The sequence below is a fragment of the Rhinopithecus roxellana genome, chromosome 3, assembly GCF_007565055.1.
Source record: "Rhinopithecus roxellana isolate Shanxi Qingling chromosome 3, ASM756505v1, whole genome shotgun sequence".
Taxonomy (NCBI): domain Eukaryota; kingdom Metazoa; phylum Chordata; class Mammalia; order Primates; family Cercopithecidae; genus Rhinopithecus; species Rhinopithecus roxellana.
In genome coordinates, this window is record NC_044551.1 from 159,321,128 (window position 1) to 160,474,560 (window position 1,153,433).

Consider the following 1,153,433-nt stretch of genomic DNA (forward strand, 5'->3'; position numbering starts at 1 on the left):
CATTGTCACTAATGCTTCTAAAAATACTTTTTGTTAATTTGTGAAAGTGTAGTTGACAGCACATTTTTGTTTGATGAGCGACTACTACCATACTAGCTAATATAACAACCCAAAAGTGCTTAGGATTGGAGATTCCTCCTCCCTTCCCATCCCATGATGAATAGGACATCACTCAGAGAAATATGAAAAGTGAAGACTATATTTGTGTTTTTCTCTTTGTGGTCAAGTTCACTGACAGGAGGTCCATTCTCAGCCACCCGCACCCCACCAAATATTTAAGACATAGAATTACTTTGTTGAGTTGGTTCAGCCGAGATGGAAAATGCAGATCCCTGTATAAGCTGCATTCCAGCAGCAATGGTGTTTAGCTTAGGACTGAGCCAGGAATGGCACACTTTTTAAAAGGTAGATAAGAGGTAAGAGAGGATCATTTCCAGAGAGTGATAGTAGCTGGGGAAGCTGCATAGAGGCCCCAGGTTATAGCCTTTTCTTGGTTCAATCTGCTTTTTATGTTTTTATTAGAAGTGGTTAAGAACTAGGAATTGGTGAGGGGTTGGGGAGGCAACAGAGAGGAATGAAGTGAAGACTGTGGTAGTTAGGGAGGGAGTGACCTCAAGACCCAAAGTGATGAGAATTCCAAAGGACGGGGAGGGAGTCAAAGGCTCCAGGGCTTCCAAGAGCAGAAAAATTTGCTAGACCAGCCTTGGAGGCAGCAGTGGGCTCCCATGGAATCTGTTCCATTACATTCATTTTACATGATTAGCAGCAAATCAGGCTAAAAGAGTTAACAGAGCCTTCAAAACAGATGGTTCCTGGGTAACAGGATGTCCTCTTGTCTTGTTTACTCAAGAACAAACTGTGTCTTTGAAAACACTAAACCCTTAACACAAGATACTCATTGGGTCTCGCCATCTTTGGGAAGAACAGTTGCTTTAAGTCAGTGTTTTTCAAACTGCAGTTCTGACCCATGAATGTTGTGAACCAAGTTAAATGATGTTTGACCAGTGTGTTTTAGTGGAATGTAACAGCAAAATCAAAGTGCCTCTCATCTAGTTTTGTGAAATTTTTGTTTCAGTGGTGTATATGTATAACAGTATGTGTGTGCCAGGTTGTAATGGAAAATGTAGTTCTTATGGTGGAACAAGATCCAAAAAGTAGAAAATATTGCTTTATGCAACTTTAGAAGGGAAAGAAGGGATTGAGTGTAGTATACCAATATTGTAGTATGTAATTAGCAGAGTGAGCACACACTGCCCACCTTTTTCCTTAGATGACGCGTGTGCATCTGTGTGTGTGATTCCATATGCTGTGCTAGGCAGCAGCATACTTCCTCCTAAGGATGTCATAAGATCCAGAGGTTTATTTAAGGAAATACTGCTCAGAATGATAATTTAGAAAATCTGAGAAGCACATCTACAGCTCCACAACAGGGCTCTTAAAATGAAGAGACCGGCCAGGCGCGGTGGCTCAAGCCTGTAATCCCAGCACTTTGGGAGGCCGAGACGGGCGGATCACGAGGTCAGGAGATCGAGACCATCCTGGCTAACATGGTGAAACCCCGTCTCTACTGAAAAATACAAAAACTAGCCGGGCGAGTTGGTGGGCGCCTGTAGTCCCAGCTACTCGGGAGGCTGAGGCAGGAGAATGGCGTAAACCCGGGAGGCGGAGCTTGCAGTGAGCTGAGATCCGGCCACTGCACTCCAGCCTGGACGACAGAGCCAGACTCCGTCTCAAAAAAAAAAAAAAAAAAAAAAAAAAAGATGAAGAGATCCACCCTCTTGCCATTGACTTAAAATTGTAAATAAGTCCTTAAATGTTTTTTGTTGTTGTTGTTTTCAGGTCATATCATATCTTTGCCTAAGCACCAGCCAGTCACCTCAACAATAGTAGCATAATTTTACATGGTTTATGTTAAGAAGAAAAAGTTTCACCTGAGTTATTTGTGGTGCCTGACTCCTCAGGAGGCAGATTTCCTGTATATGTATATTACCCTAACAGAAATGTAGGAGATCACCCATACTGCCTTCTGTTTCCAAACACATTGAAAAATGTTTCTACCTTCGCATTCCCTGTTAGCCTTTAAAGTCTGACATCTGGTGACAAGGTAAGTATAGAAAACTAAGCAGCCACACCTCAGGGATGCCAGGGAAGTCCTTTGATAGAAAGATGAGGCAACAGGATGCTCAGAAACTCAGAGGCATTATCACCTGTTATTGGAACATTTATTAATATTTGTAAGGTGCAGACTATGATACACAAAAAGACAGTGATGTGAAATGACAGGCGTCTTCATCAGAGGTCTGCTTTGCAGCCTGGGAGTTTAGTTGTCAGCAGTACACTCAAGGCTGACAACTTGGAGACTTGGGTTCCGTTGCCTCTGACATAAAGCAAGGACCTTCAGTAACAGCTGATGCTCCAATCAGTTTTTTGTTCATACTCACTGTTGGCCATAGGAATCTTTCTTATCATTCCTTCCAAGGAAACCAATACCTACCTCTACCACCATCACATTGCAAACAACCAAAGGCACACATGTTCATGATGCTTTGTTCAGAGCTGGCCCGAAAATGAATTCACATGACAGGAGCTGGCTATGAGACTTACTTAAGACAGCAATGGGAATGTCCCCAGGTTAATGAACTAGAGCATGTTCAAAACAGAGCAGGGAACTACCGACCTCTTCCTTCTAGATCTGACAGGCTATTTGGCTGATTTGAAAGCAGTCCCCCTGAAGCTGATCCGGTTCTAAAGTTGAAAATGCTAAGTTTACCTTGCCATGTCCTCTGACATTTTGAGAGGGGTTTATTTTATGCTGGGGGTTGCTGATTCTTCCAAAATCTGGGTTTCTGGGATTTGCTGTTTATTCAGCAGGAACCTACAAAGTCTGTGTTTATTCTTGACTGAAAGAATTGAATCCACAGCATCTTTCATCATAAATATAATGCCCTGGGAGAAGATACAGCAGCAAACCAGACAGACAAGGTCCCCAGTATCCAGTACAGTGCCTAGCACAAAGTAGGCAACCTAATAGTCATTGAACAGATATATGAATGGTATCTGGGTTGAGGTGGTCGAGGTCACATTGGTGTTTTTACTACAATGCTTTGCATCTCTGAAATCACAGACTTCCATTTCACATGTTAGCAATGGCATTTAATTTTCCTTGGCCAATGTTATGCTTGAGTTTGATTCATACAATAAAAAGTATGGACCATTATAATTATCTTAGATTTCCTCTCTGAGTATCTTTTTCTGGTCAAACCTTCATACTAAAGAGATGTTAAGCCACACTGCTTTTTCTCTAACTTGCCTGCAAAGATTTACTAAAATAAAACAGATTGATCTTATCCAAGTAACAAAAACAAAAATGTTATGAAATCATTTTGCTGCCCAAATCTAAAATACTATTATTAACCATAATGTCAACTTACTTGGGTCGATTCTTCAATTGCACTATGCTTTGAACAAATTGTCATTTTCCTTCCATTCTAAATATGACAGTTCAGTTATTAAGGAATTGTTTTTAGTTAACAATTACTTCAATTTCATATGAAACATGAGCTAATACTCTCATCAATTTTCATTCACAATTATCATTGCTCAAGAGTTCCTGCTTTCAAAAGAAAATTTGTAATAGCACAGTGGAAAACAAAAATCTCATTTTATAGGTAAATGTAAGTATCAGATAATTGAGTAGCTTATACATTGTATCCTATTACTATCATTCTCAGTGCCTGAATACTAATCAGTTTAACTGCTTTCAAGCTATATATTTTTAAATGTAACTAAAACATACAGTCTCACAGTAAATTTCAATGGCTTATTAAAGGCCTTTACATGGCATCAGTATCATATGTTAGAGATGAATGGTGTTTCTAATTAGCTAGCCACTTGGGTCAAGTTTAAGCAGGAAGCGTTAAGTAATGGTAATACAAACAGTCTCTTGGGAAAGCTGTTGGTGAGGGTTTAACATTTTTGAAGTATGTTTTTGTGTATCTTTGAAAGGGGCATTTTATAGGCATTGGGCCAAAGCATCTTAAAATCATGTTCCTTAGTACAGGTATAACTACTGTCAGTGCTGCCTGACTGCTCAGGTAGACTCATGAGGTGTGCGTTTTTACGGGTGAGTTGAGGTCAGGTGAGGTTCGGCGAGTTGAACCACCTTCAGCTGAATAACGCTTCAGCTGAATAACGCTCTTTAGGACCAGGATCCTGCTCCTTTACGTATGGCGGGTAAGGCAGCAGTATCGTCAGCACCTGCACCCGGGGGCCGGATGGAACTGCAGAAACTCTGCCCCCAACCCACTGAATCAGAATCTCCCTTCAAACCAGGTCCCCAGATGATCTGCAAGCACTCCAGTGTTGGAGAAGCACTGGGCTAGGACCCCAAAGCCTCTGCTTACCAGGGGCCAAGCACAATGTGTGGCATTACTTTCTCTTTCCTTCTCCTTCTGAAATCATCCTCTTTTTATGATATCCCCTCAGACAGTTTCCCTTTCTTTCTCTTCACTCCCACTCTCAGTCCCCAGATCCACATGAATTTCCCAGCTCTGATAGCCTTGCTTGTTATCAAGAAACCACTTCTAGTGCTCTCCACCTGTAGTCACCCAGGGCTCTTTGCTGCTGAGTAACCCTGGGAAGGTCAAGGCATGGTAATGACTCCCAAGGATTTATTCTGCCTTCCTGCGACTGGGCCTCCCTTTCTTCATTTATTCTGCATGGAGATGTCCTCCTTCTAAGTTATCCAATCCAAAAATCCAATCTCTCTTTTCCATTTTAAATCCCTCTGTTCTGAAGGGGGGATTTCTTTGTCCCTGTTTCTGGTCATGGAATGCTGCCTTCCTAACCTGGCATGAAGCTTCTTTGCTAATATTTGCAGGGCACAGAAAGGACAAAAGGGAGCCATGCCCGATGTTTGGGGGAATCACAGACAGGGTTTACTCAGTAGAGGGAAATAGTGTGCGGTTACTAATGACTCACTTAGCAGACCCCTTAACACACTTCATTTGGCCCTGCCTTTGCATTGAGGGACTCAGCCTGCAAGAGGCAATGGGAGATCCAAACCCAGACCCAGACTGGCCAGCCAATTGACCCCTAGAGGCAATCTGGTCCCTCTGTTCTAAACTGTGCAGGGGTAAAGGGCTCTGCAAAGAAGTGATCTGGGCATTTAGAAGCAAGTTGCTTACAAATTCAGGCTCTGTGGGCTAGGGGTTAGTGCAGCCAATGGTCAAGGGAACATTTTTAGGGTCAACCAGGTGAGGACCCCTCGAAGCTTCTCTGGAGTGGTCAACACCCAGAACAGATCTCTTTAATCAGAAGAGACTGGCAGGGGAAGAAACAAGATTGCTTTCTGGCCATAGTGAGTCCGAGGACCGCGTTTGCAGCTTCCATTCTTCTTGAGGCCAACAAACCAATTCTTCTCTGCGTGCTTCTTGGATATATAGGTGTTGTAATGGTTCTCCTCCAGCCTTTCCAGGAACAAACATTCCTCATTTGGTGTCTGCTAAAAAGATAAAACCAAAAGAGAGTAGGACAATTAGTGAGTGGTTTCACGTGGGAGTCCCCATTTACTAGCTGTATGACATTGGGCAAAATACTAAAGCTCTCCATGCCTCAGTATCCCCTTCAGGAAAATTGGGGTCATGGTGGAACTTATTTCACAGGGTAGTCATAAGGACTTAGAACAGCACCTGGCACTAAAGAGCCTTCAGTATGCATTTGCTGTTATTGTAAACTCCCTTTCCATTTAAAATCCATTTTAAAGTAATAAAGATGCTACTGATAAGAACACTTCTAAGAGTCCTCAGGACTCTAGAATCTCCCATGGGGACATCCTGCTTGACTGTAAGTACCTTGAGGGCAGGGCTGGATCTTTCATCTCTGTAGTGGCCTGGCACACAGGCATGACCATGGAAAAACATTCAAAATAAGTAAAAACCAGACTGTGATGTAGTGAATTTTTTTGTTGTTGTTCTTTTAACTTGAAGACTAGACTTAAAGAATAAATACAAAGCTGCTAAAATGCCTTTTTATCCTGGTAATTTTCACTAGCAATGTCAGGATTTTGCTTGTGTATTGTTATGAAGATATGCTTGTGCAAAATTTATCTTAAGCATGAAACATATCCTAGAATGTAAATTTTTTTTTAAATGAAAATAGCTTTATTTTTTGCTACTTATAAAAAGAATCTTATAAATAGATGCTACTTGTGGCCAGGCACAGTGGCTCATGCCTGTAATCACACTACTTTGGGAGGCTGAGGCAGGAGGATTGCTTGAGCCCAGGAATTTGAGGCCACTCTGGGCAACATAGCAAGACCCATTCTCTACAAAAAATTTTTTTTTTAAAAATTAGCTAGATGCCGTGGTGTGTGCCTGTCCTCCTAGCTACTTAGGAGGCTGAGGTAGGAGGATTGCTCGACCCCAGGAGTTTGAGGCTGTACTGAGCTATCATTGTACCATTGCACTTTAGTCTGGGTGACACAGCGAGACCCTGTCTCTAAAGGGTAACAAAAATGCTACTTACAAGAAGAATTGTACTTTTAAAAACATACCTTTACTTTGTAAAAAGAAAAAACTATCTCAAAACCCACCACCCAGATATAGGCAGCTGTTAATCACTGATGAGCATCCTCCCCTACATCTCTTTATGTACATACAGACTAGATAAGGCTATATGGATATAGACTTATGATATCATCAAAATGTCATGTTTTATTTGATGTTTTAAAAATGAACAACACACCTATGAAAACATTCAATATTCCTAATGAGAAAAATGCAAATTAAAAAGTAGTTATGTTAGCTATCCTATGTGCAAAGATTAAAAAAAACATTTGCACAAAGATAAAAAAAATTTGCAAGACTTAGAATGTGGGAACTAGGCACTGCCATGTACAGTTGGCGAGAAAAATTAGTGGCAACTTTCTGAAGACAGTTTAGCAATATGTATCAAAATTTACAAGATGTATTACCTTTGACTCAGCACTTTCATTTCTAGGAATCTACCCCTAGGAGATGGCTGAGTAAGTGTACAACTGTATTTTTGAGGATGGTCTCTGAACCAATGGTTTTAGGGGCAAGTGATTAGGAGTAACCTATATGTCCATGGAAAGGTGATTGGTTAAGTGGATAAAAGAATACCTGTACAGGCCGGGCGCGGTGGCTCAAGCCTGTAATCCCAGCACTTTGGGAGGCCGAGACGGGCGGATCACGAGGTCAGGAGATCGAGACCATCCTGGCTAATACGGTGAAACCCCGTCTCTACTAAAAAATACAAAAAACTAGGCGGGCGACGAGGCGGGCGCCTGTAGTCCCAGCTACTCGGGAGGCTGAGGCAGGAGAATGGCGTGAACCCGGGAGGCGGAGCTTGCAGTGAGCTGAGAGCCGGCCACTGCACTCCAGCCTGGGCGGCAGAGCAAGACTCCGTCTCAAAAAAAAAAAAAAAAAAAGAATACCTGTACAGTAGAACCTAGTGCAGCTGTACATTTATTAAGTTGAAAATCAGCCACAAATTAAAGAGTGCAGTTACTTGAAAAAACCCAGCAACCACTATTTTGCTTACTTGTAGTTAATCTGTTGGTGGAGGGGGAACTCAGTTTTTGAACTTTCTATTCGTCACGATCTTAGAATATATTTATTGCATTTGGGTCTAAAACAGGTGTGTGTGTGTGTGTGTGTGTGTGTGTGTGTGTGTATATTTTTTGAGACAGAGTCTCGCTCAGTCGCCCAGGCTGGAGTGCTGTGGCCGGATCTCGGCTCACTGCAAGTTCCACCTCCCGGGTTTACGCTATTCTCCTGCCTCAGCCTCTTGAGTAGCTGGGACTACAGGCGCCCGCCACCACGCCCGGCTAGTTTATTTGTATTTTTTGGTAGAGACGGGGTTTCACTGTGTTAGCCAGGATGGTCTTGATCTCCTGACCTTGTGATCCGCCCGTCTCGGCCTCCCAAAGTGCTGGGATTACAGGCTTGAGCCACCGCGCCCGGCCTGCTTTGCCTTTTTCAAGTCGTGTGACCCCTGCAGTCTCTCTTCACCCACAGTGGCTGGTGATTTCCAATCACTGTCTGGCGGTTTCCAATCATGTTGTTCATTGTTCTCTACATGTGAGCATGTTTGTTTCTTTAGATTATAAACCCTAGTGAGGAAGGAGATGGAATCTTGTTAGTCTTCTCTCCATCCCCCAGACACAGAACCTTGCAAATAATAGGTGCTCACCAGCTAAGTAATGGGTTTAATTTGATTCTTGAGATAATACAAAGCAGTCAGGAAAGTCAGCCTTTCTTAGTAAGGAATTGTGTAACAGGAAGTATCCTGCTTCTTATTCATTCATAATCTAGTGAAATGACAACGGGGTGAGACACTTTAGATCATTTTGGAACAAGATGAGATATAAATATATTTTATTGGATGACTCTGCTGCCTCTAGAGGAACTTGGTCCAGACATTCGTGTTTGATGCACATTGTTGGGGGTAGAAGGAGGTAGACAGCTTGGACCAATGTGGGTTGCCCACTCACTTGTAGAGAGGACTCACCCCTGACACCTCATAGTGGGCATCAGGCCTGCGTTCTGTGACGAAGGTGAGGATGGTCACATTCCCCACCTGATGTCTCTATTACACTGGAGCAGTTGACACACACAAAATAGCTGAGTCACAGGCTGAGTCAGCAGGCCAGATCAGCGGTGCTCCGTCCCTCCACCAGGATTTGTCAGCACTCATTATGTACTTGGTACAATGCCGAAGACATGTGGGTTAACTATTGATTCATGCCTATTGTTTAAATTGTCTTCTTTTTTATATTTAGCATGTTTCCCCTCCCACCCCAAATTACGTAGGTGACATATACTTACTGTAAAAAAAATTTGGAAAATACAGGAAGTTATTCACATATTATAAAATCACCCATTCTCCACCCCCAATATTTTGATACATAGCCTTTCAAACTTAAATATATATATATATATATATATATATATATATATATATATATCCTTTGCACACACACAAGTTGGAATCAGGATGGATTAGTGCCTAAATTTTGTGAAGAGCATGAAGCAGAGCTTTGAGATATCTTAGAACTTCTCTTTATCAATGGGTAAAATGCAAACATTCTTAGATATCATATACTAAGATCATATTTCAGGTGAATTGTAGTGGTGGCCACAGCTATGGTGGGAGAAGGGGGTGCCTGAAGCGTATCGGAGATTAGATCCTGGGAGTTCTCCCTCAATATTTTTCTATAAGTGAAAGCAATAAACATCAAAGTTGATTTAAAGGGGGAAAAGCCATAAAACGGTGGCATAACCTAAGATACAGTGAGGGTCGGGGGCTTCTACGCTGACTTGTCTTACAGCCACCACTGGTCTGTGATGTGCCAGCCACTCTGATGGGCGCGTTCTGTATGTTGCGCCACTGAACTCACGTACGCTCTGTGTGAGGCAGTTATGATCCATAACCGTCCTCATTTTGGACAAGGCTCAGAGTGGGTAAGTGACTTGCCAGAGTGGCAGAGGCATGAGATTCAATCATGAGTCTGAGACTGAACGATTGGCTGATGGATTGATTTTGCTACCACCTGGAAGAACCACCTTAAACCCCTACTACCAAATCCCTTAAAGCCATCCCAGGTGATCTGTACTGAGCACATAGCATTTTAGAGGTTGCCTATTACCCTGATGATTTCATCTCCTCATCCCTAGTGGGCAGTGAGAGGAAATGAAACTGTGTTCACATCTGGACCCTTGGCTGAGATGACAACTTCAAGAGAGGGTTTCCTGTGCCCTCTGTCACTTGGCAATTTGATATAAGTTGAAGCTCCAGACTAAAATTCCCCCTACTGGCTGTCTTTTTGAAGGCATCTTCATACAAGGGAGGAAAGGGGTATGGATTGGGCTAAGAATTACAGCCAAGCCTTAGTTTATCAATTGTTAGGATACAGAGGAGGGATCATTAAAATCTAGAAATAACTTCAAAACCTTCAGTCATTGGTTTAAGCTGTCTCTCCAGTTAGCTCCTGTCATAGAGATACCAATAGGGGCAAAATCACATTGCCTCTATTTCTGTTCCTTTCCCATGAAGACCTATCTGTACACGGTCAAACCTGTATAAAGCATTAGCTATGATAGGGAGAGGGCAGGGAACATGGAGGATTTTAGCTACTGAAGAAACAGTTAGACTACGCCTCTCCACGCGGCTCATTCATCCTCACATCCTTTCAGTACCTAACATGGCACTTAGACACAGAAGACATTTGATAAATGTTGAATTAAGTTATTAAGCTTTCTATCCTTTTAGGTGATCCTTTCAGAATAAAAGGGGCTATTTTCAAAGTTTTATGCATGACATATAAACTACAAAAGCCCAGGCTCCGCCATTTGTGCAAAAAGCAGTAAGAGACACGCCTATAGCACATAGTACCTAGGTACTCAAGAAACATTTTTGGGCTGTGTGTGGTGGCCTATAATCCCAGCACTTTGGAAGGCCGAGGCCGCTCAAGCTCAGGAGTTTGAGACCAGCCTCAGCAACATAGCAAGACCTTGTCTCTACAACAAATAAAAACGTTAGCCGGGCATGGTGGTATTCATATGTAGTCCCAGCTACTCGGGGGGCTGAGGTGGGAGGATCGCTTGAGCCCAGGAGTTCGAGGCTTCAGTGAGCCATGATTGCACCACTGCACTCCAGCCTGGGCGACAGAGCCAGACCCTGTCTCAAAGAAAAACAAAGAAAACATTTTTGGAATGAATGAATGAATGAATGGAATGGGATTAGATATTCTAAAATGAGTGACTGAAGAGTTACCAAAACATCAATCAATCTTTCCTCTGTGTTTATATGATAATACATTTCAGTGTTTTGAGAGAATACCACAAGAAACTCTTTTATGTTTGTGTCTAAAATAAAGCAGGGTGAGGGTGGGAATCCTTCTGGAAAAAATAACAAACAGAGACTAATTGTTGCTTTATAGTTTGCCTCACTCCATGTAACAAGATTTCTGGAAACCTCAAACCTTGGCCACGTCTGGAAGCATGTCAGCTTCATACTTACTGAGCCGTATAAAAGCCCGTCGGTGTCCATGGCCAAGTACTGGCCAGTCTCGGTACTCTTTATATACACCTCCCCCACGCTTTCCGCACTGAGCTGCAGCTGAACTGGAATAAAAATAACACGAGCAAAAGTAAATAAACACTACGCTTTTGCCGATAGGACCCAGCAGCCAGGACAGTTGGCCATGGAAAATTCTGCTCATTCATTTTGCAGAGCCCTCAGGGATGAGCCTCAGATTAATCAAAACAAAGAAATACATTCGCTTTTTCTTTGCCTTCCAAATAAAGTTGTCCATTGGGAATTACATCCTTGGGAAAGGAAGGAGAGACACTGGCCGGCTCAACTACCTATCCACCCTGTTGGTTACAAAATGACCCTGAGTGCACCTTCACGGTGCCTCGCTCCTTTCTTTCTGTCATTGGTAGGAAAATAATCACAGGAGGAAATGGTATTCACTCCCCCCAGGCTCCCTCATCCCTGCAGTCTTGGGGTGCCACAGACTGGGATCTGGCCACCCTGCGTGTGTTCTGCTTTCGTTATCAACCTGCACAGGGGTGCCTTTTTTTTTCTTTTTGAGATGGAGTCTCGCTCTGTCGCCCAGGCTGGAGTGTAGTGGCCGGATCTCGGCTCACTGCAAGCTCCGCCTCCGGGGTTTACACCATTCTCCTGCCTCAGCCTCCCGAGTAGCTGGGACTACAGGCGCCCGCCACCTCGTCTGGCTAGTTTTTTTTTTTTTTGTATTTTTTAGTAGAGACGGGGTTTCACCATGTTAGCCAGGATGGTCTCGATCTCCTGACCTCATGATCCTCCCGTCTCGATCTTCTGACCTCATGATTGGCCTCCCAAAGTGCTAGGATTACAGGCTTGAGCCACCGCGCCCGGCCAGGGGTGCCTTTTAATTGTCTGGGCCTTCTAGTTGTGGGAGAGACTCCTATCCACAGATGGTTATTTTATGAAATCTGAGATTGCTATTTTCCCTGAGACAGAAGAGGTTCCCAGGGAGTTAGGATTGGTTGCCACATATGAAACTCAAGGAACTCCCTCGCAATGAAGGTTCTGTCAATCCCTCAGCCTCTATGGCAACCCACCTGGGGTACAGGCAGAGGGGAGATCGCCAGCTTCTGATGTGGGGAGAATGAAGCTGTTACCCGGAAATACAGTGATGAGAACAGTGGTTCTCAACTGGGGGTGATTTTGCTCCAAAGGGGACATTTGGCAATCTCTGAAGACAGTTTCTGTTGTCACAGCTGGGGGGTGGGTGCTACTGGCATCTGGTGGGTAGAGGCTGGAGATGCTGCTAACATCCTACAATGCACAGGGCAGCCCCCACAGCAAAGAATTTTCCAGCCCAGAGAGTCAGCAGCGCCCAGGTTAAGAAACCTGGAGATGGAGGGAAAGGACTGTGAGTTACAGAGTCACACTCTCCTCATTCACACTGATTGACACTCTCAAGGTGCTGGACACTTAATTGGAATCCAGTATTCATTTGATAATTATTAACTTGTTTATTCACCCTCGGGTGCCCTCTTGAGGGAGGTGCTTTGATAATTCACATTTGGGAATTGGATTAATTCTAAACTCTTCGGGATAATTTGTTCAGTAGACCATCACAACCATCGTTATGAGTAGGAGTGAAGTCTAGACCAGGAACCAGTGGCTACCCAGTAGTTCCCTAGGAGGGTGAGGGGCATCTCTGAGGTTCAGCTTGGCAGAGGCCGAGGGACAGGAGAGGCTGGAACACACAGGGCTTTGGTTGGTAGATCTAGACCCCTCATTGCCTTTTCTTTGTTTTCTTTTTTTTTTTCTTTTGAGATGGAATATTGTTCTGTCACCCAGGCTGAAGTGCAGTGGCGTGATCTTGGCTCACTGCAACCTCTGCCTCCCAGGTTCAAGCAATTCTCCTGCCTCAGCCTCCCGAGTAGCTGGGATTACAGGCATGCACCACCACGCCCGGCTGATTTTTGTATTTTTAGTAGAGATGGGGCGGGGGTTTCACCATGTTGGCCAGGCTGGTCTCGAATTCCTGACCTCGTGCTCCGCCCGCCTCATCCTCCCAAAGTGCTGGGATTACAGGCGTGAGCCACTGCATCCAGGCCTGTTTTCATTTTTAATTTAATTTCTTTGAATAGGAAATATACTTCCATGTTTCCAAATAGCAGAGGAGATAGTGAAAAGCTCCCTTCTGGAGTACACATCTCCTGGGGGATACAGAAACAAGGAAACCCCTCCTAGACACCTTGTGTGTGTATCCTTCCTAGAGAGCTTGTATGCATCTATTGCAAAAGACATACTAGCTCATACTAATGGTAATGTACTGAGCACACAGTTCTGCCCTTGCTTTTTTTGTTTCTTAACAACTAATTGGAGATCTTTCTACATCAGTACAGAAAGAGTGAACTTCTTTCTTCTTGCCAATTGAATTGTGTTCCATTATGTAGCTATACCATAATTGTTTAACCACTTCTCTGTTAATATGCCTGTATTTTCTTATTTCTCTTTGCTTTCCTTATCTCCTGATTCACCCCCAGGATGATACATAGTTTTATCACCCTTACCTAAGATGCAATTCTCCCTTCCTTAGAAGTCTTTGCTGTAGAGACTCAGGACTTCCTCTAGCTTCCTGTGGCAAGTGGAGTTTATTTAATTCACAGGAAGGAACTGGAAGCCACTGATGTACTTTCTCACAGGTCCTCCTAGGAATAGTTAGCTCTGAGAGTGTAGCCATGAGGGAACAGGCTAGTGGGCCTCCACTGTAAGGTGGGCTCTGCTCTCTTGAGCCTTCAGTCACACTACTTGCTCGCTCTGTCTTTCTGCTCCTATTAAACTTCAAACTTTCCTTGTTTTCCTGGGATCTTTGCACATGCTATGCTCTCTCTCCGGGACCTTCTTCCTCCGGATATTCACAAGGTCCTTCTCCTCCAGGCCTCAGCCTAAATATCCTAAAACAGGCCCTCCCCAGTAATCTGTGACACTCTGTGCACGAGATCCTTTCATCCCCACCCCATTCTCCCTGCCAATGCCACCCTCCCCCACATCCTTCTCCTCCTCTGCCCCTTGTTTCTTTCATGGCACTTAGTACAACATGCAATGATCTTATTATCTAGGGAGCTGCTGATCTATTTCTGCCTCCTCAGGAAAGTGTACACTCTGAGAAGAAGGGCAGAGATCTTGTCCTGTTCCCTCTGGGGTCCTCAGCACCTCCTAAGTGCCCTGCACACAGTGGGCAGTCTACATTATTTGCTGAATGAATGGTGTTGGGCTAATATTGGCAGAGATGATTCTGCTGGCCCATCATCAATCAGCTGTGCACTTTGAGTTATGTTTCCAATAATGCTCTGAGGGGTGAAGTAAGATGGGACTGCGTGGAGAGTTGTAAGGCTCAAGGCTGGGCTCTGAGCTGAGTGACCTTGGCTAGGCTGCGTAGCCTCTTAGACACAGTCTCTTTTTCAGTGAAATGAGGAGTATTTGTGCTCAGTCTCCATAAAGTTATTTCTCAGTCTAACAGTCTATGGAGCAAGTAGATACATGGAATGCCAATAGAATATTCTTTGGCAATAAAAAGGAACAGAGTGTCTGAGGCCTGCCACAACACGGATGAGTCTGGAAGTGGTGACAGTGCTGAGTGGGAAGAAAGCATCACAAAGGACCATGTGTTTTATGTTTCCATTTAAATGAAATGTCCAGAATAGGCAAATGCATAACGACAGCAAGTAGATTCAGGGTATCCAGGGCCAGGGTGGGTGGAGATGGGGGAATTATGGTTAAAAGGCATGGGGCTTCTTTCTGAAAATACTCTAAAATGGATTGTGGTGTTGGTTGCACAACTCTGTTAAGTTGTAGAAAACCCACTGCATTGTACAACTTAAATAGGTGAATTGTATGGTATGTGTGTTATATCTCAATAAAGCTGTTTTTAAAAAAAAAATGGTTATTAGACTTTACGGTTTTCAGAGAACCTTCACATATACTTTTCTGTCAATTTCTCAGCATAATCCTGTATGTTTAAGAGAGACCAAAGGAAAGAGCTAACCTTTTACTGATCACCTACAATGTGCCAGGCATCATGCTAGTTTCTATCTTGTTATGAACAGTATAGAATTAAGGAGTGTGGGCTCCAGAACACAACTGCATCAACTCAAGTTCTGCTTGGCTGCCTATTAGCTGTGTGATCATCCGGCAAACTATTTGCCTCTGTTTCCTTATCTGCAATGGTAGTTGTTGTAAGGGCTAATGCATGGAAAGTGGCCAGTACTCATAAGACTAATTCCTCTGTGCCTTTTGTGACCTTTTCTGCTCCTCGAAGCATTCCCTGGAGGAAGGTGGTGCTTGATCTGTCCTTTAGGTGAAGAGCTGGAGTTTGGTGAGAGTGTGTTTTATGCAAGGTTATACTTCTAAGAAGGGGAAAAATCATGACCAGACCCCAGGTTGAGTACTCTAAGTATCCTACTTTTTTCCTCTCTTTCACACAACCTCTTGGGCTCCAATTATGGGAATGGATTGATCCAAATTCAGCCATACTCTCCTGCTCGGACCCTCTTGTGTTCAAGATCACACATGGACAAGATGGCGGGTGGCCATCCAGGATCCCATTCGTAGCCACGGAATGGGGTGAGGTTAGCTGCCTGGGACTCTTTTCAACCTATCACCCATATATGTAGATATTTAGTCAAACACATTATAGGTGCTACAGAAACCCCAAAGGGGAGGTCTTTTTAAGTAATCAAGGAAGTTTTTCTTTTGTTTGTTTGTTTGTTTTTCTAAGATGGAGTTTCACTCTGTTCCCCAGGCTGGAGTGCTGTGGTGCGATCTCGGCTCACTACAACCTCTACCTCCCAGGTTCGAGCGATTCTCCTGTCTCAGCCTCCCAGGTAGCTGGGATTACATGCACACACCATCATGCCCGGCTAGTTTTTTTTTTTTTTTTTTTTTTTTTGTATTTTTAGTAGAGAGGGGGTTTCACCATGTTGGCCAGGATGGTCTCAAACTCCTGACCTCAGTGATCCACCCCCCTTCGGCCTCCCAAAATGTTGGGATTATAGGCGCGAGCCACCGTGCCTGGCCAATCAAGGAAGATTTTTTAAAAGCTTTTCATTTCCTCTGCTTTTCTGTTTTGCTGCCTTCAATAGCACCCGCTTGTCTGGCCATGGGGCTGAACAGGCTTGGCTTTGCCATCTGTGGAGTTCCATCATGGCCATGAAGAGGCCTCCTAGAGGTAAACAAGAGCCAGAGGCCTGCTTAGCACATGACTTCAGCCCTCAGCCATGAGTCCCGACACCAGGGTTGTTGCGCCGGTGAGAGTTCGTCTCAAGAGTTTCCTCTGTAAATATTATTTCTCCAGGATGTCCAAGTTTCATAGCTCATTTTCACTAGATTTCTTTCTGGCTAAGTTTCCTAAACATATATCCTTCTGCAAGTAGGGCTGGCAGGAAGGAGCAACACCCAGGCTGAGTGGCTCGCGTAGCTGGCTAGGTGTCCAGCTCTCTCGTGTGACTTCATTCCAGTTTTCCAGACCTACATCCTCTTGCAGCTACTGCTGAGGACGGGCAAGGAAGGACAGAGCATGAGAAAGGGGGGCCTTGGGAAGAGAGGGAGGGGCTGGCCACACAGCAGCAGCTCTTTACTCAGATAGCAGCTCAGGGTCGGGGGATGGAGAACCATTTAGTCAACACATACTCATCTACTAGGTGCCAGGACTTACGTTCAGTGCCAGGCATGGTCCCTGCACTCGGGGCTTCTGCATGATTAGGGATACAGACAAATGAACTGCAAGTGATACAGCAACACAGTAACAAAAGCTCCACTTGTTTTTGAGCTAAAAGCAAACAAAAGCACAAAAACTGCAACATTCTTCCTCTCTCTCTCTCTCTCTCTCTCTCTCTCTCTCTTTCTGTGTGTGTGTGTGTGTTTTTTAATTCCCTTTCAAAGAAAGGCAGAATATAACAGTGAAAAAAAAATTACAGTGGGAGAATACAGTAAATCCTTGATGAAAATTGTATTAAAAAACACAATACATTTGGGAGGCTGAGGCTGGTAGATCGCAAGGTCAGAAGATCAAGACCAGCCTGGCCAACACGGTGAAACCCCATCTCTACTAAAATACAAAAAAATTTAGCCAGGCGTGGTGGTGGGTTCCTGTAATCCCAGCTACTCGGGAGGCTGAGGCAAGAGAATTGCTTGAACCCGGGAGGTGGAGGTTGCAGTGAGCTGAGATCGCGCCACTGCACTCCAGCCTGGCGACAGAGTGAGATTCCGTCTCAAGAAAAGAAAAAAAAGAACACAATACAACGTATGTAGCTCATGAGTACATCTGTGCTAAAATATAAAACTATGCACCAGATACTGACCAAATTCATACAAGTAGCTGCTTTGGGAAAGATAAGAGGAACTAAGACTAGGACAGGAATTGAGGAAATGTTTCCTTCATCCTAACTCTATTTCGTTATAAACAATTCTGAGGTAAGAACAGCCAGCTGGTGACACTGGAGGACTCTGGGTGATGGGATTCCTGGTGTTTAGTCTATATCTAGTGCCTAGTTTTCTATTTTACTACATATACATGAACTATGTATATTGTTTTGTGCATTTTACAAAATTTTCATCAGGGATTTGCTAATGATCTCCCCTGATTCTCCTTCATACCTTTTAGAATGGTAGCTGATGTGTTAAAGCTCCGTTCCTAGTCAATGCGACACTCAGAGCTGGCCAAGACTCCCGCTTTTTGTTCCTGGTGACCCCTGAGATGTTTTATGAACCAGCTTAGGCTTGAGTCCATGTTGCATCTAGACCTGAGCAGTAAGCACTCATAAAAGCTGGGTCTTCTTGGGGGCAGACTGGGACCCAGGAGAATTGGGGAGGCAGGAGGGTGGATGAGGCCCCTCTAAAGCTCTAACTTCTCTGTCCACTCCCTTTTTCAATACCCCCCAACCAGGTTAGCACACAGAGCAAATGAGGAGGAGCAAGCATCTCTTCTTTATGCCATCCAGGGATCTAGGACTTGCTATCTATGAATAGGAAGGTTTTTGTCTCTCAAGCATCTCAGGAATGAAGGGGCAAGTACTTTTTGAAAAACAAGGTACGTCCATGGTCCGCAGGCTACTTCGTTGTCCCCCTGAAATGGGGACATTAACGACGAATTTAGCTGAAGAGATGGAAAGCAACTTTTAAAAAGGTACTCTAATAGAAATTTCTTGGAGAAATTCAAACTTAGATAAAGCATTGTAAAAATGTACGGGCAGAGGGCTGGAAGTGTTTGCTCGGTGGATTTGTGACTGTATGTGCCCCAGTAGAATCCAGAGTCCTGTTCCTTTACTAGGAATGAGTTAATAAGTATGGGTTTGGGGACGGCCTATTTGTCAGAACTATATGTCAATGAAACTGAAATGTGCAGACTCACCTTCGTGGGTCATGGTCTTCCTTGTCCCATGCTCATTATTTAAACCGCTTCACGAGTCCCTGCATACCTGGGAAACCTACATAAAGGGGAGCCCAGAGCTTTTGCATGGCTGTGGTAGCCCCCAACTAGGTGTTCACACCTTTTGTCTGAGGAACTAAGTTCGTGGCTTTGGTTTTCTCCTCTGCTTCCCAAAGCCTTCCATTAGGTCTTAGCAGTAGTTTGTTCACGTAAGAACAGCGATCCCTTACTTTCCAAGGGTAGAAAGAAGGAAAAAGGGTTATGAGCCTGCCAGTGCCAAGAGAAGTCAACTTTGAGGTATTGCACCCTGTTTCTGAGCCCCAAGCTATCCTAGCATCTGCCTGTCCCATCCCAGGAAAATGTAAAGATAAGACCACAACGGGTGCATTCAAGGAGGAAAATGCCTGGAGAGAGAGGTTCTGCTTCTGTAGCATGTCTGTCCGTGGCCTCTAAGCCTGCTTTCCGCCTCTGCTCTCCAAAGAGAGGCCAAGAGAGATTATGTGCCTGGTTTATTCTGGGTTGGAGACTTCCCGTCCTTTGCCGTGTTTACCCAAAGTGAGGTCAGCCTCATTCAGAACTTGGTGAGGCTGTTTTATGTCAGTGGCATTTATAATTAAAATGTAGCCACAAGCCGGGATTGGTAAAACATTAGAGAAAGACAGAGAAGGGGAAAAATCGAATTTGGGGGAAAATAATTCCAGTGTTAAAAAAAATACACACACACATACATGCACACATATATACACACACACATCTATATATAAATATATATACACACACACATGTAAATACATATATGAAAAAAACCCTTATCTTAAAAGGTGTCTGCTTCTTTAAGATCTAAAAAAGGTGCCTGGAAAATTTTGATACAGTCCAGAGACTGAATGACATATATGTATATATTAAATATAGTTTATATATTATATATTATGTGTGTGTGTGTGTATTTTAAAGTTTATGTATAAAAATCCTCTGTGTAATCAGATGAGGGTTGTGGGGAGGAGGGCAAGGAGTCCTTTCCATCACGTGTGACCGAGGCGAGAGAACCCTGTTGTGGAGTACATTCCTGCCTGGAGACCTTCCCCTCTCTCTGACTTCTGGCAGTGGGGTCCAGCTCTCCCCATAGTAGTCATTTGAAAAGCTGTTTTGACTTCGGGTCTATGCTGGTGGGGAATACAGTACCTTACCCGCTAGGTGCTGAGTGATCCCAACCAGAGAATAGAGGTCTGGACTCCCCTAAAGCAACAGGGCAGGAGGCATTTCATGAAGAGGAACCTGCTCTTTAGAAAGGGCTGCAAGGTAGGATTGTTTTGACCAGTGAATTCTGCTACTGCCTTTAGGATGTGGCTTGATTTATAAATATTTGATTGGCACGCACTTTGCCTAAGAACGTTTCCATTTGTGCAGTGAGTGGTGCCGGTAATTCCGCTCCCCACGTAGCCTCTTGCGTGCTTGGGGAGGTGAGGGGTTGTGGGCTATGGCAGGCAGCTGCAGGTTTGGAATGCTCGTAAGGAAATTATTCTCTAATTATTGTTCCAGTTAATAATCCCACTGAGGGATAAGTCATGGTCCCCCTTCACCAGAGAGGAAACTCCCCAGAAAGATCAGAATCAAACACAGAGCAGACTTGCCCTGCCAAAGGAGTGAGATGGGGCGGGGCTTGCTGCACCTGTGCCTGGGCACATTATGCCTCTGTGTCAGGCCTCAGGGGCTTCAACCCAGGTAGTCCCAGAGAAGCTGGGACAAAGAGTCACCCTCAGTTTGGCAAGCAAGCATAGCTTTCACTTAATCTAACAGACTTAACAGGTCAGGTGGTTAGGTGAGGAAGGCTCAGGAATCCCAGAAGAATGATGATCAATATCATTTTTTTGGAGCACTTATGTGCCTAGCAGTGTGCTAAACACTCTTACAAACATTATCACATTAAAACTCCCACGTTCCAATGAGTGGGTGCTGTTGTCATTCTTGTTTTTAAAACAAGGAAACTGAGGCACATTGAGAAGTAAGTGTCCCAGGATGACACAGCTGGTAAATAGCAGTGCTGGGACCTGACCTCCACCCATCTGACCCACAGCACAGATGTGTGTATTGAATCAGTTTGTGGGGCGGAACCGCTGTCATGATGTTGGTGTCAGGTGGTGGTGGCATACGGAAAGAGCCTTAGTCCTGGAAGCAGAAGATGTGGTCGGTGCCAAGCCCTCCCAGTTAGGAGCTGGTCACGCCTGTCAGCTGCAGTGTTCTTAGAATGATGATAATTAGTAACCTCTCAAGGTTGTGGTTAGGTGGAAGTGGAGGAGTTCAACACAATGCCCAGCATATATCAGGGCTCATAGATGTTTATTGAATATATTGTTGACTTTGAATTTAGCTGCCACCAATACAGTTCAGTCACTTATAAAATTAATGTTTACTGGGCATTTTACCAAGTGGCAGGCAATGTGCTAGACACAAAGTTTGTAGTGTTGAGCAATAAGAGACAAAGTCCTTATCCTCTAGGAGTCCAGTAGGAGGGAAAACCATTAAATAATTGCACAAATAAATGGAGAATTGTAACCCCAAGGATGGCTGCATGGTACATGAGACACTCTTCAAATGCTTGTGTCCAAAATGGAACTGGCCATCTTCCCCCAGACCTGATCCTCTTCCAGGACCTCCCCCTCTCATGGTGACAGCATTTATGTGTCTCCCTGAGCTGAAGCTTAGGGGCCAACATGAACCTTCTCACAAACTGTGCCCATCAGCCCTGGGATCTATGCAGCAGTCCCTGGCTGATTCTGCCCAGCCTTCCTAGCATGGCAGCGTAACCAGTGTCCACAGTCCATATTGGTAATTGCCTGCAGCAGTGATCTGAAGAATGGTAACAGGATAAACCACAACCATCTTCTCTGCAGGCCAGAAGTCCACCAGTAGAGACATTTTACTCAGGTCTCTATTAGAATGGCCCCCACACAAGCATCTGCCCTAGGGTTATACCACTATAAGAAGGGTTAAGTACTTGGAAACTCGTTCTCCTTGAGATAGGAAGAAGATACATTTGCCCAGGAAAGATCAATGACCTTGGGACAAAGAGAAGCCATGAAAGGAGTTATTTCTGTCTTGTAGAGCTCAAAGGCATATGGTTCTATCTTGTATGATTTGTTTAAATTTTTCGATTGGCTTTTAGAAACCTTTCTGAAGGAAGTCTTAACATGTGACTATGTCACCTCAGTCTCTAATTATGCTCAAACTAGTGATCAAGGAATCGAAAATATCTCCTTGCCAGGCCGTGCGGATCACATGTAGCCAGGGAGCATCCGCCTCATGCCTGGCGGAGGCAATTCTGTTTCTGAATAACCCTTGAAACTCAGAAGGGCTTTGGCAGTACCACCACTGGGCAGAAGAGGGCGACAGACCCACATTCAGGGAGTACATCCGTGCCCAGGACGCCTCTCACCTGCAGAATCCTAGTAAATAGAGGTTTCGCCCTTATGAGGCACACTGAGCAATGCTGCCATTCCATTCCACAGGTGAAGAAACTGAGTCTCAGCGAGATTAAACGATTTTCCTGAAAATTAGTTGGGAACACTGGAGACACTTAAATTTCTAGTTAGGAAAGGACTGGAAGAGTCCCAGGGCTGGGGGGCTTGAAGCTTCTTTTGCAGAGTTTGCAAACAGAAAGAATGCATAATGGCAAGAACGTTAATTGTCCAGGGCTGCTCCAGGTAGAAAGGGGCAGAGTAGGCTTGAACTCGAGCCTGCTGACTCTGCAGTGGAATATCCAGTTCCAGTAATGACAGGTACAGGGATGGGCTTCTGACCACCCACCCCACTTACTCTGATCTCTGTCCTCTTGGTCTTTATTCTTAGTTCAGAGTAAGCAAATGATAGGCCCACACAACAATTCCGAGTGTTGGCAGAGAGACCTTGAATCCAAGCCTGCATCTAGCCCCTTGGCTTTCCTGGGTGGCAGTACTGTAAAAAAGAAGAGTCTGGTAGGTCCTTAAATATGACCCTCTGTTACCATATGCTAGGCTGATTATATAGAAGGCTCGATGATGATAACTGCAATATGAACCAACACGTGCTGTGCTGTTCCTCTGTGTCAGCCACTGTGCCAAGAACTCTCACTTTATTATCTCATTTATCCCTCCCAAGAAACCTGTGAGGCAAGGAATATTAGTATTCTTTTTATAAAACGAGAAAAGTGAGGACAGAAAGGTGCAGTTGCCCAAGTTCACTTGGAAAATAATCTGGCATTCCTTGAATGCAGAAATCCTCACCTAATCTCCCAGGGCTACGTTGTGCTCCTTTCTAGGGGTTCCTGACATCCTAAGTCAGGTGGCCAAATCCACTGTGGACTCCAGAAGTTGTGCCAGCGTTACACACCCAGAGTGCAGTCTGTTTTGCTAATGATGGAATGACAACAATGAAGCCATTTTCCATTGCTACAGAAATTCCAGTATTGGAGCCTCTTGTTACTCCAGAAGTCAAGGTTTCCCAGAACAGCTAGCTTAACCCCAAGGAACATATCACGAAGCTTATCTTTCCTCTTGGGTTCTGAGGACCGGAGAGCATTCCCTACTTTTTCAGAAAATTGGTAAGATGTATTAGGAACACTTAAAACCCAGAGGAATTAAAGCTTGTTCCCTTGTGTTCTGTGGGGCAGATCACATTAATTGTGTATCATGCCTGACACAATGGACTACAATCTAAGTTTGCTAATTTTCAGTGACGATTGCTTATGTATGCTTTTTAACAAACTAGAGTCTTTTTTTTTTGCCTCCTTCTGACACCTGTTTTTTTACTGAGAATAAGGCATTCAGCAAGCCCATTTGAAGATAAACCATCAAAACAAAGCCCAAAAGAGCTAATTCTGCAGCTGCAAGCCCCAGCGTCAGCCTTCCTGCTCCTCATCTCAAGGGTCTGTGTGGTGGGTGGGGAGGAAGGAACAATGTCACCTTGTGTGTAAACGTCAGCGTCCATCTCCATTACCCGTACATCTGAGGATAGAGTGTGAGCACCAGTGAAGTGGTTATTTGTGCTTAGAACCTGCAACCTCTGGTGCATGGTCCATGAATAATTAAGACCACCTGATATATAAACCATCATGTCAAAGTGAGTGTTTTGTATTGCATTTTAAAGCCAGTCCTACAGAAACTTCCTGCCTGCCTGGCTTCTTCTGTGTCTCCTGATTTTCCTTCTCTTGATTTGTTTTATGTTTGACTCTTGAGATTGCTGACCCTCTAAGCAGGGACTAGATCTGGCTTTAGGCTTCTTTGTAACCTCTGATGCTGCAGTGGGACTCAGGGAATCTCAGATGACATCACGATAGGACCTGGACACCTAATATCAAACATACACACCAATGCCAGAAGTATCAGAGCAGAAGGAAGAGATTTTTTTATACTTAGAGAGTCAAGAAGATTCTTCTCTCCAGAGTCATACCTTCATTTATCAGCACCTCTGAGAACCGGGCTGCCAGGAAGTGCTGGAAGAGATATTCAGCATTTGGCGCTAGTCGCTCCTACTCTCCTGTTTCTATAAGGTCTGGAGAATGACTTTACCTCTGCTGGTTACCACCGCCACATCTGCGTGATACGCAGAGGGAAAGCTGCATAATTTATGATGTGTAAGACTATGATTATGAACTAGGATTTCACAAATCAAGCCCAGTGGAAACATAATCAAGAGAGTCAGTTGACTTGAAACGGAGCCCACATCTCTGTGCAGGATTTACCGCCATGCCCGTCTGGTTCATCCCATCATGGAGCATGCAGACCCCTGACTAGCCTTCGGGGCCAGATCTTTCACTAGTTACAGAAACCTGGGAAAACATACAGGGATTGAGCACCGGCAGCCAGTTCTGTTGGGTCAGCAGAGAGTGCTTTAAAAACTTGAAACAGGACACATTTGGGTAAGTGGTGGCCCCCACAACTCACTATTTTCCAAACCCAGACATTTTACACATTTATGTGACTCCAACTCTGGATGTGTCATGCCTGAATAGAACCTTGGAGAAGCAAGTACCTGTACTTAAATATGCACCTTCCTCCCACTTCGACTACAGAAGATGTTAGAAAGGGAAGGGGGTGCCATAGAGATGGGCTTACTGTGCTGGTCGCTCCTGTCCCTTGTCCCATCCACTGTGCCATCTGGAAGGATCCTCAAGAAGTGGCCCCCGTTGCTACAGTAGAGGAGTTTGGGCTTCTTGTAATTCCCTGGAGGCAGATTAAACTTCTCGGTCAGGGCTGTGAACGTGGTGATTTCCCCTTCAGCCATGGCTCAGCAACTGCTGCTTGTGGCGCTTTCAAGACTGTAAGAAATTGAACAAACCTGTAGTCGGTTCTTCCAGCAAAGGCACAAAATGCACTTTGAAGAGAGGAAGGACAGCTTCAGGGCACAGGGCTCCTGGGTAGTGAGTAAGCACAGCCTGCCCAGGTGATGCCTGCAGTCCGCAGGCCTGTGAGGCGGCTGGTGGTTAAGGAAGGATGGTCCCAGGCCTGGGAGGGGTTTCCAGGGCATTTCTCTCTTCCCAGTTGGACACAGCTTTGGACCAAACTGTGCATTTTTTAGAACTTCAAATTTAATCATTTGACCAAGGGGAAAAAAAATCATGTTTTGGTCCCTCCTTCTGGTCCACACACATCCTCAAATTAAACACCAAAGTTGCACTAAAATAACACCCAGGGTCTGGCTGAAACCCACAAAAGCTGAGAGGCCAGGACCAAGGTTCTGCCCTCCACCCTCACGCTGTCTTGATGAGGTACAGCGAAGCAGATAGCACAGATGGCCTGGACATTCAGGACCTGTAGCCAAAGGCACAGGAGGCCTTTCAGGGACACAACAGGGACAGCAAAGGGTTAGTATGTTAAGGCGACCTTCTGGATTTACTGGAGGAAACAGAGCTGGAACCAGGGAAAAAGGCACAGAGTGGGAGTAAGTGAGGTTTTTAAAGGGCAAACACCATATCAAAGGAAATGTTACGAGACAGATTATGAAGGCTATGCCTGGTTCCTGCCCATTCCACAGCTTTCCACATAGCTTCATGTGGCACAGAGAAGGTGGGTCTGTCCCTTACACACAGGCTGTTTTCATCCTAGCTATTTTCTAATGTGTGATAGAACACAGAAACCACCATGTTATATATAATATACCTTTAACATTATATGTAGCCACTGTATACAAACTTGTATTATTAATGTGAAAATGCATCACGTACACCTCAGAGGATTAAAAAACAAAACCAATGAGCATTAGAATTGGTTAAAACATATACTTGCCCCACCATTTAGGAGAAGGAAGTGCTGGTGACTCTGAAAAGAAAGAGGCCAAAAAGAGACCAGGAAACTAACATGGGAGCTGCACCTTTTTAAAATTTTTCTTTTTCTTTTTATTTTTTGAGACGGAGTCTCTCTCTGTAGCCCAGGCTGGAGTGCAGTGGCACGATCTCAGCTTGCTGCAACCTTTGTCCCCCAGGTCCTGATTCAAGCAATTCTCCTGCCTTAATCCCGAGTAGCTGGGATTACAGAAGTGCGCCACCATGCTTGGCTAATTTTTGTATTTTTAGTAGAAATGGGGTTTCACCATATTAGCCAGGCTGGTCTTGAACTCCTGACGTCATGATCCGCCTGCCTCGGCCTCCCAAAGTGCTGGGATTACAGGCATGAGCTACTGCGCCCGGCCTGGGAGCTGCACTTTGTAAGTGTGAGCCGTGAATGTGATCATCAATACATATCGATTACCAAGTGGTCTTAGAATAAAAATCATCATCCTCATCATTAATGTATTTTGGGCTACAGGTTATCTCAAGTAATCTCACCATAATCCTTTGAAGTGGACACTAATATTATCCTCAGTTTTAATAAAATAAAACCAAAGCTTAGAGATGTTCAGTGACCTGCCCAAGGGCAACAGCTAGTAAGCAATGGAGCTGAACCGCAAAAGGAATCTGGGAACAGAAAGCCCCATTTTTCTCTTGATCACCATGAAAAGGTTTAGTGACTTTATCAACACTAGTCTTTTTATGAGAAGTGGGGTTTTCACCCATTGCCTGGCATGTACATCTGCCACCATTAACTTGTCATTCATATATTTATTCATTTGTGACCCAAATGTTGGCTAGTCTCCACCAACAGCCCCCATGTCATCCATGAGACAGGACTCCATGCATCTCCTCCTTCTCTAGGAGAAGCCCACCCCAGCAGCTTCGTGAGAATCATGGAAGACCAGCAGCTACGCTGTCTTCCCTGCACTAACCATCCATCAGTGCCTGCAGCAGCCTTGTGGAGCTGCTCTCATAGGAGACAGTTCCCTCATAAATTGACGCCAATTACAATAATTTGTCCTTAGGACTTTAAAATGAGGGCTCATGTTGGAAGCCTCCATCTGTTTTCTCTGCTCCTGGCATTTTAACGTGTCTGGTACATTTTTCCCACTCTGCTGCCACGTGGGCCCGCCATTGTCCCTGGTTTCAGCTACTGTTGGAGGTGCCTCCAAGAACCCCAAAGAGAATTTTGCATATACCATATAAACTATATTTAAAGTCAGACCATCCCAAATGTCCTCTCCATCCCATATGGTGAAACTTGGATCAATTCTTTTTGCATAATACAGCAACAGACAGAAAATACATATAATACTACATATATATAATTTTATTTATGTCAATTTCACAGAGAGGATTGCAGAGTTTATCTTGTGTAGTACAATCTCTCTCCATCCTCACTGTCTCTTCCAAACCTTCTCTCTTATCCATAAGCCTCTAAGTCCTTCTGTGCCCACCTCTGGCTCTCTTACTCTCTCTCCCTTTGTCTCTTCCTCTGTCTCTCCACTCACTCCTCTCTCCACCCAGCCTCTCACTCTAACTTCTCACTCCACTCCCTTCTGGATCCACTTCTAAAGTAAAGCAATTTAGCTCTTCCCAATGTGGATATCTTTATGCCTCACCTCTCCATTAGCACATAACCATCACCAGATTCCCCTTCCTTAAAGTACAACTAAGAGATAATGAATTTTTTCTTTCATTTATTTTTTCCAAGCACTTCCTAAGTTATGTACTTCATTTGGTACAGGAGACAATAATTATATACTAGTGGTTGCCACTTAACTGAACCGATAGTCATTTGTATTGTCAATCTCAGGTGGGCTGAATTTTGTTTCTCCTTGTCTCTGACTTCCTCCAGTGTAGGTCCCCATTTGCTTCTGACTGTGGGGCAATTTCATGTTAAGAATGGCCTTTCGGCCGGGCGCGGTGGCTCAAGCCTGTAATCCCAGCACTTTGGGAGGCCGAGACGGGCGGATCACGAGGTCAGGAGATCGAGACCATCCTGGCTAACATGGTGAAACCCCGTCTCTACTAAAAAATACAAAAAACTAGCCGGGCGACGAGGCGGGCGCCTGTAGTCCCAGCTACTCGGAGGCTGAGGCAGGAGAATGGCGTAAACCCGGGAGGCGGAGCTTGCAGTGAGCTGAGATCCGGCCACTGCACTCCAGCCTGGGCGACAGAGCGAGACTCTGTCTCAAAAAAAAAAAAAAAAAAAAAAGAATGGCCTTTCAGGCCAGGCATGGTGGCTCATGCCTGTAATCCTAGCACTTTGGGAGGCCAAGGCAGGTGGATCACCGGAGGTCAAGCGTTCAAGATCAGCCTGGCTAACATGGCAAAAACCCATCTCTACCAAAAATACAAAAATTAGCCAGGCGTGGTGATGCGTGCCTGTAGTCCCAGCTACTCAGGAGGCTGAGGCAGGAGAATCACTTGAACCTGGGAAGACGGCAGTTGCAGTGAGCCAAGATTGTGCTATTGCACTCCAGCCTGTGCAACAGAGCGAGACTCCATCTCAAAAAAAAAAAAAAAAAAAAGAATGGCCTTTCTTCTAGATCCACCTAGATTCTAGATCATGTGTGTATGAGCCATACAGCCAAGACTTAATCACTGTGGAGTTCTCACTGGCTAAATGACCTTGGCCAGAGCCCAGCAGGTCCTCAGGGGCCCCTCCCTCCTGACCACAGTGTACCTACAGTTGTACAAGGCCACACCTCTGCTCTCTGCCTGCTCCCCTCAGTGAGAGGGACCATTATGAGGGTGCCTATACTGATGTCAGATGGCTCCCCAAACCCTTCATATCCACACCTGAAAACCTGAAGGAGACAAGTAGGCTCCTGAAAATAAGCCTGGAGTCGACATGAAACTGACAGACAATGGTAGCTGGGATTGATGACTCAGCTGAAATATACCAAAAATTAAATCCCTTTTTGTTGCTGAAGGAAACCCCTGGGGCATGAAAAGCCCTTATTTTAAACTTTATTTGTAATTTACCTATAGTTTGAGCAGTAGTTGGTCCAAAGTTCCTTGCCAATCCACTATTTGTTAAAGGATAGAAATAAAGGAAGTATATGACATGATAAAACCATAAGGCAGCAACCTTAGCAGGCCCTTGGAGATTTACACAAATTGCTTTAATAAATGAATCCATTAACTAAGTGAAATCAGGCATTAAGTGTAATGGAAATTTATAAGCTCTGCTTCTTGTTACTATTTTCTTTTTAGTGGCTGTCAGAGGAGGGGATTGTCTGTGTTGTGTTGGGAAACGGAGAAGATCAAGCCCAGCAAACGCCATGTTATCATTGTGCATGAAGCCCAGCCCTTTGAGATTTGGGGCACTGGGGAGATTTTAGGAAATCCAGATGATTTGTTTGATTTATCAGTGACACCCAGGTTAGAGGAATGCCAAGCCTATTGGAACATCTGTGTTAAGGCTGACATACTTTGTCAGCTGTGGCCTCTGGAAGGGAACCTGAACTCTGACACATGAACAGGATGTGGATAGTAAGCAACCACTTTGGCTCTGGGAACCTTGGCGAGTCATTCGCTCCTTCTGAGATGTTTCCTCTCATAATTCTCACCTTGCCTCTCACACAGTCGTCTGAAGGATTAAATGGGTACAATATTCATACAGCACTTGAAAAATGGGACCTGACCTATAGGAGATAGTAGTAATTGGTTATGTTGAACTAGTTGGAGCCTGGTGTGATCTAAGTCAGCTGTGATTAAATGCTTAATTTAAAATGATTTTTTAATTGGTTTGAAAATAGAAGTTTTTCACTCCCGTATTTGGCAGAAATGAGCTAAGTTCCTCCCCCTGTGACATAAGCCACAAACATAGCAGAGAAGATGAAGGATGCAAAGGTAAGCCATGGTTATGTAAAAAAAAATCCTGGTCTGCATTTCAGACTCAGTTCTCAGCTTATCGACAGTTAATATAGTGACAGTTACTATATAGTTATTATAGTTATTTGCAAAGCCCATTATTTCTAGGAGACATTTGTGCTCAGCTTGTCCCTGGAAACTAAGCTGGAAGGAAAGACGGTGATGTGTTAAGAATCAAAGGAAGGCAAACACTGACATTTATTTCTTAGTTTTGTTTTTAATCCCTGTCACTATGTAAGCAATGTGGAATACCCATGAAGGAGGATATTTTGCAAAGTGTATAAAGCCACTGAAGGTAGATGTGTAGACAGACACCTGCTAAGGTGATAATTGGATGTATCCTCAAACCCAGCACATACAAAACAGGCCTTAGCTTTGGTTCCAAATATGCTCTAAGTCCTTGCTCCCTGTGGCTATATAAATGGCATCACCCAAAATCTTAACTTTTCCTTAAAGATATTAACTTTAATTTTTGTTAAGTCAAATATACATGTTAAATGTTAAAGGTAACTACTAAACTAAAATACATAGAATGTATTTAGTCCAAGCAGCAACTGGTAGGGGTAAGGGGCATAAGGTGGAAAAAATAAAACTGCTTATCTTCGTGACCAGCCTGACTAACGTGGGGAAACCCCGTCTCCACTAAAAATACAAAATTATCCGGGCGTGGTGGTGCACGCCTGTAATCCCAGCTACTCAGGAGGCTGAGGCAGGAGAATCGCTGGAACCCGGGAGGCAGAGGTTGTGGTGAGCTGAGATTGCAGCATTGCATTCCAGCCTGAGCAACAACAGCATAACTCTGTCTCAAGAAAAACCAAAACCAAAAAACAAAAAAAACCCTGTGTTATTCCAAAATAATCCAGAAAAAGAAAAAAAGGAAATAAAGTAAAAAAAATTGCTCAAAATTAGGTGGCCAAAATAAATCCAAATATATTTATAATCACAATAAATGTAACGTGCTACATTTACTAGCTACTTTTTTTTTTAAATCCATCTGCACTCTGATTACAAGAGACACATTTAAAACATAATGACATAGAAAGGTTAAAAGTAAAAGAATGAAAAATAGATACCAGACAAATGTTAACAAAAAAAAAAAAAGAAAACTCGGCCAGGCGCGGTGGCTCACACCTGTAATCCCAGCACTTTGGGAGGCCCAGGCGGACGGATCACAAGGTCAGGAGATCAAGATCATCCTGGCTAACATGGTGAAACCCCGTCTCTACTAAAAATACAAAAAATTAGCCGGGTGTGGTGGCGGGTGCCTGTAGTCCCAGCTGCTGGGGAGGGTGAGGCAGGAGAATGGCGAGAACCCGGGAGGTGGAGCTTGCAGTGAGCCGAGATTGCACCACTGCACTCCAGCCTGGGAGACAGAGCAAAACTCTGTCTCAAAAAAAAAAAAAAAATTGAAAACTCATGTGGCTATATTAATATCAGTTAAAATAGGTCTAAGACAAAAAGAATGACTAAAGATAAAAGGGATTGCCACATAATAAGTGGATTAATTCAACAGAAAGATACACAAATTCCAAACATGTATATATCTAATAACATAGCCTCAAAAATATATAAAACAAAACTTGACAAATATGTAAAGAGAAAATGACAACTCCACAATTATGGTGGGAGATTTTATAATACATTTCTGTCATAAATGACAGAGAAAACAGACACCAAATATTAATAAGTATGTAGAAGATTGAAATATACCACTAGTAAATTTAATTGATGAGTGTATAAAAAGAACCTTGTACCCAACAATGAAGTGAACTTCATTCTTATCAAGGACACATGGAATATTTACAAAAATTGACCCTGTACCAGGTTGTATAAGGCAAGACAACCCAAATAGAAGAATATATTTCATTGAGACTATTCTTTGGGCAGAATAGAAATCACTCCCACCCCTTCAGTTGGTGACAATGCCCTTTCAGTTTTACCTTTTTAGTGTCTCCTAAAGCCATTCTCTTTTCTCCAGCCTCACTGCTGTTGCCTTAGCACAGACACAGCACCTGTCTCACCTGGGCTGCTGCAGCAGGTCTCACCTTTCCAGCACTGCCTTCTTTCAATCCACTGTCAATTCTGCTGCTAGTGACCATTCTAACTCATCATTCCCCTGCTGTAGATCTTTGACTGGGTCATTGATTTCCCATTGTTTTTCAAGATAAAACCCAGACTCCTGCCATGACCTGTGAGGCTCTTATCGTTAACCCTGTGACTTTTTCTCTTATTGGCCTCTTTTTATAGTCCCCCTACACCCTCATACTCACCCAGATCTTAGCCCAAACATTCTGCTGCTGCCAACAGTATTCTCTCTCTGGCTCTCTCTCTCTCTTTCTCCTTTCCTCCACCCTTTCACCATGGTCTGGCTAAGTCACACTCACCCTTCAAAAATTTAGCTGGATATTTCGGATATTTCCTCCTCAAGCAAGCCTTATTTGGACACATCCCCCAACCCTAACCTCCCTGCTCTTTCTTAAAATTCACATATACCAGTTTAGGTGGGTTCATTCCCCTGTGCTCTCTCAATAGCAGACAGCATTTCCTTTACTTCACTGCAGCGCTGGGTGTAATTCCCTGCTATATCCCCCTGCCTAAACTCTTCAGTGATTTCCCATTGCTCCGGGACAAAAACAAAAGCCTTGCTGTGGCCTGCAGGAGGTTCAGCCCTTACTCCCCCTCTGCCTCATTTCCCACCGCGTCTCCCTCCAAACTTGCCTTCCATTTTCTGATTCCCTCCCACCCTAGGACCTTTGCCCGTGCTGTTCCCTCTGGAGTGATGTTCCTCTCTTTCTCTCTCCCCTGCTCCCCTGGTTAACTCCTAATTTTTCTTCAAATCTTAGTTCGACTGTCAATTCCTCATGAAAGCCTTTCCTGGCTTCCCTGAACTGAGTCAGGTTCCTCCAGTTCTCATAAGACCATTTAACATTTCTTCATAGCTCTTCCTACCAGTGTTTAATTACACATTCACTCTTGTGATTATTTAATGTCTCTTTTCATGACTGGACTGTGTCAGCTCCATGTTAGTACAAACCGATTGGTCTTGCTCACAATGGTATCCCAGTGCCTGGCAAAATGCCTGGCACCTAATGGGCATTTAATAAACATCTGTTGAATAAGCAAATGAATGTAATTTAACTACGTATACTTGACTGACTCCTTCATTAGTCTCTGAGACCCTGGGACAGAAACTATGCCTTTTCTTTCTATATCCAGCATTGAGCAAATACCTATGCATAATTAGTGTCCTGTGAATTCTTGTTGATTGAAGGGTCAGTCCTTTCTCAGGAGCCTCTCATGGAACGTCTTATCAGACTACCTAATTAGCAGGTGATGTCCTACAGGTATTGACAAAAAAGCTAAGCTGAGAGCCTAAATGTATTTTAATTGGGTTCAAATTAGGCCAGAATACCCTATCTTTGGTTAAAGGGAGGCTCAAACCCTGTCCCTATCTTGTAATAAATACTTCCTTATTTCTTTAAAGAAAATGCTGTGGAAATTAAGGCTCTGAGAAAGGAAGTGATCAGCTCCTTTAGTCTCAAGTCTGAACTTATCTAACCAAGAAAAATATTTGTAGGGCCTGGAAAAAAAATCCAGGTTTTGTTATTTCTGCCAAGGCGTGTTAGGCTGGCAGGGACTCACCTTCCACTCCTGGTGAAGGAAAGTTTGCCGAAGAAAGGGAGGCAGTGTGTTCTTTGCTTTCTTTTTCTTCTACTCCACCCTCTGTGATCTGTACTGGGTCTGAGGTAGAAGTGTAGCCATGGCTGACTGGCCTGGGCTAGCATCTCAGCATGCTGCCCCCAAAACCAGTTCTGTTCCATGAGCTGAAATCTCATCTTCCGTGGCTGACAGTAAACTGTGGACCTGACTATGGGATGGACTTGACAATGGTGTGCAGGAGACAGCTCCCACAAGCTCATGTAAACCAATTATTAAATATTCAGGAATTTTACTATTATTAAACCATTAATATCTTGAAATTAACCCTCGTGAGAGCGTTTATATCATAGAAATTGGCAAATGCCAGGGCTTTTAAAATTCTCTTTTTTTTTTTTTCTCCTCTGATAGCTGGTTTACCCAGCATACGGCTAAACTTGGGTTTGAATCCTGGTTGGACACTCACTAGTAAATGACTCATTCTCACAGTGCCCCAGTTTCCTCATCTGCAAAATGGGGCTACATAACAGTAGCTACTGAACAGAGTCACTGTAATCTCAGCACTGGAGAACTTGTGAGCATTCCATAGATGTTAGCTTGACTATCACCTAAGCTGTATAACCTTTGGTCACCTTTTTTTTTTTTTTTTTTGGAGACGGAGTCTTGCTCTGTCACCCTGGCTGGAGTGCAGTGGCGCAATCTCGGATCACTGCAAGCTCCGTCTCCCGAGTTCAAGTGATTTCTCCAGCCTCAGCCTCCCGAGTAGCTGGGATTATATGTGCATGCCACCACGTCCAACTAATTTTTGCATTCGTTTAGTAGATGCGGAGTTTCTACCATGTTGGCCAGGCTGGTCTCCTGACCTCAGGTGATCTGCCTGCCTCAGCCTTCCAGAGTACCTGGGTTACAGGCGTGAGCCACCGCGTCCGGCCCCTTTTGTCACTTTTACGAATCATCTGGTATTGATTTAGGATTGAACAAACTTGATTTTTCATATTTAGAAATATTTTGAGTCATTTCATTTTTAAGTTTTTTTTTTTCTTTTTCTTTCTTTCTTTCTTTTTTTTTTTTTTTTTTTTTTGAGACAAAGTCTGGCTCTGTCGCCCAGTCTGGAGTGCAGTGGAGTGATCTGGGCTCACTGCAACCTCCGCCTCCCAGGTTCACAGCATTCTCCTGCCTCAGCCTCTCCAGTAGCTGGAACTACAAGCGCCCGTCACCACACCCCGCTAAATTTTTGTGTTTTTTTTTTTTTTGAAACAGAGTCTGGCTCTGTTGCCCAGGCTGGAGTGCAGTGGCCGGATCCCAGCTCACTGCTAGCTCTGCCTCCCGGGTTTGCGCCATTCTCCTGCCTCAGCCTCCCGAGTACCTGGGACTACAGGCGTGAGCCACCGCGCCAGGCCAATTTTTTGTGTTTTTAGTAGAAATGGGGTTTCACAATGTTCGCCAGGATGGTCTCAATCTCCTGACCTTGTGATCCGCCCGCCCCGGCCTCCCAAAGTGCTGGGATTACAGGTGTGAGCCACTGAGCCCGGCCTTTTTTTTTTTCTTTTTCTTTGAGATAAGGTCTTGCTCTGTCACCCAGGCAGGAGTGCAGAGTACAGTGGTACACTCATGCTCACTGTAGCCTCAAATTCCTGGGCTCAAGCGATCCTCCCACCTCAGCCTCCCAAGTAGCTGGGACTACAGGCCTAGGCCACCATGCCTGGCTAACTTTTTTTTTGTTTGATTGTTTGAGATGGAGTTTCACTCTTGTTGCCCAGGCTGGAGTGCAATGGCACAATCTTGGCTCACTGCAACCTCTGGCTCCTGGGTTCAAGTGATTCTCCTGCCTCAGCTTCCCGAGTAGCTGGGATTACAGGCACCCGCTACCATACCTGGCTAATTTTTGCATTTTTAGTATAGATGGGGTTTCACCATGTTGACCAGGCTGGTCTGGAGCTCCGGACCTCAGGTGAGCCGCCTGCCTCAGCCTCCCAAAGGGCTGGGATTACAGGCGTGAGCCACCACGCCCGGCTGCCTGGCTAACTTTTAAAAATGTGTTTGTAGAGATGGAGTCTCTCTGTGTTATCCAGGCTGGTCTTAAACTTCTGGGCTCAAGCAATCCTCCCGCCTTGGCTTCACAAAGTGCTGGGATTACAGGCATGAGCCATCACGCCTGGCTCATTTAGAAATATTTTAGGAGTATTCGAAAAGTACCGTATTCTAAGTGATAGATTAGAACTTTCCATTGTCATTTATATGCAATGATGCACTCCTCTCATTTGCTTAGGTGCTCAACACGATGTGCTAGGGATGAATTTTCGGTATATTTCATGGGTCTACATGTGTTACTGTTCAGGATGACAGAGAATGGCTTAATAGTCCTTCTCTTAATAGTCTTTCTCTTCTGTTCTTTAATTTAGGATACTTTTAATTCTAAAGACTCCCCAAGTCACTGAGAATAAACTATCCCCTGGTTTCTAGAATCAAATATTATTTGAGGGAAATCAAGATGTCACATACTCTAGAAATCAACAGCTTCTACTCAGTGCCTGCCATGGGCAGAATGCTGCAGATGTCCTGGAAATTTGAAAAAGAAAAGAAAGAAAAAGAAAGACTTGAGATCCCTAATCCACAATTCTGAAATTCAAAAAGCTCTAAAAGCTAGAAGTTCTTTCATGATAGATTGTGGCAAAACCTGGCCCAAACTGTCCTGAGACTTAAAGTCTATTTGTTCTGCTTTGTGTTAATAATACTTATATAATCTGGTATAGTTACTAATGTGTTTGATTCTAGGGTAGTGTCCCAGACCGCACTGGAGTTGTTCCATAATATACAATATATACACCATACTACGTCTCTAAAATTACCCAAATTATGGATTCTGAAACATATCTAGCCTAAGGCTTTTCAAATAAGGGATTACTGGTTGGTAGTAGAAATCAGTTGCTGCCTTTAAGGAGTTTACAATCTAGCCATACCAGACTCATCAAGCCATGTTTCAGATAAGAGGGACATAGAGGCTTGCATCTAGTGTAACTGGCAGGAAGTGGGGGCTGTTATCTGATCCAGCTGTGTCACCAAACAGCTCAGTCCCAGCCCCAGCTTGCACACTTCTTAACGAAGAGTAGAGAACCACAAGCACACACACACACACACACACACGCACGGTATCCTTTATTTCTTCCCTTGATTCTGGATGTTTTTTTCTCTGCAGTCTAGCTTATTCACCCACAAAATACTTCCCCTCATAGAGCATCATTCAGTTGGAGGTCAGGAATTCTTTTAAGTGCTTAGAGAAAACAGCATCCACTCCAAAAGGAAAAACAGAGTGCTCCCTGGTGCAATGGAGTGCTCTGCCGGCCCCCATTCTGTCTGAACTTTAGTGGTACACCATGGTCCAAACCATCCTGCCGGCCCTGGGCCATCCTGAAGACCTGCACACATCTTAAATGGAAATATCCTTCCTGCAGACGGACACATTAAAACCCCAGGGCTTCACGCCAAATGCAAAGTGATTCTGCAGGGGCTCTGGCAGCCCTTCACCGCCTCCTTTAGCCTTCCCTTACTGATGTGTCTCCAAAAATCTTTTGAATCTGTTGTTGTGCAACTTACAATTTCCAGAACCAGCCCAGCAAGGACATTCCTTTCTCGAAATCAGCCAACCTTCCAGCTTATAGGAAGATGGTCTGTTTGCTGCGTCTGTTTTTTTCTTCCCTCTTGACCTAGAATATTTAGCTTCTCCAGACGCAGTCTTTTGAAGTATGTGTTTGTTATCTCTTTGGAAATGCCGAGGGCTTGCCCTACCATTTGTTACTCAATAGCCGACTCTGGACCTACCCGTAAATAATAAAATATGTCCACAAATAATAATATAATGACCCTTTTTGAACATTTATTGTATGCCAGATATGGTTCCAAGCACATTACATTAATTAATCCTCAAATTCTGTTAGGAAAGTATTGCTCTTTTTTTTGGCTAGGAAGGAAATGAATAGAATAATATTCTCTGTGCAATCACCTACCCTAGCCTGTTTTAATGCCCCAACGTTCCAAAGTTTAATTAACAGAAAAAGGAAGCTGTCCTCCACTGAACTCAAGGCATTGTCTGAGTTCCCCCATCTGGCAGCTAAGGAAGTGCGGCTCAGAAAGTTTACGTCATTTTTCTAAGGTCATACCACTAAATATTAAAAGTAACGGCAAAACCGCAATTACTTTTGCACCAACCTAAAACATGTTGGAGCTGAGATCTGAAGGTAGGGTTTGCTGACTCCAGAGTCCACTATTTTCATTGCTGAATAAATGTGAATAAGAGAATAAAATGCCCCTTGAACTGAGTGACCCTTGAGCTTCACTATTCTTTTTACTCTACCATCCCCTGGAACGTGCGCAGTCCATTTGTTCATGTTCTAAAGGAGATATCTGTTTTTATTGAATGGAACTTTGCAAGTTCCTCCCCTGATGGCCTGTCCTCTTCACCCGGGTGTGGCGTCCCACCATCAGCACTTTCCTGATTGTCACTCTTGTGCCTCCTTTAGGCGACCCTGCAGCCTGTGAGACCATCTTGGCCCTTGTCAGGGCAGCCATTTGCCATTGCAGATGAAGGGCAGGGGAGAGGCCAGAGACTCCTTCAGACTGGGTTGGAAATGTCATGAAAATGGAAATTCTCACAACCTGAGAGTCATAGAGCTGGATTTGGGTTTCTGCTGTGTCATTAAGTTCTTGCAAACCAGGCAAGTCATGTAACCTTTCTGGTCCCCAGTTGTCTTCTCTGTAAAATGAAGCTGTTAAGAGCTCTGATCTCATCACAGTGGCATGAGAAAGGAATAGGACAAGGCCCAGGAGGGGGCTTGCATATAGTGAGTGCTAGGAAATGTCAGCTGTCATTATCCTTGTTAATATGAACCTGTGTTTAATGGGTTGATTATCTGAACTGTGATAGCAGTTGGGGTTTCCCGGAGCATTTGGGATGAATAAACAAACATCTCTGGATAGCTGTCGTGTAGACACTATATGAGCTACTTCATAATCATTTTGTATTTGCTGTTTCTCTATCATATGGGCTAGAGCAACACCTCCCCTTCTTCTCCAGCCAACAGAAGTGTAATGCAGAGAGGCTGGACAGCTTACCAAAGCAAATCTGTGGCTTAGTCAATAATAAAACCCTCAGTTCCGAAACATCAGTTTATAAAATGTCATCCCCATTTCCAAGGGGCCCAGGCTCCCTCAAAACATTAAAAAATAAAAAGGACAAAACTCATATTTCTGCTAGGCAGACAATATCCAGGCATCTCTGGAAGAACAGTTAGCAATCCCAGCATGTGGGTTTGTGTGTTAAGGTGCTTGGATACGAAGAAGGAACGTAAACCCCGTGGAGCTCATTTCATATGTCAGACTCTATTCTGGATCTTGAAATAGAGATGGGGCCATGGAGGCCCCAGCATGCCCCAAGCACCACACAGGAAGCAGGCAGGGGAGCAGGGCCCAGGATATGCAAAGGGACTCAGTTGGTGTCACAGCCAAAGGACAGGAAGAAAACAGTCACTTGCCCATTGCTAGCCTTCAAGGGCCAAGTTTTGCAGAGCCTACACTAGGACAATATAAAATTATTTCTTTTTGCATTTTTTTCTTTTTAAAGATGTGGTCTATTTTTAGAGGTTCCACATACTTACCAACTCCATTTGATCCCACATGAACAGTCCAAAAGGAACCATTCTCCCATTTGCACTGTTTGCTCCCTGTTTCAGCACCACTGACGGCTCTCATGGTCCTGTGACCACATCACTAGTATTCTACACCTGGCTCCACTCACAACCCAGCTGTTGGCAGGCAAAGGAATCCTCCTTTATGGGAAGGAAATGGAGCAAGAGAACATCACCAAAGGCCCCAGGGCATGACTGGTATCTGATAAGGGAGGAAAGGGCTTGGAGGGGAGTTAAAATCTTGAATCCAAGAAGCTATACTAAGAGATAAGTCTGCTTTGGTATCTAGCATCTTCAGGAAGGTGCACATTGCAGTCAAGATGCCATTTATCAGGGCTGGGCACGATGGCTCACACCTGTAATCAGCCGAGAGGCCGAGGCAGGCAGATCACGAGGTCAGGAGTTTGAGACCAGCCTGACCAACATGATGAAACCCCACCTCTACTAAAAATACAAAAAATTAGCCAGGCGTGATGGCACATGCCTGTAATCCCAACTACTCGGGAGGCTGAGGTAGGAGAATCGCTTGAACCCAGGAGGAGGAGGTTGCAGTGAGCCGAGATCGCACCATTGTACTCCAGCTTGGGTGAAAGAGCGAGACTCCATCTCAAAAAAAAAAAAAAAAAAAAAAAAAAGAAAGAAAGAAAGAAAAGAAAAGATGCCAGTTGGCATCAGAAAAACCATGAGGCTAGAGATAGTTGCCAATAACTATGGCAGTCCACTCATCAGTCAAACATGGCCTCTCATGGGAGTTTTCTTTAACTTTGGCAGGTAGCTCAAAACATGGTTTGCTTTTATCCCTTCAACTCCTCATGGTTTCTCTCCTTGTTTCTTTTTTTCTAACTGACCTTTTAAAGCCATTTATATCCTTCATGTCCACTGCCCCCTGTCATGTTTAGAGATTAAAGAATCACTGTGTTGGGTGGGGTTGTTTGAAAAATGGAGAATTTTGAATTTATTGGTCTTTGAAAGCAGATTAGGCAACAAGAAGTAAGGAGGAATGCCAGAGTGACTTCTCCTTGCTTCTCGGAGCTGCCATCTTTTCGCACATAATTCCTCTTCACATTCAAGATCCTACATACCTTGACTCCTTCTTGGCATTGTCAGGTTCAGTGGGCTCTTACGAAATTTGATAAATCTAGACGTTTAGATAGGCCCCTGGGGTGGGGCAGACTGAAGGCAGAACATTTTCTAGTGTTTCATGATATTGTACTCTTGAACCCTCAGTGGTGAGAGTAACTTTTCTATAGATCTGTTCAAAACTTTCCAGTTACTAGATTGTAAAATTTTATACAATGTAGGAAGTTTGCTAGGCTTGATTTGCAAAAATTATTTTTCTGTGTGTAACAGGGTCTTGCTCTGTTTCCCAGGCTTGAGTGCAGTGACACGAACACAGCTCCCTGCAGCCTTAAACTCCTGGGCTCTAGTGATCCTCTTGCCTCAGCCTCCTGAGTAGCTTGGACTACAGGCACGTACCACCACGACCAGCTAATTTAAAAAAAAAAAATTATTTTTAGTAGAGACGAGTTCTTGCTATGTTGCCCAGGCTGGTCTTGAACTCCTGGGCTTAAGCAGTCCTTCCACTTGGCATCTTAAAGTTCAGGGATTATAGGCATGAGCCACTGTGCTGGGCTGCAAAAATTTTCCTTCACACATAGCATCTCCAGGCAGAGCATTTGCCTCCAAATCCAATTGCGTTAGGCCCAGCCTATCTAAGGAAGCCCTCCTGACTTCCTTGTCCTCTATCTCAGACCGAAATTTGTTTCTTTCATGATGTTTACGATAATTCAGGATCATATTTACTTTTTCATTTACTTGTTATTGTCTGTCTCACTTCACACCGTTGCATATGCACACTAATGTAAGCCTCGTGGGGGCCCATTTCAAGTTTGTTTTGCTCACATTATCACTGTTATTCATTCTTTATTATTATTATTTAATATTTTTCTATTCAGAGATATTTTTGCATTAAATTGGATTTTAAAAAAATACTGCATTAAAATATGATATTATATATACATATATATATATATATATATATATTTTTTTTTTTTTTTTTTGAGATGGAGTCTTGCTCTGTTGGCCAGGCTGGAGTGCAGTGGCGCAATCTCGGCTCACTGCAAGCTCTGCCTCCTGGATTCAAGCGATTCTCCTGCCTCAGCCTCCTGAGTAGCTGGGATTATAGGCGCCTGCCACCACGCCCAGCTAATTTTTAGTATTTTCAGTAGAGACGGGGTCTCACCATGTTAGCCAGGATGGCCTCAATCTCCTGACCTCATGATCCGCCCGCCTCGGCCTCCCAAAGTGCTGGGATTACAGGCGTGAACCACCGTGCGTAGGCTAAGATATGATTTATCTTGAGTGCTTGAGTACATTTTTACCCAAAGCAAGTGTCTCCCACACCTTACCCTAGTCCCAGCTGTGTTAGCTGGCTGACTTCTCTGAGGTCTGCTAATCAAGCCCTTGGACTGCCGTGAAGGGTTATCACATTTATGTACTTACTACCAACCCACAGTAGGTCCAATCCACCAGCAGCTCCTGTCTTACCTTCTGAAATAGCCCCGTCTTTTGTTCTTGGCCCCCTCCCATCACTTTTACACACAGAGCCAGAGAGATCTTTTACAGTTTATATCAGATTGGCTACTCCCTAGCTTAAAACCTTTCATGACTTTTCATTTCCGTAAAGTAAAATCCAAATTCTTACCATGGCCTGTGAGACCCTATATGGTCTGGCCTCACCTACTGCTCCTCCCTCCCTTTGCCCCTCTATTCTAGCCACTGCATGTACCCTTGGGTCCTTGAGCCCACTATGGTCTCCTCCATATGACTGCCTTCCTACAAATTGGTCCCTCTGCAGCAGTGCCCTTCCCTAACAGTTTCCCATGGGCTGCCTCCCATGCCCGTTTCAGAGGGCAGCTGAAGTGCCACCTCCTCAGAGGTCTTCCCTGGCCTTCCCAACTAAGTAAGTTCCTTCTCTACCTGCATGATTCTCTTTTTCAGCCTCTTGTTCTTTTCCTTCCAACATTCACCATCATCTGTAATTAATTATATATCCATCCATGCGTTTCCTTGTTTGACATCTTTTTCCCACACTGGACTGTAAGCTGCTGGAGGACAGAAGCCATGTTTATTCAACACCTTCTGCCCAGCCCTCAAACAATGGCCGGCACAGAGGAATTGCTCAGATATTTATTGAGTAAATGAGGGAGGGAGGGAACAAGTGAACAGATAAATTTTCAGCTTGTAGAATCTTGACCTAAGGACTCTGCTACACACTAAGGGACTTTCATATCCCATTCTGCTCTTTGTTGTAATGAACTTTGCTCTTCTAAAGCAAGTGTTTTTCCCCTAGATTATTTTTATAGAAAAAAGTGAAGCAAATATAGAGATAATTATTGATTCTCGCTCATCAAGTCCCTGTTCCCTATCACCAACATCCTCCTGAGAGCCTGCTGCAGAATTCCTGGGAACCACAGGAAATACGTCCGCTAACCACTTGAAAAATACTTACAAAAATAGACCGGACTTGACCTTCTTCCTGTGGAAGGGCCTCTTTCCTCAGGGCAAACACTGCAAAGACATTTTATCTCTTCTTAGGAACCTCTCTTTTCAATCACTCTCCCAGCAGGATTTATCTGGACATTCTCAGAATCCTGTTCTGAAATTATTTCCCCACTGGCTGGGTCATCACTTGAGCAAATTGCTCATTTATTATTTCCATGCTATTGTTTTTATATTAAAATGATAAGATAGAAATGAAGACCTGGGGGAACTATTGGGATATTTCAGTGCACAGATATTCCAGTAGGGGTAGCTTTAGTTAACACCCGTTGCCTCAGACTTCAATACACGTGCGCTGCCTTCCTTACTTCCTTACTTTGATCATTATCTGCTCAACTAATTCCTTACTTTTAAATTTTATTTAAATTGGCTAATTTTTTTTTTTTTTTTTGAGACAGAGTCTTGCTCTGTTGCCCAGGCTGGAGTGCAGTGGCGCAATGTCAGCTCATTGCAAGCTCCGCCTCCTAGGTTCAAATGATTCTCTTGCCTCAGCCTCCCCATTAGGTGGGACTACAGGTGTGTGCCACCACCCCCAGCTAATTTTCTTGTATTTTCAGTAGAGACGGGGTTTCACCATGTTGGCTGGTCTTGAACTCCCGACCTCAGGTGATCCACCCGCCTCATCCTCCCAAAGTGCTGTGATTATAAGCGCAAGCCACCGCGCCTGGCCTAATTTTCTTATTTAAAGCAAGCTTTATCTCCCTGGTGTAATTGCAAACATTTCCTATAAATAGAAGGTAGTGATAAAGATCAATACAATGAAGCACAGCAATGGAATTGACTTCTGCTTAGATGCTGCCTCCTGTCTGCTGAGCTCTTTTGGTTATAAAGAGAGAAGAGCAGTTCTTCTAGGGAAGTTGAAAACATAATTGTCCCAAGCCAAGGTTTTCTCCTTGAATAAACAAAATGACTAAGGAGACTTAAAGATGGGGGCTTCCTTTCTCTCTGCAGTGTTGTTCAAAGATACTTCTCAGTACCACTCAGAATTTCTCTTTTATCAACAGGAGCACATGTACCATACTTTTGGGAAACAAATAATTAATATTTAAGATCTGTTGCTTTAGTGTTGTATCAGTTCACCAAAGCAGGGGACATCGGACCACCTACAAACGCTTAACTATAAGGGAGTGATATAAAAATTAGAAAATACAGATAAACAACAGTGAAAACTTTTAAAAGATTGTCCATGCTCATATCTGCCAGAGATACCTTCTGTTAACTTTTCTGTTTATAGAGATGTAAGCGTCTTACAAAGCAGAATCATATATACATATATTTAGAATTGTTTTATAACCTACTCTTTGATCTGACTTTACTCAATACATTAGGAATTTCCCCCTCATTAATAAACAGAAACCTACACCTTCATTTGTAATGGTTGCATAGGAGGCCACGATAGGAACACGCAAAACTGTGTCAACTAAGCTTTTATTATTGGACATTTAGGTTTTTTTTTTAGACGGAGTCTTGCTCTGTCACTCAGGCTGGAGTACGGTGGCACAATCTTGGCTCACTGCAACCTCCACCTCCCGGGTTCAAGTGATTCTCCTGCCTCAGCCTCCCGAGTAGCTGGGACTACAGGTGCCCACCACCACACCTGGCTAATTTTTATTTTTAGTAGAGACAGGGTTTCACCATCTTGGCCAGGATGGTCTCAATCTCTTGACCTCGTGATCCACCCACCTCGGCCTCCCGAAGTACTGGGATAGGTCGTTTACTCGTTATCACTATTATAAGCAAAACTGCTGTAGTCATCTTTGCCAACTATCCCATTACTTCCTTAGGAAGAATTTATGGAAATGGAATTACTGGGGGAAAGCACATGCATTTTGTTAAGGTTTTTACTCAGACGTTTCCGAACGTCTGTACCTGTTGTAGGCTTGAGTTCCATTTTTACTCCTTGAATTCTCTCTACTTCCTTTTTCATGTATATGTCTGCTCTTTAAGGTAAAGGGGAAATTAATGTGAAAGTTTTAGATCTGCTGACTTTAGTGTCAGAATCCCCTCGTAAAAGAAGAGGCTTGCTTCCTTTGCCTAAACTTCCTCAGCAGCATTCATGGAATTTCCCTGCACCTATTTTTGTGCATGTGCCCTACCTGAGGGACACTCTTCCAGCAGTGTGGGCCTGTGACTCTTGCCGGAGTCCAGCGTGCCCCAGGCTCACAGGGAACAGAATGCCCACTGCAGCATTGGCTGAAAGCAACTTTGGAGTTGCCTTTTACCTTTGACTCTTTGGGGCCACTTTACTGCTTTGCTACACCACCATCAGAGATGTCTCAGCTCTGACCTCTGTTCGAAGCTCATCCCCTGACTTCTGACCAGTCCTCTACTCCTGGCATCTGTTCAAAGCTTAGCTCCTCCATGAGTCTCCAGGCACTGATGACTCGGTTGAATCAAGACTTCCCTCTAGTGAAATCACCTCTAAGTGTGTTTTTTTTTTTTTTTTTGAGATGGAGTCTTGCTCTGTCGCCCAGGCTGGAGTGCAGTGGTGCAATCTCGGCTCACTGCAAGCTCCGCCTCCCGGGTTCACACCATTCTCTTGCCTCAGCCTCCCGAGTAGTTGGGACTACAGGTGCTCGCCACCACACTCGGCTAATTTTTTTGTATTTTTAGTAGAGACGGGGTTTCACCATGTTAGCCAGGATGGTCTCGATCTCCCGACCTCGTGACCTGCCCGCCTCGGCCTCCCAAAGTGCTGGGATTACAGGCTTGAGCCACCGCGCCCGGCCACCTCTAAGTGTTTTATGTGTGTTCCTTTTATCCATTGTGACCACATCTCTCACTTATTAAATGCAGGGCTTGTGCCTGGCACAGAACATAGTGTATTGAAGTAATACTTGCTGAAGTAAGAATCCAGCCAGTCTCCCAGATTGAAGTGAGGCTTGGCACAGCCAAGTTAAAAATGGCAGACAGTTGTGAATTCTTGCTCACTTAGCATTCCAAACGGTATCTTTGTATTTAAAATAAGAGACAGCCTAGATTCTGGGTAAGAAGCTGGCTGGAATTCAGACCCCTTGCCACTGAGCAGATGTGTGACCATAGGCCAGTTGCTAGCCTCTCTGAGTCTGGTTCCTCATCTGAATAGTACTCACTCAAAGAGTTGCAAAGATCAAATTCGATAGAGGTAATAGTGCAGTATGCAGCATATGATAAGCTCACCACAAATAGTATTATTAATGTCTTTCATCCTTTGGGAGTTCACAAAATAGTGAAGGCTCCCTCCCCAGTTTGGACTGCCGAGCTCCTGGCTCCTGCACTCTTGTGAATAATGGGACTGTTTGACTTTCTCTAAAAATGTGCTGACTCCACCCTTCCACAGAGGAGGGAAAATAGTTGCTTTGGTTATTGCTTTTTTTTCCCCCCACAACTCCTTGTAACAAAGACTAACCAATAGTCAGGCTGAGTAATTAGCCAGAACAGGATAAGACTCACCAGATGTCACTAGGTCGATTGTTCATTGTTGCACACAACTGTATAATTTGGAGTTCTTTTGATTTTCTTGTACCTTTTCCACTTAATTTAAGTATCAGAAAGGCAGAGACTGAATGTCTTAAGGAAGACTTACACTGTAATGGTTGAGACTAGACTCCAGAGTCTGGGAGACCTGGCTCCTCCTGTGGCTCTGCACTAACTTGCTGGGTGACTTTGTGCAAGTCACTCCACTCCCCTGTGCCTCAGTTTTCTTCAGTTTTCTTGTCCACAGAATGGGGATGGTAATAATACCTCATAGGGTGTTGGGAGGATTAAATGAGATAATGCATGTAAAACACCTGGCACATACTAAGGTCTCAGTAAATATGAGTTACCGTTATCTTCACCTTGCTCAAATCCATTGCCGTCATCACCTTTCTATTGTACCTGGCACAGGCCCTTCCCTATGGGAGCAGCTCAGTCAGTGTCGACTTAAGTGAATAAAATGAATAGAATATGCCCTCCGCCCCTTCCACAGAAGGTGAAATCAACATCCGAAGTCAAGCTTATGGTGCTTTATTTTAAATGAGGTTTGCAGTGCCTGACGCTGGAATTCCCAATTACAGACCTGAGCTTCTTACCCAAGCTGCATCTTGTGTTACAAGGCACAGGACATACCATGGCACTCCCACCCTGAGCTTTCTTCCCCACAATAGGGCCCACCTGCATGGGAATCACATAGGTTCCCCCAACAGAGGGTTCTAATTTGCTAGACTGAGTCAGGGCTGACAGCCACATGTTCAGCAAGACTCCACCGGGGGTTCTGATGGGAGACTCCCTAGTCTGGGTGATACTTTTTCTACATCAAGATAGAGGAAAGCAGTGCAGCCTAGAAAGGAAGGGAAGGCTTGATGATTCTTCTCTTTTTAGCAAAGCCACCGAGATATCTCCAAATCTACTCTTTTGTTTTCTTTAAAAGCAGTGGCCCTGGGGACACTGCCCATTTTGATATGTTTATTTTTTTTTCTCTTTCTTTCCATTACTCGTATTTCCTTTACTGAATTATTGTTTGTTGCTGCTGGGGGGAAGAAAATAAAATAGAGGGTGAGGCAACATAAGTGAAGACTCCCCCTCCTTCTTGCTCTGTTTTGCTGTGTGATGCTGGGGTCGGATTTTCTGCCTCTGCAGTGAGACGAGAGGCACAGGCCACTAGCAGGTACACCAATGCATCTGCACCGTGTCTGATTTGCTCCACAGTTCTGCTTTGCTGATCATGACGGTGCCTAATGAAAGGGCCCAGCTTTCTCTGAACTGAGCCAGAAACCGGATCTCAAGAACTGGGACCTAATCACAACACACAAGCCCATCATATGATGACATCAGGCCTTTAGGGTGAGGAAGAGAGGTGGCTCAGGATTACCATGAGGTCCTGTTATGTTTCAGTTTGTCTCTGCCTCTTATTCTATTTGGTAAAGTTGTTCCCAGCTTTTTAACAATCGGAGGACTCATTCATTCACTTGACACATATTCAATGAGTACCTACTATGTGCCAGACATAAGGAATATCGTGAATAACAAGGCAGACACGGAGAGGCACTCTTGAAGTTTGAATTCCAGTGGGGAAGACCTTTCCCCATGCAAGGGATTTTGAATGGACTGAGTATTATAGTGGCAAAGTCCAGGTCGCCCTGAGAGCCAGGTAATAAGCAACCTACAGGGCCTGGGAGACTTCAGAAGACTTCTTAGAGGAAGGGGTATTTCCATTACTAGTAAGTAGAGAGAGGGAGGTTGCAGGTAAAAGTATATGCAAAGGTCCTGAGTCCAAAAAGAGCAAGGTTTACTTGGGGGAACTGAACAGAGTCCATTATGGATGAGGGGAGAGGGCTGTGGCTGGAGAAGCTGGCAGGGACAGGCCGCACAGGGTCCTATAAGCATGTGTCTAAAGGACTGTGGGAAACGATGGAATACTCAGGCTGGGATGTGATGTTATCAGATTTGCATTTTTAAAATGTCACTCTGGCTGCTGAGTGATGAATTGGAGGAAAGGCAAGGAAATCAGCTGCATTTGCCCAAGTAAGAGGTCATGGGACCTCAGATCAAGTGGTATGTATGGGTATGGGCCAAATGCTGTGTCCACTGCTCACAGCTTTCCAGCCAGGACACCTTGAGTATGTCAGCCCAGTGGCCTTCCCTGGGAGAGACAGTGGCATTTAGCCAGGGCATGGTACTGGGAGATGAACTCAACTCGAATTTTAAAATCCCAACACCAAGGATACCAGGAATATAAGGATTTCCAAATGAGATGTACCGCTTTGAGAATGTGGAGGTCATTGGCCTTCAGAGGCAGATTTGGAAGAGAAGCACTATGGCGTCTTAATAGCTGACAAACAGTGCTGGGAGCCAGAACTCCCTCGCTGCCTGCCATGCAGCCTGGCATCCAGGACTGTCATCCCTGCTCTTCTGCACCCTGCCCTGGACTCACCAGGTAACACATTGTCTCTCCCTTGGTGTGAGTATGATCTCAAGAACCCAATTTACAAGTCATGCTACTGTAGTTTATAACATCTACAAAACAGTGCCATTTGTGGGAGGTTTAAGGGCAGGACAGAGCCTGGAGGGGAAAGGGTGCACCAGCTGGCTCTCAAGATGCCTTCCGGTCTTATGACTCTGTGGGGCTTGGTGATGCTAGAGGAGAAAGCTGAGACCGTCTGTGGGGGCTTCATTCATCTGATCAGCAAATGGTCATTAAGAATCTACTATGTTCTGGCTCCATCCTCAGACAGTGCACAAAGCATGGCAGTGAACAAAGCCGGCAGAGCTTTCATTCCAATCATTTCCTGAGGATAGCTGGTGACCCACTCTGCCCCCAAGCTCTCCTGGTCTTTGTACTGAGTAAAGACAGATGGCCCAAGAGTTCCCTAGCTTTGAACCATCAGTGGCCTCAAACAAGAGTGAACTCCTTTTAGTTCTCAAATGTGCCATGCTTACTCTCACCTTGAGCCTTTGAACTTGCTTTTCCGTTGGCATGGACCTCTCTTTGCCGACATCGCTACCACCTCCACCTGTCACAACCCCCAGGATATTCTTCCTTCTCCCTCAGACTTCACCCCGGAGGCTTCATGCTAGTTATTTGAATGTTTCCTCGGACTTTGCTTCATTAGGGCAGAACCCCTGTCTTGCTCAGCTTTTTATCCCATGTCTAGTACAAGCCTGGCACATAATATGTGCTTAATAAATATGTGTTGACTCACACAAAGGACAAAGATCAACTCAAAATGAATTGAAGTCTCACATGTAAGACTGGAGTTTGTAAATCTGCTAGAAGAAAGCATAGGAGGAAGCGTCTTGACACCGGTCTGGGTAATCATTTTTTGGATATGATTCCAAAAACACAGACCACGAAAGCAAAAGTAGTAGTTCAATGGAATTGCATCAAACTAAAAAGTTTCTGGGCAGCAAAGAAAACAGAGTGAAGAGAAAACCTATGCAATGGGAGAAAATATTTGCAAATACATCTGATAAGGTGTTAATATTCAGAATATATAAGGAACCCAAACAACTCAACAGTAAGAAAGCAATCCCATTAAAAATGGGTAAAGGACCTGAACAGATAATTCTCAAAAGAAGACGTACAAATGGCCAACAGGTATAGGTAAAAATGCTCAACATTGCTAATCATTAGGGAAACACAAATTAAAACCACAATGAGATACCACCTCATGCATGTTAGAATAGCTAATATCAAAAAGACAAAAGATAACAAGTATTGGTGAGGATGTGGAGAAAGGGAAACCCTCGTGCACTGTTGTGGAAGTAAAAATTAGTACAGCCATTATGGAAAACAGTATGGAAGTTCCTCAAAAAATAAAAATAGAACTACCACATGATCCAGCAATCCCACTATTGGGTATATATTCAAAGGAATTGTAATCAGTATCTCAAATAGATACCTGCACTCCTGTGTGCATTGCTACATTATTCACAATAGCCAAGACATGGAATCAACTTAAGTGTCCATTTACAGATGAATGGGTGAAGAAAATGTGGTATATACAGACAGTGGAATACTATTCATCCATAAAAAGAGGAAAATCCTGTCATTTGTGACAACATGGATGAACCTAGAGGACATGATGCTAAGTGAAATAAACCAGACACAGAAAGACAAATACCGCATGATCTCACTTATATGTGGAATCTAAAAGAAGTCAAACTCATTGAAGTAGAGAGTAGAATGGTGGTTGCCAGGGGCTGGGGAGAGGGGAGTGGAAATGAGGAGATGTTGGTTAAAGGGTACAGGGATTCAGTTAGACGAAATGAACAGGTTCTAGACATCTATTGTACAGCATGGTGACTGTGGTCAATAATGTGTGGTATACTTGAAGACTGCCAAGAGGGTAGATCTGACATGTTTTCACCACGCACACACAAAATGATAATGATGCAAGGTGATGGATACGTTAACTAGCTTGATCATATTAATCATTTCACAATGTACACATGATCAAAACATCACATCATATTCCCTAAATATGTGCAACTTTTATTTGTCAATAATGCCTTAATAAAGCTGGAAAAAAATGTTTGTTGAGAGAAAGGATGGTGGGAAGGATAAATGATGATCTATCCCATCTAGTGTGGCATATCAGTTTACCTGAAAAGATGCCTGCTGGCTCAAGTCTCCTCACAAACCAAAGTCTGTTAAACTCTGCTAATTTGTCAATTGCCATACTGAACCCAAGTTTGAGTGTTTTTGATTAAATCACTTTGAAATGAATCATATATATTTTCTAAAACCCTGGACCCCTCTTCATAAAAACAAACCAGAGAGAGGAAGAAACTTGAGAAGAGACTGAATTAGACTATTATTCATTAATTTGTTCAACAAATATGTATTACATACTGTGATTTATCAGGCACTGGGAACACAGGGGTAAACAAGAAAAGCAAAGACCCTGCTTTCCTTGTCAATTTTTATTCCTATAGGGGGAGATATTAAATTTTTAAAAAGTGAACAGCTAACTAAGAAAATCTAAAATGGTGCTAATCCCCGTATCTCCTGGTAGAAAGGAGCCCATGGGGGCTGGAGGGGAGAGTGCACCAGGAGGTGGAGTATGGTCGGGGGGTCTCTCTGAGGAAGCAGCATTGGAGCTGAGGCCTTTGCCAGGTAGGGTCAGGATCGTGCACAGAGCCACATGCATCTAAGCCTGTCTTGTTGGCTTGTGATACGCATGAGCAGGGAGATGGCCTGTCTCAGAGAAGAAACAGCAGGATGCGGTACCTTCTTCCAGCTGTTATCCAAGAATAGGCAAGAGACTCGAAATAATCCACCAATTAAGGGGTAGGGCACAAGAGTTAATACAATCTTTTTAAAGTCAGATGCTTCTCGGAGAACCAATGCTGCCTCCATCTGAACCTGTCCTCATCCCCACCAAGCCAAAAGTCATTTCCTCCTATGACATCCTGTGCATATTGGCTGTAGCTGTTTGTGGCAGTCACTGTATTCTACCCTGCAATTAGAGCTATTTGCATCCTCTGTTTGGCCTCCCTTGGGAATCTTCAACTCCTCGAAGGCAGGGATTGGATCTTGTGCACTCCCTTCCCCCATAGACATGTACTCTCTCCGTACACTTGGTAGATACTCTGTGAATATCTATCCGTTGGTGTTTATTCAATTGAATACTAGGATTTCTGGATAACACTTTGGAGACATACGTATTACAAAAAGAAGAGTTTTGATTGCAGGGAAGGGAAAGATAATTTGGGAGTATGGAGACCCCACACTTAGGTGGTTCTTCTAATGGAGAGTGTTGAATGCTTTGAGACTTTCCAGTGGAGATTGGCCAGGATAACAAAAGAAGTTGTGAGGGTCACAAAAAGAAGATGGGGCAATGAGGACTAACTGCCTATTTTGCTGTTTTGGTCTTAGTGATTAAAAAGCCATTGAGAATTATTTTGCATGCTTCCTCCAACTCTTGGTCCTTGTTTGAGCTGAGATTTCTGCTGTCTGATTAGCTGGTTGATTTAGGGTTCAGTTAGGGTTTCTTGTCTTCTTGTGTTTGTCATTTCCTTTTTCTGCAGGGCTTAATTTTCTATATATTCAGAATGCTTTTGTCTTGAATAATCTAAATATATACAGCTAGAATGCATTTTTTATTCAATTAGTATTTTGAAGTATTTTCAGTTTAAGCTGAAATTCATTTTAAATGGAAATTGATATCAATAATGAAAATGAAAAACCAGTACACTTGTTGTAAAGGTAAATTTGTTATAAAAACATATTGTAATGAATTGAATCTAATTTATTTGAACTATATTATTGAGTACTTTATCTCATGATTTATTATAACAGCACCACAGTATAAATGGTGTTATTTCCATTTTTACAGATTATAAAACTGAGATCTTGAGAAATTAAATAGCTCCCAGGGCTAAGAGGTATTTTAGGCATCTGAATTATTATTCAGTTGCGGTTTACAAATGCAGTACGTAAAGAGAATCTTATGATTCTATTTTTACAGATGATAAAACAGATTTGAGAAATTCGGTCACTCCCAGGGCTAAGAGGTATTTTAGGCATCCGAATTATTATTCAGTTTCGGTTTACAAATGGAATACGTAGAGAATCTTATGAATTTCATGGAGCTAAAAAATGGATCTGAAGGTGGCACTGGAGATGATTAACCACTCAAATAGACACATAAATTAACTGCTTACTTTTGTAAGTAAAAAGAAAATCAAATGAAGCATGGGAAAACAAAGCAGAAAAGCAAGAGTTAAAAAGAGCCCTCTTCTAGGAGGAGCACATTAAGGCATCCACCACTGTCAGAGGAGCCAGCTGACCCCTGGCTTCCTGGGTCACCAGATGGGATGCTCTCAGCAGTGACCTCACCTCCAGGACCGGGAATGGCCCACGAAGAAAAGATTACATGGAGACAGGAAGGGAAGAGAAGACTAGGTGCTTTGGTTCCCTCTTGGCTGTCACTTATGAAGTACACTCAAGTTCATTTTCCTTGTCCCCTTGGCCTGGGGGTAATGTCCTGATCAAGGCCTGAGGGAATAGTTCTGTGGGGCCTTTTCAGGGTCAGAAAACTCACATGCCAGCAACTTTGTTTGCATCAGCAAATCCAGCTGCATCATGCAAGCACTTGACTGGCCACTGACTCTCAACACAAAGCAGATGTCAAGATATGAAGAGGGAACACACAGGGCTTCTGAACTGGTAGGACTTTGTCTTGATGATCTGGGTAAAGGACAAGAATGGGTGGCATACAGTATGCCAAGAGTGGACAACAGCAGCCACCAAATAGATCTGGCTTTGTGCTGGCTTGAGCCACGTGGGCTCCCAGAGGAGACACTCACTGAGGTCTGTTAAGGCCTCGCCGCACTCCTGCCTGAGAGAGCCAAAGAGCTCTGTGTGTTGAACTGTGGCTTTTTGAAATAGGTTTGGCTGGGAGATGGGAAGAGCTGGGATCCTGTAGACCAGTGAAGGGGAACTGGGATCAGGACAGACTCCACTTGGAGCTGAGTCCTAGAAACTGCTCTTCTGTTTGTGTGTGTGTGTGTGTGTGTGTGTGTACACAACATTAATGAATGCCATGCATAAGGTAGAGTATGGAATAAATCTCTCCTAATAAATATATGGTTGCCTGATTAGGTTAGTCATTATGCTAAGTATTTGTTTAGGCAATGCTTACCAGCTAGAAATATTAACAAATAAGGAAAAGCCAAGTTTTTCTTAAAGAACTAGGCACTTTCACATACACTATATCCAGCGCAGCCCAGGAGGCTCCATGGCTTCTGCCTCCTCATTTCAGCAAACCAGCTTGTACTGCATATCAACAGATTTGCAAAATTAAGTGTTATGATATAATTCTCCCTTGAGGAAAGGGCTAAATCAAGGTCATAACAATTATCGAAGATATAAAGAACTGCAATTTAAAAGACAGTATCAGCGTATATGCATCTGAAAAAGAGACTACAAATTACACACACAAACACATAGCCCAAAATATGACAAAAGCCATTTCCTGGGTGGTAAGAGTAAAGTTGATTTTTGTTTTCTTCTTTATGTTTTTCTGTTTTTTTCCTAATTTTCTACAAGGAGCATGTATTATTTGTATAGTCAGATAAATTATTATTCTAACAAAATCAATTTTAAAATGCTATATATACCTCTTGCTGCAACCCAGGAGGCAATACCCTGAGTTACTGCCTAAAGTTCCTTACTCAAGCCTCCCTCTATGAAAACAGGGTTTTTCCCTTTTGGATTCTATCTGAAAATTTCTCGGTAGGGAGCAATAGCTGACCTTAAGTTTCAAAATTGTACCCATGAGAGAGGTGATCGCTAAGGAATTAGGCTTCCTTCCGATCGTCTATTATGCACATAACATTCTTCTTCATCTGGCCCTCACTTTTTCATGTTTTCTGTCAACAGACTCTTAGTTATAGTAAAACAGATCTACATTTGCATCCCAGCTCCACAATTTGCTAACCATGGGATCTTAGCCAAGTCATTTAAAATCCCTGTGCCTCAGTCTGTTCATCTAAACTGATAGGCTTATTATGAGTATGAAATGAAATAATGCATGTAAGCTCATGTTAGCACAAGCAATAAAGGTTGGCTATTAGCATTATCCTATTGGCTTTTCCCAAACATCTTTTCCAATTCTCATGCAGACAACATTTTTCCGACTTAGCTAGGCTCTGTAATCTCAAGACTTGTAGTGAGAACTGTGGCCTTCCACACTGTCTCCAGGAGCCCTAAAACAAAAAAGAAAAGCCTTAAAACATACTTACCTGCTGGTCCGTGGCTGGCTTCCCTGCAGAAGTGGCAAAGCCTTTCTTTGAGTAGTGAACTCACTCACTAAGGAATCCCCCCAAAAGCCTGGCCAGCCGGCCTCACTGCCTGGTTGCCTCACTGAGTTGGTGCTCTCTTTAAGCTGTTCCCTTTGTTTTCTCTGACTCAGAATATCTTAGGTCATTCTGAGACAGCCCTCTCCTCCACACCTTCCCTAATGCTACCTGCTGTCCTGGAAATTTGTCATCATTTTTGACTGCCCAGCATCTGAATCCCCACCCCATGTATTTGAAAGTTACACCCGCCCCCTCATTCCCCACCACACACATACACACGTACATCTTGGTCTGGCTGGACCATTCCTGCAGTATGATTTGGGGCCACCTCACCTTCCCAGTGACTCTGGGAGCAACCCCAGGTTCTCTGAACTCTCCTTCTAGAGTCAGTTTTGGTTGCTTCCAATTAAGAAACCGAGCCAGCTCCTCCTCATCCTTCATACCTACCTTAGTGTAAATCCTCTGGCTGTTGGTTTCCAAAACTCCCTGAGCACGCATGTCATATGATTTAGCATATTCTGTTATGACATTTTCCTACAATTGTCTGTTTATCCCCGCACCCCCAGACTGTTAGCTGCCTGAGGGCAAGGACTAAAGCTGTTTAGCTTGTGATCGTCTCTCCATCATGGACAGAGTACATGGCGCATAGTAGGCCTTCAGCAAATGCCAAATGAATGAACAAGCAACAAAACCTTAGCACACATGAGAAGACCAGAAACAAGCACGGTGGCTCCACTTGGAGAACCAGTTAACTCGCCAGCTTTCTGATATTCTGGCACCATTCCTAGTCGGATTCCAGGGGAAATCAGATTTCTTTTAGGCTTTGGCAAGGAAGAAGGTCTTCCAGCAGCATCCTGAGTGGGAGGGTGCATTGTGGGCCGCGTCTTGAAGTGGGTGAGTAATTCCCCAGGCAGCTCTTAGCTTTAAACCCTGGCTTGTAATGCAGTCATCTCCTGAAGCTCCCAGCTTAAAATGGAAAGTGGCATTACTCATGGTGAAGGGCAGGCAATAAAAAAACATTTAGGTGGGGCCCTGCACAATGGAGTGAGTATCCCCTGATGGCGGATGAACGTCTCTGCTCTGAGCACTCACAGCCCTGGCAGACGGCTCAGTCATAGCAGGGCTTTGGAGCTACACCTCCGAATTAGCTCATTCACCAAGCACCTCACTCTTTGGGGTGCTGGGAGACATTGCATTCCTCAGCCTACAGCAGGCATGGTGGGAGGAAATGCCCCTGAGTCAATATTGGAAGGTGGTAGAAGGAGTGGGTAAGAACCTGGGCTTTGGCATCCAACTGACCTGGGTTCCAATCCCAGCTGTACTAGTCACTAGCTCTGTGACTCCAAGCAAGCCCTCTAACCTCTCTGATCCTCAAGTTCCTCATCTGTAAAATGAGTAAAATAATAGGACCTACTACAGAGTCACTGGGGTAAGTAAGAAAGACAATCCCTGCAGATCCTTATCACAATGCCTGGCATGTAATCAACATTCAGTAGGGTGACAGCTTCTGTCACTGACAGTGTTGTTCTTTCACCAACTTCCTCCAATGACTTCCATTACTCCTTCATCCTTTCTGTTTTATTTCTGTGTTAATCTCACTCAGCTTCCATACCCTCCTGAGCTCAGGCTACAGCCCAGCCTCCCTCCAGTCACTGCTCATTTCTATCTTGTCTTTCTCTCCTTTACTTTTTTCTTTCTTTCTTTTTTTTTTTTTTTTTTGAGAAAGAATTCTACTGTCACCCAGGCTGGAGTGCAGTGGTGCGATTTCGGCTCACTGCAACCTCTGCTGCCTTAGCCTCCCAAGTAACTGGGATTGCAGGTGCCTGCCACCGTGCTGGGCTTTTTTTTTTTTTTTTTTTTTTTTTGAGATGGAGTCTTGCTCTGTCCCCCAGACTAGAGTGCAGTGGTGTGCGATCTCAGCTCACTGCAAATTCTGCCTCCTGAGTTCAAGCGATTCTCCTGCCTCAGCCTCCCGAGTAGCTGGGATTACAGGCAAGTGCCCTCACGCCCAGCTACTTTTTGTATTTTTAGTTGAGACCAGGTTTCACCATGCTGGTCAGGCTGGTCTCAAACGCCTGACCTCGTGATCCACCCGCCTCGGCCTCCCAAAGTGCTAGGATTGCACGCATGAGTCACTGCGCCCGGCCCCGGCTAATTTTTTGTAGTTTTTAGTAGAGACGAGGTTTCTTGGCCACCATCTTGGCCAGGCTGATCTTGAACTCCTGACCTCATGATCTGCCCGCCTTGGCCTCCCAAAGTGCTAGGATTACAGGTGTGAGCCACCATGCCCGGCCTTTTCTCTGTGTTTGTGAACCTATGTGCTAAGACCTTCCCACCTGATGTGTGACCCTGTCATCGTTTCTTCCCTACTTCAGAATCTGTGACCTGGTACACTGTGAAGCAGAATGTATTAGAATAAATCAATCTGAGTTGAAGGAAGCCTCATGGACAGATTGGGCATAAGGTCATAAAACGATCAGGGCTCAACACCAGTTTTCAGCGCCCAATACCAGTTTCCAGGGCCCTAGCATAATGTACACGCCCCCACAGAAAGAAAAGGGGCCCAAAGTCCAGTTTTATAAGATATGGGCATGTGGTAGCAGTGGTGAGAATAAAAAAATTACAAATGTAATGTTTTTCTTAGGAAAGAATATACCAGCAACTTTTCTAATAATAGGCTTCTTTAGTGAGTTCATAAATGAGATTCAGACTTCTTTTAAGGAATATAATCTTTGCCTGAAGCAGGTGACATGTATAGAGATAAACAATGATGCACCTGTGCTGAGACTGTACATTGCACGAGGTAGTTCTATGCCAATAAACCAGAAACACAGCAATCATCAGGGACCATCAGCCAGCCCCCTAGGGTTAAGAAAGTCTGTCACAGCCAGGCACGGTGGCTCACGCCTGTAATCCCAGCACTTTGGGAGGCTGAGGCAGGCAGATCACTTGAGGTCAGGAGTTCGAGACCAGCCTGGCCAACATGGTGAAACCCCGTCTCTACTAAAAATAACAAAATTAGGCGTGGTGGTGGGCATCTGTAATCTCAGCTACTTGGGAAGCTGGGGAGGGAGAATCACTTGAACCTGGGAGGCAGAGATTGCAGTCAGCCAAGATCACACCACTGAACTGCAGCCTGGGCAACAGAGTGAGACTCCATCTCAAAAAAAGAAAGAAAGAAAGAAAGAAAGAAAGAAAGAAAGAAAGTGTCCCACCTTTTACCACTAATGACTAAATTAATCTCAGATAACCATCTTAGGACATATAGTCATTCATTTATTTGGCACATTTAATGAGTAGCCTTCTATGTGCTGAGCACATTTTTGGATACCATGGAAGATACTGTTAAAAAAGTAAAAGGATGCAAGCTCTGCTCTGCCTTCCAGGAATTTACAGCCCAACACAGGAGGTAAAAACATATAAATTAACTCACATGGGAAAAAAAAAGTGACAAATGCCACAAGCCATCTAGTTTTAATAAGAGTTTCCACAAATGCAAAAATCACTTATGATGGTGATTTGGAGGGAGAGACTTGGAGTTACTTGAGATGATTCGTATACATGATTAGAGTTTCACAAGGTCAAGCTTGGCGGGTGCACGGGGCAGAGGATACAGCAGGGACAAGGAACAGGTTGGGAAAATGTGAGGCGAGAACAGGAAACCATCCACTTGGAATTAAGAGTGGCTCACATAGAATGAGTTCATGGAGGATGAGGGTAAGGCTGGAAAGGTAATTTATAGCCAGATCTTATATTGTATCCCACTGCCTGCTCAACGTCTCCACATGGATATCCAAGAATTATCCTTAACATGGCCCAGACAGAACCATTGATTCCCCTTGCCCAACTCCCCAGCTTTTCTTTTCCAAATATTTCAAGTCTTAGTAAATGTCTCTAGGTCCTCAGCCCCAAAACAAGGAAGTCAGTCTTTCCCTCTCTCTTTCACCTATCCCCATCCAATTAATCAGCAAGTTCTATTAATTCTATCTCCAAAATACATCATCAGTCCGAACTCTTCTACCTTCTCCATTACTACCACCATGTTCCAAGCCACCATCATTTCCTACCTGCCTCCTTGTTTCAACTCTTGCCTTGCTGCAGCAACGTGCTTAAGTCAGATCATATCCCCTTGCTTGCTTACAACCCTCTGATGGTATTCCATTGCTCTCAGAATAAAATACACACTCCCTACCGTGTCCCACAGGCCCCTGGTCAGGCCCCAGCCCCTCCCTGGCCTCATCACTCCCCTCTCCCTCACTCATTGTGCTCTACCTAGACTATGGTTTTCCTTCTCATCTTTGAACTCACCAAGCACAGACCTGCCACAGCATCTTTGCACTTGCTGTTCCCCTCTGCCTGAAAAACTGCTTCCTCAGCCTGAAAGGCTCCTCTTTCCTTAGATCTTTGCTGGTCCACTTCTTCATTGCTCATATCTTAGCCCTGATGTCACCTCTACAGACGGGTCTTCCCCGAATCTGCAGTTCAACGAGATTCCTCAGGTGACTCGTCTGCCTATTAAATTTGAGGAGCACTGGTCTAGCAGAAATGTGAGATTCCTGAGGCATAAATGCTTTGAATTTGGCATGCTGGGTTTGCTGTATCTGCAGGGCGCGGAGGCGGGCATGTCCCTCAGACAGTGGAAATGTGGTTCTGAAGCCACAGGGGAAGGACTTTAGGGGAAGAGAACACCTTCCCCGTGATGCTCATTGATGACTGGAGCCCAGAGGCTGGGGGAGATCGTTAATGGAGAAGAGCAAGAGAGCAGAGAAGAAGATGGAGTCTGTGGGCTGCAGGGGAGCCCTGGTATGGGCGTGAGAGAAGAGGGGACTGAGAGGAAATGAGAAAAGAAACTCATACAGAATGATTACAAAAGTCAGAGTAGAAGAGAAGGTCGAGAAGGGGGTGAACAAAAGTACCAGCTTCGGCAGAGAAGTAAAGGAATATGAAGATTAATAAGTGACCATGGAGTTTTGCCCCAGAGATGGGTAGGTGGAGAAGCAAGGAGGAGAGGGCAGGCTGAAGCTGGTGGTGAAGAGAGGGAGGGGAAGGGTGGCAGAGTGTGCGACCTCCAAATAAGCCAATTTGGCCTATCGATTATTTTTAGTTGAAGACAATCGAGAAGAAGCAGATAAGGCTCTCTGCCCTTTCTCATTTGCCTAAAAGTGGAGCATAAATTTGTAAAGTTGCCCCCTCACCACCAGGAAAGACTGAAGTTAACCACTGGAACAAACCTTACCAACTAGCCCTCCTCTGCCATTAGTTTCTCCCATATGTTTACTTTCCTCAATTTGCTGCTCTAGCAACTCAAAGTCCTTTTCTTTTGTCTTGTCACTTCTCTAAAAATCTTTTGTTCTTCTGTTAAGCTGCTACATAAACCCAAGTTCTCACCACCGCGTCGAGGTAGTCAGTACTGCGTGCTCCCATGCGCACGCACAATGCACGTGTTCATAAACTTGTAGTTCTCCTCTTAATTTGTCTTTTGTCAGTCTAATTTAAAGGACCTCACCAATGGACCTAAGATGGTAGACCACTCCCACCTGTTTAGATGGGACCCAGATCTAAACACTAAATTCATTTATGTTTCATGTACACCTTATACACATAGCCTGAAGGTAATTTTGTATAATACTTACAATAATTTTATGCATGAAACAAAGTTTCGACTGCATTTTGACTTTGACCTGTCACATGAGGTCAGGTGTAGAATATTCCACGTGTGGCGTCATGTCAGTGCTTAAAATTTTTGGATTTTGGGTTGGGCGTGGTAGCTCACGCCTGTAATCCCAGCACTTTGGGAGACTGAGGCAGGCAGCTCACTTGAGGTCAGGAGTTCAAGACTAGCCTGGCCAACATGGTGAATGAAACTCCATCTCTACTAAAAGTACCACGCTGGGCGTGGTGGTGTGTGCCTGTAATTCCAGCTGCTTGGGAGGCTGAGGCAGGAGAATCACTTGAACCCAGGAAGTGGAGGTTGCAGTGAGCCTAGATTGCACCACTGCATTCCAGTCTGGGTGACAGAATGAGACACCATCTCAAAAAAAAAAAAAAAACCGACTTGGATTTTGGAGCATTTTGGACTTAGGATTTTTGGATCAAAGATTCTCAGCCTGTACCGTGGTCACACCAAGAGAACAAGTGTCTTCATGCACACGTATGTTTATTGCAGCACTGTTCACAATAGCAAAGACTTGGAACCAACCCAAATGCCCACCAATGATAGACTGGATAAAGAAAATGTGGCACATGTATACCATGGAATACTATGCAGCCATAAAAAAGGATGAGTTCATGTCCTTTGCAAGAACATGGATGAAGCTGGAAAACCCATCATTCTCAGCAAACTAACACAGGAACAGAAAACCAAACACCGCATGTTCTCACTCATAAGTGGGAGTTGAACAATGAGAACACATGGACACAGGGAGGGGAACATCACACACTGGGGCCTATCAGGGAGTGGGAGGTTAGGGGAGGGATAGCATTAGGAGAAATACCTAATGTAGATGATGGGTGCAGCAAACCACCATGGCATGTGTAAACCTATGTAACAAACATGCACATTTTGCACATGTAACTTAAAGTATAATAATAAATTAAAAAGTGATTTGTCCCCCCCCAGACACTAAAAAAAAGAAAACAAGTGTCTTGTGGGAGGAGGAATGGAGAGAAGCTTTTCTCAAATTAGAGACCTGAGAATGTTTGTCACTGGAGAAGAAGCCTGCAGGGAAAGGGACTGAATAGTTTGAAGATGGAGACAGAATTTAATCGATAGGAGGAGGCCCTGGAGGAGGTCGGAGAGAATCAGATGAAGAATATGGATGAGATGTATGTGCTTATTAATGCATGGACAGGTCTAGATCTAGACAGATCCATGAAAACAATAGCAGGATGCCTTGGAGAGAGGAAACAAGGTGACCAGGGGACGAGGGCACTACTTTTTTTTTTAATTTAAGAAAACTAAAAAGGAAAATAAGAAACACCTGTGTGCACTTTACTCGGATTTAACACATGTTCATGTTTTCTCGAATTTACCTCAGATCTTTATTTATATAAAAGAAACAAAACATTAGAAAGTTGAGAAAGCTCTTGGTTTCCTTTTTCATAACATTTCTATCCCCCTTCCTTGAGGCAACTGCTCTGATGAACTGTGTGTGTGTGACACACATCAACAGCTTGCCCCAGATGGACGCTTCTGCAGTTTGCCTTCATTTGTTCAATATTATTTCTGGGATTATTCATTTTCATACATTATTTATAATATTTATTATCACTACTATAAGTACATTCCCATCTTGCAAATAGCCTACCTTGCATTTATGTATAATCTCTAGGGGTGGACATTTTTTTTTAAATTTTTCAGTATCACCAAAACTGCTGCCATGAACATCTTTATCCATGGGGAGAGATGCTTTTTACTATCTGCTCTTTGAAACTTTCTGACTTTTGTTTTACCCTATGCACTTTTAACAGGTTTCTTAAGTAAGGAAAAAACAATTTTCTTTAAAAACCCACAGATTAGTGTTTGCCAAAGTATGACCCAAGGAACAACAAAATCAGAATTACACGGGACATTTGATCACATCTTGGCCTTTTGGCTAAGATCAAGTGTAGCACATGGGACATTTGTTTTTAAAATGCAGATTCCTCGGCCCCATCTCAGACCTATTGAATCAGAATCTTCATGGATTAGGCCTGGGAATCTGCACTGCAATAAACATCCCCAGGTGATTTTTAGGCATCTTCCAGTTTGGGAGGCACTGGATAGACAGATGTTTCCTCTGAGAAGGAGAAGGGGAGAGAGGAGCAGAGAGACAGTGGAGTAAGGGCGTGCAGCGGGAGGGATGGAGATGACATTGATTGTCAGCTCTTCTATGCCAGGCACCATGCTAGGGCGTGACATTTGTGTTACTCGTTCTCCTTTAAAGAAGAGAGAGGGAAACCATGACATTTATCAAGATAACATCGCAAAAGGTTCAGAAAGACAGTCAAGGTGAACAGAGTAGTTTAAAACGAGGTCTGTGAATTCTCATAACCTGGCCTCACCACTCACTTAGTGGCTGTGTGCCCTTGGGAAGTTCTGTAGCCTCTCTGAGCTTCAGTTTCCTCATCTGCAGAAAGGTAGTAATTACAGTACTTACCTCTTAGGAATTTTAAGAAGATTAAATGATTTAAGACTTGAGTAACCTGCTTAACCCAGAACCTAAACTTCTTAAGTGGCCAATAAATGATGATGGCAGGGAGAATGATGCTTGTGACTATTATTGTTTAAACCCTTTATAATCAATGCGTATGCATTTTATATGTGTGTGTGCATGTATATATATACATGCACACACTATGTATACTATGGTCTCATTATTTGAAATTATAACAGTAGTTAAAGTAGCTGGATATAGATATAGTATTAATTGATAGAAATCTGAAACATGCAGTCCCCACTACTCTATTATTCTCACAGGAAAATATGGGCAACAGTCCCATATTCAGCTAGTTCCAGAAATGCATTCAGGTGGGACACAGAGATTTCCTATGTTGGGGTGGGGAGCAAGTCAGAAGGGTGAACATTTTAAAATTTAAGTAAAAATATATCGTTTAACACACATACTCATCCCTAGTGTGCACACAGCCCAAATGAACCCCCACTGAGCGCCAAGTGTGTTAGTGGGAGGGTGGTGCTAACGCAGCTTCAATGTCTCCTCCCTGTTTGTGCTTTTGCTCAGGGAGAGGTGAAGGAAGGCGGCTGCGAGGGCTGGGGATCCTGCCTGAGTGCCGAGAAAGGTGCAGTTGATAACCCAAGGGCACCTGGTATCTTTCCTCCCTGGGTCTCCACTTCCTTCTTTCGGGTAACCTTCACCACCCACAGGAGCCTGAACCCACTGTGACTTGCCTAGGAAAGTGGACAAGACCCCCGGCTCTGAGTTCAGGTTCGAGTCTCGGCTCTGCCTCTTAGGAGCTGGGTTGCTTAACCTTTTTACGTTTTTATTTGAAATTCGTAGTCTTTATTGCTTGAATAGTTTTAGTTTCCAGCAAAACGGAGTGGAAAGGACAGAGAATTCCTCTCCCCCAGCCCCACACCTAAACAGCCTTTCTTACCATCAACGTCACCCACCACACTGGTCCATTTGGTACAATCAATGAGGCTATGTGACACATCGTTATCACCCAGGGGCCATAGTTTATCTTAGGGTTCACTCTTGCGTTATACCTTCTATGGGTTTTGACAAGTGTATAATGACATATGTCTACTATTACAGTTTCCTGCAAAGTAGTTTCACTGTCTTAAAAATCCTTCATGTTCTACCAATCCATCCTTCCATCCCTCCTAACTCCTGAAAACCATGGATATTTTTACTGCCTCCATAGTTTTGCCTTTTCCAGAACATCTTATAGTGGACATCATGCAGTAGCCTTTTCAGATTGGCTTCTTTCATTTAGTAATATACCTTTAAAATTCCTCCATATATTTTTTGTGACTTGGTAGCTCATTTTGTTTATTTATTTTTTTAGTGCTGAATAATATTCCACCATATGGACATTTAACCTCTTTCCAGCCTCAAATTTCTGGGCTGTAGTACAGGGGTAATAGGTGGCCTAATCTGAGATACTTCATAGTAATGATAAACACGAATGTTTATTAAGTGCTTCGTACCGTGCACTCTACTAAGTGCCTCTTTCTGCGCTGCCTCACATAGTCCTTTCTGAACACTGCGACGGAGGGATTATTAGCACTTCCGTTTTCCAGATGAAGAGACTCAGACCCAGAGAAGTTAAATAATTGCTCAGGGCCACATGTCCGGGAAGGAGTGGGTCTGGGATTTGAACCCAGACATTCTGACACCAGGTCTTAGTATTTGGGCTATAACCTCCTGGGAAGGTTCTTAACAGTGTTTGCACATAGTAAAAACATGTCGCCAAATGGTGCCTCTTATTATTTATGTTTTTGAAGTAGAGTTATTTAAATTGTAAGGTCGTAGTTATTCTCTAATGGCTGAGGATGAAGAAACACACGAGGCGCTGGGACATTCAGAAGTCACCTAGTGTTATGTGGCAGGTGAGTGTTAGAACTGGACCTAGAAGCCTTGGGTGATGGAGGCTCTGCACTGCTCTGAAGAGAGCTCTGATTCGTTACTTACTAGGCCCTTCCTATGTAGGTCATCCCATTCAAGGCCCCTCACAATGACCCTGTGAGCTAATTACCCTTAAGACCCCCTTTAGGAAACAAGTGCCCAGGAGCCTCAGGGTATTCTTTGTAGTCCCCTTGAGTCTTCTCCACATTGCCTGTGCCCACCCCAGGCAACTACTCCCCACCTCAGTCCTGGGCCCACACGTGCAGCCTGACACACATCGCAGCACAGAAGCAGCCCAGGAGTGCCTGTGTCTGTCTGGGTCTGGCTGGAGGAGTGGGTGCCTCGGCGGCGGCCGCAGCCCTTCCTCATCACCTCGTCATAGTGCACACGTGTGTCCACGCCAGGCCCCGGACGGGCAGGCTCATCCTGGGCACATCTGCTCACTCACTCCCTGTCCCCTCCACTTCCTTCTGCCCTGGATTTCCAGACAGAGTCAAAAATGGGTTCACATCAAATAAGATTTGTTTTCTTTCGGTGTCACTTTCCATTTATAGACAGCCTTCTCTTGGGAGGCTCCGTCCTCCTTCCTCTGTCTCGTTTTTTTTCCTGGGTATTTGGGGATAAACTCTTGGTGGCTGTTTTGAGCCCTGTGGTCGGCAGCCCAGCCAGTCATTCATGCAGAACGTCTCCAGAAAGCCAGTGGTTACCTTTACAGGAGTTTATGCTCATTTCTGTGGCCTCTGAGACCTCTGTGGAGCTGTGCCCACATATCCAGTGTGAATTGTTAAAAAGACACATCCAACCTGAGCCAGCAGGGTCCCCCACCAGGTCAACCTGGCGAGGATTATGAGGGGGATAATTCAACAGTCACAGCAGCCGGCACTTGCGGCACCCTCCTCTAAGTGCCTTACAAAAATGGACTCATTTATTCCTATGAGGTAGGTGCTGTTCTGATCCCTTCAGGCAGAAGAGGAAAGGAGCACATAGAAGTGAAGGCTATGGTCCACCAGACCCTACATGGGGTCCAGCCCTGCTGACCTCTCCGGCCCGGCCGCCCACTCTCCCCTTCCAGCTTTGTGCATTCGCCACACCAGCCTTGTTTGGGCCACTGGGATATGTCACATGGCTTCCTGCCACAGTTCCTTTGCACACACACTCCTCACTGCCTGGACCACTGTTTACCCCCCTCTACAGCGAATTAACCCTGACCCATCTTTTAGATCTCAGCTGTGACTTCTTCAGGGATGCCCTCCTCTACCCCTCAGCTCTCATTGTGCTGCCTGCCTGTCTTCTACAACACCGGTTGGGGCTTAAATTCTACTTTTAGTTGTGTACTTTCTGATTAAGTCAGGCTCTCCCTCCAGACCATGAGGGCAGAGGCTTGAAAGTTTCACCTTCAGCTGGGTGCGGTGGCTCACGCCTGTAATCCCAGCACTTTGGGAGGCTGAGGCAGGTGGATCACAAGTTAAAGAGATCAAGACCAGCCTGGCCAACATGGTGAAACCTCATCTCTACTAAAAATACAAAAATTAGCTGGGCATGGTGGTGTGCACCTGTAGTCCCTGCTACTCGGGAGGCTGAGGCAGGAGAATCACTTGAACCTGGGAGGTAGAGGTTGCAGTGAGTCGAGATAGCGCCACTGCACTCTAGCCTGGCGACAGAGCGAGACTCTGTCTCAAAAAAAAAAAAAAAGCAAGAAAGAAACAAGGAAAGAAAGAAAGTTCCAGCTTGTATGTAATTCTAACATTGCATTTACCATGCTGGATTGACATGATCTGTTTATTCATCTGTCTCATCTTTTGGTCTGTGAATTTCCTGAGGGCAGTATCCAGGTCTTTTTCTAACACAGTGCTCAGCTCAATAAACATTTGGAGAGTTTAACTGAATGGGCTACATTTAATTGAACAGCATAATTTGGGAAAGGGCACCTGAAATGTGGGGACTTTTGATGGAGCAAGCTCACAAAATACAATCCTTTTGTACCACCTTCTTGGAACTCAATTATTTCAGAGAGAACGTTAGCTTTTTTAAGAAGGCAAGTTCACTTATAATGAACTGCTCCATAGTTCACTGAACTTCAGATAGTAGAAAGATTCTTACTTTTCCCAAAGAAGTATCAAGTTGTAGTTATAAAGCCAAGAGAAGTGAGGAAGAAAGGATGTCTGCCCCTTCGAGGTTCATCTGAAGTTATAGCAAAAGTGGGGCATAAATAACTAGTAGAAACTTGGACATTGTGCTGCAATTTGATACCTTCCAGCCTTGGCCTTCTATCCTTTCCTTATCTCTCTTGGATGACATTGCCTGGCTCTTCCACCAGGGCTGCCATCTGCTGTCTTAGACTCCATGAATGTGGCCTCGTTGGAAGGCAACACTCCCTCTTTAGGGTTGGCTCCTTCCAGGGACCAGTCTCCCTTTGCCTGGCAAGTGGGCCCCAGGCATTCACACGGGACTGAGAGAGAGACAGAGGCAGAAGGCGCTTCTCTTCTAACTGCAGGAGGAGCAGAGCCCAGAGAGCCGAGGGCTACGGGCCTGTGGCTCACCCAGCAGGGGTGATGAAGATAGCGCCAAGTAACCACAGGCTCCCACATCCAAACAGGGCCAGGCCTCAGCTCTGGCCCACCCCAGCTCCAAGGAAAACAGGCAGTTCTTTGCAAAAATTGTTTTCATTTATGCTGCTTCCTCCTTCCTATCATAACAGATTGTAAGCATGTTCCCTGGAGGATCAAATAGTGCCTTTCAAGAAGTTAGGAAGTAGCCATTGCTGAGTTGAGAGGATTAACTTGGTTCAATGTGGTAGCAGCAGCACAGGATAGATTCACTGGGAATTTGAAAGAACATTATGGAGGCTTCAGTAACCCTTTATGATGCCTGTAAAATTCCAAGCATTTTGCAATAGAAACACTGCCTAGGTATCACACACAATGAGTAAAGCGGCTCTTTCCTCATCGCTTCCACCACTGAGACCTGCTCCCAGCACACTCCCCGCCACACCATAGGTACTCAGCCAATAGTTGTTAAATGAATATAAGAACAATGAGGCCGACCTCAGGTTCTGACAGCTTTCCAGAGTGGACAGAAAACGTCAATCTCAGCCATACTTTGCTCACAGGCATTGGGTAATGACACATAGACCTGCTTTCCATTCTCCTTTGGCTTTTAGATCTAGTTCTTGCTTATCCAAAATTACTAATTCTCAACAGCTAACAAACAGCAATCCCAATAGCTTAACTCAGATCTAAGAAGGGTGTTTTTAAAAACTAGTCATCAAGAAATCCTTCTTACAGAGGAGGCAGAGCCCAGAGTAACTTGAAAATATTGCACAAATATTGAGAAAGAACATCTTGGGGGTTCAGTGGCCACAGCACAAGAAGCTGAAGGATGTGATGATGTTGGAACGCGAGAGCCAGAGCAGCTTTCCAGACACTGAAAACCCGACTTGTCCTGTGGGCGGGAGCCAGGCTGATGCAGGGGAGCCCGCAGCCAGAAGAGGGCGCTCCGAGCTCAGTGTGCTGGCCGCGCTGGTGCGATCAGAGGACCCTTGCAAAGAGAGACTGTTTACACTTCAGCTTTGTTTTTCCTGCGTGTTTTTGCGTTCTCTGCAGGAGTGAGGGAGGGTTTTCCTCACTCTGTGCCAAAGAATGATCTGAAAATATAATTAAACTGATGACTTCACATGTTAAATACCAAGTCCCAGGAATATAATTGTTTTTAAAATTTCTAATGGACTTCAATCTTTGATCTCCCTGAAATCTGTGAACAAATTTCCCACATCATAACTCTTTTAACACATCTAAATGTGCCCTCAGGAACCAGTAGCTTCTTCCAATATTGACTCTAGCCATAGAAAATGGATGGTCAAACCGAGAAGAGCAGACTGTTACCTCTCTGAGAGTTATTTCTACCTGGTCCATCTTTATCAGGTTAATAAGAGTTATTATGTATAAATATAGTCACCCACAACATCCTGATTTTTTTTAAAAAGCAGTTATTCAGTTGGGATACTTTAAATCCTTGTTTTCCATTTACACGCCTCCGTGGAAATCTATCTTCTTCCCCACATTTTTCATTCCCAGTCCATAAGGGAAGAGCAGACAACTCCAAGAAGCCCTTCAAGGAAAACAGCATACTTATGTGTCGACCCCGTGACTGACAACTCCAGCATTAAGAATTTGTCCTACAGAAGGACTCACACAAGTGCCCAAAGATCAATGCATGAGGTTCACTGCAGTGCTGTTCGTAATAGTGAAAATTTGGAAACAATGTTGCATCAGAATGGCGTGATAAAATAAGTTATAGGTCTAAGCAAATACCAGGCAGCTGTGAGAAAAAGAACACTAGACACACGTGTACACATATGAGTGGGGAAAAGGAAGCCTTAGGACAATGTGTCTAGAATTATCCCATAGCCTATTTAAAAAGCCATATATCTATGTGTAGACACATAGACAGAAAACTGAAAAAATGATTACCTCTGGAGAGTGGGATGGGGTGGCTGAGGAGGAACTCACATTTTATTTTGTTACTGCAGGTATTGTTTATTTTTATTTTTATTTTTTGGAGGACAGAAGTTTGCTCTTGTTGCCCAGGCTGGAGTGCAATGGCACGATCTTGGCTCACTGCAACCTCCGCCTCCCAGGTTCAAGCAATTCTCCTGCCTCAGCCTCCTGAGTAGCTGGGATTACAGGCATATGCCAGCATGCCTGGCTAATTTTGTATTTTTAATAGAGATGGGGTTTCACCATGTTGGCCAGGCTGGTCTTGAACTCCTGACTTCAGGTGATCCGCCTGTCTTGGCCTCCCAAAGTGCTGGAATTACAAGCATGAGCCTCCGCGCCCAGCCCCCCTGCAGGTATTTTCTAATGTAAAGGAAGAAACAACTTTTCAAGAGGGCAAGGATGCTGTCCACTGAATCTTTCCCTTCAGCCCCCAAACTTGCTAAGTTCCCTCCTGCTGGAGAATCCTGCCCATCTACTTAGGCCCCTCCTGCTCCTGCCCTGTGCTCTGCTTCTCTGCACAGCCGAGCTTTCTGAAGAATGTTAGTACTCCCCAACACCTCTCAGGCATCCCCAGCCCTCTGCAGTCCCCCATCTAGCCCACCCCTCCACGCAAACGACCTTGGAAAAGCTTGCCCATGGTCTCCTCCCACACCTAGGTTGCAGTGGCCTGAGGCCGTGTGGTCAGTTGTGGTGGTGGTTCTTTTTTGTCTTGACTTTTTTTTTTTTTTTTGAGACGGAGTCTCGCTCTGTCGTCCAGGCTGGAGTGCAGTGGCCGGATCTCAGCTCACTGCAAGCTCCGCCTCCCGGGTTTACACCATTCTCCTGCCTCAGCCTCCCCAGTAGCTGGGACTACAGGCGCCAGCCACCTCGCCCGGCTAGCTTTTTGTATTTTTTAGTAGAGACGGGGTTTCACCATGTTAGCCAGGATGGTCTACGATCTCCTGACCTCGTGATCCGCCCGTCTTGGCCTCCCAAAGTGCTGGGATTACAGGCTTGAGCCACCGCGCCGGGCCTTGTCTTGACTTTTAATGATTCAGAGATTCCTACTATTTGGGTTCCCTTTAACCCCCAAGAGACCTGGTCCACTGCACTCACCATGCTGCTGGCTGCAGCTGAGTGCCTGCCCGAGACTGGGTCTCTACCATGTTCTCTGCTGGACTCTCAGCCCAGTGGGCAGCAGAACTTTCCAATCCACTCTGGACAATTCTCGGCCTTCTGGTTTCAGTAATAACGCTGGTATCCGGGTCTTTCTCCTTCTCTTGCTTAGTGTCCTGCCGTGGCTTCTCTGCCTTTCACCACCTTTTGGAGTGTGGCGTCCTCAGGGGCCTGACCTAGGTGGTTCTGTCTTAAATGTGTATATGCTCTCTGGGAGTGCTGGTCTGCCTCAGATTCTACTCACAACTCCCAAATCCTGCCCTGTGCCTCCACCCTGGTCTTTGCATTCAAAGCTCCCATCACCCCCAAAAAACCTTCCAGGACATTCTGCAGATAGAGTCCACGGTGGACATCTTGCATTCTCCTTCTTCCATTACCTCTGCTTAATTAATGACAGTACAGAGGTTACAAAATAGCCCAAGCTACTTAATATACCTTAGTCATATTCCCTTTCCCTCACTCCTACAGGCATCTCCAAATGATTCTACCTAAATAGTTCTTAAATTTTCCTTCCCTTCTATCAGTGTCTCGATAAGGCCAGCAAATTCTCAAGCCTTATCCATGGCAATTGCTTCTAGTTTTTCTCTCTGTAGCTTATTCCCCTTACCTCATTCACAACATCGCCATAGTTGGCTTCCCATTCACAGATCTGATCATGCCTTGCCCCGATCACATTTCCTTTTATTTCTCACTGCCTAAAGGCCAAAATCCAAACTTAGCATGACATTCACGGCTCTTGACTATCTGGTTGCAACTTTTTTTCATTCAATCAACAATCTAAGCACCCAGGATGTGTCATGCCTTGGAGATACCTTTGTGAGTAAGAGAGTTGTGGCTCATGCCCTTATGGGACCACATTGTAGTGGGGCTTCACAGGCAACAGACATGCACACATACACACACACACACGCACACACACACACAAATTGAAGGACAAAGAGAAAAATTGTCAGTTGTGTTTTGGAGAACATTTCCTTTGGTATCAAGGAAGAGAGATGAAAAAATAGAGTAAGATCGACTAGGAAGACTCCTTGAAGAGGTGACATTTAAGCTGAGATCTGAAGGAAGAGAAAGTGTAGGCTGCGAAGAGTCGCCCTCCTGGTACCTGTGTGCATGGTGCTCTGGGGATGCTTCTGCCATGATTGTGAACTCTTCCAAGGGAGGAACTGCCAGGTCAGTTGAGTCCCCAGTGCCTGGCATGTGGTAGGCTCAATAATTGTGAGATGAAAAGCTGGATGGATAGTCAAGCGGAAGCATGCACTCTGATATGAGCTGGGTATAATGTCTTTGGGGAACAATTGTATAACCAACAATGCCGAAGCCTTGCATTTGCTGGTGTTGGCGTGTGTTATGGGAAGAATGTCTGAAATGAGCTCTTGTCAGGTTTTTTTTATCACTTTGATTCCATGGTCACCATCCTTATTATTGTGAAACAGGCATGCAATTTTTATAAATAAAAGATAATAATTCTTTTTTTGTATTTTTCTTTGATAAACGGTGCTTCATCAGATCTTGCATCAGTTTTTTTTTTTTTTTTTTTTCTCTTTTTGATAGGGTCTCACTCTGTCACCAGGCTGGAGTGCAGTGGCATGACCTTGGCTCACTGCAACCTCCGCCTCCCAGGTTCAAGCAATTCTCCTGCCTCAGCCTCCCGAGTAGCTGGGATTACAGTTACGTGTCACCATGCCCAGCTAATTTTTGTATTTTTAGTAGAGATGGGTTTTCACCATGTTGGCTAGGCTGGTCTCAATCTCTTGACCGCGTGATCCACCCACCTCGGCCTCCCAAAGTGCTGGGATTACAGGCGTGAGCCACTGTGCCCGGCCCTTGCATCAGTTTTAAGGGAGAACTTTGAAGCGGAACGGTGAGAGGCAGTGTCAGCAGTGGTCAAGTGCCCAGCCCAGGCAGTTACATCATTGAGTTCAAATGCTGCCCAACAGCAGATCTCAGGAAGCCACTCAGCCTTCATGGCTTTATCTGTAAAGTGTGAATAACAAAATCTTTCAGAGAGTCGCTGGTGGGAGGATTCAGTGACACGTGAGGAGTTAGGGTTAGGGTTAGGGTTAGGGTTAGGGTTAGGGTTAGGGTTAGGGCTCCAGAGCCTGGAACACAGAGAGAGCTCAAAGCTGAGGGGTGCCTTTGTTGTGGGAGTGACGTTTCTCAGCCTGGCCCGTCCAAATGTCTCCAAATGCTTTCGAGAGAGTCACAGCCAAAGATTACAGGGAACATGCCCTTTGGTCTGTTTCTCTAGTCAAAGGGGAGAAATTCTCTTGCCCAGAAGCTCTTTGACTCCAGAGCAGGCCTCTGAAAGTGGCCACTGCCACAGCAACACTAATGGGACCACATCCCTGGTCTTGCGGGCCCTGCGTCGGGCCATTTCTCTGCTGAGCTGACCAGTCCATAAACAGGCTGTGGGTAGCGTCATGCGTTTTCTCACACAACATGACTGTGGTTTCTCTTAGTTTGTCTCTTATCTGGGCTTCTTCCCAAGACCTCAACTGTGTGGCAGCTGAAAACCATCTTCACGCTCATCGGGGGCGAGAATTAAACAGTCCAGTTAGTAAAGCTCTGTCCTTCAGCTCCTCTGTCTTTGGCCACCCTCCCTGCGGCATCTGACTTTAGGAGGAGTTGGAGCCGCTCAACCTGGAAGGGAAGAGCTGGCCCCTGGCACAGGGTCTCCAGCATGGAGCCCTCAGCCTGCCCTGTGGCTGCCCACTCTTTGGCCTTCATGACTCAAGTTGGGGCTGCTGGTCTCTCTTGGCTGGGTCAGGGCCCAGGGCGGCTCCTTGGCTAGCCAGCTCTTGCTGGCTGTGGGTTTCTCCTTCCCTGCCCAGGAGGTCTGCCCCCGCTCTGCTGCAGGGTCACCCCACGATGGCCTCTGGCTCTCATCTTAGCATCTATATCACGCAGGAGCAGCAGAAATCTGGAGTGTAACGCACACCCACTCGCCCTCTGATCACACCCATTCAGCCTCTCAACTCTGTAGGCCTCCCCATGCTGCAAGGCTGCCCTGCCTTCCGTGTTCTCCTCAGCTCATCAGCAAGTTTCTAATGCCAAAGACACACACTCCATATCTCCTTTTCCACCCCCATCTTCAGGCCCATACGCCAATGGCAGACAGGCATCCCCTGCCATGGTGAAAGAAATCGCAGAGTCTGTCTGCCAGGCCTAGCCTCTGCTATGTTACAATGGAGTGAAAGCCATTTTGCAAATCTTTTCACAAATCTTGGTGGTTGAGCCAACTGTCTTCTTTATTCTGTGTTCCTCCTTGCTTCTCTGGCTCCAGGCAACAGGCTTCCTGGCCCAGGCTCTGAGAAGAGAGGCTCCAAATGGAACATGGTTTAAAGGCAGGATATGTGGTAAGAGGGGGAAAATGCATTGCTTCATATCTCCAAAATATTATCCGTCATACACCATTCCTCTTGCAGGTTTGCCATAGCTAACAGAACCCTTATCCTTCAAGGTACTTTTCTTTGCTCCACTCTTACATTCATTCAACAAATATTATTGAGCACCTGCGATGTGCAGGCACTGCTCTGGATGCCAGATCAGCAGCTGCCTCACAAACATGATGCAGATGTTCTCATCTCCACCTGAAAAGATGCTCAACCCCATTTGCCACCAGGGACATGCCAATCAAAAGCACAATATCACTTCACACTCACTAGGCTGGCTTTCATCAAAAGGCACCTAATAACAAGTGTTGGTGAGGATATGGGGAAATTGGAACTCTCATACATTGCTGGTGGGAATGTAAAATGGTGCAGCCACTTTGGAAAACAGTCCCTCAAGTGGTTAAGCATGGTGTTACCATATGACCCAACTATCCAGCACCTAAGTATGCAACTAAGAGAAATGAAAACATATTCATGCAAAAACGAGTACATTAATGTTCATAGCAGAATTTCTCATAAAGTCAAAAATAGAAAGCAACGAATGATGAATGGATAAGCAAAAGGTAGCATATCCATGCAAAATATTCAACCATAAAAAGAAATGCAGTACTGATACATGCTACAATATGGATGAACCTTGAACACATATTAAGTTTAAAAAGCCAGTAACAAAAGACCACATATTAGCCAGGTGCGGTGGCTCACGCCTGTAGTCCCAGCACTTTGGGAGGCTGAGGCAGGTGGATCATGAGGTCAGGAGATCAAGACCATCCTGGCTAACACGATGAAACCCCATCTCTACTAAAACTACAAAAAATTAGCCGGGTGTGGTGGTAGAAGCCTGTAGTCCCAACTACTAGGGAGGCTGAGGCAGGAGAATGGCATGAACCTGGGAGGTGGAGCTTGCAGTGAGCCGAGATTGCGCCACTGCACTCCAGCTTGGGCGACAGCATAAGACTCCATCTCAAAAAAACAAAACAAAACAGGAAAAACCAAAAAAACCCCACATATTGTACAATTCCATTTACATGAAATGTCTGGAATAATCAAGCATCTAGAGACAGAACGTAGATTAGTGGTGCCTGGGGCTGAGGGAAGGGGAAGCGGGGAATGACAGCTGATTCGTATGTGTGCCGAGATTAGATAGTGGCAATAGTTGCATGACACTGTGAATATATGAAAAGCCATTAAACTGTACACTTTGAATGGATGAATTGTATAATTGTTAATTATATATCAAGCTGTTAAAAATGTTCTCACCTTGTTCGCTAATTGTGTCTCTTTTTTCCCAGTTTCTAAGATCTCTTGGAACAAATGTGTATTCAACTTTCTGTAATTTCGGAACTTTCTCCAACATGCTTATTACAGTTCAATATTAGGTGGACACCAATTCAATGATGTTTGAGTGGTCATTTTCTATTAGAAGATAAGCTTCAAGAGGGGAAGGATTTTTGTTGATTTTGTCACTATTATACCCACCATGCTTAATACAAGGCTTGACACACAGTCGAGTCTCAATAAATATTTGTTGAATGAATGGATGCCTACATGAGCTTACTTTGTAAATGGACACAAAAGCCCAGTGATGACTGCTGGTCATTCATTCATTCATTCTGCACATATTTTCTGCAGCCTCCTCTATGTATGGAGTGTGTGAATGAAACAGACATCTCTCTGCCCTGGGGGAACTTAGAACAAGGGAACCTGTAGGTAGCAGTTTTCATACTTTGATTAAATACTGAAAATAAATAGATCTAACATCCAGTAAAGGTTGTGTGTATTAAAATTGTATTTTTTTTTTTTTTTTTGAGACAGCAACTTACTCCCTCACCAGGCTGGAGTGCAGTGGCACAATCTCAGCTCATTATAGCCTTGCCCCCCTGCGCTCAAGCAATCCCACCTCAGCCTCCCAAGCAGCTGGAATCACAGGCATGTGCCACTAAGCCCAGATAAATTTTCTTGTATTTGTAGAGATGGAATATTGCCATGTTGCCCAGGCTGGTCTGGAACTCCTTGGTTTAAACAATCCACCTGCCTCAGCCTCCCAAAGTGCTGGGATTACAGGTGTGCACCACTGTGCCTGGCCTGCAAAATGTTTTAAAGTTCCTCTCAGCAGGGTTCTGAAAGAAAGTCAGGCTGAGTTGAGACAGCCATACAAAGAAAAAGATTCTGAAGGACAGAGGATGGGTGAGAAGAAGGTTAATCAGAAAAAAAAAAAAAAAAAAGAAAAGAAAAAAAAGATAATGAGCTTTTCCAGCAGAAAGATTTTACCAGTTAGGAAGCCTTTCCAAGTTGTGGTATTAATGTCTTGTTGAAGTGGAGTAGGGAGTAAAATCAGAAAAGGAGAAAGTGCCAAGTCCTAGCCCTCGTCTCCAATGACAGGGAAGTCTTTGAGAAGATGGGAAAGTATGACTCAGTGGCTGGGAGGAGAGAGAACAAGCGTGTTTAAAGAGATGGGGAAGATCTAATTTAAGTACAACTGCCTTCTTCACTATGGAAACTTATGGGAAAGATAGCCAAGAGGTCAGGACAGAGGGCAAGAAGATACTCCGTGCTGACCTGAGTTGAGAAACCAAGAGAAGCCAGCTTGTAGATACACAGCCCACAGTGGAGGAGGGAGGTCTTGGGGTCAAAAATCAAAGCGAGGAAACTTGTCCAGTTGACTTTTTTTCCACACAGACAACCTCTTCATTCCACCTCTGTCTTGTCTCAGATTTCCATCTTAACATGCAGGGATTCTAGAAAACCATTAGTGATTCGATGTAAACAGAGCTAGGAAGTGGTTAAGACATGAATAAGGCTTTCGAAGGAGGCAGGGTGAGGTTGAAGAGTTAAGACACTTGGAGAGATGAGAGGAGGCAAGGAAGATGTGGGAAGAATAAAGTTCAGGGTCAAAGATGATGCTTCCAAATCTGGCGCAAATTGCAAGTGGAGCTTGGGAAAAGAAAGAGATGGGTCCGAGAAAGAGCCTGTGCCGTGGAGTCTTATGAACTAGGAAATCAATGACCAGAGTTGCTAGGGTCCTGCTGAAGGGGTCACCTGGCCTCACAACCAGCACCCCTAAAGTCCAGGGGGAGTGAGCAGCTCCAAGTGAGCCCAGGCACAGATGAGCCCTGGCGGGAGGAAGGAGGCAAGGTGTACTTTTTTCCTGCAGTTAGGTGCTCCATTGTGTTTTCTGTTTGCCACCTAAAGGCTGCCCACCTAAAGGAACAAATAACAAAGGTGTCTCTCACCCCCCCAGGCAGTGTGCACTGACAGGTCAGGCAGGGCAGGGGTTTGGGCCCGGGAAGTTGCCAAGGACAGATCCAGGCTCTGCTGCTCCCTAGCACCGTGTCACTGGCTAGGGGCACGGACGCCATTGCTTTAAGCCCTGTATTCTCTGCAAATGTAGTGGTGACACAAAAGGGCTGTTGTTGGGACAAATGAGATCGTAGAGGCAAAGCTCCTAGCATGGTATGGCCCTTGTAGTGTTTTATCAAGCCTCAGATGCACATATTTTCAGTATTTGAACATCTCTAAAATGAAATGATGGTCTAACTTCCAATTTATTGTATCTTAGATCTGATAAAATATGGAAGTAGCCAACCAGTAAGTGGCAGTGGGGTGTTTTGTGATTGCTCTGCCTGTGTTTCATTCATGCTACCGTCGATGTCCAGGGATTTCCTCTTCTAAGGTGGTTGAGTCTTTTTCCTGGTGGATGGGAGCCTGGGCTCTGGAGTCAGCCCAGCTGAGGACAAGTCTTGACTCCACTGCTAACAGCGGTAAGACACGGGCGAGGTGACATCACCTCTCTGAACCTCAGTTTCCTCTTTTCTATAATGGAGATTACAGGTTTACCTAAACTCATAGGGTCATTGAGGATAACATGAGGTAAAGTTATGTAAGGTGCTTAGCACAGTGCTGCATTGTATAAATGTTAATGAGGATGATAAAAACAAATTATTAAACAGTAACATTGAAAAAATAGTAACATTGTCTTATATAACAGTATTACATTTTATAAAAAATGTTATTTGTGCTGCAATCTCAGCTACTCTGGAGGCTGAGGTGGAGGATTGCTTGAGCCCAGGAGTTTGAGACCAGCCTGGGCAAAATAGCAAGACTTCATCTCAAAAAATGAAAAACAAAACTCACAAACTTTACTTTAGAAAAATATTCCTGAGATACCTTGGGAACCCTAAGACAACACAAGTGCCTTATCTCACCTCCCACCCCTCACCCCTGCCTCTCACCCACCCCCCTGCTCTTCCATCCTCCGTTCTGGGTGAGGCTTTCCATCTCCCCCTGCTCCGCTCCCCTCCTCAGGACTTTGGCCCCTTCTGGAAACATTACTTTAAAGCTGTTTACCTTGGAAAAAGGACTGGCTCACTCCTCCTTGGAAAAGGTCGCCACAGGTTCTGGTTGGGATTTTCTCAAGCAATGAATGACCCAGGACCTCCCCCCAACAAGGCTTCTCTGTCTCTTCATCTTCCTGTCTCCTCTGCCACCCTGGCTCACTGCATCCCGTTAGCTGCCTCTGTCCTCCCGGAATTCCCTCAACACTCAGTGACCTCAATATGTTCTCCTCAAAGCCTCTCATGTCTACCCAGTGAGTCCTGTCTATTAGTAAAGCTTCATGCTTGTAACATTAATAGCTCACACACCTGGAGCCTCCCCATATCTTCAGAAACCCATGGTCCTTCCCACTGAAGGTTCTACAGTGATCCTAAGAGGATTACGGATCACGCAGCTCTCCTCTTCAAGCACAACCAATAAGCTTTTCCTCTAGGGAGGCTGGACAGGTCCACAGGTGGTGAAGCATTGCCTATTCTTTTCTCAGTCCCCAGTCTTTCTCATCATCTCATCCGTACTCAAGATGGAGCTCATGACTTCCCCCCAGGTTGGCTCTCCGGCAAACCCTTCTTTGTCAAGGTGAGACCCCCTGCTCCTACTTACAACCTGCCTTTGATAACTGGCCTGCTCCACCACCCAGGGTCAGGAAAACCCAGACTTTTGTCTGCCACTTTTAACTGCCAGTGGAATTCCAGCATAACACAAGCTACTCTAGAATGGCAACTGCTGAAAGTCTCAGACTTGAATGAAATATAACCAGCGCTCAACCTTAAGGTCTTGTTATATTGGGGTTGAATCTGTATCCACATCATGGGCCCTGCAGATGCCCCTGGGGGAAGCTGTGAAATAGGACTTTTCACTGGTTTTGTAACACAACAGGATGACTCTAATGGTCTAAGGAGCGTGTCATACACACACACACACACACACACACACACACAATTCTAGCTTCTCAAAACTTGTTTCTGCTCCTTTAAATTTCTTAAAGACATAATACAATGTACTGGATAGGATGGGGTATCAGATTTCATGAAATCCAGCAGCAGTATGGTGTCGTTGAGTCAGAGTCTAGAAAGTGGTGTGTTAGATGAGAATCCCAACATTTTCTTATTCATCAGTCTGTCCATTCACCAGTCTGTATATCCTCTGACATGTTCCCCACCAAAAAACAAACAAACAAACAAAAAAAAAAAACGTGGCATTTCAGCCAGGATATGGAGGACTAAATGGCATATGAAGATGTCTACATTACAACAAGAGAAGCCAACCTCAAGCCAAGTAAAGAAATGGAGCAAGAGGCTCCATTTCTGGTTCAAGGACAAAACTTGTTTGTCCTTCCTGCTGAGTTGCCACATCTTCCAGTTCACGCCTGCAATCCCAGTACTTTGGGAGGCCAAGGCAGAAGGATCACTTGAAGCCAGGATTTTGAGAGCAGCCTGGGCAACACAGCAATACTTTATCTCTAGATCTTTTTTTTTTTTTTTTTTTTTTTTTAATTAGCCAGGTGTGGTAGTGAGTGCCTATAGTCCCAGCTACTCAGGAGGCTGAGGTGGGAAGATCACTTGAGCCCAGAAGTTTGAGGCTGCAGTGAGCCGTGATAGTGCCACTGCACAGTGAGGCCTTATCTCAAAAAAACAAAAACAAAAACAAAAAAGAAATGAAGAAAGAAAGAGAAAAAAAAGAAAAAGAAAGAAAGAAAAACAGAAAAGAAGCTGGGCGCGGTGGCTCACGCCTGTAATCCCAGCACTTTGGGAGGCCAAGGCAGGCGGATCACAAGGTCAGGAGTTCGAGACCAGCCTGGTCAACATGGTGAAACCCCGTCTCTACTAAAAATACAAAAATTAGCCGGGCAAGGGTGGTGACAGGCGCCTTTAGTCCCAGCTACTCGGAAGGCTGAGGCAGGAGAATCGCTTGAATCTGGGGGACAGAGGTTGCAGTGAGCTGAGATCGTGCCACTGTACTCCAGCCTGAGCAACAGAGTGAGACTCGGTCTCAAGAAGAAAAAAAAAAAAAAAGAAAAGAAAAGAAAAAAGAAAAAAAAAACAGAAAAGAAATAGAGCAAGGAAAGATCACCAGCCTTTTAGTCCTTCCCAGGCTATTGGGGAGAGGAAAAGGGAAGATGACAGGAGCGGGCTGTCCTCCCAGTACCAAATGTCCCACGCTAAAGATGTTGCAGGCCTTGGGGGAGCTCTGAAAAATCCACACTCTGGACTCTGTTCCTCCCAGGCTCCCTGGGGCTAGTTCCAGCCTCATCCACATGCTGTCTTGTTCATGCCCCTGAAAGGAATGGAGGAAGCGCCCTGGCTGGCCTGATGGTGACTGTCTTCCCTTTCTCAACCTTCCCATCCTGACTGTCCCCTCTGGCCTCACTCCCACTGACTTGGGATGCCACAACGGTCTTGCAGTCCAAGAGCCTTCCTGCCCACCAGCCCACCTCTACTCACAAAGGCAGACCTGTCTGGAACTGAGAAGGCAGGCCCCCAGGGGAGGGCCTGGGCTCCACGCCACTCCCCTTCTTTAAGAAAAGGGACAGGTCCAGTCCAGTGAGGGAGGGAGAAGGAATTCCCCTTGTTAAATGTCTCCTCCCAGGCTCAGGCAGAGGCCGTGGTAGCTGGGTGCAAGGAAAGTTCTTTGCTTCAGGCACCTGGTCCAACGGGGCTATGTGACTGGGCACATCACCATCCACATTAAATCAGACGCAATCAATTTGGATTCAACACACTGCCATCTAATCCTTTGCACAGTCAAAAACGTTTAGTTTCCCTTCAAAAACTGTTACTTCTGTTTCCTAGGTAAAAGGTGTAGGAGAAAATGTGGTCGCTAAAGCTCCCACATTCGTGATGTTTATGTGACCGTGACTTGTCACATGACCTTGGGGAGGCTGCTCTTGTCTTCACTGTCCCATTCTCTTAATTGACACCCTCCCCTCCCCGAGTAAGGACTTATATACAAGGAGCTCACCCAGACACAGTTAGGTAATAAAGGTGAAGTCATGGCTAAGGGCATGGGTTTTGAAGCGAAGCTTCCTGAACTTAAGTCCAGAAAGTCAATTCATCTCTCTGAGCTTCCTTTATAAAATGAGGCCAGTGATATACCTACCTCACATGTTTATCAAAAGGATGCAACAAGATAGTGCAAGGGAAGCACTTAGCACATTGCCTCAAATAAATAAAATATGCATTCTAGCATCTAATAATTTTAGCTATTATTTTTGTTGTGATTATTCAGGATGAACAAGATAAGCTTCCTGTCCTTGAAAGAAGTGAGAGGCTAAATCATAAATATCATGACCAGCTGTGAAAAGTGCTGTGAAGGATGTGCCAAGGGCTGGGGGGATGGAAGGCTGAAGAGGAGGGGGTCAGGAGGACTTTCTGGAAGATGTGGCATCTCAGCAGGAAGGACAAACAGGTTGTACACATGTGAGCATGGAATAAAGGAATCACTTGAACAAAGGCCCAGGGGTCGGCAAGTAGAGGGCATCTTCTCCCAGTGTGCATGGCCGATGCCACTGAGCAGGGGGTTTGCAGGGACACACAGGGTGAGTGCAGCCTGCTTGGAGTCAGATCATGGAGGACCTTGAATGATGCCATTCCAAAGCATTTAGACTTTTTTCTGCAAGCAAATGAAAGTGGAGCCAGTGGAGACTTTAGAGAAGGGAATTTGGAAATTCTTCTGGAAACTTGTTGGTTACTGGTACGGGGCTGGGCAGAGCAGAGGCCAAGGGGCGCAGTGTCCTCTATTTCCATCTCTGAAAAGCTCATCATTCCTCAAGTCTTCTTGACTAGACTACAAGCTAGTAGAGGACAGAAGCACATGCTTCCTTCTCACCACTATGTCCCCAACACAGTCCCTGGGGCTCAATAAATGGCTGTTGAATTGAAATAGACAAAAGATCCTAAACTTGGGCCATGAGAGTGGAAGGAAGAGGATGGCTCCAAAGACACTCGAAGAGAAAAATGAAGAGGATTCTGCAAAGGAGTAATCAGAGGTGACTTGGGCATAGAAGGGCTGGAAGGATGAATGGAGAGGCTGTGGGGTGTAGAGGGGCCGGAAGGATGACTGGAGAGGCTATTTACTGAGAGAATGGATGCAGCCAGGAGCAGCCTATCTGGCAGGATGACTGCTGTGCTCACGGTGGGGTGTGTTGCAGCCGAGGTGAACAGTCATCCATCTGCTGACTGGCAGGCAGTGGACGTGGGCTCTGGAGAGAACCCAGAATGTGAGGCAGGCAGAGGAGAAGCGGAGCAGAGGGGAGAGATGGGATCTGCAAGGAAGAGCAGAGGGGAGCCTGAAGGGCGAAGCAGACAGAGGCAGCCACCCTGGGGATCACTCCACACTCCCAGATCCCCAGTGCAGCTGGTTGCCACAGAGGAGCAACCCCAGGATCCTGGGGAGAAGAGGCACAGTCAGGATGAGAGCCAAGAGGTACAGGATCACAGCCTTCAAGGGGGAAGTCAGGCTGGTTTGCATTGCCCGAAGCTACAAAGAGGTTAACCAGAGTGGAAAGTGGGTTCTGGAGCCTCGGGATTGATCTCCTGCCCCACAGCTTTGCTGTTCCCGTCGCTTCTGCACGCTGGCACTGAGGTCACGCTTCTCAAGGAAGATCTGCATGTGCCAACCTTTGGCTCAGAAAACTTCCCTTGTTTCCTACTTCCCAGCTAGGAAGGCCAAAGTCCTTGGCCAAGCATTTAAGTGACCTCAAATCTGGTGTGAAAAGCCTCACCTCCCATCATGTCCTTCCACAATGCAGCAATCTGAGCTACTCCCTCTCTCCTGTTGCACACCAAGAACTTCCATGCCTTCCTATGTTGGTTCTTGCTGTTCCCTCAGTTAGGAAGGACATTTTGCTCCATGTTCTGCTAATTAAAACTCTCCTCGTCCTTCAAAGCCTATGTCAAATGCTACCTCCACTGCAAAGCCTTCCCTGGTCTCTCCAGTCTGGAGGGTCCTTCCTTCAAGGACCCACGGTGTGGTGCTTTGCCTAGCCAGTACTTCATTCTTTCTATAGCTGAGTTGTTGGCCCCCATCCACTCACACATGACAGCATGAGAGCAGAGAACCTGTTTTACCTTTGAATCTCCCGTGGTATAGATTCTTACATGCAGAAGGCACTCAACCAACACCAGCAAAGCATATGAAGAAATTAGGATAAAAAACCCACAAAAACCTGAGAGCAGTAGATGCGGGCAGTCCTACCACTTTCAATCATTTATTTGGAAATTACGATGTGCCTCGCAGTTATTTGGACTTCAGGGCTTTTGCCCTGCAATTAATGTCTCGGCCCGATGTTGGGTTGCCTTACAATCACATGTGTTACCTGTGATCTCTAGGGCCATTTCGGTTTTGAGAGCACGCTTATTACACATACACGAAGACGTTTCTGAGTATTTCCCATAGTTAGACAAAAATGGAAAAACTTGGCCCAACCGTCAGAAGCACTTTCTCACATGTGCTGCCTATGACAGTGGTTTAGGGAAATCTCTACACAGTTCCACCAGGATCATAAACACATTTCCTGAGCTATGAATTAAGAGGAAAAAGTTTCTCAACATGCAACACAAACTCAAAAAGCAGCGGTTCATTTAACCATCTATCATCTTCTTCTGACCCTACGAACAGGCTCTGACAGTATTTAGATTACATGAACATACTGTTTTATTCCTCAATAGCTTGCAGTTTGTAAAGAAAACATATATTCAAGAATGTATTCAACATGGTTCAGGAGAACCTACTATGTATGTGTCAGTGGAGTGTCTATGTTAACAAACGATGTCCAGTATACGAATCAGGTTAGTTCTTTCTTGGTCTGTGTTTTAGGGGTAAGATGTCTTCTGTATTGTTATATAAAACTGAGAGCAAATTAGGATTGATCTAAACAGTCCTGCTTTTTTCTTTTTCTTTTGCCTGCTTTTTTTTTTGCTCTAAGACAATTGTAAAACACAGCTGCTAAATAGAAAGGAAGGCTACATTCCTCTTGCAGCTGTGAGCACCAGAATTATTTAAATGTATTTCTAATCCAACAAACCTGGTTCTGGGTAAGGAAGAGAAAAAGAGCTAATTGTCTTTAACACTTAAGACTTTAACACTCCCCTCCTTCAAAAAATTAGGGTAAAGGGCAATATGGTCAGAGGGTATTTTGAGTGATTTCTAAATTCATTTTTCTTGGATCCTGCAGAGTAAGATGGGAGGCAGTTTTTGAAACCACTGGACTTGCAAGGAAACGCTTCTTCTAGCTTCATAACAATAGCAATAAACACGTTCTGCACATTTGTCTCATGCTGGGCAGAGTGCTCGGGAGAGCTTTACCTGTTTTACCTGATTACATCCTCTGAGGTATATGCCACTTACCCTGGGGAAACTGAGGCTCAGAAAAATGACCTTGTCTGTGGTCACTCAGCTGGTAAGGAGTAGGAATGGAATTTAAACCCCATTGTCTAACTTCAGGACCCACATTTCAGCCACAACTGAGGTTTTTCCTCACCTAACCCCATTGTGGTGGAATTGCACACAAAAACATACTTGAGAGGTGAGTAATGTCATCATTCCATTACATACAAGTTAAAAGACTATACAGTATGATACCATTTTTGTTATGCACATGCATATATATGCATAAATAGATAGGTAGATAAAGAGACAGACACAAATAGGAAAAAACTGAAAAGACATAAATCAATATTACCAATATTTTAACAGTGATTACCACTGAATGATGAATGAATTTTAATCTTCTTAAAATTCCTGAAATTTTCTATTTCCTATAATGAGATCTATTACTTTAATTATTCAAAAATAATTTTGAAGTAACATATACTCATTAACTCAACAATTTAATTAAACAAATAGATTTTGAGCATCCACTGAGTACCAGACACTGTATATTCAAAACAATGAAAAACTACACGAAAAAGACAGCAAATTACTCATATCCCTGCTCTGCTAACATTTTGGATGTTCTCCTTCAGGTCTTTTTCTGTACAGTTTTTTTGTTTTGTTTTTTGAGACAGTCTCGCTCTATTGCCCAGGCTGAAATGCAGTGGCGCAATCTCAGCTCACTGCAACCTCCGCCTCCCAGGTTCAAGCCATTCTCCTGCCTCAGCCTCTCGTGTAGCTGGGATTACAGGCATGCACCATCATGTCCGGCTAATTTTTGTATTTTTAGTACAGATGGGGTTTCACCCTGTTGGCCAGACTGGTCTCGAACTCCTGATCTCAGGTGATCCTCCTGCCTCGGCCTCCCAACGTGCTGGGATTACAGGTGTGAGCCACCATGCCCTGCCTTCTATGCAGTTTGTTTTTTTGTTTTGTTTTGTTTTGTTTTTTGAGACGGAGTCTCGCTCTGTCGCCCAGGCTGGAGTGCAGTGGCCAGATCTCAGCTCACTGCAAGCTCTGCCTCCTGGGTTTACGCCATTCTCCTGCCTCAGCCTGTACTTTTTAGTAGAGACGGGGTTTCACCATGTTAGCCAGGATGGTCTCGATCTCCTGACCTTGTGATCCGCCCGTCTCGGCCTCCCAAAGTGCTGGGATTACAGGCTTGAGCCACCGCGCCCAGCCTTCTATGCAGTTTTTAAAGTAACTGGCAACCAAGGCAGATATCTAGTCAAGCCTGGTTTATAGTTAGGAGTTCGACCACCTTCCGGACCTGACACTCTGCTCCTATTATGTGACTTCACATCACTTCTCTCTAAGCCTCAGTTCCATCATCAGTGAAACGGTTTAAGAGGGGGACCTACCTCATCAGTGATTAAGTGAGTTAATATAAATAAAGTGCCTTGAAGCAAACAACTGATAATAGCTATTATTATTATTATTCTATGCAGAATCTCTGCATTGTGGTACTGTTGTTTTCCATCTCCTTTCTTCTGAAGAGCAGTAACACAATAGTGGTTTTCTTGGAGAGCGCAGACAACTGTTCAGGCTATTCAGGCATCTAAAGTCACCTTTGAGTTTAGAAGGTGAGTGGCATCACTCAGTCAAGGCAAATTCTATCAGAGTTGAGAATTTGGGCTTTTTCTTATCTTTTATTCTTAGTTGATCCAAAAATTCCCCAGGAATAGTGGAGTTGGCCCATTTGGCCTCCTATCTCAGCCAACGATACAAAGAACAGAGATAGCTACCATGGTATAAAGAGAGAGGAGTGTTTGCACACCATTCAGAAAGTCAAAGAGGCAGATGTTGGACAAAGATCTTACTTGTGTTTGGAAACGTAATAAATATGACGAGTTATAAGCAATAGGCTATCTAAACTCTATTGCTTATACAGTTCTGTATCTTCAGGCCTTGGTGTTCTATTTTGCATGATGATTGTGGGATATGGTTCTATGAGCTCTTTAGAAGGAAGATGTTTGGTATCAAGCTAATTTCTGGAAGAGCGAGCCTGATTCTATTGTGGTCTTGCTATACTCCAGCCTCAGCCACCATTATCTCTTTTTTGTATGACTCGATAGCCCCCTAAATCATGTCCCTGCCTTCCCTCCACCCCTCTTAGGGTCAGTAGGGTCAGTTCTCCACTCAGGGGTCTACCTTCTTTATAGGAGAATATCAGTCTTCAGCGAGGGTCTTAAAATGTCAATCATTGCCTGATCCCTGCTACATCCAACATGCCCAGTGACTTTCCGCTGCACTCAGAACAAAGCCCCAAACTCTTTACATGGCTCCAGGGCCCTGCATGAGGTCTTTGCATGCCTCACCAGCCTCATTTTGACTACTTTCCCCCAGAACCCTGGCCTCTGTGACATTTTAGCACACACCAAGCTCATGCCCACCACAAGCCCTCCCACCTGTTCTCCCTCCCTGAGGAACAGTCCTTACCCTGCTTCATGCGTGCCTGGTGCCCCTTGTTCTACTGGCCACCACCTCTATGTCACCTGCTCAGAGAGGCTCCCTCCCCTCCCAATGGATAACAGCCTCCCCTGTCCTGGTGCCTTGTTTGTTCTCTTTGGAGAAGACTTCTTATCAAACTCCCTGTTGACTTGGTTTATTTCTTTGTTGGCCTACCTTTTCGTATGTGATGCTCTATCTGTCAGCCACTCCTCTGCCCCATCAGAATGTCAGTGGCTCAAGAGCATGGATCGTATCTGCCCTTGTGTTGTATCTCCCCTCCGGGGAGGGCCCACATGGGGTAGCTGCTCCATAAATATGAAAGGAAGGGAGGTAGGGAGGGAGGGAGAAAGTCCCTGGAGAGGGGGACACCTTTCCAAGACAGCCCCATTTCCTGTGAATGTAGGTGGTATCCCTGCTCAGCCCTAGCGTTACTGTGTGAGTTAAAAATAAAACCCTTGGGTGGAGTGAGAAGCCTTTAAAGAGGCTGGGGGAGAGATAATGAGAAACATGAGCCAGCCAACGCAGGTCCAGCAGGATGTGGGACCGGCCAGGAAGCAATGGGATCTTGGCTCCGGAAAAACACTGACTTTGGGGCTGCAATAGTCTGACCAATGCACGACTCCTGATTAGTCACCAGAAGCCTCTCTCTGGATCTGCCGTGTATGAAAAGACTTTAAAGTAGTCAATGCAGGATGTACTTCCATCCTAGAGCAAGACATGGCTGGAGGTTTCTAAAGAGATATTCTTTACAATTCCCAGAACAAGGGACTCCACACCCCTCCTCTGCCTGCCATGGGTCAGAAGAAGAGGGAGAGGCCTGGAGGGAACGAGAGGCCATAAGGCCTTCCTTGGCTCACCCTCCCTCTGACCTCCCCCAGGGCCCATCCAGCGTGGGAGCCGAACCTCCCACCACAGTAGGGCTGCAGCCAGAGATCCCAAGGTGAAGCCGCCCTCCAAAGGCTTGGCTCGGTTCAGGGGCGATGTGAGGTGGGGAGGGTCAGGTCAATGGGTCGTTAGAAACAACTCGGTCATTGCCTTGGAAACACTCCCCCCTGCGCCACATGCATCTGGATCCACCCTGAACCAGCTGTGTATTAAACCCTCAGACCTCAGTGGGAGGTGGGGAAGCCTTAGGGAGGGTCAGAGTGGGACAGGAAGAGGTCCACCTTCTGTATAGGAGAAAATCAATCTTCAGGCCTTAATGAGAGGCCTAACGACCCAGGGGACCAGCAAGCGAAAATCCATATTCTGGCCTCCCTTGGTAAAAAGATGGGCTGAGTGGAGTGTGGGGGCTGCCAGCATCCCCTCCTACAGACTGCGACCTGGACCCCTTCCCAGAATCCATCTCTCTGCTGGCGCGGAAGCCAAGTGATGTGCTCATGGTCACCTGGTGCAAGAGAATATTCTCAGACCTTGAAAACATTGATCACCACTGAGTTTTTCCATATCCACAGCTCTGAGGCAGTCAGGAGGATCACAAAGGAAGGGGAAGAGATTTAGCAAGAATCAAGAGACAGCTATGCTAGGAGCTTTACATGCCACCTTGAATTTAACCTCCACCACCATCCTCTGAGACAGGAGCTCTTATAGAGAAGGCAACTAAAATGTAAAGAGGACCTGTTCCCCACCCAAGGTAACCCAACAAGGGAAGGTGGAGCATCGGGCAGCCAAAATGCAAAACGGCTGTGCAATTTGCCACCTATACTACCCTGTCCTTTTATCTCTGCAGTCAATGTCGAAATGATTTGAACTCAAAGCCCACTGCCAAGGAACACTGAGCAGAATTTTCAAAAAGTGCATGTATTGAGGAACCGAACACCCCCTGGCTGGTTGGGAATCCCAAAGCCTTTTTGTGCGTTGAGCAAAAGGAATCTATTGAAGTCAACTCTTCTTTAATCATTTGTTGGGAACATGTACAGCTTAAAACTGCTGAACAAGTAACCTGTGTCTGCTCTGGGCTTAACCTCTTTAACGGGGCTGTTTCTTTCTTGGCTAGTTCTAGGCTCCTGACACGAGGATTTTAAGTGCTTAAAAGGCACAGGATAATAATCTTCCCCTGGAACAAAAGGCTGATAGAGGAACAGCAGGGAAACAGGTGACCTCCATGTCCTAGTACCATTTTTTGAGTTCAAATACATTTTCATGAAGACTTCCAAAAAACCTTTGCTGGAAAATTTGCCAGCAGCAACAATCATTCATATCTTGTTGAGCAAATACTAGGTGCTGTGCATGGTGTGCTAAAACATTTTAGGCACTCTACATGGATTCTCTCACTACATTCTTACACCAACCCTATGAGACAGGAACCAGTTACACTGATGCAGTGCGGGCATATACTATAGACTTTAGATGTATTAACTCACATCTTCCTGTCAACAACCCTAGGACAGAACTGCTGCTATTATCTCTATTTTATGGAATCAAAGAGGTTGTGTAACTTGTCCAGGGTCACGCAGCTATTGAATGTCAGATCCAGAATTCACACTCAGACAGTCCCACTCCAGGGTTCACGCTCTTGACCACCGTGCTACCCTACCAGAGAGCCACAGAGCTGTGGCTCTGAAACAGGGAAAGGTTAATGAGAGATAGGTCAGAACTGTCAGAAGAATTCCTGTCTTCTTCTGTGTGAGCTCACTTTCCAAGAAGCTTAGGGCTCTGCCTCACACGCCTTCAGCTAAGACATCCCAGGACCAGCCTGGGAGAATGGCAGTGAGCTTTGTGTGGCCAACTGAGTGAAGATTTAATCCTTGGAAAGAAACTCTCATTTGAAAGAAACCATTGTGAAGTCACCCTGCATCTCTGCCATTTAGAAAGATCCCCATTCTTACAAAAAAAACAAAAAACAAAAAAACAAAAACCATCAAGGCTCAAGGAGGAAGGTTTTGCTCCTATAACAAATACCACCTTATCACCAAAGGCAATGCAGTCAACTGCAAAACGCCTGGACTAGCCCAGGCAGCAGCTCTCTTCTCCTTTGGGCTGTTGAATTTGCTTGTGTAGACTCCAGGGAGTGACTCTGGAGCATTCATTCTCAACTTCTCTTTAGTTGCTGTTTCTTAATTCTGATAGATATTCTGAGGAAGGATAAGAAGAGTCTCGTTTCCTAGAAGCTCTTTATGTCCTTAAAGGTATTGGTGCAGAACTTTGTACACATTGATTAATCAATGCAAACTGCTTCCACTATTCCCATCAGACTGATGGGGAAGGCAGAGATGAGCTACATTGTCTGTCTCCATGGGTGCAAGGGCTGGAACATGCTGGATCCATGTCTCCCTTCTGGGTGCCTGACATCACTTGTTTGTCTTTGATGCCCATCAGCCAAAAGAAGTTATTCATCTCTAAGCATGAATAATACCAGTAGGGTGGATTTTTCCAGGCTTCCGAAGTGAGTTCTCTGAAGAGATGACAGTAAGCCGACTAAGCCAGAGCAGCTGACACATAGCATAGGGTCCTGGGAACTGCAGAGGCCAGCCCACCTGAGTTAGGGTGAGAGGCTCTTGATGCAAAAGTCTCAGCCTTACTTTCCAGGCCCCTTTCCAGAGCTATAAGGGGCGACAGAGGGTGGAAGGTCCTATTGCTGTCCTGAGTCTTCGCTTTAACACTCCCAACATTTAGTGATTCACTCAGTCATTCATTAGACTGATATTTGAGCACCTACTCTGTGGCATGGCTCTGTCCTATTCACTGGGGATATAGCAGGGAACAAAACAGACAAGGTCTTGTTTCTGCCCTCATGAGGCTTATATTCTAAGGGGGAGAATGGGTAATAGAAAGTTTTTTAAAAAAATTAACAAGATAATTACGAATTGGGGTAAGCGGCATGAAGGAAAAAGAAGTCAGAGGGGAGAAACAGGGAAGCCTTTTGGAGGAATTGACAAGAGAGGCAGGGCCTGAAGGATGGAAAGAGGCCTGCTACCTGAAGAACTGGGTGGAAAGCATCCCAGGCAGATGAAACAGCAGTTGCAAAGTCTGAGAGTCAGGAAAGGGTCCAGAACAGCAGAGAAACAGACAGGAGGCCAGGGGCTGGATGGGTGGGGAGATGTGGGATGGGTGGGAGTCAGATGGATCTTGCCCCCCAAGAGGCCTCCTGTCTACTTTCTCACCTTCCTGAAAATCACCACTCTCCCTTATAGTGTGCTTCAGGAACTCATCCTTGCTAAGCCAAATCCAGTCCCTCTGCTCAAACTGAAGAGAAGGGAATTCTTTTTGTAGCAGATGGGGTATGTAGTAAAGGCATGGCATTTGGTTTTACATGCAGACTTTTTACATACGGATCATGCCAACAACAGCTGAGAAGCTCCCCAGCGATGGATGTGTTTGCCTCAGAGTGGAGTCATTCAGGCACCTGCAAGGCTGCAAACACCAAGCTGGGACTCTTCCTCACCTGCAGCCCCAGTCCTATCTTGCTGCTTCTTGGTGACATCATGAAAAAGGCAAATTGGGCTTCAGGTCCTCTGCACTCCTCCTTTCAGCTCCCTCTGCCCCTTTTTGGGCTTGTCTCCACCCATTCTCTCCCCTGGTGCTCTCAGGGGGTCTGCCTGGACTAATCTCTGCCATTCACCACAGTCTCTGATGAATAAGTCACCTTCTGAATGCACGCCTGCTCCTGCAACTTCAGGCAAAGTACAGGCAGGCAAAGGAGAGGCTAGATTTACAAGACCTTTCTGTGTCCTTCAAATAATGCCAAAGAAGGGGCTGACTAGTCCACTGCAGTCTGAGCCTGGCCCAGCTGCCCAGCTTACTAATTAGCCGTACTCACAGGAGAGTCCCTATTCAGACCCTTCCCAATGGAGCCATTGCAAATGCCTAGAGCACACTCTGTTGAGGAAGGACTATGGCTAAAACACTTTGAGGAGTGGCCTGGAACTTCACTCCCTAATGACCATGCAGCTAACCTTGGGTGTGTGAGCTCAGAAAACCTGACGTCTCTCTCCAGGGCTGACCCAATGCTGAACCTTGCCATCTGCCTCTCTAGCCCATCGGTACCTTTGTTGAAATGAGAGAACGCCCTACTTCGGATCACTTTCTCCCCCAGCTTTCTAGGGCTCACAACTTAAGGAACTAAAGCCTCAGCATGGCTGCACAGTCTGACCCCGCCTGCTTCCTGGGTTCTGGCTCGCCCCTTTGTCCCTGCACTCAGCCACACTGGCCTTCCTCCCACTCCTTGGTGATGCCAGGCTTCCTCATGCCAGGCAACCTTTGTGCACGCTCCTCTCGCTGTCACCTGAAAAACTCTGCTCCCACCAGTTGAAACCTGCCGATCCATCAGACCTCAACCCAAGCCTCACCTCCTCATGGAAGCTTTCCCGGACCCTCTGTTGGGGTCAAGCTGCCCTGCCATGTGATTTATCAGGACCACCTAGTAGAATTGCTGCTTGATTGATGTGTGTACCCCCATCTAGCCTCTAACGTTCATGAAGGTGGGGGCTCTTGGCCTCAGGCACTGCTGTAGCCCAGCGTCTCACATGCCCTCTGGCATGCAGGAGGCATCCATGCCGAGCTGAATGAACCTGACATGGCCCTCAGTAGGCCCATCCCAATCCCCTCTCCCTCTCCTCTTTTCCTCCAGCCTCCCTTCTCTTATTTTCTTTACATTTGCTTCCTTCCTCCCTCTTCACTCTTTCTCTTCATTTCTTCTTCTCTCTTGGGCCTTGGGCCTACTTATTGCTCCCAATTTGCCAAACCTTTGCATAACGTGTAGGCCTTCAACCAGATCACTCCAGAGTCATGGGCCTAGTGGGGGAACAGAGGAATCTGGCTTCCTACAGGGTTAGTCTGTTATGGTTGCCATAACAAGCACCATAGGCTGGGTGGCTGAAACAACAGAAACTAGAAACTTATTCTCTCACAGTGCTGGAGGCTGGAAGTCCAAGATCAGGGTGTCAGCGGGGTTGGTTCCTTCTGAGGCTATGAAAGAAGGACTTGTTCCAGGCCTCTCTCCTTGGCTAGTAGATAGCCATCTTCTACCTATGTCCACTCACTTTGTCTTCTCTCTATGCATGTCTCTGTATGCAAGTTCCCCCTTCTTATAAGGGCACCAGTTATAGTAGAGCAGGACCCACCCTAATGATTTCATTTTAACTTGATTGTCTCTGTGAAGACCCTATCTCCAAAATAAGATTGCATTCTCAGGCAATAGGGGATGGGGGATGAATTTCATCTTATGAACTTGGGGGTGGACACAATTCAACCCTAACACCTACCACCACATGTCCATTGCCCCAACCCTCTTCGACTCATTGAATGAAATAAAATAAGGAAACACCAGACACGTCTTCTGAAGAAATGACACAGGAGTCTGGGAATGGGATGGGCATGACAGCAATGGCAACTGGAGAAAGACACCCCACCCAAGAATGAGAAAGGAGGGTGGTACTGACAGGAGCTAAAACTATCATTGAATGGCCTAGCAGTTAGTTACACATCTAGGCTCTGGTAAGCTGCTAGTTCTGAGTTCAAATCCCCACTCAGTCACTTACTACCAGTGAGGTTTTTCCCTTGCTCATAAAATGTGGGTAATAGTAATACCTCACTTATGGGATGGTTGTGAAGATTAAATGAGAGAATTGCCCAAGCAGAGGGCTTCACACTCTACGCAGCACACAATAACTCAATATGTACCAAATGTGTTGTTATTGTTATCATAATGGGGGGGTCTCACCAGGTAATTCAGGAAGAAGTGATGACAAAGAAGAGGGTAGTTGCCATGACTGAGTCCACGCAACTCTGTGTTCCCTCTCATAGTCACAACGAGAAAGGAAGCCGAGCAACGGCCAGACCTGATCTTCTTTAATTGTGGTCCGCGGACCAAAGACATCAGAATTACCTAGGCCCCACCCAGAAAATGCAGAATCCTGGGTCCCTCATGAAGCCACCGAATCAAAATTGTGGGGAGCACCCAGGAACCTAATTTTTAAATAAGCTTCCCTGTGATTCTTATGCACGTCAAAATTTGAAAACCCCTGGACAAGACCACAGGTCCTGGAGGAGCAGAGATGAGTCATGTCCATGAGTAATACCCCATGTCGACTCAGCCCTGGTGCAAGCTAGGCACGCCCCTCACACCTGTTCTCGTCACCAGCATTCCTTGGACGAGGTCAGGAGACGGTCTTGAGCAATTAGGTATAAAACAAATCTCTGTAAGTCACATTTTAAATATACTATTTAGAGGGGTTGCACTGGCAAATCAAATTGTTTTCATTATTGTAAATTTTACTGTGCTCAGATACTTAGTTTTGGACTATCTATTCTTCCTCTCCCCACAGCTGAGGTTACCCAATCTTGACCTCAGGTTTAGCTCAAGATGACCTCTGGCCTTAGGCTTAAGGATTATAAGGCACCCTGGCCCAGCACGCTTGCTGTGCTTAGGGCTTTGTTGTTAGGCACTCTGTTTATTTTGTTCTTGGGCACCATCTACTACCTGGTCAGAAAAACCTTAGCCCCACTGTACCCCAGTGCCTGCGTTCATGTCTTGCCCCAAAGTCCCAATCCCAGAGGCTACAGGTCCTCAAGGCTGAGATTCTACCTGTGGCCCAAGCTAAGGTCCTGCCATCTCTTAGCAGAGTTTCCAAATCCGGGCCTACTTTCTAGGGTCTTCCAATATCATCTGGTGCTTAATTCCTGTCACCAAGCTCCATGTGCCTCTCAGGACACCTCTCATAATCCCCCCAAACCATATACAGCCTACCAGTGAGGAGCACAGGCTCACTAGACAGCCTAGGTATGAAGCTTGGCTCTGCCACTTGGTAGCTGTGTGACCTTAGCCAAACATCCCACCCACCAAGCCTCAATTCCTGCATCTATAACAGCCCCTACTATTATATGCAGGGTTGTAATGAGTATTGAGTGAGGTGATACACTTACAGCCAAGCACAGTGCTTAGACACAGCAAGGGTTCAATAAATGTTGGGGACCAGTCCAGAAGCTGTTCTATGTCTGAATGCTCATATATGTGAACAAAGCTCCATGCCAAAGCAAACGTGCCTCCCAGCTACCCAAGCAGTGGCACCAGGGGTCACTCATAGAGTGTCACTTTGGGCTTTGGAACAAATGGACTTGTAAGCAGCCTTTTCTCCTCTTTTCTTTTCTTTTCTTTCTTTCTTTTTTTTTTTTTTTTTTTTTTTGAGACAGAATTTCACTCTTGTCACCCAGGCTGGAGTGCAATGGCGTGATCTCGGCTCACTGCAACCTCTGCCTCCCAGGTTCAAGCGATTCTACCTGCCTCAGCCTCCCAAGTAGCGAGGATTACAGGTGTGTGCCACTATGCCAGGTAATTTTGTATTTTTAGTAGAGATGGGGTTTCACCATGTTGACCAGGCTGGACTTGAACTCCTGACCTCAGGTGATCCACCCGCCTTGGCCTCCCAAAGTGCTGGGATTAGAGGCATGAGCCATCACACCTGGCCGAAGCAGCCTTTTCAGAACTCAACTTTGAATAATAATAATAATAATAATAATAGTAATAATAATAATAGCAAATACATAGTACTCACTGTGAGCTAGACCCTGTGCTGATAAGGGCATTACTCATTTGATTCCTTCTATAACAAGGTTGGTACTTTATTACCCCCACTTTACAGATGAGGAAACCAAGGGCCAAGGTCACAGGACTAATAAGTGGCAGAATTTGGATCCCAGGCAGCCCAGCTACGGAATCTATGTACTTAGCTAATGTGTTATGCTCCCTCTCTCTCTCTTTCTTTTTTTTTTTTCTTTTTCTTTTTTGAGACCGAGTCTTGCTCTGTTGCCCAGGCTGGAGTGCAGTGGTGAGATCTCGGCTCACTACAAGCTCTGCCTCCTGGGTTCATGCCATTCTCCTGCCTCAGACTCCCAAGTAGCTGGGACTACAGGTGCCCGCCACCACGCCCAGCTAATTTTTGTTGTTGTTGTATTTTTAGTGGAGACGGGGTCTCACCGTGTTAGCCAGGATGTTCTCGATCTCCTGATCTCGTGATCCACCCGCCTCAGCCTCCCAAAGTGCTGGGAATACAGGCGTGAGCCACCGCACCCAGCCACTCCCTCTCTTGAGTAGTCTAATTTAATTATTAAAAAGCAAAGGGGGAAACAAGGAGAAAGTTAAAAACAGAGAAATGTTTTAAGCAGATAGCATTGGCACCAGGATTCTTGCAAGTGAACTCAAGAAGCTCACTTCTGGCTAGGTTTAAACCATGGTGTATTTAGTAATCAAAGTAATTGCTATTCCTTCCCTCCCCTTTTCTCTCCCTGTAGGCCACTGGCCCAGATGCTTGTTCTTGTTCCTGTACCTTGGACTCCTTCACTTATCTGTCCGCTGAGTTGGACACGTCAGCCCAGGCCCATTCTCTGTTACCTTCCCACCCAATCAGTCCCCTCCCTTCTCTGTGGTTGTTTGGGCTGGATCCAGTCCTGTCTCAAGATGGGGACACCTTGTTGCTACTTGAACATTTGTTGATTAGTGAACCCTTTCTTCAGACAAAGTACTCTCACCCACATGTATAGAGGTTAGATTTACCTAAAGCATGGTATGCCTATGGCACAAATGACTTCAGATTATTTTTCCAGCAACCTTAAATCAAGGGATACTGCATTAGCCATGCAATGCTTATTTAATGAGGTGGAAATGGGTGTGTCTTCCACTCTGCACAATACCTAACCCCTGGCAGCTAGCACACAGGCTGACAGTGTCAGAGGCGTTCGAACCAGAGCAACTCCATCTTGAGTGAGGGCTAGGAAAATGAGGCTGGGACCTGCTGGGCTGCATTCCCAGAAAGTTAGGCATTCCTAGACTCCAGATGTTTACAGTTAAGGAAATAGATCGATAATGTTTACTACACAGACCCAGACTTGGGGGTGTCCAGATAGCCCGATATTTTGAGAACAAAGGCATTCCTAATTTTGCTTTAAAGATAATAATATGGATTCTTGCAAAATATAGTCATTAAGAAAATTAGTCCAGGTGCAGTGGCTCACAGCTGTAATCCCAGCACTTTGGGAGGCCGGTTGGATCACCTGAGGTCGGGAGTTGGGGACCAGCCTGAGCAACATGGAGAAACCCTGTCTTTAATAAAAATACAAAATTAGCCTGGCATGGTGGCGCATGCCTGTAATCCCAGCTACTCTGGAGGCTTAGGCAGGAGAATCGCTTGAACCTGGGAGGCGGAGGTTGCAGTGAGCTGAGATTGTGCCACTGCACTCCAGCCTGGGCAACAAGAGCGGAACTCTGTCTCAAAAAAAAAAGAAAGAAAGAAAGAAAGAAAAGAAAAAGAAAATTAATCCTTTATCACAAACCCTTGTAGCAGAGCACATCTCCCTATGATCTTTTTAAAATCCTATATATAAGAGCATGGTACCTAGGATGGATGTGTTCCTCCTCTTGCTTTCGGGAACACCCTACTCTGTCAATGGAGTAGCTGTGCTTTCACCACTTTACTTTCCTAATAAAAAGAAAGTAAGTGCTTTTGCTTTGCACTGCGGACTCGCCCTGACTTCTTTCTTGCTTGAGGTCCAAGAACCCTCTCTTGGGGTCTGGATCGCTTTCCTGTAACAGCAGTCCCAAGATCCTTAATAGTTTATGTGCAGTCCACAGAATGCATGTCACCGAAGTGAGCAGCTGCACTGTTCTGGGATGAGATGTCCCTTGGATGTAGATACAGCATATAGATGTCTGCCCACCATTTCCACTGAGTATGTTATCATGGCTGGTGCTACTCACCTGTAAAGTCAAACCACTTAACCAGATGTGGCTTCCTTGATCCTTTGCAGAACCAGTCAGGTCATATGTAAACAGCAGATTTGAGAGAGAGTTTAAAAGAAACTCATTGTGTTTTCTCTTAACATTTTGCATACTAACTTTGCTTTGGATTACATACTTCATTTGCAAACCCATTTATTCACACTAACAAAGGCAGGGGCAACAGAAGAAAATCTCTCTGAGTCCCTCTGCCAACAGCAAATTGGTGATCTTGCCTTCAGATCTACATCTCAAGAGGGGACTTTCCTCCGAAGCCCTCAAAGACCAACACAAAGAAAACAAAGGAAAAGGGAATTTGTGACTGTGAATCAGAGTCTCCACCAAAATCCTCAGTCATCCACACTGACAAACAGCTCCGGTAAACTGCTGGCCACCCTTCACTAGACACCACTTCCCAAAGCAAGGCCCACTTCTTTCAGCCCTGATGCCACTGCTGCTGGCTCATAGTTACACAGAGCTGGCGGAGGGGCAGCCTGGCTCGCCCTCAGCTGGGATGCTCACATCCTCCCACTGGGTTGGGGAGCTAACTCGTAAACAATCGCATCCCTGTAGAGAATGAAAGGAAAAGTACCGGTCACCAGTGCAGCAAGGAGGGAGGCAAATGGGGGTGGCGGTGGCGTGGGTGGATGTAACATAGCTAGAGAATAATGGAGTGTTGGAATTCTGCTGAGGCAGAATGAGCCCTTGGGCCTGAGAGGGGTCTCCCTTGGGTCTCTGAAAAGTGGGTACTTGACTAAATGCCTGAAATTTCCATCCCAGTATCTGGAAGGCTGAATTTCTGAAGTGCTCCTCTGCAGCAGCCTTGCATACCTTTGGCATGTAATTGCGATGTGGGTGTGGATAGTGTATGTGCCAGAGAATCTGTCCATTCTGACTCCTCTCCTGGTGCCCATTGGAGGGGTACTGAAACGAGGATGTGATATGCCAAGATCAGAAGGGAAGAAGTAATCCGAGTGACTATGGGGCCATGGGAATACCACCCTACCAGAACCCTGAGCTGACATGCCCAGATAATCCTAAACTTCAGCCTGACTTTTATATCAAAAGGTTAATAAAATCTAAGCTGCCCACCATGTGGACAGCTTTTCCAAGGCAGCTGAATATCCAGGCTTCCCAAGAGAGAGCTGGTGTGACACAGCAAGATAATGCTAGCCTCTCACCATGGCCAGACTCACCGCAGCTTTCTGCTTCTGCCGAACCACAGGGGCCGCATCCAGCACTTTAGTAAATGAGAAATGCCTGCCCCCTCCAGCCCTGATTCAGGGCCAGTGTCAGGCGGGCACTGGAGGAATGGAGATATTGTGGCGGCATGGTGCATTCATATTTTTGCAGTCTCTAAACTAGAAGTGCTATTTTTACATGTCTGTGACATCAGCACGCCCTTCCCCCAGAGCAGTCTGCACCACGGTTTAAACCCAGCCAAAGGTGAGCTTCTTGAGATTCACTTGCAGGAGTCCTGGTTCCAGTGCTACCTGCTTAAAACATTTTCTTTCTTCTCCAAGTAGCATTATATTTGCACCTGGACACACACACACACACACACACACACACACACACACACACACGACCTCAGCTACAACCTGCTCTCTGTTTCCCAGATCAGATGCCCTGATTCTTACCTAAAGAGCTTGTAGGCCGAGGGCTGTACCTCTCTCCACACTCGCTCAGTGCTGTCCCAGGGGAAGCAGAATCCACTTGGTGTCTTCTGCTCTGTGTTTGTCACTGTCACTGTGCTGCAGCCGCCGCCCCAGCAGCCCCAAGCCGGCTCTCTGAACCTCCAGGCTACTGCAGCTCTGAGTGGGGAGAGGGACGGGCCGTGGCATGCACATCAGGTTGCTGGCCCGCCTCCAGATACCATGCCACAGAGCTGGCTACCCGTCCCTAGGGCTGTGTGGGAAATCGAGGTGGGGGGGCAGGGGCAGGCTGGGAGAGCCAAGAATGTCAGCCTCTAGGTCTATCTCTGGTCCTTGTTTATCAGCTGAGGGGACCTGCCTTTAGACAACCGCCCACCCCCACACCACCCGCAGGGATGCACACAGCTCTAAGCAACCCCTACTCTGGACAGCCAGCAGCAGGCCCAGGAACACAGAGTCATTGGCCAGCCAGGAGGGAGGTAGAGACAGAAGACGGTGGCAGCAGCTACCCTGGGTGTTATTTTAACGTGGTTTGTCTTGGGGCAAATGTCTGAGCCGAATGGACTTCTGGCCCGTCTGAGCAGAATCCTGTTTATTTTGAGGCCTGAGTCGCCAGGGAAACAGCAGGTCATGGCTCGGAGACTCTCCTCTGGAATCAGAAGGCTGCTGGATGAAAGGGAGGCCTTTTCTGTTCTGTCATCTGGCATCCTTGCATGGGGTGTAGGTGTCTGTGTGTGGCAACGTGTATGTGTGCGTGTGTGTGTCTGTCTGTGCCATCCCCAGAGCCAAGCCCTACAAATGGCATTTTGCAAAGTCAATTGAGGCAAAAGCCATCCAGGTTGGGACTGGGGAGGGGCTGCAGAGGGGACAGCTCTGTCCTCCCTCTCCACTATTCAAGCCTGTCCCCGTTGGATGAGGTGAATCCTCAGGTGAGCTCAACTTCAGGGATGGGAAATTCTTCAATGGGCCATGGACATCCCCTTCAGACTTCTGGCCAGGACAGGGTAAGCAAGGGAGGGAGCTGTCTGGACAAATAACTCTTTGGCTAGAAGGTGGGGAATAAGGTGGACTGAAAGGATATGGATCAAGAGCTGTCTTTGAAGAAACCAAATGTAAACATGATTAATAGTTTCCAATAATTGAAGAGTTGCTCCTGCTTATGCAGGCGTTTGAGCCCAGGAGGCATGAGTGAGTGAGTGTGTGTGTGTGCGTGTGTGCACGCGCACGTGTGAGCTTCCATATATGTACACAAGCCTGCCCACCTGATGATTCAGGTAGAGAGGTACAGATCAACCTGTCAGAACTAGAAATATGCTCCCCAGTCTCTACCTCCTCTGGGTGTTGCTTAGGTGTAGAGAGGATGGAAGTGCAGTTTGTTCCCCATACTCCCCACAGAGCATGGGAGTATGGGGAAGACATTCAGGTGCCTTCTGAAGGGATGAGCCTTGGAGAAGGAGCTCGTGTCCTGTAAAGAGCTAGAGGCTCAATCATCACAGAACTCCAATCACGGATAAGCAGCAGCTCCCAAAAGGGACTTGAATGTACAGAAAATGTTGATTTCTTGAGACCCTCTTAACTGGAAATCTCATAAACTACCACTTCTACACATGCAAAGGATACTGATAATTTGCTTTAAAACATAATAATCTTCCTGAGTATCTGCAAGCTTCCAGAGAACCTTCTGAATCATTTAAAAAAAAATTTTGGACAATGGATTTCCAAGTATTAAAGAATCATTATGCTAGATGTAGTATGCATATTAACCCTTTTTAACTACGTGAAATGATAGACTTGAAAGTTAGAAAATACCCAAAAAATCCTAAGGACAGAGATGCAGACTCAGAGACTCACTCAGGTGGTACTCTTAGTTAAAGTCATCATTGTGACTAAAACCAGGTCTCCCTGCTTTAGGTTAACCCCGTGTTAACCTCCCTGCACTGTGTGGTTGGCCATTGTTGGGCAATTCAGCCCAAGGGCTCCAGATTCCTTCCCTTCTAGTGGAAATTAATAAGACTTTCCTACTCATATCTTCCCTGCAAACTCACAGGATTATCATGACAATCAAATGTGTCCAAGTGTGTTTGAGCACCTTGAACGTGGGAAATGCAAATGCAAGTCATTATTTTATTTTGTTTGATTTCTCCATTGTGTCCAGTTATGAAACCCTGTTTAAACACACACACTCACACACACACACACAGCTTTTAGGCAAATATAATCCCTAGCTACTGACATATGCTAATTTATCTACTGCATAGTGGGTGTCTGGCAATATTACTGTCCAAATACTGGGAAATAATCCTCAGTTCGCTAAGGTATTTACTGTAATATAATTCCCCCCAATGTTGAAATTTTTTGAAATTTCATTTTAATATCCTTCAATTTCTACATTTATTTCAACTTCTGTCAGTATCTAGATTTACCTTTTAAATAACATCCATTGAGATGTTTCCCAGTCCAGAGACATGCCCACGTGAATGCTTTTCAGCCTCAGTGTTATTTAGAGTAGGAAGGGACTTTGCGATGACCTAGTCGAAAAGTCTGGTCTCAGAATAGCCCTCCAGCTCTGTGCCTGGAAATAGTCGGTGGAAATAATAGCCGTCGAAGCTGCTTATTAAACATCCACAATATGCTAGATTGTATGCAGAACATGTAACAGAAATCATGTCTTCCTCCAAAGCTCTTCCACCACTTTAAAAGCCATTTCTGTCCTGATAAAGCTTTGTAAGAGAGGCTGCTAGTACCGCAGAGGGGTCCTCTGAGAAAGGAGGAAATGACAGGTTTGGAGGACAAAAAAAATCCTAGAAGGTTTATCCACAGAGATGTGGGCTTGCCCCAGAGTCATCCACATCTAAAATGTTGTGGCTGTTGCCAGAGGTGAGATTTTTTCTTCCGCATCCTAACAGATGGACTCAATACAGAGCACTTAGGCAGCTGCTATTACAGAAAGTGACTCTACACCTCTCCTTTAGAAGGGCGATAAAGGTAGAATGTGGTGATTCCGTGGTTTTGCTTATTTTGTGCTCAGTGCCTCTGACAATCAGACATATAACTATCACATTTTAACTGTACCAGCATGAAAGAAGCAGAGCATTATTGAATCAACGGGGTTCAAAATGCCCCCAATATATACATTTTTTTTTCCTCTCTCTCCAGGCGGAACATAAGCTCTGGCGTCTTGTCCTTGATTCTTGAGAATGACATTCAATATTTGCTTTAAAATTTCCCCTTCATTCATCCTGTTTACACAAACGATACAGTTATATGAAACACACACCAGACACATTGCATTTTCTTTCTAATCTCATTTGACCTTGTTCAGGCACGACAAATCTTATTCAGCTGACGGGGGAAATTGGATGCTGCATGCCACTCTCTCCCTCCAGCAACACATTTCCTCTGTTTATGCCCAATCAGGCAGTTAAATGAAGGGCGTCCTGGTCTCACGGTGAAGCAAGCGCCACGATGACAGAGGGCAGTGGGAAATGCAGCAGACATTCATGGGAAATTGTATTCGTTGCTCAAGGAGACTGGCCAGCCACAAACGTCACCAGAGCTGCAGGACCGAAGCTGGGTCCAATGGCCCTCAAGAAGGAAGGTACCTCACCCTGATCCCACTGAAATCCAATCACAGGTGCTTGCCCCCCGCTGGTTAGCCTGACTCTTCAGCAACTTCAGGGGAGGATGCTTGGGAAGCGTCCTATCCATGCGAGCTGGGTTTCCTCTCCTGGGATAGTGATTGCCTGTTGCCTATTTTACTGTGTTTTCCTCGATCCTGGCTTTTTAATTTTAAAATATTTTACCTTTACAAAAAACGAACACACTATGCACATGATAACACTGCACCAAAAGGTATAAAATGACCCTCACTGACCCTCTTTTCTCCAAAGATAACCACTATTCACTTTGAATGTATGGATCCTTTCAGGAAAAAAAACTGTCTTTGTACCCTGAATATGTGTATGCTAAAAACACACATTACTATGCACAATGTCCTGAGTAATTGTTTGTTTGTTTTTCACTTAAGAATAGATGTTTACACATTGGTCTAGTTCATCCAAGCACCAAATTTCTTGCCTGGATTATTGGAGTATCTTCCTAATTGGCCTCCCTGCTCTACCCTAACCCTCTACAGTTCATTTCAGAAGGATCCTGCTAAAAGGTAAATCAGATCATGTCCCTATTTGTTCAGAACTGTCTAGGGCTTTTCCCTTGCACTAGGAACAAAAGCTAAGCTCACTACCACCACCTGCCTCTGCAAGTTCACCCCCAACATACTCATTGCTCACTGTGCTCCAGTCACCTGCTCCTCCTACGGGCCAGGCTTGGTCCTAGCTCAGGGTCTTCATACTTCCCATTCCCTCTGACCAGAATTATGCATTTATTTTCTGCCTCTAGGTTATTTGCCTGGCTTACTCTTTCCTGTTATTCTTGTCTCAGCTCAGGCCACCTGTACCCTGACCACCTGTTCTAAATCAGCCTCTTATCACTGTCTTTTACGTTTCCTACTTTCTTTTTCCTCATAATACTTACTACTTTCTCAAAATTATTGTATTCATAAAATGTTTATTTAGGCCGGGCACGGTGGCTCATACCTGTAATCCCAGCACTTTGGGAGGCCGACGCGGGTGGATCACCTGAGGTCAGGAGTTTGAGACCAGCCTGGCCAACATGGTGAAACCCCATCTCTACTAAAAATTACAAAACTTAACCGGGCATAGTGGCTGGCATCTGTAACCCCAGCTACTCAGGAGGGTGAGGCAGGAGAATTGCTTGAACCCGGGAGGCGGAGGTTGCAGTGAGCCAGGATAGTGCCACTGCACTCCAACCTGTGCGATAGAGTGAGACTCTGTCTCAAATAAATAAAAAATAAAATAAAATAAAATAAAACAAAAATAAATAAAATATTTACTTACTTGTCCTCTGTCTCCCCTGCCACATACACTGGAATACAAATTCCACAAGGAGAGCAGGGGCTTTGTCTTCTCACTGTTATATACTCAGTACTGAGACCAGTGGTCCTCAAGCTCGAGTATGCACTGGAATCACCTGGAGGATTTGTTAAAATACAGATGCTGGGCCCCAACCTCAGAGTTTCTAATTCAGTAGATCTGGGGTCGGCCTACTGAAATAGAGCTTATATTTCTAACAAGTTTCTAGCTGCTGCTGCTGCTGCTGGTCCAGGAACTGCATTTTGAGAGCTACTAGTCTAGACGATACCTGGCATACAGTGGGTGTTGCATATATATTTACTACGTGAATGCATGAGCCTGCACATAGGCTCTGTCACCATCTTTGTCATGGCAGTTTTATTTGTGGTTCATCATTTATGTATATTTATGGGACTATAGGCTGTGAACCTTTTGCCTCCTCAAAGTCGTGGCAGGAAGGCCCCAAGTTTTGCCAGCTAAAATGGTGCACCATCTCCATTGGTTTATCAGTTGATGATTAAAAACCTAAAGCTTAGGCCAGGTACAGTGGCTCACGCTGTAATCCTAGCACTTTGGGAGGCCGAAGCAAGCAGATTGCTTGAGTCCAGGAGTTCAAGACCAGCCTGGGCAACATGGTGAAACCCTATCTTTACCAAAAAAACCCACAAAAATTAGCTGGGTGTGGTGGCATGTGCCTGTGGTCGCAGCTACATGGAAGGCTGAGGTGGGAGGATCGCTTGAGCCCAGGAGGCGGAGGTTGCAGTGAGCTAAGATCATGCTACTGCACTCCAGCCTGGATGACAGAGAGAGGACCTGTCTCAAAAAGAACAACAGCAGCAACAACAAACTAAAGCTTTATAGACCCGAGAGGAACCAGTGAGAGACTTCTCATTCTCTGCCTCAACAGAATATCAAACCAAAAAATGGTGCAACTCTCACTTGACATGTGACAGAGAACACAGTGATCTCTCAGGGCTCCCCTATAATGATTTAACAGCTATCCTCTTGGTTTAGATTGGGTCTTGGTATATTGCAGTGTATGCAACATAACTCCAAGCAGGTTATGAAATATAGAAAGCCCACTGGTATTCCTGAGTCACAAAACCTCTTGAAAATTTTGACAAGATCTATAGCTGTATTCCCCAGGACATACACACACACACACACACACACACACACACACACACACACACACACACAGTTTTACATTTAATTTCAGGAAGTTACAAGACGCCCCAAGCGCATTTTAAACCCAAGTTAAGAACTTCTGCTTTAATAATCGTCTGGCTATTTGGCAAAAACAAACAAACAAACAAACCCAATCTGGATCCCCAGTTTCTTATTTAAAATTCCTGATGAATCAGAGGTTTAAGTGTAAAGAGACAAGCCTTAGAGGAAAACATTAGTTAATAAGATTTATAATCTTAGAATGGGAAACACTTTTTGAAGCATGATTTAAAACCCAGAAGTGAAAATAAAGTAGTGAGATTGATTCCAAAATATCTAAAATGTCTGTCCAGGAAAGAGGAAAAAAACTCTCCTGGTTTAGACTCTGAGGAGAAATTAATTGATCCTATCTTTTCCATCTATCTTCTTCCCAGTGGAATTGTGTGAGTGACCTATGGCCAGGCTCTATGGAACAAGACAAGCTTATCAGAGCTTACAGGGTGAGATCATATCCTTTGGCAAAGCCCTGTCACTGGGTTAATTATTTCAATAGTAGTGGTTTGGGTTTTTAAAATTATTTATTTTTATTTTTTATTTTGTGAGACAGGGTCTCGCTCTGTCACCCAGGCTGGAGTGCAGTGGCGTGATCTTGGCTCACTGCAAACTCCACCTCCAGGTTCAAGTGATTGTCCTGCCTCAGCCTCCCAAGTAGCTGGGATTACAGGTGTGCGCCATCACTCCCGGCTAATTTTTGTATTTTTAGTAGAGACAGGGTTTCACCACATTGGCCAGGCTGGTTTGGGGTTTTAAATGACTTTATTGAGATATACTTCACATACTCTGAAGTTCACCCATTTAAAATGTACAATTAAGTGGTTTTGGTATATTCACAAAGTTGTGCAGCCATCACAACTATAATTTTAGAATATTTTTGTCACCCCCCAAAGAAACCCCATACCCATTAGCAGTTCATTCCCCATTCCTCCCTCCTGCCAGGCCTAAGCAACCACTCCTCTACTTTCTGTCTCTATAGATTTTCCCATTCTGGCCATTTCATATCAATGGAATCATACAACATGAGCCTTTTTCCTTTAGTGTGATGTCCTCAAGGTTCTTCTGTATTGGAGCACATATCAAAATTTCTTTCCTTTTTTTTTTTTTTATTTTGTTTCTTGAGACAGAGTCTTGCTCTGCCACCCAGGCTGGAGTACAGTGGCACGATCTTGGCTCACTGCAAGCTCCGCCTCCCAGGTTCATGCCATTCTCCTGCCTCAGCTTCCCAAGTAGCTGAGACTACAGGCGCCCGCCACCACGCCCGGCTAACTTTTTGTATTTTTAGCAGAGACGGGGTTTCATCGTGTTAGCCAGGATGGTCTCGATCTCCTGACCTTGTGATCTGCCCACCTCGGCCTCCCAAAGTGCTGGGATTACAGGCATGAGCCACCACGCCCAGCCCAATTTCTTTCCTTTTTATTGCTGAGTAATATTTCATTGCATGGATACACCACATTTTATTTCTCCATTCATCAGCTGATGAACATTTGGGGTGTTTCTTCTGTTTGGCTATTACTATAATGTTGTTATTCATGGGCGAGTTTTTGTGTGAACATGTGTTCATTTCTCTTGGGTCTAGCAGTGTTTTTGTTTTTTTTTCTCTTAAAGATTTTCCCAAAGAATTTATATCTATCTATCTATCTATCTATCTATCTATCTATCTATCTATCTATCTATCTATCTATCTATCTCTCTCTCTGTCTGTCTGTCTGTCAGTCTATCTGCCTTTCTGTTTGTATATATGTATTCCTCCCACCCTGCCCACCATCATAACCTCATGGAGAACCAAGCAGATCTGGGTTCTAAAGACCTCAGAGCTCTTACATTCCCAGCCTGGGACCTTCTGTGTTAGGGCCACGACTCACTCTCACTATACCTCAGTTGTGCCATCAATGGAAGGAAGGTGCGAACACCAGCTCTTTCACACTGCCACGGGATATTGTAAAGATAAAGGAAATGACGTAAATCAATAGGATCTGTTCTTTCCAAGATACGCAGCTATATGAATAGGCCGGTGTGCATCAAAGAAACAAGATACACTTCAATCAAAAGTTTTACCAGCACAAAGATGACTGCATCAGCCAAGAGTCCAGTGGCTTGATATGGGGGCATAGATGGTACAAGAAATCACCACTATATTCTCAAGATTTTGGTTTTCTTTGAGATCAGAATTTGGTTGCCTTCCAAATCCTGCCAGCCACCCTCTGAGGGAGGGCCCCAGCTTGGTCACCCTGGTGGGGGGTAGGAGAAAGGGCAGGGCCATACTGTACTGACTGGCAGCCCAAGGGGCAAGCTTAAATTCTAAAGCCTACCCTCTAGCCAACATTTCCCACAAAGACCACCCTACCCCCATTTAATTAAAAAACACCCTACTCTTTGCAGAGTCCCAGAGGCACCTCTTTTTGTGAAATCCCTGGCATTCCTGTAGGCTCTGGGGCAGGGAGTGACCCCTCACCCCTGGGTAGAATCTAATAAGAACTTCTTAGTAGAGGTACTGGGCACCCAGGTGGCAGAAGAGGGGTCTAAAATGTATGTACTTCTTCCTGCTCTCTGACCAATCACCTGTGCCCTTTGCTCTTTAAACTCAGGCAGCAGGAAATTCTACTGATAGGTTTGTAAATGATTAGTGGAATAGAAAATGAGAAGGTGGCATCCTGGGTTATAATCCCCACATCACCACTTACTAGATGTATAATTTAGGACAAGTAACTCATTTCATTGAGGCTCGGTTTACTCATCTGTTAAATGGGATAATAGCAGTACTTGCCTCGTAGGGTCATTGTGAGGATGACCTGAGATGATGCCCGTAGGGACTCCAGCATACCATCTGTGTTTGCTATGGTTATTATATTACTTCTAACGTCAGAATTAAGGACCTCAAGGCTGGGCATGGTGGCTTATGCCTGTAATCCCAGCACTTTGGGAAGCCGAGGTGGGGGTGGGGTGGATCACCTGAGGTCAGGAGTTCGAGACCAGCCTGGCCAACATGGCAAAATCCTGTCTCTACTAAAAATACAAAAATTAGCTGGGTGTGGTGGTGGGTGCCTGTAATCCCAGCTACTTAGGAGGCTGAGGCAGGAGAATCGCTTGAACCTGGGAGGCAGAGGTTGCAGTGAGCCAAGATCTCACCATTGTACTCCAAGCTGGGTGACCGAGCAAGACTCTGTCTCAAAAAAAAAAAAAAAAGAAAAAAAGAATTAAGGACCCCAAGTAATCCATCCATTCTCCCTAATCTATTTAGGAAGACTCATTTTCTGTTGGCCAATTAATTGGATGCACTTAAGCACCTAGTAAGTATTAGCTACCACATACTAGCGGGCTCGGGAATGAAACTTAATTTTCCTCCAACAATGGAGAATTCAAGCTGTGACAGAAACTAAGATACGTGAAGTTCTTAAGGAACATGTAAACAGTAAACTGCAATCCTGACAGTCAATGCCATTCTAATTCAGAGAATGGGGACAGCAGGAAAGTCTGGATGAGCCAGATAAGGCCTCAGAGGGGAGACAGCACCAAGGCGGGCCCTCACAAGGCAAGATGAGTTCACAGCAGAAGAGGAGAGGGAGACAGAACTGGGGGCAACAGTGGGTGAGAGGGAAGGGAGACCCATGTGAGCATGGGCAATTTGGGAGCCCAGGTGGGTCTGGACCTGGTGCATGGTCTGCAGGCCAAGCCACAGACCACCCTTCTTGTATCTTTCCTACTCTCAGGGATCTCTAGGAGTAACATGCCATGGAGTCTTTTAGTCACTTGTTCCACTAATAATTATCCTTCCTATGAGAACTTTTGTCACTAATACATTTTTGTGGCATGTAAGAGGGAGGAGCTGCTATCAGATAAGCTTTGAGTCAATCTAGACCATTGCAAAAAAAGCGACATAGAGTGGCAACCATTGACTTCAGCCACCCTGCATCTAGCCCCCTTTGTCCTGCGACGAGATCTCTGATCATTTCTGGGGAAACACCCCTTCATTGCTTTCAGTCCATGAAGTTTTGGGGATGGGAATGACTCTACACCCACGGCAAGGATGGACACAATACCCACATTGGTTCTATGAGATTGACCCTGAGATTCTAGCTAGAACTAGAAAGGGAAGCACCTGTTCTTGTATGGTGCTGTGCTAGTAGGATGTCAGCTGGGAGCTGCTGCAGCCTTCTGGCCATCGCAATGGGCAGGTCTTCCTGGAGACAGAAGGACACAGAGGAAGCAAAGCCAAGAAATGGAAAGACAGATTCGCGATGCCATCATCTAGGCCCCTGGATCTCACTATACCAAAACCTTGCTTTTTCAGGCACATGAGTTAAAAAAAAATCCTCTTTTTGCCTAAGTCTCTTCAAACTGGGTTTCAGTCCATGGTTACTAAATGAATTCTGACTTAGTCAAGCAATTACTTTGTTCCTACCAGAATTTTGTTGGTTGCTTCTTAGCATGGGTATTTGTAGTCCATAGCCCAGGGGCAGATTGCGTCCAGGATAACAGTTTGTGTGTGGAAGTGATAGTGGCATCTATCCATATCCCTAAATGGATATAGGTACATGTGATATGCGGAGGCATTAGAGGGGAGACCGAGGCTGCAAAATCTGTTTCTCTTTGTCTCTGAAGTCTGTGTACAGAGCAATTTTCCTCAAATGCCTGATTTTATTCCTCTTGTTTTCAACCGGAGAAAGGAGTTCTTGGATCTGTGAAGTATATTTTGCAGGGCTCTAAGAAATCAGGAAGAGATGGGAAAGGGAGGTGTTGGGGAAAAAGAGGCTCTACATGTCCCATTTTTGTTTTCTTCCTTTTTGCCAACAACAAAGAATCAGCTGGCATCCTTTTATTTTCTATTTCATGCAGTGCTTTTAAAAATGAAGCATTAAGTCTACTGTAATGGGATTTGTCTAATGATTTCCTGGTAAACGTCTTCGTGGATCTCAGCAAAGATAATTCACTTAGTAGGAACCACTTCCTGCTTCCCCACTGAGAACTAGACCTACCCAGTTCTTGCTGGGAGTAAATTGGCCTTTGAATGAGAGAAGGCAGTACAGGAATATTTCACTCTAGCATTCATCACATAGACTCAAGCTTGCCGCAGACCCAGATCAGGGAGGAGAAAAGGAAGGGGTGGGTGAGGGAGAACATTCATGCTGAGCACAAGCGTGAAGTCAAGCAGAAAGTCTGTAGCAATCTGAGCCCTTTGCAGAAGCAGATGCACTCACCTCTTTGCCTTGGCTCTGGGGTGCTTTCTTTCTGGGGCAGTGACAGCTTCTGCAGTGTCCACACTGTTCTACCAGGACGGCTGCAGGCAGGCTGCTGCAGGAGGAAGGGAGTTCCCATTCACCATCAGAAGGGAGTGTCCTCCCAGAAAAGGAGGCGATGCCCTGATTCCCCTGGAGCGAAGGCTGTTGGATCCACTTGTCCTCTCTCTCCTGCTCCCTTTCTGGTATGAATGGAGCTCAGAGGAACCCCATGAGAAGAGCTGAGTGAAACCACACACCATACCCGCCCTGCTAGTAAGTTGGCCTCCCAGCCTTGGGGATCCTGGAGAGGAAGGCAGCAGAGTGGGTCATGAGGCACTTGGGTCCCTACAAGTGCAGCTGACACTGGTATGCCCACAGAAAGGCCAAGGACAAGTATTTATTTTTCCCCCTCATGTGATCTTATTTTTGGACTGGACGCAAAAGCTATTTGGGGTCTGGACAGCTGCCAGGTGAAAGGACAATGATCTCATCCGAGTTCTCTCCATGCCTCTCTCTGCACTAGTCCCTGTTACCTTTCCCAATATAAGGCAGAAGGGAGCGGGTTTTGCTCCAAGCCTTACTTTCAGTACATCCAAGCAATGTGTCCAACTTACCATTTTTCTTCAATTCTGCTACCCTTTGAGGTTTCTCAGAGGATCAGTGTAATGAATGAAGTCCTTACTTTTATGTCTGATGCAGGTGTTTCTGAGTCTGGTGGTCGTGTCGTACAGTCATCATACATACTATGTTAGATGCAAAGATCTTCTAATCAACACCAGGATGGGAGCCCCAACCCTGGAAGGCAGGTGTGGGCAACGCCACAGAGCTAGGCTCTCCATGTGTTGATTCTGCCTTCCGCCCTGGATGTTTCTGCCTCTGGCTCCTAGGCTTGTAAAACTTACGACATTGAGACAGCTCGATTTTTTGCCTCTGATCCTTCTTCTTCAGACATGAATGGAAAGTTTTGAAAATGTCATGCCTGGCAAGATGCCAATTCAATATCATCCTCTATCACCGTTATCACTGTTATTTGCTGGGATCTTTCTTGCTGAATGTCCTTAATTTGCGGAGTACTTCTGCATTCTCGCATTTAATCCTTACAACCCCTGCCGGGAGGGTAAGATCGCTCCTATTTGATATCCAGGGAAGCTGAGGTTTGGAAAGGCTCCTCACCTAACCTTTGGAGAGGGCAGAGTGGGATGGGAACTTCCCACTGTCTGAGCTCTTGGCTACTTTGCCCTACTGTCTCCTGAAGATGTGAATTGTTGACATTTCACTGTTGTTTTCACTTCATAAGAGGGAAAACAAAACCCTTGGGCTTGATTCAGACCCACAACTTCAATCCTTGATTTCTGTCCCAAATCCAGTTACTGAAGGGGTGAGAAAATGAGGTTTTCATCTGTTGACAGTCCCAGGCCCTGATTCTAGGTACAGGACGGAGTCTCTGGCCACCATGCTCGTTGGAGCCATTTTCCTGTGAATAATTCACTGTGCAAACACACACACCAGAGAGGACTGGGCTGGGCCGCCCAGGCTGAGTTCCCACCGTATCCAAGCTGGACTGCACTTTCCACTACCCTGAGAAAGAGACAGAGATTGAGCCAACAGCTTGTCCAACACTGCCCTCTGCCGGTCACTAGGCTGCATTACCCCAGATGGAGATCTTCAAGGCTTTCCAAAGAGGCGGGCCACACCAAGGATTATTTTTAGAGAATCAGTTTCCAGGTTCTCCATTTCTGCAGCTACTCTTTCCTAAACCTGGTTTGCCTGAGTACGTGTGTGTGTTCATAATCCTTTCCCAACTGTATGAAAGGAAACCATGCCTGTCACTTTTCACAAATCTTACTAAGGTGACATTGCCCCAAGTATAGAAATCTCAAAGTCCCCAAACTAGGAACTTCCTTTAATACTTTAATTCAGCCTCTTTTAATGATTAATTAGGCATTTTTAAATTTAACCACTTTGCTTTTCCTCCCTTGAATATTGAGGGGCAGAACTGTGGAAGCAAATCAAAGAGAATATTAGAAATAATAACAGATTAAGACCGGGCGCAGTGGCTCACACCTGTAATCCCAGCACTTTGGGAGGTCGAGGTGGGCGGATCACGAGGTCAGGAGATCAAGACCCTCCTGGCTAACACGATAAAAACCCATCTCTACTAAAAAAAAGAATACAAAAAATTAGCTGGGCCTGGTGGCGGGTGCCTGTAGTCCTAGCTACTTGGGAGGCTGAGGCAGGAGAATGGCATGAACCCAGGAGACAGAGCTTGCAATGAGCTGAGATCATGCCACTGCACTCCAGCCTGGGTGACAGAGCAAGACTCAGTCTAAAAAAAAAAAAAAAGAAATAACAGATTAATAGGTACACTTAAAGAATGATGTCACAGTTTAAATTTTTTTTTTTTTTTAGACAGAGTCTTGCTCTGTTGCCCAGGCTGGAGTGCAATAGTGCAATCTTATCTCACTGCAGCCTCCGCCTCCCAGGTTCAAGAGATTCTCCTGCCTCAGCCTCCCAGGTAGCTGGGATTACAGGCACCTGCCACCACGCCCAGCTAATTTTTGTATTTTTAGTAGAGATGGGGTTTCTACTAAATAATGTTGGCCAGGCTGGTCTCAAACTCCTGACCTCAGGTAATCCACCCACCTTGGCCTCCCAAAGTGCTGGGATTACAGGCATGAGCCACCGCACCCGGCCCACAGTTAATTTTTGAATTCCAACTTTACAATATATTAGAAATTAAGCTCTTGAAACCATATAAACTTCATGATGAAAATTAACATAAATGTTTAAATGTGGGTATTTGTAACATTGTTTTTCAAAATTGTTTTAGAAGGTACAAGAACAATTTGTGAAGTCTGCTGTACCCTTGGGCTGGCTATTGCTGACTGGTAATAGAATGCCATCTATCCATCCATTCATCCAGCCATTCCTCAGATACCCATTCAGCACCTACTGTGTGCGGGGCCTTGTTTTAGGCACTAGAAATAAAAATAGTGAGCAAAAAATGGCATGTTCCATGGCAAATTCTTAGTGATGTCCTCCTCTAGGAAGATGAGAGAGGGAAACAGATTATGGGTACACTTTTAATAATTAATCCAATAAATGTAAGAATTCAACACTGATAAGCACTAAGTGTTCTGTGCGGGAAACGTGTGAGGGGAGAAGAAAAGGCGCACACAGTACTTTTGAATCCCATGTAAATAGCAATGCAGATATAATAAGCAAATGATAGAATAAGCAAATTGCAGTGGGAAGGGAAGAAGGATATATATATATATATATACTCACCAGACTATGGAGGATTCATCACCAGGCCAGGAAGCCTGGTGTCTGTGCATAGACGAGGAGAGGCCTGTGAAGCTGCGCGCAGTCTGGGACCCTAGCTCTTCTGTAACGAGTTGTTTGGCATGAGGCCCAGTCACGAGGGCCCTTCGCAACTGGGCTCAAGGAACACAAAAAGGTCAACTTGTTTTTGTGATGTCTGTTGTTTTTCAATAACTAATGTATAGGAGTAGATGAAAATGGAGATTTCTCCGAAACAGTGCTGGATGAACGCCTCAAGGGACTCACACAACCTGTTCCGGGACTTGGTGACCGTTGTTTGTGTCCACGTTCAACTGAATTCAAATTTAATATTTTTTTCCTCCACACCAAGGGGGGGTATTCGGTAATTAGATAATGAATAATGGAGATTAACAATGTATAATGAGGATTGACCTAGTTGATGGGGGAGGCATCAGGGAAGATAGCCCTGGAGGAAATAAATCCAAACCAAAAATAAAGTATCCAAGAATCTCAATGAAAAAATTGTGAAGACCCAGGAGAAAAACGCCCCTATAACATGAGAGGATCAGGGAGAAGTAGGATCAACCTTTAGTTGGGGTTTTGTTTGTTTGTTTTGTTTGAGATGGAGTCTCACTCTGTTGCCCAGGCTGGAGTGCAGTGGTGCGATCTCGGCTCACTGCAACCTCTGCCTCCTGGGTTCAAGCAATTCTCCTGTCTCAGCCTCCCCAGTAGCTGGGATTATAGGCCTGGCACACAGTAGGTGCTCAATAGGTATTTGAGGAATGGGTGGATAAATGGATGGATAGGTGACTGGGTTTACAGGTGCCACCATGCCAAGCTCATTTTTTTTTTTTTTTTTTTTTGTATTTTTAATAGAGACGGGGTTTCTCTATGTGGGCCAGGCTGGTCTCGAACTCCTGATCTCAAATGATCTGCTGGCCTCAGCCTCCCAAAGTGCTGGGATTACAGGCATGAACCAGTGTGCCCAGCCTAGAGTTAGTTGTTTTTGTAAAGGGCCTTTGCCCTTATTAAACTTCAACCCATATTATAAATCAGTGGTTCTCAATCAGGAGTGGCTTTTTTCCCCAGGGGATATTTAGCAGTTTCTGCAGACACTGTTAGTTGTTGCATCTGGGTTTGTTCTAGTGGTATCTAGTGAGCAGAGGTCAGGGATGTTGGTAAAGGTTCTACAATGCTCAGGACAGCTCCCTATAACAAAGAATTATAGTGCTGGGTTGAAAAATCCTATTATAAATGGGGCGGGGCAGGCCTGCCAAGTGTCTGTAGTGGATGTGGATTCAGTTGTTGATTCATTCACACATTCAGCAAATACTTACTGAGTGCCCACTATGTTTGAAACACCATTCTGGGCATAGTTGAAGCCCAGCAGTCACCCATTAACCAAAAAGTACCACCTAAAATAACTGGCCTGGTTGTGTTTCTTTGTTACCCAGCTTAAAATTTTTACCATTAGAATGGTGACAAAGCTGGTCTTGTTGCCTGCAGAAAGATGTTGAAATGCATGGATATTATTTGCAAGGATGGTCACTGAAGAATTGTTTGCAATTGTGGAAAGAACGTAAGTGTCAACAGAATGGTTGCATAACTGTGATACAGTGGTACTATGGCATACTAAGCTGCCAAGAGAAAACAAAGGCAACTCTCTTTTTTTGTTTTTGAGATGGAGTTTCCCTCTGTCGCCCAGGCTGGAGTGCAGTGGCATGAGCTTGGCTCACTGCAAGCTCCTCCTCCCGGGTTCGTGGCATGAGCTTGGCTCACTGCAAGCTCCTCCTCCCGGGTTCATGCCATTCTCCTGCCTCAGCCTCCCGAGTAGCTGGGACTACAGGCGTCTGCCACCACGCCTGGCTAATTTTTTTTATTTTTAGTAGAGACGGGGTTTCACCATGTTAGAGCAGGATGGTCTCGATCTGTGACCTTGTGATCCGCCCGCCTCGGCCTCCCAAAGTGCTGAGATTACAGGCATGAGTCACCACGCCCGGCCAAGAAAGGCAAATCTCTTTGCAGTAACATGGAAAACAACCATGGATATATCATCAACTGGATTTTTTTTTTTTTTTTTTTTTTTTTTTTGGAGGGGGGACGGAGTCTCACTCTGTCGCCCAGGCTGGAGTGCAGTGGCGCGATCTCCACTCACTGCAAGCTCCGCCTCCCGGGTTCACGCCATTCTCCTGCCTCAGCCTCCCGCGTAGCTGGAACTACAGGTGCCCGCCACCGCGCCTGGCTAATTTTGTTTGTGTTTTTAGTAGAGACGGCGTTTCACTGTGTTAGTCAGGATGGTCTCGATCTCCTGACCTCGTGATCCGCCCGTCTCGGCCTCCCAAAGTGCTGGGATTACAGGCGTGAGCCACCCCGCCCGGCCTGGAATTTTTTTCAGAATTGCAGGTAGAATATGATTGATGCAATGTGTGTTTTTTTTAAATTGGTGTGTGTGTGTGTGTGTGTGTGTGTGTGTGTGTGTGTGTTTGCATGTGCATGCGGTTGCTGGAGAAATTCTCACCAAATTCTTTTTTTAAAAAAAACAAAAACAAACAAACAAAAAACGGAGTCTTGCTCTGTCGCCCAGGCTGGAGTGCTGTGGCACGATCTCGGCTCACTGCAAGCTCTGCCTTCCAGGTTCACGCCATTCTCCTGCCTCAGCCTCCTGAGTAGCTGGGATTACAGGCACCCGCCACCACGCCCGGCTAATTTTTTGTATTTTTAGTAGAGACGGGGCTTCACCGTATTAGCCAGGATGGTCTTGATCTCCTGACCTTGTGATCCACCTGCCTTGGCCTCCTGAAGTACTGGGATTATGGGTGTGAGCCACCATGCCTGGCCCTCACCAAATTCTTAATAATGTCTACCTCTGGAGAGTGAGAAACAAAAACAAAACCTGTAATGTGTTCATTGGTAGTAGCTCTCTACCTAATTCCACCCTTTCACACTGATCAGCTTCTTCCTGGTTCATCTCCATTGTTATCAGTAGTCAAGTCAGTCACCAACTTCTGGAGATCCTTCAACTTGTAGGATATATCCAATAAATATCCAATATTTACTGTGAAATCCATGTCCCTTTAAAACTTGCCTCTAGCCAATCTTCGTAAGCTCTTCTTGGGAGCTGCTTTCTCTGCCTCAGTCACAATTCCTATGCCCATTTCCCTGGGACATAAGCCAGTGAACTCACCAGGACTGTATTATACCATATTCTTTCAAAACAGGGTCACCTCTGTGCCTGGAAAACAGTCCATCTTTTTTTCTATGTGTATTAATAGAAAAAAGGGTGACACGGCTGTGATCATAAATAATCCCCACATCTCAGTGGCTTAAAATAACAAAGGCTCATTTCTCACTCACAGATGGGCATGTCTGTCCATTTGCAGGTGGGTTGGGAAGCTCCGTTCTGTATCATCCTCACTCAAGGACCTGGACTGAAGGATTTCTGCTTTCGAGAAGAAAAAAAAAAGAAGACATGTTTACTAATACACTGGTAATTATTTCTATTCATATTTTATTGACCAAAGCGAGTCATATGGGTATACAACATAAAATGAGGTACAGAATTTCAATCCTGTTATTTGCTTGGAAGGTAGAGAGTCATATTTGGAGAACATGAGTTCTATAATTGTTGGATGTAGTAGTCCATGTCCACTAAGTCAAGTTTGCTAACCATGTTTAAATAATCTATATTCTTACTCATGTATCTGTTCACATCTTTCAGCTTTGTCATTCTTAGTTTTATATTTTTGAAGCTATATTATGTGTACAAGTTTTATAATCATTGTACTTTCTCATGAATTAAACTTTTTATCATTATGATAATGCTTTTTCCCTTAATGTCTACTTTGTCTAATATTAATATAGATAACATTAATATAATTTTTTTTAATATTTATATTTTTCCACTCTTTAATTTCAACATTATAATACAAATGTCTTAGGTATGTTTCTTATAAACAGTATGCAGATTTTTATCCAATTCAATCTTTGATTTTAATTGAACTATTTGATTTATTTACATTTAGTGTAATTACTGATATATTTGAATTTAAATATAGCGTCTTATTGTTTTCAATTGCCCCACGTGCTCTCTGTTCTCTTTATCCTCACTTTTTGCCTGCTTTTGGAAAATACTGTTTTTGCTTCCATTGTTTTGGAAGTTGCATATCTTTTTAGTAGTCTTTTAGAGGTTATCCTATAGATCACAGTATGTGTCTCTGAGTTAGCAAAGGCTAATAGTGTTAATTGGTACTTTCATTTCTTCCTCTAAATACAAGGAGCTCAGAACGTTTCAATTCATTTACTTCCTCTCCTGATTTGTATGCACTTTTAATATATTTTAATTTTTTAAATATTCAGCAGTGTGTTACATTGTTTCATATGGTATAATTCCTTTAGACTTCCTCAAATAGACCTTCGTGCTGGACCTCATTTCTTTCTGCATCTATATAACCTATTATTCTTAATCATCTTCCTTCTGCTTAAAGAACATCCTTTAGTATCTGATGCTAGTAAAGAATCCTGAAAATGTCTTAATTGCACTTTTATTAATGAAGGCTATTTTCACTGGACATAGAATTCTAGAGTTGACAGTTATTTTATTTCAGCACTTGAAAGACATTTAAATTCCACTAATTTCTAGTTTCCATTGTTTCTATCAAGAGGTAAGCTAACAGTCTCTTATATTTTTTCAAGTAAGGACAGCCGCTTGTAACTTTTTTTTTTCTTTGTCTTCATCTATCTTATTGTGATACACCTAGGTGGGGCTTTTAAAAATTTCTCCTGCTTGCAGCTCCCAGGGCTTCTGAGATTTGTGGCTTGTTGTCTTTAATCAATTTTGGGAATTTTTCAACTATTTTCTCTTTAAATATTGATGCTGCACCATTCTCTTTCTCTTCTCCTTCTGAAATTTTAATTCTCATTTTATCTCCATATCTCTTCCTCTCTGTAGCATTGCTATCCTTTTGTCTCTCCATGTTTCATCCTGATGTTTTCTTCTAACCTACTTCCCAGTTCATCAATTTTCTCTACAGCTGTGTATAATTTTTTTGTTAAACCAAGTAAAGAGCATCCACTGAGCTCTTCACTTTTGTTAGTATATTTTTTAATTCTAAATTGCTCATTGGTTATTTTTTAAATCTTTTTCATCCTGTTTTAAAGTTTTCAGTCCTCTGCCAAATGTGTTGATATTGTCTTTTATCTCCTTATGTGTAGTAAACATAATTAATTTAAAGTGTGTATCTGATAAATCCATTAACTGGAGTTCTGTGGGATTATTTCTACTGTAGTTGTTTCTACTGGATCTCATGTTTTCTTATTTCTTTATGTGCCTGGTTATTCTCTTGTGTGCTAAAATTATATATGAAAAGTTGTCGGTTGAAGTAATGTAAAACTTATTGTGTTATATTCCTCCTGAGAGTACAGTCATCCCTCAGTATCCACAGCAGGATTTGTTCCAGGACCTACTGCAGATAACAAAATCCATGTAGCTTTCATTCCCACAGTCAGCCCTATGGAATCCATGGATATAAAACGTTGGCCCTCCATATATAAGTGAGTTTGGCATCCTGCAACTACTGTCTTCTATATTTATGTTTGGTTGCAGATGCAGAATTCACCAAAGCCTAATCCAGAGCAAGGCCCTAACTCTCTTCAATTCTATGAAGGCTAAGAGAGCCGAGGAAGCTGTAGAAGAAAAATTGCAGACTAGCAGGGGTTGGTTTATGAAGTTCAAGGAAATAAACCATTTCCATAACGTAAAAGTATAAGATGAAGCAGCAAGTGCTGATGTAGAAGCTGCAGTAAGTTATCCAGAAGATCGAGCTGAGATCATGGATGGCGGTGGTTACACTAAACAACAGAGTTCCAGTGTAGACAAAACAGCCTTCTATTGGAATAAGATGCCATCTAGGACTTTCATAGCTAGAGAAGAGTGGGCTGACTATATTTATTTTTAAAATCCATGTATTGGCTGGGTGCGGTGGCTCATGCCTATAATCCCAGCACTTTGGGAGGCTGAGGCGGGCAGGTCACCTGAGGTCAGGGGTTCAGGACCAACGTGACCAACATGGTGAAACCCTGTCTCTACTAAAACTACAAAAATTAGCTAGTGTAGCGGCAGGCAGCTGTAATCCCAGCTACTCAGGAGGCTGAGTCAGGAGAATTGCTTGGACCTGGGAGGCGGAGGTTGCAGTAAGCCGAGATCGTGCCATTGCACTCCAGCCTGGGTGACACGAGTGAAATTCTGTCAAAAAACAAACAAACAAAAAAACCATGTAAAATTGAACCATACAGTTCAAACCCATGTTGTTGAAAGGTCAACTGTATTTATATTTGCTTTTGCAAGGTACCTGGGGATGCAAGGACCTGGGATCACCTTTATCCAATTTGAAGAATTAAGCCAATTGGATCTCAGCTGAGGCCCTACAAAATCTCATCTACTTCCATCCAAGTCATCCAGTCTTTTCTCTTTTTTAAATTTTTTTGGAGATGGGGTCTCACTTTGCTGCCCAGGCTGGACAACATAGGTCCAGTGGCACAAACATAGGTCACTGCAGCCTTGAACTCTTGGGCTCAAGGGATCTTCCCAAGTAGGTGGGGCTACAAGCACATGCCACCATGCTACCACATTGGGCTAATTTTTTCATTCAGTCTCAAGATGAAGACTTTCAGGGTCCTAGCCTGCCATGGGGGGTTATATGTCTGCCCTCTCCTTTGGTGAGCACTGGATTCCAACTTGTGTTCATGTGGCCATGCAAAGCTGCCCAGGTTCTGCTTAGTCTCTTCAGTTCTTTTTTTTTTTTTTTAATTGAGAGGGAGTCTCGCTCTGCACTCTGTCGCCCAGGCTGGAGTGTAGTGGCATGATCTCGCCTCACTGCAACCTCTGCCTCCTGGGAGCCTGGGTGATTCTCCTGCCTCAGCCTCCTGAGTAGTTGAGATTATAGGCACCGACCACCACACCTGGCTAATTTTTTTTTTATTGTATTTTAGTAGAGATGGGGTTTCACCATGTTGGTTAGGCTGATCTCAAACTCCTAACCTCAAATGATCCGCCTGCCTTGGTCTCCTAATGTGCTGGGATTACAGGTGTGAGCCACCATGCCTGACTATCTCTCCAGTTCTTAGTTGTTATTCCCAGAAGCAGCAAATGTCCCAAGGGGAAAAGAGGCCCACTTATTGGGCTTGCCTCCTTGAATACCCATCTTTCTCCAGATCTTCGTTGGTGATTCTTCATTATCTTTTTAACTCTGATGTTTTCAAGCAGATCTTATTTTTATTCTTTCCCACTTTTCTAATTGTCCTCAGCAGGACAGTAGGTCTGAATTTAGTCTGCCATTACCAGATGGTAGGAAATAGACAGGTATGCTTCATTTTATTGCAGTTTGCTTTACTACACTTTGCAGATATTATCTTTTTTTACAAATTGGAGGTTCGTGGTAGCCCCGCATTGAGGAAGTCTTTAGGTGCCATTTTTCCAACATCATGTACTCACTATTTGTTTCTGGATCATATTTTGGTAATTCTCACAATATCTCAAACTTTTTCATTATTATTATATTTGTTATAGTAAACTGTGATCAGTGATCTTTGACATTACTCTTGTAATCATTCTGGGGTGCCATATACTGTGCTCATATAAGATGGTGAAGTTAATTGATAAATGTTGTGTGTTCTGACTTCTCCACCAATCAGCCATTCCCCATCTTTCACATTCTTTTCAGGCCTCCTTATTCCCTGAGACACAGCAATATTGAAATTAGGCTAATCAATAACTCTACAATGTCCTCTAAGTGTTCAAGTGAAAGCAAGGGTGGCACATCCCACACTTTAAATTGAAAGTTAGAAATGATTAAGCTCAGTGAGGAATGCGTGAGGAAAAGCCAAGACAGGCCAAAATAGAGGCCTCTTGTGCCAAACAGGTAGCCAAGTTGTGAATGGAAAGGAAAAGTTCTTGAAGGAAATTAAAAGCGCTACTCCAGTGAATGAGCAAACGTTAAGAGAGTATAACAGCCTTATTGCTGATATGGAGAAAGTTGGAGTGGTCTGTATAGAAGATCAAAGCAGCAACAACCTTCCCTTAAATTAAAGCCTAATCCAGAGCAAGGCCCTAACTCTCTTCAATTCTATGAAGGCTGAGAGAGGTAAGGAAGCTACAGAAGAAAAATTAGAAGCTAGCAGAGGTTGGTTCATGAAATTTAAGGACATAAGCCATTTCCACAACATAAAGTGCAAGGTGAAGCAGCAAGCACTCATGTAGAAGCTGCAGCAAGTTATCCAGAAGATCTAGCTAAGATTATGGATGGTGGTGGCTACACTAAACAACAGAATTTCAATGTAGACAAAACATCTATCGGAGTAAGATGCCATCTAAGACTTTAATAGCTAAAGAGGAGAAAGCAATGCCTGACTTCAATGCTTCAAAGGATAGGCTGACTGTCTTATTAGGTGCTAATGCAACTGGTGGCTTTAAGTTGAAGCCAATTGCTCATTTTCCATACAGAAAATTTAAGGATGCTTACAAATTATGCTAAACCCAGGCCAGGCACAGTGGCTCATGCCTGTAATCCCAGCACTTTGGGAGGTCGAGGCAGGCAGATCACTTGAGCTCAGGAGTTTGAGACCGGCCTGGGCAACAGGGTGAAACCCCATCTCTACAAAAAAATACAAAAACTAGCCAGGTGTGGTGAAGTGTGCCTGTAGTCCCAGCTACTCAGGAGGCTGAGGCAGGAGAATTGCTTGAGCCTGGGAGGCCGAGGTTGCAGTGAGTCAAGATCACACCATTGCACTCCAGCCTGGGTGACAGGAGTGAAACCCTGTCTCAAAACAAAGAATTGTGCTAAATCTATTCTGCCTGTGCTCTGTAAATGAAATAACAAAGCCTGAATGACAGCACATCTGTTTATGGCACGCTTACTGAATATTTTAAGCCCACTGTTGAGACTTACTCCTCCAGGAAGAAAAAGGGATTCCTTTCAAAATATTACTTCTTATTGGCAAATGCATCTAGTCACTCAAAAGCTCTGACAGAGATGTACAAGGAGAGTAATATTTTCATGCTTATTAACACAGCATCCATTCTGTAGTCCATGGATCAAGAAGTCATTTCAACTTTAAAGTCCTATTACTTAAGAAATGCATTTTTGAAGGCTATAGTTGTCACGGATAGTGATTTCTCTGATGGATCTGGGCAAAATCAATTGAAAACCCTCTGGAAAGAATTTACCATTTTAGATGCCCTTAAGAACATTCATGATTCATGGGAGGAGGTCAGAATATCAACATTAGTGGGAGTTTGGAAGAAGTTGATTCTAACCCTCACAGATGACTTAGAGGAGTTCAAGACTTCACTAGAGGAAGTCACTGCAAATGTGCTGGAAACAGAAAGAAAACTAGAATTAGAAGTGGAGCCTGAAGATGTGCCTGAATTGTTTCAATCTTGTAATGGCTAATATTGAGTGTTCACTTGATTGGATTGAAGGATGCAAAGTATTGTTCCTGGGTGTATCTGTGTGAGCTTCCCTAGTTTTGAGGTTTGGGGACTTGGACTGGTTTCTTTGCTCCTCAGCTTGCAGATGGCCTATTGTGGCACTTCACCTTGTGATCGCATGAGTCAATACTCCTTAACAAACTTCCTTTCATTTATACATCTATCCTATAAGTTCTGCCTCTCTAGAGAACGCTAATACAAATTTCATGATAAAACTTGAACGAAAGAGGAGCTGCTTCTTATGGATGAGCAAAGAAAGTGATTTCTTGAGATGGACTCTACTCCTGGTAAACATGCTGTGAACATTGTTGAAATGACAACAAAGGATTTAGAATATTCCATAAACTTAGTTAATAAAGCAGCAGCAGCATTTGAGAGGATTGACTCCACTTTTGAAAGAAGTTCTGCTGTCATTAAATGCTATCAAATATGGTACAGAGAAATATTTTGTGAAAGGAAGAGTCCATTGACATGGCAAGCTTCATTACTGTCATATTTTAATAACTTGCCACAGCTGTCTCAAACTTCAGCAACCACCAGTCTGATCAGTCAGTAACCATCAACATTGAGGCAAGACCTTCCACCAGGAAAAAGATTATAACTCACTGAAGGCTCAGATAATTAGCATTTTTTTCAGCAGTATTTTTAATTGAGGTATGTACATTTTTAGACATAATGCTGTTGCACTCTTAGTAGACTACAGTATAGTGTCAACAAAACTTTCATATGCACTGGGAACCAAAAATTTGTATGATTCACTTTGTTGCAATACTTGCCTTACTGTGGCAGTCTGGAACTAAACCCACAATATCTCCAAGGTACACCTGCAAATGCAGGCAGTGGGCCGGGTATACATGCATATACATGCCTTATGTGAGGGGTGGGCACTGAGGTTAAATAGAAAGCATGAACCTATTTTTGCCTTGTGGTAATAAGGGCCTCATATTGCCAAATTTTTCCATTTTTTTTCAAAAGAAGTAGGAAAGGAAATGCAGGCTTTTAAAATGTGAAATCCCAATTTTCAATTGCTGGTTCAAAAAAAACTTAACTCTCAACTAGCCAAATAAAATGCATCTGGGATCCATACCCAGCTACCCTATAGGATACTAGTTTAAAACATCTGTACTATAGTCTATGTTGATGGGAGAAGTGGGGTGAAAGTTGGCATTCCCTTGCCATTAACTTCTAGCCTCCCAGTAGTCCAGGCTGCTTTGAATAAACACCAGACCATCATACAAAACATATTTATTTATTTATTTATTTATTTATTTATTTATTTATTTATGAGTTGGGGGTCTTGCTGTATTGCTAAGGCTGGAGTGCAGTGGCACAATCTTAGTTCACTGAGGCCATGAACTGCTGTGCTTAAGTGATCCTCTCACCTCAGCCTTCTGAGTAGCTGGGACTACAGGTGTATGCCACCACACAAGGCTAATTTTAATTTGTTTTTGAGAGACAGAGTCTTGCTATGTTGCCCAGGCTGGCCTTAAACTCCTGGCCTCAAGCAATCTTCCCACCTCGGCCTCTTCAAAGTACTAGGATTATAGGAGTGAGCCACTATGCTTGATCAAAACACAGTTTTTAAACCAATGTATGTCTTTACTGAAATCTCTTAAAAACGCCAAAGGGTGGAGTTTGGGTTCCATTCATAACACCAACATTTCTGAAGAATCCTCTTCTCTTGTCTCTTTCTCAAGTCCTCCTCATGACCTCTGTATTAGTCCGTTCTCACACTGCTATGAAGAACTGCCTGAAACTGTGTAATTTATAAAGGAAAGAGGTTTTAGTTGACTCACAGTTCCACAGGGGTGGGAAGCCCTCAGGAAACTTTACAGTCATGGAGGAAGGGGAAGCAACCACATCCTTCTTCACATGGTGGCAGGAAGGAGAAGTGCCAAGCAAAAGGGAAAAGACTTTCATAAACCCATCAGGTCTCATGAGAACTCACTCGCTATCACAAGAACAGCATGGGGGTGTGTGGAGGAAAAGTTAAATCTTAAATTTGAACTCAATTGAACGTGGACACAAACAATGGTCACCAAGTCCCGGAACAGGTTGCATGAGCCCCTTGAGACATTCTTCCAGAAGGTTTCGGAGAAATCTGTTCCTGTACGTTAGTTATTGAAAAACAACAAACAGTTACAAAAACAAGTTGACCTTTTTGTGTTCCTTGAGTCCAGTCAAGAAGGGCCCTCGTGACTGGGCCTCATATCAAGTAACTCATTGCAAAAAGAGCTAGGGTCCCAGACCACGCTGAAGCTTCATGAGACCTCTCCTCATCTGTTCATGGATGAGTGGCTGACTCTGGAGCCCAGGCTGTTGCTTCTGGTCTGGTGATGAATCCTCCATTGTCTGGTGAGTGTGTGTGTATATATATAGTCTATGTTGATGGGAGAAGTGGCGTGAAAGTTGGCATTCTCTTGCCATTAATTTCTAGCCTCCCAGTAGTTCAGGCTCTATCTATCTATCTATCTATCTATCTATCTATCTATCTATCTATCTATCTATCTATCTATCTATCTATCTATCTATCTATCTATCTATCTATCTATCTATCTATCTATCTATCTATCTATGTATATCTTCTCCCTTCTCCCCTTCCCATTGCAATTTGCTTATATCATTTGCTTATTATATCTGCATTGCCATTTACATGGAATAAAGGTTGCTTACCCTTAAAGGTATTGTGTGTGTGTGTGTCTTTTCTTTTCCCTTTGCGTATCTCCCTCACAGAACAGGGTAACCGCCCCCTTGATTCAATTGCCTACCACTGCGTCCTTCCCACAACACGTGGGGATTATGAGAACTACAGTTCAAGATGAGATTTGGGTGGGGACACAGCCAAACCATATGAACAGCCCAGCTGCTACTTCAGTCCTCCTTAATTTATCTCTTGAATTCTCCCAAACCCAGCTCATCCCTGGCTCATTTCTCTTATTCTCTCTCTTGCCCTCTGATCCATCCTGCTTTCCTTAGTAGGTAACTCCCTGCCTTCTCTTAGGTAGACCCATCAACCCATCCTACCCATGGTACAATTCAGAATTCTTTCTCACATTTTCCCTTATTATGCACAAGAAATACTCTAGGGCCAGGTGCAATGGCTCACGCCTGTAATCCCAGCATTTTGAAGGCTAAGGCAGGAGGATCACTTGAGCCCAAGAGTTCAAGGCTGTAGTTAGTTATGATGGCGCCACTGCACTCCAGCCTAGGCGACACAACAAGACACTATCTCAATTTAAAAAAAAAAAAAAAAGAAAGAAAGAAAAGAAAAAAAAGAAAAAGGAAAAAGAAATACTCCAGAACTTGGCTAGTGAAGACTAATTCCTCCTTCACAGGAAGGAAGTGGGGGCAGGGGAAAATGATGCTGTAAATACTCTAAAATATGTATTTTTTCCTGTTCCATCAGCTATGCCATCTGGGATGGGGTGACGCCTGGATGAGATGTCATTTTAAAGGACATTTCTGGGACACGCTGGCATCAAGGCAAGTTTTCAGGTGGCTGCCATTTCCTTGTCACTTACCTTCTATGGACAGGACAGAGTCTCCACCCAAACCACCACAAAAGCGGGAAGGAGAAGGCAGAAGGGAGAGAAATCAGACTTTTCCTGATTTGTCTAATAATAGAAAGTTGGCAGAGCACGTCACAGAATAGAAAGTATTTGATAAAAATAGCATCTGTTCAGCTTGCGACTCGAGCCGGAGCTGCATGGAAATTTAATTTATTCTTTCCTCGAGTATTCCCATTCGAGTATCACAATTCTGTCTTTCTCATTAATGAGAGAAGCTGAAATCGTTGCTTCCTGTGACCAAAATGGCTTTCTTTCCCAAGGGCTGATGGTGGAGGAGGCGACGGCGCAGCTGAGCGGGCGGCCAGCAGGGGGCGCGGCCCCGCCATCCTCACACCCACCCCGGACACGGAGGGGCTGGGCGCCCCTTACACAGCCTGCGAGGGGCGACCCGGGAGAAGGTTTTCCAAACAAGCGGCTTTGCTGACTCTCGGGGCCTAAGAATAACCACTGTGTAGTATCATGACGCCAGCGGCCTCAGTAAAAGTCCGGGTAGACAGAGGCTTCCCTGTCGCTCAAGGAGCTCCCAGGGCTTTCTAGGCTTCCGGTTCTCCTCGTTTCCCAGGTCCCAACAGAGTGCCCCATGCAGGTCAGGACGGGAACCGACACCTGGCCTTCGTCAAAACGCATTCCAGCGCCCTGTGAATTACTGTCCTCATGCCTGTCACCTCTCCATCTCCAGCTCCTCCCAGCCCTGGCTCCTTAGAGTCCTGCTCTGGGCAAAGTGGCCTTAACAGGAAATCAAAGCTGAGCCAAACTAATAATAGTTTGGCTATTGATCAGGCAGCCCCTTTAAATCACCCAGTGTTTTGTTTAATTGTAGAAAAATACACATAACATAAACTTTTCCATTTTAAATGTACGGTTAGTTTAGTGGTGTTAAGTACATTCACATTCTTGTGCAACTATCCCCACCATCCGTTTCCGGGACTCTTTTCATCCTCCTAGGCTTAAACTCCACACTTATTAGACAGTAACTTCCCATTCCCCTTCCCCCAGACCTGGCAGCCAGCATTCTGCTTTTTGCCTCTGAAATTGACTAGGTACCTCCTATACATGGGATCATATTGTATTTGTCCTTCCGTGGCTGACTCGCTTCACTTAGCATAGTGTCCTCAAGTTTCACCCATGTTGTAGTGTGTGTCAGAATTGCCTTCCTTTTAGGGGTGAATAATACTCCACTGTACGTATATACCACATTTTATTTGTCCATTCTTCTGTCAATGGACACCAGGATTGCTTTCACCTTTTTGGCCATTGTGAATAATGCTGCAATGAGCATGGGTGTCCTTTTTTGAGATTGTTTTCACCTGTTTGTATTTTAACAGGACTCTTTAGGAAGGTAATCCCAACAGAATAGTTCAAGGTCTGAGGAAAGCTGATGAGAACTATTTTAGGAAGAAGCAGATTAATCTCCTTTGCATCAAACCATATCACCTACACAGGGGGCTGCCCCAGGATATATGTTCTGATATCATGCATTTTGTATTTCCTCACTTAAAAGGATAAGAAGTGGTGCCCAGTGGAGGGAAAATGTTTCTGACTGTAAACAACTTCCAAGCCACTTGGCTCTGGGAATCTTTGAGAGCCGTAGATTGTCAGGCAGTGATAGTGGGAAGCCAGAGAGTGATGCAGATATGAGCAGGCTTTGGTGTCAGACCCAGCAAACATGTCTCCCGACATGAGCTTCAAATGTCTTTGCGAGCGGACTCTTCGGGGTCCTTGCTGATTCAGCTTCTATCCGCCCCCCTATGGTTTCCTATCCTTTTCCTTCCTAAACTTTTCCTGAAGCCTATGCCTTCAGCTCTTAATTTTTCCCCCATCACCATTGCAATATGCTCAAGTAGTTAACAAAACAAATTGATACAGAGAAAGCACAACCCTCCCTTAAGCCCTGCCTCTCTTCAGTTCCCATCCTTCCTCTCTCTCTCCTGCTGTAGCCTATCTTCTTGAAGGAATCATCTTCACTTGCCACTTCCACATCCATACTCCCATTCACTCTTGAACGTGGTGCTCTCCTGGCACTGGATTCTGAGGGTTTCTGATGTGACATCTTGGTTCAAGCTTCTGACGGGAACTCAGCCCCCTGTTCAAGTCAAAAGCGCTGCATCCTGAGAAGTCTTTGCACCTTGCTTCAGAGGCAGTTCCTAGAATACCAGGAGATATATGTATATATATATTCTTCCTCATCAAGAGAAGGCCTAACAAGAACTTTTGTAAATCATCTTTCCTGGCAATGGAGTACAGAGGTTAGAGGACCAACTATATCATCATCCACAGTTTGATATGAGCCCCAGCCCTGCCAGTTGCTAGCTGGCTGACTTTGGGCAAGTTACTTAAGTTATCTGTGCCTTCTTACCCTGCCTCTAACATGGCGATCATCCCAGCACCTACCTCATAGGCCTATTAGGATAAGTAAACAATGCATGTTAAGAGCTGAGCACAGGGCATGGCTCACAGGAAACATTTCATTAGGGTTAACTCGTGACTACTTTTTATTGGCATAATACTTAAAGGTTTTAAAGGTTGACCTTAGTAATTAAGTCCATCTTGATTTTCTTGCCTGTAAAATTTGAATGAACAAATGTGGTAAGACTAAAGGGTTCACTGCAAATTTTCTAGAGAATAATTGGTTCTGTAAGTGATCAGAAACATTTACTAAGGATAACATGAGGAATGACAGGGAGAAACGTCACATAGGACTAATGAAAAGGCAGAATCTCTGAATGGAGAAGAACACTCCTGGATATTGTGAGATAAACCAAAATACGGGAGAGTGTGATTGAACTTGTGCATCAGTGATTAGCATTGGATAGGACTAGCATGCATAAACACAGACTGTTTGTGGAAAACAGCCCCTTGAAAAGCTATCAGAACTAAAATATGATAATAGTCAACACAGTCTGGCCACCAGATGAGGTATTCTGCTGTTTGATAAATTTTATAAAACTGCAGACCTTATTTTAAACTATGTGGAACTATTCCAAGGACTGATTGCAAAGTACATGAATAGGTATGTGAGTCTGATAAAATAGCTGAAATAAGGACAGGAATGGAAGGACATTGAAGTAAAATTGGCACGTGTTGTTCCACATCTAAAGGCTGGAAGCCATTTGGGCAGAGGCAGAATCTGGGCTCAGAGTCTAGCCCTGCAGGATCCAGTGTGGCAGCTGCGTGTCTCTGGAGCACTGGAAAGGAAGCTACTGCAAATTTAGGATCTGCTGTAAAGGTAAGATACATACTAAGTGCAAAAACAAGAATGTAAAATATATCAGAGATTTAAAAAAATATTGATTACATACTAAAAAGCGTTAACACAGTAACTCACACATACTAAGCACTCAAGATAGGTAGTCTATTTTTTCTGTTGTTGTTTAAACCCAAACAGCTGAGAGCTTATTATATGTCAGTATCCAGGTAAGGCAATGCTTGAAGATACCCTCACAGTCTGTCAAATGGAAGAGGAACATAGTCCCACATTTAGAGAGGTGGTTCTCAAATGGGAGAATTTTGCCTCCCAGGGCCATCTGGTGATGCCTGAGACATATTTAATTATCAAAACCTGGGGGAAGTGGCTACGACTGGCATCAAGTAGGTAGAGGCCAGAGATGCTGCTAACATCCTATAATGTGCAGGACAAGCTACCCCCACAACAAAGAATTGCCAGGTCAAAATATCAGTCGGGCCCAGGTTGAGACATCCTGCATTAGTGGCTCTTGATCACTTACAGATGTGACTGATTAATAATCAAGCTCAGCAAGTGTGTGGTAGGAGAATTACAAATGTTATCCAAAGAGGCATCTTCTGGCCAGCAACATTGGTGTCACCCAGAATTTACTAGAAGAGTAAATTCTCAGGTCTACCCCAATTCTACTGAGTCAAATCTCTGGGGGTGAAGCCCCTGTATCTACAGTTTAACAAGCCTTCCAGGTGATTCTAATACAAGCCAAACTCTGAGAAGTGCCGCTCCACTGCCCCTGTGTCCTGGTTACCAACGCCTGCTCATTCCGGGCCTGAGCGATAGGTGGCAGTGAATCGCAGAACGGTGTTGGAACGGCTGCTAAATGCTGAGAAGGGACTGGCTTGCATCAGATTGGTTGGTGACGGAGCTGGTGACAATTGCTCCAGTGTTCTTACACTAGCCCACAGTTCATGATACCAGCTTTCTCGTTTCAGGAAAGTTCAGGGAACAAATCCAAACATGGTTCAAAGACGTTCTAAGGTCCCTTCTTAGTCACATGGTGTTTCCAAGGCTTTGAGATTGTTAACTCATGTTTCAAAGGTGTATCCTTCAATGGAGAATTTTGTGAGTATCTGGTTTGGACTCTTCTCCTAAGACACCTTCCCAACCTACAAAATCCCAAAGTCATGAGAACAAATAATTTCTGCAGTCCTTGGACACCTTTTGGGCCAAGTATTTGAGGCATCTCACACTGAGCGGGCCCTTGGCCCCTCCTCTACAGTGGACTAGATCGGGCGAATGGTGAACATCCCGTTTCCCTGGATCTTTTGTCAGGCAGATAAAATTCAACGTTTGGCAAACTTTGTTAAGGCTGAGTGAGGTCACTGCAGTTAAGGTAATTTTCTATTTGGGCCACAAGAGGACACCCTCCACTCAGCCATGAGCATCTACAGGCTCCATAAAGCTCCAAGGCAGGTTGAATGAGTTGCTGGATTATGAAGAGGGAACAGTCACTAGAAAGGGAGGGGATGTCACTTTCCTTCCAGTAGAGTGGCAGGATGATGTGGCTTTGGATCAGACCTCAGCCCTGAAGTCTAGAGCTGGGTTTCTCAAAGTGTGGCTCCCCGACCAGCTGTATCCTCATCACCTGGGAAGCTGTTAGAAAAGCACATTCTGGGGTCCCAGCCCAGACCTGCTGAATCCGGAGCTCTGGGCGTGGAGCCCAGCAATCTCTGGTTTAACAAGACCCCTCCCCTCCCAGGTGATTGCCATGTTTGCTCCCTCTTGATAACTGCTACTCTCTCCTCCAGAGCATCTTCCTGGTTATTCTCTGGGACGCAAAACCATGGTGGTATCTGATGTCATCACATTTCTGCCAGGAGGTGAAATCGAAGAGCCTATAGGTCATTTGCCTGAGGACACCTGGGGATTCTGAGGTCAGTCATTCTGCATGAATGTGTGCAGTCCCTGGGCTCAGCCCTGGGGCGAAGGCTCTGAGGGATGTAAGGAGCACTAAATAGTAATAATCTGTCAGCCCTCACAGAGCTTCCAGTCCTCTGTAAAAGGCAGGGTTGCCACCTAGAAACAGACCAAAGAGGGCCCACACGACATGATTCTGACAGCATGGGTAAATACAAGGAAGCTGGGAGCCGCGCAATGCTGCACACGACCCCTCCCCAGCTTCCTCTCCCATTCCCTCCCACCCAGCTGCTGTTGCAGGGCCTCCTGCCTTCTTTTTCACTCTCAACAGCACACCCTCAGTTTGCCCTCGTTTTCATTTCCTTTTCCCCTTATCTCCCATACCTCTTGTCTAATCTCTCCCCATCCCATTCTGGTTTTGTTGTAAATCACAAAATTTCAGGAACAGGCCCCGCAAGGACAGAAGCCCCAAGGGGCAGGAGAAAAGGAGGGAAACTGCATAGGTAAGAACAGGCTTCTTTTCAGAGTAAAGACTAAGAAGACACAGCCATACTGTAATAGTAGTTACCCTTGTCCGAAGGGCAGTGCAAGCATAGAAAAGGGAGACCAGCTGTGGGCTAGGGAGTGGGGAAGAAGCTCATTAGGGTGTCTGGACACGAGCTAAACCTTCACAGGGCAGGGGGACTTGGGAAAGCAGAGGGGAGGGAGAGGCCATGCCAGCCCCATAGCAGGGAGGAGCTGGGATGAGAGGGGGGCAGGGGGCAGCCTGGTGGGGAGGGAGGATGGATGGGGAGTCATAGGAAATGAGGCAAGATGGGTTCCCAGATGGAGGAGGGAGCAGTTAAAGTTTGATTTTTATGATAGACACACCAAAGAGGTATGAGGAGGTTCTGAGCAGAGGAAAACTGTGTATATTATTATTGTGAAGACTTCATCTCTTGCTGAGGTCACAAACTCAAATGCCTATAGCATGAAGCAGGCCAGGTAAGAAGCAAGGGGGCCTGGAGGGGTCGCATGAGCTGGAGAGCACATGTCCACTCTGAAGTGGGCAGTGATACACAAATCCCGACAATTATTACCACGGGAAGTAGAAGCTCAGAGTTGCCAAGTCATCCAGTTTTTCAACAGAAGTCGGATCTCTGGATTTCTTTCTCATGATGTAAAGTTTCTTCATTTTTAAATAGGCAGCTCACTGAAAATTAAAAAAATCTGTACACCTTTGGGTGGTAACTTCTGACCTGCGTTTTAAAAAATTGGACCTGATGGTTTGCACCTCAATATAAAATAGTATGACCATTGTTTCTTCTCAGTTTCCTCCCTCACCCCTTTCTAGCAAATCCATTTATTATGAACAAAAAATACGATAATATCCAAGCATGAACAATGTACTGTTTTCAACACTGCACACGAATTATCTCATCCTCACACAACCCTGTAAGATTAGCTACTCCCACTCTATAGATGAGAGAATTGAGGTGCAGAGAGGTAAAACAACTTGCTCCAAATCTCACTAGTTTCAAGTGAGGGAGCCAAGACTCAAGCCCAGGTAGTCAGACTACAGGGTCATGCGTTCAGCCTGTGTGTTATATCCTTCCCTGTATTCTTTGGTGACCATATTTCAGTTATCTGTTTCCCTCTTCCAAGTAATGACATTTGTGAGGTTGTATTTTCCTTCTTGTGTTAAAATATTAGGTTCCCTGTCTTTATTGCCCATGCCCTGGTGCCTGAGGCCTGTGAGTCAGCTGTGCTCGGTCTGGCAAGCATCCATGGAGGACCCGCCATGCGCCGTGCATCGTGGTGGTGCCAGCTGTCCAATTTCATGAAACTCCATTTTAATGAAGGATACTGACAGATAGAAACCAAAAATTCCAACCTAATATGGGATATCATGTTGAGACAAAGGCATCTTTGGTATGCACTGCGATCATACAATGGAGTCATAAATGTGGAGGAGGTGTGGGTCAGGGAAGACTTCCTGGGAGAAACGTCCTGAGGGCTAAGTCTCAAAGAACTCTGAGGAACACCAGCTTCAAGAAGCCAGGCATTAGAAGTCAGAGGGGTGCAGGGAAGGTCAGCAGAGTGGTGATAAGGCAGCAAGAAGGAGCCCTGGATGGTAGGGTTGAGCCTACCTGAGACAGCTGATGGATAGGAGGAAGGGACCAGTCAGAGGGGCTGGGGAGTCACGACCTGACATTGTGTATACTGATTCAGTGTCTACACGCTCAGTGCCAGGCCATGGGGAAGACCCCACAGAGAGGGTAAGGCCTGTTGTTCAAGTGGATGGATGAGAGGCTCTACCCCTCATTAGTTGTGGGGCCTTAGGCAGGCTGCTTTGCCTCTGGGAAGCTGGGTTTCCTCACCTGTGAAATGAACTCGAACTTATTTGGTTTAGTGAGTACTGAATAAGAAGATGCTGGTGCCAAGTCTAGCACAATGCCTGACCCCAGCAATCATTCAGACAATGTTTGTGATTACTATCATTTCTGACACTTAGTAAATGTTTGTTGAAGGAGTGAAAGGGAGCAATGGCTTAGGTGACCCCAGTGGCACCCAATGCAGTTGGGAGATCAGATCATCAGCTAAGCTTAAGCCTGGCCCATGGTTTCCACTGGTCTTACAAGGACTGGGAAATAAGGGTTACATTAGTTTGAGGGAGACTTCAACTTTAACATAAACTCCAAGTGACGCCATCCAGTCCGCTGGAGAAGCAGCGTGCTTCAACAGGCAAGTCTGACCACAGAGATTGCAGCTGAATCAGCTGTAACTCAGAGCTGAGGCTGATAATTTTCTGAGGCTTGTCTGCAAGCCTGTGAATCTTGCGTTCCTGTAGGTTACATCATTCTATCCAGGTGCAGACAGTCCTACCGACGGACTACTCCCCGGCAGCTGCAGCAACCTGGCACCTGGCACGGAGGAGCCCATCTGGTGGCGATATGCAGCCGCTCAGGACTCGTGCCAGCCACGCCGGCTCCTGGGTGATGGGCAGATATGGCTGCGGCTGCCTTGCTTACTCCCAAATAGCACAGAGCGGGACAGTCTTCCAGCCAGGTGGGTAGCTCCAGGAGGCCACACTGACCTTGGAGATTCCTACCATACCCAGGAAAAGAAAGAACAGCTGCGTACAATTCTTATAATCATGCTTGTCGTTTCTGTAGTCCTTTTTGTTTAAGGATCTCAGCTGCTGGGGCACGTGCAAGTTTTCCTTCGGTTTCTGTGCCAGCAATAATGTGCCTTGATTTTCGGGCAGTTATAAGTGGCCAGAGAGAAAGGGGACCTTAAAAGTATAAGCCTGGCTTATTTTTTCTGAAATGAGATAATTTCTGCAGCAGTGGGTCCCAAACTCAGCTGTGTGCTGGGTTTTTCTGGGGAATATGACACACACGGGGCTGCCAGTTCTGAATCAGTAGGTGTGTGGCCAGCCCCAAACACCTGCGTTATTAACCAGCTCACAGGGTGGTCCCCTAACTGGCTGCCTCCAATCCCCTGAGGACTTGTTAAAAATGCAGGTCCCTTGGCCATACCCCAGACCCACTATATAGACAGCTCTATCTAGGGTGTGGATGGACGGAGTTTCACTCTTGCCACCCAGGCTGGAGTGCAATGGCATGTTCTCGGCTCACCACAACCTCCGCCTCCCGGGTTCAAGCGATTCTTCCGCCTCAGCCTCCGGAGTAGCTGGGATTTCAGGCACCTGCCACCACGCCTGGCTAATTTTTTTGTATTTTTAGTACAGACGGAGTTTCACTGTGTTGGCCAGGCTGGTATTGAACTTCTGACCTCATGATCCACCCGCCTCGGCCTCCAAAGTGTTGGGATTACAGGTGTGAGCCACTGTGCCCGGCCAACGGCTTCCTTTTTAACAGGTGACTTTTGCCACAGGTCCCTCAGCGGCTCTTGAACACAGTCAAGTTTTAGAGCTGCTGCCATTTGTGATTCTGATGCACTGTATTTGACCACTACTCCGGAACAATTATGCTTGAATTTCTGTCCTGCAGACCCTAGATTTTTTTTCCCTGACTCAACTAGACTGTCCTCAGCAGCCAAGAGAAGTGTTGTTGGCCAACATAACACAAAAGAGGCAAAGAAAGTAGAAAAGTGATGTAATCTGAAGCCACGTAGAGTCTGAGGCGAAGGAATTGTGATGGAAAAACACCAGGGATCCTCACCTTGACTATGACCCAGCTTTGAGAGTTGCAATGGAGTGTGTGAAAAGACACTGGGCAGTTCTCTGGCGCACAGGCTAGTTGGAATTAGTAACCTTCTCCTTGGAGAAGCTTCTGCCACTGCTTGTAGGTTTGCTTGGCTTTCGTACTTTTTTTTTTTTTTTTCGAGACAGAGTCTTGCTCTGTCACACAGGCTGGAGTGCAGTGGTACCATCTCAGCTCATTGCAACCTCTGCCTCCCAGGTTCAAGCGTCCTCCCGCCTCAGCCTCCCAAGTAGCTATGACTACAGGTATGTACCACCATGCCCAGCTAATTTTTGTATTTTTAGTAGAGACAGGATTTTGCCATGTTGGCCAGGCCGGTCTCGAATTCCTGGCTTTAAGTGATCTGCCTGCCTTGACCTCCCAAAGTGCCGGGATTACAGGCATGACGCACTGTGCCTGGCTGGCTTTTGCACTCTTCTGGGCAGTCTTGGGGCAGGGACTGTGTAAGCAGGGAGTTTGGAAACTTGGATCCCAAAGGTCAGAGGCAGAGTCTGACCTCCAAGGGAGAGGAGAGGTACAGTCTGTGGATCTGGGAAGTGTTTCAGGACAGGCTTTGCTGCCAGGCCCCAGGAGCCTTCCTCCCCTGCGGGGAGCCAGTACAGAGGCATTCTCCAGGAACACAGCTGGCCAGACAATGCCACTCTGTTCCTGAGTTTGCTGGCACCCAGGCGGTTAACCCAGAAGCCGCCTCTGTGCCCTTTAGGGCAGGCAAGTTTTAAAGCTCTCCTTTCAACTTTGGCCCAACAACATCTTACAGGGTAAGAAGATGCACTTTCCTCCCGCAGGGCGCTGTTTTTCAGTATTCTTTGACCACGAGGTCCTCAAGAGGGTATCTTTTCTTCTTCTGTAGCTGATGATCCCTGGGATAATTTTTTTCTTTCTTTTCTTTTTTTTCTTTCTTTTTTTTAGAGATAGGGTCTTTCTCTGTCACCCAGACTGGAGTGCAGTGGCTCAGGCATAGCTTACTGCAGCCTTGAATTCCTGGGTTCAAACCATGCTCCCACCTCAGTCCCCCAAGTAGCTGGGATTACAAGCAAAAGCCACCATACTCAGCTCCTGGGAGAATTTTTATATCTTCAGAAGAATTCTCCTGGAAACTCTTGAGATGAAAATAACACATGTCCACTCAGCACTATAAGCACTATATGCAAAGTGTCTTTCTCCCACCGCATGGTGGCCAGAGATCAAACAGCCATCCCGGAAGGCCAGACACTGGAGACATTTAAAAAAAATTGTTTTAAAATTTATTTTATTATATTCCATATCATGTCAAAATTTAAGACAGCTTTAAGCTGGAGGGCTCACGCCTGTGATCCCAGCACTTTGGGAGGCTGAGATGGGTGGATTGCTTGAGCCTAGGAGTTTGAGACCAGCCTGGACAACATGGCAAAACCTCGCCTCTACAAAAAGCAAAAAAAATTAGCTAGGCGTTGTGGCACGTGCCTATAGACCCAGCTACCTGAGAAGCTGAGGTGGGGTGGAAGGATCGCTTGAGCCCAGGAGGTCAAGGCTGCAGTGAGCTGTGTTCATGCCACTGCACTCCAGTCTGGGTGACAGAGTGAGACCCTGTCTCAAAAGACAACTTTAAAATTGCATACAGTATATCTCAACAAGAGGAATAACAATAAAGAGAAATAAAGGAAGGGGAACCAATGAAACTAGGTAGAGGTTGATACATGAACTCCTGGCACACTTGCTAAAGACAGCACACAGATTTTTTTTTTTTTTTTTTTTTGAGACAGAGTCTCACTCTGTCATTGAGGCTGGAGTGCAGTGGCATGATCTCGGCTCACTGCAACCTCTGCCTCCTGGGTTCAAGCGATTCTCCTGCCTCAGTCTCCCATGTAGCTGGGACTACAGGAACATGGCACCACGCCCAGCTGATTTTTTGTATTTTTAGTAGAGACAGGGTTTCGCCATGTTGTCTAGGCTGGCCTTGAACTGTTGACCTCAGGTGATCTGCCCGCCTCAGCCTCCCAAAGTGCTAGGATTACAGGCGTGAACTACCACACCCAGCCAGTTCTAAGCTTTTTAGCAAGGGAAGACGTGGTCAGGCTTAAAGATAACCCAAGTGACATCAATTCCTTCACCCTTTCCTTTATTATTTTTTAAATCTATCATTTATTGAGCTTCTACTATGTGCCAGGTACTGTCCGAGGCATGGAGGATACAGCCACAATAAAAATGAAGCCCCTATCTCCATGTAGCTCACTCTCCAAGTGGGAGAGGGAAACACTGTGCAAGTAAACAATGCCACACATGATAATCATATGTCAGGTGGTGCTAAGTGCTAAATGAAAATGACCACAACATGCCTAGGGATGGAAAGTGACTGGGGAGAGATGTGGCCATTTTAGACAGGGGCACTAGGGAAGCCCCCCAGGGACTGGCGTTTGGGCAGCAACCTAAAGATGGAGGCGGGGAGCTGCACCAATGTGTGGGAGAAGAGTGTCAGGCAGAGGACAGTGTGTGCAAAAACCACAGAGCATGAGAGTCATAGATGTCTGTGGAACTCGCGAAAAGACAGCGTGGCCCAAGCACAGTGAAAGGGGAGGCCCGGAAGGGGTAGGAAGTTCACGGCACCCTGGGGATTTGGGCAACATAGCAGCCTTGGGGAGGAGACGAGGTCAGGAGGAGAATGAGACTCTCCAGGCCATGGCTATAGGGCAGGGAGGCAATATGATTTCAAGAGACCACTCTGGCCACTGTGTAGAAAACGGTGTCAGCAGGGGCGGGGCATTAGTTTGCTGGGGCTGCCATAATAAAATGCCACAGGCTGAGTGGTTTAAACAACAAAGTTATTCTCCTACAGTTGTGGAGGCCAGTCGTTCAGGTAAGATCAAGAGGTTGGCAGGTTACTTTCTGCTGAAGTCTCTTTCCTTGGCTGGCTGCTACCATCTTCTCACTGTGTCCTCACAGGGTCTTTCTGCGCGCACACGTCCCTGGTGTCTGGGTGTCCAAATTTCCTCGTCTTATAAGGACACCAGTCAGATTGGATTAAGACTCACCCTAATGACCTCATTTTAACTTAATCACATCTTCAAAACCCTTGTCCCCAAATACAGTCCCATTCTGAGCTACTGAGGGTTAAAGCTTCAACACATGAATTGGAGGGCACACAGTTCTACCTGTAACAGGGCAATGACAGAAGCAGGGAGACCAGTTGCCAGGCTAATGCCATGATCCAGGCAAGAGTGATGGTAGCTTGGACCAGAGTGACAGGTGTGAAAGTGTGAGAAGTGGTCCGACTCTGCAAATATCTTACAGGTGGGATAGGATTCACTGATAGAGTGGATGTAGAGTGTAAAGAAAGAGGGAAGACAAGGATGGCTCCAGTTTTTTGTTTTGTTTTGTTTTGTCATAAGCAACTGGAAACATGGAGTTGACATTTAATGATATGGGAAAACTATGGGAGGAGCAAATTTAGGGGGGATGCTGAGATCAAGGAGTTCAGTTTGGGTCATGCTAAGTTTGAGGTGCCTGTTAGGCATCCGGATGGAAATAGCAAGTAGCCAGGAGGAGATAACCAACATTCAGTTGAGGAGAGAGGTCAGGGTTGACTGACATAATCACTTTTTTCTCATTCCTATAGTTTCTTTTTTAATATAAAAATTTTGTTGAGAAATAATTCACATACCATAAATTTTTCTTTCTAAAATATACAGAGTGGTAGGTTTCAGTATAGTCACGGGATGAATGGTGCAACAATCACCACTATCTAATTTCAGAACATTTCATCACCCCAAAAAGGAATCCCACACCCATTAGTCATTCCCCGGTCCTCTTTCCCCTCAAGCCCTCGATACCATGAAATTGCTTTCTGCCCTACTGATTTGCCTATTATGAACATTTTATAAATATTGAATCATAAAATACATGGTCTTTCGTTTTTGGCTTCTTTCACTGAGCATAATGTTTTCAAGGTACACTTATGAATGTCAGTGCTTCGTTCATTTTTATGGCTAAATAATATTCTATTGTCTAGATTAGCCATGTTTCGTTTGTCCATTCGTCAGTCAATGAGCATTTGGGTTGTTCCCACTTTGGGCTGTTACGAATAATGTTGCTATGCACATTCATGTATAAGTTTTTGTGTGAACATGTGTTTTCAGTTCTCTCGGGTATACTTAGAAGTGGAATGCTGAGTCATAGGATAACTTTATTTTTAACATTTTCAGGAACTGCCAAACTGTTTTCTAAAACAGCTGTACATTTTACATTCTCACCAGCAATGTATGAAAGTTCCAATTTCTCCAGATATTCAGTCATCCTTGTTCTTGTCTGTCTTTTTTTATTATAGCCATCCTAGTGAGGGTGAAGTGGTATCTCATTGTGATTTTGATTTGCATTTCTCTGATGACTAATGATATTGAACATTTTTCATGTGCTTATTGGCCACTTTTATATCTGCTTTGGAAAAAATGTCTATTCAAATTTGTTGCCTATTTTTTTCACTGGGCTGTTTATCTTTTTATTGTTGAACTGAGAAGTTCTTTATATACTCTGGGTATAAGTCCATGTCTGATATATGACTCACAAATATTTTGTCCTATTCTGTGGATTTTCTTTTCTCTTTCTTAATCATCCTTGGAAGCATAAGAATTTTTCATTTTGATGACCCAACATACAAATTTGAGAGTCATCAGCACATAAATGTTATTTTAAGCCACAAGGCTCCACAAGATCCAATAGAAAGTTAGCTTAATAAGGAATAGAAGTGGACCAGCAGCAGTGGCTCACGCCTGTAATCCTAGCCTTTGGGAGGCTGAGGTGGGTGGATCATTTGAGGTCAGGAGTTCAAGACCAGCCTGGCCAAAATGGTGAAACCACACCTCTACTAAAAATACAAAAATTAGCCAGACATGGTTGTGGATGCCTGTAGTCCCAGCTACTTGGGAGGCTGAGGCAGGAGAATCACTTGAACCTGGAGGTGGAAGTTGCAGTGAGCCAAGATCACACCACTGCATTCCAGCCTGGGCAACAGAGCGAGACTCTGTCTCAGGAAAAAAAAAAAAAAAATGAAAGAAAGGAATAGAAGTGTCCAAGGACTGAATACAAGAATGCCCACCATCCAGAGATCCAAGACATGAAAAGAAACCAACTAAGAGGACTGAGGACTCCACTCTCACTTCCTCTTTTCTCTGAGTTTTGGAGTGCCAGTTTCTTTCCAGAGTAGCAACAGAAAATTAAAAACTCGTGTTTGCTTTTTAGGAATTGCAATTCCAACCCTCTCTTTCAATTCTCACATTCAAGACCATGCACGTTCCAAGGGTTTTGCCTGTTCTGATGAGGAGTGCTAGCATGTCAATTCAGGCCCCAAGATGGCATTAAAACCACCAGAGATTGGCTGGGCGCGGTGGCTCACGCCTGTAATCCCAGCACTTTGGGAGGCCAAGGTGGGTGGATCACGAGGTCAGGAGATCGAGACCGTCCTGGCTAACACGGTGAAACCCCATCTCTACTAAAAATACAAAAAAAATAATTAGCTGGCCGTGGCGGCAGGTACCTGTAGTCCCAGCTGCTGGGGAGGCTGAGGCAGCAGAATGGCGTGAACCCGGGAGACAGAGTTTGCAGTGAGCCGAGATCGCACTACTGTACTCCAGCCTGGGTGACATAGCAAGACTCTGTCTCCAAAAAAAAAAAAAAAAAACTACCAGAGATTTATTGGATTTCCTGGCCTTGAAAGGTAAGAGGGAAAGGGAGCAGCAGTGGTCAGGGAGAGCCTTCAGACTGCATTATAGTTTTGATGCCTTTGAAAGGAGAGGGAGAAGAAAGGAGGACTGGGTAGGAAGAGCTTCAGGCTGTAGAGTGGTTCTGAGAACATCTTGTCAAGCCCAACTGGGGCCCCAGCACAAAGCTTGCCCACAAAGTTGTCCATGCTGGCCAGAAATGGCTTGGCTCTAGTATCTGCCAAACTATCATTGGCTGGGAACAGCTTGGGCAGAATGCTGCTCTAGCATGAACAGTGAGGTCTATCTCAAAGATACTGAATCTGGAGACCGTCTGCTAACTGCAATCCTTCCAACAGGTTCTTTCTTGAAGCAAGACCTGAGTGCTGCATTCTTATGGCTTCCACAGTCCATCCCTAGTCCTCACAGACCCGCTTCTCCATATACACTCAGAAAGCAGCTCCTCCGGAGTTTTCATGAGTTTCTCTTCCTGGTAGGGAAATTAGAAGGAGATGAAAACTGACTACAGCTTCTATAGCTTCAGTAGATGCAGCGTCTCAGTGCTGCAGGTGATGCCGATCCCCTCCCTCTTGTTAGCCATTTAAAATTCCCCTCACCCTATTGTCACCCCTGCGGGTCTTTATAGCTTACCTGGTGATGTGATGTAAACCCTCATTCTTGAGGGGCCTGCGTCTCAGCCTTCTCAACTGGGGTTGCTGTACCTATCTACACGTCCCCTGGGTTCCACATGCATGCCCTCATGTTTCCATTGTGTACAAGCAGCCCTATATCCTTTTGCTAATCAGGATCAATTACCTCTGCCAAGATGGCAACTCCTTGCCTGCTGTCTCCTAGACACACAGAGTCCAAAGTTCCCTGGCAGCAGCCATAGCTTGTAGTTCAGTGGGACCCTTGCTGTGTCATCTGGCAAGAGTACACCCTCTCTGAGAACCATGACCTCCAACCCTGCAGAGATTAGAGTTGTGGGGACAGGAAATACCAAGTCTCTCAATGGGTCATTAGGAATAGTGGTAAGTGGGAACACTCCTGCCTCCATTCCTTGGTTTCCTGATCAATGTATTCATCCTACTGGGGACACAGTGACATTGAGATCTCTGATTTAATGCCTATGACAGATCCTGATGCATGGCACCCATCCTTCAGCTGTGCCTGTAGAAAGCCATTTCCACACACTGCAAGGCCCACTGCATCTAGATGGTGTGCTTCTGGGTGAATATGATCAGTGGATCCCATGTTAATGGGCCCACATCTGCACTTCTTTTGCTGTGAAGGGACCCCTGGTTAGATGCTATGTTGGGTAGGACAACAACTGTGGATCATTTATTCCTTAACCCCCTGAATAATGGTGCTGACTAAGGCTGAGTCAGAGGGAAAGGCAAATCCATATCCTGAACAATTCCCTCTATGAGGTTGAACTGATAGCCCTTCCAAGACAGAAAGAGCTCAATGTTGCCAATTTGTCACTAAGTAGCCAGTTGGTATCCTTCAGGAATAATGCTACACTGGGGGCTATATTAATTTCCTGGGGCTGCCATAACAAAGTAGCACAGACTGGCTGGCTTACACAACAGAAGCATATTGTCTCACAGTTCTGGAGGCTAGAAGTCCAAGATGAAGGTGTGGCAAGTTTCACAGGGACATGGAGGAAGTATCTGTTCTAGGCTTCTTTCCTTGGCTTGTAGACGGGTATCTTCTCCTTGTGTCTTCACGTTGTCTTCTCTTTGTATGTGTCTGTGTCCAATTTTTCTTATAAGGACTCTAGTCATATTGGATTAGAGTCAACCCTAATGAGCTGATTTTAACTTAATGCCCTTTACAGACCCCATCTCCAAATGTGGTCACATTCTGAAGTACTAGAGGTTAGGACTTCAACATATGAATTTTGTGGGGGAACTATACAGCCTAGCAGAGATAGATCCAATAAATAGGCAGTTTCAGATACATGATCACTTTGTACCCAATAGCCAAGTGATCTATCAGATCATGTATCTGAAACTGCCTATTTATTGGATCAAGTCATAAGCTGGGTGAGCCCAGCAGCACCACATTGTAAGATGGAAATGATACATTTGGAATCAAGTTGCATGAACAGATAGTCCAGACCCCAGGTCACCTGTCACACTTGTACAAGTGTTTCTACCCCACCTGGTACCTATGCCATGGGTCTCAGGGCTGGTCTATGTTGCTTCCAAGTTGAACATTCAAAGGTAGTAGTAGCTAGATCAGCCATGGTAGGTGGGGATCCATGTTGTTTGGCCCATACATGTGTGGGCACCCTCTCTGCTACCAAGGCCACTCCATGCCTGTGCCCACCATGCACATGACATCAGTCTGCTGAATTATTTGTCTCCTTGGTTGTTGAGTACCTCTTCCATGGTGGATGCTTTCTGGCAGGCATTAAAATGTGATACAAAAATCCTCACTTTGTACCCACTCCCATATGTGTCTGCCCCAGATCTCCTCATCTCCCAGACCCTAATCTGATGAGCAGGCCACTGGCCTCTGCCCATTAATCTCTATAGTCTCACCTCAAATCACGCAAAGTAGGTGAGCACATGCACCACTTTCTGCTCCATCCGTTGGGAAGATTTTCCATCTCCATCCATTGTGTTTCAAGATGACCCCTGGGATGTAGCTGGAGTGCAGCTGCCATGCCCTTTTGTGTTTCACCTAACAACCCAAGCCATTCATAAAGCAAGCTGGGGCTTCTTTCTCCTCTTCCGGCCCATGGCACACATTTACCTATGTAACAAACCTGATCATCCTGCACAAGTGCCCTTGAACTTAAAAGTTGGGGAATAAAAAGAACTCCCAGCATGGCATAGGTACCAGTTGGGGTAGAAACACTTGCGCAACTGTGACAGGTGACCTGGGGTCTGGACTACCTGTTCATGCAGCTTGACTCCAAGTATATCATTTCCATCTTACAATGTGGTGCTGCTTCGCTCACCCAGCTTATGACTTGATCCAACAAAACCAGCTCATAATAGGCAGTTTCAGATACATGATCACTTTGTACCCAATGGCCAAGTGATCTATCTGTGCTGGGGCCCAGGAACACATTATGGGTTGTTTGTCCAGTGGCAGAGACTTGTCTGCTGTGGATAGCATGGCCTTGCTCTGGAATCCCAGGACTTCAACATGAGTCTTTCTCTGGGGCTTACAGCAATGTTTCTTTTATCTTGGAGGGGATATTCTGTCAAACTCCTGAACACTGGACCCCTACAAACTTCCCTAAAGTGGCAGGTCCCTGAATCTTCACAGGATCCATCTCGCATGCTGAGGGTACACTTGTCTTACCTAGGCTTCCAGTGTTTAGCCACCTCTTGCTCATCCTGTTGGATCAGCATGACACCATCAATCAGCGTAATGCATTGGTGTGATGTTCTGTGGGACATCCAGTTAGTTCAGGTCTTTAAGACTGTATTCGGCTGGGCGCGGTGGCTCAAGCCTATAATCCCAGCACTTTGGGAGGCCGAGACGGGCGGATCACGAGGTCAGGAGATGGAGACCATCCTGGCTAATACGGTGAAACCCCGTCTCTACTAAAAAATACAAAAAACTAGCTGGGCGACGAGGCGGGCGCCTTGTAGTCCCAGCTACTCGGGAGGCTGAGACAGGAGAATGGCGTGAACCCGGGAGGCGGAGCTTGCAGTGAGCTGAGAGCCGGCCACTGCACTCCAGCCTGGGCGGCAGAGCAAGACTCCGTCTCAAAAAAAAAAAAAAAAAAAAAAAAAAAAAAGACTGTATCATGACAGAGGGCAGAGAGTTAAGAGAGCACAGAGGCAAAATTATAAATAGATGTTGCCAGATTCATGATAAAGTGACTTGTTTCTGATCCTCTTTTCTAATTAGAATAGAAAATAACACATTTACTGAATTGATGGCCACCTACCTTATATGTACTTTAGAGCTTATTAATCCCCTCTAGCAGAAATCCCACCTCCAGCACAGCAGCTGTGATCAGGGCCATGACTCGGTTGAGCTTGCAGTAGTCTGCAGTCATTCTCCAGGATCCATCTGTTCCCTGCAGGGGCCTGACTGACAAATTAAATAAAGATATGAGAGGGACCATCAGCAATGCATCCCTTAGGTTTTTAATGGTGATGCTAATTGTCTCCATCCTTGTAGGACATAGTATTTTTTATTTACTGTCTTAGCCAGGAAGGAGCAGGTAGCTTCAGAGGATTCCACTTGACCCTCTCTACTACCATTATTCTTACCTCATAGGCCGAGGAGCCAATGTGGATGCCATACCAACTGCTAAGCTTTTCAATCCCAGTTTTACACTCAGGGACTGGGGAAATGATCACATGGTGGTTTAACAGATCTAGGAGACCTTCCGTGAACTAGATTTTAGCCATGAGTCCATTCGTATCCTAACATTTGTAAGCCTCCTCTTTAATAAGGGGACTGTGCTCATGCTTTGGGTCTCTGGGCATCAACGTCACTTCACATCTATCTACAAGTGTTTTAAATATCCGGGTATCAGCCGGGCGCGGTGGCTCAAGCCTGTAATCCCAGCACTTTGGGAGGCCGTGACGGGCGGATCAAGAGGTCAGGAGATCGAGACCATCCCGGCTAACACGGTGAAACCCCATCTCTACTAAAAAAGACAAAAAACTAGCCGGGCAAGGTGGCGGGTGCCTGTAGTCCCAGCTACTCGGGAGGCTGAGGCAGGAGAATGGTGTAAACCCAGGAGGCGGAGCTTACAGTGAGCTGAGATCCGGCCACTGCACTCCAGCCTGGGCGACAGAGCGAGACTCCGTCTCAAAACAAAAAAAATTAAAAAATTAAAAATAAATAAATACATAAATATCCAGGTATCCCCTTTTCTTAGTTTACAATAACCTGAGTAAATATTCTAGTGTACACCTCCCATAGCCTTTCCAGGTCCTTTCTTTTAAGGACTAATTCACCCCTTCAGTCGACTAGTTCTGGATCTGAAAACTGACACTGGTTCAGGAACTGAGTGAGAGTCTGAACTTTATTTATTTATTGAGATAGAGTGTTGCTGTGTCACCCAGGCTGGAGTGTAGTTGCAGGATCTTGGCTCACTACAACCTCTGCCTCCTGGGTTCAAGTGATTCTCCTGCCTCAGCCTCCCGAGTAGCTGGGATTACAGGTGCATGCCACTATGCCCGGGTAATTTTTTATGTTTTTGGTAGAGATAGGATTTAGCCATGTTGGCCAGGCCAGTCTTGAACTCCTGACCTTAGGTGATCCGCCCATCTCGGTCTCCCAAAGTGCTGGGTCTCCCAAAATGGCGTGAGACACTGTGCCCAGCCCCATGATTTCATATTGGGGTAATTTCCCTCAGTCTCCTCCTCCTTCACGCTTGCTTTTTTAGGGGATGGGGGAGTTATAGACGTTAAGCATCACCTTGTAGGTTGCCCATCTATCTTGCTCCTAGGAGTGCCACGCTCTGTCAGTTATTGCCACAACTCCATGAAGCTCTCTTAGCTGCCCCTTCAAACTTGCCAGTCATTATGGTAAAAGCTACCAGAGCTGGCTTCTGATGCTTAATGTACCTGGCCTCTGTTACTTGAGCATGAGGAGACATCCCTGTGGATACTAACCAGCCCAGCCCTGTGACCAGCTCTCTGGCCTGGAGAGGAGAACTACCACTGGACTTCTCCATGGTGATGGTAGCCCTGATAGCCTTGGTTGGTGGTGTGTGCTCTGAGGCCTCTCATAGAACATGATCCTCTGGCCTCACAGAATGTATCCATTCCAGCTTTCTCCCTTCCTTCAACTTCTTTATTTCTTTCTCTACTATCTTTTGGGGTGAATTAGGCATTTCTATGTTGTTCAGCATGGACCATTACTTTCTTTTTTTTTTTTTTTTTTTTTCGAGACAGAATCTCACTCTGTTGCCTGGGCTGGAGTGCAGTGGCCAGATCTCAGCTCACTGCAAGCTCCACCTCCTGGGTTCACGTCATTCTCCTGCCTCAGCTTCCCGAGCAGCTGGGACTACAGGCGCCCACCACCTCGCCAGGCTAGTTTTTTGTATTTTTTAGTAGAGATGGGGTTTCACCGTGTTAGCCAGGATGGTCTCAATCTCCTGACCTCGTGATCCACCCGTCTTGGCCTCCATGGACCATTACTTTCTCTGAGCTTCTAGGAGCTATTGAATCTGTTGTTGATTGCTGTGCTAAGTTATTGTTTCCCATAACTTAGTGACTTAAAACAACAAACATACATTATCTCACAGTTTCTGTGGGTCAGATTGGGAATGGTTTAACTGGATAGTTCTGGCTCGGACTCATGAGGTTGTAGTCAAGGTGTCAGTCAAGGCATCATCTGAAGCTTTGATTGGGGCTGTAGGGTCTACTTCCAAAAAGGCGCACTTATATGGCTGGCAGTTGGTGCTGGCTGTCAACTAGGATGCCTCAGTTCTCCTTCTGCCCTCCCAACCTCCAGGATCTCTCTTCTCCATGTGGCTTCTCCAGAAAGGTAGCCTGGACTTCTTTACCTGGTGGTTGGGCTGAATAAAGAGGCTAAAGAGAAAGGGAGCATACACCTAAAATTTCAACCAATGTAATCATGGAAATGACATCCTGTCACTTCTGCTGTATTCTAGTTATTAGAAGTGAATCCGTAAGTTCAGCCTACATTCAGTGGGAAGAGATTAAACAAGGGCATGAATATTAGGAGACGAGGTCATAGGGACCATTATATTTGAGGCTGCCTACCATAGCTACCTAGCAGTAAGTTTGCCCCTAACTCTGGGGATCTTTAACCAGGTGTTAAATCCCATGGCCCAAGAAAGTACCCCCAAGTCAATGAATTATTGCATATTCAGTCCTATGTTATTACTCCTTGATCAAGAACTTTCAAATCTAACCCTTGAAATCCTTCCCTTTCTTCTCTTGATTCATGCTAGCTCATTCTTATTAATCATTGTATAGTCTCTTCTCTCCCTTGTCAGGCTTGGCACATCCCGAAATGTAATCCTAGGTACTGGAGAGTGAAGGCAGTTTCTGAGGGACCAGAGAACCTGTGCTTTGCAGGGAAGAGGTCTCTTTAGCATCAGTCAGCATGGGGAAGTACTCACTTGGGTTACCTCTGCAATCTCTAAGGTGCAGAACCACCTCATGGGGATGTGGACGAAGAGGTTCATCCCCTTGGATGTTACTAATAAGAAGCCCAGAGCATCCATCTAGATGTCTCCATACATCAGGGGCCAGGTTTTCCAGTTAGGATCTTGACTTTAATAAAATAGGCTAGTCTAGGCTGAGCATTTGAATGTCTTTAGAACTCTACACCTCTAACAATCAAGTCCTGCAGCTGTTCCTCAGCTCTGTTAGCCCTGCCACTGCAGGAAATAAGGGCCTCTTGGCAAATTTCCAAATAAGCCCTCTGGTTTTCACACTTAGCCTTTAACTGTTTGTATAACTGTTTGTTAACCTCAGTTTTAGCCAGTGGAGGTGGCTCACACCTGTAAGCCCAGCACTTTAGGAGGCCAAGGCGGGCAGATCACGAGGTCAGGAGCTCGAGACTATCCTGGCTAACACGGTGAAACCCTGTCTCTACTAAAAATACAAAAATTAGCTGGGCATGGTGGTGTGCGCCTATAGTCCCAGCTACACAGGAGGCTGAGGCAGGATAATTGCTTGAACCCGGGAGGCGGAGCTTGCAGTGAGCAGAGATCGTGCCACTGCACTCCAACCTGGCGACAGAGCGAGACTCCATCCCAAAAAAACAAAGCAAAACAAAACCAAAACAAAAACCTCAGTTTCTGCCCCCTCTGGTGGGCTTCAAGAATATTTAGCAAAAAACAGTTAACTCTTCTGTCCCTGTGGACACTGCCTCCCTGAATATCTTTCAGGTGCCTGATTTGTCCCACCTGCAAGGCTGTTCCCTTCCACCAGTAAGCGTCCCCAGGCCACCACCAGTACAGCTTCAGCAATTAGGCTGCCACCTTGTACCAGGGACTCTCTGTGTCCCACAGTCTACTTAGGATGGTGTCCTCTGCCTCCCTGGCAGTGAGTGAGGCAGTTCCCAAGCCCTATCATTCTGCCTGTTTTCTCCAACCATTTCTGTACTAGTTGGGGTCCTCTAAGAAACATGCCAAGGGTGATGATGCGCAATAGATTTACCTGCAGAAAGGAGAAAGAGCAAGATTAGACAGGGAGAGCCTTCAGACTGTTCTGCAGAACTGCATCTGGTTAAGGAGGCTGAGAATAGGATTCATTAGGAAGAGTTTCAGACTCTGGTGCAGTTCTAAGAAAGTATCAGTCAAACTAATGGAGAGTGCTGAAGCCATGGTTAGAGGGGTCCTGCACTAGAACCCCACCATGTTCAGTCATTGGCTGGAAACAGCTCTAGGAAGCAGAGCCTGGGCATAAACAATGTGGCAGATCCAGCTTGGCTATTAGTCAACTACACACCCCACCCCCTCCCAGCTCCTTAGGGGAGGATATCTGAACAGACTTTTCTTGGTCTTCCAGTGTGCAAGTGACTGATTGCTGAGAACTCCAACTTCCCTGCTGATTGAGCCTGGTGAGAATGTGCAAATATCCTGAGTCACCAATTGTGTGAGTTTGAGGCCCCCTTTGTCCTGGAAGTTCAACCAAATACGCCTTCTGGGCCTCCCTTTACATACCCCACACTGGCCCGGGGCACAGGCCTGGTCTCAGGAATGAAAACTGATAGGGCATGGAATTGCGACAAGGCAGGCAGAGAGAGGGTGGGGCATATATTGCACTTTTAGTGAGCCTCATCTAAGATTTACTGGTCAGGCTTGAAAAATCTGAGACACCGAAGGTCCCAGCAGCCAAATGGGTTCCTCAGGGTTAAGTCCCAAGCCAGAGACTTACATTGTAATTTGAGGGGATCACAGCTGTGTTCCTGCCCTGACTTTGTAGCCTCAACTTCCACCCTTGGAGTCATTGCTTTATCTAGAACACAGTCTCCTCTAGACTCCTATTTTTAAATGATATTCCTCCTCACCCCCCTCCCAATCCTGCCCTCACTTCTCAAGAATGAGATGATGAAATTGCAAATCCTCCCATATGAACTCATTTTCCTGGTCCTTTCCTCAATCCCAGGAATAACCCTGGGTAGGAGGAATGCACCAGGGGGTGCTTACAAGGGGAAGAGCAGATGGGAAGGCAAGCGATCTACGGCAAAATAGGCTGCTTTTCCCCACCAGGAGGGAGCAGTTGATTACACATTTTTTGTGTGTGTGGTATTTGGCCATGTTACCTGTTAGTACTCTAGGAAGAGATCTTTGTGTCTTTGAGGTAGGAAAACAACACTTAATGTCTTGCAATGGGTAGGCCAACAAATGGATAAAATCAGACAATGTCTGTGTCCCTTGCTGCCTCCAGCAGGTGCTGGGGAGAGGGGAGGACATCAGAGTCGGCTTAGCCTACCTACACGCTTTTGTCTTGAACCTCTTGAGGGTGAAAACGATCCCAGTCCTAAACTGGAGGGAAGCAATACACTCTTCTCTCACCCTGCAGCTTTGTGGGACAGAACACTGCGCTCAACCTGGAGAGCAGACGGCTGTGATTGTTCTCTTTGCAGGCAGGCAGTCCTTGCTTGTTTCCAGCTGCAGGACAAAGCTGAGGCAGAAAGAGCTAGTCTGGGGATTGGCTTTTGACCAGGAGTTCTTCACAAACCTTCTGGATGGACCTGGAGATCTAGCAGTCAAGCATCTCTGGGCCTCAGTTGCCAACTCTGATAGATGATAGATAGATAGATGGATAGATAGATAGTTAGATAGATAGATAGATTAGATTAGATTAGATTGATGATAGATAGTGTCTCTCTCATAGCATTGTTTTAAGATTTAAGGGGGTAAGTTGTGGAGTGCCCAGTCCAGGCCTGGCATTCTAAGTTCTTATCAATGAAAGCTGCCATAAGTGTAGTATTCCTGGGCTGGCTATTGGGCAGTATTCCTGGGCTGGCTATTGGGCAGCAGACGTGTACTCTTTCCCAAACTCAAAGGTGTCTGAAATGTCCCATGACTTCATTACTTTTAAAAAATGATATGAAGTCCAATCCCAGCCCCTGTTCTATCAGGCTTCAGGAAACTCCATCTCAGTTATTATTCCAAACCTTCCACCCTCCAGGTTTCCCAGGCTGCCAGACACTGGGGGGCTCCACTATAGTTGACTCAGGGGACTAGTGCATGGGCCTTGTCCAGGCTCACCTTGTCAGGTGAGCACCTGAAACCTGAACCTCTGTGCCTCTCAGGGTGCCGGACTCTCATACCTGGCTCTCATGCCTGGCGTCTTCCTTCCTTAGCCCACCTTGAAGCTCTCTGTTCCTCCTCCATTTGCAACTCCCCAGATCCCACATGACTTCAGGGATCTACAAGGAGGTATCTCTAGGACCCATCGTTCACCAACCTGCAGATCTCCCTCTACTTGAAGAAATCCTGTTCCTCCTGTTCTCAACCAACCACAGTAAGGCCCCGCATGCTCCAGCCCCCGGGGCCCCAAGCATCCGCTCCTTAGCTTGGTAAGATCTTCATGAAAGAGAGAACGACAGGCTGGCTTCAGACAACTTCTGCTTTTAGCTCTGAATCACAAACTCCCCCAAGGCAGGAAGGTGCTGGGGTGGGAGTAGTAAGAGAGTGAAATATACATTTATTTATTTACTTATTTATTAAACATCTCTTCTATGTGGCAGGTACCATTCTAGTTCCTGAGGTTCATGAGTGAATAAGTTTCCTCTCTAGAGGCTCACTTCCTAGCAGGGGGAGTCAGGTGATAAGTGCATAAACATACAAGACAATTTTGCCTAAAGTGCTATAAAGAGAAGTTTTAAAATGTAATCCAGGAGAGAATGGGTTGGGAGAATTAACATTTGGTTGGGTGGTGGAGGGCGGTCTCTTTAAGGAGGTGATGTCTGACTGGAGACTCCACTGCTAGGAAACCAGCCATGCAGGTATCTGGGCAGGAACATCCAGACGGAGGGATCAGCCCCCACAGTGGGAATGAGCTTGGCCTGTTCTGGAGTCATGAGCAAGGTGGTGGTGCAAGATGAGGCCAGAGAAGTCGCTGGAGGCCAGACCACCGTTTAAGTTGTTTGGATTTTATTTTAAATCCACTAGGAAGCCCACAGGATTTGAAGCAGAATGGTAACATAATCTGATACTTTTTTTTTGAGACTGCCTCACTCTGTCACCCAGGCTAGAGTGCAGTGGTGTAATCTTGGCTCACTGCAGCCTCAATCTCAAGGCTTAAGCCATCCTCCCACCTCGGCCTCCTGAGTAGCTGAGACTAGAAGCATGCACTACCATGCTCTGCTAATTTTTGTATTTTTGTAGAGACGGGGTTTAGCCATCTTTCCCAGGCTGGTCTTGAACTCCTGGGCTCAAGTTAGCCTCGGCCTCCTACAGTGCTAGGATTAGAGGCGTGAGCCACTGCGCCCCAACCAATATATATATTTTTAATATCAATAGGTTTTGGGGGAACAGGTGGTGTTTGGTTATATAAGTCAGTTCTTTAGTGGTGATTTGTGAGATTTTGGTGCACCCATCACCCGAACAGTATACGCTGAACCCAATTTGTAGTCTTTTATCCCTCACCCCTCTCCCACCCTTTCCCTGGAGTCCCCAAAGTCCACTGTATCATTCTTATGACTTTGCATCCTCATAGCTTAGCTCCCACTTATGAGTAAGAACATATGACGTTTGGTTTCCCATTCCTCAGTTACTTCACTTAGAATAATGGTCTCCAACTCCATCCAGGTTGCTGTGAGTGCCATTATTTTGTTCCTTTTTATGGCTGAGTAGTATTTGATGGTGTATAGATACCACAATTTCTTTATCCACTCGTTGATTGATGGGCATTTGGGCTGGTTCCATATTTTTGCAACTACAAATTGTGCTGCCATAAACATGTGTGTACAAGTATCTTTTCTGTATAATGACTACTTTTCTTCTGGGTAGATACCCAGTAGTGGGATTGCTGGATCAAATGGTAGCTCTACTTTGAGTTCTTTAAGGAATCTCCACACTGTTTTCCATAATGGTTGTACTAATTTACATTCCCACCAGCAGTGTAAAAGTGTTCCCTGTTCACTGCATCCATGCCAACATCTATTATTTTTTGAGTTTTTGATTATGGCCATTCTTGCAGAGATAAGGTGCTGATATGTATTTTTTTTAAAAGGTAACTTTGGCTGGTAGGCAGAGAATGGTTTGTGCAGGGGCAAAAGTGGAAGCAGGAGACCTTTGAGAAGCCTCATCATAGCACAGGGCAGACTGTGGTGCCTGTACTACAGTGGGAACAATGCCATTATCCCACCACAGTATATACTACCATATTATTTTAATATTCACACTACTAGATTACCAGCAAAATCAGTATGACCTCCTTTATCACTTCTAGTGGGCATTTTAATTACTTTCTTTCTTATTTATCTTTTTATTTAGGAATGAACATATGCAGTTTCCTACTAAGTTATTTTAAATCTTATGCTCTGTCACCATAAAATTAAATTGTATTTCTGAGAAGTGTATTCTTATGATGAGTTCTTTATTTTTCACGTTTTCCATTCCCATTTAGTATTTCAGAACCTCATGGTTAGCCAGCTAGTTCTTCTCCTTATGATGGACAATTTTACAGGTCAACTTAATTAGGCTAAGGGATGCCCAAATCGCTTCTGTGTGTCTGTGAAGGTGTTTCTGGAAGAGACAAGCATTTGAATCTGAGTAAAACAAACTGCCCTCCCCAATATGGGCAGGAACCACTCAGTCTGTTGAGGGCATGGATAGAACAAAAAGTCAGGGGAAGGGCTAATTTTCTCTCTCTCCTCTTGAACTGGGATATCCATCATCTCCTGTCCTCAGACATCAGAGCTCCTGGTTCTTGAGTCTTCAAAATCCAGGATTTATACCAGCAGCACCCACACCTCCCTACCTCCCTTCCTATGCCATAACCCCGATGTAGACCTTTGGCCTTGGACAGGGAGTTACACTATGAGCTCCCGTGTTTCTCAGGCCTGCGGACCAGACTGAATTACACCACCAGCTTTCCTGGTCCTGCAGTTTACAGACTGCTTATCATAGGACCTGTCACCCTCCATAATCCCCATCATGAGCCAATTCCCAACGTCAATTTACTTTATATCTATATGGATCCTTTTTATTCTGCTTCTCTGGAGAACCCTGACTAATATCCCCTTCCTCTTTCTTCTTTTATCTTCTAATGAGGATTAGATTTGATTGACTTCTGTCTTCATTTTTGAGCCAATTCCTCGTCATAACCTTTGCTGTTCTTCACAAAGAAGGTCATCAAAGGCTAAATAAAGATTTCTACCTTAAAAATCAGTCATATTTAGTCATAATCATGTATATCTTAAGCATTTACCATGTGTTAGGCACGAAGCTAAAAGTTTGTCTCACTTAATCCTCAAAATGAAATGGATACTTCTATCGTCCCATTTTACAGAAGAAGAAAAGCTCTGGGAAACTAAGCAAATTTCCTAAGGTCTTATGCTAGAGTGAGTGGCATAGCCAGCTTTCAGGGCCAAGTGTCTGATTCCCAGGTACACTCTTGATTAGCCACTTCATCTATCATTGGCCCAGTGGATGGTTTTTCCAGGCTCGACTAACCCAGTTTGAAAACAGAAGGACGTGGAACTATGTGAGCATAGACCACAGTTGTATTCTTTGCACCTACAGGAAGTAAACAACGTGCCAATCCAAGTTCTAATGCAAATAAAAGTCTATTTGTTTTCTGAGTCAATCCTTCAGGCATTATCTGTAACGGGTCTGTGGCTCCTCTGCGAAGACTGGGCCTTGATTGAATGTGATGTTGCCGTCAGTCTAGATTTGTGCTTACATATGTGACTGGTCCCCAGACGCCATACAACACTTGAATGCAGCCCAGTAATGGTTCCTGACCACCGCACCTCCACTCCAAGAGCACATAGCTGATGCAGCTGCCAAGCTATTTCCTAGCCTAATTACTTTCTTTATTTTCATGCCTGGCCATTGTTAATGACATTTGGCCATCACGCACACAGTAAATAGAATTAGGATGTATTGGAAAAAATATGACTTCTGTATAGAAAGTTGAGAATCCAGAAACTGCCATCTGGATTTTATGTCTTCTTGCACAACAAGACAGCCTCTCAAGGCAGCACATTTTGGGAGTAGCTTGGCAACATTCAGCAGCAGCTTGCTTCCTCTTTCTTTATCCTGCTTGCTCCCAGATGCTGAGTCCTGCTCTGTAGGTTGAGTGGAGCAGGAGATGGGTCTATGGAGGAAAAACCTAAGGCTGTGTCTTCCTTATTCTCTGGCTCTGACCACTGCCAGTTTGGTACAGTTCTGTCTATGGTTCCTCGGCCATACTGCTGCTTTTCCCTCTGAAGTTTTAATGAAATCGTCCTAGTAAGTCTGACCCTCTTATTCTGCATAGAGCACCCTTTATTGTTTCATGTATTTTTTGAAGGCTAGTAGAGCTTCCTAAGGAAGGCAGGTCAGGAGAACCAAAGCTCTCATTAAATGCTAGCCATTACTACTACTGCTACTGGCAAAAACCCCAATGTGGAGTTCATCCTTTCTCTGTCTCTTACATCCTTCTTGATGCCTAGAAGAGTGCTGGGTACGCAATAGATATTCCTTCATAGATTCTTGGTGGCCTGGCTTTATGCTTCCATTTCACTACCTATAAAATATCCGTCAGTGTTTTCCAAGCTTCAGTCATTTCCTCATTATCTTTGCATATTGATTACTATCTGTACAATTATTTTTTCAGTATACTTTTTATTTTATTTTATTTTTTTAGATAGAGTCTGACCTTGTCACCCAGGCTGGAGTGCAGTGGCATCATCTCAGCTCGCTGCAACCTCTACCTCCCAGGTTCAAGTGATCCTCCTGCCTCTGCCTCCCGAGTAGGTGGGATTACAGGCACATGCCACCACACCCAGCTAATTTTTGTATTTTTAGTAGAGACGAGGTTTCACTATGTTGGCCAGGCTGGTCTTGAACTCCTGATCTCAAGTGATCCGCCCACCTTGTCCTCCCAAAGCACTGGGATTACAGGCATGAGCTACCGTGCCCGGCCTTTCTTCAATATACTTTAAATCAACTGATGCTCTTTTAAAAAATTGATTACTTTTGCAATCTATATATTTCATCACTACCACAAACTGGAAACCAGCACCTTGTGCATTAGGTGGAAGGGAATGTTGAAACTTAATTTTTAACTATTAAAAAATAAATGTGTCCTTGTATTATCTAAAAATGTCTATGTCCCCCGTGAAATAGGACATTGAAGTCTGAGCTTAGCTTGAAGGGGGCAGTGGTCAGGGCTGTCAACGTGCATCAGACCTTACGGCTTCCTTGTGCTCTGGACACATCTAACTGCCAGTATCTGCATCTCTGTGCATGAGGGATTTTCTGGGAACCATTGAAGTCCCCTCTGCCTTGGCCTGTAGGTTGCCAGGGAATTAACACCCTAGAAGTAGCTGATGGCTGATGAGAATTGGTGGATAAGTATCCCAGTTCCCCATGCCTCTTGTGGGATACTATTCCCCAGAGTATCCCTGTGGGGTTAGACTCTCGTCACTTACTATAGTATCTGGCTGAATAATACATCCTTTTTTGGCTGTCTTCCTTTCTTCTATCACCTCCCAACCCTTAAGCAATGTCCCTACACTTCCCAAATGAAGGGCTTGCACTTGAATCATTGTTTCCAGGTCTGCTTCTGGGAGAGTCCAAACCAAGTCCGAGGCTGCTTGCAAATCAGGGGTCAGTGGTCATTTTTATACTTACCAGCTAAGGTTTGCATGATGTGTACTTTGTACAACTGTGCATTGACTATGCCAGTTTATCAAATGATAAGTGGCAACAGGTGCAACCACACTTTGACAAATATTTCATCCAGGTGACATTTTCCCCACAAAAGAAATGATTTGAAAATATTTTCCAGAAAAAATTTTAAAACAAAATATAAATAGTTTCCAATAGTAATAGCTCTTTCCAACACACACAAGTAAATATGAGCTATTTTTTATTTGGATAATGTTTTGTTTGGATAATGTCCTCCAGTGAAAGAAAGTCAATATGCTGCAAGCCTGGTAGATATTAGGCTGAAAGCTTGGTTATAAATGCAAATAAAGCTGGGTGCAGTGGCTCATGCCTATTATCCCAACACTTTGGGAGGCCAAGGTAGGCAGATCACCTGAGCCCACATGTTCAAGACCAGCTTGGGCAACGTGGCAAAACCCCATCTTTACAAATAATAATAATAATTTTTAAAAATTAGCTGAGCATGGTGGCACATGCTTATAGTCCCAGACACTTAGGAAGCTGAGGTGGGAGGATTCCTTGAGTCCAGGAGGTCGAGGCTACAGTGAGCTATGATTGCACCACTACACTCCAGCCTGGGTCACAGAGTGAGACTCTGTCTTTAAAAAAAAAAAAAGAAGAAAAGAAAGAGAGGAGAATGGGTCCTGGATAGGCAGCTAACAACTCTGTCACAGGATAAGGGTCAAGGAAAATTCTTTTGAGGAAGTGACATCTAAGCTAAGACTTAAAAATAAAGAAGAGTTACCTACGCTAACAGTGGGAGATGCATTCCAGGAAGAGGGAAGAGTAATACACGAAGGAGGGAAAGGAGGGGAGGGGAAGAAAGTGCAACTTCCCAGTTGTGCATCCCATAATAAGCAGCATGAGATGATTCTGGCCCCTTCCTGGCTTCCAATAGAGAGGCACAAGGACTGCTGTCAAATAATAAAAGAATGCCGAGCAGGAATATTAAGTGACTGTTCTCAGAAAGAGAAGATTATGTATCACCGTTTCTCCATGACTCATCCCTTCCCACATATCTTCAATTTTGAGCATTTAGTCCTTTTTCCACTGGAAGTATGAAATGGTGGTCCCTCTTCCTGCCAAACTCCTCATCAGCTTTGTTTTGGACATTGGCAAGAAGAAATCCTGTTTCCTGTCTTTTGTTTCCTGGCTGTAGCCTCTGGTTCCACCCCCTTCTTGGTCTCACAGTGTCTATTTCCGCCTCAGGCCCCAGAGTTTCTAACAAACCCATAGATCAGTTTTCTCTTCCAAAGTTACTAGTTACACAGAATTATCAAAGAGGAAAATAACTTTTCTTCATCCCAGGGGTTTTTTTCTTCTTGGATCACTTCGTTTTGTTTTTTTCTTAGGTTAAGTTCCCAGGCTCTCCTCTGCAAATGCAGGAAGAAATTAGCAGGTGTTGGGGCCTGATTCTTCTCGGGAACATACTGGAGCTGTCCTGGTGTCAGACCAGAAATGATGTAATCAAGTCACTGGCAACAGAATGAAGACAAGGAAAACTCCAGGGTTTATATCTTGGGTGTGGAGCTTGAGATATAATACTATGGCCAGGAGGGGGAGTAAAGTGGGCCTCCTTGCAAAGAACAGTTTTTGAGTTTGCATAATTTTTCCCGTTTCTAGGCTGGTTCACCTTAAGCAAGTTACTTGACCACTTTAAGGTTTGGTTTTTTGATCTGTAAAAAAGGAAATTACAGTACCTACTGATGATGTATCTATCCACTTGACTGGGCTAAGGCATGCCCAATAGCTGGCAGAACATTATTTCTGGGTGTGTCTGTGAGGATATTTCTGGAAGAGATCATCATTTACATCAGTAGACTGAGGAAAGAAGATTCACCCTCATTGATGTGGGTAGGCATCGTCCAATCTGAATAGAATGACAGGGCAGAGGAAGGGTGAATTTGCTCTCTGCTGAAACTGGGACATCCATCTTCTCCTGCTCTTGGACATTAATGCTCTTGGTTCTCAGGCTTTTGGTCTCTGAGACTGACACCAGCAAGCCTCTTCACCCTCCAGCTTCTCTAGCCTTGGGCCTCAGATTCTGAGTTACACTATGAGCTCCTGCTCCCGTTTCTCAGGCCTTTAAACTCAGACTGAATTATAGCACCAGCTTTCCTGGTTCTCCAGCTTGCAGACATCATACTGTAGAACTTCTCATCCTCCGTAATTGCGTGAGCCAATTCTATAATAAATGTCCTCATATATCTCTATATATATCCTATTGGGTCTGTTTCTCTGGAGAACTCTAATAATATATTACCTAATCAAATTGTTGTGAGGATTAAATAAAATGGTACATGTCATAGTGCCAAATAGCAAGCCCTCAACAAATGGCCATTATCTTTATTACTAGTGGGATTTAGATCATGTGTTTCTTACTAAAATAATAAATAATATTTATTATTCATTTCAGCTATGAAAAGAAAATATTTGGAAGATCACTGATTCCTTCATGGAAAAGCTGGCTTGGGAATAGATGACGTGTCAAAGATTGGCATCAACCTTGAGCGCTTCTTCTAGGCTTGAGATACAGATTTAAAAAAAAAGCAAACCTCCCTAGAGTGAGGGCTACCTGGGGTTCATGCTATGTCCCAAGGAGTTCTCAGTTTGAGGTCGGCCCCAGCTCTACAACTCACCAGGAGAGTGTGCAAGGATGAGGGAGAGAGAGCCTGCTCTGGTTCTCTTCAGGGTGACAATGACACCTGTTGACAGATGAGAATTCCAGCCAGGAATACAAATTTAGGAATCATGCTTCTCACTCTCATGATGACATAGAAAAGATGCCTCTGAATCTTTCTGCCAGTGTGTTAAAGCTATTCTGATATTGACTAGTTCTGAGCTTTGTCTCTATTCCACTAAACCACTAACTTCTGGAAATTAATTGTAGACCAAGATGAGAGGACTCTGTGTGTGGCTCCGTGAGTATGTCTGTTATACATGTCAACTGCATTTATATCTATTCTATATCTGTTAGGAAAGGCTAGGCTATGCTGCAAGAAATGAGTAGCCCTAAAACCTCAGTGGCTTACAATGACATAAAGTTATTTTGCTCACACTGCATGTCCAGATCAATACCAGCTGTCCCTGGCAAAGAGAAGGGGGAAACAGAAAATTGTATTCTAGGTCGGGCGCGGTGGCTCACGCTTGTAATCCCAGCTCTCAGGGAGGCAGAGGCGGGAGGATAGCTTGAGCCCAGGAGTTCGAGACCTGCCTGGGTAATACAGCGAGACCCCGTTCTCCACAAAAAGGAAAAAAAAAAAAAAAAAAAAAAGACAAGAAAATTGTATTATAATTCTTATAAGCTACTCTATATTCCGATAGCTTAAACAGATCCTTCGCCACACCTAACATTAGGAAAGAGTTCTCTCGTCAGTGTTAGAATTTTTCTAATTCAGATAGATCTACCTGTAGTCAGTGGGATCTAACTGATGTCTTGAACCTTTGAAATTATCTAGCTTGAAACTGTGGTGTACTGACCAGTGATCTAGTGAAAACAAGACAGGATAGGGATTTTAAAATGCCTGCTAAGAATCTCTTTTAAGAAAGGAGTGATATTTCATCTGTTTGCTATGTTCAAAATCAAACCTGTTTCATGCTTTATATTTAAGTCTTAAACTTTTTTCAAGGCAGAGATCAGCACAGATGTTTCATTTGTATGTCTGTATCACTTCATTGCCTTAGTTCAGATTAATTTTGCTTACAATTTGGAAGTTGATAAAGTAATCCACTTAGTTGAAGGATGACTTCAGATCACACCTGCCAGTTAAAACACCAGGAACACACTGGACTTTTCAATTGTTTTGAATGAAATGTGCAAGTGAAGCCAGCAGAAATATCACTATAAGTCACTATTTACTGACTGCCTTGCGTGTGCCTGGCACTGGTTTAAGCACGTTAAACACATTATCATTTACCATCTTCCCAGCAAGAGACAAGGCTGCTAAGGCTTTGAGAGCTACCATGTTCTGCTCAAGGTCACATGGCTGATACATTTCAAAGTCAAAGCCTAATCTCAGGTTTATCTGAATCCAGAGGTCAAATTCTGAACTAAATAGCAGTGAATGAATGAGACTGACTCCACTGAGGGAACCTCACAGATTTGGAGGGAGATTTTGACTGTATATGTGCTTATTTGACTGTTTTCCATTTGAGGAACTGAGACATGAAAAGAGTTCACCCAAGGATATGTTGTGGATCTTATGTCAACCAAAAATTATCTCTGGTTATTATCTCTGAAAATGATAAAATAACGTTATGTTCCCAGTCCTTGATGGAGAGCTTGATGCCTGGATGTGAGCTCTCTGAAAGCTTACTGGCCCTGGGAAAAGTATGACTGGTGCTTGAGCCTTTTAGCTTATACTTCCCAATCAGATTTTTTTGAAACTTCTGTTCCTCATAAACTCAAGCCAAAGCATGACTATGCATAGAAGGTGCAACAGCTCTTCAGGAAGGGAAATCGCTGCCCAGGATTCCACGTTTGAAATCATCCAATGCTATTTAAAGGCTTGGCCAAACTTCAAAGTTGGTTGAATTCACTAGGGGTAACCTGGAATTTCTATTTCCCAAAAAGGGATTTCTTGACACTTTCTCTTAACCTTGTGATGGTCCCTTATTCTGAGGACCCTACAGGATACTCATTGATTCTATAAGCATTTCTTGAGAACTTCCTCTGTGCTAGGCATGTGCTGGTAATATTGTGGTGGACAAAACATAGTGTTTGCTCTCAAAGAGCTTATACTCTAGTCAGGAATATAGAACGTGACATGGGCAATGAGTTCAGTTGTCATTTTTTTTTTTTTTTTGAGATGCAATGCCACATTTAATATTCTTTCCAGTGATGCCTTGGACTAAGCAGGTACTTTCAATTTCAGGCAATGGGTCACAGTATAAGGAAGACTTGGGGACAGATAGGGACACCTAGGTAATAAGTGATTGGTCATGTTGCACATTGGCCCTATTACTTAACCTCACTGAGCTTCAAGCTTCCCCTCTGTAAAATGGGGATAATAATACTGGCTTTGAAGGGCACTGTAAGGATTAAATGAGGTCATATGTGTTAAACATCTATCATCGTGCCTGGTTCACAGGAAGTGCTCATAACTGTTAACAGCCAATAAAGATGAGAAATACTGAGGATTCCAGCAACAATAAGAAAGGGTAAAAACTGTAACAATCAGATGGGTGTAGAAATAAAATAGAGGCTGATGAGAGAAAAGGGTTCAATCACTAAAGCTATTTTCTCTGCAATAGTCACCCCTTAAAATGTGTATTTGGATGCAATTTCCAGCCTTTAAAAAATTCATAAAGAGTCAACTTTTTATTAAATTTGTATGTAAAGGGCAGATATAGCTGAATGCGAGCTGGTTTAAACTGAGCCCAAACTTTTTTCCTTTTTCTTTTTTCTCTTGTCCTTTCCTTCCCTGGGTCCAGAACAATAAGCTTTGTTTAGAGGAAGAGTATTTACCCAAGGCCTGTTTCTACTTAAGATATTTCAGCAGGACAGTGAATAACCTCTTATCCTATTGAGAAATTTTCACTGTCTAGAATTACTGGAACAAAGATGTCATTATTAAAACAAACTTTTGACCTTCTATAGAATGGTCACTTTAGCTACAAGAGAATCATTCACAATGGCTTTATAAGAATGGAAGCTATGACATCATTATTATATACAACACTCTATCAAAGATTTTGATTGTGAGAATCAGAATTCTTTGGTGGTAAGCAACAGAACTAACTCTGGCTCACTTAAGCAAAAGAAATAATTTATTACAAGGTTATCAGGGTTGCTTACAGATCTGAGGGAAAGGCTGCAAAACCAGGTTTCTGAAAGCACAGGAACCAGAGCAACAGCTTAGGAAGCAGAAAGTAACAGATTTTGGGGTCACCCACACCAGATGAATCAACTTCATTTATTTTGTCTCTGCTTCAGCTCTCTCAGTATTAAATTTCCTGGGAGAGAAAATCTGGTTGGCCAAACTGGGTCTTGGGCCCAGGGGGCAGCCAGGGGGCAGCAGAGCACCTTGACTGACAGTCCTACAAAGCCTTCCTACAGTGGGAGAGGGGCAGGTAGTTCCTCAAGGAAACTGAGGCACGGCCACCCGAAGTGGGATTAGATCATGGGAAGGTATCAGTACTTTCATACTACAGCAAGCTTCTAGGGCAGAGATGTCATGGAGGAATCATCACTTTACTTAAAGGGACAACTGAGGAACTGAATTAAAGTGGTTTGCCCACGAGCCACAGGTAGTGGCAGAAAGGAAATGTTCTGACCCCCACCAGCCAAATGGGAATTTTCCTTATTCTGTCCAGTCTGCTAAAGCAGTGGTTCAGAGGCTTGGCAGTGCATCAGAATTACCTGTGGAGCTTATTAAAAATAGAGAAGCTAGGTTTGGCATAGGGCTGGGGCATCTGTATTTTAAATAAGCCTCTCGTCTGATTCTGCTTACAACCAACTTGGAGGCCCACTACATCATCAAATTTCCATAGGATCTGATATAGGAAAAGAACATTGCAGAATTAAAAATGGGATAAGATATGATACAGTTTGAATATTTGTCCCCTCCAAATCTCATGTTGAAATGTGATCCCCCAATGTTGGAGGTAGGGCCTAGTGGGAAGTGTTTGGGTCACGGAGGCAAATCCCTCATGAATGGCTTGGTGCCCTCCTCACCGTAATGAGTGAGTTCTCACTCTATTAGTTCATGTGAGAGCTGGTTGTTTAAAAAGCCTGGCACCTCTCCTCCATCTCGCCTGCTTCCTCTCTCACCATATGACTCATCTTCTCTCCTTTCACCTTCCTCCATGACTAAAATCTTCCTAAAGTCCTGACCAGAAACAAATGCTGGTGCCATGCTTTTTGTACAGCCTGCAGAACCATGAGCCAAATAAACTTTTTTTATGAAGTACACAGTCTTGGGTATTCCTTTATAGCAATGCAAAATGGATGAATGCAGTAATTTCAGGGGAAAGGTTTGGGTTTGTGGATAATATTTTTTGAGGTCCAATTTGTGTTAGCTGATTTCATGGTTTGGGGTTTGAGGGAATGTGAGGACAGGGAGAGGTCTTTCCCTGTTTGTGACAAGCCTGCACCAAGTGGATCATGCAGGTTAGGCTGTTTCCTAGAAAGCATCTGCCGTTGAGCATATTAAGCCTTGAGCATATTAAGCACTGAGCAAGGAGCAAGGCTGGGACCCCTCTAGGGTAGTCCTGACTATCTACAGTATTAAAGGGGGAGGATCAGATTATACGGGTAGGGTATCCAAGTACCAAGATCTGGAATACAAAAAAGGGTTGGGAAATAGGCCTGAGCTGGCACAAACAGGAAAAGGATCTGTTACCTTTGTCTTGTTTCATCACAGCTGATAAAGACAGGCTAATGCTAAGTCTCTTAACCAACCTGGAGGATGGAGAAGAAGGGAGAGTGCTATTCTTCTAGGAAGCTGCATTCCTCCACTCTTTACCTGGGTACTCCTATCCACCCTTCAGGTCCTTGCCTAAATATTACCTCCGCAGAGAGGCCTTCCTAACACCCTCTTCCCCCAACTCAATCTAAACTAGGGTCCTTCCTGTTCTCTCTGTGGTCATCTGGTCTTTCCCAGAGCCAGATTCATGGACATACAACCTGTAGAGTCATTCTGTACTTAGAAGGACTCTATGCTTGGTTTAATGCTCTGCTGTCACCATCCTGAAATTCTTAATACTTTTTGAACCAGGGGTCCTCCATTTTCATTTTTCACTGGGTTCTGCAGATTATATAGCTGGTCCTGTTCTTTCCCTTTCTTGAACTTAGCACCTTTAATTGCTATTAAATTAGGTGTTAATAGTCCTAACATCTAGCTCCATACCTCCCACTGTCATACAGGCTTAATAAACATTGCTTAACCTTTTGAAATTATGGTTATTTGACTACTTTTGAGTTACAAAAAGCATATTCATATGATTAAATGTAAACTATTTTGGATGAATGAATAGATGAATGAATGAATGATGGCAGGAAGAAAGATACTTTGGACAAGTGCATTGTTGACCCAATATCCACTCACCTACTTCCTTTCTAATAGAACCTAAATTATAATCAGGTGTCCATCCCTTCCCCAGTGACTCAGGGGAGGTGACCCAATTCCCAATTCCAAGGTAGATCTTGATTAGCCTACATTTTCTCTTTCTTAAAAATAGTCTTCTCTCTCTGGACATTGTCGGGTTTGAATGTGACTCCCAGGACTACTGAAGTCATCTTGCTATCAGTCTAACAATTAAACCAACCAAAGCGAAAAGTAGCGCCAAGGACATTGTATAAAAGCAGTAGCAATATGCATAAATAAAAGCAGTATTCTAGATGGCCCTTGCTGTACTCTGAGCTTCTTATTATGTGAGATAATAGGATTTCTGTGTTGTTTCTTCTGGTTGTCTATTGCTATAAAACAGTTACCACAACATGGAGTGGCTTAAAACAGCATCCATGTTATTAAATTTCACAATTTTGTAGGCCAGGAAGCCAGAAAGGACTTATTTAGGTAATTCTTCTATTCCATGTATCGTTGACTGAGGTCCCTTAGTGGTATTCAGTTGGCTGATGGGCTGGTCTTTAGAGTTCACATATTTGGCACCTTGGCATTGCTGGCTGGAAGTGTAGGCTCAGCTAGGACCTTTAACACACACACATGACCTCTTCAACATGGCCATCTCAAGGTACTCAGACTTCCTCCCCAGGGTGAGGGGCTTCCAGAGAGAGTATTCCAAGAGACAGGAAGTATAAGCCTCCAGTCTCTTAAGGCCAGAGCCTGGACTGGCACAGCATCACTTCTGTCATATTCTATGGGTCAAAGCAGTCACAAAGTCCATTGAGATTCAAGGGGAGAGGACATCGTTTACCTCTTGATGGGAAAATTATCACTTTATGGCTATTTTAATCCTTCACACTATTTAAGTCAACTGGACACTGGTTTTCTGTTATTTATAGGCAAAAGAATTCAAGAATTCCTGAGGAATTCAAGGAACTCAGGGTTGTCTCAAGCTTGGCAAGATATTTCTTCCTGTTCCCCTAACACAGGAGTCTGTACACTTTTTCTGCAAAGGGCTAGATAGTAAATATTTCAGGCTTTACAGGCCACATGGTCTCTTTTGCAACCACTCAACTCTGCCAATGAGGCATGAAAACCAGCCATGGAAAATAAATAAATGAATGAGTATGGTTATATTCCAATAAAAATTTTCTTTATGGTCACTGAAATTTGAATTTCACATAATTTTCACACGTCACAAATTGTTTTGTTTTTCATCCATTTAGAAGTGTAAAAATCATTCTTAGCTGTGGGCTGTCCAAAAAAAAAAAGAAAGAAAAAAAAGCACAGGCCAGGTCCCTCTGTTATTTCTTGGGCTATATTTTACCAACCCCTACTCTAACATATCAAGCCAGCTTCAGGCTCAGGACCTTTGCATGTGCTGCCTCCCGGAATGCTCTTCTGGGTGGGTCTCTATGTGGTTTGCATATTCTCTTCATTGGGTTTTATCTCAAATATTACCTCTTCAGAATAGTCTTCTCTGATCACTATATCTAAAATAGTACCCTTACTGGGAAACACATTCTCTCCTTGTATTTTCTTTTCTTTTCCTTTTTTTTTTTTTTTTTTTTTTGAAACAGAGTCTCACCCTGTTGTTCAGGCTGGAGTGCAGAGGCATGATCACAGTTCACCGCAACCTCCGCCTCCTGGGTTCAAGTGATTCTCCTGCCTCAGCCTCCTGACTAGCTGGAATTACAGGCACCCACCACTATGCCTGATTAATTTTTGTATTTTTAGTAGAGATGGGGTTTCACCATGTTGGCCAGGCTGGTCTTGAACTTCTGACCTCAGGTCATCCACCCACCCCAGCCTCCCAAAGTGCTGGGATTACAGGCGTGAGCCACTGTGCCCGGCCTCTCCTTGTATTTTCTTGATAGCATGTCTAACTGTCAGAAATTTTGCTCATTTATTTATTTACATATTTGTTGCTTTTTCTCCACCCTCACTAGATTCTAATCTAAATGAAGCAGGGATCATGTCTGTCTTATTTACTTCTGTGAACCCATTATCTAGCACAGTGCCTGGCATGTAATAGATGCTCAAGTAAATATTGGTTGAATCAATAATGGTTACAATTCAATTCAGGGCTTGAGAAGAACATAAAAGTCTACTCCATTTATACTGATTGAATGAGAAAGATAATGAAAGCAGAGGAAGGAGATCAAGTCATCACCTTTACTCAGAGAAGCTTTTGTCCCTCTGTTATTTCTGTGTGTTTCAGGGAAAGCTGAAGGAAAAATTCTTCTCCCCTTATATAATTTTGAAGATAGCTATTTTTCTCTCTTGGCAGATATGAATGACTTATCATGCCTGTCCAGAGGCAGGGAAAGGAGAAACAATCTTACTTGAGAAGGGAGGATATCACTGCAGTGGTTGTGAAATCGTGTTTGGAAGCTAGATTACTCTAGACCACTAAGGTATGATTTCACAGAAATTCCCAAGATCCCTGCAGGGGAAATAACAAAGGTCCTGGGTGGCATGGCAACAACAGAGATGACAGAATTGGGAATAACATCAGGCTAAACCTGTCCTGGGAGGCAGGGAGGAAAAGCAGCAGCAAGTACAACATTCGGGACTGAGAGCTTGAGCTTGAACAGAATGTACCGGTGCTGCTGGGTGGCAGCCAGGCCCAACAATTTAGCACTGGGCTTTCTAAGCCTGGGGACAGAAGTGGCTTCCAGCCAGTCCTGCCTCTACTTACTAAAACAAACAGATTGGCAAAGGAGAAAGAGCCTGTTCTAGGTGAATATAATAAACAGGAAGTGTCCATGGGAAGCAGTGAGGTCCACAGTTTAGGCTGTGAGTTCAGTGAATTCAGCTTAGGAATCGAGCACTGACACAGATCACAAAGTAGTGGAGAGTGGGCCTGATACAGAAAATAACAAGGGGGACCTGAAAATGTTGAGCACAGTGTGGAAGGCACAATAGGCTAGCTGGGAAGAAGCATGAACTTGGACACTTGAGTCTCTGTTGGTAGATGAGGCAGAGAAAATAGACATCAAATGATGTCTATCACCTGGACTTACTGGTTGCAAGTAGTGGAAAAGCTATTAAAAAAAAAAAAGGACCAACCCTTAAAAAGGGCATTTATAGGCTCACATATTTGAGGAGTATGGCAAGATGCTAGCTTTAGAGATGGTCAGAGACAGGATCTCAAAGAATGTCTTCAGTACTTGGTCTCTCTTTCTTCCTCTCTCAGTTCATCTTTCCTCTGTGTTCGCTTCATTCTGAGTCTTTCCCCATGATGCCCAGTGTGCTACGGGAGCAGTGGTCCACATCAGCTCTAGGTGTATATCCATGCAGCTTCAAGTTCAGCTAAGAGTACTTTTGGCCTGGTTGTTCTAACAAGTCCAAGAATTCTATCTCATTTCTTCTGAGTGGGTCCTAAGCTCATTCCTGAGCCAGTTACTGGGCCCACGGGTTTACAGTGTTTCGTTGGTCATCTCTGGGCTGCATGCCCTCGCCTGAAGCCCAGTGGACTCAGCTTTACCAAAATCACTTGGACTAGGAATCAGAGAGAAGTGGTTCCTCAAGAAAAACTTGGTACTGTTTATATCAGAATTGGGTATGGTAAGCAAAAACAAATCAAATTAAAACAAATGAAAAATAGATGTTTGCAGCCAGTAATCATCACACTCACATAGAATTGACCAGAAGCCACAATCTCTCTCATAAGTACATGAATGTAATTCTAAATGTTATAACCCAATCTTAGACATTCAGTTGTTTTTACACTGACAAAGCTGCATGCTCTGGTTTAAATTAGCTTTAGGGAGTTAACACCAAGAATAGAAAATAATCATCATAAATGAGGAAAAAAAGTATCCAAAATTATTTAAAACAAAAATGCATAACAGCATAAACTTGGAATTAAAATTGGTAACTAGAAATGCAGCTATTGCTCAAATAACCCTTGAATTAGAAGATTAAAAAGCTCTAGAAAAAAGAAATGTTTATATTTTCCATCTGGAGACCTACTTAACTCTTATTTATTTATTTATTTATGACAGAGTCTTGCTGTGTTGCCCCGGCTGGAGTGCAGTGGCATGATCTTGGCTCACTGCAACCTCGGCCTCCTGGGTTCAAGCAATTCTTCTGCCTCAGCCTCCTGAGCAGCTGGGACTACAGGTGTGTGCCACCACGCCTGGCTAATTTTTGTATTTTTAGTAGAGACGGGGTTTCACCATATTGGCCAGGCTTGTCTCAAACACGTGACCTCGTGATCCACCCGCCTCGGCCTCCCAAAGTGCTGGGATTACAGGCATGAGCCACCGCGCCCGGCCTCTTTTTTTATTTTTTATTTTTATTTTGAGATACGGTCTCACTGTGTCACCCAGGCTGGAGAGAAGTAATGTAATCATGGCTCACTGCAGCCTTGACCTCCCTGGGCTTAGGTGATCCTCCCACCTCAGTCTCCTGAGTAGCTGGTACTACAGGCACATTCCACCATGCCTGGCTAATTTTTGTATTTTTTTGTAGAGACAGGGCTTCACCATGTTGCCCAGGCTGGTCTCAAACTCCTGGGCTTAAGTAAACTGCTTGCCCTGGCCCTCCAAAGTGCTGGGATTACAGGTATGAGCTACTGCACCTGGCCTTAACTTTCAATTTAGGATTAATTCATGAAGAAATGTTAACATGGGAGAAGGCTCAGAATTTTACAAGTCCTTATGATACCTGACGAAGTGTGGTGGTGTCCTTGGCTCCTATGCCTATCTCACTTTATCCCCATGACACCACCTTTCTGACCACTTCCTTTCTGCCTCCCTTACCCACCCCTGAAGCATTGTGTTTCTGGAGTTTCATCTTTGGTTTCCAGCTCTTCTCTTTTTATATACTCTTGCAGAGTAACTCTTCCTTTACTCTTTTCAACAGGCACCCACTGAGAGCCTCCTTTGTCCCAGGTACTGGGCCAACCATCCTCATAGGTTAACTCCTGAATATCTGTGTGCTAATCATACCCAACTCTCTGAAGTCTAGATTCTCCCTCCAAATTCACACTTGGAAATTCATGTAGAGTTCCTTTATAGGTAGTTCTTGAATGTTCTTGAATGGATAAATAGAATGCTTCTCCCTAGTGATTCAAGTTTAACATACCTAAAAATGAAATCCTCTTCCTTCCTGATTCTATCTGTACTTGTATTAATACTTGGTAATACCCTCCAGGATCAAAACTTCAGGATTGTCCTTGCCTCCTCCCTCTAGTCTCCCTAACATCAAATCCCACTGATTTTTGACTCAGTATTTCTAAGTCTGTCCTCTTATCCCCCATCTTCACTCCTCCTTCCCTAATTCAGACCTGTGTCACCTTTTATTTAAATGCTGGTCTCCCTCCCTCCAAGCATATCCGTGTATCAATCACATTCCCCTGCTTCAGTGGCTCTCCATTGCCTATTATACTCTTTAATATGCTAAATAAAGTTCCCTGGATCCTGCCCTCTGCTCCACTTCCAGCTTTACCTCTAGAGTGACCTGCCTCGAATGTCTGTAGTTTTCTGCACACCTTACACAGATTCATACCACTGTGGCTTTGTGCATGCTCTACCCTCTGTCTGGAATATATCTCTCCCCAAGCTTTAGTTGAGGTGCAGCTCCTCTAGGAGGCCTTGTTGGCACTCTTCAGGCTGAGCTGAGTGCCCTTGCATTGGCTCCCATAGCACACTGGGCATCCTCTCTCATTGCACTCTGAAGTTCAGGTCCTCTGGCTGTCACTCAGACTCCCTTGTGAGTTCCTTGAAGGTGTGGGCATGTCTCATTCATCCTTGGCTCCCCAGTGCCTAGTCCAGCACCTGAAGCATAGTAAGATTTCAGTAAATGTCTGGGGAGTGAAAGAACAGTTATCATTGTAGATCTATGTTTCTTCTTAAGTGCTTATGATTCTTCTCATAATTATAGGTCTGTCTCTCCTCTTGGTCTTCATAGCTCTCTTCATGTGACAAAGAAACTCCCTAAAATACTAAAAGCTAAAGGAGATTGTTATCTAAGCTTGAGATGGAAGGTGGCCAGCAGAAACTTGGAGGTAATCTAATTTGCATTTTCTGGGCCAAAGGATTAATTCTAGAGGCCAAAAACAAATACTACAGAACCTAAAATAGATACTAGTTTGACACAATGGATCAGAAGAATGACTAACAAAAAAATAAGATCCTATTTCTCTAGTTTAAACCATTTATTATATTCAGTTTTTCTAAGCCTTATCTGGAATTGTCAAACTAATATTTTCTAAATTAATTTTAAATCCATATGGAATGTCAACTAGTCTTTGTACTGCATTCTGAGCATGAAATGAACAAGCACAGTATTCACCCTGCAGAAGGCATTCAGCAAATGGTTATTGACTTTATATTTTCCTATTGGAATACACATAATATTTCACCAAAACAAAATTGTTCATTAATTCATTCAATAATTTTTTTGAGTACTTGTTATGTGTGAGGCACTGTTCTAGGCCCAGGGGATATAGCACTGAACAAAGGACTTTTCTGTCTAAGAGAGCACACTCCCACTCTCTTACCCTGCTGTCATGGGGTTTTCATTCTATTGTGAAGAAAATAACCATAAATCATGCAAGAAGTATACATCACCAACAACCATGATAAGGATTGTGGTGAAAAATAAAACAGGGTAATGGTGTGTGTGTGTGTGTGTGTGCTATTTTGGATGGGGAAGGTAGGGGAAGCCTATCTGAAAAGATGATATTGCAATAGACACTTGAAGGAAGAAAAAGAATGTCATGTTAATATCTATGAAAAAAGAATTATAGGCAGAGAAAACAGCAAGTGTGAAGGCCTTGAGGGAAGAGAGTAGGTATGCCTTGTTTGAAGAATATCAAGAAGGCCAGGTAGCTGGGGCAGAGTGGGCAGAAGGAGAAGGGCAGGACACGAGCTGAGAAGAGTATCTGTGGGTCAGATCGTGGTTTTGTTTTTACTCTGGTAAGATGGAAACCACTGGAGGGTTGTGATCAGAGGAGTGATATGCTATCTTCTATGTTCACTCTAAAGGATCACAGCCAGTTGCCTGGGCTTGACCACAGGGAGTGGCAGGGGCAGAAATCAAAATATCAGTTGCAATTATCCAGGTAAAAGATGGAGGCTGTTGCAATAATCCAGGTAAAGAATGTTTGGTGGCTTGAACCAGGGTGGTAGCAGAATAGGTGGAAAAGTAGTCAGGCAATAGGTATCTGTCGGAGACTCAGTCAAAAAGATTTGCTGATGACTGGGTATGAATTGTGAGGGGGGAAAAGGGTGGCTCTAAGATTTTGTCTTGAACAACTACAAGGATGGATTTAGTGGGGTTTGGGGAGAAAAATCCAGATTTCAGAGGTGAGAGGGAGAGATGTTAATTCTGGTCTCTCTTTAAATTTGAGATGCCTATTCAGATATACAAGTAGAGTGTTGAGCAGTCAATTGTGTACACCTGTTTGAGTTCAGGAGCGAGGTCAAAGCTGGGCTAGATGTTGGAAGTTGTTAGTGTGCTGACAGTGTTCAAAGCTATGGAGTATTCAAAGTTGGGGTCACCTAGGAGGTGTGTTTGGATAGAGATTTGAGAACTGGCCTGGAGTATTCTAACATTTAGAGATTGGGAAAATGAGGAAGAATCAGAAAAGGAAACTGAGAAAGAGGGATCAGTGAGATAGAAGGAGACCCAAGAGAAAGTGAGTGGGTGGAGACCCAGAGGCCAAGTGAAGAAAGATTGTTATGCCTGAAATAAGAAACAACCCACCAAGTTCCCATTTACCCCAGGTCTCAGTGGATGGTGTACTTCCACATCTATGTGTCTGTAAAGATGTTTTTTCTTTATTCTTTTTGGCCTGGGGTTACCCAACTGCCATATATTCCCTTTGTTCCTTCCCCTAGAAACTCTGAGTCCATGTGGTCCAAGACTTCAGTACTGGACCTGTGTGGTTATGAGTTCATATTTCTCTTTTCCTCTTATGACAGCTATAAGATCAGTTCACCTTTTGTTTACAGTTCTAAGGAGAATTTGAAGCACTGAGCATATACCAGCATTGTCCACTCATAAAATCACTCATTTATTCCTTTGCTGTGTAGTTACTGGGAATTTGCAATGTGCAGGCACTGTTCTAGAAGCTGATGATAGAGCCATGAAGCAGATAGACCCAACATGAGCTTTGCCAACAGGCAACTTATATTTTAGTGAAGTAAGAGGGAATTACTTTCAATTGGGAGGGCAGGGAAGTATCTCTGAAGGGCTAGATTCTGCTGTCTCCAAAGTAACCAGCTCATCTGTTCCTTTTTTAGAATCCTGAGTCAAGCCTGTGTTCCCAGTTCCTAGAAACCCTCAAGGTTATTGGTTTCCTCCTCACTTCATAGAACAATGGAAGAAATCTGCCTCCGATTCTATCTTCACATGAGCAACTATTTATAATTTATAATATTACTCTGAAAATCAGTTCTTTTCAAGTTTTATCTAACACCCACCAGAAGAAACAAAAGATCATGAAAATGGAATTTGTCAAAGTTCCTCTCCCAACAATATGATGTTATTTAATTTTGCTAACATTTTTTTGAACACTTACTATACTGCAGACACTGGTCAAAGTAAAGCATTTTATGTGCATCCTATCATCTCATCATCACACAGCCCCATGAGGTAGATACTATTATTATTAACCACATTTCACACTCAAAAAAACTGAGGCTTAGAGAGACTAAGTAAATTATCCAAGGTCACACAGCCATGAAGTGGCAGAGCTGTTGTTAAAACCTATGTCTGTGATGTTTAAGATTTTGCTCTTAGCATTACTTTGAAAGTGACAATATGAGGGCATTTAATGTATTTTTTTGGCCCAATATGATCTGCAGAAACTATGCATTTTAAGTACTACATTTATTTTATTTACCAAATTATTGTCAGATAAGAAACCGAAATAAAAGATTACAGGGTCTAGGATTCCTCCACAATGAACGAGCTTTGGGGTATTTCAGTGACAAATCGGCTTTAATGCAATCAAATTCCATCCTGCAATGAAAGTGTGTTAGTTTGTGGTTTCCAGTTTAAAAACAGCACTATATTGTCTTCCAGAAATAAATAAATAGAAATTCAAGAATTATTTCAATGAATACAGATAAAATTAGTTTTGTAAGAACATCAAATATGTGGGTTTCATTTCTTAGCTCAGTTTAGAAACTGTAATTTCAATTTTTTTTTAGCAGCTGTGGTAAATTTTGAGATTTGAAAAGTTCATGTAACATAAATCCTCATTTATTAAGCATTTAAATTATATGCCTAATAATTTACTGTGTATATTACTTCACTTGTTCTTAACTATAACTCTATAAAATATTATTGTCCTTGATTTACAGATGAAGATATTGAGACTCAGTTAAGTAACTTGCTTGAAATTCAAAAACGTTAACTGTAGAAGGCAGTATTTGAACCCAGGGTTCAAAACCCCATGATCTTTTTATTACATGACTTTATTTCCTATTCAGTCGTCAGAAGATGTATTATCTTATTAGATTATTCTCATTCTCTAAATAAGTGACTTTGGGGAACTATCTTTTTTTCCTGGTATTTTCCCCTGCCTTTAAAACAATGTGATCAAACTGGAAGTTTTTCATGATCTCTCTTAGCCCTAAAGCTCCTTGGTTCTGTAATTCCATGAATAGCCCATTTCAAAGATAATTCTACAGTAATCAGTGGGACTCCTGTTTTTCTCTCTCTCTCTTTTTTTTTGAAACAGAAAATTGAAACTTTTAAATTAGTTTAGCAAATACATCTATTATTTTTTTTCTTTTATAGTCATGGTTGTATTATTTGGTCCTTCTTAGTTGCAACATGTTTTCTCACTGTCATTTCTCTCATCAATGATAACCTGAAGAAATATATTTGGATTGCTTTCCCTAATTTATAGCTGGAAAACCTGGCTATGCTGGTACCTTAAATTGGCTTTCCTGAGGTCACGGGCACTCAGTACCAAGAAGAATTGGTACCTATGCATTTGAAATTTCTGAATTTCTGGTCTTTCTCTGTACTTGCTCACTCCTTTCTTACATTTGGCCTAATGATGGGCAAACTACAGCCTACAGGCCAATTTCAGCCTACCATCTGTTTTCGTATGGTCCATGAACTAAGAATGATTATCACATTTTAAAATGGTGAGGAAAAAAAGACTATTCTGTGACATAAAAATTATATGAAATCCAAATTTCAGCATCTATAAATTTTGCTGGAATATAGCTACCACACTCATTCTTTTATGCACTGTTTTTGGCTGGTTTTCTGCCTCAATAGCAGAGTTGAGTAGGTGCAACCAAGACTGTATGGCCTACAAAGCCTAAAAGTTTGTTATAGAAAAAGTTTGCTGACCAACTATACTGATTGCTTACTATTGCTAGGCACTCTGCAAGTCACAGGGAACATGGCAAACTAGACACAGGACTGCCTTGGGCTTAAAAAGCGGTTTCTAAACTTTGGAATAAAAAATAAACAACAAACAAATGTGGAGGGACATAGAACTTCCAAATATTAATTTTGCCAGTGGGGTTTCTTTGTTTTTTTTGTTTGAGATGGAGTCTTGCTCCGTCACCTAGGGTGGAGTGCAATGGCGCGATCTTGGCTCACTGCAACCTCTGCTTCCCAGGTTTGAGCAATATTCCGGTCTCAGCTTCCAGAGTAGCTGGGATTACAGGCACCTGTGACCACGCACTAATTTTTTTTTTTTTTTTTTTTGTATTTTTAGTAGAGACGGGTCTGGTCTGAAACTCCTGACCTCAGGTGATCTGCCTACCTCAGTTTCCCAAAGTGCTGGGATTACAGGTGTGAGCCACCTGCCTGGCCCCAATGGGTATTTTTTAAAAACACAGCTACTATTTTCACTCATTATTTTATTTATAAAAGGAGTATGTTAATACAAAAAAGTATATTAATGCCAAATTTGTAGGAAGAATATAATCTCAAAAACACTTTTTAAAATGAAATATATTAAACTTCATGAAAAACTTTACATGGTCATTGCTTTTCTCATTTCATTTTGGATCAAAGAAGACGTTATAGACTGGCCTGTATCATCAGACCAGCTTTGGGAAGCACAGGAGTAGTTGAGTAGTTCACATTGTTACTTTTCAGGCAAAACAATCTTTAAATGTTTAGTTTTTATAGCGATAGAATGCTTTAGTTTGAGAATGTAACAGCTAGTAGCTTTTTTTTGAGACTGAGTCTCACTTTGTCGCCCAGGCTGGAGTGCAGTGGCACGATCTCGGCTCACTGTAAGCTCTGCCTCCCGGGGTCACGCCATTCTAGCTGGGACTACAGGCACCCGCCACCATGCCCGGCTAATTTTTGTGTATGTTTAGTAGAGACGGGGTTTCACCGTGTTAGGCAGGATGGTCTCGATCTGCTGACCTCATGATCCGCCCGCCTCAGCCTCCCAAAGTGCTGGGATTACAGGCGTGAGCCACTGCGCCCAGTCCACAGCTACTAGCTTTTTAAAGTCAAAAATAGAAATACAGTGATGGGAAATTCCAGAAAAGAAATACAAAGGAAAATGGGGACGTAAAGAAACCGGCCAGTATTCACTCTCCCCCACCAGACATTGCATCCCATTCGCCCTGTGTTTAGATGGAGGATAATCCATTTTAGCATTGATTTTTCATCCTGACTTCTCCATAGAAGAAAAGAAGATCAGAATACTTTATCTATTGAAATATTGCCCTCTTCACTGGCACTAAGCCACCTTCAACAAACATATGCACTCACTAAAAACCATAGCATCATCTCAAAACCAGAGCCATCTAAAGAAATATGAATTCCCATGGATGAAAAGCCCATCCATCAATAAGGATTTGAAGTTGGGAAGTGATAGTTTCCCACTTGCTTTAGAAAGTTTGCTAATGCTTCATGACAGACTACCTATTTTGCAATAACTAAAATGACAAAAGGCTAGAAATTATTGCTTTATCTTGTTGTCCTTATTCCTGTAGTCTATGTTAGTGTTTATTTCCTGACCGCAATTTTTTTTTTTTCTGGAGACAGAGTCTTATTCTGTCACCCAGGCTGGAGTGCAGTGCCGTGATTCCAGCTCACTGCAACCTCCGCCTCCCAGGTTCAAGCGATTCTCCTGCCTCAGCCTCCTGAGTAGCTGGGATTACAGGCGCGCACCACCATGCCCAGCTAATTTTATATTTTTAATAGAGCCGGGATTTCACTATGTTAGCCAGGCTGATCTTGAACTCCTGACCTCAAGTGATCTGCCTGCCTCAGCCTCCCAAAGTGCTGGGATTACAGGTGTGAGATACCATGCCCTCCTGAATGTATTTTATAGAACACTATGCATGGGATATAATGTTTGGGGGGAAAACAGGATTCTGTGCTCAAAAATATACAAGAAATACTTGGTTAAGCAAAATCTCACAGGATTACTTAACACAGGATTTCTCAGGACCTATAATATGCTATTGTCCATTTAAAGCATACACTCATGTATAAGATTTGGAGGCAAGAAAGACAGCAAGGTACATAGGAATGTTTTAGTTTAGGTTACTGAAGTGAACTAATTTATTTGGTCATTTTAGCACCAACAATTATAGAAGAATAGGCCAATTATTTTTATTGACCCAGATAATTCTGGGTCTCGGTTGAAATTGTCTTTGATAGTTTTCTGGTTTTATATTAGCGTTTGAATAGTTTATTTTTATCAATACATTGTCCTTTTTCTTAAATACTTTTCCTCATTTAATACATATTCCTACCCTGTAAATGCAGATATCATCTTTAAATGTTTAAGAAATCGTCCTTAAAACTATGGTTTTCTAAAACCTAAGGACCATGGATTAATGCGGCTGCTCAAAATCCAAGAGGAGGTGAAACAATAGGTTTTATAATTAATGCATTATATCAACTAGAGTAGTGTCTGGCTTTGAGTAACAGGAAACCCCATTAATGTAGCTTAAAGAAATAGGTTGCTTTTTCCCTCTCTATGTGATGAGTAGTCAGGAGGTGGGTACTCTGGAGATGGGTGTTGTGGCTCGTGGGTGTCACCAAGGTACTTGGCTCTCTCTATTTTCCCATCCAGCCATCCTTAGCATGTGGTATTCATCCTCATGACTGTAAGATGGCTGCTGCTGCTGCATGCATTGCATCCACATTCAAGGCAAAAAGAATAGGGAAGGGAAGTAAGCAGAAGGTGTGTGTCAGCAGTTGTCTCTTTATTAAAAAACAACAACAACACACAAACTTTTCCAAAGCCCCAGCCAATAGACTTCCAAGTGTATCTCAGTGGTCAGAAAAGTGGCACATGGCCACCACCAGCTGTGTGAAAACCTAAGAAATTAAATTCTTTAGTTGGGCACATTGGGGTTCTGCTAGAAACGTAACGTAAGTCTGGAGCTAGACTACCTTTTGAGAATCTCAGCTCTGCCACTGGTTAGTTACAGGTGATTCATTTCACTTTCCTCCCCTATAAAGGGAGATAAGATAACAATAGGGTTGCTAAGTATTAATTGAGTTAATACTTTCAAAGTGATTAGAACTGTATCCAGTATATAGTAAATGTTATATAAGCACTTTCAATAAATGAGTAAGGAAAAGAGTAAATATTAGGTAGAAAAGTGGCAAGCATGAAATAAATCATGAAAACTGAAAATAAAAGTGTTGCTAACATGTAAAACTTGTGTAGAACAAATGTTAGGAGTTTCACTAATTTCTTGAGCCAAAGAAAGTTAAATAGGTGCTGCTACCTCCCTTAAGGAACTATGAGCCAGTGACTTTCTGAGGATAGATTATTCTTTTTTCTTTAAGGAAATTGAGGATTTTATGTCTGTTTCAATCAACTGCTTCTACAGAAATTGTAGGGCCTGTGATTTAAAGCTAAAGCAGATTAGAGGCTTGTATAATTATTGACATATTTGGGACATACCAGCAAAAAGCCCTGGAAAACCACATACAGCTCATAATGAGATCGCTCCTCCGTCATTCATATGTGATTTCATCCAATTTTTAGGTGTTTGGCTATTATTATTTAATAATGTTTTTAGACATATAAAATGTATTTCTATAGACATTTTATATGGATGTAGTTATTTAAGCCAGATAGATTTGAATTCTAAGCCGAGCTCTATCAGTAACTACATTAGGCATCTTACCTCTCTAAGCTTTAGTTTCCTTATCTGTAAAATGGGGATGGTAGCAGCATCTAATTCTCAGGATTGCAGTAAACATTAAATAAGGAAATGTAATAGAGTGCTTAGCACAGATCCTGTTACACAACAAAAGTTTAATAAATATCAGCATCACTGATATTATTTTATTATTATTAATTTTGAGACAGAGTCTTACTTTGTTACCCAGGCTGGAGTGTAGTGGTGTGATCTTGGCTCACTACAACCTCCACCTCCCAGGTTCAAGCGATTCTCCTGCCTCAGCCTCCCGAGTAGCTGGGATTACAGGTGCGTGTTACCAAGCCCGGCTAATGTTTTGTGTTTTTAGTAGAGACCGGTTTTCACCGTGTTAGCCAGGATAGTTTCGATCTCCTGACCTCATGATCCGCCTGCCTTGGCCTCCCAAAGTGCTGGGATTATAAGCATGGGATAGGCCGCGCCTGGCCCATCGTCATTATTTTTTAAAATCAACCTTTAATGAGGTATAATTTACACACAATAAAATGCACCCATGAGTTTTGACAAATGCAATGCCTGTGTAACCACCACCATAACTGAGATATAGAACATTTACATCAACCCTAAATTGTTATTTTAAAATAGGAAAACTGGTATCTTATCTAGTAATAATAAAAAGGAGAAGTCACTGTGCAGCACAAAATATGGTATCGACCATAAAAAAGCACGAATAAGTGCTAACTAGAATTATGGGACCATGGGAATGTGGCAGGAGGCGCATTCACTGTGAGGGAGTTGGGGACAGGTCAAATGTACTATACATTATTGCTTCCGCCTCTGCAGCAGCGATCTCCGTTTTTCCTGCTAAATGCACTGTGCTTGTCCTTTGATGGAAAAACTTCTCCCCAATACTTTATGTTTTTGGAGTGGGGCTGTTTCATCCTTGACTCCAGTCTTGTCATTTCTATTGGAATTCTTAGAAAACTCTCTTCCTGCTGATATTGCTGGGTGTAATTTGGAGAAGCTGAGAGAGTCACTGAGACTGAAGCCACCACAGACAAAGGTCAGCTTGAGGGATGGAGAGAGAAACCTGTGCTGTTATCATCTTCTAGATCCACAGAGGCTTCCTTGAAGCTGGATCTATCCCTGAACTTTTCAGTTACATAAGGACCCATGAATGCTTCATCATGGATCAGATCTGTTCTCAAACTGGTGTTCAGGAACCAATGTGTGACTGGTCCATGCCCACTTCTGATTATATGGGCTCAGAGACAATGTACATGGGAGTACTTTGCCAGTGGTAAAGTTTCTACAAACGGGAGGTAATTGCAGGGCAGGTGTAAAGTTATTTGGACCACTGGACCATTGAGGTTTAAAATATACTCATACTGAAAGCAGAATTGTTTGAACTAATTGCTAATTTTAAGGAATTCAGACATTATTCCAAAGGATTTAGGCCAAATGTTGCCTAAATTGTTTCTCTATTTCATATGAAAGTGATTTCTGAGGCTTAACTGTTCTCTTCTATTTATGTGCATGGTCATAACTGATGTTGTCACGTGAGTCCTGTTTCTTTCTTATTAAACATGTGTCCCTCCCATTGATGTTCAGCACCTTTGAAATTCCAGTTGCTGTTCTAAGCTGGGGTTGCTGCATTGAATAATATAAAATCTCTACCCTCATGAGCTGATTTTCTGGGAGGAGAAAGACAACTGTGCCCTCCATGTGCCAGTTTCTGTACTGCTGCATTCTTCTTTTTTTTCTGTTTTTTGAGACAGAGTCTCACTCTGTTGCCCAGGCTGGAGTGCAGTGGCGCGATCTCGGCTGACAGCAACCTCAGCCTCCCAAGTTCAAGTGATTCTCCAGTCTCGGCCTCCCAAGTAGCTGGGACTACAGGCATTCACCACCAAGCCCGGCTAATTTTTTTTTTTTTTGTATTTTTAGTAGAGATGGGGTTTCACCATGTTGGCCAGGCTGGTCTCGAACTCCTGACCTCAAGTAATTTGCCTGCCTCGGCCTCCCAAAAGTGCTGAGATTACAGGCTTGGGCCACCACACCCAGCCTGTACTGCTCTTTCTGATTTTCTCTTTGTAGTAATACTGCTGAAAGTGTGGGAGGTCTTATGTGGAAATTCCAGATTAAATTTATGAGAAATTTACAGATTTTTCACATATTTACATATTTGTCTGTGAATGGGCATATTAAGTTACATGTTTGTGCCACACAGAATTATTAATATTATCTGGGTAAGCTGGTTCAGGTTACAACTCTAGGCCTCAATTTCTTATCTGAAAAAATGGGAACTATCATAGTGCCAGTCTCACCCTGTAGGGATTACATGCATGTAAATAATTTTTTTTGTTTGTTTTTTGAGACGGAGTCTTGCTCTGTCGCCCAGGCTGGAGTGCAGTGGCACCACCTCAGCTCACTGCAAACTCTGCCTCCCAGGCTCAAGCAATTCTTGTGTCTCAGCTTCCTGAGTAGCTGGGATTAAAGGTGTGTGCCACTACGACAGCTATAAATGCATGTAAATAATTTACCATAATGCCTGGCATAAACTGAGAGCTTAACAAATGATAGCTGATATATTATTGTTGTTATTATTATGCATATATATTATTTTATACACATTCACCTACTATTCCTCAATGGGATAAAACAAATAATTGTGGATCACATTTTATTTCATTCATTTAACATGTATTGAATGTTACCATTTATGCTAGACCCACTGTGGCAGATTATATTTTTCAGAAATAGCTACGATAATATCTCCCATTCTTATCATTCCCCCATCTAGAGATACAGTCTAATCTCCTTCCCTTTGAATCTGGATGGGCTTATGAGTTGCTTGTAGCTAATGAAAGTGGTAGAAGTATGTGGCTTCCAAGTGATTCAGGGCAGGCAAGCCCCAAAATTGCAGCTTAGCCCAGGAGGCTTCTTGACTTTGCCCAGAAAAATATTTAATGGCAAGCCAGTGGTAAGAGAAAGCAACTTTGATTGAATCAGTGCTGCTCCTTGTGGAAGAGGGCTATCCCATAGGGAGTATGCTCAGGGTGGGCAGTGTATAGGGCTGTTGGCAGCTGTACCTATACCTACTTTTAATTATATGCTAATTAAGAGGTGAGTTATTTAGAACTTTCTAGAAAGGGGGCAGGGAGTTTCCAGAACCATATAAGGTAACTTCCAGGCCATTGCCATGGCCCGTTGCAATGGCATTTGTAAACTGTCATGGCAATGGTGGGAGTGTCTCCATGCTAATGAGCAGTGAGGGCAACTAAAAGTGTCTTTCTTCCTTGCCTGCTGGTTTCTGCTGGCTGCTTCACTGAATCCTCTTTTGACTGAATCCTGGTTTGATCAGTGGGGTTGTGATTGGAAAACAAGTCCTGCAGGCCTCCCACCTCACAAGGCTAGGTCATAAAAGGTGATGCAGCTTTCCCCTTGTGAGCTGTATATGTTCACACACATATGAGGAAGCCTAAACTGGGCCACAGAGAAAGGCCATATGGAGAAGCCCTGAGTCTACCTGAAAAGTGGGAGATGCCCAGCTAACCATCCACTCCTCCAGCTCCTGTCACCATCCAACTGCAATCACATGAGAGACCTCAAGCCAAAACCACCCAGTGGTTTCAGCTTCCCCAAATTCCTAACCCACAGAGATTGTGAGAGAAAATAAAATGATTACTGTTGTCTTAAACCATTAACTTTTGGTGTTATTTGTTCTGTATTAATAGATAACCAGAACACCTACCTTTAGGGGCTCAAGATAAAGCATTAAACAGATTGAGTTTCATAGGGTTTCCATTCTAGATCTTTCTCATCGTTGGCAAGTGAAGAACAACGATTTTTGGTTGTAATTATCTATCAGATAGCTGTCTGGACCTGCTATCAAGTCTAAATTTGTAGATACACCTATCAAACAGATCACATTCATTCACTTATACATTTATTTATTTTACAATTTTTTTATAGAGATGGTGGGGGGGGGGGGTCTTGCTATGTTGCCCAAGCTGGTCTTGAACTCTTGACCCCAAGCAACCCTCTCACCTGGCCTCCAAAAATGATGAATTATAGGTGTGAACCACCATGCTCCATTTATGAATTTAATACATCAATTGCTTTCTTAATATAGATGGGACACCTCTGACCCCTCCTGAGTGAAAAATCCATGTTCCCAAGCACCCAGGCCTTCCATCCTATCACAAGGCATGGTTATCGCTTGTTCGCTTCCATCTCTCCTAATACCACCAGCAGCTAAATTCATTCTGTTATTCATCTTTGTATTGTTACCATCTAGGCTAGTGCCTGCACATAGCAGACCTATTTAAAAAACAAACCAACCCAAACAAACATGAAGCCCCCACGTAGCTGAAGGAGGGCTGCTGGTTCCAAGACATAGAGATAATTTATTCAAGGACAGTCCCTATCCTCCAGGAGTTCACAATTCAGCACTAGACACCCTGTGGGACCCAGCCTAACAAGTGCAACGAGTGAGATGCCAGAATTGAGTCCTGCGGTCGAACAGAGGGACTACAGGGCAATGCACTGGGCGTGGGAAGTGGAGATGGCTCTGGGAAAGGATCCATTCATTTATTCCACAAACACTTATCAATCACCATAGCACACATAGCACATAGTAAGCGCTCAATATCTGTTATTAAATGCCAGCCACTGTGCTAGGTGCCAGGATGCAACAGCGGACAATAAAATTGCAGGGGCACTTGCCCTCGTGGGGCTTACCGTGTAGCGAAGGATGACAGGCATTGGACGGAATTATGTAAAATTGTGCTAGATGCAGAGCAGGAAAATAACAGGCGGCTGAAATTCTAGTAAGGATGTGAGCTCCTACGGCTGAGGGGAGCCGTGGGCGGGTTCTGAGCAGGAGTGGCCGTGAGGGAGACGGACCGTAGGGGGCGGGAAGACTGCAGGCAAGAGCTGGTAATTTTAAGATGCAAATAACATTTTTTTCTGCCTGACTGGAATAGGAGCGTTTGGTCGCTCGGGATTCTCCCGGGGCAGGGGGCTGCATTTTTAGTGTAAAATCGGTTGCCCAGCAATGCAGGGCATGTTGTGGTGAACTGCAGCCCTAGTTCCCAGGTTTTTCATGCTTGGCACATCGAGGCTCCTCGGCCCCCAGGACCAGCAGACTCCCCATGCGCGGCTCGGATTCGGGCCGGAGCAGGCGGGCAAGGGTGCTGGAGAGGGTGCACAGCAACGCTCACCCCTAGGTTTCGGGGTCTGCAACGCCGGGAGGGCAATAGGAGGCGGAGTTTGCGCTGCGGACCTAGGCGTTGGCGAGGGCCACGCCCCCAGCCGCAGACCCTGCCTCCAGGCCCCTTTGATTGGATCAAGACCGTGGAAGGGCCGGGCTTCCCCCGGCGGCCCGAGGGTCGGGCAGGGGAGGGTGCGCTGATTGGCCCGGCGGGGATTAAGTCATCGCTAGCAGGTTCGAGCGGCCCAGACGCCGGCGGGGCGGCCGAGGCTGCTGTGAGAGGGCGCTCGAGGCTGCCTAGAGCTAGCTGGCGAAGGAGGCGGGGAGGCGGCGTCTGCACTCGCTGGCCCCCTCGCTCGCTTCCCGGCGCCACTGCGGGTCGGCGCTGCGTTTCCTGCTCGCGAACCACTCCGTTGCCCGCGCCGGGAGCAGCAGCCCCTCGGCAGGGTCCGGGCTCGGTTCGGGAGTCTTGCGTGCCGGCGGTCACCGCGCGGGGAGCGAGCTAGCGCCACACCTGTGGAGCCGGCGGCCGTCGGCGGAGCCGGTCGGGATCCTGCCGCGTGCGTGCTCTGGGGAGCGGGCGGCCCGGGTCCCGGGGGAGGCGCGCCCCCGCGGCTGGGCGCCGCGGGCACCATGGGGCTCCCAGCTCTCGAGTTCAGCGACTGCTGCCTCGATAGCCCGCACTTCCGAGAGACGCTCAAGTCGCACGAAGCAGAGCTGGACAAGACCAACAAATTCATCAAGGAGCTCATCAAGGACGGGAAGTCACTCATAACCGCGCTCAAGAGTGAGTGTCCCGAGCCCCGCGGGGACGCGGCCCCGGGGCTGGAGGGACTGGGAGGTGGCGCTCAGCCCGGGTTGCCCGCGCATCCGCCGGGTTTCTGCTCCCGGTACACTGGGGGACCGGTGTCGACGCCTCCGAGGCAGGAAGGATACGTAAAGCGGGCGAACCGGCAACCATCAGATGAAGAGAGAGACCCGTCGCTCCGCGTTTTGCGTTCGGGGATGGTCGGGAGGTGACCGAGCGCGGGTGGTGCTCTGGGGCACCGCGGGTGGGCGTGCGCGGCACGCAGGTGTCCCCAGGAGTGGGGCCAGAGTGCCCAGCGCGCCGCAGCCTGCGGACAGATCCCATAGGGGCAGAGTTGCTCAGCCTTGGGTGCCCAGCCGTGAGAATAGAGCGTGCCCTGCCGAGGGGGCGCTGCCTCCCCTTGGGAAAAGGCGGGTTGTGACTGCTTCGCTCCCTGTACGCAGCTCCAGCCCAGTCAGGCCGCCGGGTTCCCTGGGTGGAATGCTTGGTTTTAGCTTGCGACTCCTTGGAGTACTGGCAGCCAGTGATCTCTAAATCTAGAATCAGTACGTGCGCAGGTTCTGATTCTTGTGTTTAGCAGAAGGTGATAGGGGTGGGAGTAGAGAATCAGAGTGTTCCTTTACTCTAAACTGTGGGCGAGGGTTTAAAAATAGAATGTACATATCCCAACTCTCTCCCTCTCCTGCTCCCAAGCTCTCCTTTTTACCTCTCCCATTATCCTTGAAAACGTAAAGGTCTGAGAAGGAATGTCTATAGTCCTCAGAAAGAAGTTTAAACGTATTTCAAACATTCTTGGACCTTTTGTAAAACCATTTTTGCGTTTTTTCCTTTTGGTACAAGGGGAGAGATGCAATTTTGCATTCTGCTTCACTTTTGCAGAGCCAGAGAGTTTCTTTTTCTGGCCAAATAAGCGTGCTCTAGGGATGAGTGCTTTGGATTGTGAGAACGTTTTTGGTGCCTTTTCAGTCTCCCCATTTAAAAATAGCTCAGTTCATCTTTGAGTTTTAAGAATCAGGAACCACATGAAGGCAGATAGTGGAATTGTCTCTGACTCTGTTATTTTATCTGTTTCTGTGATGGATTTGTTAGTAGGTGATACCTTTCAGCTAAGAAAGGTTGCCTTAGCAGAGTAGAGTCCTAGCTATGAGAATTGTTCCCAAGCCTCTTTAAAGGGCACTTACAAAAGTCAGGTGCCTGAGATGTCATTTTGTCAGCTTGTTGCTTCTAAAAATGAAGAGAGAGACAATGGAATGCCAGTGCAGCTCAGAGTGCCTATCTTTTGGGATGAAATGAACGCAGGACTGTGATGTGATGAGGCTGCTTAGAGGCGGATTCTCAGGCTGTGCCTTACCTGAAACATATTAACAGACTCTTCTTTTGTCAATGATCAAGGCCATTCTTGGTTTAGGGGACGTGGGTCCCTGGTTTGGAGTAAGTTGGGGGCCCACTCACAGGTTGGGCCCAGGAATTTTTATTGAACCTCAGGCTGGCTTTAGTGGGTTCTCTGCTTCACTCAGCAAACTTTTGGTGTGCTTGTGGTGTACTGGGTACTGCACTGGGCTGCACTGGGCACTAAGGGTGTAGCAGTGAATATTTTGCTACCCCTGTGCTTACAGAGGTGTACTTCATTCCAGGCACTCTTCCCCTATAATTATCTCATATGCTTAGATTCATTTTGCAAATGAGGAAACAGAGACTGGGGAAAACACTTCCTCTGAGTCACACAGCTCTAGCAGCAGGACTAGAGCTTTTGAATCCACCTGGTTTGAGCCAGAGATGGAGTCCCTGCCAATGCAGAGCTCTTACTTCTGCCCCATCTCACTTGCCCGGAGTGGAACCTCTTGCACCAAGCCCTAGGATTTGGACTTGTATTTTCTATTTTGGCATTGAATCTGAGGAGGGTTCCTTTGGGTGACTGACAGTTTTCCTACTACTATTTTTTTGGGGGCAAGAATTCTTTGGTAGGAAGGAACATTGCAGTGATAGAGTTGAAGGGTTATTTAAGCTGTCTAATGGAATGATCAGCCCTGTAATCTGGGGGAAAGACTGATGGGGAACTAGGTGTTCTGTTCTCTCTACATCCAGCTCTACTAATGTGTTCTACCACTACTAACTACTACTTGATCAGGTCAGGTGACCTCTTAAAATAGAGGGTGGAGTCAACCATTGTGTCCTGGATTTCAGACATTCTGGTATCATGAGATGCTTGCTACATTGTGTACTACTATATTAATATTTGTGTTATGATTTTTCTTCAGTCATGTTTATTATGTTTATAAACAGAAGTGTTTTTCCAGTACAACTTAAACATAAATACATAATTATATAAACACTGGGTTTAGATAATGTGTTCTCTTATAGCTCTAAACTTTTGTGGCTTTATTTTATAGCCATATTTATTTTATTTTACAGTTATTTTATAACTAGTATTTGCAGCTCTTTGGATTTAGCTTGCTTTTGAGTGTTAATCACAGGCAGTCAAACTGTCCTCTAGGGATTGCCAAAGTTCAGGTAGATCATTGTTACTATTACTTCCACTTTATGAATGAGATGCTGGCAATGGGGATGCAAATTCTTTATAGATCTAGATCCCGTAAAGGAGAAACATGCAGCAGGTGCTTGATTAAGTGAAAATATTGCAAGTTGTTTTTTAGACTCTGAGCCCTGGGTAGCAAAGGCGACCTAAGATGTTGTATTATCCTCTGAAGTTTTGTAATTCTTTCTCCATCACAGGCTTTGAAGAACCCATGTGGGCTAGAGGGACAGATAAGGGTGACTGAATATGTCTTGGCTTTGTAAAGCAGCAAAGTTTCTTTTGGGGGTAACCCTGAATGATTATCAGTGATTGTCTTTTCACTGAGTAATACAGCATTGAACAGAGAGGACAAAAACCTGTTCTTGGTGTGATTCAGTAAGGTAAGTAAGTGGTTCATCCTCTTTGCCTTTTAAAGCAAGAGTAAAAAGGTCAGCATTGAGTTACATGGTTTAAAGCCTGTCACCCTTTTGTACTTGTTAGAATTAAGGATAGGCATTTTGCAATACATAAGCGCTTCTTGAATGGCATAAACTCTCAAAGGATGTTTGATGCCAAACTGCTTTGTTTAGGAGTAATTATGTTACTCAGAAAATCCCAATGGGACAAATGGATGTGGAGTTGGGTAGCAAAATATTTTCCCCAGATCTTTTGCTTTGCTTCAGTACCTTGTGAATAAAGAAAATCAAAGACATTTCCTAATTATTTGTAAATGGTAGTAATTGACAGTTTGAATATTACTCATACAAGCATAAATGGCAGTAAATTAAATTCAAACAAAGTTTTGTAGTTTTTATGTAACATTGGCTGAAAAGATCCCTTCATTTTACTCCATTCTGTGTTCGTAGTTGGACTGAATAAATTTGCATCCAGTCTGTAGTTCTCAACTCATTGGCTTTGGCTTAAACCCTCCTCCCCTGCACTTAAAATCATTAGTGGATTTTTTGTTGTTGTTGTTAGAGCAGTTTTAAATTCACAGAAAAATTGAGTGGAAAGTGTAGAAAGTTCCCACATAGCGCCTCATACCCGTTCCTTCTAGTTGCCCCTATTTCTAACATCCTGCATTAGCACGGTATAGTTGTTACAGTTGATGAACCAATATCAGTATAACATTATTAACTAAAGTCCATAATTTACATTAGGGCTCACTCTTCGTGTTGTACATTCTGTGGATTTTGACAAATGTATAATGACATATAACCACTATCATAGTATCATACAGAATAGTTTCACCACCCTAAAAATCCTATGTGCTCCACCTGTTCATCCCTCCCTCCCCACTAACCCCTGGCAACCACGAATCTTTTCACTGTCTCTCTAGTGTTACGTTTTCCAGAATGTTATACAGTTGGAATTAAACAGTATGTGGCCTTTGCAGATTGGCTTTTTTTTTCACTTAGCAGTGTGTACTCAAGGTTATTCATGTCTTCTTATGTCTGGGTAGCTCATTTCTTTTTACTGCTTAATAATATTCTGTTGTCTAGATGTGCCATAGTTTATCCTTTCATCTATTGAAGGACATTTTGGTCATTTCCAAGTTTTATCAATTATGAATAAAGCTGATATAAACATTTGCATGCAGTTTATATGTGGAAATAAGTTTTTAGCTCATTTGGGTAAATACCAAGTAGTATAGTTTCTAGATTATATAGTAATATTAATAGTATGTTTAGTTTTTTTAAGAAACTGTTAAACTGGCTTCCACTGATTGTATTGTTTTGCGTTCTCACCAGCAATGAATGAGGGTTCCTGTTGCTCTACATTCTGCTCAGCACTTGGTTTTGTCTGTGTTTTGGATTTTGACCATTCTACTAGATGTGTAGTGGTATCTCATTTAAAACAATTTAACTATTTCCTTATGACATATGATGTTTGGCGTCTTTTCATGTTGCTTATTTGCCATCTGCATATCTTCTTTGGTGAGATGTCTTCAGATCTTTTGCCCATTTTTATTTGGGTTATTTCTTATTGTTGAGGTTTGTTAGTTGTAAAATATACATAACACAACATTTACCACTTTAGTCATTTTTAAGTATATAATTCGGTGGTTTTCAGCATGTTCACCATGTTGTATAATTACTATCTCTTTTGAGAACATTTTCATAATCACAAACTGGAACTCTGTTCCGATTAAACAATACTCCCCCCTTTCCCCTCCCCCAACCCTGGTAAGCTCTATTCTCCTGTCTCTATGAATTTGCGTATTCTATGTACTTCTTATAAGTGGAATTATACAATATTTGTCATAAATATCTGGCTTATTTCACTTAGCAAAATATTTCCAGGGTTCATCCATGTTAATAGCATGTGTTAGGATTTCATTTCTTTTCATGGCTGAATATCTTGTTAAGTTTTAATTATTAACAGCTATCATTAACAAAGACTATTCTTTCTCTTTTAAAGTCATAAAAATGTATTTTTTTCTTTCCATTTCGTTTCCCTTCAGCATGATCACTAACACTTGGAATTGACACACCAATTTATCATGGTTCTCACAAGAACACTGTATTTATATTTATTCCTTTCAAAGCAGTAACTTGCTTCAGGTCGGCATGTTTTTGGGGGAGGTTTTCATAAAAGCTTTACTGAATTATAATTTACATTCCATAAAATTCACCTTTTAAAATTTTATTTTTTATTGTTTTTATTTTTTGTAGAGATGGGGTTTCACTTTGTTGCCCAGGCTGGTCTCGAACTCCTGGCCTCTGGCGATCCTCCCCTCTTGGCCTCCCAAAGTGCTGGGATTACAGGCATGAACCATGCCTCCTAACCACTCACTTTTCTTAAGTGTATAATTCAGTGGTTTGTAGTTACAGAGTTATGCAACCGTCATCCTAGTCCTGTTTTAAAACATTTTTAGCACCCCAAAAAGCTTTCTCATGCTCATTTGCAGGCACTGCATTTTTGCCTGAAGCCTTATACAAGCACTGATCTACTATTTTCTGTCTCTAAAGATTTATCTTCTCTGAAAAATTAAGCTAAATGGAATCATATAATATGTAGTCTTATGCATCTGGCTTCTTTCACTTAGCATGCTGTGTTTGAGGCTCATCGTGTTGTACCATGTATCAGTAGTTTGTTCCTTTTTATTGCTAGAAAATATTCCATTTTGTAAACCATAAGTTGTTTATCCATTCACCAGCTGATGATTTGGGTAGTTTCCAGTTTTTTGCTCTTATGAATAATGCTGCTATGAATGTTTGCATACGTGTCTTTATGTGTATATATGTTTTCACTTCTAATTTCATTTTTTACCTAGGAGTAGAATTTTGCTGGGTTGTATTGTAAATTTATGTTTAAGTTTAATTTAAACTTATGTTTATTTAAAAAGCCTACTATGCTGTTTTCCATAACAGAAGCACCGTTTCACATTCCCACCAACAATGAATGAGGATTCTGACTTCTCCACATCCTCGCTGATACTGGTTGTTGTCTTTCTTTTTGATTGTAGCCACTCTAGTGGGTGTGAAGTGATACCTCATTGTGTTTTTAATTTGCATTATCCTGATGACCAATGAGGATGAGCACCTTTTCATGAGTTTGTTGATCACTGGTGTATCGTCTTTGCTGAAATGTCTATTCAGATGTTTTTTTTTCTTTACTTTGTCCCATGAAACTTTTGATGATTAAGTGAACAGCACTTAGTATATTTTCTCCATTTGCCCTCTTTTAGGGACTATTTGTTTCCATGTGCTTCCGTCTTAGATGTATTTAACTGATCAGTTTCAGGATCTCAGGAGTTAGGAAAGTGGTTCTTATGAGGCTGTGGTTCAGGTTTCTGCTCTTGTTAGGCCAGTGGGCATCACTCTGGGCAGATGCCATAGGCTGGACTTCCTAATTCTGGCCTGCATAAGCTAATGATCCAGCCCCTCTCAATGGACAAAATGAGAACCGGCCAAGGAAGAACCGTTATCACCATTGAGCTACTGGGGAAAACAAGTTGTAAAGGGGACTTTGTTATCCTGTCAAGGCCATTGCGTTTCTAAAAATTAGCCAGTGGAGGAGTACTAACCTAGCAGTCAAAGTAGTTTTTCTAGATTGAAGTTTCTGAGTGAGCCTCGTTTTAACTTTTAAACTTATATATTTTTTTGCCATCAGAGGAAGTTTCGTTCAGCAAATATGGAGACCCTGCTCAACCTTTACCATGTCCTCCAAAGCCCTAGACTATAGAGTAATGGCTTTTTGGATGGAGGTAACCAATGCAGGAGTCATTAGTGGGGAGATTGAGTGGGACGTTTGGGGGCCAGTGGCGCGGCCAGTTGTGACTGTAGCAGAATGAAGGCGAATGCATGAAGAGATAGGCCAGGGCCAGGTCATAGGGATCTTGAATTCTAGAAAGGACTTAGGCTTTATTCTAAGTGTGATGGGCAGCCACGGAAGGCTGTGCCATGATCGTAGTCGTGCTTTAAAAAGATTATGTAGGCAGCTGTGTAGAGACCAAGTGTAGTGGAGCAAGAATGGAGGCAAGATGACCAGTAAGGAAACTGTTGTGATAGGTGAGGTGAGAGATGATGGCACCGTGGGCTAGGGTGGCAGCATCACAGATGGTGGTCAGAGGCTGGGTATTTTTGGAAGTAGAGCCCACAGGATTTGCTGCACAACATATGGGCTTTGAGAGAAAAGAAAGAAGTCTAGAATGATTCAGATATTTTTGGTCTGAGCAATTATGTGAATGATGGTACTATTTTCTAAACTAGTTTGCTTGGGAAGGATTAGGTTTAGGGGTAAAATTAACAATATGAATGAGTGACCTAATCTTATAGTGCAAAGACAAAATAATATGACATGGATAATTGCTGAATACATTCTCATAAAAGTATCAAAGAGTATAGACATTTACAGTGTAAAAGCACCCCCTTTTCCTAGTTAACAATCGTTGTCAGCAGTTTGGTATGCATTTTTTTTCTTGTCCTTTTTCTGTATTTTTTTTCATAAATGGGATTGTACTGTAAGGATTATTTTGTGTTTTGCTTTTCCAGTTAAGACCTTCCATGTCAGTACATGCATGTAGTGCATTCTTTTTAATGACTACAGAGAGCTTTATGTGGATATGCCATAGTTGGTATTTACTCAGTTTCCTGTTGAAGGATATTTGGATTATCTCCATTGTTCACTATTAGAAAGCGTGCTGCAGTGATTATTTGCACACCTGCTTTTGTATGTGGATTCCAGCATTTCCCTGAGATGGATTCCTTCAAGTGGAATGGTTGCTGACTCCAGTTTTTACAAGCCCTTTGACATCTATTGTTTAGGTCCTTTGCATCCTTGTAGCCGGTTGATAATTTGGTGCTCCTTTGAGTAGTTAGGTTGTTTCTGAAGCTTAACCTTTTGGTTAAATCAGAAACATCCTTAACAGACCCTTCTCTTACACACTGACACTGATTCTAAAACAACCAGGGGATGGGGAAAAAACAAACAAACAAGCAAAAAGCAAACTAGTGTGTGTGTATGTGTGCCAGGGAGAGAGAGATGACAATTAATTGGATGTGTCCCTACTATGTATAGACGTTTACAGTGTAAAAGCACCCCCTTTTAATTGGATGTGTCCCTATTATCAGAAAGCCCGATATGCTTTTTGAGCTGCATGTTCTTACAGATCAGATGGGAGATGGGATGGGGCTTTGCCCATATCTAACAGTCTATTCTAACCTCCAAGCTCAGGGACCAAGAAGGAAATCATGTTTATTTAGGGTGAGAACAACAGCATTAGCAGCCAGAGGAATTTTTACAAATTATAGTGACTGGGGTTTACACATTTTTGTAGCAACTCAGAATGGAGAGAGAGGAAATGATAAGTAAAACAGCTTGGCAGCGTGGGCCACGAGCTGTCATGGCATGTTTGTGTCTGGCTCATTTCACCTTGGTTGGAAGGCACAGAACGCTGCCCTGGGTAAGCTGGAGACTGGGCAGTTTCCTGCTATATTTAGAAAGAGGAGATTCCTGGGGTTAGGGTGGTGTGTGTGTGTGTGTGTGTGTGTGTGTGTGTGTGTGTGTGTTTTCTTTGCCAGACAGACAAAGGTTTGAGGGGTTTGTGAATTCCGGACCAAACTGTTAACTAGCTGGTTTCTCTGGGCCAAGCCAGTAGCTACTCTTTGACCCTTACTGCTGCCACACAGCAAAAGCTCAAAAAACTCCTGTTTTATATGGTTTGAAAAGATACCACCGGTAAGTTTCAAAACTCATCTGATCTTGCTGTCAGATCTGCTTTTAAGTTTACTGCAGGCTAATTTGAACACTTTGAAAATATGAACTGCCTCCTTCTCTGAGACTTCAGATAGATCTCCAAGCTGACTGAGTTGAACTTTGGCTGTTTCTATGCCAAGGAGACTGTCAAGCAGATAGGATCAAAGCCTTAGCAAATTCCTGACTGTGTATCTCATTATCACACTTGTGGGTTAGGGGTAGACAATGAATATTAGTTGAACAAATAAAATAAGGTATTTTTACTTTAACTCATAGCTGTGTTTCTTTTTAGAAGGGTTGTCTAAATAGGTAATACCTATAAGTGGTTCACATTTCAAAAGAGAATGTGAGTATCCTTCCAATGCTTCCTGTCTCCTCATCCCTACTTCTTCCTCTGGAGGCATCATTTTATTAGTTTCTTTGGTATTTTTCAGGTGTAATTGATGCATGTGCCAACAAATATACATACACATTATGTGGTGACGTGCCATATGTGCTGTTTTACCCTTTGCTTTTAATATATTGGATATCATTCTACATTGGTACATAGAGAGTTCACTCATTGTTAGATTGCATTGTATTCTATTGTATGAATTAAATATGGTTTATGTAACCATTCCCCTCATAATAAACATTTAGATTATTTCCAACCTTTCACCATTGCAAGTAATGGTGTTGCAAACATCCTGGCACCTCTGGCGTGAGGCACATGGGTGACAAATTCCTAGAAATGAAACTGCTGGACCAAAGGGTATGTACATTTTTCATTTTAAGAAGTATTTCATAGCAGTGTTTCTGAAAAGTTCTATGTGAACTGAATTTGATAAACCATGATTTTAGAGTAGGAAGGAAACTCACCATTTTAGACAGTTTATTACAGAATTGTCTCTGTAAATAAAATGATACTTAGAATTTTTTCCATTTTCCCCTTTCCAGTTTGTGTGTATTATTAATGCTGGGATTAAAAGCCACAGCAAAAATCATTCCCTAAACTGAGACAGCTGTACCTATAAATCCGTTGAATGTAGGATCCGAGAGACCTTGTTTGTGTTCCTAGTGATGGTGCTGTTGAGTTTTTATCTTTGTGCGGCGTGTGCAACATTCAGGAGATTCGGCAGGTGTCGAAGGAGGGTAGTCTTCTGCCTTCTGTGACCGGAGACCATGACTCCGGTCTAGGGGACACATTGCCTATCATAGAAGCTTCCCTGTGGGCGCTGGAATTCCTGGGAACTGGTGAGGGAGTGGGGAGTTTTGCATGACATCTCTCTCTGGCAGCTTCTCCTGCAGAGCTTAGCACTTTTCCCTGATGGAGGATAGGATCATGCCACATGTCCTCTGCCATCTCTGTTCCAGCTCCTGTTGATGTAGAAGGCTACTTTGGCCAGGTTCCTGGCATGAAGCAGGCACAGTCCTTGTCTCCTAGATGCTCAGTGTTTTGAGAGGAGGCAGGGAAACGGGCAGCCCACAGCACAAGGGGGTGATTGCTAGCAGTTTAAAAGGATCTCTGGGGGAGGGAGCAGAGGCCTGTGGGAAAGGCAATTGAAAGCTTATCAAGCCCAATGGGGCAATGTGGTCACTAATGATCAGTCACGTAAAGGGTACCTCTGTTATTTTTGCCCCACTCTTGCCACCATTTATTTACTTTGAAAAAAGTCTACTCATTACAAAATACATTTATTTCAAAAAGGAGCTTTTGAACCTGCATTCAGAAATGGCAAGTTTGATATGTTTAACGTTTTTTTCTAAATATCTGCAAATAATTATTAAATCATAATCATTATATTGGAAAGTATTTGTCATTGTATTGCCTAAAATAATCCCATATTTCACCGGTGGTATGAGAGCCATTCTCTGCTTAACATTGTCCCAAGGCAGAAGTATGTGAGAGAATGGACACCATCTGTCTATCACGCCCCGGGGGAAAGGGAGGGGAGTGACACATTCCTTAGACTTGGTTGCAGGTGTCTGGGGCAGAAGGCTGTGTGCTAGGGAATAGAGTCTGCTGAAAATCTGTTTTACTCAGTGAAATCACAATTTGAGTATTCAAATAAACACTGATAAGTTATAGAGTGGAATGCAGAATTCGTGGCTTTTCTTTTTTTTCTTGAGACAGAGTCTTGCTCTGTTGCCCAGGCTGGAGTGCAGTGGTACGATCTTGGCTCACTGCAACCTCTGCTTCCCGGGTTCAAGTGATTCTCCAGCCCCAGCCTCCTGAGTAGCTGGGACTACAGGCACATGCCACCACACCCAGCTAATTTTTTGTGTTGTTTTTTTTTTAGTAGAGACGGGGTTTCACAGTGTTAGGATGGGCTCGATCTCCTGACCCTGTGATCTGCCCTCTTTGGCCTCCCACAGTGCTGGGATTACAGGCATGAGCCACTGTGCCTGGCCGATTCATGGCATTTTTGAGAGTAGATGATCAGGTGTGGATGAAGAGAACACATAGTCAGCAGCATAATGCCTGAGGAAGGGGTGACAGAGGAGTTAGGCGTGTCTCCAGCGTTTCCTTCTTAGGCCATAGGAGGATGGCTGAACTACATACAGGAGAGGAATCGTGGTGTGTGATGGGGGATACAGAGTAAAGTAAGGTTTGTCCTTGTTGAGTTCCTACAGGGCATACAGGTGGAGACACCCACGAGGCTGTGGGAAGCACAAGTCTGGAGCTCTGGAGGAAGATGAGGGCTACCGGTATAGGTTTGGCTCTCCCCAGGTGGTATTTGAGTCCCTGGGAGTGACTGAATCTATAAGAGTGAGACCCATGCAGGGGTCCTCAGCCTCTGCTGTCCATTGGAATCACCATGGGGAGCTCAGAACTCACCTTCAGAGATTCTGATATAATTTGGCTGGGTGCAATCTGGGTATGGGGTGTTTTGAAAACTCCCCAGGTGATTCTAATGTGCAGCAAGGGTGAAGAACACCTGGCATGGAGTGAGAGCCAAGAGTGGATGCCGAAACCGTGGGGAGTGTCCACGTTTAGCAGGTGGGTAGCAGAGAGTTGGAGAGGCTTTGATGACTTGATGTTTCTTCCTGGCCAGTTTGGGTGAGGACTTGTTTAGAAGCCTTTGGATTTGACCTTTGGAGCTGAAACTGGAGAAAGCAGCTTAAGTGCAAGGGAGGATAATAAATATCTATTATACCTTACAATATTATTGTGAGGAACAGCTGAGATAATTGTAGATATGGTGCTTAGCAGTGTAAACAGGCCCGTGGTAAGTGACCTGTTATTGGAATCTGCCATTAGAGTGTCCTTGTTGCAAGATAGTGGTTCTTAAAAGTGAAAGTGTGTAAGAATTCCCCTAATTGCAGATTCCCAGGCTTTACCCAAGAAAATGATGATGCATGAGCTCTAGGCAGGCCTAGAAATCTGAATTTCCTATACCTGTCCCCCCACTCCCTTCCATCTCACCCCAAGTGATTTGCATGGTGGCAGTCCTTGGACCACACATTAAGTCTAAATAGGTCAGAAGAGATTCTCGATAAATCTAGTCCCCAAATCCTGTTCTCCCTTAATGTGCACAGCTGTGCTCTCCAGCCTCATGTGGGCACATCTCAGATATCTGGAGGATGTTTGCATTACTGCAGGCCTAGGAATGATGCGGGAGTGTTTCAGAAGTGTAAAAGTTCTAGCAGCTTGAGAACATGTCAGCCAGTGTGGCTTCACGCCTGGGATCCAGTTGTTCTGTGAGCTTGGCCTGTGAGCCAGAACCCTTCTGCAGCATTGCCAGCGGATGTGGGGGAGCTCCTGAAAGGAAACTTTTGCTCCTAGGCAATCACAGGGAAACTGTATTCCCACAGTGAGTCTTGGGTGCTCTTGTCAGGGTTAAAGTCATTTGAGGTCAGAGCCTGTAATTATGTTTCACATTTTTTTTTTCTTTAAAAACATTCAGGAAGCATAATGAGCTAGCTGAGCTGTTGCACAGCTAGGGGAACTCAGGATCTGGGGAGAGGAAGAGAGAGACTTGCTGATGGCTCTGGAGCTGAGGTGCCCTAAACCCAGAGAGGGCTGATCTCCCCCTTCTACCTGGAGGTGCCCCTGGGCAACTCATTTCTGGCAAATACTACTGTCTCTGTTCTGATCTCAGCTGATTCTCACCCTGTTAAAGGAGGGCTGGATGACTGTGCAGACCACAGTTGCTGCTGGTGTGACCCCAGGGTGTCACCACCAGGAAATTAGTGCTGCTTTCGCTCTGCTGTTTGCTTCTGGAGAAAATCTGTGGGTTGCTCTTCCAAAAATAAGGGTTTCTTGCATTTGTATCTGACTAGTGCACTGAAATGTTTGACACAGACTTTACCCTGGGCGACTTATCTAGCAGATCATCAGCCACACAACCCCTGCTGTGGACAATATGTCATTGTGGAGGCTGGGGCAGGCACTGGAGACGAGTGCCTCAGCATCTGGAGGCTTCGGCCTCCTGCTGCATCTGTGTCTGCTGACCAGGCCTTGCCGCAATCTCCCGGCCTTCTGACCGAAGCTGCCCTGAGTTCAATGTGAAAGGTCAGCAGACTACCATGTTGCCAGCTCTGTTTAGAGCAGCAAGACGGGTTTCTCTCTGGAAAGAAAGCCTGTTTCCTCTTATGTAGCCAGCATGCTTGTAATCGGTTCCCCAGCAGGGAAGCTCTGCTCCATTGCATAGGAAATTAGAGTGGAACTGATAGCTTTTGGCCTCCGTGTCTTTCGGGATATAACTTTGGCTTGCTTCTCATCTCCTCCACCTCTCCTGGCCAGTGCAACCTCATACTGCAAGGAAAAGACACAACCCAATGGGGCTTGCTTGGGATTTTGTGCTTGAAACTGTACGTAATTTGTACATGAAGATGATCACGAGTTGAAGAACTTAAAATTTGCTTGTTTTCCTAAGGAATCTAATCCTTACTGCCCTTAAACTGAGTCTCTTTAAGAAAGACAATTTAAGTGTTTTTTGATGGTTAAGCAAGAAACTTGTAAAATGTCAAACTGGAGAAGGATGACTCATATCTCTTAATGTGCCGTCTCAATCAGTCATATTACTGAGCTCCCCAAATGGGCAGCCTGGGGGTAGGCGATGGTAGGCAGAGACCAGGACAATTTTTTCTAAAAACAGCTTTTTTGAGATACAATTCACACCACACAGTTTACCCATTTGCAGCGTACAATTCAATGGCTTTTAGTATATGCAGAGGATTTTGCATTCATCTTCACGATTAATATTAGCACATTTTCATCATTCCCCCAAAAGCAATCCTGTACTCCTTAGCTAATATCTGCCATTCTTTCCATCCCTACCTCCAGTCCCTAGGCAACCACTTCCTTAGGATTTTTAACTCATGTCTCCAAGTGTGGGACTCTCCTGTCTTCGTCTCCTGATCTTGTGAAGCCACATACCCTTTTCCTTCAGTGCATCCAAACAATTTGCAACTCCTTGGAATGCTGCAGTTCTAACACCGGGATGTTCCGACCTGGCACTGTTCTTGCTCTTCACACATTCTTGTCCTCTGACAGATTTGCTAGTGCAACCTGACTAATGCACACGCACTGCCGAGGGGGCCTGTAGGCCTCTGGTTTCACACTTCTTTTGTCTTGTCTCTCCCTTGGTGTTGATCTTGCTTTAGAGAGAGTAATTGGACTGAGAGCGTGTTATTTCTGCTTGAGAATGGGTACCCCAAATCCGGTAGGTAGATGCATTCCTTTAATTCTACAGAGGAAAAAAGATTCCAGTACTATCCTGATTTGGCTGTTGGCATTTGAGGGTTTCAGCTTTAACCATTTTAGGAACTATTGACAAAAGTAAATTTTTTATGTGCTGAAATGGTGATGGTTTGGGGGTGTCTCAGGTCTTAACAGGAAAGCCCTTCTTCCTCACTAGCAACCTTGCATTGTTCTGGGAAATTCTAGTCCAAATGTAGAGAAATATGTTTTCTACCATCTGTATGTTTTCTCTCTCTCACTTGCTTTCCTCCCTTCTTTTTCTTTCCCTTCATCTTTCCCCACCCACCCCCCTCATTTATTCACTGTATCTGGCCTTCTTCCATTTCTCTCTTGCCTTGCCAAAGGACCAGAGAGGTGACTGATCCCTGGTATCTTTTTTTTTTTTTTTAAATAGAGTCTTGTGCTGTCACCCAGTGTAGTAGTACAATCATAGCTCACTATACCCTCAGACTTCTGGGTGCAAGCAATCCTCCCACCTCAGCCTCCCAAGTAGGTGGAACTGCAAGCTGGTGTCACTATGCCTGGCTAATTAAATAACATTTTTTTTTTTTTTTGGTAGAGTTGGGGGTCTCAGTATGCTGCCCAGGCTTATCTAGAACTCTTGGCCTCAAGTGATCCTCCTGTCTTGGCCTCCCAAAGTGCTGGGATTACAGGTGTAAGCCACTGTCTGGCCCTCATACATTTTTTAAAAAGTTAATTTCAAGAGTTGGGGTCTTCGTCTATCACCCAGGCTGGAATGCAGTGGTGTGATCATAGTTAACTGCAGCCTCGGACTCCTGGGCTCAAGTGTTCCTCCCATCTCATTTTCCTGAGTAGCTGGGACTTCAGGAGCTTGCTACCATGCTCAGCTAAGTTTAAAAAAGTGTTTTTAGACATAGCATCTTGCTGTGTTGCTCAGGCTGGTTTCAAATTCCTGGCCTCAAATGATCTTCCCTCCTCAGCCTCTTGAGTAGCTGGGATTCATCCCTGATATCTCAGTTATGGAGAAAACAAAGCCTTTGGTAAATGGAAGTGACCTGAAACAGATTTCTGGAGTTCTATAATTTTTTTTTTTTTGAGACAGAGTCTGTTTTGTTGCCTAGGCTGGAATGCAGTGGCGTGATCTTGGCTCACTGCAACCTCCGCCTCCCAGGTTCAAGCAATTCTCCTGCCTCAGCCTCCCGGATAGTTGGGACATGCCACCACACCCAGCTAATTTTTGTATTTTTAATGGAGACAGGGTTTCACTATGTTGGCCAGGCTGGTCTCGAACTCTTGACCTCGTGATCTGCCCGCCTTGGCCTCCCAAAGTGCTGGGATTACAGGCATGAGCCACTATATCTGGCTCGGAGTTCTATAATTATAGCTAAAATGACTCTCAGATTTGAGGTGTCTAAGATGTTCTGGTTCTACAGAACTCTTAGTCAGACTGTGAGTGGTCTCATCCGGTTAAAAAGCACTGTCTAGGGCTCCCTTTCCTGTTATATACTTCCTGTGTTACATTTCAGAGTGAGAGGATGTGCTCAGAACCAGAGTGGGCACAGAACATCTGGCTCACTGGTTAGCCGCTCTGATGGGTAACATTTAGTGGCTTATTTTCTACCTCTCTAATGGGACCTGATGGCAGTGTCAGGTGTCCCATTTTTATCGTTGGGGTGGGAGAGCACCATTAAAATGGTCTTTAACAAAGTAGGTCAATGATTTGTATTTCAAGAAGAGAAATTTGGGGACATGGAATGAGAGCATGTTATTTGGGTTAGTTGAACAGTTCCAGAAATTATTATGTATTTTTAATGCCAGTTAGAGACCTAGAAACCTATTTGGGGAGGTCAGGAAACTGGGTATGAGATCTGAGTCTTTGTAGGTGCTCTGTCTAGAATCTCCATGGAGAATGTATTTTGGACATATACAGTGAGACCTGGATAAGATAGATGGCTTACATCTCCCTCCCTTGGACAGCCAAGCCCACAGCTGACAAAGCCGCTGACAAAGCCACTGACAAAGCCACCAACACCTAAGGAGCAGGCTGACCCTTCTGCCTTCCCCTGACTTTCTGTCTACATACGTTAGTCATTAAAAGGAAAAAAAGCAATCCAAAAACATGTATTTTTTCTTAGATAACATGATTATACAGACAATACATGTTCATTGGAGAAAGTTTAGAAATTACAGATGGATAAAAGAAAATGCAAATTATGCCTATAGTACTGATTAGAGATTATCATTTTGGTTTTATAGCCTTTTCAACAGTTCATGATCATCCCTATGTATCATTACTCTCTAAGATGGTTTTTAGTGGCTACATAATACTCCAGGTATATTGTGTGAAGACTTTTTGAACTGATGAACTGTTTTTGGATGCTTAGGTTGCATCTCTCTCTCTTTTGTCCATGATTATTAACCAATTCTTTTTTTTTTTTTTTTTTTTTAAGATGGAGTGTTACTCTGTTGCCCAGGCTGGAGTACAGTGGCATGATCTCGGCTCACTGCAACCTCTGCCTCCCAGGTTCAAGTGATTCTAGTGCCTCAGCCTCCCCAGTGGCTAGGATTACAGGCGCGTGTCATCATGCCAAGCTAATATTTGTATTTTTAGTAGACATGGGGTTTCACCATGTTGGCCAGGCTGGTCTCAGACTCCTGACCTCAAGTAATCCACCCACCTTGGCCTTCCAAAGTGCTGGGATTACAGGCACGAGACACCGTGCCTGGCCAATTAATCCGTTCTTTTAAAGCCAGCTCCCATTTCTCTGCTTGCTCCCCTACTCCCACCCCATTTTTTTGTTGCTGGTTTAGCAGAACCTTGGGGACAAAGAGAAGATACCTTACCAGAGTGTCACAGAATAAAAAATTTCATATGTTGAAAGCATGATTTAAATTTATTTGAACCATACTAATAGTACAGTTGACCCTCGGTATCTGTGGGTTCCTCATCTGGGGATTCAGCCAACCACAAATCGAGAATATTGGGTTGGGAAAAGAGCATCATTATTGAACATGTTCAGACGTTTTTCCTTGTCATTATTCCCTAAACAGTACAGTATAACAACTATTACAGAGCATTTACCTTGTGTTAGGTATTATAAGTAATCTTGAGATGATTTAAAGTATATGGGAGGATGTGCTTAGGTTATATGCAAATACTATGCCATTTTATATCAGGGACTTGAGCATCCATAGATATTGGTATCTGTTGGGAGTCCGGAACCAGTGCCCCACAGATACTGAGGGACAACTGCAGTAGAATATCTCCACCACTTAAGTGTTTTCTGTGAGTCAGATGCTTTCGTTAAGTGTTTTTACAAACTTTATTTCATTGAACCTTCACAACACTTTTAATGAGGTATGTACTGCTCTGTTCATTTATAAATTAGCAAACGGAAGCATAGAGAGATTAAGTGTCTCAGACAACTAAAAAGTGCTATTGTCAGAATTTGAACTTTGGTCTAATGCCAACCCTTTTGCTTGGAACTATTGTTAAACTGCTGACTATAAATTGTTAGCTGAGCCCTTAAATCTTCTGTTTTCTCATTTACAAAATGGGGACATGAGTGCTTACTTGGGAGCATTGGAAGGGTTAAATGGGGTAGCATGTGCAAAGCAGCAGATACAAAAATGTAGCAGCTATTGCTACTCTAATCATTATTTTCACCTTTTGTGAGATAGTAATAGTATAGACGTTTAAAAAAATTGTCTCTCTGCTGTCTCTACATCTGAATCTCTGGCTTGCTCAGTGGAGATAAATCCTCATAATTATATCTAGAAATTAGACTGGACCTCATACTCTGGCCAATATTATATTGAATTTAATCCAGATGTCTTGGTTGTAAATCTGTCTAGTCACAAGAATCTGCTATCTTTTCTGGACTGTTTGGGATGCTGAGTTATCAAAAATCATTATAAAAGCAACGCATCACATGAGTGCCCCTCCCATCCCAACCCATCTCACTACCCAGAGGTGATTACTTAAGAATACTTCTTCAAGTCTAATGTAAGTATCAAAGTACTTCACAGAAAGTTGCCTTATTTATATAATTATTTGTGTTAAGGACTGATCTCCATTCTCTGGTCATGAATTATTTCTGTTCCCAGTATAGAAGTTTACATTTCCTCGCACCCCCAACTATACACACTCCTGCCACTCAGCAGACTCGAACACTTGGGCAATTCTGGGGTAAACCACAGCACAAGACACTCCAAAACATATCTAGACTGGGTTATTATGGGATCTAGGACAAGGGAACCCTTCTTTCCTTAGGTATCCAGGACCAGGGTACTCTTTCCTAATCTCTGCTGAATTTCTGAAGTCATTTTAGTTAAAACAACCCACATAAGAAGCTGATTGCCCTAGCAAGGAATCTAGAACTGGGGACTGGTAGATTTTTTTTTTTTGAATACAAATAAAGATAAGGTCTTTATTAATCCAGTCAACAAATGTTTATTGTACTCTAGCTGTATGGTAGACATTGTTGTAGTGTTGGGGGGATAGTTTTGAACAAGATTAAATTCCAGCCTTATGGAGCTTTTATTTCTGTGGGCAGACAAACAAGTAAACAAGTAAGCAGGATGCTACTGGATAGTATAAAGTACCATGATGGAAATAAGGTAACACTGAGTGATGGATGGTAGAGGTTAGAGGCAACTTTAGATTATGTAGTCAGAGAACACTTCTCTGAGGGGCTGAATGACCTTCCATTCTGGGCATATAGTTGGTGACCACAGTGTTGAAAATTGTGAGGCATCCCTTTATTAAAGGAAAGACTGTGCTGAATAGTATTTTTTCCCATTGTATTTCTCCTTCTATTTTTGTAGGCAGAATAATACTCTTACTCATTGGAATCATGACCACCTGGAATCTTAGTGATCTTGGTAAGACAGAATCCATTTCTTATATGGCAGACAGACCAATATTTTAGAAGTCATAAACCTTATTCCACTCTTTCTTATCCAGAATTTCCCAGTGGCTTCCCATGCCATTTGTAATACAATTCTGATACCTTACCATGGTTCGTGTGGCCTTATATGATCAGGCTTCTGCCTACCTTACCTAATGCCTCTCTGACCTTCTGCTTTCTACCTCACTGTGCTTATACTTGGCTGACCTCAGATTCCTCTGATGCTCTGAGCACTTTCCCCCCACCTTCCCTTGCTGTTTTTCTGGAATGCCTTTGCTACAGATTTTTATGTCATCATGTTTTCATCCTTCAACTGTCAGCCAAAGGTCCTCTCAAAGAGTCCTCCTCTGACCATCTGACCTAAAGTCTCAGGTTTCTGTCCCATCCTTCCCCTTCTATGTTGTTACCCCATTTAATAGTCTTTATGGTACTTCTCATCCTCTAAACTCCCCACTGCTTGCTGAATAAATTATGTCAAATGTTCCTTCAGAGGGCCCTTCTCAACCACTTGACTTTTTTTCTAGAAGCAACTCTAAGTGTTGATGGCCTTAAGCATCTCTTGGTTCTCCTTAGGTTTTATTTTGCTTTAAAGATTTTTTTTTTTGAGACAGAATCTCTCTTTGTCGCCAGGCTGGAGTGCAGTGGCACGATCTTGGCTCACTGCAACCTCCGCTTCCCGTGTTTAAGCAATTCTCCTGCTTCAGCCTTTTGTCTTGGATAGACCAGGTGTGACTGCTCTGATAGGATGCCATCTGGCTTCCTTTGGGGTAGCCCAAGAAATGATGAGTTAAAAGAAGTAAGAATCAGAACTAAGTGTAGAATAATGCTGTCACCAGCCTCCATCTCCTATCTCGTTCTTTTGCCAGTGTGCTCATTCTTTTTCTCTCTTACTTCTCTATTGCTTTACTTTTCTCAAGTAGGGGAAAGGGGAGAGAAATTGAATGTTTCTAAATCTGTGTCATAAGTAGCACCATGCAGGAGGGCCAGGTCTGCTTGACTGGGCCAGTTGACTTTCGGTGAATTGATGTCTTTCCTAATCTTCACACCTAGAAGAAATGGACTTTTAGCTAACTCTTAAATTGACAAAGCTGTTTGTGAATATGAAACTGCTTTAAAAATAGATATTTTGAATATTAGAGTGTATATTCTCCTCCCTACCCCTCGCATTTAAAGGTGTTAAGTTGGCCGGGCATGTTAGCTCATACCTGTAATCCCAGCACTTTGGGAGGCCAAGGCTGGTGGATCACCTGAGGTCAGGAGTTTGTAACCAGCCTAGCCTGACCAATATGGTGAAATCCCATCTCTACTAAAAACACAAAAATTAGCCAGGCACGGTGTCACGTGCCTGTAATCCTATCTGGGAGACTGAGGGACGAGAATCGCTTGAACCCAGGAGGCGGAGGTTGCAGTGAGCCAAGATCGCGCCATTGCACTCCAGCCTTGGCAACAAGAGCAAAACTCCATCTCAAAAAAAAAAAAAAGGTGTTAAGTTTTGACAAATCATTTTAGTTATAGTAGCACAAATGGGAAGGTACACTTTATAAGCCTCCTAATCAATTACAAAAGAGTCATTTTTCACTTTCCTTTGAAATTAAAAGAAATTTCTCTTGTCTTTGTCCATATTTCAGGCCTCTCGTTGGTTCGTATTTCAGGCCTCTCATACGTTGTTTGCTGACAGCATTTCTGTGTTGGAACCACATCTCTTGTTCTTCCAGTAGATACCCTCAGGGCATAGTTTCTGCACAGAATTTATCTGAAATCTTTAGTGACCTTTTGCAGGATTTAATATCAGTTCATTTGGATAGTTCCATGTGCATAAATGGGTCTTAACAGGAATTTAGCAAACAAAAGACAGTGCCTCCCATACAACTTCTTGTTTTTTAGGCTTGCTAAGTAAAATGTAAGCAGAAGAGATTGTCTCTGTCTCTCTCTTGGGCTTTGGTTTCTGTGCTTTTTTGTGGAACACTACCATTCTTAGGTATTTAGAGTGGGTAGGGAGAGTGAAGGAACAGCATCACCTCTTCTCTATTTTTGCTCACACAGATGCCCTGTTTGGCGACATCTAAGCACTAGAGACTTATTGACCCACATTTTTTTTTTCCTCCTTCTCCTCCAGGGTACTGACCGTGCAGAGATCTAGTACCACAGTTACTTCTAAAATGTGTTGCCAAATGTAGAAATCTCTATCCCCATTGACTTCTCAGTTGAAAATTAGTTCATGACCTAGAGACTGAGAGCACCCTGGCTGTGCTTTCAGAGCAGGAATCCTTGGATATAGCTGTGGAATGAGCAGCGTTGGAGGATTTGAGAAAATCCTGGACCTGAAATGCAAGCTGGCCTGTGTTTTCCTGATGTGCACGGTGACTTTTATTGTGCTGATTTCTACTATCTTGATAAATAATAACATTAAAGTTCTTTCTGTGTTCAAAACCTTTTCCTTGTTTTCCTATCAAGCTGTTTTTGAAAGCCTATTTCATCTGTTTTCAGCAACACTGATAACTGATGTTCATCGAAGGCAGAAAGGTTGGAGGAACTTTGGCCAGTGTGGGGCAGACAGAAACCCACATGTGTTCCCCTTAGACATCAGGGGCTTTGTCAGCTGCATTCTGCCAGCTTTGTAGAACAGCATGAATCCACTCCTGCCCTCGAGTAGTGGGACCACAAACAGGACATGGTGCATGACCTGGAGACCTGACATTCGTTCCTCTGCCTGTCCACTGGAATGACCAGGCTGAGGCTGGTTGCCAAGCAACCCTGGACCTAAAAGCAGCAGGAGAATTTGCCCACTGATTGTTATATCCCTTTGCTTTTTTTTTTTTTTTTTTTTTTTTGGTCTTTCTTTAGAGGCTTGAGGGGTCATAGCTTTGGGTGGCAGGAGATGAAGCATGCTAATTTGAAACATTGATGGTGAGTCTTAGTGTTTTAGTCTCACCGGTCCCAGCTCTAATCCGATCACTTGATGTTAAATTAGGAGGCCTTAATGTCTCTCTGAGAGCCCTAGAGAGATGGAATAGATGGGGAAAAGAGAGTGGAACCCCTTCAGGTCTCAGTATGGACATGGAGTATTGGTGAGGAGCTTTGCTGACAGTGAAGGCAGTGCTTGTTATCACCATTCTCTCAGTTGGTTTTATTTGTTTATTTTTTCTTTTTCTTTTTTTTGAGACAGAGTCTCACTCTGTCACCCAAGCTACCAGCAGTGGCGTGATCTTGGCTCACTGCAACCTCCACCTCCCGGGTTCAAGTGATTCTTGTGCCTCAGCCTCCCGAGTAGCGGGATTACAGACATGTGCCACCATGCCTAGCTAAGTTTTGTATTTTAAGTAGAGATGGGGTTTCTCCATATTGGCCAGGCTGATCTTGTACTCCTGACCTCAAGTGATCCACCTGCCTCGGCCTCTCAGAATGTTGGGATTACAGGCATGGGCCACCATGCCCAGCCTCAGTTGGTTTTAGTAAGTTACATTTGTAGATATGGTGCTTCTCTTCTGGCCACACCAAACAGGGTGTTTTCCATGGTGAATGAGAGAAGAACCAATCCAAGTGGCTTAAACAGAGAGGGAATTTGTTGTGGTATGTTTCTGGAAAGCCTAGTAATGTTCTAACTGAAGACCTGCCAGACTCTCATGACTCCAAAGGATATCAGCAGGCTCTGGTCTCTGCATCTGTCAACTCCACTCTTCTCTAGGCTGGCGCCATTCTCAGGCAGCCTTTTCCTTCACATTGGTGGGATGACTTGGCCATGATTTTAAATGGAAGCCCTCAGCGTGGTTCTCATTGGCTCTTTGTTGAAGCCTGTGCTCATCCTTGAGATAATCCCTGAAGCCAACCTGACTGAACCCTAGAGTAGAGTTGACAGTGGGTGAAATAAGTGTTCTGAGAGTCAGGGAGGGATGATTTCCCAGAGGAATACTGGGGTGCTATAAATACAGAAGGAGGGGGGATAGAGGCCAAGGCAATGCAGTTACTCCACACTGGCATAAGTAAATTGAACACGGTCATCTGTGGAAGAGAAAAGGCCCTGCCTTCCAGATATAGCATGGTTGTTACCCACATTTGAAAATTACTTTGGGCGATCAGGCTGTGGTTTAATAAAGTAACCCTGGAAATTCAAATTTGTAGGGGGAAAAAATCAGATAGTTTTAGGATTTTAGTATTAGGCACCACCAGGATTGGGCAGACGGTGAGCAGCCTAAGAATAGTGTTTGGGAGTTAAGTGCCTAGACAGTAGGGGACAGGGATGTCAGGCAGGAGGGAGAGAGGGGACTGCCCCTGTTGGAACAGATGATAAGAAATGAAAACAAAATGATATATGAGAACTATTAAGTAATGCCACAGAGTTCTGTAATACCCCAGTCAACGATTGATTGTCTTATAGCCCAGCCAGTATGAGAGCTTGTTCCTTATCTTCCACAGTCTCTTTCTCTTTATGATATTTACATTTTGGGAAATAAACTACAACTAATAGAACTTGTTGTGAATCTGTTGATGTCTCGTATAATGGATTAGACTACAAAGGTAGGCAAGCTTTTTCTGTAAAGGGCCAGTTAGTAAATTTTTTAGGCTTTGTGCACCACATAGTGTCTCTGTCGTATCATCTTTTTTTAAAAAAAATTTACAGCCCTTTAATAATGTAAAAACCATTCCTAACTCACAGGTCATACAAACACAAGACAAGAGCCACATTTTGCCTACCCCCAGAATGGATTTTGGAGTCAGATAGACCTGGGTTCCAGTCTGGCTGTTGCCCATTGACTTTGTGGGCATTTTAATCTCTCAGAAAGTCAGTTGCCTCAGTTTTCTCATCTGTAAAGTGAGGCAGATGAAAGTGACCACCTCATAGGGTTATTATGAGGATTACTCAGAAAGTATTGGCTCTCTGGAATGATATTGTTGACTCTTTACCACCGCACAGCATGCTCTGGGGAAGAAGAGGCCACGCTCTAATGGTCTTTATAATCTCAGTTGTTCTTCCTCTTTTGGTGCCTCCTTTTTCTCTGTTCTGGGCAACTCTTCATCAGGTTTTGGGAACTTGGTGCCAATCTCAGTTTCATTTCTGGTGTGTTCAGGAAGTGACCCACATTTTAATCCATATTTGGCAGTAACCAAAATAAATTGGCTTGGTTCATTACCCAAGTGTAGAATATGTACTTGTTTTGGTTCCAGCCCCAAATTCCCTCCTTATCCACTTCTTCATTACATTCCAATTTATCAGCCTATCAAGGCCTCTTATTAAAGCCAGGAGGAGAATTTTTTCCAGTTTGAAAAGAGAGAATGTTAGAATTGTGGAGTTTTGTTTGTTGAACTTGGTAGATGGATGTCAGCAGGTTTGGAAAAGGGGCTGAATTTATCCCCAGAATCTCAGCCCTATTACCTACCACTTTGTACAGGTAAGTTATGATGGAATGGATAGAAATCATGTGACCTCTCAAATCCCCAGGATCCTGAAAGTATCTGCCTTTCTAAAGACTTTCTCAAATGTCATCTCAGCAAGTTCTACCCTGACAGCCTCCCCCATCCCACTTCTCTGCTCTACTTTTTTCTGTAGCACTTATCTTGTTTTAACATGCTGTGTAATTTACTTTGTTTACTAAGGTAAGTTTTTCTGTGTGTGTGTGTATGTGTGTGTGTGTGTGTGTGTGTCTGTGTGTGGGTGTCTGTGTGTTTGATCCGTCTCTGCTACTAGAATGAAAACCCCACAAGGGCAAAGGTGTTTGTCATTGTTCATTTCTGTATAACCAGTGCTTACGATGGCATCTGCTGTATAGATAAATATTTGTGGAATTAATGAATAAATGCTTTGATTCTTATATTGGAATGTTTACTACATCCTATTCTCTCTGGCCAAAGAAGACATAAGACTTGGGTTTAAATATTGACTCTGCCACAGATTGCCTCTGTCTTTGAGCAAATTATTTAATCTCTTAGGACCATAGTTCTCTTATCTTTAAAATAAGGGGTTAGAGTAAATGATTGCTAAAGTTCTATAGTTCTGTGATTATAATCGCTGGTTAAAAGAGATGATGTAGTGCCATTAAAATTCCCACATATATTTCCTAAAAACAGTTTGAATTTCATTGATGGGCAAAGTGAATCAAGAGTTTCAGAAAAAGTCTTTGGAGGCACCTTCTGCTTTCACTAAAACATTTCTCAAGTATTACAGTGTAATTTCTTTCAAGAACATTTCTGCTAGCCCTTTTAGGATAAAGTTTAGACTTCTCAATAGGGCTTTCTGAGCCCTGTGGACTCTGGCCCCTGCCAGCTTCTCCAGCCTCACATTGTCTATGTGTGTAAGCTCTCTGCTCCGGTCCTTCTGAATCTGTTTTGATTTTTTCTAATGGATAATGGATTTCCCACCATCAGTCCACTGAGTATTTCTGTTCTTTCTGCCTGGTGTCTCTGGGACCATCCCTGTCCTCCTTTGGCCAGTGCCTACTGGTTCTTTAGGTCTCAACACACAAGAGGGTGTGGACTTAGGGAGGGATTGACAATGGGGTTCCATTTCCACTGGGAAGCTCTCTAGCTAAAGTGTGGTGTCAGAAACTGTGACTAGCCTGGTTGGCTAGATCATCTGTGCAATAAGAATCCAAAAGTTGTTGGAATTAGATTGCAGAAGGTTTAGGTGACACAGTGAAGAGTGTTCAGTGGACACTGGGAAGTCACTGTAAGTTTTTTGAGTAGCGTAGTGACATAATCAAAATTGTGTGAACTAAATAGCCCAGATCTACCTCAAAGAACATTGAAAATATCATTTTTCTGATCTCTAAAACGTCCTTTGGGAGATAAATGCTAGGTTTCCTGTTTTGTAAATGGGGAAAAGCTGGGATGCTTAATGATTAAAGGACTGATTTTCAGCATCATAGGAAATCTGTTGATTGATTGAGCCAGTGTTTTTATAATTAGATAGAATTGTGATCTGCAGGATTGATGAATGTTGCAAGTAGCTTTGTTCATTTTTCAAGTGGGCAACAAGATGAATATTTGAGTGTTGAGAAGCTGTCCCTGAAAGGTGACTGACTCATGGATTCTTCAGGAAGCTTTGGCAGAGACTTAGATTCTGCTTAGAAGATAAGTGATGCTTTTGGGGGTGGTCACAGGGTGATTTTTTGTATTATAGCTGTCTGTGCTCACCCTATGTGGTTACTTATGTTGTGTTGACTTGGCAAGATCAAAGAACAGGTGGATGCTGATTTCCCCTTCTTAGCTAGTTTAGGAATCAAGAGTTCTCTCACAGCAACCCTTGTCTGTGATTCCATTCTATTTAAACCTTAAGGCAGGTATCTCGGTTTTGCAGCTTCATTAACAAACTGTTTAAAGCTGAGTTTGAAAAGGCAAGTCTTTGGTGGTATGATTGATAATCTCCAAAGACCAGTTCCCACTCTGTTGGGGGAGTGCTTTTCAAACTTTAATGTGCATCCAGATTGCCTGGGGACCTTGTTAAAATGCAGGTTCTGAGGTGGGGCTTGACATTCTGCATTTCTTACAAGCTCCGGTTGATGTTGATGCTGCTGAGTTGCTTGTACTAGATCAAGTTTCCCTTTACTTGACCCTTCTTCTTTTCCCCTATGTCCCAGCCTTTCTCTTTCTTGATGTCTTGGACAGTGGTCCTCATTTAGGGGCTACTAGCGTTTGCCAGCTGGACTCATTGATTAGCTTGTGACTACCACTATAGCCAGGGTGGTCTTTTCAAAATGAAAATCTGATCACATATGCCACTTCAGTGCTTAAACCCTTTAGTTGTCTCCCATTGCTGTTAGAATGGCCGCCTTATTGTGGTCTGGCTTCCTTTGCCTCTCCAGTCGCATCTAACACCATCTCTGCATCTTCCGGTAACAGGACCCTTTTTCTGCCCCCTTTGATGCTCATGTGCCTCCTCTATCACAGGGCCGTGGTACATGCAGTGCCCTCTGATGTAGCATTCCTCCACTTCCCTTCACCTCTTCCTCCTTTTACATCTCAGCTCAAATGCCACTGCCTCTGGAAGCCGCCTGTTTTCCTAGTCTAGTGACCTTCTGTCATTGGCAGGCTTCTTTGGTGTATAGCTGGGACCAGCATCAGAGAAACAGGTTCGGTTGGGTCATGGTTGGATATTGTGCTCTCAAGTGGAGCATTGTGTAGCATTTTAGGAAGTTGTAGATTGCCTAAGCGTTGTCTTTCAAAAGCCACTCTGCCTGGAAGTGTGGTGATGGTGCAAGTACACTTCGTGGTATGTAGCGAGAAGAGGAAGAGCCAAGAGTTTCCGCCCAGGACCTATCATGCCATCTAAAGCTGGGTTTGTTTCTGTGTATGCACTTGGTGAACAGTTATATATCCCTGCCCACTTCCCCATGCTTCTCCTTTTTCTACTGGTCTTGTCGTTTTATAAATGCAGAAACTATACCCTCAGGGAAGGAACTGACTAGTTCAGGGCTGTAGGATATATGGCTGACCTGAGAAAAGAATCTAGGTCTCATTGCAGCATGGAGCTCCTTCATCCATCAGGCCAGGCTGGTCTGGCATTTCAGTGGTAACCTTGAAGGCCCAGTAGCTGTCTGGCAGCTTTCCTGGGCATGGGAACAGCCCTGTTTAGGTGATGCTGTTCCTTCCCAATCTGGCATACCTTGAAGAGACAAACCTGAATGTGTTCCACATTAAACCTAACAGACATCGCTAATTTGGTCACCTTTTCTGCTTTTACTCTTACTGTAAGAGTAAAGTAATGCTGCAGGTATTCACTCTTACAGCAGTGAATGGTATTAGGCGTAACAACTGTGGTTTTTGTGTGTTTTTTTTTTTTTTGAGGTATATTGTAATGTATTTTTATTTTCTTTAGAGATTTATGTTTCTGCAATTTGGTTCTTTCTTACATTTGTTACAATTCAGACTGTAAGATCCCCTTAGATGCTAAGCTCCATAAAGATAGGGTTCATGGCTAGATCCTGAGTAGTATGCATGGTGCCTGGCACATAGTAGCCATTCTACAAATGCTTGTCAAGATGAATGTCTTAATTTGTAATATGGTGAGAAGTTTACCCTCCATCTTTCAACAGTCCTGAGAGTGGATGCTTTGAGGCTGAGAGAATTTGTACCTGTGAATTCCTCTGCAGAATTTATTCCTTGAGCTGTAGGAATGACATATGCCTTAGTTCATTTTGTGCTGCTCTAACAGAATACCACAGACTGGGTAACTTAAAACCAACAGAAATTTATTGGCTCAAAATTCTGGAGGCTGGGAAGTTCAAGAATGAGGGGCCAGCGTCTGGTGAGGACGGGTCTGCTTTCTATGTCATCCCATGTTGGAAGGGCAAAGAGAGGATGAGAGAGGCAAAAGGGAGCCAAACCCATCCGTTTATAAGAACCCATTCCTCTGATAATAAACTCACTCCCATGATTACAGCATTGATTCATTCATGAGGGCGGAGCCCTCATGGCCTCATCACCTCTTAAAGGTCCTCACCTCTTTGTACTGTTACAGTGGCAACTACATTTCAAACATGAGTTTTGGAAGGGATGTTCAAACTGTAGCAAAATGTAATTGACTTCACAGCTGCTTATTCACATGCTGGAGTCACTGGCCTGATGTAGTGGAACACATAGTGTTAAATGAGCACGTTTGACTCATTGGTACAAATTTAAGTTGGTACCTTGTCCTTGAATGCAGGCTCTCAGAGAGCCATACTTCGCATTTTCCGGCACAATGATCTAGAAAGCAATACCTGCATAATAAGTAACTATAAAAAATCCAGACTAAGTTTCTGAATGGTGAATAATGTTTGCACTAACTTAAAAGCTTCAAGATTGAGCCTTTAAAGGGGAACTGGGGAGGGCTCTAGAGACATGCAGCTTATTCGCTTCTGTTCTTTAGTGACTCATTGGAGTCCTTCCTCCTACTTTCTCTGTCTCTGTCTCTCTCTCAAACTGCCATCAGAAGGCCAAGGTCTTTTTCTTTTTCTTTTCTTTTTTTTTTTTCTGAGATGGGATTTCGCTGTTGTCACCCAGGATGGAGTGCAGTGGCGTGATCTCAGCTTACTACAACCTCCGGGTTCAAGCAATTCTCCTGCCTCAGCCTCCTGAGTAGCTGGGATTACAGGCACCTGCCACCATGCCCAGCTAATTTTTGTATTTTTAGTAGAGACGGGGTTTCACCATGTTGGTCAGGCTGGTCTCCAACTCCTGACCTCAGGTGATCCACCCACCTCAGCCTCCCAAAGTGCTGGGATTACAGGCGTGAACCACCATGCTCAGCCTCGAGGTCTTTAAGTCTTTTTCTTATCTAATTCCATTATTTGTGTGTGCTTTGTTAATAGACCTGCTTATGGTGTCAGTTCAGTAGTTTCCCAGCTTTCCACAACTATTCTTGTGAACCTGGCAGCACGTTCTCATGTGCTCACATATGATTTGATCTCCATAGCTGGAAGGTGTCTGCCTGCAAACTGGAAGGTCTTAGAATCAGGGTGGGAGGAAAGCAGAGGCCATGCCAGAGAGAGATCAAAATGATGCCAGCTTCATTTTTTGTTCCAGTCTAAGAAGGTACCCAAACCTCCACATTGTATGGCTCCTGTTTCTCCCTGATGGGGAACATCAGGTCACAGATGGGGCTCTGGGCAAGAGTGTGTGTGTTTGCCTGTATGATTCAGTCATCAGCTTACTGCAGGTGCCGCTTCCTGTTCTTGAGGCATCTTTAACTGCATGATGGTGGCGGTGTGGTTTTAGTTGGTTGGAGCACAGGTCTGACTGCTTTTTATTTCTTTTTAACATTTTTTCTGGGCACAGCTTTGCCTCTTTCCTCTGGGTTTGAGCTGTGGAATTGCTGCAGGAGCTTTTTGCATTGTGTTTCACACATCATCTCGTTCTCCCTCCTGTCATCTTGAGGTTCACATCTGTACTATTCTAGTGCTGCACTGTGGGATAATAAGAGTTACAGTCATAGCAGATAGAAATTGATGACACTCTACGTGCCAGACCTTAAAATCCTGTATGTACTGTCATTCAGTCGTCAGAATTTTATAACGTATAGTGTCACTACTGTGCCACCATATCTTTTTTTTTTTTAGATGAGGAAAGACATGAGATCCATGGGAAAGACACTGGATGCCCCTTTTTGGTAAAGACAAACACAGACAAACATGAAAACCCCAAACATCTATTTGAGAAAAAGAGTGGGTACCTTGCCTGAATCCTTGGCATATTTTCAAGGCTGCCTGCTAAGGTGTAAGATTTACTAGAGGTTTTTTTTTCTTTTTCTTTCTTTCTTTTTTTTTTTTTAGAACTGTTACCAAGGAGATGGATTGCCTTCCAAAGGCAAATATGATGAAGAATTCCCCACCCCCCCAACCCCCGCCTTTGGCTGCTCTTGTGTTCGAAGAATGTCACTGTACCCAACTGTTTTCCTTGCAAGGAATAGGGATGAAAGTGCCTTGTCTTAAACTTTTGTGGTTAGAGAAGCCCACAGCCCTTAGGGAAACATTGCATTTTTTAAAAGATGACTTTAAATCCTTGCTGTTGATGCTTATGTCTAAGGCCAGCCATTGGTCTGGGATCTGTGTGCAGAGTTGCCTTCTGTCTGGTGAGACTGGAGTGGGTGTGGGTCAGATTCTGTGACCTCGTGGAGAGAGGCTAAAAACTAGATTGAAAGAAGAACATCAGAGCGGATCTGTTCCCTCTTAAATACCTGGCAGCTCCGGAGGCCGTGAGAGTTGAGATGAGAGCAACTATTCTGTGGTATCTTTTATATGAATGAGGTATTTGTTTACAACAATATCCAGATAATTTTCTTTTTACAGTGATGGCTACAATTTTGACCCATCCTGTAATCATCAGTGATGAAGGCTATAAACAGATGTGTGGAAGTTGATGTTTTTCAGATTTCATTTTCATTTTATTCTGAGCATTCTTTAACAGAGCTGTACCCAGTTAGCAGATTTACTTTCTTTAAAGTTTGGTCTCCTTTTATTTTTCTGGTCCTTAATTTTACTGGAAAGATCCATGAGAAGCGAATTTGCTGAGATCTGCCAGTAGATGGAGGAAAGAAAAAGCACAGTAAGTCCTCACTTAACATTGTCGATAGGTTCTTGGAAACTGTGGCTTTAGCGAAATGGTGTACAGTGGGTTCTTGAATAATGTCATTTTGTTCAACATAGTTTTTATTGTAATGTTGAAGACAAGAAAATTGGTTTTGTGGCCTATCCCATAGGGCTCATTCAAAGATTCAGTAAGCCTCTAGTCCATATTAAGTGTTTTGGGGCCATACAGGCCCAACTGAAGTTCCAGTGTGTGGTGGCGGGGAGAGACCCCTTAATCCAGCCTCATCCAGACTCTCATAAAGTTTGGGAACCTTATCTTTCTGGTCTGCATAGTTTCTAATGGTGAAAGAATGGTTAATTGAACCGAAAGTGCATTGTGTCTTGTGTTTGGGAAATAAAATAGTGATCTGAGATGCCAATTAAATCTAGGGTTGCCAGATAAAATATGGGACACCCAGTAAAATTTGAACTTCAGATAAATGATGAAAAAATTTCAGAATAAGTATGTCCCAATATAATTGTAGTTTACCTTAAATTTAACTAGTTGTTTTGCATTTTTATTTGTGAAGTCTGGCACCTCTAATTTCATCTCATTGTTTCCCCATGTGGAATCTTTTGGCTGCCTTTATGGTAGCTAAAAATGAGTTGAGGAATTTCACATAGGATGCAGAGGTATGATTTTATCTGCATCTGCCCCATAGCTCCTGTCCTTTGTTGTTGCTAATAGAAACCTGGCCTTTCACGAAAGGTCCCATCATCTATTAAAACACTGGTTGCATAGCAGCCAAACATTTTTGTTGAGAAATAAGCCAGACGGAAATCTCTGTGATGACACTTCCTTCAACCTCACGCTATTGCCGAACATGCGACAGGGAGGATGTTGGGAATGGAATCATAAGAATCCTCCTGCAGCATGTCAGGAGTTCACCCTGGAGCAGTTAGAGGTCGGCAGGCAGGGATTCTCTGGTGGCATCTGGGGATGTGTTCTCAGGCTTTAATAGCGGGTAGGAAGCCTTATCTGTGGAGGAGTCCAGCAGTGAACATCCCATTCTGCATGCCAAGGGAATGCACAAATAGGGAACACACAAAAACAAAAGAAGTCAAAGTCCTGGTCCTTGATCACTGAGGAATGTATAGTTCCAGAGAGGGATAGGACCAGCAGGTATATACACTACTCTTCCTTTGTGACTTTGTGTCAGCACTGATAGGTGCTTTCCACGCACTGTCATAGTAATCCTTACAGCAGTCCTGTGAACAAGATCCTGTTATTATTCCCATTTTCCACTTGAGGAGACTGAAGCTTAGGCTGTGGGGTGGAGCCTGCAGCCTTAAAGTCAGCCTGACCTAAAAGTTCCTATTCTGTCTTGACTCCTTATCAAATATTGCAAGTATAGGTTGAATCATATGAAATCGCCAGTATGTAGCAATTTTGACCTACAAAAAATGACAATTTCATATGGTTCAACTTCAGAGAACGAGACCCAATATTATATATACATACATATATATTACAAATAACTTGCTATTCTATAACTATTACATGTAACTTGCCAAGGCTGACTAGGGTGAATGAAATATGTGGACCTAGTTTTGAGCTCACCAGAGATGCTTCTGGGAAGCTAGTTTTCATTCATTCACCCACTCACTCATTGGCTCACTCGCTGAATGGAAACTTACTAAATTCTTCCAAGCATATTATTAAGCATAGGTTTGAACAGATTTTTTTTTTTTTTTTGAGACCGAGTCTCACTCTGTCTCCCAGGCTGAAGTGCAGTGGCACGATCTTGGCCCACTGCAACCTCCGCCTCCTGGGTTCAAGCAATTCTCGTGCCTCAGGTTCCTGAGTAGCTGGGACTGCAGGCATGCACCACCACACCTGTCTAATTTTTGTATTTTTAGTAGAGATGGGGTTTCACGATGTTGCCCAGGCTGGTCTCAAACTTCTGACCTCAGGTGATCCACCTGCCTGGGCTTCCCAAAGTTCTGTGATTACAGGCGTGAGCCACCACACCTAGGCTGAACAGTTTTTTTTAAAAAAATTTTTTATTGGCCAGGTGTGGTGGCTCACGCTTGTAATCCCAGCACTTTGGGAGGCTGAGGCGGGCGGATCACGAGATCAGGAGATCCAGACCATCCTGACTAACATGGTGAAACCCTGTCTCTACTAAAAATACAAAAAATTAGCTGGGCGTGGTGATGGGCGCCTGTAGTCCCAGCTACTTGGGAGGCTGAGGCAGGAGAATGGCGTGAACCCGAGAGGCAGAGCTTGCAGTGAGCCGAGATCGCGCCACTGCACTCCAGCCTGGGCGACAGAGCAAGACTCCGTCTCAAAAAAACAAAACAAAACAAAAAACAACAAAAAAAACCTTTTTGTTCTGAAAAATTTCCCTCCTGCTCATTTGTAGTCAATTCTACTCTCACCACCATGCAACCACTAATCTGTGTTTTGTATATGGGCCATTTCTGGCCATCTTGTATGAATGGAATCATGCAATGTATGGTCGTTTGTGTCTGGCTTCTTAGCATGTTTTTCAGGTCCATTCATGTCGAAGCATGTGTCATGAGCTCATTCCTTTTTATTGCTGAGTAGTATTCCATCGTGTGGCTATACCACATTTTCTTTTTTTCTTTTGTTTTTGTTTTTGTTTTTTGAGACAGAGTTTTACCCTTGTTGCCCAGCCTGGAGTGCAATGGCACAATCTCAGCTCACTGCAACCTCCGCCTCTTGGGTTCAAGCAATTCTCCTGCCTCAGCCTCACAAGTAGCTGGGATTACAAGCTTGTGCCGCCACACCTGGCTAATTTTGTATTTTTGGTAGATACGGGGTTTTGCCATGTTGGTCAGTCTGGTCTTGAACTCCTGACCTCAAGCAACCAACCCGTCTCAGCCTCCCAAAGTGCTGGGATTACAGGCATGAGCCACTGTGCCTGGCCCACATTTTATTTTTCTCTTCTCCAGTTCATAGACATTTGGATCATTTTTACTTTCTGGCTATTACATATGTTGCTTCTATGAACATTTTTGTATAAGTTTTTGTGCAGATGTATCATTTCTCTTGGGTAGGTAACTAGGATTGCAATTGCTAGGTCATGTGGTAAGTTTCTGTTTTATGTTTAGCAGGTTTTCGAGGAGGGAGAGTGAAAAATGAGTTTAAAAATGAGTAAAAAAGGCTCAAAAGTGTGACTGAGGTTTGGAATAGCTAATGAGGCAACTGTAACCTGGAATGAAGTACCAGAACTCAGAAAGATGAGCTGGACAGATTTTTAAATAGGAAGGTTAGAGGGGATCTGGAGTTATCCGGCGATCCTGCTGCCTCTCCTTCTCTATGAAGCCAGTGTTCCTTTCTTTGCACATTTGGTAGGGTGGGTAAAAGGCTCCTCTTTCCATTGCTGATTTTGGACACAGGAATTAGAATGTCATTTTTTAACCTTCCAGTGGCAATAGTCCTTAACCAGGAAGTAGCAATGCTCCGCCTTCTAGAGCATCAATTCCCTAATGTGGAAAACCAGTCCCACAGTTTTCTCTAAGAAAAATATGGACAATATATTATAATGGGTTATTCATAAACCTAAATTTATATAATGCAAAGGTGTGTATCTTATTCTTGGAGTGTATCTTTCTTACTATTTTGGAATAATGAAGACTTCTTTTTTTTTTTCTTGGAGATAGGGTCTTGCTCTTTTGCCCAGCCTGGAATGCAGAGGCGCAAAGATGGCTCACTAGAGCCTTGACCTTCTGGGCTCAAGTGATCCTCCTGCTTCAGCCTCCCAAGGAGCTGGGACCACAGGCACGTGCCACCAGGCCCATTTTATTTTTATTTTTATTTTTATTTTTGTAGAGACGGAATCTCGCTATGTTGCTTGGGCTGGTCTTGAAGTTTTGAGCTCAAACTGCCTGGGATTACAGTGCTGGGATTATAGGCCTGAGCCATTGTGCTGGCCATGAAGACTTTTTAATTCAGTGATGTTGATATATGTTTTTTAATGGTTGTACATGGCATAATAAGTTATAGGCAATGAAATGTGTGTGTGCGTGTGTTTAGTTTAAGTTGGTTTTTGAAATTCCCAAATCTGGAAACTACTGTTCCAAAGAAAGTTTTGAGAAGACATTAGTTGACATGTTTGTATTTTCCCTTCTTCCTTATTTTCTGACATTATTGTGGAGAGTGGGCATCTAGAGTGATGCCTGGATGAGATCACAATGAAAGATGAGTGCAACCAAGAAAAGACAATCCCAGGTGTGTCCCCCCACCACTACTTAGACATCTGACTCTGTGTTAATATATGCAGTTGATGGGCACATGTCATCTTAAATCCTTTTGGTAGTACAAAGAATCCAGAACCAAGTTTAGTTTGGATTTCTTATGCATATTTGGGACTAACCAGCAGCTGACTCTGTTCAAGATAAGCACTTGTTTTCTATGGATATTCTGCTGAGGTTGGAGGCTCTGCACCAACTGCATGTGGTGAGGGCTTTTATAGGAGCTCTGGATCCTAAGTGTGAAGGGAGCCCTCAGGCTTGCTATACTGTGCCCATTCTCAAGGTTGGGGCTAGGGAGAGGGATTTTGCTGTAACATGATCCTACAGTACACATAGCCATGTTCTCCAGTTAATAATGACAACAGTGATGATGGTTGAAATGAAATTAATAACAGTGAAATTAATGGCATGAAATTAATAACTGTGAAATGCATTGAGCCAACATCATGCTAAATGCTTTCAGGCATGATGCAATTTGATCCCAGCAACAGTTGTGTTAGATAGGTATGGTTATTCCTTTTTTGTGAGAAGCAACTTAGGGGCAGGAGTGTTTAATAAATTGCACAGTTACCTTGCCACTGACTGGATGAGAGATGTAGAGCCCATTGCCAGAAGGGGCCAAGCCAGGGTTCAAACCTAACCTGTTCTTTTAAAACCCTGAGCCTCTCAGGTCAGCAGTTTCTACACCAAATCTTATTCCCAGAGGCCCAGCGCTTCAGTTCAGCTGTGCTGCTGAGGTCTTGTGTGTGAAAAGGGAGCTGGGAATGGATTCTGTGGGCCATGCTTAGCAAAACCTCCCTGAGGCAGCCCACGGCTCTGGTGTATCCAGCACACTTTATTGCTGCCCCTCTGTCTATAGACGGCTCTATTGATTCAGCCTTGGGAAGTCTTTGCCCCGGCTGCCCTCTTCACCCCTTTTGTTGATACATTCCGAGAATGTTCAAGTTCACACCCATGTTGCACCCCCGGCTCCTGAGCCTGAGGACAGGATGTGAGTGCCTGCCCTGGTGCTCGTGGGTATCAGCATGATGGAGATTTGTGCTGATCTACATGCTGGTGGCTTCCCCCTTGCCTGTGCTTGGTAACTGGGGACTTTACCCGCTGTCTTTATGCAGTTCTTACAGGCCATATTTTAATGCTGTGTCATTTCTTAGAAAGATGGGTTGAAAAGGATAAACTAGAAGCTTCTATCCATTTCTCTTTTATTTTTAAGAATGTTGTATTTTGGCCGGGCGTCGTGGCTCACACCTGTAATCCCAGCACTTTAGGAGGCCGAGGCAGGAGGATCACGAGGTCAGGAGATTGAAACCATCCTGGCTAACCCGGTGAGACCCCATCTCTACTAAAAATACAAAAAAATTAGCTGGGCATGGTGGCGGGCGCCTCTAGTCCCAGCCACTCGGGAGGCTGAGGCAGGAGAATGGCATGAACCTGGAGGTGGAGCTTGCAGTGAGCTGAGATCGCACCACTGCACTCCAGCCTGGGCAACAGAGCGAGACTCCGTCTCCAAAAAAAAAAAAAAAAAGTTGTATTTTACGAGCACATTGATCTGAAAGGTGATTTGCATGTCTTTTCTGCTTGTTAAACTCAGCATAGTTTGAGGTGGGGAAATCCCATATCTAACTGGTGTCAAATTTTGTTTAGTAGTAATTTCTGTGTTCCCTTTTTCCCTTTCCTCCTTTCCTCTTATTTTTTTTCTCCTCAGTTTAACATTTGCCATAGTTTATGCTTAGCAACCTGTGAGATATGTATGGCTAGTGTCACTCACTTTTGGTAACATGGAGTCACCAAGGTACAAAATAACTAAGTGGAGTGTGCAGGGTCTGGCCAGAATTGGATCTAGAAATGTGGTCTTTTGATTGCTAGCCCAGCTGCTTTCCTTGTTATCACTTTGTGGAGCAGGCTGGACATTGACAATGAGTTCTGAGACTGACTGGAATGGGAGACCCCTCCCAGCTGGTGGTCGAGCTGCTTAGAGCATGGTCTATCTGTTTGGGACTAGGGTTGAACTCTGAGAGGGACCAATCAACCCCATGAAGAAAGAAACCCCTTCTATCACTGCGGAGTGTACCCTAGCGCCTGTCAGCTGCTCTGGAAGTTTTTGCCACTAGAAGAGGGATGCAGAGCATCTTTTCTTATCGCAGCTGAACTGAGAACATATGTTTCATCCATATAGGGCACCTTACTTAGGAAGCTTGTGTCCTTGTCCTTTCTAATACTCTGGCACCTCGCCCATCAGATGGCTGCCCCCTCTTATAAGCTAAGTGCCTGTATGGCTGGCTGTTCTGATTTTAAGTCATGAGCTTTGACTTTTATCAGAAATTTACAGCTTGGTTTTCAGAGGAGTTAGTTGAGTGCAATTGTATGAAATGGCAGTGTTAAGTTTTATACTGTGGAAATATTAAACTGGAACTCTGTAAAATATGCGTTTTCAGTGTCTTTTTTGAATGGTTTTGTGTGTTTTATCAATCATAGGCATTTTTATTACTCAAGTAGTCTGTTCATTGTAGAATGATTAGAAAATACAGATAAGCAAAGAGAGAGAGGAAAAGAAAAGAAAAAAATATATATCTACTCTAAATAAAAGTTCCCTAAGAGAGAGGACAGGGTGTGAAGGACTTTGAGCTTTTTAGAAGAAGGGGTCAGATCAGCTGGTGTAAGTCTCCACTCCCAGCATCACTCTGTTCTTCCTGTTCTGGACACTAGCAATCAAGACAGAAGTTGGGGTGTTTGAGGATGTCCTGGAGAAAGTCAAGGTGGCTTTTGGTTTGCTGCCCCAGGCAGTGAGCCCCGGTGGTTCAGGGGCCGAAAGTCCTGCAGTTAATCCACCACCTGCAAGGGACGACTGTGAAAAGAGAAAAATAGTCCTCCTTTGGGGTCCCATTATTTATACAGTTGCTAGCTTTCAAGCAGATAGAGAAAAAATAATCTTGCAGTCATGCTTTCCCTCTCTTAACTTCTCCCAGCTCTGCTGGAGCCATCCATTCCTTCATTCATCTGTCCATCCATCCATCCATCCATCCGTTCACTCATGCATTCATTCATTCATCCACTTACTGGCTCACTTCATTCATCCATTCAATACCAATCTACTGCATACCTGTTGAGCGCTAAACATTGTTGCATTTGGTTCTGGGAGTGCAGCACGAATAAGATAAGGCCCTTCTCTCATGGATCTTTCATTGGACTGGTGCAGGTTGTAGTGCCATTGCTTCCCTTTCAGCCTTACCTTTCTACAGCTGTGGATACGGTGCCATGAATTTGCGAGTAAAAGTGTTTATCTCTCCCTGGAGCAGACTAGACCCCTAGGCTCCGTCCTAGAGCACAACTCACCCTCAGCTGCCCTGCAACCTGATCATCACCAACAGGGAAGGTGAGGAGAGGGCAGTATTTGACTGATTGAATTCTTCTCAAAATGATACTTTAGTTTTGTCTGGGAGGGGCAGGGGAGCAGATCACAGAGGGAGGAGTTCTTGGCTTTATCAGAGAAAGAAGGCCTCATTGTGTGTTGTTGTTGGAACAGGTCCCAGAGACCTCAGTACAATTCTTTGGACAGGGCTGAGCTAAGCTACCATGTATAAAATAATAGTTGAAAGAATAGTGTGGAATTTAGGGTAGTATCAAAGAGAGCTCTGTGTTTCAGCTGTCTCCAGGCAGAGGGCATGACTTCAGCCCCAGGTCAAGTCCTGTTGTTAACTTCATAATATCTTAATGAACATGCCTTTTTGTGTCTGTGTCTGTTCCTCTCCTCTCTCCCCCTTTCTCTCTTTTGTATGTAGTCATTTATTAAGGGATTTTGCTAGAAAATTTAAAACTTAATCTCTGTAAACTCTTCCTTTTGAACTATGGCATACCTGAGTGGACGGGCAAGTTGCAGGGATGGGGACATTTGACACAGAGAGCTTAGGAAGTTCCAGGAAACCAGTATTACTGAAACTATAGTCAGTTCTATTATGATTTTTTGCTGCGTTGATGTAACACCTATTTCATTGTTTACCTAATATTGTTCTTTAAGTGGGAGTTGAAGGGACACTCTTTGTTTAATAAAGAACTAATATAATTTGCCCCAAATAGTAAGTAACCATAAGCATTGATATGTAAACTGTAGTGTTTGTATCCTACATAAAGCGATTTGTGGTATGCAAAGCCATATACATACCACATTTTGGGAAGTTCTGTTGTAGATTGTACCAGCTGTATTCACCATATTCTTGGAGAGTCAGATGAATAAATCTACCCCCTTCCAGTCCTTTCCTCCCATCTCCCTCTCCCACACTAAAGTGAATTGTGGGGCATGACACAAGTTGGAGAGAGGCCCCAGGGAGTGTTCCAGGACTGAGGGAAAGGAGCATTTGTGGCTACTCTGTGCCCTGCCAGTGGGAGTAAAAATAGACCTACCTCCTGGGGTTATTGTTAAGTTTCAGTGAGCCAGTGCATACGGACCTTGCCTGTTAGCACAATGCCTGGGCTTCCCCTTTTCCTGATCATCTACAGGCACTGGCCCCTTGAATAACTTCACTCTTTATGCTGGGTACACAGCAATATTGCCAGCGCTGAAGCAGAAGATGCAGACACTGTGAAATGTGCTGTGGACAACCAAGCTGTCCACGTGCCAGGAGATTTATTTCCCATCTCTTCAGCAAGCTCTCTCCATCCTGGGTGGCATAGAGTAGAAGCTGAGGGTGTGGGCTCTGGACCTCGACAGCATGGGTTCCAATCCTGGCCTGTCCCTTATGTGAAGTTGATAAGTACCTTATTTTTTCATGTATTCAACAGATAAACATTGTGTGCCTACTGTGGGCCAGCCACTGTTCTAGGCTCTAAGGATTTGCTAGTGAACAAACTGAGGGACAGAATCTTGCCTTTGCAGAGCTTATATTCTGGCCTTATTTTTGTCTCTTAAATGGAAGTAATAATAGACTTACCTCCTGGGGTTATTGTTAAGTTTAAGTGAGCCAATGCATACAGAGCCTGCTTATTAGCACAATGCCTGCCTTGCAGCTATTGCTTAATAAATGCTAGGTTTTCACTTATGATACTCTTGTGCCCAGCCTTGCACCAGGCTTTGAACCCATTTTCATCATTCCATTCCTGTTTTGGCTTCAGTGGCACGCAACTGAAACATTCTCTCCTTATTTCTTGGCCTGTAAGTAATTCTTGAAACCTCCCAGCCTCTAGGAACTTCTTATGGCTTGTAGCCTCCTCACCTAATCATGGCACTCTAAGAACTAAGAACTCCTGGTCACCCCCTGAAATAAGCTTACTCATCACCTAGCTGCCGTGATGAGTTGGCATTCTCATCTCCCGGATGACGTGTTTTGGAAAGGATCTTTTGTGAAAGGCTCCCCGCCGCCGTCTACTGCCTTTTCCCCCCAGTGCTTCCTTTTCGCTTCCTGTAGTATGAGGGTTGTTCAGGCAGACATCCTGACCTTGCAGTTGCTGTAAGGATCTTTTTAACCCAGTTATTTACAGGAAAACTCACTGTAGCATGGTTGGTCTAATAGAGAGGTGTTTTTTCATATTTGTAGAGCTGGGGTCTCAATCTTTTGCCCAGGCTAGAGTCCAGTGGTGCAGTCATGGTTCACTGCATCCTTAAACTTCTAGGCTCAAGCAATCCTCCTTTTTTTTCTTCCTCTTTTTTTTTTGACAAGAGTCTTGCTCTGTCACCCAGACTCGAGTGCGGTGGCATAATCTTGGTTCACTGCAACCTCTGCCTCCTTGGGTTCAAGCAATTCTTGTGTCTCAGCCACCCGAGTAGCTGGGATTACAGGTGTGCGCCACCACGCCTGGCTAATTTTTGTATTTTTAGTAGAGATGGGGTTTTGCCATGTTGGCCAGGGTGGTCTTGAACTCCTAGCTTCAAGTGATCCTCCTGCCTCGGCCTCCCAAAGTGCTGGGATTATGGGCATGAGCCACCACGCCCAGCCTCAATCCTCCCTCTTCTGCCTCCTAAGTATCTGGGACTATAGGCACATGCTATCATGTCCAGCTAATTAAAAAAATTTTTTTAGAGTTGGGGTCTTGCTGTGTTGCCCATGTTGGTCTTAAACTCCTGGGCTCGAGCAGTCCTCCTGCCTCAGCCTCCTGAGTCTTTGGAATTACAGGCATGAGCCACCATGTCTGGCTTCTAAAACAGGGGTATTTATGCTGGGCCTTAGCAACCAGTTATCTGTGGGAGGGCTTGACTGCATGTTAATTCTATATAATTTCTTTTTCTTTTTCTTTTTTCTTTTTTGAGAAAGAGTCTCACTCTCACCCAGGCTGGAATGCAGTGGCCGGATCTCAGCTCACTGCAAGCTCCGCCTCCCAGGTTCACACATTCTCCTGCCTCAGTCTCAAAGTGGCTGGGACTACAGGTGCCCGCCACCATGCCCGGCTAATTTTTTTTGTAGTTTTTTAGTAGAGATGGGGTTTCACTGTGTTAGCCAGGATGGTCTCGATCTCCTGACCTTGTGATCCACCCGCCTCGCCTCCCAGAGTGCTGGGATTACAGGGGTGAGCCACCGAATTCTGTATTATTTCTAAAGAGAAAAATTCTACCTATCATTTCTGTGTAATTGACATAAGATTTTGTGCTGGGTTCCCAGCCTCTGAAAGGCAATACCAGGTCAGTCTCCATTGACTTCAGCACTCAGTGACCTGATAGGACTTTTGTGCTGGGGCGTGCCATATGGTTGTTTCAGAAGGAAACCAGACTGCTCTGCCCTTCAAAGAGTGGGAAGGAACTGGGTGATGGGGGTGACTTAGACAGTGTGTGTATTAATCTGCTAGGGTTGCCATAACAAGGTCCCACAGACAGGGCAGTTTCAGTAACAAAAATTGGTGTCTCCTAATTCTGGAGGCTGGAAGTCAGATCAAGGTGTTGGCAGGGCTCTTTTCTTCCCAAGCCTCTCTCCTTGGCTTGTCTTCTCCCAGTATCTTCACATGGTCTTTTCTCTGCTGTGCCTGCGTCCTAACCTTTTTTTCTTATAATGTCACCATATTGTATTAGGGCCTGCCCTAATGACCTCATTTCCCATAATTGCCTCTTTAAAGACCTTGTTTTCAAATACGGTCCCATTCTGAGGTACTGAGAATGAAGACTTCAACATAGGAATTTTAGGGGCCTCAATTCAGCCCTTGACAGTGTGGTTCAGGAATGCAGTTCCAAAATACACCTATGTTACCTAAGCCTTGAGTTCCTCAGGTTGGCCTCTGAGGGCCAGCAGGGAAGACAAGGTCAGCCAGCTTTAGGCTTGGGTGTGGACTTGGTGGCCACCATTACTAGTTTAATAAGATCTTACTGGTGACTTAGGCCAGTTAACTGTTCCTCAGGAGGGTTGGCCAGGTCTGAAGTAGGTGGACAGTGCTATCTACAAGTAGGTAAGCTTTGCTTATTAACCCTTGTGTCCTGCCTACTTTCAGACAGGAGCTGAGAAGGAGGAGTAGGAATACGTTGGGGAAGAATTTGTTGATAGTAGAAGTGGGATATTGTCCTTCAGACAGGACTCAGAAGTTTGTCAAGAGTTGGGAACACCATGGCTAGAGCCTTCCGGTAATCTGCAACTCCCCTGTTCTTCCTGTTAGATGTGCTGTAAACAGCGAACTGCCTTCAAGAGGGGTTTGGAATCTGTTGACTTTGGCTGGGATGTAGCCTAAGGAGATTCATCGGTTTCCAATTCCTGTTCTCTCAGGATATTAAGTATTGCCATGAACTGGAAAATTTTTCTTTATTAAAATTGGAGGAAGAGTTGGAGTGTTTTGAAAGGGACCTGGATCAGGAAGGGAGCTGACACCAGAAGTTCCACTGCATTCCTTCAGAGATGATTTTTATCTTTTTTGCATTGTCAGTGCTCAGTGGCTTAAATCCTCAGTGAAACAAGGTGAGATAAACAAGTAAATAAGATTCTGCAAGTGCTGACATGGTAGCTAGCTTGCGAGGCAGTGTATTATGGTTACTAAGTGTATAGGCTCTGGAGTCCCGCTAACCCGCATTCAGAACCTAGCTCTACTGCTCGTTACCTGTGTGACCTTGAGCCAATTATTTAACCTTTCTGGGCTTCAGTTTCCCTATCTGTAAAATGGTAATGATATTGGTACTTACCACACTGGTTGTTGTGACAATCAAATGAGATAATGTGTTAGTACCCTTAGACAATGCTCAACAGTTATAAGCCAGTTGTTAGCCTCTGCTCTTGTTATCAATGTAGGATGATTGAGAGGCTGTTTCCCTAAGTCAGTTGGCTGGCTCCTAACTCAAGGGCAGAGCAACATCATATTACTTATGGAATTACATGATTTTTATTTTTTAGAGACAGAATTTTGCTGTGTTGCCCAGGCTGGAGTACAGTGGCATGATCTCGGCTCCCTGCAACCTCTGCCTCCTGGAGTCAAGGGATTCCCCTGCCTCAGCCTGCCGAGTAGCTGGGATTACAGGCTTGGGCCACTACACCCGGCTAATTTTGGTATTTTTAGTGGAGATATGGTTTCACCATGTTGGCCAGGCTGGTCTCGAACTCCTGACTTCAGGTGATCTGCATTCCTTGGCTTTCCAAAGTGCTGGGATTACCGGTGTGAGCCACCATGCCTGGCCAGAATTACATGATTTTTATGCTTGCTTTTCTAGTTTCTATTGTAGCTATGAGAACTCACTTTAATCTTTTTTAGAGAACAACAGTTACACTGAAGGAGAACATTTCTTTTAAATGGGAAAGAGTATTTTTTAAATTATATTTTGTGTTTTGTTATAAATCTAAGATTGGTTAGTTTTATTGGTTAAAAAAGTTTGCTAAGTGATGAAGGTCATGGATTCATATTCACTGCACACATTTATTGAGATGTCCCTGCTACCTTCTGGCACCTTCCCCTGCTTCCTTTGCAGTGTCCAAACCCACTGGCTGTCAGCCCTGGTCCACTACAGGGCCTTTGCACAGGCTGTCCCCAGGACCTGGAGCACTTTTGCCACTTCCCCTTCTCACCACTTGCAGACTCATTCGAGCCTCACTTTCTCCAGCTAGCCTTCCTGGTCCGTCTGTGCTACTGCTGCTGTTTTCTTCTTATTTTTTGTGAGACCAGGTCTCACTCTGTCACCCAGGTTGGAGTGCAGTTCCACAATCATGGCTCACTGCAGCCTCAACCTCCTGGGCTCAAGTGATCCTCCCACCTCAGCCTCCTGAGTAGCTGGGACCACAGACATGCACCACCATGCTTATTTATTTATTAATTTATTTATTTATTTATTTATTTAAGTTTTATAGAGATGAGTTCCCGATACGTTGCCTAGGCTGTCTCAAACTCTTGGGCTCAAGCCATCCACCCGCCTGGGCCTTCCAATGTGTTGGGATTATAGGTGTGAACCATGTTGCCCAGCCCCTCTGTGCTTCTGTAGGACTCTGATTCTGTCCCTTCTACAGTACAGGGATATTGCTAACTGTACATTCATTTGGGTAAAATTTGATTGAAGTTTGGCTCATCATTAGATGGGAAACCCATGAGGGTAGGAACCATGTCTTTTTTTGTTTACCATCATATACTGAGCAGCTGAGAGCAACTTGGTGCATGATCGACACTGGATAAATATGTGTTGATGAGTGAGTGGATATCATTTTGATGTAAAGTGTGTGAGGTACAGTGGAGGCTGCAGAGATAAAGCCTGTTCCACCTCTTCGCCTGAGGAGCATCTGGTATCATAGAGAACACAATTAAATAGTGCCATAGGAGGAGTACGTGAGTGAAGCCACAATTCACAGGAGGATAGTCACTCTCCATTAATGGAGAAGCAAAGGCATCTTGTAGGAGATGCCATGTGTGCCCTGGGCCTTGGAGAAAGAGGAGATGAGTGAGAAGAAATGGGAGGAAGAGACACATGAGATGGAAAGAACTGTGTGAGCAAAGGCTTGTGAAGTGCAGTGTGGCTTCAGGGAATGGGAGTCACATGGTTTGGCTGGAGTCCAGCCGCCTTGCAGGGAAGCAGTGGGTAGTAAGTTGGAATGTATGTCTCAGCCACATTGTGGCAGGACTCCAGTGCCAGGCAAGGCACTTGGGGTTGGTTTGGAGGAAAAGATAGGGGGGAGGTGTGATCAGTCCTTGAGCAGAGGGGTAGTGTGATCAGCACTGTGCTCAAGAAGATAGTGTCCAGTGTGGTTTGCATGGAGTGTGGAGGCAGGAGCAGTGGGAGGGGGAGCAGGTAGGAGACGGAGTGTGGGAAGAAGAGGGCTTAAGGAGAAACCTACGAGTGGGCTGTGTAGCGAGGAGAGAGAGCACATGGATGGGGCTTGGTCACTGACTAGATGCAGGAGCCAGGGTAGAGGGAGGGGACAGAGAGGGTGATGAGATTTTGCATCTTGGGCTTCTGAAACTTTAATGATGCTTTTAAATGAAGGAACATGGAAAACACTCAGCATGGTCCTGGACGTGTGGGAAGTTCAGTAAATGTTAGTTCTCTCCCCAGTGCCAGAAATCAGGAGCTCAGGCAGAGAAGCAGGTGGGAGGGGAGGGGGAAGGTGGAGGTGCCAGCACTGTATTCAGGTGATGAGACCCAGCAGCTGGCTGGAACGAGCAGGAGCAGAGTTGGCACGGGACAGCGGCAAGTGCCACCTTCACAGAGTCATTGTTGAAAACAAGGGAGAGAGAAGGGGCTTGGGTAGAACCGGGGGACCATCCCCCTTTCAGGGTTAGAGGAGGAAAAGCAGGATGCAAGGGCAGAACAGTCAGAGATAAAGAGGAAGGGCACCCAGAGGATGGTGCCTTGCAGTCCTGGGTTCATAAGACAGGTCTTCCTGCTGTAGAGGTGAAGGATAAGAGGGCTGTTGGTGCCCTGTGGGTGGGATTGGGTCTGGGGTCGGGCCTCCATTTCAGCCAGCCATCTTTGTTACTCATGTTCCCTGACCACAGACCTCATCCCCATCCCTAGTGGGGGGATGAAAGGTGGCCATGTAGTAAGTGCCCACCTCTCATGCGGTGGTATGGACACATCAGCACAACTTCAGTGCTGGCCTCAGTGACTTGCCAGGAGCAGTCATTACATCCATACTTGCATCATACTTGCCAAATTGCACTGTTCGCCCCTACTGCAGAGATGGTGGAGAGTGGTTATATCAGCATTATTTTTATAGGACCAGCCATACTAATGTTGAAAAGCTCAGGAGCCTTACTTAAAATTCCTGGACAGAACCTGAAATCTACTTGGAGTTTGGGTAATCAGAGTTTTAGTTGTGATTGATTTGTGAACTTTGACAGGTTTGTTGTCTTCTCTGAGCTTCAGGTTTTGGAAATGAGATATGAATAATAGGGTGTCAGAACAGGTTCTGGGCTTGTAATTAAGGTTCTGCTTTCTCTTTCTTAGCATGTCATCCAGTCCTAACACCAGGAATGTAGTTTCTGTTCCAGTATTTGTTAGAAGTTGAGACAGCTTGGGTATTGGCAGGCTTCCTTAGTTCTGCCTGGCCTGGAAGTGTATCTTTCCTTCCACTGTGCCATGTGGGACCACAAAGGAGAATGCCATGTACCAATTATTGTAAAAAAAAGTCACTGTGGTTTAACCCTCTGTCTGTGATCTGGGTCCAAGCCAGGCTCCACTGGGCCTTGTTCTGGCCAGCCAAGCCATGCCCTGGTCAGGTGGCACAGCTTCTCCCCCAGCCTCTTACTTCTGCACACCCTTATTTCTTGGTGCTGTGCCCATAGGTGTGGCATTGCTGGCTGGGGTGAGGGACTAGCACAGGAGACCGGGCTGCTGGAGGGAGGACCTTTTGGTGTCTGCGCCATTTGCTGTCACTCAGACAGTAGGTCTACTTGGGGTCTCTGTCCTATCTTTAATGAAAAAAGCTAAGTAGTGAGATGGCTCAGACTCTGGAGTTTGGATCCTTTATTTATCAGCTGTGTCACCTTGGAGATCACTTAGTGTTTCCGAGTCTTCATTTCCTCATGTATAAAGTGAGGAAAGTAAACCCGGGAGGCGGAGCTTGCAGTGAGCTGAGATCTGGCCACTGCACTCCAGCCTGGGCGGCAGAGCGAGACTCCGTCTCAAAAAAAAAAAAAAAAAAAAAAAGTGAGGAAAATGACATTACCACCTTCATGGGGCTCTCAGGAAAAGCCAAATGAGGTAACAATTGTAAAGAGCCTGATCCACATGCTAACATACACAGTGACTGTGCGCTGTGTGTGTTGTCATTCTTTCCCCACCATCAGCAGGAGGGAAGAGCTCCAGGGACCCTCCTGTTCGCTCCTTCTTGTGGCACCTCTCACCTGGAGTAATGTGGAGGGGACCCACATTAGAATCCCCCTTCCCTGCCCCTATAATAAAGTTCAAGCCCTACTGTCTTTTGAGGTGTGTCTGGGAAGGGTGCTCACCCAACTTCCAGCCTTCCTTCAACTCCACCTGGACATTGGAGCCAGAGTTGTACAGCACAGTGAGTCTTAGGGGTGATTTGGTTGCAAGGAGAAACTGCCTGCTCAAACCAGCTAAAGAAAAGTTTATTGCTAGGGTGCTGGGATGTCTCTGTACCTACTTTTTCTCTAGGGCAGCTGGTGTCTTCTCTTACTTGCCTCTATGGACTGGTTTTCTGCCTCAGCTCGCACACAAGGCAGAAGGAGGCCACCCCAGTCCAATTCAAAAACACTCCTCAGCTTGCATGTCCAGCGTCAGTTAACAAGCTCCTCTGTGCCCTAATTACAAATTCCCCCAAAGAAAAGCAGATTGACCCCCCATAGGTCAGATGTCCACCATGGTCCCTGCAGTGGGGAGTCTGGGCTGTGGGTGGGTGGGCATGTTTCATCTCACTGATGGGGCAAACAGGTCACAAAAAGGGCACCTGGACAAGCCAGTCACACCCACAGGTGGCATAATTTTCGGGCCTTCTGGCAGGAGGGAAAGCCCTCTCCTCCCATAGCCTACTCTGCCAGGCATATGCAGCCTGAGGCTGTTAGGCCTTCTGGAATTTACCAGAATAGACAGACTTCCACATCACAGGCCATGCGTGCCTCATAAAATCCCCACGTGGTTCCAGATCTCTGGATTACACAAACCGATGTTTCCTGAACAGGAAGAGTAGTCATATGTAGGTGATAGGGGAGATGATTTTAGGTGTATAGTGACACAATATTTTATACTGATAATTATATGCTTTATTTGGAAAACTTAACAACTAAGGATCAAACCTACAATTTCACAATCATTACACAGAAAATGTCATTATAGATGTAAGTAATAATGAGTTTCTTATAAAAATTTATGTAGTATGGACTTGAGTTTTTTTTTTTTTTTTTTTTTTTTAAGTGAAGGTGGGATGATTGAATGATGAAAGTTGAGAAGCCCTGACTGGTGTTGCATACACCAGAGATTCTTACCTGTGAACCCATGGGAAGACTTCAGGAGGCCTGTGAAGCCCTTGAAGTTGTAGACAAAGTTTCGGATTTACTTACCTTTCCGCCATCGTTTGTGGAGGAGGGAGAGTGAGTCATTGGTTGGTTTAGAAATTTAGTGTTGGAACTTTCTGAGGGTTATTTATTAAAGATTCCAGTTTCCTTCCCCAGAGATTTTGATGTAGCCGTGGAAATGGAACCCACAAATGTGCATTTCACGTGCATTTAGATGACGAGTGCAGGTGGTTCTCAGACCTCACATTGAGGAACACTGCTTATCAAGAGATTCAGGAGACCCCAACGTTGAGAATTCAATTCTGACCCATCCCAACTTCCTTAGGATTGTTGTGCAGTGGTTAAAACCTTCTTGTCAAGAATTTTTGAGATCTTTGGACAAAAGGTTTCTAGATAAATTTATATCACAAATTATTAAGGGTTTCTTAGTAAGGTCGCTGTCTTTTCTCTGATCAGTCATTTTGTTGTTTGGTTTGATCTTTTTAGTCCAAGATGCTTAAAAAAAACCAAAAACCAAAAAACACCTAAGGCTCATATTGAACATTACCATCCTGGAGCTGAAGGCTGTGGAATAACTTCAATTCAGTGTTAGAGAGAGACAATCACAAGTGTTTGTGAGCAGCTATGATGGCCTCCAGCATGGTTCTCAGACAGCAGGCATGTATCTGTGCAGCAGTAGGATGGGCAGAGGTGGACCTTGCCCCAGACATGCAGAGCAGCAGTTACACTCTTCCGTTTAGGAAACAAAAGCCTTTTCTTTTGCATGATCTTTGATCTCTGCGTGTTCATAAAGGCCATAATAATAAAACATAAGAATGAAACATTTTGCTTTAAATTGCAGTGTGTCAGGTACATCACGTATGCATTTTCTTATTTTTCCCAGAACATTACAAAGTGGAGTCTATTCTTAATTGCATTTCATAGACGAGGAAACTCAGACTTTGAGGGTAACTAGGTAGGACAGCAAGATGACTAGGCCTTCTGCCCCTGCACCTCCACTAGAAATCAAATTACCTGGGAAGGCAGTGCCAGGTAGTGGTAGGATTAAGTAGCTTTTGCTTTACTTAGGGCAGACAGGATACCAGGAATGAGGACTCCTTGAGGTGGAACTCAAGTGGAAGATGAGTAAACTATATCTTAGAGACAGATTACAGAGCTTCTTGATATTGTTTTTATTTTCCTTTTATTATTCCCTATCTTTAAGGCATCTTAACTATGTTTCTGTGGACCAAGAGAAGAGAGGGTGAATGACTCACACATGGGCCAAAGTGATCAAAGGGATGCATTTCTCCACTCCACCCCAAGCTAGTTTGGTGTTGGCAGCAGTAATTGGCAGGCTTCCTAAGGTGGAGTGTTTTTTTTTTTTTTTTTTAAACTTTTTTTTTTTTCATGGACTGCCTTACAGAGGTGGGAGGTTCCTTTGATGGCCCATAGTAGAGTTGGGAAAACCTGCAAGTGCACTCGTGCATTTTTCTGGGTAGTAGAGTCCTTGACTTCCATTAGAGTCTCAGAGTCACCTGTAACCCTGAACAGGTGCCTTACAGCATGGGGAATGCTTTATTGCTGGGCCATGGCTGGGAATTATCGTTCCTGGACTAGCAGCATCAGCATTGTCTGGGAATTTGCTAGAAATTCAGAATCTTGGGCCCCATCTGGTACCTGCAGAATTGGAACTGGCATTTTAACAGGATACTCAGGTGATTTATATATACACATTAAAATTTGAGAAGCACTTGGACTGAGTAACCCTTCCCGTTTGGTGAGTTAATTTCCAATGCCAACTCTGTGTTGGAGGAATTTTTATTAAGAAAAGCCATGTTTCCTTACAGCTTTGTTTAGAAAGTAGGGTGCCTCTGGTAAGTGTAATAGTTCTCATCTGTGCCCCTTAAGTATTGGTGCTCAGCTGATTATAAATTGAGTCAGATCTAGATAAAGGAATTTTTTGACCTACGTAGGTTAATTGACATGAGCTGTTAGGTTGGCCATAAAGGGCTGACCCAGCCCTTTGAGGGAAATAAAAAGTTGGAGATGACAAACTATTAACCTGTTAAACATACTCCAATCCCCCATTAAGCCTTTCTTCTAAGAGTTCATTGGTGGGTTTTAAGGAAATAATTGCACTGGCTTCTCAACTTGTCATGGTTACCTTGGAGCAGTCTTTACTGGTCTCTTTTCTTCTGCTTCTTGCCTTTTGCCTAGAATTGGCCCACTTTCTGTCTTTCTATCACACTAAGTTTTTGATGAATCATTAACAGTAGGGCAGTTTAGTCTTACATTTGCCCAGAGTGCTGCCTGATGACTCAGACTCACAGTTAATAAATGCAGCATCTTTCGTTTTGTGATTGTGTGTTTTCTGGTGACATACATGCTGGGTTCTGTTAATCTTGAAAGGGGAAGGCTGTCTTCATTTTGGCGTGCTTTGATCTGGCAACTTCTCCAGTTAATGCTGAACTTTAGCTCACTGTTGAACATTAACTCTCTGTGGGTGTGTTGGCAAGAGATCTGCAGGGTTGAATCTCGGTATAATACCTATATAGGAAACAAGTATAATATGGTACTGGAGATACACACACACACACACACACACACACACACACATACAGTGTTTGTGAACATATTTATCAGATACCATATATATAACTGACGTATATGTATGTGTATAATATATACACACACACGTATATATCTCACCGTGTGGGTGTGTGCACACACACCATACATATATGTTTACTCATGTCACAAAGTCCATTATAAATTACAGTAAAGTATTCGAACTGTTGAATTGTGTGTACTTCTTAGTGGTCTTCATCTGGAACCTTGGACACTATATTGGTTATATGACAGTCTCCCCGGTGGAGGAGTTGTTGAAGGCTAAACCCCATATTATTCTCTTTTATATCCCTAACCTCTAGCCTGGTGCCAGGCACATGGAAGACCAGTCAGTAAATAGTTGCTGAGTGATGGATGAACCATCTAGGGATCAATAACTGTACTGGTTCACCAGTGAGCCCTTATTTATTGAAATATGAATGATGTTGATAATGGCAGCTATCATTTATTGTGTGCTTACCATCAAATAGGCACTTTAAATACGTTTCGTTGTGTAATTCAACAACCTTATTGGGCAAGGGGCATCACTATTCCCGTTTTACAGCTGAGGAAACTTATAAAGTAACTTGGTCAGCGTCATTCAGCTGGTGAGGGTGGAGCTGAGGATTGGACCCTTGGGCCTCTGGCTTGGAAGCTTGTGCTAAACACATGAGCATTTAATTCTCTTCAGGTAAGGACACTGACCTGTAGAAAGTGATAGGAAGCAGCAGGCCATGGCTTCCACATGACTCCTATAACATGATCAGTATATGCAGATTACAAATGTCGGCTACCCCAGTGCCTGGTGCTCCTCCCTTCGTTCAGTGTGCCCTTCCCCCTTCTGTGTGTTTTTTTCTCTTCCTCCTGCAGAAATAAAGCCACAGACATCTGAATGTGTTCTCACTTCTCCCGTTGTCCACCCTAAAGCCTGGCTCTTGGGACCCTACCACTTTTTTGGTTTTTGGAACAAGCTGTGTTACTCTGCTGTTTGCTGGTGGTAGCGGCAAACTAATCTCAAAGCACTGATCATAAGCAAGTACTATAAGAAAAAAAATCCTGTTTCCTTCCTCAAAGGCGTAGGACCAGGAGTCTGGTTTGAAACATATATATTTTTTTTTTTAGATTTTGCTAAAAATCAGTGTCCTGCTGTCTTACTGACATATGAATGTCACGGTGTGTGTGTTAACAAGTATTTGATGGCAATAATTGCTTTTGACAGATTATAGCTTGCTGATGGCTATTTAAAGGCAGTCTTTCCTTAAGTTACTTCCCTCTACCACTGCTTTGGGTAAAATGATTTGTTCTCTTGTAATGCCTGTCATGACAGAATTTTCACTTTTTAAAAGTGGTCGTCTTATTTGTAAACCTGAAAAGATCTCTTCTTTTCAGTGGTTTATAGACAAATAACAAAGCAATGGATGAGTACTGTAAAAGTTTGGCGATGACTTCACTTATTTTTGTGTGTTCCAGGGCTGGATGTGACTCATGCATATTTGGGGACCAGCTCCACAATGGGTTTCACACCATAGTTTTTTGTTTGTGGAACACTGTATGAGTTTCAGTATGTTTTTGTGTGCATGTGTGTGTGTGTGTGTATGTGTACGTTTGCTGCAGTTTGCCTTCCCATGCTCTGTGTCTTAACAGCTGTGTCCTGGGATATTCTTGCAATCCAGGTTCTTGAGGATGTGTTGTTGTGTTGTTGCTTGCTGAGTGGAGCTCTTGCTGGTTGCTCTTGTATTGGGCAAAATGGGAATATTAAAAAATCCCCAAGAGCTAAGCATGGAGTAGGAAGCATAGTTCCTGAGGGTTGTCCCTATCAAACACCACACCCTGGTCCTCTAAGACAGGACAGAGCTGGAAGTGTGTGGTCCTCAAGGCCTCAGTACTTACTGGTTTAGCTGACATCCCACAGGCAAGGCTGCAGCCCTAGCATCAGCAGCTGTATAAGCTCCAGAGTGGGTGTCCTGGCAGGAGAGCCAGACAGGTGATTTGTTAAATTATTACCTGTGTGCAGCTTCTGGCCTCTGGTGCCAGGCAGTGTGGAGCTCGGCAGGATTAAAAGGAGGTTGATTACACAGCCAGCAAAGGTAGGAGGTGAGACTGCCAGCTGCCACTGTGCTTAACTGTCGAGACACACACAGAAAATGGTCCCTGCAGCTGTGTCTCTGTGGGACTGAACATATAGCGAATGAGAGATCTAAACACAATGCATTGACAATAATAGGATTTCCTAGGAAGCCTTATTATTATTATTATTATTATTGGCAGGGTACCAAGAGTGCCATAGAAGGGGCTAGGTTTTCAGCAAAATGTGCAGAAACTATGCTTTAGGAGTTGGGGAGAATCTGGCAAATGTTAAGTATTTATTGAGGATCATCTGTCCTCTGCTACTTTGGGCAGAGAATGGAGAAAGTAGCCTGGTAACTCTTACTGGGGCAACCAGTGAAAATGGGCCGGCAACCCTTTTCATTCATTATAATTATTCAGTGTCTCCTATATATGAGAACAAGAGGACCCCTCCCCTCTACTTCAAGCTTGGAAAGTGGGCTGGGATAAGTAGTAGAGGCAGCTGTGAAGCATACTGTTCTCTTGCTATGCGATCTTGGGGGTGATAACAGTGCCTCCTTTACAGGATAGTTGTAAGGATTTAAACCAGCTTATGTGTTGAAAGTACTTACAACAGTACCTAGCACACAGTACATGCTCTATGTTAGTAACAGTAACTGTTGCTATTGCTACTACTGCCATCCTTATTGAGTAAGGAGGGGTCCTTGTGGAGGAAGAGGGTAGTTGGGAGCCAACTCAGGAGGTGGCCACAGGGGACAAAGGCCCCCTTCCATCCACTGCTGGAGGGCTGGAGGTCTTGGTGCCCTTCCTGCTTGAGGTATATACGGGGATGAGGTTATGGAGATGAGAAGGAGGAGCCTGAAGGCTGGTCTCCTTCTCATTGTCCAGACCAGCAGGGGACCTATGTTAACGGGCTGTCCTTGGGGACTGTCTGGGTGTCACCACCCTGAGCAGCACAGGCTCCTTGATTTAATTTCTTTCCTGCCCACAGGCCACCTGAAGTTCAAAGGGATATTTTTTTTCTATTGTAATTCCTTAGTGGGACAATAAATTCCTTCTGGGACATGCAGGACTTTTTTTTTTTTGTTTGAAAAGCTAAATTGGCAACACTGACTCAAGGAAAGGCAAGTAATTAAGAGCCAATATCCCGAAGGTATTCTAAAAAGGCCTTTCTGTCCAGTAGAGATTCCAGATCAGACAGCAGGAAACTTTTCCTGAGCCAGAAAGTATCATTTATAGGTGTCCTTGGCGGAATCCCTCAGAACACAGTTTTAGAATCTGCCTGTGACAGTGTTGCCTTTCCCGTGCTGTGTGCTGGCTTGGAAATTGTGGAATTCTGCACATGACGCATGTGGGTATTTAGTTTCTGGTGGCCGAAGGGAGGTGATGAGGAAGCAAAGACAGAAGACCTAGATTTTGTTATCGAGTTGCTGGTTGACCCAGGGAAAATTACTCTGTGCTTCATTGATAGAATTAGAACATCTTTCTGACTCACAAGAGTGTTAATGACCAGTCAGACAGTGTTGAATCTGGGAACTATATTTTGAGGAGGGGAATATGATATGTGATCAAATTGTCTCTTATATATTTAACAGACTAATGAACTGATGCTTCCTCTGTCAATTATTATCAGAGAACGGGGCTGCTTCCTCTGTCAGATTTCCAGATAACTGAAGACTGTCCATACGCTTGTCATGGTAGAGTAAGACTCATATCCGGGGTGGAGGAGGCGCTGCACACAGTTAACTCATTTAACCTCTACCACAATCCCATCATGTTAGGAATTGTCATACTACCCATTTTGCAGAGCAGGAAATTGAAGTTTAAAGAGGGGTAAGTAATTTTTTCAGAGTTGCCGGGTTCATTCAATTTTTGGATAGCCATTTGTTGAATTTCAATTACGTGCTAGCACGAGGGTTATTATCACCACGGTGAGCAGACCAGGCTTGGGTTGTCCATAGGAGAGTCAGGATTCTTCCCAGGGATGTCTGGCAGGTGACTTGTCGCCACACCATGTTCTCTCTCACAGGATTTTAGTGGTGGGAGGTACAGGGCCTTCTTGAGATCCATGAGGTGGGGCGATTCCCTGCATCCCTGGCCCCATCACCAGGTGCGATCTAGTTCTCAGCACTAAAGCCCAGGTCAGTCTGCTGTCCTCTGTGCCTGTCTCTACCAAGACCTCCCGCCTGCTACTATTTCAAATGCCAAGATTTGAAAACTTTTAAATACTTGATAAAAAGTTGGCTTCCAAGTTAGGCATTTCCCTGCTTTTAAAAACAGAGGAAGCTTGAGCAAAAGCCAACATCTTTCTGGATGACTCAGACCTGTCATTATGTGCTTCATTGATACAATTTTGAATCTGTATTTTCAGGTTTTCATTTTCTTTCTTTGTGTCACTTGTCACCTCACCTGTGGCCACTGAGATTGTCACTAAGTGCCTCTCATTTCCTTTGGGTTGGCTGTTTTTCATCTGCTGTGAATGAGGAAACTGAGCTTCTGGTTTTTTTTTTTGAACCTATTTTTTGTCAAATGAAAAGCCGGAAGTTGCTGGGTGAGACCCAGGGAATGAGTCAGTGACTGTGACAGCCACCTCTGGTGTTGGCCTCTATGGTTGGTTGTGGCATGGCCCTGTGTCCTGTGGTCATGGTCTTACTACAACTGTGGCCTCTGCAGGAGGGATTGAGAGCTTGGGTGCAGGAGTCCCCTGGACGTGGGCTCAGGTCCTGGCTCCATTGCATGTTAGTTTGGGAGCTGAGTCAGCTTAATGCCTCCAAGCCAAAGTTGTCTTGGAACAGCATGCCCTGCATAAATGATGCCCTTTATTATTAGTGGTTGTAGAATTTGTGGTGGTGGTGTTGGAGGTTGAGGTTGGGGCAACATGACCAGTGAGTGTTTAGGTAACTGTGTAGAGTGTAGGTTAAGAGCGTGGGCTTTAGGGTCAGGATGACCTGGGGTTTAGTCCTTACCTCCTCATTCACCAGCCAGGTGACAGGTAATCAAGGCATACCTATAGAGGTCAGTGGCGTGGGCTATTGAGTTAATGTGGGAGACTGTTCCTGGCTCTGCTGCTTTACCCTCTGGTGACCCAAGTCTAGAAGCTGCTTTAGGTTTCCAAAATGAAGATGAAAAAGGACCTACCTGTCAAGATTGTTGGGGGAATTAGCTTAATTAATGCATATACCCTTAGTGCCTCAAACAGTGTCTGGCACATGTAAATGCTCAATAAATGTTAGCCGTTACAGCTAATGATTCTCCTGGCAGCCAGGAAGTGTAGATACTGCTTTTATTTTTCAAATATTGTCGTTTTTGCTGTAGCCCTGTAGCCCTTTTCAACACTTCTTCCTGGTCTTTGTTCCCTTGGCTTTTCTTGGTCTTCCAAGTATTGAAGTAGGACTGGTTCATTCTGGGAATAGTTATGCACGCTATTCAGAGGGAATAGATGCTTTGCTTTGTGAGTTTCCCTGGATCAAGTTTCCTCCACAGGCAGGAATTGTCTCCTTATCGGGCCCTCAGCCTGGACCTCCCTGGGAGCCACTGGCAGATTGTATGAAATAACAACAATACTCAGGGGATGAAGTATCTGTTAAAAATCACGAGTGTTGTCCTCTTTGACATCTCCACCCTTTCTTATGGAAAAGATTTTGAGTGCACTGTAGCTGAGAGATTATTCCTACACTCTGTACGATTCTACTTTTCATTTTTTAAATTTTTTTTGAGACGGAGTCTCTCTCTGTCGCCCAGGCTAGAGTGCAATGGCCAGATCTCAGCTCACTGCAAGCTCCGCCTCCTGGGTTCACGCCATTCTCCTGCCTCAGCCTCCTGGGTAGCTGGGACTACAGGCGCCCGCCACCTCGCCCGGCTAGTTTTTTGTATTTTTTAGTAGAGACGGGGTTTCACTGTGTTAGCCAGGATGGTCTCGATCTCCTGACCTTGTGATCCACCCGTCTCGGCCTCCCAAAGTGCTGGGATTACAGGCTTGAGCCACCGCGCCCGGCCTGATTCTACTTTTACCTATGTAGTTTCTCTTCCTTTTTTGGTGGGTTTACAGCATATGCACTACAAAATGAGTCATTATGACTTAATATTTTTTTATTTCTTTTAAGCCCAACATAGGTGATAAACTAGAGTCCTTCCTGGTCAATTCTAAAATGATTGGGAAAATGAAAATTAGAGGAAAAGCTTGGAGAAGGAAATTAACAAGCATGTATTATTCTTTTCTCCCTAAGGTTTTTGCCTTCACATGGGGTTGCTTTCATTTTCCTGATAATTAGTTGTAACTAAAATACTGTGTGTCTTTGGAATAATTTAAGAAGAAAGGTTTTGCCCCAATGAGGCATCAACCATGTGCAGGGTACCAGTGATGGACGGTTGCTGTGATTGGGGTAGTTTGGTTCGGCAAGGACTTGTCATGTGGGGGATTGTCTCTATATTTTGAGGGATTGGCAACTCTTTCCACATGCTCAGGGAGAGTTGCCACCTGGCCCATGTGTAGAGTGGCCCAAATCTGGTCTTTGCCTCCTCTAACAAGATGGGTTGGTGTGCTAGGCGATTCTGACACACACCAGGTCCCCTCATTCCTCCAGCAGCCTGACCCTGTCCTCTGTCCAAATCAGCTAGAAGGCCTGCGTATGTGTTTCACCTATTTAAGTGTTTCTGTGTGCTCATGGTCCTCACTGTTGGTGTGTTACTGGAAGTTAGCCGCTGTGTTCCAAAGAAAGGCACAGCTTGATTAAATAGGTTAGTAAGTGCTGGTTAGGCATGTGCTTCTGTTGAGTCAGGGAAAGGCTGGTGGTGATAAGGAGAGGAGGCTTTGAGATTTCTGTAACCTTTCTGTCCTCTAGATTTCTGAGGTTGACACTTGGTAGAAGGAAGAGAGAATGCTGTATACCATCATCTTCTCTGCGCAGGATGACCAAATGTCCTGGGTCACACCTGCTATCACAGCATGATTTTTAACAGTGCCCCCTTTCCCAAAACCATCTGTTTGGATATGGCCACCCCATGTATGCATCTTTGAAACTTTTGTCAGTAGGAATGAACCTCATTTTCCAGTGGCCTTTTCCCCCTTAGTAGATCATAATAAGAGTGAGATCACCTTCTTTTCCACCCAAATTAGCAAGAAAGAACAGTTCTGTGGATGGTTGTTACAATTCTCACCATTAATAACTTCAAAAAGCTACAGATCTGCAGAGCAGAGGGCACTTCACATCACCATTGTGGAGAGGGTGAGGTGCAGTGTGATATAATTGGTATTTATCTCCGTGGCCTGCTTGCCACAGTGGATTAAAACAAACCAAAAATTTCAAGGCTAATTGGCTAAAATTAGATGTGTAATTAGAGAGAGCAGAAAAGCTAAAGGAAATGAGTTTACCCAGTGTCACCTGATCAAGTAGGTAATGGTGAACAAAGAGTGTGTGCCCAGGTGTGTCTGGCTGTTTCCAGTGCCCCTTGCTATCCACCATATTGGCCTAATGTTTTCAACTCATGACACTGAGGATGGTGTCATTCTCATCATGCAGGGGATGAGCTGATTCAGAGCATGGTCATTGTTCCCACTGCTGTCTTCCCACAGCTAGGAAGTGGCAGAGGTTAGGTTTAAGCTCAGGCCTTTTTACCATTGTTACTTTGGGGAGGGCTAAATCGTGGATGTTTTCGACCTGATGAAAATAGTAGGAAGGGGCACTTGGTGTGAGGAAATATTGGTCCAGGGTGAACCTTTTCAAGTTTATTGGTGTGAGTTAAGTCATTTCCCTAGAATGTTGGCTAAGCCTCAGGAACACAGCACGTGGGGATGTTATTCATGTTCAGTAAATGTCAAATAGCATCCACAGATTTGTGGGTTTGTAAATCCAATTGAAACGCTATTATTCAGGTTTCTTGCATGCTCAGGATTGCTAGCATTTGTTTTTGAACAGTTCTAATAAAATAGCTCATTACTATCAAGTATGGATTAAATACCTGGCTGAGAAAAGTAAGGTGATTTATATATCTTCTAATTAGTGCAATTGAGAGTGACTGCGGCAATGATTAAAAATTATTTTGTGGTGATAATAAGTTGCGGTGAAGGGTAGGAAGGGGAAGTGAAGGATTTTTCCATTTGTGTTACATTTCCACAGGTTTGGGATGTTTCTGAAAGTACATTATGGCAATCAGTCGGTTTTTCCATAGTTGTGATGACCTCTGAGTGAAGACTTGACTTTTAAAATTAATGATCTGATCAATGCAGTCTTTAATTAATATAGCTGTGCAGGTGGATTAAAAAAAAAAAGTCTTCAAAAAGTGTTACCGATAGTATCAGTTTTCACTGGGGCAAATTGACCAGACTAGCATAGTTTCGTATATTTTCTCCCAAGCAGTTCCTGTGGGAGAGACAGACAGACAGATACACACACAGAATATGTAGCCTCTGGGAGTCAAGTTCATCTCTTTGCCATTGTAAATACTTTGACCATTGTGATTAGTCACTCAGCCAGACTGCTCCATATCCCCCTCTCTCCATTTGTATCATTTTCCTTGATATCTGATTCCACCTACATGCCTCCTCTCAAATCTCCATAGCTACGTCAAAATATGTATGAGAGGTTTATTTTTTCAGACAGGCAAGTATGACCTTGCAGATGAGCTCCTTTCATTATTAAGTTTTACACAAAATGCCCTGAATACAAATTATAATAGCACCTACCTTGTAGGGGTGTTTGTGGGGACTAAATATGATAATCCATATGAAATTCCGATCACAATGCCTGGCACACACATAGGTACTCAGCCTGTTAGTGTCTGTTTCTTTCTTGCTTTCTGTGGTTCCCTTATTTGCTGTCTCCACCCTGTTGAGTTGGTTCTCTGAAGGGTTCCACTGATCACAATGGAACCAGATCTGAATACTCTGTGCTCAGTCATTTGATATCTCTGTACCTCGTTCAGCTGCTGAACACTCTGTGCATCCTGGAAACAGTTCTTCTACGGATTTTGTGGCACTGTGTTATTCTGATTTCACCCACACCCCTCTGGCCTTTCCTTGTCTCCTTTCCTTTGCTCTTTGGTCTCCTTTTCTCTCCTTGTTGTCCACAGAAGACAATCTCTGAGTTTCTGTGCTCAGTTCATTTAGGTTTTATCAGTCATCTCATTTACTTCTGTGGATGAAATTCAGATGTTCACCCCTGGCTTGACTTCTAGGTTCCATACATCCATTTCCCACTGCATGCCTAAGTACTTCTGGCTTGATGTCTCATGTCAGCTCAGATCCAACATGTCTCAAATGCAAGCCATCCTCCCCTCCCTTCTCCAAAGCATCTCCTCCTCCTCCAAACCCTCCTCCTCCTTCTCCTCCTCCTCCTTCTCTTTCTCTTCCCAACTCCCCACCTCCCACCCACCCCATCCCTGGGTCTTTAGATGGTGAAGCCCTTCTCTCACCACCTACTCCCTTTACCTTAATGCTTCACTGCTTTTTCTATCTCCCATTATCCAGTGGGTAGCAAGTTCTCATGGATTCAACCTAGATGATTCTCCTTGCATCTGCTTTTTCCTTTCTCTCTCTGCTCCTTGCAACATAGCTGTTCCTCCTGCCAGCACCTGCATAGCCGCTTGACTGACTCTTGCAATGGCTTCTTACCTCCTGTGTGTCTCTGTTTGCATCAGATTTACTGCTCCCTCATCACTCCTCCTAAATCACAGGTTTGGCCATATCATATCCACCCCCAAATCTTCCCTTGGCTCCCTGTTGTCTATTAAACTGTGAAGACATACCAAAACTGTACACATGTCCTTTGATATATCCTGTCAGTGGACACAAGGGATGCTGTTGTTCAGATGGTCACAGATAATAGTCTGTTTTTGATGTCAACTTAGTGGTCCACTGGAGAGTGAAGTGTTATCAGTTTCCCTTTAATAAATGCTATGGACTGAATTGTGTCCCCAGTCAAAATTTGTATGTTGAAACCCTAACTTCCAATATAACTGTATTTGGAGATAGGGCCTATAAAGAGGTAATTAAGTACAATTAAATGGGTTATATGGGTGAGGCCCTGATATGATAGGATTAGTGTCCTTATAAAAAGAGGCAACCGAAGGCACGTGCTCTCTCTCTCTCTGCACACATGCACAAAGAAGTGGTCATGTGAGTGCACAGCCAGAAGGCAAGCCAAGAGGAGGGCCTGCAGTAGGACTTGACCTTGCTGGCACCCTCATCTTGTCTTCCAGCCTCCAGAACTGTGAGAAAATAAAGTTCTTTTTCTTATGGCAGCTCAAGCTGACTAATACAAATAACAAACACTTATTTTGGGTCTTTGTGTGCCTGGCACAGGACATCTAAGGAAGTGTGGCCCCTGCCGTTATACAGTTTACGTAAGTCACCCTGTCCTTGCCCTGATATCTTGCAGCTTTTGGTCAAAATGTAAGAGCAAGACACTGTGTTAGGCACTGAGTTTACAAAGATAATTAAGAGCTTATATCTTAGAAGGAAAGAAAGAGAAATGATTCAGTGGGAGTTGAATCTGCTCAGATGCTCAAGACACGTGTATAGCCGAAATGATGATTTAGGCAAGCAATGTAAGGAATAGATTATAATATTAATTATCTTTCAGCACCACACAGTTCAACATTTTTCTAGTTTTTTACTTTAAAAAAATTTTGATTATAAAATAAGTGTATAAAAGAAGTGAAAAATACATGTACCGGTAGAACATTTGAAAAGTATAATATGGAAAATTTGTAAAGCAGTAGGATGAAATACTCTCATAATCTTACCACAGAGAACTTTCATTTCTTTTTCTTTCTTTTTTTTTTTTTTGAGATGGAGTTTCACTCTTGTTGCCCAGGCTGGAATGCAGTGGCACGATCTCTGCTCGCTGCAGCTTCTGCTCCACCTCCCGGGTTCAAGCAATTCTCCTGCCTCAGCATCCCGAGTAGCTGGGACTACAGGCACCCACCACCACACCCGGCTAATTTTTTATAGTTTTAATAGAGATGGCATTTCACCATGTTGACCAGGCTGGTCTCAAACTCCTGGCCTCAGGTGATCTGCTGCCTCAGCCTCCTAAAGTGCTGGGATTATAGGCATGAGTCACTGTGCCTGGCCCTTTTATTCCTTTTTTAAAAAATGTTTTTTAAAAAGCATGTTCATGTATTTTTAAATGTGTGTGTACTGTTTCTGTTTTACAGATATAAGATAATCTTCTTACCTCTTTACGTTAAACATTTAGAGTGTTTCCTTTGTAAGTTTTTTAAAACTATTTTAAGAAATATGATGGACATCTTTGTATGTACTTTTTCCCCCCATTTAAAATAATTTCCTTCAAACAGACTCCTTGAAGTGGAATTACTAGGTCAAAGGGCACAAGCATTTTTAAGGGCTTTGGGGATGTCCTACCTACCACTGATATTTGAATTCTTTCTGTGTGAGCAAGGGTCATGTTTGGCTTTGGCATTGCGGGTGGAGGCCTGGGGACAGTGAGATGAGAATGAGATGTGGCCACTACCCCTACAGTGTCTGTGTAATCTACCAAGAGAGATATACCCAGAAGTGTGGGAGCTTTGAGGACCTTTTACTTTGTAAGTAATTTGTGTCATCTTCCTGAAACAACACGAAAATTTCAAACTACCACTTGGAAATATCTTGACCTTGGCATTGGAAAGTTTTCTGGGATTTTGGGGCCTTCTTTAGACTCGTAAGTGGGACAGTCATGCTTTCGGCAAGAAAAAAACATACTCATATTTAATAAGCCATGTTCCGTTTTAAACTACATTTGTGTGTGTGATATCGGGGTGCTTCTCTGAGGAAATTTTGATTAGTGGACAAAATATTATGAGCTTGATAATTTATTTCCTTTAGCTACATACCCCTATTTCTCAAAGAGATTTGCCAAGAGGAGGCTTATTTTAAACTATTTAAATGTAAGCTTAGCATGTATCCAGAAAAGTACACAGCTCAGAAGTGCACAGCTTGATAAATTATCACACAGTGAATACACTTATGTAATTGCAACCCAGGCCAAGCAATAAAAATTATTAGCATCCTGGAAAGCTCCATCTCATCTCTAGCCCTTCCCTCCTCTCCTAAGGCAACTGTTCTTCCTGAGTTCCAGCAACCTGGATTTTGCCTCCTGTTGAGTTTAAGATAAGTTTTTAATCATTTTGGAAACTTATTTTAAAAATTAAATTCAAAAGCCCTAGCTCATCTACTTGTATCCCTTATCTATTATGGTCTAACAAATCTTCCCAAGCCTTTGAGACCAAAGATGACAATAGTGTTTATTTCTTGTGACTCAGTGGATTGACTGGGTGGTTCTGTTGTCGTCTTCTGGGCTCACTTGTGCAGCTACATTCAGGGCTGGGACCACAGGGCCCCTTCCCATGTGGTCTTTCATCCTGGCCATCTATATGCTATGGCAGCTTCAGGGCAGCTTTCCGAAAGGACAAAGGTGGAAGCTCTGGGCCTCTTGAGGCCTAGGCTTTGGAATTTGCATAACCTCACTTCTGCCACATTCCGTTGGCCAAAACAAGTCACAAGGGATCCAATTGTATCACAGAATCCAGAGAGTGGAGAAATTGCCTCCAACTCTGGATCTGAGGAATGGCAAAGTCACGCTGCAAAGGAACATGCATTATAGGTACATGGCCATTAGCAGTCTACCATATCACCCAAAGAGTGCTATGATCCTGTGTAGACCAAGTTTATTGTTAGTACAGAACTCGATAATACTGAGGCTCTACTCCACCTACTTCATGTCTGAACACTGTCAGTTGATAGAACCAGAATGCCTGGGGCTAGTAGGGGATGTATTGTCTCCATCTGATAGAAGAGGATTAGATCAGAAATAGAGCTTTTAAGGATTGCTTTTCTTTGGTGAATCAAGTTTGATCTGTACTAAATCATTTTCTTTTTCTTGATGTTTCTTTCATTATTTGAAATAGCCTCTGTTTATCTCATGAGGTGATTTGAAGTTAATGCTTTAACAATATGAAAACTTTTCTGGAGTTGGAATGGCTGTTCTTCAAAGCACATTGTACCTTAACCCATCAGAGGTAGAGTTAATGGTATGGAGATGTCTTCTTTTCCTTCTGGCTCTAGACACCCAGTGTAAGAGAGTATTTAGGTGGCCCCATTCATTTAACTCCTGGGTCTTGCATTCTTTATCAAAGTGAAATAGTCAAGGTAACATCAAGTCTATTTGATCTAAGATGAGTCTCTGACTCATCAAAAACATCCAACTGACATATTACCCAGACAGATACTTATAGGGTGGTTAAGTCTCACAATTTATTTGACTTGTCTTTTACCCAGGTGTCTTTTCAGAATGGAGGGAAATGGTGTTTTGGATTTGATTTGGTGAATTGGTAATGATAATAGCAAGGAGTGAGTCCTTTTTATTGAGCATTTTCTATGTTCATAGAGTTCCCTGAGCTTAGTGCTTTTCCCACATTGTCTCACAGGGTTTGTGGGGAACGAAATTAGGTAACCCATGGTTAGCACATGATACATAATAAAAGCCCAATAGTGGTTAGCCACCAACACCAAGAAATGGATAATAATAATTTTCGTTTAATTGAGCACTTGCTGTGATCTAAATTAGATTCTGTTTGTGTTATTAACTTGTACAATCAAATCATCACAAAACCCTCTAAGATTAAGTTTTAGTATTACACCCATTTTATATATTAGGAAATTCAGGTACACAGAGTTGAAATAATTCACAGAGTTAGTAAATGGCAGAGCCAGGATTTAAACCCAGGCCAGGGCATCTGAATCCAGGGCATTGGTACCCTTTCTTGGTTCTTGGGAATGGAATATACATGTACATTGACCTGGTGTCTAGATTGTTGGAGAACAAAAGTAAGATATCAACCCACTTCCCTCCTCTGGTGTTTAATTCCATGTCCAGGCATCCTGGGCAGGGGCTCTGAACGGTGATGCCAAGTTGCTGCTTCACTTAGTTAATGATCTCTCTGGGGTTTTGGCTTCTCACTTAATCTGTGGTTCATTCTTCCCCTCTGAAGAGAGGAGCTGGCTTCCTTAAAGCCTGACAGCTTTTTTCCCCGGTGATGAACCAGTCATATAAATCATTTACAACTTACTCTTTAAAGAAATATTCCTTTTTCCCAATGCCAGAATTCAAGATACTCTGTAAGGCAGGAGCTCAAAGTCCTTTACCTGGGCTAATTAGACCACCTATGCTAGTTAGACCACCTCTTCTCATTTCTCTGTTTGAGGCTTCAAGTAAGAGTCTCCCATGCACTCAGTCTGAAGTAATTGCCATCATTTTCCTTGGCATCACTGAGTATTTTGAGACATCTCGAGGCCTGTGTTTTCATAGAAATTGTCTCTGGGTTACTTAGAAGAGTAAGGATTGGAGTAGAATTGCAGGGTACCCCAGTTTTAGTCTCCCCACGGAGCAGTTCAAAGGAATTTGAAACTCTCCAAATATAAATAAGACTTTATGGTTCATTTTTTTATTGCTACCCTTCCCATTTAGAAAACCCTTGGATCAGATACCATACTAGGCATTTTACAGGTATTATTTCATGTATTCTTTAAAACAGTTTTATGAGATTGGTATTATCGTACCTACTTTCCAGACGTGGAAACTGAAGGACAATTATGTAACTTGCCTCAGGTCAGGTAGCTAGGAAGTAGCCCAGGTGGTACTGAGATCAGAACTCAGGTTTTTCAGATTTCAAATCCTGTTTTTTCCTGGGTGACTTACCCCATTGATGTGTCTGTCCTTCAGGCACCCTTTAAATCTCTCACAGAACCCATTTGGAAACCAAAACAGTTTTTGTCTAAAATTTCTGGAACTTCTGTAGTCAGTACTCTTTCTCCACCTCATCCTTTTTCAATTTTTTCCTCTGAGTTCCTGGGATGAAGTAATGAAGTTTGGAGGCAAGAAGGGTATTAGGTTCCTTTTTAAGTTACTTGGCAAGAGAAAACAAAAGGGTAGACGTCATGAGAAAGTTTCCCATTGTATCTCTAAGCTCAGTGGAGGATACTCTATTGGAAAGTTCTTTTCTTCCCATGAGAGGAATTAAGGAAGGGAAGAAAGATCTTGGCAAAATTCTGTTTTTTTTCACCCTCTCCCTCTGACCAGCCTCAGTGCTTTGTGTTCACTTCTGCTTTCCTCTTCTACCACCCACCCTGGGTTTCTCGTAGTGAACACATCATTCTAACTTGGTATCTCGTTGCTCTCAGGTCTCACTTGAGCTTCACTTGGAGATGATAAGAAGGCCTGCTTTTTAGGCTTGCAGTGGCTGGTTGTGCCTGCTTCTTCTGCCTTGTGCCCTGTACTTGCCCTTTGGTACTTTGTGCAGCTGCGGAGCTTAAGAGTGAGCTAGTCCTATCTTTCCTCTGCAGTAGAAGATAATTTTGAATGCGAAATCAGTATTGAGTATTTCGTAAGATCCCTGATTCTTCTTGTTCCTTTTTGGGCGTCATGGTTTATGAGATTCTGGATCGGCAGCCTTGATAGAGTAGTTACATATTTATACCCCAGCTCATTCTCTTTTCTTAGGACTAACTCAAGCAATACAGAACAGTTTTACCCCTCACGTTGCTTCAGATGGAAGCGGAACAAAAGAATAGTTATTTGTGTACATAGTTTCACAGTAAGCAGATCTTCATTTTTCCCTACAGGGGTATTGGCAGATAGCAATCTGAGTGTTTTCAGGTATGACATGTCGAGGGTAGGCCGGGCGTGGTGGCTCATGCCTGTAGTCCTGGCACTTTGAGAAGCTGAGGCAGGTGGATCACCTGAGGTCAGGGGTTTGAGACCAACCCGGCCAACATGGCGAAACCGTGTCTACTAAAAATATGAAAATTAACCGGGCATGGTGGTGGGCACCTGTAATCCCAGCTACGCGGGAGGCTGAGGCAGGAGAATTGCTTGAACCCAGGAGGTGGAGGTTGCAGTGAGCTGAGATCATGCCACTGCACTCCAGCTTGGGCAACAGAGTGAGACTCTGTCTTTAAAAAAAAAAAAAAAAAGTTAAGGGTAAAATATTGATTGATTCTGTAGTAATGTTTGTATGGTACCTTAACAAGGAAATAGGTTTTGCATTTTTCTTCTTCCTTATAGCCAAGCTTTCATTGTTCTTACCTTTTGATTGAACAAAGAAATACAAAGAAAGTTAATTTTATAGTGAGATGGCCAAAGGCATAATGATATACTAACGCAGGTATGAGGTCAGGTAAACCTGGGATAGAATCTAGGTGTAGCCACACTTATTGACTGTGTCACCTCAGACAGGTTGTTGAACTTCTCTGAGTTTTGCTTTTATCATCTTAGACAATAATGCCTACATTTCAAGATGGTTGTGACCATTAAAAATAATTAAATGAATTCATAAGCATCTTGGAGTGTCTGGTATATAGTGGGGCTTAGTACATTATAGTTCTTATTTTGTTTGCTACAAATGCACAGAACAAGCTGCTTTGAGGGACTTGTGTCTAGTAGTCATGTTGCAGGATCAACTTTGGAAAAAGAGACAGCTTTGGAATTATCTAGTCTGAAATTTTCATTATACGGACAAAGAAACAGACTCAGAAAAGTTAAGTGACCATGTCAAAGCTATAGAACTGGATAGGGACAAAGCTGAGACTAGAACTCATACCACTGACTCTTAGCTTACGGTCTTTTTATGCCATCATGACTTATTCGGTCTGGATATGTATACCAGCATCTCTAGGGCAAGATTTCCTAAAATCACCTGGGAAGGAGTAGTGTTGATGTGGTTAAAAAAAGTACATTCCTGGACTCCATCCTAGATTAATGACTCAAATCTCTGAAGTAAAACCAGGGATCTGCATTTTAACAAACATTTCAGATGATTCTTATATATCTTATAAGTTTACATTTATTTGGTAATGTAATACAAAATATATTACAAAGTGAGTTTGAGATGAGTTATTTGAGTTCACTGAGTTTGAGTCTCTGTACTTAAGCTGTAATTAAGATTTGATTTTCACAGAGTTGTCTGAGCACCTTCAGGCACTTAAAGAGTGCCTGGCACATAGCAAGCACTTTACAAGTGTTAGCTATAATAAACCCATTTAATTGTTATAACAATCCTTTGAAGATTTTTAAAATTTCTTTTACAGATACAGGAAGCTAATATACAGAGCGGTAATATAACTTGCCCAAGGTCATCCAGCTAACAACTGACAGAGCCGATACTTGAACTTCTGTATGTCTGATGCTGAAACCCATGTGGGATAGTAGATTTTTTTCAATAAATACTGAAAGTTAAAGGATTTTTCTCATTAAAAGAATACCCCTCTGGATTTGGTTGATATAGTCTGTTGAGACAGGCCTAAGAGAGACCTCATATAGGTAAAATAATCCCTATTCTGGTTTTCAAAACCAAAAAGTTCTGGAATGAGGCTTTCCTGAGAGTGAGCAAGCTGGCAAAAGAATTTGTTTAAAAGGGAAAGTTTTTATTTTCAGTCTCTGTGCAAATGAAATGGATGGTTAAGGGAGAAAGTGGCAGCTGGCCGAGGAGCTTGACTCAGCTTCTTCAAGTCCAAAGAGCTAAGAGACTGGAGACCTTGGGGAAGTTTTGTGTGCTGTCCAGTTTTGTGTTTTGTGTGTGTGTATGTGTGTGTGTGTGTGTGTGTGTGTGAGAGAGAGAGAGACAGACAGACAGACAGACAGACAGAGACACTGGGCTAGCCTCTGGAGTCATGCATATTATTTTCCCCATGTTCTTTTGGTTGAGGCAGTTGTAGTGGTTCAGCCAGGTTGGAGGGAGCATAGACCCCGCTGCCTAGTGGAGGAGTGCCTGTGCCTCATTTGTCATTAAGAAGAATATGTGGGATGGGAATATGGGTGTGGCTATCTTTGGGAAATAGAATCTGCCACACGTGTTGACTCTCCTCTTGCTAAATAGGTTCATTCAAGGACTGGGAAGTTTATTGAAGTCCTTTATCCTCATAGTCAGTGTGATTTATGGATTTGCAGATGTTAGAAAGGCTAAACTTAAACAGTTTTTGGGTGGAACCTGAACTGTGTTTACTCAGAACTATGTAAATATATGATGGGGAGTGTCTGGCAAAGCCTTACCTCATCATGGAGGAATAATACATTGGTTATTTTTTCTTTTAGTAGGGAATAAATCCTTAGTCTTTGTCTAGAATCTTAGGCAGTACATAATCACTGTTTTTTGTTGTTGTTGTTGTTGTTGTTTTTTGTGTTTTGACTATTGTTAAGTAGGGCCTAAAATGTCTTAGGGGTTTGTGAACAAGACAGCCAAGATTCTCCTCTTATGAACTTGCAAGTCATGTGGAAAAGACAGACAGTAAACAAGAAAATGGTTAAGAATTGTAGTTCTGCGGTTCCTAGGTAAATGAATGGGGAGGGCCCATGGCAAATGGTAGTTGTCATCATCTTATTTGAGCCTAGTTGGTCAGTAGAGGCATCAGAAAAGCCATGTGAGGAGTTTACTTAGCCTTTTCTCTGGGGTCCCCGTGTGTGTACTCCACCCAGAAGCTGAGATGAAATTGTCAGGGAGCAAACATGGACTTGTTCACAGAATCCTAGAATAAAAGCTAGATTAAGCACCCCTTGCATATCTACTCTGCCAGTTCTTTTTCTTGCCTTCCTCCTACAAAGAAAGGTTCAGTAGAGGTAATGTAAGAACATAAAAGGAAGTAGTACTTTCACACAGTAGACAGTAAACATGTGGAATTTATGTGTTTTCCGTGAGATGGAAAGGGTGAAAAGATGGAGATTTCATAAGTTCATGAAAACTAGATCTATAACAGGTTATTTAGGGAAGTTAGTAATATTATGATCTATGTCTCACCATTTAAGGATATCCAGGGACCTCCGCTTGATTTCCTTTCCTCCTCTTACCCCACCCATATAATAAATATTAATTGCTTGGCTTCTTTGTATCAACCTTGGGGGTCTGGGGATAAAACAGCATTCAGGGTTCCTAGCTTCATGTAGGCAGACAAAGAAGAAAGCAATGAGACAAAAATCACTGTAAGTCATCAGCTAGGAAAGAAACAAATCCTGGGTGATAGGGAAGGACTAATGTCAAATGAAGTGTCAAGATCTGTCCCTGAGGAGGTGACCACAGGTTTCAAATCTCACAGTGCTAAGCCCAACACCTAGACTGGAAGATATATTAGGCCAAATCCAGGACATCATTGCCATTATGTTTACAGCATAGTTGAGGAAAGATAGGATGGGAGCTGAGGATGCAGCGGTTCCTACAGTGTATTGAATCCTTGGAGCCTTCATGTTGAATAAGAATCCTTTACCCTAGCTGGAGGTGACTGTTTAGTCACACTGAGTGTGGGCAACCCTGCAAAGCTCCTCAGCTTCTGAACCCCAGGTCTGATGGAAACTGTAGATTTCTTGGCTCTGCTGAAAGCTTGTCCCGTGAGTGCAAGGGAGCAGGAGATGTCAGAGGCCTGACTTCATCTTGGCTCCTGTTTTTGTTGGAGGGCAGTTGCTAAGCAACACATCCCTCTGGCTGGAGCAAAGTAGATGGCTGGCAGAAGAGGGTAGAGGCAAGGAAAGTAGAGTAGTGCCTGAGTTGTGTAGAAGGATGACTTCTAGGAACAAAAAATCCATAGAGAGATTTTCATTTTCAGAGGGAGGTCCTGTTGCAGAATTTGCCATGTGCATTGTGTCTACCTCTCCCCACCTCTCTTGTGAGCTCTGCTGTTGGTTTAGGGGTTCATAGACTTTTGCTCGTTTGGTAAGAGCCATGCAAACCTCCAGATCTGGTGGTAATTACTGAAGCAAGGTGGCCTGGTATATGAGAGCGCATTTTCCCTTGTACAAACCTTCGAGGGGGAAAGGGCCTGTAAATGGGAACATTTGGTTCAGATTATTTTGATTTGTGTTAATGGGTTGGTTCCAAAGTCATGATTTGCTTTGGGAAATCTAATGGAGAACACTTGCAGGGTGTTATATGTTTGCTTTTTTCAAGTGATATTTCCCCTGCATTCTTCTCTGGTCACCTTTCCTTATTCTTTAGATACTCCACCAACATTTCAATAATTTTATTGTGTTCTGAAGAGGCGTGTTTCTTGAAATTGTTCTTGAAAATAGAAGAGCATGGAGTGATCTGGGTATGCAGTCTGTGGGACAGAAGGTTTGTGGCTGCTTCTTCCATTCCTTCTACCTGTTAATATCCACCTCACCCACACTTTGTGTCATTTATGCATCCGTCTTGTGTGCTTCTAAGCATAGCAGAACCTCTGGTTAGTGCAGTTGATTCTTGGGTTCAGCACCCAGCACAAGACATCTTGTGGAGTAGGATAGAATGGAGTAAGTTCATTCCTATGTTTCGGGAAGGACTAGGAGAAAAACATGCCTAGAGGTCCCACAGGTGAAACCCAATAATTGATCTAAAAATGCTTAGTGGTAGAGCATGGGATTTAGAAATCTGTCTTGTCACCTACCAGCCCTGTGTCCTTGGGCAGTCTGCTTAACATTTCTGAGGCCAGTTTCCCATTTGTAAAATGAGAATGGAAATTCCCTCAACATTTCATTTGGAGGATTACAGGAGGTAATATATGCAATAGGCTTAGAATGTAATTGTTTAATAAATGAATGGCAGCTGTTACTGTTAATAATTGTCTTAAGTGTGGAGACGTCAGAGATTATACTAGTGATGGTATATTCTTGTGGGACAAACTCATGAAAATTATCTTCCTTGAAGAATCACATCAGTTAGATGGACTTCTTGTAGGGATGTAGGGGACATGATTCAAAGGTCCTCCAAACCTTTGTTCCCCCATACCCTGGCTTTTTCCTCTGTTGGCATATCTGGCTCAGAAGTGGACCTACCCCACCTTTGGCAACTTCTTATACTTATTTTCTGGGTTGCTTTCTATGTCTGGAAAAGCTTGCCATGAATATTCCCTACTCCCTGTAATCACCCTGGAGGTTTCCAAGACCTCTTGGCACCTCAGATGATGTTGGATCATTGGCTCTGGGACCCAGGCATGCTCCCAAGTCTCTCTGGCTGCTCCTGCTGTTGCTTCCCAAGCATGCAGCTGAGGGAAAGAGTGTGATCACTCCTGGGAGCCAAATTGAGGCCTCTGTCTTTCTGACAATGAGTGGAGTTCAGAGATGCAGGGCCATGGGCTCATTCAAGCAACTAATGTGGGGTTCATCCAAATAAAGATGGTACCTTTGATTGCTAAGGCATGCTGTTTCACTCGATTGTCATGATTACAATGATGCCTACCATTCATTGAGTGCTTACTCCGTGCCAGACATGCCAGGCAAACCCACGTGCTTTGCACATTTTGCCTCCTTTTAATCTCAGTAACATATCTATGGAGTAGTGATATATAATCCCTGTTTTTCTGGCAAGGAAACTGAGGGCTGTATGGTACCAATGTACTTCCTTATAGCGTGTTGTTTTTTTTGATGGTTAAAACATTTCTCAGTATGAGTTATATGAAGACATGGGGCAGGGTGGATGTAGTAGAAAAAGCATTGAATTATAAGTCAGGTTCTAACCAATCTCTCATAACCTCTACCTTCTTTCTTTGCACTCTTCCTTTTGGTTTATAAAATCTGGGGCTTGATCTGCAGAAGATGCCTCTGTGATGTGGTGATGAAGAGCCTGAGGTTTGGACTCACACATTCTTAGGACTGAGTCCTGGCTCTGCCATTTGTTAGTTATGGGGTCTTGGGAAGTGGTGTGCTCCTGAGCCTTGGTTTCCTCATCTGGAGATGATAACTGTCTCCTTCCATTGTTGTGGGGACTAAGTGAGATAATATACAATAAGATACTTGACAAGTGTCATTATATGTGAGCTAAAAATGATATATATATATATATATATATTTTTTTTTTTGGAGACAGAGTCTTGCTCTGTTCCCCAGGCTAGAGTATAGTGGCACGATCTCGGCTCACTGCAACCTCTACCTCCCGGGTTCGAGCGATTCTCATGTCTCAGCCTTCTGAGTAGCTGGGATTATAGGCACCCACCACCATGCCTGGCTAATTTTTGTATTTTTAGTAGAGATGGGGTTTCAGCATCTTGGCCAGGCTGGTCTCAAACTCCTGACCTCAGGTGATCCGCCTGCCTCGGCCTCCCAAAGTGCTGGGATTACAGGCGTGAGCCACCGGGCCCAGCCCGAAACATTGCTTTATATTAGTCTTTCTCAGACATTCTTGTTTTCCCTGAATGAGATGGCAGTTTTAAAGCTTTTTTTTTTTTCCTTTTTCTTTTTGAGAGTAGTGTCAACGACTTTGAAATATGATGAAAGTTCAGGACAATTTCCCAAGAAAATGCCTGTTTACCCAAAATTCATCTTCAATTTCAGAGGGTTCAGGGCCAGGACCTTCTAGAGCTCTTTAAGAACTCCAGAATAAGAGCTCCTTTAGGCTGGGTGTGGTGGCTCATGTCTGTAATCCCAGCAGTTTGGGAGGCCAAGGCAGTGGATCATCTGAGATCAGGAGTTTGAGACCAGCCTGGTCAACATGATGACACCCCGTCAATATAAAAATATAATAATTAGCCGGGCCTGGTAGTGGGCTCCTATAATCCCAGCTACTTGGGAGGCTGAGGCAAGAGAATTGCTTGAATCTAGGAGGTGGAGGTTGCAGTGAGCCGAGATCATGCCACTGCACTACAGCCGGGGCAACAGAGTAAGACTCCATCTCACACACACACACAAAATTACTCTTTTAGTTGATTGTAGGATGGTAGCCCCCCTTTTGCAGGCCATTCTTCACCTGCTGTCTGATGCCTGCTGAACTTAACTGAGGCCAGCACACGTGGAGGAGCCCTTTGTGAGGACTGGAGGGATGCAATTCCTTTTCCTCTTCTCCTCTGTTCGCTGATGAGCAACCTCCTGATTTCTTGGCCCCAGTGTTGCTGCCCAGAACAAGCGCCAGGAATGTCCTGAGGAGCCACAGCTCTTGAGGGAGGCTGCTAGGAGAGCAGGGAAGATCAGTCTTTCTCTTCCTCGGTTGGGTTATTTCAGGGATGAGAGGAGAGGGAGCAGCAAAGACTCTGGGACTGTAGGAAGAACCCAGCTACTCTGTGTTCTGTACCAGGAACTGTGCCTAGGGGGTTTGTGTTCATTATTTCTCATCCTTAGAAGAATGCTTCCCAGTGGGTATTTGTTATCACCCTGCTTCACAGATGAGGAAGCTGAGACTCAGAGAAGTTAAGAATAGCAAATGTCCAAGGTGGGAGTCAGGTCAGCTCTCTGAAGTCATGGAGGTCTTCTGTGCCATGCGGTTCCCCTAGATGGAGTCAGGTCTCTGGGGTAAAGGGTAACTTCACGCCCTTTGCCGATAAAGGAAATGCTTTTCCTTCTGGTGGCCAGATATCCGCAGTTACTGTCTTTGTTATGATGGCCTTCTCAGCGCTGAACTGCAGACCCGTGTATTTTTAGAAAAGGAAGAGGCTTCTGTGTGTACTGTTTATGTACAGACACGTATCAGTTTCTGAATACTAAAATCAGCTAAAGCAGCTGAGTGTCAGCTCTGGCTGGTGTCCAGATAACTGGTGGCCCTGTCTTCTGGCTGGTAGGTCCTCACCAGGATGGCTTCAGGGACAGGACTGACCCCTCACGTCTTTCTTCTTGATAGACTAAGCTCTGAGTCCCCCCAGAGACCTGCCTGTGCTTCCTCCCCAAGCTCAGCTCCTGGCTTGTCAGCAGTTGGTCAGGCTGCATTCTTTTCTTTTTTTCCATTTCCCTGCTTGCATTTTCTCCTTGTTTCCTCACGCCCACTTCACTCACATGCCTTTTTTTCCCCTGTGAGACCAACCGTGTTTTGATTTTTTTGTTATTATGGTCAAAGAGGAGTATTTTGTACACCACAACGAAACTGGCTACCTAAGGTATCCATGTGTGAAAGCTACACATTGATTTCATGGGAGGGCAGTGTACTGCAGCGTTTGGGTCTCTGTACCACCATTGCCTGCTCACATTTATAACTGACTCATGTTGAGTTATATGCCAGACGCTGGCTTTGTGTATTACCTATTGAGCCACAGTTACCTGTGTGAGGGTGGTTCTGGTATTACCTCACGGGCCTGAGACCTTTCCAAGGTCACGTGGCTGGAGTTGTGTCTGAGCTCAGAGGGGTGCTGAGGTACGTGTGTCGGGTGAGGAGGAGTCACCAGCGCATAGGCGGGACGGTGGGGCATGCCACCTTTGTGCCTGTCTCTTGCTCCCAGGGGAATGTCTTTTGGTGTGGCCCAGGTGAGCCAGAATTTCAGGTCTTTTTGAGGATTAGTCTGTTTGACCTTCTTCTCCTCTCTGGCAAAGAGGATTTGGATGGGATTTCCCTTCAGTGGGGATTTTGTCTTAGTGAGGGCTGCAGAACTGGGCCTGCTGCTTCTAGGATGTGCTGTGTCATTCCTGCTCACTCCTCTGCTGTGACCACCCCTGCCTCTTCCCCTTTATTCTTCAGAATGAAGACTGCAGCTCACAGACATTTGGGAGCAAAAGAGACTCACATTTTGTGCTGTCCTGTAGAGGATCTATATATAGGATGCTGAGTAACCACTTGTAAGACACTTTGGTATCTTATTTGAGTACTTTGGCAGATGTCCTTTAGTCTTGTTTTCTCTTTCTTCATTCATTAATTCATTATGTATTGATTAGTATGCTTAAAGCATACATGTCTGTGAATAACTCTCCCTTAAAGGAGGATACCATGGGGGACAGTGAGACCCAAAACCAGTCGGTGTGCTAAGGACTTTTCACGTCTTTTCTCAGAACAACCTTATGAGGTGGGTAGGAAACTGAAGAAGGGATCTGTGAAAAGAGGGGTAGCGGGTGGTGATTCATGAAGGGCCCCTTGTGGGGCTGCCAGAGTGAGAATCTCAGCTCTGTTGCTTGCTGTCTGTGCACCTTGGGCAAATCACTCTGCCTCTGTCACCTTCTGTTTTCTCATCTGTGAAATGGGGATAACAGTGCCTGTCTCATGGGAGAGTCAAATGAGACAATGTTTGTAAATTTCACAGCATTTCTCTGATACATGGTAAGATCTCAATAAAAGGTGGCTATTTTAAAAATTACTATTATTAGGTACTGTTATCTCCTTACACAGAACCTGAGCCTTGGGGAAACTGCCTCAGCTTAAGTCACATAGCGAATACAGCAAAGGATGGTGATGTCTTAATGGCCATTAAGTGGCACAAATAGAGTGCCAGGAAGAGGCTCAAGGGAGAGAAGCAGCACCTGTGTTGTGTGGGTGGTGGGCAGTGCTGCAGATGGACTGGTGTGGGCCTGGGAAGACTCCATGGACGAGATGACATTTGGAGGATTGGCCCATCTGGACACCTGGAGGTGGGGAAGTGCAACATTGTTGGTGGAGTGAACATCAGGGCAGAAACTCAGGGTTGAGAATTGGGTTGTATGTGAGCTCAGGCATCCTCTGATTCAGAGCAGAGGTGGGGGTATGTAAGCCCATGAGGGCAGGGGCTGGGCTGGGTTAGTTCTGTGCTAGAAGAGTGCCTACCACCTGGGAGGGGCTCCACACACAGTTGTTTAATCCAATTGAATGGCAGTGTCTGGAGGTGGCAAGCTTTAGTTGGTGAAGGGGAGTGACCTGGGAGAAGGCAATTTTGAACTTCAGTTGGGGAAGTTGATTTCTGCCTGCCCACAGTGAGACGCGGAATTCTTTCATTTGTATTGCAAAAGGCTAGCTCTCTCAGCCGCCTGGTATTAAACTGTAAGTTGCTCTAGACACTAGTTTTGCTTTTATCTGGACAGTGAATCTGATACTCTCTGAGCTGTTTGGTCAACATTGCTTATGGTAATAGGAGATTATAGGACTGGGTGGCCATCACTCCCTGGGGTCTTTTAAATTTAAGACCACAGAACCGTGAACCAAACGAAAGCTTGTTTGAAGTAAATATCGTGTGTGGCCCTGTGGTTTTCCTAATCCTGTTTCCCTCCTTTACTCCCTTCCGGTTCTTCCTTGTTTTCTGTGGTCAGATTCTCACCATAGGTGGTTCTCAAGCCTTGGCACATCAGCTGAGCACAGGCGCTCCTCACTTCATCTAACATATGTGTTAGACAAAGGCTGTGTGCACATCATAGTTGTGAAGATGGCGTGGAAGCTGCCGAGGTGAGCACAGTGTGAAAGAATCTTGCCTATAATGAATCCTTAGTGAGGCAAAGGATGGCATTAGTTTTGAACATCTGTACCCTAATTCTGTATATGATTCTTTGCATGGTTTTTATACATTAGGTTTTCCTGTAGCAGGCTACAAGATTGGAAGCTCCTGAAGACAGGGGCCTGCTCCCTCACTGTATGTAACCTAGCCATGGCTTGTGGGAATTAACCAGTGGGCATCCGATTTATGGGCCAGGTAGCTCTTTCTTTCCTGCCTACTTGGTTTCTTGGCCTTACTAAGTAATGACGGTCAGAGGACACACATGGGTGTGTTAGAGATCTCAGGAGCAATTAGTTATCTTTGCACTAAATTGGTTTTAAACTAGAGGTAATGATCTGAAATTTACTGGAGTCTTTTCCATGTTGTTTATTGGTTCTGTGGTGATACCATTCCCAACTCTAACTTAATTTTTTATCAGATGTGTTTATTACCCTCTTCTCTGAGCCACAAACAACACTTTATAAAGGCATAAAGGGATGGGAGTCAATTTCAACAGTTTGAGAAATGATTTGAAAGATTGAAACCATCTCAGGATGATTTTCACTACCTAAAGCAATTCCAGTAGGTTTTCATTGTGAAGTAGGTGTGGACTCTTGTTTTCTCACCCTTGGGTAAAACAGGTTCTCACACCAAAAAGACCTAAGACTTCAGAGCAGGGGAGGCACACCTCTTGTCTCTCTCCTCCCAGAGCATTCCCATTTGCATTTGGCTTTTCTTTTAAAAAGACAAATGGTGCTTGAGAAGGTATGCGTGCTTTCAAACATTAGCTGCCATGAGATTTTTCTAACATTCCTTCTCTGTCTTGAAATTCTCTCCTCCTCCATTGACAGTGTGCTCTCTATGCTTCATCCCCTTCTGAACATCCCTTCCTTGCTCACCTTCTTTGTCCTGTAGGTCTTCTCAAGGTTCCTGCCCTTGCATTCTTCGTCCCCCCAACCAGAAGGTCTGCCTCTCTTTGTCACTAATCTCTCCAGTCCCTGGCTCCTGCCACCACCCACATGAGCATGATTCCTACACTTCTTTCTGGCAGCCCCAGCCCCTCTCCAGTTCTTTAGTTGATGTCTGCTGGTATCTCTAATCTGTATGCGTTGCTGGTGCCTCAATCCTGCCATGTTTCTGTCCTTTTTCCTCCAGCCTGCCTCACTTCCCATGCTCCCTGTTTCTGTTAAAGATGCTGTTGCTGTCCCGATCATCCAGGCACAACCTCTGGACCCACATGTGATTACTTGTTTCACCCAGTTAGTCCCCAAACCCCACGAGTGTTCTTCCGCACACAATCTTCTTGCCACACCAGCCACTGCTGATTCAGACCCTGGCTACCTCAAAATTAGGCCCCAGACAGAGCCACCTCACTTGGATCTTTCCTTCCCTTCCGCTGTGGAGACTGGGGCTCTGCTCTGCTACCTCCTGCAGCCTCATGCCCTCACTGTGTTCCCGGGGCCTCTGTAGAGCTCCGCCTGCCTGTCGCGCTCTGCCTGTGGCCTCTCTCCTTTTGGCCCTGCTTTTTCCCCTGTGTGCAGCCCAGCATCCTGCCTCTGTGCTTTTGTTTAAATTGACCACTCTTCCCATAGGGCTTATTCTCCCAATCTCTCCTTGGTCAATTCCTTAGTGACCAGTTTACTCCTTCCTTAGAACAACATCATCCTTTCAATGGGGGCAATTTCTACTCTGACTGATTTCTCATTACAGATGATCTCTCTCTCTGTGGTACTTACTACTTTTTCTTTTTCTTGCAACCATCATGAAAAACAACAACAACAACAGCAACACACAAAAAACAACATTCTGTATTTTTGAAGCATGGTGTAGTTGTTAAGAGTAAACTTAGGAGTCAGACCTATACTTGCATACAAACTTTCGAAGTTATTAGCTATATAAGGTAGAAAAGTTTCTTAATATCTCTGAGCCTCAGTCTCTCCATTAAATGGGTATAATGATGCCTTCCTGATTGGGCTCTTGGGAAGATTGAAGGAGATGGTATAAGTCAATGTCAGACACATAGTAGGTCCTCTATTAGTCATGTTTCTACCCTCCTCCATTCTCATTAGGCTGCTAACTTCTTGAGTCTGCATGCATTTTAATTTTGTATTATGCAGAGCCCTAATTTTGTATTATGCATATGCTACCTCATATGTAGCAAATAAGGAATAGCTATTAGCTGGATAGCCAATGAATCTGAAAGGACTTTAAAGAGAAAGGATTTTAAGAGAAGCATTGGTATAGCCAATGCTTCTACTATGCAAATGTCTACCATTAGAGCAGTGGATAAGCTTGATATGCAGTGTCAATTTGGAGACACGAATAGTTTACAGATTAATCAGGATGCATTTGATGATGAAATAATTGTTTCACAGATGAGTGGATTTTGTAGTTTTGTTCACATGGGAAATACTTTTTTTTTTCTTCCTGAGACAGAGTCTAGCTCTGTTGCCTAGGCTGGAGTGCAGTGGCACGATCTTGACTTACTGCAACCTCTGCCTCACAGGTTCAAATGATTCTCCCGCCTCAGCCTCCCGAGTAGCTAGGATTACAGGTGTGTGCCACCATGCCTGGCTAATTTTTGTATTTTTAGTAGAGACCGGGTTTTGCCATGTTGGCCAGGCTGGTCTCGAACTCCTGACCTCAGGTGACCCGCCTGCCTTGGCCTCCCAAAGTGTTGGGATTACAGGCGTGAGCTGCTGTGCGCAGCCGAAAATACATTTTTGACATTAGCTAAGATAACATCAGGCATCAGCTTGTTAGCAAACATTATTCTACCATATCCATGCTTGAGATTGTAATTTTAATAGTTCAGTTCAGTTGTTTTATTGTGAACAGCTTGGCATTTTGCCCCTCATAGGCTTATGCACAAGAACTGAGTTTTACCTTGTAATCAGAAGGTAACTCCCAACGATTTACAGATCCCTGATGGAACTGGCGCCTCCCTGGCAGCTGTGCAGAATTGGTTATAATCCTTTAGGCCCTATGTGGCGGCCCCCTCCCTCCCATTTTACCCTGGTCTCCCCACCCCTGCCCTTTCTCCCATGTGCTGGCCTTTGGTTGCTACGTTTTCTCCAGCCACATGGTCTTGTGCACCTGGTGCTCTTTCGGCATGGCCTTCTCTTCTATCTCATCTTTGCCAGGTTGACTTTATTTCTGCCTATTCGTTTCACACTTTGTCATACAGAGGTCCAGGTTATTCATGGAGTCTGGGTATTTCCAGCGTTCACTCTACATAGGCACATGGTCCCTCCCCAGTCTTGGAAAGATGATTCATGTTGACCAGAAGATAGAAATTCAGCTGTCCTCTAGCAATAGTTTGGGTTTGCTGACAGTCTCACTCCTTCCAGAACTGTATGAAATAATGATAAGCACTTGTGCTAGAGGGTTGGATAGGTTTTCTGTGAAGAAGCAAGTAATGCTGTGCAGAGGAATGTTAACGAGAAAGGAAAGAGTGAGGTATGCAGCGGCAGGCAAAGCATCAGAGAGGTGGTTTGGGCCGCAGGGGCTCTGAGTGGTCAGAGGTAGTTTAGAAGGGACAGGTCTCAGGTGGGAGTCATTCAGCCTTTGCAGTGTTGTGGGATGCTCACATATGTTAGTGGGTATTGTTGAGGGGACCTCATTGTCCTTGGGGGACATGGAATTGGCCCTCCTCACAGGCATTGCTGGGTTCCTCTTTACTAGTGCAACAGCTGGCTAAGGTCAAAGCCATTCTTGGGAAAGCAAGTCAGCATGGCAGGATCAGCAATCTTAAAACCATCTTTCTAACTCTTACAACATTCAGGGAGACTGTCTTGGAGCAGATTTATTTTATTTTTCCCTAAATGACTAATTATAGCATTTGTGCTATTAATATGGATGCCTATGGCTTTTAACAATAGGGATTTCTATCCACATCTCACTTGCATTCTCACATGTTGATGCATTTTGGCTGCTTACTGCCTGTGGACTGCCAGCAGTTGGATTGATTTTCCATGATTTGGTCGAGTATCTTGGATGGAGACAATGGGAAGCTTCTTTGATCCAGAGGAGGTCTGCGTTTCCTTGGAACTCTGTCATCATTACAACATGGTCTCACTCAGTAAGTTGGTGACTTACTTATGTTTTAAAAGACCAACAAAGCAGATTTTAGCATGTAGAAGCCTTGTGTGTCGCTCAGCCTGCAGTCAGGGATTCGAGCTGCTGTCTCTGCATGTCCCGTTGAAGCACCATGATATTGAGCCTCTCCTTTGGCACGGAGATGTCAGAGTCTCTCTTTTGCAGAGACCTGCTGCTTTGAAACTTTTGACCTCCCTTATTTCTCAAACTTGCCTTCATCAAGCTCCAAAGGTGGAGGAAGTACTGATGGGGGAGGCCAGAGAGTCTACTCAGTAGAGAGCAGTGTAAGCTGAGTCTCAGTTTGGCCCAGAAGAACTACTTAGACTCTGAAGCAGGTTTCTGGGGTGGTTGGTGAGAACTTATCTTTATGGTAGCTTAGATTTTATTTTTTAATTTAATTTTTTTTTTTTTTTTGAGACAGGGTCTTGTTCTGTTGCCCAGGCTGGAGTACACTGGCACTGCCTTGGCTCACTGCAACCTCTGCCTCCTGGGCTCAAGTGATCCCCCTACCTCTGCCTCCGAAGTAGCAGGCACTACAGGCATGTGCCACCACATCCAGCTAATTTTTGTATTTTTAATAGAGATGAGGTTTCACCATGCTGGCCAGGCTGGTCTCAAACTCCTGACCTTAGGTGATCCACCTGCCTTGGCTTCCCAAAGTGCTAGGATTATAGACATGAGCCACTATGTCCAACCTAGCTTAGATTTTATATTGAGGGTTCAAGAGTTAGGCTTCTGGGTTTTCACCTTGGTTCTATCACTTAGTGGCAATTTTTCCTTTGGTAAAAGGGATTTAAACAATAGTATCTATCTCGTAGGGATTTGGGGAGAGTTGAATGAACAATATCTTCGAAAGTACTTGGGGGCTAGCACAGAGTAAGCTTTCAAGAAATCATTGTCTATCATGATGTTGAAAATCCTTCAGAGTAGCCTTGACTCCGTGTTCTCAGATGCTGTAGGTCCTTCTCAGCGTGTAGGCAGTGCTTACCTTTTCCACTTGAGTCCACACTGGCAGGAGGCTACAAGCTTCCAGAGAGTTGGGTTATGCGTGTTTCTGTTTATAGTGTAATGGGAAACACTAATGGACAGTACTAGCCCTTAGTAAATGTTTGATAATTACTTATTGAAGGAACGAATGAAGCTGTGAGCAGGCCAAGAACAACAATGTGGCAGGGTGGTGTGTTTCCTGTAGCGAAATCATTTTTGTTAGTTTATAACTACAAGAAACTTCATCATCTTGGAGATCATGAGAGATCATAAATGAGTAGCAAAATATTGGGGAAATTACTATGTTTTTAAAAGCTTGTCACACAAAAAAACTGCGTGTGTTTAATTGCACAATTTGATAAACTTTGTTACCTGTATACATTCACGAAGCCGCCCCCACAATATTGGGAGAATTCTTAATGCCTGTCTCTAAAGTGTTTTATCTCTCTGTTGCTGATAAAACACTTCCACCTTGGCTTTGAATATGGCTCCCAGCCTCATAAGGAAGTTAATGGGAATCTGCTGTGTTCCTCTCCACCATATTCCTTTCTAGCTTGCATCTGCTGTTTTACATTCTTGCCACTGAAATGTTCAGTGTTTATAGTATGTATTTGTTGAGTGTCTGTCTCCACTAGGTTGTAGGTTTGGGGGACAAAAGGACTATGTCAGCTTTGTTCAGTGTCTTATTCTCCATTCCTCCCTCAGTCCCCGAAATAGGAGGTGCTCAATGAAGAGTTAAAGGATGAATGGGTGAGCCTATTGCCAGAATAAATATATGACACTGTTGGGCCTGAGTTGGAAGCAAAGGAAACTTGAGTTGTTCTTGGAGATTAAAAGTTATTCTTACCTTCAGCAAAGGAAAATGAAAGGGAAGAAAGGTCTCCTAGGATCTGAATTACTTTAACTTCATTACTGATATGAGACCAAGTAGACCCTGGAAATGCAGAGAATCTAACATGGCTTAAGCCAGGCCCAAAGATGAGGCATGTCGGGGCATTGTGAGACTGCTGTCATTCTGAGACCCAGCTGCTTTGTAGGAGGTTAAATCTTAATGTTGGGGCTCTGTGTTTTTGTTTTATTGCAAACTGTTTCTCTACTCTAGGCTGCCATGGAAGGGGGCTTTAATTGGATGTGCTGTTCAAAGGACCCCCTCCACCACCAGTCCCTTTTTTTCTTCTTCAGCTTGTGGTATCCTCCCCCTGCCTCCCATCATATATGACAGTGAAGTGTTTAGAGTCAGCTCTGGGTCCCTCAGAGAAATGTCTCTCTTAAGGCACTAGATAAAAGAAGGATCACAAAAATAATAATTAAAAATGATACAACCTGGCAGTGGTGTGTGGTATGCATTTTGGCAAGAGTGAAGTCACCATTTTAGAACATAAATGCTCTCAGTGGTGGAGAAAGACTGGCAAAACAGCCTTTTAAAACCCCCATTACAGAAAGAAAGGGCAGGGTTGGGAAGAGAGAGAGAGCATATTTGTGTTTGTGAAGCTGTTCTTCTACTAAATGTTTACAGAGGAGGTGGACAAAGCTGAAGTGAGCACTGGGCTGTGGGTGGTGTACAGGACTGACCTGGTCCCTGTCTTCTTGGAGCTGTCCACACTGAGCAAGCATGATAAGTGTTGGGAGAAACCCAGAAGCTGTGGACACACAGTTGGGGCCAGCCTGGGCCATGTGTGTGAAACCACACCTTGAAAGGGGTTCCTGGAGGGCCAGGTGGCGGTCGGTTGGTTGTGTTGGTCAGGGTGGGAGAGGCCTTTCGGGCCAAGGAGGACGTATGAGGGTGCCAATCTGAGGACACATATTTTGGAAGATCGGTGTTTGGCCAGTGGGAGGGTGACTCTTAAGTGAGGCTGAACAGACCACCTACAGTGTTGGAAGAGCAAGGCTTCCTTTTTTCGTTGTGGCAGAACCCCTAGGTTTTGGTAACAATATAACTTTAAGGCCCAGGCTCCTTAAGGAAGGAGGTGTATTAGCCTCTTTGGGCTGACATCACAAATTACAGCCAGGCCTCTATGTCTGTGGGTTCTGCATCCATGAGTTCAGTCAACTGCGGATGGAGAATATTTACTGCATCAGTACTGAACGTGTACAGACTTTTTTCTTTTTTCTACTCTCTAAGCAATACAGTATAACAACAATTTACATAGCATTTACATTGTATTAGGTATTGTAAGTAACCTAGAGATGATTTAAAGTATACAGAAGGATGTGTGTAGTATGTTATATGCAAATACTATGCCATTTTATATCAGAGACTTGAGCATCCATGGATTTTGGTATCTGTGGGGAGTCCTGGAACTAATCCCCATGGATCCCGAGGGACAACGGTACCATGAACTGGGTGGCATAAAACAACAGAAATGTGTTTTCTCACAGTTCTGGAGGCCAGAAATCCAAAATCGGAATGTCAACAGGGCCGTATTCTTTTGGAAGGCTCTAGGGAAGAATCATTCCCAGTCTCTTCCTGGCCTTCCTTGGTGTTCCTTGGCATGTAGCCGTGCCACTTCAGTTTCTCCCTCCATCTTCACAGGGCCTTCTTCCCCGGGTGTGTGTGTGTGTTCTCACCTCTTCTTACAAGGACACCAGTCACTGGATTTAGGACCTATCCTAATCCTATATGACCTCATTTTAATTAGGTACATCTACAAAGACCCCGTTTCCAAATAAGGTCACGTTCTGAGGTTCTGGGTAGACATCAATTTTGAGGGTACTATCCACTACAGGAGGGGATATTGAAGTGGTAGGACCTGTGCTAGGAGGCTTCCTCCAAGTCTTTTCATTCTTCAAGGTTCTTGGGTTGATGGGGGCGGGGGCAGTGAGGCTGCTTGGGGGAGGGTGGGCCAGCAGCTGCTAGGATTCCTGTCTTTGGTGAGGGCTTCTGGGTACTGCATTCTTCTCAGGTGCCCAAGAGAAGCTGTGTGACTGAGAGAGGTGGCCCTGCTTATGCATGCCCCTGGCTCAGGGTCACCTCGTCCCTCCTGCAGCAAGGGAAGCATGTCAGGGTTTCTTTCTGACTGTCCTAGGAGCACCTTGAGATAGGAGGAAGTCTCCATGAATAAATAGCTAAAATAATTAATGACCCTAGCAAACAATGGCTTAGGGTTTTTCCACAGTTCTTCTCTCCTCTGGGAACAGTTTCCTGCTGCCTTCTTGGAGGTGCATTGCCAGGGACTTTCCGGGTCCTCAGGACATCACTTTCCTTTTCTTTCTTGTTCCTCTGCTTTCTCAGGTTTAGTACTATTAGTTTCTTCCATTTCTCTGGTATTAAAATATTACCTGCAGTGTCTTTCTGTAACAGTGGTTTTTAAACTTACTGTGCATAGGAATCATCTGGAGAGTTTATTTTAAAAAGGCATATTTCCAGATGTATTTTCCAGAATTTCTGATCCCGTAAGTCGGGGGCAGTTGGATTCAGGTGAAATTCAAAGGCCAATTCAAGAAACACGTCCTCAGAGAGAGAGGGAGAGGGAAAGAGAGAGAGAGTATGAGAGAGAGAGAGAGAGTGTGTGTGTGTGTGTGTGTGAGGGAGAGAGTGTGTGTGTGTGTGAGAGTGTGAGTGTGTGTGTGTTACAGGTACGCTTTCCCTCAAGTGATACCTGATGTATTAGAAAGGATGGTTTTTGTATTGACCTGATGTTAATTGGTATGGTTTGTCACTAGTTTATTTATTTAAAATTCTGGCCTAGAGAGACTCCATCTCAAAACAAACAAACAAACAAACAAACAAACAAACTCTGGCCTAGATATGCTGTTTAGATACACACATGCAAATTCTTCTTGTATCATTTGCCTAGAGGGAAAGTGGTTTTAAAATAATATCAGCAGTACCTTGAAAACATGATAGGCATCTTGTTGGCTAAGGAAGAAAGTGAGTGGGGAATGGAAATGGGTGTTTTATGGCTTCAAGACTAAGCCTAGGAAATGGTGTTCTGATTGTTTGGTGTGTCCTGAAGGAGTAATGGGATGGCTGTTTTGTCTACGTTTCTGAGACTTAGCTTTCCCTTTTTATAAAAAGGGGATTGCAAGGTTTATCATTCTTCTGACCAAACTTAAAAAAGGTTACGTTCTTATTTGCTTGCTTATTTATTTATTTAGAAACATTATTGGGGGCTTCTGGCTTGCTAGAATTGTGGATGACTATCCTTTTATGAACAAAACAGTCACGGCTACTGCCTGCCTGGGGTTTATGTCATTGGAGCTGTTCACATTAAACAGTCACCAAAATCAAAGGAGATTACCAATTGAAAGGATGGGAAAGGGAATTCTGGGGAGGTATGAGAGTGTACCCCTCGGGTGGACAGGGCATGCGAGGAGGCTGCTTCCCTGAGGTAGTGACCCTTCAAGCAGAATCTCATGGGCTAAAGGGCAGTAACTAGGAGGGGAGACAGGGGAGTGTTTCAGGAAGAGGGCACAGGACAAGCACCATGCTTTGTGGCCGGCTGGATTGTGGCACCTTTGAGGTGCAAGTTGGCCAGTGGGGCTGGGCATATAGTGGGGTGTGCAGACGAGGCAGGTTTTGTAGGCCTTGGTTGGATTTATTTTGAGGGGAATGGGAAGAGTTATAATCAGGGAGGGTATGGAAGGGACCATCAACAAGATCAGGTCTGCCTTTTGAATAGCTTGTTCTGGGCAGTTAAGTGACAAATGGACTGGAAAGCATCGGGAGGGAAGTGGGGAGGCCAATTAGGAGTCCAGGCCAGAGATGATGGTGGCATGGACTCAGGTCTTTCTCAGCGTACTAGTTGGAGGAGAGGAGAGCTAATTGAGGTTGAAAAGCAATCCCAGGGTATTCCTGCGCCCAGGACTGGGTATTTAATCTGTGGGGCTCCTTGTTCAAAAAGCAGACATAAGTACTGTTAAAAGCATTAAAATAGAAAGCTGCTTTCTTTCTTTCCTGGTTTCTTTCTTGACGTGTGGTGGTATTTTTAATCTGCCCATGTTCTTCTAAAAAGGAAGAATTAAAAATTTAAATTATTAGTATGAACTCTTCTGTTCATCTTTATATTGTACAATGCCAATTTTCTATAAGATCATCTGACTTATATGCAGAATCACTAGAGTTATACAATCCATATTTCATAGCTCATATGCATTTATTTCATTCTTCCAAGAACAGTGGAAATGTTGCACAAAATCAGTTTTCAGTTTTCTTCTTGATGCATGCACATTTTCCCGAGGTGCTCCACCTTCGGCTTACGATGTATGAGGAGGGCCTGAAAGGAAAGGAGCTGTGGGTTGCCCAGTCTGTCCCTGTCCTAGGTTACCGTGGTCAGTGTCAGTGATTGGCTTATCCAGGGAGGTAACATGAGGAAGAAGGCTGTGATAGGGTTCCTGGGCCGTTCATGTTTCTTTGGATGCTATTGTCTTCTTGCATCTGGCAAGTTCTGGTTGAAATCGTAGGTGTAACCCCTCAGGGCTGTCAGTGTTGCCCCTACAACTCATTTGTAGATATAAGACAATTACCTTTCTCTTGCTTTGAGTCTCACTGAGCTCCCATACATGGCGGGTCCACCAGAATTCTGTGCACTGGGGCCACAAGGAGCCCCAGTGGGCCCGCATGACATCCAGGTTGTACCTGTCTTCTCTACGCACATATATATGCTCCACTGTCCCATCGGATCTCACTTGCAAAACACAAGTTCAAAGATAAAGTTATTAAAAATTTCAAGACAGCTACAGCAGAGCATTAAGCCAAGCAGGCCCTTCTGAGCACGGGACCCGGTGCGTCTGTACTGGTTGAATGCCCATGAAGCTGCCATGCCTATACCTCAGGCACTCCCAATTTTCAGCTGCCCCTGTGAGACTGTTTTCTGGATTCACTTGAGTCTGTGTGTCAGGTTTAATATTTGCAGGCTCAGAGAAGATTAGCTGGGCAGAGCCTGTATTGGCAGACCCAGCCTCGGACTGTAGTCCAAGAGTGCTTGGCTCTCCAGCTGCCCGTTCTGTGGGAAGCCTGGTTTCCGGATTGGTTTCTGGGCAGTCGGCACCAGGGCCATTCATCAGCTCCAGGTGCCATGAGCTGGGTTTCTACAAAACAGAGATGTGTTCCCAGTCAGTTGTGTAGGCTTCAGAATAAGGAGACATGATTGAGAACATGTTTTGAGGAAGACTCAGGCTTCGGAATTTGTGATTTTTAAATTGAATTAGGGTGTTTCTTCCTCCCACCCCTGCTGTCACCTAACTTTCTTCTACCACGAGCATTAATTGCCTGCTTTGGGAACATTTGTAAACCTGCTGTCATGATTTAGAAGATCCAGCTTCTCTGTGGAGCTCCACCTTTGTCATCTGGAGGGGTTCCATTACTGGTACTTAGTACTAGATGTTCTGAAGGCTTAGGTGATATCAGCTCTCAAACTTCAGCATGCATAAGAACTGCCTGGGAAGCCCAGGCTCCTATGCCACAGCCCTAGAGATTTTGATTGAGGGTGGGCTCCCTGGAAGAGCCTGTTGCAAGTGGTGTTCAGACATGTTTTGAGAACCACTCATCTTTGGCCTCTCACGTTCTGTGGTGGTCTGCAGTGGCAAGGGGTACTCCTTGTTGGAGCATGAGTTCTTGCCTGGACTGGAATCCAGGCTGGAGAGGAGACAGTGAAGAGTGGGGAAGTGGGGAGCCTGGGGATTTCTTGGGCATCTATGAGGAGGGTAAGTGTTTGCCCACTTGGACTCCTGTTCTTGGTGCCTGGAACACAGCCTCCCCTGAGGTACAGCAGAAAAGTGACTAATTAAAGAGGGGATAAAAGGAAGTGGAACCAATTTCTGGGAATGTTATTTGTTCGGAATGGCTAGGTACTTTTTTTTTCTTCCAGAAACATTAATTTCATCCGGGGGAGACGAATGGAGTTTTGCTTTTTAATTGAATTTATTCTGATGCTTAGGAGTTGCCACCTTGCTTCCTGTGGTATTAGTGGCAAGGAGTCTCTGAGCTGTGTCCAGGGATCAGGTGGATTCAGTTTTGATCCTAATTATGCTGCATGGACTGACGGTGAGAAGGAGGGCGAGAGGAAGTCAAAGTGGTGGCGGCCGGGTGGCTTCATTGTTCTTACATTTTTACGCAGAAGCAAATCAGCCGGGCATGTTATTTATTAAATATATATGTAAATGATTCCAATACCTGTGGTTTACTGAGTGTTTGCTGCCGGCCAGGCCCTGTGCTAAGCACTTCAATGCATCATCTGTCTTCTCACAGGAACCTCAGGAGGCAGGTTTCCCTTTAGTACCTTTTCACACGGGTGGAAATTGAGTACCTTGTAAGTGTGTGAGATGGGATTTTGAATCCTGGGAGTCTGTTAACCACAAATCGAAGCTTATTTGGCTGGATGAAGGCCTCGATTTACTCACCATGCCTTGTTTTTTCCTTGATTATCCTCAAATTCGCTGTTGATAGAAACAGTACAGGGGTTTCTGATCCTTGTGTATCTAGGTTCTGCCGTCTGTGACTTTCTGAGTTCACGACTGTTGAATGCTAGTGAAACCCTGCTTCTTTGGGCTTAGTTATGGGTTGGCTTGTTTGTTGTTCCTTTTTTTCTTTTTGTTCTTTGCTAGAGAAAGCGAGAAAGCTCAGGGGTTACAGGGAGGTGACAGGCCTTGGCTTCTCTTTTCCTGCTTTTCAAGTGAGGTTCTTCCATATTTGTTCAGGGCACATGTGATTGCACAGACCCTGGAAGAGGCAGGCCTAAGGGTGTGGAAAGACAGTTGTACAACTTATAGATGTTGAGTTTTCCATTCACAGTTCTGACTCCAGTCAGAAAACCTTGGAACAGAAAAATTTGCATCCTATGATGACCTGTGGAGAAATGAATGTGGCTGGAAATGTATTATCAGCCCTAATTTGTTATTTTGCAATTGTCCTCTTTTTCATTTAAAAGTTTTACAATTATTTTGGTAAATATTTCTGCAGACTTTTCTGAGCTAGCAGTATTTTCCTTTTGTAATATGCATGAAGAAAGGCATAGAATGAGAATAAATGGCAGTCTTTTGATAACTCCCTGGTAGAAGTGGTACTCAGATTTGTAGCTGTTTAACCAAATTCTGGGTTCTGTCTGGGTGCGTGGGCCCTGCCTGTGTGAACCTGGACAGGCAGAGCAGTCCTGCCCAATTTCCTCATCTGCTTGACTTCTCTGGCTCTTTGTCCTGAATTCCATTTATTGGCAAGGCCTTTCTTTTACTTATAAACCTCTTCCAAGAAAGTCTGGCTTTCACTGTAAGTTTACGACCATAAATTTTCAGATGGTACACGTCACCCTCTTAATCTAATTGAGCCAGCACATCATTGTGAAGACATCATTTCATTTGGGGGGTATTAGTTGCTATGGTTATTTGCTGAGACTAACAGAGTCTGTGTTCTCTCAATTGGATTTTGGAAACTGCTCTTTGAGAATGACATAGAGGTGTGCCTTGCTGTAGGAATATCCAGTATATAACCTCACCATTAAAAAAACTAAAAGGCACATAAAAGATACTTTGGGAGGGATCTTAGAGCTAGAAAAAGGGGTTGGATGCTTGATTTTCAAGTGAGGTGTTTTTTTCTTTTTGAGACGGGGTCTCACTCTGTCACCCGGGCTGGAGTGCAATGGCACGATCTCAGCTCACTGCAAGCCCCACCTCCCAGGTTCAAGCGATTCTCCTGCCTCAGCCTCCCAAGTAGCTGGGATTACAGGCGCCCACCACCACGCCCAGCTAATTTTTGTATTTTTAATAGAGATGGGGTTTCACTGTGTTGGCCAGGCTGGTCTTGAACTCCTGACCTCGTGATCCTCCCATCTCGGCCTCCCAAAGTGCTGGGATTACAGGCGTGAGCCACCGCGCCCGGCCTCAAGTGAGTTCTTAAAGGCCGAGTGTGTCACGTGACTTTCCCTAGGTTCACATGTATAGTTGGTGGCTGCACAAGGAGACAGGCCATTTCTGGTTCTTTTTCTAGGTTCTTTTCTATTCTGTCTGCAACAGCTTAAATTCTCTCAAGGAATTTATTCATTCATTCCTCCAATATATATTGAGGTCCTGTATGTTTCAGGCACACGCCAGGAGGATAAAGAAGCTGTGATCTTCGTTCTCAGGGTCTTCACTGGGAGTCCAAACCCTTGCCTTGGAGGGTGTGGTGCCTGGATCAGCACCATTGGCTTCACCTGGGAATTAGAAATGTAGACTCCCAGGCCTGCTGGATCACATGGGCATTTTGACAGGGTCCTGGGTGATTGGGTGCACCTTAAAGCGTGAGTAGCTGTCTCTGCTGCAGGGGAAAAGGCATTCCAGAAACAAAATCTAAGTCTTGAGGCTCAAGCCAGGATCAACCCTCCTAGCCCCACTGCTGCCCATCTGCGCACCTGCTTGGTGTTGAGCAGAACAGAACTGCTGAGGTGTTGAGAGAGGAATCCCCGCTCCACCTGCCCCTCCCCACCATTCTCAGGCCTCTGTCTCCACCTACCGCCCCCTACCGGTTTTTCCAGCCCTAGTCCGACCCAGTGAGTGGGCCTGACTTGTGTGGTCTCCTCCTAATTCACTACTCCCTCTCCGTTCTAGAACCGTGCCTACCTTAGGGGCCAAGCTCAAGTTCCGCCTTCTGAGGAAGCCCAGTACTTCAGGCCTGTGAACGCTGTCAGTCTCTTGTATCTTAAATGTCATCTTAGCACGCTCATTCTTTTATCTGTTTCATCTGGGGCTGGCCTGCCTCCCCAGGCAGCGGACAGAAAGGATTTGATGATAGCACTGTTTCCTCAGTGCATTTAAAAGGCACGGCTTGAGCTTAATAAACTTCTCAACAAGACACCCATACTGCTTTGAGTTCATTTAGTTAAAAAATGGTGTTATTTAGTCCATCGGGGTTTTGCCTTGCCTTTCATCTGCCAGGGGTGAAAGGAAATTGTAAATTTGTAGAAGCATTAGGGGTTTTCTGAGCACTGAAGAAAACCCTTAGGAACTCAGGTGTGTTTTTAGTAGTTCACAAGAATGGGGTTGATCTGGTGACTTGATGAGGCAAAAATTGCTTAATTCTTATGCTAATTAAGATTCTCCTTTGGTTGATTCTCCTTTCTCCAACCTGCTGGTAAACTTCCACTCCACTTCTGCTGTGGGAAGGAAAGCAAGGCAGGGCTGAGGGCATCCCTGTCCTCTGCTCTTCCGGAACACGTTTCTTTCCTATTTTGAATTCCCACAACAGCCCTGCAAGGTACATACTATCCTCATAGTTACATACATGCTTGGAAAGGTTGGGTAATTTGCCAAAGGCCACACAGCGAGGAAGTGAGAGACGGGGATCTAAGCTGATGTTTGTGCAGCCAATGCGCGTCATACACCTCTGAATTACCTTCCCCTTGCCCCGTGTGTGTGTGTGTGTGTGTGTGTGTGTGTGTGTGTGTGTGTGGTGTGTGATATTTGTACTTGAGCTGCCTGGAATTACCCTCTCTTTTTTGTTCTGTCACTTGATTAGTCCCTCTCAAAATGGGTTTCTTTGTTTTCATTAAGCAAATGTCCACAGTCTTCCTGGAGGGAGTTTTTCCTGTGGTGACCTTCTGCTGTCTTATCATATCTTGGGGCAGCATGTGAATGCAGTTATTCTAAATACAGTACCTCAGTTCTCTGTGCCAGGGCTGAGCTGGGGCTGGGCCCTTTAGGGGCTGAGTTTTCGTCGGAGATCCAATGCTGACTAACTCGCTTGACACAGTGGTCACTGATCCAGCAAATGTTTATTAAGGGCCTACTATGTGACTTGCACTGTCATTAAGCCAGTCCTTAATTTCTTCATCCAGAAAAGGTCAAGTGCTTTCACTTAACTCTCAATGTTCTTATGAGGAAAAGCCAATACAGCACTTTGGAAATATATGTGTATTTGTATACATTATTTGCATATAGTTATGTATAATTCAAGATGATGCTATGGATAATTCATAGTGGGCCCTGAACTTGGAGTTTTCAGCACGGAGCAGTTTTGTTTTGAATCCCTTATAACTCTTTCATTATCTCCTGACTGACCAGTGGTCTGTGCACAAATGTCCAAGTTGAGAGGTGTTGCCTGTCATTTAGTTATCCTACAGGGAGAATGCCCCTTGGCTGTGGTTGCACATTCTCATAGTGAAGCATGCTGGAGGAGTTACAGAAGGTGTCTCCAACGAAGTTCTGGGCCAGCTCCTTAGTAAAAGGCTTAATTGTTGTTTAATTGATCTTGTTGCTCCTCTGTGTAACAATCCATTTCCCATTTCTTTTCTTTCTTTTTTTTTTTTTCTTTTGAGACGAAGTCTCGCTCTGTGTGCTGTGTGCTCGGGCTGGAGTGCAGTGGAGCAATCTGGGCTTACTGCAAGCTCCGCCTCCCAGGTTCATGCCATTCTTCTGCCTTAGCCTCCCAAGTAGCTGGGACTACAGGTGCCCATCACCACGCCCAACTAATTTTTAAAAAACGTTTTTAGTAGAGACGGGGTTTCACCATGTTAGCCAGGGTGGTCTCAATCTCCTGACCTCGTGATCCGCCCGCCTTGGCCTCCCAAAGTGTTGGGATTACAGGCGTGAGCCACCGTGCCCGGCCCCAGTTCCCATTTCTTTAAGGGAGTAAGTTCAAATTCCTTAGCTTGACATTCAGGTCCTTCCATGGTTTGGTTTTAACCGGTCTTCCCACTCTGACCTCCTGTCTATCTAAACTTGCCGCTTTTTCTGGGTAGGTTCTGCATTTCACATCTCCTTGCTCCATGTTTCCACTTCTACAGCATCTTCCCATGACTGCTTCCCTGCCTTGTACCGCTTCCGTTTTCTACATATCCAGATAGGAGTGAACTTTAAGGTTCAGCTCAAATGCTACTCCCTGTTCTTCCTTTTTTTTTTTGTTTTTGGAAGCCCCAGACTGCTTCCCTGCCTTGTACTGCTTCCCTTTTCTACATATTCAAATAGGAGTGAACTTTAAGGTTCAGCTCAAATGCTACTCCTTGTTCTTCTTTTTGTTTTTGGAAGCCGCAATGGCCCTAACTGGAAGAATATCCCACTTCCACTTCTGTAGCCATTTTTTGTCTACTCTCTGATTGCCCTAGCACAGTCTATGTTAATTTTGTAGTTTTGTACACAGAGATTAGGCCGTTCTAAAAATTGTATTCCCCTTAAGGTATGGAATGTATACACACTGTCTTTTCATTTTTTTGGATACATTGATACCAGATTCTCAAATATTTGAGTAAATTAGGCAATATAGTGTAGTAGTTAAGAGTTTTGGAGTCAGAGAGACCAAGTTTCTTACGTTATTGCTCATTCCCTGCATGATCTTGGGTACGTTATTTAACCTCTCTGAGCCTCAGTTTCCCCATCTGCAAAATGGAGGTAATAATATGTACTTGACAGAATGGTTGTGAGGATGGAGGGATTTAAAGTACTTGGTAGGTACATGTTATATAGTAAGTACTCAGTAAGTTAATGTATACAATATATTCATAGTTATTTGGATATAGATTAAGGTGAGTTTGGGTAGCCCAAATTATTTTTAAGAGGTGTTTCATCTAAATAGAATTAGAAACCTCATTTTGGAAAGAGGAACACTTCTCTAATCTACTTGATTTCATTTTAAAAATCAACTCTGAAAATTTCATTAGCCTTAGTGCTCTGGTTGGAAAAACAAATTTTCCAGAATCAGTGCTGGTGATGGCCTCATTTAGGAAATGCTGTTTTAGGGAAATGGCCTCAGGAAAAGCATGCAGATGTATGATCAGAATGCACGTTATGTGATGTACTGTGGCTGATGTGGTCGGTGGGCACATCATCTGCCTGGGTGAGATGAGAGGTTTTCTGAATCTGCTCCAGCTAGAGCTGAAAGAACGTGAGAGACACTGTGGTGGTGACTTCATCCCTGTACCCCTCCCACTCAATGTTTCAGGCTTGACTTGCTGTATGAGAGCACAGGCCCTCTGAATGTGTTAGAGCACTTCTTCCCAAGTGGAAGCCAGGGCTCCTCTTTCAGTTGCTGAGTGTCCACTGGACATTTCTAGGTGGTTATTTGTTCCTCAGCAGGGCAGGATCTGTCCTCAGCACTGCCTTTAAGGCTGGCCCTGTCATTTCTCCTTGAGTCTTAGCTGTTTAAATTAGCTGCTTGGTCAAGGTGTTTGATGTAGTTGATTGCCACCTAGTGGCCACAGATAAGACTGCGTGTCACGGAAAGAAGAAAAATGTTATGGAGAATTTTGTTTCATGCTAAGATTTGCACAGGGTGTGTGTGTGCGTGTGTGTGTATATGTGTTTTGTTTGTTTTTGCTAGTACAATGCCAGGAGTCTGGGCTGTAGAATGGTATTTACAAGGGACTATCACTTGCTTTTCTTATAGTGAAGCACATCAAACTAGGTTAAATGCTACATACAGACTTGGGGAAATGGGGAGTCGTGGGAAGTGCCTCTCTCCAAGCACAGTTTCTGATTGGATATGTTCTCAGTCTTCCCAGATATGGGGAGAGGAGAAAGAGGGATCTTTGGGGACTCTTCCTTAAACTGTTTTAACTGCAACCTGGGGCTTGTGCTGGGGCTAAGAGAGGACAGTTGGTTGTGGCCAGCATTTGGATTGTGTGTAGCTCATTTCTCTAGCTTCCTTGGTATAGATGAGGTTTTACTTTATGCTCCTGCTGGTGGTGGCTCTCCCTCCAGCTCTGTGGTACTCTTCCTTAAAGGAAGGCAGGTGGTCATATGCTAATAGGAAGCACATTGCCACATATCTATCAGGCTCCAGCCAGACTTATGTAAGTTGGAGAGTTTGTCCTAACTTACCTGCTTTTTTTTCACTTGTCAAACATGGAGTCGGGAGGTTCACCTTTGATGGAAGCTAATGGACTCGTGGAGTGCCCAATTTCCTCTCTCTCTGTTCTTTCTGCAACACCTGCTCTCAGTCAAGAGGTAGAGTGTTGGACTTTGGGGATAGAGTGGTGAGCATGAAGGGATATGATCCTCGTCCTTATAGAATGTACTAGTTGGGGAGGCATTACTTGAAGAGAAGAATTACCTGAACAAATATAAAATTGCTCTGAAGAAAAGATGTATAGTACTCAGAGAGTGAGAAATAGGGTTGGGTTCAGCCTGATTAGATAAGTCAGGGAAGGCTTCCTGGAGGAAAGAACTTTTGGGCCAAGGGCTGCAGGCATGTAGTGGCAGGTAGGAGTTGGGCATGCCCCAGGAACTGGCAGAGGCCGGAGCAGCTGGAGCCCAGAGAGGGGTATGGGGAGGCCAGACCCTGCAGGGCCTCTCAGGCCTTGGGAGGGACTTTTGTCTTCACCTCCAGAGCTCTGGGAAGCCATCACAGGGCTCATTGCTGGTGTTGACATTAATTGGGTGGAGAACTGATTTGACGGACAAAAGTGGATGTGGGGAGGCCAGAGAGGAGGCAGTTGCAGTTATCTAGGCAAATGGAGTGTTTTGTTTAGGGGTTGCTGATAGTGATGGGAAGGAGTGGGCAGAATTGAGATGTGCTTAGGAGACAACATGGACAGACTTGGGAATGGACATGGCACATGAAGGACCCTGACATGTGAGAGGATGACATGCACTGGTGACTTGTGTGGCAGGGTGAACGGTGGTGCCCTTCATCACACTGGGGATGAGGAAGAGGCCCTCTGGCTCTCTGTGGAGAGGGTGGCAGAGAGTGTTTGAGTAGAGAGAGTTTGGTTTTGAGTGTGTTGAGTGTGACCTAGGAATGGGGATGTGAGCTAAACCTGAAGTCTCTCTGGGGCTCTTGTCCATGTCTCAGCTCTCTGTCATGGGTCCTCTTTGGGGACTCTCAGGTGTTCCACCTGTAAGCCAGCTTGTGTTTCCTTGCCCACTCACATCAGTAGAACAGGTTTTGGGGGACACTGTGTCCAGCCCTGTCCGAGGCACTCTTTGTGCTTTGTGACATGAAGCCATTCATGAATAGTTCCAGAGTTATTCCAAATACAAGGTGATGAGGCACAGAGAGTAATTGGCGTCCAGGAAAGGGAGAAATTAACAAGGCCCGGGGACTTTGGTATTCTTGTGCTTTAGGCAGCCACAAGGCCAATCCTGTTGCAAGTTCTAACCTCAGTGATGGCCTTTCTGAACTGTAATCACTTTCTTTTTTTTTTTTTTTTTTTTTTTGAGACGGAGTCTTACACTGTCACCTGGGCTGGAGTGCAATGGTGCAAACTTGGCTCACTGCAACCTCTGCCTCCCAGGTTCATGCGATTCTCCTGCCTCAGCGTGCCCAAGTAGCTGGGATTACAGGTGCACACCACCACACCCCAGGTTTTTTTTTTTTTTTTTTTTTTTTTTTTTTTTTTTTTGTATTTTTAGTTTTTAGTAGAGATGTGGTTTCACTGTGTTGGCCAGACTGGTGTCAAACTTCTGACCTCATGATCCACCCGCCTTGGCCTCCCGGAACTGTAATCACTTTCTAAGTCCAAAGAGAAAGATGTGACTGAGCAGCAAAACATTTCAGGGTAGTTAATACAGAATTTTGGTGCCTTTGGAGGCCACAGAGGCAATAGAAATACACTGAAAATATAGTCGTAAGGTTACCTGAGTCCATGTGTGTGCACATGTGTGTTAAGTTTTACCCAAGGAGAAAAAGGAAATGACTTGACTTGTGGTATTACTGGTGCAACTTGTATAAAATTAAGGTAGATTCTAATTTAAAAAAAATTATGGCAAACCTTCTGTGTTAGTGAAAGATGGATCTATTTGGGTTAAATTTTCTTAAATCCGGTGATTAGTATCCGCTGGCATCTCCAAGAAAAGAAGGGCACTTTCCTCTAGTCCCTGAGTGAGCAGGTGGTTTTTGGAGCAGTCTCTCAAGGCCCAAACTTCTAGCTGCTTCCATATTTCTTAGCCATCTGGTCCCCTCACTCAGAGAAGCACAGCCCTATCTACTCTGGAAAGCAGATACTTGGCCTCCCCAGATGCCGGCAGTTACGACTTCCCTCCACTCTGGCCAGCATTCTGCTTTTCTAGCAACAGATGTTTCTGCAAAGTAAATATTATTGACTCTGCTTGGCTCCTTGCTGTGTCTTGCACTGCCTGTACATGAAAGAGCAGGGTTATATGAGGAGGGTGCCACGAAGCTTGGCATGCACCCAGCACCAGTGCCAGCCTCTTCTCTTTTCCCTCTCCTCTTACTGGAATGTGTGTGTTAGATTCCTGTGTGCATCAGAGGGAAAGCTCTTGAAATAAATCTTTGGGCTGCTCCATATCCAAGGTGAAAATCTACAAAAGATACCACCAATCCTACTGGGTTGAAATAGGCAAGAAGCAATGGTTTTTTAGGTAGAAAATTCTCTTTTTAGTGTTGTTTTCATTCTCTCAAGTAACATAGAGGGTTTACCTCAATGGGATGAAGTGGTATGGTGTTCCCACATACTACAAGGATCTCAGTTCACAGGACTTAAGTCATAGGTCCTCTCCTTAGTGGCCTTGTGCTCTCATGTCAGTCCTTTATCTTCTCCGAGCTCCAAACAGTTATTCATGCTTACCTTTCCTGGTTCCTGGTTTCCTTTACTGGAGGACTCATATATGAGAAAAGAACAGCCCAGCTATACCTAGAACTGAATCTTGTGATGTGCAGAGTGCCTATGAAGTATGTCTCACTGGATCCTCCCTGCCTAACCCCCAGGCTGACAGCCTCCGTCAGATGAGCTAACTGACACTTGACGACTAACCCAGGGTTGGTTACATATCTGATCTATGGTGGAGCTAGAACTTGAACCCAGGAGCTGTGGGATTGGGGTGGGGGCAAGGGGTTGGGGTTGATCAGCCTGTCACCACCACCCCATAGAATGCAAGTGGAGAAGGGAGGTTCTCAAAAACAAGCTTGAGATGCTGTCCCAAAGTCTGGGGAATGGATTCTAAACAAGTGAAAGGACAGCCATCCACTTTAACTTTACTGAAAAGTTCCTTTATCAAGCCTGAGGTGAGCTCCTTTTTCAGGCCCATTCATTACGATTCTCACTCTACCCAGCTTTCCTCATTAACCTGAAGCCCAATGTTGACTCCATACCAGCAGTCATTACCTAATCGTCTTATCGGGGGATCGGCCTCTCCCTCAGCTTCATGGGGTCCTCACTGCTTCTCAGGCTTGCACTGTGGCAGGGTGTGCTCTGTGCCAGTGGACAAGGAAATCAGGTCACCATAAGCTAACAGGCCCTGCCCTGGTTCAGCGGGTCCCCCTGTGCAGAAGCCTCACAAAGGCCCCGTTGTGCATGACCAGCCACTCCCTGTCCTCACTGGCAGCTGCCCTCGGCAGTGCGGCTTTTCAGGTGTGTGCTGGGAGCTTTCCCGAGCCTGACTTGCATTTCACCAGTTTCCACTTTGTTGAGGTGATTGAGTTTCTCTTGCTTACGGGGGAGACACAGGATTGTCAGCTGGGTAGAAAGGCAAACCTGTGTTACTCTTAGTGCAGACCTTTGTGAGTTCTGATCAGGGAACATTCTGACTAAAATAGGAATGTGCATAACCATACCCACATTTGATGCACACGCATTTGGGGACTCGAATAGAACATTGTCTTCTACTCTAAAATGTTATTCTTTCCCTTTTTCCTCGTGTCTACTTGTGGCCTCCTCCTGCCTTCCTCCCCACGATGTTCTGGCTTTCGGGTGCATCTGTTTCCTTCTTGGTTTGCCTTTTGTGATTTGTGTTCTGAGGGATAGCCTCAGCCTGGGCTGGCCAGTTTTGTGATATGCCCGAGTCCCCTGCCAACATCTTTTGACATTTTGGTAAGGACCATTCTGTGCAAGTGACTGAAGAAGGGAGAGATCAGAGACTGTTGGCTCCTGCGTTCCCCTTCTCCACCCCAAGTGCCTTCTTTTGGTGTAGAGCAGAGCACTTTGGATAAGCTGCAGCTAGCTCAGGACCGTGTCATCACAGCGTGTGGGAGGGCAGTCCAGGAGTAGGAGCTGCAGCTGCTGTCCATGCAGTAGCCTGAGCCCTGGTCCTGAGAACAGCAGCACAGCCCACGCCCGGCTCTTCCACTAGCAGCCATTGCTTGGAATGAGCACTGAGGATTGGATTTGTATCCAGTGCCCCTCCACCATCCCCCACATTTATTCAGCATACACTGAGCAGGATGCACTGCCAGGTACACAGAGGAAACAAACCAAACCAAGGAGAAAGATGGAAAACACGATCCCTAACCTCAAGGGACAAATCTGGGAGCTAAGAAAAAGTACTGGGAGTCACGGATGCTTTTATTCTAGGAGGTTATGTTGATCTGTGCAGCCACAATACACCCCCCACCGCCCCACCCCGTAACCCGCCCCCCCGCCCATATCTTATTAAAGCCAGGCCTTGTTGCCGGTTCTGCCTCATGTTTCCCTCCCCTGGGCATTTGGACATAATGCCATTTCCCCTTCAATGAGGGAAACATGTATGAGGGTAATTTGAATGATTAGCCTAATCTGCAGGAAGACTGCACATGGAATTAAGTTAAGCACATTTGTCCTCAGCAGCCAGATCTGCCAGTCCACTTAAAAGTACCTTGGTGGTTTCATACCCTTAAGAGAAGTTGAAGGCTCCGGAAGGATCGTTGGCTTTCATTACTATCTTCAGTGAAAGCTTATGATGATGATTTTTTAATGATAAGGGCCCTTGAGAGTTTTTCTTATGGATACTGTGTGTGGAATGTTTTTACCCTAATGCAAAACATTGCAGGGGCTTTGTTCTCCTGGTGGTGTTGGATGTGGCCAGCCAGGAAAATTCAGGTGAGCTTTGTCAGGCCAGCAGTCTACTCTGCTCATGAGAAGAGTGGAGAGGGTTGTGAGAACCTGGGTCTCGCCTGTGCTTGAGTCAGAAGAGGAAGGCCAGGTACTATGGGTAGGGCAGTTCCCAGCTCCTCCTTCCAGCCTTCTCCAGGCTCCCTCCCTAGTGAAAGTTTGTGTTGTGAGTAGGACCTAGGGGAAATTATTGTTGAGTCATACGTGTGGGGAAAGCTGCACTGACTGTGTGGAGGGTCAGTAGCAGAGCAGACCTGCAGGCTGTGGACACTAAGGTTGGCTCTGATCCAAGCTTTCTCCCCAACTTCCTTTGGCAAGTGGATTCCCTACCTATCAGATGGAGGTGACAAGTTGCCTTTAGGAAGTAGAGCTAGAACTTGAATTGTTAAAGCCAATATAACAAAAATATTAACTTCTAGAACAAATCAGTGCTTCATGTTATAACCGTGTTGGCTATTTTGAATGTATATTCTTTTGTGCTTTGAAATGGCCTCAGGAACAAATTCGCCTCCTAAGATATTCCTAGAAGGACCAATACAGGCAGCAAATGAGAAAGCCAGTTTAATTTTAGTAATTCCTGATTTTTCCTGTCTTTTTCTTGCTAGATTTGTCTTCAGCGAAGCGGAAGTTTGCAGATTCCTTAAATGAATTTAAATTTCAGTGCATAGGAGATGCAGAAACAGATGATGAGATGTGTATAGGTAAGTCATAACTGTGCAGAAGATAAAAATGTTCATTGTTTGTCATAGCCTTCAGTGTCCCAGCAGAGCCTTTTTCCTGGGATAGGAAGCCTCTAAGGTTAGTAAAGAAAGAAGTCCTTAGTGGAAGTGGAGGGCCAGAGATATGTGAGGATCGGGGCTTGGGGCTACTGTGGTCTTCTTGAGTTTTGAGATTGCCTCACCCTCTAGCATGCAGGAGAGAAAGCTTGAAGTTTTGTGGTGGGACTCTCCTTTCCACCTCCCTTTAGTGATTTTCTGGCTGGTGACATTCTTTCCCTCCAACCACGATACTAAGCTTAGAGCATATGTAGAACACAGGTAGATGAGGGGAAAATTAGATCAGAGGTTGCAAAATGATAGGCTGGGATCAGAACACAGCCCAGTTTTCTTTGGCTTTCATTTTTTAAAATTGAATGACCATATACATTCAATTCATACTCTAAAATTCCAGTTTTCCAGCTTCTTCAAAAAGTTTGAGAATTTGATCTACTGGCCCCCTCTTCTGACCTGGCAGCAGTTGCCTGAGCTATGCATCTGCCACTGCCTTCAGATAGGGAGAGGAGCTCCATGTTGGGTTCTCCTGTGCTGTCTACAGGGAGGTCCCTGCCTCTCCTGTTTCCTTAAAAAGAGGCTGAGGTGGGTTACTGTTTATCACCACAGTGTGTTGCTTCACTCTTCACCGTCACCTGCCTTGATCTGTAGGCAGCTGTGAGCATGGAGGATTTGCAATGTCAAGACACCTTTCTTTGCCAGGGCCATGTCATTGCACACTGTTCTTCTGTGGGCACCCTGGTTGACTCCATTAAATGGGCAAGAATTGAGAAAGTTTTATTGGATGAATTAATTCTTAAAATGCTTATTGAGTTCCTGTTGCCATGCAGAACATCAGCATCTGGAGCTGGCACAGGCAATTGGGAGACAGCTGAGGGTGGTGAAAACGCATCCTTGTAACTTGTGAATGTATGGATGCTTTTCCCAACATGGCTCAAGGATCTCGAGTATCCTCAGGGTCACTGCACATAATGCTTGTTGCTTTTGTGAATAGTTTTGGCAAGGATGACTGTTCATGTGTGAGCACCATGCTTCAAGCTGCATTCTATTAATGAGTGGCTTGAGGACTCAGAGAGGAGGAACCCAAAGAGAAGCCAGAGATGTGGCTTCCAATGCCAGCAGCACTGTTTGTTTAGCTCTGGTGCCAAAGAAAAGGCTGGGTTCTGACGCAACGCCATGACAAAGGTTGAGGAGGTCGAATCCGGACAGGAAATCCTTCAACTCCTAAGCGGAACTCTGCCCCTTCCAGCCTGGGGCCTGGAAGCCTGCCAGCATCTCACCAGTCCTGGGTACTCTCAGGAACAGGCAGATCTTTTCCTTGAAGAAATCATTCCCTAGCTAGAGTGCCAGGTGGAATTAACCTGCATTTCTGGGTCATCCTTAATGGTTAATGATTAAAAAGATGAAGGGAGCCTTGGGAAGCAATTGACTTTACGCATCTGTGTGTGCCAAGGAATTAAAATCCATAACATAATAGCCAGAAGTGGAAAGGCTCCCCAAGACCCGTGGCACTCCTTCCGCCTCATGGCCCCTTTCTCTTTTCCAGCAAGGTCTTTGCAGGAGTTTGCCACTGTCCTCAGGAATCTTGAAGATGAACGGATACGGATGGTGAGTAGGGCTGGGCTATTCCTGGTCCCAGATAGTGTGTTCATGTTGAGGGAGCGAGGGATTGGTTATCAGAAGAACTAGATTCAAATCCAGACTCTGCCATTTGAGTGTTTTGAGCTCTTTAGCAAGCCTCATCTTTGTAGAGTTTGAAGCCTTTTGTAAATATTAAAGGATTACACTGGTGGATAACTTTAGAACAACATAGTTAAATGACGTTCTTCTGAAGGTTCATTTTAAGGTCTTTTCATAAGGTGTATGGCTTAAGGGTGGATCTTTTGAATTATTTCACTTTTTTGGGCCTCAGATTCTCTACCAGCAGAATGGGAAAGAAGGTGCCCCACTCTGCCCCTCCCCCCATCTTATTGAACCTGATCAAGAGCCCTGTGAGTGCAGGGATCACTTCCCTATTCATTTTTTTTTTTTTTTTTTTTGAGACGTAGTCTTGCTCTGTCGCCCAGGCTGTAGTGCAGTGGTGTGATCTGGGCTCACTGCAAGCTCTGTCGCCCAGGCTGTAGTGCAGTGGTGTGATCTGGGCTCACTGCAAGCTCCGCCTCCTGGGTTCATGTCATTCTCCTGCCTCAGCCTCCTGAGTAGCTGGGATTACAGGTGCCCGCCACTACACCCAGCTAATTTTTGTATTTTTAGTAGAGACGGGGTTTCACCATGTTAGCCAGGATGGTCTCGATCTCCTGACCTCGTGATCCACCTGCCTCGGCCTCCCAAAGTCCTGGGATTACAGGCATGAGCCACCATGCCCGGCCTTTGCTTTTCATTTTTAAGTACCCAACACAGTGCCTGCCAGGTAGGAGGGACCCAGTAAACAGGTACTTTGTAATGAAGGTAACTCTAAAAAGCTCTTCAAGAGAGGCATTGTCCACATTTAAGAGTCAAATGCTGATCTCCAGGTTCTTAAGAGATATATTTTGTACTAGAATTTATTGTTCTGGGAGACAGAGAGGGCCTCACTCTATCACCCAGGCTGGAGTGCAGTGGTGCCATCATAGCTCACTGCAGCTTCAAACTCCTGGGCTCAAGCGATCCTCCTGCTTCAGTCTCCTGAGTCGCTACGACTATAGGTCTGCACTACTGTGCCTAGCTAATTTATTTTTGATTTTTTGTAGAGATAAGGTCTTGCTGTGTTACCCAGGCTGATCTTGGACTCCAAACCTTAAGTGATCCTCCTGCCTTGCCTCTCAAAGTGCTGGGATTACAGGCATAAGCCACCGTGCCCAGCCTGTAATTTATTCTGATATAGTTCAGCATTAGCAGATAAGAGATTCCACATCTACAGGAAGTTCCTTTGCATTTTCCTCCATATCCCTAAGATATGAGGAATGAAGTCACCTGCTGACTTGAAGTCCCCTGCTGCCTGTCCACTGATTTTCCACTAGGAGGGCGTATCTTCAGGCAGCAGTGCTCCAAAGTCCTAGGAAATCTTGCGTCAATCAACATTTTCTTCTCTTCCCATGCTAACAGTTGGTAATTTGAACACTATTCACCAAGACATTATGTAGCCAAGTACTTTACATGCATTTTCTATTTTAACCCTCGTGATGACTCTGGGAAGTGGTATCTGTATTATCGCCATTTTTTAGATGAAGATATTGAGGTTTACAGAGGTTAAGTAACTTGTCACGGATCACACAGTTAATAAGTGGTACAGTCTGGGTTCAAACCCAAGACTGCATTATATTAAAAAATGTGGGGGCCAGGTAATGGCCTGTAATCCATGGCTCATGCCTGTAATCCCAGCACCTTGGGATGCCAAGGTAAGATAATTGCTTGAGCCTAGGAGTTCAAGACCAGTCTGGAGGCAACATAGACCCCATTTCAACAAAAATTTTTTTTAAGTAGCCTGGCATTGTGGCATATGCTTGTAGTCCCAGCTACTTGGGAGGAGGTAGGAGGATCGCTTGTGCCAGGGAGGTCAAGGCTGCAGTGATCTGTGATTGCACCATTGCACTCCAGCCTGGGCAACAGAGCAAGACCCTGTGTCAAAAAAAAAAAAAAAAAAAAAAAAAAAAGGAGGATTCCTTTAAAACTCCAAACAGAGTAGAAGCCTCTTACCTTCTGCCCTACAGAAAGAGCAGTTTCTTTTGATTGCTCACTGCTTGTGGCTGAACCAGAATCAGAAGGGTGGTGGTGGTGGCAGTGGAGGTTGGTGGTGGGTGGAAGCAAGGGAAAGCTTGTGTGTTTGTGCATGTGCTGGTGCCTGCGAAAGGGAAATGATTCTTTTGAGTCTGATTCTTGGCTGAGTTAGTATTTGGGGGTGGGGGTGTGGTAAGCAAATCACTATGAATACCCTGCAGATTGCTATGGCCTGTGGTAAGGGAACAATGACTGGATTATACTTTTCAGCTTGCCTCTGCAATTTTATTATTAATGTCAGTGAATTGAGTTTCTACTGTCTGCATCTGAGTATCTGGCCATTGCAAGCTCCTTCTGTACCTCCTTGCCCTGTGACAACTTCATCAGTTCAGTTAAACTCAGCAAGTAAAGCTGCACCTTCTCTGGGAAGCCTTTCCTAACTTCCTGGGTTATATGGCTACCCTTGGTATTTTCCTAACATCCAGTTCATGCTTCTGATCCTGTGTTTACCACATTGTGTCCTGATAAACATTGTACCTGTCTGTGCCCTATAGTAAATATGAGTTCCTCAAGGGTGGAGAATGGGCTTCCATGTCCCCAACATCAGGCAGTGTTGGAACCAAGTGGATGTTACATAGTCATAGAATCTAAGACTAAGTGGGACCTTATTCCTCACCATCTGCAATTGCTCATTTGACAGATGAGAAAACAGGTCTTATTAAGGCTGACAGCAAGTAGTAGTATGGCTAGGGGAAGGACTTGGGTGTCCTGATTCCCAGGTGAGCAGATGAGCACTTTCATATTATAAGCGGCTACTTAGGACTGCATTCTCAATCATGGATGTCCACTGGATTTAACTTGGGGAGTTTGAAAAATACTGATATCTTGGACTAAAGAAGTCCAGGGATTCTGAGTTAGTTGGAGTGTAGCCTAAACATAGGAATTTTAAAAGCTTTCCAGGTGATTCTCCTGTGTAGTTAAGGTTGAGAATCATTGACTTAGGGGCTTGGCCCACCTTTGTGAGCTTCAGAGACTTGCAGATGGTTTGTGGAGAAGTCTTAAGTGAACTGATTAAGTAACGTCAAATAACAATAAAAATAACAAAATCAAACAAATTAACACCACAACACTCTAGGCTTAAATCTCACTCTTCTGAAATAAGAGATCTCCAAATTGAGAAAAAGGCAAATGGGAATACATTTGGAGACTTGACTTTTTCTGTCCCTTACATTGTTCAGTTAGTTCTTTACTGTGTCCATCTGTGACTTCTGGCATTTACCCTGTTAGTTTCATTGCAGTGGACATGCGTGTGGTTTAGGAAAAATAATGCTTTGTTGCAGCGAGATTCCTGGAATAATTAGTTGAGCAAAGAGTGATAAATGAATGACTTAAAAGGAAAAACTGTAAAATATTGTACTGCCTTAGAAAAGACCATAGAATCTTAGAGCTGGACAGTTCAGCCCACTTGTTTTGCAGATGATGAAATCAGAGCCCAGAGAGGTTAAATGTTTTGCCCATGGTCACACAGTTGGCAGCCAATCAAGAAATAATCCATTCATTCATTTAGTCATTCAGAAATGTTTGAGTGCTCCTTTGTCTCAGCACTCTTCTTTGTTTTGGGGATAGTGGTGGCAAAGTGAGCCTTTACAAGATACTGATGTGTGTGTGTGTGTGTGTGTGTGTGTGTGTGTGTAGTGTGTAGTGGTGAACCAGAACACACTTGGTAGGGGAGAGAAGTTGAGTTATGTTGGTAATCAGGGAAGGCCTCCCTAAAGAGGTGACTTTTAAGCTGAAACCTTAATTACATGAAGGAGCTGTCCCTGTAAGGGTTTGGGAACACAGTGTCTGAAGGAATAGCCAAATGCTATGGCCTTGAAGTGGGACAAGCTTGGTGCATTTGAGGTGCATTGGAGTGCTGGTGGGTTGGAATGCAGGACCTGAGAGGTGAGCCCTGTGAGATGAAGTTGAGAGGCAGCCAGTAGTCAGGAGCTACAGGTGTCCTGGCTCTAGTCCAGTCCTATCTTGGTAGAGCAACACAAAATCAGGCTTGAAAGGTTTTACTTATAACTTGGGTAAGTGAATATTTACAAGAAAATGTCACCTGAAGCTTGTAACTTAGACCCCACTCTTTCACCAATTCGTCTCTGCCCCTTCAGATGGTTGCTTACAGTTTTAGAGTTCCTCATTTTTACTTTTAAAGAATCAATATTAATCATGCATGGGAGGAAGATTATCATGTTTTGAAATAATGAGTTTTGATTTGACATGCTGTTGGTTCAAGGGTTGTAAACAGTTGACACGTACAACACTGCCTACCCAAGTTTTATCTTAAGACATGGGGAGGCATCTCGTGCTGGAGCTGCTGTAATTCTTTACTGATACTGCTTTTGTGTCTTCTTTCCGCTACTCTGTTTTTCTTCACCAGATTGAGAATGCCAGCGAGGTGCTCATCACTCCCTTGGAGAAGTTTCGAAAGGAACAGATTGGGGCTGCCAAGGTGAGAATTTTGCAAGCTTTGGTCTGGATTTTAGGGTGAGAGGTCTGGAAAACATAGCACCTTCTTTAAAAAAATCTAAGAATGTCTTCAGAAAATCGAAGCCCACGTTATTCAGAAAATCTTAGCAGAGAACTCTATAGAGCCCAACTCATCAGTTCTTTATGGGTGACTGAAGTACGACCATCTGAGCTGTCAACCCCGGAGCAGCCATTCTGATATTTTGTTATCTAATTGTTTTGTGCTTGTTCATAAATCATCCAAAGGTATAAACCACACCTCGTTTGTGTTATTATAATAGATAGCTGTGTGCTTAGACAATTGCCTTTATTGGAGAATACATTTGTTTTTGTGGAATTGTATTTTGTGGAGGTCCAGGACTTGCAGCCTAAGCAGGGGTTACAAATTTGTGCCCTGTGGGTACAGGGACTTTCTTTAAAGGGAGGCAGCTGGTACTTGGGTGTAGCTGATTTTTGTTGGGTCTGGAAATGGGCCCTTTGTTGCTGATTCTTTAAATGTTTCAAAACAAACTGAAAAGCCAGTTTTATGTGAAATTTCTTGTTGGCAAATAATTTTAAAATATGTATTACACATTGTGCAGGTTGAAAAATGACATCTGCAGGCCTGCTTCATCCCAGAGATCACCGTTTGTTATCACTGACCTGGAGGGACTGTAACCTAAGCTTGACTAATTCTAGTGTGTTCTTAAGACACTGCAAAGGGAATCCTGCTCCTTTTTAAAAGGTGGATTCTCCAGGGCTCCTTTGCCCTGTAATAAATCACAAGAAGGACCAGGCACAGTGGCTCACGCCTGTAATCCCAGCACTTTGGGAGGCTGAGGCAGGCGGATCATGAGGTCAGGAGTTCGAGACCAGCCTCACCAATATGGTGAAACCATGTCTCTACTAAAAATACAAAAATCATGGTGGTGGGTGCCTGTAGTTCCCAGCTACTCAGGAGGCTGAGGCAGGAGAATCGCTTGAACCTAGAAGGCGGAGGTTGCAGTGAGCCGAGATCTTGCCACTGACTCCAACCTGGGCAACAGAGCAAGACTCTGTGTCAAAAAAAAAAAAAAAAAGAAACTCTAGCCAGTTTGACCTTCGGTAGAGTGTTAGAGGCCACCTGCAGGGAAGATTTTTCACTGGAATCAATGAAAGCAAGAAGATTTCCAACATTTCCTTCTTGTTTTTCTAGAACTGTGAGTCAATTCAGCTGCAGTCTCTTATGCCACCTGCAGGGAATTTTGGGCAATACCACCCTCTTACTTTGGATTTTACTTAGTTGCAAAATGAGGAATTCCTTACCCCTACAACACACACACCCCTAAGTGCATCTGCTTTCTGGAAATAGATGTGATTAGGGCCTGCAAAAGATGATGTTTAGTCAGGATCTTTCAGAGGGATGGTTGATCACAGTTTGAAGGAGGGACCGTGGCAAAGATTGTCTTTCAGTTTTATAGTAGTACTTTTCTACTTATTTTAGTTTACACATTTATGAGGAAGTGGGAGCTCACTGGTGTTGTATCAGAGATTAAGGAATGTACAATTTGCACAAAGTCTTATTCCACTAAGAATTCATACAGACTGTGAACCAGTCCAGTGATGGCAGATAATAAGCTGTGAGAACGCTACCTCAGTTCCTGGCATTGTGGGCCCTGCCAGCAGGCCTCCTCTTGGTGGCTTTGGGGCCTGTGCCTCCCCACTCTTTTTTTTTTTTTTTGAGACGGAGTCTCCCTCTGTCGCCCAGGCTGGAGCCTCCCCACTCTTGAACATGCTTGGCAGTGGCTTCCAGGGGTTATGCAGAGCTTTGAGACCGAGGCAGAGCAGACTTGTCATCTTTTCTTTCTCTTTCTTTTTTTTTTTTGAGATGGAGTCTTGCTCTGTCACCCAGGCTGGAGTGCAGTGGTGCTATCTCAGCTCACTGCAAGCTCCGCATCCCAGGTTCAAGCGAGTCATCTTTTCAGTAGTTACTTCTCCTTCTGAGCACAGACGCCTCTCACTCTGGCCTCTTTTCTCACTGGCTTGGGGGTTATCATGGTTACCAAGGAGGTGAGGCAAGAGTCTGAGTGAGCTCCCTCTGGACTTAATACCAGTGATTTTAATGACAGGAGGCGGTACTGTCCCCTGGGGGGGGGGGGGTATAGATGGTGACATATTAGGATAAAAGAATTTAAATAGTCACTCACCAAAGCATGTTTCCCCTCATGCATACTCTATTCTCCCATTCTTTAAACCATAATAATGATCAATTATTAAATAACTTTTGGATGATCATTAAAGAAGAATTGTGATAACATTTGGGTGATTTCTTATCCCTCCCCATTTGTCATTTTTTTCCCCCGGCATAGCCTCCTTTCCATCATTCCACACACACATACATTTATATCATAGCATTATGTAAATTTAAGAGAAAACATACAAGCAAACAACAGATCGACTTCTAGGTGACCCTGGGAGCAGTCTCAAGAACATCTCAGAGCCAGCAAGTGCTCTTCAGGTGATTTTGGTATTGGCCGAGTGGAGGTTCTGAACTCTGCCTGTGCCATGCTAAAATTACTTTTTCCTCCTCCTCCACTCTCTGGTGCTGCTTCGGTTGCCATAACAGCCTGTTGCAGAGTGCACTGTGTGAAGGCTGTCAGGGAAGAAGATTCTTGGGCATTCTTGTGCTAATGTGCTACTCTGGAGTAGGGCACAACTCCTGGTGCTTGACATAACCATGGCCCTAAGTTTCTATTTCTGAGTTTGAGGAAATTATTTTTTCCTGTATCAGAAGTACATTTGGAATGCTGGACTCTGGAATAAGTATAATAGACATAAGAGAGTAGCGTAGAGAGTGAGTCTACAGCTAGACTGTCTGAATCCAAATCTCACTTCTGCCATTTGCACGTAGACTTGGGGAGGTTACTGAACCTCTTCATGCCTGTTTCCTGATCTCTAAAATGGGGGTAATAATAAAACTTGTCTTGTAGAGTTATGAAGAAGAAGTGAGCGAACTCTTATCAAATGCTTAAAATGGTGTCTAACATATAGCTACCTGAACGTGAGAACAATATTTGTCATGTAGTCATTCACATACAGTTCATTCGTTTAAAAAATGTGTGAGAGCCTGCTCTGTGCCAGCACTGTTCTGTGCCCTGATATTTTGTGGAGAACAAGGCAGGTGTGGTTGCCATGCTTATGATGTAGCTGGGGTGAAAGACATTAGACAAAAAGATATAAATAAGTGTATAATTTCCAATTGTAGTAGGTTCTTGGGAGGGTTACCTTCATGGCACACGGGACGTGGAAAGCAGGTGTGTTCTTGATAAGAAGGAGGCAGGTTTAGGTGATGAGCTCACCACTGTCACCACCATTGCTGACATTTATTGAGCACTTTCCATGTGGCAGGCACCCTGCCAAGCACTATATGTGGTTTATTTCATTTAACCCTAGAAATCCTTTGAGGAGGGGGTGTTCTTATTTTTATTTTGTTATACGGTCTTTGAACTGAAAGAAGAAATCTGAGCAATTATCTAATCATCCTCGATTTATAGTTAAGGATGTTGAGTCCTGGAGAGGGATGGTGATTTGTTTTCTAGCCAGTCTGTATTGAGTTGAGAATAAATTTTAGGATTCTAACTCAATCCTTGACTTAACTACCCCACAGTGTACTCTGTGGAAGGTGAAAACCATCTTGTGTCCTGAGTAATGGACACGCTCTCCCATCTTAAGAACATGATCTAAGCTGTAGTACTTTTTTGTCGCAGAGGTCTTATTGCTGTTTTCTCAGAACAGAAATGGCTTCCCTTTCTCCTTATTTTTTTCTCTAACTTTGGGTGTCCTCTTAAACATGGAATGTGGAGGCACAAGTTGCCAGAATGTCCCAGAATGCCAGTGACTCATGTTCCCTGGCCTTTTCTCACCTCTGGCCAGCTGGACTGTCCTTTTGGCGTTGCTGATAAGGCTGATGGGAGTAGATACATGTGAGCAGTATTTGGAGTTGGAGCCCCAGTTCAAAGTTGCTGGTTTCACTAATGGAAAAGAATTGCTTAAATCAAGTCTCTTGCCTGTACCCTCCTCAAATTTGAAGGAGTAATGTGTCGTCAGGCTTTTTCTTCATTTGCTGCTAAGTGTTTAATTGGTCTGGTACGTGAGCAGTCTTTTAAGCAAAACTCAGATTCATGGAAATGGGTATATGTCAGCTAAAATGGATATGTGGTTATTCTGCCCACTCTGTGAGCATGTGCCAGATGAGTGGTATTCTGACATGGCGGAGCTTGTCAGGGCTCTGGGTGATGGCTTCTTGGCTCAGAATGTTCTGCCCCAGGGCATTTGCACTTGACGGTTCTGCTCTAGAAGGCTCTACTCTGCTCCTTCTGTATTTAACATGTAGGTCTCAGCTCACATCTCCCTCCCACAAATGATGCCTTTCCTGGGTGCCCTATCTAAAGAATCTCTGTGACCGCGCCCTGTTTATTTTCTTTGTAGTGCTTGCAGCAGTCTATAATTATGTTGATTATTTGTTTAGTGGTTAATCATGCTTCTCCTACTAGAACATTTCTACTATGAGGGTTGGGACCATTTTTGTCTTATATTTCTAGTGCCTAAAGTAGAGCCTTACACAGAGTGGTTGCTGATTATAAATTTGTTAAAGGAATAAAGAGATATGTCTGAGCTTCCTTATTTGGCCAGAAGATGTTTTTTCTCTTCTAGGCTTTGGAGTTGCAGAAAAACATCTCTATGGATTTGGGCTCCACAGGAGTCAAAAGCAGGAATAATGTACCCAATTAGTGAATTTGATCCTGCTTATCAGCCCAGTGCCAACCTTCTTCCAGCCTCCTTGTCTGCTCTCCCCATTGGAATGTGGAAGGAAGGCAGACTGCCTGTGACAATCTGTCTCAACTGTGGTGGAGAACACAGGCTTTGGAGGCACATTGTCCTGGGCTCCAATCCCAGCTCTGTCACTCTCCGTGACTTTTTACAAGTTCATCTCTTTGGGTCCAAGTTTTCTTATCTGTCAAATGGGAGATAGAAATAGAACCATAGTGACCCAGTGATTCAATGGTGGGGAGCAGGGATTAATACGTATATTATGGTAATTATTTTTCATTTTGAAGGCAGTAATGCGGCCAATAATTTCTTAAAGAGAAGAAAAAAATAACTGTTACCCCATTACCATAACTCAGGTATTTTCCTATAAGTAAATTCCCACCTCATCTTTGTCCATAGGTGGTAGACACACTGTATGTAGGATGCAGCAAGTTTATATAATGCTCTTTTACTCTTCTCAAGTTTTCCAATGACTAGTTGTGCTTATTGGATGTTCCATACTTTATGCCAAACGTTATCCTTGGCAGTGATGTTGCTGCTGTTGCTTTTATTTTTGTTTTGCTGGCATAAATGGTGCCATGGTAAACAAATCTGTGTGAAGATAATATTGTCGTTTTGAACTATTCCTCAGCTTAAAGACCTGCATGTGATATTAAGTGTCAAGAGATGTTTAGGCTTACGTACCAAGAAGTGTTTTTTCAATAGTATTAAGGCTGGGTCTAGCCTTAGTCTAGACTTGTCTCATTCAGGCTGTAAGGAGATCTTCCTTCCTTGGTGTTAGCTTCATAGGTACCCCCGCTGCTGCTGCCCCCCAACCCCCAACCCCTGGCCGCCTTCTAGCCTTGAATATCCTTGTGAGTTAGAAAGTAGAAATTTCTGTTTCACAAAGTTCTTAGAGGGGGAATCTTGGCTTTGCCCCCATTAAATATTCATATTTACCTCTTTTCTGGTCTTGTACTGGTTGGTGCCTCTCTGCTAGACACTCAAACCCGGGGGGCTGTTGATGGGTGGCTGCAGGATTTAATGGGCATTACCTGAAAAGTAGGAGCCAAGTCATCATGTGTGATCTTGAGAGATAGAGGCTGCTTTTATTCCTGCAACGTGTTACTCTTTTTCTTTTTCTTTTCTCTTTTTTTTCCAGGAAGCCAAAAAGAAGTATGACAAAGAGACAGAAAAGTATTGTGGCATCTTAGAAAAACACTTGAATTTGTCTTCCAAAAAGAAAGAATCTCAGCTTCAGGAGGTAAGAGGCTTTATTTAGTATCCTGAATAAAGTGTTCAATTTGTACACGATGCTGTGGATATGTGCTGGTTGCTCTTTGCTAGAAAATCTTAGGGTTAGAAGGGACCTGGGACACCAGGGGATTGCTCCTGATCCCTCATCCAATGCCTGATGCCTGGATTGCCTTTGTGTCCTCCCATCCCACTCCACTGTTTGTAGTTTTCCAGCCTGTCAAGGTGGAACACGCTGCTGGCCGAGATGACCACCTCCTTGTTAGGCTGCCCTGGTTGCTGGATGTCTTCATTTCATACTGACATTTCTTTTCCTGTTTCTCTCACCCTTGGCCTTAATTCTGCACTCTGTTACTTTACCTTTTGACTTCCTGCCTTTTATCAGTGATTTGAAATGTTAGCATCTCAAACACTTTGGTTATCCTTCCTTAATATTAATTTTTTCGTTATTTCAACCAGCACTTGACATTAGTCTACTTTCTTTCTTTCTTTCTTTTTTTTTTTTTTAAAGTGGTGCTTTATTATCCTGTGTATGTTTTCTGCTTTGGTAATGTTGTTTCAAGAAAATACATTCTTAAATTTGCGCTTGATTTTTCTGGGTTTGCGTGGTGTCTTTTAAAAAGTAATTCACTTGGAAAGAAAAATGATGGAACCCTCGCAGCCATGGAGCTGTGACCATTTTTATTTAGTTCATGAAGACTGGCATGTTTAAGGGAGTTTATGCTTCTTGGAGACAGGGAGTTTCCTAGTAGAACCTCAAATTTGGCTTTAAAAATGTCATTTGACTCAATAGTTTGCTTGATCTCTCTCATGATATTTTTGCCAAAAGAGGCTACTGTGGCTTCCAGGCCGGCCCTTATTTTTAAATTTTAATTCTTTTTGAGCAGATACCATGCCGGTACTTCTACTAGGTGAAAGTTTTATGAGGACAGTAGAGTCAGAGGTTGAAAGGTTGAAGTAACTCAGGAGATGGTGGAGTTCAATCCCCTCCCAACCACAATTGGTTATACATCTTGGGATGGGAATGTGGTGTTCTGGGAACTCTTTGCTTTGAAGTGAGTATTTAATCCAGTTTTTAGAGTAGTGATGAGGACCGTTACTTAACAACAATGACAACTGTAGCAGCAACAAATGTTTATAATGGACTTTGTAGATCAGTTCTTGGCCAGCCAACAAATAGCATTGACTATTGGGTGTGTGCTTTACAAAGTAGAAAATGCTAATTTATCCTTGAAGATCTTGTGCCTGAGTAGGGAAAAAGAAGCAAAAGCAGAGGAAGTGCTTCTTGAAGTGGCATAGCTACTCAGGCAAATCTTGTCAAATGGGATTGAAAAACCAAAAAAAAAAAAAAAAAAAAAAGTCTTGTTTTCATGGGATATAAAGGCTATCCCAACTTGACATGAGGATATGGGCCCTATCTCGAAGACGCAGATAGTCCATGGTAAATATGGGATTCCATTTAGAATCTGTCTTGATACCCTCACTGTTTAGTTATTCTTCTGGCATCACTTGGCATTTAGGATTTGGAAACTAATTTATATTTAAAGAAAGGCTTTTTGGCTGTGCTTCACAATGACCAGGTTTGCCCAGCTCTCCAGTTTCCAAGTAGGCATAAATTATGGATTTGATGACTATGCATCATTAGTGCAGATATTCAGAGTATTCAGAGTTGAGCAGGTGTGTGGTTATTCTAGCACCTACTGAATCTGGGAGACCCACAGCACACTTGCGCTGTAGGCATGGCACTCTCTAGAACAAAGGTGCTTCTCCACCAGATCCATTCTCTCTGTGGTCAGACATTGCAGACTTGGTCTGGAATGAGTCCAGCATTTTCTTTTAGGACCGTAAATGCCCTCTGAATTACCACAGTGTAGGGACTAGGCCACTGGGCTGGCAAAGAGTATACCTTGCCTCAAAACCTTCTCTGCCATATATTTACTCTGTGACCTGGGGCAAATTACTTAGACTCTCTAAGCTTTATTTCCTTTATTTGTTAAATACTCACGTCCTACTTATGTTACGCATGAGAAGGCAAATATAACTGCTGCTCGAATATAAAGTATTTTATATTTAATATAAAATGTGTAAATATCCTTAAGATTGGCCTGTTCGCTCCATTTTCTGTTCTCAAATTGGATGCCACTATTCCTGACTTTGACAGTTCTGTATTTCAGTGGATGTTTTCCATTATGTTCTTTTATTATAGTCCTTTATGTTCTTGCCTTTGACCTAGTCATACTTTCTAAGTACTTTGAGTGTAAGGATTAGGTTGCGGATCTTGCAGGTTCTGATCTGTTCAGGTAAGTTCTGAGGCATTGCTTTTTAGTTGTACCTGAACTAAATTAAACTGTATAAAAATCTAACAGTAAAGAGGTAAAGAGATCGAGACCATTCTGGCCAACATGGTGAAACCCCGTCTGTACTAAAAATACAAAAATTAGCTGGGCATGGTGGCGGGTGCCTGTAGTCCCAGCTACTCAGGAGGCTGAGGCAGGAGAATTACTTGAACCCGGGAGGCGGAGGTTACAGTGAGCCGAGATTGCGCCACTTCACTCCAGCCTGGCGACAGAGTGAGACTCTGTCTCAAAAAAAACAAAAAGCCAAAAATCAAAAACAAACAAAAAGAACAGTGGTGGTATTACTACTGCCACTAACCGCATCAGTAGCAACTACAATATAGGGAAACATTTGTTGAATGCATATTTATGGCCCGGGTATGGTGTTAAGCACTTTACATGGAATCTTCTGGAATCCTCACCCTAAGAGGTATAGATGTGGTTATCACTCGGTTTTACACATGAGGAAACTGAGACTCAGGATAAATAGCTTAGTGGCAGCGAGTCAACCCCAGCACTGGCTGTGTGGCCCTTTCCCTTCACCCAGTTTGCTTTTCTATGTCTCTATCTGGGGAGGGATGCTGACCATTATTTAGTGCCAGTGTCATAACATAGAATTGGAGAGAGGGAAGGACCTTAGTGATCATCCATTTCAACTTTCTGGAATTACACTTTGTGAAGGAACTGGGTTTCTTGCAGAGGTCAGGTGTTTTACTGAAGGTGTTCAGCTATGTAGTGATCATTTTCTTCACATTTATTAAAAATTCAGCTTTTAGGAACATTATTGAGCACCTGGTACACCTTTGATGAAACCTTCCACTTTGATTATCCAGAGTTGTTCCCTGATTGCAAGGTTCTGCACGGAATACTTTTAAATTCCAGCCCATCCCTAGATCCCTGGAAGTAGAAACTACAGGCGGTGCTGTGGAATGGCACTGCCATCTAGTGGATAATTTAAGCAAATGTGTAGTTTTGAATGGTAAAAAAGTTCGCTTCAAAAACAGTAGTCATTCATTCAACAAATACTCACTGGACGCGTCTGCAGCAGTCTGTCCAGGCACTGGGTGTTTTGTAGAAAGTGAAATGAAGGATCTTCCTTCATGGAAATTACGATATAGGAGGAAGTCTCTTTTAAAAGAAGCACAGAATGGTTGATGGGTTTAGGCAAGCCAGTAGATTTATAGCTTCTCGAGTGGCAGCCAGGAAAACTGTCTTGAGTGGTCTGCAGGGTGGATTGGAATCCTGGCTTATAATTCCATTACATGGGGCTCAAGGATGTGATGGATTCCATGGCCCACACCAAGCAGGGGCATTGGCAAGGGAAACGTAACATTACACTTGGGATTTCTTCTTCCTTTTCCTTTGGGAATGCATTGAATTATGCATTTGTTCTTAGTTCTGGGTCACTGCCAGGACATGCCTTGGGTGCTGACTAATGGCCACGTGGGGATCAAGTCATTCATTCTCCATGCATCTGTTGAACATTTATTATGGGCTATACACCATTCTGAGCACTGGAGGAGAAAATGAAAAAATTAGATAAGGTCTTTGTTCTCTTGGACTTTATATTCTAGTAGTCTATACACAAGACAAGAAAGGAATAGGCCAGGCACAGTGGCTCATGCCTGTAATCCCAGCACTTTGGGAGGCCAAGGCGGGCAGATCACTTGAGGTCAGGAGTTCAAGACCAGCCTAGCCAACAAGGCGAAACCTTGTCTCTACTGAAAATACAAAAAAAAAAAAATAGCTGTATGTGGTGGTACGTGCCTGTAATCCCAGCTACTTGGGAAGCTGAGGCAGGATAATCACTTGAACCCAGGAGGCGGAGTTTGCAGTGAGCTGAGATCATGCCACTCCACTCCAGCCTGGGCAACAGAGTAAGACTCTGTCTCCAGAAAGGAATAGATAAGAGTTTAAATTGGGAGATGAGATAGAGATTTCCTGGTACCCTATTTAAAATAATATAGTCAATGAAAACTTCTCCTAAAGAGGTAATATTTAGACCGAGCCCAGAAGGAACGAGCTAATGAAAGGCCAGGACAATCTTCTTCAGGTAGTGAGTGTGTCGCAAAATCACAATTATTGGGTCTTGCAATAGGGTAGGCTAAAATAGAATAAAAAATATGAGGCCGGGCATGGTGGCTCATGCTTGTAATCCCAGCACTTTGGGAGGCCAAGGCGGGTGGATCACCTGAGGTTGGGAGTTCGAGACCAGCCTGACCAAGGTGGAGAAATCCCATCTCTACTAAAAATACAAAATTGGCCGGGCATGGTGGTGCCTGCCTATAATCCCAGCCTATAATCCCAGCTACTCAGGAAGGCTGAGGCAGGAGAATATCTTGAACCTGGGAGGCGGAGGTTGCAGTGAGCCGTATTCATGCCATTGTACTCCAGCCTGGGCAACAAGAGCAAAACTCCGTCTTAAAAAAAAATATGTAAGTGCATTGCACTTAACCATTATAAATGTGTGTTTATTGAGTCATAATATAAAAAGTATTTCTTACTGTATGTTGAAGTTAAAATGTGTATTTATCTAGGAGAAGAGGTTTTTGGGCAGAAGGAACACCAGGTGCAAAGGTTGTAAGAAAGAGGTTTGGAGTGTTAGAGGACAGGAAAGAGACCAGAGTGGCTGGAGCATGGTGACAGTGGGTTAGGTTGGGAGGAGGTGAGGCTGGAGGGTTGGGCAGATTACACGGCGTCTTGCAGACCATGGTAGAGGCCATGGGAAGCCCTTGAAGGGGCCATGAAACCATCTGGTTTAGATTTTAAGGAAGATATTCTGGCTTCTGGGTGCAGAGTGAATTGGGACAGGGAGAGAATGAAGACAGAGAGACCAGTTAGGAGAGAAGTGTAGTACCTCAGAGATGATGTGGCTATCTGAGGGTAGAGCAGGAAGTGAGACCCTTGTGTTCTGAAGTGCCTGGTGACAGCAACCACCGACATGCACAGTACATTTTCCAGTTTTCAAATGGTTTACATCATTTGGCTCATTTTCTCTTGGAAACACTACTCTGAAGCAAGGGCTGATATTATCTCCATCTTCTAAAGGAGGTCAATGGCTTGAGCAGGTCTCACCAGCTAGGACATTGTAGAATTGGAGCTTGCACTTGGGCAGCTCTCTGATGTGGGAGTCAATTCTGTGTTCCTCATAGGAATTTCCTTCTGGATCCTTCATCCCTGCCTTTGCAGACTTTTGTAATGATTTCTCCTGTTTCCCCCCTCCACTCGCAATGTCAGTTGGCAAGCCCAGGCAGAGAGAAGCTTTGAGGTGTGTGGGGTGGTCGGGAGTAGATGCATCTCTCCGTGTAAGCGTGTTGGATTTGTGCTACAAGGAGATCAAAGGCTACAGGAACACATGGGGCTTAGCAGCAGGAGCCTGGTTGGAAGGCATATCAGCCCAGTTGTCTCAGCAGCCACACGATGCAGGGGGTGGTGGTGGTGAGTAGGGTGCAGGACCTTCTGAAACCTGTCTCCAAATAAAGATTTATCAGTGCTCAGATATCTCTTTTCCCTGCTTGGGAACCTTAGAAAATGCCCCCAGTCTTAGCCTTTCCGATTGGTTTGATCCAGCAGTTACTTAGCAGACTGGCTTTTGGGTATGAGAATGTCCATTGCTGTGGGAGGAAGTTGCTAGTGTGAGAGACCTGAATATATTCTTTCAGGATGTTTTATAACGTCTTGTGTTTTACCAGAGCTTGTGGTTTTCTCTTAATTTACTTACTTGACTAATGTCTCTTTTCTTTACTACGCTCTAAGTTCCAGGAAGGAAGTTTCTTTTGCTCATGATGGTGGAACAGATAGATGACTTGCTAAACTCTTAAGATGTCCAAGTTGCATATTGTATTTGGTACAATGGAAGTAAGGGTCTGTCCCGAGTTTCTTCTGTAGGAATGTTGACAAAGGAACACTCAAAGAAATATGACTTTGGGAGCTGTGTCTTAGTAAAGGGTGTTATAGAATGGTTTCTGACTGTGTCATTTCTAAGGAAAACAGTGTTTTGTTTCTTACTAGCAGGATATTCATTTATATTAAAAATATATATTCACTTTAGTGTTTTGCCATTGAAATATGCTTTCCGTATGATTATCTGCTTTGAAGGATTGAGTTGACACAGACACATTAAGGAAAGGTTTAGAGCTTTATAGTGAGAGTTGAGGTACTTCCCAGCATAGCATCTTGCAACTCCATGCTTGGAGTTTCTCCCTGGGTGCCAGATCCCAGATCAGTGGTTTAATTGTACCCGCTCGTTGGCCTGTCCTGGACACATGCCTGCACAGAGGGAGAAGTGAAATTGAGAGGGAGTGTTGAAATGTCTCTGCTTGTAGTAAACTGTTGTTCTTATCACAAAGCTAATATTTGGGACTTCTGTGAACATGGCCTTTTCTGAGATTCCCTGCCCTCTGACAATTTGTTTTGTGCATTAGAAAGGCCTGGATGAGGATGACTCTACAGGAATTTCTTTTTCACTGTAAGAATCTGTCTCCCATGGAACTCAGGTTGCCCCAGGGTATGGCGAGACAGTGGAGACTGGTGGTTTCAGGATGATCCAGTGGAGACTGGTGGTTTCAGGATGATCCAAGGGCCTTAGGGGCAGATCCACCAGGACAGGAATCCCAGGTCTGCCTTCCACTAGCTGTGTTACCTTAGTCAAATTCCTTAATGTCAGTGGATTATATTTTCTTCCTGTATGTTAGAGATACAGATAATATCTCTTTTCTAGGCATTTAGTGAAGATTAAATAATTAAAATTAATGAGAATTAAATAAGGTAATGTAGGTACAGCTATGGGCATGGTTCCTGGCACAAAGTTAGTGCTCAGGTAACCATTATCATTATTCTTATTTCTGTTTTGTTTGTTAGATTTGATTACTTTTAACATGTGACTTACTATTTGGGCTAATATGATGTCTGTTTGGCTCACTCACTTATCTTTTTTGTTGATATGTAATCATACATACTTATGGGGCATGTATGCTATTTTGATACATTCCTATAAGGTGTAATGATCAAATGAAGGTATTTAGGGTATCTGTCACCTCAAACATTTATCATTTCTTTGTGTTGGGAACATTTCATATCTTCTAGCTTTTATGAAATATACACTGTACATCAGTTAACCATAGTCATCCTACTGTATTATGAAACACTAGAACTAATTCCTTCTATCTAACTTAACTGTATTTTTGTACCCATTAAGCAACCTCTCTTCATCCTTCCTACCCCCTCCTTTTTTTTTTTTTTTTTTTTTTGAGACAGTGTCTCACTCTGTTGCCAGGCTGGAGTGTAGTGGCACGATCTTGGCTCACTGCAACCTCCACCTCCTGGGTTCAAGTGATTTTCCTGCCTCAGCCTCCCAAGTAGCTGGGATTACAGGTGCGTGCTACCACACCCAGCTAATTTTTTTATTTTTAGTAGAGATGGGGTTTCACCATGTTGGCCAGGCTGGTCTCGAACTCCTGACCTCGTGATCCGCCTGCCTTGGCCTCCCAAAGTGCTGGGATTACAGGCATGAACCACCACTCCCGACTTCCACCCCTTTCTTAACCTCTGATAACTATCATTCTACTTTTTACTTCCTTGAGATTCCCTTTTTTAGCACCTACATATGAATGAGAACATGGGATATCTGTTTTTCTGTGCCTTCACTTGACATGAGCTCCAGTTCCATCCATGTTGCTGCAGATGACAGAATTCCATTCTTTTTCATGGCTGAATAGCAGTCCGTGTGTGTGTATTTATCCGTTCATCCGTTGAAACTTAGGTTCACTTCATATCTTGGCTGTTGTGACTAGTGCTGCAATAAACATGGGGGTACAGGTATCCCTTTGATAGAGTGATTTCCTTTTCTTTGGATAAATACCAAGTAGTGGGATTACTGGATTATATGGTAGCACTATTTTTTACTTTTTGAGAAATCTCCATACTGTTTTCCATAATACTTGTACTAATTTACATTCCCACCATCAGTTTCCTTTTCTCCCCATCCTTACCAGCATTCGCTAATTTTAATCTTGATCATAGCCTTTGTAACTGGGTTCAGATGATATCTCATTTTGGTTTTGACTTTCATTTCCCTGATGATTAGTGATGTTGAGCATTTTTTAATATACCCTTTGGCCATTTGTATGTATTCTTTTTTTTTTTTTTTTTTTTTTTTGAGACGGAGTCTTGCTTTGTCACCCAGGCTGGAGTGCAGTGGCCGGATCTCAGCTCACTGCAAGCTCCGCCTCCCGGGTTCACGCCATTCTCCTGCCTCAGCCTCCCGAGTAGCTGGGACTACAGGCGCCCGCCAGGTCGCCCGGCTAGTTTTTTGTATTTTTAGTAGAGACGGGGTTTCACCATGTTAGCCAGGATGGTCTTGATCTCCTGATCTCGTGATCCGCCCGTCTCGGCCTCCCAAAGTGCTGGGATTACAGGCTTGAGCCACCGCGCCCGGCCCATTTGTATGTATTCTTTTGAGAAATGTCTGTTCAGATCTTCTGCCCACTTTTTAATGGTATTATTTGTAGGTTTTTTTTTCTTTCTGTTGAGTTGTTTGAGTTCCTTGTATACATGTACCTTTTTAAACCAATAATTTCATTAGAAAGCTTTCTGTTTTGTTTTAAAAAAATTATATGTATTTAAGTTGTATAACATGATGTTTCAGTATACTTTTGCGTTGTGAAATGGTTACTATAGTTCTTCTTCTTCTTCTGTGTAATGCTATTTGATTTGTTTTTGAAAATTATCTCCAGAGTTTTTTTTTTCTGATCTGCTTTCAGAATGCTATCCTTGGGTAGTGACTTGATTTTTCTCTTAAATTCCATCTTGTTTGTAGGCAGACAGCCAAGTGGACCTGGTCCGGCAGCATTTCTATGAAGTATCCCTGGAATATGTCTTCAAGGTGCAGGAAGTCCAAGAGAGAAAGATGTTTGAGTTTGTGGAGCCCGTAAGTAGATATTCAGGGTTTAATGATGTACCCAAACATTCATTTCTCACTCTAACTAGTAGTGGATTACAAAATGCTCTAAGTTGTTGATGAAGAGGTTGAGCAGCCCTGATGCTGTGCCTTCTGTAAGTATCAGTGCTTTGTCAGCCTGGCTGCCCTGGATTCTTCCCAGCAGCCGTTCCTGTACAACGCACAGCAATGGAGACAGAGCGTCCAGCAGTCATTCTTTCCTCTAGCTACCCAGTGATGTGCCATATGATTTTCAGGTGGATAGAGTAGAAATGGGAGTCCAGAGGGGAGGAGTATCTTGCCATGAAATAGTAGTGATTATACCTTAATTTCCCTCCTCTTTCCTACCCTTCTTCTCTGCCTCAAATAATTCAATGTAGTAGTCACCAAAAGACATAGTACATTTGTCTTTTTACCCCATGGTTCAAAGCCCCTTCTCACCCCATTCAGGTATTAAAATATGCTATATAAAGTTTCTCACATGGATTTCTCACATGGATTTGTTATAAACAGGGCAACATAGAGACTCTGCTGAGTGGACCTTGATGGAATTTGGACTTTTACAGGGTCCCAGTGAACATGAATATTGCATTGTGGGAAAAAGGCTGACTTTAGTTTAGGCCACACCAGCATGGTTGTGGTTTCGTTTGGACGTGGTGCCACTCCACTCTGCTGGGTGGGTCACTGGTGTGGCGAATCCACAGCAGGAAGACTTCATGGAAACACCAAAATAGTGTATGGACCTCAATTTAAAACTCTTGCAGACCGTGGATTTTCCAGCCAAAATACAGCCTCTGATTTAGACTCAAGCCTGGCATCTCTGTACAAATAAGATTCTCTACCTAGATTTAAGAAAGGATAATTTTCTTTTTTCTTTTTTTTTCTTTGAGACAGAGTCTCACTCTGTCACCCAGGCTGAAGTGCAATGGCGCAGTCTCAGCTCACTGCAGCCTCTGCCTCCCGGGTTCAAGTGATTCTCTTGCCTCAGCCTCCTGAGTAGCTGGGAGTACAGGCACGCACCACCATGCCTGGCTAATTTTTGTATTTTTAGTAGAGACGGGGTTTCACCATGTTGGCCAGAATGGTCCTCATCTCCTGACCTTGTGATCTGCCTCTCTTGGCCTCCCAAAGTGCTGGGATTACAGGTGTGAGCCACTGCGCCCGACCAAGAAAGGATAATTTTCTTAAGCAAATAAGAATAAAACTATAAGAAACGGAAAGAAATGACCACTCTTTCTAGTAAAGAGCGTTCTGTACCCCATGTCTAATTTATAGACTTTTGGGGTGGGTGTTTTTTAGGCATGTAGACTTGCTGGTGGTTTCATCAAGACTCCAGTTGGTGGCCAGGCACAGTGGCTCATGCCTGTAATCCTAGCACTTTTGGAGGCTGAGGCAGGGAGATCACTTGAGACCAAGAGTTTGAGATCAGCCTGGGCAACTGGGCAACATAGTGAGACTCCATCTCTTAAAAAAAAAAAAGGATTCCAACTGGCTTTGGAACCTTGTGTCTACATCATTTGCTATGCTAGAACTATAATTTCTGGATACCACTCCCAGCTACCTCATTTGGCAGATTCCTTAAAGTCGTCAATTACTTCAGTCTCCATATATGAATATTAAAACCTTAGACCCAACTTCCTGCCCAGCAGTGGTTTCAGTCAAGGTCCCAGGTCAAAAATCCCCATCTTTCTGCAGGGTCTGTTAGATATGAACAGCTATTGTCAGATAAAGCTGCCTTATTGATTTTCCTGCTTAAAGCACAAGCCCTGGACTTTCAAGCAAAGGTTTACTGAAGACTTGCTTCCTGTGGTCAGGGCAGGAATTCAAATGCTGTCACATAGAATTTTCCTATAGCATTATTTTTATTTGCTTTTGCCAGAATTTCTGGAGAAAAAGAACAGTGCATTTCTAATAATCTTTATATATACTTCGATTAATATTAGGCCACATTTGCTTGCTTTTGATGAGTTTTTTTTGGTAATTGGCCCATCCACCTTTTTTGAGGTGAGTGTTTTGTTATTCACTTTGATCTCTCTGTAGGTATACCTAGTGGGTCAGGTATTTTGTCTGTTGGCTTTTGCTGAATGGTATCCACAAAACCTCATACAACAATAGATGTTTACTTCTCACACATCTGTGAGGTTCAGCCAGCTTAGGTTGGGCTCAGCTGGGTAGCTGTGCTCATCTAAATGGGTTTTCCTCCTCCTCCTCCTCCTTCTTTTATCTCTCCTCCCCCTCTTCCTTCCTTCTTTTTTGAGAAAAGAAACCTCTAAAGATTTACCATTCCATTTCCTGGCATTCTGTTGTAGTGTGTCCATGTCTTAGGGAGTTTTCACTTTAAGAAGTAGTAGCATCATGGTTAAGGATTCTAGAGCTAGACTCCCTGAATTTAAATCCCAGCCTAGCCATTTACTAGCTATGTGTTCTTGGGCAAGTTATTTCTCTGAGCCTTACTTTCCCCATCTGCAGAATGGGGATAGTAATATCACCTACTTGATAAAGATATATGAGGATTGACTGAGTGTTTTTCCATGTGGGGTGCTTAGAACAGAACCTGATTAGAACCCAATAAAAAGTTAGCATTTTTTTTTTTCTATTTATGAGCAAATGAGTGAAGTACCAATAATAACAGGGCCTACCTGTTTTAATATAAACAATTTTGGTAGATCTAAAAGTATGTATTTATTGAGTACCATAGAAAATGCTGAAAACCCAGATGCTATGGCTGAGGCACTCATAGCCTCACTGGGGGAAGCAAGATGTGTATAGTAGAGAGCTAGCCAAGGTAGCAAGCAGTTCAGTGACAGCTTGGACAGGATGGATGCTATAGATGTGCCAGATGGATTTAAAAGTATAACCATTGCAGTGTGCAGATGTTTTTCAGTTCATACAGTGAGAAGCCTGGAGAGCTAATGAGAAGAAGTTTTCAGTCTCTTGTTAGGACAAAGAGATAGTAATAGGGATTTGCCCAAAGTTAAACTAAATGTTGAGAGGCTGGATATAGGATTCAGATGTTTGGCCTTTACTTTTCTACAGAAGTTCCTGTCTCTGCACATCAGCTTCTAGGCAGGTGAGTGGCTTCAGGAGCTGGGGATTGGGAGAAGATATTCCTCCAGTGAAAAAGCTACTGATGAGATCAGTGATTTTCAGTGTTAGACATGCACATTCTCAGGCTTCATTCCAGACCTGAAGTTTAAGGGAGGGGCCCAGTAGTCTGTAGTTTAGTAAACCTTCCAGGTGATTCAGCTGCACATTTCAGTTTGAGCCACTGGCCTAGATTACACAAAGGAAGAACATGAAATAACCATTGATGATATTAACTGAAACCATGTCATGTACCGTGCTAAGTGCTTTACCTACAGTATGTCAGTTGAACCTTATAACATCTCTAAGGGTAAAAACTGTTTTTATCCCAATTTTCAGATGAAGAAATGGAAACAAATATGTTTCTTTACCTGTCCAACATCGTATCTAGTAAATAGCAGAGCTGGAAGGGTCTGATTCTTCATCTCTATGAAATAGCATTTGATTGCTTACAGGTGGAAAGGAAACCAGCAAGAAGTCTATTGAACTAAATTGCTGGGGTGGGTATTCATATTTGAGTTTGTTGCAGTCAAGGGAATTTTCCAGTCATGTAAGAGTCCTCTATGCAAATTGACCGTGTTCCTTTGTTTCTTGAAAGTAACTTCAAGTACCAGGATATTATTGACCTTCAGAAAAAGAAACAGTTGTAGCGTTCCCAAGGAAGAAAAAAATCAGACTTCTGGGATCTAAATCAGATCTTCTGGGATATATATATATATATATATATATGTATAAAATAAATAATATCTGTGTGTCTGTGTGTGTGTGTGTGTATATATGTATATGTATGTGTATATTTGCACTAGAAGCCTTAATTTTCTTGTCACAGTACTAAATGTTCCTGAGATTTAGATTGCAGATAATGACATATTGACTTCATGAAGGTGAAGCCACATTCTCTCTGTTCCCTGAGTTTTCATAATTGAAGGTTAGCTAGTGCAGCAGAGAACTCATTCTCCATGTTCATTAGGCACTGCATCCTCTGAGTTTTACATCCTGAATATTTGTTGGTGCTGTGTCTCTTCCTCTCCTTTCCCTCTGCTTCTGTCCCATTGCAGGTCTTCATTCTTTCCTTTGGACTTTGCATTCTGCCCTGGGCCTCCCCCTTCTCCAGTCTGGCCTGGACCAGAGTGCATCTTCTGACACATCAGTCTGATTCTTTCTCTCTCTTTTGCCAAGAATCTCCTGACAGCCCTCCTGTACTAAGCCCATTACATGGATGATCTGAATTAATCTTCACTGAAACTCTGTGCAGTAGTGAAAATCACTGTTATCCTCCTGTTAAAGATGAGTTAAAGGGAGTTACATGGCTTAGCCCCCTCAGCTTTTCACCACTCTGTTGGCTGCTCTTCCCTTTGTTGCCTGTGCGGATGATTCTTGGTAGCTGTATGAGTTTGCTAGGGCTGCTGTAACGAAGTACCACAAATTGGGTGTCTTGGAACAACAGAAATCTGTTGCCTCACAGTTCTAAAGCCTAGAAGTTTGAAGTCAAGTTTTTGGCACCAAGATCCTTCTGAAACCTGCAGTGAAAGGGGACACTTCCTTTCCTCCTTCTAGCTTCTCGTGGCTTGCGACCATGTTTGGCATTCCTTGGCTTATAGATGCCTCCCTCCAATCCTTCGTCCTCACATGGCCATGCATGTCTCTGGGTCCACATTTTCACCTTTCTAAGGACACCAGATATGGCATCCTTGTAAAAGTACTAGGACCCACCCTGATGTCCTCATTTAACTTGAATACCCATGTAAAGACACCATTTCTAAGTAAAATCACCTTCAGAGGTATTAGGACTTCAACATATCTTTTTTGGGGGTACACAGTTCAACTCAGTAAAGTAGGTCTGTTCTGTGAATGTTGACAATCCGGAACGATGCAGCCAGCATTAACTTGGACGATTAGATTTTTGCTTTTTAAAATGAAAAAAATAAATTATGTTGTCAGCTAGGAAGTAGGAATAGGTTTTGCTTATGGTATTCTTTTAGGATAACAAGGATGGAGAAGGAGGCACAGGGAGGCGGGAAAGTTCTTTCCTTTGTCAGGCTGCGATGTTGTGGTTGCTCCGTGGACAGCTGACCCCTCTTATTTGATAACCAGGTGGGACTGCAGCAAGTTCTTCCTCCTAGTGTTTGGGTAGAAGCATTTCTTTGAAGCAGACAGCTCCCCCACCTCTGGAGTCCCATAGGCTTCATCCTGCCCCCTGAGGAGTGGACTTTCATTTCCCACTTTGTAATGGTTCAGAGGTTCATATAGTGTTGGGGGTAGGGGAGAGAAAAGGTGCTGTGAGGGGAGAAGCAAGGGGGAAGTGGGCCAAAAATAGCAACATGTTAAGGAGTCATTTCCCTTAGTAAAATGGACAATCAAAGCATGAGACCAAAGGAGGAAAAACAAAATAAATATTAGTTAACTTCCTGCCTTTGGGGAGCACTTGCGGGTATGCCCAGGTGGCATCTTGGTGAGCTGTTTGAGAATATTTAATTACCCCGAGCAAGAGAGCCTCTGTTTACTGTAAGTAAAGGATAAATCATAGTTAATAGGAGGAATGACCTTGGAATTAGCTGCTTATCTTCTGCGTTTTTCTCAAGTTAGGGGTGGTGTCATACCTTGGAAAGGCAATGGGGCAGGACATTTGCAGACAGCAGGGAGAGCAGAGATAACAAGAGGGACAACAGTTTTCATTGTGAATGCTGCGACTAGGTTTGGCAGAGGAGCCCCTTCTCCTCTATTATTGGAGCCATCTAGAAGGAAAGGTATGGGTCTTCCTCTCAACAAAAGAATTTTGTATGGAGTAAGCCAAAGCCTTCGGCCATCTTTGAAGAAAAGCATTCACTTTCAGTCTCTAGTGACTCGATGGGGCTTAACACTCATTCACTGATTTAGTTAGGTGTCTGTATATGGTGCCACTGGATAGTTTTATAGCCAGAGGACCCAGCAGTGCCCACTCTCGCACCATCCATGAGAATCTAAGGGGATAGACGGGCCGGGGACAATGGCAATGGGAAGTTAAAGGTCATATTATCATCATCTGGGTTTTATCTTCACAGTGCCCAGCTCTTCGATGAAACCAGGCTGGCCTGGCCTCTGAGTTTAGGTCCAGTGCTGTATACCTTTGTGCTTGCTATTCCTACTGCAAACAAGATGAGAGAGTACGGGGAGGGTGGGCGGGATGAGATTCCTTTACTGTCACTTATTAGGGCTGCCTCTCAGAAAAGGAGAGTTAGTTAGGTGAAAATAAGTGGGATGGGATTCTGTTTGGTAAGTAATTTTTTTTTTTTTACATAATAAGTAATGTTTAATAAGTAAAAAAATTCATTTAGGGACTGAAAATCTGAAGACCACCATGTAAAATACAGCAAATGTGTCTTGGAATAAGGTGGTATGGCAGGTCAGGGAGGTCAGAGTTCACCCCTCAGAAAATGTGGGTCAGCCTTCAGAAGCTAAAGTGAATGGAATAGTCCCCAAATGCCATGGAGCTGAGCTTGTGAAAGAGGTGAAGTGCTGGTCTTTCCTAAATCTTGTTCAGGCTTTTATTATAATCCTTTCTTCAGGTTGAAGTTTGGAACAGAGGGAAGATGTGTAGAACTTGAGAAGGGGCCAGGAAAGCATAACAACAGTGAGGTTTGGATGTAAGCTGCGAGAGGAAAGACCACAGGAATGTTGTTTATTTAGTTTGGAGAAATGAAGGGTGGCGGGGCTCAGGGTGGGGACATTAATAGTTTTTAAGTATATGAAGGCATGTGGTGAGCATTGTGGTGAACAGATGTTTTCACCATTCACTGAAGACAAGACTAAACAATGAAACGGGCTTACCTTTTAGCCTGAGGGATTTAATTGAGAATTTAGGGAAACCACCGTAAGTGAAAATGTGGGAACATGGAAATATTTTACCAAAGGAATCCATAGTGTTTACTTTTGAGTAGTTTGGGGAAAGCACAGAAATGCACGTCAGTTGAAGTGTAATCTGGATGATTTTCTTTGATTTGACTTTGCCTGTTAGACTGCAGACTCAGGACACCCCACTTCCTTTTCTCCCTTCCTCTTCTGTGTAATAATCTGATACTACAAATGTACTAGAGGGAAACTGAGTCAGAACCCTGGTCTTTGGTTTCTGAGGAAATGATGTTCTCAGCAGGTGGTGAGGCCCACAGGGCAAGGGCATGGGTGTTGGTGGCAAGGAGACCTGGTTTCAAGTTCTGGCTGCCACTTCCTGTGTGTTTTGGGGCAAGTTTCTTAACCTCTCTGAACCTGCGTCCTCATTATTAAAATGGGGATAACAGTAGTGCTTAGGTCATAGGAAATTGTGAGTACTCACTCAGGGCATGGAAGGGCATAGTGCCTGGCACACAATTGGTGCTCTTTAAGTGTCAGCCATTATTATTCGCTATTTTAGACTTTCAACCCAGTGTTGGGAGCTCAGATACAGCTACACAGTACCTCTTTTCAACCTGGTTATGTGACCTTTGCCTTTCTTCCTTGGTTACAGCTGCTGGCCTTCCTGCAAGGACTCTTCACTTTCTATCACCATGGTTACGAACTGGCCAAGGATTTCGGCGACTTCAAGACACAGTTAACCATTAGCATACAGAATGTGAGTGGGCATAGGGACAGGCTTCCTTTCTCTGGTTAAGGAAAAACAAAATATGGGCCTGATTGCCATAGAAACCATCCAGGTGGCTTGGAATGTAGATGAGGAGGGTGGGTCTTGCTTGGGTTCAGAGGGAAGCTGGGAGCAGGCGTTTCTAGAGTGCTTGGTGGTTCTGAGCTAGACCATCATCCTCTTCTCCATTATTTTGAAGCCCTGTTTATGTTCTCGGAAGTGCTGCTGCTGATTATGTTTCAAATCTGTAGCATCTGTAGCATCAGAGTCAGGATTTCCTTTGGCAGTGGAAATCCCAGCCCAGCCCAGCCTCCATTCTATGCATCTAGCTGCCTGGCTACGTAAGACCATGTGGAGTGTGTGTTCTGGGGATGGGGGTTGGGGACACATGCTGGCCTCCGGCTCAAAGGATGTGCTCTTGTCCAACTCTTAGGAAGGCTGGCAGGAAATCCAAGTCTGTGCTTCACTCCCAGCGTGGTCAGCATTCACAAGTTTTAAACACAGGATCTTTTGGTGCACAGAATCCTGCGTAGGGCTTTTTGGTTAGCAGTTAGTGGGGCTTGAGCCCCCTTCTTCACTGTGGAATTGGACCATGTTATTCTTTGTATTTTCTTTGTCTCTAGGTGATCTTGTGTCCATGTGAGTTGTACTGCACGGCTTTTAGAAGCCTGGAGCTTACATAGTAGTCAGTGTTGTCTCAGAGAACAGGAAGTTGCAGAATCTTGGAAAAGGTTTCACAAAGCATGGCTTCCCCTTAGGCCAGATTTCTCAGAATGCAGGCTCTGAAATCAAGACTGACATGCAATGGGCTTAGTGGAGGTGGGGGCAATGCTGGTAAAAACACCTGTGACAGAGTGAGGGCACCTGGACTCGCAGAAGGGGAACTAGAGCTGTGATGCAGATGCAGCAGAGGTCTCAGTGCAAGGGAGGCTCTGGAGCTGGGATGATCCTTCACAGTCACCCTGAATACAAGCAAGGGGGGCCAGGCTTTCCACCCCTTCTGCCTTTTCCCTAGCCTTGACTAGTCATTGGGTGCTTGAGTGAAGGAACCCCCCTTTTAAGGAGGGACTCATCTGTGAGCCATCAGCAAGCAACATTCATGGCAGCTGGAGAAATGAATGCCCAGGTCCTTAAGTCAGACAGACCCCTAGAGCATCTGAATCAGAATCACCTGGGAGGCTTATGGTAAAACACACTTTTTGGCGTCCAGAGATGCTAAATTGATCTGTAGGAGTGAGGGCTGGGCATTTGCGTTTTTCTATAAGATCCTTGGGTGATTTTGATGGTCACTAGAGTTTGAGAGTCATTCTGGTTTAGGACTTGAAGGCCAAAGTATACTTCTTATAAGGGAGTATTTGGCCAGTTCCTGGAAGGTTGAGTGTCCTTTATCTCATTGTAGATCTAAGGATTCTATTAGGTTGATATTCTGGCTTGTTAAAACAGGTACTTCGTTTCTTTGATTTGAATAAAATTATTTTCATCCTAGACAAGAAATCGCTTTGAAGGCACTAGATCAGAAGTGGAATCACTGATGAAAAAGATGAAGGAGAATCCCCTTGAGCACAAGACCATCAGTCCCTACACCATGGAGGGATACCTCTATGTGCAGGAGAAACGTGAGTACTTTGACTAGCAACAGCTTGGGATGTACTCAGGCCTCTTACCTAGAAGGTGGAGGGTGTATCCAGCAGTGCCTGCCTTACTGCAAATACATGCTTGCATAAACAAGAACAATTTTATAGTTCATCTTGCCAAAAGGAAAGATGATGTCCACAGGATCTTGTCTACTTTGTTTTACTTTATGAATGGGAATTCCTTTGGGAACCTGCAGTTCCTTAAGGCTCTGTGGTTGCTCTTCTCTCTCTAGTGTTACTCTACTCTTGAGGTTCCTATACCCCTAGTCCAGCTTTGTATACCATACCCTGAGCACAGTGGCCTTGGAAAGGTCTTGCATACTAGGCCCCTGTTGTCTATCAGCAGTATATCCTTTGGTAGACTTAATACTTGGTGATTCTGTTTTCATTTGACATTGTTTTGGTAAGGCCCAAACAATCATGACTTAGGCCCTTTCCCTCTTCTCCTCAACTCATTTCATTCCAACACCTGGATTTTATGAAAAGTAGAAACAAAGGCTCACTTCAAGAGCCAGGAAGAAGGCTGAATGTGGTGGCTCACATCTGTAATCCCGGCACTTTTGGAGGCTGAGGTCGGTGGATTGCTTGATCTCAACAGTTCAGGACCAGCCTGGGCAACATGGTGAAACCCTATCTCCACAAAAATACAAAAATTAGCCGGGTGTGGTGGTGTGCACCTGTGGTCCCAGCTACTTGGGAGGCTGAGGTGGGAGGATTGCTTACAGGGGTGAGCCTGTTGAAGTTTATAAGAGCTTGGGAGGTAGAGGCTGCAGTAAGCTGAGATCGCCACCACTGTACTCCAGCCTGGGTGACAGAGCAAGACCCTGTCTCTGAAAAGAAAAAAAAAAGAGCCAAGAATACTCATTGCTCTGCCAATAATGTCTAGGAAAGGAATGCCAGGTGCTGCTAACATGGACATTTTAGTGATGACTCACAAGTTCATGCCTTACAGCTGGGGAAAGGCTCTGTGATGGGGTCGTGCCGTTTAGGGTAGCACATTCAGACTGAATTCATGTATGCAATGCTAGGAATGAAAGAGAGTGAATGTTTTTTCTTTAGTGGGTAATTCTTCTCCTAGTCCTCTACCCTGCTTTCTTCCTAGAGAACATTGGTCTTTCCAGATTTTTGCAGGTTTTGTGTTCTTTCATGTCCTTCTCTTGATGTAGAGTTAGGCAGATGTCTTCATTCCTAATAGCTCCCTGTTGGAATAGAATAGAAATACTTGGTTTCACTGATTATTCTATTTAGTAATTACTCAAAAATGTGTTTGGACTTAAGTTTCCTGGGAACAGTGGGGCAGTAGTGGTGTTGGAGGTGTTGGCTGTGATGAGGATTACATTCCTTATTCTTACAGGATCAACCTGTTGAGGTTTATAAGAAATGTAACTAATTTAGTTGTGTGTTTCATATATACCTGAATACAAAGTGATTCTCTCTTTGCCCGGTAAGAAGATCCCTGCAAAAGGTTTTAGGTCTACTTGAAAATATAAAATTTTAGGGCTCTAAAAATATAGTTCAAAGTCTACCATAATACTTAATTTGTTAATATATCATTCACTTACATATATAAAATCAGTGTTGCTTTTTTGCACTCTCATATTACATCACACACTTTTATTCAGACGCTTCACATGTTCTTTCAACATTAGTGTGTTGATTATCATGAGAATACTTTTTTGTTCCCTAACACAGTCCAGAGCACATGATGGGGATACGGCACTTTTTTTTTTAATTTTAAAATTTTTATAACTTGATGTTTTGAAATAATTTCAGACATACAGAAAAGTTGCAAGAATGGTGTAAGGAACAACCATAAACCCTTTACCCAGTGTACCAGTTTTTAACATTTAGCCACAATTATATCATTCCTTCTCTCTGTGTGGGGGTGTGAGTATGCGCATCATAGACTTGCACACACACACATCCACACTTTTTTCTGAGTCATTTGAGAATATGGTTCCATATACCATGCTTCTTCAGTAGTGAGTATTTTCTAAGAATAAAAGATATTCTTTTTATGTAAACACATGTGTTAGGTTGGTGCAAGAGTAATTATGGTTTTTGCCATTAAAAGTTTGGCTAAAATTACAATTACTCTTGCACCAACCTAATAACAAATTTAACATTGGTACAATATTTAATCTGAACTACAGTCTGTGTTCCAATTTTGCCAGTTGTACCAATAATGGCCTTCTAAAGCATTTTGTTGTTCTCTAGTACAGAACCTCATGCTGTGTTTAGTTGTCATGACTTTAGTCTCTTTTAATCTGGAACAGTTCTCCAGCTTTTCTTTGTCTTGCGTGACATTGACATTTTTGAACAACACAGTCCAGTTCCTTTTTAGTTTTCTTCAGCATGTGTTTATCTGGTGTTTCTTCATTATTAGATCTGGAATATGCATCCCTGGTCAGATAATCCCACATAAGAGTTCTTCTCTGGGGCCACATCTGGACACATGTGGTGTTGATCTGCCCCTCAGTGGTGTTGTAAATTTTGATCACCCAGTCAAGGTATTGTCTGGTTTCTCCACTACACAGTCACTATTTTCCCCTTGTAACTAATTAGCAATCTGAAGGTAACACCTTAAGATCATGTAAATATCCTTCTCCTTATCACGCTTTACCTCCATAGATTTAGCATCCATTGACAATCCTTGCCTGAGCTGATCTTTACTATGATGGTTGCAAAATGGTGACTTCTCAGTTCCACCAACCCCTCCACATTTAATAGTTGCCTTTCAGTGTACTTATGTAAGGAAGAGTCCTGCTCTTCTTTCTTCCTCCCTCTCTCCTTCCCTCCCTCCCTCCCTTCCTACTATCTATCTATCCCTCATCTGTCCATCCGTTTTCCATCTTTCCATTGTCAGTGTGGATTTATGGGTTCCTATTTTGTTCAGGAGGCTATAATTTGTCACTATCCTTATTTATCTTGATGCTCAAGTTGTCCAAGATACAGTGCTTTGGGAATCTTTGTGTTGCTCGATTGCTGGAATTTTTTCCCTAGTCCGTAAGAATACACTAAGATGGTTTGCATTGTCATTTGTCCTTGATGCCCCAGTGGAAATATTTACTGTATTGTTTTTTAGTTTACTAAATGACATGTAACACTTGCAGTTGGCAGTCATGCCATACCATTAATAATTACTAAAAGTCTGCCAATTCTGCTGTGTGATCTCCATAAGCATCTAAAACTAGTATTGGTTGAAGTCCTTTGCAGGCTGACTAATGCCTTCTTCCTGTAATAGTGCTTTGTCGTTTCAAGTAATTGGCTGAGCACTGAGTAAAATCAGAGACTAGAACATGACTGCATGGCACCTCCCTCTTGAGGTGACACACTAATCTTGAGGAACATACTCCTTATAGGTTACATCTGGGCATTGATAGTCACTTCCACTCTGCATCTCTGGTGTCTCTGAGGTCTCCTTGTCTGCTTTTCAGATCTTCTTGAGTTCTGCCAAAGTAAGTCTGGGGTTTGGAAGTAGGTCAGAACCCCTGATGTCTGTGCACAGAGTCACAGAGCAGCTGTGTGGGAAGCATGATGTCATCGCAACAGATGGGAATGGTCACAAGCACTTGGAGGAGCCTTTCTGCGTTCTCTCCTCAATCATCTTACTCCTGTCAGCGAAGAGAGTGGAAACTTCAGTTGGGGCTTGATGATGGGAACGTGGATTAATTTCCCCAGGGAACCTTTACTTCCCTTGTATTTTAAGACCCACTGGATGTAGCAGTAGTGGGAAACAGCCTTCTTTGGTCCCTGGGGGAAATCCCTGGGTTGGTTTCATTTGAGCTTGTGGGATCAGATTTCTGTCTATTCATTCTAGCTGGTGTGGAGAGTATATTACTCCTAAAATAGTTTAAGGGTAGATGAGCATTATGAATTATGGGTTGTGGTTTTTCCAGCTCATGATGTGTAGCATAGAGTGGAATGTATAGATGTTTTATGGGAAATATTACCTTGCAGGTCACTTTGGAACTTCTTGGGTGAAGCACTACTGTACATATCAACGGGATTCCAAACAAATCACCATGGTACCATTTGACCAAAAGTCAGGAGGAAAAGGGGTGAGTTCATTTTTAAAATTTGGTGCTTGATTTGCTTGGCTAACATATAATGATTATAATGCATGTGTAAAGTGATACCTCCAGTGTTACATTTATGTTTCATTATAAATTTAAAATTAATAATTAAAAAAAATTTTATACAGTAGTTCCAGGAAGCCTAAGAGGCTGAAGAATTGCTAAGATAAGATGATTACTCTTAGCTCTAAGTTATATTAGGAACTGCAATTAAGAAATATTTTTGTATTTCACTTATATACAATATCAAGCATGTCAAATATTTTTATATGGTAAAAATTATTGGATGACCTCATCCTGTGAAACTGATTCAATCCCACTCCCACTTGACACCTGGAGAGCTGCTGGTGGCAGTATAGATGTCCTGGTTACCTATTGCTGTGTAACAAGTCACCCCAAAACTTAGCAATATTTAAAACAACACCAATCATTTTAGTATTTCTCATCATTTTTGTGGGTCAGGTATTCAGGGGGCATTTGGATGGGTGGTTCAGGCTTGAGGTTTCTCATAAGGTACTAAGCAGATGGTAGCTAGAGCTAGAACAAGGAGGGTCTGAAGCAGCTTAAGCTGGCCAGATACAGAGCAATTCTGTCTGAGAAATTAATCTTTGCTGTTCAATGGAAGACAATAGATGTAAGGCCTGTGAATATAAACTGTCTCCTCCTAGGCCTTGTGTGTTTTGTTTGCTATTCTGATATTAGTGGGTGGTTAAGTTTTACCTTATGTAGCTACATTTCTGTTATTTCAACAAACAGGCAAGCTTGCTAATTTCCCCCATTAGTTTAGATAAAAAAGATTGACAGAGGCAGGGGAAACAGAAATCCTAACAAATTCCTCAGTGACAGTAAGAAGAAATCAGGGAGAGCAACTTCTGTGTTTCTGGGCAATAAACTAGTGCTATAAAGTAGTGCTATGAGATGAAATTGTCACATTCAGTTGAGCAATGGAATACTACTCAGCAATAAAAAGAAATAAGCCCTTGATATGCACAACAACATGGATGACTAGCAGAGCAATTATGTTAAGTGAAAGAAGCCAGACAGAAAGAGCACATATTGTGTAGTTCCATTTATATAAAATTACAGACTATGCAAACTAATGTGTAGTGACAGAAAGCAGATTCAGCAATTGCTTGGGGATGTACTGGGAGGAGGGATGGATTGCCAAGGGATACAAGGAAACTTTTGGGCATGATGGAATTGTTTGCTGGCTTGGTCATGGTGATGGTTTCATGGATGTATATGACATCAACATCTATAAATTGTACAGTTCAACATGTACAGCTTATACATTTAATTATATGTCAGTAAAGTTGTTAAAATGTATTTATTGAGCAGCTACTGTTTCTAGGATCCAGTTGGGCTTAGGAGACAAGAATAAGCAAAATTTGACCCAGTCTCTGTTCTCAGGGTCCTGTGGTCTAATGGAGAGAGAGACATTATTGTATTCATCACCTATATCAATGCACAGTTTCAGCTATGGTCAGTGCTGTGATGGAGGGAAAGGTACATGGTGCTTTGTGAACATGTACTGGCGATATTTGTTCTGGTCCGGGAAGGTTTTCTTGGAGAAGTGATGACCAACCCAAGATCATAGAAGCTCAGAGTTGGGAGGAAACCATCTTCTTCTACTCTTATGAAACCTGCAAATTAAAACAATATCCACACTCGTTTATCTACCATGGACTGATGCAGTGCCATAACGATCCACCCATACTAAAGATGTTTGGGTCCAAGTCTAATATGGTGTACAAATGTAAGCTACATGAGGCTTTTTCCCGGAAAGGTTTATAGTCACCCTTCCACCGCCCATGGTCAAACTCAGGTTTGAGAAGATGAAATGATGGCTCCTGTTTACAGGTCATGTGTGTCCTGGAGAGGAGTAGAGCTCCCATTCTGGCCTCATCTTGATAGTCTGTGTGTTCCCACTAGGGAGAAGATGAATCAGTTACCCTCAAATCCTGCACACGGCGGAAAACAGATTCCATTGAGAAGAGGTTTTGCTTTGATGTGGAAGCAGTAGACAGGTGAGTAGCTAGCACGCTTCTCTCAGGAGCCAATAGAGCTGAATTTCTATATCTTACTTTTTCTTTTCAGTCAAAACTTTTCTGCTTTTTTTCCCTTCTCCCCCTCCCTCCTTCCTTTCCTTCTCCATCCCTTCATCTATGTCCAGGGTGCTGGATCCAGGCCATTGCTGGTTTGCGAGAATCATTAGAGCCTCCCTATCTTTTGGATTCAGCACTGAATCACTGGCTTGGTTTTGTTTTACTTTAATGTTAGTGCTTTCATGCTCAGAAATGTGTGTTATATCTCTAGGAGGTTGAGTAGACTTTTAAAGAAAACGATTTAGCATGATTGTATCAGCAATTTGAAATTTTTTTTTTTAACTGAAAAAGTTAGTATAATGTTTCAAAAGGCATTGGAATGGAAGAAATTTTTCTCAAATAAAAAAGCAGCTTTTAGTTACATTTCACCTACCAATGTGTGTATGTGCCCAGGAAAGACACCAAACCACTTGTGAAATCACAATTTTTTGGAGAGAGAGCCATGTGTTGTATTCCTCAAGATTTATAGAGTCTCTCATTAAGTTGTACCATTTCGTGGTTTTAAGCTAGTTTGACAACATTCCAATTCTTTGAAACACTTTACTTGGCAACAGGTTAATTTTTTCAATGAAACCCACGTGTTAAGCTTATTTGAGCTGCCTGTTCAAGATCAGGAATGCTAGCACCAAGATCCTTAAATCTCAGCATGATGCTCCGTATAATGCCATTTAATCTCTCCCCTTGATTAAAAAAACACTATACCATTTCATCAAGCCAGTACTTACCCCTCCCTGGGAAGTTCACCTGTGGCCACCTTTCCCTGGCTCTGTGGCATCCTGAGACTGAGTACTGCCTGGGGTGTGCTCCTTGTGCACTGGCAGGTGTGCACTGCCTTCTTCTGGCAGGTGTCTACTCTGCACTGGAGGCTGCTAGGTCTGCTGGAGGCTGTTAGGCCTCCCATGGAGAGAGCATGCCCTCTTAGCCTGTATCAGAAGTTCATGGAAACTAACTGCATCTCTTAAGCGATTTAGTCATTATACCTTTGGCTTTCAAGCAAGAAAACCTGCGTTCAAATTTTGACTTTGCTGCTTAGTAGCCGTGTGACTTTGAGCAAGTTACTTAATCTTTTGGAACCTTGATTTTCTCATCTGGAAAATGAAGTTCCCAGGATGGTTATAAAGATTCAAGGAAATAATGCATGTAAGATGCTTGGCAGAGGGGCAGATAATAAGTGCTCAACAAGTATTAGCTGTTACTCTTTTTTTGCTAACTAGCTTGTCCTGCATGCTCACCAGACTTGGTATTTCACTTCTAAACACAGAGAAGTACATATCCTTTACTGTGTGTAGAGGTGTGAGAGGGGAAGATAAAGAAGAGTAGCATGGGATGGGGTCGGGGGATAGGTGGAATTGGAGTAGCAAAGGGGAATTGCAAACAGCCTTCTCCAAACTAAATTTGGTTATTATTGGTTTTAAACAAATCCTAAACCTTGGTGCTTTAAGCATCTCTTTTCTCTTTTCTAAGCATGTGATTGAAGGGAATTCATATTATTGGCATCCTTGAAGGAGGTTCAGAAGATCTATTTGCATGGAAGTATAGCCACCTATGATGCCCGTCAAATGAATGGTTCCCAGAGAGAACCGTCTGCCGCAGAGCTGCTTTGAAGAGAGCATGCCTTGTGTTGCAGCTCTCCGTCAGATTGAAAACAAACCCAAATTTGCTTTCTGAAGCCGAATTATTTTTGTGTTTTCATCTTCAGAAGTTTCCTGAGCAGTTGTGGAGAGTGGCTTTTAGGCGATTAAAGCTCACTGTGGCACCTCCGTCTTATTTCCACCCTTGCCAGCACTTCCTAGCACCTTCCCTCCTTTATGACTCCCACAACAGCTGTGCATGTCCCAATTATAAGCAAAGAGTGAATGTGTCACATTCAGCATACTGAGTGGGCTTGCGAGTCGATTGCTCCTGAGTTTCTGTCCCTCGTTCCCTCTGCATGGCATGGAGGGATTTTGGTCATGGTTCAGGATGAGGGTGCTGAGTTTCCTCTTTTTTATTTTTCTTTTTTGAGATGGAGTCTCATTCTGTCACCCAGGCTGGAGTGCAGTAGCACGATCTTGGCTCAGTGCCACCTCTGCCTCCCAAGTTCAAGTGAGTCTCTTGCCTCAGCCTACAGAGTAGCTGGGACTACAGGCATGCGCCACTACGCCTGGCTAGTTTTTTTATTTTTAGCAGAGACGGAATTTCACCATGTTGGCTAGGCTAGTCTTGAACTCCTGACCTCAAGTAATCCGCCCACCTTGGCCTCCCAAAGTGCTGGGATTACAGGCATGAGCCACCATGCCTAGCCTGAATCTCCTCTTAATAGACAGGAGGTGAGTAGACCGCCTAGGAAACACCTCCTCTCAGATTTCTATACAGGTCCCAAATATTTAGGTTAGAGTATAGCAGGATTTTCCTCCTTTTTCCTTTTTTGACCTCAGTGCCTTTCTGTTTTTTTCCCTCAGTGTTTAGAAGGGGGCCCAGGTAGAGAAGGAAAAGGCATTTTCATGCGCTGGGTAGCTGCATCCCTGCGAACTCTGCCCAGAATCCTTTTCTCTCAAAGACTACTATACTTTCCTTTTTCACCAACGTCCCTTAGCAAGGAGGCGATTGCTGCTAGATGCCCTGCTGTCCTGCCTTCCACAGGTTCCCCAGCTCCACCTGCTGGACCAGAGAGGCAGAGGGTCAAAATGCAAGTTTAGTACCTAGGAAATGTGGAAGTGAAAGAGGGGATGGTTACATTTAACCGCATAAGGGTTTGAGATACTCCCAGAGTATGTTAACTGGAGAATACACAAACATTTATGTGGTGACTAGTAATGTTTTCTTCTATCAAGATACAAATACATGTTAAAGTGTGAATTATGTGACTTAGAATATGGGATATTATGGATTTTTAAGATTGAATATATTTATCCTTTATATTTAGTGCTGATATATCAAGTTATTTTGTAACAAAAGCTGTAGCCTTTAGGTGGTGATATCCTAGGAGGTCAGAATTGTGAGTTGATTACCCTACATCAACGTATTTTACTGTGGTAAAAACCACGTGCACTCAGTTACAGATTCCTGGTGCCTGCCCCACACCTACACAGTTCAACTTTCTGGAACTGAGACCCTGAAATCCATATTTTCAAGCTTTTTAGTTGTCCTTTATTCTTACTACTACTTGGTATGTTAAATACAATATGTTTCACAATACAGTTTCATCAGCGCACATGAAAACATTTTCCTAATTTGAAAAATCACAACAAGCAACTGTAGTAAAACAAAACAAAACAAATTCAGGCTCCTTTACCAAGGAGCTGAATGCTTACCTGTATGGAGGAGAAGAGTGTAACTACTAGGAAAGGTGATTTCTAGTTTCTGAGACAGATTACTTGACCAGGCAAAAGGCAAAAACAGCCACCAAAATCAAACCCCTGCCTTTTTAAGGGATGTGAAAATGGAGGAGGAGTGAGGCAACTGGTAGTATCAGAGCATTTCCTGTAAGCTGAACGCTTGCATCCTTGTTTTGTGTCATCCTCACTACAACCCAGGGAAGTGGGTCCTCCGTTATTCCCATACTGCTGAGGAATCTGCAGTGTAGAGGGGTGAGGCCGTTTACTTAGGGCTAAGGTGGGATTTGAACTGAGGTTCGCAGGAGTCTGTTCCAGGGCACATTGGTACCTCAAAAGTTTGAATTTTTTTTTTTTTGAGATGGAGTCTTGCTCTGTTGCCCAGGCTGTAGTGCAGTGGCGTGATCTCGGCTCACTGCAACCTCTGCCTCCTGGGTTCAAGCAATGCCCTCGCCTCAGCCTCCTGAGTAGCTGGGATTACAGGTATGCATCACCACGCCCAGCTAATTTTGTATTTTTGTATTTCGCCATGTTGGCCAGGCTGGTCTCAAACTACTGACCTTAGGTGATCCACCTGCTTCGGCCTCCCAAAATGCTGGGATTACAGGCGTGAGCCACCACACCTGGCCAAAACTTCAGATATTTTAGAAACATTTTCCAGTGATGAGCTCAGAGCTATTGGTGGTTGTGTTTCAGAGACACCACAGTGTCTGGTTTTCAGGCTGTGAAATCTGGGAAGTGCTATTGGCACACTGTCAGTTGCATTTGGCATTATAAACTAGAGTGAAACTGTACAATGTAAAGTACACTGAACTGAAGCAGCAAACTCGCCTCTCTTCTTACTTCTATTCCTCTGTGACCTTCAGAAAGTCCTCACATGACTAAATTAAGAGAGACAACGTGATAGAGCATAGTGACAGGCACATGGCACTGAGTAGGTATTCCATGAATGGTTTTTTTTGGTTTCTGTACACCTTTTCTTCCAACTTTTGTTTGTTTAGAGGTGGGTGGGATCTCCTCATGTTGCCCAGGCTGGAGTTGAACTCCTGGTGTCAGTCTTCCCACCTCAGCTCCCGAGCAGTTGAGAAGATGGGTGCACCACTGTCACTGTCCCTGGCTCCACCTTTTATTTTTAAGGTGACACTCTTTTTTTTTTTTTTTTTTTTTTTAAATCCAGGACGGCCGGGCACGGTGGCTCACGCCTGTAATCCCAGCACTTTGGGAGGCCGAGGCGGGCGGATCACAAGGTCAGGAGATTGAGATCACGGTGAAACCCCGTCTCTACTAAAAATACAAAAAACTAGCCGGGCGAGGTGGCGGGCGCCTGTAGTCCCAGCTACTCAGGAGGCTGAGGCAGGAGAATGGCGTGAACCCGGGAGGCAGAGCTTGCAGTGAGCCAAGATCGTGCCACTGCACACCAGCCAGGGGGACAGAGTGAGACTCCATCTCAAAAAAAAAAAAAAAAAAATCCAGAACGACTAGCACGAGTAGGAGATATCCTAGCAGTAGTATCACTTGTCAGCTAATTGTTTTCATTGTGTCACAATACATTGCTGTCAGTTTGTTAATCCTCAGATCCCTGACATGTAAGTCTTATAGAAAACTGTTGTCGTTCTTTGACTGATGAATGAGCTGGAAATCACATTAAGTGTTAATCCAGGTCAATGGGATTTACATCTATGGTTCTTGAACTTTATATATCAAGGATCCATTTTATTTTATTTTATTTTATTTTATTTTACTTTACTTTACTTTATTTTACTTTATTTTATGTTATTTTATATTTTTGAGACAGAGTCTTGCTCTGTCACCCAGACTGGAGTGCAGTGGTGTGATCTTGGCTCACTGCAACCTCTGCCTCCTGGGTTCAAGCAATTCTTCTACCTCAGCCTCCCGAGTAGCTAGAACTACAGGTGTGTGCCACCCCATCTGGCTAATTTTTCTGTTTTTAGTAGAGACAGGGTTTCACCATATTTACCAGGCTGATATCAATCTCCTGACCTCAGGTGATCCACCTGCCTCGGCCTCCCAAAGTGTTGGGATTATAGGCGTGAGCCACCGTGCTCAGCCAGGGATCCTTTTAAAAACCAAATACATTTCTAGAACTCTACTTTTAATTCTTATATATTTAAGTTCTTTTACCTTTGATATCTAAAGAGTAGACCTATGCTCTCGTCTGTGTGTCCACACCCTTTCTTATTGGCTTCTACACAATTTCAGAGGCCACATCTCATTTAGTTTCTTTTCTCTAGTGCTTTCCTTTTTTTCAGAACTAGTTTTGGGGGAGAAGTTCAAACCTGAACTAATGAGGACCCTGGGATTACATGGAGCAAATGTTTCACAGACTAATATTAGCTCTTCGTATCTCTCCTTTCCCTCAAAAGAATTTCATTGTTCCCAACATTGAAAAGCTAAAGTTAGTAGAAATTCTTTGTATTTCTTCACTCTCAAACTGAAAACTTGCTTGGATCAAGGTATCGTGTCAATCCAATCGATATAATGATTCTTTGAAGGTTCCTTCTGATTTCTTTTGAAATTCAGTTTAAAGACTCTAGCATTAAGAATATGACATGGCAGCTAGGCGCGGTGGCTCACGCATGTAATCACAGCACTTTGGGAGGCAGAGGAGGGCAGATCACAAGGTCAGGAGATCGAGACCATCCTGGCTAACATGGTAAAACCCTGTCTCTACCAAAAATACAAAAAATTAGCCGGGTATTGTGGCAGGCGCCTGTAGTCCCAGCTACTTGGGAGGCTGAGGCAGGAAAATGGAGTGAACCCGGAAGGTGGAGGTTGCAGTGAGTTGAGATCGCGCCACTGCACTCCAGCCTGGGCAATAGAGTGAGACTCCGTCTCAAAAAAGTAGAAAAAAAAATTGATATGGTTTTAAATAAATGTAACTTGTAGTAGTTGTGTTGTATTGCCACAACATGCTCCAAAGGATAATTTTTAAAAATTTCCTAGCAGACACTTGTTATTAATTGTGTCCCTGCCAAAATCATATGCTGAAGTCCTAATCCCCAGTATCTGAAAATGAGATTACTTTATAGAGATAATCAAGTTAAAATGAGGTGATAACATCGCCTTAATGCGATGTTACCGTTGTCCTTGTAAAAAGGGGAATTTGGACCCAGAGATGGACATGTACACGAGAAGATACCATGTTAACACGAAGGCAGAAGTTGAGGTGATGCACCTATAAGCCAAGGAATGCCAAAGATTGGCAGGAGAGCACCAGAAGCTAGGAGAGAGGCATGGAGCAGATTCTTCCTCACAGACCTCCAGAGGAACACTTGATCTTGAACTTTTAGCCTCTAGACCTGTGAAGCAATCAATTTCTGTTGATTAAGCCAACCAGTTTGTGGCACTTCATTACAGCAGCCCCAGGAAATGAACACAGTGTTGAATAGGGAGGGCCTTTCTCAATGAAGTAGCACCCATGCACCCAGCAGCCTTTAAATGGATAACTCAACACCTTCTGCTTGAACAATCCCATTGCCAAGGAACCCCACTTCACAAAGCAGCCCATTCACATAAATTACCTTCTATCTTTCTTTTATTTTATTTTTACTTGATGATAGCCTAAGCTTTCATTAGCTTTTTAAAAATCTCCCTTTTTTGGCTGAGCATGATGTAATCCCAGCATTTTGGGAGGCCGAGGCAGGTGGATCATTTGAGCTCAGGAGTTCAAGACCAGCCTGGCCAACGTGGTGAGACCTGTCTTTACTAAAAATAGAGAAAAAAATCAGCCGAGCATGGTGGTAGGCACCTGTAATTCCAGCTACTCAGGAGGCTGAGGCAGAAGAATTGCTTGAACCCAGGAGATGGAGGTTGCAGTGAGCTGAGATCGCACCACCACACTCCAGCCTGGGTGCCAGAGGGAGACTGCATCTCAGTAAAATAAAATAAAATAAAAATCACTTTTAAAATTCTTTAATAAAGCAGCATTGTTGGGTGCTTTTGTGTTACTTTGCCATAGCACCAGGCATTTGAAGGTTTATAATATATATTGGTTAATTGAATAAAGACTGGATTTATTGTTACAAAACGTGTCAACTCTTTGAGAGGATTTCGTGTAAAATTTCTGGATTAAAAAATGGAACATGATTTCAAAGCAGCCGTTAGTGGTAGCATGATGTGAATCGGTAGTACTTGCTCATGTCTGTGTTCACTCACTTTGAATAATTAACTCCATCATGCAGTGTCTTAAGGAAATTCATGAGCAAATATAGGGAAAGTATTTGTTTAGGCTAAAAAATCATGGTACTAGTCATTTGCCCGCATCCCTGGATTGGTTTATTTTTAAGAAATTTCTCACAGATGTAAGTGACACTTGGATGTTTTCTCTCGTGTTTTCCAGGAAGGCTCAGTCAACCATGTGAAAAATAATAAAACAACTTCTTCTGATTCCCTGAATCAGTGGAGTCTCTTGAGGGGCAGTGTTCACACTGGGAAAGGATGATGATCATTTTTTTCTGGGATTAACTGACCCTCACCAATGTCCATACATTTGAAAATGCTGTGTGTGTTAAGTGCCTCTTTCCCAGCACTGGTACTCTCTCGAGGTGGGCAGCAAGGATAGCTTCTTAGAGAGGGCAAGGATATTTAGTGCTAGAGTTGTAGTGAGGGATAAGGTAAGAATCAACTTGTCTTCATGGAGCTCACCTTTGAGTTTGGAATGCTCATATACATTCAAGCAACTAAGGTATAAACACCAGTATGTTGAATGTTTCGGCAAACCTGAAGGGCCAGAATACTGGGGGGAAATGTAACAAACAGGAGGACTTTACCCTTCCATTCTTACAAAGGATGATGGCCTGACTGGAATACGCTGAATTCATTCCCTACCTCCTTCCTTCCTTATTTTATTGACCATAACTACATGCTAGAGACTATTGACAGTGGAGATATAAAGTTTACAAATCAATTGGACTTTCTTAACAGACTTCATCTGATTTTCTTTCATACCAATTCCAAAGTCCTTGTTTGCAAGCTTTCCATGAACAGGTAAAGGGCAGTAGCTCTCCACTGATCTAGTCCCAGCCTAGCATTTCACATCCACTGTCAACTCTATCTTCTTCCCAGGTAACCTGCATTTGCACAGTGATGAGTTTTTCTTTGTATTGGTTGGTTAGGTGTTTAATTAGGTATGTTATATATACCTCTGTTCAATTCTAAATGTCTGTCTCAAGTGATTTGCTTCCAGAGGCAGAAAAACTTTTGCAGCTTTTAATACAGTAATAGGTGCATATGGTTGTTCAATTTTATTTTTTATGGTGACATAATTTTGAGATGGATTAATTCTTTTCTTTGGGGCTATGGTGAACTATTGTGTAAGAGACTAGAGGAGCTTAATCAAGTTAGTTGCTATTTGAACTAAAATTTTAGCAGGTGCCCACATAACCTGCATTTGTGTACTGGTAGGAAAAAGACCCAGGAAAATTGAAGGTTGGTGAAAGTCAGAGTGGTGGAGGCCAGAAAGATTTTTGAAAAATACGAAGAATCTACTGGAACCCTCAGCACCCTCATTTCAAATATGTTTGTATGGCAGGCTGCATGATGCAGGTAAAAAGATAAGAGCATTCCTAAATTTGAATTTGGGATCTGTTCCTTATTAGCTGTGTGACTCTGGATAAGTGGTTTAACCACATCTGTAAGATGGGGTGAATTATCACTACACTGCAGGATTTTTTCTGAAGGTGGAACACACTAATATTCCCCTCTGATGGAGTCCTATGTCTGAAAACATGGCTGTTGAATTTTTTTCTATGCCCTAAACCCTGGGACTCTATTGTTGTGATGGTGAACCTTAGCTTTGGTGGATATTCCTGTGAGCCTGCTTTTTGTCTTAATGGTGCTCTTTTCCTGTAGTGTCATGAGTTTTCAAGTTATCTATAAGCTGAGAGGAAATACAGGTGCATTCAGGGTATATGTGCAAAGGGCCTACTAGGGTAAGATTACATTCTCAAACTGTTTATGTGATAACCTCTTATTGATACATACTTCATATAAAAGATAAAGTTTTATGCCCTCTCTTTCCAATTTGTGGCCTCAAGAAGAAACTATATTAATTTTAAATTAAAATAATATTGTTTCTTCTAGCTTGGTAAGTGGTGTTTGTGCATGCATTTGTGTGTCTTTGTGAAATTGTGTGACTGTGAGATTATGTGTTTTCCAAAAAGGATCATCTTATGTAACACTGTTTCAACATTCAACCTCTAGATGGCAGTTTTGTGTATGTATTCGTAACTATTAGAAGGTGCAGTTGAAAATTAGCTGTCCTATATACACCTTGTATACATTGACAGAAGACTGTGTGTGTGTGTGTGTGTGTGTGTGTGTGTATGTGTGTGTGTTTTCTGTAGAAAAAAAAATCATGTATTATACCTTAAAGGAAGAAGAGTATCCTAAATGACTCATTCTTTCTCTAGAAATTCCTTCCTCCCACCCTTTCATCACAAATTGTTCATACCCATTTTCTTGTAAAAACAAACACGCTCAGTTAGTTGGGCCTCTGTTTAAACGTTACCCTTTACCTGACTCTTTGAACTAAAGTGCCAGGCTCTTTGCTTTAGGAATGGCTTGTTTAGGATGGTGCAGAAAAGATGAGCGATTTCACTGTCCTGTGTGTGCTGAGAACCTGGCAGTCCTACTTTTCCCTCCTGGTGCAATGTGCCTTTATCTTTTGCAACACATGAATCCATTTTTCCTGGTTTCAAACTTCCCCTCCCTCCCCTTCTCACCCCTTGTTTGCAATAATATTTGATTTTGCCTTCCTGCTGGTTGGATTAGAGTGCTGGTCTCAATGCCATTGACATTTCAGGCAGGAAATGGCGTTTTCCTTCCTCAGAGGGTATTATATGACTCTGACTTCCATGACTTGAGTTGGGGGAAGATACCATAGTTTCTGAATTGCTTTTTGGCTGTTCTGTAAAATAAGTTAGCGGAGAAGTTCTTGGAATCTTAGAATTCATGTAGTTTGAACTTGTCATTGAGTTGTTTTTTTTTTTCTTTCAATTAAATGAGAGCATGCCTGTTTGCTGTTTGATTCTGGTTTAACAAAGAATGAGATATGGTGGTTAATGGACTTGATTGGGAGGGTGATTGAGGCAACCGTATTTTTACTCTTTAGTCTGCATGATGGAATATGGAGTTTTATTGGTTGAGTATGCCAGTTTATTTACCAATTTCTAAATATAAGATGAGTTTGTCTTTTTAAAATCAAAACCAAAAATTACCTATTTCATAATTCTGGATAGAAGAAATAATTCAACCAATACATTCCACTTATGTACATTTCTGTTGATCGTGAGATAGAATAGTAAAAATGAAAAGAAAATACATGAAACAGAAGCTATATTTTCATAGTTTGTTATCAATAGTAATAACAGGTATTTGCATTCTCCTTGAGTCTCATTCATCCCATCAGTGAATAATGCCTTGTCCTTGTGCAGTGTGTTAACATTTGCTGGCTTCTGTGTCCCTGATGCCCAGCATCATGACTAGCACATAATAGGCACTCAGTCAATATCTGTTGCATTTAAGAGCCATGCAATTTAATATGCCAAAGATGTCTTTGGGCTTCCTGATGTTTTACGACTCCCGTCTCTCATGAAAATATAAGAACTTATCTGATGTGGTTGGTGATAGTTACTTTTTAGACTGTTATTATTGCTATGATCCTAATTGTTTTAGGAATATTCCTCTAAAAATACCAAGGTTAAAGGCTTTAATAGGTTATGATTCATTCATTTATTAGGATCAGATCCTTCCTTCCTTCCTTCCTTCCTTCCTTCCTTCCTTCCTTCCTTCCTTCCTTCCTTCCTTCCTTCCTTCCTTCCTTCCTTCCTTCCTTCCTCCCTTCCTTCCTTCCTTCCTTTCTTTTCTTTCCTTTCCTCCCTCCCTCCCTTCCTTCCTCCCTCCCTGCCCCACTCTCTCTCTCCTTCCCCTCCCCTCCCCTCCCCTCCTCTCCTCTCCTCTTTCTTGAGTCTTGCTCTGCACCCAGGCTGGAGTGCAGTGGTGTGATCTCCACTCAGTGCAAGCTCCGCCTCCCAGATTCATGCCATTCTCCTGCCTCAGTCTCCCAAGTAGCTGGGACTAGAGGCGCCTGCTACTGCGCCTGGCTACCTTTTTTTTTTTGTATTTTTAGTAGAGATGGGGTTTCACCATGTTAGCCAGGATAGTCTCGATCTCCTGACCTCGTGATCCACCTGCCTCTGCCTCCCAAAGTGCTGGGAGGATCAGATCCTTTCTAAATAATTGATTAGAAACTACTTCCAAAAACTTCTTAGAGGGTTGACCCTTGCTTCCTCCCTCCCTCCCTCCCTCTCTCCAACTCTCCTTCCCTCCTTCCTTTCTTTCTTCCTCCCCTGAAGGTGCTGGTCTTCCTGGATCCCAGGACATGTATGCTACATGCACAGGGGGGCAGTACAACATTGTCCTTAAAGTTTGGTCTTTGCTTTAGATTCAGGCACACCTGGGTTCAAGTGCAGGCTTTGGCACTTACTAGTGGTGTGACATTATGCAAGTAACTTATGTGAGTCTCAGTCTTTTCACTTTTAAAAAGAGAAATAATGGTAGTGTCTACTTCATACAGTTATTGTGAAGAATGAATGATAATACAAGTAAAGTCCTTAGCACAGTGGTTAGCACATAATAAACACTCAGTAAATCTACCTGTGGTTTGAGGGCTGCCAGTTGCAGCACCTTCTGGTTTCTTACTTTCTCTGTCTCTCACCTGTACCACACCCAGATTATCATGGCATATTATGAATTCTTCTCATGCACAAAGGCCTTGCAGAAGGACCTCAATGGTTTATTACATCAGAGCACACATAGTAGTGCAGATTCATGCATTCTGTCTCCAAATAGTAGATTACCGTTGCCTTCCAGTGATGGCACTGGGTCCTTGAGTACTGGAAGAAAAAAAGAAGTAGCTCAAGTTCCTCCTTTGTGGATAACCTGGAGATACTCTCCAGAGTTTGACTGTAAGGTGAATCAAGAATATAGACAGGCATCCTTCATTGTTGGTATTAATGCATGAGGTGGATGACTTTATAACATGCAATGATGACCTGGGTTGGAGCTCAGATAGATTCAGAGAAAGACAGACACAGACAACAGAAGTTGCAAACTGGTGGTCCACAGACATGCGTGGTTTGGCTTGAATAGTGTTTGAGGCAACATTTTAAAACTGGAAAAATCTTTAATTGCTGATCATGCCTTCCCACATGCCAGCTGCCGGTTGAGCTGAATGACAGATACCTCCTTTAGGTGGGGTGTGTGCTGTCTGTTCTGCCACAGTTCCCACCATGCCCTGTTGCCCACCTCCCCCATGAAGACAAGTGACAGCTTTTTGCTTTGCACTAGCACTGTTGTTTCTCCCCCAGAGGGGAGATAATTCTTTGTTCTTTGTTTCTATCTGAAAGTAAAACTGAAAAAGAGAAAAACCAAGAGCAACATAAGACCAAGCCTGTTTTCCTTGGATTAAAGAATTTCTTATCCAGTTTCCCTCATTTTGCTTACTTACCTAGTCTCTGCAGACATTTGGGTCTGTAATCTCGTAAACAGACATGGAAAAAGTGTCATTCTCCAATATTATTCTGTATGGCTTTGGCTATATCTTTGTGTAAATGAAGCTCTTCTGAACCAGAACCATTACATTGTCCAGGAACTGTTAGGAATTCATTTTCCCAGTAGCACTTCAGAAACAAAGGACCACTTCCCCTCCCTGGCACTTGCAAAACTCTTCTTGCAAGTGGATGACAGCTCATGCTCCATTCCTTATCATTCCCCTTTGTCTTCTTATATAAGCATAGTGGGCAGGTTTCAGACACAGGCTTTGAGATTGTGTGTTCCTGTGGGCGCCTCAGCTCGTCTTCTTTGAATTTGACCCTTAAATATACAGTAGTGTGGATGGAAGTTGGGGAATGAACTCTTGCCAACAGAAGATTTGTAGTCTTATGAATGAATAAACCCTAGATCTTTGTAGGTTGATTTAGAAAGAACGGTACTGCTAAATTCTGAGTGTTTTTGTTTCAGTGGGGTGGAGTTAGTAATAGCTTTTCCTTGTCCAATAGGAGGTGGGTAAATTGCCAAACCACTGAGATCACTATTGTTGACTCAGATTCAGGAATAAGATTAGAGTAGGAAAGCTGTCAAGTAACCCTGGAATCGGGGCTGGTTGTAATTCTCTTTGCTCTTGGCTGGTGAGCAGGCTATGAGTTGATATAGCCAGTGGTCCCAGGATCCTGAATGTGTTGCTAAACCATATATTTATTTCCATGGGCTGTTTTTGGGGGCCAGGGTTGGAGGAGATATGGTGTTGGGTAGCAACTTGCCCTGTGATAGATGGAGAGCTATTTTCTCCATGGCTCCTACAGTGTGAGAGGTGAGGTGCCAGCTTAGAGAAAATTCCAGATCCTCGTTCATGATTCTCAAGCAGATCCAGATATAGCACTAAGGACATATTCAGAGTGAAAAGGAAGTGCTGTATTTTAAGGGGATTCTCAGGGTTGAGCGCTACAGAGGATTTTTAAGTCATTTACTCCTTCTCTCATCTGGCAGGTGGAGGGAGCTCCTTGACAGATTTTTTAGAATTTGCCAAAGACCCCTTCTCTGTTCTTATTAGTTACCAGATGTTAATTTTAAAAGGGAGTGGTAGGCCACTTTGTTGCGTTACTCAGGAGGAAAAAGGAAATGGCCATTATGTCAGCGCAGGTGTGTCCCTTCAGCCCTCAGCCCTGTGTGCTTTGTGGTAGAGGCATGAATTTCAGTGCTGTATATGCGCATGTTGGGAGTGGGACTCACACACGTCATTAGCACCTGTGGGTTGTTTCTTTTCCTTTTGAAACTATACACACCTGCCCTTCTGCAGTGGTAATTTTAACCCTACCCCATATTTACCATCCTGTTCCCGCTCACCCCACCTCTACCTGCCCCTGTGATTACAACTAATTTTTGGAGCATTCACTGTGTGCCTGACACTTTGAAATGCCGCACACACTTCTCATGTAACCTTCCCAGCATGCCCTGAGGTGTAATCGTGATAACGCTGGGAGACAAGTAATTGAACTGCTCTATGCTACTGTTCTTTAAAACATAGATAATAAGAGTAGCACAGAATAGTTCAATTGCTAGTCTGCTATGGTTATACATCTAGGAAGCACTAGAATCAGAATAACTAGTGAGCCTAAGTTATTGATGAGAAGTCATAGCTCTTGGGTATTTAAAACAATTTTTACTGAGGTGTAATCACAGTAAAATGCATGAATCCAAAGTCTATATTTTAATAACTTTTTATACACACACAACTGTGTAACCACCCAGATGAAGATATAGAATGTTTCTGTCACTCCAGGAGATACCCTTGTGCCGCTTTTCAGTCGTTGCCCATATCTCTTTTTCAAAAAAAAAAAAAAAAAAAAAAAAAATCACTCTTCTGACTTCTGTTGCCATAGATGAATTTTGCAAGTATTTGAACATCATAGAAGTGGAGTCACACAGTCACATAATCTTTTGTGTCTGGCTTCCTTCCCTCATCATTATATCTCTGAGATTCATTCATGTTGTTGCATGTAGCAGTAGTTGATTCTTTTTTAAAAAATTGTTGTATGGTGTCCCATTGTTCAAATATACAACAGTTTATCCATTTATCAATGGGTATTTATTTGTTGTTATTTTTGCAATTTTTGGCTATTCTAAATAAAACTGCAGGTATTCTTGAATGTACCTTTTGGTGGACATATGTACTCAATTCTCTTGAGTATATATGTAGAGGTATAATTGCTAGGTCATAGGGCAGGTGTATGTTTAGTTCTAGCAGATATTGCCAAAGTAGTTCCATCAACTTATTCTCCCACCAGCGATGTATGAGAGTCCCAGTTACTCTACATTTTTTGCCAGTTCTGGTCATTGGTGGCCTTTTAATGCCCTCTATTCAGGAGGGTGCTTGTTACATCTCATTGTGGTTTTAATCACATTTCCCTGATAAGTAATCAGTTTGGGCTCTGTTTCTTAGCCTTATTGGCCATTTGGATGTCCTCTTTTATGAAGTGCTTATTCAAGTATTTATTGTATTGGGTGGTTCATTTTTTCTTATTTATTTTTAGGCATTATTTACATATTCTTGATATGAGTCTTCTCTCACTCTGGTTTGACTTTTTTATCTTCTTCTCTCACTCTGGTTTGACTTTTTAAAAAATATCTTCTCTCACTCTGGTTTGACTTTTTTAAAAATGAAAGTAATTAAGTAATTAAATTCATCTTTTGATGAGTGTAAGTTCTTCATTTTGGTGAAGTCCAATTTTTTCAATATGTTTTCTTTATGATTAGGACTTTTTGTGTTCTTTTTTAAGAAAAACTAATTGCCTTTCCATCTCTTGAGTATTTTTAAGACAGATAAAACATGGAGAACCACTGCTATAGAAAGTAAGCCCCAGTTACTCTGGATGCTGTTGGATTCTTGTTTTGGATTAGCTGTTCGCCTAGAGTAGTGTTGTAAGCCCTCATATTTATGAAGCACGTTAGGTTTTTACAGAGCTCTTTATCATTCAATCTTATTTAATCCCATGCAGGAGCTCACTAAGGCGCTTGCAGAAGTGCATGGCTGATTTTGACACCAGAGGACTTGGGTGGTCAATATGAGCTCTCTGGGGGCTGCGGTGCTATCACATTTGCCATGGCATTATGCACAAGAGTTAAGGGTTGGACTGCTCGTGTTCACATCCTGGCTCTGTGTCTTGGCAGCTCTGTGATTGTGGACAAGATACTTAACCTCTCTGAGCCTTGGTTTTCTCATCTGCTATAGGAGAATAATAAGAATATACTTTTCTCATGATGTAGCTGTGAAGATTAGGTGAATTAATTTATATACAGTGCTTAGCACAGCAACTGGCACATACTGCTGGGTTATACTTATTACTGTTCTTTTATTGTAGTGAGTCTAATAGGCTCACAGTTCTTTGTAGAGGTAAAAAGAGCTCTGATCATTTACTCCATTTCTCTTTCATTGTTTTATATGTTCCCTTCCTCATTCCATATTATCCTCCTACTTTTTTTATTTTGGGATGGAGTCTCGCCCTGTCGCCAGGCTGGAGTGCAGTGGCGTGATCTCGGCTCACTGCAACCTCTACCTCCCGGGTTCAAGCGATTCTCCTGCCTCAGCCTCCCGAGTAGCTGGGACTATAGGCGCGTGCCACCATGCCCAGCTAATTTTTGTATTTTTTAGTAGAGATGGGGTTTCACTGTGTTGGTCAGAATTGTCTTGATCTCTTGACCTCGTGATCCACCCACATCGGCCTCCCAAAGTGCTGGGATTATAGGCATTGGCCACTGTGCCCGACCTATCCTCCTACTTTTAATCTCTTTCTCCTCTGTCTCCCCAGCCCTGCCCATTTTTTTGCTGTGAAGAACCACATGCATTTCAAACATGAACTAAATTGACATCCTGTAAGAGCAGGTCTCAAAGTATGCTATTTTATAGGGACTGACATGCAAAGTGTGGAGGGTCGTTGAGGGTTTTGCTTGTTTTATTTTGTTTTGAGGGATAGTTATTAGTTATTAGATAGTTATTAGATAGTTATGAGGAAGGTAAATGTGGAAAGAAGTTACGGTTTTACTCCAGAATAAAGATAGTTCACCCTTTTTACCTTTGTTCTTGGAAATTCACATGCAAGACATGTGAATCCATCCCCTACCCCACTCCCCCTGCAAAAGGGAACAAGACTACATGTGGAAAAGAACTTGTATTTTGATATTTCTTCTCGGAATGAAAACAAATCCTGTTGACTTTCCTGGTTACCAAGGCCGAGTGGCCCACCCTTCATAGCCTCTGAGGTTGTCAAACTTCCTCTTTGTGGCTCGGGGTGGGAATCTCACACTGTGTGCCGTGAAGTTGATGTAATATCTGTGAGCCCCTGAGACCGTGGTATGTAGACAGCTCTTGTGATCTCACTGTTTGCTGGTGGGCCACTAGCAGGAAACGAACTAGAGACATGTTGGCTCCTTGACCTCACTGCAGAAAGGAGGGTAACTTTGCACTCTAGGGCAGGGGGAACAGGAAGGAAAAGAGTGGGGATGGAGTGGACAGCCCAGGGTGTGGGCCTCAAATTTAACTCTGCATCAAGATCACCTGGGGAGTTGGTTAAAATCCAAGTTCCCAGGCACAGCCCAGTTCAGATTGAGTGGAGTGGAGTTGGGCTGGAGTCTCCATGTTAAGGGAATGTCTGATTCTGAAGCAGGTGGTACAGAAGCAGCACCTACAGCAACACTGAAAGACCCAGAACCGGGGACTTGAGAGTTCTGCAATAGACAGTAACTGCAGAGGCTTTTTGTTTCAAAGCTATTAAGATATCGTACTTGGTCTTTAGAGAAAGGTGGAAGGGTAGAATCAGTCCATCGTGCCCTCAAGCCACAGGGTCAGTTCTGTGGAGCCACGACTGTCAGCTGTCTGCAGATACCCACTGACTCTGGCACACTGAATGGGCTGATGGTGGGAAGTGGGCACTTGGTTGGGTCTGAGAATGAGAATTTCTGAGAAGAGGAGGCAGAGTCCTGGAAGGTGCTCATGGAGAGGAGAGTTATTCCATCCTCTGAGTTATCTTTGTATTATGGTGCCAGTCCCAGTGTGACCTTCACGGGAATGACCCTCTTCTTGGGATCAGTGTTCCACCATCATCAACACGCCCACCCGTCTAGCTGCCCACCCCTCCTCTCACCCACATACACCCCCACACCCTTTCTGTCTCTTGCTTGTTCTCTCACTCCCTTCTCTTGCTTGTTTGCATGCTTTCCCTCTCTCTCTGTCTCTCTTGACCCCACACACGTTTATACCCTCACACATTCACACCCCTACCCCATGCCCCTTGTATCCCCAACCCATCTGTATTTACATGCCCACAGCTCTAAAGTTTTTTCTAAGGGGATGTTGAGGGATGATTAATGAAAAGAATCAAATGTGACTTTTAAATTATGTTAAACAAATAGGTTTAGCATATTTGTTGGAACTATAGCTATAAGCCAGAAGCGGAGATGATGAGCGGGTGAGAATGATCAGGCTTGGGTGCTTATGGGGCCCAGGATTGTGCTGCTAAGGGTGTTGCTCAGCCTGTGTAGTTTTCATACCGTATTGTTGTATGATCATTCGCAGTGTTTGTGCACTCAGACAGGAATCAGACTTTAGTTCTTGCTCAGTGGACCTCTTCCTCCTTTTTAGGCTGTCTCAGATTTTAAAGAGGATGGTTTTTAACTAGCAATTCTCAACTTTTTGAGGGTTGCAGTTCTCTCTGAGAATTTGACGGACAATATGAATTGTTTCTACAGAAAAATCCACATACGTTTGAGGGAGAGGAGGAGGTGGTTTGGGGACACTCTGGGATTTATCTTCACCCTAAATGAATAACTCCTGCTTTAATGAGCATAGAGGGCTTTCAGCCTCTTCTCCCAAGGTCGTTTTTATGGCGCAGTCTCTTTTTCTTGTGGAGTATCATTTGTGATGGGAACTGAACAAAACCCATTTGATATTGTGTGCATGTCTTCTGGAGGGCTTGTGCTCAGGTTTAGGGAGCAAGCCGATTTCAGTGAGTGAAATGATCTCATGCATGTAAAGCACTTAGCACCTGATATGATTATTCATTTTTTAAAAAGACTGTGCACATTTAATCGTAACTACCAAGATGATGACCACCATAAAACTTCTCCATGTCTGAAGCAATTTAGAAGCAGTGGACTAGATATTAGGAGACAAGCGTGCCTCCAGCTTGGATGTTTTCTCCTCTTTTTTTGTCTTGAGTCCAGTAATTCCATTCACTTCCACAAACATTTATTGCATTTCTACTGTGAGTATCATACTCTGTTAAGCATTTTGAGGTCTTGAAATGAATAAGATTTCAAGGAACTGAACAGTGTCTAAAGGAATCATTTAACTCCTTTATGTCCCTTACCTGTAAGGGTCATATCTTCTGTGTTTCTGCCTCTCTGAGGGAGATGGGCTGACTGAGAGGAATTTCGGCCATCTTTTCTGAGACTAGAAGGTGGCTTAGTAAAGTCGAGTGTTGTACCCCTCTTTGTGTCATTAACCCTAGCAACCACTGACTCTTTTGAGTGGATGTTTAAGATTCGCCTTCACCAACCTCTCTACATGTGGCACTGGTTTCATATCCATGTCCCTCCTTTCTCTGCAGGCCAGGGGTTATCACCATGCAAGCATTGTCAGAAGAGGACCGGAGGCTCTGGATGGAAGCCATGGATGGCCGGGAACCTGTAAGTAACAATTCAGGGAAGTACAGCAAGAATGAAGGCCCTGAGTTGTTTGTTGCTTTCCTAGTGCAGTGATTTTTGCTGTTGTTCTAAAGCCTTGGGTTCTTGAAACCAATGTACCAGAGGTAGTTTTTTATTCCTAGGTTTATGTTTGTGGATATTGATATTGCTTCTGTATATAGTTCTTGAGCTTTGACCTCTCTGTCCTAAGGCATGGCTTCTGCATAGAATTACACCAGAACTCCCGTCTTTTATCACTGACTTCTGGTTCAGCATCCCATAGTAACTTACCTCCCCTTATAAGCAGTGGGACATTATCAGGGTGGATGGAGGGAGGTGAGCCTGGTAATATGATCCCTGCTGCTATTTCAGCAATGCTGGCCTCAGCTGGGTGATGTAATCTCATAGTTGTTCCATATCTTGTGACGTGTAAAATCCGTAAGAGCCCTGGAATCATTGTAGTCGTCTTATCTTAGTTCCAAGGATCTCAACCCCATTAGTCAGCAAATCTCAAGGTTGCAGAAATCGTAAGAGTACAGTCTAACCATGTGCCACCAACAAAAGAGAAAAAGAATCTACAATGCCAGAGGGCCAGTAATTGATGCTTACACCAAAGGGAGGAAATGTGTGCAAGGAAGAAGTAGGCCATGGGCTCCATTGACTATAGAACTCTTTGCATGAAGCTGGATAATGCCAGCTGATTTGTGTGCCAACTCTTTCTCACTTACCTTGGTGAGGTGGTCTGGCAACATAGTTATGTACCTTTCTACTCAGCCATATTTTATACAAACTTGGGACGCAGTCAACTAAGCATAAAGAAATAGCTAGTATTGTATGACATTTAATAATTTATAGAGCAAGGTCTCTTAAAGATTTAAATAACTAATGATTTAGGCACAGTTTGCTAAACTATAATTAAGCATTGTTTAATCCTAATTCTTCTCCTGGGCTAAAATATAAGATAGCTCTGATTGTCTCTGAATATGTTGGTACCCGTAGGAACCCTCAAAACCAGATACACATTTCTACCTTTGAGGCTTTATGGGCACAACAGCTGCTTGATGTCAAAGGCCTTTGAAAGAAGCTTCTCAAGTAGATCTTTCTTTTTGCTAGCATTATCTACCATTTGTTGAGCACATTATTTTGCATGTTAGGCACAGGATTGAGCACATTACATCTCTTAACCTGTTTATTTCTCTTAGCACTTAATGAAATAAGTGCTGTGATTCCATTTTATAGATGAGGAAACTGAGGCTTAGAGAGGTTAAATAAGTTGCCCCAAGTCACACAGATAGTAAATGGCTATATTAGTAGGGTACAGGCTAGATTGCTATAACAGAGAGACTCCGAAGTACAGTGGTTTGTGTAAGATAGATAAGTGTATTTCTCTCTTAGAGCCGAGAAGGGAGGAGTCCATGCCTAGTAGGGTCATTCTGCTATCCTCAGCCCACGGCTTCCCACATTGGTCCAGTCATTGCCATTTTCAAGCCAGAAAATGAGGATGAAAGCATTTTGAAGGACCCAGAAGATGCACACGGCACTTCCATTGGCTCAAGCATAATGGTACAGCCACATCTACCTGCAGAGCAGGCTGGGAAACCTAGGCTGTACATAGGCAGTCATGGGACCTGCCAGGACCCTGGGCGTGTTATTATTTCAGAGAAGAAGAGGAGAAAGGATAATACTGTGAGTAGTTGGCAGTCTCCATCCGAGTGGCAAAGCTGGAATTTGACCATGTCTAATCCTAGACATACTCAGTTTTCATCTTTAATGGAGGTAAAATTTCAAATTGCCTTTTAAGAATTCTCAGTTCATTTTTACAGTACTTTCACTCACTCCCTGGAATGATTCTTCAACTCAGAGGGAAGGAAATGCCCAGGAAGAACAATCCTGTATGGCATTCTATTCTTGGTATGGGCAAAAAAAGCCAAATTACAACACCAAAAAAACCCCAAACCCACTACCATCTCTCCCCCTGCCCCCAATAAGCTGGAGTTCTAAAACTGCCTCACCAATTAATTCCATTTTAAGCCTCCCCATCCTCTCCCCCCACCACTTAGATATTTGTTCTCTGTGTATAATTGGTCTTCTTACTAACCACTTCAGTTTTCCTGTAGATTAACATCTGGCCTCTGCAGATGGAAAGTGTGCTGTTGAAAGAAACATCTTCTTGCTCCAGAATGTACAAATTAAAACAAGTTTAAACACAAAATAATTTTGTTTCTAAACATGATATAAAATTATTTCCTCACAGGAACATATAGCTTGCACTGAAAACCACACTTCTGTGTGCTTTTTAGTTTCCTAAAGAGGGAGATAAATATAGACAAATGATGTCTGTGTAATTGACAGTAATACTAGGCTTAATTTTGTCTCCCATTGCTGAAAGCCTCTAGGGGACATTACTAGAGATACATGGGCAGTAGACAATTAGCAGCTCCAGCTTTAATCACCATCTCCCTAATTAGTTAAATATGTCCCCGTGGGAGCTTTGGATTTCTCTAGTTAGCTCTTTCTCTAGTCGGTGTTAGTGTGGTTGCCTTACTTCAGGGAGATGTTAATAGTGGCAACTATCTTCTGTTTTATACTTCTATCTCAGTTGTTCTTTGATGGATTATTTGGTGTTGGTGTTTTTTTTTTTTTTTTTTTTTGTTTGTTTGTTTGTTTTGTGTTTTTGGAGGGGGTTAATTTTAGTTTCTATTCTTTTGTTCTTTCATTGTCCAATAATACCTTAGGATGGTTGGTTGACAAACAAAGAAAAGCTAAATGAGCCCCAAATAAGTTGATTTTGCAACATTTCATTTTTAAATGTTAAATTTAGTTTTGGCATTAAATCATACTTTTTTTTAATACACAGTCTTATCTTAGTCTAAAGAAATGCTGACTGTCTTTATGGTGTTGATGGACATATAATAGAGGAAGAAATTAGAATTGTCTTCCTACAATAAGCGTTATGGATTTTATGTAGTACATTTGAATTAAAATTTGAATTATTTTAATTCAAATGTAGGAAACTCAATTCAAACTTGAGGAAAAGCTGGACTTACTGGGTTACGTAACTGAAAAACACTGGAGTCTGATAGTCTGTGGCTCATCCGAATCCGGGAACTTACATAATATTTGGAGTTGGTTTCCTCTTTTGTATTGGCTTCATTTTCCAACATGTTCTTTTCATAGAGTGGTGAGATGCTTCCTTACTATTCATTCCAAGCTTACGTCTTATTATTAAAAACAGGGGGCAGTAACCTTTTTCTGTACTGGGCCAGATAGTATTTTAGGCTTTGTGGGCCATGTGGTCGCAGTTGCAGCTACTAACTTTGCTGCTGTGGCTAAAAAGCTGCCATGGACAATATGTAAATGCATAGGTATAGCCTTGTTTCAATAAAACTTTATTTACAAAAACAGATGGCTGGCTAGATTTGGGTCATGGGCCATACATAGTTTGTTGATCCCTGATCTGTAAGTCTAGTGGAAAGAGAACTTTTATCTCATCATTCCAAAAAAGTTCTTTATTTGGATTTTATTAGACTAACTACTTGGTCCAGAGGCTAGGATGGATGAATTGACCAGAACTTACTCATGTGCCTATTGCACTGGAACTGTATAAATGGTGGCGGAAGGTCGTCTTCCTGTGAGAGAAAAAGCATTGTTGTATGAGGGAAGGACGTAGACACTAGTCAAGAAAAGCAGCTTACTCTACTTACTCTCAGATGTATGTTCCTTTAAACTTTATGTTCAGAAAACTTCCTCTTTGATATTTGGCCAAGGGTGAAAATGCCAAGTTTACTGCTAACATGATAATTGGGGTAAAAGACTAAATGCTTTCCCCCTAAGACTAGGAACAAGTTGAGGGTGTTTGCTCTTATCACTCTTACCACTCTTACTCAACAGAGGACTGGAAGTCCTAACCAGTGCAGTAGGGCAAGAAAGTAATATAACAGGCATACAGATTGGAAAGAAAGGTATACAGCTGCCCCCACTTTCAGATAACACAATTGTCTATGTAGAAAATCCTGAGGAATGCACACACTCACACACACACACACACACACACACACACACACCCCTTCTATAATTAGTAGGTGAGTTCAGCAAGGTCACAGGATACAAGATGGACACATACACAAAATCAATCATATTTCTATAGATTAGCCATAATCATATGGTGATCAAAGTTAAAAGCATAACACCATTGATAGTCAGTCTCCCCAAAAATGAAGTGACTAGGTATAAATCTAATTAACATGTAGAGGATCTGTATGTTGGAAATTACAAACTGCTGATGAAAGAAATGAAAGAGGATCTAAGTAAATGGAGAGACATTAATAGATTGGAAAAATCAACATAGTAAAGATGTCAGTTCTCCCCAAAATGATTATAGGTTTAATGCAATTCCTATTAGAATCACAGCAAGATTTCTCATAGATACAGACAAGCTTGTTCTAAAATTTGTATATAAAGGCACAGAAACCAAAATAGATAAAACAATTTTAAAAAAGAAGAATGAATTCTAAGTAGTCTCTCTACCCTATTTTAAGACTTTCTTTTTAGTGACAGTAATCAAGACTGTGGTATTGACAGAGGGATAGACACATAGATCAATGGAACAGAATAAAGAATCCAGAAATAGACGCACACAAATATGCCCAATTGATTTTTGACAGAGGTGCAAAAGCAGTTCAATGGAGGAAGGATAGCTTTTTTGAGAAATGGTGCTTTTTAAAACAAAACATCCATAGGCAAAAAAAAAAAAAAAAAAAAAAAGCCTTGACTTAAACCTCATGTCTTATACAAAATTTAATTCAGAATGGATGATAGATTTAAATGTAAAATATAACACTTTAAAACTTTTAGAAGAATGTGTGGAATCTAGGACTAGATGAAGAGTTTTTAGATGCAATGCTGAAAGCATACACAACCCATAAAAAAAATGGATAAAATTTTCTTCATCAAAGTTAAAAACTTTTGCTTTGTGTGTGAAAGACCCTGTTAAGAGGATGAAAAGGCAGGCTACAGAATGGTAGAAAATATTTGCAAAAACATATATCTGATAAGGAACTTATTTACATCTAGTTCTTTTTAGATCTAGGATTAAATAAATACATAAAAAATAAATGAATAAATAAATAAAAACTCTCAAAACTTAACAGCTAAAGAGAAGCAGTCCAATTGGAAAAAGGCAAAAGACACAAGGAGACATTTTACCAAAGAGGATATGGCAAATAAACACAGGAAAAGATGTTCAATATTATTAGCCATTAGGGAAATGCAATCTAAAACCACTATGAACTATCACCTTCCAGAATGACTAAAATCAAAAGTAGTGAAAATACTGAATGCTGGCAAGGATGCAGAGAAGCTGGATCTTCTGTACGTTGCTGGTGGGAATGTAAAATGAAACAGCCACGCTGGCAAGTCACTTGGCAGTTTCTAAAACTAAATACTGCAGTTGCTCTATGACACAGCAATTGTTCTGGGGCATTTAATCCAGAGAAATGAAAACTTCTGTTCACACAAAAACCTATATGCATAAACCTCCCTCTCAGCAGCTTTATTCATAACAGCTCGAAACAGGAAGTACTACAGATGTCCTTTAATGGGTGATTGGTTAAACAAACTGGTACATCCATGCAATAGAATACTGTTCGACAATGGAAAGAAATGAACTATTGGTACATAACAACCGGGTGCATCTTAGGAGCATTATGCTAAATGAAAAAGGCCAGTCTCAAAAAAGCATATATAATACATGCTTTAATTTTGTAACATTTTTGAAGTGACAGTTTTAGAAATGGAGAATGGAATAGTGATTTCTAGGGTATAGGGACGTTGGAAGCAGGAAGCAACTATAAAGCGGGTAGCACAAGGAAGCCCTTGGTGGTGATGAAATAGTTCTTTGTTTTGATCTTGGTGGTTAGTTATATGAAATCATAAAGTGATTATGAGAAACTACACTAAAGTATATGTGTATACTTCTGTACAATCCTACACACACACAGATGAACGCAAGTCAAAACTGATGGAGTTTGAACGAAGTGTATAGTCTAGTTAACAATATTGTGCTAATGACAATTTTCTGGTTTTGATGCTATGTTATAGTTTTAAGAGCTGGTATCATTGGATTATGGGGAGAAGTAGGGCAAAGGATTCATAGGATACTACTATTTTTATAATGGTATGAATTTATAAGTTTAAAAAACAAAGTTAGCTAGTCAGATAAAGCTTTGAAATGATTCTGCTGGATTTTTTCACTTTCTGTTAAATCTGGGTTGACAAACAATAGGGTCACTGTTGCAACTGCATAAGCTTTTGTTTTACTTTTGTGTGGCCATTGTCTAAGGCTTGGGAACAGATGACTTTTCATATTAAGTTGGACATGGAAACCTTAGTTCAAACTGCATAAATACCACAACTCAGGAAAATTTTAGAGACAGCAGATTTTCTTTTGAGAGTTTCTAATAACTAAAGTTGTCTCTCCTTTTCTCGTTGCATATTGCTGGTAAGCGTATTTGCTAAAAGTAGAATAGAATCACTATCAGCCCATCATCATTGCCAACATATACACACCCAACCCAAAGTATTTAATATCCCTCTACTATGGAAAAGAGGGCTCAGGAAGCCCGTGGGACTAGGGGTGATCCAGAGCTTCAGGGCTTACGTAGCCTCTTAAAACTGCATTTCCGTATATCCCCTAGCTGTGATTAGTGGTGTCTTTCTGGAACTGCTTATAGCACCTCCTTATTTTAGATGTATTAGTCCTCCTTCACATTTCAAGGATTCTTTAGTTGAATTAAATATTTCTCCACTTTGAGCTGGTACTTGAATTTCTTTTGACAGCCACAAGTTTTGAACGTTGGCAGATGCTAGAATTATGTGGAATTAGATTAAGAAGGTAAGAAACAGATACTTTAGCGTCAGCAATTGTGTGTAAGTCTGTGTATTAGAAAATCACCACTCTTGTAGTCAAAAATAGCCAGATATTGGCAATTTCTTATGGCTTGATCTCATAGCTGTGGAGCAGGAAGAAGCAAGCCCACGTGTAAGTCAATATCATACCCTTATTTATGGAAGAGGGAACACTGCCTAAAAAAGGCTGGTAATTGGTTGATCTCGGATAGATAATTCAGGTCTCTTAGCTTCCAGTTCTGTGCTATTTTTGCTGCAACACACAAAAAATTGCTGCTGAATTATTAGGAAGTCACAGTTGAATGGCATCAACCTTTCCTTTTTAAGTGGAGTTACTCTGCTGTGGCTACTGCAGTGGACGAAGGGAAAAGAAGAAAGAGGCTGAGGAAAAACCACTCCTCTAGTAAAAGACAATGTTGCTTCCTTCTGCTCACCTCCATTTTAAAGATATCTTCTGCTTTTGTCTTTGTGGACTTTGGGGCTGAACAAAATGTGTCTTCTCTCACCTTTCTCTACCGTGCCCAAGCTCTAACTCGCTAGTCCTTCTGGAACTCCTGGAATAAATGGGCAGTTGCATTGCATTTTATGCTCCGCATCTAATATCTGAAAGAGTGAGCTGTGAAAAGTGCTTAAAGGAAAAAATCAGATTGATGACTGTTAAGATGAGATCTCAGGATTAGAAGCAGAATGTTATGGTGGTTAAGAATGTGCACTCACGCAGCCCAAGTTTAAATCCTACTCCACTGCTTACTGGCACTCTCAAATTGGAAAATGACAGTCTCTCTGAGCAGGTTTCCTCCCCTGCAAATTGTGATAATAATAACCCCGACCTCATAAGATTGTTTTGTAAGGATCAACATAAATGTAAATGCCTGTACATGGCAAAGTGATCATTTAAAGCTAGTTCTTACTGTTGTCTTTTTGGAGAGGAAGGTACATATTGGGATACCTGGGTTCTATTTCTAGGTCTATTTTTAAATTACTTGATTCACTTAGATAGCTCAAGTCACCTTGTTCCAGTTCACCAGAGTGCAGGACAGGGACTGCTTTCAATAGTATGGAAAATGTTATTCCATTTAGCAGTCAGTGTGAACTTTCAGGATATGACTGGAGGAGAAGGAAGTGATCTTTAGCCTCCTTTGCTGTGATGCATCTCAGGCCTGGCAGTTCATAATCCTGTTGTATGCTAACCTCAACTCACCAGTCTGCTGCTGACACTTGTGTTTTTCTTTGTTTGTTAAAATAAGTGATTGAAAAAGTATGGATAGTTAAGAAGGTATCGGGTGAGCTTGCTAGGCTATAGTGTGACGATGCAGGCCTTACTCCTTTCTGAGCTTTCTTTTTATTTGTTTAATTTTGTTTAACATTTAGGTTCAGGGGTACATGTGCAGGTTTGTTATGTAAGTAAACTTGTGTCACGGGGTTTTGTTGTACAGGTTATTTTGTCACCCAAGTACTAAGCCTAGTACCCAATAATTATTTTTCCTCATCCTCTCCCTCCTCCTGCCTTCCACTCTCAAGTAGGCTCAGTATGTCCATGTGTTCTCATCATTTAGCTCCCACTTATAAGTGAAAACATAGGGTATTTGATTTCTGTTCCTGTGTTAGTTTGCTAAGGATAATGGCCTCTAGCTCCATCTGTGTTCCCACAGGGGCATGATCTCATTTTTTTTTATGGCTGCATAGTATTCCGTGGTGTATATTTACCACATTTTCTTTATCCAGCCTACCATTGATGGGCATTTAGGTTGATTCCATGTCTTTGCTATTGTGAATAGTGCTGCAGTGAACATATGCATGCATATGTCTTTATGGTAAAAGAATTTGGCCGGATGCAGTGACTCACACCTGTAATCCCAGCACTTTGGGAGGCTGAGGTGGATGGATCATGAGGTCAGGAGATCGAGACCATCCTGGCTAACATGGTGAAACCCCGTCTCTACTAAAGATACAAAAATTAGCCAGGCATGGTGGCAGGCACCTGTAGTCCCAGCTACTTGGGAGGCTGAGGCAGGGGAATGTCGTGAACCCAGGAGACGAAGCTTGGAGTGAGCCAAGATCGTGCCACTGCACTCCAGCCTGGGCAATAGAGCAAGACTCTGTCTCAAAAAAAAAAAAAAGAATTTATATTCCATTGGGTATATACCCAATGGGATTGCTAGGTCGAATGGTAGTTCTGTTTTAAGTTCTTTGAGGAATTGCATTACTGCTTTCCACAATGGTTGAACTAATTTACACTCCCATCTGCAGTGTAAATTGTGTTCTGTTTCTCCACAACCTCACCAGCATGTTATTTTTTGACTTTTTAGTAATAGCCATTCTGACTGGTATGAGATGGTGTCTCATTGTAGTTTTGATTTGCATTTCTCCAGTGATCAGTGATATAGTGAACTTTCTTTTTAATATCACATACTGTGAATGGGTGAAGAATCTGAAAGTGAAATCTCAAGTGTGGTTTCTGTTTCCCTGTCTCCCATGCGCACCCACCCCCGATGGCTAGGAAATTACATTCTACCCCCCATATTATTTTGTTTGTGTGTCTTTTCCTCTAACTGGATCTAGAAGCCAGTTGCAAGCTTCATTTTTGTGTCATGTGAGTGCTTTTATTTAGGTGGACTTCATAATAGGTGCATATGATATCACATTAATGCGCTGAAGTCTTAAATTTAATAATACTCATTTATGTCCTTATTCCCTTTGGTTAGATTATTCAGAAGAACAATTTCTCATGAAAATTAGGAAATATTTAATTAACCAACCTGAGTTACAAGGTTGGAAAAAAGAGAAAGAGGTCAGGTAAAATTGTTTTATGTTAGAGAGTTGATGAAATTTTCTAAGAAATGGAAATTTTGATAGCCAGATAATTTTTGCTTGAGCCTTATGACATACATGTTGGTGGCACTTACTCAGGTCTTAGACATTCTTCTTTCAATATTGAGCAAATATATTTAGATTGTCCAGCAATCACTTTGATGGGTAGTAAAGATATTAAGATGAAGATGGGTCACATTAATAGAAATTTCTTTTTTTTTTTTTTTTTGCTGTACTTTCCCCATTGCTCAGCACAGCAGCTGGCAGAGTAAGCATTCATCAAGTATTTGTTAAACACCTAGAGTCAAAACTAAAGGGAAGGGCGATGACCAAAATTGTTTCTTGGGGAATTGAGTTGCCTTCGTTACCTGAGACCTGAATTCCTTGATTTTATGGTTCATCTTGACACATATTTACTTACTTGTACCAGAATTTAGCTTAGAGATTACATTTTTTGTGCATGGATACATTTGGCAATCAGGTAAAGCTTTTAGATACTTTCTCAGAATAATGCTTTTACATGTATAAAATAAAATGCATGGTTACAAAGGAAAAAATTATATAGAAATATAGTTATCAAAGTATTAAAAACATTTATGATAGAATAAACATGAAATAAGATACCTGGGCAGGTGTGATAACTTCTGTAAGTGATATTTTGGGCCGTCTGCCTATATGGTAATGCTACGTGGATTTCTACTGGTGACAAAGTCACAGGCACTTCTGTGGTGTGTTGCCTGCATTCATATTTGAAGGAAACAATACATTTAGAAATTAATGAAAATAAAAGTTTTTTTGTTCTCGCTCTCTAAGTTCATGGACTCCCTGTATCCTCTCTCTAGACCCCACTTCTTCATTTCTTTGCAAATGTATTTAGACACTCTTCCTTTGAAGCTCTTAACTCAGCCAGGAATTATACACTGATTACTGGAAATATTTGATTAATATCTGTTCTCCTGCTGGATTGTGATTGCGGTAGGTTTTTGTTGTTGTTGTGTTTTGGAGACAGAGTCTCACTCTGTTTCCCAGGTTGGAGTGCAGTGGTGGGATCTCAGCTCACTACAACCTCTGCCTACCAGGTTCAAGCAATTCTCCTGCCTCAGCCTCTCGAGTAGCTGGTATTAAAGGCATGTGCCACCACACCTGGCTAATCTTCTTTTGTATTTTTAGTAGACATGAGGTTTCACCATGTTGACCAAGCTGGTCCCAAACTCCTGGCCTCAAGTGATCCGCCTGCCTCAGCCTCCCAAAGTTCTGAGATTATAGGCGTGAGCCACTGCACCTGTCCTGGATTGTGATAGGAACATGTGCGTTGTTTGTTTTTTTGTTTGTCTTTGTGGCTTTGGCGCATAGTGTCTGGCACACAGTAGGTGTTCACTAAATATTTGTCAGATCATTAGATAAACCTAAGGAATATTAAAGTATGGCTGGCTTGGCATGACTTCCTACCTGAGACTGGTTCCTGAAGATTCCCTACTGTCTTATTCCATTCAGGCCGCTATCACAAAATACTATAAACTGGGTAGTATAGAAATACATATTTGTTTCTTATAGTTTTGGAGTCTAGGAAATCCAAGATCAAGGCACCATCAGATTTAGTCTAGTTAGGGCCTATTTTCTGATTCATAGATGGCACCTTTTATCATTGTCCTCACACAGTGGAAGGGGCAGGGCAGATCTCTGGAGCTTCTTTCATGAGGGTGCCCATCCCATTCATGAGGGCTCTGCTGTCATGACTTAATCACCCCCTAAGGCCCTACTTTTTGATACCATCACATTAGTGATTAGGTTTGCAACACATGAATTTTTTTGTGGGGGAGGCACACTCATTTAGACCATAGTGCCCACCTACCTTTAAGGATGTTCAGAAATCCCCTGTTCATTATTCTCACTTCTTTATTAATCTATCAGTTCTAAATATAGCACAAAGGCCCCTTTGATTGTCTTTAGCATTTTTTGCAAGCCTCAGATCATTGTTGATTTTATCTTCATACCACTACCTTTATAGGCTTGAGCACCTCTTATTTTAATTTTAATTACATATACTTCTTTAATCTTTTGCCATTATTTTTGTCTATATTAGCTTAACCTTTGGGGAATAGGATTAGTTGTGATACTTTTTGAAGCTTTACTTCTTAATTTGCTTGAATTTTTCTTGGCGCATGTTAATTTTGTTATTAAATAAAAATCCTACTGGTGGGAGTCCCTGTGAGTCTCATTTGTTCTTTAGCCATCTAAAGAATGACTTTTTCTTTGTCATTGACATGAGTTGCAATTACATAGTCATGCCTGGGTTTATAGAGCCTCCCATCCTCAGCTCTAATGTGAGGGAGAAGTCCCTCTCTAGAGTTAAAAGTGTAGTGTAATTCCCTCCAGAGCGTTTGCTGTGTGTTTACTCCTATACATGTATATCTAGAAATAAATGCTTCTGTTTTGTAGCATTTTTGACATAATAATAGCTTTAGCAATAGATTATTAGACCTTTAGCCTTCTACATTTAGGTTGTTTTCAGCTTTTTATGACATCATTATGAACAATGGCTTGGAAATCCTTGTATGAACTTCACTATTTACTATTTTGAACATTTTTCTAGGATACATATCAAGTGGAATTGCTAGGTTGAATGGTATGTACATTTTATATTCCAGTAGATATTGCCAATAGATAGCCCCACAAAAAAGCACCAAATTGTGATCCTTCCAGTCACTTATGAGGGTGCCCATTTTCTCCACACCTTTGCCACTTCTGCATGTGATAAGTCTGTATGTGTATGTATATGTGTGTGTTTGTCAACCTGAGAGTGGAAAATTGTATCTTGTTTTCATTTGCATTTCTCAGATTACTAATGAGATTGACAATCTTTTCTCATGTTTATTGGCCACTTGTATTTCTCCTTCTTTATACAAAAATGTATGTAAGGTACTTAGAACGGTGTCTGGCACATGATTCATGCCATGTAAAGTAGTAGTATTCCTTGTTTGAGTTTCTGGCCTTGGGATTATACCCGTTGTTTTACCCAGTTCTGCTTCCAAAATCCCAAGGTACAAACCTAATTTTCTCTTGTGCTCTTTCCTTAACTGATTAGGATTCTCCCCCTTTATCCTGGTTGGTGTATCCTATTTTCTAGCAGCTCTCCTACTGTTGTTTAGATTTGGAGCAGTGAGTAACAAAGGGTGTTGCAGCGAAATGTATACTCCTAACCTCTCACCTGGGCTGTCCTCCTCATTCACCAGGCCGTGTGATCTGACAGGGAACCCATAGATCCTCTGCATCTCTCTGACAATAGCCAACAACTTGTATTTCCCTCAGTGCTACCAAGTTCCTTCTAACTCCCAAGTAGGAAGTACCCCACCCCATCTCAAGGAGCCACAGGAGCTGCCATGTCTAACCAATGCAAGAGTTCTCAGCTTAGAAAAGCTCCCTGAGGGATATGGGTCTCTGCCTGACGGATGTGTGTGCTCTTTCAGCCTTTCTACCTGTGCTTCTATCTCAGAGAAGAGATAGAAGATGCCTGCCACTCTCTATACCTTTTCTATTCTAAAGTCACTGTTCTTCCTGCTATTTGTTAACGCTACACATAATTTTATATTTTCTGGAAGTTCCATTTGTGGAACCTCCATTTTTGTGGCCTAGGTTAACTACTGCCCAGTCTCCTCTGAGGAGGTTGGTGTGAGGGAGGCCGCACACCTCCCTCCGCACACCTTTAAGGTTTCTATCACCAGTTGGTTGCTCGTTTGATTCAGAATTAAGTCCAGATTAAGAGTTCTCTAGTTTTTTCCTCCATCTGGAAGATGATATTTTGGTAAGTCAAGAATTTATCAGAGGCTCTGGTTGTGTGTGTGTGTTTGCATTAGCTCATTAAGAGTTTTTCTTAAACTTTTTATTTTGAAATAATTTCTGACATAAAAATGTTACAAAAATATTACAGAGAATTCCAGAATACTTTCCACCCAGAAAACCTAAATGTTAGTGTCTTACATAACCACAGTATAATTATCAGACCTGAAAATTCACACTGATACAACATTATTATCTATTTTACAAATCTTAAATTTTGCAATTATCTCACTAATATATATATATTTTTCTGATCCACTGTCTTATTCAAGATCACACATTGCAATTAGTTGTCACATCTCCTTGGTCTCATTTAACCTGGAACAGTTAGAGGCTTGGCTTTTTAAAGGAACATCACCACCAGCTGATGTCCAGATAGCTGAACATCAGGACAGGATCCTATCTCTGTTCCCATCTTGGAGTGTATCTAGGGACTGTTGTCACTATCCTCCCTTCATCTAGGTAATAATTCATACATTTCCATAATCTAACCACTTATGTTTCTCTCTCTGCATCTTCTAAAGCCTCTCTGACTATATTCAACCTCAGGTTTGTAGGTTTCCTTATAATACATCTATTGCTTTTGAACATTGTGTCTGCTACCCCATCTACTCATGTCATATATTCTTCCTTATGCAGTTTGTTATCTATGTTGTAGTTGTTGGTTTAAAGACATTTGAGGCCATAATCTGATCTTACTAGACATTCTGAGGTGTGACCTCTCACCCCGCAGCAACAGCCCCAGTTACGTTGACCCTCTCTCGGATATTGGGCAGTGATTCGTGGGAGTGGAGATTATGGTTGGATTAGCTTCAACTATTTTTTTTTTTTTCTTTGTGGGAAAGGCAGTTTGCAAAAGAAAGATCTTATAAGAGTGACTTTGTTCCTTTGAAGAATGATGGAGCTGGCTTTTATGTCAATTTCTGCAGCTTTTTCTTATTCTTTAAAAACTGGAAAGTGGTAATATTTGTTAGTGATCAAATCAAAGATGATACTTAAAAACACATGTTGACAGGAGGACCTAGAGGCATTATGAGTATTAGCAAGTCTGCAAATTAGGTTGTTTGCTTTGTGGTGAGGTGTGAAACAAGATAGGCATTTTTGAAAATGTCTTTGGATTTGCTGAACTGGGCTCAAATGTGGTCAAATTGAGAAAGCTTATGATGCCAGTTTTACTGCATTCTTTTTGTGTTCCCCAAAATCCTGCCCCATGACCTTTACCAGAACAAGTAAACACATCCTAAAAACAAAGTTATTTTCTAGTATGGTTTTAAAAATCTTCCCTTTTGGTTATTTGGAAAACAGTGCAAACGTGCGGTCTAGTGGTTATGGCCAAAGGCAGAGCAGAGGGATTGCGGCCCTAGCCAGCCCCAGCCAGCTGCCATTGCTCCCACGCGCTGTGTGGTCTTGACCCAATGCCCAGAAAAGCAAGGTTCCCCACTTTCTACCTCTTTATTTTTAAAAGTAAAAAAAAAAAAGAGAGAGAGGGAGAGATGGGGTAGAGGGAGAAACTAAACTAAGCTGAGATTCCTCTCAGGTTAGAAATATGTCCTCTTGCAACTAATCATTGCTAGTTAGTTTGTTTTCACTATAAACCTAAAAAGAGCTTTATCTCAGCCACACTAAGGAAATCATCAACATTCTTGGGTTAAATTGATGCGGAGTTTTTGTTTGTTTGTTTGGAGGGAGGGAGGGATAGTGGTGCTGCTGCCTAGCATTGAGATATACTGGAGTACTTTTTAACTTAATCTCTTTTTATTACTACTTTGTTGAGATGAATGTCATCTTTCTCCTACAGTAGTTGTTGGCTATGGAAGGCATTTTGGATGGATACCAATGCCTGTCTTCGGCAATTTCTCCACCTAGTTCTTACCTCTATGTGTTGTCATGCCAGGGAGATGCTGACCTGCTGAAGGCAGGGATGGATCATGTCTGTTATAACCTTAAAATTATCTATTAGGGTGCTTAGTAGAGTGCTGTGAAACATAATAAGCACCTATTACTCACTGAATTAACTTGGAGGCAATAAATTGAGTGGTGTTCTGTTATCTAGCCTATACCCAAGTTGATTTGTTGAATGTCTTGGGTTTTGGTCATTATTGGGCCACTCTGAATAGAAATCCATGAAGGCGAGGATCTTGACTTTCTTGTTCTTCACTATAATCCCAGCACCTAGAACAGCCCCTGGCCAAGATCATTGAGTATACTCATTGAGAATCCATGTTTAATAAATATTTATTGTTAAACTAGGTGCAGTGGTGTGTGCCTGAAATCCCAGCTGCTCGGGAGGGTGAAGGGGGTGGATCACTTGAGCCCAGGAATTTGAGGCTGTAGTGTGCTGTTATTGCACCTGTGAATGGCCACTGCACTCCAGCCTGGGCAACATAATGATATTTTGTGTCTTAAACAAAAAATTTTTTTTTGAATGAATGGATTTAAAAAAGAGAGAACCCGGCTGGGCGCAGTGGCTGACGCCTGTAATCCCAGCACTTTGGGAGGCCGAAGCGGGCGGATCACAAGGTCAGGAGATCGAGACCATCCTGGCTAACACGGTGAAACGCTGTCTCTGCTAAAAATACAAAAAATTAGCCGGGCATGGTGGCGGGTGCCTGTAGTCCCAGCTATTCAGGAGGCTGAGACAGGAGAATGGCGTGAACCCGGGAGGCGGAGCTTGCAATGAGCCAAGATCGCGCCACTGCACTCCATCCTGGGCGATGAGCAAGACTCCATCTCAAAAAAAAAAAAAAAAAAGAGAGAGAACCCAAGAACGTGTTTCTCTTTTTAGACATGGGCTTTGAACTTAGTACCTTCAGTTTCATGTGATTCAGGATGCCTTCTCCATTTCTTAGTAATTTTTAGTATATGGCAGAAACCATATACTAAATGCCACACCAGAGAAAGTCTCAGGTCAGAAGGCTTATTAGAGCCCAAGGTTCAGGAATTGGTTGAGAAGTTTGTAATACTGTCTCTAGCACTAGCAGTAAAATTAGGATGGGTGTGCATGTGTGTATACGTGAATATGTGTGCATATATGAATATGTATATATATGAGGATATATGACTATACGTACTTGTGTGTATTAAATATATATATAATATATTTTAATTTCTTGTCATTTGCCGGCTTTCTTTGAATTTATCAAAAATGTATCATTATGCCCAGAGCTCTGGTTCCTGGTGGTTGTGTTACCATGTTGTAAAAGCAAGTGTGACCACCAGCGTCCCTGTGGCCATGCTGAAGAAGCTACGAATTGATAGATAACAATTGATTTTAGTCAGCCTTCCATTTCCTGAAGCAATTACTATACTTTCCTTAGCTCTTTTTTATTTTCTTTTTAGAAGGTTAAAAGCAAACATTAGAAGGGGATATAAAACAAGAAAACAAAATAATAATACTTTAAAAATCTTAGCTCTTAAAATTGGAGGGAAACATGATTCTGAAATTCAGGTCAGTTTCATTAATTTTGTGTCCATATGGTAAGAGAACACTAAACAGGTGGGGTGCGGTGACTCATGCCTATAATCCTAGCACTATGGGAGGCCTAGGCGGATGGATCACCTGAGGTTAGGAGTTTGAGACCAGCCTGGACAACATGGTGAAATCCCGTCTCTACTAAAAATACAAAAAATAGCCGGGCGTGGTGGCAGGTGCCTGTAATCCCAGCTACTTGGGAGCCTGAGGCAGGAGAATCGCTTGAACCCGGGGGGCGGAGGTTGCAGTGAGCTGAGATGACGCCATTGCCCTCCAGCCTGGGTGACAGAGCCAGACTCTGTCTAAAAAAGAAAAGTACATTGAACAAGCACAGAAATGTCCTGCCGAAGTTTTATAGTTTAATTTCCAGAGAGAGAGAGTTGAGAATACTAGCGAGCACTGCTGTCCGGTCTTTGCTGCAAAGGATTCAGAGGCCAAGTGATAATATGTTCCTCTCTATGAACAGGCTCAGGACCCGAGCTGTATCACTTACCAGTTCCAGTAAGCCTTCATTTTTGCCACTGTCATCTCTCTAACCCTAAAATCCAATCATTATGAGTATTGTCCTTTTGCTCTTCTTTGGTTAGGGCCAATATTAATGCATCAGAATCAGTGTTGGGAGGTTCAGATCAATTTTACCCAGAAGGCAGGCTGTTTCCTCGGATAGGTATCAGTCAGTATCTTTTCTTTGGCTCAAGACTTTTTGGTACAGTGGTCTAAATTCCAACTACCATGTAGTTGACTTTGTCTATTTATTCATCAGAATCAAAGGAGGATTGGTACAAGCAGATGGAATAGACACAAAGGGCCAGTTTGAGGGGCAGAGTGGGAGGGAGGTAGCTGGAATGTACATGAGTCAACTGATTTGGTGAGCAGGGGTTCTCACTCTAGGATCCATGGATCAATGTGGACAGGAGCGTAGTGGGTCATGTCTGTGAACCCTCTGCAGTGGCATACAGGGTGTTGGAATATGGACATGCTAAGGAGAAAAGTTCATAGCATTTATTAATTTGTCAAAGGGTCCTGTGACCTACTGCCAATAAGTGAAACTGTAGACCAGGTCATTTCTTGAGAATAAGTATTTGGAGGAGGTTGCTCTGTTCTTAATATCCAGACAAGTAATGGCACATTGTCTCTCCTGGGCCCACTTGTGAGCTGAAGAGGGCTTTGGAAGGTCTCACAGCTGAGTGCATCTTTCTGACATCTGCCTGCATTTTGATCTTGCCCAGAGATAAAATATAACCTTGTTTCTTTCACAGATGAGTTTATAGAGATAACAAACTTTTAGGTATAGGTAGGGTGTGTGTGTGTGTGTGTGTGTGTGTGTGTGTGTGTGTATCTGTGTGTGTAGTCTGGGAGTGAATGGGGAGGGGCAGGACAGGCAGAAAACTGGAGGCGGAGAGAGGGGCAACCCACATGTATTTGAGGGATGTCTTCAGTCTCACCATGGGGTTTCCATGTTGGATTAAAACTGATCATATTTACTTCATTTTGATTAGCATATGTATTTTCCTTTTTGTGACTGCAAAATTAACAGTTAAACTAGTGGTGGAATTTTTTTCTTTCCAAGTTTTTGGGATAGGTTCTAAAAGTTTTACTTGCAAGAAAGAGAAGTAGAATCAATGCTGCATTTTGTTTTTCCTAAACAACTCTATTCATTTCTTTCTCTATTCCTGGTTCATACAAAAAATCCTTAAAGTGATCCTTTTTTTGCTGCATTTATTTTTTGTTTGGTTCCACTATTGTTATCAAAATGCCATGTTTCCTACAGTGACACCTAATTTCAGTCATTGACCCAGAAAGTCAACCTCAAGGTTATAAGAAGGTCTGTGAATCTGCCCTTGTTTTAAACTTATCTCAGGCTGAATTATGATGGAGACCTATTTAGATTAGAGAGGGCCCCTCCCAAGTAAATACAGACCACAAAGATGACTACATGAGTTATAGAAATAAAGAAAACTGTTCGGGAATGTGGAATGGGTCCCATGGAAGGCCAGCATCTGTTAGGAGAGCCCATCTTGCTTGCAAACCAAGTTATTCCTGTGGTGCGTTACCTGTGAAGTGGATTCTAGGTTGGTAGGTCTTTGAGAAGTGGGAATAAGACCTTTCCCTTTCCCTTTCCCTTTCCCTTTCCCTTCCCTTTCCCTTTCCCTTCCTTCCCTTTCCCCTTCCCCTTCCCCTTCCCCTTCCCCTTCCCCTTCCCCTTTCCTTTCTGAGACAGTCTCACTTTGTTGCCCAGGCTGGAGTGCAGTGGTGCGATCTCAGCTCACTGCAACCTCCACCCCCCAGGTTCAAGCGATTCTCCTGCTTCAGCCTCCTGAGTAGCTGAGATTACAGGCATGCACCACCATGACCAGCTAATTTTTGTATTTTTAGTAGAGATAGGGTTTCACCATGTTGGCCAGGCTGATCTCCAACTCCTGACCTCAAGTGATCCACCCACCTCGACCTCCCAAAGTGCTGGGATTACAGACATGAGCGCACACCTGGCCATACTTTTTCTTAAAATGGTAGTTGTTTTAGGGACCTTCGAGGAAGGCTGGAAATGTAAAAAGAGAAAAGAGGAAGCACCAACTTTTAATGCTCATTTAGGCCTCTTTGTATTATTTGGAGTAGCAGAAGGAGGATCACTTTGGGATTTGGACTGGGATCTAATCTAGTCAGACTTTAGGCCATTTAGCTAACTTTCAGGGCTTGACTACAGTCAGGGTGGTAGTATGTCTGTCTTGAGGATCGTATCACCCCTTAAGTGTTCTTCCAGCTCTGAGATGTGAGTCTAAGTCTTCTGACTAAATAACCAGCCACAACCTGGCCATTCAGAATAGAGGAGGGCCCTATCTAAGGGAGTCCCCAGGCTGCTGTGGCTGTTCATTCAGAAAGCTTTTCTGCACCTTCCAGATGGTAGGTGAACAGACCATGAGAGGAATACCTGAGTTGGAGGTATGGCATGTGGTTACCATCACAACTTCCACCAACTGGGTGGGTTACAATAATAGAAATGTATTCTCTTAGTATTGGAGGCCAGAAGTCCTGAACCAAGGTGTTGGCAGGGCCGTGCTCCCTCTAGGGAAGAATCCTTCCCCACCTCTTCCAATTTCTGGTTGCTCCATGCATCCCTTGGCTTGTGGCTGTGTCATTCCAGTTTCTGCCTCTATCTTCATGTGACTACTTCTCTTTGGCTGCTCTTCTGTCTCTAGTAAGGACATTTGCCATTGGGTTTATGGCCCACTCAGGTAATGCAGGATTATCTTATCTCCAGATCCTTAGTTACACGTTTTTCCAAATAAGGTCACATTCACAGAATCTGGGGCTGAGGACATGGACCTGTCCTTTTGTGGGCCACCATTCGACCCACTGGAGCAAGAGACTTTTCTTTCTTGGTCTCTGCATTTTATGGGTGTCATATGCCATCTTTGCTGCCACATTTTGGCAGTGAAAGATGCCTCTAACTGGGGAGGTTTCTCTTCTGGGAGTGTTTGTTTTGTTTCTTTTTCTGTTGTCTGAGTCAGAGGTATTCTCATCTGTTTTGGTATTTGCCTAGGGATGACTTTCTCATTCCCCCTCAACATCCTATGTGCCATAGTATGTCTGCAAACAGAGGAAAGCCTTTAATGCCTTGGTGGAGGTGATAAGGTGGAGTGCTGGGGCACTGGTGATAGAAGAGTGCAAAGTTATTTTTTAAATATGGACCTGACAGTTCTGTGGATCATTTTTTCAGTTATTCAAAGGTACCTACTCTTTGGGAGACCAGTCATCCCATTGCCACCAGCAATTGGCTGTTATTGTATATATTTTTTAGCATCCCAGCTGTACTTTTTTTTTTTTTTTTTCCTTTTTTGAGATGGTGTCTCACTCTGTCACCCAGGCTGGAGTGCAGTGGCGCCATCTCGGCTCGCTGCAACCTCCGCCTCCCAGGTTCAAGCAATTCTTTGCCCCAACCTCCTGAGTAGCTGGGATTACAGGCACCCTTCACTATGCCCAGCTAATTTTTTTTTTGTATTTTTAGTAGAGATGGGGTTTCACCATCTTGGCCAGGATGGTCTTGAACTCCTGACTTTGTGATCTGCCGGCCTCGGCCTCCCAAAGTGCTGGGATTACAGGCATGAGTCACCGTGCCCTGTTCCAACTGTACTTGTTTGCATTATGATGATTGTAGCCACAATGTCATGGAGAGGATGTAACTTATAACACCTTGCACTAGCTAGTCCCTGTAAGTTGTTCAGTGGTTTAGCTTGACAAAATGAATGCCCACACCAACCAGGATTGCCCTCACTGGATTCCCACTACTGCTTTTATTCTTGACATACAAGGGAAGGTGAGCTGTTCTTCAAAATTTCGAGCCTCTGAAATTTAATTCAGTGAATATTTATTGGGTATAAACTCTGTACCAGCCACTGTATAGGTGCTGAAAGAGTCAACAAACAAACAGATTGGCCACCTGCACTTATGCCATAAAATAATTTCCTTTTTCTTTCTCGTGCCTTTTTCTAGCCCTGTACGCTGCGGTGCTTGGTTATCTTAAACTGAAAAACTTTTCATTTTTAAAACTTTGATGCAAAAAAAGTCTTTGAGCTCTAGATATATACAGATGTGGTCCATCATAGCTGGAGTACCATTTCTCCTGGGTTTGTAGCTTTCAATAGTCTAGTTCAAGCACCTGCTTGTTTCACCACCTCCTTCCTTTCTAACAGGCTCTTCAAGTCCTGACCCTGGAGAACACTGCCTGTTACGCTGGTTCAGTATTTTGGGACTTGCCAAAATTAAGGCAGCCTGTCCTGTATGGACAAGACTGTCCTTTTATTCTTTTTTAATTTAGTGAGGTAAAACTTATGGAGTGCCAGTTGACAAGAGACCAACCAAAATAATTTTCCCGTGTCCCCTGTTTTCTTTTAGATGTAGTGACTTGGTATTACCTCTGCCTGAAGGTAGGTCTCTCCACCATCTGTCTGAGGTAGGGGCACAGAGCTGTCTCAGTTTGGCGCTAAAGAGGACTTCCCACAGAACCTTGGTTGACAGTGCCCATTTGGGGTGGGGTGCTAGAACCACATTCTTCAGACTTGGGTCTCTGTTGGTATCTGATCATAATTTTCTTGTCTCCTTCGTACCACTAAGGGACGAGTTTGCCCGTTTAAAAATACATGATACATGGCAAGCAAGTGTGCTGTCTGAGCAAAGGTGTTTTTGAGTGAGAGCTGTACAAATATTACATGTTCTAACCCCAGAGCCCATCTCTGGGAAAGGGCATCCAGACTTTGGGGGCTGTTGTTAAATACCACCAGGCAAGCATCAAGATCTGTTTGTCTCATTCTTTCCATAAAATATAAGAATGTTAGGCCCCGTATATGATATTTTCCTGATAATTTTTTATAATGTTCACTCAATGCAGAGCCCACATCAGGTTATGCTTGCTTTCTCTGCTCCTGTGGTCAGAACTTTATCTGAGCCTACATCTACCCTCTTGGCTTCTCGTAGAATCCCTTTGTTCTTGTAACTGAAAATTCCCAAGGCTACCTGTACTCTGTGTTATAAATAAATATGGTTTCTAACAAGTTGATGAATTACACTTCCCACACAACCTCACCTCTTCTGGAGTCATTCAGTTGGTCCTATTTTCTCTCCAGCTCTGTTTTCTGTGTCTCTAAGAACACTCAGGTTCCTTGTTAGTCCACACTCCCTGGCTTCTCATCCAGGATCCCTATACCCTCCCCTCTGGGGATCTTGTCAGTTCCCTCACCCAGATCAGTAACATTTTCAGGTGACGTATTATCTGGCACACAGTAGCACGCAGTACGTGTTGAATAAGCACATGAAACTTGACTAGTGTCCAGTGGTGATATGACATCAACTCAAATGTGTTTCAGGTGTTCTGATGCCCAGCTGACTAGATCTAGCCCTGTGTCCTTAGGGAGACACTGCAGTATCTGTCTAAGGGTTTTTGTTTAGGAACGTGCAGTATACCTTTTATTGAGATATTTGGTGTAGGGCCAGTTCCTGTAATGGTTAAATGTCATTAATTCAAAGGCTTATCATCAATTTAATAATCACTTTTGAGGAGCAAGAAGGAAACATCTTGTTAAAGATAAAGAAGGATTATAAAATGCATTCTGGGCTGGGTTAGGTGGCTTATGCCTGTAATCCCAGCATTCTGGGAGGCTGAGGCAGGAGGATCACTTGAGCCCAGGAGTTCAAGACCAACCTGGGCAACATAGTGAGACCGCTCCCCCCACTCCCCCCGCCACACACACACACTGTCTCCACGCGCGTGCACACACCCACACACTGTCTCTGCACACACACATACAAGCTTGGTGTGTTGGCATGTGCCTTAGTCTCAGCTACTCTGGAGGCTGAAGTGGGAGGATTGCTTGAGTTTGAGAGGTTGAGGCTGCAGTGGGCCATGATCATGCCACTGCACTCCAGACTGGGCGACAGTGAGGCCCTGTCTCAAAAAAATTTTTTTTTTAAACCCCACAAAACAAAACAAAGAAGATGCATTCTGATTGCAGAAAAAGAGGTGTTTGAGAATCGAGGAAATATGGTACATAGAAATTCCTGGTGAGGTGCGGTGATGGGCCTAGAGGACTGAATACGAAAATTGTGTATACAGGAAGTTTTTGATAGGAATAGTATTATCAGAGACCCCGTCAAAAATCCAGTGAATACTATGGACTCTAAGAAATTTGGCACAACACTTATGGGGATTTATGGATCCTCTGAATCTACCCATATCACAGACCTCCCGCCTCAATCATTGTAGAAGAGCATGTCCTTATTTGACACTGTTGGAAAGCTCTCCAAGAAATGACTGAGGAAGAAATTTGTGCTGTTTTGTATCAGGAACCTTGTTTAGATTATTAATACCAAAAGGTTCTTTAGGCCTTTAATAGGGAAAATGGAAATAGACAAATGACCGGTTCCAGATGTTAGTCTTGTTGTGGCCTCTTTGGCCAGGGTGCATCTCATGCTGTCTCCATGTTGCACCCCTAGAGTGAATCCTTGTGAAGCTTTTTGCTTACTTGGCTTTACTCTCTCAAAATGCCAGAATCTCGGCTGCAGCAATGAGTAGAGTCCAGCCAGCCTGGTATTTCTTTAGAACAATCTCCGGAGGGCTTCTTTTACTTGGGACTCTTGAAGACAACAGGGAATTATTTGAGAATACTCAAAGCCATGTTGTATAATGAAACCAGGCATGGTATTAAGCATAATTGTGGGCATAGGCGTCCTTGTTTATGTGTGTTTTCATTATCTGAGTCCCTGAAGTTATGATTAATCAAAAATATTAACTGATGACTGACCACTGATAAAATTAATCACAGCTCAAATAGTCCTCCCTGCTTAATACTTTTATTTATTTTAGAACATCTTGTCTGTGTCCTGGTCTGTCTCTGAATGACAGATGAATAATCAGAAGCATGCCAGGCATAGTGGCTCATGCCTGTAATCCCAGCACTTTGTGAGGCCGAGATGGGAGGATCACTTGAGCCCAGGAATTCAAGACCAGATGGGGCAACATAGCAAGAACTGGTCTCTACTAAAAATTTTAAAAATTAGCCAAGTGTGGTGGTCCATGCCTGTAGTCCCAGCTACTCGGGAAGCTGGGGTGGGAGGATTGCTTGAACTCAGGAGTTCGAGGCTGCAGTGAGCTATGATTGTACCACTTCACTCCAGCCTGGGTGACTGAGTGAGAGCCTGTCTCAAACAAAACAAAATAAAACAAAAAAGCAGGGCAAACAGAAATTGTAAATCATACAAGAGATCTGTGACTTTATGAAATCTATGAACATGGTATTGGAGACCTGTATTAGTTCATTTTTACACTGTTGATAAAGACATACTTAAGACTGGGCAATTTATAAAAGAAAGAGGTTTAATTGGACTTACATTTCCACGTGGCTAGGGAAGGCCTCACAATCATGGTGAAGGGTGAAAGGCACTTCTTACGTGGTGGTGACAAGAGAGAATGAAGAGAAAGTAAAAGCAGAAACCCCTGATAAACCCATCAGATCTCATGAGACTTACTATCATAAGAATAGCATGGGAAATACCAGCCCCCATGATTCAATTATCTCCCCCTGGGTCCCTCCCACAGCACATGGGAATTCTGGGACATACAATTCAAGTTGAGATTTGGGTGGGGACACAGCCAAACCATATCAAGACCTCTTGAATTGTGTACGTTGTCATAGACAAAGGAGGATCTGGCATATTAGAGCACTTAATGAAGAGAAAACACATCAGTTGATGACTTGATGGGCACTTGACAAGAATAATTTGAATCAAAAGAATAAGAATGGATTTGGGGAAAATTGATGAGGCTCTCAATTGATTTTGCAAGAATACTAATCTTTTTGATGGTGCTGTAGTAAAGCCGAACTTAAAGGCTATCTCACAGCATTATCATACAATCTTGTAGAAAAAATTGTATCTGTCATCAGCACTTGTCTTTATGATTTTGTGCACAGTTGAAATAAGAACATAAATCTTACTTAAATATAAGGTTACCTTATTTTGATTATTATGTTATTTTTCAAAATAAAGTTCCATTTAGCTCCCTGCCTTCCCTCCAAGACCATCATTGGACCGTAAGATATTGGTCTTCATGTTAGGGGATTCACTTTGTGACTCATCTTTGTACCATTGGTAATAAGACCTTCCTTCCTATACACTACATATGCATAATAGGCAGTGGGTTTGATATAGAGTTTTAGATCCTCCTCCCTATGGAGAGCCTCTTAATCTAGTTTGATCTAGATTTCCGTGCTGCACTGTTTTTATTCTCTGCTGCCAGGAAGCCACTTCTTGCATTGCAGTGCACACTGCTTTTTATAGAAAGTGCTCCTGCACTCTATGCCACGACCCAGAGTTCAGCTTAAGTACAGAGAATTTAGCAGTTGAATGGGAAGGAAAACTTGTGCCTATCAAAACACTGCAAGCAGTGCTCTATCTTTTTCTCTCTCTTACCCCTTCCAGTTTCTCCCACTTTCATGCATTGCCTTTTGCACATGCTCAGGCTCTCAATCTGCAAACGTACTTGAACTGTAGCATAAGCCTTTGAGAGATGCTGCAGATAGCTTTTCTAGAGAGATTTTTGTTTCATAATGCTTCACTTAAGAATGACATGCAACTTAACATAACTTGAACACATTTGAAATAACAAAGGGGAATGTGTGTAAAGACTTTTCTTTCTATTTGTTTTAAAATAAAAATGAGTAGTGAAAAAACTGAAAGGACAGATATGAAAAATTTGAACAGAGGCCCCCAAACTTATATGGTCATTTTTGTCAAGGAGCATTTTTTGGGCTTTAAGTCATGTGTTTAGATAAATCATTTCCCTTCCCCCGTTTCTCCTCCCCCCGGTTTGGCACCCAGATTGTGTTTTAAACAAGTTTTAGGATTGTGTTAACTCAGCTTTTATGCAAAGATGATCTATGTAAACTGCCTAAATATTTATTTAATTGCAAGATCGAAAAGCCTCTGAGATGGTATTGTAACCAAAGCTAAAGATAAATGCACCAATCATATGTTGAATATATTTAAGATCAGTGTAAGCAGATTCTGGTCAGGCACAGTGGCTCACGCCTATAATCCTGACACTTTGGCAGGCCAAGGCAGGAGAATCGCTTGAATCTTGGAGTTTGAGACCAGCCTGGGCAACATAAGTGGACCCCATCTTTACAAAAAATGAAACAAATTAACTGGTGGCATGTGCCTGTAGTGCTAGCTACTTGGGAGGCTGAAGCAGGAGATGGCTTGAGCCCAGGAGGTTGAGGCTGCAGTGAGCTGTGATGGTACCACTGCACTCCAGCCTGAGCTACAGAGCAAGACCCTGTCTTGAAAAACAAAACAGTATAAGTAGATTCCTTTTTCAGCAACCTTCCTTAACTGTTGTTACCTTGAGATACAGGTATGCTAATTAGCTGGGAAAAATGAGTGTCATTAGCAAATTTAAAATAGGTTGGGTGCAGTGGCTCACACCTATAATCCCAGTGCTTTGTGAGGCCAGGGCCGGAGGATCACTTGAAGCCTGGAGTTCGAGACCAGCCTGGATGACATGGTGAGACCCTGTCTCTTAAAAAAAAAAGAGAAAACCAAACACCGCATGTTCTCACTCATAGGTGGGAACTGAACAATGAGATCACTTGGACTCGGGAAGGGGATCATCACACACTGGGGCCTATCATGGGGAGGGGGGAGGAGGGAGGGATTGCATTGGGGAGTTATACATGATATAAATGATGAATTGATGGGTGCTGACGAGTTGATGGGTGCAGCACACCAACATGGCATAAGTATACATATGTAACAAACCTGCACGTTATGCACATGTACCCTAGAACTTAAAGTATAATAAAAAAAAAAAAAAAAAGAAAAAAAAAAAAAAGGAAAATATATAGAGGAAAATGTGCATATTTGTTTTTAGTTGTTTTCTAATGTAATAAGGAATTACTAAACTTAGAGACTATCGCAGCTGGAAAAGACCTTAATAGTCATCTTGAGCATTTCTCTCATTTATAGAAAAAAGGCCCAGAGAAAGAAAATTCATTTTTGTGAATCACGTAAGGGGCTGGTAGCACAGTCTGAACCCAGAACTGCTGGCCCCTAATTTTATGCTCCATTATGTCATGCTGTTAATGTGGACATTTGTATGAATAATAGAGCAAAAGCCTATTCATTTATTTTATCATTCTTTGTCAGACTTACTAGACACTCACTTCACCAAGTATATTAGTTTTCTATCAGTGTAACCAGCTACCACAAAATGATTAGCTTAAAACAATCTCCATTTATGAGTTCATAGTTCTGAAGCTCAGAAATCTTACATGGTATGTCTGTGTCCTCTGCTCAGGCTAGAAATCAAGGTGTTGGCTGGCTGTGCTTTCACCTGGACTTGGGGCCCTTTTCCAAACACATGCCTGGGATTAGCAGATTGGGTTTCTTGTGGTTGTAGGACTTGAGTCCACAGATCCGTGCTGGCTTTCAGCCAGGACCCCCTCCCAGCCTCTGGAGGCAGCACCATGTTCCTCCTCTTGAGGCTTCTCCATGTTCAAGCCAAGGCCAGCATGTTGAATCCACCATATGCTTCACATCACTCTGACTTATTTTGCTACCATCCAGAGAAAACTTCCTGCTTTTAAAGAGCTCATGTGATTCAATTAAGCCCATCTGGATATCTCTGTATTTTAAGGTCTACTGACTTGGGACTTTAATTATATCTACAAAACCCCTTCACAGTAGTACCTAGATTAGTGTTTGATTGAATAACCACAGGATGGAAACCTCAGGGGAGCCATTTTTAGAATTCTGCCAGCCACATGTCTGGTGGCCAAACTTTGGACACACCCTACCATGTGTGACACTGTTGTGAACCTAGAAATAAAGGTGGGAAAAGGCAACTATATGGGATTGGTCTGTTTTTGTATTCCAAGGGCCCAGTAATAGAAATGGCCTCTAGGCAGCAATGACTGTCACAAAACCCATGTGCTTGGTTGAATAGAAAAGAGAGTCACGGCCTGACGGCCGTAACTGAAGCTGTTTCACCCAAATGAGGCAACTAGGACAACCTGATATAGCAAGAAGTGTTTGCTGGTAGCAGCAGCAGAAGAAAGTATACTATAAAAGCACAGTGATCTGGGTTTACATACTTCTGTCCTCGTCCTGATGACAGAGCACCAAATAGTAATCATGAGCCTAAATTGACAAAAGAAGTTAAGTTCTCTATACTCAGTCTAAGAGGAGAAAATCTATAAGCAGTTCTTTCTTATCCATGGATTCACTTTCCATAGTTACCTGTTACCTATTAAATTAACTGCAGTCCCAAAATAATAAATGAAAAATTCCAGAAATAAACAATTCATAAGTTTTTAATTGCACATCATTCTGAGTAGCATGATGAAATCACCCAGAGCGTGAATCATCCCATTGTCCAGTGCTGTGTACCCGTTAGTCACCTAGTAGCCATCTGGGTTATCAGATCAAACAAACAGCAGATACAGGGTTTAGTACTATCTGAGGTTTCAGGCATCTACTGGAGTCTTGGGAGGTGTCTCCTGTTGTAAGGAGAGACTACTGTAATGTGAAAGAAATTCCCATTGAAAAATGGTTTAAAGTTTAGTACCTAAAAAGGCTAAGCTTAACTTACTGAGAAAAGTAGTTCACTTTAGTGGACCCCCAGTGGCTTCTCATTACCTTGAATACATCCCAGACCTCGGTGTGATCAGAAAGGCAGCCCCATTGACCATTTTTCTCTGCCCAGCATGCCACGCTGTTTCCCACCTTGGGACTTTTGCTCATGCTGTTCTGCTGGTCTGCAGTGTTCTTCTTCAGTTTTTCATGTGCCTCTTGCCATAGCTCACTCTTTCTTCTTCAGATCTTGACTTATAGGTCACCTTCTCAGAGAGGGCTTTCCTGATTACCTGATTTTGTAAAATTACCACTTGCTTCTTCCCCACCTCTAGAACCTTCTATCAAATCACCTGCTTACCTTCTGTACAGCCTACTATGTTTTCTTTTTATAATGTCTCTTTCCTTTAGAGTGACACTCCTTGGATTAGACCTTATCTAACCCACCTTTGTCTGTCTCATGTCTAGATCAGAGCCAGACACATAGTAGACAGCCATTGTTTGTTGGAGATTTAAAAAAGGGATCCATGCCGGGCATGGTGGCTTATGCCTGTAATCCCAGCACTTTGGGATTGCTTGAGCCCAGGAGTTCCAGACTAGCGTGGGCAATGTGGTGAAACCCCATCTCTACAAAAAATACAAAAAACTAGCTGAGCATGGTGGTGTGCACCTGCACTTCTAGCTACTTGGGAAGCTGAGGTGGGAGGATTGATTGAGGTTAGGAAGTCGAGGGTTCATTGAGTTGTGATGGGGCTACTGCACTCTAGCTTGAGTGACAAAACAAGACCCTGTCTCAGAAAAACAAAAGTGGGGTACAGAGAGTTTAAAAGTCCCATCGTCACAAAGGAAAATCATGGCGTAATAGGGAGTAGCACTCAGTTTAAGGGAAATATCAGCCTATCACCTGACCTATAGGTATTCCTGGCTATGAATTTGGCAACTGGCATAAGAATGGCTTAGGCCGGGCGTGGTGGCTCAAGCCTGTAATCCCAGCACTCTGGGAAGCCGAGACGGGCGGATCACGAGGTCAGGAGATCGAGACCATCCTGGCTAACACGGTGAAACCCCGTCTCTACTAAAAAATACAAAAAACTAGCCGGGCGAGGTGGCGGGCGCCTGTAGTCCCAGCTACTCAGAGGCTGAGGCAGGAGAATGGCGTAAGCCCAGGAGGCAGAGCTTGCAGTGAGCTGAGAACAGGCCACTGCACTCCAGCCCGGGCGACAGAGCGAGACTCCGTCTCAAAAAAAAAAAAAAAAAGAATGGCTTAATGACTAGCCCTCTTGCAGTTAATCATAGCAAGAGATAACGGCTAGCCTCCTGTGCCCTTGATATTTTTAGCCATTCTCCCACAAGGAGATATGTTGAAAATATTCAACTTTTAGAATTTTTTTTTTTTTTTTTTTTGAAATGGAGTCTCGCTCTGTTGCCCAGGCTGGAGTGCAGTGGCCGGATCTCAGCTCACTGCAAGCTCTGCCTCCCGGGTTTACGCCATTCTCCTGCCTCAGCCTTCCGAGTAGCTGGGACTACAGGTGCCCGCCACCTCGCCCGGCTAGTTTTTTGTATTTTTTAGGAGAGACGAGGTTTCACCGTGTTAGCCAGGATGGTCTCGATCTCCTGACCTCGTGATCCGCCCGTCTCGGCCTCCCCAAGTGCTGGGATTACAGGCTTGAGCCACCGCACCCAGCCAACTTTTAGAATTCTTGTCTTTGTTAAATAAAATTAAATACATGTTCATCTTTTAATGTCCCATTTGAAGTATTTTTTAGTTCTTCTCACTCTGTTCATATTTTTTCTGCTTGCAAATTCTCTTTTAAATTTGTTATTTTCATTTTCAGCATCTGTCAGACAAAAATGATGACAGATTCATTTCCTGGTAGAAATTACACATCTTTTGAACGGTGTTCCTAACCCTCAGCATTCCCAGGTTTGTTTAAAATATCATTGACCCTTTGAGATACTGCTGTGTTTGGTACTGAGACTGTGTTAATGAGATACTTCAAAGATTTTAAGCAAAGCGGGAGAAAAGTGAGTGGCGAAAAAATAGACGATGGAATTTTTTCCAAAATAAAACTCCCTCTGCGCCTGTCTTCTACAGATTATACCAGATATTTCATGCTCTACTGAAATTTAAATGAGGGTTATTTAATTTGGGCAACTCCATGTGAATTTTACCTTGACAAATTTGAATTTGTGCTTTCAGGTTTTTGTTTGTTTTGCCTTTTTTGCATCCTTTAACCTCAGTTCAACTCTCAGCCAGGAGTTGTCTTGAGTAAGCAGGAATTCGCTATGTACTCTTTGGGTGGGGTTGCTTTGGTTTTTAACAAATGTAAAAGAATAGAGGAAAAGAACAAGAACTAAAAGAGTAGGAAAAGCCAACAAACACCCTTTGTGCCCCGTTTGTAGATCATTTCATTGTTGAATAATAATATGATAACTGATACAGGGCGTCTTTATAGTCTTAATCTTTTCCCAGGTTATAGGCTGCCAACCAGAAATCCATAAGAATTTTCCTTGACTAACAGGCCTGAAAGGTGAAAGGTTTTTTTCGTTGTTTGCTTGTTTATTTTAAATGTCTGATTGATAAAGCTACCTATGTACAAAGCTTTGCTTCTACTTGAGTGTGAGATAAGTAACCTGAACCCCCAAACAGATGAGCCACATGAACTGTGGGTAGAACAGAGGGTGGGCAAAACTTTTTCCACACTTACAGAGGCAGCTTAACTCTTGTTTGTTTGTTTGTTTACTTTTATTTTAAGTTCAGGGGTACCTGTGCAGCTTTGTTACACAGGTAAACTCATGTCTTAGGAGTTTGTTATACAGATTATTTTGTTACCTAGGTACTAAGCCTAGTACCCAATAGTTATTTTTTCTGATCCTCTCCCTTCTCCCACTCTCCTACCTCAAGGGGGCCCCAGTGCCTGTTGTTCCCCTCTTTGCGTTCATGAGTTCTCATCATTTAGCTCCCACTTGTAAGTGAAAAAATGCAGTATTTGTTTTTCTGTTTCTGCGTTAGTTTGCTAAGGGTAATGACCTCCAGCTCCATCCATCTTCCCACAGAAGACATGATCTCATTCTTTTTTATGGCTGTGTAGTATTCCATGATGTATATGTGCCACATTTTCTTTATCCAACCTGTCATTGATGGGCATTTAGGTTGATTCCATGATGTTGCTATTGTGAATAGTGCTGCAGTGAACATATGTGTGCATGTGCCTTTATGGTAGAATGATATATATTATTTTGGGTATATACCCAGTAATGGGATTCCCAGATCAAATGCTAGTTCTGTTTATAGCTGTTTGAGGAGTTGCCATACTGCTTTCCACAATGATTGAACTAATTTACATTCCCACAATATAAGCATTTTGTTTTCTCCACGACCTTACCAGCATCTCTTATTTTTTTACTTTTTTTTTGTCTTTTTTTTTTTTCCTTTTTGTGGAGAACGGGGTCTCGCTGTATTACCCAGGCAGGTCTTGAACTCCTGGGCTCAAGGTATCCTCCCGCCTCTGCCTCCCTGAGAGCTGGGATTACAGGCGTGAGCCACTGCGCCCGGCCATTTTTTTACTTTTTAATAACAGGAAGGCTTAACACTTTTTATTTTTATTTTTTTTTTAGGTTTTAGGGTTTTTTACATTTTTATTTTATTTTTATTATACTTTAAGTTCTAGGGTACATGTGTACAATGTGCAGGTTTGTTACATATGTATACAAGTGCCATGTTGGTGTGCTGCACCCATTAACTCGTCATTTATGTTATATCTCCTAATGCTATCCCTCCCCCCTCTCCCCACCCCACGACAGGCCCCGGTATGTGATGTTCCTCTTCCTGTGTCCAAGTGTTCTCATTGTTCATTTCCCACCTATGAGTGAGAACATGCGGTGTTTGGTTTTTTATCCTTGCCATAGTTTGCTGAGAATGATGGTTTCTAGCTTCATCCGTGTCCCTACAAAGGACATGAACTCATCCTTTTTTATGGCTGCATAGTATTCCATGGTGTATATGTGCCACATTTTCTTAATCCAGTCTGTCATTGATGGACATCTGGGTTGGTTCCAAGTCTTTGCTATTGTGAATAGTGCTGCAATAAACATACATGTGCATGTGTCTTTATAGCAGCATGATTTATAATCCTTTGGGTATATACCCAGTAATGGGATGGCTGGGTCAAATGGTATTTCTAGTTCTAGATCCTTGAGGAGTCACCACACTGTCTTCCACAATGGTTGAACTAGTTTACAGTCCCACCAGCAGTGTAAAAGTGTTCCTATTTCTCCACATCCTCTCCAGCACCTGTTGTTTCCTGATTTTTTAATGATTGCCATCCTAACTCGTGTGAGATGGTATCTCATTGTGGTTTTGATTTGCATTTCTCTGATGGCCAGTGATGATGAGCATTTTTTCATGTGTCTGTTGGCTGCATAAATGTCTTCTTTTGAGAAGTGTCTGTTCATATCCTTTGCCCACTTTTTGATGGGGTTGTTTGTTTTTTTCTTGTAAATTTGTTTGAGTTCTTTGTAGATTCTGGATATTAGCCCTTTGTCAGATGAGTAGGTTGCAAAAATTTTCTCCCATTCTGTAGGTTGCCTGTTCACTCTGATGGTAGTTTCTTTTGCTGTGCAGAAGCTCTTCAGTTTAATTAGATCCCATTTGTGAATTTTGGCTTTTGTTGCCATTGCTTTTGGTGTTTTAGACATGAAGTCCTTGCCCATGCCTATGTCCTGAATGGTATTGCCTAAGTTTTCTTCTAGGGTTCTTATGGTTTTAGGTCTAACATGTAAGTCTCTAATCCATCTTGAATTAATTTTTGTATAAGGTGTAAGAAAGGGATCCAGTTTCAGCTTTCTACATATGGCTAGCCAGTTTTCCCAGCACCATTTATTAAATAGGGAATCCTTTCCCCATTTCTTTTTTTTTGTTAGGTTTGTCAAAGATCAGATGGTTGTGGATGTGTGGTATTATTTATGAGGACTCTGTTGTGTTCCATTGGTCTACATCTCTGTTTTGGTACCAGTGCCATGCTGTTTTGGTTACAGTAGCCTTGTAGTATAGTTTGAAGTCAGGTAGCGTGATGCCTCCAGCTTTGTTCTTTTGGCTTAGGATTGTCTTGGCAGTGTGGGCTCTTTTTTAGTTCCGTTTGAACCTTAAATTAGTTTTTTCCAATTCTGTGAAGAAAGTCATTGGTAACTTAATGGGGATGGCACTGAGTCTATAAATTTCCTTGGGCAGTATGGCCATTTTCACGATATTGATTCTTCCTATCCATGAGCATGGAATGTTCTTCCATTTGTTTGTGTCCTCTTTTATTTCACTGAGCAGTGGTTTGTAGTTCTCCTTGAAGAAGTCCTTGACATCCCTTGTAAGTTGGATTCCTAGGTATTTTATTTTCTTTGAAGAATAAATCACTCATGATTTTGCTCTCTGTTTGTCTGTTATTGGTGTATGAGAATGCTTGTGATTTTTGCACATTGATTTTGTATCCTGAGACTTTGCTGAGGTTACTTATCAGCTTAAGGAGATTTTGGGCTGAGACGATGGGGTTTTCTAAATATACAATCATGTCATCTGCAAACAGGGACAATTTGACTTCCTCTTTTCCTAATTGAATACCCTTTATTGCTTTCTTTTGCCTGATTGCCCTGACCAGAACTTCCAACACTATGTTGAATAGGAGTGGTGAGAGAGGGCATCCCTGTCTTGTGCCAGTTTTCAAAGGGAATGCTTCTAGTTTTTGCCCATTCAGTATGATACTGGCTGTGGGTTTGTCATACATAGCTCTTATTATTTTGAGATATGTCCCATCAATACCTAATTTATTGAGAGTTTTTAGCATGAAGGGCTGTTGAATTTTGTCAAAGGCCTTTTCTGCATCTATTGAGCTAATCATGTGATTTTTGTCTTTGGTTCTGTTTGTATGCTGGATTACATTTATTGATTTGCGTATGGTGAACCAGCCTTGCATCCCAGGGATGAAGCCCACTTGATCATGGTGGATAAGCTTTTTGATGTGCTGCTGGATTGGGTTTGCCCGTATTTTATTGAGAATTTTTGCATTGATGTTCATCAGGGATACTGGTCTAAAATTCTCGTTTTGTTGTGTCTCTGCCAGTCTTTAGTATCAGGATGATACTGACCTCATAAAATGAGTTAGGGAGGATTCCCTCTTTTTCTATTGATTGGAATTGTTTCAGAAGGAATGGTAGCAGCTCCTCTTTGTACCTCTGGTAGAATTCGGCTGTGAATCCATCTGGTAGGAAGGCTTAACTCTTAATACCTAAACACTGTACTTACAAAACAAATTAGGAGTAAAATAACAACATGTCAAAATTATTACTAAATCTCAGATCTCAGCCTAAATATCCCCTGCACCTTCTCAGAAAAAAGGTGATTACTCCTGATTACTCTGTTTTATAAAATTAGCACTTTGCCTCTTCCCAACCTCTAGAACCTTCTATCAAATCACCTGCTTATCTTCTGTGCTGCCCACTATATTTTCTTGTTTATAATTTCTTTCTCTCCTTTAGAATGGCATTCCTTGAATTAGAGGATCTCTGTGCCTGTTTTATTAGAATATCTGCAATATTTTTTATAGATCATCAGAAATTTAACAGAGTGGAAAACTGAAAGGTGAAGTGTTCCAAGTCATTAATGATTAAAAAGCAACCAGAATTGAAGATAAAGCAAAGTTAAGTTATAATGATTTTTTAAATGGACATAAGGATCAGTGGGAAATCAAGATAAAGCAAAGCTGAAATTATAGTATTTTGATGGACTTAATGTGTCTAGTTTTAAATGTTTTGTTTTGACTGACAGAACTGAAATGCTAGACTGTCTGTTTCTATATAGGATACCTGGCAACTGAAATAAGACATATGATATTAAAATATAGCCTTATACCCTGAGGGATATAACAGTTACGTTGAGAAGATGAAGACATAAAAAAAGATAAGCATGAAATATAAGTAGGCTTAATGCAGTTTCCCAAACTTTAGTTTTCCCCCTACCCCCCCTTTCAGTTTTGATCATATCCCTGTAACATTTGTTCTATTTAGTAAATTCTTTTCTTTGATTTGATTCACTTTATTTCAAAATATCCTTTTAAAAAAATAAGTGCTTATCTTGCTACCTACATCAGTATCACTTGCTGTATAAGGAAACTCTAAAAATAAAAAAAATGGCAACAAAACTATATTGTTAAGTTCTAGCTAGATACTTTGACTTCTAAAGCCACTGAGCTTATGCCCTGCTTTTCTCTGTTTTAAAAAAAAACACAAAAAACAACAACAACAAAAAAACCGATGTTAAGAACTGTTAAGTGTTGGAGACATGCTAATATCAAGTGGGGACTTCTTTTAGGCTATCTCACCAAGTTTAAAAAAGACTGGGAAGGGAGTATCTTTCTCAGGTCATGACACACAACTTGAGATGCATTTCTGGATCACCCAAAATTATCTCATACATGGTAGCCTGGGTCCCATACTTGGGCAATCCAGGCTCAGTAGGATGCTGCTGAGACCCAGCCACAGTGATTTTGTTGGTCTCGTGTACTGGGAGTAGAGGGGAGTTTTTGAAAGCCATCTGGTGTAAATAGTTGGAGCATTGTGTTTTCAAGGGCCTGTAAAAATTTTTAGTTTAATCTTTAACAGCTGGTTCTAAAATAAACCTTTTGTTTTCTCTCTCCTGCTCCTTTTCCCCTTGCATTTTGGGCAGTTTGGTTTCTATTTTCAGTGGTTTGCTTTGTAGCATGCACAATGGGAATGATTCTGTAAGGCTGGGATGGCGGAGAAAAGAGTACAGAAGAGAGTCAAATATTGACACACATACTTATCTTTCTGTTTGTAAGGTCTCAGCTGAGAAGTCACATATAGGAAAACTGTCCTAATTGCATTTGTAACATACTATAGGAGAGGGCATGCACACATACACAGACAGCTCTCAGGTATCTGTGTGGATGACTTTTGGCTTATTTGGAATTCCGTGACTGATTTCCTCCTGCTCCCCAGTAGGGTTCAAATTTGTATTTTTTTTTTTCAATTTTCCAGAGTACTTTGACATACCTGATCTCATTTTATCTACGTGTCTTCTGTTAGCCTGTGAAGTGCAATTAAGAAGACAATTATTCTGTAAAAATATGTGTAAATATTTGGCCTCCTAATTGCAAACCAAATGATTTTGGTTATGCTCAGCATTATTTCCTTCCACGAGTATGAATAATAAAGTGTTGATTGTAGGTGCATTTAATTGTTAAAACCCTTTAGAACAGCCATATGGCAATGAAAAACTTTGTTGTTTATTTAATAGCTTTTGGTCTAATAATCTGATTGCTGGAAAAATGTATTCCAAGTCTGTAATTGAGAAGAAGAAAGATAAAGATTCTATATAGGAAAATCATTCATTAATGAGTTATCTTTTTTCAAAGTTTTTATTTTACTTTGAATTCTGGGATACATGTACAGAACGTGCAGGTTTGTTACATAGGTATACATGTAATGAGTTATCTTTCAAAAGTATAATAATCTGTGTTTTAGCCAACAGGACAATAAGTAAACTATGGTATGACAACTCTCTGAATGCTTGTACTGCTATTACAACCATAAATACTGAATGCAGAAAAATGCTTAGCCAATAAATGAAAAATATATGAGGATGTATGCATGTTATTATCATAACTCTTTGTGTGTATATAGCGCATATCGTACATATGTATATGATAGCACACATAGACACACATGCTCACTCACACATACATACGGAAACCCCCAGAAGATGCAGGAAAATAAAACAGCTGCTGTTAGAATGGCAAATTTTAAAAAATTGTTAATGTTCTTTTAGTGCTGTAATGTTCTTACTGGGAGTAAGATTCAGGACAGGGAAAACAGAAAGATAAAAATTGACCACGTATGTATAAAAACAAGTTTCAGTAAGACAAAGTGAACTCTAGTTGTATAGAGAAGTCAGATACATGTGAATCTTTACAGAGCCATTCAGTGTCAAGCGATTAGAAGGTGTGTGTGCCATCAGTTTAACTTTTGATGATGTGGTGACCTCCCAGCCTCAGTTACCCACACTGACCTAGCACCTATCACAATGCTTGGCTTGTTATTGTCATCACTAAGGACGGATGGAATCAGTGGATGGTTTTCTAAGAACACAAATCCGAATTAGAATTTAAGAGGCTGGGCACGGTTGGCCTCACTTCACAGGCCAACAGAAGGCATGTAATCCCAGCACTTTGGGAAGCCGAGGTGGGTGGATCATGAGCTCAGGAGATCGAGATCATTGTGGCTCACACGGTGAAACCCCGTCTCTACAAAAAATACATCAATATGTTCTATTGATGTGCCAGTCTAGGCACTTAGATGATAGAATAATAAGGTAAGATAGGCTAGGATGGGAAACACTAATTAGAACCAGGAGCATTTAGTTGGATAAATAGAAGGAAGGAAAGAACCCAGTTAGAGAACAGAGGATCTGCAAGGCTGGGGAAGTAGCATTCTCTTGGGTATGAAAGTAGGAAAGGGTGGTGCACGGATGTGGATGATGGCAGCTGGGAGGTGGGTAAACGAATAAAATGGGTGATGAGCAAGAGTTTGCTAGAAGTTCCTGAAGCCTCTGGAGAGGTGGTCCTTGCTACTATTAAAGGAATTGTTCAAAGAAGGGCCAGAAAACCCTTGGATCAGGCTTGTACTCAGCAGTGTTTTTAGATGAGGCTCCTTGCTTGTAGGTAATATATCTGGAACAGCTTTACCTCTTGCTTCTCCTCCTCCTCCTCCTCTTCCACCACCATCTCCACCACTGTCATCATCCCTTTTAGTATTAGCTCATTTAATCCTCATAACAACTCTATGAGGTAGGTCGTATTTCCCTCAGTTTACAGTTTTGGAAACTGAGATACAGAGAGATTAAGTATTTTACCTAAATTCACACAGCTAATAAACAGAGGTAAAATTTGAACCCAGACTATCTGGTATGAGAGCCAGTGCTCTTCTCCATTGTTACACTGTACAGTTGCCCCTGGGTAAACAATGACCATTTCCTTATTAAAAATAAAGACCTATAGCTTCCCAGCCTATCCTCTCTCAAAAAATTACATGAGGATCTCTGGATTGTTTTTGTGTGATATATTTCAAAAAATTTTACACATACAAATATTATATATGCTCACTCCCAAAATGCAAATAATATGGAAGTAGTATGAAGAAGATAAGAACAATTACCCTCATTCCTCCCTTCAAGGGATGACCACAGGTAATTTTTAGTGACTATCCTTTCAGTCCTCTCTGGATGTGTACATATTTACCTGCATAGGATTGTACTTCTTTTATTATTTTATACATATATCTTTACATACACATGTATTGTGCACATGTATGTACATGGGTTGATGGAATTGTGCTTCACATGTTCTTTTGCTTTTTGTAGTCTTTGTATCATTGTCACTGAGATCCGACCGTGTTAATGAGTTTAGGTGTATATCACTGGAGCTCTTTGATTTGCCTTTGTGTATCCCTTCCCTGACAAACTGCTGGCACATAATAGATGCTCAATAAATATTTGTTTAATGACTTGTGTTGATTCCATTATCTTATGCCACAATGTTTAAGTAGTCATTTTTTATTTTACTCATTTGTTTATTCATTTTGGGACAGGGTCTTACTCTGTCACCCAGACTGGAGTGCAATTAGCTAGGACCACAGGTGTGTACCACCATGCCCAGCTATTTTTTTTTTTTTTTGTTATTTATAGAGATGGGGTCTTGCCATGTGGCCCAGGCTTGTCTTGAACTTCTGTACTCAAGCAGTCTGCCCACCTCAACCTACCAAAGTGCTGGAATTACAGGTGTGAGCTACCATGCCTGACCAAGTAGTCATTTTTTAAATGAACATTTAGTTTGTTTCCTGTTCTCCACTACTATAAAAAATGCCATTTCCTCATTTCAGGAAGGGAGGCCATTTTGTGATGAGGTCTTTACAGTTTGGCAGGCTCTTGGCAGGATGAAGATGAAGCTGTTTTCGCTCCATCTGGCCAGGTGTTTGCTGGCTGCCATTGATCAGTCCCAATGGAGACAATGACTCTTGGGAAATTATTTCCTCCTACATTAGAGGCCAGATTTAAACAAACAAAGCTTGATTTTATGTTGGCCTGCTCCTTAGAGACTCTTTATCTTTGGTGGGTGGAAGACCTCTAGTTGGATTATTTGTCTTTTCCATGAATAATGTTCATTTAACTGAATTAGCAGGGGAAGAGCAATGAAATATTGTAAATGCTTATTGTACCCTTTAGAGTAGTGCTTCTTAAACTTTCTGGAATCTCAGAGCCCTTTGAGAATGGCTCTGGGACTAAGCTGTGGGTCCTCTGCTTAGAGAAGTGCATATGGGCATTCAGCATATCACGGCCCCTGAAGATGAGGAGTATGGGTTGAAGACCTCTGTACTTACGGGAGCTGTTGCCTGTGCTTGCCTTCCCTTCATGCATAGTCTCTTTGCTCTTTTCCTGTGATGGTGTTTTGGTGACACTGCTCTGGAAACTTTAGTGGCTTGTTGTTGTTGTTGTTGTTCTTGATATTTTTGAGGTTGGGGATGTATGTAAAGAATTAACAAGTGGATTGCATCTTTGTAGGCAGAAAGGAAGAATACAGCATTTTATTTTCTGCCAGTGTGTATAAACATCCCACACCAGGGACTTTTTGTAGATACTGTTAGTCATGTTAAGCAGATGAACAGGGTGCATATAAAGTGTTTGTTGAACATGAGAGTTGGTTGTAGGAAAATTCCCACTGAGCCCAGTGCTGCACACATATTCAGCACTCATGAACCAGGCCTTCTGCTAGATTACAGGGATAGAAAGATAATAAATCCGAGTTTCTGTCCTTTAAGGACTTATGCTCTAGGAGAGGGTAATGGACATGAAATGAAATAAATGGAGTATAGTTTTATTAGTGAGCATGGTTTGTTTCCAAAGGCCAGAAACTGGCTCAAGGAAAAAAGAGAATTTTTTGGTTCATGTATCTGAAAATTCCAGAAGTAGCCTTTGAGTCCTTCTGTTTTCCTCTCTGTTGGCTTCATCCTTAGGTTACATCTTTGTGTGTGACCCACCAGCCATCCACTTCTAGGGCTCCAACCTCATATCACCCTTAACAGTCAGCAGTCCTGGCAAGAAGACATACTTCTTCCCCTGTTGTTCCAATAGAATAGAAGTCTTGGAGTTGGGTCGCATGCCCATTCCTAAGCCAGTCATTGGGACCAGGAAGAGGGCGGATAGAATATGCTGATTGGCCAGGGTGTAACAGACGGGGGAGCCACCTGGACTGTCATTTGGGGAGGAATGGTTCTCCGAGGGAGAATCAAGGTAGTGTTGTTACCAGAAGTGGGGATGGATGTGGGGCAAATAGAAACAAGGACCACTACAGCAGTAATCTACTAATAGAAGTTTCTGTAAGATATGGGTGGACAAGGGAGAGGATGTGATGGTCACTCTAGAAAAGGCTTTCTGGAGAAGGTGATGCCTAACCAAGTTTCTAATGAATAAGTCAAGGAATCAAAGACTAAAATAGCCATCTTTCAGGACACAGGATTCTTTCATATGAAACTTTTAAAAGTGTGATTGTGTGTGTTTAAATTCTGGTTTCAATCCCATTTTGGTAAAATATAAGATTCTACAAATTATTTAGGTGGCATTGGAGGTTTGAGTTTAAGTGAATTTGAAGACTGAGATACAAATTTGAAAATAATTTTTTTTTTCAGGGATGTCTGTTATAATGATACTTAATGTGGTGGATCTGTGTATTTGGTACATATTCTAAGCAGGAGGAAAATAACCTAAGTTATAACTGTTTCTCCTTATCACCGATCATTTGTAAGGGACTGTGCTAAGTACAGTACTATAAACCCTTGATGTGTTGATGGGGCAAAATAACGATGGTTAAAAGTAAATAAAACTAGCATGCTTTTGAAGAGAATGAAATTGTCGGAGAAGGAAAGCATCTATATCTTGGAAGGTTCCAGATGCCTGGAACTTGACAGTAGTCACTGGGAGACTGCTACCCGCTTTCTGGTCAGGTGTTTTCTTGTCTCACTGAAGCCCTGGATTAGCTGCTATCTCCTCGGCTGGGGAGGCCCCAGGGTATCACAAATTAGCAGCACTGCAGGAAGTTTGAGCAGGGTTAATCATATCTTTAAGTGAAATCTTCTGGTAGTGCTAGACTCTTTTCTGTACCTGCCCTTTTTTTTTTTTTTTTTGGAAACTGAGGCTGACACCTTTTGAGTACTTACTGTATACCATTCTTTCTGCCAAGAATGTCTCATGTATTGTTTCTTGGTCCTATGAAGGTAGGCACAATTATTATCCCTGTTTTGCATTTGAGGAAACTGAAAGCTTAAAGAGGCCATACCCTCAACTTTTTCAATTTAGCACCAAGCTAATCTAGAGTGCTTGAAGGCTTCTCTGATGAGCCCAGAGAAAGACAAGAGGAAGCTGACATTAAGGATGAGGTTGATTTCATTTCCTATGTGATACACAGGGTTTAAGATACAGTTGTGGGCCAGGCACAGTGGCTCACGCCTATAATCCCAGCATTTTGGGAGGTTGAGGCGGGCAGATCAGTTGAGGTCAGGAGTCGGAGACCAGCCTGGCCAACATGGTGAAACTCCGTCTTTACTAAAAATACAAAAATTAGCCAGGCGTGGTGGCACACGCCTGTTATCCCAGCTACTCGGGAGGCTGGGGCAGAAGAATTGCTTGAACCTGGGCGGCGGAGGTTGCAGTGAGCCGAAATTGTGCCACCGCACTCCAGCCTAGCCGACAGCCAGACTCCATCTCAAAAAAAAAAAAAGAAAAGATACAGTTTTGAGGTTACTTGATGAGGAGGAGCAAGTCAGAAGCAGTGAGGGGGACTGCTGGCTGGCCTTCATCATGGGAAGGCCTGCTCTCCCTCTGCTTCTCTTGCCAGGACATTTAAGATGCTACTTTGCTCAGAAACCAGTTGCTGTCTACATTTTCTTCTAATATTTGAGTAAAAGGAAGTTCATCTGAATAGGGAACTTGGAGCCAACAATAGGGGATGCCTTAAAAGACTATTACCTCTTTGGGGGGCCTTTTTTTGTTTTTTAATAAAGTCTTAATCCCAAACCTTTGTTTTGTATTCCTTGTTTTTTAAAATAACTTTTATTGTGTGTGTTTAAGGCATACAACATGATTGTAAGATACATATATATAGTAAAGCAGTTACTATAGTGAGACAGATTAACATAGCCATCATCTCACATAGTTAGCCATTCTCCACCCTCCAGGAGCAGCTGTAATCTCATTTAGCAGAAATCCTGAATGCAATATACATTATTAACTGTAGTCTTCCTATTGTATGTTAGATCTTTAGAGTTGTTCATCCTACATATTTGTTACTTTGTATCCTTTGACCTCTACACCTCATCATTTCCTCTCCACTACCCCAAACCTGGTAATCACTATTTTGTTTTCTATCTCTGTATATTTGACCTTTATTCTTTTTTTTCAGATTTTACATATAATTGAGATCAGGCAATATTGTATTATTTTAATTTTTTTCTATGATGTTTTTAAAGTGGTAAATATATCTGTGTATTGGAAATAAGGTTCTCTAAACAAATTTTTATTTTATTTTATACCATATTTTATTAAATTTTAATTGTTAATAAGGATTGATTTGGGGTTGTTTTAGAGTAGCAATTCCCCCTAGTCCAGTTAACTGAGAGTTAACTGCAGGATGAAAACAGACCCTGACAGCTCAGAGTAGACTAGAACAAATGCTAGACCTACAGGTAAGGATATTTGTTGCAGCATTAGTGGAAAAGCTAAGATAGATAGAAGAGAGAGTTAAAAAGGCATTGCTCAAAATAGCTTACCAGTATGGGACTGACTCTTTCCATTATGTGTATCCATACCATGGAGTCCTGTGCAGCATTTTCTACGTGATGCAGGTCTGTCTATCCTGTTAAGAAAAGCACTGTGACAGTAGCGACATCCAAAACTACTTGAATAATGTGATCTCATTTGAGTAAATAAAAGGATGTTTATGAAGTCTGTGCAAATGCTCTTCCTCATATATGATTTCTAGAGATGATACTAAAAAACCATTGAAATGTTTGGGGAGCGAGGATAGAGAATTTTAACTTTCAATTTTTAAATTTTTCTGTATAGTTTGATTTTACTCCATGCACACGTATTAGTTTTATTTTAAAAATAACAGTCCTAAAAGTAACACTTATTGGTTATGAATGAAAGAGAAATTTCAGTAATAAAATCCAGTTAAATTCCATAATTAAAATAAATCCATGGTGTGGTTTTAAGTAGCTAGGTCTGTTACATATCTTAAGACCCAGGACATTTCTTTTCTCTCCCTCCTCCCAGGCTTTATGACACTATAGTTATTTATTTCATAGATGTTCAAAAGTAGGTCAGCAACACAACCAGAAAAAGACTCTCCTTTGGTTTTGGGAGAGTTGGGCGGGAGGGCGCTAGCAGAGGACATAGGTTGGCTTCCTTGATCTTCCTCTGCCTTTTTGTGTTTGTTACTGGTTTCTAACCATTTTCCTCCCTTTTCCCACATACATTTTGAAGATTATTTTAGACTGGGCAGTGTCCTAACATTTTTAGCTTTTGCCTTCTGTATTTTTACAGCATGTTTTTAGAGTCTGTTTATTTTCTTAGTGTCTATTTGATCAGTTCCTTTAAATTTTGTATCTAGTGCTTTATTGCTTCTTATCCTGCTTGCTTCTGCTATAGTTTAGTGTGCATCTGACTTTGGTCATTCCCTTGCTATCCTGTTCCATTTATTCCTTTTATCTTTGTACTTCAGTGTTTTTTTTTTTTTCTTTAAATATCTGAATAATTCAATGTCTGCAACCTAAATAGCCAGTGGAACTTTTCTTGACCTCCTGGTTACAGTGGCTGAAATGATACAAGCAACCATCAGGCTGGAAGGGCTGTGGTTCTCAATGCTGTATTATTGTTCTGACAGCTAAACCCTGGCAAGATGATGCCTACAGGCTCCTAATATGGAGCATGAATGTTTGGAAATGTTGGAAAATTAGAGGCAAGGGCCCTCTTTACATGGGCTTTTCATGGGAATAGATGAATTCATATACAAATACTGCTTACTGTTTTATTTTAAGAGGCAGTAACTTTACAAACTGACGAAATGTTTACAACATGTTTTTTCTGAACGTTAACTCATGTAAAGTGTTTGTGGTTCTCATGACTCCCATCGCTGGTGGATGAGGAAGTGGAGCCTCCTCCACGTTCAGGCCTTCTGACTGCAGGGCTCCCGCCTGAGCTTTTCCTTCCATCCTCGCTTGTCTTCACATCAGTACTACTGAAAGTATTTGGCAAGCTGAGCTTCAGGAAAGTGATACATCTTTGGAAATAGTTTTTCCTCCTCAACTATTTAGCATCACTAATAGTTTCCCCATTTGTTCCTTTCGCCCTCCTCTCCCTCAGGCCTTGTTATTTTTCAAGACCTTCCATTCCGTTTTGCTAGCCTCCCTTGTTCTACATACATACCTCCCTTCTCATACTTTTCATTCCACCTGAAGAGTGAGAAACGGCTTTTTGCATTAATCCTGCCTTGCTTTTCCTGTAACATCTCGCAAAAAACTTCCCTCTTCCCAGAAGTCTTGCCTGACGTGGTACATCCAACTTCAATCATTTCAAATCTCCATTTGCTCTCCCCATACAGTTCTGAAAGATTCTATCTTACATATGGGGTGGTTGTGGAGGGGAGGCAGGTTTGTAATGGAAATGGTGGTAGACTGAGCGAGGAGATGTGGTATCTGCTGCCCTTGTGCTGCTAAACAGCGTGGCCTTGGAAAAGCTGCTCACCCCCTCGAGGCCTGTGGTTCTGCAGCTTTAATATAAAAGGGGTAGGACTAGAGAACTGCTTCTAGAGTAGTGATTTTCAAATTATGTTTCAAGAATTTTTGGGACTCTACAGTTGCTGAGGTGAAAGAAACCTTTCTCCCAGCTGCTTCCAGAGCTGCCCTGCTTTCGTCTTGCTGGTGTACTTGGGTTTCACATTCAATTTTTATCTGTCTGTCTATTTTTGATAAGATATATTCTGTACTGATAGTTTTAAAACCTTCAGATTAAATGACCTGAATATGGTGGTTGTTTCTTACACACAATTAGCTACTTAATAAATAGTTTTAATTCAACTTAGCTTTGATTCTTTAGCAAACTATAAAGATGATCCCTGAAAGGTTAGTCTTAGCTTTGTTCTTTAGATGTTTCTTGTGTGCATCATCTCCCAATCGACAGTCAGTAAACTTCATCATTCCCAGTACCTAAGATTGCAGTGTGTATCTTAGGTGTAAGTGTATTATTACCCAGGGTCCCTGAGATTCCTTACTAAAGGATTGTATAGGATAAAAGTATCCACTCTTTGTGTCCTGGGTTGCCTGGAGAGTATTAAGAAAGCATAATAAAATTGGTCGAGGTGTACCATACATGTATTTATCTTACATGAATTCAACTATAAGCGTTCTGCAAATAACAAGAATACAATGTGGCCTCTGAACACCAGTTAACTGCTTTGTCTGGTGCTCAGCTGAAGAAACCACCGTATGGAGGAAAAACTCTCTGTGGAACTTAGTGACAGACAGTACAGTACAGTTTAAACAAAGCAAAGTATATTATGCCATATTCCCTGGCTTAAGGGCTTTTCAAGATAAATTCTCACTCTATCTGGATTTTGCCTTAAATGTTAGCTGTAGAACCTAACACCCAAGTAAAGATGTGGTATCATCATATTCTGTTTCACTTCATTGGAAGCTCTTTCCTATGGAGGATTCTGCAGATTTTTAATACATGGTGATGCTTCCATAAAGTACTCCTTTAAAGCATTTGAAAGAATCTTTTTGAAATAGGAATATGAAACCATTTAAAAAGCACCTCTCTTAAGGAAATTAAGTTTATGAAGTGAATAAGTGAACTCATGTCATGCTAGCAGCCTGTGTAGAGGATCTTCTGCTTCTGAGGGGCAGGGGTTATTGGCTAAGGAAGGACAGATCCTCTTGATCCCTATTTGACCATTTTGCTAACCCTGAAAGTAGCCCAAGAGCAAGGCCTCTGAAATGCTAGGACGTTTGACCCAATCTTTATTACTACATTTTTGTATAGTCTTGATGAAGTCGTTAATGTCCATACATGATAAATGTATCCATCCAATCTAAATTCAGGGAATAAAAGCCCACCTAACTAAGACTGTGTATTGAAAAAATGCAACGTTCATAAGATATCCTGTTGGGAAAAGATATTTTTTTACATGCCAAAAATATAAATTGAGACTTTACTAAACTAGATTGGAAAGACAGTTCTGTAGAGACATCTGGTTCCCTGTAGGTGGAATTTCAACTCTTAAAAGCGAGCATATCAACTTAAATAGTATGTGAACTAGAGAATTTAGATTTTGAACCTGCTGGTTCAAACTTTTCTGTGTTTGCCATCATTCTCAGGTAGGTTCTTCTCATCGTGTCCAGGATAGGCCCGTGGAGACCAGGAGAAGCTCCTGGTCTGTACCCTACCCACTTGCACGGAAGAGTACTCTTCTGTGGTGATAGTTCCAGCAAAAGTCCCGGGGCAGGTTTCTTCAATGGCCTGGGCCAGATTCTGTATTCATCCCTGAAGTGGTCACTGTGACTGAGGCCACTCCTGAATCATATGCTAGCCCTGGGGTTAGCTCCACCTAACAACACAGACAGAGCTGAGGGAAGGAGTACACTAAAGGAAAATTGACAAAGTTTTAGTTAGAAAGTGGGGATGGATTCTGGGCAGGCAGAAAGAACAGATGTTCCTCATAATGAGCAATTGCAAAGGCTCATACAAGACAAGTTTCAGAGGGGCTATTGATGGTGTAGGTAAAGAAAATTATATAAAAGTAACACCTCAACCTGCGGTTCTTCCTTGAGATTATGGTTCCTTTTATTTCACAATTTGTGGCATTGCTGGGCCAATAAAGAGAACTTCAAACAGATATTACACATTCTTTTATTGGCACACAGAGAGTCATCAATTAACCTTACTTAAAAAAAACAAAAAAGCACTAGAAGAATCCTGTTTTGAAATCTTGATTTACTTTAAAAGCACATAGATGGTTGTTGACAGATTTTTGTTGGTCCTGGGGCTGCCACAGGTCAGCCAGGTGTTTTTTTCCCCCTGTGGGATACAGATATTTGGACATGTGCCTCTGGTCTTTGCGTTGAACCCAGCAGTTTCCTGGGTGAGGAGGCAACCTTTGTGTGCTCAGTTTCTTCCAAAGCAGCTGTCTCCAGAAGTTGCTAGCCGTCTCCTGGTTAGGAAAGAAGATGGAAGGTGGTAGGGAGAGGAAGCAAAAACATTTCACACTGCCTCCCCAAAGACAGATCCGTTATCCTGCCTTGACCACAAAAATTCACAGAGGAAGTCAGTGAGTCAGAGATGCGCCAGGGTGTAAGTTGTCAGCATAGTTCAGCGAGCTCTGGTATCTTGTGTTTCTCTGCTTGCACCACTACTGCTTTCCTTCCTGGCTATATTCACCAGCATGAAGACACTGGAGCAGCACCTTGAAAGGTTTCATCAGCCTATGGCCAGGATGGTTGACAGATCACCTGCAAAGCCATGGGAAAAGGACCTGGTTCCTCTTGACTCCTCTGACTTATTTTCAGTGATTCCGACATCTTGAAAATATTTTCCATTTCACTCCTAGGTTCTTGTAGACCTTCCCACAATGAATGAGCGCATTCAGTCTTAAAATTTTTTTTTCTGCATTAATTGGTGTGGGGTCAGAGCACTTCTCCTCAGGTTTTAACTGTATTCAGAGGGGCTTAAGGTTTGCCCCAGGCCTCAAAGGCCATCAGTGGTAGGTCATGGTCAAAGCATGTCCTCTTTTCTCAGTAGCACTGTTGGCCTAAATTCATTCTCCACTTCAACTCTCTTTCTCTTGGGTGATGAGGAGATATGAGATAATGTGTGAGAAATCCTTGGCCGTCTCTGGAGAGAGGGGCACTGTGTATGTACCTGTGTCCCCATCCAGAAAATACATAGCCAGGGTTGGCTGGTGCTACTGTCATCATTGACATAACCAATCTGAAACTGGAAACCAAAGCACCAGTATAGAATAGTGGCCAAGATGGTGGTCTGGTTTCAGACAATCTGGGTTGAATTCAGGCCCCATCCCTGACTACTTAGAATAATTTTATGCCCCAGATTCTTACCCATTAAATGGAGATGATTTTAACACTAACTTCATAGAGTTCTCAGTGCAATTGAATGAGATAATCCATTGAAATCAGTTGGCATGATACTTTCCACCTCTTGAACACCCTATAAATGTTATTATATCTTAATCCTGGAGCTTTATGTCAAGAAAGGAGTTTACCTTTTTTTTTTTTTTTTTTTTTTTTTTTTGTAAAAATTGAAATGTTTCAAGATAAAAAGTTGGGGGAAAATATAAAGAAGCATAATGGATGATACAGTGACCAGTCGTGTCTCACCAGTCAGCTTCATCAGATCTCGACACTTTACCACATTAATTTTTGAAAAAGGAATTAAAGCCTTGCTGATTCACATCCTCTGATAAAGCAGTGCTAGGGCAAAGGAAAAAGGAGGCGGAACCGTTGAAAACAAAAGTGACTTAAGTCACCTAATGAAATGCAATGTGTGGACTTGGGTTGGGACCCGATTTAACCAAAGCAATTATACAAAGACTTTTTTGAGGCCTTTATGGAAATCTCAATGTGGGCTGTCTATCAGATGATATCAAGGAATTATTAATTTTGCTAGGTTTGATAATTTCATGGTGAAGATGAAAAAAATAAAACATTATTAGCTTAAAGAAGATAGGAATTTGTAGGAGAGGAATTTGTCTTTTGAATGTTTCTACTTTCTGCCTCCTTAATAAATAACAGTGTTACCTTGACAGTTTCATCTAGGCATTGTTTCTCCCCTCTCTACATCATATCCCCCAACTCTACTGAATTTTGAGGTCCCAACTGGTGTCAGAGTTTTGCTCTGCAATTGCTTTTTTTCTGGTTGAGGCTGTGTGTCCAGTTGGAGTGAGTCTGCTCAGAAAGTGGATTCTTCCGCCTTGGGAACCCTGTGCATCCAGAGACTATGACACATTTTCCTTTAGACTCAATGTTTCACTTGGGATCTGGCAAACATAGATGTATCTCTTGAGGGCTAGGAGTGCCACCACCTATGGGGCCACATCAATCCCCACAGAAGAAAACAGCAGGAACAGACTGATGGCTTGTGAAATACTTTTAAAATTTCTTCCACACACAATCAAGGAAAAAGGAAAATGCAGCAGCGGAGGCCCCAGCTTCTGTTCTGGCTGTATTGTTTGCCTTCCAGACAAAGAGGTATGTGCGTGCGAATTAAGGGAAAAGTGTCCCACTGTGAGCCCAATCCCAGAAGATAATTCCATATGAAATTTATTCTCTGCAGGCACTGTTGTGGGCGTGCAAGAGGGGAGGGCAGAGTGTGGGAGGTGGGCAGGCAGCACTTCCTGCCTACTGTAAATCCCTGGCCAGCAGCTGGAAGCTCTAGAGTGAGGCCTTCAGAGAGGAATGTCACCTGAGGTGGATCATGTGGTGTTGTCACTTTCAAGCCAAATTTATAAATATGTGACCACCAACCAGATCAAGATGTAGAACATTTCCAGCATCCCAGGAGGCTCCCTGGTGCACTCAGTCAATACCTCCCTCGCTCCCCTTCTCCCTCCAGGCAACCACTCTTCCGACTTCTGTTGCCATTGATTAGTTTCCCTGTTTTTGGTGCTTCATGTAAATGTATACCGTCTACTCTTTTTGTGTGACTTCTTTCATCCAGTATAATACCTGTGAGACTCATCCATACTTCCATCTAGCAGTAGTTTGTTCTTATTGTTGTAGAAAGCATTTCGTTGTAGAGAACATAACACTATTCATTCTTTGATTGAACAATGGATTGTTGGTAAATTTGAGCTCTTGTGCATAAAGCCTCTAGGGACCTTTTTAAAAATTTTCTTATTTTATTTATTTTTTTGTTTATTTATTTTGAGATAGAGTCTCGCTTAGGCACCTAGGCTGGAGTGCAGTGGCGCGATCTAGGCTCACTGCAACCTCCGTTTCCTGAGTTTAAGCAATTCTCCTACCTCAGCCTCCTGAGTAGCTGGGATTACAGGTACCCACCACCACGCCCAGCTAATTTTTGCATTTTTAGTAGAGACAGGGTTTCACCATGTTGGCCAGGCTGGTCTCAAACTCCTGACCTCGGGCAAGCTGCCCGCCTAGGCCTCCCAAAGTGCTGGGATTACAGGTGTGAGTCACCTCGCCTGGCCTGGAATGTTCTGCTACAGGTGTTTTGAGGCCATAAGTACTCATCTCTTGAGTATATTCCTGGGAATGGGATTGTTCATCATAAGGGACACAATTCTTTACCTTAGTAAATATTGCCACATAGTCCTGCAAAGAGGTTGTACCCATTTTCATACCCACCAGCAATATGTGAGGGTTTTAGTTGTTCCATGCCCTCACCTATGCTTGGAATTATCCATGTTTTTAGTTCTATCCATTCTAGGGCGTGTGTGTATATTGTAGTAGTAGTTGTCATTGTCATTGTAGTGTCTCACTTGGTGTTTATTTGCATTTCCTGGGTGAGTAATGATGTTTGGATATCTTTTGAGAAATACCAGTACCATCTTTTGGCCATGTTTTCATTGCAAATGTATCCTTTTTATAAAGGTGACTATGAACACCAAAAGTCATCATGGAAAGAAAAATGCAGATAGAGAGGCTGCATGTGGCAGCAGTGTCAGCTGGTTAGTGATAAAGAACATAGGCATTGCTGCCCAACAGCAGGAGTTCAAGTCCTGGCCTTGCTACCCACTAGTGTGGTGTGAATTCACTTTGTAATCTTATTTCCTTAACTGTAAAATGGGGTTAATAACAGTGCCCATATCACCAGTGTGCTGGGAGGATTCAATGAGACATGCATCCCTAACATACCTCTCTTCAAAGCAAGTTGGGCCACAAAGAGCATTAACAACACACAAACACAAAATGTAGTCTAAATACCCTGGTGGTCTTTCTTGAGCCATGCAGGCACCTTCCTCTGCCTCCCTACTTTCAGAAGTGATAAGGCCATGAGCTACCCTTATGATTTGGTTTCCTAAATCTGTAAAGTCTGCTTTATTAGCTAGGGTGCAAGTTAGTATTTGGAAAGTTTTTTGAAGGCCTGAGTGTGTTCTTGATAGTCATTATTATGAGCAGCAGGTTGGCTCCTTTCCTGCAGAGCAGAATTATCTTCAATCAGGTGACCTTTCTGTGTACTTTCTACTTTAAAGGATTAATTGCTGCTTCCTTCCTGTCTCCCCCTTCACTTCTCCAGAACTCTCGGCCCAAAACCAAACTGGAGTTGCTTTTGTCCCTGAGTGGTACCGTGGTACCACCACACCCACAGCCTGGCTCAGAACGAATTCAGCACCCATTCCTTGCTTTTTAAACCTCAGAAGTTCCTGACTCAGTGAAAGGTTCACATTTTCCTATCCTCTTGTCTGCCTGCACTTTACTCTGTAATTTGTTGACATAGAAAATGCCTTGTGCAGACTTTCATTGCATTAGTCCACTTGGAAGTCTTTTCTCCAATCCATTTGACCTCAGGCTGCTTTTTTGCTGCTGCTGCATGTAAGCTAGACTGATCCAGCTCACCTTATGCTGCTTTTGAAGGCTGAAAAGCCCTGTGACCAGAAGTTTAGCAGGCTGTTCAGACAGTGGACTGATGCCTTGATCTAAGCCCGTTTCCTGCCTTACACACACCTCCCCATCCCCCAAGGCAAAGGTGGAAAACCCAGCAAGTTACATAAGTTGTTGGAGCAGTCCAGATGGCTGGCTGCTGGCCCAGGCAAACTCAGCTTTGGAGCACTTGGGGATGCCTGCACTGGCAATGAAACATGGGCTCATTTTTAATGAGAATAATAATTTTGTTCAGCTGTATGAATCCCAGTAGTGGAGTGAAATCAGGGCTGTGATCCCCTAAACATGGCTGCTGGCTTCCCTCTGGGGCAGAACAGGGGATGCCTTGTAATGGGAGGGTGTCTTGTCCTACTGTCTGGACTTTACTAAACAGGAAGGAGTGGGCAGGGCTGCAGAACAGGAATTACACCATTGTACAGCCTGGCAGTCCTGTGGAATTGGCTGGATAGTGGAAGGAAGGAATCTGAAAAGGAAGGGAAGGATCTCACCACCCAGTGTGAGCCAATTCCAGCCTCGCTATTTTATCTGCCTAGCGACTGATCTTAGCCTTTTGTTGTATATCTGTCTTCTTCAGAGGTTTTGAAATGGTATGCATTCCGTAGCTTTGAGGCACCATGTGGCTGCAGTTAGTCAGACTAGCTCCAAATCACAAGCTTGGATTGTTGAACCTGTTGTTTCTGGAGTGGGAGGAAGATGGACCAAAAATTGACATGAGGCCCTGGGATCTTCTGCCCAGGTGGCCAGGGGTATGGCTCACAGGATGGTCATCTCTAGGTCTGACTTTCCCTGTGTGTTGTCCTGATGTGACCAGGAAGCAGCTGTCCAAGTTGCCTGTCCACCACTGATAGCATGTGCAGCCTTGCATCTGGGGTTGGTGATTATTTTGTGTAGGTGATCTGAGAGCTGTCTGGGATTGCTGTGCTTGCCCAGCCTACCACAAGGGGTTGCCTTTTGTTGGCTGGTAGCGTGGAGGAGGACAGGTCCCCTGACTGCCGGCTACTCCAGTGCATCTGAAATGGAGACTCCCGTATGTCTGTGACTCTGAGCCTTATCTTCCCTTGCTACCCCATGGTGAAGTAGACCTGAAGATGCTATGCCTGTTCTGTTTTTTTTTTTTTTTTTTTGAGATGGAGTCTCACTCTGTCACCTGACTGGTGTACAGTGACGCTATCTCTGCTCATTGCAACCTCCACCTCCCGGGTTCAAGCGACCCTCCTGCTTCAGTCTCTGGAATTAGAGGCATGTGCCACCACACCCGGTTAATTTTGTATTTATTTTAATAGAGTCAGGTTTCCACCATGTTGGCCAGGCTGGTCTCGAACTCCTGACCTCAAGTGATCTGCCCTCCTCAGCTTCTCAAAGTGCTGGGATTACAGGCGTGAACTTCCACGACCAGCCTGGTCCTTTGTTTCTGTCGTTTTCAAAATGGTCTGAGAAATAGGAAAAAATCCCAAAGTCTACAGAAAATAGATATAAAGGTACAGAAAAGAGAGAATGCAGATTTTCATGCATTTTTATGTCGAAAAAATAAACTGTATTTTTTTATTGAAAGAGTAACATAGAGTAACAAAGTAGAAAATGTGGAAAATAACTAAAAAGATGAAGAGGAAGATGAATATCACTCATCTTAGAAAACAGTGGTTAATTTGTGATGTTTGTGTTTTCAGCTGTTTTCTATCATTATGCATTTATGTATATCTAGACACACATCTGTTTATATATAAACAAAACATGCATCCCTTTCCAAGTATTGTACTTTAGGATTTTCATTTAATTTTTTATACTTTCTCATATCTGTCAGTTTAGCAGTGAGTTTTGCTGCAAATAACTGACAAACAATGGCTTAAAATAAGTTTTAGGCATTAATATATGTGATAGGCCACGTGGGACAAATAGGGTGGCTCTGTGAAGCCACCAAAGACCCAGCTTCATAGCATATTTCCACTCCTTAGGGTGAGGAGGATCCTTTAGGATGTAGGCTTTTGTCTTCCTTGTGGGCTGCTACACCTCCTGGCCTCACATCTGTGGTTCAGTCAGGGAGAAGGAAGGCGGGAAGAGGAAGGAGTGGTGTCTGTGTCAGCGAAACAAAGTTTTGCCAGAAACCACCTGTATATATCCACTTGCGTCTCATTGGCCAGAACTGTGTCATATTCCTAAGAGGAATATGTGTTTTCAGCTGGGTAAAATCTTGCTCCCACATATCAAGGGTTTGATTAAGGAAAAAAAGGGAATCAGACATTGTACAGTCCATTAGCAGTAGCTGTCACACTTATTTCTAAATATTATTCTACAACCAGAAGTGTTGAGTGACTTAGAAACTCCTTTGATGAAAGAAGAAATAATATTAAGAAAATTGCGAACACTTTCCTCAGAGAAATATATAATTTGTAACATTTTGTGTATAAGAAACAGATCTGTGCATTCACCTCTCAGTGGGCTACTATCCATGATTCTTTTCTTAGCATAATGCATAGAAGTAGATTTGCTTGATGAACACATACAGTCACACACCGTATAAAGACATTTCAGTCAATGACAGACCACATGTACCACTGTGGTCCCATAAGATTATAATGGAGCTAAAAAATTCCTGTCTCTTAGTGCCGTTGTAGCCGTCGTATTCCTGCAACACATCATTCGTGTGTTTGTGGTGATGCTGGTGTAAACAAACCTACCACGCTCTCAGTCATACAAAAGTAGAGCACATGCAATACTTGATAACAAATGACTGTATTACTGGTTTATGTATTTACTACACCCTACTTTTTATCGTTATTTTAAAGTGTACCCCTTCTACTTATTTAAAAAAAAAAAGCTGTTAGACAGCCTTAAACAAGACCTTCAGGTAGTATTCCAGAAGAATGCATTGTTATCGTCGGAAACAGCTCTATGTGTGTTATCGCCCCTGAAGAGCTTCCAGTGGGACAGGATGTGGAGGTGGAAGACAGTGATGTGGATGATCCTGACCCTGTGTAGGCCTAGGCTAATGTTTGTGTTCGTGTCTTGGTTTTTAACAAAAATAGCTTAGAAAGTAAAACAATAATAAAAAATAGAAAAAAGCTTGTTGAATAAGAAAAAAATACTTTTGTACAGCTGTAAAATGTATTTGTGTTTTAAGCTAAATGTTATTACAAGAATCAAAAAGTTAAAAAAATTAAAAAGTTTGTAAAGTTACAGTAAACTAAGGTTAATGTATTATTGAAGAAGAACACTTTTAGTAACTTTAGTGTAGGCTAAGTGTACAGTGTTTCTGAAGTCTACAGTAGTGTGCAGTCATGTCTTAGGCCTTCACATTCACTCAGCACTCACTCATTGACTCTCCCAGAGCAACTTCCAGTCCTGTAAGCTCCATTCATGGTAAGCGCTTTATACAGGAATACCACTTTATATCTTTATCTTTTTTTTTTAAGTTCTAGGGTACATGTGCACAACGTGCAGTTTTTTACGTATGTATACATGTGCCATGTTGGTGTGCTGCACCCAGTAACTCATCATTTACATTAGGTGTATCTCCTAATGCTCTCCCTCCCCACTCTGCCCACCCCACAATAGGCCCCAGTGTGTGATGTTCCCCACCCTGTGGCCAAGCGTTCTCATTGTTCAGTTCCCACTTATGAGTGAAAACATGCGGTGTTTGGTTTTCTGTCCTTGAGATAGTTTGCTGAGAATGATGGTTTCCAGCTTCATCCATGTCCCTACAAAGGACATGAATTCATCCTTTTTTATGGCTGCATAGTATTCCATGGTGTATATGTGCCACATTTTCTTAATCCAGTCTGTCATTGATGGACATTTGGGTTGGTTCCAAGTCTTTGCTATTGTGAATAGTGCCGCAATAAACATACATATGCATGTATCTTTATAGCAGCATGATTTATAATCTTTTGGGATTACCCAGTAATGGGATTGCTGGGTCAAATGGTATTTCTAGTTCTAGATCCTTGAGGAATCGCCACACTGTTTTCCACAATGGTTGAACTAGTTTACAGTCCCACCAACAGTGTAAAAGTGTTCCTATTTCTCCACATCATCTCCAGCACCTGTTGTTTCCTGACTTTTTAATGATGGCTATTGGTGTGAGATGGTATCTCACTGTAGTTTTGATTTGCATATTTCTGATGGCCAGTGATGATGAGCATTTTTTCATGTGTCTGTTGGCTGCATAAATGTCTTCTTTTGAGAAGTGTCTGTTCATATCCTTTGCCCACTTTTTTGATGGGGTTGTTTAATTTTTTTCTTGTAAACTTGTTTAAGTTCTTTGTAGATTCTGGATATTAGCCCTTTCTCCCATTCTGTAGGTTGCCTGTTAACTCTGATGGTAGTTTCTTTTGCTGTGCAGAAGTTCTTTAATTTAATTAGATCCCATTTGTCAATTTTGGCTTTTGTTGCCATTGCTTTAGGTGTTTTAGACATGAAGTCCTTGCCCATGCCTATGTCCTGAATGGTATTGTCTAGATTTTCTTCTAGGGTTTTTATGGTTTTAGGTCTAACATGTAAGTCTCTAATCCATCTTGAATTAATTTTTGTATAAGGTGTAAGAAAGGGATCCAGTTTCAGCTTTCTACTTATGGCTAGCCAGTTTTCCCAGCAACATTTGTTAACTAGGGAATCCTTTCGCCATTTCTTGTTTTTGTCAGATTTGTCAAAGATCAGATGGTTGTAGATGTGTGGTATTATGCTGAGGGCTCTGTTGTGTTCTATTGGTCTATATCTCTGTTTTGGTACCAGTACCATGCTGTTATGATTACTGTGGCCTTGTAATATAATTTGAAGTCAGGTAGTGTGATGCCTCCAGCTTTGTTCTTTTGGTTAGGATTGTCTTGGCAATGCGGGCTCTTTTTTGGTTCCATATGAACTTTAAAGTAGTTTTTTTCCAAGTCTGTGAAGAAAGTCATTGGTAGCTTGATGGGGATGGCATTGAATCTATAAATACCTTGGACAGTAGGGCTATTTTCACAATATTGATTCTTCCTATCCATGAGCATGGAATGTTCTTCCATTTGTTTGTGTCCTCTTTTATTTCATTGAGCAGTGGTTTGTAGTTCTCCTTGAAGAGGTCCTTGACATCCCTTGTAAGTTGGATTCCTAGATATTTTATTCTCTTTGAAGGAATTGTGAATGGGAGTTCACTCATGATTTGGCTCTCTGTTTGTCTGTTATTGGTGTGTAGGAATGCTTGTGATTTTTGCACATTGATTTTGTATCTTGAGACTTTGCTGAAGTTGCCTATCAGCTTAAGGAGATTTTGGACTGAGATGATGGGGTTTTCTTTCTTTCTTTTTTTTTTTTTGTGATGGAGTCTTGCTCTGTCACCAGGCTGGAGTGCAGTGGCCGGATCTCAGCTCACTGCAAGCTCCGCCTCCCAGGTTTACGCCATTCTCCTGCCTCAACCTCCCGAGTAGCTGGGGCTACAGGCGCCCGCCACCTCGCCTGGCTAATTTTTTGTATTTTTTAGTGGAGACAGGGTTTCACCGTGTTAGCCAGGATGGTCTTGATCTCCTGACCTCGTGATCCGCCCGTCTCGGCCTCCCAAAGTGCTGGGATTACAGGCTTGAGCCACCGCGCCCGGCCGACGATGGGGTTTTCTAAATATACAATCATGTCATCTGCAAACAGGGACAATTTGACTTCCTCTTTTCCTAATTGAATACCCTTTATTTCTTTCTCTTGCCTGATTGCCCTGGCCAGAACTTCCAATACTATGTTGAATAGGAGTGGTGAGAGAGGGCATCTCTATTTTGTGCCAGTTTTCAAAGGGAGTGCTTCCAGTTATTGCCCATTCAGTATGATACTGGCTGTGGGTTTGTCATACATAGCTCTTACTATTCTGAGATATGTCCCATCAATACCTAGTTTATTGAGAGTTTTTAGCATGCAGGCTGTTGAATTTTTCAAAGGCCTTTTCTGCATCTATTGAGATAATCATGTGGTTTTTGTCTTTGGTTCTGTTTGTATGCTGGATTACATTTATTGATTTGCATATGTTGAACCAGCCTTGCATCCCAGGGATGAAGCCAGCTTGATCGTGTTGGATAAGCTTTTTGATGTGCTGCTGGATTGGGTTTGCCAGTATTTTATTGAGGATTTTTGCATTAGTATTCATCAGGGATATTGGTCTAAAATTCTCTTGTTTTGTTGTGTCTCTGCCAGGCTTTGGTAACAGGATGATACTGGCCTCCTAAAATGAGTTAGGGAGGATTCCCTCTTTTTCTATTGATTGGAATAGTTTCAGAGGGAATGGTACCAGCTCCTCTTTGTACCTCTGGTAGGATTTGACTGTGAATCCATCTGGTCCTAGACTTTTTTTGGTTGGTAGGCTATTAATTATTGCCTCAGTTTCAGAGCCTGTTTTTGTTCTACTCAGGGATTCAACTTCTTCCTGGTTTAGTCTTGGGAGGGTGTATGTGTCCAGGAATGTATCCATTTCTTCTAGATTTTCTAGTTTATTTGTGCAAAGGTGTTTATAGTATTCTCTGTTGGTAGTTTGTATTTCTGTGGGATTGGTGGAGATATCCCCTTTATCATTTTTTATTGCGTCTATTTGATTCTTCTCTCTTTTCTTCTTTTCTTTCTTTTTTCTTGCTAGCAGTCTATCAATTTTGTTGATCTTTTCAAAAAACCAGCTCCTGGATTCATTGATTTTTTTTGAAGGGTTTTTTGTGTCTCTGTCTCCTTCAGTTCTGCTGTGATCTTAGTTATTTCTTGCCTTCTGCCAGCTTTTGAATGTGTTTGCTCTTGCTTCTCTAGTTCTTTTAATTGTGATGTTAGGGTATCAATTTTAGATCTTTCCTGCTTTCTCTTGTGGGACATTTAGTGCTGTAAATTTACCTCTATGCACTGCTTTAAATGTGTCCCAGAGGTTCTGGTATGTTGTGTCTTTGTTCTCATTGGTTTCAAAGAACATCTTTATTTCTGCCTTCGTTTTGTTATGTACCCAGTAGTCATTCAGGAGCAGGTTGTTCAGTTTCCATGTAGTTGAGCGGTTTTGATTGAGTTTCTTAGTCCTGAGTTCTAGTTTGATTGATTGCACTGTGGTCTGAGAGACAGTTTGTTATAATTTCTGTTCTTTCACATTTGCTGAGGAGTGCTTTACTTCCAACTATGTGGTCAATTTTGGAATAAGTGCTATGTGGTGCTGAGAAGAAGGTATATTCTGTTGATTTGGGGTGGAGAGTTCTGTAGATGCCTGTTAGGTCCACTTGGTGCAGAGCTGAGTTCAATTCCTGGATATCCTTGTTAACTTTCTGTCTCATTGATCTGTCTAATGTTGACAGTGGGGTGTTGAGTCTCCCATTATTATTGTGTGGGAGTCTAAGTCTCTTTGTAGGTCTCTAAGGACTTGCTTTATGAATCTGGGTGCTCCTGTGTTGGGTGCATATATGTTTAGGATAGTTAGCTCTTCTTGTTGAATTGATCCCTTTACCATTATGTCATGGCCTTCTTTGTCTCTTTTGATCTTTGTTGGTTTAAAGTCTGTTTTATCAGAAACTAGGATTGCAACTTCTGCTTTTTTTCCCATTTGTTTGATAGATCTTCCTCCATCCCTTTATTTTGAGCCTATGTGTGTCTCTGCATGTGAGATGGATCTCCTGAATACAGCATACTGGTGGGTCTTGACTGTTTATCCAATTTGCCAGTCTGTGTCTTTTAATTGGAGCATTTAGCCCATTTACATTTAAGGTTAATACTGTTATGTGTGAATTTGATCATGTCATTATGTTGTTAGCTGGTTATTTTGCTCGTTAGATGATGCAGTTTCTTCCTAGCATCAATGGTCTTTACAATTTGACATGTTTTTGCAGTGGCTGGTACTGGTTATTCCTTTCCATGTTTAGTGCTTCCTTCAGGAGCTCTTGTAAGGCAGGCCTGGTGGTGACAAAATCTCTAAGCATTTGCTTACCTGTAAAGGATTTTATTTCTCCTTCACTTATGAAGCTTAGTTTGGCTGGATATGAAATTCTGGGTTGAAAATTCTTTTCTTTAAGAATGTTGAATATTGGGCCCAACTCTCTTCTGGCTTGTAGGGTTTCTGCCAAGAGATCCGCTGTTAGTCTGATGGGCTTCCCTTTGTAGGTAACCCGAGCTTTCTCTCTGGCTGCCTTTAGCGTTTTTCTCCTTCACTTCAGCTTTGGTGAATCTGACACTTATGTGTCTTGGAGTTGCTCTTCTTAAGGATTATCTTTGTGGCATTCTCGGTATTTCCTGAATTTGAATATTGGCCTGCCTTGCTAGGTTGGGGAAGTTCTCCTGCATAATATCCTGAAGAGTGTTTTCCAACTTGGTTCCATTCTCCCTGTCACTTTCAGATACACCAATCAGACATAGATATTGTCTTTTCACATAGTCCCATATTTTTTGGAGGCTTTGTTCATCTCTTTTTACTCTTTTTTCTCTAAACTTCTCTTCTCACTTCATTTCATTCATTTGATCTTCAATCACTGATACCCTTTCTTCCACTTGATCAAATTGGCTACTGAAGCTTGTGCATGTATCATGTAGTTCTCATGCCATAGTTTTCAGCTCCATCAGGTCGTTTAAGGTCTTCTGTATGCTGTTTATTCTAGTTAGCCATTCATCTAATCTTTTTTCAAGGTTTTTAGCTTCTTTGCGATGGGTTCGAACATCGTCCTTTAGCTTAGAGAAGTCTGTTATTACCAATTGTCTGAAGCCTTCTTCCCTCAACTCATCAGAATCATTCTCCCTCCAGCTTCGTTCCATTGCTGGTGAGGAGCTGCATTCCTTTGGAGGAGAAGAGGTGCTCCGATTTTTAAAATTTTCAGCTTTTCTGCTCTGGTTTCTCCCCATCTTTGTGGTTTTATCTACCTTTGGTCTTTGATATGGTGACATACAGATGGGGTTTTGGTGTGGATGTCCTTTCTGTTTGTTAGTTTTTCCTTCTAACAGTCAGTACCCTCAGCTGCAGGTCTGCTGGATTTTGCTGGAGGTCCACTCCAGACCCTGTTTGCCTGGGTGTCACCAGTGGAGGCTGCAGAACAGCAAATATTGCAGAATGGTAAATGTTGCTGCCTGATCCTTCCTCTGGAAACTTCATCTCAAAGGGGCACCTGGCTGTATGAGGTGTCAGTCAGCCTCTACTGGGAGGTGTCTCCCAATTAGGCTACTCGTGGGTAAGGGACCCACTTGAGCAGGCAGTCTGTCCGTTCTCAGATCTCAAAGTCTGTGCTGGGAGAAACACTACTCTCTTCAAAGCTGTCAGACAGGGACATTTAAGTCTGCAGAAGTTTCTGCTGCCTTTTGTTCAGCTGTGCCCTGCCCCCAGAGATGGAGTCTAAAGAGGCAGGCAGGCAGGCCTCCTTGTGCTGCAGTGGGCTCCACACAGTTCGAACTTCCCGGCCACTTTGTTTACTTACTCAAGCCTGAGCAGTGGCGGACGCCCCTCTCCCACCCTTGCTGCTGCCTTGCAGTTCGATCTCAGACTGCTATGCTAGCGGTGAGTGAGGCTCCGTGGGCGTGGGACCCTCTGAGCAGGGCGCGGGATATAATCTTCTGGTGTGCCGTTTGCTAAGACAGTTGGAAAAGCTCAGTATTATGGTGGGAGTGTCCCAATTTTCCAGGTACTGTCTGTTGCAGCTTCCCTTGACTAGGAAAGAGGTGAGGCGATGCCCTGCCCTGCTTTGGCTCACACTCTGTGGGCTGCACCCACTGCCTGACAAGCCCTGACTGAGATGAACCTGGTACCTCAGTTGGAAATGCAGAAATCACCCATCTTCTGCGTCGCTCATGCTAGGAGCTGTAAACTGGAGCTGTTCCTATTCAGCCATGTTGGAACCTCTCCCACTTTTTGTCTTTATACCATATTTTGACTGTACCTTTTCTATATTTAGATATGCTTAGATACACAGATACTATTGTGTGTCAGTTGCCTACAGTATTCAGTATGGTAACATGCTGTATAGGTTTATAGCCTAGGAACAATAATAGATTACACCATATGGCCTAGTTGTGTAGTAGGCTATACCATCTAGGTTTGTATAAGTGCACTCTATAATGTTTGTAGGGAAAAAAATTGCCTAACAATGCATTTCTCGGAACATATCCTTGTCATTAAGTGATGCATGACTATATATTGATCTTTGATGCTTGCTCTTCATGAAGATTGTGCCAATTTATACTTCCATGAGTTGCATATGGGAATATCCATTTCCCTGAGCCTACATCTATAGTAGTTGCTACCAAAGTTTTAGAAAATTCTTAACTTTTTCAAAAAGTAAAACGTATTATCATTGTTGTAATTAGGATATTTTTTGTTTTTGAATATTCCCTATGTTTATTGAATTATTGTTCTCCTTTTGCAAATAGTTTATCCTTTGTCCATTTTTTTTCTATTGGTGTATTTACCTTTGAGCATTAAGAACTCTTTCTGTATTAAGGCTGTGAGCTACTTTATGCGTTCTATCTTTGTTTGAATGGATTCCCATTATAGGATAAATATTTACCTGAGATTTATTTTGGCATCAAAATATAATGTAAGGTGAAGACCTTGATTTTATTCCTCCAGATGATTTTTATTATCTTAACACTGTTGAATAATTAGCTATTTCACAACTGATTTGAAAGGCTCCAAGATGATTTAAGAAGTGCAGTAGTGACTTTTTTTTTGAGATGGAGTCTCGCTCTGTCACCCAGGCTGGAGTGCAGTGGCATGATCTCCACTCACTGCAACCTCCCAGGTTCACTCCATTCTCCTGCATCAGCCTCCGGAGTAGCTGGGACTACAGGTACCTACCACCACGCCCAGCTAATTTTTTGTATTTTTAGTAGAGACGGGGTTTCACCATGTTAGCCAGGATGGTCTCAATCTCCTGACCTCGTGATCCACCCGCCTCGGCCTCCCAAAGTGCTGGGATTACAGGTGTGAGCCATCGCACCCGGCCAGTAGTGATTTTTTTTTTTTTTTAAGCACGTAGGGTATGCAAAGATCAGCTGCCATACAGAAATCATATTAATTGTCATCCAAGACGTTGTTATTTTCATAGCTGACACTGCTGGGTTCTGTGCCTAGCCTGATGCTGACTGCTTAACCTTCTTGGGGTGAGCACAATTGTAAGTGAGCAATTTAATACTTAAAATGCTGCTAGTCAGATGGCAATTTGCTCTTTCCATATTTGAAGAGCTTCCCGAGTCCTAAGTTCATTTTGTTTTGTTTGTTTTGAGATGGGAGTCTCACTCTGTTGCCCAGCTGGAGTGCAGTGATGCGATCTCGGCTCACTGCAACCTCTGTCTCCCGGGTTCAAGCAATTCTCCTGCTTCAGCCTCCCGAGTAGCTGGGTTACATGCGCCCACCACCATGCCTGGGTAATATTTTGTTTTTAATAGAGATGGGGTTTCACCATGTTGACCAGGCTGGTCTCGAATTCCTGACCTCAGGTGATCCTCATACCTTGGTCTCCCAAAGTGCTGGGATTATAGGTGTGAGCCACCATGCCCAGTCCTAAATTCATTTTTAATTACAAACTGCTTTGAATGATTGGATTGTTGATTTTTTTTTCTTTCTTTTTTTTTGAGATAGGGTCTCTGTCACCCAGACTGGAGTGCCATGGCATCATGATCACAGCACATTGCAACCCCAACCTCCTGGGGGCAGGCTATCCTACTGCTTCAGCCTTCCTCTTGAGTAGCTAGGACTACAGGTGTATGCCACCATGCCCAGCTAATTTCTTTTTTTTTTTTTCTGTTTTTTTAAGTAGAGGCTAGGACTCACTATGTTGCCCAGGTCGGTCTCAAATTCCTGGGCTCAAGTGATCCCCCCGCCTCACTTCCCAAAGTGCTAGAATTATAGTCAAGAGCCACTTTTTAAAGTTAGTGTAAACTGAATCTAAGATGTGCATTGATGACATTTTAGATGGCCTTGGTTCCTCATGGCCTTCATCCAGTGTTTATTAAATGCCTTCTATGTGCAAGGCCTTCTGGTCTACCAGGATAAATTTGTCACCTTGCATTTATTTCAGAGTGAAAAAGGTCAGTGTGAGGTGTGAACATAGTGCTATTGAAATAGAACAGTGATTTTAGACTGAGGGAGTTGAAGGCAGCTTCATAGAGAAGCACATATAGGTAGGGCATTGAAGGATGTTCACAGGCAGAGATGGATAGAAGGGCTTCCTTGTCAAGAAATGTGGCACTCAGATTCTTAGACAGAAAGCATGGGACAGATGAGGAAACAGGTAGTAGTTGCATGTAGATGGTCATGAGGTTTGGGAAAGGAAAGTAGAAAAGTAAGGTAGGAAATATTGGGGCCAGCTTATCAGAGGCCTAATGTAGAAATCTGGACATTATGCTGTTAAGGGATGATGTGACCATAAAGGATTTGAGAAGTGATTTCAGAGCTGTGGCCACATGAAGGATATGCAGTCTATGGGAAGGCAGAGAGTAAACCACTATGAAGGCATTCCAAGCAGGAGGTGCTGAACTCCCAAGTGGAACTGTTGAGACAGAAGAGAAATATACGATCATGCTGGAAGCAGAATCCAGTTACTATCACCTGATTAGATGTGGGAGTGAAAAGACAGGACTTTAAGATCTTAGGTCTGGCCACTGAGATAAAAGTGATACCATTAACCAAGGTAATGATTATTAGCTGCTATTTACTGAGCATTTACTCTGTGCTGGGCATAGTCCCAGCTGCTCTGCTGCTGCTACCTTCTACTTTATGTGGTATGCTCTCCATTTTATAGATGGGGTAATGAGGCACAGAGAAATGTCACAGTGAGAAAATAACAGTTGCTAGATGAAAATAGGTTTGACAGAAAACAATGGGGAAAGGATTCCCTATTTAATAAATGGTGTTGTGAAAACTGGCTAGCCATATGCAGAAAACTGAAACTTACACCTTATACAAAAATTAACTCCAGATGGATTAAAGACTTAAATGTAAGACCTAAAACAATAAAAACCCTAGAAGAAAACCTAGGCAATACCATTCAGGACATAGGCATGGGCAAAAACTTCGTGACTAAAACACCAAAAACAATTGTAGCAAAAACCAAAATTGACAAATGGGATCTAATTAAACTAAAGAGCTCCTCCACAGCCAAAGAAACTATCATTAGAGTGAACAGGCAACCTACAGAATGGGAGAAAATTTTTGCAATCCATCCATCTGACAAAGGGCTAATATCTAGAGTCTACAAGGAACTTAATCAAATTTACAAAAAAAAAAAAAAAACCCATCAAAAAGTGGACGAAGGATATTAACAGACGCTTTTCAAAAGAAGACAAAATTTATGCAGCCAACAAACATATTTAAAAAAAAAAGGTCATCATCACTAGTCATTAGAGAAATGCAAATCAAAACCACAATGAGATACCATCTCATACCAGTTAGAATGACAATGATTAAAAAGTCAGGAAATAACAGATGCCAGAGAGGATGTGGAGAAATAGGAACACTTTTACGCTGTTGGTGGGAGTGTAAATTAGTTCAACCATTGTGGAAGACCGTGTGGTGATTCCTCAAGGATCTAGAACCAGAAATACCATTTGACCCAGCAATCCCATTACTGGGTGTATACCCAAAGGATTATAAATCATTCTACTGTAAAGACACCTGCACAAGTATGTTTGTTGAGGCACTATTCACAATAGCAAAGACTTGGAACCAGTCCAAATGCCCATCAATGATAGACTGGATGAAGAAAATATGGCACATATATACCATGGAATACTATGCAGCCATAAAAATGAATGAGTTCATGTCCTTTGCAGGAACATGGATAAAGCTGGAAACCATCATTCTCAGCAAACTATCGCAAGGACAGAAAACCAAACATCGCATGTTCTTACTCATAAATTGTGTTCTCACAACTCCCACTCCCATAAGTGGGAGTTGAACAACGAGAACACATGGGCACAGGGAGGGAACATCACACACTGGGGCCTATCGGTGGAGAGCAAGGGGAGGGATAGCATTTGGAGAAATACCTAATGTAGATGATGGGTTGATGGGTGCAGCAAACCAACATGGCACATACATACCTATGTAACAAACCTGCGCTTTCTGCACATGTACCCCAGAACTTAAAGTATAATAAAAAATAAAAAAGAAAATAGGTTTGTGGCTGGATGCAGTGGCTCAAACCTGTAATTCCAGCACTTTGAAAAAGGCCGAGGTGGGCGGATCATCTGTCAGGAGTTTGAGACCAGCCTGATGAACATGGTGAAACTCCATCTCTACTAGAAATACAAAAAAATCAGCAAGGTTTGGTGGCATGTGCCTATAATCCCAACTACTCAGGAGGCTGAGGCAGGAGAATTGCTTGAAGCTGGAAGGTGGAGGTTGCAGTGAGCCAAGATCGCGCCACTGCACTCCAGCCTGGGTGACAGAGCAAGAATCTGTCTAAAAAAAAAAAAAAAAAAAAAAGAAAAAAAAGAAAAGAAAAGAAAAAAAAGTAGATTTGTGTGTGTGTGTATGTGTTTCTGTTCAATGGCCTTGCCGTCAGCTAACTAAAAACAAGTACTAATTTAGTGGCTTGTTCACGGGTCTTAAGGTGTTATCCATCCTATTGTCTTGAGAAACCCTTCTTGGTGGTTGTAGGAGGGATAGGTGCTAGATTTGAGGTTAGGGGAAATTCCCAGATGAAGATGGCCAGCAAGCAGTTAGAAATGGAGGTCTGCTCCTAAGAAAACTGGAGGGAGGTTGGGGTTGCAGATTTAGAGGTGGGGCACCATCTGCATGGAGGCATTGTTGCAGCTATGGGAATGGATGAAATTTCTAATTGTGGCATATAGAAAGAGAGAGGGAGAGATAAGTAAAGAGATCCAAAGAGGAGCTTAGGGAATTTTTAGAGTAGGCTATGGAACTTTCATAATGTACTGCTGGTGGGAGTGTTAATTAGTACAACCATCGAAAACCTAGTAAAGTTGAATATATACATATATACATATCGTACAACAGACTTGAAACTGCCCAACTCTATTGTAGCACAAAAACAGCTATGGACAAGTGAATGAACATAGCTGTTTTCCAAAAAATTTTATATATATGCATTTATATATATTCATATATGTATATTATATATATGTGTGTATATATACATACACACATATCCTCCTCATTCATGGATTCCATATTTGTGAATTCATCTACTCACCAAAATTTATTTGTAACCCCAAAGTCAATGCTTGCAGAGTTTTCACAATCATTTGTAGGCGTGTGTAGAGTGGTGAAAGGTTTTGATCATCCACTGTGCTTGTTCACAGCTGGTGTTGCACAGGCCCTACTCTACCTTCTTGTTACAGCTCTCATACTGTAAACAAATATCCTTTTCCTTTTTCTTTTCTTGTTCTTTTTTGGGGAGGTTGGGGGACAGGGTTTTGCTTTGTCACCCAGGCTGGAGGGCAATGGCTCCATCATAGCTCACTGCAGCCTCGATCTCCTGGGCTCAAGTGATCCTCCTGCCTCAGCCTCCCAAGTAGCTGGGACTACAGGTGCATGCCACCATGCCTGGCTGATTTTTTTTTTTTTTTAGTAGAGGCGAGGTGAAGTCTCATCATGTTGCCCAGGCTGATCTCAAACTCCTGATCCCAAGCAGTCCTCCTGCCTTGCCTCCTGAAGTGCTGGGATTGGAGATTTAGAGATGTGAGATATTACACCTAGCCCAATAAATGTCCTTTTCACACTCTATTTAGTGCTCCTTTTTTTTTTTTGCTTTTTTTTTTTTTGCATTTTGTGGTTTCTTGTGGTGATTTAGCTAAACTGGTCCCTAAATGTAATGCTGATATCCTGTCTAAGTGAAAGAAGGTTGTGATATGCCTTGTGACATAATGTGAAAATACTTGTGAGATGAGCTTTGTTCAAGCATAAATTATAATGCAGGTGGATATGAGCTCAGTGAAAACAATTCAGCAACATAAATTGAATAAGGTGATGTCTTTGGATAGAAACACACATAAAATAGGGTTCTATATTGATTGGTTGATGAAAATATTGGAACCAGAGGCTTGCAGGAACCTGTTTCTCCTAGAAGCAATGGTTTAATGTTTGCTAATTAAGTGTTTGTTGCTATTTTCTAAAATGTAACTCCTGCAAATAACAAAAATTGACTCTATATGTATGTGTGTATATATGCACTTATTTAGATTTTATGTTTATATTTATGATTATATGTGTGTGTTTATATATTCCTTTTATGTTAAGATTAGTACAGGGCAGAGGAACCTGTGGAGAGCTGTGGAGCAGGGCTGGGTAGTAGGGCCAAGTGGAGGTGGACATTTAAAGGACACAGGTGGTCAGCTATATCAAGCATGATAGGAAAGGACCCAGAAGCAGCCTTTGGATTTGTGTGTTCATCTGCCATGCTCTCAAGACAGACACGCCCTAATCTCTCCCATCCTGGGGAGGGGACCCGACTGGACTTAGTCTACTCGGTTGCCCTGGCTGCTGGTTGTACTTGTAAGTGTATGTTGGTTGCTCAGGTCCAGTGTGCTTGGGTTCTCTCTAGAGAAGAAGCAAGAGAGGCTTGGCTAGGCACTTAGAGCTTTTGATGTGAACATACTAAACCTGTTTCATCCAGGTCAACTTTAAACCACATTGTTCAGTAAGCATTGTTCAGTGAGCTATGATCAAGCCACTGCCCTCCAGCCTGGGTGACAGAGTAAGACCCTGTCTCCCCACCCCCTAAAAAAAGAACAACAAAAAAAAAGGAACACGAGAAGGACATTTGTTTACAGTATGCGAACTGAAACAGGACGGCAGAGTGCCGCCTGTGCAACACCAGACAGCGAGCTAGTCTGATCGGCAGCTTTCCAACCTGCTGTCCCTTTCCTTTCCAGTTCTTACTCCCTCCAGCATTTGCAGGATCTTATTCCTAGTCAGCTGTCAGCAAATCCCAGTTTTGCTGTTTGCTGGTAAGATTTGAGATGTTACCATCGTAATGTACGTATGAAATTTTTAAAGTGCATAGAGAGCCCTTCAGGACCTAAAGGAGTTCATTCTTGATGGTGAAATATTAAAAATCATAGGTATAAGAGTATGGAATTTCAAAGCTGGTTTGTTTCAGGCCCCACTTTTGGTGCGTTAGGAAATTAAGATACAGGGAGAGGAAAAGGTTTGATCAGGGTCCCACAATAAGGCAGTGACTGATTAGGGCCACTATACTTGTTGGCACTCAGGGCTCCCTGCCCATTCAAATCATAGCTTATAGATCGCCATGTAGTCAGGTGAGTCCCCTGAAAATTAACCTTGAGCATATAGATCTTTACAATGCTCGGAACACTTACCTGCTTGTCCTTTTAGCTGAGCAGGTAGGAGGAAGATCTCAGTTTTATTAATATAGTGAGGGTTCCCAAAGGATGTATGAATCAATTCTATAATATGAGAACTTTTTTGGGGTAAGGAGAAGGAGAAGGCGGGTGAGACGGGTTAAGGCTGCTTGTTCCTAAATTTGTATTTAAAACCAGTGAGTTTCAAATCTGGGTTATGACTCAGAAGCACCTCTAAATAATGTTTGTAAACTAAGGTAACTAGGGGGATTAATTCCAGGTGAATTTTTATTTCTAGCCGCTAGAGGTTAAAAAATATCAAGGTAGGTTATAGACATAACAGCTAAAACTATAAGGCCTCCAGAAGAAAACACATGGCAAAATCTTTGCAATCTGGGATTGGCAGAAGTTATTTAGTAGGACATAGAAAGCGATAGCCCTACAAAAACATGAAAAAAAATTGACTTGATTTAAATTAAAAACCAGTGCTTATCAAAAGACACTGTTAAGAAATCAACTGGCAAGCTACAGAATAAGAGGACATATTTGCAAACCATACATCTGACAAAGGACATATCCAGAATGTATGGAGAACCCATAAAACTCAGTAATAAAAAGAAGAGCCTAACTAAAAGATAGACAAAAGACTTGAAGAGATGCCTCACAAAAGAAGATGGCCCAATACATACATGAAAAAGTATATATCATCGATCATCAGAAAAATGCAGTTTGAGACTGTAATAAGATACTACTGCGCATACCCATCAGAACAGCTAAAAGGAAAAGATTGACAACACAATTAAAAGACTGGCAAGTGCTGGTGAGGATGTGAAGCAACCAAACTCGCATACATTATTGATGAGGGTGTAAGTAAAATGGCACAACTACTGTGGACAAAGTCTTGGAATTTTTTTGTTTAATAACAAATAAAAAACTCTACTGTAGAATCCAGCAGTTCCACTCCTAGGCATTTACCCAAGAGAAGTGAAAACACATGTCTTCAAGCAGATTTGTACAAAAACCTTTGGACCAGCTTTATGATAGTCACAGACAGGGAACCACCTAGGTGTCCATGAACAAAGGAATCAATAAAACTATGGTACATTCAAACATTAAATTTCAACTCAGAAGTGAAAAGGACTGAAAGTATTGGTTCATATCACAACACGGATGAATCTTAAAAATTTGATGCTGGGTGCAATCCCATTACTGGGTATATACCCAAAGGATTATAAATCATATAAATCATTCTACTATAAAGACATGCACACGTATGTTTATTGCAGCACTATTTACAATAGCAAAGACTTGGAACCAATTCAAATGCCCATCAATGATAGACTGGATAAAGAAAATGGGGCACATATACACTATGGAATACTATACAGCCATAACAAGAATGAGTTCATGTCCTTTGCCGGGACATGGGTAAACCTGGAAGCCATCATTCTCAGCAAACTAACACAGGAACAGAAAACCAAACACTACTTGTTCTCACTCATAAGTGGGAGTTGAACAATGAGAACGCATGGGCACAGGGAGGGGAACATCACACACCGGGGCCTGTTGGGGGATGAGGGGCGAGGGGAGGGAGAGCATTAGGAAAAATACCTAATGCTTGCAGGGCTTAAAACCTAGGTGATGGGTGGTAGGTGCAGCAAACCAGCATGGCACGTGTATACCTCTGTAACAAACCTGCACATTCTGCACATGTATCCCAGAACTTACAGTAAGAAAAGAAAAAAAGTATGCTGAGTGAAACAGATTAGCTATAAAAGAATATATATGATGTAAGTCTGTTTGTACAGTGATCTAGAATATGCAAAACTAATTGGGGGTACAAAACAAAACAGGACAGTTGTTGCTGGTGCATGGGGTGTGTGAGGGGTGGGAGTAAGATGGAAGGAGGTCTGAGGGAACTATCTGAGATGGTAGAGATGTTTCTATCTTGATAGAGGTTTAGCTTACATGAGTATATGAAATTGCCACAATTCATGTTTGGCACACTTAAGAACTGTGTATTTCATTGTATGTACATTTTAAAAATGGGCAACTATTGAACTTTAGATGATATGTGTTCTGAAATGTTTAAAAGTGCTGATATCTGCAACTCCTTTTAAAATTTATTAAAAACAAAGATGGACTAACGGAAGATAGATGGCTAGATATGTGATAAGGCAAATATAGCAAAATATGAACAACCGTAGAATAGAGGTGATGGGTATATGCGTGTTTACTGTCTCTTCTTTCATCTTTTCTGTGTGTTTGAGAATTTTTGTAAAGGTATGTGGGTTGGGAGTAAATGTGCTGTTCTGGCTGGCCTAAGTCACACTATTCCTGGAGTCGGAAGTGGAGTGGGTTCTGCCTGCGACGGAGGTGGGGGACCCATACAGAGTACAGAATTCTAGAAGCTACAGTTCCATTTTAGAAACCTCATTCTGCTCCTTGGGAGTTGTAGAATACTGAGGTTCTCCATGTGGTCACAGTGCTGGGGATACCCTTTCCTGCCAGCTCTAAGCAACAGAATAAAAGAGTGACTATTCTCAGAATCTCTTGTTGCATACATATGAGTTGGCATCAAGATTATTTCTAGATTTGGGGTAGGAAACTCAGCTTCGAGTCATAGATCTAGAAATGCAGTCCTCTGAACTCACAGTTGTCCGTAGCAAGGGAAGAAGTCACCTTTCCCTGTGTCTGTGTTGCATAACACAACATTCACCTTGTGCCTCTCCAAGGGGCATTGTGGGGATGAAGGAGATCATGAACGTGCTTTGAGTTTGTCTGACTGCATCAGCCTCAAGTTACAATGTAGATAGCTCTGCATGCCAGTGCCTGGAACCTCCTGGAAGGAGGGACTGGAGGTTGAAAGGAGCAGCGTGGTGCGGTGACTCACTTTCTGGCCGTGGTTTCTCCTGGGCTGGGCCCCACTTGGGCAGCAGAAGAGCCTTACGAGCTCCTACTTTGGTGTCCTGTATACCATCCTGAGGAATTTCTCATTTGCAGTTTTCTAAAGCACAAAAGAGCAAGGTTCTTTCTTCTGCTAACAGAGATGTGTAACTATTTCCAAAAACACTGGGTTGGGGGTTGGGGAGGGGAGCATATAAAGACATTCTGTTTAATATTTCAGTTTCTTTTAGGGGGATGGGAGGTGGTCTCTCCTCTCACCGTGTAAACGGCATGCTGACAGATGAGTGGGTTCACATCCACTTTTTAATGTTGCATGAGCATGAAGCCAGGAAGTGCTAGAGCCATAAGAGACTCCTCACACTGCGACCTGGCCACATCCTACATACATGTCAGCTTGCACACCATCTACTGAACTGTCATGCACTTGATAGCAAATGAGCTTGTGCCCTTTCTGCTGACTTTAAAGATTTCCTGAAATACTTTTCTGACTTGTACGTTACTTAGATTTCTTTCTTCCTCTGTTGCATCCAGTTTTTGTTTATGTTGGCTGTGACTCCAATCTTTGGTTGAGAGTTAGGGAAGTTGCTTATAAAGGTTTTCAGGATTGCTGAATATGAAATGCAAGGAAATTGCATAACATTGCAGCGTTTCCTCCTCTTGTTGCTTGCTTGTTACCCAAAATACAGTAGTTCCTTCTAGAAGCTTGAAGAAATTTGGCAGATCCTATCCTCTGATGGTCTATTGTGGTCTAGAGAGTCAGTGTTATCCTGATTTGAGGTTGAATTTTTCTTAAGGTCAAACAACAAAGCTTCCTGAATTATAACTATGGCAACAGTGTTTATGTAACACACAAATCAAAGTCACGGGGTAGGGGAGGAGAAGCACTCACAACAATCAGTGTTAATAACCCCAGAACAGTTAGCCTGTGCCTAATTCACCAGGACCAAACACAGGTTAAAATAAATGGCCTACTCCTTCACTGGTTGCTGGGGTGTAACCTACCACCTACATGCTCCAGGAGGAGCTGTTTCACCTTTTCTCTTGAAACTATTTCAGCTTAATTTGAAATTTCTCGTAGAGAAGTGCAGTAAGTGCCAGTGACACTCAAAATGTGAAAGCATTGCTATAAGGATAATTGGCTCATCAAGGTCATTATGACCTGCCTCAGACCTGCAGAGAAAGACCCAGACGAAGGAATGCGCATCTGTAAACCCCTTGTCGTTTAATCAGGAATAATTTCTTGGACACTGAATATATGCAAACACTTAGATGCCACATGGATCACTTCCCCTAAACCCTGCCCCATAGAAATGTAAAACTGACCTTGATTGGAGATTGGAAATGATGAGAATGAAAAATTATATTTGGAAATATTAAATTCTGTAGAATACAGACTGTAGGAGCAGTAAGACATCAAAGAAACGAGAGATTAAGGTTGTCTGCAGCCATCAAGTAAGTTAGGAAATATTTGTGGAGTAAGGAAGAGGGAAATAACGTTTTTGAGCACCTCTGGTCACTGTGATGACTATTTTAAATTCCGTTAATACTCTTATAAGTATTATTACTTAGCTCTACTTTGCAATGAGAAAGCAGACTCAGAAATGTTAAATGATCGTCTAAGGGCGCATAGCTCAAAGGCAGTAGAACCAGGTGACAAAATACAAACTCCATACAAATTAAATTTAAAGGAGTTTAATTGAGCTATGAACAATTTGTGAATCGGGCAGCCCCCAGAATCAGACAGCAGATTCAGACAGACTCCAGGGATGCCTCGTGGTCACAATAAATTTGTAGACCAAAAAAAAAAAAAAAAAAAAAAAAAAAAGAAGTGACATACAGAAATCAGAAGTAAGTACAGAAACAACTGGATTGGTTACAGCTTGGTGTTTGCCTTATTTGAACATAGTTTGAACACTCACTCACCAGTGTATAAGTGGTTGAGGTGTGGCTGCTGGGACTGGCCAAGACTCAGCTATTGTTTCAGGTGTCTACCTGTTAAGTCAGGTTATGGTTAGTCCACAAGGACTCAAATATAGGAGTATGGAGTCCTTCTCTAGCCATATTTAGTTTGCTTTAACACGGGCCTTAATGCCAAGTTTCCAAAGCCCACAGCATGCTCCATTCAACCCTTGACTCTACTTCATCCAAATCCATTTCTTCCTGTTTTGGAATCTGTCCAGGGCCTATACCAGTGAAAGGGTTAGGCTAACGATGATTAGACCCCAAATGCAGCTAAATTAATCAGCCCAGGAATGCCTGGGCTGCCTTCTAGACAGAAGGGGGCTTAGGTCTGTGTGTAAGAGGATGCTGGGTCAGTCTCCTGCTTTAGTGGACCATGAAGAGCTCCTATCAGTTATTTAGATTCAGCTGAAATCTGCCTTCCTGGGGACTCCATCCTGACCTTCATCTCTGTTCAGCCCATTAAGATTTCCCCTTCTTCACATCACTGCCCTTTGAGAATCTGAAGACTGGTATTGTGATGGTTTGAAGGCTTCTCTTCTCCAACCAACACTGTGGTTTAGGGAAACACATCTTGTGGAGCAAGTGAGCACAGCCAGAGAGTGGAGCCAACAAGAACCAGGAGATAGCCAATGTCAAGGTCTAGGTGAGAAGGCAAAGACAGTTTGACCTTGGGCAATAGAAAAAGAAGTGGGGATGAGGAATAGGTTCAAGATTTATGATAGTAATAGAAATGATACAACTTGGAACTGATTGGATATGTGAGGTAGAAGGAATGGGAAATTCAAGGATGACAGCACAGTTTCTTGTTCAACTCTTGCACTTTTTTCTCCTTCACTCTAGAGTTCCCTATAAAGCACAAGTAAGACAACCCTTGTCTGCAAGCAACAGAAACAACTGTAAAATAAAAAGGATGTTATTGATGTACTATGGAAAGAGCAGGGATGAGCTTCTGATATGTTAAGATAAAAGGACTCAAGTGATACAATCAGAATCCCATGTCCCTTCATTCATGGCTCTGCATTTCTTTGTTTGACCTTTTCTGCTCAAGGCTTTGCCTGTGTGGTAGCCGAAGTTGGCCTCAAAAGCTTCAGGTATGCATCCTGTTTTCCTAGCAACACAAGGCCTCATTTCCAATAGTTGTAATAAAAAGTGAGTGAGTGTTGTTGGCTGAGTTTGGCTTGGGCCAATGACATGTGCTGTAGGATGCATAGTCTGGATCACATGCAACAAACCTGAAGATGGAATTGGGACCAGCCCCACCCAAACCATATGGACTTACCTTGGCAGGGAGGTGGCTCCCGAAGGAAAATGAGGGTGTTATCCCTGGAAAAAGAGGGGCATGGATGTTGAACAGTAGTAATCACAGGTGTCCAGAGCACTTTTTCCCCCCCAATGTTACTGAGGAATAATACAAAGAGATAAGTTGCTTACATCCACAAGGTACAAAGCAGCAGGCAGTGCTTGAACTAATGGAAAAGAAAGTTTATTTTTCTATTCATCATCATTGTTGTAATCATGTTTTGAACAGCAAGCAGCAATTTTTATTCACCAGCAAGAAAGCTTTAGGGGCTGTTGAAAGACTGTCTTTTGGATGGCTGTAAGAGCACAGCCATTTGGTTACTTTTTACTGGGCCATTTTCTAAGAGACTGCCTAGTCTTGAGATGCCTCTGATTGTGTAGGGGAAGGCACTCGGCACCAATAGGTACAGAACCCCTTCCTTAGCCCTTATTTCAGAACTCCCCAGTGGTACCATGGGCTCCAAAACTATTAGCAGCATTTGTTGTCACCTGGTGGATGTAGACCTAACACACAGGAGTGGAACATAGAAAATAAATGGCTATGTGAGGGATTTTGATAGCCTTGAGTTAAGCCAAATAAGATATATCTGTATCCTGTTGTCTCCTAGGAAAGCCTGAATTGTCTATTTCCATTCCCTTGTAAGAAAGATTCATAGAGAATTTGCCAGGTGATGGGGGGAACAAAGCAGTCACCTGGACGCCTGAGCACACATCTAGCTTGCCTTTTCTGTCTGGCCAATGCATTGTCCTCACCAACTCCACCTTTAGTGTTTTTTCTGGTTTTTTTTTTTTTTTTTCAATTGCAGTTTCTCTCTTATTCTCTCTATTTATCCAATCAGTACTTTCTGAGTGGCTGGCTATGTGTCAGTTACTGAACCCCCTTTATGTATAATTCTACAGGGTAAGAGCAAGGTCTTGACACTGGTTCAGGAATCGGTCATTGGGAAGTGCCATCAGCTATATTTTTATTGGTTTCACATTTGAGGGAGCCTTCCTAAGACAGCAAGTGCAACAGTGGTAGCAGTGGAAAGGGAAAGCCTGACAGAGTATTGCCAGCTGAGAAACAGAAAAGTTGCAACAACCGTGTTATTTTTGCTCCACTGAGCATGTTTCACCACTCAGACCATAGTGATGAGAGCCACATTTCTCATGGGAGGAGGAGGAGGAAGAACCAATAGCTGGCTCCCAAGCTCTGACCCCTTGAGTTGATACACATTCTTATTTACTCCGGGCTATTCATGCTTCAGATTCAAACAATTCCTTCTCAAAAGCTTTTCCAAGTGTGGCCTGTGGCCCATGGGTGAAAAGAGAAGTCCGGATCTAGAAAAATCATGTCCGTTATTGGGTTTCATGGGTGGCATTCCACAGACTAAGGGTGTCTTACTAGTGACTTCTCAGGGGTGTTATCAAAAGTTCCTAAGACTGGGCACGGTGGCTCATGCCTGTAATCCTAGCACTTTGGGAGGCCAAGGCGGGTGGATTGCCCGAGCTCAGGGCGACATGGTGAAACTCCATCTCTACTAAAGTACAAAAAATTAGCCAGGCGTGGCCTGTAGTCCCAGCTACTCAGGTGGCAGGAGAATCACTTGAACCCAGGAGGTGGAAGTTGCAGTGAGCTGAGATCGCACCACTGCACTCCAGCCATGGTTGGCAGAGCAAGACTCTTTCTCAAAAAAAAAAAAAAAAAAAAAAAAAAAAAAAAAAAAAAGGTTCCTAAATTTAGCCTGTATTATTGTCTGCCGAACATTCTAATGTGGTGCTCAACTGAGAAACCTGCCACACAGTCTTTGGCAACCCTGGCCAGTTCTCTCTGTATGTGCTGATAGGTTTTAGGAGGGGTGTTTTTTGGGCATCCTAAAATGTCTCAAGCTGGTTGTGGTTTTTAATTACTGCCACACTTGTATTAATTGGAAGTTTGTAGAATTCCTGTTATGCTTAAATTGGGTGGAAATTTTGTTATTACATAATGGTTGCATTGTTGCCATTTTAATTACTGCTTAGCCTCTTTTGAGTTCTTTGTTAATTGGCAGGCTATTTTTCCTCTGGAAAGCAGGACTGGGTGGAGAAGCTGTATGAAGTTGTGGTTGAGTACAGACTCTAGTCTACTGTGCTCTGCCTAAATCAAATCCTGGCTCTGTAATTTGCTAGTATGTAACCTTTGGAAAGTTAATTAACCCATATGATGCTATGAAATAGAGGCAGGTGTAGTACCCCATAGGCTTGAGGATGAAATAAAATCATTCATTTAAATGCTTAGTATGGTGCTTGGCACATAATTGATAGTGAAAAAGTGGTTGGTGGCAGGTGGCTATTTTTATGTTTGATTGCTATTTTAAAAAAGATTAAGAACCATTGATCTAAAAGTTGACCTTAGATTATCTCCTTTCCTTTCCCTTCATCTCTTAGTTTCAGTTGGTTATGTTACATTGCCAACAAGACCAATGCCACAGGGTCCCTCAAATGACATTTCCCGTCCTTAGCCATTTATCCCATAGGGGATACATTTCCATCACCAGAAAAGGCTTTTATTTATTTATTTATTTTGGTTTTTAAACACAAAGTGGGAAGAGAAGGAAGGAGGAAAATAACAGTGATGATGATGAAAGTTAATCCTTATAAAATGTTCAATAGGCCATAGAATTTACATTCAGTGCTGTGTTGAATACTGTATATCTGTGATTCCATTTAATTATTACAACAATCCTAAGAGGTGGAGAGTGTTAGTATCCTCCTTTTCCTGATGGCAAGACTGAGGTCTAGGGATGATAACTGATGCGCATGTTAGCCAATGAATAGTAAAGTTAGACTTTGAACCTAAGCAGTAGATTACTACAAGTCTGTCACCACTGACAGAAACAATGCAAAAGAACAAGCTCTTTTGACTCTAGTGATGGACCCATTTTGTCACACAGAGGGGATGAGATGATATTTGACAGTGTGGAACCAGCCTGTTCACTGTTTTAAGATGTTGACACATTGCCCTATTCAGTGTGTCTCCACATTGGTACATCAGGGGAACATCCAGGTGGGAGGAGATTAGATATCCCAGACTACTTGAAGTAGACCTCAGGGGATCATAGGGTTTGGATGTGCATTTGGGTAAAGATGGTGCGGTTTAGAGAGGAGCATCAGGTTTAAACAAATTTACTTATGAACCTATTTTTCCAGCATCTTTATTTTGTCCAGATTTTGATCCAAAGTGTGGTATGGCTAAACTCTAACACAGCTGTGTGTGAAAGGGAAAAGTTACATTGTTTTGTCAAATTTTTGCTTTACTTATGTCTTTAATTTCTACATTTGAAAAACAAGCCTCTCTGCTTTCTCAGTACGGCTTGGATAATGGTAATAAAGGTACTCATAGAAAAATTCTGGGAATCCAAATGACTCTGTGTATTCTCTGTTAATTCTGTAGGGACATGTAAACTGAATTGGCTCAGCAGTGAACAGAATTTACTGCGAAATCACATCTTGGTGCAGAGGAAGCATATGAAGGCTTTCCTTGCCCTCCTTTGATTTATTAAATTGTACTTTCATTGCAGCTTCTGGGTAAGGACTCAGAATTGCAGTGCCCTGTGATTTGTATCAAAGAGCTACTCTCCACCCCTGGTGTATATCGTCAGGATCAAACCCTGTGGTTCAGAGAGAATATGAAGTGTCACTTCTACACTAGATGCCAGCTGGTTGCATGGGTTAGTGGTAAATACTCCAGGCTAGAATCAGAAGGCTGTTCCCAGTTTCATTTTCTTTCTGACTCAGAGCAAGTTCTTCCTTCTGTGATTCACCTGCCCAGCTGCCCACAACATCTCACCTTTATCATCATCATCATCGTCGTCGTCGTCATCGTCATCGTCATTGTCGTCATCATCACAATGACTTATTGATCATGTGGTTAGTGGTTAAGTGCTTGGTATCTGGAGACAGACCGTGGGAGTTCCTGTCTGGACTCTGCCCATTTCCAGCTGTCTGACCTTGGCCATGTGACCTAACTTCTCTAATGCCTCAGTTTTCTCATCTCTGTGACAGGAATAATTAGGCTGGTATGAGAACCAAATAAGACACACAGCAAGTGCACACAGAATGCTTGGCATGGTGTCTGGCACATAGCAGGGCTTTTGTCATCATCATCATTACTAATTTCTATCTGTCCTAATTATTCTTTAATGACTCTTAGATGGTTCCTGATAGGAAAAACACATGTAATTTCTCTTTTCCAGAAGCATATACTTGAATATAGATACTTGTTGGCATGGATCTTTAACAAATCTTCATATACAACGGTCAGTAGAAACTAGACTATACCTACATCAAAGTATGTAAACCCAAAGGAGACAATATTCCCAGGTTTTAGAGTACTCTAGCTAAGCAGAACAGGTAGAGGTTAGCTGAAGCTGGGTTGTCGAAGGTGCGTTAACTGTTTCAGTCTTCTGAGGAGCCATAAATCAGGGCATTGTTCAGTGCCTGTTGTCCACTTGGGTTGCTCCTGGAGAGTTGGGTTCTATTCTGTTAAGATAGATACTCTCAAGAGGCTTACCTGAAAGCATATAAATTTGAAATTGCTAATCATAAGACAAAGCTATGGTCAAAGTGACCTTTCAGGACATTGCTCTTGCCTCTGAACCTCAGTCTGATGCTAGTGGGCAGCTATGAGATCTGTAGAAGAAGGATAACCCAGAGCAGACCGACCATTTCTAAAGGGTGAATTAGATGCTGTTAGTTTCTGTCAGTATACAAGGTATTTATGAGCCATAATACCAACCACTGGAGGGACTTGGTAGTGATATACATTTGCCACTGCCTGGAAAGGTAAAAGGGAATTATTGGTACATCCTTTAGAGGCAAGATAGAATAGTACACCACTGACCAGCTCTGTGTCCTTACACAAACTGTGTAACCACTCTGGGTCTCAGGTTCCATATCTCTAAAATGAGAATAATACTAGACCTCATCCATGTGGTGGTTGCAAGGATTAGACGTTGCCATGTGTGGCACTTGGTAAGTGCCAGGTAAACAAAACCATCCTGCTTAGTGCTGTGACTGAGCCAGCATCTGGTTGCTTCCCCACCCTGGGCTTTCTTTGTTGGGCCCTGTAGTCACAACGTCCTGGTAAGCAGGATTTGTTAGCCTCATTTCAAAACTCATTCTCCTTGGCTCATTAACCCAAACCAGACAGAGATTAACGGCCTGGCCTCAGAGGAGCAGGTGGGTACATGTTTCTGGTGCCTTTGGCTCATTGATTATACTTCTCCAATTCAGGGAATGCTTGGGTGTTCCAGGAAGGGATCTCCTGAGACCCAGGAAACATTGAAAGACAGTAATTTGGCACAAATTCATCTCCTAATTAAGGAGGGCTGGAAGTCCTGCATTTTACTATTCCTTCTGGATTTTGCCAGCTATAAATAGAAGCAAGTTTCCCTTGGATAGAATGTTTGAATTTACTGGGAGAAATGCAGGGATCAAGGATGGCTGAAAAAAAATACTTGCCAAAGTGTGGTCTTCTCTACTGTACTTCCCTTGCCCAACTTTCCAAGGTTAGTGAATGCCAGTCACCATGGATCTCTGGTCCTAGCTATTACACTGTGACCCATTTCACTCATAGGTCACAAGGCTATGCAGGATCGGATCGCTGCCCCTCTGCCCTATCCTCATCTCCTACCCCTCTCTGCATTGCACTGATTGCCAACCACACTGGCCTTCTTCCTTCAAATGCAATGACTTTTCACCTTCGAAGGACCTGTACTTTTTGTTGGCACTGGCCCCACATCTTCCCAAGGAGGTCCCCCTCATCAGTCAGGCCTGGCGGAAAGGTCACCTCTTCCGAGAAGCATTTCCTCACCTAAAGTCCACAATACACCCCCGCTTTTTTTTTATTTTAACTTTCTCCAGTATGCTTATCAATATTTGAAGTAATCATATTTGTGCATCTGTTTATTTCTGTTTTCTTCACTAATTGGAAGGTTTTATGAGAGCAGAGATTACAGATGTCTAGTTCATCTGTATCCCCAGTACCTGGAACATTGCCTGACCATTATAAGCACACAGTAAATATTTATTAAATGCATGGATAAGTAAACGAATCACAAGCAACATGGGAAATTACTATTTAGGAGGTCTTCAAACTTTTCAAAGCTGCTATGCCCTTGTTCAACAGCCACATGAGTAAAATGGATAAAAGCCAAGGGAGGGGTCATTTGCTCTTAGCCTCTCTCCAACCCCTTTGGCAGTCCTTGTTTGTGCAGGTGCTGTGGGGCTCGATTTGGAAACCATGGTCTAGCTCAAGTTCATTTATATAGATGATAAAGATGCTGCTGAGGGAGAATGGGCCACTCTGTTTCCTCTTTTAAGCAGAAATTACACAACCTCTATGTCAGCCTCCACCTAGACTTGGTGGTGACTTTTGCCCTCCCCTTAGATTCCTTGAATGTTAAGCATTTCTTTTCTCAGTAGTAGAATCCAGAGCGCTTGCATTGTGTTGTGCTGTTTCAGTATATTTCTTTGGCACAATCTCGTTTGATGTTCACAGCATCTCTGGCTGAGTTAGTCAGGAGAACCTATCATCACCCACATTTTATAGATGAAGAAATTAAAGTTCAGCAAGATGAAGTTACCGATGGGGAAGCCCAGGCCAGGATCAAAATCCTTTGACTCCTTATCTCTCGAACTTTTAGGTATATATATTGATGCCTTTTTATTCATTAGACAATCCTCTTTAAGTACAGAAACCTCTTCCCTTTTTCCTAATCTTTCTGACCTTTAATAAGTGGCCTGGTAGCTTTAGTTTTCTTTAGAAAACTAATAATAAAATAGGGTGATTTATTATATTTAGAGCTTGATAATTCAAAGACCTTCTTGGGTGACTCCCTCATTTTACAGATGGGGCAATAGATGCCCAGAGAGGCTAAGAGACCCAAAGACACAAAGCAGCTAAAGGGCCAAGTGGGACCTCTTGACCAGCCATTCTCCGTCATATTTCTTAAGTAAAAAAATCCCTTTCTGGATTTAATGGTTCTTTTCCGAGGTGGTTGCCTTAGTTTCTTTACGGGTTAAATAAGTGGTTCTCAATTGAGAGTGGCCATTAGAATCACTGGAAGGAGATATAGATAATTATATATTTATAAATATATAATTATATATTTATATAAAATATATATAATTATATATTAATATATTATATATAATAAATTATAATTATATATAATTATATATAATATAAATAATAAATATATATTATGATCAGGTTCACCTTATACCTTTCTATACCTACAGAACCTTAATAACCAAAGAAGGGCTTGGGTTCTATGATTTTTTTTCTTTACTTAATTAATTAATTTATTTTAGATGGAGTCTTGCTCTGTTGCCCAGGCTGGAGTGCAGTGGCATGATCTCAGCTCACTGAAAGCTCCACTTCCTGGTTCATGCCGTTCTCTTGCCTCAGCCTCCCAAGTTGCTGGGACTACAGGCGCCTGCCACCACGACTGGCTAATTTTTTGTGTTTTTTAGTAGAGACGGAGTTTAACCATGTTAGCTAAGATAGTCTTGATCTCCTGACCTCATGATCCACCCCCCTTGGCCTCCCAAAGTGCTGGGATTACAGGTGTGAGCCACTGCTCCCAGCCAATTTTTTACTTTTCTAAAGTAGAGGTTTCATCTTATTTAATTATGACAGCATATCAGGGACGGGCAAACTGTGATCCACAGACCAAATCCAGCCCACCACCTTCTTTTGTAGAGCCCATAAGACAAGCATCATGTTTACAAACAAACATCTACAATCGACTTTATAAGGAATACTAACTTTGAGCACCAATGAAGCTAAATATCAACCTCTCTTAAAAAAGAAACAAAACATTCTTCTGATTAGTAGGCTTGCATTTCAGAAAATCATACTCAAATATTATTAGATTCTCTATTTTGTCAAAAAATTTATGAAAATTTGCTTTCTATCTTGTTGTAGAAGTAGCTACATAATGTCATTGATTTTGCCTCTTGGCTCACAAAGCGTAAAATGTTAACATCTGACCCTTTGCAAGAAAAACTTGCTGACCCTTGCAATATGTCATTGTCTCTTTTATATTGGGCATTTTCTTTTTCTTTATTGGGGTACTTTCCCTTTTTATGATTTATATTATTTAAGGGGTTTCTATGGAAAATATTTATTCTCCTTATAACATTCAAATTTCTAGAAGTATGTAGAGTAAAAAGTAACAGTTCCCACTCCCCAGTATTAACAGTCAACGTTTCTGATGTAAAGGTCCTGACTTTGCCACTAACTAGCTGTGAGACATTAGTTAACCCCTCTAGGCTTCGTATTCTCCATCTGTGAAACAGTGATAATAACAGCTCCTGCCCAACAGAATTGTCATGTTGATTATTTCAGATCGTTCATGTGAAATGCTTAGCACATTGCCTGGTGCGCAGTTCATGCTTAACGATTTGTAACTAATTTTAATTTTTTTCTCTTTTCTATTTATGTATGCATATACATTTACTTGCTTTCTTGAAAAGAGGGAATTTTTTTTTACACAATAAAGTTGCACAGATGATTCTGATGCACACACACTTAAGAACAGCTAAAGTAAATACTGAGAAGTAGATAATTATTGAATGGGTTCATATTTGGGAGCCAGAAATTACTTTCTACTTCGTGGTACAAACTAGGGAAAATGAGGAAGATAATGGTTTTCTACAGTGAACCTATAGGGTGGTATAAAATGCACACAAGTGAATTTTTATTTTTATTTTCCAGGTCTACAACTCGAACAAAGACAGCCAGAGTGAAGGGAGTAAGTATGATGCTTGGGTAACCTACAGCCAGGGTTGGGAGTGGGCTTTGAGAAGTTGCTACTCCAGGCGTGAACCACCAGGCGGTGCTGTGGGCATGTTGGGTTGGCCTCAGTTCCTGAGTGCAGTGGGACATGCCTCCACCCCAACTTTCCACCCGTGACTCCACAGGGAGGTGACTCCACAGGGACGGTAAGTAAGCCTGGCTGGCAAGGCTGTAGTGACCCCTTGCATTGAAATAATGTGTCACACTTTACAAAGCATTCTCGTGTACATTATCTCCTTTAATCGTAGGTCTTAAGACTATAGCTCATCACCACTTAAAAGTTACTTAATACAGTAATACTCAACTGCCCGAGAGCCTTATCCTGTGGGAAAGCCAGAGTTGCTTTTGCCTCCAGCACGGTCTCGCTCAAAGGACTGGATAGGCAATAACTATGTTAGATGATTTCTTAGTAACTCTGTTTTCTTTGTGGTCTGTTGGGGAAGGAAAGAATGGAGATGAATTCTATGGTAACATTCTTCTCTGCTGGAAGTGTCCGTGGGCAGCCTCTGTAGACCATAGTGCATTTGCCCTGCTGCTGCCTGTAAGCACTCTGGTTAATCATGATTTCCAAGGGTACCTGTAATCTTGTAAAGGCAACAGGATTAAAATGAACCTGCTACTGGTAGAATGTTTGGGCTGATTATCTCCTTGGTGTATGGGAGAAAAAACAAAATCCTTCCAGGTTGCTGCAGGAGTACAAAGGAAATCCTGTCACCTTGCTTTGTAAAATCCACTTGAGAAAAAATTTAAAGGTAGCCCCACTGTGAATTCCAGTTGTGTTAGGAAAATCAGTAGAACAGTGCCTCTCCACGTGGACCAAAGGATGAAGTGTTTTTTGTTTTTTTTTTTTTTTTTTTTTTGTGAAAGTCATTATAGGACAGAGAATTTTTCCCCCTTTCTTTTCAAAATATAAGTTTTACGTGGGAGTTTTATATAAAATATTAAGTAATTTGGAATGTCTGCTGTGGGTAGGTTGAGAGGCCTTTTTTGAGAGGAAAAAAAATGTTCCCCCTCACCTCCAAAAAAAAAAAAAAAAAGAACAAGGGAAAAATTTCAAGTAAATATGCAAGGAAACAAAGACATAATTCCACCCTACCCCACTCCCAATTAGGTATGATTGTTTTAGAGCACCTGAAGTCAACTCTGGCTAACTGAGGCAAAAACAACAGTAACAATAATGAAGGAATATGTAAGGCTGTATGGTAGCTTGTAGTAAGGTCGGAGGAGCTGAAAAGTGAGGCTTGAGAATAGACGAGTTCTGGAGACTCAGGAACCCGGTGAGAAAGGGTCTTCTGGATAGTACGATAAAGCTCTAAACTGTTTGTAGTCTTTGCTTCACCTTTCTGAAGATTGAAATTCCCAGGCATCAAGTTGGTCTAACTTGGGTCCACCCAGGGGAAAACTGTACACTTTGATTGAAAGTTTCAAGACTGCTGCAAAAAATGGGAGTAGGGTAGTTTCCCAGAGGGAAATCAGGGAAGCCATCAGGACCAGAGGGGATGGATGCCAAGTAGGCTACACTAACAGATACTCACACCTGGCCCCTCCTGGGACACACTGTAATAAAGTACCCAAAAGTGGTGGGGGAGGAGAGGCATATGAATGGAGACCTCCACCCACACTGGCCAGAATTTTACTTGTAACTTGTGACCTTATGAACCTACATCTCTCTATTTGGGATAAATCCCAATAGATTTGAAAGACAACCATGGTTCTAGTAGTGGGCATCCCAACTGGTTCTGATATTTCTTAAGGCATTTTCAGAATATGCTTTGGAAACCTGAAAAAAGTGACCACCCTCTAACCCCCCAATGGCTTGTCCTAAAGAAATCATTAGAGTGCAAAGATAGTTTGTATTTATTTGTACAAATAAGTTTGTTGGGGCATTGGTGAAAATAGCAAAGAATGAGAAACAATCTAAATACCAAATAGAGAGCTGGCTAAATAAATTAAGGAGTAGTATACAGCCTTTACAAAGAACCAGAGAGGGCTGGATATATTTGCAGAAATTGTGTTGATAGTATGTTAATGATTGAAATTTTAAAAAACTAGGCTATAGAACAACATACCTAATAACATGCATTACTTGACCTCCCTCGAGAAAAGAATAAGACAAACAATTTTATTTTGGAAAATATAAACAGTTGTGACATTTTGCTTTTTGCATCTCGTTATTCACAGAGCAAAGAGGAGTTGCTTGTCTTGGGTGTCTAATGATCCTTCAATCATTACCCTTTCATCTAGCACATAGGAGATAAAAAGATGGATTAAAAAAATTGGTCACTTTTGCCAGTGCAGTGGCTCACGCCTATAATCCCAGCACTTTGGGAGGCTGAGGCAGGTGGATCACAAGGTCAGGAGTTCGAGACCAGCCTGGCCAACATGGTGAAACCCCATCTCTGCTAAAAATATAAAAATTAGCCGGGCATGGTGGCACACGCTTGTAATCCCAGCTACTCAGGAAGCTGAGGCAGGAGAATCGCTTGAACCTGAGAGGCAGAGGTTGTAGTGAGCCGAGCCAAGATTGTGCCATTGCACTCCAGGGTGAGCAATAGAGTAAGACTCCGTCTGAAAAAAAAAAAAAAAAAAAAAAAAAAAATATATATATATATATATATAGAGAGAGAGAGAGAGAGAGAGAGAGAGAGAGAGAGAGAGACTACTTTTTCAGGAGTCATTTAAATAGGAATTTTTTTTTTTAGGGTATTGATTGATTTCCAAGCTGGCAAGCCAGTGTAATGGTCTGGTTTAGTGCTTCCTCACCCTTTTTTGGACCCTTTCCCACATGGTGCAGGTTCTTAGCTTCCCCTCCTTGCTAAGGTTGTTGTACTGTATCTCTTGATTGCAGTAATTTGCAATTTAATCCAAACCCTTAGGGCTCATCTACCACAGGTGGCGCTAATGCTCTGGGTCTTGATTGTTCTGCCACACTCCTTCTGTTTGTGTCACAATCTAAACTCTTTTAAAGATATAAAGCCAATCTGATATGAATTTAAGAGTGAGGCATTGCTCTTCTTAACCAGATTCCAAATGTCTAGAGTCCAAATTCCAAATGTCCAGCATTTTCCTTTCTAGGAAATGTTTTGGTGGGAATTTCAATGCAAACATTTTATCACAGAGCCAGAATGTTTTGAAGGAGCAGATAGCAAAAGGGAATTTCTGAATTCGTTGCTTTCATCTTGAAGTTTCTCTCAGGGCATACGGTGCCTGTGGAGTATAAGACAGGGTCATAAGTAATGTCTGTCAGCTGCTGGTATTTTCCAAATGACCCAGTTGCCAGGGATAGGATGGCAGCTGATAAATATATGTACATTTCTTTGCAGAGCCTTTTCTTCTCCTCTTTTTAATTCTCTGTTTGGATCTCAGGTTTAGAGAGTTGAATTCATCACACTCCCCTGTTCATGGCACGTTATCAGCACAGGTTTCTTGATTCATTCATTCTTTCCTTGTGTTTCGTTTTATTTATTCATTCCCTTTTAGTTCTTTTTTCTAAAATGTGTGTCTTTTATCTTCCTGTGTTCTTAATAAATGGTGTATGTTAATAGATGTTCTGTGTCTTGTTTTATTTCTAATTTTGTGCCCTCATCATTGTGTTAGGAGCCTTTCATATTCCTCTGTGTCCTTTTATGCTGTGGCTTCTGATTACTGCATAATTTGTGGTACACAGCACTTTGTATCTGTTTTTGTAGAGATGTACTCCATCTCCTCATGCCTCCAACTCCTCATCACCACTCACACCACCACAGTGTACATCTTTGTACATGTCTTCCTGTGTGAGAATTCCTCTGGGATACACCCACCCAAAGCATTGCTGGCCAAAGGCTATGCATAGACTTCATTTAAGCACTCTCCTGTATTGTTCTCCAGAGTGGTCGATCTGCATTCCCAGCAACCCTATGTGCAAATTTCTCCATTCCTGCCAACTCTCACCAGTACTCAGCTCTCTAATTTTTTGCCAGTCTGATAGGTGTAAAATGATAGCTCATTGTTATTTTAATTTGCATTTCTCTGGTAATTAATGAATTTGAGCATCTATTCATATGCCTGTTAGTTTACTGGGTTTTGTCTTCTGTTAATTGCCTATTCATGTCCTTTGCCCATTTTTCTATTTCAGTTACCATCTTTTCTTTTTGATATGTAAAAAGTTCCTACTGATTCTAGATACTAATCCCTTGTTAGATTTAGCCAGTTTAAATATGTTCTCATCTTGTCATCTGTCTGTTAATTCGTGGTATCCTTCTTTGACTATAAAGTCTTTAAAGCCTTTTTATATATTCAAATCATCTCTTTTTTGCCTTCTGGTTTATGATTTTCAAGTTGTATTTTGGAGAAGGCCTTTGTGACCCATGTCACAAAGATGTGTACCTATGTTTTCTTTTATTGGCTTTATGAGTGTGTCTTTCACATTTAAGTTTCGAATCCAGCTGATTTCCACCACGGTATGAGATGTTCCATGAAGATCCATTCTTATTTTTATCCACGGGGAGGGTTAGTTTTCCTGTCAATATCTACTAAGCTACCTATTCTTCCCTTGATTGATTTGTAGTGCCGGTGTTCTTGCATTTTAGGTTTGCATATTTTAGTTCTGTCTCTGAGCCCTTTATTCAGGTTTTTTGTGTAGCTGTTTTTGTCCCAATACCTCTCTGTTTTTAATAATAACTTGGAGGCAACTCTTAATATCCACTTATTTAAGTCTCCTCTATTCAGTCTCCTTTTTGAGGTTTGACTTGGGTATTTATGAGTCTTTATCCTTCTGTATAAATTCTAGAATAAGTTTAAGAAGTTTCTCCCAAAATAAAATTTTTCTTTGGGATTGCATTGAATCATACAGATTATTTGGAGGAAGTTGACACCTTTGTAATATTGAGTCATGTCTTCCAAGGGCTTTGAATGTCTTTCCATTTATTCAGACCACCAGCGTTTTTTATGAGAATTTTCTTTTTCTGCCTAGAGATCATGTGTGCTCCTGGTCAAGTTAATCCCTAGATACTAAATTTAAAAACCAATATTTTATTTTTGCCAACCCTGCTACCTATGGGGACCCTTCCTGGGTTTGCTTCTAGAATGTCAGGAATCTGTATCAGTGACACCAGATTCTCTAATTGGTCAAACTCTTACCTAATAGAGAAGGGAAGGGGAAAAGGGAAGTATAGGTAATAAAGAAGAAGAAAGTATGATTTTGTTCTTCTTATTCTTCTTAAGCTTTTTTTTTTTTTTTTTGAGGAAGTGATCACTGCCATTGTCAGTCACCTAGTCATCTGACACCTGTCATTCATTCGCCCCTTTCATTATTACAGAGAACAAGACTGCCCTGGGCAAAAACCGTTTTTCCCATCTCACCCCCTGCAGCCTCGTTGTCTTTTTGTCTTTTTGCTGTTCCCTACCTTTGGGTACAAGATAGGGAATGTCTTTAGGGAGTTATAAGATTTACTCCCCAAAGACTATGAGAATTCGTTCATTTTTCTTTGTAATGAGTCCAAGTTGGAAGCAGGACGAGAGGCCTGTTCTCAGCCCAGGCTGCTATTGTCCTGCTGTCCCACCTGAGAGAAGGTTAGAAAGCCGAGAACTTGTCAGAGAGAACACACCAGTCCAGTGCAAGGGAGTAAGAGAAGAGCAGGCTCTCATAGTGTGAGTTGGTCTTTTCCAAGTTTGACGTTTTAAATTACAAATGTCACTGCCTACTTAACTCTAAAAAGATTAGCTTGTTTACAGGAATGCTGCCCTCCCACTGCTTCTCCAACTGCTTGAAGGCTGAAGTCTGACAGATTGAGGCAGAGAGGGCTCAGTCTCCTAATCTAGACTTTACAGTGCCACTTTCCTCGATGTGGGTATTAACTTAGATTCCATAGGTTAATCGGGTTATGTTGAAAGGAATATGCTGAAGTTGCTGCAGGCATGCCTTCTCTTGCACATCAGGACCTGGCTCAGCGCTGGCCATCTGGCTTTTCAAAATGGCATTGTGTGGTTCACTCCACTTCTCACTCTTGTTCAACATTTTCCTGTTACTTCCACCTGGATCTTGTGCTGGATGAGACCGCAGGAGTCTAGGCTTCCTGTAGCTCTTCCTTCAGTGAATGCCTCTAGAAGTTCTTGGACTCCTAGCTTCACGTGATCCTCCCATCTCAGCCTCCCAAAGTGCTGGGATTAGAGGCATGAGCCACCATGCCCAGCCTTCTGGGAGTTCCTAAGGGCAGGTGGCACTGAGATATGTGAGTACTGAGAGGTAAGGACACTCATAACTAGAACACACGTCTGTCTCTACCTTTAAAGCTCATGTGATCTGCTGTGGAGGCTCAGACCACAGGGAAACAATAGAGAGATGGCCCAGTTACATCGTGTGGGTGTACGTTATATTCATACCATCTACAGAAGTGCCCAGGGTGCAGACTACATCCCAGAGCTCATGGATTTGAGAGTGAGCTCAGAGTGGGATTCCATCTTGGTTAAAAACACGTAAAAAATGGAAATTTCCTCCTTTCTCTCCTCCCCAGAAGAAGAAAATATAACACTTCCTCTTTGCTTCCAAGTCTTAATCCTTTCTTTCCTTCTGGTTTGTTTTTAATCTAGTGTTTTTATAAGAATCGTTTGTATTTGAATAAAAAATGCTGAAGAACTCACTGCAGTTTGCCAATTTGTCATTCACACTGGGAGGTAGGGAGAAGAGCAGTGATTAAAGAAGGAAATAGGAACTCATTGTAGAATATTCCAGAAATACAGCAAAATATTTTGAAACATTCAGAAAGAACTCATTGGTAATATTATTCCCAGAGATATTTCCTTTTTACCTTTTTTAAACGATGTCTTGTATGTATTTTGTTAATGTTGGTATGAATTTTAATTTAACTGGCATTACATTGAATATACTTGTTGTATTCTGCTTTAAAAAATTACAGACATTTTCTGATGTCATGAAATGTTTAGAAGTATCATCTGTCATGATTGTTTAATATTCTGTCATAGGACTATATCTTAATATAGTTGAACCATTTGCCATTGTTAGACTAATGTTCTTTCCAGGTTTTTGGTATTATGAACAACATTGGCCTATGTTATTCATAATAGCTTCAAAAGTTGTTAATTTCATCAGCTATTGGTCTTGTACATTAGCCTTTGTGCATATCTCAGATCATTCTCTTTGTGTAGATTCGGCCACATGGATTAGAGAGAGGGTTTGCATGGAGGATTAAAGTGTGGCTGGTGTAGAATAGCATCCTGGGTGTAGAACATGGGATAGGTGCTGCGCCTCTCTAAGCTTCCATTTCCTCTTCTGTAAAATGGGGATAATAATACCCCTACTTCATAAATTGATTGTGAGGATGAAAGTTCAGCACATTAATATTTGCACATTAGTTGGTAAGTGCCTAATTACTCTTGATTATTACTCTTATCTTCTGGCCAGGCCAGTTACTCCCACTACAAAAGGAAAAGGCCACTGGAAAGTTAAAGCCAGCTGGATTGGTAACACTGCTCTTGAAGGGAGGAAGACAACCTGCTACTGTTTCTCAGTCTTGGTGCTTTATGAGTGTTCATTTAATCCTCGTTCCTGTATTTCTCAAAGTGGGGTATGCACACTGCTGGTGGTACTCTAGGTCATTTGAGAGAGTATATTTTAAATTACCATTTAGATTTCTTTATTTATTTTAATGTGTATTGCGGGGAACATAAGTACTCTTAAATCCCCTAATTTTATTTTATTTTATTTCATTTTTTATTTTATTTATTTTTTTGAGACAGAGTTTCGCTCTTGTTGCCCAGGCTGGAGTGCAGTGGTGTGATCTCGGCTCACTGCAACCCCCGCCTCCAGGGCTCTGGCAATTCTCCTGCCTCAGCCTCCCTAGTAGCTGGGATTACAGGTGCCCGCCACCGCGCCTGGCTAATTTTTTTTATTTTTAGTAGAGATGGGGTTTCACCATGTTGGCCAGGCTGGTCTTGAACTCCCGACCTCAGGTGATCCACCTACCTCGTCCTCCCAAAATGTTGCGATTACAAGCATGAGCCACTGCACCCGGCTGATCCCCTGATTTTATAAATGTTATTGCTTAGCACAGGGGTCCACTTTCTTAGTAAAGGGCTGGATAGTAAATATTTTTATTTTTATAGGACTATTCAGCTCTGCTATGGTAGTGTGAAAGCAGTCATAGACAATATGGAAATGAGCAGATGTGGGTGTTTTCCAGTAAAACTTTGTTTACAAAACAGGCAATGGGAAATTTGGCCCAGGGACTATAGTTTATTAACCCTTAGCTTAACACAAGGTTAAGTTTTAAAAATTAGTCTAAATAGGATGGCATGCGGTTTTGACAGGGGGCATGAAAGTGTCACACGATGGGCTGCCATTTGCACAAATGCTGTTCACGACAACTGAGTTTTCAAAGGAGCTCACAGGCTTAAAGAGGTCAAGGGGGCCGGGCGCGGTGGCTCAAGCCTATAATCCCAGCACTTTGGGAGGCCGAGGCGGGCGGATTACAAGGTCAGGAGATCGAGACCATCCTGGCTAACACAGTGAAACCCCGTCGCTCCTAAAAAATACAAAAAACTAGCCGGGCGAGGTGGCGGGCGCCTGTAGTCCCAGCTACTCGGGAGGCTGAGGCAGGAGAATGGCGTGAACCCGGGAGGCGGAGCTTGCAGTGAGCTGAGATCTGGCCAGTGCACTCCAGCTTGGGTGACAGAGCGAGACTCCGTCTCAAAAAAAAAAAAAAAAAAAAAAGAGGTCAAGGGAGCACAGCTGAGAAGTAGCGAAGCTCATACTCAGACCCTAGCCTACGTGATCACCAGGGTCATTTTTTTCCGGTGACTCTTCATATGCTTGAAATCTTTGATCCGTTCTGCCGTCCTGTTCATATGTGGTCCACCCAGAGGGGCTGGAAGGAATTTCATCATCTGACTCCAACATCTAACCCCTCTAGTTCTTTGTGACTGAGGGGCCATCCCATATTCCTTCTTAGTGCACCACCTCATTAGAGCCCTTGGTGATTCCTCAAACACCTGTGCACAGTGCTGGGTGCACAAGGGTCACACATTTCACTGACTGGCTTCCCCAGGGTCAGACCCTTAGCCTGGCCCACCACTCTCCCACAGGGATTTGGCAACACAGCGTAACGCTTTATATGTTGTTTCTGTACATCCACTCATTCTTCTTTGGGCCTTCATTCAGAGCAAACTCCCTGATGGTGTTATATTCAGGTTTGCCTTGTTTTATGAGGACAAGATTGAGGACCAGGAGAGGAGATGGGGAGGGACATCATTACCATTGCTCTGTTTCCCGTTGTTGTGCCTCTGATTGTACATTTCCTTCATCTCTGTGCTTTAGCTTCCCTTGATCTGTAAAACAGAAAAGTAGATTTAGGCTTGAAAACTGTAGGGAAAGCCTTGATGGAATCGCCTGGGCCACTGTTTTTAAAAGGCTTCTAAAGCCTTCAGCCATTACCAAAAATCCACCGTCTCATGAAAGCAGCAGAGGGCAGAAAAGAGGATTTTTTTTTTCTTTTGCTTCTAGTCACCTTTGGCCTTTTGCTGTTAGAACACCCACAGTTGAGAGGCAGGAGGAGGCAGCCACCGGTAACCAGGATCCTTTTGGGATCAGAGCCATCCAGAGGCTGCCAGGTCTCTACTGGTCAGTGGCTTATAAATAGAACATTTCCCCTTTTAAACCTGAGAAGTCTGGAAGGCATTAATGGGCACAGTGGCCTGGCCTCCTGTGCACTGGCCCACGAGGCAGTCAGCTGAGTGCAGCATCCCCTCCAGCTTTCTCTCCAGGCCTGCCAGGTCTGAGCTGATAGAGGACAGACACTCTCCCTCCCTCCCTCGCCTGCATTCCTTCCAGCCCTCCTCCCCACATCCCTTTTCTTTCCCCTTTCTCCCTTCTCCTGTGCATGCAGTTTCCGTGGCCACCACTTTCATCTTCTGAGCCACAGTCAGGTGAGGTGGTATAATTCTAGCTCTCCCTAGGTGCTGACTTTCTACACCTCACTTTTCATTATGAGTTGCCTGTGCAACACAGTTGCTGTGGTGCATTGAGCTTGAATTATATTTAGTTGAGCTGTAATACCCCAGCTCTAGAATAGCCCTGGCTTGGAGGGCAGGGGGCTGGAGAGAGAAGAAGGGGCAGGAAACAGCTTGTTTTTGCACAAATTTTATTATTTGGGTTCCCAGCTATTTTGTTTGATGAGACCCTGGCCTCCAAAGCTAGGACTGGTGGTGGTACTCCTTGGACTTGCCTGGATAGTCAGAAGCCTTTCTGCTTGTCCTAAAAGACACTTAACAAATCCACCCTCTCTCTCAGCTAGCTTTAGACTGGCAGGTGCAGCCAGTGTATGCCTTTGCCATGGCCTAATATTCCCCTTTCCCTCAGTGACGTGGGCTCTGTACTGACAGCAGGCTGCAGCCTGAGCAGGTGTGAGCCACCCGTTGGCATCCCAGTTTGGGCTTCAGCCAAGAGACAGTGAGCAGGCCCCTGGCTACATCTTTAACCCCTAAAGCCCAGTGCAAGGGGTTATTGAGACAGAGACTAAAAGATTTCCCCCACTGCCACCGAGTACAGGCTTGCAGTTATTATGGTTAATGTTTATTGAGTACATACTGTGGAGTGGGCAACGTGTTCACTGCTTGATATATGTGATGTCATTTCATCCTTCTAAGAATCCTATGAGCTAAATGCTATTATTGACCCCATTTACAGATGTGAAAACTGAGACTTCATTCTGAGGGCAAACTTGGTCACTCCCTGCACTGATCAGAGTTGTCAGAGCCTGCAGCTCACATTCAGCATGTAAGACTGAGCAGAGGGTAGAGTAGTGCTTAGAAGTGTTAGCTCTGGAGTACTCCACACGTGGTTTGAAATCCCAGTCTCAAGAATTACTGAGTGTGTGATTTTGAGAAATTAATTTCTCCAGGCCTCAGTTTCTTTGTCTGAAGTTGGGAATAGTTTTAATAATTAAGTCTTGGGTTTTTTTGGAAGAATAGATGAGATGAGGATGGACATCCTTTGCTCAGTTGTGCCTGGTATTATCAGCAATGATTAAATGTTGCCCTTTATTCTTATTATTACCAATAATGTCATCATTATCCAAAGCCAGAACCCATTTATGTAAAAGCATGGCGCTGGATGGTCTCTTTAAAGTTCCTCCAGGCATTGCCTTATTTGATTTTCGCAACACCTGCATCTTATATGTGAGGGGAATGGGTCAGAGAGGTGAAGTATGCACAACTTACACAGGCAGTTTGTGGAGACACCAGGGCTCAAATCTTAGGCTTTTGATTCTGAATGCTCTCTCTTTCCCTGCGCTTCCCTGCCTCAGATTTTGCTGTGACCAACACATTGTTCTTAGAGCATTTCGAGGTAAGAGGACAGATAGGTAAAGGCAGGAAAGTGACCTTGATGGGCAGAGGCAGTTGGTTCTCTGTTTGAAACCCTTCCACCCTCAGAAAGCTGGTGATCTCTTTCGGTTGAGAAATCAGTGCAAAACCACCGGGCGTCAAGGCAGAAGGGAATTGAGGCCACTGTGTCATTCATTCTCAGGATGTCCAGATCCCCGTGTAGGAGACAAATGGTCCTGATTAAGCTGGTCGGTGTTACTGCAGTGTGCATTAAGCCTTGCTCTTTCGCGGCTATTCTGATTTGGGATTTTAAGGTGGACTAGGAGATTGCAGGAGTAGAAACCCACAAAGAAACACTCCTTCCATGCCAGGCAGAAGTATAGTCCTCAGCCTGTGCTATTCAAGAACCCACGTGCTGTCACCTTGGATGCCTGTCTTTTGCCAAGAATTGGAACAGTCTTTAGAGCCTTCCTTAACTATGGCTGAGAGCTTGTAGGTTTATTCCCATCCAGGCAAAGATTTTTGTTTCTGTTCCTGCTACCTATTTTACTTTACCGTATGTCTCTTTCAGCTTATTTTTCTGTGTGTTTGTTTTCAAGAAACAATGAAAAAAAAAAAGATGCCTTTGTATCTGGTAGGCTAGGGAGGAATATTCTGACTAGCAGTATTCTTGCTTTGAGGTCAGGGTATGAATGAAATCTCTGTCAAACCTGTTTGTCTCATGCTTCCAACTGCAGGGGCCCTGAACTCTAGAAGGTACCAGTATATGCAGCCACCTGTCACTATTCGAGGCTCCTGGAACGTGGGGACTTTTGGCCTGTCGGCTCCTGGTGTTTCAGCTGGTGAAAACGTGGATTGTATTTATTCTTTCAGGAAATATTTATTGAGATTAGGCATGAACAGGGCAGATTGTCTCTGCTCTTATGGAGCATATACAATGAAAAGAAATTGACAACAAAGAGTAAGCAAGTAGACAAAGGTGTAATTTCTGGTAGGGATGAGTACTCTGCAAAAATAAGGACCGGTGGATAGAGGATAAGGGAGAGGGGAGTGATTTTAGATACCTGGAGCAGGAAAGGTCTCTGTAAAGAGGTGACATTTGAGAAGAAACCTGAACAAAGGGAGGGAGGGAAGCGTGTCAAGCGTGGGTAGATGGAGTGAACAACATGTGCAGAGACCCTGAGGTGACGTGAGCTACTCGTGTCTAGGAATATCAGGAAGGACAGTGGTGCCCGGATGGGAGAAGGCCCTGGGGGTGAGTGGTCAGGTAGGACGGGGCTAGACCATGTGAGGTCAGGAGATAAGACTGCATTCTTAGTGTGAAGAGAAGTCACTGGAGAGTTGTGATCAGGTGCATGACATAAGCTGACGTATGTTTTTAAAAGATGACTCTGGCTGCTGGTGGGGAATAAACTGTGCGGGGGTGGAGGGGACAAATTGAAGCAGTTGGGAGTCTGCTACAGGCAGTCCAAGCAAAGGATGATGGCAGCTTGGATCAAGGTATTAGCAATGGATATGAAGAGTAGTTAGATTCTGGATATGTTTTTAAGTTATTAGTGACAGGATTGGCTAATGGATTGGATGTGGTGTGTGAATTGGATATAGGGTGTGAGAGAAAGCAAAGATCAAGGATAACCTTACTGGAACAGAATATGTTACAGGTAGAATATGGTCCTCTGCCATCTCATTCTTCCAGCCGGTTTGAACATAGTGCCTGTTCTGAGACACATTAGGACTTGAGCTCCCCAATTTATTATTTCTGTCACCTTCATGATTTTTTTTTTTTTTTTTTTTTTGAGATGGAGTCTCACTCTGTCACCCAAGCTACAATGCAGTCGTACAATCTCGGCTCACTGCAACCTTTACCTTCCTGGTTCAAGCGATTCTCCTGCCTCAGCCTCCCGAGTAGTTGGGATTACAGGCACCTGCACTACGCCCAGCTAATTTTTTTTTTTTTTTTTTTTTTTTAATTAGAGACAGGGTTTCACCATGTTGGCCAGGCTGGTCTCGAATTCCTGACCTCAAGTGATCCACCACCTGCCTCAGCCTCCCAAAGTGCTGGGATTCTGGGTGTGAGCCACCACACCTGGCTGACTTTTTAAATATATATATATACACATACTACTTTTATTATTAATTTTCTTACTGGTTTTAAACCAATTCATTCCTTTTTTTACCTCAGTTTATTTAAAAAAGAAATATATTATGCTATGTGTGATAAATCAGTAGACTTCTAATATTCATTAAAATAAATGTATAACTGAGAAATGTTTGTGAACCTCTTGGAATCATCCCATATACCAAAGTGGCACAATCCAGCATTCCATATCAAGATGCATAGCACTGGCAAATAGTTGTTTTCCAACAGGGAATGTGGTATAGATACTGGGAATTGACTAAATTAAGTCATTTTTGTTTGTTTTTGGTGGTAATCATTTTAATTGCTTAGTATATACTACAGTGTTTTTCCAAGTGGGTTTCTTGCATGTACTGATGGATAATTGCTGGGAGAGGGCCCAAAATCTGCATTTCTACAAGTGCACTCTTGTTCACTGGAGTGGAGAGCTGCTACTGGAATAGAAATGGCAGGAACCACAAAACTTGATCCCCAGCTCGCAGTTCCTTTCTGACTATCTCCAGCAGAAAGCAAAGAGTAGAAGAGGATGAGCCCAAGAGTCAGACTGAGTTAAATAAAATCTTGGTTCCACTACTCGCTAATGCTATAATCTTACAGAAATTCCTTAACCTGCCTAAGCATAGGTTTCCTTTCTACAAAATAGGGATGATGATGATGATGATGATGATAAGAAAATGATGCACCTGTAGCTCAGAGCAATGTAGTCTGTGCTCAGAAAGTGTTAGCCACGGTTATCATTGCTGTTGTTACCACTTAACATGAGTCTGGCTTTCCTCATCATAAAAACTTAGCAGAGATATTGGGAAAATCAAATAAACTATAGTTTATTAATTTATTTTATAAACTGTAATGTATTATCCCTCATTACACTCATTAGTGTGAAAACATAGTAGTTATGAGTAAGAAGAGTAGCAACACTTACCCCATGGGAGTATCATAAAGATAACATGAACTTGAATATGGGAAGTATTTCATCAACTGGAAGGTTTTTTATTCAAATATGAGGATATAGTAACATCCTAATATTTGGTAATACTAGGTAATATTGGTAATGATCATTTATTGAATACCAAGTAAATCCCAGTTGCTATACATTTCGTTTGACCCTCATAGCATCCTGTTGGGTTACCCCCATTATACAAGTGAGGAAGGTGAGCCTCAAAAAGGTGAAGCTAAGGTCATATTCAGCCAGAGGTGGCTGAGGCAGGGTTCTCATCCAGGTCTGTCTGGCTTTATAGCTCATTCAGTTTCCACTACATACACTTCTGTCTGTGTGACTTTAGTTAATATTAAAGTTAGTTCATGCTCCCTGAACATACCAGCCAGGGACCAGAGAATAGTCTGGTGTAGGGCACAGGAGGCAGTGGAGTGGGATGGTGCATGGGGTTCCTTGGAGTGCTGATCTGGGATTAAAAATTGGATGTGGGTAACCCCCACAATAGAGAATGCACACCTGGATAATTAAGAATCAGTTGGCCACCTTTCCTGGGCCCCACTGAAGCTTCTGAGAGCTGTCACCATGAGGACAGCTTTCCAGGGGCCATAGCCCAGGGAGCCCTGGCAACTCTGGGGCTTCACATGATTAGGGGAAAACACGCAAGCCCTTCTGGTCTTCCTGTGTGTGTGTGAAAATGGAAAATTTTTCTTCAGGTGGAATTTACGTTCATTTCAATGTGGGTGGTTTTCTCAATGGCTTTTAAGGGTGCTGAAATTGATTAAATTCAGAATGAGGGAGACCAACCAGACTCTCTAAAGAACAAATCACATTGGAAAATTGAGTAAATTTCTGTGGTAAGAACATGCCCCTGAAGTGGTCTGCTCACAGCACCTCGACAATTTCCTGTATCCATCCATCCATCCGTGTTAGAAATCCTTTACTTCTCAGTTTTTTTGTTTTTGTTTTTTAAGAGGCAGGTTGCTCTTAACCTCTGTTAAGGCACTCTGTTGCTCAGGCTGCAGTGTAGTGGCACGATCATAGCTCATTGTAACCTCAACCTCGTGGGCTCAAGCCATCATCCTGCCTCAGCTTCTTGAGTAGCTAGGGCCACAGGTTTATGCCACCATGCCCAGCAAATTTTTTTTAACCTTTTTGTGGAGATGAGGTCTCACCATGTTGCCCAGGCTGGTCTCAAACCCCTGGTCTCAGGCGATCTTCTCGCCTTATCCTCCCAAAGTGCTGAGATTACAGTAGAGAGCCAGGGTGCTCAACCTCAATCCTCTTGTTTTTATGCATAACCTACAGTGCTTCCAGCAAATTTCCATTTCTCCAACAAAAAAGGTTTGGTTTTGTGTTTTTCTTTTTGATCAAAGGAAAATTGAATCAGTTTCCTGGGGAAAAATTTCAGACTAGGAAAAACCTGTTGAATATCAGCTTTAGGGACAGTAACTCTTGCTAGTTCATGCTGAGGCTAATTCAGTAGATTAGCTCCTCTCCTTTGGATGAGGATTTCTCTCCCCAGGGTTTGGTTAGAATTCCAGGGATGCAGGTGTGGGGTAGTTTGGGGACATGTCCTAGTGTGCTGTTTTTATAGACTATATATATGTGTCCATCAGTTGACTTATAGTATGGAAAGTTTTCTTCTATTCAGATTGGGTGATTTGGCCACTTCTTGCCAAATTTCTTGGTTTTCTGAATACTGAAGGTTGGAGTTGAGTAACAGCAGGTCAGTGATTTTCAGAAGAGGGACTCTTGAGCCTGAGGAGTCAGATCTCATGGGTAGCATGAAGCTCTAGCAGAGAATACTTGTGTTTTCCGGGGGCTCTCTTGACCCTCAGGCCTCAGGCCCCTCTTGACCCTCATTTAGATGGCCAAGTTAGTGTAATACGGAGAAGCCCTCCTCTCGGCCCCAGCTTCACACCACATGCAGCTCAATGATGATAATGCCTTGATGGACAAAATGCAAAAGGTCTGAAAGTGTCCAGGAAAGCCTAAACTTGCTTTCATCTCCTATGTTTCATGGCTTGGCTTGTGCCACTTTTGTTCTTCCTTTCTCTTGGGCCCAGTGGCATGCCTGTATTGATACAGGAAGGAAGGAAGTGGTTAGATCAGCCTATTCATTTCTTTATTTAACCTTTATATCATCACACAAAAAAATGAGAAAGCGGAGGACCAAAGGTTAAAAGGACTCATCTACTCTCATAGGGTTTATATCAGTTGAAATTGAAAGGTCATTTTGACACACTGCCCCTCGGCCAGCTCTCTCTACCATTCATTCACTAATTTACCTATTCGTGTATCCAAAATGAAAAATGACATGCGCATGCACACACTTCCAGTTCATATCCAGTCCTATAGTTGATGGTGAAAGAGAGAGCTGTAGTAGCCAGTGAAGTAAATATACCTGGACCATCGCCCTCATGAATATGTATTCTAGTTTGGTAGACATTCTTCACAGAATCCCACATATCAATGTAAACTTACAGTGGTGCATCATAGTCTGAGAGAGGCTCATGGTCCTGTATCCAAGTGCACAATCGAGGCTTTAACCTAGGTGGGAAGGTCTGGGTGAGTTTCTTGAGGAAGGCACACTTGAGTTGGGAGCCAAAGGGCTCCCATGCGAAATCCACAGTCTGTGGTGGGAAGAAAGCATGGTCAGTTGAATGTTCTTGAAAGACAGCCAGTGTGGCTAGGTGCTCAGAGCTGGAGCAGTGGCCCCTGAAGAAGCTGGAGGGCCAGGCAGGGCTCACTCACACAGAGCTTTGTGAACAAGTAAGGACTGGGGTTATTCTCCCAAGGGCAGTGAGGTGCTGCAGGGGGGTGATATGCTTTGATTTTGTCAAGACCATGGGGGCTGCAATACAGAGGGCAGACAGGAACAAGAAGTGTAAGAAGACCAGCCAGGAGGTTAATGCAGTCATCCTGGCAGCAGATGATTGAGGTAGGGACCGGGGTGGTGATGGTGATGATGGAGAAACTTGGACAAAATTGAGGGGCATTAGAAGATACAATTGAGGGACTTGGTGATAATTTGGATATAGGAGGTAAGAAGTAGGAGTGGTACCCAGGGTGATACTTGTGATTTTGTTATAATTTTCCCACCACCTACACACCTCATTTTTTTTTTTTTTTTTTTAATACCTGGGAAGAGCCAGGGAAAAGTATCTCAGATGAGGTCCCAAAAGCTTCAGGGCCTGATGGTGACCTTATGGTTGTATAGCAGTGGCAGTTATGCTATAATCCAGGTCTGTCTCCCTGGCTCACCAGCCTCCTCCTTTTATTTATTTTTATTTTTTCAGATAGAGTCTTGCCCAGGCTGGAGTGCAGTGGCGCAATCTCGGCTCACTGCAGTCTCTGCCTCTTGGATTCAAGCGATTCAAGCCTCCACCTTTTAGACAAGAAAATAATTTGATTATGCCTTATAGTGTATGATTATACCTTATAGTTGTTCTTTTAATCCCTTTGCAGTAAGACAGCTAGTCTCTGGATGTAACCTGCCTCCCTCCTCCCGGGGTTCATATCCTAGGCATGATAGCCCAAGGCATCCTCTTCCCGCTTCTGTGGTTTTCCCTAAGATTCTTCAAGGTTACTGAGCATAAACCCACCTCTCCTGTGTTCACATGTTCTCCAGAGAACTTTGAGAAAATGGGCTTTGCTACCCTAGCGTGCTTCTTTGTCTGAAAGGAGACAAAGCAACAAGGCTTCAAAGGTTGAAATGAAAGTTAAGAGGATGGCACATTTCTAACCCGGGAGGCCAACCTGGATATTTGGTGCAGGCTCTGCCAGGATTCATGATGAGACAACAGTTAGGGCGGCCTCTTGTGTACACTGAGCAGAGCTGAACCTGAGGCTGAGGGAGGGAAGTAAACCAGCCGAAGCCTCAACTGCAGGATGGTAGATGTCGGGCCCGGGAGCCACAGGTCCTGCGACAACTCATTGCAAGTCAAATTAAGGGACTAATGGAAGCCTAGTAGATATTTAATGAGAGATTATTGCTGGAGATTATAAGGATACAGAAATTGCTAATAAATCCCTGACCTTTTCTGAGCCTTGGCTCAGTGAAAGAGCTGAATCACCTGCTTGAGGGGATTAAGGACAGCCGCCTCCATCTGGCGGGCCACTCAGACTTTTTCTGTCATTAGCAAACGCGGCTTGGTAGTGATAGTGTTCTAAACCTTTTAGTGGGAATTTGCTTTTCAGACTAGGAGATCTCAATTAACTTAGATTTTATCCCTGCTGGGCAGAGATCAGGACTAATGATTTGGTTATGTGTGCACTATAGTCCTTATCACATTATGGTACTTGGTCCTTGATAAATAATAAAACAGTTGTTAATTATTAGTAATCTAATCATGATGTCAGCAGGAAACTCAAGTTGATGAGAGTAGAAATCAAGCTTTGTGTGTGTGTTTGTGTGCATGCATGTACATGTGTGTTTGTGAAAGAGAAGAGACAGAGATGGGGGTCCCCAGGCAGTGGGCAGTGTGATAATTTACACTAGTTCCAGTTTAGAGGTTTAAAGCAGTCGTTACTAACCTGTATTTCTTGAATTCCTTATTGGGGAAACTGTTGTTTGAAAGAGATTCCATTTCTTAATACAGTGTTATCTGTTTATAGACTGTAAATAATTATCATCAATATGCAATTTTAATACATTAGAGGCTAACAGAGTTATCTTGAGCTCTTAATGTTTGACTTTGCAATATGTAAATATTGTATCCATTTGAACTTAGACAACTAAGATAAACTGAGAAACACTGGATTACACATATCATATGTAAGACCTTTATGTATAACATCTGTGTAAGACTTATTCCAAGAAAAGGAGTTTGCTGGTTTAAAACAAATTGGAGAATCTCTGACATTGGGAAAACCAAAGGAGGAACATTTATTCAGAGATTGAATGTGGGGTGTTTGCTTTGCTATTTCCCAAAAGAAGTAATCGTAATAGTGGGTAAATTTGTGATTTTTTCTGGATGTATTTGGAAGGGTCCATTTTATTCTTTTCCATTAAATATTATTTACCTAGAAAAGGATCCACTTCCTACAGTGCCACAAAAAAAGGTTCAAGGACTGATTTACCTCTAGAGAGTTATGTCCAGTAATTGGGCTGATGGCTTTACCTGCTTGTACATTTTGACCACTGGGGTCATCACTGTCAGATCCTAGGTTGTTTTCAATTTTTCAAAACTTTTATCGATGTTCAGAGGGTAAAGAAATAGCCTTTGTCTGGGGCAGAAGTTCGTCGATGCCTAGAATAAGACCATGTTCACAAGCCTACTCTTAAAACATCCAAGTTCAGAATCCATGTCTGCAGCTCCCCATAGCACTGTGTAAAATGGCAATTCTTTCTCTCCCAGACTTCTTCGATTCTCATTCCTATGAAAAGATGATCTTAAGCACCTCTCCAAAGAAGAACTAAAAGGCTTCACCAAACTAATGAATCGTAGTTATAAACATTTTGGAAAACTCCTTTAGCACAAAAAGTAATTCCCCATCTGACAAATGCTATCCGGTAGGCTCTATTGTGACTACTGTATAAAGGAATGAAAATCCTCCCTGCACATGAAAAGATTCCCAACATTGTTAGTCATTAGGGAAATAAAAATCAAAACCACAATGAGATACCTCTTGACACCCACTAGGATGGCTATAATAAAAAAGACAATAACAAATGTTGGCAAGGATTAGGAGAAATTGGAACCCGCATACAATGCTGGTGGGAATGAAAACTGGTGCAGCTGCTTAGAAAACAGTTTGGCAGTTCCTCAAAAAGTTAAGCATAGAGTCATTCTGTGACCCAGCGATGCCACTCTTAGGTGTATCTCAAGAGAAGTGAAAATACCAATTCACACAAAGACTTGTACACAGATGTTCATAGTAACATTATTCACAACAACAAAAAAGTGGAAATAGCCCAAATATCTATCGGCCGATGAATGGATAAATAAAACGTGATATATCTGGACCGTGGAATATTATTTAACCGTAAAAAGAAATGAAGTACTGATGCTACAACATGGCTAAGGCTTGAAAACATTATGTTAAGTAGAAGGACCTAGACATAAAAGACCACATAGTGTATGATTCCCATTTATGTGACGTGTTCAGAATAGGCAAATCCGTAGAAAAGGAATTCTCCCCACAGCTGGGAGAAGGGAAGAAATGGCTAATGTGTATGGGTTTTTGGGGTAGGGAGGAAGGCAAAAATGTTCTGGAGTTAGATAATAGTGATTAATATACAGCTTTATAAATACTCTAGAAATTGCTGAATTGTACACTTAAAATGGGTAAACTTATGGTATATGAATTATATACCAATAAAGCTGTTATTTTTTTTTAAATCCTTCCCTGGATTCCAGCAGGTATTTGGCCTCTGTATTATAGGTTGTTACTAAATTTGAAAAATGCCTGCTGCATGAGTTAATTGAGTTTTATTTGAATTATTTTGATTTGACTTTCAGCCTGTAATCAGAAATCTTGAGATGCCACAATGTGCAGAGCAAATACTTTATTTATACTGGGAAAAACAAAGGATTGAGTTAATAGGCTCCTTACCATTTTAAGGGAATAAAAAGAATGATTTGTATGGCAAGTAATCTGCAGGGAGAAAAACATTGTTTTTCTGTTTCTTTTCTGGTACTTTACTACTATCCTGGAGGCTGAGTGTGTTTGTAATAAGCATCACTAAGCAGTAACTGTGCATGTAAGTATAGGAACTGTTAATATTTCAATTTGGGAAGAGTTGTTTTAGGAATTAGCATTCTTTTTTAGTTTGATTTTGGGAATTCTTAGGGATTAAAAACGTTTTAAAATCTTCAGCACAACTGACAATTGCAGAAACGTGGAACCAGCCCAAATGCCTATCAGTCAACAAGTGGATAAAGAAACTGTGATATATATATATATGATGGATTACTACTCAGCCATAAAAAGGAATAATTAATAGCATTCGCTGCTACCTGTATGAGATTGGAGACTCTTATTCGAAGTAAAGTAACTCAGGAATGGAAAACCAAACATTGTATATTCTCACTCATAAGTGGGAGCTAAGCTATGAGGACGCAAAGGCATCAGAATGACATAATGGACTTTGGGGACATGGGGGAAAGGGTGGGAATGGGGTAAGGAACAAAGACTACAAATAGGGTGCTGTGTATACTGCTCGGGTGATAGGTGCATCAGAATCTCACAAGTCACCACTAAAGAACTTACCCATGTAGGCCGGGCGTGGTGGCTCAATCCTGTAATCCCAGCACTGTGGGAGGCCGAGGCCACTGGATCACCTCAGGTCAGGAGTTGAAGACCAGCCTGGCCAACATGGTAAAACTGCATCTCTACTAAAAATACAAAACTTAGCCGGATGTGGTGGTGGGTGCCTGTAATGCCAGCTACTAGAGAGGCTGAGGCAGGAGACTCACTTGAACCCAGGAGGCGAAGGTTGCAGTGAGCCAAGATCATGCCACTGCGCTCCAGCTTGGGCGACAGAGTAAGACCTTGTCTTAAAAAAAAAAAAAATGCCCATGTAACCAAATACCACCTGTTCTCCAATAACCTATGGAAATAAAAAAACAAAAAGAAAAAAGTAAAATATTCATCTTATCTAAGTTTACCCATATAATGCTAAGAATTAAAGAAAGATTCAATTTGGATTAGATCCAAGATGAGTTCAGGTTCTGCTCACTTCTCATATATTACAAGTTTATTACTTACCCTGAGATGACCACAAATTGTCTATAAAATACTTGCTTTTCTACTTTCTGCCATTTTCTTTTCCACTCTGACCATTAAGTGGTAGAATCTCTTGTCCCACTGTCCTAACAAGGTCAAAGATGAACCCATTCTTTTTTTTTTTTTTTTTTTTGAGACGGAGTCTCGCTCTGTCGCCTAGGCTGGGGTGCAGTGGCTGGATCTCAGCTCACTGCAAGCTCCGCCTCCCGGGTTCCCGCTATTCTCCTGCCTCAGCCTCCCGAGTAGCTGGGACTACAGGTGCCCGCCACCTCGCCCGGCTAGTTTTTTGGATTTTTAGTAGAGACGGGGTTTCACCGTGTTAGCCAGGATGGCCTTGATCTCCTGACCTCGTGATCCGCCCGTCTCGGCCTCCCAAAGTGCTGGGATTACAGGCTTGAGCCACCACACCCGGCCGAACCCATTCTTAAAGATTATCACCGGGTAACCGAAACGTGGGAGTGAATTTTAGGGAATTTCCAGCCTTGTTGTCATGTTAGAAGTTTCCAGCCTTGTCTGGTTCTCTTCTGTGGAAGAAGTTGCTGCTGTTGATCATTTATTTTCGGAGTGAGAACCCTGTTGCCACTTGCTCATTTCCCCCTGGAGGATGGCCCCACTGCCTTCGCGCTGCTTCCTGAGGTAGTGTCATTGTTCTTGGCTGTTTTAATTTTCCTCTGGGTCATTTTTCTTCTTTTTTCCTTTGTTCTATTTTTCCTTTCTTCTAGTCACCTGAGCAGAATTATACTAAACTCAGGGCCACATTTAAGGCAGTTTGATGGTATGAGCTCTAGAGCAGCTCTCCATGTATTGGCTCTGCATCTTTAGTCAAGATATTTAGTTTTACCAAGCCTCAGTTTCTTCATCTGTAATATGGGCTGATTATAATGTCAATGTGGAGGACTTACTGGGATCAAGTGAAATAATCTATTTTAAGCACTTACCCAACATTTATAGACCACTTAATTTGTGCTTTTTGAAGGAGACCGTAATTAGTTCTACAGCTTCTGTTAATAGCAAAACAATGCAAAGGTACCTATCACCCTATGCTGCAGTTTCTTCACCTATAAACTGAAGATAATTTTACAGGTTACTACAACTTGAGGTTACTGTGAGAGCTAATATGAGATAATACATGCAAAGCACTTAAAACCATACCTAGCATGTGGAAAGCTGTCAATGCCAGCTATTATTATTATGGTGTTATTCCTGTACTGTTATTGGGAAACATTAAAAGGATGTGCGACCACAGCATGCGATTGATTCATCCTGGATTGGTTAAGCCCTATCCTGAGGTTGATTTCCATGGCCAGCAACTTAACTGCCCTTCTCTTGCTCTTTCAGCTGCGCAGTTGGACAGCATTGGCTTCAGCATAATCAGGAAATGCATCCATGCTGTGGAAACCAGAGGTAAAGTAGTTCAACAGATGGCATTGTTCTCATAGAAGGTCATGCATCTGGTGAGGAGTCAGACCTGCTACCTGCTGTTTCCTGACTTTAAGTGACTCATTAGCTCCCCAAGTGCCATTGTCAGTGGATTTCCACAAGTTCTGTTGGTCTCAAGCAGGAGGTCCTAACTGATTTTGTGTCACCAACTTCTTTGGCTGATCAGAAGAATGTGTTAAATATCTAAAATACATAGGATTATAGAAACCAGTTACTGGAATTCAGTTTTTAAAATATTAAAAAACACAGGGTATCATGATATATGTGTTTCTTTGTTAACAGTTTGTAAGCGATAGTGGTGGGTCTGATAACCGACATAATTTGGGAGCAGTGATATTTCAAGATACCCATAATAATTGTAATGTGTTATGGAAATACCTGTGATTTCTGACGAAGTTGCAGGTACCGCTAATGCTCCTGTGATTTGTTGCTTACATCCATAAAGGAAGGAAATATTTAATGTCAGTTGTAGGTTAGTGAAGATAAAGATGTAATTGTTTTCCTGTCTCAGTTCACAGACACCCTGAATGTTCTCTGGTAAACATCTTGGGGTCTGTGAACCCAAGATGTTCTGGGGAGCTAGTCCCTGGGACCACCCAGGTAGAGAGAAGGGGTCAGGCCCATGTTCACACTGATCTTTCCCAGGTCTGTGGGAGTAGGACATTAAGATTAAGGAAGCTGGTTCATCCTGATGGTCTCCATCCCTTCTTCAGAGACTGCCTCAAAGGAGATTCCTCAGTCCTAGCAGTTTGGAGCTTTGAATTTGCTGGTCTGTTGTACCACTGAGAAAAGCTGTTAACCATCTTTCCACTGGATTTGATTTGAACCATTGTCAGAGATGTGAATCTCATTTACTCTACAGCCTCTTAGCCTACCAGCCCTTTTTAAGTAGTGGAAAGAAATTCTCTCTTTTAAAGCAGGATTCATAACTCTTACCAGTTGAGAAATACACACTTTCTTTTCATAAGGACTGTGAGGCATTAAGTAAAGGGAAGAGAGAGATTTTAAAAAGCTACCCTTATGTATACTGTCAAAAGATATTTTTTCTAAAACAGTTGTAATGAATGGAAACATTTTTTAAAATGTGCAGTTATTTCTCCTATACCTCCCTTAAACAAAGACTTACAGCAGCTTGTAAAGGTAAGATATATCCAGAGAATATAAAGTAGAAGTAGGTGGCATTTCTGGGAATTGGTCTTGGGGAAATAAGGATATGGGCCAGATTGAGCAATAAGGATGTTTACACAGTGGCGATGTTAAGGTACAAAATTGTAAACTGGCCAAATGTCTAAAAAATAGGTTAAATCAACAATGGTATGTCTGTGTAGTAGAAAAACTATGAATCACTAACAATGCAATGGAAATACATTTTTTGACATATGGCTTTTTTTTTTTTTTTTTTTTTTTAAGACAGAGTCTCATTCTGTTCCCAGGCTGGAGTGCAGTGACGCCATCTCGGCTCACTGCAACCTCCGACTCCCTGGTTCAAGGGATTCTTCTGCCTCAGCCTCCTGAGTAGCTGGGATTACAGGCACATGCCACCACGCCCAGCTAAGTTTTTATATTTATAGTAGAGACGGGGTTTCACCATGTTGGCCTGGATGGTCTTGATCTCTTGACCTTGTGATCTGCCCACCTTGGTCTCCCAAAGTGCTGGGATTACAGACATACAGCATTTAAAAAATTATTTATAATACGTGAAAAGTGCAAGTTACAAAGCAGCTGCTCAGTATGAGCCTGTTCTGGGAGCAGTGGGGAGAGGAGTGGTCGTATTGTACGGGTTTCATTGTTTTCTCAGTGGCTCTCTGCTGATTTTTACTGTCTCACTTTGACTCATCTATTTACCTTACCTGTAGTTTCTAAATTTTTTTGAAGTGTTCATTACTAAGGTAATTTTTCTTTTTTCTTTTGAGACAAAGTCTTGCTCTGTTGCTTAGGCTAGAGTGCGGTGGCTCAGTCTCCACTCACTGCAACCTTGGCCTCCCAGATTCAAGCCATTCTCCTACCTCAGCCTCCTGAGTAACTGGGATTACAGGTGCCCGCCACCAGGCCCAGCTAATTTTTGTACTTTTAGTAGAGATGGTTTTACCATGTTGGCCAGGCTGGTCTTGAACTCCTGACCTCAAGTGATCTGCCTGCCTTGGCCTCTCAAAGTGCTGACATTACAGGCATGAGCCACTGTGCACAGCCTAATTTTCAACAGGGGTTTTAATTTGTTTTTTTAATTTTAAAAGAAAAGACCGAGAATAAAATGTACAGAGTTTAAAGGTAGAGGCGCAAAAATGGAGCCAAAAGCGAATCTAAAAAAAAGTCTCTTTCCCCAGTAAAGTTCATATACTTGCTTGAAATGGGCCACCTGTTCATCTCTCAGGTTTTAGCAGCCAGAATCAAGAAAGAAACCTAATCATTTAAAACTGTTCACAGAGTCTGCAGTAAATGCAAACTGGTAGCTCAGGAGGACAAATTTTTCTGATGTAAAACTACAAAATAAATACAATAAGTAGGAGAAGAGGTGTACAAGTTCCTCTTCCCCCTCTAAAATGAAAATGGAAATGATGTATTTTAACTTCTAAGAAAGTCTTCATTGAGCACAAAGAAGATACAAGGACAGTATGAGTTAGGTGCCATTTTAGCATAAATAGTTGAAAAAAGTGGGTATCTCCCTATTGCAGTGTGTGTATGTGCATACGTATTTATGGTGACCAGAGATGAACAGACTTCCCATACTCTCTGGGATTTGACAGTTGTCCAGTGGGAGGTGGGATTGTGTAAAGTTCCAGGAAAGCACAAGGATAGAAGTAGAGACACTTAACAAGACTCTTCAAGCTCCCAAGCTGACATGTTACTGAATCAAGTTTCTGCCACTGAGTAATTTGGGACCCATCACTTAGGTTTTGACCAGGGCCTTCTAGTCCATGAATCATCCAGAATGATGTACATGAGTTTACAGGTCCTCTTTAGCTGTAAAATCCTGTCATTCCAGACCACTTCTTTTTTATTCGTTAATTCCATGTCTACATAGATAAGTATTGTTGAAAGTACTGCAGAATTGGTCCTTTCCTGAATTTCTTCTGAAAGATTGTGTTTTGGCCCCTAAGTATTTTATACTGGTCTTGATGGAGTATAAACTCATGTTTTGTTTATTATCGTGTACCATAGACTGATCCAGGGGCTGAGGATATAATGGTGAACAGGACACAATTACTGTTTGCATTCTATTGAGAATGTAACAGAAAAAAACAAGTAAAGAATCAAATAAAAAAGATAATTTCAGATATTGTTAACTGCTATAAAGAAAGAAATCAGGGTAAGGGAATGACCAGTGGTATTGATTGTGGGTTGCGTTATATTGAAGCGGTTGCATTGAAGCTGAGATCTGAATGATGAAAAGCTGTGGGAGAAGAGCAGTCCTGGTAGAGGAAACAGCTGTAGCAAAGGCTATGAGGTGGGGCCATGAGCTCGGCACGTTGAGGTGACAGGAAGGCCACTGTGTGGAGCAGAATGCATGTGGTCATTGACGCAATCAGAGGTAGTCAGTGCTCAGTAGTATAGGCCTTATAGGCCATCCCAAGTAGTTTTGGTTATGGTCTAAATGCAATGGGAAGCTACTGGAGGGTTTTAAGAGAAGAGGTGATATGAACTAATTTGCACTTTAGACAGTTCACTTTGGCTACTGGTTGAAGAATGGACATCAGAGGAATAAAATAGGAAGCTGGAGCTCTGTTACTTGAGAGGGGTCAGATATGATGGGCCTGGGACTAACAGAAGAAAAATTGTTTCAAGTCACTTGGTCTAAATTGCCTTCTTTTGTAAGTAGTACAGTGGTGATCTAATCCATGTATTTAAATGAACAGAAACACTGCAGTGGATTAGTTTTTGATTCTTTGTTTAGATGTTGAATTTAAAAGTAAACCCTTACTAGTCTAATTGTACAGTTGAATGAAATAAAGGTGGTCTTTTTTTGATAAAGAAGATTTATATTATAAATAACTGGATCTTCTAATTTCTCAGTCTTGGCTAACATTCCTTAAAATTAAAAATGGTCTTACACTTCAATATTTTTATTTTATATGTAAAAATAGGTTATAAAGTGTCTTTTTCTGTTTTATGGATTTTTAATCATGTCATTTTTGGCGTTTTAATTTTAAAAACTGGTTAAATATGACATATTTAAAAGTGTACATTTTGCGTCTTTTAGAACTCTTCAGATGCTGCCTTTGGTAAGAGAAAAGGAAAGTTTCTTTCGCCTCTGACGACTGAACTAACATGAGGGCTGAAGTGTGCAGCACATCCGTGAAATCCTAGACAGCTGTACCAAATCCTACTCCTTTGCTAAGAGCTGAGCTGAGTGACAGGGGACTTTAATTAGAGCAGCTTTTAGGAGGACTGAGAAAATGAAAAAAAAAAAAAAAAGTAGACTTGGCTGGATTGGCCTGATTTGTGTTCTGACGTGTCTCTAATTAAATCATCACTGTTTCTTTCCTCAGGGATCAACGAGCAAGGGCTGTATCGAATTGTGGGGGTCAACTCCAGAGTGCAGAAGTTGCTGAGTGTCCTGATGGGTGAGTGCGGCAGGGGCTCTGCTAGGCCGGTCCCTGGGTGGGGGGCCCACTCTGAGAAGTCACCAGGTCTGTGAGTAGATACAGTCTGTGGCAAAGGAATCAGGGTATCCATGAGCTGTCACCCAGAAGTCAGCTGCCTCATCAGTCAGTTGTCATGGCTTCAGGCGCTGCTGGGAAAGGTTCTGAGTAGGACTGGACAAAATAAAAAATGCCAGGCCCCAGACACCACACCCTCTCTGTCTGTAGGTTCAGCGCTTCTGGTCCAAGTGGTACTCGGTCACTCACGTGACCGCCACACCCTACTCTGTCTTTAATAGCTCATGACTCCCTCCATTCTCTTTTGGGGCAGGTATTTAGTGGGTCACACCCAATGCCCAAGGAAAGGCATCGTTCTGGGCTCCAGAGGACCTCAGAGTTCATGTTCCTGATACTGAGCAGGTGTCATGTAACTCTCAGTTAAAATGTATATAAGCAGATAAATCTTCTGATCCTCTTTGCTTCTAGATTTCAACTGAATACTTGTCACTTGAGCAGCAGAACCCCGTTTGCCACTGGCTGATACAAATATAAAACCACTGACTCCAAATGTGCAGCATTTGAATCAAAAGCCCATGAGTCCATGAGCCAAATTTGCTTAGGCTGCAGATTTCCTGTATTTTTAGATGTGAGTGCAGCCAGCCTCCATGAGTCACATGGATCTAAATGGCAAACAGATCAGATTTCACAGAGGCTGTTATTCCTCCTCATGGAAGCCCTAGCTTGTAAAGATGGACTATCACTTGGGGTACCCAGCTCAGTGTTTTGGACAGGGACAGTTCTTGTGTTAGTATTTGTAATTTCTTTTGCCATCCCACTTTCTGAAAATAGCTTTCTTATGTAAAGAAATCTCTTCTCTCATGTTGGCCAGAATGACTGTCTTCACCTCTTTTTGAGAGAGTCATTCACTTCTTGTAACCAAAACCCTATTGTATTGCTAATTAGTGTGAGATCTGTTGTTTGAAACTATGATTTTTTGTGAGATGCTCTAGCAACGAGTATCTGGGTTTTTTTTTGTTTAAGATTTGATATATGGTTAGTTTTTATAAAAATTAAACTTTTCATTTTGAGATAATTGTAGATTTACATGCGACTATAAGAAATAATATAGAGTTCCTGTGTACCACTTATCCAGTCTTCTCTAAAGGTGTAACATCTTGCAAAACACAATTTTAATATCACAACCAAAATATGGGCATTAATTTAGTCAAGATGCAGAACATTTCCATCACTAAAAGGATTCCTTGTGATGTTGTACAAGCACGTACCTCACTTCCCACCTTGCACCCTGTGTCTGACCCCTGGCAATCAGTCATCTAGTCCCTATTTCTATAATTTTGTCATTTCAAGATTGTTATTTAAATGGAATTATACAATACAGAACATTTTGGGATTGGCATTGTTTTTCAATCCGTGTAATTTTCTCAAGGTTTATTTTTGCTGTTCCATGTATTAATAGTTCTTTTTTATTGCTGAGTAATATTCCATTGTATGGATACACTGCACTTTGTTGAACCATTCATTTATTGAAGGGCATCTGAGTTGTTTCCAGTTTGGGGCAATTATGATAAAGCTTCTGTAAATTTTCATATATAGTTCCTGTGTGAACGTATAGTTGTTCCTCTGGGATAAATGTCTGAGTGTGCAGTTGCTGGGTTGTATGGTGATAGGCTTAATTTTTGAGAAATACTAATATAAAGAAGAATTGAGAGTCTAATAGCTGTCAGTCCTTAGTTTTTCATTTCTGACCAGAGCTGCAAACATTTGTGGGGTGTCTGCTGTTTAGAACAGATGTCAGATGCTAGAGATTAAACTTTAGAAAGAGCGTTCCTTTTCTGTAAGGAGTCCTGGTAGGGTGAAATATGTGTGTATATGAAAGCTGTAATGTAAAGTATGGTATTCGTGCTTAATATGTGCCGGGTCTAGAAGATTGAGTAGTGTGGTGAAGGAGAGAGTAGAATAATAATTCCAATTCAGGAAGTATTCTGAACAAAGGGTCTATGGTGGCTACAGCAAAGGGTATTGATTCTATGATTATTATTTTAATATTTCTGAAAGACAGGCCAGGCACGGTGGCTCACGCCTGTAATCCCAGCACTTTGGGAGGCCAAGGTGGGCAGATCACGAGGTCAGGAGATCGAGACCATCCTGACTAACATGGTGAAACCCCATCTCTACTAAAAATACAAAAAATTCGCTGGGAGTGGTGGCAGGCACCTGTAGTCCCTGCTGCTGTGGAGGCTGAGGCAGGAGAATGGCGTGAACCCGGGAGGCAGAGCTGGCAGTGAACCAAGATCACGCCACTGCACTCCAGCGTGGGTGACAGAGTGAGGCTCCATCTCAAAAAAAAAAAAAAAAAAAAAAAATTCTGAAAGACTTACTTGAGGCTGGGACAGGAGAGTTTTACAGTTGAATAGCTAAGGTGGTCTCTTTTGTTGAGGAACTTGAATATTGAGCCAAGGTTTTTGGGGTTTTTTCTATAGGAAGTAAGAAACTATTAAAAGTTCTAAATAGTAGGATTATATCCATTATGATGCTTTTGCACACAAAAGTGTCAACAAGACAATTCAGAATAGTTTACAAGGAAAAAAAAAGCATTTATTTGCTCACGTAACTGGGAAATCCAAGACAGAAACATGGCAGAGTCAGGGATGCTAATGATGTCTTTACTTTTGCTGGATCCTTTGCCCCTTCCTTCTTCTGGCTTCTCATGTTCTCTGACCTCTTTTGGGCTTGGTGTGGCTTTGTTCTCCGAGGGAGTGTACCAGACAGGTTCAGCCTCTGCAGTCCTTGGAGCCTGTGGTCACTGAGAAGAGAGTGCCTTTCTTGGCCGTGTTGGCAGAAGGCTCCAGTGAGGACTTTGCTTGGCCAATATGGGGCCATTCCCATGATTCGTTTCTCAATCTCAGACCAGTCACATGGCCCACAGCAGATGGCCTGGATCCTCTGCCTGTGTTGGGGGATGTGGGGGATGGGGTGGAGGGTTGGGGTGGGGACGGGGTTAGTCCCTGAAACCCAGTGGACTGAGCAGGATTATTGAAAGGATGATGGAGGAGTGCTTTCCTGAAATAATGGCTGTGGGTAGCTTTTTAAAAAAAGTCTATCTAATACAGATGTAACAATATCAGATTCTAGCATTAGAAGCATAATCTTGGCTACAATGTGGAGCATGTATTTGATTATGGAAAGACATGGAGGCGGAAGATGGTTGTAATAGATTAGGTAAGGCAAACCCTATCAAAGACTGAACCAGGTGCTCTGAAGTCAGGAAAAAAGGACAGACTCAAAATGAGTATAGAGAGAGAATCAACAGGACTTTTAACCAACTTGATATGGGGGAACAGAAGGGGCAGAGAGATTTCAAAGATGACAGATTATTATGTAAGATGACACTAATGAAAAGAAATATGACATTTTAGACTGCTTTGCTAATCTAAAAAAGAACCGCTTTAGCTCAGTTGTGTTAAGCAAAAGAGTGGTTATGAAAGGATCTTGTTTTTATCACTTTTCTTAGTGGCCTTCACACAAGATATTTGTCTTGTTCTCTTCCTTGGTTTTCCTGGGGATAGAGAAAATAATCATGAACATTTGAGAAATGTCATGAAAAAGTAATAACTAGCAGCTGAAAGTCACGAGGGCAGCTGCTTCTGCCAGGAGGACATTACAGATAGACTGGAATCTAATCTGAGATCCAACCAGAGCTGCGAGATGACCACAGTACAACCTCCAATTGAAAGTTGAGAATGGTATACATGATTCTCCCTAGCAGTTACGTGAGTTTGAATTTAAAAAAAAAAAAAAAAGTAAGTTTGAATCTCTCAGTTACAGAATCACCAGGGCTCCAGACCTGAAGGAGGAGCTTCATCTTCTCTTTTGTGAACATGCCCTCAACTTCATCCATTCTTGGTACTGGCAGTATCTGGGCTAGCCAAGAGTATAAAATAAACATGGCACCCGTGCTCCAAAACCTTCCCCTGAGATGGCTGGGGCGAGTGAACCTTTCATTAACTATTTCTCTATTATAAATTAATTGGATGCTTATTATGTGCCAGGTACTGTGTAAGATTGGGTTTATCTGTCCAGGGCTCTCAAAAGTGGAGTAGTATGTTTTGGTTATTGAAAATATGGCTGGTCAGGCATGGTGGCTCACGCCTATAATCCCAGTACTTTGGGAGCTGAGGCAGGTGGATGACCTGAGGTCAGGAGGTTGAGAGCAGCCTGGCTAACATGGTGAAACCCCATCTCTACTAAAAATACAAAAATTAGGCTGGGCGTGGTAGCTCACACCTGTAATCCCAGCACTTTGGGAGGTCAAGGCGATCGGATCACCTGAAGTCAGGAGTTCTAGACCAGCCTCACCAACATGGTGAAACCCTTTCTCTACCAAAAATACACACAAAAAAATTGGTCAGGTGTGGTGGCACATGCCTGTAATCCCAGCTACTCGAGAGGCTGAGGCAGGAGAACATCTTGAATCCGGGAGGCAGAGGTTGCAGTGAGCCAGGACTGCTCCATTGCGCTCCAGCCTGGGCAAGAAGAATGAAACCCCATCCCAAAAAATAAAAAATAAAAAAATTAGCCAGGTGTGGTGGTGTGCACCTGTAGCCCCGCTACTCAGGAGGCTGAGGCAGGAGAATCCCTTGAACCCAGGAGGCAGAGGTTGCAGTGAGCCAAGATTGCACCACTGAACTGCTGGCCTGGATGACAGAGCAAGACTCCATTTCAAAAAAAAAAAAAAAAAAAAAAAAAAAAAAAGGCTGAGAATTAAGTGAAACCAGATACTTTTTTGGATTACTTGGAGTTTATTTTTTGCACTCTTAATACATTGGAGGACTTTGGGTTGGAAGAGGGCTGTAAGAGCCAGCACTTTGAGAATGTCTTCTTTGTACTGATCAGGATTCCTTAAGAAAGCTTGCTAAAATTCCTCATAGCAAGTGCAGTGTGGCTTTGTTCTAGTGTCCTACCAAGAGCTACACTTGATCGCTTCCTCCTAGCAACAGAAGTCATTAGTCTTTGGAGAGTGAAAAGGACTCTTAAAGACTTGCAGATTCCTAGAAATAGAATACCTTCTGTGTGTCTGGGGGATTTCCCCCCTGAATATTAAGTAAAGATAAATCTTTCCAAATTTTAGCCCATTTTTTTGGCTATACTATTTATTAATCAGCTATATACTTGTTCAGTGTATGTCTGTCTCTCTTCCTGTCTCTCAGTACATATTTTAAATAAATTTTTTCCTAATGAAAAGTTATGAGTGGTCATTGTGAAAGTTTGGAGGAATACAAAAAGTAGAAGCAAATAACAGTTCTATAGACTAGAGTTAACCTTTATTAACTGTTTTGTCATATGACATCAAAATGTTGTATTATCACCTTTTAAATTTAGTATGGTATAATATACCATAATAAATATAGCAGTATGTTTACAAAATTAAACTCACTGTGCAGATATTACAGGTTTTATTCATGTAACACTATAGAGTGTCTGTTGTCACATGTCATTCAAGTTCTTCTAGAGTATGATTTTCTTAGGCACATATTGCATAGATGCTCTATAACTTTTTAATCAGTCCCCTGTTCTGGGATACATGGGCTAATTGCAATTCTTCATCATTCTAGAAAGCACTCAGGTAAACATCCCCATGGAGGCAGGACAGAGGGTAAACATCCCCATTGAGGCAGCAGAGGTTAAGAGCATGCATTTTGAGATTAGACAAGTTGCAGTTCCACTGCTTATTTCTTTGACTTAGACAAATGATTCACACTGGTCTAGTCATCTATTTCCACATCTGTAATAACGGCTCCTGCCTCCATAGTAATGTGAGGATGGGATGAAAAGAGGCCTGTGGGTTGCTGAGTCCAGAGCCTTCACATGTTAAATATAAAATGTTAGCTGTTATAATTTTTATACGCATCTTTAATTATTTCCTCAGGACTTATTTTAAGGTGTTGAATTGCTGGGTAAAGGTATGTACATGTTTTCAAGGCTCTTAGTTGATATTCCCAAGTTTGTAGTTAGCGAAGTCTGAGGAGAATATCCTATACCCCACATCTTTGCCATGCTGTGTATTGCTGTTTTGCATATAAATTATAAACCTTTTTAAAAGTACCTTTTTAAATTTAATTTTGCATTTCTGTAATTTTGGGTGAGGTTGTACTGTTTACATGTTTATTGCTGATTTATACTACTTTTGTTGAATTGCCTGTTTGTATTCTTAGCCTGTTTTTCTATTGATATGTTCTTTTTCTTTAAAAAAATTGTTTTGTTTTATTTTTAATATTATTATTTTTCCTGCCCTGTCGCCCAGGCTGGAGTGCAGTGGCTCAGTGTTGGCTCACAGCAACCCCTGCCTCCCAGGTTCAAGTGATTCTCATGCTTCAGCCTCCTGAGTAGCTGGGATTATAGGTGCATGCCACCACGCCAGGTTAACTTTTGTATCTTTTTAGTTGAGTCAGGGTTTCACCATGTTGGCCAGGCTAGTCTCGAACTCCTGACCTCAAGTGATCCACCTGCCTTGGCCTCCCAAAGTGCTGGGATTATAAGGCATGAGCCACTGCACCTGGCAGTGTGTTCTTCTTTTGATTACAAGACCTTTTTAGATCTATAGGCTATATTTTCAATGTGTTTTTTCAGATTATTATTTGTCTTAAACTTCATGGTGCATTTATTTTTGTTGTCTTATGAATATTTTATTGAGATGGGGTCTCACTCTTTCACCCAGGTGGGAATGCAGTGGTGTTATATTGGCTGACTGCAACCTCCACCTCCTAGGTTCAAGTGATTCTTGTGCCTCAGCTACGTGAGTAGTTGGGACTACAGGTGTGCGCCACCATGCCCAGCTAATTTTTGTATTTTTAGTAGAGATGGGGTTTCATCATGTTGCCCAGGCTGGTCTCAAACTCTTGAGCTCAAGGGATCTGCCCACCTTGGCCTCCCAAAGTGCTGGGATTGCAGGTGCGAGACACCAAGCCTGGCCTATTTTAAATTTTTATGATATCCAGTCTGTTACCTTTTTTCTAAACAAATTATGCCGTAAAAGACCTTCCTCAGGCCAGGCATGGTGGCTCACACCTGTAATCCCAGCACTTTGGGAGGCCGAGGAGGGTGCATCATAAGGTCAGGAGTTTGAGACCAGCCTGGCCAACATGGTGAAACCCCATCTCTACTAAAAATACAAAAATTAGCCGGGCATGGTGGTGCACATCTGTTGTCCCAGCTACTCAGGAGGCTGAGGCAGGAGAATCGCTTGAACCTGGGAGGCAGAGGTTGCAGTGAGCTGAGTCGTGCCGTGGCTCTCCAGCCTGGGTAACAGAATGAGACTCTGTCTGTCTCAAAAACAAACAAACAAACAAACAAACAAAAACCCTTACCCAATCTAGAATGACAAAAACCTTAATTTCCCTTAAAATCTGTCATGCAAAATGGAAACTCTCCTTTCTCCTCTAATACTTGTCCAGTTGACTGGTATCCATATAATGAGTCATTTTCCCCTTTCCACTACTTTTATATATCACCATGTAATCATTCTTTTATACATATTGGGGGCCATTGAAGGAGTTTGTATACATACTTTTCTAAAGGCAAACAAATCCCTTTACTGTTTGTTTTTCTATAATTCTCAATATTTTAAACACACTGACATTTTTCACCTTTTTAATGTTTAATTTTTCCCCTGATTCTTTGCATTCTAGCAAAAATTCTCAAACTTGTCCCCCATCTCAGTGTTACTCATTTAAAATTATTGGGTCAACTGTGATTATTATTTTGCTGTTTACAATGCATATTTTAACTTTCTGTAATTGGATTTTCCAGTGTCTTTATTATCTTATTTAACTCCTTTTATTTCTACTTTTCAGCTATAATCTTTATTATTTTGGTCTGTTTCTTGTTTTATTTTGTTGTCTTAGTTTCTAGCATCCATATTTTTTGAATTTTATTTATATGACGGAGCAGGTGCTGTCTGAATTATTTTTCAGAGTGCTTTGATGTCTGTATTTTTTGCCAACAAATATTTTATAGGAGTTTATATCTTCTGTTTAATCAAACCTTTGCTTTTAAACTCACTGTGGAGATTCTCCTTGTTCTGCTGTTTTCCTGAATGCTGTTAGAATCATTATCTTACATGATAATTGGAGGGCTATTGTACATGATTTGAGCCAACTTTCTGGTATTCTTAAAGCTTTCATTTAGTGGACCTCTAAGCCTGCATTGATTTTTCCTGGTTTTGCTATTTGGTCATGGTCCTGGGAGAAGCCGGGTTTACTCCTGGGTAATCTGAAGCATGCTGTGGTTCTTCCCTCATGGCTGTCATGTTTCTTCCAGGGCTCTCCTGAATTCACTTGCCTTGATACAAAAGGACTCCCCTCCACTTCTGCTCTGCAGTCTGATTTCGTTGCCTGGATTGTAATCTCATGACAGCTCTGGGTGCCCCAGAAAGTAGCCCCCAATAGTGTGTGTGCTGGAGTGGGGTTCGGGGGTTGCAGCATGGCCTTTTCCCCACACCCCTGGCTGGCTTGGGCTAAGTTTTTGGTGGGCAGAGGGCCACCACCTATCACATTGTTTCCCTAGCTGGGTTTTCCTCAGGCCTTCATCTGAGCTTTGCCTAGTGGATATCCTGGTGGCAGGAGAATGTTGACTGAGAGCCTAATTTTCTGTGCTATTAAAAATTTGTGTTCCTTGTGTGTGTGTGTTTTTACCGTGATGGTAAAGGACTGCAAATTCAGCATCACTGTTTTTCTCGTCCTGTAACCTTTTTTGTTCTTCTTCTTTTTTAAAAAAACCACATGTAAAGCAAACTTAGTAAAACAGAGAACACAACGAAGGTATTATAGAGCAGTGCTGTAAAGCACAGAATTATAGTAGCATTCCTCCCCCACTTACCTCAGACCCAGTGGTGAACTATCCTTCCTTACTCTGGGACCTTGAATGTCTGCATTTCTTTTTTCTATGCCCCTTATTTCCCGTACCTTTCCACAGAGTGGCATAAATAAAAGCAATCAACGACTTCTTTCTGAAGAAATCAAAATGCTTTATGATGATTTCTAAGACCTAAAGGCTTACATAGGATTGAGTGGAAACAGCTCAGACTTTGAAGACTGTAGACTGCTGGAGTAGGGGAACCATGAGAAGAGCAAACGTCCAATTTTGTCTACCAGTAAAGGGGAGCAGACAAAGGATGACAGGACCAGAAGATGATAGACTACTTGGATAGAGCATTGATCATTCTGGGAGCTATCAATACGGCTACTAATCACGATCCTGAGTCCCCAAAGAAGAGACACACAGATGGAAACTCACCTCCTCCTCTGCTCCAGCCACCATAACCTTTGCCTGTTGGGATGCTTCAGGCAGGCCCTCATAAGACTGGGGCTTGAGCCAGTAAGAGCTTTTGGATCTCAAAACAGAAGGGACTGTTAGAGATAGGATATGCACATAAAAAACTGGCATTAGCAGTTGCCTCTACCTTTTCATGTATATGTCTTTTTTTCTTTGAATTCTTAACATGTGCATATATTACTTTCTCACTTAAAGAGAGAAAAACATTAATTTGCATACAGTATAATGTAGTATTAGGAAATTTAAGTGTACATAGGTAACTTTCCTAATGATTTCCTCCAAAATATCCTTCATTTTGTCTACAGCACAGTGATAGACTAGATGACTCTTGGGACTGATCCAAGTGTGACATTTCTAAGATGTTCTCCCCTTATAACCGCTGCTTCCAGTCTGTGTCTTCTAGTTTTCTGAATTCATGTGATAGTAGATTCAGGAGGAAATAATATTCATTCTGCTTTCCCCACATGATGCCTTTAGTACACTGGATTGCTCCTCTAGTTTAGATCTGTTTTACTGAGCAGCAGTGGTCAAGGGACATGGTGGAGAGAAAGGTACCGAGTTCTAAAGAAGAGTGTAAATGATGTCTCTGCAGCATATTCAGATGCCATCAGGAAACTTCTGTATGTGACAGGAGCATCAGGAGGGAGGTGTGGAAATCAGTAGCACTTTCTGAAAATGGTGTAGCTTGGGAGGCTGTATTCAACTTAGTTTGGATTTTAAATGAATTAAAATGGATGTGCTCGAGTTATGAGCCTTGCCTCATCAGTGCTATAAAAAGCCCTTTAGCCGGGCTGTAATTTGACTCTCCTCTCTAATGTTACGCAATATTCCTATGGTTACGGAGCCCGAATAAGTGGAAGCTAATCATTAGTTTGCTAAATGTGGTTCATGGAACAGTTCACAACTCCCAGACTTGCCAACTGCTGCTTGTTCAGTTTCATGTTCACTCTTCTTGGGTAGAAGTTGGTTTCTTCCTTAGAAAAATGTACAGTAACATTTGTTTCACATCCAGGAACCATGCAGGATGGCAGCTCTCCATGTGTCTTAGGATGGGGAGGGAAAGAGGTCATGCAAAGCAGAGGTTTTTGATACATGCTCTTCTTCAGGAAAAAGCCATTCAGGGAGTGCAAGATGACAAAGACACGAATTAAAGTGGCAGACATTTTGGATACTGGGAAAATCACATTTTGTGAACTTTTCAGAAATTTGCTCTGATAGGACTCTGGAATTTACTGTTCTGTGGCCCCAGAAATAAAATTATGCTCTTTAGGTTCCTCCTTGTTTGTTTCATGTGACAAGAAAGACTTCATTTTATTGCTCAGGGTCACATGCAAACATCATACAGGTATTGTGCCTTTGAGAGCCACATGTTTCATGAGCTGGGGGCCCTTTCTTCTCTCATAACCCAGTGTGTGTCGGGGGAACACACGGAGAGCAGTAAACACCAGTTGGACTTGTGCCCCTACCTGGTGATGATAGGCTAAATCCTGAGGCCATTCATGAGTATTTGGCCTCTTTCTATTTGGATGAAAGTGGTTTCTTTCCCAGTAAATAGAAAATGTCTTTTGCCCACCTGCGACTTATTTTTTTTCCAGCTGAAAGGCTGTTGGCCCTGCAGGAGGAACAGCTTTCTTCATTGATATCACAGAATTATTCTTGGAGACTGTTCAGAAAGATGCAGTCTAGTGGCTGCCTCCCTTTACCTGGTGCATCATTTAGATCTCTTTGCATCGTAAAAAGACAGAAAACCTGACCTCACCTGGCTTAAGGGGAAAAAGGAATTTACTGGCTCACGTGATAAGAAGGAGAGGCAAATACAAGGGTTCAGGATCCACCATTTCTGCTTATCTCGTCTCTGGATTTGTCGGACTTTCAGGCTCTGTGTGGTGGCACCTGGCAGTTACATAACCTCCCAGTGCAAGCCCAGCAAACAGAAAATATCTGTTCCCGACTCCTGGAGAGTTACTCTGATTGGGCAGGCTTAGGTCTTGGGCCATCCCTCATCTAGTCATTAAGTCCAGAGAGATGATCTACTTTTGGCCAGTCTGTCCTGAATCTCATTTTCCACCCCTGGAAAAAGTAAGAAAAGGGTTGCTCTCCTACTCAAAATGAGGTGCTATGCAGAAAAAAAAAGGACTGGGAGCTGGCGGGCAAAGAACTAGTCTTTAGCCAGTATGAGGGAGCTGGATTCTCCCTCCTGTGCACTGAAAAAGACTCTGTGACCCTCCCACCGGTACGTGTGTGACCTGGCCTGCCTCACCAGAGACGGGATGGGGATCTGTGAAGCAATTACACTCCCTAACCTCTGCCTCTTCTTCTCATCTCCTTGTGTGCTACTCAGGAAGATTACAAGAATTACCTCTTCTGATCTTTTATCGTACATGCTTGTTTAAAATATACTGATTTGTTTAAAAGTCCATGCAAGAAGAGACAAAAGAAATTGTCAGAGCTGATAGTTATGGTGGTTCTCATTGCACATTTGAACTTAAAGCAATTTTTTAAAAAATACAAAAGTAATGGAATAAAATGATACCACAGTCCACCACTTTAACCCAACCACTAATTTAGAGTATTTCCTTTCAGCTTTGTTCATATAAAAAGTTCATAGAGAAAGTTTCTCACAAACATATCTTGTTTTTTTTTTTTATTTGACATTATATAATGCAGGCATTTTCCATGTTGCTTTACAGTCATTGTTGTCATATAAATCAGCGAGGTAATATTCCATCAGGTAGACATACTATAATTCACTTAATCATTCTTCTATCATTGGACATTTAGGTTGTCTCCTTTTTTTCTTTTTCTTTTTTTTTTTTATTCTGCTTTTACAAAGAAGAGTGTATGCTGAGCATATCTGGGGTCTGTAACTTTTCTCCTGCGTTATCTTATTTTCTGAGGATAGACTGTGAGAAATGGGATTACTGGTTCAAAGGGTGTAAACATTTTTAAGACTTTGATACATATTACCAAATTGCTTCTCAAAACTGTTGCATTTTTCTCTCCTGCTGCCAGCAGGATAGGAGAGGATCAGTTTCACTACATTCTTGCCAGCAATAGATACTGGGATTTTTAGACATTTTCCTAATTTAATAGGTAAAAAAATACTCGTTGTGTTTGTTTTACTTTGCATTTCTCTAGTTACTAGCAAGATTGGATGCCTTTATGTGTGCTTATTTATTAGTTCCATTTTATGCTGTGCTTTATGTATTGTCTTGTCTTCATTTTAGACCCCAAGACTGCTTCTGAGACAGAAACAGATATCTGTGCTGAATGGGAGATAAAGACCATCACCAGTGCTCTGAAGACCTACCTAAGGTAGGGACTTTCCATCTGCAAGGCAGAGCGCCAGCTAGTTATCATGCAATCAGGAAGAAAGCAGTTTTATTTTCAGACTCCGGAGAGCTGTCGGGTGGGTGTTTGAGATGTGGAAACAGCTTCTGTGTGGGTGCGTTTAGCTCAGCTGGTCAAACCAATTGTAAATCATCCATAGTTGATGGGTTGCCTTTGCGCAATGACACCATGAGTGATTTAGGAAACTTTGTTCTATATGAGAAGTATTGTGATAATTAGCCTTGAACAGAACCTACAATGGGGTCTTCCCCGAAGTCCCTGAATAATCTGTTAAGAACACAAGGAATCATAAATCATATTCTGTTAAGAATCCATGATTACATACCCCATGTATTTTGATAGTTTCATACTTTACACAGAGTACATTGCTGACATAGTTCTTAAAAATGAGAACGTAATGGAACTCCTTTCTGACTCCTTCCCTTAGATTGGACAATATTATCTCCCTGGAGATACTATTTTCCTTGTATCATTTATATACGATATTACTGAACCGTCTCTACACCTCCTTTCATTATTAAGAGTTGGGTTATTGACCAGCTGCCTGCATCTTAGTTTCATGAATAAACCAAAGTATTTATGCTGGACTTGAAAGACAGGAATACTGTAGTTCTTCTTACAGAAAAGGTGGGACCTAGTCTTTTTTTTTTTTTTTTTTTTTTTTTTTTATTGAGACGGAGTCTCGCTCTGTCGCCCAGGCTGGAGTGCAGTGGCCAGATCTCAGCTCACTGCAAGCTCCGCCTCCCGGGTTTACGCCATTCTCCTGCCTCAGCCTCCCGAGTAGCTGGGACTACAGGCGCCCGCCACCATGCCCGGCTTGTTTTTTTTTTTTTTTTATTTTTTATTAGAGACGGGGTTTCACCATGTTAGCCAGGATGGTCTCGATCTCCTGACCTCGTGATCCGCCCGTCTCGGCCTCCCAAAGTGCTGGGATTACAGGCTTGAGCCACTGCGCCTGGCCGGGACCTAGTCTTAAAAGGAGAGGAGAATGGTCATCAGAAATAGCATAAGTCTTTGTGTGGATTTTTTGAAGATGCAGTTGGCTGGAAAGCAAAGGAAGGAGGCCACAGAAAAGGAATTGCTGATGTAGATTTTATTGACTATTGGGTAATTAGAGTCAAGAGTAAGACATAATGTGTTAACTAAAACTAGGAGTTGAATTAAGGGACCCAATGAGAATAAAATCTGAGCCAAGAATAATGTATAGTCCTATTGAGAAGTTTCCTATTTGAACTATCAGAAAAAAACTCAAGTTTATGGTTAAACGTACGTATACCCTAGCAGGTAAAATTTGTTTGTATCATACATAATGTTAGGGGTTCTAGCCCTTTAGAATTCTGGACCAATACTCCATAGTGAATTCACCACCAAAACACCTACAAAAGTCTTTTATAGTGTTTCTAGATGAATTGATTCTAACAACAAGCTGCTGGGAAGATCAAGAATTGCAAATATGTAGTTAGTTGTGTGTTTCTCAGACACATCTTAAAATGCTATTGCTGATAGGTGAGTCACTGACTGAAAAGGAAATCTCTTATTTTGTGTTAGACTCTTGGATTAGCACTATTTTAGTGTTGACAATGAAACATAGTTGTATCTATTCCTCTAAAAAAGACAGAATAAAACTTTTGGATGAAATCTCTGAACCCTTGCAATAGGGAAATTGCATTGTTATTGTTTCCCTGTGATCTTTGTCTTTGAGAAATGTAATACAGTTTGTCAGTCTCTAGGCTGCTATTTAGAGAGAATATGATTATTCTTATTATTGAGCTGATTGGCCTGTCTCCTTTCACTCCAGAATGCTTCCAGGACCACTCATGATGTACCAGTTTCAAAGAAGTTTCATCAAAGCAGCAAGTAAGTCTTTTTTGTCTCAGTTTTAAGGGGAAAGGAATAGATTTTTCTATTTCAAAGAAGAGTCAGTATCCCAAAATAAACATTACCTAACCCTTCATATTCTGCATGTAAACTGGCCACATAACATACTCATGAAATTCTAACACAGAATAAAAATGAAACCAAATAGGGTTTGCTAAGGGCCTTTCTACCACATTGAAATTACAGCAGACGAGAGAAACCAAGTCTTTTTTTTTTTTTTTTTTTTTTTAGGGGAGGAGGATGTTGGAGGGATAGAGAAAAACAAGTTTGCCTTTCTAGTTTTGATTATTGGAGTTCTAACTTCTTAGGTTTTTTCCAGCCTTTGAGTAGCATTTTGCAGAATGAATCAGACATTGCACATTACCTAAATTGAGCATTGGAAATGTTTCCCTGAATATGACACCATTTATATAACTTCACAGTCCTCTTTTCCATTATGTCTTCCATTTACAGCTTCTGATCATTCTTCAACTATATCATCCAGGTCCCTGGTGTCATATTACTGGTATTAAAATACATAGGGATTAGGTGCAAGCTACTCTAAGTATACTGGAATCTCTGGCTACATGGGTCAGGCCTCTTGTAAAGGGGCAGAAAGATTCTGTATCAGATTTAAATCCAGCATGAATCTTCACAGTATTATTATGTCGATAACTTGTGCCTCTCCCGGGTTCCTTTCAGCCTTTAAAATATATTTACTTTGGTAGCTACTACTGGCCTAATTTAGTAGTACCTAATGATAGTAGTCCTTATCTACTCATAGTTGTCCCCTTAAAACAGGAAGGAGAAAGCTAGGAGCAAAGATGGTGTTTATGTCATTTCTTTCTAGAGAAATTACAAACCCATAGCGACCATTCTCTACTTAAACCTCACATCAGTTCTATAAATAGGTGTGATGAGTAACATCAATCTATTTGCCAGAGTAACAAAGCCACTTACCCATGTTCAACCAAGAGAATGTGACAAGCCATGATTTAGGTTACAAGTTGGCAGAAAGACTTGAATATTTTATCTGCCATTACTTTCTTTCTAGCAGGCTGGTTGTTATACGTGACTTGAGGATCCTGGACATTTTCCTTTGATTTCTTTGATGCTGTCTCGAGATGTTATTTTGATATTTGAAACCCTTGCAATGTTATTCATGTAAGATTTGTTTATCACTTTACAAGTGCATAAAGTTCCTTACTTCCTTGAAATGAAGTCTTCCCTTTAGGGAGCCAACTACTCCTGAGTTTGTTCTCAGGAGCAGCTCTGGGTGTGCAGTTGACTGGCTCCGTTTCATCACATCATCGCCTTGGTTTGGATTTTTTGATGACGGTTTTTTTGGGCAACCCTGTTCCAGAAAGCACCATTAAAAGGACTTCCAGATCTAGTCATGCTGGCCATGCAGTATGCACACAAGACAAGATTGTAAATCTTTGAGAAGTCCTTGGTCTGTTAGTGCCCATCCTTTGGTTTCCCTTGATTTTTCATTCTTAAAGTTGTTTAGCTGTGACACTGATAAAATATTATCTCCCTCATTCCTTTGCAGAACTGGAGAACCAGGAGTCTCGGGTCTCTGAAATCCACAGCCTTGTTCATCGGCTCCCAGAAAAAAATCGGCAGATGTTACAGCTGCTCATGAACCACTTGGCAAAGTAGGTTTAAGACCAATTACTAGCCCTTTTCTTACCCCTAAAAGTTCTTATCTTAGCAGTGAAGCTGATCTCAGTTCTGCTTTTGTTTCTCTCTCCCACTATTGTATCAGGTATGCTGGAGGCTTAGGAAAGAAATGCGTGAAATGTTAATTGCAGTGGAGAACAGCAGCAAATGCCAGATGGCCTTCCCCGAGGATGCTGGGGAAGTGCTCATTTCATCCAGGCCATGAAGCCGAGTTTTCAGGGGGATTTTGCCTGTGATGATCAAGGGCAAACTGGAGTGTGGTGTCCATGATACCAGGTCACCACACAGAATTTTGTGGGATTATAAGTTGCTCATCAAGAACAAACAAAAATATGTTATGAGTTTACAGAATTTGGGTATTCAGTAAGGAGGCCTGGATTCTAGAGCTGACTCTGTTATTAACCTGCTGCTTAACCAGCCCTGAACAAACCAGTGAACTTTCTCTTCCTTAGTTTCCCCATTCTGTCTAATGTGGATAATAGACTCCCCTTTTTCTGCAAGGATCATTGATTTTTGAAGTTACATGCATTAAAGCCTTTGAAGAAGTATAAAGAGTAAAGGAATTGTTTTCAGCAAATACTCGCTTGTCCTCTGAGATAATCAAAGCATTCAGTCGGGACCTGATTTTCTGCTAGGAGTATTTACAGTCTTGGAATGGTTTTGAATATTTGTGTATTTACTGTTCCTTGACCTGTTTACAAGTGGCATTTCTGACTTCCCATGCTGCATTCATCACTACTTGTGTGTGTGTTCTAACCTTCCATTGACTTTGATGGTATGTTCTTGATTGCAGGCTGGAGCAAAAGAAAAGAATGAGAGCATAACAGTGAACCTAAATTATTAAACCCTACATTCTACTGAACTGATGTGTTATAAATTTGGCCTTTATAGTCCACACTTTGCTATGCCATTAGGGTATTTCTTGGGGATAAGTTGATATTCTTCTGAGGGAGATTGTAATGGTTAGTTTTCATCTTTCTGTCAAGCACTTGATACTGCCTTTGGGAAAAAGAGTGATATATATCATGAAGATTTCCACCATCTCCTCATTTCCATCAAGAAGCAAACGTATTTTGTGTGTTGTTGGGAAGCAATTTGGCAAAGCCACAGTTGCTCCATTACTGATCAATTTTTTTTTTTCTTGGCTTCCCATATCAGAGCTGCTTGTTCAGGAGTACTTAGGAAGCATAGCAGATAACATGCAAGTTTACAGGATAATGCCCTAAAGGTGTCAAAGAATCCTGATGAAGCATGTTTAAAATAATGGGAACTGGGCTTTAAAAAGTAACTCCAGATGCTCTGAGATGACAGTTTAGTACCGGTTCCACACAACCTAGAGTCAGGCGTTTGTTAAGCAGAGAAGCTGGTTTAGATCTTAGTTGCAAAACTTTGCACACTTGAAGGACAAACACCAAGACACAGGAGGTTCCAGGTACACCCTCCATCCTAGTATGTGTGGGGATGCTCATGACTGCTTCATGGCCATTGGGTCTTAAAGAGGCCTTCAGGCCTGCGGAAAGCAGCTGGAGAAGGGTTAGGAAACATCTGAAAGCCATGGGCCTTTTCAAGCTGTGCAGTTGGAAGGAGCTTAACTGAACTGAGAGGGACCAAAAGTGAAGGGTGACCCAGCAGAGCCAGTGTTGCATTTCTCCTACTTTTAAATTTCCTTTAGGATTGTTAGGATTCTTTAAAGAAGAAGAAAAAAAGATTTAAAAAACAAAACCAAACCCTTAAGGTAGATCTTGAACAGTTGAACTTGTTCATCTCCTGGTTGGATGACTCACTTTCTCCTCCTTTTTCCCCTTTCCCCCTTCAATCCCATTATATTCAGTCCATCCTTGTTACTAACCTAAGAGTTGTAAACTGGAATTTGCAAATCACGGTTGTGACCTTGACACTTTTTTGTTTTTTTTGGCCTTCTAACCAATTTAAAGCAATTTTCTTGCTGGAGTTGTTTACTTCATAGCATTTCTTGAGCATTATGTCTTATCTTTGAAACTTGAGAATGATTTTCTGTGGTTTTATGGCATTTCTTGTTCATTTAATTATCAAGAAATCTACCTATAGACAAGCTCTCATGCTGTAATGTGAGTTGGTTAGAGCTAGTATTAGACTACAGCAGACTTAAATTCTTAGCGTGCTGTGTTCTTGGTCTCCCGAGCCTCTATATTTAAAATGTCCCTGTGGAGAAGGATATGAATGAGCAGTGTTGAATCCAGTAAAGAGTATTTATTTAGGTCTGAAAGAATTCTTTGGCATCCAGAGGAGTTCTAAGATTCCACTTAAACTTTATATTCTCATTTACAGCACTGTCCTTGTTTTAAAATCAAGCAGTAAGGGAAAGTTCACTTGGGACAAGAAGTTTGTCTAATTCCAGTTTTCTCAGGTTTAGACTTACCCTAGGCTACGCCTGAGCTATTGTTCCTCTGGGCTAGTTACTTAATGGTCAGCTTCCTTCCTAAGTTTTGGTTTCAGGGCTGATTCTGCTGGAAAACTGGTGTTTACTTCTCTCATTACCTACTGTTTGCCTTGTGCATCTCAGAATTCTAGTTCAAAGGCAAGACATTTTGTATTGTATATTTTTTAAAGTACTCTTTTGAAACATTTTCCAAAATTGATTTCCCTTAGCCACAGAGGGAGAATTAAGGCATTTTTTATTAAATCCCAGCTAAAAATTCATTCAGAGGGGGAAAAAAAGTCTTGGGTCGGGGGAAGGATAAAAACTCCAAACCTCTAAAGCAAATGATTACCAGGGCGCATCCAAATCATAGAGATGTTGGATTTCTTTCAGACCTCAGAGGGAACATAAAAATTATAGGCAACCATGCGCATATTTTTGTAGTTTCAGCTTAAATCTACTATGATAATTAGATGTTTTCTGCTTGGATCTTGGAATCTAGTATACAGTCTGGAGTCATGTGCCTCAAAGGATGGTTAGAATCACCCGGGGTGCTTGTTTACATTGACATTTCTGGGCTCTGTGGGTCTACTCAGTCAGGCTCTCTGCCTGGGAATCTGCATTTCTGATTTATTTCCCAGGTAATTATTATGTGAACAGTGATCTAAGAACCATTGGCCCAGAGAATGGACCATATGCAAGGATTTTCTAGGAGAGAGAAATGATATTGAGAGGAATATGGATTGGGATGTAGGTGAATATTAGATGTAGCAGTGAATTCAAAAGGGAGATTTATTGTCATGATTAAATTAGCTTTTAAAAATCCAGTTTTGACTTTTCAAGTCTTTGCAGTTTGACTTTGCATTGAGTTTTCAACAAATGTTTTTGTTTTAAAAATCATAGAAAAGGCATAAAAATTTTACTTAAGAAAAAAATCATTCCCAGCTAGCTGTGGATCCTTGTGCCAATTTTTCTGCCTCTTTGAGCCTCAGTTTTCTTTCTCCTCCAATTGTGTAATTCTGTTATTTTTATCAGGTGGAGCAGGACACAAGAAAAGTATCCCACTTTTATAATCATAGGAGGAAATAAGAGTAATAAAGGCTAATTTCATGGTGATTTCCTAATGTTTACATATTATGACTCCAAGTATGTTGTATATCCCCACACATACCATTCGTAGTGGCTCATGTGGATTTATTACGGTGTATGCAGTGAGGAAGGATTTCAAAGAACCCTTAATACATCAGGAATAGATATTAAAACTACCTTTTCACAGCTGGTTTTCCCAAAATACTTATTGAGAAATAAACCTTAGTCTCTTTCCTTTTTTGGAGCAACTGTTCTTTTGTTGCAGGGGTGTTGGAGAGGCAAAAGACTGTTTTGCTTCCCCAGAGAGATATGGTATCATTTAGGATGCTTTGGGCTGCAAGAAACAGAAAATCCAATTCAAAATGGCTTAAACAATAAGGAGATCTGTTGTGTCATGACACAGAATCTGTCCTGAGAGTTGGTTAGTTTCTCAGCTCATGAAGGACTCAAGCTATTTCCATGTTCCTGCTCAGTCAGCATCTTGTGTTGGCTAGCTCCTTGCAGAGTCCCAGTGTACTGCACTGTGTCCTTGCATGTTAGTGCTTGTCCAGAAGCAGAAAAGGCATTATTTCTTCTCTGAGTCTCTTTTTAAGAACTAGGGTGATACTTTTCCCAGACATCCTCCAGCACACTTTATGTCACATCTCATTGGTCCAGAGCAGTCACTGGGGACCACCATGATTATCTTCCGTCCAACAGGATTTATCTGAGCCACTTGTGGGAGCATTGGATATCAGAATAAAGGCAGAGTTTTGACAGAATAAAGACAGCCCACGGTGTCTGTGGCACGTAGTCTTGGTAAATCACATTCAACAGAGTATTAAGTCTCTTGCATGGTGTACTAACACAATCAAGATATATGGGACAAAGAGACCAATTTTGGGAGGAGAGATGAGTACATCTGCAATGTGGGCACATAGGCACTAAATTACAAGATTTTAGGGGGTGGGAGGTAAGAGAGGGTAGTAAAGAGGGCAAAATTGACTTTACTCCGTTGCCTCTTGCTGATTCCCTATTTGTTCTTTTCATTACCCAATTTTCTAATGTTTATTTTGATCATCTGTTGTATGTTGTGACTTTCCAAAATGGACAAAATTCTGTAGATCACTGGGATTATAAAGGAATATTGTGGGGAAAATGCTTGGCATACAAGTGAGACCTTATCAAAATATGTAGACTGTTGGCAGAAGTTACCAAGGATTGAGCACATTGTAGCTTGGGTTTTTTTTTCGTTCCTGTGACTTGAGTCTGAGTACTTCCAGGCATCCCTGCAAATCAAAAAGGATGTATTCATATTTCTTTAATGATCTAGAAACAGTGAATTGGGTTCATGTACAAATGCTTGTGGTTATAAAAAAAAAAAAAAAAAGTCTTGCCAGGCATTGGCACCAAGGAGGATGAGCCCTAGTGGTTCAATAGCATTCCTTGAAGTTCTTAAGAAGGATTCAAAATAAAAGGAAGTGAACATTAAGACTTAACATAAACACATACTAGATACTCTAATATTTCTTCTTTCTCCATCCCAAGTCTAGAAGATAAGATTTAACTTACCGATGAGCTGTTGAACATGAGAAGAGCTAGTTATTCCTTTGCCATCAAGACTGGTCCAAATAAAATAGCCATAGAATTTTATAAAACACATTTAAAGAACGCAGTATTTTGAGATGATGGCTTTCTAAGATGGAAAGCTCCTGTGAGTTTCTCTGGCTGCCTTTCCTCAGCCATGCACCTTGGCTCTGAAACCTTTGTTCTCTCTAATAACCGCTGAATACCGCAGTGCTGCCAGTGCAGGATTGCTTGGCCACTGGGCCACTGGTGGTATGGCCTGATACCCCCACGCAGCCACAATGACCCCATTCTCCAGTCCCATCAGGCTTTTTCCTCACTGACTCCCACTAGGAACGCAGAGTTCTAGTGATTCCAACCCTTTTCTGTCCCTTGAATCTGTCTGCTTTTCTGTGTCTCCATCAGTACTCCTGTAGTCCAAGCTGCCATTGTGTCTTTCCCAGTCTGCTTGCGAAGGCCTCCTCCCTGTTGCTCTGGCTGGTGGAGCTCTGGCTCCCCTCCAGTCCGCAGAGTGCATGTTGTGCTTCCAGGGAACTTTGAAAACTGCAAATCTCAGCATGTGATTCCCCTGCTTAAAAAAAACTTCAAAGGCAGCTTCCCCATTGCTCTTAAGATAAAACCCTGGAAATGGCCTCCAAAGCCCTGTCTGGACGAGACATTTCTGGAATTTGCAGTTTCATCTTGTGTCTGTTTCTCATGATCACCATCCTGTCCCTACTGCATGGCACACAGTAGACACTCATGAATATTTGTTGGGCAAACACATGAAGAGTCTCTTGACCGCTTCTCAAATACCCACCTCCCTGCTCCATCTTTTTACCTTTTGCAATTCATTTTCTCCTGTCTGGAGTGGCCCCTCCCCAGCCTCTGCCTGCCAAAGGCTACCTCATTCTTCTAACTTCAGCTCAAATATCACTGCCAACAAGAATCCTTCCTGCCACAAGTGCCCTCTTGCTTTCCTGAGCTTCCACAGCCTTTGCTTGTTCCTCTCTTTTAGCATGTATCACATTCCACCTGGTGGGACGGTTTGCCCAGGTGTATATCTCTCCCTCCTGTGACGTCTTAAGCTCCCAGGGGATGGGCAGTCTGTCTCCCTTGTCTTTGTTTCTTACCTAGGAGTTGCAAATGAAGCCCATGGCCAGAGCAGCCAACACATGTGTTTGGTGGTGGTGGTGTCCTACACAGTACTGTTTTGAAACTTTGAACAGGTTTCCAACATCTTTAAAGGGGGCGATTTTACTGGAAAAATTCATATCTCCCCGCTGATTCGTAGCTCCCGCTAACAGTTGACTGGGGCTGTGTAGAAGCCACACCCTATCCCCCAGGGTGTGCGTTCTCCAGTTTGCCTTAGTTCCTAACAGTCCCTGTGGTCTCTTGCTCCCAGCCTACTTCTTTCAGGTCTCCTACCTGCCTGGCCGTGTTGTAGGCATTTGGGTTTTCAATCCTTGCTTACCTATTGGCTTATGCCAAAAGAGGAGCTCGATATTTGGTGAATCACATAAATCAGCAAGCAGAAATGGGCTAAGGGAGTTACTTCCTTGACTGGCTCTTTTTTTTTTTTCTCTCCTGAAAGATTTATTATTTCTGATAGATGGGAGGTCCATGAAAGAAGTGAGTGATACCGCTTCCCGGCCTATTTATGGGTATGGAGCAGGAAGAAGAGTGCATTTTTTTTTTAAGGCTAAGAATGGGATTCTCAAAGGACCTTCTCCAGCTATTTTTGGCAGAGTCAAAGGAAAATCTATTTAAAGGGACATTGCACAGAGCTCAACGACATATTTTAAAGCAAACAGGCAACTTAGCACTTTAAATTAATGGAAATGCAGAGGAAGAAATCAGACAGCATTATTTAGCCTCCCCGCCAGACCTTTGCTTACTTTCAACCCAAGAATTTCTCTGTTCTGTGGCTTCATAGCCTTTAGAGATAGGAGAAAGAAAGATATCAGTTCAGTTTAAATTTTTTGCCTTAAAAAATCCAACAAAATTTCTGAATTCAAGGAACTAAATCTTTCCCATCACACGTAACGCCCATTCTGAAAGGGGAAATGCTTGACTTCAAGCTGTTAATGTTCAGCAGTCTTAGAGCTCCTTTGATTTGGGTCTCTTGTTTGTTTTGAGTTGTTCCACTTATGTTTGCATTTATTTTCTCAATAAATTTCCTGTTTTCTGATTCATCTCTTCCTTTTCTGAGTCCACGGAATCCCCTCCCAAATTAAGGGAGGAGTGGGAGGAAGACACTCTGTTTTTCTTTCTTACTTGGTGCCGCCTTTCATTTTGGGAGTATTATAAAAGGGAGAGTGTCAGAAAACATGAACATGACTCAGTTTCTTCCTTGCTAATCCTTAGCAGAGCTTAGATTTCTTATACATTGGCCTTGGGAGCGTATTCTTCATGAAATGCCTCTCTTTTTGGCTGAGTGGTGGTGGATAAATTGATCCGCTCACACTGTTTTGGGTACTGGAGTCCTCTCTTGCTGCATCCTCTTTGAATTGCGTTGTGAGTGTTATCTGCGATACTTATGTTCTTACATTGACTGGTTTCTCACCAGCTCTTTAGAGCAATTGTGGCTCAAATGTGGCAGCTGGCAGACTTCTACGGATATGAAGTTAATCTGTAGGACACAAGAGCACAGTGGTTAAGAGAGAACATTTTGTAGCCAAACTGCCTGATTTTGATCTCATCTCTTATGTAACCTTGCATTTGAATTATTTCTCTATGCCTGAGTTTCCTCATCTGAAAAAGATGATAATAATCGTATCAGAAAGTTTTAACTTAGCACATCAGGTTTTCTTGGCTTCTCCTGTTTGTATTGCAGCCACCACTGAGATGACCACTTCTGTGTGGATTTCGCCACCCTTCCTGCAAGGGCAGCCTGGTAGCCTGGAGCCTCATGCCCACGTTTCTTACCTCCCACCCTAGGGAGGCGTGACACAAAATGACATTCACACACAGATACGCTGGGACAAGGGGAAGTTAAAACACTCTGAGGGGAAAACCTTTGGTCAGTGGGAGAAGGGAGCTGAGTATCCCAGAAGCAATTGTTAAGCAGCCTCTTTGAAGATGGTCTCAAGACATTGAGCAATTGTGTTAGTGCTTGAACCAGGTGGGGTCTAGCTTCTCTTCTCCGCCTCGTTCCTCCAAGAATCCCCTGGTAAAGTAGTGTCAGGTAAGCCTTTATGTACTCATGCACCACATAACAACGTGTCTATCAACAATGAACCACATATATAGCAGTGGTCCCTTAGGATTATATCATGTTTTTACTCTACCCTTTCTATGTTTAACTATGTTTAGATGCACAGATACTTCGCATTGTGTCATAGTTGCCTACAGTATTCAGTACAAACATGCTGTGCAGGTTTGTAGCTGAGGAGCAATAGGCTATACCGTAGAGCCTAGGTGTGCAGCAGGCTTGACCATCTATCTGGGTTTGTGCAAATGCACTCTGTGATGTTCACATAGCAATGAAATTGCCTAACAACATATTTCTCAGCATATCACCATTGTTGAGCAATGCGTGACTGTACTTCAAGTCTCTTCCTTCTGGAAAACCTAAAGTAATGCAATAATAGTGCCCACCTTTTTAGAGTTGTGCAGATTAATCTACACAAAGTTCTTAGAAGAGTGCCTGGCATGTAGTATCCCTTCCATAAATGTTAATTTCTACAATGTGTTGGAGAAATCAGGGAGCGGGATAAAGAACATGATAGAGCTGGCTTCACGGTATGGGAAATTGGGGCAATTGTTAAAACCAAAATAAGTCGTCCTTGCTGACTAGATGGGGCTTTCTTCATAGTTTTGTTATTGGCAAGCAAAACCCTTAGGGCTGGATCCTGAAAACATAGCACACACAGCTCTTGTCCACTTGGGAGATTTCTGTGTGTGCATGTGTTTGTTTTTGCCTTGCTTGTGGTTTCTTGGCAGTTTGTGTGCATTTGGCCCAGCGGGCTGAGCATCTCTCCTTTCCTAGCAAAGGGCCAGCACAGGGCCAGCTGGGAGAAAGAGCTGTTCATATCTGGTTTCAGGTCCTACCTTATTGCAAGTCTCACACTTCCCTGTGAATATCAAGGCTCTTCATGATTCAAATGCTCTGTGGAGTGGTGCACCTGTTTGAAGGAACAAGCTGTGTGGGGCTGATTTCCATGGAGGTTACCTCCCCCTCCCCCTCCCCTGCCCTCTCCCCTCCCACTTCTGCTTCTTAGTGTCGCAAGGCTGATTTCATCTCCGAAGCAGCTGTCTTTGCTAGAGTTTAATAACTGTTAATTTCCTGGAGGGGGATGGCACGTTGTATCATGAAGACTCATCTTTGTCTGCATGGTCTGGAAATTTCCACTCATCTTTGTGATCTTTGAGGTGTTTCTCTTTGTAGGAGAGTCTGACTTTCCTTCTGTTTTACTCAGTTTGCCCTCTCAGATGCCATTCCCAGATTAAACATGACCATCCACTGTGAAAACGGCCCTCTTGACCTTCCAGTTTCCCCCTGGGAGCAGTCTTCACATGGATTTCCTTCCCCGAGTTACTGAAATCTGTATTGAAGTATTAATCTATACTCTAAAGAAGGTCATGCCTATATTCAGCTCTTCATTCTCTTGGTAGATATTTTTTCACTTTTGCAGTTTCACTCAAAGAAAGGGCTTGAAGAAAAGTTCAGGGGGTTTGAATTTTGGTATCAGTCTTTTCTGCTTCCACACATGCACAGGAATGTTTTTCTTCCAGCAGTTTAGCATCCTGATTTATTTTGTGTTTCCAATTTGGTATTATAAGTCACTATTCTTGATTCTCTTTAGTAGGCAATAGAGGAACCCAAAATGTTGGGTCTTGTTGGTATATTGCAAGCAGGTCTTGCTATGTACTTGGAGGTGCCTAGAATTGGGTAGAATAGGGTCACTATTTTATTAAAGTCAGATATTCCATGAGAAAATGGGGGCACTCTAGGCCTCAAAAAACAGTTTGTATATTAGTTCTTTGGCTGTAAGCAGCATATGTCAACTGTGACTAATTTAAAAAATAAAAACAGGGCCCAAGAGCAGTGGCGCACGCCTGTAATTCCAGCACTTAGGGAGGCCAAGGCAGGCAGATCACTTGAGGCCAGGAGTTCGAGACCAGCCTGGTCAACATGGTGAAACCCCATCTCTACTAAAAATACAAAAATTACCCGGGTGTGGTGGCACTTACCTGTAGTTCCAGCTACTTGGGAGGCTGAGGTATGAGGATTGCTTGAGCCCAGGGAGGCAGAGGTTGCAGTGAGCCAAGACTGTGCCACTACACTTTAGCCTGGGTGAGAGAGAAAGACCCTGTCTCAAAAAATAAAATCAAAAATAAAAGGAATAAAGTTTATTGAAAGGCTCCTGGGTCAATCATGGAATGAAAAGTAGAACTGAACCATCAGACATTGCAAAGCAACCTCAAGGGCCCTTGTGGTACCTGGCATCCTGCTACGTTTCGCTAGGCCATTTCTTCTTCTCTTCTAGATGATCATCTCAGATGTTGCTTTTCATTCCACAGAGAAAATAGATACAATCAGAAGAGAACTTCTACAAGCCGCCACCACAATATCCACACCTGTACCCATGTTTCCACCATCTCTCCTGTGTGACAGGGGAACCCAATGCTCCTACCTAAAGGCATTCCCTTCCTGGGACACTAGAGCTGATTGATTCCCTGTTGGATCTGTAAGGACTTGGGTGCTTCAGTAGTTTCTCCCTCTATCTTCTATGTCATTAACTTTTCTGTCTCTACTAAATCTTTCCCATCAGCACATAAGCATGTTGTAATTTCTGCAGTCCTTTGAAACGTAAAAAAGGAAAAGCAACAACTACAAATAATCTTTCTCAATCCCATATCCCCTTCTAGGTACTATTCCATTTTTCTGTTTTCTTCCTAGAAGAACTCAAATAGTTGTCTGTGCTTGCTGTTCCCAAATCCTCTCTTCCCACTCATTCTTTCTTGAACCTCAGGCTTTTATGCACACTAGTCCACTGAAATGCCTCATAACAGTATTGCTGATGACTTCATGTTGCTGAATCAATTTCAGTCTTCCCTTTCTTAATTGTTCTGAAGGATTTAACACAGATTCCCACTCTCTCCTCCTTGATAAGCTTTCTTCACTTGGCTTCCAGGACACCATACTCTCCTGATTTTCCCCCTGCCTCCTTGACTTCTCCTTCTCAGTCCTGTTTGCTGTGCCCCAGCACTCTGTCCTTCAGGCCTCAGACCACATCTCCTCTCCTGCCGTCCTCTCTCCTCCCCAGTGAAGTCTTCCTCGATTATTTTAAGATTGCAATCTCCGGCCCTTTCATTCCCTACCTACTAGAATTGCTTAATTTTTTTCCATAACATGTGTCAATATCTAATATACTATATATTTGATTTGTTTACTCATTGTTGTTTTCTTCTCCCTGAAATGTAAGCTCCGCAAGGTTGGCAACTGCTGTCTGCTCTACATTACTGTATCCTTAGCAACTGGATCAGTGCCTTGCACATAGTAAGAGGTACTCAATAAATATTCGTTGAATAAATGAATGAATGGAAAATATCCGGGTAACTCATGGGTAGCCCTTTTCAGGCACTACCTTTACGATGTCTCAGTTCCAACTATCTTTGTCCTCTTGTGAATCTACTGCAGGTTAACATTTCTAGTAAAGAGAGTTGTAATGGTCTCTCCTGAGTAAGGTCCCCACGTCTGTGGTAAGGCGCTAGTTGGGGACTCACCTGTCTTTCTTGGTAGGACCACATGTAATGGGAGAAAGACATTCAATTGGAAATTTGCCAAGGAAAAATTGGATGCCATCATTCAAAAGATACCAAACAAGTAAAAATGTCAGCTGTTTATAGGAGTTGTGCTTGCTGAAATTCATTTTTTTGCCTTAGAGAATTCCTGTTTTATATTAGAAGTTTCAGGTCTTGGTACAAATTTTAACTCTGTGATGGATCTTGTAAGTGCCTCAATAGCCCTATTATCCATCATTATGTGGAAGATAAGACCATCATCATAATAAATACAAAACAGCAAACGGCATTCAGATATTTTCCTAATACTTGGTTACACAGTTTGGTTCCCCAGAAGCCTGATTCTGTTTTTGCAGGAACTAGGTCTTCCCAAAGGCCTGGCCTCCCTTCACTGCATGTCTTCAGATGTTCCCTGGGCCCAGAATTGTCTCCAGTGGTGTTTGGTGGAGTGCCAGTGATAGCTTCTTGGTTCACCAGTCCTCAGAATCCAGTGCATTTAAACCTCTTTCTTTTAAGTCACCAGGCAAATGGGGGGGTCCCATGTCAAATATGCTGCTCAAGCTAGCTGGTTGGTCAGGTTTTCTTGTTCTCTGTATTAAAAGATAATCTTGCCATTTTGCTACTTTAAGAACTACATTTCCCTTCATAATAGAGCTGCCACTGAAACTGCTTTGCCTGCTACCTAGTTATGAGCTTCCCTTCCAAATGTTGTCTGTCCTACAAGGTCATTCTCCCCAGCCCTAGCCAGATTGTTAATGAAGTGAAGAACACTGGCAAACATGTAGATTATCCCTTCTTTGTTGTGTTATTAATGTATAGTGACTCTTGACATAAATAGGCACATACCTAGGCATAAATTTAACCAAGGAGATTGAAAACTTCTACAAGAGAAACTACAAAACACTGATGACAGAAATGGAAGAGAATACAAACAAATGGAAAGACACCCCATGCTCATGGATCAGAATAATTAACATTATTAAAATGACAGTACTACCTAAGCAATCTACAGATTCATTGCAATCCCTATAAAAATACCAAGGACAAGCCAGGCGAAGTGGCTCATGCCTATAATCCCAGCACTTTGGGAGGCCAAGATGGATGGATTACCTGAGGTCAGGAGTTTGAGACCAGCCTGGATAACATGGTAAAATCCCATTTCTACCAAAAATACAAAAATTAGCCGAGCATGGTGGTGTGCACCTGTAGTCCCAGCTACTCTTGGGAGGCTGAGAGGCAGGAGAATCGCTTAAACTGGGAAGGCGGAGGTTGCAGTGAGCCAAGATTGTGCTACTGCACTCCAGCCTGGGCAACAGAGCCAGACTCTGTCTCAGGGAAAAAAAAAAAAGAAGACATTCTTCACAGAAATAGAAATAAAAAGTCCTAAAACTTCTATGGGACCGCAGAAGACCGTGAATAGCAAAAGCAGTCCTGAGAAAGAACAAAGCTAGAGGTATCACACTACCCGACCTCAAAATATACCACAAAGCTGTAGTAACCAAAGTAGCATGGTACTGGCATAAAAGCAGGCCCATAGACTAATGGAACAGAATAGAGAACCCATAAATTAATCTACATATCTCCAGCCAGTTTATTTTTGACAAAGGAGCCAAGAATACTTACTGGGGAAAGGATAATCTCTTCAATAAATGGTACTGGGAAAACTGGATAATCCACATGCAGAAGAATGAAGCTAGACCACCACCTCTCACTCTGTACAAAAATCAACTCAAAATGGATCAAAGTCCTCAATGTAGGACCCAAAACAATGAAACTACTAGAAGAAAATATAGGGGAAATGCTTTCGGACATTTTTCTGGGAAAAGATTTTATGAATAACACCTTAAAAGCACAGTCAATAGAAGCAAAAATAAATGTGGGCCAGGTGCAGTGGCTCGTGCCTTTAATCCCAGCACTTTGAGAGGCCGAGGCGGGCGGATTGCCTGAGGTCAGGGGTTTGAGACCAGTCTGGCCAACATGGTGAAACCCTATCACTACTGAAAATACAAAAAAATTAGCCAGGCATGGTGGCATACCTGTAACCCCAGCCACTCAGGAGACTGAGGCAGGGGAATTGCTTGAACCAGGGAGGTGGAGATTGCAGTGCACTGAGATCAGTCCACTGCACTCCAGCCTGGGTGACAGAACAAGACTCCATCTCAACAAACAAACAAACAAACAAATGTGATGTCAGAGTCCCATTGTTAAAAGTCTTTTACACAACAAAGGAAACAATTAAGAGAATGAAAAGAACACCTACAGAATGAGAGAAAATGTTTCCAAACTACTCATCTGATCTATAATATACAAGGAACTCAAACACCTCAACAGGAAAAAAAAAAAAAATCCCAATACAAAATGGGCAAGTGATCTAAATAGGCATTTCTCAAAAGAAGACAGATGGCCAGCAAATATATGAAAACATGTTCAATGTCACTAATCATCAGGAAAATGAAAATTAAAACCACAGCAAAGTATCATCTCACTCTAGGATGACTATTATCAGAAAGGCAAAAAAAAAAAAAAAAAAAAAAAATGCTGGAGAGAATGCGGAGAAAAGGGAGGTCTTATACACTATTGGTGAGAGTGTTTTCCATAGTACAGCCACTGTGGAAAACAGTATAGAGGTTTCTTTAAAAACTAAAAATATAACAACAACATGATCCAGCAGTCCCACTACTGGAAACTTATCCAAAGGAAAGGAAATCGTTATATTGAAGAGACTGCATACTAATGTTTATTGCACCACTATTCATGATAACCAAAATATGGTATCAACCTATGTGTCCAGCAGCAGATGAATGGATAATATGTGGTACGTATATATATACAATGGGATACTATTCAGCCATAAAAAAGTGAAATCCTGTCATTTGCAGCAACATGGATGGAACTGAAGAACATTATACTAAGTGAAGAAACAAAGTTAAATATTGCATGCTCTCACTCATGTAGAAACTAAAAAAGGTTGATCTCATAGAAGTAAAAAGTAGAAGAGAATACATAGAAGTAAAAAGTGAAAAAAGAAGTTACTAGAGACTGGTAAGAGTAGGGGGAAGGGAGGATAGGGAAGGATTTGTTAAAGGATATAAAATTACAGCTAGATAGGAGAAATATAGTCTAGTGTTTTATACTACTCTAGGATGACTATAAATAGTTTCAAATAGCCAGTAGGAGGATATTGAACATTAACAATGAATGTTTGAGGTGATGGATATGCTGATTACCCTGGTCTGATCACCATACATTATGTGTATCAGAACATCGCTATGTACCCCATGAATATATACAATTATAATTTGTCCATTAAAAAAATAAAATTTAAAGAAGAAATTGTTTTAGTCATGGTTAAATCTGATCTTAGCTGAAACTTAAGGCAAACCTTATACAAATATCTTGATGCTTTTTGCTCCTTCTAATTTAGCTCCTCCTTAGGGGATGAGGAGAATCCAACTGAATTCCTAATAAACTAATCCATAAAGGACCCAGAATAGTGCCTCATTTTTAAAAAAAAGTTTAATGATAAGTTCCAAAGTGAAGCACCTTCAGTAGCAAAAATTGTAAGTTACATGCCAGTTACTATTAAGGAGGCTGTCCTTGTATCCTTGTGTTCTTCGGGATTTGACAGCTTGTTGAAAACTATACTCTCTAGCGATATTGATAAAGTTGGGAGCATCTCTGATTAAGGTGGCTCAGAGAGAGCCAGAGTGAGGTAAAGGAATGGGTCAACCCAGCTGGTATCATTCATTTCATCATGTATTAATATATTAAGTAATTACTATGGAAAAGGCACTGACTTATCTATGAGGCTAATTATTTATTTCCATTAAGGGATGGTAGGGGAGAGCACTGGCCCAGCAGGCAAGAGGTTCTAATCCTGGTTTTAACTCATTTTATGTATGATCTTAGGCTAATGTACCAGGCCTTCAGTTTCTTCATCTACAAAATGAAAGGGATTATTTTTGTATTTAAAAAGTATGTACACACACTGCAGTCAAGGAAAACAGTCTAGAAGGGTAGCCATCAGTATCTTAACTTGGGTTTTCTTTTCCTGGCTTCTTTATTTTTGAATTTTTATGAAATAATCGTGTGTGCTATTTATTTATTTATTTATTTATTTATTTATTTATTTATTTATTTTATTTTATTTTATTTTATTTTATTTTTTGAGACGGAGTCTCGCTCTGTCGCCCAGGCTGGAGTGCAGTGGCCGGATCTCAGCTCACTGCAAGCTCCGCCTCCCGGGTTTACGCCATTCTCCTGCCTCAGCCTCCCGAGTAGCTGGGACTACAGGCGCCCACCACCTCGCCCGGCTAGTTTTTTGTAATTTTTAGTAGAGACCGGGGTTTCACCATGTTAGCCAGGATGGTCTCGATCTCCTGACCTCGTGATCCGCCCGTCTCGGCCTCCCAAAGTGCTGGGATTCGTGTGTGCTATTTAAAAAGTTATAATTATTTTTTAATGAGAGGAGCAGACTCTGTGACGCTGAGCTCCCTTTAACTTCGAAGACATCTATGATTTTATACAGTGGGACTGGGTAGGACAGGACAGTCAATCCTTGGTTATTCGGAGACAGAATCCCTTTTGTCTGCTTTTGCTCCCTGACTTTTGTCTGCTTTTTGCTCATTTGCATTTTTACTGGAGAGTGGGCAGCAGAGAGAAAGAATACATTTTAGCAATGTAGAAATGGTGGTAAAACTTTTTATCTTGAAAAGGTTTTTGTGACTTTTCTTTTTTCATTTTAACTAGTATTGTAATGACTTTTAAGTACACCAATTTTTTTCTGACTTCCTCAGATATTAGTTAATTAGTGACCTTTCCTGTTATATAGAACTGGTTTAAAATAAAAGAAAAATAACAACAAACTGCATTATTTTGTGTGTGTGTGTGTTTCTGAATTGTTTTTGTCCTATTTACAGGTACTGTAAGGATCCACTGACTTTTCATCCATTATAGAACTTTCTCTTCTCTTTTACTTCTACTTCTTCTGTATCAGTCTGTCTGGCATCCTGGCCTTTTTCCATCAATCTCTCTGCCCAGATCTGCTAGAGAAGGGGTTGGAACACTCCATTGCTGGTTCTTGTATGACCTATAAGCTAAGAATTTTTTTTTAACATTTTAAAATAATTGAGAAAAAAATCAGAAGAAGAGTAATATTTCATGACACATGAACATTATATGGAAGTCAAATCTCAGTGTTCATAAAGTTTTATTGGAACAGAGCCACGCTCATTTATTTATGTATTATCTGTAGCAGCCTTTGAGCTAGGATGGCAGGTTGAGAAGTTGCAAGAGAAACCACATGGCCTGTAAAAGCTAAATATTTACTCTCTGGTCCTTTAGAGAAGGTCTGCCAGAACTCCTATACTTGAGATTCCTTTTCCATTGGGTGTCTCAGACCTAAGACATGTTTGGACTTGCTAACTCATTCAGCAGCTGTTTTATACATGCCTACAGCATGCCAGACACACTGCTAGACACAGGTATCCAAAGATGAACATGACACCTTCTCTGTTAGGAAGGAGAAGCTCACAGCCTAGAGGGTAGCATGGGCCTGTCCACAGGTGAACTACACTCCAGCTCTGTGTGTTGGTGCCAAGGTGTGAGATAGGTGCTGGGGAAACTCAGGAGGAGGACTGTGACTGCCTGGGAGGTGGGAAGAGAAGTGGTTATCATTTGATAATGGATAGCAAAGCCTGCATAGCCTAAAGCTGCGTGTTTTCTGTGCTGGTTACTTTTTAATTATAACTCTAGAATTGTTCCATTAAAGTTAATTGTTACTTAGAACAAGAGTTGTCATAGTTTTAACAAGTGTGCCTTTAACATTTCAATTGCACATTAAAAATATTCCTCTATTATAGGGTCAACATTTTACAGAGCTGTGTAAGTAAATATTGTATATAGTGATTTTAGTTTCTTATCAAAATATAAAATTTTATTTTAAGAGTTGCTGTTGGCAAAGGGGAATAGACTTTTAGGTTAAAATAGCAATTTTCATTTGCTTTTAAGTTTTTGAGTTTTTAAAAAAATGTTTCTCAGAACATTTAACAAAGGCTTAACTATTATACCATACTAGGGACATTTGGTTTTTGTATAGAAATGAGATCACCGGGCCTCATTCAAGATTTCCTGAATTATAATGGTGGGGGTAGGCATGGCATGCAGGGATTTCCATTTTTAATAAACTCCCAAGTGATTTCTATCTACACTAAAGTTTGGGAACTACTGCTAAGGATAATATTGATTAAATGTGCATTTTTAAAGTTGTTATTAACTTTTTAATAGTTATGTTATGCTTTTGTTTTTTGTTTTTGAGGCAAGACCTTGCTCTGTCGCTCAGGCTGGAGTGTAGTGGCACGATCTGAGCTAACTGCAACCTCTGCCTCCCGGGCTCCAGAGATCCTCCCACCTCAGCCTTCCAAGTACCTGGGACTATAGGAGCACGCCACCATGCCCAGCTAATTTTTGTATTTTTTTGTAGAGATGGGGTTTCACCATGTTGCCCAGGCTAGTTTCAAACTCCTGGGCCCAAACAGTCCACCCACCTCATCCTCCCAAAGTGCTGGGATTATAGGCATGAGCCACTGTGCCTGGCATTGTTTTTGTTTTTGTTTGCAGGCAAGCTCTCACTCTGTCACCCAGGCTGGAGTACAGTGGTGCAATTACAGGTTGCTGCAGCCTGGACCTCCTGGGCTAAGGTGATCCTCAGCCTCCCGAGTAACTAGGACTACAGATGTGTGCCACCAGACCTGGCTAATTTTTTTCTTTTTTGAAAAGTCAGTCTCATTATGTTGCCCAGGCTGGTCTCGAAGTCCTGGCCTCAAACTGTCCTCCCACCTCAGCCTCTCTAAATGCTGGGATTACAAGAATGAGCCTCCATGCTTGAGCTTTTCTGTCATCTCTATCAGCCCCTGAAGTATACTGCACTTTTTAAATTTCTCTACGACAATGTAAAGGAATCCTGATTGTCCAAAATGTGCACAGTCTCCCTCTTCTCCCTTTTTTTTATTTTGAAAAAGAGCAAAATGCACAAACAATAATTTGGAGCATCCATATTTGTATGTTTTGCTGTAATTTGTCATGTATATGTTTATACATATATGCATATTTATGTAACAGCTAACATTTGTCAGTTTGTTCCTTCTCCCCACATGTTAACATTGGCATCCTCTTTCGGCACGCCTGTTCAGTTCCCTTTGCCCTCCAGTGGAAAGCATTAACGTGAATTTTAGCATATACCCTTTTGAACTATGTTTTGGTACTTTAAAAGGGATTATTTTGTGTGTCCAAATATAGACATCTGGTATTTGTATATGTGTTGTAATTTTCATAAATGGTATCAGGGTATACTCTAATTTTTCAGCTTGGGGTTTTTGCTCAATTTTATTTTTTTGAGGTAAAAATTATTTCATCTCTTTAAATGCTGTGTAAATATGCCATACGTTATTTATCCCTTTTCCCGTATTCCTAAGTGCACTGATAGCTGCTTAGAGTTGTTTCTAAGTTTTTACCATTATAAGCAATGCTGCAGTGAACATCCTTTTGCACATGTGTGAGTTTTAGTAAGATGCATACCTACCTAGGAATGGAATTGCATAGTTTTTCTAGATATTGCCACGTTATTCTCTGTCATGACTGAATTGGCATATATGCCTGATAACACTTTTCATTTTGGATCGATGGCTAGATATGGATACAGAATACTTTGGATGGCACTTAATGTGTCCCAGGCAGTGCTCTAAGTTCTGTGAATGCCTCAGGTATGTGGGCGCCAGTAATTACCATTTATCATGAACTGTAAAAGAGTGGAGCAGGTTAGCTAAGCTACAGGTCTTGGATTGGAGGCTGGTGGAATTGTGTTCCAGGCCAAGAATTGGAACAGCTTGGCTAAAGACATAGAATATCAGGGAAGAAAAAGAACCCCGGAATTGAAGAATTAAATATCTTCATAGGATTACAGATGGGCTGATGTTGAACCACCCAGAGATCTAACATAGAAAACCCCAGCACCAGTTCTTCTCATTGTCCTCACTGGGGCTTTGGCAGGTCCTGCTTATGATAAAACGTAAACGCTCTTAACCCTCTGCCACGAGCCTCCCTAAAAAGGGCTCTACCACCTCAGAAGCCAAGCAGCAGCAGACAGAACTCATAAAAGGCTCACTGTAGATGACTAGGGCTCCTGGCTTAAGCAGGTTGCCTTGGCTATGGGGTGCCACCATATCTGGCTTGCACAGATGACAGGGCACTGCCAGCATCTTTATGGAAAGTCTCTCTTGGGGATGGGTCTGAAGTGTCTGACTGTTGTGAGCAATTTCTAAAAGTAAACTGTGCAATCAAAGAGAAGTCTGTCTTTCTAACCTTGGGTCTACATAGCTGTTTGGACCACCTGGAGGGTTCGAAGGCCAAGAGTGGGGTGGGGCTGTAGCTGTTGGTGCCTAGGCTCTTCTTTTCTGGGATGCAACTCAGCATATCTCCCCTCCCCCAACACTGGTTTCCAGGAATCTCCTTAAGCCCCTGATTGCCTCTCACCTTTGCTGCCAGCCTCTAAAGGCCAGTTCATCTCTGCATGCCCTCTCCTATATTCTACCACCATTGAAATGAACAAACTACTGTATTTTCTCACCTTCTGTGAATGGACAGGAAGAAGGGAGGAAGTAAGGAAGACAGCAGGCTAGTCAACAAGAAAGAAAAACCTTAACAAAGGTTAGGTTCCTGAATTACCCAGACAATCATGTTATGCTAACTCAGTGAAAAATGAAGTTTCACTGCAGGGAAAGTAAGTCACAACACCAAAATGATGTGTTAGCAGGGCTGGGCCTAGGGCGAGGCAGAGGAGATACCCGGGTGCAAAATTGAAGGAGACAATAACCTGCAACCGTCCCGTGAGTAAGTGAGGGCCTCCTTAAGTGTTGTAGCCTGGGTGTGTCTCCTGCCTAACTCTAGTCCTGCCCCTGCTGGATTGCAGTTCCGATTTTGTGTGGTTTTTTTTGGTCAGTATCCAGACCTGAGTGCGTCCCTTTTATTCCCTCAGCTGTGGACACTGATGGACCATGCTAGAGAAGAGATTGATTCCGTCTGTTTTTAGTTTGCCATCTCAGACTACATCTGGAATTTTATAGCAGTCAGTAGGAAAAAAAAGGTTTTCAGATATAGTATTTTGTTTTAGAGAAAACTTTTCAGGAATGTGTCTTGCTGGTAAGCAGAGACAATTGAAAATTGCTTCTCTCCTATTAACATCAATAATTTAAGCCTGTCCTAGAACTTAAATTATAATTGAGGCAAGAGGCAGATATTCACACATATTCATTGAAAGTTGGTCTGTGTACAACTGTGGCAGAATAAGACAGGTGGGTTTGATTGGCCTAAGAGGTAGAAAAATCAACTCTAGAGACTTTCTTAGCATCTGAGCTCTTTTGGGTTCTTAAGTATTTTCTTGATGGCTGACTAGTGAAACAGGTCTATAGAGTTGGACAACCAAACAAGGTAGGTGGAGGAAGCCTATGAAACATTTTTTCCTCTATCTTCATCTACTGTGAAGTTAGCTCTTTCTCCTTTGGAGACTGCTAGAGCAGAAACCTCCCCATCTTTCTCCTTCTCTGTTTCCAGTGTCCCTCTGTGTGTCTATAAACACCTTTGCTACCAGGCTAAGATTCTTTGGTCTTTGTAGTCAGCATGGGAGAAAGGCAGGCAGGGATATAATCCAGGAAGCTCTGTTTGCCTTTTCAGAGTTAACTGTGCTGTGCAGCTAATTTGATTATTACATTTAACTGAAAAAACTTGCAGGGTCTGCCAGACAGAGGACAACCAGCCTGGTATTGTCGGCCCCATACAAACCCTTCTCACTGTCAGACTGGATTAAATGAACATGTTTTTAAACATATTTACCTTGTTCAGATCTTGGAGTAAGCACTTGCTTCATCTCAGTGACTCCTTGGGATATTGTTATGTGTACATTGGACCTATTTTGCCTTTGGACTCGTTTCCCTACAGCCTTAGCATGGTAACATTGGTGGAAATTGATCCAGTGGTGCAGTGTGCCTAGGGAGAGTAAGCTTGTTTAACAGAAGCTTTGCAGGGCCTAGGGAGAGTCTAGAGATAGACGAGATGCAGAATTCTCCTGGTGCCCAAAGCCTAGGCTCATGTTGCCTCACATGGTCTTCTCCCTCTTCAAAAGACCAAGCCAGCTGTCACATAGCTCCAGAGCATCTGGATGGGGAGGATCTACTGGGGAGCCTCAGGAGTGTGACCTAACTCTGGATAATGGGGGACCTTACGCTACTCAAGCACAAGTTCAGATGGCCGCTCTAGTAGGTGAGTCCTGGTCACTGCTTTGCCTATAAGATGGGAGTTGACCTTTATGTGTAGGACTGCTAGGAGCCTTTCACATATTTATTCTTCAAATCTGGGGATGCCTATTATATACCAAGTGCTATTCTAGGCATGGGGATATAGCAGTGCCCAAGGCAGAGTCCCTGCTGTCTATCCTAGAGCTTAAATTTAAATTGAGGCAAGAGGCAGATATTTGCACATATTCATTGAGCACCTGCTCTGGATTTATGACCTGTGAATACAGTGGTAATTTTTTTTAAAAAATAGAAGTGTAGACTAAATCCATTATAAAGATAATTTCAGGTGGTGGTAAGTGCCCTCAGGTAAGGGTAAGCCCAAGTATTGAGGATGAACAAGGAGCTGTGTTAGAGCAAGTGGTCTGGGAAGGCTCTCTGAGGAGGTAGCATTTAAGCCATGACCTGAATGAAGTGAGAGAGTAAAGCCATGTGAAGAGGTAGAGGAAGGTTCTTCCAGGAAGAGGGAACAGCAAGTGCAAAAACCCTGGGAAAGGCACCTGTTTGGTGTGGAAACACCCTGGGCGTGGTCAAGAAACAATAAGATCTATGTGGTACAAGCTGAGTTTGCAGAGCTAAGCAGGGGCCAGACCAGGTGGTAGCTTGGGGACCTCAGAAAGAAGTTTGAATTCCATTCTCATTGTAATGGGGAGCCACTGTTCTGAGGGTGTGAATGGCACAATCTGTGGTGGGGGTGTTTCTTTTCCCAAGGACACCCAGTTGCTCTATGGAGAATGAGCCGAACAGGGGCAAGTGTGGTGTTGGGGAGGCTGCTGCAGTAGTGCAGATGAAAGACAATGGGGCCTGGACTAGGGTAGTAGTGGTGGAAATGCTGAGCAGTATATTTCGGATATATTTTTAAAGGTAGGGACAACAGGATTAACCAATGAGCTAGATGCGGTATGTGTGGGGAAGGGGGATAAAGGATGACTCCTGGGTTTTTGGCCTTCAGTGGGGGAGAAATGGAGGTCTTGTCTTGTTTTATTGCTGTGGTGGAGTGGGTGGGTGTTGGGGTAAAGACATCAAAAGTTCTATTGAGAGCTCTCAGCATACAGATTCTTCTTTCTTGTATATCAACCGTGGGACTGATGAGATCACTGAGGGCAGGTCTGTGGATAGAGGAGGAGAGGAGCCAGGACAGAGTCCTGGGGCTCTACAGCATTTAGAAGTGGGAAGAGGAGGGTCTGGCAGTGAAGACAGGAAGGAACAGCCTGGGATCAGAGCAGAGCCTTTGGCTATATTCTAGTCAGGACTCACACCGTAGAGAATAAAATCAAACTCTGGAAGACTAAGCCCGCTTTTTGGGGAATAAATTACCTGGTTGATTTAAGACAATGACCTGTTTTCCATTGATGTAATTGGCACAGTGTTGAAGAGTGGAAGCCCTGGAGTCAAACAGACCTGAGTTCAAATTCCATTTACAGTACTTACCAGCTGGGGGACCTCCAGGAAATTACCTACCATCTGAAGATGGTGAAAACAGGTGTCCTTGTTTATAAAATGGGAAGAATCATAGGATCCATCTCAGAGTCAGTGTTGTCAAGACTGAGTTGATGCATGCAAAGTGCATATCCAGTTTGTGGCATGGAGTAAGGGCTTAAAAATGGTAGCTTCTACCTCAGTATCTCGTTCTCTGGATCTGTTGCTGGGGACATTTGAGAGTTTGGAATACTGTATTTTCTACTTTGCATTTTTGGGTCTCCCTTTGCTGTTTATAACTTCTGTTTAGTATCTGTTGCTGGCTCTCAGCTTAGTGATAATGCCCTGATTGCTTCAGCCTTGACGCTTGCCCCAACCCCCAAGACAATAATTATGTCACCCTGGAAGTGTTAGGAGAAATTCTTCTAGGATGAATGAATTGAGCTTTCTCTCTGGACTGTCACAAGAATATGGAGTTGTGTTTACTGTTCCCATCCAGAAAGAAATGCTCTCATCACTATCTGTCCCTGCTCAGAAGTCAGGAGGAATAACAATTTATGCCCAAGAATTTATGAGGAACATAAAAAAAATCATAAAATTACTTTGAATTTGTTGAAAACCTGTTATATGTCAGGTGCTTTAGCTATCTGGTATCTACTATCATTGCAGAAGTCCCCAAAAGCAAAAATTGGGATTTTTAATTTACTGAGAACGCTGAGATTCAGAGTTACATACCTTGCCCAAAGTCACACTGCTACCAAGTTTCAAAGTCAAGAATTGTATTCATGTTTCTGGCTGAGTCTTGAGCCTATTTTGTTCTCACTATACTGTAGCCGCAAATCAGCATAATTACAGATCTGAAACCAAGATGACGGGAGTTGTATATAGCTCACTTTAGACATACCTCTCCTTCTGATGTATTGTATTTCTCTTTGACTTTCATAAAATAAGATTATTCCTTTTCAAATCACAAAAGCCTAACTGATGTTTTCCCATGGCTTCTGTTTAAAAGAGTTTTCCTTTTCTACAGAACTTCACAGGTTTTTTAGTTTAAAAATGAAGGGAAAAGGTTGATGTAGCTCATTTTTATTTTGGTATTCATAGCTAAATATACTATCCCTTAAGCAAAGATTATCACTGTAGAGTGTGCATTTTGCTGGACCACATCGATAAGTTAGAGCTACCAAGAATCTCAGCCGAGTATAAGTCAGCAGTTGAAGGCAGTCTCTATGTACCTTGTGGAAGCTAGAGCTAGAGGCTTTTTCTTCTTCTTTTTTCCGTTAGCCACAGGTGTCATTGTTTCCTAGTTATGAGCTAGTTTACATTATTAAGCCATGGATCACTTTCTCTGGAAACTGGTTTACCATGCAGATATGCTCCTAAAATTCTGGCTTTATTTCTGCTCAAGCATACACCTCAGTAACTGGCGTAATGATCAGTTTTACTCTTGCCAAATTTATCTTTGTCGCATTTTCTCCCCCTTCGCTCCACTCAGGCGTACCTTGTGAGATGGGATAGCAAGTCTTATTTCTCTGAATATTCCCAACATCCAGTCTGTTGACCACATCATAAGAGCACAGTAAATATTTTTTGAGTCGAGAAGAATTTCCTGTTTATGCTTTTTTACTTCTTTTTGTTGTTGTTTTGAGATGGAGTTTTGTTCTTTTTGCCCAGGCTGGAGTGCAGGGACATGATCTCGGGTCAATGCAACCTCCGCCTCCTGGGTTGAAGTGATTCTCCTGCCTCAGCCTTCAGAGTAGCTGGGATTACAGGCACCTGCCACCACATCTGGCTAATTTTTGTATTTTTAGTAGATAGGGTTTCACCATATTGCCCAGGCTGGTCTCGAACTCCTGACCTCAGGTGATCCATCTTCCTCTGCCTCCCAAAATGCTGGGATTATAGGTGTGAGCCTCTGTACCCAGCTGCTTTTTTATTTCTTAACTCAGATTCAATATATCTTTATCCCATCTTATATCTCGGACTTATCCCTCTGATAAGAAAACCTTGAGATACTTTATTTGCAAAGGTTGAGTTTCAAGTCATTATATTACATGTCATAAAAATTAAGGCATGATTTTAGAGCAAACAATGTTCTTCAAGATAAGAGGAGACACTATTTAGTTCTTTCCACTTTAAAGTATGTGCAGGCTCTCACCATCCACGTCATTGACTTCTATATGATGCCACCAGCCCATCCGGATGCATTCAAAGTGTGGTCAGAACTATAATTGAGTGGGAATTTAACAACCTGAAAAAGACTCTGCCTTAATGACCTGACTGTAGGGGACTGATTACTTTTCAGGAAGATTTGGGATCATAACTGTGGTCACAGTATTCCCTGCCATTAAAACTTAATCCTACTTTAAAAAATTCAAAAATAAGTTTTTCACTATATGCTATTAAAATAGAAAAAAGAGAACAAGAACAAGACAGATTTAGCTGTCTGTGCCCAGCCATGAGCTCCAGATTCTCATCACCCTGTGCTGATTGATTTGCAATGGCTCATAGAAATGAATTTGGAATGCATGGAAAAGCTGCTCACCCTCTTTTTGTTCCCTTGAGCGGAATGCATGGGGTGCTTTTGGGAAATCTGGCAGTGGAGCAGGGGAAGGTTTATGGCCTGAGTTACCACAGATTTGGAGGGAGGCGTGTTTTTAACCAAAAGGCAGCCCTGCCCTTTTCACTGCCCTACTTACAGGGAAGTCTGCCCTCTCCAGCGTGGCATACAAAGACATCTTGTGATCTGGACACTGCTTCCTCTCCAGCCTCTCCTGTCTCTACTCCATGCCAAAGGCTCGCTGCTTTGAGAATAACCAACTACTTGTAGGGCCCACAGTCATACCTCTTTGCCTTTGCTTATGCCAACATCTCCGTTAGAAATGCTTTCTTGGCTGGGTGTGGTGGCTCACGCCTATAATCCCCACACTTTGGGGAGGCCGAGGCTGACAGATCATGTGGTCAGGAGATGAAGACCATCCTGGCCAACATGGTGAAACCCCGTCTCTACTAAAAAATACAAAAATTAGCTGGGCGTGGTGGCACGTGCCTGTAATCCCAGCTACTCGGGAGGCTGAGGCAGGAGAATCGCTTGAACCAGGGAGTTGGAGGTTACAGTGAGCCGAGATCGCGTCACTGCACTCCAGCCTGGGCAACAGAGCGAGACTCTGTCTCACAAAAAAAGAAATCCTTTCTGCACGGGTAGAGTTTCCTTTCCCTCTCCCCATGCATTGTGCACGTTATGGTCTGAGCCCCTGAAACTCTCGATTCACTTGTTTTTCTTCCTCTCCGTTAAAGGACAAGCTTCTTGATGATAGGCCCCAGTGTCTATCATGTCATTTTTCCCACTCGTCCTGGCCTGCAGTAGGTGCTTCATAGAACATCCTCTGGTGGCAGATAGTAGGGGAGACATTCACCAGTTAGTCTCATATACATATGTGATGAAAAACCGAGGCAGAGCTTAGGGTCTCTAATTTGGGGGTAGGGGAGGTGGGTAATGTAAAGAAATTGAGAAATTAATTGAGAAAAGAGGGGGACAAGAGGGAAGAGATTTCCAGTTAATGGCATGTGGGAAGGCAAGCAGAGTCATAGGAGTACAGAGAGGAAACGGCCAATGTGCTGATTAGCTTAGGAGAACTAGACAGAGGCAATAATGTAACTGCATATGATGATGAATTTTTAAGCCAGATAATTAGTCTGAGTTTTATAATTGGACAGGCAACACTGAAAGTCAGAGCTGATCCTGTTCATGCTGTCCCTGTCCCAGACTTTGAGGGTAGTGGCGGCAGATGCAGAGCGCTCCACAGCATTGGTTCTGCTAAACCAAGTGTTTATCCATCTGGTTGGATTTGAGTGAGTGCCAAAAGTTAGCTGAGGATTCCCAGCCCTGAAGTGGCTGTGGGTATGAGGAAGGAAACAAATCTTCTTAACCAAAAGAATGTCCTGAATTTCAGACTCATTGGAAACCATCTTGGTTGCTCAGATTGTCTTTTTAAAAAATGGTTTCTCATAATATTTACATAATTTTAGCTACATTTTCCCTATTATGCAAGGAAAGGTTTGACTTCCTAAGGCTGATAGATTTCCCATCAATAATTTTTTCACAAAGAAACAAGGTGGAACTCTTGTTTTTATCCTAGTCTTTGACTGTCAGAGCTGGCCTTTCAGGGTTCCTTATGGTAGCTGCTAATGGTGGCTTCTGTGACCTGTAAAAGACCAAGAAGTTGATCATATCTTGTCATCAGATATGATGATAAGAAAAATGTTGGAAGAATGTTTTCCCCTCCAGAGTATCTGGAAAAAGAATTATTCCAGATGGCTATATTAAGTTGCATATAGCCATTCAAGGAGCTAGAAAACTGCCAGTCCCCTCTGGTATTACTAAAATGACACAAACCCATTGTTGGTCATTTTTCTAGAATTTTGACTGTGGGGGAAATAAACTTGGGCCTCCATCTTTATTTTTAGTGTCTTATACAAGCAACTCTTGCCAGCACACTTGGTTGGGTTCCTGAAGAGATGAGAAAGTAAGAAGTTGCTTTAAAGAGCTGTAAATTGGGAAATAAACTTGGGACTCCATCTTTATTTTTAGTGTATCATATAAGCAAGTTTTGCCAGCACACTTGGTTGGGTCCCTGAAGTGATGAGAAAGTAAGAAATTACTTCAAAGAGCCATAAATTCTAATCCCGGGTTCATTTCACCTTGGACATTCTAGTTTTAAGAGTGAAATGCGCACTGCTCTAGGGTTTGTTAGCTGGAGATTGAGCTAGTCTGTCTTGTATTAATCAAGATGTTTCCTGTCTGTCTTAGCACTTTAGGCTGCTGGTGAGATGCTTTGGCTATAAATTTTCTTGTCCAGCCTAAGGCCACATCTTGAGTCTTCCCTCTCGCTCAGGGGTCTTATTACCACAGACCTAATTTCAGTCGATACGGAGTGGGGGACGCTGGACATGACTGGTTCTTCCAACGCTGAGATATCCATGAATGCCTGGAGCCACATTAAAGTTTTGGATCCTCCCCGCCTACCCCTTACCTCCACTGACTCAAATATTTATGGATATCGCCGCATTTGGTGCAGCTCATGCAATGCAGTCTGCTGAGTTTTATGAGCTTGCTAGATCATGTTCCAGTAAGATTCCCAAGCACTAGAGTGTTTGCCAGGGTCCTTGGCATTGTGACCCATGTATGTTATCAGGGGCTTCAAATATACTATGCCTTAAGATTTGTGCAGAATCCAGAGTGTAGTCACTACCTCTTTAGAGTCCAGGCTTCTCTGCTAATGAGGACCCTCTGAGGCATCAAAGCATTAAATATGATTCCTTACATGCATTCAAATTAAGGTGTTGTAAGCCTGCCCTGTTTTCTCACACTGTGGGGAGCCAGAGCTGTTGCCACTTGTGCTATAAGAACTTGGTTCTTTCATTGGAATTAAAGGAATTTGCCCTTCAGCAACTATAAAAGGATGAGTATCTAACTGTTGTGTTTGTTTGGAAAGCAGTTTAGTGCCAGAAAGGCATGCCTAATAGAGTTCAGGAGACTGTAGTCCCTCCTAACCCTTTTGTTTACTCATGGCCAAATTTAGTATTTGCCAGCCCCTAACATCTGGCACTGTGCTCCCCATACCCTCTCCATTCCAGCCATAGTAGCCTTCTTTGAGTTCTTCAGACATGCCCTCCTCTCTCTGACCCTAGGGCTTTTGTCTGTTACCTATGCCAGAATACTCCTCCCTCATCTAATTAACCCTGGCTCAATTTTTTTTTTTTTTAAAGACAGAGTTTTGCTCTTGTTGCCCAGGCTGGAGTGCAGTGGTGCGATCTTGGCTCACCAACCACAACCTCCGCCTCTCATGTTCAAGTGATTCTTCTGCCTCAGCCTCCTGAGTAGCTGGGATTACAGGCATGTGCCACCACGCCTGGCTAATTTTGTGTTTTTAGTAGAGACGGGGTTTCTCCATGTTGGTCATGCTGGTCTCCAACTCCCAACCTCATGTGATCCGCCCGCCTCAGCCTCCCAAAGTGCTGGGATTAGAGGCATGAACCACCATGCCCGGCCTTATCCTGGCCCATTCTTCAGAAGAGTGAGTCCTTCTCTAAACATGAATCACCTGGGAAGTTTGTTAAAATGCAGATTCTTCTGTAGGTCTGGAAGGGGCCTGCGATCTGGCATTTCTAAAAGGTCTCACATAAAGCTGGTGCTACTGTTCCTCATGGAATCCTTCCCCAGCCCTCAGTTAAGTCAAAAGTTCCCCATTTTGTGTGCTTCTGAGATTATATATCCGTCCTTCATAGGGCATTCTTCACAATTGCATATTTCCTTTTGCTTGCACCATTTTCTGATTAATGTTCATCATTTACACTAAACTGTAAGCCCTATGTGTGCAAGGACCACCTGTGATCTTTGCTCACCCTTTTCTTTTCAGAACTTGTTATGGTATGACATAAATGGTTGTACTATATATGTACTAGGATATACAGGTAAGTAGATGATGGTTGTATTGGCTGTTGACAGAATGGTTAAATATGTTGTTCTGAGATGCCATGATGATCAAAAAACTCAGGGGTTTGGACGAAATTGTAAAAAAAAAAAATTGTCATGTCTTTATTATTTCCAAGGAAAGGACCTTCTGGAACATTTAAATTTCATGTGAAACAGAAAGAACCCAAGATAATCTTAGATTGAAAAAAACTCATGATAAAGTTGTAAATAAAGTTTCAGTGCCACAAAAGGAATAGCACTTGAATATAAAAATTTTCTTTTTAATTCTCAGCAAGTCAAGTTACTTCTATAGAAGGGTGCGCCCTTATAGATGGAACAATGGTGAGCACACACTTGGACAAGGGAGGGGAAGGGGTTCTTATCCCTGACGCACGTGGTCCCTGCTGCTGTGTCATTCCCCTATTGGCTAGGGTTAGACCGCACAAGCTAAACTAATTCCGATTGACTAATTTAAAGAGAGTGATGGGGTGAGTGGTTTGCCTGGAAAAATGGTTATGACAGAGCAGATAATCGGAATGAGTCAGGGTGGACCTGGTTGAAAAAGGCTGCTTTACGAGGAAGTTAAGTTTAAAAATAAAAGGCAAATAATTGAACATACTGATGTACTGATTCTTTGAAAAGAAATTTAGAACTTATATCTAACAATCCCTCCTCTTGCATTTCCTTACAGCTTTCTTTTTAAACTTTTTAACATGTCTTGGCTTAGCTGTTTTGCTAGATTTTCCCAAAGAAGAAGCTTCTCTGGATAAGGTGGAGGATAGTTAAGAGAGGTTTTAGTAAGTGCCATTTTTATGAGCCTCTACGCCAACCCACAGATGCATGGTGTGACACAGCACCTGACAAGAATAAGTACACCCATTATGGCTACAAGGGAAGTAAGAATTGAGGCTGTTATTCTTTTCCATTTACCAAACTACTTTCTAGTCATTCTGTAAAGGGATCATTTACCCCTGAGTTGTTGGCTAACTCATTGGACAGAGCAGTCAGACCTTGTAATGACTTTGTTATACTTCCATCAGGGATGGTGTTGTTTGGGATGAAGGTACAATATTGAGTTTTAATCATGATGCAAATTCTTCCTCTTTTTGCTACTATCATGTCTGAGGTTATCCTGTTTTCCCAAGCCATCTGGCTAGTAGCCCCTAATTGCTTAGCTGTTTCTTTAACAACGTCTCTAGTGTAGTTAACAAATCACTGTTGGTTGTAATAGATGTAGTTTATCCAATCTACATTTTAATTAATTGTCACCCACCAACATATTGACTCAAATTCTGCAGCTATTTTATTTCCGGCTTGAAATTGTTCTGGTATTCCCCATGGGACGCTAATTGTGTCTATATAGACGTGAGAGTTGAAAGACCCATAAGGGCCTTCTCTCACTTTATGATGTCTTATTTTTTTCTTTTTCTGGTTGATGAAATGCCAGGGTGAAAGGGATAGCCAACTGGACTAAAGCATAAGTGCTACTCCAGTTGTTCGGCAGAGTATCCAGTAAAGGTCCACCACAATACCACTATACATCCGTTTGGAGATGAACAAGGGCTGACTAATTGATAAGCTCTTGAAAATTCTTTTGTTTTTTTTTTTTGAGACGGAGTCTCGCTCAGTCGCCCAGGCTGGAGTGCAGTGGCACGATCTCGGCTCACTGCAAGCTCCGCCTCCCGGGTTCACGCCATTCTCCTGCCTCAGCCTCCCAAGTAGCTGGGACTACAAGTGCTCGCCGCCATGCCCGGCTAATTTTTTTGCATTTTTAGTAGAGACGGGGTTTCAACGTGTTAGCCAGGATGGTCTCGATCTCTTGACCTCGTGATCCGCCTGTCTCGGCCTCCCAAAGTGCTGGGATTACAGGCTTGAGCCACCGCGCCCGGCCTGAAAATTCTTAAGCTCACTGCATCCTTTCAGGTCTCCAAGGAACACTAAGTTTCCTCCCTATTGTGAGAGACATGAAGTGAACTCAGTGTTGGAAGACAGAAGCTGGATGGCCCTCAGGGGTTGACCCACAGGGTGCTGGACTTTGAATATAGCAGACAGAGAGCATGACATGACTTGTTACTCCAGGCTGTAGAATTCTGGAAAAGAGCTACCATGCAGCCCATGCCCGGTCGACTGGAGGACCACCCTAATGGAAAGTAGACAGTCTGGGCCCCTGGCCTGCTGTGCGCACAAGCATAACAATTGCTTTTGTTTAACGTGCGGATGGAATATTTGATCCATTCCAACCAGGCATTTGCATCTTGGTATCCTGTCTTAATTGCCAAAGTTTAAGTCTTTAACTTCTACAATAGCTATCTTGGTCTTGTCGTTAGTTAGAGGAGGAGCAATTGTTCCGTTGTGAGCTGTTTTGGAAGAAGGCTTAGAGGAAGGTGCAGGTGGTAGGGATCAAAGAAACACATTTCAAATAATCTAATAGGGTCTGTCCCTGAAACCTCAGCCCCCATACCACACAACTGATTTGTTTTTTCTAAAGACCACCAGAGCGGGCACAAAAGAACCAGCGAGCAGGCAAGGGTAGGAGCAAAACTGCAAATTTATTTTTTGTCACCTAGCTTAAAGGGAAGAAGGTGGGTAGGGAGAGGTCTGTCGGCCTCCGGCAAAGGAGGCCAACAGAGTCCCCCGGTGGGGCTCTCGGGCGGGGTTCCTGATACAGTCCCGACATCCCTACAGGGGTGGGGCTGGGAAGTCCGCATGTGGCGTCCATCCGGAGCGGCTTTTCTAGGAGTGGGAGGGCAATAGGCGGGGCACGGGCGTGTCGGGGGGCGTTCCACAGGTGCGACCAGGTAAATCTTGGTCTCTTCGGATTGACATCACCTGGCGCATGCCTGGTTGGTCTGCACCCTCCCTGGGCGCTGGCTGCATTTGCGCGCGCGCGGGAAAAGTTGGTGATGAAGAACTCGGAAGTGCGCCATCTTGCCTCCGTTCGTCCAAACAAAAACCATCTTAAAGAAGGTAACAGGCGTAGAAAAGGGGAAGAACTTTGAGGGTTTGAGATAATAACCTGTATAGAATTACACTGAGTTAGCTGACAGTTGTGGGGGTAGCAGGGAGGGCTGTTCCTCTAGTAAAATGAATGTATGGTTTTAGGAAATTGCAAAAACCGGTTGGGACAGTCCATTCTTGCTCTTTAGTGGTCCACAGAACATTGGACCAAGTATGTCATAAAAGCTTTACATTGGGTAGCAAGCTTCCTGGTTGACACTGGGGAGCAAGCTTCCTGGTTGACACTGTGTTCTTTATCGAAATCTCCCCGGATTAAATGGTCCCAATTCACTAATGCCCAATCTGAGGAGAGTCAGGAGGGACAGAGGTACTTTTCTGAAGTAGAGAGCTGTCTCTGACTTGGCAAGTCCCCACAGAGTATAACAAGGCAAGCATTAAATGCAGTCGTTTGAGGCAAAATTGACTTGGTTATGTTAATAACTAGATGGTCAGCAATAGAGTGAGTAAAGAAGAAAGAGTAATAGAGTAGATGAAAGAGAGTTAAATTGCTTAGCTTTGGTTTGGTAGGGTTTTCCCCTGGGACTGTGGCCCAGGACTCTGGAGGGGGCGGCGCTTTCTTGACTCAGGTGTGATGAGTCCATCCCCTTTCTGCTGTATGAACAGCAGTCTTGGTGGTCAGTAGCACAAGGTAGGGTCCTTCCCAGGCTGGCTCAAGTTTTCCTTCTTTCCACCCTTTGATGAAAATGTGATCTTCAGGCTGGTGCTGGTTTACTGGAAATTCTAGGGGTGGTACCTGTACTAAAAGACTTTTAGTTTTAAGGGAAAGGAAAGTGGAAGATAAACCAAGTATATAGTTTATAAGAAATTGATCTTTTGTTTTAAATGTGGGAGATCAGTGGTGGACTTTATAGTCCTTGGTGCCTTTTTACTGATAAATTTCCTTTAGCACCTATTTTTATTAGTTTTTAGACCAAAGAAAGCCAAACATCATTTTATATTTGCCAATGCTTCCTGTATGATTTTTATATCAGATAAGCTAAATTTTACCTTTATATTAGTGTGTTATTAATGTTAAACTCAATTTTAATAAAACCTTGTAGATATAGTTATCCAATTATAACGTCTGACCATAAGGTAAGATTTTTGTAGACTCTTTTGAATCTTTCATAAGTTTTGTTAAAGAGCAGGTTAGTGCTTTAAGAAAAACCTATTGTGCTTTTATTTTAATATTCAGTTCACAGAAAAACTGGATGATACCCCTTTAACTTTAGCCAATATGTTTACACAAATAATTTCCTTTACAATTAATGTTTCAAAACTTGCTTATGCTTTTAAAACAAAATATATTTTTTAACCTTTTAATGTAGGTAAACCACATTCCTATGCCTCCATATAATCCTTTTGCCAAAGGTTTATTTTACTTTCCTATACACCTTGCACATAAACTGTTTCTGCAATAGTTTTACATTCCAGAGGCCTAATTACTTTTAAATTATACAACATTTCTTGCATAAATTCCCATTTGTAACTTTTTTTTTTCACTTTTACAGACAATTCTTCGACATGCCTCAACTTTCTGACTTGTTGCAAACATCCCTTTCTTTAAACAACCAGTTAATTTATTTTAGGACAAGAATTTACCATATATCATTCTTTTTACATAAGTTCTCCGTTCTCCTCCCCCCCCCCTTTTTTTTTCTCAAAAATGATAACCATTCTTTTCCAAAGTGAACTTCCTTCATGTCTGTGGACTAAACTGTCTAAGGCCACAAGATTTGAAGTTAGGATAATACACATTACACTGTTAACTTTTAGCAAACTTTGCTTTTGTTGAAAACCTTTTAAGTTTGGGATTTCAATTATTCTTTGCTATTAATAAGACCTCGTTCAGTCCATATTAACTTAGAATTGGTATAGATGGCTCTTTCCTGATTCTGTAAGTACTTTAAGGCTTGGCTGAGTGCAAACAGCTCTCACGTTTGAGCAGACCAATTATTAGACAATTTTCCTAATTCTGCTTCTTCAAGAGTTTCCTCATCACTTACTGAATACCCATTGTTTCTTTTTCCCTCAGTCACCTGGGAGGAACCATCTATTGTCCTGTCCTGAAGGGAGTTCCTCCTAGGTCTGGTCGGACCTTTGTATGGTAATTAAGATTTAGATCCCCTGTTAGGAAACCTGCTGGGTTAAGGGATTTTCAGTGGTTAATGTTAAATCATCTTTTTCTAACAGAATAGCCTTATACTTTAAGGTTCTTAAGTCAGTAAGCTACCTTTTTGCTTTTTTTTTTTCGGAGTTAGGATAGTTCTGATCTGATAAGGTGTGCTCACGATGAGGTTTCCTCTAGAAGTTATTTTTCTACTTTCTTCTGTTAGCAAAACACTTGCCGCTACAGACTGAATGCATCTGGGCCATCTGTGGGTTATGGGGTTAAGGATTTTTGATAGGAAGGCTACTGGTTGTCAGTGGCCTCATTGCTTTCAGGCCTTGTTTACATTGACAAGGTGGTATTGGAGGGTTATAGGGTCAGGAGAAGACCTTCAATTATCAATTATAGGTTTTTAATTTACCCTGGCTTTTAAAGGAATAGGGTATACTGTTTTCTCTGTGCTACTTCTATGTCTCTCTTTCTCTCTTTGACTTTCTCTTTCTCTGTCTCTTTGACTCCCTCTTTGTATCTCTGTCTCTTTCTTTCTCTCTACCTCCCTCTTTCTCTCTCTCTCTTTGACTCCCTCTTTGTCTCTCTCTTTCTTTTCTCTCTTTTTCCTCTCTGTCTCCCTCTCTCTCCCTCTCTCCTCTCTGCTGGTCTTTCCCTGCCTCTGCCAACCACTTATGCTGCTGTTTGCCCTTCTCCTTCCCCTTCCCCTAGGGGAGGGACCAGTGGGAGTGGAGCTACTCTTTCTTCCCCTGAGAAGAAAGGAAAGGAGGTTCTGAATATTTTTCTTACCACTGGAGATTTGTATGAGGTTCAACCCCGCACCATGGGGATTTCTCACCTCTTTTTGAGTTTCAACCCCCACATGGGGATTTCTCACCTCTTGTTGAGGTTCAGCCCCCCCATGGGGATTCCTCACCGCTTCTTGAGGTTCAACCCCCACCCCACCCCCTCATGGGGATTTCTCACCTCTTTTTAACCTCCAAGACATCCCGACTAAGGAATACTTCACCGCTCCCCGCGGCTTTCTATCCCTAATCCCGACTAAGGAATGCTTTACCGCCCCTGTAGTTTCTTTCTCCTTGGTATGTCCTAATCAAGGAATGCTTTACCGTGCTGCATCTTTCTCCTTAGTCTGGACCACCAAAGAAATACCTTACCGGCTCCCGTGGATTCTCCTTCTTTGGTCTGTGCACAGAGTCATTGACGCAGTATGTGAAGATACTTTAAGCTAGGTTGCTGGCCAGTTTCTTTTTTTCCGTGATGCTGAGAGCTCGGGTTATTCCTCGCACTGGGTGGGTCTTGATTTCTTACCCCTGAGGCCGCCGCAGGGGTGTACCTGCTCAGGAGAGAGAACCAGAGAACCATTCGCCCCTGGAGGGGAATGTAATCCCAGACGAGCCCCCAATTGTTATGTCTAAAGTTTCAGTGCCACAAAAAGAATAGCACTCGAATATAAAATTTTCTTTTTAATTCTCAGCAAGTCAAAATACCTCTATATAGAAGGGTGCGCCCTTACAGGTGGAACAATGGTGAGCACACACTTGGACAAGGGAGGGGAAGGGGTTCTTATCCCAGATGCATGTGGCTCCTACTGCTGTGTCATTCTCCTATTGGCTAGGGTTAGACCACACAGGCTAAACTCATTCCGATTGGCTAATTTAAAGAGAGTTATGGGGTGAGTGGTTTGGGGGGAAAAATGGCTATGACAGAGCAGGTAATCGGAATGAGTCAGGGTGAAGCAGGTAATCGGAATGAGTCAGTGTAGAGTAGGTAATCAGAATGAGTCAGGGTGGAGCAGGTAATCTGAATGAGTCAGGGTGGAGTAGGTAATCGAAAAAGGTTGCTTTTAGAGGAAGTTAAATTTAAAAATAGAAGGCAAAGAATTGAATATACTGACATACTGATTATTTGAAAAGAAATTTAGAGCTTATATCTAACAATAAATAGACTCATGTCTCTTGGTTTTAATTCTGTGAAAGGAAATTGTGCCATATTACATGGACTTTTGACTTGTGGGGTCTAAGATAATATATTCTTACATATATACATTCATTTTAGATATATTCATATATTCATATATTACTATATAGTATATAACATATGTATATACGCACGTATATACACAGTCACATAAAATTTTTAAATTGAGGTAAAGTTCACATAACATAAATTAATCATTTTAAAATAGACAATTCAGTGGAATTTAGTATATTGACAGTATTATGCAACCATTCCCTCTAAGTGAAAACATTTTCATTACTCCCAAATGAAACCCTGTTCAAGATACTATATTCTTAACTCAGCAGTTCTAAAACTTTTTGGTCTCAGCACCTCTTTATGCTCTTAAAATTTATTAAGGACTTCAACAGCCTTTGTCTATATGGATTCCATCTATTGATGTTTTACAGTATTAGAAATTAGAAGTAAAACAATTTTAAAACTTTATTTATGAATTTATTAAGTGGCATTTTATATTTTTGTGAATCTCCTTAATGTCTGACTTAATGGAAGGTGACTGGACAAATTGTATCTTCTTTGTTTTTCAGGCTGGAGTGTTGTGGTGCAGTCTCGGCTCACTGCAACCTCTGCCTCCCAGCTGGGTTCAAGCAGTTGTCGTGCCTCAGCCTCCCAGGTAGCTGGGACTACAGGCACCTGCCACTACACCCAGCTAATGTTTGTATTTTTGGTAGAGATGGGGTTTCACCATGTTGGCCAGGCTGGTCTCAAACTCCTGACCTCAGGTGATCCACTGGCCTCAGCCTCCCAGAGTGCTGGGATTATAGGCATGAGCCACGGCTCCAGGCCTCATATCGTCCTCACTCAATCTATTGGCATACAAAAATCAGTCCTAACATATACATAGAGTTGGAAAAGGAAGAAATATTTTTAGTAGCCTTTTCAGGTAATTTTGGGTATTCTTTTTTTAAAAATCTAAAAATTCTTTTTTTAAAAAACATTCAACAAATGGTAATTTTTTAAAAAAATTATTGCAGTGTGAAAAAATAAAATCATATTAGTGAATTGTTCACATGCAGTTGCATTAAGATCTATTGACCTACCTTGTACTTTGAGTGGATCTTTTACTTATGCATAATTTTTTTTTAGCATATATTGCTCATTTAGAAAATATTAGTTAACTGAGTTAAGCAGATCTTCCAATGCAAAAACACATTTCATCATATAATATCAAAAAATTACATTTGTTAATATCACCACTTATTTTAAAAAGTCGTTAAGTATTGGGAAGTTGTCATGCTCATGGTGCAGATCCAGATTTTCTAAAATTATGCCTTTTTGCTTGAAAGCATGAATTTGATCATTGCAACAAATATTACTGTTTTCCTTAAAGCAGACACTCACTTGGTTCATTTCTGAGAAAGTGTCTGCCAAACACCCAAGTCTCAGTAACCATATTTTGTCTGTCAGTTATTCTTTTACGTTTACATGGTGTTTCATGAAAAAAGAGGTTAAGTTCAGTTTGTATCTCAATCACACAACTGCTTTGCCTCAAGTCAATTTCAGTATGCAGCAGAGGTGCTTTATGCACCTTTCCTCCTTCATTATTATATAAAAAGTGTGCTAAAGGGTCAGGATTAAATAAAATTAGTAATTTTACTCATTTATCAAATAAAGCTAGGCTTTCTTTCTTTTTTTTGTGTGTAACAGTGAAGAATACAATGGCTATTGGTATGACTTGGTACCACTGTCTAGATTCATGCTAAGGCATCACAGTTCAACTGACCATTTTTTTTGTATCTCATGGAACCGCCGAAGGGTCTTGGAAACCTCCCTGTACTTAATGGACCAACAGTGAGAGAACCACTGTCCTGGAGAAAATAAAAATCACAAAATAGCTTTGTATGGCCTAAAGAACATAATATCCTCATTCTAGCCACCTCTTAAAAGAAGCCGGGCCGGGTGTAGTGGCTCACGCCTGTAATCCCAGCACTTTGGGAGGCCGAGGCAGGTGGATCACCTGAGGTCAGGAGTTCGAGACCAGCCTGGCCAACATGGCGAAACCTCGTCTCTACTAAAAATACAAAAATTAGCTGGACATGGTGGTGCGTGCCTGTAATCCGGGGCAGGGAAGGGGCGGGGGGGCACTGAGGCAGGAGGACTTCTTGAACCTGGGAGGCAGAGGTTGCGGTGAGCCGAGATTGGGCCACTGTACTCTGCACTCCAGCCTGGGCAACAGAGAGAGACTCCGTCTCAAAAAGAAAAAAACAAAAGGAGGATATCTGACTGTAAAGTACAAATCAGAGGGAAATTCCCTGTGAGTATATTAAGGTAAATTTACCTAATTCTATAGAAGTAGTCATTTATCTTCCTGAGAATTTGACAAATTCTATCAAAGCAGAGCTAACTTGAAAATTGCCCCATGCAACCTACTGACATCTAAGATGTTTTAATTCAGATATCTCTGACATATTTCATTAGGTGACGGTCTTCAGTGGGACATATTTTGTATTGGTTGTAAAAGTCTGGAGTTATTTTTTAAAATGAATTATTGTAGAATTCCAGTGTTTAAAAAGTTATAGTTCTGCCTTGGAATCTTCTCAGAATTCCGTAAAGTTTTTACTGTTCAGAAGAGCTGTTCCTTTATAATAGCACTGCCTCAATTTTGTTTTACTTGAGAACCTAATTAAATAATTTGGAGTTTCAAGCGTAGCATTCTCATTTTAAGCCTCCTTTATATTCTTGTTCTACAGCTGTGCTTGACATATTTGACCATAAGTTCTAATGTTATAGTTCAGACCATATATTCTTTAATATTTACATTGGATAGCATAACTGTTAATTGGTATTTTAAACAGCCAGTTTCTTCTAAGCATACATTTTCCACAATGTCATTTTAACAATAACATAATTTTTAATAAAAATTAAATGTTGTTATATTTTTTACAAGTGTGTTACTCTTAATGGTGAATTCAAGTTTGACTTAAAACCAGTTCTTGGGAATAATTAGTATGGGAGGTTTAATTGACAGTAAGGTCAGTGTGAAACAACAGATTGATCAATCTACCCTGAAAAGCTAGTGTAATTTTAGTCTACATTAGCTGGATTATTTTATCTAGAAAAGAGAAAGAACAGTTCTTTATTATATTAGCAACAGTGGTAGACGTCATAGGAAAACAATATTCAGCCTATAATATTGCAAAGAGAAAAAAACATGAAGATTGGATTTGAATCATGGATCTGTTCCTTCTTAGCTAGGTGAGAATCTTGAACAAAGTATTCAGTTCCTCCGAGCCTCAGTTTCTTCATCTTTCAAGTTGGAGTAATAACTTCTTCCTCATAGGTACTGAATTTAATAGTATAACACATATTAAGAAATTAACACATTGCCTTAAACTTGATAGACACTCAATAAATAGGGTTAGTGTTAAAGTATAACTTTAAAAATATTTTTTAAACATGACTTTGTAAAAGTATAGAATGAACATATCAAAGGTCTGTGAGGCTACCAGTAGTAATAGAAAGTGGCTTCAAACGAGGACAGCAGAGCTTGTTTATATGTCCAGTGAAAGACACAATGCTGAAAAAAGATCACAGAATTAGATTTAAAGCTGGTTAATGTTCTGTAGAGCAATAAAACCTCAACTTTTGAGATTATCTTTTCTGCTGGACAGAAATTATTTGCATCTCTACCAGACAAAAATAATTTGCAAACGTACCTATTTTAACTCAGTGTGATATCTGTCTTTGCAGAATCTGAGTCTTCATTCATAGTAAATAGCATAAGTTAAGCTAAGGTTACATATCCCTAAAAAATTATATTCCCAGAAAGTAAGGACCTAAGCTGACAACATAGCTGCCCTGGGCAGGTGGGGGGCACAGGTAGAGGAATATAGAATTGCTAGTGTTGGTTAACTTGGATTTCAAAACCATGTGAGAATGAAGGTGAGACATGGGGACCACTTGGGGGGTGGAAGGAATTGGAACTGAGACCCTACCTTAATCAGGGATCCTTGACAGGCTTCACCATCATTGAAAGGATGGACAACATAAAGAAATCTACTTTCTAGACCAGGGATTCAACAGGGAATTTATTTTTCTATCTCAGCCTGGCATCTGTAAGGAAATTTGTAACCACATTCAAATTCATTTTCACAATGTCACTCAGTGATACCTCTTGTATACTCACTCTGTGTACACATAACCTATGTTATTTAGGATTTCCATGAGTGAAGTTCCTCTGCTGCTAAGTCCAAAATTATAAACACACAGGGAAGTAATCCACCATTAGCTAGAGTCAGTGGAAGCAATGTGGAGGAATATCAAAACCCAAGAACTTCAAGAATAAAATCATAATAGAAAAATTCCATTGAGGCCATAAAATAGTTATGTTTCAAAAATAAAAACAATAATAAGGGTTAAAACCAAAAGAATAGGCATATTTGAAAGAACCAACTAGAAGGTACAGAAATTTTAAAAACTCATTGAAATTAAAAACATAGCTGATGCAATAAATATCAGACTAACCAAAGATGATGCAAGACTGAGCAAACAGGAAAATAACTTCAGGCAGTTGCCAGAATGCAGTCCAGGGAAATAATGAAACAGAAAACACTTGAAGATACATGAAAGGCAGTATGAGAAGGTCCAAAATATGGCTATGGGACTCCAGGTGAGACTAGAGCAAATGGGAAGAGGTCATATTTGAAGAGAATGGCTGAGAATTTTCTAAAATTGAGAGACGTGAAATATCAGGTTCTAGTATCACAGCCGCTTCTGAAAAGAAAAGTAAAGGTAAATAAGTCCACACAAATCCTCATCCTAGAGAAGCTGCAGGATACTTCTTGTATACACAAAGGGAAAATCCATAAAGAACAACCCTTGAATAATAAGTAAGAGCCAAACAGCCATGCCCACATTGTATGGGAAATAGTGAAGGAACATCCAATCCCTAGCGTTATCCTTGGCACCATAAATCCTGGTAGCACTAGCAAGTTAAATGATGCAGACTTTCTTCTCTGCTGTGAAAGTGGTTTTGCACTGACATCCCTTAGATGTGGGATTTACAACTGGACATTGTTTCTTATACTTACATTATCACCTCTGATTTTCGGTTTCATCAGCTCCCATGGTGTGAATTTAGGAAGCTTAGCTTCCTTTCTTCCAGTTTTAGGTTTTGGACATAAAACCCAAGTAGTCACTCCTTGGCAGTCTCCTTCGGGACTCTGCTGGCTTTGTGGGTAGGAAATGAAGTGTGTTTACCTTAGGCATGTACTTGATTTTCCTAAGCTGCTCCTTTGCTTCTCCTTTCTAGTGTGAATGGGTACATGTATCTCCATTTTCTGAACTCAAATAGAGGCCATGCATGATGGCTTATGCCTGTAATCCCAGCACTTTGGGAGGCCAATGCAGGAGGATCACTTGAGGTCAAGAGTTCCTGACCAGCCTGGCCAGTAGAGACTGGTGAAACCTAGTCTCTACTAAAAAAGTTGAAAAACTAGCTGAGTGTGGTGACATGTGCATGTAATTTCAGCTACTTGGGAGGCTGAAACAGGAGAATGGCTTGAACCTGCAGGTGGAGGTTGTAGTGAATAGAGATTGTGCCACTGCACTTCAGCCTGGCAACAAAGCAAGACTCCGTCTCAAAAAAAAGAAAAAACAAGCAAACAAACAAACAAAAACCAAAGAGGTCTGAAGCTATTCTTCACTTGAGAAGCATCACTGGGAATGCGTTGTATGCCAGAACACCTCTCCCTTGAATCATTGCAAGAGAGTTAGGAGGGAATGAGAATGAGTCTGGCAGGAGGGATGCCTTTTTAGAGATGAGAACAAACCAGAAAATTACTCTGGTTCGAGTGTATCATTTCTCTTTCTCATAATTTTTTGTTTCACTTTCAGTGCTGGGGACCAACAGGTCTCTTGATGTAGGATTGTGGCCCCATATACCACCCTTCTCTTTCTGCTCAGGGAGTGGTCCTTAAATGTATCTTTCCTGGGCCTTCAGACCGTCCTCACTCTTTCCTTTGGTTTTTATTAACAAAAGATGATTGTTTTCTCAGCCCTTTGGGGTGAATCCTTCTCTTCAGGTGTCACCATTTCTGATTTTTTCCCCTCTCCTTTTCTTAGCATCTAACCAGGCAGTGCTTTGGTGTTTGTCAGATATAATGCCCTTCAGATAATGTCTTTCTTTAATTACTTTTCCCTTTTTTTTTTTTAATTTCTCTGAACCAAACACATACACTGTTGCCTTGAACAATTGCTTCCTACCTGCCTGTCTCTGGGAACTGGATTAATTTTTTTGTCATTGCTTAATGGAAACGTCCACATTTCAGTTTCTGCTGCGTGTTCTACACAAAATTTAACTGGACAAGACAGGGAGAGAAGCTGGAGGAAAGTTCGTCAAATGACATAAAAGGTTTTTTTTTTTTTTTTTTTTTTTTCCCGTAATGGCTTGGAGCATGCCTTCCCTAAGATGGGGGAAGCAGCTACTATGGCAACGGGTTCTATTTTCCCAAGGGGCTGTGGTGGCGCTGGTAGAAATGGAGTCTGGAGAACATAGAACAATAGCCAGGAGCCCCAGGAGTCTGCAGCGTGTTTTTTTGTAGTCATTACTAGCATTTTTCATGATTCAAAACTATGTTAAATGGGAGTGGGTAGGTTGGCCGTGGTTTTGTTTCTGAGTGATATAGACAGCAGGACCATGAGTAAGGGACCCTCTCTACATCTGACAGAGAACCCGTACAGTGGGTGCCTGGCTGGGGAGACTGCTGTGTTCCAGTCCAGATATCCCTCCCTCTTCTCTTCACTTCCTGCCTTCCAGGCCTGGGGCTCCCTTCTGATAAACTTCAGTCTGTTCCACTAGCAAGTACCAGAGTGTGAATCTTCCCTGGCAGGTCTTTCTAGAAATGCCACCTCCATTTCTTTCAGAGGTTTGTCTTCATTAAAGACCTCGTTGTTGGCCCCAAACATGCAGAAAAGGGGTGCTTATTTGACTCTCCTAGAACAAGTTCTTATCAGAGGGATTTCTTTTTTCTCCCCTAACTCAGAATGCTGATCCTAATAAAGCTTGAGCAACAGTACTTGGTTCTGCTAATCACTGACTTCCCTGCTGGACCCATGCCGGTCACACAATTAAAACTTGGCGTTTGGGACTTTGTGGCCTGGTTACACCCCTGTCCCTATTGCATCGCCCATCCGGGCTCTAGGGAGACAGAGACTCTTTCATCACACAGCTCATGAAATACCAGAGCAGAAAGCTTGCTTTCTTACCAAGGCATTCTTCACTAATAACGTTCTCTGCATATACTGCGATCCTGCCTCTTTGAAACTTCTGTTTAAATTTGTTCTCCTCCTCCTTCTCCTTATCGTCGTGCTTTGTACAGCCCTTAATAATTTTCAGTACTTTTTTCACCTCCCTTTCTTGCTTTGTCCTCACAATATCCCAGTGCCTGTATGAAATAGACCAGGGAGGAGGCAGCACAATCCATTTTTGGTCTCTGTGGCAGCCACAAATGTTTATATAATGCCTCCCAAGTGCCATGGTGGAGTCCAGTGGAGTCTGCCCAGCTTCACAGGAGGGATCGACATCTCTGTACTATTTTTCTTCCCCATGAAAATTTGTGAAAGATATATGGATTATAAACACAAGGATACCTTAATACGTGTAGAGCTCCATTTATTGTTTAAAATGTAGAACTGAGGTGCCATCCTTGCCTGGTATGTCTTTTTCTTTACCCATTCTTTTGATCTGCTTTGCTGGAGACTAATTGTTGTGTCTGGGACCTTAAAAATCACTGGATCAGTAGACATGGGAAAAAGTTCAATGTCATTACCCTTCAAAGAAATGAAACTTTAAAACGTCAGGAAACAACAGATGCTGAAGAGGATGTGGAGAAATAGGAACGATTTTACATGTTGGTGGGGATAAATTAGTTCAACCATTGTGGAAGACAGTTTGGCAATTCTTCAAGGATCTAGATCTAGAAATACCATTTGACCCAGCAATCCCATTACTGGGTATATACCCAAAGGATTATAAATCATTCTACTATGAAGACACATGCACATGTATGTTTATTGCAGCACTGTTCACAATAGCAAAGACTTGGAGCCAACCCAAATGCCCACGAATATTAGACTGGATTTAAAAAATGTGGCACATACACACCATGGAATACTATGCAGCCATAAAAAAGAATAAGTTCATGTTCTTTGCAGGGACGTGGATTAAGCTGGAAACTATCATTCTCAGCAAACTAACACAGGAACAGAAAATCAAACACCTCATGTTCTCACTCATAAGTGGGAGTTGAACAGTGAGAACATATGGGCACAGGGAGGGGCACAGCACACACTGGGGCCTAACTGGGGGTAGGAGGGAAAGGGATAACATTAGGAGAAATACCTAATGTAGATGACAGATTGATGGGTGCAGCAAACCATCATGGCACATGTGTATCTGTGTAAGAAGCCTGCACATTCTGCACAGGTATCCCAGCACTTAAAGTATAAGAAATATATATATATACACACACACAATGGAATATTATTCAACCTTAGTAAAGGAGATCCTGCTATTTGTTACAACATGGATAGACCTAGAGGAAAAAAAAAAGAGAGAGAGAGAGAAATGAAACTCAAGATAAAAGCTTTCAAAATAGCAATACCTTATTTTGGTGCTAGTGAAAGCACCAAAAGAAAAAATAAAGGTCCTCGGGAAATGGGCATATTAAAATTTTCTAGATGGGAATATAAATTGACATAGATCTCATGGGTAACAGTTTGGTAATATCTATTAAAAATATTTGTGCTGGCTGGGCATGGTGGCTCATGCCTGTAATCCCAGCACTTTGGGAATCCGAGGCAGGTGGATCATTTGAGGTCAGTAGTTCGAGACCAGCCTGGCCAACATGGTGAAACCCCATCTCTACTAAAAATACAAAAATCAGGCTGCAGGTAATGGCATGCGCCTGTAACCCCAGCTACTTGGGAGGCAGAGGCAGGAGAATCGCTTGAGCCTGGGAGGCTGAGGTTGCAGTGAGCCGAGATCGCACCACTGCACTCCAGTCTGGGTGAGAGAGTGAGAACCTCTCTCAAAAAACAAAACAAAACAAAAAAGTATGCCCTTTCATCCAGAAATTCCGTTTCTGTGAATTTATTCTAGAGAAAGAAAGATATATGCACATATTTGTGTACATAGAGATTCACTGCAATATTAGTGGAAACAATAAAATATTGGAAACAATCTGACTGTCCAATAATGGGAGATTTCTAAATTATGGAATACCCATACAGTGAAAAACACTGTGCCACCATAACAGTGTTGAGCGAGACAATGAATGGTACTTGAAAAGTTCACAGTAATGCAGTAAAAAGCAAGTAATAAAATTAGGTGTCTGCAGTTTGATTCCAACTTGATTTAAAATACGAGTATGTGTGTGTCTGAAAAAAACGTGGAATGTAACATGTATACCTTAAAACACTGAATAACATTTAGTTATTTCTGGATGGTGGAATCACTGGTGATTTTTATTTTCTTTGTGCTTTTTATCAGTTATTCCACTGTAAATACTTTCACTTATAAGAAAATAAAAGACAAAACTTGTAATTTTTTCCCCTAACAATAGCACTGAAAGAAAGAGTAAAGGGTAAGCTATTTAAAAATAGGCCTAATTGACCCAGTATGGTGGCTCACACTTGTAATCCCAGCACTTTGGGAGGCCAAGGTGGATCACCTGAGGTTGGGAGTTCGAGACCAGCTCGACCATGGAGAAACCCTGTCTCTACTAAAAATACAAAAAATTAGCTAGACATGGTGGTACATGCCTGTAATCCCAGCTACTCAGGAGGCTGAGGCAGGAGAATTGCTTGAACCCAGGAGGTAAGGGTTCCAGTGGGCTGAGGTTGCACCGTTGCACTCCAGCCTGGGCAACAAGAGTGAAACTTCTCAAAAATAAATAAAAAAATAAAAATAAAAATAGGCCTAACCTAAAGACCAATCTAACATTAGCTAATGTCATTAAATGATTCTGTCTTAAGGAAGATAAAAGCATTTTATTGCATAAGTTTTCTTCTGTATGTGGGAATCATATGTGGGTGTGTATATGTTTAAAGGGTATGCATCCAGGTAGACATTTGTGTGTGGACATGTGTGTACAGGTATGTCAGTACATGTATCATAGCCTTGGTACAGGTCTCATAGCCTTGTAGCACTGTGGTCCTGGTGGGAGTGGCATCTGTCTGCATGTCTGAAAATGCCGTGTGTGCGTTCTGCTGATCACCAAGTTTCATGGCTGTAGGCATCCTCTCTTCAATGCGTCAGAAGTCTGAAGAACATGTAGCTGCACTGGGGCGTTATGGGAAAGTAACGTGTAGGATTTATTAACTCATTTCTTGAAGCCACTCACTGTTTGTTTTTAAGTACCAATTTTTATTTTCCATTGCCAAATAGAGAAGAGACTTTTTTTGGTGAGTACGAGTGATTTTTTTTTTTTTTTTTTTTGTCATTTTTATAGTGAACAATCTGAGTCCTGACTTTTCTTGGAGTAGCAGGACTCCCTGAACCATGTTTCTTCCTCTCCTCACAAGTTTACCAAGCCCAAAGGGTCTTTTTAAAGGGTGAATTTTTCTTTTGTTGTTTGTTTTGTTTCCTACCCTTGCTTAATGATTACTTAGCTCTTTATATAATCCAGCTAAATGCTGGTACATAGCAACAGGATGGTGGTGTGGCTTTCTCCTTGATGTAAATTTCTGGAAGGTGGCCTTCTGTATGGAAGACTGAGCAGTGGGATCTATTAGTGACGAATTTTTGGGAGGAGCTGCTTCCTAAATGGGTTGAGGCTGCAGAGATGGGCAGGAGGAGCAGCCAGAAGCCACAGGGTGTTCACATCATTGTGCGGGTAACCACATGGTGGCAACGATTGCAGGGCTTCCAGTTGTACTCAGCAGCTGTTGACATAGACTTCAGAATTCCCATGGAAAAGGAAGTGAACTCCTTTGGAATATAATGCATTGGGTTTTTTTTGTTTTGTTTTGTTTTCTTTCTGAGACAGAGCCTCAATCTCTCACCCAGGCTGGACTACAGTGGTGCAACGTTGGCTCACTGCAACCTCCGCCTCCCGGGTTCAAGCGATTCTCCTGCCTCAGCCTCCCAAGTATCTGGGACTACAGGCACGCACCACCACGCCCAGTTAATTTTTGTATTTTTAGTAGAGATGGGGTTTCTCCATGTTGGTCAGGCTGCTCTCGAACTCCTGACCTCAGGTGATCCACCCACCTCAGCCTCCCAAAGTGCTGGGATTACAGGTGTGAGCCACCACACCCAGCCTGGGCTTCATTTTAAAGAGGTCTCAGGCAGGTATTGCTGATGCTTGTGGTTGAAGATGCAACTTATTATTGCCTATGTGTTTGAGGGTGTGATTTGTCGTCTGCCTCTATGCTGTAGACTTTTAGACTGCACCGTTTGATTAGTGGGCTCAGCTTACAGGTCTCTTCCCTAGAGAGACCTTCCTGGCCTACCTAAGTTGGTCCTCTTCGCCAGGTTTCGTCATATACCTCTGTTTGATTTCTTCATGGTACTTCTGCAATCTGACATTTTTACTGATGTATCTGTGTGTTATCTGCCGTCCTAGTTGGAACGAAAGCAGGGATCTTGTCAGTCTGGTTGACTTCTGTATCCTAGTGCCAAGAGCGATGCATGGGATCTCATAGGTGTTCAGTCGGTATTGGGTATGAGCATACTTGGTGTGTTTAGGAACAGACAGAAGGCCAGGGTAGTTGGAGCTCTGTGAGCAAGAGCATGGTGGTATGACATGAGGTTGGAGGGGTCGGTAGGCAGGGACTGGATCGTATAGGCCACAATGAAGTGTTTGGATTTGCTCGAGGATCTGATATTCCTTAAGTGGTTTCGTCTCTGTAGATTTATACACTATCCAGATTGGTCTGCTAAAGTCAGTTACTGACAGATTTTCTGCTGGGAATTGTGCATCATTCTGTCCTTGAAGTGCCACTGTAGCCTACATTGTATTTCTTCTCCCTATCTCAGCTGCCATCAGCTTGGCCTTCTTCACCCACCTTTTCTGTTGAGCCAGGCAAAGCAAGATGACAGCAACTAAGGTGTCAGGCTGAGATGCCTGCACAATAGAAAGCGTTTTAGAACTTTGTCTCTAAACACTTTGACTTCCCCTTTGAAAAATATCTGTTTAAGTTTGGGCTTTGTGAATGACTCTTGCTGAGAGTGTGAATGTTGGGTGGATCAGGGACCCAGATCTCAACTTCACTCTGAATCGTTGGTGTCTTTGTTACCAGACACGATCTGCTCTTCTCTGCCTAATGATAGTTGGTTTGCTCCCTTGGATCTCTAGTTTCTGTTGTCAACACTGTATTTTAAAATGTGCTTTCATGGTAGCAGAATTCAATGAGTTTCCAACTTTGTGCCACCTTTGAGGAGGATAAATCAGGTTTTGCTTTGCATATGTTGAAGTAAGAACTTTATTGGCATCATTCCCTGACAAATCTATTTTTGTGATTAAGGCAATAAATATAACAGAAGGGTTTGTGTGTTCGCTCGTATCCTCACATGTACCACTATGCATAAACACTGTTATTTTGTATGGATGAATAAATAAGAGGAACGGTTGTTTCCCTTAGGCTTGAACTTACATTGAAGTTTTAGGAGGTAATGATTTAGTGCAGCAAGGAGCTAGGAGGTGTTGCCACAGAGTTTCAGGAGGAGAGGGATACAAAGGTGTAATCCATTCAGATTGTTTCTAACTTTTATGGATTGTGAAGATTTGTATTCTTTTTTTAGTGGATTCCATTCATTAGTGTTAGACAAGTAAACATATGGAATGTTGATGTGCTATACCAGTAAACTTCATGGATGTTAGAGATCTAGGATGTTTTTCGCCTTTCACTATATGAACCGACCTCCAGAACTTTGCCGTGGAGTCTCAGCTCTTGTACATGAAGAGCATACACTTTTCTGGACACCATACGTTACTGTTATTTTTCTCTCTTCTAATCAAATATCCAAACATAATCTAAAAATACCATGACAGAACATGTAGGTTTGTCAGTTCCAGTCACTTCAGTAGATTGGCCCTTGAAATAAAGCTCATGTTTTCAACTTCAGCCTCCCAATTTTTTTTTCAGACTCATGGCAGGGTATGTAATTTTCTGTTTGCTTTACATTCCATTTCAAAAATATGCCAGTCACATGAGTTATTTCCCTTATTTAAAAAAATCCCCACAAAAGGAGATAGGTTACCTAGGGTGTGTATTTCATGAGTGTATGCTTCTCTCTGTATCAATCTGTCCATCTCTCTGTAACATTTCCCATGAACCCATCTGTGGATTTGGAATCTTGATCTTTCCAGAAAGGATTATGGTCATGTCCATAGAAGCTGCAATGAGATTTACATCTCTTGGGAAGGGACAAGCTCCCAGCGCTGGATCCCAGAGCCACTGTTCCTGTTGGAGCTAAGCCACATGGCTAAGGGCCAGTCCCTTAACCTTTGATTTAGCTCCTTTTGCCCCCGTCCTTTCATCTGCAAAATGGTGCTAGTAATGTGGATCTAGTTTCAGAAGCCTGCTCTTTATTTTAATTAATTAAAGATTGTACAATGGTGAAATTCAATGGACTCTACAAATGTTAATATTGGTGCCGTTCATGGGTGGCTGTTAGCTGGGTAGCAGGTAACTCGCACTTAGAAGCTCTTACCTGCTCTAGGCCCCAGTTCAGGTTTGGCTAAGATTCTGTTCTTCCACCAGGCTTCCCAGTAGAGGTCTCCAGCACAGTGACCAAGAGGAAAATGGGGAACAACTGCAGAAACCTCTGAGGTTAACATAGATATTTAGGCACAAAGGCACAGGGCCTGACACGTTTTAATTAAATATGAACACTACTGTGTTCTGGTTTGTACACATCTTGAGTTCTCTTATTGGGTTTTATGCCAGCTTGTAAAGTTCTTACCTCTTTTTGGTTTTTGTCTGTTTTTGTTTTTATTTTTTTTTTAGACAGCATCTTGCTGTCACCCAGGCTGGAGTGCAGTGGTGCGATCTCAGCTCACGGCAACCTCTTATCTCCTGGGTTCAAGCCATTCTTATGCCTCAGCTTCCCGGGTAGCTGGCACTACAGGGTCACCACATTTTGTATTTTTAGTAGAGATGGGGTTTTGTCATGTTGGCCAGACTGGTCTCAAACTCCTGGCCTCAAATGATCTGCCCACCTGAGCCTCCCAAAATGCTGGGATTACAGGTGTGAGAGGCCGCACCCAGCCATATCTCTCTCTCTTTGAATGTTAAGCAATCTATGGAATTTCAGCATTTAAGTCTTAGTTGAGGCCTTTCTGAGTCTACAGAGAGGATGACTAATACTGTGTTACCCATCTGATCAGAATTTTCTGATTGCTTTTCATCTCACTCAGTGAAGAACAAAGCTTTTACAGTGACCTGCAAAGTTTTCCAGGATTTGCCACCCCCAAGTCCATTACATCTCTGACTTTTCCTGATACTTGGCCCCTTGCTCTCTGGGCTCCAGGTACACTGGCATTACCAGCATGCCACATAGGTACTTACCCCAAGGTGTTTGTACCTGCTGTTTTCTCTGCCTGTAGCTCTCTTCCCAGATGTCCTCATGGCTTGTCAAGACATGCTTTCTCCATGAGACTTCCTTGACCAGTAGTCTAAAGCTACAAACCTTTCCTCTATACTCTCCAGCCCTTTCATGCTGGCTGTTTCACCATACCGCCATATATTTTGTTTGCTTATAAAGCCCGTCCTACTCCAAAAGAATGTACGCTTCTCTAAATCAGGAAACTGGAGGAGTCTGTCTTGTTCTCCAGTATATCTCCAGCACTTAAAGCAGTCCCTGACACACAGTGGGTGCTAAAAAATAGTTGGTAATTGAAAAATAGATGTTACCGTTTTGGCCTCTGTGCTGGGTCACCTTGCACTTTCTTCCTTGGGTGGGAAGTCCCAAAGCAATGTCTCCATGGCTTGCTTGGCTTTGGGACAATGTTAGCTTAAAGGTGATAGGTTGGGTGGTTGAAGGAAATGTCACCAACAACAGGAACCAGCATTTGCAGCACTTGGTGACACCAGGCTGGCATACAAATGTGCAACTTTTACACCTCCTCTATTTACCCTCTGGCACCTTTTTCTAGGTGTGAGAACTAATCAATAAATCAATGATAATGAATGTGAAAGCATTTTTATGAACTATAAAATGCTTTGCAAATGTTAATTACATTGGACTTTAGAATGAATTGTTATGTAATTCGAAATAGTTAAGTAATTTTCCAGGAAGAAAGGCTTTCTGAGTCAGCTTCTCTGCACGTCTTTTTATATGTGAATGCTGCTCTTCCCCATCTGCGCCCTGTGGACTGGGACCAAGAATACAGCTAGGAGCTGAAGCCTAAACTGTCCAGGATGAGATAGGTGAAAGCTAATCCGTTAACCCCTGGGTCTAAGGAATGTGTTTTCCCTGTGCATAAGACTTCTCAGATCCCAGGTAGCTGAGACAATGTAGGGCAAATAAAATGCAGGTTGGCCTATTTAATCTCTAAATAACTAATATTGGAAAACTTAGGCAGCTTATAGCAAAAGTATCATTCTTGTTGGGTTCTAATAATTCCCATGACCCAGATTAGTTTATTTACCAATAGAAAAGCTTAGGGATTTTATACTGTTGGTGGACATAGATGAACCTAATAGTCTTGTTTGCTTTCAAATTATCCTTGTAAAAATAATCAGGTTCTTCTTTGCCCCATGATCTCCTTAAGGTTAGGCCATGTAGAAAAGAAGAGAAGCAAATGAGATAAAATGGCAGGATATATATATATTGTCTCTCTCTCTCTCTCTCTCTCTCTCTCTCTCTCTATCTCTATCTCTATCTCTATCTCTATCTCTATCTCTATATCTCTGCCTCATACTAGAGCATTTAAGAACAGTAGCTCTGGAATCAGACTGCAGACTTTTTGGTCTCAAATTCTAGATATGTGACCCTAGACAGATTTCTGAATTTGTCTGAGCCCCAGCCTCTCCATTTGGGATAGTAATGGAATTTCCCTCCTAGGGTTACTTTAAAGATCACATGAGGTAATTGATGGAGTGGTTATCCCTGGCTCACAGTAAGTGCTCAGTTCATGTTAGTTGTGTTACTGTTGATGGAAATCCTTGTAATAATCAAAGACAGGAAGGAAATAAAGGAATTTCAGAAATGGATAAAGAAAAGGAGAGATAGGAGACACTGTCTTAGAGAGCTATAAAATGTACTGAAAGGATCCTAGTATAATAGTGTGAGCTCATGCTGTATTATACAATGCATATTAGATAATGCATGTAATAATTATTAGAGCTTGTAAGTATTTTTTGGCTGCTATACCTTCCAGATTGACCAGGAAGAGACGCCTAGTGCATGATATGCTGTCTGTGTCAGGATGAGCTGCTGTAGCCAACCACGCCCCCCACTGCCCCCAGCTTGGCAAAGGCTCTAAGACAGCATGACATGTTTAACCCAGGCACCTAGTGCAGCTGAGCCTTGACACACGTAGAAGAAGGTGGCCTCCCAAAGCATCCACGTGTTCTTTTGTTTTCCATTCAACACATGATATGCAAACTGCTAGGCACTGGCATGTGGCAGTGAGAGAGGCTGATGACATCCCTGTCCTCTTGGAGCTCTGCTAAGTAGGGGAGTCAGAAAATGTCAATTCCATGAATGGTGGTGATATATTTATAATTCAATAAGTACCAGGAAAGAGAATTGAAGAATTAGAATTATAGTAAGGGACCTGACCTAGAGTGAGGTGTCCAGAAAGACCACTTTGAGGAAGAGTGGCAAGGAGGACAGAGCCAAGTCAATAGGGAGAGGGACTACAGAGTGGCCCAGGAATGGGGATCAACATTAGGAAGGAAGGAACTGAGGCCTAAAGAGAATTTTAGCTCAGAGTTGGAAGAGTACAGGGACTGGGTAGAGGAGGGCCTCGAGAGGTCAGCTGGATCCTGTAGGTCCTTTGCCACGGGTTTTCTTTAAAAGTATATGTTTTTGTTGTTATTGTAAAATACATATAATGTAAACTTTACTACCTTGACTATTTTTAAGTGGACAGTTCAGTGGCGGTGTGCAATCACCAACACCATCCATCTCCATAACTAATCTTGTAAAACTGAAACTCTATATCCATTAAACAAAAGCTCCTGATTCCCCTTTCATCCAGCCCCTGGCAACCACCATTCTACTTTTCAACTCTGTGCATTTGACTACTCTAAGTACCTCATATCAGTAGAATCACACAACGTTTGTCTGTCTGTGACTGACTTATTTCACCTAACGCAATATTCCCAAGATTCATCCATGTTGTAGTATATGCTAGAATTTCCTTCCTCTTTAAGGCTGAATAATATTCTGTTGTTTGTATGTAACACATTTTGTTTATCCATTCATCCATCAATAGACATTTGGGTTCTTCTGCATTTTAACTATTGTGAATAATACTGCAATAAAAATGGGTGTATAAATACTTCTTTGAGACCCCACTTGCAATTATTTTACACATAAACCCTGGAGTGAAGTTGCTGGATCGTATGGTAATTCTGAGTCTAATTTTTTGAGGAGCTACCATACTGGATGCTAGAGTTTCAAGTTGAAATTTAGAACAGTCAGAAGCCTTTGGTAGATTTTAAATAGGGAATGGAGTTGAATTAGAGAAGACTAGTGGAAATAGAGCTAGTTACACACTCAGATTTTAGAATACCTCTGCATCAGATTGCAAGCTATATGCAAAGAGGTATCTTGTCTTTTTAAAAATTTCCTCAAATCCCTTTTCCTTTTCTCTAAACAATTTTCAATACCAAGTGGGCCTCTGTTAGTGGGGGTTAAAGTGGGCCTAAGTAATACTGAGCTGTAGTTAACATCTCAGCAGCTTTGTTTACCCATCTGAAATGTAGCAAGCAGAGAACACTTTGCTAGTCATTCACAGAGCTTTGACATCCTTGAATGAAAGCAGTTCAGCCTGGATGAATACATGTATGGCCATAATTATCTCCTTTTTGGACTACAGAACCCATTTGGGCTATTTTTCCCTCTTTTTTTTCTTTCAATTTCTCCTCTCTCAATCTTACAGTGCTCACTCTTTCATTATTAGGAACCAGCTCTGACTGTGCCAGCCAGCTATAAATGGAATGCCATCATATTTGAGGGTAGTTCATCATTTTCATAATTTTGTCAAGTGTCCACTGCAAGAAGGAGGAAGAAAGTGTTTAGTCCAGTATCACTCCCATAGGCATAAGTGCTCTGCTTCTCTCCTTTGTTTTTACTTCTTCCAATTTAGGGATTTGTGAAGTTTTTCCTATTATAACCTCTGATTTTTTCCCCTACAGTGACTTCATTTTGGGTTGAATTTTCTGAGGAAGAAGAATGCCTTTTTAGCGTAGGTTGGACTTGCTCTGGTGGTGTGGGAGCAGGAGAAAGCTGGGGTTGGGAGTATGGACTCTGCAGACTTCATTCCCCTCCTGGCTTTGCCCTTCATTAGCTGTGTAACCTCGAGTCAATTACTTACCTTCTCAGTGCTTCTCTTTCCTCATTTGTGAAGTGGTAATGATAGTGGTACCTGCCTGCCTCAGACGGTTCTCCCGTTAGGAGGCACTGTGTAGAAGTACCCACTGTGAGCACTCAATTAACTATTCCAAGCTTCCTGTCTGGCTGCTCACTAGATAACCATTCCCAGGAAGATGTTAGATGTGGTTGGTGAGCCAGGCCTCAGTCAGTTCACAGAGCAATTTATCTGATACCCTCATTCTGGTGCCACCACTGGGGCAGTCCAGCAACCTGTGTTCATGGCCCTGACGGGTGTTCTCGACAGAGGCCTCCTCAGTGCTGTTTGCAGCAGTCCTGCCTCACCGAGTCCAGGTAGTATCCAGGCAACACAGAGTCTGACTTGGTAGAAAACACGCAGTGAGTGGCAGGGGGGATTCCCTCCACCATCCCCTGTTATATACTAAGGATGGAGTTGAGGCTGGTGAAAAGAACCAAATTAACAACCCTGGAGACCAAACTTGTCTGGTTAGCCACAAAACAGTGTTGTTCCAGCAGCTTCATTTCCAGCTAATCCTCTTCAACCCTAGAGCTTGGAGCTTCCCTGAGAGGGTAGTAGAGAGAAGGGTGATATTGACTGCAGCTTAGGTACCCACCCACTTACCTATAATATTTTCAGAATTGGTCATCTCAGGCCTACCCCAGCGCCTGCCTGTGTTCTGCAGAAGATGCACTCTAAGGTCATGATCCAGTCCCTGGTCCTAAGGTATTTGTGAACAGGGAAGCAGCTGGTGTAGAAAAGTCCCATGGGATTGACCATGACATATCTCTTATAGGAGAGAGCTCGGTTTGGCCTCCAGTGGTCAGTGGAGTGCTCAGAACTGTTCTTTGGAGGGTGGTGGGCTTTATATGGTGGGGGAGAACTGCCAGGCAGGCTAGGGGCATGATGTTGTTGCTGTCCTGAAGGCAGAGTGAGTTTGGTGGCTTTGCTTTGGCTCCATGTGAGGCTCTCAGCCTGTTGTACCAGAAGTGCTTATAGGGAAGTGATAGTAAATAAGTACAATGGCCAGGTGTAGTGGCTCACGCCTGTAGTCCCAGCACTTGGGAGGCCGAGGCGGGTGGATCACCTGAGGTCAGGAGTTTGAGACCAACCTGGCCAATATGATGAAACCCCGTCTCTGCTAAAAATACAAAAGTTAGCAAAGTGTGGTGGTACGCACCTGTAATCCCAGCTACTCTGGAGGCTGAGGTAGGAGAATTGCTTGAACCTGGAAGGCAGAGGTTGCAGTGAGCTGAGATCACGCCATTGCGCTCCAGCCTGGGCAACAAGAGTGAAACTTCATCTCAAAAAACAACAACAACAACAACAAAAGAAAGAAAAGAAGTACTGTTATGATTTCAGGTTTTCTATAGATTCAAAGTATTTCATAATTTCTTTTACACAAAAGAATGAAAAGAGGAGAAATACAAATAGGTAGGGTATAGAAGTCTTTGAAATATAAGTGGAGAAGATGCAACCTCTTGCCCCAAGCAGAAGCAGGCCACTAGGGGTTCCTGGACAGGATACCAAGCGAAACTACCAACTAACAATGTGGCTTTAAATTGGCACTTGCTGCTGCTGCTACCACTTTCGTCAGAACTACCTCAACACCCACCATGACGAGAGCAGATGTCATTTATTAAGTCATTATTTCATGCCATGGGAATTACTTGCAGAATCATACTTAATCAGCCTTTCAAGTTTACAAGCTACAAGCTACATATTATTGCCCCCATTTTATATGTGAGGAAACAGGTTTAGAGAGGCCAGGTGACTTGCCTGCTGCCATCCAGCTGGTAATGTCTGTCTGACTCCAACTACTGTGCTATGATCTCCCTTAGCTTTATTGTCCAGATTTGCAAATTGGAGAGAATATTTGCACTTTATACCTCTATAGCAGTGTTTCTCAAATAGTAGTTCATGACATATAAGTGGCTCATGAAAACAATGTATTGGATAAAAATAGAATTGAATAGGATAGGATGGGAATAGAAAATATCAGAATTTGTCATACTTACTATGCCTGAAAACTTTTGTTTCTGATATGGTGTGGGGGTGTGTGCCTGTCTGTTTACGTATGTGTGTATTGCTTGGTAAAATATACTTCCTACCTTGGGTCATTGTCAGAAAGTTTGAGCGCTACTGTTAGAGAGTTATTATGTAGTTCAGATAAACATAAAAAGTTGTTGTAGAACTTTTTAAAAAAGTCTAAAACGCTCTGTAAGCCTAAGTTCCTGTTTAATATTGGATGCTGAAGCAAACAAGTAAGTGATGGTGGATAAGTGGGATGAGCTGTTGCTCCACCCCTCCAACCCATGGCACACTGCAAATCTGTCACTACATTGTATCCAGTGGAGCCAGTACTCCTCTTTGACATTTTTCAACATAGCACTCTAGGCCTCAAGATGAAACTTATCTGCAACCCCTACAATAAGCTTACGTATTGTTGGACTACTTTAGGACCAGTCTGGTGTTTTAAAGTACTACGTAGCACTTATAGAGCTCTGGCTCTCGTTTAAACTCTAGGAAAACAGATGTGATCCCTTTGACAGCCTGGGGGTCTCTGCCTTACAAGCCCCACAAGGGTTGGCTACTGTCTATGCCCGTCATAATGCTCCCTCTGCCACCCTCCTCACCACCATCTTTATCTGAAAGTGATTTACCTCCTTCTGCCTCTCAAAGGATATCAGACCAAAACAGCATCTCCATCTATTTCCCCTTAAAGCAAAGGTGGCAAGAGTCCCCTCTGCCAAGGCCATTTCCATGGAACATGCTCTTTCCTCATTGATTCCAGTTCATGAGGGAACTGCCTGGAACATGGGGTACATATACCTCCCCACCCCCAACAACTGCCTTAAAGTCATGCCCCTCAGGAGATCCACTGCTTCTCAGTGGATGCAGCCATTCTGATGATCACAGAAGAAACTGGGTCTCTCCCAAATGAATGTCACATGCAAAACTTTTTCTCTGCAGCATCCAGAGGAAGCCTATAGAATTGGCAGTTCTTTCAAAAGACATTACAGCCTGTGGATGTAGGGATCTGAAAGGCATGTGTCACAGACTCCTTCACTGCAGTGTGAAGTGTACAAGAAACTTCTCTGTGTAGATTTAAGTCAAGACTCAACATGACATTCTGAGCTGTGTGAGGAGGAACTCAGACAGCTCAATTTAACAAAACAGCAGGTTCTCTGTGTTTTATAGACCTTGCTAATGAACGAGTCCCGTGGCCTCTGCTGGACCGGCTCCTCAGTGCTCTGCCAGCCTGTTTCTCACACATCTGTAAATTCATCCAGCTATAATGGATGGCTAGTGCCTGCAGAGGCTAAGGTCTAGGTCTTTCTGTCCGGGATACGTAGAGATCTCAAGCCATTAATAATTCATTCTGGAGTAATGAACATAGCTGTACCAAGTTGTGAGCAGTAATAATCAAGTTGACAGATCAATTTATTACTTCAGTGTGCCGAAAGATAATGGTCATTAATAATGAAAGGTGTAACTACCCCCTCCCCCCAAAAAAAGTTTCCTAAGACTTAGATCAATGTGTCTTTTAAGTTCTAAAATAACATGGATCATTAAAAGGGAAATGAATTATGCTGGGTAACCTCAAGCTTATTTATATTCACAGTTGCTAATCCAGAATTACAATACCTTTTTTCCAAATGCCTTTGGGCACTGGGGCCTGCAAATCCAAGTAATTATTACTCATTAATTAAGTCTAAGAAGTGGAACTAGCTTAAGACTTTAAAAAGGGAGGTTGGGGGATAGTTGAGATACATTCCCCAAAAATCATCAACAATAATTCGAAGTTTAATGAGTAAGTAGCTGGGTTGGGAATAATTGTTTTAGGCCTACTCAGAAACTCCCCTCATCTTTTAATGCCTCAGTGAATGCTCATTATGCATCTCCTGTGCCAAGCAGTGTGCTCAGCACTGGTGCTACCAAATGAAATACCATACTTCCTCTTCTCAGGCCTTGGTAGGGATGATAACACTGTGTAATAAATGCAGGAGCAGGCCAACACTTCTGCCTTTTTTGGGAACAGAAGATTGGAGAAAGGTGAGAGGAAGGTACAGAAAGGAATGGGCCATTTGAGCTGAGCCTTGCATATTAGCAGTTTGCCAAGCAAAGAAAGCAACAAAAGAACATTCCAGGCAGAGAAATGATATGGACAAAGGCAGAGAGGTGTGGAAGTGGAATGAGAGTGAAAAGTGAATTAGTATGATAATTACCACATATCCCATGCATTATCACATTTAATCTGTACAACATTCACATGAAGTAGGTATGTTATTCACCTAACCTCTTCTTTTTTTTTAAAGATGAGGAACCCAAAGCTTAGAAATACTGAGTCACTCTGCCCAGGGACCAGGAGCTGGGAAGTGGCACAGGAAGGCTTAGCGGTGATTTGAGGAAAGGTATGCTGTTTTATAAGAGTTCAGACTTTGTGTTAAACATAGTCAGATAGGCCAGGCACAGTGGCTCACGCCTACAATCCCAGCACTTTGGGAGGCCAAGCTGGGAGGATCACTTGAGACCAGGAGTTCAAGACCAGCCTAGGCAACATAGCAAGACTCTGTCCCTACAGAAAAATTTAAAAACTCTCCAGGTGTGGTGGTGGTAGCTACTCAGGAGGCTGAGGCAGGAAGACCTCTTGAGCCCAGGAGTGTGAGGGTGCAGTGAACTATGATCATGCCACTGCACTCCAGCCTGGATGACAGAGAAAGGCCTTGTTTGTTTAAAAAAAAAAAAAAAAAAGAAGAAGAAGAAGAAAGAAAGAAAGAAAAACAGTGGGGCCCATGACAGGTTTACAGTCATCATTATCAGAACAATTAAACAATAAAAGCATTGCTGACCATTCACATATGCCATGCCATTGTGTTCTCGCCAGGGGAGGTTTGAGAGCTGAGTTTTAGGTGGAGCTGCTGATAGCAGGGAGGATAAAGCTGAAGTTAGAGGTTCTTGGGTCAGGAGTCCTAGTTAGGAGACTGTTGCTTTAGTCAGATGTAGTGTGGAGAAGCCTGACAGGGAAAAATGATTATCATCCAAACCATGTATTTTTATACTGGTCTACAATTTGAAGGTACTGTCATAAAAAAAAAAATAGCTTGTTGATTCACTTGCACATGGGACTTTTGTGACAAGAGGGTAAGTTTAATGACTTAGCTCTTTTGGGAGGGGAAGTATAAGGACTTAGAATTCCCTTCCCACACAGAGGAGCTGATGTTGAAAGTAGTGATGTTAAAAGCAGCTTGTAAATTGACATACTTGCCGATTGACTGATCCGCAGAACCAAAGTCTCTCCCCCTTGCCAGGTTAGAATTTGACTATCTGCATGAACTTCGTCAGACTGGAAATGTGATGTGATTCTGGGTAGAATGGAAAACATAAGTAAAACCAGGAGACTCAGCAAGAACTAAGAAAATGTTTATAAAATATTCTTTATGTGGACCAGAAACAGGCCACTCTCCCTGCTGCAGGTGTTGCTTAGCAATCAAAAAGCAAATCCTCTTTCTAACTGGGCTGTGCCACAGTTAAAAGTTTCATAAACCTAACCATGGTCTGCCCACCTTTAGAGGAGAAAGTTAAACTCTTAGCCCTAAAAAAATTATAGAAAAGTACACATCTGCTAATAAAATGGGTTGATACAGTATTTCAATAAAGGCTCAGTTTAAAAACCAGCACTGAAGGCAGTATAATCTCTTTTCTTCCTTTAAAAAAAAAAAAAAAGTATACCAGAGAAACACTGCAGGCATTTATAGAATTGTGTGAAAAAGTACTCCATATAAATAGCACTAAATGCTAGGGAGGTAGGTCTGTGCAAACTGCCTATCTCTACCCAATTTGTCTCTAGTTTCAAATTAGTAATGAATAGCTTCCTTCTTGTAACAGGTGATTTAGGTAAGTTCTTGATATTTTCTCAACAAAACTGAATGGCATTAACTTTTAACTTATTTGTTGCCAGTAGATGATTTATATATTTTTATACATGGGGCCAACAAGTGAACAATTGAGTTTTATAGCTATGTCCTGGTGGCCTGCATGTGGAGTTCAGATACATCTTTTGAGTAGTTGTTTACTCAAAAATATGCCTATGTCTTTAGCAAATTACCCAGACCTAGCGACTGTTGACCCTGTGTGTTTGTTAGACTTTGAGTATAAGTGACAATATAAACACAGCCATATAGATGAATATGCACTAGTGCATTTTTATTTCTGTTTATGCCACATTTCACTTAATGTGCGCCACATTTCACTTAATGTGAGCCACATGTTTAATCTGATCAGCCTTTAATACTTTAAATCTAAAGTGCAGAATTTCCTGACTTGGTTTTAAATATCCAGATCTGCCCATTTAAAAAATTATGTCTGTTTTGTGCTTATGTTTGCAAATGTATTAAAGCCATCAAGAAATTTTCCATTTGCCATGGAGAAAAATGCTAATGATTGCAGTTTAAGCAGCTGCCAAGTACATAAATTGTAATTAAGAGGGATTAGCACTTACCTGGACTTGCAAAACAGGGATTCAGATGTTCAAAGATTAGTAATTTGGCAGATAGTTGCTTTGGTTGGTTGGTTGTTCTAGGCAAAATGGAAATGATAAAGAGTGTCATATCCTGAAATAGCAAATTAACCTGGATGCTGAAGATTTCTGAAATGTGGTAGATTTTCTGACTCCTGTGGCATCTGACGATGTCCCAAGTTCTGGCTCCTACAGATGAGGAGTCTGTAGATAGGAAGATAGGAAGGCTACAGGGAGGTTGGTATCTCTGTGTACACTTTCTCTCATTGGTACCTTTTCTTTTCCTTCCTCCCAGTGTTGCTAACAACCACAAGCAGAATTTGATGACGGTGGCAAACCTTGGCGTAGTGTTTGGACCCACTCTGCTGAGGCCTCAGGAAGAAACAGTAGCAGCCATCATGGACATCAAATTTCAGAACATTGTCATTGAGATCCTAATCGAAAACCATGAAAAGGTAATATGTAATTGATCACAAGTGAAGAATGTACTTGGGGGGAAGCTGCATTGGAATTGACCTTCAGAGTTGATTCAGATTTGCATTGCCATCGCTCTTACACTGTCATGATGATGAAGTTGCTGGTGGTGGTAGTGATGGTGGTGATGGTGGTGATGATAACGTAAGGGTGGTGGTAAAGGTGTCAACCGTGGTAGTTACGATGACAGCAGCAGTGGTTATGGTGGCAGCAGTGGTGGGTAAAATTGATTGAGCATTCTGTGCCAGGAACTGTGTTAAACACTTTATATATATATTGTTATTTTATCCTCACAGCAATTCAATGAAGGAAGTACTCTTATGAGCCTCATTGTGGGAACACCCTTTGCCCATTTCTTACTTGATTGTTTTCTTACGAATTTATGAGTTTTTTAAATTTAGGAATATTTAACTTTCTTCACTTGTGTTGCAAATATTTTTACCTATAGTTTGCCTTTCAATTTTATAAATGGTGTTGTATTTTTTATACAGTTTGTGTGCGTGTGTTTTTATGGTCTGTCTTTTCTTTTGGGGAATCGGAGTTCCTAGTCTTTCTTTTGAAGGTTTTCCTCATCCCCCAATTTGAAGAATGTTCATGCAGAGCTGCCCTTATGAAACTGGGGAGGGGACATAAAGCTTCAGTCCTCTGACCCACTTCATTGCTCTTACACACACATCCCTATGAAGCTTCTCAGAACTTGTGCAGGGTTCCCTGAAGCACCATTTGGCAGCAATAAATCTGGAATCTAATAAAAAATGCTGTTCCTCTTAAATAAAAACTTTGCCTAGAATGGCAAATTAATCATGCACAGTAACTCCAGAATCTGACCATGCCTCACCACCTACACTGATAATGTTGTAAGCTACCACTACCTCTTGTCTATTTACAAGAGCCTCCTAACTTGTTTCTTTCTTCTACCCTTGGCCTGTCAATTCTGGTATCAGTCACCAGAATGAGACTTTTTAAAATGTTAAGTCAGATAGTATCAGTTGTCTGCTAAGAACCATCCAGTGGCTTCCCATTTCATACATTCGCCCACATAGTCTCTGTCCTCTTACTGTTACTATCTGATCTCATCTCCTGCATCTCTCCTATAGCCATCTTGTTTCTGCCTTGCTGTTTCTTGGATACCTCAGGCACATTCTTACTTCAGGCCTTCGCAATTGCTGTTCCCAGTGGCTGGAACACTGTTCTTCCATGAAACCACATGGCATATTTCCTCACTTCCTTCAAGTGTACTAAGTGAATCCTACCTAGATCTCTCTGTTTGAAATTATAATCCCAACTTCCACCATTCCCTTTTCCTTTTATTCCACGTTGTCTATTTTCATATATCAAAAGACAAAATTACAACAAGTTTAAAGATATTAGTTGACTTTTATTTGAGATTCTAGAATTGGGCAATACCTCGTTCTGTAAAATAGAATGAGTGTGCCAGTAAGCCGAGCAGAGGAGGTTGGCTTTATAGACAGAATAGAGCTAAAGAAGAGAACAAAAAGCAGATTAATTGTTTTAAAGTTACTTTCCTTATAAAAGTTAAAGCAGAGGGGACTTCCTTATGTGCTGACTAAAACTGGCCTGTCTGGGGATTTGCCTGTTATCTCTCCCCTCATTTATTGGAAGGTCAGACAAACAACTTATGTTTGACCTGATGGCGTAGAACTTCAGCAGGAGTGACTGCATTTTGGTTTGGTCTCTTGAGCCTAGGGCAGGAGCTCAGTCCAAACCAATGGCCTCCTATAAATTTTATTTAACACATAGGACTTCATAAATTATAGAGCATATAATAAAATTTTCTTAATGATTAGATCCATTGGCTTTCTGACCTCTTCAAGCATGTGTGCTTCAGGAAAGCAGGGACGTTGTGTTTTGTTCCTCAGTAGGCACCAGTACATTGGTTTTGGGTGAATATGGCAGCCAGCCTCCAACATGGCTCCCAGTGATTCTGTCCACCAGTCTTCATTCCCTTGTTTAGGCCCCTCCACCTCTGAATAGAGCTAGCCTATGTGATCAATAGAATATTACCAAAGCTACGGTATATGACTTCTGAGAACAGTACATGTATGTTACTCTGGGAAGGTCGTCCTTCATATTCATAGGGTTTGTTGTCTTTGTGAAAGCAACTGGAATAAGCCATCTTGACTCCTTTTTCAGTGTAGCTTCAGGCCTAGCCCGGTATAAAGCAAGGAAATGTTTCCTCAGTCTTTTTTGGAAGTCTGTGGTGTTCACCTCACAACAATTCTAAGCATCCATGGCTATGCTCTGGCCTCTGGCTTTCTGGTGATAATACTTTGTATAAACTCCCTGCCAATAGAACTTAACTTTAGCCATCAAATCCAGAGCAATTTTATGTCCTCAGAAGGATGTTGTCAGAGACTTGCTCTTTAAAATCCACAGTGTTGGCCAGGCACGATGGTTCATACCTGTAATCCCAGTGTTTTGGGAGGCTAAGGTGGGAGGATCATTTGAGGCCAAGAGTTTGAGACCAGCCTGGGCAAAATAGCAAGACCTCCATCTCTACAAAAAATAAAAATGAAACATCAGCTGGATGTGGTGACACATGCCTATAACCCTAGCTATGGGAGGTTGAGGTGGGAGAATCACTTAAGCTCAGGAGTTCAAGATTACAGTGAGCTATGATTGCACCGCTGCACTCCAGCCTGGGTGACAATGAGATCCTACATCTAAAATAAATAAATAAAATGTTTTAAAACATAAAAATTCATAGTATGTAAGGTCTTCGTTAATATTTACCAAGCATTTCCTTAGACTTGGCTTTAATTTTCTATAATAGAAACACACACAGACACACACACAGACACACACAGACACACACACACACAGATGTCTAGGGGTGACTATTCTTCTATCTAGTCTTTAGTGTCAAAAGTTAGACAAAATTCTGAAACCCCACTTGAAGAAATGCTTTCCAGCAGCACCTTTTCATACGAAACAAGCTTGCTTGAAACAAGCCCCACTGCAGGGCTGAAGTATATATCCCCCTTAGCGACTGGCATAGTATTCTCTCATGTTAACATTTTATATAAGATATTTACTTTGTGCTTCAGAATAATCATTAGGAGGGCTCTAGGAATAAATGGAGCATAGTGCTGAAAAGAAGGTGTGGAAACCCAGGCATCTAGCCATTGGAGCCACTCCATTGACAGAGAGATGGAGAGAGCCATAAGATGCCTGTTTTGATTTTATATTGCTATATAGCAAATCATCTCCAAACCTAGTGACTTAAAATAGCAATTATTTTATTACTGTCAATTCTGTGAGTCAGAAATTTGGGAAGGGCTCATGTGTGCCCCTTGTGGTATCAGCTGGGGTGGTTTGACTGGGACTGGAGGGTCCAAGGTGTCCTCACTCCACACAACTGGGACTTTGGTACTAGCTGTGGACCAGAATGCCTTGATCCTCCTCCAAAAGACCCCCCTCTCTCCAGGTGCTGTCCCATCATTCAGGAGTCCAGCTCCAACTTCCAAGAGAGTAAACACAGAAATAGCAAGCGCTGTTAAGGCTTAGGCCTGGAACAAAGTATCATTTCTGTCATATTCTGTTGGCCAAAGCAAGTCACAAGTCCAGCCAGATTCAAGGCAGGGGGAGCGAGAAGCCACCTCTGGGTGGGAGGAACAGTGTGTGCACACAGGCGTGGGAGGATTGTTGACCGTTATCTTTGCAGGGGATCTACGGTACCCAGCAAGTTTGCATTTAGTTCCCTTTAGGAATGACTCTGCTTTCTTATCAGCGGCTTGTGCTGAGCTTGGGTAGCAACCCAGTGTTTTTATGGAGAGTGCTTTTCCGCTTCTTCTCTGCACTGCCATTTTTTATTCAACCAGGGGCCTCAGGCATCTGGTGGTAGTGACAGTTTTAGCCCTTAAACGCCCTTTGTGAGCCTGGGTGTGGAGAACCAACTCATAAATATCTAAAATTGGAAAAACATTTTTAAGATTGGCATTAAAGAAAAAGGAAAGAGAAGTGGGTAATCCAGTTTCTTTAACCTGGTAAAACACCTCTTTTTCAATAGAAGGTAAGAGACCTCTGTGTTCTAACTAGCTAAGGCATACAATCTTTTCTCTCTTTGCCTGTGTGTCTTTCTCTTGTTTTCCAAGGGTTGACACTAGACATTCAGCCAAGGGTTAACAGTGAACATGATCTCCTTTATTTTGTCACTCACATCCACACGCCCTCAAGATAGTACCTGCAAAGCTAGAAACACCCTCTCCCTGCAACCCAGAGAATCCATCTATGTCTTCTTCCTGGGAACCATAGTGATGTGTTTCACACACAACTTGAGTTTGGTCAGATAGAACGCAGTAGCGACCTGCTTACCCTGTCACAGTAGTCCAGAACCTCTGTCCTCCACCTCTCTCACAGACCTGGGAGGGAAGCAGTGTTTGGCACAGTTCTGGGAAATAAATACCTACATTAGGAGGAGACAGAGAGGAAACAACTAGGAGATATGATATTATGTTTGGGGGCTCATGGAAATTTTTTTTTCTATGTTGGTGATACATACTGACTGTTTACTCAATTAAATGAATGAATCCTTTAAATGAATACAATCCAGAAATAATAATGATGATGATAGTAATAGCTAACTTTTACTTATCGCTTATTGTTTACAAGATATTGTGCTAAGCAGCTTTATATCCATCATTCAATTTTCACAGCAACCCTATAAGGTTAATATTTTTAGCTCTGTTTTTACAGATTATAAGCCTGAAGTGCAGACATTTTAAGAAGCGGCTGATTAGGAGAGGAACAGGGGTTGAACTTAGTACTACTCTCAGAACCCAAGCTTTCAAAATCTACTCTAGTTTATCTCTGTTCAATGCAGTACACATTTATTGAATATCTCCCATTGGCCAAAGATAAGTAGAATAGGTCCTTCATTTTTCAAGGCACTCCCATTTTATCAAGATAGAACTAACTGTAATACAATGTGCTAAATGACCTCCAGTAGGATGAATAAAGTGTTATGGCATCACTGAGGAGAAATAATTTAATTCTAGTGGCATTGGGCTCTGACAGATCAATAGAAGTTTTCTAGGCAGAGAAAGAGTAGAGATAGGAGGGACAGCCACTCAGAGGAGCAGCATTAATCAAGTTGTTTGTGTTAAAATGACATGGTTGTGAAAGACTGTGGGTTATTGGTTAGCAAGTAGTGGGTGATGATGCCAGAGAGCTGGATTCAGTCCATTTGCTAAGGGTCCTGAAAGCTGTAGGAAAAGGTTTTGAACTGACTCCTGAAAACTGGGAGCTCTCAGAGGTTTCCAAGTAGAGGCTAAAATGATTATGTCAGCACTTTAGAAAGACATCCCTGGAAGCTGAACCAAATAGTACTTTGATTGCTGACATCAAAATCACACATTAAATAAATAGCAACACAGTAGAGTTAACCATACTGTTCTAAACCTGCAGCTCAGATAGTGTCACCTTTGACCTACAGGCTTTGCTTGGAGGGTAGAGAGAGATTCTTAATTTTTTTTTTTTTTTGGCCAGACTTCCTAAGGGGAAATACTAGCTCATAGCATCATTTCCCATTAATGATCCATACGCTGGACTCTCTTTGAATTATATGAGAACTAAAGAGTAGATTTGATGGTGTAGCTCTTTTTACCTACAGTCAAGTTTCAGAGTTGAAAGCTCAGATGGCAAAGATTTTGGCTCCTCCCACGCTATGTTAAGGTAGCAGTCAGTTATGCAAAATTACCATTTCCGTATGAACAGAATCTTTTCCCCAAACTCATACCTTATCACACTGAGTCTTAAAACATAAAGTAGGCAAAAACTTAAGGTGATGGTAAAAGCAACCAGTATTTTTATGCTTCTAGCTAAGATTTTCAAACAAACAAAACATTGAATGCTGTCATGGTCCAAGATCTCAAAGCGCAGAAATTATATTTCTTACAAGGTTTTCCCTTTACCTAGTGTTTTAAAGGCTTACTTGCTAATGACGATGACAATTTTAGATGTTTAAGAAGGCCAACCTTATCAAGAAAACAAACTGCCTGCTTTTCATAGTTTTGGTTCAACATGAAATTTCAGGCTACTGTGTGTGTGTGTGTGTGTGTGTGTGTGTGTGTGTGTGTGTGTGTGTCCCCTTGCTGTTAAATTCCAACACATAATAGTAGGATTGCACTTGTTCTGTAACAGTCCATGCTGTTTCTTGTGACTGTGGCACTCGAAAGGGTTTCTGTACATGGAGCAGGATGTATGTGTGTTCATGTGTTATGTACTACAGGCTTTTGTCAGCATTGCCTCTTTTGATGCCTATTAATGTTTGACAAAGTAAGTTATAATAATTCCTTTCCCAGTCCATCAGTTAGCTTTGGAAGAGGTGAGAGTGTTGATCCTTGAGCTGTTAATTCTCAGAAATCCCCAAAGATCAGTGCCCTTTTTTAATGTGTTAACTTTTAACCTCAGATGTCAAGGAGAGGAGCTAGTAATCATGGATGACCCTGCTTGACAACTGGACTAAGGACTAAATCCTAAGCAACCTCGCATTCCCAGTCAAATGCTAGTGGCTTACAATGTAGTTAGCTCAATTTGAACTGATTTGGGCCACCAATGCGCCTTGATCTGCTTTTACCAAAATACTGGTAACATTGAAATCCATTGCACTAGTTCTGGACTTTGTGCACAAAATGTGCATCCATTAATAAAATATAGTTGGTTTGGCAACTGACAGGTGTTTAGAAGTCGCGTTTTATTTCTTTGCTATTTCAAACAGTTGTTGATATGTGAAATTAATAAAAAGGTATGCCTGGAGCTTCACTGCATTGAGATAGTCGTTGGTACTCTTGCCTACTCAGGAAGCTAATCTTGTCCCATGGTCACGGCTTTTGTAGTTTGTTCATCGATTTTTATTTTTAAATTTTTTGTTGACTTTCCTTCCAATGGTTCTTGCTTGTACTCTTTTTGTTCCTCTCCTTGTTAGGGTTCAGAAACAAGCTAGATTTACTTGTGTGTTAGGTTAGAATGCTTCTGCCACTGGGCTATTTTCTTTTTTTTAGTGGTAAGTGCTGTGTAAGGTACTCTTCATTAATGTGATAAGGTAGGTTGTGCATTTGAACACATGTATTTCCCCCAATAAATCCTAGATAAACCAGTAATTGTTTGAATTGTGAAGCTCCTTTAATATTACTCAAATAAAGGTGGAGATTGTTGTTGTGTTTTCATCTATCCATCTTTGTCAGCAAAGAGAACAGGAAATAGAATCTTTTTGGAGATATGGAAAATCACAGCTCTCCATGGATTACCCAAACTGTCTATATATACCCTCAGTTACTAAATGTAATTGGTTCCTTTTGAGAGATTTTTAATACAACTCCCCAAACTACTTTCTAAATTGTTGATCCCTCTGCCAAAATGCTGATATCAACAGGGCATAGGACTTCCAACTGTCCTTAAAAAACCTCTGCAGCTACAGCCTCTGAATTTGGCTTCTTAACAGTTACAATAAATAAGCCCTGCTAAGACTTGCCTGGCTTCCACTGTGAAGGTGCTGGGTTTATGGCTTCTCCTGAACCATGCAGTCCTCTGCTGCATTGTCTGTCATGAGAAGGAGAGAGCCGTACTCAACAGTGGTAGGTCTACATTCCTAATGCATCAAACAAACCAGTCCCACATTACTATGGGCCCTGGTGCATTTGTGTCTTGAGAACATGCTCAGTCTCATTTCTCATATAAACCTTTCTGTTTTGCGTTGTAATCCCCAGGCCTCTGCTGTTGATTTATTGTCTCAGAGCTACTTTGCAGTTATAGACTAGGAGCTCTTCATCATGACCTAATTTCCCTCCCATAAAAATCACAGCACATAATAAAGAGTACACCACACACATTACAGGGAGACTCCTAATCCTTTTAAATTGCAGGCACATGTGACAGATGGGATTGAAGAAGGTCTAAAAATGTGTATGTGACATGGATAAAAACAAATTCCACAAGTGTCAATGCTCTGCAATGTCAAGATGGGCCAGAGGGGAATCAGTGAAATTTAAATTTTGTAGACAGTGCAAGGGAATAAGAACAGAAAATTCTGCCATTGCTGTAAGCAGTTAAGATCAATGTTTTGCAAAGAACAGTAATTAAATTTACACTTATAAATTAAATCCTCATGTCCTGACTGCAAATAATCCATTGTTGAATCTCCAGTTATTTCGCTTCTTGTATGTCTCCTTTTTTATTGACTACAGTAATATCTTTTGAATACTGAATGTCAAACTGTATTAGGCGCTTCAGTCCTCACCACAGTCCTAGGACTTTTTACAGATAAGGTCTCTGAAGGTCAGAGAATTTTATAATTTGCCCAGGTCACAGAGCTAGTAAGTGACTAAAATCAGATCTGCCAGACTCCAAAACTTACATCTTCCCATTTTGTCCTCTGTCTCTCAAATTAATGGTAGCTATAAAGACCACAAGTGCTTAAGACCCAGACAGTCAAGCCATCTAGGTCCCAGTCCAGCTGGACTCCTTCTCTGTGTGACCTTGGACAAATCAGTGAATCTCAGGGAGTCTCAGTTTTCTCATCTCAAGAGGGCAAGAATAATAGTACCTCTCTTACAGGGTTATTATGAGTAAAATAATCCATGTAAATAACTTAGCATGATAAGTGCTCAAATTCTGTTTGTTTTTATTGTCATTTATACCATCACCATCTCATGCCTACTCTTGCCACATACTGCACTGAGCGTTTTATGTGTATTATCTTTTCAGTAGCTCTGCAAGGCAGATATTAGATCCCCACTTGCACAAGGGAAACAGACTCAGAAGGGTTAATTATCTTGACTGAGATTATATAGCTAGTAGGTAGCAAAGTCAGGATTTGAACTCTAGTCCGTCTAGCTCCAAAGCCTGCTTCATTTGTACCCGTATGATGATCTTAAGTTCCTTTCCTGTATTTGATGTGAGGCTAGGCAGTGATGTCAGCGTCAGTGATGGTGAGGTCCATGTAGCTGTAGGTGCTGCCGCCTGCTGAATGAGAAGCAGAACCAGGATCAGCTCAGGTCTGTCTGACTGCAGAGGCCAAACCACCCCTGACCACTGGTACTCGCAGCTTAAGGCGAAACAGTAACTTGGTATTTATGGATCTGCTAATTCCACTTACAGGAAGCTTGAAATTGGGGATACTTGGAAGAGTAACCCAGAGTTCTATTTTTGCTTTATAATTTTATTCCCCAATTGCTTCCAGAAGGCTTACAGTCTTCCTTACTTTTATCTCTAAGACATTCCTGACTAAGTCGGAATTAGTTTGTGAGTTTGGACAGGATTAACAGGGCACTTGGGGCAGAAAATAAATCTCCCCCTTTTGTGTTAATTTGGAAAGTCTCTATGAAATGAGTAGATTGTTCCAGCCACATGGTAGAACTCCATAAATCCATGGCTCATAGGTTATATGAGCTCCTGCTTCCGTCATTCAGCAGGCTCATTTGCACAGTGATTCTTCTCCGCAGACTGAAGAAAACTTCATTTGATTCTGTTGAAATCATCCCTTCCAAAATGAAATAGGATTGGAATAACCAACAAAGTTGTGAATAATTCAGATTCTCATTAGAATCCTAACTCGAGCTTTCAGCATAGAGGCAAACACATGGCCAGACAGTCAACAGGCTTTAAACAATTTGCATGTGTTCAAGTGTCAGAGTTAAATAAACAACAGTCACTTGGGGAATGATTTTCCAGAGTCATTAATAAAAGTTTGTGTCGTCTGCTCTGACTTGATCTAATTTGCAAAGGCACCCTGTACCTTGGAAGAACGTGTAATAGTAATTATGATAATCACATGTCTGGCACTGGACATTTTGCTGTGTACTTCCTTGCACATTATCTCATTTGATCCTGAGAATAGCCCTATCAGCGGTCTTCAGGAGTCTGGGCCTGGCTCACAATGAGACCCAGGGAACTGGCCCCTGGGACTATGGCTCTTGCCCATGGCAAAAATCTCCTTGCAGAGCTGATTCTCTTATGCTGGAATAACTTAATTATTTTAGAGGAAACAGCTGATGAGCACAGTGGAATTCTTCCTCATTTGTTCTCGTGTCTCTTCCTGCTCTGCTGTACATAAATATTTTCTTGGAAGCAATTTTTCACGCATCTGTCTAAAGCCATGGTCCTTCCTCACAAGTTACTCTTCTTTGTTTCTCCAGCATTTACTACAGTTCTCAGGAAATAGTAAAAGCTCGCATTTTTGTTGACAGTTGAAATCGAAGTCCATGTTATTTTTGTTCCCATTGTAATTGGGTGAGGATCTCATTTTCAATAACTCATTAGAAAAAAAGAGACAAAATTGGGAGGCCAGAGGCAAAGCAGGATGTGAGGGAAAATAATGAGAACCAGGCCTATCACTAACTCTGAATTCATTTTCAAATGCTCTTAGCTAGGGATTGCTGAAGTTGCTGTAACTGAGGCCAGAGGCAGAAAGGTGCTAGAAGACACTGTTAGGTTGAAACGCATTTTTGTATGTTTGGGACAACAGCTTTTGTAGTGAAGATTGCCTGGAGATTAGCCAAATGAATGGCTGCTGCAGCTCTGGGACTTCACTCCCGGTCACTCTCCTACTTAGCTGTGTGGCAGGGCAGGCAATCTCTCATTGTGAGATAGTCATCCAGCTTGCTATGCTGTTGGCCTCCAGCTTAGAGATGCATCATGGGATGCGTCTGCCTAGCACAGTGCCTGGCAGGTGCAAAACTCATACTTAGTAGCCATTTTTAAATGTCAATGATAATGGTACACAGTGAGGTTGTCACCTGAGGATGACCAAATAAAGAGTAGGGAGAAAGCTTCTTAGAGGTTGCAGTCCTTGAGCTTTTCTTTCTGTTGTAGAGGCTCAGTAGGAGACTGGAGATGTTTGTAGCACTGGTAAACTTGTTTTTGGGGTTCCAGCTGGTCGGGAAGTTAGGAGTTTTTTCTTGCTTTTACTTTGATTCCTTCTCTTCTTATTCCCTTGCCCTAGTTGAACTCAGCTACGTGTAGTGATTCAGTTTATCTTGTTGAAAATTTTCAGTCCTCTAGGGAAAATATGATACTGCTGTTTTCAGACAGCTGTGTTTAGGAGTGAGACTGATTTAACCAGCTGGCTGGCATCATTGGAGCCCGAGGACCCGCCAACCCATGGAGAGCAGCTGTTTGGGCTGAAATTCTTATAATTCTTATGATTTTGTTTCCTACATATCAGCTTTTGAGTTCTGTTTTTAAATGCACACAGAAAAGGAGAGAGAACCATGAGAAAGACTGATGTGTCTAGGGCCACTCATGGGTGAAAAGTGGCCCTAGACACATCAGAGACTGTTAGGAAGGAGAAAACTCAGGAGGGAGGAGACCAACTTCAAAGAGTAAGAGATGGTAATGAATGGATCCATAAATTTTGATTTTTCAATATATAGTGGGGGTGTTATGCAGCCATTAAGGATCATGTCTGAAGATTTTTTTAATGAGGAAATACGGTATAATGTTAGATGAAATGTATATGATACACACAGAATAAAGAATATAATTTCAATGATGAAAAGTGTGTGTTAACGTCAACTGGGATAATTCATATAAAGCATTTAACTTAGTGCCTGGTGTGACAAGGACTCAGTAAACCATAGCTACAGGAAGGCAGACTCTTTAACCACAGGACATGTTTGCCTCCTTCACTGTTATGCCCAGAGTGCCTACTATAAAGGAGATACTTAAAAGGTGTGTGTCGATTGAATGAATGAGCATCAGTATTATTGTAAGCATTTAAAAAGGAATCTGGGGGAAAAAACTGTTATTTTCTGAAATTGTATCTACAATTGTGGCTACTGAACCTCCCTGAGCCTTAGTTCTTCATTATAAAATGCTGAGGACATTACCTGTTGCTCAGGATTGCTGAGAACTGAGGGGGCTACATGAAAAGAACACAGTATGATGACTGGTACCTAAGGGAGTCTGCAATAAGTGGCAGCTACTACTATAATCATGGTAAGAACCATGTAAGTATTAGCTATTATAATTATTAAAGTCTGCCATACTTCTATCTGTAGAAATAAAGATGAGAGTTATCATGATTTCTGTCTATCATTTTCTTCTTATTTTTTAGCATGAACTTTTAGAAGAATAAAATCCCCTCTTCCAAAAAAGAAGCTTGTAACTAAATAAAACCTAAATGCTTACAGTGGTTATCTCTAAGTGGTAGAATCGGGATAATTTTTTGTTTTCTTCTGGAGACTTTTCTGCATTTTTCAAATTGTCCATAGTACGTGTGTGTGTGTGTGTGTGTGTGTGTATGCATGTGTTACTTTTATCAAGATAAACGAGGAAAAGCTCAGCATCACAGATAACACAGAACTGCTGAACTAGACAAGGATGCTGCAGCTGAGGACAATTGATGAGGATTGGGAAATGGTGCCCTGCCCTGCGGCCCTTTATGAAATGTTATTTAAATACATGTTTCACAGTTTAAGAAAGTTATGAAGTAATTGTTAAGAACTTAGAACCAATGAAGAAAGATAAAGGAATTTTTGATTCATTGGTTCTGGACAAAGGTAGTCAAAAACTTCAAGTGCTGTTAACAGACAGTGGCTTCTATTGAGCACAGCTACTTTCTGTTTCCCTGGAGAGAACAATGAAAAGCCGCTCAGTGGAAATTGTGGCAGAAGAGGTTAGAAATGGAAGTGGGTGGTTATCAAACTCTGGGATAAGCATCCAAACGAGAATGTTTAATGCGATTTCCTGGAAATGTTTAAAATGAAGTCTTGAGCAACTGCCAGTGGTCTTCTCAGATCTTTTCTTGCTGATTCCAAGACACTGCAAAGCTTTCCATTGTACTGCTTCAGGCCTGTTTTCTTCCCAGTTCACAGATGTGACTAACCTTGTTGTGAAACTTTGTTTGCAGATATTTAACACCGTGCCCGATATCCCTCTCACCAATGCCCAGCTGCACCTGTCTCGGAAGAAGAGCAGTGACTCCAAGCCCCCGTCCTGCAGCGAGAGGCCCCTGACGCTCTTCCACACCGTTCAGTCAACAGAGAAACGTGAGTCTCTGCTGCATAGGGCCAGTGTGGCATTCAGGGACATCCCATGCTACCTGCCGCGGCTCAGGGTGGACACTTCCAGCTTTTCTCTGTGTGCTACTGGCTTTTTGTGTCCTTGAAGACTGTATCATTGTGCCCTCCCACGTGCCTTTGCTGAGTAACCCTGATAGGATGGGAGAATGAAAGGGAAGGGCTGCCGTTGAGGATTCTCTTTCCAGATCTCCTGTGAACAAACAGCTGAGTCTCTTTTCCTCCTGCTCCGACACAATAAGAGCTGAGCTGAGGCACTGCTTCTTCAGCTCCCCTTTTGTTAGCAATTCCCATAGAGCCAGTGTCCTTTCCTTTTCTCAGTTGTAATGAAATACCCATTAGTGTGAGTCACATGCCCTACTAGAATGTGACTCTGTGAGGGTGGCACCTTGTTCAGCTTGATGTTTTACTCCACCTGTCATGGTGCCTGGCATGGAATCGACACCTAAAAATATTTGAAATCATTAGTGAATTAATTAGGGAACAATACCCTACTTGTTCCAAATACCAGCGTGTTATCACCACAATTATATCACCTCAGTTTTTCACCTCAGGATTTCTGAGTTCCTTGCAATGATCAGATACTGACCCCCTAAAATATACAGTATTGTTTCAGCCTTTGCTCTAAGAGAGCCTCCGTCTGCTCATCTGTAAAATAGAGATAAGAGGACCCACTCGTAGGAAGTTATGCGAATTAAATGAAATTATGCATTTCAGCATCTGGCATAAGGCCTGGGACATGGCAAGGGCCAATTACTGAGAGCTGCCACTACCATTATTGGTTACTGTTTAATCACACACAGATAACCAAGTCTGGTTCTTTCATGCAGCTGACGTTTACATGGCACCTCCCAGGGACTGGGAATAGAATCATGGGACCTTGGCTTTAAGGAGTTCAAAACTGGGTAAGGAAAGTAGACAAGTGACTACAAATGTAAGTCAGCATCACAGCTGCTTCCTTAGAGAGACCTACACTGAGAGAGGCAGGGGAACACAGTGGTTAAACACACTCTGGCCCTGGGTCGTCTGGGTGTGATTCTGCCTCTGCTGCTCATCAGCGATGTGTGGCTTGGGAAGTTAACTGATATGTCGCGGTCCCATTCTCCTCTTCTGCAAAACAGGGTTGATGCTTTCTATTTCATGGGGTCGTTCTGAGGATTAAGGCCCTTCAAACGTTGCCAGATGCAGAGTCAGTGCTCAGTAAATGCTGGGTGGTGATGGCACTGGTATTGCCATCATCATCATTATTATTACTCGTTTCTGTAAGGTATGGTAAAGGGACAGAGGCAGGACAGGGAGCTACCGTGTCTTGAAGAGGAGAGGCTTCATATCTGGATTGGTATCTTTCTTTTTGTCACAAAAAAAGGTGGTTATTTAATCCCCTTGTATTTCTAAAGTAATGGCCTTCCTTACCATAACTCCTAAAAGCAAACCTTCCCATCCCAAAACCCTTACTGCACTTAAAGATGTCATTGCATCTCATCATGTGGCTGTACCTTGCTGTATTTAGTATCATTAGGGTTGTTTCAAATATTTTGCTTTTATAAGTAAAGCTACTATTAACATCCTTCTCACTAAATCTGCTCTTATTTCATGAACATTTCTTTAGATAAATTCTTAGAAGAATTTCTAGGTCAACAGATATACAAGGTTTCAGGACTTTGACCCTGTCCTGGGATTGGCTTTCCTTCTCACAGTGGCCTGTGTTCCTTTTAAATATATCTGGCTGGGGTCACTCTCAATGTGGTCTGCACGTGGCCTGGGCCCCTGCGAGTGTACCAGGGAACACTTGGAACAGAACTGGCCTCACTCACACCTGCTGAATGAATGAGGCATCAGGCTATGGGGTAATGTGCTTCTCAGGTTTCCAGGACAGCCACGGTCACCTAATGTTTTGTACTAATCAGTGTATGGTGTAGATTAGGAGAGGCTAGACAGTATTGGTAAATTCCCCTAAGCTTAAAATAGTGCTGGGTATGTAGTTAGACTGAAGCAGAAGCAGCGTTGGAACAAGCTTTAAAGCATTGTCTGGGGGCTCATAAGAATGATGATGGCTATCAGGAGAAAATCAACTAGATCTTTGTCCAAGATTAATTTTATCACACAAGGCAAAGGATGAAAGTTAAGGCTGTGTGAAAGCAGGACTGTCTCAGCTGCAGAGCAAGCTGCTCGGTCCATGTCTGCAGACGGTAGACAGGGGATGCAAAAGGGGAAGAGAGTGAACAATAGGGCCTTTCTCTTAATGTTAGGAAATGCTCCCTGGAAACACGACCGGCACATACAGGTAGGCTCAGATATTTGTAGGGAGTCTAACTTTCCCTCCTTTCTCAGAATAAACATTATAACTGCAAGTCTGTGTGTTCTTTAATTGCAATTTATATGTGTCTGTGTGTATATATTGGTTTGTTTTAGAGACCCCTTTTTTTTCTGGGAAGCTAGTATACTATCCAAACCGGCATGAAGGGCACCCTGTGGGGGGCCAGTGGGAGAGTCGACTGAGGAAGACTGAGCTAGGAGCTGGAAGGTTCTGCTGGGACCTGCCCCCTCCCAGGTTGTAATCCAGCTACCCATCACTGTTGGGTGAGCAGATGATAATGCACTGTGAAGTTTTCACACAATGCACCTTTCCCTTTGTCTGGTCTATGGACAAAGAAAACTTTTTCCCAGCACTTTGCTGAATTTACTCTTTGGCATTAAAGTACAGGTAATGATTATGCAAATATAATAATTTGTGAAAAAAAGTATGTATTTCCATATAACAGTAATTTCAGTTTGAGGCCTCCTGACACACTTTCCTCAGTGCTTAAATGCCAGTCATGTACCTAACCCCTCATTCACCATTTGTGCCACAGCCACATAGCTCATGTGGCTCACTGTGACTTATTTAATATACTTCTTTAAGTTAACCTTAAAGCAACTCACTTCTTTTCCTGGCTTCATCCTGACACATAAGAACTCTAAAAACATGACTTCGATGATCTCACTGTATTATTCTCTAATATATGTTAAAATAAATATGTAACCATTAAGTTGGAAAGTGGTCATCCATATCCCACCTTAGAATTATTTTGTGTACCACTTGTGGAATGCATACCACCATTTGGAATCCACAAACTGGCTTTTAATTTTGACTGACTTCCATCCTTCCTCTTAATTTAAGTACACAAACTCAAGTTCCTTTTGTCCACTCAACTAGAATTGGGTTCAGATATTGTCAGTGGGCTGTGGACACTTGCCGTTCATGTCAGTTTCCTGCTGCGCCCTTTCAGTTCATAGTGACACCTGTCCTGGTTTGATGCGACCTTACCTTTCTTCAGGTTCTTGCCACAGAGCAGATGCCCGGTTGGAGGGATGTGCTGTGAGGGCACACATGCACCCATAGGCAGCTGCACATGCGCACTCCCGCATACCTCTCCTCTACCTTCACACTTGCCCTGCGATCATTTTCAGAACCTCATTTCTTTTGATAAATCTGTCCACCTGATCTCTTTTGAGTCCAGTCATTCTCCTTTTTCTCTTCATTGATGCACTTGCACATTAATGTTTATTTGGCATTCCATTTGTCAGTACTCTTTCCAGTTCCCCAGTTGAAATGCTTAATGGGGCTGAGGCTTCCAGAGTAGCTCACTTAGGTATTTCCCTCCAAGAGACTCCAGGTGTTGTTGGCAGCATACGCTTTTCTCCCAACCTCTCTGCAGTGTCCTTATTCTGTGCGGAAGTTGGAGCCCATTGTTTGCTCTTAGAGGTGAATCTTAGCCTCGGATTGTCATTTGCCTCTTTCTTCCCGGAGAAGAAGCTCCTCAGGCTCAGGCCTCTGCCTTTGCACCTGCACTTCAGGCTCATGGTCTGGGATATTAGATGATGCTCATAGATATGTGTCTTATTATCCAGAAGGAGTTTTTCCTTCAGTGTAAGAGACCAGTTGTGTGTCCAGGTCCCTGCCTGAGACTCTCTCTGTTTAATCTATGGGTATTAGTATAGTCTTCTTTAGGTGGTTTTTTGTTTTATTTTGTTTTGTTTTGTTTTCCTTTTCCTAAACATAAAGCTGTCATCTATTCTTAGAATGAAGAGCTTGATGATTTCTCATGCTCTGTGCTGGGCAGGGACTTAGATCAGTTATAAGACAGCAAATGGCTCCTCATATCATAGGCAATGTGTGATGGAAATGGGGCTAGGAGTGAAATGGGACCAGCCTCTGAGATTAAAACTTTGTGGACAAGAGGAAAGGGAATGATGGGGAAACGCAGGATTTAGAAAGCATCATAGCAACAAATACAAACCATCCGGAAACCATTGAATATTTTAGTGAGGAAGGAACTAGATATCAAAGTTATCTGTAGACAGTCAAGGAATGTTTTCTGAAAGGAGTTTTGAGAAAGATACAAAATGATGTGAAGATCCCATTCTGGTCCAATAGATAGGAAAGGTGGTCTGTGATGGGAGAGTCTCTGTGCGTAGCAGTGGGTAGCTGTTGTCTGTAGAACTGCAGAGAGAACTGTAGAAAGGTAATTTAGTCAAACTGAACCTGGAAGATGTTTTCCCTAGAAATTGATTTTTTGCTTGTCTGTGTTTAATATCTATGACTATATGACTTACCAGGTGGTTTCTTGTGTTGGACATTGTGCACCACAACATCCCAATTAATCTTTAAAATTACATGACACAGGTACTGTCCCTATTTTACAGTTGAAAGGAAATAAAATTTACATTAAATAGTGTACACTCAGGATTACACAGCAACAATGTAGATTTGAACCCTGTCATTCTACCTCAAAGTAACACTGTTAACCAATCGTTATTTTGCTGTCAAATTGTGGGATGGTTTGACAGGAGATGCATTCCATTAGGGTTAGCTGTTGTGACCTAGTCTGCACGCTCATCCTTATCTCCAAGGGAAAATGTTTCCAGTTCCACTTAAGAACCTGGAGTTCAACGTTTCATTAAGCTGGGTGTCTGCCCATAAAATGCTGAGGGGCTGGGGTGGAAGTACAAATGGATACATTCGGTAAAGAACTTTCAGGCCAAACTAAATTTGAACCTCATCTAATAATAATAAAAATAAAAATAATTATAGCTCTACTTATGAGCCTGCTAACCTCATTGTCTCGTGTCATCCCCACAATTAATAATCCTGTGAGGTAGGTTCTTATATCCAAATTTTACAGACAAGTAAACTGAGGTTGAGAGGTTAAGCAGTTACACTGTTAGCAAATGGCAGAGAAAGGATTTGTACCTAGGTAGTCTTCCTTCCCTATACTTTGTCATCTCCAAAAGAGTGCCTTTGTCAGTTCTTGAGCTACCAAAGTGAAAACCTTGCTAGCCTGAGTTACAGAAGCAATGAAAGCCATCTGTTCCAGCTTCCAGGGCTACACGGGGGCAGCTGAACCATATTGAATGGGTTCCTCAACATGCATCCTGGCAGGCTGCAGCCACATGACAGTCTCCCCTCCAAATCTAGCACCAACTACACAGAGAGTGATACGTGTTGAACGATAGCTTTCATATACTCGGCCAGACCACTCAGGCTCATTTGCAATCACCTTAGAACAGATGGAACGAGGTTTTTCAACTGTGCTGCCAAATGAATGGCAGCAAAGGAGATTACTGTTTAATCTCCAAGTTTCCACACAGATACATCATCCAGCAGAGACTGTACTGGTACATCTAGGTGAAAGGTACTGACACACAAGCTGTACTTTTTCCGGACAGCTGTAGAAGGGGGAGCCAGAAGGATTGAAGGGAGCCAGCAACAAGGTCTTGTACCTTATAGATTTCTTCCAAGAAGTTGCAAGGTGACACTTAGGATTTATTCTGTCCCAAATCTTTAGCATTTATATCGAGATGTTGAAATGCGTTTCTTGGAACAGAGGTTCATAGACTTGAGTGTGCATTCGAATCTTGTGGGGAGCTTGTTAAAAATACAGATGCTTGGTCTCCTACCCAGGATATTCTGAGTCAGGAGGTCTTGGCTGGGATTCAAGCATCTATATATTTAAAGCACCCTAGTGATGCCGATGCTAACTCAATTTAGAGAAGTACTGGCTTGGGAAGGTGGGGACAGTCAGGGTGGCTTGTCTTCTCTCATTAGCAGGACATCTCTTTGAATCACTGTTGGGGTTTGGAGCACCCTGGCATGGTGGATGAAAACAGGCTCTGCAGTCAGACTGAGACTGACTTGTTTTAATGTCATCTCTATCACCTACCACTCTGAGACCTGGAGTGTGTTACTTTCCTTTTCTGAGCCTCCGTTTTCTCATCTGTAAAATCTATCACTAGTAATAGCTTCCTCGGAGGGTAATTGCTATGGTTAAGTGAGCCAGTATATATAAAGTACTTGACGCTGGGCCTAGACCATAGTAAGCGCCTAATAAATGTTAGCTACAATTATGGTGATTATCATCAGGCTATAGTTTTACCTTACAACTGACTAAGGAAATATACCCCTCTTTGGAGCCTGCAGATGCAAAGGGGAGGCCCATATGTGAGGGAAATGCAGAGTCCCCCCAGCCCCTGAAAGAACCTGTTTGATGCTTGAGTGCAAAAACATCAGCAGCCTAGGACATGTTGTACAGTGTCGGTGGAAGTGGGGGTGGGGGCAGGAGGGGATTCTTGGGCCTTGTTTTACATGGATCATGTTAACTAGCTGCTGAGATTATAGCTCTGAATGATTTTTTTAGTTCCGTTAATTCATCCTGGACCCTCTCCCAGACAGGCCCGGTGAGAGGTTGAGAATTCAGCTTATGTATTTCTCATGTGTGTCTTCCTTGTTGAAACATGACTGGGAATTCATACTATTCAAAGGCTTACGTAATGCCTTTCTCTGAGCAGTCAAAGCTGTAGCATGTGCCCTTTCTCAGGTTGCCTTTGCAGATCCCGGGTGCCCTGGGCACACCTGTTTGCTTTGGAAGATGACATGTTTATTCACATGGATTCCTATTGTCACACAGGCTGCAGAAGGTGTGTAATGTGTTTCTTGGGTCAATTATGTGTAATTACTACACGTGACTGAAAAGCATGTTGATAATGTGGCCATTAAAAAATGATGCTGTGGAAAGCTTGTGGCAGGAAAAACGTTCCAGCTAGACCCATTAAATGAAAACAAGCACATTCTAGACGCATGCTTTTGGCACTATCACCAAGTGAACAAAGCAGATACCATTAAGTATGATGTGAGTCTGCTTTGTTAAAAGTATGACACACATGTCTGTGTGTGTGTATATGTATATATTCCTCTGTGTAGCAGAATAATTGGACTTTTACACACCAAAATGAATGCAGCTGGAGGGTGGCCCATGCAGGATATTTGTGTGCAGATGCAAATGCTTTTCTATACTTTCTAAGTTGGAGAGAAATGCATATTTCTTATATATTCACTTGTTTTTAAGTTATTAAAAACAAAACTCCCTAATTGTACCTTTCATGTACTATCTCAAACCCATTTTGCAGTGAGTCGTGGTATAAAAGTAAGTAAATGTGTAGTTTCCTTCTTTCTAATGAGCAAGAATATAAGCCATCTGTACGTGGACTCCCTCAGATCCCAGTCAACTGTAGATTAACAGGAAAGCAACTTTTCCTGAAAGCAAGTTCTCACGTAGAAAAGAGGGCTGTCTTGTGAGTAATAGAGTGTCCATTTAACTCTGATCATTCAACCCCCTATTCAACATTCATCAGAGGCCCATTCCTCCCTTGTGGTTTCTGAAATGGTGTTTTAGGGCCAGTCTTTCTCATTGTGCCTCCATGTCTCTTTCCTGTGAATCAGTGCAATCCCAGGCCAGCTACAGTGACTTCCCCATTCTCTCACAAAATTCAGTGTTATTGGCATTTTTTCCCTTTGCAAAGAAAAGGGTTATTACAGATGCTATAGGGAAAGAGTCAGTCTGTCCACACAGAACCATGATCAGAAGTCGTTTTGCTGAAGATCATCTGTCCAAGTTTTAATATCATCTTTCATGTACTATGATCAAAACAATGGATTGACTCTACTTTTCACCTTTTTTTTTTTTTTTTTTTGAGACAGAGTCTTGCTCTGTTGCCCAGGCTGTGGAGTGCAGTGGCGCAATCTTGGCTCACTGCAACCTTCGCCCCCTGGGTTCAAGTGATTCTGCTGCTTCAGCCTCCCAAGTAGCTGGGACTACAGGTGCCCGCCACCACACCTGGCTAATTTTTGTACTTTTAGTAGACATGGGGTTTCTCCATATTGGCCAGGCTGGTCTCGAACTCCTGACCTTGTGATCTGCCTGTCTCAGCCTCCCAAAGTGGTAGGATTATAGGTGTGAGTCACCGTGCCCAGCCTACTTTTCAACTCAATGTGTAGAGTCTGTCGTCACCCAAACTCCTTTTTAAGATTAAAAAAAAAAAAAAAAAAAATTGCCCAAACTGTTTTTATATACCCAAACATATTACGCAGACTGCTTTCTAAGATTATTTTTATCATAGGGACTGAGGCTGCTGGGTCAGCCTGAAATGAGACCACCTTAGATTTTAGTGTGGCTTGGCATGTCACTATTATCAGGAGCAAGAGCTACAGGGGGTAAAAATTGCTTCGGAAAGTCTGATTCCAAGCTTCCCATGTACTTGGGTATTTCCCAGAGATGGTAAACTCAGAAATTGCTGTACACTCATCATTTTTTATTGCAAAATTCATTAAGCTGCCGTGCTATTATCATCCCATCTTGTCAAGATGATACATTACAGACTTCATTGCAAAACTTTAACAAGCAGGAGAAAGTACACCTCTCTCCTGACCACAGCACAGGAAAGCCTCTGGGTATTTTGTGTTTGCCTTCCTATTTTTTTATATAAATCTCCTTGTCTTTGTAAAACTTCACGCTGTCTGGTAACTCCCTTTTCTCCTTGTTTGATCATGTGGAGAGTCCGTTCCCTCCTTTTGGCTCGATGAGGCATCCTGAGAGGCTGTTAAAGAACAGTCCTCTTGCCTCTTCTTTTTGCCCTCTACTCTTAGGCACCATGGAAAGTTGGGATATTAGCTAGTATTCTGACAGAGTCCCATGCATGGTGGGAAACCTCCCACAAATGTTTCATATTTACCCTCCAGCTCTGTGTATTCAGTGAGCCAGACCTGTTCAGGCCTGCCAAGACGTGTGAATTTGGCTTGGCTCTGTGAGTGCTTTCCTGGCCTCGCCTTTGGGTTCTGTGATAAACAGAGCTCCTGCCTCCCGTGTGTGATGGGGTTGCCATTAGAGTGGGTCGGAGTCACTTGGTAAATATGGAAAGTGAAGTCGCTCAGCTCCCAGATTTCCATGGCAACCCCCAGAACAAGTACAATATCACCAAAATTATTCTGCGGCTTTCCTTTTTTAGTTGCAGTGATTTGGTTGCATACTCATGTTTTTCCGTTCCTGATTTGTACAAAAAACAAAAACTCTGCCCACTGTCATCAGTACTTTGGTTTCAAGGACATTCATGGTCCCTGTCTAAAGCACCTGAAAAATTCAGTCACACAAAATTACCTCTTTCTGTTCCAGCAGCATAAATTTTTAACTGTGTATTATTCCCTTATATTTAATATTTATCTTATAACCATTCACGGAGCCTTAGTGTCAGTGACCCGTGGGCTAGGCACCAGGAATGGATGGCTAATGTTGACCTCACCAGCCACATTAATGGATGCCGTGTGGCCAGACAGCATGTCCCTGCCCTCAGGTAGTTTGCATCCTTAAGGACCAAGTTCACATCCAGTTTGTCACTCCTTATAGAACGTATGTTTGTGAAAGCACTGCCAATGCATGCTTACCATTATTTGGGGATTTATTTTATCATTTTCTTGTTGCTGGGGTCTTGTTTTCTGTGACTGATACAAAGACAGATTCTTGTTGACAAACATGTTTGAGGTGGGCAAGCATTCTCACTGACTTCAACCAGTTTAGGCATACTTCTGAGTTGTGGGCATTCTTTCCTTTTTGTCATGGTCCTCTATGATCTTGTTGACTTGACTCATAACTGTTTTTCTTTTGAAGCCCACTAGCCTATAATTTTTTTCCTTCAGCAACATAATTGCCATCAGTCCTTCTTATACCTTCTATGAGGATACCAGAGCTGGATTGAATCATCAGTGACTCAGGGAAGTCTAGCTATGTTATTTGAAGGATTTGCTTAATTTTTATTTTTATTTTTTAAAGTGTCTTCTAGACTGCCTGTTCTTGTGCGCTTCTGTCGGGAGCAGTACTCATTTGCCTAGCTGATGAAAAACGCTCCTATTTTGAGTGACATTACTGAATATTATTATTATTATTATTTAAAGGAGGCAGAGTCTTGCTCTGTCACCTAGGCTGGTGTGCTGTGTTACCATAATACCTCACCATAGCCTTGAACTCCCAGGCTGAAGCAATTCTCCTGCCTCAGCCTCCCAAGTACGTGGGACCACAGGTGTGTACCACCAGGCCTGGCTAATTTTTAACTTTTTTTTTTTGTAGAGATGGGGGTCTCACTATGTTTACCAGGTTGATTTCAAAATCTTGGCCTCAAGTGATCCTCCCACCTTGGCCTCTGAAGGCGATGGGATTGCAGGCATGAACTGCCATGCTTGGCTTATTTTCTCCTTATTTCCTAATTGACTCCAAATGCTTTAAAATTTGTCTTGGTATAGTTTGCTGTAACCACTAAAACATTTGGCCATTGATCTTATTCTTATCCTTTCCCTGGAATAATCCTCACCTGCCTGCTCACCCTCAGTAAAGATTGTCAGCCTTTCAGCTTAGATCCTCTGCCTAGATGTTCTCAGTCTCATTATGTATTGTCTACAGATGATGAGACCTTTCTTCTACAAAATTGTAGTTGTTTTATAGTCAGGCAGTGCCAGGTTTCTGGGTTTTCTTGTCATTTGTCCCAGCAAGGGATACCAATAAAGAGTTGGCCTCTTAGGATGCATATTTGGCCCTCTTGGCTGTAAAACTATGAAGCCTTATGATACATTTTTATACCCTCCTTTACTAATGGATAGTAAGGGAGAAAAATAATCTCCTGCTAACATTTTAGAAAGACGAATATACTTTTAGCAAGATACTGTTTTTAGTTTGTAGAATGATAATCCTCTCCTGGAAAAGTAAATATAATCACAGGAGAAATGTGAGCGATAGTTACGCTCTTCTGTTTCCTAAGAATTCTGAGAATTATGTCACGCAAACTTGGCCCTTTAAGCTTCTCAAAATCAAGTTAATAAAACTGTTTCTCTGTCGTGTCCTGTGAAGCATTAAATGTCTCCAGTTAAAGCCCAGGGAACCGTCCTCACTCTCTTTCTTTATATGGTAGTCTCGAGCTCCTCATGGTCTTTCGGGCATCTTTGTATGCGTGTTTTGTAAAAAGGAAAATCTTACTGATACTGATTCATACTGATAAATGGCACATCCAATCTCTCAGTGATCCCCTTATTATGTAATCTTAGTGTTGTTTTTCTTTCTGGTAGGAAGTTCCCATTTACAGGCCCTGTTAGTCCTCCTACATCTTGGCTCAGTGTAACTCTTTTGGTTTCTCTTTGTTGTCGTTTTTGTTCAAAAATGAAGCTCTTAAAATATGAACAGTTCTAAATCTCAGACATCAGTTCAATCTACTTTTTCCAAATCTACTTTGAGTTCAGTAGTCAGGAGGTAGCCTCATAGGGTTTTTTCCTCTCCTGTGGGGCTTTATCCAGGGCGTTAAGGATTTGCTAAGATATCAGGGGTATTGGGGTGAGTGTGTATGTATTTAGTGTGAGGCTTACTCTAAAATCACTTCATAAGCATACTTTATTTTTACAGACATGACTCGTGCAAAAGGAAAAGTATTTTTATGACACATCACCCTCTTAATTGCCTAAAGAGACCTGAGTTCAAATGTTGGCCTTTAAATTATCATACCAGTGACTCTAGACTATCCTGTGAGGGACATATTGTAACATACCCCTGACTCACTGCAAAAAGGTCCAGGATTAGCCTAGATATGATGTTTAAGTGAATTAATTGCCAGAAGTATCAGTTGATTTTAGTATGGTATATCTGTAATCAATAGGGGACAAGAATCACATTCCACATCTATAATATTTTGCTACAGCAATGGTGGGTGCCTGTACCATTTAGCTAAATCATCTCCAAAAATTGTGTTTTCCATTCATGATTCCGAGTTTTTAAAGATGGGAAGAACATAAAGTTCTGTTCTTTGAGCGGTATTCTGAAGTTTACAAGATACATTCCTGCCTGTGATCCCACTTGATCCTCATGACAGTTCCACAAGCTGTGAAAGGCAGTTCTTGTTCTCCCCATTTTATAGATTGTTAACCAGGAATCTAAGATCAAGTAGAAATTGCCTGAGGTCACATAGCCAGTCAGTGCTTGAAGAGAACTCAGCTTTTCTGTCTCTTGGCTTGGCAATATTCTCCAAGCGTGAATATGACTGCTGGGACTATGGACTCAGGGATTTTGTTGTTGTTTATAGGCAAACCGTTCTGCAGCCCAGTACAGAATGATTTATCAAAGAATTCACTTGAAGTTAAACACCAAGTACATGGAGCTAGAGGCAACACCGAAAGACGTGTCTGAGAAGGGGTCAGGAATTTAGACTGTTGGAGTCATAAGGACATTGGTGGCTGAATAGTAGATCTTCTCTGGTGAGGCTCTGTGGAATTGGAGGTGGGACATGGCCTGATGAATTAGAGCAATACTAGAGACAGGAGTTTTAGAATAAAAGGTAAGTGTCACAGAAGCCAAGGGGATCTGGGTGAATGTGAGGGGGTCTATGAAGGCTTTTCTCTAGTCTGGCAATCTGCCAGTCAAAAGAAGATGCAATTTATGGTGCCATGGTAGGGCCACTCTTAGAAAAAATCCTGGCTTATATTAAAGGGGAGATATATCCTGTTATGACAAGGAAGGGGGTTTGCTTTAAAATTTCGAGTCACCTGTTCCCCCTTGACTCTTCCTTTCCCACTTTTAATTCTTAACCTTTTCTATGTTGTTTCTTAAACTTCCCTGGGACCAGAGATCTTAATCCAGTCTTATTCTTTATAAATTTTTGTGCTTGTAGCAATACACTGTCCCTGTGCAATAATAGTAATATGGGACTTGTGACTTTTTCCCCCCAGAGGAACAAAGGAACAGCATCATCAACTCCAGTTTGGAATCTGTCTCATCAAATCCAAACAGCATCCTTAATTCCAGCAGCAGCTTACAGCCCAACATGAACTCCAGTGACCCAGACCTGGCTGTAGTCAAACCCACCCGGCCCAACTCACTGTAAGTATGATGTCCAGGTGCCTATCCCACAAGGACCTTGGTCAGCCATTCCACCTAGAATTTGCTATCTGGCTCCATCTGACTTCGGACCATTGTCCCCTGAACAATATTTAAACCTCCTCCCTAAACTGGGAGCTCAGCTGGCTTGTTGTGGGTTTTTAAAGCATCATCATCTCAGAGGGAGTCGTTATTCTTAACATACTGCTTCTTAGCCTTGGTGATTTTTGATTTACCGTCCTGCTGAGATGGCTTTGGTGATAGCTATTGCCTGTGCTGGCTGCTGGGCATGAAAAGCAATTTCTGTAAGTTTTACAAACATCCAGGGACTGTAGCAGCTCTGTGGCCGAGTTTGTTTCACTCATCTGTGTTGTCTCAGTTTCCCTCCCCACTGACTATGTTGGAAATGTTCAGTGCCACCTCCGTGTCTGCTTCCATAAGGAAGAGCCTCCAGGAGCCCTTTGTGTCTTCACATCCTCAAACCTTAGCATGACTATGACTTCTTAACAGATACTATTAAAGAGAAGAACCCTTTTTGCTTTATTTTTGGGCATTGAGCACCCATAGTCAGGACAATTAGTTTGGGGGCTGGTTGTCTAACCCTCCACAGAAACTAGATCTACTCTGCTAGGATCAGAAAGTTCTCCCTCATGGTTTCAACCCACATTGCTTCACATGCTTCTTTAGACCATCCCATAAATCTTGTCAACTAGCGCCTTTGCAGAAAGAATGTGAGGCCATGACCAGAACAGTTGGACTCTCAGGCTACAGTTATGTAAGACTCAGGAAAAACAGAGATGATTTTGCCTTTCTCTAAGTGAAAATAGATTGAGGTTCAGCCACAGACTGTCTTCAGGGCAGTTGTTTCACGTGGGGAGACACTAGCATGGCGGTGAGATGCTAGGATGTCAGTAACCTTTTCCTGCTCCTCCGCATGCCATAGTTTCATGACAGCACCCTGTCATTCAATTGCTATGAGGTATTTACAAATCTGCAAAATGAGTCTGATAATGCCTTAGAAGACACTAAGGGCTATTAAATACTTGGGAGGAGAGATGACTCCAAAATGGACGTAAGAGGTACATAATAAAAATGTTACTATACTGTAGGATGAAATCTTCAACTGAGAATATCAGGTCTTTTTAGTTGTTGGCAGCTTTAAATCATACTGATGTTCAGGAAGTTTAATTATTTGCCCGTTGAGTGGTAAATCGCATGTTCCTTCACCAAGAAGTGGACCAGTGCCTCAGGACCTCAAAATAATTGAATTTGTTCGGCTTATGGGCAGTGAGTCTCTTCTGGTTCTCCATAGCTGGGCTTGCCTAGGGAGCCTCCCTGCCTTGAGGTTTGGCCTTCTTAGGCTCTCCTATACCCGCTTTCTTAGACTTTAGGGAGATTCTATTTTCTTTACTTTTTTTTTCTTAATTTGTTTTAATTTTCTGTACCTAGCAGTTGCTGAAGTTATTTCTTGCTGTGTATGAGCAAGGTTAAATTTCTAGCCCAAATTGCTTAACATCCCCTGATTTTAGCCAGCCACTACCAATGAGTGGTCTATAATTTTTTTTTTTTTCAGTGGCTGGTAGCTGTGAGCCCCTGAGTCACTGCTGAGTACAGTGTGTACAAAGAGGTTGCCTAAGCAGCTAAGTGGAAAAGGGGGGTGTGTCTTTTAAACAGGTCCTGAGGAGAAGGCTTGGGATTTTTTATTTTTTAAGTGTCTAGATACGATTTTTTTTTTCCATAACATCCTAGGAATCGCTCTGCCTACTTCACACCACCCAGAGGGACTGTTCCCTGCCTAGTACAGATCTGGGGGGCTTTCCTGGGGAAGGGAGGGTGATAACAGGAATGGTTCTACTTGTTTGTCTCTGGAGGAGGATTAGAAAAGGAAGTGTGGGTGTGCCTCCAACAAGACCACTGTCCTTCCAAGCCGAGTGAGTCGCTGATTGATACCTTTGAGTCTTGAGGTCAGGGAAGGTTGTTCCCCGAGGTAGAAGCAGTACCCGCAACAGCACTGATACCAGCGTCTGCCATGGCCCAGAGTGAGAGCCATGCCAAAGTCCCCCATAAGCTCTGCAGGCAGGCTCACAGCCACTTCTCAAACCCAAGGCAGAGAGGTGATTTTCCTGGGTTCCTGTCTCCCTGATATTTTCTGCCTGGGATTTGCTGGCGTGGATCATGCATGGCTGTTAGGCAGTCCTAACAAATGGACCCACAGTACTTTCCCTGAGCAAATTGATTCCGAGAAATCTGTCGGCACACAGATGTGCCATGGTAACAATCACCCGAGACCACTTGGGTCTCAGCCCCAGGTGTGGACCCTTTTGTTCCCGCCATCATTGTTCGGTTGGAAGTGTCCAGAGCTCCTCCAGTGGGAACACTTAATGATGCAGATGAAAATGAGGAACATAGGTGGGCTGGGAGGATTACCATTAGCTTGACTATTAAATAGGCATGAGGTACGGAACCAGCCACCATGAAGCTATCTGTTCTTTTTATTTCACTCCTTTATTTCACTATTTTTTGTAATGACTGGGATATCATTATGACCAGATAGAAATCATAGCCAAAGAAACATGTTTGTAACTCATAATACAGTGGTACCTCTGATGATACATTTTGCGGTATTATTAATCTTCCCTAATTCTCCAAGGATATCAGGGCCCTCTTATTTACATGAATGTAATGCTAAATCAGACATCAAAATTAGAGATGCCATCATTCTACCTGTGCCAGGGCAAGGCTGCTGGGTTTAAATCTTTGGCAGGTCCTCAGCTTGACTCCTGAAGTAGCCGTCTCTCCTGAAGAACAAAGGACAATTGGTAAGTCAGGACCAAAGTCCAGCTAGTCTGAAATTGTTAGCAACTGTGGCTGAACCTATTTTATGCCCAGACCCGTGCATGCCAAGCTACCTGGGGTAAACCAGAAAAAGAGGGTTCCTGTCTTCCCCAAGAGTTCACAGTCTAGCTAAGGAAGAAAGGCAGTGGCATATGGCAGTGCTAATAGGGACTTACAAGTCATAGTGTGTTTAGATTTCAACCACTATTAACTGAGTATCTGCTGAGTGCACACACCAGGTCGAAGTAGTGGGAAAGGTCGGGTAGGTGGAGTGTGAGGTGGGCATTAGGAAAAACTTAGGTGGATGGATGAAGAGCATTCCAGGTAAGAGGGATGAAGGAGGCAGAGATTATCCAGAATGGATAAATGCATTCTGCAGACACGTATATTAGGGGAGAGGGGAGCTGTAACTCCTCCGGTACCACTACTACCAAAAAAAAGACTTGAACGAACCTTTAAAATCAGGAGACTTCACATAAAATTCAGATTTCATGCTGGAACAATTGGACATCCACATGCACAAAAATGAATCTAGATACAGACATCATACCTTTCACAGAAATTATTTCCAAATGGACCATAGGTCTAAATGTAAAATGCAAAACTGTAAAACTTCTAGAAGATAACATAGGAGAAAACCTCGGTGGCCTTGGGTATAATTATGACTTACTAGATACGACATTCAAAGTATAATCCGTGAGATAAAAGCTTGTTAAGTTGGACTTCGTTTAAACTAAAAACTTCTGCTCTGTGAAAGACACTCAAGAGAATGAAAAGACAGGCCACACACTAGGAGAAAATATTTGCAAAACACATATCTGATAAAGGATCAGTATCCAAAATATACAAAGAACTTTTAAAATTAAATAATAAGTAAACAAAGAACCCAATTAAAATATGAGCAAAAAATATGAATAGATACCTAATCAAAAAGGACATACAGGTATCAAGTAAGCATAAAAAATATGATTCACTTCTTATGTCTTCAGGGAAATACAAATAAAAACAACAGTGAGATACCACTACACACCTATGAGAATGGCCAAAATTCCAGAACACTGACAGCATCGGATGCTGGCAAGGATGTGGAGCAGTGGGAACTCTCACTCATTGCTGGTGGGAATACAAAGTGATACAGCCATTTTTGGAAGACAGTTTGGTGGTTTTTCACGAAACCAAACATATTCTAAGCATACAATCCAGCAATCATGCTCTTTGGTATTCACCCAAATGAGTTGAAATTTATGTCTACACAAAAACCTGCACATGGATTTTGTTAGTAGCTTTATTTATAATTGCCAAAACTTGGGAAGCAACCAAGATGTCTATCAGTACATGAAAATGGATAAATAAACTATGGTGCACGTAGACAATGCTATATTATTCAATGATTTTTAAAAAGGAACTCTCCAGCCATGAAAAGACATGGGGGAACTTTTAATGCATACTGCTAAGTAAAAGAAGTCAGCCTGGCAGGGCGCAGTGGCTCACACCTGTAATCCCAGCACTTTGGGAGGCCAAGGCAGGCAGATCACTTGAAGTCAGGAGTTTGAGACCAGCCTGGACAACATGGTGAAACCCCATCTCTACTAAAAATGCAAAAAAAAAAAAAAAAAAAAATTAGCTGGGCGTGGTGATGTGGGCCTATAGTCCCAGGCTCAGGAGGCTGAGGCAGGAGAATGGGTTGAACCTGGGAGGCAGAGGTTGCGGTGAGCTGAGATCACGCCACCACACTCCAGCCTGAGCTACAGAGCAAGACTCCATCTCAAAAAAACGAAATCAATCTGAGAAGACTACAGTATGATATAATACCAACTATATGGCTTTCTGGAAAATGCAAAATTATGGAATCAATAAAAAGATCAATGGTCACCAGGGATTCTGGGGAGAGGAACAGGGATGAATATTTGGAGCACAGGGCATTTTTTTCACGGTGAGACTATTCTGTGTGATGCTCGAATGGGATATACACAAGACATTATGCATTTGTCAAAACCCACAGAACGCAAAGACTGAATGCTAACGTAAACTATGGCCTTTAAGTTAATAATAATGAACCAATATAAATATTGGTTCATGAGTTGTAACCAGTGTATTGCGTTAATGCAAGATGTTAGTAATTAAGGAAACTCAGAATGTAGAAATAGAGAGGGTATGTGTAAAACTTTCATGCAATTTTTCTGTAAACCCAAAACTGCTCTAAAAAATAGAGTCTATTAATATATCTTTTTAAATCCAGATTTCCAGCTTCTTTTGAAATTTCAGAAGAGGTGGCTATACTAAACCTGTGTGGAACTTGGGAGCAGATGATGCTCTCTGGTCTCTATTATCTCATAGCTGGCCTGCTTCACTTTTATACGTAATGCCTGTAGGCCCATAGTCAATTAAAAATGGCCACAGAATCTTTGGAATCCCTCCCATTAAGAGCTAGAGCCCTTGAATCTAGGCTGGCCTTTACCCTTTGACTTATTTTGGCCAATAGAATGTGGAGGAAGTGACATCATGTGCCTTCCCGCGCCCAGGCCACAATGCCTCACAGCTTTCTCTCTCATCCTCTTGGAACCCAGTCACCACGTGAAGAAGCCTGTTGTAGCCTCCTTAAAGATGACAGATTACGGGAGAGAGAAGCCCAGCTATCTCTCTCAGCCCAGCTCAGTATCGGGACCACCAACCAGTTGAATGCAGCTCACCTGGGTGAATCAGGCAAGACCAGCCAAAAGCTTCCCAGACAACCTATAGGTTCATGATAAATATCACGTTGTGGTTGTGGGAACTCAGTGAGTTTAGGGTGGTTTCGTATACAGTGATAGTAAACTGATACAAGGCCTGTGAATTTGTGACCTTGGAGTCATGAGCAGCTGTCTTGGGATGGGGCTGAGCTGTCTGCGTGCATAGAAAGGTATGGAAGGGTCTCACTGTAGCATAGTGCAGCATGGAGACTGGCCTCTCAGTTTTCAGAATCTTCTTGGAAAGAAAACTCGTAACTGAGATTCTAAGAAATTTAAGAAACAAAATTTATGGCTAATGGCAGAGGCAAACAACAAAGGTGGCTCAAACATTGGAATGGAAAGCAGGAAACCCTAGGTTTTAGTTCTGGCATCAACATTGCCTGACTAATGATACCAGTCCCTGGACCTGAGCATGCCCACCACCACCACCTTCCACTCTCTCTGGTGGAGGAAGTGGGGCTTATCTATCTCCAAGGGTGAGGGTCGTTCAATGGGTGCTTACCGAGGGCTGCAGAAACAAATCGTTCTCTCCTTCCACAATGACCAGTGGGGCATCATGCCAACTCCCTTCTGGGAGAGAGTGATTTTAAAGGAGGAAGTGAACAAATGCTGAGAAAGAAGTCCGGGGACGCCCCACCAGGGACATAACATGCTGCAATAATTTCCCCAAATTAGAAACGACTAGGTGAATGCCTTCTTTAGACCACAAAGATTGAAAGATTGAAAGAAAACTAGGAGGGCTGGGTTGATTACCGCAATGACGGAACCCAACCTTGGAGTTCTCTCTGCCTAAGTGGTCCCCACCCCTAAAAAATAACTAACTGCTCAGTAGCCTCATAAATAAAACTAATTTTTTCTCGTCCTTCCCCCTTAACACACACTCTCATGCATTTCCAAGTTATTTCTGGTGACCTAAAAGACACGCATGCCAAACGCCTGCAGATTCTGCCAGAGTCAACCTTCCTCTCCTGTCTCAGTGGCCAGAGAACAGTCCCTGGAATTCAAAGGATAAACAAGGCCTGCGTCCAGACAGAGTTGTTTCTCTGAAACGTTGCTGGCTTCTGAGTTTGATTCAGCTGCTCTCTGATGAAATTCAGGGAAAACTTGCCTTCAGAGATATCTCTCAGATTTTACGTATCTTCAGCTTAGCTGGTCAGCTTTCATTCCACAAATATCAATTGAACTCCTACCATGGGCCTGGTGGTGTTCTGAGTGCTGAAGGTACAGTGATTTAAAAATATTAAAAAAAAAAAAAAAAAGAGTTTCTGCTTTCATGGATTTTATATTCTAGTGGAGACAGGAGATAAATCAGTGTTTAACACAGTATATCACACAGTATATTGAGAAGTCCCAGGGAGAAAGCTAATGGAGAATCAAGGAGATAGGGATTTGGAGGGGAAGGAGGCAAATGACGTCAGCTCTCTGTACCTCAATTTTCTCATCTGTAAAATAGTGTGATCATAACCTCCTCAAATAAAGTGGCATGAAAATTAAGTAAGATCATCTTGTATTTACATATTTTAGTACTGTGTATGGCAATTATTAGTATTATTTTGGAGGGCTACCCCCACACACTATCCTTACATTTTCTCCAGTCTCTCAGCCATGGTATGTATTTTTCCTGTGCAGAGAAATGTCCCTGGCTGTCCCACTCACCTTCCCCCACCAGCCTCCTACCTTGAGTCTGAGACTGGAGCTATATAACTCAGTCCAGGCTGTAAGTTATCATTGAAGAGGAGGAAGGAACTTCTGCTCTAGAGGCAAGTGTTAGCCCTCCTTAAAGCAAGACCGGCTAGGGTAGACACGCCACGCCCTGTTCCTGGAAGATTTGGAAACCTCTAAACCCCACAGGGTACCTGATAAGTTGTGTGCATAGCTGTTATTTATTGAGACCAAATGCATGGCAAAATGTATAATATGCATTAGACAAGTGATAATTAATGACATATTTTTTTAAAAAAGCAATTTTACCATCCCCATGCTATTTTATGCCAAAGGGTTACACCCAAACAGGCAGCTATGATTTTACTAGAATTGTCTCTATTTGTCATCCTTTGGAATGTGGGGCTTTGAAAGAGGAAGTTTTCCTCTGTGGCTGGATCAGCTTTTTGTGGAGAAGGATGTTTCCTTTTAGATTGAGGATTCTGTTTCTCACCCACCTCCAAGCAGAAAAGGTCTCTTCAGACCGGTTTGCCTGAAAACTTGGTGACATTCCTCACCTTTGGAAATAACCTGAACGCCTCATTGTTCTCAAGAGGATTTATTTGCCTCTCCTTGCTCCCCACAGTGCCCTTGGTGATTCCAGCTTACTTACTCGTTCATTGTTGTTTCTTGGACATGCCAGATACCCTCCCTCTGTCACCTCAGGCTCCTGGGCTGTGGAAGCCACAGCTCCGCCCCGTAACTAGGCCATGTTCCCTTGACATTTTCAGTTTGTTACTGGTGTGACCCATTTTCTGAGTGGCTTCATGTCCGCTTTTCCCTTTCCCTAAGCAAGATCTCACTCATCAATCAGGAGCCCAGCTGGGTTTCCCTTGGTTGAGGGTGGAGATTCCTGCCTCCATCCAATTTTTGTTAGATAAATGGGTTTGGTTATTAGTGGTGGTTCTTCTTTTTTAAAATATAAAAATTGCTTGAGACAGCCCTCACACTTGATGACCCAGCAGGATTTCTTTCCCAAGCACCAGGGACCCATTGGTGACATTTGGATATCTACGGCCTGTCAGCAGAGGGGGCATGGGAGGAGGTAGGGGCAGGGCGCCGTCTGAATGCCTGGCCACATCCCTGTTTTCCAGCAGAGTGGAAATCACAAATGGAAAAATGTTTTCCTTTACACATATTGTTCTGTTCTTTTCTCCTGTACAAGCTAAAATCATATGAAGGGTCTGTATTTTTTCTTTAAACTTATAAATCTTGCTAAATAACCTAAAACAGTTTCCAAAAATTGCCCTGATGTACAGTACATGCTTAGAGTCTTGGGGTTTAATTAAAGGTATGAATGACTGAATTTCATTTTGAATTTAGCTGCCCTCAAATGCCTTATGACACTGTATTTTATTTGTGTAAGTTTAGGCATTTTAAATCTCAAATTTTTGGTAGAATATATGGGAAGGAAATATGCTTAAGATTTTGCATGGCTTTTCAGCATTGTTATGCCTGTAAGGGAACTTTGAAGGAACTCTAAAGTGTTATTTTTCTTATTTAGGATTAGAATTGTTTCTACCTCTGTGTATTTAATCTGAGGGATCTTATTCATAGATTCAGATTCTAAATTGGGTAAATTAAAAGTACATTAGAGTTCAAGTACTGCTTTTGAAACCTTTTTTAGTCAATCTGGAAAGCAGATGCTTACTTAGCTAGGAAAGCATTCCTGGTTGGAAACAGCCTTAGAATCTTGTTTTTAACTCCTTCTCTGCATTAGGGATCTGGAGAGCCATGCAGGATCTACCGTAGGCTTCATTTGGTCTCTATTACACTGGTCTTCCAAGGCAGACTCTTAGTTCCTGTGCACTGGTTCTCGGAGTATGGTCCTGGGACCAGCATCATTGGCATTACCTGGGAGCCTGTTAGATCTACAGAATCTCAGGCCCCACCCCTGACCTACAGGATCAGCATATTCTAGAAGGGGGGCCCTGTAATCTGTGTTTTACCAAACCCTGCAGATGATTCTGATACATGCTCAAGTCTGAGAGTCATAGTGCATAGTGATCTAGTGCGTTAAGCTCATGGACTTCCACCAGAATAAAATCAGGACTTACCTCAGTGTAAAGCTCTCAGGGCCAAGCCTGTGTCATCACCAGCACCCTCTGATTGTCTGTGCAGTGATGACAGTACTGGGGCTTAACTGAGCTCTGCCCGTGGCCTTTGGGATCAGTCACAGCTTATACAGCTGAAGAGGGATGGGTTTGCTTTTCACAGGAACCTATTAGCTCACCAGTGCTGCACTTTCAATCTCCCCCAAAAAACCCAGTCAGCTGCTTCGCAAATGCGTGCCTGTTGGTTACAAATCAAGACAGGGTGGATGCATCAATTAAGCCAGTAGATATTTTTATTGTTTATCTATGGTGTGCGTAACATGAAAAGATCAAGATGCTGGTATTGACAGAAAAATAGCTCCCAGGCTATGTGATACTGAAGGTGGTGGATGAGCATCAATGTGGACAGATTACAGATGTCTAAATCAGCATTTCGCAAACTGGTACAGGAAGGGAAGGGGGCAAGAGCTGCATTGGACTAAGTTCAACAGATTCTTTTTTTTTTTTTTCTCCTCGAGACAGAGTCTCACTCTGTCATCTAGGCTGGAGGTCAGTGGTGTGATCTCAGCCCACTGCAACCTCCACATCCTGGGTTCAAGCAGTTCTCCCACCTCAGCCTCCCAAGTAGCTCTGACTACAGGTGCACACCACCACATCCAGCTAATTTTTGTATGTTTTGGTAGAGACAGGGTTTCACCATGTTGGCCAGGCTGGTCTTGAACTCCTGACCTCAAGTAATCTGCCTGCCTCAGCCTCCCAAAGTGCTGGGACTATAGGCATGAGCCACCATGCCTGGCCAGTTCAACAAATTACTGACTAGAGAACTTCTGAGCCTTTAATATGTCCATCATGAAAGGGCATCTGTTATGGTACCTTTCCTAAATACGTTGACCATAGTACATTATTTCTACAGCACTTCTCTTAAGCCTCTTGAAATGGTATTCCATGGTTTAGAAAATGCTATTCTAAATCAACACTCTACTTTTGAGGGGGGAAATGTATTTCTCATAATGGATGGCATTATTATGGTAAAGATCCTTCCAGAGAACAGAGATTTTGTTTATAGGTAAGTGTATGACCACAAATAACTTTCTGAAGACTGAAATGGGTTATAGGTTTATATCATGTGAAAAGCATCGGTAAGCTTGAGAATCTGGGGCAGAGCAACGCCTGTGTGGCCTGATTGTGTATCTACCAGGGTCAAGCCTCAGCTCTGCCATTTCCTAACTGTGTAAACTTAGGAAAGTTATTTGCTATCTCTGAGCTAAACCTCTTCCGTGAAATGGTAATAATAATAATAATAATACCTACTTTTAAGGTTATAAGATAATGCCTTCCTAATACTTAGTAAATGGCCTCGTTCAGAGTATCAGTCAATAAAACCAATCAATAAAAATTGGTTTCTACTATTATTTTTATTCCTTCTTATTATTTGCTCTGAGACTGCCCCCACTACCAATGAACAAACCCCTAGTATTGATTTCTTCCCATGGTGGCAGCAGATGGACACTCAATATTTATTTTTGTTTATTTGTTTGATCCTGATGTAACATAAAGCATTGATATGATTTTAAAAATGAATTAAAATACCCCAAATTAAATTAACTATAAATAATAAAATACACTGAAATCAATAGAAGTGCTCCTCTTCCAAGACAGGCATCAAAGAGCGTTTGGTCAAAGCCCCCTACCCTATTGTTCCTCCGTTGGATGGAGTCAACTGGAAACTACGCTAATTAGACTAGAAACCAATTGCAATCTCAACTCTCCACTGGGGAAGAATTTAGCCTCAGGAATTCCTCTCCAGCCTAGGACTGTGTGTTGATTTGACTGTCATTATGGCAAAAAGGAAAAGAACTTCTGAAAAAAAAATTATCTGGAAATGTAGCATCTTAGTCATTCACTGCATTTGCACTATCAAATTCTCTTCTAGTGTCTATCACCTTCCTTCACAAGGAAGCAGTGGAGTTCTAAGACATTGCTTTAATGTTCCTTCTAATATTCTTTACAAAGTGAAGGCAGCTGGTGATGGGGCTATTCCCTGGCTGTTGTCAAAAATACTCAGAAAAGGGATAAAATAGCTGCATTACAGACTACCCTATTACCTCTTGTTGCCCTATACAGGAGAAGTCTTGTCTTCAGAGAAAACCAAGATGTTATTGTCCACAAACAAATAAAGACAAAGGTGTTCATCCAAGGATGACGTATTATGATCCTAAGAAGAAACTTTGGTGCATTTGAAATAACGTAACTCAAGGAGGGTTTATTTACCAAAGAGTTGGTGCCGAGGAATCACAAGAGATAGTACAGTAAGTCAGGGCTAGCAGCTGCTGCCCAGTCACCACCCTTAGCTAAGAGGACATGAGAGGAAAGTGGTACAGGATCCCAGAAGGATAGACGAGTTGGTGCCTTGACAGGAGCAGTGACCTTTGGTCAAGGGACACAGCCAGACCTTTCAGAAATGGAATAAATGCCTTGGCCCTCTCCTTCCCCCGCTAGTCTAAAGAGCTCCCCATTGGTGAACTCAACAGGAAGCCAGAGATTGCAAAAGCCCTGTTGAAGAAATCCGTGCTGGTTAGATCCCAGAGAAGAGATCAGGGTTAAGATTGTGTCTGGAGAGGCAAATTAATGATGTCCAAAGAGTGGAAACAGCAGGAATAACTATCAATAAAGGACGGCCTAAATAAATGGTAGAGTTGAGTACTGTCCAGTACAACAGAGGAATTAGGTAGTTCTGTATGTGCTGGTCTAGGGCTACCTTCAAAGGCACATTAAGGGGGAAAAAGAGGTGCAGGACAGTGTGCAGCTGTGACTCTCAGTCCAGACGGCACATTAGCACCACCTGTGGAGCCTAAAATAAAAAATACCAACACCTAGGCCCCTTCCCTGGAGCCTCAGAGTTAATTGATCTGATGTAGGGTCAAAGTTGTGGTGTGTTTCTTAAGCCTCCCAAGTGATTTTGATGTGCAGCTAGAGTTGAAAACCATCAGTGTACATTATATGATAGTATTTTATATAAGAATCCAGGGATATAGACACACATGGGTGGGTGTAATATCTGTAATATTTCTGGGAAGATACGGGGGAATGAATCTGTGTGGTTTTCCCTGAAGGAGGCAGATGGGATGGTGATCTGTGGCAGAAGGAACACTGACTTTTCATTTTAACACTACCCTCTTGTAGTGTGGGATTTTTTTTTTTTTAAACATGTGCATGCATTGACTGTTTAGCTTCAAAAACTCAGAAATACATTTGCTTAGTTTTGAAATGACCATCCATTCATTCTCTTAAAGCTTTGGAACATGTCTTTGTGAGAAAAGATTTTTTTTTTTTTTTTTTTTTTTTTTTTTTTTTTTTTTGAGATGGAGTCTCGCTCTGTCGCCCAGGCTGGAGCGCAGTGGCGCTATCTTGGCTCACTGCAATCTCTGTCTCCTGGGTTCATGCCATTCTCCTGCCTCAACCTCCTGAATAGCTGGGACTATAGGCACCCACCACCATGCCTGGCTAATTTTTTCTGTTTTTAGTACAGACAGGGTTTCACCATGTTAGCCAGGATGGTCTCGATCTCCTGACCTCATGATCCACCCACCTCAGCCTCCCAAAGTGCTGGGATTACAGGCGTGAGCCACCACACCCGGCCAAGATTTTTCTTTTTAACCTTAAATTTTTTTGTATTACCTCAATAGCTAGGAAGCTAAATGAGATGCTATATGACAGAAGAGTGAGGTCTTTACCGAGAAGTTGTTGCTTTGGGTGTGTTTTTTTTTTCTTTCTTTTTTTTTCTTTTTAGACAGGGTCTCACTCTGTTTCCCAGGCTCAGTGCAGTTGTGCAATCACAGCTCACTGCAGCCTCAACCTCCTAGGCTCACATGATTACAGGTGTGAGTAATCATGCCTGGGCTGGTGTTTTAAGTGAAAATGAAATTAAGGCCATTGGTCGTTGGTCATTGAATCATTCCATCAATAGTCAAATGGCTCCCTCTGTCCAGGCTGGCCTCGCCCAAGGCTCCATGTCAGTTTAGTAAGTGGTAACTCTTGGCACAGCAGAGGAAATCATATATGGAGTTAATTGAGCTGTCACTCAGGGAGCTGAGTAGAACCAGTTAGACCCCTGCCTCTGGGCTATTTCAGATTTCTTTTTGTTTTCTGAGATGGAGTCTCTCACCCTGTTGCTCATGCTGGAGTGCAGTGGTGCAATCTCAACTCACTGCAACCTCCACCTCTTAGTTTCAAGCGATTCTCATGCCTCAGCCTCATGAGTAGCTGGAATTACAGGTGTGCGGCACCACACCCGGCTAATTTTTGCATTTTTAGCAGAGACGGGGTTTTACCATGTTGGCCAGGCTAGTATCAAACTCCTGACCTCAGGTGATCCACCCATCTTGGCCTCCCAAAGTGCAAGGATTACAGGCACGAGCCACTGCACCTGGCCTCAGATTTCTTATTAAAATTAGGGAGCCCTAACTTAAGAATCCAGAAAGTCAATTTAACATTGAGCAGCTACTAATGAACTCCTCCTCCAACCCCCAACCAACATTGTGAAATGTAAGTAGTTCAATTATGTTGAGCTATATATAGTTCTTTCACCTGATCTTCATCTGTCATTCTCCATCTGCTATCTACCCAATTTCCTTTGAAAGCTCCATTTTAAAGCAGAATATATAATGGAAAAACCTTAACTCCTGACCTTTATGGAGATATACTAGAGTTACTCAATAATAATTAGCAGTTGCCCTGGTAACCTTAGACTTACTGCTTAAATCACCTGTATTTTTCACCATCCCCTGCCTGCAGGACAATAAGATCACCGGCTTTGTGCTAATGAAAATGGGGACATTTTAGTAATTTTATAATCCTTTTCAGCTTCTATTGTAAGGGTAGAAGTGATATTGTTTGTGATTATCCTCACTAAAAAGAGGCTTTTTGTTTTGTTTTTTAGTTACCAAAGCAGTGAGATAGAAATCATTCTGGGTTTTGAGCAAATTGGAAAGCCCTGTGCAGTCTATTTTGTTTACCACTGTACTGAAAACCTTTGAAAACTTAAGTAGGTGAAACTCGCAGACTATAATGTAAGGATGATGGCCCTGAGATAGAAAAGGAGAATGAAATTGGCAAGTCTGTCATATCAGACGTCACAGACAAAGATGAGTAAAGCCCTCTAACTCCAGCACTTTGACTTGCACAATGCTGCTGAAAGGTTGGTAAATCCAAAGCTGAAGCACAAGAGAGATTTCTTCAAATGAATGTGTTGGCTTCTGCTCTGTCTCAGGGAAAGCCTGCATCCCCTCCGTAGCATCCATGTGCTGTGCCTTATGGCATAGACCTCATGGTAGGAGCTCCATATAATTCTCTGCTTCTTCTGGAGGAGAAACACCCTACTCCCGAACACACACACACACACACACACACACACACACACACACGCAATCCCCTTTCCCATTTTTCCCTTGATCCTTTGCGTGGAAGTAGAATTAGAGGACATATGTCCTTAGTCATCCCATAACAGCACTTACAATGTTCAGTTGTCACACAGTGAAAATAAACTGGCAAGAAATCAGAAATCAGGAAATGGAGTCATGAGAATCCTGGACATACTAATCCAAAAGAGACAAGATCTACATGTTAGTGATGGCCACAGCCAAGGTAATCTCATCCCAGAGAGCAGTCAGACTCTGCACTATCCCAAGAGAAGACTACAAACATTTCATACGAGGAAATGAACACCCACCAATTGCCCTTACTCCCCACTTTCCCCTTCAGCCTCAATGGAACACAAACTTATTTTCATCTAATGTTTCCCTTTGGAGTATGGCACCGCCTGTTGAATATTTGCTACTGTAGCCTAACTGCACTCTGGAGCACTCACTAATATCAGCATCCAGAATCGACCAGCTCTGACAGACAGTCCCTTCCCAGTCAATGAGCAAACACTTACTGAACACTTACTATTTAAGACACTATTCCAGGGTGCAGTGGCCCACACCTGTAATCTCAGTACTTCAGGAAGATCACTGGAGCCCAGGAGTTTAAGACCAGCCTGGACAACATGACATACCATCTCTACAAAAAAAAAAAAAAAAAAAAAAAAAGTTAGCTGAGTGTGGTGGTGCGCGCCCGTGGTCCCATCTACCTGGGAGGCTGAGGGGAGGATTGTTTGAGTTCAAAAGGTCAAGGCTGCCATGAGCTGTGATTGCACCACTGCACTCCAGCCTGGGTGACACAGTAAGACCCCATCTTAAAAAGAAAAAGACACTATTCCAGGCACTGTGAAAAAGACTAAAATATACTCTCCTGGCTGCTGCTCAGACGAGGGAGATCAGATCTACATATGTAGGGGAGCATTGCTGCCAATGCAAGATACATTTTAAGTAGTAAGTGAGCAGTTGGGTCATTTACTCAAAAATATTTATGGTTGAATGAAGTATCTTTGCAATTGTAGGCAGGGTTTCCAATAATTTCCCTAGTTCGTTTTCTAGATCTGCTTTGAAGTGTATTAATTTCCTTATCTGCCTTGGTCTTGCTGCTGTGAGTTGGGTAGAAGGAGTTCTAGGTCTCACTCTGTCACCCAGGCTGGAGTGCAATGGCGTGATCTCAGCTCACTGCAACCTCTGTCTCCCGGGTTCAAGCGATTCTTCTGCCTCAACCTCCTGAGTAGCTGGGATTACAGGGTTGCACCACCACACCCAGTTAATTTTTTTTTTTTTAGTAGAGACGAGGTTTTGCCATGTTGGCCAGGCTGGTCTCGAACTCCTGACCTCAGGTGATCCATCTACGTCAGCCTCCCAAGGTGCTGGGATTAAAAGGCATGAGCCACCATGCCTGGTCGGAGTTCTAGTTTTATGATCCAACTTTTTTCTCCTGTTCTCCGGGAGGCTCCCTACCTCTCAGACTCTACCAAGCTATGTCCCAATTTATTTATTTATTTATTTATTTATTTATTTATTTATTTATTTATTTATTTTTGCCCACTGAGGCCTCTGTGGCTCTAATGTTTTAGATTTCAAGAAAACTTAAAATTTGGACTGTAAGAATGACATAGAAAGGAAAAAATATCACAAAGAATGAAAAGCTGCAATTTGATCATTTGCATGTGTTACATTTTTGAAGTCCTCCCCACCCCATTGCAACAAGAGACTTTATCCTTAGATTGTATTTGTTCTTTTTTTTTTTTTTTTTTATCCCAAAGAACTAGCAGTTTACTGATATTTGTATTGGCAAAAATTTGTAACAATTTCTTATATAATGCACTATATCAAATATCCTATTAAAATAAAATTTAATTCATATCTTGAAGGATTGTTTTCTGACCTTATATGGAAAAGGAGAGTTTTGAGAAGGAGTAGTTCTTTAAACCCTGAATCAATGTAACCAGGAAAAAATAAGTGAAGAGAGACTATGGCTTGCCATGGGTCAGGGGAAGTTTTACTATCAAATTTTCATGCAATACCCAAATCTCTGTATAGGTATGAGGGCTCTCTTTTCTGGTTCTTTGTCTATAAGGAAATTCTAAATTAAATTTCCTCTTCCTTACAAGCCAGTTGTTAAGTTATTAAGTTCTGCCTTTAATTTCAACGTGAATCAATTAGGTTAGATGCTCGCAAGCAAGCGCCCTGGTTCCTCATTTCAAAGAATGAGACTCTTTTTACTGTATTTTTCTTTGCATCCATGGCTGATTTTTCTATTCTGCTAGCAGCTCTTCTTCCACTTGCAGGAGTTTATTCTTTTCACTTGTATGCCAACTCCAGTGGCAGTACAAAGGGAGGGTTAATAAAACCTGTGTTGAGTTGATATTTTGACTATAGTAGCTCTGAATTGGAGCATAGAGAATGCTATTAGCCATAACCCTGAGTGTTCCTGTTGAAACCCAGAGCCAGCTTTCTGCCTTAGTCATCATTTTTGGTTCACCTTCTGTAAGCAAGTTCCCAGTGTAACCCACTGGCCTTGGCACATCTCAGGAAGAATTAGGTCTCTATGTGCAAAAATGTTCAACAGAAACCTAAGACCCTCATCTAGAATCTGAATATATAATCAGTGTGTCGGGCCCCAAAACAGAAGAGCAATGTGATGTCATGTAGAACCCTATTTGCATGCTGCCACAGCCCTATACTTTGCTTTACTTCAGATTCATATAGAAATCCGTGAATTTGTAGTAAGAGAAAGAAAGCAGCATCTCTGCTCAGCTGAGCTGGCCTGTGTGCCGAACTAGGAAGATGGCTCCTTTCCTCTGGAGAGGATATGATCTTTTCAAGGCTGCTTTTTTACACATCACCATGGGGCTGGCCTGACTGCACGCTGAAGCTGTGAAACCTGAGTGTGTATCTGTGCAAAGCTGGGGTAGAATCAGGACCCCTAGGGGCCCTGCACTGGTTTGGCTGAGTGGAACATACAGGTTGGGGTTTTTGGAGGCTGGATGGGGAAGAGGGAGGAGAGATGAGGGTGTTGTCAGTGAGGGAGGAACTTTGGGGAACAGAAATAGCTAAAAGGAAGTTTAATGGAGTTTCTCGTACACGGTGCATGATGTGAATCCTCCTCCATGTCACCCCATGCGGGCTTCGGTAAGAACCACTCCCTCATTCTTCAGTCTTCCACAGTATTAAGAACTTGGGTTCTGGGGGAAGATTTACTGAGAGTTCACGTCCCAACTTTATTAGTTGTTTTACAATGAACACTTCCTTTTTAAAATTTATTTTAGATTCAGGAAGTACATGTGCAGGTTTGTTATGTGGATATATTGTGTGATGTTATGAGGACTGGGCTTCTAATGTACCCTTCACCCAATAATGAACATTGTACCCAATGGGTAATTCTTCAATCGTCACCCCATCAGCCCTCCCCACTTTTGGAATCCCCAGTGTCTGTCATTTCTATGAATGAATCCCCAGTGTCTGTCATGTCCATGATGTGTATTTTTTATTCCCTGCTTGTAAGTAAAAACATATAGTGTTTTATTTTCTATTTCTGAGTACAATGAACAGTTCCTTGCCCTCTATAAGCCTCATCTGTTAAATGGGAATAATAATAGTATCTACCTCCTAGGGTTGTTAGGATGAAATGAAATAGTTCATGCAGAGCTCTTTGCATGGCTTCTGGCTCATAATCAGGGCTCAGTAAAAGTTACCTGCCGTAATTATGGTCATCGTTGTTCTTTTAACAGTCACTGGGTATTTGGAATGTGTTTGGAGGGTTGTACTGAGGTGCAGAGTCCTGCTTCATGATGGGCACAAGGTGAGAAGGGAGGCTGCTCTCCGGGTTCCAGTCATCTCTCAGTTAAAGGATAACACACGCCCTTCCCCTAACTCATCTAGAACAACCCCATGTACATAGCTGGCAGTGAACACAAAAGCTCTCTGAGTAGCTGGAAGAGCTCACAGTTTCATCAGCTCTTTAGACCTGTTGGGTATCCTCAGGTCAGGGTGACTGAGGGAGTATGGGCAGGAAGCCCAGGCCAGGAATCCAGGAGAGGCTGCTTAGGGCTTTGGGGTCCAGGCAGAGCAGGAACTATAAGAAGGTGGAGCCACTTGGAGGAAGGCGAGGAGCAGAATGAATTGGAGTGGCTCTTTTGGCTCCACATGGCCACCATTTAGTTACTTTATGTGTTGGCCTCTCTACATCCAATTGCTGCTTCTCTGTGCTCCCCTCTGGCTTATTCTTTCCCACCATTCTGTGTCTGGGCCTTACTCTCCCTCACAGCTTCTGCTTCCTTATAGCTTTGGATTGCCATGACCCTCAGTGCTCTCATAGCCTCATTCTCCTTAGAATTTCACCTGCTTCTTTGCTGAATTCTGTGCTACCCAGCCCTGAGGGAAAGCATCTATGCACTGGAGACCTTGAGGCAGGGGATTCTACAGTTTAATCATCTGTAGCCACAGGGAACTGGCTTACACAACCTTTCAGCAGGAACTGAAGGTAGAGCATGTTCCACGGTTGCCAAGTCCAGGACATACCTTTTGCAGACAATTAAAACAAACTTGGCTCCTTGGCTTTCCGCCATTCAGTATTTTGGAAGTAACACTCATACCACAAAAGGTAGTTACATTCACAGAACAGAAAGTTAATAATTGCTGCTGAGGCAAAGTACAGAAGAACTCTTTCTGAAGTCACAAAAACTGTAATAATACAAAGGTCTGGATAAAGAACTAGCTACCCTTCACACCCAGCAGCTTCTTTGGTCACAACTGTATGACAGCATGAGATAGTAATTGATTTTTATAATTCTCTTGCCTCAATTAAGTAAATTGCATCTGATATATTCTGTCTTTGAAGGTAGAAAAATGTGTACCATGTTTTAGAAAGGTTTCCATTTGTTGACCTGGTGCGGTGGCTCACGCTTGTAATCCTAGCATGTTGGGAGGCCAAGGTGGGTGGATCACTTGAGGTCAGGAGTTTGAGACCAGCCTGGCCAGCATTGTGAAACCTCATCTCTACTAAAAAAATACAAAAATTAGCTGGGCCTGGTGGCACACGTCTGTCATCCCAGCTACTCAGGAGGCTGAGACATGAGAATTGCTTGAACCCAGGGGGAAGAGGTTGCAGTGAGCTGAGAGCACACCACTACACTCCAGCCTGCATGACAGAGTGAGACTCCGTCTTTAATTTAAAAAAAAAAAAAAAAAAAAAAAAAAAAAAGCCGTTGTTTGTAGTAAGAATACGGGCGCTCAAATGATTAAATTTCATTTGTTTGTAGAGTTGTTCATCAATGATGTAGATTGTGTACCACAATTCCTTAGGATCTAGAGATGGTAATAGTATGGGGGTAATCTCATGACTAAGCCAGGCCAACTGTAATATTTTCATGGATTTTTTTGTTTTGTTTTAACTGGAGCTGGGTTAAGAATCTGTGTTGCCTACCAGAATGTCCAGCAGCCATGTTCCCCATCACATGGAGAAAGTCCAGCTGCAGCCATTCCAATGTGCAAAAGAAACTGACAAGAGACAGTGGAAGCAACACTTCACAGAGGGCTTTTGTGCCCCATTTTTTGAGCTTTTTTAACTCTTTCTGCCATTCAATAGATTTTTCTGAATGTCTTCAGTATGTAAGCACATTAAAGATGAGTTAGAGGGGGATCGTGCGCTTCACGATGAGAAATAACAGAAACATTAGATACCTGTATTGAGTGGTCTAGGTGCTACAGGATAAGGTGCTGCTGGAATTCCTAGGCAAGAGAGATGACTTTGAACTGGGATGATCAAGGAAGGCTTTGTGATCAAATTGGCACTGAAGCATGCATCTTGAGGATAGGTTGGATTTCAACAGGAAACAGTGGGGAAAGGCTCAGAGGCAAGATCATACTGGGCACATGTGGGGAGCTGCTCATAGTTAACTCTGAACATATGCTTCTCATCTGTAATATTACCATTGTTTTGTTTTCTTGTGTCAATATGCTTTTTACCTCTTTAGACACTAAAGCTGGGGAAGCCTAGTAATGTTGTTTTCCCATTCCAGAATTCCATGCTAGCTGGATCCCGATGGAACATCTTCTGTCAATTTATTTCATGTAATTGACTTGCCTGAGATGTTCCCTATTTTCATCACAGTTTTGCTTCATAGTCAAATAGACCTCACCATCTGGAATTCTTCTTCTTCTTCTTCTTCTTTTTTTTTTTTTTTGTTGCTCAAATTTTCTTCCACAAAAGGCCTGTTTTCGTTTCTAAGTGTCACACAAGATCCTATGACATTCTGCATCATCCTCTTTGCTTTGAGTTTTATAATGTTAAAAAACCAACAAAACAGGTTCAAAAATAAGCTGTATTCCTCTTCTGTGTTGCAACCCAATACTAAGCACATCAGACAAATTCTGACACCTTCAGCTTTTAGCAAAGGCTGTTTGGTTGCCTTGGAGTTAGGCTGTGTCTCTAAGAGACTAGCTCTGGGCTCTGAGAGGGTAAAGCAACTCAGAAACAATCAGGTTAGACCAGATTCATGGTGAGATTAATAAGGAGAGGATATAAATAGTGATCACGTAGACTTACAGAAAATTCCTGCTTATTTTTACTCCTTACACAGGGTTGTTTTGTTTAGCCTTCACTTACTATGCTAACCCTGCTAAAGTACATGTGGTATTTATTTTCATTTGGATGGGTAGCATCCATTCTCTTTCTCAAACTGTAAGTGAACTGTGGAAACTGCATCCCAGACATTCAGTGATGATAGTCTGACACATTGTCACAGAGTACCATGCACTACTAAAGTGACTGTTGGGGCCTTTGCTTTTGCAATGTTTGCATTTCTCTCAATCCAGGGCCTCTCTGGGCTCTAAGAAGAGCTATTCCTGTTTTCCTCACATTTCTGGAAACTGAATACTGGTGTAAATTTCCCTAATGTGACATCTTTTACATGTACAGACAGTTATATTCAATACCCTGTGTGTCAGCTTGAGCAGATTTACCAATCAGTGTTCTTGGTTGCAAGTAACAGAAAACCTAGCTCAACTAAGCTAGGCTAAAATGGAACTTACTGGTTTTCCAGTGTGTAGGAACGTTTGTATTCAGGCATGGCTGGGTCTAGGGGCATGAGTGTTGCCCTCACAACCGAGCTCTTGCCGTCTCTCAGCTCAGTTTTCCTCTTTGCTAACTCTCCTTAGATAAGCTTTTTCCTTTTGATGGCAGGGTGGTTACCACCAGTTGGACTTACTTTCTTAAAAAGCCCAAGCCCAGCAGAAAAGAAAGAGAGAAGCTCTTTTTCTCAGCACTTTGAAATACAGGCTGGGCCTAATTTTTGTTGGTCCACATTGAGTCCCATCCCCATCCCTTAACCAATCTTTGTGGCCAGGGATGTAAGGGAGGCTCTGCAGGGCTAGGCCTGAATCGCCTGTTCACCCTTGACTGGGTAGGAGGGGAGAACAACACCCAAGGCACATGGGCTCTGCAGATGGAGAAGGGGTGGTCCTCAGAGAAGAGAGCCACAGATTCACTACGCTGGACCTTTCTTATGTGTACTTAGTGAAAGATTTGGTGACTTTACACTCCAGGATCCGAATTTATGCTGCTTTCATTCCCCTCAATAGTGTCTTAGATGTTCTCTGAAAATATCCCCTTTTTTTCAGTCCAAATGCTTCTTGCATAATTTATTTTATTCCTAGTTAACTGACTGCCTCCTTTAAGAATAATGTATTTTATAGTTTTTTAAAAATGAAGAAAATATTATCTTCCTAATTGGCCCTGGACATAGTTGATTCATTTAAAAAACAAATTTCTGGGAAAAGGCTTTCATTATCAGTGCCCATTAGAGGTCATTAGAGAACATATGGCAAACACCGGTGTGCTGGGGTTGATGACAGTGTTGTCAAGAGTACATCTTAGACTGTGATTAAGCAGAGGAAAAAGAATCTGAAAAGGACTGGCCCCTTGTCTTCTGTGAGAGCCATAAGCATGCAAAAACAGTGGTTCAGCAGCTCTGAGAGCTAACCAGACACAGGCCACTGCATGGTGGCATCTTTTGGTGGCCTGCCAGACACAGTGGGGCAGCTAGCATCCACCTCACGAGCTTTGTGAAAGTCCCCAACTTGTGGTGACAGTGTCCAAAACCTATGAGTTTGGATAAGAACTCTTTCTTCTGCCAGGAATCACATTGAGCGGCTGGAAAATTCCACCTCAGTTTGATCTTCCAGTGTCTGGTTCATACCTGAGAACAAAATTTTGCTCTCAAAGGTTAAGATGAAGTCTCCATGAGCTATGGTGTTGATAATAGTGCTGATGACAATGATAACTCATATTAATGAAGCCCCAGTGTCCCAGGCACTTTACGTGTGTACTTACTTAATCAACATAATGCCGCAGGTACTGTTGTACTCCCCATTTTACACATGAGGCACAGAGAGATCACCTAACTTACCTGAGGGTAGAGGTGGGATTTGAACCCAGGCAGTCAGGTTCTAGTACTGCCCCACCCACAACCACTATGCTCAGTTGCTTCTGTGGGCAATAGTTGGGTATTGGCAAGCTACTAAAGCTGGGTGTGTTGGGAAAGAAACTGAAGCAGCCCAGTCATATTTCTTCTTTTTCTTGCCCTCCATTCTCTGGTATCCTTCAAGTGTCAGATGCTGGGGGAGTCTGGGGAGATAACAAGAGCATGGGAGAACAGGAAACAGAGAATGAGTACCTAAAAACAGAGGTCGGCAGGCCAGAGTTTAAGAGAAAAAGAAAGGGGAAAAAAGAGCAGGAGATCCTTGAAAGGAGCTATAATAAAGGACAGAGAATATAAAGAATAAAAATGGACTCCAAGGAGGAAAAAGAATGGGAGGAATGTTTATTGACCATCTGCTGTTGCCAGGCACTAGCCTAGGGCTTTTCCATATGTTGTCTAATCTTAGAACCCAGTTAGATGAACAACCACTGTCAATATTCCCATTTTACAGATGGGGAAACTGGGTTTCAGGGGGATAAAGTGACTTCCCCAAGATCACAGAACTGGGAAGCAGCAGTTTGAGCTGAGGCCTGTGTGACCCTCAGCCAACGAGCCATCCATCGTCTTGAGGGCTAGTCCGTCATTCCTGGCTATGGTTTGTAGCCCTAGATGAAAGCTGCACTTGAGATCTTGAGATTTGGCAGATACTTGGAGATCATACTCCAAGGAATATAGCCATTCCTTTGCTGGAAGGCAGTTGCTGTGTACTTGCATCACAGGGAGGAGAGGGGAGGGGAGGGGAATAAAGTTTTATGGGACACCTCATTACTTCCCAAGTTTCAAACTTTTATCAAGCCAACTCTTTAAACTTTAAATATATTGCCAGAGGTACTGTCTCTTCCTTAAGCATTCCATAGCTCTTCAATCTCAGGTAAGCTATTTTTCCCCCATATTTGTGAGCTTTCCTCCTACATTTGCCCATTTCTGCCATTAAAAACAAAACTAAAAACTTTCCCTCAAAAGCTGACCATCTTCTTGTCACTACACTTTCTTCCAAATTGAAGAGGTGGCAGCAGGATGTTTGCAAGCCCAGTATTTATCTCTGGTGTAGGCACAATCGCAGCATCTACTGATTGCATTTCCCATTTACTGTTAGTTTTGCAATTTGGGAATTGAACTTCCTCTGCATTTTTTTCGTTTCCTTCCTTTTATTTCTTAGAATCCAGGTCTAATTGTCCCCCGAAGGGCTAGACTGGTTTCAATAGATGTATTAAGTGATGGCTTTACAGCGTGGGTGTTATGTCCATCTGAAAATCTGTGCAGGCAGCCATCACATGCACGCTTGTCTCCTAGTGCCAGCCAAAACTGAGGCAGCATTTTCAAGGGTGCCAAGCCTTTACTAAGTGCAGGCATTTGTTTGTTATTTCAAGTCTTTGTATGCTGACAAATTCTGTTCATGTATGTGTGTGTTTAGGGCACAGTTGGGTGACAATGTGCCAGGTATCTGGTGACAACTGTCCTGTAAGCATGGTTGATAACCAAACAAAATCCAGGAATGTGAGGCTCGTTACTCTTTAAAAAAAAAAAAATACATGTATGGTTGAGTAAAATGAGAATAAAAAATAACAGATTAACAAAGGCTGAGAGAAGAAGAGAGTAATTCATCATAAAACTGTCCTGAGCCACCTAGCAGCCATGACAAAGAAGGGAAAAAATATAATGGGATGTATAGTCCAATTGTCTGTTCAAAAAAAGCATTCCAGTTCATCAAGAGCTATAAGTTATAATATTAATTTTTCATGTGAGTCTTATATTAATGATTTTCAATAGCTCAATAGACAATATCTTCCAAAGCAGTTCATGCAAAAAATAAAAGAGGCCCTCTATATAGAGCTGTTACTCCCATTGGTTTTGATTAAATACAGAGTCTGATATTAAGCTGAAGTATTGAAAGGTTGTTTTTACTATGGTAAAACAAGGAGAACAACCTGGAGAAAGCATGTTTGCTGGTGATCGGCCTGGTAACAGAATGATAGATGGAAGGCAGGATCCCTCTTAGAGGATCCCAGTTGTCTTGGCCATGCTTTTGATAGGCGCTACATGACATGTATTCTAAATTGAGGTCTGTGGGAATATAAATACCTGAAGGGCAGATACCCATGTTGTTGGCTGAAAGAAGATGCCAGAGGCATAGATAATGTTTTATTGAGGCCAGCTGGAATCCTTGTCTCCATAGGGTTCATATGAGTTCAGCAAGCAGTTATCATGTCTACAGCATGCCAAGATAGTGTTGGGAAGATAGTATTCCGTGTATGTGAGACCTGCACCCAGGTCCCTTTAAGGTGGCATGACAGTGCTGCGATGGAGACAGACTCAGGATGCAGTGGCACCCAGGGGAGGGACACTGAGCTTCACCCTCTGGGCTGCATCTTGGTAAGTGAGTAAAAGTTACCCATGGGAAGATGAGGGACATTGCAAGCAAGTGGAACTGCGCAAGCACAAACAAGGAGAAAAAAATGAGTGCCCTTGAACTCTTTGGCCTCAACTGATCCTCCCGTCTCAGCCTCCCAAAGCACAGGGATTACGAGCATGAGCCACTGCACCCGGCTCATACTGCATGCCCGAGAAGTAACAAACCATTCTGCAGGAGCCTGGAGGGCCTAGAGGGAGTGGAGTCAAAACAGCAGAGAATCACCACAGGCCAGCATTTTCGAGAGATGTGTTTTTAGGCAGAGCCAAGATGTTTCTCCAAAAATGAAGTGCCTCTGCATTGCTTTATTAATAAGAGTCAACATTTCTGAATTCAGGCACTTCACTTCGCAATTTACCTAGGCATTGTTTTTCTTAATCCTCACAGTCACTTCTCAGAGGTAGGTATTATTTTCCCATTTTTACCAGTAGCAGCCTCGGAAAGGTTAAGTAACTTGCCCGAAGTCCACAAAGTCTAACTCCAGAGACTTCCCCACCTCACCATTTGGGAGTTTTTTTGTCCAAGGCCTCTGAATGTCCTAAATCAGAGTTCAAGTAGAATTGGAGTTCAGAGTCATGCTGTTTGGAAGGGAGAGGTGACCTTGACCTAGACTGCACCCTAGGCTTCCCTATACCTAAAAAATTTACCCTGAAGATGATTTTTCTTTGGTGAAGGCTGTTAGACATTGAGGCTAGTCTGCCCACCAAGATGAATTTGGTTTTGGCAAAACTAAGTAGCTCCTCTTGCCAGGATTCAGTTGCTGTTTGAGGGCAGCATCAAAGCAGAGAAGTGTTGTATCTTCCTGTGTGTAACAGCAAGAAGGGTGACATCTATTTCTTCCAATAGGCTCTCCACGTTGTTTAGAAATCAGTATTTCTTAAAAGGAGGATGGCAGCAGGTAGATCAAAATGTCAATATTCGTTCAGTGCCTCTTCTGTTTTATCCAGCTCAGAGATTCTGTCCCATTCAAAATAAAAGATAGGAAACAATCTATTGTTCATTGTTAAGAATCTGGTTGAGTATGTTGTTGTACATCTCCACAATGGCATGCTACATAGCCACTAAGAAAAAATGAGGAGGCAACTTTTCATGTAATGATGGAGTAATCTCCAGGAGATGCCGTTAAGGAAAACAGACAGGGTTCAGAACAGTGTGAATAACTGGTGGTCATTTGTTTTTAAAGGGAAGAGGGGTGTGAAATCACACACACACATCCACCCACACCAGTTTGCAAGTTCATTTAGTATCTCTGGAGAAAATATGAGAAACTCATACTAATGGTTACTTCTGGAGAGGGAAGGAAGAGTTATTGTTCCTATCCACCCTTTTATACTGATACCCTTTTATACTGTCTGGAAGTTTTATCAACTGATACAATAGCCATTCCAAGCAATAGATTAATATAAAAATGAAAGAGAGAAAATGCCCCATCCCCCAAACAAGTTGAAACGTATTCATATAATTTGTCTGTAGATATATACCTCTATCCTATGGTTGTGAATTATCCATTATAGGAGTATTTTAAATTTGTAGTATATAAGCAGGCAACTTTTTAGCAATATGGGATTACCTAGGATCATAGGTAATTGGAACCCTCAGCCAAATACTTGCTGATACACTACCTCTGAGTTTCTAAACAAGTGAGCAAGAAAGTCCTGTATTGAACTTCTAAGCCTCATACCTGGCAGGGACAGATAAGTACACATGGGCAGGTTCTTTGATATGTTTCCAAGTCCATTATGAGAGATAAACAAGCTTAAGTGTAAATCTGTGATTTAACTACATTTCAAATTTGATATGGAAGGATGCCAGAGAGAACCTGTGTGCTCCAAATACGTCTGTGGCTCTAGCTCTTTAAAAGACGTTCTTTTCCCCACATTAAAAGAGCCCAAATGTTCCCTCTCCTATATAAGGCTGTTTAACTGACCTAAGGGCTGACTCTTACTTTTTGGTGCTTCACAGATGACTAAATGGTGGTATTATTTTAACCAGTAAAAATTCAGAAATCTAGGGTCAGGCTTGCAGCTGGCAGAGCTTGGAAACACTTAATGATTGAAAGGACTCATCAGCATCTTGAAAGGCAGCTCATGAGAAGCTTAAGCAAAATGCTTCGGGGCGCCTGCAGATAGAGGATTGGGGCACTCTGCGGTGACAGTGAAGGAAAATGTGTTTGATACCATCTTGTCACAGAGAAAGGCTATCTGTCATACCTCAACTGAGCATGAGTTTTTCTTTTGTAAGTAAGATATTTTCAGAAATGTTTTAGAAAAAAGACTGCTTTTCTTAACCAAATTTGCAGTGTCTAAAAAAAGATACACTTTTTTTTTTTTTTTAAATGAAGAATGATGGATACCAAAATGTAAGAGATTTCTAATAGACAGCCCATCTCAGTTGGTACAGACTTCAACACCTGGTCCAGAAGTTTTATACTATTGGGCATATGTGGGGTGTGGGAATTACTGTTTGTTTTGTGTTTCTGCAAAAGCAGGTTTGAGTTTCTTTCTGATTCTTATTTAGGTTTGAGAGAGAACTGCCATAAAAAGGTTTTTGTTTTTAGCCAATTTTGACTTTTTCCCTTAATTTTTAAATTTCCTCATCTGAAATATGGCACAATAGGCCAGGCACAGTGGCTCACGCCTGTAATCCCAGCACTTTGGGAGGCTGAGGCAGGTGGATCAACTGAGGTCAGGAGTTCAAGACCAGCCTGGCCAACATGATGAAACCCCTTCTCTACTAAAAATGCACAAATTAGCTGGGCATGTTGGCACGCATCTGTAATCCCAGCTACTCAGGAGGCTGAGGTGTGAGAATTGCTTGAACCCGGGAGGCGGAGGTTGCAGTGAGCTGAGATTGCACCACTGCACGCCAGCCTGGGTGACAGAGTGAGACTGTCTAAAATAAATAAATAAATAAATAAATAAATAAATAAATAAATAAATGAAATATGACACATGACCGTGAAACAGAATTGTCTTTATGAGATTTGTGTCTTCTCTTAGCCAGAGATTAGCCAAGCATTTGTTCCTTAAAAATGAAAAGTCTTGATGCCTGTGTAGTGAGCCATCTGCTGCTCAGTAGACTGCATAAGAGACTTGCCAACCAAGTCTGCTTTTATATTTATGAACTGACATTCACTTCTTAGATGGTAGGAATTAATACAGTGGGACTCTACTTTGAAAGTAAGTTTCTCGTGGGAAATTACCTGCAGGATTGGCAGGTGAGCCCTTTGGGCAGAATAGTGACTCCCAAGCACCAAAGCATGTTTGTTTCGAGAGCTTTTGTGTCCCTCCTCTCGTTCTTCTTCCTGGGAGCACCACCTCCTTGCTCATATACATTGAAGTAAAAGTGCTTTCACCACTGAATGTAAAGAGCCAGCCTAAAAATGAGAAATTAATTTACCTTAGCCCCAGGGTAGCTTAGAGATAGCTTTTAAATTTTGATGTTAAAAAACACTTGGAAAGACAGTTCATTTTGGAGCCTGAGGAAGGAACTACTTTAGTTAGGGGTTTAACATAAACCTAAGTAGCAGACCATTAGGCAGAGGTCTAGATTTGGCATTGAAACTTAAATTTCAATACTATAATGTAAATTTCCACCGTAAAAAAGACTCAGGTGTCTGATTTTCATTGTTATGCAATTTTCAGCTCATAATCTCAGAATCCATAAATGCCTTTAGGATCTAATTTGCAAAGAGAATTACGTATTGCAAGGAGCCATGGAAAGTATATAACCAGTTCCGTGGAAAGCAAAGCTGTGAGTGACATCTAATGAGGCTAGAGTATCAATGTGTTTTGGCTCTGGCACTCATCTGTCATTACTTTGAACAAGCCATTTGACCTTTACATTACATGTAGGGACTATACCTCTTCATTTGCCTGTTAGATCTGTTGCCCTGGTATAAATTTATTTGTGGCTTTCTGCTTCAATGTGCTGATTTGGGTGATAAATTATATGATCACTCATATACCACCTAGAATAAATGCTAACACCTCATCATATTAGTTTCCCAAGTGTCTTTTTCACTAAATTGATCATCTGTGGACCAAGGATCATCTAGTTGGCCTCTCAGAACAGTGTTTGGCTTTGTTTGCTACGTAGTGCTTGTCAAATGAAGGAATCAGTTCATCGGGCTGCATCATGAGCCTGTAGGATTTGGATCCATGAAATGTATGTGAGATCACCAAGCATGATGCTCCCCAGTGAAAACAGGACTCATCGAATGCCAAGACACTCAGTCATGGTTGATTACTAGACCACAGAAAACCTGGCAGAGCTGGCATGTCAATAGCAGACATGTACATGTATTTGATATGCACACTCACCCATAGCTGCCTTGGAGACAAGGTGCCGTCGGCAGACCAGAAGTTGGGAAAAATTTCTGATAGGCTTAGGATCTAGCTGGCACTGTTGTCAAGAATAACAATAATACTACGAAATGTATTTATAGTGCTTTTCAGTTTTCAGAGCCACTTGAAACAGTTTTCAGAGTGTTTCATTTGGTTTTGGCACTAACCCAAATCATAACACTTGGCATACTGTATTATAGTTACCCGTTTTCTTCTCTGATTCCTGCTCTAAGCTGTAACGTGGGTCAGGCCCACATCTGTTTCTTGTTCACTGTTGTTTCCCCAGCACTTGATGGTGCTCTTTGCGGGTATGTGATAAATACAATGGAAAGCATGACGACTGCAGGGCAACTATCTCCTACATTTTCTAAATGAGGGACACTGAGGCTGAGAGGGCATGAGTGGCCTATTCAAGTCTGTGTGGCAGTCTTTTTTTTTTTTTTTTTTTTTTTAACAGCATCTCACTGTGTCACCTGGCCTGGAGTGCAGTGGCGTCATCTCCACTCACTGCAACCTCCACTTCCCAGGCTCAAATGATTCACCTGCCTCAGCCTCCCAAGTAGCTGGGATTACAGGCATGTGCCACCATGCCCAGCTAATTTTTGTATTTTCAGTAGAGATGGCATTTCACTATGTTGGCCAGGCTGGTCTCAAACTCCTGACCTCAAGTGATCTCACCTCAGCCTTCCAAAGTGCTGGGATTACAGGCGTAAGCCACTGCATGCAGCCTGTGTGGCAGTCTGAACCCGTAAGCTCCTATTAAACCTGGACCTTTGGATTCGAAGTTCGGTGCTCTTTCTGTTGAATCAGTACCCAGAAGAAGCAGCATTGTGTTCATTGTATGAGGATGACAACTTTGCAAGAAACATAGAAAAATGGGAGACTGCAGTTCCCTCTGCATGGGATTTGCTCCCTCTACCTACACTTGCTAACATCTGCTGTTTCTTTTAGGATCCACTGAGACCTCTTCCAGGGAGCCTTCCCTGCTGCCCTGCCCCTTGACTGGCTTAGGTGCCACTATTCAGCGCTACTACAATAGCCGGTGCTCATTTCTGTCATTGTACTTAACAACAGCTGCTGCTGCTCATGCGGGCTCCCTTGGGGCCAGACACTGAACTGAGGGCTTCACATTTCCCCACAATTGCTCTAGGAGGGAGGCTGTTAATACTTCATTTTTCAAGTGGGAAACTGAGGTTCAGCAAAGTCATCTAACTTGCACAAGGTCACCCAACTTGTAAGTAGTTGACCTAGAAATCATCTGACTCCAGACTGCCGAGCCCACCACACCCCATTTAACTAAATACATGATTTTTTTTTCCGAGGAGTCTTGCATAGATCTATCACCCAGGGTGGAGTGCAGTGGCACAATCTCGGCTCACTGCAACTTCCACCTCCCAGGTCCAAGCAGTTCTCCTGCCTGAGTCTCCCAAGTAGCTGGGATTACAGGCACCTGCCACCACATCTGGCTAATTTTTATATTTTTAGTAGAGATGGGGTTTCACCATGTTGGCCAGGCTGGTGTTGAACTCATGACCTCGGTGATCCCCCCTGCCTCGGCCTCCCAAAGTGCTGAGATTATAGGCCTGAGCCACCACGCCCGGCCATTTATCATGTATCATGATAAATACATGATTATCAGCCATTTATATACCAGCTTTCCCCCACTGGACTGCACACTCCTCAAAGGCTGGGATGAGGGCTTATTCCTCTTCAGCGTCTGGTACCTTTCCTGGCACCAAGGCAGCACTTACTAAATACTTGTTGGGTGTACAAGCAAGAGAGGCAGTGAAGAGAGCTGTGGGAGCCCAAGTGAAAACAGGGAGTGCATCAGCTTCTTGGACCAGCCTGGGACCTCCTGGGGTGTGTTGCTTTTCATGACTGTGGCTTTCAGCTCTGCTGGCTGTGATCACTGTTCCTGCACACTGCCCTTACTGCTGAGAACAGACACTGTGAGCTATGCCTGGAGGCTCATGGCCCTGGGGCATCTTCCCCACACCTGGGGCTTGGCTCCCTGGGAGAGAAGTAGAGTTTTTAGCTGTAAGCCATTGGGTGGCCACTCCATGAGACATCTGGAAGGAGGAAACTCCGGAGGGTTTCTTGGGCCTTTTCTTGTCTGAAGTAATTTGTTCTCTTTTATTTCCCATTTTAAAAATCTGGAGTTATTTCCAATGTTTGGTAATTCCACACTTCATTTGTTATTGTGGGAAAGATCCTGTGCTGATTGTTTTTCATCCCTACTCTTAAAACTAAATATAGGAATGCCTCATGTCAGCCTCCATTTTGTCCCCACCCAACCCACTGACACTGCCTCTCATCAAGGTCACCATGACCTCCCTGGGAAACCTCATGATCCCTTTCACGCCTTGTTTTACTTGATTTCAGGCAACAATGGTCATTGTCAACAGCCCCATTGGTTTAAAACCCTCAATTTGCTTTTGTCTTTGGTGGCACCATACTCTTGAAGTTTTTGGACATCTCTCTGTCTCAAAGGAGCCTCCTTTGAAGGATCCTTTCCCCTTAAAAGTTCTTATTTCAGAGAGTCAGATTTTAAATTCTCTCTTTTTTTTTTTTTTTTTTTTTTTGGATTTTTGTTTTTAGCTTTTTGAGATGGAGTCTTGCTCTGTTGCCCAGGCTGGAGTGTAGTGGCATGATCTTGGCTCACTGCAACCTCTGCCTGCCAGGTTCAAGCAATTATCCTGTCTCAGTCTCCCGAGGGGCTGGGACTACAGGTGTACACCACCACACCCAGATAATTTTTGTATTTTTAGTAGAGATGGGGTTTCACCATGTTGGCCAGGATAGTCTCAATCTCTTGACCTTGTGATCTGCCCACATTGGCCTCCCAAAGTGCTGGGATTACAGGCGTAAGCCATCTTAAATTCTTTTCTTAACTCCAATTGATCTTGTCCCTTTCTGTAGTTCCATTTATCAGCAACATGTCTGTGTTGGTCCATTTTCTCACTGCTATAAAGAAATACCTGAGACTGGGTGATTTATAAAGGAAAGAGGTTTAATTGACTCACAGTTCTGCATGGCTGGGGAGGCCTCAGGAAACTTAAAATCATGGGGGAGGCCTCAGGAAACTTACAATCATGGCAGAATGGGAAGAGACATGTCTTATATGGCAGCAGGCTAGAGAAGCATGAGGAGCGAAGAGGGAAGAGCCCCTTATAAAACCATCAGATCTCGTGAGAACTCACTATCACGAGGACAGCATGGAGGGTTCACCCCCATGATCCAGTCTCCTCTCACCAGTCTCTCCCTAGACATGCGGGGATTACAATTCAAGATGAGATTTGGGTGGGGACACAGCCAAACTATATCAGTGCCAAAAACTATATCCCAGATCTCCTACCTGTTCTTTAGACCCATCTACCCAAATGTCTGACAAGCCAGTTGCCTGTTATGCATGAATGGTTCCCCTTCCTACCCTGTACCCACACCTGTGTGTCTCCCTATTTCCATGAATTCCATCTGGTGCATGGAAACCTGGCCAACTTCCTTTAATCATCACTGACTTCTCATCAATGATCAAGACCTGTTGATTCTGTTCTCACAGCAGCCTATCAGTCACCATCCCCACTGCCACCACCCCAGCCCAAGCCTTGCCAATCTGGCCTTCCTGATCCTTTTGACTGGCTCATTCTCTATACTGAAACCTGTGGGATTGTTCTAACATGCAAGCTTGAACACAGCACTCTCCTGCACAAAAGTATTTGACGGCCCCCATGGATACTATATACTCCTGAATCCTTTTATTAACTGGGAGGCCTGGGTGACCTACTCTGGCTTGTCACTGCAGCCTCTGTTTAGACTCTCTACTTTGACCTTACTGTACTTGTTTCACTTCCACAACCTTGTCCTGTTGCCTCTCACCTCTGGGGTACACTGTATTCTTTTTTTTTTTTTTTTTTTTTTTTTTTGAGACGGAGTCTTGCTCTGTCGCCCAAGCTGGAGTGCAGTGGCCGGATCTCAGCTCACTGCAAGCTCCGCCTCCCGGGTTCACGCCATTCTCCTGCCTCAGCCTCCCGAGTAGCTGGGACTACAGGCGCCCGCCACCTCGCCCGGCTAGTTTTTTGTACATTTTAGTAGAGACGGGGTTTCACCGAGTTAGCCAGGATGGTCTCGATCTCCTGACCTCGTGATCCGCTCGTCTCGGCCTCCCAAAGTGCTGGGATTACAGGCTTGAGCCACCGCGCCCGGCCTACACTGTATTCTTAAACATCCTTGCTTCAGAAAGCCTTTCCTCTTCCCCCTCCTCACACCTTCCTCCTCCATGCTCCCTAGACTGGGTGGGATAACTCTCAAGTGTTAGGGAAGCATCATCCCCAGTGGGGCACTTATCAGTGTGTTGTCATCACCTAGTTATTTGTCTCATTCTCTGTGGGCCAAACCTGTCTTCTCAATTGTATCCCCTCAGTGCCAAGCACAGTAGCTGAAACATAGTGACAAACATTTATTTATATATGACATGAATGAGTAAACAAATGAAATACACTGGAAGAGCTTTCTGGACAATTCATTTTGCAAAAAGAGGAACTTTAGCCCCCCACTCTGGATATGCCAGTATCTTTGAGATGTTAAGGATTTTTTGTTTTGTTTTTGTTTTTTAATTCTGTAAATACATTACAGGTTTTGCAGTGCCTCTGATTCGGGAATTTGTTTAAAACTCCCCAGTGGCTTAGAGCTGCACATCAAGTAAAATCTAAACTGTTTCTCATGGCCTACGTGGTCAGCCATTGTTTACCTGACTTAACTAACCTCTCCGACCTCTCCTGACACAGTTGCCTCCCTGGCTTGTATGCTCCTGTGCTTATTCTTGTCCCCATACAAAGCACATCCATTCTTGCCATGAGGCCTTAGCAACACCTGCTCCTGCTGCCTCAGAAGGTTTTTCCCTGATCCTTACACGCCGTAGCCTGCCCTGGCCCTTCTGTCCCCACACTCATCGCTGGCTACCACAATACTCTGTGTTATTTCCCTAATGGTAGTAAGAGTTGACAACTCTTACTACTATTAACTCATCTCAGCTACTATTCTGGAGGAACACAAAGCACTCGGTTTTGGTGCTAACCCGCTGGGAGTTGGCCTTATCCTGAACAGTTGCAAAACGCACCCACAGTTCATCATCTGCTGGAGAGAGCAGCTTGCAGATGATGAACTGGGAAACTCCATTGCAGTTTCCCTCTGAAATGTTCTTGCCCAGTAATTCACTTGTTTGTCTCTCCTCATGACACTAAGCTCCATGAGAGTAAGGCCGGTCCTATCTTGTGTATCACAGGATTCTCAGCACTTAGGACAAGGCCTGACTCTGACGCTTCCTAAATATTTGTTAAGTGAATCCATTTTAGTTTAGAAAACAATAAAACTTGGTTTGTTGATAAGCTACAAACTCCTTTACCCAAAGCCTGTCATTAAGATGGAAGATGCACAAGTTCATTTATCATCTACCCTAGCTAATTGGTCTAGGAGATAATTCACATAACAATTGATTTTTATATACTCATAGCCCTGAAATTTCCAGGCTATAAAGACAAAGCCCTTGCTCTATGTGTGGTGGTCTGGCCATGCCAGTTCTCTTAAGTAAACAGTCACTCTGTCTTCATCCACCCTATTCTCAAAATCAAGCCCTATGTAAATAGTCATCTCCATAAATCCTGTCAAGAAAATTAATTTTTAGGGTATAGTCATTGATTTTATCATAGTCCTCCTAATCCTATGTGACAGAGATCCTTTGGAAAGTTGGTGCTACCAGGTGGTAAGAGTCCCAACAGGCCCTGTGGTTCTCTGGCTTTGTTGACTGTCTGAATGCAACGCGATGGCAACAGGTTAGCTACTTTGATTTTAGGTTATTCTCCTTATGCCTCATGCAAATGAAAAGTGACAAAAAACAAAAAACCCTTTTCCTTTCCTAGATAAGACCTGTAGGGGAATTTTGGCTGTTCTTGGTGGCAGTATAATCTCACAAAAGATGTATAAACACAGTGCTTTGCCAAATATTTACAGAGCTGAGGGGCAAGAGGTGGGTTGACATAGGACCAGATTAAAATGTCTTGGAAGGTTTTTTGTGATTCCTCAGAACACCCAATTCATACACATGGTCTCCTCGCCTGTGAAATGGGGCTGATGGTAGAACCCGCCTGCTGATCTTGTTGTGGGGATTGAGGAGATGATGAGAGCCGTGTGCTCCGTGACCTGCCTGGTAATGCGCCTTCAGTAAATGTTAACTCTTAGTACTGTTAGCTCATCTCAGCTACTATTCTGGAAGAACACAAAGCTTGTGGCTTTGGTGCTAACCCCACCAGGAGTTGGCCTTATCCTGAACAGTTGCAAAACTCACCCACAGTCCATCATCTGCCGGGGAGCAGCTTGCAGAATGAGTCGGCTTCAGGCAACTCATTTCTTGAGCTCTTCCCTGCCCACACGTACTGTGAGTTGCCAAGAAAGTAGCAGCTGCATTCACCAGTGGAAATTCCCCCGGGGCCCCCTTGGAGGCCACCCCTACCTCTGGTTATGGGCGAAGGCGTACCAGGGGAATGGCTTCCTCCACCAACTCCTTAGTGTCCGATGTAGGTCTCTAACTACAAGTGTGAGTCCTGTGGCTCCTCAGCAGTGTCTCTGCGCCTGTCTCTGTCATCCTCCTAAGCAAGCGGAGATGCTGATGGGGAATATAGTAGAAGGCACTTGGGGCAGGACTCCATTTTCTTAAGTTTCAGTAGAAGTTTGGATAACCTGTAGTTTTTGAAGATTGATGTTCCTGCCTTCTTTCCTCTCCTCATGGTAACCACATGGTTTGAAGTTCCCTTTGCCCCTGTTCAGAAACTCTGACCCTTGAATAAAGAGGTAAGGTATTTAGATTCTGAAAGTTTCATGGGGGAAAGGGGTTAAGGGAAAGCAGTGTATGTGTGCAAATGCTGACAGTCTGAATATTACATTATCTATTTCAACAAATAAACCTTGGACCAGATCAGGCTGTCCAATACAGAGACAGCATTGATCTTTCAGGAGGGATTTGCCAAGTCCGAAATGCCAGCTGTCCCTTCCTGCCCATTAGGGGGTAGAGAATGCCTCTTTTGGACTAGCTGAAATACTCATTACAAATATTCAGGCCTCCCTCTAACCTGAATTAATGTATTATTGCTTATCCTTTTGTCTCTCCCTTAAAAATATGTATAAGGAGCATTCCTTGGTGATTCCATGAGGGTTATGGAGGTACATCTTACCTGCCTGAGTGTCTCCAGCATCACAGCCGGAGGTGCCGTGGGTGGGGGTCTGTGTGCCTGTGTGTGCGCAGCATGTGTGTGTCTACTATATAAAAGCTCATTCATTCCCTTGCTGTAATTCAGTGTTCAGACTCAGCTTGCTGACTGATGGACTGGAGGAAGCCAGTAATTCTTAATTCAGGAGAAGAGGCTAAGGGAGAACAAATCTACCCTCCTGCCTCTCATCAGCCCCCTTGTTCTGAAACACTGCAGTGGTTCAGAGAAGTCTCCCCTTAGAGCTTTCGTTTCTTTTGGAGGGATGGTTTGAACCTAGACTAGATCTGCCCCATTTTTGCCTTGGCAGTCTTGATGGACAGAAGCAGCAAAATCCATATATTCAAGAGACTGAAAAAGGGGAGAGGAGGGAAGGAACATGTGTGAGGCCAAATTGCCCCACTGGGGATGGGATTATACAGGAGTGAGACCTTTCTGTCAATACACGTTGTAAGCCTTATGATGGGCTTACTGCACCCCTAGTATTTATCAGAAGGAATTAATGAGAGATCTATGCAACAGTGAATGGATTTTTACCCCTGTATTATTTACAATAGTAAGAGAAATAATTTAAATGTCCAACAATACTGATGGTTGTGTAGTTATTACACAGCCATGAACTACAATGCAGCTACTGAAAATTATATTGCTGATAACTGTTTATTGATATGGGGATATTATATAACAAAACTACTTTGTCGAAGAAAACAGAATGAAAAAGTATGTAAATTATGGTGTCATTTTAATGCATGAGATGAAATATGTATGGATGCATATATACACCAAGAAAGATTCTAAAATAGTCACTAACGTGTTAACTATGGTATCTGGAGTAGGAGTATTGATAAGTTTGGTTTGGTTTTGTCTTTTGCTTATTGTTTTTTAACAATAAGTATGAAGTCTTTTTATAGCTAGAAACAACAAAGTTTCTTTCTGTATTAAGAAAAAATTTCTGCATTAAAAATATATGTTATGGGGTGTCCCTCCTTTTTTTCTTTTACCAAAAACAAAGGAAGTAGAAAGTAAGCTGGCTTTGAATATTTGAATTAAGCAGAGCCCTGGAATCCTCCGTGTTTATTTTTGCTTTTCCAAAAGCAAATTTTTCCAAAAGCAAAAATTGGTTGCGCACACCCTAAGGCTATTTATTTCCTTCCTTAACTCCACTACTTTATCCGATTCAGCAAATATCAATCCTTGCCCTTCTGTCAAGGGAGCACTTTCTGTTTACTAGACATGGTGCCCACCTCTTGATATATGTTAACTCCTGCAGTCCGCACAAACACCCTTTAGGGTAACTTTTACCCTTGTTTTCAGAAGAGGGGAGTGAGGCAGAGTTGTCACAAGGCTAGCAAGCAGAGGAGTGAAGCTTCCCAGCCACACTCTACCTGCACTGCCCCTCCCTTGCTCTTCCCACTTGACCTTGCATCCCCGGCGCGAAGTTTCTCACTGAATGTCCTCTAGGCCTGTCTTCCTAAAGGAGCCATCCCATTTAAAGAGCCAGGATTTAGCTTCTTTGCAGAGATTAGGGCAGGGAGAGGAGAAGTAAGAAGTTAAGAGGCCATGGTTCAGAAGGAAAAGGAGGGAGGAAAGCTATTGCAATGGCCCACCTGCCACCCTCAAGAAAGTCAGCCATTCTCAGAAGCCTAACATTCAAGGATCCGGTCCAGCCTACCTTGTCCAGCTTAGGAATGGGGACTGTTTGTCACTCACCTTGTGGATATTATAATATCACCTTGTAGAGTATTATAAGAATGAGCAGCGCCATCTCTGGCAGCATTTGTATGAAATGTATGTGATGTTGCTTTTAAGAACATGGAGTCCAAGGATAAAGCCCACTCCAAGGAGGAAGTACTGCCCTGTGACTCTGTGTCCCTTTCCTCTAACCCCCTCCCGACTCCATCTCCACATGGGGCTTCTAAGAAGCCATCCACAACAGTGCCTAGGGACTCAGACTCCTCACTGTGCCACCATCAGTATGAGTGTGGAGTGGGAAGTAGTGACTCTTCCCCATCTTCCCAGGCTATTTGCTGCAACATCAAGCCTCTCTTACTCTTGAGCAAACCAATGGAGAAACAGACATCTCCTGTTTTCCTGCCCTGAAAGAAGATTCTGGGGCTTACTGAAGTTTCATAAATGAGCCGGAGCTCAGGATTGACACCTCCACGTGAACATGAAATTTTGAGCTTTGGGCACAGGTAATTTGATACCTGTGGACCTATTTGCCACTGGTGACACAACCTGAGCACCTACGAACTTGTCTCTGTACATTTTCCATTGGGGAGCTTTGCTGTGCAGACACAGTGACAAGGCTGTGCTAAGAGGGGAAGTAATCCTAGAATGAAAGCTCTAGAACCTGAGATGTAGTACTTTTTCTCTCTTTCCATTTGGTTGCATGATGGTGCAATTCTGTCTTCATTTGCACTTCTCTGTGGATCAGTGCCTTAGGATTTAGAGATGGTACAAATACTAAGTCCTTAAATCTACTCTTTATTTTAAAATAAAAGCAGGATTTTTTCAGGACAAGCCAAGCATATTCTAATTATAACAGCTACCATGTAGTAAACATTTACTATATCCAGGCTTTAATATACTAAGTATATTGTATATATTATCTCCTTTAATTATCACCAATCCTATGAAGTGTAAGCATTATTAGTGATCCCCATTTTGCAGGCAAAGAAAATGAGGGACACAGAGGTTAAGTTGCCCAGGGTGACACAGCTAATAAGTGGCAGAGCCAGTAATTGAAGGCTGTCTGACCCTAAACTCCTGCACTTAGCTGTTAATTCAGTATTCTTAAGAATATTGTTTTCTTTTAGAAGTCTGCTTATCAAGTATGACAAGTTTTCTCTGAAAACAGATAACCCATGAAACTATTGAGAAGCTTCCAAGCCATTTTTTCTTCTTTTCTATTTAATGTATATTTATGCAATCATGGAATGGGATTTCACCTGTTTCAACAGCTTCTAGGGCAATTTAAGCAAATTTTCTGGAAGTCTGTTTGGTTTGTGTCAGGCCTTTCCTGGTCCCTCGTGTCCGTCGGGCTTGTGCAGGAGGCATGTGGGAGCTTTTTTCGGAGCCATCCGCCTTGTGGAAGCCGCACAGGCAAGGCCAGAGGAGAACAGTGGCACAGGTATTCAGAAAAGCCCGGCTTCCGACGTCAGTTTGCCTGAGGTCAGGCCAAGCACCACCACTTTCTGGCTCTTAGAAAATTACTTAACCCCTCCAACCTGCAGTTTACCCTTATGCAAAATCAGGGCTGCCCTTGCAGGACTGTTGTGATGAGTCAGTGACAGGGAAATGTTCAGCCCTACCTGGCACATCATAAGTGCACTCTATCCATTGGGAGGTGTTATTTTAGAAGCAGGACTTCATGTTGTTGCTACGTCTTGCCTCAGCAGAGAGAAACATTTTGCTCTTGACACTGATTCTCCTTTCTCAGCTGTAAGGATGCCACAGTCCCCTTGATTTTGAACCCAAAAATGGAAAATGAGAGCACTCCATCTCACAGGACACTTTCCCAAACTACACCAGCCCAGTCTGATCCCTCCCTTCTCAGAATCCCTACAGTTCTTTTGACCAAGTCTCAGATTAGCACTAAAAGTTTATTAATTCAGTGGATAAGAAGCTTACACATATTTCCAGAGCCAAAAATAATAATAAAATCCATGCAAACAAATAAAAGGTCTTAGAGGGACAAAGTAATCACAATGGTGTTTTGCTACTAAGTACAACACCTGGGGCATTCACACTTCCCAGTCATGTTCAGAGCTGATGTAGAGCACAATGGGAACCAAGATCAGTGGTTCCCGCCTCTGGTTGCTCATCAGAACCACAAGACCAGAGCAGGAATAGTGTTTTGAAAGTATAGCTTCTTAGGCCCCAACCCTGCCATACTCATTCAATTTCTTGCTAACGTGAGGACTTGCCATTTTGTAAAGTACATTTGATTTTCTTTCATTTTTGTAATTTGCTAAATTGTCATTTGTAATAGTCCTTCCCGGAGAGGAGTCTCCTTTCTCTCCTATAGTTTTCTGGGAGAATGACAGAAAGTTGGAGTAAATGTAGAGTACCGTTTTGTCACAATAAGGCTGGGTGACAATATTGGAAGAAGGAAGAGCTGACAGAGACATGCTGTGGGGTTTTGGGGATGACATTGTGGAAAGTTTACCCTCACTAACATTTCAGGTGGGTATTTTTGAAAGTGTAGACTGATGATTTCTGAAGGGAACTGAATGAGCTTGTAACAGTGTGACCATGAATACTGTTGCAAGTGAATTAACATAAATATACCGACAAAAAGGGAGTAGAACTTTAGAACTGTTATATCTCAGGTAGTGAAAGTGAGGGTAACCTAGAAGAAGGAGGTGTAATAACTGTAGTATCGAACAGTGTGCTGCGTCCCGCAGATAGCTAGAGATGTGTCAGGTTACACAGAGGAAGAGAAGTTCCTAGGCTGTTTGTTTGGGGCTTGCGTAGTTCCCCTTTTCCAAAATGGAACAAGCAACATACTTTTTTAAGGGTGCACAGAGACTTCATTGAAAAGGCAAGCATTTGTTTCCCTAAACAGAGTGACTTTTTAGCTTTACCAAGAAACAATTTCGTGCAGGAAAAGTATGTTTTGCTGTTACCAGCTGCTACTGGGAATTCTGCTATAGACAGGCCAATGTTAACTACTGATATTCTTTCCACAGTTCTTTCAAAATAGGACCCTTTCCATTAAGTTCACATAGTATTCTGGGAAAAGGCTCTGTGATTAGGCAAAGAGACTGTGAAGGAGCTTAGGCAGAAATGGGGGTTAGCTTTGTTTTAATCCCAAATATTTAACCATAAAAAAAGATGCACTGGGGCTTAAGACAGTGAGCCCTCAGCAGTCTACTTTGTTGAGATCTCAGCTCAGATGTCACCCAAAAGAAGTTGCCCTAGCCACAGAATCCAAATTACACACAGACACCCTCCCCACCCAGGCACCTGCTTTCACACTGCCTTGATTTTGGTTGATTTCATGGCTCTTAATACCACCTAAAATTATCTTCTTTGGTTGTTTACGAGTTTATTTTTGGCTTTACACACTCATAAGTAGTATTTCCTAAATTTTTTCCATTACAATAATAATTTAAATATTATCAGAAAAAATATTTGGGGCGTGTACTTCCAATATGTATTTGTTTTTATTTACTTAATTATAAAGTATATACCTGTCTTAGTAATTGCTATATTACACACATTAGAAAACATAAAAAATATAAATGTTATAAGAATCAGATATTTAAAATGCCAGTAGGAGCTTTGATATTTTTCTCCTCCACCAGCCTGTGTTCTCCCCCACCCTGTGTTCTCCCCCACCCTACCTTGAAGCTTACTGAACTTGAATGTAAGCTGCCTGAGAGCAGAGGCCTTGCTGGGCTTGTTTCCTGCTGTGCTTCCAGTGCCTACAACTGTGCCTAGCAGGTAATAGGTGATAAGTAAATATTTGATTATTAAATATTTATTGTTGAGTAGTAAACAAGGCTAAGGCACAATTCACTCTTCCAGGCTCCTAATAGCCAAGGTTTTACTACATCTTTGGAGGACAGAAGGAGGGAAAAAAACAAAAAAAAAAAAAACAAAAACCTGGTTTCTAGGGGTCAGAATGCCTTCCTAATACAATATGTGCTGAATAAGGATTTACTGTAATGATTCAAATCCTTCACCAACGAGGTAATTACAGCTTCCTTGGTAAGAGCAGAGCTCAGGCAGACAGACAGGTGGTTTCTAGTTTCTCTTATAACAGATGGCACAAATGGACCAGCTTCTGAAGCTTTTTGAGGAAATTTGCTCATAAACAGTTTTAAATATTTTTCTTTTATATCTTCCAACACATGCTTCTTAAAGTAAAAATGCTTCAGTAGATTGCAGGCAAGGGCACATATTATGAATAGTGCTGCATGGGCAGGGTGCTTGCAGTTTGCCTGAGTAGCAGGTGCAGTATGTCAGGAACATAAGAGGGAGGCTCCGTGCGCCATGGTGGCTAGATATACATTGAATTTTCCAAGTGCTTAAGGAAATAACAAAGCTGTCAACCAAGAATTTTATGATCAGCAAAACTGTTTTTCTAAAATGAAAGTGAAATAAAGACATTCCCAGACAATTACTAGAAGAAAGCATAGGAGAAAATGTTTAGGTTAAGCAAATCTTTCTTAGATTTAACACCAAAAGCACAATTTAAAAAGAAAAAAAAAATTAACAAATTGAACTTGATCAAAATTAAAACTGTTTGCCCTTCAAAAGACACCACTGAAAAAATGAGAGGGCAAGCCATACACTGGGAAAATATATTTGCAAATGTTATCACTAATAAAGAACTTGTATCCAGAATCTATGCAGAAATCTTACTACTCAATAAGAACATCATGTCCATAGAATGGGACAGAATTCAGTAATAAACATAAATTGACTACTTATACACGCCAGAACATGGGTGAACTTCAAAAAACATTATGCCAAATGAAATAAGTCACACACAAAAGACGACACAATATGCAATTCCACTTTTATGAAATATCCAGAAAAGGCAGATCTCTAGAGTTAGAATGTAGATCAGTGGTTGCCTGTGGCTGAGAATGGGAGAAGGGCTTAACTGCAAATGGCAGGAAGGACCTTTTGGGGTGGTGGTGACTTTATAAAACTGAATATGAATGATGCTTGCACAGCTCTATCAATGTTCTAAAAGTTGTACACTTAAGACAGATACATTTCATGGTATATAAATTATATCTCAATACTGCTGTTTTAAACTCTCCCAGGAGTACAAAGCATTCCTTAAATGTTGATAACTGTTTTTATTATTCTGTAGGTAGTGTATACAAATGATACCAAAATTAAGAGGGAGAAAAGTTAAATGACTGTGTACACTTTGCTTGAGTGGACAAATATGCTTTTCATTCATTAAATTAGCTCTTCCAAATAATTAAATAGATCTTGGGAAAACATATGCCACACTTTTACAAGAGGGTAAAAAAGGGTTAGTGGCCAAGAACAGAAATTTCCAAAATGTGAGCTGTGTGGCACTGAGATAGCTGAAATAGCTTTCAATGGTGCGTGAATGAACTTTCTTCTATATACTACTAATGATGAGATGTTATTTACAATGGACTAAAGTAGACATTTGTTAAGGAGATCAATCTAAAGAAAATATTAAGAAAATATTATCTATTAAAATTATAATATGTGATACACAGATGTGACAAACATAATGAAGCTGGGGCACGCATGACTGAGGTTGGGCACCACCACCCAGTAGCCAGGAGCAAGAACAATGCCAGTGGGTGGCTGAGAATGAATACTGAAACACAGGCATTAATCCAAGTTTATGCCCAACGTGCCTGTCTCCCTCCCCACCAGGAATGAAATGTCTGAATCTCCACTTCCATCGTATTTGTCAGGCCTAACTGTCTTAGGCAAACTGGCAAGTGGCCATATGTGGAGCTGTCGTGACAACACCAGAATGAGAGCTGTACCATTTTATGACATCAGATAATTCTGACTCAGAAATGTCTGCCTTCCCTGTCTGCCAGCAGTCTTACCATTGGTTTCTGGTAGATCCATTTCCTTTCTTTTAACTATTTACTTGATCCTGTGGAGTCTTTCTTTAAAATACAGTCTTTAGATATTGTCAGTTCCAAGCATTCACAGTGTGCAAGAGATAAAAGAGGGATAAGACAACTGCAATTCAATGTAGCATCAAGACCGAAGGAAAAACACAGCCCTTGAAGATTCCAAGGAGAAAGATCTAACTCACTGGAGAAAGATCAAACTCATTGTGATATCAAAGAAGCCTGAGCAAGGAGGTCACATTTGAAATGGGCTTTGAATGGCAGATGAGCGGCGGTTACGGGAAAGGGAAAGGCATTTCATATGGGAACAGCAGTACCAGCAAGAACATGGAGATGCAAAAGCTTAAAGCACACTCAAGGCACAAGTAAAACCATTTGACTAGAACGGGGTAGGCAAACCAAGGCCCACAGGCCACATCCATCCAGGTGCCTGTTTGTTCTATGGCTTGTGAGAAAAGACTGTTTTTCCATTGTTACATTTTAAATGGTTATGTAAGTACCTCAATAATATTCTCAGTTTTTGCCTCTTGGCCTGCAATGTCTAAACTATTTATTTGATGGCCCCTTAAGAAAAAGTTTGCCGACCTGGAGAGCCCTGGGGACTTTGAAGGCAAGTAATGAGTACTGAGAGGGGAGTTGGGGCTCTGTTGTGAAAGGCCTTGAAATGAGGAAACCCAGCTAGCTTAAGGGAAAGAAATGGAAGTCATAAACTGACATTTTGGGAAGTCTCATGGTGGATCTAACGCTCAGCACGTTTGGATTTAAGAGCCCAAATTATTATTTTGCTTGGCTCTTCTTCCCTCTTTTTTTCATTTTAACTTCATTTGCGGACAGATGTTGGCCATGTAATATGAAAAAAGATTTCTGGTCACCCTAAGCCAATACATTTCATTGTTGGATCCAGAAAGAAGAGCATTCATATGCAATAGGCTCTCCTCATTCACGGTTTTGCCTTCCTTGGTTTCGGTTACTTATGGTCAATGACTGTCTGAAAATATTAAATGAAAAATTACAAAAATAAATAATTTGTAAGTTTTAAACTGCGTAGCATTCCAAGTACCATGATGAAGTCTTGCTCCCCGGGACAGGAATCATCCCTTTGCCCAACATGTCCACACTGTGGACACTAGCCACACTTTAGTTGCTTATTAGCTACCTCAGCTATCAGATTGACTCCAGGTATTACAGTGTTTTTCTTTTTTTTTTTCTTTTTGTCTTTTTTTTTGAGAGAGTCTTGCTCTGTCACCCAGGCTAGAGTGCAGTGGCAAGATCTTGGCTCACTGCAACCTCCGCCTCCCAGGTTCAAGTGATTCTCCTGCCTTAGCCTCCTGAATAGCTGGGATCACAGGTATATGCCACCACACCTGGCTAATTTTTGTATTTTTAGTAAAGACAGGGTTTCACCATGTTGACCAGGCTGGTCTCGAACTCCTGACCTCAGGTGATCCACCCACCCTGGCCTCCCAAAGTGCTGGGATTACAGGCATGAGCCACCACGCCAGGCCTACAGTGCTTATTTTCAAATAATCCTTACTTAACAGTGGCCCCAAAGTCCAAGAATGGTAATGCTGGCAATTTGCATATGCTAAAGAGAAGCCGTAAAGTGCTTCCTGTAAGTGAAAAGGTGAAAGTTACTGACTTAAGGAAGGAAAAATATATGCTGAGGCTGTTAAGATTTGTGGTACAGTAAGATATTTTGAGAGATTACATTCACATAATTTTCGTTATATTGTTTTATAATTGTAGTTGTTCATCTCTTATTGTGCCTACATGTATAAATTCAACTTTACCATAGATAGATACATATAAAAAACATAGTATATACATAGTTCGGTACTATCCCTGGTTTCAGGCATCCACTGAGCATCTTGGAACATAACCACCAAGGATAAGGGGGACTACTTTATTAGACTCCACAGATGAAGAAGGGTTCAATGCTGACCACTGTGGCCAGCCTGGATCACATGCCTGCCCCTGCAGTGAAATCAGTGGGACACTGGACCCACCTGGGTCACTTAGGATGGAATGAACCAGAAGAAGGGGAATGCAAAAATTCTAGAATAAACTGTAACTACTATTCCAGTCTGTCAGAGTAAGAAATTTATTCTACATTCGTTAAGTAACCAGAAATTTATGAGCAGGAAAATGCTCTTCATTCAACAACATTCAACAAATATTTATTAAGCTATGTCTTTAGCAGGTGTATGTACTTACAGTGCACAGTAGAATGGACTGGAATGGTAAAAGGTAAAGAAAACAGGCTGAAGATTCTTGTAACAGTCTAGGTGAGAAGGCCTTTATCCTGTGAGCAATGGGGAAGCACTGAAATGTTTTAAGCAGAGAAATGATGTAATCATCAGATTTGAATTTTGAAATGTTCACCAAGAATAGTTCTCTTAAGTTAAGCATTTATGTATAAAACCTTTTTGCACTATAAGTTAACTCATAGATTATCCAGAGTGCATTTGGATCCACCTCAGATTTGAAAAAAAATAGAAATTATAATTTTGTGAGATCAGAATTGTGTTTTGCCATGTCTGTTTTTCATTGACTTCTCTGTAGATATTTGGTTTTGAAGTACAATAACTTGAAGAGAATATAAAAATGATTTTTCTTCAGTTTGTTTTTATTCACAGATGGTAAAACTTTTTCTCCAGTGGAAAGGGTGACTTTGCTGGAAAATCATTTAAAGTTTTTTTCCAGTCAAGTCAATAAGCTCCTCAGAACCAAATGAACAAGGGGTAAAAATCACCGTGAAGCCTAGTAAGATTACATTCCTTCATGGCAGCCTGCGCCAGCCATTGTGGAGGGCCAGCGGGAACACAGGGAGAATGTCAGGTTTGTGAATGGTCACACTAAAGGAGCAGGGCCAGGTGTGGAAGATATAAATGGGGTAAAGAAAAAGCTTGAGTAGATTAAAATCAGATCAGAGACAATTTTCCACATGTTTAGACTACTAAATAAGCACCAGAATTAGAGGGAAGTCTGCTATTCGCTTGGAGGGAAAGAAAAAGACTTGGAGACTTTCAGCCTTTTCATCAAAATTTGTCTCTCCTTATCTCTCTGCCTCATCTGCCTTTCATGGTATCCGGACCAAGGTTTGTGCATTTGCAAGAGTTTAACTTAATCATCCTGGGCATTGTCCTTAGCAGAAGTGCTGCTTCTATTGCTGAAAAGTCCTGAACATAGTGAAATATTGTAGGCTCCTTACTCAAGGAATCTCCTCTCTCCAGGGTTACCCGTGAGCTGAAATGCCTTGGGCCACTGCTGCTAATTTTAGATACTCCTTTGTTTTCAGCAGTGGACATTTAGATTCTTATTAAATCTTTTTCCTCCCCCTAGTCCAAACAGGAAATATTCCCTGAAAGTAAACCATATAGGAAAGTATGCCAGAGAGCCAGTGCCTCTCAGTCTGTGTTGTTAACATGTTGTACAGCTTACTCAGAGTGCTACATCAGAGACATCCTCCTTGACATCCCCCTACCCAGGGTAAAAGGAAGAGACCACTGATTTACTGTAATAAGTTTACCAAAATAAAAAAGTCTCTAAAAGAGTCAACATAATTTCTCAGTGCAGTAGGCAGAGAAACAATACAAGTTGGGAGCTGCCAACTGTATTGTGCAACCTAAACCATGGATTGGTGCAACAAAGGCTGAACTATCATTTTGCCTCTATTAAACATCCTTATTCTATGGAGTGAAAGTCGCAGTTTGGGTGGCTGGGGAGATTTTTTTTTTTGTAATATTTATTAAATTGTGGTTATAAAAGTAACATGTTAATTGCAAAAATATGTTTTAAAAACAAAAACTTCATGTATGGGGACAAGAGGTCTTGGGGAACTCTGTACTTTCTGCTCAGTTTTGCTGTGAACCTCAAGCTATTCTAAAAAAATAAAGCTATTTCAAAGTTACCTTTAATCTCATCACCCAGAGAATGCTACTAATATGTTAAGGTACTTACTATCCATATGTTTTAAGATAGGTTTGAGCATGTATTAAAAAGTACATGAAATATAAATGTACATCTTAACAAATTGTTATTTAGCAAACACCCCCTAAATAGTACTAAATTATTATTTAGTAACCACCACCCGACACCTGGTTAAGAACTGCAACCTTGCTGGTGTCCACATGTCTTGCTTTCTCCTCCCTCATCACAGTCTTTTTCTTCCCTACAAGGGTAATGTCTAATCTCATGTTTATGGGAATCAATTAGTTTTTATTTATATTTTTACCTCATAAATACATTATTATGTTATTCATGGTAGTCATGTTCTATAAAGTCACTGCAAATATGGAATTACTGAATACTAAACCGTTGCATGGAGGGGAAATACAGAGTGAGCTTTCTGCAAGCCCCTGGTCACACAGTTTCATCACCTGATCAGTACATCAGCCTGTATTATGTGTATTTCTACTTAAAGACACCTTATTTAATATTACTATTGATTTATTAACATTGAACTTAGGACCAGCAGCACCATTAACTCATGCCTGGAGCTCATCTGACACACACATTTTCTCTGTAAGGCACATCACAACTTTCTTGTGCTTAGGAACACTTGACAGTGCTTCAGCTGTATGCTTAGGGGCCATTTTAAATGGCAAAATCACCATCGAAGAGCACAAAAACGTGGTACTAGGTAGACTTTGAACAGACACTTGTTTACAGTATGAGAGCTGAAACAAGGCAGAGCTTTGTTTCAAAAAAGTATTGATTTTGAGGTTACAGATACATTTTAGCATGTAGGTGAATTTGCAAATAAGGAATATGGAAATAATGAGGATAGACTGTATATGTGCCTATATGCAGTATTTTATTGTTTTGAGTTTGGCTTCATTTGCTCAACCATATTTAAGTCATTTATGTTGCTGTAGTTCATTTTCATTGCTGTAGAGTGCACCATTATATTAATACACGAGAATTATTTTTTCATTCTACTTTTTCTGAAATTTTGAATTTCCAGTCTCTGCTTTTACAAATAATTTGCTATACACATTCAATACACGTCTTCCAGTGTACACATAACACACCTTTCTCTAGGGTGTATGTCTAGCAATGGAACTACTGGGTCTGAGAGAATAATATCTTCACCGTTGATAGATAATGCTACCCTATTTTTGAAAATGATAGTAGCAATTTACACCCCTCCTGCAGCAAAATATGAATTACAGATGTACCTCATCCTCATAAACCTCTGGTATTTTCAGCATTTTGATGTTAACTATTTAGTCATTCTGGTGGGTGTGCAGTAACGTCTCACTGTGGTTTTAATCTGCATTTCCTGCAGTGCAGAAAGGTTGAGTGCCTTTTCTTTTGGATTTTCTCTTTTAATATCCCTATTCAGGTTTCTTGCCCATTTTCCACTTGGTTGTCTTTACTCACCAGTAGGAAATCTTTACATAGTCTGGTTATAAACCCTTTGCTCATTTGTATGTTGTAGGCTGCCTTTTTACTCTTTTAATATTGTTTTTGATATGCCCTCTCTATGCCCTATTGGATAAATTCCAACCTCTGTTTGGGAACCTTCAGTTTCTGGAGTTATTTCTTCTAAAATCGGTATTGTTTGCCTTTGGCATTTAGGTCTATAATCTATCTGGAACACATTTGTTATGTATGGTGTGAGGTAGGGGATTGTGTCATTTTTTTCCATAGAGATATCCAGTTATTCTAGCACCATGTATAAAAGAGCACTTTCCATTAGTAGTATAAAATAGTATAGGCCCATGATAAATTCCAAACAGTAAAAATAAAAAAGTGAATGTACAGTCCATATCTGTACATTCAGTTCCCTACTCTCAACCCCCTGAGACAGTCATAGTTTCTTGCTTACAGATTTTAAGAATCATGTTTAAACATCTCTAGCATTTAAACAGTGGCTTTAGATTATACCCCAGAACAATGAAAGATTGGATGTAGTAGCACTATTGCTTTCCTTTTATTTTTATGTTACTTGAGTGAATTTGTTTTGGCAAGCACAATATCTTCATTATGTAGAGAAAGGCAATTGTACTGCATTCAATTTAAGAGTTATATGCCTAGTAAGGAAGTATTGGGATTTCTTAGCAACTATTCATATCTTTTGAAATAGCAAATGTTACCATATGAACACTTCATAATGCCCCCAAAATGCTTTAGTGTTTTTTAAAAAATAAATTCATAAATTGTGAAATTTTTTAGTTGAGAGAAAGTAAATAATTTTCATTCTGGGAAGTTCTGTTGTGCCTGAAATGTGGTATTGGAAAAGATTGAGAGGCTACACTTAGGTTCAACAGGAAAGAATATTAAGCTCAATAAGTATTGTGAGCCATGGTGCACAATAGAAGCATTCTGCCCATTTAACCTTTCTGGCCCTTTCCCTTGAGGTTTTTCTGTACAATGAGCAGTTGAACTCGGAGTGTTGTCCGGATGTCTTTGCTTCCAATCTGGAATTTTTCCCTCTACCTCATATTTCTGTATTATTCAATGAGAAAAGATTCAGATTATTGACTTGGGGAACATTAAGGATGATGTATGTGCTATTCCAAAATCTTGAATTTTGTTTAAATCATGGAATTACTTGCCATTCCTACTCACCCCATCTAAGTTTAAAGTTTATTTAAAACTTCATAAATTATTTTATTTGTGTAAATAATTTCAACTTTTAGATTCAGGGAATACATGTACAGGTTTGTTCCATGGGCATATTGTGTGATGCTGAGGTTTGGGGTACGAATGATCCCATCTCCCAGGTCATAGCCACAGTACCCAATAGTTTAACAAAATTTTTTTAAAGCTAGAAAACAGAATCACTGCATTGTAAACTAGTCAAGCCATTTTTAAAGCAAATTATTGAAGAAGTATTTTAAAATGCAATTCCCTATTATTGTTAATACCTTAAGGGGATTTCAGTAGTTTCGTTAAAATCAGAAACAGAACTCTGTCATTTTTTAAATAAAAATGCATGTTAAATTATATTAGATGAGGGGAAATAATCTGTGCAAAGACATCTGCACATGAGTAATAGAAAAGAACATGGAACAGTCAAGCTTAGGGACATGTGAATTTTTTCTGCTCGTAAAGTTGTGAAGTACATACTGAAAATCCAGGAGGTTAGGACTTATACAGGATTTCTGTGTTGTAAAAGCTTGAGTGGACACACATAAGGAATATATGTCTTCAAATTTTCAACAGATAAAAACTGGTTTTGTGTCATTTGGTCTGGTTTACCACTAGCCAATTTACCACTATTCCTTTTGGCTCTATTTTCTTGGCTAAACTTTGATTTCCCTCTACCTTAAGTCAAACCATAAAGAGATATTTTCCAAGGAAGAAGAATTCAGTGAAATGGGATTAGGTTAGATAGGACATTTTAGATTTTCATGGAAGTTTCTTCTCTTTTTCATCATAGGGAAAATTAAAGCTGCCCCCTGTTACTTAAATAGCACCATCCCCAGTTAACAGTCTAACCCAGAAGGGGAACTGACAGCATTAAGATGAGCCCTGGGCCAGTGATCCAAGGCTCAGCCCAGGCCTGAGACATATGATTGGGGACCTGGACTGCAGATCATGGGCCACTGCCTGGCAGAGACGTGCAAATGCCAATTTTGCTGCTTCTCCATAGTCTGACACTGCGGAGACTCTTAGTGCAAGACTCTCAGGCCCTTCCTTGTGTGCCTCATCCCTCCTACTTCGTCCTTGTTTTGAAAGTCCTACACTAAGCTACAAATCCACTACTCTCTTTTCCTTTGAGAGCAGCCATATCTTTCAACTAGGGGGTCTCATGTCTCCGGATTGTGGATATCTGTCTGTCTATCCATCTGCCTGTCTTCTTCCCCACGCGACCGTCTTGTCAAAATGCCCTTTGGAAAATTAAACATTGCTTCCACGTGGAAACAGAGCACAGGCAGGGAATTGTATTCATTTGTATATCACTGAAAAGATCAGGAAAGCAAAGAGTCCAAGGTGACCTCTGAACACCGAAAAAGTGTCCATCTAATTTTTTTCTAATGATCATGCTTAATGGTGGTGGTGTCATGGTGAGAAGGAATTCTCAATGTTGGTGGAAATGCACAGCAGTAGAACCTTTCTGGAAAGCTATTGGCACGGTATATCAAGACCTTTGAAAGAAACTCCTAGCCTTTGACCCACTAATTTTGCTTTCAGGAATTTATGCCAAGGAAACAATTGAGACACTGGCAGGAATCCTCTACAAAGATGTGCGTTGTAATACTATTTATAATAGCTAAAGGGGGATAGGAGTCTGAGTGTACACAATAAGAAAATGGTTACATTAATCAGAGTATACCATACAATAGAACACCTGTAGCCATTTTTAAAATATGTTATCAAAGGCTATATTATGGCATTGGAAAATGCCTTATTAAGTGGGAAAAAAGCAGGGTATTAACTACATGTGTAGTATAATTCTCCAAAAAAAGTGAGGACAAATATGCCAAAGTGTTAACAGTGATTATCAGTGGCATAAATTATGTATGATTTTATTTCTTTTCTTCTTGATTTTTGGTATTTTCCAATTTTCTACAAGGCCGTCGGTAATTTTCATTATTAGAATTTTGAAAGATTAACTTCCTTCTTCATGGTCAGCTTACTCCTCCAGTAATAGAACCTCTCATCTTGTAGTAGCTCTACTACTGTGGTGTGGAGACCAGAGAGGGTCTGCCACATCCCTTGTCACACTGGGAGCCTGCCTGGGCAGCCCTGCCACAGTACAGCAGGCATTCCCTGGCTGGTCCAGCAGACGTTCCATCAGTCAAGTGAGTCACCACAGAAGGGTGTCAAGCTGATGATATTGCTACACACTGTACTTGACCTATCAGCCACAACCCAGTATGCTGCCAAACCTTTTAGCCTTATCTTCCTAAACCGTTATTCTTTCACTGTCCAGTGAATTTCAGAGAGACTGACTGGGACTGTCTGACTCCTTTTGAGGACACTGTGGGCCAGCAAACTAAAGTGGATGTAAGCCTACCAGTTGAATCCAAACCAGACCAGCAAATGTTCCTTCCATGCTGAAGTATATGCCATGTTGTTGCTGTCATTGGGCCTAGATGTGGGGGCCTGGGAGGAACCCAGGAATATTTAGGGGCACCAGGTATTCAGCTCAAGACACCCATCTGGACTCTGAGGGTTGTAGGAATGCCTTTAGGAGTCGTCTGCTAAAATTGTAGTTATAAAATCATTTTTTCCTCTTTTTAATTGTTTGTTATCCTTGGCTTCATTAGTGGGAAAGAGGTTGCAAATTTGATATTGGAGGTTTCAGAGCCAGGAGTGAAATTGACCATTTTGAAATTTGTCTGTTTTGTTTTGGGTTTGATGAGGGGCTGGAGGGAGCAAGATTTTTATTGTATTTATTTATTTATTTTGTCTGCCATTGTCATTTTCAAGTAATCTACAGCCAGACACTTCTGTAGTGAAAGGAGAATTTAAGATTCTACAAAGAGTCTTGGGCCATAATAACCATCCCTGTGCGTCTTATATCTCACATATGTGTTTGTTCTATGAGTATGAGAATGCGTAGTCATACACCTTCAGTTTTGCATCAGAACTAAAATACAATGTGCTCTCTATTTCTTGGAGGAGTGTTCGTCTGTTTACAGTCCTTCTGTTGCAACAGGCATCATTGTGGTACATAAAAATGTGCAGTAGTATTGTTGATGGGTTTATTGCCATGACTCTAAAGTACAAATAAACAAAAGGCATAATTTCTTTAGTCATTTAAAGAATCACAGAAGTGAAGAGTTCTGTAGATGTCAATTAGGTCTGCTTGGTCCATTCCTGAGTTCAAGTCCTGAATATCCTTGTTAATTTTCTGTCTTGATCTGTCTAATGTTGACAGTGGAGTGTTAAAGTTTCCCACTATTATTGTGTTGTAGTATAAGTCTCTTTGTAAGTCTCTGAGAACTTGCTTTATGAATCTGGGTGTTCCTGTACTAGGTGCATATATATTTAGGATAGTTAGCTCTTCTTGTTGCATTAAGTTAGCTCTTCTTTTTGCATTGATCGCTTTACTATTATTTAATACACTTCTTTGTCTTTTTTGATCTTTGTTGGTTTAAAGTGTTTTATCAGAAACTGGGATTGCAATCCTGCTTTTTTATTTTTTATTTTTATTTTTTGCTTTCCATTTGCTTGGTAAATTGAAGTGAACTGCCATTCACAATTGCTACAAAGAGAATAAAATACCTAGGAATACAACTTGCAAGGGTTGTGAAGGATCTCTTCAAGGAGAACTACGACCACTGCTCAAGGAAATAAGACAAGGACACAAACAAATGGAAAAACATTTCATGCTCATGGATAGGAAGAATCAATATCATGAAAATGGCCATACTGCCCAAAGTAATTTATAGATTCAATGCTATCCCCATCAAGCTACCATTGACTTTCTTCATAGAATTAGAAAAAACTACTTTAAATTTCATAGGGAACCAAAAAAGAGCCCATATAGCCAGGACAATCCTAAGCAAAAAGAACAAAGCTGGAGGGAACACGCTACCTGACTTCAAACTATGTTACAAGGCTCCAGTAACCAAAACAGCATAGTATTGGTACCAGAACAGATATACAGACCAATAGAAAAGAACAGAGGCTTCAGAAATAATGCCACACGTCTACAACGACCTGATCTCTGACAAACCTGACAAAAACAAGCAATGGGGAAAGGATTTCCTGTTTAATAAATTGGCTGGCCATATGCAGAAAACTGAAACTGGACTCCTTCCTTACATCTTATACAAAAATTAGCTCAAGATGGATTAAAGACTTAAACGTAAGACCTAAAGCTGTAAAAACCCCCAAAAAACCTAGGCAATACCATTCAGGATATTGGCATGGTCAAAGACTTCATGACTAAAACACCAAAAGCAATGGCAACAAAAGCCAAGATTGACAAATGTGATCCAATTAAACTAAAAAGCTTATGCACAGCAGAAGAAACTATCATCAGAGTGAACAGGCAACCTACAGAATAGGAAAAAATTTTTGCAATCTGTCTATCTGACAAAGGGCTAATATCCAGAATCTACGAGGAACTTAAACAAATTTACAAGAAAAAAAAAAACCATCAAGAAGCGGGTGAATTATATGAACATATACTTCTCAAAAGAAGACATTTATGTGGCCAAAAAAATATGAAAAAAACGCTCATCATCACTGGTCATTAGAGAAATGCAAATCAAAACCACAGTGACATACCATCTCATGCCAGTTAGAATGGCGATCATTAAAAAGTCAGAAAACAACAGATGCTGGAGAGAATGTGGAGAAATAGGAAGCTTTTACACTGTGGCTGGGGGTGCAAATTGGTTCAACCATTGTGGAAGACAGTGTGACGATTTTTCAAGGATCTAGAACCAGACATACCATTTGACCCAGCAATCCCACTACTGGGTATATACCCAAAGGATTATAAATCATTCTACTATAAAGACACATGCACATGTATGTTTATTGCAGCACTAGTCACAATAGCAAAGACTTGGAACCAACCCAAATACCTAGCAATGATAGACTGGATAAAGAAAATGTGGCACATATACACTGTGGAATACTATACAGCCATAAAAAAGGATGAGTTCATGTCCTTTGGAGGGACATGGATGAAGCTGGAAACCATCATTCTCAGCAAACTAACGCAGGAACAGAAAACCAAACACCGCATGTTCTCACTCCTAAGTGGGAGTTGAACAATGAGAAAACATGGACACAGGGAGGGGAACATCACACACCAGGGCCTGTCAGGGGGTAGGGGGCTAGGGGAGGGATAGCATTAGGAGAAATACCTAATGTAGATGACAGGTTGATGGGTGCAGCAAACCACCATGGCACGTGTATATCTGTGTAAGAAACCTGCACATTCTGCACATGTATCCCAGAACTTAAAGTATAATTTTAAAAAATCACAGAAATACTATGGAGTATGTATTTTATTATTATACCAATTCAAACATAGTGGTAATAAATGTTAAAAAGCGGTCACTTAATACCAAATGTTACTGCTATGGCTAAACCACAAACAAACAAATGAAATTCTGAAATTCTGTTGTTAAAAATTGCATTTGAGGCCAGGCACAGTGGCTCATGCCTGTAATCCCAGCACTTTGGGAGGCCAAGGTGGGTGAAATACCTGAGGTCAGGAGTTCAAGACCAGCCTGACCAACATGGTGAAACCCTGTCTCTACTAAAATACAAAAAATTAGCCAGGCATGGTGGCGGGGATCTATAATCCCAGCTACTTGGGAGGCTGAGGCAGGAGAATAGCTTGAACCCAGGAGGCAGAGGTTGCAGTGAGCCGAGATCGCACCATTGCACTCCAGCCTGGGTGACAAGAGCAAAACTCCATCTCCAAAAAAAAAAAAAATTGCAGTTGATACTACGGTAATCAACATGGGGATTGAGGAGTAAGTTGTTATAATAGTTACGAATATCCTGCATTCCAGCCACACCCCCAGATAATTTCAGCCATGTACTTCTGGCCAAGAACCACTTAGATATCTGAGGTTGTGAAAAACATTTAGAACCCACATTGTGTTCACAGAATATGTTCCCAACTATGCCATTAGCCAAAGGCATAATTCTTGGTACAGATGGAATAGGAAGCTGGAGGTGTTTCCTACTTATTAAAGTCATTAAAAAAAAAAAAAAAAAAAAAAGTTGGAAGGACTTTTTAATTGTCCTGTGGTAACCACTGACCAAAAGAACACATTGGTAAAAGCCCCTGGGTCTGGGCTGTTCTCTTGAATCTCCAAATTGTCCCTGGTTCTGCTTGGGTTCCTGGACTGGGTTGTGGTTTGAAAGTTGTTGCCAGGCCTTGCCTACTAGGTCATTGCCTGGTGGGGCGGGGTTGTGTTGAGAGGACTGAGAAAGTGAGGCCTCTCTGACTAGCAGCAACTGTGGAAGAAAATGGAAACTGCACAGTAGAAAGAAGTTGACACTTTTCCTAGGACTCGAGACAGAATCAAGGGGGAGCCAGGTATTAAGCTAATAATAGCTTAGCCCTCAGCTGATGGATCTTACTGTCTTACATTACTATTGTTTTTAAATCTGTTGCTTCTTGTCAAATATATTTTAAGCTCTTGAAGTCAAGGGACCTTGGCAAATATCATTTATTGTCTTGAACATACTAAGTGCTCAATGACTAGCTTTTGCTGGATTAACAAAAAAAAAGTTTTAAAGAGTCATACTCTTTACATTTTATTTCTTCTCTTATATGAATTCCTTCTGCTATATGAATCTGCCAGACTGAACACTGGAGGCAGGATTGGGGATTTTGTTGGAATTTAGAATATGTTGAGTCTTATTGTGATTCTCTATCACTGTATTGTCATTTTCCCATGCAAATAGGGTAGGAATCTAAAGGAAACACATGAATCAGTGGTTAAGAAGAGTTCTAATGCTATGACTGAGTCTATGAAGAAGCTTGGCACAGGCTAGAGGAACAGGGCAAGTCCTGCTATCTCAGAGGGAGTATACTGGCTGCAGGAGCCCTGGCCTTAGAATCAGCAGATGAGGTTTGAACCTCAGCCCTGTTACTTATAGGCTGGGTATCCTTAGGGAAGCCTCAGCTTAGCCCAGATTTCCACATCTGTGAAATGGGAATTATAGCAGTACCTGTTTGTGGGCTTTTCGGGTGTGTAAATGAGATTCATTAGTTTATTCAATAATGATTTGTTAAATATAATACCTACAGACACTATTTTAGACATTGGATATACAGCAGTAAGCAAAACAAAAGCCTCTGCCTCATGGAATTTATATTCTAAAAATATACGTAATTAAATTTAATAAAGTGTTTATCAGTCACATTAGTTTGAGCCTCTCTGATGAACTCACACTGGTTTTTGCTGTTATTTGTCTATAGGAGTTACAACAGTAAGTAATTAGGGCTACTCTTGTGGTGTCATGTTTGAATTGGTATAACCCTAGGGAAGTCCCAGTAAGTAGGACATTTGTGTGTGCCTGCTAAATTGCAGTACGCTTAGAAAGTCTGTTCCCCTTGAACTGGATTTCTGTCATTTTTGCCCCCATGAAGTGCTTAGTTCAAACAGTCCAGCAGTCTGCTGAGATTCGAGGGTGGCAAGTGGTGGTGTGGCTGAACTGGTTTCTCTCAGTCGTTGGTGTTTGCCCTATTTGTAATGTATGATTTCACAGAGTTGTGAAGGTGCTTGTGTCATTTGTGGAAATAAGTCAAAAGGCTAACACAACCAATTAAAATCCACAAGCCACATTTCAGTGAGTAATTTCATCCTTTCCTCTCCAAACTTTTCATTAGCCACCCGTCAAAGAACAAAAAGAACAAATTGAAGGTTTCAGCTCATTTTTTTTATTGCCTTGCCTCTGGGGCTTTTTCTTTGAGTATCGTAATGCCCAAATTCCACGAAAGGAGAAAGGGCGAGCCCGGGCAGCAAACCTCAGAGGAACCGCATTCTGCTGGTAATTGCATACCATCTCCCAAGAGGTGGATCTGTATTCACCTCCATCGGCTATCGGCTTCTTCATGCAGCACTTCAGATCTCCAGTGGCACACAGCCCATCTAGTTAAAAATGCAAACAGGAAATTATTTTCTCACTGAATGGCCTTTGTGGCCCAGAAGAAAAAAAAAATGGTCATTTCTGCTGAGACATAACCTGAAAAACACTCTCACAAGAGTGGAAGCTGAAGGCTCACTATAAGCTAGCCCTGCCTTGGAACAAGGCTGGTGATAGCATGTGTGTGTGGGAACTCATGTGCATGGGCTCAGGGTATTTGTCACCAATGGACATGATTGAAGAAGCTTCTATCACCTGGAAAGCAGTTGTTCTGCTGGGCAAAGCTTGTTTATACTCCGAGGAATTACAGAACAGACGTTACTTGATGCAGAGGTTTGGTCTGGAGGACTGTGACATGGCCCTGACAGCACGTCCCTGGGTTTCGGTGCTCCTCTGCTCTGCCCAGCTTTCCGTCATCTGGCCTCCCATGACCTCCTGTGCTCCCATTGTGGTTTCCCTGTGTGCTGACAAGTTTTCTGGTTGTTATGTCTTGCAGCCCCCCGAATCCAAGCCCAACTTCACCCCTCTCGCCATCTTGGCCCATGTTCTCGGCGCCATCCAGCCCTATGCCCACCTCATCCACGTCCAGCGACTCCTCCCCCGTCAGGTCTGTTGCAGGGTTTGTTTGGTTTTCTGTTGCTGCCGTTGTTCTCTCATTGGCTTGGTCCTCTCTTCATGCAGTGTTCAGCCTCCTCGTCAACTTTGTTCCCTGCCATCCAAACCTGCACTTGCTTTTTGACAGGCCAGAAGAAGCGGTACGTGAAGACTCCAGGTAAAATCTCGGATGATGACCAATCTGTTCCCGTTTATCCAAAGCTGGCCAGGGGCAACAGGGGCTGCCTCTGCTCTCCTGTGGTTCCATCCTAAGAGACCAGAGCTAAAAGGGACCATTTGCATGAACCAGCATGGCACTTTTCACACCCTTTTTAACCCTGACTCAAGTTTCTGAACTAATCTCTCTGGTGCCTAGAGTTAGGGGAAGGAGCACCTCCTGAATCAGACTCTGGTTTTGACGACTCTCTCAATTTCATGTGCTCGCTGTGCTTTGGTGTAAGATAACATAAGCGGGAACAGTGTTGAGACACGTGCCAACCTTTTCTTCTCTCTTTTTTATCAGGTAGCAACAGGCAACATTTATTTGCGGGGTTGGGCCCCTGGCCCTTGAGCGGTGACACCGAGTCACTTAGACCAGATCCAGTGGGGGAGAGCCAAATAGAACACAGAATAAAAGCTTGAGAGATGAAGCGATTTCTCTTAAATTGCTCATGGCTTATGCCTCCGTGTCCCCCATATACTCCCAGAACCATCCATACTCCCAGCCTGCTTCTGTCTCTGTGTGTCATGAAGCCTGAGCTGTCCTGGGAATAGGCATACCTCTCTCTGAGGGAGAGCAGCTTGACCTAGTTCCTCTTCTCAGGGCCATGCTGTAGTTTTCCCTGCTTTTGTGACTTTCGCACTTAAGTTATTTACTCTTGTGCTCTTTGGGAAAAAAAGAGCTGTTTACAACCAGGAAAAGAATGAATAGGGATCCTGCAGAATTCCTATGCTGTGAAGCTCCTGAACATGCTTCTCTCTCAAGCTTAGTCTCGGCTTTCAGACAACCAAATAGTAGAGCCCAGTTTTAAGCATCAGAAGCGTTTTGGGCTTTGGGAGTATTTTCTCTTCTGTCTTTTTCTCCAAAGGGTGGATCCAGCAGAGAGGCTTAAATAATTGGTGAAGCCGAGTTTCACTTTTAGAAGAAAAGAAAACCCCATGCTATTTATATAGATACAGATACATGTATTACTTTATTCCCCACTAGGCACTTACACATCTATCATTTCATTCTATCCTCATGTGAGAATGAGAAGAGAAATGGCCTGAAACCTATTGTGGAAAAAGAAAACTAAAGCACAGTGAGGTGACTTGGACACGATGACATGACTAAATGAGAGCCAATCCAGAATTCAGGACTTCTCCCCCTCAGCTCAGCACTCTTTCCTCCAAACACGTGGGTAACCCCAGCTTTGAGTTTCCATGCCACTCCCGGCCCAGAGCCTGGCTTGCTCTTTTAGGTTTTATACAGCTTTCTATCTGGCTTTGTCCTGGATGATGGGAAGGAGCTTTTCAATAAATTCTTTTTTTTTTCTCACTCTATAAATAAGGGAAATTTTCAGATCATGTCTTTCTGACATTCTAGTGATTTCCTAATCATTCCTTGGACATCTTCTGGGCACTTTGGGAGACATTAACTTTTTAAGATACCAGAAATAGCATGGATTCTCATTAGATCATACGGACCTGAACCAGAGGGAACTAAGTGACCACAGACAAGTCAGCTTCCAAAATGCCTCACTCACTCATTAGAGAAACTTGGGCTTTAGGAGAATGTAGTTCCTTCATTTTTATCAAAATGGAGTAAAAATCTTCACAATATTGGCCCTTTGGACAAAATGGGTTAAGAGACTCGAGAGTGGCATCACTCAGCTAAAATCCTAAAATGTCCTCTCTGCCTTGATGGCACTCACTTTTTTGTGACTCTGAGCTTTGGGGCCCTGTTTCTTGTCAAGTATCTTTACCTCTTCACTCATTTTCATCTCCCCAAGTATTTCCAGACTGTTTTTCCTTCTTACCTCTTCCTACCTCCCAAAGTATTTCCAGATTGACAGAGGGCAGTGGCAATAGAATCTGCCCATCTTGTGTGTCTGGGGTCACAATCAGTCAGTACCTCCTCCTCTGGCCATTGTTAGAATAGCACCATTTGGACACCCTTTAGGAAGCTGCCCTCTTGAAATAGTCAAGGCAGGCAGGGCGCAGTGGCTCACACCTGTAATCCCAGCACTTCAGGAGGCTGAGGCGGGGAGATCACCCGAGGTTAGGAGTTCAAGACCAGCCTGGACAACATGGAGAAACCTCATCTCTACTAATTAGTAAAGTACAAAAATTAGCCAGGCATGGTGGCAGGCGCCTGTAATCCCAGCTACTCAGGAGGATTGCTGGAACCTGGGAGGCAGAGGTTGCAGTGAGCCAAGATCATGCCATTGCATTCCAGCCTAGGTGACAGAGCTAGACTCCATCTCAAAAAAAAAAAAAAAAAAAAAAAGTCAAGGCAGAGTTGGGCTAAGTGTGTATGCCCAGGGGAGCACAGATAGCAACATTGCTGGGGAGCTAGCTCATCAGAGGAACAGAGAGGGCCAAAACCTATATACTGCAGTGTATAGCAAAGAGGTGGTGGTATACACCCATTATTCATTGAGGCCTCCCACAAATCCACTTCCAGAGCATAAACTTCAGATTTCCTTCCTGAGCAAAGCCTTTAAAAGTAAATATTGAATTAGACCTAATCAGTGGTCCCATGAACTTCTGAATGATGTCTCCTCTGGAAATTGCTTCCTGTCTGTATTAGTCGGTTTTCATGCTGCTGATGAAAACATACCCAAGACTGGGAAGAAAAAGGTGTTTAACGGACTTACAGTTCCACATGGCTGGGGAGGCCTCATAATCATGGCAGAAGGCAAGGAGGAGGAAGTCCTGTCTTTCATGGATGGCAGCAGGCAAAAAGAGAGTTTGTGTAGGAAAGCTCCCGTTTTTGAAACCATCAGATCTCATGAGACCCAATCACTATTACGAGAACAGTACAGGGAAGACCATCCCCCATGATTCAGTCATCTCCACCGAGTCTCTCCCACAACACGGGAATTATGGGAGCTACAAGATGAGATTCAGGTGGGGATGCAGAGCCAAACCATATCACTGTCCCCTCTTCAAACCATTTATAGACCTTGTTTGTTCAAAGTCAGGAATGGAGATGCCTTTTGCAGCACAGTAGAGACAGGGTGCCGGAGATGCATTCCCTCCATATTTCCCTTTTCTTTCACTTGCTCATCCCTCCCCCATAAAAGCCCACAGCCCCAAACCCATAACTTGCATTTGCACAGGAGTCCCTGGAATTATGCCTAAATGATCAACCCTTTGCCACCTGCCAGTCTAGCTGGTCCCACCTCCCTGTAGTGCCATATGATGGAGAATGGGTCATCATTTTGCAAGGTTTGCAAGGGCATTTGAGGGAAACTCCTGTGAGTGCTTTCCAGGCCTTGTGCCATACTCAGAAGCGAAAATTAAAAGGGAACTAGCAGGAGGATCCAAACTTGTTCATGCCTTTAAAGGCCCAGCTGAAGTCTGAAGGGCAGTGTGACAGGAGCAGCCAAAAACTGCTCCAGGCTCTCTGTAGCCAGTTTTGAGATGCACTGTGAAGAAGAGGAAGCCAAAGAACCAGTGATGCCTGGTGGAGATTTTTAATTTTTTTTCAATCAGAGCCAAAGCCTACAAACACAATCTTTCTGCCAACAGGATTTGTCTGTTTTGGTAGGAACCCTACCTAAAGCAAACTGCTTAAGGCCTTTGAGAAGGAGTTATGGGACACTTGACTTGTTGAGCTGACAAGCTTTTAAGAAGATAAGACTTTTTGGGTAGGGTTGCCAGATTTAGCAAATAAAAATACAGCATACCCAGTTAAATTTGGATGGTAGATAAACAACAAAAATGTTTTCATATACATATGCCCCATACAATATTTGGGACATAATGTATACTAAAGAAATATTTATTGTTTAATCTGCCATCCAAATTTAACTAGGTGTCCTGTATTTTATCTGGCAACCCTACCCATTCCTACTCCTTGGGCAATAGGAATGGCCCCCTTTAAAAGCACCTCTTCTATCATTTGTCCCATTTTTGTGCCTATCCTATGGCAGTAGAGGGAGATCTCAAGGGAAAATTCCTCCCATAGACTGTTGGCTACTTATCAACTTGAGGAAAAAACAAGGCCCTTTCATGGCTTGCTTATTTATTTATTTATTTATTTACTTACATTTTTTTTGAGACAGGGTCTCACTTGACTAGAGTACAGTGGTGCAATCTCTGCTCATTGCGGCCTCAACTTCCTGGGCTCAACCAGTTCTCCTGCCTCAGCCTCCCAAGTAACCTGGACTCCACACGTGTCCCATCATGCCTGGCTAATTTTTAAAATTTTTTTGTAGAGATGGAGGTGTCTACAGTCTGGTCTTAAATTCCTGGGCTCAAGCAATCCTCCCACCTCCCAAAGTGCTAGGATTACAGGCATGTGCCACAGCACCTAGTCTGTTATTTTTTAATGTATGATGTTATTGCCACTTCGTTATTCAATTTCACAAACCTAATATCAATGGAATGTTACTCCTTTTGAATGATAATCTTGGACACCTGGACCATTCCCTTTTATTTCTGCCTGCCAAATACCCCTGCTGGTTTCCAGGCTTGCCCCTGTTTTGTCCCATTATCCTTATTTAGTGAGGTTAAAAGTAATGTTTGCGAAAATCCAGTCAGAGGAGCCTTTCCTCAGATGCTGTTTCCCTTACTTTTAGTCCCCCTTCCCTGGTCTCTTTGCTTTTTACCTACCTGCTCTGCCCTGCCCAGGACCTGCTCTGCCCTGTCCTCAAGAGGCAGAAATATTGCCTCAAAACCTGGTCTCTGAGACCCCGGCTAATGTGAACTGGATTCTCCTTTCACCTTCAATGTCATAACAGGCTCCATTTGCCTGTCAGTATAGTCTTTTATCTGTTTTAGCACTTTTCACAGCCAAGTCACTCCTCCTCTCTGCTTCCCAGCTTCTCAAAAAAAAAAAAAAAAAAAAAAAAAAAAAAAAAAAAAAAAAAAAAAAAGCCTCTTATGTTCCTCCCTGGAAAGTTGCACATAGGATATTTGGTCCTTGCTGGCCAACACAGACTTGGTTTCTTTGGCTCACAGACTGTGCCCTTTGTCCTGAACTTTATTCTTTCATCATAATTAGCCAGGAAGAGCTGTTTTCCTGTTGGAGCTGATGAATACTAAGGACTCTTCTTTCCTTCGTTCCCAGGGGTCCCACTTCATTTTCTCCCGCTTTCCCAGTGTTTTCCCACCTGGCCATCATCTCTTGGCTCCTAGAAAACCAGAGGGAACAACAGTAAACTATGGCCCAGTAATAAATTCGAGATAACCATTTACTTGGATCACCCTGCACAATCTCACTTTGTGAGACCATGTGGCTCACAAAGCTTAAAATATTTACCACCTGGCCCTTTGCGGAAAAAGTTTGCCACCCTCTGCTCTAGAACAGTGGCTCTCAACCCTCATTGCATATTGGAATTACTTGGAGAGCTTTTTTAAAATATTGATGCTCAGCTGGGTGTGGTGGCTCACGCCTGTAATCCCAGCACTTTGGGAGGCAGAGGCAGGTGGATCATGAGGTCAGGAGATTGAGACCATCCTGGCTAACACGGTGAAACCCTGTGTCTACTAAAAATACAAAAAATTACCTGGGCGTGGTGGTGGGCACCTGTAGTCCCAGCTACTCGGGAGGCTGAGGCAAGAGAATGGCGTGAACCCGGGAGGCGGAGCTTGCAGTGAGCCGAGATGGTGTCACTGCACTCCAGCCTGGGCGACAGAGTGAGACTCCATCTCAAAAAAAAAAAAAAAAAAAAAAAAGATGCCTATATAATATCTGCACATCTGGGTAGAACCCAGACATCTGCATTTTCTAAATGTTCCCCAGGTGATTCGGATGCACAGTGAGAGTGATTGTAAACACTCATTGGACGTGAGAAAAGCAAAAACAAAACAAAACAAACAAAACGCCTCATGTCCCCATCCCTTCTTCCTCCTCCCGCACTCCCCATACAGGTGCACGTGTGTGCTCGTGCACACACATGTGTAATTGCCCTCACGCACCTTGTCTATTCCCTCCCCTGGGGGTTGGAGAGCTCCAGCTCTGGAATCCTGCCTCACCAGCAAGACCCAGCCTAGTAAGAAATCAGGAACATCTGGGAGAGCTCATGTCCGCCCGTGGCCTGGAACTGAAACTTGGCTTTGCTGAAATTTCTCCTTTTTGACTCACTGAGCATTGCCAGCTTTCAACAGGGTCTGTTGGGAGTGTGTTCTCCAGAGCAGCTTGGAACTTCTTTCCTGCCCCTGCTTCCCTCCCCTCCCGCGAGGCACTCCCACTCCAAAAATGGGGCCCAGCCTGCCCTCCCCCTGTTTGGCTGTTGTAACTCCCAGGTAGAGTTTTAACATGGCACAAGGTGACCCCACAAGAAGTGTAGCTTCTTGAAGCTTATGGCTTTTCTCTGAATATTTCTCATTTTTCTCCTGTGACCTTTGCAGCTTTCCCACCTCATGTCTTGCCATCTGCCTGCCTTGCCAGGCACTTCCCACGAGAGGGGACTAGGTAGTTTACAGGGAAAGGGAAGAAGAGAGATTAAATATCTGGGGCTTTCTAAGGGTTTTTTCAAAAATGTTAAATAAACTCCTGTTTTCACACAGCACACCGTTCCGGAAGGCGAAAGCCTTGTATGCCTGCAAAGCTGAACATGACTCAGAACTTTCGTTCACAGCAGGCACGGTCTTCGATAATGGTGAGTTTCTCATCCCCTCACAAAGATATGGGCGGGGGGCGGGGGCAAGGGGAGCACATAAATAACTGGCATTTTCAAAGCTCCTCCCTAGGGAAAATCTCAATACAATGGGTAAGGAAAAAAAGCGTGTATATGTGTGTGTGTGTGTGTGTGTGTGTGTGTGTGTGTGTGTGTGTGTGTGTGTTGGTTTCTGTATCTTTTCCCAAAATAAAAGAGCAGCAGCAGGACTTCCGGAGACATTGTGAAGAGTGAACTAGTGTAATCAGCTCCGTGTTGAGTTGTTACCACCATGAATGAGATTGTGCCTGCAAAAGACCCAGCCCAGGACCTGAAAGTGGCTTTAAGAGATCCTACCCATCACATGTTTAAAATGGTACTCAACACGTATTAAGCATTCAATAAGTTAATATTTTTATTATTAAAACCATCGTCATCATTGTATCCATCTTCAAAAAAGGCCCTGATGCTCTCATAGTTCACAGTGACAATTTTTCCTCACTTTTGTCTGAGCAGTGGGTGCTGCACCTGACTCTGGGGTCCTGGCTGTATCTGTAAACACATTCCAGGCCAGAGGCAGAGATGGGTTCCTGGGGACCAGCCCTTGACTGTACTCACATCCGCAGGGACTGCCGTTGTGTGTGCCCAGCCCCTGCATTCAGCATAGCAGAGATACCCATCAGGTACAGGTAGACAAAAGGGGGAACAAGGCACAGAACATGGGAGTTTCCCAGGTCACACTCAACCCTTGGCCTTCTGGGTCAGCAGAAGGAGGAGGGATTACCCCAGAACTGTCTAGGTCTGCATTCCCTTTTATCGCTCTCAAAGCCTCAAGCACCGTCCTTAAACCTTTGCTCCATTAACTTTCATCTGGGCCCTTTATAAATCAAAGTGCACAAACAACCAGCCCAGCCACCTCTCCTGTTCACAGCTGGTGCTTGCAGTCCCCAGCAGACTGCAGGTGCAGTGCAGGTGCAATGGGGCTGCTGAAGGCTGTCCAAAGCCATTTTACTGGTGAGCGTCCCCCACGCAGGCCCAGGCGGTGGAGTCCTCATCCTGCCGTAACACGACACGGCTCTTACAGAAGACAAACCAGAATGGGCTGCGTTGCTTGGGCTTCTGCTCCCTGCTTTGTCAGCAGGGAAGGAGCTTCTGTCTGTAGAAGAGCAGAATTTGAGAGATTCCTACATTGACAGGTGAATCCAGGGCTTAAAGGTCTGTCCTCTAAGTCCCAATTCACTGCTCACATGGGCAAGGGATCATCATGTTCCTATCAGCCATTCCCTCTGACAACACAAAGGACTCCTGATCTCAGGGGCAGAATTGTTTTAAACTATCAAAAGTTATGTATATGCTTCTATCTTCTTTGTGATTCCTTTTGGTGAGTGCAGCCTTCTTCCATTTTTTAACGGTTTATTAAGATAGCTGTACAACCTACAATTTACCCATTTAAAATGTACAATTCAATGGTTTTTAGTATATTCAGAGTTGTGCAACCATCACCACTATCTAATTCCAGAATATTTTCATCACCCCCAAAAGAAACCCCATACCTTTTAGCAGTCATGCCCCACTTACCACAACCCATTTCCATCCAGCCCAAGGCAACCACTCTTCTACTTTGTCTCTCTATATTTGCCTGCTCTGGACATTTCATACAAATGGAATTATACAGTATGTGATCTTTGAAACTGGATTCTTCAGTTTGCATAATGTTCAAGTTCATCCACATTGTAGCGTGTCAGAACCGTATTCCTTTTTATGTGTGATGGTATGGATATAGCACAGTTTATGTAAGCTCATTCCTCAGTAAATGGGCATGTTGTTTCCACTTTTTGGCTGTTTGAACAATGCTGCTGTGAACATGCATGTAGGTTTTTGTGAGGGCACAGGTTTCCAGTTCTCTTGGGGATACACCTATGAATGGGATTGCAGAGCCACATTAATTCTGTGTTTAAGTGTTTGAGGAAACGCCAAACTGTTTCATGAAGAAGTTGCACCATTTTACCATTTTATGTTCCTACCTTCTTTCATTTTTAAGTCTTTCTACAGTAGCTTAAACAGTTAAGCATAAAGGGGGAAAAAAAAATAAGAGAAGAGAAGCCTGGGTGATTGTTAACTGCCAAGTCCTTTTTTTCCCCAGCAGAGTGTCCTTCAGCATCCACAGCCATCTTCACTGCCACACTGAAGCCCCAGGCGCCTCCACCTGTCACCTGGGCGCTTCCACTGGCCGCCCGACACATCTTCTCACTTCTGCTCTTGCTGCCATAACCCCCCCCTTTACAGAGCAACGAGAGTGATCTTTGAAAAATGGAAATGACATTAAAGCCCTTCAGTGGCCTCCCATTGCTCTGAGAATTACTTACAAGGCCCTCCAGGGCCCAGTCCCTGCCCCTCTGACCTCTTGCCCTCACTTGACATACTACAGCGTCATAGACCTTCTTCATGTTCTCAAGTAAGGTCAGCAAACTATGACCTGCCAGTCAAATCCAACCCGCCACCTGCCACCTAACAATTCTGTAAGTGCTCCCGCCTACAACGTGGTAATCATCAGAAATCCTATAGGTATTGATAGATGAGAGCAGGAGGGAAGTTTGGTTGAAAGAGTAAGAGGCCTTACCCAAGCCTTCCTGTAGGCTCTAGGAGTCGTGGCAGAGTTTGCTGATGCTGGTTTGTTTTTAACCAGCCTTGCCAGTGACCTTTCAAATTCCCTGAGGAGCAAAAGGCCAAATTAAACCTGAAAGAAAACACCTCTCAGTGTTGACGGAGTTGCAGTAGAAAATGGACCTGACGAAATGTTAGTACACTTTCTCAATTGGGTTAACTGAAAATATGTTATTAGGTCTTCTTTCCAGAGGAAAATGCTTACGTAGACCCTCTTCCTCCCCACCCCTTCACCTGTACAGGAGAAAATGAGGCATTACAGAACACTATTATTCTGCCTGGCGGGGGGCGGGGAGGGGGTCTTTTTCCTTGTTCCATTTCTTGTTAGTTTACCACTGGGGATATTAGGTAAAGGCTATTTAATTTGCATGCTGTGTAGCTGTCAGATTAAATCATCAGACCAATCAGAAGAAAGTGCACATGTGTGTGTGTGTGTGTGTGTGTCTTTGTGTGTGTGTCAGGATTAAGAAGAATGAATAAGGAAGAGGAAAAGGGAGGGGCCCGGGGAGGTGAAAGTCTGCTGTTTCGTAATGATTAATCTCAAAGCCTTTGGATTCCAGGGGCCCCTACTGTGACTCTGTAGTGGCTGCTACTGTCAGCTCATGGACTTTGTGCAGTGGGAAATGGATGTGCAATACCTAGAAATAATTCCAGTGTCAGCTCTGGCCAATCTACTGGGAAACTGTCCATTTTAACAAGAGTACCTCAGACAGTAACTGGAAAGAGAAATAGCTCGTATTCTCAGGAACGTTAGTCATCTTGAAGCAACATGATTCGTGATACCTGGAAAATGCACATGGCAGTCACTAAAATTGGGTTCTAGGGATACTTTTAACAAGATCTGGTGGAGCTGGATCCGTTCATTCCCATGGTACCTGACAGCACCACTACACAGCAGGCCCGTCCCAAGTTTCTTTTGCTGATGGAGAACATCCTCATGGGGGAGCCCCCAAGCTGCCTAGGAAATGGGTTAACAGGAGAGCACTCAGGGATCTCCTTCAGCTTCTCCAGCCATCTTCGCTGCCATGTCCAAGCCCAGGCCACCTCCACCTCTCACCTGGGTGCTTCCACTGGCCGCCTGACACATCTTGTTGCTGGCTTCCACTCTTGCTCCCATAACCCCTTCTTCACATAGCAGCAAGAGTCATCTTTGAAAATGAAAATCACATCATGTTATTTCCTGCTTAAAATCTATCAGTGGCCTCCCACTGCTCTGAGAGTGACTTACAAGGCCCCCCAGGGCCCAGTTCCTACCCCTCTGACCTCCTCTTACCCTCGCTTGACATCCTGCAGCTTTGCAGACCTTCTTTATGTTCTCAAGTAAGGGCAGCAAACTATGACCTGCCAGTCGAATCCAACCTGCCGCCTGTTTTTGTAAATAAAGCTTGACTGGAACACAGACACTCATGCCTTTGTGTCTGCGTGTTATCTGTGGCACTAATGGCAGAGTTAAGGAGAGAGACACACTCACCGTGAGGCTCTTTAGGAAATACAGGCCCACCACTGTTCTAAAATCACTCCCAGCTTTTTCCCATTGCAGGCCATTGCAGGGCCGCTGCACTTGCACTACCCATCTGCTCTAGTCTTTCTCCTTTCACCACTCCCTAAAATTATATGCTTGCTTATAACTTGATTGTCCCGCCGAGCAAAATCTTGTCTGCTTGTTCTGTGCTATGTGCAAGGACCTAGCATGGTGTCTAGCATGTGGTAGGTGTTCAGTAAACGTTTTTTAAATGAGTGAATGTACTTTAATTACCCAGGGGTCTGCACCTCTTTTAGTTAAGACTCCTTTTGGGAACAGTCAGCCATTAGAGACCTTAGTCACACACTTGCTCCCTGTCCATGGTGAGCAAAGGAGGGCAGAAGGCATGAGTTGTATGCGCAGGGGTGTATGGTGTACACAGGGGTAGAGCTGAGAGAAAGTGGTTGGCAGGAAGCACACCTGTGTCCCCAGAAGCTTGTATTTGTTATATGCTTGCTGGGCTGAAGAGCCCCTCAGGCAGCTTGCGGCAACACGTTTTGTGTTTATATAGCATCTTGGACACTGGTGCAGTTCAGTGTTGCACACTGGCACCATTCAGCCCAACAAGCACTTAGCATCTTTGATGTTCAGAGCATTGGGCTAGGCAACAACAGTAGTAGTTAAGATGACAGACTCTGGGATCAGATGTCCTGGGCTCTGATTCATTTTCATCGTCTACCAGCTATTAATATTTAGTTTTGGCCAAGATGCTTAACTTTTCTCAGCCACAGTTTTTCATCAGTAAAGTGAGGATAATAGCAGAACCAACTCCATAGTCATTCTGAAGATGAAAGGAGGAAATGCAGGTGTAAAGCGCGTATTCGCAAAAGGTCTGCCACCTGGCATGTGCTCAACATGTTATCGTCCTTATCAGCATGGCTCACACTCTCTGGTTAAATAGAGGCCTGATATAGTGGGAAGGGGGTTGGTCTCTGGAATCAAACAAGCTGAGTTCAAATTTTGGTTCTAGTATTGTGACTATGCACAAATTATTTTACCTCTCTGAGCCTTAATTTTCTCATCTGCAAAATATGGATAATAATAATAATATAAGCTAGGATCCTGAGAACCAAATGAATCAATATGTCTAAAACTCCAAGCACACGGCAGCTTCATAACATATCTAAGTGTTAGCTTGTATCATTATAATTCACGAGGCAGAAGGGAATTACTGAAGGTTGTCGAGCCAGGAAGTGCTATAATCCAAACCAAAACGCACTGAAAAACTAGATAGAGAAGCAAAGCTTAGCACATTTGAACAGCATATTAATAGGACGCATGCATACTATGTGGGATGTACTATGAGCATTTTAGGAATCTGGAAGAGGAGGGTGCGGGTAGAAGGGATTCCATGGTAATATTTACAAAGGAAGTGGGGCTTCAGGTAAGCCTTAACATGGAAACAGAAGACAGCAGAAAGAAAGGGGGTACTGGTGCTGCCTCCCTCCTCCATTAGTAAATGACAGTTTGCATTTTAACTCAGAGGCATTTGGGCACAGAAAAGTTACAGCTCCTAACTTCCTGTGAGCTAGTGAAAATACAGGTTCCTGGGTCCCCTTCCCAGAGATTCTGCTTTAATTGATTTGCCATGGGGCCCAGGAATGTGCGGTTTGAATAAGCATCCTGAGGGTTCTGAAGCACATGGTCTGGCATATGCTTTAGTAAACCCTGGCTTGAAGGCTCAGTGAGTCAGCAGTCCGACCCAAAGGCTGTGTTATCTCCTGCCATCCCCTGTGACCTACCTTTTGGCCTCCAGTTTGGAGGGCCTGTCTTGTCCCCTCTAATTCTTCCCTTAGTCCCCAAATTGCCTTGTAAATGTTTTCACCCCAGCACCTGTGCTGTGGTTGAACAGCTGGCCAGGAAAAGGAGAAAGATCTGAAGGAGATGGACTCAGTGCATCTGGTAGAGTAACAACTCAACTTGGAGCTTTGCTGTAAAGCAGGAGGGCCTGGCTTTTGTTTTTTGTTTTGTCAGTTTGGTTGCTTTATTCTTTCTAGGTTTTTATTTTGGAGAATGGGTTTGATTTGTTAATTTTATTCTGAACATTTGATTTTTCCTGAAGCTCAGGTGGGTGGTAAGGGCCATCTGGTTTTACTAGGTCTTTGCTAGGAGGGGGTCTTGCTGAGCAGTCGCGATCCAGGATCTCCTACTGACTAGCCTGTACTGAGCATTTGCTCTGTGCCTGGCTCTGTGCCGAGTGCTTTATCCACACCAGCTCCTTACATATTTGCAAGAACCCACTAAAGGGAAGAGGGTCTTGTCACCAGTATGAAGTGCAGAAACTGAAGTGATCTTGGAAGCTTTGGTTGGAGGGATAGGCAGAGGGCAGGGGTATTTGGGTGTTCTTTAAGAGTGGCATGGAAGACCTTTGGTAATTGGAGAGGCCAGATTGCTTTTAAGTTGTGTCTTCTTCCAAGGCACTTCTCTCCCAGACTCTGTCTTGTGTGGGTTGTCATGAACCCAAAGTATCCTTGCTGTTTATTCCTGAGGCTTAGTGATCTGAAATTGGCCAACTTTGGAGGCCAACGAATAGATGTTTAACCTTGTCTTTTCCTAAGGAGGCACTCAAGGTGTACCCAAAGTTGACTGGCACTGATCTTCTGGAAGATTCTTTTGCTGTCTCCCATTTGCCTCCTTTGGTTTCTGTTCTTGCGTCTTTCCCTACAAACTGAAACTAGAATTCTGTAGCAGTGTCGGAGCGGAAATGCTTTTCTAAAACAAGCTCAGGAAGTCATTTAATTAGCCCAGGAAGGGAATAGGGGGAAATCTATTCTCTCCAAATAATCTTGGAAAATTGGAGCTTTCCTAACACATTAAGAGTAAATGCCCTGCCTCACTGCAGAGTGATCTGTATATCTTCAGTTGACAAGCATGAACATCCTCCACCTCTTAGTCCCATGATTCCTTCTCTCTTCCTTCCTGCTATTGACTACTTTGCAGACTCAGCTGGATTTTAGATAATCTTTATAATATCACAATGGTTTCCATGGAGATGGATCATGATGTCACAAAAGTAGATATGCATTCTTTGGATACTGAAAAATCAAAGGGCAATAGAGGGAGGAAGAGAAGAATTTTTAAGCTGGTATATAGAGGAGGGGGAAATCTAGAGAACAGGAAAGAAAACTAAGAAAGAGTGTGAGTGAAACAGAGAAATGGCTATTCAAAGGCTATTCAAAATGACAACCACCAAAAAAAAAAAAAAAAAAAAAAAAAAAAACCCAGAAAATTTGCAAGGAAATTAGAAGCAAGGGGTAAGGATTTGAAGGAAAGTAAGATGATGATGAGAAGCTGGATTGATTGATTGAGACAGGGTCTTGCTCTGTTGCCCAGGCTGGAGTGCAGTGGTGCAGTCATGGCTCAGTGCAGCCTTGACCTGCTGAGCCCAAGCAATCCTCCCACTTCGGCACTCCCCCTCCTCCAAGTAGCTGGGACTACAGACACGCTCCATCAAACATGGCTAGTTTTTGTATATTTTGTAGAGATGAGGTTTTGCCATGTTGCCCAGGCTGTTCTCAAACTCCTGGGCTGAAGCAATCCACCTGCCTCAGCCTCCCAAGGTACTGGGATTACAGGCGTGAACCACCAGGCCCAGCCTCTAGATGCTGGATATCTTTAGAGACTAGTTCTTAGTCTTCTATGGATACTGCACTGAGGACATAGTTGATACTGGGCAGGCGGGTGGGTGAGTACGTGGGAGGAAGGAAGGAAGGAAAGGAAGGAAGAAAGGAAGGATACATACATGTATGGATGGACCAGGACAATTGTTGCCCTCTAACCTACATAGTAGGAATCTGTCACTTCTTTGTAGTTTAAACCAGGAGCTTCAGAAAATCTATGAAACCCCTAAAATTGTATGCAAAATTTTGAATGTCTGTGACTGTTTCCTTTTTCATTGTGAAGAAAGTTTTTAGGACAGCTTTCATCAAAAGGCTTATATCCCACAAAAGGTTCAGAACCTGTAAACTTCTAGAATGATGTAACTTAATAAGTGATTGTACTCATTGTTCAAGCTTCCTTCACACACACACACACACACACACACACACCCCACACACATCTGCCGCCTGCTCTATCTGTAACACCATCTATTCTCGTTTTCTCTCCCCTTCCTGTACAGTTCACCCATCTCAGGAGCCTGGCTGGTTGGAGGGGACTCTGAACGGAAAGACTGGCCTCATCCCTGAGAATTACGTGGAGTTCCTCTAACCGTGGGCCCCAGCAGAACTGCTGAGCTTTACATGGTATCCATGACAACTGCTGATTCCAGTGTCGTAGGCCATTTCTCTTTGCCACTGAGAAATGCAGCGTGATTGACTCTGTTGCTACCTGTCAACATGAATGTTTCTGTGAGCTCTGGTGTCACTCATCTCCATGATCATCTCAGCCAACACTCATCAATACTGCAAGAAAAGAAGTCAATCAGCAGAGGAGACCATTTGCTTTTAATAACTAAGAGGAAGACTTGCAAAGCCGTTTTCTCATGAGTACCCTAAATAGGGGGCACTCATTTTGTTTCAACAGTCCAAACGCCCAACCTTCAGAAAGAGGAAGTCAGTCCCCGAGAGCACACTGCGTAGCTAAGTCTGCTGGGGCTGGGTGAAGAAATTCGCGCTGAGATCCAGGCTGGATCCATTGCTTTTGTTTACAGTAGGCACTCTCTCTACCCCACCTCTCAGTACTTGAGACTTAAAGTGCTACAGGCAGCTGAGTCTGTTTGCATGCAGGATGAAGAGGGTTAAAGCACTGTTTATATAAGATCCAATCTCTCACCATCTCTAAAGCAGCCGTTGGCCCATCATCAGTGAGATACAGTCCAGTCTTCTCATGCACGGGAACACACACACCCTGCGTTTCTCCCTCCCAGGCTAGGAACCTCTTTGCCACCAAGGGCTGCCATCCATCGCCTAGTAACCACGGCAACCCAACCTACTCTAAAACCAAACCAAAAAAAATAAAATAACACATCCTCTTTGCATGACACATTTTTTCTCTCCCCTTTTTGGTATCCTTTTATTGAATGGTTTTCTAACAACTTGAAGCACAGGATCAAGGAATTAGGGTGGTCTACTTGAGGCAGACGGGATAGTAGCTGGGAACTGTTCCCCTTCTGATGAATTTTAGCAGCATCGGGATATATTTGGAGCACACCCTAGTAACCTCTTGAGATTAAATTACATAGTCTTAATATTTCTGTTTCTCCATGCAACTGATGTTTGTTTTTTAAAGGGTAAGATGCTGCCTCCCAATGGGTGACACCATCTGACTGGTTTCCCCATGTCTTCCCGTTCACCCATCCCTGCTCCCACCCTTGCCTGCCTCTAACCCACCACTGGCCAGCCCCCTTGCCCTGCTCTGGGCTGCTGAACACTGGTGCTGTGGTGGTTTTCAAGGTTAATTCCTAGGCTAACCGTATGGCCTATAGTTTAAAAGGACATCTATATTCACTGCCACTCCGAAAAAGGGAATTATTTCTCAGTCTTTTGAGGCATGAGACTAATATAGGCCATTGTGATTCAGAAAGAAACCCAGGGTTAGAGGGTGGGATGGGTACCCTCTGAAAAAGGGAATTTGCTGGTGAAAAGAGGCTGGATCTTGTGGAAGGCTGCCTTGGATGGGGAAGTTCTGCCTGGACATTTCAAATTCACTTGGCCTTCAAGCAACAGAGTCATCCATATCTTCCACATGTGAATGTCATTGCAAAGGTGACTCTAGACAAACTACAAACCGATGGACGGTCAGGCTCCCCAGGAGCCCCTTGGATGGCAGCGTTGCTTCAGAGTGGTTCCTGTTTCTGGAACTCCTTGTTAGGAAACTTCAAAGAAGAAAAGAAAAACTTGAATTGTGTGGAATTACTGTATCTTTTACTTTTTCTTTTTGAAAAGATAAACTTGTAAATAGAATGATTTGAAATACTATATGGCAAAGTTTTATATTTGATATTCTTTAAGCTAGTTGCTCACATGCTTAGTCTTCAGTTGCTGAAGAAGTACGTTTAAGAGGGAGAGGGGGCGGCAAAGCTGAAGAGAGTCAAGGTCACTGTCCCCGCTTCGGCCTGAAGGAAAGAGAAGACATTCCTATGGCCTTGCTCTCTGCTGTCCCATTGGTGGGCATGACACATCAGTGGTGTTCAGTCTTCATGTGTTTCTGAGCATCCCTTGGGCTTTGGATTTGGAGATGGGAAGAGCATCTCCAGGCAATGAGTTTTTCAAAGAATGCCTACTTAGTAGTAAGATGAAGCTCAGGATTTAAATAAGTGGGGTCAGGCATTTGATTTTTTGTCTTTCTTCTCAGGTGTATTTCTTGGTACCTGCCAAGATATCAGGACAGAAAGAGATGAGTCAATTGCTGTGTTCTTTACTTCTTTTTCTCCACATCTTCTGAGACTTCAGAAATGTGGACAAGCTAGTTTTCAAATTTTGTGTGTCTGTAAGTTCTTAAAAAACCAGCTTCTTAGAATGTTCAGTTCTCAATGTGCTGCTGCTTTCCTTTTTCCTAAACATTTTTAAACTCTTCCCTTTCATCTCCAATTCCCTATGATCCCAAAGGAAGAGGAAGACTCCAGGAGGGATGTAGATTGTGCCATCATAGCTTTACAGGTGGTTTGAAAGTTAACAGGGGTTTGTCATGGCGATTCACTACTCAATTTATCAGCTCAAGGATTATACGACTCTTTTCCAGGAACTCACCCAAGAGCAAGCTAGACACTACCATGGAATCAGGGAATAAGAATTAAGAATGGACAGGACCAAGATAGAACTCAAGAAAGCCATTGGAGAAAACTCGAGAAGAAAGGGAGTATACTAATAGGTTAGATCTGTGGACTTGAGGACAAGAAGACCTTGGGAAATGGGGGCCTCAGGGGATGTGCATTCACCTACTATTGTGTTTCCCAAAGAAAGACCAACATCATGCTTTTAACACATACAATGGAGTTTTTTTATTTGTGTTTTTGTTTGTTTGTTTGTTTGATTTTTGAGACGGAGTCTCGCTCTGTGGCCCAGGCTGGAGTGCAGTGGTGCAATCTTGGCTCACTGCAACCTCCACCTCCTAGGTTCAAGTGATTCTCCTGCCTCAGCCTCCCGAGTAGCTGGGACTACAGGCATGAGCCATCACACCCAGCTAGTTTTTTGTATTTTTAGTAGAGACGGGGTTTTGCCATGTTGGCCAGGCTGATCTCGAAGTCCTGACCTCAAGTGATCTGCCTGCCTCTGTTCCCCAAAGTGCTGGGATTCCAGGTGTGAGCCACCATGGCTGACCACATTTGATGTTTGAAGTTGTAATCTGTCCCATCATAAACTTACCTGGAGCTCATGTGGAGGAACAGAAGGCCAAGATCCTTGCTTTGGGAGTGCCTCACAAAGCATCCCTGTAGACACGTGGCCCCAGCTTCACTGCTTGGAAGCATGTCCCTCGCTCCTGAGTTGGCTCTGATTTGAAACCAGGAGAAACAGAGCTGCTGCCAATGGGATCTTTTAGGTAACCCCCTCTCCAGCTTCCATGTGTCTGTGTAGTGCCCATGAGTTGCTGCCAATGGGATCTCTTAGGTACCCCCTCCCCAGCTTCCCTGTGGCTGGCTGTGTGGTGTCCATGACAGATGGCTGCCAATGGGATCTTTTAGGTAACCCCTCCCCAGCTTCCCTGTGTCTGTGTGGTGCCCTTGACAGATGGCTGCCGTGTTTCCCTTTGCGCAGCCAGGCTCCCCTCCTTCCTATTAGCTACAAAACTGGATAAACTTCAGAATATGAGCCAACGAGTAGGAAGGAACTTGAAGACTAAAAGATTTTACTCTCTCCCCTATCCATGCCCCCTACCTCTGACTGTGTGTGAACAGGAAACTTAAGGGCAGATGAGGAGAATGAATTGGTTATCAGAGTGGAAGACCATGGCCCGGGATCCCTGAGCTTCCCCAGTAGCCTCCAGTTTGCCTTGTAAGACCCAGGAATCACTTAGCCATAGCCTGAATCTTTTAGGGGTGTTAAGGGCGGCCTCTCACTCTTCCTTCAGGCTACTAACAAAATGTCATAGTTAAAGAATGCTGTGCCAGGAGAAGATAGCTGGTTTCAAATCCCTGCCCCCAGGCAAGTAAAACCCTGACTTGCTCAAGACAGAAGATCTTCTCTCCTGTTTTTCAAAATAATCGTATATAGGGATGGACCCTGTGCAGTGTGGCCTGCCTTGGTGTCCTAGAATTGGAGCCAGTCTTTCGCTTAATGTCCGAAGTATTTCTACGGCCAATATGTGTTTTCTTATGTCAGACCAAACTATCTTTTTGACGTCAGTTCATTTCCTTTCGCCAAGTGCTTTTCGGACAGAGAGGCAAAGAGAATGAACAATCAAGTATTGACAGACTGGCATTAGCAGGACAGAGCCATACTAGTGACAAGGGCATTCCAAGGCACTTGCCCAGAGCTACAGAGTTGGGTGTGCCATACCTGCGGCTCAAAGGGAGGGCCTTCTCTCCCCTGAGTTTCTATTGCCTGAGAATGGCAACTGCTGTCTCACTAAAAGCTCTGTCTTGACTACAGAGGCTCCAAAACCATTCACAGATGAAGGGGAGGAAGACAGAAAGAAGAAGCCAAAGATAACCTGATCCCTGCCTGTCTGTTGGCACCTGTCATCCTCTGGCTTCTGCTCCTGAAAGCAAGTCTGGATGACTGAGTTTTGTGGACATGGTGCTCCCAGAATTTGCCCAAGTACTGAATGTTTTCTGAGCAACCGTATTCCCCAAGTAGGTAGCCAGCACTGCAGAAACCAAACAGCCTGTTAGCTACCTGACTTTAAGAGGAATGACCTAGGTGTTCTGCCAAGGGAATTATCTGTCATCTCTGGCAAACTTGACAATCACCACTTACCTCGACAACCCTGCCCCACATCCCTTTATAAAGTCAGCAGGATGTCCTCTCACCCACCCTGTGCTGGTGTCTAAAAAATTTATCTTGTCATGCTCGAATGTGTTTGGCAGCCACACCGATCGGCTGGGTGCGGAACCACCGCTCTGTAATTGTAGCGTCAAAATGACAACAGCAGCAGAGCGGCAAGTCTTGCCCAGCCCCACAGCATGCCTGAGACAACACTCCAACAAGTAATAATTAACTTCTTTCTCGTGCCGCCTACAGTACCTGTCTAACTTAAAAGCTTCCCAAAGTGGAGGGAAAGGCCATAGAGAGAATCCAGGTGTTATTCAGAGCCAGTCCTTGCTGAAATGTGGTCTTCCAGTGGAAGCACCTGTATTCTTGGGAGGAAAAAGTGCTGGATGCAAAGTAACACCAGGACCAGAGAGAAAGAGGAAGGTGAACTATCCTAAGGAGCTTTGGATACTTTTTTTTAGAAGGATAAATATTGTGCTTACTGAGGAGAAAAAAAAAAAAGCAATCACAGAAAAATTTCATAGCTAATATTTTTACAAAAGTTGTGCCGGACATTACAAAACGTCTCTCAAGATGGAATGCTTTACAGAATAAAGGCTTAGCACAGGCCCAGACCCTTGTGTGGGTATGACATGACGTGACATGTACATGTCAAAACTCGCTTTAGTATAGTCAGAACCAGAGTATTGATAAACAAAATGTTAGTTACCTGGAGCAGTCCTGGAGAGGCTAAGACATCCTATACTGTTGTACATCAACCATTTCTACAAAGTTATCCAGACACCTAAAAGCAGCTTTCTTGGTTATCCAGATCCAGTTTTTGGTTATGCCAAAATCAGCCTTGTATCTGACAATGCACATCTGTTGATTCTAAAGTATATTTGTGTGTGTATATACAGCACATATTTACATCTATGAAGACACAGACACTCACAGAGACCCACATGAGCTGGCACTTGCTGAGCCTTTACAGCCTTTAAGACTTGGAGGTTGAGAATTAGAGACAGAAGAGAGGCTGTTGATGGCCTCTTAAAATGATCAAAGATGTAAATTCAGTGCCATTTAAAAACTGTTCATACTTATCAAATGATTATCTACAGCTACATTCTTTGTTAACTTATTTAAAGTCATGTTGCAAAAAGGGTCAAACCCATGAATGCTTAGTAGCTAAGGCTAGTGTTCAGAAGCACTCTAAAAGACATTTTGTCCACATTTTGGAAAAGAAAATATTTGCATGTTTAATCATAATTTAGACTACCTTTGAGTATACTGTAAAGTGCTATGTGATATAATATCAATAAAGTACTTATTAAATGGCACTTTAATCTTTTCTTTTAAAATAACGCACTGTTCTAAACTTCAGTATTGACTATTGACTGGTGCATAGAATCCAATGCTGTAATTAGAAAGTAATCTGTGACTAGAATAGACCTTTGTCACTGTTAGCCCTGTTGCCATGTTCAGGCTTTTAAAAAAATGTGCTTTTGTGTCACAAAATACATCTATAAAGAAAATAGAATTTCTGTTCAGAGGCCTCTGAAACTTGGCTTTCTTACATTTGGTTGGTTTATGTGACAATCCCTATGAAATGAGTGGACGTATGATTTTTGAATTAAATGTCTTTTCCATTTGGTGGTATTTTCTTGAGTTTCTGATAGAGTTTGACTCAATACATACTTTAATATGTCTTCAAATAAGCATATATAGATGATGATCCAAGGTCGCGATCCTGCAGTTTTTGGTGACAACCACAGTGCTGATTTCTGATGAGCTCTGAGAAGCTTTGCTTTCCATTTAGGAAGAGGTCAGATGCTAGGAAACTTAAGAATTTGCTCATCAGGCATGTTAAACAATTGAGCCCGAAGAGTCACAGTCCACTTCACATTTCTAACTTTCTTCCATTAGAATACATATTGTTTTATTCTTCCTAAATTTGACTTTCTAATCACCTGTTTTCTGGAACCTCATGAACGCAAGGATGGAATCATCGGAGCCAGAACACAGGCAATGCCCTCGGCACAGCTGGCTCATAAATCAGTTGTTGAGAGCTTGTCGCGCGCTGTCCCAGGCCAACCCAGATCACTGAGTCTTCGCATTCATCACGTCCCTTCCAGATACATTCTGAGTGGCAGCCTGGGACCCAGGCTTCCAGTGAGCGCCCAGCTTCCGCCGTAAGCACAGAGGGCTCCCCGACATGCTCAGCAGAGGGGGCATGGGGAAGCCAGCGCTCCGGGGACTGAGGGTGAGGCTTCTGGCTTCAGAAGCTTGCCCTGGGAGAGGAGGAAGGGATGTGAAGCTCCCTTGGTCCTGGTTCTAAGGGGAGGGGGGCTATTTAAATGTGTGGGTCACACGTGAGCTGTCTACTTGTCCTCCTTTGCCACTTAAGGCCCTGGTTTACCCCTGTGAACAGCACAGGCTGGCAGCAGCTGCTGCCCTCACTGAGCTGACAGCCTCCTCTGGAAAACTCCCCCAGCACCCGACGCCTCCCCCATGTGTGGGTCATCCTGTAACTAGGCAAGGCTTTCTGAGTATGGCGTACATCTATGTCTGATCCTTCATGGAGAGAATGAAATACGTGGTGTGTATTTTATCTTTGTCCTTGGCCTTTCCAGTAGATTTCCCAGTTACTTCAACTTTCATGCCTTCCTAGCAGAAGGTTTTAATTTCATTTTGCTTTTAGCAGCCACTCAGAGCAGAGTGCAAACTGTCACGTCCTGTGGTTTTTAGCTTGGTGTTTTTCATTCAGTTCTGACTGCATGATTAGTCCTAAGAGCACCTGGGTTAGAAGTGGATTTGATTGACAGTTGAAATTAGGTAAATGTTAGAGAGTGAGTGTGATGAGAGATTTTCTCAGACCCCAAACATGCTTGCTCATGAGAATTAAGTCGTGGCTCTAATTTCTTATTTTCTCAGTTCTTTCTCAACCTGCACTCAGATACCACACTTCTCTCCTACCTGAATGTGTCAATGTCATTGGCTTGGCCTGCTTTTAATAGCACCAAGCTAAGCTGCCACTAATTAACTATGCAGGGTTAGTCAGTATTGGCTGACTGCAGCCTGCACAGCAGCCAAGGGAGGCTCTAACCTCCATGGGAACTGTGCGGGGTGGGTGAGGTTCCTCACATGGAAAAGCTTTGAATAACCATCTGCAGGGAAGGGGCATGCCCATGCCGGGGTGCATACTTCAGAAAGCCACCCTGCAGCACCCAGTCAACATCAGACAGTGAGGACCAAAGCCAGAGGTTTTAAGTTGAAATGATCAACACGGAGACCCTCTGTATCCCACAGCACTTAGCAACTCCTGTCATACTGTAAATCTGTCACATCTCTTATGTCATTGGCCCCATGAAGCCTGCTGCAACTTCCTATTAGCTGAAACCCAGGTAGCTTTGATGCCTTCCCCAGGCCAACCAGCAAATTAGTAAAAACATGAGTCCATGGGTTCTTTCTTTGGGTGCCAAATCGCATCTTACCCTCCAGGTCTTGTGCCCACCGTAAACTTGAAATATGTGTTCTGACACTGTGACTGGATGCCCTTTTGGGATTTGGAGGTGGGGGTAGGTTATTGAAAAGAATTATTAACTGTTTTTCTACCTTTTCTGAACCTTCATGACAAAGAAAAGGAGTAGTCATGCTTGCCTCAGCTGTGATGAGCAAGTTGAAATTACGGCAGTAGAGGATGGCCATCTTTCTGTTCCACCTTTTCTCCTATCACACCATCACACCATTTTTCTCCCTCACGTACTTTCTACCTATAATTAATTCATGATTTGTCATCAAATGTTTGAGGCCCATCTTGCTCTTAATAAACAGCTCAGTTAGGACAGAGACCAGGTCTTGTTCACCTCTGCCCGGTACCCAGCCTGGGGCTGGCACTCAGCAGGGGCTCATAGCCCCTGGGTGGGCTGATCAAGGGGACAAAAATGTGGGAAAAGCACTGCACTAGAAGGCAGTTCCTCCTTCCTGTTTTACTCTACAGTTATGGTTGGAAGAAAGAAACTGCATGTTATTAGACGTGGGTACTTGAACACAGGGTAACTTTGTGACCCTTGGCAAAAGGCACCGTTTGCTCACATACTGGGATTGGAGTTCGTGGGAGGAAGACCTCCCACCCTCCACTCAGGCACACACAGCCACATTCTTTCCCAGCCTCCTTGGCTGGTGCTGGGCACAAGAAACCATCTGGCGAAACAGCTGACCAAGAGCCAGAGACCCTGTGCTGTCATCTGGGTTACTTACGGGTTGTTTCATGAACCTCATGTGAAACGGGCCTGCCTTCAAGCAAAACCACATCACAATCACCCCCAAACATAAAAAAAGTATTCCTTTGTAAAGTCCCTTCACGGAAATTCCACACTGTCCCACAGGAGTTTGGTCTGGTATCTAACACTCTCACTGAGGGAATTCTTTGGGTCTGACTGAAGTTTCCCATGTGGCAGCTTAAGTCCATTTCCGTTCTGTTTTTCCTTACAGTGGGGAGCAACTGGCCATGGCCCATTGAGAGCAATCACCCTTCATTTTTTATGCTTCCATTCAGCAATCACTTATTGACCACCTCTTCCATGCTGGAGCTGCTATAACCAGGAAGTGTAAGACATGATCTCTGTCCTCAGGAAACTCAAAATTGGCTTCTGCCATAGGGAAATATACAAGGAACAGCGTTTGCCATGTGGTATCACCATACTAGCAGTGCGTGGCAGGTAGTGTGATGCGATGAGGAAGAGGGATCCTTTCTACTGGGAAATAGGAACCAGAGAAATTTCACAGAAGAGGTGGCATTCAAGATGGACCTTGAAAGATAGAGAAGAGTTTCCCACTTAGGCAAATGGAGAAATGTCCCAAGCAGAAGGACAGCAAGGATCAAGAATGAGGTGGTGGGGGGAGAGAGAAATGGGGAAGGTGGGAGTGGGGAGAAAGAGCAGAGAGAGAGAGAGGTGGCTAGGTGGTTAGGTATGATTTCAATGTGACTGAAACATGAGAAGACCGAGCTTTCTGGAGAATTGAAAACTCTAGTCACCCTCACCCACCCCCCATCTTAGCCTTTAGGCTCTATTTTCTCTGAATGACTGACAATATTAGCTAACATTTAGCTAGGTACCTAACACTGTACTATATTGATCACTGAATCCTCAAGACATTTGAATGAAGTTCTATAATCATCTATAATTATAGATGAGAAAACTGAGGATCAGGGAGGTCACACAAGCCAGGTGGCAGTGAACTGAAAGTTCAAACATAGGTCTGTCTGCTTCTACAGCCCATATGTCTTTTTTTTTTTTTTTTTTTTTTTTTTTTTTGAGATGGAGTCTCTCTCTGTTGCCCAGGCTGGAGTACAGTGGTGTAATCCCAGCTCATGGCAGCCTCTGCCTCGTAGGTTCCAGCAATTCTCCTGCCTCAACCTCCCAAGTAGTCGGCATTACAGGTGCAAGCCACCACACCCAGCTAATTTTTTTTTTTTTTTTTTTTTTTTTGTAGAGATAGTGTTTCACCATGTTAGCCAGGCTGTTCTCGAACTCCTGACCTCAGGCAATCCACCTGCCTCGGCCTCCCAATGTGCTGAGATCATATGACCTTTTAAAACTTCCAAATTTATTTATAGATACACACAAGTGATTTACACAAATGCATAAACATAATCACATCACACGTGATCATTTTAAAATTTCGTGGCAGTTTTTCCTTCTGGTTTTGATATGGTTCTTCCATCCCCCCCACATCAGCCTCCTCCCTCTGCAGAACCAATGTCAGCAACCTCATTTTGCCCTTCTCAGCAGTGAGCCCTTCAGAAAGCACAGTCTCTGGCACACACTCAGCCTTGGTTTTGCAGTGGCAGGAATAAGAGCAGGAAATGTTTGGATTAAAAACTTTCTTTCCTCCTAGGAGCCCTCTGCTTACTCATCTTGAGTGAATAGTTCCCCATTTCTTGAGCTCTGTGCAGATACTCCTCATTCCCTGGGCAGCCCCGGACACTCCAGCTGCAAGTGTTGGCCAGTCACTTCGTCCTTAGGGACGTGGCATGGAGGCAGCCCCCGCAGAGGGCCCAGTTGTGCTTTGCTGGCTGGAAGTATGTAATGTGAAATTTTAAAAAAACTTAACAATTTGAAAATGGCTCCTTTCTCCACCCTGATCCAGCTGCTGACAACAGACCTTCAGGCTCTTACGGGTTTGCCAGGGAAATCCCATGAGCACGTGTCTTCTTCTGGGAGAACCAGTATGTTTCTAACCCGATCTGCTAATGCTTAAAAATAGATCATTTTCATGGCATTTGAACCCTCTTTTGAGCCTAATGAGATTTAAAGAAGTCAGAGGTAGCAGAGAGAACATGAAGACTCAAAGCAGATGGTGGGTGAGTATCTGTAGGGCACAGGAATAGTGGGAGTCAACTAAGGTAGGCTTATAGAGCAAGACCCTCACCCAAGTCTCCTATGTTCCCTGAAGGGGGCTAAACTGTTGCATGTTAAGAGGCCAGTCGTGAAGTCTGTCTCGTTGATTCAGCATTTCCATGTTATGAACATTGAACCAATTGCTGTACATTAGTCTCGTTCAATTCTCAAATCAGCTCTATGAAATAGGTGCTGTTGTTACCCTATTTTGTAGATGAAGAAGCCAAATATTAGATTGGGCAACTTGTTCAAAGTCACAGAGTTAATAAATAACAGAGCAAAGAATCAACCCCAGTGGGCTGACTCCAGAGCTTAACGCTTAACTCCCATACTCTTAATTCCCATACTATTCTAACTCTGGGAATGGTCTCAGAAGCTCCACCCCCCAAATGTCCTTCACTTCTTTCACCCCAAGGGAATGTCTTTTGTTTTGTCTGCTTGGCATCCAGTACCCCTCTTTCTTTCTGGTAGCAGCCCCTCTGTTTTCCTTTGGGGAGCCACCCTGCCCCTCCCCTCACCTTGGGTTCCATGGGTTTGGGTGAGCTGGCATCAACCCTTGATCCAACCATGACCCTGTGACCCTGCTCTGGCCTATGAGATCACCACATCTACCCAGCCAAAGTGATTGATTGATTCAGGAATGGGCACAGGGCCTAGTGAAGTCCCCAGTGCCAGGGCTTTGTCCTGGAGAACGGTATACAGGACACAGCAGAGGAATTCATCATATCAGGAAAGAATAGTAAGTGCTCTTTCCCCCAGCCTCAATGTCTCCTCAGCATGAACACTGTCTGCCACTTGTCTTCATTTAAAGTCCCAGTATAAAGGCCCCCATACTTTATGTTGACTACTTCCTGGGATTTTAATAGTGTACCTCATAGAAAAGTTGTTTCAGATAGCAAGCAGAAGATGTGAAATATTCATTGCAATATAAAATGGACAAACACTGTTCCACTTTGATCAATCCTGGAATGATTTCACTAAAAGAAAAATCTGGGTCAGGTGCCATGGCTCACACCTATAATCCCAACACTTGGGAGGCTGAGATGGGAGTACTGCTTGAGCTTAAGCGTTTGAGACCAGCCTGGGCAAGATAGCGAGACCTCCATCTCGGCAAAAAAAAAAAATTAAAAATTAGCCAAGCACAGTGGCACATGCCTGTAGTCCCAGCTACTTGAGAAGCTGAGGCAGGAGTATCCCTTGAGGCCAGGAAGTCGAGGATACAGTGAGCCGTGATCATGCCATTGCACTCCAGCTAAGCTACAAAGTGAGACAGTCTAAAAAAAAACTAAGAATAATAGAAAGAAAAGACTTTATGCCTTCCTCCACTCTGGAATCAAAGCTTATTTTAAAATACTGACGTTCGTTCTTCGTGCTGGGCCAGGAGAAGCCATGACTGGATCTCATATGAATAGGGAGGAATTATGTCATACAGAGGCCTCTGCAAATACTTTCCCAAGCACAGTTGATTCAAGTCGTCACTTGATGATTTGGCCCATCCCAGGGGTGCATCAGTGTTGAGACATTTCACCCTGGAATTCTTACAAAGGACCCCTCAGTCAGTTGTAAAAAAGAATGGCAATACATCATGCCCAGATCATGACATGGAATTGAATGGCATAAAGTGATCCTCAGTTCAGAAAGATGTTCACACACCTTGGGGGCTGCACCCAAACCTGTTCAACCATCCCACAAGCATGAGTCTGAGACACTGGGGGTACCCAGTTCAGACCTTCACCTTCACTGGGGTGGGGCAGCATCGTTGGAGGCCCTGAAAGGGGGTGGGTGTATCTAATCAGACTTAGATACCCTGCTGCTGCTCTTCCTCCATGCTGTGCTCACATTTTCCTTGTTTCAAGGACTGCCAGATAAAAGGATTTCAAACCTCTTTTCTTTCTTTCTTTCTTTCTTTCTTTCTTTCTTTCTTTCTTTCTTTCTTTCTTTCTTTCTTTCTTTCTTTCTTTCTTTCTTTCCTTCCTTCCTTCCTTCCTTCCTTCCTTCCTTCCTTCCTTCCTTCCTTCCTTCCTTCCTTCCTTCCTTCCTTCCCTCCTTCCTTCCTTCCTTCTTCCCTTCCTTCTTTCTTTCTTTCTTTCTTTTTTTGATACGAAATCTTGCTCTGTTGCCCAGGCTGGAGTGCAATGGCATGATCTCGGCTCACTGCAACCTCTGCCTCCCAGGTCCCAGTTCAAGCAATTCTCCTGCCTCAGCCTCCTGAGGAGCTGAAATTACAGGCATGCACCACCACACCTGACTAATTTTTGTATTTTTAGTAGAGACGGGGTTTCACCATGTTGGTTAGGCTGGTCTCAAACTCCTGATCTCATGATCCACCTGCCTTGGCCTCCCAAAGTGCTGGGATTACAGGCGTGAGCCACCGTGCACAGCCAGGGATTCCAAATCTTACAGGAACACCTCCACTGGCAAGGAGGGCACTCCTGTCCCTCAATAGATAATACATTCACTTAAGTACTGCACTTCGAAATGTTCAAGGGATTTTTTTTTTCTGCTCCAAATTTTCACCATGGCACATTTCTGATCAAAAAATTTCAGAAGCTCCATGTGGCCTGGAAAGGAAGGAAGGAGGGAGCGAAAGAGGGAAAAAAAAAGAGAGAGAGAATCCTTGCTCCTTAGCATAGCATTCAAGGTTTTTCCCGATATGGCCCCAACCTCTTCTCCAATGCTCCTGCATGCAACTAACGTCCCAGAAGCGCTGACTTTTCATCATGTTACAACCATCTGAACCAACATCCATCTGTCCATTCATTCATTCTATATTTATTGGGTCCTTACTTGTGTCCACACCTAAGACTCAGAGCTGTCTCCCACTTGTATTCCCGAGGTTAACTTGGTCTTACATGCCCTCCACTTCTCCCACCACAAGGGAATATCTGTTGTTTTTGCCTGTGTAGCATCTATTACTCTTTCTTCTGGTAACAGCACCTGTTTTCCTTCACGGAGGCCCCCCGCCTACTCCTCTCAGATCCCATGGGTTTAGGTGGCAACAACGGTTTATTTATGAACCCAATCTGGCCTATGAGATCATCAAATCCACTGAACTGGAGTGATTGGTTGATTCAGGAATGAACCTAAGACCTAATTAAGTCCAGGGAGAATCAGTATTCTAGATTTTTTAGATAGGTAGTGGTAAGAGACTTGGTCTGCTAGAGTTGGAGCCATGAAGACTGCTGGTGGCTATCTTGTCCCCTCAGTGAAGGAGGCTGCCTGAGATCTGGATAACTTAAGAGCAGCACCGAGAGAGACAAAGAATAGCAGCACCCATGCCATTGGGCCAGATGCACCTGAGATTTTCCACTACATCAGCCAATAAATTCGCATTTTGCTCAAAGCAATCTGAATTGGGTTCTTTCACTTAAAATAGAAATCCTGAGCTCTAGATAAACTCAGGGATGATTTCTACACAGCCCTCTGTCCCACTTGATTGTCTACTCCTTTGTGAGACGCCAGAGAACCTGACATCAAGTGTGATTCTGTAGGATCTTGAGGTAATCGCTCCTCTTCTCTGAGTATCAGTTTCCTCATCTTTAAAATGGACATAAGAACTTCCCTTCTAAGGTTGTGTGGATTAAATGACATCTATTAATGTGCTTTATAAAGTTCATTGCCTTTAAGTCAATAATATAGTATCACAATATGGATTTTTTTTTCAATTTGTGGAAGGAGTTGGCAATATCTGGATGTTTTCTAAAATATTGCAGAGCCATTACTACATTCAGCCTGCCAGTCTTGGGTATCACCTGGGGCTCTATGGGTTCTGCCCATTACCCCTGTAAAGGACAACCCTACATATTAGGTGTCATCCATTTCTCCCCACTTGCTTCCCTGGCCATGGTCAAAAGGTCTACTTGTGACACGAGTAGACACGTGATAGGGTCTGGATCTGTGTCTCTGCCCAAATTTCACATTGAACTGTAATCCCCAATGTTGGAGGGGGGGCCTCATAGGAGGTCATTAGATCATGGGGGTGGAATTCTCATGAATGGTTTAGCATCATCCCCCCTTGGTCTGTATAGTGAGTGAGTTCTCATGAGATCTGGTTGTTTAAAAACACGTAGCCCCTCCTCTCTCTTTTCTCCTGTTCTGGCCTTGTCAGATGTGCTTGCTTCTCCCTCACCTTCTGCCATGATTGAAAGTTTCCTAAGGCCTCCCAAGCAGCCATCATGCTTCCTATACAGCCTGTGGAACCGTGAGCTAATTAAACCTCTTTTCTTTATAAATTACTCAGTCTCAGGTATTTATTTACAGCAGTGCAAGAATTAATACAACACCCAAGCCAGAGGCTGTCAAAATGCCAGTGGTCTGGCTTAAACACACGATGCAGGCCAATGAGATTTTTGCTCCTGTGAGTTTGACCTTTGAAGGAAGTTGTCCTTAGAGATGGGTGCATGAGATGAGAGCTCCTGATGTCCAGCTAAGACTGGTGGTCATGTTGCACTGGTATAAGTTTAAGACACAAAGAGGCCTATCTGCAGAGGCAAGAGATTGGTGCACAAAGAAAAGACCAGAACCAGAGAAAGCAAAAAGCTGCCTCAGTCCTGAACAGCTATTTTCCTAGAAGGACTAGGTTCTGTGCTCTGTTTTAGAATCCCAGATGATCCCTGTATCCTTACAATTAACACCTCATTGTATTTGGGTGGATTTAAGTGACTTCTCTTCCTTACAACCAGAAAGCCCTGTAGTAGTCTATTCTCACGTTGCTAATAAAGACATACCCAAGACTGGATAATTTACAAAGGAAAGAGGTTTAATGGTTTAACTCACAGTTCCACATGGCTGGGGAGGCCTCACAATCATGGCAGAAGGCAACAAGGAGCAAGTCACATCTTACATGGACAGTGGCAGGCAAAAAGACAATTTGTGTGGGGGAACTCCTCTTTATAAAATCATCAGATCTCATGAGACTTATTCACTATCATGAGAATAGCATGAGAAAGACCTGCTCCCATGATTCAATTACCTCCCACAGGGACCCTCCCATGACATGTGGGAATTGTGGGAGCTACAATTAAAGATGAGGTTTGGGCGAGGACACAGCCAAACCATACCAAGCCCTCTCTAGAGCCATAATAGGTCCCAAATGGCGATGAGGAAAGCCAGAGGTTCTGGCAGCCCAAGGTCAGGTAGTGAAACAGTTTTCAGCCTCTGGGCTTTTTACCCTTAGTCTGGAGCTCCAGAACTGGGGCGCCCACCCTGAGGTTTCACACCAGGAGAGAGATGGAGTGTGGATCTTGTGCCCCTCTCTTTCCTGCTAGGGTTGGGAAAAACAGGTTTAGAAAGTTGCAGGAGTTGGGTTGGCCACTAATTTCCACAAACTACATTAATGTCTTATTGTTGTTAATATTAGCTATTGCTCTTAAAACACACACACATAGCAATGGTGTTGCAGGGAAAGCCAAATAGAAATGACAACTTTCTACTCCCTCTGCTCAATTGAAGCTCTTTCCTTTGATAATACCTGGAATGGTTTTCTATTAAGGGCAAACCGGAGGGCCCTGAGGACTGTGAACAATCTCAAGCCCTCTGCCACATTGTTTCTCTCAAATGCCAGAGCAAAAAGGTTGAAAATCTTGAGAGGCAGGGACAGTGATTTTCTCTCCTTGGAGGCCTAAGCTTACCATGTGGCACTGGCCCCATTCGTCTGCTGTGCGGCAGAGTAAATTCTACTTCTCTGCCCCGTCCCTGTGGTAGCCCCAGCTGAAGCTGATGAATCTTATACTTAAAACTGGCTCATCTCAGGTCACCAGAGCCAGCTTGTAACTGGCTATGGTGGGAGTTATTTATACCACCAAAATCACCAAGTGCTACAAATCAGCCCTCCACCTCCACCCCCACCCGCACCCCAGCCAGTTTTTAAACACCTCCTAGCACACCACTGCCTAGTCTACTTGGGTGTTAATATGATAGATAACACCTGAACTTGGCTCCATACAGCCTAGGCTGGCTTCAGCCTAAGTGAGGGTGGGCACGTGGGAATGGGGGTGGGGTGGGTGTAGAACTAGAGAGGCGCAAAGTCACTTTGCCCAAGCGCAGGCAGTACTCTGCCCTGTGAATCAACAGCTGGGTTTTGTTTATCTGCACTGGTTTTCACCAGATCTAGAAAAAGGAGTTGGTTCCCCACCTCCCTCAAACAAGCTTCTTAAAACTTTCTTAGAGCTGCCAAGACCTCCGTACAGGTCCTGTGCATCAGAGAACTTAGTGATGCATTCTCTCTGCTGCTCCATTTGCTGCAGGAAGGAGGTGGGAGCTCGATGAGATGGAAGCCACCACAGGCTCATTCTCCCAGGTCAGTGGAACAGTCACTAACCATTCCAGGTCTGGCTGCCTCACTTGGGGATCACAGAATTACTCTTTCCCTTGGTAACTGCTGAGGGCCAGAGGCCCAGAGGTTGGCATTGCCAGCATACAGCCCCCCCAGGAACCAAGCTTGGTCAGAGTCCCCAGCATCTCTGAGCTCACTTAGTGACTGACCTTTAGCGTCCTCTGGGAAGTTTATTGAAACCAAAGATCCTGACTTGGTGTATGTGGGATGAGGCCCCAAATTCTGCGTGTGTGTCTGTGTGTGTGTGTGCGTGCGTGTGATGAGATGTCACTATCTCACTATGTTGTCTGTGCTGGCCTTGACCATATTCTGTGTTTTTAATGACACTTGGGATGATTGTGAGTCTGGTGACCCTCAAAACTCATTTTAGGGTCAAATCCAGACATGAGTGATGCGTTAATAGACACATTTCTTTTTTGTTTTTTTAATTAAATATTGAGGTTTTCTGGGTTCTCTCTGTGCTGTTAGCAACTTTCCTTGTGTCACGGATGTATGAACGAGAAGCTTCTTCACTGTGTCATGATTAACACAAGCATAATATGAAAAAATCCATATTTAGTAAATCATAAATTAGTCGGTAGCTATATGATGAAAGACCTCACCAAACTTTGCCTTTAAATACTGGAATGAACTCACTCACTTTAAAAGATTAGATTTTCAGTAACCCAATTGCCAGAAACTATTTCAAGAACACAAGGATTCTGCCAGGATCTAAATCAACACACCTTCCTAACTTTAGTGCTGATTAGAGTCAGGGTAGCTTTTGGCCAAAGCAGAAACCATTACAAATACAGGCTGTCAGTGACAAAGCCACGGTTTCTCCTTCACCTCCTCTGTCCTGAATAGAATTGAGTAAGTGACAAAAAGGAACAGAGCCTTAAGTATCCCATCTGCAAAAGAAAAAATATCTTAAAGGGGTAATGTGTTCTGGAAAAAAGCATGGGATTTCACGTGGGCCTTTGAATTCTCATCATAGCTTTTCTGACAGGTTATTTATCCTGTCTGAGTCTTTCTCATTTTAAAATGGGGTGGGGAAGTGCCGGGCGTGGTGGCTCACACCTGTAATCCCAACACTTTCGGAGGCCAAGGCGGGTGTATCACTTGAGGTCAGGAGTTCGAGACCAGCCTAATTAACATAGGAAACCCCATCTCTACTAAAAAATATGAAAAAATTAGCCAGGTGTGGTGGCACACACCCGTAATCCCAGCTACTCATGTGGCTGAGGCAGCAGAATCACTTGAATCTGGGAGGGAGAAGTTGCAATGAGCTCAGATTGTACCACTGCACTCCAGTCTGGGCAACAGAGGGAGACTCTGTCTCACAAAAAGAAAAAAAAAAAGAGGTGTGTGTGGATGGGGAGAGGAGATAATTCCTGTGTGGCAGAAACATCAAGAGGGATCCCCACCTCATAGAGTTGTTTTGAGAATTGAATGATTAAAATTTGATCCCTAATGAATTAAATGAAACAATTGTGTCTGGCAAACATTTGGGACAATTAAGTATCAAAATAAATATAGTAAAGAGTTCCAACAGACATGAGTGATGCTTTGATAGACACATATCTTTTTTTTGTTAAATATTGAAGTTTTCTGAATAAAGTCAGAATTCATGAGTCCAAGCTGACATAAATAAATAAGGCATACAAGAAAATTCTTCCTTATGGTTGAAAGCAACTAATAACTGTAGAAGGAATGGCAGAATTAGAATATCACCATCTGGCAACCATAGTAATAAGTATTTGAGTCATGGAGAATCATCAATGAATGATTCACTTAGGATATTTACACAGTTTCAAAGTATCTCCTCACAAGAGACTTACTAATCACAAGGGATAAAACAGTAGCTGTACGGTAGAGAAGCCTAACAGACACCAACTTTAAATGGGACTGACAGCATGTCCCTCCTATGAGGCATTAGGAAGAACTGAAAAATGCCTGGAAAAGAAAAACAAAAACATATAACCTGAATCTCACCCAACTGAGGGGCAAGACCCTGAACTGAGGAAAGACCCAGCTGAGGGGCATTCGACGAGATAACTGGGCTGTTCACTTCAAATATGTCAACGCCATGGAATAAAAGATTCAGAAACTATTCTAGATGTCCATGGACATGACAAGCAAATGCAACACATAACTTTGGGTTTTCTTTGGCTAGAAAGGACCTTATAGGAACAACTGGCAAAATCTGAGGAAGGATTAGAGACTAGATAATTGTATTCCATCAATGTTAGCATTGCAGTTTAGATAATTGCACTGTGGTTTAGAGAGGCAGAATTTTTAGGCAGGCTTTTAGGAAATATACATAACTATTTAAGGGAATAGGGCATCAGGTCTCCAATTCACTCTTACATGGTAAAAGAAAAAATTTAAAGAGAGATAGATGATAGAAAAGGCAAATGTAGTAAAATGCTCACTTTTGGGGTGTCTGGGTAAAGATTGTTCAGGAATTCGTCACTAATTTAGCAACTTTTTTGTAGGTCTGATGTTATGTTTTTAAAATGTATTCAGTACATACTGAGACCTGCTGTTTTATCTTAATGATGATAATAGAACATTGAGTCTATTGTAAGGAGTTTAGAAGCCAAAAAGAAAGCAAATATAAAACCAACACAGGATTTGCTAGAGGGAAGTTTGGGGTTTTATAGTGCAAAATTTGTAACTGGCCACCAACCTTCCCTCATTCACCTTGATTTAGGTCCTCTTGGTGGCTCTGCTCCCAGGACTGGGGGCTAATGTGGAAGGTGTGATCTTATAGGAAGCGCAGTCTTTATGAAGTGTTTCCTGTGTAAGGTGGAAGCCAGTGTGCTTCACTCTGATGTTGTTTCTTAGGCTCATGCCTGGAAGGTACTGCAGGATACCGGATACTGGGTCTACCTTCCAGCCCCAGAAGACACTGTGAAAAGCCATCTCAGGCTAAAGGTTTCATCTTGGCCCTGTTTCTGTCTATTTGGAGGACATAAATATAAGAGAGTACTTTTGGCGGTACAAAGCGCCATCCACATGTGTCAGTCTCAGACACGTGCTGGTGGAGCCTGTGGCTAAGAGGGTAGCCTCTGGAGTCAGATGGGCTGCTTCCAAATCCCAGACATGCCACTTACCCCCTGGTAGGCGATTGGGGGGAGGTCATTTAATCTGTCTACCCTCCACTTTCTGCATCCATAAAATGGGGATAATAACTGTAATACAGAGCGAACTAATAGGATTGGTGTTCAGTAAATGAAACAGTGCAAAAGACACAGGCTTTGTGCTCATGCATCCCAAAGTATCTTCAAGTATAAAATAATGCTCTCATGCTATCCTGAAATTACCTAAAATCAGAGCAATTGTATTCGAATTGGCTGTAACTTCGCTCATTCCCCTTGACCTGTCCTGGCCAGCTTATCTTCTGATGGCGCAAATCACCAATTGCTTTTGGTGTCGATTTTCTCTTGGTGCCAGTCCCTACTGGGCTTCTGGGGGAGGGGGCTGGCTCCTCTCCTACCTCAAGATTCTAATTTGCTAGGAACCTTGGGGCTCCTCAGATTTCTGTGCTTCTGCAGGAATTCATCCTGCTTGAGATGCTCACCTGAAAAACATGCGGTTGAAGATGGAATTTCAATGTTAGGGCCCAGAGCTGTGGAAGGTATTTTCAGTTTGGCCTTCTTGCCAGGCACACTTGAGCCTGCACAAATTCTGTTCCCCACGCAGAGACAGGGAAAGAAAGCTGCCTTGCTGTTAGGACTGTAAGACTACACCCGGCATCTCAGAACAGCACTTCCCCCACCAATCTGTCCACGGTGGCCTTAGCCAAACCCGAGGAATGGAGGCTTAACAGGAATGTGTCATAAGAAAAATATTCCATTAGAGTTTTCTCTCCCAGATTCCACGCCCACATTTCTGCCTGCCTGTTGGACATCTCCAGTTAGATGACCCACAGGCATGTCCTTACCAAAACAACATGCCCAAAACGACACTTCACTCTCTCTTCCTGTCTTGGGTAGTGTCACAAGCCAACTTAAAAGCCTGGAAATCCTCCTCCCACATCTCACCCCTACTGCTAGGAGGTCTTTTCCATTGCAAATCCCAAATGGCTCAGATCCGATTCTTCCTCTTCGTGCCGCACATATTGACATTCAGGGCTTCAAGATCTCTCGCCTGGACTATTTCAGCAGCCTCCTAACGAGTCTCTCTTCTCCCAGCTCCTGACTCTGGCTCCTCTCCATGTTAAGAGCAAAGTCACCCCAAAGCAGGAAATGGGATTACTCTCCTACCATGATGAAGCCTGTGTTGCCTCTCCCAGTGACTCAGGGATGGAGTGTGGACTCTTGAGTTGCCATGTAAGGGCCCAGCCCATTTCCCCTGCTTCATCTCACCCTGAACACCCCTCCCTCCAGCATCCCAAACTGCTCACGGGTTCCCCAACTCCTCCTTAGGCATTTGCTGGTGAGCCCTTGAACAAGATCTTCCCTCTGTCTGGACCTTCCCTTCTCCCCCTTTTTTAACCTGGAAGTTTCCTACTTAGCCTTCTAATTCAGCTCAAAAGTCACTTTCTCTGGAAAGGAAGTCTCCCTATGCCCTCTTCTTTCCTCCCAGAGCATGTTTTCAGTGCCTTTTGCATCATAATGTATTAGTTCATCTAGTGGTTGTTGGTTTATATATTTACACTAAATGCTTTTCAAGATGAGGGATTCTGCCCTGTTGACTTTTATACTCCCAGGTGGACATGGTGTTTCTTCAGGAAAGGGTGCTTGGGTGGGTGTGTATATAATGCACCAATAGTGCCACAGAGCAGCCCTGATATGGTTTGACTGTGTCCCAACCCAAATCTCATCTTGAACTGTAGCTCCCATAATCCCCACATGTTGTGAGAGGGACCCAGTGGGAGGTAATTGAATCATGGGGGCAGGTTTTTCCCATGTTGTTCTTGTGATCGTGAATACGTCTCAGGAGATCTGACGGTTTTATAAATGGGAGTTCCCCTGCTCATGCTGTCTTGCCTGAAGTCGTGTAAGATGTGCCTTTGCTCCTTCTTCACCTTCTGCGTGATTGTGAGGCCTCCCTAGCCATGTAAAACTGTGAGTGCATTAAACTTCTTTTTCCTTATAAATTGCCCAGTCTCTGGTATGTCTGTATTAGCAGTGCGAGAATGGACTAATACAAGCCCTGTACATTAGAAGCACTGCCCTTTGCTGTAGCTTCATAATTGTGCCTAAGTACTAGAAGGTTGATGCTATGAAAGGTGGCATTCAAGGCTCCAAATTCACCTTTATCTCAAACTTCTTTCAATAGAACTTGTCTCCCTTCTTTACCTGCCTTCCTTATCCCCTTTCTCAGCAGATCTCTGAGAGGATGTCTCTCAGTCATAAAAAAAAAAAAAAAAAAAAAAAAAATTGTCTTCTGTATTTACCGGCTACAGAAATTTACTTTCCTGTGGAATCAGAGAGAGAACTGATCTTGTTAAAAGGCTCTAGCTATAATCCCTTAGAGAGGGGATCCACTGAGTAGAAAACTGTCAACAGAATAAAATGCTGACACTTTAGGTGTCTATTTCCACACCCAGCCATGTTTACATATGATATTTAGAACCAGGATTCAACTGACCCTGGCACTCAACAGCCTTCGTTCTAATTTCTTCCATGTTGAGTTTTGTTCCAAGTTTCTGACCGTTTTTACTTTGGAAGGTGGCCAGGGTCCTGGGGTGGCCACGGTCATGCCAAGTCTCAGTGCCCCCTCCACTTCAGGGGCTTAGACTGCTGCTTGGAATGCGTGCGTTCTGGCAGGTGCAGTGCATGCAGGGGTCAGACCCCTATGGTTTGATGAGATAAGAGCCTCCTGCACAGAATCTCATTTTTTCTCCATCTGCACCGCCATTTGGGCCTCGGGCCTCATGACTCACACAGTGGCTATCCATCTGCCCATTTACTCCAGAAAGAGAAAAGGACTTCTTCGCACACAGTGAGTCATCGCATCACATTTCAGAGCCACCTGCCTGACTCATAGACTATAGCAGAGCTCTGTAATAACGGGGCTCCCTATTGCATGAAGATGAATATTACTTGCATATGACCCTTTACACCCCCAAACCAACTTGATATTCCCATCCTGAGCCAATAATGGGAGAGATCAGGCTTGGCAGATTTTTGTCCTCCTGTTCTTGAGTCCCCTCCCTGCACCTTGAAGACATGCTAATTGATGGATGAGCTTTCCGCTGCTGAGGCCAGCAGAGGCCTCAGCGTCAGAGTTAAGACAACACTCCAGTGGCAGCCCTTCACAATTGGTCAGACTTGGTGCCAGAGGTTAAAGCATATTGATATGCTAAGGTTAGATTGGGAAGACAGGACTGTTTTCAGGGTGAGCACTGTGGTCTCCAGAAGGCTACCCTTCTTTTTTTATATAGTTAATTATTTGAATCAGGAGTATGGAGGGAGGTAACATACGCACAGGGTACAAAACTCAAAAGGTATGCAATAGTGTGTAGTGAAAATTACCTTTCCCATCTCAGTTCCTCAGTTCTCCTCCTAAAAGTCACCAACATCATCAGGCTTTTTTTAATTGTTATTTTTATTTTAATTGAGACAGAGTCTCACTCTGTTGCTGAGGCTGGAGTGCAGGTGTGCCATCTTGGCTCACTGCAACCTCTGCCTCCTGGATTCAAGTGATTCTTCTGCCTCAGCCTCCTGAGTAGCTGGGATTACAGGCGCATGCCACCACACCCGACTAATCTTTGTATTTTTAATAGAGATGGGGTTTCACCTTGTTCACCTGGCTCATCTCGAACTCCTGGCCTCAAGTGATCCACCTGCCTTAGCCTCCCAAAGTGCTGGGATTACAGACATGAGCCACCATGCCTGACCAGGCTTTTTAAAATGTGTATTTTTTTCCATACATTATATTGACAGATACAAATGTACACAAAAATTTTTTTTGTGTGTGTATACATGTGTGTGTGTATGTGTGTGTGTGTGTATATGATGATAGATGATAGATAGACAGATAGTAGGTGGGTGGGTGGACAGATGGATGGTTAGGTGGTTGGATGGATGGATGGATGGATAGATAGATAGTTGGTGGGTGGATGGATGGATGGTTAGATGGTTGCATGGATGGATGGTTGGATGGATGGATGGATGGATGGATGGATGGATGGATAGATAGATAGTAGGTTGGTGGGTGGGTGGATGGATGGATGGTTAGGTGGTTAGATGGATGGATGGTTGGATAGATAGATGGATAGATAGAGAGATAGTAGGTTGGTGGGTGGGTGAATGGGTGGATGGTTAGATGGTTGGATGGATGGATTGATAGTAGGTGGGTGGTGGGTAGATGGATGGATGGTTAGATGGTTGGATAGATAGTAGGTGGGTGGGTGGGTGGATGGATGGATAGATAATAGGTGGGTAGGCAGATGGATAGACAGTAGGTGGGTGGGTGGATGGATGGTTAGATGGTTGGATGGATGGATGGATGGATAGATAAATAGTAGGTGGGAAGGTGGATGGATGGATGGTTAGATGATTGGATGGATAGATGGATAGATAGGTAGTTGGGTGTGTAGATGGATGGATGGTTAGATGGTTGGATAGATGGATAGATAGGTAGCAGGTGGGTGGGTGGATGGATGAATGGATGGTTAGATGGTTGATTGGATGGATGGATACATAGATAGATATGCTGTATTAGTTTCTAGGGTTGCTGTAACAGTGTGCCACAAACTGGAAATTTATTATCTCACAGCTCTGAAAGCTGAAAGTCTCAGATCCAGGTGTGGGCTGAGTAGGTGTCTTCTGAAGATTGTGATGGAGAATTTGCTCCATGCCTTTCTTCTAGCTCCTGGTGGTTTGCTATAAATCTTTGCCAGTTCCTGGGCTTGTAGAAGCATCACCTTGATCTCTGTGTTCATTTTCATAAGGCGTTCTCCCTGTGTACATGTCTGTCCAAATTTTCCGTTTTTATTCAGCACACCAGTCATATTGGATTAGGGTTCAACCTAATGACCCTTATTTTAACTTGATTACCTCTGTAAACACCCTATCTCCAAAGAAAATCACATTTGGAGGTACTAGGGGTTAAGACCTCAACATCTGGATTTTGGGAAGGGCACAAGTCAACCCATATACAACAGGCATCTAAGTACATGCTAGTTTTTACACAAATGCTAGCCCACTCTCAACACTATTCTGTGTCTTGTTTTTCATTTTATTGCTCTTGAAGATTTTTCTACATCAGTGCAGAGACCTGTCTGCCTCATACTTTTTAATGGCTATGTAAAACTGCAATGAATCATATGGGAGTAAAATTATTTAGTCTTATAGTGAGGGATACTTAAGCTCTGTTCTAACTTTTGTTATTACAATAGAGTTTCAATGAATGCCCTTGAACATATCAATTCACACTTTACATGAAGCACAGCTGTAACATATTAAAAATGGAATTGTTTGTTTATAGCGTAAGTGTATTTTGATTTCAATATCTACATAAACTGTTCTTATGCAGAGGACAGAGATGAGTTTATCAGATTAGCTAACAGCCACCTTGGGTCTATTTCAGGTTAAAATTCAGGACTAGGAAGGGTTCATAGAAGGAAGGAGGGGATCTTTTTAAATTGGCACTCATGAGCCCCCCAATTTGAAATGACACCCTTGATTTGTGCCACCAAAAAGTATTTCTCTGTGTCTGCTCTAAGACCATATCTTCACTACTGAGCTCATGGACTGAAACTGTGTCCAGAGATTCTAGAACCTTCCTGAGGCTTGAGCACAGGGTTTGGAGCAGCACTGTTAGGTGGAGAGGAGAGGAGTGAGGGACTTGGAGGATAGAGGGTGGTACCCCAAACACAAAAGAAGAGATGTTCCAACTAATGCGAGGCCTAGTGTGCATGTCATTTCTCTACTTGTTCTCGCTGGTTCCCTTCCTAGGAGAAAGTCTGTTCAGCTTCTGTTGAACCAAACCTCCAGGTTGATTTTGGCCAGGAATCACCACTGGGGATTCCTGGTGGAGGGCTCTGAAGGTTGGGGGGCTGAGGATGTGAAGGTATCTGAAGTCAATCAATCAGATTACAGTATGACGCTTTTTATCTTTTTAACCTAACTGCCAGCTGGAAACTTGGAAATCCTCCCTCAGTTTTTGCTTATTATGGGAGCCTGACTCATGGACATTAACTTGCTTCCAGCCCTTTCTAGCCCTACTCTCCCTGACTCAGCATTTTAATATCACAAGTCCAGAAGTCGTGTCCTTGGTGACTGTTGAAGCTGAAGCACAAAGAAGTGAAGTGACCCAAGTTTCTATAACCAGGAGCAGCAGAACCTGGGTTACGCATCCGTTCACCCATAGGTGCATGCATGAGACTCATTCAACACACACTTATTAGCATCTACCAGGTTCCAGGCACTATGCTAACTCCTGGGGCTACAGAGTTATAATTAAGATAGACCCTCTTCCTACTCTCTTAACACTCATGGTCCTGTAGAGAAGATAGCCATGAAAGAAATAATTTGCATTTGTAAAATGTGCACAGAAAAAGAAATTAACAAAAATGAAAGACGTAAGAGCTGTGAAGGAGATATTCATGGCACCATGAGAGTGTAGGGGGTGGGTCAGAGACTGCTCCAAAGGGGAGCGACATTTCAGCTATGACCTAAAGATGTCTCCATCCATGAAGAGCCTTGCTGCTGAGGCGCCCTCTTCCCTAGGACCAGAAAAGTACGACAAAAAAACATTCCTCTCACTGACCACTCCAGACTTAATGAATGAGAAAATTCCCTGTCAAGACAGGGAGCTGGCCATGTCCTGCTGAAGAAGCCTAATAGAGGGACTTTCCTGGCCCAGGAATAATTTGGAAGATTGTAAGTGACTAAAGGACTATTTGCTGCAAGTTCTAACTTTCCTGCTTCTCTGGATGGGGAGTTAGAACACGGTGCCTCTACTTCATTGTTAAAAAAGAAAACTTCTAGCTCATCAGGCCTATCTAATGCTTCCTACCTGGCAATGAGGGGCCTGCTGGCCTCCACCCCCACCAGGGCAAGGGCAGCTGTGGAGGGGATTTCTTTTTTAACTGTGCTCTTGAGCCTGGCCTTCCTTAGACCCTGTTTTGTACCAGCAATAATTAAGTAATTGATGTGTTCCTAGTTTGAAGACACAAGCACAGGCCTGGGACCCAGCATGTCTGGAGCTGAGCCCGGGCATTCTCAGGTCAGTGACCCAGCAAGCCTCACTCGGGCCTTCCTTACTGGATCCTATGAACGTTAAAATGTGGGAAAGGAACTTATCTGTGGTTCATGAACACTGAAGAGAGAACCACTGTCTTCTTTTCACTCTAGCACCATATGAGGTTGATACAATGATCTCCATTTTACAGATGAGAAAACAAAGGCATGGAGTTTTTGCCAAGAGTCACAAAGCCTGTAACTGATAGAGCTCAAATTTGAACCTGTATCTTTCAGATACTGGACCTTGCTTATAAACAGTCATCTAAGACCAGGTGGCGAACAGAAAATAGATCTTATAACATAGTACAGGACTTTCTTCCCTCTCCACCCCTTCCTTCTTGTCCCAGGTAACTTACTTCAGCAGTTCATTACCCAGCAAGACAGAACTAATGAATATGGGCAGAAATGGGGAGGTTGGCCTTTCTGTTTGCTTTACAACTAACCAAGGGGAAGGGCGACTCTGGGGAAAGATGTTTGGGGGAGATGGGAAATACAGTGGGGATTTGATTGTTTCCCACACTGTCATCTAACTTTGTGACAGAGGAGGGGCAGGTTTAGAATCTTGTCCCTCATCAACACATGTGAACCTGTAACTGCCAGTGGGCCCCTCTCTCAACTGTCTCAGGAGCAGTCCTGTAGCTTTTCCACCACAAAAGCCCTTCTGGGAGGCCTGACCGTAAGATGGTATGTGCCAGTGTGAGGTGCCACCTGGCATTTGGTGAGGTTTCTACTTCTCCAACCCCACTACTCAGTTGTGTTTAAAACAAGTGTGCCACTTACTGAGACTCTTTTGGTTGCCAGTGAAAGAAACACAACTCAGAATGGCTTCAATGAGAAGGATTTTATTGGTCCACATAAGTGAAAAGACCAGACACAACTGTGCTCAGACAGGACTGTTTGCAGGTGCTCCATGATATCCTCAGGGATCTCCTTCTCTTCATCGCTTAGCCTCAGCCTTTTTCCTGACTGTACTAGCATCACTCCCAGCAGCTCCAGGCCTGCACCCTATCAGTTAAGCTACCTCAGTGAGTCTCACTGACCCAAAACTTTCAGCAAAAGTTTTGGATTTTCCCCTGGACCAGCTCAAGTCTCATGACCGTCCCTGATTTAATGAGATGGAATATGCTGACTAATCTGCCTCCTCATAGAGCAGGTCATCACATATATACTGAGAATGGTGGGGGAGGGGGCATTTCTCCAAAGGATTATCGAGGTGGTATTGCTGGAAGAAAGGAGGATGGATGCTCAATCACTAAAGCAATACTGTCCATCATATTCTTGCCTTCAAAGATGAGCTCAAATGATCTCTCTGGCTTGGAATCCTCCATCCACATTTTCCCCTTTCTTCCTTCCAGTGCTGAAGATCCCACCTCCTACTCCCATGAAGGCTTCCAGATTCCTGCGGCTTATCTTCAGTTCTTTTTCTTTCAACTCCAAAGAATTGTCATGCATACCTACTGATAGTTAACCATTAATAAGATCAACTGCTAGTTTGTTGTCCATTATAAAGTTAATACATGTCTATTTTAGGGAAAAATAGAGGAGTAAAAAGAAGAAACAAAAATATCACTGTGGCCCCTCCATTACATGGAAACTAGAAAGAAGAAATTAAAACCACTAGGTTTCTTCTATGCATAATTTTTTTTCTGTTTTTAAAAATATAGCATACCCTTTATATAAAGTATATATACGTATATGTATATACACAAATCAACTCAATGAATTTTTGCAAACTGAACACATCCATATCACCAGCACCTAAAATTAAGAAACATAACATTATCAGCATTCCAGAAGCCCCTCCTTCCTGCTCCTTCCAATCAATACCCCTCCTGTAGGGTAACCAAAATCCTAATTTCTAACACCATAGATTAGTTCTGCCTGCTTTTGAACTTTATATAAATCATATATTGAAAAAACATAGTTGAGATCATTGTGCACTGGTTTTATTTGTTGTTGTTGTTTTGTTTTTTGAGACAGAATCTTGCTTAATTGCCCAGGCTGGAGTGCAGTGGCACAATCTTGGGTCACTGCAACCTCCGCCTGCCTGGTTCAAACAATTCTTCTGCCTCAGCCACCCCAGTAGCTGGGATTACAGGCATGTGTCACCACACCTGGCAAGTTTTTGTAATTTTAGTAGAGATAGGGTTTGGACATGTTGGCCAGGCTGGTCTCCTGGCCTCAAGTGATCCGTCTGCCTTGATCTCCCAAAGTGCTGAGATTACAGGCATGAGCCACTGTGCCCCGCCTGCTTGTTTTATTTCAAATGATGGTATGAATCTTTTCTGTTTTATTGATTGATTGATTAGGAGCAGAGGTTTAATAGGCAGAAGATAAGAGAAACAGAAACGAGAAACAGCTCTCTCCCTAGAGAGCAAGGGGTCTCCCAGTGGAAAAGACCAGCTGTCAGCAGATATGCTGGATTTTATAGTCAGGTTTGAGGAGCCGGTATCTGATTTACATAGGGTAAAACTTCCCGCACATTGCATACACAGAGGGGATAAGAGATATGACAGTCATGGACGGGAAAGGAGGAAATTACCATAGGAAAGTTGAATATTCTGTTGCCGACACCCCATTGGGCGGTAGGAGGCTGGGGTCAGTCCAGAATGCTTTGGATAAACCCGGGGATAGCCCCAGCCAGAAATCTTCAGTTGCTCCAGGACTTCTTCCAACCCCAAGTGATGGCTAAGTCCTCCGTGAAAGGAAGCTGGTTCAAACACGGCCAACGTGCCCAGCAACCCATGCGTGCTGGGGGATTCTCCATGTTCTCCCCAGCAAGCCTGTCCCCCAAGTCTTGTAAGACTGGCAGCCATGCTAATAGTTTTTAAACGGCTGAAGGGGGCCCAGTATTTGGCTTGATTTAGTTTTAAAATGGGGGCCGAGAGCCTCGAATTGAAAGGACAGAGTTGGCGCTGGGCACAGTGGTTCACACCTGAATCCCAGCACTTTGGGAGGCCAAGGTGGGTGGATCACGAGGTCAAGAGATAGAGACCAGCCTGGCCAACATGGTGAAACCCCATCTCCACTAAAAATACAAATTAGTTAGGCGTGGTGGTGCATGCCTGTAGTCCCAGCTACTTGGGAGGCTGAGGTAGGAGAATTGATTGAATCCTGGAGATGGAGGTTGTAGTGAGTCAAGATTGTGCCACTGCACTCCAGGCTGGGCAACAAGAGTGAAACTCTGTCTCAAAAAATAATACAATTAAAAAAAAAAAAAAAAAGAAAAAAGAAAAAAAGGAAAGGAAAGGACAGAGTTGGAGTCTGCTCTTCTACTCAACGTTTTGATGAATATTCTACCTTGGTATCCCGGACGAGGTACCCATTATGAAGTGGCTATGTTGCCTGGAGTATATACCCTGGGGTTCATTGTCTCATACCAGGAAAATTTAGGACACAGACACATGCAAGGAGTTTAGGAGCAGAGGTTTAACAGACAGAAGAGAAGAGAAAGAGAAATGAGAAACAGCTCTGTCTATAAGAGAGAGAGGGGTCCCCAAGCAGAAAATACCCTGTTTTCTTTCTTTTCTTTTGAGATGGTCGCCAGGCTGGAGAGCAGTGGTGCGGTCTCGGCTCACTGCAATCTCCACCTCCTGGGTTCAGGCGATTCTCCTGCTTCAGCCTCTCGAGTAGCTGGGACTACAGGTGCGTGCTACCACCCCCACTCTCAGGCATGAGCTAAAGCTGCAGTCCACAGGTGGAATTTCTTCAAAGAAACTTCAGTTCTACTTGTCAGGCCTTTCACATTATTGAATCAGGCCCAAGAATTATCTGGGATAATTTTCTTTACATAAAGCCAACTGATTATGTTAATAGATGTTAATCACTTCTGTAAAATGCCTTCACAGACACACCCAGGATAGTATACGATTGAATAACTGGGGACTGTAGCCTTGCTAAATTGACACATGAAACTGACCATCACAACTATTCCAATAATGTTTGGTTTATTAAAAGAGCCATTCTTTCCCCCATTGCTCTGCGGTTGCTGCCTTCAACGTTAACCATGTAAATTATCTTAGTCTGGGGATCTGTTTCTAGGATCTCCACTGGCCCATTCAATTATCCTCTCCCAATACCAGACTTTATCAATCTTTTTATCTTTTATAGTAAGTCTAAACATGTGGGAGAGTCCTTCCATGCAATCTTAATATTTTCAAATATATTGTATTAGCTATTTTGAAGAATAATATGCATATTCTCATGTATTATATACCGAATTTTGACACATGAGAGGGCATTCCCATTTTAACATGGCTATCTGGTTGACTCATTTTTATGTGATCCTTGGATTTAAACTTCTATTATCATTATTATGCATATATTATAAACTTTTTCTTAGTCTGAAAAAATTGAGATCTGGGCATATATATTTGCATAAGTAAAATTGTACAAGCATATATACTACTATGGCACATATATACTTCACTTAAATAATAAATTCTAGGCAAGATTAAATCCCGCAGCTCAGTGTATGTTCTTTTGACAGTTTATCTTAGAATGATTTTCGGTAGCTGGGTGCAGTGGCTCACGCCTGTAATCCCAGTGCTTTGGGAGGCCGAGGCGGGCGGGTCACTTGAGGCCAGGAGTTTGAGACCAGCCTGGCCAACATGGCGAAATCCTGTTTCTACTAGAAATACAAAAATTAGCCAGGCATAGTGGTGAGCGCCTGTAGTCCCAGCTACTTGGAGGCTGAGGCATGAGAATTGCTTGAACTCGGGTGGTAGAGGTTGCAGTGAGCCGAGATCGCACCACTGCACTCCAGCCTGGGTGACAGAGTGAGACGCTGTCTCAAAAAAAAAAAAAGTATGAGATTCAGTAAAGTTATTAAAACTAATGAATATTTAGCAGTGGCAGTAATATTATTATTGTAGTTTCAGTTTATAATTGAGATGCTTTTTTTCTGTTTTTTATATTTGTGATAAGGAATGTAAACAGTAAGATATTCATTCATTCATACTAATTTGCTAAATTCTTGGTGATTTTTTGACTCAATATTTAAATTAATTTTTCATTTCTTTAAAGTCAACCTTTAAATCATTTTCTATTATCCATCTTTTAAGTTTCTAAGCCATTTTAATAGAAGAGTAGCTTAAGATTGTGAAGTGAACTGGTGAAGAAAAACTATTACCACTTGAAGACACCTGTGTACATCAGGATTATTTTTGATACATTGAATCCTGAAGTTTATATGGAATATAAACTATCAGACCTAACTTATAATTTAGAATTGTTTGAGCTCACTAAAACATAAATATAAATTTGAACATAATGTATACTAATAAAATGCTAATCAAATAGTCTTTACTTTGTATTATATATGTATCATATAAGACTTTGAAAAAAGATCTCCTGCCAAAATCATTATACAACTACTGTATTAGTAAAACTAGTATTACTGAAGTAGATAAGATCCATATACACTAGCTTATTATTGTTTTAAAATAACCTAAGAAATACCCAATCATTGTAAAAAAGTTAGGAAATTGTAAAGGATTAAAACCTCTAGAGAGATTCTGCCATTCAGAAATAAACACTATTAACATTGTTAGGTATCTCCTTCCAGATGCTTTGTGCATGTGTACGTGTGTGTGTGTGTATGTGTGTGTGTCTATGAAGACAGTATAACATGGTGGTTAAAATCATGGACTCTGGATCCAGTCTTTTTGGATTTGAATCACAATTTTGCCACTTACCAGTTTTGGGATCTTGGGAAAGTTCACTTTTCTTTTTTTTTTTTTTTTTTTGAGGCGGAGTCTCGCTCTGTCGCCCGGGCTGGAGTGCAGTGGCCTGATCTCAGCTCACTGCAAGCTCTGCCTCCCGGGTTTACGCCATTCTCCTGCCTCAGCCTCCCGAGTAGCTGGGACTACAGGCGCCCGCCACCTCGCCCGGCTAGTTTTTTTTGTATTTTTAGTAGAGACGGGGTTTCACTGTGTTAGCCAGGATGGTCTCGATCTCCTGACCTCGTGATCCGCCCGTCTCGGCCTCCCAAAGTGCTGGGATTACAGGCTTGAGCCACCGCGCCCGGCCTAGTTCACTTTTCAATGCCTCGTTTTCTTCACCCATAAAATGGGGATTATAAAAGTACCTATTTCAAGTGGTGTTGTGAACATTAAATGTAAAGCACTATACTGAATAGTCCCTGGAACATAATCAAGATTCTATAAAATTAGTGATTATATATTATATAATGTATGTATAGACCTACATTGAAAAAAATTGTTCATATATATACATATACATACATATACACACACACACTGTGGTCATATATAGGCTAGATTTTTTAATTGCCTTCATAAAAATCAATTTTATTGAAGTATAATTTACATGTGATATGATGTACCCATTTTAAGCAAACAGTTTAATGAATATATACACTCCTGTAACTACCGCAGTCACAATCAGGAAAGGCATTTCTATTATCCCCGCAAATTCCCTCCTACATAGTGTCCCAGTCAACATCTATCTACCCTTAACCCCTGGCCCTAGGCAACCACTGATCCCCTTTCTGTGACTGTAGATTGGTTTACCTTTTTAGGATTCCAAATAAATAGAATCATACAAAGTGTGCTCTTTTGTGTCTGTTTTCTTTCAACAGTTCTTGAGATTCTTCCTTGTTGTTGCATGTATCACTCTTTTTTTATCACAGTAGTATTTTATTTTATGAATACACTATAATTTCCTTATCTATACACTGTTAATGAACATTTAGTTCTCAATTTTTGACTACTATGAAAAAAGCTGCTATGAACATTTTATGTATAAGCCTTTGTGGGGACATATGCTTCAGTTTTCTTAAATTTAGATACTGTAAACAGAGAAACCTAGTAGTAACTTGCCTTGTTGGAGAGTGGGGTGGGCCAAATTCAGGAGTCCAGTGTGGCAGTGTCACAGAACAGGACCAGGTCCTAAAGTGCCACATCTATCTTTGATGAGAATGGCTTGCTTTGATGAGAATGGCTTACTTTGATGAGAATGGCCTACTGCAGCCCCATCAGCGAAGAAGAAGACTGTTTTAATGGTTGTCATTCCATTTATTGTACTGGACATTTTGAGTCAGAGGAAAGGTGCCTCTTCTAGTTTCACGTGCAGTTTACATGAAGCTAAAGCTGATTCAGGATGGATTTTTATGGATGATAGCAATGGCTAACATTTTTAAACATTCAGGATGCTGACCATTTCCCATGTTGTATTACTGAATTCTCATAACAACATTGTGAAGTAGGAACTGTTGTTTCCCCAGTTAGAAAACCTGAGGCCTGGAGAAGTTAGGCAACTTACCCAAGGTTATATATCCAGTAAGGAGAGTCAGCATTGAAACACATTTGAACCAAGGTTTGTCTTTCTTTTCTTTCTTTTCTTTCTTTTTTCTTTCTTTCTTTCTTTCCTTTCTTCTTCTTCTTTCGTTCTTTCTGCTTCTGCTTTCTTCTTTCTGGCGGGCGTTCGGTCTTCTTTCCCTTCCTCGGCGCTTCCATCCCCTTCCTTCCTTCCGCTTCCAAGGCAACCGGCCTCCTGCCTCCGGACCTTCCGGCCGGCCGGTTCCGGCCTTAGGCTGGCCATCGCTCTTTCCGGGCGGGAGGGATCGGAAGGGCGTTGGGGTTTGGCCGGTCCATGTTCCTTCCTTCCTTCCTTCCTTCCTTCCTCTCTTTCTTTCTCTCTCTTTTTGCCTTCCTGCCTTCCTTCCTTCCTTCTTCCTTCCTTCCTTCCTTCTCTTTCTTTCTTTCTTTCTTTCTTTCTTTCTTTCTTTCTTTCTTTCTTTCTTTTTCTTTCTTCCTTCCTTCCTTGCCTTCTTCCATTCCCCTTCCTTCCTTCCCTTCTTCCATTCCCCTTCCTTCCTTCCTTCCTTCCTTCCTTCCTTCCTTCCTTCCTTCCTTCCTTCCTTCCTTCCCTTCTTCCTTCCATTTCTCTCTCTTTCTTTCTCTGTCTTTCTTTCTTTTTCTTTTTCTTTCCTTCCTTCCTTCCTTCCTTCCTTCCTTCCTTCCCCTTCCTTCCTTCCTTCCTTCCTCTCTTTCTTTCTCTCTCTTTTTGCCTTCCTGCCTTCCTTCCTTCCTTCCTTCCTTCCTTCCTTCCTTCCTTCCTTTCTCTCTCTCTCTCTCTTTCTTTCTCTCTTTCTCTCCTTTCTTTCCTCTCTCTTTCTTTCTTTCCTTCCTTTCCTTTTCTTCTCTTCTCTTTTCTTTTCTCTCTCTCTCTTTCTCGGTTTTCAGATGTCTCACTCTGTCACCCAGGCTGGAGTGCAGTGGCGCTATCTCAGTTCACTGTAACCTCTGCCTCCCGGGACTAAAGCAATCCTCCCATCTCTGCCTCCTGAGTAGCTTGGGCCACAGGCGTGCATCACTATGCCTGGCTAATTTTTTTGTATTTTTGGTAGAGACAGAGTTTCGCCCTGTTGCTTGGGCTGGTCTTGAACTCCTGAGCTCGAGTGATCCGCCCTCCTGGGCCTCCCAAAGTGCTGGGTTTACAGGCGTGAGCTACCACGCTTAGCCCTTTTCCTATGCTCTTAACTACAAATTACACTCCACATAGTTCCTGACTCACACTACTTGCTAAGTAATATTAATGGCGGTCTATGCTTAATTGCTGATAGTTTTCTGATAAAGTCATTTTGGGTAGACTCAACTTACTCTACCTTTAATTATGTTGAACTAAAATCAAAAGCAGGTCTTTCCCCCCCTGTCTGCTCCCCCCAGCAAATCCTTCTAAAACAGCACAGATTATATTGTAGATCCAGCCATTCATCATTTCATCCATGTCTTCATCAGATATTTACTGAATGCTTTGTAGTAGACACTGTGATTGAATCTGAAATATCCCTTCTACCTCTAGAGAATTAGCATTTTTAGCCAATGATGATAAATCTGCTCTCCCTTGTCACTGATTGGTTGAGGGGTGGGCAGACCCTAGCCTGTTTGGGCCAATGAGAGGTGAGTACAGGACTGTCAGGATCTTCCGGGAAGAAGCGCTACCTCCACCGCGGTCAAGCTGGTCTCTCCATCTTGCAGCCCGAGGGAGGCCTGACTTGGTGTGAAGCTGCGGTCTGCAGAGTGGAAGGCTGCAAGAACCTGGTTTGGAGTCTCACCTTCTGCATCTCCAGTTAATACGAGGTACAGTTTTCCTTTTTTTCATTGCTTAGGCTGATTTGAGTGGAGTTTCTAATACTTGCAGCCCAGTTCCTGAGATTCCGCCATGGTAAGTACCTGCCCAGGTGCCGCAGGGCGTCTCTCTCTCCCTGGAGAGGCAGGTGCTCAGCAGCACCTGGGCCTGCTCGGTTATGGCTCTCGACAGGCACTCATATTACCCACCTCCCGTGCTTGAATGTAGGCTCCCTGTGGACAAGGACACCTCCCAATTTATTTTGGGATCCCCAGGGCCAGCCTCGCAGGATGCATGTGGTGGACAGCTGCTGCGGATGGATGAAGGGAATCATTATGGGGGGGTTGTGTGTACTTTTCCTCGGAAAGAACTGAAAGTTCCGGGCGGGGATTTACATGTTTGCGTATCTACTCTCCGTGCCAGGTGTTTTACACATACGTAAATTCATTTCTTCCTTGTAGCAATCCCAAGAGCCAGCCACAGCAGCAATTCCATGTTTTATAGATGAAGAGCCAGAAGCTTTCATCTAGAGATGAATTAACACTTATTTAAGGTCCCACAACTAGTAAGTGTGCCAGGAAATGCTTAAGAATAGAGCTTGAAAAATCCCTTTAATGATTCTCTCCCTCTACCATTTATGTAAGTATATCTGTATGAGATAGATGGGTAACATTTTCTTCAATTCTGGCTTACAGTGGCTTAGGGTCATTATTTGAGATACTGGTTTTCATCAATGAATTAAATGTTTGGACTAACACAAAATTTCCCCCCAGCTTTACTGAGATATAATTGACAAAATTGTATGTATGTAAGTTGTGCAACATGGTGCTTTGATATATATATATATGTGTGAAATGATTACCATAATCAAGTTAGTGAATACATCCATCACTTCACAAAGTTACCTTTTTTGTGTGGCAAATAAAAAAGGTAACTTTCTGATCTTTGTTGGCAGATTTCAAGTATACAATACAGCATAATTAGTTTTAGTCGCCATGTTGTACACTGGATTCCCAGAACATACCCATCTTATAGCTGACGGTGTGTATTCCTTCACCAGCACCTCCTGTTTCCCCTACCTCCTAGCCCCAGGAAACACCGTTCTACTACTCTGTTTCTGTGAGTCTGACTTTTTTTTAGATCTCATAGATAAGTGTGACTATGTGGTATTTGTCTGTCTGTGCCTGGCTTATTTAGCATAATGTCCTCCAAGTTTATTCATGTTGTTGCAAATGACAGGATTTCTTTCTTTTTTTATGACTGAATAGTATCCCATATCTAGATATCCCATATGTAGATATCTCTATATATCTATCTATATATAGATAATACACACACTACATTTCTTTGTCCATTATGTGTCCAAAGACACTTAGATCGTTTCCCCGTCTTGGCAATTGTGAGTAATGCTGCAGTGAACGTGGGAGTGCAGATGTCTCTTTGAGATACTGATTTTGTTACCTTGAGGTGTATATCCAGAATTGGGGTTGCTGGATCATATGGTAGTTCTATTTTCAATTTTTTGAGGAATCTCCCATAGCATTTCCTATAATGGCTGTACTCATCAAACATTAAGAGATATTATTGATATCTTGAAATTAGATGTGAATCACTGTGCTAAGTTCTGAGTGTACATGAGCAACACAAAAGTAGGCCTTGGCTTTCAAGCACACACATCTATGGTGTCACGAACCTGGCTTGAGTGTGTGTTGACCCTTACAGCCCCTGCTAACATCCTAGAATTTTGGATTTGGAGTGTGAACAGTAAAGTTGCACTCATTTTCTTTAAAGATAGAATGCTAAAAACTGTTATCAGTGAATTTTAGCGTTCTGGTTAGTTGGCCCTTTGTTGAGCTTCATTATAATTGAGATTTTTCAGCTTTTTTCCAGACAATTGCACATCATTGATGATATTTACTGTCTTTGAGGCAGATTTCTGCCCATATTCCCATAATTGGCAGGGGGAAACAAAAAATCCTTTTAGGATTATATTTAATGCAATGCCTTATTCCCATGTCATAGATACAGAGCAGAATCTCTTATAAAACACCTCACTCTCCAGAAACTTCAGCATGTTCTAGATACGTTTGTACTCAGGGTACAAAGTAATGCTGAGACGTTTTTGCTGTGCTCCTAAAGGCAAAACATGGATCTGGCTAGAGCAAGGAGTGCTTGTGAAAAATGTTTTCTCAGCTCTGTACTGTATATTTTTTGATAAACTGTTTTTTTTAAATAAATTCTTGGGACACATCAACCATGAAAGAGGTTGCAGCACATCCAACCTTTCACCTGAGTCCCTGGTGGTTTTGTATGTTAGAGGTGGTATATTAGCTTTCTAGTTCCTGCTCACAATTTGATAGTGCATTTTTTGGACTCTGCCACAAAGAGGTATGTAAACTGTGGCCTACTGTATTTAAGTAGGAAGCAGCTAAACTGTTCATGGCCTGCCGGTCACAAAGATGATGCCATGTTTAATCCGTTCCATCACCCTGCTCTGACACACTGTGTTTTTAAAAATTGAGATATGATTCACCCTTTCAAAGTGTAATTCAGTGATTTTTACTATATTCACAAAGTTGTACAACCATCAACACCTAATTCCGGAACATTTTCATCACTTGAAAAAGAAACCTTGTACCCGTTGCCAGTCACTCCCCATTTCCCCACTTCCCTTTGCTTTTGGTAGCCACTAATCTACTTTCTCTCCTATGGATTTGCCTATTTTGAACATCTCATATAAATGGAATCACGCAGCATGTGGTCTTTTGTAACTGATTTCTTCTGTTTAGCAATGTTTTCAAGGATCATCCATGTCGTTGCATTTAATAGTATCTCATTCTTATTCATGGCTGAGTAATATTCCACTGTATGCATAGGCCACATTTTATTTATCCATTCATCAATTGATGAATATTTGGGTTGTTTCCACCCTTGACTCTTGTGAATATAGTAATTCCCCCTTCATCTATGGGGGATACATCCCAAGACCCCCAGTGGATTCCTGAAACTGCAGATAGTACTGAACCCCATTGTGATAGTCCATCTGGTAACCAAGATGGCTACTAACTGACTAATAGGTGAGTAGTGTATATATAGCATGGATACACTGGACAAAGGGATGACTCATGTTCTGGACAGGACAGTGGGATTTCATCGTGCTACTCAGAATGGTGCATGATGTAAAATTTACAAATTGTTTATTTCTGGAATTTTATTATTTTTAAACTGTGATTGACTGTGGGTAACTGAGACTGTGAAAAGTGAAACCACAGATGAGGGGGACTGCTGCAGTGCTGTTATGAACATTCCTGCACAAGGTTTTGTGTGATTTATGTGTGATTATGCATAAGTTTTGTGTGTTTTCAGTTCTCTTGGGTATGTATCTAGGAGTGGATTGCTGGTTTATATGGTAACTGTGTGTTTAACTTTTTGAGGAAATGTTGTTTTCCATGGTGGATGTACCATTTATATTCCCAGTAATGTACAGGGATTCCAGTTTCTCAGTATTCTTGCCAATACTTGTTATAGTTTGTCTTTTTACTTATAAATTTCCTAGTGGATGGTGACACACTATATTTTGCTGAAAGAAATGTGTAATCATTGTATTTTCACGTTTTCAGCCTTAAAATCCTATTCCATGCAAAAATAATCATTTTCTCTAAATCTTTATCTTTTACCTATTGAAGACTATCATTGGAATAATTCAGTTATGTTATTTACTTGAACTTATAGGCTAATCATTGAAAATCCTTAATTATGACTTGAGATTTTGCCAGCTCTGAGGTGGGTTTTATTGAAAATTTCAACCATATCTAAAAAAACTCATTATTTACATGAAATTTTAAAATTATTTTGAATCACTTGACCATGTTCCCTTGCCCCAGACTATTTCCAGTGCCTCAGACTGTTAAATAATGTTATTGAAACAACTACAAACACAAGAGTTTCAAAGTCATTACTAAACATTGCAGAAGAAATATTTGCTTCCTTGCTTTATAAGTCACCCTGGCCAATGCCTTTGAAGATATTTTCAAATTGTTTACTGGCATTGTGCATTAAACTCTTTCTTCAGTGTAGGCTCTGTGAGCCAGAAAAATAGTAACTTTTTTCTTTGTTAATACTAAACTTTATGTTGACCATTATGATTCACAAACTTTTGCCATTATGTTATCTCCTTGTGGTGGTTACATTATCCCTTTGAAGACAGATATTAATATTTTTCTTATATATATGAAAAATAGAAAGATTAACAATTGCCCAAGGATTCACAACTAACAAGTTGCCCATGTAGGCTTTCTGTTTCATTTCTCATGATTTTTTTTTCCCTCACAACTGTGAACCCCAGATATCGGAGACAAGTCTCAGTTAATTTAGAAAGATTATTTTGCCAAGGCCTGTGACACAGCCTCGGGACGTCCTGACCACGTGTGCCCAAGGTGGTCAGAGTACAGTTGGTTTTGTACATTTTAGGGAGACATGAGACATCAATAAACACATGTAAGATGAACATTGGTTCAGTCTGGGAAAGGTGGGACAACTCCCAAGTGGGGAGGGGGCTTCCAGGTCATAGGTAGATAAGTGACAAATGGTTGCATTCTTTTGAGTTTCTGATTAGCCTCTCCAAAGGAGGCAATCAGATATGCATTGATCTGTGTGAGCAGAGATGACTTTGATTAGAATGAGAGGCAGGTTTGCCCTAAGCAGTTCCCAGCTTGACTTTTCCCTTTAGCTTAGTGATTTTGGGGTCCCAATATTTATTTTCCTTTTACAAAGCACTCTCTTCTAAATGTAGAATTCTGTCATAACAAATATAAAAATGGTGGTATTAATACAATTCTCAATAGTTGCTCTTACTGCTTTAGTGATATGAAGAAACAAAAATTTAAGTTAATAATAGAGTCTCAGTAACATCTGCATTTACAAGTCTCTGGTCTACCAAAATACCCATTCACTTAGAATAGTGCTAGGCCCTGGAGAAACCCCTGGGTCAAGACATGGCGCTGGCTGGGTGTTGTGGCTCACACCTAGTTGGGAGGCTGAGGTGGGCGGATTGCTGGAGCCCAGGAGTTCAAGACCAGCCTGGGCAATGAAACCTTGTCTCTACAAAAATACAAAAATTAGCTGTGAGTGGTGGCATGCACCTGTAGTCCCAGCTACTTGGGAGGCAGAGGCAGGAGGATCATTTGAGCCTAGGAGGTGGAGGTTGCAGTGAGCTGAGATTGTGCTATGGCACTCCAGCCTGGGTGACAGAGTAAGACCCTGTCTCAAAAAAAAGAAAAAGAAAAAAAAAAAAAAGATATGGCCCTGTTCTTGAGAAGATCTCACTTTAGGGAATGTGGACAAGTCAATGGACTGTAACGTGTGTGCTGGATGCTGTAAAGGAGGTGTGTCTTGTGGTATACAGGGGAGGGAATGGGCCCTGGAAAAGCCTTCCCTGAGATGATGTGTATAGAAGAACCGGATCAGAGAATGGCAGTTCAGGTAGGGGCAGCTCTATGAGCTGAATGGTATGGAGGACCAGAGGAGATGTCAAGTGGAAATTTCAAGTGGTCTGAATGATGCAAACTTGGGGTGTATTTGCATGTATTGAGTTAAAAGTTTGTGTTGGGGAAGATGGAACAGAAAATAGGCCTGAAGAGGTAAGTTAAGACTAATTTGAGAAGGGCCTTGCCAAATGTCTTTGGTTTTTTATTCAATCTATGGAAAAGCATCAGAGGCTTTTGAATGGGAGACCTGCATGATTAGATTTGATTTAGAAAGAAAATGGAAAGTAGTGGTGAGGATGGTTTGTGGTGCAGTGAGACAAGAATCAGGACGATTGGCTGAAGGTTTTCGCTGTAATTCAGGTGAGGAATATAAGGACCTGTATGGCAGAGCTAGTGGTACTTTAAAAAAAGACAGGTATTCCAGGTTTTTTAGCTGGAAAGTAGAATTTTCATATGTTAGTGATGGTCACAGTTCGTAACCTGAGAATGTTTATTTGAACTCTTTTCTAGTGCCTAATATTCTTTACTAAATAAGGATATTTAAGTCTGTGACTTATTGATTGTTTTCTAAAGGCGGTATTTGTTGGCTTACGGAAGTTGCAGATTGCCTTACAGAGAACTTTGATTCTGCACGTTGAAGAGTTTTTTTGTATTTGTTTTTAAACTTCAAATTTATTGAGACCTAATTGACATACAGTAAAATTCACCCTATTTAGTGTAGAGTTCGGAGTTTTGACAAACCTGTATCCTCAAGTATGTAACTACCACAACAATCAAGGTATCACCCTATAAAGTTCTTTCCTGTGCCTTTGTAGTCAGCTCCCTTCTCTAACCCCCAGCCCCTGGCAACCCCTGATGTGATTTCTGTTCCTATGGATTTGCCCTTATTTACATAATATCACATCGATGGAATCATACAGTATGAAACCTTTTGTGTCTGACTTCTTTCACTTAGCATAGTACATGTGAGATTCATTCATGTTAATGCATGTATCAGTTATTCATGTTGACTACTGAGTAGTATTTCCTTATAGGAATATACCACAAATTATTTATCTTTTCATTTGTTGATGGACATTTGTATTGTGTCCACTTTTTAACTGTTGTAAGTAAAGCTGCTATGAACATTCATGTACAAATGAACACATCTTTACATGGACATATAATACTCTTGGGTTAGTACCTAGAGGTTGAAAGTCTAGATCATATGGTAGATGTATATTTAACTTTTTAAGAAACCACCATACTGTTTGTCATAGCAGTTGTACCATTGTACATTCTCATCAGTAGTGCATCAGAGTTCCCCTTCTTCCACACCTTCACCAGCACTTGGTATGGTCGGTCTTTTAAATTTAGCATTGTAATAGATACATAGTGATATCTCATCGGGTTTAGTTTGTATTTCTCTAATGACTAATAATGATCATCTTTTTATGTGCCTGTTCTCTATCTGTATTTCTTCCTTGGTGAAGAATCTATTCAAATATTTTGCCCATTTTTATGGGGTGAGGATTTTTTTTTTCTTATTGTTGAGCTTTGAGAGTTCTTTATGTATTCCAGACACAAGGTTTTTTTTAAAATCAGATTTATACTTTGCAAATATTTTTCTCACAATTTTTGGCTTGTCTTTTCATTCCCATAAAATTGTCTTTTGAAGAGTAGATATTTTAAACTTTGATGAAGTCCAGTTTATAAATTTTTTTAATGAATTATGTTTTTAGTGTCATGTCTAAGCAATTTTTGCCTAACCCAAGGTCACAAAGATTTTCTCCATTGATTTCTTCACCAGTTTTATAGTTTTAGATTTTACATTCACGTCTTTTTTCCATTTTGAGTTCATTTTTGTATATGATGTGATCTACGGATCCAGGTTCATTTTTAAAAACATAATTAGCCAATTCTCACAGCACATTGGTTAAAAAAAGGTTATTCTTTATTGCACTGCCTTTTTAAGACTATTCTTTAAAGAGAGGTTTTAGGTTCACAGCAAAATTAAGAGGAAGGTGCAGAGATTTCCCGTATACTCCCCGCCCCACAAATGTGTAGCCTCTCCATTATCATCTCTCCATGAGAGAGAGAGATTTATTACAATTCACGAACATATATTGATACATCATTATCACCCAAAGTCCATAGTTTACATTAGGGTTCATTCTTGGTATTGGACATTCTTTATATTTAGACAAATGTGTGATGGTTTGTATCTACCACTGTAGTATCATAGAGTATTTTCACTGCCCTAAGAATTATCTGTGCCTTATATGTTTATCCCTTCCTCCTGTCTAACTCCTGGCAACTGTTGATGTTTATTTTATTTTATTTTTTTACTGTCGTCATAGTTTTGCCTTTTACAGAAAGTTGTATAGTTGGAATCATGCAAGGATATAGCTTTTTCAGATTGGCTTCTTTCACTTACTAATGTATATTTAAGGTTCTGCCATGTGTTTTCATGGCTTGATAGTTCATTTCTTTTTAGTGCTGAATAATATTCCATTGTCTGGATATACCACAGTTTATCCATTCACCTACTGAGTGACATCTTGGTTGCTTCCAAGTTTTATTAATTATGAATAATGCCGCTATAAACATCCCTGTGGATGTTTTTGTGTGGACATAAGTTTTCAGCTCCTTTGGGTAAATACCAAGGGATGCAATTGCTAGACCATATGGTAAAAGTATGTTTAATTTTGTAAGAAACCACCAAAGTGCCTTACAAAATGGCTGTCCCATTTTGCATTCCCTCCAGCAGTGAATGAAAGTTCGTTTTGTTCCACATGCTTGTCAGCAGTTGGTGTTGTCAGTGTTCTGGCTTTTGGCCATTCTAATGGGTGTGTAGTGTTGGCTCATTATTGTGATTTTCACTTCCCTGATGACATAGAATGTGAAGCATCTTTTCATTTGCTTATTTGCCATTTATATATCTTTTTTGGTGAGCTGCCTGTTTAAGTTCTTTGGCCCATATTTCACTTAGGGGGTTTGTTTTCTTATTGTTGAGTTTTAAGAGTTCTTTCTGAGTTTTGGATAACAGCCTTTTATCAGGTGTGTCTTTTTCAGCTATTTTCGTTCGGTCATTGGCTTGTCTTTTCATTCTCTTGACATTGTCTTTTGCAGAGCAGAAATTTTCAATTTTAATGAAGTCCAGCTTATCGATTCTTTCTTTCATGGATTGTGCCTTTGGTATTTGTATCTTTTGGAATTTCTCCTATATTATCTTCTAGGAGTTTTATACTTTTGCATTTTACACTTAGGTTTATTAATTTTGAATTAATTCTTGTGAAGGGCATAGAGTCTGTGTCTAGGTTCAGTTTTTGCGTGTGATGGCCAGTTGTTCCAGCGCCAGTTGAAAATTCTTTGCTGCATTGAATTGCCTTTGTTCCTTTGTCAAAGACCAGTTGACTGTATTTATATAGGTCTATTTATGGGCTCTCTCTGTTCCATTGACTATTTGTCTATTGCTAATATCACACTATTTTGATTACTGTAACCTCATGGTAAGTCCTGAAGTCAGGTAGTGTCAGTCTTCTGGCTTTGTTCTTAGTCCTGAAGTCAGGTAGTGTCAGTCTTCTGGCTTTGTTCTTCTCCTTCAGTGTGGGGTTGTCTATTTTGGGTCTTTTCCTTTTCCATATAAACTTTAGAGTTGTTTTGTTGATATCCACAACATAACATTTCTGGGATTTTGATTAGGATTGCATTGAATCCGTAGATCAAGTTGGGAAGAACTACTATCTTGACAATACTGAGTCTTCCTATCCATGAGCATGTAATATCTCTCCATTAATTTAGTTATTTTTTGACTTCTTTCATCAGAGTTTTGTAATTTTAATTGTATAGATCTTGTGCTTTTTTGTAGATTAATACCTATTTTTGGTATTAATGTTATTTTTGGAGGTGCTAATGTCAGTGGGGTTGTGTTTTTAATTTATAATTCCACTTATTCATTATGAATGTATAGGGAAGTGATTAACTTTCATGTATTTACTTTGTATCCTGCAACCTTATTGTAAGTGATTTTAGGAGTTCCTTTGTCAGTTCTTTCAGATTTTTTACATAGACAATCATGCCATCTGTGAACAAAGACAATTTTATTTCTTCCTTCCTAATATATATATGTATTTAAATCTTACTGCAAATTAGCTGGGAATTCAAGCACAGTGTTGAAAAGGAGTGGTTTGAAAGGCAACATTCTTGCCTTGTTCTTGATCTTACTGGGAAAGCTTCTCATTTCTCACCATTAAGTATAATGCTAGCTATAGGTTTTTTGGTATATATATATATATATATATATATCCAAGTAGAGAAAGTTCCCCTCTATTCCTAGTTTACTAAGAGGTTTATCATAGATGGGTGTTGGATTTTTTTTTTTTCAAGTACTTTTTCTGCATCTATTGATAGGATCATGTAATTTTTCTTCCTTAGCCTGCTGATGTGATGGATTACATTAATTGGTTTTTGAATGTTGAAACTTGCATGCTTGGGGTAAACCTCAGTTGGTTGTAGTATATAATTCTTTTTTGGATTTGATTTGCTAATATTTTTTTGAGGATTTTTGCATCTGTGTTTATGAGGGATATTTGTAGTTTTCTTGTGCTATCTTTGTCTGGTTTTGGTATTGGGGTTATGCTGGCCTCATAGAATGAATTAGGAAGTATTTCCTCTACTTCTGTCTTCTGAAAGAGATTGAGAGACTTGATATAATTTCTCCCTCAAGTGTTTAGCAGAATTCACTAGTGAACCCGTCTGGGCTTGGTGTTCTCTGCTTTGGAAGGTTATTATTGGAAGGTTATTAATTATTGATTCATCTGTTTTTTTCTTGTGTGAATTTTTGCAGATTTTTATCCTTCAAGAAATTTGTTCATTTCATCTAGGTTATAAACTTTTTGGGCACAGAGTTGTTCACCATATTCCTGATAATCCTTTCAGTGTCTCTGGGATCTGTAGTGCTGTCTCCTCTTTGATTTTTGATGTTGGTAATTTGTGCCCTCTCTCTCTTTTTTCCCCTTAGCTTGGCTAGAGGCTTATCAATTTTATTGGTCTTTTAAAAGAAACAGCTTTTGGTTTCATTGATTTTTTTCTATTAATTTTCTGTTTTTGATTTTATTGATTATCCTCTAATTTTTATTATTGCTCTGCTTTTGCTTACTTTGTGTTTTATTTGCTCTTCTACTCATTTCCTAATGTGGAAGCTTAGATGATTGATTTTAGGGCTTTTCTTTTTCTTTTCTAATATATGCATTCAGTGCTCTAAATTTCCATCTAAGTGCTACTTTCATTGCATCCCACAAATTTTAATAAATTGGGTTTTCATTTTCATCCAACCCAAACTATTTTTATTTTATTTTTTGAGATATGGCATCACTTTGTCACCCAGGCTTGAGTACAGTGGCATGATCATGGCTCACTGCAGCCTTGACCTCCCGGGCTTAGGTGATCCTCCCACCTCAGCCTCCCAAGTAGTTGGGACTACAGGAATGTGTCACTGTGCCCAGCTAATTTTTGTATTTTTTTGTAGAGGCTGCGTTTCACCATGTTGCCCAGCTGGTCTCAAACTCCTGAGGTCAAGCCATCAGCTTGCCTTGGTCTCCAAAAGTTCTGGGATTATAGGCATGAGCCACCACACCCAGCCTCAAACTCTTTTAAAATTTCTTTTGAGATGTCTTCTTTGACCCATGAGTTACTTATTAATAGAAGTATGTTGTCTAATCTCAGTGTATTTTGAGATTTCCAGTTATCTTTGTTATTGATTTCTAGTTTAATTCTACTGTGGTCTGAGAGCATACATTGTATGATTTCTCTTCTCTTAAATTTGTTAAGGTATGCTTTATGGCTCAGAATGTGGTCTGTCTTTGGTGAATGTTCCATTTGAGCATAAGACAAATGAATTGCCTTTGTACTTTTGTAAAAAAAATCACTTGTGGCCGGGCGTGGTGGCTCATGCCTGTAATCCCAGCACTTCGGGAGGCCAAGGTGGGAGGATCATGAGGTCAGGAGATCGAGACCATCGTGTCTAACGCGGTGAAACCCTGTCTCTACTAAAAAAAATACAAAAAAATTAGCTGGGCGTGGCAGCGGGCACCTGTAGTCCCAGCTACTTGGGAGGCTGAGAGGCAGGAGAATGGCGTGAACCCAGGAGGTGGAGTTTGCAGTGAGCCGAGATTGCACCACTGCACTCCAGCCTGGGCGGCAGAGCAAGACTCCGTCTCAAAAAAAAAAAAAAAAAAAAAAAAAAAAAATCACTTGTTTGTATATGTTTATATGTGGGTTTACATCTGGACTTTCTGTTCTGTTCCTTTGATCTATGTGTCTGCCTTTATGCAGTACCACACTGTTTTGATTACTATAATAATTTTTGGAATCAGGTAGTGTTAGTACTTTAACTTTGTTCTTTTATTTCATAAATATTTTGGTTGTCGTAAGTCCTTTTCATTTCCATGTGAATTTTAAAATATACATGTCAATTTCTATATATAAACCTGCTGGAATTTTTATTGTGATTACACTGAATCTATGTATTAATTTGAGCACAATTGACATCTTTTTTTTTTTTTTTTTTTGAGACGGAGTCTCGCTCTGTCACCCAGGCTGGAGTGCAGTGGCTGGATCTCAGCTCACTGCAAGCTCCGCCTCCCGGGTTTACGCCATTCTCCTGCCTCAGCCTCCCGAGTAGCTGGGACTACAGGCACCCGCCACCTCGCCCGGCTAGTTTTTTGTATTTTTTAGTAGTGACGGGGTTTCACCGTGTTAACCAGGATGGTCTCAATCTCCTGACCTCGTGATCCGCCCGTCTCGGCCTCCCAAAGTGCTGGGATTACAGGCTTGAGCCACCGCGCCCAGCCAATTGACATCTTAATAATACAGTTTCAGCATCCCAAGCTTGAAATCCTAAATACTCCAAAATCCAAAACTTCTTGAGCACCAACATGTTGCTCAAAGGAAGTGCTCTTTGTAGAGCATTTTGGATTTCCAATATTCAGATTTGGGATGTTTCAGCTACTCAGTATAAAGCAAATATTCCAAAATCCTAAAAAATTTGAAATCCAAAACATTTCTCATCCCAGGCATTTTAGATAAGGAATACCCAACCTGTATTAAGTCTTTGAACAATATCTCTCCCTCCATGTATTTAAATCTTGAACTTTCCTCAGCAATATTTTGTAGTAGAGGTTTTTAACATTTTGTCAGATTTGTCTCTTAAGTATGTCACATTTTTGAAGCTATTATAAATGCTATTTTTAAAAATATTAATTTATGATTGTTAGTTGCTAGTATGTAGAAATAAAATTAATTTTTATGTTGATTTGGTATCTCAGGCATCAGAAAACTTTTTCTGTGAAGGATCAGGTAGTAAATATTTTAGGCTTTGCAGGCCATATGGTCTCTATTGCAACTACTTAACTCTCCTTTTTACAGTATGAAAGCAGCATAGACAATATGTTAATAAATGAGTATCTGTGTTTCAAAACATTTTATTTACAGAAACAGAAAGTGAATTGGGTTTGGCTGTAAGTTGTAGTTTGCCACCCTCTGTTGTATCCTGCAACCTTGCTAAGCTTACTTGTTAGTCCTAGTAGCTTTTTAAAAAGTAATAATTTATTGAAGTGAAACTCACCTAACATAAAAGTAACCATTTTAAAGTGATAAATTTAGTGGCATTTAGTATATTCACAGTGTTGTACAACCACCACCACCTTTGTCTGGTTCTAAAACATTTCCATCACTCCAAAGTAAAACCCCTTACCCATTAGCAGTTTCTCCCCATTCCATTCCCTTCTTCTGCCAGCCCCCGGCAACCAGCAATCTACATTCTGTATCTATAGATTTATGTAATCTATATATGTCATATAAATGGAATTATACTATATGTGACTTTTTGCATCTGGCTGCTTTTACTATGCTTAATGCTTTGGAGTTTCACTGATGCTGTAGCATAAATCAGTACTTCATTCCTTTTTGTGGCTGAATATTTCATTGTTTATATATACTATGATTTATCTGTCATTCCTTTATGGAGACATTTGGACTGTTTTCACCTTTTGGTTGTTGTGAATAATGCTGCTATGAACGTGTGAACATGTGTTTGCTTGAGTACCTGTTTCCATTCTTGTGGGTATATACCTAGTAGTGGAATTGTGGGATCATATGGTAATTCTGCATTTAACTTTCTTTTTTCTTTTTCGAGACAGGGTCTCACTGTCATCCAGGCAGGAATATGATGGTGTGACTATGGCTCACTGCAGCCTCAGCCTCCCAGGCTCAAATGATGCTTCTACCTCAGCCTCCCAAGTAGCTAGGAAAACAAGCATGTGCCACCACACCCAGTTATTTTTTTTTAAATTTTTTTGTGGAGGTGGGGTCCCACTGTGTTGCCCAGGCTGGTTGTGAACTCCTGGCCTCAAGCAGTCTTCCTACCTTGGCCTCCCAAAATGCAGAGGTTACAGGCATGAGCCACCACACCTTTTTGAAGTCTAGTAGTGTTTTTTAATTTTTAAAGATCACATCAGAATTTCTAAATAGATGATCATGTCATCTGTTTTGTTTTACTTCTTTGGTGATGTGGATGCCTTTTATCTTTCTTGCCTGATTGGATTGGCTAGAGCCACCGGTACGATAGTGAATGAAAGTGGTGACAGCAGACCATGTTTTGTTACTGTTCTTAAGAGGAAAGTATCCATGAAGTGTGTATAATGCTGGAAGATGGTTTTTTGTGTGTGATGCCCTTTATTAGGTTGAGGAAGTTCCTTCTATTTCTAGTTTGCTGATTTTTTTAATTGAGAGTGTATGTTAGACTTTGTCAAATGCTTTGTCTGGCATCTTAGTCACATGGATTTTTCTCTTTTCCACTATTGTGAATTGCATTGGTTGATTTGTAAATGCTAAGTCAAACCTATATTCCTGGGATAATCCCTTGGTCATGATGTATCTTCCTTTAATATATTATTATATTCTATTTGCTAAGATTTTGGTTAGAATTTTTGCATTTATGTTCATGAGGGATATTAGTGTGTAATTTTGCTATATTTTGTCTAATCTAGCTATCAGAATAATGCAGATCTCATGGAATTAGTTGAGAAGTATTCCCCCTCTTCAGTTTTTTTGGAAGTTTCTGTAGAATTGGCAAATAACAGAACAGCCTCCCTCAGCCTTATGCATGACTTTGATTAATTAAGAAATGCAGGGTTGGAAATTTGTGTGCAGTTATTGTGTTCATACTGCTGTGTTCATGCTGCTCTTCATCATTTGCCTCACTTCTGTACATTATTGGGGATAGCATTAAAAAATTCCCCCTTTCTCTTAGATTTTTATGAGGACTTAAAACACAGCTAACATGTATTGAATGCTTGCTATATGGTAGTTGAGCTAAGCACCTTACATATATTTTTCAGATGTAGAAACAGATATAAAGTGGTTATAGAATTTTCTCAAGATCACAGACTTAGTAAATAACAGAAGCAAGGCTTGAACCCAGATTTGTTTATTCCAAAGTTGTAAGACCACTAAGGTCTTAACAGTTATTAACACTTAGTATTCATATAAGACATTGTTTTTGTATTTAAAGTGAGTAGTCATGTATGTGCTTTGAGTTTTTTTACTTGTCATGTAGGTGATCTAAAGAGATCACATGGTTGCCTTCTCTGGGGATGGGCAGAACATAAAACTAATTAAACATTACAGGGGCATCCATTAATATTAAACGAGCAAGGCTTTGTGCTGCTGAACTCCAGCTCATCCTTTAACACCTAGCACAATGAAGACATCTTCTGACAGGCTTTCCAAAAAAATAGCTGCACTTGTTTGAATGAATTCAAAGCAGTTTGTGCCTGCATTTGATACAACTGAATGGCAATTACACATTTGCTTGGCTGCCTTTCTATATATATTTTTAATACACATTTATTGAGATTTAATTTATATACCATATAAAATCCATCCATTTTAAGTGTAGCATTTATTAAATTTACAGAATTGTGCAACCATTACTACAGTCTAGTGTTAGAACATTTCCGTCACCCCCAAAAGTATCCTCATGTGCCCATTTGCACTTAAACCCTAATGTTATCCCTAGCCATAGGAAACCACTGATGTGCTTTCTTTTTCTGTATAGATTTGCCTTTTCTGGACAGTTCATATAAGTGAAATAATATATGGTCCTTTGTGTCTGGAGTCTTTTAGCCTGATTTTGAGGTTTGTCCATATTATAGCATGCAGCAATATCTCACCTTTTTTTTTTTTTTTTTTTTTTTTTTTAAAGAGATGAAGTCTCACTCTGCTGCCACAGGCTGGAGTGCTATGACACGATCTTGGCTCACTGCAACCACCACCTCCCGGGTTCAAGCAATTCTTCCACCTCATTCTCCCAAGTAGCTGGGACTACAGGTGTGCTACCACGCCCAGCTAATATATATATATATATGACAATGTTTTGCTCTTTTTGCCCCGGCTGGAGTGCAGTGATGCTATTTCGGCTCACCACAACCTCTGCCTCTTGGGTTCAAGCGATTCTCCTGCTTCAGCCTCCTGAGTAGCTGGGATTACAGGCATGCGCCACCACGCCTGACTAATTTTGTATTTTTAGTAGAGACAGGGTTTCTCCATGTTGGTCAGGCTGGTCTCGAACTCCCAGCCTCAGGTGATCTGTCCACCTTGGCCTCCCAAAGTGCCGGGATTACAGGCGTAAGCCACTGTGCCCAGACAATTTTTTGTATTTTTTCATAGAGACAGGGTTTCACCATGTTGGCCAGGCTGGTATCGAACTTCTGACCTCAAGTGATCCACTTGCCTTGACCTTCCGAAGTGCTGGGATTACAGATATGAACCAGCGCGCCCAGCCAGCAGTATCTCACTTCTAATGACTGGGTAGTTCTCCACTGTATGCCACGTTTCGTTTATCTGTACATTGGTTGATGGATATTTGAATTGTTTCCACTTTTTGGCTGTTAAGAATAATGCTGCTATGAACATTTGCATACAAGTCATTGTGTGGACACGTTTTCATCTCTTCTGAGTAGATACATAGGGGTAGAATTGCATAGTCATTTGCCTTTCATCTTGAATTCCTTGAGGGCAGGAACCTCTCCTTGGAGTCTTAGTATTGCCTTAATGGTCTTTGAATTGCTTTATCTAGCATGCTTGCCACATAGTAGGTCTTGAAATTGATCAGGAGGTATTTGTGACGTATTCTCATGTTTTGTGAGCCTTTGCTTGTTTTTGTGCACACTGTCCCCCTTGCTATATTGAAAGAGTTTCATTTTTATCTTGATTCTTTGCAATCCTAGCGAACAATTATAGTGGTTTTGGATGACCTAGACTTTTATTTCTAGCAAAACCCCATGTATATACTCATAGTACTTTTAAAACAATGCAACTTTTTAACAAAAATGAAAAACGTATGCCTTATTTACATTATATACACATTATAACCCTATTGAATATTTTTGGTGAGGGTACATAAGGTGAACAGAATATAAATTGTCTCTTGAGTGGAGTGAAGAAAGTTTTTTGAGTGTCTGATATGGTCTGCACAAACTCTTTTGTTCTGAGACTTAACATGTTTGTAACCAAGTGAAGTAAAAATATTTCCCTAACAAAGTACTGCCTCATTTTAACTAGGAAACAGGAAGCCTAAATAGAGGGAGGCCAGGGTTATTTCACCAGAAAGAAAGTGCTATAAAGTTACCAATACTGTTAAGAATGATTTACTTTCAGTTAAAAGAGATTAGTTGAAATTCTAAAAAGAAAATCACCTTGTGTAAAAGTCTCTGTATTTTCAACTTTTTTTCTACAACCAAAGTCTGGCTCTTGCAAAACTAGGAGCAAATTTTAACTTGCACTGTGGTTTTCATTTATAAACAACTTTCTTCCTTGGTTTGACTGTATCCTATATGCTGTTTATCACTTGAAGAAACGTTTGATTTTCCTGTGGGCATTAGTGAGACAGACTCCCTGTTGTGTATTAGACAAACCAGAGGGCATTCTGTAATCTGTGGGCAACTACTATTGTCCACCATCAACCACCCTAGGGTACAGGACACGTTTTTAAGAGAAGGAAATACAATAGTCCCCCCCCCTTATCTGCAGTTTCACTTTCTGTGGTTTCATTTACCCTCAGTGTAGTATGATTTTTTGAGAGATCACATTCACGTAACTTTTATTACAGTATATTGTTGTAATTGAGTTGTTAATCTCATGCTGCATCTAATTTGTAAATTAACTTTATCATAGGTATGTAATATAGGAAAAAGTATACAGTTCAGTACTGTCTGTTTCAGGCATCCATTGGGAGCCTTGGAACATATCCTCCATAGATAAGCAGGGACTAATGTATCATTGTTAAATTTCTAAGTCAAAATTGATATGGTAGCAAAACGGATTAAACGAGGACATGTCAGAAGACCAGACACATAATGATCAATATGGGCTCATTCGCCCTAGTTAGCGCATATTAATAATTTCTCAAGTGGTTAAAACTATGGATTCTGGAGCTTTGTGACTCTAGGCAAGTTACTCAATCCTTTAAGCCAGTTTCCTGATCTAAATATAATGAGGATATAATATCACTGCTTTACAGTAGTACTTTAGAGGGGTACTAAGATAAAATGAGATAATATGTTGAATGATCATTGTGCCTTGCACATAGTAAGTGCTCAATAAAGCGTTAAAACAGAAAAACAGAACCAGTTCCCTGAGAGGCCCATAGGCCAGAGACATGCTCTTTGACATGTGATAGATGAATGGCCTCATTAAAGGCTTTCCATTCAAACTTCAATAACATGGGAGCTAGGGGCTATGAATCAGTTGCTTAAATTCTGAGCCTCTTTACTTTCTTATAGAGTTTACTTATAAAATGGAAACGAGAATAATCTGCCTCGTTATTTTCATGGCATTCATTCATTTGGTGAGGCTTGTTAAAAATGTGTGTGAAGGTGTTCTACAGAAATGTAAGGTTACTACTAAAAGTGAATGGTAGAGCCATAATGGGTATACATATTGATGCCATATCTGGTATCTCTGCATTATACCTGAAGACACTGGGAAAGGTTTGTTACACACTTTTCCAATCACATACTCTAAGTGACTGAGGGTAGCAATAGTATTTTTCTTATTCATGTTGTATCTTCAATATTATATAGTAGGCAGGTAGCAAATACTTGGTGCACATGATGATGGATAAGGCAAATTTGGCTTTTAAATCACAATGCTTTTTTTTCTTAGTGATGGAGATCTCTTGTGAAAAAAAAAAAAGTACTCAAAGAAGTTTGTTAGGTTATCCAGTTCCTGGATATGGCCTCAAAATCAAATGTTCTGGAAAATACTGAATGGATTGTATAGAATAGCTGACTTGCCACTACCCTGCCCCACCTTTCTATTCTATGTGCAATATTGCTATGATATTTATATTAAATGTTTATTCGCTTTTCTTGAAGAGTTGATTTTAAAATAAGCTAAGAATTTTGACTAGATAATGTTTGCTTACATAAAATATAATATTTTGTGATAAAGACATACATTTGAGGCAGCCTCAGGAGTTTCTCCTTCCCTTAGTACCCTTTGCAGTAATTGGCACACAACCATTTGAGGCATGGATGGGATAATCTTCAGGTCTTTAGCACCAGGGCTAAGCTTATTTTGAATTTATGCCATATTAGCATGTGAACATTGCCACACCGACATTTAAATGCCCACCATATTATCTTAGGGTTCCTGAAGCGGGGGTAACTCTACTTTTAGTAGAACAAAAATCAGATTGGACAATTGGAACTGTACAAGTTCTACAAAAGCATGCTGGAGTCACATAATGAAAAAGCAGATTTTTTTTTTTATTATGATGTTTCTCCATATTTGGCATTGCTGTAAATGGCTAACTAACATTTACTGCCAATTCGGTACAAATGTGTGGTTTGGTAATACCAGAACAGCAAATTTAAATGAAAAAATAAAAGTTAAACATTTCCACACAAGGTTTTACAGTCTGACATTTCACTGCGTAGGTAAAAAGACACTTTTTTTTTTTTTTAACTACAGATTATTATTCAGCATGAATAAAAAACTACAACTTTTATTTTTAAACAGGAGTCACTGGTTTTAATTTTTACACATTTTAAAATTACTGTGATAAAAAATAATGAAAAAGCTTCTTAATAATGCCATACACAGTATAATATAGATTTGTCCCCATTATATAGCATTTAATATACAAAATAGAATATTGACACACTTGAATCTATATGTAGTTAAGCAAGTTATTTGAGGAGGGTATTTTCATACAGCCTTTCATCAGAAAATAGAATCCTTTCAGACATTTTCTAAAGAGAAGCAAATCCTTTCCTGAAAACCTGGTCACTAATCCTGAGTGGACCAGGTTGCTTGAAAATAGTCTGGGATATTATGAAACTCCACCCAAAGGGCTTAAAGTGTCGTCCTTACACTTTTATTTCCCTTCTGACACTAAAACCAGGCACATAAAAAAACACATTCACCTACAGCTACAGTCAGGGAGTGACCAGCCAAGATCGAAATCTCACTGAAGGCTGCCATGGTTCTGGAAGTTTGACAGATCAATGTATTGTATAACAATATTTTTCATTCCATGGTGGTGTAGTTTTTAGGGTTTTTAAAAGGGAACTCAAATTATGAGACTTAGGTGAAACTGGAATTGCTCCCTAGCCTCTGAATTCTCAAGGGAGCGTGACTTTCCTTCTTGGGCATGCCCAGAGCTCATCCCATGCTAATTATCCAGCACTTCATAGACACAAATCATGCTAGTTTTCCTTTTGGGATGGCCAAGGTTTCCTCCCACAGTTTTAGGCATTTGGGTATATATACCCCAAAAGTGTTATGTCCTAAGTGCCTCAGTTCTGCCTGTATAGTATCCCACAGAATGCCTACAAACACTGAGGAGGTCACTTTTTTACACCAGTAATTAAAAATACTTTTCAGGATTTGTTGTGAGTAACCAGCTCTCACTGAAGTCACTACAAACTTCAATAGTTTGGGTTGGGATAACCAGATAACACATACATAGGAAATAAAGCTGCTTTCAAACAGCACCACCATATAGCACTTAAGTCCCTAATTAAACATAATTAAGATGACTTTCTTTTCCCCCACGTATTCTAAAAGGGCACAGCTTCTTTTCCCATTTAATGAAAAGCCTCCTATAGTTGTTGATGAATATCAGTTGACTTATTATTGACAGCAAAGTACACATAATCTTTTTTTCATTGAGTTCTATTTTTTGAGCGCCAAGATTGTTGGGACGAAAATCAGATTAATATGTGAGATGTGCTTTCTGGTTTTAACCACATAACGTTCTATAAATGAACGATAATCTACATTGTAGAAGCTCTTTTTGAAACTTAACACTGTCATTGATAAAAATATTCAAGCAGTTTTCTTAGGCACCAAAAATTTATCCAGCTGGGTTACAAACCATCTTAAAATATTACATTCCCTTTTAGAGAGCATTCAAAAAGCAAATGATTGTTTTTTATTAAATAATTTCTCCAAAATACTGAAAATAACAAATAACATTCAAAAAGCATTCAAAGAAAACAAAAACATGTCCTCATTTTATTTGGAAATAAACTTTTGTTGTAGGATAGAAAGGAATTAGTGTATTATTGGCAACCTATGAGATTCTGCACTATTTACATATTGCTGGTACCTCTATGCAAACTATTGCCAAACTTCTGTTGTCATTCAACTGCTGGGGGAGGGCTGTATGTGAAAGTAACCCGCTATTAGATGGTGCCTTTAAGTATGTAAGCACCACTTTACTGTCTCCTGTTTACATACTTTAGTGCAAGGGGAGATTGAGTAACTAAACCTGCGCTGACAGACTCACTGTTGGAATGAGAAGGGTGGTCAGAATGGGAGGCAGAGGGTAACTTCCTCTGTAATCTCATTGGGTCAGAGCCTCAGCAACCTTCACTGCACACAGGACCAGTCTCCATCTCCCTCTTCCCCTAGAGCAAATTGTTTGGTTTCTGAGACCATCGCTGCCTGTATGAATGCATGTACAAACTATAAATCATATAGGTTATCCATCAGCATTTCTTTGACCCCTACAAAAAATATATAACATGTCATGATAAAACAATCTCATCTAAAAATCATTCTTATTTTACACTATACAAGCTATTTTACAATCATTTTAATAAATTGCATGTAAAGCTGCAGTAGCCCTTCCCTTCCCAGATTAGTGAATACCAATATGATATATATCTGAAACTATAACTAAATATAAAAATATATTAGAAGTTCCATATTTTTAATATTAGATTTTCAGTTTTCTATTACACAAATAATTTGGCCACCTTGAATAGAAATCAAATTTCTTGTGGCTTAGTAAATATGTTAAGTTTTGAGTTTACAGAAAGTTGGTAAGGTGCACACAGAAAGGGCTACTACAGCTTCTATTTTGTTTAAAATAATTTTCAACAGTGAAGAAATTCACAGGACTTGTGTTAAACTCTATGGCACACATTAGGGATGTGTAGTTTTACAAACATGGATGTCTGACATACAGTTCTAAATCACAAAAATCAGTAGCTGAGCTTTCCTGTACCATCAGGAAAGATTAACCAATTGGTGACAGATAGGAATGTGAAAATGGGTGTCTAGCCATTTTTGCCATACTAGAGATTTAGTTTTTGGGTAAAGTTTAGTGAGAGGAATTACTTGCTCTGATTAAAATTCTCTCAGCTGTGTTACAGCTGGTTCTCTGGAATCACAACTTTTAAGAAGTTATACAAACTACTTCAAAAGGTCCTGAAAGACAAATAGTTTACCAGCTTTCTTGCCATATAGCCTTTGCAAAAATAGGGCATTAGGTACAGACAGGGCCTCTTGGTAGTGATTTTTAAATCAGTCTTTTGCAACCATCATCCACAGTTTACCCAGCAGGTCCCTGGACTAGGTGCTCTATACCAGTTAGGACGGTGAATTTGCACAACCTATATAATTCTCCACTGAAGCAGATATATACAAAATATGAGCTTTTTTTTGACAAGAATACTGGAGATTTGAGTCAATTTTGTGGTCTTCTGATAGCTAAGTGCCATCAGGTTAGAAGCACCAACCCATTTTCACACAGAAGATTAATGTTTAGAGTTTATTTGGGAAAGCTACGAACTAGCTGCCCATCTTAAACAGCTGTACAATAACTTGAATAAAAAATTATGTAAGAAAAAATGAGCAAGCGTAGTTCACTAAATATAAAGGAAATTGTTAAAACCAGACAGTAATAGCTATAAAAGGCACAACTTCCCTTTTCTGATATACACTTGTAAACTTTTTTTCAGGTTTCCATGCATAAATCAAAAATGCTATCTTAACTATACAGGGGGGGGAATACACCAACAGAAAGTCTAGAAAATTTCATCCAGCCAACTGTGAAAAAGTATGAGCAGAAAGTTCATCACACAGACTTTGGGCACTGGTGGTTTAGGTGCCATCCTTCTTTGACTATGGAGATTACGTCCACATGTTAAGGTTTCTAATTTCTGGGATATACTAACTAATGAAATTTCACTGTTTACTCTCCCATCACTGTAAAGCGATGACTCAATTGCTTCTGTTGCCAAGTCTTGGCCCTCTATAAACCACATGTAGTGCGTATTTAAAACAAAACAACAAAAACAATAAAAAATAAAACACCCTCTACAGGACAAACTGATAAAAACAACCTCTACAGGACAAACTGATAGTTTATACAATAAAAGCTATTAATTCGACTTTCTTTAAGGCAACCATTCTTATTAAGGCAGTCACTTTTGATGAAACAGAAGTTTTTTGATATTTCCATTTGAATATTTTGGTATCTGATTGGTGATGATTTCAGCTAACATCTCTGGGAATTCAATACTCATGGTCTTATCCAAAAATGTTTGGAAGCAATAGTTAAGAAGATTTTCAACCACCTGCAAGAGAAGATATAGTAATGATTAGGCTTCAAAATTGGTCAGTGGGAACAGCTCATGTTTGTTGTCCTCTATTTTGAAAGAATTATCTGGCCTAGAATATACCAATCTCACTGAAAAATAAGCACTTCCGTACAAGTTTCTTTGATTGTATGTAGAATTATATGGAATTATTTCATGAACCGCTGTGGTACCTATATAAAGGGTACATTATTCTAATTTAATGGATTAATCATACTTTTTAAAAAGTGTTATTCAATTCTATAATAACATCGTGATTTTATAAGATGAAAGGATAGTTCATAATTGGTCTTAGGAAAAATGTCTACAAAACTGAAGTTCATAAGTTGAACTGAAGCTATCACCAACATCCACAAACTGGGGATGGGGCGGGGGTGCTGTTGGTATATAATTATATGCACTAATTAAAACATACTTTATCCCAGAAAATTCTTATATTTGGCTTTATGTTCAACACTTACTTCATGCATAGAATCCAAGAGTTTTGTCAGCTGATAAAACCGCTGCCAGTTCTGGCTGGAGTTTCCTTCCCTCTTGACAATGGCTTTTCCTAGCTCTTTGATGTAGGTCATTCTAATTTCATCAAATAGCTCTTGGCTCTTCAGACCGTCCTTAGGAACTAAAACGTTAAGATGAAGTCAATTAAAGGATTTTCTTTTTCTTTTCTTTTCTTTTTTTTTTTGAGATAGGGTCTCAATGTGTCTGTCACCCAGGCTGGAGTGCAGTGGCATAATCATAGCTCATTGGAGCCTTGACCTCATTTGCTCAAGTAATCCTCCCACCTTAGCCTCCTGAGTAGCTAGGACTGTAGGCACAAGCCACCGGGTCTGGCTAAATTTTTTTGTAGAGACAGGATCTCCCTATGTTGCCCAGGCTGGTCTTAAACTCCTGGGCTCAAGCAGTCCTCCTGCCTAAGCCTCCCAAAGTGCTAGGATTACAAGCGTGAGCCACTGTTTCCAGCCAAATTTCTTGCTGTAACTTTTCATACATGCAAGACGGGCACTTAACACTGTCTGTGTACTCTTAATGCACCCTAAAATATAAGCATTTTCTCAGGATTATTAAACTACAGCCAAGAGAAAATGCAGGATAACAAAGAATTGGAGGACTTAACCTTGAGTAAATCACTTGATTTCTCATGTATAAAATGGAACTGGTGATGATACCTTCCTCCTTAGCTCATAAAGCTATCTGGAAGACCAGATGAAATAATACAGTGATTTTTAGTTAACTTTGTCTGCCATTCTGCACTTGAGTTTAATTCTGGTATTGAGATAGATAGAAGGCTTCAACAACAGTGTTTATTCCAGCAATTACATCTTAGAGTATCTGTGATATCACCAGTTAACTATAACTTTAAAATTGCCATGCAATACATTTTGTTTTATGTTTTAATGTAGCTACTAGATATGTCTTAATAGGGAGCAGATATCTGTCCTTCCTTAGGTACATGGATTCTGGTTAGTGAAACTGGTATACAAATTTTGGGGGGATACATTACATTACTCTTCAAAAAATGGTACTAATAAGGACAAGGAACAGAGGCTAATCATGGTTTCACTGAATCCTGTGGAGATTAGGACTTTCGTAGAGTGCCACATTTTTCACAGTGTGCTCCTGGGAACACTGATTCTGCATTAACTATGGTTAGAGGGAGAAAAAGGATTTGGTGGTCAAAGTTTGAGAAAAGCTAAATGTTTAATACATATTAGGCAGACTTCTGAATTTCAGTACTTCTTGGAGATACTATCATGCACTCTCCAGAGAGGGGGAATGCATTATTTCCCAAACTGAAACTTCACTGCTGCTGACATTTTTAGAAGATGCTGGTATAAAGGAAAAGCTATGGATTTAGGAGCTTTGAGAAGTCTTAATTTGTTTTTTTTTTTTTTTTGTTTTGTTTTTTTTTTTTTTTTTTTGCCCAAGACAGAGAGTCTCGCTGTGTGGCTTAGACTGGAGTGCAGTGGTGTGATTTCGGCTCACTCTAACTTCCACCTCCCAGGTTCAAGCAATTCCACCTGCCTCGGCCTCCCAAAGTGCTGGGATTTCAGGCGTTAAGTCACCGTGCCCAGCCAAGAGGTCTTATTTCTTACTTGCCATGTGAACTTGAATATAACCTCCTTGAGCATCTTTCCTGCTCTTTTTCATTGGATTATGATTAGAATTAGACTAATGACTATGTATGAAAATGTTTGATTCCATAAAGCATTACTTGACACTTCTAAGATATCAGTATTAACATGAAATGAAGACTGCTTAATCAGGAGTGATAATCAGGAGTGATAAGGGCATTCTATGTTAACAATGGGTTAATTTTACACATTACTATACTATAGAAAATCTAATTATTGCAAAATTGTAAAACAGTGATTGCTTATAGTTTTTTTCCCTGCTGGTTAGTCCTAATTCTAAAAATAAAAAACTATGGTGAAGCCCAATTCAGTATGCATATAAAATAATTTCATCCATCTCAAATTTTTTGTTTAATGTTTTAGTATTGAAATCACTAACATTACATCCTCTTTTGGCTGCAGGAAGTAAGTACAGCCTGGCATTCCCCTCCTACTGGAAAACTGGACAACAAGCAATACATGATTATGATCCCTAGGAAAACAGAAACAAATATGGTAAGCCATACCTAGCCTAGGAGCAAGAAATCTTAATTCTAAGCCTTTTTGCTTGAAAGTAATCATCATACTGCAGAGCAGGGAAAGGGAACCCAGAGTCTAGCAATCTTGCTGGGTTGAGGAGAAAGAGATTGAAGTTTGGGGAGGCTAAAGCAGCTTTAATTTATAGGTTAGACTACTGGAAACTAAGGAGGTACACAAAGTAAAAATTCGTGCATACTTAGGGTGAAATCCCTTGAGGCCATAGAGGAAAGAAAGATCTAATTAAATATGCAGAGAATTCAGTAGAGACCTAGGGGCCACATCTCAGAAGCAAGGCTAAATTAGTCCCAGCAAAAAGGCTACTATGGATCAGTGATTCTCAAAAGGGAGGGGGAGAGTTTGCCTCCAAGGGGATATTTGGCAGACAATCTATAATTATAAAAACCTTTGTCTCAGAATCAATAATTTGACATTTCTGAAACAGTCTACCCAAGAACTGCATTCTTTTCAAGTATACACAGAACATTAATCTAGAACATAAAACAAGACTGATTATACTTAGGAGGATTACGTCACACAATGAATGCTCTCTGACAAAAATGAGATTTAAACAGAAGTCAGTAACATATCTGTAGAAAAACCCAAATGTTTGCAATTTGACATTTAGTGAGCTATGGATTAAATAAGGCATCATAAGAAAAACTTTAAAATCTCTAGTACTGAAAACACAGCATACCAAAATGTGTGGGATGCCATCAAGACAGTGCTTAGAAAATTTACAGCATTAAAAGCTTTTATTACAAAAGGTCTCAATTATATATGCTTCTACCCTAAACTGGTAAACTAAACACAAGAAAAATGGAAAGGATAAAGAGTAGACACAGATAACTAAGAACATGCATAAACAACAACAAAATCAAGACCAAGCTGGTTCTATGAAAACATCGGTAAAACTGAGAACTTTTAGCCAGACTGATTAAAAAAAAAAAAAGAGCAAGAATATATTAAATACCAATGTCAGGAATGAAAGGGAATAACGCTAGAGATACTGGAACCATTAGAAGAATATTATGAATAACTTTTATACCAATAAATTCAACATTTGAAGGAAACAGTTAAATTCCTTCAAAGATGTAAACCAACAAAGCCCACTCAATAATAAACAAATATCAGTAGACATTTGATGAATCTGTACTTGAAAACCTTTCTACAAAAAAGGCTCCAAGCAAACCAAGATGGCTTCGCTGCTGAGTTTTACCAGACATTTAAGGAAGAAATAATACCATATTATCATAACACCAAAGCTATAGATCATGGATTTAGATGCGAAAATACCAAAATTTTAGTACACTGAATTCAGCTATATGTAAAAAGGATATTATATCATAACCAAATAGGATTTATCCCAGGAATGAAAGGCTAGTCAATTACTCAAAAATTAAACACTATATTATACCGTATTAATAGACTAAAAATGAAAGATATATGATCTTGAGGCACAAAAGCATATGATAAAAGTTTTTCTGCTATTATGAATAATGCTGCTATGAACATGGGCAGTCATTAAATGCATGGCAAGTCACAAGGGTCAACTATATACTCTCTAGGATAGCAAAAATAAAAAGACCATACCAAGCTCTGGCAAGGATGTAGACAAAGTAGTAGGAATCTAGCACAACTAGACAGAAAATCAGCAAAGATACAGAAAACTTGAACTACTCTATCAATCCACTTGACCTAACTGACATTCATAAAACCCTACTTAACAAGAGCACGGTACAAGTTTTTTTTCAAGCACTCATGGAACGCTCAGGATAGACCATATGCGAGTGCCTAAAAAAGTCTCAGAAAACTTATTAAGAGTCATTCAATGTATCTCCTACCTCAATGGAATTAAACTAGAAATGAATAGGAAGAGATATGGGAAATCCCCAAATATGTAAAAATTAAAGCAATACACATGGGTCAATGAAAAAAAATCATGAAGGACATTAGAAAATGAAATGAATGAAAATACATAAAAAATTTTTAGCTTTAAACATCTATATAAGAAAATAGGGTCTCCAACTAATAATGGAAGTTTCTACCTTAAACTAGAAAAAGGAACAAATTAAATGAAAGGCAAGCAGAAAAAAAATAATAATGACACAGAAAACAAAAAACAGTAGACAAAATCAATGAAACTAAAAATTTCAATGAAACTAAAAATTAGTTCTTTGTAAAGACTAACAAAATAAATTTCTAAGTAGACTGACCAAGAAAAAAAGATGATCAGGCACAAATTATCAAAATGTATAATGGAGGGGACACCACTATGGATCCCACAAAATTTAAAGGATTAGATTACAAACAACTTTATGCCCGAGTTAGACAACTCAAGACAAAATGGCTCATTTCATAGAAACACACAAATTACAAAACAAAGTCAAGGAAAAATAGAAATTCTGAATAGAGCTATATAACAAGTAAGCAAATCTAATTAATAATTAAAAATTTTCCCTGAAAGAAAACACCAGACCCAGATGGCTTCACTGGTGACATGTATCAAATCTCTGTAAACTCTTTAAGAAAACAGAGAATACTTCCCAACTCATTTTAAGAGGCTAGTACTACCCTGGTAACAAAGCCAGAAAAATATATCACAAGAAAAGAAAGCTGTAGATCAGCATCCTTCATAAAGAGAGATATAAAAATGATCAAATATTAGCAAACCAAATTCAAAATATATATGGAAAAGATTATACACCATGATCTAGTCAGAAAACTAGATCTTAAACAATTTCAAGCCATTTTCCTGATTTTGCAAATAAATTTGTATTGGAACACAAGTATTCACATATTGTATATAGCTGCTTTCCTGTTGTAACTGTAGAACTGAGAAATTGCAACAGGGACTATATGGCCTGCAAAGACAGATATGTACTGTGAGTCTCTTTACAGAAGAATATTTGTGGAACTATACTCTGCTTAGTAGTATAGTTATTTTTTTTTTTTTTGGAAAGAGGATTTGACGGTCTCCCCACTCCTCCAAAGCTGGAATTCCTATTCTCTCTCAACAGCGGAATTTTTTTTTTTGAGATGAAACCTCACTCTGTTGCCTAGGCTGGCACAATCTCGGCTTACTGCAACCTCTGCCTCCCAGGTTCAAGCGATTCTCCCGCCTCAGCCTCCTGAGTAGCTGGGACTACAGGCTTGTGCCACCACGCCTGGCTATTTTTTTTGTATTTTTAGTAGAGACAGGGTTTCACCATGTTGGTCAGGCTGGTCTTGAACTCCTAACCTGATGATCTGCCCACCTTGGCCTCCCAAAGTGCTGGGATTACAGGTGTGAGCCACAGCGCCCTGCCAGAAATTGGAAATTTAAGATGTTAATTATTTTCAAATGGATCTATAGATTCAAGGCTATCCTAATAAAAATTCCATCAGACTCTGTTTTTGAGACAGAGTTTCACTCTGTTGCCCAGGCTAGAGTGCACTGGCATGATCATGGCTCACTGCAGCCTTGACCTCCCACCTCAGCCTCCTGGATAGCTGGGACTACAGGCACGAGCTACCATGCCTGGCTAATTTTTTGTATTTTCTGTAGTGACAGGGTTTCGCCATTTTGCCCAGACTGGTCTCAAACTCTTGGGCTTAAGCGATCTGCCTGCCTTGGCCTCTCAAAGTCGTGGGATTACAGGCATGAACCACCACACCCAGCAACCACTACACCCAGCCCCCAAAGACTCTTTTTTTGGTAGAAATTGTCAAGCTAATTTAAAAATACGTGGAAGACCAGGCGCGGTGGCTCATGCCTGTAATCCCAGCACTTTGGGAGGCCGAGGTGGGTGGATCACCTGAGGTCAGGGTTTGAGACTAGCCTGGCCAACATGGCGAAACCCCATCTCTACTAAAAATACGAAAATTAGCCAGGCATGGTGGTGGGTGCCTGCAATCCCAGCTACTGGGGAGGCTGAGGCTGCGATGAGCCAAGATCACGCCACTGCACTCCAGCCTGGGCAACAGGAGCCTGGGCCATCTCAAAAAAAAAACAAAACAAAAAGGTGGAAATGCAAGGAAGCCAGAATATCCAAAAAAAAAAAAAAAAAAGTGGAAATGCAAGGAAACTAGAATATCCAAAACAACAGTTTGGAAAAGAACAGATTGGGAGAATTCATATTACCCGATTTTAAGATTTACTGTAATGCAATAGTAATCAAGACCGGATGTTATCAATATGAATATAGGCATACAGATCACTGGGTAAGACAAGAGTCTAAAAGTAGACCCACACATATACAAACAACTGATTTTCTATAAAATTGCCAAGTAACTCAATAGGGAAAAGAAAGTCAAGTTCTGGAGCAACCAGATACGGATTTTGGGGAAAAAAATGAACCTTGTCCCTTACCTTGCATCATATACTTAAGCATGTGAGCTGAAACTACAGAATTTCTACAAGAAAACAAATAGTGGAAAATCTTTTTAACCCTGGATTAAGCAAAACTTTCTTAATACACAAAGACGTGAAGCTTTCTTCAGAATTATATACTTTTGCTCATCTCTACATTTTCTGTTAAGAAAATTGTAAATGTAATCCACTTACTGAAAGAAAACATGCAAAACATATATTTAACAAAGGGCTATATTGAGAATATTTGAATAATTCTTAAAACCCAATAAGAAGATAAATAGTTCAGTTAAAAAATGGGCAAAAGATTAAAAGAGGCAGAGTACCAAATAAGATATATAGGTGGCCAATAAGCCCATGAAAAGATGCTTAGTATCTTTAATCATCAGTATACCTACGATGAAAGAGGCTGACAGTACCAAGTACTGAGGAGGATATAGAGCATATCTTAAGTCTCATACATTTCTGGTAAATGTTAACAATTGTGGAAAAATTTGGCAGTTTTAAAAATAAATTTAAACACACATTCAACATATGTCCCAATGATCTCACACCTCAGTACTGACCCAATAGAGATGAAATGTACATCTATATCCTTATTTTTTTGTCTGCTTGATTAATTTGTGAGAAAGGTATAGTAAAATCTCACTATTTTTACAAGATTTATCTAAGTATTCTTGTTCTATGAATTTTTGTATTATGTAATTTGAAACTATATATTTAGAATTATTTTTCCTGGTGAACAAATGCTTTAATAAGTATTTTGCCTTAACATCTATTTTGTTTGGTAATAACATAGCTCCTTCAGTTTTCTTTTGGTCAGTATAGGGGCCAGCAAACTTTGGCCTATGGGCCAAAACCTACTTGCAGCCTGTATTTGTAAATAAAGTTTTATTGGAACACAGCCACACCTGTTCTATTTGAGTATTGTCAATGACTATGTTCCTACCACAAGGGCAGAGTTTAGTAGCTGTGACAGAGACTGTGCAAAGCTAACATTTACCATCTGGCCCTTTACAGAAAAAGTCTGCCATGTTATACTATGCAAAGTCAATCCTTTTACTTCAGCCTTTCAGTATCTTTATTCAGATATAGCCCTTTTAAATAGCATAAATTTGGATTATTTCTAAGATCCTGTCAGATTAGCTTGGAGCATTCAGTCCATCTCTACACTTATTTTATTTTTGAGACAATGTTTCTCTGTCACCCAGGCTGGAGAGCAGTGGCACGATTTTGGCTCACTGCAGCCTCCGCCTCCCAGGTTCAAATGATTCTTGTGCCTCAGCCTCTTGAGTAGCTGGGATAACAGGCATGCACCACCACACCTGGCTAACTTTTTATATATTTAGTAGAGTCGGGGTTTTGCCATGTTGGTCAGGCTGGTCTCGAACTCCTCACCTCAAGTGATCTGCCCACCTCAGCCTCCCAAAGTGCTGGGATTACAGGTGTGAGCCACTGCACCTGGCCCCATCTCTACATTTAATGAAACTACTGCTGTGTTTGAATTTAGCTGTACTACTGTACCTTATCTGTTACTTCCTGTTTTCATGCCCTTGTTATGCATTTTTCTCCCTCCTCTCACATCTTTCATTCTTTTGAATTGTTTTTCTTAGGTATTCTCTTCCCCTGATGGTTTGGTACTTTGCATACCCTGCATACCCTATTTCTAGTTGTCATCCTTGAAACTTAAATATACTTTAGTTCTAGTTTTTTAACCCTCAAGGAAATTGTTACTGTTGTTATTTTATATACACAGTAAATGTCAGTTTAAATGTATCTACATTATTTACCACTTTCCTTATTCTTCAGTCCTTCTTAAAGATGGGATTGCTTTTATTTTTTTCTGAGATGGAGTCTCGCTCTGTCACCAGGCTGGAGTGCAGTGGCGCGATCTTGGCTCTCTGCAACCTCCATGTCCCAGGTTCAAGCGATTCTCCTGTCTCAGCCTCCTGAGTAGCTGGGACTACAGGCATACAACACCATCCCCAGCTAATTTTTGTATTTTTAGTAGAGATGGGGTTTTACCACATCAGCCAGGATGGTCTTGATCTCTTGACCCTGTGATCCGCCTGCCTCCCAAAGTGTTGGGATTACAGGTGAGAGCCACCACTCCTGGCCAGGATTATTTTTCTTTAGCCTAAGTATACCCTCTAATAAATTTTTAGTGACCATCTGGTGGCAAACTTTATTTTCACCTCCTAGTTAAAAAATAGGTGATTGGTGTACTTAACATTCAAATTTAAAGTAATTACTGATATAGCTGGATTAATGTCTACCATGTTTATAACTTTTCTATTCAGCATATTGCATGTGAGTTTGGGGGAGTTTGCTTTGACCTATCTTCAAGCTCACTGACTCTTTGCTTGGCTGTGCTCAGTCTACTGATGAGCCCATCAACATCATTCTGCATTTCCTTACAGCATTCCTTAGCATTTATTTTTAGAGTTTCCATCTCTCTGCATACATCACTTCTTGCATATTGTCTACTTTTTCCACTGGAGCCTTTAACCTACTAATCATAGGTATTGTAAATTCCCTATCTGATAACTGAAATATTGTGTCATATCTGAGGACTGCTTCTGATGCTTGTTTTGTCTCTTCAGACTGTGGGTTTTTTTCTTGCATTTTAGCATGCCTTATGGTTTTTTGTTGAAAGCTGGACACGATATATCAAAACTGAAGTAATCTGGCGTGAGGTTTCATGCTGATCTGGCTAGGAGGTAGTCTGTATTTAATGTCTGCTGTAGTTGTAGGTACTAGAGGCTTCAGTTTCCTCTAGTTTCCTTGTTTTTATTTACTTTTTCTTCTGTTGTCTTTGGGTTTCCTAAGAACTCCTTAAACAGCTTGTATCCTGCAGCTCTCTCAGTTGTAATCCACTGTTATTTTATCCTGGAGCCCTGTTTATATGGTGGTAAGGTTTTGGGGTGAAGGTGAAGTATTTTATAATCCTTATGATTTTTAGTGGGTCTGAATCCCTGGGCTGTGATTTTCAGAAATGAGACAAGAAGGCTAAGACAGGGCCAGAATCCTCAATTTGCCTTCCCCCCAGGTCACATTAGGGTCTGTTGAATTAGTTTTCCTTACAGTGCAGGCCTTTGTTGTGAACACTCTCCTACGTATTTCCAATTTTTACCTTCCCCCTACTTCTACCAGAAAAAGGAGGGAATTCTTCACCCTAAGAATCTTGTGGAGTTTCTGGAAGTTAGAAATTCTGTGGGGTAAACCCAAGAAATTGCAGGAAACCCCCACTAAGACTGGGTCCCTGGGAGTTTTTAACTCTGAAACTAGTCCTCGCTCAGCCTCCAGCAATTCATCAAAATTGCCTAGTCTTCCTGGCTTCAGTGGCATCTTTCCCCAGTAAGCTGATCTTGGCTGTTTCTCTGTATTTGTCTGTTCTAGATTTTGAGGTGGTGGTTTGTCCTATGACCTCCATTCTCTGAGGGATCTAAGAAAAGTCATTGTTTTTCCAGTTTCTATAGCTTTGTTGCCATTTTCCAGTTGTGATTTTCAGTACCTACAAATCTCCCTTGTGGTTTATATACACAAACATATACACAATCATTAAAAACAATTGTATTCTGGCTGATTTTTTCAGATATACATTTCAAGTGTTTCTTCAAATGTGTCCAATCTGTTTTTAGACCAATCCACTGCCTTTTAAACTGCATTTATATTTCCATCTCTTGTTTTAAAAATATACAGAACCAGCCCAAATGCCCATCAATCACCGAGTGGATAAAGAAAATGTGGTGTGTATATATACCATGGACTACTACTCAGCCACAAAAAGGAAAAAAATAATGGCATTGGCAGCAACCTGGATGGAACTGGAAACCGTTATTATAAGTGAAGTAACTCAGGAATGGAAAACCAAATATTGCATGTTCTCACTTATAAGTGGGAGCTAAACTATGAAGATGCAAAGGCATGAGAATGATATAATGGACTTTGGGGACTGGGGTTGGGGAGGGGAGTGAGGGATGAAAGACTATACATTGGGTACAGTGTATACCGCTCGGGTGATGGGTGCACCAAAATTCCAGAAATCACACTAAAGAACTTATTCATGTAACCTAACACTACCTGTTCCCCAAAAATCCTATTGAAATCATTTTAAAAAAGATTATAAACTTAAAAAAACTCCAACTTACTAATTTACCAGGTTCTACAAATGCCCTCAAAGAGCAACTTGGCTTGAGTTCCACTTACCTCTGTAGGTTCCTGCCTTCAGTTAGTTCTTAATTGTTTTAGTCTAGCATTTTTGGTGGGAAGTTATAGTACCTATTCCAGTAGTCTATCATAGTAGAAGTCTATATCTTAAGGTATATATTTCCATCCGTATGTTTCTATTATTTTTTTAAAAAGAAGAACTTGTGATATGTACTAGGCCAATTTACTTATTATTTACAATGAAAAAAATCATACAGCTCAATTAGTCTGGGATGTATGCAACTGAAACCACTTTTTTTTTTTTTTTCTTAAATAAGGTTGTTAGTATGTAGGCACTGAATTATACCTTCATGGTATCAATCAAAGTTATGATCAGAATTTTACATAACTGCTTAATCACTTCTTTAACAAGTGTACTGCTACAGGTAACATTAAACATGTCTCTAGCAATGATCTTTACCAGGTTCTCTTGCCTTGACTGAAATATTATTAATACTTCTTATATCCATTAACATAAAATAACTTTTTGTTGAGCAAAAATAGTGTGAAAGCATTAAGACAAATGTGTGCTTTGGAAATCTTTAAATAGATACGAAATGGTTAAATAAAGTCATAGTCTTATGCAACATCCATAGCTTACAGTTATTTGGCAACTATGAAACCACAGTTACTAATGGAATTAAGACTTTTAAAAACTGCAAATGTACGTATTTGTATATAAAAGACGTATTCAGCTATTAACTCAGTATTTAATAAACATTGATATGTAATTTTTACTGGAAATGGCCTAAGGTTTATAATACCAACTAGTTCATACAGCTTTTTTTAAAAAAGACTTTTTTAGAGCAGTTTTAAGTTCACAGCAAAATTGGGAGGAAGGTACACGCATTTTTCATATACCCCCTGTCCCACACATTACCACCCAAAGTCCATAGTTGAGGGTTCACTCTCCGTGGTGGACATTCTTCGGGTTTGGACAAATGTATAATGACATGTTTCCACCATTATAGTAGCATACAAAGTATTTTCACTGCCCTAAAAATCCTCTGTGCTCTGCACATTTATCACTCCCTTCCTTCTAAACCCTGGCAACCACTGATTTTTTTTTTTTTTTTTTTGCTGTCTTCACGTTTTGCCTTTTATGGAATGTTATATAGTTGGAATCACACAGTATGTAACTCTTTCAGATTAGCTTTTTTTCACTTAGTAGTATGCATTTAATGTTCCTCCATGTGTTTTCATGGCTTGATAGCTCATTTCTTTTTAGTTCTCAATAGTATTCCATCATCTGGATGTATCATAGTTTATTTATCACTTTGACATCTTTGTCTTTGCTAGCTAAAAAGTAATCTCACAGAAGTTTGTTTTATAAACTCTTGTTGCCGTTTTCTAGATAGTGAATCTCTGTCTGACAATCCAGTTCCAATGCTATGTTAACCAATTCCCAGTAGTAATTAAGCACACCTTTTCTAGGATGCGTCTTTTTCTCCCATAATTTCTTATACATGCTAATACTCATTAGGTAACTAAAATCTTTAACCAAGTAACAGTATAGTAGACAAAATCACTATAGTCAGCTTTCTTTTTCCATGTCTTCCCATGATCAAAGATTAAAGGAAGGAAGGAGAAAAGCGTCCACACAGATTCCTATCAACAGTGATCCCTATGTGGCTCATATACCTCTCTGTTTCTGCTATACCTATTTGTCTTATTAATCTTGGTGTCACTTACTGTGCCTTTCTAATATTTACATTCATAAAAATCATCTGACTAGTAGGAAATAATAGTAGACTTGGTATAATTATTAGTACTATGTATACAAATTAACCTTTGTTTCTAGGCTTTCATAGTTCATGCTTTTGACATAAAGTGAAAAGGTGTTCCACCAACCTGAAGAGAGAAGCAGTAAGGTTTTCATACAGAGATATTCTTCATAAGATACCTGAAGCCTGTGTAACTCAGAGGAAACATACAGCATGTGTTTACATTGGTCGTACATGCAGGGTAGAGTCATTCTCTGCCTGTGAAAGATAAATAGCAGGGTATTAGTTAGAAATACTGCTACTTCCCTGAAAAAAGTACATTTTTGTTTTCTTTTGCAAAACTATGAACTTATAATGAAAAAAAACTATTGCAATAATATTATTGCTAATTCCCTATAAAATCAGAATTTTGGAGAACTTTCCTTAAACTTCTTCCTGCATCTTGGCTGTGTAAAGAGACTAATGAATAATCTAACGTAACAGTGGAGACATTATTTTCTACCATGCATGCCATGTATTATTATTTAATTAAAGTGTTAGAATTCTTATAGAACTTATTACTAGTTGCTCATTTAAATCAAGGTTTATCACTTGAATATGGTCAATTAGACAACACAATTTTAGGTCCTACACACTTGATTTTTAAAGGTAAATTTTTTCACAACATTCCATCCTAAAGACAAAAATGTGTGACACTGTTCACAGTTATGCAGAGGGCCAGACATAGAACTTGATTCTAGACTTCTGATGCTCAAAATCTGCCTCTGACATGCATATGCCTTAATATTCTTTAAACTAAAGGTACTAAACCAATTCTTGCTTATGATTCTGAAGTCATTACACACCTATGATTTTCAATAGATCTCTAAAGTTTCCTGACTTCTGAAATGACACTAAAAGCCTGAAACTGGGCTCAGTTTACAGGTTTTAAAATGTTTCAAGATTTTTTTTTTTAAGTTTCTGACAGAAAGTCATCTTGGACTTAACAACAAAAAGATTATCATTTTTCTCTACTGAATATGTGGTTTATTCTTTTATATAAAATAAATCAAACATGAATTATATGCTGCCAAAGTGATCACAGGCTCTTCAAATTTTAAATCTGCCCTTACCAAAGAGGCACCTCCCCAGTCCTTAATAGTAGGTAAAGCACTCCTTTTTTGGGAGGCACCTTTTTTCCTTTAGTTTCTTGTACATGGTTATATTCATATAACTGAAAATTTCAATAAAGTTGTAGTGTAGTAGAATAAGTAAAAACTCATTCTTGTTGGCTGTAAAAACAACAACAAAAATTTTTTTTCCACAGCGTTCTGACCTAAGGGCAACCATGAGAGACGGTTTTATAGCTCTATAGAGGGTCAGAACTTGAATGCTTACTTTCTGATATGCAAAATCTGCCTGTCACAGACACCAGAGCAGTATGGAAACATAGTGGGCTAAGAAAAAAGGGTGGAGGGCTGGGTGCGGTGGCTCACACCTGTAATCCCAGCACTTTGGGAGCCAAAGTGGGAGGATCACTTGAGGTCAGGAGTTCAAGACCAGCCTGGCCAATATGGTAAAACCCTGTCTCTACTAAAAATGCAAAAAATTAGCTGAGTGTGGTGGAGTGCACCTGTAATCCCAGCTATTTGGGAGGCTGAGGCAGAGAATCGCTTGAACCCAGGAGGCAGAGGTTGCCAGATCACACCACTGCACTTGAGCCTGGGTGACAGAGTGAATCTCATCTCAAAAAAAAAGAAAGAAAAGAAAAAGGTGAAGGACTGCCCATCTTGTATGCAGCAGCATGAGAACACAAGAATGGGAAGTACATATTCCTTAATGAAAATGAAACTAATGTAAATCTGTTGAGGAAAAAAATTTATAAATCCCACTTTACATAAGGAATGTATGTGGCATGATTAGATTATGCTGTGACTGCTTAAAGCTAAATCTGAATGCCTTAATAATAAAAACCTTAAATTAGGTTTTGTAAACCAGAAGGATAAGTTGGTGTTTCATATAAATCTGTTTATGCTTTTAATTCCACTTAAATGCCTTCAAATTACATATTAGAAAGTGACTAAAAAATAAATACTGCCAACATGGTATTTTTTAAACAGCATGTTAGGATTCTGATGAGTAATGTCTTCACTTTCCCCAGAAACTAAATATATTTACCAGTTAATTTAAAATTGGATCCAACTACCTAATCTTGTTACATTGTGATGCAATAGTTTGAACAGTCCTCTTTTTGGCAATAAAAGTCAAGGTGACATCTGTTTTCTATACAAACACAAATCTCCATTTTTTTGCTTCTTAGGCCAGGGTATGTGTGTGTGAACTCCCTGTTTACACTGTACTAATAGCAATAAGCTAGGGGTACGAAAAGTAGTAATATAAGGTAGAAAGTGAGAAGAGCTAGAATGTGACTTCTCTGCTGTGTATCTGGTGATGTGAACACCAAGAGTCTAAGAGTATGCTTGAAAGAATGGATGGGAACGAAGAGTGTGTGAAGGACAACAATGGGAGAGGAAGTGAGGTCAGACTGTGGGAAGCCTGAAATCATGCAGAGTATGGACTGGAGGGTCAGTGGGAAGATACTAAAGACAGTCTGTGTGCTGGGGAGATAGGTGGTGCAGTCATACTGTGCTAGAGGAAGCAAACATTAGCTAACGTTCATGTTTGCTGAACATTAAGGATATTTAACAGCATCTCGGAGGTTAGTAAAGTCTGTCGCTGTTAGACTCTTGGTGTTCACATCTGCATACTCTTAGACTCTTGGTGTTCACATCACCAGATACACAGCACAGAAGTCACATCCTAGCTCTTCTCACTTTCTACCTTGTCAGAGGTGCTGTTAAATATCCTTAATATTAATGATGAACATCACACTGGAGGGAGAAAACGGGTGAGGAAACAACTGCAATGAGGTAAGGGGAAATGGACACCTGACATATTTCACAGATACAGGAATAAGCCTAGAGGATAAGAGAATAGCTGATTTATAAAATCTTCAAGGCTTGGTCTTCTCTCAGTTAAACAAAACAAACTTGTTCCCATATTTAAACCATAGACACCTGCCATGCAAACAGACACCTCGTGTCTGGGTCCATATGTCCCACCCCATCAGCCTAGATATCCTCATCTACAATTGTCCCCACTGAATCCACATGAGTTTTATCATGCTCCTTTTTCTTTCTGGAATAGCCTTATGTAAATAATAGCACAGTAAGATTCCTTGTTGCTTGCGACACACTTTACTAACCTCAGAGATGCTGTTAAATATCCTTAAACATGTCCTGGGACAGTAATAATGCCACATGTACATTTGCTCTACATTACACTTATCCTGCCCCAAGCACTCATAACTCTATTTCCAGTTTGCCTATATCTTAGATACCTAGTAGGCTTGTTTCAGTCCTGAATTATCACAATAGCAGTCAATCAGGAAAACATCAGCTGGTTAAAAATATCCTATGAATACAGGGAAAATGACTCACATACAACTTACTCATTAATAATCAGATCAGGAGCAAAACACAGCAGGTTTGCACTTGATTGTCTATATGATCTCCACCCCAGGGCAAATGCCATAAGAAACATCCAGGAGTATTGCAGTAGGGTCATTTGGTCATCCAGATGTAAGTTCCTGAAACCTGAATTAAGAGAAATAAAGGTATGAGGCAACATTCTAAGATCATCATCTCTGTGGGAATTGCCAAAGAGCAATCAGATCAATTAGCCCTGTCAAAACAAGGGGACCCCTAACAGAAAATGGAAATTAAATACTAGGCAGACACTGTTTTCCTCTGTCATCTGACACTTCAAGACTCAAACCCTCTGTGCTTTTTTTCTTTTTTCTTTTTTTTGAGACAGAGTCTCGCTCTGTCGCCCAGGCTGGAGTGCAATGGCGCCATCTTGGCTCACTGCAACCTCCGCTTCCTGGGTTCAAGCGATTCTAAGTGCCAACCTCCCAAGTAGTTGGGAATACAGGTGCATGCCACCATGCCTGGCCAATTTTTATATTTTTAGTAGAGGGATGGGGTTTTGCTATGCTGGCCAGGCTGGTCCTGAACTCCTGACCTCAAGTGATCCACCCACCTGGGCCTCCCAAAGTGCTGGGATTACAGGCGTGAGCCATCACACCCAGCCCGCTCTGTGCTTTCTAATAGCTTTCAATGTGAAAAAAAAAAAAAAAAAGTAGCCACTTTTGTCACCTTTGTCTGCTTAAGTAAACATGAACTAAATAGTAAAATAGCCAAAATTCTTGGCTTGGCGATTACCAGTGTGATGGGGATGAAGGGGGATTTGTTGATGGGTGCAAAAATAGTTAGAAGAAATAAGTTTTAGTGTTCAGTAGCACAATTATAGTTAACAATAATTTACTGTATATTTCAAAATAGCTAAAAGAGAAGATCTGGAATGTTCCCCAAACAAATGTTTGAGGTGATGCATATCCCAGTTACTCTGATTTGATCCTTACACGTTGTATGCTTTTATCAAATTATTATATGTACCCCCTAAATATAAATATATACAGTAAATATGTACAACTATCATGTATCGATTTTAAAAAAGAGAAAAGAATCTTGGCTTGAGGTATTAATCAGTGAGTTAAGTAAAACATTTGCCCTGCTATTCACACCTCTTCCCCCCTTACTAAAACAAGGATGACAGGAGGTCAGGTTACTTTCTTGTTCAGGCTTGTCAATTCCCTCTGTCTTTAAAGTCAGAGCTGATACTAACACTGACCTCTGCTGTTCCACACCAAATTCCAATAGGGAAACTTTTATTTAAAATTATCTTTAAAATTACATTCAATGTGTAGTATTTCATTTAGTGAAGGGTTAAAATCATTCTACTTAAGTACAAATTTTGAGTCAACATACTTGATGTTTACCAATCTTACAAACAACCTAATTTTTAAAAGTGGCACAATGAAGGAAAACAAACGGAATTAACTAAAAACATTTTCTTTCCCCAAACTTCAGTGTCAAAGGAGTTTTGAGTGAGTCCTGTAACTCGAGTTCTGATATTACATCATCCTATGTGAAATTACCATCCTGTGCATAATGATTTGACAAGCAGGGAGTAATGTAAATGTTTTATTATAAACTCCCTATCACCTGTATTCACCTGACTCTCCCCTTCATAGTCCCCAGAACTGAGTAAGAGAAAGAAGATAAGCCACGGGTTCAGGATGATATAAAAGCCAAAATGTTTTTGCTGAAGAAAACACAAAGGTTTACATAGTTGCTCTTTTATCTTTTGCATCTTACCTGGTATCGCTTTTGCCCATTTCACTGCTGCAATCACTTGCCGCCCTCCTAACATGTTGAGCGTGGTCATGATCCTCCAAGTTGAGTCTGGAACAGAGCTATCATATCCTGCATATAACACTTCAGGTTCAATAACCTCCAACAGTGACACCAGGGTAGGGGTGAGTTGTGGTAACGTTGCAGGAACTATTGTTTTGTTAGCAGGATTTTCAGAGGTTTCTTGTGAGACTCCTGCAGTGGCCTGCTGAATTCCTTTTATTTTTTTCTTTGTTTTTCGAGCTGTGGATATTTTAAAAAATACATAGAAATGAACTGTAATGGGAAGGTCTGCGCTACATAGTTTATTCAAGAAGTATTTTTACTTTCTAAAACTATTAAGATGGGAGAAATATTTTATTTAGCAATTATGATAAAGTGACATGGAAGAGGAGAAAAAACCTTTTTTTTTCTGAAAGCAAAGGATCCAGAGGAACCTATTCCCAATTAATTTTGCCTACAAATAGGCCAGAAACTTCATTATAGTTACTCCTCATACAAAGTATTATAATGGTATGTTAAAACAATCGGAGTAAATCACTTTTGTAAATTCTTATATAAATTATTTTTTTGTCTCACTTTCACTCTAAACTGCAACAATTTCATTGGTTATGTAAGGCAAATTACTCTTACTATAAACAAAAAAAATCTAAGCTTGGAATAATGGATTACAAACTGTGGTTTAAGATTAATCTAAATCATGGTAGTATATATAATGAAGAGAATTACACTATTTACACTTGTTCAAAGCCACTTATCAAGATAGGAAGATGACAGCAGATTACATGCTAAAAATAGTATTAGTAGTACCAGTAGAAAAATTCGCTTTTCACCTTTACATAGGTACTAACATAAATACTGCTTGGGACTAAAAACATTTGGGAAGATGAAATGAAAAACTTTACTTCACATAAATTATAAGTGGGAAATTTCCCTTTTATAAAGAAGATTTATATTGATTACTCTATAAACCTAAAGTATCCATTTTCATATTATATATAAATTAATTATCTTTTACCTTTACTTGGTATGGAACCATCTAATCAAACTACAACATAGATCCTATAGACTTTTTAGTAGACTTATTCATACTCCTGAAGTTATTTTTGTTTTAGTGACTAAATAAGAATTACATTGTTCTCTCAGAGGGAAAGTACTCAGAACTCCAAGGAAAGGCAAGAAATGTAATTTATATCAAAGAAGAAATGTACCTGTTCAAATTATTAGGGATACAAACCATTTTGCAAAGGGAAGAGTAAATGTAAATCACCTTTAAAAATCATTTTTAGATCCTCTGTCCTTAAAATGACACACCATATAGTCTGTGGAGGACAGATATGGTGGTGGGAACGATATCTCAATGTCCAATGTTAGAATGGTTCCATTCTTACTGTGTTCTATAATAAATGGTGTACTGAGAAATTCAAAAATTTTTAGTTAATATTTCAAAACAGAAACAGAATCATGATAGAACTATTCTAATTAGTTTACCATGCTCTATTGGAGGCATGGTATGATACGGGACTAAAGAGCAGAAACCTGAAATCAGCATATTTGGGTTTAAGTCCTGGTTCTGCCATGTTGTAGCTGGATATCTGTGCAAGTTAACTCCCTGACTCTTCATTTCCCCTTCTGTAAAATGAGGATAATACTAGTCCCTACCTCACAGGGTTGTTGTGAGAATTAAATATGTAAAATGCTTAGAACAGTTCCTGGCATATATTATAGTAATTACCATATAACAACTATCATTACCTCAACTTGCAGGAGAACATGTTTTTAGAATATTTTAAATTTGGATATTGCAACTTAATAGAGGAGTGACAAAATTTTAAAAAGGAAGGACACCAATACATAAAGAAACTCTTTAAACCACCAGAAGTATCCCAGTGAAATCTTGATCCAAATCATAAAATGTACTGTTGACAATGTAAAAGAGAACACACATGTGCCAAATCAATACACTAAAACAGTACTGTGAAAACCTCAATTAGTCATAACTTTAAATGGTTTAGAATGCATTACTCACATTAGAACAAGGAAGAAAGAGTAACAAGCTGGAGGATTAAACAAAAACATTTTCTATGACTCAGTTTGTAATTAATTTCTCACTACTTATATATAGTCCTAAATGAGAAAACTGATGTTTTTGAATACAGCTCAGAAGTACGTACAAGTGAACCCAATTGTGCCGTACTGACTGAAGCAAGAAATAATACTAATTAATTTTTCAAAATATCTTCAGGAAGGAGTTAACTGAACTGAATCATTTAGTTAAGCAATCACTATGTTATAAGCGACTTAGTCAATGCAACTTTACTTTATATAAACTCCTGACCCACTGGAGCATATAGAAGATTAGCAGTCAATATAGGAGCTCCACAGAAGTGTTCATGAATCTGTGGTGTAACGCTACTTCCTCCTTAATAAAAGTAGAGAAATCTTACTTAGCTTAAAACCTAGTTTATAAAAGTTGGTTACTTGAAAGGATAAACAAGACTAACAGACCACTAGCTAGATTAACAAAGAAAAAAAGAGTGAAGACCCAAATAAACACAATAAGAAATGTCAAAGATGACATTACAAGAGATTCCACAGGAATAAAAAAGATCTTCACACTATTACAAGTACCGCTATGCACACAAAGTAGAAAATCTAGAGGAAATGGATAAATTGGAACAAAGGCTTTAAAAAATCTTAGGGTTTACGCGTGTGTGTGTCGGGGCGGGGGTGGAGTTTACTATGAAAGTATCATTTTTGTTTTCAGCTAACCCCCGTATATATAAAGCCATTATTTGGAGTAAGTACGTATGTGGAAATGGAAACACACAACCTCCCTAGATTGAACCAGGAAGAAATTGAAATTCTGAACAGACCAGTAACAAGTTCTGAAATTGAATCAGTAATAACAAACCCACCAACTGAAAAAAGCCCTTGACCAGATGGATTCACAGCCAAATTCTACCAGATGTACAAAGAAGAGCTGGTACTAATCCTACTAAAACTATTCTTAAAAAGCAATAGAGAAAGAGGGCCTCATCCCTAACTTATTCTACAAGGAAAACATCATTCTAATACCAAAACCTGGTAGAGACACAACAACAACAACAACAACAACAACAACAACAACAAAACTACAGGCCAATATCCCTGATGAACACAGATACAAAAATCCTCAACAAAACACTAGCAAACTGAATCCAGCTGCACATCAAAAAGTTAACTCACCACAATCAAGTAGGCTTTATTTCTGGGATGCAAGGCTTGTTCAACATACGCAAATCAATAAATGTGATTCACCACATAAACAAACAAAAAAAAGATCATCTCAATAGATGCAGAAGAAGTTGCGATAAAATCCAACATCTCTTCATGATAAAAACCTTCACCAAACTAGGTATCAAAGGAACATACCTCAAAATAAGAAAGAGCCCTCTATGACAAACCTACAGCCAACATCATACCAAATGGGCAAAAGCTGGAAGCATTCCCCTTAATGCAATAAGACAAGGATGCCCAATGTCACCATTCCAATTTAACATAGTACTGGAAATCCTAGTCAGAACAATCAGGTAAGAGAAAGAAATAAAAGGCTTCCAAATAGGAAAAGAAGTAATCAAATGATCTCTTTTCACTTACTATTCTATACCTAGAAACCCTGAAGACTCTGCCAAAAGGCTCCAAATCCTAGTCAGAACAATCAGGTAAGAGAAAGAAATAAAAGGCTTCCAAATAGGAAAAGAAGTAATCAAATGATCTCATTTCACTTACTATTCTATACCTAGAAAACCCTGAAGACTCTGCCAAAAAGCTGATAACTTTGGTAAAGGTTCAGGATTTAAAATCAATGTACAAAAATGAGTAGCATTTCTATACACCAGTAATATTCAAACTGAGAGACAAATCAAGAATGCAATCCCATTTATAACAGTCAAAAAAGAGTAAAATACCTAGGAATGCATCTAAGTTAGTTTAAGATTTTTACAAGGAGAACTACAAAACACTGCTGAAAGAAATCAGAGATGACACAAACAAATGGAATAACATTCCATGCTCATGGACTGGTAGAATCAGTATAGTTAAAATGGTCATACTACCCAAAGCAATTTATAGATTCAGTACTATTCCTATCAAACTACAATGTCATTTTTTACAGAACTAGCAAAAAGCATTCTAAAATTCATATGGAACCAAAAAATGCCCCAAATAGCCAAAGCAATCCTAAGCAAAAAGAACAAAGCTGGCAACATCACATTACCCCAAATCAAACTATACTACAGGCTACAGTAACCAAAACAGCATGGTATCCGTACAAAAAACCCACACAATGGTACAGAATAGAGTCCAGAAATAAAGACACAAACCTACAGCCATCTAATCTACACAAAGTTGATAAAAATAAGCCATAGGAAAAAGACTCCCTATTACATTAATGGTGCTGGGATAACTGGCTATCCATGTGCAGAAGAATGAAACTGGACCTCTACCTATTGCCATACAAAAATTAATAAGGTGGATTAAAGATGTAAATGTAAGACCTCAAACTATGAAAATCCTAGAAGAAAACCTAGGAAATCACCTTCTCGACACTGGCCTTGGGAAAGAATTTATGACTAATCCCCAAAAGCAACTGCAACAAAAACAAAAATTGACAATAGGACCTAATTAAACTAAAGAGTTTCTGCAAAGCAAGAGAAACTATCACAGACAATCTACAGAATAGGAGAAAATATTTACTAACTATGCATCTGACAAAGCCCTAACATCCAGAGTTTATATGGAACTTAAATTAACAAGCAAAAACAACCCCATTAAAAATGGGCAAAGGACATGAGCAGACACTTCTCAAAAAAAAAAAAAAAAAAAAAAAAAAAGACATACATGTGGCCAACAAACATATGAAAAAATGCTGATTGTTAATCATCAGAGAAATGCAAGTCAAAACCACAATGACACCACTGTGGAAAGAAGTTTGGAGATTTTTCAAAGAATTAAGAGTTTAACTACCATTCAACCTAGCAATCCTATTGCTGGGCATATACCCAAAGAGAAATAATTCATTCTATCAAAAAGACACATGTACCCATATGTTCACTGCAGCACGGTTTGCAATAGCAAAGACATGGAACCAACCCAGGTGCCCATCAACAGTGCACTGGATAAAGAAAATGTGGTATTTATATGCCATGGAATACTATATAGACACAAAAAGAATGAAATCATGTTCTTTGCAGCAACATGGATGTAGCAGGCGGCCAGTATCCTATATGAACTAATGCAGAAAACCAAATACTGTGTTCTTATTTATAAATGGGAGCTAAACATGGAGTACGCAGAGACATAAAGATGGCCACAGACACTGGGAAATAAAAGAGTGGGGACAGAGGAAGGGAGGCACACGTTAAAAAGCACCTGTTAGGTACTGTGCTTACTTCCTGGATGAAAGGTTCAATCGTACTCCAAATACCAGCATCATACAATGTATCTTAGTAACAAACCTGTACATGTACCCCCAGAATCTAAAATGTAAGTTGAAAATAAGAGAGAAACTACTAGATTAGGTTTATTAACTTAAAAAAATAGTTAAATAATATTTGGTAATAAATCTGATAATGCCATAAGACTGTAAGTTTCATTTGACTGTTTATACTAAAAACAAAGCCATACTTTGGATTGATTATAATATACCTTAAAAGGAAATGAATAAAAACATTTAGTTACAAGAGAAAACAAGCAAGTTAAAAAAAAAAAATTAGGATCACCATTAAACATCTTATCCGTTCTTAAATGCTAGACACTTGAAGCAGTGAAGGCCACTCCCTTAAAATAAATCTTGAGATTTACTTGGTATGGGGCAAGAGTATAAAAATACACCACTTGCAGTCCTAAGTTACATTTATGGAGAGACTTGGGCAAAGTTACTCTGGGGTTATCATTGAAACTTCTTGGCTTAGGGGAAGCACTCTGATGAACAAGAGAATATTTCTGAAGGTTGTAAAAGAAAAAAAAAAGTGTGAAACACATGGCTCATCTATATTGTAAGTATTAGGGTCTGCCAAAGATTCCTGGCAAACATACATACCAGGCCAAATACAGATTTTTATGTATACTGGGGTTAGTTCAATACAAAAATGATACTTTTACAGTAAAACCACACACACAAACCCTAAGAACTTTTTTAAGCCTTTCTTTCAATTCATCTACAAGTAGAACTGGATCAACTATATGATATGTGCCACACAGTACATATCATAGTATGAAATAACAAGTTAGAATTTTCTTCTATTACGTAGTATAAAAATGGATATAAAGTAAATCATGGCCCTACTCAAAGGTGTTTTTAATAATATGAGGGTCCAAAAAGTAGAAGAATGTATGTCAAAGACTAACATGTAGTAGTTTTTAACAAATGCCAATTTCTACACTAACTGGATATGTTATAATGACAATTTACAAGAGCATATAATTGGTTATTTTTAATACAATATTTTGAGAAACTGCAGCCTAAATTGTATGCTTAAATTTTATTCATGTAAGAAAAATTTCTGATGTCCAACAAAAGATTCAACTGGAAATGACAGTGATGGCATAATTAATAGAAAAATCAGATGTCAGTCACTGCCTTGGGTCATCTTCTAGTGCAGTAAGGGCAAAGGGCACTGCAATTGCTATTAAACTGTAAGAGGGAGGAAAGCATGGACAAATTTCGTAGCCTAGTCCATCAAAATCATTACTTTGTAGTTGATGTATCTTTTTTGTTTTGATGAAAGAAGTCCCTTGTAGTTTGGATAGGGAGAAATTGCCCAGAAAAACATAATATGCTTAAAGCTCCAAAGATCTTAACCTTCACATGTATTCAGAAAAGCATCTAAAAATGTTACTGGGTAAGCAACCACAATATATTAGAGGTACAACAAAATTTTATTTGGGTTTGTCCTTTGAGCTTCATTCAAAATCTATTTCTAAATATAAAATAGCTAAAATGAAAAAATGAAGATTAGAGAAAATTGGGACCAGAGAAAGTAACCCAAAGGGCACTAAAAACTCAAGTGTCTTAATATATATTTAAATGGTCAAAGTATATTACATACATAGGAGATCAGAAAGCAGCAAGATGAAACTGGGTAAAATCTGGGCAGAGATCTGGTATCTAAGAAAGTGGGGAATACTGTATTTATTTATAACAAAAATAAACTACCCTTGTGGAACTTAAAGCAAACTTCTGTGTGCATTTTTTAGTTAATCTCTGCAGTTTTTATAACATTTACAAGAAAGTGGGCAGTTATCATTTTATGTAAATCAATGTTTAACATGCTGACACTCTGCAGTTAAGTTTAAATAGCCTGGGCAAACCTAGATAGAGTTGTGTGTGTAGTTTGGGGAATTAGACTCTTCATAGTCATACCCATAAATCTATTTTCTATTTACCAAGATGTACATAAACAGTGTGTGCTAGATAGCACCAACAATTAGTCTCTCCTATCAAAAGAACCACATAGGTCAGTTGCAGTGGCTCACACCTGTAATCCCAGCACTTTGGGAGGCCACAATGGGAGGATCACTTAAGGCCAGGAGTTAGACACCAGCCTGGGCAACATAGCAACACTCTTTTGTCTCTACAAAAAACTAAAACAAAAATTAAAAAAATAATCAGCTGGGTGTGGTAGTGTACATCTGTAACCCTATAGGGTGGGAAGATGGCTTCAGTCTTAGGAGTTCAAGGCTGCAGTGAGCCATGTTCATGTCACTGCACTCCAGCCTGGGTGACAAGAGTTAGACTCTGTCTCTAAAATATAATCATCATCATAATCATAAAAAGAACCACATGGTTTCCATTCTCTCTCAGTACTGCCTGCCATCTCTTATCTGGAGGACTGCCATATTCATTTAATTGGTCTCTCCATGTAAGATTAGTCTTTGTAAAATACAAATCTGATCATGTCTCTGCCCTTATTTTTCATCTATCTAATTCCTACTCAGCTTATAGATTTAAAATTCAATGTTACTTCTTCCTTGACTTCCAAGGAAATAGGTGACCTTCCGCTTGTTCCTGTGGCCTTATGCTCTCTATGGTGTGCCATGCTATTTTGTGACTGATTCTGCAACCTAACTAGCCAGTAAACTACTTGAATACAGGCACTATTTTACTCATTTTATATCTAGTGACTGGTTCATTGGTGTGTATTTGCTGAATAAAAGTGCTAATCTCACAATAAATACTAAGCATATGTGTTATTTGATCACACTACCTTCACAGAACTTACAATTTCAACCACAGCAGAATTCCAAACTTTTTTCAGAGGAAAATTTTTTAATGCTGAGATCAGTGTTAATTATACAACTTGTTATATAAACAGGGATATGAAACTCTAACTTATAACTAGTTTCAGGTTTCTTTTTTTTTTTTTCTCCCCCTGGGATGGAGTCTTGCTCTGTCGCCAAGCTGGAGTGCAATGGCATGATCTCGGCTCACTGCAACCTCTGCCTCCCGGGTTCAAGCAATTCTCCTGCCTCAGCCTCCTGAGTAGCTGGGATTACAGGTGCATGCCACCACGCCCAGCTAATTTTTGTATTTTTAGTAGAGACAAGGTTTCACCATGTTAGCCAGGATGGTCTCGATCTCTTGACCTCATGATCTGCCTGCCTTGGTCTCCCCCAAAGTTCTGGGATTACAGGTGTGAGCCACTGCGCCCGGCCCAGGTTTCTTCTTTACTTGAAAACCAAAACAAAACCCATCCAGTTCTTCCTTGAGATTTTTTTTCCCACACCCCTCTTGAAGATCTGTAATAAAACATAGATCTCCAAGTAAAAGGTGTGCTTTTAAAAGGCAAACAGAAAAATGGACATGTAAATATGTATGATACAGAAACATTCCCAACCCTAGGGAATAGTTTTGAGGCTGAAAAAAGGAGTAAGAATAATAAAGTTGCTGCATGTTGTATAAGTTTCATTATTATATAATTTCCTTTCTTCGTATATAGTCTGGCTGTACTGAATTCAGTGTGTGTAAGAACTGGTGGATAAACAGAATATGACATACTCATGAAAAAAAAGTTCCCATTTTTATTGAGCAGTAACATTATGCTAGTCAAGCATTATTACATCTGCTTACTTGTATCTTCAAAAGTAAAATGACAAATTTTTATAAGCTACAGAGACAAACAATTGCTTTCAGATATTTACATTACCTTCCAGGTTCATTCCAGCCTGAAGACATTTTCGATAGCGGCATGCTGGGCAGTTTTTTCTTCGAATTTTATCGATGATGCAATCATTCCTTCCAGCACATAGGTAATTGTGCTGTCCTATATGGAATAAAAGGCACTGTTAAAGTTTCACAGGTCTTCAAAGATATTTTTTATGGAGAGCCTCTATCTGTTTTTGTTTCCAGTGGAATGTAACCAAGGCACCCACAGGTATTGATTAGGGAAATGTTCTTGCCCACATTGCCATTATGAGGTCGAGAGATCAACAACAAAAAGAATCTCCCTTTTTCTGTTCAACAAACTGAAAACAGTGCAATAAAAAACCTTACTGCAGTATTCACATATAAAAAAAAGTACACAAATCATCAGTGAACCACTTAATAAATTTTTACAAACCAAGAACCTTTATGTAATCAGGTTAACAGATCAAGAAACAGAACAGTACCCCAACAAGCCCCCTTTCTGCCCAATCCAGCCAGTACCCAACAAGGGTAACTACTTTTTTGACAAACTGTGTTTTCAACAGTTTGATAGATGGTGGTTCTTTTTTTTTTTTTTTTTTTTGAGATGGAGTCTTGCTCTGTTGCCCAGGCTGGGAGTGTAGTAGTTTAGTGGCATGATCTCAGCTCACTGCAACCTCTGCCTCCCGGGTTCAAGCGATTCTCCTGCCTCAGCCTCCTGAGTAGCTGGGATTACAGGTGCGTACCACCACGCCTGGGTAATTTTTGTATTTTTAGTAGAGACAACGTTTCACCATGTTGGCCAGGATTGTCTCGATCTCATGACCTCATGATCCACCCGCCTCAGCTTCCCCATGTGCTAGGATTACAAGCATGAGCCACTGTGCCCGGCTGACAGATTGTGTTTTAAACACATAATAGTTTGGGGTAGATGGTTAACTGTATCAGGTTCAATTCTTTGTAAAGAATAGGCCACAAAATTGACGACTGGACTATAATTCACCTTTGTTCAGAGCTGCTCTCCAATGCCAAATATCTGTACCAGCTGTTTCAATTTCTTTTTGTACTCTATAAGTTTCCCAGCTTCTTTGCTTGGATGCAAAATGGAAGCACTAACCCAATTCTATCTCCTATAAAGCAAAAGTAGGATCAATGGATACATCCATTGTTCAAGCAGTTATAATACAAAAAAGTTATACCTTATAAGGAATCTCTAAATCATTGTCCCACAGTTAACAGAAGAAAAAAATAGAAAAAAAAATCACCCACTTATAATGAAAAATTCCAAAGTTTTGTTTATATCCAACTGAAATGTCAGGATGTGCACATTATGCCAATATTGATTTCTTTATCCCAGGTATGTCTTTTTTTTTTTTTTTTTTTGAGATGGAGTCTTGCTGTGTCTCCCAGACTGGAGTGCAGTGGCATGATCTCAGCTCACTGCAAGCTCCACCTCCCGGGTTCACGCCATTCTCCTGCCTCAGCCTCCCGAGTAGCTGGGACTACAGGTGCCCGCCACCACGCCCAGCTAATTTTTTGTATTTTTAGTAGAGACAGGGTTTCACCGTGTTAGCCAGGATGGTCTCGATCTCCTGACCTTGTGATCCACCCACCTCGGCCTCCCAAAGTGCTGGGATTATACGCGTGAGCCACCACACCCGGCCCCAGGTATGTCTTTTGTGCAGCTAAGACTCTGAGCTATAGGATCAGAGGCACTGTACCTTCATAAGATAAAAATAGCCCTTTGTGGTTATTAGCATGAAGTTGGACACGTCTATCTGTTTCTTATCTATAAAATGAGGAGTTTTAACTAGTATTCACTATTTCACAACACATGGCCACGTACAACTAATAGTCATTTCCTGTCAATCCATTCATTCATTCCTTGACTCATTTATTTATTTATTTATTTTTAGACAAGTTCTTGCTATGTCGCCTAGGCTGGAGTACAGTGGTGTGTCATAGCTCATTGCAGCCTGAATCTCCTGCTTTAGTTTCCTGAGTAGCTGAGACTACAGGTACGATGCCTGGATAATTTCTTTTTTTTCCTGTATAGACAGGGTATTGTTATATTGCTCCGGCTGGTCTCAAACTCCAGGTCTCAAGCAATCCTCCCATCTTGGCCTCCCAAACTGCTGGGATAATAGGTGTGAGCCACAGTGCCCAGCCCATTTTCCTGACAACCCTTCTGATAAGACAATGAGACATCTTATTTTGGAGTTCCTATGTCTTCTACTACTTGGTAAGTAGCCTTTCTAACTGATAGAAAGATGAGTCTTCAAGTCAGCTGAAATTTTGTGAGATTGTTTTATTTACATGGTATTTATTTGTGTGGTTAAAATCTATTTTTGGCAAGTAATTCTGGTTTTCTATTTATGGTAGGTGTGGTAGCCAGCCTCCCAAGATGGCCCCCAGTGATCTCTGCCTCCTTGAATGCATGGTCTTGTGTAGTCCCTTTCCGTCCTTCACCAGGATTGGTCTATGTGGCCAATAAAATACGGCAGAAGTGATGGCATGTTATATGTGAAATCAGATAATAAAAGAGAGTAGTTATGCTGCATTGATCACATCCTCTCTTGGCTCATTTGTTACGGGGGATATAAATTATAATACTACGCACGTTACTCCACAGAGACCGCAAGGATGCCAGCTTTGGCTAGTGTAGTAGTCCCACCTATTGATTAGAGTCATGAGTAAAGCCCACCCCTGACTAGTGCAAAGCTCCAAATAAAGTGCAACAACTTGCTAATAACCATATTATACAATGCCAATTTTGAGGGATAACCTATAATTCTAGCAGGTATTAAGAATGGAGTGCTAAGTGTATGATGTAAATAATAAAAGTTGCATCTTTATAATTGTCTAAGAAAGTGTTCCAAAATATGTATCTGGGCTTTAAGGCATATTTCTGTTGTGTCTGGATAGAAAAACAGAATTGCTGAGTTAGGTTATCAAAGGACTGCAGAATTGCAGAGCTGTAAAGGGCCTTTGAGAACATTAAAATCCAAATAAAGGAAGAAACAGAGCAAAAACTTAACATATTCTACAATTTAACCTTTCTTATTAATCATGTAATCTCACCATCATACTTCACTTAAATACTTAAATAACAAACATTTAAGAGTATAGCTAATAGTCAATTAAATTTTACCTAAAAACAAGTATGGGAATTTAATTTTAAAGCAGGGATTAAGCACAGAGGGTATATGGCCTGAACTGGTCTTCTCTAAGGGAGGTATGTTTAGCTTTGTTTTCTGTTCTAATTGCACTTGGATGCTTTTAGGTAGGGCATGTGTGCAATCTCTAATACTAACATGTGCCCTCCTCCCCACAACTGTATTACATTTAGCCAAAATGACACGTAGTTGGTCTCTATAAGCATCTGAATTTGTACCATTTTAAAGAACAATTTTAATTCAAATGGAGGAAAGTAAACATTTTTAATAGCCATATTTAAGGCTTCATTGTGAAATTCACCTTCAAAAATCAGTTTGTCAGTATTTATTACATACAGTACAGATGCCCTTTAGGACGAAGTTACATCCAGATAAACCCATTATAAGTCAATAGTGCATTTTTTGATTTAAGATATTTTTAATTCACAATGGGTTTACCTGGAGGCAACCCCACTGTAAGTTGAGGAGCATACTGAATGCATATCACTTTCCCACCATCATAAAAGTTGAAAAATCATTAAGTCAGGGACTGTCTTACTATTATCACTGCATTTATATCATGGAAATACTTAGGCAGTTAAGAAAGTGAGTAGTAAAGTGAGGACACGAAGATGCTTCCTTCTTTTGCGTATGTGTTAAATAACATCCACTTTATTAGGAGCATTGCACTAGGCAGGGCTGGGCTTTACTTTTGACCCTAATCAATAGGTGGGACTACTACACTGGCCAAAGCTGGCATCCTTGTAATCTCTGTGGTGTAATATGAGTAATTTTATAATTTGCTAATGTTTTAAAAAGTAAAACAAAAGAAAATGACTCATTTAACTCTCATGGATATGCAAACACAACATGAGACAAATAATCCTCATAGAGTGAATGAATAATAAATATGTTTCTTTAAAAATTAATATAATCACAGCTTTAGGCCACACTGCTTTCAAACTTTAGAAATAACTAAATTATATGACTTTCTTTTTTCCAAGAGGAGTCACTGGTAATATTAGGAAATTTTAGACTCTCTTCTAATAGGTTTGCTATGGAATGAATTTCTCCTTTAGGGAGATAATGCTGTTGCCCTGTCAGCAGTCTGAATCCATAACAAAGTAAGATTTATATTAACACAACATTTATATAGCGAAATATCTTTCTCTAAAATACTTTTCCTGACCTCCTCAGGTCGAGTTTCTCTCTCCCTCCTCCGAATTATAATCTCTGCACCTTGTCACTGTTAACCCATCTTTCACTTCAGTGGAGTGTGACTTCCCAGAGGGTAAGGATCAGGTCTTATTGGTATTTACACCACTTAGCACAGTGCCCTGGCTTAATAGAAAAAAAATGAATAAGAAATGAAATGAATGTCTTTTTTTTCCTGTCACAGTTCTCACTGTGTCTCACATTTTTGCCAGGCCAGTATAGGTGGTGACTTTGAAACCTATTAGCTTATGGAAGTTAAAGCCCATATTTCTAATGCAATGAACATTATGTTATGCCGAAACTTAACACCATCATTTCATATGACAGTACTTTCTTATAGTGTTACCTTATGCTTCCTGACCAAACTCCCAGGCATCAACTTATACTTTTCTATTTTATTCTAGATCTTTTTGTGTTGTTGTTTTAAATAATTTACTGCACATTAGAGGACCTAGAAGCCACCCTCCTCTCCCCTCTTAACTGATATTTAGCCTTCATGGGCTTTGCATATAATGGAAATTTCAAAATCCACCCTGAGAAATGAAAACCAAGTAGAGGAAAAATAAAACTCTTCAAAACACACACTACCTTCCACTGCTCTTTTGAAGAAAACTTTACAGCTTCCACAAGTTAAGACTCCATAATGACATCCTGATGCTTCATCAGAGCACACCAGGCAGAGTTTCGGAGGTGGTCCTGTTGTTGCTGTTGAGGAGCTGGATGGAGGAGAGCTTACATCTGGTCTCATGCTGGGGCTAAAGAAGGGGAAGAACAGTGTTATGATTTAACTGTCAAAGAAATATCAAAATACAGTTCTCTTAGCTTTTCACTTCATAGTCAGAATGCGCACACTGACCTCTGGCTTCAAGTGCTAGCAGGCACTAAAATATCCTATCTAAATATATTCAAATCATGTTATAATCTTCTTTAAACAAAATTAAGAATGAGGTCATTTCTTTTGAAGTGTCTCCAAAATAGAATGGTGTGGTTCTGGTTCGATTTGTTTATTTTTATAATCACCTTTATTAAGGTGTCACACACAATAACATTTACTGTTTTCTAAATCTATAATTTATGGCTTTTGTTAAATATTCACATAACTACTATCACAATCAGGACAGAAGATATTTCCATCATCCCAAAAAGATGCCTCCTATGCCTTTAATTGCTTAGGACATAATTTTTTTCCTAATTTAAGATCTTATACAGGCATCTTTTAAAATTCAATCAAGTGTCATTACAATTCTACTCATGTTTCCCACTAGAGTCAAAATGTTTTTACAATCTTAAAAGTTTTGTCCCGTGTCTCTCAATTCCTAATATCATCTTGGCTGAAACCACAATTTCATATGACTCAGACAAGACTGATCCAGAAACATTTTCTATAACCTTCCTGTCTGGCTTGTAGTAAGACTGGACAAAGCACTAGGCTTTCAAAAGTGAGTTCCATTCTGCCCACTCCACTCTATGACTATTTGGCCTGAATAAAAAGATAGAAATGTGAATCTGCTTCTTTTACTAGTCTCTAACATTTTTCATTTTCTCACCACAAAGAGTGCCAGTCTAGTGATTACTAGGTGTTTAAAAGATAATTTGTTGTTTTAAAAATTTTCAATCTCAAAGAAAAGTTGAAAGAATTGTACAATAGATATATAGTTTTTACCAATATTCACCAATTATTTAACATTTTGCTACATTTGCGGATAAAGATGTATTTTTATAAACCAACGAAACAGTGATCTTTTTATTACTGGAGGAAAAATTAATTACTGCATTTCATATTACATGATATAATGGTTTTCAGTGTTGTATCTTCCTAAGGAATTTTCCTCTTACGTGTTGACTTTAGAACTAGAACTGTATTATGCAGCTAAAATGATTTTGTAGCCTTCTGCTTATAATTAGAGACTGCCTATTCCATTTTTGGTTGTGTTCTTAGGCAAATCTTCAAAAACATGGATGCTGGCAACCTGCTGATTCTGGAATTCTACATACTAAAGTCTGTTTTGCTTATCATCTATACAAGTCCATAAACATACTAGTACCACTCTCTAAACTTTTCTTAATTTGCCTTTTCTCTAAAAGAGATGGCACTTAGAAATAAACTTAAATTGGGTGTTAGTTGTCTCTGTTATCCTTTATTATCGCTTTCTTTTATTTATTTCAGCCAATAACAGTAGTAAATCTCAATTACAAATATGTTTAAACTAATTCACAGAGCAAAGTAACAAAAATTTTTTCTAGTTATCAGTCTGGTTATAAATTACATTTATCAAGTAACATATTTTGTTGCTATTGTTCTCTTTAGGAATAAAAGTTAAAAGGTAATAATTGTAGAATGACAATTTCTTTTATAAATGTTCCCTTAAGTAATTAAGCCAGTAAATTCAAATGCTCCCCCTAAATTCTGTCCTCAAAGGAAGCTTCCTGAATCTTGCCAACTGTCTGCTTACCTAACAGCCTTAGTCACCAGGACAGCATTCCCACCATCCTAATTCTGGGAAAAGGCCCCAGGGTTTCACATTGTTCTCTGAACACTGTTAAGAAGAATTTCTAGAGGCTTCTGTATTACAAGGCATTGATTCCCTGCTAGATTTGGGTAAGTGGACTGACTATATGTTGAAAGCCTGTAACAGAAGAGAGTAACCTGAAATGACTCTGCTGTAGGTCCAGCACAGGCCACCCCTGATTAATGGAAACTTGTGACTAATGTAGAGAAGCTGCTTTGGGCCAGAGTTTTACAGAGAAGTAGGAAGGTCCTGGAACAGGGAATGGTGCAACAATGTGTTGGGGAAGCAAAAACCTCTCTGGCTTCTATTCTGAAGATACTCCTATTCTTGCTCAGCCAATCTCTGTCACCTGACAGCTATTTTTAGGAACCAACCAGTTGTTTGTATATTAGTTTACAGAAAATGAGTGCATTGTTTAAAGGTTAGGACGGTATTCTGAAATGTTTCCCCAAGGAATTATATATACACACATATGCATATATAGTATGTATTTATATTTTAAATAATACTTTGTAGTACTTTGTAGTTTCAGCTCTCAATAACCCTGTGAAAATGACGTCATCACCCCTGGATGCAGTCATACAGGCCGTGGCAGGTGGCTGATTGGGGAGCCTATCTATGGTGAAGTTGACATGTTTTAGATCCCAACTGTACCACTTCACAGCTTCTGTTACCTTGGATAGGTATCCACCACTTTGACCCCTGTGTTTCCTCATCAGTAAACTGGGAAGGGTATCACCTGTGTGTGTGTTGTGACAATAAGATAACACAAAGAAAATCTACTACAAGTTCCTGCTTCAATACATGTTCATGTTCCTTTTTCTTTTTCAGAAACACTGAAGATTTTATGAGTAAGTATTATATAAGTGGAAGGTGGTATTAAGTCTAAATCCTAGGACCGTATTTCCCAAATTCTTAGATATTGGAATATATGCAAAACATGTTTAGGCCACTCAACTGTAAGCTACAGATGACAAGGGAAAGTAAAACTGAAATGAACAAATGGATTGATAATACAGTAGCTAAAAATCTGGAACCTTAATCAGGCTTTTGGCATCCCTTCAGGCAGTCATTCTGGGCTACATCAGATAAGAACTGAGTACATGGAAAGCTGCCAGATGTACCATAGATATCGGTGAAAAAAATCAATTTTTGTCATACAAATAGGAGGACTAAGATGGCCTATAATGAACACCATTGGAAAAAATGGATGAATGCTAAATGGTATTCAGTTGCAAGTTTGATATTGTTAAAAGGGCTAGGGTACAATAAAACAGTCAGAACTCAAGAGAAAACTATATGGAATTGACATCTTTTATTAAGGATACATGGCAGAAGGAACCAAAAGTACACTATAGTAAGAGTGCATATTTCACCCTCTTTGAATGGGAAAGCTAAAATGTCCTGGTCTTAAGGGCATCATTATCTGTAATAGTTATTGATTGCTCAATGTGTGTTCACAGCTATGCCAAACATTCTGAGAATGTTAAAAAGTTCCATTATGAACTATTGCTAGGGTGCTTGCTTTTAAGTGAAGAACCCTTGGAACAAAATGCCTTGTTCCAGGTGAATACCTGAATGCTGGTGGTTCCCAATCAGAATGGCAAATGTAGTGGAAACCGAATAATTCCTGAAGCTGAGCTTATGTTAGGGTTCAGAGAGAGAAAACCATGCATAAAGCTAGATATGTCTACTTAATTTTCTCGCAAGCAAAGCAATTGCCACAAGGAGGATTACGGGTGAAAGTCATGGATGGATTATGAGTTAATCACACACCTTGAGAAGCATGTAAAATGTGCAGGTAAATTACACCCATTCATTCAGGCAGACGTTTCGTGGCACCTGAATGAAAGGCACTGTGAGGATCCAGTATCATGCTACAAATGATAACAAACCTTGAAACTCTGGTCTAGGAAGGAGTATCAGAGTATTTTGTAGCCGCCTCTTGTGTCTCAGTACTATTACGAAGAGAATCAGCTTTACATACAGACAAATCTGGGTTCAAATCCTAGCTCCAGTGCTCTAATAGCTGTGACAGTGGCTAGCTGACTTAACTTCTTTGAGTCTATTCCCTTATTAGTGCCATTTTAGGGGGTTTGTGTGGATTATATATATTAGAGTTATATAAAGCATTGTTACATACTTGTGATCATCACACAATAGGTTTCTACCCTACCCCCAAGGATTATCTTTTCTTCTTCCTTCCTGGAGGATCTCGGGGAAAAGGAAGTGCTACAGTCTTCCCTGTGAGCCTGCAGAAGGTTAATAGTCCTCCAGAAACTTAAGTTCAGGTAATTATAGATTTCCTTTTGTTGATACTACACCAACATTTGACAATTTAGCTTTTTAAAGGTTTTAGTATTGCAATGTGGAATCCAAAACTGTTATCAATGAACTTTTGATTGTTACACTGAAATCTGTTAGTCTATCTTGCACTTTGAATGTATCTTTTACCCATGCATGATTTTCTATTATCATGCATTCGTCATTTGGAAAATACTGGTTCACTGAGTTATGCAGATCTTTCAAATGTTGACATAGTTCATAATAGAAAAGAGTCACATTTGTCAAGCCCACAGTGGCAGATACAAGTCTTCAAAAATTCTAATTTTTGCTTGAAACCTGTATTTTGTCAATTGGCAACAAATACTTTAAGTTGTTTTCCTTAAAGTGCTACGTTTACTTCAGTCATTTTTGGGAAAACATCGCCAAATGCCCAAGGCTGAAAACCAGAGTTTATCTCTCATGGGATTCCATGAGAAAAAGGGGGTTAACTCACAGTTTAATCTTATACACACTTTTCTTTGAGACAACTATCAAATGCTATATGTGATATAAGTGGATTATGCATCTTCTCATTTTGTCACAGTGACATGAGAAAGAACACATGTATTTAAGGGTTGAAATTTAATGTAATTAATAATTTTTTTTGCTTCTTCAAACATTTTAAGTGCATGGCAGTGAATACAGTAACTACTGTATACTAAGATCCCAACAGTTTTACTCATCTTTGCTTTTGTACTATCAGTGCAAATGTTGACATAATAAAATGGCAAATAAAGTGTGTGTTACTGTGAAAATAGTCTGCCCTTTCAAGGGAGACTCCCAGGGCCCCATGGACCACACTGGAAGAATTGCTGTTATGGAGACTAGTAAAGTGAAGACTCTAAACCAGACAGGCTACAATTCATAACTTAACTCTACCATGTAATAGCTCAGTGACCTTTTAACCTTTCTCAATCTCAATTGCCCTACTGCTAATAGGAGTGGTAATGTACTTGACAAAAGGATACAGTATTGCTTACTAAATTAGAGGCTTTCCCTGACAGAGAAAGGGGCAGAGTTGGTAAACTATTACCCAAATGACATGATTGGCTTAGTCTTCAATTTAAGTGAATTAATCGGCAATTTTTCAGTGTAATGCAAGAAACTTGGGAGGAAAAAAAAAAGATACCACCTCAGAAAGCAAGTGTTAATATGGAAAAAAATTCCAGAAATACAGCTGCTATAACTGGATTAATTTTTTACAACAATGGGTATATTCCCATTGGCTTGTCAGTTTTTGTGCAAATACCATGACACTGCAGTTCTCAACAGAGAGTAATTTTGCTCTCTAGGAGACACTTGGCAATGTCTGAAAACACTTTTGGTTATCACGGTGGGGGAAATGCTATTGGGATCTAAGGGAGACGAGGCGAGGTATGCTGCTAACCATCCTACATCCTGTGGGCACAGGACAGCCCCCACCACAAAGAAGTATCCAGCTTCAAATGTCAATAATGTTGAGGATGAGAAAACCTGGCCATAAAGCTTTAAGCAACATAAAGTGGAAAAGAAAAAAAAAAAAAAGGACCAGAAACATTTTAAAACCTTCTAGACTATGCTTAAAAATGCAACAACTGCACTACTGAAGCAGCCCTAAACAGTCCACTCAAGAAAAGTCCAAAAAGAGATTCAAAACAGGGCTGAAGCCAAGCTATGGACTATACAGCTTAGTTACCAAGTACAGGATTGGCTTGAGCCAGTAATTTCTTTTTCCCTCTAGCGCTAACACTAAAAGGTAGTTTTTACACATTAAAGTCACCTGCACTTTTCTTATCTTTGTTCAGTAGGAAAAACGTAAATACTCAGCTGCATACACCAGGTGATTATGTTTTCTGACTGCCCATTTATCTCTGCATTAGCTAAAGGATTACTGATTTGTTTGATAATAAGCTATGGAATAGTTTTCAAATCAAATAGAAAAATGCTTTAGGGGAAACCTTTCACAATATTTCTGTTAAATGGTTTTAGCAGAACACGTTTTATCTTATTTAACAAGCCAAAAAAGACTGATTATTCTCTTTGCTTTGCATTTATTGAGAGAGGTTTGTATTGGTTTCAACTTTAGGTTCATATTAAGGTAGCCATCCAAACTCTGTATCATTTATATTCACTCCTCTTGGGGAGAGGGTTACAGCAACAAAACCTATACATTAATAGATTAAGAGAATTTTCAGTAAAGGATTTTTCAGACCTGTAAGACACCAGTGGCCTAGTACTCAATGTCTCTGGGTTGGTTTCCTTGTCTGTAAAACGAAGGTCTTGATTTAATTAACTCCAAATAAGCTGGCCATATCTTGCAAGGTGGGTTTGGGGATAGAAAAGTGGAGAGGGAAACACTTGGATCTATAAAGGGTTTCTTAGGTCCTGTGTATTTTATTTGTAGAGAGAATATAATCATGTTATCTAAGCTACTTAAAGTCTAATCTGTTTCACAGAAATAACGTATTTCTTTCTCACTGGAAGAATTAATCCACTGTTTGGTCACTATGTTTGGGTAACTTACTTCCTAACAGCTGTATCCTTTTTGGTTCTTCAAACCAAGTGTCAAAGATGGAGAAAAACAGAGTAAGTCTTGAGACCCCAAGCACTCCCTTCTCAGGCTGTGTTCTCAGTCCTGTTTGCTCAGGCTTGCATTAGGGGATGAGAGTTTTAAGGAGAAGCAATAATAGTACATTGAATGGTAAACAGAATACCAAGAACAAGTATGGTAAGAACAAAGACTGAAAACTTTTTCATTGCATGGTTATTTCTAGAATTAAGACTGGATTTTGTTCCCACCTTATGGTTCCTCACACGTAAGAGCATACAAGGATAATAGATGGTTCAGACATTCAGAATTATGAACATGACATCTTCAAAGAAGGCAAGAACATGTTGGAGACAATGGTGAAGTTGTTGCCTGTTTCCAGCAAGGTATCTCGAGCATCTTTGACATGCCATTTGTGTTCACCTCAAGCACAACAGTAACTTATTTCTAAATATTTTATTAGATTCTTAGAGAGATTTGAATTGCTCTCACTATGTTTAGTAATCCAGACTTACATGCAGAGATTTTGCCAATTCTAACCCATCTTCCACATCCTATTTATTACTCTGTGTAACACTATGTCAGGACCTTTTCCTTCCCATCCACTCTGACTGCCGCCATTCTAATGTATGCCTTCCCTCACCTCTTGCTTTGACCACTGCAATGGTTGATACTAAGTAGTCCTTCTAGCACTGGCTTCTCTTTCCATTCTATCCCCACACACTGCTAAAACTCTTTTCTCAACATGATTAAAAATCTGAAGGGCTCCTCCACTGTGTATAGTACAAGCTCAATATGGTCCACAATTTGGTTCTTTTTTATTTTTCCAGTCATATGTCTTCTCACTCCCCTACATAATCCATGTAGTTTCTTTATCACTACATGGATCCTGGATCCTAAAATATTTATCAAGGACCTATGATAGAAGTAGCTTTTGCTAAGATCTGTTTTCCTTGTCTGAAGTGTCCACCATGGTATTTCTGATCCATGACAGCTTCCAGACTTCCTAAAACACTGCCATATAGCACTTTGCACAGATGATCCTATGTTACCTTTTGATGTATATGTATCCTGTTTCTATCAATAATTTCTTTTAGGGGCCCATGTCTTGGGTCTCTCCGTATCACCAGCGTCTTGTAAAATTTCAGTATATGTTCACTTATTTTGCTTACTTATACTTTATATCTTTATCTATTTGCAAAAGAACTCTGAGACAACATGGTAAATATTTATGAGATTATAATCAGAATACAGGTATAACCTCACTATTACTAGGCACTATTATGCAAGCTCTTTCTTTGTATAGATTATCCCATTTAATCCTCTCCATAGACCTATGAGGTGGGTACTATTTTCAGCATTTACAGATGAGGAAACAAGATTTAGAAAAGTTGAGTTGCCTAAAGTGACCTAAGTAACTAGTAAAGTCAGGGTTCAAACCCAGGTCTTTCTGACACCAACATCAGTGTTCTTAAGCAATCTTCTTCCTTCTCCACTATGACAAAGTGTCAGAACTGAGAAGCTGAGGTATATTCAGGCCTTCAACTTGAGAAATAATGCTTTCAACTTTGTAGGTTTGATGTCTTGGTAACATAATACAAAAAAGGTGGCATTTTTTTTCTGTCCCTGCTTCCAATCATGACCTGCAAATGATTTCTGCCCAAATAGGGATTGCCAGACTAGGTCAAATAGGTAAAAACATTTGTCTTAAAATTGTGTGACAATTTGTGTCATCTGACCTAATTTTCAAATGTTCCTCAAACTAATGTATATCTTATATTCCATAATTAGCAGTTCCTAAGTCCTACAAAGACATTTATAAAAACAAATGGAAATGCAGAACAGTTGTGTCTATATTCATATCAATATAAAGGAAGGAAAAAGAACCCTCAAACCAATCTCAACCTGATTTAAAGCCACACTACCCTTTCCTTCCCTCAAAGTCAAAGGCTTAATTCTTTAATTCTTAGATTCTCACATTATCACATTAACATGAGAACGTCTTGGTTCCTCTGTCACGCCAGTATACTAGATGAGTTTCTTTTGCTATCTAAATTTCCCTCAGGTTTTCATGCTGCTACTCTCACTTCATACTCAGGTCCCTACAAATCCACTGAAACAATTTAAAGGAATAATTTTAGGTACAGGACTCCCCACTTATCTGTGGTTTCACTTTTGAGAGTTTCAGGTACCTGCAATCAACAACAGTTTGAAAACATTAAATGGAATAATTCCAGAAATAAACGATTCATAAGTTTTAAATTCTGTGCAATTCTGAGTAATGAGATCTTATGCCCTGGAACGTGAATCATCCCTTTGTCCAGCATATCCACACTGGAGACGCTCCCTGGCGGTTAGTCCCTTACTAGTCATCTGTATTAGTTGTTTTCACACGGCTGATAAAGACATACCCAAAACTGGGAAGAAAAAGAGGTTTAATTGGACTTACAGTTCCACATGGCTGGGGAGGCCTCAGAATCATGGCAGGAGGTGAAAGGTACTTCTTACATGGTGGTGGCAAGAGAAAAATGAGGAAGAGGCAAAAGTGGAAACCCCTGATAAACCCATGAGATCTTGTTAGTCTTATTCACTATCATGAGAATAGCACAGGAAAGACCAGCCCCCATGATTCAATTACCGCACCCCCTCCCCACCAGGTCCCTCCTACAACACATGGGAATTCTGGGACACACAGTTCAAGTTGAGATTTGGGTGAGGACACAGCCAAACCATATCATTCCACCCCTGGTCCCCCCAAATCTCATATCCTCACATTTCAAAACCAATCATGCCTTCCCAACAGTCTCCCAAAGTCTTAGCTGATTTCAGTATTAACCCAAAAGTCCACAGTCCCAAGTCTCATCTGAGATAAGACAAGTAAGTCCCTTCTGCCTATGAGCCTATAAAATTAAAAGCAAGCTAGTGAATTCCTAGACACAAGGGTGGGGGGGCAGGGGGTGCCACGCAGTGTCAGAGGTTAAATACAGCTGTTCCAAATGGGAGAAATTGGCCAAAACAAAGGGGGTTACAGGGCCCATGAAAGTCTGAAATCCAGTGAGGTAGTCAAATTTTAAAGCTCCAAAATGATCTCCTTTGACCTCAGGTCTCACATCCAGGTCACATGGATGCAAAAGATGAATTCCCATGGTCTTGGGCAGTTCCGCCCCTGTGACTTTGCAGGGTACAGCCTACCTCCCAGCTGCTTTCACAGGGTGGGGTTGAGTGTCTGCGGCTTTTCCAGGTACATGGTGCAAGCTATCGGTGGATCTACCATTCTAGGGTCTGGCGGATGACGGCTCTCTTCCCACAGCTCCACTGGGCAGTGCCCCAGTAGGGACTCGATGTGAGGGCTCCAATTCCACATTTCCCTTCTGCACTGCCCTAGCAGTGGTTCTCCATGACAGCCCTGCCCTGCAGTAAAACTTCTGCCTGGGTATCCAGGTGTTTCCATACATCTTCTAAAATCTAGGCGGATGTTCCCAAACCTCAATTCTTGACTTCTGTGCACCCACAGGCTCAACACCATGTCGAAGCTGCCAAGCCTTGGGGCTTCCACCCTCTGAAGCCACAGCCTGAGCTCTACTTTGGCCCCTTTCAGCCATAGCTGGAGCAGCTGGGATACAGGGCACAAAGTCCCTAGCCTGCACACAGCATGAGAACCCTGGGCTTGGCCCATGAAACCACTTTTTCCTCCTGGGCCTCTGGGCCTGTGATGGGAAGGGCTACTTTGAAGGTGTCTGACATGGCCATGGAGACATTTTCCCCGTGGTCTTGGGGATTAGCATGAGGCTCCGTGCTACTTATGCAAATATTTGCAGCCAGCTTTAATTTCTTCTCAAAATATGGGTTTCTCTTTGTCAGGTTGCAAATTTTCTGAAGTTTCATGCTGTTCCCCTTTTAAAACAGAATGCTTTTAACAGCACCCAAGTCACATTTTAAGTGCTTTGCTGCTTAGAAATTTCTTCCATCAGATACCCTAAATCATCTCTCTCAAGTTCAAAGTTCCACAAATCTCTAGGGCAGGAGCAAAATGCTGCCAGTCTTTTCGCTAAAACATAACAATAGTAACCTTTGCTCTAGTTCCCAACAAGTTCCTAATATACATCTGAGACCACCTCAGCCTGGACCTTATTGTTCCTATCACTATCAGCATTTTGATCAAAGCCATTCAACATGTCTCTAAGAGGCTCCTAACTTTCCCCCATTTGCCGTCTTCTTCTGAGTCTTTCAAACTGTTCCAACCTCTGCCTGTTACCCAGTTCCAAAGTCGCTTCCACATTTTTGGGTATCTTTTCAGCAACACCCATTCTACTGGTACCAGTTTACTGTATTAGTCCATTTTCATGCTTGTGATGACATACCCAAAACTGGGAGAAAAAAGAAGTGGAAACCCCTGATAAACCCATCAGATCATGTGAGACTTGTTAACTATCATGAGAATAGCAAGGGAAAGACCAGATCCTATGATTCAGTTACCTCCCCCTGGGTCCGTCCCACAACACATAGGAATTCTGGAAGATACAATTCAAGTTGAGATTTTGGTAAGGACACAGCCAAACCACATCTCTGTTACCAGTTGGACTGCCATGGTATCACAGTGATTGTGTTCAAGCAACCCTTATTTTACTTAATAATGGCCCTAAAGCACAAGATTAGTGATGCTGGCATATTGTTTAATTGTTTTATTCTATTATTAGTTACTGTTACTCTTTTACTGTTCCTAATTAATAAATTAAACTTTAACCATAGGTATGCATGTATAGGAAAAACAATATACATATAGGATTTGGGTGGTTTCAAGCATACACTGGGGGTTTGGGAACCTATCCTCCATAAATAAGGGGTGGGGGCTGCTATATTTAGTAAATAATGAAAATATTGGTAAGCTTATCCCTAGAAGATCAAGGAGGAAAGAGTTTTTAAAATTATATAAAAGTTATACAGCAGACATCTCCAATACAGCCAATTAGATAAAAATTTTAAGACTGAAAAAGTTTTCAGTAGGTGAAACAAAATATCCCTTTCACAATAATCATATTGGAAACTACTGACTTGTAATTCTGTGTGTCAAGCTGCATGGCTAGGTACAGTAAATAAATTATCTCAAATATTTTTTACTGAGTCCATTTTACAGGTAAGAATACAAAAATTGGGCCTTTTATTTGCCCAAAGTCACATTATAAGGCAACACCTGGATCTGAATTCAGCTCTTCCTAATTCCAAAATCCATGTGCCTCATAACCTTATGACTGCTGCTTGGCAGGGACCTGCAGAGTAACATCCATTAAGCTTGACAGAGTTTTTTAAGATTATGTGGGCCACTTAACAGTCGTAAGGTAAGGTTAAACATCAAAGTTAATTTCTGTTTTTGCCTCTTCTATCCTTCATATCACAGTAGAGCACAAATTATAATTAAGAGATACAAAAGCATTCAGTCACTTCCATTTTTTTCTTCAGATACTTACTATATTAAGTCTTAAATGAACATATTGGCATTCCAAATTATTAAGATAATGTCATGCTGGTCATTAAAATGCTAAATTAACATGAAGACTGCATTTCAAAAATACAAAAGTATAAATATGAGTGTTTTGTATATTCATACCATGAGTTCTGCCCTTAGAGGAACTCTGAAGTACACTGTTACATATTTGACTAATGTATTCAACCCTAGAATTTTGGGGGATGCATTTGTTTTTTCTGAAATATACTGTCCCACTAAAGTATCAAGTTGGCCATACATGATGATATGAAAAGCATTTCCCAAACCATAGTTAATTTAAGTAAAATGAACTTAATATTATACTTAACTAGAAAGGAGACGTCTTGCCACACTACCAGTTTTGTAAATAGAAGTTGAGTGAATAGATTTATATCTATTAACCAGAAAAAAGCATAGGCATAAAATAACATGTCATCTGATGTGAGCAGATTGAGAAAGCCAACAAATTTCTAGTTACTCAATTTAAAGGACACTGAAGTACCACAATATATACACTCAATTTGACTACATAATAATAGCTGCTATTTACTTAGCACTTCTTGATCTACATATTCTGTAATCTTCATTACTATCCTGTATTAGTCCATTCTGACACTGCTATGAAGATACTACCTGAGACTGGGTAATTTATCCAGAAAGGAGGTTTAATTGACTCACAGTTCTGCATGGCTGGGGAAGCCTCAGGAAACTTACGATCATGGTGGAAGGGGCAGGGGAAACAAGGCACGTCTTACATGGCGGCAGGAGAGAGAGAGAGCACAGGGGAAACTGCCACATTTAAACCATGAGCTCTCCTGAGAACTCCCTATCACAAGAACAGCATGGAAAAACCTCCCCCCATGATCCAATTGCCTCCCACCAGGTCTTCCCCCCAAAACATGGGGGTTACAATTCAAGATTAGATTTGGGTGGGGACACAGAGCCAAATCATTTTGCACCTGACCCCTCTCAAATTCTATGTCTTTTCACATTTTAAAACCAATTATGCCTTCCCAACAGTCCCCTAGTCTTAACTCATTACTGCATTAACTCAAAAGTCCAAGACCAAAGTCTCATCTGAGACAAGGCAAGTCCCTTCCACCTATGAGCCTATAAAATCCAAAGCAAGTTAGTTACTTCCAAGATACAATGAGGGAACAGGCATTGGGTAAATGTTCCTGTTCCAAATGGGAGAAATTGGCCAAACCAAGGGCCACAGGCACCATGCAAATCTGAAACCCAGCTGGGCAGCCCTTAACTCTAAAAGCCCAAAAATCTCCTTTGACTCCATGTCTCACATTCAGGGCACACTGCAGTAAGGGGTGGGCTTTCATACCCTTGGGCAGCTCTGCCCCTGTGGCTCAGCAGGGTGCCCCTGTGGCTTTCACAGGCTGGCATTCTGTGGCTTTTCCAGGTGCATACTGCAAACTCTCGGTGAATCTACCTTTCTGGAGCCTGGAGGACACTGGCCCTCTTCTCACAGCTCCACTAGATGGGGACTCTGTATGGGGGATCCAACCCCACATTTCCCTTTCACACTGCCCTAGCAGAGGTTCTCCATGAGGGCTCCGCCTCCGCAGCAGTCTTCTGCCTGGACATGCAGGCGTTTCTATACATTCTCTGAAGTATACGCACAAGTTCCCAAACCTCAACTCTTGTCTTCTGCGCACCTGCAGGCCCAACACCACACAGAAGCTGCCAAAGCTTCAGACTTGCATCCTCTGAAGCAATGGTGCAAGCCATTAACTCAGCCCCTTTTAGCCACAGTTGAAGCTGGAGTGGCAGGGATGCAGGGCCCATGTCGTGAAGCTGTACAGAGCAGTGAGGTCCTGACCAGGAAACCATTTTTCCCTTCTAGGTCTCAGGCCTGTGATGGGAGGGGCTGCCCCTGAAGATTTCTGCCATGCCCTGGAGACATCTTCTCCATTGTCTTGGTTATTAACATTTGGCTCCTTGTTACTTATTCACATTTCTGCAGCTGGCTTGAATTCCTCCACAGAAAATGGGGTTTTCTTTTCTACTAAACAGTCAGGCTGCAAATTTTCCAAACCTTTATGCTCTGCTTCACTTCTAAACCTAAGTTCCAGTTTCAAACTATATCTTTGTGAATGCATATGACTGAATGGTTTCAGAATCAGCCGGTCACCACTAAGATGCTTTGCTGCTTAGAAAAAAATCCTGCTCAATACCCTAAATCATCTCTCTCAAGTTCAAAGTTCTTCACTTCTCTAGGGCAGGAGCAAAAGGCTGCCAGTCTTTTTGTTAAGCATAGCAAAAATAACATTTGGTCCAGTTCCCAGTAAGTTCCTCATCTCTATCTGAGTCCACTTCAGCCTGGACTTCACTGTCCACATCACTATTAGCATTTTGGTCAAAAGTATTCACAAGTCTCTAGAAGTTCCAAATTTTCCTGTATCTTCCAGTTTTCTTCTGAGCCCTCCAAACTGTTTCAATCACTGACTGTTACCCAGTTCCAAAGTCGCTTCACATTTTCAGGTTATCTTTATAGCGGTACCCAATTCTGCCAGTACCAATTCTCTGTATTAGTCAGTTTTTACACTGCTATAAAGAGTATCTGAGACTGGGTAATTTATAAGAGAGGTTTAATTTACTCATAGTTCTGCATGGCTGGGGAGGCCTCAAGAAGCATACAATCATGGCAGAAGGCAAAGAGGAAGCAAGGAAAGTCTTACATGGTGGCAGGAGAGAGAGAAAGCACAGGGCAAACTGCCATATTTAAACCATCAGATCTTTTGAGATCTCCCTCACTATCACGAGAATAGCATGGAGGAAATCTCCATGATCCAAACGCCTCACACCAGGTCCCTCCCTCAACATGTGGGGATTACAATTCAAGATAGATTTCGGTGGGGACACAGAGTCAAACCATATCACATCCTGAAAGTAGGTATCTCTAATCCCATTTGACAGATGCAGAAACTAAGACTCAGAAATTAGAGAACTGGTCCCAGGACACTGTATTATACATTTATTAAGAGGCAAAATCTAAATTTGCATTCAAGATTCCAAGTCTACTGCTGCTTTATTTTTTTGCACATGCCAATAGCAAAAGCTTGGTTTTCAAACTGTATCACAGGTTAAGACAGATTAAATTAGAATAATATTATAATAATTAGAGGATGTTAGAACTCCTTTGTTTCACAGAAATAAAGGTCAAATGATACCCAAAGTAACAGGTATCACAGGTAAGAAATTAACACTTTTTAATACCAATACTCATTTATTATTCCTTTACCCTGCATTCCCCAGATACAGATAAAAGGGCTGACTACATTTTTTTTAAAACGTGTGAATTGTTCTAAAATTCAGTACTTTTCCACATTCTGGTGAGATCCTCTTGGTAAATTATATAATTAAATATCAGTCAAAACGTACTAAAAAATGTATTGTGGCACTGTATATAATCTATATGTACTCTGATTTACACATATTTGTCTACATATACATTTATCAATTCACAATAACAGAGTGATGTGCCATGTAAACTATCATGTAGTTTCACTTTTGAAAATTTAGCAATAGAAAATAAATTTTGGTTTTGGTTGTTTTTCACAGTCTAAGTAAGTATAGGTTACTGTGGTTCATTTTAGAACACTCAGAAAAGTAACGTGTTTCTTCTAATTTTTAAAATTTTAGGGATATTCTTCAAAATGTAAAAATTTCAAGGGCACATAGCACTTAATAAATGGTAGCTACTGTTGCAGTGGAAGATGTGCAATGTGGAAGCTTTGAAATTGATAAGCATTTATAATCAAAATAATAGTAAATAATCTTTTCCTTTTTTCTAAAATAATCTTCAGATTTACAAATAAAATCAATACTATATTCTCTCAAATTCATTTTAAAAGCTCCATCAGAGTTTGTTATCTTCATAAAAGTATTGCAAAAAATATTTTTAACAAACCAAATCCCTTTTTGAAAAGAATCAAAAAGAATAAGAATGTGAATGTCAGCCATAAGAAAGCATTTTTAAAACTGTGTTTTCATATAAGCAGTTCTGCATGCAAGAAACAGAAACTGCTGAGTACCACTGCAGATTGGATTATCCTGTTAACAGCTCCAAAGTCTAAGAGAAATGGAATCTCTGAAAATAAAAGTCTTTACTTAAAATTTTAATTACCAACATAATTTTTAGAGTTGTTACTTTCAACAAAATCATCCCTGAAAAAACTTCACAACCAAAAAGTTAAATACAACAACAAAGCATTGCAGGGGATATAAAGAGTCAATATTGTTAAAATGGTCACACTGCCCAAAGCAATTAGCGGGTTCAATGCTATTGCTCTCAAAATACCAATGACATTCTTCACAGAATTAGAAAAAAACTACTTTAAAATTCATACAGAATCAAAAAAAGGCCCAAATAGCCAAAGCAATCCTAAACCAAAAGAACACAGCCGGAGGCACCGTATTATCCGACTTCGAACTACTATAAGGTTACAGTAACCAAAACAGCATGGTACTGGTACAAAACAGACACATAGACCAATGCAACAGAATAGAGCCCAGAAATAAGACCACACAGTTAAAACCATCCGATCTTTAACAAAGCCAACAAAAACAAGCAATGGGGAAAGGACTCCCTATTCAATAAATGGTGCTGGGATAACTGGCTAGCCATATGCCGAAGATTCAAAGTGAAACCTTTTCTTACATCATATACAAAAATCAAGTCAAGATGCATTAAAGACTTAAACACAAAAGCTAAAAATATAAAAACCCTAGAAGATAACCTGGGAAATGAACTATTATAGACACAGGCCCTGGCAAATATTTTGACAAAGACACCAAAAGCAACTGCAACAAACAAAAAATTTGACAAATGGAACCTAATTAAACTAAAGGGGCTCTGCACACTAAAAGAAATTATGAACACAATAAACAGACAACCTATAGAATGGGGGAAAATACTTGCAAACCATGCATCTGATCAAAATATAATATCCAGAATCTATAAGGAACTTAATAAGCAAAAGACAACTCCATTAAAAAGTGGGCAAAGGACATGAACACTTTTCAAAAGAAGACACACATGTGGCCAAGAAGCATATGAAAAATGTTCAACATCATTGATCATTAGAGAAATGCAAATCAAAACCACAATGAGATACCATCTCACACCAGTCAGAACAGCTATTACTAAACAGTCAGAAAATAATAGAACCTGGCGAGGTTGCAGAGAAAGAGAAATGAGTATGCACGCCTGGTAGGAGTGTAAATTAATTCAGCCATAGTGGAAAGCAGTTTGATGATTTCTCAAAGAACTTAGAACAGAACTACCATTTGACCCAGCAATTCTATCACTAGGTATATACCCAGAGGAATATAAATGATTCTACCATAAAGACACATGCATGTGTATGTTAATTGCAGCACTACTGACAATAGCAAAGACATGGAATCAACCTAAAAGACCATCAACAGAAGACTGGATAAAGAAAATGTGGTGTATATACACCATGGAATTCTACACAGCCATAAAAAGAATGAGATCATGTCCTTTGCAGCAACATGGATGGAGCTGGCAGCCATTATCCTAAGCAAACTAACACAGGAATAGAAAACCAAATACCACATGTTCTTCTCACTTATAAGTAGGAGCTAAACACTGCGTACACATGGACACGAAGAAGGGAATGACAGACACCGGGGCCTACTTGAGGGTGGGAAGTGGGAACCTATCCATCAGGTACTATGTTTATTTCCTGGGTGATGAAATAATCTGTACACCAAACCCCTGTGATACAAAATTTGCCTGTATAACAAACCTGCACATGTACCCCTGAACCTAAAATAAAAGTTTAACTTAAAAGAATTGCAGGACTTTTTGGGGAGTGGGCAGGGGAGAAAAGGAACCAATAAAACAATGATTATGGCAAAACTTTTATCCATAGTTTAAAATTAGAACACTAAACATCTAACTACCTGCCAAAACATGAATCACAAAATTGATATTTTAAGGACAAGTCATTAATTTGTAGCATAAATAGCTGACAACCTTAGACTAAATGTTTCATTGCTGATAAATGATTCACATCTTTAATACTGAAAGCTGACAAGCATTCAGAACATTAAAACAATATATCACAACAGAGACTGTTACATGTTAGGTGGAAAGTCAGTGCATGCGTTTAGCTGTACCAGGATTATTTTAAGATAGTTCGGGCACTTTGAGTGTTTCTTTTTTTTTTCCATAACCTTCTGTAAGAACCACACTGTGGATCATAACATCTAAGCTATAAGGATTAAGAGCGTAACTGGGGCCTGTTGGGTGGCAGGGCGGGACATTAGGAAAAATAGCTAATGCAAGCCAGACTTAATACCTGATGGGTTGACAGGTACAGCAAGCCACCATGGCCACATGTTTACCTACGTAACCTGCACATCCTGCACATGTGCCCTGGAACTTAAAATTAAAAAAAAAAAAAAAAAAAAAAAAAGAATTAAGAGTACAGGGAGCAAGAGAAAGAGGGAGATCTTTAAAATTACATTGGAAGCAGTTAGTTAAGTTTTCCTAGTTAGCCTGAGGAGGAACTCTGTCCCTGTCTCTGCCTCCCAAAAGAGAGGAAAATGGTATAGTCTATAAGAAGCATCCATTTGAAAGTTTAATTTTTCTCACAGTGTCAAAAAGAATAAAATAATACCAGAAAAGGTTATGATTTCTGAAATGTAGCATAAAGCCAAAACTTGAAAAGAATAAGAAACAGTGAATTAGACAAGGGTATGCAACAGAGAACATGAGGGGTTCACACCTTCTTGCCACTGCAGGGAGTAGCTGAAATGACTGGCTGATGCTATTTGTGGGGCAGAGGGTCTTGGTTTGAATAGGAGGCAATTTGCTTCTCTCCCTGCTAGCATCAAGAAATCAGATCATACACAGTAGAGTGGTACATGCCGAGGCACTTCCAGCTGTAGGCTGGCCCCATTTTTCATTCATGTGGGAAAGGAAAACTGAATAAACTCAATACAGCTATGATCCCCACACTGAGGAAAACTCTCTGTAACCATAAAGCCCAAAATATTTTTTCCCTAGTTCATGTTTTTACATCTCATCCATAGTCTACTCTAAGATTATTGTTGTAAACTCATCTGCTCTAAGATTACTGCTGTAAATTCATTTAGAAATATACAGCTAGATAGAATGAAAAGGTAATTTGTCAAATGAAGCTAAATTGGAAGACACTTTTACATTATAAAAATTTAACTATTTAGACAATTTAGAAAACCGCAAAAAGTTTAAATTAGAAAATAAAGCCACCATTCTTTTGACAGAAAACCAGCAAACATAGCCTTCATCTTTAAAAAATTTGCATATATTTATTTTGGGGATAATAATATAAATGGCTACTTTGCACCGTGCTTTATATGTGAGGAGGTACTATTCAGCTGTATACTTCACATTTTGATAAAACTCCTATGTCAATAGATATTTTACATGATTCTTTAGTAGTTGCAAAGTATTCAGCTATAACTTCCATTCTCCCATTATTGGTCATTCTTTGGTTTTTCACTGTTATAAATACCACTGTATACACCTTTGCAAATGTCTGATTATTTCCTTAAGTTAAATTCCTAGAAGGGACTGGAAAGCCGATGGACAACTTTAGAGTTTATCACATGGATCACTAAATGGCCTCTCCTCACCGGCTCCAGGAAAGTAGGCAAAACATGAGCACATGTATTTCCCCATATTCACTTCTAACAGAAAACAAATCTGGTGAACTGGCAATTGATAAAAATTGCCTACTTCTCTGTTGGGGTGTTTGTCTTCTCTTGATTAGTAAGAACGTTTTGGATGTTAAGTACTTAAACACTCAGTCCATTGAGGACATATCTATAAAGCTCTCATTTTAAATCAAAATTTAAAATATTTCAAGTATGAAGATATAATCTGTGATGTTCAGAGCCCTGGCTGTTGTTCACATACTTCCTTTAGTCATATCTCTGTTTGAAGTGTATGTGAGCTTGAAAATAAAATGACCAGTCAAATGTAGCTCTGGTTCAAGATGGTATAGTTAACACATGCTTTTATTTCAGCTCCCTCTGGAACCCAGTATTTGTTTTTAAAAGCATACACCTCTAAGAATAAAGAGAAGAGCGGGAGGCTGAGGCAGGAGAATGGCGTGAACCGGGAGGCGGAGTTTGCAGTGAGCTGAGATCCGGCCACTGCACTCCAGCCTGGGCAACAGAGCCAGACTCCGTCTCAAAAAAAAAAAAAAAAAAAAAAAAAAAGAGAGAAGAGACAATACCAGCAACAGTTTATAAGATAGAAAGCAGATGGACAAGGATTGTTGGCTTCCTGAGATCTGTTAAGTCAGCAGTCAGGAAAGCTAAGATGCAACCTAATTATTATGAAAAACATTCTGAAAGGCCCAAAAACTGGGGGGGGGGGGGGGGGGGTCGGGGGTAAAGGTAGGGGTTCAAAATCAGGAAGACTGGTTCAAAGTCTAAGACCAGTTACAGGTTTCTTTTTATAGAAATGGTAGGTCAGACTGTGAGTGCCAACCTGCCAGCCAAAAACCAAAGTGCCAGATAAAAAATATTTCTAAAAAATATCCAGGCCAGGCGTGGAAGCTCACACCTGTAATTCCAGCACTTTGGGAGGCTAAAGCAGTCAGATGGCTTGAAGTGAGGAGTTCGAGTCCAGCCTGGTCAACATGGCGAAACCCTGTTTCTATTAAATACAAAAATTCGCTGGGTATGGTGGAACACCTGTAATCCTAGCTACTTGGGTGGCTGAGACAGGGAAAAGCTTGAATCCAGGAGGTGGAGGCTGCAGTGAGCCAAGATTATGCTGCTGCACTCCAGCCTGGGTCACAGAGTAAGACTCTGTCTCAAAAAACTACACACATACATATATATACACATGCACATGCGCGCACACACACACACATATATATCCTTAAAAGCACCGTCAAGCTGACAAAATGATAAAGAATTAGGCTAAATCTAAAGCAAAGCATCCCAGTTACTTGTGCTAGGAGAATAACAGATTTAGGCAAATTTGAATTTCAACTAAAAGGACAGAAAACTAGAAAAATGGACAAAAAACTTACACAGATACTTTATAGTACAGGAACTTCAAATGGCCAATAAACACATGAAAAGTTATTCAGCTTAATCAGTAATCAGGGAAATGCAAATTAAAACTACAATGAAATACCATTACACATCCATCAGATTGACAAAAATTGAACATTTGACAATAAGATGTATCCTGAGTTAAAGGACATAATAATTTTGAAAGACGGTTTGGTATTATCCAGTAAAGTCAAAGACAAGAATGTCCTATGACCTAGCAACTCCATCACTAGACACGTATTCAAAAAGAAATTAATACTTGTAAATAAATTAATGTGCATATACAAGAAAATGTGTAAGAATGTTGGCAGCAGCATTTTTTTTGGTTAAATAAACCAAAACTACAAACTACTCAAATGTTCATAATAGTGGAATGATTTATTTATAAACATCTATATATCTTCTTATCTCTGAGGATATAATTCTACATAGCAATGAATAACGTACAGCTGTATACTACAACATGAATGAATCATGCAGTGTTGAGTGAAAAAAGCAAGATGCAAAACGACATATATAATATTCTATTCACATAAATTCATATACATATGATATTCTATTAATATGGGATTCAAAATATACAAACTGAGTTATATTGTTTAAGGGTGTTTATGTAGGTAGTAAGAAAAACAAGAAAATAATGATCACATTTTCAGGGCAGTGGTACCTCTGGGGAGGAGGAACAAAATAGGATTTGTAAACTTACATGGTCATACTGGAGGCCTCCAAGGTACAGGCAATATTCTATTTCTTACCCTGGTTGGATATTACACAGTGCTAGCTTTATAATTATTATTCATTAAATTGCATGTATGGTCATGCACGACATAAATTTCAGTCAATGATGGACAGCATTTATAGTGATGGTCCCATAAAATTATAATGGAGCTGAAAAAATCCTATCACTTAGCTGTAGCTGTGCTTATGTTTGTGGTGATGCTGGTGTAAACAAACCTACCATGCTACCAGTTATAGAAAATACAGCAAATACAACTGTGTACAGTACATAATACTCGATAATGATAATAAATGACTATGTTGCTGGTTTATATATTTACTGTATTATACTTTTTTCATTATTTTAGAGTACTGTCAAACAGTCTCAGGCAGGTCTTTCAGTAGGTATATCAGAAAAAGGCACTGTTATCATAGGAGACGACAGCTCTGTGTTTGTTATTGTCCCAAAGGCCTTCCAGTGGGACAACATGTGAAGGTTGAACACTGATGATCCTGACCCTGTATAGGCCTAGGCTAATGGGTGTGTTTGTGTATTAGTTTTTAGCAACAAAGTTTAAAAATAAAACATCTTAAAAATGGAAAAACGCTTACAGAAGAAGGACATAAAATATTTTTTATAGCTGTACAATGTGTGTTTTAAGCTAAGTGTTACTACAAAGGAGTCAAAATGTTAAAAAAAAAAAAGGTAAAAGTTTAAGAAGTACAAAAGTTACAGTAGGCTAAGGTTAATTTATTATTGAAGAAAATTTTTCATAAATTTAGTGTAGCCTAAGTCTACAGAGTTTACACTACAGTAGACTTTATATTTAATAAATGTTCTAGGCCTTCACATTCACTCACTACTCAATGGCTCACAGCAACTTCCAATCCTGGAAGCCCTATTCACAGTAAGTACCTATACAGGTGTACTATTTTCTTCTCTTTTATACTGTATTTTTATTGTACCTTTTCTATGTTTAGATATATAAATACTCACCACTGTATTAGAGCTGCCTACAGTGTTCAGTACTGTAGTAACATGCTGTATGTTTGTGGCCTAGGAGCAACAGCTATACCATATAGCCCAGGTGTATTGTAGGACACACCATTCAGATTTGTGTAAGTTCCCTCTATGATGTTTGCACAATGATGACATCGCCTGATGATGCATTTCTCAGAACCTATCTCTGTTGTTAAGCAATACATGACTGCAGATGTATTTTGTTCATTCTTAGGTACATATGCTTGTTTCACAGTAAAAAAAAAAAATGTAATTCAAAATAAAAAATAGAAAAAGAAACAGATAGCATGACCTCCCCTACTCCAGTCTTTGAAGATTTCTTCCCTTTTGTTGTCTACATTTTTCTCTTTCTAGAACTCCTAAGTTGGTTCTCTAATTCTCTTATCTTCTCCCATATTTTGCTGTATTTTTGCTCTTTTTTTGGGATATTTTCTTACTTTTATCTTTCAGTCCTTCAACTGAGCTTTTCATTTATGCTATCATCCTTTTAATTCCCAAGTTTAGTTTTATTCTCTGAAGTTCCCTTTTTCAAAATCATTTTATTTGATAAATGCATTATTTTTCTTATTTCTGAGGATATAAATAATAGGTTTGAGGGAAGTTTCCTTATCCAAGATGACTCCTCTGTTGTTCTGATCTCTCTTCTGAAGCTAGAAGCTCTCCCATTCCTTTCACCCTATCCTTCTCCTTACTTCTAGGCTGAGGATTAGAGGGGCTCTGGACTAAAGGATTCCAGACAACTGAGGGTAGAAATATCTTACAAATAACAGGAAGTTTAAGTGAGCCATTACATACCAAATTATCAATGGCGTTCATTCAACTGAAGAACAGAGACAAAAAAAAAGACTGAAGAAAAATTAACAGTACTTCATGGACCTGAGGGACAGTATCAAATGGCCTTACATATGAATGGAGTCCCAGAGGAGAAGACAATGAAAATTCAAGAGAAGGATATTGAAGACATAATGACTAGAATTAGTTAATTTAGCATGGTCACAGGACACAATATTATAAAAAGTTCTATATATTGCAACAAACAATTAGAAAATAAAATTTATATTAATATAATTTAGTAACTGTAGCGAAACACATATACACAATAGATATGGGACAAAAGATGTGCAAGAGCTCTACAGGAAAAATGAGAAAATATTGCTGAAAGGAACTAAAGATCTGAAAATATTGTTGAAATAAACTAAATATCTGACTAAATGGAGAGAGATACAATGTTCCTGGATTGGAAGACTCAATATAGACTCTGTCCCCAAACTAAGTCTCCTCTTCCCAAACTGATTTAATTTCAATGCAATACCAATCATAATCCCAGCAGGCTTTTTGTGTGTGTGTGTAGGGAAATTGACAAGCTGACTCTAAAATTTACAGGGAATACAAAGGACCTGGAAGAACCTTAACTTTGGCCCTGCCTTCTGGGGAAGGGTTAATTATCTCTAAAAAAAAAAAATCCCATTTGAGATGGAGTCTTGCTCTGTCACCCAGGCTGGAGTCCAATGGCACAATCTCAGCTTACTGAAACCTCCACCTCCTGGGTTCAAGAGATTCTCCTGCCTCAGCCTCCCGAGTAGCTGGGATTACAGGTGCACACCGCCACACCCCAGCTATTTTTTGTATTTTTAGTAGAGACAGGGTTTCACCATGTTGGCCAGATTGGTCTTGAACTCCTGACCTCGTGATCTGCGGGCCTCAGCCTCCCAAAGTGCTGGGGTTATAGGCGTGGGCCACCATACCCAGCTGAAAGATGATATTTTTAAAAACACATCGACTGATTTACCAAATATATATTTTTAAACTTTTAGGCTTGGGGATACACGTGAGGATTTGTTAAACAGGTAAACACGTGTCATGGGGGCTTGTTGTACATATTATTTCATCATCCATATATTAAGCCCAGTACCCAATAGTTACATCTTTTCTATTCCTCTCCCTCCTCCCACCCTCAGTACCAGGAATTAAATATGAATAATGAAGGTAGCTCAGCCAGTAAAACTGAATCAGTTCTTCGGTCTGTGGGCAAACACAAAACTCTTCTTTCAGAGGTTTGATAAGCTGTTGTAGTTTCAAAATGATCCAAATAATAACTTACATGACTTGATTTAGTAAGAAGCCCAAAATATATGAAACAAATCACAGCTCCAAAGAATGAACAGTAGGATAATGGAATGTTAAAGGAAAATAAACCAATTTAAAGGAAATTTCCATCTGCAAAAGGCTTAGTAGGATCTGTTAACTCAGAATTAGGAGTGTTCTTTAATTTATGAGGTTCTCATTTCAGTACTTTAAAAAATTAATGGTAAATGGCCCCATGGCTTATAGCAAAAGGAGATGTTCTATTTAAGCAAAGTTATTAGAACAATGGTGATTGTGAGAAGAGCTGAAAACAAAAGTCACTCAGCAACTAGAATGCCAGAAAGAAAAAAAAAAAAGACAAAAAGAGAAATACATCCACCACTGGTCCTTTCAGGACATCTGGATACATGGATCATAACTTACCCGAGTAACATCCCTTTCAAACACAAGAAGAGAAGTCTTCTAATTGCCAAAACTGTTCTAACAGAACATGTGTATCATATCCTTTAGTATTAGCTATACTATACTAATATATATATTAGTATATATGTATATAGCTATATAAATACTATATAATTAGTATTAGCATATATAATATATGCAAAATATTAGCATATTTTTTTTAACCACCAGGAAGTTGAAAGTGAAATGACTTTAATATAAACCTGTCTTTAAATAATACTTCTCCTAAGAATATTTTTTAGTTATTAAAATAGAATTTTTGCGAAAGACCCACTTCAAATACTGTGGTCAAATATAAAATTATAATTTATAACAGATAATATATTCAAATGTCCTCAAATTTTATTCTGAATTGAACTGAAACATTAGTGCTATGGGCTTAACATCAATAATTTTATAGTAAAGAAAATACAGAGAGGGAGGAGGGGGGCAAAATGAATGTCTTTTATCACATGTCCTGACTTGCTTCTACTGGTGCTTGTCCAGGATGATGCAATTATTGAATCATAAGCTGTTCCACTGATGTCATGTTCAAAATGACAAGTCTCTCAGTCTCTCAGCTTTTAATAAGAATCTAGGACAGCCACAGTCAAAACAGTATGAATAACAAAAAGGTGCCATGCAGGTGTTTAAAAAAAAAAAAAAACTATTACATTTTAAGAATTAACAGAATTTCTTTCTTTCTGGTTACTTCATTTAGTCTGTTCATTTTTTATGAACATACTCGATGGATGCTAACTCTCGCTTAGTATGTGGCAGGCACTATGCCAAATAATCTACAGGAATTATCTTGGTTATTTTAATCTTGGTAACATCTCTGAGAATGGGTTCTATTAATATCCCCACTTTAGGGATAAGGAAACTGAGGCTCAGAAGGTCTACTGTCCAAGGTCACCAAGGTGGTGGCTCTGTGAGAACCGGAATCTAGATTCTCAGACCTCCAGGGGAGGAGTTTCCTCACTGCATTCTGTTGTTGCTCTCCATACTGATGACATATCAATGATATTTATTATGGAAAAACATTTGCTGAATCAATTTAAGAGAAGTTGGAAATGTCAGAAAAAACCTTCATAGCAGTATGAGAATATGTTTCCAAAAACCAGGAGAATGAGATGCCCCAAAATGTTTGAAGACGGAATCAGAAAGTCCTGAGCAAGGATGCATCGAAAAATGATCGAGTTCCTAGCCAGGAGCCAGGAAATGTGCTTTGTAATTGGAATTATAACTGCCCGGAGTAAAACAGATGTGTTTTCATGAAGCTTCAACAGCTCATTGTAGGAGACATACAAGGAAAAGGCCAGTTAAAATACACTGTGATTCATGGTGCCATGCGAGAATATGGAAGGACCTTTAAACAGAGAAAGGTGTCAGAGAAGTCTTCTGATTCACTATGAGCTGGAAAGGTAAGTAGAGAGGGAAGTCGAGGAAGAGAAGACAGCCATGTGTGAAGTTTCCTGGCACACAGAGTATAGCTCTTTTGGGGGAACCCAAAGACAACAAAAGATGACAAAAAGATATACTAAAGAACACTAGAAAACACTGTACAACCAAGGTTCTAAGTGATCTGAAAGTCACAGGTTAAATTTCTTAAGGACAAATATAAGATAGCATCTAGCGAAGGGAAAGTGACAAGCACAATGGTCATACTGCCTTTTCATATTTAGAACGACACAGTATTCTAGTGCAATGCAGAGCCCAGAACTAGGAAATGGGCAACTAGTGGAATTCCAGATATCTATCGCCAACTCACGGGGTGACCGTCAACAACTCTTTCAGCTTCCCTGGGCTTTGGCTCCCCCTTTGGTAACTCATGGTTAAAGCTAATTGTCTAGCAGGAGGCAGGTTGCTCGACCTGATAGTCTTCTTGGGACTCTTTCAGTTCTAAAATCAATGACTCTCTAACTCAGATACATGATGGCAAACAACCAGGGATGAACAATAATACTATCTTAACGAGAACCACTAATAGAAATTAACACTATGTGTGAAGTAGGTACTATTATTATCCCCATTATGAAGACAAAGAAAAATGCAAACTCAGAGAAGTTAAATTATCTGCACAATTTCATATAACTAGCCTTTAGTGGAGTCAGAGTTCTCTTTCAGGCATCCCAGCTACAGAGTCCATATCCCTAACCATCAGAATATGCCATATGCTTCCTCTTTCTTACAAGTTGCAATATTCCCAGTATTGTTACTCTCTGTATATTTATAATACGTAACTTTTTAATCTTCATAATATTTTTGGAAGGCATTATTTCCATTCAGAGATGAAATCAAAACCTTGAGAGGTCCTACAGGGATTTAGTTGTGGCACTGGGCCTAGATTTTATCATGACCTCCATTTCTATGCTCTTTCAAATACAGCAAATTATAGAGATTAAATAAACCAACATCATAGAAAGATGAACTGTAAATCTCATTCAATTTTTTGTCATCAATTAATTTATAAAAAGGCTATTAGTACTAACAAAAGATATTTTACTTTTATAAATCAGTCACTGTCAGCTAGTATTTTTTCTAAATTGTAGAATTTTACTAATTATGTTCTTACAGGACTTTTTAGATGTAGCAACCTTTAAGTTATTTAACTATGACATACTGCTGAGAATTTAAACATTTTTAAACATTTTGCTATAGCTCATTTGGAAAATCTAAGCTTTAAAAAGACTAAGATAAATTAGATAAGAGGAAAAAATAGGTTCCCAACGATCTTTCATATCCATATTGTACAAAAGTTTGCTTTTCTATATCATAAAGCCAATTCTTAAATTTTGTTTCAGCATGTCCTGTTAGCACACAGGTGAAACCAAACAACAACCACATAAAAATAATAGCAAAGACAACAAACTAATTAGTTAGTATGGTCTAAGTACTTTATTAAGTATTAGCTGATTCTAATTCTTACAAAAACCTTATGCATTATTACTAGCCCCATTTTATGAATGAAGACATTTAAGCTCAGAAAGGTTAGCTAACTTTCCCAAAGAAAGTCACACAACTAGAAAATAGCCGTACAGCAGGTCTTTGAATAATGTTTTGTTCAACATTTTACAGCAGGTCTTTGAATAATGTTTTGTTCAACATTGTTTTAACGTTGATGAGAAAAACACTGATGCCGACTGGGTGCAGTAGCTCACGCCTGTAATCCCAGCACTTTGGGAGGCCTAGGCGGGTAGATCACCTGAGGTCAGGAGTTCGAGACCAGCCTCGCCAATATGGTGAAACCTCATCTCTACTAAAAATACAAAACTTAGCCGGGCGTGATGGCGGGCATCTGTAATCCCAGCTACTTGGGAGGCTGAGGCAGAAGAATCGCTTCAACACGGGAGCCGGAGGTTGCAGTGAGCCGAGATCTCACCACTGCACTCCAGCCTGGGCGACAGAGTGAGACTCTGTCCCCGCAAAAAAGAAAAAAAGTGATGCCTGCCCAGCTCAGCCCAGGGCCACTGTCTGCGTGGAGTCAGCTCGTTCTTCCCATGTCTGTGTAGTTTTTCTCCAGGTACTTCGCTTTCCTCCCGCATTCCAGAGCTGTGTGCATTCGGTTAACTGGCATGTCTAAAGGGTCCCAGTTTGAGTGTGAATGTCCATGTGAGTGCATCCTACAATGGGGTGGCGCCCTGTCTACAGTCAGTTGCTCTGAGCTATGAGGATAAGCTGTGGGCCCCCTGGACCCTGAACTGGAATGAGCACATTGGAAAATAAATGAATACTTATTACTATTATTATTATCATTATCATTAGAGACGGAGTCTAGCTCTGTCACCAGGCTGGAGTGCAGTGGCACAATCTCGGCTCACTGCAACCTCCACCTCCCAGGTTCAAGCGATTCTCCTGCCTCAGCCTCCCAAATAGCTGGGATTACAGGTGCATACCACCACACCTGGCTAATTTTTGTATTTTTAGCAGAGACGGGGATTCCCCATGTTGGTCAGGCTGGTGTCGAACTCCTGATCTCCAGTGATTCACCTGCCTCGGCCTCCCAAAGTGCTAGGATTACAGACATAAGCCACCACGCCTGGCCTACTAATTATTATAAAATGAAAATTCATAAAGTCTGTGATAATCACTCAAGTGCATGACAATAAACAGTGCAATTTAAAAATGTCGAGCAAGCCTGCCCTAATTATTATTTCTGAGCTATGTGGTGACAGGGGTGCTTCTTACAATTTTCACTTTACATTTATTCCTTGATTTCATCCACCATCACTATGATCACTATCACTCACTGGTTCACCAAAAATTGGGTAAATAATTATTTTTTGTTTTTATTATTCTTAAATGTATATATAGCTCACATGTATTTCAGTGTTTAATATTACAGGTGTTTTGGGTCTTTATTTAGAAGTTTAGTGATGTTTTTGTGACAAGAAATATGCCACAGGAACTTAACTCTTGTTTATATCAATTAGCCTATGGTAAAACTGGTTTCATTAGATGTTGTTTTGCTTAAGGTCACAGTTTCCAAGAACCTACTGATGATGTTAAGTGAGAGCTTACTATATCTGGATCCCAAATAAGTAGACCATTCCAGATGGCAGGCTCTTAACCATTATGCTAAACATACAATGTTATGTCTTTCATAAACAGCAGATTATTATGGGGCATATACTGCATGCTGTCAGAATCCCAAATCTAGGTTATCAAAGTAAGTTACTGACAAGTTAGAGATAATCAGCAAGCAACTGAGCTGATATCTACCTGCTCAAGTGAGATATCTGCTGTGGTCAACCAAGGGGCTGTGTCAGGGTCATTGTGCCTCCTCTTCTCCTCCTTCGTAACAGGCTTAGAATTCCATGGCATCTGCCACTTAAAATACAGCAAAATCTCCTAATCTGTCTAGCCTAGGTCCTAGGATCTCAAATCTTCAATCCACAGAGTGGTCTTCAGAAGAGGAGATGTAACAGAAGAGGAAAACAGATTTCTATCTAGCCTTTTAACAAAGTCAGTATCAGTTTGGCCTGAACATAGTTTATGATTTTTTCATGTATCACTGACACTTTATTTTGACAAAGGTATAGGGGCCTTAAAAATATATAGGAAATCAGACTTTTGTGTTACCGTAAAATTCATAAATCTGACAAATCAAAATTTCCCAAATTTGGTTGATCTCACGATTACAAAGAGATCACCACCAAAATAATGTTTATATCCTAGTTGTGGCTAAAATGAAACATTCCTAAAATATGTTAACAAAGTATTGCAGCAAAGTTGAAACACCTGTAAACTTCAAAAACTTACAACTATAAATGTCTTATACATATTAGCTGTCTTAAAAACTAAAAACGTAGCATGCAGTTGTTCAGTGTAGGGTATTTTCTTTATGAGCAGAAAACAAATAGAATCACAAAATCAAATAAGATTCTTTTATAATTTAAGATTGCTTGGCAGAAATAGTGAATGGTATAAAGCTAATGAAAACTGACTTCTGATGCTACCAAAGCAGCAACACGTGTGCTCAGTGCTTTCTGATTTACAACACAGACTTTAGTACACAGCACTGTAAAGGAAATCCCTTTTCAGAGAGGGTGAAGTTCTTTTTAATGAGCAGTTTCTTCCCTGCCTCTCTTTTCTAGAATGTTTACACAGTACATGAAATGTATATTTGACACCGAAAATGTCAAATGTCCACATACTCAAAAAATCTTTTGCAAATATTGCAGTTTATTCAAATTGTCTTACCAAAGTAAAAAGTAGAGACTAAAGTTCAAAATCTTCTCATCTGTTACAAAGGGAGGAATACAGTCTGTAACATTTTTATAAGTTGCAGTCATTAATATGTTTAAGAACTGAAATTGGCATTTCCTTCTTCTATTTAAAACACACACACACACACACACACACACACACACACACACACACACACAAAGAAAAAGAAAAACTTGCACCTGAAAACAGACTTTAAGCCAGTGCTGCTATTTCTAGGCCTCAACTTTAATGTTAGTTGTTTTTTTACATCACACTGGTAAAGAATTAAAGGTCCCCTTCCTCTGTAAATCCCACTTAAAGTACATGTTATTTCTAATGTCTATTCAAGGGGATAGAGAGTGACTTTCTGGGAAATCCATTTTACTATACATAGAACTGGAGCTTGCCAAGGGCTAATTTAAGTGTTAATTTTTGCTACACAAGAATTTCAGCCTGAAGAACCTACTTCCTCCCCCAGTAAAGACTATAAAATCACATTCTCATTGTAGAAATTTCGACCAAACACCAAGGGATAAATATCATTTGTGTGAAATGACATTGGTGTTTTCAGGCAGGTAACAGCTCTACCAAAACATATATGCCAAAATGCAGCTTTTATGCAACCCTTCAAAAACCAATAGCTTTGTTTTGTAGAGGATAAAGTCTAAATTTCTTCAGTTAGCAAATATAGCTCTCCACATTCTGTGCCCAGTCTGCCTCTTTCCAAAATGGGCTCTCACTTTTTTAAGTACACATTCCAGTGTCAGCTTTCAATCTCTGTTCCCCAGTGAGGCCATCTGAGTTTGTTCATTGGTGTCTTTTTGGTCTGAGGACTACACCCTCAAAATACAGGCAGCTTGACTGAGTAAACCTGCCTATAATTCTCTCTGGGTCTCCAAGAAGGTTTCTTAAGCATTTTAGCCCACAACTGTGATGGTGGATTACCTGTTGATTTTGTCTCACAGCATCAACTCGTGTTTCTGGTAGCATACTTTGGAGCTTCAAGTACAAAATTTGAAATGTAACTTCAGACAAAACTACTGAAAATGCCCAATGAAACTATAAACTACAACACTCAGTGAATGGGGCACGTTAGAAGGTGTTATAATAGTACTTTAAAAAACTGATGTAATGATCAAACTAATATAGTTGATTCTAATTACTTGTAGATTCCACATCTGCAAGTTCATGTGTTTGCTAAATTTTATTTGTAACCCCCAAATCCATACTTGCTTTCCTGTCGATTCGTGGACAAGCACAGAATAGCAAAAAGTTTGAGTCAACTGATAGGCATGTTTCCAGGTGAAGTCAAACGAACTGACACTCCACTTTCTTGTTTTAAGCTCTCAAACTGTAAACAAGTGTCCTTTTCATGGTAAATTTACTGGCACATTTTTCTGAGTTTTGTGCTTTTTCTCGGGAATTTTGCTGTTTAAAATGGCCTCCATGCATAGTACTTAAGTACTACCTGAGTTCCCATGTATGAGAAGACTATAATGTACCTTACAGAGAAAGTACGTGTACCATAAGCTTTGATCAGGCATGATTTATAGTGCTGTTAGCCACGAGTTCGATGCTAATGAATCAACAATATATATTAAGTATGGTATCTTTAAATAGAAACACACATAAAACAAGGGCACAACTTAAAATTTTCACATAAATATAGAAAGAGAATGGGTCCTACTGTATTTGTAAATATTTCCCTCCACAAATGCTCCTTGTATTATTGACAAAGGAAAACATCTGAATAATTTTCTCTCCGTGCATGCCAACCTGGTGACATTTTATACAAATTCTTAATTATTGTTGCATTATGTGTGGTAAAACTGAAGTGGAGGGAGGATCAGAGAGAGAACCCTCTTCTACAGATTTCTCTCTTCTTAGTCCTCCAAGTCCCTGAGAAAGGATGAGGGGGGTCAAAAATGATCCTACTGTCTTTTTGTGGTGATTGTTAAACAACGGTAGTATATTCTTTCTTAGTTGCTTTGCTTTACCAAAACACAGGTTTCCCCAAGGATACCATTTTCCTTACAACACTATCTGATGATGGCTGTTCCTTCTCTAACTGCTTCTACCTGAGAGATTCAAGGTTAAGAAGGGTTAGCATCCCCTTCTTCACTGGACAACTGCCTACTCTCTTCATGATGGCTCATTATCTCATGTTTAAGATCTATGAGTGGAACAGGCTCATATTTCCCTCCCCTAATCCTTCTTACTATAATCTATCTTTTTAGAAGACTTTACCCCTTCTGTTTTGGAATCTGGCTCTCTTCCTCTCCAACTTTGCTACCCATCAGTATCCACTGTTATCAGATAGTGGACTATCCACACCCAGGCCTTGGTTTTTTGCTTCAGTTATAGTGGTCTAAAACACAGTATTTCCTAAAACAAACTCTTCTTCTAGGATGTAACCTGCTGCTTTCCTGCAACTTTCATAGCCTTGTTTCCCAGTCTTGAAACTTACCTCTTCCTGTTCTCTTTTTCATTTCTTCATACATCTAACAAATATTTTGAGAGCTTATCATATACTGGCACTGGGGTATACCACAGTGAAAAACACAAACATGAACCTTTGCTCTCCCAAAACTTTTAGACTAGCAGGAGTCATAGACACAAGTACACAGTAGTTGCAATACACTGAGGCAAATGCTAGGATGGGGGACACGTCTGGTGCGGTGATGGTACTGAGGAGGGATATCTAACCCAGACGTGGGAGATCAAGAATGGGCCTGCATGACAATGTGAGATTCAGAGGAATTTTGGAGGAAGAGGAGAAGTGAAAGGGAGAAGAAGGTTAGATGTGAGGTGAAGTACAGGGAACAGCATTATGCAAAGAGAGCCAAGAAAGAGGGAAGTAAAGGCAGTTTAGAAAGATTATACAATGAAAAGCTCACCAAATCATAAAAGACCCTGTAAGCCATGGTAAACCCTTAGAATGTACTGAGGACAGTGAGAACCCTAGGGTGTTCTAAACAGGGAACTAATCTGATCACATATTTATGTTTGAAAGCTCTAGCTGCAATACAGAATATAGATTGAAGATGACAAGGGAGCCAGTCAAGATGATGATGCAGTTATTCAGCCACAAAATTATGGTAGCCTGGCTTAAGGTAGGAGCAGTTAAGAATATAAGTAGAGGGGTTTGCAAGGTATTTATTTAGTCAAATCTATGAGGCCTAATGACTGAAATTATATGCAGAGAGAGGGGAAAAGGGTAGTTAGGGATTATGTCCAGATTTCTGCTTTGGGATTGATAGCACCATATATTTCCTGAGACAGGGACTACAGGAAAAAGAGGAAGAAGCCTTAGAATAAGTCAATGAATTATTTTGGACATGTGTTTGAGAGAACTGTAACTCATCCAAGAAAAGATACCCAGTTAGATAGTTGGAAATATGGGTCAGGAGGCAAAGAGAGAGATCTAAGCTGGAGATACAGTAGATATGGCTGTCCTTTGCATAAGGACAAATGGTAATTGACGCAACAGAAAAAGATGAGATCACTTGGAGAAGGAGAAAATAAGAAGAGCGCCTAGCACAAAGCTCTGAGAAACTGAAAGAAGAACTTGCAAAGAGGCTAGAGAAGTAGGAGGAGGAAAACTAGAAACAATTGTGTCACAGAAACCACTGGCAGATGCCTTTACAAACAGGATCCTGGTGTCTAGCACAGGGCTGGTGCCAACAGTAGGTTACTGGGAAGTGTCCACTGAATTTAAGGACAAGCAGGTCACTGATAACCTTGGAAAGGTCAATGGAGTGGAAGCAGAAAACCAGTGATTCTGTAAGGTCAATGAATTGCCTCATACTTTCCAAATGACTCCCACATCTATCCTTTTATTTCCTTCCCCACTGCTAATCACTCCAGTTAATGCTTTTACTACTTCTTGCCAGACCTTTGATAATGACTCATATAACTGCCTTCCTATGTAGTCTCTCCTAGAGAACTGTCTCCCCAAATAAAACAGAGCAACATACAGCTCATCCTATGTACAACTGCCAGAGTAATATTTCTAAGGTACAGCTTAGAACAAGTCAATCCTGGCTTAAAAACATAATGGTTCTCTACTGCCTTCAGAGTAAAACCCAAACCTCTCAGCATGATGTTCAAAACCTTCTATTATTTGGTCCCAATCTAAGTGTCCGGCCATATCGCCCACGTTCCAAACACCTATCTTTATAAAAAATGCTGACTTAAAAAAAATTAAAGCCATTCAAAGAGGCAGATAAGAATAATTTTCCTCTTTTGTTAAGGAAAAAAAGATGTGTCCAGGGCTCTCTTCATTTGTTCACCAAAATGAACAAACAACATCTGACAGAACAAAACTGTCATAAAACACAGACAATTGTCCCTGTTGTGTTGTGGCATGAAACACATGGCTTACAGAGGAAAAAAAATGGTGTTTTAGCATTTAATAACACATTTGATCAATATTAATCTGTTACAGAAAACATTTCTACTCTATTATTAGCTGACTTATTTTATATTCTCAGCTAACTAAAATGACAAAAAATTAAAAACGATATAACTTTCTTTATGAAGGTTCCCCCCAGCAATCCTGTAGAAGCTATTCAATGGTTCCTAATTGAAAGATGGTAGTTTTTACATACTTCACTGAACTAGCAAGTGTGATAGCTTTATACCTATACTACAAGCTAGTTGGGAAATAATTATATAGGTAAAAAGCTATTTGAGGCTTTCAGACCAATTTTAATCCAAACAGATGAGACAGATCTATAACAAATTTAAGAGAAGATGTTCTAAAGATGACCTAACAGATGAAAAGAGTTTTGTTATATAATTTCAGGGGTAGCTTAATCCCTTCATAACATTCCTAGTCATTTAACTTTTTGGGGGTAGATTTCTAATATTTTATACAATCACACACATGCACAAACACACACATGCATGCACACGCAATGTGGTATGCTGATGACAAAATATGCTTAGCAAATCTTTGTCCTTCTATAATTTCGTCTCCTTGTCTTGGTACTACACTGTAATACTGGGTAAACGGTTATAACGTGATCCTAGCATTGATCATAAGAAGATTACTGTGTACTTTATAAATTCTATAACCCAAATAAATAACAGCTATTAAAAGTATTCTTACTGAGATTGGTATAATGAAATTTTATATTATGAACTACAAGAACTGGCTATCTTGGACATCTTTTCTTGGTTTACATTCTTCCCTAATTACAATTTATCATGTTCTTCAGTTACAGAAAAACATTTTCATTCATATTACTGAAATCTCAACATATTCTGTGTTTTTTTGTATGCCGGGATTTTTACTTGCAAAATAATATTAATACAGGCATACCTCTGAGATATTTCAGGTTCGGTTCTAGACCACTACAATAAAGTGAATATGGCAACAAAGCAAGTCACACGAATTTTTTGGTTTCCCACTACACATAAAAGTTATATTTATACTATACTGTAGTCTATTAAGTGTGCAATAGCATTATGTCTTTAAACATGTATTTACCTTAATCTTAAAATATTGCTTACAAATGCTAACAATCATCTGAACTTTCAGTGAGTTGTTATCTTTTTCCTGGTGGAGGGTCTTGCTTCAGTGTTGATGCCTGCCGACTGATCAGAGAGGTGGATGCTGAAGGTGGGGTGGCTGTGGCAATTTCTTAAAGTAGACAACAATGAAGTTTCACTTTTCTTTTCATAAAAGATTTCTTTGTAGCATGAGACGCTATTCAATGGCATTTTACCCACAGTACAAATTCTTTCAAAATTGGAATCAATCCACTCAAACCATGCTGCTGCTTTACCAATTAAGTTTATGTAATACTCTAAACCCTTTGTTGTTATTTCAACAAGGTTCACAGAATCTTCACCATGAGTAGATTCCATCTCAAGAAACAAATTTATTTGCTCATCCATCCATAAGAAGAAACTCCTCATCCATTCACATTTTCTCATGAGATTGCAGGAATTCCATCACATTTTCAGGCTCCACTTCTAATTCTAGTTCTCTTGCTGTTTCTACCACATCTGCAGTGACTTCCTAAACTGAAGTGCTGAGCCCCCCAAATTCATCTATAAATGTGGGAATCAACGTCTTTCAAACTGCTATTAATGTTGATCCTTTGACCTCCTTCTGTGAATCACAAATTCTTAATAGCGTCTAGAACGGCCAATCCTTTTCAGAAGGTTTTTGACTTACTTTGCCCAGGTCCACCAGAGAAATCGCTGTCTATAGCAGGTACAGCCTTACAAAATATACTGCTTTGAAACTTGAAATTACTCCTTGATTCGTGGGCTACAAACGGATGATGTGTTGGCAGGCATGAGAACAACATCCAACTTGTTGTACAATTCCATTAGAGCTCTTGGGTGAGCCCAGGTGCATTGTCAATGAACAGTAATATTTTGAAAGTAATCATTTTTTTCTGAGCAGTTGAACAGGTCTTTACAGTGGCCTTAAAATATTCAGTGAAGCATACTATAAACAGATGTGCTGTCATCCAGGCTTTGTTGTTTCATTTCTAGAGTACAAGCAGAGAAGATTAAGCATAATTCTTAAGGGTCTTTGGATTTTTGGAGTGGTAAATGAGCCCTGGCTTCAACTTAAAGTCACCAGCTACATTATCCCCTAACAAGAGTGTCAGCCTGTCCTTTGAATCCAGACATTGACTCCTCTCTAGCTATGAAAAGTCCTAGATGGCATCTTCTTCCAACAAAAGGCTTTTTCATCTACATGGAAAATCTTTTGTTTAGTAATCTTAGCTGGATCTTCTAGGTAACTTGCTGCAGTTTCTATATCAGCACTTGCTGCTTCACCTTGCACTTTTATGTTACAGAGATGGCTTCTTTTCCTAAACCTCATCAACCGACCTCTGCTAGCTTCCAATTTTTCTTCTGCAGCTTTCTCACCTCTCACAGCCTTCACAGAATTGAAGAAAGTTAGCCTTTGGCTTAAAGAAGTGTTGTGAATGGTTTGATCTTCTGTCCAGACCACTAAAACTTTCTTTGTATCAGCAAGTAAGCTGTTTCACTTTCTGATCATTCACATGTTTGCTGGAGTAGCACTAGTTATTTCCTTCAAGAGCTTTTCCTTTGCATTCACAATTTAGCTAACTGTTTAGTACAAGAGTCCTTGCTTTTGGCCTGTCTTGGCTTTTGATGTGCCTTCCTCACTACGCTTAACCACTTCTAGCTTTTTATTTAAAGTGAGAGACATGCAACTCTTTCACGTCAACATTTAGAGGCCACTGTAGGGTTATTAATTAGCTTAATTTTAATATTATTGTGTCTCAGGGATTTGAGAGTCCCAAGAAGAGGGAGAGAGACAGGGAATGGCCAGTTGGTAGAGCAGTCAGAACATGTGCAATATTTATCAATTAAGTACGGTATCTTATCTGGTGAGGTTTATGGTGCCTGAAAACAATTAAAATAGTAATATCAGGCCGGCACGGTAATCCCAGCACTTTGGGAGGCCGAGGTGAGCGAATCACCTGAGGTCAGGAGTTCAAGACCACCCTAGCCAACATGGGGAATCCCCGTCTCTACTAAAAATACAAAAATCAGCCAGGTGTGGTGCACATGTCTGTAGTCCCAGCTACTGGGGAGGCTGAGGCAGGAGGATTGCTTGAACCTGGGAGGCAGAGGTTGCTGTGAGCCGAGATTGCACCATTGCATTCCAGCCTGGGTGACAGAGCAAAAGTCCGTCTCAAAAAAAAGAAAAAAAAAAATCAAAGCTCACTGATCACTGGTCATAACAGATACAATAATGATGAGAAAGTCTGAAATATTGAGAGAATTACCAAAATGTGATACAGACACACAAAATGAGCACAAGCTGTCGGAAAAGTGATACTGACAGACTCGCTTAATATAGGGTTGCCACAAACCTTCAATTTGTAAGTGAAACAAAACCAAATAAACACGCAATATTTGTAAAGTGCAGTAAAACAAGGTATGCCTATATCTAAATATGACAGAACACCCCTACAGTGGCCACAGCTATTACGTTATCAATTGTTCTTAGAAGCAATTCCAGAAACACGTGGAGGGCTTTACCAAAATTCAGATACCCAACCCCAAAATTCTAATTTAGGAAATCTGGTATACAGCCTTGGAATTTCCCAGGTGATTCTTACTTGACACTTAGCTATTTGGGCTGAGGTGGCAGAATAGCCTGAGCCCAGGAGTTCAAAGCTGCAGTGAGCTAGGATCATGCCACTGTGCTCCAGCCTGGGTGACAGAGCAAGACCCTGTCTTTAAAAAAATAATAAATAAATAAATCTAAAAGGGGGAATAACTGCAGAACTCTTGGTTTTTAAATATCACATAACTTTTTCCCTCCAAATAGTGATGGTCAGTAAATTAAATGCCTTGAAAGTAGGGCAGAGAAACTCCCAAATATGATCCCAAATAAATCAACATCAGGAGCAAGTCAATCTGAGAAATTCCGTTGAACTATACAATCACCCTTTAAAAACTTCTCATTCTCATGTTAGAGGTATTCAGATTCAATGAAACAGTACTAAAAACTTCCAGGCCATTCCTAAAAGATCTTATAAGCCCTAAAAGACCTATGAAATAATAATTTAATAATTAGTACAGTTGTGCCTTTTTTTAATGTTTAAAAGAGGCAGAGATGAACAAGTTAAAAGGCATTTTCCTAACCCTGACTGCAAGTCACAAGCTTGATGCTGCCTGAAGCCAACTGGCATGGTGCCATTTACAGTAAGTTGTTTACTCCCTGTCTACCAATCACACCACAGAGAAGGAATGCCTAGAGACAGAAGAGAGTCTTTTCAAGACAGATCAACAGAGAAAGAAGGATTTATAAGTTTATTAAATTATTACAGATATTGTTTTTAATATTGCTCCAAAATATTCCAATCAACTTTCCATAATCTCAGCATTTTTAAACCAAATAACTAGCCCTCAATAGATAAACTTATGTAACAGTTTATCAGTGGAATGGGTAGTATCCTCTCATCAGTTTAAGTATCTTTTAAATAAAATTTTTAAAGGACACAATATCGATCTTAAAATGGATTTGAACTTAAACCAATTAGACTGAGGTTGATTTACATTGTTTTAAATAACCAATTCTTAGCATAAGGACTGAGATTATTAAGAAATGGAATATCCAGAGAAATAGAAAATAGAAAAAATGAACCCTGATTATCAAGAGAAAAATGGATAGGAAGTATCTGTCTAGTATATCAACAATTTCACTTAATTCCCAAGCCCAAATAGCAGGGCAAATCACTTCAATAACAATATAGGACTGTGGATTTTAATACTTTGTTTGGACCCTCAGAGCTAGTCTGGACTGTCCCCTTCCTCCACTGTCCTGTTTTTAGTATATTATGTCCAATAATTTTGAAGTTTTGGTTCCTACAATCTTCTGATCCTATAATGATATTTCTTCTGCTGCTGCTTTTACTTTTGTTTCTCACAATTTGTATTCTCAAAAAAAAAAAAAAAAATCACACGCAAATGTTGTCACATTATTAAATTACTAAATTATCCTATACTTCTTTCTAAACATTTATGTTTTGCTGAAAAAGGTTAGTGCTAATGATCATCAGATGTACGTTAATTTTCCTTTTAAGAGCCCAAAGGAGAAAGAATATACACACAGAATACTAGGATTAGTTACAGGTCAGAATACATATGTTATTTCTAATATCTCACTAGGTATAAGATTCAAGTTAGACTTCAGTCAATAGGTAAATACATAAAATCAAATTCTATCTTTGTCCCAATAGTACCTGGAAAAGTGCTACATTCATGACCTTGGAAATTGTATAAACAGGATTTTGAAATAATGCTGAGGCAGCAGTGGCTCCTCACTGCTTCAGTGCTTCTATATTAAATCCAAAGGGCTAAAAAAAATCAACTGTTCATTAAATAGGTTGAAAGTTACATATTTATAATGTATTGTTAGTGTATTTGCTACAGGAAAGCAAGTTTGTTAACACGGTAAATAGCTTGAAAAAAGATTATGCACAAAGAAAATTCAAATTTAGATTGCTATTTTAATAATTATAGGGAAAGTTACACTTTTTGATACATTTCTAGCTTCCACTTTCTCTTTACATTTTAACCAATGGGAAAAAGAAAAACACTTTGTTAATTTAACAAAACTATATATGGTATACAAAATTGTCTTGAGCATCACAGCATGAGAAAGCTGAAATTGGAGAAAATCAAAAGATACACATCTTATCTAATAAGTGAAAAATAATTCTACAAACATTTAAAAATAATTCTATAATCCTCAGCGTGCAGCTGCACTGGCAAAAGGCAATTTAAACCCACCTCGTGAACTACAAACAGGGGAATGCCATGTTCCCTTTCTCCTCTTCTCCTTCAGTTTCCATACTTAAAAAATTTCCTAGAGCTACAAGATGAGATTCCATACTCACTTTTTATTTTTTTGTTGTGCAAGGTAGTATCTCCAAAGTAGAATTTCTAACACTCAATAAAAAAGAAAATTCTGTGCAAACATTTTAGTTGTCATCACTGAAAAATACCTATCTTCATAATTGCATTGTAATTTGTCTATTTTAAGGGGGTACAGTTACTAGAAGTTCATAGACCATTCCCAAAGTCTCCCTTCATCTTCTCTTATTACTCCTCAACTTTCCTTACTTCCCTTTAGACTTCCAGAACTAAAATTAGTTCTTCTGGTTAATAGCTAACATAAAACCCTGAGATAACAAAAAACTTAAGCACTTGCTTGAACGAATAAATACTAAATACCTGATCAAGCCAAATGATAGTTCTTTCATCTGAAAACAGACAAATCAAGATGCCTTGATCATTAAGTTATTGTATACTACTGAACATGAAGTTTATGTTCTGTAAAGCGGGTAAGGATTTGGGTAGCTTTCTCTTCCCATCCTCTCTTGCCAGCAGCACTTCCCGTTCACCACCCCAATAAATGAAACATTTACTCTATAGAGAATTCCCCACCAAAGATGTTTTTTCTGTACCATTCAGTAAGCCATGTTAGCTCAGCAGTGGACATAAGAGGACATGAGAAAGGAAGAAAGTCTCTGGGACAACTTCTACATTAAAAGCAAGTTTTCCACAGAAGTAACGTATTTAATTCTGAAGAGGGATAGCCTTATAATGTTCATTTTGATCATGAATCATGAATATGATAGCATCCTTTGAAAACTTTTGCCATTATAACCATCTAATATCTGGTACCATTAAATATTTGTGGAAAGAATTATATTGTGTAAATATTAGCAAAGAATTCCAAACACAAGAGCCTCCTCTTTGCCTTTCGTTTTAATTTGTCTTAATTCATTCTTGCTAAAATAAGAGTTTCCAAACCCTTAGCAAAATATTTTCTTTTAAAAAATTAAATCTTGGCCAGGCGTGGTAGCTCATGCCTGTAATCCCAGCACTTTGGGAGGCTGAGGCAGGCAGATCACCTGAGGTCAGGAGTTCAAGACCAGCCTGACCAACATGGAGAAACCCCATCTCTACTAAAAATACAAAATTAGCTGGGCATGGTGGCATGTGCCTGTAATCCCAGCTACTTGGGAGGCTGAGCCAGGAGAATCGCTTAAACCCAGGAGGCGGAGGTTGCAGAGAGCCGAGATCACACCATTGCACTCCAGCCCGGGGAACAAGAGAGATACTCTGTCTCAAAAAAAAAAAAAAAATTAAATATTATGCAGAACCTCCAATACATAAGACAGATAAAAGTTGCTATTTTACTGCTAAAGTTTCCTTTGTACATTCAAATTTATAATATTAATCTGCATAGGAAGCAATCAGTAAGATCAATGAAGATGTTTTGACAAAACCAGTAAAACTGAAATGGAAGTTATAAACAATAGTTATGTCAGGGTTATCATCAAAATTTGGATTTAAACAGTTTGAAAACCACTACCCTAAAACCTCACTTTGTCCCCATTAACAGCCCCAAGCCTCATTTCTAAACCCCTATGAAACCTTTTATAAGGTGAGCCTTATAAAAATAAAATCCAAACTTTAACAAGGCTCACCAAAATCTGGACTGTAACATATGTCTCACCAGTTTCTTGTAGGAACTATCTTCCAGTCAGTATGGTTTTCTCAGTGTTACTCAATACACCAAGTTCAGCCATTCATTCTAACAAACATATACTTGAGTGCCTACAGTGAGTCTCTAGATTTTTGCTTATTCTGCCTGTTATTGTCTTGGACTCTTCCTCAACCATCCTCAACAAAAGTTCTCTCTTATTTCCCAAAGTACTCAATCCTTCTGTCACTCATGAATCCTGAAGTGTTTGCCTTTACAAGCTGTTTAAATGATAAAGAGCCATATGGTATAGCATCAAGGCTGCTAATAAATGTATTAAAACACACAATTCTGTCTTCTTTGATTTGCATTTTTAAAAATCAGGTTTTTAGTTGGGCGCAGTGGCTCACAGCTGTAATCCCCAGCACTCTGGGAAGCTGAGACAGGCGGATCACCTGAAGCCAGGAGTTCGAGACCAGCCTGGCCAACATGGAGAAACCTCGTTTCTACTAAAAATACAAAAATTAGCTGGGCCTGGTGGCAGGCACCTGTAATCCCAGCTACTCGGCAGGCTGAGGCAGGAGAATCACTTGAACCCAGGAAGCAGAGGTTGCGGTGAGCCAAGATCACCCTTCTACACTATAGCCTGGGCCACAGAGTGAGACTCCATCTCAAAAATAAAAATAAATTAATTAAATAAATCAAGTTTCTGTTTCTACTGGAAGAAGATAAAACCCATTCCTGAATTTCAAAAGTGAAGACTTGAAACTCATGTACTATTTATAGTAAATGCATGTGCAAATGTGTACAGTTTGATTTAAGTGGTATTTGTGGTTTGTTTACCCTATTGAGTAATTTAAAATTTTAAAGTCACAGTTTGGCACAGAGAAAAGCTACTTGGTTGTCAAAGAAAAGCCACATTTTACACACACGTGATTAAAGAGTAAGTATCTAAAATGTTTTTCATAGCACAGTATTTGATCAAAATTTTCAAACATACTAAATGCATGAGTTCTACTCTACTAATATTTGTAAACTTAGTAAAAGTACTTCTAGTGGCTTGTATACAATTCAGTTTTAAAATACGTTTACATTTTTCTCTGTGACTTTGTGTGCTGTCAAGCTTTTTTTAATTTATAAATGATGACTGCCTTTTTTTAGAGAGGACTTGAGACAGCTTTAAAAAATAGGTTAAATTCAAGATGGCAATTTAAAAGAGAATGAAAAGTTTATCAATTACATTTCTATAGGAGTAGCTAACTGGATCACTGTTAAATTATTCAGAAACACAAAATATTCAGGAAAGTATCAGACTTTTATCTTTGTTTGCTGATTAAGCTTAGTCTAAAATTTTCTATTGCTACAAAAACAGAACGATTTCAATCTGAAGACAGAAGAATACAGGTCTTTAAACACCTAACCTTGATGCCACAAATGGTACTAGGCTTTGTCTTACCTATAACACTTAATGAAGCATTACAGACACTATTCCACCTAATGATGTTTCTGGGGTTTCTGATATCTCATTAGGGACTCATCTAATATGACTGATAAACAGTAAGCAGATACACGTAAATATACAGCTAAGTTCTAATGTAAATTTCCTCTGCTATAAACTGATAGCTACTACAGAAGGGTACCAGGTTTTATCTTGAGTCTATCCAGTGAAAAACAGAAATGAACAAAACACACAAAAAATCGCAACATATTAAATGCAATTGAAAACAAATAAGCTATCCTATAGAAGAAAGAACAGGAATGAGATAAAATGATCCTACTGCAGGACAATTCTGAATTAAGCATTCTCCTGTCAGCAACTAGAGAGTCTATTGGGTATTTAGTTTGAAAACAGTTTAGAACTGTTTTTCTTAACTTAGGCAACAGCTTTCTTTTTTGAATGTTAGATTAAGCTAGCTTATTCAGTACAGGTAGGAAGCATGGATGAATGACTAAAGACAAAATAGGTAGCAGCAATACTGGCATTAACTTCATTGGACTGAAACCTTGGTCTGGATTACAGCATAAACTGAAAATTGTTAAATTTTAATAAAATTCGAAAAGGAAATAAAAAATGAATTACCAGACGCTTTAACCAATATTCTGAACACTAGTATCAGTACCTTAATTTTTCTACTTTCCATTGATTTCTCTAAAATAAAATTAAAATGCAATATAAGTGACATTCAAGGTAATTTTTTAAACCTTAGAACTCTTTCTTCAAAGGAAGGCTTCTCTAGAAATAAGATGTGTGATATAAGCTGGGTAGATTTCTCTACTTGCACCCAACTCTCTGAGCTACCTCTATAATCCCTGATAGTTCTTCTGAGTAGTTAGGAAAACACCAATAACAATTGCTCAAACACTGCTGTATAGATAAAGATGGCTCTACTACTGAAGCTGTTGCCTGGTAGACAGTACTACCAGGCAGTGACTTGAAATATTTGTCAGCTGCTATAAGAAATTCCTAGATGTCCCACAAGTAACAGTTCAATGGAGGGGGCATCAATATGTAATTTCTAAACAACTGGCAACTTGCACACAACAAGTTCATTTGTTCCAAAGTTGAACTTACGACAATCGAGGACCACCAGCATGTCAGACAATGTACAGGAATCATTAGATTCTAAAGTTTAGATAAATGGTAAAACAGCTTGAAAGACCTCTAGTATTGAATTTTGGTCAACAGGAATTCATTTCCAAAATCAAAGGGGAGTAAGAGTATTTTTAATTATTGGCAAGCCTTGAGAGAGACAACACTTGGGTTTTACAAAAAGTGCTTTTAAAACAATTAATGTCAGCAAAACTGGTGGAATAAAGAACTCCAAGTTCAACACATCCATAAAAGCAAATAAAAAGGGCAAAAACTGTCAAACTGAACTTTTTCAGAACCTGAAAATTAATCAAAGGCTTGAAGCAGCCCAGGGAATTTTTATTGAAAAACAAAAAAAACAACCCTCTTCCCCAGCTAATTCTTGGTAAAAACAGCAAACTCTGTGGTGTTTTACCCAGTCCCATCTATCCCTTGATCCCCAGCTTAGCAGTAGCCATGAAAGTAACAGTCCACATTCCATATTCCTGGTATGAAAGACAGCAGAATGGGCCTCTTTCACAAAGACATGTAATTTTATTTTATTTTTTTGAGACGAAGTCTCACTTTGTCGCCCAGGCTGCAGTGCAGTGGCACCATCTTGGCTCACTGCAAGCTCCACCTCCCAGGTTCACGCCATTCTCCTGCCTCAGCCTCCTGAGTAGCTGGGACTACAGCCGCCTGCCACCATGCCAGGCTATTTTTTTGTATTTTTAGTAGAGATGGGGTTTTACCATGTTAGCCAGGATGGTCTCCATCTCCTGACTTCATGATCCACCCGCCTTCATGATCCGCCCACCTTGGCCTCCCAAAGTGCTGGGATTACAGGCGTGAGTCACCATGCCCAGCCAAAGACTTGTAGTTAATTATTTAGTTTACCTGTCTGGTGGCTCCATGGAAGACCACCTCAAAAGGATTGTCTTTATTTTGCTTAACTTAGAACTGGCTTAGTGCTTCACTGGGGCACATTGCGGGTGGAGAAGTTGAAAACATTTATGCTAATGTCTTAGTTTGCTGCTGCCTGGCAAGTAACTGTTGAAGAAAACAATAGATTAGTCTAAAGGTTGGAAGGGAAAGCTGGGGAGTCTATAAGGGCTCTGAAAGGGTCCAGCACATTCCTGGAAATCTAGAGGGCCACATGCATAAGCAGGGCTGTATATATGCTCAGGAAAGAGGGAGTAGGCTCCAAACTCTCACCACCTATTGACCTTGATGTTCTGCAGAAGCTGGCAGTAAAGGCTAAGGCAGGATTGTAAACTTCCTGGGTAAGAGTTCAAGGCCTGCCCTAATGCATACACAGAGGCCATGGGCAAAGACTGGAAGATATTTTGCTTCTAGGCATTTAAGGAAATCTCTGTTAATTATTAGGTGACCACTAAACTAACAAAACAGAGACTTTGGGGTGCCCACAATCTTCAAAGAATATAACATTTATAGAATTAGCCATGAAAAGTCTCTAAACAAACATCTACAATACTCACCAACAACAAATACTGGGGAGGGGAGAGAGTCTGACTGCCAGAGCTGTCACACTATAATATTCAAAATGTCCAGTGAACAATAAAAATTACAAGGTATACAAAGAAACAAAGTATACAGGAAAAGAAAGAAATCAACAGAAACTATGCCTGAGGAAGCCCAGATACTGGACTTCATAGACAAAGACTTAAAATCAGCTATTTTAAATATATTCAGTGACATAAACTATGTCTAAAGAGCTAAAGGAAAGTATAAAACAGTATCTCATTAAATTGAGAATAATATAGATAGCAATGATAAAACTGAACCAAACAGAAATTTTGAAGTAGAATAACTGAAATGAAAAATTATCTAGAAAAAAATTCACCTCACAGATGTCAGTTGGAGAAGAGAAAATCCATGAACTCAAAGAGATCAATTGAGACCATCCAGTCTGATGAAGTGAAAGAAAAAAGAATGGGAAAAAAAACTGGACAGAGTCTCAGAGACTTCTGGTACACCATCAAACAAAGCAACATACAAATAATCAGAGTGACAGAAGGAGTGGAAAGGGGCAAAAAGACTATTAAAAAAAAAATAGTGGCAAAAGAACTTGCCAAATCTGATGAAATACATCTACAAAGCTCAACAAACTCCAAGTAGAACAGACCAATAAAGTACACACCTAAATACATCACAATCAAACTATCAAAAGCTAAAGGCAAAGAATGAATCTTGAAAGTAGCACGACAAGCAAGTCATTATAAACAAGTGATTCTCAATAAGATTAACAGCTCATTCCTTATCAGAAACCATGGAGGTCAGAAGACAGTAGGATGACATATTCATAATGCTGAAAGAATTACATGTCAACCAAGAATGCTGCATCCTGGCAACACTATCCTTCAAAAATGAAGGATAAATTAACACATTCCCAGATAACAAAAACGGTGAGAGTCCACCATTAGCATATCTCCAATACATGCTAAAAGAAGTCTTTCAGGTTGAAACAAAAGGACACTCAGAATAACAACTTCACCTTTAGAAATGTAACACCAGGAAAGGGAATTACATAAGTAAACATACAAGACAAAATACATAAAGCAAAAAGTGACAGAATTGAAGAGAAAAATAAACAATTCAGCAATATTAGTTGGAGATTTCAGTATCCCACTTTCAATAGATAGAACAACTAGACAGAAAATCTGAAGGAAACAGATTTGAACACAACTTATACCAATACACCTGTCAAACACTCTACCCAACAAAAGCAGAATACACATTCTTCTCAAGTGTACATGAAACATCCTCCGGGACAGACTATGAGGTCATAAAACAAGCCAAATAAATTTTAAAAGATAGAAATCATACAAAGTATATTCTCTGACCACAATAGAATGACACTGAGAATTAACAAAGAAGGAAATCTGGAAAGTTCACAGATATGTGGAAATCAACAAATTCCTAAATAATAAATGGGTTAGACGGGAAAAAAAATCACAAAGGAAATCAGAAGAATATACCTTGAGACAAATGAAAACAAAAATACAACATACCAAATCTTATGGGATGCAATGAAATCATATACATTTCTGAGAAGGAAATTCATAGCAGTAAATGACCACCTTACAAAGAAGTAAGAATTCAAATCAGGAACTGAATTACCCACCTTAAGAGACTAGAAAAAGAAGAACTAAGTCCAAAGCAAGCACAAGAAAGAAAATAATAAAGACCAGTGTAGAAATAAGTGAAATAGAGAACAGAAAAACAAGAGTAGGTTAAAACAAAAACAAAAACAAAAAAACAAAGCTGGGCTAGGCTGGGCACAGTAGCTCACACCTGTAATTCCAGCACTTTGCGAGGTCGAGGCAGGCAGATCACCTGAGGTCAGGAGTTCAAGACCAGCTTGCCCAACAGGGCGAAACCCTGTCTCTACTAAAAATACAAAAAATTAGCCAGGCATGATGGCAGGCGCCTGTAATCCCAGCTACTCGGGAGGCTGAGGCAGGAGAATCACTTGAACCCGGGAGGCGGAGGCTGCAGTGAGCCGAAATTGCACCACTGCACTCCAGGGGAGACAAGATGGAAACTCTGTCTAAAATAAAATAAAAAGCTGTTTCACTGAAAATGGACAAAACTTTACTTTAGCTAGACTGACCAAGAAAAAAGAGAAGACTCTTTAAATTACTAGAATCAGAAATGAAAGACTGAACATTATGACTGACCTTACAGAAAAAAAAATTAGATTATAAACGAATACTATGAATAATTACATGCTAACCAATTAGATAACTACATGAAATGAACAAATGCCTAAATCCACTGTCAAAACTGACTCAAGGAGAAAAAAATCTGAATAGACTTATAACAAACAAGTAAAGACATTAAGATAGTAATCAAAAACCTTCCAAAGAAGATCCCAGATGGCTTCACTAGTGAATTTTACCAAATGTTTAAAGAACAATTACCAACAATCCTTCTTCTCAAATTCCCCCCAAAAACAGAGGGACCACTTAGTAAGCTATACAGTTTACTATACTTACTGGTCAGCTATAACAGACCAATATCCCTTATAAATATAAATGCAAGCATCCTCAACACAATACTGGCAAACTGAATCTACAAGTATATAAAAAGGATTATAAACTATAACCAATTGAGATGAAACCCAGGAACACGGTTTGTTCAACATATGAAAATCATTTAATTAATGTGATAAACCATAAGAATAAAAGAGCATTAAAAAAACACAAAAATCTCAACAGCTGCAGAAAAAGCATTTGACAAAATCTAATGCCCTTTCCTGATTAAAACAAACAAACAAAAAGAAAACACTCCACAAACTAGGAACAGAAGGGAACATTCTCAATCTGATAAAGGACAACTATGAAAACCACACAACACACTTAAACTGAAAGGTTTTCCCCCAAGATGAAGACCAACACAAACATGCCCATTCTCACCACTGCTATTCAACACTGCAATGGAGGTTCTAGCTAGGGCAACTAGGCAAGAAAAAGAAGTAAAAAGTGTTCAGATTGAAAGGGAAGAAGTAAAACTATTTCTAGTTGCAGATGACATATGACATGATCTTATATATAGAAATCCTAAATCTATTAAAAACTCTATTATGCTAATCAATGATTTCAGCAAGGTTGCAGGATACAAAAATCAACACACAAAAATCAGCTGCATTACTAATCAGTAGCAATGAACAATCTTAAAATAAAATTAAAACAAATTCATAAAAGCATCAAAAACAAAATATTTAGGAATAAATTTAAGCAAAGAAGTACAATGCTTGTATATTGAAAACTACAAAATATGAATAAAAGAAATTAAATATCTACAGAAATGGAGAGAAGTGTTGTATTTATGGGTTGGAAGACCTACTAATTGTTATGATGGCAATATTCCCCAAACTTATCTACAGATTCAATGCAATCCCTATCTGAACTTCAACTGCCTTTTTTTTTCTTCCAGAAATGGAGAGTTGATTTAAAATGCATATGAATTTGCAATGAACATGGAATACAGGCAAAGTAATCTTAAAAAGAATAAAGTTGGAAGACTCACATTTCCCAATTCCAAAACTCTGTACAAAGATGTAATAATCACAACAGTGTGGTACTGGCATAAGATTAGACATACAGACTCATAGAATTGTGAGTACAGGAATGAGTCCATATATTTATGGTCAGTTGATTTCAACAAGGTATCAAGACCATTCAATGGGGAAAGAATAATCTTTTCCACAAATGGTGCTGGGACAACTAGGTATCATTACACAAAAGAATAAGTTAGAGCCCTACTTCACACCATATACACAAATTAATTCAAAATGGATCAAAGGCCTAAATGTAAGAGCTAAAACTATAATTCTTAGATGAAAACATAGGTGAAAATCAGTGTGACCTTAGATCAGGCAACTTTTTAAAGATACAATGCCAAAAACATAAAGAATTAAAAAATATACTGGACTTCATAAAAATTAAAACTTGTGAGTCAAATGACACTATCAATAAGTGAAAAGATGGCCTTCTAAATGGGAGAAATTGTCTGCAAATTATATATTTCATAAGGGTCTAGTATCTAGAATATATCTACATATATACATACACATATATTCTAGATACATAAACACACACACACATACACACTCTCTCTCTCTCACCAACAACTCAGCAATAAAAAGACAACCTAATTTTAAAATGGGCAAAGAATGTTAATAGACATTTCTTCAAAGAAAATATACAAATGGCCAAAAAGCACATGAAAAGATGTTCCACATCGTTAGTCATTTGGGAGATACAAATAAAATAACACAATGGGATACCCATACCTGATAGGATGGAGTCTTAGTCTGTTTTCTGTTGGTATAACTGAATACGTGAGACTGTGTAATTTATTTTTTTAAAAAATGGATTTCTTACATTTCTGGAGGCTGGAAAGTCCAAGATCAAGGGGCCACAGCCGATGAAGAACTTCTTGCTGCTGGGGACTCTCTGCAGAGTCCCAAGGTGACACAGGGCAGCAATCACATAGTGAGAAGGCTGAGCTTACTAGATTAGTTCCCTTCCTCCTCTTATAAAGTCACTAGTCTCAATCCAGTGATAACCCATTAGTCCATTAATTCATGAATGGATTAGCCCATTCATGAGGGCAGAGCTCTGATGGCCCAAGCACTTCTTAAAGGCCTCATATCTCAATACTGCCACATTGGGGATTATGTTCCAACATGAGTTTTGGAGTGGACAAACATTCGAACCACAGCAGTTGGCTAAGACAGTAACAAATATAGGCAAGGACAGAGAAATTAGAATTCTCTACATTGCTGGTGGGACCGTAAAATGATACAGCCACTGTGGAAAAATGTTTGGCAGTTCCTCAAAAGGTAACACATAGTTATCATATAATCCAGTAATTCTACTCCTAGTTATCTACACAAGAGAAATAAAGATATATGTCTACACAGAAACTTGTATATGAATATTCATAACAGCATTATTTATTTATAATAGCCAAAGAGTGGACACAACCTAAAAGTCCATCAGCTAAGGAGTGGATAAACAAAATATGGTAGTATATCCACATAACAGAGCATTATTCAGCCACAAAAAGAAAATGAAGTGCTGTTACATGCTACAATATGGATGAACCTTGAAAACATGTTAAGTGAAAAAAGCCAGGTACAAGAAGCCACATATATATGATTCTATTTATATGAAATGTCCAGAATAGGCAAATCCATAGAGACAGAAAGTAAGATCTGTGATTGTCAGGGATGTTGCTAACCATCCTGCAACACATAGAACAGCCCCGACGGCAAAGAATTATCCAGTCAAAAAATGTCAAGAGTCCTGAGATTGATAAATTCTGAAGGAGTATTCAGTTATCAGTTTCAAGTTTAAAGTGCACCTTGGAGTTCATCTATTTTAAGATGTCTTCAAAATCTGGCAATCTTCAAGTTTTTTTTGTTTTAAATGAACCAAGCTAAAAATTATAGAAGAGCAGATTAAATTGGAATCTGGCTCTTTCCAGTTCTTTAGTTTAAGATACTACAATATTGAAGCAGTTCAGTGGATCTTTATAATAATAGTCCCTCAAATCCCTCTGCCCATGCTGCCCTGCAAAGATGGTTTTCTGCTACCTATTCACAAATAAGATTCCCAAGTAGCTCAGAAACACTTTGAAGGATGCTATCAATGTATTACAATTGTTCTCTTCAGCTGACTTTATAGCACCTTGGAATAGCAGCCAGGAAAGCAAGGACAAGATGGTACCCCCTTGCATACACTCCAGACAGAAGAAACCTACTTTTTGTTTATTTAGGACCTGAAAAATGTTAACTTCAAAGAATAATGCATATCATCATTCTTCTCAAATTCACTAATTATAAATATGTCTTTATGGTTTAGCCAATTTTACTTAAAATGAGGGGATACATTAATTTTGCAAATGTATCTTCTAGAGCAGAATAATTTGAATTTCTTAAACTGCATATTTACAGAAGGGAGTCAGGAGACATGAAGCCAGCATATTAAGGACACTGGCTACAGACTTGTACATTGTAGAATACCACACTGGTCCTCCCAGCCTTTAGCAAGGTCAGCATTTAGCTGAAGCTGTATTGGTCTTGCTTCAGCCTACTACTGTTTCTACTCCTATTCAAACACCTACTTATTTGAGCAGCTTCATGATAGATGCAGAAACACAAAAATTGCCACTTGGAAATTTTTACTGACTCAATATTTCAAAAAAAAATAGCAACTGAGGAAAACAAACTTTAAAGAAAGAGAAATTAGGTCTATATAAAAGCAAGATATCAGGAACCTATAAGTGGTTGGAAGCTTCGCGTCTGAGAGTGAAGGCAATCTGATCCTAGAGATCTATCAATTCAAGATAAAGTTGTTAAAATCTATCCTTTAAATTTTCATGGATTATCTAGACCATAGCCAAGTCAAGTACCTGTGTAAGGTATGAAGGACATTAACAAAAGTATAGAAATATACTAAATGTTTTCTATGTGTCTTTCTTTGATATTTAACTAAGTCCTTAATTAACCAAAGACCAGAAAAGGGGGAAATTTTGTTTTAGATTAGATTGTGGTCCTTAAAAATAAAATGTTTGCTTTTGTCATTATATGTACATCTTCTAGAATATTAAGTGGCTCCCTGAAGGTTATCAGACAAATTAGTAATATCATAATTACCAAAATAAAACGTGTTTATCTTGAAAAAAAATTCAGAACTTTGAAAATTCCCTTAATTCCAACATTTCTATTCCATTCTGAAAAGACTGCTCTTGCTTTTGACTTACAGCTAAAGCAGATTTTTACTACAGTCTAGCACCTTATTATAAATCATTTTGGTCTCTTCATATTTCATATCAGTCTTTTCTGTTGCTCCTACAGACTGTAAACTCCTGGGCAGGAATCTGGCTTTTTCTTTCCAATCCTTACTAAGACATAAGAGTGCTGAAGGCAGAGGATCAATGCTTGTTGACATTGTCCACAGTAGAAACTGCAGCCATGGTGATCAGGAGGCAGAAAAGTATAAAGCAAAAGAACCGTGTGCTTGGCGAGAAGAGCCCTGGGGTCACACCCCATCACTGTCTCTTACCAGATGGGTATCATTGGCCAACATGTTTCATCTCTCTTACCTTTTATCTCTTTATCAATAAAGCAGTGGTAGACGATACCTTTCTTTCAGAGTTATTGTTAAATGGGATCACAAATGTGAACATTCTGTAAATGCTAAGAGTTCTGTGTGACTATAACTTATCATTATCTATGCCACTACTGTTAAGGTAAAATACTAATCACATTTTTCTTCTTTCTCAAATAATTGTTTACCTATACTCAAACTGTTGAACTAATCTTCTCCAACTTATTCCCCACCTCTGTTCCTTAGTGTTCATTTAACACTAAAAGAGTAGTCTCCCCCTATATTCAGGAGACCCCCAGTGGATGCCTGAAATCACAGGTAGTACCAAACACTACATATACTTACCTTAAATGCCCTTTTCCTTTTAACTAAGCACTTATCATGCACATTGGCTGCAACTTTTGCAGTTTGAGATATGACGGCAAAACCAGCATGCATTTATTCTCCATTCTTCACAATTTCATGTATAAAAGATTCATTCTTATCATAGATCTTAGCAGTCTCAGCATATGATTTCTTTTATTTATATGTAAGTCTAGACTTTTCATTTTTCACTTAAGGGAAGCAATTTACAACTTCTCTTCGGCATATCTGAATTGCCAGGATCACTACTCCTGCGCTTTGGGGCCACTATGAAGTAAAATAAGGATTACTTGAACCCAAGTGTTGTAACACTAGAAGAGTCAATCTGATAACCTGGATGGCTAGTAAGTCACTAAGGGGCAGGCAGCACCTACAGCATGGAGATGCTGAACAAAGGAACGATTCACATTGCAGGTGGGATGGGTGGGACAGCATAAAATTTAAAACTCATCGATTCTTTATTTCTGTAATTTTTCACTTAATATTTTCAGAACACAGTTGACTGTGGATAACTGAAACCTTGGAAAGCAAAACTGCAGATAAGGAGGACTACTGCGTAAATTTTGAAATTCTTTGCAAGGGTTCCCTGTGTTTTATCACAGCTGGTCGCCATCCGGTTTATCGAACATAAGCCCTTAAACCTTGTTGCAACTTTTAACATAAAAGTCGGGGAGGCTAAAACTGACCTACAACAGGTGTCCCTTGTACAGTACAATTGTTCAGAAACTTTTTACTGCCATTCTGTTCAACAATCACAATTACTGCTCTGACTTCTAAACTACACATGCATAATTTAACATACTTGGTTTATTCAGTACCAGAAAAGCTCCAGAATACCAAAAAAAGTTTTCCTTTTAGGAACTTTGCAACCAATGTTTATTCCAAGTCCTAATCTCAATGTCTGCATTAAAACAGAATAAGCAAAAAATAAAAACAAAAACAAAAAACTGCCTTGACTTCTAAATATTATTTTTAAAAAACTATTAAATGGCACCAAGAAAAACTAAATGTAAATATTTCACACCCACCAAACTGGCACAAATGTAAAAGACTAGCACTAGAAAAAGTTGATGAGAACACTTATAACGCTGCTTGGAAACAATTTGGCATTACCTAGTAGAAGCTGTAGATGTGTATGCCTTATGATCTAGTTACTCCACTTCTAGGTATAATTCCCTTGTGGAAAAAAACTCTTATAAATGTGTTTCAGGAGACATTTTCACAGCAGCATTGTTCAAAATAGCAAAACTCTGGAAGCAATCCAAGTGTCCACTGATGGGAATAGAGAGATGTATGTACTCTATTCATTAAAAGGCTTAACAAAGATATCTATAAAAAAGCTTCAGTTTACATGAATTAATCTTACAATGTTGAGTTAAAAAAGTTATAAAGACTACATTTATTGGGGGGTGGGGGGCTGGGGGAGGGATAGCATTAGGAGAAATACCTAGTGTAAATGACGAGTTGATGGGTGCAGCAAACCAACATGGCACATGTATACCTATATAACAAACCTGTATGTTGCACATATGTACCCTAGAACTTAAAGGTATAATAAAAAATAAATAAAGACTACATTTAATGTGATTCCAAAACATAAAGTTAAAACATATAAAACTAAATAATGTATTATTTAGGGATATGTAGATAGGTAGTAAAATCATAAAACAAAGCAAAATAATGCAAAAAATATGACATTTACTATTATAGTCCTGCAGGTGGGAAGGGAGGGGGATGTGACTGGGAAGGGGCATCCAGCGAGCACCAAAGGTAATAGTAATGAGCTGTTCCTTAAGTTGGGTGGTAGGTACAAAGAGGTGTTATTTCTTACACACATACATATAGTTTCCTATGTGTATGAAATAAATAAAAAAAATTTAAAAATATATGGTGCCTATGGTATTACACAAAAAATGTGTTAAGATAAGCTCCCAACTTCAGTTACTCTTTTCTGTCCTTCAACTTCTACAACTGTCTTATTTTGCCATTTTATTGATATATAAAGTATTATGCTACTACCTTCATTGTTTTTTCAGGATGATCATTATTCAACATTTATATTAATTTCCCCAGATTTTAAATTGTTAAAAATTTGCCTCAGCCTCAGACTGGCTTGGGGAATGTTTTACAGTGGAGCAAATGAAAAGAAGGGCTTATAAACATAGTGAGTAAAAAAGACATGATCAGGTGGGTGATCATCCAAATTTTCTAGAGAGATTTTAGTAACTCTGATTCTTGGGTTCTGCCCCTATAACTTTTAAATGGGGGCGAGGGCAGGGAGGAGAGACAGTGTACAGAAATCTATTTTTTAAGCCCAAATGACAAGGGCTTCAAAACACAGTGAGTCCAAAAACCAAACAAACAAACAAACAAACAAACAAACAAACAGTGAGTCAAAAAGACACTAGATTCAACACTTCACCTTGCCAGGCTCCAGGCTGACATCAGGTCAGCAGCTATATTTGAACACAGCTTCCACAAAATCCTTCGGAGGTCCTCACTCTTTAAATGCCCATGATACATTTTTAAGAGACATAATTTGTATGCACACACACATGCATGCACTCACATGTATTTTACAAATCACTGTATTACTCAAATTTTTTGAAAATAAGAGATTATGTACTTTTATTTACGAGTAAATTATAAACCTCCAGAAAGTATAAAAAGTATCAAAAGTAAACAACAGCCAGGCGCAGTGGCTAACACCTGTAATCCAAGCACTTTGGGAGGCTGAGGAGGAAGTACTGCTTGAACCCAGGAGTTTGAGACCAGCCTGAGCAACATAGTGGGATCCCATCTACACACATAAAAAAAAAATGGTTTTTTAATTAGACAGGTGTTGTGGCACATGCCCATAGTCCCAGTTACTCAGGAGGCTGGGGCAGGAGGACTGCTTGAGCCTGGGGGTAGAGGCTGCAGTGAGCCATGACTGAGCCACTGCATTCTAGCCTGGGAGAAAGAGTGGGACCCTGTCTTAAAAAAAAAGAAAAAAAATTAAGAAAAAAATTAGCAGGTCCTGTTTTATTTGGTATCTATAGTTTGCTGCTTCTCTTTCCCAAGTGACTTGGGCCTTCATATTCTACTGATTTTCTAGAGACTCCATCTTATAACTTGGGATGATTACCATGAAGTGATGAAAACAACAAATCTCAGTAAAGGGATGCTGGCATGCAGGCAGACACTAGATTCAACACATCACCTTGCCAGACTCCAGGCGGACATCAGGTCAGCAGCTATATTTGAACACAGCTTCTCCAAAATCCTTCCCGGGACCTCAGTCTTTCAGCTGAGAAAGTCTAGTCATGCCACCTATTTTTAAATGGAAGATTTCGGGAATTTTATGCAGAACAAATTACTGAAAGCTAGTCATAGAGATGACATAAAACTTTTAAAAGAAAAATGTAAAAAAGCTATGATTTAATGCTTCTGAAAACACTTAAGACAATTTCAAAACCTTTCCTTTCTAAGATTTAAAACTAAAGAAAAATCTGAAATAGCCAGGGGGAAAATACACGTACACATATACAAAGATACAAAGATACATACACAGATCAACACTGTAACACTATAATAGCTACAAAAGAGTCAAAATTCTTTTAATAGGGGCCTAATTAAATATATTATGGTATACCCACATGGCTATTAGAAAAAATGAGGTAGATTTGTTTGGACATGGAAAGATGTCCATGATACATTTTTAAGAGACATAATTTGTATGTGCACACATCACACACATACATGCTGCTCACATATATTTTACAAATTAGATTGTTATTCAAAATTTTTAATATAAATTATGCACTTTTATTTAGAAGTAAGTTGTCAACTTCCAGAAAGTATAAAAAATATGAAAAGTAACCAAAAGATTAGTACCCATGCTAACAGCACAGAGCCACTTGACAATTTCTGTAAGAAATCTACTTCCCTGAGAACTGTTTAAACTACAGGAAAAATTGATCGAAGAGGAACATAAGGGTTAATGTATAAAGTGCCTTTTTTAAAAACTGGGGGAAAATCCTGTTTTAAAACAATCATGTTACATTCTGAATAGTATCTGGATGAGTATTTGGGAGAATATAAAACACAGGACAGGGTTTGGCATTTCAAAAATTTTCACCAACCACTTCTATTTAAACTAACATGCTAATAGGCGTAACGCTCTACGTTGTATTTTCATAAATTATCAATGTTATTTAGCTTTCAAGGGAGGCTCCCTGAAATTAGATTTATGCCAATGAGAATTATTCTAAAGCAAAGTAAGGAAATTTTTTACCCATCAGAAAGCTGAAAGGTGTGGAGAAAAAAAAAAGTTGGCATACACCTTGGATAATCACAGGAAGCCAAAAAAGTTTCTGACACACAAGGGTAGTGTTTGACACACCATAGTGGGAGAAACTACCAACAAAAAAGTGTTTGACACACAAGGGTAGTGGGAGAAATAAATGGATGAGATGATACAGCGGAAGGAGGCTAGACCATAGCTTTTTGCTGTCTCACAAATGCAGCTGGAACCAAAGATTGTTAGAATGGGAAAGAACTGTGGATAAATTCTCAAGTGAGAACACAGACACCTAAGCAGGGCTAGGACATTCAGAGCACCTCTTTACTTCTTGCACATGATTCTTTCCATGACACCTAGTGCCCTTCTCCATCTAGAGCTACCTCTGTATGGCCATGTTCCTTCTCTCTAGGCTCATGACAGACCTCTGGAGAAAGTCAGGTAGGCCTGCTGCTTTTGGCTTTATGATGATGTAACTAGGGCATGGATTATTTGGCTATTGTGGGATTCTCCTCATGTTATCAGGGTTCCAACTCACATAATCACCTCCTTAGCAACAGAATTTATTGGCATATTTATTGTCCTTCTTAGAGCAGTGGTTCTAAATGTGGGTGATCATCCAAAATTTTTAGGGACTTTTAAAAAAACTCAGATTCTTGGGTTCTGATCCTGTAACTCTTAAATTGGGGTAAGAGTGGGGAGCGAAGACAGCATACAGAAATCCGTATTTTTCTTACTGCGTTCCAGATGTAGTTATGTACCACTAGTTCTTAACGCTAATTTTGATTGATTCACCATCAGTGACTTAAGAATATCAGGGTTTGGATAAGGTGCAGTGGAGGACTGGAGATTTAGAATGAATGATAGGGGGAGGCAGGAAAAACAAGGCAGCTATTGCTCTATGGGAGAGACAGATAGGACTGGTTTCCTGTGTGTGTGAAGTAGGTGCTGTGATCTGTTACACTGGGGAGCCTCTTTTGTCTCAAAGTATCTCTCATCAGCTTTTTATTAATGCCTGAAATTCCATCCTTATGATTTCATTCCTTCAAGTTATGTCATTTGTTAAATAGAAATACCCCTTACTTCTCAGGATTCCACTGTAACCTTTCCCTAACGAAGCATAAATTCATTCACTTCTTTTTAACAATCCACTAAAACAAAGCACATTTAGGAGGGCACTGTACTCCTTGATTTGGCAGAGAAGAAGGGGGTGCCATCCCCCCGCCAAAAAAAGGCCATGACTCAATATGATGGCTTTTGCAACTTGCCTCGGGCTAGCCTTAGGGCATTACCTATGAATCTGCTGGTGCCAGGATGATACTTGACCTAGAGGAAATGTGAATTTGCATAAGGAAGAACCATCTGACGATGCTCTGGGCTATTCCTTAGCCCACACTCGCTTTACCATTCTCTGACCTCCTGGTATATTCTTCAGCACCTGCTACAGTTAATTGTTTCTTAATTATTTCATGTGTCTGCATCATGTCTCTCTAGCCAGATATAGGCTCTTTTGAGGTCAGGAAAAACACATGATTTATCTTTCTTCCCTATGAGCATGTAGTGCAGCACTGAAAAGATACAAGGTCCTTAGTAAGACCTTCATTGATACATCCTATCAGCAGGTAATACAGGGAGAAACATTTTTATGGCTATCTCTTTATGATCTTCCCATTTCCGAACACTCAACTCGACTTGCCTCTCAAGTTTCTCTTCTTTCCAAGTAACTGTCTTTCCCAAATTAAGAATCTTTCTTTGGTAGCCCATTTTTGTAGGTTTTGCAAAAATGTATTGACATGAATTAGCATTAATCATTTGGGAAAATATCCTTGGATCCCAAATATGTCTGAGGGAATTTCCATTGATTTATGGTTGAAAGCAGTCTTTGAAATTGGGGGCCAGGTGCAATGGCTCACACTTGTAATCCCAGCATTTTGGGAGGCTGAGACCAGAGTATCACCTGAGGCCAGGAATGTGAGACCAGTCTGGGTAGCAGAGCACTATCCCATCTCTACAAAAGTCAAGGATGGTGGTGCACACCTGTAGTCCAAGCTACTTGGGAGGCTGTGGTGGGAGGATGGCTTGAGCCCAGGAGTTCAAGACTGCAGTGATCCATGTTTGCCCCACCGCACTCCAGCCTGGTGACAGAGGGAGACCCTGTCTCTTAAAAAAAAAAATACAAAATGAATGAAATTGGGAAATGTCAATTAAAAAAGCAAAGACTGCAATCCATAAAGGCTAGCTGGCAGTTTAACTTAAAAACAAAAAAAAATTAAGGGCTTCTATGCCGAATGCCTTTATTGTCTACACTAAATTTTATCCTTAACAAAAAATTACACCCAAATGTTACCTTCTTTTCTTAGAAGAATATATAATTATTAAACATGAAAGGTAGCTATGGTGCAGAAAAATTCACAGACTTGCTTGTGTTCACAAACAGATAATGCCAGAGGTGGTGGTCTCAGTTTCCAGTTCTTTGAGAACACTTACCTGGTACCTCTCCTAAAAGAGGCATTAACTCTAGTCAACATTTCTGACCGTCTGAATTCTGAGATATCTGGCCCTTTGTATAAGTTAATCCAGTTGTACTGTGTGTGTGTGTGTGTGTTTCATCTTTTCTGTTACCACTAGTGGGATGAATTTAGGTGTTAAGTCCTCACCGAATATGACAACTATGTTTAACACAAGAAATTCATGTGATTTTATTTCTATATGGCCCTTTTACTTTTTTAAAAGCAGTCAGCTTTCAACTGTTAATGTGGAATGATACTGTTCTTCTTTCTATCTTATGTAAAACCTGATTTAAAGGAGTGATAATTGCCAAATCTTGTATTAAGGCACCCAGTGTGTATAGGATGGACCATAATTCTTTAAAAAAGAAACCTACATTGGGACTGTGTCTAATGTTACACCTCTCACCAAATGAATCACAGAGAATCCTACCCCAAGGAGACTTCTGAATATGCATCTCTTAACCATTCTTTTCTTACAGGAAAATACCCCCAGTGAGTGGTCACTTTATTCTGAGGCCACAATTAGTAAAATATTTCTCTTCCCTTCCCTAACACACTTTCTCTTCCTTTTTAATTCAAGGAAGATACTGAGTCTTACACCTTGAATGGAGTGTGGGAACCAGGTTTGCAATAATAAAAGCAGTTAATAAGTGCTTTGCATTTACCTAGCCCTTTCTTTAAAATACATAAAGAATCTGAGGTTCAGGTGAATCAATCATTACTGAGTGCCTATCAGGAAGATTAACTTCTGCGGGATTGCAGAAATAAGTGATGGAACTGGAATCTGAACCTTTGTTAGTCTCTAAATTACAAGTTTTTATCCATCTGTCACAATGGTTCTGTCTTTCCACCACAGGCAAGGTTCATGAACAATTCGATATCACGGAAGGATCAGAATTTTAAATACATCTGATTCCTACAACTACTGTGACAAATTGCGAAACAACAACAAAAACAAACGAAATAAAAAACAAAACACACACACACACCCCTCTCCCTACAGTCACACTCCTTTGCAGTGTAATTTACAGCTCCTTCACCCACTTGAATCTAGACTAGCCCTGTGATTTGCTTTCACCAATAGAATATGGTAGAAATATAGTTGTTACAAGCCTAGGTCTTAAAGAGTTTTGCATGGTTCTGCTGGTTCTTTTGTAACTCTGATGCTACTGTGTGAAAAAGTTAAGGGCAGCCTGCTGTCACCATTCATTGCTACAGCCAGCCAGCCAGCTGATAGCAGATACACTGAATGTGCCCAGCTGAGATAAGTTGAGCTTGGCCAGATCAGCAGAACTGCCCACCTGATTTATAGACTCATGAGGAAAAATAAACGGTTATTTTAAAGCCATTAAATTTTAAAAGCAGTCAGCTCTAAATTGTTAATACGGAATGATACTGTTCTTTTTCCTATCTTATGTAATATCTCATTTACAGCAGTGATAATTGCCAAATCTAAGTGTGAAGGCACCCAGTGTGTTTGTTATAGAGCAAATACTAACAGATACAACAAACATAGCTACTTTGAGCTAGCAGAGAAAACAAAAGATTGTTTATAAAAGAGGGCCCCAACATGGAAAAGCTTGATATTAAGAGAAATGTTTAACAAATCCTTAATTATTTGACTTAAAGTTTCAAAGTAAGGCTGAAAAATAAGACCTGATCCATTCGAGAATTTGCAAGGTGCTTCGGTGTGTATAATAAATCTACTTATAAACATCAGTAATTATGTATTTGAAAATCTACATTAAGAAAGTAAAATCCTTTTCATTGTGGGATTTAATTCACAATGAATCATACAAAAACCAATTTTTTAAAAGTCCTTATTTGAAGAGGTAGAACCTTAGTATTATGACTTTCAAAATGTTAGTATTCTTTTTGAGAAGAAGTCAAAGTAATTGGAGAACAGAAGCAATGACGTTATTTCTAAAACCCCAAGAACTTCTCAAGACATGAAAGGCTTGCTCTTCTTCAGACAGTTTTATTCTAATTTACCTTAACCCCAAGTTCCTCAGAGGTTCAAGTAGTTGATGAGTGACTGAGAGAGGAACTTGTGTAGATTACAGGGCAGGAGGGTCAGGGAAGGGGGCCAGATAGGAAGCACATGCATCACATATGCATTTTTCAGTTCCTCTTCAAGCTTATGGCCAAAATATAAATCTGATAATGGTACCACAAGTTAAAGTCTCCACTTCCTAACTATAATCAATTAGTTTGAAAGTTACACCATATGCAAAGACTGACAGCTAGTATCATACTGAATGGGGAAAAACTGAAAGCCTTTCTTCTAAGATCTACAACAAGACAAGGGTGCCCACTGTCACTCAGCATAGTACTGGAAGACCCACCCAGAGTAATCAGACAAGAGAAAGATTAAAAGGGAATCCAAACTAGAATGGAAGAAGTCAAATTATCCTTGTTTGCAGACTGTGTGATCTTATTAGAAAAACATAAAGACTCCACCAAAAAACTATTAAAACAGATTCAGTACAGTTGCAGGACACAAAATCAACATACAAAAAATCAGTGGCATTTCTAGATGCCAGCAGAGAACAATCTAAAAAAGAAAGCAAGAAAGTAATCTTATTTACAACAGCTACAGATAAAATAAAACACCTAGGAATAAACTCAACCAAAGAAGTGAAAGATGTCTACAATGAAAACTATAAAACACTGATGAAAGATATTGAAGAGGACACAAAAAAATACAAAGATATTCCACGCTCACGGATTAGAAGAATCAATATTGTTAAAATGTCCATACTACTCAAAGCAATCTACAGATTCAATGCAATCTTTATCAATAAATATCAATGACATTCTTCACAGAATTAGAAAAAAAAAGTCCTAGAATTTATATAGAACCACAAAAGCCCCAGAATAGCCAAAGCCATCCTGAGTAAAAAAAAAAATAAAACTGGAGGAACTACATTATCTGACTTCAAATTATACTACAAAACTATAATAACCAAAACAGCATAGTAATAGCATAAAAACAGATACATAGACCAATAGAACAGACGAGAGAACCCAGAAACAAATTCATACACCTACAGTGAACTCATTTTCAGCAAAGGTGCCAAGAACATACACTAGGGAAAGGACAGTCTCTTCAATAAATGGTGCTGGGAAAACTGGATATCCATAGGCAAAACGAAACTAGACCCCTATCTCTCACCACATATAAAAATCAAATCAAAGTGGATTAAAGCCTTAAATCTAAGACCTGAAACTAGGAAACTAAAAGAAAACACCGGGGAAGCTCTCCAGGACATTGGTATGGGCGAAGATTTCTTGAGTAATACCTCAAATGCACAGACAACCAATGCAAAAATGGACAAATGGGATCACATCAAGTTAAAAAGCTTCTGCACAGCAAAGGAAACAATCAATAAAGAGACAACCCACAAAATGGAAGAAAATATTTGCAAGCTACCCATCTGAGAAGGGAATGATAACCAGAATATACAAAGAGTTCAGACAACTTAATAGGAAAACATCAAATAATCCAACTTAAAAAATGGACAAAAGATGTGAATAAACATTTCTCAAAAGACACACAAATGACCAACAGATATATGAAGAAATGTTCAACATCCTTAATCATCACAGAAATGCAAATCAAAACTACAATGACATATCTCACCCCAGTCAATTATATCTCACCCCCACAAAGCATGCCTGCATCAGAACATGACCTGTACCCCATAAATATAGATGCCTAACTATATACCCATAAAAATTAAAAATAAATTTTAAAAATAAACTGAAATAAAGTTATGATCATAATGAAGCCAGTTTGAGATCAATTAATGAAAAAGGCTTATGAATAGGGTATGGTATGGCACAGTGGACAGAGTTCTCAAGGAAAAACCTTTGGCATTAAGGAGTTGCGTAATCTTAAGCCACATCACTAAAAACTTCAGGAGTGCTTTTTAAGTGCCAGACACTGTGCTATGCAATTTACATGACTGTGTAATGCCCATTTGAAAAGTGAGGAAACAGAGTTTATAGGGTTATGAATTTGGTCAAGTTCACACAGTTGTTAGTCAGATTCACACCCAGGGAATCTGAAGAGTCCTAATTCTTACCCGCAATACTGGATCTTAGTTTCCTCACATGAAGTGAGACCTGGATATCAAAACTAGCTCCATTTGGAATTCTACGATTCTTTGACAATGACAGGAGCATGCTCCTTAGTGGTTTGTGTACTGGGTACAGGGATGAAGACTGGCACCTTTCACTAAAAACAAATGTCCCTGGGGTATATGCTGACACTAATCCCTGTATCTAATCCTTTCCTTGTATATGCAAATACAGAAATGGTGAGGCTAGTTTGGGAAACAAGTCTACTGCCCACAGTCATCCTGGTCAGTTCACTACCTCTCAGGTAAGGTCTGCCTGTCTTTGGGCTTTCTCTTCAATTCCTGGCAGAGTAGGCACTAAGTAAATGCTGAATGAATGGAAAAATATTCCACAGTTTCTGTTGGAAAGAGCCTGAAATTGGATGGCATTTTTAAAATGTGTCCTACAAATGTCTTGAATGTAACACCCTTAAACCATAAGCTCCAGAAAGGCAGAAACAACTTCAGCCTTGTTCACTGTTGTATCCTCTGCAGTTTGAACTGTCTCTCACATATAGTAACTGCTCAATAAAAGTGCTGTTCTTAATATTGTTACTAGATTTTTACCGTTCCAGTTTTCCCTAAGAGAAGTAAAATATATGTATTAAAGGCAAGGCCATGCTATTTGCTTCCTCTGTGGTTCTTTGTTCAAACAGCCCTACCTAAATTGAGTACCTTAACTGCTAGGTGGTATAGTGAAAGCATTCCTTGTCCTTAAGGAGACTGGATTTACTTGGAGATAAATTAGAAATATATAAATAGTTTTAATTCAATAAACATTTATTGGGTACCTACTATGTGCTAATGATGAATTTAGGTAGAAAGAACTGTGTGGTCTGTGGCTGCCAGAGGACACCATCAGATTAGGGAGAGGGGCTATGGTCTGGACTCCATAAAGGAAAGCATACAAAGTAAGTAGCATTAAATTGGTCTTGAACATTACATATGGTTAAAAGCACAGAGAAGGAGCTTGAATTCCAGACTGCAACAGTCTTCAGCTATGTTATATGGCACACTGATATGTTGTGATCAATTTTAGAACTCATGGCACGAAATCTGTTAGTAATAATGATTTATATATTTTTATTGTAAAGAAAAGTGTAAACACTGCCAGGGGGAACTGTGACTTGCTATAATCCTTGAAAAAAGTAATTTGGAAATATCTGTTAAAATTTTAAATATACATACCTCTGACTCAGGAACCCAACTTTGGGGAAATCTATTGTATTAGTCCGTTTTCACACTGCAATAAAGAACTACCTGTGTCTGGGTAGTTTATGAAGAATAGAGGTTTAACTGACTTACAGTTCCACAGGCGTCACAGGAAGCATGACTGAGAGGCCTCAGGAAACTCAGAATCATGGTGGAAGGTGAAGGAGAAGCAAGCACATGTTTACATGGCAGAGCAGGAGAGAGAGAGAGAAGGGGGAAGTGCCACACACTTTCAAACAACCAGATCGCATGAGAACTCACTATCATGAGAACAAGAGGAAGTCTACCCTTGTGATTCAATCACCTCACACTAGGCCTCTCCCTCAATATGTGGGGATTACAAGTGATTGAGATTTGGGTGGAGACACAGAGCCAAGCCATATTATTCTGCCTCTGGCCTCTCCTAAATCTCATGTTCTCCAAAGTCCCCCAAAGTCTTAACTCCTTCCAGCATTAACTCAAAAGTCCAAGTACAAAGTCTCATTGTGTCAAGGCAAGTCCATTCTGCTTATGAGACTGTAAAATAAAAAACTAGTTACTTCCAAGAAAAAACTGGGGCACAGGCATTGGGTAAATGCCCCCATTCCAAATGAGAGAAATTGGTTAAAACAAAAAGGCTACAGGCCCCATGCATGTCCAAAAACCTGAGGGCAGTCATTAAATCTTAAAAATCCGAAATGATCTCCTTTGACTCCACGTCTCACATCCAAGCCACACTGACAGAAGGGGTGGGCTCCCAAGGCCTTGGACAGCTCCGCCCCGTGGCTCTGCTGGGTTCAAGCCCCTGCGGCTGCTTTCACAGGCTAGCATCGAGTGCCTGCAGCTTTTCCAGGCACATGGTGAAAGCTATCAGTGGATCTACAATTATGGAGCCTGGAGAATGGTATCCCTCTTCTCACAGCTCCACTAGGCAGTGCCCCAGTGGGGTCTCTATGTGGGGGCTCTAACCCCATATATCTCCTCTGCACTGCCCTAGCAGAGGAGCTCCATGAGGGCTCTGCCCCTGCAGCAGACTTCTTCCTGGACATCCAGGCATTTCCACACATCCTGAAATCCAGGCAGAGGCTTTCAAGCCTCAACTCTTGCCTTCTGCACACCCACAGGCCCAACACCACAAGAAGGCTGCCAAAGCTTGAGGCTTACCCCCTCTGAAGCAACAGCCCAAGATATCTCCTGGCCCCTTTTAGCCACAGCTGAAGCTGGAGCAGCTGGGATGCAGGTCACCATGTCCTGAGGCTGCAGAGAGCAGCGCAACCCTGGGCCTGGCCCACGAAATCATTTTTTCCTCCAACACCTCCAGACCTGTGATAGGAAGGGCTACCATGAAGGTCTCTGACATGCCCTGGAGACATTTTCCCTATTGTACTGGCTACTAACATTAGGCTCCTCTTTACCTATGCATATTTCTGTAGCTGGCTTGAATTGCTCCCCAGAAAAATCGGCTTTTCTTTCCTACTACAAGGTTGGGCTGCAAATTTTCCAAACCTTTATGCTCTGCTTCCCTTTTAAACGTAAGTTCCAACTTCAGACCATCTCTTTGTGAACACATATGACTGTATGTTGTTAAGAGCAGCCAGGCCACATCTTGAATGCTTTGCTACTTAGAAATTTCTTTTGCCAGATACTCTAAATCATCTCTCTCAAGTTCAAAGTTCCACCGATCTCTAGGGCAGGGGCAAAATGCTGTCAGTCTATTTGCCAAAGCAAAGCAAAAGTGACCTTTGCTCCAGTTCCCAATAAGTGCCTCATCTCCACCTGAAATCACCTTAGCCTGGACTTTATTGTCCATATCATGATCATCATTTTGGTCAAAACCATTCAACATGTCTCTAGAAGTTCCAAACTTTCCCTCATCTTCCTGTCTTCTTCTGAGTCCTCCAAACCATTGCAACCTCTGCCCATTACCCAGTTACAAAGTTGCTTCCACATTTTCAGGTATCTTGATAGCAATGCCCCACTGTCCTGGTACCAATTTTCTGTACTAATCCATTTTCACAGTGCTATAAAGAACTACCTGAGACTGGGTAACTTATAAAGAAAAGAGGTTCAACTGACTCATAGTTCCACAGGATTAACAGGAAGCATGACTGTGAGGACTCAGGAAACTTACACTCACCGTGGAAGGCAAAGAAAGCATGTTTTCACATGGCAGGGTAGGAGAGACAGTGAGTGAAGAGGGAAGTGCCACACATTTTCAAGCAACCAGATCTCATGAGAACTCACTATCATGAGAAGAGCAAAGGAGAAGTCTGCCTCCATGATTCACTCACCTTTCACCAGGGCCCTCCCCTGATATGTGGGGATTGCAATTTGAGATGAGATTTGGGTGGGGACACAGAGCCAAACCATATCATCTATGCTTAGGAAAAAAGTTGCTATTTGTAAAGAATACATAGAAAAGGGTGTTTATTAGAAACTTGTTTGTAGTGGCAAAAATCATGACACCACCTGAATAGAATATCGTATAACTATTTAAAAGAATGGGATCCGCATCTGTTGACCTGGAAGGATGTCCAAGGTGTACTTGTTAGGTGAGAAAAGCAAGCTGCAGACAAAAGGGTATAAGATAATCCCATTATTTTATTTAAAGGCAAGCAACCCAGAAAATATCATATATGTCTCTGTTTATGCTTATATAATTACAAAGATATGTGGAGAATAAGGGGAGATGTGCAGGAAGAAATAGGAAAGGAGAGGTAATGGAAATAAGTTTATTAACATTTTGGGGTATTTTACTGACGGAATAAACACATTATTTCTGTAAATTCTAAGGGGCATTTGCAAAAAGAAGAATAAATTTTAAAAAGAGTCGATTCAAAGACTATCCCTATAATGCTCACTTACACTCAGATATGCTTTCTTGGATAAAAGACTATGTATAAGCCAAATCCTCCAAAGGTTATGGACAGTTCCTGTGGCTACCCACCATCTATCAGCTGGCATATGGGTTGTGGTACAAAGATGGAGAACCACTATGCTATGAGCAACAAAACCACAACACTTTTTGATCAGGGGAATAACACTGAAAGTGGTGTTCTAGGAAGATTAATCTGGCAGTAGACTGCAGAATGAATTAAGAAGGGAGAGAGGAAAACTAGAGAATTAGGAGACTACTGATAAGAGCGGTAAGAGTTTGAATTAGGGTGTGGCCAGTTTTTTCCTGTTGTGTTGACTTCTCAGGGAACAGAAACTTAATTCCCTTCTGGCTTCCAGCCTTTGTACCTTACTCTTAACCAAATCTCAGGGTCTTTGTGTCTCAGAAGTATGTTTCTTATTATCTGCTTTAATTACATCTAAATTTCAAATTTAAGGTTCCTTTTTAAAAAAATTATAAATGAATTACTAGTAATATTGCGCCATTTAAGATTTCCCTAATTTACCTGGCTTTGATTTTTGAGAATGTTCATGTTTGAAGGATTGGTTTCAACAACAATAATCACTCATAAATTTATGTTATTCTATTCTGTCTCTTCTATGCTAGTTGATGTGACAACTACCCTCTCCCTGCCACATTTTAAGATTGTTGTCTCCTAATTCTTCAGCTATTCATTATCTTTTGTGGCTGTTCTCTTTGGTTGCCTTCCAGAGCCCTGTCCTTGTCCCTCCCCTCTTTTTTCCTCAACATTAGAGCAGTTCATTCTTAAATAACCTCATCTGATTTTCTTGCTATAGAGCTAACACCTTCTTACCATGCATTTTCTCTTTTCTGACTGTCATTTTGTCTTTTCTGACTGTTCAACCATATTAGGTTGAACTCTCCCATAACTCTTAGTGGAAGAGATGAACTTATCCTACCAACCTTTTGACTGTTATATACTATAGATAGAATAAATCAAATCTAAAATATAAATAAGCTGAAAAAAGATATTTTGAAAATTCAGGCAAAAATAAGACACCCCTCCTCTCTTACTCAGTGATTACACACACACTTATTTGAAAAATGAGGAAACCGATTTCTTGCCTGACCTTCTAGGTAAGTCAGTACAAACATACATTAGACTCATCTGCTTAAACAATCTCAATTCTTATAAAAGTGAAAAGCATAAAGCTTCTGCTACAAAAGTTCCTATACTGATAATTTACTGTAAGTTACTGCGTTGAGCAAGCTTTTACCAACCAACCAAACGAAAACACCCTCTAACCTTTCATTTACAAACATTGGCTTGTCTAATTTTTCAATGGTAAACAGACCAGAGTTATTTTAAGAAATTATGAGAAGCAATCCATTTCAAAGTCTTAAAGCAAATTTAGAGACTGACAACAATTGAAAATACATCTTTATGTACACTTCTCTCTGTATTCATATACACCTGTCAGTCTTAAGGCTTATTTCTATCTGGGGAAGATAACCTGGGCTATCATCTCTCTCATTCAGTATCCGCTGACACTTTTCTTACTCGGGAAAGATTAGAAATATAATCCATTCCTATACATCTTTTTGATGTACATGTCAAATTTTGTTTATTTAGGTATTCAACATGTATTTGTAGAGGTCTTACTACAGGCTAGACACTATTCTAGATGGTGGCATACAGAAGTAAGCAAGGCAGACAGTATCACTGATCTCACAGAGCTTACATTGTAGCAGGTGAGCAGATAAGACACAATTAGATAGATGATGTTAAGAAGATGGAAAGACTATGTGAAAGATGCTACCATTTCAGATAGAGCAGTCAGAGATCTCTTTTACAGAGCTGACATTTAAGTGAGAGAGTAAACTATGTGGGTACCTGTAGAAAGAACATTTCAGTTAAAACTTCCTCAGATTTGAGCTTATACACTGGGGAGCCCAGAAAGAGGATTATTTCTCCTAGAGAGTAAGGATATTTGTAAGTGACTAGAAGAAAAAAATATCTTGCACCTAGGGTATACAAACTGAGGTTATGGTGAAAGTCATGTATTCTCCTTGTTTTGTATCATGTAATATTTGATGACAATATGCATGCACATAATACTTTCAACCATTAGTTGCTGAAGTCTCCTGTTGGCTCATTCCTATCGACTCAGTCCTCATCTAGTCAACTAATTCTTTCCATCTTTTCTTTCTTTTGTTTCATACTCCTTGTTGCCCCTTTTCTTATTCCAAATAGTTGAATCAAATCTTGTTTCCCATTCATCCATGCAGTTTCCTCTATGAAATTTCAGTTATGTCTTCCCAGGAAGGAGCTTGAGATCCTTCAATCTCACATTTCAAAAAGCAAATTGAGGGAGGAGTAGGCAGGGATGAGTATCGTCAGAGTGCTCTCCACGCTGCTGGGGATTTTCATCGTCTTCATCTCCATATGCCCAGTGTCTAGCTTGATAAATGCTTGCTGCTGCCAAGCACGATTAGAAGGACCTTGGAGATCATCTAGTTAACCTCCCACTCTATCTATCTCAAGAATTCTTGGCCTAGAACATGTCTTTGTAGTTCTTTAGTTCTTCCACTTACGAACATAATAACGTAGCTAGGCTGTTTATTGATTTCCCAGTGTCCATAGAGAAACACCGAGGTATACAAAAATCAAATTTAGCCAGGCACCAGAATTGAAGTTTAGAATTTTCAATTTTTTCTTAATAGTTTTATAACTTTTCCTTCCGGCTTATTTACTATTTTCTTGTTTAAATATGTCTGTGGGACCCCCAAAAAACTGTACAGCTCTGTTAAATGTCATTATCAATTAAAAGGTCACTCATCCCTAAAATACTGAGTTAGAAATTACTTCACCTATTCTTCTTTCCTTCAAAAACATTTCTTGATTAAAAATGCAGTGCCCATCTACAGACTGCACTAACACCAGCCCATGATATGTGTTTAGTGATGAGAAGCATTTGCTACCTAATAGAAAATCTACCAGCCTCCCAGCTGACAGAACAAAGTCGGAGGTTCAAGGCTAATAAAGCAGTGTAGAGAAAAATCTGTTAGCAGTAAAACATTACCTGCCATGCTAGAATGGCTCTTCATCCCCATTTCTTAGCTCTGAAAACTTATAAATCATCTTTTGGGGAGAAAGAACAAATATCCAAGAAAACAGTTTGCTTTTAGTACAATCCTAAAAAACTTAAAGTTCTTAAGCAGGCTGCTGTCACAAAGAAATTCTAAGAACTTCAGCACTAACAGAATGGTTACAAAATGAATATCCTATTTTTGACACCGCTACACGTGTCTTCATCATTTCAAAGATTAGGATCCATTTTAGTCTAGCATTTTTTGAACAGTAAACATGACTAAATTTAGAAAATAGTAGTAACAAAATTCATTTAGTTTTTAAAAGTACTATCAGTAATCGCAGAGGTTTTTTTCAGGTTGTGAGGAATAAAAGTCAAAAATATATGAATTTTATATTGTAGCTATAACTCAAACTATTTTATAAGCATAAGTAATTTTAGTATACTTGAGTTGCTCTTGCTATACTGATAATCAGATACTTAATTCCCTGATACACTAAAGGAAATGTGTATGAATGGGAAATTAACCTGTTTGGGAGACTGTTGTAGGAATTCACATTATATTTACATTATATATGCTATTGCCAAGTTCCCTTCAAGTCCAACTCAAAAGCAGACCTACCTTACTTAAACATAAATACTCATTTTAAAAATCAGGCGTAGAGGTGAGTAGTCTCTATTACTTCTTTACTATGCCAAGAAGGGGGAATATATAAACTGTTAGCATCAAGTTCCTTAATAACTTAAAGAAAACACAAATCAGAACTTAACCACTAAGCATCATCCGTTTCAGAATAGTCACCCTGGCAAGCTATTCACTTATTCCAGGCATATCCAAAACAGAATTAAACATTTTCTATAGAATTATCTATGTGGGCTTTTTAAAATACCCTCAAAGAAAATACATGTTATCATTCAAGAAAGTATTAAATTTCTAAATATCTGGAAATACTCAAATGATTTGAAGTCACACAAATAAGGGTTAGGAATAAATACATTTTCTTTGAGCAAGAACAGTTAGGTGTTACTATAGTGCAATGAGTCCAGTTTTCTTTTATGGCTTACAAGGTGGTTCTGAAGGCAGTTTCAAAGAGGAGCAATGTATATAGCCTCCCAAGGTGGAAATTTAGAATATTTATTTTGGGTATTCTGTTTAAAGAAAAAAAAATCAATCTATTTTATACACTTTATCCTTAATAAACCCAGCTGAATTCCAGATGACAAATTTCACATAATGTTCTAATTAAATTTTTTTTTTAAGTTTCCATCTAAGAAAGCTGCCTACAAACTTAGGTTCTACATCGGTATGTTTACCAATTTAAACTGCCGTTTAATAATTCTATGCTTGCCTCTGCTTTTATAACTTCAGTTTAATACATTCAATTTATTTAACTGAAGTTTTTTTCAACCACTTGATCAATAAAGAAAAAAAGTAAGTGCAGTCAAGTTTCACAATTCTCCCAAATTTATGCAGTTAGGATAAATTTTGGTATTCAACATACTCAAGAGCTTTTTCAGACAGCTTCAATAAATGTAATAAATGTAAAAAAATTTTAAATCTTACTTCATTCCCATTTTCAGGCAAATTAAGGTTTCTAATGAAAAAGAATCTTTGCATACTTGATTACACAAAAACATCAGAATAGGAAATACCAGAAAGAGAATACTCTAGCATTTATTAATAAAAATATAACAATGTGGGTGGAGTTATCACTATGGCTATTATTTAGATGGCATACTTCATATCCCTCAACAAAATCCACTGAACACTTCATTGAAGGCACTTTCAAAAAAATAAAACTGAAAAAAAAAATCATTGTAAAGATACTACCTTGGCATTTGAAGGCTTTAAAATACAGTAGTCTTCATGAAACTGCAATTCATGACCCTTCAGGGATTGCATGTAGCAGACCCTAAAAGATTCTTGATTATAGGAAATACCTACACCACAGTCACAGATGTCATAATGTACTTTAGCCAATGAGAGTCGTACTGGTTTAAGCTAAGTGAACTTGGCAGAGCTTTAAAAATTCCACCTTGCATTTTTATAATGCTTTTTAATTTTCAAAGTAAACATACATGCACAAATCCTGTCAGGTAAAAACACCGTATTTTAAAGAAACTGAAACTGTGACAAAAAGCAGTAAGTGACTTTACAAATATATGCAGGAGAGTAAGGGTCTGATCCCTTATATTTTATTTAAAGATTCGCTGTTGACAAAAATTATTAAAGATACATGAGGAACTAACATACCCAATATTAAATATTTCCCTTCAGGTAAGTATTAAGGTTTCCTGGCTATTCTTTTCTCTTTTTCTCTTAAAATGCCTCTAGTTTTCACATTTGTAAAATTAAGGTAAATAACTGCTGCCTTCTGTGCTACATGGATATTGACAGAATCAAGACAATACGGTAACTAGAATAAAAACTTTCACAGAGTTGAGATTTAAACGAAATGAATGCATGCAAAGTGCTTAGCATAGTGCTATCACATAATTGGTGCTTAATCATTATTAGGGAAAAATAGGTTAACAAAATGTATAGGGAAGAATATAGACACTGTATATTTTAAAAATCTAAATGAGTCAAAAGTAACTCTTACAAAGTATGTGGCTAGTCTGTATTATGTCAATCGACTATTTGTTTCAAATGTCTAGAAGAGACCCAGATAATTAAAGAAGCCTACCGGGCAACTTAGATAACTAAGAATTGAGATATTCAAACTGGCAACACCGCTAATTAAATGTTCTGTGATCTTTACCTCAACACTTTCTATGGATCTCAATTTCTCATTCGAAAAAATTAGGGGGTAGGATTAGGGGAGCTCTCAAGTTCTTTTAAGTTCTAATCTAAAATAACTGTACCTAAGATAGAAAACAAGCTCTGAGAACCCAAGAGCCCCACCTCTCGGGTGCTAACAACAGCAATAGTTCATTTTTTATGTATCACCAACTACATTATTTTAAATCCTTATCTTATAAAAACCCCAAATCTGTATTCACATCTATTTGTCTTACACTTGATAATCTATAAAGAAAATGTCAAAGAACTAACTTTATAATACCATTCCCTACCCTAATTACTTCCCTCATCAAATTGATGCATTAAAAGGATTTTGGAATTTTAGAAACACACACACAAGTTTTGAAAACAATTCACAGTTGTAAAGAAAGTATTTTTGACTCCAAAGTACCTAGTTTGAGGCCACAGACTGTCTCCCTTAGCATTAGAAACTAGGGCTTTGGACTTTTAGTTGAGTATTTTTCTTCTGTTTCTACTACTGAATAACTAAATCAAATTCTTTGGAAGGGACTTAAGGGTTAAAAAAATAAAAAAGGAAAATCTGAAATTTAAATAGTCTTAAAATTAAGGAAGCTCTTATCCTCAGTAATGACAAAAGAAAACATTAAAACAATAACAAAGTAAAAGTGTCCATAACAAACTGGTAGAGCTTTAGTGTTCAGCATGTGACAATCATAAGGTCATAAGTCACAGCATTGCCCCAACCAGCATGAAATAATAAATCATGTACTGAATTGCATCCTTTCACAATAGCTTTCAAAATCTGGCTATCAAATACACTTTCATAATAGCCACGGCTAAATATTATGGACAATTATGAAATCAACTAGAATAAAGGCTAATTTTATTGTAAAAAGAAATAGTAAGTTAACACTTTTTGCAACAAACTGTGTATCTTAAACACTGCATACTTATTGAACTCTCAAATTATTTTTTTACAAAAATAAAAATTCAAGGTAAGATAATGTGTAAACATTTACAACTAATCATATCATTAAACCTTTTTCCCCCTTATATATATTTTTGGTACCCTACAGTGTGAATGAAAAACAGATTCTAAAACAACAGGTAATTTCACTGAACTTGCTGCATTATAAACACTATTAATCTTGTTGAAACTTGCTAAAAAGAAAAATTATTTTGAAGCACTCAAAATTAATACTTGGGTTACTCTGAAAAAGTATGTTTAAGCATGCAGCTCTATTGGGATGTAATTAATATTTAAATTATCCTAGGGATAAAATTAGGGGATAACACATTTTCATTCAAAATATTGAATTTAAGGAATGTATTGCAATATAGTTTAAGTGACTGTCTAGCACTTGCAGAACCCCATAATTTATTCTACATAAGTATTATGAAAAATTAATTTTCTCAATATTCCAGCAGAAAAAATACATAACCCATAGAAATATATTACCAAAGAAAAAGGTTGCTCTCCAGTCAGTTGACAATGGCTGTAAAAGGGCACTATGAAATATGAAATGATTATATCAACATTAAGACATCAGGTCGACTACATTCAAGTCATTAGATTTTCATTTATTAAACAGCAGCTTAAATGAAAATGGGACAAATATGAACTTAATCTTACCTAAAATAATCTAAAAGTAAAATGTGCATTTTATCCTTTTTCGGTAATAATGCAAAGTAAGAAACAACATAACTCAACAATTAGTATTATATAGCCATGATTAGTTTTAGATTTCTACCTCAAATAAAAGAAGCTAAATTGTAATCCTGATTAATGCATTTCCTTGTGCCTAAATATAGCCCTAAATTTTTCTCTTCTTAAACCTCTAATTCATGACAGTTGATCCAAACTGTTAGTTTTCAGAACTGATCTTGATATTCCTAAACTTATCCATAGCACTGCACATCTCTGTTGCTCCTCCCTCTTCACCTTCCACTACCAATTAATTCATGAACTCCACTGGAAATTCTGTATTTAGAGACATTTACAACGGTACTGAGGAATAAAGAAAGCAACCTGTCAAAATTAGGTGTTTGGGGGTTAAAATCACTGTCTCCAACTAATTTTGAACTGCGATAAAATTCTATTTCTTTCTTAATATGTAAAATGAACAAAGATCACCATCACAAGTCACACCCTAATCTAGTTTAGCATAGAAATGATCACACATAATCCAAAGGGGAAGGGAACGCTTAGTAGATCTTTTCTTTTTTAATTCCTAATAGGAATATTTTATTATTTGAAAAATACAAAACCCAAGTATTAATAGAATATGCCAGAAGAAAATAAGAGCAGTTGGCTCCCTGAAGCTGCAGAAATAAGGAGAGCATGGGCTTTTAAAAATTCTCTGTAAAGGTCAATAAATAATTGATTTTTTTTGTAGTTATAGCTTAATGCAACAAAATATTTCTTGAACACTCTTTATGCAATAGGAATCACCAATGTGTATTTTTCATGACTCAGAAATATGAAAACAAGTGCCTATTAATCTGGCAAATACCTGTAAATACTGCATTACACAATTACTCTTGATGAAAATATTACCAGGATGTCCTCAGAAGGGTAAATGCGATTCAGCACAAATCTATTTTGCTTATTTAATTTGCCCACATAAGTAGTAGCACATAATGAGAACTCACTGCTAATTAAAATTAGGTATAATCATTAAAGTAAAAAAGAATGTGCTTTAAGAACTATGCCTCAGACCTAGTCTAAACTTAATGTAAATTAAGATTTCCTGGTCTGTTTCAAGCACCTGTAGGCCAGAGTGGACTAAGATTTATGTAACTAACCAATTAATGCAGATGTTCTGACTTTCACATTAGGCAGTCACATTGAAGTAAACCTTTTTGATCCAATCTTTCCTTCACTAAATCTCAAAAGGCCCCTAAAGTGATCTCTACCCACATATTCATTTCACTATTAATATAATTTGCATTTAACCTACATTTACGCAAGGTATATTTCAGAATAATTCTTTCATAAAATGTATAAACATTAAATAAACAGCAAAAGTGGTCAGACTAAAATATATGTAACACAAATAGACAAAACCAAAATAGCATATGAATTATGTTACCAATTATAAAAATATAAGGGGAACAGCCATAGAAACATCACAAGTATTTTCAATAAAATCTGACCACATGCTAGTCACATATTTCTGTATTAGTCATTCCACACTAAAATGACACACCTGAATACACAGCGTGTTTTAAAAGCTTTTCTTTTACTAATCATATAGTCATAACAAGTTATAGATTTAAAAAATAAGATTCTCATCATAAGGCTAAAAATAAATATTTAAAAGGAAATCTCCTTTAACATTCAGAAATCACTTTACATAAATGAATACCAGAAATATTAAGCTTAAAAAACACTGAAATACCCATTGCCAGAATCTTTAGAAGGAAAAGAAAAAAGGTAGGAAGTAAAGCAAGTATCCATGGGGGAGGGGGTAAATCATACTCAAATCTCTTCTCTTTATATTTCCTCTTTTTCTGAGAAAGCATTCAACACGATGTTAGCAGAATTTGCTTCACTCATTCTGTATCTGTACAGGTCTTCAATTTCATTACTTTTATGAAATTAGATACAGATGCGATTGAGACATTAAAATCTACATAAATTTTAGTAGCTTCATTAAGTGCCAATCATCAGAGCCCTAGACTCTGCTGAAGACTGAATTTACAAGTTCATCCAACATCATTCATTCTCTCCAATAATCCCTCCGTTCAGGATACGAACAATTTTTTAACACTAAAATTTCAACATAATCCCAATAAAAGCTCTAATACCACCTAAAACCATTTCTTTTCTCTACCTCTGCCATTAATGCTTAAATGAAACAAGGCTGAAAATCAAATAATGCAGAAATGTGCCTTCGTCAGTAAGTTTATGCTAAACGTACTGAATTTCAGTATTTTTAAAAGCATATTAAGTTAGAATGGCTAGTTTGTTTTACTTACAGAACAGATTTTGAGAATCAATAAGGTTTCTCTTGTTTTACTATAAATGAACTTAAAAAGAAAATGCTTTACTAAACTCAATCATAATATTCATAATTTTACAATTTTATGTGATAATTCAATGTTGTGGTGGAAGGAAGGAATTGCCTCTTCCCACCCCCAGAGAATAAAGTGAGGATTTTTTTTTTTTAAGCATTCCGATAAAAACAATTTTAGGTGGCATTTTAAAAAGTCAAATTGCAATTTCTAATTTTTTTTAATTTAAAAGGAATTCAAGTTATTAGTGGCATTTAATATTTTTCTATGTAAAGTCAGAAGGTCAGTATTCAATCAAGTTGTGGTCTCAATGTGTTGATTATTTGCTGACCACTCAGGGCCGCTGGTCATAGTAAATGTTTGGCTAGAGTCATGTAACATATAGAAAAGAAAAAGCAACTAATTTTAGCTATATCAGGGCTGTTGTTTGGAAACAATAGACTAATTCAATGATGGTTTAAAAGAAACACTGTTTCAATTTATTTGGATGAAGCTTTGTTTTGGGTAATCATAGTTCCCAGTGCTAAGTCAATGCCATAAGGTATAAAATCTTCAAATATTAACAAAATACCCTGTATAAAGTATTTTACCTTCTTGTTAGGACACAGACTACTGATTATATTTCCCAATCACAGACTGGCATAAAAATAATCATTTCATTCGATATTAAAGAACTTCTAAAGAGCAGCATCATCATTGCCTTGCCTACTACCTCCATAAGGTTATGGGGCCCAAATTAAAAATACATGAAGATGCTTTATGTCATAAAGTACCATAAAAGTTAAAGCATTAAAATCACCTTCAGTGATTTAAGAGTAACTATGTTCACCTACTTATACTCTATATCCCAGATTTTATAGGGTTTAAAAGTTCATAGCAAATGGAAAGTAAGTTTTGTCCCATGCCTTTTCTTTATAGTAACGAAAATGAAAACCATGCATGATGATTATCAGGACAAAATCCATTACTAATCCCCAAGAGTTTCCTAAGATGTTTTATTTTTCTTTGTATAATTACGTTTTATAAATCAATTTAAGAGTTTCCTACAGATAGCTTAGTCAAATCAACCATACTTAACTCTTTTAAGAAAACCAAGTATGTGAATTCTATTGCCAAAAATTTGCAATTGAAAATTTTAAAACACAGCATGTCTTTTAGCATTTAAAACACAACAGTTTATGCAGTAAGAAACATCTTAAATCTCCTTACTGAAAACATTTTAAACTTTCAACTCAGGTTGAAGTAGTGTTCTTCTAAATAAAAGATAATTATTTAAACAATAGATTAGGAAGCAGTTCGCATTAATCGTAAGAACCAAGGGTTTTTTGTTTGTTTGTTTTTTTGACACCTAAGCCTTTTAGAAGAACAGAACATACCCTAAATCTAAGTCTAAATTATTTCCCTAACAAGAACTTCCTACGTGAAGAGGAAAGAAAGAGATCCTCAGGGTTACGGATAGCTTTCATAGAAAAAGTATTTTCAAAAATCTGAATAACAAGTTAATGGGAACGATGAATATCATTAACATTTCAGAAAAAACTTCAATGGTTACATACAAATAAATCATTCTATCTACTATGTCTTCTTTTTTAAAAAAACTGCTGATTAATCAATCTTGTGTCACTACAATCCACATTTTTGTATTTTCCGTCACACCTAAAATGGATATAAAACCTAGCATTTATCTGAATTGGGAATGAGGTTACAAGGTAGAGAAATTAACCCCTACCAACACATATGTCTACCTTTAGAACTTTCTTCTGATAATTCCATTTTCTGACCTTTTTGGGTCAGACAGAAATATCAGTATGCTTATAAATGAGTATAAAAAAAGAGAAAAATCAAATGATAGCTGAAAATTGAAGCTTAACAATTTTGGCCATCAGTTATCTACTTGAGAACAGGAACATTTGAAAGTAAAATTTTGTTTTGCACCATGTTGGCACAAATTCCTCTATTAAAGAGATTGATCGGCAGACATAACTTGTCTACTTTAGGGCAAGAACCCTGTGAGCAAGACCTGTGTCTAATACTATGATCTGGTACACTGTTCACTGCATTGCTTTAGCAATTTCAAAACTCAAATCCTTTAACAGAAGATTCAGTTTGAAGAACAGGGCTCTTTGTTGGTACTTCTGCTTTTAACCCGTTAATCTCAAGCTAACACTTAACAAATTTACAAATAAGGCAGCACAACTTTTGACTATGTAAGTAAGGGTATCATTTATTGTAATATAAGAACATATTCTAAAACAGCTGAATGAACATGCACAACAAAATATGGTATTGAGACACTATACTCTCCTGAATTTATATAATTTTTCCTTATCTGTTAATGAGCAATATTATTTTTAAAATGTTAAATAAAATCCTCACCATTGGCCAATGGGATACTGAATACCAGTATTTAAGGAAAAAAACTGAAATGGTGACGTACAGATGTTACTTAGGTTGTCTACCCTTTCTACTTTCAAAAGGCCACTTAAACTTATTCATATAAAAAAGCACACGAATCTTCAGAGGACACATACAAATCAATGAAGATTTACATCTATTAATCTATCTTAAATGTACCATTCTTAAGAAACAGAAAAACACTGATCTTACCTTGAATAGCCATTAGAAAAAACCGTTCGACCAGGGAAGTTCAGAGTCCCCAAGGAAGTCAAGTTGTCATCTCCAGAACCTTGGCACCTATTCCAATTTTCAGAACCAACAGGAATTGGTGGAATGACATTAAAAATAGGCTTCTGATCCTGCTGTTGAGAAAGGGATGCTGTATTCATGTCATAGTGGTACATCTGTCCTCCAGAGGTACTCACGCCATGAACAGAAATGGCAGACATTTTATTACCAATTATATTTGCTCCAGGAAAGCTTGCCTGACAGTAAACTGTGCCCAGTTTCTCTTGCTTAATTACCCCAGGGGTGCAGAGTTCGATGAAATCTTCTTTTTCTGTTTTCACTTGGGGCAGTGTTGCATTATTGGGGCTTGACAAAACCAGATCTCCATTATCCTTAATTTTGGGTTTAGTGTCCGGTAAAATGAGAGGCTTGCAGTCCTCATTCGAATTTCCTTCCAAAAGGAATGAATCGTCTTCTCCCGCCAGAGGAGAAAGCAAACAGTTTTCATCTATCAACAGGTCTGATCTCCAAGGACTCTCATTCGTCTCTTTACCTGGGGACTCAGAAGAAAACTCCAAATCCTGCAAAATGTCAAAGGTGCTTTGGTCTGCGGTATACAATTTCACATTGCCGCCGTTGGTGCCAGTATGGCCCTTCAAATTTTGCTGTTCTGAAGATACATCAGAGTGAGTTTTTGGAAACTCCTTCTTTGTGGGGGCAGCAGACACAGCAGAGGATGCTGAACTCTTGGGGTTCTCTGGAACACTGGTCGACCTATTGAGGTTTGCAATGCTTTCTTCCAAAAGCTTTAAGTCTGTTTCCCCCGAGGAAAGGCTGATTTGGCCCTGCTGTGGGAATCCCAGGTCATTTCCCATCACTTTTGTTTCTGTCTCTCCCATATACAGTCCCATTGAGAGTGAAACTGCTTTGGAGAGATCTGGCTGCTGCGCATTGCTTACTGAGCCTTTTGGAAAATCAACCAAAAGTCTTCGCTGCTTGGAGTCGGACTGAGAAGCGACAGCCAGTGAGGGTGAAGATGCAGAAACCTTCACAGTAGCTCCTCCCCTTAGGGTTTTATAGAAGTCCATCACATTTCCCCTCTCCTGAGCAAGCACACTGCCGGGGTTTTCTTCTCTACTAGGAGTTAATGATTCTTTGGAGTCCATCAGTGAATATCAACTACAAAACAAAAAACAAAAACGGGGGAAAACATCATAAACTCTAAAGTCACATTATCTTCCTGATCTGATTAGTAAGAGACAGCTTGTTAAATGAACCTTTTAGTTAACTCCGAATCAAATTCTTTGTTACCAAAAGAGTAATTTCTATCTTTCAGAATAAAAAGCCATGTCTCCTGCTCCCATTCAGCGTGCCACATTTAAAAGTACAATGCAGTCCATTTGCACAGCTGAGGGCAAAATTGTATCGAACGAAGCTTGGCTATTCATCCTGCCACTCACTGAACGTGTAGCTTTGTTAATCACAAACATTATAATTCATTACATCTGATTATTCTAAAGGTTCAAGTTGATGTCAAAGTATTTAATTTCAAAAAAAAAAGGAAGTGTGATCATTAAAATTCCTACCTCTTTTCAATCAAAGCTGTTTGCTTTTCTGAGAACCAATACATATAACATTTGATAAATACTATGCTAGAATTCTCAATCCCTAATTACTTCCAAATTTCCCTCCTACCAGCTACTCACACATCCAAACCTTTAAGTACAACCAACTGGTGAACCATGCACATTTTCTTTGAAAAATAAACGATGCTGATCTGCTTATCTTCCGACAGGCTGGGAAAAGGCTTTTTAACCCATACTTCTGACTGCATGTGCCTACCTCCAAATTTTGAATATATGAAATGAGATACACATTATATAGGTCAACTAAAATTTAGATTTTAAAGAGCAGAAGACAAGGTGTAGTAGCTTCTCACTACATTGTTAAATAACTTATAGTTGACCCTTATCATAACTCACAAAACCATGTAGATTAAGCTACACTTGTTTACATTGCTTGAGATCCTCAATATGAAATGCTATTACATCTCCAAGTTCTTTCCTTTCCAAACAAATATCGAAATATCGAAAAATGGAAAAACATGGAATCGTAAAATCACATTCATACAAATTCAGGTACAACGGTATCCAGTATAAATGTTCAAAATAATTTTCTCTGCCTTCACCTGTCAAACCTTCACCTATCCCAATTCTCAGCCTATTCTCAAGAGAATAAGACTGTTAGGATATCGTTAATCAGGGTGTTTTAAGAGATGGACTAAGACTGAGAAGCACATTTGGGACAGTATAGTCAAATCCCGCCCAATAAAAGCAAACTTTTCCTACACGATGACGTTAGGCAACATAAATGTCACTGGCCCTCACTGAAAAGTGAATATGAAGGTAGAGAGAGGGGTGTGGACTTGCCACTACAAATCTTGAGGGTAAACTGCTTATCTCCCCACCCTCTGCCCTGTTTATCTGAGGTGATAACGATCTCTAAACACGAGGTATCAAATGGAGCCCAATGAATTTCCATACCGTTTTCTGACAGCTGCCTTCAAACCCGAAACCAAAACAATACTTCCTAAAACGAAAACGCTCCCTCAAGCGACATTATCCCCCAGTTTAAGTTGCAAATAACCCAGCCACATTAATCGGCCCTAATGAACCATGCCAGAGGGTCTTAAGTGGTATTACAAGGTTGCAATTATCAAGTCTGCAACCCCAAACGTCACACTAGCACTTGTCAAAAATCGCAACAGAAAACTATTACGGTTACAGGGAGTCTTTTTCTAAAAGGGGCCACTTAGAAACCTCAGGCGCGAATTGACAACAAACGCTAAAGAGCAAGCCCTTGGGGTGCGGGGGGGGGGGGAAGTGCGAGGTTAAAAGAGAAATATGTCCAGACCTGTTGAGTTCTCTCTCCGACACGCCCACTTCCACCAGATAACGCCAGCCCCTGCCGGAGTCTCCAAGTTGCAAGCTGTGAGCCCCCCGCGTGTGTACTCTCACACGCCCTGCACGCCCTCCCCAAGCCAGGCGCGACGGGGCCTCCCCAGAGCCCGGGCTCGCGCTCGGGCGCGCCGGGGTGGAGTGCAAATATTCGAGCGAGTAGAATTCAGACGCGGTTTAGCGTTCACCACGAAAACGGGTGTCGGGCGGCCCCTTGGAAGGAAAGGGGACATTCGGGGGGAGAAAAGAGGCCAGAGTTCCCGTCGGGGAATGAGAGGCTCGAAACCACCGGCAGTTCGACAAGGCTCCGCTCGCCGTCCGAGCTCAGGTTCCTCCCCTCGGCCTGGGCAGGGGACGCCGGCAGAGGGAGAGGAAGAAGCCAGCGCTGTCACCCGCGCGCTGCCCTTTCGTCACCGTCGCCCGGCCCTCGCCAGCCCCCCACCCCCACTCCCCGAGGCTAATAAAAGTTTGTAGGCTCCCGCGGCGGCCCCCGAGTCGTCTCCGGTCCCAGCGGCACCTCGTCGGAGTGAGCGCGCCCCGGCCCCCTCCCCTCCCCGCTTCTTACCTCTGACAGAGGAGCCGCTCGCCCGCCACCGTCCGCAGCTCCTGCCGCAGCAGAGATAAACAACTTAGCGTGTGAACGCAGAAGGAGCAGGAGGGAAATATTTTTGTCTAAAAAAAAGGAAGTAAACAGCCGCCCCTTTCTCCATGGGTGGGGGGAGAGCCCCTATTTAAGAAAGTCTCCCATCGCCCAGCTGACAAGACAGCCCTCCGCCCCGCGCCGGGCTCCGCGGGTCCGGGCTTCCGGGCGCGCGTGCCCCGTCCCGGCGCCCAGCTGCTTCGGCCGCTCCGGCTGCGGCGTCTCCTTCCACCCACTGAATCCGTCCCCGACGGGCCGGCGGTGACTCGGGCTCCCGTCACAGACACGAGCTCGCAAAATGGAGGAGGCGGCGGCGGAGGGAAGGGAGCGCGGACACGCGAAAGGGCCGCCCGGCCTGGGCGAGCGAGCGGGACCGAGCGGGGAGCGGGTGGAGGCGGCGCCACGGCGCGCACACACTCGCACACACGCGCTCCCACTCCACCCCCGGCCGCTCCCAGCCCGAGGGGCCGCGCGGCGGCCGCGGGGAACGATGCAACCTGTTGGCGACGCTTGGCAACTGCAGGGGCGCCCGCGGTCCCTGCCCCCACGCCCTCCGCGCTGGCCCCGCCACCCCGGCCCCGACGGCGCCTGCACGCCCGCGGCCCCCGGAGTGGCAGCCCAGCTGGGCGCGCTGCGCTTCGTCCCCCGCCCCCAACTCCCCAGGAAAAAGACAGGGCGGCGGCGGCGGGGGCCGACCTGGTCTCTCTGGGGCGGCGTTAGGAGGGCCACCGAGTTTCTCCAGTTTCTCTTCTCACTACCTCCTTCCCGCCCCCGCCCAGCTCCGCAGCTCCGGACCCACTCGGGAGCTCGCTCTGCCCCTCGGCGGCAAGCGCCGCCAGTGCCCCTGCGGGTGATAGCGGGCGGGCCAGAGGAGTCGAGGCGCCGCCCGCGGCAGCGCTGCGCGAGTGACCCGCGCCGCCGCCCCCGGGCCGAGTTGCGTGAAGTGTGTCACTTCGGTAGGGACTACGGGGTTGCACGGAAACGGTGCCGCAGCGTCTCCGCCGCGCTCGGGGCCGGGCGGCCAGACACGCCCTCTGAGGAGGCTTCAGGGAGGGGACTGGAGAGCGGGGGTCGGTGCATACGTACTTTGGGCCCGGGGGGAGTCGCGTGCCGGCAGGTCCCCCACCACCGCATCGTCTGGGCGCCGGGTCTTCAGCTGCCGCAGCCGTGCTCTCGCACTGGGAGAGAAGTTGCAAAGCAGAACCCACCCTCCCCCGCGCCCCGACCGTCCCCCACCCTCTTCCCCGAGTCTGCGAGGCGGCGGCGGCGGCAGAAGGAGGCGCCGCCTGCCAAGTTCAACCCCCACCTCTCCCGCCCATTGCGCTCACACTCGAAGCAAGTTGCACGCCAAACGCAAAACCTCCAGCGAGCTGGATTTCTTTGCACATTTATTATTGTGATTAAGGAAAGCAGGGGTGGCAGTCCTAAAAGCAAGTTGCAGGCGAAATAGTAACTTGCTGGCGAAGTATGCCCCCCCCTCCCCAAACTCCTGACCTCTCCTTCCACCCCGGCCAGGGCCCGAGTCCAAGTTCCCGATGCAGGCCCCACCCCCCGAATCTTGACATTTGCTGCCCTCGACTCTATGCGTTGCTCACCCTATCACGTTCATGGGACCCCAGCCCCTACAAATAAAACAAAATACGGGCAGCTTTAAAATGCCAGCGTTCAACTCCCTACAGCTGTTCCTGTTACAAGCTTCCCCCTCAGTCCGAGGGGAAGGAAACACGTGGCCCGTCCTGAGAGAGGAGAGGGCCGTGGGGCGAGGGAAGCCCCCGCCCCAGCTCCCTTCCCTAGCTCGCCGCGTCGGGAAGGCTTGGGCGATGCTTGGACAGAGCCTCCTACCTTGTGCGGCACAGATTATTTTTGTGACTCGGGGAAAGGTTGTGCTGTGTGGCTTTAGGGTTTGGGGAGGTAACTTTTGCGCCCCCACAGGTGACATGGCTTGCCAGCTCCTGACAAGGGCGGGGGCTGCCGCAGCTCCACCTAATCCTGCTCGGGCGCTCGGCCACAGCCACTCTCTGTCCTCCCGCCGCGCTTGGACTGACGGCAGCCGCCTCTGCTCTGACATCTTGAAGACGATTGGGGAAGCGCGTCCCGGAAGCTGCCCGCCGCCATCTTGGTAGGGTACAGTGACGCCAGCCCGGCCCCGCGGCCACCATCTTGGCAAAGGTTCGCGATCGCGGGTAGCCTAAGCCGTTCTTCCTCGGTTCTGAAGGGTAAACGGTTCCCTGTGCGTTTTCTAGTGTGAAAGGAAAGAAATAGGCTTTCAGCAAGCCTCTTGTTCGGAGACTATCTACGGAGGCCGCCTCCAGAGGATTCTGGAGCCGCCATCTTGGCAAAGGAAGAGATACTCGCCACCTCGGAAAAGAAGAGGGAACCAACCCTATGCCAGCGTAGAACCCTCAGCCAGAGGAATATTTATGAAGGGCGCTGAGCAACTCCATGTTAACAAAACCCCTTTCTGGACTCAGAAGGCAGACTCCGCTTCTCTTTCCCCTTGGCACAAGTCAACTAGAAGGAGGCCCTTGCTTCGGATGCTCTTCTGTGAGGCTCTGAGAGCGCTACTTGACCTAGTTACCCCTTTTTCCAGTTTCTGAGCCTCAAGCACTAGAATGAGATGTCTTTCTTTAATTTGGCCCCTAAACTACCAACAGTGTCATGGGGAACAAATCAAGACCCAACCCTACAATAATGTTTTACACGTTTTAAAAGTGAGTTAAATAGCCTGTGCTAATAATTATCCTTGTACATGTGCTTAAAATAACTAAGAATTCTATTTATATATACATATACGTATACATATGTATATACATATGTATGTATATAATTAAGGGGAAAATACAGTTGTCTAATAGAACACATCTCCCTGTGCCATAAGCCTGTCTCACTGCTGAATCTCTGCTCTGAGAATCCACCTTATCGCTCATACATGCTCAAGTCCTTAGTGGTAGGTACTCTGCTTAAATAATTTATGATTTCACAAGAGTTCCCAATTATTCTCCCTCCATTTTTTTCTCTGCAGATCTTAATAGGGAAGAATACTCATATAGTTTTAAATATGCCATTGAAAACGCTTTTAATTGAGCAAAAAAATAAACTTTTCCTAATTTCTCTCTTCAGTGATCTAAATGTGCCTGTTAATTTTTTAATTTGATAGCAAAAAAATTCTCATTCTTTAGTCTTCCACATTCATTTGGAAGCATGCATAAACTATAAGTTAACCCCTCTTTTTCAGAGTAATACAAATAGTTATGATTTGTGGCTAACATTTATTGATCCCCACTCTTCTGCTGCCCACTTTTGGTGACAACCATTGAACGAGATAGGTATTGTTATTCGATTTTTCAATATGAGGACAACAGGCTTACAGAGGTTGATGCTTGTCTAAGTTCACATGGCTTCTATGCATTAAGAGGGGAATTAGACAATATTAAAGTGGTTTTCCTCACTGAGCTCAATCATTAACATGAAGTAGTATATCAATTCTGTGATAGACTTACAATAAGTGCTTACGGAATTTAATTCAAGAGATGAACTCCAGTGTACCAGAAAGGACATGAGATTTAGCATTATAATAATACAATTCTAACAGAAGTCAACATTTATTGTGCATCTGCTGTCTGACAGGCACTATTGAAAGTGTTTTACGCACAATATCCTAAGTCTTTAGGTATGGCATTTACTAATCTGTAACTCTGGGAACTTATAATTACTACAAAAAATAGGATGAATCCCTGTCTGAGTGGGAATGTATTTGATTGTCTTAGAAGCAGAGGTGGAAATGAAGGTGATGTATTCAAACTCCATCAAGGCAAGGACCTGATCTGTCTTGTCATAGCTTTATGTCCTACTCCTGAAACAGAGCCCACTACATAGTAGGCACCCAGCAGATACATTACAGGGTTATAATAACATCGACTCAACTAGTTAACTAGATGTAAAATCACTTTTACTGGGTTATTGTCGTGGCCAAATGGGTTATAAATAGTGTACGGATAATACTCAAGATCCTCATTTTTATTTCTTGTGTTTAAACATCCGAGTGTTCCCCCCATTTTTTAAAAAGTAAACTAGATTAGATTCGTGATTGTATTTTATACTATTCTGCATACTTTGTTAGCACATTACAATGATAGTTCATTATTTGTGCCCCCATTTGTTATTTCTGTGTATCACCCACCAGAACATAAGCTCTGCAAAGGAAGGGACTGTGTCTGTTTGTTGACCCCTTTATCACTGGTGCATAGTTGGTGCTCAGTGGGTGTTGGTTAAATGAATGAATACTATATGGTCTTAGAGACTATGTCCTAAGGCCAACAAAACCTTAAGCCTAACTAATAACCAAACCACCTGATACATTGATATCAGAAACTGACATATTACCCAATGAGTTCTCCCATTCTCTTCATGTTTTATCATCTCCATTCCCACTAAAATAATCCAAGCTGTACTCTCAGATTACCCCTCCAAAACATCAACTAAATCATGCCGTGCTCCTTCTCAAGTATATACAATAACCCTTGATCCTAGTGCTACACAGATCCTAACTCCAGGTATGGTATTTAAGATCATCACCTTTACCTGCCCCTTTTGTAGAAAGTGAAGCCTTCTAGCGGATGTGATTGAACTGGAGTTTAATTTAAAAATTAAAGCAAGGAAATAGTTTTAAGAAAGATAACTTGCAAACTTTAAACTTTTGAAACCTAAAACCTATGATTGAACATTTATTTTCTAATCTTTTGATGAAGGTCTAAAGCTTTTATGAGCCCACTGACTGGAGTTCCATGTCTTCTTTAGTGTGTGTATAAACTATACCTGTAATGCATTGATGTGTGTAGCAGTTAAAAGCCAGACTATAAAGGCCAAATACAGTCTCCACCACTAAAAGGAATGTAACATTGGGCAGGCTAACTCTCTGTGCCTTTTTCCATCGTCTGTAAAATGGGGATAATAATAGTACTAATTTATAAAGATTAAACAAGTTTGATATATGTGAAGTGCTTAGACTAATTCCTGGGTCATAGGAAGTATTTGCTCATCATCAGCAATTATTATTCATCTGTAGAATTACTATTTTCCCCATTTTTTAACAAAGTGGAGCAAGAAATTAAACATACACATTCAGTATCTATGACCTGAAATGCTTAATACTGAAAGTGTTTTAGATTTTGGATTTTCTTTTTTTTTCTGATTTTGGAATATTTGCATTATAATGAGAAATCTCAGCGGTGGGACCCAAGTCTAAACAGGAAATTCATTTTTGTTTCATATACACCTTATAGCCTGAAGGTAATTTTATACAATATTTAAAATAATTTGGGGCATGAAGCAAAGTTTGTGGTAAGTACTTCCACGTGGGATTTTTCATTTGTGGTATCATAACAGTGCTCAAAAAGTTTTGGATTTTGGAGCACTTCAAACTTCAGATTGTCAAGTTAGGGATGTTCAACATGTACTTTTAGAATAATTTTAGTGCAGATTTGTAAATTTTTATGATTCCTTGTTCCTGCCCCCACCCCAATCTTTTAAAATTGTCTTACGTCCACCTTGCTTGACAGCAATTGTAAGTCAAGGAAGGCTTTATGGCATCTTTCCATTTAGATTTTATAGAACAATTTTTTATACTCGTATTTCATCATTTTAGTTAATGTTTAATCAAATTAAGTACAGTAATAAGCAACAAATGACATAAACATGTTTGGGAAGCAAAAGCACCAGGAACTGTTGGTAGGTCAACTGGTGGGAGCAGAATCGTGTGAAGTGCAGAAATGACCATGGTTCCGGTGTTCAGCGCACCCTGGGTGTCAATCCGTTGTTTTCCAGGGAGACTGGAGAACTGGATCAGTTGAGATCAATGTATTGAGTAGTGTCTGTTACAAGATTCTGTTAAAGAAAGGACATGACACACCACATTCATTCCCACGTCTCCTGTTGTTTATCACATATATTTCCTCTTACATAAGCATACTTGCTTGTGACTTATTTTCCTGTAGTCCGTGATTCTTTGTCATGGCTTCAGTTTCCATTTATTCTTTTTTTCTGTACTCTCCCACTTTAAATGTGTGATGTTAAATATAAATTGGAATCATGTATACATGTATTGTGTATATGTATTAATAATTTTGAACATGTTAATTTTAAGCCCAAACAGCTTTTATTGGTGGTTAGAACTTACTTTAAAAAATTATTCCTGCAGCTATCATAGCTATTATTTGTCTCTTTAAAATAATATCTTGACTTTGGAAAATACTTCTATTCCTGTCTAACTTTATAAGGTAAGAGGTTCAAGGGAACCCAGCTGAGCTTTGAATGACCCATCTCTGTCTTCTTCAGTATTTGTATTTTATGCCAGACATGCCTATTATAAACAATTCACACTAGTACAGCAAGTTCTTAATCATAATGAACTCCACTTTGGTATTCCTCCTTGTAATTAGAATTAACATTCCCACCTGGACTGGGAAATGCTAAATTGTTACTAGCTTCCCTGCTGTTTTGATGTTTTTCATGATGCTTTCAATGATTTCATCATAACCAGCCTAAAATATCACAATTTGTGCTCATATGCATGAAATGCCCTATGGGTGTCCTGGTTGACTTTATTCTTTATGCTGGCAGAACTTAGTTTAAGCAATACCTGATTCAAGGATGAGGCAAACATCAGCAGATAAATGAGATAAATGTTGCCATAAGCAGGAACTCAATATTTTTAATGTTTGGAGGCACTAGAGCAAGCACACTGAATAATTGCAACAAGTATTACGTACTTTGTTTTTCATTTGTGGCATTTGTGGCTCCCCATATGTCATTAGCTTTCTTCCTTTTGATTTAATCTCCTTTTCTGTCCCATGTTCCTTTGGTAAAGAGTGTTTCAATCTGCCCCATTGCTATGTGGAATCTTTCAGCTCATTTGAGAACCTACATTTCCATTTTGGTTCTTATATCTTCTTATTTATTAGAGCACACAGGGTTTGGTTTTGTTTGTGTTTTGTTTTGTTTTGTTTTAAGCTAACTTAGAAATAGTGGGGTTAAGATGAAAACATTCTTGGTATAGGGATCCCTTAACAAGATAAGAAGATACTTCATATCCAACTCCAAAGTGCTACAAAGGATATTTGTTACCATTGAAAAAAAAATTGTTTTGAGATCAGTATTTGTTAATTAAATTTTCTCTATCCTCTTGTTGAATTTTCAATACAATACCTCGTTTTTAGACCCTATTCTGTCATTTACTTACTGGAATGAACCTGGGGTAGGCATTTAATTTTTCTCAGCCTCATTTTTCAATCTATAAAGAGAGGATAATGATATCTACTCCACCTATCTCACAGGAAATAATGTAGGCCTCACATGGGATCATGTGTTCAAAAGTTTTTAAACACTAAGCTTTATTTGGAAAACCTAGAGGGGCTTATAGAATTTTTGCATTATCACTTCACCACAACAAAAATGAAAATTATCATTGCCTATTTTCACTTATTTCCCAGGTAATCAGTGCAATGGGCAGTCTGGAATTTTAGGCAGGGGAGTGATAATTTGGAAGTGCACCGGAACCAATTGTACCAGCTTGCAAGCACTGACTGTTAAATTTTCAGAGATTTTGTAAGTTGGTTGTTAATCACAGTCATTATTAAAAACCAGATTATTTATAAACTTACAATCAAATATTTTAACAACAAAAATAAATGCTGAAAACTTCACTGCCTAATTATTTTACTCCGTTTTACTATTATCTGTGCTCTTAAAGTTATTTATATCTGTTCCGTATAGGAACATACCGTACAATGGTATGATGCCGTGTATCCCTTCCTAACGCTGCATTCAGAAATGTTATTTTGGTAGTTTGAAATCAACCATGGTGGAGTACCTATACTATAGAAATTGGGAAACATGACAAACCAGAGCTTAATTTGTTTTGTTGATTGTCTAGACTGACACAATAGAAGAATTTTTAATAATAAAGATTGAACTTAAAAGTGCCTTAGTTCTTGAACACAAAGACTTGAGGAAATATTTTTCCAGTACTTGAAAACTATTATCAGCAAAAGAAGTCACTCCTGTCATTAATGAATGAGTTTAGTTCCAATATCCATTTTTGTGGCTTCACTTTTATCTCATTAATGTAAAAATATCAACCAACATTCATGTTGGGACTTCAGTACCATGAATGACTTCTTTGCTGATTGAATATTAATCATATATTTATTTGTGGTCTGATTTTGCCAAACATCGTTGAATTTCAGCTGTAGGTTAGCTATGGACACAGTATTCTGCAAAAATCACTGAAACGGTTTTGTGAAAATCATGTGGCCATATAGAATTCACTATTTAAAAGTGTTATATCTTTTCTTTTTGTAAATTATGTGACATATATGTAAAAATTATAATAAACACATAGATACTCTGTTCCCCTCAGGCAGCTGTTAAACATTTATGAACACACTAATGGACATAATCTAATTTACTATTTGAAAAGCTCGTTCTGCTTGCGATATGGAGTATGAGTTGTAGGGGCTAAGGGAGAAAGCAGGGAGAGCAGTGAGGAGACACGCACATTGGTCCAAGGAAAGATGACAAAGTTTGTATTGGTTGCAATGGCAGGGGAGCTGGGGAGCTATGGTTGGACAGGAGAGGTATTTTGGAGGCCAAAGGTAAGCAAAGCAGTCATCCAGCAGCTCTATGGAAGAGACGGACTTCCAAGTACTTCTTATGCTAAGAGAAGACCTTCTGGTGAAGAGTAAGCAGGCTCAGTTGAGTGCATAGAAAGCTGCACCAGAGAAAAGGAGTCAGGGAGGGATGTAGTAGGAAGTAGGACATGTTGGCAGTTCTAGGATTTCAAGGTAAATATCTTTATAGCAGATGGAGAAGGTTAGGCTGGATTGTTATTTAAATGTCGAATTGCCTCAAAGTGCAGGTGGGGAGGGGAAGCCGCAAATACCAATAACATGTTGCAGCTGGAACTCACATACTAAGCTACTCATCTAGGAATTTCATTGATTTTTGCCCACATGGAGGGGTTATTTGTTCATCTCCATGCCTTGAGCCTATCCCAATTTATAGTAGATTTTTTTCTCACATTTGGCAATTTTAATTATAAAACTCTCACACTGAATCACCCTGTGTTACACATGTATTGCTGCCCCCTTTCATGCTTCTCACTACTTCATTCCTAGTTTTTCTTTGCTATGCTATAAAGAAGGACCCTACCGAAAGCCACCCTATTGTCTTGCCTATTAGTTGTCAGCAAACTTCTGGCAACCACGGTTTTCCCCACTTTCCCTGCTTCCTCCATTATAACCTACAATCTGTATTCCACATTACAGGTTTTTTGTTTGGGTTTTAACATTTTTCAAGAGAAGTTATTACATTTTACGGAGTTTAAAAAATAGTAAATGTTTTGCAAAAGAAAGAATTATGTCTCCACATTCACCCACCCTTTCAGCCCCAATGACCAGAAGAAAAATTCTCAGCTATGCAGCTTCCAATGACTAACACTTTGAGGATTCAGTTTGGAGATGTTGTTTACTTTGGTCTTCTGATAATTAGCTATTTTATGCATGGTTTCAATCAATCAGGGAATGTTTATTAATAGAAGAGACTTTCTTAATATTCTCTCCTATTCATTCATTGCTTCAACAAAAGAGAATTCCTTCAACAAAAGAGAATTCCTTCAACAAAATAGCAACTATTATATGTTAGGCCCCAGTATAAGGCTACAGGGATATAAAAATGATCAAATCTCTTCTCTGGAGGAAATGGAGACAGATACGATTACAAGTCATTATAGAACAATGCAGACTTACAGAAATGTGATAGATGCATAAGGCACTACATAAGCTTCAAGAAGTCATCTGGAGTTTAAGATCAGGGAAGTGGGTGTGGATATGGAGATGGTGGTCGGGGAGGGTTTCCTAGAGGTGAGCAGGACTGACTTGAATTATGAAGGGTTTCCTTCAAGTTATTTTTTTTTCTCTTGGAGATAATACTTCTAATGGAAGCTTGTAGTCAACATTCATTAGTTCATTTTTTGGTGCATTTATAAGAAACCCAACTCTTAAAACAAAAACAGAGTTTTTTGATTCACTGAAAAGTCCAGAGGAAGTTTAATTTCAGGCATGGCTGGATTCAGGGGCTCAAATGAAGTCAAAAGGGCTTAAATTTTATCCCTTAGCTTCATTTTTCTATTTTTTTTTTTTTTTTTTTCTAGAAAGGTTATCTCCACCTCTCCACCTGGTGGCCTGTGGCACCTGGATTTAAAACATCCTGCCAGGTTAGTAACTTTAGTGGAAAGATAATTCTTTTCTTTTCCCGTAATTTTAGTAGTTGTTCCTGAGAGGGGTTTCACTGGTTCAGTTGGTTCAAATGCTTATCCCTGGACCAATAACTGTGACCAAGGGATGTCAGGAATGTGTACTCTGATGGGCAAAGCCTAGCTCAGGTGCCCACCACTGACACCTAAGAGTGAGGTACAAATGAAAGAGAGAGAAGAGGAGGTGCTTCTCCAAATAATTGGGGATTTTAAATTTAAATAGGAGAAAAAGAATTTCTGGGCATGCAGAAAAAAACCCAGATGTCCATGACAATAGCTCTTTATCAAAATATTAACAGTGACATAAACATCATATTTTACATTTTAAGAGAATTAGACATGACTTAAAATGTTTGTCAGCAATGGAAAGAACCCTAAAAATTAAGTATAGTTGTTACAAGTTTTATTGGTTTCACTTCCTGCCTTTAATAGAATGTGGGTTTGTACTTTGAAATTTCAAATGTTACACAAATGAATTGACGATTGCTTTGCAGAAATAGTATCTCCACTTAATTGGGCCTTTTTTGGGTGATGAAGTGATGTTTACAACTTTTAAGCTAGTTTTATCGTCTTCCAATGAAGGAGTTTGTCTCACTTGACTATGATTCCAACAATATGATGGGTATAGGCGGCTGCAGTGAACCTCTGTCTGCTTATTTTGCTCCCTCTGTCTTGACAAACTGAATGTCACGCAAATGTCTCCAGCCTCTGCACTGGGCAGGCAGGAAGCCAGAACCAGTAATAGAAGCAGTAGGCACTCTGTGAATACTTGCTGATTAATTTTAGCTCCGTAGGCCTGATGGGTTTTCCATCCCTATAATTACCATCAGCAAATAGTTATTGAATGATGTCCAGCATATTTTTATTTCCCTTTCCTTGATCCTGATTTTCATTTTCTATTTTACCTCTCTGTGATTTTATCACATGTGTTTCTGTTCATCAGACCAACAGAGCCTCCTGTGATTAGTTTATAATTACTCAAGTTTATTTCTACCTATGAGATATCTTTATCTATCTGTCTAAATTTGTCTTTGTTATGACCCAGTTCAAGTTCTTTCTGGAATTAGGGAAAGGATGAAGTGTGAAAAAAAAAAAAAGGAATTAAATAGTTCGGATATTGAATGGCTATTTTGTGCCTGATGCTATATTAGTACATTTCCACATTTGCTTTACAAGTTAGTCTTTTTAATTAGAAGTAATGCTTAACAAGCCTACAAGTACTGACTGGGCTCACTTTATAGAGAAAATGGAGAGCAGTGAAGGGTGAGGAGGTTATGAGTTATGGATATGACAAATGGGGAAAGATCTTACAGAAGAGAGATTGGGGTCGTCCAAGAAAAATCGTTATCTTTGTGTAGATGGCATTAGAAGGATGAAAAATAACTTTAGATATTACTTCTGTTTAAAAAAAAAAACTTAAAAAGATGCTAGAAAATAACACATACTTATTGTAAAAATCCAAACATACAGAAGGTAGAAATGTATAAAGGTAAAAACTTCCTCACACAATCCCATTTTGCAGATTTAACTATTTTTTTCTTTTTATATTTTGATGGAAGCAAAGATGTAACTAATTTTGAGTTTTTACTTATATTCCAGATCCCCCACCCCATTTTTCCCCTCTTTAAAAACTTTTATTATGTGAAATAGAAAGTAGAATCGTGACTATCAGAGGCTGAGAAGGGCAGGGGGAAGGGGATGGGGAGAGATTAGTTAACAATTACAAAATTACAGCTAGATAAGAGGAATGAGTTCTGATGTTCTGCAGTACCTTAAGGTAAATGTGATTAACTATAATTTATTGTATATTTTCAAACCCTTTTTGTCTATGCATGGATGCATGCATGCACATATGTTTTTTAAAAACAAAAATGAGATTTTACTACATGTATTTTTCAACCTTTATTCATCAAATGTTATTGGACATCTTTTTATCTTTTCAATATTTTCAGGTAATAGTAGGATAGTATACCGTTGTTTTAACCTTTTCCTTATTGAAGTATATTTAAATTGTTTTCAATTTTTAACTATTGCAAGACATGCCGCAATGAATATTCTTGTATCTAGATCTTTGCACTATTGTACAATTATAGAATTGAAATTTCTCAGGCAAATATGATTTGCAACAATTATCAAGCACCCAAAAGTGCCACATTATTGGGTGTATTTTAAAAATGCTTGTCCACTATCAGTTCATTTTCTACTTTCATCTTCCTTTAGACATTCTAGAAAAAATCAATTAGAGCAGGAGTCATGGATGGCTACTCAGGACAGGCTACTACCTGGAGACCCCTCATGTTTTGCTATTGATACAGTTTTGCTGAATCCATCCTTATGTTAAATGCATGAACAATTTAAGAGGATTGGTTTACATATGAACTGGGAAGGGATTATTTAGGGATACCATAATGCTTGATGATTGCCTCCATCCTACCAGGGATCCTGATCTGCTGTGTTGTGGCCACATGGTAGATAGGTATTGTTTTGCTTGCCAAGCATCCACTCTCCACATATGATACTAGGAACTAACATTTCCTTTGGAAAACTATCCTTTCCCTAACTTTGGTCCATGCGCTTATGGTGGTATTAACCCATCTGTAACTCTGCATGAGCCAGGTCTGGTAATATCAGAGATGGGCACATGATGAGGACACATAAGCCTTAATTCTTGGCTTTCTGGGACTACTTGGCAACTTGCCTTGTTTCTCAACAAGAATAGCTAAGCTGATACGATGCAAGCTTGGAGCAGCTGTGGTCTACCACTTAGAGACTCCATTGAATTGAGGTTTAAAAAAAAAAAAAAAAGCAAAGAGATCTGGAAAAGATTCCCAATTATACAATTTGAATGTCTAGATCCTGAGGTTAGGGCTCCTCCTAGACTTGACTATTACGCACTTCAATACATTATTCCCCCTCCTTCTCTTCCTCCTCTTTCCTCTTCAGCCAGCTAGAGTTATCTAACACTTGCATCGGAAAGGATTCTGACCTCAGAAGTAAAGGTCTAAAACATGGGGGTGTTGCTCCTTCTGGAAGACAGCAGGAGGTTAAGGTTACCAGACCTGGAGGATGACCCCAAAAGAAAAGGGGAGCCCAAAAGAGAAGCCAGTTGAATGTCTAAAAATAAACTTTACCTGCTTCACAAGTTTGGCTCGAGTTTCCTTTTAATGATTAACTAGATGAGATGGTCAAACGCCTTCTTTATTTAAAATACACAAACATAAATAAGAATATCAATATTCAGTTAATTCACCTATTCTGGTTACATCTGCCTCAGGTTTTCATTTTTTTTATTAATACATTCATTGCTTTTCTATTTTAGGCTGTGTTTAAAAAGAAAGAGAGAAACCTGGTAATCTTCTAAGAGAAATGTCTTATGTAGTTTTTCTTTAGGGCCTACTTTCCATGTTGATCCAGCCTTTTGTTTTATCGTTTTATTTATAGTAGACTTGGTAATATATTAACAGTACCTGTAAATATGATCTAGTGGAATTATGTATTAAAATATTTTAATATCTTCTTAGCATTTGCCATCTTAAAACTGAAACTTGATAGCTGAAGAAAAAGCTCCATTAAGATGAAAAATCAATCCCTTAGTGGAATTAAATCCACAACGCTGGTAAAACATTGCTTCTGTCTTATTTACATAAACTTTATACTTCTCTCTCTCATCAGTGGCAGGGGAATACGGAGTGGGATGTCATTAGTTGGATTCAATAGACATTTATTTACTTATTAATAGCTCCAGCTCAATCTGGAGCTTGAAATAGACTTGAGACTCTACCTCCTAGTAGACACATGTCTTTAGCAAGTTACCTAACTTTTCTGAATGTTAGTTTCCTTATCTGAAAAGTAAGCTTAATAATATTACCTGCCTCACGAGGTTCTTATACAGATTAAATAAGATACCCTCTGTAAAGCATTTAGCATGGTCTCTGACATTTAATTAATGCACGGTAAAGTAATTGTTATTATTACACTTTCAGAAAGTGAGATAGCCCTGTAGGCATACCCCAAGCAGAAAGGACACGCACACACACACTATGCTAACTTCCTTCAGACTAAGCCCCTTTTCTCCTTACATCATGGATTGTGAAGTGAGCACCTGTCCAATAAAAGAAAGATTCTATAAAATAAATCCAGGCACTGGCTGGAAATTTTCACTATATGATTTATCAGGCCTCTCCCGGCTTTGAGGTCCTATAATTCTATAAACCACACAAGTTTACATATCACTGTGGGATTTGATCCTTATGAAACCCAAGAGAACCATAGATTTTCCACATCCAGCTGAGCATGCTTAAATAAAGACAGACATTTAAAAGCATAGACATTGATCACGTGCTCTTTAACCAGCAAAATACTACAGCCAAAAGAAACAAAGCACAGAGAAATGAAATGATTTGTTTGAAGTCTCATTGATTTGCCAAGACACCAAACTGAATGTGCAAGCTTTCCTAATTCCTAGTTGGGTTCTCCACACACTAAACATAGTGATATATAATCCTCAGGTGTCAATATTTACGTTTTATGAGTTTATTGCTTGTCATGTGTTAACTCATAAAGCCATTTATTTACTTATATCAGTGCGATCAAAAACCCTTTAATTTCATGATCACAGTTAGTATAACATAGCAGACAAAGCACTGGGCTGGGCACAAGGGGCTGGGTTTTGGTTTTGTCTTTGTCCCCCTTTCTTCCTGCCCCCAACTGCATGATTTGGGTAAGTTACTTTTCCCCTTTTGGACTGTTTGCCTTTCTCTGCTTAGGTATCTGGACTTTCCCTTCCCTTCTTTCTCAACCCACACAGAAGTAATTATGTGTCTTTCATTATCTCTAGCTGCAAAGTTTTTATTAGACAGCCCATATTTACTGGTCATCTGCTGAATGCCTCTGTGCAGGAAGCTGGAGATAGAGGTAAATAAGCTATGGTCCCTGCCCTCAGGGCTTTCCCAGTTAAGAGGGCACAGGGTGTGAAGGGAGCACAGGTCAGAAGGTGAAGGCAGGGGTGAGGGAAGGCTCCTGGAGGAGGCAGGATGAGACTTAAAGGGTGAACGGTTGGTGCTGGGTGGCAGGCAGGTAGACATAAGCTCCAGTGATGACAAAGATTATGCTGAAAGGAAGAATAGTGTTAATAGAACTGGCTTGGACGAGGGCAGAACTAGAAAGAATCCAGACTGACACTCCAAGTTGTGTGACCTTGACCTAGTTACCTCTGTTTCCTCATCTACTAAGTAGGCATAATGATCGGGTTTCCTCTTAAGGCTGTTTTGACAATTCAATGAGATTACGTTTGCTAATTTTAGTGCAGTATTTGGCATTACTGTAGATCAAATATCCCTAATCCCAAATTCTGAAATCGGAAATGCTGCAAAATCCAAAACTTTTTGAGAGCTATCATGATGCTCAAAGGAAATGCTCATTGGAGCATTTCAGATTTTGGATTTTTGGATTAGGGATGCTCTACCCATATGTATTTCTGCAAATATTTCAAAATCTGAAAATATCTGAAATCTGAAACTCTTCCTGTCCAAAGCATTTCAGATAAGGGATATTCAATCTATATTACCAATTTATTTTCACCAACAACATGCTGTCACACCTGTTCTCTTGTCCCCTCTTTCTCTTCCAAGGACATAGTCATATTCATATCCTGCTATCAAATATATTTTGTTTATAAATGTTTTCAGTAACACACAAGTATTTGAAGTACTATGATAAAAGAAAAGTGGCATTCCATGCAATACCTTGGGGAGATCATAGACATGCTATTAATTATAATGGTCTTCCCTGGACCACTAGTTTTTAACTGGGTGATTTTGGCCTTAGGGAATATTTGGAAATTCCTGGAGACATTTTTGGTTGTCACAGATGGAAAAGGAGAATCTTATTGGCATCTAGTGGGTAGAGGCCAGGGATCCTGCTAACCATCCTGCAATGCATAGCACAGCCCCCAACAACAAAGAATTACTCAGCCCAAAATGTCAATAGTGCCGAGGCTGAGAAACCCTGCCCTAGATGTAACCCAGTCACTGCTTCTTTTCAACAGTCATTGGGAAACATAGTAAAATGACATTTCTTAAGATCCTAAATTCAGCTGCAAAAGTGTATCCTTTGGATATGTTACACATTTTAACATCTCCTTTGAAAACAAAGTCGTTCAGAGAACCTGGTAGAATCATTCAAACTTTTTTTGCTACAAAGATAATGGAAATTATTTTATTTTATCATTTTTCTCCTATATGTAAAATTCAGGACAAACTCTTTTTTTATGTGGTAATTTTAATGAAATTCACCAAAAAAGAGACTTGATTAACCCTAGTTTGGGAATCTTTTCCAGAGTAGAGAAACCTGCAACAGTGTGAGCTTGTCTCCGCCATCACAGGGATACAAATGGCTAGCTATCCAATGGTGGCTCCTGCAGCCTCTGGAGGAGAGCGATAAGTGTCACCTTTGAGTTCCCATAGTCTTGCTAACACTCCTGCCGAAGTGGGGCCAACAACAGGGAGCTCAGAAGGGCTTGCATAATTTACTATCCTTCATCCATTATTTTCTTTCTTCTAGAAGCAACATAGTGATTAAAAGTGTGGGCTCTGGGTTTGAATCTGGTTCTGCCACTTGTTAGCTACAGTGACCTTGCTAAACTCCTTAACCTCTGTGTGCCTCAGATTCCTTCCCTGTAAAATGGGGAGAAACAATAGTACCTACCTCACAGGATTGTTATGAGGACTAAGTGAGTTCTCATGGGTAGAGCACTTAGAACATAGCCTGGCACATGGGCATGGTGGCTCATACCTGTAATCCCAGCACTTTGGGAGGCTGAGGTGGGTGGATCACTTGAGGTCCGGAGTTGGAGACCTGCCTGGCCAACATAGCAAAACCCCATCTCTACTAAAAATACAAAAAAATTAGCCAGGGGTGGTGGCATGTGCCTGTAATTTCAGCCAGGGAGGCTGAGGCAGGAGAATCACTTGACCCCAGGAGGGGAAGTTGCAGTGAGCCAAGCTTGCACCACTGCACTCCAGCCTGGGTGACAGAGTGAGACTCTATCTAAAAAAAAAAAAAAAAAAAAAAAAAAAAAGATACAGCCTGGCACATAATAAGCAGCAAATAAATAAACATGAGTTGTTGCTCTTACTTTTTATTCTTACTTGCTTTTATGGACACACTGAAGTAGGCTTTAGGTATAATATGGACTTGCTGGAAGTTACATGTCATTGCAGAGTATGGAACACAGTCATAGCCAGATTTTTTGAGTAAGACATCAAAAGCACAGTCAACCATGCAAAAATGGACAAATGAGATCACCTCAAGCTAAAAGGCTTCTGCACAGCAAAGGAAGTCATCAATAAAGTGAAGACACAACTCACAGAATGGAATAAAATATCTGGAAGCTACCTATCTGATAAGGGATTAATAAACAGAATATATAAGGGGCTTAAACAACTCAAATAGGAAAAAATAATTTGATTTAAAAATGGTCAAAAGATCTGAATAAATGACATACAAATGGCCAAAAATACTCAACATCCTTAATCATCAGAGAAATATAGGTCTAAACTACAGTGAGATATCATCTCATCCTGGTGAAAATCGCTTTTATCAAAAAGACAGGGAATTATAGATGCTCTCAAAAATGTGGAGAAAGGGGAACCCTCATACACTGTTGGTGGGAATGTAAATTAGTACAGCTACTATGGAGAACAGTATGAAGCTTCTTTAAAAAAAAAAAACCCAAACAACAACAACAAAATAGAGCTACCATATTATCTAGCAATCCCACTGCTGGATATATATCCAAAAGAAAGAAAATCAGTATATCAAAGAGATATCTGCAATCCCATGTTTACTGCAGCACTATTCATAATAGCCAAGATATAGAATCAACCTAAGTGTCTACCAACAGATGAATAAAGAAAATGTTGTGCATATACACAATGAAGTGTTATTCAGCCATAAAAAAGAATGAAAGTCTGCCTCTTTCATCAATATGGATGGAACTGGAGGACATTATGTCAAGAGAAATAAGCCAGGCACAGAAAGACAAATACCACATTTCTCGCTCATACGTGGAAACTCAGAGAGAGAAAGAAGAGAATGATGGTTACCAGGGTCTGGGAAGGGTAGTGGGGAGGGCGGATAAAGAGGGGATGTTTAATGGATACAAAAATGCAGTTAGATATGAGGAATAAAATCTAGTGTTCAGTAGCACAACAAGGTGACTATAGTTAACAATAATTTATTTTATATTTCAAAATAACTAAGAGTGGAATTGCAATGTTTCTAACACAAATACATGACAAATGTTTGAGGTGGTGGATATCCCAGTTACCCTGACTTGATCATTATATGATGTATGCTTATATCAAAATATCACATGTAGCCTGTAAGTATCTATAACTCTTATGTATCCATAATAATTAAAAATAAAAATTTTTAAAAAGAAAAAGAAGCCTATGTATTTATGGTCTTAAGACATGGCTTTGGGACCCAGCAATGAATTAGATGTAATTCTAGTCTTATATGGCATTATAGTCTAATTAGTGGAAAACAGACACATAAACAAATAAAGATATGTGTGTGTACAATGTATGAATGACAGAGTTACTGATTTTCTTAGAAAAGAGAAGGGAGAGATGAAAGGCTCCAAAGGGGAAATTAACATGGCATTGAGGGTTAGAATAGAGATGAAATCAATTAATTCCATGCAACAAACATTTTCAAAAGCACCTACTACATACCAAGCACAGGTCTCGGTGCCTTTCTGAAATTGCCCTCCTTTAGAGAGTGGCAGCTTCATTTTTAACTTGATATTTTAAAAAAATACTTCACTCAAAATAGCAAAACAATCTATTAAAAAAGGCAAAGTTCGAGGACTCACAAAACATACTACTACTTACATGCTACAAAGCTACAGTAATCAAGACAGTGTAGTACTGGCATAAGGATAGGCATTCCAATCAGTGGGATAGAATTGAGAGTCCAGAAACCCATATGCCTATAGTCAACTGATTTTTTACAAGAATATCAAGACTATTCAATGAGGAGAGAATCACCTTTTCAACAAATGGTGCTGGGACAACTGGATAACTACATGCAAAAGAATGTTTAAAAAAATTAACTCAAAATGGATTAAAAACTTAAATGTAAAAGCTAAAATTGTAAAACTTAGAAGAAAGCATGTACGTACATCAGAATCTCGGATTAGTCAATGGTTTGTTAGTTATGATACCAAAAGCACAAGAAAAAAATAGTCAAACTGGACTTCATCAAAATGAAAAATTATTCTGCTTCAAAAGACATTATAAAGAAAATAAAAAGACAACACACAGAATGGTAGAAATGGTAGACAACACACAGAAATTTGCAAGTCATATATCCAATAAAGGTCTAGATCTAGAATCTATAAAGAACTTTTATATTTCAACAATAAAAAGACAACCAATATTTCAAAAAAAGCTAAATTACCTGATAGTTCTCTAAAGAAGATGTACAAGTAGCCAATAAGCACATAAAAGATGCACAATGGCATTATTCATTATAGAAATGCAAATTGAAAATACAGGAGATATCACTTAATACCCACTAGGACAGCAATAATTATTTTTTAAAAAAAGGAAAATAAATGTTGGTGAAGATGTGGAGAAAGTGGAACTCTCATACATTGCCAGCGAGATTATAAAATGGTCCGGACACTGTGGAAAACATATTGGCAGTTTTCTCAAAAAGGTAAACATAGAGTTACTACATGACCCAGCAATTCAACTCCTAGGACTCTACCCAGGAGAAATAACATGTCTATCCTAAAGCTTGTACATGAACATTCATAACAACATTATTCATAATAGCTAATAAATGGCAACAGCCTAAATGATCAGCTCATGAGTGGATAAACAAATGTGGTAGATTCCTAGGACAAAATGTTATTCAGCCATAACAAGAAACGAAGTGTGGATCGAGGCATGCTACAACATGGAGAAACCTTTAATACATTATGTTAAGTGGAAGGTGCCAGACAGAAAAGACTACATATCGTGTGATTCCATTTATTTGGAATGTTCACGGTAGGCAAATCCATAGAGACAGAAAGGTAATTAATTAGTGGTCGCCAGGGGGCTAGGGAGAAGGGAATTGCGAGTGACTACTAATAGAACCAGAGTTTATTGTTGGTATGATGGATATGCTTTGAAATTTGATAGCGGGGATGGTTGTACAAAATTAAGAACGTACTCAAACTCATTGATTTGTACTTTTAAAAATAAGTTTATGTCATGTGAATTACATGTCAATAGTAATAAAAATTATTAACCAACATATGCTTCCTATTTTCTTTGGAATGTTGATACATTGATACAAATCAGCTAAAATAATAAAGCACAAGAGTTATGCCATTAACATTTGTTTTATAAAAACACATGTTTTACATTCTAGTCGAAAAGTTAAAGTTTATTCAGATTATGATCAGGAGTAGGCAGAGGCCAAGGGAAGGCCACGTTTAAAGGACTTAGTTGTCAAGACTCCTTTGACTAATTTTTAAACTCCCACATGATAATTCATCTGCTCATCAAAGCATCACTTTGAAAAAACAATTTTTATTAAAACGTTATGGTACAATAATTAGTGGGTCAAATCCTGTCTCATAGGTACAAATTAGTCATTTTGAAATATGTACGAATTCTTGTGGTGCATGGAACAGCTGTTTGACTGATGCCAACCTGTGAGGCTCTGATGTGCTACTGCAACCTTTCAGTGTGTTTCCTGGTGAAGAGTCCACCAACAGTATCTGCTCCCTTTTCCTTAAATGTGTTTTTATGAAGTTTATCCCTTGGGAGGACCACCCATGTGAGTGGATGTCAGATTCGCTCATATCGTAAGTCCATAAATCATATAGACTAAATCATATAGACTTAAAGCAGGTCTTTTTTTTTTCATTTCTGTTCCTTTTGAAGAGTTCAAAAGCTGAAATACTAGCCCCAATGAACTCCCCATCACATCTAAGGAAAGCCTAATATTTCTAATTCTAGAGGAAGGACCCTGGTCTGCACTATAAGTAAGAAGTTAGCATTTTCATTATTTTGTGTGACAAACTCTGTTCTTACCGACCATTTCACTCCAGATATAGCTTAGTATTTTTTTTTTATTGAGATTTCAGGAAATGATAGCATCGTTTTTTAATAGTAAAGATATAAATAAAGATTCTGAAGCAGTCTGTGGTCTTAGTATTTGGGAATGATTAGTCATATTGGGGACTGCCCTGATAATAGGGTGGACTAGGGGAATTACCCTCAGAGGTTAATCTTGAAATTCATGTAAAATAGATGAAAAGTCATCTTAACAGACAGAATGACAAATAAGGCAAGAAGAAGAGGGGAAAGCTAGTTGGCAAAACAAACCTCAGCAATGCCTCTTCCAGCACCATCTAGGAAATTATAGGATTTGGGAATTCCTATCCTAGTGGGAAGGCCATAGCCAGTGTTATAAGCAAACATGGAGGACCTGCTAGCAATACCGTTCTTCTGCAAGATGGCTGCATCAGGCCACATTAACCTGATAACATTAAAATCAGATTTGCCTGCCTTCCTTTCCCCCATGGATTCAATGTTCACTGGCAACCTCTGAACACGTCTTCTATGAGACATCGTTGTGGTGGTTAGGTATCCACACTCTGGTTTACATTATGTGGGTTCAACTCTCATCTCTACCACTCACTAGCATTGTGACCTTACAAGTTTAAAACCTCTGACTTTATCTATAAGAGGGTTTTAACCACAATTCCTACCGATAGATTTGTGAGGTCATCATAGAAAATGCTTGACACTGTGCCTGGCACGATGTTATTGTTAATAAATGCTAACCATTATGGTCATTGTTATTCTAATACTAGTATGTCTATGAAAATAGAATAGGCTTCTCACATGTGGCAATTATGTTTTTCATTAAAAATTACTAAATTGGGCATTTTGACTTAATATGTTAATCACCTAAACTTAGTGTAATTCTTACAGGACTTATAGGAAAAGATGGAAGGTGGGCTGACAGATTCAGGTTTCTGATCCTGCCAAGCCAAGGTCATGGCAAATCCACCAAGGCCCACAAAAATGCCATCTTGTGAAGCCCCTTGGGGTCTGCTTCCTGGTCTTTCCCTGAAAATGCCATCTCAGTCAGAAGCTTGCTTTAAATTTCCTTAAGAGGAGATTCTATGGAAGAAGTAACAAAATGGGATCAATGGTTCATATGGTGAGTGAAAGTTGAAATACTGATCTGCTGAAGACTGAGCTTCTATATTTCAGGTCATACCCTTTTCTAAAACCTGTCAAAGGCTTCCCTTCTGCTTTTAGGATAAAATCCAAACTTTGTGCTAGAGTTCCATAAGGTCTTTCTTCCCTGACTCCTTCTGCCTTTCCAACCACGTTCTGCAGTTCTCTCTTGCCTCACCATGCTCTAGCTCAGGGGTTGGCAAACTAGGAAAGTTTGGTAACATTTTATCGGAACACAACAAATCCCTTTGTTTAAGTATTGCCTATGGCTGCTTTCACACTGCAATGGCAGGCTTGGGTGGTTGAGACAGACACCATATGGCCCCACTGTAATTGTATGGTAACATTTAACTGTACAGGACTTGGGAAGTTAGGTCTAGCTGTGAGTCCAAGAAAAGGAAATGATTTTGTTCATCAGCTAACAATATTTGCCATAAAAGCAAAGCAATGTGAGTGGGGACCCTAAAAATTCCCACTGTTTTCACCATTCTGACTACCACCCACTCCCCACCAAAGGTCCCTGAGGCACAGCCTGCAGACCTTATTACTTTGGGACACACGTTTTGAAGAGGCTGACTTTACTAATTTGACTTGGCATTTTGATTAAAATTACTTTCATATTTTGATTAAAGTTATAACTGCGTGATAGAGACATACTCATATCACCAGTGCTTTAAGGACACACAATGGGAAGCTGATGACTTCTAAACCATTTCACATTGAATCTAAATTCACTGCTTAATAATAAGTAACAATGATAATAATAGTAACAGATGTGTACTACTCACATATAGCACCATCTTATCTCATCCTCACTTACGGTAAGTGCTTTTGTTATTCATTTTTTAGATGAGGAAACTAAGGAGAAGAGATGTTAAGCAACTTGCCCAGGTTACACAATAGGAAGTAATGAATAATGGATCCAGGATTTAAGCCAGTAGTCTGACCACTGAGCACCAGTTAATTAATTTTAGCTACACAATCTAATCATATGGTTAAATGAATACCTCATTCTTGTGTAATAATTTACAATTACAAATTGGTGAGGATCCTCATTTTCCATATTAGAAACTAAGGCATGAAAATGTTAAGAGATTTGGCAAGGTTATGTAGCCATTTTTCAGGCCAAAGAATATTAGGAACTTGGTCTTCGGTTTCTCCCACTCAAAACAAAATGTAAATTTGAACTGTATGCAACTCTCTCTGCTATGGCAGTCGTGCACCTAGAACTCAGTGGGCACCGAATCAGAATAAACTCTCTGGATGGCATTTTAGCTACATAATCCAAAATAAAAAGAGACAAATATTTATAAAGAAAATGAGAGGCAATGTAACAGTGATAAAAATTGGAAATGACCTTAATATTAACTAGTAGTAGAATGATTAAATTAATTATATTGCATCCGTAAGATGAAATGTTGCCATCAAAAATCATGAGTTTTTGTCTGGTGCAGTGGTGCCTGTAATCCCAGCACTTTGGGAGGCCAAGGTGGGAAGATCACCTGAGGCCAGGAGTTTGAGACCAGCTTGGCCAACATGGTGAAACCCTTCTCTACTAAAAATACAAAAAAATTACAGGCAGGTGCCTGTAATCCCAGTTGCTCAGGAGGCTGAGGCAGGCGAATTGCTTGAGCCTGGGAGGCGGAGGTTGCAGTAAGCCAAGGTTGCACCACTGCACTCCAGCCTGGGTGAGAGAGTGAGACTCTATCTCAAAAAAAAAAAAGGAAAAAAAAATCATGGTTTTCTAATAATATGGGGGAATGCTCATAATAAAATAATAAGCATATATATTTGTATATATATAAACACATATACACACATACATATTAACTTTATTTTAAATATATCTTTATGAATTTCATGCTTTTATATTAGATTATGTTTTCTAAACTCTGTTAGTTTACTGAATAGCTTCACAGGAAATGTATTAAAATATTTACCATGGATATCTCTGGATGTGAGATGATGGTAGATTTTCTTCTACATATTTTTCTGTACTTTTTTACTTTCTCCAGTGAAGATATATTACTTTTATGAGTAGGAAAGTTTCACAGGACGTGTTGTTATATAGGCTGAATGTTTGTGTCTCCCCAAAATTCATATGCTGAAATCCTAACCCCCAATATGATGGTGTTAGGAGGTAGGGCCTTTGTAAGTAATTAGGTCATGAAGGTGGAGCCCCATGAATGGGATTCATGCCCTTATAAAAGAGTCACGGAAGAGCTCTCTCACCCCTTCAGCCTCGTGAGGACACAGTGAGAAGAAAACTGGCTATGAACTAGGATGCAGGTCTTTACCAGACACTGAATCTATCAGTGCCTTGATCTTGGACTTCCCAGCCTCCAGAACTGTGAGAAATAAATGGTTGTTGTTTAAGTCACCAAATCTATGGTATTTTTACTGTAGCAGCATGAACACACTAAGACACATATTATTTTAAGGAAAGATGCTAATACCCTGTCCTTCACAGCCTGCCTCCCCAGAAAGTTCCCACCATGTTTAGGGGTGTTGAGCCTTCTCTGCAATCACTAAAAACACATCCCCACTTTATAAGTATTTCTACTTAGCAACTTCCAGTTAACCAGTACCAAATAAACATATCTTGAATTCAGTCATCTATATAAATGTTGTTTATGTAGAGATGCTGGAGGAGAGAGGAGAAGGTTATGATCTCTTTATGGTTTCATGGGATGTACTGTTTGGTCCCTTTCTGGGGCCAAGAGGGTATAGGTTCAGACATGGTTTAGGACACCAGGGTTCCAGGACTGGGTAAGAAATGTGGCTCAGGAGCTTCTGGGGAGCAGAGATGGGCCACACCCTTCCCCAGTGCATTCATTTTTCAACAGGGCTTAGGAACTTTCAGAGAAAAGACTGAAATCCTGCCCACCAATGCACTGCAAACCTATGTCTGAGAAAGTAGGGTGTTCGCAGATGGAGAACAGATTATAGAGAAGAACAAGTGCCTCCTCTGAAGAACTCAACTGGCACTACAATTCCAATAAGAAAAGTTGGTGTTATGCATGTTCTCACTCGTAAGTGGGAGTTGAACAATGAGAACACGTTGACACAGGGAGGGGAACATCACACACCTAGGCCTGTCAGGGGGTGGGGGACAAGGGGAGGGAGAGCATCAGGACAAATACCTAATGCATGCAGGGCTTAAAACCTAGGTGATGCCTCATGTTCTCACTCATAGGTGGGAACTGAACAATGAGAACACTTGGACACAGGAAGGGGAACATCACATACCGGGGACTGTCGTGGGGTGGGGAGAGGGGAGGGATATAGTTAGGAGATATACCTAATGTAAATGACAAGTTAATGGGTGCAGCACACCAATATGGCACATGTATACATATGTAACAAACCTGCACGTTGTGCACATGTACGCTAGAACATGAAGTATAATTAAAAAACAAAACAAAACAAAATCTAGGTGATGGGTTGATAGGTGCAGCAAACCACCATCGCGCATGCATACCTATGTAACAAACTGACACATTCTGCACATGTATCCCAGAACTTAAAGTAAAATAAAATAAAATAAAATAATTAATTTATTTTAATTAATAAAAGAAAAGTTGGTGTTAGCAGAGAGTGGGGGTTACAGGTAGTTTCCCAACTGAAATCAAAACTTGCCTGTACCCAGCCACCCTAGCGGCACTTTTGCAGCCTTGGAGAAAAGTGCTGTGGGTGTGATTTGGAAGAATAATAACTCTGTAAAAGGTAGTAACACTTTGGGGTTTAAACAGCTCTGCAGTGGGGCCCCTGGATGAGTAGACTATAACAATTACTACAGCAATTACATCCTCTGGCTTTGAATGACATTTATATGGGTTTGGGAACAGAGATGACTCTCCCCGAGGGGGTGTTGGTAGCTGCAAAGCTGACAGGAGCAGAGTTTCAACCTTGATGGGGGTGAAGGAGCAGAATATGTGTACAACTATCAGGATTGGGGGTCAAAACTGCCTTGCTTGGCTCAGCATGTCTCCAGTGTGGAAGCCCTGTCCTGAGCCACTAGAATAGCTGGTACTGGGTGCATCTGCAGTGCCAGCCTAGCTGAACGTAGCACCAAGTGTGTTCATCTCACTTTGCTGAGCGGGAGGTGACACTGAACCAGTGATCTGAATCACTGAATTATACATTTAAAATATGTAAGGCACTAGGTAAAAAGTGTTATAAAGAAATAAGGTCATAACAAGGTAATAAGGCATCTAGCAGATATTCCAAATTCACAAACGTCAGTCCTGCAGGATTTCCAGGTGGTGATGACTGTGGTGGCAACAGGGATGGGGACAGATTTCTAGTCCTGAGGGGCATCTTTATGGAAACATCAGAGCCTGGGTCCATGGATTCCTGCCATAGTGGGGACACAACTGAACTATTTCTGGCTGCACGTCAGCACCCTTAGGCATTTCCAGAAATATTTAGGGGAAAGGCACTCTTTAAAAGGCTGAAGTAAAGCAGGGACACTCACAATTGGTGAAGTGTGAGATGCTCGGGATGAGTTTGTTTAAACAAAGTAAGCCAAAGGGGCTATTAAAGCATACAGTTCCCCATGAATTCAATGTTTTTCTTTAAGCAACTCAACTTCTGTGGCTACTTGTTATAACTATTTCAAGGAGCTGCCCTTAGAAGACTTCACTTTTATGAGGTGTAAGAAAAACCATGACTCAGGTAAATCTGTCAACATTTTCCCATAGAAAATTTATCTTTAGAGGTTCCTCCTGCTAGGATCCTCTCCATCTGTCCACAGCCTACTGAGTAACCCACCGACTATTGCATTCTCTGCCCCATGTTCATTCTTTCCTTTTTCCTATTCAAACTTCAACTATCTCTAATGGTAGAAGAGTGATCTAATATATAACGTCACCTAAAAGGACAAATGACTGACAGTAGCTAGATTTAGTTTCCATTTTAAAGGAGGATGTTTGGAGTCCACAGTGCCTTAATGGAAAGGAATTGGGCTAATTGTGAAATTCTTCCAACAAGGCAGACCATTGGTGGGAGGCTTTTGGGCAGGGGAGCTTCCTGGAATCTGTTAATGATATACCCCAAAGGCAACTCAGCTGACTCATAAAGTTAACTCTGATGGTGCTGATGATGTTACTAAGAAGCCCTAAGCCTGTGCTGCCTAAAGTTCACAGTTTTATTTAACATATTCTTTTGAGCTAGGCAGAGAAGAAATGATCATCCCTCATTAACAGCAGGGATACTGAGGACTAGAGATGACTACTCATTTGCCCAAGTGTCTCAGCTAGCAGCTGATGGAACCCGCGCTTGTGCAGGCAAATAAAGGCAGAGTGTCCAAGACAAGGTTGTTAACCTTGGCTGTTATTAGCACCTTGGAATAATGTTAAGCTATAAGGGGCTTAAGGATCAGCTAAATTACCTGATCTGTAAGCCTCTCTCTTTTTCTCATCCCCCATATCCAATCCTCCAGCAAATCCTGCAAGCTTCACATTCAAAATAAACACTTTTCACCATCTCCACTGCTCCACTCCGAGGCCTCACCTCTCTCATGTAGATGGTTGTGGCAGCTTCCTGACTGCTCTCCCTTCTTTCACACTTGCCTGTCTACAGTTAATTCTTCATACACCAGTCAGAGGGATCCTGTTAAAACCTAAGGCAGGTCAGGGCAGTCCTTTGCTTCGAACCCTCAGCAGCTCCTCTCTGCACATAGAATCAAAGCCCAGTCTGCACCTGGCCCCTGGCTGCCCTGATGGTCTCAGCTCCAGTTCTCTTTGCTCCAGTCATACTGCCTTTCCTGTTCCTCAAACTTGCCACGCACCTTCCTACCTCAGGGCCTTTCTACTGGCTATTTCCCCCCGCCCCTTGAGTCTTCCAGATATTCACATAACTGGCCTCTTTAGTTTATTCAGACCCCTGGTCAAATGTCACCTCCTCAGAGAAGCCCCACCCCCTGCCACTATCACTCTCTAGCCCCTCATTGTGTTTTAGCTCTCCTTATAGCACTTTTTACCTAACACATCATATATATTTTAAAACGCGTTGTCTCGCTCTCCTCTCTAGATGGAAGCTCCATGTCAGTTTTGTTTTGTTCCCTGCTGTATCTTCATTGCCTACAATAGCACTTGGCGCATACTTGCTGAATAAATGAAACTGAGAAACTCAGAACAACCTATTTCTTTTTAGATAAAGCCCACAAAATGTTTTCTTCCTGTTCAGTTTAAACTTTCCAGCACACAACATCAGTCTTGTGATTGTCTTTTTTTCTGGTGCTTCGACCTCTGAGTGACCTTTATCAAGTAACTTTGTTAGAACTCACTTTACCCAGCTATAGAATGGGAATAAAAATACAACCTACCTTCTTTCTCAGACACTTTAATGAAGCAAAGTCTTCTTTGTTCTTTGAGGAAAGGAGCCAGGCAGATGAAAATTCCTCTTACTAAGGTACAACTAAAGCCGCAGGAGGGCAGGAGCTGCATTTTGTTCCTCCCCATTCTTGCACAGAGAAGGCCCTCATTAAGTGCTTATCGAAGTTAATATCTGTGGGACACAAACTGCATCTGCCTCTGCAGCAGTAGCCACAGAAGCCGGCCCCTTTCCTGGGCTAACTGCTCTGAGAGCACCAGAATGAAATCTGACTTAGATATGACGCAGATTCCTTTTTCCAGAAGAAACCAACTACACAACTCTTGATGAACAAATAGCTGCCAATGATGAGCACAAACCAGAGAATTTCAGAAGTGAAGAAAATTTCGGATCAGAAGATCCTGTCTCTTGGGTATAACTTTTTTTTCGGAGAGACCCTGACTAACACAGCAACTCTCCTAATCATGGTGAATTTCCTGGTTCAGCTCAGAGCCACTGATTGAGCAGATATTCCCCCAGGCAGATCCTAACGGAAACCAACACGTGAGGATTGATGCTGGGAACTTTATCATGCTCAACAAGGATTTGAAAACTAAATGAACGCGTGCATATTCACATTAAGCAATTTGCCTCCCTGCCTTCACCACTTTCCCTTTTATTCTTCTCTTATCCCCTTCCTGACTCTGTTTCTATTCCTTCCCCACTCATGCCTCAGTGCTTCTGTTGGACACGGGCATTTTATGGTCCTGCAGGGCTTGAAAGATTTCTGACCTTCCAAGGTTCAGTGATTTGGTATCAGAAGATCTAAGTTTTCTCCTTCTCTCTGCCATTTAAAGAAGCGTGTTGCAATTTCCCCAGCAGAAGTGAAAGTGATTCGCCTCTACTCAAATGTCTGCACAGGCACAAGAATGAGGGCAAGAGGGAGCAAGAGAAGAGGAAGAGGTACCTTTTGAATGGGGTGAAAGCAAACCCTTACATAACCTGACCACACAAGAGGAAGAAATGAAAACTTGGGTTCAAGGGCAATTTTGTCATTGGTTATAAGTCTGTGTCATCAAGCAGGTGCCAGAAAAACAAATTTTATTTTGATTTTAGACATTCATTTTAAGAACTGGATTTTCCTAATTTCTCATTCCCAATGAGGATCTATACAAGAATGCACAATTTATAGTTAATTTGGAAATGAATACAATATTAACATACCTTTTGTTTCCCCTAAAACATAATACCTAAATTCATGTGATGCCTTGGTTACCATCCTACACATGTATTTGGATTGTAAATGAGCTCAGTTTTAAGTACATTTGTAACAGTGGAACAAGTGAGAGTTGCATTGCATGGCCAAATTGATATTGATGATGGTGGCCTCAAGAACGGATTCCATCCCAAGACATCTGATCTGCAGAGAGTTGAGCATTCATAGCAGTTTTGACTTCATTGACTTCATTGGCTCCAGTCAGAAGGTTTTCATCTAGTGCATTCAGTTACCCTGATTTCTAATTACAGTAGAATCTTTCAAATAGATTTGTTTCCAGAGAGCTTACTTGAGACAGATTAAATGGCAGAAGTTGCAAAGGATATCATTGTTTTACATAAAAGATCTGTGGAAATTACGCCTAGAAACTTGTTGCCTTTTTATTTTAAAATTTGCTATATACAAAATAACAGTCATGTCAAATAGTTACCAGTGTGGCAACAATCATTATGGTACATTTGCAATTGTTCTAAAAACTTAATATGGAAAAGTTGCCAGAATTAAGTGGTGATGTTTTACTTAAAGATTTACAATTCATTAAGGATGTAAAAAGAAATGAACTCTAAGAAACGTGTTACTGTAGTTGTTAAAAGAATATTGTCAAGGTCTTTATCCATATCAAGTGGCTCCATAGAAGGTAGTTCCTTTAGATTTTAGTGTTAGCTTCTGCAAAACTGCTGGTTTGTTTTAATCTTAATCTTTTGGAAACCATAGGTTTTTTTTTTTTAAATACAGCAGTGATCTTGTTTTCCTTTGTGCTTCTGTTGGTAGGAAGCTCAGAGCCCAAATTACAATCTCTAGTGACTCCTATTGAACTTTGTATTTGCACTTCTTTTAATTTCTTTCTTTTAGGGTGGAAGTAGGGTTTTATTAATTTTTCCCTGGATTTATTTGCTTCACAATATTTCTTTTCACTTTGATTCAACTGTTTCTTTTCTCTTTTTCTATGATATATGTTCTTAAAAGCTGGCATGGAGGGAAGTGGAGCATATCTGGTCTCAACGTGATAAACTTAACACATCCAAAATCATCACCTTAGTGCAACTATTTATCCCATCTTACTATCATTTTAGAACAATGCATTTAGAATGCTATCATCCTTCTTGAAGTTTTAAAATCATTTAATTCTTCTCTGAATTAGTGTACACTGTACTTAGGTTTACATGTTAATCTTTTATATTTTGTTTGTTTTTATCCTTTGCTTCAGAAGAAATTAATGTGCACTGTGACCTTAGTTTCTATTAGTCATCAACTTGGGGACTAACATGACTGCCTCACTGTCAGTGAGTATCTTTTTGTGATAGTTCCAGGAGGGGTGATTAATCTCATCTGATTCATCATGTTCTTTCACTCTGTCTGCCCAGTGACTATGGCCTTGCATTTATTTCTTTACCATCTAATTCAACTTAATTATTTATTATTTGACCATTTTACATTCTCTCTCTTTCTTCCTGTCTCTTGCACAGAACTCGCCATTCCTTCTCTGTTTCCATTCAGCCTCCTTTGCTGGTTCCTCATCTCCCCTACATCATAATACTGGAGTGCCTCAGGGCTCAGTCCTTGGGTCTCTTCTCTTACCTGCAAATACCTTTACCTTGGTTGGTTCGTTTAACCCAATGGCTTTAAATCAAATTTCTACACTGAAGACTGAAATTTACGTCAGTAACTTGCATGTCTCTTCTGAACTCCAGACTCACATATGCAGCAGCCTACTCATCATGTCCAGGTAGATATTTAATAGGCATCTTAAACTTATTCAGAACTGAACTTCTGGTCTCTACCCATAACAAACAACTATGCTTTTCCTACAGCCTTCTCCTATTCACTTTAGAGCAATTCCATCTCTATCCTTTCAATTGCTTAGGCCTTCGAAAGTCTTGGAATCATCCTGAGTCCTCATGTTCTCATACACCTCACATCCAGGCCATTGGCCCAATCCTGTGATTTCCAGCTGCAAGATATATCCAGCTCTATCCTATATTTGCTTGGCTGCTAGCAGCATGACCCCAGTCACCGTCATCTCTTGCCTGGGTTAGCAACAGCCTCTTTTAGTCCTGTCCCTGTTCCTACCCTTGCCCTGGAATGCGGTCTTCTGCACTCAGCAGTCAATGGGGTCATGTGATAATGCATCCCCAGTAGAAAAGAAAAGCCTTTTCACCTCACTCACAGTTAAAGCCACAGTCCTACAATGGCCTTCCCAGCCCTACAAGATCTGGACCCCAACCTCTCTGAGCCTCCTTCTCACTCATGCTTCAGCCACTGTCCTCTCCCTGGCCTCTCCCAGCCACGTGCCTCTCCCCAGGCAGGGTCACTCTGTTTGCATACATCCCTCAGTTGCCCTCACTCCTTATTTCTTTCAGGTTTTTGCTCAAGACTTCTCTCATCAGAGACTCTTCTGGTCAAATATCTGATCATCCTACTGAAAATTAAGGCTCTTCTTCTAGCCCCACCCTGTCTATCCGCATTCTTGTTTTATTTTTCACTGTAGCACTTATTACCATTTCAGATACCATATATCATTATACTTATTTATTGTCTATCCCCACTTCCTTCTTCCCCCAGAGTATAAACTCCATGCGGCTAGGGGTTTTTTGTTTGTTTGTTTGTTTGTTTTAGACAGAGTCTCACCTTGTTACCCAGGCTGGAGTGCAATGGCATGATCTCAGCCCACTGCACTTTCTGCCTCCCAGGTTCAAACGATTCTCCTGCATTAGCCTCCCGAGTAGCTGGGACTACAGGCACCCACCACCATGCCTAGCTGAGTTTTGTATTTTTAGTAGAGATGGAGTTTCACCATGTTGGCCAGGCTGGTCTCAAACTCCTGACCTCATGATCCACCTGCCTTGGCCTCCCAAAGTGTTGGGATTACAGGTATGAGCCACCGCGCCCGGCCGAGGACAGGGTTTTTATCTGTGTTGTTTATGTGGTCTGCTGGACACCTAGAACAGTCCCCTATGTGTAGGTAGCTCAAAAAATATTTATTGAATGAATGGATGAAACCAAATACTCTGGCCTCGTTGGCACTAATTCTAAACCGTTAAGCTAATGAAACAGAGTGCCATCCAAAATAAATTAATAGAATGAAGCAAGTCCCCATTGTCAAAGCAAAATAGAAAATTAAAGCAATAACTAGTTAATTAGGGCAAAAGGATTTTTTTAACTGTGTTATAGGATCATATAGGACCATGGGACTGAAAGAAAACCTGAGCTCTCACTCAGTCCTGCCTCCTAACTGCAAGATTGAGAGGGTACATTCCAACCATGTCAAAGAGGATCTTTTCTGTGTTAAGGGGATTTGGAGAAATACTCTGGTTTTTCAGTCATTCATATTTTTTCTTTTTAATGTTCAACCACTCACCATCTGCTTCCCTTCTTAGAGAAGTCATATCTCTACCTTAAATAACGCTGAAACGAAAGGCCAACAGTGAGTACATGCAAACTCCTACTTCTCTTTGACTATTTGGCCCCAGATAGGAATGGAAAAAATACCATGTTCCTCAGGTGTCTAATATCAAAACAATGGTAACTCTACCAAAGGTACTAAAAACTTTAGCCTTTTCCTAAGTTATCCTGAGTAATTTCCTTTTAAATACATTTTTTCTATTATAAGTTAAAACTTTTACCTTTTTAAAAAAGTAGAGGGCGGGGTGTGGTAGCTCACACCTGTAATCTCAGCACTTTGGGAGGCTGAGGCAGGCAGATCACTTGAGGTCAGGAGTTCAAGACCAACCTAGCCAACATGGTGAAACCCTGTCTCTAGTAAAGATACAGTGAGCCAGGCGTGGTGGCAGGTGCCTATAATCCCAGCTACTCAGGAGGCTGAGGCATGAGAATTGCTTGAACCTGGGAGGCAGAGGTTGCAGTGAGCCGAGATTGCACCACTCCACTTCCGCCTGGGCGACAGAATGAGACTCTGTATCAAAAAATAAATAAAATAAAATAAAATAAAATAAAATACAATAAGGAAGAAACTGCCAGCTCATCTTTTAAAAGTATGTACACTATAAGTCAAATTCTGTTATGGGAATGTGCTACAGTTTTTTAAAATCTCATAAGGTAAGATTTTCTGGTCAAGGGGAAGGTCTATTTTTTGCTAAAATATTATTTATGTTAGATATTGCTTGAAATCGATTTAAAACACTGGCAAGTTTCCAATGAAACAAAAGAGTTGCAGCATGAGAGAAGGTAGGTTAGACTGGAAGTTAGGAGACCTGGCTGGAATCTGGTTCCCATTATGTGATGAAGCTGCTATGTGAGCTTGAGGCAAGTTCCATCTTTCCGGCCTTGAATTGACCTGTAGAATGAGAACCTTAGATGTAAAGGAACTATGTATTCTCTTTCATCTCTAGGATTTATGATTCTTTGTATAGTTGAAATAAATTTAGTCTGAAGTTTTAAATTTTGATTTTCTCTCTTCTTCTTTCCCTTTTTCCTTCTTCCTTATCTCCTTCCTTCCTTCCTTCCTTCCTTCCTTCCTTCCTTCCTTCCTTCCTTCCTTCCTTCCTTCCTTCCTTCCATCATTATTTATATTTTGCTTCTCTATTTCTTTTTTCTTTCTATTCTTTCTCCTTTTTTCTTACCTTTCCTTTGCCTTTCAATTACCTTCTTACCTACTTCTTTATTTTTTTACTTGTCCCTTTTCCTTCCTTTTCCATTTATTTTTTTCTTTCCTTTTCTCTTCACTTTTCCTTTCTTCCTTCTTTCCAGCTTTCTTTGTTTCTTCTCTTTCTTTCATTCTTTTTCTCAGCAGCAAATCACTTGACATTTCAACAAATCCACAAAGTAGCAGTAGTTTTATGGGCTAGTATTAACACCTATTATGACCAGTCAGGCATTGCAAACTGATGTGAGTGCCGATAGGCCCGCTTTTTAGGCCATGCATGGAAAGTAGCCAAATCTGCACATGGCTATTATTTAATGATGCCCAGAGTCAAACAGGAAGCCTTCTGCAAATTGCCTCACAAATTATACAGTGGCTCCCTGCCTGCTTGTTATTGGCATGAAATAGATTTGTGAAACCAGCTTTTGACATCCAAATTATTTCTCTGTCTTTTACACACACACACACACACACACACACACACACACACACACACATAAACACACACACACTCAAAGCTACCCTTTTAACATAAAAATTAAAACTATATTTAGATAGGAAATGTCATAATCAAAGAAAGCATAAACAAAAAACTTGAGAAAATGTTTACAACATAATGACAATCACAAGATCTGATTTCCAAAATATGCAAAAGTTTATTACAAATTATTAATGTATATAATTTCAATATAAAATGGGCAAAATTTATGAATAGATAATTCACACAGAAGGAAATAAAAATGTCCAGCAAACATAATGTTCTCAACCTCAGTAATGAAAGAAACTCAGCTTGAACGGGTCATTTTTTTTGAAAGAAAAATTTGTTGTTTTTAACAAAGTATAATGCTTCAAACTGGCCTGAATAATAATATTAGTGTATATTTTCTCTTCCTTAACTTTTAATCTTACCATGCACACTTTCAAAGTGACTAAAAATACTTTCTCCCAATATACAACTTTGCCCAATAATATCCATCCCCTCCCTGACCCCAGTTCTCTTAAAACTCTCGGTTGTAAAGAAATTGGGGAGTATTTTTTCTGAGTAACGTCCTATGCAAGCCAAATTCCTTTTTTTTTTTTTTTTTTTTTTTTTTTAAGAGACAAGGTCTCACTCTGTTGCTCAGGCTGGAGTACAATGGTGCTATCACAGCTCATTGCAGCCTCAAACTCCTGGGCTCAAGGGATGCTCCCATCTCACCCTCCTGAGTAGCTGGGACTACCAGCACATGCCACCATGCCTGGTGAATTTATTTTATTTTATCTTTTGTAAAGAAGGGGCCTTGCTTTGTTACCTAGGCTGGTCTCAAATTCCTGGCCTGAAGCGATCCCCCTACCTTACTCTCCCAAAGTCCTGTGATTATGGGTATGGGTATAAGCCACAACACCTAGCCTTGCAAGATAAATTCTGTCAGACTGGGTCACAAATTATTCTTGTCTTTCCCTCATCCCTACTAAAATGCTCAGAGTATTATATATCATCATCCTTATTCAAATATTTGTCATAAAACTGGAAAGAGTTGGCCAAACTTGGAAACCTTTTTCACTTCTATCTCTTGCTTAATCAGTATAATAGAAAGCTAAGAGAATAGGATTTGGATTCAAACCAAACCTAGCCTTCATTTTAGTTCTGATATTTAGTATTGTGTTTCCTTGGGTAAGTTCCTTATTCTCTTGGAGCTCAATTTTCTCATCTATCTGCAAAACAGGACTAACCATAGCATCTCTTTCATAAGGCTGTGGTGAATATTTAAGTGCTATTATGAATGTGAAGCATATAGCAGAGTACCTAACACAGGACAAAATAAACAAACTGCTGAGATAATGATGTCAATGACGATGAAAGCTTACAAAAGTAAGAGAACTGGTCAGAACGCTGATGAGAACTCCGTATAGAATCTGCAAATTTAGAAAGAAGAGACTGAATCTCACTCAAATCCCAAGCAAAGAACTTTGCAACTTATTCAGGGTTTGAATCTAAGCCTGTTGAAATCCCACCGAATCAGTACAATGCTAAATGATGTCTCCTTCTGGTGAATAGCCAGGCTGTAAAATCCTTCACAAATTTAAATACAGTATAGTGGGGGGAAACAGATCAGAAAAGAGTGACAATAGTCAGAACAGTAGGGGAGGCAAACACACACCAAGGTCTATGTCTAATTTTGATACAATATGGGTCAACATCCAATAATATTCCTAAGATGATAAGTAACCTTGACAACCCAGCTGATGCAGGCACTGAAAGAATGAGAGATTCACAGGGAGAAATAGGAGAAAATCTGGGCCATTTTCTAGGTTCAGTGCTGGCTCATGCCTTTTGCTCTGTAGAAAATTTTTTATTACTTGTAAACCAAAGTCTTCTACTATTTAATTAATAAACATCTATTAAACACCTGTAATGCGCCAAGAAAATAGGTTAGACCTTTGGGGATACAGAGGTCCCCTGCTCACAAAGACTGTCAGGGAGGACATTCCTATTCACAACCAAGTAGGATACAGCTTAACCCACACAGTAACCCTGCAAGCTCAATACTCCTAGTGAAAGCAACAAAAGTCACCGATTAATTTTGACTAGGATATGCTAATAACGTCAATAACAAATATAATACTGATAATAATAAATAGACTAGGTTTTGCTGCAGCAGCAAACAAATCTCAGTGACCCCATACAACACAATTTTATTTCTTGATCATGCTCCACAGCCATGTATTAGGTTGGTGCAAAAATAATTGTGGTTTTACCATTATTTTAAATGGTAGGCAGGGGACCTGTCTCACATAGCCACAGAATGCCACCATTGAGAACAGGCAACCTCCTCAGCTGCTGTGGCAGGAGAAGAGAGCATGGATACTGGCTCGTAAGAGTGACTTGCTATTGCAGCTCACTGGCCAGACCTTGTCACATGGGCTTACCTAGCTTGTGACTAGAATGAGGAGTGAGGTACCCAGAATATAGTCTTAGGAGGCTCTCGCTCTTGGGATCATGCAGGTGTAGGGTTGACCCCTGTGTGACTCCTTGTAAAAGCCAGTGGCTCCTAGCATTTTTTACCTTAGGGACCTTACTGGCCTTATCCCAGTCCCAGCCTAACTGAAATGGGGTTAGGAAATGTCATGTTCCCTATGTTGAGGTAGGGGAGGTCAGTTTTGGGGAGTACTAGAAATGTCTAGGTAACCTAGCCTTGAAACCTTGACCTCATCTGTGGCACTTCCTTTTCTCCCCACCTTTCTGATCCAGGCAAGTCACTAAATCTTGGGATTTGAATCAAACATAACAAAAGCATTAATATGTCAGTTACTTAACTATTGGCCAAGAATCGTACTATGCACACTTATGCTCACTGATTCATTTATTCATTCCTCAGACAGCCCTATGAGGAAGCTCCTATCACTACTCCAATTTTTAAAATGAGAAACTTGAGGCTTGGAGAAATTGAGTAACTTGCCCAAGGTCTTCATTTATAAGAGGCAAAGTTGAGATCTGAACACATATCTGACTACAATGCCACTAATCATTATGGGAGCTCATGCTTATTCAATATTCCAAAAATTTTAAATGAGAGCGTGGCTAGATCAGCCCAACCCATAAGATAGTTGGAGCAAAGCATACTGACTAGCAGTTTGTGAGAAGTGTATATAGATATCAATGATTTCAAGCTTATGTCACTGATAAAAAGGGGTGGTTTTGTTTTGTTTTGGGTTTTCACATAAGAACGCAGTGCGATCTGTTATTAGAAGACGTAGGATGTAGAATAGGGATCAAAAACTCTTTACTAATCAGATGTGTGGTTAGGGCAGCTCTCTTCCTCTCAGTTTTGCCAGTGATCAACTAGGAAGTCGAATCAGATCTTTTAAGGCCATTGCCAGTATTGACATCACAAAATTTTGTGAGGATGGCAGAAATAGAGAAGATAAGGAAGAAAAATATTTTAAAAACATAAAAATATTCTGTAGCAAAACTGAAACACTGGTATCTCAAACTAGACAATGTCTGACTGCTAATATTGAAGCAAATTTATCATACTATTTCCAACATTGAACCATATTGGAATAATTCCTTAATCAGAAAAAAAGTAAGGTTAGTTGGAAATACAGCAATAATTTTACATGCTAATTTGGCAGTGATTAAATTTTCTTTTGTCAAATTGTTAATTAAAGTGTTTATTTGGGGTTCGTTGTGCAGAAAATACAGAAGGAGTATGAATAGAGCTAAAAGTTTGACTCCTTCTGAGGCCACTTGGGGCAATCACAAATGGCTAAAATGCTGAGACTGAAGATAAAGACAATAGATGCTCTTACAAAGGACCTGGGGGAGAACTGCTTAGTTTAATTAAGGAGGAGGAGCATTTGAAGCAGTCATTAAGGATGAAGTCATACATACAAATGCACACAAAAACTTTGCCTTTACATTTTTTTTTTTTTTTTTGTGGAAACATCTGGCAAAAACATGTTGAGAAAAGAAAACTTTTCTGTTTTGTGCAGCAGGATCTTGCTGTGAAGAGATGAAAACTTGAGCTAATTACAGGATGTCTGCAAAAAGAAAGGGCTAGCTTTATATTTTAGACCAATTTTTCTCCCTACAGGGTGGACTGCCTAGAATAAAAGCAGTGGTATGCTGTGGGAAATAAGTATGGGGTAGGAAACAATGAATTGAATCTAATCTATAATACCATACCATGAGGATTATTAAAATAGCATTCAGTATATGCTTGCTTTTGTAAGTGTGCCAAGAAAAGAACAGACAGCTCTGAAACTTATATGATAAGGACTGCAGGACTATACATTTTCTTATGTGTAATATGTTGCAGACCTTTTATTAGAAATATCCCAGCTATTGTACTATATGGAAGTAAATAATGTATCTTTTGGTATTTTGTTTTACATTTATTTTAAGATTACAGCATCGCAAATCTCTTTCAAAAATTCCTTTCCCAATGTCTCTTTAGCTCCTTTTGCCTTTCCCCACAATCCTACATTCATTTCATCCCTTTTCCAGAGTCCTGTAAACTCTTCGACCTAAAAAAGCACTTGCAAAAAAAAAAAAAAAAAAAAAAAAAAAAAAAGAAAAGAAAAGTTTGGAGTAGCCTCGTCCTAATCTCTCTTGGAGCATCCTGTGTGGCCCTTGTACTAACAGCAAAATATCAAAACTGGAGTGATAGGCCCCCAGGAGGTTAAGCTTATCCCTAGCCAGTTAACAAGTCCTACAGATAACTAACCATTCTAAAAGGATTAGGATTTGATTTAGGGAGAGTGATGTTTAATCCCAATGGCCTCTTCCTGTGGGAACAAGATGCTTAAAAATCACTAGGAGACTTTCTTTTTCTAACTGTTTTCTGGAGCTGATTGAATAAAATAGGTGGATTCCTCCCTACTCCCATCTCTAGAATTTGGGTATTTTTTAAAAAAGTTTTTTATAAAGGGCTAGGCTGGTCATTACCTGCCTCCTATTTGTGTGACATCACCCACACTGTCATGCTGAGCCTTGTGGGCTCAGGGACTCAGGGAATCTGGCTCCTGTAGCTCAGTCTCCTGGGCACCATGCTGCACCTTGCCCATCTCCCGTGAAACTGTCCACTATCCTCTGATCCTTCGTGCATCACAAGCACTCCACTGTCAAAACTCAGATCTCCTCAGACAGACCCAGAAATCTCAAAATGACTTGGAGAATGTGCTCTTTATTGCTCAACAGTGACATTCTTTCTAGCTCTCTACCCTTCCCACTGCTTCAAAACTGAGCCATGTCATCTGCTATTTACTATCATTCTTGGAATGTTGGCTTTCTTTGAGAACTATTTCTCCATAACTGTATGTGTATCATATGTGAAAACATTATGAAAAGGTTGTGTGGCTTTTCTGTCTTCTACCTGTTCTGGCTCAGTTGTTGATTTGCAGTCTTTGCAATACAACTATAAACTCCCCAAGGGCCATGACTGTGTCTGCTTTTGCTCATCACTGCTTATCACTGTTCAGAGCCTATAACTGTTTCTGGCATATAGTAGATGCTCAATAATTTTCCCTGTCAAGCATGGGAGCATAGGAATGAATGCTCTTACTTTGGCCATACACTGTGCTAGGTGCTTTGAGTACAGATATGAATGAGACACAGCTCCTGCTTTCAAACCCTAGGAAAATGACTGATCTTTTAACATGCCTGTCATTGCTCTTGGCTTTAAGCAAAGCAAGAGAAATAGAAGTTTCCATTACAGATCTGGTTTAGGGATCCTAAAGGAAACTGTTCCCACATGTCTCTCCCATTAGCCTGACAGCTTGTGGTATTTTCTGTATTTATTAACAATGATAACAGCAATTACAAACATAATTTATGGGTACTCACTCTGTAATGAACAATGCACATAGTGTCTTGCATATATTCCACAGTATTACTCTCAAAATCGCCCCTATACAATAGACATTATTACCATTTTATTGGTGAGGAAAAAGAGGCTCAGAGAAGTTATATGCCTTAGTTGGTATACCACCTACACAGCTAGTAACTGGGGGCAATTGCTTAGAACTCTGGCCTGTTAGAATTCAAAGACTAGACCCATAACCTTGCTCTGTTCTGCCTCCCACTCCTTCCCTAGGGCTAAAGTCATTTTGTCAAGAAAAGGCAACACACCAACCAGTATTACTTGGTCTGACTCTGTCACTTATAGAAAGTGAAACTGGGTACATTTTGATTCGATTTTTTCCAACTATTCATTGACATGGGAAGGTTAAGTGTTGGACCCTACTGTATTGAAGAGCTTGAGACCCCTTAGAGGTCACAGAGGTCATAAGTAGCAGACTGCTAGTCTGTCTGGATCACTATACTTCCTTCTACAGTATGGGGAGGGAAGCCTCTAGGGATTTCAGAAAGAAATTTTCTGTTTCATATTTACACCAATGGATGGGACACCATGTAGTCTTTTTGTACTTAGGCCAGAGGAGACCAAACTAGTGATTAGAAAAACATCTGACCAAGAAGGCTAACGATAGTTTCGCCTCATCTGAAAGACAGGGAAACAGTCTGCCTTCTAGCTTCTTCCTTCCTCTACACCACGGGTTCTCAACCTGGGGTGTTTTTTGCCTACCTAGGGCAAATTTGGCAATGCCTGGAGACATTTTCTATGGTTGTAACTGGGGTTAGGAGGGTTCTACTGGCATCTAGTGGGTGGAGGCCAGAGTTGCTGCAAAATATCCCATCATGCACAGGGCAGCCTCCCACAACAAAGAGTTACCTGGCTCAAAACCCTTGCTTTAAAGCCATGTTCTGCCTATGCATTAAAAAATAAATAAATAAATCCTCATTCTTCCAAAAAATATAGAAAACCCGGCTGGGCGCGGTGGCTCAAGGGCCGGGCGCGGTGGCTCAAGCCTGTAATCCCAGCACTTTGGGAGGCCGCTCAAGCCTGTAATCCCAGCACTTTGGGAGGCCAAGACGGGCGGATCACGAGGTCAGGAGATCGAGACCATCCTGGCTAACACAGTGAAACCCCGTCTCTACTAAAAATACAAAAAAATTAGCCGGGTGAGGTAGTGGGCGCCTGTAGTCCCAGCTACTCGGGAGGCTGAGGCAGGAGAATGACGTAAACCCGGGAGGCGGAGCTTGCAGTGAGCTGAGATCCGGCCACTGCACTCCAGCCCGGGCGACAGAGCGAGACTCCGTGTAAAAAAAATAAAAATAAAAATAAAAATAAAAAAAAAAGGAAAACCCAGACAGTTCAATAGGCAAGATATCTAAATTAATTATATAAGCATGTTGTATAGATCACTGAAGAGAAGGGAGATGTTTTACTTATTTATATGAACATGATATTGTTAAAAAAAAAAAAAAAGGATTTCTTCTCCTCCCCACTAGGAGACGCTTGGATAGTATCTTAAATTAAAAAAAAACATAATATTTGAAAACAAATTATTATACCGCAACTAATGAAGTATCAACTGGGGTGCTTTTTCTGCATAAATAATGTGGAACAAACCAAATGATGCAGCTGAGCTTTAATGATGCAGTGAAGCCAACATCAAACAGATGGGCATGGAAAATTCAAATAATTTCCTGTAAACAAAAAGAAATATGCAAGGAGGTTAATGTAAACCTTTAGCTCACCACCTCCTTTCCGAGGCTTTGAGAAGCATGTCATTTAGAAATGATTCCGTTTACGTGGCACATGGTCCATGCTTCTCTCTCTGCTATTTGTTTTGGGGACATATGTGGGTTAGCAAGAGTTCATCATTTTGTTTTTAAGTATCCTGCAGCACACATGAGGACACCAGAAAGCTGCTGCTGCTCGGGGTTTGGGGAATAACCGGACCTAAGGCTTCACACGCAGAGACTGGGGTGGCATTGCATTGCTCCAGGTCCAGCAACGGCAGCTAAGCAATGGCAGCCGACCTGTCCTCTGAAGTCAGGTTCTTCTTCTTTTTTTTTGAGATAGAGTCTAGCTCTGTTGCCCAGGCTGGAGTGCAGTGGCATGATGTAGGCTCACTGCAACCTCTACCTCCCAGGTTCAAGCAATTCTCTTGGCTCAGCCTCTAGAGTAGCTGGGATTACAAGTGCCCGCCACCACACCCAGGTAATTTTTGTATTTTTAGTAGAGACAGGGTTTCACTGTGTTGGCCAGGCTGGTCTCTAACTCCTCACCTCGTGATCCACCCGCCTCGGCCTCCCAAAGTGCTGGGACTACAAGCGTGAGCCACTGCGCCTGGCAGGTTCTTCTTTTCAGTTTTCTCCTTAAGCCTATGTCTTGTTTCTTCTCATTAAATCATTCAAGAAATATTTAGTTATTTTTCAACCTAAGCCAGATTCTGTGTTAATGCTAGAAGTAGGTACAGTGATGTGGAAACCAGATAGACACAGTTCCTGCCTTCATGGAGCTGCTAGTACAGTAGGGGAGAGAGGTAACTGATAATCTCATAAATGACCATTCAATGACAGCTGTGGTAGATGTGATGAGGAACATAACCTAGGATTTGATGAGTGCACACAGAAGGGATCCTGACCAAGTCTCTGTATCAGTGGGTGAAGGTGGGAAGTATGAGATGAGGGTGAAGCTGGTTAGGGTGGTTTCTTCAAGGTTGTGATGTTTAAACTGTGATCCATAGGATTAATGAGTGGTCCAGGGAAACCATGTTCCAGGCACAACAAGCTACCTTATATAGCTTCTGTTTGCTTATACTTTTTGCTCATACATAAACTTACTGCACATGTAGGTCTTCGCGACTTTTTGAGCTCCTGCTACTTCTGCTTATAGCTTTATTCTCTAATATTTTCTCCTTCACATGTATAACAAAGGGAAGGTGATTAGGTCCATTTAGTTTTTCACCCTAGCTTTGCTTGACTTTTAAATTATTCCTGTTTCTGCAGCTAGAGTCAAATTTCTTCACAGGCAGGAGCCAGGGCCCTCAGACAACCTTGTTTTTCGTGTTCTGGGAGGCTTCTTGGCCACTGCCACATGACAATCATTCTTTCATAGGGAAAAAGTGGGGTTTAGAACGGCATGGTAATGCAACACTTAGGCTATTCCACTGTCATGTATTATTTACCCTAGTTAGAATAAGAGGAGGAAAGGAAAGCATGAGATATTCTTTGCCGTCTTCATATCTTCCTCTGTTTCAACAACTTTGAGTCAAAAAATCATGACACCCTTCCCTTGTCCCTCCCACCTGTCATCTTCACTGAGCTTGGCTATGATGGATCTGCCTGTCTGTGCTTCCTAAAATAGCATACATCTTGTTTGGACTCCTCAAACAATTCAAGGAAATAAACCTTATAAGTACAATGCTGAGAAACAGTGTGGATAATGTCTTATTATTATTTAATTTTATCCTGAGTGAAAAATAAAAGGGACCTTATTGAAAAACTCTCTTGGATGAATCCTGTCTTTTAGGGTTTAGCATCTTTTCCCCATGCCTTGTAAAAGAATTAATTACTTAATTTACAGCTAAAGGAGGGAGGAATCTCTTACTTTAGGTCTTAAACAGGGAGGGATGTCACTGACTACTTCTTTTGTACACACTGCCATGCATAGCGTGGGCTGGGCAAATGGTGATGCCTAAGACTACTCCTTGAATGTTTAATGAGTGGAGGAGGGATATCATGAAGTCTTGGTCTTGCCAAACTCTTTGGAATCTCACTGCCTTACTCCCCAGCATACCCTTTTTATTCTTCTGTTGTAGCACTTATCATATTACACTGTCATCATCATCATGATCATTGCCAACACTTGTTTTGAGTTGCCTAGTAAGGTTTGTTATAAAAAATAACGTTGTCAGACTTTCAGAAGCATGATTATTTGAGCCGTTTGTGTGTCTGTCCATCTGTCTATCCATCTACCCATTCATCCATTCAAACATCCAACTCTCTGAATAAGAGAGTCTTGGTCCCCAAGTTATTTAAAGTCTAGTAGCACCATTTTGACCACAGACAACTTCTTCTTGGAGGTTTGAATTCTTAAGCTACATACAAGTGGGAGAATGAGGGTGGAATGGGATTGAGTGGGGACAGGTGAGAGAAAGAAAGAGCGAGAAAGAGACAGAGAGACAAAGCGTGTGCCTGTGCGAATGTGAGTACACATAGGAGTAAGGAGGTACATATTTGTTCAGCAGCTATTTTTGAAATAAGAGACTAATAAGTATATAAAATGATGTTATGTGTATATATATATGTATATATATGTATGTATGTATGCACACATATATATAGATTTCCCTGGAAAAATCCCAAGGTGTTAAACAAAGATCTTTCATGAGAAGCCACAGATACTAAAAGCCACACTCATTTAAGGAGAGCATGCATAAAGAGGAGAAACGAACTCAAGGGAAACATGGAGAAACAGGGAAATGCTGAGAAATGCCAAAGGACCTTAATGAAGAGGAATGGGGTAGGAAGGGGGAGAGCAAGCAAAGCCCACTATGCTGAAAAAAATCAATGTAGCTATCTCACCTCTTTGCCAACCACAGTCTCAGACATTGAGGAAGAATGGAGGGATCCAGGAGGAGGAGTGACCCTGTTTCTGGCCCTAAAGAATTCCTTGCAGTTCCTTCAGACTCTCCCCACTCCAACCCCAGCACTCAACAGCAGCAAATCTGCTTTTGCTTCTCCATGAAGCCCTCTTTGATTTCCCAAGGCAGTGTAAGGCATAACCTCATTCCCACACCCATAACTCCAACCCTATTCATCCTTCTACTAAGAATTAATGTTTTATGACATGTTATTTATTTGTCTGGATTCTTAACCTGGCTATGGACTTGTGGGCAGGAATTTTGCTTGGGTTATCTTTTAATTTCTAGTGCTTAGCACAGATACCCTGTTGATACCTAGTAAACACTTGAGAAATGGAGGAGGAATAAAGGAACAGTTTGACAACACTATTATAATTCTTAGATAGAAAGACATTCGATGGGACTTTAGACAGTCATTCATTCATTCAACCACCCAACCAACAAATATTAGTATTTACTACATACCGACCACTGGGTTATGACATGATCCCAATCCTTGAGGGTTGACTCCCCACCAGGGGGATTCAGACTAGTCAGTAGGCTGGTAAAATCAAATGAGCTACAAAGAGGTAGACAGTAGTGATGGTTGCACAACACTGTTAATGTAATAAATGGCACCAAATTGCATATTTAATAATGGTTAAAATGGCAAGTTTCATGTTACACGTATTTTACCAACATAAAAAACTTCAAAAAAGAGTGCATATTGTATATTATATTTATATGAAGCCCAATGATAGGCAAACTAATCTAGTGCTGGAAATTAGAAAGTTTATGCTTTGGATTATGGAACTTTTATTGTAGAGAGGTAGGGAGAAACTTACTTGGCGGGAGAAACTTCCTTGGTAGAAGAAATGCTTTATGTGTTGTTTGAGTTGGTGATTACCCAAGTATATACAATTGTAAAAACTCACCAAACTGAATATTTTATATCGATGTTTTATCAATTGTATATTAGTTATTTTTCAATAAAAAGTAAAGTGGGGAAAAAAAGAAGTAAAAGAGGAATTTATGTAACAAGAGGAACACCAAAACTCACTAGAAGATGAGTTGGAGGGTCAGGGAAGGCTTCTTCTTCTTCTTCCTTTTTTTTTTCTTTCTCTTTTTTTTGAGATGGAGTTTTGCTCTTGTTTCCCAGGCTGGAGTGCAATGGTGAGATCTTGGCTCACTGCCTTTGCCTCCTGGGTTCAACTGATTCTCCCGCCTCAGCCTCCCGAGTAACTGGGATTACAGGCATGTGCCACCATGCCTGGCTAATTTTGTATTTTTAGTAGAGATGGGGTTTCACCATGTTGGCCAGGCTGGTCTCAAACACCTGATCTCAGGTGATCCGCCCACCTCGGCTTCCTAAAGTGCTGGGATTACAGGCATGGCCACTGTGCCTGGCCAGCCAAGGCTTCTTAAAAGACAGACACCTAAGTATATGCAACATCAAGGAGAAGTTTACACATTTGGAAAAAGGGAAAAGAGAATCAGAGGTGGGAAATGACATATCCAAGGTCCCACTGCTGGTTGATGGCAAAGTTGGAAATAAGACCCAGATTTTTGATTCATCCTTGTATTAGTCCATTCTCACTCTGCTATAAAGAACTACCTCAGACTGGGTAATTTATGAAACAAAGAGGTTTAATTGAGTCACAGTTCCACAGGCTGTATAGGAAGAATGGCTGGCAGGCCTCAGGAAACTTAAAATCATGGTAGAAGGCAAAGGGGAAGCAAGCGTGTCTTACTATGGCACAGCAAGAGAGTGAAAGAGAAAAGAGGGAAGTGCCACACACTTTTAAACCATCGGATCTTATGAGAACACACTCACCATCACAAGAACAGCAAAGGGGAAATCCACCCCCACCAGGCCCCTCCCCTGACACATAGGAATTGACATTTGACAAGAGATTTGGGTGGGGACACAGATCCAAAACCGTATCACTCCTCCAGGGCTCATTCCCTAAATCTGTGGTGCTGGTTATTTATCTAATGTTTTTCAACCCCAAGCTCACTTCTCCACTGCTGCATTTCACAGGCATTTGAGCCTCCTGTTAGGCGCTGTCAATGGGAGGCAGTGGTGGAAAATTGGAAGGCAGGAGGCGGGAAGGAAGTGTAACATGCAGCTCTGGCTTTGCTGTTTTCTGGTGTTCCAAGTGTCAATCACCCATTAAAGGTATGGACACCAGCCACACAGTGCCCCCTCAGAGGTTTAAGTACTAGCCACGTAGGGATCCCACCCAGAGGTCCCTGTGCCAAGCCTCCAAACTCAAAATACAATTTCAGGCCACATAACACCCTTCAGAGGTCTGAACACCACCTACAGGTACCATACCTTAGAGATCTGAGCGCCAATCACTAACCTGAGCTGAAATGAAAACCAGACTCATGGTCTTTTCCCCAAACCCTGTCTTCTTTCAGTGCCTCCAAGCTCAGTGAATAGCACAGGTTATCCAAGGACTTATCTGACACTTCTCTGTCCTTCACTCCCTCTGTCCAAAACCAAGACCAAGTACTGGCAATTCTACATTCTAAAAAACCCTTGGATATGTCTACTTCATCTCTCTGCTATCACTCTACCATCATCCGTTGCCTGGACTTTTGAGACAGGGTCTTGCTCTGGTTGCCCAGGTTGGAGTGCAGTGGCCTGATCTCAGCTCACTGCAACCTCTGCCTCCCAGGCTCAAGCTATCCTCCTACCTCAGCCTCTGGCATAGCTGGGATTACAGGCATGCGCGGCCATACCCAGCTAATTTTTATATTTTTAACATTTCATATATAGATATATTTTTTAGAGATAAGGTTTTGCCTCAGCCTCCTGAGTAGCTGGAACTGCAGGCATGCGCCACCACACCCAGCTAACTTTTGATTTTTGTTTTTGTAAAGACGGGGTTTTGCCATGTTGCCCAGGCTGGTCTCAAACTCTTGGACTAGAGCAATCTGTCTGCCTCAGCCTCCCAAAGTGTTTGGCTTACAGGCGTGAGCCACCACATCTGGCTGCTTGCCTGGACTTCTACAATAAATTTCTATAATAACTGGTCTGGCCTGTCTTTGTTGCCCACCTGTTCTCCTTTAATGCAGTTTTCAGACACCTAATAGGGATTCAGGAGACTTAATGTCTAGTCACATCTCTGTTAGTATCCAAGAGTACAGTCCCAGGCAAGTCAGTTATTCTTCCTAGCTTCTAGTTTCCCCTTTGTAAAATATCAGGATTACTCTCTGTCTCGCTCTGTGTATGCACAGAGATGCTTGTTGACTTAGGATGGGTTAATGTTCTGATAAACCCATGGTAAATTGAAAACATTCTGCATCAAAAATGCATTTAATATACCTAACCTACTGAATATCATAGCTTAGCCTGGCCTACCTTAAATGTGCTAAGAACACTTACATTAGCCTACAGTTGGGCAAAATCATCTGGCAATGCAGATCACTGTGCAGATCAGTGATTTACCCTTCTGATTGAGCAGCTGACTGGGAGTTGTCACTTGCTGCTGCTGCCCAGCATTACAAGAGGGTATCATACTACATATTGCTAGCCTGGGAAAAGATCAAAATCCAAAATCCAAAGCATAATTTGTATTGAATGCATACCACTTTCACAGTATCATAAAGTCAGAAAATTGTAAGTTGAACCACTGTGTCAGGAAACATCTCTCGTTTTCTCTCTTTCTCTCTCTCTGTCTCTCTGTCTCTCTCTCTCTCTCTCTCTCTCTCTCTCTCTCTCTCTCTCTCTCTCTCTGTGTATTTCTCAGCATTGTAATGATCAAGGAACATCGCACAGAAGATGTAGCACGAGTTCTAGACATTGGAGGATGAGGATCATGATTTCAAGTGAAAACCATGGCCCAAAGAATAGGCAATGTGCCCTTGTGTGTTTAGTAATTGCACAGAGATGGCAAGTAGTGACAACCATATAACAAAGTTGATTCCTGGGATTTGTGATGAGATGGCCTAGAACAATGGTCCTTCTCTAGTCTTCCTCATCTTATTCGATGGCACCACCAACCATGATTTGCTCAAGTCAAAATCTAGGCATTATCTTTGGTCTCTCTGTTTTTCTTCACCAACCTACATTCAACCCATCAGCAAGTCTTGTTCACACCATGCCCAAACCAAGTCAAATCACCTCCCGCATCTCTCCTGTGCTACCACTTAGGTCCATATCACCACTGCACTTGACTCTTAATTGCTTTTTCTTCTTCCAAACTTTTCTACTGAAAACTTAAAACAGCCAGACTAACCTTTTTAAATTTTATCTTATTTATTTATTATTTATTTATTTTTGAGACAGAGTCTTGCTCTGTTGCCCAGGCTGGAGTGTAATGGCATGGTCTCTGCTCACTGCAAACTCTGCCTCCTGGGTTCAAGCAATTCTCCTGCCTCAGCCTCCTGAGTAGCTGGGATTACAGGCACCCGCCACCACACCTGGCTAATTTTTGTATTTTTAGTAGAGACAGGGTTTCACCATGTTGGCCAGACTGGTCTCAAACTCCTGACCTCGTGATCTGCCCGCCTCGCCCTCCCAACGCACTGGGATTACAGGCGTGAGCCACTGCGCCTGGCCCAGATTAGCCTTTTTAAAAGGCCAATCAGATCATTTGGCTGACTTGCTTAAAATTCCCCTTTGGCTTTCTTCTGCAGTTGGAATAACATTAAAATTTCCTACCATGACCTAAAGGGCCCAGAATGACTTGACTCGTATTGTGAGTGCTGTGTCTCATTGCCCACATTACCCTTTGGACAGAAGGACTTATTTTTCCCACTACTGGGAGTGCTGCTTCCAGACAGCCCTCACCTCTCAGCCCTGGCCGTCAGAGAGCAGACTATGTCCAGGGAATGTTCAGTTTGGGAACATGAAGGCCTTTCTCCCTTGTCCCAGCTTGGAACAACCCTGAAGGGCCATCCCAGTTCATAGCTCACTGCAGGGTTGACTAAGGCTGTCGTGACCACACCACAGCTCAGCTTTCCCCTCTGCCCAATCTTACCACCTCCCTACTCCTGTAATTGGTGATCTCAAGTGCTAGGGGACTCAGCCACACAACCCCTATCTAAGTCTATCCTACATCTTCCTCCAATCCAGTAGCCTTACACTTCGTTCAGTTCCTCTACTGTGCTGTGCTCCTTCTGGCCTCAGGGCCATGGCTCTTGCTGTGCCTTCTCTCTGTCTGGAAATCTCTTTCTGCTCTTCACCTGGTCAGTTCCTACTCATCCTTCAGAGTTCAGTTCAAAAAGACTTCCCCAGGGAATTCATCCCTGACTTGTCAGACTAGGTCAGGGGCCTTGTTACAAACTCTCATGACACCCCATACCTTTTTCCTGGCCCTTACTTCTGGTGACTAATAAATGATGTAAGTGGGCGTTTAAGATCTGTCTTTCCTGCTAGACTATCAGTGTCAGGAGAGTAGTGATTTTGTCAGCTTTTTTTCCCACCCAGTCTGCTTAGCATTAAGCAGACTGCCTTATATATAATAGATGTTTAATAAGTATATTTGTCGAATGAATCAATGAATGATTTAATTCCCTTGTCTTGACCCTTAGTGATAGGCAGTAAAAGGCAATTATAAGTGTCTCTGAATAATTGTGGCTAACAACAACTTGTTTTTCTGCTTGTGAGACTACAAAACAGAACATAGCACAACAGAAGAAACTAGCAGCACCTTAAAAAGGAAAGGTGTCTGGACCATCTCCAGCTAGAAACATGAGTTTTGGTTAGAGTCTCAGTCAGCTGAGACTTACTGATAAATATTTCAGCCAGTGAGATAATGAAAGGATAATGATCTCAGGAGAGACTGACTAGCAAAACTCCTCTGTGTCCAACGTGGAGTTAAGTGTTTTTCCAAGCATTCAAAATGTAGCAATTAAATTAGACTCAATTCAAGAAGCATCTGTTTTTTCTTTTAATACTCCTAAGGTTTCATTTTTTTACATGGAAATTTTCAAACTTTGTGGAATGCTATCTGGTATACAATGTAACAGCTAATCTTTTTTTTTTTTTTTTTTTTTAACCATATGAAGGCCTTGCTAACTATGACTCAAAATCTAAAAGTTATAAAACAAAAGACAAATAAATTAAAGTAATAAAAATTAAAACAATTTTGCATGACAGAAACCTCACAAGTAGAGATAAAATCAAGTGATGCCTGGAAAAACATAATTGCAATTCGTATTACAAGGTGTTTATTTCTCCGATATATAAGGAATGCTTTAAAAATGATAAGAAAAAGACCAACAACTTGATAGAAAAATGGGCAAGAGAGTGTACAGACAATTTGCAAACACAGCAAAACAAATGGCATCTAACTATATCATACGATCACCAACCTTTCTCTTTATAAGAGAAGCTACATTGAGATGCCATTTTCTTCTTATATTGGCAAAAATACAAGTGCTTGATTACTCATTCATTAGTGAGGCTATTGGGAAACAGGCACTATCATTTACTGCTTGTGGATATATAAATTGGTAAATTCCTAAGGAGGACAATTTGACAATTTCAATTACCAATGCAAATACTCTTTATCCCCCATTTAAGAATTTATCCTATAGTTGTGTTGGTATGTGCATAAGGGACCTATGTAAAAAGTTACTCATTACAGCATTGTTTGTAATAGCAAAAGATTGGAAATAACCTATAGCATGTTAATCAATGGAAAACTGTGTTTTTTTTTTTTTTTTTTTTTTTTTTTTTTTGAGACATGGTTTTGCTCTATTACCTAGGCTGCGGTGCATTGACATGATCTTGGTTCACTGCAACCTCTGCCTCCCAGGCTCAAGAGATTTTCCCACCTCAGCCTCCCAAGTAGCTGGGACTACAGGCGCATGCCACTGTGCCCAGCTAATTTTTGTATTCTTTGTAGAGATGGGATTTTGCCATGTTGCCCAGGCTGGTCTCAAATTCCTGAACTCAAACGATCTGCCCACCTCAGCCTCCCAACTAGCTGGGACTACAGATTATGTGTCACCATGCCCAGATAATTTTTAAATTTTTTTTTGGTAGAGATGGGATATTATTTTGTTGCCCAGGCTGGTCTTGAACTCCTGGTCTCAAGCAATCCTTCTGCCTTGGCCTCCCAAAGTGCCAGGATTACAGGCATGAGCCACTGTGCCCAGCCTAAAGCTTTCTGATTGATTTCGAAGTAGTTATTAGCAAAGAAGTTCAAGATATATTGTTAGTTGGAAAAAAAACCCATAAAGTGCACAACAATGTTATGACAGCTACCTTTTAAGTAACAAAGAGATATAAGAAGGTATATATTTTCACAGAGAGATACGGGGAGTTACAATTGTCTCTTGGATGGGGTGGGGTGGGAACCAGGTAGAAGAGAGATTGGGAGGATACTCTTCACTGAATACCTTTTGTAATTTTGTATTTTTGAACAATGTGAAAATTATCATTGGATACTTAAAAAAACTGCTTATTACCTATTCACAAATTAAAAAAAAAAACAAAAAAAAAACTGTGTATTACCTATTAACAAAAGAATTCAGAGCAGTACCAATTCCAAATACTATGGAATTTGACCTGGGTACCGCACATTCTCCCAGTGCTCTCTCTTTGTGGAACTAGCAAAGATCACTCTTATCTCAAGGAGCAGAGCATGCAATCTACTGTGGATATCATATTGAAACATGCGGAAAAGGAGGCGAGTCCTAGAAAGATAATGATTGTATCAAAAGTGAGGTGAAGAAACTAAGTGCTGAACAAGAGGATTAGGGACACAGGGAGAGGGCTAGAGTTTAAGGGACAGAGTTCATAGAAAAGATATTATACAAAGAACTAGGCCAAGACTGAGTCAATTTTTGGAAGGGAGGTCAAGCCACTCCTTCTCAGGGGTCACATTAAAATTCTCTCAACAACCATATGAGCTAGGTTTTATTTTCATCTCCACTTAGACTTGGATTGTGGATTTTTGGAAGGAACACTGCAGAGGTGAATTGCTATTCTCATTATATCACATCAAAGGTACATGCTAGCAACATGACTTCATGCTATCACCACTGTTGGTGTACACCTTGATGACCTAGCTAAAGAGGAGTTAATCAGTTTTTTCCATTGTAAAGTTCCTCTTTTTTTCCCCTGCATTTCTATACTATACTCAGGAAGAAAAGAAGGAAGGAAGGGAGGAAAGAAGGAAGTCACTATGCACATCCCACATTTAAGAGGTAGGAGCTATGCTCCTCCTTCTTCAAGGATGAGTATCTAAGTTATTTTTAATTCTGCACAGGATATTTGCCTATTCTCCCCATTTATTTATTTTTTCCAATATTTATTTATACCAATAGAGATTAATGGATATTTTATTTTATATTTTGGGTTATAATTCAATAGTGCTTTATTTATTTTCTTGCTCAAGTTGTTCTGACTTTGGCCATTGGGAGCTTTCTCAGTTGGTTCCTATGCTCCTTTGACATACCCCTTCTATGGTGTTTGCTTTTTAGCACTTCCTTACTTTCTCATACTACAAGATGCTCCAGGCTTGTCTTGTATATTCCCTCCCCCCAGTTCTAGAACTATCTATTTCTCCAAGAAGCTATGATTCTTTTTAATGGGGAGTAGTATAAAGATAAATTCTGGAGACTGCTGCTGGGGTATCATTGCTCCTAGACTCTCCCAGCTGACAGAGCAAGAAAATATATGTATGTATACTAACCCAAGTATATATACAAATCTATAAATACTGCTATGTGTAATCATCTATCTATGGTAAGCTAAACATGAGTTTATACTGAGGTCTCCAACTCTAATCCAGTACTACATGGATTGCTCTAGCTACTTCTCCCCCTTGCTTGTCTATAACCTCCCACTGTAATAGTGAGAAAGCTGGCTCCCACCATCCACCATCCCTTTACTTAATTGTTAATTCCAGTAGACATGTGTAGTAGTTTCAGATGTTAACCTGTGCCCTCATGGGAAACAACTTTAACAGCGCCTATAACAACTACAAGCTCTCTTTGCCTTTAGTCTTATAGCTTCCACTCATTTCCAAACTTACATAAGTCAGTGTGTTTCCCCTCACCCCTTCAGTGAGGTTATTTCATGCATTTATGATAGAGTTAAATTCTTTTATCACAGCCTGTATTCCACCCTGGGATCACCCCATCTTCCTAAATTTTTTAAAATAAATTTGCATACACTAAGATTCACTTTTTGGGCTGTAAAGTTCTATGGATTTTGACAGACATATAGTGTCATGTACTTACCATTACTGTATCATACAAAGCATTTTAACCTCCCTAAAGAATCCCCTGTGTTTCACCTATTGAAACCTCTTTCCTCCCCAAACCCCTAACCACCACTAATCAGTTTACTGGCTACATAGTTTTGCGTTTTTCAGAATGTCATATAATTGTTGTTGTTGTTGTTTTTGTTTTTTAGAGACAAGGTCTTGCTCTATTGCCCAGGCTGGAGTACAGTGGTATGAACCTAGCTTGCTGAAGCCTCCATCTTTTGGCCTCAAGCAATCCTCCCTCCTTAGCCTCCCAAAGTACTGGGATTACAAGTGTGAGCCACTGCACCCAGCCCTAGAATGTCATATAAATCTGCATATACTATTTTCAGACTGGCTTCTTTCACTTAGCAACACACAAGATCCTTCAATGTTTTTACATGGCTTGGTAGCTCGTTCCTTTTTTTTTTTTTTTTCCCACAGAATAGAATTATATTGTGTGGATGTACTGAAGTTTAACCACGTAATTTATTCCTTCCTTCCTTCCTTCCTTCCTTCCTTCCTTCCTTCCTTCCTTCCTTCCTTCCTTCCTTCCTTCCTTCCTTCCTTCCTTCCTTCCTTCCTTCCTTCCTTCTTTCTTCTTTCTTTCTTTCTTTCTTTCTTTCTTTCTTTCTTTCTTTCTTTCTTTCTTTCTTTCTTTCTTTCTTTTTTCAGACAGTTTCACATTGTCACCCAGGCTGGAGTGCAATGGCGCCATCTCGGTTCACTGCAACCTCTGCCTCATGGGTTCAAGCAATTCTCCTGCCTCAGCCTCCCAAATAGCTGGGATTACAGGTGCCTGCCACCATGCCTGGCTAATTTTTTGTATTTTTAGTAGAGACGTGCTTTCACTATGTTGGCCAGGCTGGTCTTGAACTCCAACAACCTCGTGATCTGCCCACCTTGGCCTCTGAAAGTGCTGGGATTACAGGTGTGAGCCACGGCACCTAGTCGTGATTTCTTTTAAAAATATATTTAACTTGTATCCTGCAAACTTGTAAAATTCACTTACTAGTTATAGCAGTTGCTTTATAGAGTCCTTGAAGTTTTCTATGTAAGTAACTATGCCATTTAGAATAGTTTCGTCTATCTTTTTCAATCTTTATGTCTTTATTTATTTAGTTAGGTTCCCATGTTGCATTGGCTAGAATATCCAGTATGATGTAGAATAGAAGAGGTGATAGAGGACATCATCGCTTTGTTGCTGGACTTTGGGGAAAAGTATAAAGCTAGTTGTAGGTTTTGTAGGTCCTGTTTCCCAGTTGAAGAAGTTCCTTCTTTTCCTTACTCGCTGTGAATTTTCATTTTGAGTGGTTCTGACTCTGAAAATGCCTTTTCTGCATCTATTGAGTTAATCATATGATTTTTTTATTGTATTAACATGGTGAATTGCATTATTAATTTACAAACGTTAAACCAATCTTAAATTTCTGGAATAAACCACACTTAAACATGATGTACAATGTATATGTCTTACTAGATGCAACTTGCTAATTTTTTTCTTTTTAAAAATTCATGTTTACGAAGGTACATTACATATAGTAAGGTCTACCTTTTCTAAGGTAAATTTTTTAGACTAATGACAAACATATATCATTGTGTGATCATCATTAAAGTTAAGATATAGAGTAAATCAGCCACCCAAAAAATTCCTCTCAATTTCCTCCACCCAAACCCAGTCCTGGTAATCATTAATTTGATTTATGTTTCTATAGATTTTCCTGATTCAATATGTTCTATTAATGAAATAATGTCTTCTTTACACTAGCCTAATACCTTTAGGATTCATCCATGTTTCTGCGTGTATCAGGAGTTTGTTTCTAATTATTTTTTAATACTATTCCATTATGTGGATATACCACAGTTTGCTTATTCATTCACCAGTTAGTAGACATTTGGGTTGTTTCTGTTTTAAAGATATGAATAATGTTGTATCTTAGTCTGTTTTGTGTTGCTCCAAAAGAATATCTGAGGCTGCATAATTTCTAAAGAAAAGAGATTCATTTAGCTAATGTTTCTGTACGCTAACATGTTCAAGGGCACGACCCTGGCTTCTGCTGAAGGCTTTTTGTTTTGTGTCACAACATAGTGCAGAAGGTCAAAGGAGAGGTGGACACACATGAAGAGAGAAAAATCTGAGGAGTGACCTGGCTTTATAACAACCCACTGTCATGGGAAGAAATCCATTCCTGCTAATGGCACCAGTCCACTCATGAGGGATCTGCCTCCATAACCCAAAAACCTCTCACCAGGCCCCACCTCCCAACACCACCATATTAGGGATCACATTTCAGTATGAGCTTTGATGGGGACAAACAAACCATATCCAAACCATCACATTCTGCCCCTGCCCCCCAAAACTCATGTCCTTCTCACATGCAGCGTATAATCATTCTATCCTGATAGTCCCCAAAGTCTCAACTGTCCCAGCATCAACTTAAAAGTCCAAAGTTCAAGGTCCAAAGTCTCATCTGATAGTCAAGGCATACCCCTTCCATCTATGAGCCTGCAAAATCAAAACAAGTTATTTACTTCCAAGATACAATGGTGGTACAGGCATAATAGACATTCCCACTCAAAGAGGGAAGAATCAGAAAAAACAAAGGAGTAACAGGCCCCAAACAAATCCAAAACCCAGAAGGGCAGATATTACATCTTAAAGCTGGAGAATAGTCTGTTTTGATTCCACATGCCACCTGCTGGACATACTGGGGTGGGAGTTGGGTCCCCAAGGCTCTGGCAGCTCTGCCCCAATGGCTTTGCTGAGCTCATTTCACCCAGCTCTCTCAGGCTGGCATTACACACTGGTAGCTCTGCAGTTCTGGGGTCTCAGTGGTGGTACCATTTCCACAGCTCCACTAGACGTTATCCTAGTTGGGATTCTCTGCAGTGGCCTTGTTCCTATAACTCCAGTAGGCATTGTCCTTGTGGGGACCCCCTGTAGCAGTTCCAACTCCACATTTCCATTCAGTACTGCTTTAGTGGGGCCTCTCTGCCATGACTATACCCCTGCTACAAGTCTCTGCCTGGGACCCCAGGCTTTCTTTTCTTTTTTCTTTTTTTTAGAGATAAGAGTCTCACTCTGCCGCCCAGGCTGGAGTGCAGTGGTGTGATCTCAGCTCACTGAAACCTCTGCCTCCCGGGTTCAAGCAATTCTCCTGCCTCAGCCACCTGAGTAGCTGGAATTATAGGAGTGCGCCACCACACCCAGATAATTTTTGTATTTTTAGTAGAGACGGGGTTTAATCATATTGGCCAGGCTGTTCATGAACTCCTGACCTCAGGTGATCCACCTACCTCGGCCTCCCAAAGTGCTGGGTTTATCAGGGTGAGCCAATGTGCCCGGCCAGGACCCCAGGCTTTCAATGACATTCTTTGTAATCCAGGTGGAGGCTGTCAAGTCTCCATAGCTCTTTCTTTCTGCAAGCCTGAAGAATTAGCATCATGTGGAGGCTACCAAGGTTTATTATGACTTGTACCTTCCAAAGCTAGAGCATGAGCTGCACTTGGGGCCACTTGACCTGGGGTGCCCTGAGCCTGTTCCCAGAAACCATTCTGTTCCCCTAGGCCTCTGAGCCTGTGATGGGACAGGCAGCCTTTAAGACTTTGGAAATGACTTTGAGGCCTTTCCCCCATTGTCTTGACTGTTAATGCCCTTTTAGCCATGCAAGTTTCTTTAGTAAGGGGTGGCTTGGCTGTACCCTTGGAGTTCTCTCCTGAAAACACTCTGTCACGCTTTACCACATGGCCAGGCTGTGAATTTTCTTAACTTTTCTGCTCTGTTTCCCTTCTCTCTATCAGCACACTATAAGCACTTAGAAGGAAACATGTAGCAGCCTGAACACTTTGCTGCCTAAAAATTTCTTCTGCCAGATACTCTAGCTCATCACTCTCAAGTTCAGCCTTTCACAAAGCCCTTGGGCGTGGACACAGTTCAGCTAAGTTCTTTGCGAATTTGTAACAAGGATGGCCTTCGCTCCAGTTTCCAAACTTTCTTACTCAGTTCCATCTGAAACCTCATCAGAATGACCTTTATTTTCCATATTTTTATCAGTGTTCTGGTGTTGACCACTTAATTAATCTCTAAGGAGTTCTAAACTTTTCCTAGTCTTCTTGTCTTCTAAACCCTCACCACAATCTGGGCTTTTTCTACCTGCTCCTCCAAATTCTTTCAGCTTCTTCCCATTGTCCAGTTCTAGAGCTGCTGCTACATTTTCAGAGATTTGTTATCAGCAACATCCTCCTTCTCAGCACCAGTACTTTGTTTTACTCCATCTTATGTTGCTATAAAAGGATATCTGAGACTGGACGATTTATATAAAACAGAGGCTTATTTATTCACGTTTCTGCAGGTTGAGAAGTTCAAAGTCATGGCCCTGGCTTCTGGTGAGGGCTTTCCTGCTGCATCACCACATGGTGCAGAAGGTCAAAGGGGAGTGAATATGTGTGAAAGGAAGAAAGCCTGAGAGGCCGTCCTGGTTCATAACAACCACTCTCATGGGAACTCATCCATTTCTGCAAGAACTGCTCCAGTCCTGGAGAGTGAGAACTCACTCACTACTGGGATAACAGCACCAAGTCATTCATGAGAGATCTGCCTCCACAACCCAAATACCTCCCACTAGATCCCACCTCCCAACACCACCACATTGGGAGTGAAATTTCAATATGAATTTTGGTGAGAACAAACAAACCATACCCAAACTATAGCATGTTGCTATCAATATTTGCATACAAGCTTTTGCATGTCCATATGTTTTAATTTCTCTTGACAACATACTTAGAAGTGGTATTGTTGGGTCATATATTATGTTTAACTTTATAAGAAACGATAAAAAAAGAGAAACGTTTCCAACATGGATATACCAATTTGCATCCCCGTCAGCAAAGTAAGAGAGTTCCAGCTGAACCACATCCTCACCAACATTTGGGATTGTCAGTTTAAAAAATTTTATTTTTCTAGCAGATAACTGGATCTCATTGTACTTTTTATTTACATTTTCTTAACGACTGATGATGTTGGCTATATTTTTATGTGATTATTTACCATCTCATTTGCTAGTATTTTATTTCAAATTTTTATATCTGTTTTATCAAAGATATTGGTGTATAGTTTCCTTTTCTTATAATTTCTTTTCCAGCTTTTGGTATAAGGTTTATTCCTTGCAAAATGACTTGGGGTAAATTCTCTTCTTTGTTTTCTGAAAGAGTTTGTTTAGTGTTTGAATTGCTTCTTTATTATTTTACAGAATTTTCCAGTGAAACCATCTGGCCCTGGAGTTTTCTTTTTCTTATAAAGATTTGTATAAATTTAAGGGATATAAGTGCAGTTTTGTTCCACAGATATATTGTGTAGCAGTGAAGTTTGGGCTTTTAGTGTACCCATGACCTGAATAGCGTATGTTGTACTCATTGAGTAATTGATCATCTCCTACCCTCTTCCTACCCTGCTGCCCTTTTGAACCTCCAATATTGATCATTCCACAGTTTATATCCATATGTACAGATTATTTAGCTTTTACTTACAACTGAGAACATTTGGTATTTGACTTTATTTCTGAGTTGTTTCACTGAAGATAGTGGACTCCAGTTCTATCCATGTTGCTGCAAAGGACATGGTTTCATTCTTTTCTATCGCTGAATAGTATTCCATTGTGTATATATACCACATTTTCTTTATTCAGTCATCTGTCAATGAACATTTAGATTGATTCCATATCTTTGCTATTGTGAATAATGCTGCAATAAATATATTAGTGGAGTTTCTTATAAATAAGTTTTGAAAATGAATTTAATTTGTTTAATTAAATTCTGATAGGGTATATTCTGAGTATATCTGAGTCTGATAAAATACATTCATAACGGGATATTCAGATTTTCAATTTTTTCCTGTGTCAGTTTTTTTAAGTTGTATTTTTTAAGGAGTTTGTCCAATTAAGATACGTCAAATTTTATTGGCCTAAAGATGTTTATTACAATCCATTATTATCATTTTAATGTCTGTAGGAGCTATAATTACATGTCATCTTTTATTCTTGACATTGGGAATTTGTGTTCTCATTCATTCATCCTTAATCAGTCTTGCTGGACATTTATTAACTTTATTAATGTTTTCAAAAAATAGGTTTTGTTTTGTTAAAATTTTCTATTGTTGTTCATTAAATTTTGCTCTTATATTTATTTCCTTCTATTTCCTTTTGTATTGATATACTATTCTCTTTCTAGCATTATAAGGTAAAAATACAAAATTTTTGATTTTTTGCCCACATTTCCTTTTCTAATATAAGCATTTAAATGGATAAATTCCCTTCTAAGTGCTGCTTTAGTTGCATCCCACAAATATTGATATGCTGTATTTCCTTTATCATTCATTTTGAAATATTTTCTAATTCCCCTGTAATTTCTTCTTTGATCCATGTGTAATGTCTTATTGCTATTGATTTACAATTTAAATTCGTTATGGTTGGAGAATATATTCTGAATGATTTTAATCTTTTAAAATTTATTGAGATTTATTTTGGGTGCTTCGAATATGGTGATTTAGTGAATGCTCCATGTGCACTTGAAAATAATGCATTTCTGCAGTGGTTTCATCTGGTCTATAAATATCATTTAGGTCAAGGTGATTGATAGTGTTTGGATATTCCATATAATTACTTGTTCTATCAATTACTGTCTGCTTGTTCTATCAATTACTAAGAGAGGAAGGTTAAGATCTCCAAGTATAATTGTGACTTCATCTAATTCTTCCTTTAATTCTGTCAACTTTTGCTTAATATATTTTGAGTTTCTGTTTTTAGGTTAATACACATTTATAATTGCCATGTCCTATTGGTAAAATGATGCTTTTTTAATGATAAAATGTCTGTCCTTATCTCTGATCTTACTCCTTGTTAAATCATCTTTCTTTAATATTAATTTAGCCACATTCATTTTCTTATGTTTACAGTTTGCTGGAAACTGTGTTTTTTTGTCCTTTTGTTTTCAGCATAATATTATATTTCAAGTGTATTTATTGTAGACAACAAATAGTTAGGTCTCACCTTTGTATACGGTCTGAAAGTTTCTGCCTCTTACTAGAAGGCTTAGCCTATTTATTTTTAATGTAATTACTGATAAGGTTGAGTTTAGGTCTATTATCTTGCTATTTGTTTACCATTTGTCTGTCTTTCTTCATTCACTTATTTGTCCTTTCCTACTTCCTGTTGGACTAATCAAATATTTTAAAATATTTCATTTAGTTTCTCTATTGCCTTTTTCGTCTTTTCTCCAGGGATTAAAATATGCATTATTTATTAATGACATTCTACTTAGAATTGATATTGTACCACTTCACATAAAATACCTAGAAAAGTATTCCATTACCTCTATGTCTTTTGTGCTACTCTTGTCATATCACTTCCTTTGGGCACATAGTAGAAACATGGTAAATATTCCCTGAATGCATGGATGATGGGTCAAGTAAAGGGAAGTGCTGCGCCAGAACTCTGATCACAGTTAATCCTGCTGTGTTCCCCAAGTCAAAGGTTAGTGGGATTTCTACGGCTTTGTTGAGATCACCATTTTCGATTAAATGCTTACTGAACATCTAGGAGCTATAGTTTCAGCAGAGTAGAAAGAATGGCAAACTTAAGAGTCAAGATTCAGCTGCAAGTTAGAGAAATGGAGTCAAACTGGGTTAAACTAAAAACAAAGGAAAAGGGCAGGTTTTATAAACGAGAAGTTTAAGGATACTGTATTCAGGGACCTGAACGATGTCAGCGAGCCTCTCTACATCTTTCTCTTCTCTCCACCTCTATTTGTTACCGCTTGTCTTTGTGGGTTGACTTCGTTTCTCTGTTGGAGGTAGACTCTCACCACATGGCAGGAAAGACAATTTTCTAGAAGCTCCAGGCCTATATTATTTCAGCTCAGCAAAATAACAAGATTCCGATTGGCTCAGCTTGAGTCACATGATCTTCCCTGAGCTAATCATCATATACCAGGGAATGTACTATATTTGACAAAAACTGAGTTATGGGCTCTAGTGATTGTTTAGGGAATAACTGACATCCCCAACAGGGTCTCATGGAATGAAGGAGGAGTTTTTCAAAGAAGTCTGAAGAAAGTAAATGCACAGTATGCTGGGAAGAGAACAACTGGCCGCTCCAGGCTACTTTGAAAGTCCTGGCTCCACTATCTTCTATATGATTTTAGCCAAATAACTTCCCTTCTCTAGCTGCATTTTCTCATCTGCATATTGATCTCTGAGATTTCTTCTATCTCTAACACTGAAAGCAATATAAATGTCCCTCAACAATGGGATGGGTAAATTAAGAAATATTTATATAATGCATATATGACACTGTAATGAAATTGAATTAACATGTTACATAATTTAATATGGATAAATCTAAAAAAAAGTTGACCAAAACCACAACTTGAAAAGGGCTGTGTACAGCATTATACCACTTAAATAAAATTTTAGAACACAAAATAAAAATATAAAGGCATGCCTAACACAAAATTTGGGATTGTCACCCCTGCTATAAAGGGAGGGATGGGAATGGGATATGGGAAGGGTACACAGAAGACTTCAACTCTATCTGTAATATTTTGCTTCTCAAAAGTATGAAAAAGTAAGGCTTTATGTTATGTGATAAAGTTGAGTGACAGAAGCATAGGTACTTGATGCTTTATATGCTAAACTTTTCTGTATGTTTAAAATATTTCAAAATAGCAAAAGCTATCATTATAGTACTATCTAGCATGTTAGGTACTATTAGGCACTCATCTAATAACTTTACATGAGTTTCTTCACTTATTTTCTATGAATTATCTAGTGGAAGGCTCAGCTTCTTGTATGTGGGCCTCTTCATAGGGTTGTTTGAGTGTCCTCAAACACGGCAGCCTACTGAATGAGTGACCCAAGAGAAAGAGGGAGGAGGAAGTCACATTCTGTTGCTTCTGTTACACTCTAGTCATCCATGAGTCAGTGAGTACAGCCTACATGCAAGAACAGGGGAATGAAGGGTCCATCTTTGAAGGAAAGAATATAAAATAATACATGGACATATTTTTTCAGTCATCACACTGTGCATTGTATTTTACTTTATTTAACTCTTTAAGACTTTAACGTTTTAGAGAAGTGTTATGTTCATAGCAAAACTGAGGGAAAGGTACAGAAATTTCCCATATACCTCTATCCCACACAAGCATAGCCCCACCCCCCTGCCCCCCACCACCTGGTCTCATTATTAACATCTCCTAGAAGAGTGGTATGTTTGTTACAATTGAAAAAACTACATTAACACATCATTATCACCTAAAGTCCATAGTTTACATTAGGGTTCACTCTTAGTGCTATACATTTTTATGGGCTTGGGAAAATGTATAATGATATGTATCCACTATCATATTTTCATAAAGAGTAGTTTCACTGCCCTTGTTTCACCTATTCATCCCTCCCCACCCCAACCCCTGGCAACCACTAATCTTTTTACTGTCTCCATAGGTTTGTGTTTTCCAGAACTTCATATAGTTAGAATAATATAGTATACAGCCCTTTCAGATGGGTTTCTGTCACTTAATAGGATATAGCCTATTAAGCATATGTATCTTAGTAAGATATATACTATTCATCCTATTAAAATATGTATCTTAGTAAGATACATATTTTTCCCATAATTTGCATTTTCAGGTTACATTATCTGCAATTTATAGAAGACACAGGCAACTTGCTCAAGTTGAGAGCTAGGAGGTGGCAGTTCAACCCCTGGCAACCTGGCTCTAGGGCTGGTGCTCTTAACTACTATTACACTGTCTCTGCAATAAATAATACATTTAACACATACCCAGATAACTATGTAGTAAGGTGCTAGATACCATGAAGCATAAAAAAAGCATGCAGTGCTATGGGATTTAAGATGAAGACAGCCTCACTTCTTAGTGAAGTGATGAGGTAAGGTTTAAAGGAAGAGAAACCATTTATTCAAGGCTCTGAATAAGAGGTGGAGACTGGCAGGGGTCCTTGGTGAGGATCAGGAGAGGCAATTTCCAAGTAGAGGCAACAGCATAAACAAACAGTCTGGGAAACTCTGAGTCACTGCACAGGCCATTATCGGGGGCTGACTCCAGGCTATGGGATATAGTGTAGTAATAGAGGCCAAGAATGCCAGCCCAAGGGTGAAGGAAGCCCAGGAAGATTTCAAGGAAGAGATAAACACCTCAGAACTGGGCTTTAGGAAGGGCCAGGGGAAAAGTGGTAGATTAGAGGGAGGAGCTGAAAGTTGGGAAGCAGCCATTAAATTGTCCAGCACAAGAGGGAATGAAGGTGGTAGCTGAGAGGCGGACAGGTGGAGATGGACCAGCAGTGTAGGAGCACCAAGTTAAGTGCTTTTACATTCGCTATCTTGTATATTCCTCACCATAGCAATATGGGGTAGGTACTGTAATGCCCATTTGGTTGATAAAGAAACTGAGTCTCTACTGTCTACTCTCTGGGGCCTGGTTCCTGTTGATGAATCGTCCTGCTCTGGAACAAAAAAACAACAACAAAAAAAATCCATGATATTCACCTTCTGTTGATTCTTCCCAACTTGCAGTTTTTGAGAACTTCCCAGCAATGACCTAAAAAAAAAATCTTCCTTGCTGCTCAAAATAGACCAGTGAAATTACTCGTTATTAGATAGTTCTTGTCTTTAAAATAAAAATCTACTGACAGATTCCTGGGATGGCGGAGTAGGGAAGAAAATAGCCTAATTTCTTTTAACAATAAATGGGACTGTTAGAGGCTGCTAATGCATTCAAGTGTCCCAAGGAGAATTAACCCCAGGTAAAACTGTGGAGTCAGGAAGTTTGCTTTGGTGGTGCTGTGCCTCTCTGCCCAGGGACTGGTAGGGAGAGAGATGCTGCTTTCTAGAGGTTTCCCCAGGCGGTGACAGTCACTATCCACTTTTAGTGAGGACTGGCTGGAGGCCAAGCCCTGTGTGTGTGGATGAGTGGGACAGGGTCCTTGCCTCAGGCTGCTGTCAGCCTAGTAAGAAGATAAAACCTTCACCACGTATCTTGACAAAATTAAAGTTCTGTCCATTTGCCTGTCATCACGTCACAGGAAACTTTTGCCGGTAGACTTTTGCGAAATCAGCGGGTTATGTTTGGGATAATGTGACATAAAAAGCAGGCTCTGTGGAGTACACAAAAATGACCTTCGGAGGACCTAGAGGGCACTTCGAATAGATGGGCAGTTGCCCTCCACTGCAGCCGAGTAGAACTAGTCCATGGTACCACCAACTCGGCATGGCATATACTATGAAGAATAGCCGATGTTTTCTGAGTGTTTACTATTACATGTATTAAGATGACCTGGGCAGGCAACACGAACAGTGGTTTTATACATAATCCTCAAGAGGAAAGTGACAGAGGGCAGATGCTTCTGATTCTTGACACTTGGTAGCAATGATCCAGCTGCCTCTCAGCAGAGCAAATATATGGAGTGGTCCAGGGTAAGTAGCAGCAGAAATGTATTTATTTTGCTATTTTTAGTAATTCTCCTGAGCAATGTCAAGGAGGCCTGTTACTTCTGCTACCACCATTTAATAATAGCTACCACTTGCCATATGCTTGCTACAGGGTAGCAATAAGCTAAGGGCTTTTATGGTAGATTATCTCATGTATTTACATAACAACCTATTAGGTAGGTTACAATGATGCCCATGTTACAGAGAAGAAAACTGAGGCTGTGTACTAAACCACTAACTTGTGCTAGACTGCTGTAGTAAAGATAAAATCTCCTCAAACACAAAGCAGACACATGGGTTGAGACAAGATTGCTTGAACTCCTGGCCTCAAGTGATCCTCCTGCCTTGGCCTCCCAAAGTGCTGTGATTATAGGTGTGAGCCACAGCACCTGGTCAGACAAAAGATTTCTGTGTGATTTATGCATCTGTAATAGTTTTAGTAAGGTATAAAAATTCACATCCACATTCAATTAATGAATCAACTTTACTAAAAATACTAAAATGATATCAAATTATCATTGTCCTCAGAAAGTCTGGGTTGGAGGGCTACTGGTTTGAGGCACAAAGTGGGGAATTCCCCCCTGTTAGCAGTGGATCAGGCTTTGTTTCTCAAGTCTTCCGGGTCCCACCTCTGCCCCATCTAAGCGCTTCTGTCCAGACTTCTGTGGTTTCCGTAATTCCAGCCTCCTTCCATTGCCAGTCCTAAAATTCGGTCTTCTGCTATGAATCCTTTAATGGCTCATTAGCTTCAGAATCAAATCCGAACTCCTTAACACAGCTTCTGGGGCTCTTCGTAGTCTTGGTCACTGCCTACATAATCGGCCATCATTCAACCTCATACCAAGAGTAATTTTAAATATTTAAAAATAATTTAATGGCAAATTAAAAACATTTTTAAATGCAAATAGCTTCATTTAAATAAAATAACTCTTGAAACTTTGTATATTTGTGATGTGCACCATAGTTTAGAAAGTATGGTAATGCCGAACCTTATCCTCGGCTTTGCTTTCCAAGGTTTCAGTTACCCACAGTCAACCATGGTCCAAAAATAAGTGAATACAGTACAATAAGATATGTTGAGAGAGAGAGAAAGAGAGAGTACAGTATAACTTTTTATTACAGTATGTATGTATGTATTTATTTAGTAGAGACAGTGGCTTGCTATGCTGCCCAGGCTGGTATCGAACTCCTAGGCTCAGGTGATCCTCCTGCCTTGGCCTCCCAAAGTGCTGGGATTACAGATGGCCACCAACATTTTTCTGTTTTATTATTAGTTATTGCTGTTAATCTCTTACTGTACCTAAGTTATAAAGTAAACTTTATCATAGGTATGTATGTTTAGGAAAATATATAGTACATATATGATTCGCTACTATCTGTGGTTTCAGGCATGCACAGACGCTTTGAACCTATTTTCCATGGACAAGGGGGAGACTATGGTACATTCACATACACACATCATTTGATATGCATAACAGCCACATGTGGCAGGCAAGCAGGTGTGATCATTCCTACATATTTTAAAATAAACTTTTAATTTAAAAATAGATTTAGATTCATAGAAAAGTTTAAAGACAGTACAGATTTCCCAATATGCCATATCTGGTTTACCCTATTATCAACATTTTGCATTAGTATGGTACATTTTGACACATTGATTAACCAATATTGATACATTCATTAGTATTAGCTGAAGTCCTTACTTTATCATTCAGATTTCCTTAGTTTTAGCCTAATGTTCCTTTTCTGTTTCAGGATCCCATCCAGGAAAACACATATTTAGTAATGTCTTCTTGGGCTTCTCTTGGTTGTGAAAGTTTTTCAGACTTTCCTTATTTTTTAAATAACTTTTATGGTTTTCAGGGGTACTGACCAGGTCTTTTGTAGAATGCCTCTTAGTTGGGATTTTTCTGATGATTTTCTCCTGATTATACTGGAGTTATGCATTCTTGGGAGGAAGACCATAGAGAAGAAGTTCCTTTCTCGTCACCTCATACCAACAGTACATACTGTCTGGATGGCTTATTACTATTGATGTTCCAAGTGGATGGTGTGGCTGAGGCCGTGTGTCACGTTTCTCCATGACCAACATACTCCTTCCTTTCTATACCATCCTCTCTGGAAGGAAGTCACTATGCATAGCTCACACTATAGCAGTGGAAGTTATGCTCTACCTCCGTGACAGCATCTACATAAATTATTCCAAATTCTTCTGCATGGGAGATTTGTCTCTTTTTCACATTTGTTTATTCATTCCTTCATTTATAGAAGCATGGACTTATGGATATGTGTTGTATACTTTGGGTTATAATTCAATACTACTTTATTTTGTTGCTCAAATTGTGTCAGCCTTGACCATTGGGAGCTCTTTCAGTTGTCCTCTGTGCTTTGACAGACTCATTTTGTATATTCCCTGTTCCATTTCTAGGATCAGTCATTTCTCCAGGGAACCCTGGTTCCCTTTTTTGGAGATTAACACCAGGCACCGGGTATCATTGTTGTTACTGGGATGTCTTTGCTTCTAGGTCCTCTTGCCTGAAAAAGCTGATCATTTCTAATTTAGGTATGAGAATGGTGATGTTCCAGGAGATTTTTATCATTTCTTGAAGACACCAAAAACTTCCAAAAGTCTCACTGCCTTTGAACATGCCTTCCTCTTTTCTGTGCAGTGAAGCAGCCTCTGTGGTCCCTCCTGTGAGTTTCCTCTCTTGAAAGGTACCTCCTCATCCATCAGAATGAAGGTTTTTCCCCTATGCTCCCACCGTACTTTGTTTATACAGGTTGAATATCCCCCATCTGAAATGTTGGAGGGCAGAATGTTTTGGATTTCAATTTTTTTTTCTGGACTTTGGAATATTTGCATATACGTAATGAGATGTCTTGGGGGATGAAACTCAACTCTAAACACAAAATTCATTTGTGCTCCACATATACCTTACACACATAGCCTGAAGGAAATTGTATATAATATTTAAATAATTTTGTGTGTGAAACATAGTTTGTGTACATTGCATCATCAGAGAGCAAGGTGTCCCTATCTCAGTCACCCATGTGGACAATCTGCAGTTGTTTGGCATCACCATCCTTCCTGACTGAATTTATATGATACCAATAAATATTCATTTTCTCACACTCATTCACATATAAGTACTTAACAGTAAAAAATACGATATAGTGGCAGAGCGAGGTGGCTCATGCCTGTAATGCCAGCACTCTGGGAGGCTGAGGCAGGCAGATCACTTGAGGTCAGGAGTTTGAGAGCAGCCTGGCCAACTTGTCAACTTGGTGAAATCACATCTCTACTAAAAGTACAAAAAATTAGCTGGGCATGATGGTGCAATGCCTGTAGTCCCAGCTACTCAGGAGGCTGAGGAACGAGAATTGCTTGAACCTGGGAGATGGAGGTTGTAGTGAGCCGAGATTGTACCACTGCACACTCCAGCCCGGCAACACAGTGAGACTCCCATTTCAAATATATATATGTGTATACACACACACACACACACACACACACACACACACACACACACACACACACCATTCATACAGTGAAGGAATAATATGTTCAGAATAACTAAGCAGCACAGTGTCATCAGCTGAATGCCTGTATCAGCTGTTAAACAACAGCAATAGCAAACAATGCCAGGCTTTCAGTCTCTACTCATGATGCTGTGTTTTGATTAAAAGGTTACTATACACTGTATTTTATATAAGGTGAGTAGAAACACCAGAAGTAGTTAAGGGACGAGGAAGGGGCTATCTAGTGATGAGGAAGCATTCTGCTGGATGGCTTTTTAAAATGTTTCCTCCAGAATCAATCTTCATTAAAAATGGTTTTTGTCTTAGAAGTGCCTCTGATTTTATAAACTGATATGATTTCTTTTTCTGTTATGAATGCATGAAGACATACGGAAGCACAAGGGAGCTAAGTGGGTCTTTTTCTCTTGGGGACAGTAAATAAACTGTATGCTATTGACCTGTGTTTTGACTTCGATAGGTCACATGAGGTCAGGAGTGGAATTTTCCATCTGTGGCATCATGTCTACGCCCAAAAAGTTTTAGATTTTAGAGTGTTTTGTATTATGGATTTTCAGGATCAGGATGCTCTACCTGTATCACCAGGAAACATTCATCACAACGTGATGTGTTAGAGTTAGTTAACATATATATGTCTGCTCTTATGACTTGCTCATCTAGCACAGCTTGTAGGTGCTCAGCAAATGTTTGCTGAATTGCTTTCACATGTACAGGCAGTGTTTGAGCTGGAAGGTATAGAATGAACTGAGATATGAAGGGCATGCCTTGCAGGATGCCTGGTATCTTTCTGCCTCCACCCTCTCCTCTTCCCATTTACAGTTCTTCCTGTGGGTTAAGATTTTATGGCATTGTGCATAGAAGACAGGGTCCAGGAGAATCATCCAGGCAAGTGTTCCTAAACATTACAGCACATCAGAATCACCCAGGAATTTGTTAGTACACAGAGTCCTCCTCCCAACTTCTACTCCAGAAATTGATTTCAGGATATCTGGGATAAGGCTGGAGATCTGTATTTAATAATTTTGCCTGGGCCCTGGAAAAGAAAGGCAGTAAAGCCAAAGTAGGCAGACTGAAATTTGATATTTGGGAATTTCTGAAATACAACAACTCCAATCTAATCTGTAATAATTGAACTATTAAAAAACTCTACTAGAACCTATATCTCCTCCCATTGTGGACATACAGGGGTAACTAAAACATATAAACTTAAGTGTGAAGAGAGAGATTGCCTCGAAGGAGTCTCTTGGGGACTTTTCAGTATTATAACCTTAAAGGTGTCTTTACAAGGTTAAACTGGGCCAAACCAAGTGGAAAAGTGACAGTTTAGAGCTTGATAACTGGGCAGCCCATCCAGTCTAAATGCTCAAGATTTATTAGAAGCACTCTCACCTTGTGCTGTGGGTCTGATAAATATATTGCTAAGAACAAAAGACTCAGTTAGCAGGATATGATATGTCAGTCATCACAGCTTTTCCAAACGTACTTAGTAATGCAGCCTTGTTCATTGTCTACAAGCAAAGACTGTTCTACAGTAAACCCATTTTCCAGTTACAAGTACATTTATGAAAGACCTTCTTTTTTTCTCCCTCTTTCCTCCTCCTCCCTACTCATCTTCCTGTTTCCTTTTTTCCTACACTACCAAACATTTGTTTGAACTAAGTACGTTGGTTGAATAGAGTAAAACCTAAATTTTAGAATATATTAAAAATAATTATAGTTTATGGATTTCAGCTGTATTTAGTGACACAAATCAATCTGAAAATATACTGACAAAAATATTGATAAGATGAAATTCTTCAAAGTTAAGGATGAGAGAAGAAAAAACTTGTAATTTGTTTGAATGCACAGTTTCTGGTTGTTTCACAAAAATTAAGGTTGCTGATACCTTAGATTTTTTGTGTTATAAAAGTATACCCCTTGCTATTGTTTGAATGTCCTCTCCAAAAGTCATGTTGAAACTTAATTGCCATTGTGTTGGTATTAAGAGATGGAATCTGTAAAAAGTGATTACGTCATGAATTTGGTTGAGCTGTGTCCCCACCCAAATCTCATCTTGAATTGTAACCCCTATAATTCCCATGTGTCATGAGAGGAACCCGGTGGGAGGTTATTGAATTATGGGTGCAGGTCTTTTCCTGTGCTGTTCTCATGATGGTGAATGAGTCTCATGAGATCTGATGGTTTTTAAAATGGGAGTTTCCCTGTACAAGTTTTCTCTTTGCCTGCTGCCATCTATATGAGACGTGACTTGCGCCTCCTTGCCTTCCTCCAGGATTGTGAAGCCTCCCCAGCCATGTGGAACTGTAAGTCCATTAAACCTCTTTTTCTTCCCAGTCTTTGGTATGTCTTTACCAGTAGCATGAAAATGGACTAACACAGGTCATGAGGGGCTTAGCCCTTATAAGTGGGTTAATGCCATTATCATGGAGGTGGGTTAGTTATCACTGAAGTTCACTCTCTTTTTTTCTCTGTCTCTTGGGCACTCATGTGCCCTTCTGACACTCACCAAATGTGGTACCATGCTCTTGAACTTTTCAGCCTCTAGAACCAAGGGCCAAATAAGCTCTTTTATTTTTTTTTAATTTTTATTTTTTTTTGAGACAGAGTCTCACTCTGTCACCCAGGCTGCAGTGCAATGGCATGGTCTTGGCTCACTGCAATCTCTGCCTCCCAGGTTCAAACGATTCTCCCACTTCAGCCTCCTGAGTAGTTGGGACTACAGGCACATGCCAAAACACCCAGGTAATTTTTGTATTTTTAGTACAGACAGGATTTCACTATGTTGGCCAGGCTGGTCTCGAACTCCTGACCTGGTGATCCGCCTGCCTCGGCCTCCCAAAGTGCTAGGATTACAGGCACAAGCTGCCACACCTGGCCAACTTCTATTTTTTTTTTTAAATAAATTTTCTGGTCTGTGGTATTCTGTTATAGCAGCAGAAAATGAGTTAAGACACTTCTTTTCTCATAACCTTATTATTTTGCTTAACAGGATGATTTTTTCATAGACAGGAAAGGTAAACATTTTAGTTATGCACCATGTAACCACATGACATACTAATTTTTATGATAATGATGATGATGAAAATCATAAGAAGACAGTGTTTCTGAATGCTTTCCATATGCCAGTCACTTTATATGGTGTCTTATCTAGCCCTTATATCAACTTTATGAGGTTGGTAGATATTATTATTCCCACTCTCAAAGAGGTCAAAATAACTGGCTGAAGTCTAACTACTAATAAGTGGAAGCCTTCACTTGACTGTAAAGTACAACAGACCGTGGGTTTGATGATTACACAATAGCATCGTTCTCTAATGACTCATATAGGTGCTTGATGCATATAGGTACTAGATGATGATGATAGAAAAATATTTGTTTTCTGGGAGGCAGGGGAAACATCTTATATACAAAATATTTAAAGTTTTCTACATTTTTTACTGTTACATTAGTGAATTTAAAAATCTTGAATTTTGTAGACTCACACTTAACTAAAATGTGTTTATCCTCCTACTTTCTAAATCAAGCTACCTTTAGAGTAACATTTGCAAAGGTATAGTTAATTTTGACCAAAAATGACTGCTCCCTGCAAACCCACTATTTTTAACCAGTCATAACTCTTGCACTAAGTCATCTTAAGGCTGTAACTTTCCATTCTGTGAAACATCTCTTTTTCTCCCAAGTTCTGGTTTCAATATGCTTTTGAAGGGTTCAAATAACTCAGAACCCCAGAAACTTGGCAGGACCTTTTCTGGGACTCTGTTGATTCAATGGGAAGGAAGACAGGAAGCCAGTCACACATAAAGAACCCATGCACTGCTGTCTCTCTATCCATACCAGCATCTTCTTTCTTATCTAATACGCTCTTTGAGGAATCCACCAAGGTGGTCACTTTGCAGAAACATGTTTTTCTGTGTTTGGTTTTAGATGTTTCTGCAATGTAAAACTATTTCCATTATTCATTTGGCTTCTTCTTGACACAAAGCATGTTTCTCTTCATTTTACATTGAAGAATGGGGTAGGGAGAAAGCTATAGTCTAACAACATCATTGCATCAAACTTTTTTTTATGGAAAAGAGAACATGTTTACCAATAACAAGCTTTTCTCAATGCTACCTGATTATGGGAGTAATTTAAAAAAAATTTTTTTTTAAGATGGAGGCTCACTCTGTCGCCCTGGTTGGAGTGCAGTGGTACAATCTCAGCTCACTGCAACTCTGCCTCTTGGGTTCAAGCGATTCTACTGACTCAGCATCCCAAATAGCTGGGATTATGGGTGCCCACCACTGTGCCTGGCTAATTTTTGTATTTTTAGTAGAGATGGGGTTTCATCACATTGGCCAGGCTGGTCTCGAACTCCTAACCTCAAGTGATATACCCGCCTTGGCCTCCCAAAGTGCTGGGATTACAGTGATTATGGGAGTAATTTGATAACATGTCTTTTTCCATCTCACATGCAATTGTCATTCTTTTATCTCATTAGTTCACAAATATTTATAATGTACTTCCTTCTGGTGGTAATCACTGGTGAATAAAATTGACAAGATCCTTGCCTTTAGAAAGTTTATAGTCTATCAGAGAAGTATAAAAACAGAAGAATAATTTTATTTAATTTTCTTTACTGAAACATGTAATGATTTGCCCTATATAAAATAAATCCACAAATAATGGATTTCTGGGGGGCCTTCATAAGGAGACAAAAGTCATGGCCTCCATCTCAGCCTAGTCTAGTTGATTTCTGTTTTTCCATGGTTATGGAAATAGATTTCTCACCTGTCAAACCCTTTTCAAAATACATTTTATTTATCACAAGAGGTCTGAGTAACACAATTTAGATGGACGAATCTACACTTGTCCTGACTTTTAGACCAAGAAATCAAAGAGTGTATCCTATGGACTGATTGATAATGCATCCGAGATAGCCCATCTATCATCACATGTCACTGGATTGCCTCTTTATCATGCCTTTTGAACATTTGCTAATAAAACAGAATTATGCATACATTTAACACGAAGAAATACATATCTCTATGTCTTTTGGAGTTAAACCAGTCCCGTGCAGAGGCTTCAGAGTTCAAAAGAGAAGACAGTTTATTTTAGTGTTGAAAAATGAAAAATTTAAGTTCGATTATTAAATAGTTACAGGTTTTTATACTGAAATAATAGAAAGTAAATGTTCATTCACTCATCCACTCATGCATTCATTCTCCCACAAGCACTTATTACCTGCCTATGATGGGTCAGGAACTATACAAACAGTGCCGGCAGGGACATAAATAATATTTGGTTCATAGCTTCAGACATCTTGCAAAGTAGGACAAAGAGGCAACCACAGAAACAGAGTGAGATCAAGCATTATATTCATGGGGCCAGAAGCCCATATAGGGGCTTGATGTTTAGTCAGGGCCTCAGAAAGAAAATCAGACTGTAAAGGAATTTGGAAAGATGTACAGATTTTTGCCAGTGAAGGGAGGGAATTGGATGAAAACATTTCAGACGCGGAACAGCGGTGTGTTCTTGAGAAGCTGTGATCAACTTCGTGTGGCTGCAGCAGTATGCAAGGGAGATGGGTAGGGAGGGTAGCCAGGGAGGAATTTGCCAGGTATAAGAGTCTCCTGACAGTAGTAGTAAAAAATGGTCATACCACATATATTCAGATTAGAGTTTTGTGATCTGCTGTCTAAAAGAGTCCTCTTAGGGAGGAGAAAATTTATAAAAGTAAATTCATACATATATATATATATTTTTTTTTTGCTGTTTGCAGAAATATCAGATTGTTTTGGTTCTGTTTTGTTTTACTTGCACAAACTTTCTCCTACATCATAATGCAATCTCATTGCTGTAGTTTTAAGTTCTTGATTGTAACCTTTCCAAACAGGGCAGAAGTACTATACCAGGAAGGAAAACTTACAGAGTCCAGGAACTTTGTACCTCAGATCAGAGAGAAAATTCACTATGGAACAGCCAAACTGGCAGTTTTCCTAGTGCTGAAATCAGTGTGAATTTGTCAAACTTAAAAAAAAAAAAAAAAAAAAAAAGAAAGAAATTATATAACTTGGCTTTGAGAAACACTTTTCTTCTTTTGGGGTATTGGGCCTCCCTTCTCTGCCTATTGTAAAGATGCATGACCATCTAGAGTCCAGCCCAGAATAGGCCTCATACCTCTTGGCTGGCCCCTCACCCACGGCAGAGTTTTCTGATTGATCATGGTCCTCTTACTTGATAAGTGGAATGATCCATGCAGCTGTTACCAACCAGTAATAGGAGAAACCTCTGTAACTCTTGTCTTATTGTGAGCCACATATGTAATTTGAAAATTTCTAGTTAATAAATTAAAAAACTATTAACAAGTGAAATTAATTTTAAGCATGTATTTTATTTAACTAAATATGTCCAAAATATCATTTCAACATGGAGTCAATGTAAAAATCATTGAGAAATTTTGGATTCATATTTTCATACTAAGTGTTTGAAATCTGGTGTGCATTTTTACACTTGGAGCAAAATTTAATTTTCAGTAGCCACATTTCAAGTGCTTATGAGCTGTGGGGATACAGTAGCTATTATATTGGACAGCTTGGGGCTAGGTTTGACCTCAGGCCTCACTGGGGTAGCTGAGGGAATGGGCTCAGAAATACTCTTCTTCCTTTAAGTGGCCAAGTCCATCCCATCCTTATGTGCACATTTCCCAGGCAGGAGGCCCACGTCAGGGTGACTAGAGAAAACCCACTTTGAGGCTGGTTCCTACAGAGCATGCCCTTGGAACAGCAGGGATTGCCCTCTCCAAAGGTAGAATATCTTTACATTGGAATTGACAGAGCCTAAAAATATTCAATTATTATAGAGGAAAGATATATGGCCAAAGTGAAAAACTTTCTTTTAATGTAGTTCTTGCTTTCTTTTAACAATACTTTAAAGTTGGATATCTTAAAAGGACTATGAACCAAATACTTGGATTTAGAGAACACGTTCAGGAGAGACAAAAGATTCCAGAATGTTAGAGCTGGAGAAGACTTTGACATCAAATTTACATGTTTAGAAACTGAGACCCACAGAAATTAAGAAGCATTATCAGCTACACATCTAGGTAGAGACCATACCAAATCTAAAACTCAGTTTCCTAAATGCCATTTCTCATACAGATGTGTTGGCCCTGTATTTGAGGTCAAATGACATTAAGGATGGAACATTATTTGAGGAATATACAACTAATTTTAAGGCTGCATCTACATATCACAGAGTGAAGACCTGGATACCATCTGCCTAATGTCATTTATGGGAACAAATAAATAAACAAACTTCTTTTGAGGGGAAGAGTAGAGGTGGGGATGGGCTTCCTTCCTCCAATGTGCTTGTTTTTATCCTGGTCAACTCACCAGGCAACTGTTAACTGTGCTCTACACTACGGAGATTAAAAAAAAATGGAAAGAGAGCAAGGTATAAGAAAGTGAAAGAAAGAATGAGGGCAAATATTTGGATAAATGAGGCCAAATGAAACTGTCACATGAAGCCTGGGATTGGATTGCAGCCAGGCAGCTGGCCCTCCCCTCATCTCCGTTTTGCTGAACTTCACAATATGGAGGGGTTCCCTTTAACCTCAAAAGCCCAAGAATCTAAGCTCTGTTTGATGTTGCCTCACAGAACTATGCGGAAAAAAGATTTCTGGTTCTGAGTGATTTTTAAGGAGAAAAAAATGTAAGCAGATATTTTAATTACTAGTCCTTGAGCCAATTTATTTTCAGCAGCAACAACAAAGTCATACAAACCAGTGACGCGAGTCAAGTGATTACTTTTTAAATGTGGGAGATGAAGAGGAGAGAAAGAAAAGAAAAGAAAAGAAAAGAAAAGAAAAGAAAAGAAAAGAAAAGAAAAGAAAAGCTCTGATTTCACATTATAGCTTCCAGCCAGTCAGTAAAGATGAAATCTGTGAAATTCAAGGTCTTCAAGGGTATTTTTTTTTCTATTATTTCTGAAACAAGACCTGGGCAAAATCAGTTCAGGTTTAAAAAGAATATTACTTTAGCTTTCTACGTAAGATTGTCACCAAGTCTTAGTCAGAAAAGGAGAAAAGACAGACAACTATCACTCAAAGAGAAAAATGATTAAATTAAATGAACAAAGTACATTTATATTACCAAAACTCTGGTCATAGACAAAACATATCTTTTGGCACAAACTTAACACAGTTTTGAAGAAAAGAAAAAACAAAACAAAACCCAGCAACACAAATGATGAGGTAAAGCACCTGAAAATGAACTCCCCTAAGTGTTAGAAAATCAATGCTAGGTCCATCAAACAGAATTAATTTTGTTTTTATGCAAATGTATCCTGAAAGCTCTTAGACTTCATCCTAAAATATGTGATTTTCATAAAAATTTAATTTATATTCCTCCCTCAAGTAACTAACATACAATTTTTGAAAATTGAGGAAGCTCTTAGAAAAGTCATCTGCCCAACAATGATGAAATACTGACGTTTTTGTCCTACTTTCAGAGTACATTTTCCACTAACCATAAATTCAATCTGCCTCCACTTCAATCTCTACCAGATGTTGAAGGAACAGCAAAAAAATCCGAAGGAGCTGGTGATAACGTTTATATGAGTGAGTCTTCCCTGCCAATATCCAAGTGGTTCACAGTCTGGTAGGACTATTTAATTGCTATTAAGCTTTTGTCATTTTAAGAGACTTTAGTTTTTGTTCTTCAAGTTTTTGTCCCTAACTCTTGGTTTGCAGAAGCCCTTTGAGAGGTTTTTCAGGCTGGATTGCTTGGACATGGCAAGAATCAGTCAGAATATGGCTGTTTGTATGATACCAACACACGTTTCCTTGACTCTTCCCTGACCAGGTGAATGCCAGTGGGGAAGGAGATAAAGTTGGTGTTTGGCATTCAATTCAGCATAATCGTCGAGCGCTTCTGTCTGGCCAGTGCTTGCTGGACACTATGTCTGTGAGTGCCCACATGCCCCATGTGGTGAGCTTACCATGGGAGATCCAATATTTCTCATCAATTTGCTTTTGACGCACACTGACTGCCTTAGTTCATTTGTACTGCTATAAAAGAATACTTGAGGCTGAGTAATTTATAAAGAAAAGTGGTTTATTTGGCTCATAGTTCTGCAGGCTGTACAAGAAGCATGATGTTAGCAACTGCTTCTGTTGAGGGCCTCAAGATGCGTCCACTCATGGCAGAAGGCAAAGGGGAGCCAAAGTGTCACAGGGTGAAAGAGGGAGCAAGAGAGAGGGGAGGGAGGTGCCAGGCTCTTTTCAACAATCAGTTCTGGTGGGAACTAAAAGAGCAAGAGCTCATTCATTACCACAAGTGCAGCACCAAGCCATTCATGAAGAATCTGTACCCGTGACCCAAACACCTCCCACCAGACTCCAATTCCAAAATGGGGGACCAAATTTCAACGTGAGATTTGGAGAGGACAAACATGCAAACGATGTCACTGACCTTACTCCATCTTAAGTATACAGAATATATGGGCTATCCAATTTGACTACGTATATCTCCCCTTGGTTTGGACTTATTCTGAATTTCTACCCCCAAATCAAAATTTACCTTCTCTGTGTCTCATTCCCTCCTGACATTGCTATCTTATAACAAGGACTAATCTGGACTGGGCGTGGTGGCTCACACTTGTAATGTCAGCACTTTGGGAGGCCGACATGGGCCAATCACTTGAGGTCAGGAGTTTGAGACAAGCCTGGCTAACATGGTGAAACCCCATCTCTACTAAAAAAATACAAAAACAAAAATTTGCAGGGCCTGGTGGCTCATGCCTGTAGTCCTGGATACTTGGGAGACTGAGACAGGAGAATCGCTTGAACCTGGGAGTCAGAGGCTGCAGTGAGCCAAGATCATTTGGTGCAGTGCACCCTAGCCTGAGCGAAAGAGTGAGACTCGGTCTCAAAAAAAAAAAAAAGAAAAAAAGACTCGTCTGATCCATGACCTGTCAGAACTGAAAGGAATCTCACAGCTCATGTAATTTGATGGTCTCATTTTATATATGGGGAAACTGAGTCCTAAAATATTCATTTTGATAAACATTTAATAAAAGTCTACTCAGGTCCAGGGAGTGTGGCAGCACCTGGGGCTGTACCTCATATAATTAAGACACGATTCCTACCATGATTATTTTTTTTGGAATGTAATTGGAAAAGGTAATTAGGATCTTTGAAGTGCAAAGATAGAAGTATGCTTAGGGTGTTATGGTGCTCATGGGAAGATCACAGCCCAGGAGAGGGTGGGATGGGGACAAAAGAGGGATTCTTGGAGATGATCTTTAGGCCAAGTCGTTAAAAAGATGAGATGGAAGATGAGAAGGTAAAAATTGAATGAGGAAAGGAGAGGGACACTTCAGGCAAAGGCATGAGTAAAAGCCTGAAGAGTAGACTCAGCTTGGTGTGTGTGCATGAGTGTGCACTGCAGGGAGCTCAGTAGCTGAAGGTTGCTGGGATGAAAGTGTGAGGCCAAGGGATACGAGCCTGAAAAGCAGGAAGAGCACCTTTCATGCCAATCAGGGACCTTAGATTTGATCCCGCAGGCAATGGCAGAGGGGTGCAGAAGCAGGTGGGTGCAATGAAGAATTCCAAGCTGAGACATGGTTACATTTGCATTTTAACCAGATCACTATGGGAATGCTGTGGAAAATGGATTTGAGGATACACTAGAAGCAGGAGAAGTAGTGAGTCTAGAACCCTGGTCTTGTCCTTCTGAGCCAAGTGTCCCACCTACTATACAAGTTGCTGCTCTGGATCCAGCCAGAAGCAAATGCCTCAAGGAGACCCTAAGAATCCCTTGGCTTTGTGAGCATCTGCTGCTTCTGGCCCATGGGGATCCATTGCTTTGTCTGATGGTAACACCATTTCAATTTGCTTTTTGGGGAGCCAGCCTGTCCCACAGTTAACGTGCGCTTTCAGGGTAGGCTAATCTCTCCCTCAGGCTCCAGGAGTTGGTATCTGACTTTGGCCTAACTAATTAATATATTCTATCCTCATACGAAGGTGGCTGTTCAGTGATTGGAAGATGCATGGCAAATATATCGAGACACATTTTTGGATGTTTCCAATGCCGCAAGCATTGTTTTAGATTAGACTCTACGTGGAGATTCCAAGTGTCACAGCAGGTATGTGGGCCAGGATATCTGGGTACATATATCTAATGCATATATTAGATATATGTTTCCTACTTTGGCCAACCCTGAAAGCCAATCCTGACTTCAAGATCCAACTGACTATAGCAATACAAAAGAATTAGAAAGTTCGCCTTGTAAAATGACCAGCTTCATTGACCAGACTGCAAAACATACATAGACAAGGCTTAGGGAACCCCGGTGGCTCAGTCTCCTTCTGAGCGTGGTAACCCATCTCTCTCTTGGTTTTTTTTTTTTTTTTTTTTTTTTTTTTGAGACGGAGTCTTGCCCTGTCGCCCAGGCTGGAGTGCAATGGCATGATCTTGGCTTACTGCAACCTTGGCCTCCCAGGTTCAAACGATCCTCCTACCTCAGCCTCCCAAGTAGCTGGGATTACAGGCATCCACCACCATGCCCAGCTAATTTTTGTATTTTTAGTAGAGATTGGGTTTCACCATGTTGGCCAGGCTAGTCTCCAACTCCTGACCTCGTGATCCGCCCACCTCGGCCTAACAAAGTGCTGGGATTACAGGTGTAAGCCACCGCGCCTGACCCCATCTCTCTTTTTATATCTGAATCACAACATCTGCTCTAAGGGAGCCACTCAGTAATTACTGATTAATTAAAAAGATGGCTAAATGAGCCCCTGCCTCCACCCTCTGTGTTGTAGTTTGAGATCTAAGACGCAGAGCGGTTATCCAGGAGAAAATGGGTCAGCGGGGGCTGAGTTTTCTTCCTCAGATTACACCAAGCAGAAGTAATGCTGAGCAAGGGTGTTTGGGAGCATGAAGACCAGGAGCAGCAAGACCAGCCCCAGCCAGTATCTTGAGGAAGGAAGCTGCATTTTTTTTCTTTTCCCGCTCACTGACTACCACAGGTTTATGAGAGAAAAATTCTGGAAAACCCAGTAAGGCAGAAAGAAGAATGAAAATATTGCCAGAGTCCCAATATGCAGAGCTAACTACTATTAATTGTTGGTTTTTGTGTACTGACTTCCAGGCTTCTTTTCCCTGCAAATGTTTTCAGGCATACTTACAAGTGTACATGCACATACAGAACCCAGGGCAGGGGATTCTCTTTCCCCTGCTTTGTCCCAGGCTTTCTCCAGGGCACAGTGTATCGTGGGCATTTCCCTGACATGCATATCACTCTGCAGTAGGCTAGGTTAACCTCCAAGCAGTTCCAAGATGTCCTTATCTGACTCCCACATTTCTAGGTACATGACTGCTGCCTAAGAGCAGTTTTCTCTTGGCCACCATTCTAGGGAACATCTGTCGGCTGCCTCGTTCTCCTCCTGCAGCCACCAAGTGATCTGTTGCCCTCAGAAAAAGTACATGGCCAGGATCATGGACAAACCCTAGGGACAGGAGGATGGGAAGTGCTCTCATAACTCTTAATGTGTATACAATTTTAAGAGCAATACTATTTGTATTGTTGTGGATGATGCAAATATAAACCTGATCTCACCATCTACCCCTTGCTTAAAAATGCTTCCTGGCTGCCTGTTGCTTTTAGATTTTTAGAATTTTTTTATTCTATTTTTTTTTTTGTTTTTAGAGATAGGGTCTTGCTATATTGCCCAGGTTGGTCTCAAACTCCTGGCCTCAAGCAATCCACCCATCTCTTCCTCCCAAAGTCCTGGAATTACAAGTGTGAGCCACCATGACTGGCCTATTGCTTTTAGGATAACTACTTTCATTCTCATCAAGGGGGGCCCTGGGTGGTGTCTCCCCTATATGTAACAGTGTATACATGTTAAGAGTTAGGAAAGCACTTCCCCATCCTCCTAGCCCTAGGGTTTGTCCATGACCCTGGCCGTGTACATTTTCTGAGGTCAATGGATCACTTGGTGGCTGCGGGATGAGAAAGAGGCCTGCCCCTCCCACCATCTTCCCTGCCTACCCTTGTGACCTGGCCTTTCTTCTTTGTTCTTATAGCACTGTTAGTCCCTATCAGGCCTTAGGGCCTCTCTTCTGCCTCTTCCTAACCCTCTTCCCAATTCTCTTTGACTATTTAAGTTCCTGATCATACTACTGCCCCTTTTCTATCAACACATCTCAGGGAAGTCACCTTAAGGGCCAGATGAGGTCCTCTATTTTTTGTTCCTTGCCATTGTCCTTCACTGCACTCATTATTTCTGCAAACGCATATCAGTTTATATGACTGCTTGCTTGAATGTCTGTCTTGCCTGCTAGACTGCAAGCTCCATCAGGGCAGGGATGGTGTCTGAGCTGTTCACTGAGTAATCCACAGTGCCTAGGTTGGTGCTTAGCACATAGTAAGGTCTCAATAAATGGTAAAAATAAATAATGAAAATATGGCCAGAGTCCCAGTATGCAGAGCTAACTACTGTGAATGATTTTTGTGTATTGACTCAATAAATAAAAATGAAGGAAGGAGTAATGTTATTATTGTAATTTGGGTGGTGAGTGGGGAGAGGAAGGGAGGTACACAGAGAAATCCACTTCATAGCTTGTCCTCTTTCCTCTTGCCTTTCTTCTGCTACCAAATCTGCAGACTCCTCCAGTGTCACCATGGCCCTGTTCAGCAAAATCCCAGAAAAGATTCCCAACCTCTTTATCTTGCTTTCCTCCTCTACTTATCTGCTAAAGAGAGGGAGTTTGAGAAAGAGGGGCCAGGGCCATAGCATCTCTAAAAGGCATAGAGGTGAATCCCTGCCCTAATGCCCAGAAGGCCATGAATCTCCACCAGAGCAAGCAGAGATCTCACGCTCACAGAAGCAGAACTGATGAGGGCTCTGCTATGGAAACTTGATCAGCTCAGCCCCTTGGACCTGGTACAGCTCATCCTTATGTAACATACCGAGTCAGAAATTACAGGAGTAAAGTGGTTACTGTCTTTCCACTTTCTGCCTGGAGGCTCTGTTTTTCTACTCTTCCCTTCGGGGAGATGATGGCTGGTCCATGATAACAACACCTCTAAATAGTGCCTCCCCCATGAGTTTCCCATCCGGGAGCTCACAGGATGGTGCGACAAATCTGCCTGCTCTAAGGAGTGTTTTTGTCCTTTGCTGCTGAATCTGAACTTCAATTTGTGTTTTTGAAGTGTATGCCCAACCCAGTTACTAGGAAAGATGGCATCTCCTATAACCACCAACTTCTCTCATGGCTTTAGACAGTCATTTGAAGGTCCAGAAACCACAGATGACCTTTCTGTGCTAGAAAGGAAAATCCAAGTTCTTTGCCAGGCATCCAAGGCCCTAGTGGCCCAGATTTCCTCTCCAGTATCCCCTTCCAGAAGGTTACCATGTAGGGAATATCAACTCCCACATACAGTGTTCCCCAGCCACTACTCCATTGTTTGGGTTTTAGGTAGTGCTGTTTCCTGTCCAGCTGCCTTTCCTCCTCCTCTCCATGTCTGAGCACCATCCTCTACTCCATTCCTCTGGGATCAACACAAGCTCTGACTTCTCCACCAAGTTCTTTCCAGATTCCTCATGCTAAACCCAACAGCCCCTTCTGTGTCCTAATTCCCTTGGCCTCTCGGCAGCATTCAACCCTGTTGTTGCCCTCTCTTGTCCCCTTAGTCTCTGTGATACCCACCTGTCCTTATCTACCTTCTCTGTGGATACATCCTTTTCTACCCAGACATGAAATGTTGGCATTTCTACAAGCCTGACCTTAGGCTTCCTCCTCCTATTTCTTACATATGTGCAAATGGCTCCCAAATTTGTGTCTCCACCCTAGATATCTTTTTTTTTGACATATAATATTAGAGTTTAATTCCAATTAAACAATTGTTTTTCTTTTTATTAGTTTGGACATCATCCATTTATTATGTTAGTGACCTTAAAATATCTATTTTATCTGAGTTCTAAACTCTTATATTCGGCTCTTAGACTCTCAATAGTATCTCACCCCCAATATGCCCAACACAGTCATTATTTCTCCCTGTCCTTCTTACTTCCCCCACCTTCAATCTAGCTCCTTCCAGTGTTTCTTCTCTCAGTAAAGGGCATTACCATCCATCCAAGCATGTGAGCCAGAACTCTGGAAGTCATCCTGGGATGTCTTTGTTACAGAGACACTTTTGGATGCTTACCGTGTTCCAGACACTGGCTTTCATTCATGCATGTCATATTGTCTTAGTTCTCTGTATACACATGACCTTTCTCTCCAATAAGATTGCAAGTCCCTGGAAAATAGAGAGTCTATCTCTTACACATCATGCCAGGTCCTAACTTTAGCAGAGTGTTACATTCCTAGCAGGCACTCAATACCTGTTTATTGACTGCTTAAGTAGCCATATAGCAATCTACGATGTCCAAACAAGATAGATATTTAGAAAGTAAAAGAGGACTGCTCTTCAATTCTTTAGTGCTGCCTAATATTAGATGCCTGATTCAGGTAAACATAGAGGATTTTATGGTCTCTTTCTGCTTTTAAGTCTGTGACTCTGAGAGAATGCATGTGTTTTTAAATCAATGGAAAACCTAATTCCAAGCTTTTACATTATCAGGTGCACACATGGTAATGGAAAGGCTGGATTCAGAGCAGTAATTGTATTCTTTGCATAGCTTTGGGATGGGAAGCAAGTATTTCTTCACTGTTTTTTCAAGTGTGATGGTGCAATACATTAGGTTATCTGCGTGAAATAAAAGGTTGAGTCCTTTCTGTCATAACATGAAGGGTTAGGTAAGGTAAAAGGGTTATAAGGTAAATTATTTATGAAACCAACCACATGCAGAAGAAAGGGTCAGATACATGGCATTTGGGCAAGCGATTATAGGCATTTAAATATGGAAATCATCAGACGGATAGATGTGAGTTTTATACATGGGGGATTTTTAAAAAGTGTTAGTTAACTAAAATTTTTGTATTTTAATGAAATTTTGGAGAATAGAGGAGGACTTTTCTAGTCCAGCCTCTTGTAAGTGCTCTATTCTTTAAACAATAGGCCTGCCAGGTAATCAATGGGACTGTACTTACATACCCTTAGGGATGGGATGCTCTATATTTGAACATATCTGATAATGAGAAGGTTTGTGTTATGCCATGTAACTTTTGCCTGTTTATATTCACGTTGCTCTCTAGAGTACCTGGAATAAGTTTGAGGAGTTGTCCACATAAAGGCTGCAGAGAACAGCTCTCAGGTACCTTCAGAATTGTGTTTATTTATTTGTCAACAAATCTCTTTATGTACCAGATATAATAAAAGAATTTTAAAGACAGAATAACATCTCCATGGCCTTTGGCATGTATCTTCAATGCTTCTGTGGTGTCTGGCACATACTAGGCATTCAGCAGTTATTATTGAATGAGTGGCAAAGACCATGATTCTGTACTAGAGATGCTCAGTCTCACTGGGGCAATCAGCATAGAAAGAGGTGAATGATAAGGAAAAGACAAGAAATCCATCACAAAATGAGCAAATAATATCAATAGGAAATTAATGGGAGATGAAAACCATACGGCCAAAAACATCTGATATAATGCTTAATCGCATTAGGAATCATGGAAATATAAATTAAAATGACACGGAGATACCATTTCACAGCTATGCAATTGGCAAAAATTGAAAAGCCTGACAATACCAAGGGTTGGTAAAAATGTGGAACTATTAGAACAATAATACACTGGGGTGGGTGGATAACTGATAAATCAGTTTGGGGAGCCATTTGGCAATATGTTGTAAAATTTAAAAGTGCAGAACCTGTGACTCAGTAATTCCATCTCTGGGTATATGCCTTAGAGAAATTATTTCACATATGCAGAAAAAGGCATGTATAAGAAGTTCACTGAAGCATTGTTCTAGTAGCAAAGAACTGTAAAAATCTAAATGTCCGTCAATTAAAGAAAGGATAAACAAATTGTATTATGTTCATCAAAGCAATATTTATACCACAATGATATTGAGTGAACTAAATCAAATGTGAATAATTCTCAAACATCAGAATTAAATTTAAAAAAGCAAGTGGAAGAGGGCCAAGTTACAGTATGATACCATTTGCACAGAATTTTAAAACCACTTAGGCAATATTATGAAAATAACCATACAAAGTAAAAATATGTGTGAGAATGATAGATATCAAACTCAGGATACTATGTAATTGCTTACTGGGCCAGGGTAAGGAAATGTAATTGAGCAGGAATATATAAGAGGCTCTAACTGGATTTGTGATGTTTTATTTTTTAGCTATGTATGGTTATGTGGGTGCACATATGACAATTTTTTATAGTAATGAACCTTCTACAGCCAGGCTTGTATCTAAACCTTAGCTGATTCGATCAGGAGTGGGTGGACATCTGATTAATCTAGACCAATCATATTCTTTTTCATATATATGAAATATTTCCTTTTTCCCAAAAGGGAAAGGCAATAGCTCCAATTGTGGCAGACAATGCCCTTTAGCTGAAATACTGCAATTATTTTCCTTCTTCCTTGCCATCTTCTGCCCAATACTCATCTTTCTAGCCTTAGCTGTAGTTCATGGTGTTCTTGAGACACAGTTCTATGAATGAGATATAAGGAAAAGTCTCTTGGAATTTTTTTCAGAGAAAGTTTTTGTATTTCCGATAATATGAACAAATCAAGCTAGTAACAGTCTTCCTCTTCTTTTTCCTACTTTGAACATGGATGAGATATCTGGAGCTCTGACAGTTATCTTGCAACCATGAGGTCAAGAAAAAGTAAAGAGAATCACAGAGATGATAGCCTTAACATCACTGGACCACTAACTCAGTGCCAGAAACTACCTGCTGTGTAAACATGAATAAATACATTTTCAACTGTCTAAGACTGTGTGGATTAGAGTTTTTTTAAAAAGGCTTTTGAACGGATACAATGGTATGTTGTAAAGAGAGATTAAGTTCCACCACCTGTTCCAGTTTGCACATATTCCTGCTAATGAGGCACCTCAGCTCGAAGGCTCTACTCCAGGAGAATCAGATTTTTATCAAATGGAGGCAGGCTGTAATTTTTTCTTATTTTAATGTATACATGTATATTATTATGTCCCAAGATCAAGCTTGCTCATTTGGTAGCCTTATAACACTGGTGAGTCATCTTAAACTTACTGCCAACTCAGGCCCCAGCATCCTTGACTAGCAGTTTAGTATTTATAAGGCAGTGTTCCTTACAGTAAGTAGAAAGTATAATACATGACTGGTAAGCAGAGGCTCATACAGGCTAAAGTACTTTCCCCAAAGCCATATAAGTCACAGAATTCGTTTGACCCTTCTTTCCCCTGAGAACTTCTCTTCAGTCTGCCCCCGTGGGCTCCCATGAACCCATGCTTGCATTTTTGGTCCTACCTGATTGGTTCAAGTGCGGATACCTGACTGAAGCTGCACTAGTTCTGTTGTCTCTCTGCAGTGCTTTCAAGATTGGAAAATGGCTCCTATTTTTAAAGAATTCATTGCAATGGATGTGGAATGAGACTCAAAGTCCCAACATTATTTCAGAAACCTGTTAATCTTGAAGAGCAGGTATATGTAGGTCATTAGAGATAAGAGTGAAAAATGCCTCCTGCTGAAATTGGTGTGTCCCCTTCATTCTGTGTTGCCACCTTACCTGACTCATCCTGCTCAATACTACTGTGGATTCGGTGCTCTATGCCTTTAAGTTTCTGTCTCTCCACATTCAGCCTAATATACTTCTTCCTTCCTCCCTTGAAGGAATTGTGTGCTACCACATATCTTATTATGGAGTAAGAAAGTAAACATTTTTTTCCAAGTAATACATGCTCATGTCTATGTATCTGTCTCTTTACAGTAAAGTCTACAAAAAGAAGGCAATAGAAAGAAAACATTATTAATTTCAATGTAGGGAAAGATTTAAGAAACAAATTGACTGCAAGCTGTTAGGGACTGATTGTACTTTTGCTTATGTGAACATTGGGAATTTCAAGTCGGTTTTCATGAATGGGAGAATTCAAGCATTAGAAAGATTTTAGGGAAGGGTCTCTGGGTAAAAAAAGGACAGCATCTAAAGGTTGGCCTTCTCTATATTTGCATGGGGTTAGCCTTGCGCATTTTGGTTTACGCAATAACTTGGGTGGATCTTGTACTTTCATTTCTGAAGAGTGCAGTGAACTTTTTCTTCTGAGACAGCCTATAGTTGAGTGACATGTTTTAGATTTCAAGAGCCCTCAAATTTCAATTTTAACTAGCTGGAATGAGCAGACATTTTATTTTTACTGTTTGGTATAGGAACTTTGAAGAGAAATGATTATTCTTTGCCACTAGAGTAGTCTTTAGGAGAAACAAAATAGTTAAGGTAATTTCCATAAAGAATCCTGTTTATGGCAACAGCCCCCATTGATAATTAGTCTCATTCAGAGAGATGGGTATGGAATTCAACTAACATCTTATTTCTCCGCGGGAAATGTTTAGGCATCTCCCATGTTCTTGACTGTCACTTGGGACTAAGACAATTTTAGAATGTAAGGGGAAGATAGAAGAGATTTCTTGGAAGTAAAGAAAACAGCATATTAGGGTCAAAACAATCATATGAGGAGTCCCTGTGGGTTTTGCATTAAGCATGGCCTTATAGAAAATACAGATTGAGGCAATCAGCTCCTTCCAATTTTATGCAAGCAGTAGCAATGGGAAGTATGCCAAGAGAGATGATTAAGGATTAAACAACAGCATGGGAACTTGATCAGAAGCTCCAAAATGTTGTTTCTAGCACCTGATATTTCTACATCCCTAACTTCTGGATTGTGAAAGGTGGGGCCCTTCTCCCAGACCCCACCCCTTAGCCCACTTACAGCTCCAGGGATAGTTGAGGAAGAGAAAGATTCTGTCTCTATCAAATCCTAATAGGGAGCAGAGCCAAGAGAGACAGGAAGAAGCATGCTCATTTTCAACCTTTTTTGGCAAGCTCAAGTGGGAGCAAAAGCCATTGCCAATTCTATTTTTTAATACAGATTTAAAAAGGTTGTGTCTACACATGCAAAGGGAAGTGCACAGTGCACTGCGTTAATTTAAGCAGCACAATAGTTTTTTTAATTAAAAAAAAAAAAAGCTTGACTATCCAGATATTTGTTTTGCATCTGGTAGATCCAAACTGGGGGAGGAGACCAAAGCACAATAATTTCTCCTCTAGTCATGCATGTGCTTTCCAACCCTACATTTATCACCCTTCCAGTTCCAGGCTGGGCCAGTCAGAGACCATCCCTGGGACTTTTCAGTTTGAAGTGAGGAGAGGGAAACTCTTTCCTTTTGGAAACAGAATTGAGTTGCTAGATGTGGTGGACCATGATGTGAGTGGCACTTTGGTGGTCTGAGTTGGATAACTCTTAGGAGAGAGCAAGAGGCCAGGTGCAGTGGCTCACACCTGTAATCCTAGCACTTTGGGAGGCTGAAGTGGGTGGATCGGTTGAGGTCGGGAGTTTGAGACCAGCCTGGCCAACATGGTGAAACCCCGTCTCTACTGAATATACAAAATTTAGCTTGGCGTGGTGGCGGGCACCTGTGATCCCAGCTCCATTGGGAGGCTGAGGCAGGAGAGTCACTTGAACCTGGGAAGCAGAGGTTGCAGTGAGCCGAGATCACGCCACTGTACTCCAGCCTGAGCAACAGAGCAAGACTGTCTCAAAAGAAAAAAAAAAAAAAAATGAGAGAGTGAGAGAGAACAAGAATGATAGTGAAAGCTAGAGAATAAAAGAATGATTCCAATTGCATAGTTGATGAAATGAGAAGTAAAGGAAATTCATATAGTTTAAAGGCAAATACACATGCTTGGGCCTGAGAAGTTAACACAAATTGGAGTTCTTTGGTAAAATGGTAGTTGAGTAATTTGGAAAAAAACTCATGGTATGTATAGATGCCTTTCCTGGAAAGTCATAGTTTCAATGAATTAACAAATGTTTGTGGAGGACTCGCATAGGATCAGTCATGCTAGGCTATTTGCAGGGGATCCTAGACTGTTTTATGAAAGCAGGGACCATGGCTATTTTTTTTGGTCTGCATAATCCCTTATGGGTAGATACTGTTACTACATTTTTTTTTTTCTTTGAGACAGAGTTTTGCTCTGTTGTCCAGAGTGGAATGCAGTGGTGCGATCTCGGCTCACTGCAGCCTCTGCCTCCTGGGTTGAAGTGATTCTCCTGCCTCAGCCTCCCAAGTAGCTGGGATCACAGGCAAGTGCCACCATCCCCAGCTAATTTTTGTGATTTTTAGAGGTAGGGGGTTTCACCATGGTGCCCTGGCTGGTTTTGAACTCCTGGGCTCAAGTGATCCGCTCACCTTGGCCTCCTAAAGTGCTGAGATTACAGGTGTGAGCCACTGTAGCTGGCCTGTTATTAGCATTATTTAAAGACTCAGAGAGCTTAAAACTTGCCTAGGGTCATCAGCTAGTTAGTGTGACTGCAAAGCTTGCTGGTACTGCTATTACCATGCTATCTAGACAACAGGTATAAGACTGTTGTTCTCTGGGCTGATAGAAGAGAGAAAGAAGAAGACAAAGGAAGAATGGTAGATTTAGAAACTTCTAGCAATATCTATCTATCTATCTACCTATTTATCTATCTGTCTATCGTCTACCTACCTCTTTATCAGAGTAAATAGCTGTAACTATTTACAGAATGCTTGCTATGTGCAAGACTCTATGGTATTTTATCTCATTATATCTTCACTTCAACCTACAAAATAGATAATATTGCCCCATTTTATGGATAAGAAAACTGAGACTCAAAAGATCACACAGTGGATTAGTGCTAGACCCAAGATTTGACAGTGGGTTTGTCTGACTCCAAAGTCACCACTCTCGACTGTTTTCTATACTACTGCCCTGACAGAGGAGTTTCTAAAATAGTCTTGCTTCTCTCTTCTAGTCAGTGAATATTTCCCACAGTCTGTTTCCTCATCATATTTTAAAAGTCAGTTTTACATTTCCCATGAAAAATTTGTGCTCAAAACAGTGTATATAAAGAAAAGTTCATTTATGTAGTTAGCGTTACATTTAACAGCCTTTTTATATTCTAGTCTTTTAAACTGAAAAGTATCTCGGTCAAAAATTCAAAGTCAAAATAGAGAAAGCCAGCAACACAAATCTCCCTCCTGTCCAAGATACCTGGCGCTCTTCTCCAGAACCCACTGCTGCTAATTTGCTTCCGAGATCATATATGGATGTATAAGTACAACTATGTTTTTTGGTACCTTATTTTTCTTCTAGCTTCAGGACTTGGGGATCTTTTACATTAATACATATTGCTCTTCTTTGTTTAATAATAGCATAGCAGCCACTGCATGAATGCAGTATACCTTACTTACTGAGCCCCTAATTGATGGGCATTTTTGTTGTTTCTGGTATTATGTAATGAGCATCATGTACCTATTCCTTTATATACTTGTTCCAGTTATGGTCAAGTTCTTGGAAGTGAAACTGTTGGTTCAAAGGGCATCTTTGTCTCTTTTGAGGGTCCCACAATGCCCAGCCATACTCAGCTGAGTAATAAACACACAGTATATGCTAAGTAAGAGGCAGTGAAGCACTGTGGTTGGAGCACCAACTCTGCCATCAGCCTGTCCCAGCTCTGCAACACCCAGTCTGTATGCCTTTGGGTGGGTTATCTAAACTTCCAAAACCACAGTTTGTCATCTATTAAACAGAATAATAATAATAATATTTTGAACTAGCTATGCAGCAGGCACTCTTTTAAACGCTAGGCTCAAACTACCTTATGATGTAGGTGCTATTAGCATCCCCCTTACAGATGAGGAAACTAGGCACAGAAAGATTACTTACTTTGTTTGAGGTCACACAGCTAACAAGTTGTAGAGCCAGGACTTACCATCCAGGAAGTATGGCTCTAGAGACCACCTTTTAAATACTTTCTTGGAGGGGGAGTTGCATGGATTAAATGAGACAGGTAGGTAGGCAATAGATGGGGGGAGTTGGGGAGGAACAGAGAGAGAAGGAGAAAGAAAAAGAGAAAGAGAACATGAATATGAATGTAGCATGGTGTGCGGCCCTCAAGTTATGGGATATGATGACAACAGAGATAAAACCCCAATCCTTCTTCCTCCAGTGCACATCCTTTAAGGATGAACAAGCTGGTCTGATGGATTTCCTTAAGATTTCATTTCTATGAAGAGGAAGACTAGGAGCAGAGAAGCACGTGACTCTGGAGATCTGCTAAATCTTTTAGTCTAGAAGCCAACAGAATCATGGGAATATACATAATGCTGAGACAGGGAATCAAGTGGTACTGATTAAAAAAGCTTTAGTGAATATAAACAGTCTTTTATCTGAGGAAGCCTAAACGGGAAGCCCATGTCCAACATGGGCAACTAGTTACGGAGCATGACCTTGGCTGTGAACAGTGGATTGTCAGGCTAGATCACCTGGAGAAGTCCTTTCTGGTAAAATGAAGTGTGATACTCCGGGAGAGTTAGGCAGGGATCCTAAAGGGTGAGGCAGTACTCTGCATGCATCACCTCATTGAATCCTCACAACGGCTGTCTGAGGTTGGTGAGATTATTGCTCCTGTTTAACCAATGAGGAAATGGAGGCAAAAAGAGGTGATGTGACTTCCCCAAGACTCTGTATTCTTATCACATTTAGCCTGAAGAGGTGGTGGACATTTCTCTCATAGAGAGCACAGATAAAATGGCAGAGACTTGGGTTTGTGTCTTGTGTCTGCCACTAGGTGGGTAACCTTGGGCAACATACCACATAGTTACAAGCCTCTGTGTTCTCATCTGTCGTATGGGGGTGGAATAGTATCTAACTTACAGGTGGAAGGTTAGATGAGGTAATTCATGTGAAACACAGCACAGTGGCTGGCACATGGTCAGCACTCAAGAAATATATTAAGATCTGGAAAATACAGATTTTCAAAAAATGGATGTCAAAAATCACAATGTTTAAAATTAGGCTCTTTTGGTCTAGATTATGAATACTTTCTAGAGTAATGAGTATCAAAGTGTCTCTTACACAGGAAATAGAATACATATAGCATAGATCATATGTCCTTAGTTCCAATGAAACCAAGACTATTGTTATGGATTGATTGTTTTTTATCAGCAACTTGCTGGATTCCACATGGCTTTGGACATGCCTTCTGTGGGACTGAACTGTGTTGTTTATAGTGTAAGGATCCAACTGTAATTCATAAATTATTAACTAAAAGGAATAAAAGAAGAAAAAATTTCAAAAATAATTACCCTAACACATAGAATAAATTTTTGCTTGGTCCTAATTATGAAATTTGTCCTAGTTTTTGTTTTTTTGATACGGGGTCTCACTCTGTCACCCAGGCTGGAGTGCAGTGGTGCAATCTCAGCTCATTGCAACCTCTGCCTCTTGGGTTCAAGTGATTCTCCTGCCTCAACCTCCCAAGTAGCTGGGACTAAAACATGCATCACCATGCCTGGCTAATTTTTGTATTTTTAGTAGAGACAGGGTTTCACCATGTTGGCCAGGCTGGTCTCGAACTCCTGACCTCAGGTGATCTGCCTGCCTCAGCCTTCCAAAGTGCTGGGATTACAGATGTGAGCCACCGTGCCTGGTTCAGAATTTTTTAAAGAAGAGAAATAGTGCCTCATCATGAAATAATAATAATTACTATTTCTGAGCTCTAACTATGACACAGGCACTGGGCAGTGTACTTGACACACATCAGCGTAGTTATTCTTCTCAACAGTCCTATGAGAGCCATAGCATTATTTATCGCCTTTTAACTAATAAGGAAAATGAAGTTCAGAGAAAAGTAACTTGTTGGACATATCAAATTACCTATTATCTCCTTCTCTTCCAAACCATGGTAATAACAGATATAAGTGTTATAAAGTCCCTGTGAATAACTGGACTAAACAGCCAAGAAAGTCCTACAATAGATTATTTAAAAATTATTCTACATATAGTTATTGCTTTTATTACATCACATGATGACATGTGGCAAGTAGTTTCCTGGCATAATTCAAATCACAGGCTTTCTCAATTATGTGCTATAACAAAGCTTTAACAATTTTGTGTTGTGCTTCTTTTGAAATTGTGAAACAGGGATGAGAAAATAGAGTTGATGACTCCCTGAGCTCCTATCAAGCAAGCATCCCTCTATTGCAAAGCTGGCCCAGGGCCATACTCCGCTCTAACAGCCTCCAGAAGTCTCCTTCCAGGAGGCCCATCTGCCGGCATCCATGCCCGTAGGACAGTGTTCATCCTCCTGCTTGTAGGCAGTGAGAGGGGATGAACAAACTGCTGTACTTAGGTGGTTAATAGAGAAAGCACTTGGGGAGAGATCAGCCTGCAACAAAGAACTTCAGTGCAATTCCCAAGTCAAGGTCGGCAAGTTTTCAGAGAAGCAGGCTTGGTTGGAGGCTTTAAGCATGAATTGTAGATCAGGATAGGCCTGCTGTAAATAGGAAACAGATGGGGGTGAAGCTGAGGCTCCCTGTGGAAGCCCTCCTCAGGGATGCTTCTTCACCCTGAGATGACAGGCTATGGAGTGGGTGGCAAGAGGCCATCTCCAGAGAGCCACAACAGTCACTCTGGCCTTAAATGGGCTTCAATTATGTACAATTATGCCCACACTTCCCAGTTTCCTCCCTTACATGTCCATGAGCACCCCAGACTCTTCCTGCCTCAGAGCCCATTGGCATGTTTCCTCTGTGAGGAAATTTCTTCCCTCAGCTCCTTATGTTTCAGGTCTCACCTCCTCAGAGTTCTTCCCTGCCATCTTCTCTGAGGAAGGCCTTTGCTGGTATCCTGCCTCCCTTCTGGTGCTCATCATAATTCTGAAAGACACAATTCTAAATGCCAGAACCCCGAATGTTGAAATCTCCAAAGATCCAAATTTCTAAAGTCTAAAATCCTGAAAAATCACAATTCTGAAAGATTAAATTCCTGCAAGCCGAGTCCTGAGGAAGAGATCCATGCCTTGTGTTTGTTGCAACATGTTGGCAGAACGATAACTTTGTCGTTGTCTTTACTTGGAAATCAAGTATGGCTTAAGGAGATATCTGCAGGTGCCAAGCTGACAAATGGTAGACTAGTGGACTTAGTTTTACTTGTCAACTTGAATGGATTAAGGGATATGTGGAAACCTGGTAAAGCATTATTTTGGATGTGTCTGTGAGGGTGTTTCCAGAGGTTACTGTGTGAGTCTGAGTGGGTTAGGTGGGGGAAGATCTGCCCTCAGTATTGGTGGGCACCATCTAATCAGTCAGGAGCCCAGAGAGAACCAACACAGAAGGTGAGTTGGTCTCCCTCTGAGAGCTGGCACAGACTTTTCTTCTCTTGCCTTAGATATCAGAACTGCAGGCTCAGCAGTTAGTAAATCCTGTTAGTCTCTAGGATTTACACAGGGTCCTGAAGCTTTTGGCCTGGAACTAAGAGTTAGAACATCAGTTTCTCTTGTTGTCAGTGTAACAACATTGAAACTTCTTCAACCAATTAAAGAGATGTCCTTTTTGTACATCTATCTAAATTTGTGAAAGAAAAAATTCTTAAGATCTCAGCTCTTCAGGAGATTGCCTATTTGGTAGTGACCTGTTGTAATGTTTGATAAATCTTGTCAAAAGCCTTAAGTTGTCAGTCATGGTATTTCAGATGACCACAGTTAAAAGCTAGGTGCACACAATTACCAACCATAGTGATATGCATTTATACAATTTGCTTTTGGACCTATTTATTTGTGAATATGGTTCATCTTCTCATAACTGTTATGCCCATGTGACTGTCATTAGTATACCTGAGTGTTTATGCTTGCAAAAATATGTTATTATTGCCTATTTTGTTCTGTGAAGGGGACTATGAGTGTTTGACTGTGTGTTTATGTTTCTAAAATAAATCCCGCAATATAAATAGATGTCTTAAACTTTTTAAAATTATTTTTTCCAGAATTATGTTTTTAGAATCTTGATCTTTTGGGATTGTGATTTTGGGATTTTAAGCTTAAGGATTTTGATCTTCTGGGATTTCAACATGTGAGATTTGGGCGTTTGGGATTGTGTCTTTCTGGATCATGGCCCAAACTCCTTCCCTTCACTCTGTTTGTTCCCCTCATAGCATGTGGCATGAGTTTAATTCCAGGTTCTGTTATTTTTTCATCTATTTATTGCCTGTTTCTGTCATTAGTCTATAATGCCCAGAAAGGCACATGTGTCTGACTCTCAACATTGATCTCAGTGCCAAGCACAGAGCTGGGAACAGAGTAGGTGTTCAACAAATGTTTGCCAAATAAATGAAGGAAGGAATGGAACTCTCAATCACCCCCTGGGCAACATACTTGGAAGAAGATTTTAATAAATCCATGGAACAAGGAAGTATTAAAGGCCTTTGGAAAGAGGTTAATTCGATTTTTAAAACATCCTCAGAGAAGAACCTTGGGAGAAAACGAAACATAAATAAGCTGGTTCATGGTATTTCCTGGAAATGACTTAATGACATTGCCTATCTGACATCCAAAAGCTGTGGGAACATTGTCCCTTTCATATTCTGTCTCTTCCAGTTGTATTTCCAACAGGATTACAATGATAAAAGTACAGAGAAAGTACCAGAAGAGTTAGATTTTCAGCTATGCTAAGATTACATTTATGGACTTTGAAGTGCTGTCATAGCAATGTTGACATTTTGGCTGTTTGACTATTTAGTGTAAAGAAATGAGTATGAAATCTATATATTTATTAATAGTTCTTGTAAAGATATGAGAGGATTTAAATTATTGACCAGACCAAAGTTTATACTATAATAAACTTACCTTAATACATTTCACTTATCTAAGGTATTCCTATGTTCCATGACCATAGTTAAAGACTGGAAGTACTGAATCATAAACTCAGCTCCACAAGCAGTTGAGCATAGATGGCAGTGGTTGTGGCTGTGACCAGCTGAGACTGGACCTGGGCCTGGTGGAGCCAGTTGCAAGTTGTTGTACTGACCTGCTGGTTGGGGAGCTGAATCCCAGCTTCAGGGATATTATTAGAATTATAGAGTTAATTTGAGCACAGAGCAGGTCTGCTCTTTGGGATATGGGCCAAGCATCAAGCTAGAGGAAGAACTACGGCAAATCACAGTGGCTGGGAAAGGAAGAAAATATCTTCCTTCATTCCTAGTATTTGAATATAGGTGAAGCCCACTTAGAATTCATTCATTCATTCACCCAAACCTAAAATTATATTCTTGTGAGTGTGTGTAGTAGTAAATTACTATGATGTAGCAGACATACAATTGATGCTCAATATATAGGCAGTCCTTACTTTGCACGTGGTGCAGGACCACAAATATTACCATACAAACTGAAACTGTGCAAAGTAATCATCATCACAAATACGAAAAATTAGGATTGTTTCATGACCTTTAAAAATTGCCAGTGATAAATATATATGGAAATGAAAAATGAAATAAAACTATTATTTACATAGTGCATGATAATTGAAAACATTAGAAACACTGAGAATTAGTGTAAAACACTTATCCAAAGTAGTCTGAACAGTGCTCGCTCACCTTCTCTTATCATAATATATCTGACAACATGCAGCAAACTTGTTTTCTATATATTGGCAAATTGTCATGTTCCTTTCTAAGTTTGGATCAGTTTCTAATATTTTCTCCTTTGCTCTTTTTATGTTGATGTGAAATATCTCTGAGAGTTCTTTCAAGGTGAAATTTCTGGCTGGCATCACTTTCTCTGGGACATCTTCATCCTTTTTGTCATGGCCACTTTGCCAAGTTCCTCTGACTGCATATCTAGAGTAGATGCAATGGTGAAGGATGTCAACATGCCATAATCAGTTACTTCTTCTATAATTTCACTTACATTTGATTTGAATTTACTTCTAGGTTATCACTTTTCATTTGTTGGAGTACTTTCATCTTTTTCAGCTAATTCCCTCTTTCGATTATTCATGTTTGTAAACTGTCACATGGGTTTATTACTGGGAGACAAGGAAGCCACATAACCACTTGATTTGCTCTCTGTGTGTGACCTGAATAACAAATGCACAGTGATAGATCACCAACAGGCTTTGGAAGAAGTGATGTGATTGGTTACTGATCATGATGTGAATCTGTTAAGAAGTGATTTGTGGACCAAAGAGCAAGCAGCTCACAGTTTATAGTTCATATATCATGGTCACTGAAATTTGAATTGTGCTGTTGAAGGGCTGGTGCTATTTAACTAAATTGTGGTAATTGAAGTTCATGCATAGTGGAACTGTGTAAAGCAAAGTGTTTTACTCTGTTTTATGTTACCATAACAGAATGCCACAGACAGAGTAATAATTTATAATGAAGAGACATTTACTTGGCTGATAGTTCTGGAGGGTGGGAAGTCCAAGAACATGGCCCCAGCATCTGACAAGGGCCTTTGTGCTGTATTATCCCATGTAGAAGGCAGAAGGGGAAGAGAGGGTGAGCGCAAGAGAGCAAGAAGGAGCTCAACTTGTTTTTATAACAAACTCTCTCCCGTGATAACTAACCTATTCCAGTGATAATGATCATGATCTAATCACCTCCCATTAGGCCCCACTTGCCAGCACTGTCACATATGAGATTAAGTTTCCAGCACATGAACTTTGGGGGACACATTCAATCCATAGCACAAGGACTGCTTGCACATAATAGGGATAATTTGAGAATGTCATGGGGGTACATAATAGAGATTCCCACTCAGTCTGTGGGGTCAGAGAATAAATTCTTGGAGAGATGACATATAAGTTGAGACTTGATAAATGAGTAGTAATTATTTTATTAAGGGGGAAGTGTAGGGAAGATTGCTCCAGGCAGAGGGAAGAGTATGTGTAAAGCCCCAAATGCAAGAAAGTACATGGGACTTGGGGTGGTAGCCATGGTTGCTTCAGGCTGACTGTGGGTGACAATCCAGTTCCATTATCTTGACTTCCTCCAGCCATGCAGGCTGCTGCTTTTGGTTACCAGGCAGCACTGGCTGCTGTAACTGGGGACTTCAAATGCTCTTTTTGGGACATTCATTTGAAGCAGGTGAAGGGGAGTCTACTGTCTCTTCTACACCAAGAGTCGCAGTTGGGGCAGCTGGGAAAATCACCAGGAAAATAAAACCAAATCAAACAAAATTAACTTAGAAGATAGTTTATATACATAAGATAGGGAATACTAACGATTCAGATGCAAACACTCTAAGTACAGAATGATATAAGACAGAAAGAAAATCCCTTTCACGAGTCACAATTCAGACGGTCAATTCAAACCTTTAAATGATAAACCACATTTCTAGTCAAGCTGAATACAGAGTACAGTATTTTATCTGCTAAAATCTGAATGGTTACTATGAGCCACACAGCCTAGGTAACACACCCAAAATAATCTCTATGAATTCCTACAACACTCTTATGGGATAGCCATTATTATCTCCATTTTATAAACAAGAAAACAGAGGTTAAGTTACTATAAAGTCACAGAGCTTGGATCCAAACCTAGTGCTTTTTTTATAGCCTGTGCCTTCAGCAACTACACCACCAGTATATTTAATCATAACTAATAGAAACAAATACAAATACTGAGTGATTACTTTTATGCTTTTACAAGATAAACAGACAAAGAGAAATGCTAGTTAAAAGCATTTATCTTTAGAGCAAGAATGCTCCATCCTTGTAGAAACATTGAGACAAAAAGAATGCACAAGAGCAGCAGTTTTAAGAAAAGTTTGGTGAAACTAAGTGAAATTCCAGGCATGAGCAATCTATTTAAGATTCTATTAGGAAAGCAAAACAATGAGATTATTTCAATTATTGAGTTAACAATGAGATTTCACCATCTACATTCTAGCCATGAGTAAGACATTTAGTTGAATCAGATAAGAAGATAGAACTAAATGTACCATATGACCCAGCCATCCCACTACTGGGTATATACCCAAAGGATTATAAATTATTCTACTACAAAGACACATGCACACGTGTGTTTATTGCGGCACTATTCACAATAGCAAAGACTTGGAATCAACCCAAATGTCCATCTGTGACAGACTGGATTAAGAAAATGTGGCACATATACACCATGGAATACTATGCAGCCATAAAAAAGGATGAGTTTGCGTCCTTTGTAGGGACATGGATGCAGCTGGAAACCATCATTCTTAGCAAACTATCACAAGAACAGAAAACCAAACACCGCATGTTCTCACTCATAGGTGGGAACTGAACAATGAGATCACTTGGACTCGGGTAGGGGAACATCACACACTGGGGCCTATCATGGGGAGGGGGGAGGAGGGAGGGATTGCATTGGGGAGTTATACATGATATAAATGATGAATTGATGGGTGCTGACGAGTTGGTGGGTGCAGCACACCAACATGGCATAAGTATACATATGTAACAAGCCTGCACGTTATGCACATGTACCCTAGAACTTAAAGTATAATAATAAAAAAAAAGAAGATACAATGTCGTTTGAAGGAGGCCTGGTACTTTTAATAACAGAGATAAATGAAACTGACAATGATCTCATACTTTATAAATCTAAACACAGGACCAAGTTTAGACACAGGGGTCCTAGTGGTTGATGAGTTAGTTTAAATGCCGCTTTTTACCTTATCTATTGGATACCAGACAGGATTTTTGTTTTCTTCCTCTAAACAAGGAGATTAAGAAAGAATTAATCCAATTGCATTTAAAACAAAGTGCAGGAGCAAGAAACAACCTTGAACCTTCCTTACTCAAATAGCAGCTCTGTTGGTAATTTAATCACTAACTGAGTTGTGCAACTTGCGTATGAGAAATGGTAAAATACCTACAATGTGGAAGTCTGCCAGAGTAATTCCTTCACAGGAATGGGAGGGAAAGACTCAGCCAGCTCACACTCACACCCTGCCTCCCTATGCTCAGTGTCTGGAATTGCTTCTGTATTAGGAGAGAAAACGGGAACAGTTCTGGATCTCAGGAGAGTGTGAAGTCACTGAAATGTTTTTGAATACCCACTTCCCTTCACTCCCCCTCCCACCCTACTTGGTACTCGCTGGCATGTGGCACCACGTGAGCTACAGGCTGCACATAATGAAGTCAAAATGTTAGCAAGGAATGGACCGGAGATCCTGTGGTGTGTGATCTGGCTTGTCCTTATCATATGCCCCCTTTCTGCCTTCCTTGCGCCAATGTTTAGTTTCAGACACGGAAATTTTGAATGGGATCAATCTGAACTGTTCCTTCCTTTCCTGATAACTACAACTTTTTGTTCTCCAGTCTCAGCTTAAGCTTCATTTTCTCCTGGAGGCTTTCCTAAGTCACCTGAACTACATTAGGACTCCTTGGCACACACTTCCACATCTCCCTATGCTTTCTAGTACTAAACACACTTCTTCCATCTTCTCCACTGCATCAGAGGCTTCACCGCGACATTTCAACACCCAATCACAATGTCTGGCATGTTGCTTGCCTTTAGTCTATGTTTGCAGAATGAATGGTTGCCTTCGTCGTTTTCTTTTTTAAAAAGGTATTGTAGACAAAGGCAGTGGTTCATGCCTGTAATCCCAGTGCTTTGGGAGGCTGAGGTGGGTGGATCACAAGGTCATCACAAGGTCAGGAGTTCAAGACCATCCTAGCCAACAGTGAAACCCCATCTCTACTAAAAATACAAAAATTAGCTGGGCATGGTGGCACATACCTGGAGTCCTAGCTACTCGGGAAGCTGAGGCTAGAGAATCGGAACCCAGGAGGCAGAGCTTGCAGTGAGCTGAAATTGTGCCACTGTACTCTAGCCTGGGCCACAGAGTGAGACTCAATATCAAAAAAAAAAAAAGAAAGAAAAGAAAAAAAAGTATTGTAAAATATTTAAGACAAGCACAAATGTGTAAATAAACATATTACAAACCACTACATACTGACTACAGATTAAGAATGAAAACAATATTAATACAAGTTTAAGTCCCTACTTAGTCCTCTTTGATCACATTCTGCTCTCTAGAGGCAACTAGTGGTTTGAATTTGGTGACTACTATTTCCATGCATTTCTTAATATTTTCACTACACATATATGCAAATTTATTGTTTTGCACATTTTTTATAGTTTGTACAAGCATTATACTACATGTATCCTGATATTGACTTCTTTCAGACTGTGTGTGATTCATGAATCATTCATGCTATTGTATTTAGCTAGAGGTTATTTGTTTTCACTGCTGTGTATTTCATTGTATAAAAGCCTCACTATTAATCTGTTTTCTTGTTGATGGGTTATTTTCTAAATTTTTGCTATTGCAAAATATTATGAATGTCCTTGTACTTGCAACACTTTTCTTCTTTTAGGTCACGTTGTGGTTTCCAATATATTAGGCCTTTTCATTATTTGCCTGCCAAAAATGACCTGCATGGGACCTCTGAAAGCTGTATGAGACATAGGTCATAAGCAAACTTATGCTTGTGTGAAAATGGGTATCAGTGGATTTACAAAAAGCAGTGTGGAACAGTGACATGAACATTGATCTGGGAATTCAATAGACATGGATTCCAGTAACCACTCAACTGCTTAGCAGCCATGCTGCACTGGGGAATATAGTGCTTCAGTTTTCGTTCTGTATAACTTGAATAACAGTCTCCTATCTGCCTACCTCACAAGGTTGTAACTATGATCAAATGAAATAATATTGCTAAAAAGATTTTGAAACCTGATATATTATGCAACATTGGAACATCAACACCAAAATGTATCACCCAAGTGTAATGTGGCAAAAGAGTTATAACAAAACAACCATACAAAAATAGAAAATAATGTGTTATCGCCTTCTACATTTAAACTTGTTATTGTCTACAAGCTGTTATCCTTTATCTACATTAAATTGAGGTGTTCTAGAAATGATACTTTATTCCCAGAGGAAAGACTGGAAGAAAATCAGGCTTTTGAGAGAAATGGAATTTGGGTTTCTACTGCCTATAAAATCCTACTGAGAAGATCATTGAAATGAATTGAATTGGTTTGAAAAATGGTGCTTTTGCCAAGGTTCTGTCTTTAGGCTTACGTGTATGTTGAGGTAGGAGAGTTGTAATGGTTCAAATGAGGATTTTAGAGTGCAGATGACCTGGTTTCAAATCTTGGCTCTATTTTCCTTCTTTTTAATGAGTATAATATGATAATTTAACAGGACTGTTGGGAAGATTAAATGAGCTAATGTAGGTAGAGCTGCATATTTGGTCCTTTGAATATGTGGCTCAAATCCAGGCTTAGTTGAGATTTCCCAACAGGTGAGGCAAGGTTGCTGGGGTTTTGTTCTTGTCACATGATCTCAGTTACCTCAGTTTAACTCCTTCTCACTTAAAAAAAAAAGTGTTGGTACAGCCATTATGTCAGGACTTGCAGTTGTCATATGTCTACCGATACTTTTGAATAAATGACTGAGCTAGCTATGTTCAGTGAACAAAGAATGCTGTCACTACTAACAAGAGTTTTGGATGTGCCAGATGTTTTGCCCTGAAGTGCTGACTTCTGGTTTGGAAACTGAGAAAGAGTAGCCTGGTTAATCTGTTTGATTAACCAGCAAGGAACCAAAGAGACGGTTTCAAAGTAGTTAAAGACTAATTTTAATCATGCAATCTTGTTCTCAAGCAAGAGCTAAGAACAGATAAGACTGAGACCTACTATCAGAACTCTGGGTTCCAAATAGCTATTCCTGAAGCACTTTTTTTTTTTTCTTTTGAGACAGTTTCTCTCCATCATGCAGGCTGGAGTGCAATGGCACAATCTCAGCTCACTACATCCTTTGCCTCCTAGGTTCAAGCAATTCTCCTGCCTCAGCATCCTAAGTAGCTGGGATTATAGGCAAGTGCCATGACACTTGGCTAACTTTTGTATTTTTAGTAGAGATTGGGTTTTGCCATGTTGGTCAGGCTGGTCTCGAACTCCTGACCTCAAGTGATCCATTGCCTTGACCTCCCAAAGTGCTGGGATTACAGGCGTGAGCCATTGTGTGCAGCCTTCCTGAATTTCTGGTACCCACATCTGCTTTACCAGAATCCTCTTGTGTTATTCTCATGGTCGTAATGAGTCAAAGACCAGACTGACCTGGTGCATTTGCTCACGGATGTTTGATTTCTCGGGAACTGGCTTGCTTTGCAAGTACATATTTCCACAAACACATTTACTATAAAGGTCTCTCCACATCCAAGAGGAGGTGAAAAAGAGCAGGGAGGAGGGACAGAACAATGTCCTCTCTATTCTAGTAATCCTGGGAGGCTTCCTAGAGGGCATGTGGCTGGAAAGAATGGGCGGAGATGAGCAGATGGAATTTTGCTGTCATGAATTTCTTTTGTTGCTCTATAACCTCTACTTGTTCACTCAAGTAGATTTATTAAGCTCCTCCTACCAGACAACATAGCATAGTGACTTGGGAACTAAATTCCCGGGTTTAAACCCCCAATTCTGCCATTTACAAGTTGCATAGTCTTGGGCAAGTGTCTTTTAATCTCTCTGTACCTCAATTTCCTTATCTGTAAAATAGAAATAATAAGAATACCTGTCTCACAAGGCCATTGTGGAGATCAAGTAAATTAATTATCTATATCTATATCTATTATCTATATCTAGCTTTAAACAGTGGTGGGTCCACTGTAAGAGTTTAAAAAATTTTAGCTGTTATTATTATTTACAGCAGTAATTGGTGCTAAAATAGTAGTCCCATAAAATTTTGGTAAGGACAGGGCTTTTCTGATAAGTTTATCAGTTCTTCAGGGTTAAGAAGATACTTAACAACTTTGAGGTTATAATTTTCTTGGCTGTGACAAATGACTCCAACTTGGTAAACAGATGTGCAGAACTGGTTTGGGGGGTAAAGACTCCAAGCTATGTCTAATAGTAAAGAAAATAAATACTATTATGTACCTGCTAAATAAGCTGTTCTTTCCAAATGGAAAACATTGCAGTCATTTCAGTTTGCCACTGAGTTCGGCCAATGCCATTGGAGGAGCACAAATGGAACATAATATAAAAGTATACACACAATGTACTGTTCTAAATTCAAAGAGTGCATTTCTCTTACATAGCTATTCCCCGAAATTTTCAGAGAGTTGATGCATAGAATGAGGTGGTTATTAAGCTGAAAATGAACAGCAGTAAAACAGAGGAGGCATTGCAAGGGCTGATAGAGTTGAAGGGAAACCATTAAATATTATAGATAACAGGAATGGAGGGGTATTGTAAGAAATCTCATTAGCCCTGTTACTTTTTGGGAAGACTAAGGCTACTATAGTTTGAAATTAATGCATAAAAATCTTTAAAGAAACCAAAAAGAAAAAAGATGTCCGCAGATAGAAAACTTACTTGTTTGTGCAATAGCCTATTGTTTAGTAATGATCCTAAGGAAATGACTTTTGTGCAACCTAAATTCCTCACACTGCAGTCAAAGTCTGCCTAAATGATGTTGCTGCCACCGTAGGGGAAAAAAAATACATAACTGGTTGGCTCTATTGTTACTGTTTTTGTTGTTCTACTTAGTTCAGACTGAGAAGAAAATATATTTCAAGCTTTCTGTTTATATACATTTTTGGAGAGGGGGCTCATGCAAGTCTTAGAAATACAGTAGAATGGAAGTATTTTAATCATTCTTAAATAATTCAGGACACTACAGGGCCTTGGGGCTCATTAGAAAGATGATTATGACTGGGCAGGCAGATGTAGAAAGCTGAGAAGACCTGGCTTAATCTTTGTTCATACTATACATATCTTGGAAGTAATACTTTTTATGGGGTGTGGGGTGAAAAGGCAGTCAGTGTCAGAGCCTTTTCTGAAGAGAGTGAAAAGTGAAACAAAACAAAATAATGCAGTTCCAGAAAATTAGAAGATTGTGACACTAATTCTAGTTCATATACTTTTTAATACTTTTATTGAGATATGTCACATACCATGAAATTACCCATTTAACATGTACAATTCAATGGAAGGTTTTCATTATATTTATAGGGTGGTGCAACCATCACTATAATCAATTTTAGAACATTTTCATAATCCCCAGAAGAAACCCTATACCCATTAGCAGCTACTCTGCATTCCTGTTACCCTCTTCGTGCCCCAACCTCAGGCAACCACTAATCTACTTTCTATCTCTATGGGTTTGCCTATTTAGTACACTTCACATAAATGGAATCATACAAAATGTGATCTTTTGTGACTGGCCTTTTTCACTTAGGATGATATTTTCAAGTTTCACTGATATCGTAGGATGTGTCAGTACCTCATTTCTTTTATTGATAAGATTCCTTTATATACATATACCACATTTTGTTTATCCATTCATCAGTTGATAACATTTAGGCGGTTTCTACATTTCAGGTCTTATGAATAATGCTGCTAGGAACATTCACGCATACGTTTTTGTGTGGGCAGATGTGTTTCTCTTAGGTCAATACTTAGCAATGGAATTGCTGGGTCAAATGGTAACTCTATGATTACTATTCAGAGCAACTGCTAAACTGTTCTCCAAAGTGGCTGCACCATATACTATTCTCACCAGCAATATATGAGGGTTTTAATCTCCACATCCTTGCCCAACATTTGCTGTTGTTCAGCTTTTTATTATAGCTACCCTAATGCATGTGAAGTGTTACCTCATTGTGGTTTTGATTTTCATGTTCCCAATGACAAAGGATGTTGAGCATCTTTTCATGCACTTATTGGCCATTTGTGTATCTTATTTGGAGAAATGTCTATTAAAATTCTTTGCCAAGTTTTGAATTGGGCTATTTTTAATTGTTGAGTTATAAAAGTTCTTTATATATTCTAGATATAAGTTATTTGTCAGATATATATGATTTGCCAGTATTTTTCCCATTCTGAGGGTTTTTAAAAATCAATTTATTGTTAGTGTCCTTTGAGACATAACCATTTTCGGCTTTGATGAAATTCAATTTGTTTCTTTATTTTTAAATTGTTTGTGGTTTTGGCGCCATATGCAAGAAACCATTGCTTAAGCCAATGTCACAAAGATATACACCTATGTTTTCTTGTAAGAGTTTAAGAGTTTTAGGTCTTAAATTTAAGTCTATGATATATTTTGAGTTAATTTTGTGTATGCTATAAGAAATGGTCAACTTCATTCTTTTGCATGTAGATATCCAGTTTTTCTAGCATCATTTGTTGAAAAGACTATCTTTCTCCATTAGCTGTGTAATTTAAAAAGCCATAGGGAAATATTTAAAAATTCATCTATTAAACACACATCTGGGTGATATCAAACACTGATTTTGTGAATTTTTCTTCCTTACCAATACATGGTTTGACTTTGGACCAAACAGCTTTCATGTATTTGTCCATGTGTTTCATTCATTTATCAGTGGTATGTTGAATGCCTATTAGGCAACACTGGGCACACAGTGAAAAATTTGATAGTGGGTGCATTGAACCTGAGGCCAGTTCCTTCCTTCATAGAGAAGGGATGGGAATAGTAGATCGCTGTTTCAACAGATTCTTGCATCTTCTGTCTCTCTTCCTGTCCAACATGTCAATCTTAATATGCAAGGGCCTTCAACATGCTATTTTGCCCTATCTTCAATGCTTTTCTCATTTGTTCTCTCCTGATGAACTCTTACTTCAGTTCTCAGCTAACCTTTCACTTTCTCAGGGAAGATTTCTTATTCCCCTAGGTCAGTTCCTCCTTGACTTCAGCTGTGTAGGACTTACATAATGGTAATGAATGAATTAATTGGGTAATTATTGGCTTGATGTCTATCCCCACTGTTGGTGTGATGGCTTCTCCAGGATGGGTACTATGTCTATCTTTTCCTGCTCCCTACTGCATATTGCTTGAGACAGTAGGTGCCAGAGTCAACAGGCTGATCTGGTGGGACTCCTAGCTGTACTTAGCCACTCTGAATCTCTGTTTCCTCATCTATAAAATGGGGATAATAATGGTACCTGCCTCACAGGACTCTGTAAGTATTAAAGAATAATAGTATGTGAAGTGCCCAGGATGGTGTTTGGCACATGGAAGCTGGTTAAAATCTATCAAATGAATGAACAGTGCAATTTGCCATGTCCAATGGATGCATATGGCCTATGTACACTTCCCATGGAGGCTGGAGAGAGAAGGTTGAATGACTGAATGGGCACAATGAATCTCTAATAACACATTGGAATCTCAGGCAACCTTCCAGCATCCTGAATGGAGGTCAAACATTCTGAGAAGGGGCAGTGGGGGATGATATCTTTCTAAGCCATTGTCTCCAAAACCACTAAAAACAATTATTAGCCAAATCATTTTTTCCACAGAACACCAAGTAACCAGTTTGGCTGATTTAAAGAACAGATTTTTGTGCCAACATTATTATAGCTTAGTGTTTAACATAGTGCTTAAGAGAAAAGACTTGAGTCCAACTGTGTGGCTTCTCTACTTACCATTTAGGCAAGTCATATCACCTCTTTGAGCCTCAGTTACATCTGTAAGATGAGAATATTAATCACACCTCCATTGCAGGGTTGTTGAGAAAATTCACTGGGACAATGCATAAATAGCACATAGCCTAGTGCCTGGCATATTCCACTGGCTCAAAGAACATGAATTACTTTCAGTTGTTAGTGTTGGAGAGGCTCTGATTTCTGGCTATGAGAGATCTAAAACCCAAAGTATTAGTTTCATTAAACTCTTGACAATCTTTCAAGGAGAATGAGAAACAGAGGTCTTATAAAACACCCATTCGTGCTATTTTATTGTAAGCTACAGTGAATCAGATTGCCAAAATTTCCATTCAACCCCAAGAAGTCATATTTGGGAAAACAAACATACACATACTGTGTGTGTGCTTGTAACAATTTCGGGATGGTTGAAATTCAGTCAATTTATTTTTGTCTGGGTTCATAGAACATGAAACAAGTCAATCTCTTGAGTATTTCAGTTTCAAATTAAGGTAAAAAGTCAGTTTCTATTCATCTTTTGTTTTAGGCCTTCCACAGTCATTCTATTATTCATCCCAGAAGAAAGCTGAGCTTGGGAACTCTGCCACTTTCTTTCCTTCTTCCCTTCCTTTCCCCATTTCTCTCTCTCCCTCCCTTCCTTGCCATTACCTTCCTTCCTTTCTTCTCTCCCTTGTCCTGTAAAGTGACAGCCCTACATCTCTGTGTTAAATGGGAATAATTAAAATATTTACCTCATGTAGTAAGCACTCACTATATGTTAGTTATGATTCTTGTTACTATTTGGAAAAGGCACATTCTCCATTATTCCTTTTCTCTTGGTTCTTCTGAGTTTGTCTCTTCAAACTCAAAGTCTTGGGAAAAATTTGCCGGTATTTCTTTCCCTAGATCTTTCATTTGAGCCTGGCTAGCAGCTGTCAGTAATGGGAGAGCATCAGAGTTGCTAATAAATGGTTTGTGTATGAGACTCCTTAGGAACCAGGCATCAGGCCAGGTTCTTAGATGAGGATTGATTCCTCACTGGGATGTGCTCATGGCATTGGTTAGTGTGTGCATAGGTCCTGGCTGCTGCTGTCATGTTAGACCTGTCCCAAGGGGGCTGGGGTGATGACCTTTACTGTGCAGTGGACAGGCAGAGACAGACTCAGACACAAGAAACCGTTTCCATAGGGACCAGTTAATACCCTCACGGTCAGTTGTGAGTGCCTGCAGCCTTGCACACCATATTAAGTAGCATCACATGGATCTCTGAGGCTCAATGTTCTAAATCAATGCATAGATTGTCAGTTGGCCAGCCTACTGCAAGGGTTTCTTGTAGTCCATTTCTCTGGCTCTGGGGACTGGGGCAATATGAAAAGTAGGAAAGATGCTGGCATTCTTGCCTGATTCTTCCCCTGAGCCTTAGCAGGGAAAGCCATGGCTCTTGCACTTTAGAGGGCAAATGACTCACTTTGTTAAAAGCATATTTTCCCCTAGAGACCCAGATAGATTCAGTGAGGACGGAGACCAGGAAATGGCATTTTTAGAAGCACCTGGGGTTTAGAACTTAGTTGTAACCATTTTCTTATTTGTGGTCTGTTTCCCTTTCCTCTAACAGTGTGGAGGCTGATGAAGGCAGGACCTTGTCGATGCTGTTTACTGCTGTAGCCTTGTGGCCTCACCTTGTAGGACAGGAATGAAATGTAGCATCTGTCAAACTTCATTATTCACACTTACATGCATAATTCTCATAAATGCAAATTCTCATTAATCCTGTCTGGAGTAGGGTCCAAGAGTCTACATTTCTAACTATCTCCTCCTGAGAAATGCTGCGGGAGGTTGCCCCTCTGAGTAGCAAGGGTGGAGTCTTTAAGAATACGACTTTGGAATCACACTACCTGAATTTGAATCCTGATTCCTCCCCTTGCTAGTGGGGAGAAACTGAACAGGCCCCTGCCCCTCAAAGTGGGGCTAATACCTCCATCACAAGGTTCTTTTGGGGTTTTCATAATACACTGGAAGCAGTTAGGCCAGTATATTGGGAGTGTTCAATAAATGTTAACTCTTATTATAATTATTATGAAGAAATTTGTTCTCAGATCACAACTTAAGAGACACTGGTGTTGTGGGTAATGCACAGAGTTTAGTGTCAGACTGCCTGGGCTTATTTCCTGGCTCTATCACTTACTACTTATATGGTCATGGGCAAGTTTTTTAACCATTGCTGCAAATGGGAATAAGAGCAGCACGTATTTCCTATGTTTTTGGGAATGTTGGACAAGGTAATGCATCCAAAGTTCTCATCTAATACTTGGTGTCTGGGAGCCTCATTTGTGTTACTATCATTATTGGTCAGCTGTAGCTACCTTTACGGAAAGTTTGGTATGAGATTGTAAATTACTGGGACCTCTGCTCTGATTAATCCAAACTAATAGTCAGTTCCATTACATATCCTCAATTAGGCATAAGTCATCAACATAGCCACCATTCTTCAATGATTTCTTAAGAATAATCACAACTTCATTTATTAGCTGTGTGCCTTTATAGAGTTATTTAACATTGGTGTACCTCACTTTCCTTATTGATAAGTAGGGGAAAATAATAATAGCTGCCTCATAGTATTGTTATAAGCAAACAAAGCATAAAATACTTAGAACAGAGTATGGTGCATGGTTAGTGCTTAGTAGATGTCAGCTATAATAGCAATTATTATTATGGCTATATTATCATTACAATAGAGTATATAAAACAGATGTTAGCTATGATAATTATTATAGTTATAGATTATGTGAAGCATATAATAATCACATACTAACATTATAATCACATTTTAATAATTAACATTACTTTTGTGGTGGAAAATGTCTTTGTTTTGCCTTCATTGACATTTATTTTATTTAAAAAAAATTTTTTTTAACTTTCAATTTAGGTTCGGGGTATATGTGTGGGTTTGTTATATAGGTAAATTTGTGTCATGGGGGTTTATTGTATAGATAATTTCATTACCCAGTTACTAAGCCTAGTACCCAACAGCTATTTTTTCTGATCCTCTCCCTCCTCCCACTCTCTACCCTCAAGTAGGCCCCAGTGTCTGTTGTTCCCTTCATTGTGTCCATGTGTTTTCCCTATTTAGCTCCCACTTATAAGCGAGAACATGCAGTATTTGGGTTTCTGGTCTTGTTTCAGTATACTAAGGATAATGGCTTCCAGCTCATCCATGTTCCTGCAAAAGACATAATTCATTCGTTTTTTATGGCTACATAGCATTCCATGATGGATAGGTACCACATTTTCTTTATCCAGTCTGTCATTGGTGGGCATTTAGGTTGATTCCATAGCTTTACTATTGTGCACAGTGCTGCAATGAACATTCACATGCATATTTCTTTATGGTAGAATGATTTACGTTCCTCTGGGTATATACCTAGTGACGGGATTGCTGGATTGAATGGTAGTTCTGTTGATAGCTCCTTGAGGAATTGCCACACTGCTTTCCACAATGGCTAGACTAATTTATGCTCCCACCAAGAGTGGATAAATGTTCCCTTTTCTTTGCAACCTTGCCAGCATCTGTTATTTTTCGACTTTTTAAGAATAGCCATTCTGACTGGTAGGAGATGGTATCTCATTGTGGTTTTGATTTGCATTTCTCTAATGATAAGTGATGAGATGTTTTTCATGTGGTTGTCCACATGTATGCCTTCTTTTGAAAAGTGTCTGTTCATGTCCTTTGCCCACTGTTGAATGGGATTGTTTTTTCTTGTAAATTTGTTTAAGTTTCTTTTAGATGCTGGAATCAGACCTTTGTTAGATGCATAGTTTGCAAATATTTTTTCCCATCTGTGTGTTGTCTGTTTACTCTGTTGCTGTGCAGAACTCTTTAGTTTAATTAGATCTCATTCATTAATTTTTGCTTTTGTTGTGATTGCTTTTGACATCTTCATCATGAAATCTTTGCTGGTTCCTATGTCCAGAATGGTATTGCCTAGATTGTCTTCCAGGGTTTTTATAGTTTTGAGTTTTACATTTAAGTCTTTAATCCATCTTGAGTTTATTTTTGTATATGGTATAAGAAAGGGGTCCAGTGTTATTCTTCTGCATGTGGCTAGCCAGTTATCCCTGCATCATTTATTGAATAGGGAGTCTTTTCTCCATTGTTTATTTTTGTCAGGTTTGTCGAAGATCCAATGGTTGTCCATGTGTGGTCTTATTTCTGGTCTCTGTATTCTGTTCCATTGGTCTACATGTCTGTTTTTGTACCAGTAGCATGCTGTTTTGGTTACTGTAGCCCTGTATTGTAGTTTGAAGTCAGGCAGTGTGATGCCTCCAGCTTTGTTCTTTTTGCTTAGGATTGCTTTGGCCACTCGGGCTCTTTTTGGTTCCATATGAATTTTAAAAAGTTTTTTTCCAGTTTTGTGAAGAATGTCATCAGTAGTTTGATAGGAATAGCTCTGAATCTGTAAGTTGCTTAGGGCAGTATGGACATTTTAATAATATTGAGTCTTTCTATTCAGGAGCATGGAGTTTTTCCATTTGTTTGTGTCATCTCTGATATCTTTGAGCAGTGTTTTGTAATTCTCATTGTAGAGATCTTTCACCCTGGTTACCTCTATTTCTAGGTATTTTATTCTTTTTGTGGCAATTGTGAAAGGGACCACATTCCTGATTTGGCTCTTGGCTTGGCTCTTGTTGGTGTATAGGAATGCTAGTGATTTTTGTAAGTTGATTTTGTATCCTGAAACTTTTCTGAAGCTGTTTATCAGCTGAAGGAGCTTTTGGGCCAAGACTGTGGGGTTTTCTAGATATAGAGTGTCATCTGCAAACAGGAATAGTTTGATTTCTTCTAAATAAATTTAAAACATTTATTTATAAATTTTAAATTTATATTTATATTATAAATTTAAGATTAAAATTAATATAAAATTTATTTTTACAAATGTTAAATATATTTTAAATTTGAAATTTATTTAAAAATTTAAAATAATTATAAAATATGTATAACATAACATTTACCATCTTACCTAATTTTAAGTATGCAGTTCAACAGTATCAGTTATATTCGTGTTTTTCTTCAACCATCACTATCTTTCATCTCCAGAGTTCTTTTCTTCTTGCAAAATGCAAATTCTGACCTCATTAAACAGTAAATCCCCATTAATTTCTTCTAATTCCTTGTAAATACCATTTTGCTTTCTGTTTCTATAAATTTGACTACTCTAGCTACCTCATGAGTAGAATCATGTAGTATTTGCTCTTCTATAACTGGCTTACTTCACTTAGCATAATATCTTCAGGGTTCATCCATATTATAGTATGTGTCAGAATTTTCTTCCTTTTTAAGGCTGAATAATATTCCATTGTATGTAAGTACCATGTTATTTATAGTTTCAAAAAGTTTTATTGGCCGGGTGCGATGACTCAAGCCTGTAATCCCAGCACTTTGGGAGGCCGAGGTGGGTGGATCACAAGGTCAGGAGATCTAGACCAACCTGGCTAACACGGTAAAACCCTGTCTCTACTAAAAATACAAAAAAAATTAGCCGGGCGTAGTGGCAGGCGCCTGTAGTCCCAGCTACTCGGGAGGCTGAGGCAGGAGAATGGCGAGAACCCGGGAGGTGGAGCTTGCAGTAAGCCGAGATCGTGCCACTGTACTCCAACCTGGGCGACAGAGTGAGACTCCGTCTCAAAAAAAAAAATTTATTATCATTTCTGTGTTCATCCATTATCTATCAACAGGCACTAGGTTTGCTTCCATCTTTTAGTTATTGTGAATAACGCTTCAGTGAACACGGATGTATAAGTATCTCTTCAAGGTCATAGACATTCTATCAGTTCTCATGACTTCTCACTGTAGTCAGAGATGTCTCTCCTTACATTATCATACCTTACCTTGAGGAGAAAGCCAAGAAACAAACAAGTAGGAACTTTTTTCCTTTATTTATTTAGCCGTTATGTAACCTTTATTTCCAGCGTTTCTTTGATTACCTACTATGTGCAAGGTACGGTGCTAGGTGCTGTAGGCCTTAGTGGCCAATATTCTAGTCAGCTGTTTGTGTGTAGAAAAGTTATATATACATAGCGACTTTTCTTCTTTCCCAAGTCACTACACAGAAGCTCAGAGTTTAGGTTAAAAAAGGTTCCTTTCACTGGTGTTTGGATAGAATTCCAGCTTCAGGCATACTCAGAAACTTTGTCTAAGTCAAAAATGGAATAGTTCTCTCACATGAGGCAGCTTTTCTACCCAAAGGATTTCAAAATAGTCTCAAGACTTTGCAAGAACTGGGAATCTGTAGAGGTAAGACCTGTGTAAAAATTGTATAGAAGTACAAACCTGTAGTTATACCTTCTATTGCTCAGAAACATATTTGGAAAAGTTTTTTGTTGCTTTTTTTGGTATACAGACAGGTTACTTCACACTAACTTTAGGGAAACCACAAACGTAAAGCAGTATACAAAAGCCCTTTCCTACCCCCTGTGTCTTAAAAGGTGAGCTGCCATGGTGGCAGGAGGTGCAGTGGGAATGTGCCTTTGGGGAGGTACAGTGGTTAAGGGTGTGAGCTCTCAAGTCAGGGTGTCTGGGTAGAAATCCTAGCACACTTATGAGATGTCAGTCCTTGGACTCAGAACATCGTATCTTGAATCCTAACTTCTCTGATGATTCTCCGCTTCCCCATAGTAAAATGAGGTGAACAACAGTTCCTAGCTCATAGGATTGTTGTGCAGATTTCATGAGCTAATACTCCTAGTTGGCCTGCTTGTCACAGGGCCTGGCACAGAGTAAGTACAAATTATTGTTGACAAGCCATCCTAAAATGAACATGCTCCATGTTCCCTGCTGCAGCTGCACAGACCATCTTTTAATCCCTCAAGTATGCTGCACTCTCAGTCTTCTGTTGGCCCTTTGCCCATGCTCTTTACTCTGCCTGGACCTTCTTTTCTACTCTGGCCCCCTCTGCCTTTCTAATCTTACTCATTTTTCATGTCCCATCACAGACATTTTCTCTAAGAAGCCTCTTTGTCCCCAAGACTGGTTTCACGTCTTTTTCCATGTGCTCCATGCATACCCTGCCCAGACCCCTGTCATGGTAACCTACCACGTTGTATTCTCATCCCCTCACTGAGCTATGAGTTCCATGAAGCCAGGGCCTGTCTACCTTGGTCTCTGTAGCATCTCAAATGAAAGAAATTAGTGAAACCTAGACCTGTGTGTGGTGTGAGGTTCCAGTGGAAAGACCCCTGCTTTGGAGAGCCAATCCCAGGCATCTTGGAGACCCCCTAGCACAGTGCTCCATGTGGCCCTTTCTCATAGAACATCTTGGAAAATGTCCTAGTCAGTTCCCAAGTGGAATGTCTGTTCCCCAAAGCATCATTTGTTGGCTACCAAAGGGCAGACACGTGACCCTTCTTAAGCTTTGCAGAGCTCTGATTCAGCTTTCAGATACAGCCATGAAGATTTTCCAAGGATGTTCTTGCCTGGGACCACTGGCCAAGGCTGTCTCCACAGCACACTAGATTTACTTGCTTCTTTTCTTCCTCAGACCACTGTCTCAGTCCTCATTAGCATTTCTCTATCCTGGTTCTTACAATGGCATATTTGTCTCTGTTTCATTCCAAATGAATTGCAATTAGCTACTGGGCATGCCGGTTGGCTAATTTCTCAGAAAGGCTATGTTCTCGGTGATGAGACACTTTTGTGCTATTTCTATTCAATCCATCAACCTTCCTGTCAAATTAATTCCTTTCAGATTAATGTAAGAACCACGGCTATCATGGTAAACATTTATTAAGTGCTTTTCTGTGCCAGACGCTGTATGAGTACTTTACATGGGTTATCTCATTTAATTTTTATAACAACCCTGTAAATTATTAGTATCCCCCTTTGCAGCTAAGGAAATTGAAGCAGGGAAAGATTAAGTCATTTGTTCAAGGTACACAGAAAGAAATCGACAAAACAGGAACTCAAACTCAGGTCTGCATAACTTCAAAGGCTGTGCTCTTAACCATGAGGCTCCATCACTGCCCTATAATTTTCAGTTATTATAATGTCCCCATTTGAAAGTACCAGGTACACTCAAAAATATACACTTTGTACCCAAAGTGACTTAGCTATCAGGATCTTACTAAACCCATGCTTTTTGTGTTTGAAGGGTAAATGGGATGGAAATATTTCATTTTCTCCTCTTCTTTCTTTTGGAATCAGGCATTGTTTTATTGTTTTGGATGTAAAATTGAAGGTTATGAGATTGTCAATGGATAGATAGCTGGGCTAGTGTCCTGCCAGCAAGATTCATTTGATGATTTTGTGTTAATGGGGGCCACTTTGCTTCTGTTTGAGGACTGGCAGGCTTCACCCATCTGCAAAAAGTGATCTTAGTTACGAGAGGTATGGAGGTATGGAAGTGGTAGTATGGACAGCTCTGCAGGCAAATCCACTCTTGTTATTTAAAGAAATACTCCAAGATGTTCTCTAAACTGCCTCCATTGTTCGTGTATGTGTGCGTGCACACGTGTGCGCGCGTGCTGTGTTTTAAGATTAAGAATAGAGAGAGAAGAGAGGTTGGAAATCAGTACCTCCCAGTTTTGCTTTCAAGGTAAGTTCTTGTGATTCACCAAATTCGGAAAATGAAGTTTGATAAATATAGCAACTTGTTCATTCTTTTTCAAATTGCTTTTATGTAAAAACTCTAATAGAGGAAGAACTTAATACTTCCCAGGAGAAAATAATTGTTTCAATCTCATCTTAATTCATTTATCAAATACTTATTGAGTGTCTAATATTTGTTAGACATGCTGAGCACTTAGGGTGTGGAGGTGAATAAGAAGTCAAAATCCTTGCCCTCACTAAATTGAGAGAATGCATACAAATACTTAGATAATGAACAAAATTAACTTGGCATTGGAACATGAGAAAGGAAGAACTGTCTCACAGGTATTGTTAACACATGTTTGGATAAGACTCTTGGCTGGAATATAAAATGGAAGAAACAATTTTCTCTTGCCTTTGATATAATCTGTTATTAGGAAAGCATTTTCCATATTTTTGACCTAGTCTGCTGTTGATAGCAACCACAGTTAATGTTCCATTGCTTCTCCTTGTTTCTAAGTAGCTTGATAAATTCTTGATTTACTGTGGTTTTATTGGTCAGAATATGGAAGAAACCACAAGAGATCACTACTGTTTCTCCTATGAACAACAGGCCACTGATTGGTGGTGAGGAAAGGATGGGAATCTTGCAGAAAGTCACACTCCATTAAAAGTACGAGATTCTGGGCACTTACATATGTGTTCCAGGTTTTGGGAAGATAGCTTTCAAATGACTTAGGCAGGTTTGTTATGGGCAGAAATTCTAAAACAGATCTAACTCAAGAGAAATGTAGGCACCAAAGAAGGTAATTCTGACTGCCCGCTTATGGATAATTCTAATGAACAGAAAAGAGAACATCTAAAGCAGGCATGGTAAATAGATTTAATCCCAAATTAATCAGACTCAACGGTAGCAGAAGCTGTAGCACTATTTGAGAAATATTCTTAGCCTAATCTAGAATGCCACTGATAAAAGATTATGCCTTAAATACACAGACATCAGCCCCAAATCCCACAGTACAATGTAACTCCCTGAGTGTATGATTGAATTAGGATCCAAAATAATGTTAATATGCTAAACAGTGAATCAAAACCAACATGAAAGCTAGTGAGAATAACTATATGTATATATATTTTTATTCAAATTCAAAATTCAGTGGTGGGTTACATTTTGGGATTGAGGAAACTTGACTTGATAGTGGCTCAGGAAGAAAGGTTTGACCCTAAGTTCCACATAAATCATAGAATTACGTGACTACAAAATATCCTAGAGCCACAGTGGGCTTGCTAGGGTTGTACAAGGTAGCTCAACATTAACCACTCCTCTGTAACTGAATTTTAAAGTGTCCCCTCCTCCTAGTGTGCTGCTTCGCTTGTAGACTGAAATGTCTGCATAAGCCCTAGATTTTAGGAGTTGGACTTTTCTCTCTGTGAGACTGGGAAGGAGCGTACCCATATAGAAACAAAGGGGGAAGGTCCCCAGAAAAGACCAGTAACTCTTTATTTTTGAAAGAGGCCAGATTTGGAATCAGTTAAAAAATAAAAATGCATCGAATGATTTTGCAAATGTATGGGTTTTTGAAAAGCTTGAAATGTGTTTTGCCCCACATGCTCTATCCTTAAACACACCCACATGCACTTCAGGAAGAATTTCATCCATATGGTACATTCATTGGAAGTTAACTCATCAAGATCACTATTGTGTCAGAGCCATTTGATTTCCAAGTTGCCATTTAAGTTGTTCCAAAAAAGCTCCTGAAAGCTTATTTTCTTGAGCTAGGACATGGAGTTTGGTAGAAGACATGAAGAGAATGTGGATTTTTCAGTTTGATCTTAACACGGAGGGAACTCAATAATTTTAAGCTTGTTAGAATTCATTCTTTTAAAAACCAGGTTGACCTTTGCCACTCCCCTTTAAGGATAATGATAATGATGGCGATGATTGATGATGATGGTGATGATGATGATAATGACTGTGGTTATTTGACTGATTGGATTTAGGTTATTTTTCTGATTGCTCCTTGAGCAAACTTTTTCCTAATAATTGTGACTGCAAAAATACAGCAGTCATAAGAACTAGAAGGGAAAGTTAGAAAATAGCCAGAGTAGTTAGGCTACAAGCATTGGCATAGATTATGGACATTAAGTTTGCAGGCAGAAAACAGTCTGGGAATAGACTTTCTAAGTAGAAAGCATCTAATTAGCTGTCACTTTGTCTTTCTTCCTGTAGGAAGGCAAATTGCAGGGTTAGGAAGCCAACAACTGGTCTGGTAACCCCCATCCAGGCACCATCTGTTTGCCGTCCAACTGACAAGAGGGGATGAGGACCTGGCCTAACCTAACATAGTGAGTGTAAGTTGGAACACAGGTTTCCAATCTCTGTGAAGTGGGCATTTACTATTTCTTTTTCACCAGTTTTCATAGTCTTCTTCTTTAATTGCCTTTTCACCAAAGACAGGGAGAAAGACTAAAGCAATATTCTCTGGCATCCTACATAAGTAAGTAAAATTAACCTACCTGTAGATTTAAAGTCACAATTTTGGTCTTATGAAGACATGGTCTCGTGATTGGTCCTAGCTCTGTTTTCAGGTGAATGCCTCAGCTGTTTTTTTGACTCAATAGGTGATGACTATAGATTGAGGGGGTAAATAATTCTACTTTACATTCTTTGGTATATTTACCTTTTTTCAGTTGATATTTGAGGAAAGGGGCATGAAAAATTTTAGTTAAATTGAGATTCATAATAAGAGTGATAGTATAGGTACCACGTGTGGGTGGCCACAAAGAATCTCCACTCAGGTATTTTAGTGGGTACAATGAAGCGCCATGGATAATATTTAAGCAGAGAAGAAAACAGGATTTAGCATCTCTAATATTAGTACTGGCAGCCTCTGGAAAACATTATTTGTTATGCCCTATATTATTATTCCAGAGAAGTAGTTAGCTTTAAACAGGCCTTGCCTCATCTCCTGTGCCTCTTCTACCCAAAGAACTTTGAACATTTTCTGGTAACTAGAAATCATCAGTTTAGGCTGTAAGTTGTAACAGGCACAGGCAAGTTGCACGTTCACGGGTGCTAGGTGTTTATTTTCTCAGGGAGGTCATAAAAAACGCACATTTACCCAAGCAACCCTTTATAATATTCTAGTTCTGGGCTCCTTTCTGAGATTCCAATACTTTCCCTAAGGCCAATAGAACCGTTAAATTGGCGCCAACATTTTATGAAATAGCAAGGATGGTGTTGATTTTGAAAACAAAAATGGAAATGGTGCTTGTCCAAGGAAGGAAATAAGACAAATTTAGATGTGCAAAAACTCACTGTCTCAGGAAGAAACTTCCCAGGTAGCTGGCTAACCAGATTTGCTGCATGAACAGTTTCTAAGAACTTTCAGTTCAGACTCTTAAAAAAGCCTGAGTGGCTGGGCGCGGTGGCTCACGCCTGTAATCCTAGCACTTTGGGAGGCTGAGGCAGGTGGATCACCTGAGGTGGGGAGTTTGAGACCAGCCTGGCCAAGATGGTGAAACCCCATCTCTACTAAAAATACAAAAATTAGCCAGGCTATGGTGGCATGCCCCTGTAATCCCAGCTACTCAGGAGGCTGAGGCAGGAGAATCGCTTGAACCGCGGAGGCAGAGGTTTCAGTGAGCCAAGAATGTGCCATTGCACTCCAGTCTGGGTGACAGAGGGAGACCTTTCTCAAAAGAAAAGAAAAGAAAAAAAAAAGAAAGCCTGAGTTCCAGTTACAAACTAAGGGTTCTCTCATTCTTCATTGTTAACGGTTCTGATTCCAGCCCTTTTTGGGCAAAGAGTGGTAAGTAAATAGAGGAAAGTGAAGGTTTTGGGTCAAACATTCTATCCAAACATAAATAACCATATTTTAAAGAACTGTTTTTTTCCCCATATTATCTAATTCATTCTCTGACCAACAAGGAAATATTCTTTGAATAAACAAAGAAGATTATACTGTTTTAAGGAAATTAGAAATTGTATCACCATGGTAGAATTTAGTTTTATATGTGATTAAAAAATATCACTTCTTTGGCAAGCTCTTTTTTTTTCTTTTAAATGTCCTAAGGGTTTGCCTTATTTTGCTTTAACTTATTTTATTTTTCCCTGTCTCTGTTATTTCTAAGTCCAATTTTTAAAATCTCATCATATATTGAGAACAGATGGACACACAGAGGACAACAGCATACACTGGGGCCTATTGGAGGGTAGAGGTGGGAGGAAGGAGAGGATCAGGAAAAATAACTAATGGGCACTAGGCTTAATACCTGGGTGATGAAATAACCTGCACCACAACCCTGCATGACACATGTTTACCTATGTAACAAACCTACACATCTTGCACATGTACACCTGAACTTAAAAGTAAAAAAAAAAAATTCATCATATATATCTCCTGGTTATTCCCTATTTTTATTTCTTCTTTTTAAAACTTTTATTTTAGGTTCAGGGGTACATGTGCAGGTTTCTGGTATAGGTAAATTGCATGTCAAGGGGTGTTTGGTGTACAGATTACTGATTTTTACTTCTATTTGCATTAAATCACTCTTGGAAGTACACATATAGCTACAGAAAACTACAATATATTCCTGAAGAATACAGTAAGTGCTCAGTAAAAGTTTATTCTATTAAGTAGCAAAAATAAGGTCTAATGGAAGAAACACTTCATACATTCATACAAATTCATATTAATTCAGCAAATATTGGTTGATTACCACTTATCTATGTGCCAGACACTGCTGCAGGTGCTGAGGACCTCTCTGAATACATTTAAACTGAGGTTTCATTCTTACTGTGGCTTCGCTGTGAATTACCCTTGAACTCAGTGGCATAAAACAATGTATTATGCTCACGGATTATCTCGGTCAGGAATTCTGACAGAGTATAGTAGAGACAGCTTGTCTCTGCCACACAGTATCTGGGGCCCAGCTGGGAGGCAGCTTGAAGGCTGAGGCTTGGAACCATTTGACGGTCTGCTCCCTCACATATCTGGTGGTTGTTACTCACTGTCAACTGTGTGTCTGCACTCCTATACAGGCCTTTCCATGTGACCTGCTCTCCTTACAGTCTGGTGGCTGGGTTCTGGGGGTGAGCGTCCCAAGAGAGAGATTGAGCCAAGTGGAAGTTCTATTGTTTTTTTATCACCTAGCTTTGGAAGTCACGTAGTGTTGCTTCTGCCAGACTCTTTCAGTTAAGTTGGTTACAAAGATCCACTTCGATTCAATGTGGAGAAACATAGACACCATCTCTTGTTGGAAGAGTTTCAACATATTATAAGAAGAAGAGCAGAAGGGATAAGATACGTATTGGTGTGGTCATCTTTGAAAAAATCCAGTCTGCCACAGTCTGAATGACAAGATGCAGTTAGGAATGTGAAAATCAAGAAGAACATTGCAGGAAAAGGCCTTGGTAGAAACTAACCTGGTGGATACTTGGGCCATAGGTAGAAGGCCAGGGTAGCAGGATATAAAGAGCAAGGGCCAGAGTGCTACAAGGTAAACTTGGAGAGTTGGGCAGGGGCAAGGCCACGGAACACTGAGAACTGCCTCTGCTTTAGGCGAAAGGTAAAGAAGACCAAGTTTGTCTTGGGGATCATTCCTCCCTTGCGGGAATCTCTTACTATTGCTTTGGTCAGTTTGACAATTTGGGCCTATATTTCTCTACATTCTCATAGCACTCTTCTTAGCGGTGCTTTCATCTGAAATTCTCACCGGTCTAAATTTTTCCCTTACTAGACATGGGACACTGTGGGGTAGGGTGGGGAATATAAAGAACCACTTGATTTCCCCAGCTTTTCAAGGGCCTTTTAATCTATTTGAATAAATTCAGGCACACACACACACACACACACACACACACACACACACACACACAGATGTTAATTTAAATATGAGTACAAGTTGTGTCAAATATGCAGTAAGAACCACATGTGCTTCAGAAGTCAGAAAAAGAAGAGACAATTAAATATCTAACGAAAAAGAATTCATTGCAGTAGGTCTAAAGGAAAATATTGTACATCTATCTACATCAATGCTTAAAACTTTGATTTTTAGAAACAGAAAGAAATGCCATAGACAAAATAAAAAATGAATGATAAACTAGAAAAAGATTCACTGCACACACGACAAAGGCCACTCTTAGATAGAGATAACTTATACCATTCACTGCACAAAATTGAAAAATTAAAAAATGAGCAAAAGTACAAAGCAGAAGCTCACAGAAAGGAAAATATAACCAATAATCATGAAAAGATGTTCAACCTCATCAGAATAAATAAAATAAATCACTTTCACCAAATTTACAATGTTGACATTTGGTAAAACTCAGCATTGGTGAGTATGTGGGGAATAGCAGCACTGTTGTAAACCATTGGTTTAAACTTTTTCAGTGGAAACTTGGCAATATTTAGTATTTAGCATTTAAAATGAGTATTTTCTTTGCTTTGGCATTTCACTGTTTGAAAATAATCTTACGGTTATACTTACTCCTATATGCAGTAATGTATGTTTGAAGATATAAATTTTTATAGCATTTGCTTATTTGTATAACAGCAAAACATTAAAATTACCCAGATAACCTTCATTAGAGGACCAGGTTTATAATTGTAGCACATTCAGAGGAGTATGAACCCTGAAATATCATGCAGAGAGTAGAAAATTAAACAGTGCTGAGAAACAGAAGGATAAACACCAACCAATTCATAGATTATTATATAGAGCAAGAAAGTGGGGGACAAGGGAAGAATATGACATCACAGTGACAAATTCTTCACAAAAGGTGACAGATTTGCACTCAAGAGCAATGGGATATTTATAAACAAGATATCATGTTATTAGTGACCTATTTGTATCTCATTGGTTTTCTAAACTGAAGAACATTTAAAATCTCAGACTTAAAATTTCTATCTAAACATAACAATTATAAGCATACTATTCGTGATACTTGCTCCCTTCAAAATGCAGGCATAGTTGGGACTTTCTAAAGCATGGGAAGGCAAAAGATAGAAGTCTACAAATCTTGAAGGCCCAAGTAGACTCCAAGTAGCAATGATCATGTGTTCTTGCTTAACTCAGTTCTTTCCATCCACCCTATCCCCATCCTTTCATATTCCTAGCACCCCCACAACCGAAATGAGGGACGAGTAGACTTGTGAGGTGTCTGCCTCACAATTCAGTGATTAATTCAGCCTGCCTCATTTCAGTGATGTCTGCTACTGAAATTAGGGTAGAGTACTTTTGCAATTATAGCTTGGAATAGAATTTTCTCAAAGGTGGAAATTTTTTAGATTTGATAAGAGGAGTCAAAGAGGTAAAACAATGTTTTATGACTTTTGACTTTAAACTGAGAGTATTACTTATAGCCTATGCTTTGGCACAGCCAGCCAGCAAGGATGGCAAACAGTATAATTTGAGGGGCACCAAAGAACCTAAGATATGACAGCATATCAGTGCTTGACATTCCCCCCAATAACTTCACTACCTAAGGACCTTGTAGAGACATGCTCAGAAGACATATAGTATTCTTCTTTAATTTTAAGATCAAAATAAATGCACATGATAGAAGGTATATGATAAAAATGAAAATTCTTTCTAATCCTTTCAGAATTCTATACTTCAAAGGCTACCATTAACGTTTCATAAACTGTATATCCTTCCAGAATTGGATTATGTACATTTTATATATTTAACAGTATATGAACTGGTGGTCATTTACCTGCCTCTTTCCCACTAAGAAAGTTTTTAGTTGTTGTTTAGTTTTCCTATTTAAAAAAATTCAATGATAAATGTCTGTCTTCCACACCCATATGCATGCACATACACATTCTATGGCAGTTAAGAGCAAAATTCCAAGTTAAACACAATACCAAGGACAGTCTGGAAGGGAAAAAGCACATAAAGGTAGAAGGCAGCCTTTGGGTTGATAAAAAAGGATCCATGGCTTTAGTCTTTTTTTTTTTTTTTTTTTTTTTTTTAGTTTCGTTTTAAGTTCTGGGATACATGTGCAGAACGTGCAGGTTTGTTTCATAGGTAAACATGTGCCATGGTTGTTTGCCGCACCTATCAGCCCATCACCTAGGTATTAAGCCCTGAATGTATTAGCTACTTATCCTTATGCTCTCCATCCCCCTGCCCCTGAGACGGGCCCCAGTGTGTGTCGTTCCCCTCCCTGTGTCCATATGTTCTCATTGTTAAGCTCCCACTTATGAGTGAGAACATGCAGTGTTTGGTTTTCTGTTCCTCTGTTTGCTGAGGATGATGGCTTCGTCTATGTCCCTGCAAAGGACATGATCTCATTCCTTTTTTATGGCTGCATAGTATTTCACGGTGTATATGTGCCATATTTTATTTATCCAGTCTATCATTGATGGGCATTTGGGTTGATTCCATGTCTTTGCTATTGTGAATAGTGCCGCAATAAACATTCACGTGTATGTATCTTTATAACAGAATGATTTATATTCCTCTGGGTATATACCCAGTAATGGGATTGCTGGATCAAATAGTATTTCTGGTTCTAGATCCTTGAGGAATCACCACACTGTGTTCCACAATGGTTGAACTAATTCTCACAGGCTTTTCCAAAGCAGCTGGTGTAACCACCTTCTTCATCCTCTTTTATATTTCCTTGAGCCATTGTGGAGATTTCTTCCCTTGGCTCCTTTACAGTTGAGAGTTCTTTACTCATACCTTGGCAGCATGTATTGAAAATAAAATGTCACCCTATGGCCCAGCAGTAACATCTCTAGGTATCTATCCTCGTAATTTTTTGCCTTTGCACAGGGGACCATGATAAGGACATTCAGTGCTGCATTGCTTTAAAGAGGCCCAAAGTGGAAATGACCTTTAGATCTTACAGAATGGGAATAGCTAAATAATTATGGTGAAATGATAACAGGAAATGCCATACATGCACTTAAAATGGATGACTAAACGTGTATCAATATGATAGATGTCCCAAACATATTTTGCACTGAAAATAGCAAGTTGCAGAACAGTATGACACCATTAATGCAAAAAATCTAAACGCATATTGTATGTTTTATGTGAATTATGAATATGCATATTGTGTGCATGTAAAAGTGTGTGTGTGTGTGGGGGGGGGGACCTCATTACCTCTGGGAATATGGGGAAGGGATTAGGATGAGGAGATTGGTCAAAGGGGATCTTAGGTATATCCACAATATTCTAACTTTTAAAAGTAGAATTGAGTCATACAAATTACTTATGGAATTAAAACTAAATTTAAAATATCTAAAGAATTATTAGACTTCTGCCTTTACAAAATGTCTGGATAGGGTAAAATCATCAAACTGCGTTCTGTGGAACCCTTGGGCTCTGTCAAACATCAATGGGTATTTGTTGATTTCTAATGTCATTAATCATATAGAGGTCACAGAATAAAATAGAATTAGCATTGGACTCAGAGGGATCAGCAAACTCAAACTTTCCTTCCATCCTCACTTTCTGCCAGGGAGCTTGTCAAGAATGGAATGGCTCTAAATGGCTCCATAGCAGCTTGCCTTTCTTTCAGCGGTGTTATCATATTTTGTTAAATATATGTCTTTAGATTTTAGGACTTTGTTTCAGGCCTTTGTAAATAAGACGGTAGGTGGGAGAGGTCATGTATTCTTTCTGCCATCTACATATAAACTCAGAATCTTTGCGACCTAGTAAAGGTTCAAAGAAGCCTGCCAGTGGCCTATCTGCAATATTAAGAGATGAGATGAGATCTAACAGGACCTAACAGATGACATCTATCATCTCTTTTGATAGGCTCCTCTCCATTCTCTCCCATTTCATGATATAGGAAATCATGTTGTGTGACAGGAGTAGGTTGGAATTGGAGGAAGAGATCTCAGGCAGTTGTTATCACTTTGGGGCTCTGTAAATTCTTTGGGAAAACTTCTCTGGGTCAGGTTAATTCCAGGACTCTCAAGGGCAGGGGAGGGAGGATGCCATGAGGTCAATGAAATCCCTTGAGATTCGACTGGTCTTAGCATTCTATATTTTTAATTTTATGCCCCAGAATCAAGGGGACACGGCCATGGGAGAATGTGGCTTTATAGCCATGATGGTAATCTCCTCCTCAAAAACATTTGGGGGCTCAAATAAGGAAACACTGGGTAAAATGAAGTTAATATGTGTCTGTACTGTAGGACTCTTCATAGCCTTTAAAATGCCAGTCCACCCAGGGACTCTCCAAAATTAGGGTAGCATATGCAATGGGTTTCTACATGTGTTTGACTTTTTTTCTCTTCCTTCCTTACTCACCCCTGTAGTAAATAGCACATATGGAATACGGGATGGTAAAAGGCAGAATGAGAAAGTGCTACCTCATCTTAGTGAAGTTCAGTGAAGTTCTCAAATTGCTATGATGGCTAATTTTATGTGTCCACTTGACTGGACCATGGGATGCCCAGATATTTGGTTAAACATTATTTCTTGGTGTGTCTGTGAGGGTGTGTCTGGATGAGATTAGCATTTGGATCAGCAGACTGAGTAAAGCAGATTGTCCTTTCCAGTATAGGTGGGCCTCACCCAATCTGCTGAGGACTTGAATAAAAAGGTGGAAGAAGGGAGAATTCACTCTCTTTGCCTGACTTTTTGTGCTGGGACACTGGTATTCTGCCCTCAGACAGGGACTCACATTATTCTTGTATGATCAGTGCTCCTGGTTCTCAGGCCTTTGGACTTGGACTGGAAGGTCGTCACAGGTGTTTCTGAGTCTCCAGTTTGAGATGGCAGATTGTGGGACTTCTCAGCCTCCATTATTCAATAAGCTATTTCCTTATAATAAATCTTATATATATTTATATTTTATTGCTTCTGTTTCTCTGGAGGACCCTGCCCAATACACACCAACTAAAAGGGATGCTTACTGGACTCCATACTGGGTTCTCACACTTACTATAGCAAGAAAAGAGTAGAGATTATGAGTAGCTTTGCTGGTAGAGCCTACAATTCCATCATATAAAGCCTACTGTCAATTCAAGCTGAAGTACCATGCCATTGGTATGTGCTGCCACCACCAAGTTGGCTCTCACAGGGACTGGCACACAGCCACACACATCCCTGCAATCATGACCTTTGATAGTGAGGTGAGGAGTTGGATAACCAGGCGACATCTCTGCTCCAGCCAGAGACGACTGGAGGCAATTCATGGTGAAGATGGATGAAGATAAAAAATTCAGGTTTGGGGAGTTTGTGGGCATTTAGGAAAATTCTGTTATCCTCTTTCTTGATTTCTTGGAGGACAGTGTCATCTTAACCATAACTGACGTCTGTCTGAACTGCTTGGGAGTCCATGATGATAAATTACTGAAAAGACTGAAGCAATTATCCAGTTAATTTAGGTTGAGCACCTATATTATCTTCAACACCACAAAAATGTTCTTCTCCTAGCAGGAGAGCTCCTCTATTAATATTATGACTGCCTAATAAAAAATGTGACGTAAAGCAGAGAGCAGCTACGTCTGCATGTGTTTGCTGATGAGGAACAGCACACACAAATGGTGACAGGTAATGATTAACTTAAAGTGTCTAAATATGTCTGAGCCCTGCTGAATAAAATGCTTAAATCTAAGAATGGCTGTCGGTACAGGAAGGGTGTGTGGAGTATTTCCAATGCCTCCTTTCTCTTATAGTAGCCTATGCTAGATGAAACTACACGTTCAAGATTCCACTGCTGTGGCAGTGCTGTGACATGGTTGGGAGCACAGGCTTTGAAGTCAGGAGCCCGAGGCCAGGTCTCAGGTGTGCTGTGTCCTAGTTGTGCATGTTTGGGCACTGGGCAGGTTTCTTGTAAGAATCAAGAGTAAGTGCGAGAATGTTAAGTGCTAAGCAGCGTGCTGGGCATGGAGTGAGTGCTCAGTAAATTAAAGCTGTTATCATCACCATCACCATCATCATCATCATCATCATCACATCATCAACATGATCATGTTTACACCCAACAGCTGGGACAGGTGCATAAGAAATAATTTGGCTTCTAGTTTGAAAGAACTGTGAAATAGGATCTATACACAGATACATCCTAGTTAAACTATGGGAAAGTGGCTTTTTCCTTAAAAGTTTCAGAAAGAGTTCTTCAAAAAAGTTGGGCTTTGGTGGTTTAGTTGTGGAATGGTGGTGAGACAGGGAAAGGACATAGGTTTAGCATTCACAAAGTCAGGTTTGAATTCCAGCTTCACTCCTCACCAGGTAAGTGACCTCAGGCTTTACTTTCTTGAGCATCAATGGCTTTATCTACAAAATGGGATAATGGGCCAGGTGTGGTAGCTCATGCCTATAATCCTAGCACTTTGGGAGGTCAGGATGGGAGACCAGGAGTCTGAGAGCAGCCTGGGCAACATAATGAGACCCTGTTCCTACAAAAAATTAAAAAGTTAGCTCAGCATAAATTAAAAAGTCATGCATAAATTAAAAAGTTAGCAGCATAGTCCCTGCTACCTGGAAAGCCAAGGCAGGATTGCTTGAGTCTAGGAATTTGAGGTAGTAGTGAGCTATGATTATGCTACTGTACCCAGCCTGGGTGACAGAGTGAGACCCCCATCTCTAAATCATAGAAATAAATAAAAAACAAATGAAAGAAGCAGGGATGCCAATTCCTGGGCTTCAGGGAAGATTGTCAGATAACAGTTGAACAGCATCAGGCACATACAGGTTCAATAACAGCTGGTTCTAATATCCAATAGGGACTGGACAAGCTCTTGTGAACTTCAGGAGAGCATTTTAATCTGCCTTTACAACATGAAACACCCAGCTAAAAGGTGGCTGGATCTAGTATTTCAGTTAACTTAACCAGCACAGCCAAATCACAGCTTAGTTGCTGGGAGCCATGGTGTCACTTAACAGAAAAACCCCATAATGATATAACAGAGCCAAGAAAATCTTCTGAGACATAGAAGTCACTCTGCCAATACAAGGTATCATTATAGAGGTGAATTCCTAAAACAGGCCAGATCTGTGACTCCCTGGTGCCCCTGCCAGAATTGATCTCGAAGTGGTAGATTACAACAGCCAGGGTACATCTACAAGCTGCCTGGGAATTTCTTGTCTTCTCTTCACAGTCAAAATGGCTTCCTGGCTTGGTTCCACCAGCCTTGCCTTCATTCCTACACCAAGAGTCATGACTGCAGCATGCCTTCAGGATGACTGTGCATCATGGGCTTTGGCTTCCACATCTCAGCACCCAGCCAGTCCTCCCAGGGGCTTGGAATGGCTTCTGCTCCGGCTTGGTCAGCCTGCTGGGGGAAGGACTGAGGAAGAGGGCAGGAATGTGGAGGTGGCCTGCAGTGGACACCCCATCTGAGGAAGCATCTTGGGAGAGTGGCAGTTTCTGAGCAAATGGGGAAGAGCAGAACTGGCTGCCTTGAAGTTCTGAGGGGGACAAAGAGGTTGTTGTAGCATTTGTAAAGTCAAAACCTGGAATCAACTGGAATGCTCATGAATAGGGGAATGGTTGACTAAATGAGAATGTATCTGTGCTATTGTAGAATTACCTAACTGTTACAGAGGGAGTCAGAGCTCAGTCCTTTCACTCAGAGGAATGTCAGTGCTATTAGGAAAACAAAGTGCAGAGCAGTATATGTAAAACCATATCCATATGTGTACAAATAATAATGGCTTCCCTTTATTATCTGTTGTATGCCAGGGACTGTGCTAAGTGCTTCTAACTAATGCGTTAACAATTTGAATCTCACAACAACCTGATATACGTATTAGACATTTCCCTGGAGAACTGAAGACGTTTAGTAGAAAGAGGCAGATGGTAAAAACCTCTCTCTATACATACTCTCTTTCATTTGCTTTCATGTGTATGTGAACTGTTGAACTTGTTTGGCTGTGTCTGTACCATTACTGGATTTAATTTGTGTTGTCTGACAGCTTTTCAAAGAAAACACCTTCACTGAATCCTCAGGGCCCACACATAACACACACTAAAAACCAAACAGAAATAAGGTCCTACTCACCACAGACTACCAAGAAAACCTTTTTCTCCAAAAGTACATTTTCGAGGCCTTATGTGAAATATACACTGCTTAATAAAACCCATACTTGAGTGGAGGGTAAAGGCAGGAAACAGACAGGCAGAACGAACAACTCATTTTCCAAGAGTTCAATTGCAAATTTTTAAAAATTGTACCCATAGCTGGCTATGCTAAAATGTCATTTTAGATAAAATAAATTGGTATAAATCCAAAAGGGTCAGACAGTATCTGTTAATTATTATGATTTACAAAATACTGGAAGTACACAGGGAGCTTCAGGGCCATGTACAGGTTACAGTTTCTCCCTTGAAGGGTTCTACTTGTTTATAGATGAATTCAATACCCAAGAAAGCAGGTCTGTCTGTGGATTTATCAAATACCATATTTCAATGGGGTATGGGAATGTGACAGTAATTCTGAACTTAGGTGAGTTTTATAGATTAATTTCAGTACAAAAGAGAAATAGTTTAAGTTACTCCTGATGATAGAAAAGCAACATTTTGTCTGTGTAAAACCTTCAGACTACAGAAAAAAGAAAGTACAACATGTTAGAACATAAAAATTACCCTTAATACTACTCTTGGAGATAATTTCTAACATTTTTGGTAGATGTCTATTCATCGGATAGTGCCTGTTAATTATTATTATTTGTAAAGTATTGAAAGTGTATAGGGAGCTTTAGGGCCATGTACATGATATGATTACTCCCTTGAAAGGCTTGACTTCAAAGGTTTTCAGCAGCTATGGGACAGTAAGTTTGAAGATCTACTTAAAGTGGATAAATTCCTAGAAAAAAGATGAAATGCCTAAACTGGTATAAATAAGGTATAATAAACTGGTATAAATAAGAAATATATATATTTTTGTTTTGAGATGGAGTCTTACTCTGTCACCTAGGCTGGAGTACAGTGGCGTGATCTTGGCTCACTGCAGCCTCCGCCTCCTGGGTTCAAGTGATTCTCATGTCTCAGCCTCCTGAGTAGCTGGGACTACAGGCAGTGAGCCATGATGCCTGGCTAATTTTTATATTTTAGTAGAGATGGAGTCTCGCCATGTTGGCCAGGCTGGTCTCGAACTCCTGACCTCAGGTGATCCACCTGCCTCGGCCTTCCAAAGTGCTGGGATTACAGGAGTGAGCCACCACGCTTGGCAGAAATATATAATTTGAATATATCAATGAATATTAAATAATTTGAAATGATAAACAAAGATCCTCCTTACTCAAAGAACTCTAGGCCCAGATGGTTTTATTAGAAAGTTCTACTAAATTTTCAAGGAATATTAATTCCCATCTTACACAAGTTGTTTTGAAAAACAGAAAAAGGGCAACATCTATACACATCATTTTATGTGTAACAAGCATAGACTCATTCCAAAATTAGATGAGGATAATACATTGAAGAAAATAATAGCTCACTTTTTAATGTATAATTATATACATTAAAAATTTTACATAATATATTAGCTAAACTAATTATAGATTTAAAGAAATACCTTAAGATCAAATAGGACTTATTTAATTTTTTTTTTTGAGATGGATTCTCACTCTGTTGCCAAGACTAGAGTGCAGTTGGATGTGATATTGGCTCACTGCAAACTCCGCCTCCTGGGTTCAAATGATTCTCCTGCCTGAGCCTCCTGAGTAGCTGGGATTACAGGCATGCACCACCATGCCTGGGTAATTTTTGTATTTTTAGTAGAGACGGGGTATTGCCATGTTAGCCAGGCTGGTCTCGAACTCTTGGCCTATTAGAGTTTATTTTAGACATGCAAGGATGCTTCAGTAGAGAAAATTCATTTATGTATGTTAGTGTATTAACAGATTAATGGAGAATAATAGCATATGATTATATCAATCAACCTCCAAAATATAAATTTGATAAGGTTCAACACAAATTTATGATCAAAACTCTTAGGGAATTAAGAATAGTAGGGAATTTCCTTAATTTGGTAAAAACGATTTCTGCTAACAATTTATAGCAACTCTTATACTTAATGGAGAAACTGTAGGCTCATTTTCTCTATGCTAAAGTTAAGACAAGGATGCTTACTATTACCACTAGAGGTCTTGGCTAAAGCTAAAGGAAAGACAAATAAATAAGAATGAGGGTTAGAAAGAGTAGTAGATTATATTCTTATTTCCAATTATCCATTACCACCTTCCCTGCAAGAGTTTTGCACTTGCCTGCCCATTACCATGTGATTTCTAGAGCCTTCCTCTGAGAAGAGAACACTTTTTACCCTATTGTCATTTTACTTAACCACGGGATTTGTTTCAGCCAATGAATATGAATGAATTTGACAGTTGTGAGCAGAAGCTTTAAAAATCATTGTGTAGATATGCTGGTTTCTTTGCATTTTTCCTTTGCTCTGAGAATACTGTGTTCCTGATCAGGGCTGCTGCTTCTGTTCAGATCCCAGAATAAGAAAATATACAGAGGGAGCTGCAGTCAATATATATTCAACATGTTACATAAGTGAGAAACAGATGTTTGTGATTGTAAGTCACTGAGTTTTGGGAGCTATTTGTTATCACAGCATAACTTAGTGAGAGCTGACTAATGCAGAAGGTAAGAGAGAAAACTTTCTTCATTTGCATATGATATGACCATTTATCCAGAAAAATCCAACAGATTTCAAAAGCAAAGTGTTAGAACCAATAAGAGAACAATTAAAATCGTTGGATACATCAATCCTTTTTATTTTTTTTAGTGCTAGCAATAGCAAATCAGAAAACATAATAAATAATAATATATCATTCCCACAACTAAGAAGTCTATTAACTATATAGGAGCTAATTATATTAATAAAATAATATAAAAGCTATCTACAGAAAAGATGATCTGAATAAGTGAAGAAAATTCCTGAGCTTTTGGATGAGGCAATATTATACTAGAAAAACATAAATTCTCCATTTAATCTATAAATTTGATGCAGTCCCATCAAAAATTCTACTTATATATTTTTGAGCAATATAATAAAACTTACTTTAAAATTTATGTGGAGGAATAAAAGTTTATAAACAGCAAAGTCAAGCTCAAAAACATAAGTAGAGAATGGTCTTGGCCTACTAGATATGAAAACATGTGACAAAGTCACAGTAACAAAAACAGCGCTACATTGGTGCAAACAGAACAAAACACACAAGAAACCAAAAACCCTAGATAAACAGACCAATAAAATAGGACACAGAGCTCAGACACAAACACATGTATATAGCTGGAAACTTAAGTATGATAAAGAGAATATCATAAGTCAGTATCTAGCAGCTTACTTTGGGAAAATTGGCTCACTATACACAGAGTAAACTAGATCCTTACCTCACATAACAAACGAATGTGGCCCCCACTTGAATTAAAGATCTAAAAGGAAAAGGTACAACTATTCAGTTAATGGAGTATGATGTAGGAGAATATCTTAGTGACTGAGCTTAGGGCAGGAAAACCTTTTTAAACACAAGTTCAAAATGCATACTCATAAGGAAAAGTGTTGATGACTTTGAACATCAACATTATGGCTTTCTGTTTGAAGAAGACACCATGAGCAAATTTATTACACAGATGTCAACATGAGAAAAGTATTAAAAATGTCTAAAACCCACAAGGGCCAAATGAATAACACAAGTAACTGCTGCAAATCAACAAGAGAATGGCAGCAACCCTCAGTAGAAAGATAGGCAGAGGATACCAACAGGCAATTTACGGGAGAGGAAGCTCGAATTACTACTAAACATATGAAAGAAATGATGTCCAAATCCTGAGTTATCTGAGAAATGTAAATGAAAACAACAACAAGTTGTCTCATGTTTTACTTATTAGACTGGCAGAAGTTAGAAAGATGGATAAGACCAAGTGTTGGCAGAAATATTCCCACATACAGACATACAGGAATTTTATTGTTGCTGATGGAGTCACTGCGTCATTACTGCAGCCTTTTTGGAAAGCATCTGTCACTACTTAGTCAACTAAGAAAATGCACACTCTATAACCCAGCCTCTAGGTATGTACTTCAAAGAAAATATTGTATGGATCCTTCAGGGGATGTGCATGAGGATATGAATTACATGTTACTTGTAGCATTAGAGACTTGGAAGCAACCTGTGAGTCCGATAACTGAGAAAGCAGATAGAGAGAATGTTGAGGACACACATTCTGGAGTACTAAGCAACATTTAGAAAGAATGAATTAGAGGTACACACAGCAACATATTGTGAATTGTGGATCTTCAAAACATAGTGCTTAATGAAAAAAGTAAGATCAATGAGATGTATGATAGTTTCACATAATTACAAAACATTGTATAAAATAATAATTATTTTGCAATATACATATACAAAAAAGCACATGTTAACACATTAGAGTGGTTGACGAAGGTGGAAATGGAGCCCAAAGAAGCACAGAAAAAAGTCATTCTTAAGCCCACACCCAGAGGTAATAACTATTGACATTCTGTATCATCTCATAGGTCATAATAATAATGGCTATGGTTTACAGATCACTCACTGTGGGGCAGGAACTCTGCTAAATGCTTAAGATACTTTATCCATTGAATCCTCCCAGCAACCTCAGGCAGCCAATTCCATTATTATTTTCTTTAAAGAAGAAAGTGAAACTGAGAAAGATTAAACAATCTGTCTAAGGTCATCTAGCCAGGAAGAGAATGGATTTGAATCCACGTCCATCTGACACTAACATCTTTGCACTTAATCATTACCCAGGTTTGCTTTCATCCAGACTTTTAGCAATGTGACACCACAAGCTCACATTTCCTGTTACGAGAATGAGATCACACCACAGCACTGCTTCAAAGCATGCTGTTCAAAATATTTAACATTTAACCATAGAATGAATCTCCACCTTAGTAAACATACATCCTCAATCTCATTTTAAAAGGCAGCATAGTATTTCACTGTCTAAATGAATGATGGAGGAATATAATAGAATAATGGGGGATGATTCTATCTCCAAAAGCTAAACATTTAACAGGCCCTGAAAGAAAGACTCCGCCTATGTCAGACATGTGTTGATTGAAGAGGGGTTCTTTTGCATGTGTGTGTGTGTGTGTTGGGGGTGGGTTTCTTCTTCTTTTTGTAAAATGCAGAAAACCTGCTAGACAAATTCAAAAAGAGCAGTAACGCTGAGAAGGAATTCTTGATAACTATTAAGTAGTGAGGAAAACAAGAGCTACTGGATAATCTTTCCACTTAATTGGATAATCTTTCAACTTAATTGGACCCTGGAAATATGTAGAGGATGCATTTTGATGATTTGTTACACTGAAAACAGTGCCACCAGATAATGTAACCAATACAAATACAATTATATTTATTTAAGGCAGTGGTTATCTTTTAAAAGATAGACTTTTGGAAGTTGTTGAAGGATGCTGAAGGAAGATGATAAATTTCACTCGTGGATTAGTCTTAGCTGTCTAAAACCAGTGATTTTCTCAATGAACTTTCTGGGCATGCCTCACAGAGCTAATTCTTAAGTAGATAACAGCGTCAAAGGATTCAAGCTCACGAGAAGGGAAATGTTGTGTCAGTTTCTGCTGGTTAGTCTCAGTAATAATGACAGCACATGGCACGGGAACAGAGCTTTACACTTCTTAAACTCAAATAGCCACTGGCATATTTGATTGTCCGGTTAGCCAAATGAGCTATAGTGGGTAAGTGACATTATCACCTCCTTGAAGATGAGGAAAAGGTTTAGGAGATTTCGTCAAGTTCCACGGTAGTATCGTTTTGGGGATTCCAAGCTCAGTGCTCTTCCTCCTACTTCATACTTTCTCTGAACCTGGAGTAAAACATCATTGTTTGTTATGGAATTGTACAAAATTATTAATTTTTAATGATATATAGAGAGTACAGCCACAGTAAATATCAAAACTGATTTTTGTGCATGTCCAGATGAGCTTGCTTTGTTTCACACATGCAGATGTGCAAACTAGCATTTTAACCAGCAGAATAACTTGCTTTTATTTCTACACTGGGAATTTTGTTTAGAGAGCACAGTGAGGTGGGAGAGGGGAGAGTATCCATGCTGTTTTGAAGTACACAGGATGGAGTTTATCCAGAGGCCAAGTTTTACAGGTATTGTCTTTTGGTCTCCCAGTGGGTTAGACAAAGGCCGTTTACTGTGATGTCACGTAATGAAACAAAACCAAAAACAATGCAGATTTCCTTCAGATCACAATCTGCTCTAAGGAACAGCTCTATAGAAGCCCTTAAAATGAACTGTTTAAATGATAATCCATTGAAAACACATTTGCTGAGTGCCCACTCAATTATTAGCTTGCTGTTTTGCAAAAGTAATAGAAATATTTGAAATGCTGTCTGGTAAACAGAAGAATGTAGCTGGCATTCCATTAAAATTAGAGGTGAAAAGTGTCCTCAGAAAAGAGGGGGGAGATAGATCACAGTGTTTTGGGGTAGAGGAATAGGGAAAGCAATTTGAATTAGACCTTCAAGGACAGGAAATAGTTTAATAGAGATGACGGGAGGCCGCAGGATGGGACAGTCCAAGAGTTCAGAGGTGGGGCAACTGATGGCATTTTCAGCACATCCTTGTTGAGTGCATATGGCTGTGAGAATAGGGTTCTTGGAGTGTTTCACACCTTTTCTTATCCTCATTCTGCTGCCTCTGTTTAGTGAGCATTGCTTACTCCCTCTCCCTTTTTGCTCTCCTGGAAAATTCCTACTCATCCTCAAGAGTCAATACAAGTATTTCCAACTTTGTATGCCCTTTTATTGACACTCCCAAATGTGACTCATCCCTGTTACTGTATCCAAACACACCTCCACTGCATTTGTCCCACTGTATGGCAATCATCTGCTTGGGCACCAGTGTCTCCTGCCAGCCTGGTTGGTAGCCTTGGAAAGAAGGAACATGCTGTCTTACCAGCCTTTGTATTTCTACTACCTAGCACAATGCCTGGCACACTGCTAGCTCTTAATAAGTATCCTTTAAATAGTTTTTCCACTTTTCTACCTAAAGGTTTACAAGTCTTTTGTAGGCTGTTTTCCTCATTACCTTATATCTTTGGTTGCTATCATACTGGTATCTTTTTTTTTTAAATAAAAATTTTCTCACTGCTTATGGATGAATAACTAAATTTGCAATGGACTTTTATATATTTTATTTATTTATTTATTTATTTATTTATTTATTTATTTATTTATTTATATTATACTTTAAGTTCTAGGGTACACGTGCATAACGTGCAGGTTTGTTACATATGTATACTTGTGCCATGTTGGTGTGCTGCACCCATCAACTCGTCAGCACCCATCAATTCATCATTTATATCATGTATAACTCCCCAATGCAATCCCTCCCCCCTCCCCCCCCCTCCCCATGATAGGCCCCAGTGTGTGATGTTCCCCTTCCCGAGTCCAAGTGATCTCATTGTTCAGTTCCCACCTATGAGTGAGAACATGCGGTGTTTGGTTTTCTCTTCTTGTGATAGTTTGCTAAGAATGATGGTTTCCAGCTGCATCCATGTCCCTACAAAGGACGCAAACTCATCCTTTTTTATGGCTGCATAATATTCCATGGTGTATATGTGCCACATTTTCTTAATCCAGTCTGTCACTGATGGACATTTGGGTTGATTCCAAGTCTTTGCTATTGTGAATAGTGCCGCAATAAACATACGGGTGCATGTGTCTTTGTAGTAGAATAATTTATAATCCTTTGGGTATATACCCAGTAGTGGGATGGCTGGGTCATATGGTACATCTAGTTCTAGATCCTTGAGGAATTGCCATACTGTTTTCCATAATGGTTGAACTAGTTTACAATCCCACCAACAGTGTAAAAGTGTCCCTATTTCTCCACATCCTCTCCAGCACCTGTTGTTTCCTGATTTTTTAATGATTGCCGTTCTAACTGGTGTGAGATGGTATCTCATTGTGGTTTTGATTTGCATTTCTCTGATGGCGAGTGATGATGAGCATTTTTTCATGTGTCTGTTGGCTGTATGAATGTTTTCTTTTGAGAAATGTCTGTTCATATTCTTTGCCCACTTTTTGATGGGGTTGTTTGTTTTTTTCTTGTATATTTGTTTGAGTTCTTTGTAGATTCTGGATATTAGCCCTTTGTCAGATGAGTAGATTGCAAAAATTTTCTCCCATTCTGTAGGTTGCCTGTTCACTCTGATGGTAGTTTCTTTTGCTGTGCAGAAGCTCTTTAGTTTAATTAGATCCCATTTGTCAATTTTGGCTTTTGCTGCCATTGCTTTTGGTGTTTTAGACATGAAGTCCTTGCCCATGCCTATGTCCTGAATGGTACTACCTAGATTTTCTTCTAGGGTTTTTATGGTATTAGGTCTAACATTTAAGTCTCTAATCCATCTTGAATTAATCTTCGTATAAGGAGTAAGGAAAGGATCCAGTTTCAGCTTTCTACTTATGGCTAGCCAATTCTCCCAGCACCATTGATTAAATAGGGAATCCTTTCCCCATTTCTTGTTTCTCTCAGGTTTGTCAAAGATCAGATGGCTGTAGATGTGTGGTATTATTTCTGAGGACTCTGTTCTGTTCCATTGGTCTATATCTCTGTTTTGGTACCAGTACCATGCTGTTTTGGTTACTGTAGCCTTGTAGTATAGTTTGAAGTTAGGTAGCGTGATGCCTCCAGCTTTGTCCTTTTGACTTAGGATTGTCTTGGCAATGCGGGCTCTTTTTTGGTTCCATATGAACTTTAAAGCAGTTTTTTTCCAATTCTGTGAAGAAACTCCTTGGTAGCTTGATGGGGATGGCATTGAATCTATAAATAACCTTGGGCAGTATGGCCATTTTCACGATATTGATTCTTCCTATCCATGAGCATGGTATGTTCTTCCATTTGTTTGTGTCCTCTTTTATTTCACTGAGCAGTGGTTTGTAGTTCTCCTTGAAGAAGTCCTTTACATCCCTTGTAAGTTGGATTCCTAGGTATTTTATTCTCTTTGAAGCAATTGTGAATGGAAGTTCATTCCTGATTTGGCTCTCTGCTTGTCTGTTACTGATGTATAAGAATGCTTGTGATTTTTGCACATTAATTTTGTATCCTGAGTCTTTGCTGAAGTTGCTTATCAGCTTAAGGAGATTTTGGGCTGAGACGATGGGGTTTTCTAAATATACAATCATGTCATCTGCAAACAGGGACAATTTAACTTCTTCTTTTCCTAACTGAATACCCTTGATTTCTTTCTCTTGCCTGATTGCCCTAGCCAGAACTTCCAACACTATGTTGAATAGGAGTGGTGAGAGAGGGCATCCCTGTCTTGTGCCAGTTTTCAAAGGGAATTTTTCCAGTTTTTGCCCATTCAGTATGATATTGGCTGTGGGTTTGTCATAAATAGCTCTTATTATTTTGAGGTACGTTCCATCAATACCGAATTTATTGAGTGTTTTTAGCATGAAGGGCTGTTGAATTTTGTCAAAAGCCTTTTCTGCATCTATTGAGATAATCATGTGGTTCTTGACTTTGGTTCTGTTTATAGGCTGGATTACATTTATTGATTTGCGAATGTTGAACCAGCCTTGCATCCCAGGGATGAAGCCCACTTGATCATGGTGGATAAGCTTTTTGATGTGCTGCTGAATCCAGTTTGCCAGTATTTTATTGAGGATTTTTGCATTGATGTTCATCAGTGATATTGGTCTAAAATTCTCTTTTTTTGTTGTGTCTCTGCCAGGCTTTGATATCAGGATGATGTTGGCCTCATAAAATGAGTTAGGGAGGATTCCCTCTTTCTCTATTGATTGGAATAGTTTCAGAAGGAATGGTACCAGCTCCTCCTTGTACCTCTGGTAGAATTCAGCTGTGAATCCATCTGGTCCTGGACTTTTTTTGGTGGGTAGGCTATTAATTGTTGCCTCAATTTCAGAGCCTGCTATTGGTCTATTCAGGGATTCAACTTCTTCCTGGTTTAGTCTTGGGAGAGTGTAAGTGTCCAGGAAATTATCCATTTCTTCTAGATTTTCTAGTTGATTTGCGTAGAGGTGTTTATAATATTCTCTGATGGTAGTTTGTATTTCTGTGGGGTCGGTGGTGATATCCCCTTCATCATTTTTTATTGCGTCTATTTGATTCCTCTCTCTTTTCTTCTTTATTAGTCTTTCTAGCGGTCTGTCAATTTTGTTGATCTTTTCAAAAAACCAACTCCTGGATTCCTTGATTTTTTGGACGGTTTTTGTGTCTCTATCTCCTTCAGTTCTGCTCTGATCTTAGTTATTTCTTGCCTTCTGCTAGCTTTTTAATGTGTTTGCTCTTGCCTCTCTAGTTCTTTTAATTGTGATGTTAGAGTGTCAATTTTAGATCTTTCCTGCTTTCTCTTGTGGGCATTTAGTGCTATAAATTTCCCTCTACACACTGCTTTAAATGTGTCCCAGAGATTCTGGTATGTTGTATCTTTGTTCTCATTGGTTTCAAAGAACATCTTTATTTCTGCTTTCATTTCGTTATGTACCCGGTAGTCATTCAGGAGCAGGTTGTTCAGTTTCCATGTAGTTGAGCGGTTTTGATTGAGTTTCTTAGTCCTGAGTTCTAGTTTGATTGCACTGTGGTCTGAGAGACAGTTTGTTATAATTTCTGTTCTTTTACATTTGCTGAGGAGTGCTTTACTTCCAATTATGTGGTCGATTTTGGAATAAGTACGATGTGGTGCTGAGAAGAATGTATATTCTGTTGATTTGGGGTGGAGAGTTCTATAGATGTCTATTAGGTCCGCTTGGTGCAGAGTTGAGTTCAATTCCTGGATATCCTTGTTAACTTTCTGTCTCGTTGATCTGTCTAATGTTGACAGTGGAGTGTTGAAGTCTCCCATTATTATTGTACGGGAGTCTAAGTCTCTTTGTAAGTCTCTAAGGACTTGCTTTATGAATCTGGGTGCTCCTGTATTGGGTGCATATATATTTAGGATAGTTAGCTCTTCCTGTTGAATTGATCCCTTTACCATTATGTAATGGCCTTCTTTGTCTCTTGTGATCTTTGATGGTTTAAAGTCTGTTTTATCAGAGACTAGGATTGCTACCCCTGCTTTTTTTTGTTCTCCATTTGCTTGGTAGATCTTCCTCCATCCCTTTATTTTGAGCCTATGTATGTCTCTGCATGTGAGATGGGTCTCCTGGATACAGCAGACTGATAGGTCTTGACTCTTTATCCAGTTTGCCAGTCTGTGTCTTTTAATTGGAGCATTTAGTCCATTAACATTTAAGGTTAATATTGTTATGTGTGAACTTGATCCTGCCATTATGATATTAACTGGTTATTTTGCTCGTTAGTTGATGCAGTTTCTTCCTAGCCTCGATGGTCTTTACATTTTGGCATGCTTTTGCAATGGCTGGTACCGGTTGTTCCTTTCCATGTTTAGGGCTTCCTTCAAGGTCTCTTGTAAGGCAGGCCTGGTGGTGACAAAATCTCTAAGCATTTGCTTATCTGTAAAGGATTTTATTTCTCCTTCACTTATGAAACTTAATTTGGCTGGATATGAAATTCTGGGTTTAAAATTCTTTTCTTTAAGAACGTTGAATATTGGCCCCCACTCTCTTCTGTCTTGTAGAGCTTCTGCCGAGAGATCTGCTGTTAGTCTGATGGGCTTCCCTTTGTGGGTAACCCGACCTTTCTCTCTGGCTGCCCTTAAGGTTTTTTCCTTCATTTCAACTTTGGTGAATCTGGCAATTATGTGTCTTGGAGTTGCTCTTCTGGATGAGTATCTTTGTGGCGTTCTCTGTATTTCCTGAATTTGAATGTTGGCCTGCCCTACTAGGTTGGGGAAGTTCTCCTGGATGATATCCTGAAGAGTGTTTTCCAACTTGGTTCCATTTTCTCCCTCACTTTCAGGCACACCAATCAGACGTAGATTTGGTCTTTTTACATAATCCCATACTTCTTGCAGGCTTTGTTCATTTCTTTTTCTTCTTTTTTCTTTTGGTTTCTCTTCTCACTTCATTTCATTCATTTGATCCTCAATCGCTGATACTCTTTCTTCCAGTTGATCGAGTTGGTTACTGAAGCTTGTGCATTTGTCACATATTTCTCGTGTCATGGTTTTCATCTCTGTCATTTCGTTTATGACCTTCTCTGCATTAATTAGTCTAGCTGTCAATTCTTCCACTCTTTTTTTAAGATTTTTAGTTTCTTTGCGTTGGGTACGTAATTCCTCCTTTAGCTCTGAGAAGTTTGATGGACTGAAGCCTTCTTCTCTCATCTCATCAAACTCATTCTCTGACCAGCTTCGATCCGTTGCTGGCGATGGGCTGCGCTCCTTTGCAGGGGGAGATGCGCTCTTATTTTTTGAATTTCCAGCTTTTCTGCCCTGCTTTTTCCCCATCTTTGTGGTTTTATCTTTCTCTGGTCTTTGATGATGGTGACGTACTGATGGGGTTTCGGTATAGGTGTCCTTCCTGTTTGATAGTTTTCCTTCTGATAATCAGGACCCTCAGCTATAGGTCTGTTGGAGATTGCCTGAGGTCCACTCCAGACCCTGTTTGCCTGGGTATCAGCAGCAGAGGTTGCAGAAGATAGAATATTGCTGAACAGTGAGTGTACCTGTCTGATTCTACTTTGGAAGCTTCCTCTCAGGGGTGTACTCCACCCTGTGAGGTGTGGGGTGTCAGACTGCCCCTAGTGGGGGATGTCTCCCAGTTAGGCTACTCAGGGGTCAGGGACCCTCTTGAGCAGGCAGTCTGTCCGTTCTCAGATCTCAACCTCCGTGTTGGGAGATCCACTGCTCTCTTCAAAGCTGTCAGACAGAGTCGTTCGCCTCTGCACAGGCCTCTGCTGCTTCCCCTGTTGTTTTTTTAGCTGTGCCCTGTCCCCAGAGGTGGAGTCTACAGAGACAAGCAGGTTTCCTTGAGCTGCTGTGAGCTCCACTCAGTTTGAGCTTCCCAGTGGCTTTGTTTACCTACTTAAGCCTCAGCAATGGTGGGCGCCCCTCCCCCAGCCTTGCTGCTTCCTTGCAGTTAGATCGCTGCAGACTGCTGTGTTAGCAATGAGGGAGGCTCCGTGGGTGTGTGACCCTCCCGGCCAGGTGTGGGATATATTCTCCTAGTGTGCCCGTTTGCTTAAAGCGCAGTATTGGGGTGGGAGTTACCCGATTTTCCAGGTGTTGTGTGTCTCAGTTCCCCTGGCTAGGAAAAGGGATTCCCTTCCCCCTTGCGCTTCCCAGGTGAGGCGATGCCTCGCCCTGCTTCAGCTCTCACTGGTCAGGCTGCAGCAGCTGACCAGCACCGATTGTCCGGCACTCCCTAGTGAGATGACCCCAGTCCCTCAGTTGAAAATGCAGAAATCACCGGTCTTCTGTGTCGCTCGCGCTGGGAGTTGGAGACTGGAGCTGTTCCTATCCGGCCATCTTAATGGGGCGTCTCTTATCAGACTTCCTCTGAGTGCTAGGGTACGTGCAGCATGGCTGGGGAGGCCTCTGGAAATTTACAATCATGGCAGAAGGCGAAGGGGAAGCAAGACACCTTCTTCACAAGGTGGCAGGAAGGAGAAGTCGACTTTTATATATTAATGTATCTAAAAATTACTTTATTATCTGAATTTTAAGAATTTGTCTGAAAATGTTTTTGTGCTATGTAGATAATTTAGCAATTGCTAATGCTAGAGTTTTATTTTCTCTTTTTTAATGCTTATATATTTAATTTTTCCATCTTCTTGCTATTCTGGCTAATATTTTCAATATATTATTCAATAGATGTGGTGATAGAGGGCTTCATGGTCTTAATCCTGATTTTAATAGGAATGCTTGCAATATTTCTTCACTAAATATGATGATGGTTCCAGGTTTTCTATAGATACCATTTATCCGGGTAAGAGGCTTATTTCCTACTCCTAGTAGCTAATAAATTTTGTCAGGAATGGTTGTTGAATTTTATTGATTCCTTTTTCGAATATGTTGCAATGGTCATATATATTTTTTTCTACTATTCACTGGATGATGTGGTGAACTATATATTAGTCCGTTCTCATGCTACTATGAAGAAATACCTAAGACTGGGTAATTTATAAAGAAAGAAGTTTTAATTGATTCACAGTTCCGTGTGGCTGGGGAGGCCTCAGGAAACTTACAATCATGGCAGAAGGCACCTCTTCACAAGGTAGCAGGAGAGAGAATGAATGCAAGCCAGGGAAATGCCAGACACTTATAAAACCATCAGATCTGGTGAGACTCACTCATTATCACGACAACAGCATGGGGGAAACTGCCCCTGTGATTCAATTACCTCCACCTGGTCCTGCTCTTGACACATGGGGATTATGGGAGTTACAATTCAAGGTGAGATTTGGGTGGGACACAGAGCCAAACCATATTAACTACATTAACAGATTTTGTAAATTTGAATTAAACTTGCATTTTGGGAAAAAGCCCAAACCCCAAATTGTGAGTCATATTTTTGTACATTGCTTAATTTAGTTTGCTAATATATCATTTAGGGTTTTTGTATCTATTTTCATGAATGAGATTAGAAAATAATTTTTTCTTCTATTTTTCTTTTTTTCTTTTTTGAGATAGAGTCTTGCCCTGTTACCCAGGCTGGAGTGCAGTGGCACAATCTCGGCTCACTGCAACCTCTGTCTCCTGGGTTCCAGTGATTCTTCTGCCTCAGCCTCCTAAGTAGTTGGGACTACAGGCATGTGCCACCACCCCCAGGTAATTTTTGTATTTTTAATAGAGCCGGGGTTTCATCATGTTGGCCAGGCTGGTCTTGAACTTCTGACCTCAGGTGATCTGCCCTCCTCAGCCTCTCAAAGTGCTATTTTTCTCGTTAATTTTCTCTATCAAGTTTTATAAGGCTGTGAAATGAACTGGAGAGTGTTATCACCAACCTTTTTTTTTCTATTTTTTGAGTAAGTTTAAGGTTGAAATGATTTGTTTGTTGACTACTTGGTGGAATTCACCTATAAAACTGGATCCTAAGTAATCTATAAGGAAGATTTTAAACCACTGATTTACTTTCATTAGTAGTGATAGGATAAATTAAAATTTTCTATTTTTCTAAGATTGGTTGTGGCAATTTTCATAGCAATTTTATCTACATTTTCAAGTTTGTTGACATAATGCTGTTTATAACATTCTCTTGTTTTATTTTTTAAAGCTTTACTGTATAATTTAAGTGCAATAAAATGTACCCACTTTAAGTGTAAAGTTCAGTGAGCTTTGTAAAATGTATTTGGTTATGCAAACAACACTACAATATGCTTTGAATACCTTTCTCACCTCAACAAAGTTCTCATGCCCTGTTATGCTCAATTCCTGCTTTTAGACAACTAAATATCTGTTTCTGTTCCTACAATTTTACCTTTTCCATAACTTAATATAATTGAAATCATGCTATTTAGTCTTTTATACCTAATTATTTCCATTAGAATGTTTTCATCCATGTTGTTGCGAATATCAGCAGTTTATTTTTCTTTATTTTGGAGTAGTATTCCATTGTATGGATACACCATATTTTGTTTATTCATTTTTCAGTTGATAGACATTTCGATTGTTTCCACCTTTTGGCGATTACATACAATGACTGCTATGACCATTGTATACCAATATTTGTGTGAACATATGCTTCTCATTTCTCTTGAGTAGATACCAAGGAGTGAAATTTGTGTATTGTATAGAAAGCATGTCTTTAACTTTTTGAGAAACTACCAGATTTTGCTCCAAAGTGGCTGCACCATTTTGTGTTCCTATCAGTGATATATGAGAGTTCCAGTTGTTCCATATCACTTTGTCAATGCTTGTTATCATCAGATTTTAACAATTTTAAAGACTTTTAGCCATTTTAGTATATGTGTAGGCATATCTCATTGTGGTTTTAATGACCAATGATATTGAATACTGTCTCCTGTACTTCTTTGCCTATCTTCTTTTGTGAAGGTTATGTTCAAATCATTTGTCCATTATTTATGCATATGCCCGTTTACATTTTTACTAGATTGCTTTCTAATTTTGAATTGTGAGTTCTTTTTATGAAAGGTCTTCAAAAAGTTCATGGAAAATGGAATTAAAAGATGAAAATAAAATTCATTTCTTTCTTCTTTTTTGAGATCCCAGCACTTTGGGAGGCCAAGGTGGGTGGATCACAAGGTCAGGGGTTCGAGACCAGCCTGACCAACATGGTGAAACCCTGTCTCTACTAAAAATACAAAAATTAGCTGGGCATGGTGGTGGGCACCTGTAATCCCAGCTACTCAGGAAATTATTTCTTAATATAAGCTCTATCAAGGTCAAGACACTTTTGTAAGCAATAAAACCAGCCATTTAGCTCATCTAAAAGAACTGAGGGTCCTGGGAATTTAACCACATCAATGCAGTTTTTTTTTTTTCTTTTCTTTTTTAAGAGACATGGTCTCACTATGTTTCCCAGGCTGGTCTTGAACTCCTGGGCTCAAATAATCTTCCCACCTTAGCCTCTCAAAATGCTGGGAATACAGGCATGAGCCAATGTGTCTGGCCCCATAAACACAGTCTTTTCACATTGCTAACTGAAGAAAAGTGAGGGCTCTTTACAGGTTTTTTAAAACTAGGAAACAAAAAGAAGTCAGAAGGAGCCAAAGGACTATAAGGTGGATACATAATGATTTCTCACCAAAACTCTCACAAAATTGCCCTTGTATGAGAACAGGAATGAGCAGGAACATTGCTGTGGTGGAGGAGGGCTCTCTGGTAAAGTTTTCCTGGACATTTTTCTGCTAAAACTTTGGTTAACTTTCTCAAAACACTCTCATAACATTATCATTCTTTGTCCCTCCAGAAAATCAACAGCACAATGCCTTGAGCATCCACAAAAACTGTTACCATGACCTTTGCCATTGACAAGCTCACTTTTGCTTTGACTGGACCATTTTCACCTCTTGGTAGCCATTGCTTTGATTGTGCTTTGTTTACAGGATTGTGCTAAGTAAATGCTTCAGGATCTTGATCCCACTTCTATACATTTGTATTGAAAGCTCTGCTCTTGTCTGCAGCTCATCTGGGTGCAGTGGTTTTGACACCCAGTGAGTGAAAAGTTTGCTCAACTTTAATTTTTCAGTCAGAATGTGTAAGCTGAACCATGCTGTTAATTGTTGGTCCTCTTCAGTTAGGGCATGAACAAGATTAGTTTTTTCCTGTCAAATGGTTTGCTGCTGCAGGCTTCATCTTCAAAATTGTTTTGTCCCTTCTTAAATTGTGTTATCCATTCATAAACTGCTGATTTCTTTGGCATTGTCCCCATAAACGTTTGCAAAGCATTAGTGAGTTCACCATTATTCTATCCGTGCTTCACCAGAATTAGTCTTGTTACTACTTTTGGAGATAGGGTTACTATATTGCCCAGGCTGGACTCAAACCCCTGGCTCAATCGATTCTCCCACTTAAGCCTTCTGAGTCACCATACATTTGTTGTTTGTTCTTGCTTCAATTTTAGGTGAATTCATGTTTCTTTGATAGGGGTTATTTTCAAATTAATGTCTTATCCTTCTTAGTGTCTAAAACTAGATCCTGTTCAGACATGTTACAATAAGTTAGTATGAGTTTATTCTGGTGCAGAAAAATTTTGAAATCTATGCATACTTTTTTTTATAATATGCCTTTTCCATGAAGTTTTTGAAGTCCCACAGTATATTCTGGATACGAATCCTTTGTAAGACCCTCTTATCTTTTTATTTTATTTATTTATTTATTTATTTGGATATGGAGTCTCACTCTTGTTGCCCAGGCTGGAGTGCAGTGGTGCCATTTCAGCTCACTGCAGCCTCCGGGGTTCAAGTGATTCTCCTGCCTCAGCCTCCTGAGTAGTTGGGATTACAGGCGCCCACTTCCATGCCTAGCTAATTTTTGTATTATTAGTAGAGACGGTTTTCATCATGTTGGGCAGGCTGGTCTTGAACTCCTGACCTCAGGTGATCCACCCATCTCGGCCTCCCAAAGTGCTGGGATTATAGGTGTGAGCCACCTTGCCCAGCCCGTCTTATTTTTAATGTCTGCAGCATACATATGCTAATTATATTTCTTTTGTATTTCCAGAATTATTTATTTGTGCGTTTAAAAATTTTTACCTTGATCAATCTTGCCAATTATTTATCATATTATAAATTTTATTAGTCCTTTCAAAAAACAAACTTTTGGTTTTGTTAATCATTTCTAATTAATGTTTATTTAACTGACTTGTAGTCATATATTTTTTCAGGTTTATTGAGGCATAAAGATTGAGATATATCAAATCCTCACATTGTATATTTCCAATTTTACTTTGTATTTTTGTCTATAAAATTGACAAATAAAATTGCATATATTTTATGTATATAATGTGATGATTTGATATACATATATATTGTGAAATGATTACCACAATCAAGTTAACTAACACATTCACCACTTCACATAGTTACCTTTTAGGTGTTGTGAGAACTCTTAAGATCTACTCTGTTAGCAAATTTCAATTATACAATATAATAATATCAATTACAGTACCCATGCTGTAAATTGATCCTCAGAGCTTATTTATCCTATAATTGAAAGTTTGTACCCTTTGACCAATATCTCCCCATTTTCCCCACCCCAGAAACTCCTGGTAACCACCATTCTACTCTGTTTCTATGAGTTTAACTTAAAAAAAATTCCACATGTGAGTGATATCATACATTATTTGTCTTTCTTTGTCTGGTGTATTTCACTTAGCATAATGCCCTTCAGATTCTTCCATGTTGCAAATGGCAGGGCTTTCTTCCTTTTTTATGACTGAATCATATTTCATTGTATGTATATATGTCACATTTTCTTTACCCATTCATCCATTGATGGACACTTAGGTTGTTTCTATATCTTGGCTATTGTGAATAATGTTGCAGTGAACATGGGAGTGTAGATATCGTTCTGAGATACTGATTTTGTTTCCTTCAGATATATGCTCAGAAATGAAATTGCTAGATCATACAGTAGTTTTAGTTTTACTTTTCTGAGAAACTTCTGTACTATTTTTCCTAATGGCTGTACCAATTTACATTCTCCCCAACAGTGTACAAAGGTTCCCGTTTCTCCACCTCCTTGCCAACATTTGTTAGCTCTCGTCTTTTTGATAATAGTCGTCCTAACAGGTATGAGGTGACACCTCATTTCAGTTTTGATTTGCATTTCCCTGATGATTAGTGATGTTGAGTACTTTTCATATACCTATTGGCCATTTGTAATATCTTTTGAAAAAATACTTTTTTTTTTTTTTTTTTGAGATGGAGTCTCCCTATGTCACTCAGGCTGGAGTGCAGTGGCTCAATCTCTGTTCACTGCAACCTCGACCTCCTGGGTTCAAGTGATTCTCCTGCCTCAGCCTCTTGAGTAGCTGGGACTACAGGCGCATGCCACCACGCTGGGCTAATTTTTGTATTTTTAGTAGATACGGGGTTTCACCATGTTGGTAAGGCTGGTCTCAAACTCCTGGCCTCATGATCTGCCCACCTCGGCCTCCCAAAGTGCTGGGACTACAGGCATGAGCCACTGCCCTTGGCCTGGAAAAATACTCTTATCTTTACTAGTTATTTTCTTGTACTATACTTTCCTTTATTTACCTAGCAACCAAAGTAGTTAGTTAGCTATATAACTTACAGCATTTCTTAGTTTTCTAATGTAAGATCACACTTTCCTTTAGCTGCTGCTTTAGCAGTTATTGTTGTCAGGGATTTTAATTCTATCTTGACTTTTTAAATTTCATGAATTAGGCATTTTTCCTTTGCTTTCAGTTATGCAGTAACACTATATGTTATGTCTGAGGATGTATTTTTTTTTTTCCATTTGTTCTTTCTCCTCTTCCTCATTTCTCCTCCTCTTGACTCGTTTGGAATTTCTAAATTTGAATTGTTTTATCAATTTTAGAAAATTCTAAGCCCTTTTACTCTTCAAATATTTTTGCCCTCTCATTTTCTCTATGAGCTTCTTCTGTAACTCTAATAAAATGTATATTAGATTAAATTAGTTTCCTTTGTCTCTTACCCTTTCTTTTAATATAATTTTTTCTTTATGCTTCTTTCTGGATGTTTTCTTGTGTTCTCTCTTCCACTTTACTGATTGTCTCTTTAGTTGTGTATAATCTGCTTTTTAACCTCTTCTTGAATTTCTAATTTTGATTTTTATGTTCTCATTTCTAGAAAGTGTTTGGTTTTTTTATGTCTACCTAATAAAGTTTAATAGTTTCTAATATCTTTGTTATAATTTTAGTGCCTTCTTTCTTTCAATATTTCTTCAACCCTGTTTATGTTTTGTAACTGATATTTTGAATGTAAGTAGACTTATTGGTCTGATTCTATAGTTTGTAGTTTTGACCATCTCTTGCTCATGGTGGTTTACTTCCTCAAATGTTTATTTTTGATGGTGAATTCATTTTTTTTTATTTTTTTTTGCAGAAACATCTGTGAGATGTTTTTGAGGCTTGTGTTTGAAATGAATTTTTTTCCAAGAGGATTTGTGTTGGCAGAAGCAGGTTTCTGGGGGAATTCCTGACCCCATATTATTTTAAATTTCCTTACCCTCCCTTACCCCTCCTCTTCCGCCTTCTTTTTCTTGCCACAAAGATTTTATAAATTATCACCCCCAAACTGTGTTTGCAGTACTATAAACCTTAGGAATTCTCAGAAAGACTCTCTCTCTCCTTTTTTAATACACCATCTAAACCCTTAATCCAAGCAGGCATTTATTTCCGTAAACTCCCTCTGTAGGATGGTGTTTTTTTTTTTTTTTTTTTTTTTTGAACAATGAGGTGTGAACTCTGAGTTCTATGACTTCATGAATAGTCTCTGATCTGGTGTCCTACTCTGCTTAGATTTCAGGATTTACCTCATATCTCTCGGAAGAAAGGGCTTTTAAAATTTAGATTCAAAGTCACCAGAAATTGGCAAATGATGCTATTGCAAATGCTATTCTGGTGCTTCCTAGCCTCTCTGGAATTATATTTTTAGCCTCCAGAGAATTCCCTACATTTGTGTCAGCTCAACATACGTGTGTGTGTGTGTGTGTGTGTGTGTGTGTGTATTTGTGTGTGTGCACACAGTTGCATGTACTTGCAACACTTTTAGGCATTTTATATCAGAAAGGGGTTCTCTAAATAGCTAGTCTACTTCTGACTCAAAACAGAAGTCTTTACTCAGATGGTTTTAATGTTGTTTGGGATTGTTTAACCCAAAGTTTCATCGGATCATGCCTTACTCAAAAGCCTCCAGTAAATTTCCATCACACTTAGCATGATATCCAAAGTCCTCCTCATGGCCTGCAAAGTCTGGCAAAATCTGACTTCTACTACCTCTCCAACCTCATCTTCTCTTACTTTCCTTCTCACTGACTTAAATGTTCTGGCTTCCTTGCTGTTCCCTGACTATGGCCACACATGCCTGCTGATGCCTCTGGCACTTTGTGGTTCTCTTCTGTCTACCTGGAACTGTCTCTAAATATTCATACGCCTTACACTGCCATTCCATTTTGGTCTCTTACTTGAGTGTCACCTTTTCTGAGATATCTTTTATTCTTTGTAAAATTGCATCCCTCATCATTCTCTCTTCTCTTTTTCTTCATAGTGGATAACATACTGTATGTCTATTTGTTTATTTATGTATTTAATCATACCATTAAAGCTTGTCTGCCTTGTTCACTACTGCATTCCTATTGCTGAACATACAATAAGTGCTCAAATATTTGTTGAATGGATCATCATCATTTTAATGCAAAAACGAGTTATTCCCTTTTATTAAGGGAGCTATTTTCTGGGGAATGTGGCTTTGAAACTAATGCTGAAAGAATATCCTGTAACACATGGAATCATTTATTTTTATTAACAAGTCAATTCAGTTTTTTTGCAAAATGCGCAATTCCCAAGCAGCTGCTTAAAAATCAGGCAACTCATTTCCAAGATGTTTCCTGCAAGTACAGTTGATGGTGCTAAATATTTATTAAGTGTCAGTGTGCTAAATTACGTGCTGGAGGACAGTGACCACATTTTAGTCCAGACCAGTGGGTCCAGAGAGCACAAGGAGGGAAGATGTGGAGTTGGCCTGGTCCTCTTCCTCAGAGCCCTCAGGATTCACTTCCCAGATGAGGGGAGGTAATGTTAGAGAAGGTGGAATTATTATGTGTTAAGTGTTACAATGGCCCCAAGTGTTCAGGTAATTTAGATAAGAAAGTAGAAGGGGACCTTCTTTTGCGTGACTTGGTTGTTCTTGAAATAACTAGGTGCCTCTAAGTTTTAACTGAACTGGCTCAATAAAGAGTTGTTAAAATTTGTTTTTGGGTCTGTGCTTTAACAATTGCTCTCTCACTTCCTTTAATTCCTCTGAGTCCTGATTCAGCTTGGGCCATAGTTGCCTGTTCATGGCCAACTGTAGGTCATTCTCCGAGGTTCTGGTGATGTTTTCTATCATCTTGATATTATTGCATCAATTCCCTAAATCCCCAATTACCTGCTGTACCTTAGTCCTCAATTTCTCAACCATTTCCTTGAAAACACACTGAGCCTTCATAAATATGGTATTTTAGCATTGTGTTTTAACTAAAACTGGTATTTTAGTATCATCCTGTTGCTTCTTTGTGGTAAGTCCAGTTCTACCATCTGTCGTCTTTGTCAGCCATTGTGGGTCAGAATTGTCCACAAAGGCTAAAATGAATGGCAGGAGGAAGCCATTCATGTGAGGTAACAACTCACAATGTAGAAGCACATGCAGCTCAGTGGGACTCAGTGGGGCACTTCTTGGCTGAGAAGGCTGTGTGCTATAGGGAACTTACAGGCTGAGGCTGGGTGTGCTGTCTCTAGTACTGCATTGAAGTTAAAAGTATATATAAGCTATATACAGCAGTGGACTGTGTTATCTATTTATTTAGGAAAATGTTTGAGACAGTATTATACAAAATTCTTACTATACGGGGAGACTTTAATCACAGTAGGCACTTACTAGATGGAATTCTATAACACAACTGACTCTAGCTGTGGTCACACACAAATGAGCACTATGGGCTTTTTACATTTTGTGTATGGTAAGACTACGGGCATAACTTGTCCTTTAAAGGTGTCTGCCTACAAAGGATGTTTATATACCATGTATACATGTATAAACATATGTTATAGATATGTGTAAATTTTGTAAAAATCCAATTTAATTTAATAACAATTTACTGAGCACACACTATGTCCAGACACTTTTCTTAAATGCAATGATGGATCAGAAATAGATCCTGCCCTCAAGGAGTTTAGTGCAGTCAAATGAAATACAGACTTATTCCCTCACTCCTTCCTGGCAAGGGTGGGTACAGTTTCCAAGACCCAAGAGGCGTTAAAACATTCATTTATGGCTTTAGCAATCACATTACTTTCTAAAGTTGTCATCTGGCGTGGGTTGGGTGGTAAGATACGTTTTTTTTTTTTTTTTTCTACTTTTTTTTTTCAATAAGCTTTCAATTAAACCAACCAACCAAATAAATAAACAAAAAAACCCAAAAACCCTAAACATTGCAACTAATTTCAATAAATTATTGTTTAAGCTTTCTTCTATTTTGGTATATAACATGGAAACTATTTTTATTATGTGAAGAGAAAGACTGCTTAGTATTAAGTGTTTAAACTAGACTCAACCCAGCTTGGTTTTATTTATGAAATATCATAAATAGTTAATAGAAACTGGGGAGAGGGAGAACCAAAAATGCAGGTGAAACAATGAGTAATATGTCAATGAACTGATGACGCTTCTCGTGTCCTAAAGATAGTTTTCAAAGGTGGAATATAAACTGAGAAACACATTTAGCGTAAACGAATCTCTCTAATCTCTTTCTTTGTATAATGACCTTTCATTCACTCAATAAACAATGAGGGCTGACTATGTGCCAGGCATTTTGCTAGGCACAGAGGAAATGGGAATCAGCTAGCTATAGTCCCTGTCTTCAAGGAATACATAATTAAACTAGGGGAGCTAAGTGTGTAAACACATGTGTATGGGAGGTGAAAGAGAGATTTCTAAAACCTAAATATGCCCATATACAAAGCTAATACTGATGACTGGGCAGAGCTTTTTATCTCCATATCATGGACACTAAGATTTTTTTTAAACCTTGCTCGTGGCATTTCATATTAGTCACCTACTCGATTTGGCAAAGCAGAGCACATGTCATACACTTGAATTCTGGTCAGAGTCCTGCCAACTTCTAGCTGAGTGGCCTTTGGCTAGTCATACCATCTCTTTGAGAATATTGCCTCATCTGACAAAAATGGAGTAGGTTTACCGCAGGAGGATGTTGATATGAGAAAGTAGTTTACAAAATGAGAAGTGCTGTAGGGTATGGCTGCATTCTTACAGCTGGTGTTTCATCTGGATGATCTCTAAATTTTCCAGTTTCCCATCTTGCACTTCCAATAGACCAAGGAGTTCATGGATTAATAGTTGGCTTCCAAGTTTAGGATTCTAGCTGAGATCATTTGTAAAGTTTTGGGTATATATGCACATGCATATCTTTCTAGCTCCTCAGGTTTCATCAGATTCTCAAAGGGGTCCATGGCAGTAAAAGAACCCAAGACTGCTAATCTAGACAGTCTTGGTGTTTTTTGTGGGGTGCAGAGAGTGCCTTGTTTATCTTTGTATCCCAATACTTATATCATAATGCCCTGCATAAAGTAAGGGCTCCTAAATTTGTTACATTAATAAATATCAAAATGGATAAGTGCTATGATGACAAATATTAACATTCAAAACAAGTCTGGCCTCATCCCAGGGATGAAACATTGAATTCTGTTGAAGCCTGTCATTGACTGTCAATAGGGAGAGGTGCCAAATTTAGAAGGCCAGGCTACTGCACAGTTTTAAGCAATTGTTTTTAAAATTTCATTACTTCTTTCCTTATGTTTTCAGTCAACTTGGGGAAGCTCCTTTTCTCCTCTTTCTTGAATTTGCAGATGGTTTTGTTTGTTTGATTGTGTCAAGGCTGAAGGTCACTCAGTCATACAGGCCTCCTACAGACTCTTTTCTGAGCACATGGGAAGGATCTGGTGAACACATACATCCCACAGGGGAGGGCTTGCCTGAAAAGCTGAGGAACTTTGGAGGAGTAGACACAAACTTTTCAGTCATTTGCTTATGTCTACTCTGACTAAATGTTTCTTACACAAATGCAAATATCCTAGTACTAAAACTTTCCTGCACAAGTATTTGAGATTGTAAAGTCTAGATATGTGCCTCAAACATAAAATTTATTGCAATAGGTTAGGAGATTGGCCTGTCAAATTGCATCACAACTGGAGGTAAAGTGCAAGATTGTCCATTGCATCATGATTGCAATATTGAAAAGCTGAAAAACAATCTAAGTGTCCATCAAAAGGAGACTTGCTAAAATAATTATCATATAACTTAACAATGGAATGTTAGTACCCATTCAACAGAATGAGGTAGTGTAATGCTCAGTATATCACTGTACAACAAACAATGATTTTTTTATTATACTTCATGTTCTAGGATACATGTGCACAACGTGCAGGTTTGTTACATATGTATACATGTGCCATGTTGGTGTGTTGCACCCATTAACTCGTCATTTACATTAGGTATATCTCCTAATGCGGTCCCTCACCACTCCCCCTACCCCACAACAGGCCCAAGTGTGTGATGTTCCCCTTCCTGTGTTCAAGTATTCTCATTGTTCAATTCCCACCTATGAGTGAGAACATGTGGTGTTTGGTTTTCTGTTCTTGCGATAGTTAGCTGAGAATGATGGTTTCCATCTGCAACCATGTCCCTACAAAGGACATGAACTCATCCTTTTTATGGCTGCATAGTATTCCACGGTGTATACATGCCACATTTTCTTTTTTTTTTATTATACTTTAAGTTCTAGGGTACATGTACATAACGTGCAGGTTTGTTACATATGTATACTTGTGGCATGTTGGTGTGCTGCACCCATCAACTCGTCAGCACCCATCAATTCATCATTTATATCAGATATAACTTCCAATGCAATCCCTCCCCCCTTCCCCCTCCCCATGATAGCCCCCAATGTGTGATGTTCCCCTTCCTGAGTCCAAGTGATGTCATTGTTCAGTTCCCACCTATGAGTGAGAACATGCGGTGTTTGGTTTTCTGTTCTTGTGATAGTTTGCTAAGAATGATGGTTTCCAGCTGCATCCATGTCCCTACAAAGGACGCAAACTCATCCTTTTTCTGCATAATATTCCATGGTGTATATGTGCCACATTTTCTTAATCCAGTCTGTCACAGATGGACATTTGGGTTGATTCCAAGTCTTTGCTATTGTGAATAGTGCCACAATAAACATACGTGTGCATGTGTCTTTATAGCAGCATGATTTATAATCCTTTGGGTATATACCCAGTAATGGGATGGCTGGGTCAAATGGTATTTATAGTTCTAGATCCTGGAGGAATGGCCACACTGTCTTCCACAATGGTTGAACTAGTTTACAATCCCACCAGCAGTGTAAAAGTGTTCCTATTTCTCCACATCCTCTCCAGCACCTGTTGTGTTCCTGACTTTTTAATGATTGCCATTCTAACTGGTGTGAGATGGTATCTCATTGTGGTTTTGATTTGCATTTCTCTGATGGCTAGTCATGATGAGCATTTTTGCATGTGTCTGTTGGCTGCATAAATGTCTTCTTTTGAGAAGTGTCTGTTCATATCTTTGCCCACTCTTTGATGGTTTTTTTTTTTCTTGTAAATTTGTTTGAGTTCTTTGTAGATTCTGGATATTAGCCCTTTGTCAGATGAGTAGATTGCAAAAATTTTCTCCCATTCTGTAGGTTGCCTGTTCACTCTGATGGTAGTTTCTTTTGCTGTGCAGAAGCTCTTTAGTTTAATTAGATCCCATTTGTCAATTTTGGCTTTTGTTGCCATTGCTTTTGGTGTTTTAGACATGAAGTCCTTGCCCATGCCTATGTCCTGAATGGTATTGCCTAGGTTTTCTTCTAGGGTTTTTATAGTTTTAGGTCTAACGTTTAAGTCTCTAATCCATCTTGAATTAATTTTTGTATAAGGTGTAAGGAAGGGATCCAGTTTCAGCTTTCTACTTATGGCTAGCCAGTTTTCCCAGCACCACTTATTAAATAGGGAATAATTTTCCCATTTCTTGTTTTTGTCAGGTTTGTCAAAGATCAGATGGTTGCAGATGTGTGGTATTGTTTCTGGGGGCTCTGTTCTGTTCCATTGGTCTATATCTCTGTTTCGGTACCAGTATCATGCTGTTTTGGTTACTGTAGCCTTGTAGTATAGTTTGAAGTCAGGTAGCATGATGCCTACAGCTTTGTTCTTTTAGCTTAGGATTGTCTTGGCAATGTGGGCTTTTTTTTTTGGTTCCATATGAACTTTAAAGTTTGGTTCCATATGAACTTTAAAGTAGTTTTTGCAATTCTGTGAAGAAAGTCATTGGTGCTTAATGGGAATGGCATTGAATCTATAAATTACCTTGGGCAGTATGGCCATTTTCACAATATTGATTCTTCCTATCCATGAGCATGGTATGTTCTTCCATTTGCTTGTGTCTTCTTTTATTTCATTGAGCAGTGGTTTGTAGTTATCCTTGAAGAGGTCCTTCACATCCCTAAAATTCAACAGCCCTTCATGCTAAAAACTCTCAACAAATTCTGTATTTATGCAACGTATCTCAAAATAATAAGAGCTATTTATGACAAACCCACAGCCAATATCATACTGAATATGCAAAAACTGGAAGTATTCCCCATGAAAACTGGGACAAGACAGGGATGCCCTCTCTCACCATTCCTATTCAACATAGTGTTGGAAGTTCTGGCCACAGCAATCAGGCAAGAGAAAGAAATAAAGGGTATTCAATTAGGAAAAGAGGAAGTCAAATTGTCCCTGTTTGCAGATGACATGATTGTATATTTAGAAAACCCCATCATCTCAGGCCAAAATCTCCTCAAGCTGATAAGCAACTTCAGCAAAGTCTCAGGAGACAAAATCAATGTGCAAAAATCACAAGCATTCTTATACAAACAGAGAACCAAATCATGAATGAACTCCCATTCACCATTGCTTCAAAGAGAACAATGATATTTTTGAAGTGAAAAGTTTATTGCTTTTAAAACACCTTTTATTTTAAAATATTTATAGACTCACTAGATGTCAAAAAAAATACGGTAATCCTATGTACCTTTTACCAAGCCTTCTTCTATTGTACATTTAAAATACATCTTAAAGAAAAATATAGTAGGTTCCAGAATGGAAAATATGGTAGGATCCTATTTACGTAAAAATAAAAGTATACCAAACTGTTAACACTGGATATCTTTGTGGAATGGAAAATAACATGCAGCAGGAAAAGGAGGAAAATGAGGATTTTTGTTTTGTTTTGTTTCTGAGACAGAGTCTCTCTCTGTCACCCAGACTGGAGTGCGGTGGCACAATCTTGGCTCACTGTAACCTCCACTGCCCAGGTTCAAGAGATTCTGCTGCCTCAGTCTCCTGAGTAGCTGGGACTACAGGCCTGCACCACTACACCTGGCTAATATTTTGTATTTTTAGTGGAGACGGGGTGTCACCATGTTGGTCAGGCTAGTCTCGAACTCCTGACCTCGTGATCCACCCATCTCGGCCTCCCAAAGTGCTGGGATTACAGGTGTGAGCCATTGCGCCTGGCCTTAATTTTTTTAATTTATAAATATCTATACTATTTAATGTTGCTGTCATTATCTACATATTTATGTAGATGCCTATATATATATATATATGCAGATATAAATACATACTTCAAAAAGGAAGTATTACTTTTATTTAGAAAAATACCTCAAATAGCAAATTTAGCAGAATAATTTATATGATGGCAAATCCAGGCTCTAAAAAATCAGTTATTCTCAGCTTGACAGATTTTTTTTAAAAAAGGAAGCTATGATACAGGACTATATTATGAACATTTGATGCCTATTGTCCTAGAACTCAACACTGCAGTGCTTAGACAATATGTCCTGTAAGAGGGTACTGTTCGTGAAGTACAAAATATATTTTCTGTGATTCCACGGATTGTTGGACCCTGTAGCCAAGACTAGAACACATACTTGGAATCTAAAGTATAAGGTAATTCTAAAAGGCCTTGGTTTCTGTATTATAAATATAACTGTACTCGCAGAATTATGCTTTGACCATTTCTCACTAAGCCAGCAATGAATGGGCAGGAACCACTGAGAGCTAGAGCTCAAATCTGGCCTTGGTATGCAATCTTGACTATTTTAAGCTCTCTGATTCCCCATGTGCCTTTTATCAACCTTTCTCCATTCTGCAACTATTTTAATTATCTGGTACATGATCAAAAATGCATTCCCAGCTGTATTGTACCAGTCAGTAGTGGGTGACGAGGCCTTCCCACAGCATTTCTCTTTAAGCTTCAGCGTACGTATTTGTACTCTTCATCCTATCTATTTGGAGTAGTCCCAAATTCCACAGGCTACTCCACAGTGGAGAGGTGGAACAGGAAGGGGAAAATGAAGGAGGTGACTGCTGCTGAACGTCCAGGGTGTGTAACATAATACCCAATTGGTCACTGCTAATGTATTTAAACATTTGTTTATTGAGTAATTTATCTCTGGCACATTAAGAGATTGTTAATGGTGTTAGAGAGGAGTAATTGCTGTCTCTGTGATTAAGTTGAAAGGAACACAGACGCATAGTTAACAAGAGACAGTATTTATATGATATTTGTAAGTCATATAAATAGATTTTTCCTTGAATGGTAACCAAAGGCACATGAATCATTCATGGTGTTTATGTGACTGAATGAATGCTGATTCCTTAAGCAGAATTAGCAAAGAAGTTGATTCATGTGAAGAATACTGTCATTTCTACTTCCTGTTTAATAGAATAGCCTGAATTAAAGAGAACTGAAAAATATCCTCTGCTAGTTACATTAGTAACATTCCCATTTCCTGAAAGACACACAGACATGCATATACACATACACTCATGTTTATTAATTCGTGCATGCATGCGTCCATCCATTTTCTCACTCAATTTTAATTGCAAGCCAGTTATGTGCCAGATTCTATGTGCCAGGCTGAGGAGATGATGGTGAGCAAAAATAGATCCAGTTTCTGTTCTTATAGGGTATAAAAAATCTAGGGTAAATAATGCCATTAATTAAAAACTACCCAAATGATTATATATTAATAATTACCCATTGAGTCAAGTGCTCTAAAGGAAAGGAATAAATTCTATGAGAATATGTAAGACAAGATACCTGATCTAATGTGGGAGGGTCAGGGTAGGCTTCCCTGCACATGTGGTGCTTGCATTGAGATCTGAAGGATGACTGGTAGTGCTGGGTAGGAGAGGGTTTGTGCTTGATGAGTGTGTGTGGTTTGTGAGTGTGTGTGTGTGTGTGTGTGGTGTGAGTTGTCCAACACTCAGAACTATATGTATGAAGGCTCCAGGGTGGGAGGGAAGATGAATATGTCAAGGATTAAAAAAAAAATAACAGGTAGCTGAACTGCAGAGAGACAGGGTCAAGTGATTAAGAATGAAACTAGAAAAAACAGGACCCAATACATGCAGGACATTGGAAGCCAGGGCAAGAAACACATGCAAGAAATACAACTTTGAAGAAACATGATCAAATATACTCCCTTCTGTCATCTGTAACATACATTATACACAAAATGAACAAAAAGGAAACACATGTCCAAAAGACATTGGGGAACTGTGTTATATTTTAAACAGGAGTATAATAAAATTGTCCCATATTCTTATTCAGGGTCCTGCATACAACCATGCCAGAAAAACTCCCAAAGAGATTTAATAAAATGAAACACATTTATTTGCATCACTGTATACTTTGTCCCTTCACTGAGCCCTTTATGAAACTGAGACAAGTTAAATGTACATGACCACCTTGCAGACATCAGGAAGGTACAAAATTCCCAGCTGGTTCCAGTAAGGCTGTACTACTTCAGTGCCTGGTTTAGGCTTTCATTGTGTGTATACAGCTACTAGAACCTCACAAGTTGGAGACAAATGGGAACAATCAATAGAAGCTGGACACATTGCACATAGAGTTATAACAATGGTAATTAATGTGGGCATTTGTGGGACCCCCAGAATAGTACCTTTGGTGTAAGAGAGCCTGCTTACCCTGCTATTTGACTCTCAAAGAATTTTGATGATTACAATGTGTCTTATGTGTCTACCACTTTGCAGAAGCATTTGGCCTGAGAAGATACCACACCCTCTCAATTGTTTTCATATCTACAGATGCACCCACCCAAGCAAAGCCAGTGTGCTCTGCCTAGGAAGCCTGAGATGACGGAGTCCACATGCTGTTTATTTAGTTATCATAGCTTTATGACTTGAAAATGTTGACAGAGACATGCATCTAGCAGTCACCATGGAAGGGATTCAGTAGCCCACTGTGCCACAGAGGGCATGCCTTGGATGTAGAGAGTGAAGACTTTCCACAACTCGTGAATGAGCCCTCTGTGAGTTTAGCCAAAACATTCGTGTCAAAGAAATGGAAATCTCAAATAAAACCCATCACAGGTCAAGCTCAGGAGGGCTGGCTAGCCAACAAATCCTGAGCAAGGGGGTTCAAGGGAAAAGGAAAACATATGTTTCATAAGCATGTATGAATTATGAAAATAATCTCCTCTTCTATAGCTTTTGAAATGAGGATAATGAAATATCAATCGGTCTTTGAGGATGATAAAAGGAAATTTTTTTTGTAAGTTATAAAACAACAGTGTCTGACTTTAGCAAGTAATCTCAAGAGAGTCACTTTCAGAGTCCAGACTGGAAGAACACTTAACTTCAAAAGAGTTCTTTACAAATACTAATCAGATGGTCCACAAAACTCTCTACCATATGAAAGTTATCTTAACCCAAGTAGGGAAGTCACAGATAGCTGTAAATATCTGTGTGCCTAGCTCTGTGTTAGAAGCAATGGTGAATGTGTGTGTGTGGGATGGGGTGGAGTCAGTGGATGTGTGTAGGTGTGTTGGTGGGTGGAGAAAGGGTGCATTCATTCAGGTGCAGGAAAAGGCCTTTTTTTTTTTTTTCCTGACCAGTTATGTTTTTGACTGAATGGACCAAACTGACTGTTGTGGTGTCATGGAAACCTAGCCATGGAAACCTTATAGAAATATCAGGAGATGAAGGGAGGGAGTGTTGAAGAAAGCATCATAGAGAGATTGCTACCAACTGATTCCCATAGATACTATAAAAATAACTCCTTTTATCTTCCTATTTTCAGTGAGAGAATCTCACTATTTGGAAAATCATGCTTGCTATTCTGCAGCTTTTTCTGTACAGATAACTAATAAACAACTGGGAAAACACTCACTCATCTCAAACGGGACTGAATTGAATCAGATGTTCAGTCTGGAGGGCCGAGGAAATGAAACTTATCTTTATATCTAATGCAGTCCCCCAGCCTTCAAAACTAGTACATCAGCAAGTCCTATTAATTTTATGCCATAAATAGATCTCGAATCTACCTCTCTTTACCCCTACCACCAAGCTACAACTTTTATCACCCCTCCCAGTCCCCTCTTATGTGTTTTCATGGCACTCTGTGCTTTTTTCAAAGCACCACCCTTTACATGTTCATTTATGTGATTACTTCATTCATTTGTTGTTTTATTAATTCATTCACTCATTCATTCAACAAATACTTATTGGGGGCCTACTCTGGGCCAAACACTGTTTCAGCGACTGTTGATACAATAGAGGAAAAAAAAGACAAGGTCCCTACTCCCATGGAGCTGACATTTGAATGGGCACAGACAGGTATAAGCAAATAAGTAGCAAATAAGAACAATGCCTGTTGTCTAATTGGGAAGACAGACATTCAATCCATTATTCCCTCAGCACCCAGTATGAACTTCAGATACAAATCAGACCAGGTCAGTCTCTGCTGAAATCCTTTCTATGGCTTCCTATTGCACTTAGAATAATATGCAACCTCCAAACATAACCTAATCATGTTGAGCCACTGAAGGTAGTATCTTGGTTTTAAAATATCATTAAGTAAACAAAGAAGGTATTAAGCTATTAGGCCTACTTTACGAAAAGCAAATGAACTCTCAAAAGAATGGGTGTCCTCCTTAACACTTTCTTTTTCAACATCTGCAATGCATGAGTTGCATTTTGTTTTTTACCATTTTTTTCTGTTTGTACTCAAATAGATAATTTTTAAAAAGGTTAGTTTTCTTTTGATTATCATACCATCGCTCAGAAAACTGTTATTTGACGAGTCATGTGACCTCTCCAAGCTTTAGTTTTCTCCTATATGAAATGTGGATGGTCATATTTTATATCATACATTTGCTTTGGTGATTAAGTGAACCAAAGCGCATAATACCCTGCCACAAAATAAATGTTTAATTAGATGTTTTTCCCTTTGAGCAAATGAATCAGTGCTCATCATTATTGCTGTAAATAAATAAACTTACTGACATAGGAATGAGAATGTCACTGAAATAAAAATAACATAATTGTTTACTTCACAGCAGGTTGATGGTTGGGGCAAGAAGGCATCTGCAGCGTGGGTCACTGGTAACCTGTCACAGTGACTGAACTGACACCAAGCCTTGCTCTGAAGCAGGTATTTTTATGCAGTTAACCTTCTCTGGGCTGGTGATTATGCAACATGTTTGTTCCCTGAGCACACGTTGTTCTCAGGCGGCCGGCATGGTCACTAAAAATCCTACCTGTTTTAGAATCTTCCTATTTGTAAATACCAGGCAATGTCACTAAAAAGCCTTACAGGCTGGGAAGAGGAACTGAACAAATCGTGGAGCAAAGATGCATCTCTTTTGCAGGTGGTACTTCTCCAGGGAACGACGTCCTTATCCGTGAGACCTTGAACTGAAGGCAAGCTCATCTCCCATCATTCACCCTTCAATTGCCTCACTCCTACAAACCTGCTCTTTAACTGCTTTTATAACTTCATCAACTTTTTCTGATCGTAAAATAGAATATATAGCAAGAATAAAGAATAAAGATCACTACTCATTCTACCCTCTCCCTACCTCCAAATAACAACATAACTTTGGTTGATATTTGATTATAGCCTTCCAGGATTTCCCCCCTATTTCTCTATATAGATGTATTAAGTGGTTTAAGAGCATGGACTGTGGAATAAGACTGCCTGGCTTAAATCCCAGCTGTGTCACTTATTAGCTATGGAGCCTAAGGGAAATTACTTTTAGCTTCTCTGCCTCAGTTTCTTCACCTATAAAATAGAAATATTCCTGGAGTATTGTGAGGATGGGTAATACATATAAAATGGTTGAACAGTGCCCAGTAGGTGCTCAATAAACGCTATCTAGATGTATAATTATATGTAAAAGTTGAATAAGGAACACTTAACTATGTGACTTAGGAAAGAGAAGAATGTCTCTACTTCACAGCTGATTTCCCCGAATAAATAGTTGGTACACAAGAAACATTTGTTCAATGAATGAGAGCATGAACCAATAAATGCATTGATAAAACATGCACGAGTGGATAAATGATGAGAATGGATCAATGGAGTGTAAATGCAGAGGAGCCCAGTGGAATATTTCTGGTTGAGGAGAATCTGTGGGTCTTGGTGATTTTTCTAGGAATATTTGTAAGACTTGCATTAGGCACTTGAGGCCTTCTTGGTGGGAAGACGAGAAACCCACAGAATTACTCTGGATTGCAGGGGGAGGAAAGGAACTGAACTGTTTGGCGGGTCTGTAACTGACAGTGGAGCTCCTGGTCTCCTTTGTTGTCAGGTCTCCTCCTGCTGCTCAAACACCATGCTTACCTTTCTGCCGGGAGCGGAAGGTTCCATTCCTGAGTCTGGCACCTACTTCTCCACGTGCTTAGGAAGAAGCTCCTGATCAGCAAATGCTAGAACTCTTCTCTAAGTCCCAGAACCTCATTACCTGCTGTTTACTTGGGTTTATTTATAGACTTGAAGAAATAACAGAAGTCAGTCACTCACCATGAGGTTTCTGAAAAATCTCTTTAGAACTTCTCCAGGCAAAGTGCCCCATCTTACCTCCCAACTCAGAACAGGGAAGTGTATCTAGCTGATAAGCAACTGTAAGCTCTTGGTGAAAGGCAGCACTCTGGAATGAACCAAATGTTAGTATTTTCCATGGTGGAGTTCTTAGAAGAGAGGAGTCTCAAGGGGGCTTGAAGAGGAGGTGTGAAGGGGTGTGTGTCCTGTAGACGCATGGTAGAACGGGCTGAGGGCCTGTCTGAGGCCTGGCACGACACAGGGTGGTTTCACACATGGCTCATGGTGAGGCCTGTTTTCCACCTTCGTCGAATGTCATTACATCACTCTTTTCCAGTTACAGGAAATTCAGTGAGTGCTGGCCGCAGTATTTCCCTGAGATCCAAAGCAAACAAACCCGCCTCTCCTCAGTCCTGGAGGCTGACGACATGTGAGGGAAAAGCCAATTCACAGTATCTTTCTGTTGGGCCTGAGCAGCTGAGGGTGAACCCGCTGGGCAGGCAGACAGTGGGCAGCTTTCTAAGCACATATGTGGCCAGAGAGCAGGGACGCACGTGCTCGTCTTTTTCTTTTTTTTTTATAAGAGACATTATTTCAAGTCCATTTTTCTACTTGACAGACTATGAGGGCTGGAGTCCCAGCTCTCCTACTTACTAGCTGTTTGAGCTCAGGCAAGTCCCTTGAGCTTGCTAAGCCTCAGATTCTTCATCTGTAAAATGTGGCTCATAGAAGGACCAATCTTCATGGGAAACAGGAGCATTAAATGACAGCTTCCATGTGAAGTGCTTAGCACAGTGCTTGATGCATATTACATACTCAATAAGTGTTTTCTATTCTTGTTATCACCAGGTAAGATGATCAGTCCATATTATTTAGGATTTTTAGTGCCATTTCTCCCTCAAATGCAGTACACAGTACCTTTTTTTTTTTTTTAAAGTAAAAGCTTTTTTAAGACAAAAAATCCACACTGTAATGGGCAGAAGCCACAAGCGAGTAGCTTGAACAACGTGTATAGAGTGAGTGCCATGTAACCACACCCATGTCAAGATGCGCAGCATCAGCAGCTCACGGAAGCCCACTTATGCTCCATTCACATGCACTATTCCCACCTTTCTGACCTTTGTCATGACAGATCAAGTCTTTAAATGAAATCAGTGTCCTAACCACCATCCAAATAAGGAGATAGAACATTTTCAGCAACCCAGATGAATTCCTATCTCACCCAAAGAAAACTGCTCTTTTCACTTCTATTACAATAAATTTTGGTCCTGAGTTTCTATAAATGGAATGATGCAGATGATATAGTATGCACGCTTTGGTGTCTGGCTTCTTTTATTACACTTACTCAACCATATGCTTGTGAGATTCATCCATGTTGTCGTGTGGAGCAGACATTTCTTCTTGTTGCTATATATAATACTGCATTGTATAAATATTCCATATTTGTCTGTTTTATTGTCGATGAATATTTGTGTTGTTCCCAGCCTTTTGTTATTACAAATGATGCTGCTATGAACATTCTTGCACATATTTTTGGTGCATATATACACCTTCCTGTTATTTATATATTTAAGAGTGAAAGTGACTATATCATAATGTCCATATTCATTTACTTTTAGTAGGTAATGCCAGAGTTTCAACATTGTACCAATTTACATCACAGCAGTATGTGAGAGCTCCAGTCACTGTACATTCTCATCAACACTTGTGATTACAAGTTCCTTTTAAAAAATTTAGTTATTCTGGTGTGGTGGGTGCATTGCATTATCTCACTGTAGTTTTATTTGCATTTCCTTGATGAGTAAGATGTTAAGCTCTTATATTGACCAGTTTCATATCCTCTTTTGTGAAATAGCTTCTCAAATATTTTTGCCAATTTTTTCTATTGGATTATCTGACTGATTTAGGTGAATTTAAAATGTAAATATGTTCTGGATACACAAAATATGTAGATATTTGTAGGCAAATATTTTTCCCACACTATAGGTTGTCTTTTCATTCTCTTGATAATATTTTTTGATGAGCAGAAGTTTTAAATTTTAGTATAGTTCAATTCATCAATCTTTTTCTTCTGTTCGGTACTTTTAATGTCTTATTTAAGAAAGTATTGCTTATCCTGATGTGATGAAAGTATTTTCCTATGTTATCTTTTCAAAGAGTATTGCTTTTCTCTTCATATCTGAAGTTGATTTTTATAAATTGTGTGAGGTGGGTTCAGTACTCTTTTTCCCTTATTTCTTTCTCATATGGGAATTCAATAGACTCAGCACTGTTTGTTACAAAGGCCTACTTTCCCTATTGCAGAGTAATAACACTATTGTCAGAAATTTGGTGACCACATATATGGGGGTCTTCTTGGGATTTTAATTAGAAAAAACTGTGCTTTTTACCCCCTTAAAATATTTAACTTATGGGCCAGGCAAAGTAATCCCAGCACTTTGGGAGGCTGAGGTGGGTAGATCACTTGAGGTCAGGAGTTTGAGACCAGCCTGAACAACATGGTGAAACCCCTTTTCTACTAAAAATACAAAAATTAGCCAGGTGTGGTGGTGCATGCCTGTAATCTCAGCTACTTGGGAGACTGAGGCAAAAGAACTGCTCGAACCTGGGAGACAGAATTTTCAGTGAACCGAGATCGCTCACTGCACTTCAGCCTGGGCGACACAGCAAAGCTTTGTCTCAAAAAAAAAAAAAAAAAAAGAAGAAGTTTAACTTATGATTTTGTGATGTTGGATACATAGATCCATCTCCCAAAAGCAACAACTTCTTCTGTTCACAAAAAAATTCAGGTTTGAGATGAACTCCCAAAGTTCTTACACTGAAATAATTTTTTTCTTTTTCTTTTTCTTTCTTTTTTTTTTTGAGACGGAGTCTCGCCCTGTGGCCCAGGCTGGAGTGCAGTGGCCGGATCTCAGCTCACTGCAAGGTCCGCCTCCTGGGTTTACACCATTCTCCTGCCTCAGCCCCCTGAGTAGCTGGGACTACAGGCGCCCGCCACCTCGCCTGGCTAGTTTTTTGTATTTTTTAGTAGAGACGGTGTTTCACTGTGTTAGCCAGGATGGTCTCGATCTCCTGACCTCGTGATCCGCCCGTCTTGGCCTCCCAAAGTGCTGGGATTACAGGCTTGAGCCACCGCGCCCAGCCTTTCTTTTTCTTTTTACCACACTGTGGTGGACACTAATTTCAAAGGATAGAAGTACTAAGAAAGCAATTACAAGTTTGTATGTGCACCAGCAGGAATCAGTCCATAGTGCAGTGATTTCATACAATTTATGATTGGTAAATATTTTTGAAAACACATTATTTTCTACTCAAATGTAATTGGATACTACATTCAATATAACGAGCAATATCAACTGAGATTCTAACACTTAAGAGATAGTAAATATATGACATGATCCTCCTGTGATCATGGCAGACACTGCTAATTATGACATTCTCCACCATATATATGGTAAATATATGACATATGGGCCCCCATGCCTGCCTGTGATCATGGCAGACACTGCTAATTAATCATGACATTCTCTACTGTATAGCCCAGTAGTGGCCTCAGAATCCTTCTCAATGTAGAGCCCTAGGCATTCACTATCACCAGTTGATTAGATTTGTCACATAAAATGAAACCTACTTGCCATAATTAACTTAGAATTTCTGGCTGCATTCACCTCTACTATATCCTTAAAGCTCCTAGAATCCTGCCCCTTCCAACATAATCATCCTAAATTTTTCTCTGAATTGTCTGTATTATGTGAGCTGTGATTGAATCATTTAAAGTGGTATGAAAGGAGACAACTGGCTGGCTGGCTAGCTGCTTCCAGCGGGCCTGCTTGGGTAGGCAATTCCTTGGTGGGGTGAGCTCAGGACAGGACCTAAGCCTCACCTTTGCAGCTTATAAAGCTTCATTCAATGAGCTGTCCCTGAGTTTATCAGGCTACCAGGAGCAAACTTATAAAGAAATTAACAGGAGATAGATTTATAAATCAGAATGCTGACTGCCTGATTGGTAGTGGGGTCACAAAACTTTCCAATGGGTAGAATATTGGTTTCTACTACTCAGGAGAGCCACTCTCTTATATAGAGCTACCTGAAAAACTGAATTAGTAATTGGAGGTTTAGTGGTTCAGAGTACAGACTCTGCACTAGGACCTCAGAGTCTAGGTCATGGTGATTTTAGGCAAGTTGCCTTTAGCTTCTAAATCTCAGTCTTCTCATCTTTACATTGGGAGAGGGGGTGATAGTAATTACTTCTGAGGATTCAGTGCACAAATGCATATATATCATTTAATAGCTTAGGATCAGGCATGTAGTAAGCAGTTAATAAATGTTACACAGTACAAAGGGAATGGGATATTTTTAAGGACTGTTTGTCCAGACTATGGAAAATCTTTGAACTCCTTTACTCCTTCTTTTTTTTTTGAGACGGAGTCTTGTTCTGTTGCCCAGGCTGGAGTGCAGTGACTCCGCTCACTGCAACCTTCGCCTCCCGAATTCAAGTGATTCTCCTGCCTCCGCCTCCTCAGTAGCGGGAACTACAGGTGCGTACCATCATGCCTGGCTAATTTTTTGTATTTTTTAGTACAGATGGGGTTTGATCGTGTTAGTCAGGATGGTCTCGATCTCCTAACCTCGTGATCCATCCACCTTGGCATCCCAAAGTGCTGAGATTACAGGCGTGAGCCACTGCACCAGGCCTGCTCCTTCTTAGAAACAAAAATAAGTCAGTTCATTTGATAAAGTATCTGTCACACTTTCTTTCTGTTGGATAGTTTTGGATGAATAAAAATTATTAAACACAAAATCCCCATTCACTAGATTTCATGCTAATTTCCGTCACCTTCCAAAACCAGTCACCATTAGATTAGATAAAATTAAAGGACTAGGTTTTACCATTTATATTGGTCATGTTCTCATACTGAGCATAAAAGCTAGCCACCTTGCTTGGACAACAGGCAGAGAGATAATTTGGTCTTTTGATTGGCCTCGGGAGATCTCCTGTTTCCTTGATAAAGACTTGTGAGAGGCAAGGAAGAAGATCGATGTGCAGGTGAGGGTATTTTTATTGTAATTTTACTGGAGGTGGGGTGAGGAGGAAGATGAGTATGTTTCCTGAATGGCTACTGTATGGCACAAGTACTTCCCATGTGCTACTTCACTTAATCTTCATAACAGCCCTATAACACTGATATCTTTATGCTTTATGGGCAATATCCAGAAGGTGAATAATTACCCGAAGATCCCACAGCCAGCAGGTGGTGGATTTGAACGTTTGATGAACTTGAACCCAGAGCCATCTGATGTCGGAGTTCATGTTCTCTGAACTCATGACACCTTACTGGCTACTTTTAGCTGAATTTTCAGAGGTTGACATTTCTTCTCACCTCATATGGAAGATTATAGTTTGCAGACTCTATTAGTGTGATTACAAAATCTTTGTCCATTTATATAAGTATGAGAAGATAGACATCAGTGAGGAGATCTAGAAGAATAATACCCAGTGGGAGGGAGAAATTGTTTAAACCAGTGGTTCATAGTCTTGAGTGTGTATCAGATTCAAATAGAGGGCTGCCTAACACACAGATGGCTGGGCCCCACCTTGAGTGATTCAGTGGGTCTGAGGTGGGACCTGAGAATATGCATTTCTGACAAACTCACAGAATTTTGACAAATTCATATATGTGAATATATTCACAAATATATATATAATTAACTTACACAATCACAACGTCCCACATTAGGCTGTCTACATGCTGAGGAGGAAGGAGAGCTAGTCTGAGTCCCAAAACTGAAGAACTTGGGGTCCGATGTTCGAGGGCAGGAAGCATCCAGCATGGGAGAAAGATGTAGGCTGGGAGTCTAAGCCAGTCTCTCTGTTTCCATGTTTTTCTGCCTGCTTTATATTCACCAGCAGCTGATTAGATGGTGCCTACCAGAAAGGGTGGGTCTGCCTTCCCCAGCCCACTGACTCAAATGTGAATCTCCTTTGGCAATACCCTCACAGACACACCCAGGAACAATACTTGCATCCTTCAATCCAATCAAAGTGACACTCAGTATTAACCATCACAATGCTGATGCTGCTGGTCCAGGGACCACACTTTGAGAAACACTGGGTGATTTAAACAGGGGAGAGAGAAACAGGAGGGAGTAAGAGTGGAAAAGACAGTGGGCTAGAGGGTTAAATATCCACTAAAAGCTGTATTCTCTATGGCCACATATCCTGTTTTACAGGATTTATGCTCTTGTCTATCACTTCCAGCATCACTCCAGTGTACCCATTGATTCTGGGAGCGGTAGAGATGTGGTTGGACAGGGTAAGGACAATGAGGGTTGAGTAGTAGAGAAGGAGTGAGGTGGTTGTGAACTGGGTGAATTAGATGGCAGCTCTGTTACCTACCAGCATCCAGATTGCCCTTTCCTGAGGGAGAACTGACTCTGGCCAGGCCCTATGCAGGAAGGGGTGGGCTAGAATTAGAGCAGTAGCAGGCAGCAGATCCTCTTGGGCCATTCCAGAGTGAAGAGTGTGGGCAGCCAGGCCTCTAATGGGGAAGGTTCAAACCACAGAATTGGCTCTTGAGTTACTCCCTCATGTTTCTGTACTGATATTTGAACCAGACCAAGCCACAGTTTTCCTATCAAACTGCTCCCCACGCACCCCTCTGTTTCCACCAAATTGCAAAATAGAAGAAAAATTGAAGAGGAGACTCTTTGGACCCTTGCCATGGTAGACTTGGAAACTCACCTGGGGAAAAGGAGCATGAAAAGGTTAAGCAACTTGCTTTACTGCTTACTACCCAATATTGGACTTCAGGTTTGGAATTTGGTTTGAGGTAGATAGGGAAAAATATTTCCTTCTTAACTGATTGTTCTTGGGCAAACAAGAATGTCAACGAACCTGAGAAAAAAGCTTTATCTACAGTTATTTTCCTCAGTGGAGGTGTTTGTTTTGTATCTCTCTAGCTTCATATGTGGCTTTAGGTGAAAATAATAGTGATTAATCTCAGGCATTGTTGGCTTTTACTGAGCAATAGGTTTGAAAGATTCCTGAGAGGCCTGTTTTCTTGGCCTTGAAGGAGAAATGTTATGTTAGATGTTTCTAGTCATTTTGAGAGGCAGTGTGATAGTAATTTATGTTTAGCATACATTTCTTGAGCACCTACTATGTGCCAGGTACTGGTGGGTGCCAGTAGTAGCAATAGTGAAAAGATCATTGGACCCAAAGTGTTAAGACCAGGTTTGAATCTTAGCTGTGTGCTTCCTAGCTGTATGTCACTTTGCTTTTCTGAATTTAAATTCTATCTATAAAATGGGTGTATGCTCAGCACACAGGGGTGCTGCAAAATGGCTTTGAAAATCATAAAGAGCCACGTGAGTACAAGGTGGCAATATTGTAGCATTTGAGCTACCTTCTCTTGGCATTATACAGTCGGACATTATTGTGTGGCCTGGGATTAGCACAGTGCTTGGCACATAGAGGTACTCAATAGCCACTTGTAGAAGGAAGGAAAGAGGTAAGAGGCGAGGAAGGGAGGTTTGAGTAGGTCCTCAGCAGTTGCACTTCAGTTTCAGTTCTTCCAGAGCAAAGGTCCCTGATAAAGTGGTAAACTATCTGTGGTTAGGTGAGAGCTGAATTGTACTGGTGGCGATTCATTCAGGGTCAGGCTAAGCACTAACCTGCATTCTCTTGTCCATTGATCATTGATCCTTGAATGCAGACTTTGGTTCTAAGGTGAAATCTCCTCTGAAACATAAACACCCTACTTTCACTCTGCCCATCTCATTGGTTTGTTTGGGGAACTAGATAGTAGATGTAATTGTGCCTTGAAAATTGTGAAGTGTGATACAGAAAAGACATTTTCTTCTATTTTTCTACACACCTATCTCACACTAAGTTTTCAACAAAAGGCTTAAAGGGAGGTCTCATATTTATTTTCATGGCTTGGTATGGTCCTGCTTTCTCATGAACTTGGGGAACTACTGTGGGAAGTTGAAAACAAGGTATTTTTAAGTAAGAAGAAAAATAACTTTTTTGAACACCTTTAACAGGAATCCCACAGTGAAAACAATAGGTGGTAAGAGAAGTGAGTAAGAATCTTGTTGTAAAGGGAGAGAAAAGAACTAATGATCAGCAGCTAGCAAGGAAGGCAGGAAGGAGAACTGGCAATGGATGGTCACCATGGTGGATGGTGGAACTGCTCAGAGAAAACATCTGCGGACGCAGCCACAGACTGATGTTCCCTGGGTGGAGGTGGCCTGGTCCACACGAGGTCCAGGCTCTCCTCACTTTCTCCAGTGGTAGCAATTACTGATCAAGGACCTCTGCCTTGCTAACTAAAAGCTGAAATACGCCCTAGTTCTGTGCGTGAGCCTCCATAGGAGGTTGCCCTTCATATATCTACGGGGGCCAGGCAAGATGTATAAACAAGTGAAGTTTGCAGGAAAAATAGACAGGGAGTTCTGAGAACTGGGCAAACTCAAGAACACATGCGTGGGCTGCAGGCAGCCGTGGATCCAGTTCATTAAAGCCATCTGGAATACGATCCAGTTTTTCTAGATCATCAACTTTTTAAGAAAAGGAAGAAATCTGTATTTGTAAAATGAAACCTTCCAATCTTAAATGTTAAATATACTGTGTGGGACTGGCAAACTATCTCCCTGATTTACTTGTTTGCCATCTCTGGTGTAAATCCTCATATGCATCTCAAACATGCTTTTATTAATTTGTGTGAATTTCTCATAAGAACCATAAGCACAAGCCCTACATATTCACCATCTCAGAGCACCCTGACCTCTTCCCTCTTAGAATAGTTACTGTACATCTGGTTGGGACACAGGCAACACGGTGCAGTGGTTATGAGCTTGGGGTCTAGAGTTAGACAGCTCTGGGCTCGAATTGCTGCTTTAGCTTTTCCCAGGTGTATGACCCTAAATCGGACATTTACAGTTTCTTTTTTCCAGAAAAAATACTTATTGAGAGCAACCATCATACCAGCACTACCTTAGGCCTTCTGGGAATATGGTTGTGAACAAGTTAGGATGTCTATTCTGGAGGAATTAATAACATGACACATTCTGGATCATAATAACATAGCTTAATGGCACTGAAAATGAGCACATCAGAATACACTGTAAATAACACCAACCACTAATGCTTACATTTAAAAGTAATAGCAGCATCTAAAATAACCTTTAAAATAAAAAAAGTGATTTTCGACATGTACTTAGCTATGCTTTTTTTTCTTCAGACAATAGCAGGGATGACATATGTTAGAATCTAAAATATATCAGTTTAGGCTTTTAGAAGAACAGTCATGCGTCACTCCGTGCCATTTGTTTTTTTTTTTTTTTGGCAGATGAGGATAATAGCACCTTCTCTATTGATTTTAATCCATTACTGTAAGCATTGAATATTATTGACATCATAAAGAACAGCACCCTTGCAGGATTTATTTTATGAGCAAAACAATATTTAAGATTTGCCTCTTTCTCTTAAAGTATAGCAAGATTGAAGAAATAACCAGTGTTAGGTATTGCAGAGGCAGACAGAATCACTATTCTTCAGGGGCTCTTCAGTTACAGTTAGTCTCTCTTGCATTTGCTTGTGTATCTTTATAATGCCAGGAGCAAGGGGGTATACAAAAAAATCGCAAATTGATATGTGTAGAAGATGTTGACAGGGATCCATTGTTACTGTAGGGTACAATGCATTCTGTGTTTTGATGTAGTGGTCGGAGTCAATAACTCTCAGCCTTACTAGAGAAGCTGTGAGCAACTGCTTTTTTATCCAGAACTTAACCTTTGTGAGCCCTGGATTTCTAATCTGACATGGAGCTAATTATCCTTTGTTTTTCTAAAGGGTTTTGTGAGGATTAAATGAAATATATATAAACTACTTGTGGCCATTCGTGTCACATAGCAAACACTGAATAAATGTTAAATATTCTCATTATTGTTAATAGCAGTTAAGTAATTGGGTTTTCAAGCAATTTAGTTTAATCTCACTGTTATTCTCCTTTGAAGCAGCAGCTCTGAGACTTCCAGTTTATATCCCACAGAGTCCGGGGCCCAGCACAGGTCCTCAAATGCTGGATGATGACATTTGCACCACCACGGTCATCACCATTATTATTACCATTGTGTCTGTTATCGTCACCATCATCGTCACCACTAGGGCTATTGTTTACTGAGTACCATCATGTCCCAGTTCCTGTGTTGCTTCCATATTCGTTCTGTTTATATTCTCACAGCAACCCTATGAATTTAGGAATTATTTCCTCCTCTCCCCACTTTACAAATGAGGATGATGAGGCTCTCAGGAATTAAACACCCAGCTCAAGGACACCACTAAAGAACATCAGAGACAGAATTCAGACTCAGACCTGTCTGACCACAAAGGCTGAGCTATTTTCCTTACATCACGCTCCAGATCCATTTGGGAAATGGAGGTGGTGGGAGTTACAGATTACGTAACTGGTCTTGGATAGCTTGGCGTTCTGAGGTGCGTGTCCCTTTGCATTTTGGTACACTGCTATCATTTTGTCTCTTTCAGATGGCTGATAGCAGTTTATTTATAACTGAGAACTGACAGTTTGTTTATCCAAATAGCTCTTTGAAAGGTTCCAATTATGGTTCCGCCACATCTCTGAAGGCTAGTGGTGGAAAGGCAAAGTGATGCTATCTGTGCTGCCTGCTTAGGTACAAAACACAAGAAAATACCATTCTTTGACAGGAGGCCCTGACTGGGGCAGAGACAGCCATGTCCCGAGAGAGATCAGCACTAAACAGACCTTCAGAATGGATGCTGACTACCCTCCAGTTCATGTCTTCAGTTGTAATTAATTCTCCTAGGCAGGTCCATGTGTCACAGATACAACTAGGAAGTCCTCTGTCTTGTGTGACTTCCAGAAGGTGGTTTCTTCCCAGCCTTGATTTACAATCTCAGCCATGTGGATATAGCTTCCCTTCTCACTCTGCCTACCATCAAAGCGAGATAGTTAATCCCCAGTGGCCTTTCAGTCCTTAGTCCTTCGTGATGGAGCAGCTCCTGTGAGCAAGACCCTATGCTTAGAATCAGAGAGACACTAAAGAGAGATTCAGAACCTTTAACATGTTGGAGGAAGAAATGAGATCAAATTTGTAAATTTGTAAACTTGATATTTGGGTGCCCATTGTTCCAGCGTGATTCTGTACTTTTGAGTGACTCAGCATGGAAGTGAAAGAACTTACTCAGCAGAGGCAGCGTAGCATAGAGAGAAGCTTGTCAAACATCTTCTGCCACAAACTTGCTATGTAAGCTTGGGATCACTGCTTCATCTGGAGTCAGATTGTCTGGATTCACTTCCCAGCCTTGCCACATATGGGCTGTGTGACTTGAGCAGGCTGGTTAATTCCTCTGTTTCTCAACTTTATTATCTGTAAAATGGGGATAACTTTCTCACATAACTGTTATGAGAATTTAAAAAGATAATGCATGTAAAGTGCACTATGTGCCTGGCATATAGTACCGAGTGTTAGCTGTAAAAATAATAATAAAAAAGAATAAGTGTTACTAATATTATTAGTATGTTTCAGGGTTCAGTGCTAATCTTGCTTTTTTGTAGCTGTGCTCACTCTGTGATGACTTCATCCTCTTATGACTTTAAATACCATCTCCAAATTTGTAGTTCAAGCATCAACTCCTCTCCTGAGCTTCACACACACACATGCATTTCCATATGTATCTATGTATGTATATGTATTTATATATTTTTTGCATAGACATTTAATGGGCCTCTGAAACTCTACAAGTCTCTTACTTAACTCCTGTTTATTCCCCTACTCCACCGAACCTCCTCCTCTCCCAAGCTCAGTAATGTCAGCTCCATCTCTCCTAATGTTCAGGTCAACAAGCTTGGGGTCACCCTTGACTCCTCTGTCTCACTGCCCTCTAGCTACTCCGTTGGCAGATCTTGTCGGTCCTATGTTCACACATATCCAGAATCTGATGGCTTCTCACTACCTCCCCCACTTCCATGCTGGCCCCAGCCATTGTCCTCCCTCCCCAGGATGACTCCAACAGCCTCCTCCCTGGTCTTCCTTCTCCCCTGGCCTCCTTCAATCTTTTCTTGCACAGTCGCCAGATTGATCTTGTTAAAATATACATCAGATCATGTCACTACTCTGCTCAGTACCCTGCAATGGCTTCCTATCACCCTGAAAATGAAGTGTAATGTTCTGCTAAGCCTGCAAGTCTCCTCATCCCTGGCCCACAGCTGGTCTGGTGATTTCATCTCCTATCATCCCAACCCTCTCTCACTGAGCTCAGCACCAAGCATGCTCCCCTCGTGGCTCTTCACTTCCTTTCCCTTCAACCTGGAATGCTCTTGCTTTGGAAGTTCACATGGCCTGTCCCTTATCTCCTTCAAGTCCCTGTTCAAATGTGCCAACCAGAGTGGTCTTCCATGTCTACCATATGAAGGATACTTTCATCTCTTGCCCTCCTCTACTGTCTTATTTTGCCTTATTTTTTAAATAGCACATATTCCCTTCTCACCTAGCATATGTTTTTTGTTATTGATGTTTATTGCCTCTCTAGAACATAAGCTCCATGAGAGCAGAATATTATTTTGTTCACTATTGCATTCTCATCATTAGAACAGTGCCTAGTACTTAGTAGGCAATCAAGCAAATATTGTGTCCTTATGAATGAAAGGAACGAAGGAAGACGACTCCTCATGAGCCCACTTTTTCCTATCTCTAAAGTACAGTGACTGAGTTAGAGGCTTTGTAAAAGGTCCCTTCCAGCTTAAAAACTTTATAACTCTGTGAGGTCCACTGAATTCTCATGCATTGGATTCAGCTCACATCTCTTAGCAAGGCCAGTTCACTCAGAAGGCAAGAGTGCTTCTTCACAATAAATTAAGCCATTTACCACTCCCTGCCAACACCAAAAATCTCATGAACAGAATTAGATTGTCTAAAAAGATCATCTTCAGCAAATTTCAAACCTGCTCACTCTTAACCCCAGCACTGCCTATTTTTCATGTGCCCACTGCAACTATCCCTTCCCTGGGCCATCCACCCCCACTGCCTTTCTCTGTGCCTCAGGAGGCTGATCCGTGGACTGCTTCTCCTGGGCTCTTTCACCTGCCAGCTTTGCTGGCTGGGTTTGGCCAATGGAAGCAGGAAATTCAGGACAGGAAGAGAGGGGCCGGAGTGTTTTGTCCCTACTCCCTCTCTGTCTTTCCACTGCCATCTGGCCATGAGCTGTGAGCCTAGATCCAGCCAGGCAGCCCTCGCTTCTCAGCTCCAGCTCCCACAGGGCTCCCACAACACTCTTTCCTCCCCTTTCTTGTTAGCTTAAGAGGTGGAAATGTCTTTTGGCTGTTGCTGGCCCCTGAAGCTCCAGCATTCCTCATTGGCTTCATTTACCCTGTTGATAATTCCTTCATTAAAGTCTCTTCAGTTAGACTCCATGCATGGAATTCTGTTTTCTGTATACCAGGATATTTACAGGATATTAATTAAGTGGTGAGTGAGTCTATTTCCTTTGTACTTTAAAAGGTGTATAAACGTTGGGTGTGGTGGCTCACGCCTACAATCCCAGAACTTTGGGAAGCTGAAGTGGGGAAATTGCTTGAACCCAGGAGTTTGGGACCAGCCTGAGCAATGTAATGAGCCCTCATCTCTACAAAAAAATCAAAAAAATTAGCCTGGCATGGTGGTGTGCTCCTGTTGTCCCAGCTACTTGAGAGGCTGAGGCTGGAGGATCACTTGAGCCCAGGAGTTTGAGGCTGCAGTAAGCTATGATAGTGCCACTGCGCTCCAGCCTGGGCAACAGTGAGACCTTGTTTCAAAAAACAAAACAAAACAAACAACAACAACAACAACAACAAAAATGGAAAAACAGACATAAAACTTGAACTATGTAGGATTTTCTGAGTAAACACTTGAGACTGTGTGTTGGCTATACATTTGTTTAGAGCTAGACATAGAGATCTTTCTTTTTTTCTTTTTTTTTTTTTTGAGATGGAGTCTCGCTCTGTCGCCCAGGCTGGAGTGCAGTGGCTGGATCTCAGCTCACTGCAAGCTCCGCCTCCCGGGTTTACGCCATTCTCCTGCCTCAGCCTCCGGGTAGCTGGGACTACAGGCGCCCGCCACCACGCCCGGCTAGTTTTTTGTATTTTTTAGTAGAGACGGGGTTTCACTGTGTTAGCCAGGATGGTCTCGATCTCCTGACCTCGTGATCCGCCCGTCTCGGCCTCCCAAAGTGCTGGGATTACAGGCTTGAGCCACCGCGCCCGGCCGACATAGAGATCTTTCATAATCTGGGGAGAAATCAGTAAGTCTTTTTCACTTGGTTCAATTCCCAGACCCATGAAACAAGGACTTCTTGGGGAAACTCATGGGTTGACACACAGTGGAAGTTCCACTGATACATACTTTAGAGTGGGGGTAGAAAAATCTGGCTGAGTATTATTTAATTTGAATATTCTTACTGCCCAAAGGAAATGCTGTACTCATCCTCTGTATGGTACAGGTATGAAAAAATCCCTCTGCATGCCTTTCTTGGAAGAAGAGCTTCAAATTCTTTTTCTTTTTTCAGAACAGTTCTGCACATTCTTGAAGAAACAAGCCTTAAATCCAGAGAGCTGGGTGACAGGGCAGTGGCAGAGTGCCAGGAAACATATTACCATGTGTGCTAACCCTGTTTAAGAAAACAGATCATTTTAAACTTAAGCAGGTTACATAAAAAATGAAGTGAAGTATGACCGAGGGGCCCTTGCAGAGAGACTGTAAAATGAGACTTTAATACAAGCCAAAAAAAAAAAAAAAAAAAAAAAAAAAAGAAAAAGAAAAAAAAAAAGGAAAGAATATAAATACATGGGGAGGGACAAAAGAGTTAAAGGAAAAGCCAAGTTAATAATAAAGTAAACTATTGTATTCCTTTACCTCTGTACTTTTGTTAGGGATAGAAACATATCACTGACAAAATATATATATCTTTAAAAATAAAAATTTTCAGCTAATTTGGGCTATCCAGCCATCACCACAATAAAGAATGAGCTAGATTTCCTCATATTGTGAAGGGCACTAAATTCACAGATGTGAAGTTGTGGATAGGAAAGGTTTTATAAACTGCAAGGTAGCAGTGATTTGTGTGTGTTTATTTCACCTTTGTAGGATACTGAACTTGTGCATTCTTCAAAGTATGAAGGATTTGAGTTGACTAAATAGTAAACCCTCTCATTCCTACTGGAGAGAGGAGAAAGGAGAGCAGAGGCTCAAAACTGGGATGAATGCCTGATGACGGGAGAGTTGCTCTCTCAGCCAGATCCTTTGATTCGCCAGCTGCTGAAGCACCAATCAGAGCTCTTAGCTGCAGCTCACAAGAGATCTGTGACTTAAGACCTGGCTCGGACATGCATACTTTCAATAGAGCCCTAAGAGAAGCCTGTATTCTGAGATGAACTCCTTGTCTCCCTCTAGTTCCATAAGCAGGGCCATTTGAGAATCTTTCTGAATCTTCTGAATCTACTGTAGCTCACTAGGTCCCTCCTTTGCACGACGGCCCATATGCCTAGGACACAGTGCTAAGGGGTTTCCTCTCCCGCAGTCTGGTAGTCCATCTTTTACTAGCAAATAAAAGCTACGTGACACATTGTGTTTATTCTTTATTTTCTCTTACGAGTTAATATAATTCATCATGTTTCTCTTTTTGGCTCTGTGGACAGAAATCTTAGCAAATGCAGTAACATTCTCTCTCTCTGTGTGTGTGTATGTGTGTGTGTGTGTGTTTCAACAGCAAAACTTCTTCAGTGCAAACCCTATACAGGAGTTTGATATATAAAAGATCTAACAGGCCAGGCGCGGTGGCTCACACCTGTAATCCCGGCACTTTGGGAGGCTGAGGCAGGTGGATCACGAGGTCAGGAGATCGAGACCAGGCTGGCCAATATGGTGAAACCCCGTCTCTGCTAAAAATACAAAAAAATTAGCTGGGCGTGGTGGACCCTAGATTGCACCACTGCACTCCAGCCTGGGCAACAGAGCAAGACTCTATCTCAAAAAAAAAAAAAAAAAAAAAAAAAAAAAGAAAAAGAAAAGAGATCTAACAAGGTGCTATTATGAGTGGCACAGAAACAGAAAAGCCTATAAGTTTGGCCACTTCTCACTGTCCATCTTCCTTGGTAGGCTCTAAGTCACCTCTAAATCCCCTTAGGGCAGGGAGGATTTCTCAAACAAACAAGATCCAGAAATCACACACCACAAAAGAAAAGATCGATACATGTACTATGTTAAATCAGTTGCTATATATATATTTTAAATGGCACCCTAAGTGAAATTAAATAAATAAGCAATCAACCGGGAGAAGATAGTTGCAACTATTATAACAACAAAGAAATTTGTTTATGGATCATACAATGAATTGCAAATGAACCAGAAAAGACAAAACTTGCAGTTTAAGAAAATGGAGAAAAGATATAAACAATTTCCAATAGTGGGAAACTGACCAGTAAAGATAGGAAAAGATGGTCAACCTTACTAGTAATTAGGAAAGTATAATTAAATGCATGAGTTTGGACATATCAGACAGGGAAATGTTTTCAAAGTCTGACCGTACCTATATGAGGATGTGGCGAAACTGACATGCTCCTGATGGGTTTGTGAACTGGTTAACATGTTGGTTCCCATTTACAACACCCCACTTTCTGAAAGCCTTTCTGCAGGAGTATGTGAGGTATATAAATAATAGAAAGCTACTTGGTAGCCCTTCATGTTTCTTATCATCAGCATACACCCAATTTATGATCTCACAGTGCTATAGACCAGAAGTCCAGGAGGCTGGACTGCTTTCTCTGCTCTGAGGTACATAGGTCAAAATCAAGATGTAGGCTGTATTAGTCTGTTCTCATGCTGCTAATAAAGATATACTCGAGACTGGGTAATTTATAAAGAAAAAGAGGTTTAATGGGCTCACAATTCCACCTGCCTGGGGAGGCCTCACCATCACGGCAGAAGGTAAAGACATGTCTTACATGGCCACAGGCAAGAGAGAATGAGAGCCAAGCAAAAGAGGGAACCCCTTATAAAGCCACCAGATCTTGTGAGACTTATTCACTACCATGAGAACAGTATGGGGGAAATGGCCCCCATGATTCAATTGTCTCCTCCCAGGTGCCTCCCAAAACATGTGGGAATTATGGGAGCTACAATTCAAGATGAGATTTGGGTGGGGACACAGCGAAACCATATCTTCGGCCTCCCCAAGGTCTAGGCGGAATCCACTTTCGGAATCATTCATGTTTCTGGCAGGGTTCAGTTGCATGTGTATGACGCTTTGGTCTTGTTTTCTTGCTAGTTTTCTGGTCAGGGTTGTTCTTCACTTTCTGGGGTTTCCCATATTCCTTGGCTCATTGCCCCTTCATTTCCAAAGCCAGCAACAGTGGGCCGAGTCCCTCACACGCTTCGTGTCTTTCCTGCCTCTTCTAACTGACTCTTCTGCCTCTTCCGCCTGCAAGGGCTTAGGTGATTACACTGGGCTCACTCTGATAATCCAGGATCATCTTCCCATCCCAAGGACTGTGACTTTAATCACATTTGCAAAGACTCCTTTTGACATGTCAAGTAACATATTCCTAGATTCCAGGAATAGGATGTAGACATCCTTTGGGTGCTGTTACTTTCCCTGCCATGCCTCTTATTCAACGATTTTGGGAATAATAACAACACAACAAAAATGATTAAGATAATAAGGCCAGTGTTACAGGTGACAAAATGGAGGTCTAGTAAATCCTGGTTCCAAGATAAATATTAGGCAGCCTGACTCCAGAGCCCACACTCTTAATGACGATGCCACTGCAAAAGTGCCTGGCCTAGAAATTCTAGATTTGTAGAGATGACAGATTACTGTGTGGTTCTGATTCCCATGATCCCTTGTGAATTTTCCTGCAGTGCTCTAATATGGGAATGATGTTATGGGAGGTCTAGAGAGATGGGGTTTGAAAGTTCTTTCCAGTTGAAGAGTAAATATGGATCTTTTTATTCACGTATTAGTGACACAGTCATGCCTCTTTTGTATACGGATCTTATGATCTATACATATGAATCCCATGGTAGTGGCATGCATCTTATGATAGTGACAAAGTCATGGGTCTTATGTATGCCACATATACATGTATTATGGGATGTAGGTAGAATCAAATATAAAACTAACCATCATAGGAAATGGTCATGATTTATAAAGTGAAAACGGTTTATTACAGCACAGAAATAAGTTAGTATTTATTGAGCACCTAGAAATTACCAGGCACTGCATTAGGCACCTGTGGTATAAAGTAAATAAAACAGATCAAAAGAAAAAAAACAAAACCCACAAGGGCTTACATTCTAGAGGTCGGTGGGAGACTGACAATAAGCAGCATGCATTATCGAATCAGGAATTATATAATAAGTTAGAAAGTGGTAAATGCTTTGGAAAAAAATAGAATAGGATAAAGAAGATCAGCAGTGGTGGAGGGAGGGCAGACTGCAGTTTTAAGTGGGGTTCTCAGGTGGGATTCATTGAGAAGTTGACATCAAGTAAAGACTTGCAGCAGGTAAGGGTTGTCATGCAGATGTCTGGGGAATATTCCAGGCAAGGAGAATATTCTAGGCAAAGGCAATAATCCAGGCCAAAGGATATCCAGTGCAAAGGCCTCAAGGTAGGAGCATGCCTGGTCTGCTTGAGGGGAGCAAGAAGGTCAGGGTGGCTGCAGGGTAATGAAAGAGGGGAACACAGAAGGAGAGGAGTCAGAGAGTAATGAGAGTCAAATTATGTGGACCTTGGCTTTTACCCTGAGTGAGTCATTGGAGTTCCATGATCTGATCATGTTTTATGTAGATTGGTGTGGCTGTTGTATTGAGAATGGGCTACAGGGGTAAGGGTGGAAGCAGGTTGGCCACTAATCCTGGTGAGGTCTGCATCAGGTAGTAATTACTGGAGAGGCTGGACTCTGGCTCTATTTTCAAGATACGGATATGCTGATAGACTGGTTAGAGTCTTGAGCAAAAGAGAAGTTTTGGGTTCCATTCGCTGAGATGGCAAGGACTAAGGTAAAGGTATAACAGGTTTCATAGGGATGGGAATGAGGGGAGGGAAAAAATAAGAGTTCATCTGGATATATTGAGTTTTAAAATGTTTATTAGACATTCAAGTGGAGGTGTTAGGTTTGCCATCAGCTATGAGTCTGGGGTCCAAGAGAGAGGTCTGGGCTGGAGATAGAATACTTGGAGTTGTCAACATAGGATTAAATTCATGAGATGAATGAGATCACCAGTGGAGTAAAATGAAGACTGATGGAGCCCCTGGGGCACTCCAGCTTTGTACGAGAGAAGAGGAGGAACAGCAAAGGAGACTGGGAGGAGAGCTGGGGAGGGAGGAGGAAAACCAAGAGGGAATGCTGTGCTACAAATCGACATCAAAGTGAGAAGTGACCATTGAGTTTAGTAATCTGGAGGCACAGGTGACCCTTACCAGAGCATTTTTGCTGGGGACGGGGAGTAGGGGAAATCTGGCTGGACTGGACTGAAGATATCATGGGAGGGGAGGAATTGGAGTCTCTGAGTGTAACTCTTAGTATTGTGAAGGAGAGCAGAGAAATGGGGAAGAGCTGTGGAGGATGTGGAGTTTATTATTATTATTATTTAAGATAGGAGAAATAGCATCATGTTTGTTTGCTGATAAGAATGATCCATTAAAGAGGGGGAAGTTCTGATAATGTACGAGAAGGAGGCAGAATGCTGAAGTGTTGTCTTTGATTGGCTAGAGGGAATTGGGTCAAGTGCACATAAGAGGAAGAATTGGCTTTAGAGCGAAACACAGTATAGGAGTGCTGTGTTTCAGGGAGGCTGAGGGAAATGAACTCTTAAGTACCTCTTACATTTCCTGGTCAAAGAAAGGCAATTCTCTTATCCTGTGGTCATTGCAGCAGCTGGAGCTTTCAATATCTGGGAGGCTGGATTCTTTAGTTGACCTCAACATTGGTTTTCTAGCACCAAGTTACCCTAGAGCTTTCTGTTTGTTTTTGTTTTTTGGCAAGTAAGTTCAATCAGCAGGTTGGAATAGTGAAGCTCACTGGACAATGCAGCTTATTCCCTTACAAACCTGGGGCTGAATTATTAATAATACAGAACAGGTATGCACTTAAAGTCCCGCCAGCAAAACAAGGGCTCTAAAAAGGGAGGGAGAGGAGAGAATAATTCAGTTAATGAAACAGATTCTGAATTTTGCCACCTGTAAAAGCCAGAGTGAAATTACTTTCATTTCTGTATGCACATACATTTTCTGTTTTACAGTTAAGCATTGTTTTCAGTTACAGAGAGGAGAGCACCATCAACTGTCAATGCTTATGGTGTCTAAACATCATAACCCAGCCCAGTTTAGGTCAGTTTCCTTCGAGTAGAAGAAATCCTGATCCATGACCAGAGATTATACCCTAGACTATACAAACAGATCTCTTGCACGTGCCTGTCTCAAGGGGGATTGAGAAAGAGCATCCGCAGCTCAGCGATGACTCGTCATCTCTCAGTGAATAATAAAGGAAATGCACATCCTATAATAGTGGACGAGAGTCTCACCTCTTCATGTGACAAATGACACACGTTCAGTCTAAATAAAGCTCTTTACTTTATGAAATACAATTGCACCAAAGTCTTATGCAGCTCCAGGTCTGCCCCACATTTCTCCACAGGCAAATGACATTTAAGTCCATGGATGGGTGCCTTTTCTTGCTGTTCACATAGGAAACATATCATTCCCTATTTGACTCTCTTAAGTTACTTCACTTGATCACATATTCAAGCATTTGTGGTCTTTTTTTTTCTAAAAATTATATTCTCCAGAAAAGGGATGGTGATCTTGCCTTTCCCTTATGCCAGACTTTGAGGAGATGAAAACCAGCTGTAGGAAAGAGGGGGGTAAACATCAGGATATCAACAGAAAGAGGAAGAATAGAGGGGACAGTCAGGTGATCCCGGAGACTGGAAGTAAATTCAGTTCACATTCACCACATGCCACAGCAACAAAGATAACACACTTCCTGGTTTGAGTAGCTTATGCCTTAGAGCAGAGGTTCTCCATCTTTTGAGTCATACCTGATAGATAATATTTCATATATTCAACCCACTCGCATTACTAATAAGGATGCTTCTGGACTGTGGCACTCAGTGATGAAATACTCAGTGATGAAATACTGTGGCACAAGTGATGTGCATATTGTACACAGTTCTGAGCTCACAAACTACAAATCCTCCCCTATCCCTATGTTCCTCTGTTACACATGTTGTGGCTGAACTCCCTGTCTCCATTTCTCACCTTCCCCAGTGAGTAGTAGTCATGGGGTAAGGGTGATAGTGACCCATCCTTGGCTCTAGGAGTAGGCGCTGATGAACTTAAGCAAACCAGTTATCCATTCTTTTAGATTCAGGGGAAGGCATCTCACCTATGATTTCCTGGAGGGAAAACCAGGACTGTGGTTTGACTGTTGGGTAAGGAGGGGTCGGTGGGGAAGAGAAGATCTTTCTCCTAGATGTGGTAGAGTGTGGGCGTGAAACCTAGAACTGCTGCTGCCATTTTGCTACCATGTGTGAAGTCAGCGTGAGACAAAGTAGCAGAACAAAGAGAATTGCAGATCAAAGGAGATACAGCCAAACAAAACTGTACCTAAAGTCCATATAACACATACAAACATATCTTTATTTATTGGTGTATTTTAGTTATAGGAGCGAATACATTTTCTATTATTATTATTTTTTAAATAATTTATTTCAATAGGTTTTGGGGAACAGGTGTTTTGGGTTACATGCATGAGTTCTTTAGTGGTGATTTCTGAGATTTTGGTGCACGTGTCACCTGAGCCATGTACACTGTACCCAATGTGTAGTCTTTTATCTCTCAACCCCCTCACATCCTACCCCGCCAAATTCCCAGAGTCCATTATATCATTCTTATGCCTTCGCGTCCTCATAGCTTAGCTCCCATGTATAGGTGAGAATATATGATACTTGGTTTTCCATTATTGAGTTACTTTACTTAGAATGGTCTTCAAGTGATCTCACCACACTAGAACATAAAGTATATATATATATATATATATATATATAAAGAATAATGGTCTCCAACTTCATCCAGGTTGCTGCAAATGCCATTATTTCATGCCTTTTTATGGCTGAATAGTATTCCATAGTATGTGTATGTATGTGTATATATATACCACATTTTCTTTATCCACTCATTGGTTGATGGGCATTTAGGCTGGTTCCATATTTTTGCAGTTGCAAATTGTGCTGCTATAAACATGCGTGTGCAAGTATCTTTTTCATATAATGACTCCTTTTCTTTGGGTAGATGCCCAGTAAGTGGGATTGCTGGGTTGAATGGTAGTTTTAGTTCTTTAAGGAATCTCCATACTCTCTTCCATAGTGGTTGTACTAGTTTACCTTCCCACCAGCAGTGTAAAAGTGTTCCCTTTTCACCACATCCAAGCCTACATCTATTATTTTTTATTTTTAAGTTATGGTCATTCTTGTAGGAGTAAGGTGATATTGCAGGATGTCTGGAATTGTGGTTTTAATTTTCATTTCTCTGATAATTAGTGATGTTGAGAATTTTTTCGTGTTTATTGGCCATTTGTATATCTTATTTTGAGAATTGCCTATTCATGCCCTTTACCCCCTTGTCGATGACATTATTTGTTCTGGTACTTGACAAATGGGCAAAGGACATTATTGGTATAAAATCTACCAATAAATAAAGATACGTATTTGCTGATTTGTTTGAGTTCCTTGTAGATTCTGAATATTAGTCCTTTGTCAGATGCACAGTACATTCTCTTTATTGTTTAATTCAGTTGGAACTGGGTTTTGGGAACTTGCCACCAATAGCACTGATCCATATAAATGACTTTTCAACACTGTGGCTAAGAACCTCTGGGATAGAGGAAGTTCAAATAAGTTACTGACAAATGAAGTAAATAATAATGATAATATTAAAATCAGAAAGTGAGGGACAGCATTTAGAAAGATGTCCTTGGGTTAAGGTGGTGGTAGTAGTTTTGGAATGCAGCCAAGGAGACAGAAAACAGAAAAGGAAACCCCAGGTAAGGAAATACTTATATTTCTTAATAGGTTCTAAAATATATAGAGTTATTCAAGACAGCTTCCAATCATAAAGCTATAAATTCAGAAATTGTAACAGTAGAGGTACTGCTAGAAGAAGAGGCCCCTAGGAAAGCAAATGAAGGCAGGATGGAGTGGGCAGGCAGCTTGCAGGATGTCTGGAAGGTGGTAGGAAGGTTTGGATGAGAAATGCTAAAAGATCGCTGGAGTAACTAATGAAGCTCATGTCCAATACTGCTGATGTGTTACAAAAAGCTCAGAAGCCTGGAGTATTGAAGCAAATGGTGAATTCAATAAGTATTTGATCACTAACAGAAAAACAAGTGTTCCAGGCATATAGGCAGCTAGTTGGTGTGAATGTAGTGTTTTTAAACCAGCATGTTAAAGGGGCCTACAGAGAAGGTAGTCCCTAGAATCTATCACTTTTGTTGATTCAAATAAGACATAGCATCTTTTGCCATGTCTTCAACCACAGTGTTCGTGTCTTTCTTTTAAGATTGTTTTTCCTCCTTCCCTCCCCGTTCACCTTCTTTCATTTTTTTTCTTCCTTTTTCTTGTATGTGGATGCTGGCATTTATGTATAGATCCCCCTCATGCTGAGATCATTAATGCTGGTGGCTTTAGATATAGGCTGTGCAAGTTCAGCCTGAGTGGGTCTAGACAGTTCCTTAAACTTGACTGCATTCAGGAAACGTTAAATATTTCCTGAAAATTGCTGGAGTCAGCACAAGGTTCAATGATAAAGCGTATCCTGTAAGTCCTGAGTGCCACATGTAGGCAGAGAAAAGTCAAAGCAATTTTCCAGCTGTTTAAATAACAAGCACAGGAGTCCCTTCATGGGGTTCCTTTGAGTAAGAAAGCAAGTTAAGGCAGGATAGAGTGGGCAGGCAGCTTGCAGGATGTCTGGAAAATTAAGTGGGAAAGAAGACAGTGTGGTGGTATGAAGGCTTTTGAGCTCTAAGAGGACAGGTCCTGGGAAAGACTTAAGGCTGGAAACAAACTAGAAACATTCTTCATTTTCATCTTTCCAACATAGCTTTGTTAGTATCTAAGACAGTTGAAGAAAAAGAAAAGATTGAAGTGCCTTTGGAAAATTCAAAATGTGTCATTTCTGTCTCAAAAGTCCTGTATTTTATCTTGCAGTTCAGAGATTGGAGATGGGCAGTGTCACCCACGTCAGGTATGTGGTTGGATAATGTCTTAGACACAAAATATGTTCCCCTTTGGTTCCAGATGCTTGGGTTTCTAGAGTCTGGCAGGACTAGCAGTGTTGAGTCTGTATACTTCACATAAAGCTTGACCAAGTCTCAGAGGGTTTGGGACCCTCACAGTTTTGTCAGGAAACCAGCCTACATTTTTTCCGTACTCCTCTTCCCTCCCTCCCTCTTGCCATTCATTCAAACAGTGGCCCAAAGAACACTGACAGGTGTCACACACTGAGGTCTGTGTTGGGAATAGACATTAGTAAACATAGTTTCTGCCTGAGGAGCTTATTCCCTAATAAAGAGGTCAAATATGAATAGGTAAGTTATAAGTCAAATATGGATAGATAAGTTATAGTTTGGAAAGGTGAGCGTTATGAAGAACCCAGAACTGTGGGAGCCTGAGTCCAGCTGCAGCTCCCTGGCAGGGGAGTGTCAATACCCTTCCAGTTAAGGTGGGGTGGAGGGAGCTCACTAAATGCCTCCAGAGAGCCAGGCGCCAGAGTTTATCAGCTATCAGGAAGTTCTGATACCAAGAATAATATTTTAGATGGAAAGAAATACTTTCCTGCAGTGGTTTGAGGAGATGGTGTTGCAAAATTTTCAATTTTCTTTTATATACTGTAGGTTAGAGAGGAAATTATCTTTTTCTTATGGGGGTGGAGGGTAAGTTGGCAGATTTTCTATCGAAATTAAAAATAGACATAAAAATATACATCTTTGGACTCTGCAGTTCTATTTCTAGGAATCTTCCCTCAGATATAGTCTGAAGAATGTACAGGGATAAATGTACAAGTAAGTTGATTATAACATTGTTTGTAATAGTAAAGAAACTAAATAATCTAAACATCTAATTCTAGGGGAATGGCTAAGTTATGGTATACTATGGAATGCCATGCAGTAGTTTAAAACAATAATCTAGAGCTCCATATACTGAAAAGAAAGGGATTGTTAAGGAAAAAAGAATGCTGTAGAATAATCGATATAGTCTGATGTCAATTATGATTTAAAAAATGCTACACACATACATATACGTCTATCTATCTATCTATCTATCTATCTATCTATCTATCTATCTATCTAAATATATGGAAGAAAAGCACCGAAGGATGTGCATCAAGCTGATAAGAGCAGCTATTTCTAGGGAGGGGAATAAGGTTGGGAGTGGGGAATGGGATGGGTAAAAGGGATGTTAACTTGTATATGTTGCTGTATCACTGGCATTTTTCCTGAACATTCCTCTTGCTAAAATATAAAAACATTTTCAATTTCTATGGCATCTGAAATGCTACCATGTGCATAGCTGCATAAAAATGGCCTTTTATGCTTATATGCTGTTGGTGGGAATGTAAATTAGTTCAACCGTTGAGGAAGACAGTGTGGCAATTCCTCATAAACTAAAGACAGAAATACCATTTGACCCAGCAATCCCATTACTGAATATATACCTGATATGGTTTGGCGTGTCCCCACCCAAATCTCATCTTGAATTGTAGTTCTCATAATCCCCATGTGTGGTAGGAGGGACCCAGTGGGAGGTAACTGAATCATGGGGGCAGTTTCCTCCATGCTATTCTCGTGACAGTGAGTAAGTTCTCATGAAATCTGACGGTTTTATAAGGGATTTCCCCCTTCACTCCTCCCTAGCCCTGCAGAACCATGAGTCAATTAAACTGCTTTTCTTTATAAATTACACAGTCTCAGGCAGTTCTTTATAGCAGCATGAGGACGGACTAATACAATACCCAAAGGAATATAAATCATTCTATTATAAAGACGCATGCATGTGTATGTTCACTGTAACATTATTCACAATAGCAGAGACAAGGAATCAACTTAAATGCCTATCAATGGTAGACTGGAGAAAAAAAATGTGGCACATAAACACCGTAAAATACTGTGCAGGCATAAAAAAGAATGTGATTGTGTCCTTTGCAAAGACGTGGATTGAACTGGAAGCCACTATCCTTAGCAAGCTAACTCAGGATCAGAAAACCAAATGCTGCATGTTCTTGCTTGTAAGTGGGAGTTAATTCATAAGAACACACAGATACATAGAGGGGAACAATACACACTTGGGCCTATTGGAGAGTGAAGGGAAGGAGGAGGAAGAGGATTGGGAAAAATAACTAAAGGACACTAGGCTTTATACCTGGGTGATGAAATAATCTGTACAACAAACTCCCATACCACCAGTTTATCTATGCAACAAACCTGCACATGTACCCTTGAACTTAAAATGAAAGTGAAAAAAATGACTTTCAACATCCTGAAAATTCCTAAAACGGAAAAGATCTCAAACTTGATTTTTCTAAATCGTACTTATGGTTCTAGGAAATGAGTTAGCCACACAGCAGTGCTCATGCAAATGTGGGACACCTCCAAGCTGAGTTTCTTGGCTCTGCCTAAATGGTACCACAGTGACAATTTGAAAAGTGAACAGTTCGGTCAATTTAACTAGTTGCTTCAACTACCAAACTGGGTCTCTTCTCCCACTATATGGCTCATTGACAACATCAGTCAAACCAGTTATACTTGTTGTCATGCAGATAATAAACCCAATTATTAGACTGAAATGTTCCCTTTTCCACCAGTAGCCATCCCTTCTTGTATAGACATAATCAAAAATGTTCACAGTGCTCTCCTGTTATTAAATTGTCGGCTTCTCCTTGTTCAAATAATCTTTGAAGCCATTTCTTGGCAGGAATGAAGGACTTCTCAGCTCACGAGATAAAATCAATCTAGTTTTCAGGTAGGCATACAGGAAGGCTTGACTTTGGGGTCTGACAGAGCTACATCTGAGTCCTGTCTGTCTCTCAGAGGCTCTGTGATGGTGAGCTAGCTCCTGAACCTCTCAAGGCCTTACTTTCTTTATCTGCAAATGAGAAGAATATTTTCTAATTCAGTTGCTTCCTGTAAAACTTAAATGTGACTTGTGAAGCACCTAGCACAGTGCCAGTCATGTAGTTCCTGTATTGTTGTAAACATATTGAAGAAACACTTTTTTTTTTGCATTTTTTTTTAAAAGTAGAATCATCCTGAAATTGTCATTTAGTCCAAAGCTTTTCTTTTCATTTGCCTTTATCAATTCGACAAAGGCATCTCTTCTGGCTTGAGAAGTGCCTTCGTCTTAGGTTGAAGGGCAGTTTGGTTTTGAGGTGAGCAGGGTTGGCACAGCCTGGGACAACCTAGTGGGATTCTGTCTCCTGCAGTATATCCATGGCTTCAAAATATCCAGTAACACTGAAAGCACACTGTTTTTATTTTTTTATTTTTTATTTTTTTTGAGATAGAGTCTTGCTCTGTCACCCAGGCTAGAGTGCAGTGACGTGACCTAAGCTCACTACAACCTCTGCTCCCAGGTTCACGCCATTCTCCTGCCTCAGCCTCCTGAGTAGCTGGGACTACAGGCACCCGCCACCACGTCTGGCTAAGTTTTGTATTTTTAGTAGAGACGGGGTTTCACCATCTTGGCCAGGCTGGTCTTGAACTCCTGACCTCAGGATCCACCCACCTCGGCCTCCCAAAGTGTTGGGATTACAGGCATGAGCCAATTTTTTCTTTTTATTTTTCAGCTTTACTGAGATAAAATTGACTAACAAAAATTACATGTATTTTAGGTGTATTACTTGACATTTGTATACACTGTGAAATAATCACTCATACAAGCTAATTTATACATCTGTCCCACAAAGTTACTATCTTCTTTCTGAAAGCAAATTTTAATAAACTGGCAATTCCAGGTGAAACTGGACTTCAGACAATTTACCAAGATACCCAGATAAGCATTAACTATTTGGTGTAATGATGATGATGATGATGATGATGATGATGATGATGATGATTATTTGAGACGGGGTCTCACCTGTCACCCAGGCTGGAGTGCAATGGTGCCATTTTGGCTCACTGCAACCTCTGCCACCAGGTTCAAGAGATTTTCTTGGCTCAGCCTCCCAAGTAGATGGGATTACAGGTGTGCACCACCACACCCTGCTAGTTTTTGTATTTTTAGTGGAGATGGGGTCTCCCCATGATGACCAGGCTGGTCTCAAACTCCTGACCTCAAGTAATCTGCCTGCCTCGGCCTCCCAAAGTGTTGGGATTACAGGCATGAGCCACTGCGCCCAGCCTGGTCTGATTCTTATGGGCAATTTTACTTCATAGCCCTCTGTATTAGTCTGTTTTCATGCTGCTAATAAAGACACACCCAAGACTGGGTAATTTATAAAGAAAAAGACGTTTTTATTGGACTCACAGTTCCATGTGGTTGGGGAGGCCTCACAATCATGGCAGAAGGTAAAAGACACATCTTACATAGCGGCAGGAAAGAGAGAAAGCTTGTGCAGGGAAACTCCCCATCATAAAACCATCAGATCTCCTGAGACTTATTCACTATCATAAGAACAGTCCAGGAAAGACCCTCAACCATGATTCAATTACCTTCCACCTTGTCCCTCCCACAACATGTGGGAATTGCAGCTACAATTCAAGATGAGATTTGGGTGGGCACACAGCCAAACCATATCACCCTCCTGTTCTCCTGTCATGGCAATGAGAAGCAGACAGTTCTGCAGGTAGCAGCAAGCCCCACCCACTTCTTGGTCCTCTCTAGAAAAACCGAATAATGAGGGCAGTTATAAAATGTATATTCAGCCGGGTGTGGTGGCTCATGCCTGTAATCCCAGCACTTTGGGAGGCTGAGGTTGGTGGATCACCTGAGGTCAGGAGCTTGAGATCAGCCTGGCCAACATGGTGAAACCCTGTGTGTACTAAAAATACAAAAATTAGCTGGGCGTGGTGGTGGATTCCTGTAATCCCAGCTATTTGGGAGGCTGAGAATCATTTGAACTCAGGAGGCAGAGGCTGCAGTGAGCTGAGATCACCTCACTGCATTCCAGCCTGGGAGTGCAGTCAGTGAGACTCCATCTCATAAATAAATAAATAAACGAACAAATAAATAAATGCATATTCAGCTATTTATATTCAGTCCACCATGAGGACTTATTTATGTCTGGAAGAAGATCAACCTGAGATATAGGGGAACAGTGAACTGCATTAAAAGCCTAACTTAGAACACTGCCTTTATAATTTGGGGAGGTGGGTAATGAAAGAACTGTGAATGTGGCTGTATTCACAATGAATGGAGCTCCCCATAAATTGCAACCCAGTCCCTTGACTGGGCAACCATCAAGGTGAACAGAATGCTTCCTGGAAGATCCCTTTCACAGAGCTGCTTGGCCAGGCTGGCAAATGAGTGTGTGAACAGGGGAAGGTCACCCAGCCAGTATGCTGTGCAGCTGGATTGTAAACTACACCGTTGGACTTCAGAGTCCAAGCTCAGAACCTCTGCTCTAATGGAAAGTCATACAGATTCTGTCATCATGTTCCAGCCAGGTGACCTTGGGCAGGTGCACAACTCCTTTGCAGCCTCAGTTCCCTCATCTATAAAAATGGGAATATAAGAGGTGCTCCCTCAGAAGCAAATTGTGAGGATTAAACACATCTCGAGTTTATCACGCAATGCCTGGCACATTGTAAGTGCTCACACACTGTTGTTTATTAGTATTATTTATGAATCCTGGATTCCTATCATAGCACAAACAGGTAGGCATTATTGCCATTTCACAGTGAGGAAACTGAGGCTCAAGGCTGTTAAGGGGCTTACCCAGACGAGAAAGTGAGTAAGTACAGAGTTAGGGCTCTCTGGCTTGATGCAATTAGATTAGTTCCTAAATACCACTGACACAGTTTACCCATCCCCTGCATGGAGGAAGCTGGGTATTAGTGGATGGTGAGGGAAATAGAACTGGAACTACGGGGTGCTCCTTTTAATGTCAACCCAGGAATAAGTGCCCCGGTCAGACTCCCCACCAGTGCACTGGGCCCCTGTCCCAGATTCCCTCTCAGAAAGCCCTCTTACAGCCAGGTCAGTGACCCTCTTCTTCACTCTATTCCTGGTAGTAGCAGGTATGTGGGGAACCCGACTCTCTCCTTCCCACAGTGGTGGGAGAAGGCAACGGAGGGGCCAGGGCTCAACTGCGCAGGCAGCAGTGTTTGAACCTGCGGACCAGCAGAGGCGGGCATGGGCCCTTCGAGTCTCTTGGCTGTGGCAGAAAACTAATCTGGAATCCCTCATGTGACAGGAAGCTGCCTATTAATAAGTCTGTGCTCAGTGTGCAGCTGTGTGGATGCTCAGGGCATGAGGAAAACAGAAACCTCTGTCAGGCAGTCTAGTAAAAAAAAAAAAAAAGAAAGAAAAGAAAAAAAAAAAACGTCAGGAAGAAGAGTCCCTGCAAGAGATTTTAAAACTTTTTGGTGTATTTCATGCACCATGAGGATACATGCTGCTCTCTAGACTGGCCACAGAGCTTTCTAGATTAAATATCTGTTATATAGCAGCCTCTATCATTTGTTCAACAATATTTACCAAGTGTGTAATTGATGGTAGGCACTTGCTGGATGCTGGGGAGAGCAGGCAATACAGCAGGCCCCATCCTTTCCTTCAGGGAGTTTATGTTCTAGAAGGGAGAGTGGCAATAAATAAGTACTTAAAATAACCGTTATATGAATTATTACAGGGATTAGCATAATGAAAGAAAGAGCAAAGGATGGAGGAACTGATCTAATTTGGTGGTGGTGGGGCAGTGACAAAAATCCTTTTGGGATAAAGTGATATTTAAGCTAAGGCTTGAAGTTTGCAGGGAAAGTGGCCACCCAAAGTGGAACAGAATGGAGGGAAGATCGTTTTCATTCATTTACCCATGCATCATCCATTTATTTATTCAGCAATTACTTATTGCATACCTCCTGTTTTCAGGTATTTTTCTGGAAGGCAAAGAAAATCAGATGAAAATTGCTATGCTCAGAGTTATATTCCCAGTTCTTTTGATTATCTGTTGCAAGTATTTTAAACTTAGCTTTAGAAAATAGAGGCTAATGTGGGTCATTCTCCTATCTTCCTTTCAGCACTAGTCATCCTTTATAGATAGTGGGGTACCAGGGAATGCTCAAGCAGACAACATGGAAAGAGAGACAGCCCAGTGCCTGACTTTTAAAGCTGATCTTTTTTTCTCAGGCCTTGGCGAAGTTATAGGCACCATCTGCCTTGGGAAACAGTGAAACTTTTACTGCAGTTCAACAGTATTGCACTTGTTGAAGCATGCAAATTTGAGAAGAATGAGGTTGTAGAGGCAGGTGGATGGAGGGGGTATTTGAAAATAGTTTTTGTAAAAGGAGAAAAAGAATGGAGCAGGAATGTCTGTTCCCTTCAGGGCAGCCAAGACACCTGGGGCACCTGAGACCAGTGTGAACATACACAATAAACATGGCTCAGTGCTTGGTGGACACAGAACTGTGTGAGCTCTAGAGAACCTTGTGGGATTTACATTGTGACAGTTTGTTAAACGCTGGAGGCTGTAACAGCAGATAAAGAACTGGAGCTATAAAATGATTGTATCACTTCACCTGTTAGGTTAGGCAACATGTGGAGGTCATTGTTTCAAACAATTGAACAAGATTTCAAAGTTTTCTCTTTGTTCATTAAAGAAAATGTGTATGACAATTCCAAGGTGTGCTTTAAGGATTGTAGATTTAGGGTGATATTAAGAGACTTTTAATTGGAGAATTGGTTCTTTGCAGAATAAGGATTGGATATAACACAACCAGCCGGATATGATGCAGGTGTGCTTGGTTCATCTTCAATGGGAGACAGCATAGTAGTGGCTAAAACCTTGAACTCGGAGTCAAGATGGGCCACCCTTTATTTGCTGTGGATGTTGGCAAAGTTATGTCTCATTTTCTTCATCCATGAGTTGAGAATAATAATGGTAACTCTTCCAAGGTTCTGAGGATTAATTAACGCAGGTAATATATGTGGTACCTAGCACATGCTAAGTACATGTTATTAGTATCCATTTCTAAAGGTTCCTTGGTGACAGTTTTGACCATCCTAGATATTTTACTGAAGCTACTGTGTGAATATGGGTATCTGTCTCTCTGGCTGATTTTTCTAATGTTGGTTAAAAATGTATTCAGAAGAAGGAATAAAAATAACAATCATCCTCCAGTTTTGCAACCAGATGAGTTTTTGAGAAGAGGGAAAATGAGTCTGTATACAGAACACAGACCCAGCCACTTTTACATTTTATTTGTTTATTTAAAAAAAGAGAGCATTTTGCTTTGCTGCCCAGGCTGGAGTGCAGTGATGCAATCACAGCTGACTGTAATCTTGAACTCCTGGGCTCAAGCAGTCCTCCCACGTCGGCCTCCTGAAGTATTGGGATTACAGGCATGAGCCAACATGTCCGGCCTACCTAGCCACTTTAGAGGTCTATGGGGATCTCCCATCTGCTCGCCAACATACATAACCAGCAATCTCATGCTGAGGACTGATGCTTCTCTCTGCCTTTGCACGTTGTAAACATGGTGCATTTGCTCCATTTTCTTATGATCTTCTGCTAAACTCAGGCCTTTTATTTACAGACAAATGGTGCAACTTTTACACAGGCATCACGGGAGTAAACCCAAGATATTTTCTCACACTTGATTCCAGGCAAGTGGGGATTGGTTTCTTGATCAAATATTTGTGTTTGCTCTGTTTACAAGTATCTGATGAGCAAAATCAACAGAGGTGCTCCAGACAGGTTGGCTGTGCTGATCTCTTGGAAAAGAATAAAACAAAACTCAGTCTCTGTGTGAGTACTGCCCTAGTGTGCTGACTGATCTATTTGCTGATTAAATTCTTAACCCATACCTATTTGATGCTTACGTCAGTTTTGCGTCTTTGAACCCTAATTTTGCAGTGCTTTAGTGACCAATTTATTTTTTTCAGTAAACTGCATAAATGACTCATCAGCAGGAAATGTGGATAAATAGTCAACTTAACTGAAAATACAAATAAACATATCTTTCTTTTGTGGGGAGGATTTGCTTAAAGGGGGAAAAAACCTTGGGAGGATAGACTATAGTTCCTAAGAGGGCATAATCTTCTGCTTTTTCTTTGGGATTCTAGCCCCCTTTTCTGGGCGTGGATGGCATGAGCCCAGCTACTAAGGAGATATCTGTCCACATGACATTTATTAGTTTAGAAGTGGTAGCCTCTTCATCAGGAACCTGAAGAATGCATACATGTATGCATATGTGCATGTGTATGTGTATGTGTGTGTATGTGTTTTCTGAAATCCCTATAAGTCATCTTTCTGGTCACTCATGTAGCCAGTGCTATGACCTCATATAATTGGAACTCTAATTCTACTGCCTACTAAACAGTCAATGATATTGAGCACTATTAAATATATCATGAAAGAATGGCATTAGAATTAGCACGCAGATGGAATCATAACCATATGGGCACAATAATGTGGATACAAAGACATTTTCTTGATTACCATATGCACAAGCCCTTTGATTCTGGAATTCTACATGGGATTCCTAATTTCTATGTAAACAGTTTTGTTAGCATGGCAATCACAGGCAGCCATTACAAGAACCTGTCTTGTATCTCTTAACTGAGATGAAAGAGGCAAAACAGAGGTGGCGATGAAAGCGTTGCACAAAGAGTGACTTTCCATATTCATGTCTGTATTAAATCCAGGTTTCAAAGTTCAGGAGGCCCCTGAGCATGCTAGATACTTTCCCTGATGACTCATGAGAGGCGTACATATTTTTCCCCCTTTGTTCAAGCGTGGTGACCAACTCCCTCTGCCCTCCCGTTCTTATCTCCTTGCAAATGCCCTAGGTGAGTATTTCCCCATCCTTCCCATCCTGTGATATGCCTGGGAATTTGCTGAGACACCACACTGGAAGGAAGGGTGAATCTCCCAGGGAGTTTCACTCCATTATGACTTTTTCTATTTTGTATGGAAAATATGAACCGCTAATGTTCTGATACTGGAAATCCAGAAGCCAGGCAAGTAACAGGTAAAATTCAAGGCAACATATTACCCAGCCACAATGAAACTGAAAGAATATGGATAGGCTTGTACACGGTTTTGTTTTAAAGTAGTTCTAAATACTAAAGTTACAAATATTTTAAATTTACATATAAATACATAGAATTCTAATGATAGTTACAATCACTTAATAGTAATACATCAAAAATTAGCAAAAGAGGGGAATCCAAGACCCTTCCTAAAAACCCTAAATAACTTAATTAAGAGCTAAACTATCAGGATACAATGTCTAAAACACCAGCTACACTCGATTAAGTTTCAGGGAAAAGCCAAAATAGACTCTTGTCTCTCTGACTCGGGGAATTCTGACGCAGGATGACCGTGAAGAGATATGGGGACATTTTTAGGAAAGCCATTTCAGCAGATCTTGTAGGTGATTGAGCAGACACATTAGCAATTTGGTATGAAATTCATCTTGGTTATCAGCCTGAAGTATTTCCACATGTTGATATCCTCTTTACTATCTTTCCAATTTTATTCTATTTAGTATTTATTATATGCATAGTTTTATTATATTTAATATTTTCTCAATTTTATTAGATTCAGATCCCTAGTTTTAAGACAATATTATATTACTTCTAATAATGATAGTAGTTAATACTTATTTAGTGTGGACTACCTTCTAGGCACAGTTCAAACTGGTATCAAATTATTTTCGCTTTAATCCTCACAACACATTAATGAGATGGGTGTTACTATTATACATATTTTACAGATGTGAAAATGAAGGCATTGAGAGGTGCTATAACTTGCCCAAGGTCACATGGCTGGTGTCAGGTGGCAGGATTTGATCAAAAGAAGTCTCTTCTCTAGCCAGTGGATCAAACACATGCTTGGGGTTCAGTCTCCACAGCCTCCCTGCACTCAGTGAGATGCTCACCAGTGGAGGGCAAGAGGCATTCTTATCCTACTGACCAAGTGTGGCTGGCCTCTCTCTGCTCACTGTACCCTGATGTTTCTTCTGTAACTCCTTTCACAGTGGTAATTAATAAGGAGTTGGGTGTTTATTGTCTATATCCTCTACAAAACTATAAGCTTCTTGAGGGCAGGAACTATGCTTATTTGAAACATTGATGAATCCCCCCGTTCCTAGCAGTGCCTCATACCTGACAGACATAAAACACAAATTTGCTGAGTAAACAAATCTTCTTCTATAAAGAGTTACAATATTTGGGTGGCATTCATCTACACCACTAGAAATATTACCCAGTGTAATGCCCATGTGACTAGGTAAATTTCTACCCCACCTTAACTCTGCTCATCTTTAGGGAACTGGATGCCTGAGGTCAAAAGTTCTCCCTCTTGACCAAATCGACTGGGACTTTTTGGATCCAAGATGGCAGCTTACTTGACTTCTGAAGAACCTGGAACTTCATATTATAATTTCCATGCTAAATGACATTCCCATGAGCACCATGACAGTTGACAATCACCATGACAATGACAGAAGAAACCATAAAATGACAAAAAGGAAGGTGGCAATTCTGGTTCTGAGTTTTCCACCCATTTCCAGAAAAGATGTGAATATTCTTCTCTTTGCTTTTAATGCCTGACCCTGTCATTAGAGATGCCCCATATCTGTGACTTCCTGGCTTTCACAAGTTAAGAAGGTGATTCGTGAGCCAAACTCCTGCTTCTCAATTTCATGGCCATTGAATGAAGCTGGTACTGCTTGATGCTCACTTTCTGTTCTGTATATTGACTTTCTGGCACTGAACAGGGAAAGACCTTTTTTTAGGGGGTGGGGGGGGGGTGAGGACCAGCTTTGTCAGTAACAGAAAGTTAGGACAGTCATTCCTTTTCAAGACACTTCTTTATCCTCAAAGATTAGCAGCTCTTTCTTAATGTCATAACAATAAAAATTTGGAATTAAGCTCTTATGGATCACGGGTGAGAATGAATTTGCTCTTTGAAAGAACAGATGTCACAATATATTAACATATTTTCATTTTATTAAACATGCTAGTACAGTACAGTGGTTAAGATCTCAGAGGCTGGAGTTAGGGGCCCTGGGCTGGAATTCTGACTCTGTCACTTACATGTGAGACAGTAGACATGTTATGAACTCAACATGTCTCAGTTTCCTTGTCTATAAAATGGGGATAATAATAGAATCTAACTTATAAGGGTGGTTGTGAGAATTAAATGTGTTAATATATGTAAAGTTTCTGAAATGAGGCCCAACAAAAAGTAACCATTATATAAATATTAACTATTCATATTTCTAATGTCTTACTATTTTATGGTGTTACTTCTGTTTTCCTACTATTTTTATTTAGCTTGTTTATCATCATTGAACATTATGTTTACTATTTAATATATTCTTTATTTAGAATAATTTATTTTTCTAGGGCAGTTTTAGATTCACAGCAAAATTGAGAGGAAGGTACAGATATATTTCCCAAATACCCCTGGGTCCCACACATGCATGGCCTCCTCCATTATCAATGCTCACCACCAAAGTGGTACATTAGTTACAATGGATGAACCTGCATTCACACATCATTATCACCCAGAGTCCGTAGTTTACATCAGAGTTCATGCTTGATGTTGTTCATTCTATGGGTTTGGACAAATGTATAAAGGCATGTGTGCACATTATAGGTTCATACAGAGTAGTTTCCATGCCCTAAAAATCCTCTGTGCCTCTGAACACCTGAAGGAGGTCTGGAGTGGAGGGAGGCAATCAATAGGGGTGGGCTGAGGGAGCACAGCTGCAGAGGCCAGCCTTGGAGGATACCTTGAGGGTCCTGTGCTTTATGGTACATGCAAAGCCAGCCTCTCAAGGGCTATAAGCAGTGACGTTCCATAAGCAGGTTTACATTTTGGGGAGATCACCCTGTCCTCTGTGAGGGACATAGGTTAGAAGATCACCTGGGACTCTAGCAGCCTTGGGAAGGTCGTGAGCCAGCACCCCTCATACACTTAATTGGATCAATGAAAAAGGTCCAAATTCCTGTTGATGCTAACATCTGATCACCATAGAGCCCTACGACAATTTTAGAATCAGAACCAGCAGCCTAATCCAGTGGTCTCCACTGTGGGATGACACACCTCAGAAGGTGCACAAAACAATTCGTTTCAGAGTGGAAGAGAAATACTAGAACTTCTATTTTTCACCAACATGGCATAAGTATACATATGTAACAAACCTGCACGTTATGCACATGTACCCTAGAACTTAAAGTATAATAAAAAAAAAAAAAAAAAAAAAAAGAAAAAGAAAAAAAAAAATAATAAATACAAATAAATAACAAATTTCATTATTTCCAAATTGAACATTTCCTTTGTGTATTTTATAATGTATTACATAATGCACATTATCTCATTTATAAACAAACAAATATGGGGTGATGCTAAAATGCTTTTTACTGATTAAATGCTGTTCCCTTCCATGCTGGAAGTCTGCTATCTGTGTCAAAGGCTATGCTGGTTCAACCCCTGAAATTACTATTCCAGGACTTTATTGTCATATATGACAGAGATGTAGGGAAGACTTAGGCCAAAATTTATACCAATATATTAAAACAAATAAACACAATAAAGTAAGTTAAAATTTAACATTTGCTTGTCTCTCATGCACAGCCATTCAGTGCTTAGGATAGTGTCTGACATATAGAACATGTTTAGTACATATTTGTTGAATGAATAAATGGATGAAGGAATAATCATTTGTTGAAAAATAAAATCAATTTGATGACCTAAAACTTACCTACTAACTATCTAAATTGTTCAATGCACTCATAAATGAATAGCTTAACCCTTGCTTGACTGGGTACAAACATTTCAGACACCTATCTTGTTGTTTTTCAGTGTTATTCTCTGGTTCCTGCATGAGACTCAATATTTTCACCAGTACCTTTTCTTCCACCTTGCCTCTTCCTGGCTTTGGCAGTTTCTAGAAGTTGGCTGGACCCCCTGCCTGGCAGAGCTCCTTTATTTCATCTCAACCTCATTGACTCACCTTCCTTCGAGCTGTTCATGTTAAACTCCCAGTTCTGACATCAGAAGCCTAAATGAGATGTAAATCCATCTATAACCATCTCATTTTCTTCAACTAACCTGGGTATTGATTTAGGTTCCTTCCCTCAAAGCCAGAGCTGACAAAGCATGACAAGATAAATGGTACAGGTTCCTACAACATTTTTAGGAGCAGCTCAGGTTCTGGGGCAAGCCTGAAAGCTCAGGGAAATAGTTACATTAGCTCCTGCCAGCAGCTGCTGCTGCTGCTATAGAACTACCTAAGTCAGAGGTTGCAAAATTCGAACAGCTATGGGGACTAGCAGTTAATGTCAATGAAGAGTATGCTCTGAGAGACACAGAGAACAGAGTTCTTATGGTGTACAGAGGGAATGCCTATTCCTTAATTCTAGTGAACGCTCACATCTGAAACCTTTTTATATAAAATATTTCAGTTTTTAAATGTTGGCAATTAATTCAACATTAAAAAGACCCATTGTATTGGCTAAATAAAACATATCCAATGGCCGAAATCAGTCCTCAGGCCACCTTTGAGACCTCTGGTCCAGAGGGATACCACTGCTATTTTCTTCCATAATCTCACGTGTTCTTTATTATTAGTGTCACGTTTGTTTCATCTTTTCTTCCTCTCTTCTAAATGACCTTAAATTCAGATTTTTTTCTTCTTCATTTCTCAATAAAATAGGAAACATTAAAGATATTTCTTATTAACAACCGTCCTTCAGAAAATTTAAAAAATAAAAAGCAAACCTTCCTTTTATAATGGGACAACATAGTTATATGGTACAGACTTTGGAGCAGAGGAGCAGCGGGGTTAGAAGGAAATTTGGAATAAGAGCCAGGTGGCTTGCTTTCTCTCCTGAGAGCCTCAAATGACCTTGCACAAGTTGCTCAACTCTACATTTATCCTGTCTTCTTCTGGAATGCTCTTCCTGCCTTCCTGTTTAAAGGGGCCCTTGTCCTACTGAACCCAGGCCTAGGGCATCTTGCATCCAGGTTTGGAGAAAGCTTAAGTTCTCTGGCACACTGAAGAGCAGTCCCTTGTGGTGGATATGGGTGGGTTTTACATTGAGCATCTGTGCCCCTTGCTTAGGTCAGTGAAGCCACGATTTTCCTTTGGGAAATGACCTTTCCTTCTTTGGATGCAGGACAGGTATCAATGAATGGATCCTGCCCTCCCCTGGCCTTGGAGCTGTGCTTGGGCTATCAAGAGAGAATGGTTTCCCACATAGACAGGGGGGCACCAAAAGAAAGAGCACATTTGTCGGACAGGCAGAGCTAACTGGTGACCACTATAACCAACACTGAGTGATGTGAATTTGGGGAAAAGGAAGTGTGCAGAGAAGCCCTAGACTAGGTCCCTCATGCTGCAGATGAGGAAGCTGAAGCTTGGAGGTGTTGGGTGATGACCAGCCAAAGACATGAAAGATGGGGGTTGCAGTCTGTCATCCGCTTCTGATGTAACTTATGAGACTTGGGTCATATTGGTTTGTCAGTCCCAAACCTCAGTTGCCTTATCTGCAAAGTGATCACAGTGGTTTCTGACCGATAAATGTTCTGAGAACGAATAAGGTCTTATCTTCAAAGTACACTGTGCCTTGAAAGTACAAAATGTAACTAGTGAACAGATACCCTGAAGGGTTCACATCCGCTAAAATCAGGCAACACAAAGCCTTGAATATACATGAGGCCTCCCTTTCATCTCAAATTATGTAACATATCACAGTATCATAACATATGCCTAATTCAGCTTCCTGAGCTGATAAGATTGCTCTAGAGAAGTTTCCAGTTTTTTATTTCTATCATAGAGAAGTGGCATAGTATGGTGGTTGAGAGTGGGCTGACAGACCTGGATTTTAACTCTGAGCTTGTCACTTTCTCATGTGACCTTTGGCACATTACTTCAATTCTCTGCATATCAGTTTTCTCATCTGTAAATGAATAGTTTACGTCCATCAACAGTTACATCAGTTTTCTCATCTGTACCTGAATAGTTGCAGGTACCACAACATGGGTGAACGTGGAAGGAGATCAGGAAAGCAAATGCTTAGGACACAGGGAACTCAGTGGTACAAATGAAGCTCTAAGTCAATGCTAACCAAAGAGGAGGATGATAAAACAATAGTACTAGTATGGTATCGTGGTGGTATTGTTCATGAGTGGGGTAAGTTCTTGGCTACATAATGGTTTTTAGTGGGTAGGAGGGAAGGACAAGGGTGAGCATATCACAGAGAATCTGGCTCAAGTGGGTCATCTGCTTTCTCCCATGCTGTTGCAGGCAAGTCCTACAGGACCAACAGTTAGATGCAGTGGGGTCACCCAGCCTTGTACTGCTTGCATAGAGAAAATCACCTTTCTAGTAAAGGGAGTTGCGGTAGAGGGAAGGCGAAGGGAGACAAGACAGGATCAAGGGTTGGCCTTGTGGTGGTTCTTCTTTTCTGTGAGTTTGCGTGGTAGTTGTTCCTGAAGAACTGCCCCTGCTCAGGAAGACCTGCTCCTGCTCTCTCTCTGTCATAGTATCCTGTGCTTTTCCCCTGAATCTCATCACAAAATAAATATTTATTTGTGTAGTTACTTTGTAACTACATGTCTCCTCCATCAGACTCTGAGTTCCACAAGAGCAGAGACTATTTCTGTCTCATTTACCACTGAATTCTTGCTACCTACCGCAATCCTTGAATTTTGTAGGCTCTCAATGAATATTTGTAGAATAAATGAAAACATGCATCTGTCATGGGCTTTCTGTTTCTTCATCTATCTGGGAACCTGAAGAAGCAAGTTGGATCAAGTCTGTGACAAAACTGCCCCTGCTTATCAGAACTGGTTACTGCTTTGGTAGTCCTGGCTGAACTCTTCTCTTCTCTCTCTAGAAGAAATTTCCAGATGAGGCAGAGATCAAATACACAACGATTTTCTCATTTGCTGTAATGCAAACTCATTCTACCTGAGTCAACAGTCACATGCAGGCTTCATCCATATCTATGAAGTCAGGAATTTATTCAATCCATATCTACTAAGTCAGTAAGGGGTTTATTCAACAGCCTTTAGGAATTCAGTCAAGTGTTAGGCAGACAAGGCCAGGCACAGTGACTCATGCCTGTAATCCCAGCACTTTGGGAGGCCAAGGTGGGTGGATCATGAGGTCAGGAGTTCGAGACCAGTCTGGCCAACATAGTGAAACCCCGTCTCTCCTAAAAATAAAAAAAAATTAGCCAGGCGTGGTGGTGGGCGCCTGTAATCCCAGCTACTCGGGAGGCTGAGGCAGGAGAATCACTTGAACCTGGGAGAGGAAGGCTGCAATGAACCGAGATCATGCCATTGCACTCCAGCCTGGGCGACAGTGCGAGACTCCGTCTCAAAAAAAAAAAAAAAAAAAAAAAAAAAAAAGAAAAAGCAAAGAAAAAAAATAGAGCTAGGCAGACGAGTCCCCTGAGTTCAAGAGTTTACATTCTAATGGAGGAAACCAAAATTAAGAAGAAGCAAAGATAATTTCAGGTAATGAAAGGAGCCTTGTTGAAAATAACACCTGGTAATGTGATATATGTGATAGTGATTGAACGGCAGAAGGAGCAACACAGATTTGGGTGCTCAGGGAAGGCCTGCGAGATGTCTGTTGAAATGAAGCCTGAATGACAAAGGAAACCTGCCATATGAAGATCTGGGCGAAGAGCATTCCAGGTAGAGGAAGAAGCAAATGCCCTAAGGGATGAGCTTGTTACGTTTGAGGAACAGAAACAAGGCATGTTGGGTATTTGTGGAGTGGAATGAGGTAATTCAGACAGGAGGAGAGGCTAGATTCTGTATGGCACTGCTGGTATTAGTAAGGCATTTCTTTTTCTTTTTCTTTTTCTTTTTTTTTTTTTTTGAGACGGAGTCTTGCTGTCTTGCTGTGCCACCCAGGCTAGAGTGCAGTGGTGCAATCTCAGCTCACTGCAACCTCTGCACCCTAGGTTTAAACAGTCCCCTGCCTCAGCCCCCCGAGTAGCTGGGACTACAGGTGTGCCACCATACCCGGCTAATTTTTTATATTTTAGTAGAGATGGACTTTCACCATGTTGGCCAGGATGGTCTTGATCTCCTGACCTCGTGATCCGCCCACCTTGGCCTCCCAAAGTGCTGGGATTACAGGCATGAGCTGCCACGCCTGGCCAGGCATTTTTTTTCCTAAGTGCAATGGAAGATGGAGGGGTTTGGCAGGGGAGAATGGGTTGCCGGGAATCAATAATAAAAGCAGGTCTGTTTTAGTAATCCAGGCAAGAGATGGAGGAAGAGTTTGGACTAGAAGAGCAGCCATGGATGTGGGGACATGTGGCTCAACCTGCTGATGGATTGGATATGAGGAAAAAGGTGGGATGAAAAAAAATTGTTAGAGGTGTGTGCGTGAACCGGGGTGAATGATGGTACTATTTACTCATTTCAGGAAGAATAGGAAAGAAATAGGTTTCTGGGGAAGAAACTCCCACAAGGTTCTGTTTTATGTCAAGTTTGAGATACTTATTAGATAGTCATTTGAAGATATTAAGGTGGAGTTGGCTATACAAGCTTCAAGCTCAATGGAGAGGTCTAGGGCTGGAGAGGGAGCTGTGATATTATCAGGGTAATGATGGTGCTGAATTCCATGGTTCTGAATGAGATCATTGAAGGAGGGTGTGTAGATCAAAAGTGGAAGGAAGGGAGAACACCTGGAATACAGAACCATGTAATCTGTGATTTAGTTTAGTTTAGTATCTGAATCACGCTGATCATTTCTTCAATTCCTCACCATACCTTTCATTTGTACTTCTGGAGTCATATGTTTTTATTAGTTGGGCATTTGGTATAAAAATTGTTACTGTAAGCTATCTGTAATCACATCCTAGAAATCAGTTGGCGGGTAACAGATGCACATATGACCACAGGAAATGCCAAAAACCACTTCCCATGGTTGTTCCTCTTGCATGTACACATCTATTTTTAACACTCATGATTGTAAGGCAGAGGTCTTGTCACTTGAGGGAACTGTGTTTCCCAGTGGATATCCAAGGCCACTGGACACAGAGAGTGGCATCCCATGGGCCAGCATTTACTGCTGCTGGTTTGTTAACAGAACTCAGATCTCACGGACATTAGGTAGCTTGATGGGTATGTGCTGGGGGTAGGGAAGGGGAAGGTAAGTGATTGCAGAAAAGCAATTCTATAGTTCTGAGGATTTCCTAACATGTCAAAATTTCTCAGAAAGCTTTGCTAATTTAGGACTTTTTGTCTAATTATCGGAAGTATTTACTCATCTCTTTCCTAAGAGCCTGTGCTCAGTCGGCTCTCTCCTAAGTGGAGTTGATTCTTTTCTAACATGTGATGGGTTTTGACTCAATAATGTGAGAGAGGAAACTTGAAAGTTCGAACGCTGACAGCTCCCTGCTGATGCACAGGAGCTGTATTTACATGGCTCCCAAATACCCAATTGGAAAACTATTGCTTAACAAGTGGCTTCTACTAGCTACAAATAAATGGTTTTATTTAAGGGGTCAAAATCAGCTACTTCAGCTTAGTGCCATTGCTTTAAAGAAGGACTGTTTTGTAGCCTGAGGCCCTTGGCTTGAATCCAGCTTTAAAAGTTACTTGTTCTAGTACCATAGGAAAGTCACTTTTTTTTTGTCTTTAGTTTCATCATCTGTAAAATGGGTATTACTGTCATAGCCACCCCAGAGTCCTATGAGGAGTGAAATGTTGCTCTCAAAACCACTAAGTGTGAAATAAACTCTTAGATAGGAGAAATCCCATTTTTCCATTTTGTTCAGAACTTTTGGAAGGGAGGGAAACTTTAGAAAAAATATTCTCATCTCCAGGGTTCTCCTGAGTTCATAAATTCTCAACCACAGGGGGACTGGGTTTTACTGGTCATGTCTCACCCTACCAGGCAGGATGTGGGTGAATATAAATCTATATCATGATGACTCAAAATGGCCCATTAAGAACTCACTGGTCTTGGTCATATCAGATGAGGAAGCATTAAGCATCTTTTGGCCTGTATCATACAAAACCATATTCCCTTTCATACTTCAGTGTTCTGAGCTTTATCTGACTCACTATCCAACACCCTTTCTAGCTCTACTTACAGGAGGTTTTAATGCTCCCTTCTTCAAAGTTAGACCCATGGAAGGAGTCAATTAAACAATATTTATTGAATTTAGAATGCACAAATCATGGGTGCTAGCAATTACAATTTAGGGGGTTTTACTGCAAACAGATTCACAAAAGCACTCAAAGATACATGGGCAAGACATTGCAGTGTGATACTAAAGAACTGAAAACAATCTAAATCCTCGGAGATTAAATAGAGTACTTCCAAACAATGGAATATTATGCAATCTTCATAAATAATAAGATAGATACATATTTTCTGACATGGGAACATATCTTAGGTATATCACTGTATAGAAACCAAACTGCAGAACATTTATAAAATGATTCCATTTATGTAAAATAAAATATCAATACATCTATCTGTATCTGTATAAACATTTTGTTAAAGATATGTAAAGAACTATTAAGGATAGTTACTTAGGGACTGAGGGTAGAGGAATATTTTCACTTTCAGTTTTTTTACTTCTACCATGTTCATGGGTTTTTACATATGTAAATCAAAATTAGTTAAAACTAGGTCAGCTTCATGGAAGGTTTAGAAGTCACTAATGCCCCTTTCCGAGACAACAGAATGAGAACTTGTATTACTTAGGATTTCTTGGTTGCAAGTGAAAACAACCAAACAAACAAACCAGCTTAAGCTACCCATAAAGGAACCCCTTTCATAAGAGAACATGGGTATCCAATGAACTCCAGGGCAGAAAGCACTGCCTGGCCTCAGAAGTGGGAAAGCCATTGTGAACTCAGGGCACATCCTCCATCTCTTGCCTCTGTTTCTCTCCGTATTTCTGTCTCATTCTTACTGTTTGTAGACTCACTTTTTTCTGCTCCCCAGTCCTCATGGCAGAACCTGGGACCCCATGGCTCTCAAATCCCCATGTTACAAGTCTAGTCAAGTGGAGAGATGAAATCACTTGATTCCAAATTCTTGATCCTAATTTCAAGTTCTCAGAGAAGAGTCTCTGATTAGCTCAGCTTGTGTCCAGTGTCCAGCCCTGTTCAATCAATGGTGGCCAGTAAGATGGGGTCTTGTCATAACTTTTGACTGCTGAGGGCCCATTCAGGCTGAGGGCAAAGAAAGTTAATGTGGAAGACCCTCCAAAGCATCTCAAAACTAAGGCTATTGGATGCCTGTGTCTAACTCCAGGGATGCTGGATTGCTAGGTTACAGATGATGCTATTTTTAATTACCAACTCACTAATTTACTCCTTTTTGTCATGTCACTGATTTATTTTGCTATGAAAACTCACATTGGGGAATGTGTAGCAATGATATACTGGATATAAAAAAGAACATTGATATGGTTTGGCTGTATCCCCACCCAAATCTCATCTTGAGTTGTAACTCCCTGAATTCCATGTGTCATGGGAGAAACCCAGTGGGAGGTGATTGAAATTTGGGGGCAATTTTTCTCTGTGTTGTTCTCATGATAGTGAATGAGTGTCACAAGATCTGATAGTTTTATAAACAGGAGTTTCCCTTCACGAGCTCTCTTATTTTGCCTGCTGCCATCCATGTTACACGTGACTTGCTTCTCCTTGTCTTCTGCCATGACTGTGAGGCTTCCCTAGCCACGTGGAACTGTAAGTCCATTACACCTCTTGCCTTTGTAAATTTCCCAGTCTTTGGTATGTCTTTATCAGCAGTGTGAAAACGGATTAATAAAAACATTTTGAGGGTTATAAAGTACTTACTTTAGATATATTTAGTAGTTTGAGAATGTTAGTGGCTAAACAATTTACCGTTTGGACTGCCACATGGTGACTGAGACAACTCAACTATCACATGTTGGGAAGTGTTTAAATAAAAAAGATAATCCACTATGATCAAGTGGGTTTCATACTAGGTCTGCAGGGATGGTTTAACATATGCAAGTCGATAAATATGATACACCACATAAACAGAATTAAAAACAAAAATCACATAATCATCTCAATAGATACAGAAAAAGCATTCAACAAAATGTGGCATATCTTTATGATTAACTCTCAGCAAAACTGGCATACAAGGAACATACTTCTATGTAATAAAACCCATCTATGACAAACCCACAACCAACATAATACTGAATGGCGAAAAGTTGAAAGCGTTCCCTCTGAGAGCTGAAATAAGACAAGGATGACCATTCTCACCACTCCTCTTCAACATAGTACTGGAAGTCCTAGTCAGAGCAATAAGACAAGAGAAAGAAATAAAAGGCATCCAAATCAGTAAAGAGGAAGTCAAACTGTCACTGTTTGCTGATGATATGATCGTTTACCTTAAAATCCTAAAGACTCCTACAGAGAGCTCCTAGAATAGACAAAATAATTCAGCAAAGTTTCTGGATACAGGATTAATGTGCAAAAGTCAGTAGCTCTTCTATAAACCAACAGTGACCAAGTGGAGAATCAAATCAAGAACTCAATCCCTTTTACAATAGTTGTAAAAAAATAAAATACTTAGGGATATACCTAACAAAGGAAGCGAAAGGCCTTTACAAGGAAAACTACAAAACACTGCTGAAAGAAATCATAGACAACACAAACAAAAGGAAAGACATCCCATGGCTAATGGATGGATAGAATTGATATTGTGAATATGACCATACTGCCAAAAGCAATCTACAAATTCAACACAATCCCCATCGAAACACCACCATCATTCTTCACAGAATTAGAAAAAAAAATTCTAAAATTCACATGGAATAAAAAAAATCCCACATAGCCGAAACAAGACTAAGCAAAAATAACAAATCTGGAGGCAAACTACCTGATTTCAAACCATGCTATAAGGCCATCATCACCAAAACAGCATGGTACTGGTATAAGAATAGGCACATAGACCAATGGAACAGAATAGAGAACCCAGAAATAAACCCAGATACTTATATCCAACTGATCTTCAACAAGGAAACACAAGCATAAAGCAGGAGAAAGGACACTCTTTTCAACAAATGGTGCTGGGATAATATTCTAGCCACCTGTATGGGAATGAAACTGAATACTCAACTCTCGCCTTATACAAAAATCAACTTTAGATGGATTAAGGACTGAAATCTAAGACCTGAAACTATAAAAATAGTTTTTATTTTGGAAACCCTTGGAAAAACCCTTCTAGATATTGGCTTAGGCAAGGATTTCATGACCAAGAACCCAAAAGTAAAGGCAATAAAACAAAGATAAATAACTGGGACTTAATTAAACTAAATTTTTTGCACAGCAAAAGGAACAGTAAGTAGAGTAAACAGATAGCCCATAGAGTGGGAGAAAATCTTCACAATCTATACATCTGACAAAGGACTAATATCTAGAATCTGCAACAAACTTAAATAAATCAGTAAGAAAAAAAACAAACAATTGCATCAAAAAGTAGGCTAAGGACATGAATAGACAGTTCTCAAAAGGAGATATACAAATGGCCAATAAACATAAAAAATTTCTAAACATCACTAAAGATCAGGGAAATGCAAATCAAAACCACAATGTGATACCACCTTACTCCTACAAGAATGACCGTAATCAAAAAATGAAGTAACAGTAGATGTTGGCGTGGATGTGGTGAACAGGGAACACTTTCACACTGCTGGTGGGAATGTAAACTAGTACAGCCACTGTGGAAAACAGTCTGGAGATTCCTTAAAGAACTAAAAGTAGAACTGCCATTTGATCCAGCAATCCCATTACTGGGTATCTACCCAGAGGAAAAGAAGTCATTATTTGAAAAATATGCTTGCATACACATGTTTGTAACAGCACAATTCGCAATTGCAAAATTGTGGAACCAACCCAAATGCCCATTAATCAACAAGTGGATAAAGAAACTGTGGTATATATGTATGATGGAATACTACTCAGCCATAAAAAGGAATGAATTAATGGCATTTGCAGCAACGTGAATGAGATTGAAGATTATTATTCTAAGTGAAGTAATTGAGGAATGAAAAGCCAAACATCATATGTTCTCACTGATATGTGGGAGCTAAGCTATGAGGACACAATGGCATAAGAATGATACAATGGACTTTGGGGACTTGTGGGGAGAGGTAGGAAGGGGGTGAGGGATAAAAGACTACAAATGTGGTGCAATGTATGATGCTCGGTGACGGGTGCACCAAAATCTCACAAATCACCACTAAAGAACTTACTCAGTAACCAAATACCAACTGTACCCCAATAACCTATGGAAAAATAAAAATAAATTTGAAAAATGAAATTTTAAGAAAGGGACTCTTTATGTCACCAGATTGAAGATTCTCATCTTCAATAAATTTATGTACCAGGAACTGACTTTAATTATTGTTCAAATATATTTTTAAGATATGTCATAAGAAAAATGAAATACTGTAAGTATCCTACATAGAAGTTGTATATCTATAGTCTTCCTTTCTTCTATCCCGCTAGTATTTATAAAGTACCTACTATATATAGCTCAAGCACTCTGCTAGGCATAAGAATTAAAGAATGATGATAGTACTTGTGTGATCTCAAGAACTTCACAGTCTAGTTGAGGAGACATTCATGTAAATGAAAAATAGCAATATCATGTGTTAATAGAGATAAATACACGTAAGACGATAGGTCTCAGAGGATAGGTGGAAGAAATGAGCCTTACACAGGGTAGAGAATATTTCTACCTTTGTCAAAGGATAAGGAGGAAATGGTAAATGTAGTGTCAGAAATAGTGAACATACAGAATGCCTTACAAACACCAAAATGAAGGAGTAGTCAACAAATGTAGTTTTCTATACTCCTATTTTTGAGCTGCAAGATGGTCTCTTATTTGTACACAAATTAAAAAATAGCTAGCTCATTTAATTCCTTATTCAACTCAGTTTCACGAGGGCAAGGCCTATGGTCTTCTAGTTTATACCATGTTCCTGATATCTGCACCATGTCTAGTGCATCATAGGTACTCACTAAGCATTTTTTAAAATGAATATATTTATGGAATGGAAACAAATGCACAAAAAAGTTCACAGACCATAAGTGTATCACATGATACATTTTCGTGAACTGAATGCTACCACCAAGATCAAGAAATTATGGAATTACTGGGTCATGAGTAAATTCCCAATGCATACATTTGACATTAGTAGGAATTGTTAGTTTTCCAAAGTCGTTATACCAATTTACGTTCTTCTCAGTAGTAGATAAGAGTTTCAATTGCTCCTCATGCTTTCCAGCAGCTTGGAATTATAGGTCTTTTAAATTGCAGCCGTTTTGCTAGAGCTGTAGTGGGATTTCAACAGGGATTTCACTGTGGCTTTAATTTGCATTTCTCTAATGGATAATGATCTTGAGCCTATTCATATGTTTTTTGTAACGTGAACATCCTCTTTTGTGAAGTGTCCTTTAAATATTTGCCCATTCTTCCCTTTAATTGGGTTATTGATCTTTATTTCCTATGATTTGAAGGGGCAGGGTTCCACATACATTTTGGATATAAATCCTTTGTCAGGTATAGGTGTTGCAAACATATTCTCCCCTTCTGTGGCTTTTTTTCACTCTCTTAATGGAGGTGTTTGAAAAACAGAAGTTCTTATTTTAATGTGATTCATTTAATCAATTTTTCTTTTTTTGAGACAGAGTCTCACTCTGTTCCCAGGCTGGAGTACAGTGGTACGATCTCAGCTCACTGCAACCTCCACCTCCCAGATTCAAGGGATTCTCCTGTCTCAGCCCCATGAGTAGATGAGTAGCTGGGACTACAGTCGCGCACCACCACACCCAGCTAATTTTTGTGTTTTTAGTAGAGACGGGGTTTCACCATGTTGGCCAGGATGGTCTTGATCTCCTGACCTTGTGATCTGCCTACCTCAGCCTCCCAAAGTGCTGGTGTGAGCCACCACGCCCAACCAATCAATCTTTTTTTTAACGGCACTTTAATATTTCTTGTGTCTTGTTTAAAAATCTTTGACTACTACAAGGTCATGAAGATATTCTCCTATGTTTTCTTATAGGCACTTTATTTCACCTTTCAACTTAGATCTATAACATAACTGGAATTGACTTTTGTGTATATGGGGTCCAATTCAATTTTTTTCAAATGAATTTCCAGTTGTCCCAGCACCATGTATTGAAAAGGCTATGCTTTGTCCTAATTCAAGTGATTCTGTATGCGTGGGCTTGTTCCTATATTCTCTATCTTGTTCTACTGTTAATTTGTCTAGTGTAGTGCCAATACCACAATGTTTTAATTATTGTAGCTTTTACAGTAAATCTTGCTATCCAACTTTGTTCTTCAATTCCCATGGCATTCATGGCCATTTGCATTTCCATTTAAATTTTATAATCTTGTTGTCAGTTCCCATGAGAATAATCTTCTGGGATTTTGATTGAGATTGCCTTCCTCAAGATGAACTATTGAATCAATAGAGTAATTGGGAGAGAACTCATATCTTTATATATTAAATCTTCTAATTGCTGAACATGCAGTATGTTTCCATTTATTTAACATCAGTTTTACTTTCTCCAAAAATTGTAGGCACTTTTTTTGTGTGTAGAAACTTTGCCCATCCTTTATTAGATTTATTCTTAGGTATGTGATATTTTATTTTCTGCTATTGTAAATGTTATTGCTTTTAATTTTCTTTTCTACTTGCTTAGTGCTGGTTTAATAAATATTTAATTGAATAAATCAAACAACTAATCAATTGAACTGAGAAATGGTAAAACTAGTTATTTGGTATCGTTTAGACAAAAATAAAGTAGTTAAAATTCTTAGAAAAGAATATAGAAAACTAAGTATGTGAGGTGGATATTACTCAGAATGAGAACACAGGTAGAGAATTGAGAGCAGAGGATGGGCCTCCTCCTTCCCTTCTACTTCTAATCACTAGACCAGGGATTTTCATTAGTCAAACCATCTGGCCTAAAGATGGATTTGTTTGATTGTCATGATTTTTTTTTTTTAAATAAATTGAGTCAACATGGAACAATCGAGAGATTTCAAATAAAAATATAGCTGTCAAGATTTTCTTAAAAAATCAGAAATCTGACCCACTGGGCTACAATTCCTTTATGGCCACATTAGGCTGAAGCTGAGTGTAACAGTGGCAGGCTGGGTCTGTAGTATCACCACTGTCTTTGTGACATATTGTCTCTTGGACTGGGCTTATTTAATTCCCAGCCTAGCTTTATCTGAAAAGTCCTTAAAAGAGTTATTGAAACAAAATGTTTTCACTTTCTCACCTCCTGTTTTTTCCTGATCCGTCTCCAGTGGATCTGCTCTCTTCAAAATCTTTGCTGACTGAAATCTTGCCAAATATTTGGCAATTCTTTGTCTTTGTTGTAGTCAGTTTCTTGGTATGATATTTGCCAAGGTTGATTATATACCCCTTCTTGAAACTTTAATCTTGAAAACTTCCATGATGCCACAGTCCTTTGTTTCCCTTCTACCTTACCAATTCTTCTTTGGTTTCTCTTCCTTGTTCTTACTATTCTGGAGCTTCTAAATGTTGTGCTCCAGAGCTTTGGCCTCAGCCTTTTCTATCTTCTCTCTCTGCCTTCTCTCTGGATAGGCTTTTCCAGTTTCATTGCTTTAAATACCAACTGTTGATGATTCCTAAATCTGTATCTCTCTCTTTTGACCTTGCTCCTGAACTCTGTCTAGATCTGAAAACCTAGTTGCTCACTGGGAATCTTCATCTGAATGTCCAATAGGCATTTCAAACTTAATCTGTTCAAAACAGGACTTTTGATACTCCTTTCCAATCAGCCTTCCCCAGTCTTTTTCATCTCAGCGAATGGAATCACCACTATCTGTGCTCAGGTCAAAAACCTGGACATCTTTGATTTCTATTTTCCTATTAAACTTCTACTCAATTTATTCACCAGTCTTGTGGCTTTCCAAAATACATCCCAAATAGTTCTTAGCATCTCCACTGTCTCAGTGCTCCTCTTAACCACTAGTATCTCTTTCCTTCCACATGGCCCCCCACTGCTTCCTCTCTTGCTTCCCCATGGTCCATTATCCATGAAGCTGCCAGAATATTTTAAAGATGCATGTTCTGTTTTCAAAAAACCTTCCAATGGCTGCCCATTACATTTAGCATCTGTCTTAGTCTGTTTTGGCTAATTTAATAACTTAGACTGGATAATCTCTAAACAACAGAAATTTATTGCCCACAGTTCTGGAGTCTGGGAAGTCCAAAATGAAGGTGCTGGCAGATTTGGTATCTGGTGAGGGATTGATCTCTGCTTTATAGATGGCACCTTCTGGCTACATTCTCACATGGTAGAGGTGGAGAACAAGCTCCCTTGGGCCTCTTTAATAAAGACGCTAATCCCATTCACAAAGGCTCTACCCTCAATGACCTAATCACCTCCTGGAGGCCCCACCTGTTAATGCTATTACATTGGGGATTATGCTATTACATAAGGGATTATGAATTTTGGGAGGTGCAAGCATTCAGACCATAGCTGCATTCAAATGCCTCATCCTGAAAGAAAAAGCCCTATGTGATTGGGCTGCTGCCTACCTCTACACTTTTTGTACCACTCCCTACTTTAACTACCATGCACCAGCTATATGAGCCTTCTTTCAATTCCTGAAAAATCACAAGCTTTTTTCTTCCTCAGTACCTTTGCAGGGGTGCTCTCTGCCTGGAGTCTCTTTGTCTACATGCTTGCACACTTGGCTCTTCATTAATATCTAGGACTCATCTTAAATGTTACATTTGGCAAGAGGCCTTTCCTGACCACCCTATTGAAAGTGGTCACCAGCCATTCACTATTACTACTTTCTCCTCCTTCTCCTCCTCCCAATTCGACGAATCCTGATCTAAGAAGTACTCAACGAAAAGAAGAAGCAGAAAAGAAGAATACACTACACTCCTCCGTCTCCTCTACTCTCCCTCCTCTCATTCTTCTGCTTCTTCTTCTTGCTTCTTCTCTTCTCTTTTCTCTTCTTCTCTTCTTCTTCTGCTTCTCTTCTATTCCCCTCTTTTTCCTTTTTTCCCTCCTTCCTCCTCCCACCCTACCTCCCTCTTTTTTTTCTCCTCTCCTCCTTCTTCTCTTCTTCCTCTTCTTTTCTTCTTCTTCTCCTCTTCTTTTCTTCCTCTGCCTTCCTCTCCTCTCTCCCCTTTTCTTTTTCTTCTTCTTCTTCTTCCTCCTCTTCCTCTTCCTCTTCTTTCTCTCTTCCTTCTTCCTTCTCCTGTTAAGACAGAGTCTCATTCTATTGCCTCGGCTGGAGTGCAGTGAGGCAGTGAGTGGCCCACTCATGGTTCACTGCAGCCTCAACCTCCTGGGCTCAGGTGGTCCTCCCACCTCCACCTCCTTAGTAGCTGGGGCTACAGGCATGTACCACCACACCCAGCTAATTTTTTTTGTGTGTGTGTGGTGGGGCTTTGCCATATTGCCCAGGCTGATCTTGAACTCTTGGGCTCAAGCAATCCACTTGCCTTGGCCTCCAAAACTGCTGCAATTACAGGTATATGCAAATAGTATGCAATAGTTCATACTATTGCAGTTGGCCAAGCCTTCTGTTTAGTAACCTGCATATCCGTTATCATTTGGCTTTCCCTTTTTACTATTACCCTATTATTTGCCTCTTCCCTCAGAATTTAGTTATAGAAGGGGAGAGTCTTCATCATGCTGACCGCTCCATCTCTACTATCTATGAAAATGCCTAATACAGGGTAGGAGCTTGATTACTGTTGGCTGAATGAATGAGTGCAAACATTGGGAATGAAGATTCCTGATGAATTCTTGTTGTCCCATATTGTCAAACTTTCCCCACACCTTGTACTATTTCCGCTGACAAATGAGCTGTTTAAATGGGATTGAGGATATATGACTTTAATGCAAAAATTAATTAATTTAAAACATTTATTGGGAAACAAAGATATGTAGAAAGTGAAACATTTTGGTTATTGTGTGTCATATATATGGTCATGCTGGTTGAAAATATTGACAAAATATAGTATCACAATGCCAAGAAGAGAAATGTAGTCTGGATCCCCTGAATTAGATATAACTCAATAATACTCCTAAGGAAGGTTGGGATGTATGTAGAGATCTTTTTATTTCAACCAGGTGTCCTCTTCTAACTTCTCTGAAAAAATATTCATATTTTTGTTTACCACATTATCTGATTTCACTAATAATAATTACACTGAAAATGAAATTCAACTTACATTCTTCACCATTACAAAAGTCTGTAGAAATATCTTTTGATGAGATACCATCTCACACCAGTCAGAATGGCATTATTAAAAAGTCAAGAAACAACAGGTGCTGGCAAGGTTGCAGAGAAGTAGGAATGTTTTTATATTGTTGGTGGGAATGTAAATTAGTTCAACCATGTGGAAGACAGTGTGGCAACTCCTCAAAGATTTAGAACAGGGAATACCATTTGACCTAGCAATCCCATTACTGGGTATATACCCAAAGGAATATAAATCATTCTATTATAATGATACATGCATGTGTATGTTCATTGTAGTATTATTCACAAAAGCAAAGACAGGGAATCAACCCAAATGCCCATCAATGATAGACTAGATAAAGAAAATGTGGTATATATACACCATGGAATATTATGCAGCCATAAAAAGGAATGAGATCATGTCCTTTGCAGGGACATGGATGAAACTGGAAGCCATTATCATCAGCAAACTAATGCAGGAACGAAAACCAAACACTGTGTGTTCTCACTCATAAGTGAGAGCTGAACAATAAGAACACATTGACACGGGGAGGGGAACAACACACCCTGGGGCCTGTTGGGGGAGGGCACGGTGGGGAGAGCATTAGGAAAAGTAGCTAATGCATGCTGGGCTTAATACCTAGGTGATGGGTTGATAGGTGCAGCAAACCACGATGGCACACATTTACCTATGTAACAAACCTGTACATCCTGCACATGTACCCTGGAGCTTAAAATAAAGAAATATCTTTTGATTATATTTGTAGGGTTCTTTTTCTTTTTTTTCCTTTTTTTGAGATGGAGTCTTGCTCTGTCACACAGGCTGGAGTGCAGTGGTGAGATCTCGGCTCACCGCAACCTCCACCTCCTGGGTTCAAGCGATTCTCCTGCCTCAGCCTCCTGAGTAGCTGGGATTACAGGCATGTGCCACCACACCCAGTTAATTTTTGTACTTTTAGAAGAGTCAGAGTTTCACCATGTTGGCCAGGCTGGTCTCGAACTCCTGACCTCAGGTGATCTTCCCACTTCAGCCTCCCAGACTGCTGGGATTATAGGCACAAGCCACCACGCCTGGCCATACTTGTAGTTTTCACTACTGCTTATCATGCAGTTTGCTGTGGATTCCAGTATTTTATGCATTTCCAAATCAATGGTCATAACAGACTGAATATTACCTTTGCCAAGTGTGCCAGTGAGAAGTCTTCCTGAAGATAAATAACTATATTAAGGACAAACGTCATCAGAAAGGTATTATCCCTGTATTCATGTACTTAAATACAGGGCAAACTTTGCAGCCTTTATTTTAAGCACACTGCTATATGTCTTGGTGGTTTATTTGTTTAAAAATTTAGAAGTCAGAAATTCTCTCCATTCTCCTAGTCTTTCTCTAGCTGTAACTTCTTATCCACAGGAGATTTTTCTTTCTATTTAAACAATTTCTGGAGATTTGAGTACTTCCTTGTTGACTACATTTAGATGAGTTGTTTTATCTCAGCCAAAAGCTCCTTTCCATTCCTATATGGAGCTTTCTAAACAGACTTCACATAAACTACTCTTGCAGTTTTTCGGGTTGCTGAAAGGACTGAGACGAGGTCTGCTTATTTTAGGAAGCAAACCAACATGAAGGGAAATTTGCGAGGACCGTAACAAGGTTGGATGGCTACTTGCTGGGTGTAATTTTCTTTGAGCTATTTTATAAAGATGATTAATGACAGCATGTGCCTAATCACATGAGTTTCAGAGTCCAGCTGTCTGGGAGTGAGAGGTAGAGGGATATTAGTCAGCTCTATATGAAATGTGATATCCAGGGTGAGAACTATTCTCTATCCTTTCCACTCTCATCCCCCAACTGGTGCTTTTGATCCTAGGCTCCGAATAATTCCTGCTCTCCAGTATTGTCAGGCTTTCCCCCACTCCTGGATTCTTTCCCACTGCTGACAAATGAGCTCAAATCACTTCCCTTTAAATGGCATTGAGGATATATGGCATTAATTCAATAATTAATTTAACAATATTTATGGAGGAGCAAAGCAATTCTAGGCTTTGTAGATACAGGAGTAGACAAGACAGTCAAGATTGCTGTTCTCAGTAAAGTTACATTCTAAGGTGAAGGGGGCTGATGGTGGGCAAGACAATAAACAAATAAATGAACAAGAAGCATGGATGTTAGCATCAAGCACGATGTGAAAAATGAAGAGGGTGATGGGATTGATTGATAGTAATTGATGGGGCATGGGGAAGACTGCTCTAGATTAACCTGGTATTTGTGTGGAAGTCTGGTGGGATCCACAAAGTCTGTTCCCTTCTCTCATCTTCCATCTTCTATAGCATCGCTATCGATTCAGGGCCTAACTTCTAGGAAGTATGGTTTGATCTACTGGAACCTGAATCCCTGCTACCCACTGATTCCTTTACGTTACAGTCTGGCATCACTAAAATGACTCCAAGGTTTCCTCAGAACTATTATGTAAGCCTGGCTTTTGTGGCTCAGACTCTATATCCTCAGTGCCATTCTCATTGAATTTTTGCAACAGTCTAGTGGCAGGTACTAATATTATCCTTGCTTTTCATTTTACTTATGCAGCCCAGAGACGTTACATAACTTGCCAAGCTGTAAGTGGAGGAAAGTGCATCCTTTACCACTGGTCCAGCTGTCTTTCCAACCTCATGATTTTCCAGGAAGTGTAGCCCTAGAACACCCCAAACTCCCATAGCTAGCTAATAATCCCTCTGTCAAGTCTTTTCTGAAACTCCCTACCCAACCCTTTCCCTTAGAGAACTGGCAACCTTGTACTTCCACTGTTGCCCGCACACTCTGTTTCATACCACTCGCACCCTTTTATTAACCTCATCGAATCAAGTCTCTCCCTGCAGGGTTGCAGGCTCCTCCACTTCGTAGCATACCTAGTATATTTGACACCCTGAGAAGATTTTTTTTTTTTTTTTGAGACTGAGTTTTCTCTTGTTCCCCAGGCTGGTGTGCAGTGGCGTGATCTCGGCTCACCACAACCTCTGCCTCCCAGGTTTAAGCAATTCTCCCGCCTCAGCCTCCTGAGTAGCTGGGATTTCAGGTGTGTGCCACCATGTCCAGCTAATTTTGAACTTTTAGTAGAGATGGGATTTCTCCATGTTGATCAGGCTGGTCTCGAACTCTCGACCTCAGGTGATCTGCCTGCCTCGGCCTCCCAAAGTGCTGGGATTACAGATGTGAGCCACCGTGCCTGGCGGAGAAGATGATTTTTTAATACCTCCCTCCTCGATACGTTGGCATAGTTTTCAATAATAATCATGAAATGAAGTGAATAATAGTGGCCAGAAAAGAAATGCAGAAAGTAGAAATTTTCTATTATTGTGTTTCATGTATATGGTCATGTCAGATTAAAAAATATTTAAAAAGATAGTACTATAATAGACAAAAACTAAGATGGCTTAATGTGTTTTAATTATGTCACTGTATGTTTTGAACAAAAGGAAAAAATTCATACCTACCAATTGGTCTGCCACAGAAATGAATGACAGCATTACATTTCTGTTTCCTTGACTTATGTGCATTTGCCAATGACTTTATCAAAATTATTCTTTTCACATATTCATGTTCAATAGATAAAAAATCAGATTTCTCAGTCTATCTTCTCTTGTGGTTGATTAAATGACATGTTTTAAAAATTAATTTTGGAAACTTTTGCACAAAGTAACAGATATAAAGGAAAGGTCTGAAATGTAAGTTTGGCAGAAATTCATAAAAATCTCACTGCACAATCAATTCCACAAATTGCAAAAAGGTCTATGTTGTTTATTTGGGATCAATTTTAGCAGCCTTCACATGGCTATGTAGTCAAAAAATTTTAAATACAAATAAAAACTCCATGTGTTTACAGAGAACAGCAGAGTTAAAATAACTCAAGTTGTATTTGTCATCTTTACAATCCCTACATTACCATTTATAATTTTAGATCTTCTGTTTAAATGCAGGAATATGTGATACCAAAGGTTTGGAGACACACTGAGCCCAAAGCACGTTGAGACAAATTGCTAGAAATTTATACTCAAAACAAACAGATGTAGCAATTATATTACTGGGAATTCTCTGAATATCTTCCATGTACAATACACGATTTATTAAAATATAGAAAACGGAATAAAAACCCGCTAATATTAATTTATATATATATAATTAAAACTCAGTAATCAATTGATTAGAAGTTAGACTAATAAGAGATGTTTTGAGAGAAGAGTATTTTATCACTGACATTGTTTAGAGTTGCCAGTGCCTGACAATAATAAAAAGCATTGATTTTTCTTTTTTTTTTGAGATGGAGTCTCACTCTGTCGCCCAGGCTGGAGTGCAGTGGTGCAATCTCAGCTCAGTGCAAGCTCTGCCTCCTGGGTTCATGCCATTCTCCTGCCTCGGCCTCCCAAGTAGCTGGGACTACAGGTGCTCACCACCACGACCGGCTAATTTTTTGTATTTTTAGTAGAGACGGGGTTTCACCAGTGTTAGCCAGGATGGTTTTGATCTCCTGACCTTGTGATCCACCTGCCTCGGCCTCCCAAAGTGCTGGGATTACAGGCATGAGCCACTGCACCCAGCCAAAAGCATTGATTTTTGAGTTGGTTTTGTTGTTATTTTAAAATTTTCTACAGATAATGCTCCCAGCAGTTCATCCTTGATGTGCCATGAAGCCATGTTTTACTGATCTTTCTGTTCCCAGGACCTGGCACTGTTCTCTGCAGTACTTGGACTGGCCAAATACCTGCCCTGATGCCCTTTCATCCCTTTGGCTCCCTTGACAGGGTCCTCCCTGATCTCTGCTTACCTCTCTGCCTGAAACTTGTCCCCAAGGATTTTCAAAGATTGATAATTCCAGGTATTACAATCAAAAGAGTTTGTAACATATGAAAAAAAGTTCAACATCACTGATCAGCAGAGAAATGCAAATCAAAACCACAAGGAGATACCATCTCACACCAGTCAGAACGGCTATTATCAAAAAGTCAAAAAACAACAGATGCTGATGAGGTTATGGAGATAAAGGCATGCTTTTTCACTGTTGGTGGGACTGTAAATTAGTTCAACCATTGTGGAAAACAGTGTGGCAATTCCTCAAAATTGCCTAGAGACAGAAATACCATTTGACCCAGCAATCCCATTACTGGGTATATACACAAAGGAATATAAATTGTTCTGTTATACAGACACATGCATACGTATGTTCATTGCAGCATTATTCACAATACCAAAGACATGGAAGCAACCAAGGTGTCCGTCAGTGGTAGACTGGATAAAGAAACGATGATACATATACACTGTGGAATACTATGCAGCCATAAAGAAATGAGATCATGTCTTTTGTAGAACATGGATGGAGCTGGAGGCCATTATCCTTAGTACACTAACACAGGACCAGAAAACCAAATACTGCATGTTCTCACTTATCAGTGCGAGCTAAATGATGAGAACACATGGACACAAACAAGGAAACAACAGACACTGGGGCTTACTTGGGGGTGAATGGTAGGAGGAGGGAGAGGACCAGAAACAATAACTATTGGGTACTAGGCTTAGTATCTGGGTGATGAAATTATGTATATAATAAGCCCTCATGACACAAATTTACCTATGTAACAAACCTGCACATTTACTCCTGAACCTAAAATTATTTTTTTAACTAAAAATCAATCTAGGTGCCCATCAATGATAGATTGGATAAAGAAAATGTGGTACATATACACCATGGAACACTATGCAGTCATAAAAATGAACACGATCATATCCTTGGCAGAGACATGGATGGAGTTAGAGGCCATTATCCTTACCAAACTAACACAGGAGCAGAAAACCAAATACTGTGTGTTCTTACTGTAAGTGGAAGTGAATGATGGGAACACATGGACATATAGGGGGGAACAACACAAACTGGGACCTGTTGGAGGGTTGGGGGAAGGAGAGCATCAGGAGGAATAGCTAGTGGATGCTGGGCTTATTGCCTGGGTAATGGGATGATCTGTGCAGCAAGCCACCATGGCACATGTTTACCTGTGTGACACACCTGCACATCCTGCACATGTGCCCTTGAACTTAAAAGTTGGAAAACAAACAAACAAAAGCCCCCTAAAACAAAAGAGTTTGTAAGAGTCATTATTTTCTCTCAGATGGTGTGGTTGGGATTACAGTCCAGCAGTACTTTCTGGAAGCACTGGGATTTATGGGTGAAACATTCTTGGATCTATAGGGCCCTGCAGCAAATGTCAATTTTTTTTTCCCAATGTAACCAAATATACTGCATGTGCATTATCCTGGAACCAGGGATAGCAAATGAGTGGTGGATGTACTGCTACTCTACCTCCCACGGCTTATCAGTCCTTGCACTTCTTCCTCAGTGATTGCAGCTTGCTTTCCTCAGAAGCATTCTCAACACAGCATTCCGAGGAGTAATGACCAACTAAGAAGAATTAACAGAAGAAAACCACTTGCTACCCCTAGGCTTACCACTCCACCCTGAGACCTTCCAGGTACAGAATCTAAATATTGGTATCCAAAGAGCGGTCCCAATTTTACCTTATGATTAGAATCTAAGCCATTCTGGGGCTAGAGATTTCACTGGCTTTAAGCACAGGACTGTCTGTGCCAAATTCCAGGAAAGCTCAAGAAATACCATTCCCAGGGATTTGTCTCCAGCAGTTTCCTTTCTCTGTACTCATCCCTTACTCTGGCATCTAAACCCATGCATGCACAGACTCTCAAATCTTTGTCCATAGCCCTGGTCATCTTCTTTCTTTTTTTTCTTGAGACATAGTGACTCTCTGTTGCCCAGGCTGGAGTGCAGTGGTGTGATCTTGGCTCACTGCAACTTCTACCTCCTGGGTTCAAGTGATTCTCCTGCCTCGCTCTCCTGAGTAGCTGGGATTACAGGTGTGCACCACCACGCCCAGCAAATTTTTGTAAGATTTAGTAGAGACAGGGTTTCGCTATGTTGGCCAGGCTGGTCTCAAACTCCTGACCTCAAGTGACCTACCTGCCTCAGACTCCCAAAGTGCTAGGATTACAGGAATAAGCCACTGCACCCGACCACCCTGGTTATTTTCTGACATGGTCTTAACCACATTGTTACGACTTGATGTGATTTCAATTCTTGGGTATTGAAGTAAACTTCCAGGGCACTGGAGTAAACTTAAAATACTGATTTATTCTCCAACGTAACCATATGTACTGCATATACACTATTCAGGAACCAGGGATAGCGAATGAGTGGTGGATGTACTGCTACTCCATCTCCCATGGCTTATCAATCCTACTGCTCCTCTCAGAAGCACAGAGGAAAACCAGTGGGATGAAGTGCCAGGTATATGCAAGGCACTGGGAACAAAAAGATCAGTAAGACCAGACCCTTACCATTGAGGACCAGCAAGGAGAGACCCAGTGCAAATAGATAAGTGCACTGAAGAGGGATAGATGATTGATAAGAAGTGTGTGTAGAAACCAGTAGGAGCACAAAGTTGCATTTTATTAGATGGGGGTGGGGGGGGGGGTTGGCTGGGTAACACAGGTGGTTGACATCAGAACAGACTCAATAGAAGGACTATTTCTGCTGGTGGGCTAGTTAATCACTCTCCCAAGGCTTCAGCTTCTTCATCTATAAAATGATAGGGGGCTGGGGGCTGGATAGCTTCATGGTAAAGAAGGCAGACTTCTCCATTTACTAGTTGGGTGACCTCGGATAGGTTACTTAATGTCTCTGAGCCTGTTTCCTCATCAGTAAAACGGAGATAGCAATGATACCCAGCTCTACCTCATAGTGTTGTTGTGAAGATTGGACAAATTAATCCGTGTAAAGTGTTTAGAGAGTGTCTGGGTCACAAAAAGTGCTCGAGTGGCAGGTGACATCGTCTTTTAAGTTTTTTTGAGGCTCTAAATCCAAGGGTCTTTAGTTTATGCGGTCTTCTAACAGTTTCATTGAGAAATAAATATTAGCTCTGGGACAAGTCACCTTCTCAAGCTGGTTGCAGATCGTGTCTCTCTGACCAGCTTTTGCTCTGCACGCAGACAGCCTTCCTGTCCTTTTCTCTCTGGTGTGGCTGTTAAATGTTTACAGAGTGGGATGCAGGAGCGGCATGTCAAGGCAGGGTGAGAAAGAGACAAGGAGATGGGGTATCTGCCACTAATTATTCCATATAGCATGTGTCATAGTAGAAATAAGTCTCTAGTTGGAAGGAATTTTTAAAAAGCCAAATCTTATGATGAGTGAGAGAACAAGAGAGAGAATGAAAGAGAGACAGAGAGAGAGAAAGAGAGAGAGAGAATGAGAGAAAATCAGCTATGGGAGGCATAGAGAAAAAAGTAGAACTAAAAAATAGTTCCTATTAAGACTAAACAATAGAAATGTGTTTCTGGTTAGAACCAAGGAAAACAGCCAAAGCAGAGAGCCAAAAGAGACATTCAATGAAGATTTTGTGAAGGAAGCTTGATTTTTAAGTGACTAGGATTGATTTGACCATAATGTCTGTTTTCCTTTGGATTGAGTAGTTACTTTTTATTGGGAGGTGAGCAGAAAGATGAATCAAAGCTGGGTGTGGTGGCAGGAGCCTGTAATCCCAGCTGCACTGGAGGTTGAGGCAGGAGAATTGCTTGAACCTAGGAGGCAGAGGCTACAGTGAGCTGAGATCACGCCACTGCACTCCAGACTGGGTGACAGAGCAAGACTCCGTCTTAAAAAAATAAGAATAAATTAAAAAAAGATGTGCCAGCAACATGTTGCCTGCAGTGGGTGACAGTGGCAGACAGCAAATATATTTAATGAAAGAAAACCAGAGAAAGAAAGCATCAAGAGAAATGCCAGTTTGCTTCAGGTTGAGGAGTGAACGAACCTGCTTGGTCTTTGATTACTTCCTTTAGGCGACCATTGCAGAAATCAGGCTAAGACTTCAAGTTACTCTAGTGGGCAGATCATAGAAACTGAGTTTTTAATGCTCTGAAATCAACTCAACCACCCACATTCAGAGTCAGCTCCACAGTTTCTTTTGAAATCTATATTATGATCTGTCTTTTAGTGAACAAACAGGGGCGTATGCAAATGACAGACCAAGTCATTTGTGAGTACAGACATGTTTGGAGTTTTGCTTTCCTGTCTTTCCTCTTAAATGTGTTTGCTTGAAGGTAAAATCAGAAGACACTTCAATAATCACTTCCATGAGAAGACTTTATTTCATCATCAGATCTTTTATTTTTCACCTTTGGGTCTGTCCTTATATCTACCAGATGAAAAATAGAATTGTACCTATGCAAAAATTGAGGGCAATTTAATATGCACAAAATGGAAAGAAAAAAAAGATTTCTGTATTAATGTAAAATAACCTAAACAGGCTGATGCATGTGAATTTATGCCAATATAAATAATGTTTTTTAAATTTATTTTTTGTGCTCTCTACATTAATAGATGCTAACACATGCTCAGTGTACATGATACGCCAGACATCATTCTATAGGCCTTAAGGTATTGACTCGTCCCATCCTCACATAAACCTCAGGAAGTAAGTTCTATTATTATCCTTATTTTATAGATGAGGTAACTGAGGCAGAGAAAGACTAATTGATCAACACAGCTAGTAGGCAAAGACACAAGGCTTAAACTCGGACAGTGCCTTCAGATTTTCTAATCATTATGCTAAATTTCTTATGTCTTTTCATTTTGTCCCAACAGATATGTTTATACAACTCTGAAATACCTCTCAAAGTAACGTTCCTCAGTATTTTGACTGGAATCAGGAACTATAAGCTCTGATTCAAAGCCCCGTCTGCCTCACAACAATTCTGAACCCAGGCCCCTGAGGGCATCCCACGAAGCTGCTGTTCAAGCTGAGGTCAAAGGCCTTTTTATGCTTCTGCTAAAGCCATTTCTCAAAAGGATAACAAGAGTTATTCATTTTTTACAGTCTTTCGTTGTCATTTCAAGGATGATTCAAGCTCACAATAAAAATGTAAACATTTAAAAGGATATAAAATAAAATTCTCATCCAAAAAAATTTATTGAGCATCTACTAGGTGCCAACCAGTGGGGATGCAGTAGTGAATAATACAGACAAACATCCCTGCCATTATGGAAACTTGTGTTCCAACAGAGGAAGAGAGGCAATAATCCTAATAAATAAATAAGCTATATAGCACTTAGCAGGTGATGAGTGCAAGGAAAAATTAGAAAGGAGAAAAGGGGAAATAAAGAGTGTTAGAGTGTTGTGATTTTAAATAAGGTTAACTGGGAAAGCTCCTCCAAAAAGGGTGACATTTGTGCAAATGCTTGAAGACTGTGAGGGAGGGAGCAGAGAGGGGAAATGTTCCTGGCAGAGGGAAGGATCCAGTGCAGAGGTCTTGTGGCAGGAGGCACCTGGCATGTTTGAAGAACAGCAGGCAGACTAGCATGGCTGAGAAGAGTGAGTGGTGAGGGAGTGATAGGAGGTAAAGTCAAAGGAAAAAAAAGTAACAGGGACCAGGAATGAAAGGACCCTTTCAGCCATGGTTAGAATTTTGGCTTTTACTCTGAGTGGGGTGGGGAGGCATTGGAAAGTTGTGTCCATGAGTGACATGACCCGAGTTAGGTTTTACATGTGACTGAAATACTCCTATGCAACTTTCTTTTTAAATTAACTACATCCTGGGAGTCTTCTATTGCTACATCTAAACCTCCTGGATTCTTTTTACCAGCTGTATGGTAATCCATAGTGTAGACGTAGCATACTTTTAAAAATCCTTTTTTAATTGATGTTTGTTTGCTTGCAAGATTTTGTGGCAACAATATTGTAATTGGAAACCCTTTGTACATACAAATTGGCATCTCTTTGTGAGTATATCCACATGATAAATTTCCAGAGGTGAAATTGCTGAATTAAAGCCATGTTTAAAATACCCTCCAAAGAGTTTCCCTCCACAAAATGTCTACCAAATTACTCTCTCACCAAGAGTGTATGTGGAGTGTGTATTTCTGCACACTCTTATGAACCCTGTAGACTGAAATTTTACATTTTCTTTGCCAAATTGATAGGTTTTTCATTTCTTTAATAGTGAGTTACATTGAATGTCTCTTTCTATGTCCATTAGTCATTCATATTTTTACCATATTATTTGCCCCTTTTAATTTTGAGTCTATTTCCAGTTGATTTGTAGGCTACTTGAATATTAAGGAAATGATACATTTTTTTCTGTCATGTGTGTAACAAACATGGCTCTCAGTATCTCAAATCCTCAAGTGTGAAATGACTTTGTTTATGGTTGTGTGTATGTGTATGCATGCTGTAGACAAGTTTTCTTTCTAAACCAGAAGCATATTTTTATGTACTCTAATTGTGAATGTTTTTCTTTATGACTTTTGGTTTTACACCATATTGTCTCTCCTCCCATGTAGTAAATGAAAGAAAAGTTTTTGTCTTTACTTTGATTACTTTGACAGCTTCTATGTTTGATCCATTCGGAATTTGTCTTGGTGTAAGGAGTGAGGTAGGATCATCCTAAGATTTCTTACTGTTGGTTTTAATAATACAGCAGTGGGAAATAAAGCTAATGCTATATGAGTTAAAGAGTTCTTTGCTTTTTCTTTGTGCATTGGTTTTAAGATTTCAAAACTAGAGAATGACACAGGATTCCACAAGTTGGTTTCCCAATTCCTGACTACCTTTACATAGAAGCCAGAAGATATCTACTCCAATTAGCTCCTCTTGCATCTAAATCTTCTCTCAGTGAGAGAGAAGAGCTAGGAAGGACTTCAAGTAAACAGCTAAAGGGAAGTCCTTAACTTTCTCTCTCTTTGTTTTCTCAGTAGTAAATGTATTTTGGGCATTGAACAAAGAACAACTTTGATACCTCCTTCATCTTTAGGAACTTGCAGTCTTAGGGAGACAGCACTAACATAGGTTGCAATTTCTGAGCTGAAAATTTTAGAAGCAGCTGTGCATTAAATTTTATTTTACTTGCTTGAAGTAGTTCATCAAAAAGTGTACTCTTTCAACTAGATGTGTATTTAACTTAAAGCTAGGCTTCACTTAAAATACCTCTTTTACCTTGTTATCCAGGCACAGATAGAAATGCAATTTCACTAGTTCTGCAGGTAATCAACCATTATCTACAAGATGGTACTCTTGTGAACTGTTCACACCTCAGCTCCTCTACCTACAAAGCACACCTGCTGAAAGACTTCCAATCCAGCACATGTAGGCACTTCATAAACATTTGTTGAATGTGACCATTTAAAAAATAAGTCTGATTCTTTTTTGAAAAAGGGGGAAAAGGAAGCATTAACTTCCAGCTCTGTGTGTCAAAGGAACTTTTAAGAAATTCTATTAGCTAAATCAACAGTGGTGACTTCCTGTCAGAGCAGGAGGTAAGAGACATTTCCCAGCAGTGACCACATACTTGATTTGGTCAGATTGTTTCTACAGTGTCACAATGAAGTAAACTGTAAAATAATGCATCACATTTTGACCTCAACCAGAACAATATTCGAGTTCTCAGGTGTTAGAAAAAGCCTCCGTCAGTGACAAGTTAATCAGTTTAAGGTAGTTCAAAAGTGTCCTTCGAGTGCTTAGTTTCTTCAAGTGCTTTAGAAACAAGTTACAGTTGGTGGAAAGTGGTTTCCTTTTTCTCCTTAATCCTTAGCCATTAACTGTGAAACTCAAAGCCTCAACAAGCCATTTGTTTTAAGATTGTGGTTTCAGATTTAGTAGTTTTTTTAAAAAAAATTTCATATTTCTATGATCATCTATGTTAGGTCACTTCTTTTCATGGCTCTTCTAAAAAAACATGAACGTGGGGCTCTCAGACAGGCTGTGCTCTCTCGAATGGTCCTGCCAAACCTGGACCATGTGGTATGTGATCTCATTTCTTATTCATGTTTTATGATCCTCGCTCACTATCAAAGTCAAGCTTCCTGGTCCGATACATTCTGGCTCGTTTCTTATCTTCTTATGAAAGAAATAGAGCACATATATATTTGCTTCCTCAAGTCTCCCAGACATTTTCACTCTTTTCAGAGAACAGCTCCTATGGTGTGAGTTTTATGCAGGAAATGCCTAGTGGATGTGCTCCGTGTCTTTGGTCATCATTTCTTCCTCAATTTACGGTGGGAAGAGGCATGTTTAGTTCCACATTTTCTGCTTATTTCTTACTCACCCTGCACTAAACTCAGTGTGGTCTCCCCAGGCCAGCTTTGACTTTCTTGTGCATTTAGGAGGGAAAATTCCTAACCAATCCAAAGTATCAGCAATTAGTTATGAGCAATTATGAGTTATTAGTTATGTATGCCTGCTTTATTTGGGGAGATTTTGAGATTTGTGAGGATATTTCACATAAGAATTTTTTTTAAAAAAACCTTGCCTTAAGTGAATCTGTTACATGAAATATTTAACCAAATCATCTTTCCTTGTTTAGAACCTTCTAGTAGCTTCCCTTTGTACTTAGAACTTAATTAAAACTTTGTGCCAATGGCTCCCAAGTCCTTACACAATCGAGTTTATCTTTCTAACAACTTTGAGGAAACATTGACATAGAATAACCTATACATGTTTCAAGTATACAAATACAATCAGTTTTGACATATATTTCTACCCATGGAATCATCGCCACAATCAAGATAATGAATTTAAAAAAATCCATTTCTCCCTTAGATTTTGTTATGTTGCTTTTTAATGCATGTCTCACTTCACCTCCATCGCCAAGCAACCAATGATTTGCTTTCTGTCACTACATATTAGATTGCACTTTCCAGAATTTTATATAAGTACATGTACTCTTTTTTTCCTGCCTTCTTTGACTCAGTGTGGTTTTGAAATTAATTCACGTTGTTGCATGTATTGATAGTTTATTCCTTTTTACTTATTAACTTATCATTAACATGGATATATTGTGAATATACCACACTTTGTTTATCTGTCTACCTATCAATGGACATTTGAATTGCTTTCAGTTTTTGGCTATTACAAACAAAGCTTACTTAAAAACTCCTTTTTTTTTTTTTTTTTTTTTTTTAAAAAAAAAGGAAACTAAGAAAAAAGTAAATTACTACTATAAATGGAAAACAAGTTTTATTGCCATGAATAGAAGCTAACCATAGAAATAGGCACAGAATCAATAAGAGAACAGTATTACTTAAAATTATTGCAAGTACCACCAATGGCATATAAATGCTTCCAAATGCTTTGGGAAACCCTGTTCCTGTAGGAATCCAGTGGGCTTCTCTCAGTCCCAGCCCCAGCCCCTGCTGAAAGCTATGGAAGCAGGTCAGAGCAGGATGTGATAAAGATGACAGGTATATGGACACACTGGTCAAGAAAAGAGCCAGTTACACAGTTGGACTTGCACCCTTCCCAGTCACAAATGGATCATGGCATAACAATGAGAAGTTATATTCTGTGGTGCACAGTTAAAAATAGTTAGCCTAGCAGAGGGTAAGACAGAATGTGGTGCTGTAATGTTAACAGATGCTATTTGGTCATTTACTTGTTAAGTAAAAAAAAAAAAAAATGATCAGTGACCCTCACCTGTGTGCTAAGCACTAGGGGTAGAAGAGTAAGCAATATGGATATGGTGCCTGTTGCTCATGAGCTTATTTAGGGACTTAAGAGAAGAGACTGATAATGCAACCAGCCTTAAAGTGGGATAAGCACTGTATTAGGCAGTCGCCTTGTGGTCTGAAATCTCCAAGCAGAGTACTTGCTGTGCCTAGATGGGTGGAACTCTCTTAAACTGTGTTTTCCCTTTACTCTCTCACTATCACAACAATCATCAACACAGAAGAAGATTTCTGTGTCCAAAAGTATAGGACTTTTTTCCCACACACCAAGCAGTGGACACCAGTTCTAACACTATCTATCTGGAGATAGTGTCAGATCCCACAGTTTGGGGGCTCGGTCCCTGAGAGTGCTGCCCTGTACCCTTAGACCCAAGTCCAAGCCTCCAGAACTTCTGATCAACCGGCTTCAAGTTGGGATTCCCATGACACCCTCTTTGGGTTCAATTAATTTTCTGGAGTGGCTCACAGAACTCAGGGAAACACATTTAGTGGTTTATTATAAAGGATTTTATAAAGGATAGAGATGAAGATAGGGTGAGGCATGGGGGAGTGGTACCGAAATTCCGTGTCCTCCCTGGGCACATACCTTCTAGCAATCATGTGTTCAGCTGTCCAGAAACTCTCAAAACCCTGTCCTTAAGGGTTTTTGTGGAGGTCTCATTACATAGGCATGATTGGCAACTGTGTAGAGATGTCATTGGACAAAATGTACATGATTTAAACCCAGCAAGCCCTGTCTGTTCAGACTTTTCTTGGCCTCTGCATAGCATGCCTTCCTCTAGGGTATGAGGCAGGACTCTCTCTGGAATGAGAGTCTTTTGACCCAAGATCAGACTAGAGTCCTGCCTTGGGCAAGTGAAAGAAGGACAGGGGAAGGTCAGAGAGAGAGACTCTGTTTCTTGAGGACTAAAGTGCCCCAACCTCATAATGAGGACTATTGGAGTTATGAGCCAGAAACTATGGATGAATATATATATATATAATAACACCACAAGGGGTCACAATATTTAAATGGTTACCCAAAGGGTAATTAGTGTCAGACAGAGGAAGTGGAAGACATGGGGAATAGGACAGAGGGAGAGGTTCTGGGAAAAGACACAGATAATTGGAGAAGTCTAGAAGCTGGGTTGCGATCTCTTCTCAGCACAGATGAGGCATGGCCATGAGATCTAGATCAACGTGGTAAAGAATCCAGGCCAGTGTTTTCCTCTTATGCTCTTTATCACATCACTGAGTAATTTCTCCCTGCCCAGGTGGTAACCAGGTGATATAAATGCTGGTAGACTGATAGTCTACAATGATTCTGGAGAGAAACTGTATTTGATTTATGGCTTATAAATATTAAATGGTTTATTTTATAAAGCTAATATCAAGTTATTCTTTTAAAATGAGTCTGGTCCTTGCAAAAATCAACCAACTAGTGACATATTAAAGCCAGTGGAAGTGGTGATGAAATAAATGAAGGAAAAGTTCAGAAGCTCAGACCTAGAAAGCTGGAGAGATCAAAGCTATGATGGTGAAGAGCAGTTAACATCAGAAGAGACAGGAGGATTATAGCAGACTCTTACGCATCTACCCAACCTTCATTCTTTCCTTCTTCCTTGTTAACAAAACACCAGTTGTATGCAGGGATCCACCTTCTTCCTCAAACCCAGGGACTTCAGAGGAGAATGACTGCATCCCTGACTTGGAGATGGGTCTGACTGATCTAAGTCAAAAACAGCAATCTCCTCTACTTGCCAATGACTAGACTAGCATGAGCACGTGTCATACTTCTGGCCACAGAGATACCAGGGGAAGTCTGCTGGGGGAGCTTCTGGCAAAGGTTTACCTTATCTTAAAAGGGGTCCCAGCGAAGACTTGGTTTCTTCTTTCTCTGGAGGCTGTTGATGTCATTAGCTATGACTCCTGAGCTGCTGCAAACACCTTGTGACTATGGGTTGGGAAGACAGCCAGGGAACAATTGAGGGATGGCAGGACACAGAGATGAAGGGATCTGGATCTGTAATAACCTAATTGTATATAGGCTTATCAAAGTGGAGAGGGCATCCACTAATTATAAAATTATTATTATTATTGTTATTATTGTTATTATATTCAGAGTTCAGTCTTCTAGACCTAAATACCCCCAATTCCCAAATAAATTAGATTTGTTAACACTGACAAATATAAAGTTTTACCTTTAAGGTTACAAAATTAATTGTAGCAGGATTCAGTAGAAATCTGATTTCCTGATGAAAAAAAAAAAAAAGACCAGAGAAAGAACTGACAGAATATCCAAAAATATGTTAATAAGGTTATTTGTAAAAGTATAGTGCGATAAGGGGGGGTGGAGCAAGATGGCCAAATAGGAGCAGCCCCAGTCTCCAACTCCCAGCGCGAGCAACACAGAAGACCGGTGATTTCTGCATTTTCAACTGAGGTACTGGGGTCATCTCACTAAGGAGTGCCGGACAATTGGTGCTGGTCAGCTGCTGCAGCCCGACCAGCAAGAACTGAAGCAGGGCGAGGCATCACCTCACCTGGGAAGTGCAAGGGGGAAGGGAATCCCTTTTCCTAGCCAGGGGAACTGAGACACACAACACCTGGAAAATCGGGTAACTCCCACCCCAATACTGTGCTTTAAACAAATGGGCACACCAGGAGATTATATCTCACACCTGGCTGGGAGGATCCCACGCCCACGGAGCTTCCCTCATTGCTAGCACAGCAGTCTGTGATCTAACCGCAAGGCAACAGTGAGGCTGGGGGAGGGGCGCCCGCCATTGCTGAGGCTTAAGTAGGTAACAAAGCCGCTGGGAAGCTCGAACTGGGTGGAGCTCACAGCAGCTCAAGGAAACCTGCCTGTCTCTGTAGACTCCACCTCTGGGGACAGGGCACAGCTAAACAACAACAAAAAAAAAAAGCTGCAGAAAACTCTGCAGACACAAACGACTCTGTCTGACAGCTTTGAAGAGAGCAGTGGATCTCCCAACATGGAGGTTGAGATCTGAGAACGGACAGACTGCCTGCTCAAGTGGGTCCCTGACCCCTGAGTAGCCTAACTGGGAGACATCCCCTACTAGGGGCAGTCTGACACCTGACACCTCACAGGGTGAAGTACACCCCTGAGAGGAAGCTTCCAAAGTAAGAATCAGACAGGTACACTCGCTGTTCAGCAATATTCTATCTTCTGCAACCTCTGCTGCTGATACCCAGGCAAACAGGATCTGGAGTGGACCTCAAGAAATCTCCAACAGACCTACAGCTGAGGGTCCTGACTATTAGAAGGAAAACTATCAAACAGGAAGGACACCTATACCAAAACCCCATCAGTACGTCACCATCATCAAAGACCAGAGAAAGATAAAACCACAAAGATGGGGAAAAAGCAGGGCAGAAAAGCTGGAAATTCAAAAAATAAGAGCGCATCTCCCCCTGCAAAGAAGCGCAGCTCATCACCAGCAACAGATCAAAGCTGGTCAGAGAATGACTTTGACGAGATGAGAGAAGAAGTCTTCAGTCCATCAAACATCTCAGAGCTAAAGGAGGAATTACATACCCAGCACAAAGAAACTAAAAACCTTGAAAAAAGAGTGGAAGAATTGACAGCTAGACTAATTAATGCAGAGAAGGTCATAAACGAAATGACAGAGATGAAAACCATGACACGAGAAATACGTGACAAATGCACAAGCTTCAGTAACCAACTCGATCAACTGGAAGAAAGAGTATCAGCGACTGAGGATCAAATGAATGAAATGAAGTGAGAAGAGAAACCAAAAGAAAAAAGAAGAAAAAGAAATGAACAAAGCCTGCAAGAAGTATGGGATTATGTAAAAAGACCAAATCTACGTCTGATTGGGGTGCCTGAAAGTGAGGGGGAAAATGGAACCAAGTTGGAAAACGCTCTTCAGGATATCATCCAGGAGAACTTCCCCAACCTAGTAGGGCAGGCCAACATTCAAATTCAGGAAATACAGAGAACGCCACAAAGATACTCCTCCAGAAGAGCAACTCCAAGACACATAATTGCCAGATTCACCAAAGTTGAAATGAAGGAAAAAATCTTAAGGGCAGCCAGAGAGAAAGGTTGGGTTACCCACAAAGGGAAGCCCATCAGACTAACAGCAGATCTCTCGGCAGAAACTCTACAAGCCAGAAGAGAGTGGGGGCCAATATTCAACGTTCTTAAAGAAAAGAATTTTAAGCCCAGAATTTCATATCCAGCCAAATTAAGTTTCATAAGTGAAGGAGAAATAAAATCCTTTACAGATAAGCAAATGCTTAGAGATTTTGTTACCACCAGGCCTGCCTTACAAGAGACCCTGAAGGAAGCCCTAAACATGGAAAGGAACAACCGGTACCAGCCATTGCAAAAACATGCCAAAATGTAAAGACCATCGAGGCTAGGAAGAAACTGCATCAACTAACGAGCAAAATAACCAGTTAATATCATAATGGCAGGATCAAGTTCACACATTACAATATTAACCTTAAATGTTAATGGACTAAATGCTCCAATTAAAAGACACAGACTGGCAAACTGGATAAAGAGTCAAGACCCATCAGTCTGCTGTATTCAGGAGACCTATCTCACATGCAGAGACATACATAGGCTCAAAATAAAGGGATGGAGGAAGATCTACCAAGCAAATGGAGAACAAAAAAAAGCAGGGGTTGCAATCCTAGTCTCTGATATAGCAGACTTTAAACCATCAAAGATCAAAAGAGACAAAGAAGGCCATTACATAATGGTAAAGGGATCAATTCAACAGGAAGAGCTAACTCTCCTAAATATATATGCACCCAATACAGGAGCACCCAGATTCATAAAGCAAGTCCTTAGAGACTTACAAAGAGACTTAGACTCCCATACAATAATAATGGGAGACTTCAACACTCCACTGTCAACATTAGACAGATCAATGAGACAAAAAGTTAACAAGGGTATCCAGGAATTGAACTCATCTCTGCACCAAGCGGACCTAATAGACATCTATAGAACTCTCCACCCCAAATCAACAGAATATACATTCTTCTCAGCACCACATCGCACTTATTCCAAAATTGACCACATAATTGGAAGTAAAGCACTCCTCAGCAAATGTAAAAGAACAGAAATTATAACAAACTGTCTCTCAGACCACAGTGCAATCAAACTAGAACTCAGGACTAAGAAACTCAATCAAAACCGCTCAACTACATGGAAACTGAACAACCTGCTCCTGAATGACTACTGGGTACATAACGAAATGAAGGCAGAAATAAAGATGTTCTTTGAAACCAATGAGAACAAAGATACAACATACCAGAATCTCTGGGACACATTTAAAGCAGTGTGTAGAGGGAAATTTATAGCACTAAATGCCCACAAGAGAAAGCAGGAAAGATCTAAAATTGACACTCTAACATCACAATTAAAAGAACTAGAGAGGCAAGAGCAAACACATTAAAAAGCTAGCAGAAGGCAAGAAATAACTAAGATCAGAGCAGAACTGAATGAGATAGAGACACAAAAACCCTCCAAAAAATCAATGAATCCAGGAGTTGGTTTTTTGAAAAGATCAACAAAATTGACAGACTGCTAGCAAGACTAATAAAGAAGAAAAGAGAGTAGAATCAAATAGATGCAATAAAACATGATAAAAGGGATATCACCACCGACCCCACAGAAATACAAACTACCATCAGAGAATACTATAAACACCTCTATGCAAATCAACTAGAAAATCTAGAAGAAATGGATAATTTCCTGGACACTTACACTCTTCCAAGACTAAACCAGGAAGAAGTTGAATCCCTGAATAGACCAATAGCAGGCTCTGAAATTGAGGCAATAATTAATAGCCTACCAACCAAAAAAAAGTCCAGGACCAGATGGATTCACAGCTGAATTCTACCAGAGGTACAAGGAGGAGCTGGTACCATTCCTCCTGAAACTATTCCAATCAACAGAAAAAGAGGGAATCCTCCCTAACTCATTTTATGAGGCCAACATCATCCTGATACCAAAGCCTGGCAGAGACACAACAAAAAAAGAGAATTTTAGACCAATATCCCTGATGAACATCGATGCAAAAATCCTCAATAAAATACTGGCAAAACAGATTCAGCAGCACATCAAAAAGCTTATCCACCATGATCAAGTGGGCTTCATCCCTGGGATGCAAGGCTGGTTCAACATTCGCAAATCAATAAACGTAATCCAGCCTATAAACAGAACCAAAGACAAGAACCCCATGATTATCTCAATAGATGCAGAAAAGACTTTTGACAAAATTCAACAGCCCTTCATGCTAAAAACGCTCAATAAATTCGGTATTGATGGAACATACCTCGAAATAATAAGAGCTATTTATGACAAACCCACAGCCAATATCATACTGAATGGGCAAAAACTGGAAAAATTCCCTTTGAAAACTGGCACAAGACAGGGATGCCCTCTCTCACCACTCCTATTCAACATAGTGTTGGAAGTTCTGGCTAGGGCAATCAGGCAAGAAAAAGAAATCAAGGGTATTCAGTTAGGAAAAGAAGAAGTCAAATTGTCCCTGTTTGCAGATGACATGATTGTATATTTAGAAAACCCCATCGTCTCAGCCCAAAATCTCCTTAAGCTGATAAGCAACTTCAGGAAAGTCTCAGGATACAAAATTAATGTGCAAAAATCACAAGCATTCTTATACACCAGTAACAGACAAGCAGAGAGCCAAATCAGGAATGAACTTCCATTCACAATTGCTTCAAAGAGAATAAAATACCTAGGAATCCAGCTTACAAGGGATGTAAAGGACCTCTTCAAGGAGAACTACAAACCACTGCTCAGTGAAATCAAAGAGGACACAAACAAATGGAAGAACATACCATGCTCATGGATAGGAAGAATCAATATCGTGAAAATGGCCATACTGCCCAAGGTTATTTATAGATTCAATGCCATCCCCATCAAGCTACCAAGGAGTTTCTTCACAGAATTGGAAAAAATGGCTTTAAAGTTCATATGGAACCAAAAAAGAGCCCGCATTGCCAAGACAATCCTAAGTCAAAAGGACAAAGCTGGAGGCATCATGCTACCTGACTTCAAACTATACTACAAGGCTACAGTAACCAAAACAGCATGGTACTGGTACCAAAACAGAGATATAGACCAATGGAACAGAACAGAGTCCTCAGAAATAATACCACACATCTACAGCCATCTGATCTTTGACAAACCTGAGAGAAACAAGAAATGGGGAAAGGATTCCCTATTTAATCAATGGTGCTGGGAGAATTGGCTAGCCATAAGTAGAAAGCTGAAACTGGATCCTTTCCTTACTCCTTATAGGAAAATTAATTCAAGATGGATTAGAGACTTAAATGTTAGACCTAATACCATAAAAACCCTAGAAGAAAACCTAGGTAGTACCATTCAGGACATAGGCATGGGCAAGGACTTCATGTCTAAAACACCAAAATCAACAGCAGCAAAAGCCAAAATTGACAAATGGGATCTAATTAAACTAAGGAGCTTCTGCACAGCAAAAGAAACTACCATCAGAGTGAACAGGCAACCTACAGAATGGGAGAAAATTTTTGCAGTCTGCTCATCTGACAAAGGGCTAATATCCAGAATCTACAAATAACTCAAACAAATTTACAAGAAAAAAACAAACAACCCCATCAAAAAGTGGGCAAAGGATATGAACAGACATTTCTCAAAAGAAGACATTCATACAGCCAACAGACACATGAAAAAATGCTCATCATCACTCGCCATCAGAGAAATGCAAATCAAAACCATAATGAGATACCATCTCACACCAGTTAGAATGGCAATCATTAAAAAGTCAGGAAACAACAGGTGCTGGAGTGGATGTGGAGTAATAGAAACACTTTTACACTGTTGGTGGGATTGTAAACTAGTTCAACCATTATGGAAAACAGTATGGCAATTCCTCAAGGATCAAGAACTAGATGTACCATATGACCCAGCCATCCCACTACTGGGTATACACCCAAAGGATTATAAATCATGCTGCTATAAAGACACATCCACATGTATGTTTTTGCAGCACTACTCACAATAGCAAAGACTTGGAATCAACCCAAATGTCCATCAGTGACAGACTGGATTAAGAAAATGTGGCACATATACACCATGGAATACTATGCAGCCATAAAAAAGGATGAGTTTGCATCCTTTCTAGGGACATTGATGCAGCTGGAAACCATCATTCTTAGCAAACTATCACAAGAACAGAAAACCAAACACCGCATGTTCTCACTCACAGGTGGGAACTGAGCAATGAGATCACTTGGACTCGGGAAGGGGAACATCACACACCGGGGCTAGCATGGGGAGGAGGTTGGGGGGAGGGATTGCATTGAGAGTTAAACCTGATATAAATGACGAATTGATGGGTGCTGACGAGTTGATGGGTGCAGCACACCAACATGGCACAGGCATACATATGTAACAAACCTGCACGTTATGCACATGTACCCTAAAACTTAAAGTATAAAAAAAAAAAAAAAAGTATAGTGCCCAGCTTAGTAGAATCCCACAGTACTCAGTGTTGCTTCCGTGTCTGGGATGTGGTATGGTAGCTCTCTTTTAAAGGAATATTGATGATTAGAGGTTATCCTGAGAAGAGGAACCAAGATGGCTAAGATTTCCAGGCCCTCATGTGCAGGCCCTCACTAGAAGTAAGCAGGCTGTTTAACTTGGAGGAGAGAAGAGTTAGGGAGAGCGTGTTTGCTGTCTTTAAATCCCTAACGAGGAGCCAGCTTCATCTGGGTGGGTCCCGAGGGCCAAACCAGAACCAAAGGGGGAAATGTCAGAGACACCGAGTTCAGTCCAATGTAAGAAAAAACTTTGACCATATAATATCTGTACAACAATAGAAATAACTAGATCTTGAAATAGTGAGCTGTCATTAGAAGTGTTCCAACAGAGGATGAACAACCTGTGTGGACAGAAAACTCATTCAACATTTATTGAGCATCTACTAAATGGCAAATGATTAGTGGGGAGTAGAAAGATTAATGTGATGTAGTTCCTGACCACAGGGTGTTGGAAGTCTACAGTGGGTAGACGACAGGTAAACAGCTATTTATTCTGTGTGGTGATATTGCAGAGTTTGTGCAAACTTCTGTGGGGACATCAATTCTGCTTTGGATAATCAGAAAGTACTGTGAGGAAGTTACATTTACTGAGACTTGAAGTCTCGAGATTTGGAGTTTATATTGCTGGGAAATAAACTATCAATGCAGGGGAAATTCAGTGAATTGTAAAATCTAAGAAAGAAAAAAAAGAAAGGAAGAGAAAGAAAGAAAGAAAAGACAAGACAAGACAGAAAGGAAGGAAGGAAGACAGAAAGAAAGAAGAAAGCGAAGATGGCCGAATAGGAACAGCTCCAGTCTCCAACTCCCAGCACGAGCGACACAGAAGACCGGTGATTTCTGCATTTTCAACTGAGGTACTGGGGTCATCTCACTAGGGAGTGCCGGACAATCGGTGCTGGTCAGCTGCTGCAGCCTGACCAGCGAGAGCTGAAGCATCACCTCACCTGGAAGTGCAAGGGGGAAGGGAATCCGTTTTCCTAGCAAGGGGAACTGAGACACACAACACCTGGAAAATCGGGTAACTCCCACCCCAATACTCCGCTTTAAGCAGACAGGCACACCAGGAGAATATATCCCACACCTGGCCGGGAGGGTCCCACGCCCACGGAGCCTCCCTCACTGCTAACACAGCAGTCTGCAGCGATCTATCCGCAAGGCAGCAGTGAGGCTGGGGGAGGGGCGCCCGCCATTTCTGAGGCTTAAGTAGGTAAACAAAGCCGCTGGGAAGCTCGAACTGGGTGGAGCTCACAGCAGCTCAAGGAAGCCTGCCTGTCTCTGTAGTCTCCACCTCTGGGGACAGCGCACAGCTGAAGACCAACAGGGGAAGCAGCGGGGGCCGGTGCAGACGCGAACAACTCTGTCTGACAGCTTTGGGGAGAGCCGTGGATCTCCCAACGTGGAGGTTGAGATCTGAAAACGGACAGACTGCCTGCTCAGGTGGGTCCCTGACCCCTGAGCAGCCTAGCTGGGAGACATCCCCCACTAGGGGCAGTCTGACACCCCACACCTCACAGGGTGGAGTACACCCCTGAGAGGAAACTTCCAAAGGAAGAATCAGACAGGTACACTTGCTGTTCAGCAATATTCTATCTTCGGCAACCTCTGCTGCTGATACCCAGGCAAACAGGGTCAGGAGTGGACCTCAAGCAATCTCCAACAGACCAACAGACAGTCCTTCTGACTGTCAGAAGGAAAACTATCAAACAGGAAGGACACCTATACCAAAACCCCATCAGTACGTCACCATCATCAAAGACCGGAGACAGATAAAACCACAAAGATGGGGAAGAAGCAGGGCAGAAAAGCTGGAAATTCAAAAAATAAGAGCGCATCTCCCCGTGCAAAGGAGCGCAGCCCATCGCCAGCAACGGATCAAAGCTGGTCAGAGAATGACTTTGACGAGATGAGAGAAGAAGGCTTCAGTCCATCAAACTTCTCAGAGCTAAAGGAGGAATTACATACCCAGCACAAAGAAACTAAAAATCTTGAAAAAAGAGTGGAAGAATTGACAGCTGGACTAATTAATGCAGAGAAGATCATAAACGAAATGACAGAGATGAAAACCATGACACGAGAAATACGTGACAAATGCACAAGCTTCAGTAACCAACTCGATCAACTGGAAGAAAGAGTATCAGCGATTGAGGATCAAATGAATGAAATGAAGTGAGAAGAGAAACCAAAAGAAAAAAGAAGAAAAAGAAATGAACAAAGCCTGCAAGAAGTATGGGATTATGTAAAAAGACCAAATCTACGTCTGATTGGGGTGCCTGAAAGTGAGGGGGAAAATGGAACCAAGTTGGAAAACACTCTTCAGGATATCATCCAGGAGAACTTCCCCAACCTAGTAGGGCAGGCCAACATTCAAATTCAGGAAATACAGAGAATGCCACAAAGATACTCCTCCAGAAGAGCAACTCCAAGACACATAATTGCCAGATTCACCAAAGTTGAAATGAAGGAAAAAATCTTAAGGGCAGCCAGAGAGAAAGGTCGGGTTACCCACAAAGGGAAGCCCATCAGACTAACAGCAGATCTCTTGGCAGAAACTCTACAAGCCAGAAGAGAGTGGGGGCCAATATTCAACGTTCTTAAAGAAAAGAATTTTAAACCCAGAATTTCATATCCAGCCAAATTAAGTTTCATAAGTGAAGGAGAAATAAAATCCTTTACAGATAAGCAAATGCTTAGAGATTTTGTCACCACCAGGCCTGCCTTACAAGAGACCCTGAAGGAAGCCCTAAACATGGAAAGGAACAACCGGTACCAGCCATTGCAAAAACATGCCAAAATGTAAAGACCATCGAGGCTAGGAAGAAACTGCATCAACTAACGAGCAAAATAACCAGTTAATATCATAATGGCAGGATCAAGTTCACACATTACAATATTAACCTTAAATGTAAATGGACTAAATGCTCCAATTAAAAGACACAGACTGGCAAACTGGATAAAGAGTCAAGACCCATCAGTCTGCTGTATTCAGGAGACCCATCTCACATGCAGAGACATACATAGGCTCAAAATAAAGGGATGGAGGAAGATCTACCAAGCAAATGGAGAACAAAAAAAAGCAGGGGTTGCAATCCTAGTCTCTGATAAAACAGACTTTAAACCATCAAAGATCAAAAGAGACAAAGAAGGCCATTACATAATGGTAAAGGGATCAATTCAACAGGAAGAGCTAACTCTCCTAAATATATATGCACCCAATACAGGAGCACCCAGATTCATAAAGCAAGTCCTTAGAGACTTACAAAGAGACTTAGACTCCCATACAATAATAATGGGAGACTTCAACACTCCACTGTCAACATTAGACAGATCAACGAGACAAAAAGTTAACAAGGATATCCAGGAATTGAACTCATCTCTGCACCAAGCGGACCTAATAGACATCTATAGAACTCTCCACCCCAAATCAACAGAATATACATTCTTCTCAGCACCACATCGCACTTATTCCAAAATTGACCACATAATTGGAAGTAAAGCACTCCTCAGCAAATGTAAAAGAACAGAAATTATAACAAACTGTCTCTCAGACCACAGTGCAATCAAACTAGAACTCAGGACTAAGAAACTCAATCAAAACAGCTCAACTACATGGAAACTGAACAACCTGCTCCTGAATGACTACTGGGTACATAACGAAATGAAGGCAGAAATAAAGATGTTCTTTGAAACCAATGAGAACAAAGATACAACATACCAGAATCTCTGGGACACATTTAAAGCAGTGTGTAGAGGGAAATTTATAGCACTAAATGCCCACAAGAGAAAGCAGGAAAGATCTAAAATTGACACTCTAACATCACAATTAAAAGAACTAGAGAGGCAAGAGCAAACACATTAAAAAGCTAGCAGAAGGCAAGAAATAACTAAGATCAGAGCAGAACTGAAGGAGATAGAGACACAAAAAACCCTCCAAAAATCAATGAATCCAGGAGTTGGTTTTTTGAAAAGATCAACAAAATTGACAGACCGCTAGCAAGACTAATAAAGAAGAAAAGAGAGAGGAATCAAATAGACGCAATAAAAAATGATAAAGGGGATATCACCACCGACCCCACAGAAATACAAACTACCATCAGAGAATACTATAAACACCTCTCCGCAAATCAACTAGAAAATCTAGAAGAAATGGATAATTTCCTGGACACTTACACTCTTCCAAGACTAAACCAGGAAGAAGTTGAATCCCTGAATAGACCAATAGCAGGCTATGAAATTGAGGCAACAATTTATAGCCTACCCACCAAAAAAAGTCCAGGACCAGATGGATTCACAGCTGAATTCTACCAGAGGTACAAGGAGGAGCTGGTACCATTCCTTCTGAAACTATTCCAATCAACAGAAAAAGAGGGAATCCTCCCTAACTCATTTTATGAGGCCAACATCATCCTGATACCAAAGCCTGGCAGAGACACAACAAAAAAAGAGAATTTTAGACCAATATCCCTGATGAACATCGATGCAAAAATCCTCAATAAAATACTGGCAAACCGGATTCAGCAGCACATCAAAAAGCTTATCCACCATCATCAAGTGGGCTTCATCCCTGGGATGCAAGGCTGGTTCAACATTCGCAAATCAATAAACGTAATCCAGCATATAAACAGAACCAAAGACAAGAACCACATGATTATCTCAATAGATGCAGAAAAGGCTTTTGACAAAATTCAACAACCCTTCATGCTAAAAACGCTCAATAAATTTGGTATTGATGGAACGTACTTCAAAATAATAAGAGCTATTTATGACAAACCCACAGCTAATATCATTCTGAATGGGCAAAAACTGGAAAAATTCCCTTTGAAAACTGGCACAAGACAGGGATGCCCTCTCTCACCACTCCTATTCAACATAGTGTTGGAAGTTCTGGCTAGGGCAATCAGGCAAGAGAAAGAAATCAAGGGTATCCAGTTAGGAAAAGAAGAAGTCAAATTGTCCCTGTTTGCAGATGACATGATTGTATATTTAGAAAACCCCATCGTCTCAGCCCAAAATCTCCTTAAGCTGATAAGCAACTTCAGGAAAGTCTCAGGATACAAAATTAATGTGCAAAAATCACAAGCATTCTTATACACCAGTAACAGACAAGCAGAGAGCCAAATCAGGAATGAACTTCCATTCACAATTGCTTCAAAGAGAATAAAATACCTAGGAATCCAGCTTACAAGGGATGTAAAGGACCTCTTCAAGGAGAACTACAAACCACTGCTCAGTGAAATCAAAGAGGACACAAACAAATGGAAGAACATACCATGCTCATGGATAGGAAGAATCAATATCGTGAAAATGGCCATACTGCCCAAGGTTATTTATAGATTCAATGCCATCCCCATCAAGCTACCAATGAGTTTCTTCACAGAATTGGAAAAAACTGCTTTAAAGTTCATATGGAACCAAAAAAGAGCCCGCATTGCCAAGACAATCCTAAGTCAAAAGGACAAAGCTGGAGGCGTCACGCTACCTGACTTCAAACTATACTACAAGGCTACAGTAACCATAACAGCATGGTACTGGTACCAAAACAGAGATATAGACCAATGGAACAGAACAGAGTCCTCAGAAATAATACCACACATCTACAGCCATCTGATCTTTGACAAACCTGAGAGAAACAAGAAATGGGGAAAGGATTCCCTATTTAATCAATGGTGCTGGGAAAATTGGCTAACCATAAGTAGAAAGCTGAAACTGAATCCTTTCCTTACCCCTTATACGAAGATTAATTCAAGATGGATTAGAGACTTAAATGTTAGACCTAATACCATAAAAACCCTAGAAGAATATCTAGGAAGTACCATTCAGGACATAGGCATGGGCAAGGACTTCATGTCTAAAACACCAAAAGCAACAGCAGCAAAAACCAAAATTGACAAATGGGATCTAATTAAACTAAAGAGCTTTTGCACAGCAAAAGAAACTACCATCAGAGTGAACAGGCAACCTACAGAATGGGAGAAAATTTTTGCAACCTACTCATCTGACAAAGGGCTAATATCCAGAATCTACAAAGAACTCAAACAAATATACAAGAAAAAAGCAAACAACCCCATCAAAAAGTGGGCAAAGGATATGAACAGACATTTCTCAAAAGAAGACATTCATACAGCCAACAGACACATGAAAAAATGCTCATCATCACTCGCCATCAGAGAAATGCAAATCAAAACCACAATGAGATACCATCTCACACCAGTTAGAATGGCAATCATTAAGAAGTCAGGAAACAACAGGTGTTGGAGAGGATGTGGAGAAATAGGAACGCTTTTACACTGTTGGTGGGATTGTAAACTAGTTCAACCATTATGGAAAACAGTACGGCGATTCCTCAAGGATCTAGAACTAGATGTACCATATGACCCAGCCATCCCACTACTGGGTATATACCCAAAGGATTATACATTATTCTACCAGAAAGACATATGCACCCGTATGTTTATTGAGGCACTATTCACAATAGCAAAGACTTGGAATCAACCCAAATGTCCATCAGTGACAGACTGGATTAAGAAAATGTGGCACATATACACCATGGAATACTATGCAGGCATAAAAAAGGATGAGTTTGCGTCCTTTGGAGGGACATGGATGCAGCTGGAAACCATCATTCTTAGCAAACTATCACAAGAAGAGAAAACCAAACACCGCATGTTCTCACTCATAGGTGGGAACTGAACAATGAGATCACTTGGACTCGCGACGGGGATCATCACACACTGGGGCCTATCATGGGGAGGGGGGAGGAGGGAGGGATTGCATTGGGGAGTTATACATGATATAAATGATGAATTGATGGGTGCTGACGAGTTGGTGGGTGCAGCACACCAACATGGCATAAGTATACATATGTAACAAACCTGCACGTTATGCACATGTACCCTAGAACTTAAAGTATAAAAAAAAAAAAAAAAAAAGAAAGAAAGAAGAAAGCAAGCAAGAAAGCACAAAAGCCAGCAAGCAAGAAAGAAGAAAGAAGTGGTTACTTTATCTGGATGGCTGGTGGCTGTGACTCAAGGCTCACTAGATGAAGTGGAGAGAGTAAATAAAGCCAGAGATCTTTAAAAGTCCCAGGCAGAGGCATGGAACTGGATCCACAAGGAAAACAGCAAGGAGCATCCAAAGGAGGTCCTTCCCCTGGTTTGCTTGTTTTGGAGAGTTAGCCACCTTTGATGCAGTTGGTCACACACTTCCAGTGGCCTGCGAAATCCCTCAGGATCACGGGGAGCTTATGAACTAGTTTGATGGTAGGAGTTTACTGTGAAGCTTGGGTCCCCCCAGATTTGCTTAGATGTATAACTGGGAGGCCAGGCGCAGTGGCTCACACCTGTAATCCTAGCACTTTGGGAGGCCGAGGTGGATCACCTGAGGTCAGGAGTTCAAGGCCAGCCTGACCAACATGGAGAAACCCCATCTCTAGTAAAAATACAAAATTAGCCTGGCATGTTGGCGCATGCCTGCAATCCCAGCTACCTGGGAGCCTGGGAGGCTGAGGCAGGAGAATTGCTTGAACCCGGGAGGCAGAGGTTGCGGTGAGCCGAGATTGCAGCACTGCACTCCAGCCTGGGCAACAAGAGTGAAACTCCGTCTCCAAAAAAAAAAACAAAAAAAAAAACAAAAACAAAAAACAAACAAAAAAAAAAAAACAAAAAAAAAAAACAAAAAAAGAAAGAAAGAAAAGAAATATAACTGGGAAAGATGGATGAGTTTTGGAAAAGAGGTCAGTTTTGTTTTGTTTTTCCCAAAGGGTGTGGTGGACTGAAGTAGCCAGAGGGACAAGAAGCAGGAGAGTGAATAATCATCCTTAACGCTTTGCAGCATATGAGAAGAGGGGAAGCAAGTCACTCACACTGACAACTCCTTTCTTTAGCTCTAATCAAGACTCAACAAAAAAGGACTTATTTGATGAAGATACGTGGCACTTGATGGTAAGGAGTGGCAGTATGATAAACTGGTAAAGCAGTCTGAGACTTAAGGCCTAAGCTTTTGCTTCTATGCTATGTGACCTTGGATGAATTACCTAACCTCTCTGAGCTTCAATAGTCTGCAAAATTTGCAAAATGAGATACAAGTATTGATCACTCCGAGAAGCTGTGGGGATGACACAGGATAATGTTGTATAGCTCTATTAGTATGCTAGCACAGTTCTAGCCATGTGGCAAGGAGTCATGAATTATAACCATTGCTATTATTTTATTCTTAAGAATAATATAAGTTAAAAAAGGAATTAATACTTAGGGCTTATTGGACTTTGGGGTTGACAATTGATCCAACAAATTTGAGTACCTACCCTGTCCAAGGCACTGATTTTGTGCTGGGAAAACAGCACAGAAAATCATACAGGCAAGCAAATAAACATAGATAAAGATTAGAGCCATAAAGAAATTTTAAAAAAGAACACAGGGGTCACACTATGCTTGTGCTGTGAATAAGAACATTGGCTGAACCTGCAATATTTGGGGAAGGATGTCAATTCCTGAAGGCTGACATGAGGTCTGCATTGAATGTCAGACTGACTCAGTGACTTTATATCCCATATAGTCACACATTTATGTCTTAATGAAGTCAGGTTTCAGACAAATTGGTTCATTCATTTCCGAGGACCCCCATACTTCTTTTGGTCTTGGATAAGTTGAATTACTCATTCACTAAGTATTTTGGCAGAACCTTCAAGTGATGTGTATTTTTAGTACTGGGTTCATGTGTAAAAAAAAAAATACATTTGGAGGGGCCGAATGAATAATGGGAGAGGAAAATAAAATAGCAAACTGTGTTTCTCAAATGTCAACTTGGTAGTAATGGAGTAGAAAGTATTGGGTGATTCATAGCATACATGAGGCTAAAAACAAACATAAGCAAAATACCAAATTGTTCAAAGTCTCACAGGGAGGGTGCCAATCATGAAAGAGTTCGAACTGACAAAAAGAGTGAGAAGGGCCAGCATAGGGGGTGTGGGGAGACAGAGACAGACATTGACATAAAATAGTAAGCTTCAAGAAGAATGTTCTATTTGAATGTGATGACCAAAAGTGTATTTTTGGAAGAGTTTAGAAGAATGTCTCTCCAGAGCCCAGACGTAGCCTCTGAGTAAACAAGGAAATCGTGGCTTATATCTTTGAATTTATAGTTTGACCCTGAAAATGTGCACTTTGGTCAGCAAAATGTTAAGAGGAATTTTCAACAACAGAAGTAGCTGATAATCATGATTATAAAAACACTTAGCAGTTCCCTATAAATGTCTTCAAAGAAGAGAGTGAGCTTTTAATAACGACTCCATATTGTGAAGTCAAGGCTGTTAATGGCATATACTTTACACACAAACACCTTTAATACAATTTATGCCATCACCTTAACACATTCTAGGAAATATCTCCAAGATTTAGTTTAGATTCTTCTCTGTGATCCATAGCTGAGCCCCTGATTCAAGTGAGCTTATCATTTATTTTTTTCTGTAGTCTCTTAAGCCTCAAATCTACCATTTATTTTTAGTTTGTGATGTTTCCTTTCTCTGAATGTCATTTTGCCAATCTCCCTCCTGGCTTCCCTCTACTCTTCGATGTTTAGCTCAAATGTCTCTCCTTCGGTGAACTTCTCCTTAAGCAGAGTCACTCATAACTTGATTTGGTTTCCTGCAGCATTTTATACACATCTTATAATTCCTTTGTTAATCATTGTTATGTCTATTGTTTATTGTTTGTCCTTTAGGTACCAGGTACTGTATTAAGCATATTACATAAATTCTTTACTTTAATACTTGCTATTGCTTTATGAGATAGTTATCATTATCATTCTCATTCATGACTGGGTTAAGTAACTTGCTTCATTTCATCCACCTAATAAGAGATAGCATCTGACTTCTTAATCTAGAACACATACTGTCAAGTACATGCTGTGCGGCCTCTCATACCACCACACTGTTTGCTTTTGCTGGTGTTGCACTTTATTTGTGTTCATGTCTATCTTCCTCTTTACATAAAACACATGTACAGGTCTTACCTAGGTTGGAGGGATGGATGAACTATAGGGCTGATCAGGAGTCTATTTACTGGTTCTGTCCGTGATGCAGGAGACAAAGTTGTTAGTGTAGTCAAGGTTGACTACTGGGAGGTCACTTGAAGGAAAATGCCGTAGCCTGGTGGTCCCCAACCTTTTTGGCACAACAGACTAGTTTTGTGGAAGACAATTTTTCCATGAACCAAGGAGCAGGGGGTTGGTTTTGTGATGATTCAAGCACATTACATTTATTGTGCACTTTATTTCTATTATTAGTACATTGTAATATATAATGAAACAATTATACAACTCATCATAATGTAGAATCAGTGGGAGACTTGGACTTGTTTTCCTCCAAGCAGTCGGTCCCATCTGGGGGTGATGGGAGGAGTGACAGATCGTCAGGCATTAGGTTCTGATAAGGAGTACACAACCAAGATTCCTCGCACGTGCAGTTCACAATAGGAACTCCTCCTCCTATGAGAATCTAATGCTGCCTCTCACCTGACAGGAGGCAGAGCTTAGGTGGTAATGCGAAGTGATGAGGAGCGACTGTAAATACAGATGAAGTTTTACTTGCTCACCTGCTGCTCATCTCCTGCTGTGCAGCCTGGTTCCTAACAGGCATGACCCAGTACCAGTCTGTGGCCCAGGGACTGGGGACCCCTGCCATAGACAAAGTTGGTAACAAGAATCAAAAATCAGAAATGAAGAAAACAATTCAGGACAATGGAAGTTACACAGGAATCAGAGGTTAAGAAAGATCTTGTTCAGATGAAATTTTAATTGGACACAATATTTAACTACACACACAAAAGAAAGGGCATTTTTTTTCACTTGGTATATACTATGCATGGCCAAGTGTTATAAACTTCTTGGATGTATTGATCATATAAACCTCAAAATAAGTTTCTAGACTTTCCTGGCATATCAGTTCCTTCTCATTTGGGACATACGCACATTCCTATTGCAATTCTTACTGCTTAGTATTGTTTAAGAGACAATCATGCCTTGTGGGGCTCAGATATTTTCAAGAACATTGGGTATATCTTATCCATCTTTGGTCCAATGTCTAACAACTAGTATGCTATAAAAGGTGGGCCAATATGTAAATAAAATCGAAACAAACAAGAATGTTTTCTATAGCAGTTGTAAAATAATTGGCTATTTATTTTTAAAAACCCACAAAATTCATGTTTTCTATAAACAAAACACATAGTACTTTTTTTCTGTAAGTAAGTTCTGGGATACATGTGCAGAATGGGCAGGTTTGTTACATAGGTATACATGTGCCATGGTGGTTTGCTGCACCTGTCAATCAGTCATCTAGGTTTTAAGCCCTGCATGCATTAGTTATTTGTCCTAATGCTCTCCGTCTTCTTGCCCCCCCACCCCCTGACAGGCCCCGGTGAACACACAGTACTTTTCTAGGGAGTTAAAGATTGATTCAACAACTGGGACATTTAGACAATTGCAGAGAATTTCACAGATAATGGATCATAACTATGTTTTCCCTCTCCCTTCATTCTTCTGGAAAGGTAGAAATATGTATCCTTTTACAGACTCCCTTGATAACTTACCACCAAGGCCCTGACATTTGGAAGGTAATATTTATTGTAGAATTATACAAAATGGACATAGTTTTCATCCCTTAAATGTTTTCTGACTACTAAAAACAGTACCTAGTGGTTGAGAAAACAATTGACCATTTATTTATGTATTTCTTCATTCATGTAATGAAAATATAGTTAAAGCCTTTTGTATGCAAGTCTTTAAGCTACCTACCAGGAATATAACTATGAGCCAAAATAGACATAGTCTTTGCTCTCTTGCTGTTTATTATCAAATGAGGGTCATCAAGTAATTAACTAAAATTATACCTTGCAAAGGGTTTCAAAGAGAGCTATATGGTGCTATGAGAACAAATAATAGGGGAAAGAGAAGCACAGTATAAGCCAAATATGGCGATGTTGGGGTAGGTAGGTCTTGTTGGGTATAACATCATGCTAAGGATTCTGGTATGTTACCCCAAGAGCCACAGATGGTTGTAGGCACTGAGTTAATGAAATTAGATGGTGCTTTCAAAAGACTACTTTGTTTATAGTGTAGAGAATAGGATGCAGGGATCAAGAGAGAAAGTAAGACACTAATTAGATGGTTTAGATGTTGGTCTAAGTGAGAGTAGATAGTAACGTGGACCAGGTTTAAGGTCGTGGGAAACTGAAAATGAACTAGTTTCACTATTGTTTTATTTATTTATTTATTATTTTTGAAATGGAGTCTTGCTCAGTTGCCCAGGCTGGAGTGCAGTGGCGTGATCTCAGGGCACTGCAACCTCCACCTCCTGGGTTCAAGTGATTCTCTTGCCTCAGCCTCCCAAGTAGCTGGGATTATAGGCATCCGCCACCACACCTGGCTAACTTTTGTGTTTTTAGTAGAAGCAGGGTTTTGCCATGTTGGTCAGGCTGGTCTCGAACTCCTGACCTCAGGTGATCTCCCCACCTCAGCCTCCCAAAGTGCTGGAATTACAGGTGTGGGCCACTGTGGCCAGCCTCACTTTTCTGATTTCAAATAGAAATCCATGGGTTGAGCAAAACCTACTGGGACTGCTCATTAGCAGGTGGAGAGAAACTGTAGCTGTGCTACTTGGAAGAAAAAGTCACCTGTGGGCTTTCAGCTTAGTAATTTTTACTTATGCATTTGACCTAATGAAGATGCTTCATCTTGAGGAAATAAACGGATATGGGAGATAATTGGGGACCAAATGGCATAATCATGAAGGTACCCAGTATAGAACTTGATTTTTTTCTACTTTCAGCTTAGTTTATTCCCAACTCCTCATTAAAAAGCATCAGCTTAAAAGAGGTTTTTGTGACATTTAATAGGTTAAATTCATCTGCTAAATTTTTTTTGACTTAAACTTTGCACAAGACACAAGATTAAAACATGACTTAACTAGGCAGGGCCTTATTTGATCTTTGCATTCCCTGGGACTAGCCCGAGTGCCTTATTTAAAAAAAAAAAAAATGAATGCATAAGAAGAAAAAAGAAAAACTGAAGAGAGACATCAGATTAGTAGAAATAAAACATAAAAGGATCTGATAATACTACATGGGAATGGAAAAACATAAGGCAGATTTTGAGTCTTTTCTTCTTCAATTTCCAATTTGACTGTCTGATTTGTAATTTACATTTGTTTGTTGTTGTCTTTATGCCAAGATCAGTTTCTTTCCATCTGCATGTGCAAATGTAATAAATTAAATAGTTATTGATGCTGTGGTTATCTATGGTATTTCCAGAGGTCTTTAGTGCAACCATGAAAATAAACACTGGACTGTTTCTAAAAATTCTTGCATACTGAGAATTGAATGGTGGGTCCCAGAGAAACTTGATACACCCGGACTGGTTTTTCTTCCCCTCTCAGTTTTTATTTCACAGGCAGCACTGCTCTGGGGAAGCACTGGGAGTGCGGGCTATCAGCAGATACTTTCTGAGTCTAGAGAGCTGAGTGCGCAGGGAAATGAGGGCTCATAAAGTTTCCTATAAAGAGGAGAGATGACACTGATTAGTGTGTACTGGGCCAGGATCAATATTATGAGCCTAGTGGCTTTGGGGAGTTATCCACAGGGCGGTGGATGTTTTCTTCTGCTTTATAGCTACTGGAAAGCCAAAAGAACTGGCTTAAGGTCACAGAAAAAGTGAATCAAGGTCCAGGCTAGTCCTCAACCCATGAAGGCCAAACCACTCCCCTCTCTATTAGTAAAGCTCTGAATTATCTTCCTCCTGCAGACGTTATCTTCTCCTGTATTCATTCTCACAGTTGGAGGCACTATTATTCATCCTGTTGGCCCAGCCAGAACTCTTGGGCTCAATCTCAAAAGCTTTCAGACCCTGGCTGGTGTCACAGATACATGAAATGACCAAGAATAAGGCAAATGGGTGTGGAGGACCTATGAACAACTGAAGACTTTCAAATGCAAATGAAAAAATAGACTACGCTCATCCGAGTTGCTACCTTGGTCTTAGAGTCATCCTCAGCTTCTCTTTTTTTCAAGCACACATCTTACAAATTCCTTTACCCAGCTGAGCCTACCTTTGACCTAACGATTGAATCTTGCTCTCTTTCTCCCTTCCTATTGCCACTGCTTTAATTCAGGGTCTCATCATCTCTCCTTCTACCTGGCCTAACTTCAGGTTAGACATTACACTTTTCCTGCATCTATCCATTGCATTGCCCACAAAGTTATCTAAAGCCTGAGTGTGATTATGTTATTCCCTAATTTATGAACTTTGGTAGTTCTGAACTGCCCGTAGGCTGAGGGCAGGAGGGCCTCAGCATGCCTAACCAACCTGACTTTCCAGCCTCATCTGCTACCACCCCTCTCCTCTTGTCTTGTGCTCTAGAATATCAGGCTACTTGCTGGTCTCTCAAATGTGCCCAAAAAGGCAATGCTCACTTAGTATGGGGGATTAGCTCCTGGAAATAGAAATGCTACCTGAACTAACCACGTGTGGGGTCATGTCAGCATGATACCCCCAAAGAGCCATTCCTAGCATCAGGTGTAAGAAATGGCTCTTTGAATTTTGTCAAATCCTCTGAAATCACAACATCCCTCTGGCCATAGTTTTTTCCAGGCCACGGGTCACGCAATTGTTAGTCAGTCACCCTAAGCTCCAGTCATGCTTATGACAGGTTTTATAACATTTAAGGAATGCTCCTTATTGTTTGTGTCCTTAACCATTTTCTTGAAGTGACTCTGGTAAACCTTGCTTTTTAAGATCTAACATGGTTCTCTTCCTCTTTCCTTAAACAGTTCCAGAACTAATACTGGAAGTTTTCCCCCAAACATTATAAGTGAAACCTGTTCCCTAAAACACAACATAAATAGCAGAAGGAAAAGTCACAGAAGACAAAACCCAACAAATTGTATTAGAAGAGTGTGGTAGGGTCCTCATTGGTTGAGAATTTGCGTGGCCACTCACTAGCCATGAGCATATAGTACAATTGATAAAATATATAATATCTACTTATTGTGCCTATCCAAACATCCATTCACATATGCGTGTGAATACATTCACATATGTAAAAGATACTCTCCAGAGAGTGTGGCAAAGGCCTGCATAGATGAGGATGCATGTATGTTTGTACTTGCTATTCCCCCAGCTTTGGGTAGACTCCTTTTTTTTAACTTGGTGAATTGCTACCCATGCTTTAGGCTCTGTTTACATGTTACCTAAACACTTTCTCTTCATAGTGTGCTCCACAGACTTGTGGCACCAGCATCTCCGTAAAGCCTGTTATAAATGCGGAATCTCAGGCCCCACCCCACATCTATGGAATCAGCATCTGCATTTTACCAAAATCTCAAGGTGTTTTGAACGCATATGAATGCTTGAGGAGCACTGACCTAGTCTATACAACCTTCCTTCACCCCTCCAACAAAACAAAAGGCTTTGCTCATACACTTGGTGTTATTTTCGTCTTTATCACATTGTATCATGTGCACCTTTAACAAGAGTAGACCCTTGACAATGTTTGCTGAAATGCATTAGGACATATCAATCCAGGCATCTGCTATTTATTATGCTGTTTGCAATAACACACTCTAGTTTAGTTGACCCAACCTCCTCCTCTCTTTCAGAGGTTTCGAAAGTTTAAAACCTGATTTTCTAGGCTTCTTAACTGCCACATATGGCCATGTGATTGTTCTGCCAATGAGCTGTAAGCAGAAATGTGCTAGTACTTTATCTCCTCTTTCTTCTTTTACCTGAAATATGCGACGTTGGAGGTACTTCTCTATTGCCATCAGAAGCCAAAAGCACAAGACAAGGATAGAAGACCAATAAGAGAAAAATTTGGATTCTTGAAGGCATCTTTCTGACCCAAAACTGCTACTCTATAGGCTTCTTATGTGAACAAACACTTCTTTATGTGTTTATGCTACTGTCAGTTTGTTGTTAATGGAGCCGAATGCATTTCTGACCAATACATTGGCAAATCCCATTTGAATTTGCTCTCTTTATTAGTCCTTGCTGGGGACCCTTCAGGTGAAATACAACAAAGTATTACAACAATGACTTTTTAATTGTTCTTTTTATTCTTATTCTATTTCACTAATTGATTTAGAAAAACATTTACTCCTAATATTCCCGCAATGGGAAATAGGGCCATGGGACATATAAAATTTAAATAACTTACTGCTTCAAAAAACCTAGTTGTAGGTTTTGGTGAAGTCATTAATATTGGACTATCAAAGAAATTAGTCAAGGCTTCTGGTCAATATCAGAACAGAAACCTCTCCTCTTGTCCTTTTGACATCTTGGCTGCTCCTCAAATGGGAGCGGGCAGCCACATGAGGAAGTTTTTTTAAAATATGGCACTTTGGATTGCTTTACAGGAGCTCTGTGAAAACGTCTCTCTCTGAGTTATGTGTAAATCCAACCACTGTCTGATTCCCATAGCATGGGGCTGCTTTGGGTCATTCCAGCCTCTCAATATTTCCCAGACCTCAGTTACGCACAAGCTACGTTTCACTGGGAAACACTATGCGGGTCAAATGGGAAAACTAGGTGTTGATAGCCTTACTAAACGGAGTGGAATTTTGTTTTATTAGCCTGTGAGACATCTTGCTTCTCAAACTCCTCTGTAAACCCTGCATGGTATTTTGCCCTCAGTGTATCGCTATATCTCCGTCAAAATGTGGCAGCTGTTTCATGGCTCATCATGAAAATACCATCAAAAATACCCTTAGAATCCAAACGATGCAAGCTGAGCTGTCCTAGAAGCTTTACACATCTATTTTCTTGGTGCCATCTGACCTCTGACCCACAACCTGGTGTCTCCTGGCACATCAAGTTGTCCTTTGTTATTCTGTATTTGGGCCTCATCCTTACCTAGCCACATTCTCAGACTGTTCCAGGTGGATGCTATATTTAACAAATCCAGAGAAAAGACTGGCCATAACAGGCGCTCAAAGTCACAGTAAACACACCTGCGGACAATCCCCTGGAGCACATTCTTCTGAACACCCTCAACGAAATAAACCTTTGTCCTCTGAGGTTGAATCTGAGTTTGAAAAATTGACAAAAGTCATTTAGAGACGGATCAAATCTCAAGCCGTGTGACTTGGCTTTTTATAAAAGGCCATCCAATGAAGAAAACACGTGAACAAACAAGTTCCACTCTGGTCCTACTCTCTGAAGACAATTTCAAAAGGGAAGGAATGAAGCATTGTTGAAGCAGGCTCTTACAGAACCACTTGGAAGGCCATGCTGAGTTAGGAAATTATGTCAGGTCCCTTAAATAATCAGCCTCCATTTCTAATCCGTTAGTTCTCAAATGTTATCCTGCATCAGATTCACCTGTGGGACCTGTTGAGGCACAGATTGCCGAGCTCATCCTCAGAGTTTCTGATGCGGTGGGTCTTGGGCAAGGCCAGATAATTTGCATTTCTAACAATTTTCCGGGTGATGCTGACTGACGCTGTTGGTTCTGGACCACACCTGGAATTGTGCTTTAGTCAAACCTTATATTTTCATCCCATCAAGTCAGCTAACTGCTTGTCAGTTCTGAGATTTAAACAAGCAGTATGGCACAGTCACATAGTACCCTGTACCCTGATTCTCAATGATCTTGACATTTCATATTTTATGGTTACATGGTTTATAATGTGCACTGGACGGTGGATCACCAGGCACATCGAGTTACAGATGAGGCTGGAAGGAAAGTGTGTTACTGTCAGAGACGGTAGGGCAAATGGGGTGGGCAGGGCAGGATGTAGAGGTGTAATTGCCACAAACAATTGTCACACTTACTGCATAAGATGGACCATCATCTCCTTCTGAACCTGGTCAGTGAGCCCATGAATAGATTTCATTTGGTTTCAGCACTTAACATTTCAGTCTAACTTACGGAAGGAACCACCGTTCGTCTAGACACAAGTTTGTCATGTTTTTCAGGTTTGTGTGGCCAGGTGTTCTAGCTAGATATTTGCCTCTGCTTTCATTTTGTCTCCTCCACACTTGGATACACAACAGGTGAGCTCCTGGCCTGAGGCACAAATTGGTGTAAGTTCAAGATTTATATTCATGACTCCTGGTTGATTTTACAATTTCTTCTCTATTCTACTTTAACTGGAAAAGAAATCTCTGAGTAACTCCAGAGCATCAGCTAGCTGCATTATGAATTCCTATAGTTTTTAGCTACATATTATATGAGATTATTATATGTTCCTTTAGTAAACCCTTAATTATGCAGAGTTTTAATATTCTGTATTTGCTTTAAAAAATCACGGCAGTGCTCAGAGGAAAATCAGTGACCTTAAGGAGGGCAGCAGCACTCCTCCCACAGAGTGCTGCTAGCTGGTCTCTACTCCAGCCCTACCAAGTGCTCCTTGCCATGTGGAGGTCTGGCTGGCCACCCAACTCACATTCATCAGGCGCTGTGCCAGGCACTCTTCTGGAGATGCAAGGGGCTCAAACCTATCCTCTGCTCTCAGAGAGTTACGCAGGGTCTACAAGGCCAGAAGTACATCAAGTGGAAAGTTTCTAATCATTTTCCTGTTCTTCTCTTGTTCCTTCTCAAATTCCTTCCCAAGGAAGCCCATGGTTTGAGTTACCAGAACACTGATAACTCCTCATGTACACCAAACTACCTGCCTGCATTAAGAGGACATCTATGACCAGAAAACAATGTATGTTTGACAGAGATTTATAAACACAGAATGGGAAAAAAAGACCCTGATTTGAGAGGTTCTTTCCTTTTATCCTTGCAGGCCAGGGAATTTCAGAAGCAGGTCTCCTTCATAGAAGGGAGCTGGGAACGCAGCGGGTGCGCTCGGTGCTCTGAAGAGAGCTAAACGACTCTCCAGTTTCTAAATATTTGCATTCCATAATTGTCTTTGGGTTGAGTCACGAGGTGGGCACGCTCCCTCTGTCCTCGGGGATGAGCTGCTGCATGGTTAACAGGTTTCATTTCCTGCACTCGGTGACTAATGGACACTCTTTCAGTCTGGTCACATCTCTCCTTCAAAATGGTACTTGATCGGGCCCGCCTGTCTGCCTGCTGCAAGACCCAGCGCGCTGCGAAGAGACTGTCTGAATTCATAGGGCTTGTGATCCCGCATTGCCAGGCGTTGTTCTGAGTCTCTCGTCTTTTCTTAATTCTCCTTTCCTTCCCTGGCCAAAATAAACCTAAACCAAATCTTTGGGATTGGGGAGTTTCCTTACTGTCTGCCGATAGCCAGGGATTGGAGTATTAGGGGATAAAACAAAAAATATTGACTGTGGCATTTTAATGGGGTTGTAACTCAGTTTCATGACACAACTTGGGAACTATAAAGGCATTTGGAAATGAGAATACTTGAGATTAAGCATCATGAACTGCCTTGATTTTTTTCCCCCCTTTATAAGCATAGAAAACAAAGCCAGCCATTTTTCACCTATGACATGAGAGGATGGGAGGGTGCATCTTCAAAAAGTTTCCTCTCATTCTGGTTTTGACATTGATTGGTGGTCTTGGCTTCAGAAAGTTCCAGATGGATGATGATGGATGAATTTCCTGGGGTTAAGGAAGTGATTTTTTTAAGGAGATATTTTGGTGATCACACTCTTACTCATGTTGAGGGCTAATGCTGTGACCTCAGATGAAAATATTTCACTTCACAGAGGTTCTGGGGGTCCACATTTCTGATGGAGCCCTTTTCTGATGAGGGCTTGATGGACATATTCACACATATTGGTGCTTCCCAGCAAGCTGTGATTGCTATCTGTGGGGTATCAATCTCAGTGCACACTTGAGTGTTCAAGATGATCTCATTTCTTTACTATGCTTTATTTTGATTAAAGTCAGACTCTCCATGCCCATCCTACCAGCCAGCATGGCAGGAAGGCTAAGCTCAGTCATTGTTGGCGCTCTCTCCTCCTTGGGTAACACAGACACCTAAAATCATGCCCAATCACCAATTCATCATGGTTACTACTAATGTCCTCATTATCCAGGCCTTCTGGTTCTCTCAAGGTCCTGTAGTCTCCCTACTTTTGTGCTCCACTCACAGTATGGGAAGAAGGCTGGAAAACCTTTGCCCAGGGTTCTGCCTCCTCAGTTGTACAAGGCAGCCTTCCCATTCCAACTCCTTAGGGGTGGAGCTTATCAATGGCACTGAATTTGGCTCTTCCATGGCCAGATGACTGTCCCCTTTTCCAGGCTCAAAAACATGTCTCCTTTCTCTTGCCTTATTTTCAAAGACATTTCTCTGTCTGCCCCATCTTCTTGTCTCAGGATACTTAAGATCGTATCCTTAGAGAACTTTAACTTTTTCAAGTCAGGAGGAACCCTTGTCTTCGGCTTCTGACTTTTCTGCCCTGTAAATTTCTTTTAGGCAAGTCAAAACTAAGGGCCCATCAACTTGCTTGGTGTAAAAAGGGGGGATAATTTGGAAAATGAGCAAAAGGCAAAACTGAAGTAAATTAAAGTAAGTTCAGGGTAATGCTGGAAAGAGGTGGAATTTCACCCAGAGAAGTAGACATTGTATAGAACCCTGGTTATAACCACATGATGGTGTTACAAATGGAATAGTTCATCCTGAGAGTAGGGGTGGATGAAAAGACAGAGAATCATCACATTGGGCAGTGTAGTGTTCTGAGCATCAAATGCCCAGCAGGAGGCAAACTTCCTCCAGGTCCCTCATGCACACAAGAACCAGGAATGAGAAGGATTAGAATAGCAACGAGAACAAATTGAATAGGAAGTTGAGTGGGTAGAGAGGGTGGCTGGCTTAATCATGAGAAGGTGCTGCTATTTTTGTTTGAGAAGAAGGAGATGTTATAAAGGGCATTTTGGGTAATTGCTAAATAGAAAAATCAGGAAGAATCTAGTAAAATTGAGCAATGAAGTTGTCCCCATCAGTTCACAAATAATAGCTCATATTTTATAAAATATATACTCCCTGCCAGGCACCATTCTAAGTATAGATAGCACCATCCCTAGTTTATAAATGAGGAATCCAAGACTCTAGACATATCACAGACCTAGAAAGGGAGGGAGGCTAAAACGCGGCTTGAGCAAGCCCAGTACTCACTGACCCCAATTGGGTCAAGTGCCCTTCCCTGAACTGCCTCTGGGATTACATGGATTAGAGGCTCGGGTTGTTAGACCCAAGTCTCTTTTACACTCATCCCTGCATGGTTCACAGGAGTCCATATTACTTGAGACACAGGGACAAGGAGTTGTAGATTTCTAGAGGAAAATTAGGGTGCTTTTGGCTGGGTGCGGTGGCTCATGCCTGTAATCCCAGCACTTTCCGAGGCTGAGGTTGGCGGATTGCCTGAGGTCAGGAGTTCGAGACAAGTCTGGCCAACATGGTGAAACCCTGTTTCTACTAAAAACACACAAAAAATTAGCCAGGAGTGGTGGCATGTGTCTGTAATCCCAGATACTTGGGAGGCTGAGGCAGGGGAATTGCTTGAACCAGGGAGGTGGAGGCTGCAGGTTGCAGTGAGCCGAGATCGTGGCACTGCACTCCAGCCTGGGTGACAGAGCAAGACTCTGTCTCAAAAAAAGAAAAAAAGAAAATCAGGGTGCTCTTATCAGAAGAAAGGCATTGAAACAACAGGCATTCCTCAGAAAGCAGAGAAGAGGAGCTGTTCTGGAGCTAACCTCTGCACCCCTGACCCCAAAGATGCCCTTTAAGCATCTCCTTGGAACCCCTATGAAACAAGGAGCACATTTGAAAGTACTTGTCTTGCATCAGTAAGGAAGAACCAGCAGTAAGCATAAAAATTCCTTGAGCAACAAAACAGATGTTACCAAGTCCAAGCAGTGAACCTTGTACTCTTAACTAATAAGGGAGTTCCTTAGATCTCACCCAGAAACTATTTTTGGTTTTGTTTCAAACAATTTTAATAAGCTTGGCTATCTGATTACCCCATCCCAAGCCAAACAAAGTGAAAAAGGGCATCCTCTGGCCACTGGGATATAATGTCACTGTTTGTTGTTCTACTCTCTTACTTCTAGTTAGCAGGGACAGAAAGATTGGAACATAAATCTTGGCAGTGTAGCTCTGGGATCTTCAAGTGTCCTTCAGCAAGTCAAGCACAAATGCTTTCACAGTAACAGAGCCAGTGTTCCTAGGATAATTTTCCTTCCACTTTAAACCATAATGGTTTGCGACAGCTATAAGGATGCTCAGTTAGAGTTGCGCCGTTTGGATGTTTTATTCGGCATCACTAAACTGGATCAGAGGAGTGCCTGCCAACTTGTGTGTTGTAGACGGGTCAGGTAGACAGTATAGCGTGTAACTCCCTCTGTCTCGTTGGCTCTCAGTCTCACTCATCTCTGTACTTCAGCAAAAGTCATGGTATTGCCCAATGTGAATTTTCCCCCTCCTTGGCTAATGCAAACAAGTGTGGCCTGCCTCTCTCTGACCATTTCCTACCCACAGAGGCACTCTATTTCCTCCAATGTTAAGCTGAGTGCCAAAGTGTATACACATGGACAAAACTATTCTTGAGAGAGTAGTGACTTTTCAATAGGAGAAAGGGCCAAAAATATTCTCACATTTCCTTGGGGTGACTGGTTCCCCACAGATTGCTGACACTTGGCAGCAGTGAGTGTCAAGTTTGAAAGCTGGACTTTGGGCTGGACTGATTTGGATGCTAATCCCAATTTAGTTGTTTATAACCCTGAACCAATTTATTTTTCCTTGACTATAGAATGGGGATAATATTAGTGCCTGTAGCCCAGGGTGGCTGCAAGGCTCAAGTGAGATGATGTGAGCAAAGTGCTTAGTAGTGGGTTGGGTGTCCAGTTACACACTTGGCAAATGTTAATCCCTGCAGTTATTATAATTGTTATGATTATTAGCAACACATTGTAGCTACATACTTAATTTAAGAGTGTTAAGAATGTTCTCTCTTCGAACAATGTCAATGTGTTCTGCCAGTAGTTTTGTTTTCTTCTCTGATGTGTAAATCCAAACAATTCAAAGACCGTCTTTGGAATTTGACAATTCTAGACTTAAACATTGATTTTATTGCTTATTGACAGTGTAGCTTAGGAGAAGCTGCTTTCAGAGTCTCAGTTTCCTCCAAGTAAAATCTCAGTTAATTCATCTTTAATGTGGATAACAAAGTACCCATGTCAGAGGCTAGTTTTGATGAGTAGGTAAAGAGTAAACACTTGGGAAATGTTACTGATGACTGTTCTTGTACATATCTGGACTCTCATCAGATAATTTTCTTTGGTTGAATCTTGAGGCAAACAACACACTAACAGCAATCCCTTGTAGTTTTCTAGTTTAATGAGAGACCTGGTATGTTCCAACAGTTTGTGATTGCAAGTTGTCATTGCTAATTTAGAATTTTGAAAACTGTTAATGTTAACAATTTAGATTTGGGAAACAGGATGAGCTTTTAAGAATAAGTATATAATTTTTGTCATTGGATCTTAATCTACTGAAGCAATACAATGAACCTATGCTTTGGAATCAGGTAGATCTGGGTTTGAACCACAGCTGTTTCTTAACTAGGTTATGGTCCTGACTCCATAGAAAAACTTCACTGAACTTCAGCTCTCCTATGTAAGAATGGAATAATATTAATCTTTCCCATAGTGTTGTTGCAATGATCAAAAAAGGATAACATAAATGAAGTACCTGACGTATAGTAATCAAGTTAACTGTTGCTGTTGTTATGGAAACATAACTTTGAAGAAAACTATGAAAGAGAATTGATAGCAAATGAAAGAAAAACTGTACCAAGTAAATTTTAATGCATCTATTTAGGATGATAAGCAAATATCTCATTTTCCATCAATCAAGCTGCCTGGCCCCAGAGTCAGTGACAACAGAGTTAGTAAATAAGGGCATTTGGATTAGCGTATGCCACATGATTAAACTTCAGACTACTAGGGGAAAAACAACAACAACAGTGCAATCATTGCATTTAATTAGAAGCCTCATCAGGGTGGGATGAAGGCACTAAATATGGCTGGGAATCATCAAGAATGAGGCAACGATCCACTCAGTTGTGGAGCTGCATATGAGCAAGTGGTACTCATACTGAGGTCAGTGGGCTGAGGCTCTTTGCTTCGTTGCTAGGCAACAAGGGACCTGCTATTCTGTAGCCCATCAATATCAATATGAAGCATTAACCAAACCACACTCCTGATTCCACTTATATGATGGCTGCATGGAAATGCTGGGTAACAGAAGAGGATTATGTAATGTGGAAAAAGTGAAAGTTGGCACTGCACAGCAAAGCTTCATCTTTGAAGCAGGAGTGATTCAATAGGAAAGATCATCTGCTGGTTGTGGTTCCTGCTTAAAGATGCTGGAGGAAGCATGAGAAGTGGACCGATGCCAAGTCTCTGTACCACAAGGTGAGGTAAAATGTTGGAATTTTTCGGCTAACATGAGCCACAAGAACAGTCAAAGTAGATGATAATCCTTGTCCAAAAGTATAGCTTTTAAGACTGAATTACTCTGGCTGTAAATTCACCAGTTTATCAGCAAGTTCCTTGTAAGAGTCATTTGCAACTTTAATTATCCCAATAACCAATTCAATAATGCATTTCACCCTGGCCATATGGAGAAAGACTTAGCTTCTATAGTCCCTAAGCAGATATCAATGCAGTTATATTTCACAGTATTTTATATTATAAAGGTACTTGCACCAGAGGGGAAGGTAATTAACATTGCATTAGGTTGTCATCTTGTTTATTTAATCAGCAGTATCAACTGCCCCTTTACTAAGCTATGAGAGTTGACATAAAACAAAATAAACTAGTGTTTTGATCTTATTTTCATAAATATGTTCCTATCTATTAAATTGGGAATACAAAACAATATATTCAATTTAATTTGAAATAGAATTTTCAACTGGAGAGTCAGTGTAATTGAAGTACGACGTGTTTGGGTACAAGAGCCCCCTGGGTATTGCCTAAAATCAAACAGTAGATATAACTTTCCATAAGAAAAGCCCAAAGAGGCTAATTAGATAGAAACATGGAATACTAGGAAGAAGAAAATGGGATATGTGGAATTTTTTGAAGATTTTGAGTCAATTATGCAACCATAAGACAGGAGCCATGGGAAAAAGTTGGAGAAAGAAACATAGTTGTATGCAAGAAGTTGTATACAGTGTTATTGTAACACCAAGGGAGTGTTAGAATAACCACAGGTGCGTGGAGTGGTCATAATTAGTCACTGCTCATTTGTGCCACCAGTCATCCCAGTTGTTTTGACACAATGTAACCTTTTGTCATAGATTTCTTTCACTCTTCTGGTTTTCACATATGATTTTGTTTAGAGAACTGGCCTGCACACTCAGCCCATTGGGCTCTTCAGGGACATCAGTAGAGATGCTCCCGGGGCCCCTAAAAGGCAAGATTTAATTCATCATTGTGGAAGAGTGAATGAAATTCACTTTCATCTTATGGGTGAGGGAAAAAGAAAGGTGCCTAGGAATTATACTGGTGGGGCTCCTGGGTGGCTCCCTGGAACCCTGGCTAGGTAATTTAGCTATGCCAATTAAGTTGTGGCCACTGACCCAACTTCAGGCATTTGCCAAGTCAGGCTGAAGTTCTTCCCTAAGCTCCACATGGGTTTAGTTCAGACCAGACACCCTAGTCATGCCTCAGAATATTTCAGAACAGCTTGTTCTGAAATATTTCTTCCCTTGTTCAGGGAAGAAAGGACCCAAAAAGATCATAAGTAATCAAAAAAGTCATGTGAATACACAAATAATTTTCAAAGAACTTGTATGCATTCTTACACGACTAACTCCTTGGTCTTTATATTGCTGTTAGTCACAAATTCTCTTTCTAGAACAGGCCAGAAGAGTTAAGAGAAAACCAAACCAAGTGAATCATGGAACCACCCTGATTTTCACAAATAATTACTGAGAATTTTTCTGCTTAAGGCACAGGGCTAGGTATTATGTGCTGGATATAAAGTAAATAAAACAGATACGCCTCTTGCTTGTTCTGAAAATTTGGGATTGCTCTTAACTAAAATATTAGCAAATACAACCAAGAAGAATATTTACAACATAATATGTCCTAACAGAATAGAATATATTCAAATAATGCAAGGATGGTTCAATAATAGCTAAACTGTTAATTAACCATAGTACTAGGTCAAAGGAAAAATGCCACTTGATCTGTTTTTTTAACAGGTGCCAAAGATCCATTCAATAAAAAGTGCTAATAAAATAGTCCTGTAATTATATACAATTAGACATATTCTATTTATAAAAAATAAAAATATAAAATATCTGAAATATGCTTAACAAAAAAAAATTAAGATTTACAAAGAAAACTTCAAAATTCTACTTCTAAAAATAAAACTTGAAAAATTAGGAACCAGATTTTTTTGGGGGGGCGGAGCAAGATGGCCAAATAGGAACAGCTCCAGTCTCCAACTCCCAGAGCGAGCGACACAGAAGACCGGTGATTTCTGCATTTTCAACTGAGGTACTGGGGTCATCTCACTAGGGAGTGCCGGACAATCGGTGCTGGTCAGCTGCTGCAGCCTGACCAGCGAGAGCTGAAGCAGGGCGAGGCATCGCCTCACCTGGAAGCGCAAGGGGGAAGGGGATCCGTTTTCCTAGCCAGGGGAACTGAGACACACAACACCTGGAAAATCGGGTAACTCCCACCCCAATACTGCGCTGTAAGCATACAGGCACACCAGGAGAATATATCCCAATCCTGGCCGGGAGGGTCCCACGCCCACGAAGCCTCCCTCACTGCTAACACAGCAGTCTGCCGCCATCTATCGGCAAGGCAGCAGCGAGGCTGGGGGAGGGGCGCCCGCCATTGCTGAGGCTTAAGTAGGTAAACAAAGCCGCTGGGAAGCTCGAACTGGGTGGAGCTCACAGCAGCTCAAGGAAGCCTGCCTGTCTCTGTAGTCTCCACCTCTGGGGACAGCGCACAGCTGAAGACCAACAGGGGAAGTAGCTGGAGCCGGTGCAGACGCGAACGACTCTGTCTGACAGCTTTGGAGAGAGCTGTGGATCTCCCAACTCGGAGGTTGAGATCTGAGAACAGACAGACTGCCTGCTCAGGTGTGTCTCTGACCCCTGAGTAGCCTAGCTGGGAGAAATCCCCCACTAGGGGCAGTCTGACACCCCACACCTCACAGGGTGGAGTACACCCCTGAGAGGAAACTTCCAAAGGAAGAATCAGACAGGTACACTCGCTGTTCAGCAATATTCTATCTTCGGCAACCTCTGCTGCTGATACCCAGGCAAACAGGGTCTGGAGTGGACCTCAAAGCAATCTCCAACAGACCAACAGACAGTCCTTCTGACTGTCAGAAGGAAAACTATCAAACAGGAAGGACACCTATACCAAAACCCCATCAGTACGTCACCACCATCAAAGACCAGAGACAGATAAAACCACAAAGATGGGGAAGAAGCAGGGCAGAAAAGCTGGAAATTCAAAAAATAAGAGCGCATCTCCCCCTGCGAAGGAGCGCAGCCCATCGCCAGCAACGGATCAAAGCTGGTCAGAGAATGACTTGGACGAGAGGAGAGAAGAAGGCTTCAGTCCATCAAACTTATCAGAGCTAAAGGAGGAATTACGTACCCAGCGCAAAGAAACTAAAAATCTTGAAAAAAGAGTGGAAGAATTGACAGCTAGACTAATTAATGCAGAGAAGATCATAAACGAAATGACAGAGATGAAAACCATGACATGAGAAATACGTGACAAATGCACAAGCTTCAGTAACCGACTCGATCAACTGGAAGAAAGAGTATCAGCGATTGAAGATCAAATGAATGAAATGAAGCGAGAAGAGAAACCAAAAGAAAAAAGAAGAAAAAGAAATGAGCAAAGCCTGCAAGAAGTATGGGATTACGTAAAAAGACCAAATCTACGTCTGATTGGGGTGCCTGAAAGTGAGGGGGAAAATGGAACCAAGTTGGAAAACACTCTTCAGGATATCATCCAGGAGAACTTCCCCAACCTAGTAGGGCAGGACAACATTCAAATTCAGGAAATACAGAGAACGCCACAAAGATACTCCTCCAGAAGAGCAACTCCAAGACACATCATTGCCAGATTCACCAAAGTTGAAATGAAGGAAAAAATCTTAAGGGCAGCCAGAGAGAAAGGTCGGGTTACCCACAAAGGGAAGCCCATCAGAATAACAGCAGATCTCTCGGCAGAAACTCTACAAGCCAGAAGAGAGTGGGGGCCAATATTCAACGTTCTTAAAGAAAAGAATTTTAAACCCAGAATTTCATATCCAGCCAAACTAAGTTTCATCAGTGAAGGAGAAATAAAATCCTTTACAGATAAGCAAATGCTTAGAGATTTTGTTACCACCAGGCCTGCCTTACAAGAGACCCTGAAGGAAGCCCTAAACATGGAAAGGAACAACCGGTACCAGCCATCACAAAAACATGCCAAAATGTAAAGACCATCGAGGCTAGGAAGAAACTGCATCGACTAACGAGCAAAATAACCAGTTAATATCATAATGGCAGGATCAAGTTCACACATAACAATATTAACCTTAAATGTTAATGGACTAAATGCTCCAATTAAAAGACACAGACTGGCAAACTGGATAAAGAGTCAAGACCCATCAGTCTGCTGTATTCAGGAGACCCATCTCACATGCAGAGACATACATAGGCTCAAAATAAAGGGATGGAGGAAGATCTACCAAGCAAATGGAGAACAAAAAAAAGCAGGGGTTGCAATCCTTGTCTCTGATAAAACAGACTTTAAACCATCAAAGATCAAAAGAGACAAAGAAGGCCATTACATAATGGTAAAGGGATCAATTCAACAGGAAGAGCTAACTCTCCTAAATATATATGCACCCAATACAGGAGCACCCAGATTCATAAAGCAAGTCCTTAGAGACTTACAAAGAGACTTAGACTCCCATACAATAATAATGGGAGACTTCAACACTCCGCTGTCAACATTAGACAGATCAACGAGACAGAAAGTTAACAAGGATATCCAGGAATTGAACTCATCTCTGCACCAAGCGGACCTAATAGACATCTATAGAACTCTCCACCCCAAATCAACAGAATATACATTCTTCTCAGCACCACATCGCACTTATTCCAAAATTGACCACATAATTGGAAGTAAAGCACTCCTCAGCAAATGTAAAAGAACAGAAATTATAACAAACTGTCTCTCAGACCACAGTGCAATCAAACTAGAACTCAGGACTAAGAAACTCAATCAAAACCGCTCAACTACATGGAAACTGAACAACCTGCTCCTGAATGACTACTGGGTACATAACAAAATGAAAGCGGAAATAAAGATGTTCTTTGAAACCAATGAGAACAAAGATACAACATACCAGAATCTCTGGGACACATTTAAAGCAGTGTGTAGAGGGAAATTTATAGCACTAAATGCCCACAAGAGAAAGCAGGAAAGATCTAAAATTGACACTCTAACATCACAATTAAAAGAACTAGAGAGGCAAGAGCAAACACATTCAAAAGCTAGCAGAAGGCAAGAAATAACTAAGATCAGAGCCGAACTGAAGGAGATAGAGACACAAAAAACCCTCCAAAAAATCAATGAATCCAGGAGTTGGTTTTTTGAAAAGATCAACAAAATTGACAGACCGCTAGCAAGGCTAATAAAGAAGAAAAGAGAGAGGAATCAAATAGATGCAATAAAAAATGATAAAGGGGATATCACCACTGACCCCACAGAAATACAAACTACCATCAGAGAATACTATAAACGCCTCTACGCAAATCAACTAGAAAATCTAGAAGAAATGGATAAATTCCTGGACACTTACACTCTCCCAAGGCTAAACCAGGAAGAAGCTGAATCCCTGAATAGACCAATAGTAGGCTCTGAAATTGAGGCAACAATTAATAGCCTACCCACCAAAAAAAGTCCAGGACCAGATGGATTCACAGCTGAATTCTACCAGAGGTACAAGGAGGAGCTGGTACCATTCCTTCTGAAACTATTCCAATCAATAGAAAAAGAGGGAATCCTCCCTAACTCATTTTATGAGGCCAACATCATCCTGATACCAAAGCCTGGCAGAGACACATCAAAAAAAGAGAATTTTAGACCAATATCCCTGATGAACATTGATGCAAAAATTCCTCAATAAAATACTGGCAAACCGGATTCAGCAGCACATCAAAAAGCTTATCCACCATGATCAAGTGGGCTTCATCCCTGGGATGCAAGGCTGGTTCAACATTCGCAAATCAATAAACGTAATCCAGCATATAAACAGAACCAAAGACAAGAACCACATGATTGTCTCAATAGATGCAGAAAAGGCTTTTGACAAAATTCAACAACCCTTCATGCTAAAAACGCTCAATAAATTTGGTATTGATGGAACGTACCTCAAAATAATAAGAGCTATTTATGACAAACCCACAGCTAATATCATACTGAATGGGCAAAAACTGGAAAAATTCCCTTTGAAAACTGGCACAAGACAGGGATGCCCTCTCTCACCACTCCTATTCAACATAGTGTTGGAAGTTCTGGCTAGGGCAATCAGGCAAGAGAAAGAAATCAAGGGTATCCAGTTAGGAAAAGAAGAAGTCAAATTGTCCCTGTTTGCAGATGACATGATTGTATATTTAGAAAACCCCATCGTCTCAGCCCAAAATCTCCTTAAGCTGATAAGCAACTTCAGCAAAGTCTCAGGATACAAAATTAATGTGCAAAAATCACAAGCATTCTTATACACCAGTAACAGACAAGCAGAGAGCCAAATCAGGAATGAACTTCCATTCACAATTGCTTCAAAGAGAATAAAATACCTAGGAATCCAGCTTACAAGGGATGTAAAGGACCTCTTCAAGGAGAACTACAAACCACTGCTCAGCGAAATAAAAGAGGACACAAACAAATGGAAGAACATACCATGCTCATGGATAGGAAGAATCAATATCGTGAAAATGGCCATACTCCCCAAGGTTATTTATAGATTCAATGCCATCCCCATCAAGCTACCAATGAGTTTCTTCACAGAATTGGAAAAAACTGCTTTAAAGTTCATATGGAACCAAAAAAGGGCCCGCATTGCCAAGACAATCCTAAGTCAAAAGGACAAAGCTGGAGGCGTCACGCTACCTGACTTCAAACTATACTACAAGGCTACAGTCACCAAAACAGCATGGTACTGGTACCAAAACAGAGATATAGATCAATGGAACAGAACAGAGTCCTCAGAAATAATACCACACATCTACAGCCATCTGATCTTTGACAAACCTGAGAGAAACAAGAAATGGGGAAAGGATTCCCTATTTAATAAATGGTGCTGGGAAAATTGGCTAGCCATAAGTAGAAAGCTGAAACTGGATCCTTTCCTTACCCCTTATACAAAGATTAATTCAAGATGGATTAGAGACTTAAATGTTAGACCTAATACCATAAAAACCCTAGAAGAAAACCTAGGTAGTACCATTCAGGACATAGGCATGGGCAAGGACTTCATGTCTAAAACACCAAAAGCAACGGCAGCAAAAGCCAAAATTGACAAATGGGATCTAATTAAACTAAAGAGCTTTTGCACAGCAAAAGAAACTACCATCAGAGTGAACAGGCAACCTACAGAATGGGAGAAAATTTTTGCAACCTACTCATCTGACAAAGGGCTAATATCCAGAATCTACAAAGAACTCAAACAAATATACGAGAAAAAAACAAACAACCCCATCAAAAAGTGGGGAAAGGATATGAACAGACATTTCTCAAAAGAAGATATTCATACAGCCAACAGACACATGAAAAAATGCTCATCATCACTTGCCATCAGAGAAATGCAAATCAAAACCACAATGAGATACCATCTCACACCAGTTAGAATGGCAATCATTAAGAAGTCAGGAAACAACAGGTGTTGGAGAGGATGTGGAGAAATAGGAACACTTTTACACTGTTGGTGGGATTGTAAACTAGTTCAACCATTATGGAAAACAGTATGGCAATTCCTCAAGGATCTAGAACTAGATGTACCATATGACCCAGCCATCCCACTACTGGGTATATACCCAAAGGATTATAAATTATTCTACTACAAAGACACATGTACATGTATGTTTATTGCGGCACTATTCACAATAGCAAAGACTTGGAATCAACCCAAATGTCCATCTGTGACAGACTGGATTAAGAAAATGTGGCACATATACACCATGGAATACTATGCAGCCATAAAAAAGGATGAGTTTGCGTCCTTTGTAGGGACATGGATGCAGCTGGAAACCATCATTCTTAGCAAACTATCACAAGAACAGAAAACCAAACACCGCATGTTCTCACTCATAGGTGGGAACTGAACAATGAGATCACTTGGACTCGGGAAGGGGAACATCACGCACTGGGGCCTATCATGGGGAGGGGGGAGGGGGGAGGAGGGAGGGCTTGCATTGGGGAGTTATACAAGATATAAATGATGAATTGATGGGTGCTGACGAGTTGATGGGTGCAGCACACCAACATGGCATAAGTATACATATGTAACAAACCTGCACGTTATGCACATGTACCCTAGAACTTAAAGTATAATAAAAAAATAAATAAATAAAATAAAATTAAAAAAAAAAAAAAAAAAAAAAGAAAAATTAGGAACCAGATCAGGTAGAGATATTTAGTATTGTAGAGTTACTAACTCACCCCAAATTGATCAGTGAAAAGTGATCTTAATCACGATAATAATTTATCTCTCCCCACCCCTTTCTCTCTCTCTTCTTTCATTTTTTTAGAACTTGACAAGCTGAATAGAAAAAGTCTGTATGAAAAAATAAACTAAAATACAGATTAAGTTATAAAGGCTCAACTGAAAATTTTTTAAAAATAAGAATTCTGGTGAGTGGACTACTTCCTACAGAGATTACAATGTAAAACTACAGCAATAAAATAAGTTTGTTTTGGCATAGACAACATAAGAAATAGCAGAGTCCAGAAGGAAGCTTTAATATCCGAGTAGACTCATATAGATGTTTAGTATATGATAAAGGAAAGCTTTTCAAACTAGAGAGGAAAACTCCAATAATTCAAACAAATGGTTTTGGAACAACTGACTAATCATTTTGAAAACAAAATAAGGCCATACCACTCCTTTCTTTAGATAGCTCAATGATTTGATACATATATTTAAAGAGTAAAGCTAATAAAGTACTAGAAGAAAATGAGAAAATTTGATAAAATTATTTCTAAGCAAGACAATGAACACAAAAGCCAGACAGGAAATATATGATAAATTTAAATCCATAAAATTAAAGCACTTTGTATGGCAAAAACTAGAACAAGCTGGGAAAAGTATTTCCAACACCCATAATAAAAAGTAGCTAATTTTCTTAACATTAAAATCTTATTATTTTAAATATTATAGATCAATAGTAATTACTTTAATTATAAATAAATATTTAAATATTATAAATCAAGAAGACTATGACTGATAATGCAAAGAAAAATGGGAATGAGGAAAGATATAAACTTCCAGTTTATAATAAAAACCAAATGGCTTTTAAACATGAAAGATATTCAACTTACTCAAAGGTAAGACAATGAAAAGAAGGTGGATTTTTTCACCTATCAAGTTGGCAAAGATGAAAATGCTGAATAAGTAGTGTGATCAAGGGTATAGAGAAATAAGCTATCTTACATAATGTAGGTAGGACTATAAATTGGTATAAATTCTTCAGGGGGCAGCTTAGGAATGTGTGTCAAATCTTAAATGCACATATATCTTGACCCAGCAATTTATGTTTAAAAAGTTATCCTATTATACTCATTCACTTCTGCCAAGTGAAATCTATATCTGTCTAATATATATATTTCACTTCAATATCCCAGCCAAAACAGAGAACCTAAATATTTATCAATAAGCATTTAATAAATAGACTTATAGCTTTAGATTTGTTAAGATAGAAAGATGTCCAAGGTATTAATAAATTTTTAAGCTTAAAAAGGAAAAATAAATTAGTATTATTCTATTTGTTAAAAATTAAGACATCAAATATATGTTTGTATATGAACACACTATTTCTGTAAGGACATACAAGAATCTGTTAACTATAGTTATCTCTGAGAATTGGGGCTGAGAATTTGAAGGGTTATGGAAGGAAACCTTTTACCTTTTATCTTTATATATTATTTGATTTCTTGCTATGCAAATGTGTTGCTTTTATGATAAAAAGAAAACTTTTCCTTTTTTGCTACACTGTACTTCTCAACAAAAATCTCATGTGTAGTAGTATTGTTTTGGATACAGTCTGACTTGCTAAAAATGTTGAATTTACCATTGAAACCCTCACTTACCTGAATAAAACAACCTCTGATCTTCATGAAATACATTTAAGTGGTAATCTGGTATTTAAAGACTCTTTTCAAAAGGATTAATTTCAAAATCCAAGAACTGGATAAATTTTAAAATATAGTTTTTAAAGATAAATATTATTTTCCAAACAATATCACTGACAAACCTATTGTATACACACACACACACACACACACACACACACACACACACACACACACATATATAGTATAATTTTTTAAATACCAGTAAAGACCTAAAAGTAATAAAGGCAGTGTTGCAGTGATAACTTGAAGAAGGTGATGAAACTTTCATTACGGTACCTTACCTGGAAATGGTTAAGATTTTGAGACTTTATAGGGGGTGAAAATAAAAGCAAGCCTGTGAATATGACATATTACAGATGGAATCCTGTTTTTAAATAATGGTCCATTTTTAATGTACTATGGCCACGTTTGTTGTCATTTAAATAATAGTACCATTTAATTATCATATAATTACTTTGTAATCTTGGTTTAAAAGCGGCTTCAAATTTTGATGTTTTTTCTATACCCAGAGTCCTAGCAAAGCCATTTAAAAATTCAAACACAAAATAGGTACAGTACCAAAATGCAATCACCATGTTTCTTAAAATCTCATGATTTAAGAGAGTTTGTGAGCATTTTCTGGAAATGGAACCTCTGTGGAGCCACTACACCTATAAGGCCGCCTGATACTACCAATCAGATGTTTCAACTAGGACTTAATGAATAAAGAGGGAGAACAGCCAGTCCCCTATTATGCAGTAAAGCCAGATGACAATTGGTAATCAAGAATAAAGATTAATAAGTGAATCCCAGTTTTTATCTAAAGTATAAAATTAGGAACTCAATAAAATATGAAATCTATAGATAGTCCTCAATTTTTTTTAATTCATTGAATTTTTCTTGTGTTAGACAAAGCAATAATTTATTATGGTTTCTAGCAATATTGGATTTTGCTCATACAAACTGAAGTTAGAGATGGACAAACTGGCTATGTCCCTCAATGTCTTCAGTCAGAACAAGACCCTATTAATCAGATGAAATTATCAATAATCTGAGCATAATGGGAGAGAATGTATTGAAATCTTCTGGAAGGGAATAAGCTAAACTGTTTTACTCTCATCTGTTTCATTAATCAATGTTAGCCCAGAGAGGATGCTAGGGATATCTGAAAAAGTTGGCCACAGTGTCACCGAGTAGAAGTCATTCTAGATATGGAATGAGGGGCTCTGGGTCCTAAGTCTGGCTCTGCTAAGAATCATCTGGCTGATTAGGGGTCAACTACTGAAGCTCTGGAAAATTCCGTTTCTCTCTCTCTCTTTTTTTTTTTTTTTTTTTTTTTTTTTTTTTTTTTGAGACGGAGTCTCGCTGTGTCGCCCAGGCTGGAGTGCAGTGGCGCGATCTCGGCTCACTGCAAGCTCCGCCTCCCGGGTTCCCGCCATTTTCCCGCCTCAGCCTCCGAGTAGCTGGGACTACAGGCGCCCGCCACCGCGCCCGGCTAGTTTTTGGATTTTTAGTAGAGACGGGGTTTCACCGTGTTAGCCAGGAGGGTCTCGATCTCCTGACCTCGTGATCCACCCGCCTCGGCCTCCCAAAGTGCTGGGATTACAGGCTTGAGCCACCGCGCCCGGCCTAGAAAATTCCGTTTATTATTTGAGAAATGCAGGGACTGAGTTAGGCTTCTAAGTGCCTTTTTAGCTTTTAGTCCATAAATAACATTTGTTGCCACCTTTGTCTGGAAATATGTATTAATACAATGGTAGGGAATCTGAAGAAATAGGTGGTTATTCTGTCGTCACATAGGACTACTTCAGCACATATGGGGAGACACTGCCTTTCAGTGACTTCCCGGAAAACATGTGGAATGATTGATGCATGCAAACATGCTACAAGCACTTTTATTCACCAACATATTATGCAGCACCTAGCACAGTGGTACTATAAGTAGCCTATGTCACAATTACTCAACCCTGCCATTTTAGTGCAAAAAGCAGCCATAGACAATATGTAACAATGAGCATGGCTGGGTGCCAAAAAGCTTTGTTTACTTTATTTACAAAAGCAGGCAGCTGCCTGGATTTGGCCTGTGGGTTGTAGTTTGCCAACCCTTGCTCTAAATCATTAGCGAGGAAAGAATAACAGCATGATGTATTATAAAAGCAGCCAATCCAGATGGCTAAAAATATTTTGGCTTTCCAAAAATTAAAAAGAAAATCTAGTCATGTGGAAAAACTGCTAGTGCAATTTGGGGAACATGCTCATTTGGGATTCTAATTCAGCTGTGACTCTTGTCTGTAAGCAGAAAGCCATCAGATGGGGGTGGATTTAAGCCCCGTCCAAGGAATACCAGGTCCATTTGTAGACTGGCCTTAGGCTTTGTGGTTGGTCCAATTAATTTCCCTCAAACAAGTTTCATACAAACCTACTACCTCAACCAAAGTTTGAAGTTAACTCAAGAACAAAAGGAGCATATTGAAGCAGTATGATCTATGGTATATGTTCCATGAGCACTTCAAATGAGTTTTGTGGATTTTTTTTTTTTTTTTTGAGATAGGGTCTTGCTTTTTAGCCCAGGGTGGAGTGCAGTGGCATAAACATGACTTGCTGCAGCCTTGACCACCCTGGCTCAAGTGATCCTCCACCTCAGCTTCCCTAGTAGCTGGGACTGCAGGCGTATGCCACAGTGACTCTCTAATTTTTAAGGTTTTTGTAGAGATGAGGTCTCACTATGTTGCCCAGGCTAGTCTTGAACTCCTAGGCTCAAGAAATCCTCCCACCTCAGCCTCCCAAAGTTGGGATTACAGGCGAGGGACCATATTTTAATCCAGATTTAGACCATCCTTTGATGGAGACATCTTTGAAACAACTTGGGGAATTATGTATTAGATGGTATTAAGGAATTCCAGTTAATTTTGTTAGGAATGAAAAATAGCATGGTAATTATGTAAAATAATATTTATCATTTATAAATGCACATTGAAGCATCTATGTCATTATAGGTGACACAATGTCTGAGGTTTGCTTGAAATGCTCCAGCCCCATTCCCCTCACCTCCCCAGATCACATGCAAGTTAAATAAAACAAGGCTGGCAGAATGTTGATCAGTTTTAGAGGTGGACTTGCTATTATGTCTATATTCAGCCAAGCTTCAAACACGCCTAACAGTTTCTTTCTTTTTTTTTTTTTTCTCCAGGAATGGTCTCTGTCTTGGTAAATTCTTGATTCACCAGCTTTCCCTTAAGCCAGCAAATTTCTAATTCCATTTGTCTCCTCTTTTTGTCCTCATAAAGGTATTGAGATGGGATAAATAGAACCATTACCATGCTTCTATATAAGACCTGTGTCTATTTTCTTAGTCATTTCAGGATGCCCATCTTAACTTATTTTTTTTCCTGAGAAGCATTTCAATTTGCTTTGGATTTGTGGTTGAATTTCCTGATATATAATTCTGTCTAGAAAAGGACTTTAAAATCTCTTGAAGATGTAGTTTCAACCTTTAAATTTATAACCCCAAGCTGATAGATAATTAATATTTAACCCATTTCTTCACAGCAGACATTAGAGAATGTGCTCTATATGACAGGAAGCTGCTTTCTGTATACAGAACTTTTGGGTTTTCTTTGGCCCCATTCCTCCCAGACACTGCTGATAGAGTGAGGCTGTTCACTATTTACTTAGAATTCTGTATGTCATGCCAATCATTCACAACAATCTTTAAGTTCACATTTTAAAATGCACCACATGCCATTCACACCTTAGATAAACATCAGCTAACACTGAGTCGTGAATCATACTTGTGTGTACAGATCTATTGGGAGGGCAGCTATCTTGATAATCCATATTTGCTGAGCATCTACGCTAGGCTAGGCTCTGTGCTTCATGCTTCACAAACACCATTTCACTACTGGTAGTTAATAGTAATAAAAGCAGTTATTATTATTACAAAGATCATGTATTAGGCATTGGCTATGTTTCATTTGGCATATGTCCCTGTTAAACAGACAGAAGCACTGAGGTTGCTGCTGCTATTTTTAAGTGAGGCTGAGTAACTTACTCAGGTTTATTCAGTTATTAAGTGGTAAATTCTGACTCCTAGACCTTTTTTCCATCAGTCATTTGCATGTAACTTGCATAGTTTTTGCCATTCTGCTTACCATTTGTACAATTATTTACAAAATATTTTTTAAATTGACATACTTTTCTTTACATATACTCAGCCAAAAAGGAAACTAAATATTATTGTCATACATGAAAAACTAATATTGTTTGCCACAAAAGAAGGTACCCATATAAGTAAATACAGTGAAGTGTTGTTCTCTGCAGCCTGGGACTGGCTCCACTGTGATGTGCAGATTGATTCTAAAATGGTTCCCCTCCTAATTTCCATTACCCCATGGAGTCGGCCACGTAGATTATCTTCTGTACCATCAGTGTCTTGGGTCCCACACTTTAGGCTTTATTTAATGCCATCCAATGTGGCTTCACATAGGTGAGGGATATTATGGATCATAGATCTCTGATGGAATGGAAGTAAATTACAATCATACCCTGGCAAACACACTACTGCAAATAACTAGATAAGAAAACACACATAAATAAGAATTTAATGAATAAATGGGTTAATTGTATTTTTTGGCAATACATTTTGACCATGTTTAGTTTTCCAGTGAGAGAGTTCTTTTTATAGCTATATATAAAATATGTGTGTATGTGGGATATATATATACATAAAATACATACATATGCAACACACGTATATGTATCATTCTGTTTACATTGGGAAGGCTTATGCTGTGCATATGCCTCCTGAAGATTATGTATGCCTAAACTAAAACAGTCCTATAAATTATACTTGCATAGGCTATAGTCTTGATTTATGTATAAGAGGTCAATTCATACGCAATTATAAATGGAATGTCAACCATAGTCATTATCTGGCTGAACAATGAACATTTATTAACTAGTATGAAAAATTCCTCTTGGTAGTTTTTGGCTGGCATGTATGTGGATGGAAGGTTAGGAGTGTTAAATCAATTTCACAAGCAATGAAAAGCCTATAATTTAAATGTCTTTATTCAATTGAGTATTGTAGGAACTTTGGTCTAAAAACATGAAGCTCTGTAGGCCAGGATCCAAAGTCTTCGGATATTAAAAAAAGTTCAAAACCTTCACTTTTATGAGAAAAATTTCCTATTTAAAAGGCAATATGATTTGGTAGAAATAAAAGTGATTTTGGAGTCAAAGAGACCTAAGTGAAAATCCTAAGTTTTAACCTACAAGCCAGATGACCTTATCTATGCACTTGTTGCTTGTTTAGTAAGTGAGGGTAGTAGCTCCTTTATCAGAGGATTTTTATAAGATTAAACAAAAAAATTATAAATGATTAAGCCTACTGCTTGGCTGGTTATATCACTGATTTATTTCTTCAGGGGCCAAAAGCTAAGTGTTAGGTGCTAGGGACACAGAAGTAAATAAGGCAATATGATTCTCCCCTCAAATAAGCCAGATTAAGAAGATCATATTATGTGTTATGAAAGCAATTGGGAAATAAATCCAATGAGAGAGACAGTAAGTGGTGGGCACAGTAGCTAGCAATAATTTCTCTGAGGAAGCAGCATTTAATCTGAGAACTGACAGTTGAGATTGAACAAGACATGGGGAGAATCAGGAGATGGCATTTTAGGGGCAGGGAGGGGTCTTGGGGAGGCTGTTACTGGAGTCTGGGTAGATATGACAGGGTAGTAACAGGGCAGATTTATCTGAATCTTGTGACAACTATTATAAACTCCCTTTCTCCTAAAATAAACAGAGAATTAATATCATTTAACAATTTTCACTAAGTATAAATTAAAATGAAGAAAGCAAAAATACTTCTTGATATAAAACACAGGTTCTTAAGATCTTGGAGCCTCTTGGCCTTCTTTTCTGTGAATTGTTTTTCTTCCTGACCAGGCCCTTGGATCAGATATGTTTCTATGACAAATGGAGCTGCTTTGGATTTGATTATTTTCATTTAGTATTGCTTGTCCAGATTCTTGGTAATAAAACTTTTCAGAGCTAATATTAAAAAAAAAAAAGATTGAATGTTCTCTTCTTCCCTTATGGGATACTCTCACTCAAATGCAAACATATCGAATCAGAGAAATTAATTGCTGCACTGTGGTGTCTCTGCCATGAGGAAGTGCAATTCTTGAGTGGCTTGCTGGGCAGTCATGAAAATTTTAAGCGAAAGGCGTGAGACAGAGAGGCCCACAGAGAAAACAACTCTGCTTGCACCCTTTTCTCTGTGTTCTTTCTAATAATGGCTTGATTTGGGGAAAGAGCAATGAAGAAGCAAACCCTTGTTTTGGTTGCCAGAGAATGGGGGGTGAAGGTGTTCTCTCTGTGGGAATTCTATTGGGTGTCTATGGATTTGAAAGGACAGGTCACTTATACCATCAGTCATTAGTTTCCTTCCACTCTTCTATTTTTGGGGTTCCAGCCTGTGGACCACCTTCTTTTCTAGTTGCCTTTCTCTTGCCTTGGAGTATTGATCTCTAACACGCTGCTAGACACACTGGTCTTGGATTGTTATTTAATTTCAGGAAACCAGTTCTCAGTGATGAGAGCAAAGTCTTTCCTCTTGCAGGCATGATAAGGTAAGAATTGCTTGCTTTTAAATAGCTCTAGTTGTCTTGGAATAGATTTCAAAGCAACACTGGAGGGTAACCACTGGTCTGAAATAGCCCACCCCAGCCCTCCCAACCTCCTCCCCTCCTTTGGTATATTTATGTAGTTGCAGGTATAAGGGCATTTTTTCACACCTCAGCATTGCATTGTTCACTTTTTTCAGATGATTGGAACACCTGGAGTATAAGTGGAGTAAAGAGTACAGAAGAAATGCCTCCGGCAGAAAGTATGAGCTTCCTATAATGATCTCCAATGACTTTGGTAGAACTTCTTCCCTTTTGTACAAATACCATGGACCTGCTTTAATACACTGCTAAGTATTCCTTTAACTCATTGTGAGGGTAGATGATGTACCTCTGCACGTCTGTATGCACACTCAGCATCCTCCTAAGTGCCTGGTGCCCAGTGGGTGCTTAATACATGTTTGCTGAATAAAAGAATATGACAAGTCCAAAATGTATTTTCCAACTTACTTTCTGTAGTCTTCTGAGCCTCAGATGCTAAATAGGTTGAAAAGTCACAGATTTGTTTTATAGAACTAAAAATACATTTTTAAAGGTTCAATATGGAATCATTAAACAGTTTCCAGTTTTTCTATATTAAAAATATCTTTATATAATACATTTTTGGATTCCAGGCAGCTGAGTTTAAAACTAATTCCAAATAATCCCCATTTTCTTTAAGCTAATCCACTGTTTATCTGGATAAAAAAAATACAGAGAAATTATTTTGTTGACAAAAGACTTGGCCACTTTTCATAATGAAATTATCAGAGACTGCCGGGCGCGGTGGCTCAAGCCTGTAATCCCAGCACTTTGGGAGGCCGAGACGGGCGGATCACGAGGTCAGGCGATCGAGACCATCCTGGCTAAAACGGTGAAACCTCATCTCTACTAAAAAGAATACAAAAAACTAGCCAGGCGAGGTAGCGGGCGCCTGTAGTCCCAGCTACTCGGGAGGCTGAGGCAGGAGAATGGCTTAAACCCGGGAGGCGGAGCTTGCAGTGAGCTGAGATCCGGCCACTGCACTCCAGCCTGGGCGGCAGAGCGAGACTCCGTCTCACAAGAAAAAAAAAAAAAAAGAAAAAAAAAAAAGAAAAAGAAATTATCAGAGATAGCAAAAAATGTATTTTTAAAAATCTGTTTAAAAAAATGCATTTTCAGTAAGCAGAGACTGTTTTTTCTCCCCTTTGCTCATTCTATTTCTAATGGTTGTTTCCTTCTCTCTCTTTTCTTTTTCTGAGACGGAGTCTGCCGCCCAGGCTGGAGTGCAGTGGTATGATCTCTGCTCACTGCAACCTCTGCCTCTCGGGTTCAAGTGATTTTCCTGCCTCAGCCTCCTGAGTGACTGGGATATAGGCGTGTGCCACCACACCCAGCTAATTTTTGTATTTTTAGTAGAGATGGGGTTTCACCGTGTTGGTCAGACTGGTCTTGAACTGCTGACTTCGTGATCCACCCACCTCAGCTTCCCAAAGTGCTGAGATTACAGGCGTGAGCCACCACACCTGAACTCCTTTTATCAGTATCAACTGTTGAACTCCTACTCACTCTCAAAAGCCCAGTGCAAGTGTTTTCTCTTTTATGGAGCTGTTATTGTTCTTTCTCCTCTCAACTGCCAGGCTGAACAAACCCCTCCCTTCTTTGCCCTTTGAGCAAACACATTGTACCACAAAAGCTTGTATATTTTCCAATTTCCCCTCCGGACCAGGGGGCAGAAACTGTGTAGTCCTAATTAGGGAAAAGGAGTCAGGCTGGGAGGACCAGGGGAAAGGAAAAAGAGAAAGCAGATAAGTTATAAATTTGCCTTTCTCCATGGTCCAGGACACACAGCCCTCCTGTGCCCATCTTATCACCAGACACCTGCAAGTTAGCTCACTGCAACCTTGGCATTATCAGTATAAAGCCCTCTTCAGCATACACCATAAACACTATTCAATAAAATCTCCAGCAAGTCTCCGTTTCCTTGCAGTCAGCTCCTCTTCTGCTGATTTGCCCATTGCCATCTCACAATGTATTTTCATACTTTCTCTAATGAATCTGCTTTTCTTTATCTACAACTGTCTTGGGAAATTCTTTTACCCACGCGCCACTGGCCCAGACAGTCGTTGCTCCCCTGTGACGGAAATGATGGCCCACAAGCCAAATCTGGCCTGCTGTCTTGTTTTGGGGAGAGGGGAATCTGTGAATTAAGAATGGTTTTTACATTTTTAAATGGTTGGAAAAAAAGGAGAATGAGATTTCATGACATGTTAAAAACACTGCAAGATTCAATTCTGTATCATCTGTAGTTACTTTTGTGCTATAATGACAGAGTTGAGTTGTTGTGACAGAGACCATACATGGACTGTGAAGCATAAGACAGTTACTGTCTGACCCTTTATAGAAAAAAACTGTGCTAACATCTGCTCTGTGGGCAGGGATCACTGTATTGTGGTCATGCAGCTGACATTTATTGTTACCATATGCTGGACATTGTGCTAAATAATTCATGTACTTTGTCTTGTTTAATCCCCAACAACTCTATGAGGTAGGTGCTACTATTATTTCCACTTACAGATGAGGAAACTGAGGCAAAGAGATGTTGAGAACCTCTCCTAAAGTTTCTGGAGTAGCAATTTGTAGATTTTTGATTCAATTCGAGCTCTTCTTGCCTCCAGTCAAGGCTCATGGCTACCTCTCTAGCCCCAATATTGTCCCCGCCCATCACTGTTACCTGGGTGCTGAGGGCAGTACCTGGCAATGCTTGTGAAATAAATCAGTTACATTTCCTCCCTATTGTCCCCAGCTGTATTCCTCTGTAGGGGGAGAGATGTGATTTCCCTCCCAAGTCAAACATAGGCTTCCATTACTTTTGCTGGGTAGAATGAGGGCCATAGCTCATAGATGGATTAGTTAATCTATTAATGGTATATAGTGGACATATCCCATGAGCTAGACTCTGTGCCTGGGCTGAAATGTAGATGTGGAGAAGCTTGAAGTCTAGAGATACATCCTTGAATATTCTAAGGAGGAGGCAGAAAACTCTATGGATCCTGGGAGTCTGATGCTGGTAGGGTAGTTGAGTAGCAGACATGAGATTTCAGACAGTTCACATAGTGGCTTCAAGTCAAATATTCTTCCATTGTTTTCCTATGAGAGACCTTATTAGTTTTATTTATGGTTTAAAATATCTAACAGCTTTATTGAAGTATAATGATTATATAAAAACTGTTTATACTTAATGTATAGAATCTGACGGTTTTGAACACATGCATATACCTGTGAAAGAATCACCACAATCAAAGAGGGAAACATATCCATCACCTCCAAAAATTTCTTCCTGTTCCTCCCCGCTTTTGTGGAAAGAACACCTAACTTGAGATCTACACGTTCAAGTGCACAATACAATATTGTAAACTACAGGCACTGTGCTATACGGCAGGTCTCTAGAATCTCTTCATCTTGTATAAATGAAACTTTCTACTCATTGTTCAATGGGTATTGATGTTTTAAGGATTTTCCCCTTAAGAGGAAGATTTATTGATGAGTCCAGATGGCACAGTGGCTGCCGATGAAACTGAGGACTTTCTATTTTCTCCACAACTTCTTGCTTTTGTGCTCAGTGGGGAAAGGGCAGATAGTCACTCCCCGGTCCCGTATCACTACTTGGGTATTTACTGCAACACTTGATTATGGAGATCTCTCTAATGACCAGATGTAGCATGAGGGCCAGTGGGACTGGGCTAGGAAAGGGTGGGGACATCCACTAAAATTAGTTGTATGACCTTAAAACTTAAAATAATTTCTGTGTTTTTGTTTCTTTACTTGTGAAATGGGGATAATAATAACTACCTTGCAGGCTTATGAGGACTAAAAGAGATAGATAAAAGGATCTCAGCACAGTCCTTTGGCATTATAAGTTCTCAAATATTCGCTGCTACTGCTACTCAGACAGCCATTACTCCTATCATGGTTACTACAGTATCATTTTTATTAGATTCCAGAAATTGAGCCGTGAAAAGAGCAGGAAATGTCAGGATAGGGACATGTGCTGAGTGTTGGAAGAACATGCTGACTGGTATTAGAATCATTATAGAAGTTTCATAGTGTGCTATTGGCTGGAATGTTCTTCCAGGCAAAATATTATCCAGAGATCCCTACCTGAGACCTTTCTGGGCTCCAGCTTATAGGAATCTGGTCAGAAATCAAGTCATTGTGCTTGAAGAATAACATACATTCTTCCACTTAGTCCTCTCCACTATATTATAAAGTGGGTTGGTTTTGTTCATTTGAAGAAACTGATCCAACACTGGTCTGTTGCTGGCCTGTGATCACTCAGCCAGCGAGTGGCAGTCAGGATACAGGTGGCTGCATCTTCAAAGCTCAGGCTCTTAGCTATTATGAATTCTCTTTACTACGCAATATCAAGTCAAGGGTGATAGGGACGTCCTTGTATACTTTAGATTCAAAATAAAGCAAAATTATTTAAGAAGGCAGAACATACCACTTTTAGGCAAGAAAATGCCTAGTCAAGAATATGGAAGAACCTGTTCTGTTTCTCATTCTGTCCCCTCTGCAAGTAAAAGGAAAAGTAAGGTTCTACTCTTGGGTTTTTCTTCTATATTTTACATCTCAACCTGAGGCAGAGCGAGGAACCCAAGAGAGATAAGCAAGGGTGATGTCTGAGAGATTTTTCTAGGATGAAGCTAATAGAACTAGCAATAAGGAACATAGATAACAATGACTACGAATAACTTAATCGTAACATGCTTTTCCTTAAGTGTTTTCTATGTGTCAGACATTGTGCTAAATATTTCACGTGAACCAGCTGCTTTCATTCCTCTAATTACCCCAAGAGGCAGGCATTAATACCTCCATTTTGCAGCTGAGAAAACAGGATTAGAGAGGTTGAGAATCCTGCACACGGTTGCATGGCTGCCTTGGTGTGGACACAGATGTGCTGAGTCCACAGCAGAGGCTCACAAGCACTGGAGATAGACATTTAGAGGCCACGTCTGAAGGCAGTGGAGTGGTGCTCCCTCCTGCCTCTTATTGGAGTTGTTTTCATAGAGTAGGTAAAAGAAATAAGGTGTTTAAACAGACCTGAAACTTCTGGATAAACAGAGTCATGGGGTTCTCCAGCTGAAATAATCTGGCCAATGGTTCTTAAATCTGAGCATGAGCTCAAGAATTTGCATTTTATAGTAATTTCTTGGTCAGAGCTACCTAATGTGTGGGACCCAGAGCTTGCATTCACACACACACACACACCCGCACACACACCCGCACAAACAAGCACACACACGTGCATGCACACACACACACACACTCTGAAGATGCGGGTTCCTTATTTGAAAACAGGAAAATTTTTCATTAAATCAGATAATAAAAGATAAAAAGTGTTTCCTATTTTCCATGATCTCTTTCAACTAGTAATGACATTTTTATTTGTTTTTTTTTTTTTGTTTAATGTCCTAAGAAAAAAATAGCAAATTATTAACAAGAATCATGTTATTCATTTGTAGATTATACAACACCAATTTTAAAGCGCATTTAGCTTGTCTGAGGAGTCACTGAAAGTGTACAATTCATCTTTAATAGCTTGTACATACAGATGTATTCCATTCTTACTGGAAGAGTAGAGCTGCGGCATAAAACTGACTCTGCTATTTTTGTTTCACTCCTTGATGTGGACACATGCCAGAAAATTTCACTTCCATTCATTCACTGATGGGTAAGGAAATGCTGACAGGGCGAGGAACCATAGGTTGCCTTAGCTTTCCCTTTCCTTCTTTGAGTATAAGCAGTGCTAACACACAAGTTAGAAAGAGTGTGATAGGCTTCTTTGGTGGTTCATGTTTTTTAAGAATGCTTCATTTTTGGGTTCAAGGAAAGTTCTGGTTCAAATGAAAAGTGTGACTTCTCAGTGCTGTCAGTACCCTCTCCAGTTCCCGCTCTGCCCCCGGTTTATTCAGTTGTAGAAGGGACATGCTTACTTTGTACTCTGAATCTCATGCATATGGGGCCACTGAAATTCTGTGCTCATGGGCCATTGTAAATGTTATCTGTAAATGGGGCAGCAAGAACTGCAGGTACGCATATTGCACATATCTCTGCTCACACTCATTCACCATGTGTCCCATGAATGTCCCAGTATCTCATTGAACTTTACCTACAAATATCAAGTTATCAGGATTTTCAATGTGGTTATAGCATTGAACCAAGTATGAGGTCCTTGTGAATGTGAGGGCTTTGTGTTCAGGTGATGAGGATGCCACTGGTCTGGGGACCACTTTATAAGAATCCTTGACTTAGATACTTCCCATAATTTTCCAGTTCATTTTGAATGTATAAATTCAAAAACAGGCAACATTTTGCTTATTATCCCAACGACAAAGGCTTTCAAAGTTTTTCCAAAAGAATCAGATTGCTTCCCAAACAAATGACTCCTACAAAATAACATTTTAATGAGTTAAAGGGCAGGAAAATAAGAAGCATCTAAATCGAATTTGTTCAAAAATACATACGGTTTTCCAAAAGTAAAGGCCTGAGGCAAAATTGGAATCATGTTTTACTGAACCCAAAAGTTTGGGAAAATGCTGGAAGATACTTAGCTGGACTCAAGATGCCTGAAAGCACTCCCTATTTCTAGAATTTAACTTTGGCAGGTTAACTTCTGACCTGAGCTTGTTCCACCAAAGGGTACAGGATTTCAATAGCACAGAAGAGAGGCTATTTCCAGAGTTAAGATTCTTATTTCTCGTTAATTTTCTCTTACTTTTTTAGGTTAATATAATTAGCTCAAGCTATTTCTGTCTTCTTAGCAGGGAAGAATTTACCTCTTCTTCACCCACATTTATTTTTTCTTCTTTGGTATGATCCAAGGATAAAATTTGCAAATTCCAAAGCAAACTCCCTCAGTTCTGAGGCTTATCCCTTCACCTTGACGAGTATTTTCACTCTCAGCAAATGTGAACTTTTGCTGCAGATTTGAAGCAGTTTCTGTGCAAGATTGGAGCTCACACGTGAAGGCAGCTCTGTAGAAGTACGAAGTGTTGTCCCTAATCCTCGTAATATCCAAACCCTGTCATCTGGTCCAGCTAAGGACTAGGGAGATCTAATCAGAGGTATTTGACTTGTTTTCAGCTTATGGGTTTGACTTGTTTTGCTTATGCATTAGCAAATTTACACTTGACCAAGTTGTTTCCTCTTCTGTGGGAAAATGTTTTTCCCTCCTCTCCTTCTGTCCTTTCAGCTTTTGTTTGATTTTGCAAACACACTGCTTTAACCTCTTTTCTGATACTATGTCCTTCCATTCTTAGGGCCCGAGTAAAGAAAATGAATGCAGTGATTCCTCATTCTATGATCTTAAGTAAATATCATAGCTTTCATTGTTATGGGGTTTTTATACTTCAGTAGTTTGGAATTGACCTGAACTAAGAGGCACAAACAGCTTTGCCACTAAATTTGTGTGACCTTATGTGACCTTGGGTAATTTGCAACATTTCCGAACTTCACTTTTACTATGAACTGCACAGGAATACCATCACCTATCTTAAAACACATGTTCTCAAATACTGGGTTATGTATTAAAATGGAGATTTCATACCCTACTCTCAGAGTTTGATTTAGTATGTGTGCCAGAGACATTTGCTGTTCACTAAACAGTCAAGGACTGTTAGGCAAGGCCAAGGGCTATGAGGAAAAGTGACTTGTGTATAATCATTTTTCCAAAGCATTTTAGAGCTGCTACCTGATGATCTCAGCTGTCTTTTCCATTTGCCATGTGTTCCAGTTGTATACTAACAGGATGGAAACAGCCTGGATTCCTGAATTGCTACTTGGAAGGGAGGTGTCATAGAAAGTCATTAGACCCATGGTGGACTTTGAGTAAAGAATGAGCTTTTAAACACTAATAAACAGATATTTGAGGGGTGAGCCTCTTTCTGTAGCATAAACTAGCTTATGGCAAAACCAGCATATGATGCCACAAGTATGGTGTTGCTGTGTTAGGCTGTTCTTGCATTACTATAAAGAATTACCTGAGACTGTGTAATTTATTGAGTTTTCATTGGCTCACAGTTCTATAGGCTACACAAGCATGGTGCCAACTTCTGCTATGCTTCTGGTGAGGCCTCAGGAAGCTTATAGTCATGGTGAAGCAGGAGCAGGCACATCACATGGTGAGAGCAGGAGGAAGAGAGAGAGGGCAGGGAGGTCCCAGACTTTTAAATGAGATCTCATGTGAAATAACTGAGCAAGAACTCACTCATCACCAAGGGGATGGCACTAAGCCATTCATGAGGGATCCAGCCCCATGATCCAATGTCTCCGTGCCAGGCCCCACCTCCAACATTGGGAATCACATTTCAACATGAGATTTGAAGGAGACAAACATCCAAACTGTATCAGCTACCATAACAAAACCCCAATGTATGTGGCTTAGCAGTCAGGTGACAGGCAGAGAGGAAATTGTTAATGGAGACTAAAAATGTGGAGCTGATGCTAGTCAGTAGAAAAAAAGTAGGAGCTCTCACCTGTGATAACTTAGAAGAGGGACCACATGATACTGAGATGGCAGCTCTAGGGGAGTGTTTTAGAAGATATAAAATAGTAGTATGGTTTGGCCACTATTGGCAGCAGTCAGCAAAGTACTATTTAAAAAAGAGGGAGGCGGACATGCACACATTTTAGAAGGAATTGGTACAAATCAAAGGCAACAGAGCCCAGAAATGTGAGGCCTTAAAAGATTGGAAAACCCACTGCATTTGAACCACAAACTGTGAGAAATGTGGTATAAAAAATCCGTGAATAACAAATGCCCAGAAACACAGATGATTCAAATGACTCAGGGCTAATATCGGATTTGGTATGTGGCCATTAAGTTCAAAGGCATCTACAAAGAAATAAAGCAGTTTTGAAAACCGTGTATCAAACAAAACCTGTAGATGTTACTGGAAGATGGTACTAAATGCAAGCAAATATATGGGAATTTTTGACAAAGTTGTATCTGTCTAAAAAGCAAGGAACTGAAAATGACCCTTGGCCCTCAAACTTCCCTGAACAGAAAACTAGTAAGGAGGGCATATGCCACAATACCCACTTCAGAGACAGCAAAGGACAATAATGGAAGATTAAGAACCTCCCAGAGGGTAGAGCCAGATGCTATACTGTCACCCAAAGGCAGGCCAATCTTGCATTTTAACACTTTTCTGCCATGCCCAAAGTATTGAAGAGTAGTATGAACTCAATTTGTGGTCACCGACAGACCTTCTGCCTCTCCAAGATATAAAGGAAGCCTTTTCCAAATCTTTTGAACTGCCCTGTAGCCAGTTTTATTTGTATTGCACTTGAACTGCACAAGTATTTGTCTTTTTTTTTTAAGTTAAGATAAACCTTGATGTTGAGTTTGGTGGTAGTTGTAGGCTGACAGGTTAGACAAGTCTTTTTGGTATGTGGGGAAAAAATGGAATCTGGAAAAGTACGTTCTTCCCATCAGAATTATTGAGAAATCAGCTTGAAAAATAGCCAGGTTACTTGGGGTTCTGGAGACCTGACGTGGGGTTGGGACAAGGGCCCCATCTTGGGTTTGCCCAATGGTTGTATGTGTCTCCATGCAATGTGTGTTTAGTGAATGTCTAAATCAGTGGCGTTTGGTGTAGGTGAGGGCCTTAGGTATTATTTAGCCTACAGCTCTACAATGAGACCTATTTCGTCAGCGCTGTTAACACTTTGACAGGGTACACACTCTTTCATGGATTACTTCCACTGGTTAGAAAAACTGTAAATGCATTGAGCTTAAATGTGCCTCCTCTCTCCATGAGTCTAGACCTGCACCTGTTTCAGCTCCTGTGTCTACATTTCTAAAATTAGAATCTGTCATCACTAAGTAGAAGAGCAGTCAGGAGGAGACCAAGTAGAAGGCAGTCACTGACTAGAGAATAGGATCAGTCTCCCCTAAGCCTGTTTCAGAGCTGTTTCCTCACTGTTCAAACAGTCCAACAGCCAAAGTGGAATTTCATAATAGCGGATCTCCTTTGCTTGCTTTTCTTGGATGCTCTAAAAAAGACTCGTGTATTAGAGTAACCCTGCTTAAAATTCCCTTTTTCTCGCCATCCCTCTCCCTTTGCTTACTGCAGATTCTTTGGTAGCTTGCTCTGCCCAAAAGAAGATAGGAGACAGACAGACACACACACACAGAGACACGCAGATGGACAGACAATAAACTTTTCCTGGGGGTGTGAAGGTAAGCAAACCAACAAAGTAAAGATTTATTTGAAATGGCCCCCACAAAGAAAATAGAATTTATGATGTGATACTATTATGTAAAAGGATAAAAATTACTGAAAAAGTGGCCCATAAATATGAAAAGAACAAAAATAAAATTGCTCCACTCCCTCAAGCCTGGCCAAAGCATATTTTCACCTCTTTTGCTCAATTTTCTCCCAGTTCTGAATATAAAAGCCCAGAAAATCAGGGAGAGAAGCTCTTTGGAGCTTATCAGGGGTGGGAAGAGAAACTGAGTGGGCAGAACAAGAATTGTTTTGAGAGTGTAGGGAATGAGTGGGAACACCTCCTGCCTTTCGTCTATCACATGAGTGGAAGCACTTAAGGACAGCACAGAATTGCACTGTATGTGTATCACAGCCTTAGAGAGATTGTGGCAGGTGTTGTACTGTTTCTCAGTTGAACACTTTGAAGCAGAGTTCATTTTTATATTCATGTATCCATCCAAATAGTTTTGAGGGCAAGGCACTGTCCCTGTAAGTTATTGGTAGTCACCAATTACATGGTAGTTCTTCAGCTGGTTAATAACACCTTTATCTCTACTATAAAGATGATGATGATGATGTGTAGTGTGTGTATCAGATATTGTAAGTTTCAAATATATATACATATATGTTTGTGACTAGAGAGCCCTAAATAAGAGGCAATCCAGGAGGAGAAACTTAAGAAACAGAAGTTGGATTCTGGGGAGTAGTACATGGTTCTAACATTTCAATGAAAAACAAAAGTTCTATAAGAATTTTATCAAGGATCTATGAAGTTTAATACATCCCTACAGCTAAACTCTCTGAATCTGTACCAAAAGTTCAATTTGTTGGACAGTCACTATTTGTTGAGGACCCCTATCTTATATATCTTTCATTTCCTTCCTAATCTTCTCCTAGCCTAGTGTGAACACATAGCAGATGCTTACTTGCTATAGAACTTCAGAGCTGCAGGTAGCTTTAGAGACCAACACAGACCAACCCCTGAATTGTAGATGAGAAGTGAGGAACCTGTCTGGACCTTTAGAACAGTTGTCTGATGGATTGTTCAGCTTCTAGCTCCCCAAGTGCTATGTAGCCCCTATGTCCCTTCTAGCTTGGCTTGTGTGTGTTCATCTGTCAAGTGTCAGGTGGTGGCCTTAATTGAACTGACTCACCCCTGAGTCCCAATCAAAGTTAGGTCTCCCCTTCTAATTCTCCATCAAAGCACTCCTTGCATAGCACTTTCCACCACTTATAATTAAACTTTAATTTTTGTGACTATTTTATAATGTCTATCTTCTAACCAAGCTGTGAGTGCCGTGAAAGTGAGAATTAGTCTGTTAATTCATCATCACATCCCCAGTGCCTAGCATAGCCCCAGCACATAAGAGCCTGGTGAATATTTGTTGAATAAATAAGTGGTTGGAACGCACACACCCGAGCTGTCTTTGTACAACACAAATCTGTTTGTCTTTCTCTTGCCTAAATTCCTTCTTTAGTTACTCACTTTTTAACAGTCAAGAAAAACATGTTTTAGTCTGCTTAAAAAGAGCTACCACAATTTGGTTTTTTGTCTAAGCTCCTCAGGTCCTTTCAGACCTCTGTGCCTTTGCATATGCTGTACCCTCAGAGAAACACTCTACCTGCTGTTCCTGCCCAAGTGGGTAAGCACCTACCCTTCCATCACCTTCTTGGTGAGGCCCAGACTCCCCAAGCAAGGGCTGGTTGGTTGGTTCTTAATGTTTCCCACAGTGCTTTGTCAGTATTTCTGTGAGAGTAGAAGGGTGGCATACTTTCTTTCTCAAACTTGTCCTGGAATTCTTTCCACTTCCCCCAAGGCTGTTGTGAATAAAGGAGTGGTCAAGGGTGACACACAGCCAATGGTTCGTCCACCAGCTGCCTCTGGTAGCTCCTTGCTGCTGTCTCTCCTCCCAGGTCTATCTCCTTTTATTTTCCTGGCCTTTCTTGTGATCTCCCGCTTTGTCTTTTGCAGGGTCCTCATCCCCAAATTTCTCTCCTATCATGTTAGGTGCACTGATTTCACTCTTTTTGTTTCTCCTTTGAGAAATATAATGCCTGGGAAGAGGCAGCAGCTCATATTGCACACCTAAATAGTCCCAGTAAGGCATTTTCCTGAATAAAAAGCGTCTTCTCCTGAGGTGGATTCTGCTTTCCCCTAGTCTGCAAAAAGAAGGCAGCCAAGTTTCTGGCTTTAAATGGTAACTTTTCTTTCCTCTTTTAGATGCCTTAGTACCTAAGCAGAAACAAATGTCTTTTATAAAGCCACTTCACTTTGACATCTCAGATTCTCAGCAGGCTTGGTAACAGCGGCTTGTCCACTGTTTGTGACTATCTCTGGGGACCACTTTTGAAGCCAACTCTGTGAAGAGCTGTATGAACTCTATGAGGCTCTATAAAGAAAAGCATCATTAGGAGGTGATGTTCTTAGCAATGGCTCTGCAAAGTTTAAACTCCAATTTCCTCGTTCTGTATTCAGAACAATTGCTCTTAAAGTATTCGCTAAGGACAAGCATTTTATTACTCCCATACTCAACAACATGGGAAAAAACCAAGCCCTCCTAATGAAGACCAAGCAGCTGGACCTGCAGCGCTCTAGTGTTACCTCTGTTTGGGGTTTCCTCTATTGCTGGGAGCCCACTTAGTTGATTAACTTTGTACTTAATGAATAGGGTTGTGCATTTTTCCAGCTGTTTCTAGGAGAAACTGAAACAGGATTGGAGATTTTGAAAATTTGTAAACTCTCCCCAACCAAAACAAACAAACAAACAAACAACAACAAAAAAAAAAAAACAAAAAAAAACATACACACAATAAACTTGTCTGTGGCCTCTTTTTATCATTTCCATCCTTTCTGTTGTGAAGTCCAATGGATATGAAGCAGATGGAAAAGAGAATAGGCACAGAGAATGTACGCACAGATATAATATGGGTAAATTCTACTAACCAAACAAGCAAAAACCAAGCTTTAATTAATTCAGTTATGTTTAGATCTAGTACTTTTTTACTGAAACAGGGCCACTGAGAAAATATGACATGATAATACTTAGTAAAACCTCTGAACATATGAAAGGACTTAAAACAAGATTAGTAATGGATAATACTACCTTACATTTATATAACACTTGGCATATTTCAAAAATGTTTCATGACCAGTGAAAGACTGAATGTCACATTACTTGGGAAAAGAAAAAAGGGAGGCTGTTTCTATTACAATTTATGGATAAAGAAGTAGTTTTATCATATGACCTTTTTCCAAGGTCATATGATAACTTAAATAAGAAGATCCTTTCTGTGGCAATTAGCATTATTTTTAAAATTGTCAACAGATACTGGAGAGTTTTCTTTTGAACTAATCTACTGTCTTATATTCCATCCAGACAAATAAGGAAAAACAAATCAGTTGAAGAAGAGAAAAAAAAAACCATTTGTTTCCCTTGAAATGCATTAAGTGTAACTGTAGTCATGAGAATCTGAAGATGCAAAATCTAAAACTAGCCAATATTAGAAACTCTGAGTACCAACTTAAATTGATAAGACTTAAACAGCAAAATACACTTTTTGTCTGCTTTTAGATTAGTATGCCAATTTTGATCCACATAAAACAATCGACATTTATGTTGCACTTACGCATACATTTACAAACACTATTCTATTTAATCTCATTTTTTTGTGTGTGACTGACAAATTCACTTTCATGGAAAGAGACTTCCGGAAGACAAAAAAAAAAAAAAAAAAAAAAAAAAAAAAAAAAGGGCTCCTGAGGAGCCCAGAAAACATTTTTACGCAAAATCTAAGACCACAAAAAGGCCATACAAAAGACCCTTATTACCCAATTCAGTGCGTGGGCAAGGATGTATAGGAGACACACTTAGTTATGAAGACAAAGTGTTTCAAATGAATGGTTATGATAATCTATGATCAGCTATTGGGTAAAACATAGGCCCACTTAATTATAGATGGATAAGGGGATATGTACATTTCAGCATTCTATATATGACTCAGAGATTTATGAGAAACCAATTCCTCAAGCTTTTAATATTAGTGAACAATAGCTATCACATACCTATATCAGTCACTCATGCACACATTTACCTAGTCCCAACCACAAAAAGACATTGTTTCATTTAGCTTCTCAACTTGAATTCTGTCTAAAATTCCTTGGTACCTGAGGTTGAAAGCATCAGGTACTAAGTCATCCTCCCTGCTAAAATTAAGCTGTCTCTGTATACACAAATGGTGACAGCTGAAATGCACTCTGGGTCTCTGCTAATAGATCCCCCATTTAGACGTTGGACAACTGAAGGCAGGGCATTTTGACCAGGGGTCTTTCAGCTCTGGAATCTCCTGTCTGTCTTGGTCTATCAAAGCTCCATTTGCCACCTTTCTGGGCGTGGTGCCAACCTTGTATTTTTAGACAGAGTAGTACTCTGAAGTTGGAATTCTAAAAGTGTGCCTTTTTTTTTCTTAAATAATTGTTTTATTCAGAGCTGGTACTAGTTGTTCTCAATTATTTAATGTATTTTATCACCTTAAACTAATTATTTATTTAATGGATTTCTCCAATTTTTAAAATTATGTCTATTGCAACATGCTCTGGGCATGAGTACAGAAAATGAACACATTAATTATAATAAAACATTCAAGGTCTGAAACAAATTAAAAGAAGAGAGTTAACACAGGCTACTCAACATCTGCCATACACATATATACATATAGTACCTCTTTCCCATCCAAAATGCACCTCTGTACTCTCTAATACCTGCCTGTTGGGAGCTGGCTCTGCTTGTAACACTTTGGTGAGAACAGGGAAGAAAATGATGGTATCATGGTAGTGTTCTTGCATTCTCCTCACAGCACTGGCTGCTGCCTCTGCTACCCTCTGAAATGCCTGTATATCACCTCTCAGGACATTTTTAGTTTCACACCACAAATGAGACAAACATTAATTATAGGTTGGAAAAGGGACTGGAATGCTGTGGCGGCACATTCCATTTTAATAGAAAGGGTCTGAGGGAATGTGCTGTGTACCTCCAAGCATGCTCTTATTGTTGAGTACTCCTTTTTTTTTCCATGTTACTTTTTTCTTGCTTTTGTTATTACTTTTAATTTATACCACTTTAAGATCTTAAAATTCTGTGAGTGAATATGAAGATAACATATTGTATGAAACGGAATATATTTTAAAAAATGTTTTTGACACATTAGAAACTTAATTGTAATCCAATTTGATGGAGCAAGGATCAAACTTCTTGACCCATGATTTGACCAGTCAAGTGATTTTTCCGGGAAGACTTGCTTTAGATACAAAAGGTGAATATTTCCCTCTTAGACTTACATCCCTTACTTTCCAATTTGCTATTTAATTTGGATAAAGTTCTTGGTGATTTTACATGTGCTGTCGAATATCTTCAAAACCAAATGGGTTCACTTTCAAAATAGTAAAATGTAAATTTGTTCTCTTAACACTCAGTCTCACCACATTCATACCATAACATTTTATGTTATTTAATATGGCTTTTAAAACGTGCATTAGTAATGTGCTAATGAGACCTTACAGGCTTTAATTCATTACAGAAGATGCAATAAAGGCTAATATGAGTAGAGCTTCCTTGGCAATCAGGAATCAGACTTTTTTCTAATGCAAGAAAACTGGTCAATTTTCTACTCTATTGATGTTTGCCATTACAGTAATGAAGCAGGTTACATTTTCTTTGTAATAAGATGATTAATTTGGTTATTGACTTTCTGTTTCAATTTCGTGTTTCATTTAAATGATTTGAAAATACAGGTTCTGTTTTTTTCCACTACATGCTTGGGTCAGATGTAAGACATTTATTCTATTTGGTTCCCAACTTTAATATCGGAAAGAATTTTTTTCTTGTTTTTTTTTTTTTTTTCCCTTCTTAGAAGCCATTACACAGATAAAATTATCAATTGAGATTAACAGCATATAATGTCACCCAATACAAAGGGAAACTGTGTATTCATTTGAAAACTTGAATTTGAATGTGGTATCATACAGATAGAAAAATTCTGAGACAGCAGAAGAGTAAAAAGTCATCATCTTTTTGCGTGAGTCACTTTCTCCTGAGACCATTGTTTTTCAAGCCAGTTTACTTTATGGAGATGGGAGAGTGCAGAACTTCAAAATGCCAGTGCACATGACCTTCTGATTATATGGGCTTGTATAGTTTTCTGAACGTAGGTCTTATTACTTCCATAAGTTGATGGCTCCTTGAGGACAGATGGCATATTTTATACATCTTTGTATGATACCTAGCAAAGAGCCCTGCACAAAGTAGGTGAACAACAAATGTCTCTGTTAAATAAAGTATCATGAGAAGCATAGACGAGAGAGAGGTAGGGAATGAGATAAGAGGTTCCAAGGACATATCTATAAGTAGGTACTTAGATTTGTTGTGTACTTTATTTTTATTGAAAGACCCTCTCTAAATCCAAATAGTCATCTTCTCAGGTCTGTGGGATACAACCATTCCCCAATTACTTGGCTTAACATTTCTTCCTGCAGAGCCACTATAGGGGTAAATCAGGGATGGTCAAGAGGATTCATTCCATATATCAACCAGTTATGGTGAATTGGTGGTGATCCTTTGGGCTGCAGTATAGAGAAAGCAGCTCAGACTATTCCTGGACCCAGTGAAAAAGAGGGACAAGATGGCCATCTATGAGCTGGATAATCAAGACAGTCCTGTCTGCCTGGTAGCATGACCCTTCTCCAAGATTTGCCCCTCATCCTTCTTTCAAAGCCCAGATCAAATTCTACCTCTTCAAGATGGCTTTTCAGATCCCCACCCTCAAGCTAGCACCCTCCCTTTCCTGCTCATATAGCAAATTATTCTAGCCTTTATTCTCATATTTGTCATAGTCTCCTCATCCATCTATTTCTCTCAACCTACCTAGTTATTCATGTCAATTCCACTAGAGTAGTTTCTCATGGGGAGGCAGGGATAATCTCTTTCATTCTTCTGTCCCCTATGTGCCCCAGTACAAATGGGCTTTACTTATAGGATATGCTTCATAAATGACAATGAAGGAAACTGAACAGCAGACTGATTGATGGAAGCTTGCCCAACAGATCATTACAGTGATAAGAGAACTGATGCTATGTTAGAGAAATAGAATGTTCTATCACTGTGATTGACCCTGATCTACAGCTGGGGAAGAACTGTATGGGATTCCACAGACTATGAGTATCAATGGCACAAAATCATTCTTGAATTTTTGCCAGTTCAAGAAGAGACTGAGTCATCTAATGCTCTAAATGTCACTTCTGTCAACACAGAGGGTAACTCAGAGTGGCCAGTTCCACTCAACCATCCAAGAAAACAAAACAAGAAAAGTAGACGTTAAAAAAGGGGAGTGTTCTGCACTTCACAAGTCTGTGACCTTGGCCAAATTACTTAACTTCTACAAGCCTTAATTTCTTCTTCCTGTGTAACATGGAGATGATGGTATCTACTTACATGCAAGAGTTGAGAGAATATATGCAAAAATCTTGGCGTGGTACACTCAAAGAATATTCATTGAATTATGAAGATGATTGTATCCACTATTCCCTTTTCCCTTCTTGACCATTTCATTTCCATTCATGTAACTTTACTTTATATATACACTGCTTTACTGTGTATGAGAAAAAGGACTGTCCACTGGTAGAAATATAGCCTGAGGGGTTTTTTGGTTTTGTTTTTAATTCTCTCTCTCTTTTTTTTTTTTTTTTTTTTTTTTTTTGAGATAGAGTCTCACTCTGTTTCCCAGGCTGGAGTGCGGTCGTGTGATCTCCACTCACTGCAACCTCTGCCTCTTGGGTTCAAGCAATCCTCCCACCTCAGCCTCCCAAGTAGCTAAGACTACAGGTGTGTACCACCATGCCTGGCTAATTTTTTGTATTTTTGGTAGAGACAGGGTTTTACCATGTTGCCCAGGCTGGTCTGAAACTCCTGACCTCAGGTAATCCACCTGGCTTGGCCTCCAATAGTGCTGGGATTACAGGCATGAGCCACCGTGCCCAGCCTGTTTTTAATTCTCTAACCCCTCGCCCCTGAATTTTTAAAACCACCACGGAACACCACGAAATGAAAATGGAGACCATGTGACTTCTTTAGCTTTCCAAAAAAAACAGGTTTACTGATTATACACAGCTAGAATGGTTGGCATAATTGTTATGAATGACAAACCCTTCAATTCATTGATGCATATGAGTCACTGATGTTGGGATAAATGTCTTTGGATACACATTACACAGTGCTCCCAGATGTTTATATTCCTTCCCACTCCCTAACCTAATCCTAAAATGTTAGCTAGCTAGACAAGAGCATAAACCGAAAACTCATATTTGCTCTCAGGACTCTTTCCAATCACTTTCGCATGTGATTATCTTTGTGTATACATAGAGTGGCCATCTTTGTTACAATGAAGACGCGAAAGCCCAAAGGTTGGCTAACGTAACCATGGAAACCAATCTAATCAATGGTCAAATCTGTACCAAGAATAATTCTAGAGACTTCAGTTGCTTCAGAGATGGATGAGGTAGGAGTTTTTCTCAGAGGGATGCAGGTCTGTTTGTGGTCACTTAGCTGGGTTGATTCCTGCATAGTGTTAATGAGCATATGGAAAGATAACAAAAGCAGCTAACACTTATTGAATACTAAAGTCTGAAGTAGTGTGCCAAGTACTTTACATGTATTATCTCTAATCCTTATCACAAGTATATGAGGTAGGTACTATTATTAGACCCACTTTCTAAATGAGAAAATAAGCTCGGACTAGTAAGTAATTTAAGGTCATTCAACTAACAAGTGGCCAAGGATAAAACTTAAATTTAAGTCTCCCTGACTCCCAAGTTCATATTCTTTTTTTTTTTTTTTTTGAGATGAAGTCTCGCTCTGTTGCCCAGGCTGGAGTGCAGTGGTGTGATCTCAGCTCACTGGAACCTCTGCCCCCCCTGAGTTCAAGTGATTCTCCTGCCTCAGACTCCTGAGTAGCTGGGATTACAGGTGCACGCCACCACGCCTAGCTAATTTTTGTATTTTTAGTAGAGACAGGCTTTCACCATGTTGGTCAGGCTGGTCTCGAACTCCTGACCTCATGAACCACCTGCCCCAGCCTCCCAAAGTGCTGGGATTACAGACGTGAGCCACTGCGCCAGTCCCCAAGTTCATATTCTTAACTAACGCAGACACTGCTTTTATCTCTTAGTCACTTAACGTTAACTGTTTCTGTTTTATGACCAGAACTTATACTCTGATTTTGTCCCCACTTTTGAAGAAATGAAGGTGGGAGGCAGTGGGATGGGGGAGATAGGGAGAGGAAGAGGTTGGGGAGGGAGGGACGGCTCATTCAGTGATTGTATGCCATCTATATTCATTCATTCCTACTATGTGCCAGGCATCACACTAGCTGCCAGGTCTCAGCTGTGATGAAAAGTAACTCTCTTGTTCTCATGAGGCTAAATGCCCCAGGGTCCTGCACCCACTTCTCCCAGTGAGTCAAATGTGTGTGAGCTTTTGAGGGGACGAGGGTGCCATGCTGTAGTATCACTAAAGCTTTCTCTAGATAAGTGGATGTGAGAAAATCCAATAGCTGAGAGCAGCTCAGAGAATGTTCATGGAAATATGTAACTGTTTCTCTTAAAGCCAATCTCCAGTCCCCTGCTTTGATTTCGGGTATGTATAATGTACTATATACTCCCTTCCCTCTGTGTGAAGCAGATCATATTGCAGCCCTGAAGTTATGTGTGGCTATAGTGAAGCAGGAGGCATAACACTCTGCTGTTGGCTGGTAACTGTTTCCAATAACAGACAAGCTGCATCAATGCTGGGTTTGGAATGCAATGCAGGACATAGCTAGGGGCCTCCTTGTTTTCTGTCACTAAGGGTGGAGAGGGCCCTAAGGCAGGGTCTGGGTGGGCCTCTCTTCCTAATAACTCTTCTAATGAATCTCAGAACTGTCCTGGGAATTATTAGTTCTACCTTCTTTCTATCCATGGTAGGATTGATTTCCTTACTAGCCAGTGACTTCCAGGCATTAAGAGCTCTGGGACAGGAAAGAATGGGGACAACCACAGACCTCCTCCCCCCAAAATATGTTCAGTGATTGTGACTCACTGCATCATCTGGCCCCACAGAGCAATTTTGCAAATATTTCTCCTCAACATCTTTTTCCATCAAACTAAAATGTCATTTTTTTTAAAGCTTTGATTAAAGGATAAAAAGTTTCATAATGAGATTTGAAAGCCTGGGCAATCATATCATTAAAAAAAAAAAAATTGGCTGCCAAGCAGCTTGCTCAAATGACACCAGGCACATTGCCTAGTGAACTTTAGATGAATAGGCATTGGAGTCTGTCTGGGCCTGGTTTGCAGAGACTTCTTGAAGAAGGGAATCTGCTGTGGGCATGCAAACGACAGCAAGACTGAGCTGTGCATGGCTAGCTTTAGGGAAGGCTCCAGCCTGGGGAGCTTGGAAGGTGGTCTTTATCAGCCTGCCAAGATATCTGTGTGGAGTCACACCCACCGTTTCTTCTCCCAAAGAGACAGATGAACAGATTCCACTATGACCAATGCAATATGGTGAACAGATGTTTGCCTCACACAGCTGAAGTGAGTTGGCTTTCCAGAGATTTAAAGGAAGGAGAAGGTGTCTTGGGAACCGTGTTCCCAATATTACGATACCAATCATAACTCATTGCTACCACTCCAGGATGGGGGGCGGGGGCGCAATATAGTTCTGTGCCATCCACCAGTAGCTTCTCCAGTTCAAAATCCAGATCCAAGAGAATGTAATTCATGAAGCGATATTTACCAGGTAGCTCTAGGAGCCTCTGTTACCTTCACCTGGGCTGACTGTGACATCACTAGTACATTTAACCCTTCATTTACATTTACTCATCCACATTCTACCCTGACTCATATCCTTTGTTTCCATAATAAACTTCTAGCAACTATAGACATTCATCTTTCCCTGAGCTCACCTTTTCCCCGAACTGACCCCATCAACCTGTGAGATGGCCAAAGGCTTTTGCATAGTCTTTGAATCAGCTGAATACACAGACGCCTGAACCTATGCCAGTACATCTTTATCATATTTGTAGTCCACCTGCTCTTTGTTTATCAGCTGTCTGTACACACGTAAGATAACTGCATTCTCCTTACTTGAGTTGCGTCAGTGAATAGTGTCTTTTGTTACTGCCTAGGGTGAGCCAAGAACATTACTATAGTGAATCAGGAACACCTTTGTTCATGCCACAAAATCCAGTTTGTCTTTTTCAAGGATGCACCTCACTTTAAGAAAACTTAATATATGAAAATTTAGATTCCATTAAGAAAATTCAAGTTTCATGTAGCTTTTCAGGACCTCACTTGGCTACATAGAGCAGTGATTCTCAAGGAGGTGGACAACACCTCCTCAGAGATGCTTTAAAAATTTGTGGTGGCATTTTTGCTAGTCTGAATGATTGAAGTGATGTGACTGGCATTTAGTGAGTGAGCCTTAGGGAGGCTAGATAGGATAGTTTATACAACAAAGAACTGTCCCACCAGGCATCCTAGAGTCTCAAACTTAACTCTTTCAGACATAATCAAAAATATTGTATATAGTTTCAATATAGTCTAAATTTTTCAGGAATGCAACTATTTTATAAATCAAAGCAGATTGTATTTGATTTGTTTGGAACTTTACCAAGAGGTTTTCATCATTTGCGGGAAAAAAATCACATCATGGACAGCAATGCAATAAGTGTTTTTCAGTTCTCCAATGTAACACACCTGCATCCATCTGCATTGGGCTGTGCATTCATGGTAATACTATTGGTATTAGTAATAGCAATATCCATAGTAATAAACTGTGCCATTTTTTTTTTTTTTTTTTTTTGAGATGGAGTCTTGCTCTGTCACCCTGGCTGGAGTGCAGTGGCATGATCTTGGCTCACTGCAACCTCCACCTCTCAGGTTCAAGCGATTCTCCTGCCTCAGCCTCCCAAGTAGCTGGGATTACAGGTGTGTATCACCACGCCTGGCTAATTTTTGTATTTTTAGTAGAGACAGGGTTTCACCATCTTGGCCCAGCTGGTTTTGAACTCCTGACCTCGTGATCCACTCCCCTTGGCATCCCAAAGTGTTGGGATTACAGGCATGAGTCACTGTGCCCAGCCTAAACTGTGTCTTTTAAAAAATGTCTTCTAGTGTTGTCATGCCTGAGGACTTTACTGATGAAATGTATTATTTTATTACAAATTACTTTTATCTCTCTTTCGTATTATATATAGAAATTTATTTTTAAAATTTTGTATTGGTTATATAATCTATAAATTTCTGTGTAGGATTGTAAAGAAACTGTTATTACCTTTTACATATACAAAGAGTACTTTGGGTTTTACGGAGATGAAAACCATTGGCGTAAAGCAACATCTGTCTACTATTCAGACAGAAACATTTCCCATTTGCACAAATAGAAGTGATTTCCTCTGTGCTAGATGAGAACAGTGGGGCCAAGATTTTCAACTGAAGTTGTGTTATGGAAAGTCTGGAAAAGGTGCTCTATTCAACAGGACTTTAATTTAGTCAGCCGTTGGTCAAACAATCCCTTCTATGCCTAGCTTATTTTCATTCCAGTATTTATTGATTCTATCACTGTGCTGGATATTGCGAGGATTAAACAACTCAGGGCCCTGACCATCTGGAAGCATAGACTGCCCTCTCTTGGAAGGCAATCTGCATGAAGAAGGGTATACTTCACAAACGTGGCACCCACAACTTTGACACCCAGGGTGTCAAATGATGTTTCTTTTGATGAAAATTCTGAAATGCCCTGAGGCTTTCTTACAACACCATCAAGGTAGTTAAAATGCAATGCTGGGGTTCTCTAAATCACAAATGTCAGGTGGCCAATAAGGGCTATATATTCTAAAAGAGAAGAGGAACGAATTGACTCAGAGGAGTGGGAGGAGGATGGGCTTTGGAGTTGGGTAGATCTGGGTTCATAGCTTGGCTCTACCACTTACTGTCTCACCTTGGGAAGGCTCAATTTCCTCCTCCCTAAAATGGTCATAGTACCATCTGTATTACTAAGCTGATTTGAGGATCAAATTAAGTCATAAACATAAAGCCATGGGTAGAACACCCGGCATATAAAAGGGACCAGAAAAAAATGCATTAATCAGCATCATCCCCTTTTCCTTGGGAACTCTTAGATAAATACTAGTACCTGAGAATCAAAAGTAACCTTAAAAATGATCTAGTTAAGTGCTTCATTAGACTATGTAAATCTTCCTCTGTAGATTGTGAATGAAAAACTTCAAGCCCACATGTTTTCCTCTCTTGATCAGTGTTAGCTAATTCTATTTTGGTTACCTAAATATCTTAAGAGTTGTAGAAAAATATGAAAACATTCAAAGTTTACTTTACTGAAAATTACAATAAACTCATCCCCTCTGCAACCATCTTCCTTCATCTGCCTAACCAAGTAACACTGAGTCATGTAAACAGAGTGGCCAGCTCAGATGTGATATCTACTGTTATCCATTTCTCTTTTAATATTTTAGTTCTCAGCATGTTAAACCAAATTGCTGCATAGAATATTCCCCAATTCTTCTGTGTATTCCAGCTCGAAATAACAATGAAATAGAAGAAATAAATTTATTCTTTGCCATAAACACAAGATAATTTACAGTAAAATTCTTTTAAAATGCCTCAAAAGCCACCCCAAACAGATGGGTATTAGATGGTATTGAATGTGTGGGTCAAAGCAGCTTTCCTGGGATAGGTCCTTGATAGCTTTACCTGCTTCCTGAGAGAGGCCCTGCTTAGAGGTTATTTCCTCTTTTCCTTAATTAAATATTGTGAATTTTGTCTTGAAAGAATAAAAAATTCAGCATAATCGACGAGATTAGGGGTCTCTAGCATTCTTTCGCCTAAGCATATGGCTTGTAGGTATAGACTCTGTCTCTAATGTCACTCTACCTACAATCAATTTTCTCCCTGTAACTAGGCCTTCCTGAGAAATACAGTTATCAATAGGAAAATTTCCTTGCAGAAGAGGAAAGACGTAGCATAATAAAGTGGAAGGCAGTGTATATCCACAGACTGGGTTTCAAATGAGATTTTTTGACCTAATGTTTCTCTGGGAATAATTAATCCACTGGTCCCTGAATAGCTTTCTCATTTCTAAAATGGGGGTAATTCCTGCTTTACCTTTATTACAAGGTCTGTGAAAGGGCACAGTATACCACATAATGCTAAAGAAGTGTAAAATGCTAAAGAGGATAGAATAGGGGTGGAAAAATCCAAGATAGGAAAATATTTCCTAATCTTAGGAAAACATGAGAAATCTATGACATTCGTGAGTGATGTCCTCTAGTCATTCCTTGAGTCAAAATTTACACATTATAATAACACAGCCACTCCAACTTTCTCATGTGTACGGTTTGCATACAACATCTTCTTTCATCCATTTACTTTCAGCCCATATCTGTCATTATATTTAAAGTGCATCTCTTACAGGCAGCATGTTGTCATGTTGCATTTATCCATTTTGAAAATCTCTACCTTTTAATTGTTCAGTCCTTTAATGTTTAATGTAATTCTTGTTATGGTTGGTTGAATCTATGATTTTATTTTATTTTCTACTTGTCTCCTGTTTTCTATTCCTTTTTCTTCCCTTCTTATACTTTGAATTATTTAAATAATTTTTAAAAACATATTTTCTTTATTGGCTTTGAAGTTGCATTTCTTTGTGTTATTATTTTTGTGTGTGGCAGCCCAGGGATTACAATATACATCCTTAACTCTCTACTGTCTATATCCAGTTAATATTTTACCACTTCATGTAACTCATAGAAGGTACTCACATAGGTCCATGTCTACCCTTCCTTCTTTATGCTACAGTGGTAATTTGTATCACATCTGAATACCTTATAAACCTAAGACAATGTTATAATTTTCACTTTAAACATTTACATGGTTTATAAATAAATTAAGAGAAAGAGACAATACTTTAAAAGTAGTCTTTTGCATTTTTCCAGATATTTACCACTTTCAGTGTTCTTTAATCTTTTCTGAGGATGTAAGTTTCCATGTGGTATCATTTTCTTTCATCTGGGAGAACTTCCTTCAGCATATCTTATAGTTCAGGTCTGCTGGTGAAAATTCACTTTAGTTTTGTTCTATGTGAAAATGTTATTATTTAGTCTTCATTTTGCGGGGTATATTTGCTGAGTAATAAATTCTGGTTTGACAATTTTTTATTACCTTTCAGCACTTTGGAACTATTACTCCATTCTCTTTCAGGCTTCATATTTCTGCTTAGAAACTGACCATTAATCAGGTCACTGTTTCCTTGTATAGGATGTGTCATTTTTCTCTTCCTGCTTTCAAGATTCGCTTTTTATCTTTGGATTTCAACAGTGTGACTCTGATGAGCTATGGTGAGGGTTTCTTTATGTTTATTCTGCTTGGTTTTCATCCATCATAATGTACCTGTACATTTTAGTCTTTCATCAAATTTGTTATTTGTTGGTCATTCATTCTTCAAGTACTTTCTCTGCTCCATTCTCTCTCCTCTCTTTTAGGATTTTATATGCATGCATATGGACTATCTGAAATTATCTAATGGATCTCTGAGGCTTCATTTTTTTAAGTCATTCTTTTTTTTTTCTCTCTGTCCCTGTTATTCATGTTGGATAATTTTTCTTCAAATTGACTTGCTCTTTTCTTTCACATCTCCATTCAACTCTTAAGTCCCTCTGGTGAATTTCTTACTTCAAATACTATATTTTTCAATTCTAGATTTTTCACTTGGTTCTTTCTTGTGTCTGTTTCTCCAAGGAGATTTCATATCTTTTCACTCATCATGTACATTATTTAGGGTAGCACAGTAGACATGTTAAAATCTTTTAGTTTCAAAATCTGGTTCAATCTGGGGTCAGACCCAATGGATTTTATTATCTCTTGAGAACATGCCCCACTTTCTTGGTTCTTTGTATGTTGAGAAATTTTGGATTATATTCTAGACATTAAGTTATACAGAGTGAATATTAAGTAGTGGAAATTCTGGATGCTGTTACCTTCCTTTGATAAATGTTGTTTCTTTCATTTTAGCTGCTAATTATTGTAGGAACTTAAGCTCCAAACTGTTTCTTGGGTGGTATCTGTGATCTCAGTTGAGCTCCTTTGTCTTTCAGCCCATATTTGTCTTTATATTTAAAGACTCAAAGTTAGCTGCTTTGAGTCTGTACCCTGCATGCATAGTTTGTCAGAGATATAGGTAGACAGAATCTGGGGATACTCTCTCTAGATCTTTCTTTCTGGTGATTTCGTCACACTTTTTAGTATGCCCTGAAAAGACTGTTTTGTTTACAAGCACACCCACTGCCTTGAGTTCACCGTACCACCTGCACTTACCCTCAAGCTGTAAGCTGTCAAGGTGGTAACCTAACAAATACAGCTCCCCTTCCACCTTTTCCCAAGTGTCTACTTTCTACTCAAGCCTGCTTTCTTGGCCTACTCTCCATTATTGACAGCTTTCTGTATTATGTCTAGGATTAAAGTTGTTCTCCATGGGCAAGTCATCTAGTAGGGTCTTATTCTATTACTCCCAGAAGCAGAAGATACCTCACCACTCATTATGAATGTGGAAAGCTGGGACACTTCAGGATGCCCCATTATTAACAGAAAATTGAAAATGCATAAGAATTGCTTCAAACCCAAGCCATTCTCTTAAAATGTATCAATTAACATTTTTCTCTTCACTGAGCAATATCATAACCATTTAAAGGTGACTCATTTCATCCTTAATTAACAGACTCAAAGCTCTAAAAGAAATGTTATTTTAATTTGATAGGGCTTGGTTCTCAGAAATTAACCTGGCTTTTGGACCCATCTCCCTAAACTCTCCCTAATTTACTTCAAAACTGCGTAATAGTTTGAGGCTCCTAATTCTGTTTCCCTACAGGTGTCCAGTCTGCAGTTTCAAAGATGTTCATAAAAGAAGGCTTAAGCCAGTTCAAATTATGGGTTCAATGTGTACACTCTACCCTTGCCCTGTTCCCCTCCTTTTCTTAATGAGACTTACAGGAACACCACAACTTCATGGCTGAAGGTTCTATGCCTGCTGGTTATTTCCCCTCTAAAGCCATAGTCTTCAATGACATTATAATAATTTCCACAGTTGCTAACTTGTGTGTTGCAAGCCGAGAAGTAATACATTCAGATGAAAAATGTGTAACAGGAGGAGATGAGCTACTGGGAAATAACCTGTTTCTAATCACATGAGTGTCATTTGTAATAAGACACAAAGGATACAAAATATTAAAACTATAAATGAATAGAAACTTTTCTCTACCAGTTTTTCATTTGGCCTCTGCATTTCTTTGAACATTATTGACTTTTCTATTAAGTGGGCTCTTTGGTAGGTCAAACAAGCAATTGCCAGGCAACTACAGCATGAAGACTATTTTATTTGCTCATCAGCAACTTCAGTGTCTATTTAGATTAGTGCAATCTTAATTATGTAAAAAAAAAAAAAGCATGGAAACAAGATTAGAAGTTTGTTGAAATGTTAAAGCTGTTATCTCTGAATAAATGGGGTTAAAGGAAGAAATTGAAGCTTTTATTATCTCTTTACTGGCAGGAAAACAGATTTGAGCTCATGATCCTTGGACCAAAGTCAGGATCGTCACCATCCAAATAAAAGGTTACTAAATCAGAGTTAGGGTGTAGACTGCGGGGAGACAGATTTACCAAGACCCTGTAGGGCTAGAAAGAAAGATTCCAAACAGGAACATATCAGCACTAAATTTATGTTTTCTAGCATGAACTTTCAATCTCCACCACACTTTTCTTCTCTCCCCTTCTTCTCACCCTTGAAGGTGAGAAGAAGGTTTTCAAAATGTATTATCATTTGAACAGGCTTTCAGAAGAAAACAGAGGCACTGCTGTTCTGAAGGGCTCTGAAGACACAGCAATGAACAAGACAGACTGCTTCCTGTTCCCGAGATTATGTTCTAGTGGGGATAGTTTAATATCGAAACATAAACAAGTAGAGACACAAAACAATCTCACATAGTATTAATTCCTTAGAATAAAACAGACCAGGGGGATGTGACAAAGTTCGACAGATGGGGATGGAGATGATGATTACTTTAGAAAAGGTGATCAGGGAGGTTTATGTGAGGTGGTGACATTTAAGTTAATATAAAATGACAAGAAGGAACCAGCCTCATTAAGTTTGAAGAACACAAATTAAATCAATGGTGTGTTTTACAACAGATGCTGTCATAGAAGAAAAAAAATGTCTATGTTTACTTGTCTCAAGGAAATAAGCCAAAATATCTACAGTGGCTACCTCTGGAATCAGATTAAAGTCTGGAAATCCACTTGCCACTGCATAGTTTTCCATATTTTTAATGATTAAAAAAACACCTAAAAACTCAAGACATGTCTAGAAGGGGATACACAACCCATAGCAAAAGCAACATTGCATCACTGTGAGCAACATTTAAGCAGTGCTAGATAATTGTGCTCCGGAGAGGCTGCATCTGTCCCAAAATAGAAGGCATGACAGCCCTGGTGCGGTGGCTCACACCTGTAAACCTAGCACCTTGGGAGGCCAAGGCGGGTGGGATTACCTGAGGTCAGGAGTTCAAGACCAGCCTGGCCAACATGCTGAAACCCTGTCTCTACTAAAAATACAAAAATTAGCCAGGTGTGGTGGCGCACACCTGTAATCCCAGCTACTTAGGAGGCTGAGGTGGGAGAGTTGCTTGAACCTGGGAGGCAGAGGTTGCAGTTAGCTGAGATCACGCCACTGTACTCCAGGTTGGGCAACAGAGCAAGACTCCATCTCAGAAAACATAAAACAACAAACAGACACAAAAAAACATAAAAACCAGAAAGCATGACAAATGGAACTCTAGTGGTTGGGGAAAGGGTAGTGAGGTCAAATGGGCACAAAGGACTCTGAGCTGCATCTAGGTCTTATTCACGTCTCCAGGGATTGCTGCCCCTACAGTGAGACCTCCTATGGAAAATGCTGCTTTCTTGAGGGTCCTTGCTTTAGGGAATTCCATTCTCAACAAAGAGAGGAGACAGAGGAGACAGGGTACTGCCAGAGGAAAGCAACTGGAAGAAGAGGCTTAGCGACAAAGAACCTGGTCACACTCTAGTTTCATGACAAGCACCAAAATATTTTAAACATAAGTTCTCAGTTTAAAAAACTCATTTGTCTTTAACTTAAATCATACCTCTTTAAAGGAAATGTAATGAAATAAATATATTTTTCTAACTAAAAGCGCGTGCTATGCAAACAATAGATATTCTTGTGTCTTCATTTTAATTTTATATTTTGCCTCTGGTTCTGGGAGTGCTCTAGGAATAACAATGGAAAAACAAAACATACATCAGTTTGAACCTCATGTTTGGCTAAGGTTTAAGCAACAACAACAACAACAACAACAAAAAAAAGCAAGAGATTTGAGCCGACGTCTAAATTTAGACAAGGAAGCCCTACCATTTCAATATAGAGGTGAAAAGAACTCTCCACTGATTAAATCAGGTTTTTATCCTTCCCACCCCCAAAGGGTATTAACCATGATAGAAAACAAGCTGACAACTCAGCTAGTTAGCCCTACTTTCATTTTACTCCTCTCTCACTCTGTGCACCACAAAGGTTGAAAAATCAGCAAACCAGAGAACCTCCTTAGTAATGGTCAAGGAGACAGCAGCAACTTAGAAGCCTGGGCCTCCGCAGCTTTGGGCATGCTGAGAACCCAGATCTAAGAGTGGAGGTTGTTGAGGATGTTCTCTGAGGACATCTCAGCTCACTGGCTTCACTGTGTGGACTTCTGTGACTGCTGTACGGTGGCCTTAGATGTGCAATCCATTGGCTCAATCTGGCCTGTGGATACATTTGGCTTTGTTGACTTCCCTTCACCTCTCCCTCCCCCTCCCTCTCCTCCTCCCCCTACTCCTCCTCCTTTTTTAAATTGCTCCAACATTTTAAAGTTTGGAGGGTAATCTGGGGTTCTGATTTTTTTTTTCAATTGGAAGATGTGGCAATGTTGGGCCTACATTCTAATGTGGTCATACTTGGCAGAGTCTAGTTGTGGCTGCCCGTAATAGAATGCAACTCCCACCTGGGCCCTGCACTCACTTAATGTTATCTTGTAGGCACTTTTGTTTGCTCCCTCTGCTGAAGGTAGGGCTGGACCAAAATAGGCAGTGTTTTCCATTGTGGCTCACAGCCCCTGTCACGTGAACAGAAAAGACATTGTGGCCAGCTGCAATGACCAAAGTGCACACATACGTCGTTGACTAGATCTCTGCTTTCTGAGCAAGAAAGATTCACTGCTCCCACTAGAAGGCTGAGAGCATAGACTTTAAAAACACTTGAGAATGACCCTCAGGTGAGAGAATAATTTTTAGATCAATGAAAATAAAAGCATTGGTGAGAGATTTGTGACTGTCATTTCCTTCTGTGTGATCCTTCCCTTTTAAGAAAAATTTTTGTTTCCATTCTATCTGTTGGGGGCTTTTACGAGTATTTGGGAGAAATTTCATGGAAGAGTCAAAGGTTTTCAGAGGACTATTTTGTTCTTATAAAATTTAGTCAAGTGCCAGAGATTGTATTTTAACCAGATTTCTGCTCTGAAATAGGCCAGGCAAGTGACCCAGAGCCAGGCACGCAATTGTCATGGGTAAAGAAGAGTCATATACTTGGGAGTGTGGAGAAAATGATCCCAAACTTTGGAAAATCTAGTAACAACCAACATTAGCAAATAGCCCCAAACAAATCTACTCCCACCCCTGCTGCCTCTCCTCTCTACTCCCATTGTGTTGAATTGTATCTGTAAGCTCTATTATGGGTTTTCTAAAGTAGTTTACAAATAAGAAGAGTAAAGTAGTTCTTTCTCTGGTCAGACTCCTACTTGCAAAATCACCACATATGATATTTTATAAAACAAAAGAATCCTTCACACAAGCTTGGAATCCCCTCTTCTTTATTTGTATTATTCAATAAAGCAGACATTTCCTGGCTCCCAAAACACAATTTGAACTTTGAGCAGATGTGGGCTCAGGCCTTGACCTGTATCTGGGCCAGAGCTACCTGCTTTGATTCTTCATGGAAAGGAAGGCCCTAATGAGCACATTACCTGACAAACAAACAGGCCTTTTTTAGGTTTTTCGGTGGGGTAGGGAGTGGGGTTGGGAATTATTTGGTAGGTAAAGCTAATCAGAAGACACATCCCCCTTCTTTTTTTAACTTCTTGCTGCATTCAGAGTGGCAAGTGGTCAATGATTACTAGCATTTCTATTAGTCATCTAGTTACATGTTTAGGGATAAAATACTTTGCTATTGATAGGAAAAGATTATCTCTGAAGAAAGTCATGAACGAGCCATCTTGTAGAGAGCAGTATACTGTAAAATTAGAAAAGAACTATTTTTGTATTAAGGACACATACATTTGAAAACTCTTTAAAACATTTCCTGTAATCCCAGCACTTTGGGAGGCCGAGACGGGCGGATCACAAGGTCAGGAGATCGAGACCATCCTCGCGACACAGTGAAACCCCGTCTCTACTAAAAATACAAAAATCTAGCCGGGCGAGGTGGCGGGCGCCTGTAGTCCCAGCTACTTGGGAGGCTGAGGCAGGAGAATGGCGGGAACCCAGGAGGCGGAGCTTGCAGTGAGCTGAGATCCGGCCACTGCACTCCAGCCTGGGAGACAGAGCAAGACTCCGCCTCAAAAAAAAAAAAAAAAAAAAAAAAAAAAAAAAAAAAAAAACATTTCCTTAAGCCAACAATAGGCCATAGGAGCTCATTCATTCAGTAATCAACAAGGGCCAGGGGAAAGCATTCTGGGAAAAGAGAAGCTGAAAGGCAAATGTCCTAAAGTGGAGGGTTGGGGAAAGCTTTGCAGTAAACAAAAAGGTGGTCAGAGTACCTGGCATTAAGAGTAGAACAACATAAAGTAAGAAAGTTAGACTGGGCTCAAGTCACAAGAGGATTTTTCATAGTAGAGGGATGTAAACTTTGGGAACTCCAGACCAGTGCCGGCAAACCACAATCCTGCAAACTCAAGCTGGCCCTCTGCCTACTTTTGCAAATAAAGTTTTACTGGAACACATCCATGCTCATTCATTTAGGTATTGTCTATGGCTGCTTTTGCACTACAATGGCAGAGTTGTGTGGTTGCAACAGAGACAATATGGCCCATAAAGCTGAACCTATTTGCTATCTGGCCCTTTATAGAAAAGGTTTACTGGCCGGGTGTGGTGGCTCACGTCTGTAATCCCAGCACTTTGGGAGGCCAAGGCGGGTGGATCATCTGAGGTCAGGAGTTCAAGATGAGCCTGGCCAACATGGTGAAACCCTGTCTCTACTAAAAATACAAAAATCAGCAGGGCGCGGTGGTGCGTGCCTATAATCCCAGCTACTTGGGAGGCTGAGACAGGAGAATCACTTGAACCCTGGAAGTGGAGGTTGTAGTGAGCCAAGATCGTGCCATTGCACTCCAGCCTGGGCAACAAGAGTGAAACTCTGTCTCAAAATCTTAAAAAAAAAAAAAAAAAAAAAAGAAAGAAAAGGTTTAAAGAAAAGAAAAGGTTTACCAATCATTGTATTAGATCATGCATCCTTGGTGGGTTTTTGAATGTTGCATTTGGCTTATGGAAAGTTGTCTCTTATGTTAGCTTTGTTTTCTAAAAAGACACTGGATATGATTGCAAGAACAAGAATACCTAAGGCTAAGAGCTGGGCAACCAAGTGTGTCTGCCAGAGGATGCCACCTTTTAAAACAATCCCATGTGTGTCCCAGGATACCAAAAGAATGAACGTGAGAGGTGGAGGTCAGCCAAGAAGCAGGAACTGAGCAAGTCTGCTCACTGTTACATGGATTGGTAGTGGTAGAATATGGATGGTTGCTTACATAGTTGTTCATTTGATTTAATGTAAATATCTATTGCTTTTATAAAAGGTTGAGTAATTTACTCCCACATGTGAATAAATGCTCTCAAGGCAATATCTACAATACATTTGACCTCTCTATCGAGTCATTTTTCCAGACAGCTGTCTCCTGAGCTCGAAGAAACCACAGTTGTTTGGACAGGAACTTGTTTCCATTGAGTTTTGCAAGTAGGGGCTTGATTCCATATTGGGCTCACCTCGGGCTCCCAAACAGGTTCTTTCCAAACACACCTCCCATATTTGCATTCTTCATCTTCCAACTGGCTAGAAACCATAAACTCCTTTAATTGTCTGCTTCAGGGTGTATTATTTTGTTATGTAAAAGACTCTCCCACTGGAAAAAACTATATTTGTTTATTTGGTTTTATTCCACATACAGTTAGAATGCCTAGTACATGGCCCCATGGGAGCTCAAAGCCTGATGCTCAGAAGGCTGAATTAGTTGTTGTGTTAACGTCATTTTTGGTGGCATCTGTGAAATTATTGTGGAGAGAAATGTTAAAGGTCAGGGAAGATGAAACCCAGCAAAGAACACACCAGAAAGAATAGTGTTGAGGATTGAATCTTACTGTATTAGATAACAATACCTGAGTTTCTATTTTTTTTAATAGGAGCTATTACAGCGACAGAAAGGTGACCGAAGTCCTGTAATATTTGTGGAAGACTGGCCACAACCAAGTCATTTCAATCTTGAGAGTAAGTTACCTGGATAGAAGTGACTTTTGTAAAGCTCATGTCATGGGTTCAACCTACTAAAAGATTAATTACATAATTTCCAGTCTATAGAGAGAGGTTATTTTTTTAACCTCAGTAGCCATCATTTATATCCTCTTTCATTCATTTACTTGTTCCACATTGAGAACACCTGATATGTGTTAAACACTACATTTGGCACTGGGGAAATAAATGAATAAGACATTTATGAAGCACCCATTATGATCAGTGATCAAGGTCTAGTTCCTACCTTCAAGGATCTTACAGTCTAGTGGGGAAAACTGGTATCTAAACAAGTAACTATAAACAATGAGATGAAATTTAAAGAGAATAGGCAGTATTGGCTTATAGTTAAGAAAATGAACGTGAGTGCCAGATTTTAAACTCAAACAGTGTGACTTTGAATGAGTTATACTACTTCTATAAGCCTCAGTTTCCTCATTTGAAAAGTGGGGATGCTACTAGAGTGTACACCACACAGTGACATGAATGCTAAAGAGATAATGCCTCTAAAGTTACGTTGTTAGCATGGTACTTGGTACAAGGTAAGTGTTTAATAACTGCTAGCTATTGTTATGTGTTACAATGGAGACAAGCATTGGCAGATAGATTTTTGGTTATGCACTTACTTACATGGCTTGGAAACCAAATTCTATCACTTAATGTTCTGTGACCTTGGGCAAGGTACTTTTTTTAAAAAATTATTATTATACTTTAAGTTCTAGGGTGCATGTGCATAATGTGCAGGTTTGTTACATATGTATACTTGTGCCATGTTGGTGTGCTGCACCCATCAACTCGTCATTTACATCAGGTATAACTCCCAATGCAATCCCTCCCCCCTCCCCCCTCCCCATGATAGGCCCCAGTGTGTGATATTCCCCTTCCCGAGTCCAAGTGATCTCATTGTTCAGTTCCCACCTATGAGTGAGAACATGCGGTGCTTGGTTTTCTGTTCTTGTGATAGTTTGCTAAGAATGATGGTTTCCAGCTGCATCCATATCCCTACTAAGGACACAAGCTCATCCTTTTTTATGGCTGCATAGTATTCCATGGTGTATACGTGCCACATTTTCTTAATCCAGTCTGTCACAGATGGACATTTGGGTTGATTCCAAGTCTTTGCTATTGTGAATAGTGCCGCAATAAACATATGTGTACATGTGTGTGGACTTTTAACTTTTCTGTGCCTCAGGTTTCTATTTTGTAAAATGGAGATAATACCTATTTCACAGAATTGTTGTAAGACTTAAATGATGTAATAGATGTTAAGCTCTTGGCATAAAGACTGCCAAATACGAACTCAATAAATGTCAACTCTATTAACATAACTGCTGCAGCTATGAAAACAAAAAAGAAAACAATTGATAGGATGAGAAAACACTCTGCAGAGAAGGTGACACTTGCACACATGTGTCATTTGTTGCCAAGGGCATGGGTCAAAGCCATCAGCCTTTGTGACTGAGCAAACAATTCTGCACCTGTTCTCTGGGTAGTAGTTCCGTGGCATTTTGTTTGTGTGGTTTTGGACAGGACATTAAATTATGGAAAATTTGAGAGTCATTGCCTCTGTATTTTCATCAGATAGTACAGGGTGTGACAAGTTTAGACTCCAGTCTCCCTCTTTCTGAAAAAAAAACAAAACAAAACAAAAAAAAAACAAACTTCAATGGAAGTTTTCTTCTCAAGTTACAGAGAACAACTTCAAGAGCATTGAGGTAAGAATTCTACTCCACACTGACCACTAATATCCTCCCTCCCATTCCCCAAAGTTAGGCTCACCCACAAAACTAATTTTAGTCTGTGGACATCTCTATCCACTGGCAGAAATTCTAGGAAATAAGTGTGAAGAAAACAAAAAAATGAGCAGGATGACACGAAAAACCTATAGATACTTCCACATTCTCTAGACGCTCATGGGCTGCAAGCAAATAGTTTTCCTCACCATATTTCCTGGTTACTCGGTGTTCTTTTAGAATTAACCTCACCATTTTTTCTTTTGGGGGATAACTCTTTCTGCATTCTTAATTTAAGTACTTTAACAGAATTAATCACACTGCAAGTGACTCACTAGTGTAGACACCTGGCCTAGGCCTTATCACACCAGAGAATTGCCTTCTGCTAGCCTTGGAGATTGGCTTAGAGAAGGGAATTGACTCAGGTCTAAGCCTGCAGCTTCCAGGAGCACTATGGTGTACCTTAGAATGAGAGACTCAGTGGAAGGCAGAGGGGAGAGAAGAAAAGCAAGACATGGTGAAATTACTTAAGTCCTGGAAACCTCCTGAACCCTGGACTTTTCATTTACATGAGCCAATAATTCACCTTTTTTGCTTAAGCTTGTTTTGCATTTAGTTTTCTGTCTCTTGCAACCATCAGAATCTTAGTGTGCTCAGAGGCAATGTTTACGACCTGCATAAACTGATGAGAAGCAGTTTATTGAGCCACCAATAGGATGATCCTTCTTGGCTGACCAAACCTTACCGAATACAGCAGAAAAATGTCCAAAACTACTTTGGCAGCCCAAGGGGCAAGTACAAAAGAAGCACTGGAAAGTACCCCACTACCAACTAGAAGCCTGGACCTATGATAGGTCAGTGACTTGCTCTTGAGTTCCTATTTCTACCCTCATAAATTGGGGCATCGGCATGGCAGCCCTCCCAGGGATCAGAAAGGGATAGAGAAAGGGAATCCAGGGACCAGCATGGGTGTTGGCTCAAGCTAGACCCTGTCCCTGGAAAGTAGTCTGTAAATCAGACTTCGTACCCAGAGAACACACCGTTTTCGGAAATCATATGCTGAATTTCTTTGAAAAATGGACAATTTTCCTTAATTTTTATTCTCAAGACCACATGGGACTATTCCCTTTTAGGTGTTCTGAAAATGGGGAAAAACTGTCTGGTTTTAGGCTTGTTTCAAGGATTAATGTCAGGTTTTACTGTGTTGTTTATCTCAAGTTGTCTTACCCTCAGATTGTTACTCAGTTTTTAGGAGGATTTGTTGTTGTTGTTTTTCCTTTGGTGGTGGGAGGGGCAGCAGCAGGAATGAAAACAGCAGCAGCCCAGTCATGTACTGGGCAGTTACTTTGTGTATGGCATATGACAAGCATGACACATTTCACACGCATTCATATGCATGATCCGTACAACAAGGACAGGAGTGATTATTATCCCACTGTACACATGAGAAAACTGAAAGGCTAAGGTGACAGCTAGTGTCTTTGAGAGTCAGAGATTTGATTCCAAAGCCAGTAAACACAACTCCACCATCTTGATATGTATCTTTAGAAAAGGCAAATGAATATGACCACCATTTGCTTAGCATAATATGAACAAATGCAAGAGTTTCAGAAATCTAAATTTTCCACCCTCAGAAAATGCACATTGTAGAAAATGCACCAAGACATCATGTGAAAGTCAATTAGAAAAAATTACAAATGGCCCATTATTTAATCTAAATTGTTAAGGCCTATAGAAAATTAGAAGATAGAACTTTCATGATGGGGTAATTATGGGTATGCTGTGAAGGGGGCTGGGGATTTTATATATTTAGATCATTTGGATTTTTGTTTAAATTTCTCTAATGATTAAAAGCTAACTGAAGATAGACATATCATCCATTTATTTTGCTTTCTATAGCCTTTGTTAGGAGTTTGCATAGGCTAATGCCTACAACAAATAATAAATAGACAAATGCTAGCTGGCTCACTGAGATAATTACATACAATTATGAACTCATAGATCCTAAAGGCTATTGATTATCAGAAGAAAGGAGACTTTTAAAAGATCAAGCACATAATGGGTTCGAGATTCTGGGATCTATTTTTTTTTCTCCCTGTCTTTAAGCATGAAAGATCTATGGGATATGACTTCAATCAGTTAGCTTAAAATTAACAAGGGTGGTTCATATACTTTGGGACAGAAAAATATTTATAAATTTTTTATTTAGTGATTATGAGTTACTTCAACAAGAGGATGCTACCCTCTAAATCTATCTGACTTGTGGCACCAGCCCTGCCAAGCCATCCACCTTTTGACATTATGAATGATAGCAAAATGATTCTTTCTCAGATATCAAATTACATTTTAAACACAAAAGGCCAACAAGTACCAAAAAAAAAAAAAAAAAAAAAAAAGAAGAAGAAGAAGAAAGAAAGAAACGTTGTGGGATAAACCTGTAAAAGCAAACACAGTGGGGTGGTCAGAGTTAGGCAGTGCATGGCTTAATCTTGCTCTCTGCAGGAAAAGTCAGAATTACTGGAAAGTACATGGCTAAGCCCTGCTCTTGAAGCAAACTCCCACTTTGTGACTCACTGAGCACATCTGTTAAATGGACCCTTGAGAAGTGCTAGCACAGTGCCTTTCACTTCCATTCCCTCTACCTGACAAGAAACAGCTTTGTTTCCAGCTGAAATTGAGAGTCTGGGAGAAGTTTATGTTGTGGTTCCCAAGCTGTGGAATATGGCCTAAGAGCATGTAGTTGCATAGTCTCTTGGGAAACATCTGTGGCTAAGTTGCTGTTTGCTTTGTATATGCAGAAGCTCATTTATGTGTAGGTGTGGTGACTTGGTTATATACACATGGTGCTGTTTGGCTCTTTTTCCATGGGTCTGTGGTGATCATTTAAAAACAAGTATTTGAAGGGACAGTTTCATGGTTAACGTTTCCTCCTTCTATACTAAGCTCTTAAGAATCTTTGATCTGGCACTTGTATGTTTTCATGCTATGACCTTAAATTAAATGCCAGAAGAACAGTTTCAATAGCTGCTCAATGGTTAAGAGATTTGGGTCCATAGGTAGGTGAACTTGGACCAAGCAATTTTACCAGGTAGACTCAGCTTCATTCAAATGACTAGCGGGATCGGGAGGAAAGGTTTGAAAAAAAAAGCCAACCCATCATGTTAGACTTTGGATAAACTGTAAGCTCCATGAGGATAGAGACCACAGCTACATGCACTGGAGGTTGGCAAAGTAAGGCCTGTGGGCCAAGCCATATGGTTTTGTATGACCTGCAAGTAAGAACGGCTTAAAATAGCAACATTTTACATAGGTATATGTAAGTCCCCCACATAATATCATTGATTTTCCCTCTTGGCCTGCAAAGATTAAAATATGTACTATTCTCAAGCCTGTAATCCCAGCACTTTGGGAGGCCGAGACTGGGCGGATCACGAGGTCAGGAGATCAAGACCATCCTGGCGAACATGGTGAAACCCCATCTCTACTAAAAAAATACAAAAAACTAGGCGGGCGAGGTGGTAGGGTGCCTGTAGTCCCAGCTACTCATGAGGCTGAGACAGGAGAATGGCGTAAACCTGGAAGGCAGAGCTTGCAGTGAGCTGAGATCTGGCCACTGCACTCCAGCCTGGGCGACACAGCGAGACTCCGTCTCAAAAAAAAAAAAAAAAAAAAAAAAGTACTATTTGACTCTCTAAAAACATGTTTGTTGAACTCCTAGTTTAGATCATCATTTTAATTTCAAGGCATAGCACAATGCCTGATACAGGCATTAGGTTGAACTCAATATTCATTGAGTTATCCAGAATTCATGGTATTGATCATGAGGTGGTAGACACTATCTCACCTAATTTATTTAGAAATGGAAATGGCTGACTTGGTCAGTTGGCTAAAATGGAACCTACTTAGAGGTTATTTAGATGTCAAGGTGCATTGTGTTTGATTTTTGCATTGGTCAGTAACATTCTCTTTGTCCTTTAGCCACCAATATTAGCCAACCTTCTTGTAGTTATAAGCTATAGATCCCAGCCTATATTTTGCTGGGATGCTATTTGTTGGTGATTATATCTTGCTACTCAAAGTAAGGACAGCAGACAGCATCCCTTGGGTAGTGTACTTGTTAGAAATGCATAATCTCATGCCTCATCCTGGAACTTTTGAATCAGAATTTGCATTTTAACCATATCCCCAGATGATCTGTATGAATGCTGAAGTTGGAGGAGCACTAGAATGGTGGACACTGATGGTGTCTAGTAGTACCCTACTATACTTACTCCTTTCTAGCACAATACTGACTTTTTTATTGCGCATGTTTTATTCTATGAGAATCATTATTAATGTCATGTTTTACAAGGCACAATACTGATTTTTGTGAACATAATCTATACTCTCCAACACAGCTCATACAACTTGGAACACTGTCCCCAGTTGCAGATGTGGCCTGATTGGCCTGATGGTTTTTTTATCCTCTTTGCCAGTCGTATACTTAGAAAAGACTATATGACTAAACTTGGCCAGTGACAATGGATCAATGATACGTCAAATAAGTCTTCTAAAAGCCTCTGGCAAAAGCTTTCAGAAGGTTATCGTTGTGAATAAAGGAGGAGCCTAGACTTCCCTCAGAAGAAGTCAAAAATGGAGGGTTGGGGCCAAGAGGATCACAGGGAATGGTACTCCTGGGCCAACCCTCCCTCTGGCCCTCCTGTCTAATTAACTAACAAAGTCTCTGTGAAAAAATAACTATTTCTTACCGAAAGGGGAGAGTTCCCTGATCCCCTCACAGGATGTGTGACAGGGGTGTGGCTTATTTGTTTGGTTGCTGCCACTGCCCAAACCCCTTACATGATGGGGAGCATGCAGATGGACAGGTGCAGGAGCCAGGGCACTGGGCTCCAGCCCCACAGCAACATCCAGGGGTAGAATCCCATGGCTTCCTGAAGCCCAAGTGGGTGTGTGTTACAGTGCACTCTTTTAGCCTTGACATATGTGGACGGCTTAAGTGTTAACCAGCTCAGTGGACTGTCTGCCTTTTGGCAAAGGCAGAGGGCCAGTGTGACAACTTTCCATATCCTGAGCTCTCTTGTCCAGCATCCTGGAAGAATTGGATCACACACAGATTTGAAGGATGGTGAATGCAGGGGTTTCATTGGGTGGTGGAGGTGGCTCTCAGTGGGATGGATAGGGAACTGGAAAGGGGATGGAGTAGGAAGATGATCTTCTCCTGGAGTTTGGCTGTTCTGCAGCTGATCTCCTCTCTGACTATCCCTAGCTGAACTCCTCTCAACAATCCTTCTCTCCTCTCCTCTCTGCTGCTCTTCTGTTCTTCAGCTCCTCTGCTTGTCTCCTCCTGGAGCTGGACGTTTGGGGCTTATATGGGTACAGGATGAGGGGAGTGGCAGGCCAATAGGCAACTTTTTGGGCGTGGAAACAAAAATGCCTGTTCCCATTTAGGACCATGGGTTTACAGGCTTGAGGGTGGGGCTTTTGCTGGGTAATCACTCTCTTCTACCCAGTATTTCCCTATCTCCTGTCCATATCATTACCTGCTTATTTTGTGACAGGAATAGGATAAGCATTTTATGGGCTGTATCTTTTTTTTTTTAATCTTTAAAATAACCTGTGGAAAAGGTATACCTCCCATGCACAGATAAGGAAACCAAGGCTCAATGATTTCTTAAAAAGCGCTAACAGCTGGCAGGAAGCAGAGCTATGATTAACACCCTGGTTCCACCTCAAAGTCAATTCTCTACTCTTACTCATTATTCTATACTGCAACTTTTAACTACCTACCACCACAATTCACTGAGAATATTACCACTATGTAATATACTCAGAAGAAGAGTCCTTTTTTGACAATTTACTTGAGCTTAGAGAAGTTGGAAGAAACAAAAACATTTTTCTTGTTTTTAGTTAGGTTCATAACTATAGTATTGAGTGTTCTCTCATTACACAGCTTACACAGGATCTTTATTTGTTGCTTGTTTTTAAACACAAAGATAAAAGAAATAGTTTTTGAAAATAGGTTCAGGTTGAATAAAGTGTTGTGTTTTTTTTTTTTTTTTTTTTTTTGAGATGGAGTCTCATTCTGTCACTTAGGCTAGAAGACTAGAGTGCAGTGGTGCAATCTCAGATCACTGCAACCTCTGCCTCCTGGGTTCAAGTGGTTCTCTGCCTCAGCCTCCCAAGTAGATAGGACTACAGGTATACACCACCATGCCAGCAATTTTTTTTTTTTTTTTTTTTTGTATTTTCAGTAGAGACAGGGTTTTACCATGTCAGTCAGGCTGGTCTCAAATTCCTGGCCTCAAGTGATCCAGACATCTCAGCCTCCCAAAGTGCTGCGATTACAGGTGTGAACCACCAGACCTGGCCAACGTATTATGTCTTTATGCTTTTTGGTACATTGTAAACAATGTAATTGTAATATAAAATCACTTGGACACACATGATTTTCTAAGATGAAAAATGATGCTATTTTAAGATCTTTTATTAAAAACAACTGTCTTTTTTAAAAGTTCATTTTTGTGTATGTATTCTATTGAATATTAAAGTTACTTTGTTTTCTTGGGCAAACACAAACAAGAAATGTGGCATAGTCAAATTAATTCCAAGGAAACTCTGGTACTTTCATTGTGAATCAACTCCTTCAAACCATGGGGGTGGTGTATGGTAATTTACTGCCGAAGTACACACCAAGTGGCATTCTAAGGATGAAAAGGAGGGTTTTCTCCTGGGAGAATCTGGCAGAGCCAACTTATCTTGTAAACTATTAGAGGGAGGATGAGAAAAGTGGCTGTCACATCAGAGTGACTGCTCAGTGGTACTTAACACCAAATGGTTTGATTTTCTATAGACCAGTCTCAGAATGGCTAGGTCAGAAGTCTGCTAACCAGGGACAGAATCTGTTTTGTGTTTTTGCATTTAAATGAAACTCTCATAGCCAAATGGTACTGAAATGTCATCTGGCATCTCTCTGGCTGGCTCTGGGGAGAGTTGGTGCTTTACACCCAGGTCCCAGAGCACAATGCTTCACATCCCAGAACTGTTCTGTGTTAGAGGAGATTTTGCCAAACATATTAAATAAACAATGTTTAGAACACATTAACCTTGAGAACCGAATAAATCAGTCAATCGCATTTATTTGTTGCCCACCATGTTGATTTCCTGTGTGGGGGGCAGGGGTGCAATGTGTGGAAAGTCACGACTAAGAGAGAACATAGGGGTTGAAGATATGGAACATTTCTAAGCAAAAATGTCACCTATCAGATTTTCAGATCCAAAAGAAAATTTGAAAAATCATGTTCCAAATTATTTTCTAGGGAACATGAACTTTGTGAGGCACAACTTAAGTGGTCCAGAGATAAATAAGTTTTAAAAGGTCTTTGCTAACAGGTTTCTTCATGTGGGACCTCATGGTACCCCTAACATGCTAATAATGCACGTTGCAAATTTCCAAATATGGACCCATAGCTTACAGCAATGCCTATTTGAAACAGATTTGGAAAATGTTGCCTAAAAGTAATTAGTCAACTTTCATCACTTTATAAATAAAGAAAATGAAGCAAAGTGACTTTTCTAAGCTCATACAGCTAATTATTGGCAAAGCCAAGAACAGGACTTACCTTTTCTCATTTGGAACCTTGGTTGGTTTCCCAACTAAGGCTGCTATGTAATCCTGCTATAAAAGTTCAAAAATATGTATTTTTGAATGACTGTTCCTTATCTCAAAAATTGGTTGTTTGCATTATGATATAATCACAGGTTAGGAGAGTTAGAAGATAATAGCTATGGCCTTGAATCACCCTGGCAATGGTTTGTGAGCTTACTTATCCCTTTTTGGGTCTTGGTTTCTGTACCTGTCAAATGGGAATATAGCATTGGTTTGAATCATTGAAACAATGAACGTAGAGGCAGGTGGTGGTTGGGAACCTAGACCTTATGGGCTCTGACCGGAAGATGCATCTCCATCCCTCGGACAATGGAATCCACTGGAAGATTTGAGAAAGTCAAAGTCATATGTGTGCCCAGATTAGAAGCTCTTTGAGGAAGGGAGGTCCCTCTAACTCTTTCTCCACGGTATCTGCTCCAATATCTTACATGGTTATCCCTCAGTATCCACAGGGGATTGGTTCCAAGACTGTCCCCACTTGGATGCCAAAATCTATAGATGCTCAAGTTCCTGATATAAAACAGCATAGTATTTGCATGTAACCTATTCACATCCTCCTGTATATTTTAAATAATCTCTAGATTACTTATAATACCTAATACAATGTAAATACTATGTAAATCATTCTTATACTGTATTGTTTAGGAAAAAATGACAAGAAAAAAGTCTGTACATGTTCAGTACAGATGCAACCATATTTTTTTTTGGAATATTTTTGATCCACAATGGATTGAATCCAAGGATGTAGAACCTGTGGATACGAAGGGCCTGCTGTACTCAACAGATATTTAATTGACAATAAATGACAACACAACACGAAATATGAGTAGCACAACTAATAACAGCTTTACTGTGCTGTACACAGAAAGCTACACACAGGGTACCAGCAGAGATACCATGGATGGTTTTCGTATACTTTGAAAAATATTATTTTTGAATAACAGGACTTCTGTCCTTCAAGTTCTATTTGGTATTGTAAATGGAAATATAAGCATGTTAAAAAAATAATGCGGGCACTTGACTGACTGGGCTCAGGACAGTGATTTGCAGTGTTTACTAATAGAGTTAAAATTATTTCTGATTTCCTGTGATGAATAGCTTTTCCAGTACCCTGCATGTTACCCATTTTATATTAACAGTTTTAGGTACAGAAGCATTGGCTTCCTAGGACTGAGTATAGAGTTGGGATGTTCTTCAAATGTTACCTCATTTGAAGGAGGGTAAAAATAAGTTTATGCATCAGAAATTTTGTAGAGTCATTGACCTCACTCTGTCCTTCAAAATGAATATGCCCACTTTAATTTTAAATGCAGGTTGTCTGCCTATATCCTAAAGCACATTGAGCCCTTCTTGGGAGATCAACTGGTCATAAGTCAGAATGAGCTGTGATATATGTGTGGAACCTTGTCCCTGTGTAATCCCACAGAACTGGGTTTCCTAGCATGGAACAGTTGGAAAGGCAGATAAAGAAGAAAGGTACAGAAGAGGGACTTTTATTTACTTTTGTTTGCCTTCAGCATAATTTCCATGGGCAGCCATAACCATTTACAGCTAGAAACAGTAATAACTCTACAACTGTTCCGAAGCTTCTAAAACACTCTTACAAATAAAAACAAATGATGCAATAAGCACAATGAGCCTTTGGGAAAATGAACCATAAAGGACACTGAACTGCACAGAAACATATGCAGCTGTACCCTGCCAAGAGCACATTCCTTCTGAAGACTAACCAAGGATCTTACACTTCAACAATACAACTGTTACCAATAGGCCTTGACACTGCCAGAGGCTTTGTTGTTAAACCACAATCTCTCATTGTCCCTTCAAGACTTTCTGAAGTATTCTCTCAACATCTGTAAAATGTACCACATTAAGCATAACAAAGAAAAAAACGAGCATGCTTCTGCAAACGACAGTATTAAAAATAAGTATTTTATACAGTGGCTCTCCTAATTCTGATTAAAAGGGGAAAACCAGGAAATTGATTTTTGGGGATTTAAAAAAAGTTACAGTGATTTGACCTAACTAGTATATTTGTTTAATTTGTTAATAGTCTAATTAAAGTTATGCTAAATAGCTAGACACTGATGAGTCAAGGAAAATACTATGGAACAATTTTATGTGGAGAAGAGAAGCTAACTTAAAAGAGACTTAATTTTCATCTCTTGGGAATCTAAATGCTAGAAATAATAGCATTGGGGATGTATATATCTTTCAGATTAAAAAAACTTTCTGTTAAGGAGGGATTGATAAATTGATAGTATATTAGGCTTTTTAAAAACTTGACTTCTTTCTTGGACTCAAAGATGCTTGCCTAAAATTGGATTTATGCTAGCTCAGGTTAGCCAATTATCCTGTTTCTGTTGACCTAATACCTCTGCCTTCTCTTAGTCACTGTGGCAAACAGACTCTAAGGCGGCTCCAGGACCCTTGCCTCCTTGCATTCATGCCATGGTGTAATCTCTGCCCACTGAATGTGGACAGGACCTGTGACTTACTTCTAATCAGTAGAGTATGGCAAAGGTTACAGGATGTATGTGATTACAGGCTGTAATGCCTGTCTTGCAAGGAAACTTTCCCTTGCCAGCTTTGAAGAAGCAAGCTATTTCGTTATGAGCTGCCTATGGAGGGCCATGTGGCAGGAAGCTGAGCAAAGCTTCAGTTGACAGCCAGCAAGAAACTGAGGCCCTTATTGACATCCTACAAAGAACTGAATTCTGCCAATAACCATGAGAACTTGTAATCGGATCCTTCCCTAGTTGAACCTCTGATAAAACCTCTGCCCCTCATCAACACCTTCCTTGCAGCCTGGCAGAGGACCCAGTAAGCCTGGGGCTTCTCCACTGCTTTACTATGGAATGTCTGTGGGAGCCCACTCTGCACTCACATGTGCACAACTCAGAACTGTAGGGGAGTTAACGCCCGCAGAGCTACCATCCAACAATGGCAATGTAGACTATGAATGCATGATGTTTCTTTTCTGTAGAAGTGCTCTTCATAAAGCTCCTCAGGAGATCCAGTGAAACTGAGCACTAGAAGTCCATCCCAGGCACTGATTTGACAAAGCTTCCTTGTGTTGGCTTTCCCTCTTTTCTTGTTGCAGTCTTCCCATCCCTGATCCACGGAAACTTTGAGATAGGAAAGGTATGTTGTTCTAAGCTGCTAAGTTTGTAGTAATATTGATATACAGTCATAAATAACTAATACATGACTCTTGACTAATTCTAGATATTATATAATCCATAACTTTGGGAAAATGAACTGCTATTACCACATTTGGCAGCCAATTATAAGCTATCCTTATGGGAAGCCAGAACTGGTCTATATGATATACATTGGTGCTGTAGCAATGTAAGTGATCTGCCTCTCCCTCCCCTAAGCTTTACTCAACTCTTTGACTAACAACAGCAATCAGTCAAATTAATTTCAGTTTCTCCAAACAAATTGATGCTCTTGTATGATACACTATAGATCTGAAAATGTGTTAGCCAAAATTAGAATGAAAAATTTGTGGCCTTACACATATTATTTTTAAAAGTAGCAGAAGTTACCTAGATAGGGAGAATGTGCTCTACTTATTGTTTTCTTTGTAGTTATCTATATTAAATTATACGTTAGAATAAAACATCTAAACGACTTATCTTGTGCCATCTAATATGCATTTGGGATGATATAAAGCCACCTTCCACAATTAGTGCATGGGACTCAGAATTGTCTGGACTTTCTGTTTAGAGAGCACTCCATCTCCCAAGAAATCCAAAGCATTTCATCTCACTGATTCCTGAAGACTTATAACATGTCTCTTGTTAGGTAGAAAATCCTGTCAAGGGAAACTGAGACAGGAGACTTAGTAATAGAAAGACTAGTTCTTTCTTGCTGCCTCTTCAAGCTGCGCTACTGGGAGGGAAAAGGGATGCAAAAGAATCAGTTTTGACTTCTTCCTTTTGTCCAGTTGACTAGACTGGAACAGATGCTTAAAGGACAGGAACATATTAATAGGGGTGTTTAAATGAGCTTATAAGACACAAGAAAAAGAGCAATTGTAAGTTGTAGATCTTTGATACAGAAGCTGGTCAGAACCAGCACAAGATAAAGTCCTAATAAGTCCCCTTCATTTGTTCATTTATTAGTCATTTGTCCATTCAAATGAATAGGTCAACCACTGTTTGCCAGGAATCAGGACTGGCACTGGGGAGCAATGCTGTATAAGAGAGACATGGTCCCTGTTTGAAAAACTATTCGCAGACAGAACAGCAGAAGCAAAGACCCAGAGGAATATAGTGCACAGAAGGACCAGGCCAGAGGCACAGGAAGAGGTGGAGGTTGTGGGAGTTGAGGCTGAGAGGCAGCAGAGAAAGTGCAGACAGAACTTGAAAGCCAAGGCAAGCATGCTTAAGGAAGTGCAGTTTGTATGCAGTTCCCTTGACTTTCTCTCCTGTGCTTCCCACTGCTATCCTATTGCTGGAGCTCTTATAGCTTGCTCCTGCCAAATAACCCTATGCCTTTACCTTGGAACTTGAAATAGGCCTGGTGTGCCTTGGTATTCTCTGGACCTCTTCTACACCATTAAAACATTGGGGGTCAAGAGCACCGTAACATGGGTATTGGATTTGGTGTCAGGCAGTCCTGGGTTAACATCTCAATTCTACCACTTCTGGCCAAATGCCCTCAGATAAGTTATTCAGCCCTTTAAATCAGCTCCTTATAAGGTTGTTGAGAAGATTTAATGACATATTGAATACAGAGTGTTTAACTTGTTGCCTGGAATATAATATATACTCAATAAATAATAGTCACTCTTTTGTTTTTCACTCCTGGGGAGACTTAGTGATTCATATCCTAATGCTGATAAATTAATATGCAGTAATATATTAAAGGAATACTTTAAAAATACTCTTGGGAAGAGTACAGGGGGCGGTGCCTAAACCCACAGATATTTGAACACTTTAATACTCAATATTAATATGTTAATACTTAATACTTAAATACTAATACTTTAAAAATACTCTTGGGAAGAGTTCAAGGGGTGGTGCCTAAATCCACAGATATTTGCATACTTTAATATTCAATATATTTTAATATTGAATATTAATACTTAAATACTAATACTTTGAAAATACTCTTCAGAAGAGCACAAGGGGTAGTGCCTAAACCCACAGATGTGATTCTCTCATGCTTGGAATGTCAAATGGCAGAGCAGGCCAGCAGGAGAAAAAGTTCCTATCTTTTTTTTGTGAGCTGTGGACCAGAAAACATGCTAAGCGCTTTGCACATTTTATTTAACTTAATCCCCACGACAGATTTGTGATGTAGAGCCCTTAACCACTTCCTTTCTACAGGGGAAAGAATAGAGGTTTAAGTAACTGGTCAAGTCATATGGCTGTCACTGTGGGTAAGAAGTGTCCTGTTTTCTCAGATGAGGTTTCTGGAGTTAGCGATCACCTTGAATTTTGCTCATGGTATCTGCACATGTGTGTGCCATGGGGCAACCAAGGAGAGTAATGGGTCAGCTCCAGGCTTTCCTTGAGATGCTGTGCAGTTTAGAGTTTTTTTGTTTCTTTTTTTAAACAAAGTCTCACTCTGTTGCCCAGGCTGGAGTGCAGTGGCGCAATCTCGGCTCAAGTAGCTGGGATTACAGGCAAGCACTACCACGCCTGGCTAATTTTTGTATTTTTTGTAGAGATGGGGTTTCACCGCGTTGGCCAGGCTGGTCACGAACTCCTGACTTCAGGTGATCCGCCCACTTTGGCCTCCCAAAGTGCTGTGATTACAGGCGTGAGCCACTGTGCCTGGCCTAGAGTTTTCTGTATCTGTATTACCTACTCTCCATTGCTTCCTCTGTTTCCTTATTACCCTGGCTTGAATGTGCCCCAAGCTCCTCCCCAAAGCCATTGCCTAGGACCAAGAAATGTTTGCCTTGCCAGTTCTTAAGAATTTAAGTAGATTTGAAATTAGCAAACAGAATTTGAAAAATGTTATTCATGGCTCCAAAACAAAAACAAAACTAAACTTAAAAAATAAAAATAAAAAGCCTGACTTCCCACAGGCTCCCTCCACCTGAGAAGGGCTATAGGAAGATGAACAAGGCCACTTCATCTTGACTTCAGGAATAGAAAAGCAAAGTAATAAAAGCAAACAAAACTGAAATGTCCCCAAGTATAATGGACTTGGACATGAGTGCTGGTAGAGAAATGAGCGCATATTTTAGAACCCGCATGAGCTGCTGTGCATAAAATAATGATTGTACAACAACTGACAAACCTGAAAGTAACTAAGGACTTCAGAGGTGAACAAGAAAACGATTTTCCTGTTCTCTTCTAAGCCAGCCAGTTAATTCAGAGCAAAAAAGGAAGGCCGACAGCTGAGACTCATGGAGGGGCCGGGCAGTGGGGAAGAGGGAGAAAGACAGGGAGAAAATAAAAATTACAAAATCCTTGTTCAGTCAGCAAGTATTTGGAAACAGTGTAGTACTAATGGTTAAATTCATGGCCTCTACTGCCTACTAGCTGGGGAACTGGGCCTTGGACTGTACTCCTTAGTCTGCAAAATGGGGATATCAGTAATACCTACCTCTTAAGGGAGTTAGATAAATCCCTTGGTGTACTGTCTGACACACAGTAAGAGCTCATATATGTTACAATTTGTAACATTATTTACTTATTCACCATTTGCAAGGCACTTGGGGTGGAGGCATTAAAGTGACACAGACAAGAATCCACCTCTGATCTTATTATCTAGCACAGCAGCCAGATGACTGCATAAATTCTGCCTTTGATTATAGTTTTAAGTACCTAAAAGTTCCAAAGAATTATGGGGCTCAATAAAATTGCTCAAATAACAGAGCACCAAAGAGATACTCCTAGGCATCATTGTGTTAAAAACAATGGCCAGAAAGCACTACTGGATGCAGCATGCTTTGATCAATTAATTGCTTTCTTGGGACAGGAGATCAGAGCAGGCAGAAGGCAGCAGAGAAGTCCACGCACACAACCCTCCACCTTTTGGTCATCTGCTTAACATTATCCAGATTTGGACACATTCATTCATTTTTTTTGTTTCTGGAGCTAATTTAGGGTGGAGATAATTAAGTGCATGGATGTAGAATGGCAAAAATGGTCTGTTTCGTGTCTCTAAGATGAGGTTCCTAAGCGACAACAAGCTGCTCTGGTCAGATATGTCTTAACAGTATATTGAGTTCCTTTGCATCATGGCTCAGGCACAATTTATAAGTGCTATTCAAATTATGTAGGAGGCTGGACCAGAGAGGATCCTTTTCTGTGCCAAGACTCTAAGTTTTCACAACAGTAGCTGCAATCTGAATGCTTATCAGGAATCAGAAAGTTGTCAAGGTTGTTAAAGCCAAAATTTGCTATTGGCACTCCTGATGAAAGCACCTGGTTAGCTCAGCACGCAAAATAAATCACATCATGAGAGAATTTTGTCCTCGTCCCCTCCTAGTGCACCTGGAGCGTAGCCCTAAGGGAAATCCTATCCACTCTCTTTTCCAGTGTTCCAGCAGTGCGTGCATCTGTTGTTGACACATCTGGAGCCTCAGCTTTCCCATCACCTCTGACACTGTGGACATGATCATGACACTTTAAAACTAAAGGAAGGATGGTGCCTTCCGTCAGAAGGAAGGCATGCCTGATACAATTAAAATCAAAACTCAGATGGCATTGTTGGCCACCTTAAAATATCCCTGGGTTGTACCAGATAGAGATGAGAACAGTTTTTATGTCTTTCGCCTGCATACTTCTAACTGCGAGGTATGAGTGAAGGGTTAAGGATAAAATTAAACGATTGCATCTGTTTTTTCATTACATGAGTGGGTTCCAT

General features: G+C 41.2%; 3 protein-coding genes, 4 long non-coding RNA genes, 1 other non-coding gene and 1 pseudogene across 22 annotated transcripts; 4 read left to right on the forward strand and 5 right to left on the reverse strand.

Moving 5' to 3' along the window:
- Positions 1-2,203: 2,203 nt before the first annotated feature.
- On the reverse strand, positions 2,204-111,223 carry FGF1 (fibroblast growth factor 1). Of its 4 annotated transcripts, XM_030927751.1 has the most exons (5): positions 110,787-111,217; positions 99,422-99,595; positions 24,544-24,746; positions 11,044-11,147; positions 2,204-5,503 (listed from the first exon to the last, which is right to left on the reverse strand). In XM_030927751.1, exons 3-5 carry the CDS (start codon positions 24,710-24,712, stop codon positions 5,309-5,311), a joined length of 468 nt encoding a protein of 155 aa, XP_030783611.1. In that variant the 5' UTR covers positions 24,713-24,746; positions 99,422-99,595; positions 110,787-111,217; the 3' UTR covers positions 2,204-5,308. The 4 variants fall into 4 exon arrangements, with proteins under 4 accessions (XP_030783611.1, XP_010386569.1, XP_030783612.1 ...); XM_010388267.2 differs by lacking the exon at positions 99,422-99,595 and having other exon boundaries at positions 110,787-111,223; XM_030927752.1 differs by lacking the exon at positions 11,044-11,147.
- Positions 37,246-37,382, reverse strand: LOC115896691. The gene has a single exon (XR_004056595.1). It is a non-coding gene; the product is annotated as a small nucleolar RNA SNORA36 family (small nucleolar RNA).
- A 49,500-nt stretch (positions 111,224-160,723) lies between the features above and the next one.
- LOC104681839 lies at positions 160,724-176,148 on the forward strand. Its single transcript, XR_750617.1, has 4 exons — positions 160,724-160,840; positions 171,905-172,001; positions 172,984-173,091; positions 174,244-176,148. It is a non-coding gene; the product is annotated as an uncharacterized LOC104681839 (long non-coding RNA).
- A 9,363-nt stretch (positions 176,149-185,511) lies between these two features.
- ARHGAP26 (Rho GTPase activating protein 26) lies at positions 185,512-644,643 on the forward strand. Of its 5 annotated transcripts, XM_030927932.1 has the most exons (24): positions 185,935-186,059; positions 188,814-188,996; positions 288,062-288,157; positions 289,773-289,834; positions 294,348-294,419; positions 300,366-300,467; positions 309,611-309,721; positions 317,295-317,399; positions 318,895-319,024; positions 323,003-323,103; positions 325,051-325,145; positions 344,719-344,797; positions 429,814-429,850; positions 453,354-453,419; positions 457,943-458,017; positions 470,614-470,701; positions 472,536-472,594; positions 474,147-474,252; positions 536,756-536,915; positions 549,803-549,941; positions 563,041-563,191; positions 623,043-623,318; positions 629,861-629,952; positions 638,256-644,643. In XM_030927932.1, exons 3-24 carry the CDS (start codon positions 288,148-288,150, stop codon positions 638,342-638,344), a joined length of 2,205 nt encoding a protein of 734 aa, XP_030783792.1. In that variant the 5' UTR covers positions 185,935-186,059; positions 188,814-188,996; positions 288,062-288,147; the 3' UTR covers positions 638,345-644,643. The 5 variants fall into 5 exon arrangements, with proteins under 5 accessions (XP_010386576.1, XP_010386578.1, XP_010386579.1 ...); XM_010388274.2 differs by lacking the exon at positions 188,814-188,996 and having other exon boundaries at positions 185,512-186,059; XM_010388276.2 differs by lacking the exon at positions 188,814-188,996 and having other exon boundaries at positions 185,556-186,059; positions 623,043-623,153; positions 638,256-639,090.
- On the forward strand, positions 202,917-207,728 carry LOC115896553. Of its 2 annotated transcripts, XR_004056473.1 has the most exons (4): positions 202,917-202,967; positions 204,299-204,449; positions 205,271-205,327; positions 207,470-207,728. It is a non-coding gene; the product is annotated as an uncharacterized LOC115896553 (long non-coding RNA). The 2 variants fall into 2 exon arrangements; XR_004056472.1 differs by lacking the exon at positions 202,917-202,967 and having other exon boundaries at positions 204,055-204,449.
- Positions 233,160-235,471, forward strand: LOC104681841. The gene is made up of 2 exons (XR_750619.2): positions 233,160-233,522; positions 233,639-235,471. It is a non-coding gene; the product is annotated as an uncharacterized LOC104681841 (long non-coding RNA).
- Positions 273,866-283,554, reverse strand: LOC104681840. Its single transcript, XR_750618.1, has 6 exons — positions 283,449-283,554; positions 282,511-282,742; positions 281,490-281,565; positions 274,559-274,818; positions 274,255-274,415; positions 273,866-274,004 (listed from the first exon to the last, which is right to left on the reverse strand). It is a non-coding gene; the product is annotated as an uncharacterized LOC104681840 (long non-coding RNA).
- Positions 644,644-696,020: 51,377 nt separating the features above from the next.
- Positions 696,021-818,030, reverse strand: NR3C1 (nuclear receptor subfamily 3 group C member 1). Of its 7 annotated transcripts, none has more exons than XM_030926996.1 (10): positions 817,823-817,929; positions 816,662-816,702; positions 813,122-814,318; positions 730,769-730,938; positions 725,836-725,952; positions 716,612-716,890; positions 714,844-714,988; positions 711,481-711,611; positions 698,883-699,040; positions 697,478-698,400 (listed from the first exon to the last, which is right to left on the reverse strand). In XM_030926996.1, exons 3-10 carry the CDS (start codon positions 814,303-814,305, stop codon positions 698,248-698,250), a joined length of 2,337 nt encoding a protein of 778 aa, XP_030782856.1. In that variant the 5' UTR covers positions 814,306-814,318; positions 816,662-816,702; positions 817,823-817,929; the 3' UTR covers positions 697,478-698,247. The 7 variants fall into 7 exon arrangements, with proteins under 7 accessions (XP_010386585.1, XP_010386584.1, XP_030782856.1 ...); XM_030926997.1 differs by lacking the exon at positions 817,823-817,929 and adding an exon at positions 817,433-817,674; XM_010388283.2 differs by lacking the exon at positions 816,662-816,702 and having other exon boundaries at positions 696,021-698,400; positions 730,772-730,938; positions 817,823-817,990.
- A 135,703-nt stretch (positions 818,031-953,733) lies between these two features.
- LOC115896668 lies at positions 953,734-953,803 on the reverse strand (annotated as a pseudogene).
- Between the last annotated feature and the right edge of the window lie 199,630 nt (positions 953,804-1,153,433).

Coding starts and splice junctions, on each gene's coding strand:
- FGF1 (XM_010388267.2), bottom strand. CDS start 24,712: ATGGCTGAAGGGGAAATCACCACGTTCACAGCCCTGACCGAGAAGTTT. Junction 11,148..24,543: donor GGACAGGAGCGACCAGCACA/GTAAGCCCATCT, acceptor TTTTTATTCCAG/TTCAGCTGCAGCTCAGTGCG. Junction 5,504..11,043: donor ACGGGCTTTTATACGGCTCA/GTAAGTATGAAG, acceptor TTATCTTTTTAG/CAGACACCAAATGAGGAATG.
- ARHGAP26 (XM_010388274.2), top strand. CDS start 185,906: ATGGGGCTCCCAGCTCTCGAGTTCAGCGACTGCTGCCTCGATAGCCCG. Junction 325,146..344,718: donor GATGTGGAAGCAGTAGACAG/GTGAGTAGCTAG, acceptor CTTTCTCTGCAG/GCCAGGGGTTATCACCATGC. Junction 623,319..629,860: donor GCGGTACGTGAAGACTCCAG/GTAAAATCTCGG, acceptor GTTTTCACACAG/CACACCGTTCCGGAAGGCGA.
- NR3C1 (XM_010388279.2), bottom strand. CDS start 814,305: ATGGACTCCAAAGAATCATTAACTCCTAGTAGAGAAGAAAACCCCGGC. Junction 730,939..813,121: donor TTTTCTAATGGCTATTCAAG/GTAAGATCAGTG, acceptor CCCCTTCTTTAG/CCCCAGCATGAGACCAGATG. Junction 716,891..725,835: donor GGCTGGAATGAACCTGGAAG/GTAATGTAAATA, acceptor AAATATCCACAG/CTCGAAAAACAAAGAAAAAA.